The sequence below is a fragment of the Nomascus leucogenys genome, chromosome 9 (assembly GCF_006542625.1).
Source record: "Nomascus leucogenys isolate Asia chromosome 9, Asia_NLE_v1, whole genome shotgun sequence".
NCBI lineage: Eukaryota > Metazoa > Chordata > Mammalia > Primates > Hylobatidae > Nomascus > Nomascus leucogenys.
The window spans coordinates 90,618,874-91,772,306 of NC_044389.1; the positions used below are offsets into that span (position 1 = coordinate 90,618,874).

General features: G+C 38.8%; 5 protein-coding genes, 2 long non-coding RNA genes, 1 other non-coding gene and 2 pseudogenes across 13 annotated transcripts; 4 read left to right on the forward strand and 6 right to left on the reverse strand.

Moving 5' to 3' along the window:
• Nucleotides 1–82,969: 82,969 nt before the first annotated feature.
• LOC100591257 lies at nucleotides 82,970–85,068 on the reverse strand (annotated as a pseudogene).
• A 142,215-nt stretch (nucleotides 85,069–227,283) lies between these two features.
• On the reverse strand, nucleotides 227,284–291,781 carry LOC115836644. Its single transcript, XM_030818459.1, has 2 exons — nucleotides 291,711–291,781; nucleotides 227,284–227,899 (listed from the first exon to the last, which is right to left on the reverse strand). The coding sequence occupies exons 1-2, from the start codon at nucleotides 291,731–291,733 to the stop codon at nucleotides 227,551–227,553; spliced, it is 372 nt and encodes a 123-aa protein (XP_030674319.1). The 5' UTR covers nucleotides 291,734–291,781; the 3' UTR covers nucleotides 227,284–227,550.
• On the forward strand, nucleotides 228,068–231,154 carry LOC105738249. The gene is made up of 2 exons (XR_001114021.1): nucleotides 228,068–228,153; nucleotides 230,655–231,154. It is a non-coding gene; the product is annotated as an uncharacterized LOC105738249 (long non-coding RNA).
• Nucleotides 291,782–291,993: 212 nt separating the features above from the next.
• On the forward strand, nucleotides 291,994–296,625 carry RPL34 (ribosomal protein L34). Of its 2 annotated transcripts, none has more exons than XM_012499459.2 (5): nucleotides 291,994–292,015; nucleotides 293,378–293,451; nucleotides 293,535–293,634; nucleotides 293,945–294,048; nucleotides 296,494–296,625. In XM_012499459.2, the coding sequence occupies exons 2-5, from the start codon at nucleotides 293,387–293,389 to the stop codon at nucleotides 296,576–296,578; spliced, it is 354 nt and encodes a 117-aa protein (XP_012354913.1). In that variant the 5' UTR covers nucleotides 291,994–292,015; nucleotides 293,378–293,386; the 3' UTR covers nucleotides 296,579–296,625. The 2 variants fall into 2 exon arrangements, with proteins under 2 accessions (XP_012354913.1, XP_012354914.1); XM_012499460.1 differs by having other exon boundaries at nucleotides 292,005–292,127.
• A 21,502-nt stretch (nucleotides 296,626–318,127) lies between these two features.
• Nucleotides 318,128–335,444, forward strand: OSTC (oligosaccharyltransferase complex non-catalytic subunit). The gene is made up of 4 exons (XM_003257725.4): nucleotides 318,128–318,331; nucleotides 322,897–322,990; nucleotides 324,793–324,990; nucleotides 334,867–335,444. Exons 1-4 carry the CDS (start codon nucleotides 318,193–318,195, stop codon nucleotides 334,883–334,885), a joined length of 450 nt encoding a protein of 149 aa, XP_003257773.1. The 5' UTR covers nucleotides 318,128–318,192; the 3' UTR covers nucleotides 334,886–335,444.
• On the forward strand, nucleotides 319,677–319,781 carry LOC115836766. Its single transcript, XR_004031788.1, has one exon. It is a non-coding gene; the product is annotated as a U6 spliceosomal RNA (small nuclear RNA).
• Nucleotides 335,445–400,423: 64,979 nt separating the features above from the next.
• Nucleotides 400,424–421,577, reverse strand: ETNPPL (ethanolamine-phosphate phospho-lyase). 4 transcript variants are annotated; one of them, XM_003257721.2, is made up of 13 exons: nucleotides 421,341–421,575; nucleotides 418,681–418,799; nucleotides 418,246–418,405; nucleotides 414,643–414,717; nucleotides 412,849–412,939; nucleotides 411,167–411,283; nucleotides 409,247–409,329; nucleotides 407,576–407,801; nucleotides 406,285–406,439; nucleotides 405,176–405,265; nucleotides 404,813–404,943; nucleotides 402,206–402,273; nucleotides 400,424–400,995 (listed from the first exon to the last, which is right to left on the reverse strand). In XM_003257721.2, exons 1-13 carry the CDS (start codon nucleotides 421,394–421,396, stop codon nucleotides 400,867–400,869), a joined length of 1,500 nt encoding a protein of 499 aa, XP_003257769.2. In that variant the 5' UTR covers nucleotides 421,397–421,575; the 3' UTR covers nucleotides 400,424–400,866. The 4 variants fall into 4 exon arrangements, with proteins under 4 accessions (XP_003257769.2, XP_030675059.1, XP_030675058.1 ...); XM_030819199.1 differs by having other exon boundaries at nucleotides 420,690–421,573; XM_030819198.1 differs by lacking the exon at nucleotides 405,176–405,265 and having other exon boundaries at nucleotides 421,341–421,577.
• Nucleotides 421,578–464,628: 43,051 nt separating this feature from the next.
• COL25A1 (collagen type XXV alpha 1 chain) lies at nucleotides 464,629–968,588 on the reverse strand. Of its 2 annotated transcripts, XM_003257720.4 has the most exons (38): nucleotides 968,098–968,573; nucleotides 967,652–968,004; nucleotides 966,512–966,581; nucleotides 714,942–714,986; nucleotides 712,960–712,967; nucleotides 675,218–675,235; nucleotides 634,963–634,989; nucleotides 634,797–634,823; nucleotides 601,437–601,508; nucleotides 600,600–600,707; nucleotides 597,901–597,936; nucleotides 580,597–580,623; nucleotides 578,232–578,276; nucleotides 560,107–560,160; nucleotides 558,139–558,165; nucleotides 555,674–555,718; nucleotides 548,694–548,726; nucleotides 548,216–548,251; nucleotides 543,178–543,222; nucleotides 527,243–527,305; nucleotides 521,397–521,465; nucleotides 520,591–520,635; nucleotides 519,026–519,070; nucleotides 517,752–517,829; nucleotides 511,018–511,041; nucleotides 510,352–510,396; nucleotides 506,878–506,922; nucleotides 504,225–504,305; nucleotides 503,276–503,338; nucleotides 502,608–502,658; nucleotides 499,801–499,827; nucleotides 490,464–490,517; nucleotides 479,036–479,089; nucleotides 477,105–477,131; nucleotides 476,088–476,141; nucleotides 471,104–471,181; nucleotides 469,246–469,284; nucleotides 464,629–465,919 (listed from the first exon to the last, which is right to left on the reverse strand). In XM_003257720.4, exons 2-38 carry the CDS (start codon nucleotides 967,946–967,948, stop codon nucleotides 465,917–465,919), a joined length of 1,965 nt encoding a protein of 654 aa, XP_003257768.1. In that variant the 5' UTR covers nucleotides 967,949–968,004; nucleotides 968,098–968,573; the 3' UTR covers nucleotides 464,629–465,916. The 2 variants fall into 2 exon arrangements, with proteins under 2 accessions (XP_003257768.1, XP_012354806.1); XM_012499352.2 differs by lacking the exons at nucleotides 464,629–465,919; nucleotides 469,246–469,284; nucleotides 471,104–471,181; ... (2 more) ...; nucleotides 520,591–520,635; nucleotides 601,437–601,508 and adding exons at nucleotides 492,447–492,482; nucleotides 496,215–496,295; nucleotides 602,283–602,342 and having other exon boundaries at nucleotides 475,791–476,141; nucleotides 967,652–968,588.
• Nucleotides 968,589–1,011,187: 42,599 nt separating this feature from the next.
• Nucleotides 1,011,188–1,012,232, reverse strand: LOC100590914 (annotated as a pseudogene).
• Nucleotides 1,012,233–1,012,357: 125 nt separating this feature from the next.
• LOC115836645 lies at nucleotides 1,012,358–1,028,229 on the reverse strand. The gene is made up of 3 exons (XR_004031644.1): nucleotides 1,028,195–1,028,229; nucleotides 1,022,214–1,022,731; nucleotides 1,012,358–1,012,514 (listed from the first exon to the last, which is right to left on the reverse strand). It is a non-coding gene; the product is annotated as an uncharacterized LOC115836645 (long non-coding RNA).
• Between the last annotated feature and the right edge of the window lie 125,204 nt (nucleotides 1,028,230–1,153,433).

The window sequence follows — 1,153,433 nt, forward strand, 5'->3', positions numbered from 1 at the left end:
TCTGCAGACAGATATAAAAATATTGTTAACCACGAGCCTAAGCAGAGGGTTTAACAGGGATTTGAATCTAAAATGTGATACTCCACATAGACCAACTCGATTTGGTCCAACAGAGCCGAACCCCTTATTCTGTTCTAACAAAGTGTGTCACATAATGGAGGAGATTTTGATGGGATTTACGACGTCTCTGTTTCAGGCCTGCTGCTGAATAGATGTAAACTGTGAATGAACGTAGCTGCCTCCTGAGCTATCAGGACAAGAGGCCTTGGTCCATCTGACTCACGCATCAAGGTCTTATTGGAGGACAGCTTTCAAGTTCACGGGGGTGCTGTCCCGAGCAAGCAGTGGCAGCTGCGCCAGGCAGGTGTGAAGCAGTGAGGTTCCTTGTGGAGCCACAGCCAGTGTCAGAGGGTTGCTACACAGTGATTCCCATACCTCCTATATTGGGAACTTAAGTGACCTTTTGAACCTGACAATTCTGGACAATATTACTTGTAAAGACAATGGACACCAGTCATGAGGAGGGAGCATAAAGTGGTGGCTAGAGTCTAAGAGGGCATAGTTTGACCTTGGCTTCTCCACTCACCAGGAAACCTTGGCTAGATCATTCTCAGCAACTCGGTTTCTTCATCTGCAAAATGCGAATAATAATTATATTTTCTCCCTGAAATTGTTTTGAGGAATATGGGAGGCAGTGCATGTTCAGTACTAAGTCTAGACCATAAATCCTTGATAGACAACATTGCTAGCTACTGCTTGCAGCTCCATGGCAGTTAAGAAGAGCTTGGGACCTTACCTGAACCACAGGCTGACTCACTCATAGCTCCACTGTCTGAAAAAGCAATGGCCAACATTCCAGAAGCAGAAATGAGGCAATGACATCCAGTCATATCCATCTGCCAAGAGACTCTTTTGGAAAGTCGTATATTTCAGGCATAAGCAAAATCTAGAAAATAATATAATGAACACTCATAGATGCGTCACAGAACTTTGACAAATTTTAATGTTTTGCAGGGTTTATTCTGATGGTAGGAAATAAACCACTCAGAATTTTGTTGAGTTACTCAGTGCCTCTCCTTGAGCCCATTCTTCTTACATTCCCCCTTCTGCCCCAAGATAATTACTATCCTGAATTTGAGTTTTAACAATCCTCGACACGTTTTTTTGGAATTCAAATATTGTATAGCTATGATAATAGCTATAAATATTCATAAACAGTACTGAGTTTTGTTTTATACAATTTGGTTTTTATATAAGCGGTATTATGTTTAACATATAAGTCCACCACTGGCTTTTTCTCTTAATATTATGTTTTTATATTTAGTCATATTTATACATTTTTATAAACAAAGAGACATAGATTTGTACTGCAGTTCGAATGTCCATTTCATGAATTAATTTTTCCATTCTCTCATTGGTAGACATTTAGACTATTCCTACTTTTTTCTACTTAAATAATACCCCAGTAAACACATACCTGCATGTGTTCTTCTGTGTATAGGTAAGTGCTTGTCTACATTTATACTGTTTGGCTCAGATCCTATTCCCTTAGAGATAATTCAGTATAAATATATATGAGTAGAATTGCTGGTCCTTAGGGACATATATCTTCACTGTTATTAGATGTTACCAAATTGCTTTTAACATCAGCAGAATATGAGAATTTAAGGGAAACATTTAAAGGGAGGGGAATATATTAAATGATGTTTACTCACCCAAATTTCTTTGAGTTTCCAGGAACTGATTTAGGAGGTAATGCTGCTGCTTTCTTATCAGCAGCTATGGAGTGCAGGTTACTTTTTTCCTCCCAATGTTAATTATCCCCTCTGTACCCTTCTGTGGTCTTGTATATCCTGCTGTTGATAATAGAATGTGCCTGGAGAAAACCAGACCCTTGACTTGGGTCAAAAGGTTAGGAAACAAATCGTCTCCTGTAGTCCTTAAATACCTTTCTTCCTGAAGAGCCCCACTAAAAGTGAAGCTCCTTAGAAATGAAACAACCAAACTGAAAACGGTTCATTAAAGAATTTCAGGTCTCTCCATTGACTCTCCTTTTATAACAGGGCACATACACAGAAGGGAGTGGGTAGAGAGACGTAGCTGGACAACAGCATCCTGGGCACTGTCTTTCAGCCCAACCAGAATGGAGCTTGTGATTGTGCAGGAGGAAATACAGTTCACGTTTTCAAGAAATCTGATGAGTCAAGTTAAGATTTAAAAGATGCTTGAATGTCTTTTAATAAAATACCAGTCCAGAAATGATTTCACATAATTACACCAGTAAAAAGGCAAATAATTTTATTTTAGTCCTGTGTAAAGTTAATCACAGGAATAGAAAATTAGCAACAGAAAAACAGAGATAACCAATTGTTTTCAATTCTTTTGGGAGGGGGCATTTCCTTGTGTATATGATAAAGAGTAAATATACGTGTACATGCTACATGCCCACAATTCCAAAGCCAAATAAGATTATTTTTGTATTGCTTGCTATTTTAAATAATGAATGCCATTACTTCCCTTCATTATTATGTCTAATTGTAAGTTGACTGTACCAGGAAATGAACTACAGTTAATTTAACAGTCAACTAGTGACCAAACTGGAGCTATAAAGAGCAGATTGTTGGCATTAATTAGAGGCTTCTGTTTGGCTTTTAGATTCTTATCTATTTGACCTTGTGTCTTCTATAATCTGGCTGAACGTTTTCTGGGTCAGCTGGGGGCTTCTGAGTCACAGCACTTGGAACTCTGCGGTAGCTTGGTTTCACTGCAGAAACGAACTAACATCAGGATGATAATGCAAAGAATCCCTAGCTTTGCCCACAGGTTTTCTCAGCCAGATCCTGAATGAGAAGGAAACTTCTCATGTCTTTCTTTCCCTACTTCAAAGCATCTCTCAGTTTAAACAGGTTTTTAAGAAACAGCCAGAATTTGAACACAGATTCTGGGTGTAAAAGTCCCCCCCGTTACCCCCTACACTATCTCTCACGTGAATAGCTGATGCTTTGTTATATGAAGTGCCAGACACTGTGCTAAGAGCTCGTGCATTACCTTTCTCAACCCTTGTAAGTATTTTATGATTTAGATACTATTATATAAATACACCAAAATGTCATGACTCAAACAGGATAGAAGTCTGCTTCTCTCATAAGTCTCGTAAATATACGCCTCTGTTCCATCCAGGGACCCAGGATGCTGGGGTGGTTCCTCAGCATGTGTCTTCCATAATTGTTGCAGTTGTTACCATCTATAGGCAGGAGAAAGGGGAAAGAGAGCATGAGGAGCACACCTCCAGGATCCCTGTGTCCTGACCTAATTCCCATTCCTACTCCCTTAGAGATAATTCAGTCATGGCTGCACCTGGCTATAAGAGAGACAAGGAAATACAGTCTGGTAGAGCAGGCATATACTCAGCCATTATTCTACTACTGTGAGAGAAAGGATTTCAGTGCTGGCACTGGTCGTTTATTTATAGACATTCAGGCTTCTTTGAAATCTTAACTAAACCCATTAGGTCTCTGGGCAACTTTCAGTCTCCACCAGTTATCATCTATATTTTACTAAGGAGGTAAATTCGATTTAGCAAGTTTGAAAAACTAGCCCAATGTCACATACTAGGTAGAGGCAATGGGATTCAAACCCAGGCAACGTGAGGCTAAAAACTGAGCATTTAAATGCCATCTACACCGATGCTCTGAATAGTTAATTAATTGGCGAGTCGCTTTTCTCTAAATGGATATTTGTTGTGGGATTCTACTTAACTCTGCTGGAAGATTGCAGTAATCAGAAATTTTCCATTATAGAAACGGTGGAGATGAGTCCTGGCATTCCACATTGTCTGAGTTCAGGAGGCTAAAAGCCTACAGTGATTATCATGTCTTTGGAAGTGAGGTTTCTGTGGTACAGGTAAAAACCTCAGGATTTTCGTGGTTAGAAGATATTAAGTGACAAAGGAAGGTATTACTTTAAGTCATCTCTAATTAGGTGCTTTGGTTTAACACACCCAGTCAAGGATATTTTGAGCTGAAGCTTAAAAAAACCCAAGCTGCCTCTTTATAAGTCACCATTAATGCGTAGATGAAAGGTATTTTGAACTTGGGGAGCTATTGTCCATCAGCTCAACTATGTAGCTCATAATATGACATACAATTAGTGATTTTATTTACATTTCTATTAAGAGTGTTTTTTAGAGGAGGGGCAGTTTGGGTGTTACAAAGAGAGAAACAGGAAAAATTTACATGAAAGGTGAATATTAACTGTATTTAAATAAATGCTATTTTTTAAATAAATGTTATTAATTAATTTTTAGCTCCAAAAATGAATGCTAATTTGTGTAACTCAATAGACGTGTAACCAAAACAAATAATTACCCTCCTTAATTTGAGGAAGGGCTGCTCTTCCTTAAATATCAGTGATCTGAAATCTGATTTTTCTCAGTGTGAACACTTGGGCAAGTTACTTAATTCCTTTAACCTCCTTCATCTGTACAATGGAGACACAAACATTTTTTACTTATAGATTTGTTATGAGAATTAAATGAGATAGTACCAACATTAGCATAGTACATGGTAAGCAATGAGTAAATGTTGGGGATTATGACAACTGTCTACATAGTACATTTGAATTGCTGGTGGAGGTAGGGGTGTGGATAACAAATTCTGTAAGATTGTGAAAACACAGTAATGTGGAGGGAAGGCTTATCCTCATTTAACAAATTCATTCAAAGGGTTAATCCAGAACTTTGCTAATGCCGGCTGTCAAAATCTTGTGATGAACTAAAGATTTCAGTTAATGTCTTTTTTAATCTTCCCAGGCAAAAATAATCAACGCTTTCCTTTCTGTGACTTCTTTGCTCTTTCTCTATTCTTCTATCCTTCTACTTAGTACCTTGTGTCACAGGTATTTGTTTGCCTGTTTAGACTCTGCAAACTTCCCTAGTGACGAAGTGACATGTGGAACCCTCCAAGCCAGGGACGATATTTCCCGGCTCCCTGCACAGTGCCTGGCATAAAGCAGGGTCTCCATAAATGTTTCTTTAACGAGTGTCTAAATGGCCTAGTGGAGGTTGCTGGCACACTAGAAGAGGAGCCTGGAAGTACCATGTTATATTTTTCTAGTCTGCTAATAATCAAACCTTTTCATACTCAGTTTCTTCATTTGAGAAATATTCCATCCAGTGTGCTTCCCTTGCAGAGATGCTGTGATAATTAATGAGACTCATTGGAAAGGAACGATATTCTCTATCCCTTTGAAGTTTGGTTTTACAAGAAGATCTTTATATACAAGGCTGTAAAAATTCTGTTCTCCTTCCTGCCCTTTTTTTCCTCAAGCCCAAAGGTCCAGGAGAGATTATCTGCCTATGAAACTTCCATTTCGTAAATGCCAGTCTCCCCTGTAGTATAACCTGCAGTATACTCGGCCGGTCAATCCAAGCCCTGAGGCCTTCTCATTTCACAAATCAATTTGTGAGCATGCAGACTGGAAGCCCCTGATAGCTTGAGAGTTGTCAGCAAATGGACTAGGGAAAGCCATGGTTTATTCACAGATGCTCTTGACCTTCTGTGTTCTTTTCGAGGTTGCCCATGTCTTCACTGAAGAAACCACTCAAGATGGCTTGGCCGGAGCCACGCTCTGTGCTGGGTGCTGGGCCGGGATAGTGCACAGACAGGTGAGTTGTTATGTTACCATACAGAGCCGTAAGTCTAACGCAAGGAGGTGTGCTGGGTCAGGAGGTAGCTTGGGCAAGATGAACCTGGGGTACAGTTAAGAGGATGGGGAGCCATGTCAGGCAAGGAGATGGTACCCGGGCCAGGTGTGAGGGATGAAAACGATGGATTAGCTTTGTGAACTTGCACTTAGCCTCACTGAGCCTCCATTTCCTCATCTGTAAAATAGGTATAATAACAACATGGGGGTTAAAAAATAGATAAAATTATTTTGTAAATTAAAAAATGCTTTATAAATATCGATTATTATTTGTATCTTCTAGTTGTCTTCCATGAGCTAAGCAGCGAAGACATGGTATTTAAGACCAGCCAAAGCTGAGCTGACATCAGTGCCACCAACATTATGCTCTTCCCTGGGTGTGGTGCACCAAGCCCTCCACAGGGTGAGGATCAGGTGCCGTGGTGAGGAGCGGTAAGAAGGCAGGGGATGGAAGCCTTTGGTACAGTCCTTTCGCGCTGGCAGCAACCACCCAAGGTAGTGTACAGTGGCATACTAACTGGGATGCAAAAGAAAGAATGCACTAAGTTTTAGGTAACTGCTAGTATCCATAAAATAACATTATTTAGACACAACAAGATGCTTTTCTGCATGTTTGAATGCCACCCCACCTGAGTTGAATTTCCATAAACTGTTTCATCTCTGAACTCATAAATTCTAGCCTCTAGACCCTCCAGCCCCCTTTCAACTTTACTTTTTCCATTATCTAGTAATCATTCTCTTGTCAATACAATAGCTCCAACTGCTTTGTCTTTTTTTTTTTTTTTTTTTTCAGAGTCTTTCTCTATCGCCCAGGCTAGAGTGCAGGGTCATGTTATCAACTCACTGCAACCTCTGCCTCCCGGGTTCAAGCAATTCTCCTGCCTCAGCCTCCGAAGTAGCTGGATCTACAGGTGCCCACCACCATGCCCAACTAATTTTTTTTTTTGTATTTTTAGTAGAGATTGGGGTTTCATCACGTTGGCAAGGCTGGTCTTAAACTCCTGACCTCAAGTGATCTGCCCGCCTCGGCCTTCCAAAGTGCCGGATTACAGGTGTGAGCCACTGCACCTGGCCTGTCCATTGTCTTGTCAAATCATTTGCCTTTAAACACCCCACCCCAGATCAGTCCAGGATTAAACTCAGTCTTCCGAGTGTTGTTAGGGAAAATCATGCAACTGTAAGATTAGCACTGCTACAAATTCAAGATTTCTAACCTCAGCAGCTATCTGATGTTCTTCTATAATGGGACAATATTTTAAAATATTATTGGATGTATTTTTCCTTTCTGGTCATTCCTCCTGCCACCCATTGAAGCCAAGGGCACCCCTTACTTCCGGGGGAAGGCAGTAGTAGCCAGCCAAGAACAAAGGAGTCAGTGTTGAGCTTCTGACTTCCAAAACAGGCTTCTGAAACTCATTTCAGGGAAAATAGATGTGAAAGCCAAGATTTTCATTTGCAAGATCCAGGCTTTGTTGAGAGAGGAGAGGATTTGTGGGTTCTAAGGAAACAAAATAGAAAACTAGAGCATAGTTTATAGCGATAACCATAGAGTGGGGAGGATGAATGATGAACTGTGATGTATGGCGGTTTCCTGTCAAACCAGAGGGCAACAAGGCAAAGCAAAACAAAACAAAACAAAACAGAAACTCTTGCTGGGCTGGAGGTCTGTAACTTGATGCGAGAGGCATAGGAACACCAGGACATTGAGAGGTGACTGTGGGTTGAAAACCTTACTGAAGTTGGGGTACAAGGTGAAGAGGCAGCATGGAGATCTCCTGGAAAGATCTGGGAATTCTGGAACTGAAAGAATTGTGTAATCCTTTTCAACTGGGACTCTGAAATAAGGCTGTTCCTTACAATGGTCCTGGTAACATGGAGTGACCACACTCAAGAAAACAAAAGAAAAAAATGCCATGTTTAGGTAGAGGGAAGCTCTGATATGGGCTATGTCCTCCCTAAATCCCTCCACTTGGCATAGAAGATCTCCAGATGTCCCACGTGCCCCTGCTGGGAAGATGACGTGCAGAGGGACTCTGGGATGTAGAGAACACTCTTTGCCAATGCTCTTGTGTCCCTCGTGAGGACTCCTCCTCCTCTTTCTGTTCTTCCAATGCTGATGCTTTCTCCACACCAGCACTCTTCTGGCCTTACACGTAGCTCATGTTTTACATGGATCATCCTCAAATTTGTGTCTTTGAGTCTAAAGAACAGATGCTGCTTCATACTTTTACCCCTAGAGCTTAGCTCATAATTGAATTTCAGAGTATATTTATCAGGTGAATGAATTAACTTTTGTGCATCCTGCACGGAATTGAAATCTTCCAGCATCTTTGCCACTTTTAGATGATATAGTGCCATATCTTTGGCATGCAAATAAATATTTACAAGATACTTCCAAGTGGAATCTTAGTGCTTTGTTGAGATATTGACCCCTATAGGTAGTAAGTTTCATATTTTATTTTATTATTTTATTTATTTGTTTGTTTTTGAGACGGAGTCTTGCTGTGTCACCCACGCTGGAGTGCAGTGGTACCATCTCAGCTCACTGCAACCTCCACCTCCCGAGTTCAAGTGATTCTCCTGCCTCAGCCTCCTGAGTAGCTGGGACTACATGCACGTGCCACCACACCCAGCTAATATTTTCTGCTTTTAGTAGAGATAGGGTTTCACCATGTTGGCCAGGCCTGTCTTGAACTCCTGACCTCAAGTGATCCACCTGCCTCAGCCTCCCAAAGTGCTGGGATTATAGGAGTAAGCCACCGTGCCCGGCCAGTTCCATATTTTAGATAATTAGTATATTTGCCACTTGGCAGAGAAAATTTAGAAATAAACAATCTAATACTTTGGAGTAATACAATGTGACCCAAAGGTCACTTAGCCTAAAGCCTCCACCCTGCGATAGCAGGTTTCTAAGCCCTTCCTCAAAGTGCCCATAGGTTACTTGCAGAAATCCCTGGAGGGATGCATTACTTGTGTCCATGAATCAGACTGTCTGGTACTGTCATCATATGGTACCCACTCTGCTCTTCTCTTGCTTTGGTTCCAAACTGTGATGTCTGCTGGCCATGAAGCCACTTTGAAAAATGTTGCTTCTGCCCATTATGTGAACAGTAATGCCCATGAAAAAAGCCGTGAAGCTTTCTGTCTTTGGCATATTAAAGTAATACTAGCTTCTATGCAGAAGCTGAGAAAATAACTTTCTCCATAATTTTGGGCCACATTTTATCACACAGCTCCTAAGCTCATTGTCTCACAGTTTTGTAAGCTTCTGTTTATCCCTTTCATAAAAAAGAACTTCATGGAAAAAAGTTGGGAAATGAATACTGCACCATTCCCTTCAAACTCCTCTGGGAAAGCCCTCACCAAAACTCCTCTCTTTTTCCAGTTACCAAACAACAGCAGCCACAAAACTCCAATGCATATTAACAGAAGCAAAAAATAAGTTTAATGGACTAGGGGAGAGAAGGAAGAAAGGATATTGTCTTCACTAGCAGAATTTAGGTAGCAATTCTTCCTACCCAAAATGCTGTTTCAAAATACCTTGTATATGATGAAATATAGCATCATGACTGCTGGAAAAGGAGTTTATTCTTTCCCTAGTAAACATGGGGAAATGGGAGCCAAAAGAGTGAAGAAGATACACTGATTAGGAAATGACATCTTAAAAGATGCTTTTGTCTTGCAACTATATAAAGAATGCAGATCAGAAGGATTCCTGGACATTAATCCACTGAAGGTCTACCTGAAGAACTTCCCACTCCTGCTGTACCTTGTACGCTGATTTCTATCACCCCTTGGGAGTTTTGCCACTGACTTCCCCTTTATTTTCCCATCATAGTGTGCTGTGTCCCTCAGACTTAACATAGCCTGTTTGTGTTCTGAATAGAGACTTGTTTACGTTGAGCCACACATCTGCCTCCTCCTTCTGCTTGACACAGGCCTCCACCAGCTGGACTCAAACTTCTATCACCCCTGAACCAGACCTATCCCTGAAAAACTCTCCTATTCTTGTACTTGGATCCAGTAACTCCCAGGCTTATACTAAGATCCAGAATAATTCCTTTGGATTATAGTTTTAAACACTGATGCCCAAAAGAAAATAGAATCCTGGGCTGAGCATGATGGCTCATACATGTAATCCTAGCACTTTGAGAGGCTGAGGTGAGAGGATCGCTGGGGGCCAGGAGTTTGAGACCAGCCTGGGCAATATAGCGAGACTCCATCTCCACAGAAAATTCAAAAATTAGTTGAGCGTAATGGCTTGTGTCCATCGTTCTAGCTACTTAGGAGTCTGAGGATCACTTGAGCTCAGGGCTTCGAAGTTACAATGAGCTATGATCAGGCCACTGCACTCCAACTTAGGTGACAGAATGAGGTCCTATGTCTAACAAAAAACAAATGAAAATCGCATTCTGAAGATGGATGGTGGTGATGGTTGCACAACACTGAGCTGTACACTTTAAAATGGGTAAAATATTTGTGTGTGTGTGTGTGTGTGTATGCGTATATAATGGCAATAATTAAAATAGGTTCATTCTTTTGATTTGGGAAGTTTAAAATTAAAATTGTGAACATTTACATACTTTCAATGATTTTTTCCCATAACTGTGTAAGTAGTAAGGAAAGAGAAAGAGAAATAGAAAATAGAGAAGCTTCTGTAAAATTCTTCAAAAACACTAAATGGATTGGGTCAAATTTACATCAAGTACTTTTGCAGTGTGTGCTTGGATATGCATAGACAGCTTCTATTTTTCTCATTGTGGGTTTGAGTATTTCTTTCCCTGGTGGAGGTCTATTGCCTCTCAAGAGAGAGAAAAGTTGTGGAAACAAAACAAGGCTTTGTGCATCTTTCACAAGGGCTGGTTTGTTTTAGAAGGAATTTCAAGGAAGTTGGGAATCTTAAAACTGTGTTTTGTTTCATAGTAAGTTTTCTTCTATCACTAAGGTCCCACTTTTAGCAAATGCATATATAATTCTTATTAATGTTGATGAATCTATGAGAAAAGGAGAATTTCAGATCATTTAGAAAAATCACAGGGTCCACATGATTCTCAGCTTATTCAAAGGCCTTGTTTCCAGTGGGCCAAATACAAATTCTTCATTTACCACAAACCCCAAAATGTGGGAAGAAGATAGCTGAGTCAACAGGAAATAAAGGAGACAACTCTCAAACCCTGTGTAGAGAATTAAAATGCTACTGTTCCCACATACAGACATAGACAAGCCCTTGCTTTTAGGAGCTAAGGAGTGCCTTGCTTATGACCAGCTTGGCAGAGCACAAAGACACCATGGGGCTCACTATTAAAGAAGTTTACTTTCAGTGAATGAAGAGTATTAAATGTTACTGTAGCATACTAAGTGCACCAGCTTCTTTGAATTAAGAACACCACTGTTTGGCGTACAGCTTTGTCTTTTCAGAGATAAGAATTCCATTCCAACTAATAATAATCTCACCTACCAATCAAATAAATAGCCTAGTGTTAAAGCTATATCCAAGGCACCAGAAGCCCTTTAACAACAGCTCACTTATCATACCCATGTCTCTGTGAAGGGTTACAGAATTATTATTCTTATAGATTCAGACACCAAACCACAGAATTTAAATAATTGACCCAACGCTTCTCACAGGGCAAAGCAGAGTTGTTGTAATTTTTTAAGAGATTTGCACCCATGCCTATCTCATTCCAGTAGACCTTTTTATGGATAATTCAATTTCCAATTTTGGAAGTTAAATTCCATCACTGTTCCAGCAAGGTACTTTTCTGAATCAGACTCTTTTTTGCTGAGACCCTGCCTGATGCACTTCAGACAGTTTTGCAAGATGGCAAGGACTCCCACTTCCCCACCATGACTCACTGGATGTATGTGGCATTCATCCTTTCTTTCTTTAGCTTAACTTTTTAAAATCATGGCAACCTTTTAGTAGCCTAATATGAACTATAACACCTCATTAACAAAGTGTTTGACAGTGTAATCAAGAAGCATAGTGACTTCAGGCAAGGAAGAAGTGTAAGACAAAGTGAATGCTAAAGAAAAATGGCATCGGCCCGGGAATGGTGGCTCACACCTGTGATCCAGCACTTTGGGAGGCTGAAGCGGGAGGATCACAAGGTCAAGAGATTGAGACCATCCTGGCCAACATGGTGAAACCCTGTGTCTACTAAAAATACAAAAATTTGCTGGGTGTGGTGGTGCATGCCTGTAGTCCCAGCTACTCGGGAGGCTGATGTAGGAGAATAGCTTGAACCTGGGAGGTGGAGGTTGCAGTAAGCAGAGATCGTGCCACTGCACTCCAGCCTTGTGACAGAGTGAGACTTCGTCTCAAAAAAAAAAAAAGAAAAGAAAAAGAAAAATGACATTCATACTATGTGTTATTATAGTAATGTTCTTAGCTGTGAGATGTGCACAAAGAGAAAAATCCTAGCTAGTAATCCATCAACAAACCTGTTAAGAAAACAGCACATTGTAGTTGGGTAACCTGCCTCATGACTGCACTTAAACCAATTAATAAGAAACAGAATCAGTTTAAGGACATTTTTTTCAAACCGATGTCTTGAATTGTTTAAGGGGGAATACCCTAGAATGTTATTCAATGATATGGTAAGAGTTATGCTCCTGAAAAAATCTAGTACCTCGAAAGCTTGATTAGAAGCTATGTATGTTAGGTCTATTGGACTCTAATATTCATCTCTTCATTCAACAATTATTCATTTAGCTCCTACAATATGTAATATGGATTTACATGGCTTTTGATGTTCCAAAGAGTAATTGATTTTTTAAAAGTATTTTGAAAGGAATCCATGATCATCTATTCTATTCCCATGATCCTTTCAAATATTGGTAAAAATGAGCTTACTTCTGTTTCTGCTGGGGCAGGAATACCTTTAACCCCAAGGGTAGAGCAGCATTTTGCCAGAAAATTCTAGCTGCCTTCCCTAAAGTCAATAAAATGTATATGTAGTAAATTTCTAGACCCTTCATATGTTCTTCCCGTTATTCTTGGCAGTAGACATATGTTACCCTCCAAGAGCTAGCTGCGTGTACAATACACCCATGTGAGTGGGGATTGCTGGCTTAAGCAGGGATGGAGTCCCCTTAGCCTTCTTTGAAAGACATTAACCTCTGTAGAGCCTCGAGATCTCAGTAGTTGAGATAAACATTTTTCCTAATAAGAGCCCAGAAGGAATATGTCATATACTTTACTGTTTTCAGGGTTTAAACTCAGTTGCAGGCAGAACTTTTTCTAAAGGTTTCTAAAGAAAGGCAAGCCAACACATGCAGGCATATCGCCAAGCTTCTATAACTTCTCCAGATTGTGGACATTGAGAAGGAGAAAAGAAAGCCCAGGAAAGGAGGGATGGAGAGCTGACAAGACCAGTTCTAAGCTGACTAGACTTTTCTTCCATGTCTACATGGTCTGGTTTACCTTGTCACTCTATACTTAAGTTAAAAGTTTAATACACAAATGGAAAGAAGTTGATGATATTTTAATTTCATTCAGTTACCATAGGTGAGGATATTATCTATGCAAAATTGTAGCTCACATTAGGTTTATAAGATAGTGTACCACATATAATTCATATCTTATTTAAATATCTTAGTCTATATTAGTCTTAGTCACTCGAATCTTTATTTTTATTTTATTTTAGTTTGAGTTTTTCCAACTTTTAGGTTCAAGGGGTACACGCACAGGTTTGTTACATGGATAAATTGTGTGTTGTGGGGGTTTAATGTACAGATAATTTTGTCACCCAGGTAATCAGCATAGTACCCCAATAGGTAGTTTTCAATCCTCACCTTCCTCCCAAACGCCACCCTCAAGTAGGCCCCAGTGTCTATTACTCCCTTCTTTGTGTCCCTGTATACTCAGTGTTTAGCTCTCACTTATAAGTGAAGACATTTGGTTTTCTGTGATAGTTCACTTAGGATAATGGTCTCCATGTCCATCCATGTTGTTTCAAAGGATATAATTTTGTTATTTGTTATGGCAGCATAGTATTCCCTGATGTATATGTACCACATTTTCTTTATCCAGCCTACCATTGATGGGCATGGGAGGTTTAACTGGGCATGGTTTCCTGCCTTCAAAATCTTACCTTGACTAAGTGTTTCACCAGAAAAATTGAGGAGTTTGGCAGAGGTAGGAAAGAAAAAAGGCACCCCATAAAAGAGAGAAGACCATAGCATGAGGCAACATGTATGTTTGTAACATCTCAAGAAACATGTGGGAGACAACTTCACATTGATCTGAAATCATGTGCCATGTGTCATAATCTCTCTTTGTTTCTGTAAAATTGCATCATTAAGGAGTATATTTTGCTTGATTACTCTCTATCAAAGAATGTGGGTTCCATGAAAGGTTGGGTAGAGGAATCTCTCTTACTTTTCCTCCCACATTTTCCCCTCAAATGTTGGATGAAAGGGAGAAAAGAGCTACCAGTCCCTGGTGGAGGCCTCAATTCTGGGAGTGTCCCAGCCCCAATCTGCTCCCTCTGCCTGCCCTCCGGGAGACTGAGGTGAGGGAGGTTGGTGCACCCACCAGCAAACTGCGATCCCAGGCCTGGGTCCATTCCTCTGTTTTGCCTTTGCATAAAACCTGTGGGAGGGCTCCTTTGAAGGCCAGAGAAAGGCAAGTCCACCATCTGGGAGGAGGAGACACACACATAGGATGTCACCATGCCATATCGTTAGTCCCTCACCGGACTGGGTCAGATTTGGAGGTAAGGCTGTGAAAACATCCAGTCACCCAGTCACTGCCTGGCCTCCGCCAATGCGTCCTGACTCCAACCCACTATAGTAAGCCCCTTTCGGACTCTCACTGCTCTGTCACTCCTGTGTTCACTTCGTTTATTTTCACACAGATGTGGTTTAGTGTTTTCTTTCTAAGGCATATTTTGCATGGAAGAATGCTTCCAGTGAGCTGAGGCCCTAATTGCCAAATAATGGTTGCCAAAACATGTTATTTTGGCTTCAAGCTGGTACAGAGCTGAGGCATTTTCCCCTCTTAAAAAAAAAAAATCCATCCTCAGCAGCCCAAGGGCCATTTGCAAACACACAGGACTGAGACTTCCGTGGCTCTTCCTTCAGCTGGTGAGGGTGACTCCTTATCACTTGAGGCAGCCTCAGTGGGCCTCGTCCTCGCACGTGGGAAGCTCCACGGTGGGGCCGCCTCTGGGCTGTGGGCGCCAGGCTAAATGAAGGTGCTGAGACTTGCCTCCCACCAAGCCCAGCCAAGGGCCGCCTGCTCTGCCACGAGGGGTGTCCCTGCCACCCCGCACTGCAGTGGGAAGTGTCTGCCAGCTAACTGCAAACACAAGCCTCCCAGCAAGCACGGGAATTCCAAATAGAGACAAATCTAAGGCCTCAGGGGAAGCTGGATGGAACTGATCAGTATGAGAGATATCACCACTAATTAAGTCCTGATCCCCTGGCTCCACTTGAAACAAACCAAGGAGGGATCAAGTTTTGAGAGCAGGTGCTAACTGGTTGCAAAAGAGGAGTCCATCACTTCAGCAAAAGGTTTGCCTGTACCTTGGGGAGGACACAGCTTTTCTGAGGAAAGTCATTACTGGACAGAGCCATAGGCTCTTATTTTGTCTTAGGACACGGAGGAGCTTGTAAAAAACAAAAAACACAAAACACAATCCTCTGCTGTGACAAAAAACTGTTTTCCTTTCCTGTGTTTTTCCCTTGATGGCTGATTTACTTTCTCCTCAGATGGACAATGGAGTAATTTACAGGTCAGTAAACACTTCCCTGGAGATGCTGGAGCAGTTTCATTTCAGTACAGACAACAGGGGATTTGTTGTGACTCAAAGTATCAGTCCAGAGTGGGACTGACACAGCCACCTACCCTGACTGTTTAAGAAAAAAAAATTCTAAGTACGATGCATAGATAAACCTAATAGCAAATACTTACCTGCAGAAAGAAAATCTGAGTGTTCAATGAGTATTGTGTATGTGTGTGTGAAGAGGGAATGTGTTCTGTTAAGGATCTGGACAAACATCCTGTCAAACATCCATGATTTTTTTTCATTCTCGGAAATGTTGCCTTGATGCTAGAAATTATGACTTTGAATACCTCCTAACACGTACTGGGCACTTCCATGTGCCCGGAGCTCTGCCAAGTGTTTTACATTCATTATCTCATTTGATCTTTATGAGGGCCATAGGAAGTAGATGTGACTTAGAGATGTTAAATAACACCTCTAGTAAGTGACCCGCCAAAGTTTGGAATGCCACCAGAGTGTGTATTTCTAAACGTGATGCTATCCTGCCTCCCAACTTTGGATTCTGCACAGAAATAGCAAAATACTTTGCACACTAAGTGTCCAAGAAATGCATTCAGTGAATGATTGAACAATGATTGAATGGTGATACTAAGGACTCACTGCTTTTGCAATATTGTAAGCATCCTTTCAAATTATGCCCATACGTTCGTACTAAAACAGTAACTTGGGAAATTGTTCTACTATACGTTAACTCTAACAGTCTAGAGATCTCTGATTTTGGGGACAATATTTGTATTGAGTAAAAAAATTATTCTGAGGGTCTTCCTTTGATCTGAGTGAAGAATGTTTTGAATCTTGACAGGGCTGGACCTACATTTGGCACATTTTGATAACCTGCAGGCAAGTTGGCTGAAGTTGCTGGCAGTGACTCCAGAAATCATTATCAACATAATTTCCCTTTTCTTATGACATGTAATCCTTTCCCTATCCTCACAACCCAACCTTCCGACCACTCTTGATAGTGGGAGGCTGCTTCTTTGAGTCATGTACTCAGCCACTGAGCACAGGCTTTCTCTGGAATGTGTCCTGTGTTGATTGCATTATTTATTAGTTTTATAGCAACAGAGCTGAGTGCTTCTTTGGTGTCTTTCTTGGGATTGTGTACATCATTCAGCCAGAAACACAAGAGTAGTTTGAATCCTTGCTGGCACCTGAACTGACTTGAAAGGGAATTTAGAGCTAAATCCTTATAACGCATAGATGTTTATGAGAAACATTGTTTTATACATGTTTATGAAAATAAAATTATTTCAAATGATGGTGCTTGAGGGTACTATGAGATGGGACAGGGCTGAGCTCAATAGTGAAGGCACAGAAATGGAAATGCTAAGGGGAGTTTTAATGGCTGGATTTAGCTCTGATGGGGACAATGAGGCCTTAACCTTATTTTCTTTACCAGCTCTTCCACTGTCCTTTTGGCTTCCTGAGAATCTAACAGTATCTCACTCCATTTCACTGTTGCTGTAATGAAGAGGCAGTACTGTTGGTCAGTGAATTTTTCCAGAAGGTTGAGTTAAAGGGTATAACAAGCAGAGGGTGATAGTTTGAGAAAGCTCCAGATATGCACACTCCTACCCTACCCTCTACCCATCATTTTCTGGAGTGTGATTTTGCCCCCGCAGCTTGCTTTACTGTCCACTAAGCCACTTTCTTGTTTTCAGCCATGTGGATTCTTGTCCTTGCAAATAGATTAGAACTTTGACCTTTAAAGTCTGCCTGAGGAATGTAAGAGAACTGCACATTTTACACAACTGATGTAAGATTTGTTTAGAACTTCAGAAAAAAACGGGGTGGGGGGCAGTGTGCACAATGCATTTTTACAAGAGGCCATTCAACAACACAGGATATGGCGAAAATAAAACAGGATTGGGTGGGATGCATGTTTGGGTTCTCAGGGGGCTGAAATCAAAGAGGTGTGCAAACTATTCTGCATAAATCCTTGCCATCCGCTTTGATAAATGAGATTACAGACTTGAAAGGTCAATTATATATTCGTAAGGAGAAATGCCAGGTTTGTGTTAATGTTTGTGCCTGACAGGATCTTAAAATAGACTTGAGTGAGCTAATCACATTGATGACCATGTACAGTAGTGGAGAAAAGCTTAATACAATTTTATTACCTCCTATGGGCAAATATTTGCCTCATGAGACAGACCCAATCCCTCCAGAATAGACTATTGTAAACAACTAGCTCCCCTTTTACAAGAGCTGAAATCTTTATGATGTTTGGGAATGCTGAAACCAAGGGCTAAAGCGCTTATTTGAATCTTGTCTTTCAGCCAGGGAAGCTCACCAATTGATTTTTTTCTCCCTCTTTCTTTCTCACTAACTATGCCCAAGGCATGTTCTAGAAAACTAACATTGGTGAGAGTTCTGTTCACCCTTCCCAGTTTTATTCCTGGGAATGACAAATGGTGGGTGTTTTCGAATTTCCCATGTAGTTCCAGCAGACAAATGTGTTTCCTTTATGTTTCTTTGCCTGCATGCAGCAAGGAGCATGACTTCAAAGTCTTAGATCTCTGACAGAAAAAGGTGAGAGTCACTTCTAATATTTTTGCTGGCAGGATTTAAGCCTACAAGATTTAAACCTGACTGCTTGCACAACTCGTGGAAATGTAATGAGTCTTTACCCCAGAATGCCTTACCTATAATTGAGTATACACAGGGTTAATATCGTTGCTCCTAACCTGTGCAGTTAGGCCATGTGATGTACTCAATTTCAGTTACCTTCGCTTGGTTTATTTAACAGAGATAAAAGTATTACAAGTGTGAAATGAAAAAAAAAAGGAAGAGAAGTGAGATAGTATCTTTTCTCCTCATTAATATGTGGATATATGTGTTTATGAATGTATTTGTATTAATGCTGGCTTATAGAGTTACATTTTGGAATTACTTAGGACTATGTAACACCATTCACATTATCGAAACTGATTTAGTCTAGCCAGATTAAAACAATTCTGGCCTAAACAGGAATAATCTGTATTTCAGGTAGCTTTTAATATTAAGAAGGTCTAGTGATTCATATGTAACTTCTAAAAAATTTTTTGGATTGTTAACTATGCTCAAATTCTATCAAAGGAAACACTGTGCTTTTGCAATATTGTAAGCATCCTTTCAAATTATGCCCATACGTTTGGAGCCATGTAAATTACCATTGCAGCATGTTGACTATGGATTTGAAATCATGCAGGTTTAAGAAGCAATAGGGTCTTCTTCCTCATTCAATACCCTTAGAGCCCATGTAAATAAGTAAGTATAATAACATGTGGTGAGTATCTTACTGGATGTATGTACAAGGCTAACTGGGTCACAAAAGAACAGACAGCTCTAACTGGAGTGGAAGTGGCCAGGAAAGTCAGCAGCAGGTGAAGCTTGAGCCGAACTTTAATAAGCTGTGTCAATGTTCATCAGTGCACAGGAGGAAAGACCTTCCCAGAGACATGGATCTGGGTCTATGCCCTTCTTAAAACTCTTCCATTTGCTGGCTGTGTGACTTTGGGAGAGCTGCTTTCCTATTTGAGCCAAATTGTTTCACCTGTAGACTGAAACACCTGCCTTACAAAATTGTTAGATTATATGAGAGAATACACATGAAAATGCTTTGACAATTGGAAAATACTCTTCAGATGTAATATATTCTTAGAGCACTAAAGGTTTTTCCAGCTTTCAAAAGAACTTGACCTTTGAAGATAACTATGCTTGTATGATGTGTGTGTGTGTGTTTTCATGTCAAATGTGACTGTGGGGGTATCGTTAAGTTAGGCTAAACTGCTGTCACAAATAGAACCAAAAATGTATTATGGTTTAAACATAGCAGGAGCTAATTGCTTGCTCATGTAAGTGTTTATGGTGAGTGTTCCCGGTCAGCAAGTAGTTTTCTTCCACAGTGTTCCTAGCTGGGTGTGCAGAGAGAAAGAGACTTGGGGGCTAAATGTATAGCAATTTTTACAGCCATGGTCGTAGTTTGTGTCTAATATATGTGCACACGCCTTTATACTTCAGGCAGCATGTGGACATCGACCCAGCCAGAGCAGAAATCAGTATAAACAAATCATACATATGAAGATGGAAACCACGAATAATACTAGCTTCTCTTTTGAAAAAGCAGTAATGTGTGTTTGGTTTTGAGAAGATTAAAAAAAAAAAAAATCAATGAAAATGGCCCCAGCAGAGAATGCCCTTTTCTTATTTTGTCTGTGATGGGGCTAACTGAGCCTGGAAAAGAAATGGATGCCGTGAGGGAGAAATTGGTAGGTGGGAGAACTGGAGGGAGAGGCTTCCCGCAACCTTATCTTCCAGAGCTTTATAACCATCCTCCCTACTCTGTCGTGTTTCCTCCTAATATCTATTTCTCTTTGTTCATTGCTACTTGAGTAAGTCTCTACTGCCTCCCCCTCCAAGCAGCCCTGGCCACCCAGGGCTTTAATGACAAGAAAAAATCATGTCTTTTCCTCCCTACAAGATGAATATGCCAGAAGAGCATGATTCCCAGGAATAGCAGCTGTTTAAAAACATCACTAGATAATTAGATCTAAGGCAAAGGAAATAGTTAGAGTTTTTGTACCTGCTCACATTGGGGCCATTTGATAAACCTGCTACCTTTAGAGCACAGATGTCTTTGAAAGAGACTCCAGCTTCTTATGTTGCTCAACACTTCACCCCATATTGAGAGCGGGAAAGAAGACAACAGCTACACTTTGTAGAAGGAAGGGGAAAACCCACAAAGAAGCCAATCTGCCTTTTATCAGTGTGAACTCTTTGTTTTGGTGACATAACACACCATGTCAGTTCCTGGCATGCTTAGTTTCTGGCTTGCCTAAAGTAACAACAATGCCAGTTACTAGAAATACAGCTGCTATAAATGGTAACTGATAATATTATGCATATTTTTAATGACTTGAAAAAATATTTTCGGAAAATTGCCTTGGAGGCTCTAGTTTCAGTTCTGGAAGTCAAAGGGTGATAAGATTAAGCCAGGTAAATCTATGTTTTCTTGGGCTGAGGCGCCTCCAGTGTCTGCCGAAGCTTCTGGCTGAGTGCTAGGCAGTCTCTAGCCTTGTCTTTGAAACAGAAGTCTGGAGAAGCCCCAGGGAGTGGGGGAGGCAAAGTGGGCTAGATTCATCTTGAACTGCAGCCAAGGTTCAGCTGCTCCTGGTCTTGGTCTCCACTGACTGAATCTGTTTGGAGGCCCATCTGGCACTGTGAGCTGGGATGAATTCAGCTCTGAAATGTAATTGTTGACCCCTGACTATATAGGGAGAAGAGAAGTAATCAAGACAGTACCTATTTACAAATATCACACCTAAGAGCCTGATTTTGAAAACTGTTGCTAGTGGTGACAGCAGTAACTTCATTTAATCATTGGGTTTTCTTTAGAATGCAGAAATATGTATTTCCTTAGTAAACTTTTTTTGTGTGTGTGTGTGTGACAGAGTCTCATTCTGTCCCCCAGGCTGGAGTGCAGTGGTGTGATCTCGGCTCACCGCAACTTCCATCTCCCGAGTTCAAGCGATTCTTATGCCTCAGCTTCCCGAGTAGCTGGGGCTAAAAGGCGCACACCACCATGCCCGGCTAATCTTTGTATTTTTAGTAGAGACAGAGTTTCACCATGTTGGCCAGGATGGTCTCAAACTTCTGACTTCAAGTGACCCACCTGCCTCAGCCTCCCAAAGTGCTGGGATTACAGGCATGAGCCACCATGCACGGTCCTTAGTAAACTTTTTGATGTGGAGGGCCTTCTCCAAGTGTTTGAAAGCCTGAATCACTGTTTTATAAGTTAGTGGGAAGTATCAGAATATTCTGGCCTTGACTAAAGAAGCCTCTGATTTTCTTGAAAGTGAATTTCTAGCCTAAATGTCACCTTTGATTAAGTTGATATAGTAGGTTGGGTTAGGTAAGTCTTCTAAACAACCTGCATTTTTGTCTGCTTCTATGTGACTATCTCAGACACCACTGATACCCACAATTTCTTCTTTTTAAAGGACGATTAGAATACCATTCCTCTTTCTTAGCACGCTTCCTTCATGTGTGACAAAGGAATAGCCAACTATTTGGATTTGCCATAGTTCGAGATTGTCAAATTTTCCATTAGCAAGTAGAAGGGAAAATCTAGTAGCTTTGAACCCAGATAAAAATTCCATCAAAGTAAAACTATTGTGTTTTCTTATATATTTCTATATGATAAAATTTGGATATATTGACAATAAATTCCACTAAGATTCTTTGCAAAGATTATTGACATTTTCAACTAGAACAAGGGGCAGGATTAAATTACTTACATTAGCTTTGAGAAAATCAGATAAATTTCCTATTCAGAAACAATGCAGGAAGAGCATTTACCTAGAATTGAGAATATTTTAGCATTAAAAAAATCAAATTTTACTATCACGCTGGTTTTCAAGTAAAATTAAAACATAATTTTAAAAGAAAAAATCAAATTTTATAGCTCCAGTAGTCTCTGGGGGAAAGTCCGGTTGAGAATATTTTGTCCTGCTTCTCTTTTTCCTTCAGCTGTTTGCTTTTTTGTCATTTCTCTACAGGTCAACCAAAAGTTGATGGAAATTTCACTCAAACTATTTTGCTACTTACTAGCAAAACTGGGGAAAAAGCATGGAAATGATTTGACATCAGTGATTTAAAGTAAAATGTTAGATGTGTGGATTTAATTTAACTGTTTCATTCCTGACTTCCTTGATTGTATAATAATTTAATTGCCACAGAGTCCGTTCTTCCATCAAAGAGTCCTTGAGATGGCCACTTTGTGAAGCCCATTCCCCAGCATGGTGGACACATCAGGAGGAGCACAGGCAGCCTTTGCTGTTTAGGTGGCTCATCTTTTCTCTTCCTCTACTGCTTTTTCTGCATTATTACTTCCATCTGTCTGTATCATCTCCTCAACTAAATATTAAGTTTTTTGAGGTCAGGATCTATCTTAAGTCTATTTTCTCTGATAGTATTTATCACATCCTCATTCTTATAGTAGTTGTTCTAAAAATGTTAGTTGGATGAACAGATAAAGTTGGAAACTCATGAAATTCTCCCTAACACCTTGCTTTTATTTGTCCTCATTTTCGTAACTAACAATTTGCCTTTTTTTTTTTTTTTTTTGAGACAGGGTCTCACTCTGTCACCCAGGCTGGAGTGCAGTGGTGTAATCATGGCTTACTGCAGCCTTGACTTCACAGGCTCAGGCAATCTTCCTGCCTCAGCCTCCTGAGTAACTGGGACAACAGGCGCATGCCACCACACCTGGATGATTTTTAAATTATTTGTAGAGATGAGGTCTCATTATGTTGCCCAGACTGGTCTTGAACTCCTGGGATCAAGCAATCCTCCTGCCTCAGACTCCCAAAGTGCTGGGATTACAGGCATAAGCCATCACACCCAGACACAATTTGCCTTCTTAATAAGAGCATATTACTTTTTGTTTTCCTGATGAGTAGACATAGAAAAATTCCAGAAAATATGAAGATAGGCAATGCAAATATCAACTATAATCTTATGCCCAAATATTACTCACTATTATTATTGGGCGTATTTTTCAGCAGTGTTTTTTCTATGCATGTTAATGTATACATGTGTAATTTTTTGATTCTGTTTTATTGCTTGCGAATGTATTATATTAACAGGTTTCTATGCAACTTTTCTCACCAAAGCATAATTAACATTTTCCCCATGCCTTAAGACATTTTTGGTTATATTGTATTCCATCATATGAATAGACCATAATTTATTAATTAGATAGGCTCTCTTTTAAGTTGCAGAGCCAACTCAACCTAACTGAAGCAGAACAAGAAGGACGGATATTTATTACAAGGTGAGATAGAACATGACATAAATTAGTATGATCCCAAGTCTACAGTGAGAAATGGCAAAGGCAGAGTGACTAGATAGAGTTATAAGGAGAGATTACCTCTGGCTGGGACATAGGGCTTCGTAAGGGAGATGGTATTGATCTGGGCACAAAGGAGAAGTAACAGTGGTAATGACTTACATGTTTTAAGTGCTGCCCATGTGATGCCCTATTCTCATCATTTTACATGGATTATTACGTTCAAAACTTTTGCTCTTTTTACTAAACAGTTACAATGTAATATTTCCCCCATGCTTATCAATTAAGACATTTTTGGTTATATTATATTCCACCATAAGAATACATTATAATTTATTTATTAATTAGGCTCCTTTTAAGTTGCGGAACCAAGTCAACCTACCTGAGGCAAAACAAGGGTTTTTAAAATCATCTTTGTTATAAGATACTTTCATTCCCATTTCACAGATGACAAAACTGAAGGGAGTACATAAAGTTACCCATGTTCAGTTAGGATTTTGACATCCAGACAGGAGAAATGGGGGCTGAGTTGGGTGATGTAAGCAGAAAGAGGCAATTCACCAAAACCAATTTCCTCACCAAAAGCATCATGAACCACATACATCTACACAATATCACAGTGAGTCTGTTCCTTGGGGTGCATTTCGTTAGGACCTGCCAGATGGAGAAGACAGGAAATAACTACCTTTCACAGTGGCTCTTTAATGTGGTTCCCCAAACAGCCACCTGCGCTACCCATTGCAAGGAACTGAGGATTTCAAGTCATCTCTTGAATCTTCTGTGTGACAGTTTCTCCCATAACGGCTCCTTAGTTGAAGATCAAAAGCCACCAGACATTATAACATAGAGCCAAATTTTAATAAATGATTTCTGCAAAGATGGGTAATTGAGGTAACACCAGAGAAATATACACACCTACAAAATAAAAGCTAAAAAATCTTACCTCATTTCTGGGTCTTTAAATGTGATGTATAACCTGTTAGAAACATGAGTATTGGTCAAACATACTATGATGAGCTGGTTCTTCTCACTAGCTGCCTAAGACCAAAACTTAACTCTGGGCTTTGCAGAAATCCCTAAATGCCTCTCCAGGCTCATTCTTGCCTCTTTGCATCATAATTCACAATGCATGTGAGAAAGTTCTAATTTCTTAGTTTCCCTTGTCTCACTTGTTGCATGGAGGGAGCCACCAACTGGAGGCAGCAGCCCTAGGCTGTTGGAATGGCTGCAGTGGGTCTGTCTTTGAAGTCTTACCCTGCAGTTATCTCTCATTGCACCAGGCAGGCTGTAAGCAAGCCCGTTGCATGCAGCTGTCACCATTTAAGCCAGCAGGCATTTGAAGATGTGCCGCCCCTCACCCCTTGTGAGGGAAGCCAGAATAGAACAAAGTGTGGTGTTCCCATGAAATCATCTGAGTGCTTGATAAGAGTGTGAGTCTGCACCTTTTCCCCTTGACGGAAGGAGGTTGGGAGAAGGGGTCAGGGAGGAGACTAAGCTCATATTACCTCCTCTTTGCAAATGTCCTACACGGGTAGCTGTAACTGCCACACTTTAAGGCAGTTATTGATGGTTTTTGATGACAAAAGTGTGCATATGGTAGAGATGGTGATGATGGCAGTGGGAGGGAGGTGTGAGGGGAAGACAGGTCTCAGGATTTCTGGTGGACTCGTCATGTGGGCCCTTACTAAGCAATTTTTCTCTCCTCTTCCCTCCTGTGTTCAGAGCACAGTTGAGACCCCAAATCTTCACGCTGCTGTCAAACATATGTTCTAGAGGAGTGGTGAGATAATGTCACAGCCGTTGAGGCAGTAAGCATTGGCTGTGGTTTCTGATTTCCTCACCATGTCTTTATCACTTGATGAATGTATTAGTTTGTTTTACCCCTGGAGTGGGAGCTAGGACATTTTTGCCATCTCTTTTTCCCCACTCCCATGCTTCATCTCTTAAAAGAAAGTGGCTGCTCAGAAAAGCACTGAATTTACCCAGACCTCCCAAACATCCTGTCTAAAGCTTCTTCCTTCTGGGTTGATTTATCTCTTGCTGCAAATATGATACCACACATGGAGAACTGGCGCTTGGCCTCTGAGAGCAGCTCCTTGTAACAAAACTACTTACAGGATCCAGGCAGGGGCGATGCGCTGGAGGGTCCGACGTTTGCTTTCACTGACCAGCTCTCCTGCTTGGTGAGCTGCCCTTGCGGCTGACTTCACAGAGAAGCCAAGCAACCAAGAGCAAATTGCTCATTTTACAAACAAAAATGCAGACAGTAGGAGAGCCTGTATAAGCTGAGTTACAAATTGCTGTCAGGCCTGCGTGGGCAGTTGGCAGTCAAGAATGGAGCCTCAGGTTGTCTGCCTGAAGGGAAGGAAGGGAAGAGTCCTGTTATTCACACTGGAAGGACAGCGGAGGAATTCCTGGTATGAGAATTGTCCGCCTCTCTCTGCATCTGCAGACACCATGTGGCTGGCCTGTTGGTGGCCGGGGAGATTACATAAAGGGTTGGAAAGCTCACAGTCTTTGTTAAGGATAAACATCTTCCCTCTGCCACCAAAGCAGTAGCAATTGTGGTTCCAGGATGGGAGGTTTCAAAACAAAAATAGGCCAATGCTATTGGAATTGCATTGCCTTCAACAAGATACCATCAGCTCTCATTAGAGAGCAGTTTACTAGTTTCTGGATAACCCAGGCCTTTATTCTTCCCTCCCTACTCAGGCAGAATCCTAGAAAGGAAGTGAAATTTGATCTGGACAATTTTTCTATTTGTAAGTACTTTATAGAAAAGGGTTGGCTACAGAAATGACTCGAGCTACTGACCAGTATTCAGTTTATACATGATGTGTGTCTCTAAGTGGCATTGTCCTCTTGGAGAGAATTCTGAGAGCAATCAAAAGGCTTGGCCAAGCAGGTCCTGGGTCTCTCCATCCACTCCTTTCAGCTTGAGTCCAGTGAAACCTACAGCAGGGTTGGCTCATTCCTACTTTAGTATTTTTGGCTCTCAGAGACATCTGTGTTCCCTCTCAAAGCTCTGGGCAGTGTAAGGAACTGCTGGGACCCTCTTGCTACAAGATGTGTCATAGTCTTGGTAAAAGTAGCCCTCAGAGTCAAGAAGTTCTCTGAGGATTAGGAACACCCAGGATGAATGGTTGTCTGAACATGCTGATTCCAATCAGTATATAAGAGGTTGGGTGGCTACAAGGCTATTTCTGGGGAGAAATGACAGGAAGACCATGAGCCACTCTTAGAACTCATATTCTTCATCGACTCTGAAATGCATCACAGAGGGAGTGTGGCACGCTTTGCTGGGCCGTACACTCCAAATCTCTCAATTCACATACTTGTGTTCAATCTGTGGTGTCAGAATGAGGCCAGGAGAGTTCAGGCTGCAAAATATCTGGGTTTGAATTCTAAATTTTCCACTTAATGGATGTGGTTTATCCTTTCTGAGAGACACGCTTGTGTGATCTCTAAAATTGGGACAGTCATATCTATCTTAGAGAACTGGTGAGTACAATAAATTAGGTAAAGCTTATAAGGTCTAGCACCATGCCAGGCATATAATAAACACCCAACAAATGTAATCTTCTCCTTTTTATCTCCTATTCTCCCATGTCCAAGATCAATTAAGAATAGGCAATGAAATATGCCTTCTTATTGGTTATTTGAGACATTAATCTTAAAGTCAAGCTAAACTAGATCAGTCTGAGAGGAAAAGAATGGGTGACATGCATAAAGCCACCCAGTAATCTCCTAGGTCTCACATCCAGCATGTGTATTTAAAGCAGAGGCTGAACAAGTGAATCAAGTGCAGCCGTGCACGCAGGTGGTTTTCATTAGGCACGGTTGGCTGTATAATTTGGAGAAGGTTCAGGGCAGGCTATCCAGTCCTGTGAGGGGGGTGTGGTGGATAAAGGGTAAGGGGTAGGCCAGAGACTAACCCCTGGGGAAACGGGGTATAAAGTAAGACTCATTCATAGGAGAAAAAGGGCAGGAACCTAATTATTGGGGAATTTGAAATCCCCTAAGACAGAGCAATTCTGACCTTATTAATGACCTGGGAGTTCCAAATTAAAACACACACACACACAACTATGGAATGAGGGTGATATGGCTTTCCTATAATATGTAGAAAAAGAACTTAAGATTTTATTTGACTCAGTATGAGTCAATAGCATGATGTGGCCATACATTCTGGGTAGCACTTACTAAAAGTATCATCTCTAGCTCTAGAAAGAGGACAGCCCTGCTTTGTTCGAGTGCCCAGAGACAATGAGCACATCAGTAGGTGAGCAATGAGGTGAGGGGGTGGGAAGCTGACCCATGTGGTGAAGGAACTTGGGAGGTTTAGTCTAAAAAAAAAAATAAAAAACATCAAGTGTACATAATACTTACCTTTGACTATCTGAAAGAAAGTGTATCAGTCAGGGCTTGTGGCTGCTAACAACAGAAATGGATTCTGTCTAACGTAGTCAAAAAAGAAAGTTGTGGGAAGGTTATTGGGTGACTTGTGGGATCATTGGAAAACTAGGGAACCTGGAGGGGAAATCACACGAGAGCCAAGGGAGGCTGGCAGCAGAAGATAGAACTGTGGTTACTCTGTAAGAACCATCTAGCCCGGTTGCCGCCCCCAGGACCACCTCTACCACACCCTTGGGGCCACTGTTGCTAGGCCTTTCTCTGCTTCCACAGATAGTCTTGGACTGTGTCTCCTCCTGCTCCATATTACAAATCCTACTCAGAGCTTTCAAATGGCCAATGGCCATGCACTTGCTATCTAAGAGTGAGCAGAAGGAATACCCAGCCCCTTTGGCTTCCATAGTGAGAAGTAGGGCCCTGCCTCCCTCTAAGTTGTACATAATTGAGACTAATTCCAAGAGAAGGAGAGGGTTAGGGGCCTGGGCAGACATGAACAAACAAAAACAAGAAAGCAAAACCAGCCAGTGTACACTACAAGGTAGCAATGTGCAATTATTTGTGTAAGACCCTAAGACGTAGGAAAAAGAACAAGGGACATATGCAATTGGGAAGCAGATATTCATTTGATTTCAAAATGTATTTCTTTCTTTTTTTTTTTCAACACAGCATCTTGCTTTGTCATGCAGGCTGGAGTGCAGTGGGGTAATCTCAGCTCACTGCAACCTCCACCTCCAGGGTTCCAGGGATTCTCCCGCCTCAGCCTCCCATGTAGCTGGGACTACAGGCACGTGCCACCATGCCTGGCTAATTTTTTTGTATATTTAGTAGAGACGGGGTTTCACCATGTCAGTGAGGCTGGTCTCTAACTCCTGACCTCAAGTGATCCACCTGCCTTGGCCTCCCAAAGTGTTGGGATTACGGGTGTGAGCCACCATGCCTGGCCCTCAAAATGTTTTTCTAATGAACACAATGAGGCCAACATAACTGAGCTGCTTTTGGTGGTAGTGAGTGTCTTATTCCTGGCAGAATGCAGGAGAGGGCTGGTGACTACTTGGTGAAAATTTTCCTCTGTAATAATACATTTATAGTCATAAACCATCTAATAAAAGACCAATGCATTTATCTCTAAGTTTTTCTGTCTAAATTACAACAAAGGAAGAGAATATTCTAGAAATTATCCTATGGATTTTAAACCCTGGACCTTAAAACAACTCACATATGCCTAGGTGCAAGTGCGTAAAAAGCAATGACTCTCTTAAGGATGAGGGGTGGGTAAGTGAGTGGGTGGTGAGCATGTGTTTTCTCCTTCCCCAGGAGTGTACGACACCATCTAAGCCAGGCATAGGCATATCCGAGGTGTGGAAAGTTTCAGACTATAAAATCAGTCCCTAAAACCTCCAACAGACTGGTAGATAGAAACGGGCTGGGGTTAGAGGAAAAGGAGAGAGAATACTTCTATTGCTCCTGATGCCAAGGACAGATTTTCCACCCTCCTCCTGCTTCCCCATCTTCCCACCCCAAAGGGAGGCACTGGCAGCTAATTGCACCTGGCACCCATGGAGTGACACTTGGGGTCATTGATGTTTGGCCATGCTTCTGCCCAGTCTCTTTACTTTGTTTGCTTGGGTCAATTTCTTCTCTGTTGCCCATAAATATTTACAGCTCCTACATGCCCTTGCAAATTGGATTAATCTTAGCATATTTCTGGGACTGTGATGCCCCTGTCCAACCTTAGTTCTAAGGAATAGGCAGACGCTTTTTTTTTCTTTTTACTGAGTGAAAAGAAAAAGGGGAGAAAGAGAGAGAGAGAGAAAGAATGAGAGGGGAGAAATATGGGGGCAGGGTTGGAGAAAAGGGTGAAAAGAAGGGAAGAAGAAACAGAAGAAGGCAGGGAGAAAGGGAGAACAAATATGAAAATATTTTAAATGTTGGCCAAATGTCAAAGGAAATATGTGTTCAATGTTTGGGGAGCAAATCAGGAAAATGGGACTTTCTCAGGGATAGTATCAGTGCTCAGGTCAGGGTTGAGATTGGGATGGGTCTAGAAATAGATGGTACCATAATCTCAATTCTAGAGAATGATGTCAATTACCTGAATCTTCCTCCATAGGTAAGAGAAGGAAGGAGATGTCTCACAATCCTTAGGATATTCTGGAAGTAAAAGCACTGATAAAGAAGTTTCAGAGCAAGGTTATTAGTGTGAATAATTACCATAATCATTCAGGTTTTATTTAGATTCATACGGTATCTTCGGAAATGGAATTTTAAAGCAGTTGAACTGCCAGGCACTCCTTCCTTGCAAATTTCCAACTGCCTGAGGTTTCTATATTTTCAGATATTTACCATTTTCTGTTAAAAAAAAAATCCTTCCCTGAAATGTTGACTGTTAGCGAAAATTTATCTTTTCCTTCAGTCTTCACAGGAATGCAGGCGATTAGCCACGGAGCCCTTCTCTGTCTAGCATCAGGCATCAGACGCCCAGCTACACAGAGGCCATTTGAATGGAACTGCAGAATAATCTTCAGAAGAAAAAGCAAGCTTACATAAGTGGCAGCAGCCCATTGTGCTGAGTTAAAGACGCTGGAGAGAGTCTGGTTGGCGGCGGGGAGGTGTGGTGTTAATGACAATGACGGGGCTGTGGCTGGAGAGGTTAATGTCAGTCTAACGGACCCTGTGTAATTAGTATTCCTTATTACATCCTAATTAAAGACCCTTAACGTCTTAAAATTTTTAAGTATTTTTGTTTTGTTAGAAGCAGAAGACATTTAAATCCTTTAAACCCAAACATTATTGGGAACCCCAATATATAAAACCGATAATATCCAAAATTTATATAGCATTTTCTGTGTATGAGGTTTTATTTATACTAATGTATTTAATCTCCATAACCCTATAAAAAGTATTATTGTCATCTCTACTTACAGGTGTGGAAACTGAGTAACAGAAAAATTAACTTCCCAAGATAACACAGCTAGTAAATAGTAGAGCTGTGATTTGAAGCCAGGCAGTGAACTTCAGAAATCCCTTCTGTTGATGTGGGGAGTGGAGGACTCCAGACCCTGCCCACTTGGCCTCCTCTCTTTTTACTCTAGAAAATACCGTGGCTCTATCAAACACAGCTCAAAAAGCTACTCATCCAGTTCAACTCTCTCCTTTGAAAGATGAAGATATTGAGACCCAGAGAGGTAAAGTGACTTCTCTAAAATCTCACAATTAGCAAAACAAGGTTATTTACATCTTGTTCCTTAGGTTAAAGACTCACCTGATTTTTCTCTCTCTACAAGCAGATTCTGCATATTTTCTGTTGAAAAAAAAAATTCCTTAAGGGTGTATAACGGCATCCTAAAGAGAGCTTAGATGGATGCAGGAATCTGATGAATGTCCAAGAGATGAAAGAGGAGCTTGGGGGAAAACCCAAAATTAACTCAATTATCTCTTGCACTTCCTCCTACTTGTTGTATGAAGCACAGAATAAGACTAGTGCAAAGGAGACCCAAGTCATAAATTCTAATCATTCACTTATCCAGCAAATAATTATTCAGAGCCCACTATGTGTCATGAGTTGTATACACACAGGTACGTACTGTGTGTCACATACTAGACACTGGGACACAGCAGAGAGTAAGTCAAGTCCCTGCCCTCATAGAGCTGTTGGATGACATAAATGAAAAAGTCCAGGGTGATTTCAGTCTTCAGGAATGGTCTGATCAGAGCTCTGCTTTTTTCTCTCAGCCCTGGCTCTCCTTTGAGTACTAGCATCTGTGGAAGGACTAATTGACTGTACCTGGAGATGGTCTTTAGAGGGCTTTGAGCCAGTCTGTAGCCTGGCCAGCTACCTCACAGCTGTGTGTCATTGGCCACTGCAGACCAAGTGAGAGGATGGAGGACCTAGAACAAATCCATCGCTGTTTTGGAGATGTTCTTGTCTTCCTCACAAGGAATTAGAGGATTTTTTTTTTTTTTTTACTGTAACAGTTTTAAGTTCTGTGTCTCACTTCATGTTTATGTAGTGAGTACATGTTATATCTTTCATTTCTATGGAAGCATATAGGAAATTTTCAGGGACCGATAGCCTATGTTTCTGTTCATAAACTCACTGAGCAATGGTCTGTTACCATGGATGAAAACTCCAATACTTGATGATTTTCTTTTTTTTTAATTTTTATTTTTGAGACAGGGTTTCACTTTGTCACCCAGGCTGGAGTTCAGTGGCATGATCAGATCTCACTGCAACCTCAACCTCCCAGGCTCAAGCAATCCTCCTGCCTCAGCCTCCCAAGTAGCTGATTAGGCATGCACCACCACGCCTGGCTAATATTTTTGTATTTTTAGTAAAGACAGGGTTTCACCATGTTGCCCAGGTTGGTCTCAAACTCCTGAGCTCAGGTGATCTGCCCACGTTGGTCTCCCAAAGTGTGAGCCACTGCACCCAGCCTGGGATTTTCAGATTCAGTTCTAGAGCTTGCTGATGATACAAACTTTAGCAACAGAAATGTGGTGATTAATAATGTTATATTTTAATGTGGACTAAATTATATGTAATGATGTAATAATTTTAAAAATATTTATTGAACCATTTTTGTATTCGTTTGGAAGCTTTTGATTGCAAATAACTGAAACTGAGTTCATGGTGGTTGAAGGAATAAAGATAATCTGTTGGGAGGCATAAATGGAAAAGTCCAAGGTGATTTCAATCTTCAGGAATGGTCTGATCAGGACTCTGATTTTTTACAGTTCTCTCATCTCTGGCTCTCCTCTGGGTGTTACCTTTATTTTTAGGCTGGCTTTTCTCCTGGTAGAAGAATAGCTGTCTTACTTTGCAGCTCATATTCACTCTCAGAAATTCTTCCTCCATCTGGAAGAATTTATCCTCAAATCAGCAAACAAAGGTCTGTGCTTCACTCCTATTGAACCAGCTTAGGTCATGTGCCTTCTTTTTTAAACCAGTCACTGTGGATAGGAAATCAGCATCATACTCCTTGGAGTTGGAGGAGAGGTAGACAAACCCATACAAACCGCAAAGCTGCTCTCCAATGGAGGGGAGGTGCGCAGTGCTGGGAAGCAACACAATTCCACTTCAAACAATACACTGTGCTAGGCTTTGAGGTTACCACAGTGGACAATCCAGTCTAGACAAACACGCATAAGCAGATCTTTAAAACATCCATGGCCGAGCGCAGTGGCTCACGTCTATAATCCCAGCACCTTGGGAGGCCGAGGCAGGCGGATCACGAGGTCAAGAGATGGAGACCATCCTGGCCAACATGGTGACACCCCATCTCTACTAAAAATACAAAAATTAGCTGGGCGTGGTGGTACACACCTGTAGTCCCAGCTACTCAGGAGGCTGAGGCAGAATCGTTGAACCCAGGAGGCGGAGGTTGCAGTGAGTAGAGATCACGCCACTGCACTCCAGCCTGGTGACAAAGCCAGACTCTGTCTCAAAAACAAAACAACAACAACAAAAAACAAAACAAAAAATTCATAGCACAAGTTTGAGAGGGAGGGGGCACATGAGGTGGGGCAAAACTCCAAACTGTTGCTCTGATATTTCTAGAATGATTTCCTAGTTCACAGTGCACCATGAAGGAATTGCAATGGGAGTCAGAGGGCTTGTTTATTTACACCTCCAACAAATAGACTGTGTATGAGACAGAATTAGAGGAGGTTCACTATGAGAATGTATAAGGTTTCTATTTGATTCTGCTTTAGATTTTCAGTAGGAAGCAATTAAGCATCAATAATAGAATATATTTACATATTTGGGAAAATTGATCCAGGCGATTGCTTTGTGTCTTAAACCTAAGTCTTAAGCAGGCTGCTTTTGCCTGGGCATGGCAAAGGGAAGGAGAGGTGAGAGAGTGTGAGAGTGTGCCGTGGAGCTATTTCTCTTATTGTCTGGAAATGTTCTCTGCAGCACACTGTGTCTGTAGAGTTTACCAACTTGGCAGCAGGCAGGGGCGACAGGACAATCACTAGTGAGTCCACCACAACAGTAGGGCTGGAAGTGGGATGAGAACTAAAGGGGAAATCCTGAAAATTCAGTTTCTCACGAGTACCTGGGGGTATGCAGGCGCTATCTATTCAGTAGGTACATGTTGTATACTTCATGGAAGCGTGCTTTCTTCCTGAAAATCTTTAAATTGCTGTCTGAGTAACACTTGTGAGCTGCATTTTGTAGATTTCTAAATTATATGCTGCTGTAGCATAAACAGTGATCTTTGTCTTATTCACAGTCTTAACAAAGACTCATAAAAAGACAGCACAAGAATTTTGATGCTCTAGGGTGATAATACCAAATCTTATTCAACGAGGCCCCATAGAAGTCAGTGCCCTGTCTTTAGCCCATCATTACTACTGCTATGGCTGTCACTGCCAAGGCAGGCACACCAATTATTTATCAGCTCATTTTGAGATTCTCGGTCAACTCTGAGAGAACTATAAAGATGTGAAAAATTAGGTATTGAGGTTGAGAGGGAAAAACAGACAAGTTATGCCAAATGTCCATTTTATAAAATTCCATTTAGAACAAATTGTGCATTTTTCCAATGAATCATCATTATAAAATTGGTAATTTGGTACAATGTTTCCATTTTACTAAGGGAAATAAGTACTAGTGGATCTCAGATGACTTGACAAAGGAGAAATCTTTTCAGAGAGGGGAACAGGGTTCCTTTCACTGCCTAGGGTCAGATCTTATAATCCCCCTAGTTAATAGAACTATGGATGTCCTCAAAGAAACAAAGGGACAGCATTCTGCCCTGTTAAATGTGTTTCTGCATTAATCTAGAAATTGTTTGTTGATAACCAAATGCATAGCAACTATATTTAAATTTCAGAAAATTACAATTAGGTGTCTTTGAATAAAGACGAAGAAGAAAGAAAGGAACCGAAAGCTATTAAGTGGAGCTTTTAAAGTCATGGCTAGGTGCTATTTCAAAACAAACATGTCAGCATCATCCCAGTTAAAGTAGATCAAACCTTCCAGTTTCTTCAGGAGTTGTACTTGGAATATGAAATGGGAATTTTGTTTAGGGTTTTTCAGGTGTGATGTTTTTTAAAAATTTTGCAAGTAATATTTTCAATGCAGTTGCTTTTGAACAGGGCAGCGGGGGAAGCCAAGTTAGGTTAACAGATCAACCATAGAAAATTCAATAGCGTCTTTTGCTAGGCGAGAGGGAGCCTGTGGATTTGCCATGTGGTCGTGCGGCTCCACCGAGTTGCTTTGCCTGTTTTGCAGGGGTTTGTGGTGTGTGGATTCACTGACACTTTGGTGGCGGGAGGCTGACGATGGCTCTTTGGCGGGCTCAGCCGGCTTGGCACAGTCTCAGCTCTGGGAAGTCCACGCTGCTTTACAAAGAGCAGGTGGGCGAGAAAGCTCAACACTGCAGGGCAGATTGTGCAGCTGTGAGAGGTGGAATTCCCCTCAAAAGGATCGGCACTGCTTTGAAAATAAATTCATCATTAAATAGAAGGATTTCTGAAGCAGTAGACGAACACAGGGCTTGATTGGTTTCAAATTAACTCTTTGTACTCATCTTTCATTCATCCTTTAAGAGAATGTCTCTGCTTTTTCCAGAGAGGTAACACAAATAATCCTTGACATCTTTTCGAGGAGGAGAGTGGTTCGCTGGAGCACTTATGCCCCTGCATCTGCTTTCCATTCCCCCCACATCTTGCTGCGCTCAAGCGTGGCAGGGAGGGACCCTCACTGCAATTCAGGCGCTCCGTTGTGCTTCATGTTCAGTATTTTCTTAAAAGTGGGATTTGCTTTTCCCTGGAAGGAGAGTCTATGCTTACGCTGAAGGTTAGAGGGAAGGGTGGCATTTTCCTCTCCCCTTTCCGTGTCGTTCCCTCTTTCTTGGTCTGGGTCTGCACTCCTCCCTTGGCCTCCCTCTCCCTCCTCCCTAGGAGCTAAGAATGGCCTTGCCTCTCTTCTTGCTGCTAATTTACAGCCTTTTCTCTCCCCGTGGAAAATATCTGCTAACACCGTTTTCTCTGAGGGAGATTATTTATATATCTGTTAAAAGTGTCTTTCGTCCATGAATCCCATAAACAATTAAATGTGTAGCATGATAGCCTGTGGAAACCTTTCTGGCTACTTAAGTGAAGTTTCCTAATCCTTTTCTACAGCAACCCAGACCCAAGCACCGTGGCCCATTCATCTGCTGTTGCTCCTCAAGCACTTTGATCTCGGGGCTTCATTACAGCTCATTTCAGCATTAAGGATGATCTGAATTCATGAGCTCTTCCCTTCCTAATAAGTGCCATTCATATCCACCCTCAGGAGCGACCACAGCTCACGGGAAACTGGTTCAAACCACACGTGAAAGAATAATGGACTAGCTTCAAACACAAGTGAAAAATGGGGTTTTTATTAACCAAATGAACCTTTGAATAAAATGCTTCATTAAATAGAGGATTCTCATTTTCAGGGCACTGTTAAATCTACCAGTTGCCATGCTGAGATTGGTAAGTGTGATTATTTCATTTTTTTTTTTCCAGGTGGATACCCTGAGGTGGAGAAGAGACTGAATATGCCCACTGCATCCAAAGCAAGGCTGGAGCTGACTTGGGCTTCTTTGGCTTCATAGAGCCTGAACACCATAGATGCTTTTATATGTCTTTCCTGTTCAATTACTCTGGATAGAGTGTGCTACTCCTAACACAAAGCAAAACCAAACCAAAAAACAAACCTCTCTTTTTCATTTCCTTAAAGAAAAAAGAAATTTAATTTGGGTTCAGATAATACCCTGATAACTTCTAAGGCAGTCAAGCAAAGAGGGGAACAGATAATTAGGAGATGATGGGAGCCAGCACAAAGCCAAATGGAAGAAAACAGGCACACAGTAAGGCGGCAAAAGCCACCACCTAATCCATTAACAGCCTGCGCTATAATTACGCTTGGCTCTGGCATTAAACTGGTGAAAGCACAAAGGAGACACTATTAAAGTCTTAATTCCTGCAAAAGGAGGCTCATCCTGTGTAACAGCAAGTACTTTGCACCAAAGTGGCACCTAAATGAGCACTATGGCAAATTCTAATTTAGCACTTAGTAGGAGTATTCCACAAAATTGCAAAAATAAAGAGGAAGAAAGCTGAACGTAGTGATTCATGTCTGTAGTCCCAGCTATTCGGGAGGCTGAGGCAGGAGGATTGCCTGAGCCTAAGAGTTTGAGGCCAGCCTGGACAACATAGCAAGACTTTCATCTCTACAAAAACTTAAAAATTAGCTGGATGTGGTGGCATGTACCTGTAGTACCAGCTGGTCGAGAGGCTGAGGCAAGATGATTGCTTGAGCCCAGGAGTTCAAAGTCAGCCTGGGCAACATAGTGAGACCCTGTTTCTCAAAAATAATTAGAGAAATAAATACAGGAGAAGAAAAGACTAGGTGGTGTTTCTTTAAAGGCAGTTCTTGCTGTTGTTCTATGGGTTCACTTTCTCCCCAACCCCCAACCTTCTCAACCTTTCTCCACCCTCTCCAGCCCTCCCCAGCCGTGTCTCAGCCCTCCCCAACCCCTCATCGTCAGATGGTTTTAAGCATGTGGCCTTCCTGAAAGCTGTGGGTCAGGAGGTAGCAGCAGGCCAAGTCTTCCTCCTTTGGCAGAAGGAGGGGCAGTGTGAGGTGCAAGTGGGCAGAGGCGGAGACTGAAAGTTCTTGAGGAGAACAGGTGTGAGGCCACAGGAAGCTCCAACAGGCACCTGGCTGCACAGTGACTTTGCAGTGACAGTGCTTCAGCCTCCTACCATGGGGCCTCAGGATTCAAAATGGCATCACCTCCACTTCTGTCAATACACCCGCAAGAGGGCTAGCATTCAAATTAATGACAGGGAGAAGATCTGCAGGATCCCCCTCACTGAGCCTTTCAATTAAGCATACTGATTAGATCTTAGATTTCCTTACCACATAAAAAGACAAAGAGTTTGCTAATGCGAGTGGTTTTTTTCCCCCTTTTGACCCAGCCCGATGTTTTTAATTTTGCTGTGCTGGGTAACCAAGTACGGATGCCGCACTGCTGCTGGAGCAGATGCAGGGCACATGGGATGCTCCTTCTACCCAAGCCCTTCTCCAGGGTCAGGCCTGAGAAGTAGCATGACCTCTGCATGTTGTATTTGTCTCTGCCCATGAGGCGGTTTCAAAGGGATTACCATCAGTCCCCCTGAGAAGGGGCCATCACCTCCCTACAGTTGGCTCTCACTTCCGCCCTGTGGACTGAAGCAGCCAGATGGGTCAGGATTTGTACATCATTGTTCTAGTCGTAAGTTAAGATGCAAACAATTCCCGTTTTTACAACTGGTAAAAGAAAGAATATGAAGACATTTATGTGTCTTTCATGACAAATCACTGGAACAAACTTACTTCTCTTTCTCTCTGTGTAAGTCTTATAATGAGACTGCTTGCCAGGACATTTTCTGGCTAAATTCATGTCCCTGGGGGGGCAGATGTCTTAGAAACAGAGTTGTTGCTGTGCCAAATATCAGACCAATGCGTTAGAGGACAAACCAATGACTTTGATCTTGAATAGAAAATCAGGGTTAATAGTCTTTTTAACAGTCACTCCAAGGCCTAAATGGTTTGGTTTGATTCTACACAATGTATATGTATAACTAATTACCAGAACTCTCTTATTTTTGCTATATTGACTTGGTATAGGACAGCTAAATAATTAGTCGTTTAAATTGGCCGCAACAGGCTAAGAAAGTCTTGGGAGTGATGGGACGAATATACTCATGTCTTTGGAACTCATGATGTTGTAGGTATGCTACAAAAAACTAGAAGGACCATTTTTATCCAGTTGCTTCTGATTCCATCACAGAGAAACCATCACAATTTGCCATGTATTTCTCCCTCTTCTTTTGACTTTTGCATAATAAATGTACTGAGTGCAAGAGGTGAGGTGGGTCGGTATTATTATCAGCATTTTAGAGATGAGGAAGCTGCAACACAGAGTAGATCAACTTAGCCATGGCTATGGAAATGAACTCACATCCGACACCTCCTAACCGCCAGCCCTAAGAAAATAGTAGTTAGGAATGGAAGTTCTGCAGTCAGGCTGCTTTACGTAAAATGCTGGCCTTTATGTACTTAAAAAGGACAAGCTAGTCATTGTACTTATTTGATCCTCATTTTCCTCCTCCACAAAATGAGAGTATACTAGAACTATCTCATAAGGCTGTTGTAAGGGTTAAAGGAGATAAGGATGTGAACCTCTTAGCACAGTCAGTTTAATACATAGTGAAGAGAATACCCAATAACTTTATCGTTGTTGTTGTTACTATGAGTACTACTACGACTGCTACTACTGATGAGGAAACTGAAAGTCAGACATTTGAGGGACTTCCATAAGGAAGGCCACACAGAAACAGTTAGACCACAGCAAGGCCATTTTTCCCCTAGCTTTTGAACTCATTCCTTAGTAAGAACTCTTCTTTCTTTTCCCAACACAAGTATGAATTTCCTCTGAACATCGTTGTTATTCAATTTAGTCTGTTTTCTAAGAATATACATATTTTAAAGCAGGATTAGCTTGCAGAAGCAGTCAAATGGAGAGCTGGTTGGAGGATTCATTCTAATACTGATTCTAACATAAATGTTAATACAGCTGAATGCATCAAAGTACAAGGGCTCTGTTTAGTTGGGTACCAAACAGTTCCAGCAAGATGTTTTTACAAAGGGACACTCAAGCCGAAGCAACTTCAATTGCCCTAAAATATTATACCATTTGAAAATGAGTAGTCAGATTTGCCAGCAAACATGTCTATAATCCTAAATCCATCATTTTAGTGGTGCTCATAGAACAAGGTCCAGATTTACTTTCCACTTGGTGTTTGTTCTGTTCATTAATTATATTCATATCTGCTTCTTTGAAGTTATTGAGACTATTGGGAAATGTAAAAGAAAGCTGTATTGATTTCAGTCTTATTATCATTCCATCTTTATTTCCTTCATCTATGAACTCTCAGGCATGTTGAGTGACATGTGGTGGTGGGTATAGTATGTCAGGCATGATGTAGGGCATTATCAACAGAGCCCAGGCGTCTCCAGATCTGGAGGGTTTAGATTTAGAGTGTCTGGATTGTATTCTACTAAAATCTCCACAGCCTTTCCTTTCAAAATCAATTTCAGTTGTCAAAAAAAAGGGATGGGGGTGAGTCACTTTGAAATCATATAGCTTATTATTATCTTTTTTTAAAGCTTATTACTATAATTTTTCTCCCAAGGGAGCTGAGTTGATTTATAACCCCACCCTTCTTATCTCAACATGTGGCGGAGTTCAGAAGAGAATTAAAATTGGGGGATTTTTTCCCTCCAGGGAAAACTGATAGACCATACCCCAACCTCATTTTCAAGTTCACTAGGAACTTTTTAGCCCCTTGAATTTAGTTTAAAAATTCACATACAGCAAATAAGCTCATGCCTCTCCCCAAATTCACATATTTGTCCTAGGTACTTTAGAAGTAAGGCCTAACTGTGAAGAGTCTTCACAACCGTGGACTGTAAACTCCACAGCACTGCAAAATACACTTGGTAGAATACAACCTCATTGACAGCAAAGACTCTTTTTTTCTTTTAACAATTTCAACTTTCATTTTAGGTTGAGGAGGTACACGTGGAGGTTTGTGACTTGGGTATATTGCATGATGCTGAGAATTGGGGTGTGATTGAACCTATCACACAGGTAGTAAGCATAGTACCTAATAGGTAGTGGGCATAGCACCTAATAGGTAGTGAGCATAGTACCTAATAGGTAGTGACATAGTACCTAATAGGTAGTGAACATAATACATAATAGGTAGTGAGCACTGTGCTTAATAGTGAGCATAGTACCTAATAGATAGTGAGCATAGTACCTAATAGGTAGTGAACATAGTACCTAATAGGTAGTGAGCATAGCACCTACTAGGTAGTGAGCATAGTACCTAACAGGTAGTGAACACAGTACCTAATAGGTAGTGAGCATTGTACCTAATAGGTAGTGAGCATATTACCTAATAGGTAGTGAGCATAGTGCCTAAGAGGTAGTGAGCATTGTACCTAATAGGTAGTGAGCATAGTACCTAAGAGGTAGTGAGCATTGTACCTAATAGGTAGTGAGCATAGCACCTACTAGGTAGTGAGCATAGTACCTAACAGGTAGTGAACACAGTACCTAATAGGTAGTGGGCATAGCACCTAATAGGTAGTGAGCATTGTACCTAATAGGTAGTGAGCATATTACCTAATAGGTAGTGAGCATAGTACCTAAGAGGTAGTGAGCATTGTACCTAATAGGTAGTGAGCATAGTACCTAAGAGGTAGTGAGCATTGTACCTAATAGGTAGTGAGCATAGCACCTAACAGGTAGTGAGCATAGCACCTAATAGGTAGTGAGCATAGTACATAATAGGTAGTGAGCATAGTACCTAATATGTAGTGAGCATAGTACCTAACAGGTAGTGAGCATAGCACCTAATAGGTAGTGAGCATAGTACATAATAGGTAGTGAGCATAGTACCTAATATGTAGTGAGCATAGTACCTAACAGGTAGTGAGCATAGCACCTAACAGGTAGTGAGCATAGTACATAATAGGTAGTGAGCATAGTACCTAGTATGTAGTGAACACAGTACCTAATAGATAGTGAGTATTATACCTAATGTGTAGCTGCCAGTGTCTAATGTTCCCATTTTTATGTCCATGTGTACCCAACGTTTAGCTCCCACTTATTAGTGAGAACGTGCATTATTTGATTTTTTTATTTGTTTGTTCCTGAAAGCAGGGATTCTTATCTGAGTTGCTCACTGTTGTATCCCAAGCACCTAGAACAGCGTCTGGCTCATAGCAGGTAATCAATACATATTTGGAAAATAAGTGAATGAATGGGGGAAATTAGAGAAAGTTATAGTTAAGAGCCAGGGCTCTGGGATCAGAGACAGACAGACCCAAGTTCAAATGATAACCTGCCACTCATAAGCTTAGTGACCTTGCTCAGCCTGCATAGCTGCAGCACCCTCATCTGGAAAATGGGCCTAAGAAGGGGGCCCACTGTTTCAGATTGCATGAGTCCACACAAGGCGAAGACTTATGGGCTTTTGAGAACATAAATTCTCAATACCTGGCTCATGTTCTTCTTCTTGTGATTCTTCCAGATTGGTTTTGAAGGCCCCCTTAAATCCAAATATTAGCAGTTCATGAAGCATAACCTGTCTTCCAAAACTGTGCTTCACATCAACACCTAGGAAGTGACCCTCACCCTCAGTGAGGGATGAGTCCCCTGTCTCACTCAGCATGTTGGCAGTGGTGGGAGCAGCCTGTTCTGAGTCTCTGGGCCAGGTTTCATATCACTCCTGAACTAAGGTCTGTGTCACGTCATCCCAGGCACAGTAAAGAGAGAGGAAGAAACTTTTTCAGCTTGAATGACTGATGACCTGGGATTATTATTCTTTGGGTTCCAGGACACAGTGCTCTTATTATTTACAGAGAGCTTTCATTTATTTTTTCAATGTTGAAAGCTCATGCCAGTACGGTCGTCTGAAACCTCATGGCAGCATATATAGGAGACGATCATATTCCATTCTTGGTTCCTTTAAACAGGGTGCTACTGTTGCAGAAAGGAAGTTCCAGAGGTAACTATTCCCCTGTGACTCTAATGTGGTCAGCGGAACTGTCTTATGCAAAGTAGGCTTTGAAAAGGCTTTTGCTGGCTGAAATATAGGAGCTGCCATTCCCAGCTGCTTGTTTGTCCATCCTGGCCAGCATCCTGCTTCTCACCAGTGCCAACAGCTGATATGCCAGAAGAAGACAGATCTTTCCTTGAGCTCCCTTCCCATGAACCAAAAGAAGCATCCTTCTCCTACCTCTTAGGCCTTTTATGAATAGACTCAGGAGTGAGATGTGGGTATGGTGAAAATTGAACGATGGAAAACCACTGTAGCACACATGTGCCGGGAATGGCAATCAAAGTTTCCAGGGGGGTCTGATGATCTGGTTTGATGGGTTCAGGGGATGAAAAATCAATTGCTTAACAGGGGTGAAGTGGGTTTCATAAGGAGGGAAGAGGGCAGATGTAAGGCAAAAATACCTGGGGAGGGGTAGAGACTGAAGCAAATCTCCAAGTGAATGTTTTGTCCACAGGGGACAGCCACTACTCAATTCTAACTGATGTTAGGTGTGATTCAAGCCCAGTGTGGCCAGATTTTTTTTTTTTATTTCTAGAGAAGACAACAATACTTTTTTTTTCTGTGAAATCCCTGAAACTGTAAATATTTGCATCATATTTATTATTTTTAAGTCATTTGTAGACCAAAGAAAACATATCTCTGGGCCTTCAGATTTCCCTGCAATAAGCATTCACTCTACAATTATTTGCTGAGTACCTACGATGTGTCTGGCACTGTTTCGGGAGCCAGCAGATATAAAAATGCAAAAGACATGGATCATGTTTTCAAATCCTTCATTAAGCAAAGGAGAGAGACAGAAGCAGAAGCAGATGTAATAATAAGTGCTGGAATGGAACTAAAGGCTATACATCCACATTAAAGGAAAGGGCAATCTCAGTTTCTGAGATTGGAGGTCTGGAATCACAAGAAGGGTTTTATCTCCTAGAGAGGTGGTTGCGGGGAAGGCATCAGGGAGAGAGGAAACAGCATTGCCAAAGGCATGCAGGGGAACACTGCGCAGCACATGCGAAAACCAGGAGTGACCTTGTGGGGCTGCTGTGCAGGGCAAGTGGCAGGTGGGGAGGCTGGCTCTGAAAAGCCCCCACCTCCAGGCACCTTGCATTCTCCAGATCTTTGTTTTAACTGGTGGTGCCTAACTTTTCTGGGTCTCAGGTTGATCCAAGAATGGCAGAATACACTTCCATTTACCTCCGACACTCTCTGTGGAGTGTGACAGCTGAGGATCCAGGCACCATGGCAGTCTAAAAGTCTGCTGGGGACCCCAGCATGGATATGCTCTCCTTTATCCATGGCTGGCACACATCTGCAGCCGCTCTGTCTTGATTCACTGTCTGCATCTCTCATCCCATTGTAACTGTATCCATTCAGCATCTGGGTGCTTCAATACCTATCCATACTCAGCATCTGTTTACAGTTGAATACGCTGAATGGCAGCAGCACTGATTTCACCAACAGCTAAATCTTTAACATTAGGTAATTGGTTATCTTTCCTCAAACATTTTTTAAGCACACATCTGCCAAATCCATATGGGCGTCCTTAATAATCTGTGAATATAATTCAGTTTTGCTGGTACTACCTAATACGGTGCTTGTCTTTTGTTTTTTAAAGACTTGCCTTTCCGCCCCGTCTGGGAAGTGAGGAGCGCCTCTGCCCGGCCACCCACCGTCTGGGAAGTGAGGAGCGCCTCTGCCCGGCCACCCACCATCTGGGAAGTGAGGAGCGCCTCTGCCCGGTCGCCCCGTCAGGGAAGTGAGGAGCGCCTCTGCCCGGCCACCCACCATCCGGGAAGTGAGGAGCGCCTCTGCCTGGCCACCCACCGTCTGGGAAGTGAGGAGCACCTCTGCCCGGCCACCCCGTCTGGGAAGTGAGGAGCGCCTCTGCCCGGCCGCCCCATCTGTGAAATGAGGAGCGCCTCTGCCCGGCCACCTATCGTCTGGGAGGTGAGGACCGCCTCTGCCCGGCCGCCCCGTCCGGGAAGAAGTGAGGAGCGCCTCTGCCCGGCCGCCCCATCCGGGAAGAAGTGAGGAGCGCCTCTGCCCGGCCGCCCCGTCTGGGAAGTGGGGAGCGCCTCTGCCCGGCCGCCCCGTCCGGGAAGAAGTGAGGAGCGCCTCTGCCCGGCCGCCCCGTCCGGGAAGAAGTGAGGAGCGCCTCTGCCCGGCCGCCCCGTCCGGGAAGAAGTGAGGAGCGCCTCGGCCCGGCCGCCCCGTCTGGGAAGTGAGGAGCGCCTCTGCCCGGCCGCCCCGTCTGGGAAGTGAGGAGCGCCTCTGCCCGGCCGCCCCGTCTGGGAAGTGAGGAGCACCTCTGCCCGGCCACCCATCGTCTGGGAAGTGAGGAGTGCCTCTGCCCGGCCACCCATTGTCTGGGAAGTGAGGGGCGCCTCTGCCCGGCCACCTATCGTCTGGGAAGAAGTGAGGAGCGTCTCTGCCTGGCCGCCCCGTCTGGGAAGTGAGGAGCGCCTCTGCCCGGCCGCCCCGTGTCTGGGAAGAAGTGAGGAGCGCCTCTGCCCGGCCGCTCCGTCTGGGAGGTCTACCATGGAGGCCAGAAGCAATGTGGGGGCTGGACGTGGTGGCTCACACCTGTGGTCCCGGCACTCTGGGGGGGCGAGGCGGGTTGATCACTTCGGGCTAGGAGTTCGAGACCAGTCTGGCCAACTTGGCGAAACATGAAAAATACAACAGACAAACCAACCAACCAACTCAGTGACAACAAAACAGGTCTACCCTGGAGTCATACTCTAATTTTTTCTATTTTCCTCCCTTTCTGATCCTTTATCCCACTTTCTTTTTCTTCCTCTTCCTTCTCCCTCTTCTTTGTCAAATAGAGGATTGAGTTATTATCACTGATCCACATAAAGTCCTTCTCTACCTTATTTTAACTCCCACCCCCCATTTCTATTCCCCGACTTCCCATGTGTAACCTTCCTAATATGTTTGATACGCATCTTTTTGTTTGTATGTATTTTTAGAAAATATTTATTGTTTTTGTGTGCAAAAATTAATAAAAAAAAAATAATAAAGACTTGCCTTTATCCTCCTACTCTGAGTTGTACAGGTCGTCAGACAACTATCCTGACTGACAGAGAGAAATACTGCCTTTTTTCTACATGAGCTGTAACTATGGGGCAGCATAGCATGGTGGTTAAACTTCTGAGTCTGGTGCTAGGATTCAACTCCCAGCTCCATATCTGAACCATCGTGGTCACTTCACCTCTCCATGTTTGTTTACCATGCAGTACCTCATAGACTAAATGAGCTAATATAAGCAAAACACTTAGCACCTGACACACAGACGTATATGAGCATTAGCTATTATTATTAGTGATATTATTATTTCAAATGGTACCAAATTGATAGAGGAGAACAGCTTTTTAAAAAAAAAATTATATCTTCGACTGGGCCATATCCTTCTCCAGCTCTATATTTGAATTGTGCAATTTTTGTAGGGGAACAGAGTAGATTAGATAAGGTTTAAAAACCTTTTTTTTTTAAGCAGGCAGACATTCATGGGTATAGAATATTTTTTTCTTCTTTGTATTAACTGCTATGTGTAATTCTAGAATTTATCATCAAATTGGCTAGAATACCTTTTCCCTAGATTGAAGTAATAATAATCTCATTTGTCCCAACCCCAAAGGCCTTTGAAGTTAAACATTGAGAGGAAGAATGGTGGGGCCACTCAGCAGAGATTAGATCTTGTTTTAAATACTAGCTGCTCTGAGAATAATTTCCTTAATTAATATTCACAAGATATCATACACTTGAGACTATATTTTCATGTAACCTACTTGCATGTAATTGTTCGCTAAGGCTCTTCACTTCATTTGTATCTTCCTTTTGTGTCAGTATTCAACAAAATCATTTCCATCTAAAAGCAGTGCTGAAGGGGGTGGAGGTTCGTTGGGTCTCCCCTTCCGTGTGAAAGCCAGCACACATGGGCTTTCATCTCATTTCTAAAATTAATATTGTTTTGTGCTTATTCCTGTTCTTAACTAGATGCACATGGCTCCCAGACTTGCTCTCCTTTGTGGACTCAAGCCCTGAACATGTTCAGGTGTTGCCTTCTTGTCAGTCTCATGTTACAGGGTGAGGAGCTTATCAAAGCACCCTGGAGTGTCAACTGGCCAAAGAGTCTTAAAACCCTGAAGGAGCCACATTTGCCATCAGTAACAGCATCTGAGGGGATCAATCTGGGTCAGGCAACCAAAGATTGTCAACTTAAAGGACTTTAGGTTATTCAGGAGTCAGCTTGCCCGAAGGTCAGTGAAAGGAGCTAAGATAACTTGGAAGGAAATCTTTCTGTATGCAAGCCTTGTCAGTTTTGCATATTTCTCGGAAGAAATTTAAAAACTAAAAAGTTATCTTTTACACACTTTAAGTTTAAATAAATTAGCTAACTGTTTAAGGTCTGTTAGTCTATTTTATGCTTCTATAACAAAATGCCACTGGCTGAGTAAATTATAAAGAACAAAAGTTTATTTGGCTCACAGTTCTGGAGGCTGGGTAGTTCAAGAGCATGGCACCAGCATCTGGTGAGGATCATCCCATGGCAGAAAGCAGAAAAGCAAGTGAATGTGTGAGACAGAGAGAGAACAGGTGCCAAAATCATCCTTTTAGGAGGAGCCCACTCCCATGACAATGGCATTAATTCATTCATGAGGGCAGAACCCTCCTTATCTAATCATCTCGTAAGAGTCCCAACTTATCATACTGCCATAATGACAATTAAATTTCAACATGAGTTTTGGAGGAGACATTCAAACCACAGCAGTCTCCAACCAGTGACTTTCCTAATTTGCAAACGCTTTTAAAGCAAAACAACATCCTCACCTCCTTCCATATACAACAAGCAGAAATACTTTTTGCTCACTTGTTTTGTTTTAGTAATGAGTTGGGTGCAATTTTTAAAATAGCTGACTACAGGCTGGGCATGGTGGCTCACACCTGTAATCCCAGCACTTTGGGAGGCTGAGGTAGGTGGGTCACCTGAGGCCAGGAGTTCGAGACCAGCCTAGCCAACATGGTGAAACCTCATCTCTCCTAAAATTAGAAAAATTACCCAGGTGTGGTGGCAGGTGCTTGTAATCCCAGCTACTTGGGTGGCTGAGGCAGGAGAATCAGTTGAACCTGGGAGGCGGAGGTTGCAGTGAGCTGAGATCTCACCGCTATACTCCAGCCTGGGCAATAGAGCCAGGCTCTGTCTCAAAAAAAAAAAAAAAAAAAAAGTTGACTACAGTTCTACCGTCAAACAATCAATAGTTGAGTTCTTAATAGTTCTTAGAACAAATTACATTAACAATTATAATATTACAAAATACTTAAAAAGTATATATGGATACTATATATGTTATTGTATATGTTGAAAATGGTATATACTATATGTTTATAAATATATACTATACATACATACACACACATCTATGTATTCATACATATCTTTTTTTCCCAATAGATTCAGTAATTGCAAGACCAAATTTCTTTACTGCTGATAGATTGTTTATAAAGTCTTACCATGGAAGGGTGCCAAATATTTTCAAGATTTTTTTGCTTTTTTTTTTTGTAACTTCCTGATTGCCATGTATAACTGAAGAAGCAGTGTATCTGCTAATAATTCTTTTTTTTTTTTTGGTCCATTATCAATCCAGGAATTTGCGTGTCTGGTGGACATGATCTACACCCAGCTGACGTTCATCACTGTCCAAGTTGGTATCATGCTCTGGCAAAGAGTCTGTGCTTCTTGTTGCAGGTCTCCTGAAGCTTCCTGTGTTAGACCCTGGTCTCTTTTCTGTGACAGGATCTCCTACCATTCGCCTCCATGCCTGTTGAGATAGTCCTTCCATCATTGCAGACCTTCCAGATAAACGTTCAATTATAAAGTTCAAGATAGTTTACGAAATAAGAAAATAAGTACTGAAACGTATGCAACATTATCTGTTCAGCCTCACTCAACTGAGATACATTTCACCAACCAGATTGTCAAAGATTAAAATGTTTGATAGTGCAAAATAGGGGAAAGTGTGGGGAAACAGGCAGTCTTCTATGTTGCTGGGGAGAGCATAATTGGTACAACCCCAGTGAAAAGCAATTTGGCAACATCATTAGAATAATAACTGCATACGTGTTTTGACTAGTGATTCCATTTCTAAGAATGTATCCCATAAATAAATTCTCACATGAACTAGATGATGTAGGTACTGATTATTCATTAAAGCATTATTTGTGATAGAGATTGGAAGCCACTTGGATGTTCTAGAATAAAGGATTATTCTGGTTAAGGGAACCAGATAATAAGGCATTATTCTGGTTAATAAGGGAAATAACTGGTTAAATAAACAGTGAGGTATCTGACCAAACGACTACCATGCAGCTACAGAAAGAGAATGGGACGTTCTTTTCTGAGACGGAGGATCTCAAAGATTTCCTCATAAACAGGGAACAAGGAAGGGTAAAAGTGTCCACTATTTAAGTGAAAAGGGTGAAAGTGTGAGAGTGAGTTGGGATATAAATACACAGTTTCCTGTATGTATACACAGTATGGTTGGAAGTATTCTGAAGGAACTAGTATACTCATTCCTAGGGTAGGGGAATAGTGTTAGGTGGCTTTGAGACAAGAAGGGAAAAGAAACTGTCACTGTATACCCTTTTTGTTATTTCAGAATTGTGAAATCTATAAAAGTATGAGCTACACAAAATAACAAATGAAATAAAATAAAAATAAAACAAAACCATAAACACCATATATACCTCTTGAAAGCTCATTTGTCTGATGTACACATTATTTGAAGCATAGCAAAACTAGAGAAATTAGAGTACAGAAATAAATGTTATTAAAGAACTTGGGAAAAATGGCTGTAAGAATTGGAATCAGCTTCTGAAACAATAGGGCAGGGAAAGGTTTAATAACAGTCTTGAAATATCAACAAGTCAGTTGGGATGGAAATGAGTTACTGTTCTCCTTTGTTAGGTGTTAATATTAAAGTTTTGACTGAGAAAAATGTAGATGTGAAATTCCAAAGTGAGGTACTAGATTATCACTTGCATATTTTCTAAAGGCAAAAAAATTTAAGAATTGCTCTACAATCAGTCAGAGGTCCTGGAGATGGAAGACAGAGTTAGCTTGGCTCTGTTCTCTGGGGAAATGATGAGGACAGGAGAAGGCTGGTGAATGGCTTTGATGGTAGATTCAGGAATGTGATGCTGAATTGGAAATAAGCTGCACATTAATTTCTCAGAGTAAAGGGTGCCTGATTGTTTCTCAGGGACTAGATTAGGGCCACATAGGAGAGGAGGAGCGCACTGAAGCCTTCCCAAATCCTGCAGAAGAAGACTCCTGCTGCGGGCTCCTGAGGGGAAGGCTGCCAGAGTGGTGTGGAGGGAGGGCCCCAGGGATGGAAATCTTGGAAAGGGTGAACGTCAATCTTCCGTAAGTGCCAGACAACACAAAGCCATCTAACCAAAGAAGGACTGTTCCACCCACTTTCCTGTCCTATCTTGTCCCTCTGTCACCTGGCTGGGGTCTGTACCAGACTAGAAGTAGGGGAGGAGGTGAGCAGAAGCTGGCCACATCCTCCTTTGCCCCCAGGGCAGGAGCCACCAACTGCAGGCCCCAGCAAGAAGGAAAGAAAGGTGAGGTCTGGTCTTCAATTTAAAACTGAAGAATTGATTATTATCTTCGAACACATTCTTTCTGCTGATTTGAGATTTTAAGACAGCTTGTTATCTAAGAGTGAGCAGAAAAATCATGGGGCCTGTTGAATTTTCCTCAAGTGGCAGAGGAATAAATTTTAAAAGAGGCAAGATTAAAGGAAACAAAAATGTTAAAGGAGACAATTTTAATGAAGAAATAAGAATAAAGTCAAGTTTTTGTCCTCTACCACAGATCATGTGTCCAATGCTGTAGGAGATTTATTTTCACAAAACCAAAATAACTTAGTTTAAAGTGCATTCACGGATAGGAAGGCAGATTGGACATCACAGAGAACTTCATTGCTCTAAATTTGCAAAATATGAATTTGCTTACTATGTGAGATTGTGGTACCTTTTTGTTTTTTAAAGATAAAACTTTACCAACACTGTTTTATTTTTCCTATCTTTATAAATTTTTAAAGGACATTAAAAGGTTAAAAAGAGTTGATTTAAGAAAAATTTAAAGTAAAGAATAAAACAAGTAAAGATTTGGCACAATTTGTGAAGATGGGATGTAAATAAACTTAGGAAAACACTTTTCTAAACAGGGTTTGTGGAAAAGTCAGAAAACAAAATGCTATGCAATAATATTCCAAGTTACCATTTGGAAGAATTCTGTAGAATTATCTTTAGCTAAAGTGGTTTTTTTATGATTGGTCCAGAATAATCCATAGATTTGTAACATTCTTCAAAATGATAATTCAAATCAGTTGGATCTAAAGACAGACTCAAAATAAAGGCAGGAGGCAGCAGTGTAGAACTCAAAGCAAAAAAGGCAAAGTCTTAAAAATAAAAAGAGAAAAGTTGAAAGAACAAAAGGAAGCAAGGAAGAGGAAGAAAGAAAGCCACAAAGATAGAGAAAGAAAGGAAGAGAAAGGAAGAAAGAAAAAAGGAGAAAGAAAGGGCTACATACAATAAGATATAGTCTGTGAGCACTCTGGGTCCTTAATTTTACTTTGATGGTTCTGTTAGCGCAGAAAACACTTCGATTTGCAATCTTGGTTTAAAATATTAATTAAGCTCTTCTGACTCCATAATTCTGGCCTCTAATACACAGGCATTATTCAGTTTTCCCTGTTATGCATTAGAAGGTACAGACACTATGATTTTATTTAGCTAATTTCAAGATTAAAGATTTCCTTAATTGTAGTCTTCCGCTAGTTCTTTGTAGTTGCTGAAACTGCATGCTTGATTGCTCAAGGGAAAACTTGTACTATTTAAGGCCCTGTTAAGTGAAGTAAACCATGGGCTTCCACTTCTAGGAAGATAGAGTAGATGCACTTCTCCCTGTTCCTCCCACTAAGTACAGCTAAACGCCCTGGGCTTAGATGTATGTTTGTTATATATGGAACAAACATGAGGAGACTCTGAAAGGTGGAGACAAGAAGGCAAAACTGCTAAGGGGTTCAGTACCCTAGAAACAACACAGTGGTGATGTCCCTGCCTCATACATTCTAGACTTGGAGCTGAAGAAGTTGGCAACTGGAAACATCAACAGGTACAGAAAAAAAAAAAAAAGCTTCAACAAAAGTTAACTCTTTCTAACCAATGGACCAGGAGTAGGGCAGCGTAGCAAAACACTAAACTTTTAGACAATGGCTGCTGTGCTCCAGCCAAAAAAAAAACACAGAAAAAATTATGGCCCCCGCCCAATCTCCAACAGCAAGGGCTGAATGGAGAGCCTAGATTTCCACCTTTGCCAGGCTGGAATGTAATGAGATGCCCTGACTTCCATGCAGGATATCAGAGAAGGTCAAGCAGTGAGTCACATCTTCACCACTGCCCAGACATAATGAGACCGCTACCCACAGCGGTGTCAGTGGAGGCCACAAGGGAAGCAGTAAGAACATATCCCTTTCCCTCCCAGACTCTCAAGACCTAGTGGGGTGAGGGTAGCAAAATTCCCACCTGTGTCCAACATAAATGAGGTGCACTCCCATCTCAGGTGTCAACAGAAGCTATGAGGGGAACCTGGCTATGCTGTCCCACCTGGCAGTAATAAGACAGTGCTCCCTCTTCCTCTGCCAAAGCAGTGTCACTGGAAGCTGAAACAGAAGGTTTAATAAGATTCAGAGCCTTGGCTGAATGCAGTGGCTCACGCCTGTAATCCCAGCACTTTGGGAGGCCAAGGCAGGTGGATCATTTGAGGTCAGGAGTTCGACATCAGCCTGGCCAACATGGTGAAACATCATCTCTACTAAAAATGCAAAAATTAGCTGGGTGTGGTGGCGGATGCCTATAGTCCCAGCTACTGGGAAGGCTGAGGTAGGAGAATCACTTGAACCCGGGGGGTGGAGGTTGCAGTGAGCCAAGATTGTGCCACTACACTCTAGCCTGAGTGACAGAGTGACCCATCTCAATAAATAAATGAATAAATAAACATAAAACATAAAAAAAACTCAAAAAAAAAAGATCCAGAGCCTCATAAGACCCTGGATGTCTAGGTTTTAACTAAAAAAAAAATCACTAATTGTACCGAGGACCAGGAAGCTCTCAAATTGGACACCTGAAGACAATCAATAGATGCCAACACTGAGAGGATAGGAATGTTAGAATTATCATCGGAATAAGATTTTTAAAGCAGCTGTCATAAGAATGCTTCCATGAGCAATTATGATCTTGCTCAAAACAAATAAAAAATAGGAAGTCTCGGTAAAGAAATAGAACATACAAAGACCCAAATGGAAATTTAGAACTGAAAAACACAGTAGCTAACAACAACAGCAACAACAAACAACCTGCCCAATGGGTAGGCTTAACAGCAGAATAGACAGGACAGAAGAAAGAATCAGCGAACTTAAAGATCCAATAATAGAAACTATTCAATCTGAAAAATAGAGGGGAAATAAACTAAAAAAAAAATGATGAGGGTCTCAAAGACCTATAGAACTATAAATGAAGGTCTAACATTCCTGTTATTAGTGTTTCAGGAGAGGAGAAAGAGGACAGGGCTGAAAAAGACTCAAAAAAATAATGGCTGAAAGTTTCCCAAATTTGGTAAAAGATAGAAATCTATAGATTTCAAGAAACTGAGTAAGCCCCAAGTAGGACCCCCAAAGAAATCTATACTAAGACATATAAAAGTCAAATTTCTGAAAGCAAAGCAAAGAAGCCATGAAAAACCTTGAAAGCAACAAGAGAAAAACAGCACCTTGCCTATAAGGAAGAACACATTCCAATGAACAGCAGATTTCTCATCAGAAACCATGGAAAACAGAAGGAATAAAAGGAAAATCATTTCACAGATTAGGAGAAACTAAGAGAATTTGTCACCAGTAGACCTACCTTAAAAGAACTTCAGGCCGGGCGCGGTGGCTCACGCTTGTAATCCCAGCACTTTGGGAGGCCGAGGCGGGCGGATCACAAGGTCAGGAGATCGAGACCACAGTGAAACCCTGTCTCTACTAAAAAATACAAAAAAAATTAGCTGGGCGTGGTGGCGGGCGCCTGTAGTCCCAGCTACTCGGAGAGGCTGAGGCAGGAGAATGGCGTGAACCCGGGAGGCGGAGCTTGCAGTGAGCCGAGATTACGCCACTGCACTCCAGCCTGGGCGACAGAGCAAGACTCCGTCTCAAAAAAAAAAAAAAAAAAAAAAAAAAGAACTTCATATAGGAAGTTCTTTAAACAGAAAAATAAGTGATGAAGGGATCTTGGAACATCAGGAAAGAAGAAAAGCAAAGGTAAAACAAAATATAGGTAATATAATGAAGTTTTCTTCTTTTGAGCTTTCTAAATTATGTTTAACAGTTAAAGCAAAAAGGATAACACTCTGACTTGGCTTGAATCACATGTAAAGGAAATATTTCAGATAAATTTATTATACATGTTGGACAGCAAAGGAACATAAAAGGAGGTAATGGTTTCATACTTCACTCAAACTGGTGAACCCAGATATATAATATAAAGTATGTCCTCTAGAATACATTTAAATTAATAGAATAAATATGACAATCAATAACAGAAAGATAAAAGGAAAATCACCAAACACTTGGAAACCAAAACATAATTTCAGGAATATAAAATGAGATAATCACAACAAACCCTGTAGGCTACGATAAATACCTCTACACATAAAAATTTTAAAACTTAAATAAAATGGACCAATTCCTTAAAAAAAAAAAAAACCAAACTACTAGAACTCACTCAATATGAAATAGACCCCTTGAATAGCCTGTGTTAAGGAAATTGAATTTGTAATTTTAAAACTTCTAAGAAATAAATCTCCAAATCCAGATGGTTTCACTGGAAAATTCTACCAAGTGTTTAAAGAAGAATGAAGACCAGTTCTAAGCAACTGCTTCCAGAAAATAGAAGAGGAGGGAACACTTCCAAATTCATTTTATGAAGCTAGTATTACCCTAATATTACAACCAGACAGAGTCAAAGCAAAAAAAGAGAAAACTGTAGACCAATATTGCTCATAAATGTAGATGCAAAAGTCCTTAACAAAATATTAGCAAATAGAAGTAAGCAATATATTAAAAGAATTACACACAATGACTAAGTGAGGTTTATTCCAAGATGCAAGGCATTTGAAATGCAATAATTAAAAAAAAAATCATAATCCACCACACTAACAAACTGAAGAAAAGAAATCCCAATTATATCAATCAATGCAGAAAAATCATTTAATAAAATTTAATACCGCTTCATGATAAAGGCTCACAGACAAGTAAGAATAAAGGGGAACTTCCTCAGCTTGATAGAGAATCTATAGAAAGCCTACAGCTAACATTATAGTTAATGGTGAAAGGCTCAATGCTCTTGCCCTAAGATTAGAAACAAGGTAAGGATGTATACTCATCACTCTTATTCAATATAGTACTGGAATTTCTAACCAGTGAAATAAAGCAAGAAAAGGAAATAAACGCATACAGATCAGCAAAACTGTCCCGATTTGTAGATGATATGATTGTCACTGTAGAAAATCCCAAGCAATCTACGAACTATGTAGAACTAATAAATGAGTTAAGCAAGATTGCAGGATAAAGATAAACACACAAAAAATCCATTGTATTTCTCTATAATAGTCATCAACACATAGACACCAAAATTTAAAATACAATACCATTTACAGTTACACAAAAATGTGAAATACTTGGAGGTTAAATATAAAAAAAATATACAGGACTTCATGTTGAAAATTATGAAATGCTGATGAAAAAATTAATGGTTTAAATAAATTGCAAGGCATACTGTATTAATGGTTCACTGGAAGACTCAACATAGTAAAGGCACCAATTTTTCTCAATATACAGGTTAATGCAATTTCTATTAAAACCCCAGCAAGATGTTTTGTAAGTATAAACAAAATTATTCTAAAATGTATATGATAAGGCAAAGGAAATAGAAGAACTAAAACAATTTTGAAGAATATGAGAGGACTCCGTCCAACCTCTTTCAAGACATTCTATAGCTACAATAAATGGAATTGGTGTAGAGATAATCACATAGATAAATATAACAGAACAGAAAATCCAGAGATAGTGCGTATCCAATTGATTTTTGACAAAGGTGCAAAAGCAATCAGTGGAGGAAAGGTGATCTTTTCAACAAATGAAGCTGGGGCAATTGGACATTCATAGGCAAAGAATAAAAAAGCCTCAGCCTGTCTCACACCTTAGACAAAAATTAATAACTCAAATGGATCACAGACATAGGGTAAAACAAAAAATTATAAAAGTTTTAGAACAAAATAGGAGAAAATTTTAGGATCTAGCTTCAAGCAGGGTTCTTAAACTTGACACTGAAAGCATGACACAGAAAATGAAAAACTGATAAATTGGACTTCATTAAAATTCAAAACTTTGTGCAGCCATAAAAAATAATGAGATCATGTCTTTTGCAGGGGGACATAGAAGAAGCTGGAAGCCGTCATCCTCAGCAAACTAACATGGGAACAAAAAGCCAGACATTGCATGTTCTAACTCATAAGTGGGAGTTGAAAAATGAGAACACATGGACACAGGGAGGGGAACATCACACACCAGGGCCTGTCGGAGGGTAGCGGGGTAAGGGGAGGGAGAGCATTAGGACAAATACCTAATGCATGGGGGGCTTAAAACCTAGATGACGGGTTGATAGGTGCAGCAAACCACCATGGCACATGTGTATCTATGTAACAAAACTGCACGTTCTGTACATGTATCCCAGAACTTAAAGTTAAAAAAAAAATTCAAAACTTTGCTCTGCAAAAAAATTCTGTTAAGAGAGTGAAAAGACAAACTAGAGACTGGGAGGAAATATTTGCAAACTAGAAAACCAACAGAAGATTACTATGTAAAACATATAATGAACTCTCGAATCCAATCAAAAAATAGTCAAAACGCATGAGGAGATACTTCACTGAGGAGGATATAAATAGATTTTTATGATAAATAAGCATATAAAAAGATGTTCAACATCATATGCCATTAGGAAAATGCAAATTATGACCACAATGAGATAGCACTACATACCTATTAGAATGCAGAAAATAAAAAATAGTGACAACACCAAATGCCGATGAGGATGTGGAGTAACTGGATCACTCATACTGCTGGTGAGAATGTAAAATAGTGCAGCCACTCTGAAAAATGGTCTGGCAGTTTCCTAAAAACCTAAACATGTGATTACCATATGACCCAGCAATTGTACTTCTGGGCATTTATCCCAGAGAAATGAAAATGTGTTCACCTAAAAACCTTTTTGAATGTGTATAGCAGCTATGTTTATAAAACCCCCAAACTATAAGTTACTCAGATGTCCTTCAACAGGTAAAAGGTTTAACAAATTGTGGTACATCCATACCATGGAACGCCACTTAGGAATAAAAAGGAGCAAACTACTAACAGATACAACCAGCTGGAAAAATCTCCAGGGAACCATGCTGAATAAAAACAGCCAACGCCGGCCGGGCACGGTGGCTCACGCCTGTAATCCCAGCACTTTGGGAGGCCGAGATGGGCGGATCATGAGGTCAGGAGATCGAGACCATCCTGGCTAACACGGTGAAACCCGTATCTACTAAAAATACAAAAAATTAGCCGGGCGTGGTGGCGGGCGCCTGTAGTCCCAGTTACTCGGGAGGCTGAGGCAGGAGAATGGCGTGAACCCAGGAGGCAGAGCTTGCAGTGAGCCGAGATTGCGCCACTGCATTCCAGCCTGGGTGACAGAGCGAGACTCCGTCTCAAAACAACAACAAAAAAAACCAAAACAAACAAACAAAACAAACAGCCAACGCCAAAATGTTACATATTGTATGGTTCTACACAGACGACATGCTTGAAATGATGAAATTATATAAATGGAAAACACAGTGGTTGCTAGGGGTTAATGAGGGGGTGGTTGTGGAAGAGAAGTAGGTGTATCTATAAAAAGGGGCACATGATGGATCCTTGTGCATGCGAAAATGTTCTGTCTCTTATCTGTATTAATGTCAATATCCTGGCTATGATATTATACTGTAGTTTGGCAATATGTTACCATTGGGGGAAACTGGGTAAAAGGTACACAGGATGTCTCTGTATTATTTCTTAAAATTGCACATGAATCTACAAATGCCTAAAAGTTTAGTTTAAAAAAACATAAATATCATATATGCATGCAATGTAAGCAGCAAAAATTCTGCAGGGTCACATAGCCAGCTTTAACACAGGTTACCTCTGCAGAGGTAGACAAGTAGCTCTGAAGATTAGGTGGGGTTGATGAGAGGACTCTTTCTTTTCGTTTTATTCCCTTACTAATCTTGTCTAAATAAATTTCTTAACATGAGTATGTATTACTGTTATAATAAAAAGGAAACAAGTTAATAGGATTTAAAAATAAACCATATTAATTTCTCATTATTTAAGCAGGATCTTTTCTGCAATTTCCCATGTACAAAAAAGTTTCTTGGCAAAACAGCCCTAGTATTTAGTAAATATATTTAGTCTTTTACAGGAGGAAAATCCTTAACTTAGTCTTTCTAAGGAGAAACTCACTCAAAAACTTTAGCTCACAGGATCTACCCATTATAAAATATACTTTTATTCGACAAAGTGCTTCTCAGATATTTCAACCAATCTCTGACACAAAGTACCAAAGGTGATTTAATATATGCCAGGGTCCCTTCTCTTGTTCACTAATGGGAGGGGAGGGTATAATCTACACACCAAGATTCCCACACTCTTCAGCACCAAAGAACAGGTGCCCAGCTGTCCCTGCAAAAACCCTGGCCATTGAGAACACCCTAGTTAAGGAACAGCAAAGGAAGCTGGTGCTATCATCCTGGTCCCAGGTAACCAAGAGACTGGCTGTTCTTCTCATAAGAAACACTGTACCTGCTCCTGCGCTATGGGAGGCCAAGCCCTGTTGGGTATAGGTGATGTGGCCAAATGCATACAACTTCATTTATCAACAGAAGCTGCATCATATTCTGTCTTTACACATTAGACCACTAAGTACAACTTTCTGCCATGATTCTCCATTCAACTCACAGCTTTGGGACAAAATGTGAGGGCAGAATTCGATTCATTGTTCATGTTCACGGCAATAGGTTTGGCGTTTCCACATCTTCTGAATATTTGTAGGAAAACTCAAGTACAAATATTGTTGGGATGCTCAAGAAAACATCTTTAAGTAAACAGAAACAGACTTGTCTCCTATTGAAATTCCTTAAAGCCACAGGTATTTTATTTTAACATGCTTCTTCCCCACAGATTTGGAATTTGGTAGCTGAATACCCAAGTGTAAGCAATGACTAAAAAGCTGACCCTGGAAAACTTGGGCATCATTAAATCATTGGACATGGTTAAATGATACTTTGAATCATGACAATGACATGTCTTAGGCTGTGATGTCATCCTCTTTACCCAGGAGAAATGAGGAACTAGAGTAGATCAAGAATATTCTCTGATTGCTTTATTCCAACTAACCTCAAATAGTCAAAGTTACCAGTTACTGAGTATCGACTCTGTCCTGGCACTTTACTAGTTCCTAATTTCCCGAACCATGTAAGGCAAGTGTCATAGGAGGTCTAAAGAGGAAGAAACGGAGACTCAGAAAGTTGAAATAACTTGTCCAAGATTACTCAAAGGGTAAGGCGAAGTCAGGTTTGAGCCCAGGTCAGTTGATGCCAGAGCCCACCTTCCTCATGTTCTCTGATGCCACCCCTCATACCGACGTAGTCAGCTTTAAGAGGTTTGTGATGATGTCAATGATATAATATGTCACCTAGATCCTTCACTCTTTCCTCAGCTAGGAATGTAACCAACCCAAAAATTTCCTGAAGGTGGAAAACCCTGACCCCTATTTTTCACCATTTTGGTGGACAGCCTTTGGCTATGCTTTACCCATGAAAAAATACTCTACTCAAGTCATAGAGCATTTGATCTGAAGAAAGCTCTATAAAGAATCAGTTTCTTGGCAGAAACAGGCCTGGTAGAAAAACTTGTAAACCCAATACGATGCTTATCTTGCAAGGTTTTGGTTAGAAACTGAAGTCAGAAAGGTAAATGATACACTCAAGACCCTGCAGCCAGCTAATGGTAAACAAGATATACACTCAGACACATCAACCCCAAACACCAAGTGGGATGGTAATTAAATATACTGCTGAGGAGGAATCCCTGCACAGAACAATGTTCAATGACAACTTCAACCACCAGGTCCTTCCGGATACCTCTGTGCAATATACCTTACTTAATTTGAATACTCTGTTACTCATGCTTTACAATTTAGCAAGCCCTTTCTTACACACAGTCTTCCTTGTTACAGTAGACACTGCTATGAACTAGACAGAGTGAATGGTACTTCCTTTTACACAAAAGAAAACTGAAGTTCATGAAATTAAGCGCTTTGCCTGAGGTAACAGAGCTAGCAAATAGAACTACGCCCCAAATTTATCTTTCTGTAATGCTAAGCTGCAAAGTAGTAACTATTGAGGTTGCCTGTTCTTCCTAATATTTGATTATGAAAACTTCCTAAAATTTATTTAAAATTAACATGTTCCTTATCATAGAAATAATACATGTTTATGGTAGAAAATCTAAAAGGTATAATGAGGCAAAATAAAAAGCACATCTGATCTCACTACCTGAAGATACCATCATTGTTAAAATTTTGTGTAAATTCTTCCAGTCTTTTATCCATGCCTATATATACTAAAATAACACAGCAAAGACAAAATGCAGTCATGATGTGTATGCTCTTTTAAGGTCATTTTCTCTCCTTAGCATTATATGGCAAACATTTTTCCACATACTTCAATATTCTTTTACGACATATTCAAAGAGGGCATCATATTCTATTGTATTAATGTATCATAGCTTTATGCAGCCAATATCCTATTGCAAGGCAATATGTTGTTTTCAGTTTTTGTTCAATTATAAGCATTGCTGTGGTTAACATCCTTATAGCTAAATTTTTGCATACATCCATGATAATTTTCTTCAGATAAATTCCCAGAACTGGAATTTCTTTGTCAAATAGCTTGCAAAATATTAAAGCATTTAAGATATATTTGTGTAGTCCAAATTAAAATTTAAGTTTGCATTTGGTATGGGATTTGCTTTAGCAAATTTTTATACCATCTCTGAGCTTTCACTAATTGCAATGTCTGTGGACTTTTATGGTAATCTTCTGAGCCAGATGATAAAACATTCACAAGATTGTTCCTATCGTTTTACTCTGTAGTATACTTTAAAGAATTCACATTTACAGAAGAAGAAAATCAGAACTGAGGTGCACAAAGCTACATTGTGAGATGTGTGAGATGCACTGTTGTGGACAGACCCTAGATGGCCCCCCTTCCCCCATGATCCCTGCCCTCTACTGTTTATGCCTTTGTGTAATCTCCTCCCCTTGAGTGCAGGTGGGTCCTGGGACTTGATCCCAACCAACAGAACAGGGCAAAGGTGATGGGATGTCAAGCGTGTGATTAAGTTATGTTATAGAAGACTCCCTCTTAGCTGACTGGAGCTAGAGACTGTCCTTGTGGGCTTAATGAAGTAAGTGACTATATTGGAGAAATCTGCATGGCTAAGAAATGCAGGCAGCTCTAAGCCCTAAAGGTAGTCTCCAGCTGACAACCAGCAAGAGCTGGGCCCTGAGTCACACAGCTACAAGGAAAGGGGTTCTACAAATAGCTTGAGTGAGTCTTGAGGTCGATTTTTCCCCAGTCAAGTCTCTAGATAAAAATGCAGCTTGGCCAACACCTTGATTGCATCCTTTTCATATCCTGAATAAGAACCCAGTTAGGTAGTATCCAGACTCCTGACCCATGGAAACTGCAGACAAATGTATATTGTTTAAATTGGCTAAATTTGTGGTTATTCGTTATGCACCAACAGATAACGAATCCACCTACCCACCCTGAAACCAGTGAGCTTGCATGACTTTGACTTTCACCTCTTCAGCCTATTATCACCCTGGTCTTGCATGCCCTTCAAAGTAGCCCTCCATCCACAAAGTGCAGTATTATCCATATGGGCTGATCCTTGGTGAATTAACCCTCAGATCCATGCCCCATCCTTCCCAGCTGCTCTTCTATACTGGAGGGGGCTGACTCCTGCAGGAGGCATTTCCAGGCTCCTGCTTCCAGCTGAGGGTGGAAGATGAAGGCTCTCTCTCCCTAAGCTCTCTGCCTTTGGTTGTGGCTGCTTATCCTTGATGGCCTCTGCCCCCCACAGGACAGGCCTTCTGTGGTTCCACCCTTTGACAGGTTGCCTCAGCTCTTGGGAGGAACTTCCACCTCCTCTCTTTGTCTCTCCAGTCTAGGCATGGTCGTGGCTCCCATTTGTGGCTAATTTCTGGTTTGCCTCTCTTTTCTTCTATTTGGCTTCTTCGGTCCTATGACACCTATGGAACCAATTCTCTGCATTAAATTCCCTTTGCTGTAAGTACTTAAAGTGGTTTCTACTTTCTATCAAGACACTGGGTGATGCACACCCCACATCCTGGAGCCTGCACCTCATTCTGCTCTGTACCGGGAGCAGCAGCATAGTACCTGGGTAATGTCAGTGCCAACAGCACTGAGTGTGTTGTATAAACAAATGATGGCTTTAGCAGTGCTTTCTGTTTAGGGGTTCTGCCAGGTGTCAGGGAAACAAGAGTGAGTGGAACTGGGCCCCCATCCTTGGGTGTGCATAATCCAGGGGCAGGGAACAGACATATAAACAAATAATTAGATCAATGAGATACCAATTACAAGAGAAGTATATTCAAAGTGGAATGGAAGAAGAGTTGGAAGAAGCCCCAGGGTGGTGGAGGTGGTGATTGGCAGGGCAGAGAAAGAGTGTTCCTAATTAGCTAGGCATGGTGGGGTGAGCCTGTGGTCCCAGCTACTCAGGAGGCTGAGGTGAGGGGATCACTGGAGCCTGGGAGGTCAAGACTGAAGTGAGCCATGACTGCCCCACTTCACTCCAGCTTGGGTGACAGAGCAAGACCCCATGTGAAAAAAAAAGTGTTCCTATGAGAGGAAACAGCCTGTGCAAAAGCGTGATGTCCTGGAAGAGCATAGTAGGTTCTGTTATAAGTGGGAGTAGTCACAGTGAGGTTTGTTTTTACTCAGCAACAAATTCATCTCAAAAATATCATGTAGAATTCTACCAGTCTACATGTACAAGTCAGGGCACTTTTCAGCTCCTACAGAAGGAAGTAATCTCATTTTGCCAGCTCATGGCTTTTTCTCCGTTCTTCATACCTTCTTGCTAAAATATCTTCAGGACTAAAGCTCAACTGAATGACAGCCCCTCTGGCACTCAGCAGCCTCTCCTGGAGAGGTCTCTAGAGGCTGCAAGGGCAGGCAGTATGATAGGGTAGAAATAGAGCAGAGAATGTGGCCAAACCATGTGCTAACAAGATGAATTTGGGTAGACAGCCAGGTCCATCACTTATTAGCTGTGATTTTGGGCAAATTGCTTTACCTGTCTAGCCTCCTTTTGTATGGATATAATACCTATCCAGGGGAGGCAGGGGAATTATCTTGTAAAGCATATTTTTACCACTGACTAAGTGCTAAGCACTGTGCTAGAGTTTATTATTCATTATCTCACTTAATCCTTAAATAAGTCTATGAATGGGTGACTACTATTAGTTCCAATTTAGAGATTTTAAACATTGAGGCTCAGAGGGGTTAAACAATGTGTCCAAAGTCACACAGCAATTGATGGGCAGAAACTTGAAAGTCCGTGCCCCTATTGTTACTTGAATCCTGCCCCATGGCAAAGCATCAGGCCTGTTGTGAGTCTTGAAATAGCAGCTCAATAAATTTATGTTCTCTCCCTTCCCACTTTCAGAGACAAGGAAGCTGAGTTACTTTCTCCAGGCCTGATAGCACTATCCACAAGCTCTAGAAACAGAAAACAAGGATGACAAAGGGCAAGCTACCAATTATATCATTTGATGATTCTAAGCTTTGGAGATGAGGGTTTTTAGGGTACCAGGTGAGTACCAAAACTTCTGAAGCCAAAAAAAAGCCAAAGAATCCCAATTCCTAAGCAAACTCACACCCCCATTAAAGACAGAGGTGGGAAACAGTAACTCACTGTGCAATACCATTTTATGAAATTCTCATCCCAGGAGAAAGAAGTTATTAAATATATTTTATAGATGTTGAGCTGAGAGCTTAACTAGCTTGCTCATGTCACTGGGAAGTGTCAGAACTGAGCTTGGGGACCCAGAGAGAGGAAAGGCAGGGCCCTGGGCTCCTCTGCAGTTGCCATTATCATCTTCTGCTCCCCTCACTCTCTGAGCTCCTGCAAGTAAGACCTGTGTTCAGCAGTGCAGCCTGAGGGGCTGGCAGGCCTGAGTAGAATCCCAGTGAAGTGTCCTTGATTTCAAACCCTTCCCTGAGGGCTCAGGGCGTGGTGCTTTGGCAGCCTTTCTTCCTGCACTAGGATTTAGCTCTCAGAGAAAGGGGTGGGGGGAGGGGACACAGCCAACTGCACGAGGATCAAAGAGGTAAGGGCCCAGCCTGTCTGCACAAGTGCTTGTCGGCCAAGCACGCACACACACTACACACACACACACACACACACTCTCTACATGCATGAGTGTTTAACATACACTCAAGCATGCCACATGTAACACATCACACATATTCACACACCACATATAACACACACACTGTACACATATTCACATATGCCACATACGACACTTGCCTTCATACACACCACATGTAACACACATGCCACACACACATACACACACCCCAGATTCATACGTATCCCATATAGCACACACTCAAACATGCCACATATAACACACACACCACACACTCATGCACACCACATATAACTCACACAACACACCTCATACCCTCACATTATACATGTATACTCCACACATAAATATAGCACACATACACCAAATATCACACAGAGCAAACACACTACAGCATACACACAATACCTCACACCCACTTATTGAATATGCACATACAACACACATATATGCACCACATACACCACGTTTTACACAGCTACATGTAACACACACTACAGAGCATTCATATCACTTTACATCCTTGTATCTCACATGCCACACACATACATGCTCAATGCACCTATAGACAGCACATACACACTACACATCCACACACCACATATTACCTCACACTTTCACATAATATGCACAGAGCCCGTTCACATTTATGTACCACATACACACCACACGTAAACATACACACTCCACAAATGTGATAGTACACATATACCACACCTCATGCTCTTGTATGACACATATTTGCATACCACACCATTTCACACACCACAGACACACATACCACACCACCCCACACAGACACACACCACACCTCACACTCGCATTACACACACAAAATTACACACACACATACACCATCCCACGGTCACACACCACAGATAGACACTCATACCATACACACTCCTTCATCACATCACGTACAGCATACACAGACCATACACACACACACAGCTTTCAATTCATTCACATCTAGGCTGCAGCTCCAACCCAAGAGTACCCAGTCACTGTGAGGAAAAGCCACAGACAACCCCCTGAGGGGTTCTTTCTCTCTTCCTGGCATCATTATAGCCTCGTTGCTGGTTATATTAATTACAGAGTTGGAGAGACAGAAATCCAACTCCCACCCACCATCCCCCTGAAGTATCAACATTGTGGATCTATTTATGAACTTCCAAATCTGGAAGGTGTGACGTGCTTTGTCACTGTGCGGCCGGCGCTCTGGCAGCCAGCCGGAGCCTGGCTCTTTCATGTGGTGAGAAGTTATGCCTCTCCGCTCTACCCTTCTCCCCAGCATTCACCTGGAGTGTGTCATGATGGAGGGAACAAACATGTGTAATGCCTGAGTCTGGAACGCGCCCAGCTATGGGGCTGCTGGGGACCTCAGTGTGGGAAGGGAAGTGGAGTTCACTCAGGCGGACGGAGAAGAATTCTTCCTGTGGCCTTAGCTTGCTCTTTGGTTAGAGGAGGGGATTTTGCCTGCCCACGAAGCAGGGGATCCAGGGGATCCAGAGATGAGTGTAACCCTGTTGTCCAGTCTTCCTTGATGATTATCAGAATTGTTTAGTCTTTGCAATTACGTGGAAAGGAGAAGGTCACCCCTGAGAGTGGCGTTGTCTTATTTGATTAATATCATCTATGTATTCAAGATATGTGCCTTATTCAATTTGGAGGGCTCCTTCATTCAGCAAGGCTGTGCCTGGAGGTATTTCATCTTCACTGGAAGGCCATGTATAAACTATATAAACTGGTACTCTAGTAAACCTAACTCTCTCCGTAGCAGATTAGATGTGAATGAGGTGGGTGGGGCAGAGAGGCTGTCATCCCAAGCAACAGCCAGGAATGTGCCTCAGGAGGTGCGAGACAAGGGCCTCTCCCGGGCAGACGCCCCTGGGTTGTGGCTGATGCTGACAGTTTCCATCCAGTGTTTTCCTGGGTGCCGTTACTATGTTTTCTGAGCCAAAACGTTTCCGAGACCTTCCAAATTTCCCTGAGTCTGATCTCCTGGGAAAGTCAGGAGGGGCAGCAGAGGGAAAGTTTCCCTTTCTCTGTAGCTCTGCAGGCCACATGCTGCCAAAGGTGGCACAGTGTCAGCCAAGGTGAGAGAATGGAGCTGAATGGTGTAGCTATTTGTTGTGTGTGGTTCAGAGCTTCAAAGCCTATTAGCTTTCATTAGGAGCCAAGTCATGACACCAACATGATCAACATAATGCTTAATGCAGCAGCTTCCAGATTTGCCCCAAATGTGAAGTGGGTGGTCAGGGCAACCTGTGGGCTGTTGAGGGAAATGTGAGGTGTGGAAAGAGAGATGCAGGATAGTGAACATGTAGGAGCATTTTTTTGGCAGGTGGGAGGAAATCAAAAGGAGTGTTTGATAAGTTCTTGGGGCCTGTGAGGAACTTAGGATTGCTGTCTAGCAGGGTGGTCTGGGTAACATCCAGGTCTGTAGTGGGGTAGCGGTTTGGTCAGCGACTCCCCTGAAACTAGGTTCCTCCCTTGATAAGCCATGTTCATTTCATTTCAATTCACGTTTTCTACCAGGCCGCCTCCGCCAGCAGTAATATAAGGTTTCAATCTAATTGCTGGCTACTTGAGATGTGTCCGTCTTGGACACGGGGAGTTGGGAGGCCCACAGTGAGAAGGCAACTAGATAAGTGTTCCAGTGTGGAGCCAACCAGATGGCTATTAAATGTCTTGTGAAGGAGCTGGGACAGGAACCCGTAGGAGAAGGTTCCTGCCGCAGAGCCGGGTCTGTGGTCACATTGCTGAATGTAGCCTCCCAAGAATTGTAGGGTGGGCTGAATGCTTCTGCTTCCTGAGGGCGTATATGTACTATGCATCCCCTGATTTCAAGGAAAAACTCAGGAAATACGTGGTCCAAGGAGAAAGGGGCTTTTTTGTTGTTGTGATTTTGCAAGTGATCTTGAAGTGTATGCCCACAAACTGCCCACACAATATGAATAGCAGCATTCATTTCCCAGGGCAGTGAGGCCAGAGCCAGGCCTGTTGGGAGAGCCTGCCCTCCCTCAGCTTCTGGGTATCTTCAGCTCTGTGGCCACTTTCCCCTGACGCAGGTTTGGGATGGTGCAAGCCGGAGAGGATGAGCAGATACCAGGAGCTTCTTCCCTCTGATCCCTGCTCTTGGACTGTCTCCTTTTGGTCTTGGACCATTTGCTTGGCTTCTTCACCTCAGTTTCTCTATCTATAAAATGGGGATAATGGTGTTTACTTACTTACCTCATGAGTGTTACAGGAATTAATTACTGTTTGTAAAGTACTTTGAAGATGAAAAGTGTGATGTGGCATCATCGTTATGATGATGAAATATCTTCCACTGTTACCAGATTCTGCCAGATTCAAGCAAACATTTCAATTTGGGTTCCAAATGAGACCTTCACAGCTGCCACATGCGTGAGTCAGTGCACACACACATGGTCCCATGGAATATTGAGAGGTGGAGAACAACAGAAGTCATTTTCACCTAAGAAAGGCTTCTTCCTGTAATCCCAGCACTTTGGGAGGCTTAGGCAGGCAGATCGTGAAGTCAGGAGATCGAGACCATTCTGGCTAACACGGTGAAACCCCGTCTCTACTAAAAATACAACAAAAAATTAGCTGGGCGTGGTGGCGGGTGCCTGTAGTCCCAGCTACTCAGGAGGCTGAAGCAAGAGAATGGCGTGAACCCGGGAGGTGGAGCTTGCAGTGAGCCGAGATCGAGCCACTGCACTCCAGCCTGGGTGACAGAGAAAGACTCCGTCTCATTAAAAAAAATAAAAATAAAAAAATAAATTTAAAAAATTAAAATTAAAATTAATATTAAAAAAAAGAAATGCTTCTTCCTATTTACGGGGCAATGGTAGTCAGGAGATTCGGGGGGTGACAAGTGGCAGTGATCAGTGGCTTCAAGATACAAAATAGTCTATCATGTATATGGTTCAGCAGGAGCATAGCCAACCATTTCCACTTCAACCATGTGCTCACGGTACACAGCATAGATGCTAATGATGCCTTCTTATGGATAATTTTTGTCTTTACTTTTGTGGTAGGAGAGCCACAACAGGTTGGGTGTATAAAACCCATCTGCTACCTTGACTTTCACAAAGATGAAGTGCCTCTGCAAAGTTTCCATAAAAGGCCACAGAAACAAAAACATTCTCAGGACATCAAAGTCTCTTAAAGTATTAGATCATCCCTCTTCTCCAATGAGTATAATCTAACTTTTTGGAATGTTTAGAGGCAAAAAGTGAAATTTTGTCAAACTACCTTTTATTTGCATTCTGGTGTTGTCCCATGGCTGAGTGTGGGAATGTTTTCTCATTCTCTTTGTCCTCGTCTGGTTGAAAAATGGTGTGTGTAGCAGATTGTGTTTGTTAGTGGGACTGAATATGTGGCGATGCTAGGGTGAGATTATTAAAGAAAGAAGGGTCTGTACTGGGGGAAGTAATCAGTTGAGTCAGAGTTTATATCTGGCCCCTATGATTGATTTATTTGAAAGTGTTAATCTTCTAATGTAGCACAGGCAAAATTTACTTAAATCTAATTTTGCTGTGAAAGAAAAATCGGCAACAACCCAAATTCCAGAAGATACCATTTATGATTATGCTGTTTGTTTATATAATAATCTAGATACTTCTTTTCCTAGTAGAGTAATTACATCTAGGAAGCCAGGAGGTAACTATGCGAATCACTCTGAAGGGCAGGAAGACCAGGCAGGGAACAAGCCAACTCAAATTATGTATTCAAATGGAGTGCACAAAGCTTTCCCGTTTATGGCAGATTGTGTTCTTGACATGGAGTTTGAAAATCCAAATACCGTAAGTCAAATGTGATTTCTAATTAGAAACCATTGTGTAATAGGAAGTTAGGCCCTGGTTACAGGTATAATGGCCAATTGGTTTCTTTATTACAAAAGTAATTCATGTTCATGATTTTTAAAACTAAGTAAGAAAAAGTATTCATAATCCTTCTGCCTAGAGATAACCACTGTTTACGTTTCAGTGACACTGTTCTTTCAGAACTTAGATGTGTATTTTTTTTTAAAAAAAGAATAATCCTGAACATAAGGTTTTATAACCTTTTAAATACATTCATTATAAAATTTTGTCATATTAATAAAATAAATTTTAGTGTGGGTTGATACCATTATAAATAAGGGTGGTACAGATTGCCATATGTATACTGGCTATGTATTTCTTAAAACTGGAATTTCTTGTTCATATTCCAAGCCTGTGTTTTTTATTTTCATTTTTATTTTATTTTTTATAATTTCAACTTTTACTTTCAATGCAGGTGGTACATGTACATGTTTGTTACATGGGTATATTGCATGATGCTGAGGTTTGGGATGCAAATGATCCTGTCACCCAGGTAGTGCGCATAGTACCCAATGGGTAGTTTTTCAGCCCTTGTCCCTCTCCCTCTCTTCCACTTCTTGCAGTCACTAGTTTCTGTTTTTCCCATGTTTACGTCCATTTGTACCCAATGCTTAGCTCCCACTTATAATTGAGAACATGCAGCATTTGGTTTTCTGTTCCTGTGTTAATTCACCAAACCTGTGTTTTTTTAAATAGAAAGTTAATTTTATTGTCTTCATAATCATCACATTAGTTCATTAGAGATGTTAAAAATGAAGACATTAACCTCTCATGAAACATATGTTTTCCAAATATTTGTACAATTTTTGCTTTTAATTTTTATAGAATTTTCTTTTGAAATTTTATAGCATTTTATTTTGATTTAAGAAAAAAAGTTTAAATTTTGTATAATTGTATCTATAAATATTTTCTTTACAACTTTTGCATTGGTGTCATGCTTAGAAAACTTCTTATATCCTCAAATTATGTAAATATTCACCATTAACTTAGCCTATAATTGTGTATGCACACACACACACACACACACACACATCTAGTTCTGAAATTATTTGTGTATGTCTGGTGGGGAGATTAGAAATACTTGGTAATTTTTGGTAGACAGAGTCCCAGGAATGAGGAACTAATTTTTCCTCATTTCTATTTTTTTCTTTTTTTTTTTCTGAGTAAGCAAAAGTAGACTTCACGTTATTTGGTTATCTGTGACCTTTCTAAGGCTTTCCTGGACTTCCATTTTATTAGCACATACTCCTTCCCCTTTTTTAGCAATGATGTTATAAAAATTACATCTGTCTTGAAACTGTACAGCCAGTTCCCTATTTGCAGAGAATTTTCACCTTCTGATCCCTCCACATGTTGCTGCTCCATGTCAACATGCTTTCAAAATCTGTTTCAGTCCTGAACTCGTTGAGACCTTGGTTTGTATCTTGAATGGATAAAATGAAAAATTTTTCTCTTTGGCCATACTTGGTGTTTCAATAGCCCCTCGCAGAGCACCACTCTGTCTCAAATGCCAGATTCTATTTTTGGCCCCTATTATCTAGCTGAGTGATCTTGAGCAACTCATTTAATCTCTCTGAGCCTCAGTTTCTGCAACTGTAAAATGGGATTAATAATAACCTTTCTTAGCTACTTCACAACTTTATTGTGACGATCAAGTGAGATCGTGGTTGTAAAAGTACTCAGTAAGCTGTAAAACAATATACAAACATAAGGTGTTATTATTTCCCTTTTATTTGACATTATAAAGGATTGAATATGGTATTATGTGTGAGTATAAGGTAATAAGGATCATTTTTACAGTAACACGCCAGGCTATAAACATCCAAATAAGTGCAATCCTTTCAGTAGGCCTCCAAAGACGCCTCAAATTAACTTTTACATTGTTATCCTTGCCCAAAACCTATTTTTAACTTCCTTTGGGATAGTTGTCTTTGGGATAGTTGCACACATTCTCCCTTGGTGGAATATTTTCTTTCTTATTTACATACTTCACCTTTTCCTCCCACCCTCCTTTTTGCCTTGAACCTCCTGCTCAGAGGGGCTGAAGGGGATAGAGGCAGTGGTAGGCAGAAAGATCTCAGGCAATGGGGCTACGTGGAAGGTAGGACTAGTCTACATGACCAGATTGAAATTGGCTGCTTGGGAGTGTCTTTTTGAGGTCCAACTCAAGAAGAAGACTGGTTTTAACACATTTATCTGATGCTTGCTGTAGACCTACCTTTAGAGTATTGGTAAATCCACGACAAGTAGGAATACTCAGAAAGCGGATCTTACCCTTTGCTGAGGTCTGTCTGTTCAGTCTCATCAAGGAATATCGGTATAATTATAGAAGGTGCAATGGACTAAAAGTAAACAAGCCTGAATTCTGGTTCTGGCTCTGCAATAAAGAACTAAGTGACTGAGTGATATTAGGTCCTGAGGTTTAGTTTCCTCATTCTCCAAACAAGGAAATTGAAGGAGATGGTCTTTAAAATTATTTTATTTTACCTTGAAAATGCTAGGATTCCAAAAGCCTTCCTTGGCATGATTTTATAGAGGTACAAAACATTTCCTAGTTCTGCAACTTTGGGCAAGTTAGTTAATGTATTAGTCCATTTGTGTTACTGTAAAGGAATACCTGGGATTGAGTAATTTATCAAGAAAAGAGGTTTATTTTGGCTGATATTTCTGCAGGCTGTACAAGCAAGCATGGCACCAACATTTGCTTTGCTTCTGGTGAGAGCCTCAAGAAGCTTACAATAATGGCAGAAGGTGAAGGGGGAGCCAGAGCTTCACATGGTGAGAGAAAGAGAGAGAGCAGCAGAGAGAAGGGGGAGGTCCCAGACTCTTAAATAACCAGATTTCCTGTGACCTTACAGAGTAAGAACTCAGCCATTACCACAAGGATGGCACCAAACATTCATGAGGGATCCACTGTCATGACTCAAACACCTTCTACTAAGCCCCACCTCCAACACTGGGGAAATCACATTTTAACGTGAGACTAAGAGGGGACAAACATCCAAACCATGTAATTCTGACACTGGGCCCCAAATACCATGTTCTTCTCACATTGCAAAATACAATTATCCCCTCTCAATAGTTCCCCCCAAATCTTAACTTGTTCCAGCATCAATTCAAAAGTCCAAAGTCTCATTTAAGATTCAAGGCATGTTCTTTCCAACTATGAGCGTGTAAAATCAAAACAAGTTGTTGACTTCCAAGATACAATGGTGGTACAGGCATTAGGTAAATATTCCCATTCTATAAGGGAGAAATTAGCCAAAAGAAAGAGGCAGTGGGCCCCATACAAGTCTGATAACCAAGAGGGTAGTTATTACATCTTAAAGCTCCAAAACAATCTTTGGGTCCATGTCCCACATCCTGGGCACATTAGTGTCCTGGACATGTTCCCAGGGCCTTGGGCAGCTCTGCCCCCATGGCTTTTCCACACTGAGGTTACAAGCTGCTGGTGGCTCTGCCATTCTAGGATCTGTAGCTAGTGGCCCCATTTCTACAGCTCCACTAGGGGCTGCCCCAGTGGGGACTCTGTTTGGGGGCTCCAACTCCACATTTCTCATTAGCACTGCCCTGGTAGAGTGTCTCTGTGGGGGCTTCATCCCCCCAGCAGGGTTTTGCCTAAGCACCTAGGCTTTTCCATGTGTCTTCTGAAATTTAGGCAAACACTGCCAAGCCTCCTGCACTCTTGCATTCTGTGCACCTGCAGGCTTAACACTACATAGAAACCACCAAGGCATGTGGAGGCTTGCACTTTCGGAAGTGGCAGCCTGAGCTATATCTGGGGACCTTTGAGCCACAGCTGGAGTTGGAGCAACTGGATCCAGGGAGCAGTGTCTTGAGGCTGAGCATGGTAGCAGTGCCTTGAGCCTGGTCCCTGAAACCATTCTTCCATCCTAGGTCTCTGGGTCTGTGATAGGAGGAGCTGTCCTGAAGACTTCTGAAATGCCTTCAAGGCTTTTTCACATTGTCTTGGCTATTGGTACCTGGCTCCCTTTTAGTCATGCAAATCTCTGTAGCGAATGGATACTTTATAGTCTGCTTCAGTTCTGCTCCTGAAAATACTCCTTTCTCACTACCAGAGGGCCAGGCTGCAAATTTTCCAGTTTTTTACACTGTGCTTCCCTTTTAATTAAAAGTTCCAATTTAAGCCATTCCTTTGCTCCTGTATCTGATTGCAGGATGTTAGAAGCAGCCACACTGCTTCTTGAATGCTTTGGTGCTTAGAATCTTCCACTAAATTTCCAAAGTCATCACGCTTAAGTTCAACCTTCCACAAAGCCCTAAGACATGGACACAATGCAGCCAAATTATTTGCTAGGGCATAACAAACCTTTACTTCACTTCTCAATAAATTCTTCTTTTCCATCTGAGACCTCATAGGACTAGACTTTACTGTCCATATTGTTACCAGCATTTTATGGTCACAACCACTCTAAGAAGTTCCAAACTTTCCTTTGTCTTCCTGTCTTCTTCTGAGATCTCCCAACTCTTCCAGCCTCTGCTCATTACCCAGTTCCAAAGCCACTTCCACATTTTTAGTTCACTTTATAGCAATGCCCCACTCCTTCATAGCAATTTTCTGTGTCGGTCCATTGCTGTTACTATAAAGGAATACTTGAGACTGGGTAACTTATAAAGAAAAGAGGTTTATTTTGGCTCATGGTTCTGCAGGCTGTATAAGCATGGCACCAACATCTGCTCAGCTTCTGGTGAGGGCCTCAGGAAGCTTACAATCATGGTGGAAGGAAAAGGAGAGTCAAGATATCACATGGTATATTAGTCCATTTTCACACTGCTGATAAAGACATACCCAAGACTGGTCAATTTACAAAAGAAAGAGGTTTATTTGACTCACTGTTCCATGTGGCTGGGGAGGCCTCATAATCATGGCAGAAGGTGAAAGGAACATCTTACATGGTTGCAGACAAGAGAAGAGAGTTTCCGCAGGGAAACTCCCCTTTTTAAAACCATTAGATCTCATGAGACTTACTCAGTATCACAAGAACAGCATGGGAAAGACCTGCCACCATGATAATTGAATAATTACCTCTCACCAGGTCCCTCCCACAACACGTGGGAATTCAAAACGAGATTTGAGTGGGGACACAGGCAAACCATAGCACATGCTGAGACAGAGCCAGAGAGAAAGGGGAGGTTTCAGACCCTTTTAAACAAACAGATCTTCTGTGAACTCATACAGCAAGAACTCACTCATTACTGTGAGGGTGGCACCAAGATAGATATTCATGAAGGATCCATCTCCAAGACCAAAATACCTCCTACCAGGCCCCACCTCCAACATTTGGATCACATTTCAACATGAGATTTGGAGGGGACACACATCTAAACCATGTCAGCTAACCTGTCTGAACCTCAGTTTCATCATCTATAAACTGGGGAAAGTATCTATTATATTAGACTTTTTGTAAAAAATAACTGATAAAATGTATGTGAAAGCATTTGGCTCAATGCTCAATGCTCAATTTCAACAGAATAAATGCTCAGTAAACATTAGACGTACTTTTGTTCTTTTCATTTTATTATTCTCATGGAGGAGAATTTACTCTAAATTTTAAGTTTATTTCATAAATATTATCATTACTATTGTTATTATTATTATAATATCTCAAACTGAGACTTCTTTTCTATTCACCCTAGTTCTGTATGCTAGGGTCAGTTGGCAGCTATAGATCTGTCTTCAGCAACAATCTGAGCACTTCATTCTTCATCAATACTGAATAGATGCAGACTCTTTCAGATGAATCTGTGAGCTCAGATTGAGTTGCAGTAAATCTGCCCACATAAGTAATGCATTCTCTCCAAAACTTCTCTTTGTTCTGCCTTTTCAGCAGCAACCTGTTCTTCCTTTTCAATCTCTCTGGTATCACTGTAGAAGCAGAGATCAGGTATGACTTCCCACAGGTGCTCAGGGGAAATAGTGCCACACCCAAGCAGGACCTCATAGGCCAGCAACCATTATGTCAGATGTCAGACCCTTTTAGTGAGTACCCTCATTTTTGCACAAGATGTCAATATCCTATGCAAAATAGAGTTGAGGAATCTGTGTTACATAGCGCAGTAGTGAGCAGGTTAGTAGCAGATGCCTTTGGAAGATATTGATGGTCAGTTCACTAAAGGAGGAGGATCCTAGAAAGCTGCCTAAATGTTCTGGGAATAAAGTGCCCAACAAAACAGATGGATCCTAGGGCAGGAGCAAGCTCAAGTACAGCAGGCTGGTTGGTATACCTGGAGAATAATGGCTGCTGGGTTTTCAATTGTTACAATGGCCTGAGATTCATAAAGAACCTTCTCCAGATGCATTTTAGGTTTAATGTATAGATATCACCACTTTTCTTTTCGTGGATATACTTATCCATCTGAAAGCAAACGTTGGTGCCACCCAAGTGGGTTCCTGAAGAAATGAATTTGAGGATATTCTTTTCCTTCATCTGTAGAAATCAGAGGTATTAGATACTGAAAAATTTCCCTTTAAGTTAAGCCAGTAACCAAAGACAAATCTATATGGACCTCTCTGTGAGTAGTACAGAGTGTCTTAATTGTTATTCAAAAAAGTTATTTTTTGTTTCTGTTGAAGGATCTAAACAGCTGGAAAGAATTTTGCTCTTATTCTTACCAAACCAGACAAACTGCAAATTTATGCATTTCCTTGAACCCGTCAAGGAGCTAAGGTTGCAGGGCAACCAGCTGGCCCCCAGTCTAAGGAGAAACAGGTGCCCCAGGAAGAGAAATGCATGTGCTGGCATCCACAGGTGGATTCAACCAAACACAAGTAAAAGGAGTTCAATGCGTGGTTGGGGATGTGGTAGAGCCCAATGGGGAGATGGTGCAAGAATGGGAAGCCCCTTGGGGCATTGAAATTGCCTTTTTCAGGTTTTTCTCCACAAATGTCACCAGGTACTCCCAGAAAAAGAATGAAGAAAGTTAAGTTTAACAAGTTGTCCTTTGGGTGCAGCATGGAGGACAAGAAGCAACTGCTGTTGGAGGGGCACTTAACTCCACTCAGACGCTTTTCCCTCCCTTACTACTTATGGAACAGAAGCCTGATTCTGCGGAAGGATGGGCTATAAACACTGATGTACTTGGGGCACTGGTGAAAACACAATAAAACTGTGGGAAGAGAATAGTTAAAAAAAAAAAAAACGGTGGGGAGCAGCCTCTGGGCCCATAACAATAGACTGAGATGACAAGAGAACTGAGGAGGACCTCTAAGATCAGAAATAGGGCAAGGCTGTTCTCTATCCCCAGTCCTATTTAATATTACACTGTATGTTCTAGCCAGTGCAATCAATACAAAAAGAAAGAAAGAAGAAAGAAAAAGAAAGAGAAGAAAGAAAGAAAGAAAGAAAGAAAGAAAGAAAGAAGAAAGAAAGAGAAAGAAAAGACATAGAAAAATAAGATTGTCTCTATTTGCTTGTGTCTGTGTAGAAAATCTCAAAGAATTTACAAAATAGTTCCTAGAACTAGCAAGTTTAGCAAAGGTTGCAGAAAACAAGATCACTATAAAAAAATGAAATTGTACTTCTATATACTGACAAAGAAAAAGTGAACTCCCAAATTGAAAACGTATATGCTGGAGGGACATCAGCAAGATGGTTGAGTACAACCCCCTCGTGCTCATCAAAGACAGCCAGAACAATGAATAAACAATTATGTTTTAACAAAAATAGCTGAGAGGGAACTCTGGAGTGCATCATGGGAGTAACGGAAACCTGTTGATCACAGAAACGAAGGAGGACCACACAGAGAATGTAAGAAAATGCCTGGCTTCTACCACTTCATCCCCCAACTGGGATCAGCTGGGAACCAGGGGGAGCTTCTCTCTATGGTGAGGAGGTAAGCAAAAGGATCCTAGCAATCCCCATCAGCACCCTGGACACCTATAAACCTCACCACTGCAGTCCTCCGAAGTTCTCCCAGGCACGAGGCCCAGCTGAGGGAGCTACCTGGAGTCCACATAGCTGTGCTTTCCACAGGGAAGGAGCTGACACTGTGCCCTCTCCCCTGTGACCCACACAGCTACTGTGCTACACTGTCTTCGAACTGGAACTGTGGCTGAAATGTGTCTTGCTTCAGGGGCAAGTAGCCACAGCTCCCCTTCATCCCTGAGGCTAAGTCACCACTGAACCACCCCAGCCCAGTGGCCTGACATCCACAAGTTGAGCAGCAAGTAGCTAATACACCCTTCCCTGTGGAGCCAAGCAGAGGTGGAAGTGCTTTGCTTACCCCTCCCTGTGCCGTCCTGGGCAGAAGCTGAAGAAAATAGTACCTTAGCTACTCAGAGAAGTCATATCTCTCTGGTACCTAAGCTGAAGCAGTGCCCTGCGTCCCTTGGAAACAGTTCCTTGACCACCCGGAATGGTCATGCACCCCAATACCTAAGTTGAAGTGGCACCCTGCATTCCAGGGAAATGATGTCTGGGCTTCCTGGAAAAGTCATGTCCCCCAGGCCTGAGTGGAAGCAGCACATCTTCCTCTGGGAAAGGAAAAAGAGAAAAAGAAGCTCATTTTATAATGACAAAGGGATCAATTCAGAAAGAGGATATAAGAATTGTAAATACATATGTACCAAATATAGAAGTATCCAGATATGTAAAGCAAATGTTATTAGATTTAAAGGAAGAGATAGACTCCAATACAATAATAGTTGAGGACGTCAATACCTCACTCTCAGCATTGGACAGATTATCCAGACAGACAGAAAATCAGCAAAGAAACATTGGATTTAAACTGCATTTTAAACCAAATGGACCTAACAGACATTTATAGAATATTTCATTCAATAGTTGCAGAATGTATATTCTTTTCACCAGCACATGGAACATTCTCCAGGATAGAACACATATTAGGCCACAAAATAAGTCTCAACAAATTTAAAAGAATTGAAATCATATCAAGTATCTTTTCTGACCACAATGGAATAAAACTAGAAATCAACAACAAAAGGAACTTTGGAAACTGTACAAACACGTGGAAATTAAACAGCATGCTCCTGAATGACCAATGCGGCAATGAGGAAATTAAGAAGAAACATTTAAAATTTATTGAAACAAATGAAAATACACACACAACATCAAAACAAATGGGGTACAACAAAAGCAGTGTTAAGAGGTAAGTTTATAGAAATAAACTCTTACATCAAAATAGTAGAAACATTTCAAATAAACAACTTAATGATGCATTTTGAGGAACTGGAAAAGCAAGAACAAACCAAACCCAAAATTAATAGAAGAAATAATAAAGATCAGAGCAGAAATAAAATTGAGACTAAAAAAATGCAAAAAATCAACAAAAGTTGGCCGGGCGCTGTGGCTCACGCTTGTAATCCCAGCACTTTGAGAGGCCGAGGCGGGTGGATCACGAGGTCAGGAGATCGAGACCACAGTGAAACCCCGTCTCTACTAAAAATACAAAAATTTAGCCGGGCTTGGTGGCGGGCGCCTGTAGTCCCAGCTACTCGGAGAGGCTGGGGCAGGAGAATGGCGTGACTCCGAGAGGCGGAGCTTGCAGGGAGCCAATATCGCGCCACTGCACTCCAGCCTGGGTGCCTGGGTGACACAGCGAGACTCCGTCTCAAAAAAAAAAAAAAAAAAAAATCAACAAAAATTTTTTTTAAATGTAAACAAATCCACACACTATTAGCTAGGCTAACCAAGAAACAAGAGAAAAGACCCAATAAATAAAATAGAAATGGAAAAGGAGGTATTACAACTGATAACATAGAAATACAAAGCATCACTAGAGATTATATGAGCAGCTGTATGATAGTAAATTAGAAAATCTAGCAGAAATGATTAAAACGGATAAATTTCTCTATACATATTATCTGAAAAGATTAAACCAAGAAGAAATAGAAAACATGAGCAGACAAATTATAAGCAACAAGATGAATCTATAATAAAGTCTCCCATCGAAGAGGAGCCCAGGACCTGATGGCTTCACTGTGAAATTCTATCCAACTTTTAAAGAGGAAATAATACCAATTCTTCTAAAACTATTCCAGAAAATTAAAGAGGAGGGAGTTCTTCCAAACTTATTCTACAAGACCAGCATTACCCTGATACCAAAACCAGACAAAGACAAAACAACAACAAAAAACTACAGGCCAATATCCCTGTTGAACATAAGTGCAAAAATCCTCAACAAAATCCAAGCAAACCAAATCTAGCAGCATTATTAAAAGATTATTCACCATAATCAAGTGGTATTTATCCCAGAGATTCAAGAATGGTTCAACATATGCAAATCAATAAACATGATACATCACATTAACAGAATGAAGAACAAAAACTGTGTGTGTCTCAATAAATGCAGAAAAAACATTTGATAAAACTCAATGATTTTTCATGATAAAAATTATCAACAAGTTAGGTATAGAAGGAATGTATTCCAACGCAATAAAGTCTATATATGACAAACTTATGGTCAGCATCATACTGAATGGGGAAAATGTTGAAAACTTTTCCTCTGAGACCTGGAACAAGACAAGGAAGCCCACTTTCACCATTTGTATTCAACAGAATACTGGAAGCCCTAGCCAGAGCAATTAGGCCAAAGAAAGAAACAAAAGGAATCCAAATTGGAAAAAAAGAAGTTAAATTATCCCTGTTTGCAGATGACATGATCTCATATATAGAAAACCCTAAGTTCCACCAAAAAAAATCTCTTAGGACTGATAAACAAATTCAGCAAAGTTGCAGGATACAAAATCAAGTAAAAAAATCAATAGGGTTTCTATACACCAACAATAAACTATCTGAAAAAGAAACCAAGACAACAACCTCACTTACAATAGCGATAAAAATAAATAAATAAATAAAATACCCAGTAATACGTTTAACCAAAGAGGTGAAAGATCTCTACAGAGAAAACTATAAAACAATGCTGAAAAAAGTTGAAGACACACAAAAATGGGAAGACATCCCATGTTCATAGATTAGAAGAATTAATATTGTGAAAATGACCATACCACCAAAGCAATCCACAAATTCAATGCAATCCTCTATCAAAATACCAATGACATTTTTCACAGAAGTAGAAAAAATATTCCTAAAATTCATATGGAACCAGAAAAGACTGAATAACCAAAGCAATCCTGAGCAAAAACAACAATAACAAAAATAAAAACAAAGCTGAAGGAATCCCACTATCAAACTACAACGCTATAGTAACCAAAACAATATATTACTGGCATCAAAACAGACATATAGGCCAACAGAACAAAATACAGACCCCAGAAATAAGTCCACTTATTTTCAGCCAACTGATGTTCTTTTTCTTTTTTGGTGGGAAGTTCATTGAGTTTTACAATGAAAATTCATCTATGAATCTGATAAAGACCTTCAGACAATTTGAAATTTTGCAAAATAAGGTTTGGGAAGCCCTCCTGTAGACCAGTTTTGTCCTCAAATCTGTCCCCCAGAAGCCATCAGAAGTCTCCATCACCCCCTGGGCTCCAGATTGCTTTTGGCCCTACTCCCAGGAGATTTGGGGGCAGGGATCTCCCTTTCCTATTCATTGTTCTCACCCCCACCCTTTTCAGCAATGGAGCTGGAGTTCCAGGCCCACGTGGTGAATGAGATAATGAGTGTCAAGAGGGAGTATATAGTTCATGATTTCCACCCTAGCAGCTGGTGCCCTGCTTCCAGGTGACAGTGAGTCAAGTCAGGAAGAGGCTGACAGGAGGGCTAATGGAGGTAGGAAGGTGGGGGATGCAGGACCAGAGGCATGAGCCTATATCCCTGCTGCCCAATCCCCATCTCCCCCTGGAAAACCCCAGTTTTTCTCCTTCCAGTTGAGCCTGAATAACAAAGCGCTAAAGTCCATCATAGCTCTATTGGCACCTGAGGGGCACTTATATTGGCCTTCATATGCAGGGGGGCTGCTGCCCCTCCAGGCCATCAAGTGCATTGCTTCCAAGATGACACTGCTGCTGGGCTACTTCTCTTACACTCCTCCCTGGTGCAGGCCCTGCCCAGCTCCTCCTGCAACCTGCTCCTCAGTAAGTTCTACTTCCTTACCTGGCCTTCCTGGTTTCTCCCACCTGCTGTCACCCATACCAGAGTGTTTCAGCTCAGCTCCCTGGACATCAGAGGCACAGGACCTGGCCCCTAACCATCCCACCTGCCCTTCCACCTCCAGTTTATTACTTCAGCGTCCTGCTGCTGCTGCTCCTCTTCCTCAGTGCCACAGAGATTGTGCTGCTGGCTGGGCTGCTGGCCTGGGGCAACTTTGGGGCTATGAGCAGCCCCAGCCTAGTCCTGAGAGAGGAAAAGCAAGATTATGATAATCCACTGTCTAATCCTGAAAGTGGATGGAGGTTGAGGCACCTTCCTGGGGGTGAGGGGTAAGGAATGAGGCCTAAGTGCAGGTTTGAACAGAGAAGAACTGGCAGGTTGCCTGCCTAGGGCTGGGTGAGGGTGCAGGGGTTGCTAGGTGGGTATGGCTTCTTGCACCAACCCTGCTGGCTCTCCTGTCCCTGGGCTCCACCATATCCTTTCTTGTTAGAGGCAGGTCTGCATCAGGGGGCAAGCTTGTCCTCCCTAAAGGCCCAGGTGACCTCAACTCTCCAAGCTAACATGTTGCCTTGCGGAGACTCTCTAAGATGGTGTTTTTTTCCATCGAAGATGGCTCGCAATGAGCCAGACCCAAACGTTCATTAATTGAGACTTTCCAGAAGGGATACAGACTGATGACTCCTGGGGTTCATTCTTCTGCTCATGTTGGTTGGTGGGGGGCCTGAAGAACAACTCCTTTCTCTTCATCTTTGCTTCATGGAAGCACCCAGAAGAATAAAGGGGTCAAAGAGGAGCTGGGCTGAGACTGTTGACCGTGACTTCTTTCTCATGTATGTGGCCTGGGTGCTGTGCAGCCAATTCATCTTCACGGGAATTTGGATGTGAACAGCATGCAAGTCCAACTCAGCCCCTAGAGAGGCTGTACCCCATGGCAAGCAGCCCAGGCTGTAACTGCATTGGGCCTGGGTTGCAGACTTTAGGATGCGTTTCGGTTTCCCGTGGCTGGGGGAAGAGCCAAGACAGGGTCTCTGGAGAGCTGAGGAGGAATGTCAGATCTCGTCTCTATCCCTAGAACACCCTAAACCACCCTGAGCTCTCCCTCTGTTAGCATATAAGCAAAGAGCTTGAAATAAACCCATCCCCAAGTGCGAGTACAATTCAAGGGTCTGTCTTCATTGAACTCAGCTATTCATTCTGATCCTACGTAGGTAGGACCTTACTTTTCACCCTTACTTTGCTCCTGAATTTCTCTCCACTGTCCACCAGTGTCCCAGTCCATAGGCATGCAGCCTCACTTCTCCTTCTGCAACCACTGCTGTTTGGCCCTGGGCCAGGAGGCACTAATGCTGGGAAGTGGGAGACGGAGGCCTGGGAAGCAGGCCACAGAGGATGGGTCAGGGCTCCTTTTCTGAATGCCTCCTACAGAGTACTGGACCCCAGAGGGAATGGTGAGCTGGCAGGCAGTCCTGCCCCCAGTCACCTAGGGAACTCCTAGGAGATGGAACAGCCCCAGACCTCAGGTCTGTGGGCAATGGGGAATTTGTTTTCTGCACAAAATCCAAGAGAACCTGATTGCTTTTCCTCAGGTCTTCTGACTACTCCTCTGAGACCTACCCACATTTTTGGGCTGAAAAGGAAGTGCTAGTACCCATTTTTGACTGAGGCCAGAGGTTTTGCCCTCCTGCTTTTGGTACACATGAGGCAGCTGTGGGCACAGGCCTCTGTCTTCTTTCTCTCCTATCCTATTTCACAAGCTATCAGTGTCACAAAACCCAAGATGAGAAGGAACCCAGCTTTCTCGGTGAATACTGGTTTGGTTGGAAACAGGGGCTACAGGGAAAAAGCAGAAACCAGGACTAGAGGGCTCAGGGAGGGGGGGCTCCTGGATGGGGCAGTGAAGACAAATCTCTTTCCTAAAGGACTTCAAACTCACCCAGCCCAGAGGCAAGTTAACGTGGGTTTATCTGTCCAATGACCAGGCTAGTCTGGCACAACCAGGCAGGGCTAGCAGAAGACTCAGGCAGAGGTGTTGAAAAGGTGATTGATCATGTCATCCACCTGCTCCATGTGTACATGTACTTCTCCAGGTTCTTGGTGAAGGGCATGCTGCTGAACTTGTGCAGAGAGGCCCCATAGGTTTCCTTGACAATGTTTTTTTGGGCCTGGCCAATCCTGTCCTTCTTCTCTGTGTCTGAAATAGCCCAAGCCTTTTGGATCTTGCGCAGTTCTTCAAGGCCATCACTGAAGCCCTTGAAACACTCCTTGATAATCTGCTGCTCCTTATTCTAGAGTTAGACTCCTGGTTGGAACACAAGTATATTGTTCTCTGTGAAATATTCAGTCACCTTTAGCCAACTGCACTGGTAAGTCGGGATCTACTGCTCAATGTGCTCCCAGTGGGGGTGCTCAGCAGTCTGCTGAGTCACAGCCACCAGCTGGATCAGCTCAGACTTCAGGAACTTGAGGATGTAGTTGTAGTTGTTATGCAGGAAGATGGTGCTCAGAGTTGGGTCCTCACACACCTTGGACTTGCTCAGCAAGTTCAACTGCAGGCTGCCCAGAATTTTACAGATATAGATGCTTAGCAGTCACTTGCTGAACTTGGAACCATGGCTGTGGCTGAAGAACTGGCCTCTTGGGAAGCCAGCATGTCACCCACCATCTCCTGGAAGTCCAGAAGCTGCTGCAGGAAGAGGATGACGTTGCTTGTGAGCATGGTGCCATTCTTGGGCATGTTGCATTCATTGTTGAGGTCATTTTTGATGTTGTCCACAAAGTCCTCCAGTGCTTTGGCTCCAGTGACCTCTAGGGAGATGATGAGGCCAGGTGATTTGTTCTTGCTGATGGCGGCCATGCCCTAGAGCACCTGGTCAAACTCAGGCTTGCTGTGCTTAGGCACTGTGGGATGGAGAAGACAATAAGCACCATGGAAAAGTTGTGTCAAATGATGGCCTCCGAGAGGGAGACAATATCCTCCCCTTTAAGTATCAGCCCATCCAGCACATCCTGTATCAGAGTCAAAGGTCTTCTCCTGATGGTGCTCAGCAATGATGTCAGCCAGCAACTGATACTCGCTCTAGGTCAGCTTGACAAAGGTACTGACACAGTGGATGTAGGCATCAGTCTCCATATCCACCATCTCTCCTGGCCAGCAGCCTATGCTTGTCATTCGAGGCCTCGGACAGGTGCTTAATTTTGAAATTATGCTCTTGACCTTCCAAAGGAAGGAGGTTGGAGCATCCCTTTTCCACAACTAAACTATGCTGGGAATGAATACTGTTTTCAGAAGGTTTTGAGCCTTATGACTTGTCCCTGGCCACTTGACTGGCTTTTTGGTGGGTGTGTTTTTCCTCTTGTTGGGGATAGAAGGAGAGTAGGGAATTCCAGAAAAAGAACTGTTCTTCCAGAAATAATTTCCAGGCCTTGATGAAGTGGTCCAGTTGGCTGGAGCAAATCTTGTAGTAGACATTAATAAAATCTTGGTTGCAGCTGTATTCCAGCCAGCAGGAGATGCAGATTACATCCGGGAGCACACTCTTGGGCAGGTGCTCTAGGGACATAATCTCCTGTACCTCCAGATCATCATCACCAACGATCAGATCCAGGATGAGCACAGGGGATACAAACTTATTGTGCCTGGTCATCAGGCTGCAGAGCTCAGACTCTAATGACTCCTTCCCCTGCTCAAGCAGCAGCTTCACTTTGTTGGGTTCTAGGCTGTCTGGGCTATTGTCCTGGAAATACTCCACAGCCTTCTGAATCTTAGCCATGCTTCCCAGATACTCTTCCTGCCTACCTGTGGGGCCCTCTCTGATGATCTGCTAAGTGTCACTGACAACATGGTAGGAGTTGATGATGTAGTCCAGGATGGATAGCGTCTTCTCAAAATTATCTTGCAGCCGCTGCAGATTATCTGTCTGCTTGTGCACCAGAATGATGGAATTCTCCAGCTTTATATGGTGGTTCTCATATGATGACAGGATAGACATTATGTTCTTGGTGAGCTGGTCACTTTTCTCCAGGCTGTCTTGAATATAGGACAGTACCTCCTCCTCCTGATTCAGCTTCTCTTCAATCTCTGGCAGCCAGGTGAATGCCTCCAGTGGAAGGATCATAGCTGCAAACCCTATGGCTCCCACTTCCTAGCTTTTTTCCTTAGTGCTCCCCACCCTGCAACTGACTATAAATAAAGGCACTAAGAGCATTCATTGGTGGGAAGGACAGTTTCTTCAATAAGGGTGCTGGGAAAACTGGATAGCCATATGCAGAAAAATGAAACTAGAACCCTATCTCTTACCATATAAGACAATCAACTCAAAATAGATTAAAGATTTAAATATAAGACCCAAAACTATGAAACTAGTAGGAGAAAATATATGGTAAACACTTAAGGACATTGGCCTGGGCAAAGACTTTATGGAGAAGACCTTAAAAGCACACGTAACAAAAGCAAAAATAGATAAATGGGATTATATAAAACCAAAAAACTTCTGTGCAGCAAAGAAAGCAACCAACAGAGTGAAGCAACAACCTGCAGAATGGGAGAAGATATTTGCAAACTATCCATCTGACAAGGGATTAAATCCAGAATATATAAGGAACTCAAACAAGTCAACAGCAAAATAATAATCATAATTCATTAAAATATGGGCAAACGAGCTGAATAGACATCTCTTGTAAGAAGAGATACAAATGGCCAACAGGTACATTAAAAATGCTCAACATCATTAATCATCAGGAAAATGCAAATCAAAGCCACAAAGAGATACTATCTTACCACAGTTAGAATGGCTTTTATCAAAAAGATAAAAAGTAACAAATGCTGGGGAGGATGTGGAGAAAAGGGAACTCTCATATGCTATTGGTGGGAATGTAAACTAGTACAGCCATTATGGAAAACAGTATGGAGATTCCTTAAAAAACTAAAAGTGGAGCTAACACATGATCCAGCAATCCCACCACTGGGTATATATCCAAAGAAATATGGAGCATGTTAAAGAGATGTCTACTCTTTCATGTTTACTGCCCCAGTATTAACAATACCTAAGATATGGACTCAATCTAAGTGTCCATCATCAGATGAATGAATTAAAAAAAGGTACATATAGACAATTGAATACTATTTAGCCATAAAAAGAACAAAGTTCTGTCATTTGTGAGAACATGGATGAACTTCGAGGACATTATATTAAGTGAAATACACCACACACACAGAAAGATAAATATTGCACACTCTCACTCATGTGTGAAAGCTAACAAAGTTATCTTGTAGAAGTAGAGAGCAATTACTGGAGAACAGGAATGGTAGAGGAAGGAGGGGATTGTCAAAGGTTGGTTAATGAACACAAAAGTAATGCTAGTTAGAAGGAATAAGGTCTAGTGAGGTCTAGTGTTCTACAGCATGATAGAGAGGCTATAATTAACAACAATCTGTTGCATATGTTCAAGTAGTTAAAAGAACAGATTTTGAATGTCCCCAACACAAGTAATGATAAATGTTTGAGGTGATAGATATTCTAATTATTCTGATTTAATCATTACACATTGTATACATGCATTGAGATATCACACTGTTCCCCATGATATGTACAATTATTATGTGTCAATTAAAATAATAATAAAAGCAAAAAACATATATACCATTTAAAATAGCAGCAAAAGTTGTTAGATATGATTCTATTAAAATATGTATAAGATCTGTATGTTGATACTACAAAACCATAATGAAAGAAATCAATGAAGACCTACATAAATGGAGTGCTATGTCATGCTCAAGGATTGTTAAGATGCCATTTTCCCTCAATTTGACCTACAGATTTAAAATAAAAATTCCAGCAGTTTTTTTGGGGTATCAAAAATGTGATTTTTAATATAGCCCCCTCCCAACCACAGAAAAGCAAAGAACTAAGATTAGCCAAACAATTCTGAAAAAAAAAATAACAAAGTTGGAGGACTCCTATTACTGAATACTGTAACGCCTCAGTAATCAAGACAATGTGCAAATAGGAAGAGGATAGACGCATACATCAATGAAAATTGTAGAGAGCCTAGAAATAGTTGATCCACATAAATATAGTCAACTTATTTTTAACAAAGGTGCAAAGACAATTCAATAGAGAAATTATAGTCTTTTCAACAAATAGTACTGGGACAATTAGGGATTCATGCACAGCAAAATGAATCTCAATGTATACCTCACAAATTATACAAAAATTAACTCAAAATATATCAGACCTAAAGGTGAAATGTAAAACTATAAGACTTCTGAAAAAAAAAAAAACATGGGAGAAAATCTGTGTATTCTTGGGTTAAGCAAAGAGTTTTTAGCTACAACACCAAAAGCATAATTCCCAAGAAAAAATAGGTAAATTGGACTTAATCAAAATTTAAAACTCTTACTCCATGATGAAAGACACCACTAAGGGAATGAAAAGACAAGCCACACACTGGGAGAAAATATTTGCAAGTAATATTTCTGACAAGAACTTTATTTAGAAAATATAAAGAACTCTAAAACTCAACGATAAGAAAACAAACAACCCAATTAAAAATGGGCAAAAGATCTGAAAAGACACTACACTTAAAAAGATATACAGATGGCAAAAAAGCATATGAAAAGACACTGAATATCATTTGTCACTAGAGAAATGCAAATTAAAACAATCATGAGATACCACTACACATCTATTAGAATGGCTAAAATAAAAAAAAAAATGCAATATCAAATGCTGGTGAGAAAGGCAGAGCTCTTATTCTTTGCTAGTGGGAATGTAAAATGCTATACCACTTTGGAAGACAGTCTGGCAGTTTCTTACAGAGTTAGACATAGGCTTACCATATGACCCAGCAATCATTCTCTTAGGCATTACCTAACTCTTTTAAAATCTTATGTTCACACGAAACCTGCATGCAAATGTTTATAGCAGTTTTATTCATAATTACTCAAAACTGGAATTAACCAAGATTTCCTTCAGTAGGTGAATGGATGAGCAAACTGTGGTATATCCATATAATGAAATACTATTCAGCATTGAATAGTATTTATTAGCCATTACTTCACTCACCTACATGGATGAGTCACAAATGCATTTTACAAGTGAAACAAGCCAGAGCAAGAAGGCTACATACACAATATAATTCAAACCATATGATATTCTGGAAAAGGTCAAAATTATAGGGATAGAAAACATATCAGTGGTGCCAAGAGTTTAGGGGGAAAGAGGTATTTGACTAGGGGAAGCATTGGGCATCTTTAAAGTGTGATGGAACTAATCTGTGGTACTGTAGTGGCAGATACATGATTCTATGTATTTGTCAAAACACAGAGAACTTTGCAGTACAAAGAATGAACCTTAATGTATGCAAACAAAAAATCGATCGAGAGGTCAACAGATCTCCAGATAGACTGTAGACTCTGACAAAAGAATATAATTGTATTACAAATATATGACGTAACCTCACTGAAGGGTTTGGGGAGAATAAGATGCTCACCTAAGTAACTTTGGAAAATGGTGGGTGTATTAGTCTGTTTTCACACTGCTAAAAAGAGCTACCTGAGACTGGGTAATTTATGAAGTAAATAGGTTTAATTGACTCACAGTTCTGCAGGCTTAACAGGAAGCACGGCTAGGAAGCCTCAAGAAACTTAAAATCATGGCAGAAGGTGAAGGGTAAGCAAGCGTGTCTTACCATGGTGGAGCAGGAGAGAGCGAGCAAGGGGGGAAATGCCACACACACTTTCAAACAACCAGATCTCGTGAGAACTCACTATCAGGAGAACAAGGGGAAGTTCATCCCCATGATTCAATCACCTCCCACCAGGACCCTCTCCCAACATGTGGAGATTACAATTAGAGATGAGATTTGTTGGGACACAGAGACAAACCATATCAGTGGGGTTTTTTTGTTGTTGTTTTTGTTTGTTTTTGTTTTTTGAAGCAGAGTTTCACTCTGTCGCCCAGGCTGGAGTGCAGCGGTGTGATTTTGGCTTACTGCAGCCTTAACCTCCCTGGACTCAGGTGATTCTCCTGCCTCAGCCTCCTGAGTAGCTGGGACTACAGGCGCATGACACCATGCCTGGCTAATTTTTGTATGTTTGTAGAGACAGGGTTCTGCTATGTTGCCCAGGCTGGTCTTGAACTCCTGGCCTCAAGTGATCCACCTTCCTTGGCCTCCCAAAATGCTGGGATTATGGGTGTGTCCCATGTCCACTTTATACGAAAATGGTGTTTTAACTGGAAACTATAAAACAAAAGACAAAAGGAACTGAAGATTGAACATAAGCACTGTTTTCTAGTTGGTAAATTTGTTTCTCCTGAGGATATGGTTTAACAATTCTGAAACTGCTGAATATGTTTACTGGAATTGAACAAGTAAACAAGTTGACAGCAGCTGGTTGGAGCCACATTTCTTATGATTAAAGAGGGGTGTAACAGAGAAGCAAGGTTAGAATGAACCATGTGGTAATAGATTAGAATTGGAGACACCAGTATGAACTCATGTTTGTCTTAATACAGATTCAGAAGAACAGGCACAGAAGTAATCATAGATATATGCAATACATGGTTTGGTACACATACATAGGTTTCCTAGATCTTTCTACTGAAAGGGCCTAGAAAAGATGACATCAAGACAGGAATAAACACACCAATTGCTCAGACCTTGGTTTTTAATACTCTTCTCCAATAAAAGGAACCAGGACTCCCTGGAGAAATGACACATTGTGGAGCTGGGACAGAGAATATACAAGTTGAGCCTGGGACAATTTTTGTTGTGCCAGGAAACTAGAAGTGCTCAAAAAGCATGAAGGCATGTGAGAGGGGCCCAGGAGCCAGCCTGAAAGAGCTTCTAATACCCAAAGAATTTGAACAACAAAATAAATGGTAGGTTGGGGTTGGTGCAAAAGTAATTGCGGTTTTTACCATTACTTTTAATTGCAAAAACTGCAATTAATTTTGTGCCAGCCTAATAAAATAGTAACATAACATAGAACTATAATCCAAAGTTTAAAATAAATAGCATGAGTCCGTACTGACATAAGTAAATGACTGAACACGTAAATAAAGAAGAGACAGATCTCCTAAACAGAAAAATTCCCAGTAGTTTATGTAGCTTAACTCCACACCCCTTGAATGGGTTGTGCTTAGCAGCTTGCTTCCAAAGCGTAGAATATGAAAAGGTGGAAAAGTTACTTTATAATGAAGAAATCTGGTAAACGCTACTCAACCAGGTGATCAAAGCTACCTTCATCAGTGATATGTCATGCTGATACACATACTCCTGATAGAATGTGATGAAGATGAACTTCAACCCTATGTATTCCCTTCCAAAAACTCATAATGTTTACAAAACAGTGAAAAAGTATCAGCCAAATCCAAACCGAGGAGCATTCTACAAAATATTTAACCAGTACCCCTTTGATATGAAGTCCATAAAAATCAAGAAAAATCTGAGAAACTGTCACAGCCAAGAGGAGAATTGGAGACATGATTATTAAATGTAATGTAGTATCCTGACTGGAATCTTGAGAGAGAAAAAAGGACATTAGGGGAAAATTTGTGAAATCTGAATAAAGTGTGTAGTTTAGTTAATAACAATGTATCCATGCTGGTTCCTTGGTTGTGACAAAAATTCCACAGTAATGTAAGATGTAAACAATACAGAAAACGGTATTGGGTATACAGTAACTCTGCACTATCCTTGCAACTTTTCTGTAAACTATTCTAAAAAGATATATTGATTTAAATCTTAAAAACAACATAGTATATTTTAAAAGAGCATACATAGAATGATCCCGATTCCATATAACTAATACGTGAATGTGTACCAGAGGAAAAACCAAATAGATATGTGACGTCCATACATATTTACCTATCGTCAGAGATATGACGACAGGTAAATTTTATTTCTGTTTTCTGTTTTTCTGTATTTTTCTTTTCTTTTCTTTTTTTCTTTTTTTTTTTTTTTTGAGGCAGAGTCTCGCTCTGTCGCCCGGGCTGGAGTGCAGGGCCACGATCTCGGCTCACTGCAAGCTCCACCTCCCAGGTTTACGCCATTCTCCTGCCTCAGTCTCCTGAGTAGCTGGGACTACAGGCGCCCGCCACCATGCCCGTCTAATTTTTTGTATTTTTAGAAGAGACGGGGTTTCACTGTGTTAGCCAGGATGGTCTCAATCTCCTGACCTCGTAACCTCCTGACCTGGCCTCCCAAACTGCTGGGATTACAGGCGTGAGCCACCGCGCCCGGCCGTATTTTTCAATGCTATAATTTAAAACAAACATTTATTCCCTTAGGTAATTTTAAAAAGCAATACTCAAATAAATAGAGACCATGCAATAGAGCAGTGGGAGGAGGGGAATTGAGCTGCTTCTGCGGAAACAGGCTGTTTTTCAGACCACCATCTTTAGCTGACTCAGGAGACAATAATTTCTGGGGTTAGAAGAAAAAATTGAACAAGAGCTGAATCTCTGAGTTTCTGTGATCGTCATTCTTGAGCCACTGTAAGAAAATGATCCTATCTTTCGCTTTTCTAGATTAAAAAAACTGAAATTACGTGACTCAAACAAGGCCACAAAGTTGATTAGTGTGCTAAGGCATACAAATTTGTTTTATTTGGTCTATGCAGTGTTTCAAAACCATTTGAATATGAATACCTTTAGGTAATGCCTCTTCTTTCTTTTGATTATAGCAAGCTTAGTTCACACAATACTTTTTCAACTCCTGGCCCACGGAGATATTTATTTGGAATCATTGATTTAGGTAAAGTAGCAGAGGTGAAGAACTGTGTACAGAGGTTAGGAATTCTAAGATTAAATGAAAAAAAAAAAAAAAAAACCAACTCTTTGTGAATTCCAAGAGGGAAGAAAAGTTCTTTTCCATGTGGGTTAATTTCTTGTTCTAGCCAGGACCATTGCATTGCATAAATACTGCAGGCTCTGTGCATGTCACCATATCTGTAAATGGAGCCCTGGAATTGTTCAGTGCACAGACTGCACAGCCAAATGCAGCAGCTCTGACTCTCCATCAGTATCATATTGTAAAAGTCTTGTATTTTATAATGCTGTTTAATGTTCCGTTTTCATAAGGTGTGGTTTTGAGTCACATCTCAATTCAAAACCACTTTCAGTCATCATCACTTCAGTATTTATTGAACATATGTACCAGACTCTGTTCTCTCATTTATTCCTTACACTGGCCTTAACCAAAAGTTCTAATGGTATTTCTCATTTGTAAAATGAGAAAGTTGAGACTTACAGAAGTCAAATAATTTGCCCAAGGTTATGCTATGGAGTAAGGATTTGAATCTACATAGTAATGAACCTTTTCTGAGGGGGAGTATGTTTATGAATATATTCTTTGTTTCATTTAGAAAAAAATCTATTTTAATCTATAATACTCATTGATTTTTTACACCAATTAATTACTACATATAATTTTGAATATTATCACTAATATTTGATAACTTTATTCACTTACCTAGGTGAAAGTAACTATATGTAATCTCTCATTTTTACTGTATGCTAAATTTTACTTTTCAAATTACATTAGTTTCTTAGTATTTTGCAATGTATACAATGCTTCAATATTTGTCATGCATATACAATGTTTTAATATTTGTCATGGGAACGTTTTTGTGTAATGGTTTATAGACAGAAGTCAGTGTTTAAAATTTCGTATTATCATAGTTGTCTCTTTTGTCACAAGAGTAGATGTAGATATTTTTAAGCTGTCAAGAGTCTGGCAAAATTTTGGCTACTTGGATACTAATTATATTAAAATCTATTAGCTAATCTTCCTATTTAATCTCCTCCTGCAATGGGCAGCATAATCAAATGGATTTCCAAAGAGGACATATTGAAGCACAGATGGTTTTAGGGTCTCTCTCAGGGAAGTCAAGTGCTTAGGGAAAACGGGAGAATTATAGCATTTGAAAGAGGAAAAAGGAGTTGCATCCAAGAAAACAGTGTCAAAGCTGTTGAATTTAGTCCCTAAAGCAGTGAGCATGCAAAGGTTTTCTCAGATCAAAGTTAATACTATGGATTTTGCTGATGGCTGCTTTTAAATCATCTTTTGAATGTGCAACTGAAAATACAGCTTTCTTTCTCAAGTTTTCAAAAATAAAGACCTTTCCTCTCCTCAGTAAACACATCTTCCATGAATGAGCTGGATATATTTCACGATCTTTAGTAATTCTCAGATCTGCATTTCCAGTGAGACCTCTCTCCTGAAACTCAGAGCTGTGTCCAACTATTTGCAGTATACTTTCATTTGAGTGCCTTAGTGGAACTTCAAATTCTTCCAGCACTAAGTTGGCTGCCACCATCTCTCCCACCACACGTGGCAACAATAGCAACCACAATAATGACAACCACAACAAATCAATTTTACCTCGTGTATTTTCCATTTAAGGCCTGGAAAAGCCAATCACTCAAATTAGCTCCTTCCTTCAATCTACACATAGAGTTGATTACTAACTCATAAAGATTCTATTTCCTTAATCTTTCTCTCATCTCTCTCTGTCTCTTGCTCCCAGGGCCATTTTGTATGCTTGTCCTCCTCCCTGCAATTATTATGAGAGCCTTGACAACAGACATTGTCTAACTTAGAGCTAAAAACTTTTTTTTTTAATTTTTTTTTTTTTTTTGTGGAGACAGGGTCTTGCTCTGCCATTCTGGATGGAGTGCAGTGGCACAATCATGGATCACTGCAGCCTCGAACTCCTGGGCTCAAGTGATCCTTCTGCCTCTGCCTCCTGAGTAGCTGAGACTACAGGCATGCACAATCCTGCCCAGCTAAGTTAAAAAAAAATTGTAGAGATGGGGTCTCACCATGTTGGCCAGGCTGGTCTTGAACTCCTGGCCTCAAGTGAGTCTCCCCCATCAGCCTCCCAAAGTTCTAGGATTACAGGTGTGAGCCACTGCATCCAGCTATAACTGAAACATTTAGTAGGCCCCTAAAGCACATCATCCAACAACAAAATGTTTGTTGTTGGAAAGAAGGAGAAATTAATGCATTGCTACAGAGTTAATATTATGAGAAGTGTGCCTGTGTTTGGTCATTTGACTCCAAAGTGTAGGGATTTTGTTTCCTTTTTTTTTCTTAACCCCATCATCAAAAGGTTTAAAAGACTTTTGGAACTTTTAGATATTTCAGAAAGAATTTTCCCTAAACTTTGTGACTACATGAAAGTTAAATTTCAAGTATGTACATACATTTATTTTTAAACCACTTTAATCATCTGTGCTTCTTGGAAAGGCAATTTGTATTTGGTCTGTCTCCAGGATTGGGCCTTAGGTGTGGTGTTTTTCTAATGGTTTTCCTCAACCATTTCAGGGATAGAACTAAGCCCTAATTGTTGTAAGATATCCATTGTACACAATGAATTACCTTCTCTTCTATGCATATTCCAGGATAGTACTAGCTCTGTGCCATCTTGGGAGAACTGAGAAAATAGTCACTTAAATTATTGTCTGTTTTGTGGTTCACATGAGAAACTCCAATTGAGAAAAGCTGCAAGGTCTCAAAAAAGGTCCTTAGGAAATGTTTCTCATAGATTACCAGAGATTGTGATTTTCTTACCAATGGGTTAATGGCTCAGTCTCACTTTTTCCTTGCTAGTTTATCCATTCACTGCCTCCTGTCCCAGAAATCAGAACACACACACACACGCACACACACACACACACCCCAAAACAATCCCACTAGCCATGGTTATGATGTTAGCAAAATACCTTGTTTTTATCTTTCAAGTCCTCTTTAAGCATTCTCTTTACCAATATTTAGACTCAGAGTTGGAAATTTAAAAAAAAATCTAAAACCTCTACTTGATTTGGAAAATCTTTTTCCTTGGAACTAGGCTGGCATGAAAGGAACAGGCCTCATGGAAAGCTGTGTTTTCTTTTGCTTCTCTTTGGGAAGCAATGGTTAAGAGCTGTGATGGCAAACATGAAAGTAAGCCCAGCTCTTTACAGTTGGCCTCCTTTGAAAGGCCTTTCCTTGACCCCTATTCCCCAGGAAAAAAAAAAAGTTGCCAACAGGAACATCACAAGGTTCCATTGATGAAATGTGTTGAACCAAACCATGTATGATGACAACTAGTGGGTGGAAAACATTTCCCCAAATCAGAACTGGGTATCTGCCCTCCACATTACTTCACTGGATGCCAAAAGGTTATCTGTGAGGAACTAGGAAAGGAAGTATATTTGAAAACATCACTGGAACTTGTATACAACATCTTAAGGTGTTTGATCCTTTTATGAACTGTTGACAGCTTTTCGCCATTGAAGTCTATGTGAGAGTTGCCAGCCAAGCGAAAGGAGGAAGCAGGGCCAGAGTGCTTGACCAAGGAACCCCTAAGAGGTGGTTAGATCACAAGACATGAGATGACCAGGGAGAGGAAATGGCCCAGAATTCCATGAAATACTCAGGCATCTGTATCAGCAGTTTCATCAGACCTATTTTGGCCACCCAAATGATTCTCTTTGAGTTTCACTTCCAGTATCATCTTCATTCAAGGATCCAGGCAAATGTGAATTCCCAGAGCACTCAGAGAAGCATGCAGTAGCTGAGGATTATTAATAATCATTACAGTGCACTAAATCAGTAACGGCACTGAATCAGGCCGTCGTGCAACGCGCCCTTTTGTGTTTATTAATGGTCATGACAGTTGCTTAATTGGGATAGTAGTTCTGTTTAATTGGGACATATTTAGTGCTACTCAGGCCGGGTATCTTCCTCTTGCTCCTGCCGGGTCTGTTTGTTCTTCATAAGTTTCAGTATTTCTGTGGAATGTGCCTGATGCCAGCTGGTCTCCTAAGCCTTCCCACGCTGGGAAGTCTTCTGGGCTGTGGCTTCTGCCTGAGACACTATCGTCAGTGTTAGATTAACAAGCCATGACTTAGAAGTCCTTTGCTTAAAAATGAGTATGTCAGGAAATAAAGTAAAAAAATTAGCCAGGCATGGTGACATGTGCCTGTAGTCTTACCTTCTCAGGAGGCTGAGGTGGGAGGATCACTTGAACCTAGGAGGTCAAGACAACAGTGAGCTAGAATCAAGCGACTGCACTCCAGCCTGGATGACAGAGTGAGACCCTGTCTCAAAAATAAATAAATAAATAAATAAATAAATAAATAAATAAAATGAGTGTGTCACATGCATGTTTAATGCTGACTCTAGCATATAATGGATACTTATAAATCAATAATTATGCAACGTTATCTTCATTAGTATGGAGAAAGGAATCTTTTCCCAAACCCTCTCCATCCATTGCCGCTACTGTTAATCTTGGGTTCTGTCTCATTTCTCACCTCATTGTTCCATTTTTATAGCCAGCTCACCTTTCTGACCCAGGATTTGGATCTTCCCACAGCTCAGCATATAGCTCAGACTCTATAAATACATACCTCCCTCCTTAGCTCCTTCCAAAAACTGACCTGGTGCCCTCCTGGTTGTCTGGGCTCCATGTCCATTCGTGACCCATTCTATGTTAAGTTCCCACAGACACTGTTGTAAACACAGACCTCTTTTTCACTGATGTCTCCTGATCACTCTTTTCATCACACGGTGCCGTTCTGCCCGTCAGACTGTATCATGGCAGGATGATCCCACTTGCGTTGTAAGTTCCTACAATCTTATAAGAGTCATTAGTTAAAAAATGATACTGTAAAAGTAATACTGATGTTATAGACAGCCAAACAACAGCACAGAGTTTGTAAACAAGTTTTCTGAAAGCTTATAGTACATCAGACATTCACGATTTGGAGAAGGAGGCCGTGAATTCTACATTTCCATGCCCATGTTGCAACCACCTGACCACACTCAACAAGTGTAGGAATTCTTACAAAAGCCTGATTTCCTTCCAAAACAATCTGCTTCAAAAAAAAACTTAATTATTTATTTTGCTTCATTCAATAGGACTCAAATTATGTTTGTTTTTTAAAATAAGTTTGACTTATTTTCATATTAAATTGCTTGATCATTTCTTTTAAGTTAGTGAGGACTTTCTGTGCTTTGAAGTAGTTTTTGGCTTTTTTGTTTTCCTTTAGGGTATGACAAACTATTACATTGTCTGGAGAATTGGGGACTGGATCAGAGATGCAGAACAAGTGGAGCTCAGGGACGTGATTTCTAAATAACGATTCTCATGTGAATGCTCCTGCAATATTTCCCTTTTACTCATGTTTTTGTGTTGGTGTTTTTGTTGTGGTCTGGACTGGGGCAAAAAATGAAATAGTAGATCCAGATGTGAAATACATCTTTTGAAACTGATGTAGGGGTGTGTGTGTGTGTGTGTAAAATCAAGGGTACTTCTGTAGTTAAAAGCTCTGAGATAAGAAAAGAGAAGTTGAGGTGGAGGGAAAATATTTTACTACTGAACCCCATCTTTATGGATCTAACAGTCAAACAGCTTCTTTCTGAAAGTATGTCTTCTCTATTACACAAATGATGACTTTGGCAGGTTTTCAGTTTTAAGATATTACATTGCAGATCTTAATTTCTCTGGTTTAAGAGAGAGTGTGTCATGATCCCCTGAAAGCAAGAACTTTGGAGTCAACAGATCTGAGCTCAGACCTGACATTAGCTATTGATCTTGAACAAGTCACTTTCCTTCCTGACTTTCAGTTTCTCCATAAAGCAGAAACAACAAAACCTACTTCCAGGGTAATTGTGAGTATTCAATGGGACTATGTACATAGCACAGAGTGTGGGCCCACTTGGAATGTTCCATGCAGTGTAAGTAGGTGAAAAGTGTCCTCTAGCCCACCTCATGCCTAGAGAGCACCCAAAAGGCTGACTTGGCTACTGTCTCTGCCCTAGTGTGCAGTGGTGCCTGCTGCTGGGGAGGCTGCTGACCCTAGGCAGGACTTTATTGCAGCTTCCAGATTTAGCAGGACTTATTACTAAATATCTCAACACCAAATCATCTATATCCTTATATAATACCCTGTAGTCCATGGATATTTAACTTTTTAACATGTCAACTGACTGACTTGACCTAGTTGAGCAAGGTAGGCAGCCAGTGCATAGTCTTCTACTAGACCGTAATCTCCATGGTGGTAGGCATTGCATGTGTTTTGCTCACTCCTCTATCTCCAGAACCTAGCACAGTTCCCCAAACCTGGTAGTGGGTCAATAAATATTTTGTTGAATGACTTAATTACCAAGTCCAGCCACAACCTAAGAAGATGGCTTGACTTGATGTTTTAAGGAGTTGCGCTATGAAAGAACGAGGAGTTCTCTGGAAAATTCACTTCCCCATTCTTTAACAGGATTCGAGAATAAGTCTCTTTTTTAAATTTTTTTATTTTTTTATATGTATACATTTTTTATTATACTTTAAGTTCTAGGGTACATGTGCACAACGTGCAGGTTTGTTACATATATGTACATGTGCCATGTTGGTGTGCTGCACCCATTAACTCGTCATTTACATTAGGTGTATCTCCTAATGCTATCCCTCCCCCTGCCCCTACCCCACAACAAGCCCCGGTGTGTGATGTTCCCCATCCTGTGTCCAAGTGTTCTCATTGTTCAATTCCCACCTATGAGTGAGAACATGTGGTGTTGGCTTTACTGCCCCCAACATGACTGTTGCATTTTTTCCACCTAATGTAATTGGGTAGAATGGGGTTTCTATTTTCATTTTGAGGCAAGATATAGATTGCAACCTCATTAAATTTGTACCTTTCTTGCAAACCCAAATATCACTTCTTACTGTCTCCTATTTACTAAAGATAAGAACAGTACAAGTAGACTTCAGATGAAACAAACTCTACAGTGGTCACCATCAGAGAACATTTAGTGAAATACTTAGCATGAAGGGATCAGTAGTGAGGAACACTGGGGACTCTTGGAATCTTTTCTATGCTGCACAAGAGAACCACATCAGAGGGCACTGGCATGAATTGATATGTTAAAAAAAAGTTCCCTACCAGCCAGGATGGGTGTAACTGAGTCAGAGGCCAGAAAAGCTGGAGGAAAAGGAAGGAAGCAGGGTGTGTTAGCCACATGACTAAAGTGATAGGGCATATGGTTCTTAAGCAGGAAAAGACGCGTAGGCTGGACAAAAATGTAAACATTGGTGGCGTGTGGAGTATTCAGGAGGGCTGGAAATAAAGAGCTTTGTGAGTCTGCTGAAAAGAAAGTGTGGCTTTGATGTGGAGCACATTTTCAACTGTAGCAGGGTTGCCATCTCTTGTGGTTGCCAAAATAATACTTAAACGAAAAATAGGAGGTTGTTCTTTGCTTAGGGGTGGCCTGTAGAAGGAAGAATCACAAGCATTTTCAAGTTGAAGAAGGCACCATTAAGACACTTTAATGGAACCAATAAGTCCAGTCAGTAGCCACCAAATGCTGCCAGGCCATTTTAGCAACTACCAGACCTCCAGTTTGATGACTGGCAGCCTCTGCAGCAGCAGATGCAGTTGAAGAGTCTGGGAGATGCCACCGTCCAGTGGAAACAAGGACTGCTGGGTGGACTTCCTTAAGCCACCGTTCCTTATCCTCAACCTGGAGCTCATACTGGGTCTTCAAGCATCAGAGGAAGGATGGATAGTCAGCCCTCTTAGAGCTGATTATCCCTTGGGGGAATGTGGGAAGAAGCATGATTCTGCAGTTAGAAAGTACCTTGGCCAGTGGGAAGTTTTTTTAGGGCTCACTTCACATCTGCCTGAGCAGAAACACAGTCAGCCCTCCGTCAGCCCTCCCAGTCCCTGGATCTGCATCTAGATTCAACCAACTGTGGATTGAAAATATTTGGGGGAAAAAAAGCAATAAAAATTAACAATACACCAATAAAAAGTAACAAATAAAAAACAATACAGTATAACAACTATTTATGGAACATTTGTATTGTATTAGGTATTATAAGTAATCTAGAGATGATTTAAAGTATACAGGAGGAGGTATGTGCAAATACTGTGCCATTTTATATGAGGTACTTGAGCATCTGCAGTTTTGAGTATTGGCAGGAGGTCCTGGAACCAATCCCCTACCAATACCAAGGGATACTGTATATTCAGGCCATATGAACAAGGGAAGAAAACCCAGTAGTGGGATTCATGGAGCATGAGTGTTATTGCGGCTCACTTACTGACTAGCTTTGCGACCTTGGACCAGTCATTAGACCTTTCTGCACCGCAGTCTCTACACTCAGAGGGTAGAACCAGATAATCATCCAGACCCTTTCATTTCAGACCACCATGGTTCTGTGATTTACAGGAAGATCATAACCTAGGTTCCATTCTTGCTTCTCTGTATAAACTTGGGCAAGTTTTTATTCCACCCTGTCCCTCAGCTTTCCCATATGTAAAACTGAGTTACTCATACTAATTTTACAATATTTTGAAAACTCACAGATGAAAGGTATTAGGCAAATGCTGGTTATCATCAAAGACTTAAAGGCAATTTTAATAACTTAACTTTTCAATATTTCACTGGAGATTAGATATGAATCCCTGGTAATTTTCTTTTTTTTATTTTACTTATATGTGCACAGCGTGCAGGTTTGTTACATATGCATACATGTGCCATGTTGGTGTGCTGCACCCATTAACTCGTCATTTACATTAGGTATATCTCCTAATGCTATCCCTCCCCCCTCCCCCCACCCCACAACAGGCCCCGGTGTGTGATATTCCCCTTCCTGTGTCCATGTGTTCTCATTGTTCAATTCCCACCTATGAGTGAGAACATGCGGTGTTTGGTTTTTTGTCCTTGTGATAGTTTGCTGAGAATGATGGTTTCCAACTTAATCCATGTCCCTACAAAGGACATGAACTCATCCTTCTTTATGGCTGTATAGTATTCCATAGTCTGTATGTGCCACATTTTCTTAATCCAGTCTATCATTGTTGGACATTTGGGTTGGTTCCAAGTCTTTGCTATTGTGAATAGTGCCGCAATAAACATACGTGTGCATGTGTCTTTATAGTAGCATGATTTATAATCCTTTGGGTATATACCCAGTAATGGGATGGCTGGGTCAAACGGTATTTCTAGTTCTAGATCCCTGAGGAATCGCCACACTGACTTCTGCAATGGTTGAACTAGTTTACAGTCCCACCAACAGTGTAAAAGTGTTCCCATTTCTTCACATCCTCTCCAGCACCTATTGTTTCCTGACTTTTTAGTGATGGCCATTCTAACTGGTGTGAGATGGTATCTCATTGTGGTTTTGATTTGCATTTCTCTGATGGCCAGTGATGATGAGCATTTTTTCATGTGTCTGTTGGCTGCATAAATGTCTTCTTTTGAGAAGTGTCTGTTCATATCCTTTGCCCATTTGTTGATGGGGTTGTTCGTTTTTTTCTTGTAAATTTGCTTGAGTTCTTTGTAGATTCTGGATATTTTTGTCATACTCTTTGTCATACTCTTTGTCTACTCTTTGTCAGATGAGTAGATTGCAAAAATTTTCTCCCATTCTGTAGGATGCCTGTTCACTCTGATGGTAGTTTCTTTTGCTGTGCAGAAGCTACTTAGTTTAATTAGATCCCATTTGTCAATTTTGGCTTTTGTTGCCATTGCTTTTGGTGTTTTAGACATGAAGTCCTTGCCCATGCCTATGTCCTGAATGGTATTGCCTAGGTTTTCTTCTAGGGTTTTTATGGTTTTAGGTCTAACATGTAAGTCTTTAATCCATCTTGAATTAATTTTTGTATAAGGTGTAAGGAAGGGATCCAGTTTCAGCTTTCTACAAATGGCTAGCCAGTTTTCCCAGCACCATTTATTAAATAGGGAATCCTTTCCCCATTTCTTGTTTTTGTCAGGTTTGTCAAAGATCAGATAGTTGTAGATATGTGGCATTATTTCTGAGGGCTCTGTTCTGTTCCATTGGTCTATATCTCTGTTTTGATACCAGTACCATGCTGTTTTGGTTACTGTAGCCTTGTAGTATAGTTTGAAGTGAGGTAGCGTGATGTCTCCAGCTTTGTCCTTTTGGCTTAGGATTGACTTGGCAATGTGGGCTCTTTTTTGGTTCCATGTGAACTTCAAAGTAGTTTTTTCCAATTCTGTGAAGAAAGCCATTGGTAGCTTGATGGGAATGGCATTGAATCTATAAATTACCTTGGGCAGTATGGCCATTTTCATGATATTGATTCTTCCTACTCATGAGCATGGAATGTTCTTCCATTTGTTTGTGTCCTCTTTTATTTCACTGAGCAGCGGTTTGTAGTTCTCCTTGAAGAGGTCCTTCACATCCCTTGTAAGTTGGATTCCTAGGTATTTTATTCTCTTTGAAGCAATTGTGATTAGGAGTTCACTCATGATTTGGCTCTCTGTTTGTCTGTTATTGGTGTATAAGAATGCTTGTGATTTTTGTACATTGATTTTGTATGCTGAGACTATGCTGAAGTTGTTGGTCAGCTTAAGGAGATTTTGGGCTGAGATGATGGGGTTTTCTAGATATACAATCATGTCATCTGCAAACAGGGACAATTTGACTTCCTCTTTTCCTAATTGAACACCCTTTATTTCCTTCTCTTGCCTGATTGCCGTGGCCAGAACTTCCAACACTATGTTGAATAGGAGTGGTGAGAGAGGGCATCCCTGTCTTGTGCCAGTTTTCAAAGGGAATGCTTCCAGTTTTTGCCCATTCAGTATGATATTGGCTGTGGGTTTGTCACAGATAGCTCTTATTATTTTCAGATATGTCCCATCAATACCTAATTTATTGAGAGTTTTTAGCATGAAGGGTTGTTGAATTTTGTCAAAGGCCTTTTCTGCATCTATTGAGATAATCATGTGGTTTTTGTCATTGGTTTTGTTTATATGATGGATTACATTTATTGATTTGCGTATGTTGAACCAGCCTTGCATCCCAGGGATGAAGCCCACTTGATCATGGTGGATAAGCTTTTTGATGTGCTGCTGGATTCGGTTTGCCAGTATTTTATTAAGGATTTTTGCATAGATGTTCATCAGGGATATTGGTCTAAAATTCTCTTTTTTGGTTGTGTCTCTGCCAGGCTTTGGTATCAGGACGATGCTGGCCTCATAAAATGTGTTAGGGTGGATTCCCTCTTTTTCTATCGATTGGAATAGTTTCAGAAGGAATGGTACCAGCTCCTCCTTGTACCTCTGGTAGAATTCGGCTGTGGATCCATCTGGTCCTGGACTTTTTTTGGTTGGTAAGCTGTTAATTATTGCCTCAATTTCAGAGCCTGTTATTGGTCTATTCAGAGATTCAATTTCTTCCTGGTTTAGTCTTGGGAGGGTGTATGTGTCTCGGAATTTATCCATTTCTTCTAGATTTTCTAGTTTATTTGCATAGAGGTGTTTATAGCATTCTCTGATGGTAGTTTGTATTTCTGTGGGATTGGTGGTGATATCCCCTTTATCATTTTTTATTGCATCCATTTGATTCTTCTCTCTTTTCTTCTTTATTAGTCTTGCTAGTGGTCTACCAATTTTGTTGATCTTTTCGAAAAACCATGTCCTGGATTCATTGATTTTTTGAAGGTTTTTTTTTGTGTGTGTCTCTATTTCCTTCAGTTCTGCTCTGATCTTCGTTATTTCTTGCCTTCTGCTAGCTTTTGAATATGTTTGCTCTTGCTTCTCTAGTTCTTTTAATTGTGATGTTAGAGTGTCAATTTTAGATCTTTCCTGCTTTCTCTTGTGGGCATTTGGTGCTATAAATTTCCCTCTACACACTGCTTTGAATGTGTCCCAGAGATTCTGGTATGTTGTGTCTTTGTTCTCGCTGGTTTCAAAGAACATCTTTATTTCTGTCTTCATTTCGTTATGTACCCAGTAGTCATTCAGGAGCAGGTTGTTCAGTTTCCTTGTAGTTGAGCAGTTTTGAGTGAATTTCTTAATGCTGAGTTCTAGTTTGCACTGTGGTCTGAGAGAGAGTTTGTTATAATTTCTGTTCTTTTACATTTGCTGAGGAGTGCTTTACTTCCAACTATGTGGTCAATTTTGGAATAAGTGTGGTGTGGTGCTGAAAAGAATGTATATTCTGTTGATTTGTGGTGGAGAGTTGTGTAGATGTCTATTAGGTCTGCTTGGTGCAGAGCTGAGTTCAAGTCCTGGATATCCTTGTTAACTTTCTGTCTCATTGATCTGTCTAATGTTGACAGTGGGGTGTTAAACTCTCCCATTATTATTGTGTGGGAGTCTAAGTCTCTTTGTAGCTCTCTAAGGACTTGCTTTATGAAACTGGGTGCTCCTGTATTGGGTGCAGACATATTTTGGATAGTTAGCTCTTCTTGTTGAATTGATCCCTTTACCATTATGTAATGGCCTTCTTTGTCTCTTTTGATCTTTGTTGGTTTAAAGTCTGTTTTATCAGAGACTAGGATTGCAACCCCTGCCTTTTTTTGTTTTCCATTTGCTTGGTAGATCTTCCTCCATTCCTTTATTTTGAGCCTATGTGTGTCTCTGCATCTGAGATGGGTTTCCTGAATACAGCACACTGTTGGGTCTTGACTCTTTATCCAATTTGCCAGTCTGTGTCTTTTAACTGGAGCATTTATCCCATTTACATTTAAGATTAATATTGTTATGTGTGAATTTGATCCTGTCATTGTGATGTTAGCTGGTTATTTTGTTCATTAGTTGATGCACTTTCTTCCTAGCCTCAATGGTCTTTACATTTTGGCATGTTTTTGCAGTGGCTGGTACCCGTTCTTTCTTTCCATGTTTAGTGCTTCCTTCAAGAGCTCTTTTAGGACAGGCCTGGTGGTGACAAAATCTCTCAGCATTTGCTTGTCTGTAAAGTATTTTATTTCTCCTTCACTTATGAAGCTTAGTTTGGCTGGATATGAAATTCTGCGTTGAAAATTCTTTTGTTTGAGAATGTTGAATATTGGCCCCCACTCTCTTCTGGCTTGTAGAGTTTCTGCTGAGAGATCAGCTGTTAGTCTGATGGGCTTTCCTTTGTGGGTAACCTGACCTTTCTCTCTGGCTGCCCTTAACATATTTTCCTTCATTTCAACTTTGGTGAACCTGACAATTATGTGTCTTGGAGTTGCTCTTTTCGAGGAGTATCTTTGTGGCATTCTCTGTATTTCCTGAATATGAATGTTGGCCTGCCTTGCTAGATTGGGTAAGTTCTCCTGGATAATATGTTTTCCAACTTGGTTCCATTCTCCCCGTCATTTTCAGGTACACCAATCAGACGTAGATTTGGTCTTTTCACATAGTCCCATATTTCTTGGAGGCTTTGTTCATTTCTTTTTATTCTTTTTTCTCTAAACTTCTCTTCTCACTTCATTGCATTCATTTGATCTTCCATCACTGATACCCTTTCTTCCAGTTGATTGAATCGGCTACTGAGGCTTGTGCATTCATTGCGTAGTTCTCATGCTGTGGTTTTCAGCTCCATCAGGCCCTTTAAGGACTTCTCTGCATTGGTTATTCTAGTTAGCCATTCATCTAATCTTTTTTCAAGGTTTTTAACTTCTTTGCCATGGGTTCGAACTTCCTCCCTTAGCTTGGGGTAGTTTGACCGTATGAAGCCTTCTTCTCTCAATTCGTCAAAGTCATTTTCCATCCAACTTTGTTCCGTTGCTGGTGAGGAGGTGTGTTCCTTTGGAGGAGGAGAGGTGCTCTGATTTTTAGAATTTTCAGTTTTTCTGCTCTGTTTTTTCCCATCTTTGTGGTTTTATCTACCTTTGGTCTTTGATGATGGTGACATACAGATGGGGTTTTAGTGTGGATGTCCTTTCCGTTTTTAGTTTTCCTACTAACAGTCAGGACCCTCAGCTGCAGGTCTGTTGAATTTTGCTGGAGGTCCACTCCTGACCCTGTTTGCCTGGGTATCAGCAGCGGAGGCTGCAGAACAGTGGATATTGGTGAACAGAAAATGTTGCTGCCTGATTGTTCCTCTGGAAGTTTTGTCTCAGAGGAGTACCTGGCTGTGTGAGGTGTCAGTCTGCCCCTACTGGGTGGTGCCTCCCAGTTAGGCTACTCAGGGGTCAGGGACCCACTTGAGGAGTCAGTCTGTCCATTCTCAGATCTCAAGCTGCGTGCTGGGAGAACCACTACTCTCTTCAAAGATGTCAGACAGGACATTTAAGTCTGCAGAGGTTTCTGCTGCCTTTTGTTTGGCTACGCCCTGCCCCCAGAGATAGAGTCTGCAGAGGCAGGCAGGCCTCCTTTAGCTGCGGTGGGCTCCACCCAGTTTGAGGTTCCTGGCCGCTTTGTTTACCTACTCAAGCCTTGGCAATGGCGGGTGCCTGTACCCAAGCCTCGCTGCCGCCTTGCAGTTTGATCTCAGACTGCTGTGCTAGCAATGAGTGAGGCTCCATGGGCGTAGGACCCTCAGAGCCAGGCACGGGATACAATCTCCTGGTGTGCCATTTGCTAAGGCCATTGGAAAAGTGCAGTATTAGGATGGGAGTGACCCAATTTTCCAGGTGCCGTCTGTCACCCCTTTCCTTGGCTAGGAAAGGGAATTCCCTGACCCCTTGCGCTTCCCGGGTGAGGCGATGCCTCGCCCTGCTTTGGCTCATGCTCAGTGTGCTGCACCCACTGTCCTGCACCCACTGTCTGACACTCCCCAGTGAGATGAACCTGGTACCTCAGTTGGAAATGCAGAAATCATTCGTCTTCTGTGTCACTCACGCTGGGAGCTGTAGACTGGAGCTGTTCCTATTCGGCCATGTTGGCTCCACCCCCCAAATCCCTGGTAATTTTCACTCAAATAATCGTTATTTGTTTTTATCTTGCCACAATTTTGACCTGCTCACTCAAATCTATTCTGGTCAATCTGGGTTAGTGTGCTTGTCCTTTTCACCTCCTCTTGTAAACCCCTCTAACGGTGACCATTTTCTGCATAGGAGCTCACGGAGCAGGAGTTTGAGTCAGAAGCTGGCATTCTAGAGACACAGCTTCTAGCGCTGGCTCTGCCATTAATAGCTTGTATGCTGGGAGGCTGAGGCAGGTGGATCACCTGAGGTCAGGAGTTCAAGACCAGCCTGGCCAACATGGTGAAACCCCATCACTACTAAAAATACAAAAATTAGCCGGGCGTGGTGGCACACACCTGTAGCCCCAGTTACTCAGGAAGCTGAGACAGGAGAATCACTTGAACCCAGGAGGTGGAGACTGCAGCAAGCTGAGATCGTACCACTGCACTCCAGCCTAGGTGACAGAGTGAGACTCCATCTCAAAAAAAAAAAAAAAAAAAAATCCTGTATGACCCAGAGCAAGTCATGTCATCTGTTTGAGCCTTTGTATCTTGGTCTTCAAAAGACAAGGTTAGGCCAGATCATTTCAATGGTACCACTTGGCATCAAAGTATGACTTTAGAAAAGTGTCCAAATGCTTGAGGCAATGGGGAAAAGAATGAGGCACAAATAATTTATATGGAGTGCTCAATCCTATAAACCCATCAGAGTTGAATTTACAATGACCAAAATTGTGGTGCTTAGAATAACTTACCATGCAATCCTTTGTATGGCAGTGTTAAAGCTTTAATTCTCAAAATACTAGTGTGCTGCAGTGATTATTATATTTGTGTAAATCAAATCCCAACTACGAGACTACAAACTGTTCTGACTGTGGAAATGGTAAAAGAAGGAATAGGATTTATACATGTCATCTTGCAGTTTGGATTCAGGTGTACCTATATTTAAAGCAAATAAGCTGCACTTAAAATGGAAAACAATCTTGTTTATCTTTGCATGTCTGTGGTGGAGAGCAGCTGTAGTTGGTTTTCTCTCCCAGGAGCCATCCATCTCTCCCCGTCTGAGGAGTTGGTCAGTGCTTTCAGCCACTCACTGGCTTTTGTGTCTTTCATAAGTTCTGCCATGCTCCAAACACGGGCTTGGCGATTGCCTTTGGGCTTTCTAAAGTTGTTCTTACTAGTGAGGCAGAAAGAACCCTCTTCCCCCCCTACCTTTTCAGCTAGATTGAAGTTTTTGTATGGGGTTTTCTTCCCTCGCCATTAAACAAAATGTCCCAATCTATATGTTTTCTCTACTTGCTGAACTACTCCCCCAAAACATGCACCCCAAGTTTCCCAGCAATGGGGAGCCAGAGTGCAATGGGCTGTATCTGTACCTTCACTCAGAATGTGCTACTCAGGAATCTCTCCAGGGTTGGCCAGAAAATCTCCATGATGCCAGATCAGGGCTTCTAGAGCTGTCAACCACTGTTGCTCCCTCCTCTCTTCCTGCTCCCTTGCAAATGACACCAGAAAAAGGGTCTGTTACCACTAGTAGTAGATCCTAGTGTCAAATCCTACATGACAGAGGACATTCCCAATCCCTGAATTTCACTCTAGAAGTTCTATACAGAGACTTAGTAACTTATCTGATATTTTCTTCATGTTTAATTTGTCTTTTGGAAAATCAAGACACTGAAGAAGGTCTGCGACAGTCTTGTAGAAGAAGAAGTGTATTTTGTTCATGAGTTAAAGTATCCATCTCTTAAAACTCAGTTCTCGGAAGTTGAAATCACCATGTTTCACAGCACTGATGTAAGTCTATCATTTGATTGTACTACCTCAGAAGCAAAAGGCCTGAGGATCTGGTGACTTTTTAAACTGCTGGAGTCATAAAAACTTTTTTTTGTTAAATTGACTGAATTGAAATATAGAATATTAGCAGTTTAGAGGAAGGTGGAGAATTATATTGGTTAGGACAATTATATTGGTTACAACAACTTTTGGTGGTAAGTGACAGAGACTCCAAACAAAAAGGACTTAAGCAAAGAAGTGGTTTACTCACATCACAGAAAGGCAACCACAGAGCTCACTTCAGCATCATTCGGATACAGGAACGTGAACACCGTCAGGAATCCATCTGCTCCTTCCCTCCTCTTATCTTGGCCTCTGCCTCAGGCCGGGCTTCTTGCTTACCAGCTCTTGCTCATTTTGGGTAACATGAGGACACATCTTTATGGCTAGAGTTCCAAAGGAAAAAGATAAACATCCCTGCCACCTTCTGGATGAAAAACCCCAGATCCGGCCCTACTTGGGCTACATGCTCACCCCTGGCTTGTCCCTGTGGTCAAGTAGATGGAATACTTGGAGTGGCTGCCTTACCAGAATGACATGTGCATAGTGGTTGTTGGGGTGATGGGGAAAGAAGAGTAGTTTGGCAAAACAAGAGTGAGGGCAGGTGCTGTTACCAACAAAGGAGGAAAGGGTTCTGGGCAGCCCCAAACAGGAGTTATACAGAGAAACAAGATTGGAACTTAGCTCTGATCTTGCTGTGAATATAGAATCATGGAAGTTTGAAATATAAGGGTGTGTAGCAGTTATCTAGTTCCACCCTTTACATGTGGAAACTGAGGTACAGAAAGTTCTAATGATCCTCTTGAGATTACAAACCACAGATATCCCATAGATATAAGTCAAGGACTGTTTGCAGTGATCCTTTACAGCTTGAATTTAATTTCCAGCTCAATTTTTCATCAGAAACTCATACTGGGTAGATTTCAGTTTCTGTCCATTTCCAGTGTGGCACAAGGGTAAAGGAGACAATATGGCAGTTAGCATCTACCGGACATTTGTCCACTTACCTCAACTGCAGAAAGATTGCTATTGTCTGGCAGTGGAAATGAATTAGCTAATAAAACTCTCAGGACCTTGAATTCGAAAACAGAATAGAAAGGTGGGCTGGGCTCTGTGGTTTATGCCTGTAATCCTAGCACTTTGGGAGGCCGAGGCAGGATTGCTTGGGGTCAGGAGTTCAAGACCAGCCTGGGCAACATACAAAGACCTTGTCTTTACTTAATTAAAAAAAAAAAAGATGGGCATAGTAGTGCACACCTGTAGTCCCAGTTACTAGGGAGGCTGAGGCAGAACGATCACTTGAGCCTGGGAGGTTGAGGCTGCAGTAGCCAAGATCATGCTTGGGTGACAGAGTGAGACCCTGTCTCAATCGATCAATTAATCAATGTAGGTTAATCACATAGAGGACATAAGCTGAAGTATTTAACTTATGTAATAATAAAAAACGCTTTATTAACCCTGTCATTACTTCAGTAATTTCAGATTTGCTTCTAAGTTATCCCTTGTGAGAGAATTGAAAATCAAATGTCCCTAGTAAGTAAGTAAGCTTACAGGTTGTTACAAGGTTAGTTCTAACCTATGGAATCTGTCTTCATGACTTGGTTATATATCATTTATTTGATTTTTTCAAATAAGTTGAAATGCTGAATACTCTGGCTTGGAGATCCCAGATGTCTCACATGGTACACCAGAAATTCAGGCTTGTTATTGGAATATTTTGAGAAAAACAGAACTGAGTTTAAATTCTGGATCTCTCGCGTGTTAATTCTGTGGCCTGGGGCGATATTGTCATGTTCTCATCTATAATATGGACATAAGAGCTATCTGTTAGGATCAATGGAGGACTCAATTAGATTAGACATGAAAAAGTCACTTCCAAACATTACACCTTAATAAAAGTTAGTTTCTTCCTCCTTTCTCCTAATCAGGACAAAAAAGCCATTAGTTAAGTAAAGAATATGTTTGGGAAAAACTATTCTCTCAAATCAGGTATCAGCTGAAGTTTGAGCTAATGCATGGAGGCAACACCTAATGTCTTTTGTATGAAGACAGCAAATTACAATCTTAAAATGTACTTGATACTCTTTAATAGTGTGCTGCATTTGCTCCAAATAGATCAACTATAAAGTTATCATGAAATAATAATAGTGGGATAATATGCAATATCTAAAAACACTTAGAGAAAGTAAGAAGTATGGGCAAATGTAGTTGATGGTGATTATTATTGAAGATGTTAGTACTGGTAAAAGGCAAAACAGTCAAGAAGGAATAAGGTAAAGCAGGCTTCAAGCTGTAAATTTTCCTGACTCCATAGGCAGGAAAACAGCAGGTGACACGTACATAATGTGGTGACTTGGAATGGGTAATCATCCTACTCATAACCAACGGTCGGGGTAACCTCCTGAGTCTGTCTTTGCTGAAGTGATTCTGATGATAATAAAATGTTCCTTGAGGTACCTGAGGGGCACTCTGGTAAGGCTGTTGGGTTGGCAGATAGAAGCAGGCCTGCAGAGTGCAGAAGAGTCTGGTCTAGAACCAAAGATCAAGGTTCAGGCATATCAGCTACAGTCATGAATGGACACCATCCTTGAAGACAGTCACTGCACACACCTCTCTTGGGATTGCAGTCAGCGTTATAAAGCTGAAAACAACTGCTATTGATTACTGTGCAGAGCCCCAGGCTGGAGAAGGTCTCCACATCTGCAGAACGGATTGTAAACACATCCTTTTACATCCTGAAAGACAGGAACAAATAGGGGGCAATGCTAGACCCCTTGCCCTCTAGTCTGAAGTCAAACAATAGCTCACGAAAAAGGAAAGCTTTACATCTTAGGTCAGGGTGGCAGGAAAAATAAAAGATTGTCTTGAAAACTAAATGTATATCAAATGTAGGAAGGCTGTTTATAATAGTCACAGGGATTATGTTGGGGAAATGAGGAAGAGAGAAGTATAGAGAGTGAGGAATGTGTGGCTTCTTCCAGAGAGAGGTGGTGCCCCCACTTCACTTATTTATTCTGCTTTCTTGTCACTTGTATTTGATCACTCAGAGAGCAGAGATTTCATCTGAATTGGGTTGCTCTCACCTTTTAGTGCCATGTTACTTGAAGCAGTTAATATGTTTATGAATAATGTCTCATGACAGCCTTTTAAGTCGCATTCCAGGTCCCCTACATCACCTCGATAATCACACACCTGTTGGCGTGACTCACGCTGCATGCACCCTCTCCGAGGCTGTCATAGGCTTCTCTTTAAACAGCCTCCATGGCCATCCACATCTGTGCTGATATGATGGTGCCATAAAACACGATGTGTCTGGAGCTCCTGCTCCCCTCCCCACCTACCACCCAACCCAGTCTCTGCAGCTTCCAGGACTGTCTGGCAGATGCTCCACCTTCACACAGTTGGCCCAACCTGTGGCTGAGGAGGGCAAGGGCTCGGCTGGAGTCAGTGAAGTCAGTGCCCCATGCTTTGGCTTCAGTGCCTGGTTTAGAAGTTTTATTACACAGCAATGGTGTGGCTCAGGGGTTTGGGAAAGGGATGGTAAAGGATGCCTCAGGGTCTCGTGCTGAGCCTGGGTGTCTGCCCACTTTGGCCAAAGTCCAGCCCTGCTGGGTAATAGCTGGATATTAGCAGTTGCAGGAGGCTGTGTAAAGAAGGAATTGTGAAATAAAACTGAAGGCTCCATGCACATCCTGGTGAACAAGTGTCTTCCTATGTCTAATAATATTCTCACACATGTCAGGCACAACAGAGAAGCCAAAAATAAAATTGCTGTGGGAACCATAGTTTCTTTTTCCCAGGGTGGAGGCCACATTTTAGGAAGAAAATGCGACGGCTCCTAGAGAAACAAACAAACTTACTTAATGCAAGTTCACATTGATTACAGTTAGAGGACTCCTGTAAATCACTAAGTAAATTTTAATAAACTACTGCTGGAATATAAATTGCCTGATGAGATTCCTAGTTTCGAAGTACTACTTTGGTATTTTCGCCAAACTTGATAAATCTCTAATTTGCTCATGTTAAATCACAGAAGGTTCTGAGAACCACACTTTCCCTGATGCTTTTTGGTCTCGGATCTACGTGTACCTGTCCTGGACACAGCGGGTTATCCGAGAGGCTTTCTTTCACCATGTCCACTGTATCAATGATGTCCATTTCTGATTTACTTTTATGAAAGACAGAATGCTGCATCTGATCCATTATGTACTATTCTCAGGCAAATTCTAATAATAATGACCTAAAATGTGTATATGTGTATTTCTTGTATTTCTAGGCTAAGTCTATTAAAGTATTGATATTATTGTTGTTTTAGTGCTTTTCATGATACATCGAAAATTTCACTGTTTTCAAAATCTTGTTTGCTCTGCAAGTATCCCTTTTACTCAGAGGTAGTTACAATGCAGGAAAAAGAATATACTTTAAATACCAATAGTAGTTATTTCTGGATTAAACTGGGACTGCAGGTGACTTTTATTTTCTTTTGTCTTTCTGTATGTGCTAAAAATTTCCACAATAAGAATAGTTTATATTTGTTAAGTGTTTTCTCTAGGCCAAGTTCAGTGCTAAGTTTTTAATGTTCGTTATTACATAATATCTTCACAATAGCCCCATAAGAGAGATTCTATTATTATCTTCACTTTACACTTTTTTAAAAAAATCTTCCTTTTTATCCTTCTTGTGGAGAGTGGGGTCTCACTATGTTGCCCAGGCATGTCTGGGACTCCTGGGCTCAAGTGATCCTCCTGCTTCTGTCTCCAGAAGTGCTGGGATTATAGGTTTGAGTCACCATGCTCAGCCATCCTCACTTTCCACATGAAGTTGAAAGAATTTAAATAAATTTGCCCAAACTCGTAAGTGGTGGGTCCAGAATTCAAACCCAAGTATATCTGATTCAAAACTTAGGTTATTGGCTGGGTGCGGTGGTGCACAATTGTAGTCCTAGCTATTTGGAAGGTTAAGGCAAGAGGATCCCTTGAGCCTAAGAGTTCGAGTTCAGCCTGGGCAACATAGTGAGAACCCGTCTCTTAAAAAAAGAACTTAAGCTACTAACCTCTGTGCTAAACTTTATTTCTTTGGTAATCAGATACACACACACACACACACACGCACGCGCACACGATTTTGTTCTAAAAATAAACAATAAACATAAATATTTAGCATATAACTTGCATTGCAAATATTAAATGTGGACTCTCATGTCTAGGCATATGTGCCAAGGTTAACCTAACAGCAGATTAAGAAAGAAAAAGGCCAGGCACGGTGGTTTATGCCAACACTTCGGAGGCCAAGGCCAGAAGATCGCTTGAGCCCAGAAGTTTGAGATCAGCCTGGGCAACATGGTAAAACCCCATCTCTACTAAAAATGCAAAAAATTAGCTGGGTTCAGTGGCACACATCTGTAGTCCTGGCTTCTCAGGAGGCTGTGGCAGGAGGATCACTTGAACCCTGGGGGTGGAGTTTGCAGTGAGTGGAGATAGTGCCACTGCACTCTAGCCTGGGAGACACAGCAAGACTCTGTCTCAAAAAAAAAAAAAAAAAAAAGAGAAAAAGAAAAAGAAAAAAAGATTTATTTGAATTGAGGCTCATCATTTTAAATCAGCTTTAAAATGTTATTTGATCATGATGTTCACTTCTATGAAATTTAGAATACATTAGAAAAAGAGAATTAGGAAATAGAAATTATTCAAATAATGAAAAATAAATCTTTAATGACAATGTAAATTGGGTTGTTTTTGCTTTTTTTGTTTTGTTTTGTTGCCTGAAGAAGTCTGCAGGAAGATTAAACCACAGTTTTGAAATAAAGGAAGGACTCTGGTGTGGTTAGTGGGAGCAGCTGTTCTCCAATCTCAAACCACATCTGGAATATTATGTTTAATGCTGGGTACCACATTTTAAAGAGAGACCTTGATCAACTGCAGTGTGTTAGATATGGGTGAACATGATGGGGTGTACCCAGAAACAGCAACATATGAGTTACAGTTGCAGAAACTGGTTGCTCCAGGGAAAAGGCATAAGGGCGAGGAAAGATCTGGGTCCAAAGCTGTGAAGATCTGTAATACTGGAGAGAGCCTGGCCTTGTCCTGTATCACGCCAGAAGCCCAGAAGCCAGAACTAAGACCAGTGAGGTCAGATGTGAGTTTAATATAAAAAGAAATTTAGAGCTTCATAGAATAGGCTGCAAGTAGACTAATGAAGTTCCCTGGGATTAGTCAAGCAGAAACAAAAATGTCTAGTTCTTATTATTATGGTGGAGCTTATTGATAGCTTAGACGGCGGAGTTTTCCTAGTTAATTTTAAAGAAATGGCAGGCAACTTCTTTTAGGGAATGCTTTTAGGTTTTTTTTTTTTTCTTAAATCAGAAACTAGATACAGTTTATATAATCTTTTTGCCCTCTTCTGCCACATGTATTTATCCTTTTGTTCAATAAATATGTCTTCAAAATTCTATGCCATTGTTCTGCCTTCTGGAAATTTACTATTAAGCATAAAATCTCCCCCTTTTGCTACTTGTTTATTTAACACAGTTCACTAGGCGAAAATAGAGGAGGGGAGGAAAAAAATCCCACACATCTTTGAAAATGAGTAGATAATTTTTTAGAGAATTTTGAACAGATAATATGAGAACTGGACCTCTTTTTAGTAAAATTTTAATGTCCTATATGACATTGAGTAAGTTAAGTTACTTAAGTTCTCTGTGCCTCAGTTTCTTCATCAGTAAAATGGATATAAAAACTCTTGCCTCATGGCTCTTATGGGAATTAACAAGTTAATGTTTGCTTGGTTCTTTGAGGTCCTTGGATGAAAGGTGTTATATAAATACTAGGTATCATTATTAACATTTAATTACCGAATCTATACTTATGATACTAAGTGTCCCAAGTAACAAAAGCTGTTACAGGCCACAGAAAAGCTTTCACAGGCTGCTTCCCAAGTATCTATGAAGACATAAGCTAGAATTACCAAGAGATCTTTGTGTCAGCTGAAATAAGAGATCTCATTGTCAGCTTAAAAACTGCAGTCTTATGAGTTCAAATTGATATTTAGCTATAGATTCAAAAGATGCCTTTTAAAGCATTTTTGCTGTCTTCAAACTAGTTTTTATTACTACTTTTAAACTAGGTAATTTTGGAAACTTCAAATTATTTCATTTAAATATATTCTCAGTAGAATCTTCTTAATATTTGCATATGCTAAATGTGGTAGTTTTTGTGGTAGTCTTGTGAACAGCAGTTTTGGTTGTTGTTGTTGTTGTTGTTTTTGAGACAGAGTCTCGCTCTGTCGCTCAGGCTGGAGTGCAGTGGCGAGTCTCGGCTCACTACAACGTTGCTCTGCCTCCTGGGTTCAAGGGATTCTTCTGCCTCAGCCTCCCAAGTAGCTGGGATTACAGGTGCCCACTACCATGCCCGGCTACTTTTTGTAATTTTAGTAGAGATGGGGTTTCACCATGTTGGCCAGGCTGGTCTCGAATTCCTGACCTCTGGTATGATACACCTGCCTTGGCCTCCCAAAGTGCTGAGATTACAGGCGTGGGCCACTGTGCCCGCCTGGCTGTGAACAGCAGTTTTTATTCTTAACATGGGAAGAACACATAACAATGGCCATTGATCATGGTGAAGAAATCAAAATTGCTTTGTTTCTTCCTTTCTTCTACTATTCATAGCTCATGGCTTTAACATCCTGCCTGACTCTTCTCACTGCATTCCTTGTAATTATCAAAAAATGCAGAAGTTAGCAGTGAATTGGAAAGACGGGTCCTTTTTTGATCTCAGATGACAAATATAAAAGACAAACTTTTAGACAAAAGAAAATACAAATCCAGAAAAAGGAGCAATGCTGAGCTCTTGTGCACCCCAGCATTATTATTTTTTTATTATCCTTTAAGTTTTAGGGTACATGTGCACAAAGTGGAGGTTTGTTACATATGTATATATGTGCCATGTTGGTGTGCTGCACCCATTAACTCGTCATTTAGCATTAGGTGTATCTCCTAATGCTGTCCCTCCCCCCTCCCCCCACCCCACAACAGTCCCCTTTCCCTTCCTGTGTCCAAGTGTTCTCATTGTTCAATTCCCACCTATGAGTGAGAACATGCGGTGTTTGGTTTTTTGTCCTTGTGATAGTTTGCTGAGAATGATGGTTTCCAGCTTCATCCATGTCCCTACAAAGGACATGAACTCATCCTTTTTTATGGCTTATAGTATTCCATGGTGTATATGTGCCACATTTTCTTAATCCAGTCTACCATTGATGGACATTTAGGTTGGTTCCAAGTCTTTGCTATTGTGAATAGAGCCACAATAAACATATGTGTGCATGTGTCTTCATAGCAGCATGATTTATAATCCTTTGGGTATATACCCGGTAATGCGATGCAGCCCAGCATTATTACCTACATATCCGTTTCCAGACGACTGGTAGAAGAGTTCTTCAGAAGAAAAAGCCAGCTACCCAATAGAAAAAATGGCAATAATTATGGACAGGAATGTCACAAAATAAACCTAAATGACCAATAAATGTAAAAAAGGTGCCTAAAGAAATGCAAATTAAACAGTAGAGACACCGTTTCACACTTTAGGTGGCCTAGGATTTTTATTTAGAGATTATCACACGTGGAGAGAAAAGTAAAGCGACACTGTCAGAATACACATTTATACAACTCCTGGAGGCAATTTAACGCTGTCTAGTAGAGTTGAAGATATGTATCCACTAAAGTTCAACATTTCATTTCTGGACTTACACTCTACAGAAATTCTTGCACATGTGCATATGGACTTTCCTAGAACCATTTGTCTGTAATGGGGAGAAACTATCTAAGTGATGGACACAATCTAAATGTTCATCAAAAGGAGGCCAATGAATAAACTATGGTGTGTTCATGTAATGAAATACTACACACTATACAGCAGTGAAACTGAACTCATTAGAGCTACAAATATCACTCTGGATCATTATGGATAACTCTCAGAAAAACATAATGTTCAGGACAGAAAAAAAAGTCCTGTGGAAGCATACAGTAAAAATGTTGCCTGTATGAAATTTAAAAATATTCAAAAGAAGGCAACTAGTGGTTACTGGAGAAAAATTCAGACTCTTAATCTGCATGTAGAGGCTGAATTTCTAGTCTTGGCAGTTTCTCTCACATTAGTATTTCAGCACTTTCTTGAAACCTTTGCCTCACTGGTGCCAAATAATTGCTACAATAGAAATTTACACAGAATTTAGTAGACATGGGCCCGAGTCCCCACACCACTCCAAGAAGAATTTGTTTTATAGTAACACAGAGCTGTCCAATAGAAACAGAATGTGAGCCACATATGTAATTTAAATTTTTCTATTAACCACATTTTTTAATGAACAGATGAAATTAATGGTAATAATAGATATTAACTAAATATATTAAAAAGATTCAATATGTAATTCATCAAAATTGAGATTTTAAAATCTTTTTTATACTAAATCTTTAAAATTTGATGTGCATCTTACATGTAGAGTGCATCTCTATTTGGATGTTAAATTTTTGCTAGAATTACTTGATCTGTATTTAGATCTCATAAAATTTACAGTTGCAAATGCAGATTTACATACTCAACTTATTTCAGATATGCTTAGAAGCTTCCTAATAACTAAATGAGGTATTAGTTTGTAAATTTAAATTTTAAATTGGAATTTTAAACTTTTAAGTTAAGTAAAATTAAATAAAATTACAAATTCAGTTTCTCAGTCTTCCTCACCACATTTTAAGTTCCACTAGCCACATGCGTAGCTATATTGGACAGACTAGATCTAACCTGTAGGACTAAGAAATTGTACAAATCCACCCACCTTTCCTCTCTGAGATTCCTATACTCATCTGATTGAAATCAAACTAAAAATGTATAGAATGGCTTTGCCAGACAAAGGTAGCCCCACAGAGGTACCTCCAGCAAAAAATGTGGGTTGACCAGCAAGGTCAAGGCCATCTGACGACAAGAGTCTCATCTGATTTATACACTCAGCCACCTACTTCTTAAACCTCTCAACTGCCTGTTATAGCTCTGGTCCACCAATACACAAAGCTGGAGAGAATGCCTCAAAGCTCCGTACCTTTGGGTTGACTTTGTGTGTCTGGAATGTCTGTTTTAAATGAGGTTTCCAAGGGATGCATTGTGAGCCATTCAACTTTATGAAACACCAGCTCCTTTCCAAGTATGGTGCTTGGGTGTCCTCTGGGACTCCTTGGTAACTTCTACATTGGATAATTAAACCCAAGAATCTCAAGGAACTCGCCTGAGAGGAAATATGCAGAGACTTGCGGAGGAGAGAAAGTAGGAACCCAGATATGATGATGATGATAAAACAATGATAAGGCAGGTATAGAAAAAAAGGACATGGGAGTTTTCAAACGGAAAAAGAGCCTGTGAAACTTAATCAAATGTCAACAGGGCAATTTGGCAGAAAAAGGTGGGAATCAATGGGATAGAGCCTTACAACCAAAAGTTGATCAGAACTGAAATGAAACAGATCTGTACTCTCCTCCTGACTTTGCCACTTGAAGTCCAGAGCAGTAAGCAGGGTGCCTTGTTAGGAAAAAGCAACCAGAGTGCCAGTGGTTAAAACGGGGGGAATATTTGATTTTTAAATGAAAGGCTATCAGACACTACAATATTCTAAAGTATCCTCACATTTTTATTATGCCTAATGCCAGCTTATGCACACAACACATCATTCACATGAACACTCACAGAACCACAGAAAGGGCATAGAATGGTTCCTTAAGAAAATGATAGCAACAAAGCCTTTGAAACTATTGATAATTAATAAGCCAGGCAGTAGCAATTAATATGTGTAGAGATGGGGCGCCTACTGTTCTCTGAGCCATAGCTCATTTAAAATACTCACCCTGTAATTTATGAGCGATATTTAATACCTCAGTGACCATAAACCTCAATGTTTTATTACCACTGCTTAGCATACCTTTGATGTGCTGCCCAGCACTACACAATCCAAAACAAATTACTTTCAGGAAGCTGGATATTATATAAATGCAGGAAAGTCATAAATAATGCACAGGAGGAACACTTTCTGTGGGTTCTGACATGCCACAATGGGTCTCTGTGAGTCTGACTTGCATCTCACTGGGCTTGGATGAGGGGCAGGAGGGCGGCCCATCTGAGGAATGGTTGGTTGTCAGACAGGGTGGGAATGCAGAGGGCCAGGCACTGACTGACACCATATTTTAAACCAATAGCAGAGGCAAATGGAAAACAGATGAGGACCCTTTAGGAAGCTATGCTCTACTTAGTGAGTTACAGATATGTAAGGAACAGACCCTTCATTCATATTTTTGGTGGGCTCTTCATATTCCTCTTCCTTGCTGTCATATGGGCATGCATTGGCTTCTCAACAGCTGTTCAAAACTCTCTATTCTCTTTAAGGTTTGGGATTCAAGACCCAGATTACCCACACCTGCTTACATGAGATCGTCTCCTACCTCACTGAAGAAATCGAGGTCATCAGGTGAGAATTCCTCCAACTTTCCTCCAACATAATCATCCTTGTCAAACCTCATTCTTGCTGAGGTTGCTCTGTCGTGAAAGGGACAATCCTTTCGCAAGGTGAAACCCCTGTGTCCTTAATCACATTCCCTTGCCCTCTCCTCCAACACCATGATCTGTAAATCATCCCCTTACAGTCTTAGTCCTCTCCCTTTCCACTGGTTCTTTTCCAGTTGTCCTCAAATAGGATCAAATATACTGCATCCCTCAAATGAACAAGCAAGAAAATAAAATCTTTTTCAAAACCATATTACCTTATTTCTGAATATGCTCTTCTCCCTCTCTTTGCCCCTACAGTCAGCCTGCCCTCATTGCCAAGCAGACTCTGTCCTCACCATTCTACTAAGAATCTTCTGGTGGTTTCCCTCCTCCATGACGTCCTTCTGGGCTTCATCTTATAAGACTTTCTGCAGGGTTGAATATTGTTTCCTCTTCCTACCCCTACTTGAAACTTTCATGTCCCAGTCTTGCAGATTCCTATTCTTGTTCAGGATTATTTTCCCCTAGGTCTCTTCTACTGGCTCTGCTTCCTCTGCCCATCCCCAGTCCTCTTCTCTTCTCTGTATACTCTTTCTAGATGGTCCCACCCTTTTCACTGGCTTTAACCATCATCCCGATACCAGTCGCTTCAAGTCCTATTGTTGAAACTCAACTCCCTAAGCTTTACCAGTTGCTCATTGGACAATTGGCGCCTGGTATTCCATAGGCCAGCATTCCAAAATATAAGCTATAAGGAGAGATGGGATATTTGCAAGGTGTTAAAATATCACCCCACAAACAACTTGATAATTGCAAAGAGGAAAATGTATCTTCAAAATGAAAATATGTGATGGCCACTACCTTAACCAAGTGATCAAATATACTATCACTAATTGTGGACAATCTGCCATTCGATACCTGCTGAGGGGATAAATAGAAAGTATGTGACAATACCTGTAAGTTATTCTTGCCAATGATGTTTAACCTGAATGTAATCAAGTCTTTTAGACCTAACTTACTGTTTGTATAAAACACAAGGGAGAGAGTAAAAAGTTAAAGGATACCACAAAGCAACCATCAGGCAAATTCAGATCGTGTGATCTCTATAGGTCAATTGGCTTGGTCTCTTCAAAAAGACAATAAGAGTCAATATCATTTTTAAAAATGGAGACTGTTCTGAGATAAAAAAACTAAAAGAGATAACAGTCAAATGCAATGCATAAAACGTGATTGAATCTTGCTTTGAAACAACCAGCTATAAAAGATATTTTGGGTATAATATAGAAAATTTGAACACAAGCTTTAAATGAGCTAATATTAGAGAAATAATGTGAATTTTCTTAAATGTGTTTATGGTATTGTGTTTTTGGAGGAGGATTTCTTTATTATTGGGAGATGCATGCTGAAGCATTTAGGGATGAACTTTTGTGTTACCTGCAACTTTCTTTCAAACGTTCTGCAAAAATAAACATCTGCATGTGTGTATAACTCAAATACGGCAAAGCATTAATAATTTTTTAATTTAGGGGGTAAGTGTGAGAATGTTGAATGTACTTTCCTTCAACATTCTTGCATGTTTTAAAATTTTCATAACAAAAAAGTAGAGAATATGAAGGGAAAATGAAGTAGGCAAAAAACAAAAAAAGTAGAGAAAGAGTAGCCAAAAAATATAAATATAAATTTAATACTTTTCTTCTGCCTCCCCCTTCCCTTTTTTTTCTATTTATAATTTACCAAGTAGATGAAGCTAAAAATCTTAGCATCATCTGTAACTTCTCTTTTCCTCTTCAGATCTCCTACTTCCTTCCCTCCTATCATCTGGTCTTCATCTATCTGTATCTTGAGTCTCTGTGCCACCCTCCGCCATTGCTGCCACACTGCCCTCATGGGCCCTCCATCATGAATCACCTGGACTTCCACCCCTGAGCTTAATCCCCTCCACCATCAGTCCATTTTCCCTATTCACTCCCCTGATGAAACCTTTCTGCAAACTTCTACTGCCTGGGAAATAAAATCAAATTCCCGGAAATAAAACTATCAAAGGATAACACTGGAATGGAATCTAAAAGTAAGGACAAGAGGGAAGTCAAATTGACATCTAGCAACAACTTCAGGCTTTTGACTGCAAAGCTAGAATTTTGATTCCTAGGCTGCCTCACTCCAGGCTTCATTTTGTGCTCAGACAGCAAAGAAGATAGGCCTAGGAAAAAGTATGGTGTGTTCTTAAGGAACCTTGAACTGTCTACCTGAAAAAAGAACCGTGTATGGATCAGCCAAGTAGTGTTCTGGATTTTTAAGGTCTATAAAAGAGAGAGAGTACCTTTTAACTACCAAAGCCATGACTTCAGATGCTCAATGAAAGACTCATTGACTTCAGTAAGTGGTTGATAACACTCTTTCAGTGCAGGTGAGGGAAGCAAACACTCTCATACATTGTTCGTATGAGTGTAAATTGGTACAGTCACTATGGGGGGCAATTTTTTTTTATACTCTTAGATCCAGGTGAGGTCACTTTGCAAAATTTGTCCCCCAGATACACTTGCTGCTATGATTTTAATGAATCCCCTCCAAAACTTAGGTGTTGCCAATCTGGTTGTATTAGGAGATGAGGCCTTTAAGAGGCGACCAGGCCATGAAGGTGCCACCCGTATGAATGGAATTAGGTGCCATTATAAAGGTGTTTGGCAGAGGGAGTTGCTTCTCTCTTGCCCTCTGCCTTCTACCATTTGAGGACATGGGAAGAAGGTCCTCACCAGATGCTGGTGCCTTGACCTTGTACTTCCCAGCCTTGAGAACTGTGAGAAATAAATTCCTGTTCTTTTTAAATTGCCTAGTCTTGGGTATTCTGTTACAGCAGCACAAAATGAACTGAGACATTTGCACATATGCAAAATGATGTATGGTGTATATAATTCTGAATTCTGCTATGTCATTCATTAAGACATTTTTTCTCAATTGGAAAAATATTGAAGTAAGCCAAACGTCCACCAATAGCAGACTAGTTAAATAAATTATAGTACTTCAGCCTAAAGGAATATTATCGGTTAATATAAAGAATTGTGAAGAACTCTATGCACACATCTCTTTAAGATGTATGGTGACATTAAAAATATAAGGTGCAGCACCATGTGTATAGTGCTCTAAACTTTATGGTAAAATGTGAGAAAATAGAGAATAGGTGCTTGAGAATAAAAAAGTCAGAAATAATGCAGCAATATTAAGTGTGAAAATTATCCACCACCTCTAAGGTTAGAAAAACACAGGGAAGATGTTGGTGTTATCATAACCTAGAAACTTGAAGGGATAACCACATGGAGCTGGGACTCGTACCTCTGAGAAGGAGTACCACTGGGCTGGTGCTGACATCTCTGATGGGAGTGGTGGGAGACTAACTTAGTCTGTTTTGTGTTGCTATAACAGAATACCACAGACTGGGTACATTTATAAAGAAAATATATTTATTTCTTATAGTTATGAAGGCTGGGAAGTCCAAGGTTTAGGATCTCACATCTGGCAAAGGCCGCCTTGCTATGTCATCCCATGGCAGGAGGTGAAATGGCAAGAGAGCACATTTCCCAGAGAGGAAGGGGGCCAAAGTCATCCTTTTATCAGGAACTCATTCCCACAATAACTAACCCATCCTGGCAATAATGACATTAATTAATTTATGAGAGCAGAGCCCTCATGGCCTAATCCCCACTTAAAGGTCCCACCTCTCAACACAGCTGTGTTGAGAATCAAATTTCCAGCCCATGTGAACTTTGGGGGGCACATTGAAACCATAGCAGTATGAAACCACATTGAAACTGAGACTGGTTCTGGGAGTGCAAGTACAAGCTAGAGATAGGAACCAATTGCTCCACCATGCTTCCCCTTTCTGCTTTTCAGTCTTCCTCTATTACTCTCTATTGGCAGAGTCTAACAGAGAACCAGCTGACAAAGGAAAAATGTAGTTTCCTGAGTCCCAGCATGGAGTATAGAAGGATGGGTTTAAAGCTGAGAGGTGATAGCTTAATAACTAGCATAGTAGATTCAGTAAGAATGGCCAAGGTGGACATAGGATTATCATGTGGCTGTTGGAATTAGTGCATTTGCGAGTGATCATGCCTTTCTGCCATCCTCTAGAGCTGCCCCTGCCCACTATAGCCTGGGATTAGCACTGGCACCAGAAATGAAGTCCAGATTCACACCAGTGTATTATGTCTTGTCTGTGGACAAGAGCCTCTGTGGGATTTTTGGAAAACATTACTTTTTTTTATTTTTTTGAGACAGGGTCTCACTCTGTCACCCAGACTAGAGTACAGTGGTGCAATCTTGGCTCACTGCAGCCTCCATCTCCTGGGCTCAAGTGATACTTCCACCTCAGCCTCCTGAGTAGCTGGGGCTACAGGTGCACACCACCAAACCCGGCTAATATTTTTATATTTTTGGTAGAGATGGGGCTTCACCATGTTGCCTAGGCTGGTCTAAAACTCCTGAGCTCAAGCGACCCAGTGCAAACATTATTTTTATTTACTCTTCCAATATCATTTGTGATTAATAATACTGTCAGTGCATTACAAGCAAGAAAGTTGAGTAAAAAAAATAAATATTTCTAAATAAAAAATCTCCGTCCTCCTCTTCTCTCCTGTGATTTCTCCCTCCTACTCAGTCTGTCGGACAATGGAGGGTTAGTTGAACCAAACAAACAAGTGGTTTGAGCCACTCACTTGGAAGCACCCATTGGACCTTATTTGGGATGGATGAGGTGGCCTGGCATAGTCTTGGGGGAAATAAACTGGGACCTGCTCCTTAATCCTAAAGTGCCTGGCCTCAGGAAAACTGACATCTCAAATGCCTTCCTGTCTCCACTCTCCAGTTTCCTTTTTCCTACACCCATCTTCGGGTGTCCAGTCCTGAAGGATGGCCCTGGCTCAGCAGCAAATGAACTTTGCAACAGGAAAGACAACAGTTCTCACCATCTTCTTGAGTCAATAGCTGTGGCTGAAGGCAAATAAAAAGCCCTGTGATGCAATTCCAAAGGAAACGCTTAGAGGAGTGGGTTTCACATGTCTCCTAGAAAGGCAGAATTTGTCTATCACAACAAGTTTTTAAAACATATTTGTTAATCATATCAATGCCTTGCCAGCTCCTCTCTGCCCCTTAATGTTCTCTATTCAGGTCAAAGAATATCCTCCTTGCACCTCCCTTCTCCCTGTGACTTGGTGATTAGAGGGACGACTGAGTTAAGTGCATGTCCTCTTATCTTGAGGCCATATTTCACAAAGGAAAGTCTTAAAAATCCAAGATAAACTTATTTTTACAATAGCTATGATGCCAAATAAATGGCGAGCAGCCCTTTACTGAGTTTTATAAATAGAGTAGAAATATCTTCAAAACAATAATAAATTAACAATAATAAACAATAATAAATTAACCAAGACATAACCTTTGCCCTTCAAGTGTTTCAGTTGGATACATAAACAACAGTTGTGCCCTCTTTAAAAAAATCTTATCATAAAAAAATGCAAACTTACAAAATAACCAAATTAGCAATTTATTACCTATGTTATGAAGGAATCTCTGTAAAATAACCATAAAAGATCCTTTTGGCCAGGCCCAGTGGCTCATGCCTGTAATCCCAACACTGTGGGAAGCGGAGACTGGCAGATTTCTTGAGTCCAGGAGTTTGAGACCAACCTGGACAACACGGCAAAACTCCATCTCCACAAAAAAAATTACAAAAAATTAGCTGAGCATGGTGGTACCCATCTGTAGTCCCAGCTACTCAGGAGGCTGATGTGGGAGGATCACTTGAGCCCAGGAAGTTGAGGCTGCAGTGAGCCGAGATTGGGCCACTGTAGGGCAACCAGAGTGAGACCCTGTCTCAAATAATAAAATAGCAATGACAACAACAAAAACAAAAGATTCTTTCATTTGTTCCTCCAGTAGGAATCACTTTACCAAAATTTCATTTATTTTTAAGTTCTTAGAAGGAAATCCACTTTGTAAAGGGAAGGGCACCCATGCTCAACACAAAGAGTTTTTATTTTACCAGTGGAAGCTCTGTCTGAGTATTATCACACTGAGTCCTGTCTCTAGGTCTTGGTCTTTCTTACTTTGGCTTCACTTCTCTCTGCTTCCTGTAGAAGCCTATACCAATTCAAGGATTGATTTAAAGATTTCTAGGTAAATTTCCCAAGCCTCTCTTCCATGAGCCACTGTCTCGTGGTGCTCTCCCAAATCTTCATTCTTCGGAATCCTTTCAATGACCACACTCAGAGTGGACCCATAAGTACCTATGCCTTGACCACACTGATTGGAGTTCAGTAACTTCACTTACTATCTAGCATGTTTAAGACAAATTAAATTGTTTCCATTTCAATTGCAATTTTACTCTGGATAACAGCTAAAACCATTAGAACTTATAAAATACTGGATCGCCATTTAAAAACATTCATTTACACTCCCACTCTCTCTTTGCCTCATATTATCTTATATGAAAATGTATGTCTTGAGATATTACCACAGACTTCTCTGACCTTTATCCAAACCCACAGGCCTCAATATTGAGCTAAAAATCTAGCAAAATTAGGTAGTCTTGGTAGATTTCTAAGGCTTTCAGTTTCCAACCAGGCTAGAAATAGCATCAGGGAAAATGTTTTTGTGTTATATGATTTGTGGCCAGCCCTAAGTTACCCTTTAAGAAGGTTACGGTTTGAAAAAGCCACAGTTTAAAATGTGAACTATATAGATCAGACTTCCAGAAGTGGAATAGAGCTTGGATTGGGTTAAAGATTTGGGTTATATTTTATTTTACTTGAAACAATTCCCCTTTTCCCAACTATTAATAGATTTGTCCAGTAACTGTGGTGCACCATGCCAGTATCTGTTGATGTTAAACAGCTGGGGAGCCAGTGAGACCCAGTGGGGAGGATCAGCTTCTTTCGCTTCATGGAGAAGCTCAGGAAGATGGTCAATTGTGTATTCACTGCTATCTGCTTGTGACAAGAGTAGACAATGTATGTCTTGAGATATGTTTTAAGGTAACGTTTTCTACATTTACAATTTCCCTATTTGTTTCTCTCTCGTTGTGTCTGTATGTGTGTGTGTGTATATACATATATTTTAAAAATTTAGATTTTCTGAGAGGTACTGTTGAAGGAAGTCCTGTTATTAATGTGTAAATAGAAATCTGATCATTTAGAAGTAAGAAATTCCCTCTCCTAACAGCTGGGTGGGCTCTCCAAGTTTGAGGAGGCATTTAGACCACCTGAAAGCAGCTGCAATGCTATTTTTTGAATGCTCTTATTTTGAATATGAATGTAAAGTCAATCTTAGCTTTCCCATGATTTGAGCTTAGCACAACACACAACAATAAGTGAGTCCAGAAAAAGCAAAGGACCCTTAAGAAGTTTGCTTTGGTGACATTAAAAGTACTGAGTCTGATATTAGACAAAGGTATCAGACTCAGCTCCCATATGGACAAGATACTCGCTTCTTTCAAGTAGGGTCTAACAGCACTGGATGTTGGGAAAGCACTCAGTTGTTCTCTCAACACAGGCAGAACCAGCTAGCCGATGCCAAATAAGTGAACCTCTCTGCAGGTGGGATTCCCACAGCTGGCTGATAGCATTTATCCTGATCTATTTATTACTTCATTCATATTAATCTGCCTCAACTATTTTCAACCATCCTTTCACTTCATCTAAATGCGCTATTAACTCCTTCAATATAGAGACCATATTCTTCACTTATTCTTACACCAACTATAGAACCTATTAAAAAACAGTAGACCCTGTGAGAGCCCAAATAATGTTTGAGTCCAACATTAAAATGAACTAGAGTATCAATATGTTTGTGTCTTTACACAAATTAAAAGAGTGAAGAAAACATGAACCATAGCAGGAAGACTGTAACTGGAGAAATTAACTTGTGTTTTCCTTTTTAAAAAAAAAAAAACACGGACACTCATACAGACTAGGGTTGGTCTTTTACAATGTCAAGACAGTGAACAGGGGTTCTCAGACAGAAGTCAGATACTCAAAGACTTACAAAAGCAATGTAAACGAATGGAAAGCAGTCTGGCTGGAAACTGGGGTGAGCTGGAGAGCATATGCTTTGTGTAAGTGGGGAATGGCTACTGTGCTCCAGGCTATTGTTTCACCAATGTTGTTAACTGTTTTTCAGGAGAAGCCAGAGTTCTGAGAATCTATGAGGACTCTCCCAACTTTTAAATGTTAACAAATAATTTTTAAAAACATTGAAATTCTAGGTATGCCAAATAAAACTCTTCTGTGGACTGCCAGTTTGCAATCTCTGTTGTATGGGATGGAATATCTGGAGGAGCAGAGGCAGAGATGGGCAATATATCATTGTGGTGACGCAAGTGATATGGGACAGGGAACAGGGAACTGCTGGGAGGAGAAGGGTGGGGTCCCTGGCGAGGGCTCCACCCTTGGGCCTGTGCCCATGGACCTAGATGAGGACAAGCCCTCTTGTTTTTGCGTCCAAATGTTGCATTTTCCAAGACCAGCCTGGCCCACCAGGCCCCCCATTCTGTGCCTATAAGACCTGAGTCCCTAATGGGTGCACACACAAGCAGCTGGACTTCCAGAGGAACACACCAGCAGAAGAGCACACAGGCGGCTGGACATCAAGAGGAGCAGAGGAGTGGGAGAGCACACCAACAGGCACCAGCAGACACGTCAGGCCATCAACTGGCAGAACAATGTGGACACCCAGTGGAATTTGCCTGGGGCAGTTGAAGAAGAGTCCAGCTGCGGAGCGGCCTGACTCCAGAGGAAAACCACTTTCCCACTCCATACCCCTTCTGGCTCCCCATCCATCTGCTGAGAGCTACTTCCAACATTCAATAAAACCGTGCACTCATTCTCCAAGCCCACGTGTGATCCAGTTTTTCCAGTACACCAAGACAAGAACCCCAGGATAGAGAAAGCCCTCTGTCTTTGCGATAAGGCAGAGGTTCTACTTGAGCTGATAAACACAAGCCACCTACAGATGGCAAAACTAAAAGAGCACACTGTAATATGCCTACTGGTGCTCCAGGAGCTGTAAACATTCACCCTTAGATGCTGCTGTGGGATCAGAGCCCACACTCCCTGTGACCTCCCTGTCTGCCTGCTCCCACTAGGGGTTTTGAGCAGTGGGGCACTGAAGAAGCGAGCCACACCACCATAGCACACCCTGTGAGGGGGACAAGGGAACTTTGCCCGTTTCACAAGCACAAAATGAATGGTTAGACCCTAAAACTGTTAGGGTCCTTTCCAACTCTGAGACTCTCATCTAGGACTGATAACCCCAGACAAAGGGTCACATTTACTGACAAACACTAGTTCAGTTCCTTATGTCAGCAAAGCATGAGTAGGTAGTCCCAGAGTACTGCCCAAGAGCCTCAATCTATCCCTTGGTTTTCAATTAAAGCATTTCTTATTGGTCTCAAAGAAAGCCTATGCTGACAAAGTCAAGATTAAGCCAAATGCTTTTGATGTTTATCAAATACCAGAGCTACATCTTTGTCTTCCATAGAAGAAACTGAGAAAATTGTGGTCATAGGATTTCAGTGACAGAAATCATTTACCCAGAATGATTTTCCTCTGCATGCCCATGCAGGGCTGATGATGGTGAAGACTGGAGTCACAAACTTAGTATGGGGGAGGACCTCACTGAATGCTTTACCAGGTGTGACTTGCAAAGCAGCAAGTCACAAATCTTTCACAGACACCTAGAACCAAATTAAATCTGAAGAACAATAAAAATAATGTCATTATTTTAAGAAAAGGTATTTTATAAAACCAAAGAATCAAGACACAAGACCACAAAAAGGAAAAAGCTGGGAGGGACCCATCATGGTTGTTTTTTTGAGATGGAGTCCTCCTCTGTTGCCCAGGCTGGAGTGCAGTGGTACCATCCACTGCACTGTAACCTCCACCTCCTAGGTTGAAGCGATTCTCCCACCTCACCCTCCTGAAAAGCTGGGATTACAGGCACCCACCACCATGCCCCGCTAATTTTTGTATTTTTAGTAGAGATGGAGTTTCACCATGTTGTCCAGGCTGGTCTCAAACTCCTGACCTCAAGTGATCTGCTGGCCTAGGTCTCTCAAAGTGCTGAGATTACAGGTGTGAGCCACTGCGCCCGGCCTCATCATCTTTTTTGTGACCAGTACTTTCTTTCTCAAAACACTACCTACCAGTCTTCTGTTATTCAAAATCCCCTTGGCTCAGACCTACTAGAGAAAGGGGACCATCTCTCTCTCTACCATCATGGGCCACATATGGTTCTTTTGAATAGGGGCAGATAGTCAGAATATGATTGAGACAACAGTTATAGAGAGCTGCCCAGAGACTTTCAAATTATGAGACCTAAGACATTTGCCCTGGCCTATTCTAAGGCCCCTTTACACCCTGGGCCACATAGAAATAATTTCTACATAGACACCCCTAATTCATATATTATTGAGAAATGCTTTATTTTTTCATTTCCCTAGAGAAGAAGTGTTCACTTTTGTTTTGTTTTTGTTTTTAACTGGCTTTGTTATTCTTGGGCATGAGATGGTATTTAATCCTTTTATCCACTTACTGAACAAATACATCGGGCACTGGGAATACAATTGAGCTGAACTGAACTGGTAAAATCATTGCCCTCAAGGAGCTGGCATTCAAGTGGCTGACATGATACCATTTTCTGTGTCTCAGAGGATGACCATGGAGAACTTGATCTAAATTGGGAACTTTGATGATGTATTTCATGTCAATGAGTCTGTTCTAAAAAGCAAAGAGAAACACACTGTGCTATATCATAGTGTTAGTATATAGACCTCCAAGAGGTCCTAAAAGTCAGATTGTAAGGGACAAATTCAGATGGTTGAAATTCAGGGAGGCAAAGTGACAGAATCTTTTCAAGCTTCTATGTGGGAGGTGAGGGACTGGATATAATGAGAATCTGGCAAAACTCGGTAAATTATCTTCTGAATTGATTCAAATTTTTGCAGCAAGCCCTTCTGTGCACATTTTCATGACTTCTTTATGGTAATTAGTTTCATGGAATATTGCCAAATGGCATATTTTTCCTACTTCGAGCCGCTTTCTAAGCACTCCTGGGAATGTCTGAAATATGAGATAAGCACTCTTAACCCAAAGTTTTATTAAAAAGTTTAACACAAATGCCAAATGACACATTCATTGCCATTAAGTATGTAGACTCCCTGTAAATCTGTGAACTACTGAGCGACTATAAAACCTACTTCCCTCAGCAACCACAGAAGCTTTATTTCTCTTCCTGAGCAGGCATGGGAGCCCTCGGGATGCACCTTGCCATGTCCAGCCTCCCAGATCCTCAGGACTCCACTGCATGCACTGAAGCATGGTAGTGGTTGTGAATTCCCTCTTGGCTCCTTCTCTGTCAAGTCCTCCCTCCCACTAGTACTGACCTAACCCTGCCAGTCCTTGCGCTTTTGATCTTCTTCGTATTGCCCTCCAGGAAGCCTCAGGCCACATAGGAACTTTCTCATTGTCTAACATCATCCCCAAATAAGCAATACGCATTTACTAAATGTTCTCTCAAACTTCCAGAACATAGAGAATTACTTAATTTTTTTTTGTTCTGAGCACAATCCTCTACTAGAATCTTAGTTCTTCAAAGGCAGGGACCATCTTTTTATATGCCTAGAATCTTCAGCATTGAACACAGTAGAATCTGAACAATTTGCAGGATGAAGAATGGAGCCATGGTCTTGTCTCTCATCTTCTCTTTGATGTTTTAAAATGTTTTTTTCTGGAGAGAATTGTTCTTTCCCATTATGTTCTCTGAGGTCCCTGTGTTCCCTCAGCCCTCTACTCTCTGTTTAGACAATTCCTTATAGTATAATCATTTCTAATAAAAATAAACTAGCTACTCAACATGCAATATGCAGAGTAACTGAAGGAAAGGTCTAAAAAGATTTTCTGAAACTTTAGATTGCAGTGAAATTAATGGCAGAGGCTACTACACATTGCTTAGCAGTTTCAGCTTAATCAGTGATCAGAAGAAAATATTAATATATTTACAAACACTAGCAGAGAGTATAAAGAGGCTATGGCAAAAGGAAGGAAGTGGAAAGAACAGAAATCAACAGAGCTCACGGTACCTGCATCAGTTGTCTATTGCCACAAAAGTGCTGCATAGAAAAGAGTGGTAGCTTACAGGATAAACATTTATTTTTGCCCAGTCTCTCGGTTTTCTAAGTTGTTTTGCTGATCTGGGCTGTACTTGGCTGAGATAGCTGGATTTACTCATGTATCTGTGGTCAGCTGGTGAGTCAGCTAAGGGCTGGCTGGTCTCAGATGGCTAGAGCCTCTGAGGGGTTTGGTTCCATATGTGCTTTTAGCCTCCAGGAAACTAGCCTAGACTTGTTTTTATGCAGGTAGAAGACCTCTGAGAGAGTGAAAGCAAGAGCAAGAGCGAGAGAGCAAGCATGTTCAGAAGCTCACCATGCCTCATGAAGCCTAGGCTCAAAACTGGCACATTGTCACTTCCACCTCATTATGTTGGCCAAAGCAAATTTCAAAGCCAATATAGATATAAGGAATGGAAAAATATACCCTGTCTCTTAGTGGGAGGAGCTGCAAACTCACATTATAAAGGGTTTGGATATAGAGAGGGGTATAAAATTGGAGCCATTTTTCAATCAAACCATCATACTTACCTCAGCCTCATTTTTTTTTAATTGAGACAGGATGTCATTCTGTCACCCAGGCTGGAGTGCAGTGACACAATCTCAGCTCACTGCAACCTCTGCCCTACAGGCTCAAGTGATCCTCCCATCTCAGCCTCCTGAGTATCTGGAATTCCAGGCACACACCACCATGCCCAGCTAATTTTGTGTTTTTTGTAGAAATGAAGTATCACCATTTTGTCCAGGCTGGTCTCAAACTCCTGGGCTCAAGCTATCCGCCCACCTCAGCCTACCAAAGTGCTGGGATTACAGGCATGAGCCACTGCACCTGGCCCCAATTTTTTATTTATTAGTAGCAAGATATAAGCACAACTGTCTTAGTTTGAGCTCCTGTGGGTTCTGAGACAAGGATCCAATACAAGTGGTTTATTTGAATGGCAATGCTAGCAAACACTGATAGGAAGGTGAGGAGTTGAGAAAGGGAAGGAAGCAGCCAATAAAAGGTTTTTTATCAAGCAAGTTACTTACCATTGTGGATAACTGAAGCATATTCTTGCTAGAGAACTCACTTGGAGCCAGTGTAGAACACACATCTTAGAGTTATCCTACCTAAAGGATGAAGGAGCTAGGATATTTCTGTACCGGCTCCTCTCAGTCAATGGTTGACAACTGGTTGGGTGGACGTAGAGCACTCATGTGTGGATACTTTTGTACTGCTGCAGAAGCAGAATGGGCTCCAATTAGCCAGGGAAAGTCTTCAGGCAAAGAATTTGCCAGAGCTGGCAGTTAGAAGGTGGGCAGCATACACTAGAATGGGAAGGGCAATAGGATATGGCAGGACACCGATAGTGTTCATTATATCACTCAACAGCTTCTGCTGATTGCAATAAAATCTGCCAAAAGTTACAGTGTAGCCCAATGGAAAGATTATGAGCAAATCCTGTTTTTAGCTATGAACAAATTCCCTAACATTTCTGAGCCTCCCTTTCCTCAATAGTAGGTACTTCATGAGCATTTTTTTGAAGATAAAGTTGAGATGGTATGTTTATAGTGTCTGGTAAATAAATAAATGCTGGATGTTAATATCTATCAAGATATTTTTGTTTCCATTCATTCATTCCTCAAGAGTTTGAGTGGAAATAAGCATATCTTTTAAAATATTTGTTTAAGCCCCCTGTTTCACACTTTGCCTGCTGCTGTGACATCTATGACAGACTCCCAATAGCAAAATATATACATCCAAGAACAGAATGGAACTTGGAAGTTTAAGAAACAGCAGCATAATTGACATCTATAGGCTACTACATCTAACCACAGCTGTGTACACGTTGTTCTCAAACTCACATGGAATTGTCACCAAAATAGATCACTTTCTGGGCCATAATACACACCTTAACAAATTTAATAGAAATCATACAGTGTCTGCTCTCAGACCACAAGTGAAATTCAACTAGAAATCAATAACAGAAATATAACTGGAAAATCCCAAAATATGTGGAAATTAAATAACACAATTCTAAATAACATGAGCTAAAGAAGAAATCTCAAGAGAAATTTTAAAATATTTTAAACTAAGTGAAAATGAAAATTCATCTTATTAAAATTTGTGTGCTATAGCAAAAATAGTGCTTAGAGGGAAAATGATGGCATTTAATGCATATATTGGAAAAGAAGAAATAATCTAAAATCAGTAATCTACACTTTTACCTTAGGAAACTAGAAAAAGAAGAGAAAATTAAACCCAAAGTGAGCAGAATAAACAAAGTAATAAAAATCAGAGTGGAAATCAATGAAATTGAAAACAAGAAAGCAATAGAGAAAATCATTTAAACCAAAAGTGGTTCTTTGAAAAGACAGTAAAATCAATAAACCTTTAGCCAGGCTAATGAAGAAAAAGGCAGAGAAGACACAAATTACTAATATCAGAAATGAAAGAGGGGACTGTAGAGAGCATTGACATTAAAAGGATAAGAAAGGGTGGTATGAGCAACTGTATGCCTACAAATTTGATAACCTAGACGAAACAGACCAACTTCTTGAAAGACATAATCTGTCAAAACTCACACAATGATACATAGAAAATGTGAGTAGCCCTATCTCTGTTAAAGAAATTTAATAATTAATAACCTTTCAAAGCAGAAGACACAGACCCAGATTGGTTCACTGGTGAATTAGAACAAACATTTAACAAAGGAACTATTCCAATTCTCTACAATTCCTTTCAGAAAATAGAAGTAGAAAGAACACCTCTTAACTTATTCTATGAGGCTAGCATTGTCCTAATATTGAAACCAGATGAAGACATTACAAGAAAAGAAAGCTACAAACCAATATCTCTCATGAACATAGGTGCAATAATCCTCAACAAAATATTAGCAAATTGAATCCAACAATGTATGAGCATTCTGCTCATATAATTCTTATATGTCATGACCAAGTGGGACTTGTCCCAGGTATGCGCGGGTGGTTCCATATTCAAAAATCAGCTAAGGTAATCCATTATATCAATAGGTTAAAATAGAAAAATCACATGATTATCAACAGATGCAGAAAAAGCATTTGACAAAATCCAACACCCATTCATAATAAAAATTCGCTAAACAAGAAGTAGAAGGGAACTTCAACTTGATACAGAACAGCCACAAAACAACGCTAAAACTCACATCATAATTAATGATGAGAAACTCAAAGCTTTCCCCCTAAAATCAGGAACAAGATGTCCCTTCTTACCACTTGTTTTCAATGTGGTACTGGAAGTCTTAGCTAATGCAATAAGTCACAAAAAGGAAATAAAAAGTATATACAAATTGGGAAGGAAAAAACAAAACTGTTTTTGTTTGCAGATGACATGATCATTTATGTAGAAAATCCAAAAGAATAAACAGCAACAAAAAACCTCTTGAATCTAATATGAAGTTATAACAAGGTTGCAGGACACAAGGTTATTATGCAGAAGTCAATTGCTTTGTTATCTACCAGCAACGAACAAGTGAGATTTGAAATGAAAAACATGGCGGGGTGTGTTGGCTCAGGCCTGTAATTCCAGCACTTTGGGAGGCCGAGGGAGGTGGATCACTTGAGATCAGGAGTTCAAGACCAGCCTGGGCAATGTGGGAAACTCCATTTCTACAAAAAACACAAAAATTAGCCAGGCATGGCAGCACATGCCTGTGGTCCCGGCTACTCAGGAGGCTGAAATGGAAGGGTTGCTTGAGCCCAGGAGGTCAAGGCTGCAGTGAGCCATGATTGTGCCACTGCACCCCAATCTGGGCTACAGAGCGAGATTCTGTCTCAAAAAAAAAAAAAAAACAAAAACCCATAATACAATTTACCATTTATATTAGTAACCTTGAAATTAAATCCTTAGGTATAAGCCCAACAACATATGTAGAATATCTATATAAAGAAAACTACAAAACTCTGATGAATGAAATCAAAGAAGTAAATGCAGAGATTTTTAATGTTCATGAATAGAAAGACTCAATATTGTTAAGACGTCAGTTCTTCCCAACTTGATCTATGGATTCAATACAATCCCAATCAAAATTCCAGCAAATTATTTGTGGGATTTTAAAGTTTATATGGAGAGGCAAAAGACCCACAATAGCCAAGACAATATTGAAAAACAAAGCTAAAGGACTGACATTCCCCAATTCAAGGCATCATATAAAGCTACAGTAATCAAGACACTGTGATATTGGCAAAAGAATAGAAAAATAATGAAACACAACAGACAGTCCAGAAATAAATCCATATAAATATAGTCATCCTTGACAAAGGAACAAAGGCAATAAGATGGAACAAATATAGCCTTTTCAACAAATAGTGCTGTAACAACTGGACTTCCTCTTGCAAAAAAAAAAGTCTAGATATAAACCTTATACCCTTCACAAAAATTAACTCAAAATAGACCGTAGACCTAAGTGTGAAATGTAAAACTACCAAACTCCTAGAACATAACATAAGAGAAAACCCAGATGACTTTGGATATGAAGGTAGCTTTTTTAATACAACATCAAAGGCACTATCCACAAAAAAATGATAAACTCTAGCTTCATTAAAATTAAAAACTTCTGCTCTGTGAAAGACAATGTTAATATAATGAAAAGACAAACTACAGACTGGGAGAAAAATATTTGCAAAAGACACATCTGATAAAAGACTGTTATCCAAAATATACAAAAAACACTTAAAACTCAACAATAGGAAAACAAACAGCTGAATTCAAAATGGGCCAAAGACCTTAACAGACACCTCATAAAAGAAGGCATGCAGATGGAAATTAGCAAATTAAAAGATATTCCACATCATATATCATCAGGGAAATACAAATTAAAACAACAGCCTGACACCACTACTACACACCAGAATGCTAAATGCAGAACACTGACAACACCAAATGCTGACAAGGATGTGGAGCAATAGAAACTCTCATTCATTGCTGGTGGGAATATAAAGTGGTATAACCTCTTTGGCAGACAGTTTGGCAGTTTCTTAGAAAACTCTTACCATATAATCCAGCAAATGTGTTCCCTGGTATTTACCCAAAGGAGTTGAAAACCTACATCCAAACAAAAGCCTGTATGCAGATGTTTATAGCAACTTTATTCATAGTTGCCAAAACTTGGAAGCACCAAAATTTTCTTTAGTAGGTGAATGGATAATCTATGATACATCCGAACAATGAAATATTATTCAGTGCTAAAAGGAATTACACTATCAAGCCATGAAAAGTCATGGAGGAAACTTAAATCCACATTACTAAGTGAAAGAAGCCAGTCTGAGAAAACTACATACTGTATGATTCCAACTATATGACATCCTAGAAAAAAACAAAGTTGAACGACTGAGAATGATTTTTTTTTTGAGATGGGGTCTTGCTCTGTTGCCCAGGCTGGAGTGCAGTGGCACGATCTCAGCTCACTGCAACCTCTGCGTCCTGGGTTCAAGTGATTCTCGTGCCTCAGCTTCCCGGGTAGCTGGAATCACAGGCACCCGGGACCACATCTGGCTAATTTTTGTATTTTCAGTAGAGACAGGGTTTCACCATATTTGCCAGGCTGGTCTCCAACTCCTCACTTCAGGTGATCTGCCTGCCTCAGCCTCCCAAAGTGCTGGGATTACAGGCCTGAGCCACCCTAATTTCTTTTGACTCTTGAGAATATAAAAAGATCAGTGGTTACCAGAGTATAACAGGGTGGTGACAAATAAAGCATAGAGGATTTCTAGAGCAGTGAAAATACTCTGTATGATACTATATTGGTGGACACATGTTGTTAAATGTCTGTCAAAACTCACAGAATGTACAACACCAAGAAAAAACCCTAATGTAAACTCTGGACTTTGGGTGTTTATGATGTGTCAATGTTAATTTATCAATCGTCATAAATATATCATTCTTGTGTGGGATATTGATAATGGAGAAGGCTATACGTGTGTCAGCAGAGAGGATATAAGGGAAATCTCTGCACTTTCCACTCAGTTTTGCTGTGAACATAAAACTGCTCCAAAATAATAATAATAAAAGTTGTATTAAAAAAGAAGATAAAAAAGAAACAGTAACATCTTCAAGTAGCTTGATAACACAGTAAGTGTTCCCACAAGTAGTTTTTCTCGCACAGTGAAACTGGACCAACCCTAACCAAATGTGATAGAAAATGGCTCCCTCCTGTGCACAGACAGAATTGAAAATGCAATATCAGCAGCCAGCACAGATTTAATTATGTTGTGCTTTTCTCTGAAGCCACTCCTTCCTCAGCCTTTCTGGAGGACGTCCAGACCAATGCTTATCTTGTTTGTTCTTTACTGATGACCTTTCATGATTGGTAACAGTTTAATGAAATTATAATGGTAAAATAGAATTCCGTTTGACTTTGAAGTCTGTGTTTTAGACTTTTTGCTCCTTTTCAGAAAGCAAGGGGCCACTTTGGGTAGGAAGGCAGGGAGGACGAGACGGAAGCAAACTGCTCGTGCTGTGAGAAGAGGCTAAGACTAGAACACTGCACAGGCAGGCTCTCAGATGTGTATCTACTCACACATTCCATTAAGTACTCAGAGGCTTCATTTGGCTCCACAAACTTAACCAATGTACTTGAAGACACTAACTTGGTTTCTACTGCAGGACTAAGAATAAGCTTTTTCACAGCATCAAAACCTTTAAAACTTGAAGAGATTATTTGGGTCATTATATTGCCTCTAGGCAAGTCCTCCTGGAAACCATCTGCCTTAGATGAGAATTTCCTCTACTGAAAAGCCAAGGGAATTGCTGAGGGTCCTGAGGACAACCCTGTGGGGAGCTGTTCTTTGTCTAAATAAACTCCTTTTGTTATTCCATAATTTTAAAAAATTCCCTTTGTTCTGTCCCTGACAGAAAGAGTACCATCTTCTCCATACAATCTACTGTATTTTTATTTTTTTCATATTTTCTCAGCATTCTCTTACCAGCATTTCCTCATAGCTTTAATTTTCTATTAGTATTTTAGTGTAGTTATTTCCAGATTTGCTTCAAGTACTCTGTAAACTTTCTTGATTGTGAACTTCAACTCTGGACTTCAGGGACACATTGTGTGTAAATCAGAGTAGGTGAGTGATATGATTTGGCTGTATCCCCACCCAAATCTCATCTTGAATTGTAGATCCCATAACCCCATGTGTCAGGGGAGGGACCCAGTAGGAGATAACTAAATCATGGAGGTGGTTATCTCCATGCTGTTCTCGTGATCATGAGTGAGGTCTCACGAGATCTGATGGTTTTATAAGGGACTTTCCCCCACTTTGCTCTGCACTTCTCCTTGCTGCCACCGTGTGAAGAAGGATGTATTTGCTTCCCCTTCTGCCATGATTGTAAGTTTTCTGAGGCCTCCCCAGCTCTGTGGAACTGTGAGTCAATTAAACCTCTTTCCTTTATAAATTATCCAGTCTTGGGTATTTCTTCATAGCAGCGTGAGAACGGACTAATACAGTGGGGTTGTAGGGAACTCTTCGAGGATTAATTTTTTGGGGGGAAAGAACAAAGCCTTTCTTCCACTCCATTATTAGTGACATGGTTTGGATATTTGTCGCCTCCAAATCTGATGTTGGAATGTAATCCCTAATGTTGTAGGAGGTCCTAGTAGGAGGTGTTGGGTCACTGGGGGCAGATCCTTCATGAATGGCTTGGTGCCATCCCCCTGATAATGAGTGGATTTTCGCTCTGGTAGTTCATGTAACAACCATTTGTTTAAAGAGCCTGGCACCTCCCTCTTCCTCTTGCTTCTGCTCATGCCATGTGACACTCCTGCTCCCACTTTGCCTTCTGCCATGAGCAAAAGCCCCGTGAGGCCTCACCACAAGCCGAGCAGATGACAGCACCATGATTCTGTATAGCCTACAGAACTGTGAGCCAGTTAAACCACTTTATACATTACCCAGCCTCAGATATTTCTTTATAGCAATGCAAGAAAGGGCTAATACAATCAGAGATGAGACAACATGCAAATATTCTAGAGATAGTGCCAGGGTCTTAAATTCATATAGCCATGAATGATATCAGTTCTTTTCCAGTAAATTTTTAGTAGGAGTGTGTGCACACAGGGTACCTTTAGGAAGAAAGGTGAAAGAACACAAAGGGGTGTTTGCCATTCTTTGAGGCCATTCTAAATCTTTTAAGCATCCTTTCTATGTTTAGGAATTTCTCATAATCTCTGTTTTGCTTCCCCAGTATTAAAACAAAGTACTATTTGCATCCCAGTGGGGGTAGAATTTAAAAAATAAAAATTAGAAAAAAGAGAAAAAAGAGTACTGTTTTCCAGCAATTCTTGCAGCTGGGCACAATCTTGCACAATGTGCATTGTGCACATTGGTGAGATTTCCACTTAGAAAAGTGCACCTTGAGAAAGGACATCACTTGGCAAAGCTAGTGATGGAGGCATCTGTTGCAGGGAGGCATAGGTACTAACAGAACTTCTAGGGGTCTAGTTCCAAGTCCTCAGTGTGAACTGCCCTATCTAGTCCTCCAGTGGCAGCAGCAGAGTCTTTATAGAAGCAATCCCATGGCGTGGTTTGGGCACTCCTCCTAGCTGCAACCTAACCCTTAATAAATTCATTTTCTGCTTACACTAGCTGCAGTGAGTCCTCTTGTCTGCATCTAGAAAGACTGACAGATACAATATTGTTTCAGCAGTACTGTTCCACTGTGGACTTGCTTTAAGTCTAATAATACTCAGTGGACTTTTCATTCTGTTGAAATTCTTACCAGGCTCTTCAAAAATACCACAGCTGTGTCCCTGTGGAGACAAACCCATGGGATCTGAGTATTGATGTGGCCCTTTTAAAAATTATAAATAATTCTCTCTGATACATTGCTTTCTGAGTTCAGAGGATTAATGCAATAGAGAAAGGACAAAAATAAATCCAAGTTGAATACTAAGTTAGATTGCCTGACCTAAATTAGAGAGTGAGCTCCCATAAGTCTCCTGTAATTTTAAGAGACGGAAGACTTGGTGACACTAGGATGTATAGCAAAAAAAGTTGGTGCCTCCTCAAGTTCTGCTAAAACAGTGGTTTGCAGCCTTGGCTGCATATTGGAATCACCTGGGAAATTTTTTAAAACTATGAATGCCTGGGCCCCACTCTTAGGAACTCTGCTTTTATTGGTCTGGAGTATGGCCTGAGCATCTCTATCTTTTTTTTTTTTTTTTTTTTGAGACGGAGTCTCGCTCTGTCACCCAGGCTGGGTGCAGTGGTGCGATCTCGGCTCACTGCAACCTCCGCCTCCCGGGTTCAAGCAATTCTCTGCCTCAGCCCCCAAGTAGCTGGGATTACAGGCACCCAACACCATGCCTGGCTAATTTTTTTGTATTTTTTAGTAGAGACAGGGTTTCACCATCTTGGCCAGGCTGGTCTTGAACTCCTGACCTCGTGATTCACCCGCCTTGGCCTCCCAAAGTGCTGGGATTACAGGCATGAGTCACCACGCCCAGCCGAGCATCTCTATCTTTTAAACGTTTGCCAGATAATTCTAAGACCATGGTTGGAGACCTCTGTATGAGTGTGAATTCAGGTTGTAAACACGAGCTGGAATTCTTCTGGTGACATTACTGTGGCTATTGGCCATAGCTTTGTATAGATGTATCTTTCTTTACGTAATAAAAGTGTATGTACATGAGATTATGCATCAAATAATATGTTAACTGTCATAGAGGGTGGCAACACCAACTCATATAACATCTGCTTAGTCTAAGGAGCACCGCTCACCTGATTTGTCCAATGTGCTCACTAAGAGAGTGACTCCATATGTTGGTTGAATCCATCTGGTATAGATACTGCTTCCTCAATATCTGCAACAGTTCTTTTAACATAGGAATTTATAAAATAAATAAGAGGATTAGTTGAGGAGTGACCCTACTCTATGGCATGCATTTGGTACCACTTTGTAAAATGTGGACACACACACACACACAGACACACATACACACACACAGAATAATTTAAATTAGCTACCAGTGTCATCTAGAGCAATAATGAGTTGTGGGGAAAATAGAGGCACTGGGTTGGCTTGGAGTCACACCCAGGAGGCCAGCAGCCTCTGAGGGGAGAGATGTTCCAGGAGAATAGATGGTGACCAGAGTAGCAGAGGGATTGCCCAAGAATGGAAAACCAAGAGTCAAAAATGACCCAAGTAGAGGTCATTCTCATAGCAAAGCAAGAGAAGCCAAGAGACTAGAACCATGTAGTAAATGAACAACAGGCCAGTTCGAATAAACACAGGCTCAGAAGTGAATGTAAGAATGAGAACAAGTAACTAAAATAAGGCACACTGGGCTAAATCAACCCAAGTGCATAATGAGAATGGAGGCCAGTTACCCAGAATGGGAAGAGTGGAGATCTGGAAGAAGGAGAACATAGAAAGATCAGTTTCATCTAACTGAAACTCCAAAGCCTGTGCAACCTCACATGAGGGTGTTGCCTGCCCAGCTCTTCCTGGAATCCTTGTTCTCAGGGACAGCTTCTGATGCCTCCTCCAGAGGGTGTTGATAAGACATTTCAACAAGACTCTCCTGGCCTGGGGCCAGGTCCTTTGTAAAATTGTCTGGCTATTTTTCTTCTTCTTCCTGGTCTTTTCCAGTCTGTATTTCTTTTTTGTTTTGTTTGTTTGTTGCACACTGGTCAGTCACTTCTAGTACCAGAAAGGATATAGAAACTATACCACACTCTCAGGCTCTCAGTTGGCAATTGTTTACAGTTCAGTCTTCTATACTTTCAGTGCACAGTCTTCAGCTATGTGTACTACTGTTTGCTCTTTTAGAAATCAGTGAAATGAAGCTTATGTAAAAGCTATTATAAAAATGTACAAGACATGTGAAGAAAACTGTAGATTTTTTGTTAAAGAAATCCAAAAGAAAACCTAAATGGAGATTTTCCTGGTAGAGAGATACAATATAGTAAAGACGTATTCACAGAGAAATAGGTACATTCATGAAACAGAAGTGCAAATCTGGAGACAGACTTAGGTACATAGAGAAATTTCATATATGATAAATGTGGCATTCCTAATCAGTGCCAACAAGAGATTATTTGAAGTGTTGGTGAGAGGTGACAGCGTGCTGGCAGTCCTCACAGCCCTCACTCACTCTAGGTGCCTCCTCTGCATGGGCTCCCACTTTGGTGGCACTTGAGGAGCCCTTCAGCCCGCCGCTGCACTGTGGGAGCCCCTTTCTGGGCTGGCCAAGGCCAGAGTTGGCCCCCTCAGCTTGCAGGGAGGTATGGAGGGAGAGGCGAGGTGGGAACCAGGGCTGCACGCGGTGCTTGCAGGCCAGCGCGAGTTCTGGGTGGGCGTGGGCTCGGCGGACCCCGCACTTGGAGTGGCCGGCCCCACCAGCCCCGGGCAGAGAGGGGCTTAGCACCTGGGCCAGCAGCTGCTGTGCTCAATTTCTCACCAGGCCTTAGCTGCCTTCCTGTGGGGCAGGGCTTGGGACCTGCAGCCCGCCATGCCTGAGCCTCCCTCCACCTCTGTGGGCTCCTGTGCAGCCGGAGCCTCCCCGACGAGCGCCGCCCTCTGCTCCAGGGCGCCCAGTCCCATCGACCACCCAAGGGCTGAGGAGTGCAGGTGCACGGCACGGACTGGCAGGCAGCTCCACCTGCAGCCCTGGTGTGGGATCCACTGGGTGAAGCCAGCTGGGCTCCTGACTCTGGTGGGGACTTGGAGAACCTTTATGTCTAGCTCAGGGATTGTAAATACACCAATCGGCACTCTGTATCTAGCTCAAGGTTTGTAAACACACCAATCAGCACCCTGTGTCTAGCTCAGGGTTTGTGAATGCACCAATCAGCACTCTGTATCTAGCTACTCTGGTGGGGACTTGGAGAACCTTTGTGTGGACACTCTGTATCTAGCTAATCTGGGGGGAATGGAGAAACTTTGTGTCTAGCTCAGGGATTGTAAACACACCAGTCAGCACCCTGTCAAAACAGACCACTCGCCTCTACCAATCAGCAGGATGTGGGTGGGGCTAGATAAGAGAATAAAAGCAGGCTGCCGGTGGCAGCAGTGGCAAGCCACTTGGTTCCCATTCCACACTGTGGAAGATTTGTACTTTCTCTCTTTGCAATAAATCTTGCTGGTGCTCACTCTTTGGCTCCACACTGCCTTTATGAGCTGTAACACTCACCGTGAAGGTCTGCAGCTTCACTCCTGAAGCCAGCGAGACCATGAACCCACCGGGAGGAACGAACAACTCCAGATGCGCCACCTTAAGAGCTGTAACACTCGCCGCAAAAGTCTGCAGCTTCACTCCTGAGCCAGCGAGACCACGAACCCACCAGAAGGAAGAAACTCCGAACACATCCGAACATCAGAAGGAGCAAACTCCAGACACTCTGCCTTTAAGAACTGTAACACTCACAGTGAGCATACACAGCTTCATTCTTGAAGTCAGTGAGACCAAGAACACACCAATTCCAGACACATTGGGACAACTGGTTTTCCAGCTGCAGAAAAATAGCTAGATTCCTACCTTAAACTCAGATCAGCCATTTTGGACAAAGAGAGAGAGGACTGTCCTGGGATAACTACAGGGTCATTGTGTACTGGTACCAGTCTGTATTGTGTTACCATCTACTGAAATGGAGGAAGAAAAGGGTAAGATTAATCTGAGATAGGAACTTCTTCTGTTTGTAATACCAATACCAAGAACTGGGCTCAGTGAGGATGGCCTCAGAATAGTGCTCAAGAAAAACAACGCATTTGAATAAGGGAACTGGTCAATCTTCCCATTACAAATATCTTTATGATACCTGGAAATTTTGGTTTAACTTATTTTAAAACCTTCTTACTTATTTCGGAAAAAAAAAAAAAAGATACAGAACAGGTGTTGGTAAACTACTGCCAGCAGGCCAGTTTTGGCCCTGAGTCTGTTTTTGAAAGGAAAGTCCATTCAGATGCAGCTATGCTCATTCATTTATGTATTGTCTGTGGCTGCTTTTGCACCATAACAGCAGAACTGAGTAACTGCGAGAAAGACCCTACGACCGACAAAACCAAAAATATTACTATCTGTCTCTTTACATAAAAAGTTTCCCAGCAGCTGTTATAGCCCAACTTTTTCAAGCACTAACATTATAGAAGAAAAACAGGATAGCTGAATGGAAAGGGCTCTGGATTGGGAAAAAGAGCAGAAGTGATTTAGTCTCTAGAATCGGATCTACTCCCATCAACTAACTCATCAACCAAATGCAAACTTGGCTTTAATGTCCCCATGTTTCAGTCTCTCAATTTCCAATAATGGCATTAGAAATAAAATTCTTTTGACATCTGAAGACTATAATTCTAGAATGGTGTCAATGAGTTAAAAAGTAGAAATCAATGTGAAATTCATTACATACTATTACATTCAATGTAAAGGGTGTATCTCCTTATTTTCAAATAACAGAATTGTTTGGTAAGGCTTACTGTGATGGAAAGAAAAGCTAAGAACTTAGAATCTCAAATCTGAGCACTGATGAGAAATAAAATTGCACTTAACATTTTTCAGGGCTTCTATTTTAACTCTTCACACACATCAGTAATTTGACTCTTTGCCATGGAGAGACAATTGCATGTATTTGCGTTTTTTCTGTTCGTGAGAATTTAATTTTTTACAACCCGCTGTGTTTTTCAGGCCCTTTAACTAATAGGCTTTTATCACCTTATGATTGCCTAATTTTCTCCTAATTGCTTTATGACAATACAATTTATTTTGATCACTCCCACCCTGTGGTTTTACTTTGTAATGAAGGACTTTATGAATTTATGTGTATTACTATGCATCAGCCTAATTTTTCAGTCTCTCTTCTTCCTCATAAATGGAAGAATAAAATCGGAGTCAGCCAAAAGAGCCATAGGGTGCCCATGCTTCCTATGTGGGAAAATATCTGCACATGGAGTTTCCATTCTCCCAATCAGCCTCGGAGTGTGCACACTTGCCACACAGGCCTTTTTGGTGATCTCCACGTGGCTTCGTGACGTTTATACATATGCACACATTGTATATGAAGAGAGCAATCAGGCCAAGGCCATTTAGAGGTACAGGGACCCCCTTGGTCTCTGATTTGTGCCTGATCTCCTCATGCACTGCATTTATTAGATTTTGAATTTGGATGAAGTGGAAGAGTTCATTGTTTTGAGAACAACCTGAATAAGTTCAGAATTGATTTTCAAAATAGCCTTTTCTTCCTTTTGTAAATTCTACAGTGAAGGTTTCTAACGAGCCGTTTTGTAAGTCGAAACATACTCTAGGTGTACTCAGTTCAGTTCAGCATGAATTCGTCATGCATCTCTATTATTGACTGATTTCATTTCTATTATTGACTGATTTTGTTCTCGCTGTTGAAGATAGATAAAAATTCACAGAAAGTGAAATATAATAATATGGGGAACAGCATTGAACAGAATGCAGTCACACATCCCTATAATAGAAAACAGACAACAATCCACTGTTTTCTACACTGTTTTAATTATTTAGTAACAGCTACCATTTCTTGAGTGTCTACTTTGTGGCAGATACTTTATATGCCTGACATTTTATTCAGTCTTTAAGTGGATTTAATAATAGTAATATCAGCTTTATACCCATTTATGAATTGCGTTGACCAAAGTTCCACAGACGATATATGGCAAAGTGGGGGTTCATGACCAATACTCCAAAGCCCTGCTCTCAGAAGTGTCTGCTTGGACTTTAAAGTACTTTCTCCTTCATCAGTTCATTTGATAGCTATAGTAACCCTGCGAAGGTGGCAGAGCAAAGCATCATGTTCTCCTTTTTTCTAGACAAAGACTAGGGAATAAATGATGTTTCAGTTCCCAATATTATAACAGATAGAGTCAGGCAAGCCAGGCTTCCTCACTCCTGATTCAGTGTTCTTTCAATAAATACAATTTTTATTAAAACCTACAATCAAAGTAGATAGTTTAGCAAAAAACTTATGGATAAGTCTGAGCACTTATACTTTCACAAGTCTTAGCTCAGCAACTAATGGATGATAGGAGGCCTTCTTCTGGTTCCTTGACTAGTTATTAACTGTATGGCCTTACACAAGTGGCTTCACCTTTTTAGGCTTCCTCATCCTCATCTGTAGAATAATGTGATTGAACTAGATGGTCCCTGAGGTTTGCTCTAGACCTGGGGCCTGTGACTCTATGCCCCATAACAACTGTGGTAGTATCGCCATGAGCCAGGTGGCCTGGAGACAAAAACTCTATTTGCTTAGATTGTATCATTATGCAGAGAAAACACAAGGTATAGTTTTATTTAAATTTACAGACAGAATGGTGCTTGGAACCATTGAGTCCATACCTGCAATTATTTAGTGAATTTGCGCCATGTGGACAAAGAGCAGGTAATTCAGATCCAGCTGAAGTTTAATGCATAGATAAAATGAGATAGCAGGTGCCTTTTAGAAAACGAAACATGCTGCTTTAAGAGTCAAAAGATGATATTTAGATTTTTGTTTTTTGGCTTTTTGTTTGTTTGTTTTTTTGAGACAGAGTCTCACTCTGTCGCCCAGGCTGGAGTGCAGTGGCGTGATCTTGGCTCACTGCAAGCTCCGCCTCCCGGGTTCAAGGGATTCTCCTGCCTCAGCCTCCTGAGTAGCTGGGATTACAGGCGCCCACCACCACACCCAGCTAATTTTTGTATTTTTAGTAGAGACTGGGTTTCATCATGTTGGCCAGGATGGTCTCAATCTCCTGACCTCATGATCCACCCGCCTCGGCCTCCCAAAGTGCTGGGATTACAGACGTGAGCCACCACACCTGGCCAAAAGATGATATTTAGTTATAATTTGAATGAGCAGAATAGTTATTTCAACTTCCTGCTTTGTCCTATTTGCAATGCCACAACATTACACCAAAAACACCTACTCTGTTGATCATGTTAGAGTTTCATACGCTTCTCACTAACACTACAACAAAGCATACAAGAGGTACATAGATGAATATCATGGATTGTTTTCTCAGTTTAGTCACAATTATAATAACTACTAATTTTTATTGGGCACTTATATTCTAGCTGTTCCACTTGACTTGCTTCATCTAATACCTGCAACAATTATGAGAAGTCAGTACTGTTATCAACTTTTTAATTAATCGAGTCACTAAAGCTTTAAACTTGAAATTTTGGGTAATCTTCTCATGATCACACAGGCCAGCAAACTGTAAAACCAGAACTTGAAACCAGGAAGTGGGCCACTGGAGCACGTGCCCGTAAGTGGAGTATACACTGTGCATCAGAGCCCTGGGGAAGAGCACGGGACAGGACGGGTTTGTGGTCCTGGACTCGGAGAGCTTACTGAATGCCAGAGGGTTGGGGGAAAGACTGACTTGGGTCATTATAAGCAGGATGACTATGATGAAAGGGTAGTGTGGGAAGTTGTGTTTTAATTGGGGGAGAAAAAAGCAGTGAGGTAGAAAACAGAGAGAGATGTGAGGGAAAAAAACAAGAAAATACCCTGGTTAGCCCACAAGGTGGTGAGTGGGCGACTAATGGCTCTAGGATATAACCGCACCACCCCGAGGGCAGGCAGATCCCCTCAGAGCCCCTCCAGGGAGTCTCTATGGAATCACTGAAGTCCCTAATGATCACCCAGAGTGTGCAAGAAAAGTCTAAATTATATTTAATGAACAAAATAAAAGGAAGTGCCTGGCACATTTTAGGAAGATAATGGCAGTTGACATTTACTAAACCACCGCCAGGTGCCCGGTGCTGTTCTAAGCACTAGGCATGTGTTAACAGCCTTATGACCCAGGTAACATTATAACCCTGAGGTGATACATGAGAAACTGAAGCACAGAGACGTTACTCAGTCGAGCTTCCTCACTGGTGAGCAACAGTGATAGAGCTGGGATTTAAACCTAGGCAGTCTGGATCATAGCCTTCCCTGTTAACTATCACTCTCTGTAAAGTTTTTATCCAGAGGGATGTTTATAAAGCCCACAGAGTCAACTTTTCTGGATAACTAAGCAATTCATTTTATTAATACAATACTTTGATTTCATGGTTTTGAAATCCCATTTACAAAACCGTTGTTACACAACTGATGAAATTGTCTTTGACTTCATTGAGCATATGCCTGTTCACAGTTACCAATAAAGTCACTTCAACTTTCATCACATCAGTGTAGCCAGACTTAATAGAAGCAATTGCATGGTAATATTAGAGATATGTTGGTGTAAAAGCAATAAAGTCACATGATTGCTGAAAAGAAGTGAAATGTCTATTTCCTGTGAAATACATGTCATTTAATCTATTTTTAGTTTTTATATCTGTGGTTGAAGAGCAGTGAAATACAATACCAAGTACCACATTAAAACAAAATCATAACGACCAGTGTTTGGTTCCTAGAAGAAAGTAGTGCTGTTAACAGTCAGAAATGATAAATAATGCAAAGAAAAAGCCTTGAGATTCTCACCCTTCTAGTCATAGGCACAGATCTGAAGCAGTAAAACGGGCCCCCTGGATGGCCCAGTGGAACTGTGGGATAATGAGACTGGCTTGTTGCCACAGCTGTGGGTTACCCCAGTCCCCAAACCCACAAGTCATCCCACAGCTACTATCCCTGCCTTGAGGCAACCTTTAATTTCAGAAGGGCACAGAATCAAACAGAAAGCAATTAGTGTGGCAGAACCTTGAAAAGAAACCAATAGCCAGGATCTAGAGTTTTTCGCAGAAAGCCAGGATTTCCTTATTTGCAGAGAGAAATAACAAGAACAATTAAAAGTTTCAAATCATGTATAATTACTTTCAAGTTGGGGTTGGTGAAACATAAATAAATTTCATATCAGAGCTTTAGCCCAAGTCCGGTGCTGTTTGTTTGTTTTAGGGAACACTGCTTTCATCTTTGTGGAGGATGTCATAAAAGCACATTTCAAAAAATTACCATTGGCACCCAGTTTCCTATTTGATTACATTTTGGCACACAGCCCTGCCGGTAATATAGAGCCCCTATCTCAGTCCCTCTGATTGGAAGATTATCAGATGTACCACCTACCTTTCACCACCCCGACCCCCTATGCTGGAGCAATCTTAAATTGCGGAAGCCACAATAAATAACTCAAATTATTTCGGAAAGTCGGTACTTTCCATTTTAGTTTACTTCAAGCAAATTCATCAGGCCCCCTTGAAATAGCGACACTAAGAGCACTAGGAGTTAGAAGCACCAGATACCAATTACAAGCTAAGAACTAAATGCCATAATTAACGAGACATACACTTTAATCTAAAATAAGTCAAAAATGTTGCTGGATAAAGAAAAAAGTAAAATAAAACTCCATAATTATACTAAATTGGTATACAATGGATAGGTTTCCCACCTATCAAACAAAAAAGGTGATTATGTCTTTGAGATACTGTAGTCAAGTGTTTTATAATTAACATTTAACTCTGAATAAAGATCTCACATTAACAAACATATGAGTCAATTACACACTTGAACCTCAGAGACTGATGTGCATCAGTGGCACCCACCCGACACCAATTTCAGATCAATTCTTAAAAACAAGGTTATGTATCTTTTTCACAATCACCATACTGATACAATGTGTCATGCATATTTTTCTCATATACAGATTCCTAGTTTCCCTTTTTCTTTGTAGATGAGTTGATGGCTTCCCACCTGGCTAGTTCCCCTATTAGCTGGACCAGCAGGACCCCACCTGGTCCTCAACCTAATGTGTTTTACCTCCCTGCCAGCTTTTGAATACTACATAGAATACAGGACCACACAAGGGTTATGCCTGGGAGCAGAGTGAACCAGAAGGGGCTGTGGGAGGCAGGCTCTGTAGTAACAAGAGGGTGACATGTAGAAAAATACATGCTCTTTGGTGCTTTTCCTGGATATCTATTAATTTCAATAAATTTCTTTTTGGAAATCAATACTGTTAATATATGCATTGACTTTTCATTGAGGGCAATGCTTATATCCTCTTTAGCAGACTTCTAGAATACATGTAAACGACATCTGCAAGACTAATAGACTTGAGGGTTTGTTTATCTGTCTTAGCAAAGATTGCTGGGTATATTAGGGGAAGATAAAGAGAAAGAGAGAGAGAAAGGGAGCAATAAACGGAAAGAGAAAGAAGCAAGAAACATGGAACCATCCTCTGTTAATTTTGAAAGCTTCTACCAGGATCAGGGCAATATGAAAAGAGGAAAATAGACGTATAGATGAAGGGCATTGTAATCATGAAATGAATGTATCAAGGTTAAAGTATTTTTCTAATCCCAGGCTGCAGGAGGAAAGCTACTGCTAATGAAGTCTTCCGTGGAGTTTTATTCACTAGCTTGCTCTTTACAAATGGAAACAGAAGTGCAGCCTGGAGACCAATTACAAATCACTCTTCTGATTCCTTTAATCTCTTTGTTTCCATTTCTGATCAAAATAAAGATTTTTTTAGACAGAAAAAGGAAAGAACTTATAAGTAGTCTAAATCTTCAGCCAAAAAGAAAGGACTTGGCTAGAATTGTTTCTCCCCGTCACCTTTTAAGCCACTTACTGACCTCTTCCGCATCTGTTTCGTGATGCTGGAAAGTATTTGCTACCAAGTAAAGTCAAGGCAGTTGACTGATGAGGCCACTACATGATCCAAAACCTAAAAGCAAGATCTTGCTCAAATATCTGCTCAACCAAGAACAAAATTGAAGGAAACCATCCGCTGCAGTTACTATCTCCAGTGATGATGATGATGATGATGAAGATGATGACAATAACTAACATCTACTCAACACTTACATGCCAGGCAAATAAGGCACCTTATACTTATTCTCACAGTGGTTCCATGAGGTGAGTACTATACAGCATTTTTCATAGGAGAGCAAGCTTGGAGGTAACTTGACCAAGGTCATACAGCCAGAATATAGTGGAGCAGACACGTTCAACCTTGGGCAATGTATTGTAAGGCTTGAAATTTCAAGTGCTGCCTGAACATCTTTGAGCCTCACTGGGCCCCAAAGGCATAATCATGAAATTTCCCTATTCTTACCACATATGCCTGTCTCCCTGCCTACCCCTGACCCCCACATGACCCAGCAGGAGAGGATTCACACCTGGCTAGTTCCCCTATTAGCTGGACCAGCAGGACACCACCTGGTCCTCAATCTAATGTGTTTTACCTCCCTGCCAGCTTTTGAAACTCCTGAAACAAGCCGATCTCATCCTTCCACAGGAACCAAGGTGCATCTCACCCACTTGTTACTACAGAGCCTGCCTCCCACAGCCCCTTCTGGTTCACTCTGCTCCCAGACATAACCCTTGTGTGGTCCTGTATTCTATGTAGTGTTCACCTCCCCCAGGCAGCAAGTATATGTGGCTAATAAACAGCTGTTGATTTCATCTGCCTAGTGTTGGGTGTCATGTGTTGGGCCATCTCATTCTATTTAGGGTCCCTCTTTCACAAAACACGTGAATAGGAGGTGGTCAGAACAGGCTAGAGACTCTAATCCCTGAGAATTTAACCACTACATGTACAATGTCTTTGAAGTCAGAAAGAAACAGGGAGGCTCTCTTGCAGCAAACTTGGCCTTTCTTTTTTCAGGTGTTCTCTCTCCTATACCCTTGCCCTCCTGCCAGGGTGGTGCTGCTTGGGCACAGGGACAGTGCCTAAGAGGCAAAGAGACCCATAGGAGAGGCACTGGATGGTGGTCAGTGCTGATGTGATGAAGGCTGGGCTATCGAAATGGCAGGCCGAGGCTCTGAATCAACTGCATCATGAGGCCAGTGCTGTTTTCAAACAAACAGGGTCACTTATTTAAAGAGAGCTATCACCACGCTTGGAAATCCACCACCAGTGACACCCTCCCTTGCTCTTATCAGGAGAAAGAAGCCACTAGGATGTAGTGAAATGATTCTCACAGATGGGCCTTAAGATCTCACTCATGTGGGTGACCTGGGCATGTGAGCAGCTGAGTTGAATCCTGGATGTGTCCTGGACTTTGTAGCTCTGAGCAAAACCGAGACCTAGAGCGACGCATTGTGAAAAGAACATGATTTAGGCTCAAGTGTCAGCTTAAGCATCCGCTAGCCACGTGAATTTGAGAGCTACTCGATGTTTCTGAGCCTCCGTTACTTCATCTGTAAGGTAGATGAGGTAACTTACAAGGCTGCTGTAAAATTAAGTAGGATAATGAGTGTCAAGCAGCTAGCACATAGTGAGGACACAGTAGGGGGAGGAATCAGGTCTCCTCACCCTCGTGTTTTAGCTCCACTGTAGGCTCTATCTAGGGCTGTGTCCCTGGGGGAGTAGAGACTAGACAGCAAATCAATATTAATATATGGGAGTTGTCAAAAGTGCTAAGATTCAGATGGATTCAGAGTCTGGAGATGCAAATCCTCTCCGTGTCACAAGTTTTGCCAAATGTCTATGCCATAATGCCACTTTTTATAAAATGAACTTTTATGGCTACAGGAGTTTGTTGTTTTGTTTTGTGGCGATATGTTTTTTTGGTGGTTGTAATTTTATTTGTGTTTAGCAGGCTCTACTTGTGTTTATTAGATGGGAGAGGGATTATTTGTTTTCAGTTGAGGGCTGGCAGCATATTGACGGGTCATTTGCATATTTTTTCACGTGTTGGTTCACATTTTCAATAATGATGTGACTTAGAGAAAGTCATATCCTTTTTTGTCCTCAGTTTTCTCAATAATTGTACTTGATATGGTATAAATTTAATGGCAGCTCTCTATTACTAATATTATTAGAATTGTCTCAACTTTATAGGGAATGCTTCTCTACGGTGTTATGGTGTGAATTGAGAGTCCAGTTCTGCATTGCTTAATGACAAGCATATATTCTGAAAAATGCATTTCTAGGTGATTTCATCATTGTGCAAACATCATAGTGTATATACATAAACCTAGATGGAATAGCCTACTATACACCTAGGCTATATGGCATAGTCTATTGCCCCGGGCTACAAACCTGTACAGAATATATTCATACTGACCACTTCAGGCAATTGTAACACATGGTATTTGTGTATCTAAAGATAGAAAAGGTAATGCATTGTTGTATTGGTCCATTCTCGCACTGCTATAAATACCTGAGACTGGGTAATTTATAAAGAAAATAGGTTTAATTGGCTCACGGTTCCACAGGCTGTATAGGTAGCATGGCTGGGGAGGCCTCAGGAAACTTTTTTTTTTTTTTTTTTTTGAGACAGAGTCTTGCTCTGTCACCCAGGTTGGAGTGCAGTGGCACAATCTCGGCACACTGCAAGCTCCACCTCCCAGGTTCACGATTCTCCTGCCTCAGCCTCCCCAGTAGCTGGGACTACAGGCGCCTGCCACCACACCTGGCTAATTTTTTGTATTTTTTTTTAGTAGAGACGGGGTTTCACCGTGTTAGCCAGGACGGTCTGGATCTCCTGACTTCGTGATCCTCCTTCCTTGGCCTCCCAAAGTGCTGGGATTACAGGCGTGAGCCACTGCACCTGGCCTGCCTCAGGAAACTTTCAATCGTGGCAGAAGGTGAAAGGGAAGTAGACATGTCTTCACATGGCCGGAGCAGGAGAGATAATGAGGAAGTGCTACACACTTTTAAACAACAAGATCTTGTGAGAACTCACTCACTATCACGAGAACAGCAAGGGGAAATCTGCTCCCATGATCCAATCACCTCTCACCAGGCCCCTCCTCCAACACTGGAGATTAAAATTTGACTGGAGATTTGGGTGGGGACACAAATCCAAACCATATCAATTGTGCTGTGATGTTATGACAGCTACGACATCACTAGGTGATAGGAATTTTTCAGCTCCATTATAACCTTATAGGACCACCATCATATATGCAATCTGTTGTTGACCAAAATGTTGTTATGCAACACATGACTGTATTTAATCTCTAAATACTGGAGTTTCTGATCATGCCTCAACTTTGCCCCTTGAGTTACTTGTTGGTTCCCATGGGCAATAGTTCCCCCACTCACTTCCATTCCTTCTCTGTGGGATCTTCAACCTGCCTTAAGTCTGAACTGACAATATATTTATTTAATTTTTCATCTTGCCCAGGTTTTTGATAAAAATTGTCATTCCTGAGGACAATTGGCTATTTTCTTTTGATAGCTGTAGAGATGTATCAAGGGTGTGGAGACTGTCCAAAGTTTCACAGTGGTAGCAGAGACTAGCACAGCCTTTCTCTCTGCTGCTTTGGAATAATGTAGGTCTTGCCCATGATTCATCCCAGCAGGCTTAGAGGATCCAAGTCTATCTTTCCAAAGCAGGATCAGACCATTTCCTCAGAACAGGATGAGCCTCAACAAGAAGAGGATGGTGAGAGGAAGACTGCAGAAACAGTCTCCAAGTAGAAAGCACTGCCTTCTCTCCATGTTTCTCTATTTTTTTTTTTTAACCTCACCTGGGGAATATCAGGATTGTTTCCTTTAAACAGGGTGCTCCCGGCAGTTCTGGTCTCTCCTTCATTCTTTCCTCCAGCCACGTCCTTTCCACACTGCAGCCACTGAACCAGAAGACATAATCAGTTCATGTGTACGAACTGTGTATATGACAATGTGAGAGCATCTCAAAGCACAGGTGACATAAAGATCACGTGCGTTATAAGCGCAAAGCTTCACATTATTCAATTAGCTTCGCACAGGTTTAAAGCATTTGGTTCCACTCAGCAAACATTAGACAGTCCCTTCCTCACTCTCCCTGTTTCTCTCTCCCAGTTTTTGTCCCTCCCCCTTCACAAAGCCCAGCCCTTTGTACTCACTATCCTGTCTTTATTCTTGCTAAAATTTTTAGTCTTTCATCCAAGGCTATGTTTTGTTTCCTGGAAAAAGAATATTCTGTCTGGTTGACATGTCAGTCCATTTAGCTGCAGAGCAAACCCTCTCTCTGGAAGACCTCATGGCAACATTTCTGAAATGTACAGAAGCCCTCATGGCCTTCTGAAATATACTCACAGGTCTCTCACTGTTCGAATTTAGAATAGTCTAGTTATTTCTGCTAAGCTCTATCTCAGTCTTAGACATCCTAGGTCTTCCCAGCTCACTTTTTTTTCTTATCCTGTGTTTCTCTGAAATGCCTATAGTTTCCACCTTTATCCTGTGCATTAGCAGATGGCCCTCTATTTCTGTGGTATAAGTTATTAACTGCATTCAATGGCCCCATCCTGCCCTAGCGCACTCCAGTAATGTTGTGTATCACATGGTCTTTATGGACTTAGACCTCCACACATCCCAGCCTCCTACTGGTCTGGATTCCTTGAGGATTTCTGAGGAAGTAATAGTTAAAAGAGTTTTTACCACAGACTTCTTCAGTAAGGTAAAAACTTCAGAAGTTTTTACCACAGACTTCTTCATCAAAATATCTAGCTCTGACACATAAAATTTAAAAAGTGAGAAAAACATGTTATAATTATATCAAGGAGTGGAATTATACATATGATTTTTTATTTTCTTTTTTATTCTTTTTTCCCCTAAATGTCCTCGTGCATTACTTTGTAATTAAGAAATATGAAAGAAGAAAAGCACTGTTTATAAATGAAGATTAAAATCAACCCTAGATCATCCATTAATGCCATGAGAGAGAGGCTGGATTTTGGGGGTGATTATTGCTCTCTTGCCATTACATTTCTCATTCACTTATTTGTGATTTCCTTTCTTCACCCATTATCTGTCATTTCCTTCAGCGTCAGTTGCTAAATCAGTTACTGTTTGTTGAACATGCATATGCTTCTCTCCAATTCCCAGACTGCCCCAGAGTTGAGTTGGGGCAATATGACTGTGAACAGAAATAACATTTGTCACATTCAGACTAAGGTACTTAAAAGCCAGAGTGCTTTTGTAGTAGTCAGAGTCCTCCAGAGAGATAGAACCAATAGAAGATATAGATAGATAGATGATAGATAGATGATAGATAGATAGATAGATGATAGATAGATAGATAGATAGATATGGAGATAATGATGTAAGTCTTAATCTGAGTCCAAAGGCCTGGGGAGGGTGGAGGTGGGTGGCGCTGGGCTGGTGTAAGTACTGCTCTGAATGCCCAAGAGACAGAATGTCCTGGGGCAGGAGAAGATGACTGTCCCAGCTCAAATAGAGAAAGAGCAAATTCACCTTTCCTCTGACTTTTTGTTTTATTCAGGTCCTCAGTAGATTAGAAAATGCCCACACATACAATGGGGAGGGCCATCTGCTTTACTCAGTTCACTAATTCAAATGTTAATCTCTTCTGGAAACAATCTCACAGATACACCTGGAAATAATGTTTTACCAGCTATCTAGTCATCGCTTAGACCAGTCAAGTTGACACATAAAATTAACCATCCACTTGGCGTGGTCACTCATGCCTGTAATCCCAGCACTTTGGGAGGCCAAAGCGGGCAGATTGCATGAGGTCAGGAGTTCGAGACCAGCCTGACCAATATGGTGAAACCTGTTTCTACTAAATAGACAAAGAATTAGCCGAGTGTGGTGGTGCACATCTGTAATCCCAGCTACTTGGGAGGCTGAGGCAGGAGAATCGCTTGAACCCAGGAGGCAGAGTTGCAGTGAGCCGAGATTGCACCATTGAACTCCAGCTTGAGCAACAAGAGCAAAACTTCGTCTAAAAAAAAGAAAAGTAACCATCATAGCCTTCTCATCTTTCTCTCATCTAACAACTTGGAAGCCACTTGTGAAGAGAGCAGAATCTTGAAGTGGCAAGAACCTGGATTCCTGAGTCTTTGGGAGGAGGAAAGTCTCTGACAATAGACATTGGACTTTGTGTGAGTTAGAAAAAAACTTTCACTGCATCAAGCCCTGAGATTTGGGAATTAATTTGTTACTGCAGCCTAACTTGGCTAATTCAACCTTGAATTTCGCCTAAATTGTTTTAGCCTAACTTGACTAATTCAACCTTGACTTCTGTCTATCTACATACTTCCTACATCACTGCCTTTAGAATATGAAGTGTATCTTGGTAAAATTTTGTAATGCTATCATCTTCATAAGATACAAAATTCTTCTTCTAACTTTTTCTTCTTTCACATTTCTGCCACTCTTATATTTAAATTGATTTTGTGGTTTGTTGTTTCTACCAAGTAAGTCAGTCAACCAAAATGCAGATGTTTATTTAGTTGTGCAAATATGTGTCAGCCTACAAGCAAATACCCTATTCTAAAGTACTGGTTCTAGGTAAAAACATAAGAAATATCTTTTAGGTCAATTCCTTCTGCCGACATGAACCCAAGGTTTTTGTATGTTGTAAAACATCATTCCCTCAGCCCCACTCAACTGAGAAGTCTCCTGGATGGAGACTGTGAAATATAGATTCAGCTTCAATATGTACTACTGCAAGAAATATACGTGTGTGTTAGGCAGATAATGATAGCAGATGACATGATTTTGCCGTCATGCCTATTCTCTGTCTGCTCCTGTCCATCCTGTTCCATATACCTACATTCCACTAAAATTCCCTTGAGCTAATTGAAATGCCATAAAATTTCTGTTAGTTCCTGATGCTGCATAGTTTCCCTGCTCATATTTTCTTTATCCACATGTTTCATATGCATGGATATGTGTGTGTGTGTATACATACTCAAGCTCACATATGCAGAATAAATTTCATGGTAACTTCTTTTGTCACAAGAGAATAAATTAAATCAACATTGATCTTGCTAAATTGATACCTGATCTTGCTAAGTTATTTACTGCAATGTATTTACGTGCCATTGCCAGATAAAGCCTATCACCTTGGAACATAACATCAGTACTCACCTTCTGAGTTTATTTTATTGTTTTCCTTGCCTTTAAGCAGCCATAATAAGTCATACCACACAGTTCAATACTTAACCACTGGAAGAGAGCAGAGCAATATCACAGAATAGGACTCTCCATCAATCATCCCCAACAGAAACACCAATTCGAACAACTATGCATGCACAAACATACCTTAGCAAGAGCTAAGAAAACCAGGTGAAAGACAACAGTACTTAATTATGGGATAATGTTAAAAGACACATTAAACATTAAAGAGAGTAGGATGGACAGTTTCACATTACCCATCTCACCCTTCCCTCAATCCTGAGCAGCACACTGAGGAGAGAGGTACTATTCACTTAGGGGAAAGTGAGGGAACTGAGTGTAGAACTTTGCCTTGTTCTCCAACACTGGGCCCACCACAGTAAAATCCAGCACCAGGCAGACTCCCATGGCCCCTGAATCCAGTGAATCCAGGCCAGTACCCATGGACTGAGCTTCCCTGTGTTAACAGAGAACCCATGGCCTCTGCAAAACTGACTCAATTTCTGGCCTGAATCACTGCCAGTCAGCTATAGCAGCCATGAGTTTCAGACAAAGCAGAGCAGTGAGCTGGCCTCAGTGGCAGGGTCTTCAAATACACCAAGTGCTGCACCAGCCTCAGTGGACACAGAATTCCAGCCCAGCACTGTGCCAACCATGAAGGTCCTGGACTTAGTGTGCCCCCTAGTGCTGAAACAGCTGCAGTGGTCACAGGCATAGGGACCAGGCCATACTACCTGCCTAGTATCTCTGGACAAACTTATTGTTTAAGGGCATTCCTAGACAAAGCCAGACTAAAAAGACTGGAATATACACCCACTTCTTTAATGCACAGACATTGACACACAACTCCAAGAATCAGGAACAATTAGAGAAACCTGATGTCACTAAACGGACAAAATAAAGTACTCATGACCAACCCTAAAGAGACAGAGATGTATGAACTACCTGAAAAAGAATTGAAAGTAGCTTTTTTAAGGGAGCACAGCAAACTTAAAGATAATAAATAGAAACATTTCAATGAAATGAGGAAAAGAATAAAAGGCAAGAATAAGAAATAGAGAGTTTAAAATAAGAATTTAAAAAATCAATCTTGAAGATGAAAAATGCAATAAACAAATGAAAAATGCAATAGAAAGCATCAGCAACAGAACTGATCAAGTAGAAAAAAGAATTTGTGAACTTAAAGTTATTTGAAACTATACAGTCAGGAAGAAAAAAGCGAAAAGAATGAAAAGGAATAAAGAAAGCTTATAGGATTAATAGGACAACATTAAAAAAAGCAAATATTAGAGTCATTGGAGTTCAAGAGGAAGTAGAGAAAGACAAAGGGGTAGAAATCTTATTTAAAGAAAGAGCAGAAAACTTTATAAACCTGAAGAAAGAAAGAAATATCTAGATGTAGGAAGTTCGAGGGCCACCAAACAATTTCCATCCAAATAACACTGCCCCAAAACATATTATAATAAAATTATCAAATATCAAAGACAGAATCCTGAAGACAGCAAGAGAAAAGAAGCAACTAACATATAAGGGAGTTCTAATACACCTAGTAGGAGATTTCTCAGCAAAAATCCTGTGGGGCAAAAGGAATGGGATGATATAGTCAAAGTGCTAAAGGAAAATAACTGCCAACCAAGAATGTTGTACCCAGCAAAGCTGTCTTTTAGGAATGAAGGACAGATAAAGATTTTTGCATACCAAAAAAAAGCTGAGGGAGTTCATCGCCACCAGACCTGTCTTACAAGAAATGCTAAAGGGAGTTCTTCAATCTGAGAGAAAAGAACACTAATGAGTAACATTAAAACATGTGGAAGCATAAAACTCACTAATAAAAGCACAGTCTAATTTATAATACTCTAGTATTGTAATAGGAATGTGTAAATCAATTATATCTTCAGTATCAAGGTTAAAAGACAAAACTATTAAAAATATTAATTACTAAAATAATTTGTTAAGGAATGTACAATATTGAAAGATGTAAATTGTAACATGACATCCAAAATGTATCGGGGAGAGTGAAGTTTTAATGGTAATAATAAAGTTGTCATTATCAGCTTGAATAAACAAAGTTGTTGTTATCGGCTTAAAATAACCTCTTATAAGAATTTTTTTGTAAGCCTCATGGTAACCACAAAACAAAAACCTATAATAGATACACTCAAAAAAGTAAGAAATAAAAAATATACTACTAAAGAAAATCACTTAATCACAAACAAAGATAGTAAGAGAGGAAGAAAAAAAGGATTTATCAAACAACTGAAAAACAGTTGGCAAAATGCCAATAGTAAATCCTCACCTACCAATAATTACCTTGAATGTAAATGAATTAAATTATTCAATCAAAAAACAGAGTTACTGAACGGATTTAAAAACAACACCTAACTATATGCTGTCTACAATAGATTCACTTCACCTAGAAGGACCCATATACACTGAAAATGAAGAAATGGAAAAGCATACTCCATGCAAATGAAAACCAAAACGAGAGCAAGAGTGGCTATACTTATATCAGGTAAAATAGACTTTATGTCAAAAACTGTAGAAAGAAACAAAGAAGGTAATTATATAATTATGAAGAGGTTAATTAAGCAAGAGGATATAAGAATTATATATGTACCCCAAATCTGAGCACCTAAATATATAAGGCAAATACTAATCAATCTGCAGGGAGAGATAGATTGCAATACAATGATAGCAGGAGACTTCAATACCCCACTTTCAGCAATGGATGTATCATCCAGACAAAATCAACAGGGACACATCAGACTTAAACCATACTCTAACCAAATAGACCTAATAGACATATTAGGACACAGAACATTCCACCCAGCAGCTATGGAATACACACTATTCCCAATTACACATGGACCACTCCCCAGAATAAATAATATGTTAGGTCACAAAACAAATCCTAACAATTTAAGATTGAAATCATATCAAATATCTTTTATTCTGACACAATGGTATAAAACTAGCAATCAGTAACAGAAGAAAATTTGGAAAATTCACAAATATATAAAAATTAAACAATATGCTCCTGAATAACAAAGGATCAACTAAAAAATTTAAAGGGAAATTAAAAATTTTCTTGAGACAAATGAAAATGGAAACACATTATACCAAACCTATGGGATACAGCAAAAGCAGTACAAGGAGGGAAGCTTATAGCAATAAGCACCTACTTAAAAAAAAAAAAAAAACCAGACAACCTTACATTCCACCTTAAGGAAATAGAAAAATACGAACAAACTAAGCTCAAAATTAGTAGGAGAAAATAAATAATAAAGACCAGAGCAAAAATAAATGAAATAGAGCCTAGAAAATCAATAGAAAAGATCAACAAAATGAAGAGTTTGTTTTTTGAGAAGATAAACAGAATTGACAAATCTTTAGCTAGACCAAGAAAAAAGGAAAGAAAATTCAAGTAAATAAAATCAGAGATGAAAAAGGAAACACTAAAACTGATCACAAAATATAAAGCATCATAAGAGACTATTATAAACAATTATATGTCAACGAATTGAGTAACTTAGAAGAAATGAATACATTCTTGGACACACACAACCTATCAAGATAGAGTTATGAAGAGATAGAAAATCTGAACAGATGAATAATGAGTAAGAAGATTGAATCAGTAATAAAAAGTCTGTCATGAAAGAAAAGCCCAGGACCTCATGGTTTCACTGTAGAATTATACCCAACAGTTAAAGAAGAAATAACACCAATTCTTCTCAAACTATTCTAGAAAATTAAAGAGGAAAAAGTTCTTTCAAATTTATTCTATAAGGCCAGCATTATCTTAATACTAAAACCAGACAAAGATATAATTAAAAAAAAAAGAAAACTAAAGGCCAATATCCTTGAGGGACATAGATGCAAAAATCCTCAGCAAAATACTAGCAAACCAAATTCCACAGCACATTAAAAAGATCATTCACCATGATCAAGTTAGGAGTCATTCCAAGAATGCAAGGATGGTTTGACATATGCAAATCAATAAACATGATACATCACATTAAGAGAACAAAGAACAAAAGCCACTGAACATTCAATAGATGCACAAGAAGCATTTGGGAAAATTAAACATCTCTTTATGGTTAAAAAAGGGCTCTCAAAAATTGGTATAGAAGGAATGTACCTTAACACCATAAATATATGATATCATATTATTATCATATATGGTAAACCCACAGCTAATATCGTACTGAATGGGGAAAATATGAAAGCTTTTCCTCTAACATCTGGAACAAGGCAAGGATGTCCACTTTTGACACTACTATTAAATATAGTACTGGAAGTCCTAATCCAAGCAATTAGGCAAATGATAATAAATAAATAAAAGGCATCTAAATTGGAAAGGAGGAAGTCAAATTGTCTGTGTTTTCAGATGACACTATCTTACATTTAGAAACCATAAAAACTCCACCAAAATAGCTATTGGAGCTAATAAATTCAGAAAAGTTGCAGTATACAAAATCAACATATAAAATCGGTGTGTTTCCATATACTGAGTAAACTATCTAAAAAGAAACCAAGACAAGAATCCCATATACAATACCTACAAACAAACAATACTTAGGATTAAATTTAACCAAATAGGTTTAAGACCTTTACATTGAAAACTATAAAACACTGATGAAATAAATTGAAGAAGACACAAATAAATTGAAAGATATTTGTGTTCATGGATTGGAAGAATAAATATTGTTAAAATGTCTATACTGCCCAAAGTAATCTACAGACTCAATGAAATCCCTATACCAATGATATTCTTCACAGAAATAGAAGAAAAATCCTAAAATTCATATGGACCCACACAAGGCCCCAAATAGCCAAAAACAATCCTGAGCAAAAAAGAACAAAGTTGGTGGCATCACACTATCTGACTTCAAATTATACTACAGAGCTACAGTAACCCAAACAGCATGGTACTGGCATAAAAACAGACACACAGACCAATGGGACAAAATAGAGATCCTAGAAATAAATCCAAATATTTATACCAAATTGATTTTTGACAAAGGTGCCAAGAACACATAATGGGGAAGGGACAGTGTCTTCAATAAGTAGTGTTCAGAAAACTGAATATTCACTTGTAGAATGAAATTAAATCCTTATTCCTCACCATATACAAAAATTAACTCAAAATGGATAAAAGACTTAAACATAAAACCCGAAACTATGAAAATACTAGAAGAAAACATAGAAGAAAATCTCCATGACATTGGTTTGGGCAATTTTCTGGATATGACCTCAAAATCACAGGCAACAAAAGTAAAAATAGAGAAATTGAATTGCATCAAACTAAAAAGCTTCTCCACAGCAAAGGAAACAACAGAGTAAAAAGACAATCTACATAATGGGAGAAAATACTTGCAAATTATACATCTGATAAGGGGTCAATAGCCAAAATACTTGGGGAATACAAACAACTCAATAGTAAGAAAACAAACAGTTCAATTTAAAAATTAGCAAAAGACTTGAGTAGACATTTCTCAAAAAAAGATATACAAACGGCTAACAGGTATATTTTTTAAATGCTCGGCATCACTAATCATCAGGGAAATGCAAATCAAAACCAAAATAAGATATCACCTCACTCCTGTTAGCAGGGCTACTATCAAAAAGGCAAAAGACAAGGTTGGAGAGGATGTGAAGAAAAGGGAATCCTTGCACACTGTGGGTGAGAATGTGCAACCGTTATGGAAAATGGTATGGATGTTCCTCAAAAAACTGAAAATAGAGCTACCATACGATTCAGTAATCCCACTACCAATCATACATCCCATGGAAATGAAATCATTACGTCGAATCAATATATCTGCACTCTCACATTTACTGCAACACAATTAACAACAGCCAAGGCATATCAACAGATGAAAGAATAAAGAAAGCGTGGTATATATACACAATGGAATACTATTCAACCATAAAAAGAAGGAAATCCTGTCATTTGCAACAACATGGATAGACCTGGAAGATATAATTAAGTGAAATAAGCCAGGCACAGAAATACAAATACTGCCTCTTCTCACCCATATGTGAAGTCTAAAAACTTGATCTCATAGAAGTAAAGAGTAGAATGATGGTTACCAGAGGCTGCAATGGTTAGAGGGAAGTGGGTCTGGGGAGATGTTGGTAAAAGAACAGATATTTACAGTAAGAAAGGGTGAATAGGGCCAGATGTGGTGGTTCATGCCTGTAACCCTAGCACTTTGGGAGGCTGAGGTAAGCAGATCGCTTGAACTCAGGAGTTCGAGACGAACCTGGGTAACATGGCAAAACCCAATCTCTACAAAAAAAAAAAAAAAAAAAAAAAAAAACTAGCCAGACATGGTGCTGCATGCCTGTAGTCTTAGCTACTCAACAGGCTGAGGTAGGAGGATCATTTGAGCACAGGAGGTTGAGGTTACAGTGAGCTGTGATTGAGCCACTGTACTCCAGCCTGGGGGGCAGAGCCAGACTCTGACTTCAAAAAAAAAAAAGAAGAGAAGAGAAAGTGTAAATAAGCTCAAGAGATCTATTGTACAGTATGGTGACTACAGTTAATGATGACATATTTTATTACTGAAAAATGCTAGTCATAGTGAGTGTTAAGTGTTCTCATAACAAAAGTGATAGCTATGTGAGGTTATTCATTTGTTTAACCATTCACAATGTATATATACTTCCTTTTTTTCTTTTTGTAGAGACGGGGGTCTCACTATGTTAGCCAGGCTGGCCTTGAACTCCTGCCCTCAAGTGATCCTCCCACCTCATCCTCCTAAAGTGCTGAGATTACAGGCATGAGCCACCAAGCCCAGCTATATATATATATATATATATATATACATATATATACATATATATATATACTTCAAAACATCATGTTGTACATGATAAATACATACAACTTTATGTCAGTTTTTTTTAAAGTAAATGCTTATCACTGTTTAATTAATGGGTCACCTTTTCCATTTCACCTGATCCTACCCAGTTTCCAGCATGATCCAGTACTTACAGATTAAGAAAAAATAATAACTTATAACTATTAATGTAAGTCAACTTCATGAGCTACTCTTCTAAGATATTTTTCTCCAATCAAAAGTTCCTTAAATTAAAGGAAAGCTCTTTGACAAACTCTTCCCTCAGGTATTTGATTTCTGTCACAAGGCTTTCTCATTTTGTTCACTTTTGGCCATAAGTTTTATTCTACTTTTCCCTTTAAAGTGCATTAGTTTCTATAGAAACAAGAATGCCACTAATTTTGGAAAAGCTTAGAAATGTCCAGAACAAAATGCAGCCTACAGTGAATTCCTGTAATGCTTTGAAATGTGTCTCGTTGTTTGGTTTGGAAAAATCAAAAGATTTCTTAGAAGGCTATTGTGACTACACTTGTGATATAAATGTATTTGACAAATTATACACTTGGACCCAAAGTATTTTATATGATTCTGATAAAAATATTTCCTGAGAGCGGAAACCGTTCCTTAAATTTTGCTACAATGCTTGATTATTTTGAAAAATGGCAGCTGAATTTAAAGGCATTGTCTACTCCTGGGGCAAAATGCAACTGTTGTCATTTTGGCCTCACCTGTGTTTGATTTACTAACCTGGAAACTTTTTTTTTAAAGATTCACTGAAATTGGCTCCAAGGAGCCTCAAATCAGAGCCTGTCAGAGATGAGAATGACAACAATATGGATGAGAGGACACAGAGACGTCTTGACCAACCGTGTGTCTCTCTCTGGTTTTGGACAAAATGAAATTGATGTTTCCCATCCAATCTTTGGTGAAACAGGAGCTCCTAAAGCTCAGATCTAGGATGTCTCTGGGTCCTCAGTAAACTCCGTTAGCTAATCTGAAAGAGAAGACCCTGAATTATTCTAAATGATGATTTGTGTGTGGCCTGTCTTTATTGCTGATTGTTAAGGAAGGTGATAATTTATTCATTCACCTGTCAATTATTTACAAGTCCTTGTTACATGTTAGGCACTGTTCTAGGTGTTGAGGATACAGCACTTAATAAAAGAGATCAAAATCCCCAACGCCTGGAGCTTACACTCATGCATACATGAGTAAAATAAGTAAAAGAAAATATCCGCTATGTTAGATGGTAATATTTGTTATGCATGAAAAAAAGAAAGGAAGGTGTTAATGTTGCAGCAGAGGCTGTAACTTTTGATAGGATGGTCAGGGTATTTACCTCCATTATGTTACACACTTCTGGGTTAAAATGTTACCAGTGTTTTCATCCAGAAAAAGCTGTATAGACATATTCAAACCCTAACACTTCACATAAATTGATGACTTCCTCTACTTTTGATATCCTAATTTTCCTAGTTTTAATGATTGTTGAAGCATAGAAATAACAAAGATATTTTCATTCTTTATTAAAGTTTCAATGTGGTGTGATTGTTCAATAATTTACTGATTTTACAAATATTTATTGAGTACCTACTATGTGGCAGGCACCATTACAATATATTAGTGAGGATGCTTTTGGTGGCATATAAAAATAAACATGACTCAAAACACCTTGAAGATAAAGAAAATGTTTGGGGTCATGTAACTGAAAAGTGCAGAGATGGGGCTGGCTTCTTCTGGCTGGGTGTCACCCAGTGGCTCAACATGTCAAACGTGGAAGCTGTTTCCTTGCCATCTGTTTCTCTGCTCTGCTTCCTATGGTTTCTACATCATCCCCTACTCATCCCAAAACAGCTACTAACAGCTCCGAGAAAGAGTTTATTTGCCTCATAATTCCTAGCAATATTCTGAGATTTATTGCGATTGGACCAGTTTGGGTCACATGCACACTTTTGAGCCAATACTAGGACCAGAAGAAGGAATACAATAATTGGCTTAGCCCAGGCCAGGAGTGTCATTCCTGGAACCACATAATCTATAAATGGAAAATGAGTACTGTTGAAAAAGAAGAACTGGGAATGGATGCCAGGAATACAGTGCCACTATATCTGAATTCAGGATTTAAAGATGAATGAAATTGGCATGGTCCCTGCCTTTAAATAAATTTTTTCTAAGTGTTCCTAAATTTTTCCAAACCATTTGCTCATGTTGCTCTTTTTCTTCTTCTTGCTCATTTTGAGCCCAACAGAAATACAATTTGGGATAGGGATAAACATTGAATAAATATGTAAATAAGAATATATGCATGTGGTGTGTCTTCTTGTCCAGAAGCTCAGGTGTGCATGCAGCTAGCTCCATGTGAGCTGGTTGCCTAAAGCTAGTGTTGAGTGGACATGAGAAGGCAATGGACGTTTAAGACACCACTTTTCCCCACCTTGGACTAAAGCAGAAAGACCTTCTCTAGCTACGAACACTTACCAGGAAGCTGACTCTAGACACTACATAGCAAATTCTCCTGGACTTCCTTTAGAAAGATGGGAATTGGGGTTGGTCTATGCATCACACTGGACCAAGAACAATGGAGAACTCTGCTTTGTGCAGCCTTAAATCAGTCATATAGGCCTTGCAGAGAAAAGCCTGATCTCAGGGGTTGTAGCCAAAAGGGAACTAGGAAAATTCACAAGGGTGATGAGAAGGTACTCAACTGGGGAGGAATGGCAGGCCAGAAACAAGTCAACAACCAGGTATAGACACTCCTGGCAGAAGAGACTCCAGGAAATGGCTGCCAACAAACAGTGAAATTAGTGACATCGGAATCCTACGGAGCGTTCCAGGATATTTTGGGGAGCTGTATTTTTGACATCCCCTCAGTGCCAAGTGTAGTGATGTTACCCTCACTGGTATTAACTTAGATTAACCAAACTATTAGTTTTACTATTTTTTGGAGAATGAACCTCAAAACCCACAATTGGTTGCTCAACCTAAAAAAAAAAAAAACAAAACTCCTGCTACCCCATAAATAATCACCAGGCTGCGAAACTAAACAGGAAATGAAAAAGCTTGGTTCATCCCTGGAGAGACGCCATGAATGTGCATTGTCAGAGCTGCTGTTACAACATGGATCATTGACATGTGGCCAGGTGCCCTGGTTGGTTACCATGCCCTCGGGGACAGAAAATAAGGTACAGTACCTGACTGTGATCTGACTTTTAGCACTTAACAAACTGAATGGAATCCATGTGGGAGGTAAACTATTGTCTTCAAGCAACAACTTTCAGTGCCCTATCTGATGTCTGCTTTAGTCTTTTTTCATGTTTTTGAAGCTGAACATTGTTTTAGTGGGAATTTATTCCCACTGAATCATGGGCCAATTTTTCCTCCCACAGGTACATTCGTTAACTTTGATGTATCAGTGAATATATTTATCTTGTGTCACACACTATGTAGATTTCATATGTTCTTCCTTCCTGGGGCTCCTCCAGATAATAACAGCAGTTACCAGGTATTGGGTGTTTTCTATGTGCCCGATCCTGTCCTAAGCACTTTGCATGGATTATCTCATTTTATTCTTACCCTAGCTCTAAGGTCTATGTACTATGGTTCTTATTTTTCAAATGAGAGATCTGAATTTGAGAGTTTAAGTGACTTGCCCAGTGTCACGTCACTAAGAAATACTTGCTTTGAGGTCATTGTAACTTAAAATCTACAAGATTGGGAGTATGGTATACTTCCTAAAAAGCTGCCAGCATAGAACTACTGTCTCTTTATTATAGACCCAGCACATGGTGTTAGATTTTTTTTTCCTGAGATGAGTGGGAGCTGTATTGACTCACCTCACCTATCATTCCACCATTTATTGGCCCATTCGAACTCTGGTCCCAGATAGCCAGTGCCTGAAGAATCAGTCTCACATGGGAGAGCAAGCTAGCCGTGCTGTTCGCTACATGCATTCTTGATTGCTACTCTGTTTGGAATCAGTCATTTTACTTGGCTGATGACTTTGACGGAGAACTTCGAGTGTCTTTGTTAGTCAGATTTTGGCAAAGTATTCTAACTGCCCACCAATGGAACTCCTGGCTCCTAGAAATAGTTTAAGACATCTAGAAAGTGTAAGCTCCACAGTGGATAGTGTTGTATGCTGTATGAAACACCCTCACTTGTGGAATAGTAAAATTCATGAATTTTGTTGTAGCTCTTCTTCACTCTTTATATACTCAGGGCTGTTCACTTGAGGCTAAGCAACCCTCTCCTGTTTTGTTTTGTTTTTGTTTCATTGTCCAGGTATGTTTAATGTAACATTTATAATGAGAATAATACTACATGTTTCCATGAAATTTTATGCATTCAACCAAAAATGATGAGGTAAATGACTGTGTGGAGTCATGAAAATATAGTCACAATATGCTGTTAAGAGAAAAAAAAAGTAATGCAGAATAGTAGGTAATTTCCCACTTTTAAAAATGTTTTTCTACACATATGAGAATTGGAAAAAGTAACTGGAAGAGTTTGAATTTGGAATACTGTCTTTTACACGCATACGTTTTCTAAACATAGGTTTTCTAAAGTTTTTGCTCATATTTATTTCTTTTAAGCATTATATTTACAATTTTGAGCAAAAACAGGCCTCTAAATTTATAACTTAGAAGTACATTTTCTCCAGCTTCTGGATATTATCTTTAAAATCTATGTTCTGTTGAAGTTGAGTTCTATATTTTTTCTCTTGTGTCATCAATGTTTTCAGTCTTTTTGTAATTCCAAGAAACTCTTTTTCATCCTGAAAAGCAAAATATCCCAAAAGAGTTATCGAAGAGCTTCTTTCAGTGTGCTGAACACTGTTCTTGAAATAGATAGATGCTAAAGAAGATGAGCAAGGGGTTTGGCCTCTTGCCATATGGCTGAATAGGAGTTTCATGATTCCCTCCCACTACAGACAACTAAAGTCCAGAAATACAATGAACCAGGAGTGACCAGGATCTGTGGAGTAGGGTCGGGGAGGCAGTGTAGGGGTGTTGGGCACAGGGATAGGTGTGGGCTATGTTTTGAACTTTAAAGTAACCAGGGATGCAGGGATGGTTTAACGTCTGCAAGTCAAATGTGATACACCACATAAACAGAATTAAAAACAAAAGTCACAAGATCTCTCAACAGATGCAGAAAAAGCATTTCACAAAATCCAGCATCATTTTATTACTAAAACCCTCAGCACAATCAGCATACAAGGGACATAACTTAAGGTAATAAAACGCGTCTATGAGAAACCTACAGCCAACATTATACTGAATGGGGAAAGGTCGAAAGCATTCCCCAAGAGAACTGGAACTAGACAAGGATGCCCACTTCCACTACTCCTAGTCAACATAGTACTGGAAGTCCTAGCCAGAGCAATCAGACAAGAGAAAGAAATAAAAGGCATCCAAATTGTTAAAGAGGAAGTCAAGGGCTGGGCACGTTGGCTCACGCCTGTTATCCCAGCACTTTGGGTGGCCAAGGCAGGCAGATCACAAGGTCAGGAGTTTGAGACAAGCCTGGCCAGCATGGTGAAATTCTGTCTCTACTAAAAATACAAAAAAATTAGCTGGTCATGGTGGTGCATTCCTGTAATCCCAGCTACTCAGGAGGCTGAGGCAGGAGAATCACTTAAACCCAGGAGGCGGAGGTTGCAGTGAGCTGAGACTGTGCCACGGCACTGGCACTCCAGCCTGGGTGATAGAGTGAGATTCTGTCTCAAAAAAAAAAGGAGATGTGAAACTGTCGCTGTTTGCTGGTGACATGATCATATACATAGAAAGCCCTAAAGACTCATTTTAAAAGCCCCTAGAACTGGTATATGAATTCAGCAAAGTTTCAGGGTACCAAATTAATGTACACAAATCAGTGGCTCTGCTATACACCAACAGCAACCAAACTCAGAATCGAATCAAGAACTCTACCGCCTTTTACAAATAGCTGCAAAAAATAAAATTAAATAAAATATTTAGGAATATCCCTAACCAAGGAGGTGAAAGACCTCTACAAGGAAAACTACAAAACACTGCTGAAAGAAATCATAGACAACACTAATAGAAACACATCCCATGCTCATGGATGAGTAGAATCAATACTGTAAAAATGGCCATACTGCCAAAAGCAATCTACAAATTTAATGCAATTCCCATCAAAATACCACCATCATTCTTCACAGAACTAGAAAAAACAATCCTAAAATTCATATGGAACCAGAAAAGAGCCCACATAGCCAAAGAAGACTAAGCAGAAGACAAATCTGGAGGCATCACACTACCTGATTTCAAACTATACTCTAAGGCCATAGTCACCAAAACGCCATGGTACTAGTCTAAAAATTGGCACCTAGACCAATGGAACAGAATAGAGAACCCAGAAATAAAGCCAATTACAGCCAACTGATCTTTGGCACAGCAAACAAAAACATAAAGTGGGGAAAGGAAATCCTGTTCAATAAATGGTGCTGGGATAATTGCCAAGCCACGTGTAGGAGAATGAAACTGAATCCTCATCTCTCACCTAATACAAAAATCAACTCAACATGGATCAAAGACTTAAATCTAAGACCTGAAACTATAAAAATTCTAGAAGATAACATTGGAAAACCCCTTCTAGACATTGGCTTAGGCAAAGACTTCCTGACCAAGAACCCAAAAGCAAATGGAACAAAAGCAAATATAAATAGATGGAACTCAATTAAATGAAAAAGCTTCTGTGCAGAAAAAGAAATAATCAGCAGAGTAAAGAGACAACCCACAAAGGGAGAAAATCTTTACAATCTATACATCCAACAAAGGACTAATATCAAGAATCTACAAGGAGCTTAAACAAATCAGCAAGAAAAACACAAACAATCCCATCAAAAAGTGGGCTAAGGACATGAATAGACAATTCGCAAAAGAACATATACAAATGACCAACAAACACATGGTTGTTGGTCTCATCATTAATTATCAGGGAAACGCAAATCCAAACCAAAATGCAATGTCACCTTACTCCTGCAAGAATGGTCATAATCAAAAAATAGTAGATGTTGACATGGATGTGGTGAAAAGGGAACACTTTTACACTGTTGGTAGGAATGTATACTAGTACAACCATAGTGGTTACCATGGAAAACAGTGTAGAAATCCCTCAAAGAACTAACAGTAGATCTACCATTTGATCCAGCAATCCCACTCCTGGGTATCTACCCAAAGGAAAAGAAGTCATTATACAAAAAGAATACTTGCACAGGCATGTTTATAGCAGCACAATTCACGACTGCAAAAATATGGAAGCCCCAAATGCCAGTCAATCAACGAGTGGATAAAGAAAATGTGGTAGATCCTGATCAAGATGGCTGAATAGGAACAGCTCCGGTCTGCAGCTCCCATTAAGATCAATGCAGAAGGTGGATGATTTCTGCATTTCCAACTGAGGTACCCAGTTCATCTCATTGGGACTGGTTGGAGAGTGTGTGCAGCCCACAGAGGGTGTATCAAAGCAGGGTGGGGCATTGCCTCACCTGAGAAGTGCGAGAGGTCAGGGAATTCCCTCCCCTAGCCCAGGGAACCTGTGAGGGACTGTGCCATGAGGAACCTGGCACTCTGGCCCAGATACTGCGCTTGTTCCATGGTCTTTACAACTGGCAGACCAGGAGATTCACTGCGGTGCCTACCCCACGAGGGCCCTGGGTTTCAAGCACAAAACTGGGCAGCCATTTGGGCAGACACCGAACTAGCTGTAGGAGGTTTTGTTTTGTTTTGTTTTGTTTTTTTTGCATTCCCCAGTGGTGCCTGGAATGCCAGCGAGACAGAACCGTTCACTCCCCTGGAAAGGGGTGCTGAAGCCAGGGAGCCAAGTGGTCTGGCTCGGTGGGTCCCACCCCACAGAGCCCAGCAAACTAAGATCCACTGGCTTGAAATTCTCACTGCTAGCACAGCAGCGGTCTGAAATGGACCTGGGACTCTCTAGCTTGGTGGGGAGAGGGGCGTCCACCATTGCTGAGGCTTGAGTAGGTGGTTTTATACTCACAGTGTAAACAAAGCCTGGGAAGTTCAACCTAGGTGGAGCCCACTGCAGCTCAGCAAGGCTGCTGTGGCCAGACTGCCAGATTTCTCCTCTCTGGGCAGGGCATTTCTGAAAAACAGGCAGCAGGCCCAGTCAGGGACTTACAGATAAAACCCCCATCTACCTGGGACAGAGCACCTGGGAGAAGGGGCAGCTGTGGGCACAGCTTCAGCAGACTTAATCGTCCTTGCCTGACAGCTCTGAAGAGAGCAGCAGAGCTCCCAGCAGTGTTCGAGCTCTGCTAAGTGTCAGACTGCCTGCTCAAGTGGGTCCTCGACCCCCATGTATCCTGACTGGGCTACATCTCCCAGCAGGGGCAGACACCTCAAACAGGAGAGCTCTGGCTGGCATCTGGCAGGTGCCCCTCTGGGACGAAGCTTCCAGAGGAAAGAACAAGCAGCAATCTTTGCTGTTCTGCAGCCTCTACTAGTGTAACTCAAGCAAACAGGGTCAGGAGTGGACATCAAGGAAACTCCAAGAGACCTGCAGCAGAGGGGCCTGACTGTTAGAAAGAAGACTAACAAACAGAAAGGAATAGCACGTCCACTCAAAGACCCCATCCAAAGGTCAACAGCATTAAGGACCAAAGGTAGATAAATCCACAAAGATGGGGAGAAACCAGGGCAAAAAGGCTGAAAATTCCAAAAACCAGAACACTTCTTCTCCTCCAAAGGATCACAACTCCTTGCCAGCAAGGGAACAAAACTGGATGGAGAATGAATTTGACGAACTGACAGAAGTAGGCTTCAGAAGGTGGGTAATAGCAAACTCCTCCAAGCTGAAGGAGCATGTTCTAACCCAATGCAAGGAAGCTGAGAACCTTGAAAAAAAGGTTAGATGAATTGCTAAGTAGAATAACCAGTTTAGAGAAGAACATAAATGACTTGATGGGACTGAGAACCACAGCAAGAGAACTTCATGAAGCATACACAAGCATCAGTAGCTGAATTGATCAAGTGGAAGAAAGGATATCAGTGATAGAAGATCAACTTAATGAAATAAAGCTAGAAGACAAGATTAGAGAAAAAAAAATAAACAGGAATGAACAAAGCCTCCAAGAAATGTGGGACTATGTGAAAAGACCAAATCTACATTGGATTGGTGTAGCTGAAAGTGATGGGGAGAGTGGAACCAAGTTGGAAAACACTCTTTAGGATATTATCCAGGAGAACTTCCCAACCTAGCAAGACAGGCCAACATTCAAATTCAGGAAATACAGAGAACACCACAAAGATACTCCTCGAGAAGAGCAATCCCAAGACACACAATTGTCAGATTCACCAAGGTTGAAATGAAGAAAAAATGTTAAGGGCAGCCAGAGAGAAAGGTCGGGTTACCCACAAAGGGAAGCCCATCAGACTAACAGTGGATCTCTTGGCCTACAAGCCAGAAGAAAGTGGGGGCCAATATTCAACATTCTTAAAGAAAAGAATTTTCAACCCAGAATTTCATATCCAACCAAACTAAGCTTCATAAGTGAAGGAGAAATAAAATCCTTTATGGACAAGCAAATGCTGAGAGATTTTGTCACCACCAGGCCTGCCTTACAAGAGCTCCTGAAGGAAGCACTAAACATGGAAAGGAACAACTGGTACCAGCCACTGCAAAAACATACCAAATTGTAAAGAATATCGACACTGAAAAAATGCATCAACTAATGGGCAAAACAACCAGCTAGCATCATAATGACAGGATCAAATTCACACATAACAATATTAACTTGAAATGTAAATGAGCTAAATGCTCCAATTAAGAGACACAGACTGGCAAATTGGATAAAGAGTCACAGCCCATCAGTGTGCTGTATTCAGGAGACCCATCCCATGTGCAAAGACACACATAGGCTCAAAATAAAGGGATGGAGGAATATTTACCAAGCAAATGGAAAGCAAAAACAACAACAACAACAACAACAACAACAACAACAAAAAAAACGGGAGTTACAATCCTAGTCTCTGATAAAACAGACTTTAAACCAACAAAGATCAAAAGAGACAAAGAAGGGCATTACATAATGGTAAAGGGATCAATGCAGCAAGAAGACCTAACTATCATAAATAAATATGCACCCAATACAGGAGCACCCAGATTTATAAAGCAAGTTCTTAGAGACCTACAAAGAGACTTAGACTCTCACACAATAATATTGGGAGACTTTAACACCCCACTGTTGATATTAGACAGGTCAATGAGACAGAAAATTAACAAGGATATTCAGGACTTGAACTCAATTCTGGACCAAGCAGACCTAATAAACATCTACAGAACTCTCCACCCAAAATCAACAGAATATACATTCTTCTCGGCATCTCATCGCATTTATTCCAAAACTTACCACATAAGTGGAAGTAAAGCACTCCTCAGCAAATGCAAAAGAACAGAAATCATAACAAACAGTTTCTCAGACCACAGTGCAATCAAATTAGTACTCAAGATTAAGAAACTCACTCAAAACCACACAACTACATGGAAACTGAACAACCTGCTCTTGAATGACTACTGGATAAATAACAAAACGAAGGCAGAAATAAAGATGTTCTTTGAAACCAATGAGAACAAAGACACAATGTACCAGAATCTCTGGGACACATTTAAAGCAGTGTATAGTGGCAAATTTATAGCACTAAATGCCCACAAGAGAAAGCAGGAAAGGTCTGAAATTGACACTCTAACATCAAAATTAGAAGAACTAGAGAAATAACAGCAAGCAAATTCAAAAGCTAGCAGAAGACAAGAAATAACTAAGATCAGAGCAGAACTGAAGGAGACAGCGATACGAAAAACCCTTCAAAAAATCAATGAAGCCAGGAGCCGGTTTTTTATTTTTGGAAAAGATCAACAAAATAGATTGATCACTAGCCAGACTAATAAAGAAGAAGAGAGAGAAGAATCAAATAGATGTAATAAAAAATGATATAGGGGATTTCACCATCGATCCCAGAGAAATACAAACTACCATCAGAGAATACTATAAACACCTCCACACAAATAAACTAGAAAATCTAGAAAAAATGGATAAGTTCCTGGACAGATACACCTTTCCAAGACTAAACCAGGAAGAAGTTGAATCCCTGAAAAGACCAAAACAAGTTCTGAAATTGAGGCAGTAATTAATAGCTTACCAACCAAAAAAATCCCCGGACCAGATGGATTCGCAGCTGAATTCTACAAGAGGTACAAAGAGGAGCTGGTACCATTCCTTCTGAAACTATTCCAAACAATAGAAAAAGAGGGACTCCTCCCTAACTCATTTTATGAGGACAGCATCATTCTGATACCAAAACCCGGCAAAGACACAACAAAAAAAGAAAATTTCAGGCCAACATCGATGTGAAAACCCTCAGTAAAATACTGGCAAACCGAATCCAGCAGCACATCCAAAAGCTTATCCATCATGATCAAGTTGGCTTCATCCCTGGGATGCAAGGCAGGTTCAACATACGAAAATCAATAAATGTAATCCATCACATAAACAGAACCAATGACAAAAACCACATGATTATCTCAATAGACGCAGAAAAGGCCTGTGAAAAAATTCAACATCCCTTCATGCTAAAAACTCTCAATAAACTAGGTATCAATGGATCGTATCTCAAAATAATAAGAGCTATTTATGACAAACCCACAGCCAATATCGTACTGAATGGGCAAAAACTGGAAGCATTCCCTTTGAAAACTGGCATAAGACAAGGACGCCCTCTCTCACCACTCATATTCAACATAGTATTGGAAGTTCTGGCCAGGGCAATCAGGCAAGAGAAGGAAATAAAGGGTATTCAGATAGGAAGAGAGGAAGTCAAATCATCTCTGTTTGCAGATGACATGGTTGTTTATTTAAAAAACCCCGTCATCTCAGCTCAAAATCTCCTTAAGCTGATAAGCAACTTCAGCAAAGTCTCAGGATACAAAATCAATGTGCAAAAATTACAAGCATTCCTGTACATCAATAACAGACAGAAAGCCAAATCATGAATGAACTCCCATTCACAATTGCTACTAAGAGAATAAAATACCTAGAAATACAACTTACAAGGGATGTAAAGGACCTCTTCAAGGAGAACTACAAACCACTGCTCAAGGAGATAAGAGAGGACACAAACAAATGGAAAAACATTCCATGCTCATGGATAGGAAAATCAATATCGTGAAAATGGCCATACTGCCCAAAGTTATCTATAGATTCAGTGCTATGCCCATCAAGCTACCAAAGATTTTCTTCACAGAATTGGAAAAAACTATTTTAAACTTCATATGGAACCAAAAAAGAGCCCGCATAGCCAAGACAATCATAAGCAAAAAGAATAGAGCTGGAGGCATCACACTACCTGACTTCAAACTATACCACAAGGCTACAGTAACCAAAACAGCATGGTACTGGTACCAAAACAGAGATATAGACCAATAGAACAGAACAGAGGCCTCATAAATAACACCACACATCTACAACAATCTGATCTTTGACAAACCTGACACAACCTGACATAAACAAGCAATGGGGAAAAGATTCCCTATTCAATAAATGGTGTTGGGAAAACTGGCTAGCCATATGAAGAAAACTGAAACTGGATCCCTTCCTTACACCTTATACAAAAATAAGCTCAAGATGGATTAAAGACTTAAACGTAAGACCTAAAACCATAAATATCCTAGAAGAAAACCTAGGCAATACCATTTAGGACATAGGCATGGGCAAAAACTTCTAAAACACCAAAAGCAATGGCAACAAAAGCCAAAATTGACAAATGGGATCTAATTAAACTAAAGAGCTTCTGCACAGCAAAAGAAACTATCATCAGAGTGAACAGGCAACCTACAGAATGGGAGAAAATTTTTGCAACCTATCCATCTGGCAAAGAGCTAATATCCAGAATCTACAAAGAACTTAAACAAATTTACAAGAAAAAAACAAACAACCCCATCAAAAAGTGGACAAAGGATATGAACAGACACTTCTCAAAAGAAGACATTTATGCAGCCAGCAGACATATGAAAAAATGCTCATCATCACCGGTCATCAGAGAAATGCACATCAAAACCACAATGAGATACTAACTCATGCCAGTTAGAATGGTGATCATTAAAAAGTCAGGAAACAACAGATGCTGGAGAGGATGCGGAGAAATAGGAATGCTTTTACACTGTTGGTGGGAGTGTAAATTAGTTCAACCATTGTGGAAGACAGTGTGGCAATTCCTCAAAGATCTAGAACTAGAAATACCATTTGACCCAGCAATCCCATTGCTGGGTATATACCCAAAGGATTATGAATCATTCTACTATAAAGACACATGCACACATATGTTTATTGTGGCACTATTCACAATAACAAAGACTTGGAACCAACCCAAAGTTCCATCAATGATGGACTGGATAAAGAAAATGTGGCACATATACACCATGGAATACTATGCAGCCCTAAAAAAGGATGAGTTCATGTCCTTTGCAGGGACATGGATGAAGCTGGAAACCACTCAGCAAACTATCACAAGAACAGAAAACCAAACACCGAATGTTCTGACTCATAAGTGGGAGCTGAACAATGAGAACACATGGACACAGGGAGGGGAACATCACACACTGGGGCCTGTGGGGGGGTAGGGCACTAGGGGAGGGATAGCATTAGAATAAATACCTAATGTAGGTGATGGATTGATGGGTGCAACAAACCACCATGGCACATGTATACCTATGTCACAAAACTGCACGTTCTGCACATGTACCCCAGAACTTAAAGTATAATTAAAAAAAGAAAAAAAATAAAAATATGACAAATTACTTATTATACTGTTAAATGAAAAAAGATTATAAGTGGTACATACAATATGAATTCAATCTTATTAAAATATATATGTAGACAAAAGAACAAATTATATACACAAGGATGTTAATTTTAATTTTCTTCTTTGTGCTTTTCCCTGTAATTTCTAAACTTTCTGCAATAAACACACAATTTTTACAGTTAAAACAAAATGTGGTGTATATATATATATATATACACACACACACACACACACACACACACACCATGGAATACTGCTCAGCCATAAAAGGGAATGAAATAATGGCATTTGCTACAACCTGAATGGAATTGGAGACCATTATTCTAAGCGAAGCAACCCAGGAATGGAAAACCAAACATTGTATGGTCTCATTCATAAGTGGGAGCTAAGCTATGAGGATGCAAAGGCATAAGAATGATACAATGGACTTTGGGGACTCAGAGGAAGGTATGGGAGGGGGGTGATGGATAAAAGACTACACGTTGGGTACAGTGTACACTGCTCAGGTGATGGGTGTACCAAAATCTCAGAAATCACCACTAAAGAACTTATTTATGTAACCAAACACCACTTGTCTTCTAAAAATCAATTGAAATTAAATAAATAAATAAATAAAATGTATGTAGGCTTGTAGTAGTCAGATCAAACACACAGAGGATAAAATTATTTAGATTTTTTTCGGATTGAAAGCAGATCAAGATATTACAAAGCACCAGAAAGTTTTTTCTTTTTTTTAATATCTATGTTTCAATTTATTGAAATTATCTTCCAGAGATGCCAGGTATACTTGGTTATTTTTCTCTTCCAAATTGATCACATTTTAGTGTTTCTTCTGAATATTTCTGATGTATTCCATAAATCCACTTCAGCACCAGAAAGTTTTCTTGTGAAGAGTTTTAGCATTGCGTATCATAGCTCAATCTTTTTTGGAAAAGTCCAGAAAATTATGGGAATCTTAGGAAATCTAATCCATATGAAAAGGATATATACTTTATAATTGACCTTTAAGTTCATATCAACACATTATATATCTATTCAACAAATACTTCTTGAACACATACCATGTCACAGGATCTACACAAAGCAGTGAACAAAATAGTCAAGCTTCCCATGATTATGGCCCTCTATTCTAGACCAGCACTAATCAATAAATCCAATAGCTACTAGATCCGTGTGGCTAGATCAAGTTGAAATGTGCTGTAAGTGTTAAATACACACTGGATTTCCAACACTTAGTGTGAAAAAATAAGTTAAATATCTCACTAATCATTTTTACATTGATTGCATGTTAAAATGATACTATTTTAGCCATATTAATGGAAGTATATTGTTACAATTAGCTTCACCTGTTTCTCTTTACTCTTTTAATGAGTCCACTAGAAAATTTTAAATCACATATTCAGCTTATGCTCTATTTCCACTGGACAGCGCTGTTCTAGATCAGGGGCTCTCAAACTTCCCTCTATGCAAAATTGTACAGGAAGCTTTAAAGATACAGATTCCCAGGCTCCACCATCAGAAAGATTCTTATCATATTAGTCTGGACTGGGACTCTTGTGCTGACATTTCTTTTTAAATCTCCCAACTGAGACAATACACAACTGTTCCAGGGTCTGTGGAAGACAGATATCTGCCCTAGCCATCTGGAATATATCCATTTGGCCATCCTCTAATGGCCGTCCTCTCTGTTTGTAGTGATATTTAAATGCATTCAAAAATTGTTTGATAATTCTTCCTTCGAAAAGTGGAATTTAATTCCCCTCCTCTTCTGTGTGGAAAGGTCTTAATGACTGGCTTCTAACTAACAGAATGTGGCAGAAGTGACGGTATATGACTTCCAAGACGAAGTTATAAAAAGCATGTGGCTTCCTTCTTGCACTTTCTCTTTAATTACTTGTCTTGGGAGAAGCCATCTGCCATGTCGTGAAGGCACTCAAGCAGCCCAGTGGAAAGGCCCACTGGGTAAGGAATTGAAGTCTCCTGCCGACAGCCAGGAGGAATCAGCCGGGCATGTAAGCAAAACACCTTGGAAAAGGATCATCCAACCTCAGTCAGACTTTCAGATGCCTGCAGCCCTGACCAATATCTGCAACTTCATGAGAAGTCCTGAGCCAAAACCACCCGACTAAGTCAATCCCAGATTTTTGACCTACAGAGACTGATGAGATAATACAGGTTTATTGTTTTAGGTTGCTAAGATTTAGGTAATTTTTATGCAGCAAAAAATACCTAACATGCTGTGACACTGGGTCTCACCACTCCTCATCATTTCCTCACCAAGGTCATCTGCCAATGGCGAACTGCCCCAGCAGCTCGGAGCCATTTATGAGGGTGCTGCATGGCTTTCCTTTTCCAGGTGACAGCCCAGTGGCCACAGGCAACCATGTGGTTGCGAGGATCTTCCCACTAGGTGGGCACCCAGAGAGGTGCCTCAGTGCTGGCAGTCAGCAATCACATAGCCCAGCCGCCTGGGATCTGCACACTGGCTGCAGCTTTGATGCCTTGCTGGTGGTAACACAGCATGGCACTTGGTGAAAAGGCACTAGAATAACTTTCTGGGTCCTCTGAACTTTGCTAGGGGTATGAATTTTGGCATGTCTCTACCCTCCTCCCCAGTCTGTTTTCACTCTTCTCAGCCTCCATCCTGAAACAAAGCTCCCCTTCAAAACAGGGCTGCTGAGAAACACACAGGCACATCCATGCCCATTTCTATTGTTCCTGGCTGCAAAATTCCCTCTTCCTCAGCTGTTTCTCACTTCCTGCATATGTCTGTAGACCCATAGCTGCAACTGCCTATGATTGCAATTTTATCCCTACTTCTGATATTATATACATCCCAATTTCCCCTTTGCCTCCCCAAACGTAGTCCCACTGTCCACATCCCCTACATTTCCTGGCACATAGGCAGTCCTCTGGAGGAACTAATACAATGCACACTTCTACACAGGTTTTTCTCCCTGGAGGAAGCAATGAAGGAAGCGTTATGCCAGTCTTGGTCGATTACAGAAAGAACTATTGTAGATTCATAGTCTTGGTCAAGAAATTCTGCTCTGGTTGGTTTGGCAATAATACTAACAGAAAAGTAATAATGCTTAACTTCCTTTTTTGATAGCAGTATTTTAAGTTGAATTCTTTCAACTTGAGTTCTTTAAGATTTATAAGGTAAGGAGTTAGTTTCAGCTCACTGGATCCCCCAAGTTTCTCTAAAATGAACACCTAAGTATTAACATTACTCAAATGCTTTATGGTTTTTTTTCCAGTGCAAAAGTGGAAACAAAGCTTACTTTATTCCTAAAGTGTTTTCCCCTATGTTTTTGCCTGGCCTGAAATCAGACTCATGTTCTAAAAAGGAGCGATTAAGTGCAGACTTCTGTTTTAATAGGATGTATTTAAGGCAGCCAGGAGCATTCTCCCTGCGTTAAGTTGAAAGGTCTTAATCAGAATGAAAAATTGATTACTTGTCTTGACATATGAGTCACTTATTGTTACAAGGAGCTATCCATTTAAGTGTATGATATTTCAGCTTTGCATAAATAACGTCTCCTTTCTTTTTGACTCTATAAATATGCAGGTTCAAACACAAGAACATCTGACTCTAGGGGGCTTGTGTCTGAGTCTTGAACCGTGCTGTCAAAGGATAATTCACATTTTTCCCCTCCACCCCCACTCACACACACTTTTTAAATGTTCTTCTATCCTGTGCCTCCCCCTTTACTCTCTTCCACCTCAAACAGATAATCCATGTTTTTCAAAAGGTGCCTTGTTACTGAAAGGATAACTGGAAACTCACCAGCTTGCATTTTAGGCTACTGGGCTTCACTCCTTTTAATAACAAAGGAGAAGTCCGCTAATGATGTTGACTCACCTCGGCTTGTGTTTGTGTAATGTTTGAAAGAGGTTTTGTTATCGTTAGACATTCCTGAACAATCGCTCTCGAAACATCAAGCACCGAGCAGAGCGGAGAGGTGAGAGTCAGGATGGGGGCGGGGGATCGGAAAGGCTCCCGGTCCAGTCCTCCCTGCTTGTTCAGCACCATCTACTGGGGGATTACAATGCGACTTCAGAAACAAGAGCTCATGTGGCCCTAAATACAGGGAGAAAGGTTTTACATCCATCCTCACAGGTGGTACATAATTACTCACTGTTTATCATGTGTGGGTTACATATATGCACATTTTGAATTATAAACAACAAATATTTCATCTTGTTATTTAATCTTACATTGTCTCTAACCTGAGATATTTGACTCATTAACTTGTCCTTGATGAGTGGGCAGGGAATGCAAATAATTGTAATAGCATCAAAGCAAATAACACCTGAGAAAATCTCACAAACAGCATTCCGAAGTTGGATAAAATAGAATGCTGTTCTAGCGTGGCTCTTTATTACAGTTTATCTTTCAAACTACATTATTTTAAGATAAACCGGTATATATAAATAATTTTTTAGAGAATCAAAATTTTAAGCACCATAAGGTTTAATATTATTTTCAAAGGAATACCAAGGAAAAATTAAACTTTTATACATGACCAAGAGATGTTTATTATGCACATCATTTACTATGCAAGTCCTCAGGAACAATTATAATACGTGGAACTGTTTGCCCTCATGCTAAATGCTCCTTTTCCAGTTAAGTTCTTGTCTCCTCTTTTCATTGCTTTTCTTCCTTCTTATATCCAAAGTAATTCTACCTTCCTGTAGCACCCTATGCATGAACCAAATTTCTTCATTTTTTACTTCTTTTAAACTTACTGGTAGGCAATCATATAACTAAATTTAGTAGAAGAAGTGAGACCTGCTGTGGCTCATCTATGAGTAAAATGTACATGTAATGAATGAAATTTGTGACAATACTCGCCTGTCTTATTCCACTTTATTCTGAACTAGCAGATATCTTCAAGAAAATTGAAATGGCTGAATAAGCCACCTTCAAATACAGCAGTCCCCAACCTTTTTGGCACCAGGAACCAGTTTCATGAAAGACACTTTTGCCGCATACATGGGGGTAGGGGAAGATGGGGCAAAGGATGGTTTTGGGATGCAACTGTTTCACCTCAGATCATCAGGCATTAATTATTAATTAGATTATCATAAGGAGCATGCAACCTAGATCCCTCACATGCGCAGTTCACAACGGAGTTTGCTTTCCTATGAAAATCTAATGCCACTGCTGATCTGGCAGGAGGTGCAGCTTAGGCAATAATGCTCGCTTGCCCCACTCACCTCCTGCTGTGCGGCTCAGTTCCTAACAGGCTACGGACCACTACCCCTGCTGGGGTCCCGTGTTCAGTAAGTTAAATACAGTCGATTTGGGTGTACTATTAGTTAAGGGACATTTACCAAAATACATGTTCACATAGAAAATTTAGAAAAGGCCCAACTCAACTGTTACAACAACGTAAGGCAGATACTCTGTTAAATACTCCCAGCAGTACTGTTATGTCACTTTCATTTCTTGACTAGTTTATGGATTACTTCCTTTTTGAAACCAAGCAGGGATAAATGAGAACTAACTGGACATTCTTAACTTTCTACTCAGTCACAGACTTCTTTTAATCCAACAATTTGGCAGCTGATATAAACTAACAAGATAGTTACTTATCATTATCCATGACATTCTAATCCAGTTCTAGAATAACAGGTGGACTCTAGAAGATGATAATAGCTATATGTTTCCTCTACTCATAGGTTAGCTCCTTGGTTAAAACACTATGTTAGGCGACCAAGATCATGAGTATGATTCCCTCCCCAGGGGCATATCCCATTCTGTGGAAGCTGATGCTTATGCCACTTGAAGAGCTCTTTAAGAAACAGAACATAAAAGTACCATTAGGTAAGAAAGTGACTATTTAAGAATAATTTTACAAAGTTGACAAATACTATAAACGTCACAAAATCCAGGTTAACAGAATATTTGTACTAACTACCTGACACTTCTGCAATATTTTTCTACTTTTTAATCTGCATGCTCTTTGACTCTTTAAATGAAAATTTTATAATTTTCTGTAGCAACAATGAAAGGTACTTTTGTGTTTCCTCTAGCAGAAGGTCTTTCATTTTAGACAAATTTTAGAAACAATGGGAAAAAGTGTAGCTTCTACAAAAGGAAATGTGGAATTACCACCTAAGAGATGAGGGTGGCCTTCTGAAGGAATAAACGAAGAGAATATTAGTTAATGTGGGGGGATCCAGTTAAGTTTATTTTGGAAATGGTTTTGATATCGTCAATGAAAGAAAGTAGTGTATCCCAGCGTTTAACAGCTTGGACCACTTAAAACTGTGTGACTTGGCAACTAACAATTTATTTGCACTGCAGTTCACTAATACGATAAAGTTGCTGGAAGGATTAAATGAGAAGGTTAATGTAACATATTTAACACAATGCTTGTCTTGTTGTTTTGCTTCACTTATGAATTGTTTTGCTTTAAATATTAACAATAGTCCAAAAAAATCAAATAAACTCCCCAAGTGATGCTGATGCACAGCCAGGAATGGAGACCACCAGACCACACTTGTACCAAAAACGTAGCTTCTTTGATAGGAGATGCTTTGGGGGCCGGGTGAGAGAGAAAACAGTAAAATGATTCCTTATCTAGTGAAGAAGAAATACATTCATTTTAAGCCAACTTTGCAGCCACAAAAAATGATGGATTTAAAGACTTGTTTGGTCATGTTTCCAAATATCAGAAAAAAAGTTTAAAAAAAGGTACTTTACATCAAAAAGTTCATCCATCATAATCAAGTTGGCTTCATCCCTGGGATGCAAGGCTGGTTCAACATATGAAAATCAATAAATGTAATCCATCACATAAAGAGAACCAAGGAAAAAAACCACATGATTAATCTCAATAGATGCAGAAAAGGCCTTCAATAAAATTCAGCATCCGTTTATGTTTAAAACTCTCAATAAACTAGATATTGATGGAACATATCTCAAAATAATAAGAGCTATTTATGACAAACCCACAGCCAATATCATGCTGAATGGGCAAAAACTGGAAGCATTCCCTTTGAAAACCAGCACATGACAAGGATACCCTCTCTCACCACTCCTAGTCAACATAGTATTGGAAGTTCTGGCTGGGGCAATCAAGCAAGAAAAAGAAATAAAGCATATTCGAATAGGAAGAGAGGAAGTCCAATTGTCTCTGTTTGCAGATGACATGATCCTATATTTAAAATACCCCATCATCTCAGCCCAAAAGCTTCTCAAGCTCATAAGCAAACTTCAGCAAAATCTCAGGACACAAAATCAATGTGCAAAAATCACAAGCATTCCTATATACCAACAATAGGCAAGCAGAGAACCAAGTCATGAATGAACTCCCTTCACAATTGCTACAAAGAGATAAAATACCTAGGAATTCAGCTAACAGGGGACATGAAGGGCCTCTTCAAGGAGAACTACAAACCACTGCTCAAAGAAATCAGAGAGGGCACAAACAAATGGAAAAACATTCCATCCTCATGGATAGGAAGAATCAATATCATGAAAATGGCCATACTGCCCAAAGTTATGTATAGATTCAATGCTATTCCCATCAAACTACCACTGACATTCTTCACAGAATTAGAAAAAAACTACTTTAAAATTCATATGAAATTTTAAAGAGTCTGTATAGTCAAGTCAATCCTAAGCAAAAAAACAAAGCTAGAGGCATCACGCTACCCGATTTCAAAGTATATTACAAGGCTACAGTAACCAAAACAGCAAAACAGCATGGTAGTGGTACCAAAACAGACATATAGACCAATGAAACAGAAAAGAGACCTCAGAAATAACACCACATCTACAACCATCTGATCTTCAACAAACCTGACAAAAATGAGCAATGGGGAAAGGATTCCCTATTTAATAAATGGTGCTGGGAAAACTGGGTAACCACATGCAGAAAACTGAAATTGGACCCCTTCCTTATGCCTTTTACAAAAGTTAACTCAAGATGGATTAAAGACTTAAATGTAAAACCCAAAACTATAAAAACCCTAAAAGAAAGCCTAGGCAATACCATTCAGGACATAGGCATGGACAAAGACTTCATGATTAAAATACCAAAAGCAATTGCAACAAAAGCTAAAATTGACAAATGAGATCTAATTAAACTAAAGAGCTTCTGCACAGCCAAATAAACTATCATCAGAGTGAACAGGCAACCTACACAACAGGAGAAATTTTTTGCAATCTGCCCATCTTACAAAGGTCTAATATTTAGAATTTACAAGGACCTTAAACAAATTCACAAGACAAAAACAAACAACCTCATCAAAAAGTGGGCAAAGGTTATGAACAGCCACTTCTCAAAAGAAGACATTTATGTGGCCAACGAACATATGAAATAAAGCTCAACATCACTGATAATTAAAGAAATGCAAATCAAAACCACAGTGAGATACCATCTCATGCCAGTCAGAATGGTGATTATTAAAGAGTCAAGAAACAACAGATGCTGGCAAGGCTGTGGAGAAATATGAATATCTTTACACTGTTGGTGGGAATGTAAATAGTTCAACTATTGTAGAAAACAGTGTGGTGATTTCTCAAGGATCTAGAACCAGAAATACCATTTGACCCAGCAATCCCATTACTGGGTATATACCCAAAGGAATATAAATCATTCTCTTATAAGATACATGCACATGTATGTTTATTGCAGCACTATTCACAATAACAAAGACATGGAACCAACCCAAATGCTCATCAATGATAGACTGGATAAAACAAAAGTGATACATATACACCATGGAATACTATGCAGCAATGAAAAGGAATGAGATCATGTCCTTTGTAGGGACAAGGATGAAGCTGGAAACCATCATCCTCAGCAAACTAACACAGAAACAGAAAACCAAACACTGCATGTTCTCACTCATAAGTGGGACCTGAACAATGAGAAAATATGGACACAAAGAGGGGAACAACACACATCAGGGCCTGTCAGGGGGAGCAAGGGGAGGGAGAGCATCAGGACAAACAGCTAACGCATGCATGGCTTAATATCTTGGTGACAGGTTGATAGGTGCAGCAAACCACCATGGCACACGTTTACCTATGTAACAAACCTGCACGTTCTGTACATGTATCCCAGAACTTAAAGTAAAATTTTTTAAAGATCAACAATATTAAAACCATCACTGGGTGATGCAGCACCCAGTGTTTTGTTTTCTAAGATAGGCTTGGGTATCAGACAGATGCACATTTGGTTCTGAGTTTTATAACTCACTGTCCATGTGACTTTGGGAATATTATTAACCACTCCAAGGTAGTCTACTTCTGTATAAAGTAAGACTATTAATCATGTCTACCACATGCCTTTGCTGTGAGGCTTGAATGAGAGAGAATGGCATGCTTTTAGCAGAGTTTTGAGCATATTCCAAGAACTTAATAAAAGTTAGCTATTATCATTATCACTTCTATGATTCTTGTTTGGTTGAGAGTGTGAAGTTTTTATTTTGGCTTTTATTTTTTATTCTACCATAATTTTTTCCTTACCAGCTACACCAGGTTTATACTGGTTAGGTCTTCCCATTTTTAACTCAATGTTCTGAGGCACTAACAGAGGCTGAAATATACAGAATACTTAAGAAAAAGTGGAGTGCATAGGCAGGTGTGTGTATGTGTAAGTGTATGTGTGTTCTGATTTCTTGCATTCAATATATCTTTAAAATTGTTGAAATTATAGTATATGGCCCGAAAATAATGAAAATGACCTAAGAAATTAAAAATTAACTTTTAGAGCATTTCTCTTTACAGTCTACCTTGGAGTTTTCAATGTATTTAACATATTCTGAGATGCACCTTATTAACTTCTACAAGTCGCTGAGCTTCCAGAAGACTTGGTCTCCTTATATGCAAAGCAAGGATAAGAATACTTAATAATATTTATGTAGCATCATTCATTCAACAAATGTACTAAGTGCAGCAGCACACAAGACAGGCATGATTCCAGCTGTCATGGAGCTTATGGTCTATTAGGAATAACAGACATTGAGTAGTTTAATGAGTACAATAAAGGAAGAGTGCAGCAAACAATAAAATCATACAACAGAAAAATATAGTCTAGTCTGAAGAAGTGGCATCTGGCTTGGTAGGAGTTAAATGTTACTATGGAGACAGTTGGAAAGCAGGGTAAGAAGTGGTTACACAGGGTAATTTATTTGTTCCTTCATGTATTTATTCAACCAACAAGACTCTTCCATAAGGCTCATTTACCTGTACCCATGACCTCTGTGCTCTTCAAGTCTTATCTGGGCTATTGCAGCAGCAGTGCCCTTACTAGTCCATCTGCCACACAGCTATCAAAGTTATCATCCAAAACCAATCACTTTTAAATGTTTTACAGAGCAATGCCTGTTTTTTGGAGCATTTTTTGGAGAAAATTTTACCCAAGAGAACCCTAAAAATAAGGTCTGTTTCTTTGTGAGTTGCTTACTGCTGACCACACTACACTGCATTTGGAACACTCATGAGAAGGAGAGAAGTTTTCTGAACTTTTGGGCTTAGTCTTTTAATAGTTAAACGGAAATCTGATGTGTCAGCTACTGTCAGGGCTGAAAATACATTTCCGACTTGAAATGTCTGAACCAAAGATTTGATCATTGTTTAATGGGTCAGTAGGTTTCTATATGGGGTGCTGAATCACTGAAATAGCTAACCCAGGATAGGGTGGAGTCGGGGGAGGCACACGATGAAGAAATAGAGGCAGTGACCTTGACAGTAGCTATAGCTTGCTCAGGCAATGTAAGCGCCAGATTATCTCCTCAAATCTCTAGACCAGATTCAGCCTATGTCAGAACAGTTTTAGAGTTTAGAAACTATTACTTAATGTGTAATTTTTATTTTTTACTTTCAGTATTCAGTTGTGGTTTTGGTGTAGAGAAAGTGGATTTTTAAAGCAAGTTGCTTCAAAGTATATCAGTGGATTTGCCAGAGAGGAATAACCTTAGATATGATCTTGTTTCTCATTTGGCTTTCCACCAAATCACTGTTATGCAAAAATTCTCCATGCAAATTAAGGGGTGTGTGTGTGTGTGTGTATGTAAAAGATATTCCCAACATAGCCTCTGAAAAGCATATCTTCTTAAATACCTAATTTTAAGAATTTAGCTTTTTTCTTTTTGTGTGTATTATCAATTTTGCTGAAAACTTGATTACTTTTGGGCAAGGAACAGTGAAGCCTAAAAAATATATAAAGTTCTTCAAAAATCTCTAAGTTTTCCATAGAACTTGACCCATAACATATCTCCAGCAAATATAACACAGAAATAGAACAGGTTTCTTTTTCTTCTCTCTCTGTTAGTATTCTATTGGTTGCAGTGACAGAGAATACAAATCAAACTGGTTTAAACAAAGATTTACTTGCTTATATAACTGAGGTATCCAAATTGAGCCAGGATTTATATTTCTTTCTTTGTTTCTTGCTCCTGCTTCAGGGTCCAAATAATCAGAAGAAAGCTTCCAATAGCTTCTAGGGCTGAATCTTCCTAGCTTCTAATTCAGTAGAAAAGAACAAATATCTTTTTCCCAGCATTGTTAGCATAAATTCTGAGATTTGCCTGATTGAACCACTTAGGTCACGTGACTGCTCTTTAATCCATCTCTGTGGACAGGAAAATGCCACTTGCTGATTGGCTCAGAGCAGAGTCAAGCTCTCCATTCCTAGGGCTCAATGCACAGCCCTACGCAGACCACATGAGCCGAAAGTGGAACATTGAAGAGTGGATACACACGTTAAAGCCAGGCTGTTGCTGGAAGGAGGGGAATTAGAAGCTGGGAAGACAAACTAATATTCACTTTATCTTAAATCCCAGTGCTCACTAAATCTGATTTTGTGCTTTCTCTCCACACACATGTCACCTGTCTTGTCTCTATCTTGTTCATCTACTACTGATACCTTCAGGAGATGGTGGGGTACACTATTCCTGTTCCTTAACTGCTTCTTAAAAATAATTTTTAGCTTCCCATTGCCCGCAGAGTGCATCTCAATCTATGGTACATACTCTCAAAGATTGTGACAGTATGCTGGAGGATTAATACACAGAAAAAAAATGGAAATGTCTTCCTTAGCCATCAATTTTACTTAAAGATTTAGAAAAATATATTGTCTATTATATCAAATATATTATGGTGTAGGATTGCAAAATTCACAATAATAAACCACAAGACTTAAATTGGGTGGCTCCTGTTGCATATTTAGTGCCATGTTGCATGTTCCCCTGGTGTGCAATTTCACTTACATGCAAGATAAAACCCCAAGTTCTTAGCCTGACCCACCAGGTTGTTTGCAATCACACATCAATCTCTGTAGGCTCATCTCTAACTCTTCTCACACATATCTCCTGCCCTCCTGAAGTTCTCTATGTTTTTTTAGCCTAACTCTGCATGTTTATTCATATATACGCTCGTCAAAGATAGCCTTTCCTGCTCTACTTTCACACCAGAAAAACTTTTAGTCATTTTGCAGTACCCAATTCAAATATTATTTCTGTACGCAGTAACATCATAGCCAAATATTCTTGCCTTTAGTTAGTATAATTTTTCCTGACTGTTTGGCAATGAGTCACCTTTCCATTTTGATTCCTATAATATTTTATTTATGCCACTGTTGGAACATATAGTACATTATATTAAGTTTAGGTATGGAGGGAATGTTTGTCTTTTCCCATCAGACCCTGGTTTCTATGATAACAGCATCTAACACATGACTGGCAATAAATACATATTGATTCAACAACCTGAGGACCGATATTATAATTCATTCTTAGTTGTACTTGCGATGTCTAATACAAGACCAGAGAAAGAGCTCAAATGTAAATGAGTTAATATCAAACTTAAGCTTTGCAACACTTAATACCAGATCCTAGAGACACTTTAAGTTTTGTTTATGAAATTAAGAGAATGGAGAAAAGCACAGATCAGAGAAAAATAAGCAGTCATTACAACAGGCCAAACTCTTCAACAACCTCAGGAGCCAAGGGTAGCTGCTTTGGGGGCCCTTCTCTCTGAGCAACCCAAGTGATGGCCTCAATTCCTAATGAAGAGAGGATCGAGCTTCAGGCCAGTGGCACAGTATTAATGCAGATGGCTTTGGCTTCAGGAAACAGAAGACTTCAACTTAGCAATTTAAGCAATAACAGTTATGTAGGATGTTAAGTAGAGCACAAATGCCTAAATTAGTATTTAGGTTTCTTTCATCTTTTTTTTCCACCAACCCTAGCATATCTGCTTTTTCCTTGGCTGGCTCTCTTCCTGGTTACAAGATGACTTCCAGAGTTCCAGATTTTTCTTAATCAAACAGATGTGACAGTGTCCAGTGGAAGAAGATTGTCTCTTCTTCATGACTCTTTTGCTAATAACAAAGTCTCCCCATATTTCCTCTTACACTTCATTAAGTAGAATTGAGTTGTATGCTCATACTTATCCCTCACAAGAAGAATGGACCACCAGAACTGGCTACAATTCACTTTGGAGTTGGGAATGGGTGCAAATAAATGATGTATAAACATCTTTACAAAAGTGGGATTTAGGTTGTTAGGGAAAAAGAAGGAAACTTGCTGTAGGGCAGTTGATTATAGAAAATAATTCTGAAGCAATAAAAGAGTTGTTGCCCAAAGGTAGGTAAGATCCTGCTGTAAGAAATTTCCAGTTTAGAAAGGCAATTATCCACTTTAAAAATTATGCCTTAATGATCTGTGCAAAAAGTAAGATATGAACATTAATTTATCTTATAATTATAATACAGTTTTTAAAATTTGCCTAGAAAAAGATTAGAAAGAAATAGACTATAATAGTAGTTGTGTTGGGTGGTTTGATGTGGGGTGATTTTTTGATCTTTTCTTTGTTTTTCAAAGTTTCATGTGATTATATTACTTCATACTGACATATATAGAGAGATGTGTATGTAATTTTTAAAGTCATAAACTCATTATTTCTGGTTTTGTTTCCTTATACTTTTAACCCCATTGAACAGAATGAGGTTAATAAATATAAATAACATTTATTATAAAAATATAAACAGTATTTATATTTCTAGAGTCAGGAAAGAGTCTCAGAAGCAGGGACTTTTAAAAAGATTTTATTTCTCAATTGCTTAAAAACTTCAGACATCCCCTTCCATCCCTCTGTGAATAATGGCAATTAGTTTCCTTCTCCCACACCTTTTTTAAAAAATTAAAGCTATATCCCTATATAAATGCAACCCAAGACTTTCTTCTACCATCCTCTCAAAGTCGTCTGAGATATCATAATGGCAGCCTTGGGTGCAGACACTGTATTTATGGTCAATGTCTTACTAAATCCATGACAATCATGTTTAAGTGTAACTTTTGATTTTTGTGCAAGGCTTTATTTGGAGCAAAGCAAATATCTTAATTTGGGATGCTATAACAAAATACCAAAGACTGGGTGAATTAGACAACCAAGATTTCATTCTCACACTTCTCAAAATATGGGCAGATTTGATGTCTAGCAAGAGTCCTTTTCCTGGTTTGTTGACAGCCATCTTCTTGCTGATTCCTCTTATGGCAGAGAGAGAGATTATCTCTCTCGAGTTTCTTCATATAAGGGTACTAAACCCATCACGTGGGCTCCATCCTGGTGATCTAGTTACCTCCCCAAATTCCCACCTCCAAATACAGTATTCCCGCATTTGTCTGCAGTTTTACTTTCCGAGGTTTCAGTTACCTTCAGTCAATTGCAGTCCAAGAATATTAAATGAAAAATTCCAGAAATAAACATTCACATAACTTTTCTTACGGTAGAGTTGACCGTTGAACAACACAGCTTTGAACTGCACAGTTCCACTTATATGCAAACGTTTTTCAATAAGTATATTGAACAAATGTTTTAAGATTTGAGACTATTTGAAAAAACTTGCAAACAGCATAGCCTAGAAATATTTTTAAAAATTAAGAAAAACATAGGTATGTCATGAATGCATAAAATATATGTAGGTAGTAGTCTGTTTTCTCATTTACTACCATAAAATATATAAAAATCTGTTATAAAAAGTTAAAATTTATCAAAACACACAAACAGAATACTGTATATGGCACCATTTACAGTCAAGAGAAATGTAAACAAGCATAAATCATAACTGCATAAAATTAACTGTAGTAATACCACACTACCATAATAATTTTGTAGCTATCTCCTGTTACTATTGTGATGAACACGAGTGTTATGAGTATCTGCTTAAAATGCTTTGTGATGCTAATCATCTCCATGTGAGCAGTTCCTCTCTCCAGTAAATTGTGTATCACAGTAAAAAGTGATCTTTTGTGGTTCTTGTGTATTTCCTACTGTGTGTAGTGCAATATCATAAACCTTGCATAACACCATGGGACCCATAAAAAGTGCCACTAGTGATGCTGGAAGTGCTCCCAAGAGGCAGAGAGAAGCCATAACATTACAAGAAAAAGTTGATTGCTTGATATGTACTGCAGATTGAGGTCAGGAGTTGCAGTTGCCCACCATTTTAAGATAAATGAATCCAGTGTAAGGATCATTGTGGAAAAAAAAAAAAAAGAAAGAAAGAAAAGAAAATGTGTGAAGCCATAGCTGCAGCTATTCCAACAGGCACAAAAACATTGCATTTTTGCAAAAATCTTTTTATCTCATATTGAAAATGCAGCTTTTATGTGGATTCATGATTGCTATAAAAAGGCATACTTATAGACTCTAACATAATCTGAGAAAAACAAAGTTATCATGTGACAACTTAAAAAAAAAAGGAAGATGAAGGATCTAAAGCTGGAAAGTTTAATACCAGCAAAGGATGGTTTGATAATTTTAGAAAGGGGTTTCGCTTTAAAAATATCCAGGTAAGGTGCTGTGAAATGCACTTGTAGTCCCACCTACTCAGAAGGTTGTGTCTGGAGGATCTCTTGAGCTCAGGAGTTCTAGGCCAGCCTAAACAACGCAGGGAGACTCCCTCTGTAAATACCAACAACAACAGCAACAACAACAACAACAACAAAAACTGTGAAGATAACAGGAAGAGCAGCTTCTGCCAACCAAAAGGCAGCAGAAGAGTTCTCAAACACCATGAAGGAAATCATTACGGAGAAAGGATATCTGCCTGAACAGGTCTTTAACGTAGACAAAAGTGCCCTATTCTGAAAAAAAAAAAAAATGCCACAAAGGAAATTTATTAATAGGAAGGGCAAGCGAGCACCAGGATTTAAAGCAGGAAGGATAGGCTAACTTTACTATTTTGTGAAAATGCAGTCCATTTTATGATCAGGGATGCTCTTATCTATAAAGCCACTAAAACTGTGAGCTTTGAAGAGAAAAGATAAACGTCAGCTGCCAGTCTTTTGGTTGTACAACAAGAAGGCCTGGACAATGAGAACACTTTTTCTGGATGGGTTCCATCAATGCTTTGTCTCTGAAGTCAGGAAGTACCTTGCCAGTAACCTTTTAATGTTTGCTATTGGACAATGCCCCAGGCCACCCAGAACCCCATGGGTTCTTCTTTGCTTCAACACCAAAGTTGCCAAAATGGTCTATTTGCCCCCAAGCACAATGTGTCTAATTCAGCATCTAGAGCAGGGGGTCAAAAGGACCTTTAAAGATTATTACACATTACTGTAGGGAAAGGACGGTCAATGCCATGGAAGAGAACCGCGATAGAAAGCACATGATGAAAGTCCAAAAGGATTACACCATCGAAAACGCCATCATTGTTATAGAGAAAACTATGAAAGCCATTAACCCATTTATGACTGAGGTTGCAATTTTTTGAATTTTTGCAATCAGACTTTGGTGATGACCTTGAGTAATAGGATATAAATAACTCCCACATGCTTAGGGTTCCAATTATGGTACACTAGGCATAAACGAGTTTAAGCATGAAAAAAATTAATTCCTACTGGAGAAATGGTGTTGATATTTGTACAATTTATGACGGAGTCAATCAAGGAAATCATGAAAGAGATTGTGGATATGGCAAAAAAAAAAAGAAAAAAGGTAGAAAGTGAAAGGTTTTAGGATATGGGTTTTGGATGAATTCAAGCTCTAATGGACACCACATCAGAGGAAGAAACAGAAGACAACTTGATGGAGATGAGTGCTCCTGAACCACTGCCAGACCATGAGGAAGATGTAGAAGAAGCAGTGTCAGAAAACAAGTTGACATTAGACAAGCTGGCAGGAGGGTTCCAATTATACAAGATTGCTTTTGACTTCTTTTATAACATGGATCATTTGATACAAGCACTGAAACTAAAGCAAATGGTGGAAGAAGGATTGGTACTACCGGAAACATTTTTCAAGAGATGGAAGAGCAAAAATGTCATATAGAAATTATAAAGTATTTTTGTAAAGTTATACCAAATGTACCTGCCTCCCCTGCCTCCCCTTCCACCTTCTCCACATATTCCACCTCTGCCACCCCTGAGACAGCAAGCCAAACCCTCCTCTTCCTCCTCCTCCTCCTCACTCTACAAAATGTGAAGATGACAAGGATAAAGAACTTTATGATGATCACTTCCACTTAATAAATAGTAAATGTATCTTCACTTCTTTATGATTTTTCTTAATAGGATTTTCTTGTCTCTGGCTTACTTCCTTGTAAGAATACTGTATGTAATACAAGTATCATACAAAATATCTGTTAATTGACTGTTTATGTTATCGGTAAGGCTTCTGGTCAACAGTGAGTTATTAGTAGTTAAGTGAGGTCAAAACTGCACAGGCGCGAGGGGGGAATCAGCGGTCCTTAACCCTGAATTGTTCAAAGGTCCACTGTATATTATTATAATTGTTCTATTGTGTTATTAGTTATTGTTGTTGATCTCTTGCTATGCCTAATTTATAAATTAAACTTTATCTTAGGTATGTATGTATGGGAATGTATATGTATGTATGTATATATAGGGTTCAGTTCTATGCACAGTTTCAGGCATGCACTGGAGGTCTTGGAATACATCCTCTATGGAAAAGAGGGAATTACTGTACCATCACACCAGGGATTAGAAGTTCAATATATGAATTTCAGGTGGGAGAGGACATGAACATTCAGTTTGTATCAGTGAATGTTTTGGTTTTTTTATGACTGCATCTTTTTCCTTCTCTCTTAGGTTTAAGCTATGCTTTTCCTTTTTTCTAAGCTCCTCCATCATCATATCTACATGTTCACCATGTCCACATCCGTGACAGAATTCACTGTTGGGTTCCTTCCTCAGACCGCCATTTGTACATGCTTCCCATTGTTTCCTTTTATACATCTAAAATCATGTTGGAGCTCTAGGGAAGAAAATGCCTTTTCAGATGTGACCAGAAGAGGGGTTCCGTCTACAGAAAGGACTCTCCTGCCAGGAGAAAAAACTTATTTCTTGGGCATGTTTTACTCTTTTAGTGGTATTTGTGCCTTAACTGAACCATATGAGATTAAATTTTTTTGTCACATAGAGGGGGGAAATGGTTGTTAGATTAATTTTCCATTCCATTTTTGGCAGTAGGCACTTAGCCTCCTCCCCCATCAGGAAGGAAGTTTGTGGGTGCACCATAATTTCTTGTGGTGTTAAGCAGCCAGAGATGGTCCAAGTTTGAAAGCAACTGTTCATACAGACCTGAGTGCTTCTTTACTTGGTCTCCAGGACACCGCTCTTTCTTGGCAATGATTAGCCACTTCTACAAAGCTGCTTTTGCTGGTTCCTTTTCATGTTCCCAACTTCTAAATATGAGAATACCTGAGATTTCAGTCCTTCAATCTCTTCTCTATTGAATCTACATAATACCATCTCTCTGATATCATCCTCTCTTTCTGAATTTAAATATCACCTGTAAGCCGATGCTTCCAAATTTCTACCTCAGTCTGAAACACTTTTAAACTAATCTATCTCCTCTTGTATGTCTAATAAACATATAAAACTTAACATGTCCAAACCTGAGCTCTCAGTTTTCCTCCCTAAATGTGCTTTCCTTATTACAATTTTTCCCCATGTCAATAAATGATAACTTCACTCTTCCAGTTGTTCAAGCAAAAGCCTTGAGATCATCTTTGAATCGTCCCTATCACATTTAACATCCAATCCATCAGCAAATCCTTTTTGCCTTTACCTTTAATATCTATTTAGAACCTGTCCACTTCTTATCACCTCTACCATCACCTTAGGACAAGCCACATCATCTCTTCCCTGGATTATCAGAATGGCCTCCTGACTGGTCTCTATGATTTTCTTCCTTATCTCCTATAGCATATTCTCTATAAAAGGAACTATCCCTTTAAAATGTTTCACGTCATATCACTTCTCTGTTTACAACCCTCAAAAATGTCTCATCTCACTTATGAAAATAAACTCTAACATCCTTTTCATTGTACTGTGACCTAGAGGGCCCTATGTGATCTGTCCACCTGCTATTATTCCTATTAATTCTGCTAGTTCTCTCCTCGCTTAACCCACTCCAGTTAGGGTTGACTTACCCTTTAGGCAGTTGGCATGGTGCCGATGGTCTGAGCCATGCTTTTAGGAGCCCACAAAAAATGTTTAACTTCTTTTAAAAAACAGAAGAAAAAAATTCTAGGTTAAAAAGCTATATTTTAACATACAATATTATTTGTCTTTATATCAACACAGTCATAAAATATAATTTTTAGTATTGTTTCAATGAAAGAAGGGACCCACAAAGACAAAAGCATCCTAGGGTACATGAAAATCCTAAGAGGCCCCTGGGAAGTTTGGGCTGAGCTGGGAAAGTCTGACTATTTAATATAGTGGGCTAAGTAACTGCTCCCTGCTTCTTGATTTTGTGTCTCCCATTGGATCCTGTTCATCATTGTTCAGCAACTGCTTTCCTTCCTTGTGCTCAGCTCTTTGAACTTTGCTTCATACAAACAGTGAGGGCCTGCTATGATCTGAATGGAATCCCACCTTGAGGTCTCTCCCCACGGCCCATCACACCTTCCTTAAGGATCTCCACTGAAGTCTTGGGTACAGTGAGACAAGACAAAAGGAAATTACCCTAAAGGAAACAAAGAGGTGAGACCGTCCAACATGGAGCTCAGCCCAGCTGGTTGCCTGTTTAGCTCTGAAAATCAAAATAACAACAGAAAACCTTCTTACCATTATATGTGGCCAAATTCCTTTATTTAAGAAAACAGATCTTATATTTTCAGCCTTAACATTTATATGACTTTTTTTGGTCTTTTCTTTTTTCAACCTTAACATTTATATGACTTTTTTTGTTCTTTTCTTTTATAAAGCTTTCCTATCCCCTTGTTTCTCAATGAAGATGAAAGATTCACCTGTAATTTTCTCCTCCAAAAATTACAGCTTTCAAATATCAGTAAGTTATAGGTTATTGCTATTATGACCTGAAAATTACTTATAAATCTAGCCAGGCCAGTACCTTTATAAGAGATCAGAGAAATAGCTAAAAACATCCTCTCTGGAATTAAGAAGAAATATTCTGGTAGGAAGCTCTAAGAGTAGTCATAAATTGGTCTTGCAAAATCAGTGTTATTGTAATATGCGTATATGAAAATTTACCCATGATGCATAATCTCAATCCTAATTTAACTTGTCCTAATTTAACTAATCCTAAAGTAACTAATTTTACTTCCATTTTAATTATGTGTAAAAATAAGTTCTTTCTATAATGTTTTGTACTATTGGTCTACTTGCTTGCTTGCTTTTCCATCCATTGCAATATTTGGGAATGGATTACAAAAAGATACTTGGATAAGTAGCACTGAAAGCTGTTAAAAACAGAATATCAATTCCTGGAGTATGTTTCTATCTGGATGCACATGAATGAAATAGTTGAACTCTCAAAGTTCTTTTCATGCCTTTAATTCAATGAAGCAATTCCTGAAGCAACACATTCACATTTCATAGCTGATTTACATGTTTCCTTTTGCTAGCCTTCTCTTTTGGACTAAGTTTTCTCCTTACTAATGTCAGTTCAGACTGGTGAGACTTCAAACAAGTGGTTTCTCAATCTTGATGGCACAATAGAGTGATGTGGGGAACTTTAGAAAAGTTCTGATGATCCCTAGAGACTGTGATTCAATATTTTGAGTGTATATGAACCACTTGGTTATTTGGTTACTATGTTATCAAAGCAGGTTAAAAACAAGGGGAAAAGCCATTTTTCTTCAGCCTGGCTATCTTGACAACTAACAAATTATTTTTTACTCCCAAAAGAAAAGAAAAATGGGACCAAAGATATTTTTACTTGTAGTAAATAAAGCACATCAACTCTCAAAAGGTGCTTGGCCCTTTAAACAGCACGGCAATGCACAGAAAGACAGTTGGGTGAGTCTGCAAGCCCTTCATATCCATTTCAACACCTACCTCGGGTCCCAAAATAAATATTTTTAATATTATCTCATTCTGGACTGTTCCAACATGCACTATATCAGCTTGTCTGCATATTCTAATGTAACCGCATGCAAGTTTCCAGCAGCTCATGTATTTTCAACAGACATTAATTCCTCATTGCATATATTCCGCCTTTGAAAATTACACCAGCAAAAGATTGCAAGATGTAGTACTGACCAGCACAGTATTCATGAGGGGTGAAGATCCAATCTATGGTAGGGAAAATACTGCAGTTTACCACACAGTAATTACAGCTAAACTCAATTATATGAGCTAAACCCAATCCTGTTGCCTGGTTTCTTCCTGGTTTGCAAGGATGTGGTGTGATATACCTTAGGGCCATTTGTCAGGGATCCTCAGGGTTGTTGGTGGATATGGCTATTTTCCTTCTTTCATTTCTCTCAAAGAAGTAGATGAGGCAGAGGAATGAGGGAGGGGCTGCTTTTTAGTACATTGTATTCTTCCTCCAGTTCTGCTAACAGGAAGGATGAATGCAGCCCTGCAGGAAATTCTCCTTTTGCCACTAAGCCCTTCTAGGGTCAAGGGTGAGAAGGCAAGGGATCAATATCACTAACCCCTATGTGTGCTGCCTCTAGTCCACCTTCTGTTTCTGGGTTTCCACACAGAATTCCATAGCACTGAGTCTTTTTCACCCAAATAAGGACATTTTTAGGGATGGTTTAGGCTGGGTGGAACACAGAGAGGAAAAAAATTGAGTTAAAAAATAAAATAAAATAACCTCCATAAAATTTTTCTTATGAATTTGGATTTTAAAAATCATACCACAGCATTTTCTCCTTTCAGCATTCTCTTCTCCCAGTTGGTATAAAATAAGCAACAATATCCTCCTTTGTAGCCTCTCTCCTCTGTGTGTAGCCCTTGGTTTGTGCAGAGGAAGTTTTAACCCTCTATGAGGTGAATGCCAGGAATCGTTTTAGGATGATTTACCAGAAGTCAGCCAGGAAGCTGACATGGGCCTGTTTGTAAAGGAAGAAGTACAGAGCCAGGGTATTTTGTGTCACTGTGAGAATGCACATTGACCTTTGTTAGGAAACAGTTAATATTATTATTCCATTATCACACTTTCAAATGAGAAATTTAACCTCACATTTGTCCACTCTTATATCCCTCATGGCACAGTAAAGAGCCTTCGTTGGTTTAGTGCAGAATCACTAACTGTTAAAAAGGTGAATGAAGCTGCTGCCCAGTCCCCACTTTCCCTCAACTTCCTTCACAAGCACAGACAAGATCAGTGGTTTTGTTATGGTCACCCAGCGACGCGAGCTTGGAACCAAGTGTCTTTTTTGGTCCTCTTAGTGTTAATTCATTCCCTAAACTACTCCTTTTTTTTCTGGGAAACAGACATTTTAAATTGTAAGCTACTAGAAGACAGAGACTGTGTATTTTAGCCTGTCTGGTAGAATGCCCAACTCCAAGCAATGGAAAATACCAACCTGGAAGACAAGGGCCCCAGAGTCTAGGCTTGACTCTGTCGCTAACTCTTGCAAGTCATTCTGCACAATGAAGGAATTGGATTATATGAAATCTGAGGTCCTTTTTGTTATAGCTCTAGGCTTATGCACCTGAGAACTATTCATCAGTGACGTGACCTGTCAAACACTACCGTGGAGCCTTTCCATCACAAGTACCACTACCGCCCCGCTCTTCCTCCGCCCTGCCCAGCACACTCTGCTCAGCTTTGAGAGACCCCAGCTCAGCTCAGAAACCGTAACTGACCTTATTTTTATTGCCTCTATTCAAGGCTATGGGACTTCATCACTACTATGTGTTTTGGCTATGTTTTCTCACTCGTGAGAGATGAAAAAACAATTGCCAGCCAGGTGCAGTGGCAGTCTCCTGTAATCCCAGCTGTCAGGAGGCTGGGGTGGGATGATTGCTTGGGTTCAGGAATTCGAGTCCAGTTTGGGCAGAAAAAAAAGAAAAATGGTCATTATTTACATTCAGAAACTCCAGCAATGGTGTATAGTTCTAGAGAAAGGGGTGTTCTCAAGGGAAGAGATACAATGGTGTTGTTCTATTTCTCTATTCATGTTTTCAGAGCCTTTAAAAGAATAATGTGCTTGTTATTTAAAAGGTTCTGATATTCGGAGAAAACAAATATCATCAGGGTGCACTGGCTGTACTGGTTTTTGCTCCAAGGGCAGGAAACAGCTTGGCCAACTTGAGAATAAAATATGCTTCTCCTCAGCAGCTAAGCTTGTTAGCCTCCCCATCTGATGGCAGGAACAGCATTGCATACATAACGTAGACAAGCCAATGCTTGCTCTTTTTCCAGAGATTTTAAATATTTCTCCCAATTTTTAATCCCACAAATAGATTCCAAAATAGAAAAAAAGATTATGTTCCAATGTTTCCACCATCTTTGTCCCCCAATTTTTATTTTTTTCCTAGCAGACATTACCCACATATACCCTCAGGGAAAGGAAAGCTCTCAGCCCATCAACTTTTTGATGCCTCAGGAACCCACTTTTTCCAGAGAAGATTCTAAGTGGGTCATTTCCCTTTTGTGGCTTCACTACAAATTCCATCCACATACTTACCCCTTATCCTATTTTCAGAATTGAATGGCCAACTCAATTCCATGAGGCCTTGATTAGTTCCAGTTAAGGTCACAGTTGTTACTTAAAAGCAGTGGTCTTTTTGCCCCCTCAAAGGCTAGTTTTTATCCCTACCTCCACCCTTTCCTCCCTTTTCCTTTTCACTCTCCTTCTTCAATAGCGCTGTGTTATGAAGGGTCTGGCCACACACAGAGAATATTACAGGAATAAAACCTGGAAAAGAGCACACAGTTATGAAACATTAAACTTCAACTTCTCTTTATTTTGCTCCCTGAATTCTCCTCCCCCTCCAAGAAAACATGAACCTCGACAGATTTGTGGTTCATGTTATCTTCAGCTGTAAAAGCCAGCTGAACCAACAGAGCAGCCCTTCTCTGTTTCCTGCTGCCTAGAGGTTTCAAAAGGAGCTACTGTAAAGGAACGGTTAGCTCTTTGGCCTTATGGACAACTTTTTTAGAAGAAACAGATTCAACTAGAATCACCCAGGCAAAGAACTCTGTATGTTGTAGAGTTCTGTAAAAATAAAATCAATTAATACTGGGAGTTCTTCCCAATTAAATGCCAATTAGAGGATGGGCAAGGACAGGAAAGTAAAAACAGCACCTGAATGCTGCTTTTTAAAGAAGTGATTTAAAAAAAAAAAAAGTTCAAGGATTTGTCCATTTCTTCAGTGAGTCCCAACCTATGAACTTCAGTGGGAATTTGGCCTGAGGATAGATTGCCACATCAGACATTGATTCAGTTAAAGCTAACCCATTTCAAGGTGTCACCCATTAATTTATTGACTGCAAATAGGAATTTTGCCCAAGGCCAGAACTCACAATTGGTCCCAGTTGACCTGAAATGGATTTCCACAAGTGGCTGGGGAAAGGGAGTCTCTTTTTAGAATGTCTCTTCTCTGGTCCACTGTCTCTTTCTTTATCCTCTCTCCCCCTTTATAACATTAATAACAGAGCACTCAAAGAGCTTCATTAGTCGAACGCATACAAACAGCTGCTCAAAGGATTTGTGACTGGATTGATCCTAAAGCTGGCAGTATAGACATTACATGTCAAAAATGACAAGGTGAGCTTATCAGCTGCTTTTCAATTTTGACATTAGTCTCTTTTCATTCTTGCCCATTTCATGTTATTGATTAAATGTTCATTTAGTAAAAGAAAATACATTACTCTTACAGAGTGGCTCTTTGCAGTATGTTGAAAGTCTTGGTTTATACATGTTTTCATATAAATATAAAATTATTTTTTATTCCTGAAACATTTTTAACATGCTAGCTACAAAAGAAAGAATATTAAAATAGTATTTTTCTAGTATATGTGCTGCCACGACGAGCACTAAAATAGTATTTTTCTGTGTGATGCCATATGTAGCATTCTTAATCAATAATCTCACCTGGACAGGAAAATGAATACAGTAGTCATTTTATGAAGCTGCGAAATGGGCCAATGTTTTGCTAAGATTAAAAAGTGTCTCTTCTCTCCAATTTGGGGGCCATTTTTCAAATTTTCTGTGGCACGTAGCTAAATTCAAGCTGCCTTCGTAAGACCTGGAGACCCAAAGGCTAAAAACCAAATTATTTCTACCTTAGAGAAACAATTGCATAGGGTATACAAGGAAGCATATACAAGGATACAGCATTTATTTACAGTAGCAAAAAGCAAGCAATAACTTGGAAACCACTGATAGATCACAGAGGAATGACTAAATAAGCTCTGATCCATCCAAGCCACAGAACACTACAAAGCAGTTGAAAGGAATGAGATAGAACTTCATACTGATAAGGATCCATCTCTAAGACATAATATTTTTAAAAAATATATTGTTTATATTAAAAAGACATACTTACAAACATGAAACAATACTATGTAGTTTCTACCTAGAAAAAGTTCTGTTAAGAAAATGTAGTAAACTGATTGGGAGAGGTTGGGGTGATTTGAGATTAAGAATAGTGGTGAAAGCCAGGTGCAGTGGCTCATGCCTGTAATCCCAGCACTTTGGGAGGCTGAGGTGGGCGAATCACCTGAGGCCAGGAGTTTAAAACCAGCCTGGCCAACATGGTGAAACCCCGTCCCTACTAAAAATACAAAAAAAAAAAAAAATTAGCTTGGCATGGTGGCGTGCACCTGTAATCCCAGCTAATCAGGAAGCTGAGGCATGAGAATCACTCAAACCCAGGAGGTGGAGGTTGCCCTGGGCCAAGATTGTGCCTGGGCAACAGCGCAAGACCCCGCCAAAAAAAAAAAAAAAGAAGGGTAGTGGTGAAAGGGGAGTTTAGCCTTACATATAATATTTTCAATTTTTACAAAGAAACTGTATCCATGTTATTTATATAGCTCAAATTTAAGTCCTTTTAAACAGTCACAGTATTAAGTAGTGCTTTAAAAAGCATTGACTTCCCGCCTTGCTTATTTAACTAAACCCCAATATTGTCCTGAAAATCAGCTCTTTTTATGAGAGTTATTTAGTCCTGAGGTTCTGTTCTAAAGGAGCAGTGGGAAGAAAGAGGATAAACAAGCTAGAATTTGAATTAAACTTCAACATGGAATAAAACACCAACTTCCTTCCTTCTCCACCCTCTCTTGGATCTGAGCCCACCACTGTACTTCTCAGTGGCCACCCTACCCACCCTGGGAGACATAGAATTCTAGAACCACAAAGCACCTTACAAAACCTTTGCTTCGACCCCTCATGTTTAGGCGAAGAGTGCTGGTTTGCTCAAGTTAGAATCTGTTGTTCCTGTTGACTCGTCCTATTCTCTATAGCCTCATTTTATAACCCTCTTTTAGGAGTGAAATGGAGTTGGGCTCAGTCCTTTCTGTTCAACTGGACAGAACTCCTCTCACTAATTTCAACAGAGAAAACTGGTGCTTTTTCAGAGCTGTTTACTTTCATTCCCTGGGGAATTAGTTTAATTGTATTTTGAAGATTCTAATTCTACAGAACTCGATTTCTTTAGTTTATCTCTCTTAAACTCTCAACTTCTCTCCCCCCCTCACTCTCTCTTTCTCTCTCATCTTTGCTTTATTTTTGTCTTCCAATCTCTCTGCTTTTCTCAGTCTCCGTGTATTTCTGTCCCTTTCCAACCTTATTCCTTCTGTCATGAACATGTTCTATTTTTTTTTTGGAAAGATGTTCTACAAAGTAAATTTTTGTGCGATAAATTTTAGTAATACTTTACTAATCAAAAAAATCAACTCAAAAAAAGTTAAGACCGGAAGGTAGATTTAGTTTTAACAATGTTCTTCTTTTACCTTGCTTTTATGTTGCTTCTTTTTATCTCTTCATCAAGGAAACTGTATTCCTTCAAGCCTCGGAGTATGATAAATAACTTACAAGGATGCACAATTGTACATTACTCTCTTGACAGGGTGACTCAACACTGATAGGTATTATCTATATTCTTTAAATGGTTCCCTGCAGGACTAAGCCCTGTGCACATACAGAAATACAAAAGTACACAGGATAAAATGTCTGTAGGTGACTAATCTGGCCCATTGTTATTTCCTTGCAACAACAGTTTGCTTATGAAATTCAACTACTTTCAAAATGGCATAAGCAACTGAGGAACACATGTCAACGCTCTGTGATCTGAGGCCTTGCAGGGTAGCTCAGTAAACAGCGCATCTCTCCAAGTGAGCTTCTAGGCATTGCAGCCCTTCACGGGCTCCAAGAAGAAATGATGGTGGTCAAGCTGGCTGGGAGAGGCACAAACTGTACTGAAGCTGTGGCTTCCCAGCCTGCTTAAGAAACCTTTTTGCAAAGTGCATTTCCAAAGAGAGAATTCCAAAAAGGGACATTTCTCAGGTACCGAATCCTTTGAACTTGAGCCTTTTGGCATTTTCATTTATATCTGCTTTAACAGACATATGACCAGCATTTATCAGTCTAGCACTTGCTGGGGCATTCTTCCTTCCAAACCGTAAGAGGAATCGCTGATAAAATTATGATTTTTTAAATACTTGACAGGCTGTGACCTGTAGAAAGCTCAGAGTTCTGGCAGAAATATAAAATCAATTGAGTTTCATCTGAACCATTCTTTGCCTTTTGAGACCCTTTGATAAATCTCAGATGGAAATTCTTCAGTCTCACAGAAGCTTAGGAGGGTAACTGTACACTTTGATTTTTGACTTTATCATGTAATTGGGGTGGCATTTTTACTGATAGATTGTTCACTAGATCAGTGGGTTTATTAATCTGTTTTTCTAATCAAGTAACTTGACAGGGCTTCATTTAAAAGTGATTGTAGTGTCTGTAACTGGGCTCACCTTGGGCACAGATCATAGGCTGCTGAAGTCGACATTTTCTTACAAAGACCCCATACAAACAGGACAACAATCCAATCAAGTTGGGAAAATTGGGGAATTTAACATGGCTACCATCTTCTTATTTTTGAATGACTGCAACTGTCATCTTTGCTTGCCGAGGGAGAGGGAAGAAGATTAATTCACTCTCCATACTCCAGCAAGGGTAATCTTCCTAAAACGCAAATCCTATCATGCTTATACCCTGCATGAAATCCTGGAGTATCTCTCCATTGCTCTTAGTATAAAGACCAAAAGACTCACCATAACATCCAAGATGTTCCAAGCCTTGCCTACCTTTCTAGGCCTCTCCTTTGCCTCTCACACTGTAGACTCTGCCATCTGACTACTTGCTGTTGAAGGAACTCACCAGCCTCCCTCTTCTTTCTTGACCTTTAAACATGATCGTCCTTCTGCTTGGAATGCCCTTCCCATGCTCTTCAGCTGGCTAAACCTTACTAGCCTTTCAGGGCAGTTTAACTATTACCTCCTTCACACTTTTCAGGAGTTCATGGCATTTTACCCACCACTTAAAAAATATCCATCTATCTTTGACCCTAGATCATACATGTCTTGTGAACAGAAATTGTGTCTTAAATCCCAGTGATTAACTCTGTTACAATATCCATCATAATACATCACGCATGTTTTTTTCTCCCTACTATTTATCCAGCTCTGGAATTATGTTGTTTGATGTCTGTCTTCCCAGCCAGGGCAACCTCCCTGACAGCTTGTCTGACCCATTTATAGCACCTAGAACAGCTTGGGGCACACAGTAGGCATTCAATAAATATTTGCTGCTGGGCGCAGTGGTGCACACCTGTAATCCCAGTACTTTGGGAGGCTAAGGTGGGTGGATCACCTGAGGTCAGGAGTTCAAGACCAGACTGGCCAACATGGTAGAACCTCATCTCTACAAAAATACAAAAATTAGCCAGGCATGATGGCGAGTGCCTGTAATCCCAGCTACCTGGGAAGCTGAGGCGGAAGAATCGCTTTAACCTGGGAGGCAGAAGTTGCAGTGAGCCGAGATGGTGCCATTGCACTTCACCCTAGGCGATACAGCAAGAATCCATCTCAATTTAAATAAATAAATAAATAAATATTTGCTTAATTAATTGTATCTAAAAAGCCTAACGCAGGGTCCAGCAGTTACTTAGACTTCATCGAATCCAATGAACCACTGATGGTGAAATGCACTGCAATTTTATATACCATTAAGAAAGATAAAAAAGGGTGGAAATGCCTCCAAAAAGAATGACATAATGCTTAATAAAACAATGACATTATAATTTCTTCTTGGGTATAGTTTTCTATTTGGTATAAGAGACATATTTAGTCACAGATATTTATCTTATCTCTTACACATACATAAAAAGAAAAATATAAACAAAAGTAATTGGTTCAATTTTTTAAACTTCTTTATATGTGTGAGTCTAAATTTGCTGAATTACCTTTCAGATAGAGTGATCAGTGTCCCTGACTTTCCCACAGTATCCATCTTCTGTGCCATCTAGAGTGTTGGTGCTACACTATTTCTTAAAAGAGTACTCCACTATTATCCCTGGAAATTTTCATCCAAGCCACTGACACCCACCATTAGGCAAGTTTGAGGGCTAGTTCCTTACTGATTTTTGCCGAAGGTTAGATTTCAAACAATGGCCCTGATTCATGTGTCTTCCTCAAACATAAATGTCAGTTGACAGAAACACGAAGGGGCTGAGTTATCCAATTGTGCCACCAAAAAGAATAGCCAACTAGTACATCATGATTGCTTCTAGCTGACAGTATTTGTAAGCCACCAGCAATCACAATTTTAGAGTTAATAAAATGTGACTATGTGTCTGACTTAGAATCGATGCAATATAATATTAATAGTATATGCTTAGTAAGTATTGTTGAATGAGTGAGATTGACAGACAGGAAGCACATAGAGAAATAGATCTAGGAAGTTACTCCCCAGTGCATAAATAATTTCATATTCAAACTCTTCTCTCATTGACTGAAAAATACTATGTGCCAAGCCCCAATGCTTGGTTTATTTATATACGTTGTCTCATTTAATTAAATAATATAATACATAATTTCCAGGTGTTATAATCAGTTCCCAAAGTAAAAAACAGATCTACTTTAGGTATTATTCTGTCCCCAGAACTCTCCATTGACCTAGACTCACATCAATATCACAATGAACATTAATTTCCATAGTTTTGCAATCAGAAAATATCTTCTTCATAATTATTAAGAAAAGATTGAGTTCAGCATAGTTTCATTGTCAAAAATATTCTATAATAATTCCAAAAGACTGATCATCTGTGAATTGTGCACATATTTTTTAATTAAAAATTCTTATTAACTTGAAATGTTCCATATGGTTTCAAAAATCAACTATTAGAGCCATGTGCAGTGGCTCACACCTGTAATCCCAGCTACTTGGGAGGCTGAGGTAGGAGGATCACTTAGCCCCAGAAGCTCAAGACCAGCCAGCAACATAGTAAGACCGTTTCTAAATAAATAAACAACTTTTAAAGAATCACCTATTGGCCGGGCACGGTGGCTCACGCCTGTAATCCCAGCACTTTGGGAGGCCGAGGCGGGCGGATCACGAGGTCAGGAGATCAAGACCATCTTGGCTAACACAGTGAAACCCCGTCTCTACTAAAAAATACAAAAAATTAGCTGGGCGAGGTGGTGGGCACCTGTAGTCCCAGCTACTCCGGAGGCTGAGGCAGGAGAATGGCGTGAACCCCAGGGGGCAGAGCCTGCAGTGAGCCTAGATCGCGCCACTGCACTCCAGCCTGGGCGACAGCAAGACTCTGTCTCAAAAAAAAAAAAAAAAAAAGAATCACCTATTAAACTGAAATGCAAGGACCTATGTTCTTAACTCAAAGATGGGATAAATAGCTAGAAAAATTAATTTCAGTCTTGGATTTGAAAAAGATTGGAATGGTACAAACAATTCCAAAAGATACCTTAAAACTGTCAAAAAATTATTGAAACAAAATCAAATTTAATTGTCTTTAATTTTAAAATACTGTATAAGCATTGTTATGCAGGACAGGAATTAGGAGACTAGGTGTTGTACTCCAAAAGTTAACAATTACTCAGTTCAGTAAAACCTCCACCCACATCAATTTAAGCGCAATTCTCATAAAAGCAGGGCTGTGTGTGTGTGTGTGTTTTACCAAAAATACCCAATTATCAGATCGGTGATATTCACAGCTCTTCTGATGATGATCTTGCAGATGATGATCTTCCGGTGATAATCTTTGCTGTTCTAAGTGATGTATTAATGCTCACTTCCTTCTAGCCACAGAGCCTTGGCCCCACAAGTTGCCTGGAGGCAGCTCTGACCTACAAGCAGTCAAATCATCCCAGTCACATCAGTCTCCAGGGTAATTTGAAGTGTGGGTAGTTGACATCTAAGGGATAAGTGGGAGAAAGTTCTGTGGCTGGTCTGACAGTAAGGAGGCTAATTCCTGAAGGGCAGAGAAATAAAATGTCACTCACTCCTATGAGCCCCTGTGGTTTTCAGAGCAGGATCCGATGTGTTTTCTGCTGCAGTCTTAATAGGGCAATTAGTGGAGAAGGAAATGGGTGGGAGTTCTGCAAGCTTGCCAATATGTGAATGCACCCAACAATGAAGACGAGCTTTTCGCTCCCTTCCCTGGTCACTAGCCACAATGTGCATGGTGGTCAGGAGCTCTGTATCCATACGGTGAGAGTGATGCTTTGAGGTTTTGCTTGTTTTTTAATATTAGAATGGGCAGCTCTCAGTTGGATTGTCAAGCTAATATACACAGCAGCATGAAAACCCTGCATTTACAGCTAGTTTCCAGTTGAAATGGAGTTATCCTTACTAATGACACAAGGGACTTTCTGATTGGGGTTCGAGATTAGAGGCATTTATTTACCTGTGTAAAGGCCAATGCAGGAGAAACCTATATGACATGGTTTGGATGTTTGTCCCCTCCAAATTTCATGTTGAAACATGACCTCCAATGTTGGAGGTGGAGCCTAGTGGAAGGTATTGAATCATGGGGACAGATCCCTCATGAATGGCTTAGTGCCATCCCCTTGGTGATGAGTGAGTTCTTGCTCAGTTAGTTCATGTGAGATCTGCTTGTTTAAAAGAGTCTGGAGGCCAAGTGCAATGGCTTGCACCTGTAACTCCAGTGCTTTGGGAGGCCAAGGCAGGAGGATCACTTGAGTCCAAGAGCTCGGGACCAGCCTGGGCAACATAGTGAGATCCTGTCGCTACAAAAAACAAAAAAGAAATTAGTTGAGCATGGTGGCACCCAACTGTGGTCCCAGCTACTTGGGAGGCTGAGGTGGAAGGATTGCTTGGGCCCAGGAGGTTGAAGCTGCAGTGAACCATGATTGCACTGCAGCCTGGGTGACAGAGTGGGACCCTGTCTCAAAAAAAAAAAGTCTAGGACCTCCCCCTTCTCTCCCTTGCTCCTGCTCTCACCATGTGATATGCTGGCTTCCCTTTTCACCTTCCACCATGATTGTGAGCTTCCTGAGGCACTCATCAGAAGCCCAGCCAATGTTGCTGCTATGCTTCCTGTACAGCCTGCAGAACGGTGAGTGAATTAAACCCCTTTTCTTTATGAATTACCCAGCCTCAGGTATTTCTTTATAGGAATGCAAGCGGGACTAGCACACCATACCTGAGGAGAAGGAGAGAATCCATGGAACCCAGGAAAGAAAAGAAAGCCATGCTCCCGGGAATCTCTCAGTGGCAGAATTCCAGGCTCCAGTGGTCCATGTTCATCCTTTTGCCAAGGCCAATATCCCCAGCAGGCACAAAGGGCACAGCGACTAGAGACTCACAATATGTTTAGGGCCCATGGACAGATTTTTATTTCTTTAGAAATCAGAAGGAAAAAAATTAAGTTTTAGGTCAAAGAACATGTTTTAATATGTAATGTTAATATATTCACCTTTATTCCAACCTGGTCATAAAATACACTTTTTACTTTTTTTCTAAGGAGGAAGTGCCTACTGCTCCTGAAAGTTACCATGCAGCCTTGCCTGTGATATTAGGTTAAATGATATGATATTGCTGACAACCAATTGTTTCAGGTCTACGAAACAGTTTTGATCTACTTACTACATATCTCTCGGACGACCCTTTCCTAGTTTGTAGAAAATCTCAACTCAAGCCAGGTAGAGAAGGTAACCCATTTCTTTCTCTCCCTTTTTCCTTTTCCTCTCTTTCCTTTTTCTCTATTTCTTTCCCCTTTTCCTTCTACGTGTTTGCTGGGTAGTGGGTTCTCTCTCTCTCTCTCTCTCTCTCTCTCCCCTTTCATCTTCCCCTCTCCCCAGCTCTCTCTCCGTTTTCACCTCTCCTTCTGTTCCTATTTTCTTGGACTTTCTTACAGAACCAGAAGATCAGTCATCTATAGTCCTCTGGGCTCCCCAGAGAACCTTGAACTGTCACAGGCACTCACTGTGCTCCTTCCACCCTCAATGCTATCTCTACCCTTTTTCTCTAAGTCATAGATGAGTTCCAGAAGATATCAGAAAGACCAGGTGAACTCAGATCAGGGATATCCTTAAGCTCTCCGGGAGTTGGGTCAGGAGACAAGGTCCACAGACAAACTAATGTCTTTCGTTTCTTTTTCATTTTACAAACAGGGTCTCACCTTGTTGCCCAGGCTGGAGTGCAGTGGTGCAATCATAGCTCATTGTAACCTCAGACTCCTGGGCTCAAGCAATCCTCCCCACTCAGCCTCCTGAAGATCTGAGACGACAGGCTCACATCATCATGCCTAGCTAACTGAAAAAAAAATTTTTTATCGCAACAAGGTCTCACTATGTTACCCAGGCTGGTCTTGAACTCCTGGCCTCAAGTGAGCCTCTTGTTTTGGCCTCCCAAAATGCTGGGATAACAGGCATGAGCCATTGCTCCTGGCCAGACTAATTTCTTAAACTGTTTTGCTCCTCCCACACTCTTTATCTTTAGTTACTGGGATCTTGACCTGGTAGGGAAAGTGGGGAGGAAGGAGAAAAAATGATTCTACCTATTTGCTTATCCTTAAAAAATTTTCCCATCTTAATATTTAGGACAAAAATGTTGATATTAAATTTATTTTGCAAGAATTTGCATTTTTTCCTTTCTGATCCCATCACTGAAAACCCCTAAAGAAATGAATGCCCCCTGATCTAGCTACATAAATAGGAAGTAACCAGATAAATAAGGTAAAAAGGGAAATAAGGACCAGGGCATAGAGCACATCTGCTATAACTTCCCCCATCACTCTAGCACAAATACTAATTAAATCCATTAAGGACAAACCATAGAGTTGGCTGTCATGGCGATTCTGTGGATAGGGTCCTGTTCTCAAGGAACTACATTTAGTGGAGAAAAGTAACGTACATAAATGATACAAGAAAATGAACATAAATGAGGAAGGAGGAAGTGCTCAGTGGGGGATTGATAGAAAAGCAGTCAGTATCCAGGCTCCCTCTTGGCAATGAAAGGAGCTTAAAAGCTATTCCGTGGTCACAGATGATGGCGGATTATCTACTCCAGTCTGTGGCCCAATGAGAAGGTTGAGTGACTTCTGTTAAAAAACCCAGCCCAGAAGTGTGGTTAAATATTCAGGCTTAGAGAAGTACTGCAGAGCCTGGAGGAAGAGGACACCTTTAGGCAAGGTGAGAAAAGAAAGGAATGACTGAAATCTCATGATACAGAGCTGTGAAGGGAGAAGTAGTCAGAGACTCCATGGATTTGGTTCAGGGCTTTCATTTATCTGAAGATGTCAAAGAACTTTTGTGTTACGGGCTTTCGGAAATTCTGGGAGAAGGCCAGGTGCAGTGGCTCATATCTGTAATCCCAGCACTTTGGGAGACTGAGCCAGGCAGATCACCTAAGGTCAGAAGTTCGAGACCAGCCTGGCCAATATGGCAAAACCCCATCTCTACTAAAAATACAAAAAAATTATCTAGGTGTGGTGGCAAACGCGTATAATCCCAGCTACTCGGGAGGCTGAGGCAGGAGAATCGCTTGAACCCAGGAGGCAGAGGTTGCAGTGAGCTCAGATCATGCCACTGCACTCCACTTCATGTAGAAAAAAAAAAAAAAAAAAACTCTGGGAGAAGAAAATGAGGAAGGAGTCCATATTATTTTCCAGCTTCTAGAGAGAGTAACAAAAGCAAAATAGTTTAGCTTTGAATTTATAGCAAGTCATTAATGGAACAAGAACTGCAGAGGAGAAGGCTCAACTTCCTTTTTGTGCCAACTTTGTCTGGACTTAAATGATGAATTTGGAAGAGAGAGGTGGAGTTGGGGAGTGGTAAAGCATTAAATAACCAACCATGACTAACCGCTGAGTTTAGCCTGAATGAATTCATTCTGCAAACATAGCTGTCATCAAAACATAGCTTACGCAAGACTCCCAAATGTGCTGCATGTCACAACGTATAACTACAAATCCATGCTTTGTCTGCAAGGTCATAATCAACTGTCTGTAGTGTAGCATTTGGTATGGATGGATAACATGGAATGGTCGCCCCAGGTGATTTCAGTTTTTTATGAAAGTAGAATAGGGTAAGCATTTTATTCACTGCGTTGTTGAAGGTAGATTTGTGTAGTCAACAGAGTTTTGTGGCTGTTGTTTTTAATTCGAAGAACATGCTACAACAGAATACTGCTATCTTATAGTACAAATCCAAATTTTTATTCTAGTTCTGTATTGAGCTAGCTACCAGAGGCATAATTACTTTATCTTAAAATGAGGCCCATTCTAGTCTTAGAGTGCTATTATTACCCTGTTTGGTTATTGTGAACAGCCTGGTAGGCACTTTTCTCTGAGAAGATAGGGGAAGAGCTGAGAAACAATGTAAGACACCATTAAATCTACTTAAAACTGAAGGTAGGAAGAAAATTAATGAATTAAGTAGGGATTCTGTGGATTTCTTTCCTACTCTTTTCCTTATCCACTAATACTAGCTTTCAAAAAAAAGGTGGGGAATATGTAAAATCAACTGCCATAAAGGGGTGAGCCATAGGATATTCAAACCTAGTACTTCTCCACCGAGCCCATACACCAAAAAAGGCATAAAGATAGAAGTTCTGACCCATGCTTGTGGTATTTTGAAAATGGGCCACATATTTAAGAAATACCAAATTATAAATATTAGTTATATATTAGAGCTTGGTCTAGACCAGGGTTTCTCAGCCTCAGCACTACTGACATTTAAACTGTATAATTCTTTGTTGCAGGGAGCTGTGCTGTGCATTGTAAGATGTTTAGCAGAATCCCTGGACACTGCTCACTAGACATCAATAGCAAACTGTCCCACCTTCTAATTTTGGTAATCAAAAATGTCCTCAGGCATTACCAATGTCTTCTGGGTGGTAAAGTTACCCTCCTTTAAGAACCACTGGTCTAGACAAAATGATGAGGGATATTATAATGTTTTATTTTGATGTATAGTCCCTCTCACCTTTCCTGCCTCCTGCCTCGGGCATTTCTTTATTCATTTATTTAAGAGATGTTTATTAAATAATGACTATGTGCCAGGCACTGTGCTGGGAGATGAGGATATAGTAGTGAAAAAGAGAATGGTGTCTAATCATGGAGTTTACAATTTCATAGGGGAGACAATGTGGAACAAATAATTCTAAATAATACAGCATACAAAACAGAAATACAGGTTACCTGCACACACAATTACAACCACTGTTTCCCCTAATCCTATTAATCTTATAGTAGAGGGTTTAAGAAGGAATTAATCTACAAGAGAATGATAGTAGTAGAGGGGTAGAACAACACAATTTTGAAAACTAGGATGTAGATGGAGGAACTATAGTGCAATATTATAATAAGAAATACATACTTGATCTCTGCCTCATTTTCTATCACATAGCTCAGAAAACCCTCAGAATCTCTGAAGTAATATGTGCCTTTTTGTATGCCACTGAGGTGACTAATGGCTGGAAGATGACAGAACAATACCTTCAATGTTCTGAAGAAAAAATCTAATAATCAAGAATTCTATATCCATCCAAACTATTAAATAAGTGATAAATGGAAGACATTTCAAGACATTCAAGGTCTCAAATTATTTCCTATATGTTACAGTTTTATGTGGCTTCATGAAAAAGATCTCAAAACTTAGTGACTTGTAGCAACTATATCTTTTGATTCCAAGAATTTGGATGGAGAACAGAGGAGACAGATTGTCTCTATTTCTCAATGTCTATTATCTCAGATGGGTGAGTTGAACAGCTTGGGGGTTGCTGGGCATTTCTCTCTTTCCACGTGGCCTTTCACATGTTTAGTTTGGGCTTTCTCACAGGCCACAGTGTGGGTTCCAATGGGGATGCTCCATCACCGCCACTGCCATCACCCATATCACACTGGCTTCCAAGGGCCCAAGAACTTGCCCACATGCCCAGCAACCCCCCCCACACTGGCACTACAAGCACCCACCCAAGCCACCTAGAGGCAAGGATCAACCCTCCTGGACCCAATAACACCAGTGCCAGCACAAGCTGCCTTGAAGCCAAAGAACAGGCATGCTAAGCCCACCACTGCCACCACTGAGACCTGGTGACTGGCCCATGGCATCCTACTCCCCAGCAAAACTTCACCACAGTCTCAAATAATAACCACATCATAAGCCACTGAGTAAATCATAGATACCACTGATACTGTTTATAGCCAAAGAAGTCATACAGAAATTACAATACTGCATGCTCCCAAAAGAAAAGCCAAAGTGTCCTACCCAACCAACAACATTACATACACCTTCAGGAGAAAGTCCTTCCCTAAGAAAGCAATTTCAAAAAATTGGAAGAAGCAACAGTTACACCAGATACACAAATATCAACATAAAAAAGCAAGGAAATATGAAACCTCATAAGGAACATAATTATTCTCCTGCAACATATCCCAATCAAAAATAAATTAATAAGCTGGGCTCAGGGCTCATGCCTGTAATCTCAACACTTTGGGAGGCCAAGGCCAGTGGATCACTTGAGGCCAGAAGTTTGAGACCAGGCTGGCCAACGTGGTGAAACCTCATCTCTACTAAAATTTTTTTAAAAATTGCTGGGCATGGTGGCAGGTGCCTGTAATCCCAGCTACTTGTTAGGCTGAGGCAGGAAGAATTGCTTGAATCTGGGAGGTAGAGGTTGCAGTGAGCTGAGATCACACCACTGCACCCCAGCCTGGGCAACAGAATGACATCTCAAAAATAAATAAATTTATAAAATTCCAGATAAAGAATTCAAAATACTGATTTTAAAGAAGCTCAGTGAGATAAAAGAGAATTTTTGGAGAAGTCAGATAAACAGTTCAGAATATGAATCAGAAATTTACTAAAGACATAGACATTTTTAAAAAGAACCAAACAAATTCTGGAAGTGAATAATTCATTGAATGAAATACAAAATACATTTAAAAACTTCATCAACTGACTAGATTGAGCAGAAGAAATAATATCAGAAATTGAACATGGGTCTTTTGAAATAATTCAGTCAGATAAAAATAAAGAAAATAAAAATAATGAGTAAAGCCTTTGTGACATTTGGGACATGTAAACAGACCAAATCTACAAATTATTGATATCCCCAAGGGCAAATAAAAAATTAAAGAATTTGAAAATCTATTTAACAAAATAATAGATGACAACTCCCCAAGTCTAGAAAAAGGTTTAGACATTCAGATACAGGAAATTCAGCAATCCCAGATGACACAATACAAAAAATTCTTCTCCACAGCACATTATAGTCAGACTGTCTAATGTCAAGGATAAAGAGCAAATCCTAAAAACAGCAAATGTATCTAGTCACCTATAAAGGAAACTCCATCAGACCAACAGTGGATTTCTCACCAGAAACTTTAAAGGCCAGAAGAGAATGGGATGATACATTCAAAGTGCTAAAAAACAAAAAATACCTGCTAGCCAAGAATATTAGATCCAGCAAAATTATCCTTTATAAATGAAGAAGAAATAAAGTCTTTCCTAGACAAGCAAATGCTGAGGGAATTCATTACCACTAGACCAGCTCTACAAGAAATGCTCAAGGCCATCCTAAACCTGGAAGCAAAGAATGTCATTTGCCATCATGAATATACATCAAACTATAAATCTCACTGGTAAAGAAATCACACAATGGAGGAAAGGACTCAAATGGTACCATGACAGAAACCCACCAAACCACAATGACAGACAATAACAGATAAAAAAATTAACAAAGAATATATTGAAAATCAGAAAACAATTAGCAATATGACAGGAACAAAACCTCACATAGCAATAGTAACCTTGAATGTAAATGGATCAAATTATCCAATTGAAAGATACAGAATCGTTGAATTGATATTTTTTAAATGATTCAGCTATATGCTGCTTTTGAGGAATTCATCTCACTAGTAAAGACATATAGACTGAAAGCAAAGGGATGAAAAAGACATCCCATGCAAATGGAAACCAAAAGTGAGTAGGAGTAGCTATATCCAATAAAACAGACTTTAAATCAAGAACAGTTAAAAAAAAGAAAGGACAAAGATGATAATTATATATTAATGAAAGTCAATCCAGTAAGAGAATACAACAATTCTAAACATATATGCACCCAAGGCTGGAACACCCAGATTCAGAAAGCAAATATTCCTATATCTAAAGAGAGAGATAGACTGTAGTATAGGAATAGTGGGGGATTTCCCAACACCCCACTCTCAGCATTACACACCTCATCTAGACAGAAAATTGACACAAAAAAATTGAATTTAAAGTAGGCTTTATTTAGTCATTTACAGAACATTCTGTCCAACAACTGCCAAATACACATTCTGCTCATCAGCACATGGAACATTCTCCAAGACAGACTATATGTAAGGCCACAAAACAAGTCTCAGAAAATTTTTAAAAATCAAGTTCATATCAAGTATTTTCTCAGATCACAATAGAATAAAGCTAAAAATCAATATCAAGAGAAACTCTCAAAACTAGACAAATACAAGGACATTAAACAACATGCTTTTGAATGACCATTGAGCCAATGAGGAAATTAAAACAGAAATCAAAAAATTTCTTGAAACAAATGAAACATAAATATCAAACATACCAAAACCTGTGGAACACAGCAAAAGCAGTGCTAAGTGGGAAGTTTATAGGAATAAATGCCTGCACCAAAAAGGTAGAAAAATTACAAATGAGCATTCTAATAATGCACCTCGAGGAGTTAGAAAACCAAGAGTAAATTAAATCAAAAATTAGCAGAAGAAAAGAAACAGTAAAGATTGGAACAGAACTAAATGAAATAGAGACTTAAAAAAATACTAAAGATCAACAAAATGAAACGTTGGTTCTTCAAAAAGATAAACAATATTGATAAACCACTAGCTAGAATAACCAACAAGAAAGAAGATCCAAATAAAAACAGAAATGAAAAAGGAAACATTACAACTGACATCACAGAAATACAAAAGATCATCAGAGACTATGATGAACAATTATACACTGACAAACTGGAAAACCTATAAGATACAGATAAATTCCTGAAAACATACAACTTACCCAGATTGAATCATGAAAAAATAGAACACCTGAACAAACCAATAACAGATAGTAAGATTGAATGAGTAAGACAACAACAACAAAAAGCCCAGGACCAGATAGATTTACAGCTGAATTCTACCAAATGTACAAAGCACTAATATCAATCTTCTTGAAGTTATTTCAAAAAATCAGAGAGGAGGGAATTCTTCCTAACTCATCTATAAGGTCAGCATCACCCTAATATCAAAACCACAAGGAGACAACAAAAAAGAAAACTACAGGCTGATATCTCTGATGAACATAGACACAAAAATCCTCAACAAAATACTAGCAGACCAAATCCAACAACACATCAAAAAGATAATACCCCAGGGCCTGGCAGAGTGTATTATCTTTTTGATGTGCTGTTGGATTTGCTATCGGATTATCACATCTGTAATCCCAGCACTTTCAGAGGCCAAGGCAAGGTGGTAGGATTACTTGAGCCCAGGAGTTCAAGACCAGTCTGGGCAACATAGTGAGACCCCATCTCTACAAAACATACAAAAATTAGTCAGGTGTGTTGGCATCCACCTGTAGTCCCAGCTATTCAGGAGGCTCACGTGGGAGGATTGCTGGAGCCCAGAAGGTTGAGGCTGCAATAAGCTAAGATCACACCACTGCACTCCAGCCTGGGCAATATAAGGAGATCCTGTCTCAAACAAACAAACAAATAAACAAGAAACAAAAAGATAATACACCATGATCAAGTGAGATTTATACCAGGGATACAAGAATGGTTCAACATATGCAAGTCAATAGACATGATATATCATGTCAACAGAATGAAGTACAAAAACTACATAATCATCTCAACAGATGCAGAAAAATCATTTAATAAAATTCAACATGGCTGCATGATTAACAAAAAAAACTCTTAACAAACTATGTATAGAAGGAACATACCACAAAATAAGAAAGGCCATATACAACAAACCCACAACTACCAACATACTGAATGTGGAAAAGTTGAAGGCCTTTTCACTAAGAACTAGAACATGACAAGGATGCTCACTTTCAGCACTCCTGTTCAACACAGTGCTGGAAGTCCTAGCCAGAGCAATCAGACAAGTGAAAAAAATAAACAGCATCCAAAATGGAAAAGAGGAAGTTAAATTGTCCCTCTTTGCTATTGATATGATATACCTAGAAAAACCTAGACTACACACACACACACACACACACACACACACACAACTCTTAGATTTGATTAATGAATTCAGTAAAGCTGCAGGATGCAAAATCAATGCCCCCAAATCAGTGGTATCTCTATACATCAATAATGATCTAGCCAGGAAAGAAATCAAGAAAGCATTCCCATTTACAATAGCTACAAAAAGCAAACAAAGAAATAAAAACCTAGGAATATATTTAACCAAAGAGGTGAAAGATCTCTACAAGGAAAACGACAAAACACTGATGAAAGAAATTGAAGATAATACAAACAAATGGAAAAACATCTCAAGCTCATGAATCAGAATTAAAATTGTTAAAATGACCATATGGACCAAAGCAATCTACAGATTCAATGCAATTTTAATGAAAACATCCCATCATTTTTCACAGAACTAGAAAAAACAGTCCTAAAACGCATGTGGAATCAAAAAAGAACCCAAGAGCCAAAGCCATCCTGAGCAAAATGAACAAAGCTGGAAACATCACATAGCCTGACTTCAAAATATACCACAAGGCTATAATACCCCAAACAGCATCATACTGGTATAAAAATAGGCATATAGACCAATGGAACAGAACAGGGAACCCAAAAACAAGGCCACATATTTACAGTCAACTGATGTTTGACAAAGACACCAAGAACTCATATTGGAGAAAGGACAATCTCTTAAATAAATGGTGCTGGAAAAATAGGATAGCCACATTCCAGAAGAAGGAAACGGGACCCCTATTTCTCACCACATACAAAAATCAACTTGAAGTTGATTAAAGACTTAAACACAAGCTCTAAAACTATGAAAATACAAGAAGAAAACCTAGGGAAAACTCTCCTGGGCATTGGTCTAGGCAAAGAATGTATGACTGAGACCTCAAAAGCATAGATAACAGAAATAAAAATAGACAAACGGGACTTAATTAAACAAAAAAAGCTTCTGCACAAAAAAGAAATAATTAACAAAGTGAAGAGACACGCTGTTGAATTGGAGAAAACATTTGCAAACTTCACCCAACAGGGGACTAATATCCAGAATATACAAGGAACTCAAACAACTCAACAGGAATAAAAAGGCAACAAATAATTCCATTAAAAGGTGGGAGAGGCTGGGCACAGTGGCTCATGCCTATAATCGCAGCACTTTGGGAGGCCAAGGCAGGCAGATCACGAGGTCAAGAGATCGAGACCATCCTGGCCAACATGCTGAAACCCCGTCTACTAAAAATACAAAAACTAGCTGGGTGTGGTGGTGCGCCTGTAGTCCCAACTACTCAGGAGGCTGAGGCAGGATAATTGCTTGAACCCAAGAGGCAGAGGTTGCAGTGAGCCAAGATCTCACCACTGCACTCCAGCCTGGCGACAGAGCAAAACTCAGTCTCAAAAAAAAAAAAAAAAAAAAAAGTGGGGGGAAGCACATGAATAGATATTTCTCAAAAGACAACCTACAAATGGCCAACAGGTATATGAAAAAATGCTCAAATGCTCAACATCACTAATCCATCAGAGAAATGCAAATCAAAACCACAATGAGACATCATCTCACCCCAGTCAGAATGGCTATTATTAAAAAGACAAAAAATAATGGATGTTGGTGAGGATGTGGAGAAAAAGGAACTTGTATACTCTGTTGCTGGGAATGTAAACTGGAGCAGCTACTATGAAAAACAGTATGGAGATTTCTCAAAAAACTAAAAACAGAATTCAATCCAGCAACCCCATTACCAAGTATCTATCCAAAAGAAACCAATAGATCAAAGGGATACAAATCATTTGCATTTTTATTGCAGCACTATTCACAATAGCAAATATATGAAACAAACCTAAATACCCATCAATGGATGAATAGGTAAAGAAAATGTGGTAAATATACACAGTGGAATACCATTTGGCCATAAAAAAAGAATGAAATCATGTCATTTGCAGCAACATGAATGGTCATCATATTAAGTGAAGTAAGCCAGGCATAAAAAGATAAATATTGTATGTACTTACTTACATGCAGAAGCTAAAAAATTTGATTACCTGGAGGTAGAGTGGAAAGAGATAATGGAGATTGGGAAAGGTGACTGGGGGAAGGAGAAAGAAAGAAAAGAAAGAGGTTAAAGAGTACAAACATGCAGTTAGATAGAAGAGATAAATGCAATGTTTGATAGCAGAGGAGGGTGACTATAGTTAACAAAAAATGTGTTGTACTCAGGTGATGGACATCCTAAATACCCCGACTTGATCACTGTGCATTACATTCATGTAACAAAATTTCACATGTACCCCAAAAATTTGTTTAAAAAAATTAAAAAGAGGAAGACAGTGGAAGTAAATAGGGGAATCCTACATAAGAGAAAGGCAAAAAGAATCCCCAAAATGCAATGTGAAAGAGATATCAGGATTACAACCGTGAAGCAGCTCTAAAGAACAGAGATCAAGGAATAGATAGATGTCTATGATTTTTAAGATAATAATAAATTTTCTTAAATAAATGTGTCAGAACATAGTGAGAAGAGAAGATTTATACTGTGGGGGATGGGGGAGAATTAATGATAATTTAAAAGTGAAAAAGAGGTGCTTAGAATCAATACATTGAAGAGAAATTTTGCACTAGGCACTTGTTAAAAATGGCAAGGAAGACTTTACTCAAGACTATTGCAATAGAGGAGAGAGATTGAACTCAATTCTAAATACAACAGGGATAACAACCTAAGTGCAAGAGTGAGACCCTACCTCAAAAATCAATCAATAAATAAATACAACAGGGATAAGTGGGAATGTATATTCAAGGGGCATGATGAGGGAGTCATTGGATAGAAACATACTAAAGAGAGACTTGGTTAGGTACCAAGGACATTGGGGCAGAGGAACTTGATAAGACATCAAGGGTAGGGAGGAGAGCTTGATTAGATATCAAAGGTGGTGGGATTCTCTATAAACTGGCTAAGCAGTATCCAATGCTAAAACTAGACTTGGCAAGCTAAAGATTGGGCCAAAGATAAAGTCTAGTCAAAAGGAGGGCTCAGAGGAGCCTGACTACATTTGCTCAATAAGGGAGTCTTTGTCAAATGAACTATTTCCTTCCCTTCCTTTCCTTCCTTCCTTCCTTCCTTCCTTCCTTCCTTCCTTCCTTCCTTCCTTCCTTGCCCACTTCTTTCTTTTGTTCATCCTTTCTTTCTTTTGTTCTTTCTTTCTTGTCTGTCATCCAGGCTGGAGTGCAGTGGTGCCATCATAGCTCACTGTAACCTTAAACTCTTAGGCTCAAGAGATCTTCCCACCTCAGCCTCCTGAGGAGGTGGGACTACAGGCACATGCTGCTATGCCTGGCTAATTTTTTTTTATTTCTGTTATTTTTGGAGATGAGATCTCAGTATGTTGCCCAGGCTGGTCTTGAACTCCTGTCCTCAAGTGTTCCTCCCACCTTGGCCTCCCTAAGTGTTGGGATTTACAAGTATTACATGCCACAAGGCATGACTATCTTTTAAAAACAAATGCAAACTGTTTGCTTTGTTGTTTTTAATACATTTTTACAGATTATTTCTGTAAACCACAAATAAAATTCTATGACCCTCCCAAGCATGTGAATGGACTCCCTCCTCTTGGCCAGGGCACTCCTCAGATAACCTGAAACACTGGTTCAGGCCATGACGGGAATGGCAGATTGGACATGCCTCATTATACCCTCCTCCCTTTTGGAATTCAGGAAAAGCTGACCAGCATTTAACATCAACACAAACCCTAAGTCTGATAAGAAACATTTGCAATCTATTCTCTTTGAAACTTGCTACCTGGAGGCTTCAATTGCATGATAAAACCTTGGACTCCACAACCACTTATCACAACCCAGACATTGTTTTCTACTGATAAAAACTCTTTCAATCAATTGCCAATCAGAAAGTTTTTAAATCTACCTATGACCTGGAAGTCCCCACTTCAAGTTGTCCTGCCTTTTTAGATTGAACTGCTGTAAATCTTACATCTATTGATTGATGTATTATTATGTCTCCCTAAAATGTATAAAAGCAAACTGTACGCTGCCACCTTGGGCACATGTTGTCAGGACCTCCTGAGGCTGTGTCTTGGGTGTGTCCTTAGCCTTGGCAAAATAAACTTTCTAAACTGATTGAGACCTGTCTCAGATACTTTTGGGTTCACATTTCACACATAGAAATTATGAGAACAAATTTTTATGGAGGCCTAGAAGAAAACACTATAAACTTTGCAAAATAAGTGCAGGAGAGGCAGGTGATAGTGATACGGCATTCCCCCCAATAATTACCCCCCAAAAAATGGCTGGTGCACTGAAGAAAACTTTAATTCCCCTACAGTTTTAACTAGGCTCAGCCATGAACATGGGGAAGGCTGGCATTTGTGCAATGACACTGGGGTTCTCCACTACACGTCTGGTCATCCTGTCAGTCCCTTAAACCTGCCCACAACCAGTTCCTAAAAAGGAAAAGCAGTGTTCTTTTTGCCAGCAAAACTGTGGTTTAGTTGAAAGTAAAAGGATGTATTTGAAAAGGTATATCTGCCTTTAAAGAATAAAAGGATCTATCTTTGCACCTGATAACAAATTAACAAAATCTCAAATGGATAAAGCTTGTGTGATGAGGCCAAATTACACAAAGTGAAGAAGTCGAATTTTGTTTAATTTAAATTACAGAGAATAGACATGCCCTGAGTTACATTTTTCTTAAAAAATCACCCTGAATGCTATGTAGAGGATGGGTTGTAAGGGGGCAAACATAGAAGCATGGAGACCAGTTAGATAGTTACTGCAGCCTATTATTTGGACTAAGAGAGTAAAGGTAGAGAATAAAAGAGATAATCAGATTTGAGATTGATTTTGGAGGGTGAGCTGACTAGATTTGCTGATGGATGGACACAGGGGTGACAGAAAGGAAGGAATCAAGAATGACTTCTAGGTTTTTAGCTTGAACAACTAAGTAGATATGTCATTTACTGAAATGATAAAGACAAAAACAGATTTGAGAGGGGAATCAAGAATTCTGGTTTCAAATGATTATTAGCTATCAAATTTCATATTGAGGAGGAGGTTGGATATGTAAGTTTGGATCTTAGTGGGGCTAGTGAAATACATTTGGAAATTGTCATAATTCTGGTGGTTATGAGATTGCCTAGAATGAGGATAAAGACAGAAAACAAGCAGAGAAACCAAAATCAAGCCTATAGAATACTCAAAAATTTAGGAGTTGAGCAAAGAAAGAAAACCCGAAGGAGTGAAACAAAAGCCAATGGTATGAGAAAAATCCAAAGAACATGGTATCAGGGAAGCCAAGGGTGTTTCAAGAGTGGAAGAGTGGTTAACCACATGCCAATTGGTCAGTAAGATGAAATCATAAAGAATGACAGCCATCGTTTTTGACTAGCTGGAGTCACTGTAAATCTTGGTGAAAATGAAAACTATAGTAAGGTTAAGTAAGATTAAGCGGGAATGGAATGTGAGGAGTTAGAAAGAATAGGATGTAAAGAAATTGTAGAGATAGTATAAGGAGCCAGGGTTCTTTCTGAAAAAAAGCATCTAATAACTCCCATTCTTTTTCGGAGAGAAAGAGAGAGAGAGCACACAGGAAGGAGACTAAACTTGCTTGCATAGCGGTCCCACTCTCTCAGTAACCTTACTCCATTCATGAGGACAGAGCCCTTGTGATCTAATCACCTCTTAAAGGTCCCACCTGTCAACACTGTTGTATTGAGTATTAAGTTTCCAACACATAAACTTTGGAGGACACATTCAAAACCATTGCAGGGAGTTGTAAGCACTTCTGTAAGCTGTGTGAACAGCTCGTGACAGCTGCCCCAACGGCTGTTCCATAGGCTCTGGACAAGCGAGTGAGCGACGATGCAGGGTTTGGGTGTTCTCTCTCTTTCTTTCTTCTCTTGAAGGGAGGGATAGGGAAATGAGACTTAACCCCAAAATCCACAGCGGTCTTACAATTTACCAAGACACAGGGTACTAAATTCCCCCGGGAATGACAAATAACAAAAACCAGGATCAGAAGTCACCAGTAATAAAGGGAGAAAATATTTGGCCCCACCCTCGAAGGGCAAGAGTGCTGAGGGAAAGCAGGACTCTCATGCTGAGTGAGTTGAGCACCAAAAGGTTTATGTCTCATCTTGAGACATCAACGGGCCCTTAGTGGGGAGGAAGAAAAACACTGTGGTGTTATTCAACAGTACCTCCAGACCAGTCCCTGGGGAAATTGTTCCAAGTTCCTCAAACAGTGGAACCAGTAAAATTGAAAGAGTATGACTACCTCTTGGGGGCCTAAAATATCTGTGGCCACTATGCGAAAATATCGGGTCAGGCCACCCAAGATTTCCAGAGTGGTATTCATTTTGATTGATGGCTTCTTCAACCAGGAGCAGGCCACAGGCTAGAGTGGTAGTGATGGAGAGCAGAGAGGTGGTTCCCAGAGCAGCATTCATGAGAGGAGATGGGCTGGTGAGCAGCCTGAAAGCAGAACATACAACAACAGCAGGAAAGCTACAACAGCTGCAGAGGACCATGTGGAAAGGGAGATGCTTCAATGGTTTAGAATTCTATATTAAAAACAGTGGTGGTTTGGAAGCAGCCCCAAGACAACTGCTACCAAACCTGTGAAATGTAATTTAGGCACCTCAAACATGCCTCTGTGACCTGAGGCTCTTCCTGCTGCCTGGAACGTTCCTCTTGGGCTGAAGTGGGACCAACTTCTTATTCTTCAGGTACGAGCTAAAATGTATCTCAGCTTGGAGGCCATCCCTATTTAAAGATCTCCCTGTGATAGTCTAACGCAGCCCTGTTTTTCCTTGAGAGTACTGCATTTCGCTGATTCTGATATATACTTTTTTTTCATATTTTAACATCTCTGAAGTTGGGATGAATCTTATAATCAATACTGTGTCATAGTTTAATTGGCCACAGTTTTTCTAAGTGATTTTTTTAAATGGTGTATTTTATAACCTGTGCCATTTCTATTCAAGAAAATAGAGTTTTCATCACATTCAGTGAGTGTTGTTTGTATGTTTAGTGTTTGTCTACTCTATAAAACTGTAGGCTTCTTTAAAGCAAGCACTGGCATGTAGTACAATGCCTGGTGCATCATATGTATTCAATAATGATTAATCAAATAACTGAATTCATTAGCTTTATTTATTTATTTTAATTTTTTTTGAGACAGGGTCCTACTATGTTGCCCAGGCTGGTCTTGAACTCCTAGGCTCAAGTGATCCTCCCACCTCAGCCTCCCAAAGTGGTGGGATTATAGGCATGAGCCACGGAGCTCGGCCTGAATTCATTAACCTTAGGATTGTACAGCTCTCAGCTGAAAAACACTGTACACAATACTGTGTATAATCAGGTGACTCAAGATTTTTGGACAAAATTAAATATATAGTCTCTCTGTCAGATTCACATGTACCCAATGTCTTATCTCAAAGTACTGGTGTTTTTGTTTTTTGGATTTTTTTTTTTTTAATCTCACTCTGTTGCCCAAGCTGGAGTGCAGTGGTGCAACCTTGGCTCACTGCAACCTCTACCCTCTGGGTTCAAGCGACTCTCCTGCCTCAGCCTCCCGAGTAGCTGGGACCACAGGTGCCCATCACCACGTCCAGCTAATTTTTTGTATTTTCAGTAGAGATGAGGGTTTCACCATGTTGGCCAGACTGGTCTCGAACTCCTGACCTCAAGTGATCTGCCTGCCTCAGCCTCCCAAAGTGCTGGGATTACAGGTATGAGCCACCACACCCAGCCTCAAAGTACTGGTTTTAAGCAGAAATTTCCACACAAGTAGATACCTTAAAACAAAGAACACTTATATCTGTCTAACCAGAACAAATTTTTTGTATTAGACATTTCTCAGAACTACTTTTAAAGGGGAGATATTAATAGAAAGTATTTATGAAGCATCTCTCAGTGTAATGCCCCAGTGCTTTGACAAGTACGCTATTTTTGAACATGGAAAAAGACTCATTGTCATATATTATGACCAGTTTCTCCTGCTTAATACTATAGTTAAGTCTAATCCTATGTTTATAACCTCTTAATCTACTTCCATGGAGGAAATAGATTTCGCCTTATCTATTCACTTGGTACTAACTCAAATAAGTAGAAAAACCAGGGGATTTAATCTTGGCTAAAATAATTTAGCAATTAGCAAATATTTCAAGAAACACCAGTTAGAAACATAGAAAACATAAATGGATTTCAATGCATGGTTGATCTTTTTGAAAATTTCCCTCTGAATGAACGTCCTTCTTTAACACTGATGCAAGGCTCTGGATAAATCTTATTATTATTAAAGTCCCCAATAGTGAGAATTTAAATACAAATTTATGCAAAATGAGAAAAATGGGTCACTTCTGCCACTGCCTTATTCATGGAATTTTTTTTTTTTGCAAAATAGAGCTGAGAATAAAAATCATCTCAATTTTACAATACACCATATCTCCCTTGTAACATTCAGATAATGATTCTGAAGCTATTTGGTATGATGGATGAAGAAATGCATTCTGAGCTTGGGCAAATCACACTACTCAGCACCTCTGTTTCTGCTTCTGCAAGTCTGACTTGTCAAGGGCCCCTCCCATCTCCTCAGAGAAAGCTTCTAGACATCCCTGGTCAGAATCGCAGTCTCCTTCCTCTTCTGGGCCCACTTAACATGTAGTTTCTACTTCTTGTGTAACAATTATGCAGTGAACCCTGTAGTGCAAATGAGTGTGTGTGCATTTGTCTACCTCACAAGGCTGTGAACTCCTGGAGTGTCAGGACTGTTTTTCATTCATCCTTGGGCCTTGCACATGGAAGATGACTCATATTTTGCCATATCAAATTGAATTGCTTTATAAGATTAGCTTTGGCTTATTCAGTTTATGCTCCCTAAGGTTTTGTTTTTATGTACTAGTATTGCAGATTAGAAAAAAAAAAAAAACAAACCCAGCTCATCTCAAACCCTCGTGGGTCTTTTTGTGTGACATAGAATGAGAGCTGAGCTGAGCCCAACCTCGGCTAAGAGAGTGCCTCCAGCAGTTCAGACCAAGTTCATGTCCTGAGATAAGACTGGCAGGGGCTTCCCTGGGCCCTGGGAAGAGAGGGGTTCCTACGAGATGAGAAAAGTATTCCCTTAGGTTCTCAGAGAAAATGGCAATGCTCTCTGTGGACTATGCAGCCATTAGAGACCCAGGCATATTTATGCAACCTAATCCTGGGTCAAATACTCATTTTCCAGGTGATGATGGACAAGTCCCTTAAGCCTTCTGATCAGCAGCTTCTTGAACTCTAAAATGGGAAATCTAATATTAAAAATATCCTACAATATGGACTGGCGTGAAAACTAATAAAGACAAAGCCTTCTCAAGCACTATGAAGCATTCAGTGCTAAGTACAATGAAAATAATGTGGCCAGAGGCCTCGGGCCTGTGCCAGATGGAACCAGCTTTGGCCACTCTTTCCCATACTGCTGCTCCCAGCTGACAGAGGTTTGGCTGAAGATTCTGCCAGGACCCGTGCATCAGTATTCCCACAAGGAGCTGCAGGGCACACGCAAGTGTGTGCTGAGAAAGCCCCCAAGAAAGATGGAACCCACATGGGGGCATTGCTAATGCTATTCCAGAAAACAAGCCCAGGGATTTTCCCAGCTCTATACATTGCTTTGTGTTTATCAGTGCTTTGACCAGCAACTATTCATTTGTGATATGAAACTCTTAAAATAAAATCTTTTTTATTTTAGCAAGTTTTATTGAGGGAACCTGGCTGCAGGCAGGATTTCAGTCTTGTATCTGCATAAAGCCTAAGCTGTTGGCATGTTGAAATATTACCTTAGAAAAACCAAGGTGTTTGATGTTGCTTAGCCACACCAATTGACTGGACTTCTCACTTCCTAACCAGTTGCCTTGGTGTTGCTTAGATGAAGCCCAGATTAATTTTTTTTCTTGGTCACTTCTTACAAAATCTGAAATCTGAAAGTTCAGCCCTAACCACCTCACAAAATGGCCAGTCTTGTTCTTGACCTCATTAACAAAGGACTGTCCTTCCAACTCACACCAACCTGGGGGAGGAAATAAACCAGACAGCCCGAATGACGACAGAGTGGGATGAAATAACCCCTCCCTGGGACAATGCCTTTTCCTGTTTCTGGAGGCTCCTCCTATTCCCACACTGGTTTCTGCATCCGTTACTTGGCCAGGATCCTCTTTCACATCAAAGTGTCCCTCCTTGGGCTTCAGAAGTCGGGGCATAACCTTAGTTTCTACAGGAAGGCATTTTCATCCCAAAGGAAAGGGAAAAACCATGTGTTTGGTTGCTATACAATTACAAGCCACTTTCCTTGTTTTTCATTTTATAGTCATGCACATGAAAAGTATAGGCAGGCTTTTAGCTACGAAGGGCCAAACATTTGGTTCCTAGACTTCTATAGTTTGAGCTGGAAACATTAAAATAATTAAACTGCAGCCATTAGTCTTCATTAATAATATTAAATGCCTGAGTCAGGAAAAGTTTTAGGAGAGGATACAGTTTTCTTTTTTACTTCAAAAACACATGAAAGGGCATAATCTGGACAGATACTTAAGGAAGAGAGGTTGAAGAATGCCATGCATTCCATCCCAGACTAGGCTATGGGGACTCTACTTGGGAGGTCTGGATTTAAATCTAGTTTTGAATGGCCGAATGTAATCGGTGATGGTAGGGCACTACAGCTTTCCCAAAGCTGTCACTTTGTGTCATTATCAAAAGCACTTATTTGGTACCTAATATGTCTATGCAAGGCAGATGTTTAAATGGGAATGTCCCTGCCTTTCTGGGGCCTCTGATCTAAAATGGTGCAGATAACTTTTGGAAATGGGGTAAATAGCAGAACCTTGGGTGGGAGAGAGCATGTCCAATAGTATTTTTTTAGTGTGTAATTAGGGTGGGAGAGACTAGAAAGTTTTAACTGGTGGAGAATACAATTCATCATCATTGGAAGGGGACCCTGTAGAAGCGTATCACATTTGGGGGGTGGGAGCTGTTGATCAAAAGATAGCATAATTTTCAGCCAGGCCTGGTGGCTCATGCCTGGAATCCCAGCATTTTGGGAGGCTGAGGCAGGTGGATCACTTGAGGTCAGGAGTTTGAGACCAGCCTGGCCAACATGGTGAAACCCTGTTTCTTTTTTCATTTTATTTTATTTATTTATTTTTTTGGAGACAGAGTCTTGCTCTGTTGCCCAGGCTGGAGTGCAGTGGCATGATCTCAGCTCACTGTGACCTCTGCCTCCCGGGTTCAAGCGATCCTCCTGCCTCAGCCTCCCCAGTAGCTGGGATTACAGGTGTGTGCCACCACAACTGGCTAATTTTTGCATTTTTGGTAGAGACAAAGTTTTCCCATGTTGTCCAGGCTGGTCTTGAACTCCTGAGCTCAGCCAATCTGCCCACCTTGGCCTCCCAAAGTGCTAGGATTATAAGCATGAGCCACCTCGCCCCGCCTGAAATCCCGTTTCTACTAAAAATACAAAAGTTAGGTGGGTGTGGTGGCGCATGCCTGTAATCCCAGCTACTGGGGAGGATGAGGCAGGAGAATCGCTTAAACTTGGGAAGCAGAGGTTGCAGTGAGCCAAGATCATGCCACTGCATTCCACCCTGGGCCTCAGAGCAAGACTCTATCTCAAAAAAAAAAAAAAAAAAGGCTAAGTTTCAAAAACTGAAGAAATACTATTCTAAAATCATTCATTCATCATTTGCTCATTCAGAATTTACCGACTGCTTCCGGCATGCCCCATGTGTAGCTGGCACTATAAAAGGTATAAAACAAGTAGACTCATCCAGACATTGACAAACTCACATACACTCAGGAGCCCATGATGGCACAACATTGAAGTAATGAGGTAGGAGTGAATTATCCCAATCCACACCAACAGAATTGTTATATGAATCTCAATCACTTTGGGATAGATGAAGACATAGACTTAGAAACAGAAAAGCACAATATCTAACTGACCCTAAGTAACCTCAAAGCAAGCATCCTTAGTGTTCTTTTATCCTTCATATGTTCTTACTGAGGTAGAAAAATTAAGCTTTGTGGACACAGGAAGGGGAACATCACACACCGGAGCCTATTGTGGAGTGTGGGATGGGGGAGGGATAGCATTAGGAGATATACCTAGTGTAAATGATGAGTTAATGGGTGCAGCACACCAACATGACAAATGTGTACATATGTAACAAACCTGCACGTTATGCACATGTACCCTAGAACTTAAAGTATAATAAAAATAATAATAATAAAAAGAAAAATTAAGCTTTGTGTGGCTGAATTATAAATTTCCCTTAACAATTAAGAAAATGGCCAGACGCGGTGGCTCATGCCTGTAATCCCCGCACTTTGGGAGGCCAAGGTGGGTGGATCACGAGGTCAGGAGTTCCAGACCAGCCTGGCCAAGATGGTGAAACCCTGTCTCTACCGAAAATACAAAAATTAGCCGGGCGTGGTGGCAGGCGCCTGCAATCCTAGCTACTCGGGAGGCTGAGGCAGGAGAATCGCCTGAACCCAGGAGGCAGAGGTTGCAGTGAGCCAAGATCGTGCCACTGCACTCCAGCCTGGGCGACAGAGCAAAACTCTGTCCCCCCCCCAAAAAAAAAAAAAACCAAATTAAGAAAATGTTTCTTTACCAGAAGTGAATACTGTAGGTTTTACTCTTGGGTTAGGGAAAAGGAACATTGAAAGTGAATCAGATCTTCCACTAGGGTCATGTAATGATACTATTATTACAATGAAAAATAAAAAAGGAAGAGAAAAGAGAGGAAAAAGAGGGCAAGATAGAAAAGACTGGATTCTAGTCTGCTAAAGCTGTCTTGTCTCTGTCTGAGAAACGTATTTGGTAATCTGAATGACACCGATTCCTACACCTACAGACAAGCGAGAGGAAATGAAACAGCACTGGTGAAGCATTCCTTTTTGTTGTTTGTTTGTTTGTTTTGAGATGAAGTGCCACTCTGTAGCCCAGGCTGGAGTGCAAGGCATGATCTCAGCTCACTGAAACCTCTGCCTCCCAGGTTCAAGTGATTCTCCTGCCTCAGCCTCCCAAGTAACTGGAATTACAGGTGTGTGCCGCCTCACCTGGCTGTTTTGTTTTGTTTTGTTTTGTTATGTTTTTGTATTTTTAGTAGAGATAGGGTTTCACCATGTTGGCCAGGCTGGTCTCAAACTCCTGACCTCAAGTGATCCGCCCACCTCGGCCTCCCAAAGTGCTGGGATTACAGGCATGAGCCACTGCGCCCAGCGGTGAAGTATTACTTATGCCCTATGAGCTTTAATACCATTATCTTATTTGATCCTGACAATAGCTTGCCGGGGGGTGTTAACAACTCTCATTTTATAGATAAGGAAACTGAAGCTGAACGAGTTTAAGTAACTTGCCTAAACTCATACAGCTAGTAAGTAGCAGAGCCGGGAGTTAAATCCAGGGCTGTCTGATGTCAGAGCTCATGAATTTTCTCCTACTTACACTCCTTTCACTTGATGCTCAAAGCTCCAGAGAAAAATGTATGTATATAAGGCCCTGGTTGAGTGCAGGACAAATATTCCCTCTAAAATCTCTACCTGTTCAACCTCCCCAGGAATACATCAGACTACTCTTCAAATATAGTCTTCCCATGTCCCTGACCTACCTAAATTGTTCACTCTTTCTTTAATATTATTATAATGGAACTCATGGTTTATATTTGAAATAAACTGTATATTGTTATTTGAAGTGCATATGAGAGGCAATGCTATGTAAAGCCTAACAAGTGATGATTAAAACTTTATATACCTGTATACTTATGTGTATATAAAATATTGCAAAATAAAATAATATTTAAAGAGATGTGCATTTATTTTTGTCATTCTGATGCAAAACTATACTGTATTCTGACTATTTATAAAGTTATTTCCTTACACGTTTTCTATTTTTTTTCCATCCTGTCATTCTTATTCCCCCGGTAATCTCTATATATCTAAGGAAGAGGAAGCAAGAAGTTGTTCCACCTGTGTTTACTAATTATAGTGTTAGTGCTTTGTGTATAGTGTTTGTACTTTGTTATAATGCTGATTATCTCTCAAGCAGCGAACCCTATTTAGACCTGACAGCAATTTAAATTCAAATATCTTCATGGCAGGCAATATTATTAATGTTTTATACGGCACACCAGAGAAGTGAGCTGATTTGGGTGTGTTTGGTTTGGGCTTTATTTTTTCTTTCCATTTTTGGAAGAAGATTGTGCTTTAGAAAAGTATGTTCAGTTGGTCTATACCACTGGAAAACTTTATTGAATTGTTCAACCCATAAGCCACAAGCCTGAACCCAGGAGATACCAGCTCCAAGAAAAAGCAGTGTGTTCTATCTCTGTGACTCATTTCATTTTTGGATTCTCTTTTGAGTCTGCCAATAAGTTCCAGATGGGGTGTGTTGGTTTTTGAGATGCAAGTTACCTGTTCACTGGGAGCAGAGGAAGACCACTTGTTTAGGGCTCCCACAATTGACAGATGGCAGTGACTTTGGTCACTGATGATGTTGTCTGGATTCAACTCAGCTTAGAAGAGAAAGAAACCATAATACCTTGTAAGAGTTTCCTTTGCTCCATCCAGTCATTCTAGTAAAGAAAAGAAGATTTGAAAAGCTAAGACTCCAATGCCACACATGCCACATTAACATCTGGACGAGGGCTTGAGGGAATCTCCCTGGAAACCGAAAAAGAAAAGAAAAAAACCATCTAGGCCATGGGTGTCCAATCTTTTAGCTTCCCTAGGCCACACTGGAAGAAGAAGATTGTCTTGGGCCACACATAAAATACACTAATACTAATGATAGCTGGTGAGCTTAAAAAAAAAAAAAAAAAAAAAAACTCTTGATGTTTTAAGAAAGTTTGCAAATTTCTGTTGGGTGGCATTCGAAGCCATCCTGGGCCACATGTGGGCCATGGGCTGTGGGTTGGACAGGCTTGCTCAAGGTAATTGTGCTCCCTAACTAGGCAGGACAGCAAGCCTCCCTCCACAAGGAGACCACAGTTGAATGGGGGTGGGGTGAGGTGGAGCTCTTGGTTTGTGAGAATAGTCAGCAATGGAATGGCTGGTTGGTTATACAAATAAAAATTGATTTGCATTCATCTATAAAAATTAGTAAATACAAGATGCCTATTATATACACAAATGTATTGCAGAAAGACTATAAATGCATGATAAAATGTTAACATATGAAACTTTTTTAATGGAAAAAATGTTTGGAAAAGGGTTTCTGAATTCTGGGTTTAGCTTCTCAGGAAAAAATAATCTGAGCTATCCTAAAGTATCGTATCTGGCCGGATGCAGTGGCTCATGCCTATAATCCCAATACTTTGGGAGGCCGAGGCAGGCAGATCACCAGAGGTCAAGAGTTGGAGACCAGCCTGGCCAACATGGTGAAACCCCGTCTCTACTAAAAATACAAAAATTAGCCAAGCGTGGTGGTGGGCACCTGTAATCCTAGCTACTCAGGAGGCTGAGGCACTAGAATCACTTGAATCCGGGAAGCAGAGGTTGCAGTGAGCCGAGATTATAACACTGCACTCCAGACTGGGCAACAGAGTGAGACTTCATCTCAAAAAATATATATATATCGTGTCTGATCAGTGTACCATGGCTGATGTGAAGGCCAGCTCAGACCAGCCAGAGTGCAATAGAACATTCAAGATTTGTCTTGAAGTTCTTCAATAAAAAAGGAACATAAGGACACCTTTAAGTCCTTTAGTGCTCTTTTTCAGAATTCCTTGTCTTCTGTTTGGAAAATAACTTTCATGCTAATATAGTGGAATTAACCATTTCCATAGGCTTTTCTTAAAGACCCAGATTCAAATACAATTTTGACCTTTGGTAAATGACTTAACATCTCTAAGCCACAGTTTCCTCACAGGTGGAGTAGGGTACGTATTTTACAGACTTGTGAGAATTAAGTGAGATTATACATAAATAGCATTTAACACAATTGCTGTCAGATGGTAAGCACTCAGTAATTGTCAGATAGGAATATAATCACAGCTACCCCCTTTTCTATTTGTACTGCTTCCACCATTTTGTACTGAGTCCACCGTTCATATTACTAACATTCTAGCTGCTGATGTGTGGGTTTCCTGAGCAACACAGTAGATCACTTAGGAACATGAATTCAAAAGTCCCACTGCCTGGGCTCAATTCCTGTCTCCCCTATTTATTGGCCCTTTGACCTAGGGTAATTGATTATACTTCACCTCTCTGATTCAGTCTGTTCACCTTTAAAATAGGAGTGATAATGCCTAGTTCCTAAAGTTACTGTAAGCACCAAATGAGTTAATTCATTAAAGTACTTAAAACAATACCCAGCTGTAGGAAACTCTCAGTAACTATTAGACATTTTTTTTTCCCGAGACAGAGTCTCGTTCTGTTGCCCAGGCTGGAGTGCATTGGCAGGATCTTGGCTCACTGCAATCTCCGCCTCCCAGGTTCAAGCAATTCTCTTACCTCAGCCTCCCAAGTAGCTAGGATTACAGGCGTGTGCCACCATGCCCAGCTAATTTTTGTATTTTTAGAAGAGATGGGGTTTCACCATGTTGGCCAGGTTGGTCTTGAACTCCTGACCTCGTGATCCACCAGCCCCAGCCTCCCAAAACACTGAGATTACAGACATGAGCCACTGCGCCCAGCCTATTAGCTACTATTAATATCATTTTTATGCCTCTCAATGCAATGGAGTCCTAATGTCATTGAGTTAAGATGCTGGTTGTAATGTCAATAAAGTCTGCTTTCATCCTCACTGTATCCACAAGCACCAAGCACATTATCTGACATTGAGAGGGGCCTCAATGAATACTGAGTTTCACTATCTTCTGTAGACCATAAAGTGGCTTGCTAACAGCTCTCTCAGTCTGTGCTATCTCCCTTCAAGTCCATCTGAACTGGCAACCCAGGTCTGTCCCAATCCCCTCCCCTCTGCCTCTCCCATCTGATCTCTCATTGCTTTCCTATACATACTCCATCTCTAGCAAACACTGCTGATTTCCTCCACCCAGCCATGGACTGCAGGGAAGGTGGGCCTTGCTGCAGCTGCAGAGGGAAAATCTTTATCCATTTGGATCAGTCATGGTGTTCTCATTCCTCTTGCCATTGACTAGTGGAAGTATGGACACATGATAGAATTTTGGCCAATTAGATGTGAGAGCAAGCCTTAGGAAGAGGAGGGGAGTATCTGAGAAGAACTTTTCCTCAGATATGGGATAAAGATAGGTAGAAAGAAATGGTCTCTCTCCTCCCACTGGATATTGCAGCATTTCCACATGAGACATGGAGTTACTGCAGCCATCTGGCATGCATGACGGGAGCTAAGCCAAAGCACTGAGAATGACTGAGGATGCACTGATCTGCAGAATTCATCAACCCTGTACACCCTAGTCAGAGAATTCATGCTATATGAGAGAAGACGAATATATCTATACATATTTGATTTGGGCTTTTCTGTTATTTGCAACCCTAAGCAGCCTAACAGATATACAAGAAACTTTGGCTGGGTGCAGTGGCTCACACCTGTAATCCCAGCACTTTGGGAGGCTGAAGCAGGAAGATTTCTTGAGCCCAGGAGTTCAGAACCAGCCTGGGTAACATAGGGAGAGTCTTTTTCCACTAAAAATTTAAAAACTAACCAGGCATGGTGGTACATGCCTGTGGTCCCAGCTACTCAGGAGGCTGAGGTGGGAGGATTACTTGAGCCTGGGAGGTTGAGGCTGCAATGAGCTAGGATCATACCACTGCACTCCGGCCTGAGTGGCATAATGAAAACCTGTCTCAAAAAAGAAAGAAATCCCACCCCACCCCTGTGCAAAGGCCAATATATAATACTTATCCCAATAAAGTATGCATATCACAAATATATAGCTCACACAATCTAAATATACTCATATAACGCAGCACTGAAATAAAAATTAAACGTCATTAATATCTGAATAAAAAAGTTAAAACTAAAACCTTTTTTTACCTAACAAATTGGCAAAGATGAAAGACTAATCTTTCTCTTGACTTGGATGTAGAAAAATGTATTCCCATATGCTTTTGGTAAGAGTATAATTTGGCAACATGTATAAAAATTTTAAACACAACAAATAAAAAATAACTTTTAACATGATTATCTTTTGATCTGAAAATTTCACTTCTAGGAATTTATCTTAAGGAAATAACCAAATGTGCAAAGAGGCATGAGAATCTTTATTGCTGGTGTTTCACAGCAAATATTTGAAAATAATCCAAGTTACCATCCATAGAGGATTAAATAAATTTTTATAATCTTTAAAAAGATGATATTTTCAGGAATTGACACGGAAAGCGGACCATGATACACTCTTCCATAAAATCAGCATGTTGCAAAATAATAAGTGTAGTATGAACCCATCTGTAGTACGGAAGGATATACATTAACTGTTAACAGAGGTCATTTCTGGGGGATAAAAGCATGAACAGTATTTACTTTGTACACCATTGTAGTATGTTACTTTTTGGATCAATAGGCACATGTTACTATTTCCATCACAAGTCACACTGAAAGAGCTGAGAACAAATACTCTGCAGATCTCTGGACAGATCCCCTATCCAACATACCAGTATCTTCTCCGCCCCAACTTCCCTGCCTGCCTTGCATGGGGCAGTGGCTCTCACCAGGTTGTCCAAGAGCCTCTAGTAAGATATGGACATGGTCTAGTTAAGACATTGGGTTTCCGCAGTAATCACAAAGAATTCACTGTAAAGATTAGAATCGATTATATGAATGGGAACTCTTATGTTTTATAACTTACCGTAAGAGGAATTATTTTTAAATTTCTATAAGGATTCCAACTATATGACATTCTGGAAAAGGCAAAACTATGCAGACAGTAAAAATAATAGTGGTTTCCAGTGGGTAGAGGGAGAGAGATGAATAGGAGGAGCATGGAGAATTTTTAAGACAATAAAACTATTCTGTGTGATACTACGATGATGGATGCATGTTGTTATACATTTCAAAACCCATAGAATGTACAACACCAAGAGTGAAAGTTAATGGAAATTATGAACTTTGGGTGATATATGTCAATGTAGGTTCATTGATGGTAACAAATGTACTTCTATAGTGCAGGATGTTGGGGGAAGCTATGCATGTGTGGGGGCAGAGGGCATGTAAGAATTTTCCATTCTGTTTTGCTGTGAACCTAAAACTGCTCTAAAAACTAGGGTCTATGGCTGGGTGTGGTGGCTCACGCCTGTAATCCCAGCACTTCGGGAGGCTGAGGTGGGCACAAGGTCAGGAGTTCGAGACCAGCCTGGCTAACATGGTGAAACCCTGTCTCTACTAAAAATATAAAAAATTAGCCGGGCATGGTGGTGCAGGAGAGGCTGCTACCTGGGAGGCTGAGGCAGGAGAATCACTTGAACCCAGGAGGCACAGATTGCAGTGAGCCAAGATCATGCCGCTGCACTATAGCCTGGGCAACAGGCCAAGACTCTGTCTCAAAAAAAAAAATAGGATCTATTTTTTAAAAAATCCTATAAGCACAGAAATGTTCTTAGGACATGGGGTCTTTTATCTCTCTCATGTGAGAAACATTGATTAGTATGAGCTAAAACTGGACAGGTTCAAACTACTGGCTTATAGCATGTTTCTGAATGCCCGATGACCTTAGCAGCCTATACAACACCTCATCCTCTCATACCTAGAACATTGTTCTTCCCAAAGATGTTTCCTACTTAGAGTTAAGTTTTTACCCAAAGCATCGAAGGAATAGACAAAATCAAATAGAAACAGTTTCAATCGCTTGCAGTGTTTAAAATATTTATAATCCTTGCTGTAGCCAAAGGCAGCCAGGCTAATTATTTACCGAGCAAGTGGAAATGATGTCCCGGGGGAGATGGCAGAACTGATACATCAATTGGGAGAAAGGCTGGTAGTTAGTAGGAGTTCAGGGAGTCTCAGAAGCATCTTGGAGTGGCTCTGTTTTAGCCTCACATAAGAACTTGACCATGATGCTACAAATGACATATTTGCTACTCAAAAGATCAAAGGGTACTGGGAGGGCTTCTGTAGCTTGTCCTCAAGTTGATTTTCTGAGTATCTCTAATGAGCTGCAGTGAGAGAAATCTATGCTGTCTGTGGCTAGAAGGTCCCAAAATAGAAAGACTCTCTAAATTCCTGTAGAGAAATTTAATAGAGGTGAGAGATTATTGGGGCTCCACAAGGGCTTCGAATTTCTCAACTGAAAAGCTTTTTATTGGAAATGACAGTGATTTTATGAGTTTTGCTAATTAGAAGACCAATTAAGCCTTACTTTAAATTTTTTCAAACAACACAGTAACATCTGGACTTCAAATTGGAACTCCCACTCACTTCTCAAACATGACAGTTAATGGTTTAATTATATTCCAGAATTTTTCTATGTATATACATATGTACACGCTGGTATAGGCTACGTATTTAAATATCACATTTCAATGCTGTTGCTCATTCCTAGCTCTGCTTGAAATGTCCACTGAATGACAGAAGTTTAGAGATTTCATGCAAAGACCAACAGCCAGAACTCAGGTTGCCCAATGAGCTACTGTCGAGTGTTTACGTTCCTGATTTCCACCTCACTTCAGTAATGACAACACTTCCTAAATACCACCAGCTGTATTTTCCAAGTTTGAAAACTCTAACCTATGTGCACTTTGCAAGTCAGAAACCTAGAGGTCATCCACCCCCTCCCTCACCACCGTGTTTGATCCACAATGAAGTTCAGCCAATTTTATCTCCCTCTTTATTCATGTCTCTTCATTTTCATGATCACCATCGTGGTCCAAGCCACCACATTCTGCCACTCCCCCATCTGAACTGTGGCAGTAGCCTCCTCATGATCATGCCCTCTTCTAATCCATTCTCCACAAAATAGCTAGAGAAATCTTTTTAAAAAAATAAATCTATCCATATCACCACTTATCAAGAACTTTGCCTGGCACAGACAACAAAATCCAAACTCCATGCCACTGTCTTAAGTCCCTGTATGATATGACTCTGCCTCCCGTCCAGCCTCAGCCACTCACTCTCATTTCCCAGGCTCTAGTCACTCTGGCTTTCTACTCCTGGAGTGCCCATGTTCCCTCCTGGCTCAGATGTGTGGACCCTGTTGTTCTCTGCAGCTGGAATATTTTTCCTCCACCCTCCCTTCTTTGCCTAGTTAGCACCTATTCAGTTTTCAGATTTCAACTCAAACACCACTTTGTCAAGATAATTTTTGATGGTATGCCTGTGTGACTGTTTCGTTAATGTCTCTGTTGCCCACTTTACTGTAGGCTGCAAACAGGTGGTTCTGTTTTAGTACCTGGTTTCCCCAGAAACTAACAATATGCCTGCCATATGGCAGGAATTGGAATGTGAATTGCTAACAATTAAAGGACTGGTGCACGTAAAGCTGTTGGACAGAGTCCTATCTGGGGAAATAGGGACCATATCTTTTGGTTTAAAAAAAAAAGCAGGAGTAGAAACTTTTTCTCAACTTCAGAGGCCACCCATATACCAAAGCCCAGCTTCAGGCTGTGCTCTGTTCAGCTTGGCTTTGCCTGGATGGGCAGAAATGACAGTACACATATGGACAGAGGTACTGATTCTCCCTTTTCAAGATGGAAAGATGGCCAGACACGGTACTCACGCCTGTAATCCCAACACTGTGGATAGCTGAGGCAGGCGGATCACTTGAGGTCAGGAGTTCAAGACCAGCCTGGGCAACATGGTGAAACCCCATCTCTACTAAAAATACAAAAATTAGCTGGGTGTGGTGGCGGGTGCCTGTAATCCCAGCTACTCGGGAAGCTGAGGCAGGAGAATCGCTTGCACCCAGGTGGTGGAGGTTTCGGTGAGCCAAGATCACGCCACTGCACTCCAGCCTGAGTGACAGGGCGAGACTCCGTCTCAAAACAAACAAACAAAAAAAGATGGAAAGATTACTTTTCAAAGGTTTCTTTTCTTTCTTTTTTATTATTATTATACTTTAGGTTTTAGGGTACATGTGCACAATGTGCAGGTTTGTTACATATGTATCCATGTGCCATGTTGTTTTGCTGCACCCATTAACTCATCATTTAGCATTAGGTATATCTCCTAATGCTGTCCCTCCCCCCTCCCCCCACCCCACAACAGTCCCCGGAGTGTGATGTTCCCTTTATTTTCAAAAAAAATATGTACTAGCGGATTGAGTTGGAGAAACAAACCAGTCATCAGTAATTACTTTTCCATCCTTTGGCGCCCTCTATTGACGATAAACTCAATTGCGGTATAATTATACCAACACCTACAGCTAGGAAATCTATGAGGTGGGTTCTTCTTCAAATAGATTCACGGTGAATTCAGTCTTTGGAAAAATCTGACCCCTCTTTCATCAAAAGCATGGGTTCGTGTGTCTAAATTGTGTGTGTGTGTGTGTGTGTGTGTGTGTGTGTGTGTGTGTGTGTGTGTGTGTTGAGACGGAATCTCGCTCTATCGCCAGACTGGAGTGCAGTGGCGCGATCTCAGTTCACTGCAACCTCCACCTCCCAGGTTCAATCGATTCTCCTGCCTCAACCTCCTGAGTAGCTGGGACCTAAACTTTTTTTGCCACATTTTTAAGCATCTGTATCCGGCCAATGTTAGAACTCAGAGCAAAATTACGGTAAAATATCTTTGTCTCAACTCTCAGCAAGAATCATCTTCAGGCTGCCTGTATGGGAAATATACTCCACACAGAGCTGCCAGATTGTCTTTTATCTTTCTCACCTGGACAAAATATTAGATCTATACTAGAAACAAGAACGAAGCAAATATTTAAATACAATATGTACTTTAATATTTTTTCCAAATGATTTAGTTTCAAAATAAATGTTAGTCCTTTTCCAAACACACGGAAAACGGATAAATCAGTAAAAAAGAATAGAAGAGGCTGGGCGCGGTGGCTCACTCTTGTAATCCCAGTACTTTGGGAGGCCGAGACGGGCGGATCACTTGAAGTCAAGGAGTTCGAGACCAGCCTGGGCCAACAGGTGAAAGCCCATCTCTACTAAAAATACAAAAATTAGCCAGCGGTGGTGGGTGCCTGTAATCCCAGCTACTTGGGAGGCTGAGACAGGAGAATCCCTTGAACCCAGAAGGTGGAGGTTGCAGTGAGCCGAGATGGCGCCACTGCACTCCAGCCTGGGTGACAGAGCAAGACACCGTCTCAAGAAAAAAAAAAAAAAAAAAAAAAAGGACAGAAGAATGGATGAATCAGACAGCACAGGTCAAGCACAATGCCCAGTCTGTAGCAGCTTCTGGTAAATGCTAGTTCCAATGTCGCCTCCATTCTGGCTCTGCCACCAACAAATTGACCTTGAAAGTCATTAAACTCTCTGGACCTCACTTTCTTCATCCGTAAAATGAAAGTGATCTCTGAGAGCCCTTCTCATCTATAATTCTGTATTTCTAAACCCACCCCCTATATCCTTTGGTTTCCCACCACACCACAGTTTCCAGAAAGGAAAGCAGAAACTCTCTATTGATTCCTACACTGTCAATTATGTTCTGTGATCATCAACTCTGTATAAAGACATGAGGACACACAGATGAATATGTTACTGTCCCTGACCTCCAGAAGCACATAGCTAAATGGTGTAATTCACTATAACACACATAGCAAGAGCTATGTTTGAGCTACGAACAAATGCTGTGGTAACACACTGGACAGTACTATCACAGAGTTCATAAAATGATTGTTTCAATTTAGCAAATTCGGTTAAAAATCAGTTGAGCCGTGTGATTGGCATTACCCCAACGATATAAGTAATAAGTTAGATTTTTCTCTTTTTGGCCCTAGGCTCTAGGTTTCACTTAGGTATAGCCTAAATATCTAAGAAGAAATGCAAATGGTGCTAAAACTCATCCCTCCTTTTCTGAAGCATGGCTTTATTAGAAAAATCAGCTGTAGAAGTTGTGTCTTGATCTACTTACTGGGGACTCTCCTGAGAACAGCAAGTCCTCTTGCCAACATTTGCCATGCAGATACCAGACTGTGAGTTGAAAGTCTGTACAAAGCAATTTCCAGTGGAGGCAAAGCCATCAGATCCCCTGCAGGGATAGTCAGCAGTATCTCTTTCAACTCACCCGGTCTCAGTGCTGCCCGTGGTCCACAAAATAATTCATTTCCACCTCAGCTGTTGAGACCTAAAATTCCCCTATTCTACTTTAACTCTTTGCAAATTGGAACTCATGCTGGTTCCATTTGCTAATGGCGACCATGGCCAGTCCCTCCAAATTCCTGTGTTGACGGACAAAGGCATAACTATAAATTTTACCAAACCCTGGAGCCGTTTAGTGTTTTAGGACTCTGAAGCATTTATTTCCGTCCCACATAGAAGCTATTCTCTGCTATGAAATAGGAAGATTTCTTTAAAGAAAGCATTTGATGACCTAGTTGGTAAAAACAGAAATGATTAAAACTTAGGCAAATAATCCACATATTGCTATTACCTTAATGATTAAAACATGCAGCTCATTAACTTAATCTGACAGTGGGCCCTTTTGTGGGTAGACAACTCATATGTAACGTCTTACTGCAGCTGAAGAGACTTGTCCCATGCCAAGCCTGGCTCCCCATTTCTTTTATTACTGAGAAGGCATTGGTACAACCCAAAATGATTAAAGCAATAGAGATTGAATTGCAAACAAAGAACATCAGACTGGATCAGGAATGGGAAAATAAAACTCCAAACAAGAATGAGACTCAAGGGACTAATGATCAAAGCTTTCAAGTTTCCTTTTTTAAAAAAAAAAAAAAAAAAAGCTGGACTATTCAACTTTCAACTTTATGACACCTCAGAAAAAAAGAGTTTACATAATCTATTAATACAGTAATGCTTTTTATCTGGGAGGAGTTCTTCCAGGATCCCTAAAAGAGAACCCTATATATCTATATATCTATATATAGAGATATATATATATAGAGAGAGAGAGAGAGTACAAAATACATCAGAGGTGTAAGAAAACTAATGAAACAAAGTTCCTGGATCCAGTTCTCCTTGTCCATAGTTACTTCTTGTATGAAACTGGAGAAACTCTTGAACTTCGTTATTGGTAATGATTATTAGTGGAATGGCATCTAACCCATTTAATCATGAATCACAAGAGACCAGCAAAATTTACATGACCCAAAAATTAGAGAAAAATAAAAGAAAAAAATCTTCAAGATTTACTGCCTCCATATGCCTCCATATACCTAACTCATGAAAAAGGAAATTTTCTCATAATTATTTCTTTGCACAAAACAAAAGCAAATAATTCAAACCTCCTTATCATTCAAAAAGCAAAGAGTATTTTCTATTGCTAACAGTCAACATTTTAAATACCCATCTTAGGCTGGGCGCAGTGGCTCATGCCTGTGATCCCAGCACTTTAGGAGGCCAAGGCAGATGGATCACTTGAGGACAGGAGTTCAAGACCAGCCTGGGCAACATGGTGAAAACTCGTTTCTACTAAAAATACAAAAATTAGCCAGTCTTGGTGGTGTGCGTCTGTAGTCCCAGCTACTCCAGAGGCTGAGGCAGGAGAATGGCTTGAACCGGGGAGGTGGAGGTTGCAGTGAGCCAAGATCATGCCATTGCACTCCAGCCTGGGCGACAGAGTGAGACTCTGTCTCAAAAAAAAAAAAATCGATCTTAAATCACTTCACAGTCATCCAAGTTGAACCTTAGTCTTTTTCTTCTTAAGATTGAGCTAATCTATTATTAATGGAAACTGTACCCTTAAGTGACGTGAGGTTTGCCTACCAAGGAGATTCAGGCCCTTTCTGTTCTGCATCTTCTTTCACATCCTACCCATTCCCAGGAAGCCTTCTTGATCTAACTCATGCTACGGAAGATCGGATATCAGATGAGTGAGGGGCACAGTTCTTAGTCCATGGTTTCTTGCTTCTTTAGAACAAAAGTGGTTCCTGTTGAGATAGATCATATTTTAACTGAATGGAAAATTTAATTCTGGAATTTCACTGTTAGCCAGTTTTTCTCCATAGAAAGATGATCAAGGCAAATGCTATATGAATATTCTCCTCTTTACTATAGGTGGGTTCTTCTTAAGTCAAAACAAATTTGTGGCCGGGTACGGTGGCTCACACATGTGATCCCAACACTTTGGGAGGCCAAGGAGGGTGGATCACTTGGGGTCAGCAGTTCAAGACCAGCCTGGCCAAAATGGCGAAACCCTGTCTCTAATAAAAATACAAAAATTAGCCAGGCGTGGTAGTGCACACCTGTAATTCCAGCTACTTGGGAGGCTGAGGCAGGAGAATCACTTGAGGCAGGCTGGAGCCTGGGCAACAAAGCTAGACTTCGTCTCAAGAAAAAAACAAAACAAAATAAAACAAATTTATCTTCCATAATAAAATCATCAAAGGGGCCAGATGCGGTGGCTGACGCCTATAATCCCAGCATTTTGGGAGTCCAAAGCGGGTGGATCGCCTGAGGTCAGGAGTTTGAGACCAGCCTGACCAACATGGTGAAATCCCACCTTTACTAAAAATACAAAAAATTAGCCAGGCATGGTGGCAGGCACCTGTAATCCCAGCTACTCGGGAGGCTAGGGCAGGAAAATCACTTGAACCAGGAGGCGGAGGTTGCAGTGAGCCAAGCTCACGCCATTGCACTCCAGCCTGGGTGATAAGAGCAAGACTCCATCTCAAAAAAAAAAAAAAAAAAAAAAGTCAAAGGAAAACTCTTAAGTGGACTGTGTCTAAAGCAACCCACTATGCCCATGTGTTGATAGAAGAGCTGTGTTGCCTATTAAGACAAAGTAACTAAATGGTGATGCCACAATAATTAGTTTTTTATTTGTATAGATGGGGCCTATTTCTAGTTAATACTTCCTCTGGCTTGGGAGAATCAGTGATAGGATATTGACACCTACGTGTAATGTTTAAGGCAAAATGTTGGTATTTCAGATGAATTCTTTCATTTAAATTCCTCCTTGTGACCTACTGGCTTTACAGTGCATTTATCATGCTTCAATATTAGAACCTTTAGTTTGGGGCTAACAGAAATAGTTCAGCTAATGAAAATAATGATTTTTTCATGCTGTACTACATGGTAATTTAAAGCATTTCAATTAAACAAACTGTCTCATTAGAGCTCCTTGATAATGTAGTTCCATTTGCTTTGATATGGTCAGAAATCCCAGGGATGCTTTTGGGATACACTCTAACTCTCATATGAACTTGCTTAAGAATGTTACCATACACCAGACATTTTAGAGTATTCAAATGACCTACTTTAAAAATGTTTGAAGCCATTTTATGGTGTGGACCTAGAACAAATTACCTTTATTTAATAAGTAGCTTTCAGTTTGTGTTCCAAAAGTCATCTGAATTCTACCAACGAGGTTTATTTTTTAAAGCTCTATTTTTCTCATATTATAAGATTTAAAAGCATATTCATTCATAAAATTCTCATTCTGGGCCAGCAGCGGTGGCTTAAGCCTGTAATCCTAGCAATTCGGGATGCCAAGGTGGGCGGATCACCTGAGGTCAGGAGTTCGAGATCAGCCTGGCCAACATGGAGAAACCCCACCTCCACTAAAAATACAAAAATCAGCTGGGTGTGGTGATGCATGCCTATAATCCCAGCTACTTGGGAGACTGAGGCAGGAGAATTGCTTGAATCTGGGAGGCGGAGGTTGAAGTGAGCTGATATCATACCACTGCACTCCAGCCTGGGTGACACAGAGAGACTCTGTCTCAAAAAAAAAAAAAAAAAAAAAAATCTCATTCTGTTACTTCTTTGTTTTTCACAGAATAATCTTATGATGAATATTATAATTTTAAAATTTACTATTTTGCATCATATTCCCTATCATTTTTTCCTCAAAAGAGTCTAGACTCACTTGCTCATTTCTCTGGAAAACAAAAACCTAAGTACATAAATTGGTCGAGCACAGTGACTCATGCCTGTAATCTCAGCACTTTGGGAGGACGAGGTGGGCAGATCACCTCAGGTCGGGAGTTCAAGACTAGCCTGTCCAACACGGTGAAACCTCATCTCTACTAAAAATACAAAAAATAGCCAGTTATGGTGGCACACACCTATAATCCCAGCTACTTGGGAGTTTTGAGGCAGAAGAATTGCTTCAAGTCAGGAGACGGAGGTTGCAGTGAGCTGAGATAGGGCCATTGTATTCCAGCCTGGGTGACAGGAGCAAGACTCCATCTCAATAAATAAATAAACAAAACTGGTGAAAAGATCATTGATATACTCTGAGGATAAATTATATATTGTTACTTTAACTTGAATATTTAAATGCCTTCACATAAGCTAAAGGTTCAAAAAGATGAATTCTATTAATTTTACTATAGTTGAAAATAGATGCTGGACTCAGTGGCTCACTCTGTAATCCCAGCGCTTTGAGAGGACAAGGCAGGCAGATCACCTGAGGTCGGGAGTTTGAGACCAGCCTGGCCAACGTGGTGAAACCCCATCTCTACTAAAGATACAAAAATTAACCAGGTGGGGCAGTCAGTGCCTGTAATCCCAGCTACTCAGGAGGCTGAGGCAGGAGAATGGCTTGAACCAGGGAAGCAGAGGTTGCAGTGAGCTGAGATCGCACCACTGCACTCCAGCCTGGGTGACAGAGCAAGACTTCATCTCAAAAATAAAAAAGAAGGCCGGGCGCGGTGGCTCACGCTTGTAATCCCAGCACTTTGGGAGGCCGAGGCGGACGGATCACGAGGTCAGGAGATCGAGACCACGGTGAAACCCCGTCTCTACTAAAAGTACAAAAAAATTAGCCGGGCGTGGTGGCGGGCACCTGTAGTCCCAGCTACTCGGAGAGGCTGAGGCAGGAGAATGGTATGAACCCGGGAGGCAGAGCTTGCAGCGAGCCGAGATCGCGCCACAGCACTCCAGCCTGGGTGAGAGAGTGAGACTCTGTCTCAAAAATAAAAAATAAAAAATAAAAAATAAAATAAATAAAATAAAATAAAAAATAAATAAATAAAAAATAAAAATAAAAAAGAAAACAGATTAAAAAATAAATTTCTCATATGCTAACATAAGTAAGAAGTGAGGCACTTGAAAATTTATTTTATGTTACCAAATAGTCTCTTGAATTTACATACCTGTTAATTTAACTTAAATATCAGACAAACCAGTTGTTGAAAATGATAAAATAGCACAATGAGCTGACTGGATACCAGCTAGTTTTTTTGGCTATTGTATGCTATAGCAATAAGAGTATCAATTTTGATATCTCAATTCAAATCCAATTGAACTAGTGAAAAAGAGAGTTTTGTGCATTAGGCCTGCTAATAACACCACCATCTTTTACCTTGATTGCAAAAACCATTTTTTTATTATTTAGGGTAAGTAATGCTAGCTGCTATAACAAATCCCAAGGTCTAAAATGGCTTAACACAATAAAAGTTTATTTCTCTCTCTGACACAATGTCCAATGTGGTCATTCCATCTTTTGACTTCAAAATAACTGGAGTCTCAGACGCCTCTCCTGGATCCTATAGCCAGGGGATGGACATCAGAGAGTGTAGAAAGAACACTGCAAAAGTCTTTTGGCTTTGTCTTTTGGGTTTGTTGGGGGTGGGGGAAGAATGGGAACCGGGCTCAGAAGTATTGTACATCACTTCTACCCACATTCCAGTAGCCAGAATTCAGTTATATGGTCACAGCTAAGTACAGTGGAGGCTGGGAAATGTAGTCTGTCTGCCCAGGGAGTAAGAAAATGGGTTTTAGCCGGACGCAGTGGCTCACGCCTATAATCCCAGCACTCTGGGAGGCCGAGGCGGGCGGATCACGAGGTCAGGAGATCGAGACTATCCTGTCTAATGCAGTGAAACCCCACTTCTACCAAAAATACAAAAAAAAAAAAAAATTAGCCAGGCGTGGTGGCAGGCACCTGCAGTCCCAGCTACTCAGGAGGCTAAGGCAGGAGAATGGCGTGAACCCGGGAGACGGAGCTTGCAGTGAGCTGAGATCGCGCTACTGCACTCCAGCCTAGGCAACAGAGCGAGACTCTGTCTCAAAAAAACAAACAAACAAAAACAAACCAACAAAAAAGAAAATGGATTTTGGTGTACACATAGCAATCTTGCCACAAAAATCCCTATAACCTCAGCAGGGACTTGCAACAAAGAATATAATCTCACAGTTGCTCCTATAACTAGAGATATTATCATTTGGTTTTTAGGTGGAATAATAAATATAAAGTCTATAAAATAATGGTACTATTCTAACTAAAAGGTATTTAGAAATCAGTAACCATCTATGTCACATGTTTAATCATCTGTGTCTCAGGTGCCTCTTCAAGGCACACAGATTCAGCTTTTCCCATCCAATTACCTGAATCTCTGAAAGCGCTTTTCTTTTCCACTCACTTGGCTATCAAAAATGGCAGACACAGTAACTTTAACCTAACTTTAATCCTGAAAGCTGGAGTGAATCATATTAAACATAACCCAAATGTTTTTTTGTTCTTTTCTTCCTGGCCTGTGTGACCCAAACCAGTGTTTTCAAAGGCATACTGCATGAACCAATTTGAAGCTGAAGCTATGAGTTTTTTTTGTTTTGTTTTGTTTTTAGCTATGAATTTTTGAACACTTAAACCCAGACAGTGCCTCAAGAGAACATCCAACAGTCTGTGGATTGCTATTTCATTCAGTTTAAGTTCCTGGCAGAAGTTTGATTTTATGAACCCTTGTTAATTACCAAGCTTTCCAAATTTCCTACAAGGACCTCTAATGCAAAAGGCTATCCACCCATTGTATAACTGGTCTCCGAAACAGAAATTCAGCATAAAATTGAGGCAAGTACCCAGAAAACTCAGGCAAAATCTCACAGCTTGACTTGTATCTTTTTTTAAATATCACAACCCTAGAGCAAAACAGCAAATAATTGATAGGCGATGTAGAGAAGAGTAACTGATAGGATTGAAACCCTGCAGGGACTGACCTAGAAAGAGAGATAAAAGGAACTGAGAGAGCCTAGCTGCTCCATCTTCACGCAATCCTGGGAGGTAGATGTTTCAGAGATCTGGCTCTGTCTAATCCCTCAGTGACTTCAAACATTTCTATTTTAGTGGCTCTTCCTCTTTCGAATGGGGATAATATAAAATGAGTTAAATTTCCTCTCTGGGATGAAGGTGACATTCACAAGGCATCTATCCAGTCCATTTCCTGTCTCGAAGGCAATCTTCCACTGAGGCCTTCCTGAGAGACTCCTCTGAGACCCATTTCAGGCAGAGTCCTCAATTGATATCCTGCCTGTGTTTCCACAAACCCAAATGAAAGTTACTTAACCTCACTGGCCTCAGTTTCTCTTCTGCAAACTGGGAGCTAAAAATAAATACTCACCTCCCAGGTTTGGATGAGGGTTAAATAAATTATTTAAAGTTTATATTTAACAGAGGGCTGTACAAATAAAAAGAGCTCAACCAGCTACCGTTATCTTAAAAAAGAAAGGTTAAACCAGCTCCCGATGACTTTCTGCATTATCTAACAATTCTTCGAGTTGGTAAAATATTATTTGAAGCCCAAAACTCTCTGTATTTAATTTAATCCTAATTCAATTCATTTTGGCTATATTTTAGAGAATCACATAATATCTTCTATGTGGTTATATCTGGTTTCCATTATTTGTTCTTGAAAGCTCTGAAGACTCAGAAAAATGGTAATGTTGAAACAGATGGTGCCACCCATACCCGAGTTCCTCCACACAGGTGCTCAGTGGGGATTGACAGTGAGGTAGTGCTTGACTTGCTACAGCAGGGATGGTAAGTATGTGGCAGTTGCAATACCCAGCTCACCTCCAAAACATATGTCTAGGTCTGCTAATAAACATCTACATCAGCGAATAGGTCACCAAACTCTTTTCCATAGAGTCTATATTTTTCCACAAAATCCTTTTCAAAAATACTTTGGACAATCTCTGCTGATCCATCAGCCACCACTAATCTATTTCCATTCCTGGGCTATAGCATAAAGGGAAGCAAATTTAAAACAGGAAGCAAAACTTGAAGAAGAACAAACTGACTTTAACTACTTGTTTTGGTTTTCTGTGTCTAGAAACTGAAAAAACAAAATGACTAAAGCCAGTTCTTAATCATCTGTGATATTGGAGAGTGTGGTTTAGCATGAATGAATCAAATTAATAAACCTATGTTAGAAATGAGACTTAAAAAAGAGGACTACAAAGAGCTTACATTTCATTTAAAAATAAAATGGAAAAAAAAAAATCAATGGTAGGCAACCATAGACAAATCTCCTCTTTTGTCAGAGCTGTTATTAACAAGAAACTAAGTCTGCAGATTTTATTTTCACCTTCTCTACCCTTCACTGCATGTAGACTGATAGATGGGTTCATGGGATCTGCAGTGGGCAAGACACAAAAATGTACAGGGACAACTGAGCTGGAAAACCACAGCCATGTTGATCAGCTCTTGAATAATAAATATCTGCAAGATTATAAAATTGGTGGTGATTTACATATGAAAACAGTCCCAGTGCTAGGGAGAGAAAAAAGTTTAAGTAGCAGTATGAGAAGCTTATAGGAAAAAGCTAAAAATATTTCAAAGGAAAATCTGTGAATTAGAAAAAAAATATATTTCCATAAGCAATTTTGTTTATCTCCTGGGTAAAAAACAAGATCATCTCTGTCTACGCTTGGTAAAAATGCTATGTATTTGGCCACTACCATTTGAGAGAAGCAGAAGAGCATAGCAGTGTTCAGACTCTAGAGCCAGACTGTCTGGGTTCAATCCCAGTTCTGGAAATTTTCAGCTTTGTGAGCTTGGGCAAGCTGCATGACTTCTCTGTGCCTTGGTCATTTTCTCCATAAAGTTAGGATGATAATAGAGCCCACCTCATAACATTCTGACAAGGGCTAAATGAGTTAATATATCTAACATCTAGACTAGATATTGATACATACTAGATTTTCTCCTTGGATATTTGTTGTTATTTGCTACAACTTGGTAAAGATCAAACCTCAAAGGAATAATAGCTACTTTTTAAAAATAGTAGATAGGCCAAGCATGGTGGCGCATGCCTCTAATCCCAGCACTCTGGGAGGCTGAGGTGGGTGGATTGCTTGAGCTCAGGAGTTCAAGACCATCTTGGGCAACATGGAAACACCCCATCTCTACAAAGATACAAAAATGAGCCAAGTGTGGTGGCGCATGCCTGTAGTCCCAACTACTTAGAAGGCTGAGGTGGAGGTTGCAGTGAGCCGTGATCATGCCACTGCACTCCAGCCTGGGTGACAGAGCCAGACCCTGTCTCCAGAAAATATAAATAAATAAATAAAAATATAATGTAAAGTCCTTAAAATGGCCTATCAGGTGCCCATCAATCCATGAGTGGATAAAGAAAATGTGGTATATAAATAAGATGGAATACTACTTGGCCATAAAAAGGAATGAGTTAATGGCATTCATGGCAACCTGGATGGGATGGGAGACTATTATTCTAAGTGAAGTAACTCAGGAATGGAAAATCAAACATTGTATGTTCTCACTCATAAGTGGAAGCTAAGCTCTGAGGATGCAAAGGCATGAGAATGATGCAATGGACTTTGGGGACTTTGGGGGAAAGGGTGGGAATGGGGGTAAGGGATATAAGGCTACAAATTGGGTTCAGTGTTTACTGCTCAGGTGATGGGTGCACCAAAATCTCATAAATCACCACTAAAGAATTTACTCATGTAACCGAATACCAGCTGTTCCCCAAAAAACCTATGAAAAAAAATGGCCTATTAGGAAAAAAAAATAGTGGGACGTGTTATTGAGTTTTGTTATCTTGTGTTTTTTTAAAATACTATTGTGGTTTTTTAAAATACTTTTTTGAAAGTGTATTGGTTCTTTATTGTTGCTGTAACATATTTCCATAATATTGGTTCATGCAGTACCATAAATCCAGCGGCTTAAACAACACAAATATATTCTCTTCCAGTACTGGAGATCAGAAGTCTAAAATGGGTCTCACTGGGCTAATATCAAGGTGTTGGCAGGGCACTTCCTTTCAGGACCTTTCAGGGAAAATCTATTTTCTTGCCTTTCTGGCTTCTAGAGGCTGCCCACATTCCTTTGCTGCTAGTGCCATGCCATTGTCAAAGCCAGCAATGGCCAGTCAAGATTTCTTACATCACTCTGATGCCAAATCTTCTACCTGCTTCTCCCACACGTCAAGACCCCTGTGATTTCTCTGGACCCACCCCGATAATCCAGGATAGTCTCCCTATTTTAAGATCAGCTGATTAGCAAACTTAATTCATCTACAACCCTAATTCCTCTTTGCCATGTAATGAAACATATTCACAGGTTCCAGGGATTAGGGCATAGACATTTTGGGGGGCCATTGTTCTGCCTGCCGCAGAGGGGAATAACATCTATCTTAGAAACCGGAATGTTAATATAGTCTGCATGGTAAAGTGAGAAGAATTTTGGAGTAAGCAAACAAGAGGTCCGAGTTCAAGCCTGTGTTTGGTTATTAGCTAGTTTTATGATCTCAAGAAATTTTAAGTCACTTTATCTCTTTGGACTTCTATGCAATAAGAGTTGATGTTATATGACCTATGACTGTCAAATTAAAAATAAAGGGCTAAAGTCATTGGATTATACAACAAGGCATTGAGATATTCTTCTGCAGAGGACAGCTCTAAATTTAGTTTTTAAATGAGTCTACCTTTACCTGCCTTACTTGGTTTTGAAATTTCCCCCTTTCACAGTGTAAAAACCATGCATCATCACAACTTCTGGGTATTGGGAGTGGTGCAGTTTTTTTTTTTTGTTTTTGTTTTTGTTTTTTTTGTTAGAGTCTCGCTCTGTTGCCCAGGCTGGAGTGCAGTGGCGCCATCTTGGCTCACTGCAACCTCCGCCTGCTGGGTTCAAGCAATTTTCCTGCCTGAGCCTCCTGAGTAGCTGGGATTATAGGCGCATGCCACCACATCCAGCTAATTTTTGTATTTTCAGTAGAGATGGGGTTTCACCATGTTGGTCAGGCTGGTCCCGAACTCCTGACCTCATGATCCTCCCACTTCAGCCTCCCAAAGTGCTGGGATTACAGGAGTGAGCCACCGCGCCTGGCCGTGGTGCAGTATTTTTGAGGCAAGATGTATGAACTGTTTTATCAATGCATACCAACATTCGCTCCAACATGGGAGAAATCGTTCCTGTGGTGTTCTTTCTTAAACCTAATTTCCTCTATTTGTATAGGTGGACACAAGTAATATTTTAAAATAAAATCTGATTTTATTACAGCTATAATTAGAAACCATTTACTTGAAAGTTCTTCTTTTTGAAAATGCAGAGGAATACATTATCCTTCGCATGACTTTCTGAATCCTTGAAGACCACTAGATCATCCCTTGTTCTCCTTCATAAGCTTTACTTTTCAATCCTTTAATCATATTTGTTGCAAATTTAAGAGACTACTTTTAACACTTTGAGAGGGGCTGTTGTTAATGAAAATAGAGGCATAGGGCAGATATAAAGCCAAGAAAACCTGTCATCTATTAGGCTAAGCATGTTAATAGAGCTTATCCTTGTACTGAAGATCCTGGAAAAAGAGATAAAAAAGATATTTCTTCATTTTTGAAATTCATTTTTAAGGAGAAAAAAAAAATCCAACTTAACTACCACAACTATTTGTAGTCTCGGAAGTAGCTTGGTAACAGAAAATAATCCTGCTTGAACTAACAAATAAGCAATATAAATTCAAGCCTCAACTATGTCATTAACTAGCTGTGTGACCATGGACAAGTCATTTGACCTCTCTAAACTTTCATTTCATAGTGTTCATTCACTGGACTGCAAGAGAATAATTGGGTCCAACAAAGAGTAACAAAGAAAACGTGATAGGACAGCGAAGACATATTAAGAAGAAACCTGTAAACCGTTTTATGTAATGTTGAATTTCAAATACCACTAATTTAAACAAAATTCCCTCAACAGAGAATCGGATGGTCCAGCTATTTCATTTATTCTGTCAACCTACCCAGGAATGCCAGCAGCTTAGGAAATTGTGATGATGAAAAGAAAACAAAAAAAGTTTGTAAAATTTGTTACTTTTTTGAAAACAAGTGAATATCTATTGTATTTTTTTATTTCATAATCAAACTTGTTTTCATTTTCAAATTTCTATGAAACAAATGAAGACAATGCTAAATATTGAGTTAGTTCAACTGAGCTTGACACTATTGAGGGCCCAAGCAGAGGTTTATTTCCTCAAAAAGCAATCAACATTCTCCCTCTTGCACTACCAAAATTTGTACCCTAACTAGGTAGTCACCTCAAAAACCTTAGTCTGGTAATGCAGAGCATAGAGCAGGGGAGTATGAGACCATCATCTCTAGTGGAAAAACAACTCAAACATGCTTGAGTGACAGACAACAGCCATAAACGGTGTCTCTTTTCCTTGCGAAAAATAGCACTTCTCCATGCTTTGGCTGACTATTGAACCTTGGGGACAGCCTCCGGTTCCAAACGGAAAGCAACGCAGATCTCAGTGGCATTCCAATCTAGTCTGTTTTCAGTTCCCACAGATGTTTTTAGCTGGTGGTAGGCTGTTGCCTTCAGGAGTTTGTCATTTACAGAATCTTATAAAGTGGGTACCAGTGTTCCCTGCCCTCTTCCCAGGCAGGAACAGCTATGTCATGGCAAACCCATCAGGCATTCAGCTGCTTCTTGTCCCAGACCTCCTTGGGTTGGCCTATCCTTCCAAGCCAATTTGAGGCTTCTCTGTTCTCTTCGTTCCCCCTTGGCTATCTATGACAAGGAGCTGGATCTTAGAGCTGTGTGGTCCATCAGGGATATTTTGGGCTAATAACACCCATTGTGCTTGGAAACATTTGTATGGTACCACAATAAAGTTCCTGAGTAGAATTTGCTTGTCTGTGCTAAAAACTTCAGTAGACCATTGACAGGAGCCAAAGCCTTCAATGACAAGAGAGGATGTGTCTTATAGATGGGATGGGACAGGAGTAATAAAGTGTCTAAATGCAGGACTTACTTACTTTTATTGCTGAAGGCATGATCTTGAAAGATTTAAAGACAGAAACCAAGAAATTAATGTCATATTGTCACTTTTAATTCCCCAGCAAAATAAACCTCCTGATTTTTCTGTCAGAGTGATTTGTAAACAAAAACTGCATTAAAAAAACAAATGATTTCTTTAAAGTCTGTCTTGTGAAAAGACATTGCTTATTATACTATTTAGATTTGATTTCCCGGGGTGGAAATATTTGCTTGTGCTGACAATGCATCAAGCATACAGACGCAGAGCCAGTGGCCGGGCTCCTTAAATAAATGATTTTAGTAGATGTGGCTCTTGGCTTTCAGGACATAAAATCTGTTTTTGTTTCTGTTTTGTCTACTAATATCAGCAAAGGCTTCCCTTTTCTCTTTGCATTTGGAAACTTTTGGTTGAATTTCATTAGACAGGTGGCTCTCTTTTAATGTATAAGTTTTTGCGTAATGTTGGAAAAAATTAATCAGAACGCTTGAATAACAGGTTGAACAGCTATTAAAATTTGTAATCCTTAAGATTCACTTAGCCAGAAAATAACTTTCTTCCTCTATCCCTTTTTTTTTTTTTTTTTTTTTTTTTTGAGACAGAGTCTTGTTCTGTCGTCCAGACTGGAGTGCAGTGGCGCAATCTTGGCTCACTGCAACCTCCGCCTCCCCGGTTCAAGTGATTCTCCTGCCTCAGCCTCCCGAGCAGCTGGGATTACAGGTGCCCGCCACCACGCCTGGCTAATTTTGTATTTTTAGTAGAGATGGGGTTTCACCATGTTGGCCAGGCTAGTCTTGAGCTCCTGGCCTCAAGTGATCCACCTGCTTTGGCCTCCCTAAGTGCTGGGATTACAGGCATGAGCCACCACACCCAGCCCTCAAATCTTTTTAATAGAATCTTTAAAACTATATCGGCTGGGCATGGTGCGTCACGCCTGTAATCCCAGCACTTTTGGGAGGCTGAAGCGGGTGGATCACGTGAAGCTAGGAGTTTGAGACCAGCCTGGCCAACATGGTGAAACCCCGTTTCTACTAAAAATACAAAAATTAGCCAGGGCACAGGCCTGTAATCCCAGCTCTCAGGAGGCTGAGGCACAAGAATCACTTGAATCCAAAAGCCAGAGTCTGCAGTTAGCTGAGCTCGCACCACTGCATTCCAGCCTGGGGAACAGAGGGAGACTCCGTCTCAAAAAAACATCAAAAACAAACAAACAAAGAAAGTATATTATTGCCTATATTAAAGATCTTGTAAGATTCTGGATATGTTTGGACATTGTTCAGCTGTGGGTTGAAGACTAGGATGAAGATGCACTGACCTTAGAACTTGCCTTCGTAACTATTACTTTTTATTAAATGACTGATACTGCATTTTTTTATGATTCCCCTATTTTTCTGAAAGCCAAGTATAGAAGCTAATTGTAGTTAATTTATGGTTTCATTTAATTAAGTTCCACTTAAATGAGATTTTACTGTAACATGGTCAATTGTATTATGAATTACGAGATTTATTTGGGGCAAAGTTAGCACTTACAGGCTGGAGGAAACCTAATGTCTTTAAAACTTGAAAGAAGAGTCTTCTTAGAACTTATTTTCTGGATGCCACACAGGTCTGCCTCTTTCTGATGAAACCTAATTCCAAGCATCTCTTTTTATCTCTAAGAACTCCAGCTCTGATTGTGTCTTTGCTTTGGTGACACCGTGGCGGTTCCTTTCTGTTGCTCAGAATTTGTCAAAAGAACGTGGAAGATCCTGATGAGCTCAGTCTCCCTTATCCACCGCTACGTCAAGCCTCCCTCTCTGAAGAGTCCTTCTCATCCTTATGCCTGCTTCCAGAGTTGGTGGGGTTGGCTTTGGAGCAGGACTTAATTTTACCTCATTTTAAATCATGTGCTCAACTGCTTTCTTTCTCTTAAATAATGAAAAGCCAGCAAAGAATAGCTTAATGCATAAGGAAAAATGAATTTAGAGAAATTATTCATCTGCCTGTAAATAATAGCTTTATGGATATGAGGAAGCTAATTCTCGACAATATTAGGTGCTCTTTCAATAAAAGCAAGAGAAAGAAAAGATCTCAGAAATTTCTTTGTCATGCTTAAAAGTCCTCTGCCCCCCACTCCCCACAATTCCCTGGTTTTTTTTTTTAGAAGGGATATCTGTTCTTTCTTATAATCTGGAAATGTATGTGCCTAATTGAAATAAGATGTACTCTTTAAATGATGAAAATAAAGTGATCAAAATAGATTTTTGTTATCCTTGGGGCATTGGGAGTTTAAATGCAAACTGCATGGCTTGCAGTGTGAGGAATTAATTATTGGTAATTGAAGTTGTAAGCTTAATTCCCTGCTTGCTTCAATGAAAATGAATCCTTTTATTTAATATTGAAATAAGCACCACTAACCTCATGATCTGGGACAGCACATGCACTCAGCTTTTGAGCAACAGTGAATATTTAAAAAGCTTTATCTTTTTAACACTGAATTGTGATTAAAACAAAACAAAACAGAAACACCGGGTTGAGGGAGTGGTATAAATACATTAGCAAATAACATAATAGATGGTATTTGGGTACTCTTAATAGATGCTGTTCTTATTCACCAGTAAGAGACTTTATCTTGTATTCAAATAAAAGTCTAAACCGTTAAAAAATGCATTTATACTTTTTGAAAACTTGTCCTGAGTAAAATATTTTCATTGGCTTGTTTTGTCATGTTGAAGCAGGGTGACCGTTCAAACTGTTGGGCAGATATATTTCTCTGCCCTGTGTTTCTGCTGTGAGGAGTTCTTGTCTTCCTGAGGAAGCATTACAGCTGATCATGATGTGGACTTTGCCTCCTGCCCAGTCCTCTTGTTCTGTTTGTCTGTGCCTCTCTGTGTCTCAAGGAACGTCTCTGGGTATTTACACTGACTGTTCTGTGACTTAGGTCCGGTAGATTTCCAGGCCCCCTATTCTATCCCTGCTCTTTGGCTAATTAACATCTTCTACTCCTCTCTCAGATCTCAGCTCAAACATTACACCTGAGATTAAGGCAAGCACCCCTCTCTTATATTCTTACCACAGTAAATCATGTTGCAATTACTTGTTTCATGCTTGTCCGTTCTGCCAGAGCACAAGTTCCAAGAAGGCAGGGTCTGCCTTGTTCACGGGTAGAGGTCCAGTAACTAGTTCAGAGCCTTGCATGTATGGGGGATCAAGAAACATGTTTGAGTGAATGAATGAATAAATGAATGAATGGTGAATGAATGTTAATCAAGGTTGGTCTGAGCAACACTTTGCAAAATTCCCAGTTTATAGTCCTGAAGTATCCATAACTCTTACAATACAATTAATAATTCATTTTTCTCATTTTTAAATAGGAAATGGATGGGATTAGTATTTTCTGACTTTCTGTTTATTGTACTTCATACTTAGTCCTCAGTCAACATTTCCTAAAAGACAATTTATCCATATTTCAGTAAGTAACACCTGTAATTGTGTAATAAGTAACACAAGAAAAATTAAGCTTATTGTTTAATGTATTTATTAGAGAAAAACCTAGATATTGAAATTCCCTCAAATGAAATAGGGTTGTTTGAATTTGCTCTCAGTGGAACCTATCATTTCTGACCTAGGAGAGGTCTGTTCTTTAAGCAACCAGCCTCTGCATCCACAAAGTTTGGTCATGGTTTGTAGAAAACTCCTTTGGGTCAGCTCCAAGGGCCAAGTTTGCTCAGATTGCTCAAACTTTCAAAACTATTTTTCTCAAAAGCACAGGGCTTAAATGAACACTTGTTTGATCTAAATATGGTTTCACATTGTCATGGAGAGAAAATAAAGGAGACAGAAGAATGCTTTGGTCTTTGTCTCCGTATCCTGAAACTTCTACTTCGTTCATTTTAAAAGGAGCAAAAGTAGATCTAAATGGTTTTCTGGGTTAAGATGGTAGACTAAACCACACATCTAATTTTGCTGCTCTACAAAATTCCATAAAACTTGAGTAAAGTGATTATCTTGAAAAGGTACAACTCACATGAAAAAGAACACAAAAACAAAAAAAGAAGAAACTGAAAAAGAAAAAACTGGAAAAAAAAAAGAAAAAGAAAAAAAGGCCGGGCATGGTGGCTCACGCCTCTAATCCCAGCACTTCGGGAGGCTGAGGAGGGCAGATTACTTGAGATCAGGAGCTGGCCAACATGGTGAAACCCCGTCTCTGCTAAAAATGCATAAATTAGCCAGGCATGGTGGTCGGCGCCTATAATCCCAGCTGCTTGGGAGGCTAAGGCAGGAGAATCACTTGAACCTGGAAGGTGGAGGTTGCAGTGAGTTAAGATCACACCACTGCACTCTAGCCTAGGTGACAGAGTGAGACTCTGGAAAAAAAAAAAAAAGAAGAAAGAAAGAAAGAGAGAGAAAGAAAGAGAGAGAGAGGGAGGGAGGGAGGAAAGAAGGAAGGAAGGAAGGGAAGAAGGAAGGAAGGAAGGAAGGAAGGAAGGAAGGAAGGAAGGAAGGAAGAAAGAAAGAAAGAAAGAAAGAAAGAAAGAAAGAAAGAAAGAAAGAAAGAAAGAAAGAAAGAAAGGCAAGCAAGCACAAGAGAATACAAAGGCAGGAAAATTTTGGAATCTGAAAAGCAGATTGACAACTGGCAGTGCCATATACCCCTACCACTGGTGTAGAGGGGAGGCCAAAATAATGAAGAGGGTAAAATAAGGATTGAATGAAAGCTGTTCCATTGGGTTAAATCTCTATATCTTAATTCACATTGCCCATTCCTCACCTGATTTATTCTGAGGAGTAAGCACAACAGAAGGCCTTTGAAATGCAGGATACGAGACGCAATTAAAGATCTATCATCATACCAAACACAGAGAGATTGCATGACTGAATGCATATGGAATGCTAAAACCTTTCATCACTTCCTCCACTTGGCTTCCAGAATGCCAGAAGCCTGGTCATTTCCCTTTAGTAAGGAGATTGGAAGAATGTTTTCTGCTAAAAATGTCAACGTAGGAGGAAAGTTTTTTTGTTTTTTGGGTTTTTGTTTTTTTGTGTTTTTTTGAGTTGGAGTCTTGCTCTGTTGCCCAGGCTGGAGTGCAGTGGCACAATCTCTGCTCACTGAAGCCTCTGGCTCCCAGGTTCAAGCAGTTCTCTGCCTCAGCCTCCCAAATAGCTGGGATTACAGGCATGTACCACGACACCCAGCTAATTTTTGTATTTTTAGTAGAGACGGGTTTTCGTCATGTTGGCCAGGCTGGTCTTGAACTCCTGGCCTCAAGTGATCTGCCCACCTCGGCCTCCCAAAGTGCTGGGATTACAGGCATGAGCCACCATGCCCTGCCAGGAGGAAAGATTTTTTTAAATATTGACATTGGAAGTACAAAGAGCCTATCTAGATCACTTGACAGTGACATCCAAAGTAAACAAGCTCCACAGAAGCACCCAGAGCAACCAGTTATGATTTAAATCCCTTGTTCTTAATCATAAAGAAAGGATGACAAGATATGGAAGATAAAGACCAAACCAATAAACAAAAGAAAGCAACTTGAAGGAAATAGAGACTATACGGGAGGTGGGGGAAACTCCAACAAAGCTATTCTTTTTTTTTTTTTTTTTTGAGACAGGGTCTCATTCTGTTGTCCAGGCTGGAGCGTAGTGGCTCTATCTTGGCTCACTGTAGCTTCGATCTCCTGGGCTCAAGCAATTCTCCCAACTAAGCCTCCTGATTAGCCAGGACCGTAGGCATGCACCAATATAACCAGCTAATTTTTTTTAATTTAATTTAATTTATATATTTATTTATTTGAGGTAGAGTCTAGCTCTGCCACCCAGGCTGGAGTGTAGTGGTGTGACTTCAGCTCACTGCAACCTCTGCCTCCCAGGCTCAAGCAATTCTCCTGCCTCACCCTCTCAAGTAAGTGGGATTACAGGCGCATGCAGTCACACCCAGCTAATTTTTATATTTTTTTAGTAGAGACAGGGTTTCACCATGTTGGCCAAGTTGGTCTTGAACTCCTGACGTCAAGTGATCTGCCCACCTCAGCATCCCAAAGTGCTGGGATTACAGGCGTGAGCCACTGTGCCAGGCCACCAGCTAATTTTTGTATTTTTTTTTTTAATTTTACTTTAAGTTCTGGGATACATGTGCTGAATGTGCAGGCTTGTTACATAGGTATACATGTGCCATGGTGGTTTCCTGCACCTATCAACCTGTAATCTAGGTTTTAAGTCCTGCATGCATTAGGTATTTGTCTTAATGCTCTCTGTCCCCTTTCCCCCGACCTCCAACTTTTGTATTTTTAGTGGAGACAGGGTCTCATCATGTTGCCCAGGCTGGTGTCAAACTCCTGAGCTCAAGCAATCCACCCACCTGGGCTCCCAAAGTGGGCCACTGTGCCTGGCCAAACAAAGCTATTCTTTTTTTTTTTTTTTTTCAGAGACAGAGTTTCACTCTTGTTGCCCAGGCTGGAGTGCAATGGCACAATCTCAGCTCACAACTTCCGCCTCCCGGGTTCAAGCAATTTTCCTGCCTCAGCCTCCCAAGTAGCTGGGATTACAGACATGCACCACCATACCCAGCTAATTTTGTATTTTTGGTAGAGACAGGGTTTCACCATGTTGGCCAGGCTGGTCTTGAACTCCTGACTTCAGGTGATCCACCCGCCTCGGCCTCCCAAACTGCTGGGATTAGAGGTGTGAGCCACTGTGCCCGGCCCAGACAAAGCTATTCTTAATAACCTCAGAGAGGCCGGGTGCAGTGGCTCCCGCCTGTAATTCCAATGCTTTGGGAGGCCGAGGTGGGCAGATCACCTGAGGTCAGGAGCTCAAGATCAGCCTGGCCAATGTAGTGAAACCCCATCTCTACTAAAAATAGAAAAAATTACCTGGTCATGGTGGCATATGCCTGTAGTCCCAGCTCCCCGGGAGGCTGAGGCAGGAGAATCGCTTGAATCCAGGAGGCAGAAGTTGCAGTGAGCCGAGATCGTGACACTGCACTCTGGCCTGGGCAATGGAGCAAGACTTTGTCTAAAAAAAAAAAAAAAAATCCTGAGAGAAAATATTTCCTTTGTGAAAATAGAAAATGATGCTATGTCAAAAGAAAATTCAGAGAATTAAAAGAGCAGCTAATAGCTGAAATGAAAATTCAACAGAAGAGTTGAAGATAAAGTTCAAGAAAATGTTAAGAAAACAGCAAAAAGACAGACAGAAAATAGAAGAGAAGATATAAGAAAAATAAAGGGAGCACACTGGAAGGTCTCACATATGAGTAATAAGGGTTCCAGGAAGAGAGCAAGGAGAAAATGAAGCAGAAAAATCATTAGTAAAATAATTTAACAAAAATTTTTCAGAACTGAAGACATGAATTGCTAGATGAAAAGGGCCCACCAAGTGCTCCTCCAAAACAGATTCTAGCAGAGCTACATGGAGGAACATCACTGTGAAATTTCAGAACACTGGGGACAGAGATCCTACAAACTTGCAGAGAGAAAAACAGACTACTTAGAAAGGACTAGGAATCAGAATGCCTTCACACTTCTCAGCTACAATAAGACAAAAGAAAGACCTTCAAATTTTTTTTTTTTTTTTTGAGATGGAGTCTCACTCTGTTGCCCAGGCTGGAGTGCAATGGCGTGATCTCAGCTCACTGCAATCTCCACCTCCCAGGTTCAAGCGTTTCTCCTGCCTCAGCCTCTTGAGTAGCTGGGATTACAGGTGCCCACCTCCATGCACAGCTAATTTTTGTATTTTTAGTAGAGACAGGGTTTCACCATGTTGGCCAGGATGGTCTGGATCTCCTGACCTCCTGATCCACCCACCTTGGCCTCCCAAAGTGCTGGGATTACAGGTGTCAGCCACCACGCCCAGCCGACCTTCAAAATTTTTAAGAGTCCGGGCACAGTGGCTCACACTTGTAATCCCAGCACTTTGAAACACAAATATGGGAAGATTGCTTGAGCCCAATACTTTAAGGGTGCAGTGAGCTATCATCGTGCCATTGTATTTCAGCCTGGGCAATAGAGCAAGACCCTGAAAATGTCTTTGCTAAATTATAACAGTAACAGAAATCCACCTCAGTTGACTCCATTTTGCTTCTAACCTTCAAACTGTCCTTGGTCATTCCTGGGTGTAGTCCAAGCTAACTTTGGGAGAAATTTAGTTTGTATTTTAAGTTTAAAACAAGGATGATAATAGTCCCTCCCTAAAACTAAGCCCTTCCAACCGGGCTCGGTGGCTCATGCCTGTAATCCCAACATTTTGGGAAGTCGAGGCGGGTGGATCACCTGAGGTGAGGAGTTCAAGACTAGCCTGACCAACATGGTGAAACTCCATCTCTACTAAAAATACAAAAAAATAGCCAGGGGTAATGGCAGGTGCCTGTAATCCTAGCTACTAGGGAGGCTGAGGCAGGAGAATTGCTTGAACCAGGAGGTAGAGGTTGCAGTGAGCCGAGATGTTGCCATTGCACTGTAGCCTGGGCAACAAGAGCAAAACTCCATCTCTAAATAGAGAAATAAAAACCAAGCCCTTTCTTGCTCAGGGACTGAAAACCACCTTTGTAAAACTACAAGATTAGGCTTATGGGAGGGACCTGAACTCTGCTAAAATATAGGAGTAGTTTCTATAATCCCTTACTGCTCAGGGATCATGTGCCCAGAGGTCACAAGATTTGTGACTTCTCCACTTGCTCTTCGAGATAACATCACTATTGGAAAACCTAAAATTATTATATTATTTTTTGCAATAGTTTTCAGACTGACCCCACCCACACTCATGGCTCAGGACTCAACTATTCCTGATATTCTCACCCAGAAGCTGACTCAGCACACGAGGACCATTCTCCACACTCCTATCAGCTGCACCCATTCCCTAGACCCTTACCCACCAAATTGACCATAAAAACCATAGCCTTCAACCCTTCAGGGTAGCTCATTTGAATGATCACTCTCTCCTGTATGGGCTAGCCTCATGTCAATTAAACTCTATTGCAATGCTGTGATCTCAGTGAATTGATTTTGTCTGTGCAGTGGACAGGAATATTCTGTTTGGCAATTATAACACTGTCTTTACAAAAATAACAACAAAAATTCTTGAGTTAAAGCATTCCTACTGCAATTCTAGATTCATCCAAACCGTCAAATACACAGGAGGGAAGAAGAAAAACATTTTCAGGCCAACCACCATGGCTCACACCTATAATCCCAGCACTTTGGGAGGCTGAAGTGGGAGGATCACCTGAGGCCAGGAGTTCAAGACCAGCCTGGCCAAAACAGGGTGAAACTGCATCTCTACTAAAAATACAAAAATTAGATGGGCGTGGTGGCACACACTTGTAATCCCAGCTACTCCGGAGGCTGAGGCAGGAGAATCGCTGGAACCTGGAGGGCAGAGGTTGCAGTGAGCCAAGATCGTGCCACTGCACTCCAGCCTGGGCGACAGAGGGAGACTCCGTCTTGTTTTTTTTGTTGTTGTTTGTTTGTTTTTTGAGTTGGAGTCTCATTCTGTCGCCCAGGCTGGAGTGCAGTGGTGGGATCTCAGCACATTGCAACCTCCACCTTCCAGGTTTGAGCGATTCTACCGCCTCAGCCTCCTGAGTAGCTGGGATTACAGGTGCACGCCACACCATGCCCAGCTAAAATTTGTATTTTTAGTACAGATGGTGTTTCACCATGTTGGCCATGCTAGTCTTGAACTCCTGACCTCAGGTGATCCACCCACCTCGGCCTCCCAAAGTGCTGGGATTACAGGGGTGAGCCAAGGCGTCTGGCTCAGTCTCGCTCTGTCGCCCAGGCTGGAGTGCAGTAGCATGATCTAGGCTCGCTGCAACTTTTGCCTCCCAGGTTCAAGCGATTCTTTCACCTCAGCCTCCTGAGTAGGTGGGATTACAGGGCGTGCCACCACACTCAGCTAATTTTTGTATTTTACTAGAGACAGGGTTTCACCATGCTGGCCAGGCTGGTCTCAAACTCCTGACCTCAAGTGATCCACCCACCTCGGCCTCCCAAAGTGCTGGGACTAGAGGCACGAGCCACTGCGCCCAGCCCTTGGCTCTGTCTTCAAACAACAACAACAACAAAAACATTTTCAGACAATCAAGGTCTCAAAAACTTAATTCCCGTGTACTCTTTCTCAAGAAGCTAGTAAGGATATGCTCCCACCAAAATGAATGGAAAAAAAGAAAGAAGAAAGAAGAAAACATGGTATGCTAGAGTTTTTGCTGCACTCTAATCTGTGTCATGGGAAGCTGACCATTATGGATTGTATCACAGATTCACGTGCCCTGTGGTTGTGTTCAGACAAGGAGAGCCACCAGCAAGAAATCTGGAGGACAGAATGACAAAGACAGCATAGGGCCTTGTGAAATTTAAAAAACCTGTGAGGTAACTAACACCCATTTTGTCACTCATTTCTCACTGACCTCTATCTTACTTTTGCTTTTCTTTCTTTCCTGTCTTCTTAGTCCTCTCCAACTTTCTTACTCTTCTCCCGCTCCTTCAATAAAGAAGCTTCAAAAGCACTCTCCATCAGCATGCATAACCATGAACAGGGCAAATTGATCAAAAGAGGCAGTACGGCCTAAAGGATAAAAGGGCATGGGTTATAAAGTCAGAAAATAGTGAGTTCAAGTTCCAGCTTTGCCACTTAACAGAGGGGTGATCCTGGGCAAGTTACTCCTTAATGTAATACAAGGAAAATTATCAGTATATCCACCTCATGGATGTATAGGGTGGTTAAATGTGATTAATAAACGCAAAATCTTGGCCAGGCGCGGTGGCTCACACCTGTAATCCCAGCACTTTGGGAGGGCGAAGCTTGAACCCGGGAGGCGGAGGTTGCAGTGAGCCGAGATTGCGCCACTGCACTCCAGCCTGGGCAACCAGAGTGAATCTCCATCTCAAAAAATAAAAAAAAATTAAATGTAAAATCTCCGGACAGTGAGTCACAAATTAAGCTCTCAATGAACAGTAGCAATGATTAACATAAATTAAAAGTGCCGGCCAGGCACAGTGGCTCATGCCTGCAATCCCAGCACTTTGGAAGGACAAGGCGGGCGGATCACCTGAGTTCAGGAGTTCAAGTCCAGCCTGACCAACATGGATAAATCCTGTCTCTACTAAAAATATAAAATTAGCCAGGTGTGGTGGTCCGTGCCTGTAATCCCAGCTACTCAGGAGGCTGAGGCAGGAGAATCGCTGAAACCCGGGAGGCAGAGGTTGCGGTGAGCTAGCTGAGATCGCACCATTGCACTCCAGCCTGGGCAATAAGAGCAACACTCCATCTCAAAAAAAAAAAGTGCCATCCACCTGGTGAGAGACAGCTAGATTGCTTTCAATTCTCCACTTCACAAATATAACAAAAAATATTCATATGTGGCTTATGTAGATAATAATGCTATTCTCCAAATATTTCCAGACTTTTGCTCAGCACAAAGTAGGACTGCACTTCCTAGCTACTTATTTTCCCCTTGATGATAAGTGTGATGAAGAGACTGCTTTGGTGGAGGAAATGTGAGTTGAACTGATATGTATTACTTAAGGGTAAAAGCTCTCAGAACCCATGTAGAATTTTAATTAACTTTCAGATTACTAGTAAATGTCTTTGTCACTGAATTACCTATTAACATGCTTTACACATTTTTTTTTTTAATTTTGGGTTGTTTTTGCTATATAGGATTTCTGTGTCTACGCTGGGTCTGTGACTATTGAGCACTTGAAATGCGGCTAGAAATGAATTTTTCATTTCGTTTCATTCCATTTAATTTAAATTTAAAACTGAAGCAGCATTTTGGTAAATGTACGTTTTACTTTAACTTATGTTAAGATATTGTTATTGTTTTATTATAGTGCACATTTTTCTTATATATTATACATACATTATTTCTTATGTGTTATACATAAGAAATATTCTTGTGTATTATACATAGCATATTCTTATGTATTATTTCTTATGTATTATACATAAAAACATCACCAACGTAGCCAGTGTCAATGGACTGATTTGGTTTGAATGATTTTTTTCTGTGAACTATGTAACACTGTAATGTGTTTATTTGAATATTTTGTGCAAACAGCAAGAGTTATAGTGATACCTACTTAAACCATCCTTGATAATTAAATTTATCCACGCTGCCAATCTCTGCCTTCTAATTGGCGTATTTAGATTAGTTATATTGAAAGTAATGATTGGTATGCTAGGCTTAAGTTGGCTATTTTATTAATTGTTTACTCTTTGTTCTCTCTGTTTTTCATTCCTCTGTTTCCCCTTTCTCACCTTTCTGTGGGTCACTTGAAAATGTTTTAGAATTACATTTTGACTTTATAGTTTTTTGAGTATATTTCTTTGAATAGTTTTCTTAATGGTTTCCCTATATATTACAATATAATTGCATAATTTATCACAGTCTAACAGCGTTGACATTTTACCACTTTGAGTGTAGAAACCTTACTTCTATTAGGTCCCTTCACTCTTTCACTTTTTTAAATTGAAATGTTTGTTCAGCTAATTGTAGATTCACATGCAGTTGTAAGAAATAATAGAGATAGATTTCTTATACACTGATTCCAGTTTTCCTCCATGGTAAAACTTTACAAAACTGTATCATAACAGTATAACTAGGATACTGACATTGATAAAATCCACAGACCATATTCAGATTTCCCGTTGGGATCATTTGCATGTGTGTGATGTATTAAGTTCCATATATATATATATATATATATATATATGTATATGTGTGTATGTGTGTGTGTGTGTGTATATACATATATATATATATATATTTTTTTTTTTTTTTTTGAGATAGAGTCTCCCTCTGTTGCCCAGGCTGGAGTGCTGTGGCACAATCTCAGGTCACTACAACCTCTGCCTCCCAGGTTCAAGCCATTCCCCTGCCTCAGCCTCTCAAGTAGCTGGGATTACAGGCTCCCACCACCACACCCGGCTAATTTTTGTATTTTTAGTAGAGACAGGTTTCACCATGTTGGCCAGGCTGTTCTCGATCTCCTGACCTCAGGTGATTCACCCACCTCGGCCTCCCAAAGTCCTGGGATTACAAGCATGAGCCACCACGCCCGGCCAAGTTCCACATATTTTTATCTTCTGTGCAGGTTTGTGTATCCACTGCCACAGTCAAGATGCTAAACAGTTCCAACACGACAGGGAACCCACCTGATGCCTTTTACACCCACATCCACCTCCCTCCCACCGCTGCCAACCATTTTTTAAGATTCTAGACTAACAAGATGACTAATATCCTAAAATATCCTGCATTCTGCAGAGAAACTTGGAATAACGTATAAATTAAATCATTACTTCTCATCCCTTCAGAAATTATCAAATAATCATAAAAAGGCAGGATATTGAAATTGATGCAATCTACTGATTATATTCAGATGTTCTAATTTTACTAGTATTCATTTGTGTGTCTGTGTGTGTTTATATATTGTTTTCTGTTTTTGTCTTTATTTTATTTTTATTATGTGTTTATATATTGTTTTATACGATGTTATCACCTATGTAGGTCATGTACCCACTACTACAATCAAGATATTCAACAGTTCCAAAACACAAAGATCTCTGTGTTGTTCTCATAACCACATCCTCCTACCTTCCCCCGCCCCCACCCTCTGGCAACCATTTATCCTGGCAATATATATCCATTTCTAAAATTTCATCATTTCAAAATGTTAGAAAAATGAAATCATATAGTATACAACCTATAGGTGGCTTTTTTTTATTCAGCATAATTCCCTAGTGATTTATCCCTCCCCACCTCATAAACATAATGTCTTAAGTATTTCCTCCACATACATTGAATATCACATCCAATTGGTATTATAATTTTTTAATCCTGTGATGGGCAGAATAATGCCCACTCTCAAAGATGTCCACATCCTAATCCCCCAAAACAGTTAATAGGTTATATGGCAAAGGGGAAGTAAGGGAGCAGATGGAATCAAGGCTGCTAATCAGCTGACTTTAAAATAGAGAGATTATTCTATACTACCCAGGGGAGCCCAATATAGTCACAAGGATTCATAAAAGTGGAAGAGCAGCCAGTTCTATGCCCAGAGTCCCAGCTACTGAGGAGGATGAGGCGAGAGGATTGCTTGAGCCAAGGAGTTCCAGGCCAGTCTGGGCAATATAGCAAGACCCCATCTCACACAAATATACAGACAGACAGACAGACATAAGTGTGGGAGAGAGAGAGAAAAAAGAAAACCAGAGAGGTAGCAGTGTGAGTGTGAGACGGACTCAACCAACATTGCTGTCTTTGAAGATGGAAAAAGGGTGCCATGAGCCAACAAAAGCAGGTGTCCTCTAGAAAATGGGAAAGACAAGGAAATGCATTCTCCCCTAGAGTCTCCAGAAGGAATGCAGCCCTGCTGATGACACCTTGATTTTAGCCTAGTGAGACTCATTTTGTGCTTCTGCTCTCTAGAACTATAAGATAATACATTTGTATTGTTTAAGCCCTTGTGTTTGCAGTTACTTGTTAGAGCAGCGATAGGAAACAAATTTAAACCATTAAACATAATTTTTAAAACATAAGAGATAAAAAATATTCTATTATAGTTACCCTATTTTTTCTCATTCCATTGTTCTTTCTTTCTTTCTGAAGTTCTATGCCTGCTGTTATCATTTCCTTTGAAGAACATCCTTAGTCATTCTTTAAAGGTAGGTCGACTGGTAATTCTCTTAGTTTCCTTTGTCTGAGAAGAAATTAAATTTAAATACCTAGTATTGTAACTATAATAAAATCATTTTTATAGCTTAAAAATGAACCAAATTTAAATATAAAATGAATGCATACCACTAATGCAGAATAAAGTGGAGATACAGAAACTAGTACTACAACTGGGCTATTAAAAGAAAAGCACTGGCCAGGCGCAGTGGCTCACACCTGTAATCCTAGCACTTTGGGAGGCCGAGGAGGGTGGGTTACCTGAGGTCAGGAGTTCGAGAGCTGCCTGACCAATATGGTGAAACCCTGTCTCTACTAAAAATACAAAAATTAACCGGCATGGTGGCGGGTGCCTGTAATCTCAGGAGGCAGAGGCAAGAGAATCGCTTGAACCCAGGAGGCAGAGGTTGCAGCGAGCCAAGATCGCGCCATTGCACTCCAGCCTGGGGGACAGAGCAAGACTCCGTCTCAAAAAAAAAAAAAAAAAAAAAGCCAGGCGCAGTGGCTCACGCCTGTAATCCCAGCACTTTGGGAGGCCGAGGCGGGCAGATCACAAGGTCAGGAGATCGAGACCATCCTGGCTAACACAGTGAAACCCCGTCTCTACTAAAAATACAAAAAATTAGCCAGGCGTGGTGGCGGGCGCCTGTAGTCCCAGCTACTCGGGAGGCTGAGGCAGCAGAATCGCATGAACCCGGGAGGCAGAGCTTGCAGTGAGCCAAGATCGCGCCACTGCACTCCAGCTTGGGGGACAGAACGAGACTCCGTCTCAAAAAAGAAAAAAAAAAAAAAAGAAAAGGACTGGAAGAAAGCATGTCACAAATTCTTCGATGAATGGAAACTGCAATTTGCTGTAACACAGCAAAATGAAAAAAGCTATTTGTGTGTAAAAAATATTTTAAGCAATAAATTAGACAATATTAAGAGACATTTTAAGTAAATACATAATGAATTTGATAAGACATTTCCCCTTGGAAGTCAAAAAAGAATCAAAATTGTAGTTCAAAATAGGAGTTGAATATACGACCAAAAAATCCTTAGTGGTTCTTAACAGGATCTGAGATTATTATTTTATTTTATTTTATTTATGTTTTTAAGACAGAGTTTTGCTGTGTTGCCCAGGCTGGAGTGCAGTGGCACGATCTTGGCTCACTGCAACCTCTGCCTCCCAGGTTCAAGCAATTCTCATTCCTCAGCCTCCCGAGTAGCTGGGACTACAGGTGCACACCACCATGCCTGGTTAATTTTTTTGCATTTTTTGGTAGAGATGGGATTTTGCCATGTTGGTCAGGCTGGTTTCAAACTCCTGACCTCAGGTGATCCGCCCACCTCAGCCTCCCAAAATGCTGGGATTACAGGCATAAGCCACCGCACCTGGTCCCTGAGCTTGTAATTTTAGTCAGCTAAAAAATGTGTTGGATTCTTACAGAAAGAAAGGAGGGAGGAGAGGAAAGAAACAGAAAAGGAAGGAAGGAGGGAGGGAAGGAGGGAGGGAGGGAGGGAAGGAAGGAAGGAAGGTAGGAAGGAAGGGAGGGAGGGAGGGAGGGAGGGAGGGAGGGAGGGAAGGGAAAGGGAGGGATGAAAAATGAAAGTCATTTTAAGTCAGATAGTAAAACATTATTTCAGTTGCGGAAATTTTGCTAGAAAATTATGAGAAAAAGACTAAAGAAGATATTTTACAAAAAGTGAAAGACCTTCAACTAAGCCATTAAAAAATGGCCCATAGATTACAAGAACTTTCTAATGATACAGTATCAAAGCTCAATTGATTAACAATTTAAAAAATTACAAGTACTTTTATTTAGCTTTAAATGGATGATGATAAGAGATGATAAGAGACAACGTCGGCCAGGCATGGTGGCTCACGTCTGTATTCCCAGCACTTTGGGAGGCCGAGGCGGGTGGATTACCTTGGGTCACAAGTTCAAGGCCAGCCTGGCTAACATGGTGAAACCCTGCCTTTATTAAAAAAAAAAAAAATTAGCCAGGCATGGTGTCAGGCACCTGGAAACCCAGCTACTCGGGAGGCTGAGACAGGAGAATCACTTGAACCTGGGAGGTGGAGGTTACAGTGAGCCAAGATCATACCATTGCACTCCAGCCTGGGCTACAGAGTGAGACTCTATCTCAAAAAAATGACAATGTCTATTAATACTTTGGGTATATTTGTGTCTCAAAAGACTTCCAAAATTATGAAGTTTTATTAAATTTGAATTAAAACACCTAAATTTCTGGAGTAGTTTTTTATCTTTTATAAACATCAAAGAAGAATTTGTGCCTATAATGACAAATGGTGGCCCATATATGTTAGGTAAAAATCCAGATTTGTTGGAATAGTAAGACAAGAGATTTCTATTTCATTTATTGCTTTGTTCCACTGTATGATATGTATTGAAAATCTTTGTGCTCAGTTTTTTAAAGCACACTGTATGAAAACTGTTATGGAGTACAATTATTTTAAAGTCATTTAGTGCCAGGCGCGGTGCCTCACACCTGTAATCCCAGCACTTTGGGAGGCCAAGGCAGGCAGATCACCTGAAGTCAGGTGTTCGAGATCAGCCTGGCTAACATGGTGAAACCCAGTCTCTACTAAAAATACAAAAATTAGCTGGGCGTGGTGGCGGGCGCCTGTAATCCCAGCTACTCCGGAGGCTGAGGCAGGAGAATCGCTTGAGCCCAGGAGGCAGAGGTTGCAGTAAGCCGAGATCGCATCACTTCACTCCAATCTGGGTGACACAGCAAGGCTGTCTCTAAATAAATAAATAAATGTCATTTAGTATCTATACACTAATGCTATAAATCATTGCCAAGCTATGGAACTTTTGAAAGAAATAGAAGACTCATTTTCTTAATCTTGTGTTATCTGCCTGTGCTCACTGATAAGAGTTGTGGAAGAATTTTTATTTTATTTTATTATTATTATTATCATTATTATTATTTTTTGAGACAGAGTCTCACTCTGTCGCCCAGACTGGAGTGCAGTGGTGCAATCTCAGCCCACTGCAAGCTCTGCCTCCTGGGTTCATGCCATTCGCCAGCCTCAGCCTCTCAAGTAGCTGGGACTACAGGTGCCCGCCACCAAGCCCAGCTAATTTTTTTTTTTTTTTGTATGTTTAGTAGAGATGGGGCTTCACCACGTTAGCCAGGATGGTCTCAATCTCCTGACCTCGTGATCCACCCGCCTCAGCCTCCCAAATTGCTGGGATTACAGGCGTGAGCCACTGCGCCCGGCCAAGAATTTTTAGAAAGTACTTTTAACTCCAACTTAATATGTTCCTGAATTGGAAGGAATATTCAATAATCAAAGACAAAATGACAATATGATTTATGTTTTCTCACGGATATCACACTACATATGAGCAAGCTAAATTTTAAACTCCAAAAAAAAGGAAGAGTTTATTAGTGATTTAGCCAGACAGGAACAACAATTTATGTTGAAATTGAAACTCTTCATAATAAAAATCAGCAATAATGACTTTATACATTTCTCTTTTTTTTTTTTTTTTTTTTTTTTTTGAGACAGGTTCTCACTCTGTTGCCCAAGCTGGAGTACAGTGGTGCAATCTCAGCTCACTTCAATCTCTGCCTCCTGGGCTCAAGTGATCCTCCAGCCTCAGCCCCCCAAGTAGCTGGGACTACAGGTGCGAGCCAGCATGCCTGACTAATTTTTTTTTGTATTTTTTGTAGAGACAGGGTTTCACCATGTTGCCCAGGCTGGTCTTGAACTGTGCTCAAGCAATCCACCCACCTCACCCTCCTAAAGTGCTGGGATTACAGGCGTGAGCCACTATGCCTGGCCAGAATGGTTTTAGTTTTTAATGTGACTAAAAATTTTAAATTACGTATGTGACTCACATTTCATTTCTAGTGGACAGCACTGATGTAAATATTATCCTTTGTTTTTGATGCTGCAACTGTCTTCTCCTTGTCTATTAACTTTGTTTTTGGTAACCTTTGCTGAAAAAAATGCTGTAACATTAATGTAGCTAAATCATCAATTTTTCACTTATTGTTTGTACTTCAGTGGTTTAATAAACTTCACAAAGATAATTATTTTCTTCTTCTGGTTCTGAATACTTACCTGTCTCATTTAGGTCTTTAATTCATTTAGAGTCCATCTTTGTATAGTGTAACGTGAAAGTCCAGCTTTTTCTCCAGATGATGAGCCAGCTTTCCCAATGCTATATTCCAAACAACGCATTCTTTTCCATTTTTTTACCACATTTATTGTATATCAAATTCCCACATGCACACAGATCTCTTTCTGAACTCTCCCTCTGTTCCATTTGTCTGTTCCTACACCAGAACCACACTGCCTTTGCTTTGTAATATTCCTCAATAATTAGTAGGTTGAATCACTCATTTGTATGCTGATATAAATATATCAGCCTAAAACATCCCAACAAAAGTTTCTTTACTTTCCCTTTGCTTTATCTCATCAGCTATAGAGTTTGGCCTCTTAAGCAATATTAATAAATATTGCCATTAGAACTTTCTTTGACTGCCTTTTCTTTAAGGATGCTTTTCTCAGTAAATCTTTTAGAGCTGTGATAGAGTTAAAAACTCATCTGCTCATATCTGATAAACCACATGGATGATGAGCAAACCGCTACTGAGCAACTGCTATTGCAACTGTCTCTTGTATCAGTTAGAGTTCTTTGGCTTCCACTGATAAAAATCAGTGGAGGAAAAGCTGAACAGCCAGGATTCAAGAAGAACAAGAATCAACGTTGGCTACTCTAACCTTCTCTTACTCAATAAGACATGAGTTCTTCAAATTCTTCCTCTCATACCTGTTTACTTTTTTTTTTTTAAACTGGTTTCTTGAGAAAAAAAAAAAAGAGAGAAAGGACAGATGTTTTACCTCTTTCTTACCATGTGGTATCTTCAGTCTCATATTATTGTTATTAACATTTATTATACCAGACAGACAGCTCTGGGAATAAAGGAATCGACAGCTAGTGTCTCCAAGGGAAATGGATTAGCTGTAATCATTTCCCTTCTTTGCATCATTCCACTTATAAATCAGTTCTTAGGAGACAGAATAAGATTTAGACCAAAGCAGGTTCTCCTAGCATGGGCACTAAAGGATCACTCTCTTATTTGGTGCCATCATTGTATTCCAAAATTCAATTACATTTTAACCATGTAACGCTCTCATTCAGACACTTTAAGCGACTTTCAGTGTCTACAAATTAAATACAGATTCCTTGGCATGGCATTCAAGGTCTTCCTAATATGACCACAACCTGCGCTTGTAGGCATATCCTATACTTTCCCATCTTCAGGCTTTTGTTTTGTTGTTTCTTCTTTGTGAAACACCTTTGTCTTTGGAAATTCTACCAGTGCCTTAAGGCGTATTTCAAATGCCACATCCTCAGTGTTGGCTATCTAACCTTATCCCACTCAATAAGACATGAGCTGTCATTCAAACTCTTCCTCTCATACCTGTTTTGCTTTTTTCTAAAAAAGAAAAAAAAATCAAAACTGGTTTCTTGAGAAAGGACAGATGTTTTACCTCTTTCTTACCATGTGGTGTCTTCGGTCTCATAATATTGTCATTAATATTTATTATATTATCTATTCTCTGAGCAGCCCTTGCATCCTTCTCCTTCCCTTTTTGCTTGTTGCCCAGAGTTGGCTTCTGTTGCCTGCAACTAAAGAACCATGATATAATTTTTTGATCTCTTTTAATTAGTTTAGACAATTAGACTCCTGGACATCTCCCTGTCATACACTTTGTGTCACACTTGCTTGTTGTGGTTTATTCTTGTCTGAATCTTTATGAAAGATACAAAATTAGAAGCTTTTAAAAAATGTTTCTTACCTCTGCATTTGGTAGGGTATAGGGATTAAGGCTGGAAATCAGGGTAGGGTAAAGGGCACGAAACATAAATAGAAAAGACAGAGGAAGAGGACAGAAGAAATGAAGGGGTAAGTTTTTTAAGTATGTTGAAGTGCCCTCCCCTCAGAGAAATTAGATCAGGTAGAAGCAACAGTTTGAGAACTGATGCAAGGCTGAAAAATGGGTACTGGGAGGTGGGAGTGAGGTGAGAAATGTAGTGAATGGCCAAGGCTTTAAGGATTTTTAAATCCTCTGGAGAGGAAAATGAATGCAAGGCCCAGATTCAGCAGAAAGTCTCTCAGGATTCATGGAAGTCCATATTCTGAGGTAATGGTGCTTGAGCCTTCAAGCATTTCTCTTCAAGAATTTTCAAGAAGAGTTTTGGTTTTTAAAAAAATATATGAATTATTGCTTATATAATTTATTTTTATTTTTATTTTATATGGAGTCTTACTCTGTCACCCAGGCTGGAGTGCAGTGGCATAATTCCAGCTCACTGCAGCCTCTGCCTCCTGGGTTCCGGCGATTCTTGTGCCTCAGTCTCCCAAGTAGCTGGGATTACAGGTGCCTGCCACCATGCTCGGCTAATTTTTGCATTTTTAGTAGAGATAGGCTTTCACCATGTTGGCCAGGCGGTTCTTGAACTCCTGACCTCAAGTGATCCGCCTGCCTCGGCATCCCAAAGTGCTGGGATTACAGGCGTGAGCCACTGTGCCCGGCCAGAATTATTGCTTATATAATTTATATTTGGGGGTTGACGTTAGTAAATATAGAAGTGGGGGAGCAGGACATAAATGTGGGGAGGGGGAATCATCGGAGCTTAGGAGTGAAAGACTGTTGTTTTACTTCAATATTTCCAATTCCTGGCACTGCACTGACACAAAAAGAATGCTCAAATGCTTATGAGTAAATAGGTAAGTTGATGAATGAATAAAGTAGCAAAAAATAGGATCTGTGAGCTATTCCGAAGGATTTCAGAGATGCTGCAAATTTGCAAGAGTAGGAACGGCCATGGACAGAATGTTCTTATATAGTTCAGTTTAACTGAAATATTTGTGAGACACATACTCTGTGCTCTGCACCTGCCCTTGGGGAAAATACAAAGACAAGGAACAGTCCCTACTCCTACATAACTCATAATTCTGTATGTGAACAGGGAGAAATCGCAATATTAATAGCAATTATATGAGACTGAAGACACCACATAGCAAGAAAGAGATAAAACATCTGTCCTTTCTCAAGAAACCAGTTTAAAAAAAGTAAAAAGGTATGAGAGGAAGAGTTTGAAGGACAGCTCATGTCTTATTGAGTGGGCCAACATTGAGGATGTGGAATTTGAAACACGCCTCGAGGCACTGTTAGAATTTCCAAAGATAAAGGTGTTTCACAAAGAAGAAAAAACAAAAACAACAGCCTGGAGATGGGAAAGTATAGGATATGCCTACAAGCACAGGTTGTGGTCATATTAGGAAGACCTTGAATGCCATGCTAAGGAATCTGTATTTAACTGTAGGCACTGAAAATCACTTAAAGTGTCTGAATGAGAGAGTTACATGGTTAAAATCAGTGTTTTAAAGAAAATGTGCCTGTCAGAGTTTTGTAGAACCTTGCTGCTTAAAGAGTGGTCAAGGACCAGAAGCATGGGCTTTACCTGGGAGCCTACTAGCAATGCAGAATCTCAGGTCCCCATCCCAGAGCCACAGAATCTAAACCTGTACAGTAGCAAGAGTCCCAAGCAATTTGTTTGCACATTAAAATTTGAGAACCACCGGTATAGTATATAATTAAAGAGGAAGACTTGACCTAAGAAAACCAGTTAGAGGACTAGGCCAAAGATAGCTGAACAAAGAGGGTGGCTAATGAGGGAGCCCAGAAAGAGAGAAGACAGAAATGACACAGGGCTTTTAGCCTGGATGGCGATGGCACATTTCTGTCTCACTCATTTTCCTAATAGGTTAATCCTCTTCCCTTATTCATTAAAGTCATTGTTTTCTGTTAATACATTTTTTTGTACTTGGTTCTTCTATTCATTAGCAAGCACTGCTTCTTTCTGATTGTGCTCATAGGTCATAAAGCAAATGAGAAATTTTCTTGAGCCTCGTTCTTAAGGGATGCAGATTGCAACTACTGCTGTGCTATATGCTGGAGGAAAGAAATCACATAAAGCGATTAGAAAGGAGAAAAAAAAATAAGTGAAACTATCTTCTCATGTACTTCAGGGTTTTCCTCCCTTCTGAGTTTAATATGAATCAAACAGGTGTGCATTCAAAGCATGCAAGTGTGTCTTCATCGGCTTTTAATCATCAGCTTGAAGAAAATTCAGATCTCTCAGAAAGAGAGAAAAGTAAACAGCTGAGCACTGTGACTCATTTACACTTCAAATATACTTTGAATTGGTTATTCCTCAATTAATCAAATAGCTGGTGTATCCCTAAAGTAGTATAAAGTGACACGCTGTGTGAAATCAATTTTTCTTTCCAAAATCATTAAATCCAGTAGCCTGTGACTACATCCCTGCTAATTCTGGTATCAGTCCTTTCATCCTCCATTAACTTTGGCACGCCTAACAGGCTGTCAAGAATAATTTCCCAGGACGTAAATAATTCAGAAATTAAAAATTAATAAATAATAACAGAGAACTACTGGGAAATAGGCTGGGTCAATTAGTGCGCTCTGCATTCTGTTTCTTCGCAGCAGGGGGAGGCAGCCACATTCGTTACTTGAATCTTCCTTTCGATTCTGCGGTCTGATTTACAGCTCTTCATTACTGGATCCAGTCAGACGCAATTACCTCCATCACTATCTCAGTTCCTAACTTCAAAGAAACGAACGTTTTCTTGTCTGCTTTTTTTCTCCTTGCAGCAGGCTCAGCTTGACATCCCTGGAATTTCTTCCACGCAGACTAATTAATAAGTCTTCGACTTATCATATTCACTTCTCTTCTTTGATGTGCTACCTTAGTCAATCATCCCATTTAATTAGAATTTCAATGATAACTTTACTTATCTTGTGGCTAGATGTAAATTAAAATAATGGGATTTTAATTCTCTTTCGTATGGGGTTATGACATTTTGGAAGAAAAAGTTTCAACACCAACATGATATTATATACTTTTTACTTTTCATGTGGGGGTGGGGGAGAATTTTGCAAAATTATTTTCTTCTTGCTACAAAAGAGTATTGCTGTTGAGCAAGCAATAATGAAAATGCACTGGATTTTTCTATAGCATCCTTTCACCAAGCTTTCATAGGGAAACAATTGTCTTCATTTGCATAAATAATTGGAACAAGACACAGGTCATGGAACAAGACACAAAGGCAGTGGCTACGTTTTGGGAAAAAAAAAAAAAGGATCTCCAGAAAGTCAAGGAGTTGACACACTAACTCTTTTAACTTTTTTGCCCTTTTCTGTCAATCCATGCTATTTTTCCATTTTGATAAATTCTATAGTGGTTTTTCTAGAGTTACCCAAAATAACTCAAGGAAATAAAAATGTTCTCCTAAGAACACACCAAACATTCGTAAGGTATAAGATGTAACAGTGATGTGCAAAATTGGTTAATAAGGAAAAGCAGAAGGCAGCATTTCATTTCTAGAAAACAATACTAAGACCAATTATCTATTGAGCAGCCATGGTGTGCCAGCCTCAGCCACGTGCTTTATCTCCGTTAATTCCCCCAGCACACCCACAATATGGGATTCCCACTTCCATGTTACAGATAAAGAGACAGTCTCAGTGAGGTTAACTTGCTTTCTGAAGGTCACAAAGGTAGCACGTGAGGAGAAAGAAATCAAAAGAGAAGGCACAAGAGAAACAATTTAAGCCTTTAAGCGTAACATTTAAAACTTTCCATCATCTGGCTTCAAACTGCTTGCTAAACTCACTCTCTTCCTACTTTACTACATTAACTCATCCAGAATAAAACTCCAGGCATGAGTTTAGTATCTACTGTATTATACCTTATTAATAATATATGCCTTATTAATACATTTTTGATGGTTGCTTTAATGCTTATAGATATTGGCAGAAATTCAGTCATTGTGGCTGTAAATAGTGGGCATGTTTGTATGTAAAACAGCATGGTGACCTCAATCATTATAAATACATTGTTTTTAAATAGCAAGTACAAACAGAAAATCATATACTACATATGCAAGCTTAAAAGAAGAAAATAAGCTTTGCTCAGATTTTCTTATTTTTTCCCAGGAATAAAATTATTAGCTGTTTCATTGGTTGCTTTTAAAAAAGTTACTAACAATAGGAACATCAATGGGAATTGCACATAGTTATTCTGCCCTTAATCTCAATCATTGCCTTCCTCTACCCTCAGTAACAATGTCCAGTAAGACAAGAAGCAGAGGTTACAATGACCAATAGAAACTTACTTCATTAGTAAGATGTGAAACCACTGCATTTATGCCATTTTGAATCTAACCTTTCAGGGATTTAGTACAGTTGTTCTTTAACAATAGAACTTGGCTCATTTGCTACTTAAGACATGATTATTTAAATTAAAGTTAATTGGTTTCCTTACTCCCCTTTAGGGCTTTAGGCTCAGAACATTTCTATTAGAAAAATCTAATTTGTTTCAAACTCCTATTTCTAAAATGTACAGTGGTTATTTAGAGTGGCTGTGATATTTTAACTCTTTGTAGCCAAAGTTGTTGCTAAATTACAGCTCAAGCTGGCAAAGCAATTAAAGATGCAGTGACACATTTGGCAGAAGGACTCAACAGCAGTTAGAAGAAAACCCAGAGCTACAGAATACAAGGTGAGCAGTTGGTTTCCAGTAAGGCCTCTCAGAAGTTGAAAAAAGCTTGGGCTACTCCTGCTACTTTCCTTAAGGTTCTCAACATACATTTTAAAATGAAGACATGCCAAAGCAACATCATCAAAGCCACGATATATTTTAAATATTTACACTGAACTAGTTAATCCTTTTAATACACAAAATGTAATTTGTATACAGTCTTGTGCTGCACAGTGACATTTTGGTCAATGACAGTCTGCATACATAAGGCAGTGGTTCCATAAGATTGTAATAGAGCTGTAACTTTCCTATAGCCTAATGATGTGGTGGCCATCACAACCATCATAGTATAACACATTACTCACATGTTTGTAGTAATGTTGGTGTAAATAAACCTACTATCGTGCCAGCTGTATAAAAGTATAGCATATACACTTATGTACAGTACATAATGCTTGGTAATGATAATAAACGACTATGCTACTGGTTAATGTATTGACTATACTACACTTTTCTCATTATTTTACTTATTATTATTATTTTTTTGAGATGGAGTCTTACTCTCACCCAGGTTGGAGTGCAGTGGTGTGATCTCGGCTCACTGCAACCTCCACTTCCCAGTTCAAGCCATTCTCCTGCCTCAGCCTCCCAAGTGTCTGGGATTACAGTGTGAGCTACCATGCCCGGCCTCATTATTTTAGCATGTACTACTTCTGCTTACCAAGAAACAACAACAAAAAAAATCTTAACTGTAAAACAGCCTCAGCATGTCTTTCAGGAGGCATTCCAGAAGAAGGCATTGTTATGACAGCAGATGACAGCTCCATGCATGTTATTGCCCGAGAAGACAAAATGGGACAAGATGTGGAGGAGAAAGACAGTGATATTGATTATCTTGACCCTGCATAGGTCTATACTAATATGTGTGTTTGTCCCAGTTTTTAACAAAAGGGCTTAAAAAAATTTTAAAGGAGAATGAAGCTCATAGAGTCATGACATAAGGAAAGTATTTTTGTACAGTTGTACAATGTGTTTGTGTTTTAAGCTAAGTGTTATTACCAAAAAGTCAAAAAGTTAAATTTTTTTTAAACTTCATTAAGTAAAAAAGTAACAGTAAGCTTATTAAGGTTAGTTTATTATTGAAAAAAACTTTCTATAAATTTAGTGTATATAAAACATAAATATATACAGTGTATATACATACAGTGTATATATTTAACTTTTTATATATAAATATATATATAGTGCATATAAAGTGTATAGTGTTTATAAAGTCTACCGTAGTGTATAGTAATGTCCTAGGCCTTCCCATTCACTCACCACTCACTCACTGACTCACCCAGCGCAACTTCCAGTCCTGCAAGCTCCCTTCATAGTCAGTGCCCTATACAGGTGTACCATTATCTTTTATATCGTATTTTTCTTCTACCTTTTCTATGTTTAGATATGTTTAGGTACACAAATACTTACCATTGTGTTACAATTGCCTACACTATTCACTGCAGTAATATACTGTACAGGTTTGTAGACTAGAAGCAGAAGGCTATACTATAAAGCCTAGGTGTGCAGTAGACTCTACCATCTAGGTTTGTGTAAGTACACTCTATGATGTTCACACAAAGACGAAATCACCTAACATATTTCTCACAATGTATCTGTCATTAAGCAACACATGACTATAATTGGGCCATTCACAAATAATCACAAGATTAATAAAAGGCATTGATTCATGGCGCAATATAGGCTATGAGGCCCAATAATGGAAAAACGTGTAAAATTTCTACAATGAAAATGCTTTTAATCTCTTTATCTCCATGGCTGTAAGTTTAACCTTCACTAGAAATAATACTAAATTTTATTATTTGATATTCTTCTTGAATAATTCCTTGGTAGGTGCTAATCTCTACTTATTCATTCATTTAAAAAATATTTTTGAATGCTTACTATTTGCCAAGCACTGCTCTAGGTATTGGAAACATGTAGGTCAAAAAAGGGAAAAAAGAAAAAAAGGACCAAACTTCCTAGCTTCATGGGGTATACTTGTAGTGGAGACAGAGTACACTTGTAGTGGAGACAGACAACACACAATAAGCATAATAAATAAATATATAGTATATTAGAAAGTGATAAGTGTGAGAAAAAAAGAACCTGGTGGGAGGAACTAAAAATGCCAATGGAGGACAGCAAAAAGTGCAATTTAAATGAGATGATTAGGATGGGCCTCATTTCAAAAGTGATCTTGAGCAAAGGCATAAAGGAAATGGGAGCAAGCCATGCAGATACCTGGGGAACAGCATTACAGGCAGAAGAACAGCCAGTGAGACATGAAAACCATGATGTCTTATGCAAATTAGAAAAGGCGCCCCATCGCCCTCCCCCAATATGATTCACTACATTAGTTGATCTAAAGAGAAAATTTAAACTCTCATCTGAATAGATAGTGAGAAGGCAATTCATAAATTAATATCCATTCCTGACATGGTAAAAAAAAAAAAAAAAGAAATAGTAATCAAATAGTAATCAGTGGCTATTTTCTTAACATATGACATAATGGAGAAACATGGATGTTTTCCTGCATTCGGGAATAAGACAAAAATGCCATTAATCTATACTACTATTTCTATTTAGTATTGCATTTGAGATATAAGCCAATGGAATTGAATAGTAGGTATAAGAATTAGAAAGGAAGAGGTAATATCTGAAAAAAATAAAATCAATAAAAAGTTAATACCAATCATAAGATAATTCAGTAAGGTAGCAGGGCATACATGAATAAACAAAAATTCATAGGCTTCAATTTAAAAGAAAACAATTAAATGGAGTAGTGGGTAAGAGTATACCACTTATGTTAGCAATAAAACAGATAAAATACCTAGAGATAAACTTAATAAGAAATGTACAGAGCTTTTAGGGATAAAACTTTAAGGACATAGCAAATAGATATTCCATGTTCTTAGATAAAATGACTCAGGATCATAAAGATGTAAAATCTCCTCAAGTTAATACACAAAATTGACACATAAAAATGTCAACTTTTATCTGGAGTTAAACAAGTTGATGCTAAAAATTTGTACGTAACAATCAGTAAGAATTGTCAAGAAAACCCTGAAAAAGTAGAACAACATTGGGAGGGGTCAGTCTTACGAGATATTATATCATTTATTATACAAAGCATCTTGAATGAAAACAAAGTGGTCTTAGAAAATGAGTAGATATCTAGGACCTAAAATCAATTTTTCATAAAACCAAGAGAAACATCAGACAGTACAAAGAGATCCTAAGAAAACCCGGATAATGAAACATTGAAATAATTACATTAAATGTGTTTAAGCATTCAAAGAAAAAAGCCAAGACTGAAAGTTTCAGCCTAGAATGCGAAATATAAACAGAGAAACAAATTGAAAGTTTAGAATAGAAAAATGTAACAACTGAAATTACAAACTCGCTGGATGGGTTTAACAGCACATTAGACATTGCTGGACTGGGAGACAGGTCAGAAGCACGTAAGAACAAAAAGGTTTAAATATTAAAGAGCAGGAAAGAAACTATGGTGGTTTTAAAATATAATCCTAAAATCACTGACAATCTTTCCATCAAGAATGAGGATATATAGGCCGGGCACAGTGGCTCACACCTGTAATCCCAGCACTTTGGGAGGCTGAGGCGGGTGGATCATGAGGTCAGATCGAGACCATCCTGGCTAACACGGTGAAACCCCGTCTCTACTAAAAAACACAAAAAAAGAAATAGCCAGGCATGGTGGTGTGCACCTGTAGTCCCTGCTACTCCAGAGGCTGAGTCAGGAGAATGGCGTGAACCCGGGAGGCGGAGCTTGCAGTGAGCCGAGATAGCGCCACTGCACACCAGCCTGGGCATCAGCACGAGACTCTGTCTCAAAAAAGAAAAAAAAAAAGAAAAAGAATGAGGATATATGTCTACTGCCTTTGAATCTTTTTAGGTTTGTGACACCCTTAACCAATAGAGTATGACTGAAGTGATGCTATGTGAATTCCAAGGCCATGCACCTTCTGTTGTTTCTCTTAGAATGCTTTTTTCCTAGATGCTTTCTCTTGAGAACCTCCCTCCCAGAACCAAATTGCCGTTTGTGAGAATTCTAAGCCTTATAGAAAGGCCATATGTAGTTGCTCTGGTTGACAGTTCCATATGAGAGCCCAGCCTTTGAAGTAGCCCAGTCCAGGCATTAAACTAAAAAGTGTTCAGATAATTTCACCTTCTACCCCCACCCCATGATGATTAATTTCTTTCTTTTTTTTTTCAGATGGGGTCTCACTCTGTCACTCAGGTTGGAGTGCAGTAGTGCCATCTCAGCTTACTGCAACCTCTGCCTCCCAGGCTCAAGTAATCCTCCCACCTCAGCCTCCTAAGTAGCTGAGACCACAGGTATGCACCACCACACCTGGCTAACTTTTTTGTATTTTTGGTAGAGATGGGGTTTTGCCATGTTGCCCAGGCTGAACTCAAGCAATCCGTCCACCTTGGCCTCCCAAAGCACTGGGATTACAGGTGTGAGCCACCACACCTAGCCTGATGATTAATTTCATGTGTCAACTTGACTGGGCTAAGAGATGCCCAGATAGCTGGTAACATTATTTCTGTGGGTCTGTGAAGGTGGTTCCAGAAAAGATTAGCATTGGAATCAGTATACTAAATAAAGAAGATTGCCTTCACAATGTAGGTGAGTATCATCCAATTTGTTGGGGGTCTGAGTAGAAAAAAATGTGGAGAGTGAATTTTCTCTCTGCTTAAGCTGGGACATTCATCTTCTCTGTTCTTGAATATCAGCACTCCTGGTTCTTGGGACTCTGGACTCAGACTAGGGATTATACCACCAGCTGTCCTGGTTTTCCAGCTTGCAGATGGCAGATTGCAGGGCCTCTCAGCCTTTATAATCACATGAGTCAATTTCTATAATAAATAAATAAATGTATACCCTATTGGTTCTGTTTCTCTAGAGAACCCATGCACACCTTAGCCGTTCAAGTTACCCCCCAGTTGAGGCTCCAATCATTACATAGTAAAGGCAAACTATTCTCATTATACCATGTAGAAATTCCTGATCCATAGAATCCATGAGCATACTAAAATGATTATTTTATGCTTAGTGGCATAAAGTACTGAAAGCAAGAAAAGCAAGAAAAAACAACTGCCAATAATGAATTCTATTTTTAGCATAACAAAAGCTGTTGGTGTCTTGTAACACATTCCTTCATTCCACTTCTAATTTTGGCTTCATTTGTAGTCTACTGATGAGTAATCACAATCACATGTACAAAATCCCTTAAAATTTTTTTTTTAGAGACAGGGTCTGTCTATGTTGCCCAGGCTGGCAACTTCAGTGGAAGTGCAGTGGTGCAATCTTGGCTCCCTGCAACCTCCACCTCCCAGGCACAAGTGATTCTCGTGTCTCAGCCTCCTGAGTATCTGGGATTACAGGCACCTGTCACCATGCCCAGATAATTTTTGTATTTTTAGTAGAGATGGGGTTTTGCCATGTTGGCCAGGCTGGTCTTGAACTCCTGGCCTCAAGCAATCCACCTGCCTTGGCCTCCCAAAGTGCTGGGATTACAGGCATGAGCCACCACACCTGGCCTAAAGAAACTCATTTGTTTTTTTAATCTGTCTTTGTTCTCTGTTCATTAATTTCTATGTGCACTTACTAAATATTTTACAAATTTTTGTGAAATTAAAATAAGGTGAACCTATCATACTTTTTTTGGCTTGGACTGGGAACCTTTCTGTTTAACACTTTTTTATTTAAGAGTTTTTTGATAAAAGCTATTAATTGTAATGTGGTCAGATTTATTGGTCTTTTCTGAGTTTGTGCTTTTTGTGTCTTGTTTAAAAAATCCTTTTCTACTCCAAGGTCTATAAGATAGTCACCTAAGTTTCCTAATAAATTAAAGCCTTATTATTGACCAATTTAAGGGTTTTTTTTTCGGTGTAGAGTGACTTAAGGATATAATTTTTTTCTTTTCATATGTATCACCATTTTCACAACTTCATTTACTGAATAGTCACCAATCTTTCCCCACCAATCTGATATATTACCTTTGTCATATACCAAAGTTTCATACATTTATTATTATTATTATTATTATTATTGAGATAGGATCTCATTCTGTTGTCCAGGCTGGAGTATGGTGGCACAATCATGGTTCACTGCAGCCTCAAACTTCTAGGCTTAAGTGATCCTCCAGCCTCAGCCTCCTGAGTAGGTGGGACTAAAGGTGTGTGCTACAACACCTGGCTAATTAAAAAAAAAAAAAATTTGTAGAGATGGGCGTCTCATTATGTTGCCCAGGCTGATCTTTAACTCCAGGTCTCAGGTGATCTTTCTGTATCAGCCTCCCGAAGTGCTAGGATTAACAGGCATGAGCCACTGTACCTGGCTATCTTTGAAGTTTTTAATAAGATCGCCATATCTCTCTCAAGACTGATCAAGAAAAAATGCAAATACAAATTTAAAGAGAGGGAAAAATAGTATTATGGAACTGGGTTAAGTACCTTAAGGGAAAACTACAATAATGAGACCACTATTCTTATCTACTGGGGTGGGGGAAGGAACGGACAGAGATGTAAACAACAACATAGTGTGCCAAGGGCTCCCATCTCCTGTTCTCTTCTGCTCTGCAAAGTCTCTCTTAAAATATAGAGAACATATTGCAAGTAAATACATTCATTAGTGCATTTATTCAAAAACCACATTTGTCTCTCTATGCAAGCTTCCATCTCAATGCCTGGCATAGAGACGAAAAGGATTTCAGAGGACAAAAATCAAAGGACTGGAAAGGAGGGAAGCAGCTGATGACAAGGTCGGGGGAGAAGCAGCTATTTGAGAGTGAGCAGAGGGAAGGATATAACCAGAGTCTTCCATCTGGTGTTGTGACAAAGATGGCAGTGATGTGAGACTTGATAGAATTAATAGGCCTCACAGTTCAAGACAGACTACATGCCCTCAGTCACTTGCCTGCTTTCTTGGTTTGCTAGATGGATTAGAAATACTAGAAGGAACCTTGAGTGGGTACCGGGATATCCTATCCAAATCCTCTCTTCTGGGGCAATGCAGCTGCCTCACAGCTCCCTTCCTCACTGGACGTTTTCAGCTTCAGGAAAGTGCTTCACCCATGGTCAGGGAGCAGCATGCCAAGAAGTGGCTGATGTGGGAGCACAAAGGCAGGGCTTCCTTGCTTGTTTGGGACAACTATGATGTTCATCCTAATTCCAGAGCTCCTTGTTGGAACAGCTGAGGCTTCAGTTGCAACCACGTTGTGGGTCACCTGACCCCGCCTTTCTCAGCTTCCTGGAGGTACATTCTAAGAGCGCTCCCCATAAACCAATACTCAAGTCTCTCCGAGGTGTGTTTCCAGGGAGCCTAATCTTTAAAGGCCCCTTTTAGAATTGTCTTTTAGAGCCCAGGCAAAGAGTTCTTTTCTTTTTTAGAGGTCATGAATCCCTTTGACAAGGTGATGAAAGCCAGGGACCCTCTTCACAGAAAAATACACACGCGCACTTAATGTAAAATTTTACATACTGTTTTAAAGGTTAAACTTTACCACCCATGAAAAGCCTCAAGTAGCTCTTTGTACATAATCATAAGATTAGCAACCATTTACTGAGCACTTCCTCTCTATAAGACCCTGTGCTAAGTGCTTTAACTTCATAATGCCTTTGATCATGACATAACACGGCAGGGTAGTTCCTAATATCTTCCTTTTAGAGATTTAAGGGCTTGTTCAAAGTAACATAGCTAATAATTAGCAGACACTGGATTAAAATCCCAATTTGTTTGTAAAGCTTGTGCTCTGAATAAATGACAAGGAAAGAGAAGGGAAGGTTGAAAAAGGGAAGGTCCTTGAAGGTCCCTGGTCCTTGAAGGTCCCTTAACCATAAATGTCAAGAGTTGGGATTTAAACCCAGGTCTAACGCCAGAGCCGGCGCCCTTTAGATTGAACGTGCAGTGTCCATGACAACGAAAGAAGTTGATTTTGTCCCACCTTTGCTCTCTGCGGCTTTTCATTTGCGTTTGTTTCCACAGGGATTTCCAACAGATTTCTGTGTGGCCTTGACACAGTTAGTGTGCATCCCCGCCCACAGAGGGGCGGCACCTTGGTTGCCGTACAACATGGTGGTTCCCTGCATCTCCGCCTACGTCGGAGAGGTGCGTCGGCTTCCGTACAACACGGATACGCCCTCTCCGCCACGCCGCTGGTTTGACGCAACTTCCTGTCCTGCGCCATTGTATTTGACCTTTGAACTGGCAAAGGCTTTTTCCTTCCTCTTCCGGGGACGTTGGCTGCAGGTATGGATGTTGTTCTCTTTTCCCTGTCTTTATTTCCTTCCCAATCGGCTGCCATCCGAGGAGCTGAGGAAGCCTAGAGCTCTCAGGAGCAGTCCTTTGAGCTGGTGTAGGGGTAAGGGGCACAACCAGGGAGGTTGGTGGTGAGGAAGATCCTCACTTTGATCTTCGGAAATCCCTTGTTCCTGGTGGCCCCTCCAAAGCCGTGAGTAGCCAGAGCTCACCACCGGGACTTTGCTGCATTCTAAGTGTAGCGTTTGGAGACAAACGAGTTGTGGTTTGGCGGTTTGAGACTGGGAAATCGCCGACCGTTTTCATATTTTACATCCACGTTTTCACAGCACGCCTGTACGTGTCCTCAGTCTTTGGGAGGGCAGGGACCGGCGAGTTCGGGTGGTTGTTTCGCTATTTGACTTCTGCTTCCAAGGCCGATGTCAAGGAAGAGAAAAGCGTGTTAGTGAGAGAGAAGTTTCTGTCTTGCTTTTGGAGATGTAAACAGAATAATGGCTTCATAAATCACTCGCACTGGTTTTACGTGTCAAGTTTTGGTGTCTGGTAGTTCTGTTCTAGTTTAATTTTAGTGAGAGGCTTGTGACAACAAACGAAGTGGTTACAAGGTGTGGAATGGGAAGATTAAATTAGTTCAAGTATTGATTATGTTTTACGTTGGGTAGTTCCCTTAACGAAGTTGCTCGTATGCATATCTGTATAACCGATTTGCTAAATAACATCGGGATGTTTCCAGAGGTGGGAAGAAAGCAGGTGCCATAACCCAAAGAAACTTGTGTAATATCAAAATTAGTATTAAAGGGTATGCCTTTACGCAGGTAGTGCTTTAGGGCAAGACATTGAACCCAGATATGTGCCAGGCATTGTGTTGGGAGGGATAGCTCATGTCGTTTAATCCTAATGACAGCTGTATAAAGTAGGCAGAATTCCCATTTTAGAGATAAGGAGGCTAACTCCTTGCCCTGTATATTCCCAATAAATGGCATAGGTAAGGATTCGACTTCAGAGCTCACTTTTTGTGCTCTTTGTTTAAAGCAGTGTTTCTCCAACTGGGCTCGTAGCACTTTTCTGGACACCATTCCAAACAAAATCAGACTCTTGAGTAAGGAGCCTGGTCATCAGAATGTTAAGGAAGTGCCACGTTTGATTACCATCAGGAAAGCTAAGATTCTTGGCCTCTTGTTTATCAGTCACCTTTAAATACAAGTAGTTTTAAAATGTGGAATATTACATCTTAATTTAAGGGTGTTACATACAAGGATATGTATGTGAATGAAATAGACCACGTGATACTGTTCTGAGATTTTATTTACTTTCACAATAGAAAGATTTGATGTTACTCTATTCTTAATTTAGGTACTCAGAATGGTCCAGCGTTTGACATACCGACGTAGGCTTTCCTACAATACAGCCTCTAACAAAACTAGGCTGTAAGTATTTCTAAAAATTTTAAGTATATATTGTCATTTACTCTACAAAATGCTGACCTATTATTGACTGTTTCACTTTCTAGGTCCCGAACCCCTGGTAATAGAATTGTTTACCTTTATACCAAGAAGGTTGGGAAAGCACCAAAATCTGCATGTGGTGTGTGCCCAGGCAGACTTCGAGGGGTAGGTGTACCTTTTACTGTGTGCAGCCTAACAAGTCTTGAACTTACTGAGCTTTCATCCCTTGACGATGGAACGAATTAAGGAGAGGTTACCACTAAGAGGGTTGAGAATTACTAAACATTCGTGAGCCAAATCTGCCAAGAACACAGACTTCTTAAACCAATCTGAGAAATGCGGTGAAATGCCTTTCAGATAAATCAGTACACCATTTCCCTTTGTAACCTACTTTAAACTTGCGCTTAACACTAAACAAAATTTAGGAAAATTTCTGTTAAAGCATCACAAAAATCTTAATATTTTTCTTATGCAGGTTCGTGCTGTAAGACCTAAAGTTCTTATGAGATTGTCCAAAACAAAGAAACATGTCAGCAGGGCCTATGGTGGTTCCATGTGTGCTAAATGTGTTCGTGACAGGTAAGTTAAATGCTTAAATGGGCTTTCTTTAGCAAATTATTGTGTGCGTTATACTGTCTGCTAATCAGTACAATGGTGAAACAACTCATTTTAAACCAGTTGCATACTTTAGAACCTTTTCTTTATGGATAATTGATGCTGCACAAAGCAGGAAATGATACTTAGGGTAATAATTTAGGGGCATATTTATGCTAGATGTGGAGATTAAAAGGAACTTGGTTTTGTTCGGGAGGTGGGTAAGAAAGTCTCCGTTAGTGGTTTGGACAAAGATAGATGGAGTGTGGAAGGTGTTAAAAGTGTAGGAATAGAAGAGTTGTGTATTCTCATGTGCCTGCAGCATAGGGTTGCAGGAGATGATGGACAACAAAGGTAGAAAAGCCAGATTATGGCCCGGTGCGGTGGCTCACGCCTGTAATCCCAACACTTTGGGAGGGGGAGGCAGGCAGATCAGCTGAGGTTGGGAGTTTGAGACCAGCCTGACTAACATGGAGAAACCCCGTCTCTACTAAAAATACAAAAAGGTAGCTGGGCGTGGTGGTGCATGCCTGTGATCCCAGCTACTCAGAGACTGAGGCAGGAGAAGTGCTGGAAGCTGGGAGGCAGAGGTTGTGGTGAGCTGAGATTGCGCCATTGCACTCCAGCCTGGGAAACAAGAGCGAAACTCTGTCTCAAAAAAAAAAAGAAAAGCCAGATTATGAGGGGCTTTACAGAATAAAAGGTAGATTAGCTTAATTCTTTTACTGATTGATTGATTTTGATACAGAGTCTCGCTCTGTAGCCCAGGCTGGAGTCCAGTGGTGTGATCTTGGCTCACTGCAACCTCCACCTCCCAGGTTCAAGCGATTCTCCTGCCTCAGCCTCCCGAATAGCTGGGACTACAGGCACATGCCATCACACTTGACTGATTTTTTGTATTTTTAGTAGAGACAAGGTTTCACTGTGTTAGCCAGGATGGTCTCGATCTCCTGACCTCATGATCCGTCAGCCTCGGCCTCCCAAAGTGCTGGGAATACAGGTGTAAGCCACCGCGCCCAGTCCTAGCTGAGTTTTTAAGCCAAATCTTTTGACACCAAATGTAGGCTTCATTCTGCATTTTAGGAGGTAGTTTGTAAGAGAACAGTAAGAGATACTACATTAATACAAATAGGGGATAAATACAGCTTCTGTGATACACAGCAAAGCTTAACTACGATTGAAGTTTAAAGGAGAAATTACTTGTAAATAACTAGGAATGGCATTTGAGTTGGAACCTAAATGATGGGCAAATTTTGGACAAAAGGCAGAAAGGGCATTCCAGGCAAGGAAAGTACAGACTGATCTGGCACATTGTGGGTGAGAAATGGAAGTGTACATTGGAGATAAGTCATGAGTTTTAAGCTGAAGAAGTTTGGCTTTTTTTCCCCAGTCTTTGGTTCTAAAACTTTGCTGAACACAAAATCAGATGGGCACATTTATTAAAAATACAAGCTCTCGGGCCTTATCTCCTGAAGATTTGAATTTAGGTTTACATGATAGCCTAGAAATTAGCATTGTTAGCTGTGATGCTGAGCAGGTCTGCATGTGGTCTGTGCTTTGAGTAAGTTAAGAGAATTTTTAAGTGACTCAGTTGTATGTGTCTCTGATAGGATCACATGGGGGAGATTTGAAGAAATTACAAAACCCAGAGTTTTGAGGCTAGGGTTTGATAACCAGGTTTACCAATGAGAAATGGGGTGGGGGAAGGTTTAAGTTGAAGCAAGAGGAGTGCTTTACCTCTGGCAGTAACTCTGATTTAACAAATGCTAGGAAGACCTGCTTTTTGCTAGGTCCTGTGCAACACTGTAATGATAGTGATCCATAAAATGCACTCCTAGTGGAGGTTCAAAGTCTAGAAAATCTTTCCAAATTTAATCCTCATAAACTCCCTGTTAAATAGGTGTGAAACTATTTTGTGCCTTAATATAGAGAAGGTTGCTTGTCCAGCGTGCAGCCAGTGTGTGGTGGAGTTGGCCGTAAACAGGTTCTAAAATCCTTACTCTTGGTGAGGTGTCTCTTGCTAATATCCCTTTACCTTTTAAGTTCTTAGCACATAGCCCCTTCTGTGTTGTTTTTTACTGGGAATTTTCAAAAATATGGTTAAAATATTCTAAGACATTTTGCAAATCAAGAAATACCACTATTCCTGGATGCTAACAATAAGAGCTCTCGTAAGTGGTCTCCTGTGGGGATGACTTTATAGTTTATCTTGACTTAGAAGAAGGACAGATAACTACTGGCATGAAATTGAAGGATTATCCTGCTTTAAATGAATTTCAGCTTTTAGGTTTTACTCTATATTTGTGTATCCTGTAGTTTCCTGGGTTCTCTGATTGCTTCCCTTAGTTCTTTACCATGTTTGCCTTCTCTGTGCTAAATAAAAAGAAGTTCATTTTAAAGAAACGATTAATTTGGTATTTTCCTTTCTAGGATCAAGCGTGCTTTCCTTATCGAGGAGCAGAAAATCGTTGTGAAAGTGTTGAAGGCACAAGCACAGAGTCAGAAAGCTAAATAAAAAAAATGAAACTTTTTTGAGTAATAAAAATGAAAAGACTTGCTGTATATATGATTTTTTTTTCTGTTGTAATGTGTTAGTGTACAGATTTTGTTTCTGTGTGGTATTTGGGGACCCCGTAGTTTTTAGCAGATTACTTTTTCTTGTTTTGTTTGTTTGTTTGTTTTTGGTTCGGTTTGGTTTTTTTTTTTTGAGATGGAGTTTCTCTCTTGTTGCCTAGGCTGGAGTACAATGGCACGATCTCGGCTCACCGCACCCTCTGCCTTCCAGGTTCAAGTGATTCTCCTGCCTCAGCCTCCCAAGTAGCTGGGATTACAGGCACGCACGCGCCACCATGCCCGGCTAATTTTGTATATTTTAGTAGAGACGAGGCTTCTCCATGTTGGTCAGGCTGGTCTCAAACTGCCGACCTCAGGTGATCCGCCCACCTCGGCCTCCCAAAGTGTTGGTGTTAAGGTGCGAGCCACCGCACCCAGCCAGTGGGTTACTTTTTCTGAAGAAACAATTGGTGGTCACTGATGGCTAGAATTTTTTTGGTGACAGCTATACCGCTGTATTGGAGCATAATGTCCTTTTTGTGGGCTGAGACTTCAGGGTAGTTTGGGAGGAATGGCCCTTCTATCTGAAACTTTAATATCCCTTTGATCCTTATTATAGTATCTCCTTTACATCAGCAAGTTTCACAGGATAGAAACCTTGGTATTCTAGTTCCTTGGAATAGAACCTTTTTAAGATTGTTTTTAAACCCTCTGTTCTTTTAGGTCACTTCAGTTCAAAAATGGTATCTTGGAGAGCTCAGAACTCCTTATGTAACAAATGAGTGAGCTACTGTGTATAAAACCTTGGGTCAAGGGTATAGTTTCTGATCTACATTGGATTTATTATCCAGGCCAGAATATTAAAATACAGACCTCATTTTTCTTGGGAACTATGTAGTGTTTCTGCCAGCTCAGACAAGGTTTCACTCGTGCTGCCCAGCCTGGAGTGCAATCTTGGCTTGCTGCAACCTCCACCTCCTGGGCTCAAGTGATTCTCTGGCTCATCCTCCCAAGTAGCTGGGACTACACGTGGGCACCCACCATGCCTGGCTCATTTTTGTTTTTTTTTTAGAAACAGTTTCACCATGTTCCTAGGCTGGTCTCAAAACTCCTGGGCTCAAGCGATCTACCTGCCTCAGCCTCCCACAGTGCCAGGATTACAGGCATGAGCCATTCTGCCCAGCCTGTTGGCTGACAACCTTTTTTTTTTTGAAATGGAGCCTTGCTGTTGCCCAGGCTGGAGTGTACTGGCTCAATTTCGGCTCACTGCAGCCTCCACCTCCTGGGTTCAAGCAATTCTGCCTCAGCCTCTTGAGGATTACAGGCGCCCACCACCACACCCGGCTAATTTTTGTATTTTAATAAAGATGGGGTTTTGCCATATTGGCCAGGTTCATCTTGAACTCTTGATCTCAAGTGATCCGCCCACCTTGGCCTCCCAAAATGCAGAGATTACAGGCATGAGCCCCTGCACCCGGCCAACACCATCTCTTAAAGCCATAACAAGCTTTATTCCAATCTCTGAGTAGAGAGCAGAGACCTTGAGCCATCATGGAATGCAGAAGCTGAAAGTACCTGGGGAGTTCAGTAAATTTTGACTATTTTCCTCAGTTGAGGAAAATTTACCTACTAACTGGCATGATGTAACTACTTAAGCAGAGGAGAGTTACCACTTAGTTATACATAAGAACATGCTTTTCTGGCTGGACTCCATGGTTCATGCCTGTAATCCCAGTACTTTGGGAGGCCGAGGCAGGTGGATCATGAGGTTAGGAGATCGAGACCATCCTGGCTGTACTAAAAATACAAAAAACTAGCTGGGCGTGGTGGTACGCGTCTGTAATCCCGTTAGGAGGCTGAGGCAAGAGGATTGCTTGAACCCGGAAGGCAGAGGTTGCAGTGAGCCAAGATTGCGCCACTGCACTCTTGACTATGCGACAGAGCGAGACTCGGTCTCAAAAAAAAAAAATCCTTTTTTTAGGCCAGACTCAGTGGCTCACCCCTGCAGTCCCAGTCTCAACACTTGGGATGCTGAGGCGGAAGGATCACTTGACAGGAGTTGGAGACCACCTTGGGCAGCTTGGCAAGACCCTGCCTAAAAAATAATTAAAAAATAAGAATACCCCTTAAGGTAAAAGGCCAAAAAAATGGGCTCTCATGACACCTTTACTGTACCCCACTGCCAGTTAACTTGTTCTTGGTATAAAAAATTTTTAATTAGCGTTTTGCAGAAGAGGAGTCACAGAACTAGTAAGTGGCAAAGCTGGCAGTTGAACTCCCTTTTAAGAATTTAATTTTAACCGCCGGGCACAGTGGCTAACACCTGTAATCCCAGCACTTTGGGAGGCTGAGGTGGGTGGATCACCGGAGGTCAGGAGTTCGAGACCAGCCTGACCGGTATGGTGAAACCCCGTCTCTACTAAAAATACAAAAATTAGCCAGGAGTGGTGGCATGCACCTGTAATGCCAGCTACTCAGGAGGCTGTGGCAGAAGAATCGCTTGAACCCGTGAGGCAGAGGTTTCAGTGAGCCGAGATTGTGCCACTGCACTCCAGCCTGAGCGACGGTGAGACTCCTCAAAAAAAAAAAAAAAAAAAAAAAAATTTCATTTTAACCACAGTACACTTGACTGGCTGTGTGCCTGACTCCACCAAATCTGTTTTAGTCCTCCAAGCAACTCCAACAGCTTTATTCCCATTTTACTGGTGAGAGAACAGACACAGGTTATAGAAAACCCAGAACCATTTGTATTGTTAGGATTTTTGCAGCTGTGCTAGTGAATAAGTCTAATGACTGGGCACTCTGATAAATGCTAGCATAATCAATGATAGCTGGGATCCCTGTTGTCAACATTCATAGTCTCAAACGATTGAGATCCATTAGCTTTCTCCAAACACTTGCCAATCCCAAAGATTGTTAAGAAACCAGGATAGTAGAATTAATTATCTTGTATAATGCTTAATCACAATATTGAAAATATTATAAAACAGGGATAGAATTGAACAGCTTGAATTCTAAGGCAGATTTACATCACTGTCTCATGATTTAGGCTTATATATACTGCACCAAGCAGTTCTGTGACTGTTTTATTGTATTTGATATAACAATCTAAAAACTGGCACTTTTAATAATATGCTCAGACCATAATGTGCCTTAAAACTTAAATTAATTGGCTGCTCTGTAGGCCAGTCTAGTTTTTGAAAGGTTTGAGATGTAATTTCTGAAAAATTGCTGTGGAAGAGAAAGCCTGTTTGCCACCCCAGCCTGAGTTCTTGCTGGTGGAGGGAGGCTCCTCCCTCTCCTTGCTGCTCCAAGTTAGGTAGAACAACATGACCGGACACACAGGCTCTAGCTGGTGGGAACTAGCAAGTTTCAGCAAAATATGAAATGGGTGAACTTTGAGAAATGTAAAGAAGTTAAAGAATTGAGGTGTACATTCTTTTCCAAGAATTCTTCGTATGTTAAATGGTTTTACTTACATCTTTGTAGACTATTTGGAAAGTTTGGAAAAATAGAATGATAAAAAATCTCAATTTCACTACTTAGTCTTATTATTATTATTATTATTTTGGAGACAGAGTCTCGCTCTATCACCCAGGCTGGAGTGCAGCGATGTGATCTCAGCTTACTGCAACCTCCACCTCCTGGGTTCAAGCCATTCTGCCTCAGCCTCCCGAGTAGCTGGGATTACAGGCGCCTGTCACCACATCTGGCTAATTTTTGTATTTTTAGTAGAGACGGGTTTGCCATGTTTGCCAGGCTGGTCTCAAACTCCTGACCTCAGGACGTCCGCCTGCCTCGGCCTGCTAAAGTGTTGGGATGACAGGCTTGAGCCACTACGCCTGGCCACTACTCAGTCATTTTTAATAGTTGGATGTTTTTCCTCCCATCTTGTTTTCCATGAATGAAAGAGACATTTTAAGTCAAAACTGGAAGGCCACTGCATATATAAACTTTCAACTCTTTTTTTTTCCCCCACATAACCCCTGTGATTACATTTTTCAAAGAATATTTTAGTAGCTGCATGCAGTATCAAATTTACATGCTATAATTTAGACATTCCCTTTATTTTGAACATTTGGGCTATTTCCAGTTTTTCTCTATTTTAAAACATGAGCATTCTTACATATCTGATTATTTCACTTGTGATGAATTGTTTTTTCATATTCACAAGCTGGTGTTGAAGTTCAGTATTTAGAAGACAAAGAGCATTGACGGGTGTGAACATGGTAACGACTCTGTCCAAGTGACCCAAATGGATTCTATAACTCTTCTGGGTTTTGATTTTTGTAAAAAACAAAATGAAGCTCTTATTGAATCCAGTTCTATGTGTGTGACAAAGTATTCTTGACAGGTTCCTAAAAAGACATGTGAATGTAGTCAGTGGTTTTCTTTTTAAAGTCTAATATTTCTCCTTCCATTGAATTGCTTATAAATTCTGTTAGAAGGTTGAAAGGGTTCTTTTACCCTTAAAAATATAAAATCTCCAAATGTTTAAGTAAGCAAATCAAGTTTGTTTTAGCAACTTAATAACATCCTATAATCTCTACCCTAATGATTAAGAGCTTGGGCTTCCAGAATTTTGATAGTCAGGGCTATGTCCAACTTTCACTGTAAACTATGCATCTTATCAAACCAACTAAAACCACATATAATCCTCACAGCGTAAGATTGTGAAGCAGTTCTGAATGTTATGATTTTTCTCTAAAGTATATTATTGATGGTAATAATTATTCTGCCATTACTAGGTCCAATAGAAAAAGTTGGTGTGCTGGAGCTACCTTACCTCAGCTTGTGAGAGCCAGTTGTGTGCACCTCTTTCCAGCTTTGCATCCAGTGACGTCTGGTTGGCACCTTGAGATTGTTATGGTGAGGGTATTTACACCTCAGCAAATGCTACAAAATCCTATTTTCCCCCAGAGAGCTGGAGGTTAAATACTACCAGCACATCCCTAGATATTACTCAAGTTACAGTATACGATCACTAATATAGTGTGCTCTTGGTACCAGGAGCTCTGATATATATCTGGTACATGTTTGATAATGACTTGCACTTTATAAATTGTTGTTATAAGTACTTATTAATACTTTGATTCTGTAAGGAGTTTGGGGTTTGATTTTATAAAATCCAAAACGAGCCTTTTATTGAATCCAGTGCTCTGTGTGACCAGTTCTCTGTATGAATGGAAGGGAAAAGAATTTAAAATCTTGCAAAGGGGAAAGTTCCATCTTCTTAACAACTAGATGTGGTAAACACTATTCTAAACCAGGAGCAGAAAAGCTAACACTATCTGGCTGGACATGGTGGCTCACACCTGTAATCCCAGCGCTTTGGGAGGCCGGGGTGGGTGGATCATGAGGTCAGGAGATGGAGAACATCCTGGCTAACACGATGAAACCCTGTCTGTACTAAAAATACAAAAAATTAGCCGGGCGTGGTGGCGGGCACCTGTAGTCACAGCTACCCGGAGGCTGAGGCAGAAGAATGGCGTGAACCTGGGAGGTGGAGCTTGCAGTGAGCTCAGATTGCGCCACTGCACTCCAGCCTGGGCTACAGAGCGAGACTCCGTCTCAAAAAAAAAAAAAAGAAAAGAAGTTAACACTGTCTTTATGAATTTCATTTCTATCTCAGCTAGTTCATGCTACTGTAACAAACTACCACAGACTGAGTGGCTTGACCAACATTTATTTCTCACTGTTCTGGAAGCTGAGTCCAAGATCAAGGCACTGGCAGATTCCATGTCTCTTCCTGTTTGCAGATGGCCATCTCCTTGCTGTATCCACGTGGTGGAGAGATCACCTATCTCATGTCTTTTCTTAGAAGGGCACTTATCTCGTCATCAGGGCTCCATCCTCAAAATCTAATTATATATAATACCTCCCCAAAGCCTCACCATCTCATTGGAAGTTAGGATTCCAACATATAAATTTTGAGGGGGACACAAACATTCAGTCCCTAACATTTTCTAAATTAAAGGATAAGATCCGCAATAATTCTGGATGAAAAGATGCTTTTGGGTTTCCAAAATATTAGCTATTCAATAATTTTTAATAAATCTTCTTAAATGTTTCTGGTTAACCCGAAGGATTATGTACTTTGCCAAACATTTACATTCTTTTATAATTGCTTTAGCTTTCATTCATTTACTCGATAAATATTTATTAGAAACTACCATGTACCAGAAACTATGCTGCTGGATAAATGTTAATACAGTAGTCAACAAAGCAGATGAGACTCTTCCCTTGGCCTCATGGCACACAGGAGAGACAATGTTAAATGGGGAACATATAAATACATTTGTTGTTGCACACACTGGGATTAGACTCACAAAAAGAAGGTCCACAGTGCTGTGAAACAATGTGGAAAGGGAACCTCATAGGGGAGTTAAGGGAGGCTTTTTCTGAGAAAGTGATGTTTAAGCTCACAACAAAGATAAGTAGGTGTTGGCTGGGTGACAAAAAGGGAGAACACTCCGGACATAGAAACCAACATGTGCAAATGCCTTAAGTCAAGAAATAGTTTTTATGAAAAACAAAATCAATTCAGGCAATCCAATTCACTCTCAATATTTAAAGGCCAATAAACCTGAAATGTGTGAACTAATTGTTAATCACTAAGAAGGAACATCCCTGTCAGCACATAGCTTTTACTGTACCTGTGTGGCCCCAGGGCTACTTTTCCATCCTAAGGGAGACCAGCAAAAGAAAAGCTTTCCTAAACTGTTTTAGTTAGGAGCAAATAAATCCTCCTCTACATTAAGGGATATTTAAATTATGCAATCCCCTAGATAATTTAGGCACCAACCACCTACCATTAAGGAGGAAAAGAATCAATTTACTGACCAAATTCCCTTGATATTCATTCAGCTTCTATATTCCTTGATCTGTGCAAATAGCCTGAAGGCTTTACTCTCTCAACTCGCTCTCATTCTAGGGTTGAAAATAAGCTTACAGCTTGACTTGCCTAAAGAACAAATGGTCTTGAAGAAAATTCACGTTTATTGCATCTTAGTGTAAGTCATATAAAGATGTCACAGGCAGGCCGGGCGCGGTGGCTCACGCTTGTAATCCCAGCACTTTGGGAGGCCGAGGCAGGCGGATCACGAGGTCAGGAGATCGAGACCACGGTGAAACCCCGTCTCTACTAAAAATACAAAAAAAAAAAAAATTAGCCGGGCGTGGTGGCGGGCGCCTGTAGTCCCAGCTACTCGGAGAGGCTGAGGCAGGAGAATGGCGTGAACCCGCGAGGCGGAGCTTGCAGTGAGCCGAGACTGTGCCACTGCACTCCAGCCTGGGCAACAGAGCGAGACTCCATCTCAAAAAAAAAAAAGATGTCACAGGCCATATGGTCTCTCTGTCACAACTACTCAATTCTGCCATTGTAGAGTGTCAGTAGCCATAGATAATACATAAACAAATGGTCATGGCTATGTTCCAATAAAGTTTTATTTACAAAAACTGATGTCAGGTCAGATTTGGTCTCTTAGCTCATAGTTTGGGACCCTGATCTAGACGACTCTGCTTCTAGCCACAGCTGCCATTTGATTGCAATTGCATGAGAGACCTTAAGCAAGACTAGTAGAAAACTGCCTTGTTATGTCTGATCAGCCCAATGGATGGTGGGAAAAAATAAAATGGCTGCTTTTTAAATTCCATTCAATTTTGAGGTGATTTGTTACATAGCAACATACCTCTAAAACAATGGTACAGTGCAATGATGTTTAAATATTTCTTTTTACTTGAGTACCCCTTAACATTTTGGAAAGTTATGTAGACTCTTGCACATTTTCAGATTGTCATCTGAAACTTTTCATTCAAAATGTAAATCCTTGCAAAGGATATCATTTCCAACAGAGTGAACATTTTAATAATTTTAAAGAGAACTGTTTTATCAATTTTTAAGCATATCAAAAGCTCCATAGCCATTTTTTTGAGTTTTTGTATATGTATTTATTTATTTATTTTTAACTTTTAAGTTCAGTGGTATATGTGCAGATTTGTTATATAGGTAAACTTATGTCACGGGAGTTTGTTGTATAGATTATTTTATCACACAGGTATTAAGCTTAGTACCCATTAGTTATTTTTCCTGGTCCTCTCCCTCCTCCCACCCTCTACCCTGCAGTAGGCCCCAGTGTTTGTTTCCCTCTATGTGTCCATGTGTTCTCATCATTTAGCTCCTACTTATAAGTGAGAACATGCAGAATTTGGTTTTCCGTTCCTGCATTAGTTTGCTAAGGATAATGGCCTCCAGCTCCATCCATGTTCCTGCAAAGGACATGATATCGTTCTTTTTTATAGTATAGTAGCCATTTTCAAAAAGACAGGAACAAGCTTTTCTAACATTTGGAAGTTTTATATTCTTTCTTTTTTCTTCCATTTTGTTTTGTGTTTTTAGAGACAGGGTCTTGCTCTATTGACTAGGCTGGAGTTTAATGGTGCCATTCCTGGCTCACTGCAACGTCAAACTTTTGGGCTCAAGCAATCCTCTGCCTCAGCCTTCCAAGCAGCTGGGACTATAGGCATGTACCACCACACCTGGCTAATTTGTAAAATGGTTTTTGTTTAAAAAAAGAAAAAAAAGATGGAGTCTTGCTACGTTGCCTAGGCTGGTCTCAAACTCCTGGCCTCAAAGCAATTCTCCTGCCTCGGCCTCCCAAAGCAATGGAATTAGAGATGTGAGCCACTGTGTCACCCCTTTTTCTTTTTGACATATATTACCATTACATTTCCTCCAGAGAATTTTAAGCCAATATATTTTTATGTTGAAATATTTTCCTCATTGGGAATTCCCACAATTCTCTCTCTCTCTTCTTTTTTTTTTTTTTTTTGAGACAGAGTCTCACTCTGTTGCCCAGGCTGGAATGCAATGGCGCAATCACAATCTCAGCTCACTGCAACCTCCACCTCGCGGGTTCAAGTGATTCTCCTGCCTCACGCTCCGGAGTAGTTGGGATTACAGGCACCCACCACCACGGTCAGCTAATTTTTGTATTTTTAGTAGATACAGGGTTTCGCCTTGTTGGTCAGGCTGGTCTCGAACTCCTGACCTCAGGTGATCCACCCGACTTGCCCTCCCAAATTGCTGGGATTACAGGCATGAGCCACCACGCCCGGCCCTACAATTCTATTTTTAAGAGAGAACAAGCAAAAGAGAGAGTCATGGAGTCTTGCCACTCATTTATCCCGTGGATAAAATAAGGCGTTGATTGCTGCCTCTTCAACCATGCTCTCTGCTTCATTCTCAAGGGGTTCCCTCAAGAAGATTCATTTTTTTGACAATTTGGGGGAGATGAAAGAGGATAAGGTTGCTAAATGAAAATCATCATCATTCTCCCTCACTCCATTCGCCATTATCTCTGAATTCACGCCGTCCCCCAGTGACAGCCAGGATATCCTGCTCCAATGTAAGATGGGAAAGACACCAAGCCCCTGGTTTTTAAAATTTCTTCACAATCAGTCAAGTATTATTTACAATTCGTTGACTATGTACAAAATGCTAATATAGGCACTAAGATGAACAAAACAGACAAAAATCCCCCCCTTACTGGAGATTACCTTCCAGTGAGGGCTGACAGACAATAAATGAATGAAGGAATAAGTAATATGTCAATAGGTAAGTAAGTAAAAAACATGATATGAACAATAAATGCTACACAAAATATAAAGCAGATGCCGGGCACGGTGGCTCACGCCTGTAATCCCAGCACTTTGGGAGGCCGAGGCGGGCAGATCACGAGGTCGGGAGATCGAGACCATCCTGGCTAACACGGTGAAACCCCGTCTCTACTAAAAAACACAAAAAAAATTAGCTGGGCATGGTGGCAGGCGCCTGTAGTCCCAGCTACTTGGGAGGCTGAGGCAGGAGAATGGCATGAACCCAGGAGGCGGAGGTTGCAGTGAGCTGAGATCACGCCACTGCACTCCAGCCTGGGGACAGAGCGAGACTCCGTCTCAAAAAAAAAAAAAAAAATATATATATATATATATATATATATGTATATAAAGCAGATAAAGGGGATAGAATGCAGGGTGGAAGTAGGGGGTTGCAGTTTGAATATCCTGGTGAGGGGAGGCTTCCCCAAGAGGGGGACATTGAACCAAAGACCTGAAGGCAGTGAGGAGGGTGGCCATAAGGATATGTGGGAAAGAGCTTTCCAGCAGAGAATAGTCCGGAGGCAGGAGGAGGTCCTGAAGCTGAGGGAAAGCACAACAGAAATGAGGTTAGGGGGTTCTCCAGACACCAGGTTGTGTGGGTCCTTACCATTCATCTCTAGGACCAGTGCGGCCCCCAGACAAGGGGCCTCTCCTCTGGGTCCCATGCTTTAGAGGGCGCTGCTCTGGCTTTCACCTGCCAATATCCCACCCCCAAAGCAAAGAGTTCAGGGAACCAAGGAGCATGCTAACCCTAAATGTATGCTCTCTTTCTGGACATAATCCTGGAACCCCTGCCCTAGGCACCCAAACCCACACACATGCTCATTTCATGTGAGTCAACATGTTCCCTCCTCAAGGAGTATTTATATATTTAGTTTTGTAATTGCTGATGGTGGGTTGAAAGACTGACTTCTGCTGAGGGAATTTTAAGCAGAGAAAGCTGGTAACTCAATCTGTTTGGAGTCAAGGATCACTATTCAACGTAACACAAAGCTGAGAGGTAATACAAAGGACAGGATTGGCAGTGAAGAAAACACTTGGGATTGCCATGTCTTCAGAAATTGACATCAGAAGCTCCCATGAGGTTTGTCTTCTGAAATTTCCTTTTCTGTTTCAAAAATCTGAGCTTAACAATATTGTCAGTGGTTCTCACACTTTAGATTTACTTAGGATTATTCTGGGAAACTTGTTAAAATTCAGAAACCCAAGCTCCATCAAAGATGTCCCCAATCAGAACCTCTGAAAGTCAGGCCAAGAACTTTCATGGTAACAGATCTCCTGGCTGATCTCCACCCAGATGGATCTTGAACTGCCCTTTCACAACGATGTGGTACAAACTGTGTACGATTTGGTGTTAGACAAACGGGTTTAAATCATAGGTCTACCATTAACCAGTTAGGTGACTGAGCAATTTTCTTACCTTCCTTCTATCTTAGTCACCTCACCTGTAAAAATGAAGATAAATAATCATAATTTCAGAGGTTCTGAGGGTTGCTGAAATACCTTGTGTGGTCCACATCGCAGAGCACATGGTTCATGGTAGAGATGCTCAGTAAGCCTCTTTCCTGCTTGCAGTACAAGAGCTGCCTTCTTACCTACTTACAGAGAAACACAAAAAAATGCATCAAGATGGCCAGGATGAAGTCTTCTCATTTAGAATGATTGAAGAGCAGTGATAATATTGGAAATAAACCAAAAAGCCAACTGATATCCTCCTGTATCATGTTTTACCTAAAATGATTTTTTTTTCTCTTTGTAAGGAATTACACACACACCCCCATACACACACACCCCCATACACACACACTGGCTGATAGTATCAAGCTGTCTTTGATTAGTTCTGGGCAAATGCATGGCAGGGCATCTGAAAACCACAACTGGAGACATCATTTCTGATGGGCCTAATGCTGTGGGTATTTCCTTTCAACTGAACTTGTGGAAAGTACTTTGATATAATGTACATATGGAAATAGTTTACAACATTCTTTTAAAGTTAGATACTTTATTCAGGATATATGTAAAACACACTTTTCTCTTCAACGTGTATGGCTAAATTCCTTGTCATTTCTAAGCTAGCATATTTTTGTTTTGTTTTGTTAAATTGATCTCAGTGTGTAAGAAAGGACCATATTGACAGCCCTGGCGACAGTCTTTTTTCTGGGCTTCTGGCAGACAGCAGGAACAGCTGCTGCTTAAGCATACCCCAAATATTTTACCTCTGGAAAGATCATTTCTGGAGGTGAGCAGGCACTTTGATTTCTCATTCCCTCTGAAAGGTGTTGGTGGGAATGGTGGGGGAATAGCTGGCCATTTACTCGGGATTTTGGTTCTGAGGCCATTGCAACATTTCACATGTGCAATCAAATTGCAACCTGGGTTCTGGTTCAAATTCTTTTGAAGTGATTAAAGCCTGTTGTTTTAAATGCCGTTCCTAATCTTAGGGTAAAACATTCCTTGGGAAAGTGTTCTTCAATCGCAGGAATCTAACAGTGGTTACTTTCAGGGAGAAGGAATAAGGGAGGGGAGAAGATGATAAGGGGAAGGTGACATTTGCTTTGCATTTTTAAAATGATTCGTACTTTTTGAATTTATAACTCCAAACATGTTATCTTATTTTTTAAAAAAAGGAATCGTCTGTATAATGGTGTTGTAGACCATTTTTGTTATGAATTCTTTTTAAATTTCTGAATTGAAAAATGAAATCTAGTAAGTATACTTTTGAAAGCTTAGCTAGAAATTATTTATTTTTAAGATTCAATTACCAAAACGTCCCAAATATACTTTTTTCTTTTTTAGTTTACAAGCCTGTATGTAAAATATTTGTAAGACAGCTAGATATAAAAAATACCCTGGGTTTGATATTTTATTCATCTGAAAATGATGCTTTCACAAGATTTTTTCCTTCATCATTAAAGAAGTAAATCATTTGCATTTTAAAGATATGCTCGAATGCTGTGGGATGCAGCTTTTCCCATTTATGTAATGTTTAATTGCATTTACTTGATCACAGCATTGAGGCAAGTTTCTTTAAAATAAGTTTGCCTTCTCATTATGCTTGCGAATATAGTTTGTAAATCTGAAAGTATCAAAAACACACTTTGATGAGGATAAAATTATGCAGGACTATGATTCCTATAAAAGAGAGCTCCTGCCCTACTGTGGCCACAGAAAGGAATTACATGTGGGTAGCTGTGAGAAAAATGCTGTTGTTATTTAGTTGAATTGCAACAGCTTTGCAAGTGAGGTAAAAAATGTGTAGATCTACAGTTATTTTTCTTTAACACATTTTAATATCTATGTGCCTCTGTGAGTGTTTTCTGTTTTAAGCTGGGTCCCTAATGTTGCAAAACAATTTATTCTTCACAGTGGCAGTCCCAACTGTTTACCTCTCTTCCTATTGCAACATTCCCTCTCACTCCCAGCAGCCTTCTAATATCTGTAAATGTAGAAACTATCAGTTATGAACTTTTGTAACTCCCTTTTCATCTTTGGCACCTCAAAACTTTAATGTATGTAAAAGCATGGGCTTTGAAATTGGTAATCTGGAGCTCTATCAATTTCTGACTGTGTCAACTTGAGCATGTTGCCCGATTTCTATGAGCCTCAGTTTTCTTATCTAAAAAATGAAACTAATAATGCCTACTCCAAAGATTCGTTGGATGGATTATGTAAGACAACCTAATATAATTCCTGTGCATAGTAAATCCTAACTGTTGCCTTATGCCTCTAATCTTCTTTCTGCTCTCTTTTCTTTAGAAGATGGCATGCATCTTTTCCAAGGTAAATTTTACCTCTGTTGAACTCTATCCCATACTCTCTTGCCATGGCCTTAATTTTGTTCAGTTACTTAACTCCTTCCCTCCCTCTGACATCTTTGGTCCCTTCCTCTCCACAGTTTTATTCTCTCATCTTACACAAACATGCCCAAGTCTCATCATCCATAAAAACCTCTGTCATTACCACTTCAGCTCTCTTCTTCTGTTCATACCCAGCTGTGTTGGGTGCCATGAATCATTCACTACTATTATTTTAAAAATTCCTATCACTACTCCCCTCTGCAATCTGGCTTCTCCTGCCAACATGCTACTGAAATTAATGAATTAATTCATCAAATATTTACAAGCATTTATCATGATACCATGTCCCAGGCACTGTGCTCAGTAACAAGTCATTATAATACTGTGTGCTTGACAATATATTGTACTTACTGGCCAAAAATCACCAATGTCTAATTGTCAAGCTAAATGTCTTCTTTCAATTTCAATCTATCTGACATGCTGGAAACTTCCCTTTCCAAGGCTTCTTTGCTACCGTTCCCTTGGCTCTTCTGTTCCTTTGATCTTGCTGTATTTACTTTGTAGTATCCTCCTAATTATGGGGGTGATTCCCTAGGCATCCATCTTCAGCTTTCTTCTTTCTCACTCTTTTAACTTTACTCTGTGAATTTCCTGTAATTATACACTACATTTGGGGTGTGTGTGTGTGTGTGTGTGTGTGCATGCATTTTTCTAGGAAGGAGTTCATAGCTTTTATCAGCTCTGCAAGGAGGTCTATGACCCTCCCAATAACAACCCTGACCAGTTCCACCTCACATGTAGGCACGTTCTTCCACTGTGGTGACTTCCATTATCCTCCACATGCTGCTGATTCCTGGATCTCCAACCCTAAACCTCTTTCCCATGCTCCAGTGACCATCTTCCCAACTCTGCCTAGGTCCCTCCTGGAGGGTCCTTCTAGAATAATAGTTCTCATCAGGCAGGTGGCAGAACCTCTGTCTCCCACTCCTTGCATGCCCCTCTGTGAGGCTTGGGTGGGTTGGGGGTGATGGGAGGGGTGCATATATAATCAGAGTCCCTGGGGTGCAGAAGCTCTGTTCTGGCCTTGCCTCTTTGCTATCCATGGAATTACTGCTCAACCCTGGCCATTTTCCCATTCTCTTTCTCTGGTTCCAGGAAAAGCCTTGTCTGGTCCGGCTTGGACACAGCTGTAGTGTTGCCTGGAGCCATTGTTACACAATTCACTTTCATCAGAGCCCTCTCTTTCCAGAGTGTTCAAGCCCTATATTTATTTTTAATCAAATTCTTATATTTCTGTCTGCACAGAAAGATCTTATGGTGGGGTGCAGTGGCTTACACCTGTAATCCCAGCACTTTGGGAGGCCAAGGCGGGCGGATCACAAGGTCAGGAGATCGAGGCCATCCTGGCCAATATGGTGAAACCCCGTCTCTACTAAAAATAAAAATATTAGCTGGGCGTGGTGGCAGGTACCTGTTATCCCAGCTACTCAGGAGGCTGAGGCAGGAGAATCGCTTGAACCAGGGAGTCAGAGGTTGCAGTGAGCGGAGATCGAGTCACTGCACTCCAGCCTGGCGACAGAGTGAGACGCCAGCTCACAAAAAAGAAAAAAAAAAAGATCTTTTATAGCTTTTGCTTTACCACCACCCTCCCTGCTCTCCTCACTCCCAGTCTGTCTCAGCCCCTCGCTGTCTCTCATCTGGACTTCCACACTAAGGTCCTAAAAGGTTTCTCTGCCTCAAGTCTTTCTGTCATCCCATCTATTCTTCCAAACACAATACTAATCATTTCAAGTTTTAAAATCCTTCAATACTTCTTTATGCCTATATAATGAAATCTAAAAGCATCATGACATTGAAAGACCCTGACTAGTCAGTCTTCTTCTTTTTTAGGTCGCATCTCCACTTTTACTCCTCCATCATCACCATCACTCTGTTACCACCTTTGGGGCTTTCCCATCTCTCTGCCTTTGCTCAGCCTTGTCCACATGCCTGAAAGCCTTTTCCCAACCGAGGAATCCAGCTCTTCTATCAATGCTCCAGCTCAAATGTGAGCACTTCTGTAAGCCTGCCTTTTCCCTACCTGTTTGAGAATTTTTTTTTTTTTTGAGACAGAGTCTTGCTGTGTCGCCCAGGCTGGAGTGCAATGGTGCGATCTTGGCTCACTGCAACCTCTGCCTCCTGGGTTCAAGTGATTCTCCTGCCTCAGCCTCCAAGTAACTGGGATTACAGGCATGTGCCACCACGCCCAGCTAATTTTTGTATTTTTAGTAGAGGCGGGGTTTCACCATGTTGGCCAGGCCATTCCTGACCTCCTATTCCTGACCTCAAGTGATCCACCCACCTCGGCCTCTCAAAATGCTGTGATTACAGGCGTGAGCCACTGTGCACTGCCTACCTGTGAGAATTAATCACTATTTCCTCAGGTCTCTCAAAGCCCAATTGGCCCAAACCTCCAATAGGCATGTGCTTCTCAGGCAGTTCTGCCATAGCGTGCATTCTCCTCAGACTAGGATAACAGTTTCTTGGGGATAAGAGTTATGCACTGGTTATCTTGGCACTGACAGCATTTAGGACAGCTTGTTTCTGCTACATGATCCATAAATGCTTGATGAATGAATAAATAAGTGATGAACATTGTCATCACCAACACTACTGCCTACTGTCTTTTTTTGTTTGTTTGATTTTGAGACGGAGTCTCTCTCTGTTGCCCAGGCTGGAATGCAGTGGCAAAATCTCAGTTCACGGCAGCCTCCACCTCCCGGGTTCAAGTGATTCTCGTGCCTCAGCCTCCCGAGTAGCTTGGATTACAGATGCCTACCATGACGCTCAGCTAATTTTGTATATTTAGTGAGATGGAGTTTTGCCATGTTGGCCAGGCTGGTCTCGAACTCTCGACCTCAGGTTATCCACTGGCCTCAGCCACCCAATGTGCTGGGATTACAGGCATGAGCCACCATGCCCGGCCTTGCCTGATGCCATTGATTCCCATCTTGGCAAGGAAACGGAGGGAAGTGTGTGAGATTAGGCGTATTTCCACAAAACAAGTATTAAAATATGGAAAGGAGTTGTAACATAGCAAAGAAGGCAGCAGTGAATAAAAAGAACCAAATTTTACTTCCCGTTTAGCTGCTTACTTCTCTCTAGCTAGCAGTAAAGACAGCATCTTGATTGGCATAATGAGATTTGTTCTGTTTCTTAAACAATGCACCCTAGCTGCAATGTAGAGAGAAATAGAGGCAGGACATCATGTGGATCTGAATTAATAAGTGGTGGTGGAGGTAGAAAGGAGGGAACAAACTAAATAAACATTAAGGAAGTACAATTGCTAAGATGACACCTTGAAGGATCAAAGGAAATGGAAGAATCAGGGGTTCATTTATTGATTCATTCAACTTATTTAATGAGTCCTACTATGTGCCAGCACGGTGAGAGGTGGTAGGAATTCCATGGTGAAAAAGATTTTGTCCCTGAATTTGAGACACTGAGTTTCTGATATTACAATTGGCTGTGTAATGGTACATAGTAATAAACACCCAATCACTCCTACTTGAATGTAAGCAAATATGAGAAGCATTATTATGCATCGCTCACAGAATACAGCAGTGAACACCTGGATAGAGAGACAGATGTGCTGATGTGAGACCAGAAAGTACTTTGTGTTCTTACAAAGTACTATTATAAAAGTTTATTTTAATTACAAAAGTAATATATGCTTATTAAAGAAAAATTAGGAAATATGAGTAGTTTCAAAGAAGGGAAAAATAATCTATAATCACATCACATAGACACAGTCATCTTATGTTCCTTCAGACTTTTTTCCAGTGGAAAATGCATACAATAACAAATGAGCCAGTACTCTACATACAATTTTATGGTCTGATTTTCTTCATTTTAAGCCTATTGTGGAGGCCGGGCATGGTGGCTTATGCCTATAATCCCAGCACTTTGGGAGACCAAGGTGGGTGGATCTCTTGAGCCCAGGAGTTCGAGACCAGCCTAAGCAGCATAGTGAAACCCTATCTCTATAAAGAAACACAAAAATTAGCCAGGTAAGGTGGCATGTGCCTGTAGTCCCAGCTACTTGGGAGGATGAGGCAGGAGGATTGCTTGAGCCCAGGAGGTCAAGAATGCAGTGAGCCATGACTGCACCACTGCACTCTACCCTGAGTGACAGAGTGAGACTCTGTCTCAGAAAAAAACAGCTATTTTGGACATCTGTCCATTCCAGAAAATAAATTTCCACAGTGTGCTTTTTAATAGCTGTATAATATTCCACGATATGAATGCTTTACAATTTTTTTAACCCACTATTTTTAATTGGGTATTTTTAATGTTTCAGAAATAACTGAAGATCAGTTGGAAAGTTACTTCACTAGTTAAACAATATGTTTCTTAAAAATAATGATGTCTCTTATGGCCCATACTAATTTAGAGCTCTGCAATGAAGGGATTCTGGGAGATGTAGTTCAGCTTAGCTAAGTTAACACAATACAAATACAAATCCACCACAGTTGATTCCTTGTCAACTAAATATCTCTATATATCTTTCTGAACCATATTTGGCTTAATTTTTTTTTTTTTTTGAGAAGGAGCTCACTCTGTTGCCTAGGCTGGAGTGCAGTGGAATAATCTTGGCTCACTGCAACCTCCGTCTCCTGGGTTCAAGCAATTCTCCTGCCTCAGCCTCCCGAGTAGTTGGGATTACGGGTGTGTGCCACCATGCCCAGCTACTTTTTGTATTTTTAGTAGAGACAGGATTTCACTATGTTGGCCAGGCTGGTCTTGAACTCCTGACCTCAAATGATCTGCCCACCTTGGCCTCCCAAAGTGCTGGGATTACAGGCATGAGCCACCGTGCCCAGCCATTACTTGCATATAATTTTAAAAACAACCTTCAAAATGTAAAATAACTACAACAATAACACCAAACTCCACAATATTGTATTAGAAAGAGTTTTTATTTAGATCATGAGACATAATAGTGCTTTGTACTCATGCTTATACAGAACCTAGTGGGAAAGAACATAATTCAAGAGACTGTCAACCAAACTGCAAAATGTCTTCATAAATAAAAATCCAGGTTAATATTAGTATTATTATCCTACAAAAAACAAAGCTACTAATTTCCTCTCCAACACATATTTTTTTTTTTTTTTTTTTTTTTTTTTTTTGAGACGGAGTCTCGCTCTGTCGCCCAGGCTGGAGTGCAGTGGCGCAATCTCGGCTCACTGCAAGCTCCGCCTCCCGGGTTCACGCCATTCTCCTGCCTCAGCCTCTCCGAGTAGCTGGGACTACAGGCGCCCGCCACCACGCCCGGCTAATTTTGTTTTGTATTTTTAGTAGAGACGGGGTTTCACCGTGGTCTCGATCTCCTGACCTCGTGATCCGCCCGCCTCGGCCTCCCAAAGTGCTGGGATTACAAGCGTGAGCCACCGCGCCCGGCCCAACACATATTTAAATAAACAGAAATCAATAATATTTGTAGCCTTTGTAATTCTGGTTTGTTTAGAATTTAGTTAAAAACTTATTTGTGGAGCTCTCCCTCTCTTTTGACTGGCAGAACCATTTCTGACTTCAAGGCTTTTTATTAAAATATTCTACAATGAACACAGAAAGCTTGGTAGATACCATCTTCACACTTTTTTCTTCTTTGAATATATATTTGCTTGTGCACAGTAAGAATTATTAACATTTGCTTTTATGTGTAGCTTAAGATGACAGCTCTACTGCATATTATAAACTGTGTTTCTCTGAACATTTGTCCTTCTTCATCTATAAATAGACAACCACTGAATGATTAGATTATATGTTTATTTAAGGGCATGCTCTAATGCCCACTGTTATGTTCATTATTTCTTTGGTTTTCAGTTACAGAGTTTATGTTATGTTTAAATAGAACATTTTTCTGTAGGAATTGTGGGTTAGGACATGGATGATAAGAGACATGCATATCTTACTCATGAAAGGTCTCTTTTATATGTGGCTTATAGAGTATTATAAACTCATGTTGAAAAATATTTCAAAGCTTAAGAGGTTAAAAAATAGTAATGAATTGGTTCCTGGAGCAAACTTACTTTTTGGAAAGTGATAGAATAATTCAACATAGAGATGAATGCAGTGTGTTCTCACTTGGCAATTTTATTATTTATGAAATTAATTTTTCATTTAAAAATTATATATTAATAATTTCGATGTTTTCCACAATGTATGTAGAAAGGATGTGTCCCTAGTATATACAGGAAGAAGAATAAATATATAAACGTATGCCATCTTAAACCTCTTAAATCTATTTTACTTCTACAGCAATTGCCTTTTAGGTCTCATCCAGTCACAGACTATACTACACTTTTTGAGTTTATTTCCCTTCCCTGGAGTCAGTTTTGTCATATGTAAAGCAGTTATACTAGTATTTACCTAACAGAATTGTCATGAAGAGTATATAAGCACAAATGTAAATCACTTAACATAGTACCTGCCAAGCAGTGGTTAATTAATGTTAGATTCCTTTTTAAGTTATAAACGAAATTAAAAAACCTTTAATCCCTGTTTTTCCAAAGCAAAATATTTTATTTTTATTTTTTTCTTCATACCAAAGCAAAATATTTTAATTGTTCCAAAGTGTTCCTTACTTATAAAACTGTGGGAATTTCAGAAACATTCTGCTTTACAGTGCCCAGAGAAACTTCCTACATATAAACGCTGGTTCTGGTGTAAATGCATTCATTATTGGTGTTATCACTGGCCTTTACATAACCTAAGATTCGTGTGGCTCCGTTAAGACATAGGTAATACGACTCTGGGGGAGAGTCTCACTAATGAACAGTAAGGGCAGCAAGCCTCAACTGTACTTAGAATTGGATACTATAATGTTTTGATAGTATTTTCATTATGGTCTTCAAACAATTTCTTAACAATTGAGTTGTTAGCTAATTAGAAGTGCAGAACCAATACATGGCATCCTGTAAAAAAAAACCACGGGCTTAGTAACAAGCAAATAAAAAAATATAAAAACATTGGCTCTATAATGTGTCAGTATGCTCTGGACTTATGTAATCAGTGACTCTTAACTCTTGCTCCAAAAGGAAGTTAACATTTGTAGAGTCTTCAAAGATTATATAAAAAAGAAAAGCAAAACAGAAAACAAAAAATCTTTTAGACTTTCTAGTCCATCCCTAATGGCTAATTCTCCATCATGTATTTTCATCTATTTGGATTGTAACTGTTGCCCAGACCAGAGATGGCGGTGGCTCACACTAGGGTGTCAGTGGTGGAATGGTGAGGGGCAGATGAATTGGAGATATTTTGGTAGTGCAGCCAAAGAGACCTACTAATATTTTGGATGCAGAAGGTTAGTAAGGAGAGAAATCCAGACGACTTTAAGATTTTTGGCCAGAGGGATTTTACCTTTTACCGACATACAGATGACCAAGGGAAGAGCAAAGTTGAGAGGATGAGTTATTCAAAATAGTATTATGGTCATGCCAAGCTATCAGCATTAAGGCATCCCTGCAGAGCTGTCCTGTTGACATTTGTGATCCAGGCTGGATGTTTAAAAAAATTGATAACATATTACTTTAGCAATTATTATTAATTCTTATTATTACCACGACTACATCCGGAAGTAAAAGCTCAGCAGCCTCTGGCTTTTCCTATGCCTTGAAAAAACCTCTAATATAAAAGGCATTTCTATCCAAAAGTTCCCATTCATCTCCCGCTCTGGGAACCGGGAGCGTCCCCTGTCCAATCAACTCTCAAATCCCCAGCATCAGCGAGTGGGCGGGGCTCAGCTAGATTCCTTGGCCTCCGCTTCTCCGGCTTGGCCACGTTAGAAGTCCCGCAGGTCCTTGAAGGTACACAAATTACCTATATATCCATTAGAAAAAAGTAGAGTATATTATCACAATTTAAGTTTAATTAGATTAAATAATTTACAACATTTTATTCATATCATTTATTTGTTTCATTTAGTTTCTTATTTTCTTCTATGAGTATAGTAACCACCTCCGAGCTTTACGGATCTGCGGGTCCTTTCCTCGCGCACGCGCAGTTGTTAGGGAGGGCGGGCCTGTTTCCGGGTGGCGCGTGGGGCTTGAGGGCGAGAACGGCCCTGGCTGCCACCAACATGGAGACTTTGTACCGTGTCCCGTTCTTAGTGCTCGAATGTCCCAACCTGAAGCTGAAGAAGCCGCCCTGGTTACACATGCCGTCGGCCATGACTGTGTATGCTCTGGTGGTGGTGTCTTACTTCCTCATCACCGGAGGTAACTCGGGCTGTCGGGCCCGAGAAGCTGAGGCGCGGAGAACTGACCCGCCCCGGGAGGCGCGTCTGGTCCGCTGACTCTCAGCCCCGGGGGAAGCATCGCTCTGCTTTGGATCTTTTCTGAGGGTGGAGGGGAGTTCTGGGGTCCGGAGTGTTAACGTCCAAGTTTATTCGCCCTCAGGCCCTGTCTTGAGAGAATTCGTGTTCTCACTCCCATTGCCTTTCCTCTCCTAGCCCTCCCATCCCAGGGATCCCAGTCAAATATATATTTTTCAAGACCAAATTGTTGCTCTTTTTGTTGCTTGCCATACGTTGTTTGATAAATGTCCTGGGAAAGTCTAGTTTGGCCAACTCCGTTTCCATGGTTGGTTGTTTGATAAAGGTCCTGGGAAAGTCTAGTTTGGCCAACTCCGCTTCCATGGTTGGTCAAGAGCTTGTGGGACTTTTAAACTTGTCTTTGTCCTGGAATCTTGGAAGAGACTTGACAATCTTTAGTTTTGTTGGCTCAAACCTACGGTTCTGTGTTGCCTTTTGCATGACCTACGATAAATATCAATGGAATTTTATGAAATCACAGGTGTGATAAATATTTGAGATTGGAGGTGAGATTTGCAGACGATACTGTATTTCAGTGGGAAGAAGTTGAGAATTAAAAAATAAGATAAATAGCATTACTATTAAACGCTTCTGAATTGTCTATCATCTTATTCTGTCCTTTTCAAATAGAAAATTGCAAGGGGCGTTGCCTTATGTACTGGTGAGTTGGCAGTCCGGCTACAGTCTTTTCAGAGCCACTACTCTCTCAGGCCACAGTTCCAAGATTTACTTAGAACTGTGCTACTGTGTACATTTAGATTTGGGGAAGTGGTGTACTTAACTTGGAAATTATAAAATTAATTTAGATTTTGGGAAGTGGTGTACTTAACCTGGAAATTATAAAATTAAAGCTACGGATTTGGGATAGCAAAAGTAGTTCTACTTTTAAGGGAGTGGCCATATAATTGTTATTTTCATAGATGTTTTATGAGAATAGTTGGCACTGAAGGGGGAGGATTCAGACTGAGAGAGCTGAGTTCTAGAAGGCACCTTTGAATTTGCCCCCTTCCCCCAATCTAGAATAGTGAAAATTAACTTTTGTTCATTTAAATAAATTACATTTAAATATTTGAGTTACATTTAAATACTTTTTTGGTAACAAGATACTATCTAGCATTGCATTAGCATTAACCATTAACATTTGCTCATCAAGTTAATAGCTACTGTACTGAATAAACAAAATTTAAAATGCATGTGGCATTTAAACTTTTAAAAATAAATAATATAGAATATGTCAGTATTATTATTGAGTGCTCGCTTTGGTAGCACATATACTAAAATTGGAATGATAGGGAGAAGATTACTATGGCCTCTGCAAGAATGACTCGCAAATTCGTGAAGCGTTCCATATTTTTGCACAGTTCATGAAGGTCGTTGGACAAAAAAAAAAAAGTCATTATTCAGTAATAATAATGAATAATGCTAGTTTCTTTCCTGTAACCCTTACTTCTCTTGGAGTCGGATTCTTTGCGAGAAGCCTCAGTTTTCTTTGTAGCCCTCTTTTTTTCCCTGTTGATTATTGCAATGGGGAGATTCTCTGTCCCAACCACTGGGGGAAAGTGGAAAGGATGCCTTTTAGTGGCCAGGTCTATGAAGTATGTTGTGTGCTGAATTGGTTTTGCCACTGGAAGGGAAGAAGTCTCTTCTAAAAACTGAGTGCACCTTTATAAATAAACTATTTGTTGCTGACAAATAGTCAGCAAATAGATACTGAGTCCCTGTTAAGTTCCAGGCACTAGGTACTGGAGATAATAGAACAAAACATAAGGACCCTGACCTCCTGAAGCTTATAATGTCATAGTTAAGACATGTTAAATGTCACGTAATTTTTTTGTCCATTAAAAATGGTCACAAAAACAGGCCAGGTGCAGTGGTTCACGCCTGTAATCCAACACTTTGGGAGCCTGAGCCAGTTGGATCATTTGAGCCCAGGAGTTCGAGGCCAGCCTGGGCAGCATGGCGAAACCCTGTCTCTACCGAAAATACAAAAAATTAACCAGGCGTGGTGGTACATGCCAAGTAGCTGGGACTACGGTGCAGGAGTTTGAAGTGGGAGGATCGCCTGAGCCTGGGAAGCTGAGGCTGCAGTAAGCTGTGATGGCACCACTGCACTCCAGCCAGGGTGACAGAGCAAGACCCGACCCTCTCTCAAAAAATGAAAACAAACAAAAAATGGTTATAAATACGGTGAAAGAAAAGAACAAGAGGTTTTTGAGAAAATGAAGGGATTTGTAAGCATCATCTGGATTGGATTGGATGTGATTCCTGAGGAAATGATATGTAAGCCAAAATCAGAAGAGTTCGGGGAAAGGATATGCTAGGCAGAGGGAAACGTAGGGCAGATGTGAGACCAAAAGACCAATTAGGTGGCCTTTGTAGTTGACTTAGACTATACAAGGTTTATGGTAGTGGAGATTAGGATAATACAATGAAAGATATGTTGGAAGTAGATTCAGTAGGTCTTGAATTCACTGGGTGTAGGGGAAGAGTGAAGTGGGAAGGAATCTTACAGGTTTCTGGTTTGAGCACCTGAATAGATGGAAGTATCATTTCCTGAGATTGAAAAAACAAAGCTTTTGGTGGAAAATGGTGCACCAGAGGTTGTTTTGGGGTAAAATTAGTTGGATGTGTCACATGTGTCTAGACCTGAGAAAAGAGGCCTGTGTTGAAGTTGATCAACTAACAGACATTTCTGGAACTCCCATGAGACACTGAAGAGTATAGGCAAAGTCCAAAGTCCCTGTTCTTGAGGAGCTTACGTGTAATTCTAATGGTACTGGCATTATTTGAGAGGCCTTGGCACATCACATTGAGAGTCTTTAGCACATGAAATTGAAAGCCCTGGGAGTTCATTTTGGAGAGAAGTAGAAGAGGACAGTGGACCAATCCCTGAGGGCCTCCAACATTTAGTGGTTTTATAAAAGAAGAGGCCCAATAGAGAGGTAGCAAGAAAACATGAAGAGGAGTATCACAAAAGCCATAAGGAGGTGTTTTTCTAGAAATTGGTTTAGTAAACTGGATTGAGTGCTTCTGAGAAGTCTTCCTAAGATGAGAACTGAAAAGTGTCCATTGAATTTGACAACATGGAGATCATTGGTGACCTTAGAAAGAGCAGTATCAATGGTTGCAGAAGCCAGATTGGATTGAGTTGAAGAATGAAGGGTAAGTAAGAAAGGGGAGATGGCACGTTTGCCTAAGTCTTTCCAGAAGAAAGTCTGACTCCCTTTCAGAAAGCAAAGATAGAAATAGGATGTTAGCTAAGAGGATCTGAAGTCAAGGAGGGTTGATGTAGGGAAGGAGAGCTTGAAAATACAGGAGAGAGGAGAGATATCCAAAGGAATAAAGTCCCTGAGAGTCCAAGTGGGAATGGACTCCTGATAATTGCAAAAGGGATCCCACATAATAGGAGGTGGGAATCTTCCTTTTTGTAGCTGGAAAGAAGGAAGTGAGGATGGATGCAGGTACCAGGTATTTGTAGATTTGGTGGGGAAAAGACAAGGGAATTCCTATAGGATTGTTTTGTCAGGCTAGGATAAGGGAGATAGGCTTGTTATGCTTAAGAAAAGCTGGAGATGAAGATGTTTGAGAACAGTGGAGAAGGTAGAGTAGATGTTGACAGTGGGAGATTGAGAAAACTATTAGTGCTGATGAACATTAATGATCACGATGACATTATGACATAATGGTGGGCATTAATGTTAATGATTATGAATCTGTAGTATTGCCATTCTGCCTGATGGCATGGTTTTAAAATGTCTCCTTGTTTTACATTTAAGCAATTTCTCTAGTTATTTTTCAATTTATGGAAACTAAGTATATCTGAGACAATTTTTGTGAACTGAAGTAGAGCCTTTAGTTTTAAATCCCCTTTATACTAAAGTCATTCCTGAGTATTAGCAACTCTTATTGGATGAATTTCCTTTATGAAATTTGTACTTCATTTAGATATCAGACTGTTTTCAGAGTAATTCTAAAACATTGAGTTGAATGTCTGAATGATTTATCAGGACCTTAGATGAGTTGGGCCACATTTGGTTATAATAATACAATCAGAGCATTCCTATTTAAAAATAAATTAACCTTGGCCGGGTGCAGTGGCTCACACCTGTAATCCCAGCACTTTGGGAGACTGAGGCAGGTGGATCACCTGAGGTCAGGAGTTTGAGACCAGCCTGACCAATATGGTGAAACCCCGTCTCTACTAAAAATACAAAAATTAGCTGGGCATGGTGGTGGGCGCCTGTAGTCCCAGCTACTCAGGAGGCTGAGGCAGGAGAATTGCTTCAACTTGGGTGGCAGAGTTTGGCAGTAAACCAAGTGGTGCCACTGCACTCTCAGCCTGGGCGACAGAGCGAGACTCTGTCTCAAAAAAAAAAAAAAGTAAATGAACCTTAAAAGACAATGAAAACTATAATCCTGTTTTCAAAAATTAGTAATACAATCTAATCTGTTCTGTTGTCTGTCTTATAGGAATAATTTATGATGTTATTGTTGAACCTCCAAGTGTCGGCTCTATGACTGATGAACATGGGCATCAGAGGCCAGTAGCTTTCTTGGCCTACAGGTAAAAGATACCTTTTTGAATGATTTGGTGGTGGGAAAGAAGGTTGCTGGGGTATGCCAGCTTATTTAAAAATAGAATAAAACCTATGGGTATTTAGACAACAGCTGTTTTAAAATGCTGGATTCTGAAATGGCAGAAAGTGAGTCAAGAACAAGAGTATATTATTTATTAAGAAAGTATTTCATAATGATTGATGTATCACCAATTTACAGTAGGGTGTCAGTTTAAACTACATTTATAGATTGTTCTGGGGTCAGCGAACTATAGCTGCTTTTTTTTTTTCCCCCAAAAAAGTTTTATTGGAGGTAAGCATGCCCATGTGTTTATATATGATCTATGGCTGCTTTTAAGCTACAGTGGCTGAGTTGAATAAGTATGACATAAACCATATACCCCGCAAGCCTAAGATATTTACTATATGGGTACTTAAGAAAATATTTTTGGACTATACTCTGGTCTATACCATTAAATAACAAAAATATTTTTGAGACTCGAGGGTTCTATTTCATCAGTGAAACCCCGTTCCAGTGTGGTTTTGTTCACCTGAACAATGCTTATATTGCTTTCTAAAATTTACTTGATAAATATCTACCTAAACATAGCTATATGTTTATGTTTGCAGTAATGCTATTTATGCATAGAATATTTCTGGAAAGATTTATTAGTATTCTCTGTGGAGGGGAGTTAATGACAGGTTGATGGTAGGGTGGCTTTTCATAGTGCCCTCTTTCACACTGTTTGAATTTTGAACCTGGTGCATATATTGTGTTTTCAATGAAAACAATTGATAAAAAAAAAAAAAAAAAACACTCTCTTTACATATGCCTATGTGTAATCATCCCTTTAACGAGAAATTTTCTTTTTGAGGTCCCTGAACTATGAGAATTTGATAAAAGCTCTGTATCCCTAGAAAAATACACACACACACACTTTTACATACAATTATAGGGGTTTGTAGTTCACTGAAGTTCTTATGGGGCTCATGGAGCCTTATTTAAGAACAGTTTCTTTTTAAAATATTTCTATTTGAAACAAGTTTATTATTATTAACATAAAACTTCAAGAAACACATCTAACCAATTCAAAATTAGTTTGAAATTGATAGTAGAAATTTAAATAGCATAACTTTTAAAAAAAGCTAACCTAGACCGGGCGCAGTGGCTCACGCCTGTAATCCCGGCACTTTGGGAGGCCGAGGTGGGCGGGTCACAAGGTCAGGAGATTGGGACTATCCTGGCTAACCCAGTGAAACCCCGTCTCCACTAAAAATACAAAAAATTAGCCAGGCATGGTGGCACGCACCTGTAGTCCCAGCGACTCAGGAGGCCGAGGTATAGGAAAATTGCTTGAATCTGGGAGGTGGAGGTTGCAGTGAACCAAGATCGTGCCACTGCACTCCAGTCTGGGCGACAGCAAGACTCCGTCTCAAAAAAAAAAGTTAAGCTAAAGTTCTGGGTAAAGCATTCATATACATAAAGAGTATTTATTTTACATAAACGGTTGTGTTAGTTGAGGTTTTACAACTTTTTTTGAATGTGAACTCCATGAAGACAAAGATTTTTGTCTGTTTTATTCATTGTTGTATCCTCCAGAACCTAAAACAGTGCTTGCCATCTAATAGACTCAACAAATATCTGTTGAATGGACGGATGAATATCCAGAGGTATAATAAAATAGTTGTAAGGATAAGAATAAGAAATATAGCACAAAAATGTTTTGGCACAAAACAGAAATAGAAATTTCAATTTAAGGGGAAACATTTCTGTTTATTATCTTTCTGTGGTCATTCTTTTCTTTTCCAGAGTAAATGGACAGTATATTATGGAAGGACTTGCCTCCAGCTTCCTATTTACAATGGGAGGTTTAGGTTTCATAATCCTGGACCGATCGAATGCACCAAATATCCCAAAACTCAATAGATTTCTTCTTCTGTTCATTGGATTCGTCTGTGTCCTATTGAGTTTTTTCATGGCTAGAGTATTCATGAGAATGAAACTGCCGTAAGTTATTTGTGTAATCAACAACTTATGTTGCAAATTGGTAAAATGATTACCTGGAAAACGTAAAGTCATAGGACATTTAATTTAACTTTCATTTACACGGGTGAAAAATCCAGAAACCAAATATATTTGTGACTTTGTCAGGTTATAGCTATAGTTTATAAAATTGAAACTAACAGATCTTCTTAGTTGTTATCCCCATGAATGTTCATGAGAAAATTTAGTTACTTTGTCCTGGCATCAATGACTGAAGATAGTCATTGTTTCTTTTTGAGACAGAGTTTCGCTCTTGTTGCCCAGGCTGGAAATGCAATGGCACAATCTTGGCTCACTGCAACCTCTGCCTCCCGGGCTCAAGTGATTCTCCTGCCTCAGCCTTCTGAGTAGCTGGGATTACAGGCACGCACCACAGCACCCAGGTATTTTTTGTATTTTTAGTAGAGATGGGGTTTCACGAGGTTGACCAGGTTGATCTTGAACTCCTGACCTCAGGTGATCCTCCTGCCTTGGCCTTCCAAAGTGCTGGGGTTATAGACATGAGCTACCGTGCCCGGCTATCATTGTTTCTTTAAAATGCCTTTTGGCTAATCTGTAACACAGGATTCCAGTAGTATTAATGGTAGGGAATAGCTTCAAATCACTCACTGTTGCTGCTCTTTGAATATTGGTGGGAAGAAAACCCATTATGCCTTGTAAGGGAAGGGAGAGTTATTGCCCTTCAAAAAGATAGGAAAAGGATGTTTATATATTTGTGTGTGTGTGTGTGTGTGTGTGTGTGTGTGTGTGTGTGTGTATGTGTGTTTAATGTCTATTTAAAGATTATTTTGATTCAGAAAACTTTTCAATATCTTTAGAAGAAAAATAAAATGGTTTATGACATCTTTCATATTTCTGTTTAAGATGATTTACTTGAAATGTGAACAAATACAATCACATTTCCATATATTCTGACTTAATTCATGGATGCATTAGTAACTACAGTAACAACAGGAAATTTGGGCAAGCATACCACAAAGATTAGCTCTTAGTATTTTATTTTTAGTATTTTATTTTTTAGGGACTGTGTTAAACATCAAGTGTCAACTATGCTGATTTCTTAGTGTGTTTGAATTTTACAAATTCACTTGTTCTGTGACTTAACCTGTCCATTATCTGTAACACACCTGGGGTAGAATGGGCAAAAGTACATGATGATCCCACAATCATCATGTTCCCATTTTAGTCCTGGCAGGATGGGAGGGAAAGCATGGAGTTCTTTGTCAGCTGAATGTCTGTGTGGCCATATAGCTGCCTCAGTTTCCTCTGGCAGCAGCTCTTTTTTTGTTTTTTTTTGTTTGTTTGTTTTTGTTTTTTGAGATGGAGTCTCGCATTGTTGCCCAGGCTGGAGTGCAGTGGTGCAATCTCAGCTCACTGCAACCTCCGCCTCCCAGGTTCAAGCAATTCTCCTGCCTCAGCCTCATAAGTAGTTGGGATTACAGCCTCAGCCTCCCGAGTAGGTGGGATTACAGGCGCCCGCCACCACACCCGGCTAATTTTTTTTGTATTTTTAGTAGAAACAAGGTTTTACTATGTTGGCCAGGCTGTTCTGGAACACTTGACTTCATGATCCACCTGCCTCAGCCTCCCAAAGTGCTGGGATTATAGGCGTGAGCCACTGGGCCCGGCAGCAGCTCTTATTTTCATTTGGGGAAGGCATTTCTGGCCATTGGCTAAGTTGTATGAAGACTAAGGTACTCCAGCCTCTTCTTTTTGTTCCTTGTTTTTCTGCTCGTAGTGGAAGTAAGTCACCATAGCCTGGTAAGTTATACTGGTATAGAAAAGACTGAAGTTTTCATTAGCAGAGCAAGAAAAGAGGAGACTTCCAGGTAGAATAAAGAGGTTACTGAAAGGCTCGCGCCTGTAATCCCAGCACTTTGGGAGGCTGAGGCGGGCGGATCACAAGGTCAGGAGATTGAAATCATCCTGGCTAACATGGTGAAACCCTGTCTCTTACTAAAAATACAGTAAATGAGCCAGGCATGGTGGCGGGTGCCTATAGTCCCAGCTACTCGGGAGGCTGAGGCAGGAGAATGGCGTGAACCCAGGAGGCAGAGCTTGCAGTGAGCCAAGATCGCGCCACTGCACTCCAGCCTGGGTGACAGAGCAAGACTCCATCTCAAAAAAAAAAAAAAAAAAGAAAATTTACAACCAAAACAAAAGAAACCTTTGGAGGCATGTGTTAGAACAGAGAAAGTGTCCTGGTTTTGCTTATAAAATCAAATTTGTTCTCATTCTACCTGCTGTTTTCATTCTACGTAGTGTTTTCCGTCTTTATAGTTTTAGGTCCTCTTCTTAGGAATGAGTCTATTAAGAAAATATGACTTTCAGGATAATAGAGCTATCTCCTACTGACAGAAAAGCTTTGACAAGTGTTTAATACTCTGGATTGCCTTCATCTTACTTTTGCAATCATTTATGTGAACATTTGTCTTCCTGTCCGCATTCTATAGGCTAGTATGTAACACCATTGACTAAATCCAAACTTTAGGCTAGGGAAAAAGGGTATACTTTCTGGGTTTCAGTTGTAGATTATGTTTAGATCTAATCAAAACAGGACAGTGGTCCAAACAGAAAATTGCTACTTTCTGTATCTTGTTATGCAGCTAAATCTAGGATTTGAATTTTTAATATGAATTTATGGTTCCCTTTGTGATACCATTTCTCATCTGCAGCTCCTAATGCCTGGTACCTTGGGTATGGAGTGGGGAGAGACAATGGACAGTTTTATATAAGAAATGGAAGTAATGATACTACCTTTCCTAGAATATTTGCAGGTCCCAGAGGAGATGATGAGCAAGGACTTTTGGCCTGTATTACACACAACAGGGTTGTGGTTACTATCCCAGCAAGGAAAGGGTGTATCTTTCTTATTTCATGCAAATTATCTGTGATGACCTAACAGTTTGATTATAGTGAGTGGAATAACCACAACAATAAAAAAGATGTCAAAAAAAAAAAAACACCAATAGCCACTGGTTTTTCCGAATCAACTGTTTCTAGCATCTGAAATAAAGGATGGCTGTATCATAAGATGCACCATGATAACCTCCAGGGTGGAATTCTTTTTTACAAAGATGTTACCTTTAGCAAGAGATGCCTTTGAAAGGGAGAAAACAGTAGCACTGAAACAGTATTACTGGTTCTGTTTTCTGATTTATGCTTTTTGAAAGATCTGATGTTTCCCCTATTGATATAATTTTACTAATTAAAACATGTTTTATTTGATGTCTTGACTTTTGAAGAAACATCAAAAATGAATGACTGTTGCCTGGGCGCAATGGCTCAGGCCTGTAATCCCAGCATTTTGGGAGGCCGAGGTGTGCAGATCACTTGAGGTCAGGAGTTCAAGACCAGCCTGGTCAACATGGTGAAACCCAGTCTCTACTAAAAAATAAAAAAATTAGGGCTGGGCGCGGTGGCTCACACTTGTAATCCCAGCACTTTGGGAGGCCGAGGCGGGTGGATCACGAGGTCATGAGATCGAGACCACGGTGAAACCCCTCTCTACTAAAAATACAAAAAATTAGCCGGGCGTGGTGGCGGGCGCCTGTAGTCCCAGCTACTCGGAGAGGCTGAGGCAGGAGAATGGCGTGAACCTGGGAGGCGGAGCTTGCAGTGAGCCGAGATTGCGCCACTGCACTCCAGCCTGGGCGACAGAGCAAGACTCCGTCTCAAAAAAAAAAAAAAAAAAAAATAGCTGGGCGTGGTGGTCACGCCTGTAATCCCAACTATTTGGGAGGCTGAGGCACAAGAATTGCTTGAACTCAGGAGGCAGAGGTTGCAGTGAGTCGAAATTGTGCCACTGCATTCCAGGCTCGGTGACAGAGTGGGACTCCATCTCAAAAAAAAAAAAGAATGATTGTTTATTAACTTTGCACACATAGCAGTACATTTAAAAGGAAAAAATTAAACCATAGTCCCCAATATTTTTATTAGTACAGTCTCAAAAGAGTAATTTTCATTTTGTGAAAATGAAAATGTTCTAATATAATTTATGAGGTAATGTATGTGAAATCATGTATGTATGCGCCTGTATGTTCACTGCATTTTAAATATACATAGACTCAAAGGAAATGATGTTCGGTTACTGAGTAGAAGACTGGTCCAAGTTTGAACTTGGTTCTTCTGAAAAAATAATGAATCTTCATTAGATTGTCTTTAGCCTCCACTCTTAGGGCAGCTTTAACTTAAAAGCAGAATCTTTTTCTTTTTTTTTTTTTTCCTTTTTTGAGGCAGAATCTTGCTCTGTCACCCAGGCTAGAGTGCAATGGCGCGGTCTCAGCTCACTACTACCTCCGCCTCCCAGGTTCAAGCCATTCTCCTGCCTCAGTCTCCCGAGTAGCTGGGATTACAGGCATGCACCACCATGCCAGGCTAATTTTTGTATTTTTAGTAGAGACGAGATTTTGCCATGTTGGCCGAGGCTGGTCTCGAACTCCTGATCTGAAGTGATCTGCCTGCCTCGGCCTCCCAAAGTGCTGGGATTACAGGGGTGAGCCACCATGCCCGGCCAAAAGCAGAATCTTAAAAAAATAAAAATAAAAGGTGGCCTGTGGTGGCATGGTAATGCCCTAAAGTCAGGCGAAGTGTTCAATTGGAGATGGAGGGATGGGTTCCTGCATTCAGGCAAGTCTGTTATAAAGCTGTATAAAACTACTTGAAATAGATACTATCATATAATTGAGGACAAAAGGCCTGCCTTATTTCAGCTGGCAAAAATGGCTTTTTAGCAATTTTACCTAGTGTTTATTAAGCTTGAGAGGAAAAGCTAAGGATCTTCTGGATAAGTCTGAGATCATGGGATCAGTTCAGAAAACAAGTTCTCTTAAAGGGAGAAAGGAATAAAAAATATGAATGTAATAATATTTAAACTAACATTATTTAGGGAATGATATGATGCATATATGTGATTTCATGTAATTGAAAATACATAAATACTAAAACATTGTATTCATTTTCAGCAGACCTCTTTCTAAAGCGTTTGTTGTATTACACGTTAACACCCACCTTTGTATGTAGCAAATATTTATTATTTGATAACTATTATTTGCTGGACACTGAGATTAAACATAATTTAACGTTCTCCACTGAGGGTCATTTTACATTTCTGTTATGCACAGTACTACTTTTCAGTTTTGTTGATTTCACTGGCCTGTCACTTGTCATGGTGATCAGTATATACCTATTGTAATTTCATCCTTTCCCTCTTCTTCTTTTCAGTTTGCTGGTTATTCTGTGACTTGAGGGAATAGATAACCTAGCTATTAATTACCTTTTAAATCAGTTCTGGCTGAAGGAGAGCTTAATGGCTTGGCTTTGTAACTATACTTTCAGATGTTTGAGAATCTCTTTCATTTCCTTCCAGATTTGGAGCTATATTTTAGAGAATTAAGGCTGTAGAGAAACTAGCAGCTGGATTGTTTCAGTGACTAAAAAGCTGATATCCGAGGTTCATTTTTAGCAAATAAGGGACGTAATTCATTCTAAAGAAACAAAACATTTGTACAGCTGCTGAGGACAATGTGTAGCAGAGAGGCTGAGGAATTTGGAGTCCAGTTTTGGCCTGCCACTTAATAGCTCTGAGACTTTGGATTAGTTCTGTGAACTCTCTTGGCCTCAGGTTCCAAACCTGTTAAATGAAGTATTAATATACCTTGGGGAGTTACAGTTGTCAAGATTAAATAAGAAGGTGTGCTCTCAATCATAATGTAAGTGTTAATCAATGTCAGTGTTTTCATTCTAAAGATAGAGTCCTAAAAGTCCTAAAAGTTCTAATCAAGTTAGATTATGGCCACAGTTTCAAAAATAAATGAATAAACCATTACTGTTTTTTTGTTTTGTTTTGTTTTGTTTTGAGACGGAGTCTCGCTCTGTTGCCCAGGCTGGAGTGCAGTGGTGCCATCTCGGCTCACTGCAAACCCCGCCTCCCAGGTTCATACCATTCTCCTGCCTCAGCCTCCCTAGTAGCTGGGACTAGAGGCGCCCGCCACCATGCCCAGCTAATTTTTTGTATTTTTGGTAGAGACAGGGTTTCACCGTGTTAGCCGGGATGGTCTCGATCTCCTAACTTCGTGATGCCCCTGCCTCGGCCTCTCAAAGTGCTAGGATTACAGGCATGAGCCACCATGCCCAGCCTGAATAAACCATTACTATTTCTAAAAGAAGAAAGTGAGGTTTCCATTTCTAGGACCATTGGAGTGGGTAGTAGACCAGGAGTGAGGAGACTTGTGTTTTAATGCTGGTTCTGTTCTTTTCTGGTCTTGTGATTTTGAGCAAACCACTTAATTGCTGTCACACTCTTCATCTGTGAAATGAGACTAATCCTTGTTTCACACACCTTTTTAAGATTGTTGCAAGGGTTAAATGCAATACTGAATGTGGTAATGTTTTGAGAAGTTTCTGTTAGTGCTAACCTAGCACAGTGCTTGCCTTAATATACAGAGGCACTGAGTGATTATTGAAAGAATGGCCTTAAAATAAAGATTAAATAGAAGGTCCTTCATGGTGGCTTCTCTTGTTTCTAGTTGGTTTTTGAGTTCTTGATTTACTTTTTATTATATTTATCTACAATTTTACTTATGTAAAATTCTCACAGGCCTGAATATAAGATTATGAAATTTTCTGGGTCATGAGAGGGGGCTAAGTGATTGAGTATATATTATAGTAAGTGTATTTCAACAATTTTATTTTTATTTCCTACCAAGAAGTATAGTAATGTATTTGTTCTTCTTTTCTTTTTTCTAACATGGTATTGTTATAGCATAATATTTCTTAGTATCTCCAAAATCGTCCTTAAGGTAAAACTATTTTAAGTTTGGCAGCTTTGAACAGGACATGTCTATTTAAATATTCTTTTCTATCTAAATATAGGTTGACAAGCATGGGTCACCCACTAGTTACAAGGAAGGATACCATAATATATAGCTATGTTAAGAGATAGAGTACAAAGTGTATATTCACATATAGGTATATACAAATGACAAGAAGTTACTCCTAATGAGTCTTTAGTACCCTTGTTTCATAGTGTAAGCTAGCTGTTGGGTAACTTCTACTACAGAGTGCAGATACTAGTGGATGCTTGCTTAAAATCTTCTTGAACCTTTTTTTTTTCTTGTGAAGCTTGTGTTTTAAAGTATCGTTTTTGTGACACATCAGGCATTAATAGTAGCAAATTTATGTGAGGTCTTTAAAGTCAATGTATATATCCAAAGAACCTTTTAATTTTTTTTTTTTTTTGTGGGGGACTGAGTCTGGCTCTGTTGCCAGGCTGGAGTGCAGTGGCGTGATCTTGTTTCACTGCAACCTCTGCCTCCCGGTTTCAAGCAATTCTCCTGCCTCAGCGTCCTGAGTAGCTGGGACTCAGGCGTGCACTACCACACCAGGTAATTTTTGTATTTTTAGTAGAGACGGGGTTTCACCGTGTTGGCCAGGATGGTTTCTATCTCTTGACCTCGTGATCCGCCTGCCACAGCCTCCCAAAGTGCTGGGATTACAGGCGTGAGCCATTGTGCCCAGCTGAACCTTTTTATTTTTAAATTTTTGTTCAGTTTTGGATTTGGGAGGAGGTGAGAAGTATCTGGTTGTCAAGGTGGTTGTGTTAGATGAAAGTTCTCTTTACTCAGAGTGTGGATTGGCCAGGCTGATACAGCAGAATGAAAAGAGTACGTGAGTTCTAGGTTGATTGCACTGGCTGAACATAAGTCTAATCATACAGGGAGTCAAGTGAGTTCAGAAGCTGAAAGGGAGGGAAGTCACATTTTTGAGTGTTTGCTGTGTGCCAAGCACTGGAGGAGACCTCAGTATTATCAAGTAGTTTTTAAATCCTACATTACCAGTGAAGAAACTTGGGACTCTAAAAATAGCAGCTAACATTTGTCAAGCGCATATAACTATGAGTAGCAAGTACTATACGAGTAGATTATCTTATAATCCTTAAAACCCTTTGAGGCGCTCCATTTTACAGATGAGGAAACTGAGTGAGGTTTGCCAGGCTCATGCAGTAAGTGGTAGAAGTAGGGTCAAAAGAAGAGGCATTCTGAAGCCGTCAGTCAGTATAGGGTGTTGTAAACCTTTTTTTTTTTTTCTGAGATGGGAGTCTTACACTGTTTCCCAGGCTGGAGCACGGAGTTTCACCGGGTTAGCCAGGATGTTTTTGTTTTTGTTTTTTTTGAGATGGAGTTTCGCTCTCTTCGACCAGGCTGGAGTGCAATGGCATGATCTTGGCTCACTGCAACCTCCACCTCCTGGGTTCAAGCAATTCTCCTGTCTAAGCCTCCCAAGTAGCTGGGATTACAGGCGTCTGTCACCACGCCCAGCTAATTTTTGTAGTTTTAGTAGAGGTGGGTTTTCGCCATGTTGGCCAGGCTGGTCTCAAACTCCTGACCTAGTGCTCCACCTGCCTCGGCTTCCCAAAGTGCTGGGATTACAGGCATGAGCTACCACGCCCAGCCTAGTAAACCCTTTCTTAATGTGGATGCTGGTACATAATTTTTCTGTTTTTTTTTCCTGATCCTGTAGATTCTTAATTAATAATAGACTTTAAGGGTTTATTGCCAAAGGAAAGGTTTGGAACTTTTATAACACTAGATTTAATGCTTTAATTTAAAGTGGATTTCAGGGCCTAACTTGCACATTTAATAAAAGGATCTCCTGTTTGACCAGCATGAAGTTTGACCTTACCAGCAGGTACAACTAAAGCTCCTGTTATCCAGACATTTCCTAAAGTATTAGAGGTTCAGGGGCAGATGTTTGTGTACACTGTTTTTTGAAGTCTCAAAGGCTCATCTCCTAGTCCTGAATAGCTTCTGATTTTCCCAGTTCTCTTCTGGTAATATTAGAGTTTTTAGAAATCCAAACCAGTTTCTTTCCATAAAAAACAGCTTGATTTTGTTGCACTTCTGAGAGCCTAAAATAGATTGATTCTGACTCTTAACTTTAACTTTTAGATATCATTTTCTTTTCTTTACTTCCTTTTCTTGTTCTGTGTTGTTTAGCATATTGCTTTGTAACTTTAAGAGGGAAGGGCCAGGCGCGGTGGCTCATACCTGTAATCCCAGCACTTTGGAAGGCCGAGGTGGATGGATTAACTGAGTTCGGGCATTTGAGACCAGCCGGGCCAAGATGGTGAAACCATGTCTCTATTAAAAATAGAAAAAGTTAGCTGGGTCACCTGTAATCCCAGCTACTTGGGAGGCTGAGGCAGGAGAATCGCTTGAACCTGGGAGGCAGAGGTTGCAGTGAGCCAAGATTGCACCATTGCACTCCAGCCTGGGCAACAAGAACAAAACTCTATCTCAAAAGAAAAAAAAAACTTTTTTTGCCGGGCTTCAGAAGCGTGTAATCCCAGCACTTTGGAAGGCCAAGGCAGGCAGATCACCTGAAGTCAGGAGTTCCAGACCAATCTGGCCAACATGGCGAAACCCTGCCTCCATAAAAATACAAAAGTTAGCCAGGTGTGGTGGCACACGCCTGTAATCCCAGCTACTTGGGAGGCTGAGGCAGGAGAACCACTTGAAACCAGGAGGCGGAGGTTGCAGTGAGCTGAGATCCCACCATTGCACTCCAGCCTGGGTGACAAGAGCAAGACTCCGTCTCAAAAAAAAAAAAAAAAAAAAGAGGGAAGGATAGTAGAACTGAGGCTCAGTAATTTATTTGTATATTGGGGTGAGGGGGGCAAGATATGAAATAAGGACCATAGTGAAGAATCACGCAATTATATTTTTGGATTTTTATTTGATATATCATAAAATTTGTTTTGGCATTTTGAAATACTGTAATAATAAGAGAATACAAAAACAATTCTTTTCACTTTTTGTGCTTGTAATTATATTTCTGCAGGGGCTATCTGATGGGTTAGAGTGCCTTTGAGAAGAAATCAGTGGATACTGGATTTGCTCCTGTCAATGAAGTTTTAAAGGCTGTACCAATCCTCTAATACGACATATGGAGAAGAATGAAGAGCAGCAGTAAAAGAAAGATCTAGTGAAAAAACAGGAAGCGTATTGAAGCTTGGACTAGAATTTCTTCTTGGTATTAAAGAGACAAGTTTATCACAGTATTTTTCTTTCCTGCTGACCTATTGCTATACCAATGATGTTGAGTGGCATTTTCTTTTTAGTTTTTCATTTCTTAAAATATACTCCATATCTACAACTATAATATCAAATAAAGTGATTATTTTTTACAACCCCTTAACATTTTTTGGAGATGACATTTCTGATTTTCAGAAATTAACATAAAATCCGGAAGCAAGATTCGATAAGCTGAGAACTCTGAACAGCTGATCAGCTTTACCTATGGTGCTTTGCCTTTAACTAGAGTGTGTGATGGTAGATTATTTCAGATATGTATGTAAAACTGTTTCCTGAACAATAAGATGTATGAACGGAGCAGAAATAAATACTTTTTCTAATTAATACCTTTTATATTTGTTTTTTAACTGACAGTGTTAAGTTTTTGGTCTATTAATCATTCATTCCCATCTTATGACTTTCTTTAGCTACTTTTGGTAGCCTAAGATTTCAAAATATGGTTGGCAGGATACCTTGAGAGTTAGCATCTTTATATCCTTGTAAATATTCAAGCACAGGCTGCATATCTATGTCAGAGTTGTCAATGTGAATGTGCTAGATGAGCACATGTAAAAACATCTCTGGGGCCGGGCGCGGTGGCTCACACCTGTAATCCCAGCACTTTGGGAGGCCGAGGCGGGCGGATCACGAGGTCAGGAGATCGAGACCATCCTGGCTAACACGGTGAAACCCCGTCTCTACTAAAAATACAAACAGGCAAACAAAAACATCTCTGGACCAATCTGGACTTAATTTCTTCTATCCAGGCCTTTTGGTTCTCCCTGGCTGGCCATGGGCTTCACTTCTCTGATGGCTCAATTCATTCTTTCCTAAGATCTTCAAGTTTATAGTGAAATTTTCTCTCAAGTGAGCTTTTTTCCTGCTTATTCCAAGGCTGATTTAATTATGACCATTCTTTAAGTAAAAAAGGACTTACTTGTTCAAGAATTCTGAGTACCTTTTTCATGCTAGGCAGCACTGAGAATGTCATGGTGAGTAAAATGAATAAAGACTGTGCCCTTATAGAGCTTACATTCTTGTGGGGAAATCAGCAGACTTAAAATGTTTTAAACTGTCAGATACTAGTAAATTCAACAAAGGGGAAAAAAAGCAAGGCAAGTGAAGGTCTGTATTATAGAGAATAATGGGAGAGATGGAGTAAAAGGGTTGCCGTATTTCCAAAGCCTTGAGAAAGGAAAACAGGACCTATATGCACTTATCAACTTAAAAGACTTGATTCAATAGTAAGAACTTTTTGGTTTGTTTTTTGTTTTTTGGTCATTTGCTGTATTTTAAAACCTTGTTCAAACTAGGTGGACAGGAAGTAACTCATGGGTGATTATGGCTTCAAAAGTCTGCTTTTTGTCATTGATTGAGTAGTGAATAGTTCCTAGTTAAGTACCATAAGATGGTGCTGTTAAGGTTTGTTGTTTTTTTCTGTTTCAAAACTCTTAAGGCTTTTTGGGGGGAATAATAAACGTATCTTTACCTAATAAAGTGAAATATATTTAAGATAATTATATTTTAAAATATCAGTAATACAAACTTTTAAATCAATGTGTAAAATGTTTTGCTGGTAAAAGCACAATGATTATGTGAAGAAACAAACATTGTACTAGGTTTAAAATGTTTTGGGGACATGAAACCAAAATGTCACAGTCTGAGGGAAAGCCTGCCAAGCATTTTTAACATAAAAGAGGTTAATAGATGAGAAAGTAAGTTTACAGACTAAATTAGAAATAAATGAATCTTTGATTTTTGTCACAGGAAAGACCCCCCAGGCAGAGGATACTAAAGTGTAGCTAGAAGTGCAAAATGTTTTAGTAGAGCATAACTCCAGTGAAAGGAGAAGGAAGGGTGCAGAAAGGGGAAACTGTCAGACGTGATGCAGAGTTGACAAAGTTGCTGTCAGCCCAGTGAGAGCTCCGGAGTAGAGACTCCCTGATAGAGTGGTATGTTAGGCAGAAATGGCTAGACCACTGTCCCACTGCATTGTCAGGTAATTGGCTGGGGATCACCTCACCTGGCTAGAAAGTTGAGGTAAACTCCGACAAAGCCAATAACGAGGCTGTCAGCTAGCCACAGCTGGGTAGCAAGTCCTTGCAGTTGGGTAGCGAGTCCTTGAGGGGAGATCTGAGCAGCACATCTCTGCCAAAAATTTATAAAGAAAACATCCCATTTATAGAATTAAAATGAAGAAATCCTATATAATTTGCTTAGAATGATTACACTGTGATTACTTGAATTGCAAAGTTAGAATTAACTTAGGTGCTCTCAGTAAATGGTACATTTCTGAAGGGTACAGTTGGAAGAAAAAGATTATTATTTTTGCTTGAATTTTGCTCTGAATAGCAAGGCAGTTGTTTTCATTATGTGCTGCTATTTGCTGGTGCAGAAGATCAGTCTTTGAACATAGTAATAAGAAATATACATTTATTTATTCAAAGGAAGGCATGTGCCAGATGCTGGATTACATCAGAATGAGCAAGAAAAATACAGCATCTGTCCAGGTGGAACTTACAGTCGGGTGAATACACACAAATAGGCAAGTTCTCTTTGCTGTAGGAGCAACACCTAAACCCAGATTTGAGATAAGGGAAGGCTGTAATTTGTTTTTGGAACAGTGGGCTACTAATCTGCTTAAAAGTTTCGAGCACTAATACATGTTTGTCCAAATCTTTCACACATTTTTGTTACATACTAAGACTTAATTGCAAGGAAGAGAAGCTCAGAGTATCTTAAAGAGGATAATAGGATACTGGAAAACCATGATACTAAAGATGAGTGCGGCAGGGAGTACTAGAATGGGGAATGTGGTACTGGAAGAACTCTTGTTCATTTCTGATATATTGTATGGGTCTGTGTAATGCTTTCCTCTCTATAAAACTGGTCACTTCCAGTTCAGAGTGGTGAGAATCATGACTGCTAACCTATCTTGATTATTATGCTTGACGCCTTCAGCCACCACAGGGGAAATTTCCTTGATTCCATTAACAGATTCAAAGTACAGAAGTGCCAGAGAAAAGACTAGTTGACCAGTTTGGTTGATGTATTTACCTGGAGTGTTCTTTCATGTTGGAAAATACATTCAGAGTTGGGTTAGGTTGTTGGCTTGTGCTTCAAGGTCTGAACAGTAGAAGCATTAATATGCACCAAGGGATGATAGTACTGGCTTTTCACCATATTTTTTATTTCTTATAACACTGGTAAATTTGCTAAGATGCTTTCATACACCATGTGTGTCTTCGGGTTTTTTCTTATTTTTAATTATCATGGATACATAACGATTGTACATATTTATGGGGTCCATGTGATATTTTGATACAAGCATACAATGTGTAATGATCAAACCAGGGTAATTGGGGTATCCATTACCTCATGCATTTATCATTTCTTTGCGTTAGGAACATTCCAATTCCACTCTTAGTTACTTTGAAATATACGATAAATTATTTTTCACTATAATCACCCTATTGTGCTACAGAAAACTAGGGCCATCCTTTATCTAACATATTAATTGAAAAAGGTGTCACTTTAAGATTATTAGATTTTTTTTTTTTTTTTTTGAGATGGAGTCTCGCTTGCTGCCCAGGCTGGAGTTCAGTGGCGTGACCTCAGCTCACTGCAACCTCCACCTCCCAGGTTCAAGCGATTCTCCTGCCTCAGCCTCCCAAGTAGCTGGGATTACAGGCACATGGCATCACACCCCACTAATTTTTGTATTTTTTGTAGAGATGGGGTTTCACCACGTTGGCCAGGCTGGTCTCGAACTTCTCACCTCAAGTGATCCACCCGCCTTGGCCTCCCAAAGGCATGAGGCACCATACACCGCCAAATCATTAGAATTTTAAGTAATTCAAATTGGAATGATTAATTCCAATAATTAGAATTAAGTAAATTTAAAGTAAACAATGCTACCATCTCAAAGAGCAAATATAATTGGATTATGTGGTAGCTGTCTAATAGAGTAGCTGCTGGCTATGTATGGCTATTGAGTATTGGAAAGGGAGCTAGTCTGGATTAAGATGTGCTGTAAGGATGAAATGCACATTGGATTTTAAAGACTTCATATCAAAAAGTAAAATATCTCAATATTTTTATGTAGATTACAAGTTGAAATTTTTGTGTATATTGAGTTAAATCTCAATTTCATCTTTTTATCTTTTGAAATGTAGCTACTGGAAAAGTTGAAAAGTAACATATGCGGCTTGCTTATTTCTGTTGGACAACACTACCATAGACCAATGGGTCTCAAACAGAGCAGAGAGTTTATTAACACACAGATTGCTGGGCCCTACAAATTTATAAAGAAAACCTATTATAAAGAAATACTGGGCCAGGTGCGGTGGCTCAGCCTGTAATCCTAGCACTTTGGGAGACCGAGGTACGTGGATTGCCTGAGCTCAGGAGTTCGAGACCAGCCTGGGCAACACGGTGAAGCCCCGTCTTTACTAAAATACAAAAAATTAGCCAGGCGTGGTGGTGTGCACCTGTAGTCTCAGCTACTTGGGAGGCTGAGGTGGGAGAATTGCTGGAATCTGGGAGAAGGAGGTTGCAGTGAGCTGAGATCATGCCACTACACTCCAGCATGGACGACAGAGCGAGACTCCATCTCAAAAGAAAAAAAAAAGAAATACTGGTCAGGCAGGGTGGATCACACCTCTAATCCCAGCACTTTGGGAGATGGAGGGAGGTGGGTGGATCACTTGAGGTCAGGAGTTCGAGACCAACCTTGTCTGTACTAAAAATACAAAAATTAACCAGTGTGGTGGCACACGCCTGTAATCCCAGCTAGTTCGGAGGCTGAAGTAGAAGAATCACTTGAACCCAGGAGGTGGAGGTTGCAGTGAGCAGAGATCACACCACTGTTCTTCAGCCTGGGTGACAGAGCAAGACTGAAAAAAGAAAAAAGATGCTGTTAATAGAATTAAAATGGAGAAAACCTTTATATTTTGCTTAGAAATATTATACTGTATTTGTTAATGTTTATTTGAATTGTGAAGTGTGAAGTAACTGTTTCTGATTCACTAGGTCTGGGTGAGGTCTGAGAGTTTGAATTTCTGACAGGTTCCTAGGTGGTACTGATGCTGCTGATTCAAGGACCACATTTTAAGAACCACTGCTTTAGACCAGTGGTTGGCAAGCATTTTCTAAGTAGGGCCAGATAGTAAGTGTTTTAGGCTTGGGGTAGAGGTGAGGGTGGGGGAAGTTGCTTAACCCAGAATTCTATAACCAATGAAAATTTTCTTTAAGACTGAAGATGAAATACAATTTTCAAATGAAAGAAAACAAAAAATTTGTTGTCCAAAGACCTGCACTAAAAGAAAGAAGCTTTTCAGATTGAAAGGAAATGATGCAAATGGAGATTTACATCCTTATAAAACAATGGAGGGTGTCAGAAATGGTAGATATATGGGTCAATGCAAAAGGCTTTTTAATTTTTTTCCTAATTTCTTTTTAATACATACAACTTTATAGTAAGAATAACAACTGTATCTTGTGGGGTTTATAATGTACATAGATGTAATACATATAAACATGATAGCATAATGATTAGAGATGGGATATAGGCCTACAGTTGCAAGGTTGTATTATAGTACATAATATATGTTATTATTATATATAAATATATATATATATTTGAGACAGAGTTTCACTGTCATCTAGTCTGGAGTACACTGGCATGATCTCGGCTCATTGCAACCTTTGTCTCCTGGTTTCAGATGATTCTCATGTCTCAACCTCCTGAGTAACTGGGATTAGAGGTGCACACCACCATACCCAGCTAATTTTTGCATTTTTAGTAGAGACTAGGTTTTGCCATGTTGGCCAGGCTGGTCTTGAACTCCTGACCTCAAGTGATCTGCCTGCCTTGGCCTCCCAAAGTGATGGAATTACACTGTGCCCAGCCTCACATAATACAAAATTGAGAAGAGGCAGGAAAGGAGGAACAGAAACAAAAAACAGAGGAGACAAATAGAAGACAATAAAATGGTGGGCTCAAACAACCATATCCGTAATTATATTAAATGTTAGGGGACTAAACACTTTAACTGAAAGGTTAAGATTGTCAGGATGGATAAACACACATATACATAATTGTATGCTGTTTATGAGAGACTTACTTTTCATATAAAGATACAGCTCAAAATAAATGGGAAAAGAGATACACTATGCAAACAGTAGCACTGGAAGTTTGGACTGACTATACTAATGTCTACTAAAATTTCAAAACAAAAAGTATCCCCAGAGATAAAAACGTATATTTCAATTTCATAATGTCAAAAGAGTGAATTTAGCAGTAAGACATTACAATAATAGATTTGTATGCAGCTAATAATAGACCCTCACCATATACAAAGCAAAATTGACAAAATTGGAGAGTGAAGCAGTTTCAGAGTTGAATATTTTTACATTTTCTATTTAGAAATTGATAGAACAACAAGACAAGTAATTAACAAGAACCTAGAAGACCTGAATCACACTATCGACCACCTTGATTCAACTTACATTTTCAAAACTCTACACCCAACAATGGGTGTGCACATCACATGTTTACCATGATAGTCCATAAGATCGGCCTTAAAGCAGCTGTAATACATTTGAAATGATTGAAAAAAGTTAATCTACCTGAGGATAGACAAATAGGTCAATAAAACAGAAGAGAGTCCAAAAATTAATGCACACATATATGACCCATTGATTTGGTAAAAGTTCCAAGGCAATTCAATGAGGAACAAATAGCTTTTTTTTTTTTTTTTTTTTTTTTTTTTTTTTTTTTTTTTGAGATGGAGTCTCTCTCTGTTGCCCAGGCTGGAGTGCAGTGGCATGATCTTAGCTCACTGCAACCTCTACCTCCCGGGTTCAAGTGATTCTCCTGCCTCAGCCTCCTGAGTAGCTGGGATTATAGGTGCCTGCTACCATGCCCAGCTAATTTTTAGTAGAGATGGGGTTTTGCCATGTTGGCCAGGCTGGTCTCGAACTCCTGACCTCAGGTGACCTGCCCACCTTGGCCTCCCAAAGGGCTGGGATTACAGGTGTGAGTCACCGCCCATGGCAGGAATAGCCTTTTTAACAAACGGTGCTGGGGCAATTGGATAACCATATGCAAAAAAATAAAATAAATAAAAAGCTTCAACGCTTACCTCACCATATACAAAACTTCATGAATTACATGGATCACAGACTTTAATATAAAATCCTGAATCATAATACTTCTAGAAGAAAACATGGATGAAAAATGTAGTGACCTCGGGCTTGGCAAAGATTTTTAAATATGATACACAAAAGCATAAGCTATAAATGAAAAGAACATCAATCAACTAGACTGAATTAAAATTAAAAACTTTTGCTTTTCAAAAGATACTGTTAAGAAAATTAAAAGGCAAGCCTCAGCCTGTTGGAAGATACTTGCAAAATATATATCTGACAAATGACTTGTATCTAGTTATATATGGTTGTGGGGGTGGGGTTTGGGGAGCAGAGTGGGAGATATGAGAGGGAGCAGTGACAAAAGTTCATGAGGAAACTTATTTGGGTGATGGATATTTTCATTATATTTTACTTTTAATAAAAAAATGTAGGCTACCTTGGTAGTTTATGAAGGAAATCAATAGTATTAAAAATTGGATGTAAAAATGGATACCATCAGAAACCCCTGGATGAAGAGGATGGGAAGATGCTCATTAACATCAATTAAACAGGATGCCTCAGGGCATCACCAGGGCCCCAGCCCCTTCTAGTAGCTAAAAATGCAAAGAAAAAGATAGAAGAAGAAAGGAAGGAAGGAAGAAAGGAAGGAAGGAAGGAAGGAAGGAAGGAAGGAAGGAAGGAAGGAAAGAAGGAAGGGAGGGAGGGATGGAGGGAAGGAGGGAAGGAGGGAGGGAAGAAGGGGAGGGAAGAGAGGGAGGGAAGGAAGGAAGGAAGGAAGAAAGGAAGGATTATAATACCTAAATTATACTTACAAATTATTTTTCCTGAAATAAGAGATTTGAAACTATTTTGAAAGATCATGTAGTAACCGGAAAAACTGACCCAAAATGATGGACTCCAAGATATACCTTAATAAAATTTTTAAAAAATTTAAAACACAGGGGATATTATAGACATATGCCAAAGATTATCCCCCCATATGCCAAGCTTTTCATTAACTTGATTAAAGGTTACAAGTATAGTACTAGGATCCTCTCCTGAGTGGACACAGGCCCAGCTGCCTTTTAACCAAGAGAGGTTGGGTTCTATCTGTGAGGAGGCACTGAAAACATTACTGGGCTGATCAGTGCCCCTCAGCTGGCTTTCTAGATGACAAAAATTCTTTTTAATTCACATAGTCTACCAGTCTGTGGGACTTGAAAACAGTCAAGGGAATTCTGGGGAGATAAACAACGGTCTTGTCTTGACACAGCTTATCAAAGAGCAAAACTCTGGGCTCTATTCAGAAAGTATAGTACTCCATAAATTTAGTTATCATAAGTAAAGTTAAGGAACGTGCCTATGAAATACCATTTCAAGTGAAGACCAGCTATAACTTCACATATATACTCATCAGTGAATATAGATTTTAAAAATAGGATGCCACATGGCATCTTTTCCTGAATTTATTAACAATAGTGTTGGAAGTGCTCTTTTGTGAGCCCAGCCCTACATCACCAAGGACATACCTAGCAAGGAAGTGAGGGTAATATTTTTCTGTTTAATGTTTCATAATTTTGGCCTTTTAAAATGTCTGACTTGAAGAAAATAAATCAGTCATATTCAAGATTAATCTATACAACATGTTTTACAGTATTTTAAGTTTATATTTTCAAATATAATTAATTGACAAATAAAAATTGTATATTGTATACATTTACAGTATACAACATGATGTGCATGTGTATATATATATATATATATACACACACACACACATTGTGGAATGGCTATGCAAGCTAATTAATGTGAATTACCTCACATATTTACCTTTTGTTTTGGTGAAAATACTTAAAATCTACTCTCTCAGCAATTTTCAAGTATACAATATGTTATTATTAACTATATTCACCATGATGTTCAGTAGATCTCTTGAACTTATTCCTCCTGTGTAACTGAAATTTTGTGCTCCTTGACCAACATCTCTCCAATTCCTCCCACTCTCCAGCCTCTAGTAACCATGACTTTACTGTTCAACGTTTCTAGATTCCACATTATATGTTCATTATCTTGATTGTGGCATGGTTTCCAGAACAAAGGTCAAACTTACCAGATTGCACATCTTAAATACATGTAGTTTTTTTATTTATTTTTTTGAGACAGGGTCTCACTCTGTTGCCCAAGCTGGGGTGCAGTGGTGTATTCACGGCTCTCACTGCAGCCTCCATCTTCTGGGCTCAAGTGATCCTCCTACCTCAGCCTCCCGAGTAGCTGGGACTATAGGTGCACACCACTACAACTGGCTGATTTTTTGCATTTTTTAGTAGAGATGAGGTCTCCCTATGTTGCCCAGGCTGGACTGGGCCTCCTAGCCTCAAGTGATCCTCCTACCTCAACCTCCCAAAGTGCTGAGATTACAGGTTGTGACTCACCCGGCATGGCCCAAATATGTGTAGTATTTTAAAAATGTCCATTATATCTTAAAGCTGTTTTTAAAAAGTCAAGGTTTTTTTAAAATTTTTTTGTTTGTTTTGTTTTTGAGACAGAGTCTGGCTCTGTCGCCTAGTGCAGTGGCGCGATCTCGGCTCACTGCAAGCTCCACCTCCCAGGTTCACGCCATTCTCCTGCCTCAGCCTCCCGAGTAGCTGGGACTACAGGCGCCCGCCACCATGCCCAGCTAATTTTTTTTTTTTTTCAGTAGAGACAAGATTTCACCGTGTTAGCCAGGATGGTCTCGATCTCCTGATCTCATGATCCGCCCGCCTCGGCCTCCCAAACTGCTGGGATTACAGGCGTGAGCCATGTGCTTGGCCTAAAAAGTCAAGTTTTTAATAGGGCACACCCTTGACTATAAACTTCTACTTCTTCCTTCCTCTTTGCCCATCCCTCAGTCCTGCTGCACCCTGTGGTCTAGCTACCTCTTTACAAGATTACCCAAAGTCCACTTGTTGTCAAGTTTATGGAATTTAGTTTAGGTAATTTGTTATAAAATATACAAGAAAATTCAAATTATAATTTCATTAGCCAAAATGAGGTGTGTTCTAACTACTGTTGACATTACCAGGATGGGAACTTCCTTACCTCTCAAGGCAGCCCGTTCCATCTTCAGATCACTTTTCTTTTAGAAAGCTATTTTTTCGTTTTAGTTAATTGGTTTTGGTTCCACCCTTGTGCCTATACAGAACATACTTAGCTGCACACCATAATGACAGCCAGTGTTTCAAATATTAAAAGCCTGTCATGTGCCTCCATTTTTCTCAGGTTAGCTATTTCTAGTTTTTCAGGCTCAGAAACATGAGGTCTGGTTCCCTTATGATCACTCTTGTCTAATTGCACTCTAGGTTCTCTATGTTAATTTGAAAATGAAGTCCCCAAAAGAATATGTACTGCTCTTAGAAAGCTTATATTAGACCAATATAGCCGTTTGGGTGGCTAAATACTTCTCCAAAACTATGTTAACCAATTCGATTTGGATTCGTATGCCACCTTTGCCAGTTACCAGCTGTTTCACCTTTAGCAAGTTAAATATTCTCCAAGCCTCACTTTCCTCTTGGTAAAATGAAGATGACAATACCTACCCCATAGGGATGTTCTGATAATTAAATGAGATAATGCACAGCCTCTGGAACACGTGAGGTGCTCCACAAATGTTACTTCTCCACTTATCTGTAGCTATTTTCCTCCTCACACCCCATACTTTTTTCAATGCATGATTGTACATTCTCCTCTGGAGATGGAAGTGGTATAAATGTGCATACATTGGCAGGTGTGATAAATATAGTTTAATCATGGAATGTCTGCTTTTATTTCTATGTTCACTGAAAACAGTGCTTTTATGATTGATGTTGTATCTGTTGCAGGGTGGAAATAGTTTCAAAGCAGCATGACGCCACTGCTTGACTGAAGGCCAAGGAGCTGCCTTTGGGTAATGGATGGCACCTCCTCTTCATAAAGTCCATTTCTTCAGATGCCTCCTGTTGCGGATGAACCTTTGCACATGTCATTAAGTGCTTATGTTGGCAATTGTTCCGTCTCAGAAAAAAAGTTTTCTCTTGACAGTGGAGTGTGAGCACACAGAGCACTCAAGTTCTAACCAGGTTAATAGGTAGGAATAGCTATAAATCAGAGTCCCCAGCACTGTCTGCACTATTTTAACTGAGATGATAGGAAAATAGCTAACAAGTTTAACCCCCCATGGCAACTGCTGTACTGTATCTCTTCACATACACTTTACACTTGTATAATAACATATTTCAACTTTCAAAAGTGGCCTCACATCTATCATCTCATTTAACCCTAGCAAGGACCCCACCCATCTCCCGGATCTTTTAATATCATAACAAGAAAGAGCTGACTAAGTAAACAAGGGAAGGTACCACGCTGGGTACTTTATACGTATGACTTCCAGCACTGACAACAATCCATTCTAGTAGATATTATTGTCTCCTTGTAATAGGGACCAGCTGGGATTGAACTGAAGTGTGTCTAGCTCTAAAACCCTTGTACTTTCAACTGGGTCATCATACACTTATCCTATGTTCTAATTCATTATTAAAAGTCAATCTTTCCTATGGATAACGGTTACTTTGAGAGGTGGGGGTAGTGACCAGAAAGGGATGTAAAGGGGGTTGCTGGTACTGTTGTTTTTTTATTTGGATACTACTTAGATGAGCGTGTACCCTTTGGGAAAGCCCACTGAGTTGCACACTTAGGATCTGTGCACTTTATGTATGTTTGTAAGAAATATTTCAATAGGAAACATTTTAAAGCTAGTTTTTCTTTTGAAAGTGTAAGCTTTTTACTTACTTGTCTCTAGAATCTAACTCTTTATGTGCCTGTATGTTGCAGTGGAAAAAGTGAGCTCATGATCATTTTGCTTATTTACAATGGATAAATTAGATCCAAATACACAGAATCAAGGGAAGGAGTTGCTTCTTCTAAGAGTGATGCTTAATCTTTTGGGTCACGGATGAATTGAAGATTTGATTAAAGTTACAATAAAAAGAGAAATAATCAAAGCACGTACATTCTTTATCACGAACGGTGCCAAACTCTTTATATATATTTGCTCCTTTCAGCTGTGTCATAACACTGAGAGGTGGGTGCTATTATTTTCTTGTTACCCCTCTATGACACACACACACACACACACACACTCTCATACACACACAAACACACACGGGCGTGCGCGCGCACACACACACGCACACGCTCACAGATACAGAGTTTTCCCTGTTATTTCAGGGAGCTCATGAATGTCCTAAGGTACATCATCCAGAGACACAGCTTAAGAGCCCCTATCAGGTTGAAAAAAAAATGTCAGAAGAAAAAAATTTTTAAAGCAATGGATTATGGAAAAGGACTCAGATTGTTAATTCAATTAAGTTATAGTTTGTCATTTTACATTCCTTTGTTTCCCCTATAAAGCTTGATGTCATGTCATTTTTCTTTTCTTTTTTTGAGACAGAGCAAGACTCTGTCTCTCAGGCTGGAGTGCAATGGCACAATCTTGGCTCACTGCAGCCTTGACCTCCGAGCTCAAGCAATCCTTCTGCCTCAGCCTCCCGAGTAGCTGGGACTAAAGTCATGTGCCACCACACCTGGGCTAGTTTTTAAATTTTTTTTTTTTGTTTTGTTTTGTAGAGATGAGGTCTCACTATATTGCTCAGGCTGGTCTTGAACTCCTGGGCTCAAGCAATCCTCTCATCTCAGCCTCCCGAAGTGTGGGATTATAGGTGTGAGCCACAGCACATGGCCTCCTTTTACATACATTTTACTTTATAATATTTAATATACTCAAACATATATGAAGCAGTTATACATTATAAAGCATAATAAAATGCATAAAGTCCTACGAACCTATAACCCAATATAAGAATTAAAATATTGCCAATACTCTTAATACTATCTTTGTATTCTATCCTTATCCACTTCCCTCCCTTCCTTCTAGAGGCATCTACTGCCCTGAATTGGTGTTTATCATATCTTTGCTTTTTTATCTTTGTATTTCAATGCATATAAAAGCACTTCTTTGCTTTTTAAAGAATAGTATTAACACATATATATGAATACTTAAATATCATTTTGTTTTGCTCGCTTTTGAGTTATTGCTTGACACATCAATAATTTAAAGTTGTGGGCCAGGCGCGGTGGCTCACGCCTGTAATCCCAGTACTGTGGGAGGCCGAAGTGGGCAGATCACCTGTGGTCAGGAGTTCGAGACCAGCCTGGCCAACACGGTGAAACCCCGTTTCTACCAAAAATACAAAAATTAGCCGAGCATGGTGGTATGTGCCTGTAGTCCCAGCTACTCAGGAGGCTGAGGCAGGAGAATCACTTGAACTCAGGAGGCGGAGCTTGTAGCGAGCCGAGATCGCGCCACTGCACTCTCCGCCTGGGCAACACAGCGAGACTCCATCTCAAAATAATAATAATAATAAAGTTGTGTGTTGTATCTTCTGCCATGATTATAATTTTTAAATATATTATCAGTTTTACAAAATCTGATTGTCATATCTTTCTGGTGAATTCAAGTTTTCATCATTGTGTAGTGACCCTCCTCATATCATAGTAATTTTTTGTCTCAAAGTTGATGGACTCTTATGTTCATATAGCTAACTCAGCCCTTTGCAGTTGTTGTTTTGCCATGTATTGTTTTCTATAACTTTCTTTGAAACTTTTTTCGTTCTTATATTTTAGGGGTATCACTTATGAATATCATATAGATTTGTTTATTTTTGTTTTATTCTGTCAATCTTGTCTTTTAATGAGTGATCTACTTTCAGGAATTTGATTACAGACACTCCTCAATTTACGATGGAGTCATGTCCGAATAAACCTATCACTAGTTAGAAATATAGAAAGTTAAAAATGCACTTAATATACTTAATCTATTGAACATAATAGTTTAACCTAGTCTAACTTAAACATGCTCGGAACACTTACATAGCCCCTAGTTATGAAAACTCATCTATCACAAAGTTTATTTTATAATAAAGGTTGAATATCTCACGTAATTTATTGAAAATGGTACCGAAAATGAAAAACAGAATGGTTGTATGGGTACTAGAAGCATGATTTCTACTGAATGTGTATCACTTTCACACTGTCATAAAGTTGAAAAATCCTAAATTTAACTATTATAAGCCGGGGACTGTCTGCATTATATATTTGAACTTTTCTATATCTCCTCCTCACTTTATTCTATTTGTCTAGCTTTTCAAGGTTTATTTCCCCTTCTTTCTAATTATTTGTGAGTTGATAGGAATTTTTAAAAACATCTATAAATGGTAGATTGTCATTTCCAAAAGTGACTGCAGCAGTAACCCTTAACTCATATGTTTTATACAAAGTGAACTTGCTGCTCCTTATTAAGAGAAGAAGATGATTTCTCTTGTTCATGGAATGTGGCCAGCCTTGTCACCACTTTGCCTGGTTAAAGATGGCAAAAGTGACTGTCAGTGCTGGGCATAGTTTTTAAACAGCTTGGCAGCTTCTGCTTCCTGCCTCTGAGAATGCTGGCTCTTGGGATGCACCCTCTTGGAACCCAGCTGCAGGATGGTGAGCACCCCAAACCATACGGAAAACCCACATGTGGCCAATCCTGTCAACATCAGCTGAGCTTGGAGCTGGCTGCTACACTCAACTGCCAGTCCTGCAAAGGAGGCTTCATAGACATTAGCTCAGCTGCCATCTGACTACAACTGCGTGAGGTACCCCAAGGGAGAACTACTCAGCTGAGTCCAGTCAGCCTGCAGGACCTTGGGAAATAGGAATAAACTGTTTTCAGCCACTAAAGGTTCGGCTTGCTTTTAATCAGCAATCAATAACTGGGATGAATGTGTGGCTTTAGGACCAAACACGGATTGAAACTTGCAGGGTCTTGAAGAGATGAAAAATGCAAGCCAGAAAGGCCTGGAGAAGACAATGAAAGTGGAGCTGCTGATGCCTCAAGACAGTGAGGTCAAGGACCTTGGAGGCTGAAGAGAAGGGACCTTTGTTATGTAAAGGCAAAGTTTGCCAATGCTCTAACCATGTGAGGCAGTGGTGGTGGAAGGGCATAGAAAGGGCACCTAATGAACTCATGGATCCAGCTGGGGAGAAAGTAGAAAGTGCCAAGTCAACTGTCTTCTACTGTATATTATGAAATGTAAGAAGAGACAGATGAACTAAGGTTTGTTCAGTTTCTAAGCTGAGTTTAGAGGAAACAGAGCCCAGAACAATCTTTCCAGGCAGCAAATGAAAGCTTGTGTTTTTTAAAACATAGCTTATCCAAGAAATGTTATTTATTTATTCTTGTTTTTTTTTTTTTTGAGATAGAATCTCGCTCTGTTACCCAGGCTGGAGTGCAGTGGCGTGATCTCAGCTTACTGCAACCTCTGCCTCCCGGGTTCAAGTGATTCTCCTGCCTCAGCCTCCCAAGTAGCTGGGATTACAGGCACACACCACAGGCCCGGCTAATTTTTGTATTTTTAGTAGAAACGGGGCTTTGCCATGTAGGCCCAGGCTGGTCTCGAACTCCTGATCTCAGGTGATCTGCCTATCTCGGCCTCCCAAAGTGCTGGGATTACAGGCATGAGCCACCATGCACAGCCTTATTCTTTTTTTTTTTTTTTTTTTTTAAGATTTTGTTGTTAAATTGATGATTAAAATTGTAATCTTTGGTACATTACTATCTCTGTGTCTAAGCACAGTAACTTCTACTTGTATTACACTTTTTCAGTTTACAAAGAACTTTTACATACATTATCTCAATTCTCACAATCCCGGTGTGAGGCATGTAGGAAAGTTATTTTTAGTCCACAGTATTAATAATAGCAACACCCACAGCCACCCTTTCTTTTTCTCCAATTTTGGGATTCCTACTATGTGCCCACCATTATACATTAAATAGGTGATCTTGTATCCTCATGGTAGAATATTATGACTCACACATTAAGGATGAAGGATATTAAGACAGAGATACTTCAACCAAGAAATAGCTAGCAATGGTGGAAACTCCATTTGGACATAAGTTTAACTACAAGTCCAAACTCTCATAATCACCTTTTTTTTTCCTGAGAAGAGCAGGAAGCAATTTTAAACCAGAAAGCATCTTCAATATGTAGATTATTTTCACCTCACAAAATTTCATACTCATTGTATGACAGTCAATGTTTTTCAGAGTTACTCTGTGTGAACAATGATTTTGATAAACTACAGTATTTGACTTTTTCCTCTTCTGGTTGGGAATTCGTCAGTGTTGTAACAAGTGTCTTCATTTGTAAAGTAAGTGGGTTCAGCAGATGATCCCTAATACCTCTTTCCTATTTGATATTCCTTTTAATATTTTCTAATTTTCTGACACATCAGTTTTCTTATCACTATCTGCAGGGCTACAGATGAATTCTCTTTGACCAGCAGATGGGGCTCTTGATACCTGAATAGTACTTGAGTTTAGTTGCTGGCTCAGTCATCATTTATTAGTCGTAGGAAGCCTTTATTGAGCGCCTACCATAATGTGCCAGGCATCGGCCTAGCATAATCCTGCTGCTGCTTTAGATTTACATAATAATGGTCTTAGGCCCATCTCAAATTATTTTCACATGTGGTAAAGTTTTCAAAGGACCACTTACCATTTTATTAAGAAGAAACTTCTCCCTGTAGAAAACTGGATTAGGTGATTTCTGAGATGTTTCCCAGTGCTAGCTGCCATGATTGGAGGCCTGGGGTTAAGTGACCTTAGCAGTCCAGGACTCTTTTGTGAAGAAGCTGATATGTCTCATTTTCTGTGGTCTCCAAATACTGCCCAGGAGCTCAGCAGCTGGAAAATGTATTTTTAAAAGCAATTGTGATCATAAATAGTACAGAAATCATGAGAAATTTGATAACATTTTCAAATTATACATAAATTTTTAATTATTAATATATTTTATCTATAAATAGGTATCATCTTTTTTTCCGTAGGTACCAATTAAGTGATGCTTCAAAACAGGGAGTAGAAAAATTCAGATGTTTCTGAAATTTTTTTTCTCTTTGCCTCTCTCAAAACTCTCTTATAGTTGTCCAGGATTGGTTATTATTTTGTAAAATGCCACACTCAATTGTAGGGTAGTAGTTACGTTGTATTTAACATTTCTAAGTTATAGATGTCCCAAGACAGGGGCTGAATTTAAGCTGGCAATACCACTTAAAACTGCTCGAACAATCAAATAAGATTCATCAAACACTTAGATAACCTCTCAGAGAGAAGCTAGGAGAAATTACTAGCTCTTCCACTTAGTAAACCTGGACATGTGTCCCTTTGGAAAAGGCACATTCCCCTTTGGCGTACATGCCTTTTCATGGAGGTACCCGGAGGTTGAGTAAACTGTGCAGGTAATCACAGCACGCTCATCGTCTGTCTGGACCATGTGGTTTGGTGTCCCACTGCCTGTGTGCCACACCTGGTCAGCATTTTCAGAAGTGCAGACAAGTGGCCCAGAAAAGGAACCTGTATCTCTGGGTCTTTCGGGTTTTGCATGTCGAGGCAGACCTATTTTTTTCTTTGCTTTTCCTTTTTTTTTTTTTTGAGATGGAGTCTCATTCATTGCCTAGGCTGAGTGCAGTGGCGCGATCTCGGCTCACTGCAACCTCTGCCTCCCTGCTTCAAGCAATTCTCTGCCTCAGCATCCCGAGTAGCTGGCACTACAGGCGCCTGCCACCACACCTGGCTAATTTTTGTATTTTTAGTAGAGACATGGTTTCACCATGTTGGCCAGGCTGGTCTTGCACTACTGACCTCAGGTGATCCGCCTGCCTCGGCCTCCCAAAGTGCTGGGATTACAGGCGTGAGCCACTGTGCCTGGCCTACTTTTTCCTTTTCTACCCACCCCACACCAACCAACCTGCCTCAGTGAAAACCTGGTTGTTACTAAAGTGAAACTTTAATAAAGATATTGCCTAGGGAAGATTAGTTGTTTTCCTTGTCATTCAAGTTCATTCTGGACCTCTTCCTCTGAGCTGTTAGTCAGTGTTGCTAAACAGACAGGGATAAACAAGGGAGAGAAAAATGCTGATTCATTCTTCAGAACTTTTAACCCTTTTAACCCCTAATTCTTCTCCTTGAGAAGCTATTCTTTGATTGTGAAAAGCTTTGCTGTTCAAGGAAATATGGGTAATAAAAATAGCTAACATTTTTTAAGAGCATAACATTTCTTAAGAGCATACTGTGTGCCAGATATTGTTCCAAGCACTTTTCATATTAACTCACTGCATCCTCATAAAATGCTATGAGATAGTACAATTAAGGCCGTTTCATAGATGAGAAAACTGAGGTTCAGAGAGATTAAGTCACTTGCCAAAGATTGCACAGGTCCTAGGGGGCAAGCCTGCGGTAGAGATCCAGAGCCTCTGCTCCTAACCGCCGCAATGGAGTCTTCTAGGAACGTGTCCTTATTTGGCCTCAAAGGAATAATAATCTTTTAATATTTTTTAAAAAAGAGTTGACTAGATTGGAAAGTGCCTAAGTTCAGGGTCTGATTCTGTTTCTTAGTTACTTTACAAAATTTTCTGCACCATACCTCTAGCTATATATTCATACCCACTTGTTGTAGCACTTAGAAGTTTTATCAGTTTAGTCTCACTTGTCTTTGCATCTGAGCAATATGCACTATGGTTAGTATATATTATTATTATTATTATTAAGACAGAGTCTCACTCTGTCACCCAGGCTGGAGTGCAGTGGTGTGATCCCTGCTCACTGCAACTTCCTCCTCCCAGGTTCAAGTGATTCTCGTGCCTCAGCCTCCCGAGTAGCTGGGACTACAGGCACGCACCACCATGCCCAGCTAATTTTTGTATTTTTAGTAGAGATGGGGTTTCACCATGTTGGCCAGGCTGATCTGGAACTCCTGACCTCAAGTGATCACCCACCTCAGCCTCCCAAAGTGCTGGGATTACAGGTGTGAGCCACCATGGCCAAACAATATATAATATTATATATTACATATATCTTATATATATCTTGACATATGTTTGGGGACTTATATAGAAATAACTTTTGGAGAATGCTTTAAAGTTTACAAAGGATATGTTCATTGCTTTACCTATGACTAATTATAGATATTTAACATGGCCTCATTTATTTGAAATTTAGAAAAGTATTTTTTCATATAACTTCCCTTTGGAAGCATGTTAGTTTAATTCTACTCAAACTGTATGCGCAAGATTATATGTACATATGTTTCTTTTGATAATGTAGCTTTTATATTTCATTTTACTAAATTCAGGCATGAGAAGAGGATAAATAAAGGAAATTTACTCATATAGGTGGTTCATGGCTTCAGTAATGAGGTAAGCTATACTATAAACTTAGAAAAATGAGAAACGAGAACCCCTTTATGAAGGTGGTAAAATGTTTCTATAATAGAGGTGATTCGCTATCTTGGATTATAAGCCGAGAAATCATAATAATGTGGAACTGAAAATTTGGGGAACACCCAACTCCAATCAAGGTGAACTATGTTTGATCCCAGGGGATCTGTTCACTTGTGCTGTGGTGAGTCTGCAGATAGATAGGAGATAGAAGCAGGAGGATCAGGCCAGACCATAAAAAGAAAATCCCCCAAACCAAGCTTTCTCCTGCACTGTCCAGATTAGAAGGAGCCTTTGGCAAGATTATTTCAGTAAAGGAAAGAAGTGCCTCAAACTCTTCTTTAAGAGACATTTTAGGTTCACTCATTTCCCACTGTTTTGGCTCTACTCACCAAAGCCACTTCCTGATTTGATTGGCTAAAGTTTTATTCCTCTGATTAAAATCTTTCAGATAAAATCTTCACGATGAAAGCCCAACTCCTGACAGTGACCCCAAAGGCCCTGTACATCGCCTCTTCCCCCTCTCCATCCTTTGATCTCATGTCCTAGTCCTCCAGTTCATTCTGTCCACACTGCCTTCCTTACTGTTCCTCAAACACACCAATCACACCCTGCCTCGTGGCCTTTCCTCTCCCTCTACCCAGATGGCTCATTCCCTCATCCTTCAAGTCTTTGTTCAAAGGTCATTTTTCAATGAAGCTCTCCCTTCCTTCTCTGTTTAAAAATTACAACTTCTACCTTTCTAATTTCTTTTCCATAGCACTCAGTGCTGTCTATCATACTATATAATTGACTTGTTTATTTTATTTATCTGGATTGGAATATAAGCTACATGAAGGCAAGACATAGATCAGTGCCCAGACATAATACATGCTCAATAAATATTCAATGAATTACTCAATGTAACCCTTCAGGAAAATATAAGAATTGGCTGATTTGCTATAAGCATCTAAGCATCCCAGGACAATTGGAGTTAATTTTTCCTGCCAAGTATCTTCCCTGACAACTTTCTTACTCATTGTCTATTCCTCTTTATAACTTGAACTAATCTTTTTTTTTTTTTTTTGAGACGGAGTTTCGCTTTGTTGCCAGGCTAGAGTGGAGTGGCGCGATCTCTGCTCACTGCAACCTCCACTTCCCGGGTTCAAGCAATTCTCCTGCCTCAGCCCCCCGAGTAGCTGGGACTACAGGTGGCACGCCACCATGCCCAGCTAAATTTTGTATTTTTAGTAGAGACGGGGCTTCACCATATTGGCCAGGATGGTCTCAATTTATTGACCTCGTGATCCTCCCTCCTTGGACTCCCAAAGTGCTGGGATTACGGTCATGAGCCACCTTGCCCAGCCAACTTGAACTAATCTTAACTCTTTATATCCCTAACTTCATCTCTACACATTAAGTCCCCTGATTTTCTTGTAGTCTCTCTCTATGTATATTTTCAGCTTCAGCTTCATTTGCAGCAGACTCATTCTACTGATAATTATAATTCGTCTAGTTTATCTTTCCGAGCCAGGCCTCATGCTTTGGTTATCCACACACTGGAAGCCCATTTCCGATCCAGGCAGTTATACCTAGAGGTGTGTGGTCACAAGGCCACCTCAGACAGGGCTTTGGTTGTGACAAACATCATGTTAGACACTCCTACAATAAATTGGGATTGCAATTTACAAATTAAATCTCATAAATATGGTCATGTTCTTCAGACTGAATAATTCAAAGTGCATGCAAAACTGCATTTCTGATCGTGTAAAGCTGAGGAACTTCTAGAACCATAGAGGCAATTTTATCAGTTGGAGTCCCTGAGGCCCACCTGACGATCTGTCAGTAAAACTCCTCCAAAACTTAATGTTAGCTGTCTCTGTTTAGCCATGTTTGGGGCATCTTTGGCGAATTCACTAATCAATGTAAGAAGTAATCAGGTTTGAGTCATTTTCAGACACGAGCTGCCACATTTGACATGTAGTTGATTAATGAATATTTAACAAATAATTGACAATAGAGGTCAGGACTATACACACATTCAAGCTACATAAAAACCAGTCACGTAGCCCACACCTTGTTCGGAAACGACTTCTTCATCTAAAATGTTTAGATCATGTGAGATGTTACAAGTAAAATAAATTCTCAACTAATTTGTCTGCCATCTATGCCACTTGAGACAATGAACATTTAGTAAATTGCTAGAGCTGCTGACTTGTGTTACAGTTCGTCGTGCTTTGGTGTATTTTATAATCTGGTTACGTTTTTCCAAAGCTAAGGCAGTGTCAGGATCTGGAATTTTATTCTGTTTGCAAGCTAATAAGCTAGCCTATTACTATTTCATGGATACTGGCAGAAGACATGAGACTTCTGGATCAGAGAGAAAGGACTTTATTACTCACAATGGAGCAAGTAAAATGAGTTTTATGTTGGCATTGGTTTTCCAACACACTGCAAGTCCCACAGGGGCAGTGCAGAAAGGCCTATGTTGATGTTTACACATAGCTGGTTCATGTGGCAGCCAGGGAGCACTAAGCTTGGGGAACACACTGCTTTTATAGTAAGCAAACCTGCTGTCTGTCTGGAGAGAGACATTATCTTATTCCTCAAGGTTGCTTGCGCAAGCACAACCCTGAGCAATGGTCTGGGTAAAGATCAGTCATGGCCTTGCATGCTTTACATACCCAGCAAGAAGGTGTGAGGATGCTCAGGGCCCATGGTGGATTGCCTTTCTCGACATATACTTAGTTGGTAAGGCATTTCAAGGTTGGCATAATTAAGTGGATCGCTTTTAATGCTATGTATTACTTTACTGATATTGTGCACACTGTTTCATTATATACTTTATCGCTTAGTATTATTTTTTGATATGTGAAATGAATTAGTTCAGCTTCTTAGATAGTGCCACATTTTAAACATAAGTAAAAGCAAAGTTAATAGTACTAATAAACCTCTCCTTACCCATTGCCTAACTTCACCTGTTATCAATGCATGGCCAGTCTTGTTTAATCAATGTGTACCCTCATTCCTCCGCTCCCAACCCAGGTTGATTTGAAGTAAATCCCAGATGATAAGATAGGTATTTATCTGTAAAGAAATATATATTTTTGAATAATTATATTTCTTAGAATATAGCTATTAGGCCAAAATTACAGTATTCCATAGATATCAGTCACATTTCATAAATTGTTATGAAAGGGAAGTCATATAAGTCTAGCTCAAATACTATAATTCTGATCCTATTTAAATTATATTATTATTCTTCTCTTGACATGTTTACTTGTGAGAAAAAAGTATTACTACCCAACTTTAGCCAGACACTTCTGTTTTTGAAGGTTTTTTGTTGCCTTAGACATAGCTGAAAGTTTTTCCTCTGTGACAATCTTGATGTGACAGTTCCAACAGGCTGTAAATGAAGTGACCCTGACACTCCTCTCTCAGGACATGTCAATGTGGGACATGTTCTTTATTGTTTGTGAAGAACTGATGGTTCATCTTTTGGAAAAACACAAACCAGCTGTCAAAAGGCCTTTATTTGTGCAATAGTTCAGATTACAGCATCATTGGGCAACCCCTGTGAAGGATTATCCACTTTAACTTTCTGAGATGCTGGTATTTCATCACTTTTGTTGAGGTTCCAGGTGGTTTGGTTCTCTGGAACTGACAATGGTCCCTGACCAAGTATGTTTTTGGATATAGTGATTGCCATGCTGCTTCCTTTTGTAGTCGGGGGGTGGGTAAAAATTGTGCTGCTGGCGATCATACATAGCATTAGTTCATAAAATAACAATTGTTTCTGTTTTTTAGAACTAGGTCTGCTTCTGATTCAAATACGCAGAGTAAAAGAAAGGCTTTCTTCTCAGTGCACCTGGGCAGTGCCATATGCCAAGAGGCCATGGAGGACAACGGTGAAGCATGGGGATTCCAGGGTCAATCTGGGTTTTAATTTGCCCTCCACCACCTATTTGCTATGTGAATTGGGCTATTTGCTTGACTACTCAGTGCTAAATTTCCTTTCCTGAAATAAGGGGTAATCATAATACCTGGATCATAGGTCATTGGTGGGTTAAATTTATTTATTCAACAAACATTTAAAGGATGCTGCTAATTGTCAAGTATACTTGCAGGCCCTGGCAATATAACAGTGAGCAACCATAGGTTCTTAAACTCTTGGAGATTACATTCAAGATTTTATATATATATATATGTGTATGTGTGTGTATATATACATATGTATATATATACATATATACATATGTGTGTGTATATATACATATGTATATATATACATATATACATATGTGTGTGTATATATATGTGTATATATATACGTATGTATATATACACACACACATATATATGTGTGTATATATATAATATATACATACATATCATATCCTTACCCTCATTCATTTTCCTTCATAACACTTGTCTCCCTGACATTATGTATTTATTTTCACCAATATATATATGCACATATATATACACACACATACATTTTATATATAAATGAATCAGGGTATACAATTCACATATATATGTACAATATATACATATATACACATATATATTATATATAAAGGAATTATATATATAAAGGGGTTTTATATATAAAGGGGTTTTATATATAAAGGAGTTAACATAGGTAAAGCGGTCAGCAAACATGAGGTGTTACTATTGCTCTCCCTGGCCTGGATCCAAAGGAGTAGCCAGACCACGGCTTAGCTAGGGAGGAACAGACCTTGTTTAAACACTTGACATGCATAATTGTATGCTTTAGAGGAAGGGAATGAACATTCATATTGCAGTGTGGCCTTGTGTGCAGCACTTTAAGTCCTTCAAACAGTTCTGTAAGTTGGGTATTTTAAGCCCAAGTTTTAAGAATATGAAACTGAAAAAGATAAGGAATTTTGCCTACTTCGTGCACATATATGGCTCTTATACTTTCCTCTCTACAGGACATTTCTCACAGATGCTATTTTTCAGGGAAGAGTTCAAAGAAACCACAGAGTTTGAAACTGTGTGTATGGAACAGGCCATTTGGGGTAGACCTGCCATTTGGCCTGCATTTACCCTGCCCCATTCTGAGATGATTGATTACAGGTAGTTCTTTATGTCCAGATCTCCATGTGCTGCGGCTTGGCGGCGTTGATCTCACTCCATCCGCAGATGCTCCCTGAGGCCAAGGCAGTGAGAGAGAGACCAACTAGTGGCCTATATCAAGACTAACAGAAATGAAACTCATTAAACTATGAAAAATGATTTAATCATATATTTTTAAATGGTGACTGGTGGCAGCAGAAGAAGTAGACCAAGCATTAATAAAGGATGAAAAAGTAGGCAGAGGGGAGGGGAATAGGGGAGGTAACAGAGCAGAGATGACTGGATGGCCCAGACTCAGACTGGTGGACTACCAGTCTACCATGGTATCCTGAGTGACTGCACAGGCCAATGATTTGACTGCTAAGAGGGCTTCATGTTCTTATTTCCCTTTGGTACTTTAAATAAGTCCTCATTAACTGAGGCAACTTGAGCATGGAAACTGAAAGAGCCAAACATTCACATTAGATGATGCTGGGCTACATACATTTATTTACAGAACTACAGACAGGTAGGGAAGATAAGTACTGAGCAGGAAACATGTCATTCCTTTTCTTATTCTATATCTAGGCAAGCTCTGGAGAATATGAGTCAGTGAGGAACACCCTGGAGAATCTGAAAAAGTCTGCAATGCTGGGATGTGATAGGCTTTAACACCCAACAAAGACCTAGGTATGAAGTTTGACTCACAGACCTTCAAGACACACTGGAACCTTTTTAAAAGCAAAGCTTGGGGTGACTCAAGGACTGTGTTAAGATGTGGGAAAGTGGTTAGGTCAGACTGCTGACACTGGCTTCTCCTGGCTACATAGACCCTTGGCAATCAAATTGCCAACACGGGAGAGGGCAGTAGAACAGAGCAATGTTGCCTATTTCAAGTCTGGAGGGAAGTAAAACAGGCTTGATGCTGGAGATGTGTTGCATGAATTGATACATCTTCAGATTAGTTTCTGTTGAGAGATGAGGTGACCTAAATCACCACGCACACTTAGGGAGGCTGTCACCTTCTTGGTGACTTGGCTGTCACCAAGAAAGCCTTGGCTTTCTCCGCAGTGAAGAGGGTCAAGTTTGGGCAAAGCTGGTCTCCAGATTCACAGCTCTAATAGTCTGTGAGTTCACAGTGAAAAATGTACCAAGTAGGCAGCTTGGATTACTTTATCCAGGCTGATGATCTCCAGAGAGGAGAATTCCTGGGGATGGATCAAATGCCATGAATACGAAATATATACAATTTTGTAAAAATTCAAGTTATTTTAAACTGGAGCTCTGGAACACTGTTCAACCTCAAGGCAAGCAGAAAGTGACTCATGTGGTATTGTGCAAAGCTGAAAACATTGAGGGTGGGTTGAATATTGTGCAGTTATTTTGACTACAATGCACTTTACGTTTTCAGAAAGCATCTTGCCAGCCTTCAAAACTCACTTCTGCAGACTTAATTGCTCTCTGCTCAGTGTTTCTATAACACTTTATCACTGAGCTTCTAATGTACTGAGTCCATCTACAAGTCTCCCTCGTCTTCTAGACTTTGATCTCCTCAAAGGCAAGGACTGGGCCTTATTTATTTTTGCATCCATTATACAATGCCTGTAACCTGATAGCTCTATAAGTGTTTGTTGACTGATGAATGATATCTTACTTAGGCAAACTAGAGAAGCAGAAAATTATAATGCAGCCAGTTCCCTAAGAGTTAAATTAAGTATGAATAGAAATCATCACCAGTTGGATTTGGGAACAAGACTAAGAGGCAAAAGCTAATAAGATTGAGACCTGATAACCTAGTTGAATATTGAAAAAGGACAAAATCCTATTTGTCTCTGTTGATTAGTTAACAGTGATGAGATTGGCAAACTCCTGGGAAAGAGCCAGTGTTCTCTGGGCACACACCAAGCTACTGCAGGGAAGCATGTGGCCAGCAAGTGATGCTGTGGAATTGGGGTGAAGGTCATTCAGTCAGGTGCTTCAGTAACACCAGAGCCTACAGGGCACATAGATGGCCTAATCCATCTATGGATTAGGTGTTTTGATATCAATATTTGGATTTTATCTTCTTAACAATATGCTAGATTTAATAAATGGTTTTATTTATTTACTTTATTCATTCATTTGTTTAGCAAATATTTATAATGAGTCATTATTGTTTTCCAGACATAATTCTAGGCACTGGATAAAACAGTAAATAAATCCACAAAATTATTGTCTTCATGGAGATTATATTCTCCTGTGGAAGACAGATAGTAAACAAATGAGTAAACTGTGGGTAGATATGAGAATTGATAAGGAAGAAAAAGGTAGAGAAGGGGAATATGAGCGAGGGGAGTGGGAAGGTTCACAGTGTTTGATATGATGGCCAGTGAGGGCCTCACTGAGAAGGTAGCTCTTGAGTAAGGAAATGAAAGAAGTGAGGGAGCTCATCATGTGGTCCTTTAGGGAAGGGTAGAAAAAGGAGCAAGTACCAAGTTCCTGAGGTTGAAGTGGACCTGGTGAGTCAAGGATCAGTGAGCAAGCTGGTGTGGTGGAGTTGAGTGAACAGGGGGAGAGTAGCAGGAGAGAGGAGATTAGAAAGATAACACAGGGTCACATCACATTGGGCCTGGTGGGACATGACAATGAGTTTGGCTTTTACTTCAAATGGGATGGGATGCCACTGGAGGGTTTTGAACAGAAGAATAACTCGGCTTGACATATAATATGTATCTATATATATATATACTTTTTTTTGAGATGGAGTCTCACACTGTCTTACCTAGGCTGGAGTGCAGTGGTGTGATCTTGGCTCACTGCAGCCTCCACCTTCCAGGTTCAAGCAATTCTCCTGTCTCAGCCTCCTAAGTAGCTAGAACTACAGGCGTGTGTCACCACACCTGGCTAATTTAGTATTTTTAGTAGAGATGGGGTTTCACTATGTTGGTCAGTCTGGTCTCAAACTCCTGACCTCAGGTGATCCACCTGCTTCGGCCTCCCAAAGTACTGGGATTACAGGCATGAGCCACCGCGCCTGGCCTTGACTTATATTTTAACAGCATCAATTGGCTACTGTTAAAGCAGTAAGGGCAGTAGCTGAGAGATCAATTATGAGGCTAATTGCAATAATGTAGGTGACAGATAATAGGAGCTTGGATAAGGGTAGGGACAGTCAGGGTGAGGCTAGAAGTGATATGTTTTGAAGCTGAACAAACAAGGGAGATTGAGAATGAACAGCTAGAAAAGTCAGAAGAAAACAAGGCAAATGTGAAGTCCTGGAAGGCAAGCAAAGAAGGTATTTAAGCAGGAAAGAGTGACCCTGCTAGGTCAAGTAAGGTGAGGACTGGGAAATCATCATCAGGTTTAGCAATGCAAAGTTCACTAGTGACCTTAAGAAGAGTAGTTTCAGGGGAGCAGTGGAGGCGGAAACTTGAATGATGTGTTTGTGATGGAATGGGAGGAGAGAGATCAGATCAGTGGGTATACGCAATACTTATAAGGACTTTTACTGAAAAGGGATGAAGAGAAATGAATATTAGCTGGTGGGACAAGTGGGATTTAAAAAGTTATTTTTAGATGAGCAAATTAACAATACATTTACATGCTGATAGGAGTAATTGAGTAGAGAAAGAAAAATGGACGATGCAAGTGACAGCGAGGAGAATGCTGGTGCAATGTCCTAAAGTAGATGAGAGAGAATGGCCTTAGCTAGGAGCACAGAAAGTTTATTCAACCATAGAAAGAGGAGTAAAAGCAGAATATAGCATGATGGAGACTGTGGAAGTTCTCTTCTGATTGCTTCAGTTTCCTTAGCAGAGCAGGAAGCAGACTGTTCACTTAGTGAGGATGGAGGAAGAGTTGGATATTTCAGGGGAGAGGAGACAACATGACACAGCCCTTTCCTAGCAAAAGGAGGGAATCTCTACATGGTAAGAAGTTTAGAGAATGGAACACATTGTCAATGGAGAGATGTACGCAGAGATAGGACAACAACTGTTGGGATGTCTTGGGGGGAATTCAGGTATTGGATGGAGGGTTTAGTGAGAGTTAAGTGTTGCTTTCTCAAATCTTTAATATTTATTCTTTGAGAAACTTTTATCTGGAAAATGTTTTTAGTATTATATGTAAAATCACTGATGTGGTACACAAGTATTTACACACACATAAATGCATGTAAATATTTGTATTTATATATTCTGATTTATATAATACTTTCAGAATTCCATCTCATCAAAATATTAACAAAATGCTTAACAAAACTCTAAAGATGAAAGAAGCTGAGTTTACTAAATATGAAAAATTAAAAGTAAGAACTCTTATCTAATAGTCTGAGGGGAATGTCTGCTATTTCCTAAGCACCAAAAGCCTCAATAATCTTGCAATAATAAAATTCATACACTCTCGGCACTCAAAAAACTGCTGGGAAATTGCCTCATTAACCTTTATAACACCCTTGTGAGGTCGGCAGGAATTTGACGAGATTTCCATTCTCCCTAGTGGGGAAATGGAGACAGGGAGATTTGAAGAAAACTGTAGGCATAGCTCAAATATAAGTAAATCTTGTGTTGAATCCCATGAGATTCATCAGTCTGGGGGTATATGAATGAATTAAAGTCTATCAATCACCTTGAGATGAACCAGCCATCTTTAACCTGTATCATAGATTTTAAGAACAAAAAGTCATGTTAGAAGAAATGATGAGAGGAAAGAGAAAAAAAAAATCTAGCGAGAGCTTTCTATTCGAACTCTTTAAACTGTCTCCAATCATAGGTGTCAGAGAAGTAAGGACTCATTCCTGTGCAGAGGGCAAGAAGTTTGAGAAAAAAATGAATACTCTAAACAAAAACAGGAATTCTAAAGCTGCTAAAATTAAATAAAGGAATAAAAATGAGGCCAAACAGGAGAATCTTATGTGAGGTATATAGGGGAACAAAAAGGAAAAATCTCTGAAATGTTGAAGTCTGGGAAAGCTAAACTGACTGTAGAAATCATGTATTCTTGAACTGGAGTGTGTTTGTGAGGGGAAGCTTGTGGAAAGAACTGATAATCTTGGCCAGGCATGGTGGCTCACGCCTGTAATCCCAACATTGTGGGAGGCCGAGATGGGTGGATCACCTGAGGTCAGGAGTTTGAGACCAGCCTGACCAACATGGTGAAACCTCGTCTCTACTAAAAATACAAAAATTAGCTGGGTGTGGTGTCCAGTGCCTGTAATCCAGCCACTTGGGAGGCTGAGACAGGAGAATCACTTGAACCTGGGAGGCGGAGATTACAGTGAGCTGAGATTGCACCATTGCACTCCAACCTGGGCAACAAGAGTGAAACTCTCTCAAAAGAAAAAAAAAAAAGAACTGATAATCTCCTAAAAATAGCATTCCTAGTTTGACACCCAAATGGCATTGTGTTAACAGTAAGCAGTAGCTAACATTTATTGAGAATTTACCATTTGCCAGGCACTCTTCTTAGCCCTGTACACATACAGTGTTGATTTAATCCTCACCACATATCTATGAGGTAAATACTACTATCATACTCACTTTACCAATTAGTCAATTTAGGCATGGAGGTAAAGTAACCTGCCCAAAGGCAGTCATTACATGGAGCAACCTGATAATCCAGTCCAATCATTTATTATATACCTGCTATGAGGAGCAGCTACACAATAGGTGCATAATAAATATCTGTTGAATCAACAAATGAACCCGTAAATAAATGACCTGGATGGGTTCAATGCCGGGGTGAGACCCAGGCAATGCTCAAAGTACCCAAGGACCTAAGAGAGGTGTCCTGCCCTCTCTTTCATCATCTTCTCTTCCTTTGGGACTCCTCTTACCCCACATCCTTACTGCTTGCCTCCTGTCCCAACACTTTGGGTGCTTCCCCTCACCTTTGAAACCATCTTTTTCACAAAGTTTAAGTTCTGCAATCCACCAACACCCTCAGCCCTCTTTCCACTCTCTCTTTAGCCAAAGAATCAATACTGTTAATGATTTACATACCAGAAACAATTCTCACTGGGCACGGATTACAGGTGAAAATGAACTCCCCAGAAACATGTCTTCAGCCATGTCTTTCCAGGACCCTCCTTCAATGGTGTTAAACCCACTAGGTCCTCGCCTTTACACCTTTGAATAAGGAAAGTTTTTCATGAATATCTTTATTTTATTTTATTTTTCAACTTTCATAACCTTCCCCAATTCATGAATATCTCATATACAGAAAATCTGGAAGGCAAGTGTGAAAACTCCAAGCTTCTATAAGTAGGAAACTTGTCAAGATGACAGCTACAAAATTAATATGCACAGATATAGGTAAATATAGACGGAGATCCTTGCTGCCCTTTTTTGCACACCTATGAAAATAATAGCAAAGATTTGTGAATTGCTTATTATGGTCCAGTAATTCTGCTAAGCACTTTATATGTATTTTGTCATTTAATGACCCCAGTGACCCTGATGGACAAGAAAACTGAGGCTCAAGGAATTACCTTGACTAACCCAATAAATAAGTGGAGAAGTCGGAATTCCAATTCTCCCTAACTCCAAAACTGGTGCTTATTTTGCGCTTCAGCCCTGCCTACTTTCTACTGGAGATAAAGATAGAAACACTAGGGCCCCAGGCTCACAATCACCTCCCTAAGGAGACATTCACAACAAATGCTCTTCAGCTTGCAATGAAAGCTTCACTCATCTGTTGCAGTAATTATAACATTTATTTTCTGGAACCTCTTCTCAGTCAAGTCCCATAGGTCCCAGGGAGAGACGCATTCCTGTTCTGGAAGTCATGGGGGAGCATTAGCCCTGGCCCCATTGTCACCTCTTGTCCCTGAAGTGACCCTGAATGCTTCCCTTCTTAGGCCACACCAGCCAAGGTATGGGGAATGATAAGAAAAGAGGCAGTCAGTACAAATTCTAGCACCTGCCTAAACTTTGAATTTTAATCATTTTTAGAGAGGTGTGTGTGTGTGGGTGTGTGTGTGTGTATCCTCTACCCTTTCTCATTCACCAGTCCAGGGACTTTATATAGGTGGTTTTTGTTTGTGTTGGTTTCAGAGGCTGATGAGTGTTATCTTGTTCCTACTAATGACTTTCAAATCTCCCCCAGGATAAGTCCTATCAGGAAGAAAACCTTATATATTTTTTTGGTCATACTGTATGCCTAGTGCCTAACTCTGTGCCTAGCATAGAGTAAAAATTCAATAAATGTTTGTTTAATGAATGAATAAATTGGTCAAACTCTAGTAGATTGAAGAAAAATAGCTAACTACCCTATCACTGTGGCCCTAGGGTAGTTAGGTATTTTGCAAATATAGATTTTCAGAATTTGCCACAGATCTGTAGAAATAGAGTTTGAAGATTTGTATTTTTAATAAGAACACTAGATACTTTTTAGTAGTAGGCAAATTGTGGAACGTTGCCCTGGGATTTTGAATAAATATGCTTCTTATGTGTCAGTGTCTCATAAGTACTTACCCCTTGTCATTTAACAGTCATTTATTGAGCAACTACTACAGTATTTCTGAGTCAATGCCAAGCATTTGACTTTTTCTCGTGCTATATAACATTGTTAACATTGATTCCTGGGCTGTCTCATGGTTAATGCATTCTTTCATATATTCATTCATTAGTTTGTCCATTCACTCAACAAACACATATTGAAAGTCCATGATAGACCAGTTGTGTCCACATGTTTGGTTGTAAGGGGAGATGTTCACTGAAGTTATATCTCTGGGTCCCTGCTCAGCTGTTTTTACTCAGTTTGACAGGTAATTTATGGTGATGGTAGAGAACTGGGGAGAAGGGAGAAGCAGGAAGAGATGTGGCTTGGCCCTTTGTCAACATTATAATATAATTCTGCCCTTGGCAGAGAACAGACTCTGAGGGACTTTCCAGATTCCTTTATTGGCCACAAATGTGGTTGGATGAAATATTGTGTGCCACTGGAGCTTGGAAATTATTCTTTTTTCAGTATAGAAATCTTGGAGGCAATGGCATCTAACTTGGAGTGATTCTGTCCTGCTTATGCAGGAAGACTTATTTAATCTCCAAATCTAGTTTGTTTTTGCCACTTTACCTATGATCTTTTCTTCAAGTATGAGATTCTTCTTGCTGGATGGTACTATTTACTATGCAAAGCTAAAATGCCAGCTGGAATTGTAGGCTTCACTCTCTGAGATCCTATGTGTGTTAATGGATGTTTTTATTTACGAGTGTCAAAGCCAAGCTAGGTAGAGTAGGTATGTGGACAAGAAAGCACCTTTGTGCTCAAGAGAACTGTCTTTGGAACTGGATGTGTCTGTTGCTGTTATCTAATCCACACTGATGGCTCTGCAGAAGGACATATCCACCTCATCTGTTTCCAACTGCTGGCTTTGCCCCTTCTCTGCCTCTAAGCACCAGACCTTCAGGATTCCTCATTTTACATCTTTGACATCAAATGTAAAGAAAGATTGACAAGCCTCACAGATATGTGAAGTGTACCGTTTAATATTTTTAACTATTGTGTCACAGCTGTCTCGGTTATTCCTGTAGCCAAGTCCCAAGTCCATCACCCAACTCCTCTCACTTCTTCTCTTCCTCCTTTTTCTTTTCTTTCTTTTTTTTTTTTTTTGAGACAGAGTTTCACTCTGTCGCCCAGGCTGGAGTGCAGTGGCACGATCTCGGCTCACTGCAACCTCCACCTCCCAGCTTCAAGCAATTCTCCTGCCTTAACCTCCCAAGTAGCTGGGACTACAGGTGTGCCCAACCTTGCCCAGCTAATTTTTTGTATTTTTAGAAGAGATGGAATTTCCCCATGTTGGCCAGGCTGGTCTCTAACTCCTGACCTCAGGTGATTAGCTTGCCTTGGCCTCCCAAAGTGCTAGGATTACAGGTGTGAGCCACCACACCTGGCCCCCTATCTCCTTTTTCTTTAGTATCTACTATAATTGGGACACTCTGCTAGAGGAAACAGTAGAGTCAGGAAACCCTTTCTCAAAAAATTGTCTGTAAACCAACTGCATCCGATTAACCTGCGGTGCTGGGGAGGAAAACTCTTGAACCCCTCTAAACTTACCAAATATACTCCCAGCATGATAGGGCCAAGAAATGCATTGTTAGCTCACACCCCTGGTGATTCTCATGCACACAGAAGGCTGAGAACAACCAGTGAATCAGGAAAGATACAAACTCTGCAACTTAGAAGTTGTTTGTCCTTAGTGGAGTTACTTGACTTCGCTGAGTTTCAGCTTCCTTAGCTGAAAAACCTCCAGGGTCCCTCTGAGGAATGGAGAGGAGAAATGTAAAGCATACTTTCTGGCATACAGCATGTGCTCCATAGAGAGTCATTACTTGAAACTAGATGCTGTGGAGGGTAACAGGTTTAGACAATGTAATTGTCATCACCTTTCTTTTTTCCTAAAACCTGTCCAACTCCCCTCGACATCAGTGGTTCTCAGTCTTGGCTGCTCATTGGAATCACCTCATGAGTTGGGGTATTTTAAAAATTCTGATGCTGGGTTCCCAGATTAATTCCATCAGAATCTCTGGGGGTGAGACCATGGCATCATGATTTTTAAAAATTCCCCAGGTGAGTCCAACATGCGTCTGTCTACATTCCCTTCATTTTCTGTCTTTTCTTTCTGTCCAATAGCAGCCTTGAGCCTCTGTTTTGGAAAATAGCCTGGGGTTATGCCATGCCCACCTCTAGCCAATTAGAGAATTGTACTTTTTTGATTGTTTTTAAAAGGGACAGGTTCTGGTGTCCATCTTGTTTATTGTGAAAATGGACACCATATAAGTCTGGAATTAGGGCTAAATGACAATGCTGGTAAGGTGTGTTATTAAACGACCTTCAAAGCACACATGAGGAGCTTGACAGGGAAGCTTGGAGTAGGAGTGAAAAGCCCCAGTGAAGACAGACATGAAGGAAAGCTAGGGGGCTCTGCCGGAAGGCTTGGCAAATAAATATTTTCTAACCTCTGCTGTGGAAAAAAAGGAGGAATTTTCTTTTTAACCTCCTGTTTACATTCAAACTAGTGTAAGACAAAAACCAACCAACTGGCTGGGTGTGGTAGCTCATGCCTGTAATCCCAACACTTTGGGAGGCCTAGGTGGGAGGATTGCTTGAGCTTAGGAGATCGAGACCAGCCTGAGCAACATAGTGAGGCTCCATCTCTACAAAAAATAACACACACACACACACACACACACACACACACACACACAACCAACCAACACGGATACAAGTGAAAAGGATGATAGGATGGGATGGAGATTCCAGGGCCGCTGGAACGAAAAACCCCCAAACTCTCAGAGTTCCTTCTCCTAACCTGCTTTTCTGCTTCTTTTTGTACAACTGTTTTACTGCTCTTTCTCTGGTGAACAGATTTCTCTGTTCCTCTAGGCACGGGGTATATGGTTTCCTCAGAGTTCCTGAATTTATGTGTACATTTCTGGCTAAACAAAGAGATTCAAACCACTCTTTGTTCTAGTTTCAGATTTTGTAGCAGAGGATCTTAATGGTCTAGGGTCAGGCATAACTTGTGACTACACAGATAATTTCTCTAAGGCCAACCAGCAGCTAATTCTGTGTGCAGTTGGTAATTTTATTTCCTTCAGATGGTGTAACAATTCGACTATAAAATGTACTTGCTGTAACTGAGGTTATAAGGTATGTGCTCTTCCTCCTCCATGATCTCATTTTTACCATGATAAATGAGAACTCATTCATCAATAACGTCATGGTTATTTGCCAATTCTCTCTCTCTCTCTGTTTTTCACCATTTATCTAATCAGATGAATCAGTTATCTGATATGTGGCCATCAGCTGTAGATAAATGACACATGTTGGGGAATGTACTATTATTGTGACAGTCATTCATTGTAGAAATAGAACACATGGCATGTGAGCTGGATTGTATGCATGAGTGTGTGTGTATATCTACCATTTCAATCCATAACTTGTCCTTACACAAATTTAGATATTGAGTAAATGTTTCCAGTTTACTAGTTGTGGGACACTGAGTAAATTATACCTCCTCTAAGGCCCAGTTAACTTATTTGTCAGATGAGGAAGAAAAATAATACTTATTATCATGTGAGGGTTAAACACAATAACACACCTAAAATGCTTAGCAAAACGCCTGGCACATTTAATAGTCACTCAAGATATCTTAACAATTACTGTTTTGGTTTTTATTATTAAGAGACCAATCTTCATCCCTAACTCACAAAATCTGCAAAGGACATACACATAAAACCTATATGTCATAGGTGCTTTATGACATTATTTTAAAGGGATCTCAATTCATGATGAATTCTTAAAAAAAAAAATTCTACCACCATTTGTTACAATCTGGCAGTGCTTACCAGCAGGGATCAAATTCTACAGGTTCACTTTCTCTAGACTCAAGGGCAGAGTAAAAGGGGTGGGGAGAAAACCCTCTGCCAATTGGTGACTTTGGCAGAAGGCTTGTTTAGAGATAAGCGTTATTGAATAAGCTTCACTTTGCCCTACACCTAAGGTGATAAAACTGATAGACGTCATGACTTTCAGAAAGAGCAAGAGGTAACCTCACTGTCCAGTCAACATTGCTTTTGTACAGGACAGAATGTAAGTCCAAGACAGCATGTAGGGCACTCCTGAATATGTAACCCTTATAGAAGTTGTCCTCTCATCTCTGGCTGTAATCTTACTAGAGATTTTTGGGGAGGGGGAACGAAATCAGCATTTAAAAACATTATTTATCATGTGCTAAGTACTGTACTGTGTGCTGTTTGTAATACAGTAGTCCACTCTTATCCAGGGGGTTATGTTCTGAGACCCCTAATGGATGTGTGAAATTGTGGATAGTATGGAATCCTATATATGTATATTATGCTTTTTTTCTATATACATACCTATAATAAAGTTTAATCTATAAATTAGGCACAGCAAGAGATTAGCAGCAATAATTAACAATAAAATAGAACAACTATAACAATATATTGTAATAAAGGGCTGCTCTGCCTATGAAGTAGTCATTCTTTTATTCTTTTACTTTGTTAATAAACTTGTTTCCACTTTAAAAACAAACAAAAAATCCCCCAATATACTGTAATAAAAGTTATGTGACTATGGCCTCTCTCTCTCTCTCTCTTTCTGTCTCAAAATATAATGGCCGAGCTCAGTGGCTCATGCCTGTAATCCCGGCACTTTGTGAGGCTGAGGCAAGTGGATCACATGATGCCAGGAGTTTGAGATCAGCCTGACCAACATAGCGAAACCCTGTCTCTACTAAAAGAACAAAAATTAGCTGGGCATAGTGATGAATGTCTGAAATCCCAGTGATATGGTTTGGCTGTGTCCTCATACAAATTTCTTCTTGAATTGTAGTTCCCATAATCCCCACATGTCATGGGAGGGACCCGGTGGGAAGTAATTGAATCACGGGGCGGTTACCCTCATGCTGTTTTATATATATTTACATAATTTTACTGTATTCACCTACTTTCGAACCTCAGTTGACTGTAGAAAGTGCACAGGCAGATAAGGGGGGACTACTGTATTGTATGAGGAGACAAATCTGTGATGCAGTTATTAGCTCCATTTGACAAATGGGAAAGCTGCGGAGAGAAAGACACTAATGGAACAAGGACTAATGTAACAACTAGCTAAGAGGTGGAGTTGGAAATTTAAAAGTATTTCATTATGAAATATACACACAAAAATTAAACAAAAAACATACATATTTTAATAAATAATTATAAAGCAGACATATAACTATAATCAAGTCAAGAAATAAAACTCCTTATGTATCCTTCCCAAATGATGATCCTTACATCTCCCTACAGGTAACCACTCTACTGACTTGTGTAGTAATCAATTCCTTGCTCTATTTAAAACTTATCAACCCCTAAGAACCACTGGTGTTTAACTTTATAAAAATTGAATCATACTGTAAATATGTCAATTCTCCCGAAATTGATTTATAGACTCAACAATCACAATCAAAATCTCAATAATTATTGTTACAAGTTGATTGTAAAATATTTACAGAAATGCAAAAGGCCAAGAATTGGTGAAGCAGTCTAGAAGTAAAATAATAAAGTAGGAAAACCTGTTCTACCAAATAGAAAAACTTACAAGCCATACTGAGGAAGACAGGGTGGTGTTGCCCCAAGAATGGACACATAGACCAATGGGACAGGAAAGAGCCTGAATCAAACTCATATTCATGTAGATACTTGATATGTAAGAAGGTGACATTGCAGACCAGTGGAAAAAAGGTGGTTTTTTGATAAAAGTTGTTGGGATAATTGGGTAACCATATGGAGGAAAATTCCCAAATACAAAAGTCAATGCTAGAATCATTAAATACTGAAATGTTAAAGCTATAAAGCTTTTAGAAAATATATTGGAATATGTTTTCATGACTTCAGGGTTTGGAAGGATTTTTTAAGCCACAAAAGCAGAATTAGAGTTAAGTCTATAATTGATTGGGTCAAAGTCCATGCTCTTTTAACAGAGGGACAAATATCTCTGTCCTGTGGATTTCTTGATGCTGCATTTATATTTATGAAAGAAAAAAGAGAAAAAGATACTGGATTAAAAAATCTTGGAACAGCCTTGGAAGTAACGCTATTTCTTAATATCAAACACCATCATCTTTACACATACACGACTAATGCCCCAAAATAGCATCTTCTGTGTGCAAAATCGGGTGAAATGAATCTAATTCTGCTCCCTGACAGCTGAAGTTGAGCAGGGATGAGCACCAGCATGAGTCACAAGGTTCTGGAGTTTGTCACTTCTTCATATAGGGATCTGGGGTCCCCATATGTGATTTGTCTTTTGATTTTATTTCCTGCTGGACAATGCCAGGTCCACAGTCCTGAGTCTGTCAGGTAGAAGGGACTGCAGAAGAACTGCATTAGACAGTGCTTGTTTCCTGGGAGGGGACCCAGATTAGCTAGGCTTGCAGAAAGGGCCATAACGACATGATCCAAGAACACACAGAGACCATGACAGCAGGTAGTCGTGATGGGATTGCAGATAGAGAAATGGAGAAAGCCACTGCTAGGCTGTCCAAAGAAGTGTTTGAGGGCAGCAGCCGGGCACGGTGGCTTATGCCTGTAATCCCAGCACTTTGGGAGGCTGAGGCGGGCGGATCATGAGGTCAGGAGATCAAGACCATCCTGGCTAACACAGTGAAACCCCGTCTCTACTAAAAATACAAAAAATTAGCCAGGCGTGGTGGTGGGCACCTGTAGTCCCAGCTACGTGGGAGGCTGAGGCAGGAGAATGGCGTGAACCCCGGAGGCGGAGCTTGCAGTGAGCCGAGATTGCACCACTGCACTCCAGCCTGGGCGACAGAGTGAGACTCCATCTCAAAAAAAAAAAAAAAAGTGTTTGAGGGCAGTAATCCAGATCATCAGACAAGCTGAGCTGTGGCCTAGGCCCTTGTGGCCAGCTTTTTATATGCATCCCCATCAAGTGGGCATCCTAGTGTTCTTAGCAATGTCCCTTCCGTGCTTTATCCTTCTGGACTAGTAAAGCAGCTCTCCATGTCTCTCTGTGTCAGTGTTTCCTCAGCAGTCAACAGGAGAAGAGAGGATCAGGCAGGCTCCCCGCTTGATAGTTTAGAGCACAAGCAGAAAGAGTTATATCAGCACTAATATCTACTCGCACTTAGTGTGGAAGGTATTAATTAGTATTCTTTGGTTGCAAGTAATAGAAGCAAGTTACTTGAATTAATATAAGGGGGGAAACGGGCAAGGGGAGGGAGGAAAAGAGGCACCATGGAACTCAAGAGTAGGAATGTAGTTGGGCTAAGTGAGGGACTGGAAAGGGGAACGAGAAGGCCCAGGGCTCACTGTCTCCATGTTTTTCTGATTTCTGCACAGCTGCTTCACTATGCTGCCCAGTTTCTCTGTTCCTTTGTACATAGATACAAGGCAGGGGAATATGGTTGTCTAACATACTTACAATGATATTTCTTGAATTTACAAACTGTATTTCTAGCCACATAGTCTTAATCATAGGTAGTTCAATTACGGAGGCAAATCAAGTGATTGACACAGCTGGGTATACATCCCTGGCCCAGTCAGTTATAGCAAGTGGGCTAAGTGCACAGGGCACAAACACGGCTCTTAGGGATCTACTCGTGTTAAGGAAAATTCCCACAGAAGGTGTAGGGAGGTTATTAGCTTACAGACTTGGCAGACCCACCAAAAGCTGTCTACTTCAGAGGGGCACTGTACAACCCTGGGAACATCACTTAATCTCCCTAGGTCTCTATTTCTTTCTATATAATAGAAAGGGGTTGAAATCAAACACCTTTTTTTGTGATCAATTACAGCTTCAATTTGCTGTATTTATAAACTCAGTACCACTCCTTTTCTTGTTCTATGAAATTTTCTTTCTCTTTTTTTTTTTTTTGAGATGGAGTTTCACTCTTGTTGCCCAAGCTGGAGTGCAATGGCGTGATCTTGGCTCACCACAACCTCCGCCTCCCAGGTTCAAGCGATTCTCTTGCCTCAGCCTCCTGAGTAGCTGGGATTACAGGCATGCGTCACCAGGCCCGCATAATTTTTTTTTGTATTTTTAGTAGAGATGGGGTTTCACCATGTTGGTCAGGCTGGTCTTGAACTCCTGACCTCGTAATCTGCCTCCCTCGGCCTCCCGAAGTGCTGGGATTACAGGCGTGAGCCACTGCGCCCAGCCATTCTATGAAATTTTCTAGAGCCCAACAACGAATCATTTCTGGTAACTGCCGGGGTCCATCTTTACAGAAGAGCGCCATGTTTTACCCAAGACTCCTTTCCCTTTCAAATTGGCCTAAATTATTTTCCTTCTGGAAATTGGGACCAGATCAAGAAGACTATGTATAATAGGTGGCTCAGAAGGCAGATCAGGAAGCCTTGTGTGAATTCCTCTGTCTCTTTCAACCTCCACACAGAGGAGTGATTGCAGACATCCTGCACTAGGCAGGCAGATGGTTAGAGCTTGCAGACATCCTGCAGGAGGCAGGCAATGGTTAGAGCTGGATAGACTGTACTTGGTGGTTAGCTTTCTCCTCCACTTGCTGCTTGTGTTATCTGCCTACCAAGCGACAGTACATGGTTCATTTGCTTTAACTATGAACTCGATGCTAGCAAATAGGAACAGGTAGAAAGTGAATAACTATTTCCATACCATTTAAACCAGCAATCCCTTTACTGGGCATATATACCCAAAGGATTATAAATCATTCTACAATAAAGACACACGCACATGTACGTTTATTGCGGCACTATTCACAATTAGCAAAGACTTGGAACCAACCCAAATGTCCATCAATGATAGACTGGATTAAGAAAATGTGGCACATATACACCATGGAATACCATGCAGCCATTAAAAAAGGTTGAGTTCATGTCCTTTGCAGGGGCATGGATGAAGCTGGAAACCATCATTCTCAGCAAACTATCGCAAGATCAGAAAACCAAACACCGCATGTTCTCACTCATAAGTGGGAGTTGAACAATGAGAACACATGGACACCGGGAGGGGAACATCATAGACCAGGGCCTGTTGCGGGGTAGGGGGCTAGGGGAGGGATAACATGAGGAGAAACACCTAATGTAGGTGTTGGGTTGATGGGTGCAGCAAACCACCAGGGCACGTGTATACCTATGTAACAAAACTGCATGATCTGCACATGTAACCCGGAACTTAAAGTATAAAAAACAAACAAATAAATACATAAAATAAAAAAAACACTGGCCGGAAAAAAAAAAAAGAAAGTGAATATTTCCTCAGTTAATCTCTCTCTCAGTTCCTCCCAGCCCTGCCCATTATCCACTTTTACGCCCTCGTGTACATCAGATTGTTTTCACACACTGGTCAAGTCTAAGTTGCATCAGGGCTGGGGGTGCTCACACTCTGGCGCAGCTCCCCAGCAATTGCTCTGCTCAGCCAGAGGCCGAGAAGTGGGCGGGACACTGCAGCCCCTCTCGCTCTCCTCCATGACTCCATCCACTCGAGGCTCTGGGCACCACTTCAGGCTCCTCCCACCATTAATGACCACTTCTGTCATCCCAGGGGAATTCGTTGAGCAAATACAACCACTTGCTGGCCTTCTAGATCAGAAAGTTAACCACTGCTGTGTCCCAGCCATTTTCCTCAGAATCCCTGGACCCTGGGACAGCCTGATAATCCACCCTAGCATGAATGGGTGGACATAGGTGCGATTTGCAAGCCTCCTGTCATTGTTATTGATGTCAAGAATAATAACATCGTACCTATATAGTACCTCCTATTTCCACACTCTTTTCTTCTCTCCGTTTTCTCAAACAACCCTATCAGATGAGAGAGAGCTTTCATAGAATTAAGACCCTTGTCCGAGGGCTCAGATACCTGGAGGTGGCAGTTTGGTTGTGGCTACAAATGGGGCTGACGATGCTGGAGATTCTCCAGGCAAGGAGCTTTCAACTAGGTTCCACCCCCTCATTAATAGGCAGCCAGGGAGTCGTTTCTACTCTGCCACTGCCGCTCTCTCCAGCCTCTAGGTGCAGACAAGAATGGAGGAGGAGATCAGACGTTTTACAATGTGTGAGGACGTAGACTTGAGTGTGACTTAAGAAAGACAGTTTTCCTGTCTGAGGACCCCACTATTCCACACACCCCCATAGGTACACACACATATACATAGAATATTTAGTATGAAAATTTCATTGCTGTAGCTACAGTTTGCTAATAAATCTCCATACATCCATTTCCAAATAGTTTTAAAAAGTTTTAAGAGCTGTTACAAATGGATTTTTACGTGGTAGATTCCACAATCTCTTCCTTTTTTGTTTTCTGAGTTGTGCAACTTGTTTATAAAGGCTTTCTGCACTTCATGATTATATTTTTAAAAATTCTTCCCTAGTTGTTTTCAAGTTTTTTTTTTTTTTTTTTTTTTTTTTTTTAATGTAAATCCTTTACTTAAGGGGATTTAACCCGGAGTAAAGTGTGGACTAAAGATCTATCTTCATTTTTCTCTAGGAGCCTGCCTAGTTCTACCAACACCATTAGGAAAGAGTTCACCAATTACAAGCAGTTGAGAAATCAGAAGTGTAGGGTCTATTGTTTGTAAGCTCTTGCATGCAATTTGCCAATTGTATTCTATATTATTGCTATGGGAGAGTAAAAATCTGGTTTATATACATATTACATAAACTGCTCTGGAAAAATATTGTTCACTATGCTTAGATATGTTTATAGTTATAAAAGGGTGCTTTTGATGAAAAAAATGCAGTGAGGACCCAGGAATAAAATAGTTACAGTTAACTGAAATATTTAAGATAGCAGTAGCATATATGAAAGATATATAGCATATATGAAGATAGTTAGCATATATGAAAAGTCAGCAGAAATTTTAAATCTCTAAAAGGCTGTGTTTTGCACTTTCTTCTGAGAGTCAGTAGAGTAAGACAAATGGACAAATCACGCAGAATAGCAGGACAGATAAGAGTCTGGAGAAGAAGTTTAAATGCGGGAGGGAGGCAATTTTGTAAGGGCTTTCTTAGGTCACCATGCAGGTGGCTTAGGCCTTTCCTATGACTTTGGAAGGTCAAAAATGCTCAGTCCTCTGCCTTTCAGGGTGTTCATGGAAATGCAGTGGATTAAATGGAATATGTGAAGTGAGGAGGAGTTAGGGAAGTGGTGGGCAGCCTCTACCTTTTACATTCTCCTTCCTTTAGCTGCCTTATTAACAACTATAAAGTGACCTGGGGACTGAGTTCCTTTTCAGTGCTGCAATTGATTTTTCCATTTCCTTATTTGATATTTAATTACACTAAATAATTTTTGGAAAAGGTGTGAGGAGCAATCTTTGATCCAGGAATGGCATCAAGGAGCAGCCTTGACATCCTCCTAGTCTCCATCAGTGCCCTGAAGCCATCCTCCAAACTCATATAAGCTAAGTAAATCAAGGTGCTAACCTTGCAAAGCTCCTCCAAGACCAGGAACTTCTCAACAGTCTGACTGGGCTTGCTGCCCCTCAAACCCTCTATATAGAAAATCACTTCTAGAACTAGAAATACCATTTGACCCAGCCATCCTGTTACTGGGTATATACCCAAAAGATTATAAATCATGCTGCTATAAAGACACATGCACACGTATGTTTATTGCGGCACTATTCACAATAGCAAAGACTTGGAACCAACCCAAATGTCCAACAATGATAGACTGGATTAAGAAAATGTGGCACATATACACCATGGAATACTATGCAGCCATTAAAAAATGATGAGTTCATGTCCTTTGTAGGGACATGGATGAAGCTGGAAACCATCATTCTCAGCAAACTATTGCAAGGACAAAAAACCAAACACTGCATGTTCTCACTCATAGGTGGGAATTGAACAATGAGAGCACATGGACACAGGAAGGGGGATATCACACATTGGGGACTGTTGTGGGGCGGGGGGAGGGGGGAGGGATAGCATTAGGAGATATACCTAATGCTAAATGAAGAGTTAATGGGTGCAGCACACCAACATGGCACATGTATACATATGTAACAAACCTGCACGTTGTGCACATGTACCCTAAAACCTAAAGTATAATAATAATAAAATAAAAATAAAAAAAATCACTTCTATCATATCTCTATTTGACATACGTAACTCTAAATTTACATTACTATATATTCCTGATTTCTACAAAAACTCAGAAAAAAGCAGATAAATTGATGAAATCAACACTAAAAATATCAGTCCAAAGAATGTTCTGAATAGTGTTATGAAGAATGTGATAATGAAGAAGTTTTACTTGTTATTCATTTATTCATTTACATTCATTCAGCAAGGAATAAATATGTCCCTGTTAGGAAACGTTAGCTTGCAAAAGCAGAAAGCCTGTTTCAAACTAGCTTAATGAATAAAAAGATTAATTAGCCCATTTAACTGGAAAGTTCAGAGGAAGGGCAGGCTTTAGGGTTGATTTTTTTCAGTGGTTCAGTGATGTGCTTCTCTATGTGGAGGTATCACTTTTATCCTTATGCTGGCTAAGTGTTTATAGAAGTTCCAAATTCACACCCTCATAACATAAGAGCTCTTCTGTTTCATCACTCACTTGGCCTGGACCGGGTTAGGTCAATGGTCTGTAGAGTGTGGCCCAAGGAATGGAACATGCTGATTTGCTTCAACAAAGTGTGCATGTGTGTGTATGTGTGGGTTGATATCCAATTGAAGATCTAGTAGTTAGGCTGTGGAAAGGAGTAAGGTATACTTGGGTCACCTGACAACAAATGTCTACTGTAGAATGTGTGTCACTCTGTGGGAGATAAAAATATGAATCAGAGGACCTCGTGCTCTCAAGGGCCTCAAAGAGAGAAATAGTTAAGATATATTCCCTGAGTATCTATACATCAATGTGCTTTCACTGCAGCGTTTGCCAACTTTGAGATTGTAATCAAAGCCTCATGAAAGAGAGCATTGTTATGTTTTGCGGGACTCTGGGGGGCACTGCAACCCTGGATTTACAGCACTTACATAATTAAAGCAAACAAAAAATGTAGTGAAAACATTGGATAAGAAGAGAAAAAAGCTAGAGCATTCACAATACTAATTCCTATCACCTGAGTATATTTGTTGCTAGTCTGCTCATTTGTAACAGGTTTCTTATTCTGCATATGGGAAAATAAAATCAAATGTTACATTTTTCCTTCCTAGAGCTCCCTAATTCTAAGCTATTCCCTTGTATTTTGTGGCTTCATTTGACTTGTCTCTCACTTGGAAGCTACCACTGTGACAGGCCGAATAATGGTCCTGGGAGATGTTCTCATTAGAATCCCTGGAAGTGTGAATGTTGCCTTATATTGCAAAGAGATTTTGCAGATGTGACCAAGTTAAGGATCTCAAGATGGGGAGATTACTCTGGATTATCCAGCTGGATCTAGTGTAATCACAAGAATCCTTGTAAAAGGGAGGGCTGTCACTGTGCTCTTTACCTCTGTTCTCCTGGTAGAAGCCAACACTGCTAGGCAGGAACATGGGAAAAATCCAAAAAGGAATTGCTGAAGGCATGGATGATCATGCCTTTGTCACCTCATCTTGTCTTCAGGTCTCTTGTGAACCATACCATCTCTCCTTTCCTCCTCTAGTTTAGTGTAGATGGGCTTTAAAATGGTTCCTCAGGGTTGACATTTACTAAACATGTCTACACTGCAGTCACAGGCTGGGGTTGGAGAGTCGGGGTATCGGATACCCTCAGCTTGAACGTAACCCTTGTACTTAGGGACACAAATACAGCAAGAGCAAGCCCAGCCTGGTAATATTTTTAGAAAGATATACAAAAATTCTAAATCATGGGGAGTTTGTTAAAATTAACATTTAACCTTTAATTAATGACCTTAAAGTACTTTTTAAAAAGACATAAAAATGAGAGAAAATAAGGTGCTTTGGCCTGTCACCTTGTAGACCCAGGACTTTGTCAATTGCTGTTTTATTCTGACCCTTTTGTTCTTTAGTCTGAGGCACAAACATGGTCCTCGCTACCACCCTTTCTTTGTCCCTGCCTCCACGAAGACCTAGCAAATAATAGAAAGAGCCCGAGAGAGCAGGAAAGATTGAGAAAGAACAGGGAGGATAAAAATTAAGATCAGGCAATCAAAAAGGAATAATAATTAAATCAAAGTTTGGAAATTGTCATGATGTAGTCCCAAATTATACAACCAGGGATGTAGGTGCAAATCCAGGTTGTGTGAGTCCTAAAACTTATGCAGTCTCTGGCCCTCTTGAAGAAAAATACAAATGTCTGATTTGCTAATGTTATATAAACAAATGACCAAGTGAACCTATTGGCAGTGAACCATTTAAGGCCTTGGAAAGGGTCTGTGCAAGAGGGCCCCTGAAGCTTAAGCTTCATTTTACAGTAGATGCTCCTTTGCAGGGCCAAGGAACAGACTGCAGATGGCACTTGTGACACAGGTGCACATACCCTTCCATTTTCGTTGTCTGGTCCCAGGGCAGAAGCCTGATGCCTCCTGTTAGTGATAGCATTAGTGATGCTTGTTGGAGCATAAACTGGCTGTTGAGGACTCTGCAAAGGCTCATGTCCTGGAAAAGTTGAAGGGATTTGGTTGGGTCTCAGGACTTGATCTAAGCAGGGTGGCTGTGCCAACGGCATCAGTCTCACTCAAAGATGAGGGCTCAGTTTCCTCAAAAATATAGCTTTTGGCTGGGCACAGTGGCTCATGCCTATAATCCTAGCACATTGGGAGGCTGAGGTAGGTGGTTCACTTGAGGTCAGGGGTTTGAGACCAACCTGGCCAACATGGCGAAACCCCGTCTCTACTAAAAATACAAAAATTAGCTGGGTGTGGTGAAACACACTTGTAATCCCAGCTACTTGGGAGCCTGAGGCAGGAGAATCACTTGAACTTGGGTGGTGGATGTTGCAGTGAGCTGAGATCGTGCCGCTGCACTCTAGCCTGGGTGACAGAGCAAGACCCTCTCTCTATACATATACATGTATATATGTACACATACATATACATGTATATAAATATATGTATGTATTTCATTCTTTTCAAAATTCTGTTTGTATGTTTAGACAGGGCCCTCAGAAAAGTTTCAGTGGGCCTCACTGCATCAAACACTGTTGATGTCTGGTCTCTTGGACTACTGAGTTCACGAAGATGGCCTCTGTGGGCTTTGGGAGTTTGCTTCAATGCAAGCAGAGGCAACCCAGAACAGTGAGGGCATTAACATCCCTGGGGCAACCCTCAACCAATGGAGGAGTAAGTGAGTGGAAAAATGCTCCACATTTCCCCTCCTGCAGTGGGACAATGCTAAAATGTGTCCCACAAAACTTGTTAGACAGCCCTGTTCGCCCAAGGTAGTGATTCCCTTATGACTGCTTTTCTCCCATCCCAGTCAGTTCCCCACTTCCTCATTTCTGCTTCCTGGGATTATCTCCAGTGCAAGCTATCTGCTTCCAGGTCTTTGTCTTAGGGTCTCCTTTTAGAAAAACCCAAAGTAAGGCATTACTTAAAACCACATGGCTACTCATTAGGGAAAGTCAAGACTTTCTTTACTTAATTATGGGGATGGAGATAAGAACATTTTTCTATCTTTTATTTTGAAATCTCACTACCAGTCCTAATCATCTGGTAATTTAGAGGATACTCTGCTTCTCTTTCCTTCAACTGTCAGCAACTTCTTCTTTAGGGGCCATGTCCATCTGCACTCCCAAATTATAACACCCAGAATCAAGCCGGATCAGATACAACACTAATGTGGGAATATCTAATGCAAACATGACATTAAAAAAAAGAGACCGTTTTATATCAGTCTTGGACTTTACTTGCAAGGCTTTCAAAAAGTCACATGGAAACAATTGCAATGAAAGGATTTTATGCACTTTTGGTGCAAAGTTTATTTATTCAGATTGTCTTTATAGTTGGATCTCATCGTGTTAGAGGATTTTGGAGAAACTCTTCAGTTTCACTTTCAAAGCTATAGATGTCTTATTTGTATAATTATTATTTTTTGGTAGAGACAAAGTGACCCAGTTTGAGGGTTCAGTTAGAATTTTGTATTCTTCACAGATTTTCCTATTGAATACACAAATTAATTCTTTTGTTTGATGATTTCCAAAGCAGTTCTTGGCAACAATAACTTTTCACATTTTCATGTAAAAGCAAATCTTACGTAAATAACCAGCTGCAGAAGCTTTGGGCTTCATTCTAATCCATCGGAGTCAACTTGACTTTTCTGTTTTATTTTTAAAACTTTAAATATCAGAGAAAATTCATTATCTTGACTCTCTTTTAAAATCAGACTAATCAGGGCTTCATTGGTTAGGATAAAGAGGATTAAATTAAACTCAAGTTGTCAGGCATCTGATTATGGACTTCAAGAGCTGGGAAGAGGCCAGGCACAGGTAGCTCACACCTGTAATTCCAGCTCATTGGGAGGCTGAGGTGGGCAGATCACCTGAGGTCAGGAGTTCGAGACCAGCCTGGCCAACATGGTAAAACCCCATCTCTACTAAAAATACAAAAATTAGCCGGGTGTGGCGGTGCCTGCCTATAATCCCAGCTACCTGGGAGGCTGAGGCAGGAGAATTGCCAGAACCCGGGAGGCAGAGGCTACAGTGAGCCAAGATCAGGCCACTGCACTCCAGCCTGGGCAACAGAGTGAGACTCCATCTCAAAAAAAAAAAAAAAATTAGCCGGGTGTGGTGGTGGGCTTCTGTAAGTCCAGCTACTCAAGAGGCTGAGGCTGGAGAATCACCTGAAACCAGGAGGCGGAGGTTGCAGTGAGCCAAGATTGCGCCACTGCATTCCAGCTTGGGAGACAGAGTGAGACTCCATCTCAGGAAAAAAAAAAAAAAAAAAAAAAAAAAAGAGCTGGGGAAGACACCGATTTCCCTGAAAGCCAGAACTTCAACTCTTGAGTCACAAGCAACGACACTGAGGAGTAGTAATCTAGAGTCTCATCCTGACATCCTTTGACCTGAACAGGGCATAAGAAAACACCCAGCTCTTGTGTTGCCTACAGAAACAGTTGACCCTCACACTTCCCCATTAAGACTTGACAACAGGAGAATCTCTCAGTGCTTCTGTAGAAGTTGAGATTCTTTATTCCTACCCATGTCTAAGTCTGGAGCTCTGATCCTGAAATACATTCTGTGAGAATGCTATGAGTATGAGTATGCTATGGACTGAATTGTGTCTCCCAAAATTTATATGTTGTGCCCTAACCCCTAACATAATGGTATTTGGGGACAAGGGCTTTCAAAGATAATTGGGTCTAAATGAAATCATGGAGGTAGGGCCCTCGTGATGAGATCAGTGCTCTTAGAAGAAGAGACACCAGAGAGCTTGCTGTCTCTCTCTGCCATGTGAAGACAGGGTGAGAAGGCAGTCAGGGAGAGAGCCCTCAGCAGAACTTGACCATGTCGGCACCCCAGTCTTGGACTTCCAGCCTCCAGAACTGTGAGAAAATAAACTTTGGCTGGTGAAGTCTCCCAGCCTGTGGTATTTTGTTACAGCAGCCTGAGCTGGCTAACACAGTATATAAACTCTACAAGCACCACCGGGGTATATGGAAGACTCAAATATTCTCCTTGCCTCTCCCTTGGAGCTGTTTAATTTAACCTATAATTGTTCTGATAACTATATTTCCTAGAATCACACATTGACTGTAGACCGGAAAGAAGGAGGTTTGGTTGCATCCTAACTTTTCATATATATATAGTCAAATATGAAATATATTGTTATCTATCTGTACACCTAAAAAGGGCAGATTTACTGTGTATAATTTTATACTTTAAAAAATCTGAACTTAAAAAAGATCAGTGCTTGGGAAACTGGTTTCTGTGAAGAAAGTCTTTAGCCAAAGAAGAGAGATGGGGGTTTGGGGGGAGAAAACCTGAAATAACTGGGTTTATTTAATTTAGAAAAAACAAATTTAGCAGTGGTTTAATAATATCTGAAATCCAAATGTCAGTTTTTCCTCTCCACCTTGAGGGTCACTTTGCAACATTCTATTTGAAGGAAAAAAAAAACCAGATTCAACTATGAGTAGCTGACTTGGTTGCACCACAGTGTACAGTGAGCTTTGACATATCGGTCCAGAAGGCCCATGCTGGGTGGTTGTTGGTCTGTCCAAGTTCAATCCTTTTCACAGACTCCCTGCCTGAGTGAGTTTGCAGAAATACTTGTTTTTCTAAGTGTCCAGGAGGTACGTGTTGGAAAAGAAATACACACACATACATATAATGCACACACACTCATTCCTATCTCCTAAGGACTAATATAAATCCTTAAAAGACACAGACTAAACTGATAAAAAAGAAGAGAATCATTTTCCTAATGAACTCATAACTTAAAAGGTTTACTTTGCCCACAAGAAAATTGGGTGATAGTTGGAACTCTTAATTGTTCCATTATTGAGTTACTACCCCAATGGGAGCTTTCTTGTTTCAAACACCTCTCTTGCTTCAAGTCTTTAGCCCAGTATTTCTCAAAATATGTCCTCAAATTGCCACTATCAGAATTATCTGGAATGATTGTTCAAAATCCAGATACTTGAAAATGAATTTTTTTTTTTGTTTTTTTTTGTGAGACAGAGTCTTGCTCTGTCCCCCAGGCTGGAGTGCAATGGCGCTATCCCAGCTCACTGCAAGCTCCGCCTCCCGGGTTCACGCCATTCTCCTGCCTTAGCCTCCCAAGTAGCTGGGACTACAGGCACCCGCCAACACGTCCGGCTAATTTTTTGTATTTTTAGTAGAGACGGGGTTTCACCGTGTTAGCCAGGATGGTCTCGATCTCCTGACCTTGTGATCCGCCCGCCTCAGCCTCCCAAAGTGCTGGGATTACAGGTGTGAGCCACCATGCCTGGACTTAAATATTATTTTAATTTCTCTTTAGGACTTCCATTATCTGGCATAAGTCTTTGTCTTATCATTTATCCTTGTTTATATATTAGTGGTTCTCAAAGCATGGTCTTCAAATTAGCAGCACTGGCACCACTTGTGAGCTTATTAGAAATGAAAACTCATGTCCCTTCCCACACCTAATGAATTAGAATCTCTGGGATTGAGGGTCAAGAAACTGGTTATCAATCTCTCCAGGTGATTCTTATATATAAGTTAAGACTTAAGGCTGGGCGTGGTGGCTCACGCCTGTAATTCCAACACTTTGGGAGGCCGAGGCGGGCAGATCACAAGGTCAGGAGATCGAGACCATCCTGATTAACATGGTGAAACATTGTCTCTACTAAAAACACACAAAAAATTAGCTGGGCATGGTGGCAGGTGCCTGTAGTCCCAGCTACCTGGGAGGCTGAGGCAGGAGAATGGCGTGAACTTGGGAGGCGGAGCTTGCAGTGAGCTGAGATCATGCCACTGAACTCCAGCCTGGGCGACAGAGCGAGGCTCCAACTCAAAAAGAGAAAAAAAGATTTAAGAACAGGGCCCAGCCAGGCCCAGTGGCTCACGTCTATAATCCCAGCACTTTGAGAGGCTGAGGTGGGTGGATCACCTGAGGTCAGGAGTTCGAGACCAGCCTGGCCAACATGGTGAAACCCCATCTCTACTAAAAATACAAAAGTTAGCCAGATGTGGTGGCGGGTGCCTGTAATCCCAGCTACTTGGGGAGGCTGAGACAGGAGAATTGCTTGAACTTGGGAGATGGAGGTTGTAGTGAGCCGAGATCGCGACACTGCACTCCAGCCTGGGTGACAGAGCAAGACTCTGTCTCAAAAAAAAAAAAAAAAGGAACAGGGTCAGGTGGCTCATGCCTGTAATCCTAGCACTTTGGGATGGTGAGGCTGGTGGATCACTTGAGGTTAGGAGTTTGAGACCAGCCTGAAGAACATGGTGAAACCCCGTCTCTACTAAAAATACAAACATTAGCTGGGCGCAGAAACATACGCCTATAACCCAACTACTTGGGAGGCTGAGGCACGAGAATCACTTGAACTCGGGAGATGGATGTTGTAGTGAGCCGAGATCACTTGTACTCCAGCCTGGGTGACAGAGGAAGGTTCTGTCTCAAAAAAAAAACAAAAAAAAGATTTAAGAACAATTGTTTTATTTTTGTATTTTCTTCTTTGCTGTGGGAGGGTTTCTCAGTCTTCTAATTTGCTGACTTTTCCTTCTCAGTTGCATATATTCTTTCAATTATCCCGACTATGTGTCCTATTCTTCTTTAATTTAACCTTAAATTGGGTTCAGTAGACCAGCAGCCTCACTATCACCTGGGAACTTGTTAGAAATGCAAAATCCTAAACCGGGTGTAGTGGCTCATGCCTGTAATTTCAGCAGTTTGGGAGGCTGAGGCGGGTGGATCACTTGAGGTCAAGAGTTCAAGACCAGCCTGGCCAACATGGCAAAACCCTGTCTCTACTAAAAATATAAAAAAATTAGGTGGGTGAGGTGGTGGTATCCACCTGTAACCCCAGTTACTCGGGAGGTTGAGGGAGAAGAATCACTTGAACCCAGGAGGTGGAGGTTGCAGTGAGCTGAGATCATGTCATTGTACTCCAGCCTGGGTGACAGAATGAGACTCTGTCTCAAAAAAAAAAAAAAAAAAAAAAAAAAGAAATGAAATGCAAAATCCCAGGTTCTCATGTAACACCTACTGAATCAGAAACTCTAAAGGCAAGCCCCAGCTATTTGTTTTAACAAGCCTTCCATGGATTCTTCTGATCCATGCTTAATTTTCAGAACTATTGCCAGGTGTGGTGGCTCATGCCTATAATCCCAGCACTTTGGAAGGCCGAGGCGGGTGGATCACCTGAGGTCAGGAGTTCGAGACCAGCCTGACCAACATAGTGAAACCCCGTCTCTACTAAAAATACAAAAATTAGCTGGGTGTGGTGGAGCATGCCTGTAATCCCAGCTACTTGGGAGGCTGAGGTACAAGAATCACTTGAACCCAGGAGGCGGTGGTTGCAGTGAGCTGAGATCGCACCATTGTACCCCAGACTAGGAAACAAGAATGAAACTGCATCTCAAAAAAAAAAAAAAATTCAGAACTATTGCTCTTGTATTTTTTAATGAAAATATTCCTGGTTTTTAAATGTCTTCTTGTCCTTGCTTCAAGTCATATCTTCCCTTAGTTCTGTTAATATGTTTATTAAGCTAATTTAAAACTCTTGATTTTTTTTTTCTAATAATTTGGCCAATTTTGCTACTTGTAATCTTTTGTGTTTGTTTCCATTTCTGAAATGCTTGTGCTTCTCAAATGTCTTGCTATTTTGGCCTGTGACTGTGCTCACCCTGTGGGTTATTGGTTATTGGGTGGGGCAATGCATATGGAGGAAGGCCAGAATCCCCAAGCTCAGGGACCAGGGTGCAGCAGGTGGAAAACACTGGGCTTCAGAAATCTAGTCAAGCACACTCCCACCTCACACAGCCACTATTCCAGGCTTTACACCTAGGAGAAGAGGCTTAGGACAGAGAGACCCAGTTTAGATCACCATTCTTGGCCAGAAGGCTTGGAGCAGGAGGGGTGTGAAAGCAACAGCCTGAGATCAGTTAGTCCTTACACACATTCCTCCCACAGACGTTACACTACAATATTACTCCTGAGAGCACCTGGACCTGAGTTCTGAAGACACTGTATTCCAAGGCAATGGCAGGGATGGAACCAGGGCAGAAGCAAGCAATTTCTCCTCCTGTTCTCTCTTAACACCATGCTTGGCTGCCTCTTTCCCAGACACACTCTTCCCCAACTTTCAGACACCAAGTTCAAAACACCCCCACACAAGGATGTAAGACAGTATCCTCTGTTTTCCCTTGGTAGTTTCTGCTACCTAAATCTTTGGGGCAGAAATCAGGAGTTGTTCAGTATCCTGGTGAGATGTGTTGAGTTTTCAAAGTTGGCACTAAGAGCTTCCATTAGTTCAGCCCTGGTTTCTAAGCACTCTCAAATGTATTATTTCATTCTCGCAATCACCTATGCAGTAGCTTGCACATGTGGTATTATACTTATTTTACAGATGAAGAAATGGATTCCGAAAAGCAGTGACTCACTGAGGTCACACAGTAGTTGAGTGAGTGGCAGAGCTAGGAGAGAACTCCGGTCTCCCGCCTGGTTGAACAGATCCTGCTGTGACCTCTGACCTGTCAGCCAATGTGCTTGTGTTCTGGGAACAGGGACCTTGAGCCCTGTCCTGCGCCTGTGATTCTCTGGACTTGCCTCACTCATGCAGATGAAAGTTGACACTGCGGAGCGCATCTTACTGTTTCCTGCTTATGACTAGATTTGTCTCTGATGGAAAGAGGGGTTTCTTGTTGTTCCGGGCCCATTGGACCTACTGCTAGGATACCATTGATTTTAAGAAAAGGATGTTTTTAAAATGTTTTCCACATGCTCAGACACCTCAGTGTCTCAAAAAATGAGAAAATATGTTAGAGATGTCAAAACAAATAAATGATGTTTAAAGTCTCTTCTGTGCTTAAAAGAATAAACCCTTTTTAACGGATGCTGTTGGTGCCCCACCCAGATCCCTTCTGTCAGATGGTGCACTCAGTCCCCATTTGCTGTAAGCTGCTGATGGCCCACAGCTGCCCCTTTCTCTGGAGAATGGCCCAATGGGGCTGGCTGCCCAGAGATGTCTGGAAATAGCCTCATCCTTCATCTGCAGCAATGACTGCCTGATACAATAAAGGGCCGGCTCCTTGTTAAGGAAGGTTAATTGTGTGATGTAATTTTTGTTCCAAAGATCCTTCTGAGGCCAAATAAATTCTTACACATGAATTCCTGTCTTAGGCTTTGCTTCTAGAAAACCCAAACTAAGATACTCTTTAATCAACAGAGAATGTATTAATGCACTCCAGGCGCTATAGGGCAATATTGAAACTTGGTATATTTGAGGTTTGACATTTACCATTTCTAACATCCCTTGAAACTGCCTCTTTGACCCATGACTTATAAGTGTGTTGCTTAACTTCCTGGTGTTTGTACCTTTTCCTGTTATTATTCTGTTACTGAGTTTTAGATTAATTCCATTATGGTCAGAAAATACTTTGATTAACGTATCAGAGTTCAATAGTAAAAGAAGAACCTCTAGGATATCTGTAGCTATCTATATGAGACACACACATTTATGCTTATACATATTTACATTTATAGGGATTTGTAATGGAGAATTGACCTCATGCAATAATTGTGGTACCATCCCTGTAAAGCAGCGCAAGCTTTGGGAAAGTGAAGACGAGTGTAAGGTGGGTAGGACAACAAACTGGAATCCAAAGCATAACAGGGAGCCATGAGGACAGATTGAACCCCAGCTGAGTTTTTGTTGCCTCTCACCCTAGTGGTATGGGTGTTCTGCATGGGCTGGGGCCCATTGTCATGAAGCTTAACACATACCTCAGGTCCAGGAGTTGGAGGAGCTAAGGGGGAAGTCATGGGAAGAGGAGGAGTTGCAGGCTCAGTCACTGCCTCACACCAAGGAGGTAAGTCAGTGACAATGTGTGAAGGCCACAGAATGGCCACTGCTTCACTTCCTCCCTCAAAATGTTACACCAGAACCTCTCTGGTGGCCCACTCTAACCACCAAAAACATGCAGGAAAAGGAATTCTTGGAAATTACAAGAATCTAGAATTTAATCCAAGCAAGTCGACACATTACAAAGTGACCACAGTCCTTCCCACTTCAAATAAGAACCTATGCATAGCTTGTAAACCATATTAATCTCCAAATAAAAACAATCCGAACTTCATGTTTTCACCTAACATGATATATCTATACCACCTACAACCAAAAACACATTATTTCTTTTCCCAGAACGGGATACAGAGTTCCCATGGCCCCTTAAAAAAATTTTGAGGTGATGTTTATTTTTCTCTTGCATTCTAGCCATACTTTTCCTTGCACTTATTGTGTACTAGGAACAACAATTTCCCTTAATGATCAGGATCAGTCACCCCAATGAGATAAAGTAACCACCTTATATAAGTGTTGGTTCAATGTCATGAGGAGCCCTAAGTGGTCAGGTGGCAGTCTCACCTTCTTTTCCTTTCCTTTCCTTTCCTTTCTTTCCTTTCCTTTCCTTTCCTTTCCTTTCCTTTCCTTTCCTTTCCTTTCCTTTCCTTTCCTTTCCTTTCCTTCTTTCCTTTCCTTTCTTTCCTTTCCTTTCCTTTTCATTTTCTTCTTCCTTCCTTTTTCTTTCTTTCTTTTTTTTATACAGAGTTTCACTCTTGTTGTCCAAGCTGGAGTGCAATGGCATGATCTCGGCTCACTGCAACCTCTGCCTCCCAGGTTCAAGTGGTTCTCCTGCCTCAGCCTCCTGAGTAGCTTGGATTACAAGTGTGCACCTCCATGCCCAGCTAACTTTTTGTATTTTTAGTAGAAATGGGGTTTCACCATATTAGCCAGGCTGGTCTCGAACTCCTGACCTCAGGTGATTTGCCTGCTTCCATCCCCACCACCATAAGCCCATTTCCTCATAAGCCAAAGTGATAGGATGGGCAGTGATAGGAGTGCTTGAGTGATTGCTTCTGACCATCATGGGGAAATTGGTTCTAGATTGCTTCTAGAAAAGTAATCTGCTAATGAAAACTCTATAGAAAGGAGGAATTAAATAAAGCAGCAGTTCAGAAAGGGAAAAAAATAATTGAAAATCCTAAGATAGACATCCTAGGTCAGGAATCTCAGTTATATCCCAGAGAAATATTAGGAGACAGTGAAAAATAAAAGCAAATTATTGAGTATTTGAAAGGAATGAATGATTAGTTTTATCCCTTAATCTTCTCCCTTTCCTTCTTTTTAAATTCTGATCACACCAAAAACATGAACTATGTGTTTGTCATGATAAGGGCCACATCAGGGTTCACATCAGGGGAATCCTCAATGTGTCCTGAATGAGCAAAGTTAGAAGACCTTGGCTCTCTGCAAACCCTTCTTGCTTTCTAAATCTGTACTTTCTACTCTCACAGTTCCATTTCCACTTTAAATCCTGTGCTACTGTTGCTCTCTTCTTCTCTCTAGGGATGGAAAATGAGCTCTGGATTTCTACTTGCTTGTGGTAGCTATTTATTTCAGTTCACAGATGATATTGCTATTGATATAAAAAGTAGCAAGGATGCATAAGTCAGCATTTGGTGGCCAATGTTTCATTACGTTCAAGTCAATATTACCCGGTAGAATTATAGTGTATTCGTTACTGTGTCACTTGGGTGAGTTTTCCTAATTAACATTTTCACGTCTGTCACTGATTGATAAACAGTTTTGCTTCTTGCTTGCTAGTAATTGAGAATCAATTCATCAAAATAACTGGTTTGACTGCATTTCATTAGGGGAGTCAACCATCCATGCCAGTTGATGACCCTTTCACGTGTCTAATACTAACATTTTTAAGCAGTGTGACTGGCCTGGGAGTCAGAGTCCTCTGGGTGCCAGTCCCAGCTCTGCCTCTGAGGCTGTGGGGGCACTTCAACCAGAAAAAAAGCAATTGTGATATATGTAAATCTAATATAATACTGAGCATATAAAATAGCACAGCTAGAGATACAACACAGATATGGCAAAAACCATGATTACTTTTACATCAACCTATAGATTTATAAATACAGATGTAGTTAGGCCCAAAGTTACAAACTTAAAAGATACAAAAGTAACATTCCAGTTAGGGTGTGATAAGTGAAGTCAAAGAATTCTAAAGTCTTTGCATTAATCAGGAAGAGGACAGAAATCTCAGTCAATACTGTATTTTAATGATTCAAGGATGTATGCTCTAATTTCTGGGGTAACCACTTAAAAATGTTAAAATGGCAAATAACTTCCAGATTCATGATGAGTAAGAAACAAATGGAATGATAAAAAATGCTCAATTTATCCAGACAAATTGGATAAGTAAAAGAAATACTCAAATATACTCCAAATAAAGCAAGAAAGGAGAGAAAAAGAAAAAAGGAACAAATAGAACAAATGATCATTAATAAAAAGGATATATTTAAATTCACATGTATCAGAATTACATTACATACAAATGCTCAAATTAAAAGACAAAGATTGTCAGATGGAATAAAAAAATACAACTCTATGTGCTATTTATAAGATGCCCATCTGGCCAGGTGTGGTGGCTCAAGCCTGTAATCCCAACACTTTGGGAGGCCGAGGCGGGCAGATCACGTGGTCAGGAGTTTAAGACCAGTCTGACCAACATGGTGAAACCCCATCTCTACTAAAAATACAGAAATTAGCCAGGCTTGGTGGCACGTGCCTGTAAATCCCAGCTACTCAGGAGGCTGAGGCAGGATAATCACTTGAAACTGGGAGGCGGAGTTTGCAGTGAGCTGAGATAGCACCACTGCACTCCAGCCTGGTGACAGAGCGAGACTCCATCTAAAAAAAAAAAAAAAGATGCCTATCTAAACTCATGGATATAGAAAAGTTGGCAGTAAAAGAGTAAAAACTCTCTTCTTTGGGAATATTTAATAATCATACATTTGTATGCATGTAGTAATATACTCTGAATCTTATAAAGCAAAAATTGATGGGACTACAGAGAAATACAAAAGTCACGTGTATTATGGGAGACTTTTACACCTATCTCTCTGTAACTTATAGACAAGCAAACAAATATTCCAATAAAGATATATAGAAGGTTTGAACATCATCAAAAACTTAATGACACACATAGAACACAGAATTCATACTCTTTTCAAGTACACATAACACACTTAACAAAATTGACCACATGCTGAGTCATAAAATAAGTTTCAACAAATTTCAAAGGAATGATAGCATGCAGAGTATGTTCTCTGACCAAAATGCAGTAAGAAATCAATTAAATCGATAATTTAAGACCTTCTCACAAAGAAAATACCAGCCTCAAATGACCACTCAGTAAATTCTACCTAAAATCTAAAGAATAAACAATGCTAATATTCACAAATACTTTCAGAGACTAGAAAAGTAGAATTTGTTTTTTGAGGCCAGCCTAACCCTGGTACTAAAAATTGAAAAGGACATTATCAGAGAGAAAATTTTCAGGCTAATCTCATTCAGGAGCACAGACGTGTAAATCCTAAACAAAATCCTTGCATACCACACGTATATGTAATAATGCATCATGACCAAGTGGGTTAATTTCAGGCTAGTTTAGCATTTGAAAATCCATTTGTGTACATCATTAATGTAATTTTCCTGCCAAAAATGTTTAATCTGAATTTAATCATGAGAAAAATTAAATTCACACTGGCATTTTTCAAAACAACTATCTTGGACTCCTAAAAAATGTCTATGTGATGAAAGAATAAAAAGATAGAAAAATATTCTGGATTAAATGAGAATGAACAGAAGCACCAACTAAATGCTATGCAGGATCCTAGAGAGGATTCTGAATTTTTAAAAAAGGCTACAAAGGACATTATTGACACAATTTAGGAAATTTGAATATAAATTATACATTAGATAATATAACTTAATGTTAAATGTTCCAAATATGATCATTGATTTGTAGGAGAATGCCCTTGTTTTTAGGGGAGACAAAGAGGAATACTCCTTGTTTTGGGGAGAGACAAAGACCGTGCTCTCCCCTGTGCTGTCCCCTCTGCCATGTTGTCCTATCTGTCTCTTTTTGTAGAGACAGGGTCTCATTATGCTGCTCAGGCTGGCCTTGAACTCCTGACTCAAGCAATCCTCTCCCCTTCGCCTTCCAAAGTGCTGGGATTACAGGTGTGAGTCATCACACCTGATCCCAAAGAGAAATATTTAGGGATAAATTGCCTTGATGTCTGCAACTAAATCTCAAATAGCTCAGACAAATCTCAAATGGCTCCAATGGCTGAGCCAAAACCCAAACTGTGTGTATGTGTATGCACGCACGTGTGTGTGTACATAGATAGTAAAGCAAGTGGGGCAAAATATGAACAACTGGTGAATTCAGGTGAAGGATATGATGTGAAACTTCACTGAAGCTTTGAAATTTTTTAGAATAAAAACTTGGAGAAAAATGTATAGAAAAAAATTTATAAGGATTTTCCTGGAGAAGGAAAAATTTAAATAACAAAATGTAAAATGGCTACTGATGTGAAGGAAATGAACAATTAAAATAAGGTGATAATGTAAAGTGACTTTAAGAGAATGCACAACGAAAAGGAATTCCTCAAAGAGGACTGAAAGCATTGACGGTCAGAAAAAGATCACGTGCTTTAAAAGGAAGAAAGAGAAAATCAATATAGTCACCACATGTACAGAAGAAAGAAGAAATCATATCATCCTTTAAACAGATACACATATCCTTTGATAACATTTCTCATTCACAGTCTGACCAACATGGTGAAACCCTGTCTCTACCAAAAATACAAAAATTAGCCTGGTGTGGAGGCATGTGCCTGTAATCTCAGCTACTCAGGAGGATGAGGCAAGAAAATCGCTTGAACCCGGGAGGAGGAGATTGCAGTGAGCCAAGATGACGCCATTGCACTCCAGCCTGGGCAACGAGAGTGAAACTCTGTCTCAAAATAAGTAAAATAAAATAAAATCACTTTCTAAATACCAAGAACAGTCAGAAAACGGAATTTTGAAAAGGATACCATTTGCAATGGTACCATAATATATCAAGTACCTCTGAATAAAACTAACCAAATGTAGACCCACCGAGGCATAGACTCTTCGTTTCAGAAAAATTGGAGAGCATCCTGGATTTTCCTTGCCTCTACTTCAGCTTGACGTCCTATCTTAGATATTGAGAATATTTTTTTTCTTGCTCTCCCTGAAAAATATCCCTCCACCCTCTTCACAAAGTGCCCTGTTTAAAGCCTGCTTATGTGCTTGCCTGTACCGCCCCAAAGAGAGCCTTATCATCTTAGTCAAGTGAATGCGTGCCTTGTTGGAGGACGTGAGCAGGAAAATTCACTGCTCCTCAAGGCTTCACTAATCAAGACCACCTGTGTCATTTCTGCAGCTCCCCCCCGCCCCTCCCCGAATGCATGATTGGGATGGATGTACAGACACTCCCTAACATACCATTGTTCTCTTGGAATTCTTTCACTTTACAGTGGTGTGAAAGCGATACTCATTCAGTACAAATTGTACTTCAAATTTTGAATTTTGATCTTTTCCTGGGCTAGTGCTATGTCACAGGATACTCTCTTGTGATGCTGGGCAGTGGCAATGAGCCGCAGCTCCCAGACGGTCATGGCATCACAAGGATAAACAAGTGAGATCTACAGTGTGTTGTGCTGCCTGATGACTGTGCCCAGCTGCAGGCTAATGGAAGTGTTCTGAGAATGTTTAAGGGAGGCTGAACTAAGCTATGATGTTCAGTAGGTTAGGTGTATTAAGTACATTTTTGACTTAGAATATTTTCAACTTACAATGTGTTTATCGGGAGGTCACACCATCATAAGTTGAGGAGCATCTGTACTTGGCAGTTGGAGTAACCCCCAAGTCCTTGGCCTGTGGAATAAGAGCTATCATGGTCGGGTAGGCAAGGTTGGAGCACCCGAAGCTACCTCTCCACATTCCTGTTCCCCCACCAACAAAGATGATAAATCAAAGACAACATCACATTCTAGGGAGTTGATGGGGGAGACTAGTGCCACTCTTAAAAATCTAAAGGATGCAGGAGTGGTGGTTTCTATTCCTCATCACATCTCTCCATTAGCCAGTAGGGCACAGAGACTACATGACAATTATGGAGAATGACTGCATATTGTTGCAAACTCAGCCAAGCAGTAGCCCCAATTACAGCTGCAGTGCCAGGCGTAGTATTGTTGACAGGGCAAATTAGTAAGACCTCACCTACATGATAAATTGCTGTTAAATGGGGGGAATATACTTATTTTTAAGCTAATCGTAAAAGAAAATCAGAAATAATTTGCATTCCTATGGAATGGACAACATTCTTTACACTTTTGTCGTAGAGCTATGCTAATTCTCCTGCCTTATGTCATAACTTAATCTGAACAGATTCAAACTATCTGAGCATCCTGCAGAGTATCACAGTGATCCATTATGCTGATGACACCATGCTGACTCAGCAGGAGGACTAAGAGGTGCTCCTCACTATGACCCAGTACACTGGAGGCCTGGGTAAAACAAGCATGCTGGAGAGGGCGGGAGATAAACCCTATGAAGATGCAGAGTCCTGCCATTTTGGTAAAATAGATGGTGGCTGCTTTCTAGCCACACTCAGTGGTGGCCTTGAAAGAGCAGCAATGAAAAATCTTCCCATTGGCAGCACTTTGAGTAGCACACTTGGTCATCCACCTTGTGTGGAAGGAGGAGTAAGGTGCATATATATATATGGAGTTATGAGCGGTGGTGAATGGCCTGGCTAGCTAGCCAGGACTCTGAATGTACTAGAATACCTGAGACAAAGGAGATATGGGATAGAGGCATATAAATGGGTATAGGGAGTAAATACTACTTGTTTTTGTCACCAGCCACCCCACAACAGGCACAATGGACTCATGAACAAAGTGGACACAGTGGCAGAGATGGAGGCCATGCATGGATCAACAGCACGGACTCCCACTTACCAAGACAGATTTAACTACTGGCCCCTGGCATAGCTAATCTACTCACAGCAGAGAACAACACTGAGCCTCCAATATGACACTATTCCTTGAGGAAACCAATCAGCCACTTGGCGGCAAGTTGACTTTATTGAGCCCCTTTTATCCTGGAGGAGCCAGAGATTTGTTCCCACAGGAATAGAGTGCCTGATGCACAGGCACAGAATCCCATAAATCAGATCGTCCAAAGAGCAGAGCCATACTATAGTGAAGATGTGCAGGAGTGGGCCCGTGCCCATGAGATTGGCTGGTTGTATTACACTCACACCCTCCAGAGGCAGCCAGGTTGGTAGAATTGGAGTATACTACTGGAGGTGCAGGTGAGGCCCCAGCTGAGGGGCAATTGTCTGCAAGCATGGGGTGCCATCCTTCAGGATGCAGTAGCTGCACTGAATCAGGGATTTCCACGTGTCACTGTGTCTCGAATACGATCCTGGATCCAAGAGGCAAAATCAGGCAGTGGCCCCACTTACCTTCAGTGACTCACTGGAGAATTTTATTCTCTTCATCCCTGCAGCTTTGGGGGGGTTGGAGGCCCTGGTCTCATAAGGGGGTGCACTTTTGCCGAAGGAAAAAGCAAGGGTATTGTTAAACTATAAGCTAGGACTGACACCTGAGCACCTTTGACTCATTATGTCTAGGGAGTAGCAGGAGCCCCTGTGTTGGCAGGGTTAATTGACCATGATCAGCAGGTAGGTAGGGCTGCTGTTCCACAGTAGGGGCAGGAAGGATATGTGTGGAACCCAGAGGACACACTTTGGTGTCCTTGGTGCCCCTTGTCTAATCGTAGCTGTGAATGGACAAATATAGCAGCCCTGGCCCAAGAAGCGCATAGTCACCAGGGCTCAGACTCCTTAGGAATGAAGATTGGTGCATGTCCAGATGAGTGGAACTGTTAGCTGAGGGTGAGTGGAATTTCAATCGTGGACAAGGGACATGATGAGTCCAGTTGTGGCCCTGGGATTATTTGCATGTCTGGGGTCCGAGAGGACCACACTGACACAGCCTTGATTTTGACACCATGGAAATTGAGGCAGCTACCTGAAACCTCACTCACAAGTGATATGTCTGTTGTATTCAGGAAGGAGTCATTTCTTTCTATATCTTCCTTCCTTGTTATAAAAACCTAAATTATAGGTAATAAAGAAGAGTGGAGTATGTTGAAAAGTAGAGCCTTAGTTTTCAATTATTTTTTGGTTGGAGAACTCATAACACATGGATGAGGCTTTCTCCTTCCTCCCACTCTTTTGAACATAATAACAACTCCGATAAGAGGCGGCGGGCACTCTCTGAGCATGCTAACAAAATATGCTCACAGGAATGTCAATCTGTGAAAGGTCTGATTATCTCAAAATGCTCTTGCTCCCTAGCAGCAAACCACAGAGACCTCTCTTCCATCTCCTCCTCACCAGCTCCTGGCAACCAGCCTCAGCATTATCCAACCGGGATCCAGAGTCACAAGCGTAGTTTTAGGAGCAAAAAGTGTTTAACAATAAGACCCTGCATTTTTATGATGAACTCAGGAACGAAGCTTTTTACAATTAATTTTCCTCTCAACCTCCCCCTTAGCTATCATTAAACAGCTGTAGCAAAATTATTTTCTTTATGGAATAAAAAATAAAACACAGGCTGGGCACGGTGGCTCACGCCTGTAATCCTAGCACTTTGGGAGGCTGAGGCAGGTGGATCACATGAGGTCAGGAGTATGAGACCAGCCTGGCCAACATGGTGAAACCCCCATCTCTACTAAAAATACAAAAGTTAGCCAGGCATGGTGGTGTGTGCCTGTAATCCCAGCTACTTGGGAGGCTGAGGAAGGAGAATCCCTTGAACCTGGGAGGCACGGGTTGCAGTGAGCCGAGATCGTGCCACTGCACTCCAGCCTGGGCAACAAAGAGAGACTCCATCTCAAAAATAAAATAAAATAAAAATAAATCACAAAGTTTAATAATTATTAGAAAGGCAATAGAGAGATAATGGGAAAAATCAACCCTGAAATTCAAATTTCTTCCAGTTTAGTCTATTAGCTTCCGAATGAACCTCTCATGGCAGCATCATGTAACTAAGAGATCTTCGATGTCGCACTTTTCTCCAACTTCCTTTTGCCAGTGCCGGGCTAGAGATTGTGTGTGTGTGTGTGTGTGTGTGTGTGCGTGCGCACGTGCACTCATGTGCTCCTGCTTGAGTACATGCAGGGGATGGGCATAAGTGATGATAAACTTGATGGTAAGAGGAAGATGATTGGTTAAAAGAAGATTTCTTGGCCGGGTGCAGTGGCTCACGCCTGTAATCCCAGCACTAGGAGGCTGAGGCAGACAGATTGCCTGAGCCCAGGAGTTCAAGACCAGCCTCCTGGGCAACATGGTGAAACCCTGTCTTTACAGAAAATACAAAAATTAGCCAGGCGCAGTGGTGTGCACCTGCAATCCCAGCTACTCAGGAGGCTGAGGTGGGAGGATTGCTTCAGCTTGGGAGGTCCAGGCTGCAGTGACCCAGGATAGTGCCACTGCACTCCAGCCTGGGCAACTACTCTGTCTCAAAAGATAATTTCTTACCTGACAGGTAAATGACTTGGTTTGGGTGATACAATCCGTGAATAGACAAAGCAGAAGTCTCCTGACTCTGAATGCCCTGCTTCAGCTACTGCTGCTGTTCCAGAAATGTCTTTTTGCGTGTGTTTCTGTGTATACTCCTTGTTCCCTTCTCAATCCCCACTGGATGGTGATTAACCAAGTTCCTTGCTAGAGGTCTGAATTATTCTATCACTTTTTAATATTTGCTGTTACCATCCCAACCCTTAATATTCCCTGCAAAGGGTAGGTAAACACTTTTCTAGTAATTTTTTTTGTTTACATCATATTTTATTTTATTACAGTCAATAAATATACTTTTATATATGAAATCATTATAGAATACATATTTTAAGGCACTAAGTCTCAAAAGTGAAGGAACCTGTTATACTTTGCTCTCTAATTTGAAACATTAAAAGATGAGAGGTAAATCTGCCAACTTATTTTGAGTTTGCAAGCTTACATTTAATAGAATAAATCAGGTAGCTTCATAAATCAAGCAAGAAAATTAACAGGCTAGAGTCTGAACTAATAATCTTGACATGGTTTGATTATCACTTGGTTTATTCTGATTACTCATTTACCTTTTCATTTATGAATCTAAACTGACAATTTCACCTTTAGAGGTACAATAGAGCTATTAACTGATGAGACACATCTACTCATTCTCTATAACTCTGGACATCGCATCTTGCATTAAAATGCAAATCATTCATGTCTTGAGCCTCTTACTGAGCAGTGAATGTGTATCCGTGCACATTCCATTTCTCTTTCTGCTGGGATTTTCTTTGGAGTCAGTGGTGCTGTCCCTAAGCAGTTCTACGTGGGCTTCTTTCAGCATCTGTAAGACAGGCGCACAAAGCTCCAGTGGGCATCCACCTCTAATCCCAACCAGCCTCCACGAGACTGACTTAACGAGCCCACACACAAACAAAGGACACAGAAAAACCAAACAAAACAACACTGCTTGCTCCTTTCTAACCCTCTCCTCAGTATCTTCAATAGACATTTGAAATGTGATGTTAACAGAAAATCTGGGACTCCGAGTCAACTTTTCATAAAATGTGTGCCAACTTTGCTAACCATAAAGTGGGATTTCTTGTGCCGAACACTTCTTTTGTTTTGTTTTGTTTTGTTTTGTTTTGTTTTGTTTTGTTTTGTTTGCAGGACTCTTTTTAATGCTTGGGGAACCAGTAGTTACAGCTGCGATTCTGTCTTAGACTTGATAAACTATTCTTGACATCAAAGAATAATTGATTCCTGTAATTGGTTTGTGTTGTTAGACGAAACAGAAGCCATGCCGTTAGCAAATCACTTGCTCTCATTCAAACAGCCTGATGATTTTAATAATGAAAAAAGACTTTGCTGACTCCACTGGATGCGCAGGCGGGCTCGAGGCACTGAGTGTTCCTTTATGCATCGAACTCATAAACAAATAAATTATGCAACAAAGCCTCTCAAGTTTTTGCCTTTCTGTTTCCCAGCCCAGGGTGCTCTTTCTCACACCCTGGGCAGCTCAGGAGAGAATGGCAAGGCCCTCTGCTGGAAGCACATCAAATGCAGAAACTAGGCCAGGCGGTGCGAGACGGTTCCCAGGCCCCACTGCCATTCGAAGCTTACGCTGTAGTTCGTTTTAGAACCAAACTCTGGCACTTCAGAACCTCCCTGCTAATGCTTCTGCTGATTGTAAAGGCAGTATGTGAGAATCGGAGGCAGCGTCAGGCAGCCCCCAGGAAAAGCAGGAAGGAGGTTAGGCGGTTTTTAATTCTCTCTCTATATATTTTATAGGCCCTCTTTGCAGGCCCACGAGGCTGTTTTTGGAATGGGAATGATCCTGTAAGAATGGTTCTTTGGCTTTAGTCCTGTCAAATGATGTGACACTTGCTGTGGAAATGTAATTGTGCCCTCAAAATTGCAACAATAAGACAACCTAATACAGGCTGGTATTGTTCTAATGGTCACTGCACAATTTTTTGAAAATTTGTATTGCTTTTTTAAACATTCCCCAAATTTTAAACATTCCCCCTAAAAATAAAGTAGCCGACTCTTACCTTTGTTTTGCATGGAGTATTCTCAGAGGTCACACTTTCAGTTTTGGTTCCCATAGCTTCTTCTAAAACTAAATCGAGGAAGGTATTATGGAGAAGACAAAATAACATAAAAACCTTAAGAAAAAAAAATTTTTGGTATCTTAGCAATACCTTTAATGAAGAACAGAAGGAAATGTTATGTGTTAAAAGAATGGGCCGGGCTCTGTGGCTCATGCCTGTCATCCCAGCACTTTGGGAGGCCAAAGAGGGCGGATCACAAGGTCAGAAGTTCGAGACCAGCCTGGCCAATATGGTGAAACCACGTCTTTACTAAAAATACAAAAATTAGCCGGATGTGGTGGCACACGCCTGTAGTCCCAGCTACTCAGGAGGCTGAGGCAGAAGAATCACTTGAACCTGGGAGGCAGAGGTTGCCGTGAGCTGAGATCACACCACTGCACTCCAGCCTGGGCGATGGAGTGAGACTCCGTCTCAAAAAGAAAAAAAAAAGTCACTATTAAAATTACTTTAAGATTCTTTTGTAGTATTTTACCATTATCATTTATAAGTGGCACTAAGCCCATTTTACCTACTCCTCATTCACTTTATTCAAAGGAAATTCTTCTGGCCCACTATTAATAACACTCAAGCTCTGAGTTGGTGCAGACATAGAGTGACAGATTGCCCCAGGCCACAAGCCACACTCTCTCCTCTACCCTGCCCTATGGGATCAAAGGACACATCTGCTTGTGAGGAATGCTTGCCAGGTCTGGGTGTGAGCATGCTCTCTGAGTCCAAAGACAGTGACCCTATTATTAATAACTTATGTGGACTCTCAAGTTTCCAAGCATTCACTATTCATATCTATTTTCTATGCTATATTGATTCCTAGCTTCTCGCCTTTATCCTAACCCCAAAAGGCTGAGAAATGAGTAAAGAAGTTGAATTTTTTCTTTTTTTTTGAGAGACAGGGTCTTACTCTGTCACCCAGGCTGAAGTGTAGTGGCACAGCTCACTGCAACCTCTGCCTTGCAGTCTCAAGTAATACTCCCACCTCAGCCAAGTCCCAAGGAGCTGGGACTCCAGGCGCACGCACCACCATGTCTGGCTAATTTTTGTATTTTATTTTTTGTAGAGACCTTTCATCGTGTTGCCCAGGCTAGTCTCCAGCTCCTGAGCTATCCTGATCTCAACTCAAGCGATTTGCTTACCTTGGCCTCTGGGATCTTATAGGCATGTGCTGCTATGCTGGCCTGAATTGTAAAAATATAACTAAAGCAAAAACGACAATATCTATCATTTTTATCATGCTTTATGCTCTTCAACATGGTTTTACAGTGCTAATTTACTTTCTAATCCAGTGTATGTTCATAACAAAAAAATAAATTAACCTAGTTGCATAATATGGGTAAACAAAAGATATACTTTTATGATAGACTGTAATTCTGAATAACAAAGGTCCTCAAAAGTTAAATAGTAAAAGATATTTTAATATTTTAAATATTTTTAAAGAGAAAAGCAAAAGAAAAAAATAAAAATTAAGGCCGGGTGCAGTGGCTCACGCATGTATCTCGGCACTTTGGGAGGCTGAGGTGAGCAGATCACGAGGTCAGGAGTTCGAGACCAGCCTGGCCCACATGGTGAAACCTGTCTCCACTAAAAATACAAACATTAGCTGGGTGTGGTGGCACACTCCTGTAGTCCCAGCTACTCAGGTGGCTGAGGCAGGAGAATTGCTTGAATCTGGGAGGTGGAGGTTGCAGTGAGCCGAGATCCCACCACTGCACTCCAGCCTGGGTGACACAGCAAGACTCTGTCTCAGAAAATAAATAAATAAAAATTAAAAAATAAAAGTTAAAAATGCAAAGTTAGGCTGGACGCGGTGACTTCCGTCTATAATCCTAGCACTTTGGGGAGGTCAAGGCGGGTGGATCACCTGAGGTCAGGAGTTTGATACCAGCCTGGCCAACATAGTGAAACCCCATCTCTACTAAAAATACAGAAATTAGCCCAGCATGGTGGCAGGTGCCTGTAATCCCAGATACCTGGGAGGCTGAGGCAGGACAATTGCTGAAACCCGGGAGGCGGAGGCTGCAGTGAGCCGAGATCACAGCACTACACTCCAGCCTGGATGACAGAGTGAGACTCCGTCTCAAAAAAAATAAAAAAAAATAACCACGCAAAGTTAAGTGATTCAGCATATAGCAAAGAACTGTCACACTGTAGCCTATATCTTTTTTTATTAGAAATGTTTCATGTATTAATCACACAATGCTGAAATACTATACACTGTAGTATTTGTGGTGCATGGCACAATGCAGACATGCACTTTTAAATATGCTAGCTAGTCTAAAGTAAAAATAAATGGCAAAACAGTATGTTCTTTCAGCAAAAACTTATATTTGGAGTTATATGAATACAAACTGAAAATTTCAATTTAAGAGTCCATGTAGTTACTTTTCAGCTATCTTTTTCCAGTCCTAAATGGAAAGTTACACATTTATTTCTTCCCTGCCTCACTTCCATCATGAATAACAAGGTGCATATGCTCATTATGACTAGACCAGGGCTTGAGGGGTGGGTTTGGGAGAGGGAACAAGAAAACATCTTAAAGATCCGTGGACCCACCTGTTAGAATCCCATCAAGTTGGTCCACCATGAACTTTGCATCTTCTTCAGTGAAGCACATAGGTGGTTTTATTTTAAGTACATTTCTATGAGGTCCATCGGCACTGAGAAGCACACGTTTTTCTTTCATCCTAATTTGTGTAGGAAATGCATGTGAGTGCATGCAAAGGATAACTATGATTACTGAAGAATTATGTGAACATAGAGCAGTTTAAGTATTCTGCATTTAAGAAGCCCACATTATAAATAGGACGTATTTAAACTTTCCTTTTTCAGAGGGATGGGAGGAAGTCAAGCAAGCTTTCAAGTGGGTAGGCCTCCTGCAGCCAAGATACCAAACAGGTGGGTGTGGGGGTGAATTACTTGTAGATGATGTGCTGAGCTTCAGCTGTGGCAGGGGTCCTTTTCAGGTGGTCCTTCACTAAATCAATTCCAATAAAAAGGCCAATGCCCCTGCAAGAGGTGAAGAAAAACTTGACCCACAATCTGTCCACCACTTCATTGTCACAAAAAGTTAACACTATCACCAAACTTCCATTTAATTTCCAAGTTTAATTCTAACTAATCCAAGATACCAATCTATGTTCACAGTTGTTTCTACTTTTGGAAATAAATTAGTGTTTGTCATCCAGTTTTCTTTTCTCAATTATAAAAGAAAATGGCTTAAAAACAACCCTTTCATGCTATTTAGTTTCTTAGGATGTTAATGATGATAAATGTTAACATACATATATATGTCAATATTTCATACATATACATGAAAAATATCCAGCTTTTCAGAATAGCATTTTAAATAATTTTCAATAAATTATTTAGAGCTACATTAAGTTCCTTCTTTTCATCTTTTGGGTGCTGACATTATCCTAACTTTATTAAAAAAGTATAAAAGCCAGGAAAGACATATATCCAAATGTTTTTTTTTGTTGTTGGTTTATTTATTTATTTTATAGAAACAAGGTTTCTTGTTATGTTGCCCAGGCTGGTCTCAAACTCCTGGGCTCAAGCAATATTCCTGCCTCTGCCTCCCAAGGTGCTGGGATTACAGATGTAAACCACCACATCCCGCCCCACCCAAATGTTAACAGTGGTGATATCTGGATTCTGGAATAAGAATAATTTTTGCTGTCTCTGTTTTTTGCTGTTTTCTAGATTTAGTTTTATGTACTTTATTATAAACTTACAAGATAAAATATAAGCTATTATTATTATTGTTAGAGACAGGATTTCACCCTGTCACCCAGGCTGGAATGCGGTGGCACAATCTCGGCTCACTGCAACCTCTGCCTCCCAGGCTCAAGCGATTCTCATGCCTCAGCCTCCCGAGTAGCTGGGATTATAGGTGTGTGCCACCACACATGGCTAATTTTTTGTAGTTTTAATAGAAACGGGGTTTCACCATGTTGCCCAGCCTATAAACTACTATTATTTTGAAAAAAATGAGTAACTACATGACAACTTCATAATGAACATACCTAATATCTCCTATCAAAGTGTGTTTAGCCTTCTGTTTTTTCAGTAACTCAGTGAGATAATTCCCTACTCTTGTGGCATTTCCTTGAAGGTCTTCATTTTCAATTATATCCAGGACAGCCAAACCAACAGCACAAGATACTGGATTTCCTCCATACTGTAAAAAAAAAAAAAAAAAAAAAAAGACAACTGAGAAAATATACCAGTTGAATGAGTGGTATTCCCTCATCCACGAGAAATTTGGCTCATACATACTAAGTGAAGATATAATTTGAATAAAATGTTCTCTTATAATATTAGTTTCTCATATTTAGAATAGAGCATGATTCTATTTATTCAGGATTGAGTGAAAATTCATTCTAAATTATATTATCCAAGCTGCATAACTGGTATGAAGGACTACCAGTGATTTTATTTGCTCATCCAAACAAAAGCAGACATTATGTTGGGAGTTCAGGATTTCATAGTGTTGCCCAGTGAGGGAAATAGGGGTTTCTGCCCTTGAAGAGCTGAGTAAAAATAGCTAAGCAATGACATTTTCCACAAACAATTTATGTCCTCAGATTTGAATCTTACTTTTAGCTGTAACAAGTCCTATTATATATACTGAACAAACTACAATAATTTTTCCAAGCTTAAAGCTTATGGGGATAAGGCAAAGAAATATAATATCCCAAAGATAAAAATTTAGTATCTCTTATGACAGCTGTATAACATTTATAGTACTGAGTCATCAAAATACTTTAAAAGTGTTTTGGAAATTTAAGTATGATATGAAACAAAGAAATGAAAATATCATAACCCATAGAATTTAGCAGGGCAACCATCTATCATTGGAAAAATTAATAAGACTGTTTTAGGATGGGTAAAGATACACAAGCAGAAATACAAGGAGCATTTTGTCAGACAGAATAAAATCTGGTTAGATAAAAGTTTGGCCATACCTAATGCATGTGGGGCTTAAAATCTAGATGACGGGTTGATAGGTGCAGCAAACCACCATGGCACCTGTGTACCTATGTAACAAACCTGCACATTCTACTCATGTATCCTGGAACTTAAAGCATAATTATACATACATACGTATACATATATATATATATATATATATATATATATATATATATGTGTGTATGTATTTAAGACGTTTTATTAAAATAAGAAAAAACTTTGGCCAGAGTTCTGGGTGGTCAGCCAGCAATACTGAGCTTTATTCTATACTACATTGGCAAAAAATGTAAGAACATGCATTATTTTTCCTTCTTAGCATTAAAGTTGGAGACCAAAATGTACCGTATTAAAATATTCCATCCCAGAGCTGCTGAAGGCTTCTGCAATTTCTTTGGTTGTTACCACACATGCCACCGGGTGGCCATTGCCCATCGGTTTTCCCATTGTGACGATGTCTGGAACAAAGTCTTCACCATACATTTGGAAGCTCCAGAAATGTTTCCCGACTCGGCCAAAGCCCACTTGAACTTCATCAGCTATAAACACACCTCCTGCACCATGTACATATCTGAAAAGCAAAGCGGCAGTCTAATGCCTTCAGGTCACTGAGAGCCCCAAACCCACCCGCAAAGATGCAAATTATTGAAGACCAAAAAAAAAAGTTGTTAACCTGAAGCCTTAATTTTTGTTAAAAAACATTTCAGTACTCTAAACCCCACATAAATGTCATTGACTTTACAATATAATCACATAATTTTTAGATTAGATATATTCCATACCAGTTGGGTTTGTGCTGCTTAAAGTAAGCTATATTGCAGTATTTTTTTTAAGAGATGGGGTCTCACTCTGTTGCCCAGGCTGGAGTGCAGTGGTATGACCAAACTCCCTGTAACCTCAAACTCCTGGGCTCAAGCCATCCTCCCACCTCAGCCTCCCGAGTAGCTGGAACTACAGATGTGTGCCACCATGCCCAGATAATATTTTTAAAAAGTTTTTGTACAGAGGGGGACCTTGCTATATTGCCCAGCTGGTATTGAAGTCCTGGCCTCAGGTGATCCTTCTGCCTTGGCCTCCCAAAGTGCTGGGATTATAGGCATGAGCCACAGCACCCAGTCCTATTACCGTATTTTAAGTGGGAAGAGAAAGAATCAAACAAGTAGTTGTTAACAGGGTTGGTTTTCAAATATTTACTAATTGAGAAGCCTTGTGTAATGGTTAATACTGAGTGTCAACTTGATTGAATTGAAGGACACAAAGTATTAATCCTGGGTCCCTGGGTATGTCTGTGAGGGTGTTCCCAAAAGAGATTAACATTTGAGTCAGTGGGCTGGGGAAAGCAGATCCACCCTTAATCTGATGGGCACAATCTAATCAGCTGCCAGCGAATATAAAGCAGGCAGAAAAATGTGAAGAGGAGAGACTGGCCTAGCCTCCCAGCCTACATCTTTCTCCCATGCTGGATGCTTCCTGCCCTCAAACATTGGACTCCAGGTTCTTCAGTTTTGGGACTTAAACTGGTTGTCCTTGCTCCTCAGCTTGCAGACAGCCTATTGTGGGACCTTGTGATCATGTAAGTTAATACTTAATACCACCGTGTGTTTGTGTGTGTGTGTGTGTATGTGTGTTTGTGTGTATATGATATGTGATATATATATGATATATATGATATGTGATATATGTATGTGTATATATATATATCTATATCCTATTAGTTCGGTCCCTCTAGAGAACCCTGACCAATACAGATTTGGTACTAGACAATCAGAGAGGATGCAGGCTGGGGGCTGGAGCAGAGTTCTGAATCCCCGCTGTTGGACCATGTGTAAACCTTGTACTTGCTGGATCTTGGGGAAGGCTGAGAGAGCATCCAGGAGTCCTGGGACGGCAGTCACTCAGGTGTGGCTATTTACCAGCTAATCAGGAATTATTTTAATATGTTAGCAACTAGTATGGCCCTGCAGAATTGTCATAGTGCTCTCAGTTTGACCAAGGAGGCCCAAGTCAAGTACATACTCTGCCACTTTCTGGAAGTAGCCTGCTGGAGGAATTATTTGTCCGCCACAACTCTGCATGGATTCAGCAATAAAGGCAGCAATCTATACAAGAGAAGATGGTGTCAAAGTCCATTAGGTCCCCCTACAACCCCCCTAAAAAGAGGATATCTTATAGAGCAGGTTATTTTAAAAATGGCTAGGAATAGATCTGTAGCAAGTGGCAAATTGGCCATTTGATTAAAGAAAAAGGAAAAGGTGTCTATGCAGGAAAAGCAATTGATTTAAAGCTTTAACTTCTGAAAATCTAGGGTACCAATAAAGCTACCATGAGAAATAGAGGAGATGAGAGAGCAACTTCCTTTTCTCTATCATTACATGCAGCAGTTTCATTAGGATGAACTGAATAAGACTGCTATTTTTGTTAGTCTTTGGTTATGAACCTGTAAAAAGTTACCTAGGTTCCAAAAGCATTGCTGTGATGCCTGTTTCTTAAGCTTGGTGAAGTAGGGCTGCTTGAGGCCAGAATTTGCACCATGAAAATGGGAGGGTGGTTTGTGACCACACACTATAGTTACTGTGCTGTATTTCTAGGTTTTGCCCTAAACCACGCTTAACTCAACAGTGGGCAGTTAACAATAGGAACTACAGATGAATCATTCTAGAGACTAAGAAAAGAGAAGTAGGAAATAGATAATGTTTAAGAGAAAGCACAAAGAATGTGAGATAAGAAATCAAGAGAACCCAGGTTCTAGTTCAGACTACCCCTTAGTAATTGTATGGCCTCGAGTTAAATCCTTCACTTTTTAGATATTTGGTTTCTTAGCTGTAAAATGAGGCTGTTGGACTCAAGATCTAATATTCTGAAGCACTGATCTTATATTTGTCCATTGCTTTCATCACTGCTAATATGATAGCAACAGTCCAACAAATGTTGAATGCTAATGTTCTCGAAAAATTATTCAAACCCTCTTTTAGCAGCAAAGAGTCCGTAAGATCTTGTTAATGTAAATTTTTTCCTAAAAGTGTTGCTTGCCATTTGTTTAAACAGGTACAGACCACATTTGAAGAGGAAGAATATGAAGCTTCCCACAACACATAGAGCTGTAGGTCTGCCTGCACAGATGTTTCACATAAGAAGATACAAAAAAAAATGGGTTGGGGAAAAAAAAGAAGCAGTTAAGAAATGTGAATGGCTCTCTAGTCGTGAAGACAAAAATATTTGAGTTAATTAGAAAAAGAAAAGGCCTCATTTTTATTTCAGCTAAGGTTTTTTTTAAAATAGCCAAGTCTATGCCATAAGCCAATTTTAAGGCAAAGTACTGTCAAGTTGCATTAAAATCCACATAAGTAACCTACAGATGGGCTGAGAATTGAACATTAAGCTGAAGACAGTAGGGTGAAGACCGAGAAAGTGAAAACACTTTTTTCCTGCTCTCAAGGATTTTGTTTCTGTCTTAGAAGTCCAGGCCCACATCGGAAGAACATTTTCTGCCTTGGCTTACCCAGGCGCAAACCAGCCCCAGGCTCCATGGCTTCAAAAATGTTGAAGTTCAAGGGAAGCACCAAGGCTCCCTTGTGGGTCTGGAAATCTGCATTGGTCCTGAGGTCCCAGGGCTACTTTGCCTCTTCTCTTCCCTTCACCATATAATGACCCCTACCCCTCTAGACTAGACCCTGCATACCACTGAAAAGGTCAGAATTAGGCAACCAGTTCTGGAACCAGATAATGGTTGTATTTCCAGGATAAATACAAGTAGACAGTGTTAGAGGCATGATTGTAATCATGCATTTTTGAAATTTGAATCAAGTGAAAATGTAACTAGAGAAGAGCAGAAAGGGTCATTAGATATAATCCTTTTCCATCTCTTTAGTGAATCCCAACAGTTTTAATCCCTTTTATAAAAGATGCTGAGATGTTTCCAAAGCTATAAATACAAACCTTCCTTCCACTGTTCTGAGCATCTTCAATGATTTTCTTCACTTCATCTGCATAAGCACTGGCTGGGTCTGCATGGTCTTCTCTGTATTTTCCTCTGTAAGTATCTGGAGTTGGTGCCTGAAAACGTCAAATAATGCAGTTGCTTGTAATTTGCCCTTTCGACAAACCTTAAAAAAAAGGCATTTCCCCACAAGAACATGTTAGAATGGTGATCATGTGAACTTAAGATACTTTAGGTTTTTTTGTTCTTTTTTTTCCTTAACATTTCTAAATTCTGTTTAGAACTGACATCTTTGAATTGTGAACAGAAGCTTGGATTTGCTTCCAGACTGTTATAAATCAAGACTATATCCCTCTTCACATAAATAGAACATTCAAATCAACTAGTGATGATACTATTTAAAAATGTCAGTGAATGGAAACTGTATTAACTAGCCTGTATTTAAAATGAGCCAACACCGATCAACTGTATTACAAATCGTAATCATTCGGAAAACTAGAGTGTGTTAGCACTCACTCCAGATCTTAAAATCTTGAAAGTACTGATGATTTTCAAGAAATTTGGCCAGGCGCGGTGGCTCACGTCTGTAATCCCAGCACTTTGGGAGGCTGAGGTGTGCAGGTCTCTTAAGGTCAGGAGTTTGAGACCAGCCTGGCCTACATGATGAAACCCTGTCTCTACAAAAAATACAAAAATTAGCAGGGCTTGGTAGCGTATGCCTGTAATCCCAGCTGCTCGGGAGGCTGAGGCTGAAGAATCACTTGAACACGGTAGGCAGAGGTTTCAGTGAGCCAAGATCATGCCACTGCACTCCAGCCTAGGTAGCAAAATGGGACTCTGTCTCAAAAATAAATAAATAAATGAATAAATAAATAAAAGAAAAGAAAAAAATTATACTGATCCTCAGTTAAGACAAATACACCAAATATATTTCACTTTTTCAACAACTCGCTTGGTTTCTTTATTTTACTTAATAAAGCTATATAATAATTTAACATTATTATACAGAGCAATTTACTTTTTTCTTTTCTTTTCTCTTTTTCTTTTTTTTTTTGAGATGGAGTCTCGCTCTGTCACCCAGGCTGGAGTGCAGTGGCATGATCTTGGCTCACTGCAACCTCCACCTCCCAGGTTCAAGCGATTCTCCTGTCTCAGCCTCCCAAGTTGCTGGGACTACAGGCGCCTGCCACCACACCTGGATAATTTTTGTACTTTTTTAAAGTAGAGACAGGATTTCGCCATGTTGTCCAGGCTGGTCTTGAATTCCTGACCTCAAGTGATCTGCCCACCTCGGCCTCCCAAAGCGCTAGAATTACAGGTGTGAGCCACTGCGTCTGGCCAAGTGCAATTTAAACACACACTTAGTTCAACTCTGAATTTTGAGTTGGCATTTGTGAAAGAAAATGTAACTGAAGATTAAGGAGCAAGAAAAATAAAATGATAGCTCTGAACAACTACTAAACTAATTTTCCTATTGTAATACTCATCAATGTATTTAAAATAGATAAATAGATTTTAAATAACATTGTCATTATTTAGCCCTTTGACCTTAGCAAGCCACATAACTGCTCTTGATTTTAGTTTCTCTTTCATGGTTCATCTAGATGAAAGCATTGGGCTGGATTATCATTAAGCATTCCTCCAATACTAACATTCTGATTTAGGATTCTAAGACACTTACCACATGTACAAATTCTTTTTTGACATCTTTTCCTTTCTGAAACTTATATGGGCTAATCTCAATTAAGGATGATAGGTGACCATGGTAAGCACTGAAGAGAGAAAGAAAAAAAAAACAGTAGCCAAAATAATTCCAAGAGAGATGTTTTCAAATATATGAAAACCAGTGTTGCATTTCATCCATATGCATCCATCCAGGGAGAATCTCAACACTGGTGCCAGATTTGACTATATGGGATCTAATTTTTCATGGCAAAACTGGCCCTCAATGTGTGCAATTCTTCTTTTACATGTAATAAAACTCATAGAAAGCCAAGCATGTGTCCTCATTGACAATTTCTTTTTAGTTGGGAAAAACTGATGTATTTGGATTATATTGCTAAATTAGATTGTCTAAATGTGAAAAATTGTTTTCTATATCCTCATGCAATACTTTACATGTATGCATTCTTTAAATGTGTTAAAAGAATATGTGTTACATTCTAGTAAATTTAAAAACAACTTTATATCATAGAATGGGCATCTGTTTCTGTTTGGGATGATTTCTAAAGCATGTCTACTTGCAAATATTAGGCAAATATTACTTGAGAAGGAAAAGGAGATCTTTTTAAGAACTAAGATTGAGGCTAACCATATGCAGAAGAATAAAACTGGACTCCTGCCTTTTACCATATACAAAAATTAACTCAACATGGGTTAAAGACTTAAATTTAAGACTTAAAACTGTAAAAATCCTAGAAGAAACCCTAGGAAATAGCATTCTGGACATCAGCCTTGGTAAAGAATGTATGAATAAGTTCCCAAAAGCAATTGGGAAGGGCATGAAATGAGGTGCATATTTAACTTCACCCTCTACATCTGAAGTTATTGAGTGGGATGGAGGAGTAGACAGAAATTTAAATGAAAAAAAAAAAAATCCCTAGGCTAGGCTCGGTGGCTCACACTTGTAATCCTAGTGCTTTGGGGGGCTGAGGTGGGTGGATCACTTAGGGTCAGGAGTTTGAAACCAGCCTGCCAACATGGTGAAACCCTGTCTCTACTAAAAATACAAAAAAGTTAGTCGGGCATGGCGATAGGCGCCTGTAATACCAGCTAATTCCAGAGGCTGAGGCAGGAGAATTGTTGGAACCCAGGAGGCAGAGGTTGCAATGAGTGGAGATCGCGCCACTACACTGCAGCCTGGGCAACAGAGCGAGACTCTGTCTCAAAAACAAACAAACAAACAAAAACTCTAACAAAGATGGAAGTTGCCAGATTTCTGGTTTAAAATGTAATAAATTCATGTTTGAGAGGTAAGATTATATAGTGATTGTTAATAATTACAGGCTAATGAAAAAGTTTTAAATTTTACCTGGCTGCCAGTTTTCTTTAAAATTTGCTCTAAATTGTTATCTTTAAAATTAGTGACTGCGAATAATCGCAATAGTGAAGTGAATGCTTGAATTTTTTTTGGAAATTAATTGTATTCTTATTTGGAAAACAATTTAATTACTTACATGTTACTAGTGGCTCAATAAATAATGTGTGAAAAGTAATCCATGATTCATGCAAACTCCATGAAGCTACATCCCCCACAGTACCCAAGAGAGCCTCTCCCACTTCCTGGTACTTAGAAGGAATTAAATATCCCTCTGGATTTAAGCTGGCCTTGATAGCTTAATACATAAATTTTAAAAACATTGCTCCATATATCTGTCCTCTTTCACATGCGTTTATGTTATTAGTATGGATAGGATCAATACAATTTTGTCTCTGAAGAAGCTTCTTGCTTAGAAATCTTGTGTCCAAGACTTACTGGTCAAGAGTGATCACATCCCGGTGGCCTCTGAACTGCCGAGCCAGGCGTAAGGCTAAGTCGTTGGCTTCGGATCTATTAAGATAACAGAGAGAGAGGACACTGTGACACAGTCTCTTTTTAAAACATTTAGGATATGCCAGACACGGTAGCTCACGCCTGTAATCCTAGCGCTTTGGGAGGCCAAGGAGGGCCGATTGCCTGAGCTCAGAAGTTGGAGACCAGATTAGGCAACCTCGTCTCTACTAAAATACAAAAAATTAGCCAGGTGTGGCAGCATGCGCCTATAGTCTCAGCTACTTGGGAGGCCGAGGCAAGAGAATTGCTTGAACCTGGGAGGTGGAGGTTGCAGTGAGCAGAGATCGCCCCACTGCACTCCAGTCTGGGTAACCGAGTGAGACTCCATCTCCAGAACAACAACAACAACAACAAAAAACATTTAGGATGTTAATTACAAAAGTTGTAAGATTACATTTATTCAGAAACTTATAAAGTAGTAAGTTGAAATCCTCTCCTTCCTCTATCTTGCCTGCCCACTTTACCCTTCTAATGTAAGTTTCCTTAGATGTTTTCAATAAAGAATGAGACATATAGAAGAAACCCAATAAAAATTAAGGATATGCTGCCCATTTCAGACTGTAGTCTGGTTCAGCCACATAGTGACTGAGGACACGAAGAAGCCTTCATTAAATCTGATCTCCACAGGAGGAATGGGAGACTGAGGGCCCATTAGCTTGGCTGCCAACCCTATGTCATATTTACCCAACATTTGACTAGCTTCCTTCTCTGTAAAATGAGTATCAAATTTTTTCCTATATATTTCAGACAATCTAAATACACTACCCCAAAAAAGGAAGAAAATAATAATAAGTGGAATGTTTACTATCTGCTAAACATCATGCTGAGAATTTTACTTGTATTTATTCTCATAACATTACAAGTACTGCCATCTCCTTTATATGGATAAAACAGCCTCAGAGAGGTAAAGTAATCAGAATAAGGTCTCATAGTTAATATGAGGTAGAGCAGGATTCAGACTGAAGACTTTTTTACTTTAAGAATATTTTGTTGGCCAGGCATGGTGGCAGTGGCTCACGCCTGTAATCTTAGCACTTTGGTAGGCCAAGGTGGGAAGATTTCTTGAGGTCAGGAGTTCAAGACCAACCTGACCAATCTAGTGAGACCTTGTCTCTAAAAATAATAAAGTAATTTTTTTAATTAAAAAAAAGAATATTAGTCGCAGGCGCGATGGCTCACGCCTGTAATCCCAGCACTTTGGGAGGCCGAGGTGGGTGGATCACGAGGTCAGGAGATCAAGACCATCCTGGCTAACACAGTGAAACCCTGTCTCTACTAAAAATACAAAAAATTAGCCAGACGAGGTGGCGGGCACCTGTAGTCCCAGCTACGCGGGAGGCTGAGGCAGGAGAATGGCCTGAACCCGGGGGGGCGGAGCCTGCAGTAAGCTGAGATCACGCCACTGCACTCCAGCCTGGGTGAAAGAGCGAGACTCCTTCTCAAAAAAAAAAAAAAAAAAGAAAGAATATTAGTCTTGGCTGGGTGCGGTGGCTCATGTCTGTGATCCTAGCACTTTGGGAGGCTGAAGTGGGAAGATTGCTTGAACCCATGAGTTTGAGACCAGCCTGGGCAACATGGTGAAACCCCATCTCCACAAACAATACAAAAATTAGGCCAGGCATAGTGGCTCACCCTGTAACCCCAACACTTTGGGAAGCTGAGCCAGGCACAGTAGTGTGACCCACCACGCTGGACATAAGTTTGGTTTTAAAATATCTTAATGAAAAGTGAATCACAGAGAGTCATATAATCAAATATTCACGGAATGTCTAATAGTTAATTTTCATATATATTTCTTTTTTTTTTTTTTTTTTTTGACGGAGTCTCACTCTGTCGCCAGGCTGGAGTGCAATGGTGTGAACTCAGCTCATTGCAACCTGACTGCAATTCTCTTGCCTCAGCCTCCCAAGTAGCTGGGACTACAGGCGCACACCACCACGTCCAGCTAATTTTTGTATTTTTAGTAGAGACAGGGTTTCACCATGTTGGCCAGGATGGTCTTGATCTCTTGACCTTGTGATCCACCCTCCTTGGCCTCCCAAAGTGCTGGGATTACAGGCATGAGCCACCATGCCGAACCATATTTCATTTTTAAAATAGGAGTTTCTACTATATATCTATATAGCTTTCCCCAATATAATATTGCATTTTAAGCACATATTTAGACATGCATTTGCAAAAACATACTTCTAAATATCTGCATAATAGTCTGTAGAATGGATATATAATGATTTGAATTTACAGAATTTAAAAGTTGGGGCCAGGCACGGTGGCTCACACCTGTAATCCCTGCACTTTGGAAGGCTGAGGTAGGCAGATTGCTTGAGTCCAGGAGTTCAAGAGCAGCCTGGGCAACATAATGAGACATTCACTAAAAAACAAACAAAACAAAACAAAAAACTAAGTTAAAAAGTTGAGGCGGCCCGAGGTGCCTGCGTGGAGATGGCCAGCCTGTGGGTGTTGGTGCTGGCCCCAGGGTCCCCACGCTGACCCCGAGGCGCTGCTGGTGGCCCTGCACATGTCCTTCCAGACCAGCCCACGCCTCTTGGGGCTCCTTCTGGCTGGGCACAGTTGCTCATGCTTGTAATCCCAGCACTTTGGCAGGCCGAGGTGGGTGGATCACCTGAGGTCGGGAGTTTGAGACCATCCTAACCAACATGGAGAAACTCCATCTCTACTAGAATACAAAATTAGCTGGGTGCAGTGGCACATGCCTGTAATCCCAGCTACTCAGGAGGCTGAGGCAGGAGAATCACTTGAACCTGGGAGGTAGAGGTTGCAGTAAGCAGATATAGTGCCATTACACTCCAGCCTGGGGAACAAGAGCGAAACTCCATCTCAAAAAAATAAATAAATAAATGAAAGTTGAAATGAATCTATTTGAGTTTCCTTCTTTTTTCTTTTCTTGTGTTTGTGTTAGGGAAATATGCTCAATTTTCAACAATAAAAAATCTTTAAAAAGTCTAGCTTGTTGCCAGGCACAGTGGCTCACGCTTGTAATCCCAGCACTTTGTGAAGCTGAGGCAGGCGGATCACAAAAAATTAGCCGGGCATTGTGGCGAGCACCTGTAATCCCCGCTACTTGGGAGGCTGAGGCAGGAAAATAGCGTGAACCCGGGAAGCGGAGCTTGCAGTGAGCCGAGATCGCACCACTGCACTCCAGCCCGGGCGACAGAGCAAGACTCCGTCTCAAAAAAAAAAGTTTTAGCTTGTTTAGTAGAGTTATTTCTTGGCTAAAGTTCCTCATACACTCATTGAAAGACTATCTTGGCCTATCAATCCTTAAGCTACTTATTGCACTGCCTAAGGAGGTGAGCATCATTTGACCGGTTAGATTCAGAGTCATAGAATAAAGTGGGAGAACCAGAAAGGCCAGGTCCCTAATGTGTGATCACTTAGTGAATGGCAAGAAATTCAGCAAACCTTTTTGGACAAGCTCCACCATGAATCAAAAGGAAAGATTTGTGTGCAAGAGTAGACAAAGTTTAGTGGGAATGGGGAGGGGTGGGAAACCATGAAACATACCCTGAATTTGTAAAATAACAAACAGAGAGTTTCTCCGGCAGAGTTGCTGAAAGGCGCTTGGCATACTCAACAATGTTGTCGTGGAGGAATCGAGAATTTGTATTTAGCAGTTCCATCTGTTTCAGGGCTGCTTTGACCACTCCTGGGTGACAGTGTCCCACTAAAATTTATGAAACAAAAGCCCAAGAAATAAGTTAGAATTCTAAGTGCCTGGGAATGAGAGGAATTATGAAGCAAGCAAGCAAGCAAACAAACAAACAAAAGTTGAGTTCCTTTCTCTTCCATATTTTGCTGCAATTTTCCCCACTAGGACTACTGGCCCACTCAGCAAAGGAACTGCAGCCACTGCAATTCCCTAGACAAAGATTAAGTGTTCCAAGTCAGCTTTACTCCATGAACATTTCCTCCAAAGCACTGCAAGGACAGGACATTTACCATGGGCAACATTGTTGATGCAGTCCAAATACTGTTCACCGTTCTCATCAAACATGTACTGCCTCTGGGCTCTCACTATTTTGATGGGATCCGACGCAAAGAAAACTTTGCATGAGGGCCTAGAAATAATCAAAGGAAACACTTTGGTCTGGTAGGACTACTCTCAGTATTTTTCCTTCTCAATGAAGGTCCCCATGAGTGGAAAAGTACAATTACATAAAGGAAAGGGAAAACACAACCTGGATGACATACATCTCTTTTCATTTCATGTAAACCTGGAAACTTTTATGTTAATCCCCCATTCATGATATTGTTCACATTCCTTATGCTTGTTATATTAAATATGCCATGATTTGACAATTTATTAGAGGTACATGAATCCACTCTCTGATGGTTCTAATCACACAAACCAATAACTAATTTTCCTTTGAGAAATTTTGTTCTATCAGGAAAAAAATAACCAAGTGTTTTTGGGGGGCTTAATGTGTCAGAAACTGTTATATATTTTGTAAATATTATTTAATCCTGTCAACAATCCTATGAAATAGAGGTTATCATTCTCACTCTTATAGGTGAGGAGACCAAGGCACAGAGAAATTAAGAAACTGGTTTAAGGTTACACAGACGGAAAATGAGAAAACCAGAATTTGCAAGTAGGCTGTGTTGTGCTGTAGCCCAAGGTAGACAACTGTTTCCCCTTCAATCTAATGTATAAAGACATGAATAGCACTGAAAGCTAAATGCAAATAACCTAGAGTTAAATACTATGAAGGAAGTTTTATAGATCATTTTCCTTTTCATGTATTTTGAGTGGTACTTGTCCTGTATCAAATGGATTTTCCATTATTAAATAGTGAAATTCAATTATTCTTCTAAGCATTTAATATGTTGTTTTGAGCACAATAAAGTCATCCATACATTTATTTGGATGAATGTCTGGAGTATACATTTTAGCACGTAGAAATTTCATAAAGGCTTCTAATCTTGGCTTTATGAACATTTAAGAACTAAAGTTAAATATATTTATTTATTTTGGTGATTTTGCATACATACAAAAAAACCCTCACACACACTGGAGGTAGTTGTAGTAGTAGAAATATACTAAATTGATATGTAACCATTTAGAAGGAATTTTGATTATTACAAACAGTAGGTAACCTCAGATTTTAAAATTGCATAAGGTTGTGTTATATATTGATTTTTTTTAGGCATCATCAGCTGAAATGAAAATAATATTTTATAAGAATTTCTTATTGGTTCAAACTCAGCTGTTAGTTTATACCTACAAGTTAAAATCCAAAAAAAAACTTTGTTAAGGATGTGAGCTGAAAGCTGCAGACTTCACATTGCCTTTTTAATACACTTTCCACCTTGCCCGTCAGACTTCAGGTAAAGTTCTCCTTTTTCCAGTCAGCCCATGGCTACACTCGTGCTTTTAGAAAATTTGTTCTGCTCATGTCAGAAACCATTAGGCATTTACTGGAATCTAACTATGTAAGATTGAAAACTAACGGAGTGAGTGATTAGAAAAAGTAGGGTAGTGATTAATTAATGGAGGAAGAACTGGATTATTTTGATCCCACTTTGCGGCTGAGAGAGATGGAACTAGTCTTCCAAACCATCCAGAAACCCCTCCAGTTGGGGTGAGGAGCTTCAGTCTGAGAAACTGTCCAGCATTCCTCCGAAGAGGATGCGGATTGTTTTCTTACTTGTAACCCCAAGGGCTCTCTCATGCCCACTGGCCCCGCTGCAGTCGTTCATTTCAAGTGAATATTGCAGACGGTTGACTTTACAGTGTTCGAGGTCATTAATCATCATTTATATTTACACGTATCTTTTTAAAAACCACACACAAAACACCAACATGTTAATCTCATCTGCTTGCTCCTGTGAAGTAGAATGTTATTCCTACTTTCATAGAAGAGACAATTAAAGTAATTTGACAGAGGTCACACAGGGAATATGACACCCAACGAGGGCCAGAGCCCTTGTCGGTCTTATATACTCACCATTATATTACTAAGTCGTTTGTGACACGGGCAAGACAAGCAGGCTGGGGAGAACACAGCTTGGGAGACCAAGTTCGGTAAGAGGGATCTAAATAAAGTCTCTGCTTTTCTAACAGAAGTGGTTTCAAGTTTTTCTGCTGGCTAGATTAACCCTTCACCGCTTAACCAAGCATGCAAGAAGAAAAAGCTCACTTTAAGTAAAAATTGTCAGAATTAGTTTGTTTGCAGGGCCATCGTGAAAAAATATTTCTGAGCTCACAGTTTCCAAAAACTTGCGAGTTGGGTGGGGGTGGCGGAGCGCTATCTTTCTTCCACCCATCTCCCATCCCTGGAATGGTGTCGGCTATGGCTATTGGCCGTCATCCACCAACCCCTCTAGCCGGCCGGCAGCCCCCGCTAGTCCGCCGGCTGCAGAGCGAGCCGGGGACTTTCTCGGGCGGGCAGGAAGCCCAGCGCTCCGGGCTCCAGGAGCGTTTCTGGGAGCCCGCGCGGCCCCTGCAGGTGGAGGCGCGCGGGGCGCGTGCACAGGCGCGGCGGGCACGGAGGGCGGCTGCAGCGCATCGCTTGCTCCCTAGCCGGCTTTCTCTCTCCACCCTCTGCACTCGTTATTGCCCCCTCTCTGCACTTTCTTCCGGGCCAGGGTGCCCTTACCCGATGTGCTTCTTCCTCAGCGCCAGGGTGTCCCGCTTACTGTACAGCTCGCACATGGTGGCAGGGTGCAGGGCGCCGCGAAGGTGCAAGATGCCCCTGTCTGGGCAGCGCGCCTCCTACGCGAGCCTGGGACTGCCTTGGCGGCCCCGGCCTTCCTCCCGTTATCCCTCGTGGCGTTCTCTTGCCCGGGGCGTCGGAGGTCACTAGTGGCATCAACTAGCTAGGATCATCTCCCTTTTAAGTCTGGCTCTGGCGTTGCCCTTTGCCAAGCCCCTCCTTCTCCCCCGCCGGGGCCGCGGGCAGGTCGCCGGGCTAGCAGCTCATTCGCCACCACCCTGTCCTGCCAGGCCGGCTCGGCCCTACCCGCCCCTATCATTCCTCTGAATTCGCCTTTCATTCTCCTAACTTTGCCTCGTCTTTGCTTTTCCTCCTCCTCTGCCTGCGAATTCCCTCCTTCCCACGTTTTTTCTTGTTTCTTTTTAGTGTAGTCCTTTATTTTCTGGTAAAAATTCAGGAGTAAGGCCCTTCCCGGATCAAGACTCACTGCGCAGTCCGATAAGGTAACCTACCATTTACTCAGCACAAGGACGCGTCCTAACGAGAAATAATCCGGACTCAGCCTGTTATCTCCATTGGCAGTGATAATGTATGCAGTGTTTCAAACATCTCCTTTAACAATAATTACACTTCTAATTCCTCTAACTATACAACTTACAAAACACATTCACATGACCTATCTTGTTCAGTCTTCAAAATAACCCTGAGAGATGACCACGAGTGTTACCCCATTTAATAAACGGGGAAAGTGAGGCTATTGCCTGTTCTAATGATTACACATCCACTTGATGCTGAAAATGGGACTCATTCTTAGATTTCTTGACTTCCTTCAAGATAGTCTTCCCAAGTGAGGCGCGCCTCTGCCCGGCCGCCCCGTCTGGGAAGTGAGGAGCGCCTCTGCCCGGCCACCCATCGTCTGGGAAGTGAGGAGCGCCTCTGCCCAGCCACCCATCGTCTGGGAAGTGAGGAGCGCCTCTGCCCGGCCACCCATCGTCTGGGAAGTGAGGAGCGCCTCTGCCCGGCCGCCCCGTCTGGGAAGAAGTTAGGAGCGTCTCTGCCCGGCCGCCCCGTCTGGGAAGAAATGAGCAACGCGTCTACCCGGTCGCCCCGTCTGGGAAGTGAGGAGCGCCTCTGCCCGACTGCCCCGTCTGGGAGGTCTACCACGGAGGCCAGAAGCAATGTGGGGGCTGGACGTGGTGGCTCACGCCTGTGGTCCCGGCACTCTGGGGGGCCGAGGCGGGTTGATCACTTCAGGCTAGGAGTTCGAGACCAGTCTGGCCAACATGGCGAAACATATGAAAAATACAACAGACAAACCAACCAACCAACCCAGTGACAACAAAACAGGTCTACCCTGGAGTCATACTCTAATTTTTTCTATTTTCCTCCCTTTCTGATCCTTTATCCCACTTTCTTTTTCTTCCTCTTCCTTCTCCTTCTTCTTTGTCAAATAGCGGATTGAGTTATTATCACTGATCCATGTAAAGTCCCTCTCTCATTTATTTTAATTCCCACCCTCCATTTCTATTCCCCGACTTCCCATGTGCAACCTTCCTAATATGTTTGATATGCATCTTTTTTGTTTGTATGTATTTTTAGAAAATGTTTATTGCTTTTGTGTGCAAAAAAAATTAATAAAAAAAATAAAAAAATAATAAATAAATAAAAAGATAGTCTTCCCACACGGATCATATCTGAAGCTAAATATGTGCACAGGTAGAAACTTTTTTTTTTTTTTGAGACGGCGTCTGGCTCTGTCGCCCAGGCTGGAGTTCAGTGGCGCAGTCTCGGCTCACTGCAAGCTCCGCCTCCCAGGTTCACGCCATTCTCCTGCCTCAGCCTCCCGAGTAGCTGGGACTACAGGCGCCCGCCACTATGCCCAGCTAATTTTTGTATTTTTAGTAGAGATGGGGTTTCACTGTGTTAGCCAGGATAGTCCCGATCTCCTGACCTCCCCCCCTGCCTCGGCCTCCCAATAGAATCTTAATTAACTGTATCATTAAATCATACATTATTTTAACTAGAAGTCATCTGGTTTAACTTCTCTGCTCTGTAGATAAGAATGGTGAGGCATAGGAAAGGTGAAGGTTTATTCAAGTTCACACAAACAGTCATTGGGTTAAGGATAGGTCATTTTATTCTCTCTGTGTTTTGAAAGGGCAGCAAGGAAAGCCTAATTTGCATGTATCGACACATTTGATAAATATTTGCAACTGATCTTTCTCTTGAAAAAAGTTATTAATATATATTCATGCACTGCAGGAGGAGTAGAATTGGATTGCCTAAGGTAGAAAGAGAAATGGAGTCCCTTGAGGAACAGTGTGTTAATTCCAGGTTTTAGGCCAGGCACCATGACTCACGCCTGTAATCCCAACACTTTGGGAGTCCAAACTGGGTGAATCACCTGAGGTCTGGAGTTCCAGACCAGCCTGGCCAACATAGCAAAACCCCATCTCTACTAAAAAAATACAAAAATTAGCCGGGCATGGTGGTGGGCACCTGTAATCCCAGCTACTCGGGAGGCTGAGGCAGGGAGAATTGCTTGAACCCGGGAGGCAGAGGTTTCAGTGGGTCGAGATCATGCCACTGCACTCCAGCCTGGGCAACAGAGTGAGACTCCATCCCCTCTCCAAAAAAAAAAAAGAAAAAAAAAGAATTCCATGTTTTATAAATGAAGAGCAGGAAGCACTTTGGAGACTTGCAAGAAATCCCAACTATGTCATCTTGGTCTAGTTCTGTGCCTGAAAGATATTGCCAACTGTATATCTACTCTCAAACCACCTTGACCTGGTGAAGTCGTAGTCACGCTTCCTTCATAAAACTTTATGGATTCTTGTTGTTAATATTCCCAGTGCCTTAAGAAACTCTGGATTAAGAGTCTTGGGTTCTAGATCTGGTTCTTCCATAAACCAGCTGGGCTTCTTAACCTTTTTGAGGCCAAATTTCTTTGTATTGAAAACTGAGCTCTCTGGCTGGTGGGGAGCTACACAGCTGTAATACCAACAGTTTGGGAGGCTGAGGCAGGTGCATCACTTGAGCTCAGGAGTTTGAGACCAGCCTGGGCAACCTGGTGAACTTCTGTCTGTACAAAAAATTAAAAAATGAGCCAGAGATGGTGGCATGTAGCTGTAATCCCAGTTACTCGGCAGGCTGAGGTGGGAGGATCCCATAAGCCTAGGAGGAAGAGTCTGCAGTGAGCTAAGATTGTGCCACTGCACTCTAACCTGGATGACACAGTGAAACCCTGTCGCATAAAAAGAAGAAACTCTCTGACTCAAAGCATTACAAGTAGGGCTTGAATGAAATCATGATTTGGTCTTTATAAGGGTAGAGTCCTGAACCCTCTTCTTTTCTCTTCACTCTTTCCCAAGAGTGCTAACTTATGTTTTAACCATTTATTTAGGAGAAGGCTTCTTAGATTCCTTATCTTTTATGGGAAATCAAGTCACCATTACATAAAAGATAATTTCCCCATTATTTAACTTTTTTCACAGTAGAATATATAATATTGACTGAGTACCAAGGACAGTCTTTAAAGAACTGACACATAATGGATCAAAATAAGGATGGATGAAAGTTGACAGACATCCACACTATACAAAGCTTTATCAAAAAACAAATCCCAAGGTATTTTGGGGTATATTTTCTCACGTGCTTCTCAAATGTAGAATTATTTGGTAGGAATGTATGCTGTAGTGCCTTTTCTCTCCAGAAATTGACACTTGGGCCAGGCATGGTGGCTCACACCCCCAATCCCAGCACTTTGGGAGGCAGAAGTGGGCAGATCTCTTTAGATCAGGAGTTCAAGATCAGCCTGGCCAACATGGTGAAACCCCATCTCTACTAAAAATGCAAAAAATTAGCCAGCTGTGGTGGCATGTGCCTGTAGTCCCAGCTACTCGGGAGGCTGAGACAAGAGAATCACTTGAACTTGGGAGGTGCAGGTTGCAGTGAGTTGAGATTGTGCCACTCCAGCTCCGGCCTAGGTGACAGAGCAAGATTCTGTCTCAAAAAAAAAGAAAAGAAAAAAAGAAGTTGACATTTGCTCAATTTTGGTCCTGACCTTATTGATTGGCTCACTGTATTAGTGAGTCCTGATCTGAAGGTCACAGATTTCTCAACAACCTAGGCTTGGCCAAACAAACCATACTTGTGCATGACTGAAATGAGGAGGTACAGCCCACACAAGCTTGGGAAAATAAGAATTCCATTCAATAGTCCAATAAGAAGACTCTGAATGGCAAGTTTTAATTTTCTTATTGGTAAAAACCCTGTAAAAATGTGTGGGTGAACTGTATGTTCCCAAGAACAGAGATTATTCAGCTTATTAGACATTACTCAAGATGGAACGTGGGCATTTGAAATTTTTCACTCTTTCCTGTTGCCCTGTCGTGCCCTAATCTACCCTGTGCTTCACAGGGATTTGTATTTTCTGAAAATCATACATCATCTGGGACAAATTCTGGGTGTGGTGCTTTTCTGACCTGACACATGATATCCAAAGAGGGCATCCTTGACCCCAGAGAGAACTTTGCATGAGCAATATAGTTCACATGTCTAAACTTCACCTGAGAAGTCTACACTGCTGTCAACGTGTGCATATAACTGTGCACACAGCTCCTAGTTCAGATTAGAAGGAGGCTGACAGGTTAAAACAGGTGTACATCTCTGGGAGTTCAAACCCACTTCAAAGAAGCCATTTGACTACAAACAATATGTGTGGGCTGGGTGCAGTGGCTCACACCTATAATCCCAGCACCTTGGGAGGTCAAGGCGGGTGGATAACTTGGGGTCAGGAGTTTGAGACCAGCCTGGCCAACATGGTGAAACCCCGTCTCTACTAAAAATACAAAAATTAGCCTGGTGCGGTGGCGTGCACCTGTAGTCCCAGCTACTTGGGAGGCCGAGGCAGGAGAATTGCTTGAACCCAGGAGGTGGAGATCACACCACTGAACTCCAGCCTGGTGATACAGTGAGACTGTGTCTCAAACAAAACAAACAATATGTGTGAATGTGTGCCTCTACTGTGTATCAATGGCACATCAAGATCGTGTAAACTGGCGGGGCACAATGGCTCACACCTCTAATCCCAGCACTTTGGGAGGCTGAGGTGGGAAGATCAGTTGAGCCCAGGAGTTCGAGACCAACCCAGGCAACATAGTGAGATTCCATCTTTATTTTCTCTAAATAAATTAATTAAATTTTAAAATTGTATAAACCTTTTTGTCTACTCCCTTCATCCTGAAGTTCCCTTCCAAACTAAGTCCAGAGGAGTCTTCCAGACTTGTGTTTGTGTGTGGTGGGGGAGACTTCTAGAGAGGGGGCAGTAAGGTTATATTTTAAATACCCTAGGCTCATCTTAGTTCTTACTGAAACCTCTAGCCAACCTATGAGCCATATACAAAACTCAAGAAGCTGATGACTGGTACTTGTACTTCATGGTGCTCCAGATGGAGACAGGGATCTAGAATATGGCTTCAGTTTATTTCTCATGAGTTTATCTCCAATGGTGAAGTGGAGCAGAATATGCCACTGTGGAATAAAAGTTAATTTGAGCTGAAGGCATTTGAGAATCAACAGATGACAGAGAGGCTTGTTTTCTCAAATCCCTTATCTACCTAAAAGCATAGTCTCCCAAAGGAACTCAGTCATCTGAAGTCCCCTCCCTAGGAGTTTCACAAAGAGGGAGGATTGACTCTTGTCACCAGAGCCAAGAAGCCAGCTTCAGGATAAGAGATCACCTAAGCAGACATTGCCACAAAGCTATCTTATCTCCCAAGTATTTTCCTAAGGACGCATTTATTCTTCCTAAATGTCCCATTATTATTCCTAAATGTCATTTTTTTTTTCTCTTTTTGTTTTTGCTTTTTTTTTGAGTTGGAGTTTCACTCTCGTTACCCAGGCTGGAGTGCAGTGGCGTGATCTCGGCTCACTGCAACCTCTGCCTCCTGGGTTCAAGCGATTCTCCTGCCTCAGCCTCCCAAGTAGCTGGGATTACAGGCGCCTGCCACCATGCCTGGCTGATTTTTTTGTATTTTTAGTAGAGACGGGGGTTTCACCATATTGGCCAGGCTGGTCTCGAACTCCTGACCTCAGATGATCCGCCCTCCTTGGCCTCCCAAAGTGCTGGGATTAGAGGCATCAGCCACTGCGCCCGGCCCATTTGTTTTTTTCGTAAGTGCTCTTCCTCTCTTCCTCTCCCTTCTTTTCTTCTCTTAAGACAGTTTATAAGCCCCCAATTCTTCTTTTTTTTCTTCAGATGGATTTTTGCTCTTGTTGCCCAGGCTGTAGTGCAATGGCGCAGTCTAAGGTCACTGCAACTGCTACCTCCTGGATTCAAGTGATTCTCCTGCCTCAGCCTCCTAAGTAGCTGGGACTTACAGATGCCCACCACCATGCCCGGCTAATTTTTTGTATTTTTAATAGAGACGGGCTTTCACCATGTTGACCAGGCTGGTCTCAAACTCCTGGCCTCAAGAGATCTGCCTGCCTTGTGCTCCTAAAGTGCTGGGATTACAGGCTTGAGCCACCGTGCCTGGCCACTAACTGTTCTTTTAAGTCACACTTTTCTTTGTGCTCCCACATACACACATGAATAAAAATTTGTCTTTTCTTTCATCAATCTGTCTTCTGTCAGTTTAGTTCACAAGCCTCAGCACTGAATCTAAGTGGGTCAAGTTTTTCACCTCTGCCAGGGTCAACTTCCTAGAGCAAAGGTTGGCAAACTAAGACCGAGGCACCAAATCAGGCCCACTGCCTGTTTTTGTGTGACCCATGAGCTAAGAACAGTTTTAATATGTTTAAATAATTAAAACAAATCAAAAGAAGAAGAGTATTTCATAACACTTGAAAATTATATGAAATTTAAATTTGTGGTCAGGTGTAGTGGCTCACACCTGTAATCCCAGCACTTTGGGAGGCTGAGGCAGGTGGATGACCTGAGGTCAGGAGTTCTAGACCAGCCTGGTGAACTTGGTGAAACCCTGTCTCTACTAAAGATACAAAAAGTTAGCCAGGTGTGCCATGTGCCTGTATTCCCAGTTACTCTGGAAGCTGAGGCAGGAGAATAGCTTGAACCTAAGAGGTGGAGGGTGGAGTGAGCTGAAATTGTGCCCCTCCACTCCAACATGGGTGACGGCGAGAGACTCTGTCTTTTTTTTTTTTTTTTTTTTTTTTTTTTTTGAGACGGAGTCTCGCTCTGTCGCCCAGGCTGGAGTGCAGTGGCGCAATCTCGGCTCACTGCAAGCTCCGCCTCCCGGGTTCACGCCATTCTCCTGCCTCAGCCTCTCCTAGTAGCTGGGACTACAGGCGCCCGCCACCACGCCCGGCTAATTTTTTTTTTTATATTTTTAGTAGAGACGGGGTTTCACCGTGGTCTCGATCTCCTGACCTCGTGATCCTCCCGCCTCGGCCTCCCAAAGTGCTGGGATTACAAGCGTGAGCCACCGCGCCCAGCCCAGACTCTGTCTTTAAAAAAAATAAAAAGAAAGAAAATAGAAATTTAAATTTGTGTCCATGAATAAAGTTTTATTGGAACATAGCCATGGTCATTTGCTTATGTATTGTGTATGACTGCTTTTGCTTTAGAACAGTGGAGTTGAGTAGTTGTGGCCTACAAAGCTGAAAATATTTGCTATCTGGTTCTTTAGAGATAAAGTATGCCCTTCTCTGCTCTGTTACATTACCGCTCTATCCTATTACTATGTTTTAGTCTCCTCATAGCACTTCTCACTGTGTCCATTTTTGTTTACCTGTTTTGCCTGCCCTACTAGAACATGAACTCCCCAGGGGCGGAGACCCTAGAAGCTTTTTCTTCACCGCACCCCCAGCACTTTCAGCACAGTACCTCACACATAACAGGTGCTCAGTATGAATGAGTGGATAACAATAGACAGCATTTCTTTTTTTCTTTTCTTTTCTTTTTCTTTTTTGAGACAGAGCCAGGCTCTGCCACCCAGCCTGGAGTGCAGTGGGACAATCTCAGCTCACTGCAATCTCCGCTGCTTGGGCTCAAGCAATCCTCCCATCTCAGTCTCCCAAATAGCTGGGACTACTGGTGTGCACCACCACACCCAACTAACTTTTGTATTTTTTTGTGGAGACAGGGTTTCACCATGTTGCCCAGGTTGGTCTCAGGCTTTTGAGCTCAAGCAATGTGCTTAAGCAATCCACCTGCCTTGGCCTCTCAAAGTGCTGGGATTACAGGTGTGAGCCACTGTGCCCAGCCAATAGACAGCATTTATTGGACACTTACTATATGTCAGGCACATGCAGTATGTCTTTTAATTCTGGGGATAACCCTGTTGGATGGATACCATTTGTTATGGCCTGACTAGTGTCCCCCACAAAATTCTGTGTTGAAGTCTCCACCCCCAATACCTCAGAACATGACTCTATTGGGGACAGAGACTTTAATGAAGTAAAATGAGGTCACTGTGAGGGGCCCTAATCCTCTATGACTAGTGTACTTATAAGAAAAAAAGATTGCCCAGGTGCGATGGCTCACACCTGTAATCCCAGCTACACGGGAGGCTGAGGCAGGAGAATTGCTTGAACCCAGGAGACGGAGGTTGCGGTGAGTTAAGATCGTGCCATTGCACTCCAGCCTGGACAACAAGAGCGAAACTCCATCTCAAAAAAAAAAAAAAAAAGAAAAAAAGATTAAGACACAGATATACACATAGAAAAAGACCATTTGAAGTCACTGAAAGACAGCAGCCATCTATAAGCCAAGGGGAGAGGCCTCAGAAGAAACCAGTCCTGCCAATATCTTGGTCTTGAACTTCTAGACTTCAGAACTGTGAGCCAATACATTTCTGTTGTTTAAGTCCCCCAGCCTGTAGAATTTTGTTACAGCAGCCCTAACAAATTAATATGCTATTGCTGTTACCTTTTTCAGATGAGAAAACTGAAGAACATAGAGATTAAGTACTTCCGCCATTAGTAAGTAAAAGAGCCAGGATGTGGACACTGGGAGTCTGATTCTTATGCTCGTTCTCTTAACTACTATGCTATGCTACCTCTCTGTGGGTGAACAGTCAGAAAAGATAACAGGAGAGTTTACTGCAAAAAGTTTCCTTCTTCCAACTGGATAATATGTAAGAATTTTCCAAGGACACTATCCACTTAAGGTCTCGATATTTTCTTTTGGAGCAACTGGCAGAGTTTGGGAGGTGGGTAACAAAGTCCCAAGTTCGATGACTTGGCAGAGAAGTACTGTATCCTTACGGTGAACTGGGGAGGTGCCATTCAGCTCTGCAGGACTTTCATAGAATGTAGAAAAAGACGGTTGCTTTATTCTATAACTCTTAATTCTGGCTGCTCCACACAGTTTTGGCCGACACGAAGTATCTGCTTCATGCCTATGTTGACAGCTGTACCTCCACTAATACTCTGAAAAATTCATATTTCAAGGACACATTTCAAAAAACATGGATCTAGGTGATCTGAACATTGGAAATATGATAGCTGAAGTGCTTTTAGTTCTAAATAGAGAAGGTATAATGTGAACTAAAAGTTTACACTTGCAACCTGTGTTGGTTAGGGTCATGAAAAGCACAATTTCTGAAAGTATGGATTTATTTTGCAAGGAAAAGGAAAGTGTATTTCTCAGTGTACATGGCAGGTTAGCACTAGACAAACTTGCCTAATAACAAGAATCACCCAGGAAGCTTGTGGAAAGTACAAATCCCCAGTCCCATCCTGGATCCACTAAAACTGAATCTCCAGAGTGGAGTACTGGTAACCAATATTTTTAACATGTGACCCCATTACCCTTCTCTCCCATTTAGGAAATCAAGTCTAGCTAGTCTATTTCTGTTTAGTAGTTTCATGGTATCCCATTTTTCTTTCGCAGCACTTGTCACAATTGTAATTAATAAATTAGAAGCTGGGCACAGTGGCTAATGCCTGTAATCCCAGCACTTTGGGAGGCCAAGGGGCAGATCACCTGAGGTCAGGAGTTTGAGACCAGCCTGGCCAAACCTAGCTGGTGAAACCTCGTCTCTACTAAAATATAAAAATTAACCGGGCATGGTGGTGGGCACCTGTAACCCCAGTTACTTTGGAGGCTGAGGCAGGAGAATTGCTTAAACCCAGGAGGCAGAGGCTGCAGTGAGCCAAGACCATACCATCACACTCCAACTTGGTCAACAAGAGAGAAACTCCATCTCAAAAGTAAATAAATAAATAAATAAATTAGGAGCTTCCCAGCAGCTGAACATGTGGAGGTTCCTGGAGGCTGGTGCCCCAGGTAGTGCATGGAAGCTCCATATGCCCCTTCCCTCATACCTCTCCTTATGCATCTCTTCATCTGTATCCTTTGTAATATCCTTTTTTTTTTTTTTTCTGAGACAGGGTCTCACTCTGTTACCTAGGCTTGAGCGTAGTGATGTGATCTCAGCTCACTGCAACTCCCACCTCCCGGGGTCAAGCAATTCTTGTGCCTCAGCCTCCCGTGTAGTTGGGATTACAGTCGTGCACCTGTGTTTTTTTTTTTTCTTTTTTTTTTTTTTGAGACGGAGTCTCGCTCTCTCACCCAGGCTGGAGTGCAGTGGCGCGATCTCGGCTCGCTGCAAGCTCTGCCTCCCGGGTTCACACCATTCTCCTGCCTCAGCCTCTCCGAGTAGCTGGGACTACAGGCGCCCGCCACCACGCCCGGCTAATTTTTTTGTACTTTTAGTAGAGACGGGGTTTCACCGTGGTCTCGATCTCCTGACCTCGTGATCCGCCCGCCTCGGCCTCCCAAAGTGCTGGGATTACAAGTGTGAGCCACTGCGCCCGGCCACACCTGTTTTTTTTGTATTGTTAGTAGAGACAAGGTTTCACCATGTTGGCCAGGCTGGTCTCGAACTCCTGATCTCAAATGATCCACCCACCTCGGCCTCCCAAAGTGCTGGGATTACAGGTGTGAGCCACCACACCTGGCCTCCTTTGTAATATCCTTTATAATAAACCAGTCAATGGGCCTAGTAGAGAAAAAAAGAGATGAAATTCGTTTTACATAAGTTAGAAGCAACACAGTAATACTTGGCACAGAAGTATTGGGCATGTTCGAAAAGCATTACATGTGCTGTGGAAAGGAGAAAATGTCAGATACACAGAAAGACTGGAAACTCTTTTGAGTCCTTTTACTTTCTGTACATACGTGCCTTGGATTGTTTTCCAAAGTCAACACTTGACAGAGATTGAGGCAGAAGTAGGAAGGCTCTCTTGTACCAATATGTTCAACATTCCTCAAAGGAAGTGTGAAGATGAAGAATCAGGAGGAGAAAAGACAGTTTGACTTCTGTACCATTCAGGAGAATGATGGCAAAACACCTAGCAATGAAAAAAGCCATTAGCATCTGCTCTTCAGTCATGTTCACTCTGCTGCCACCTCTCAGAAAAAGCTCAGGATGGCATTGTGTTTGAAGTAAACTGTTTGAATTAATTACTTAAAAAATTAGACGTGTCATTTTATATATATATATATATATATATATATATATATATATATATATATATATATATTTTAAGCAAGCTTATTAGGAAAGTAAAGGAATAAAAGAATGGCTGCTCCATGGGCAGAACAGCCATCATTATATCCTTAAGTTCTATTTTTTCTCCCTAGAATCAAAGTTCTATAAGCTAGGGACTGTATCTGACTTTATCCCACTTACCCTAGCAACTAGTCCAGGGTCTGGCACACAATAGAGTCTCAATAAATACTTAACAAATAGAAGTCAATTTTAGTAACTAGTGGATAGCAATCACAGCTACAAATTATTGCCTCTTGCCACCATGTGGTTGGCATATGCTGGGTACTTGGATTTACATCTCTCCTATCTTCATATCGGCAGGGTAGATATTATCTCCATTTTCACAGAAGAAAACTGAGACACAGAAGGTTATATGATTTGCCCAAGGCCACAAAGCTGCTTTGGGGTAGAACCAGGACAAGTTTCCCGTCTGTTTCTGTTTTGCTCTAAAATCCATGCTCCTTCCATTCTGACTGACTGCTTTGAGGGCTACCTGATGTGCCATTTTTATCTACCCTCTTCTCAAAATTCCTGTTTTCAAAACTGTGTGTTTATTCTCTTCTTTGCACTACCAAGATAGTCTCTGCTAACATAGAGTTAAGACAAAGCTCCTTGCACATTTGACTGAGAATGACAGCATCAGCTGATTTTCCTGGAGAAATTCTATCTTTGAAAATCACAGTGAAATGGAACAATCTTTTTAAAAAGCCATCTATGCAGCAGCATTCAGCTGACATATTATAGTTCCTTTTTATGTGGAAGAAGTCCAGAAATGTCAGTAAGTCTCTAGGTAAGTAGGTACAGAAATATTGGGTGACACTGCAATAACAGACATGGCACACAGGGGTGCCCACGCCTCCAGGCAGCTTTCCAGGAAATAGCTTCACTGGGAACTGGCAGGCCTTAGGAGCCATGCAGCTGCCAAGTTCTTGCCCAGTGAGAGCCCTTTCTTCCTGGCTTGTCCCTGAGACTGCAGGGACATGGAAGCAGACCAGAAGCAGCAAAAGTTGTGCAGTATGTGTGTTCAATTTTTAAAAATGGAAGTAAAGTGGGTATCTAATTTAATATTATAAATTAGGTATTATAAACTTTTTGTTTGAAATTTTTACTTATTTATTTATTTTTGAGATAGGATCTCACTCTGTCACCCAAGCTGGAGTGCAGTGGCATGATCACAGCTCACTGCAGCCTTGACCTCCCTGGGCTCAGGTGATCCTCACACTTCAGCCTCCTGAGTAGCTGGGACGACAGGCATGTGCCTCCATGCCTGGCTAAATAATTTTTGTATTTTTTGTAGAGACAGGGTTTTGCCATGGTGTCCAGGCTCGTCTGTAACTTCCGTGCTCAAGTGATTCACCTGCCTCGGCCTCCCAAATTGCTGAGATTACAGATGGGAGATACCACGCCTGGCCCTTATAAACTTTTTGTTTTTTTTTCCCACTGAGACAGAGTCTTGCTCTGTCGCCCAGGCAAAAGTGCAATGGCATGATCTTGGCTCACCGCAACTTCCGCCTCCTGGGTTTAAGCAATTCTCCTGCCTCAGCCTCCCGAGTAGCTGGGATTACAGGCATGTGTCACCACGCCTGGCTAATTTTTTTTTTTTTTTTTTGTATTTTTAGTAGAGACAGGGTTTCCCCATGTTGGCCAGGCTGATCTCGAACTCTTGACCTTGTGATCTGTCCGCCTCGGCCTCCCAATGTAAACTTTTTAAAACGTTAAGTATACTGAGGTTTTCATGGCATTTAATATTTGTAGTCTTGAACCTTTAAATACCACTCCTTCCCCTTTAGTTTTCCTGATTATAAAGATATGTGGTATGATTTATAGCAAGGAGAAAATTGGTACTGTAAAAGCCAGAATCACGCTTCTTTTGGGAAAGAGGGCTACTGTGGAAAGCAAAATGCCTAAGGCTTCTGGATATGAAATTGTAAGCTTCAGGGCAGGGTCTTAAATGGGCAGGGTGAGTGACTAGATTGCATCCCCTGGAAAAGAGGAAGAGCATTCTTGCTCTGGAGATGGAGGGCTCAAGGAGGAGAGACCAGGGGAAAGAAGAGAGAGATGAGATGAGCCTGCAGAGAAGAAAAGGTCAAGGAATCTTTCCCTTATTCCATTTTGATTTGCTTGATTTGATACAGTCATGTAGACCCTTCATGCCACCAAGCCTTAGGCAAGCGTATCATACACACACACTGTGTTTACCATGTCACTGTTTTGTGGAAATCATGAGAACAGGGCTGAATTCCACACCTGTGTCTCCAGGAAGAGTGAAACTAGGATTTTGCAGGTGTGGGAAAGTGAAGCACAGATGGTAAGGAGAAAACAGCAACCTCGGCCATGCCTGGGAACCACTGGCTTCTGGATCCTGTGTGGGACTTCTCCCAAAATGCAGAAGGGGGTTTATAGGCACTATTTCCTAGATTTTGAGGGGGCAAGATGACATTTGGGTTGCATCAGTGGAGTTTCCCAGGCCTGTCTCTTGTATTCATCTTTGGTACCTCTTTTCTTTTTAGGGAAACTGTGGTAGAGGGAAGAGGAGTTTTGGAGACAGGCTAACCTGAATTTGCAACCAATCTCTGTTTCTATTGCTTAACCCATTTGAGCCACTTATTTTTTCAGCCATAAAAAAAAGTCTCACAGGACACAGGATTGTGAAGAGGCTTAAATTAAAAGACATCTCATACACAGGTTAAAAATTCAGGTCTTGACGCCAAAGTGCTTGATTCAAGTCCTGGCTCTACCATCTGCTAGCCCTGTGACTTTGGATAAGTTATTCAATTCCCTCTTACAAAAAATGGGGCAGCTGGGGGTGGTGGCTCACGCCTATAATCCTAGCACTTTGGGAGGCCAAGGTGGGCCAATTACTTGAGGTCAGGAGTTTGAGAACAGCCTGGCCAACATGGTAGAGAAATCCTGTGTCTACTAAAAATATAAAAATTAGCCAGTGTGGTGGCCTACACCGGTAATCCCAGCCACTTTGGGAGGCTGAGGCAGGAGAATCACTCGAACCTGGGAGGTGGAGGTTGCAGTGAGCAGAGAGCACATCACTGCACTTCAGTCTAGGCAACAGAATGAGACTGTGTCTCAAAGAAAATGGGGCAAATCAGTGCATCTAGCTTCCATGTTGTTGGGAGTGTCAAATGAGATAATACAGTAAAGCACTTTAGTGTAATTGCCAGACAAGTTCTTCTTGCCCACTGCACAGATAAACCCAATTCACTGAGACATGTTATTGCAGTAGAGAAACAATTTAATTATTGCAAGGCAGCTGAACAGGAAGATGGGATTTATTATTCAAATTCACTTCCATGAAGGCTCAGCGGTTAGGGTTTTTCAGGAATAGTTTGGTGGACATGGGGACATTAGGGAATGGGTGCTGTTGTTTGGTTGGGGATGCAATCATAGGGGTGTGGAAAAACACGGAGTACTCCTCTGGGTAGAGTCCTGAGTCATAGGTTTGGGTGGAGTCTGTCAGTAGCCAGAAGGCAAGAATCTGAAAAAGCATCTCAAAATATCAATCTTAGGTTCTACAGTAATGATGTTATCTATGGGAGCAACTGGGGAAGTCTCAGATCTTGTGACCTCCAGCACAGTAAAGGATTATAGCAAGGCACGCTATGCCTACATTTTAGCAGAACTCAGGCCCCTCCCATAAACCCTTGGGGGCTTTCATTAGTTTTACAAAGGTGGTTTCAGTTCCTGAGCAAGGAGGGGGTTAGTTTTAGGGAGGGACTGTTATCATCCTTGCTTCAAAGTTAAACTATAAACTAAATTCTTCCCATGGTTAGTTTGCCCTATGCCCAGGAATGAGTGAGGACAGCCGGCTTGTGGGTCTAGAAGCAAGATGGAGTCAGCCATGCTAGACTTTTCCCATTATCATAATCTTTGCAAAGGCAGTTTCAATCATGTCTGGTATTACAGCAAGTGCTTAATAAGTGGCAGCTATTATTATTATGTATGTAAAATGTCTGGTTTGGTAAGACATTGATTAATGACTTTTGCACTTTGATTTTATCTAAATATAAGAGCTGTGAATTCCCATGCTACCCACACTTCTTTTTCCCAGAAGAATTAACTAAAAGAGACTAAACCGATCACTTATGTTAGTTATGAAGGTTCATAGAAGCTTAAGAAACACCTCTGCACTTTTTAAAAATAAAGACTTCTGACCAAAGAAGTTTAAAATGTTGTTGAGGCCGGGCGCGGTGGCTCACGCCTATAATCGCAGCACTTTGGGAGGCCAAGGTGGGCGGATCACGATGTCAGGAGATCGAGACCATCCTGGCTAACACGGTGAAACCCTGTCTCTACTAAAAATACAAAAAAATTAGCCGGGCATGGTGGCGGGCACCTGTGGTCCCAGCTACTCGGGAGGCTGAGGCAGGAGAATGGCGTGAACCCGGGAGGCAGAGCTTGCGGTGAGCCGAGATGGCGCCACTGCACTCCAGCCTGGGTGACAGAGCAAGACCCCGTCTCAAAAAAAAAAAAAAAAATGTTGATACATACATATATTTTATTTGGAAAAAAAAAAAGGTACTGTGAGTTCTAAGAGATATACTCCGTGTTTTTCTTTCCACTTCAACAATCTCCTTGTCCTTTGTCCTGTAATGCAGAATCTTCGACCTGCCAGTGTGCATCCTGTCCCTGTGGACAGCACACTCTGCCTTTTCATGCTACTCAGTTTTCCTCACACCTCGTTCTGTTTTCCTAGTACTGCTTCAGGTTGATAGCATCTTTCCGTGGTATTTGAGGCATACACCCAAATGCCAGGATTTTGAATGTCATACTAAATAAAGAGGATTTTTTGTTTGTTTGTTTGTTTGGAGTCTGAGTCTCACTATTTCACCCAGGCTGGAGCGCAGCTGTGCAATTTTGGCTCACTGCAGCCTCGACCTCCCAGGCTCAAGCAATCCTTCCACCTCAGCCTCCCAAGTAGCTGGGACTACAGGCGCATGCCACCACACCCAGGTAATTTTTGTAGAGACAGGGTTTTGCCATGTTGCCCAGGCTGGTCTCAATCTCCCAGGCTCAAGCGGTCCTCCCACCTTGACCTCCCAAAGTACTGCGATAAATAAAGAGGCTTTTTTGTTTGTTTGTTTGTTTTTGAGACAGAGCCTCACTCTGTGACCCAGGCAGGAGTGCAATGGCACAATCTTGGCTCATTGGAACCTCCACCTCCCGGGTTCAAGTGATTCTCCTGCCTCAGCCTCCTGAGTAGCTGGGATTACATGTGTACGCCACATTGCCTGGCTAATTTCTGCATTTTTGGTAGAGACGGGGTCTCGCCACATTGGCCAGGTTGGCCTCGAACTCCTGGCCTCAGGTGATCCACCTGCCTTGACCTCCCAAAGTGCTGGGATTACAGGCACGAGCCACCGTGCCCGGCAAAGAGTTTTTTAAAAGGAAGTTTTGGGAAAAGAAAGAAGCTTTCCTTCTCGCCCTTTGTCATGGTGGAGCAGAACTATTTAGTGCTCTGATTGTGAGGAACTCTGCTGAGATATAGAATAGCTTGGTGTGAGAGTTCAGACTTTAGAGTTAGAGGGCTTGGGTTCAAGTCCTGACTCTGAGCTTACTTGTGTGGCCTTGGTCAAATCACTTAGTTTTTCTCTTTTTTGGTTTCCTTGGGTAAAATAGGGTAGCTGGCTCTGCAGGGAAGAAAGGTAAATAAATTAATAATCCTGATGAATGGTAAATATGTTGGTTCTTATTGTTAATGCGCTAGGCTATTTCAGTGAATTATTTCTGACCCAAACCAGTTTCCCACCTCCAGTTTCAGGAAGATAATAAACCTAGTAGTGCTGAATTACCAGGATGTGTGTAGGGCTAGTGGTTGATTTTATTCCTTATCCCTGAATGTGCATCACCCTGCACTTCGCTGTAATCTTGAATTAAAATGGTTCTGAGCCTCCTAATAGTAACTCATTATTGACAGCTTTAGCTTTCTTGAGAGGTCTCATGAGACATGTGGAACTCTTTCTGCCTGGAGCTAGAGCCAGGAAGCTTGGATTCTAGTCCCTATTCCTCACTTCCTATGGGGAATTGGCAGCAAGGCAATTCACTTTCCTGAGCTTGTTTCTATAGATTGGGTAAGATTCGGATGACATTTTACATGAAATGATTTTTAAGTTGGGGAATGTGCAAAAGATAAGCTATTGTGTGATATGTTGATAATAATGGTAACAGTAGCAAGTGCACTTATTTTATTAGTAGGTGTGACCTCAAGGCTTACCTAGAGCGTATTTTTAGTTCTTTTAGTCCTCATAATGCTGAAGATCCTAGGCATATGATTCTTTTCCATTTACAGTGGTGGCAGTATTTGGGCAAGATATTATATAGAAGAAAGATTATAAAATGTATGTTAGTCAAATGTTGCTAATTATTTGCCATGATATATAATTTGAAGAAGGAAGATAGAGTTTTGGGGAAATTATTAAGTGGTGTTACACTAACCATGTGCTTTTTGGATAACTTTGGAGAGAGTAGAGGGGGCATATAGGCATTATATTTATAGATCCGTAAATTTTAAAATTTTTATTTGAGACAAGCTCTCACTTTGTTGCCCAGGCTGGAGTGTAGTGGCATGATCATAACTCACTGCAGCCTCAACCTCTGGGCTCAAGCGATCCTCCCACCTCAGCCTCCTGAGTAGCTGGGACTACAGGTGCATGCCACCACACCTGGCTAATTTTTACAATTTTTTTGTAGAGATGGGGTTCTCACTTTGTTGCCCAGGCAGGTTTCAAACTCCTGGGCTCAAGTGACCCTCCTGCCTTGGTCTCCCAAAGTGCTGGGATTACAGGCATGAGCCACTGTACCTGGCTCTGCAGATTCTTTCATGCTCAAAAATAAATGAAAATACACTCTCCTTTATTTCCAAATGTACTTTTTTCTTGATCCTTGAAATACTTTCTTATTTCGTACCTCAGTAAACGCACTTAGTGATTAGCAGAGGTTGAAGGAGAAATCACAAGCTGTTTTCCATAGTCTTAACTACATTCTGTCATGGAATAAAAATGACGGATTGTCCTGTGTGTTCCAGCAGAACTATTAGGTACACCATTTTCTGGGAACCCCTCCTTTTGAATTCTTCTCATTTTGAGGGTCACCATGGCCCAAAGCCACCACCGGTTTCAGGGGACAGCCCTAGGACTCCATCCACTCCCAGACAGGTCACTGCTCTGCCTGTCCACTGGTGACATATAAAAGATAATGTATGCATGCATGTATGTATGTATGTATGTATTTTTGAGATGGAGTTTCACTCTTGTTGCCCACGCTGGAGTGCAATGGCACAATCTTGCCTCACAACAACATCTGCCTCCCAGGTTCAAGCGATTCTCCTGCCTCAGCCTCCTGAGTAGCTGGGATTACAGGCATGCACCACCACACCTGGCTAATTTTGTATTTTTAGTAGGGACAGGGTTTCTCCATGTTGGTCAGGCTGGTCTAGAACTCCCAACCTCAGGTGATCTGCTCAACTCGGCCTCCCAAAGTGCTGGGATTACAGACGTGAGCCACCGCGCCTGGCCAATAATTTTATGTTAATTGAATTTTTAGAACTTGCTCTCAATTTAACAGAGGTGACTTTATAAGACATAATATTACTATTTTTAAAAAGAACCTAAAAAATTCATTTAATTTTACATTTTAATTAAATTTTTAAATTTAAATTTTAAAAGTTAAGAATTCATTAACACTCAGGCAAGTCCCTTAGATGAGGCCGCTGGAAGATCTAAGCCCAGCTCTGCCCAGGGCGGCTCCTGCAAAGGCTGTTTTCATTAAAGCCAGTTTTCATTAGATGAGTCTCCTGGGGAAATACATTTGTTTAGAGTTTATTATTTTAATTGAAATATAAATCTTTACATAGTTAGCACCTAGATTTCTGGATTTCTGTTTTGTTTTGTTTTTGAGATGGAGTCTCACTCTGTCGTCCAGGGTGGAGTGCAGTGGCGCGATCTTGGCTTTCTGAAACCTCCATCCCCCGGGTTCAAGCAATTCTCCTGCCTCAGCCTCTCGAGTAGCTGGGACTACAGGCATGTGCCACCATGCCTGGCTAATTTTTGTGTTTTTAGTGAGATGGGGTTTCACCCTGTTGGCCAGCCTGGTCTTGAACTCCTGACCTCAGGTGATCCGCCCGCCTTGGCCTCCCAAAGTGCTGGGATTACAGGCGTGAGCCACCGTGCCCGGCCTTTGGATTTTATTAATACACATCTTTCCTTGGATTTACAGGAAAAACCTGCTAGTTGTATATGTGAAGATCTGGGACTTGTAGAAACATTTTGTTTGCTTATTTACTTGATTTTGATACATTTTCTTAAAAACAGAAAATTATTTGAAAGATAAGATGTATGTGTAGAGAAGATATATTTCAAATAAGTGCATTAGATTTGGGGTCACTGACATAAGTGGAAAGACTTGCAGCTGCAATTCTTTATTATGTATGAGCTTTTAAGGAAACAGCTCAAGGGCATTGAAGGATACATAACTTTCCTTGGCATTCAGGGTCTGCCCTCTATCGGTGATATGTGCATAAAAATACCTTTATCCCTCAGAATTCTACATTAGATTGAAATAAATTTTATCAATTAGGCATAGTGTATGGGAAGTCAGATGTGAATGAGGTAGAAAACCCTTTAAAAACTCAAATTATAATTTTTCTCACTGTGGGATTTGCCGTTAATGCAGAAAGGATAGGGATAAAGTTAAAGAAAAATAGACAAATTACAGACATTTTTCAATTTCACAATTAGAAGAAGAAGTAATTTAAAAATCTTGAATCAGATGAGGGATTGGACATTTTCATTGACGCAGGAGTAAAGGCCACTCCATTTTCTCCATGCATTGAATACACTACTTGATTTTACGTAAATGTGTCTTGATCCTTTTTGTAAACCAGTTACTCACTAATAGTAAACCCAATGCTCTTGTTAATTATTAATGAGACTCTAAATATTCAGAGAGGTAACTTTTTTAGTTCATTGCATAATACCGCCAATGTAAGGGTTTTTAATTTACAATGAAATTATAACTTCATGAAACAAAGTTATAACTTTATTTAAAAATTAACATTTAATGGGATTATTAGTGTAAAAATACTAAAATTATATACTCTTTTGCATTGTTTTTATTTTTTATGTAATCTTTTCTCTGTCATTAAAAAACTAACATGTGAAAAATCTTGGAGAAGAAAAATACATTTTTGTATATTACTCTCTAGGGAGTAAATGCTACATGAGTGGACTGTGGAATCTAACTGGGTTTACACATTGGCATTTTTGTAATTTAAAAATTGTCTTTGACAGTTTGCAAGCATGAGCACAGTGGCCCATGCTTGTAATCCCAGCACTTTGGGAGGCCGAGATGGGCAGATCACTTAAGGTCGGGATTTCAAGACCAGCCTGGCCAACATGGTGAAACCCCATCTCTACTAAAAATATAAAAATTAGCTGGGCCTGGTGGTACAGGCCTGTATTCCCAGCTACTAAGGAGGCTGAGGCAGGAGAACAACTTGAACCTGGGAAGCAGCGGTTTTAGTGAGCCAAGATCATACCACTGCACTCCAGCCTGGGCAACAGAGCAAGACTCTGTCTCAAAAAAACAAACAAACAAACAAACATAAATTTAAAAAAACTATCTTTGTTTTTAAAACTGACTTCAAAATATAGTACAAAGCTATAGTAATAACCAAAACAGCATGGCATTGGCATAAAAGTAGACACATCACCAATGGAACAGAATAGAGGACAAAGAAATAAATTCACACACTTACAGCCAACTGATTTCCAGTGAAGACATCACAAACATACATTGGGGAAAAGGCAGTCTTTTCAATAAATGGTGGTAGTCTCGACAATAAAGTCAGTCTCTTCAATAAAGGCAGTCTCTTCAATAAATGGTGCATGTGAATATCCAATTTTCCTACCACCGTTTATTGAAGAGACCTCTATTTCTCAGCATATAAAAAAGTCAACTCAAAATGGATTAAATATAAATGTAGGCCAGGCATTGTGGCTCACCCTTGTAATCCCAGCAGTTTGGGAGGCTTTGGTGGGAAGACTGCTTGAGGCCAGGAGTTCAAGACCATCCTGAGTAATAGAGCAAGACCCCTTCTCTACAAAAATTTAAAAAAGTTAGCCAGGCATGGTGGCACATGCTTGCAGTTCTAGCTACTCTGTAGGCTGAGTTGGGAGGATTGCTTGAGCCCTAGAGATTGAGGCTTCAGTGAACCGTGTTCACGCCATTGCACTCCAGCCTAGGTTTTGAGACCGTATCTCAAAAAAAAAAAAAAAAAACAAAAAAAAAGGATTTAAATGTAAATACTGAAACTATGAAACTACTAGAAGCAAACCCTGGGGAAATGCTTCATAACATTGCTCTGGGCAAAGATTTTTTTGGATAACAGCTCAAACTTATAGGCAACAAAAGCAAAAATAGACAAATAGGATTATAAAAAACTGAAAAGCTGCACAGCAAAAGAAACAATAAATAAGAAACTCAGACAATTCAATACCAAGAAAACAAATAATATAATTTAAAAAATGGGTGAAAGCGGACATGGTGGCTCACGCCTGTAATCCTAGCACTTTGGGAAGCCGAGACCAGCCTGGCCAACATGGAGAAACCCTGTCTCTACTAAAAAATACAAAAGTTAGCCAGGCATGGTGGCAGGAGCCTGTAATCCCAGCTACTCAAGAGGCTGAGGCAGGAGAATCACTTGAACCCGGCAGGTGGAGGTTGCAGTGAGTGGAGATCGCACCACTACACTGCAGCCTGGGCAACAGAGTGAGACTACGTCTCAAAAAAAAAAAAATTATTTAAAATGTTTACTCCAAGAAATATATATATATATGAAATAATTACAGCACTAAACCAGGATCCTTCGACCAAATTACAACCTCCTCTTTGATTCCCCTTCACTCTAGGCCTCTTTCAAATTCTTTTTCCTGAGCTGGAAGACCGGTCAGATGCCTGCAGGGTCAGTGCCAAGCATGTTCCCAGCTGGGCGACTGTGTACCTTTCTCTAGGAACGCATGATGTCCTTCCCCCCAACTCCTTGTTGTAAAGGATTTAACCCATTAGGAAGTTCATTTTTCAGTCTAAGCCAAAAGGAGGTATGGGACATGGCAGTCTTCACTTCCAAGGTCCCTTTCCTGCTCCAGTCCCTGGCAAGGGTTCTAGAAGAGACTGGCTGTTGGGTTTACATGAGGCCACCGGAAGATCTAAGCCCAGTGCTGCCCAAGGCGGCTCCTGCAAAGGCTAGGACCTCAGGTGCTGCTTCCTCAACCCTCTTGGTAACCATGACTCAAAGGAGAGACCTGAAGGGTGTGAGGAGCAACAGGTGCTTGGGCTGCGTTCCAGGAAAGACACTTGTCCAGAGAAACAGATCAGGCTGTCGCATGGAAGCCTTGAGTCAGAGATGGTGGTTTGGGGGGGTGATTTGGACAAATTAGGTTAGTTTAACAAAGCTCTGAAGTGGCAGAAGATCTCCCCAGGACTACTGATTGAACACAGAACAAGAGATGAGCATGGTGTCAGACTAAGTCTTAGAGAGATGAAGGCCAGTCTCCTCCCACAGGGCCTTTGGACTGCAGGGACAGACACTGCTTCCTACCCTCTACCAGCAGGAGTCATGGTAGGGAGTAACTGGGGTGGAAACATGGGAAAAAAGCAACAACAGCTAGATCGTTTTTGGCATTTTAACATGGAGACAGTGATAAGTGGTAACAACAGTAAAAGAAAAAAAAAAAACTTGAAGAGACCAATATTTAACAACCATCCACCCAAGTCTCACATTTAAGTTCTATTTCCATCTCCCCCATAAGCACCACTGAACTAAATATCTATTTTAAAGCACCCAAACCAGTCCAGACCCTCTGGAAACCAAGAGCCCCAGCCAGAGCTGTTGCCTGTCTTGGGTCCAGGCGAGAGGAGGATTCTAGGAAAGGCACCTCGTTAGTCACTCAGCGCAGCGCACAGGGCGGCAAGCTCAGGCATGGGCACTTGACAGGGTGGCGGTTGGCAGTCACAGCATCTGTGCTGACACGCGAGGAAGGGGACTCTTCGGTAATCCCAACTATTTGGTACCAGAGCCAAGCAAACGTGACTAAAGGGAGCTGGGTCAGCAGGAAGGTACCCTGAGTCTCAGCAACAGGACGGCCTGTGAGAGGCAGGATCCAGGCAGGAGAGAGAAGGTGACCAAAGCACGTCTTGCACAAGGCTGGTATGGAAAGGGCTGATCCTTCTTGCAAGGACTGGAGAATGCACTTGACTGCTGGCTGATGAATCTCTAATTGGCAAGTGCGCGTGACAAGGCTCCGCCCCTGTTCCACAGGGAGCCGTGAAGCTGACTCAACTGATACAAATGTTCCCATCTCTGCCCCACCCCCAAGTCCCCACGGTTCCACCATCACCTGATTTTCATTTGGACTTCTTTTACACTAAAGTAGGTATAAATGGCTAAAACACAGACCCCCAACACTCCCACCAGGAGGAACACGGCAGATTCCATAATGGCGCAGCCAGAAGGCTGTGGGCGTATATGCAGCAAAGGGGAGAAACAGAACCGACACCGGCCTCGGCTGATGTGCAAGAAAAAGCGGGAAAGGAGTGTCAAGGATGCTTCTGAAGCACGAGAGCATGATTTTGGATGGAGGCCGGCCGGCAGGGACCAACTTTGCCTAGCTGCTGCCGGTTCCTGTAAGGGACATTTTTTTTCTGGGTAAATGGCGATTCCTCTTCCATGTAGCATCCGTTTGGATCACGATGCTAATTATAACTGGAAAGGGGTGTTTTGGGGAGTGTATTTAGGAGAGGAAGAAAGAAATAACTTTTTAAAAAACCTAGATTGCTCAAAGTTTCTGCCTGTTTTGTAGGAATGGTAAGTCAACTATGAGCAAATATTTTAATTCAACATTAAGAGGAAAAAACGTACTTTGGAAAGGATACAGAAAAAAAGGTAGTTAATGTTGGATCACTTGTAAGACGGAACCTCAGGGAGCCTAAACAAAAATGCACATTTGGTCAACTTTTGCTTTTTTTTTGAGACAGAGTTTCGCTCTTGTCACCCAGGCTGGAGTGCAGTGGCACGATCTCAGATCACTGTAACCTCTGCCTACTGGGTTCAAGTGATTCTCTTGCTTCAGCCTCCTGAGTAGCTGGGATTACAGGCATGCGCCACCACACTGAGTTTCAAATTCTGGCTCTGCTACTTTCTAGCTGTGTGAGCCGGGGTGAATTACTTATCTTTCTGACTTTTAGTTTTCTAATGTGTAAAATGAGAATAATAAAGTGCCCAATTCACAGTGTGGTTGTAAGGATGAAATAAGATATATGATGGCTCAGCATAATAGTACGTGGTAAGCACTAAGTCAATGACATCTATTATTACCTCTATACTTGTGCTGCTCATGAATTCATGTCTTACTTGCAAAGAGCTTGGCTGCAGCCCTCTGAGACTATTAAACTGAACTAATTGATCAGAGTTTGGTCACCTAGTGCCCACATTATATAGAGCCAAGGAACCGGTTAGTTTTGGACATGTTGGCGGATCACTTAAATTCATGCTACTGGCCTTGAAGGACCTCGAACAAGAGCATTTTCTTGGTTCATTGCAAACCTATCACTAGTGTTAGAAAAATAACCTACGCACATGTGTATTAGAGGCATCACCTCTGTGGAGGAAGCATCATTATAGTTACTTATTGACTTCTTGCTGTGCTATATTTTAAATAATAATGCTTTAATAATGTTTTAGTCAAAATGAAAATATCTTTAAGAGAGCTCAAGCACACATTGAATTGCTAAAAAGTTATATGACAAAAGAAAGAGTGCTGTAATGACATTTTTATGAGTCAATCTTTATTGCATGTCAATAAAATTCTGCACTATTCTAGTTGAATAGGAAAAGACAAGTTCATAAGAAGCCCATTACCCTAAGCTAGGTGTTAATAATCTCTTTGTCTGTGTTAATATTACAATATGCTGCATAATGCCAGGCTTGGAATAAAAAAGTTCAGGGTTATATAAGTGTTCTGGCATGCACAACTGTTTGAGCAAGACACTTGGAATTCTAGCTTGTCCAGCAGCTTAACTAGGCTGCGCAAACAACAGGGGCGAGGTTGTAGCAAAACGCCCCTATTTCAACTATTCTTAATATAGCTGTCTTTTGATGGCTTTCTCACAAATTGTTCTGTCCTGGGAGTCCCATATTTTTTTCCTATCAATAGTTTACCATCTTTACACAAGGAAACTTGCTAAGTGTCTTAAGAGGTGGTGACATTCATTATTTTTTAATTTATCTGAAGAAAACTATCCTTTTATTAGCTTTTATATAAAATTTAGTCCTTAAGCCGGTATATATAGTGTATAGGTACTTTTGGGACACTAAATAGTCATTAAAAATGCAAGAAAAAGCATTTAGCTTTTAAGAACAAGTGTTTCACTTTCTTAATATAGAGCAGACCCTCTTAATCACTGCAAACTTTCTACTGATCTGATAGATATACAAGGCTCCTGTTCTGAAGTGAAAAATAGCTAGTGATTCATTGAGACTTGACTCTGGGCCAGAGACTGACCTAAGCATGTATGTGTATTAACTCACTAAATATTTGTGTTAACTTACCATCCTGAGGTGGGTAATTTAATCTTTTTCATTTTACAAATTAGGAAACCAAGGCCCACAGAGAGATAACTTGCTTTAGTAAGTGGTTGAACAGGGATTCAAATATAGGCTAATTGGGCCAGGCATGTGGCTCATGCCTGTAATTCCAGCACTTTGGGAGGCCGAAGCAGGTGGATCACCTGAGGTTAGGAGTTTGAGACCAGCCTGGCCAAACATGGCAAAACCCAGTCTCTACTAACATTACAAAAATTAGCCGGGCTTGGTGGCACGTGCCTGTAATCCCAGCTACTTGGGAGGCTGAGGCATGAGAATCACTTGAACCCAAGAGGCAGAGGTTGCAGTGAGCTGAGATCACACCACTGCCCTCCAGCCTAGGAGACAGAGCGAGTCTCTGTCTCAAAAAAAAAAAAAAAAAAAGGCTAATTGGCTCCAGTAACTGAGTTCTTCAACACTAAACAATTTGTGTTTTGGATGCCAAAAAAGACTTCGCAAACATCAATTGAGAACAGTCTAGAAATAATTTTTTCCTAACTAAAAAAAGGAAAAAGAAGAAAATGACAAAAATTTAGAGTAGATTTTTTTCTTGCCCAAAAACATCTCATGGAAAATACACATTAGAAAGGCTTTTGGAACACTGCTTTTTTGGGCTTTCATGCTTCATGTCGCAGTGAAAGGACAAAGTTCTAAGAGTTAGGAGGTTCTGGTTCCAGGCTCTGCTGTTAATAGTTGTATCGCATTGGCTGCGTCACTCATTCTCTTTGGATTATTTTTTCCAAGTGAAAATATTAATGCTATTAATCTTATATAGTTATTGGGAGAATCAGATAAAACTGATAGGAAATGATTTAAAAATACCAAGCGGTATGGAAATATAAAGTGGTATTTATAGTTGTTTATTGTCACCAGCCATATATGGAATAATGTCATCTCAGAATTGGAAAAAGTGTTAGAGTCACCTAGTAACAAGGAATAGTGGTGGGTGGAAAGAGCTGTAACATTTGTCCTGCATTAAAATCTTTGCTCAGCCACTTATTTTCTTAATAATCTTGGGCTGGTGATCCAGCTTCTCTGAGTCTCGGCTCTATTTGTGAAAGAGAATTATATTTTCTTTCCAGGGATATGAGAATTAAGTGTAGGGCCCTATCACATGCTCTCTCAGGAAATCCTCAGCCTAAAAGAAAACAAAACAAAGCCAGAAACAGCCTGCCAACTGATATCAATACAAGTAGCAAAAATCACACACCATGATATTTTGAAGATAAATGGAAGTCAATAAACATTTGTTACGTATTACCATAATAAGTGTTTTGGCCAGGCGCAGTGGCTCACGCCTGTAATCTCAGCACTTTGGGAGGCTGAGGCAGGTGGATCAACTGAAGTCAGGAGTTTGAGACCAGCCTGACCAACATGGTGAAACCCTGTCTCTACTAAATACAAAAAATTAGCCTGGCATGGTGGCACGTGCCTGTAATCCCAGCTACTCGGGAGGCTGAGGCAGGAGAATCACTCGAACCTGGGAGGCAGAAGTTGCAGTGAGCTGAGAGGGTGCCATTGCACTCCAGCCTGTGCAGCAAGAATGAAACTCCGTCCCAAAAAAGAAAAAAAAAAAGAAAGAAGTGTTTTAAGTATTCGTACTAGAGGAACATGTGAAAGGTAGGAGAGGCCAATGGCATCTTTATTTTATTTTTATTTTTTACCTGCAGCCCATGTTTCTGCTAAGTATCTGTATTTTATAAAAACATAGGAATGCTATGCTAACTACTTATAATTTTTAGAAGATGACAATACCACAAAATCTGATGGTTTACAGTTTCTTTAGGTTTATCTATATACACAACCTGTGAGCGGTGGCAGTGTGGTAGGCAGAATAATGACACCATAAAGATATCCATGTCCTAATCCCCAGAACCTGTGAATATGTTATGCTGTATGCCAAGGAGATATTAGGGTTGCAGATGGAATTAAGGTTGCTTGCTGTCAGCTGACCTTAAAATAGGGAGAGTAGGTTGGGTTATCCAGGTGGGCTCAATGTAATCACAAGGGTTCTAGAAAGTGAAAGAGAGGTAGAAGAGAGAGACCCAGACTGACTGCAGCATCTGACGGACTTGGCCTAATGTTGCTTTGAGGAATAATGAAGAGGGTTATGAGCCAAGGAATGCAAGAAGCCACTAGAAGCTGTAAAAGGCAAGGATAATAATTCTTCCCTAGAGCTTCCAGAAAGGTGCAGCCCTGCCAACACCTTAATTTTAGCACTCTGAGATCCATTTTGGACTTCTGAACTACAGAACTGTAAGATAATGCATTTGTGTTATTTTAAGCCACCGAATTTTGGGTAATTTGTTATAGCAGACATAGAGTTAACACAGGCAGTTTTCTTTCTTTTCAACTCTTTTCTTTTTTTTTTTCTTTTGAGACGGAATCTCGCTCTGTCACCCAGGCTGGAGTTCCATGGTGTGATCTCTGCTGATTGCAACCTCCACCTCCTGGGTTCAAGCAATTATCCTGCCTCAGCCTCCTGAGTAGCTGGGATTACAGGTGCATGCCACCAAGCCCAGCTAATTTTTGTATTTTTAGTAGAGATGGGGTTTCACCATGTTTGTCAGGCTGGTCTTGACTTCCTGACCTCGTGATCCACCTGCCTGAGCCTCCCAAAGGGCTGGGATTACAGGCATGAGCCACCATGCCTGGCCTATTTTTCTTTCCTACTTGCACTGGCTAATTACATTATTTGCACTGGCTAATTGCATATTGTAATTGCATTGTTGCTTCTATTAAATATACTATTGATAATTACTAGTATAATTAATTAGATAATTAATTAGGCTATTATTGCTTCTCTTAATAGAATAGTATTAAATGTTCTATTCTTGTTTTTCATTTTAAAAGGAATGTTTATAACTTTTTGCTAATAAGAAATATGTTTGCTATAGGTTTTTAATATATTCATTCCTATGTCAGGTTAAGAAAACTCCATTCTATTTCATCTTTTAAAATCAGAGAATACCTATTAAATTTTATCAAATATTATATCTTAATTTCCCCTTTCTTATGTTATACATTTCTTATCTAATTTTTGTACCCAAAATAGCATAATTAGGCTTTCTCCCTCTTTCTTACATTTTTGGAAAAGATGATGAGTCGGGGAGGAGAGTACTCTTTAAAAAGTAATGAATAATTTAGCCCTAAAAGTAGAAAAAATAATTTTATTGTTGGTGAGTTCTCAAAGCAGTACCAAAAATTGCTAGATGAATTAAAGAAGAAAGTGAGAGCTGATTGTGGCAGTAAATTATAGACAGTAAGTTGTGGGCAGTAAACTTAAAACAGCAAATAGTGTAAAATATGTAGCTAAAACTATCGGTGGATTCTCTAGCCTGACATCTATTTTTTTTTTTTTTTTTCTTGAGATGGAGTTTTGCTGTTGTTGCCTGCCCAGGCTGGAGTGCAATGGGGTGATCTTGGCTCACTGCAACCTTTGTCTCCCGGGTTCAAGGGATTCTCCTGCCTCAGCCTCTCAAGTAGCTGGGATTACAGGAGCCAGCCACCACACCCAGCTAATTTTTTGTATTTTTTTAAGTAGATACAACATTTTACCATGTTGGCCAGGCTGGTCTCGAACTCCTGACCTCAGGTGATCTACCCACCTCAGCCTCCCAAAGTGCTGGGATTTCAGGCGTGAACCATTGTGCCTGGCCAAGTGGAACATCTTTACTCAATTTTTTCATTATCACTTGCTTTTGTGTTTGTTTTCATTTTCTGTAGGTAGACAGAATAGTATAGGAAACTTCATAATTATTCAATGTCAAAATGGCTAAGATATTTGATACTTTGTCCATTTACTAAACATCTCAACCATAGATGAAGTCAACAACTATTTCCACCACAGTTTGACCATTTCAGAACTCCTGTCTTCTCAGCCAATTACTTGATATATTTGCTCATTATAAGTATGACTCATTTTCTTTCTTTCATTGTTTCTGTATTCTAACCTTCCTTTTAATTTGTAAGTATAAACTCATAATTTGGAAAAGCTTATATCTACTTGACTGCCTTTTATGTACTCTACTGAAAAACATTTTCCAAATGGGACTTTATTACTTTTAGAACTTGTCATTGCCCTTGAATGATGGATTTGGTGGATGCTGAAAGCAGGCTTTAATTCAAGCTAAGAAGTGAATCCTGGTGCATTTTAGGGTGGAGATATGAGAGGGGATTGAGGGTGGAGTGCAGTGGAGATGAAAAGAATGGAAAGGAGTGCCAAAGAGTGAGGAGTTACCAGCGAAGACAGCTCTGAATAGTCACTCCTTGGAACAACTCTTGTGATAGGAATGCCAATTGAGCAACAAGGCCCTGCGTACCTCAGATATGGCAAGTTTTGACTGAATTGGAGCAAACACTGCTGCCGGACAGCGTTTCCCAAATTGTGTCTATGAAAGATATATCCTTTATCCCTTTAACAGACATTCTGGTTCATATTCTTTTTTTTTTTGAAACCAAGTTTTGCTCTTTTTTGTCCAGGCTGGAGTGCAATAGTGTGATCTCAGCTCACTGCAACCTCTGCCTCCTGGGTTCAAGTGACTCTCCTGCCTCAGCCTCCTGAGTAGCTGAGACTACAGGCACGCACCACTACACCCGGCTAATTTTGTATTTTTACTAGAGATGGGGTTTCACCATGTTGGCCAGGTTGGTCTCGAACTCCTGACCTCAGGTGATCTGCCTGCCTTGGCCTCGCAAAGTGCTCAGATTACAGGTGTGAGCCACCGCGCCCAGCCCCAGTTCATATTCTTATGTTGAATTATCTTATTTGTGGAATACTTATCACTATTTTATTGGATAATTGTTTTCCGGAGGACACAGCTTGGTTTAGAAGAAGTAAAGAACAGCCCCACCACCAAGTCTTTTCTGCTATCACTATTTGATGTTGATACCACAGAGAATAGAAGGGAAAATGCACATAGACTTATGTCTCTTGTATTGAGGGATTCTTTTGTTTGTTTGTTTTTGAGACGGAGTCTCACTCTGTCACCCAGGCTGGAGTGCAGTGGTGCGGTCTCGGCTCACTGTAACCTCTGCTCCCGGGTTCAAGCGATTCTCCTGCCTCAGCCTCCTGAGTAGTTGGGACTACAGACACCCGCCACCACAGCTGGCTAATTTTTGTATTTTTAGTAGAGATGGGGCTTCACTGTATTAGCCAGGCTAGTCTCAAACTCCTGACCTTGTGATCTGCTTGCCTCGGCCTTCCAAAGTGCTGAGATTACAAGCGTGAGCCACTGCGCCCAGCCAAGGGATTCTTTATTATCAATTCTGAATCAGTAGAAAAGTCATGCAGATTTTAATATGAATTACATGCTCACTGTTGCATTGCATATTCACACACCCAATATCCCTGGATGACTTGTTCTTTTTTTCATTTGGTTAATTGCTTTCATTAATATATTACTTTAATTAGCATGTATTTGAGTGCCAACTATGTGCTGGACATTAAAGACTTAAGGGCAAACAACACAGAGCTCTCTGTCTCTCTTCATGGAGTCGTAGCATGTCAAAAGTGCTATGATCAATGAAGTACAAGAGGCAAAGGGAGCACAGAAGAGAGCTACGCAACCAACACTGGAAAATCCAGAGAAGCTTCCCCAGAGGTAGTAACATCTAAGCTGAGATTTTCTTTTTCTTTTTCTTTTTTTTTTTTTTTTTGAGACAGAGTCTCACTGATTTTTGAGACCTCTGCCTCCCGAGTTCAAGAGATTCTCCTGCCTCAGCCTCCTGAGTAGCTGGGATTACAGGTATGCGCCACCATGACCAGCTAATTTTTGAATTTTTGATAGAGGTGGGGTTTCACCATGTTGGCCAGGCTGGTCTTGAACTCCTGACCTTAGGTCCTCCACCCGCCTCAGCCTCCCAAAGTGCTGGAATTACAGGCATCAGCCACTGCGCCCGGCCTCTTTTTTTTTTTTTAAGCCTCTGAGACAACTTCAACTAAGCTGACACTTTAAGGATAAGTAGAAGTTAGGGAGGTAAAGTGGTTTTTTAGGAGGGATGAAACAGCAGCAGAGAGAAAGTCTGGAAATGACAGAGAAGAGCCTGGTTGAATAACTGAAAAATAAGTGCAGGTTGTCTACATAAATGACAAGGGAAAGAATGCTGAGAGGTAAGGCTAGAGGAGTAGATATGGACCGAATAAAGAAGGGCCTTGTAAACGGTAAGGAATTTGAGATTTATCCTGAGAGAAACAGAGCTTCAAGTTAAAGAGTTTCAAGCAGGGAAAGATAATTCTGGCTACTGTGCAGGGCAGGACCAACCACTCTAAGACCTGCAGTTACAGTAATTCAGACATGACACATAAGTTACTTGGCCTTAGGTTGTGGCCATGTAATGCTGTGAAGATGGCAGTTGTCGTTTATATTGAATCAGTAGAATCTGCTGGTCATGAAGAGTGACTGGGGATGATGAGGAGGGTAAAGTCAGAAATGACAGCTAAGTTTTGGTTTCATCAATTGTGTGAGTGCTGATACTATTCCCATAGTGATACTATGTGGGGCAGAGGAGGAGGAATGTGGCAGAGGGGCAGTGGGCAAGATCCGTTCTGCATGTGTTGAGTTTGAGGTGCCTGTTGCACATCCAGAAGTATGCAGCTGCAATCAAAACTGGAGTTTGGAGATAGTGGCATATTGATGGTAACTTAATTCCTAAGGCTTTAGGAGCTCCCTAGGGGAGAGAGTAGTTTCACTGTGTGGTGGGGGAGGGCTTAGTAATGGATTGAGGAGTGAATGGAAGGTGAGGAAGCGGGTATGGTGAGTATATAATCAACTTCCTAGAAGTCAGTCTTTAAGGGAAAGCAGCAAAAAGAAAAGCCAGCAGCTAAAGTGGTGCACAGGGTTGAGGAAAGGCCTTTATAAAAATGGAAGATATCTGAATATACTTAAATGTGTTTAGTCAAAGGGAAGGATAAGTTGAAACAACAGGACAAGGTCCCTGAGAAGCCTGGGGTGGATGTGGAGCATTTGTGGCAGAGGTTAGCCTTAAGCAGGGAGAGTGACATCATTTTCAATTGTAATAGAAGGGAGGGAAGGAATCAAGAGTGTAGAGGTGGGCACACTTTCAGTCGGCTGGAGGGGTTTGAGAGAGTCTCTCTGTGGATTTCTTTTCTTTTGTGAATGCAAGATTATCCACTGAGAATGAAAAGGAAGAAATTAAAGGAGAGTAGAAAAAGTTTGAATTACCACCACGATTAGGGAAACACAGACAGATTGTTAGTTGTTGGTAGTTGTTGAATGCACAGGTAAATTTGGAGACTTTGAATTTGTGATGAACCAACCTGGACTACTGAGTGATCTTCTCCCATAGCATTGAGTGGACTATACCAGACAAAGATGCAGAGAAGGTGGACAGATGGGCTATTACACATTTGGCTTTTGGCAAGTGGGCACATGGAACAATGGGGTAAGGAAGTTGTTGGCATCAATGTAGGTGAAAATTTGTTCTGTGTAACCTAAGCTGGAGAGCAGAGGAAGTGGAGCTGTGTGGGGCATGGTAAGGAGGGCCGAGAGATATAAGGAATGGAGGTGGTTGTTAGGTGCAAGAATAGGTACAGTGGGAGTCACTGGGAAGGAAATCCTGCCAGGATAGTAGAGAGTCCTCAGAGTGGGATGTTTGAATGCATTATTCCAGAGTTGGAGCAGTTTCAGGGATTGACAGAAATCAGGATGTCAGGGGAGTGAGTGGCAGAATTGGAGGGTGCAAAAAGTCATTAGAAATGAGGTCTGAGAAGATAATGGAATAAGGTGTTGGTTATATTGACCATGTTGACATGTAAGTTACCTCAAAGGATAGCATGTAGGGAGAAAAATAAGACTGTGAACCACGTGCTAAAGGCTTCAATTAATGAAGGGAACGACAGAAGATGGCTGCAAAGAAGAAGGGCAGAGGGTGCTAGTAACCAGTTATCATAAGACTCAAATAAGTGGGGCTTTCTATACATGGATGAAGAATTAATTGTGTGGAACTGGCAATAAGGATCAATGTGGATGCCCAACTTTCTTTCCATCTAGGTGGGAGAATTGTGGGAAAATTAGCAGCCTCTATTTGAAGGAGTTGCAAAAGAGTGACCTCAGAGTTTTAGTTAAGGCACTGATGAGGAGAGAAAATTCACCGAAGATGTTCACAATAAAAGGAAGGTCACCACCTCTGAATTAATGTCAGTTACTTAACTTACATTTTATTAAAATAGACTAGACTAGCAGTGTTTCTCAAAGTGTGGACCTTGGAACAAGTGCACTACCACCACCTAGGAGCTTATTAGAAATAGAAATTCTCAAGTCCCATACCAGATCTCTTGAATCACAAATTTAGGGGGTGGGGCCCAGCTATCTGTTTTCGCAAGTTCTCCAGGTGATTCTGATAAATGCTGAAGTTTGAGAACTTCCAGACTAGATCTAGCTTCCTAACATGAAGAGACAATGAAAAGTCAACAAATAGAAATTGAGAGAAGATTTAGAAGGCAAACATTTCATATTTAAATAGATAACAACATGTGTACTGTACAAAGGTGCAGAGGGATTGGGACAAAATTGTGGTCCTCAGTTTCACTGGCTTGCTTTAAACCACACATTAATCATTGTAGGCTTCCTGCTCTTACTCCTGTTCTCCATGGACTAATTCAAACCTCTTTACGTTCTTTAAATTCCTCCCTGATCACTTATTAGGTGATATTCCATCTACCACCAAGGAGGTGATATTACACCATACTTTATATAAAACATATCTTTAGACTAGTAAAAGGTCACAACACATCTTCCCTTAGTTTGAGAAATAGTTAGCATGCTACAGACAAGCTCTGTGGATTGTTTTGCACATCATGCACATTAATAAAATTCAGAAGTCCCAGTGAGTTTTGTTGTTCTTGCAGCTTTTGTTATTTCTTTTCTTTTTTTCTTCCAAGAGAAATAACCGTTTATTTAATAAAAAATATTAATCGAGAACTCACCGAGTTGGGTTTCTGCTTAGTTTTACCATGTGGTGGAGGAGACAGAAACTACAGTTATTAACCATCTGATAAGTGTTTTAGCAGTGCCAAGTACAAGAAATTATTGGAGTAAAGAAAGAGCATCTCAACTTGGCAGGAAGGGGTGTTTAGTAAGTTGATGCATATGTTGAGTCTTGGAAGAAGAGCAAGTATTCTTCAAATGAATGGCAGGGATGGGGATGGAGACTATTTCAAGGCTGGGGAGCAACCAAAGGGATCCTCAAATAGTTTAACATGGGAGAACCTTGGGTGAGGGTTGCTGGCCAGCAAGGCATGAGGTTATAAAGCTGGTCATGGTTGGATCACAATGGGCCTTGGATTCTACACTGAGGTATCTGCATGAGGATGGGAAACTACTGGCAGATTTTAAGCAAAGGAATAGCATGATTAAATTTCCCCGTAGAACTGTTTTTAGGGAAGCTGGTTTTGGCACAATGCTATGGTTTGGATATGGTATGTTCATGCCAAGTCTCATGTCAAAATTTGATCCCCGCTGTTAGAGGTGGAGCCTACTGGGAGGTGTTTTGGTCATGGGGATGGATCCCTCAAGAATGGCTTGGTGCCATCCTCGTGGTAATGAATGAGCTCTCATTTTTGTGAGAGTTTGCCCAAGTGCTGGTGTTTAAAAGAGCCTGGCACCTTCCCCTGTTCTCTTGCTTCTGCTTTCTGCATGTGGTCCCTGTTCACTGGCTCCGCATTCACCATCAGTGGAAGTAGCTTGAAGCTCTCACCAGATGCAGATGCTGATGCCATGTTTCTTGTACAGCCTGCAGAACCCTGAAACAAATAAACCTCTTTTCTTTATAAATTACCAAGCCTTAAGTACTCCTTTCTGGCAACACAAAAATAGACTAGGAAATACACGTGCTTGACTTACATTGAGAAACACTATCAAAATCTGCTGATGTAGTTATTGTAGAAGTGTTCTTTATAAGAAATCTCACATAAAAAAATATTTTCAGGCCAGGTGTGATGGCTCAGGCCTGTAATCCCAGAACTTTCGGAGGCCAAGGCGGGCGGATCTTGAGGTCAGAAAATGGAGACCATCTTGGCCAACATGGTGAAACCCCGTCTCTACTAAAAATTAGCTGGGCATGGTGGCACGTGCCTGTAATCCCAGCTACTTGGGAGGCTGAGGCAGGAGAATCACTTGAACCAGGGAGTCGGAGGTTGCAATGAGTCGAGATCGCACTACTCAACTCCAGTCTGGGCAACAGAGCAAGATTTCATCTCAAAAAAAAAAAAAAAAAAAAAAAAAAAATTTCAGGCCAGGTGTGGTGGCTGGGGCCTGTAATTCCAGCACTTTAGGAGGCTGAAGCGGGCAGATCACCTGATGTCAGGAGTTTGAGACCAGCCTGACCAACATGGTGAAACCCCGTCTCTACTAAAAATACAAAAAATCAGTCAGGCATGGAGGCACGCACCTGTAATGTCAGCTATTCGGGAGGCAGAGGAAGGAGAATTGCTTGAACCCAGGAGATCGAGGTTGCAGTGAGCCGAGATCACGCCACTGCACTCCAGCCTGGGCGACAGAGTGAGACTCCATCTAAAAATATATATATATATATTTATATTTAATATATATTTATATAAATTAAATTAAATATTTAAAGTATATATATTTATATAACATATAAATATGTAAATTTATAAATAAATATATACTTTAAATAAATAAATATATATATATATTTTCAATTAGCTTTGGTTATTTTGAGGAACCTGTGCCTTGTCACTTTATGGATAAGTGTGCTACTGATTTATTTTTCTTTTTGTTATGAACACCAGGGAGCTCAGAGCCATGCTGGTTATTTGATTTAATGTACTATGGAGTTTTATATTTTCTATCTTTTCATTATAACTTTCTTTGTGGTCCTGAACTATGTTTACATATGTTTTTCCAGGTTCTTATTTTTAAACTAATTCATATATTTTAAAAGTTTTCTTTTTTTTTTTTTTAGTGAAACAGGGTCTCCTCCCTCCATCACCCAGGCTGGAGTGCAGTGGCGCCAACTTGACTCACTACAGCCTTGACCTCCCAAGTAGCTGTGACTACAGGTATGTACAAGAATGACTGAATAATTTCTTTTTGCATTTTTTGTAGAGACAGGGTTTTGCCATGTTGCTTGGGCTGGTCTCAGATTTCTGGGCTCAAGCAATCTGCCTGCCTCAGCCTCCCAAAGTGCTGGAATTACAGGAGTGAGCCACCGTGCCTGGCAATAGTGTTCTTTATAAATGTTCTTTTAATTTTTCTTAAATATTATGGGAAGTGAAATAAAAGGATGAATTTATAAATAAAGCCATATTTACTTTCTTTGAATCATCATCCTCAGAGTGATAGAGGGTATGAGATAGTTAATAATTGCAGAGAGGCCAGTTAGAAGGCTTCTCCAAAAGTCTGAAAAATAAGGAAAGTTTAAACTGAGATCATGGGATGAGGATGGAGAGAAGGGGTAGATCTGATAGAGATTTAGGAGGCAGAATTGAAGGAAATTGGTGATGAATTAGATGCTGTGCATATGAGGGGATGGGTGGGTGATGGAGGTGGGTAGTGTCCAAAATGATTGAGGCCTCCACCTTGTTTGCCTGGATGGCAGGTGGGAAAGGTGGCACCGTTTATTATGATATGGAAGTCTGTAAGAGAACCATGGGTGAAGTGGAAGATGATAAGCACCTGTGGGACATCCAGGTGGCCATGCCTTTATCAGTTGGTCTGAAAGTCAGAAGGAAGTCTGATGAAGACAGAAATGTGGTCTTTGTGAGAAAGAATGAGCTCTTTTGGAGAGAGGGAATGCGTGGCTGAGAAAAGCAAAAGCAGAAAAGAGAATGAAAGTGAGAGCCCTGAGAATCATCATTTAATGATCAGGTAGAGAAGGAAGAGCTGGCAGAGGAAAATAAGAAAGAAAAGTAAGATTAAATGACAAGAATACAAAGACTTGAGAACTAAAAAGAGTGCTGAAGAGGGTGGCAGTGGTCAACTGCATCTAATGCTGCTGGGAAGATAAACAAAGATGAGCACTAGATCTAGCCATTCCACAGTGTGTATATACTTCAAAACATCGTATTTTGCACAATAAATACACACAATTTTATCTTTCAATTACAAAAGCAAAAATATAAGAAAGGTGAGCATTGGGAAGTACTCTTTTATTTGGGACTTTTAAATAATTGGTGTCTTTGTGGAGGCATTTATTCATTCATCATTCATTAAATACATACATATATATTTTATATATATATATATATATATATATATATATTTTTTTTTTTTTTTTTTTTTTTTTTTTTGGGACTGAGTCGTGCTCTGTCCCCTAGGCTGGAGTACAGTGGTGCAATCTGGGCTCACTGCAACCCTCCACCTCCCAGGTTCAAGTGATTCTCCTGCCTCAGCCTCCTGAGTAGCTGGGATTACAGGTGCCTGCTACCATGCCCAGCTAATTTTTTGTATTTTCAGTAGAGACAGGGTTTCACCATGTTGTCCAGGATGGTTTTGATCTCCTGACCTCATGATCCACCCGCCTCAGCCTCCCAAAGTGCTGCGATTACAGACATGAGCCACCACGCCCAGCCCATTAAATACTTATTAAGTGACTATTATACGCTACATTCTAATCATATACTGATGACTAATTTGATGGGAGGATGGTAAGAGGCAACTAAATGTAAGGTAACTTAATTCATCAAGATGGAAAATAGTGGAGGAAAATTAGGAGGGGAGGCCGGGCGCGGTGGCTCACACCTGTAATCCCAGCACTTTGGCAGGCTGAGGCAGGAGGATCACGAGATCAGGAGTTTGAGACCAGCCTGACCAACATGGTGAAACCTCATCTCTACTAAAAATACAAAAATTAGCTGGTGTGGTGGCAGGCACGTGTAGTCCCATCTACTCAGGAGGCTGAGGCAAGAGAAACGCTTGAACCCAGGAGGTGGAGCTTGAAGTGAGCCGAGATCGGTCTACTGCACTCCAGCCTGGGCAACACAGCGAGACTCCATTTCAAAAAAAAAAAAAAAAAAAAAACCAAACTGGAAAGTTCTAGTTTTAGAAAATCCCTATAGCTAGGTATGTGCACCAGGTTAAATGGTGGGGTTACAATATTGTAGAAGAGTAGAATAAAATTCTTTATGAATAATGTTTAAATCAAAGAAAAGAGGCCAAGGTTTTCAAGAACATCAGTAAAGCTTTATAACAATACAATTCATTATCATTGTTTGGATTAATATTGTAATAATTACACACTTTTTACATTATGAAAATAAGTCATAAATAGTGTAAAAATAATTCTGAAGATCAACTTCTCACAAACTAGGAACCCTGAAAACAAATTTAAAAAGCAAATAAAAACAAATTGGAAACTGAACACAATGCAATTATCTCCAAACCGCAAATCAAAAATCTTATGCATCTTTTGATACAGTAATGTCAGCTGGAGAAATTACAATGAAATTAAAATAAAAATTGAACAGGGAGAATTCAATCTTTCAATTATTTACACTACTGAGATAAACAGGTTTGTGCCATATTTACAGTGATAAGAGACAGCACATTCTTAGAATAATCAATTATATGAGACTGGCCCACAAACATTTAAAAAAATATGCAGTGTAATGCTTGCCAAAATATTTTTTTTGCATATTTCACTTATTTTGTATTTATGTGAGTTTTTGGCAATATAAAAATAGCTGCACATAGAGATGAACTTCAAAATGTAAAAAATACAAATAAAAATATAATATTTTCTAAAGAAAAATCAGATACATACATCTTTTTAAAATGTTATTAAATTGAATGAAACATTTACAACAGTATAAAGAATATTCACATAAATGTCAACAGTATATAAGACATTCTTTTGTGAATCCAATTTATTAATATTTCTGAGATAGGTGAGAATATCAACTACATTTTGAGAAATGTTGGCACTTTCTTTGTTAGGTTGTTAATAAATCACACATAACGGTGTAGGTTGAAAAAAATCTTCCTATTCCCAAAAGGACAGTTCTTTCAATAAGCAGCATAGGCAGTTTTATACATTTAAATATTTTGAAATGAAAAAAGTCATTAAAGTGTTTATTAGTACGGGGTTAGCAAAAACCAAACTCCAGTAAAAATTTATGTTAGAAGAGTGTCTCTGCTGTGTTAATTTTATATTGGCAACAAATCTAGCCAATATAAAGATATCCCAAGAAAAATGGGAAGAAGTAGGGACTGACAGTCTTTCTAGTCTGAAACAATTTAGCATAATCATAACTGGTCAAGCTTGTTAATTCCACTAGGGATGTATGATTTTAATAGCCAGAATCACATGTGATTTTTCTTACTTATTATTTTTAGAAAGATAAGATAGGGTTCCTAAGGACTTAACTTCCAAGAGATAGCAGGAGCTCTTGTTTTTACAAATTAGAAAATCCTATTTTTTGTAGTGTGAAATATTAATATAATTTGATTGTTAGGAAGCAAGACAAAACAAGATTTCAAATATTAGCATCTGTATGTTGCTTATGATCACTTATTAGAAGATTTTAAACATGACCAAAGTATAGCCCAACTCTGGGTAAGACCATATATAGTGGAGAAAGAAAGGATAACAAATGATGTTAAATTTTCATGCTTCAATAGTAACATTAAAAATAAAAAACCCTTGGAAATGAAGCACATTTCCTAAGTGATAAAAATATAACATATCAAAGACAATTTTTCCATTGGTACTGACATGCTGATTTGACAATTTTCTAAACTGGCGTATATGTCTATATAGATAGTTAGACAAAGGACATGTAGTATAAACTACTTGATGTGTAAGTTCTTGCTGTCCCATCAGAACATCATATGCACAGAATGTAAATTCAAAAACAAGACCTTTCTTCAAGTAGGAATTAAAGATATTCTAATGTCCTCTATAAAATCACATGAGAAAAAAAAATCCTCCAAGACTGCTTTTGCTAATGAAAAACAAAAACTGAAAGAAAAAATTAGGCATATTTGTGCACTAGGTACTCTATATGGTGTGTGCAGACTTCTCTGATGCTAGTTTTGTCATGTTTCATCAAATCATATAAACTAAAAGACGAGTGAATGAAAAAGATGAGACACATGAAAGTAGATAAAGGCATATGATGTATGAAATGAATATGAAATAGGAGGATCCATGATCTGAGTAAACACACATCATCTATACGTACACTGTTTTGTTTTACATTAAGAAAGCCTGGTCATTGGACCATAATTATAGCAAATTCATGAACTTTAAAAATAAAATAACATACTAATGATTTAGGAATGCTATTAAACAGGGAAATAAAATTATCCATAGTAGTTGCATTGTCCATAGAGAAAAAGGAAAAGAGATACATTAGCACCAACCAACATAAATGAAAAACAATTTTAAATCTAAAACACGTATCAATTTGCTATCCTTCAATGTTTTATCAGAAATAGAAACTGACCTTGCCTTATTTCCAATGTGTCTTTCATGTATATTTTCTCAACCTTCTATCCAATAACACACATTAAAGAAATCTTTAAGGAAAGTATATTATCTATCAACACATATCAACAAACACAATTCTTTCATTCACTTAGAAATTATTTAAGAATTCTCTATTTTGATGACAAAATGGAAGCTTGAAAACATTGTAGTAACCAAAAGTTAAAGATTATCCATCATGGTTAAGACCTAGCAATTCCACTGAACAAGGAGGAGTATAGTATTTCCATCCCTTTGTTTTTCCCAAGGAAATAAATGTAATGAAAGTTTACAAGCTCATTTAATCATGAAATAAGTCGATGTTGTCAAATCAGTTATAGAGCAAAAACTCAATATACACATGGGACAGAACAGTATTCTTTGAAGGGCTGTATTTCAAAAAAATTTTTTATACATAAAGTGTTTTTCTTTTGATGTTGAGGTATCGTCTCCTGAAGCTGTGCAAGTTTTAAATAGTGATCCATTTCAATCCACCTTTTTCTACTAGAGGAGCAGAAAAAAAATAGAAGAGAAAAAAATATAGCCACTGGACACTGTAGTTTGTTTTCCTGAAGAGAATGTAGTTCCACCCACTTCAGTTCATTTTTCCAAACCATTTAAGACAAAGCGTGTCAGACATTGAGCAATACCTTATCCTAACACCATGCCATACAAGAAATTGTTAGGAAATGCCCTCCATTATTTTCAAAATGCTAAACTGGCTTAGGGGTGTGGAATGTTACCAGAAATGTTACCAATTAGACTGATCTAATAGTTTAAACATCTTTCAACCTTAAAAATTTAATAGAAAAAAAAGAAGATGCCATTTTGTATGACTGTCATTTGGTTACATAACATAACTGAGATCATGAGGATTTTAGGTTCCTTGTCTTATGGTTATATCTTAACTATAAGCCAAGGATGAGTTAATTTCCCTTCTGGTGATGACACCTATGCATGAAACTAGAAATCTTCCCAGAAGATGACATTGAGTCAGGAGAGAAATTAAATTCTCTAATGGGCTGAAAGGGTGCCTACTCCTCATTGATAATGTTTCTTTTAATGTAACACTTCCACTTAGAATAAGCCATTTCAAAACACGCTACCAACTCTTTACTATGCAAATAAATGTTCCATCTAATACGGTTAGGTAAAGTTTGAGCAAGTAGATGAAAAATATTCTCTTTATGGAAACTATATTTCACAGCTTTCTGAGATCTTAGATTTGGTCTGTGGATATGAGGATAAGACACATTTAGAAATGTTAAAAAGAGAAAGAAATCTAAATATAGACAAAACTTAAAACCATAAAAACAGAAATTAGTTAATATTACCAAATGTGACAAAATCTTGGCTTTATATTAACTGGTAATCTCCATGTACGTTACATTCATCATGTAAAAAAAGTCAAAACATACTTAAAAATGCATAACTTTCATGCTTTACAATGATTAGACTGAAAGTGGAGCTTCTTTTATATTCTATCCAATTATCCAAAACAAGAGAGAAGTTAGTAAAAGGTCATTTTGACTATTGGAGCCAAATTATTATGATTTGAAGACTTCTTAAAAAAATTGTTCAAAACATATGTGACAAAAACTGAAACGAATATTTTTTCAATATTCTTGGGACTAAAGAAAGAAAAAGAAAAAAGCATTAAAAAGAATGAAAAATACCTTTCTGTTTCTCGAACTTTGTAGGAAATGTTTGACATGGTTGGATCTTAGGAGGAAGGAAAGCTCTCACAACAACTTTGGCACAGATTGTCCCAGTAAGCTCTCCTACATCATTGGGAGAGGCGATTTTGGCTGATCCCTTCTCAGAACATGTTATTTCTTCAGCAACCCAAGTTTTTGTGGGATGTTAATTCCTTTTCCCTCAGGGACAGGAGCTCCCATTCTAAGAATCTCCTATTTCCAAAAGAAGTGCTGTGCCTCTGTCATTTTTAAAAGCACCTATATTAACACTTGCTGAAATTCAGTTTATTTATATATGTTTTTAAAGTCTGTGGTTCTGCATGTTTGCATTTGTAAACCTCTTTCCTACTTGGTCACACGAGAGGCAGTGCTGGAGGCTCAATCGGTCCTCTTCCCGTGTCTTCACTGCCAAGGGCAGCCCAAGGAAAACTGGCGGCAGCAACAGGCTCAACCCCTTCGTATTTCAACCAAAGTGGCCACATGAGCCCACAATACTGGAAGCTGTAGATCTGCAGTCAGGACTGCAACTCCCTCAAAATACAAGACAAATTGTGTGTGTGCTCTCCACCACCTTATCTCTTTTTGGCAATAAGCCATGGTGTAACTCCCTTGAGATGACAAAAGGAATAAAGGTTCAGATGTAATCAAAGGACTTGTGATCAGCATGCTAGCATTTGAAGTTGCACAGCAAGCAGGTTTGGGACATAGTCATGCTTTTTTAGTTAGTTTCAATGGGTGGTGTAGGTATGAGTCAATGACAACATGAATGGTGAATGGGAATGTGATAACTCTAAAATCAGTCAGTATAGTACATTTTCATAGCTTTGAGTCCATATTTGGTCACCATTTCATGTAAACTATTTCGTGGCACTTTTTGTCCATGCAATTAGCAAGCCCAAAGAAGGAAAATAGCTAGTACAATCAATCATTCTCTACCACTGATTTGTCCATATAAATACGTATCTTCACATAAGATAAAGAGATACCGTTCTATATTTTTTGCAGGATTCTCACTGGTTTCACAAATTGCCCAATTTCAGATGTAAGTGGAGTAAAAATGGACATGTATACTACTGCCAGCAGGAAGAAGCAGCCCTATGTAAACATATCTCAGACTTGTAAAATCTGCAATTCAGTTTTCAACTATAAATATTAAAAATGGACCATTATATACACAACTTCATGCTTGAAAGGTTAGATTCATCACTGCAGAAAAAGACAACAAAAAGACAAATACATGGAATTAGTAGTCTTGAATTAAAATTTTAAATAAATACTTATTTTAAGAAAACTGGTAGAACCTTGAATAGAGTCTATAAGCCAAGTGACTGGCTATCAATGAGCCAATTGATTATCTGATATGTGTGCTATGTATTACTTTCTAAACTCCAAGATGTCATGGCAATTTCCATCTGAGGTTCATTCCACATTTTTCCTTTGCCACTGAGAATTTTAGGGTAAGTGTTTTGCTCAGTAACTTCTGGGAAAGCAGAAACTTAGGATGTTTATCACATATATACCATAATTAAATTTAATTCTGCATTTGTAACCTACATAATCTTCTGCAAGCATTACAGTACAGCTGTGGAAAGGGCTGAGGCTTGACCTCAATAATGTTGTTTACTTCACCAACACCTGACTCTAATCCTCTATTCTTCAGTTCTTGGTTCCTCCTTCCTTTTGCAAGCCTTGCCCACTGTGAATGTTGTGCAAGGTAGACCTGCCTGCTGTCAGGCCTTCAATCTGTATTACAGGTTCCATTGTGACCTAAGGCACCACAGATTTCTGGTTTCTCACCAGATTTCTGGTTTCTCACCACAGATTTCTGTTTTCTCATCTCTCTCTCATAGCAGTCATAATAACTAAGGTTTTCTTAGAACTGCATTAAGTCAGAGGTCTGAGGAACAGAGGTCTTTGAGATATACACTTACAAAGCAGATCTTAGAGACATCCTTGACATTTACTCAAAGAAAAATCAGTAAGTAGTTTGTACAGGGAAGGAGAATAACAGAGGTCTCTTCATTCACCCTGCACAATGCATGGAGTCATCTTTAAGTTTATTTATTAACATTTGTTTTTCTCTATTCAAGGAAAATAGATGCTCTACTAGGTGTGCTTTGGAGGCTGCTTTCTAATCTTCAGAGATGGAGTTCACTCGACATTCTTGCCTGTCTTGCCAATGCTAAAAAAAATGTGTCTATAGGAAGCACTCCTTTTTCCAAACCCTCACTTCTCTCTCTTAACTCTTCTTGTGTTGGTAAATTTAGAAAATGGAACTATATCTAGAAAGAAAACTAAACAACGATCAAATAGTTTTGCATATATAAATCATTGAGAGGAGCATGACCAAGAGAAGCTGGTAATTAATCAGTGATTTATACGACTGCCACAATTTGAATTTTAAGTCAAGCAAACATTTGCCACTGTGCCCTACAGCCTAATAAACACAGCAGTGTTCAAAACGGTGATACACCCAAAATAGGACTCACTAAAAGCAATCCGCTGACCTTATTTTAAAAATATAATTTAAAAAATAATTATATTTGACTATTCAATGTAACAGCTAAGTTGACCACATAAGAAATTTGAGAACATTTTCATTTTCTAATTGTTTCTTTCCTTTCTGGGGATGGGTGGGAGAGGTTGATCAGAATGATTTGCATTTGTGTGTGTTGGGTGGGTGTGCTAAACAATACTAAAGTTTCATAATTCTTATTCTTTATATAAGAAGATGCTAGATTCATAAGATCTTTAATCTTATGTAGCGTATAGTGTCTATTCTGTGGAAAAAGGAGTATTTAAAAGGAAAATTTTTCTGATTTTCTAATCGTATTCATATTACTACCAGGTTTGGCCATTTCATGAACCAAAAAGATGATGAGTTCTTTGTTGCCATTTAAGGGTATAAACTCCTTTAAAAAAGGCAGCGATTCAGATTATAAACCCCTTTTAAAAAGGCAGCGATTCAGAGGTGGCTAAGAACGATTGTGAACCCAAGTTCTGAGTGGTGTCAGAAGGCTGGCTAAAGCAAGCCTATTGCATCTCCTCTATGTGAAGTGTGCTAATGGCTGGTTTAAAAAATCATTATACTATTAGATTACAGGGCAAAGGTTAGAGAGTAAGTGGTAATTCCAGCTCAAGATGGTATTAAAAATTCTGTGAATAGGGGTTATGAGAGTGGAGGGATAGTTTTCTCAGGTGAAGAAGAATATGATGATAGGTCCATTTTCATGAGACCCACTTGACCCTGGGTGATCAAGCTAATTATCTGACAGGCTGAAAGCAGAGTATGGGAAGCTACTAAATAAATGACACTACTGAGAGAGGTTTTACTTTCTCTGGTCAAGTAGGTGAAACTGATTAAGAAAGAGAGTGAGTTATTCAGGATTTTCTCACCAATGGAGATGCTAAGGTAAGAGGCAACTAAGAGTCAGGTTTCCCATCTTTCTGCATTGCTACATAGTTTTGCTATAATTTTGCTAATAAAGCATGCCTGTCCAAAATTACTGAAGAAGCCACAAGGTGCTGGAGAAAAAATTTCAAAATGATTGAAGCATCTTGTGCATTTCCTCAGCTCATTTTTACATGCTTGGAATGCTTTTATCTTTCAGTAGTATACGCACAGCCTTTATAATTAGATCTTCACCATTATTGCATAAAGGTTTGATATTCTCTGAATAGCACAGCTCATATGGATGATCCCTTCCCTGCTTACAGTTTTACTGTTGCTTTCCATTGTCTCTCTCTCTCCCTCTCCTAGTTGTGTTACATACTAGTTCTGTGCTCTTGAAAGGCCCTTGACCTCTTGAATTTGTTTCCTTATCTGCATCACTGAGGGTAATAGACTTTATGGAGTCATTGTGTGGATTAAGTGAAATGATATTCTCTATATGAAAAGGCTATCATACAGCCTTTGCACATAGAAGGTTCTCTATAAAGAATAAACTTCTTTCCTCACTGAATACACACACAGTGACTATGGGCAGTCATATGAAGAGGCTAGAATAAACTGATGTCATAAAGGACATCACTTAAATTTAATTCAGTTTCTCCTACATAAGTCAAGACATCATTAAACAAATGATGCTTATATTTTTCTGCTTTCTCAGCTCTGTGACTAATATTGACAAGGTTCTACCATGTATTAGCATGTTTGTCAGTGTAAGTAAGGATAAACAGAAAAAGAATCACAATTAAGAATAGTTTTAAACATTAGGAAGACAAAGATTTTGAGAGAGAAGCAAAACGTTATCAGGGTGCACTGCCCCTTTCCATTCTAAAGAAAGGATTAGATAGGGAAGGTTCCAAATTGCAATGTTTGCTAAGAATTGCATTAGCTAATCAGTTTAGCAAGAAATCAGCAGTAAATATACTGATCAAAAGATATTCTGGAGATGAAATCTTTTGCTTTTTAATATCCAAAGAACTCTTCGGAATGTCACATCCAAAGGTCTGTTCTGAATGGAAAAGTCTAGTCCAGGTTAAGAGAAAGGGAGAGTGCTTCTTTTGAGAAATTATTCAGTAAAGCCTACCTTTTGCCAACAGCCAGGCATGGGTAAGCCATCTGGCCCCTGTTTTAAGGAGAAGAAAAAGAATTCCTCAGGTTCCGTAAGAGTGATTAAACTTCATAATTCACATGCTCAGAGGCTTAAAAATAAATTTCTACCCATTAGTGGCTTGGGTCATGGGCATCTTTTACTAATTAGCAACTCCCAATATATTTCCCAGTGTTAGGTAAAATAAAGAAAATTCAAATGTTTTCCAGAGTGAGTACACATTTTGAAAACACATAAAGTATAGAAAATGTTATGCCTAATTTTGAAAAAGCAACTTACAAAGCATAGTGCTACATTCATATCTATATTTTTAGATAATAAATCTATACTCTTAATTTCATTAAAACACATCTCACTGGTATCTCTATTACGTAAACCAAAATAACTTCTCTTCCTGGTCACTATTAGACTATGGCTGAATTCATGATAATGATGAATAATCAATGATAAACTATTTCTATCTGAAGTTTGTAGCTCTTCACATGCCAGTATTTTTCACTTTTCTATACTGAAAGTAAATACAGTAGAACATACTCAATTGAATTAGAAGACAGGCAGCCTATCTATATTTTTATGATAAAATATTATCCATAGCATTTATCGATTTCTCTATTTAAATTATTCAAAAGTTAGTTAACAAATTCTGAATAAAATAAGAGGTTCCTAAGTGTTGCAAAATTTATTTTAAAGTGTATGCATTCTTCAGATACAAATGATACAAATAAGGCAGGAAGAGTTGGTACATCAAGAAGGCATGCTTCTACTTTTCCCCCAACAAAATGAACATAAAATATGATTTATCATCAATACCAAGCAAACAAAGAACTGGGAACTTCATGTTGAGATTTTCTAACTATAATCACTGACTGCTTAATTTTTTAAAATATAAATACAATCTCTTAAAGAGAAATATAAATTTATCTTTAAAGAATCATGCTTATACCTGAAGAATAATATGAGAACATGCAGACCAGTATAACCATCAATGCAAACATAAAAATTTTTATTTATACCTCAGAAAATATGAATATAATTTCATTTTAAATGTAAAAAAAGAACACTTTTAAAAAGCTTCATAAAATATTTGGGAAAAACTGGTAATGCCAGATTGGTACAAGGAGAAGGTTCAACCAGCAGAATTTTAGATTTTAGTATCAGGAGGATTTTGAGTTCATGCCAATGGAGATAAGGGAGTTTTGTCTACTTTAGGAAAGTGAGTTTCAAAAGGAGAGACCATTAAATTGAAAAGGTTATGTGACAAAGAAGAAGGTTGGGGCTGCAGACTTTTATCATCTTTAGAAGCTCAGAGAAGTTTGGTCTTCTTCTCTGTGGTCTCTTAAAGCATTCTCTTGAATTGGTTAACACTTGCCAACAGAAGCTGAATTCCGTAGATTGGGCCTTATTCACAGCCTGATAGAAATATAGCAAAAAAGGCAGAAATACCTTTATTTGTTTTAGAGAAAAAGAAAAAAAGTCAAACTTAGGTGGAAAACCAAAATTATGGTCTAGCAGTGTCTTTGCATCAAATATTTTCACATAATTTTAATGTAATCTTTAAATATTTATTGAAAAAATTAATATCCCAAAGAACACAGAAAAGGTGGTCATGTCAGTTGTGAGAACAACATCAGGAGATTAATTTGCATTCATTGATAGAAACGCGTGCTTGCTCTCTGACTCTGCAGAGTGGCAGAAGGAGCCTGTTCATGCACATGCATGTAGGGTGTTTATCATGTAAAGCTTGCCCAGAAAGCACCACTTTACACTGATAGAGATGAACATGTGATAAACAAAGGAACTGCATGCAGGGTGGTAGGAAAGAGAAATACTGTACCAATTGGCAAGGGGCATCCAGCCCATCCAGGCCAGGCTGGCCTGGCTCCCCTTTTTCCCCCTTAACGCCACGGAATCCCTGTTTGTAAAGATTAACTCATAATGTTACTAACACAAGAAATCACTTAAGCACAAATTCTGCGAAAGAAGTAACTACAACAACAAAGGCTGGGAGAGGAGCAACTCTGAAGGGAAAAGTAACATCCAGTGAAGTTGGGCAGAGTAAAATGGAGGGAGACATATTCCTACAACGGGGGCTTGTCTGAAAACAGTGGCCTTCTCTTTTGAGGGGTATGGAATAGTGCTAGTTTCTTTCGGATCTTACATTCAGGTTCCAGTTGTGCCGTGATATTTGGGGGTTAAGAAACCAGGCAGAGCTAGTGGCCAGAGACAAGATGTGGAACATATCAGGATAACTGATAAATGTTTCTGGGTATCTTGAAGTCCATGTTAAACGACCCCAATCAGAAACCCTCCTGTTACGGATCCCTCCAGCTTGCTCTTCTCCCATCTGATCCCCTCACACAAACATCTGGAGACAGTTCCACAAGGCAGACATACCAACGGGCAGGGTGCATCTAATCCAGGAGCACCCTGTTCTCCTTTCTCCCCTTTAGGCCCCTTTTTGCCTTTCTTTCCCTTTTCCCCCTGTGGATACAAGGGTTTAAATAAAAGACAAATTTTATTTGGGGGAAAATAATGGTAATTCAAAAGATGGTTTAGGTAAGAAAATTCTGGAAGGGCATTTACCACTGTTTTCTGATTTAGGTAAGGCATGATATTATAAAAGCTAACTTATATTTTCAGAGTGGCAATGGATTCTGGGCAGGGGCATGTGGGATTTTATTTAAGATACTCAACAAGACAAAAGAAGGAGGCTTAAAAGCTGATACATCAGAAGTGCTAACTTAGACCACAATGTCACAATCACGAATTAGGTGTTTGAGTCACAGATCCTGTGAGGATGACAGGTACCAAAACCATTGAAGCCAGTCAGTGGCAGATGAAGTTCAGGGAAATAATGGATACTTCACTCAGTTTTCAATACCTGTCACCTTGCTTTTTTCTAATCCTGTAACAGATGAAAGCTGCATTGAACCAGAGGAAAAGGAAAGAATATTAACAGTGTCTATTTCTTTGAAATGTATCCAACTTTATGATTGATATTACTTGTGTAACTCTCATTCAAAAATATTCAATATCTTAAAATATGCTTCTATTTCTTTTAATATTTTTTACATCCTTTTGTTATAGCAAAACTTCTTTTAAAAGAAACTAAAAGCAAATACTTTCCTTATTAAGTCAGGTAAACAAATGTTAAAAGTGTTAATACTTTGCAGCAATGCCAACTGGAGAAACAGACTTATTTATAAACCTAGGGATCTTCTTTAATTCACTCTCTTACTGATCTCATGCCACGTATTTACAATGGTAAATGAGTTTCCAGCTTACTCACAATGTAACAAAAGCCAAAAAAAAAAAAAAAAAAATCTGTTCAGGAGAGGAAAAGCAGCTTGGACTCAGTAAAAATGAGCTAAGCAGGATAATTACATAGTGGGAATGTAGCTATGGAAATTAGTATTTAGGAATCAAGGTAAAGGTTGTGGGAAATCTGCATGGATCATAAGGCCAGAGGAATTAAGGAAAGGAGGCAAAAGGAGGAGTAGGAAGGAATGCACCTCAGCTGTTTTATATTAACATCAGTATCTCTGCATATTTATAGACAGGGAGTTAGTGCCGTGCAGAATTCAAAATACTATACAATACATACTTAAATAAATGTATTCATTCTGCAATCAGGATGGGAGTTGTAATAAAACTGAATAATCTCTGAAGCAAAGCAACATGAATATTGAAAGGTTAAAAGAGATATATGTAACAGAAATATACGAGATGTGCATTCAAATTAATACATTCATTCTGACAGCATGAGCAAAAGCTCTTCATTTATCTCCTGTGTGCCAAAAAGATTGCATCAGAAGGCTCAGAATCAAAAACACTTGGATTTCTTGAATATGGGGCAAAGAGACATTCTCTGTGGCTTAGTTGATCATGATCAAAGACGATGACCTCAGAAGTCAGGGTGAAATGAGAGCAGTTGTGATAGAAAGTAAGATGGGAGGAACATTCAGGAGTAAGTTGGTCACTCACTCAAGATGGATCAACATCCTTCCTTAACAAATCACTTCAGTACCATGACATAAAACCGATGTAAACTCATTTGGATGAGCTCTTCCCTCCCAGAGGGCAGTGGACTCTTCATATAGGTGTGTCTGAGACCAGGTGTGTTGGGTATTATCACTTTGGAATTCAATTTATTATTGGATTGGTAAATCAACTCAGATTAACCACTCAACAGAAAAATGTCGTCATATGAATGTTACTGTGCCAGGCTATAGGAATCATTTTTCAGTAATATTTTAGTGAGCCTCAAGCTTTATGGGAAAGAAACACTACAGTATGAAGAATAATGTGCCAATGTTATTATTAGTCAGCATTGTTTTGTAATATGTACTGATTCTCCATGCAATACAAAACCATGTCATTGTGGGTATGAGTACATGAGAGCTCTTGATAACTTTTATTTCCCATGTCAAAGAATTATATACACGAATTATTCTCATTTAGAATCAATTTTTGTAAATTTGAAACTTCTAATCATGGAAGCTGAACATGGAAATATGTTATATGGGTGATTAACATTATTCTGAGGATCAAGTTTCTAGCTTTTATGCTTTCCTATGCTGTAATGCTGGTAATTTCTTTCTCATAAACATGAGTATCCTCCTAATGGTATTTTTTTTTTTTTTGGGGGGGGGATAGGGTCTCACTCTTCTTGCCCAGGCTGGAGTGCAGTGGCATGATCTCGACTCACTACAACCTCCGCCTCCTGGGTTCAAGTGATTCTCTGGCCTCAGCCTCCTGAGTAGCTGGGATTACAGGTGCCCACCACCACCCCCAGCTAATTTTTGTATTTTTAGTAGAGACGGGGTTTCATCATGTTGGCCAGGCTGGTCTCAAACTCCTGACCTCAAGTGATCCACCCGCCTCGGCCTCCCAAAGTGTTGGGATTACAGGCGTGAGCCACCACACCCAGCGATAATATGTTTTTGAGTGATTAAGATTTTAGGCTCATACAACCCATTAGGTAAATATAAAATGCATATATATATATATATATATATATATATATATATATATATATGTTTTTGAGTTTTTTTAGAGACAGAGTCTTGTTCTGTCACCCAGGCTAAAGTACAGTGGTGCGAGCATAGCTCATTGCAGCCTCAAACTCTTGAGTTCAAGTGATCTTCCCACCTCAGCCTCTGGAGTAGCTGGGACTATAGGTACATGCCACCATGCCCCACCATATTTTTTTATTTTTTAGTAGAGATGGGGGTCTCACTAGAGATGGGTTGCCCAGGCTAGTGTTGAACTCTGGGCCTTACGCAGTCCTCCCACCTTGGACTCTCAAAGCACTGGGATTATAGGCATGAACCACTGCACCCAGCTACACATCATCTTTAAAACACAATCATCTTGGGCTGAAAGCTTATATGCACAATTTATCTCAAAACATATGTATTTTACAGTCAGAATTTATAATTCAGAATAAAAGAATTTTTTATACTTCAGTTTCCTTGTTTGTGAAGTGGGGAAAATAACGCCAACTTCAGGGATTGTTATGAGGATTAAAAGACTTATCATATGTAAAGCTCTTGGGAAAGCACATATCGCTCAGTAAATGTGAAGATACCGGTGATGATGATGGGGCTTTCAGATAACCGCTTACACGGGCTCTCTTACCAATGGGTGGGAGGAGAGTCTAAGCAATGCTTAAGGCCTAAAACTTCCACCACAAGCTTAATAATCTTCTTTCTTTGACAACTGTCATTTAGCCTGGCTTGTCAACAGCTATGAATGTCACTGTTCAGGAGACTTCATAAGGTTAAATAGAGCAGAGACATAAATTAACCTGAGAAATATAACAGGTTTAAATTTGTACTGTGAAATGTAGTTTCAGCCACTTTAAGATTTTCACTGTTCTATTGAGGGATTGAGTTTTTGATGGCTTCTTTTGTTGTGTCCAATGTAAAAAATTCTCCTTAGATCTACTACCATGTAAAAGACCCAAGCAAAATACTGAGAAAGGGGTGGTGGGGAAAGAGAGAGAGAGAGAGAGAGAGAGAGAGAGAGAGAGAACAATGGAGGGAGGGAGGGAAGGAGAGAAAAGAAACAGAGGAGAGCAAAGGAGGGAAGGGAGGAGAAAAGAACAAAGGAGAAGAAAGGAAAAAATGACTTTTAAAATGCATAATCCAAACTTTTCTTTCAAGTCATAAAACCACATTGCCTGATATTGGCTCCTAAAGACCATGGAGCTGATGGTTCTGAGATAGAACTTCAGCATCAACCTCATGAAACACACCAGTATCTCTGTTTTAAAAATCGCTGTTGCTCTGAATCTGAAAGTGGCAAGTCCTAGTCCTGCATAGTGAACTTACTGTAGTTTATCAGTCACACTGCTTCTCCTCCATTTTCAAATAAAAAAATATCAACGTACAAAACATATCTCCATTTCTCTACTGGGAAGTAGTGAAGACAAGTGAGATGCTGCCTTTGCAGGGTTCAATGAGCTCTGCCAAATACCACTGCAGATTTGTGCCATTTAATTTTACTTTTTAAGATAATTTTTTTTCAAAAATCCTTTATTTTTCAATAAATTGGTGTCAGGTGGTTGAAAAACTGTAGCTAGAATATCTGGGGATAATAATTTTTTCTTCTATGCCAGGCAGTGCCCTTATATCTGGCAGTACAGCCTTCTTCATTCCTCTCTGAAGACCTGATTCCTTAAATCAGGCATCAGTATGTTTTTGGAGCACAGGATGGAGAAAGATTAAGTGTCAAATGGAATCACACAAGCTGAACAGCAAAGCAGACAGCAGGAGAAGAATCAAACAAGGTGCATGCTGGGATGGAGAGGTCACCTTTTCTCCCTTTTCTCCTAGATCACCCTTCTCACCCCGTGGACCAGGGAAGCCCTGTAAGATAAAAAGCAAACCAAAAAGATCTATTGGTGTAATATTGGCAAAATCATATAGAAACAAATATTTTAGGATTTTACATTTCTGAGCTTAAATATAACAAGAAATGGCTCACCAGTCTTAAGACTTAGATAATAAAGCAGTGCTTAGAAACATAAGTTTTCTAATGTCTCAATTATCTATACACAGCAGGTTTCTTGCTTTTTCATTTAAGAAATACAGAGTAGAAAGAATACCAGAATACTAGTTTGAATTCTGGCAAGTTCACTGATTTGTGCAGATCTGGGCAAATCACTTACCTCTCTGCACTTTAGTCCGTTGACTGTAACACGGGGTTAATGATATCTACCAGACAGCTGTTGTGAATGTTAAACATGATGATGTACTACAAAGTACCAGAATGATGCCTGCCCATAACAGGTGCTCATAAATAGTAACTAGTATTACTTTTGGTATTCTCATTATTCATGTAATACAGGATGAGCAGTGATTGTGTCTAGAGGCATTTACTTTCGACATTCTCTATTTTCACAGAATCATATTAGCATAAGATATATAGGGACTAGATGCTAAAAGGAAAAAATATTGCATAACTGCTTTGAGAAAAAAACATAATATGTCATTCTGTAAGGATAGCATGTGAGAAGTATATTGGTTTTATGCATATTTTTCATAAATAGGTCATACTGATGTTAAGAGTACCCTCAATTTGGGAAAGTATTTTGAAGTGCCACTATCCACTACCAGTTATTAATTTTATACGAGATAATTGTGTTTTTTTGCTTTTCTGTTTTATCTCATGCAAACACTAGTGTATTTTATATTGCTGTTTACATGCACGGCAGTATATGTTCTATGCATACCTATATGCACAGAAAAAAAGTATTCTTTTTGTTATTGATGATGGAGACCATCAACATCTATTATAATAGGATGATGTTTATTGTACTTATTACTTACATCAAGACCAGGCTCTCCATCTTTCCCCTGCCAAAGAACCATAGTAGCTACATTAGTGTTTCTAAGTTTTATGAATAGATTATTGCTTTATTTAAGGCTGTCTGAACATGCAACACTAGTACTACAACAACTACTTCAGAAATGTGAAAAAGATTCTCATTTGGATTAGTGACTGTTAGTGTTGCAGTTAAGGGTCATGAAAATTTTATATTATATATTGGGCTAAATAGACTAATATTTTGCTGATGTTTAAGGCTTGGTAGCTAAGTTATCGGTGCAGGAGTTAAATTAAAAACAAAAATACTGTTTAGTTGATTAGTGACTGTTAGTGCTGAAGTTAAGGGTCACGAAAATTTTATATGATATATTGGGTTAAATAAACTAATATTCTGCTGATGTTTAAAGCTTGGTATCTAAGTTACCAGTCCAGGAGTTAAGTTAAAAGCAAAAATACTGTTTAGTTGATTTAAAAACATACCAGCACTAATAGAGGATGTGAATCAATGCTACTTTAATTTGATAACTTAGTAGTTAGCTCACAAATGAGTAAAGAATGTAGAAATACAGTTTTAATTTAGCTAGATGTGCACACTGTGTAGGAAGGGTGTGAAGGTTGCAACTTAAAAGCTGTTTTTAAGTAAGCTTTGTAAATGAATAATCCCCCAATGTTTTTTAAAAGTCGTAAGACTGTTAGGCAAGAATGATAAATTCACTCCCATGGTGCAGATTATCACGGTGATGACCCTATTGTGTCATATTATGGATCCATCCAAAGTTCACGAGAGGTTACTTTGATTTCATCAATAGATTTTGAAACCTATTTCAAAATCAGCATCTTTTTTTTTGATTTAGCACTAGGTAATCATGGTTTATGTTTATTATTTCAATTCATAAAAAGCATGTGGGAGATATGGAAATGTTAAAACCCTTAATGCAACATACGCTTCTCCTGTTGTCCTACCCTATCTTAATGAATCAATTATAATTATTCCCAGGATGATATTTTCAAAGCAAACCGGAGGTCTCAATTTGAATTCGGTGTAATTAAGAATTTTCAGGCCGGGCACAATGTCTCACACCTATAAATCGAACACTTTGAGAGGCCGAGAAGAGCGGATCACTTGAGGTCAGGAGTTTGAGACCAGACTGGCCAACATAGTGAAACCCCATCTCTACTAAAAATACAAAAATTAGCTGGCATGGTGGCACACATCTGTAATCCCAGCTACTCAGGAGGCTGAGGCAGGAGAATTGCTTGAACCCGGTAGGTGGAGGTTGCAGTGAGCCAAGATCGCGCCACTGCACTCCAGCCTGGGCAAAAGAGCAAGACTCCATCTCAAATAATAATAAGAAGAAGAGAAGAATTTTCAGAAGACAGAACACTATCAATGTTCTATGTTCTGAAGATCATTTGTTATCACAGTAATTTAGAAAGTCAGAAACATCAAGTCGTCATAAGTATCAATGTAATTTGGGGAATAATTTTTACTAGCAAGAGTCATTTTAGTAAATAGTCTATAGGAACAGATAAAGTCTGAAGAGGCTGTTTTCAGTGAAGCTTCCACAGCCATTTTTGGATCCAGTGATCTTCCAAGGAAGTGCCAGTTATGAGTGTCCAGTCAGATGATGTAGGCAGGGCATCTTCTGACAGTTAGGATCCTGTTCTAGAGTTAATAGTTTATTCTAGAGATAGTCTCTGATCCTGTCAATCTCGTGAAGTGCCTGGATATGTGTCTGTACATGATGAGAGGGCGAGAGACTGAATATGACCTATTTGTGAAGGACATGGAAGTACTGAATGTATAAATAATGAGTGGATTGTTGTTTCTTCTCTAACATTAGTCTGCCCCACAAGGGAAGGGTTAACCGTTTCAGTGACTGGTCATCTACGCATGCGGAAGGTGGGGATGTGCGTGTGACCGGGAACTCACAGGCAGCCCATAGGGCCCTCTTGGTCCAGGCTCTCCCATAGCTCCTTTTTCACCCTAAAATGAAAAGTAGAAAGTTCAAATCATACACACACACCTACATTCACACACTTTCTCTCATGCCCTATGTCTAAAGCCTCTATTTCAAGGACCATTCTAAGAAAATCTCAAAGATTTAGGCTCTTGCAGAGTCACTGCCAGTGATATTTGGAAAGTAATCCACAGTAGCATCTTTTACTAAATCACCTTTGAAAGAGGGGCAGCACAAGATTGCTGCTGGCCAGCTGTGCAAAAGCATTTGCATATCTCAGATGCTATACTTAGGTTTCTTTGGCATTAGTGTGAAACATTTGTTTGTTACTAATTATTTTGTTAGCACCTTTAAATGTAAGAATAAAGTGCCTTTCTTTTTTGAGACAGGGTCTCCCTCTTTCATCCAGGCTGGAGTGCAGTGGCATGATCATGGCTCACTGAAACCTTAAACTACTGGGCCTAAGTGATCCTCCCACCTCGACCTCCTGAGTAGCTGGGACTACAGGCGAGCACCACTATGCCCAGGTAGTTTTTAAATTATTTGTAGAGATGGGGGTCTTACTATGTTGTCCAGGCTGGTCTTGAACTCTGGGGCCTCAAGCAATCCTCCCACCTTGGACTCCCAAAGTGTTGGGATTACAGGCTTGAACCACAGTGCCTGGCCTGAAATACCTTTTCTTCTATCAAAAAACAATTATTCAGGGAAACCCTTTCTTGATTGCCCACTTCCTACCCTCAGCTATATTTTATTTCACAGCCCTTAGACACCAGAAGATGCATAAAGCTTATGACCTGCTTATTCTCTGCTACCCTCACTAGAATACACACATGAGGGTTCTGGGGCCTCTAGCTTTGTTGTTCCCTATAGCATCCTTATAGCTTAGAATAGTGTATGGCACATCAGTAAATGTTTGTTGAATGAATGAATCAAAACGAATCTATATAATCATATACACCGTTTGCTTCCTTTCTGAAAAAGAGGATTTATTTATTTTTTATTTATTTTTTATTTTGAGACAGAGTCTTGCTCTGTTGCCCGGGCTAGAGTGCAGTGGCACAACCTTGGCTCACTGCAACCTCCACCTCCCAGGTTCAAACAATTCTGCCTCAGCCTCCCGAGTAGCTGGGATTACAGGTGCCCACCACCATGCCTGGCCAATTTTTGTATTTTTAGTAGAGACGGGGTTTCACCATGTTGGCCAGGCTGGTCAGGAAGTCTTGACTTCAGGTGATCCACCCACCTGAGCCTCCCAAAGTGCTGGGATTATAGGCGTGAGCCACCGTGCCTGGCCTGAAAAAGAGGGTTAAAAACTTTCAACCCCTCTGAATGCTAGATAAGGTAGGTATATGTTATCTTCCTCACTTTCTCTCCAAGTGCCTATTTAAATAGAACAGCTTTCCCCATCTTACATGATATTCTTGAACGCTTATAAAGAATAAGTGTTATTGGAGGTAATCTTGTGAATAGAATAATTGTGATGATAAAGAAAGAGATATTCTGTATTTCAAATGGTGTTTTCTGCTGCTGCCATCTCCAAATTGAAGCGTTTGTCAGTATTTAGTAGGAAAACTTCAGGAGTAATGGTGATTTTATATGAGTAGTCAAACAGAAAATCTTATCTCCTTTTATCATACCCCTGAAGGAGTTTAAAGGTTAGCAAATCTTTTTTCTCGGCAAAACGCCAGGTTCAGCTGATAACAGTGCCTGCAGAGCCACCTGATATGCCTGTGTTTCTCCAGATTCCCATGTGAGCAAATTTCAGGTCCCTGTTAGCATTTTCTTTATCTAAATTTGAGGGGTCAGTGGAACTAATTAACACTGTCGCCTAGAGGCAATATGGTACCGGTGAGATTACTGAAAATAAATATGATAAAAGTTTGAACTTTTACTCATTATTACTTCACGGTTATTACCAAAGCAGAAGCTATTGCACTCAGCACAGTGGCCAGATTTTAAATGAAACATTAAACATTTTTTTAAGAAGCAAATTTCCTTAATTTGTTAAGAGACATCTATAAAAAATATCTACAGCATATTTCTTAATAGTGAAATATCAAAAACAGTCCCTTTAAGAATGGAGCAAGGGACGGGTGCAATGGCTTATGCCTTGCACTTTGGGAGTTCAAGGCAGGAGGATCATTTGAGGCCAGGAGTTTGAGACCAGCCTGGGGAACAAGGTGAGACTCTATCTCTAAAAAAACAACCAAATAAAATAACTAGTAAGGTGTGTATGTGTAAGTGTGTATCTATCTATATCTATCTATCTGTGTGTGTGTGCACACACGCACGTGTAGTGGGAGATCCACATAAACTGGACTATGTCTAGTTTGAAATAACTGAAATAACTCCATAGATTAGGGTGGGTCTAATTGGAAAAATCTCCATAGATTATTTTGATATAACCATTCCCTTCTCACCTGAGAATCTTGGCTTTGTCTTATTCTTAAAACAAATATACTATGGCTTATTTGAATAAAGCTGTCACTAAAACAGGTGTCTGTGAAACTGCTCTTCTAGAACAGCCCACCCCCAATAATTACTTAAGCTATTAACGACAATTCCATTTCTCTTGCCAGTGACTGCCTCAGAAATGGACAGCTGACCCAGTTCTGGCAAATGAGGTGTCAGGGGCATCAGCCGGGAGCTCTGGGAAAGGTTCCTCTCTGCTCAGGAAGAGACATGGGGGGAGTCTCCCTGTTCTCTGCCAGTGTCTCACCAGAGAGGATGCTTGGACCACTGTGCCTAGCTTGTCTGTGGTCAGAAGACAATGCCATCATGTGGAAAAGGGCTCCCAAGCAAAACCTAGAGTCCTCCTTTGAATATTTTCTTTTTTTTTTGTTTGTTTTTTGTTTTTTTGGAGGTAGTTTTTCTTTTTTTTTTTTTTTTATTGTACTTTAGGGTTTTAGGGTACATGTGCACAATGTGCAGGTTTGTTACATATGTATCCATGTGCCATGTTGATTTCCTGTACCCATTAACTCGTCATTTAGCATTAGGTGTATCTCCTAATGCTGTCCCTCCCCCCTCCCCCCACCCCACAACAGTCCCCGGAGTGTGATGTTCCCCTTCCTGTGTCCATGAGTTCTCATTGTTCAATTCCCACCTATGAGAGAGAACATGCGGTGTTTGGTTTTTTGTCCTTGCGATAGTTTACTGAGAATGATGTTTTCCAGTTTCATCCATGTCCCTACAAAGGACACGAACTCATCATTTTTTATGGCTGCATAGTATTCCATGGTGTATATGTGCCACATTTTCTTAATCCAGTCTATCGTTGTTGGACATTTGGGTTGGTTCCAACTCTTTGCTATTGTGAATAGTGCCGCAATAAACATACGTGTGCATGTGTCTTTATAGCAGCATGATTTATAGTCCTTTGGGTATATACCCAGTAATGGGATGGCTGGGTCAAATGGTATTTCTAGTTCGAGATCCCTGAGGAATCGCCACACTGACTTCCACAATGGTTGAACTAGTTTACAGTCCCACCAACAGTGTAAAAGTGTTCCTATTTCTCCACATCCTCTCCAGCACCTGTTGTTTCCTGATTTTTTAATGATGGCCATTCTAACTGGTGTGAGATGGTATCTCACTGTGGTTTTGATTTGCATTTCTCTGATGGCCAGTGATGATGAGCATTTCTTCATGTGTTTTCTGGCTGCATAAATGTCTTCTTTTGAGAAGTGTCTGTTCATGTCCTCTGCCCACTTTTTGATGGGGTTGTTTGTTTTTTTCTTGTAAATTTGTTTGAGTTCATTGTAGATTCTGGATATTAGCCCTTTGTCAGATGAGTAGGTTGCAAAAATTTTCTCCCATTCTGTAGGTTGCCTGTTCATTCTGATGATAGTTTCTTTTGCTGTGCAGAAGCTCTTTAGTTTAATGAGATCCCATTTGTCGATTTTGGCTTTTGTTGCCATTGCTTTTGGTGTTTTAGACATGAAGTCCTTGCCCACGCCTATGTCCTGAATGGTATTGCCTAGGTTTTCTTGTAGGATTTTAATGGTTTTAGGTCTAACATATAAGTCTTTAATCCATCTTGAATTAATTTTTGTATAAGGTGTAAGGAAGGGATCCAGTTGCAGCTTTCTACATATGGCTAGCCAGTTTTCCCAGCACCATTTATTAAATAGGGAATCCTTTCCCCATTTCTTGTTTTTGTCAGGTTTGTCAAAGATCAGATACTTGTAGCTATGCGGCATCATTTCTGAGGGCTCTGTTCTGTTCCATTGATCTATGTCTCTGTTGTGGTACCAGTACCATGCTGTTTTGGTTACTGTAGCCTTGTAGTATAGTTTAAAGTCAGGTAGCGTGATGCCTCCAGCTTTGTTCTTTTGGCTTAGGATTGACTTGGCGATGCGGGCTCTTTTTTGGTTCCATATGAACTTTAAAGTAGTTTTTTCCAATTCTGTGAAGAAAGTCCTTGGTAGCTTAATGGGGATGGCATAGAATCTATAAATTACCTTGGGCAGTATGGCCATTTTCACGATATTGATTCTTCCAACCCATGAGCATGGAATGTTCTTCCATTTGTTTGTATCCTCTTTTATTTCATTGAGCAGTGGTTTGTAGTTCTCCTTGAAGAGGTCCCTCACATCCCTTGTAAGTTGGATTCCTAGGTATTTTATTCTCTTTGAAGCAATTGTGAATGGGAGTTCACTCATGATTTGGCTCTCTGTTTGTCTGTTATTGGTGTACAAGAATGCTTGTGATTTTTGTACATTAATTTTGTATCCTGAGACTTCGCTGAAGTTGCTAATCAGCTTAAGGAGATTTTGGGCTGAGACAATGGGGTTTTCTAGATATACAATCATGTCATCTGCAAACAGGGACAATTTGACTTCCTCTTTTCCTAATTGAATACCTTTTATTTCCTTCTCCTGCCTGATTGCTCTGGCCAGAACTTCCAGCACTATGTTGAATAGGAGCTGTGAGAGAGGGCATCCCTGTCTTGTGCCAGTTTTCAGAGGGAATGCTTCCAGTTTTTGCCCATTCAGTATGATATTGGCTGTGGGTTTGTCGTAGATAGCTCTTATTATTTTGAGATACGTCCCATCAATACCTAATTTATTGAGAGTTTTTAGCATGAAGGGTTGTTGAATTTTGTCAAAGGCCTTTTCTGCATCTATTGAGATAATCATGTGGTTTTTGTCTTTGGTTCTGTTTATATGCTGGATTACATTTATTGATTTGCGTATGTTGAACCAGCCTTGCATCCCAGGGATGAAGCCCACTTGATCATGGTGGATAAGCTTTTTGATGTGCTGCTGGATTCGGTTTGCCAGTATTTTATTGAGGATTTTTGCATCAATGTTCATCAAGGATATTGGTCTGAAATTCTCTTTTTTGGTTATGTCTCTGCCAGGTTTTGGTATCAGGACGATGCTGGCTTCATAAAATGTGTTAGGGAGGATTCCCTCTTTTTCTATCGATTGGAATAGTTTCAGAAGGAATGGTACCAGTTCCTCCTTGTACCTCTGGTAGAATTCAGCTGTGAATCCATCAGGTCCTGGACTCTTTTTGGTTGGTAAGCTATTGATTATTGCCACAATTTCAGAACCTGTTATTGGTCTATTCAGAGATTGAACTTCTTCCTGGTTTAGTCTTGGGAGGGTGTATTTGTCGAGGAATTTATCCATTTCTTCTAGATTTTCTAGTTTATTTGCATAGAGGTGTTTGTAGTATTCTCTGATGGTAGATTGTATTTCTGTGGGATCGGTGGTGATATCCCCTTTTTCGTTTTTTATTGCATCTATTTGATTCTTCTCTCTTTTCTTCTTTATTAGTCTTGCTAGCGGTCCATCAGTTTTGTTGATCTTTTCAAAAAACCAGCTCCTGGATTCATTAATTTTTTGAAGGGTTTTTTGTGTCTCTATTTCCTTCAGTTCTGCTCTGATTTTAGTTATTTCTAGCCTTCTGCTAGCTTTTGAATGTGTTTGCTCTTGCTTTTCTAGTTCTTTTAATTGTGATGTTAGGGAGTCAATTTTGGATCTTTCCTGCTTTCTCTTGTGGGCATTTAGTGCTATAAATTTCCCTCTACACACTGCTTTGAATGTGTCCCAGAGATTCTGGTATGTTGTGTCTTTGTTCTCGTTGGTTTCAAAGAACATCTTTATTTCTGCCTTCATTTCATTATGTACCCAATAGTCATTCAGGAGCAGGTTGTTCAGTTTCCATGTAGTTGAGTGGTTTTGAGTGAGTTTCTTAATCCTGAGTTCTAGTTTGATTGCACTGTGGTCTGAGAGACAGTTTGTTATAATTTCTGTTCTTTTACATTTGCTGAGGAGAGCTTTACTTCCAACTATGTGGTCAATTTTGGAATAGGTGTGGTGTGGTGCTGAAAAAAATGTATATTCTGTTGACTTGGGGTGGAGAGTTCTGTAGATGTCTATTAGGTCCACTTTATGTAGAGCTGAGTTCAATTCCTGGATATCCTTGTTAACTTTCTGTCTCGTTGATCTGTCTAATGCTGACAGTGGGGTGTTAAAATCTCCCATTATTATTGTGTGGGAGTTTAAGTCCCTTTATAGGTCACTCAGGACTTGCTTTATGAATCTGGGTGCTCTTGTGTTGGGTGCATATATATTTAGGATAGTTAGCTCTTCTTGTTGAATTGATCCCTTTACCATTATGTAATGGCCTTCTTTGTCTCTTTTGATCTTTGTTGGTTTAAAGTCTATTTTATCAGAGACTAGGATTGCAACCCCTGCCTTTTTTTGTTTTCCAGTTGCTTGATAGATCTTCCTCCATCCCTTTATTTTGAGTCTATGTGTGTCTCTGCACGTGAGATGGGTTTCCTGAATACAGCACACTGATGGGTCCTGACTCCTTATCCAGTTTGCCAGTCTGTGTCTTTTGATTGGAGCATTTAGCCCATTTACATTTAACGTTAATATTGTTATGTGTGAATATGATCCTGTCATTATGATGTTAGTTGGTTATTTTGCTCGTTAGTTGCTATAGTTTCTTCCTAGTCTCAATGGTCTTTACAATTTGGCATGTTTTTGCAGTGGCTGGTACCGGTTGTTCCTTTCCGTGTTTAGTGCTTCCTTCAGGAGCTCTTTTAGGGCAGGCCTGGTGGTGACAAAATCACTCAGCGTTTGCTTGTCTGTAAAGTGTTTTATTTCTCCTTCACTTATGAAGCTTAGTTTGGGGGGATAGGAGATTCTGGGTTGAAAATTCTTTTCTTTAAGAATGTTGAATATCGGCCCCCACTCTCTTCTGGCTTGTAGAGTTTCTGCTGAGAGATCAGCTGTTAGTCTGATGGGCTTCCCTTTGTGGGTAACCCGACCTTTCTCTCTGGCTGCCCTTAACATTTTTTCTTTCATTTCAACTTTGGTGAATCTGACAATAATGTGTCTTGGAGTTGCCCTTCTCGAGGAGTATCTTTGTGGCGTTCTCTGTATTTCCTGAATCTGAATGCTGGCCTGCCTTGCTAGATTGGGGAAGTTCTCCTGGATAATATCTTGCAGAGTGTTTTCCAACTTGGTTCCATTCTCCCCATCATTTTCAGGTACACCAATCAGACGTAGGTTTGGTCTTTTCACATAGTCCCAAATTTCTTGGAGGCTTTGTTCATTTCTTTTTATCCTTTTTTCTCTAAACTTCCCTTCTCTCTTCATTTCATTCATTTCCTCTTCCATCAGCGATACCCTTTCTTCCAGTTGATCGCATCTGCTACTGAGGCTTCTGCAATCTTCACGTAGTTCTCGAAACTTGGCTTTCAGCTCCATCAGCTCCTTGAAGCCCTTCTCTCCATTGGTTATTCTAGTTATCCATTCTTCTAATTTTTTTTTCAAAGTTTTTAACTTCTTTGCTGTTGTTTTGAATTTCCTCTCGTAGCTCAGAGTAGTTTGATCGTCTGAAGCCTTCTTCTCTCAACTCATCAAAGTCATCCTCCATCCAGCTTTGTTCCGTTGCTGGTGAGGAACTGCGTTCCTTTGGAGGAGGAGAGGTGCTCTGTTTTTTAGAGTTTCCAGTTTTTTTGGTCTGTTTTTTCCCCATCTTTGTGGTTTTATCTACTTTTTGTCTTTGATGATGGTGATGTACAGATGGGTTTTTGGTGTGGATGTCCTTTCTGTTTGTTAGTTTTCCTTCTACCAGACAGGACCCTCAGCTGCAGGTCTGTTGGAGTTTACTAGAGGTGCACTCCAGACCCTGTTTGGCTGGGTGTCGGCAGCAGTGGCTGCAGAACAGCGGATTTTCGTGAGACCACAAATTCAGCTGTCTGATAGTTCCTCTGAAAGTTTTGTCTCAGAGAAGTACCGGGTTGAATGAGGTGTCAGTCTGTCCCTACTGGGGGGGTGCCTCCCAGTTAGGCTGCTCAGGGGTGAGGGACCCACTTTAGGAGGCAGTCTGACCGTTCTCAGATCTCCAGCTGCATGCTGGGAGAACCACTACTCTCTTCAAAGCTGTCAGTCAGACAGGGACATTTAAGTCTGTGGAAGTTCTTGCAGAGTTTTTGTTTGTCTGTGCCCTGCCCCCAGAGGTGGAGCCTACAGAGGCAGGCAGGCCTCCTTGAGCTGTGGTGGGCTCCACCCAGTTCGAGCTTCCTGGCTGCTTTGTTTACCTAAGCAAGCCTGGGCAATGGCGGGCGCCCCTCCCCCAGCCTCGCTGCCGCCTCGCAGCTTGATCTCAGACTGCTGTGCTAGCAATTAGCGAGACTCCTCCGTGGGCATAGGACCCTCCGAGCCAGGTGCGGGACACAATCTCCTAGTGTGCCGTTTTCCAGGCCCGTTGGAAAAGCGCAGTATTAGGATGGGACTGACCCGATATTCCAGGTGCCGTCTGCTTCCCCTTTCTTTGACTAGGAAAGGGAACTCCCTGACCCCTTGCACTTCCCGAGTGAGGCAATGCCTCGCCCTGCTTCGGCTCGCGCACAGTGCGCTTCACCGACTGTCCTGCACCCACTGTTAGGCACTCCCTAGTGAGATGAAACCGGTACCTCAAGCAGAAATGCAGAAATCACCCGTCTTCTGTGTCGCTGGGGCTGGGAGCTGGAGACCGGAGCTGTTCCTATTCGGCCATCTTGGCTCCACCCCTGAATATTTTCTTATATAAAATAATGTATTTCTTTATCATGTAAGCCATTTTGAATTTGTCACTTAGAGCCAAAAAGCATTCTAATGATTCCAGCTTGAAAACTTTTAGGAATGAAATATTAACACAGGGATTTGAATGTACAACTCCTTTTCCTGGATTAAGCAATTCCAAAAGTATTTTTCAACCTCTCAAGCTTAACACACTTTATAGAGTTCCAAAGCCAAATGAAGAAATCAGCTAAGGTAGGGAGGATCAGGTGCTTGCAGACTGGAATATTGATGCTGTCAATCATACACTTGAAAATGTTTGAATAACATTGCCTGTCAAATGTGTGGTTTCTTTTAGGTTGTTCTAATTTCATTCGGGTTCTTTAATTTGCACATCAACACTGAGGTATTATCCTAGAACACCTCCCTTTGCTGATTCCGACTTCTTTAAAATTTGAAACTTTTTCAGGAGAGTCCAGATGGCGCCTCCATCAATTAACTCTGAGAATCACACTCCAGTTTAGCACTTCCAGTGAGGGGCACTTGGAGAGTACAGATATATGATCCAGTTAAGATAGTTAACATGCTGAGTAAATACAAGAGTAACACTTTACACTGCACGCCATTTGACTGAAACTATGCCTTCAAAATTCTTAGCAATTTCATTTGCTCTTCTGGTTAATTCTGCTCCAGCACTGAGACCTGATACTCTTGTGACATTGTGGAGCTATCGGAAGTAGCAGCTGATTTACCACACGGTAAACCCTCTTGAGCCCCAGGGCATTCTGCCAAAAGACTGCCTGAGATTTGCTGCTCCATTTTTAGTGCATGGGCTGGGTTTCTTCATAAAATGCTTGAAAGCCAATCTGTGTCAGCAGTGTTGAGGCTTTTAGCTTTTAAATATTTTTAATTAAGATGATCTTCAGAAGTCATTGGTTTGATCTTAGAAATATGACAATTGCACAATCAGATTACATGTTCCCTTAGAACTCATCTCTTTCTACAAGCATTCTTGGATTAAAGCCAATCTTCATCACTGTACAGCTTGTACTATTTGTAGTATTTTGGCCTCATTCTCTGGTTATTTCCTTCATGCTTTTTTTTTTCTCTGCAATTAGATTGTAAACTCTTCTAGGTCAGGAAGAATAGCTGCTTTTTTTGCAGCATTCAGTATATATTAATAAATGTTAATAAAAATATTAATAAAAGACCAGGAGATAATTAATCAATTATAATGGTATTATTCAATGTACTGAAGCAAATTAGCAAAATAGGCTTTACCTAAGTGGGAGGAGAGTGTTTCCATTTCACACTAGTAGTAATACCATGCTTTGCACATAGTAGCATTTGGTAAATATTTCCTGAATGAATGAGCTCACTCTACAGAACACAGAATTATGGAATTGGAAGGTATGTTAAAGAAATGACTACTGGCCCTCTTTTTTTAAAGCAAATTATCGCAGACTGATGAAAATCTATCTAGTTTTTAAAAGACCACAAACTTGCACAGTGAATCTTTCCGACATTTTGAAGACTTCGCTATTAAAATACTTTCTTTATATCCTCTCCTGGATGGTAGGGAAATTGATGACATAATTCCACTCAGACACACAAAAATAATTCTAAGATTTCCAAGGTGAGGAAAAGAAACCGTGGGAGAAAAACAGAAAGGGGGAGAGAGAGAGGGAGAGAGAGAGAGAGCGAGCATACGCATGACAGGGAGAAGAGAGAAGAAAGTTCCAGACAGATGACCATTTATCTTCCATTCTGAATGTCGTTTTTTCCCCCAAGAAGATATGGAAACGTGGCCTAGCAATAGAGAGGTTAGTGAAAGGTTTTCATTTTATAATGCACTGAAATTATTTCCTTATGGTTAAAGAAAAACAGCCTATCCTTTAGCTTTAAAAAAGGGGGAGCATTTGTAACTGTGCAGAAAAGAATACTTAGGTTTCATTATTTCCTTTGGAAAAAAGTTATAACCTACTCTGAATGAGTATAGTAGCTTTATATAAAAGATTATCAACCAGAATACATACTCCTGGAAATTTTAGCTCCATTAACTTCGACTTTCTGGATGAAGGCCAAATGAAAATATCTTCCTTATGGGTGAAGGAAGAATCATCTGAGCTATTTATTTTAGCTATGTAAATGTATGTATTGTTTTTCTTAAGGCAGCCGTGTTCTATTTTATGCTCTGTGGTTTTCTTCTCTCAGTATTAGGACTCTGAATAGAACTTAGGATGGTATCTCTTTTTATTTAATATTAGATAGCCCTTTATTTCTTCTGAAAAATGAACAGTTCAATTAATATGGAAAAGCCATGCTCTGTGTTTTCTTTAGTACAAGCTTAATAACCTCAGCAACAACTTACTCTTTCTCCTTTGGGACCTGCAGGGCCATGGGGTCCCATAGGACCATCTGTACCCTAAAAAAAAGATAATATGAGATATATCACAAGGGCTGCAAGAATAGCAGTTATAATTTATCCTGGATTTTTCCTAGGTGAATGGTGCCTAAGAATATCATTAAGACAACTCATCTCCTTTCAAAGTGCTTTATGCTTGATTATTTCAGGCCAGCGGTTTTCAAGAAACTCATGCAAAAAGGATGAATTATATAACTGCATGTTTCAATGAAAGGTACACACAAAAAGCTGCATATCATATTTAATTATATCTTTTTCCTCTGACTAAATAAAGCATCATTGGCCGGGTGTGGTGGCTCAAGCCTGTAATCCCAGCACTTTGGGAGGCTGAGGTGGGTGGATCACCTGAGGTCAGGAGTTTGAGGCCAGCCAGCCTGGCCAACATGGTGAAACACCATCTCTATTAAAAACACAAAAATTAGCTGGGCATGGTGACGGGTGCCTGCATTCCCCTACTCGGGAGGCTGAGACTGTAGTGAAATGAGATCGTGCCACTGCACTCCAGCCTGGGCAACAGAGCAAGACTCTGTCTCAAAAAATAATAAATAAATAATAAATAAATAAATAAATAAATAAAGCATCTTCACTTTGCCCCACAATCTTAAGAAGAAAAATGTAATTGTTTTTCCTTCCTGTCACCTCTTCCTCAAGCCCTTTCTCTACACCCACTGCCACCCTTAGCCGGGCATGCTCTGAACTCTTGTTTTCAGCTGTTTAAGAGGCTTGAACAGTTATACAAGTAGAAGAAAATTATTAAGTAAATGAAAACAGTGTGTAACTGTTCAATCCAAAAACTTTCTGCAGCTCTGTTGGGGGCAGCAGGGGCTTACAGGAAAGGAATCATTCTTATAGATTCTGCGGCTGTGGCTGGTCACTAGGCTTACAACTCACAAACCAGGCAGCCAAGATGACTTAAAGGTATAATTCCCCTTTGTCCCCCTGGTTAGTTCAGGATTAGGATTTCTGCGGTAGAAGAGGTGATATTTGAATGAATGTTAAGAACACTGAGGTCCAGTGAAAATAACGACTGCCTGAAACAAGTTTTTAGAATTGAAAAGATGGGAATTTCTTTTAGATTCTTAAAACTGTAGCCAGGACTTCAAGTATACTTGCTCATTGCCCATATGACTATGCTTAGATTCACAAAAAATTGATTATAATATTTGCAAATGCAGGAACTATTCCAGCATGATTTTTCTTTAGTATTCCCATTTCTGTTCTACTATTCTGGTTTATTCTGTTAGAGCTTTGTGATAAGAAAGAATTCAGAGTCTTAAATTCATTCTAATGTTGTTGAATTCTCATCAGCTTAACTGATATTTTTCTTACTGCCTGGATTCAAAGTTCACCTTCAGAAGACTTCTAAATACTGAGTATCTGTGGCTGAAATTTAAGAGCTGGAGCTGTTAAGAACCAAAGAAAAAAAGACAAAATGACAGAAGACAGACAAGTCATTTCTATGAACAGAAATTGAAAGTTAGTGCCAAGGAAGAAGTTACATTTGATGCACATCAGTCTAAAAGGAAAAGCAAGTTACAATAATTTCACATTATTTTAATCTCTTCAGAGGGCCGCTCTCATGGAATTGTATGGAATGTCTGTCAATCGGTCCTGGAAAAATTTGTCTGGGATTCTACGACAATGAAGCCCATTAGTCTGGTCATTCTTCCCACCTAGCAAATTATCCAGACTTGAACACAAGCTTCAGAAAGACATCCTGGCAGTTTAGCTGTTCTCTGGACAGAGTTGCAACCGTCCTCTGTCCACCTTTCCCCTTTTTGCCGCCATCTTTGTCCACCTTCCCCTTTTACTCCAGCTCTAAGTACACCCTCATCATTTGATGAGAGGACATGGAGCAAAGGGGTCTGTGCTGAAGCACATGATTCACAGCCACAAAACATGTCAGAGCAAGACAAGGGACTGACTCACCCGGGATCCTGGCTTTCCGTCTAAGCCAGATGCTCCCTGTGTGATTTGGTTGGTAGCAGGGTTGGTGGGTGTAACACGAATGACAAGAACAGAGATTAGTATGAGGTACCGATGAACAAATGTAACACTTCAAAAACATAATACGCAGTTACAGAGTTCTGGGATGAATATCACATTGCTACAAATTGTTAGTTAAAAAAAAAAACCACATGACAAACAACCCACAGATGATGGCATTTTAATGACATTTCTATTTGACAAATTCTTATTTAGAAATCAAGCTAATGAAGTGTATAAACTGGGCTACAAAGTAGTTACTCATAACGGTTGCAGGCTTCTATCTAATTTCCATATGAAATTCATTTTCTAAAGACTATGCTATTCACCATATATTTCTTTAGGTTCTGAAGAGAAAAGAACGGTAATTTCCTAAAAAAGGGCTCATTATAATAATCAATCAAATTTAGCATTTCAGAGGAGAAAAAAGAGCTCTGGTTATACTTGTTAAAATAGTATTTATGAATAACAAATACAGGGTTTTCACATGTTAGGATGACTCTTGGTGGATTTTACATGAACAATAATTACTCATTGTTTTCTGGGTTGTTCCTACTGTTCACACTACTTTCCACTAGAGGGACTTCTAGGAAAGGGAAAAAGCCAGAAAACAATGTGTGCGACCAAGCAAAAAATAACTTCCAAACTAAATTGTTTCTCAATTCCTTCAAATCATCTTTGCATCAAAGCCTGATGGGGGAAATAACTTTAAAAATCGAATGTTCTCAGACAATGCATGCTTTCCTTCACTTTGAACGCTAGGCTACACATAAATAGTGTATGATTAAACAATGGCATTTTCAATGCTTGTTTCAAGAATAAGCACAATTATTTCTTTGATACGGTTTTTGTGTCTCAAAGCCCAAATATTTATTTATAGTCCTTTAAAAATATTGGTTAGATCAAGGAGTATTTAAGAAAGAAAATGCACTGGCCCTAAAAATTCTATTGTCAAGATTGCAGAACTATTTCCCAATTTTATGCTTCAGATACAGTTAATAACACAAAATGGAAAAAAAAATCTATTCCAGATGAAAACTCTACCAATGATGTTATTCTAGATACATTTTGAGTATTTTGAGTTTTTATTTTAAAATTTCTTCTGTATAATCCTATTATGAGCCATACTATAACTGCAAAATACATACATCTTTTTTTTTTTTTTTTTTTTTTTTTTTTTGAGATGGAGTTTCACCCTTGTTGCCCAGGCTGAAGTGCAATGGCACAATCTTGGCTCACTGCAACCTCTGCCTCCCAGGTTCAAGCAATTCTTCTGCCTCAGCCTCCTGAGTAGCTGGGATTACAGGCATGCGCAATCACACCCGGCTAATTTTTGTGTTTTTAGTAGAGACAGGGTTTCATCATGTTGGCCAGGCTGGTCTCGAACTCCTGATCTCCACTGATCACCTGCCTCCATCTCCCAAAGTGCTGGGATTACAGGTATGAGCCACCGTGCCCGGCTTACATACGTCTTTTTTTTTTTTTTTTTTTTTGAGACAGACTCTCGCTCTGTCGCCCAGGCTGGAGTGCAGTGGTGCGATCTCAGTTCACTGCAACCTTTGCCTCCCAGGTTTATGCCATTCTCCTGCCTCAGCCTCATGAGTAGCTGGGACTACAGGCACCCACCACCACGCCTGGCTAATTTTTTGTATTTTTAGTCGAGACAGGGTTTCACCGTGTTAGCCAGGATGGTCTTGATTTCCTAACCTGGTGATCCGCCCACCTCGGCCTCCCAAAGTGCTGGGATTACAGGCATGAGCCACCGCGCCCGGCCTTACATACGTCTTTTGTTAGCAATAATTACAATAAAAATGTATATTGTTGTTCGTTTGTTTAAGGCTAGCATAGGTACAGCTGTTAGCTAAATGTTGCATAAAAATTATCAATAGCCCTAAATTTTAAATTAGGGCAGACTTTAAATAAATTAGATTGAAAGTTTAAATAAAATAGAAAATCCAAACTTTCTTTTGCCTTTTGATACCTTCTTCAGTTACCATTATTATAACATTTGAAAATAAATGTAGGCCAGGCATAGCGGCTCACAGCTATAATCCCAGAGCTTTTAGAGGCCGAGGCAGGAAGATTGTTTGAGGCCATGAGTTAGAGATCAGCGTGGGAAACATGGCAAGACCCAAACTCTATAAAATATTTTTAAAAATAAATTGCTTGAGCCCAGGACTTTGAAGCTGCAGTGAGCTGTGATTGTACCATTAGACTCTAGCCTGGGTGACAGAGTGAGACGCTGTCTCAAACAAAGAAAAAAGAAAATAAACGGGGAAATTGTAATAATTTTACACTGATACTATTATATCTACCTAGAATGCTGAAATAATGACTCGCATATATTATAGAGGTTTTATACCTATGGTCTATTGATCTAATTGGTGTGATTAAAACTATATTCTAGACTGGGCTGGTGGCTCATGCCTTTAATCCCAGCACTTTGTGAGGCCAAGGCGGGTGGATCACCTGAGGTCAGGAGTTTGAGACCAGCCTGGCCAACGTGGCAAAACCCTGTCTCTACTAAAAATAGAAAACTTAGCTGGGCATGGTGGCGTGCACTTGTAGTCCCAGCTACTCGGGAGGCTGAGGCACGAGAATTGCTTGAACCTGGGAGATGGAGGTTGTGGTGAGCCAAGATGGCACCACTGCACTCCAGCCTGGGTGACAGAGTGAGACTCCATCTCAAAAATAAATAAATAAAATGAACCTATATTTTAATACAAGGTTTATATCAGTCATTCAATAAATAAATACCTATTGACCATCTACTATATGCTGGATGTATGTAAGGCACTTGCTATCAACTGGCGTAAAGTATAATACCCATGGCAAAAATGAAATAAGTGGTCATCAGCCTTTTTTTCCTCCCACATTACAAATTGTGTATAAACTATATTCTGTTACTGATTTTATGTCATATTTTACTAATGTAATCTATATTGTTCTTTGTTGATTTGTATCTGTATTCACCAAATAGATAGCATATTAAAGGCTTGAAATTAAAGCCTCGTATTTAATAACAATTTTAAAAAATCTCCATTTAGTTGTTGTGGAAAGAAGGCTGACATAAAGAAAATGAAGAGCCAGGGGGAGATTCCTTCTTCATTAAAAATAAAAATCTCTAAACAACTGCAAAATACTTCTTTTATACAACTCACTATTGCCACAAGAACCTCATAACAGGGAATTTTCAAAACGAACAACATAAAACACATAGAACATGATATGATTGATTAATGTAAGGAGCCACAGCATTGACCTCACTTCATCAACAATGGCCAATTCCATACCTGCCACCAACAGAGGGCTACAGTTTTTGGTATCCAAGGAGAAAAAACAATTGAGGAAGCATTTTAAACTGCACTAGATTATAAAAAGTATTTGGGAGAAACTATGAAATAATGAGCACGACACTTTCGAAAGAAGGGGATAATGGAAGAAGAATTGTCAGCCCTAAAAGAGGAAGGTTGGCATGTATGTAATTGAAGAACGACAGGACATTTATAGCATTGTTTGTTGTGGGTCTTCCTCTGACACAAGAGCAGACATCAGAGAAAACAAAACTGAGCTGAGCTCTGCTCTAACATAGTATGTTTCCTAATTACAGAAACCTCAACAGTATGAGCTGCTGAGTAAACCAGAGTTATCATGTAGGGTAGAAAGAAAAATCTGAGATTTGCACTAAAATGGAAAGTTTTCTTTACTTACTGGAAGACCAAGGGGTCCTCTGTCACCCTTTTGACCTGGTTCACCCTTCAATCCTTTAACACCATTTAACCCTGGTTCACCCTAAATGCAAAAGCAAATGCCAATTTTGGTTGCTATTATGGGTGTTTAAACTGTGAGAGAAGAGAGCCAGTCTCTGAAATAGTTGCAGATTCCAGTTTTAGGAAACAGCAGAGTCAGGCTAGATTTGTCTTGCACCAAACATTAATTTTTAAAGTTAAAATAGTTACTAAACTGACATCAACAATTAATATTCTAGAAATCGAAACTCCTAAGAAAGTGTGCTCCTTACAATAAAAATATGTATGGTTGAATTCCTAAATTTTTCAATTCTGTCTCAAGGAAATTCACGTTATACCACATTTTTATGATCAAATAAGTCAAAGACAATCGAGTGGAGGATGCTGAAGAAGAATCGGTAGAAAAAAAACCCACTCTGCTGGAATGGAAAACTGGAATATGCAGGACAGGGTTATAGACAGATATTTTAAGCCTTTAAGCATGTTGCCCAAGGGAATGAACTAAAAATGTAGCAGTTGATGTTTGAAGTAATGCCATTTAGCAAGTCCTCATTCACTGCCCTTGCCAAGTCAGATCCCTACATGGACTAATCAACAAATCACCAATCCCAGGAGAAAATATGAAGATCAAAGAACTTCAATGTAGTTTTACTAACTATTCATCTGCCCAATGTTAGAATAAAGAAAGTATGAATTTAACTCAGGGTGACATTATAAAAGCCACGGTAAATGATAAATTCTTGACTCTATTTTTAAAAACCAAGGAATACAGTACACCTATTTTCCATCAGTAACAGCATGTTAGATATCAAGTTCTGACCTGTATACTTTTCAACCCTTAAGTGTAGACATTAATTTGCCAAGAAAATCTTGAAGGACTTGTGAAAGAAAGATGATTTCAGACACAAATACCCTATAGAGTCTTGCTGGGTGGGGGCGGGAAGGGGGAGAGGCTATACTGACATGGCAGAAGGGGTTTTTAACCTGTGCAGTATTTACTCAACTTGCCTGATGATATAAGTCAGTGTAGCGCTTGTTAAACATAAAGAGTTCAGGGCCCCACCCAGTCCATGGTAGCACAGAAATGGGTATCTTTAATAAGTCTCCTAGGTGATTCTTATCAGGAAATTCTGGGAAACACTGAGCTAGATTCATGCATGGAATCATGCTATATATTTGAACTTTCAAAGGGGGTTGCAAAGTGATGAACACACTGGCACGGCATAAAAAATTTTCAGGATTTTTAAGATAGGATGTTTGCAGTACAGCCACAATAGCAAGTCCAAATGTGCTGGTGTTGGTAAGGTAGTATCCTGGGAATGCTACTGATTGAGAACACGATATTAAGCCCAAGGCTCAGTAGTCAGTGACTAATTTGAGATCCGTGGCTTTGCATGTGTGTGCACTTTCAGCAAGTGGTCTTGAGATACTTGAGGTTAAATCCAGTGACAGAAAGACCAAATTTCAAGTCCGGGCCTAAGTTCTAGTCCCAGATCTGTCATGAACTAGCTGTGTAATTAGGGGCAAATAACCTAAACTGTTTGGGCCTGAAGTTTATCATCTATGAAATCAGGGAACTTGCATAGATATCTATGAGGTCTTTTCAACTTTATAATTATCTGAAACTTATGATTTAAGTAAGAACTGAGGTTGTATGGACAAAATAAATTGTTGCATTTTAGAAATCAAAAGCATCTTGGGCATCTCCTAATCCAGTGGTGATGGCATATCTGAATCACTTCTGAAATTAAATATCTTGGTGGCATTATCCTTAGTCATTAAGACCAGGCTGGTTTTTGGTGGCATCTTAAAGTCCAAGAGTAGGGCTGGGCGTGGTGGCTCATGCTTGTAATCCCAGCACTTTGGGAGGCTGAGGTGGGGGGATCACCTGGGGTCAGGAGTTCAAGACCAGCCTGGCCAACATGGTGAAACCTTGTCTCTACTAAAAATACAAAAATCAGCCGGGCGTGGTGGTGAGTGCCTGTAATCCCAGCTACTTGGGAGGCTGAGGTGGGAGAATCACTTGAACCCAGGAGGCGGAGGTTGCAGCAAGCCGAGACTGCACCATTGCACTCCAGCTTGGGAAACAAGAGTGAAACGCCATCTCAAAAAAAAAAAAAAAAAAAAAATCCATGAGTAGGAAGCATTGATTTAGTCTAGATGGGGAAAAAGGCCCAGAGAGATTAAATGACTACTAAGATCACAAGGCTGATAGATGGGGCTTTCTCTTCTGACCCCCTCAGATAGTACTCTCACCGCAAAGTCTAAGCTTCTGAGATACTGTTACTCACTGGCCTTACCGGAAGGTAAGGTAGTCTAAGAAGAATAAAGAGGCATGAACCCATTCTTGGGTGTCACCTGCCTGACTGGGAAAAGGAAACCCAGATTTCCTGAGTCAGACCAATACCTGCCACCACCCCTAGAGCTGGGTGGGCCAAAGAGAGCCAGCCTCCCTAGAGGCGACAGTGGCCTGCCTCTGGGCTTTGTGACACCTAGTGCCAACATTGCCTTTATGTGTCTCCCCAGCCCCTACCTGTAAGTTGCACCAACTCACTACTGATGCACTTTCAGGAGTTCATGAACCTTCTTTCAAGCAGGGTTGAGGATGAGTTATAGAATTTTTCTGTTCAGAACCAAGTATCACATAGCAACAATAACAGCTGTCGTTTGACATTTATCAACAGCTGCACCTGATATTTTGCTAAGTGTTTTATAATCATACCTCATTAAGTTATCAGCACTGTAGGGTGAGTTACCCAGTTGAGTAAATAAAGGATCAGAGAGGGTCCATAATCTGCTCAAGGTGATACAGCCTGGCAAGATTGAGATTAGAACATAAGTCTTCATCATGTATGCTCCCTGAAAGGGGGAGCTTGTCTTTCAGGGCTTATTTTAATCCGCCAGGATGTCCTCGCGGTCTAGACTAAGGCAAAGGACAGGTGGAGATCATCTTCATCATGCAAAATACACTAATTCTGACAAAGAGGAGCTTTTCTCCCTTGTTCTCTTCTTAACCCAAAAGTATAGAATGCATGTAAGTGATGTGATCGTCTTCCCAATATAGCACACCTGAAACACCCCACCCGCTTCTAGACCAATGACCTCTGAGCGAGTACAAAATTAAGATGCTGGAGAGGCAAAGCATTTAGATGTGGTATGACTACATGGCAAGCAAGAAATATCAATTAATAACATCCAAATATACAGCTAGAGACACTATTAAAAAAAGCATCTAGACTAGTCTGAGAATCTCATCAGATTCACTTCTAAATGGTTGACTTGAGTACATTATGATTCGTAATTTGAGAAGCTTACATAGTGACCAGGAAAAAGGCAAAATGAGGAATAATTTATCTCCAGGTGATATCATTTAAATTTGTTATAAGTCATTTTGTGTTATGAGATTTAAACATCTGGATGCTTAAAGGCTCAAAGATTATCAATATTACTTGACAAATAAATAAGACAGGACAGACATGCTTCTGTCATGCTTCTCCATGATTATCAAGGAAGCAGAAATCAAATAATCAAGGGATTTGTTGGATTACCTTTGGTCCAGGAAGTCCATGAGGTCCCTGAAAATGGAAAACAGAGCTTTTAATTAAGAATTGATTCACTGTTTCGCAGCAGGAGTGAATATTATATACGTAACAAAAGAGATGTAAGACAAGCATCCTCTTTTTTGAGCTATAGGTAGAGGCAGGCTAGTGGATACTATTTATTACCTACCAAAAGTTCCTTCCACCTCTTGGATTGCTCTGTAATAGGAAATTCATTAATAGCAATTCTGTCTGCTAATACCTTTGAGGAGGGAGAAATTCGCCAGGGTTACATGGAAGAAAGAAGTAGGAAAAAAAGGTATTCTGAACTCAAATTACCATTAAAAAGTCTGAGTGGAATACGTGAGATGCTTCATGAGTTTAAATGAAATAAAAATATGACTTCAAAGAGAAGTTTGCCAAAGAGAAGCTCCAGACTTTAAGTGCCAAGGAAGAGGAGAAGTTTTCCATTAACTCCTCCAGACCCAAGGTGTTGAAGAATCTAAAGGAGACATGAAGTGAGGAGATGACACCCAAGTTTGGGATTCTGTAGCATCATTTATTTAAGATTAAAGAAAAGATTATTATGTAGGAAAGCTAAGCATTGTTATTTAGATTGCATTTATTTTTACAAAAACAAATTCCTCAAAGCTCTTGTAATAATTGTTTATCAGTGGAAGAAAGTCATAATGCATGCATGAATCAGGATTACAAAACACATATTTTGTAGAAAATCTAAATATACAGACTAGTCAAATTAAGGTTACTGTGGATTGCTGTAAACCTTTCAAGTGATTTAAACAAACTATTTGGAGAAAGGAGTATTTAAATATCCGTCAGTAAAATTATAAAACTGCAGGAAAAAGTTTTTATTAAGCAATGCCTATATATTTGTTACATATATCCACATTAGAATAATATTTTCATTTTCGATAAGTTTCAGATAAGCATTTTCAGGAAATGGCTGTTACTTTATCAGGTATTCTTACCTCATTTTAATAATGGCTTAAAATTCCTCTAAACTAATTAATTTTATGATATGAACAGGCTGTAGCATTTTCTAATTTAACCTTCTATCTTATAGTAGAGGGAGTATTTTAAAAAAGCCAAAAGTATGCCATTTGCTTAATTCTTAATGAACCATCTAGTTTTAAGAAAATAAGGTCACACTGGGCAAGGTGGCTCACATCTGTAATCCTAGCACTTTGGGAGGCCAAGGCGGGTGCATCACTTGGGCCCAGCAGTTTGAGACCAGCTTGGGCAATGTGGTGAAACTTCATCTATCCAAAAAATACAAAAATTAACTGGGCATGGTTGGTGGCATGTGCCTGTAGTCCCAGCTACTCAGGAGGCTGATGTGGGAAGATCACCTGAGCCTAGGAGGTAGAGGTTGCAGTGAGCCATGATCGTGCCACTGTACTCCAGCCTGGGTGACAGAGTGAGACCCTGTTTCAAAAAAAAAAAAAAAAAAGGAAGAAGAGGAAGAAAGAAGAAAGAAGGAAGAAAGAAGAAGAAGAAAAAGAAAATAAGGTCAATAATAATTGTTTATGTTATAAAATAGAAATGGAGCTAGTCACTGGCTATGCTCTTGGCTTAGATCATTCCAATAATGCTCTTTCTTGTGCAATGGGAGGAAAGAGTGACCATAATTTACTTATTCTGTAATACTGAAGTCTTTTAATTTATTGACACCTGAGAGACACATGTGAGCTTCTAGCCTGCCTGACTTGCTCTTATTCTGCCCGGTCAAAAGCATTTGAAGCATTCTGCCTTCGACATTCTAACCTTAACACAACTGTCATTGGTTTGACATTTAGAGAATTATACTTGCTTAATGGCTGCCTTCCTCACTGGACATCAGTTTCTTGAGGGCAGGGTCACTGTCACCACTGGCCACTGCAAGACACCTGCAGTTAACACTGGCCCTGGCTCAATGAATCAATCAAAGTATCATAAAAGTAAGAAGGAAAAGATCTAACAATATATGTTATCTGAGGAAGTAAGCTTCAATTTTTATCATACTATTTTACAAATATTCTTTTTTAAAATTGACACATAATAACTATATATTTATGGATACAATGTGATGTTTTGATACCTTATAAATAAGTGTTCCTATTGAACATTTCATTAAAGAGTTCAAACCTCAAACTTTTTCAGAAACATTCTTTAATGGCTATTACTACTATTATTATTATTATTTTTTTTTTTGAGATAGAGTCTCACTGTCTCCTAGGCTAAAGGGCAAGGGCACGATCACAACTCACTGCAACCTCGGCCTCCCTGGGCTCAGGCAATCCTCCCACCTCAGCCTCCTGAGCAGCTGGGACTACAGGCATGTGCCACCACGGCCAGTTAATTTTGTATTTTTTTATAGATGGGGTTTTGCCATGTTGCCCAGGCTGGTAACTCCTGACCTCAAGTGATCTGCCCACCTCGGCCTCCCAAAGTGTTGGCATGAGCCATTGTGTCCAGCCGATTCTAAATCTTATTCTGCTGGTATCAGGTTAGAGGAGTAGCTGGATAAAATGATTTGCCAGTGTTCACGCTGTAAGGTTGTAGTAGAGCTTGCTATATGTGTCTGTCTTTCCTCACCTCTATCGCAAAACTACTCTATCTCTTCCCAACATATGTGTTTGGGAGAGTGAATGACAACACTGTAAAGTTAATATATCTCAAAGCACCTGGTATTTTCCATCCATTCCACAGAGAGTAGTACAAAATACAAGCTGGCTGTTCAGAGGGAGGTGTTCATGTTCTCTCTAGTAGCATGCTCATAAATAAGCAATTACATTTTAGAAAGAAGGGAAACTTACCATGGGGCCAGGTGGACCATGGGGACCTGGTGGGCCTGGTGGGCCTATGATCTGTATGTCCAAAAAATAAAAATGTATTTGGTTACTTCATTTAGATAAGGCAGTTCAACTTGAATCTTGTGCTGGGGTTCTGCTAAGGCCATTAGTAGTTGGAGAGGAAGAAAGATACTGGAATAAGTGATGTGTTTGATTCTCTAGATTTAGAAATTCCCTTTGAGAATTAAAAAAAAAACTCCAAAAAAAAGTGCTCCAAAAGCCAGAATAAATGAAAACTATGTTAAAAGAAAAGGAAGCAACTAATTACCATGAAATGCTATAATGTCACTACTATCAAACTCAAATATTTCACTAAGCATAAGCAGGGCTCTGGAGAAACAAACAAGTATGTTCTATATTCACAAAGATCTATCCACTGTTATGAGAAAACCATTGATTTTTTTCCTCAGGATTAGACAGTCCTCTGAAAACCTGCTTCTGCCTCAGACCTCTGATATACTTTGTCTCTCACTGTGCAGGGCTGACGGATGTTTCTTTTACAGTTTGACAAACCAAGAGGTTTGAGGTCTGTCTACTGTTGTGCAGCCATCTGGCAGAGGTGGAATAGGTAAGTAACAGGTCAGCGTGTGAGGAGGTTCAGAACCATGGAAGTTCAGCCACCATGGACTTACAGAAGGACCCTGTGGACCTGGCATTCCAGAATCTCCTTTTTCTCCTTTCATTCCATTGGCTCCCTACAAATAACCATTAAGCAGAGTTAAGCAGGTACAGTTATTTCCAGTGTAAGAGACAACTGAATTTTCTCCCCAAACCCACTGTTCTCTTGACATTTTATAATATTATGCACTTGCTACATAAAAGAAGGATTTATCTCCTTGAATTCTAGCTTAAAATAGCAAGCTTATTAAAATCCCTAGGATTATGGGTGATACGTAGAATAAAATATAAAGTAAATAAAAACTAGTTTGAGCTTGATTGGTTAAAGACATACAGTGTTAAATACATTGAGTTATAAATGTTATATCTTTTATAGTGGTGTGCAATTTAAACAGCAAAGGTAAGTCTTTTAACTTAGTTTTCACTGACATTTATATACTTCCTTGTTTTATAAAAAAGTCTAAGGCAGTGGAGTTTACTGCATTTTTTAAAACAATTTTTACATTTTCTCCTCCAAATTCTCAGTTAGAATTATGTGTAAAACCATAAAACACCATTCCATAGTACCATACACACAGAGGACACTTTCCAGAGTAATTTGTTTTTTAATTGTCCTATATTTTTTGGCTCATTTCTTTATTATGGTTTATTTTACAATAACCAGTTACCACCATCTTATGCATACTAAATTAAAGTGGCCAACTATGTTTATTTTATTATCTTCTAGGGAAAACAATTCAGGAAAACATGAAGGCTTACTTTTAATTCATTTGGTTACATGCCTTACAATTTGAGTTCCCTAGAGTAATTAACCAATAATACCTCATATATTTCAAAACAAAAATATTAGATGAACCACTAGATGAGATTGGAGCTAATAATATAACTCTTTTCTGATTGTTTAATTTATCTTAATAAGAACATAACATAAAAAGTATAAACAAAGAGAAAGTATAAACATACCGGTAATCCAGGAAGTCCAATTCCTCCTTTTTCACCTGTCATACCTGGGTCCCCCATGTCTCCCTTTGAGCCTTTGAGTCCCTAAAAATGATAGATAGGGTTGGCATGTAAGCAGCATACTGACCCCTGATAATTACATCCTAGGGAAAATAGAATTCCAGATCAATTTCGTTAATAGGTGGGTTTAATGTTGAGATGATTCTGATTTTTGTTTTTAGGGAGAGTTATTTCTTACAGCAACCTTCTACATGCAATCAGTACTATTTCTCCTTGTAATGAAATAGATTAAGTTCTATTAGGCCATTTAAGCATGAAAACCATGAACTTAGGTTTTGACATAATTTCTCCTGATTTTGTATTTTTACCTGGCAGCTAATTCTATCTCACCAGACCTGAACACAACTTAATAGATTTAATTCTCAACAATACAGGACGTATTTTGAACTGGGACCTAGTGTTATATAATAACAAATGTCCAAATTTCTCTCATCTCTACCCACTATACTCCCCTCCCTCCTAACTGCAGGCAGAAGTTCCAGTCACCATCAGTTTTCAATGGTCCAGTCTACAGACTGGTAAATCATTGGATCATTTACCGCACACTAACGCTCAATCAATGCTTAAAAGTATGACAACCTCTTCACAGTGTTCTTATTTTGTTCTCATGATGTCTCTATGAGGTGAGTCAGAATGGTATTTTTATTCTCCTTTACAGTGAGGAAATAGATAAATATGCATTTTGAATGTTAACAAATCTGAATTTTGTAATTTTTTTTTTTTTTTTTTTTTTTTTTTGAGTCAGAGTCTCACTCTGTCACCCAGGCTGGACTGCAATGGCACGATCTTGGCTCACTGCAACCTCTGGCTCCTGGATTCAAGCCATTCTCCTGCTTCAGCCTCCCAAGTAGCTGGGGCTACAGGCATGTGCCACCATGCCCAGCTAATTTTTGTATTTTTAGTAGAGACGAGGTTTCGCTATGTTGGCCAGGCTGGTCTCAAACTCCTGACCTCAGGTGATCTGCTCACCTTGACCTCCCAAAGTGCTGGGATTACAGGCATGAGCCACCATGCCTGCCCTGAATTTTATAATATTAATATTGACATTAATTTATATTTTTAAGCATTTTCATCCTAGGAAACTCACTTCAATACACTGATGGCTCATTCTTCAGTAGAGATGATCATAGTTATTATGGTAAGGGGCTTCTAGGCTGCACAAACCTGTTTATCTTTTCTTTGTTAAAAACTATGGAGAAAAATTATTTATGGAAAGGAACTTTTCTTGTTAACTGTACCTATTTAATAGCACCTAGTTCAGAATTACCCAATGGGTGAGTAGGTGCCTGAATGAATAGATGGATCTTACTGATTAATAAGACCTGGATTATTTTTAGGGATCTAGTGATAGCAGCAGGACGGCAACCCACTGTACTTTGTGATAGAAGAAGACCTTGCAAAGCCTACAGAAGAAAAAAAAAAAAAGCTAGCTACTATATCTGTAGGAGCCATATTGTATATCATTATGCATGTCAAATTAATTACTTATAATGACCAATGGTCAGAGAAATAACATAGACAGACTTTAAAATTCTAAGTGATCTATGATATAGCAAATCATCTAAGGTATCTATGTTTTTGTTTACCACATGTTCATTTAATATGGCATTATTATTATTTCAGCATATAACTCTGATAGTAAAAATAATATCTCCTAAACATAATTTTCCTAATACTTTCTTCTGACGAGTATATGTTCACTAACTGTATTAAGAATCCTTTTGATTTCTTATGATTTTCCTGATTTTAGCCATTTCTTGGGTAAATAATGGAAATCAAGAAAACACTAAAGATCTTGAAATTAACCCTTTTGATTCCATTCCACATTCTGAATACTGTCCACATTCTCCAACTCAAGATTCTTTTAGGGCAGGGGTCACCAAACCATGGCTCACAGGCCAAATTCATCCCAGGGATTGTTTCTGTACAGAGTGAATTTAAAAAAAAATGTTGAGGTGTTAACCAAAAATAAATAAATAAAAAGGAAACTTCAACACAGATTATATGTGGCCTGTAAAGCCTAAAGCATTTACTATCTGGACCTTTATTAACAAAGCTTGCTGACTTCTGTTTTAGAGGGAACCCTCAGAGATATACTACCATACTCTGTCAATCTACAAGTTCCCTGCTTGTTTCTGTATTTTCTAAGGATCTAGGGATTAGGTGTCATCTTTATTTGGGAAAAGAAAATATTGTCTAAATAAGGCATATAATAGGCAAGATTTAGTTTTGTGGAAACTCTGGTCACTGATTTTAATCTTGACATATTTGTATTCACTGACAAAAATTAGGCTAGTTTTACTAAGGTAATGATTTTACGAGTCTATTAAAAATTTGCAGGGGAGTCGCTGGTAGGTTGATATAAAGTATTAAGTACAAAACTGAAGTATCATATGGCTTAGATGTTTTTGCAGAGAAAACTAATGTCTAATTTCAAACTAATTGCTTTTTAGAGTCAACGAAGTCTCTGGAACAAATGGTTAAAAGAAAGAAGGTATCAAATATCAACGCTCATGACATTTTGGCTTCAAACCTACAATAAAAGTAGTAATCAAGAATGATGGTTTAAATAATAACATATATCTTTGAAAATTACCTGCTCTCCATCCATTCCTGGGATTCCTGGAGATCCTTGCTCTCCCTATTAAGATAAAAATAGATGACTTGCCTCCATTCTCATTGGTAACATACTGCACTACATAAAAAAATGATGCTAGTTGGTTAACAGTACACTTTGACTTTCAGCAAATACATCATAACCCAAGAATATTCTATTATAGCACATATCTAAACTAAGGGAAGTAATAACATTTCTTCAAGATTATGTATAGTATTTACATGTAGCTAAGATCCAATGCTTTTAGTGTTTTTATTTTTTCTCCATGTGAGATGCAGGCTAAAAAAGAGTGATCAAGGAAAACTGATAACATAATTTGATAGCTGACCATATCCTATAGCAACAACCTATCTGCTTCAGTTAGTTAATTTTTTTCTCCATACAACCTCTGTATGATTTCTCTTACTTTCCAATTTCAGTAAAAAGAAAAACATAACAGTTAACCTAAAAAAATAAAATGCAAAGCCCCATGAATTTGCAACAATATTTTAATTGGCACAGTTCAGTTAGTTACAAATTCATGATTGTGAGTGTGCAATTTCCAGAAAAGCCTCACTGAAGGATATCATAAATCAGATATCTTAATCCATATAAAATTACTTTTGGATCAATTCAATTTCTTATACTGTGTTATGAATGAATTAAAATTTACTATTCATGTTATGATTTATAAGGATTTTTGACAAACTCAAAATATAGATATTTTTGTTTGCTTTTTTAAACTGAAGATGTTCCATTAAAAGCAAATTTATACAATATGCCAGAAAGTTAATCGAACAGCAAATGTTTAGTCACTTTTCAGTTTTGAAAGGTGACTAAATAAATTCCTTGAAAAGTAAGCATTATTTTATATCAATGAGTCATTTATGTGGATCCCATTACAAATATCCCTGAATCCCACACTGTGGAAACTTTGTAAAAACAGCTCTTCTGAGTGTGAGAGGCCTGCCTCACAGACAGATTTCCAAAGGAGCTGACCTGAGGCTGTATTTTCTAGAAAGGCCTGTTTGGTGATACTATAAACCACAATATTGAAATGGCTAGAGATCCTTTCCCTGGTAAAAACTTTAAGAGCTATGAGGTACAGCATGAAATTTGAGCTTTCCAGTGTTTAAGGAAGGCATGATCTTGTGGTTATAAACAAATGAAGCAAGAAAAGTGGCGGGGGAAGGGCCTTTTCTTATTTCAGATTTCCTGCTCTTTGTGGTAGCAGCAAAGTTTATTTTGCCACAAACAAGTCTGCTGAGGTTGGATGCACCTGGCTAAGCCCTAGTTTCATTCAGAGTCTGAATACTTGTCAGCACTGTGGGTCCAATAATGATGGCTTTGCTAGACTTTTCCCTTTAAAACATGACTCACAAGTGTTTAAAAGAAAAACATAATTCATGAGTTATTCATTTATCCTTCACCCCTCAAATGGGGTTCGTAAGAGTTATTTGATGTGTAAGGAATCAAACAATTCTTGTGTGACAAATGAAGGAGAAATACTAATTTAGTAAGTTCCCATTCAGTCTGAGTTCCAAGATCAGAAGGGGTTCTATACTTGACTCAGGCTACATTTTGCTGTCTCTTGGTCATAGCTACATTCCACCCCAATTATCCCAACCTTCTCAAGGACAGATCATGAAAGACATAAAGGACTATATCAACTAACACAAGATCTCAATTATAAGACCATTGTGGGCTGGGTGGGATAGGGATGATAGCATACTGGGAAGGACAGCAAGGGTAGGAGGTAAGTGAGAATGACTCAACCCTCCTCCATATTGCTTGTCTAGATATTCATCTGGGCAACTTCTTCCTGTCTTTCAGTTTCAACTCAAAGCCACCCTTGGCTCTTAAGACTTAGAGGGACCTTCTATGCACTTACTCTATTAATAATTGTACCTTTTTTTGCCTATCTCCCTCCCTAGGCCATAAGCCCTTTATTGGAATTTCTTTCTAGTATCCTTACTAGATATTAGTCCTTACCATAGAGTAGAGGCTCAAAAATTACTTACTGAATAACTGAATTAATACATGAATAGCAATTGGATTATAAAACCAAGGGACTATAGGTTTTAGTGATACAGATTTTTTACCTAGGAGGTCCTTTTTGCCTCTTTGGGTCAAAGAATGGGTGCCTTTGGGGCTTCTCTAGGCCTTTGGACTGTAGAGAAGAGAAAAGTCCTGGAAACTTTTGAGGTTTGTGGGAAATGAGATATGTATTTAGCTTTGGGGACAATTTTGGTTCTGGAGTCTTAGTCAAGTGAGGAGGTGAAATAATGAACTTAGACACTTGGTTGGTTCTACATAAAGGAAAAAAGAAATTGCAGATTTCCTTCTAGGATATCTAGTCCAGCTCACCAAGATATTATTGAATGGGGATCCAGGCAGTGTTGCTCACCAAGAATAAAGAGTATGTATAGTTTTTTTGTTTTATGTCTCTAAGGGACCAGAATGTGCTGGAGAAATAGAAAGTTAAAAATCCCACACCTTATATTAATACTATACATGAAATCCATTTGAAATTAGGATCTATGTTCTAAATATATAGGCAAGGAGCTCAGTAATATTGTAATTTATACTCCTTTATATAATAGAAAAATAAAGTTTCTATATACTAGATTTCTGTTTTTAAGTATCTTGAGAGAGTATGAAAGCTGATACGTGTGTATGTGTTATGATAGACTTAGCAAATAAACTGCCTTAAGAAGCATTAACAAAAGATGAATTTTGAAATAACTTGAATCTCCTACAAGAATCCAATGACGAAAGTCATATTTCAACACATGTAGCTCAGTTCTGAAAAGCCAGAATCACTGGCCGTGTGTTAATTGATCAAATATGGTTGAATGATTAAGCTTCAGTTTGGAGGGATAAAGCCATCAACAAAGTTTAGATATAAGCAAGCAATTCTAGCCTTCTACTATTTTTAGTTGGTATGTTTCATTAGATAAGATTTAAATGGCAAAATGTCTGAAAGTATATAATAAAGAATGCATTATGAAAAATGACTCCTAAAGTTTTGATTTGTGAATGCACCATACTAAAACTTTTCTTACTCTTTTTATTACAAAAGCATTAGAAGCAAGGATCTTTCTTGGTGTCAAGTTAAATTTTCTCTAACCCTCCTTTAATTAAACATTTTCTTTTGTTTTCATACACCACATTTAGTGTTTTTTACATTTATAATTTCTGGTGAACTTGTTTTTCCCTTGTTTAATATCTTTTTTCAATGTCTTCCCCTAAATTAAATTTCTCTGTCTTCTTTTCCTATTTTCCCTTCTTCTTTTCTAATTTTCTGTCTTCCTTCAGTCCAGATCTCAATTTCTTTTCTTCACTCTCTAAAACAATACTGTTGATCTCAGCTTCTTCAGCATTTTGTAAGACTGATTTTCAAAGATGCATATACTTAATGTGGGATTCTCTGCACTGCATGTGATAAATGGAAACAAGTAAATAAAGAATAACCTTTGGCCCTTGTATTCCTTGAGGTCCAGGAGGTCCAGGGGGACCCTAAATCAAGAAAAAGCACAGTTTTTAAAAGTAGTAATTATATGTATTAAAATTCATGCCTTAAATAGGCACACTATACACCTTCCTTATTTCTATCATAATCAGATATCCCCAAATATAAATTTGCAATGAGGAAAAATTTTACTAGTTACATAATTAGAAAAAAACACCTATTTATATGCTAAAATATTAAAACATTTGAGGTCAAAATAATATGGAAGGTGCTTCCGGGTAGATTCGGTAAGGTAATGTAAAATTGCTGCCATGCTCCACACTCATCGTATTGGGATGAATTAGCCTATGAATATTAGCTTTGTTTCTACATACACTCCTTACCCCTCCACCCCAAAGGCTTTGATTTCCCAAACCCTAAAGAATAAAGCTATATTGTTCAGATAAGGCCAGAGACTTTTAAGAAAATTAGCAATCACTTTTTTCTTGACCTTTTCACTAAGCAGACAAAGTGATTCAACTGGAGCAAATGTAAAAGATTATTAATACAAGAAAACATAAAATTAAGTATCAGATAAAAAAAATAGCTACATTAGTACCATGTTGGCTGGCATGCATCAACACCAAATACAAAACCACAAACCACAGAAAGCATGCAATAGGAGTTACCGTGACAGTTAAGGTGGTAATCCTCTGTTGGGAAAATGTATTGACAAAGACAGAGTTATCTATTTTGTGTGCCAAAGTACAGTAATACATTTGTGAAATAATCAACTTTTTGAATATGTTTGGCTAGTCTGATATCTTATAAGGATTTGACAAGATACTGAGAACATATTATCCTATCTTCAATACAGTATAGTTGTAGAGATTTTTTAAAAATTATTTTTAGAATCCTATTTTAAAAATCTATGGCTGAAGAAAAAGAAATGTCAAAATTTTAATTCAGCTGATTGAAAAAATAATGCAACAAAGCCATATATGCTAGAGGCTTGTCGGTATAATTGTGAACTGAGAAATTTTGCTATTGATAAAAGCTCTATTCTGGAGAGTACTTCATTAGAGAAAACTGAAATACCCAACTGTATATTTTTTCTCTTTTGGTCTGCAGCTCATTTGTTGCATTAAAACTAACTTTGTGTGTGTGTGTGTGTGTGTGTGTGTGCCGTAACTAAAGATATTAGTCGACATAGAATTAATCTAATTTCCTTTTTTTGGCATTCCAATTTTTTTGTGAACTTAATCAGAAAAACAAATGAGTTTTTAAAATTGATTGATTGATTGATTTATTATACTTAAGTTCTGGGCTACACGTGCAGAACGTGCACATTTGTTACGTAGGTATACATGTGCCATCATGGTTTGCTGCACCCATCAACTCGTCATCTACATTAGGTATTTCTCCGAATGCTATCCCTCCCCTTGCCCCCCACCCCCTGACAGGCCCCGGTGTGTGATGTTCCCCTCCCTGTGCCCATATGTTCTCATTGTTCAACTCCCACTTATGAGTGAGAATATGCGGTGTTTGGTTTTCTGTTCCTGGGTTAGTTTGCTGAGAGTGATGGTTTCCAGCTTCATCCATGTCCCTGCAAAGGACATGAACTCATTCTTTTTTATGGCTGCATAGTATTCCGTTGTGTATATGTGCCACATTTTCTTTATCCAGTCTTATCATTGATGGGCATTTGGGTTGGTTCCAAGTTTTTGCTATTGTGAATAGTGCTGCAATAAACATATGTGTGCATGTATCTTTATAGTAGACTGGTACCAAAACAGATATATAGACCAACAGAACAGAATAGAGGCCTCAGAAATAACACCACACATCTACAACCATCTGATCTTTGACAAACCTGACAAAAACAAGCAATGTGGAAAGGATTCCCTATTTAATAAACGGTGTTGGGAAAACTGGCTAGCCATATGCAGAAAACTGAAACTGGACCCCTTCCTTAAACCTTATACAAAAATTAACTCAAGATGGATTAAAGATTTAAATGTAAGACCTAAAACCATAAAAACCCTAGAAGAAAACCTAGGCAATACCATTCAGGACATAGGTATAGGCAAAGACTTCATGACTAAAACACCAAAAGCAATGGCAACAAGAGCCAAAATTGACAAACGGAATCTAATTAAACTAAAGAGCTCCTGCGCAGCAAAAGAAACTATCATCAGAGTGAACAGGCAACCTACAGAATGGGAGAAAAGTTTTGCAATCTATCCATCTGACAAAGGGCTAATATCCAGAATCTACAAAGAATTTAAATTTACAAGAAAAAAAAAAACAACCCCATCGAAAAGTGGGCAAAGGATATGAACAGACATTTTTCAAAAGAACACATTTATGCAGCCAACAAACATATGAAAAAAAGCTCATCATCACTGGTCTTTAGAGAAATGCAAATCAAAACCACAATGAGATATCATCTCACGCCAGTTAGAATGGCGATCATTAAAAAGTCAGGAAACAACAGATGCTGAAAAGGATGTGGAGAAATAGGAACACTTTTATACTGTTTGTGGGAGTGTAAACTAGTTCAACCATTGTGGAAGACAGTGTGGCAATTCCTCAAGGATCTAGAACTAGCAATACCACTTGACGCAGCAATCTCATTACTGGGTATATACTGAAAGAATTAATCTAATTTCTTAAAGTGTTAGAGAACTGTAACAAAATATACTGTGTCTAAGTCTGAATCTCTAAAACATAATTCCTGATCCGTGAATCATATTTTTGAATTAACATTTTTCTGGTCTAGGTTCTGTGCTGAAAGTTCTATGGGGTTGATAACCACTTTATGAAATCACAGAGGGGAGAACATTTCCTTTAGGGACTCTGGTCATAGAGAAACATTATTCAATTACATTCAAACTCGTAGATACCAGTTGAACACCATCCTTCTGTTTTCTACTATTGCACTCCAATTTCTGATTTGAGCTGTTCTTACTGTTTTTTTTTTTAATTGTTGTAAAAGGTAAAATGTCCACAAACTGGGGGCAAAGTTACAAGAAAAAAATAAGTTCCCAGAATTTTACACCACCAGATCTGTGTAACATAATTCCATTCAGTTTATGCTTCAGGAATTCACCTAGAACAAGAATTGGATTTGTAGTTATGATAAAGCTACTTTTTTTGTTGTTGATCCTACAGTGTAGAGAAGTCATTTAAACAAGGCTATCAGAAAATTAAGGAGTAGAAATAATTTCTTTATCATTGTCTTCCAATTACATGTTACTTTTTAACTAGAAAACAGGATCATAAAGCCCTAAAAAGGAAAGGGAACTTCAAATTTGAGCTCTCTGAGGTTTTCCAACATGTGCCATATATTAATTCATTTTTCACCTGAACATAATGCTAGTTTATATTTTTTTAAATTTAAGGATAACAACATATTTAATAATGAGCTGCAAAATAAAAGAATATTATTAATAGTAACTGACCTAACAGATGGAGTTTAAATGATTTTGTTAAACAACTATGTTTGTGAAACTTTAAAATTGTATAATGTTCCATCCAGCTAATAGGTTTCAATGACAACAAGCTGAGCTAACTTCGCAAATACATAGTCTTGACCACCATCTGGAAGCACCAGTATGCAGACACACAGAGAAGTCCTAATAATGTGGCTCACTGTGCATTTCTTATGTGTGGCAAATCCAAGTTAAAGCTATATAAACTCAACAGGATTTTCTCTTGAACTCAAATAATGATTTGAAAGCCAGAATTTTTGGGGGTGATGGAGAAAGACATGGCATTCTCTAGTGAGACACAATGTGAAATGGGAGGCATGAACTACAGAAACTGCAAATTGGGTAAAGCCCAGCAGCCTGCTTTGTGATTTATTCCCTGAAATGTTTACCTGAATCTCTTTAGAATTAAAGGTTACTTTCTTTCATTTCTCATAATGATGAAAGCTTAAACTCACCCATGATTCATACTAGAGAACAGGTTTAGTTTAGATGGCGATGAGAATTTTTTAAAGAGTCAGTTAGGAAACAGAGGTTTTACTGCTAATTTGTGGAAATTTAGCCACCTTAAATAAAAATAAATAGCGTATGGCAATGTTTATGTAAATCGCAATCTTCAATAGTGGCAACAGTAAAATTTTATATTTCTAATATGGTATGATTATAACTGTAATATATTTCTATTTATCTGATTATCCTAGAGTATTTTTGTCAGATTGTTTTAAAAGGGATAATAATGACATACCTGCAAAACTGTAAATATCCATCACTGGTTAGAGAATTAGAAGAATAAATGTCTACCATCTCTTCTCAATCTAATGTATTAATTTTACGAGGGACTCAATTCACTAGAGCACTATGTTAGGGAAACCAATAGTTTTGATGTGAAAAGATAACTATAAACTATTTATAAGCATGGCAAATAGTTGCCTCACAACCAACCCCATAAGAATAATAAACCTTTAGGTTGAGACATAAGCATGAACTAGTTGACTATGATGGATATTGACTGTTTTGTAGTCATATAGAATTAAAGATGAGAAAAATAAACAGAGGTATATCTTTTCATATCAAAATATAGGTGTCACATTTTTTAAAAAGTACAATGCTTTTAGGCATATCAGTAAAAAGTGTTCAGAAGCTCTGAAAAATCACCCTAAGAAGAGTATTAGGTGTCGTGTACTCATAGAAAAAAATTTATTCCAATAACATCCTTATTTTGCAGATAAGATCAATGAAGTATAGATACATTAAGCAATTTCCCCCAAATGACTGAGCTAATAGAGATTTCCATTTTAGACTAAGGATAGCTTGCCTCATGCCAGGCCCAGTTCATGCAAAGAATGCTTTGAGAACTTGATCACAGTGTTGCAGAAAATGCCCAATTATATTGGAGCAGTTCTTGGAGGATAAGAAAGTAGATACCTCTTAAAGGTGGTAGCAGGAATTATGGGGCCATTGGAAGTAGTTCAAGGGCAATTTACAACACTGCTAATAAACTAAGTTTTTAAAAAGTCTCTATATTTTATAAGAACTTTGAAAACAGTAGGCACACCAAAGCTTTGTGTTCCCTGTCTCTGTCTCCCTTTCTTTCCTTACCTAGTTATCAGCTTGTGGGGAAAAGGGAATAATTTAGAAAACTAGTTCTAGAATTTGACAATAACCCAGAGGCCACTACTTACATCGAATCCAATTACACAGAGGAACACTAATTCAAGCTCCTGACTAAAGATACTGTCCAAGCAACATTTCTCCAAGCAGTAAACATGCTTCTCTTTGTATTTTACCAGAAGAAAAATAATGAAAAGGCCAACAAATAGGCTGAGCTGAAAACAGATTAAAAAAAAAAACGACTTAGTACTCTACTAGTTAAAAATGGTAGTTGTCGCAAAGAACCTATAGAGGTACAGATCTGTCATAATTAGATTGTGTCAGTAAAATCATAAAGATGGAAAAATAATTCAAACAGGTACAAAGTGGCAGAGAAATATTTAAAACAACTAATTCGGCTTACAAGCAAAGAAATGGCTTGTACATATGAATTAAGTATACTTATTCAACCAATAACCATTTACTTAATATTTACATATCTAGTTAATATAAGCATAAACTGTTTTTCTGTCACCAAGCTTACAATCTGATAAGAGGTAAGACTAAAATCAACTATGGAGTTGGATTTTAAATGGTAAACCAATAGAACCCCACTACTAATGTTTAAAAGGATTAAGAGGAAGAACTCCTCTGAGTGGCAGCAGTGGATTGTTGTGTAGAATTTATATGGGAAAGAAAGGAAAGAAGAATGGGATGAACACAGGCAAAAAGGAGGAGACTTGTATGGATATGATAACAATGATTATATCAGGGGGAACTCTGCTGTGGAGAAATGAAAAGTTCTCCACAGGAAGGGCATGACTATAGCGGCTTAAGATGGAGAAGCTTGGGCTTGATAGAATAGGCAGTAGGGGGGTCATTAAGGTTTCTGAGCAAATTAGAACCATCGAAGCCATGATCATTTATAAAAATTAATCTTGGAGTGATACACAAGATGAATTAGAAGGACAAGGAGGCACTAGGGAAAGAGTCATTGGTCAAGGAGCTGTTGCTGTATTAGGCATGAAGTAAACAGGATGTGGACTCAGTTGGGAATGGAAAGAACAGGCAATCTCAAGAGATACTTTGAAAAAGGAAATAGCAGCCCCTTGGTGAGATAGAATAAGTAAAGGACTAAGAATAGTTTAAAAATGACTCTAAACTTTCTATTCCCTCAAAATTCAGATTCATGGTATCACTAACAGAAACCGGTCACTTAAAAAGGGGACTCATTTGGTAGGTGGGAAAGGTAACCAGTATAATTGTGTGTATTGGTGGAAGTTGATAAGGCATTCATACATCCATAATGGAAATATTCTTGGACAGCTGGGGGCATACACAGATTATATCTAGAGATGAAAGAATTGAGAGCCATAATGTGGAAGAACACAGAGGGAGTGACTGTACCAAGAAAAGATCAGCGACTTGAGGATACCAAAAACTAGGGAATAGACAGACAAATTAGAAACACCAAAATAAAGGTGATACGCCAGAGAAGAAAAATGGAAAAAATGAAATGAAAGTAGGAGGTCAGAGAGACAAAAAAAAGTTTCAAAAGGAAGGTGGTTTGATATCAATATCAGAAAAACATCAGGGGCGATGAGTCCAGTGGACATGACATAGAGTTTATTGTTGACCTTTGCAAGAGAAGATGCAACAGAATGATGATAGAGGCTAGAATGCAGGAGTCTAAACATGAAAAGAATGAATAGGAAGCAAAGGTGATAGAGACAAGCCACATAGTCTATTCCTTACTTAATGAGAAGAAAAGAATTACATGGTAGCAGTAATAAGAAATACAGAGGGCTTACTATGTGCCAGGCACTGTTCTAAGAGTATAATATATATTGTGCCATTTGCTCTTCTCAACAAGGCTATGAGGCAGATAATGCTACCATCCTCATTCTGTAGACGGAAAACTGAGGCACAGAGAAGTGAAATAACTTGCCCTAGGTCACACATTTAGTAAACAAGAGAGCTGAGATTTGAATGCAGGCAGCTCCAGCTCCAGAGGCACAGAGCTCTTGATTGCCTTGCCACATTCCCTCTGCAAGCAAGGAGGCAAAAATTGGCCAAACTAACACAAGGTTTATCCCTCATAAGGCTTAACTATATCTGAAGGTGGAAGGGAAAGGAAAGAAATGATTGAAAAACGCTACAAATAAAGAAGATAAACTGGGGCAGAGAGAAGGGGATGGGTTCTTGAGAACATGGAGAAGGGTTGCCTTGAGCAGTGGAGTCCTCTGAGGATACAGGGTGTGGAAGCTCATATTTGCACACATTACATGGGTGCTCCTCAGCATCCTTCTCAGTGTGTGTCAGGGCAGGGACCAGTCACTTGCCTGTAAGGCTTCGTGGAGGTTGCCATTGTAATCTATGATCTCAGTGGCTCCTTGATCCCCTTTTTGACCAGGTGGACCCTAGGACAAAACCAATCAAGGGAAAATCATGGGTATTAGCTTAGCATGTAGGGTAGACTGTGGCAGAAACAGAAATACAACTCACAGCTCTCTCTGACCATCATTTCCCTACTAAGGCCCAACTGTACTTTAGAATACATAAGTAATTATGTTCAAAATGTATCCTTATTTCAAAGGAGGCAAACCACTTCTTATATCCTGTCTTTGGTAGGTTCAATATATGAAATCTGATAAAAAAAAGATTTAATTTTTGAAACTATTTTCTGAAAATTAAAATATAGGCTACTCTGATGTGACCTGTAAAATTTTATTTGCTTTATTCATATTTATTACAGCATCCTCTAACCTTTTGTTCCTCATCCATACCTCATACATTGCTTCCTCATTCTTTTTTTGAGACGGAGTCTCACTCTGTTGCCCAGACTGGAACGCAGTAGCGTGATCTTGGCTCACTGCAGCCTCTGCCTCCTGTGTTCAAGCAATTCTCCTGCCTCAGCCTCCCATGCACCACCATGCCCAGCTAATTTTTGTATTTTTAGTAGAGACGGAGTTTCACCATGTTGGGCAGGCTGACCTTAAACTCCTGACCTCAGGTGATCCACCAGTCTTGGCTCCCAAAGTGCTAGGATTACAGGTGTGAGCCACTGCACCTGGCTGTCATTCTTTAAAAAGATAGAACATTGTTCTGTAGAAAAATACTTGGCTTTCCCATCAGGAATGAATGCCACAAAAATTAAACAAAATAGGGAACAAACAATAGAATACATGTATATTTTTAAGACTTCTACCCTACTTATTAGATCTGCTACTTAATTTCCATTAGTCATGTCATAATTCCCTGACTTTTTTTTTTTAAAAAAAGACGCTGAACATATGGGTTATTGCTTTCTTTATAATTAACTGAAAAGTGGAAAATTCCATTAGCTGGATGGGAACATAGGGAAAGTAGACAGGGGGAGTTCTTTAGACCTTCTCAAAGAAGCTTAGTTTATGTGTTGGAATCCCTACATGCACTGCTCCTGGTGAGGAAAATAAAGAAGGTAGGGGTGTTTCAGGAATAATTACAGTAGTCTACCTCCAATAATATTACTAAGTATTATTCATATGACAGATGTCATATGAATAGCCATGCAGACATGAATTCAAATCTGGGATTGTAGGGAGCAAAAGTTTAGACGGATGAGAGGAACACTTACCCTTGGTCCCTGAGATCCAGAGTCCCCTTTGTCTCCACGATCCCCCTTTTCCCGTTGGAAAGAGAAAAAACTTAATTAGAAGTGGGGGAATCTAGAAATCTCATGTAAGAACGTGTTTATACCATACAGAAGCACCTCTAATATGAACTTCTGAAGTGAAAAACAACAGCAACCACCACCAAAATAGCAAATGTTTTTTTAAGATGCAGCTTGAAAAGAACTAAAATTCCTTTTTTTAAAAAACTCCATTTTCAGGTAATGGAGTATCTTGAAACAACAACATATATGGTAACTGTCTCACTAGGTAGGATCTGCAAAGGCAAAGCAAGTGGTTTCTATGGCACCCAAAGTAAGCTTTTGTCTTGCAGATTGAGCCATGTTCTTCCTTTTAATGAAGAGATTTGGGGCAAAGGGAAAAAGAGCCAACAATTTTTCCTCTGAGAAGAAAAGTATAGATAGTTGGGACAGGAAAGGAGTAGAGAGCTCATTCTAGGGAGGATTAGGACAGGAAGGTCACAGGCTAGGCCTCCCTCTGATGATGGGGATCTAAGGAAAAGTTCATCTGTAGGTATAGGCATTTTAACACTCAGTGCTGAAGTGGACAGCAGCCAGCTGGAACAGGTTGGCAGGGCTGAAGGTCAGGGGCAGGGCAAACCCAGCTCTCTCTCTTTTTTCAGTGCAATATGAAATTTACCTGAAGTTTCACTGATGGTGGCATTACCTCAACTGTAGAGCAGCAGGAATAGTCTAAGCCCTCAAAATTCTTAGAAATGTAAACTGAAACTTTGGAGAAGAGATTCGAACTTGAGTAGATTTAAAGGTTCTTTAAAACAGTCTTAAATTGATAGGGTTCTTTTTCTGTATGGACTTCAAAGCATTTTTATATGTGTTTCTACAGATTCCTATAAACTGGGTAAGGATGAATAAAGATAAGCAGGAAAAAGGATTATACTTCTTCCCATCCACAGTATGCTAATAACATTGATCATAATAAATTTGCTATGAATGAAGCATTAATAATCTTTGCTCTCTGTTTTCTTCATCTTGCACACATTTCTTCCATGTTAGTAGCTAACAGCATTTTAAATAATATGATTCTGCTGACAGTATATATGTTATTGCAGATAGTATAAAGAGTATGATATAGAGGAGAATTTCAATTGGCAGTAAAATTTTAATGCAACGAAGGGAGTCAACTAAAAAGCAGAGTATAATTTGAGCATTTATCACAAAGATAGCCAGAAAATGAAAAATCAGATTATACAATACACAATTTAAGTTCTTAATTTTTTTCAAAGAAGCTATTCCTATGAAATAGGAAATACACATTCTCTTAAAGAATTTTCTGAAGCACTAGACTATTCAAAAACAAGCAAGATGAAACAAACGTATTGTTTTGAGATATCATCACAGGGATACTGAAATCCCTTTTGCAATAAGTATTGCAATTCCACTGTGTGAAAGAGTTTAATCTAAAACATGAAAAACATGCCTCCGTGGCAAAGGCAAAAAGCACAGATCTCGAAGGCCTCATGTTATATTTAAATGGTTATCTGGTTACTGACCTTTGACCCCTTTGGGCCTCTAGTTCCTGATTCACCTTGTTTCCCCTATTACAGCAGAATAAGAGGATGAAAAAGATAAAATTATAGAGGAGATAAGAACAGAAAAATAGAAATTAGCAGTGACTCAGAATAATGAAGAAAAATGGAAACACTTTATTGTAACTGCCTCAATGTATGGCTGTACAGAATGTCGGTTATTATAATACTAAACATAAGTATCATCGCCATTATCATCAGTTCATTCCATTATTATTCTGAAGGCTGCCCTCCCATCAGTGGATGAGAAGAGTTCTGTGAATAATTCTCATTAGTCTCAACAGTGTTTGCCTGCAACAATTTCCTTTTCATCAGTGAGTAGTTTCCTGTGTCTCTAGGGTGGGCTATTAAAATAAAGTGTGACCACATTAGTTTGCAGAAAGTTTAAATGAATAAGGTCAAACAGACAAGTCCTTAGCTCTAATATTTTCAAGGTGTTACACTCCATTAAGTTACCATAGAAACTACCACAGCACTTATCAACAGGGATTTTTTCTCAGTACGTTTTAATACACATTGAGTGATAATGTGTTAATATGACAGCACTTCTTTTACATTTGGATATGCTATCAATTTGCTCACTGAACAGAACAAACAGGGTGAGGTGAATTGTAAAATCTCTTTTGAAAAGAACCAGTTGGTGTGCATTTCAACAAACTATTTGTGATTTGGGCTGTTTTAGTACCCGTTGAGAATGTTGTTTTAGTTTTTTGTGTTCTAAATCAAATCAAGCCAGAGAATGGTTATTTTCCAATGTAAGAATAACTGACCTTTGGTCCGGGGGCTCCAGGTTCCCCTCGCTCACCTCTTCCAGGAGGCCCTGCTTCCCCCCGTTCACCCTGTCACAAATTGCAAAACAGGTAAATGGCCATTTCCCCCACTCAGGCTGGTCCCTGTAGATTAATAAATGAGTTGAATGAAACCAAAGAAAGCAGAGAGTTTTCATTGACTTACCCTGTACCCAGCACTTTATTAATCTCTTAACATGAATTATCTCATTTTATAATCAAAACAATTTGTGATGGTTAATTTTAGGTGTCAACTTGACTGGATTAAGGGACACATAGAAAGATTATTATAAAGCATTGCTTCTGGGTTGTCTGTGAAGGTGTTAATGGAGGAGATTGGTGGGTGAGTCTGTTGACTGAGTGCAGAAGATCTACTTTCAACGTGAGGGGGCACCATCAAATCTGCTGGGGGCCCAGATAGAAGAGGAAAGGCAAATTCCCTCTTCCGGAGCTGAGAGCCCTTCCTCTCAGTCCTTGGACATCAGAACTCCAGGTTCTCTGGCCTTTGGATTTTGGGACTTGCACCAGTGCCCCTCAGGCTCTCATGCCTTCAGCCTCAGACTGAAAGTTACACCATCTGCCTCCCTGGACCTGAGGCCTTCAGACTTGGACTGAGCCATGCTACCATCAACCCAGGGTCTCCTCCAGCTTGCAGATAGCTTGTTGTGGGACTTCTCAGCCTCCATAATTGTATGAGCCAATTCCCCTAATAAATCCCCACTCATCTATCTATCTCCCTATATATATCCTATTGGTTCTGTCTCTCTGGAGAAACTTGACTAATATGCAATTATCCAATGTTTGTATTATCATCTCCATTTTATGGATAAGGAAATTGTTTGGTAAATGCCTGTCAAATAGCTATGTTGGTAAATAGAAAGACCTTTAAAGGGAATTGATAAAGACCATCATTATACCTCAAGATAGGAACGAATATCCATTTTCATTCTGCAGTCACTTTTTAAGCACTGCTGGCAAGAAGCATGGCAAAGTGGTTAAGTTCCTGGCTCTGTAATCCAGCATCTTAGGTTTTACTCCTGGCTCTGCTATTTATCAATTCTGTGTTCTAGGGTAAGTTAGTTAGGTTCTGTATATCTCAGTTTCCTCTATAAAAATGGACAAAGTTATAGTACTCATCTCACAGTTTATGAATGTAAAAGTGTTCGGGTTTTACAGTTTTTTAATATATTCATATCTCTGTGAAATATAAATATGGCTACTGTCCTCAATGAGCTAGTGATCTAGTTAGGCAGACAAGAGTGGCAAAACCAAAATAGTTAAGGAATAAGGAGTAATGTAAGGCCACATGTGACAGAAGGGGACTCCCTACTGGTTTCTATTATTGTGGATTGGATCCCTGGAGGTGAGACTTGAGTCGTGTCCTGAAGGATGAGTAGGGTTTATTTCATAATTATTGCTGTTAATGACTGTAGCATGGAGGAGTGCAGAAACTACACAAAACACTTTATATGCATTATCCTATTTAATCCTCAGGACAAATGAGAAAAGTTTTATTACCCATATTCTACAGACGAGGAAGCCAAAGTTTGGAGAGGTTAAGTAACTTGCTCAAAGTGACAAAGCTTTCAAAGTGGGTAAAACTGATTATACTTGATCTTCAACTTTTACATAAATCTTTTAAATGTAAGTCTTTTGCACATCTTTGATCATTTTCTCAGGATAATTCCTAGTTGGAAAATTGCTAGGTCAAAAAGTATGAATATTTTTAAAAACTTGCTAAACTGCCCTCCAGGAAGATAGTACCTTTTAATACTCCCTAAACACAGAGTAAAGAGTGTCTGGCTTCTTGCATAAGGGGTAGAATTTCAATCACCAAACATTTAGAATTCAGACTGTTGATGACATATTTATGGATGAAAGAGGTGCTCTCCTTACTGAAGGAAATACTTCATCTTGGAAAAGATAAGAAAATAGAATTGGATCAGTGGTGGGTCATGTAGGGCTTTAAATTCCAAGATCCTTATCTGTATCATGCCCACTTTGGGAAGCCTTTGTGGTTTTGTAGGGGAGGTGGGATAGGTTAGTCAAGGGTTAAGAAAGACAGGAGGCAAGCGTTAAAGACTCAGTAGGTTTCTTAACAGCAACTGAAGAGGTTGTGAAAATGGAGAGGTTGGGAGAAAGACAAGGGACTTCTCTAGATACAGGAGATAGACACAATGGCCCAGAAATGAAAGGACTTTTTGCTTTTTGTCATCCCCCACCCCATTACCCTGTTGAGTGAGACTAAGGAGCTTCTATTGGTATATGAAAATTATTAAAAAACTGTAAAGTATTTGGTGTTTCTTTTAATATTTTACTGTAAGAATTACAGATTTCTAAAACAGTCCACTATGAAAAACAAAAACCCTTAAAAATAATGTATCTGTAGTTTGCCACAAGAGTGAAGTCAATACATCTTTACTTTTTAACATTTATATATTTTTAGAGAGAGGATCTTGCTATGTTGCCCAGGCTGGAGTATAGTGGCTATTCACAGGCACTATCATAGCACACTATAGCCTCAAATTCCTGGGCTCAAGTAGTCCTCTGGCCTCAGCCTCCTGAGTAGGATGACAGGTGTGCACCACCACACCCAGCTAGAATCACTTTTTGTTATGTCCCTTATTAGTTCCCTATCACTCTCTGAAATTATACTATTTGTTTACTTCTTTATCTCCTTCCATCTCTTCCTCATCCACACTGCAATGTAAGCTTCAGGAGAATAGAAACTGTTGCTGTTGCATTTACTTCCCATGCTTAAATGCAGTAAAATATTTGGTAAAAACATTGGTGAATTAATGAATAAACAGTATTAGTAAAAGTATTCTAAAATATTCTGACTATAGTCTCATTTCTTTTTTTTTTTTTTTTTTTTTTTTTTTTTTTTTTTTTTTTGAGGTCTCACTCTGTCACCCAGGCTGGAGTGCAGTGGTGTGATCTCGGCTCACTGCAACCTCTGCCTCCTGGGCTCAGGTGATCCTTCCACCTCAGCCTCCTAAGTAGCTGGGACTACAGGCATGCACAACCATGCCCAGATAATTTTTGTATTTTTAGTGGAGATAGGGTCTCGTCAGGTTGCCCAGGCTGATCTCAAACTCCTGGGCTCAAGCAATCTGCCTGCCGCAGCCTCCCAAAGTGCTGGGATTACAGGCGTAAGCCACCATGCCCAGGCCCCTCCCCCCATTTCCTTAGCCTGATATAGGTGCCTCTCAGATACTAATGTAGGTATAAAAGATGCAGCATTTTTTGATGCTGCATCAAAGGAAGATGATGTACATCTTCCTTCATTATGATCTCTCTTCACTGTGTTGGGAATAAGAAACATAGTCTTAGTTACTTTTTAAATCTGAATTTAGTGGTACAAATCCAGACTGTCTACACAAGTGGAAGGGTGGTGTTCAGCTGAAAGAGATTTTTAAAATAATCATGACTTTCCCATTATGACACTGAACCAACCATAACATTTATACTTAACATATGTGGATTCAACATGAATTAGATATTTCAAATAATACTGATGATGTGTGTATATGTGTGCACGTGCATGTTGCTGTTTTAACAGCTGAGTTAAGGTAGGTAATTCAGCTGACAATTAACCTCAAAGTAATGTCAGTAAAATGAATTTCCTATCCATATCCCTTCTGTGGAAATACAAAATAGGTACAGTACATTTTTTACTTTTATTTGGGGTTCAGAGTAGTATCTGTTATATGAGTACCTGGTCTATAAAATCATGCTAGGTTCTTCATAACAGTAATTAATGTTGATTTTATGCCTCTACATCTGGAACTTTTTCTGAAACTGCACAATAGTTTAAAATCAGGAAACTAAAGAAAAAATATTTAGGAATGAACTTCACTCTCTACTCACTACTGCTTGTGTTGTTTCTATTTTCCCTTGTACAGCACACAAAATGCCACACACGCTTTTAGATCCAGTTCACGCCTGGCTTTCTCCTTCATTGACCAGGCCACCCTTTCTTTGTGTATCATGCCCATCTGCGAGGCTGCCTTCTTTCCTGCCCTCGCTCCGAGGCTGCAAGCCTGAGTAAATGCAACAGTTCTTGTATTAACAGGGAATGCTCATTATTTTCTTGCTCTCACTCTCTCTTTTTATTCCAGAAAGACATTTCTTGTGTGAATCTGCTCAGGCTAAAACAGGCATTCCTCATACTTTGTTAATAAGCCTGACAGCTCATTATGTGAAGAAATTTCTTAAGAAAACAACTTTGCATAATCCGATGGAGTTTCAGTCCCCCCTAGGACACACATAGTTTCCATTTACTAGGTTTAGAGTTATTTTCACTTGACCAGCAGAAATGAGGACCCTTCTGTCAGAACAGACCATGAACATATTTCTGTAACTCTTGGAAATCATCCCTGGCTTATTTCTGTTGAATGCAATACACATTGAGGCAAAGCCTGCTATGGTTTAAAAATAAAAGAATGCAGTTTGATGTAATTTTGCCCCTTCTTTGATTCATGAGTCTGTCATGAGTAAAGTTCCATCATCAGAGCTGTACTTTTTATGTCTTTCAGGGTAGATAAAAAGAGAACTCTGGGTCTGACTGTATTCATAGCAGCATATTTTTTTTTTTTTTTTTGCATGGCAGTATATAGATTTTGCTTTTAGAGCCCTCTCTGGGTTTGCCAAGTAGAAGATCATGAGATGGTTTTCATTATAGAATATTTTTGCAGACGTTATTCAGAGTAGATCCTTTTGGGATGAGGCACTTAGGAATCTATATGACATCAGTACTTGCCTTTGAAATCTGGGGAGTAATGGGAATAGTAATAACCTTTGATTTACAAGTATATGCTGAAGTTGGTGATGAGAAGAAGGAGTTAATGAGTTCTATCTCTCCTCCTCAGAATTCCTCTACTTTTCCATATGGACAGGAGGCTAACAGCATCCTATCAGTTTAGGAGCAATTTGGGGGACAAATGGAACAACTAAAATATTTCACCATCCTGTTGTCTTGCCTAAGGCTTTCTAGAATTAACTTTCCACTACTCAATATTGAACACAGTGGTCCCATGAGAAGTGTTAGTAATGGGTAGATTAAGCTGCTTTCATTCTCTATTAGGCAAAAATATCTGGTCACTTAAATTATGAAGTTACCCCACATTTCTTTCAACATAGTGGACTAAAAATATATGACAAAGATTTCAGAAAGAAGAAATCAAGCAAGAAGGAAGGAAGGAGGGAGGGAGGGAGGGAGAGAGGGAGGAAGAAAAGAAAGAAAAGATAAAAGAAAGAAAGAAAGAGAAAGAGAGAGAGAAAGAAGGAAGGAAGAAACGAAAGAAAGAAAAGATGAAAGAAAGAAAGAAAGAGAGAGAGAAAGAAGGAAGGAAGAAAGAGAAAGAAAGAAAGAAAGAAAGAAAGAAAGAAAGAAAGAGAGGAACGAAGGAAGGAAAAGGGAAGGAAGGCAAGGGAAAGAAGGAGAGGAAGGGGAAGGGAAGGAAAGAGAAGGGAAGGGAAGGAAGAAAGGAAGGAGGGAAGGAAGAAAGGAAGGGAGGAAGGAAGGAAGGAAGGAGGAAGAAAGAAAGAGAAAGGAAGGAAAGGAAGGGAAGGGAAGGAAGAAAGGAAGGAAAGGAAGGAAGGAAAGAAGGAAGGAATGAAGGAAGGAAGATAGGAAGGAAAGAAGGAAGGAGGAGAAAGAGAGAAAGAAGAAAGAGAAAAAGAAAGAAAAAGAAAAGAAGGAAGGCAAGAAAAGAAAAATAAAAATGAAAGAAAGAAAGAGAAAAAAGAAAAAGAAAAAGGAAGAAAGGAAGAAAAGAAAGAAAGAAGGAAAGAAAGAAGGAAAGAAAAGAAAGAAGCTCACTTACTTTTGTTCCTGGTAAACCTGGTAAGCCTGGTTCTCCTTGAGGACCAATGAAACCTGGTTCTCCCTTTAAAAACATGGGTATATGAGATCATTAATCATTTGACAATAAATAAATAAATAAATAAATAAATAAATAAATAAAGCTAAACTCGTTTTCTTCTACTGAGATTTTACTTCCTTGGTTGTATACAGCTTTCTTGCCGAGATCCAGCTACTTACTATAAAATTAATCCAAACTGGTTTTAATCAGTGAAGACACTTTCAGCAAAATTTTGGAGAAGGTTTAGAAAGTAAAAGTGACTAAGTAATCAGATAAATGTCCTTATAATTTCCTTTCTCATCTGTTGTCCAGTGTTTCGTATCACTTACCAAAATAAGATGCATTATGTTTGGGTGAATGTGGTAGGTAGCCTCTAAAATGGGCCTCAATAATCTTACCTCCTGTTGTTCATTGCTTTGTGTAATCCTCTCCCCTTGAGTTTAGACTGGATTTACTGACTGACATCTAATGAACAGAATATGGCAGAAGTGATGGAGTATCACATCTGAACCTAAGTTGTGAAAAGCCTGTGGCTTCCGTTTTGGGGGCCTTTTCTTGTTCTCTCTTAATTGGATCACATGTTGAGGACTGAGGTCTGCCAGTAATCACATGTGTGAACTTGGGAGCAAGTGCCTCACCCTTATAGAGTCCTCAGATGCGACCACAGGCCTGGCTGACAGCTTCACAGCAATCTCATGGGAGACTGAGCCACAAGCACATAGTTATGCTGTGCTTGAATTCCTGTCCCTCACAAACTATAACATAGTTAATATTTGTTGTTTTAAGCCACTAAAGTTTTAAGGGTATTATGGTAGGCAGCAATAGATAACTGATGCAATGAATGTTGTTAGAGAAGAGATTCAGGAATGTTCAGCATGAAAAGAAAACTATCTTTCCTTGCCATACCTCCAAAACCTTGTCTCCACTACCTAGAGGAAACCCAGCAGTAAAATAAAGATGTATTTCATCTTGGTCCCCAATTCCTGGCACCAACCTCCTAAAATGGAATTTTCTGAGTGATAGGATAGAGAAGGAGCATCTTTTGTTATTCAAACCAGTTCCTTTCAACCATACCTAGGTCTCTGTCACTGAGGTGACTCTCATGGGAGCCCTAGACAGCTTCAGGATAGGAACTGGTTGCCAGAGGGGCCAACGGTATTAGAGTGTGGGAACTTTCTGCCCTACCTCCCAGCCTCTGGGGAAGGGACAGGGTCTGGACATGAGTCTAACCACAAATGGACAATGATTTAATCAATTACGTCTACGTAATGGAAGTTCCATAAGAGCCCCTGAACAACAGGGACTGGAGAGCTTCCAAGTCAGTGAGCACATCCATACACTGGGAGGGTGGAATATATCAACTCCATGGAAACAGAGGCTCTTGTACTCTAGCCTCTTTTGGACCTTGCCCTATGTACTTCTTCATTTGGCTGTTCATTTTTATTAACTGTAATAGTATATAGCACCTTCCTGATTTCTGTGAGTTGCTGTAGCAAATGTCAATCCTGAGTCGGGAGGAGGGGATGTGCAAACCCCTGAATTTGTAGCTGAGTCAGACAGAAGTACAGGTAACCTGGGGGCTCAATACCTGTGCCTGGTGACCAAAATGAGGTCACTCTTACAAGACTGAGCCCTTAAATCTGTTTGATACCAACCAAGGGAGTTAGTGCCACAATAGGATCGAATTGTAGGACACCCAGTTGGTGTCAGAGAATCAGAGAGGTAGAGAACTGGTGTTGGAAAATACACTACATATTTCGTGTTGGAAAATACTTGAAATGAGCATTCACATTAGCTTGACTATCCATAAAGTTTTATTTTCTTTTTTAACTATTTGAGGTCAAATATAAGAGTTTACCCAAAATCTATAAGAAAATTTTAAAGCAAAAGCCATAATGGCTTTGTTCTCAGTTCCTGTTTTTTCCCCTCTTGGATGATTTCTGGAGCAGTTGTTAATATTTTAAAATATATTTGATTTCTTTCTAAGGCAGTAGTATTTCAATCTTTGTTTCATGATACTTGGAACTGAGCAGGAATGTATAGAGAAAATGTTTTATAAGACATGATAAAATGTCAGGCTGGGTGCCGTAGCTCACACCTGTAATCCCAGTACTCACACCTGTAATCCCAGGCTGAGGTGGGTGGATCACTTGAGTCCAGGAGTTTGAGACCAGCCCGGGCAACGTAGGGAGACCCCGTTCTCTACCAAAAATATGAAAAATTAGCCGGGTGTGATAGTGCAAGCCTATTGTCCCAGCTACTTAGGAGACTGAGGCGGGAGGATCGTTTGAGCCCGGGAGGTTGAGGCTGCAGTGAGCCGTGACGGTGCCACTGCACTCCAACATGGTTGACAGAGCAAGACCCTGTCTCAAAGAAACAAAACAAAAAGACACGCTAAAATGTCATCAAATATTTTTCACAGAAGTCAATTTTTAAAATATGCTATAAAAAACCTTGGGTATTGGGTGGGAAACAAAAGGATATCACCACCACCAGACATATATTGATATATAACTCAAATACGTTTATCTCTAGCCCTGGTGCTCATGAGACTGATCTAAGAAAAAAAAAAAGGCAGGAGTGGGGAACTAATGCTTTAGGTTTATTGCTTGCACATTTTCTGTAACTCCCTAGTCTACCTGTCCCACACCCTTACACCTATTAGAAAGGAGAATCTGAAAATATAATTTTGGGTGGACCTCTTAATGGCCTAAAATGAAAATCTGAACTATATTCAAAGAAATCAATGGCGATTATTCTACTTCTAGTAAAAGAGTTTAACTTAAGTCAAACAAAAACATTATAAGGAATACATCTGTTTACATGTAAAATATTTCACCTAACAAAATGATATATACAAATAGATATTTCCTCTCCCTTCCTAAGAGAAATGCTGTTTTAAAGTCAACGTGTATCATTGGTAACAACTTACTGTCAGGGAAATGTAATGCAAGTTAATATGTTGAAAGTTTACAGGGAGACAAGAATTCTTGTATATACTCAAGTGAAAATAAAATGACTTCATTCTTTAGAAAAACAAATAGATGCACCATTAAAGCATACTAATAAAAGAGAAGAAAAAAAGAGTAAATGTTGCAAAAACATATTTCTTATACAGGTTAGTGTTTAGTTTATAAAAAGATGAAGCATGCAGGTGCATAATTCACAAACAAATAAGGCTTTGCGATCTCAGCTGCCAGGTAAAACTGTTTTTTTCTTCCTTTTTTAAAAATAGAAGATATGTTGTTTTCTTTAGTAAGTGTATGGAAAGTTCTTTTTTTATGTGCTAGCTGAAAGCATCGATAGTTCTTTGAAACAGAAAATTCAGGGGAAAATTTATTTCTAGATACAAAATTAGCACTGCATTTGACAATCTCAATGATTTTAGCACAATTAATATTGATTGGCTAATTTTAAAGGTTTTGAGCATGATACATTATACCTGATCATGCCACTTTAAGAAAGCATCTACCATATCTATACATTCTGACACACTTCTTATTTCAGTTTATTCAAGGAGAAAAACCACATACTTAATTTTAGGATCACAGTTTTTGTCTACTTACTTCCAGAGGTCTGAATCACTTTAGAAACATTATCTCCATTCTCTCTATATCTTGGCAGGATGGGCAGGAGTTAATTATTGTTCTCTTTTTTCTCTCTCATACTTCAAAAACAATTGTTGAAGTAAATGAGGCATGGATATGTTGACTCATGGTCTTCAGCTAGTTGGGCTATTTCTTACTTCCCTAAGCTTATACCAGAGGTTCTCAAAGTGTGCTCTGGGGACCTCTGGAGATTTCTGGACTTTTTCAGGAAGTCTTTAAGGTCAAACTATTTTTACAATAACACAAAGACATTATTTGCCTTTTTACTTTCATTCCTTCATGAGTACATGGAATATGAAAAGTTCAATAGGCCAGGCGTGGTGGCTCATGTTTGTAATCTCAGCACTTTGGGAGGCCAAGGAGGGTGGATTACTTGAGGTCAGGAGTTTGAGACCACCCTGGCCAACATGGTGAAAACCCATCTCTATTAAAAATACAAAAACTAGCCGGGAATGGTGGCATGCACCTGTAACTCCAGCTACTTGGGAGGCTGAGGCAGGAGAACCACTTGAACCTGGGAGGCAGAAGTTCTAGTGAGCTAAGATTGCGCCACTGCACTCCAGCTCAGGCAACAGAGCGAGACTCTGTCTCAAACAAACAAACAAAAAAGCAAGGTTTATTACATGGTTCTAGATTCCACATTGCACCTAACCTTTAAGAAACTACCACTTGTGGGGTTTAGGATAGTAGCCAAGAAAAATATCAACAATTATCTGAATAGGCTAACCTTCCCCTGTCCAATTACATATCTGCATGAGGCCAGTTTTTCTTCACATACTTCAACCAAAACAACAAATTGAATGCAGAAGCAGATATGAGAATCCAGTTGCCTTCTATTAAGTCAGGCATTAGATTTGCTATATATATATATATATATATACACACACACACATACATATACATATATATACACACACACATACATATACATATATATACACACACACATATATCTCTCAAAATGTCATTCTTCCTGCTCTTTTTAAAAAATCTTGTCTTAAAAACCAGTTATATTTCATAAGGCATGCTATTTGATTAACATGTAATTGATTTTTAGAATTTTTTCAGTTTTAACTTCTTTTTTTTTTCTTTTGTTTTTGAGACAAGGTCTCAATCTGTGCCCAGGCTGAAGTTCAGTGGTATGATCATGGCTCACTGCAGGCTTGATCCCCTGGGCTCAAAGGATCCTCCCACCTCAGCTTCCTGAGTAGCTTGGACTATAGCTGTGCATCACCACGCCTGGCTAATTTTTAAATTTTTTGTAGCGTCTAGGTCTCGCTATGTTGCCCAGGCTGGTCTCGAACTCCTGGCCTCAAGCAATCCTCCTGCCTTTGCGTCCCAAAGCACTAGGATTACAGGTGTGAGCCACTGCCCCCAGGCAGCTTTAATTTCCAATGCAGAAATAACACAAGACATATTCTACATAAACAAAAGCTCTTTTAATTCTAATTTGTAAGAATGTAAAGGGATTCTGAGACCAAAAAGTTCAAGAACTGCTAGAACAAAAATGCAGAATTTTATTAAAGGCTGACTTTTCAAACTGGAGTCTTAATAGAGGATTCTGGCTTTGTTAAGGTGTGGCTTAGTTAAGACTTACCATACAAAAATGCAAGCAAAGCACTTAACCTCTCCCTAGAATTAAGTCAGTGTGCAATAAATGCTTATTATTATTGTTTCCCTTATCTTACAGGCTTATGAATGTTAGCTGTCTAGTAGTAGTAGTAGTAGTAGCGGTAGTAGCAGCAGCAGTAGTAGTGTTACAACATCTCTGCAACCTAATTGGTAATATACAAAGTGTCTTCTTGTCACCTTTTAACCTGCCTAGGGTTATACTCAATACTACTTCAACTTCTTTCAAGAAGTAACCCTAAATTTTCTCAGTTGAATATGTCATTAGTTTATGAGACAATATCCATCTGCCAGAGCAGTTGAGATTGCAAAACCAAAAGAGGTTTAAAACACATTAGAACGGTGTAAGATAGAGAAGTGATGAGTTTACTAAGAATGAGTTTTCTTCCTTCAAAGACGGAACGAACAAAATGTTCCTACCTATAAATTTCCCTAAATGAATGTAATCTTAAAAAAAAACCCATCTTTTTGAAAAGAATTGATATACGGTTTAGAGGTTCTAGAATCTCCGAAAATGTCTAGGCAAAAGGCAATGACAACCTAAGTTTATAGAAATATTTTCTTGTAATAAAAAAAACAAGCAAATGACTACTATACTATAGTCCCAATTAGTCACAATTTCTGTTAACCAGGGTAGAGGAAAGAGACTAGGTTGGGGAAGAAGGCGGGAGGAAGCAGCTGAAGTACGATTCAAACGCAAAGGACTTTTGGGAAATCATCTTTGGAGTCAATCAGACTTCACAAAAATGAGCTTACATAAGTTTTCAGGGCAACAAACAGGAGAAATAACTGTTTATATTGGAATGTATAATGATTATCACAGCTGTTTTACATATTTAATTTCCCTTAATGAATGGGACATAGGAGAGTAGTAAATTGAAAATTATCCACACGTATTTGTCTGAGTAGACAAAGTGAGGGAGGAAACCGGAACTATAATGGAATTAAGTACTTAACATTACTTTTAATGAAGGAAAAAAATAAATCCAGAGGGTTTTCTTTCATTTTTCTTTTTTACTGGGCAATTACCTAAATTACAAAATCCAAATCATAATTTCAAAATGAGCCATTTTAGAAATAACTTGGGAACATAAAGCAGAGATCCTTTGAAAAGGGCATGTCCTGCTCCCATTATCAGGGAAATGTGGATTTAAACAGGCGGACTGCAAGTAAAATAGCTCTACCACTGAAGTAAAAACAATAAAGTAGGACATTTTCTGAAAGTGTTTAAAGTTAATCTTCTGTTAGTGCATTTTAAAGAAAATAACAAAAATGTCTAAGAAAAATGGGGGAAAGACAAAGACTTAAACCTCTGGCTTATTGCATATATCAGGATGCCAATGAATAGCATAAGAATAAGTTGGGTAGAGCACCAATTATTTCAGAATTAATTTAATCTGTTTTTTTTTCCTCAGGTATTATACATATTTCTTCTCTCATTTCATAGATATTCCTCATTCTCCATCTCTCCATCTGTTCACTCACTATCTCAAGTTAGACAGCATGTTAGGTTTTTACTTTTGTTATCAGTGAGAACAACAAGATGACAGTCAATTGGGATTCCTCACACTGGTGCTGAGGATAGATAGTGTGTGGAAGGGAATGAATGAAGGCAACCAAGAGACAGATCTGAGACCACTGCTGCTTGCAAAGTTAGTGCCTAACTCATGGGCAAGGACTTCACGACTAAAACACCAAAAGCAATGGCAACAAAAGCCAAAACAGACAAATGAGATCTAATTCAACTAAAGAGCTTCTGCACGGCAAAAGAAACTACTGTCAGAGTGAACAGGCAACCTACAGAATGGGGAAAATTTTTGCAATCCACTCATCTGACAAAGGGCTAATATGCAGAATCTACAAAGAACTCAAACAAATTTACAAGAAAAAAACAAACAACCCCATCAAAAAGTGGGCAAAGGATATGAACAGACACTTCTCAAAAGAAGACATCTATGCAGCCAACAGACACATGAAAAAATGCTCATCATCACTGGTCATTAGAGAAATGAAAATCAAAACCACAATGAGATACCATCTCATGCCAGTTAGGATGGCCATCATTAAAAAGTCAGGAAACAACACATGCTAGAGAGGATGTGGAGAGATAGGAATGATTTTACACTGTTGGTGGGACTGTAAATTGGTTCAACCATTGTGGAAGACAGTGTGGCAATTCCTCAAGGATCTAGAACTAGAATTACCATTTGACACAGCAATCCCATTACTGGGTATATACCCAAAGGATTATAAATCATGCTACTATAAAGGCACATGCACACATATGTTTATTGTGGCACTATTCACAATAGCAAAGACTTGGAACCAACCCAAATGTCCATCAATGATAGACTGGATTAAGAAAATGTGGCACATATACACCATGGAATACTATGCAGCCATAAAAAGGATGAGTTCATGTCCTTTGCAAGGACATAGATGAAGCTGGAAACCATCATTTTCAGCAAACTATCGTAAGGACAGAAAACCAAACACTGCACGTTCTCACTCATAGGTGGGAATTGAACAATGAGATCACTTGGACACAGGGCGGGGAGCATTACACACTGGGGCCTGTCAGAGGGTGGAGGGCTGGGGGAGGGATAGCATTAGGAGAAATACCTAATGTAAATGATAAGTTGATGGGTGCAGCAAACCAACATGGACATGTATACCTATGTATCAAACCTGCACGGTGTGCACATGTACCCTAGAACTTAAAGTATATATAAAAAAAGTTAGTGCCTAACTAAGGTGAGAGAGAATAGTAAAAAGAAGGAAGAAAAGGATGAGGAGAAGGAGTAGTGAGGAATTCAGGGAGGGAGGGAAGGAGAGGGAGAGACGCAGACAAGAGGAGAGAGAAATAATAGACAGGAACAGGCATTTAAAAATGTTCTCCTCCTTTCCACATTACCATAAAAATTAAATCCAGATTTAATCTGTTCTCTTTGTTTTTGTTGTTTTCTGTTGTTCTGTTTTGTTTTTATGTGTCCTGGAAATCTCCAACTAGATCTACTCTTGGGACAAACAGAACAATCTAAACAATGTATTATCTAACCCTTAAAATCAGTACAGAACTATGATTTAATCAAAACCTAGGGATAAAATATATATAACATTATTTATCAGAACCCTTAAGACAATCCAACATTTTAATTACTAACACGGAATAGCTGGCATCCTGTTCTGTTCCCCAAGCCACATGCTAACCAGTGACTGAATATCCGCAATATGGATATCTCAGCCCTGTTGGTGTTATTATAGCATAGGACTAATGCAGCTTCAAATTCCAAAATGAAGACAAATTTGGTCTAATTTTCTGGTCTTCTGGATATTGCATCTGATTTCTTCCTGAATTGTTTCATGAGTTTTATCCTTTGGTTATTCTTAACATTAATTAATAGCTCCCCACCAATGAGTTAAAAAACCAGGTCTCAAAACTAAGACTACAGCACGTTTCCCTTTGTTGACCTGGTAGAAAAGATGAATAACAGAATAGCTGTGATTCTGGCAACTAACCTGGGGTTCAGTTAGGAAAGAAGAAATGCTATTAATTCAGGATAAAGCACAATGTAGGCCTGACAGTAAACTGCTGGGAGCAGCCGCAAGCTGAAAATCTGACACAGGCTGCTAATTTGAACAAAAGATTTAAACAGCCAGGGCGCAAACAGATACCGAAGCAAGTCTGTGGAGAATAACTATAGCTGAAATCAGAGGTGTATCTTCATATGACCAACTACGGAGGGCCTCATCGTCTCACATTGATCTTTCCATTTAGACAGTCATAACTTCAATCTTGTAGTATAAGCTCAGTGACTATCAGCTACAGTACCTAACGTGAACTATATGTGAAAGAGGATCCTGTTTTTGCATGAAACAAAAAGTTTCATTGTCAATTAGTGTATGAGCATTAAACCCCTCTCTCTCTCCTTTCCTCTTGTGTCCATAAACTGGCTATATGTACACACAGAAATGACGTAAACTACAGAAGATTTAGCTATAGGAAAGTGGGTCCTATTCATTCTATATAAGATAGATACCTTTCAGGTAAGATTTTTGACTGAAGCCGCTTCTCAACTCCTTTGCTATTACTTTTAAAAAATTCTAATAGTCTACTGAGATAGCAGCTTAAATACTGTCTTCTGGCCAAAAAACAAAAAAACTAACAAATAAAAAAAACCCCACATGAACAACTATCATCTCTAGAAGCCACAAGGGAAACAAACAAAAACTGGTCTTCTATTTTACAGAAAGGCAAGGCAAAGCTGGAAAATTCCTTAGGAACATGATATTTCTGAAATCTAACAATGACCATCAAAGGTCTTATTAAGTCTTGGAATTCAATAATAAAATCTTGACTGACTTTTCTTCAAACCCATATGTAATACATAGCAAGAAAGTATTTCAGGTGACCTTATTTTATCTTCTAAAATGGTTATTGGGACAGTTCACTTAACACTGTTTTGCCAATTTACATAATGATGATAAGAATCAACAAATACTTAGATGGGATTACTAGTCAATGTAAGAAAGGAGGAGACAGCTTCATTCATACAGAAATGACTCATCAGGTGTTTCTCTATAAACTTCCAGAATTTACCATCTGCTAAATGGAATGGTGGCTGGAATGTCCTGACTGATTAGCTGTTGCCCATAGAAAAATCTCTGGTTTCTTCATTTTACCATTTGTTTTATTTTTATAAGTCATTATCAATTAAAGGAGTAAAAAAATACTTTTTAACCTCTCTAAAAAAAACCTCTAGTATACCAGGTTAAAGCAGATAATGTTTTCCATGATATTTATTACCCCCAAGAAGATCCAGTTTTCATTGCCCAATAAATAGTACAGCAGGGCTTGAAAAATATGTGCTGATCTGCCTGGGTGCTAAAAGCGTCACCAATAATTTTGATTAACGTGTCCTGACACTGAATGCATTAGCCATATAATATTCTTCTTGCTTAAAGGCTAATTAGAATTCAAGACAGCATGATACCTGCTTTTGAGGATTACAGTAAGAACATTTGTTGTAATAAGAACCACCAGGCAGCCAGTTTTGGTAATGATTGATATGTAAAATTATTGAGGGGAAAAAAGAATGAGAAAGTAGAGTCTGCCCCCAAAACATTTATTTCCCGTAGGATCAAATTTTAGTATAAATTAAAACATCTTGGTGGCACTGATGAAAATGAACTATAATAGTAGGTTTATGTAAAATCTAGAAAACATACCTTTCTGACTTTTTTTTTCTTAACTGGCTTATGTCATGAAAGCATATTCCTTGTATTTATTGGAGGTTTCATTCTGGCAGCTAAAAATTTCTGATTTCTGGTTATATGAGTTTCCTAATTTGATTCTCCAATTATTCAACTTCTCAGATGAACTTTGTGCAGACAGGAAATAATTATAAGTAACGATAACACAATGTTATTCATTTAACCAGTACTCCATTTTCTTTTTCTCTTTTAGGAATTCATTTCACATCCTATGTTGCTTCCAGAAGTTTTTCTCTGCTATTTTTAAAATGCGATTTGATGTTTGTGAGGAAGGAACCTCATCTCTGGTGGATTTAGAAGATAAGCTTCTATTAGATTACTGAGCACTGTACTTAATCCTAGGAATGCCAGAGTAAATGCTTCTGCCACCTGTAAAAGCTAGTCTTTATATAATTTAGTGGCAAGAATGATTTCATATGCTGGGATATAAAGAGTTAGTTACTGTCTCATACCCTCCTAGTCCCCAAGTTCTTGATCTTAATGTCAAATTTTCACTAATGTGGAAGCCAGAACAAAAATATCAAGCTTTGAAGCATGATACGACTGTGAAAATGTATTTGCCACTAAAATGATTTCATATGTTTTTTACTGTATTACATCTCCCTTGTTCCACTTTTTCCCCCCAATTTGCTTTCTGAATATGGTGAAATAAACTGATGGTATATGGGTTTTTTTTGTTGTTGTTCTTTTTGAGATGGAGTCTCACTCTGTTGCCCAGGCAGGAGTGCAGTGGCATGATCCCGGCTCACTGCAGCCTCCACCTCCCAGATTCAAGTGATTCTCCTGCCTCAGCCTCCTAAGTAACTGGGACTACAGGCATGCGCCACCACACTCAACTAATTTTTGTATTTTTAGTAGAGATGTGGTTTCACCATGTTGGCCAGGCTGGTCTCGAACTCCTGACCTAAAGTTGTCCACCCACCTCGGCCTCCGAAAGTGCTGGGATTACAGGTGTGAGCCAACGTGCCTGGCCTGGTGGTACATGTTGAAAGAAGGAAAAGCAAGTGCTGAAAATCTATATTTATTTATTTTTTTTTATTTTAATTTTTTTTGAGATGGAGTCTTGCTCCATCGCCCAGGCTGGAGAGCAGTGGCACAATCTCGGCTCACTGCAACCTGTGCCTCCTGGGTTCAAGCAATTCTCTTGTCTCAGCCTCCCCAGTAGCTGGGACTACAAGTGCCTGGCACCATGCCCAGCTAATTTTTGTATTTTTAGTAGAGATGGGGTTTCACCTTGTTGGTCAGGCTGGTCTCAAACTCCTGACCTCAGGTGATCCACCTACCTTGGCCTCCCAAAGTGCTGGGATTACAGGCGTGAGCCATTGCACCCGGCCTAAAAATCTACATTTATGAAAAATGTCTTGGGTTAGGCAACATTGACTGGAGCCTGGAGAATTTCCATCATTACATGTCAAGGTTTGCTTTTACTTTTCCTGTGAACAGAACCAGGAAGAAGAACATTGACAGTGCCACGTCCTATCCCCGTAACACTGTGGTTCTTCATCTTTTGTTCCTGGGATACATTTGGGTAATAGGAAAGGGGTATAGTGTGATGTCATGTTTGGAGAAAAAGCAGGTGATCCTGACTGCTCCTAAAGTAACATCCACTCGTCACTGCAAAGGAGTTTTCGGGATTTACATTTACTAACCTACAGAGTATACATGGCTTTACATCCTATAGGTTAAAATTACATGAGCAAAGATTGTATAGAACATGTGTGTAGCCAATGTTTCCAATATTTTGAGCTGCCCCGAAAAAAAGAGATAACAATAATCAAAACCGATATAGCATTTACTACATGCTTGGCAATATTTTAAGAACTCTACATGTATTAGTGCATTTAATTTTCACAACAACTCTCTGAGTTATGGTCAGTGAGTCTCATCTTATGAGGAAACTGAAGTACAGAGAGATGATAGAAGTTGCCCCACATTATGTTATTGATAAGGGGTGGACAAGGATCTGCACATTGGTGGTCTGTTATGAAGTCTGCTCTATCCTGCTTACTGCTAGGGCAACATAACCATAGAAAGGGGGTAAGTAATGTATTTACATTTTTCAAAATAAGTGTAGAGAGCAAAGCCTAAGAAAATAGGAACTTAGAATCTTACTCTTTTATGTGATATCAGAAAAGCTGGTTACAATAATTTTACCCATTAAAAATATGTGAAAGCTTGTTTCAGAAACTAATTTTCTGGGTTCAAATCTTATTCCAGAAGATCAATGTCTACATGGTACATTGTACATAATTTAATTTTCCCAGTTGAACATCGTGACACTATATGAACCACGAATGCACGAAACAGGAATTTCAAATGTCTTCCATATGGTAAGAGGACTTTTGGATACTTCTGCAGGAAGCTTAAGAGTAGCTCGAAATTAAGTTATGCCTGTTCTTAGTGACTTTTATTATGTATGCCTAAGGTATTAGCACTTTTCTCTGAGTGGGACCTTGAGGTGATAGATAGATGAGTATGCTGTCTGTATTTAGGCACTTTGCTCATTTCCTGAGAGCTGTGGAAGGCATGTGGATGCTCATTAAGTTTCCAACCATTCCCCGAGAGCAACAGCTGGTGAATCAAAGCTTCCCTGGTATGTCATGGTTGGTTTCCTCAAAGTCTTGGAAATAACGGATGGCATTCACATGCTCTCTGTAGCACCAACAGATAAGAAGGAGATGAATAGCAACAGGAAGTATTTCCAAAGCATAAAGAAACACACAGGTCTAGGAAGATTATAAATAATGTGCTTGCTTCCACACATTCTATATCCATACATGGTGGTTTCATCTTTTAAATACTGTTACTCGTTCAAACTATGAAATCATAGTTAACTGCCCTGTGGTGGCTACCTAATAGAAGAAATGTAAATTAAAGGAAAAAAGAACATTCTAAGTTAAGAAAACTATGTCATAAAATTATAAGCCTTTAACTCTACATTTATAAATATCCAATGACCACTAGTAGTTGTGATGTATCTTTAAATTGTCTCCTTTTCAAAATTACTATAGTGAGCACTGACTACATTATAAGGAAAGCATATCTCCCACATCCTGATTAGAGAAGACAAATAGAGCCTAAGATTTAAATCAAATACCAGATAGTTACCCAACAGTACTTGATAATTATGTAGAAGAGTATGTCTAGTGATTGATGTAAACAGTTTTTGTCAATTAATAGCTTCTTTTCAGTATAGTCAGCAGTCAAGGAGAGAAAAACAAAAGAAAATATCAGAGCTACCTGACCTCGACAAACTCCATCTGGACATTTCCTAAGACCCGAGGAATAAAAGCATTTGCTAGAGGGGGCAAATCGTTTAACATCCCTCCCAACTTCAAAAAGCTCAAAACATTCTGACTAGTCCACAGATGACTAGGCAAATTCTGAGGGTCCAGTGGGATATTTTTGTGATGGAGGATATAAGACTAAAGTAAGATGATAAATAGTATAATCAAAATTGCTTTTTTCTTTTTCCTTTGGAGGGAAATAATCAATGCCACATTCTCAAGTACTCTCTCTCTTCAAGAAAGTGCTTCAAGTTCAGGAGAAGGGACAACTGGATTTCAAAGCACAGAGGTTCCTGCGAGAGAAGCTGGTACCCCGATAACCTACAAGCACTTGCTGCAGCAAACTGCTTCAGCCCTTCCTTTTAAATGCCTTCCCCTTTATTTATAATGCTACAAGGTTATTTTTGATTAATGCTGAGTATCACTTTCTTATCACTTTAAACAAATAGTTTTTAAATTTTTATGATCTTCCCATTATTTGTAAAAAGCCATCTTTGTGTGTGTGTGTGTGTGTGTGTGTGTATGTTACTAAGAAATGCCATAATTTAACTCTATAATATGAAACCACCTATTAATTTGTGAAGTTATTTTTGCTAAATATCAAATGATAAGCAAGTGACTTCAACTATTTAGTAAACTGTCATAGAGTGTTACTGTTTCACCAAAGAAGCCAAAGACTAAAAATCTATTAAAAGGACATATCTGAACTTTTATGATACTAATCTAGAAACATCAAACAAAAAGATAGAACTAAAATTGCTGAATGCCAACCAAGAAGACATAGCTTTCATGTCTATCAATTGTACCAAATATACTCATAAAATATTATACATATCATATGACCTCTGAGAACTCAATAATATATCTATCCTAAAATCATATTATTTCACATAACTCACACTTGAAGCAGAACCTTCATAAAACAGTATACACAACTCTCACACTAGAAGTAGGAATGTTAACTTTATTTATTTTTCTTTTTTAGAGACGGAATCTCACTCTGTTGTCCAGCCTGGAGTGTAGTGGTGTGATCTCAGCTCACTGCAAGCTCCACCACCCGAGTTCAAGAGAGCCTCCTGCCTCAGCCTCCTGAGTAGCTGAGATCACACTCGGATAATTTTTTTTGTATTTTTTGTAGATACAGGGTTTTATCGTGTTGGCCAGGCTGGTTTCGAACTCCTGACCCAAATAGTCCGCCTGCCTCGGCCTCCCAAAGTGTTAGGATTACATGAGCCACTGTGCCCGGCCTAGAAATACTAAGTTTAGAATGGACTAATGTACAACAGAGATTGATTCAAAACTTTGTAAGATGAGAATAACAAAAGAAAATGTATTTGCATTATGTTAACCCCTATTAAATGGTTCTAGAATATATAAAAAAAGTTTTAAAGTAAGAAGCTGATTTTAAAGGAGCAACTATAGCTAAGGCAGTGGAACTTTAAGTCTTGTCAGTTGCCATGCAAAAAATTGCAAAAAAATTTTTAAAATGTTTTTAACATTTTTAAGTGGTTTACGCCCATTTAAAACAAATGTTTTCAAACTAAATATTAAACAATTATTTCAAAACATATTTAGAAAGCTTATGGGGACAGTGTATGTGTTGGGTCAAAATATTTCAGTAATATGATTTGTACTTTGCAGTGACAATTATTGAGAGGAAGTAGAAGATAAATGTTTTAGAGAGATTATTATAATGGGTGAATCACAAAAACAGCTGCCTAAATGTTAGCTTTATGGGGATGTTAAGACTCTAATTCTGATCAAAATCTGATAGGGTCTTAAGAATAAAACTAAAATGTGAAGGTAAAGAGACATTTTAGACTTTAAAGAATTCCTGTGACTTCAAATGAAGGGACATTTACATTTATTTAAGGGGCGATAGTAAGTTAAATGGAGAAATAATCCATATTGCCATTGCAAACTTTAGAGGTATCTGTGCTTAATTTTTAATTTAAAAATTTAGTTAGTTGAGATGGCTGGAGAGAACTTAGAGAACAGCATTCTATTTTTAGTTTTCATTTTTCCCTATTTTCCTCCAATTTGGGTGAATCTCATAATTACAGTTCTGTGAAGCCAAGACTGTCCGTGCAGTATTTACCTTTATCCCCGGAAGTCCAGGAAGCCCAGGAAGCCCTGGTTCACCCTACATAGGAAAATCATATAGCATTATAGAATGATATTCACTCAGTCACAATATCTGGAGAAAAACATGGCAAATGTTCCTAGCTCAATACTTTCTGCAAAGATAAATTAAAAAACCGTCTACTTTCTAAAAGTTTGATGAGATTATACAATTCAGTCAACTCTTGACTTAGAAATGGGTTGACCACTTCACAGATTTTTCGGGATTTTCTCTCTTCCTTTCAGTTCACTGCACATTGGTATCTCCGTCAGACGGCGAGAAAGAGGAGTCAAAAGAGAAGAAACTCCCATATTTCATTATTTCTTCATTAAATGATTTGTTGGGGAGGCTGAATCTATTTGCCAAATGAAGATAATATGTGCATTTCAACAATGCATCCTATCCCAGTATTCCCTCACCTTAGATAATCAAGAGTTGGCTATATGAACAGATGGTCACATCAAAACAATATTCATTAAAAGTCGTGCTCACTTAAAAAGTATAGTAAGTTTTCCTTTTCATTCCTGAATGATGAGAAGATAAATGAATACTTAAGATTAAACCTAACTCCAGTCTGTATTTCTGACAATTGTTGAGTCTGAGCAACCCTGCTTAGCAGCTTAGGGCTAATGGTACTATGCAGCTGTTGCTGAATACAGGTTTGAGATTAAGTAGTACATTTTGGGTGAGCATATTGGAGTCAAGCTTAACCTTCTCATTTTCACAGAGTTGTCTACATTATTTTAAGCCCAAAGAATGATAACAAGAGGTTCCATTGCTTAGAAAATCTCCTGAATTCTACTAAAGAAGTATAAAGGAATCTCAGGAGAAAATGAAAGCCCTCTCTGTTGGATTGAAGTGACTATTTTTTGTGGAAATAACATTTGAAGGCAAAAGGGTGATACTATTTTGTGATGGCCAGTTAGTGGGATGACAACTATACTAAAAGACACAGGAGTATTAAACTAACAGTGAAGTGACAAAAGAAAGCATTTCCTTTCATCTAAATGCTTTAACAATCCTCATTTCAAGGAACATCCACTAAGTCCAACCAGAAGTTTCATCTTTAGTATTATTATTTTCAAATTACGAATCACCATAGTTTGTTCTGATGTTATCACAAAGTGATGCCTGAGACTGCTTGTTAAGCTGTGTGATTAGACCAAAAAAGGACAATGGTTTTCTTGATGATTTAGGTCAAAGTTACTTCAGGAATGCAAAAGAAAAACAATTCTATCTGAAACTACATAAATGAAGGTTTGCACTGTGAACAATAAGACTAAAATGAGATTAAGCCAGAGGAGAAAGGCTGATTATCAACAACTTGTTATTCCATTCAAAGAATGTCCAAGTAGATTAAATTTCACACAGATATAACATTATATATTTGATCTTCTTTTACTTTCTCTTTTACCTTTCAATCAATGAGTTTAAGAGGATCCAGTAAAAAGAGCTTGTATATATTTTTTGCTGAAAATTCTCTTTTATGTTAAAAACGTATAAGGCCCTTGAAAACAGTAAATTGCAACAGAATATACAACTAATAAAAGTAAACATATTGGTGGCAAATCTATAGCTTTGCATTCTTTCAGAAAAGTCCCCCCAAACTCATTTTTGCAGACATTCTATCTGAAACATCTGTGGAAATACGTAGGTTGTAACATTATTGTCCAACAGGTGTTCTTGTCACCTCTTTTCTTCCCACCAAATGAAAGGATTGAATGACTACTTTAAAGAAATATATTCATTTAAACATGCATGCATACATAGACACACACCCATGTTTTTAATCAAGAAAAAGATGTGTAAGACATTATGGAATATTTTATAATGTAGATTGACTACTTAGAGATTGAGCATTTAACTTTTCTCTACATCATATATGTACTATGTACGTGTGTTAAGTAATAAATGTATTTTTTAGTGAATAGATACTTAGAAATTCACATTTCTCATAGTTTTCATATTTCATAATTTGACCTTTCAAGTTTATGTTTATTAGTTGATATGATGAAAGATTATAATACATGTAATGTTACCCTTTATGGAACATCGCCTAACATTTTTAGAAAGACATTTTTTTCCTATATAAATCCTCTGTCTTTATACCATAAAAGGTTATCTTCTAACTAGGACAACTGTGTCCAACCCACAGCCCACAGGCCACATGCAGCCCAGGATGGCTTTGAATATGGCCCAACACAAATTCATAAACTTTCTTAAAATGTTATGAGATTTTTTGTGTAATTTTTTTTTTTTTTAGCTCATCAGCTATTGTTAGTGTTAATGTACTTTATGTGTGGCCCAAGACAGTTTTTCTTCCATGTGGCCCAGGGAAGACAAAAGATTGGACACTCCTGAACTAGGTGATAGCTTTTCAGTTAACTTCTCCATTCTTGCCTATTTCTTGGCTCAGGGGCTTCTCTCAAGAACTCAATTTGGGGATGCACAACCCAAAATCTGGGATCAGATCTTGGTCATAATTAGGATTTGATTCATTATCCCATTCAAAGGGGATATCAAAATAAATCAAAAGTGTAACATATCTGTGTAAAGCTTAACCTTCAGGTTTAGACTTTTGCTTTTTTCCCCTTCTTTTCACCTTTCACCCTCCATTACAGGAGAACCTCAAAATCAGGACTCTGCCTTCACCTCATGTCCCTGCTAGAGTGCCCTAAATATTTCTAGAGAGTTTAACTGTGAGGGGCCCTTCTGATAGGAGATCAATTTTACTCCTTTAAAATTAAAATATTTATTTTTAAAAGATGTGGGAAAGTTAGGAAGGAAAGAATTAGGTGATGAAACACAATACTTATTTTATAAATCTACACACTCACTCTACAAGCACATATGTACACTCCAACTCACACATCAATCACATACTAAACTCTTGAGGCTATAAAAGAAAGAAAATCCAATGGAATTATTCCTACATTATAAATATAACTCTAGATCTCAAACTCTCATGCTGAAAAAGACCACACGGTAGAAAGCTAACTGATGAGCTTTTGCTGTGTCACACAGTACATTCTGTACTTTTCTGGGAGTGTCTCTGACACAGGAGCCTAAGTGCCAATGAACCCCCAGCATGGTTCTGCAATGGAGAGGAAAATGCCGTGGAAGATCTCTTGAAGAGATTCTGTACTCAGTTCAGTTTATTTTTCTAATCTACATCAGCAGCAAGCATGGACATAATTTACTTTTAAATCAATGTTGGGCTAAGTATTGCCAAATCCCGATATTAGACAAAGGAATTCATAATATTGTGGGAAAGTGGGATTGTATCAAATGGTAGAATCTGGCCTAAATATTAATGAAAAAGATGATGCTCACTTTAGGGCACATACTCATTCAGAAGGACTGTAAGCTTTTAAGGATTCTACCCCTTCTCTCAATATAATTTAAAACTGGTTTTTAGTGCAATGCAAAGGAAATCCAGTGTTCCCATAAGTAAATCTATAAACTTTCAGAATGAATCTAAACTGTATTTCTAAGTAATCATTATGATAAGGCAATGTTTTATTAAGTAATTGAAAATCTATTTGAATATTCCACTCTGAAAACAGTGTAAACTATATGAGATTATAGCAGGTTTGTTTTGGTTTATTTTTTAGAGACACAACTGTCTTACAGACTTTTTAGCAAATCACAGACTTGGAGAGCAGTAAAAACTTAGCCTTTAAATTTGAAAGACTAAGGGACCTAAAATTAGATTGTCTGAGAAGATCAGTTGCTTTTTCAAACCAAAGCAGACCATGGATCTCTGTATCACTAATTCCAAATTTCTTAAATAAAGAATTGATAGGAAATCTTAGAAAATAAATAGTAAATTTTGCAGAGTTCTGCTAGGCTCTTTGAAAGAGTCTCAACTTACCTAAAACTGGGCCCAATGAGTCATTGCTTAGACTCCTAGTTTTAAGAGAAAAATCTGTTTTTAAATTAGAGAAATGTTAAAATAATGTGAAAGACCTCCTCAAAAATTATGTCCATCCTAAGTGTTTAAAATGAAGCAATTATCCTCTCAATGACTTCAAGAAGTTGGAAACATTATTTTACTACATCTTAAGGTTCCAAAATACAAGAAGGGATGTATTCCCTCTTCCCTTTTCTGCTAATGAGGTAAATTTTATTTTTCTATTCATATGTTTATCTACAACATCAGCTACTGCTAGACAAAGGCAGAGTCATGATCTCATGATCTTTAAGAGATTTAACTTAATATAGAATCCACATTTACTTGCTAGCTACATCTGTGGTCTAAAATCTGACTGTATGGGCATTGATATCCAAATGCTCAGACGATAAACTGCTAGCATGTGTTTCCCGTTTCAGACTCAAATGTGAGTATGAATCTAAACATATTCACTGCATGTCTTCTAATTTATTGCTAAAGTGACATACAAATAAAAAAACAAAAACTAATGTATCCATAAAATGGTATGGCTAGTGCCTCTAATTAAAATTTAGTTCATTAACAAATTTAGTGTGTATAACAACAGTCATGGCACAAGTAGATATAAATCACACAAAAAATTATCAGTATGGAAGCATTTGCAATGATAGGAAAAGGAATATAACTCATAAAGAATTGTCCATTACTATTGAGACAGTTTAATGACAGTTAGATAGAAACAGCAAAGCAACACAGCCAATTATAGACATTTTTTCCTATTAAAAAGTTATTTAAAAAAAGATAGAAACATGCAGATTACCATTAAGCATGCAGGATAAATTGTTGGCATTCCAACCCACCTGATCTTTGTTAGTTTCAAACAGCTAAGTATATGCAGACTTTATTTCACAAAGCATATTTTACATATATAAAGTTTGTTTGCACATTGTGCTATGGTCATCATCAAGACCTTTTAAAATGCAAAACAACAATAACACTCTGTAATGCAAAACATGAAAACCGCATCATTTTGTAATAATTGTTTTCATATTACACAGTGGATGGTAGATATAAAATGATGAATATGAGACAGTAAGAACACACTAGAGATAGAGACATTACCTTTTGCCCTGGACGACCAGATTCCCCAGGTTCTCCCTGGCCAAAGAAAACCAAAGGTGAAAAAGATGGTCTTACAAGAATTTTCTAAAACCCTTAGGCCTCTGGGCACCATCACAGGGATGGCCTAGCCCCCTTCTTCAACCACATGTGTTTTATTTCCTTTATCCTGCGAATCTACATCTCACTAGACATAGGGTTTTTTGTTTTTTTTTTTTGCTGTAAATATAGCTATAGATAACATATAAATCACATTTCCATAAAAACCAATCAGAAAGGGAAGAGAATGCAAGACTTCTTATTTAAACCTTCATCAAATTTCCCACAGATATTCCCTATTGTTTTTGGAAGCCTAATTATTGCAGGAGAATAAGAACAGAGTTATAACCATCAAAGTTGCTAAAAAGGGAGAGAAAGTAGAGGCCTATAAAAATCAGAACTGTAACTCCTGGAGTACAAATACTTGCAAGGTTATAGTTACCTTAATTCCTGCAGCAGATGATCCAGGGTCACCCTAAAATGAAACCCAGGAGAGATTATGCCACAAGTTATGGGAATAGGAAACATCACAAGCACTGAGAGCCATCACCAACACAGGTACTCAAAGGGTACCTCATGACTAATGGGCCTAACTATGTTCCATAAGACTTTGTACCAATATCTCAGCTGTTAAGATGTCAACAATTTCCAAGATAGACAATGTACTTCCTAAAAACTGGGTTTACTTCGCATGCAGATACATAAGGACTACATTCTGTGAAATAAACATATGAATTTCTTCCCTTGATACAGTGCTAAAAATACATTGTGAAGCAATAAATTACAATTTAGGGATATGGAACTTTTGGCTTTCTCTATTCCTGGAATTTATTAATGCCATCAGCTATCATTTACTGGGAGTTCCCTGACCCTTTTGCTCTTCAGCAAGTCAAGGTTCAACAGATGAAGTCAGAGGTTAATGATGTCGAGTTAGAAAAAGCCACGCAGCAGATCAGTTTGTTTTCCTCATGAAGCACTGTCACAGTTACAATGGGCACATTTTTTCCAGCTTTACACTTATTTCACTGTAACTCAGGCACCAGGAAGTTACAGGATGATGGATGACTTGTGGGTGAGGGGGACACATGTGAGCTCTGAGAGAAAGTCTTGAGACAGAATCTGTTTTTTTAAAAGGCACTGTATTCCAGCCAGATTTCACAGAGGGTGAATACTTCTCTACAGAAAATGTGTTGTAAATAAGCAGACAGGAACTAATGGGGAAAATAATATGGAGGGTAGCTGGGAATATTGCTTATTTCTGAAATGAAGTAAGCAAAGGGCCTAGAATTTCAGGTTCCTTCTAGCCCTCTCTGTCTCATGAATACGCTAGAAGGAAAAAGAAAAGGTCATTTGAGACTGTCAAGAAAATAGAAACAGCCACAGGAGGGAGGCACATATTGGGATTTCCTCAGCTGTCTCATCTGTACAAATGCTCAAGGAGCTCTGGGGGCCCATTTCTTTGTTCTAGATTCCAGAAGCTGCTCATCAATCTCTTTTAGAGACAGACATAAGGCCTCAGGCCTCTGTACACGGGCCACTTGCCCAGCTCCCTCAATTTCTCTTCCCTCTGCCCATGGCTGGCACTTTCTCTCTTCAGTTCTTGGACTAAGTGGCTTTGCCTCAAAGACCCCTTCACCAACCAGCCTAGACACATCAGACGCATGCCCCTCATGCACACATCTTACTCTGTAGCATCATGCTCTGTTCATGTCCACCGCAGCTCACTTTCAATTGGCTATTTATGTTTCCTGCCTATTCATTGTCTGTCTCTCTGTTAGACAGTTAGCTGCATGTGAGCAGATTCTGGATCTATTTTAATTCAGTTCCCTGGCCCATAGTATATGCTCAATACATATATGGTGAACGAATGAACAAACCTCAGAAAGAATTTTTAAACAGGTTAATTGTCAAGGATCAAAATGTAAATTCTTCAGGAAGGGGAACAAAAGCTTAGGAAAGAGAAGGAAATAGCAAATTAGCTTGTTAAGTAAACCAATAGTTATGTGAATTTCTTTGACATCTATAATTGCTATTCCTCCTGTTGAAAATTAAAATGTAACTAAACATAAAAAAGAAGAGGACCCTAATACTGTCTTATTGTAGAATGAGACTGATTCCTCTTGCCAATCATTAATATCCAATTCAGTTCCAAATGGGAAGCAACATAAATGTGTCCAATAAAAAGAATATTTATTTCTACTAAATTAAGTCTGAAAGCCATCAGTACCAATGAATCAGGTTTGCAATATTTTATACAATAATATCTTTGAATTCATAAAAGCAATTTTGACTCTACAAAGTTCCTACTTTATCTCATTTAAACCTCACAAAACTCTCATGAAATAAAGGGGGCAGATATTACTATTTCCACTTAATAAACAAGGATATCAAAGCAGCTAGAGGTTAAGTGAATTTGGGGCTTCCTAAATTCTACTGCCGTGTTTTACGTTTTTTTTTTAATACAAAAAAATTGTTGGCTTATTTCATTTTGACAACAGGACATAAAGGTTGTAGTAAACTTGTGAATACAAAGAAGCTGCTTGTATTAATTGTAGTTTAATTCAATATCTTCATGAAAAGCATCCAGATAATCTCTAATGTGAGTAAAGACTAGATTTAGTTCTCATAAAAAGTGGATGGAAAGAAAAAGACAGTTTCTTGAAAGGCCAATATATTTGTGGAAATATGAGCAGTTCCATTTGATGAACAACTAAGGGTGATTTTTTTTTCTTTTTTAAAGACTTAGAACTGTGAAATCTCAAGGAATTTTTATAACTTTTAAGTGGTAACATGACTGCTGGAAGACAGTCTTAAGTTAAACATTTTAAAGGATAATGCTGCAAGTAGTGGAAATAAAACTGTGTGTGTTTATAATCCTCCTTCCCCACAAAGTGAAAATGAATACTGGATTAAAGTAGGGGGAAAAACCCCAATTGTGTCTTAAGTATACTCTTAGCTTCATAAGTCAGTTGGCTTGGAAATAAAAATTCCTACAGGGAAGTTATAGATGAGGAAATACTATGAGAAGATACTTGAGATAAATGAATTTGACTTTACTATGTATCATTCAAGCACAGTTTCCATTTTTGTTTGTGATTATTTTCAAAACTATACTCAGATAATTATAAGTGTGTTAATAAGGCACATGTGGATATATGAAGTGAATGTAGTGACTTATTTTTATCAGTCATTAATTCATTCAACAAATACTTATCAAGCACTAGTTGTGTGCCAGACATATCTATTAATAGATGCTGAGAGCTGGGAGATAACAGTGAACAACGCAGTTACAATCTCTGTCCTTGTCCTGCGTTACGATGATCATTTTCTAATATATGTAGTGCAAAAATATTATTGATGGAAAGCATGAAAGATAATTTATTTTTTTCTTTCTTTCCTTTTTTTTTTTTTGAAATCTGGTGTAGGAAGAGACTGTCATATTTGGAAAATTCTGTGTCACTATGCATGCACAAAAGGCATGATAAGCAAATGCATGGCTATCAAAGGAATTATAAAGAGTGCTGTGGAGCATATAGCAGGTGACCTACCTAATCCAAAGGAGACTGAAGGCTGCTCCAGGGAAATGACTTATAAATTAAGTTTACAGTGGACTGAAGAATGAGTAATATTAGAAAGTAGAGAAGTGGTGATGAGGAGTCGGGGGCGGAGGACAGACAGCAACAGTGTTCTAAATTATGGGAATGATGTGTGCTAATTAGGGAAGGCCTGGCACTGATTAGGGTGGGAATGCCCACTGGGATAGGCCTTCAGGTGTGATTTTATGAAAAGAAGACAGTTTGGTTGGCTCCAAATATGATGTGGCTTCTGAAAAGGCTCAGAGGATGCAAGTCAAAGATGCATTTTCACACTTCATACTTCATACATGCATCTTTGCTATGTAGATGTCAAGTATGAAGATGAAGACAGTGTGAATACACGCAGGAATGGAAATGGGGGAGAGGGGAGCAAAGAAAAAAACAGGTAATGCTAAGAAAGTGAAGGCAGAGCTTTTGAACCAACAGACAGAATTGTGAAGAGTAGAGTGATGTGGCCAAACCATTTAGTGTACAGCACAAATACCCCATTTCGCACAGGGGAAAATAGATAAGGAATCAATTTCTACACTTTTCGGTGGGGTTAACACTCCAAAGAGTGGGACATAATCCTTCAATAATAACTCTATGCATGAGTGAACTCCCGTCTTTGGCAGGTTTATGCTCTTAAACCTACGGTGTACCATGGTTGTTGGCCAGAGTGTGCTGAAGTTGCTGGCCACAGAGAAAACCCAGCCTAGTGGTTTTTGTAGTTCCACAGTATTTCCAGATGACCAGTCTGGAAAGGTTTAGATTACTTTACCATCCAAAGGCACTGAGTTGAATCAAAAGGAAAAAAAAAAAATCCTATTAAAGTCAATCAGTGACGTAATTTACTACATCAATGGCAGAAAAGAAGGATTTTTAAAAATTTTTACATCTTAAACTTGGTAAACGATGAATGAGTTTCACATACTGAACACAAAGGCCATGAGAAGAGTGTTTCCAACATGCTGGAAACAAATTATATGACAGAAGCAGGAAATGTTTAAAAAACACATCAAAAATTATATTCCAATTACAGCATTCTTGGGATAAATGCTACAGGTCGGATTACATATTATACACATTACAGATTCCTATTTACAATCCCCCGTTTAGACCCATTGAAGGTTTATAGAAATGATTTCCGTTTTAACCGAAGCATTTCTTATACTTAATTTCAGCTGACTAATAAAACTTTTTGATAAAAAAAGAATAACAATCTAGTTGATTTCAATTTCCATGTGGGAAGAAAAGCTAATATTTATTGAGAGTTTATTATGTGTGAGTCAGTATGGTAAATGATTTGCATTAATATATAAAATAAGAACAGTATTCCTTTGAGATGGCCTTGGTCTTTTCAAAGAAAAAAGCTGTTTTATCACTGTAAAATTAAATTTCAAAAAATTTAATTTTACAATATGATTAAAGAAACAATTATTGGCCTACATTCAAAAAATGAAACTTTAAAAATACATCTTTTAAGCATAAAATTCTCTACATAAATCCACATAGGCATAGTTCAGACGTAGTATAAATTTTTTTCACTTGAAAAAAATTGCCCTCTGTGTAGAATATTTCCTTTCTTTTAAGCAGAGGTTGGTAACTATGGCCAAATTCAGTTGGCCACCTGCAAGACCCGGGAGCTAAAAATGGTTTTTAAAAATCAAAATAACAATAATATTTCATGACACATGAAAATTACATGAAATTAAAATTTCAGTATCCAGAAATAAAGTTTTATTGGAACACAGCCTATCACTTGTTTATGTATTGTCTATGGTTGCTTTCATGCCATAACAACAGAGTTGAGTAGCTGTGACAGAGACCACATGGCCCACAAAATCTAAAATATTTATGTTCTGGCACTTTACTGACTTCTGCTTTTAAGCAAAGACAAGCAAGTTAGATGTAACACCAGGTTTATATATTTAGGGTTTCAAATTTTGACTTTGAGAGTAATCAGGGTATATCACTGGTCTCATTTGTATTAAACAGATTCATGCCATATTTGATTGCAGGATGATACTTAAATTTGGCAGATAAATAAAATGGGCCTACAGCAGCGATACTCAAGTGTGGGTGGCTTTGTCCCCCAGGTAACGTTTGACAATGCCTGGAGACATGTTTGATTGTCACAACTTGGAGGTGCTATAGGCATCTTGTGAGTAGGGGTCAAAAATGATGCCAAACATCTGAGGGCCCCGTAATAGAGAATTATCTGGCCCCAAATGTCAATAGTGCTGAGGCTGAGAAACACAGATCTATAAGAAACGGAGCCCACTCTAATTTCTAGACTCCTCAAATATGAATATAATTGCTACTTGGTGACATTAATTCATTCCTACCACACATGCCACATTTATATTAATATTTATGAGAAGAAAAAAGATAAATTTCTTTTTATTTTGTGGCTATGTTTTTATGACTAACCATTATCCATCTGTACTGTAATAATTTTCAAAGTGGAATAGTCTTAGTCTCAACTGTAAGGCTAAATAAATAAATTTTCATCACTCAATTACTTAGCTTGATTTAAATTAAAACCCATCTGACTTCATTCTATTTTCAATTTCTTAAAAGATCTTCTTAATCCTTAACACATAGCACAAGGGAAGTATAACATCCTTCCTCTGTCAGAGGTATCTATAAAGTACGAATCCAGGCGAAAGCTATAATGATAGACTGAGGAAAAAGAAGAAGAGAGGAGGCAGAAGACAAGCCACAAGACTACTGCAGTATAAATGCTAATAATGGTTTAAAAGACCCTTTGCCCCAGGACAGAATATGAAGCCTGACAAAATACCCAGATTTAGTGGAATTTGAATTGAGGTAAATTTTCAAGATTGCATTAGAGGGTCTAATCAAGTAACATTAACTTATAATCAAACTTTTCTTTTCCTGTTCTTTTTAAAATTATGATTTCAATGGGTTTTTGGGGGAACAGGTGGTGTTTGGTTACATGGATAAGTTCCTTAGTGGCGAGTTCCAAGATTTTGGTGCACCTATCACCCAAGCAGTGTACAATATGCCCAATGTGTAGTCTTTTATCCTCACCCCCTTCCCGCACTTTCCCCAAGTCCCCAAAGTCCATTATATCATTCTTATGCCTTATAATCAAACTTTCTTTTATTTTTTTTTTTTGAGATGGAGTCTCACTCTGTCGCCCAGGCTGGAGTGCAGTAGCACGATCTCGGCTCACTGCAAGCTCTGCCTCCCGGGTTCACACCATTCTCCTGCCTCAGCCTCCCGAGTAGCTGGGACTACAGGCACCCACCACCATGCCCAGCTAATTTTTTTGTATTTTTTTAGTAGAGACGGGGTTTCATCATGTTAGCCAGGATGGTCTCAATCTCCTGACCTCGTGATCCACCCGCGTCAGCCTCCCAAAGTGCTGGGATTACAGGCGTGAGCCACCGCGCCCGGCCTCAAACTTTTAAATCTCATTCCAATCCTCTGACATGTTCTCTCCTGAAACTGGTACAAACTGAATCACTTTAGGGCCTCTAGTTTCATATCCCTGCGTATAAAGGGAGCATCCCATTTATACATGAATAAGTGTTTTAATTCCTTGAAAGCCATATTACTGAAAACCTAGCTACACATTTTCTGTAATTTTTGACATATCATTTTACTTTGAAAATATTTTAATTTGTGGATAGGAGCTTGTGGAATAATCACCTTTTATAAATCAAATATTTAAATGTTTTCTAATCTTGGAGAATGATCTCTGACCTTTTCATGTTAAGCAACTCTCACTCATCTCTCTAAAAATCCCCCGTCTTCATAAACTTGAAATATATTTCTTGCTCATATATGTACCCTTTCATATCTTACAAAACTGTACCTTTTCGCCTGTGTCACCTTTGGGGCCGTTCTCTCCAGTGTCTCCCTGAGGAGGGGAAAAAGTGACACATGTAAAATACAAGGTGACATTAAGCAAATAATATTTTTCATTATTTTAAGCTTTCTTTCATGAACACTATATATTAAAATCTGTTGCAAATGCTCTATAGAGATAATGTATTTATACTTGACCAGTCTGTCTGATATCAATAAAAGAAATTTTACTACAACGAACATGGCTGAACAGTTTTAAACTATTCCACAGTATTAACAGAAAACACTTACTTATCTGTCTTCCAATGCCTTATTTGGGCACTTAAAGCCTTCTTAATTCTGTCTGCCCAAAGCTCCACTCAAACAAAGGTTTTCTCCTGACAGTTTCCTGAATATGCCATGGGCCTTACCAACTCTGAGGCCTTCCTCATACCATTCCTGTCACTTGGATCCCTCCCCTCTCTTTCCTTTTCCGTCTGTATAAATCCTGCCCTGTCTTCAAGCATATCTCAAAATCTCCAGGGCCTCAAAGTACATGACAGGGCCCTCAAAACCTGTGGACTGAATATTTATCTGGGCCTACATGGTTTTGCATTTGTGAAATGAATGTTTTATGCTTTACTAGAAAAATTTTAAAAATCACAGTTTATGCTTTTTTTGTTGTTATTTTTGAGACTTCCTATGCCTGTTCCCTCACTGACATCTCTTTTCTGCCTATAAAGCAATGCATTAGGGAAATAAAGCATTCGTTTATTATCTTCCTTAAATTCTGAATTCTTCAATATAAGTCCTACAATATGTTATGTGGAAATGTTATGGACTTTGGAGCCAGGGAGACAGACCAGTTCCAGCACCTACTGGGCAAATGAGATTCTTTTTGCATCAGGTTTCTCCTGTGCAATGTAATGGAAAGGATAATTTACACAGTTACAAGAAATAAGTACTACACTGTGTGTAAAGCAACTAGGACAGTATCTGGCACATCATAAGCTATTAATGATAACAATGCATTACTATTCACATATTCCATAGGCTGGAATGCAGTCACTTTTCTATTACTCAAAACGTTTCTTAAAATAGGACAGAAACTATTGATCATAACTTTCTTGGGAGGGGGGAGAAAGGAAGTTGGGAAGGCAGACTTTCACTTTTTTCTCTGTATTTTGTTTTATTCTTTCAAATAAGCATGAAGTTAGTCTGCCTGGGCATTTGTTTATCGTGACGAATACACTGCGGCAGGCCACAAGAGCCTGGGACACTTTCTCTGATGAATGCCTGGTATGGTGCTGATACTGCTTCTTTTCCCTCCTAATTTCTACACAAAAGAGTCACCCAGTGACTAATTAATTTCAAGTTAATTACCATGAACTGATTAGATGCTAAATAAATGTCCTAGTAATGTGTTATGAGGGATCTTTGATAGGCAGTTGATTTGCATGCTTTTTATAAAATTGCACAAAAATCCCTCTATTACAGAACAAAACAAACAAACCAGCCTTCTTAGTAGGGAAACTGGCTCAGAGTAATTGCAAAGTGAAGGGTTTAACTGAGCTGCCCCCTCAGGAAACTGCCCTTTCCACCCACGTATTTTGCTCTCCCTCCATTAAATAAATGGTTTTCTTTACAATGTTGAAAAATAGTTATAATCAAGAATTTTTCTTGATCTTTACATAAACTTCTTTTGGGATTAGAGGTTATAATACTGATTTGTCAGAAAGACCATATCACTTACAAAGAGTATGTTGTAGTAACTTGGTAGTTTCCTACTCAGCATATTTTTCAAACACTATTAAAATAAGTAGCATGAGAACCAGGAAAATAAGTATCATAATATGCAATCAGAGCCTAAAAATAATCAGGACAGGCCCAAGTAAGAAAAAGAGTCTAGGAATAACTTAACACTGTGCTTTTCCTGTTTCTCTTTTTGGTTTTTATGGGAATTCTTTGTGGGCAACCTTCAGATAATTGCTGCAGGTAAACATCTGTATCCCTTTAACCTAGTGACATCAGAAGCAGTAGAGAGAGATGTGGGTGCTTGGAAACGTATTAGAAGGGCATTAGCAAGTAGGCAGACCAGATTTTGCAGGCCTAAGGATTTTTGAAACCCATTTGAAAGCCTGACACAGAATGTTTAAATTTGCTCCCTTTCTCTTCATTATTAAATATTTGTTCTGAAGGTACATCGGCACCTTTCTCTTTATTTTTTAAAACTTTTTTTAACCCAAATTTTTGTCTATACATAAGAATCACACTATTTCCTCCTTCCACTAATTAACAGTTTGAAAAAACACAGGAGTCATTATATCTATATCTATATATCTATATCTATCTACCTACCTACCTACCTATTAATCTACCCACCCATCCATCCATCCACCCATCCATTCATGCATACAATTTAGTTTGAGTACTTCTTTGGTATGCTGGTGGTGGGGAGTAGGGAGAGAGAAATACAGGCAGAATCATTCTTACCTTTTCACCTTGTTCTCCAGGTTCTCCCTGAGCAAAAGGACAGAGATTGGGTGACATCAAATCATAAAACATCTAATTTTATTATCATTATTAAACAAAACAGATATTGAGCTTACTAGGCAAATTATGCATGACACTTTCTATTTTGACTACATGTAGTTGCTGTATGAAAACAAATGATAAAATGAGTTTCCTGGAGAATTTGAGTATGAATATCAATTATCAAATGTAATCTTAATTTTTTGCTTTTATAGCACTAAAGAAATGTATTTGAAGATTATCATCCAGAAACTGGCTTTTGGAGCATTAAGGAGAACGATGGTGTGACAATTCAATATCTTGAGAGGCTTCTTAGCCTACAATTTTTCATTCTGCTTAAACTCAGAGTTAATAAGGTGGACTAGCATGTTTTTCTGAAAATCCTTTTATTCAAAGTGTTCCCTGGTTCATAGATCATTTCAAGGGTCTAGGGTGCCAGGGTAGTTACCCAATCTGTCTTGCCCTAACATGATCATAAACAGTCCTAATCTTGAACCCCTTACAATGTCATAAACTCTCTTTAGGTTCTGGTAAAGAGCATGCTCCAGATCAGGTATATTTTAGGAGGCACCTTAAGGAAAGACACTAGAATGGGGCAAAATTGAAGTGAGTTTAGGAATGATGTCCTCACTCAAAATGATGACCTGGATAGCATGAGGACTAAAATGCAAAATGGTGCCCTGAAGAGAATCTCATTTTCACTTTACCCAGGAAAGGACAGAGGTTGGAGCAGGAGAGTAGGAGTCCTAAAGTAAATCATGTACATTATGATAATAGTTTCCTATGAAAAGCTTGAGTGAATGTTGCCATAAGATCAGACCGCTTTGGAAAAAAAATGAAATAAGGCAATTATTGTATTTTTTTAAATTTATAACCCACTGCAGAAGTCAGTTTGGAAGCAAGACTCTTTTCTCTGGAACTCAACCTGACCCTTTGGCTTTCTGCATTTCTGGTCACCTTCACTGCTCAACACCCATCCTGATGGTCGCTAGGCAACACCAGAATAGCACTGTGAACATGCATTAAGCATTAACTCCCATTGTTTGGCTTTTTAGCATGGAGAAAGAGAGAGAAGAAGACAGGAAAACAGCTAGAGTCCCAGAAGGAATATTTTCTTTCCTCTCCTGCAGGACAAAGAACAGGTCTATAAATTTAAGGTCTGTCCTAGGCGTCTGTCAATAGCAAATGATCTGTAAAATCAGCTGACAGGCATCTGTGGGTACGAATACACACCAGCACAGCTGATGGGATTAAACATTAGTTTTGTACTTCAAGGGATGTTAACTCATCAAAGGATTTGGGATTTGGCTGCCTGCTTGATTTAAACTAAATTGTCCCCAATCTTTTTATGTTTAACTGATTCAATTTTTTTTTAAGAAACAAAGAAAACTTGGAATAAAAAATATCTTCATTACATTTTTTCCCTATTTAGTAATTCAGACTACATCCATTTTTAAATTTTAAACATCTTTATTCTGCCTTCATCTGATTAACTGGTTATGTTGTGTAAGAGTTGGAGGTGGCCAAATCTTGGGGAAAAGCCATAGTGAATGTCATCTTTAGTAAGCCATGTAAATATAAAAATTTTAGGCAATATGGACATGACCTATGTTTTTATATACCCATTAAGTGGTAAAATGACAACAGCCATATTGGAAACATAGGCCTACTCATGTTATTTAAGTATCTCAGAATAAAGATGTTAGATGATCACATCCCATTTATTTTTCTGCATTTAATACTAATGAGAATCGCAAATATAATTAATTCATTAGTAACAAAGTTCTATACTGTAGCATATTATACTATTCACAAAATACCCATTTAAGTGCAACTGGTGAGGTTGTTAAAAATTGTATTAAATAATAGCTTACAATTTCCTGACAATTCATGTGTCAGATGATTCTGCTTGGCTTTATTTGTACTAACCTTTGGTCCTGGTATTCCATTCTGTCCTACTGCTCCAGGCAACCCGGGCTCACCCTCAAAATAGAAAAATAGATACTACTAAGTAAAATAGACAAAATCAATACATTACACAGATCATTAGAGGAGACAGCCATCTAATAATTCTCTAGAAATAGATAAAGAATAAGTGACTATTAGTTTAAATTCAAGTTAGCTTCCATGGTCCAAAATGCTGCATGTAATGAAGCAAGGATGCAATGGGGTTAATTTCCTTTGTTCAGTCTTCTCATCATTAAGAAAACTGAGGCAACTTATCAGTGGAAATTAACATCTAGCATGTTGCTGGCTACATCGTGAACATCAAATAAATACTTTTTGAATGAGTAAAAGACATCTGAAAATACAAGACTCTCCTGGCAAAAAACTTTTAAGTGATTAATCAGCTCAAAAAAAGAAAGAATAAATCATTCTGTTTTCACATTAGACTTAAATGAACATTTACAAACCTAAATCTTGAAGAACATACACATCTTTGAACACCTACTTAATTCATTTAGACACATTTGACACAAATGTAAACATTAAAAATAGCTTTGGTTTTTCTTTCCAATTTCATTATAAAAATAAGTAGAACAAAACATTCAGACTTACGGATCTCATCGTCAAATTGAATGATAGGCATTTGGGCAAAAGATGATGGCTATTAGGCTAGAAAAATTTCCTATTTCAGAAAGATGATGATGTCTACCAGTCTTTCAAGACTCTGAACCAGCAATTGTTTTCCAAAGAGACAAAGCTCCCTGAAGTGCCCAGAAACAAGGAAAAGATACTTTGGACCTTTATGCTTCTATGTGGGTCACACTTACAGCAATTAGAATTCTGTTCTCATTTTAAACCATTCTGAAAGCCCTTCACTGTGTGCCCCAATTACTGGACAACTTTCTTCTTTCCATTGAGGCTAGTAAAGTTGCTCCTTCGTTGATTTTTTAAAAACAGACTTTATTGTTAGAGCAGTTTTAGGTTCACTGCAAACTTAATTGATTTTGAGAATGTTTTCTAAGTCACCTGGAGGGCAAGAATTCTGTCACTTTTATATTTGTGTTCTCAGTGTCAAAAACATGTATATTAATAATAATAGTAACATTTCTTAAGTGCCAGGATCTTTATATTCATTGACTCAATTCTCACAAATTCCTATGAGGTAGGTACTATTTTTATCTCTATTTTACAGGCAAAGAAACTAAGGCAGAGAGAAGTTAAGTAATTTGTCCAGATTTACATAACTATAGTCAGGACTTGAAACTTCATGGTTTAAGAAGGTATGCTCTTAACACCATGTTACACTGATAAGTGAATGAATGTATCTAGGAATTGGGAGAGAGTAGATGATGAATATTTCTATCTTAATTATTATTTGGTTTATAGTCCCACTTATAAATGACTGCCAGAATGCGTAGAAACCTGAATTAAATATAACCTACATAGAGATGATTTTTTAATATCTACCAGATAAACTAAGCAATGTGAAGCTTGTAGTGTCTAGAATAGTGAAAAGCATTTTACTATTATAGTGGATTATTAAAATTGCTAAAGTCTTAACCTCCTGCAAAAAAATTCTGCTTCCTATATAAAGTCACACTGTAATTGTAACTCTTGCACTTTCCTTGGTAAAATGGGAAAAAAATTTTGACTTAGAATAATGATGGTCATTATGGGAAGATTTTGATATGCCATTTGTACATAACAAAGGATAAGAACTTGGAAACAGAATACACCCTGAAAAAGGAGTATCATTTACTGTGCAACCAGAAAAAGACCTATGGAGTCTGCTTGCTTCAAAGAATCCACAACAGGAAGCACTAATATCATAACTCATGGTTTAATGCAAATAAGAGATGCCGCCAGGAAACAATGCAAACATTGTTTAGACTTTCAAAGAATAACCATGGTAGCCAGAGTTTTTTTTTTTTTTAAATGGTTAAGCCCCTGGAACCGGACGAAATTCATGCTGAGATTTTGAAGCAAGGAAGAGAAATGTTGCTTAGGTATCTGCATAACATTCTCCTTAATATATGAACATTGAGGGACGAAAGCTTGATCTCCTTTTCTTCTTTGATTTTTTATGCTGCTAATCTTTAACATAAAAGGCAGCAAAAAATTGTACTTGTAATCCCCATCACTCTATAATAATTGTTTTCATTTTGTCCTGTCCCTTTCTGGTCTTTGTTATTTACAGTTACATATTTTCAAGCAATTGTAAACATATTGCATAGCTTGATGTTCTGATTTTTTAAATCTTTATACGCACATTTGTTTTCACACAGTATTTGTGAATACTGTCTTGTGAATAGTTTAATCATCTATCAAAGTCAGGTGTGATCACTTGTTTAATCAGTCCCATATTGTTGAATACTCGTGTTCTTCCAATTTTTACTATTAAAGATAAACTAAAATAAATACCTCTGTAAATATACTCATATTTTTCTGTCAAATAATTTAATTATGATAAATTATCTAAACTTGTTTTATTAGTCAATGGAAACATTTTATGGCACTAACTGCATATTTCTAAATTGCTTTCTGAAAGACTTCTGAGTTTTATTTGCTTTTATAGGCACTTCAGAAAAATTTTATAGGCATTGCTTTTATAGGCATCCACTGTGTTACTTTTTCACAACTTTTTACAACAATGGTTTTTCACAGCAGCATTGAATATCACAATTTTAATTATTTTTGTGGCTATTTTAATAAGCACAAATGAGAGCTTACTGTTGTTCGGTTTTAAATTTTTCACTTGTAAGCTTAAATATTTTCTGGTGGGCTCATAATTTAAGTAGGTATTCACAAAATTTTACAGCTGAAAAGTGAATAAAGCTAGAGGAAAAAAATGACGGATAGCATTTTACCCTTATAATAGTTACATCAAGAAACACATACTCCAAGTTAGATTAAAGGACTACAGAGCATTCTGTTATTGTCCACACTTAGTTTCCCAGGTTCTGTGAAAAGAATATAAACGATAAACCACTGTACAAGTCTGAGTTTCATAGCCAAGCTATAGGAATCTGTAGGTGCTGATTATTCAACTAACAGTGAAAATTTACTATACGTTCTACTCCGGACTGAGTGTTTCCTGAGACATAAAGATGAAATAGACATGACAGGTGCCTGTGCCCAAAGAGCTTATTTTTGAATGGGGGAAATATATACATACATATATATATATATATATACATATACACATACACATTAGGTGGCATCTAATTGAGTTCATGAAACAATTTTGGGGGCAAAGTTTTCTTACACTTCATGAAGTAAGAAGCATAATAAATAGAAATCAACAAGAAGTCTTGCTGAGGAATAAAGCATACATCTTATATTGTATTAATGTATTTCAATATATCAGGACAAAAATTATTATCATGAGTCCTCTAAATAAAGTTGTAATGATGTTACACTATTACATAATAGTGAACATGTACATATACAGAAAAATACATCAGAAAGGTACAAACAAAAAAAGTGGGAACCAGGTTGTGTGTGTCTATGTGGGAGGGGGGAGCTGGTCTCATGTTTGTTGCATAATGTATCCATCTATTTCTGAACACATTTCATCCTTAAAACACTGAGGGCATTCCATAGATGGTAATAAAGAAAAACGGCAGCTAACATCTTAACCACTGGCAGATTAATGGGGTTTTGTCTACTATACTTTAAATTTAAAGGCTATTCCCAGTATGACCATTCCAAAATGGCCATTTCCATTTTAAGCTGAAAACAAGTTGGACTGACTTTTAAGAAGGATGGCTTGCTGCTTTCATTTTTTTTAAAAAAAACAACTCTTTTAGAACTCTAATATAAAACATCACTCGAGGCCATAACAATTATTTCAGGTTCTGTCATTCAAGGGCAACTTGAATGAATAGTTAAGGATAAAAAGAAATGCGGTTTTCTTACGAATATTGAGTGCTCAAAGGAAGTAGGTCATCTAGCAGTAATATTGCTCATCATCACTTCAATCATGATAGTCTTCCTTTCTGGAAATTGGAATGAGAATGGAATGGACCTATACGTTATACCTGGAAAATGAGCAGATTTTAAACCTGTGTTGTCCAATTGGTACCACTAGCCACAGGCAGCTATGGAGCAGTGGAAATGTGGCTGGTCCTAATGGAGATGGATGTAAGTGCAAAATATAATTTTAAAGATTTAGTAGGAAAAAAATGTAAAATATCTCACTAAAAATGTGAATATTATTATTCTTGAAATATTAATTCATATCATGTTAAAATGATAATTTTGAATAGATATTGAGTTTAAAAACTACATTATTAAAAATAATATTACTGGTTTCTTTTTACCTTTTTTCAATGTGGTTAACAGAAAATTAAAAATTACATATGCAGTTTGTATTTGAGGTTTGCATTATATTTATGTTTCTATTGAGCATTGGTTTAAACTCTAAAATTATTTAATTATTAGAAGACATCATGAACCAAAAGCCTTTAAAATCAAGGAAGGAGTACTATCAGTATTAAAGCAAGTCAACATACAGCAAGGCTTCAGAATGGAGACTCCACTCCATTGCATATGCAGTTAAAATGCACCAGAGAACTCTGCCAAGCTGGAGCAGTATGTGGGGGGTGGAGAGACTAGAAGCAAGCTCTGGCTCAGGGCAGAGTGGCTTTTGGAGGGTCCAGGAGATCAAGTTCTTGTGTGTTACATGGCACAGCCACAGCCGGTCTCTGTACTGTCTGTACGGTAAGCCAGTGGTTAGAGGCTGACTCTAAGGACCAGCTAACGGAGTTCTTTGCCACCCACCAGCTTCCAACATTCTCTTAAAAGCAAGTCAGGCAAAGAGCTCCTTCATTCAGTTCTCTGCAAGACTGTCCCATCTCATTCAGACTAAGAGCCGACATCCTTACCATGGCCCCAGCCCCACATGATCTGACCCCTGCTGCCCCTCTGACCTCCCTTCTGCTGCCCCCTCACATACTCCAGCCACACTGAACCGCGGCCCCACCTTGCTCTAGTGTGGAAAGCAGCCACCTGACCAGGGCCTTTGCATCTGGGCGCTCTCTAACAGACCTCCTATGTTTTTTCCTTGGATAGCCATAGGATTGCTCTCTCACCTCCTTTAACTTTGGATCAAATATCCCCTTACTACAGGGGTTACCCCTGAGTTCCCCCCACTCCCCTAACCACAGCACCACTCCCTATAAAGGTATATGCCTGTGCCTTTCTCTATTATACCAACTGCCTCCTGAGATGCAACTTTGTGTTTCTTTTCTGTCTCCTGCCATTAGGACTTTCAGGTTTAGCAAACAAAAATATAGGAGACTGAGTTAAATTTAAATTTCAGATAAATAATGAATCATATTTTAGTTAAATATATTCCAAATATTAAATGGGACATAGCCATATTAGAAATTCTCAATTGGTATGTGTAATTCAAATTTAATAGGGCATCTTATATTTTATCTGACAACCATATTTTCCACTCCCACATCCCCATCACCACTGGTCTATGAGCTCCTTGGGCAGAGGACTTGGTCTATTTTGCTCATTACTCTTTCACAGTGCCTATTAAAACCACTCACACATAATAGCTGTTCAGTACATCAGTGTTAGAGGAATGAATGAATATAGGAGAATCAAATGCATTAAGCCTACATGAAGATGTGAAGCACTGAACAGGCCAGGTAGAAAACGAGACAGCAAGGCTGCCCAAGTGGGAGTTTGGAAAATAATATAACTGTCATGGCAAGAGATGGCTCTGTCTCAGGCACCACAAGGCAGCCATCATGGGAAAAGAGAAGGGAGCAAGGAAAAGATGGGAGAAATGTTAACCCTGCAGTGGCACACCTCCAAGTCATGCCCAGGTCAGTCCGAATCACTGGGATTGAAGGACACAGGCACAGCATGGGGTGGAGTGAAGCAAGATGAGTGTGAGTTAGAAGAGGAGTCTGTGAAGGGCAGGGTGACAGGAATGAGAACTTTAATGGCTTCCAAGAAAAACCCTCCAGGACTCTGTTGGGGGAAGAGTGTTTACCTAGAGGACTAAAGGCTCCAACAATTCAGCCTGTGGGTCCAGAGCCTGGGGCACTGACATTTCCATGTACTGCTCATCTCTTCTGTCTGCTTCTTCTTCCTTCACCCCCAGTGCCTCAGATGAGGGGTGAGAAGTAGCTGGGACGATGCTGGTTCTATAAATTTTCATGTCATCTAAAGTTCCCCAAAGACCCTCTCAGAATTTACACAAGTGTCATCATTTACTCCATGAACTCACTAACATCTGCTTTTCCCTAAGCAGGAGCACTCACAAAACAGTGAAATATTTTAGTGAAAGGAGCCAAGCCAGTCATTCTTAACAGAGGAAGAAACACATTCAGAGAGAGGAAGTAACTTTTCCAGAGACAAAGAGCCACAAAGAGGTAGATGTGAGATTAAAACCCAGGTCTTCTGATTCCTCATCTTGTGTTTCTTCTATTCAAGCAGCTTGTGTCTAAAAATCTCATTCAATTTTATCGTTTCTTTTCTGTTTAATTTTCACATAAAATAGTAAAGTGGCTTTAGGACACTAATACCAGCCTAATACCGTAATACCAGCTGTTCCACATAATAGCTGTTCAGTACATTGGTGTTAGATGTACTGAACTTCCAGTTCTGACAAAGAACAATTTGCTTATGCTTCCATGGGGCTGTTTTTCTCTTGTAAAGTGTGTGGGGCTGAATCAAATATTTGCTTTCTTCCAACTCTAAAGGAGTAAGATTTATTATTATTACTAGTTGTTGTTGTTGCTCCTCTTGTTGTTGTTGGACTAAAGACGTTACCTGGTCATTCTTTATTTCTTAGAGATCTGACTAAATGTGGCTCAAGTCTAAGACTTGCTTTTTCCAGCCCCCTGCTCGAGCCTTGCATCTATACTTGTCTCAGCTTTGCCCCATACCAATTCAGGTGGTTCAGTCAATTCTTCACCAGTTTCCTCAAGAATTCCTCTCTGCAGGCATTTTGTGAATTCAAGATTTACCATTTGGTACTCTCAGGAAGGCGTCATCAGGGAGCTGAGTCTGTCTTCATCTTACTGGCTTCTCCTCTCTCCCTCTTCCACCTCACTGTCCTTTCTTTCCTCCCTCCTAGAACATCCTAGGAAATCGGCTTCTCTCTCTGTGTAGCAGTTCAGCAGTCTTTAGCTCCTACTTGCATCCCCAATCCCTAATTCTTTTTCTTTATCATTCCTGGAAGCAGAGGAAGCTGTGTAACACGCAAAAGTAAAAAGAGAAAACCCCTAGCCTGGACAGTTAGGTTTGCTTATGCATCAGAGAACTGGCATCCCTACTGCGTTATCTAAACAGCAAACTCCCTCCCTAAAATTAGAACCGCGTAACCACCCAGTGGGTTCATCTTGCCCGCTGCCCAGACAGAGCCAATTTATCAAGACAAGGGAATTGCAATGTAGAAAGTGTAATTCACACAGAGGCGGCTGTGCAGGGGACCAGAGTTTTATTATTACTCAAATCAGTCTCCCCAAACTCTCGGAGATCAGAGTTTTTAAGGATAATTTGGTGGGTAGGGGGCCAGTGAATTGGAAGTGCTGATTGGTTGGCTCAGAGATGATATCATAGGGAGTGGAAGCTGTTCTCTTACGCTAAGTCAGTTCCTGGGTGGGGGCCACAGAACCAGTTGGCAGGTCGAGGTGGGGCCATCCGGTTAGAAATGCAAAACCCTGAAAAGACATCTCAAAAGGCCAATGTTAGGTTCACAATAGTGATGTAAGTTGCAAATCTTATGACCTCCAGAATAACGGCTGGTAACATTTAGCATTCCAGCCCGTCTGCTCCTTACTTGGTGGCTGGTGGCCTGTCATTCATTTTACAGGAACAGTTTAGCTTTTGGGAAGGGCTATTATTTAAACAATAACTAAAATCCAAGACGAGTTCAACCTACGCCCAGGAATGGACAAGGACAGTTTAGAGGTTAAAAGCAAGATGGAGTTGGCTAAGTCTGATATCTTTCACTGTCATAATTTCCTTAGTTATAATTTTGCAAAGGCAGTTTCAATCTCTTTGTCCACATTGGTAATGTGAATACTGACTAGCAGAAAAGTAGACAAGTGTATCAGCCAGGAACTTAATACAAATACCCTCTTTTGGGTAATTTGCTGAAATGGGACTTAAACTGTTTAATAACTAAATTCAACCTGGTGACCAAACCTTCCCTATGCTTTTTAAAAAATTACAAATATCTAAAAATGATAAATAAGAAAACATGATAGTTGTATCGATAATATAACAGTATGAGGTGTTTCAGAAATAAGTCTGCTGGTTAACACTTTTAATTTTAGATTTTCATACTGTTCATGTAGACAGAAATATCTACAATACAATTTGAACAAAGGAAATGTAATGCAGACAGATAGAAGTTTGGGGGCGTCACGAAAGATAGCTAAATTGACTTTATTTGGGTGAAATTTACATAAATGAGAGGAATTATTTGCCTTGAGGACACTCACAAAATCTGAAGGTCTAAGCAGGAGTATGAATGGTCACACAGATGTCTTCCCCATTCCACTCCCTGCCTGATAATTTCCTCCTTTCTCTTCCCATCCTCTTTGTCTCTCCAGCCCTAGTTCTCTCTAGGAAGTGCCTTGGGGATTACATGTGAACACCACAGCCTCCAAGCCCTGTTCATAGCTCCTCGTCAACAGTGCTCCACGGCCACCCATGGGCTTAGGGGTGCATGTGCCAGCAGTATGGTCCACTCTTTCTGAATACAGATCTGGGGAGGGCCCATTACTAACACTGGAAGCTGACTCAAGACAGATGAGGCAGGAACTCTTGGCTTCCAGGTACCTGAGACATGATCTGGAAGTGGGAAGACAGGGCTATGGGCAGGCAAGTCTCCTTGGCCCTATGGACTACTCACTTGTGAGGAGGGTGATACCACAAGATGGACAAAGGAGGCTTAGAAGGGGGGCACTGCTCGCCTGCATCCAAGAGAAGCACTACCCAGTATCCCCTTTTAAAACAACATGAAAGGTGCAAAAGTGAGCCTAAACCAGCCAGACAGCATAATGCCACAGAGGGTTCTCTGTTCTGGTATAAAAATATTGTCCTCAATGTGTACTCTTATGGGGGAAAAAGATTAAGAATAAAAGCTTACAGGTTAGGAATATGAAATATCAAAATGGATGAAGGGGGTCATATGAAGTGAGTTTCTTAGGGCTGGGAAAAATCAGATGCAGCAGTTTTTCAGCTCCCTTCTGTTACAAGAATCTCTTCTAAATTAGACAATTAGTGTTTATTACAACTTTCCATTGGACTGGGACCATGAGAAAAGAAGTTTCAGCAGTAGTGGCCAATCCTCATCTGACATTCCCCTGGCAAGAGGTTGAGGAGAAGACCTCTCTATCTACGTGTCTCCAGTCAGAAAGGAGCTCAACAGAGTTGTTGGATATTTTGGGAAAGACACTCTTTCACCCTCTGAATGTAGATGGCGCCAGGAGTGATTGGCAGCCATGCTACAACCGAGAGGAAAGCGGGAACTAGGTTGACAGCAGTAACATGGAAGACGGGCCAAGAGATGAAGGAACCTGGGTTCTTAGTGATGAAGTTTAGTTGTCAGAACAAAGCCAAGCTGAAGACTGCATTAGCACTGGACTTTCAAGCTCATGTGACTTAAGGAAATACCTTTCTTTTTTCACCTGGTTCCCTTAAATTTCCATGACTTGTAACATAATGTGTCCTTGAAAATATATCAATTTTTAAAGTTTTAAAACCCAGCTAATTCCTTATTTCCTAAAGTATAGTTCTTAAAGACACTGTGTATAGTTTCAATGATAAATTATTCTTTCTCTTGGAAAGAGAATGTGTTTAATTATTAATAGAAATTTTAAATGTTTATGTCCACGTGGAGAAATTCTAAAGGTCAATGAAGAGAATGAGATAATACTTCTTACTGATACTCACTTGGACACCTAAGGGGTTTCTGAATCATGGAGGTATTAATGCCTCCAATTCAAAGAGGAAAACAATCTACCCTTATTTAACAGTCTTTTAATAGATAGTTATATGTATTACTTCCTTTATCTGATTAAACTTAGAGGTAAACATTATAATCCCTATTTGAAAAACGAGGAAACTAAGGCTCAGAGAAGGTAAGCAATTTGTCCAAGGTCATACAAACACTGAGCGGCAAAGCTAGGATTTTCTGAATTTAAAAATCCACACTCTCGACCACTACTATGCAGTGGAAGCATACTGCCTGGCTTTTAAGCTCTACTCTGCCACTAACACCTGGGTGACCTTGGGCTTCTTTTATTCTTTCTGCACCTCAGTTTCCTCATTAAGAAAATGGAGATAATCATAGTGCCTATTTCATAGAATTGCTATGAGGACTAAATGAGCTAAGATGCCTATAACATTTAGGATGCTGCTCAGCAGTTAATAAACACTGGATACATTTTAGTAATTATGATACACTGCTTCTATTCTCTGCACTAGGCAGAGAAGACAGAGAAGAGGATCCTGAAAGGAATTAAGTTTCTCATAAATTAAACCCACTGATGCTGTCTCACAGTTGGATCATGGCTACCCCTTGGCAATGTGGCCTGGTGTCAAATAAATGGAACGGAGTAGATTTCACCTGTTATGGTTTTGACAATAAATTATTACATTGTAGCCTTATTTTTAATACAAATTTCAAAATCAAGAGACCTAATGATACAAAAACAGGGTGTGTGGTTTATATTGATTTAATATTTTAGTGGTCAGAAATTTTAAGGAAAAGCTGTCCATGATGAATACAAAATCCTATAGCGATCAATGATATCAATAATACGGTGTTTTAGGAACAGAATTCTAAGACCAAGGTTATCTGTAGTATAAATTTTAAGTATTGCAACATGGTGATAGCTTCTCTTCTTTTGCCAACTCCTGTTTACACTGGGAACCTCACCGAAAGTCTCCAATTCAGGGAAGTGCTCTTACTCAGCCCTTTGCACCAGGCCAGGGAGACCTGTGCTTTTCTGTTATAATACTTCGCAGTACTCTAATTTAAAAATCTATAGATTTTTCATATAATTGTTCATTTAATCCCCCTACTACCCATTAGCCTAGAAATTCCATGAGGCAGAGACAGCTGTAAACTCAGTGTTCAGTTGGTGCCTCACACTTAGTGAGGGCTAAATAAATATTTGTTGAATGAATGATCGAGGAAATTAACAAGTTAATCAATGGGTACATTTAAGGGAAATTTCTTTAAAAAGCTTTTCCCAATTATGGATACAATTTAATCAGATGTAATATGTCAGTATTTTTGTGATTTCTTCTATAAAATGCAGTGTCTTTTACATTAAAGTAGAAAATAGTGGATTTCATGATGCCATAATTCATTAATAAACATTTGCTTCGCTGTTTTTTTTTTTGTTTTGCAACAGCAAGTGAGGAGCTTTACTTCCTCAGCTACCCCTTTCTCTCAGCAATCCCAATCCTTCAACTGTTTATTCTTCCTTCTCCCAATATTTTCATTTTCTAGAATAATAACTGGTATCAAACTTTATAGTAACATGCCTAAATAAAGTCGGGAGAAAGTGGTTTTAAAGAAAATCTTACTTATTTTATTTCAAGCCAGCAGGAAAAAACTTCCTTCAACTAACTTTTTGTTTCCCCCTAAAGAAACCCAAAAATAATTACATGAAGAAAAGAAATATCTTGTGTTCTGCTTAACAAGTAAAATGTCTTTAAGAGTAGAGTAGGCTTGTGTATAAAAATGGCTGAGAATGTATAAATCATTCTCAGGAATGGATGAAGTGATTTGACTTTATGAAATATCTGTAACAGGAAATGATGGTGCTTCTTTTAGAAGAAAGCATTCATCCTCTTATTGTAGTTACTAGAGGAAAATGGTCATGTACTCTTGGAATTCTAATCTATATAATTATTAAATATGTTAACTGAAAAATTAAAAAATATAATTCTCACTTTTAACACAAAAAAGATTGAATTGTTGTAAGATACTTTCCTTGAACTATTAACTAATCTGAAATCATCAGTCTATCACTTAATTTAGTCTCAATATCTTTTCTTAAAGTTTAGCATTAGAAAGTCATACATATATTGCATAATAAATTACTGGGTAAATTCTGCTAAAGGAAAATTTTAAGCTGATTAACTAGAAAACAAAAACAGCCCTACAACATATTGAAAACTTTCAGGAATGTAGGTAGCAATAAATATATAAATAAATAACAAAAAAACTGTTTAGTGTTTATAGTAAGTTAATGGGGGATAAAAAATATTGGATTTATTGTATTGTCCACTGCATAGACTTGAATCAATGGCTTAAGCTTTAAAAGTCTGAGAGCTTCAATTTATCTATTCTCTAAATATACTTACAATACAAATGCCATTAAAAATATGCTGTGAAGATTAATGTCAGTGAAGAACTGTGTTACCCATGTATGAGATAAAAAGGAATTTCAAATGTCATAACTATAAACTAATTAAAATTTAATGTTACTTAAAAATCACATAGCTATTTGTGATGGATTCATAGGTGACACACTAATATCAATTTTTAAATTTATGTTATATTTGAAGTTTTATAAATAACAATAAACTCTAGAAAGCACTTAAAATTGCACAAATCAAGATCATCTGATATTTATCTTTTGCTTTGGAAACAATCCCTGTGACTCTGCAGGCCTCAGAAAAATTCTAACTTGCATAGACAAAAAAAATTTCATTTTAATTCTGAAAATCTTCAACATTATTTTTATAGTAATCAGGAGACAAGGATGTGAATTAAGAGGAGCAAAAATGGGACTTTGTCTGGACTCTTCCTGTCTCTAGCTCCTTTTTTTTTTTTTTTTTTTTTAAGACGGAGTTTTGCTCTTGTTGCCCAGGCTGGAATGCAATGGCGTGATCTTGGCTCACTTGCAACCTCCGCCTCCAGAGTTCTCCTGCCTCAGCATCCTGAGTAGCTGGGATTACAGGCATGCACCACCATGCCCCGTTAATTTTGTATTTTTAGTAGAGATGGGGTTTCTCCATGTTGGTCGGGCTGGTCTCAAACTCCCGACCTCAGGTGATCCACCCGTCTCGGCATCCCAAATTGTTGGGATTACAGGCGTGAGACACCACACCCCACCTCCAGCTCCTCTTTCATGGCATTTGCACAGTGTTGGGCACTAATTGCTATTCAAATAAATTGTCATAGTGATTATTTGTTCTTATGGATGCTAAGAAAGATGAAAATCAGGAAAAAGTAGACAAATGCAGAGTTTTAATAACACCTTTTAACAGTTCAGGTTTTTTAAAAGTGACATATAGGTATATAAATAAAAATTGTAGACAGCAATCTATTTTGCCAAAAAATTATTCACTTTAAAAACATTGTTCTACCATAAAATTATTTTAAATAGCTCATATTTCTCCAGAGTATTTGAAGTAGGAACTAATTGACCAATATTCAAATATACATCACTTCATGTATGTGTGTGTGTGTGTTTGCGCGCATGCACTCATGCACATGTGTGTAGTGGGGGAAAGAATAAATTACGAAGGACAAATAAAATGTTAATTATATGTTTAAACCAACAAGATCTTCAGGAGAATTATATTATTTTTGTGTTCAATATAATTAGCCAAAGAAGAAATAGATAACATTTTATCTATTTAGGTAGGATTTGCATTAGATCTGCCCTAACTGCTTGGTTGGTGGAAAGAAGTCCAAATTATGAAAACATCAGCTTTCAGAATTGGGAACAGAGGATGCCAAAAGCTGGTTGCATTGGAAACAAGACATGGGGATGGGGGAATTTCTGTGTACTCATAGTATCTCTGAGAAACTTACGAGATAAATTGGTACAGCTTCTGCTCTCATTTTACAAATGAAGCCCCTTTGAACGCAGAGAAAAAAAGGGATCCGGCTGGGCGCGGTGGCTCACGCTTGTAATCCCAGCACTTTGGGAGGCCGAGGCGGGTGGATCACGAGGTCAGGAGATCGAGACTACGGTGAAACCCCGTCTCTACTAAAAAGTACAAAAAATTAGCCGGGCGTGGTGGCGGGCGCCTGTAGTCCCAGCTACTCGGAGAGGCTGAGGCAGGAGAATGGCATGAACCCGGGAGGTGGAGCTTGCAGTGAGCCGAGATTGCGCCACTGCACTCCAGCCTGGGCAACAGAGCGAGAGTCCGTCTCAAAAAAGAAAAAAGGGATCCTTCAAAGGCTACACAAGAGGCGAAAGAGCACAGAGTGTTCTGATGCCAGGACAGGGCTCCTACATCAGCCTACTGGTGACTGTGCTTTCATAATAATGTGAAACATGTGTTTCTCTTTCTTATATCTATAGCAGTGACATTCCAACTACCCAATCCTTGAGAGCTGGGCCCTTAGTCCTTAGGGTCAGGGAGACAGCCAGGGGGTAGAGAACACATTCTACCTCTATGTGTAATTCTGCATATTCATTTTCTCTCTATGAGGAATTCAACTGGCTTTTCCTCCCTGCTTGAATGTAAGTCTAAGGCTCATTTGCTGAAACTTTTTTTTTTTTTTTTTGAGACAGGGTCTCACTATGTTGCCTACACTGGAGTGCACTGGCATGATCATGGCTCACTGTAACTTTGAACTCCTGGGCTCAAGCGATCCTCCCACCTTGGCCTCCCAAAAGTGTTCGGATTACAAGCATGAGCCACTGTGCCCAGCCTGCTGAAATTCTTAAGGCATGAGAATACTATTAGAGATACTTGACAACATTCACTGGGCATCTATTACATAATATTCACTTTAGATATATTGTCTAATTAATACTACAAGGTCTGTCTCTATATTGTACACTGGAACCTTAGAAAGGTTAAGTCATTGGCCCAAATGAGGACATAGAGCATTCTCTCTCAGATGCAGAGACCACGCACTTTTCTCTGTATCACACTGCCTCCTACTTTTCACAGAAGGATGTTCTGTAGCCCTTCATGGGTTGTGATGCCAGAAGGGGCAAGATTGGAGTCTAATGCCATGCCACTGCATAAGCAGTCCTTTCTAATACAATCAGAGGAACTGAAAGACCATTACAAAAATAAATATTCAGATTAGCAATCAAGGAGAACAAAATGTAAAAGATAATGTGTAGGAAAAACGTCACACCAAGTTTATGTGCTAAGGCCATCACCTATTTTGCCAACCTGAATGGATGGACAATGTTCTATGGGAAACAAAGCATTTTTGTCTTCTTTTTCTCTTTCTCTCTCTCTCTTTTTTTTTTTTTTAAATAGAGACAGGGTTTCACCATGTTGCCCAGGTTGGTCTCTAGCTCCTGAGCTTAGGCAATCCTCCTGCCTTAGCCTCTAAAAATGCTGGGATTATTGGCATGGGCCACCTTGCCTGGCCAGCGTTTTCTTAAAATGGTATACTTTTCTTTCTTTTTTTCAAACATAAGAAAAGAATTTTTTATTCCCTAGTTTTTATTTGCCATATTTCTTACTTTTTTCTTTTTAAGAGATAGGATCTCACTATGGTGCCCAAGCTGGACTCCAGCAATCCTTCTGCCTGAGCGCCGCCCCGCCCAAGTAGCTGGATATTACTTGCCATATTTCTGATGGCTTAGAAATTATATCCTCCCCTAACCACTGTCTGAAAACTTTTCTAAGTATCAAAAGTAATCTTTTGGAAAAAGCAATCTTTTGGAAAAAGCAATCTTTTGGAAAAAGCAAAATTGTAATGGAGAAGAAAATGTTTTCTCAAGACAATTTAAGGATATTGAGGTGCTCTTACTAAAACAAAATTATTATGTCATTGTAATCTCCTTTCTTAGAAAAACAAATTCTAGAGTTCAAGACTCCAGAAAAACAAACTCTAGAGTTCAAGAAATTTGTACCCTAAAACTTAAAGTATAATAATAATAATAAAAATAATAAAATAAAATAAAATAACAAATTCTAGAGTTCATTTCATATGCTCTAAGTATGTAAAATTATTACTCTATTGACAACTTTGTTTTTACTCTCTAAGTGACCTGCTGTTTCAGTGAAGGAGACTCGTGTTTTTTACACTTTCTTTTCCTAAAAATGATATAGCAAATATTACAAATGTTAAGTAATTACTAAACCTAACAGAAGTTCCATACCATACACAAAGCTTTAGGTTCAATTCTCTGAAGGAGGGAAAACAAATTTAAATTACATTTTGCTGATACCTTCATAAAAGTGTGAAATCATTTCGTTTCCCTGGGTTGTATAGAAAACACTTTTAAAATGCCACAAGGATGTATAACAAGACATAAAACTGCAAATATTAACTGTCTATTTCCTTGAAATATAATTTAAATTTGGTGACTAGGACAAGGAAATGTCACATTCCTTTCTCTTGCTAAGGAAATTGCATATTTCCTTTGCAAAAATAAAGAATATGCAGTCTTCAAAAGAGAATATGTGACAGTTTTAAAGTTGTTTTGTTTCATGTTAAAAGTTTCTATAAATTTTCATGATTGTGTCAAAGTTCAAAAATGAAAGGAAACAAAGAAGAAAAAGGAAAACATTATTAACCTTAGGCATACAAGTTTTGTTTTTTGCCAATGTCAAAAACAACATATATGCCATATCTGTATTTTGTTCTTTCTAAATGTTATCTTAAGTTATATAATTTTCAAATCCATCTGAGAATGAATACAGTTTTAAATTTTTGCTTAGGTTTCCCTCCATGATCTGCAATATTCCAAACAGAATATTCTAAATATTCTAAATCTTCTGTCTTTGCCAGGATTTGTGAAGCAAATGGATATGCATTTTACTAAGTGGAAAATGTAGCTGTGACATGGGCGGTTAACTACTGGTGAGTGTGTGGTGTTTGGTTTATGGACTAAAGGACACCATAAGCCTTGGCTGAGAACATTAATTTCATGTGGGAATTGAGTACTTCTAGGAACAGAGAGCCTCTTAAAAACATAGATTAACGGAATTTTCAGAATTTCACTTAACTGAAGTGAAGGAAAAGTTTAATGGTAATATCAAATACTGTCTAAGGGCTTTACATCTATTTACTCCCTAAACTCTCATTGACTCTATTAGGTAGGCACTGTCATTGTCTCCCTTTACAGATGAGAAACTGAGGCCAGAGAATTCCAAGGACTTTGCCAAAATTCACACAGCCTCTGAGGGGAAGACTCATGCTCTTAGCAACTTACTAGGTTTAACATTGTGGTTGTTTATGTCTTACTGATAGGAAGAAAAGATGGACTCGATGGAAAAGGTCACAAGGAGTATTTATTGCATCTGAAAGGGTTGAGTTCCATATGATTTCAGAATTTGGTCCAGGGTGCATGGATTTAAAATACTCTGAGAAGGCAAGATAATGGGTCACAGGGTATAAAAGGGCCAGGCCAAGAACTCTGGGGAAGACAGGAAAGTCCCTCGCTCAGCTTCCTGGCTCCTGACGGACTGGCTCAGCAATGGGCTTTGTCAGCTGCCACAGTGGCTTTCCTGGTTTCTGTGAAGGTTCCAGACTGAAGAGCCAGTCAGGGATGTTGAGGAGCTATGCTTTGTTCAACTAGTAAGTATGTTGCAGGAGTAAATGTACACAACACATAGATATGTGTATGTAGAGTGTGTTGTTTCTTTCACTTTACTTTTTCCCCTCATTATTAACAGTACAATAAAAGTGTATGTGATACCAAAGCAGGACAAATCTATTTAACTTCTACCTTTGCTTAACAGTGAAAAGAGCTACCTTGTGGATTCAGAAAGTTTGACTAGTTCCTTCTATGAGAATAACTTTTGTTAGCCAATTATTAATACATATTAGTTTTACCATGACCAGAATAAACTAAAGTACATTTTGTTTATCACAGTCAATGTTAAACATAAATTTTTCCAATTCCATATTTATGAGAAAGATATAGTTGTATCACATACATAATTTATTGAAAAGTAACACATCCAAAATACTTGAAATGGAAAATTTTCAAAGAATTCCTATTTAATGCATCTTTAAAAATTAAACTAATTTCGTAATTTGTAGCACAATTTTCCTGTATTTCAAAACGTAGTGTTTTTATAAGCATATAAGCTTATTACTAACATTATGGACTAGAATAATTTTGTGATTTCAATGCTCAGCAAATTGTTTTTAAAATACAATATTCTATAGAACTCACCTTTTGCCCATTCATCCCTGGAATTCCAGGTGCTCCAATAGAACCCTAAAGAGACACATGATTAAATTCAGTTGATATCATACACACAATATTTCAGTTCTAAATTGATATTGTATTAGTTATGTAAGCCTTGCTAAAACATTTCTAGGAAGTTTTATTTTTCAGACCTTATCCATGTGTTCAAATATATAATGTAAGCAGATTCCTCAAGCTTCCCCAGAAACTACAGGGTTAAAATTAAACCTTGCTTCTAAGTATCCACTGAACTTTAATATGTTTTAAAGAAATTTACATGATAAATTGATCATACCTATCAGAGGGCCACATGGCTCTAAATTTTCATGTTTTTAAGAATAAATAGGCTTAGTTCCATCTGGAAAAGAGCCTACCAGTAGCAGTAACACTTGGATTTCATGAGTTAAAATACCATAAAACAAAGGTAATTAAAATCACAACCATTTGCCCCCCAGTTAAATAAGGGGCCCATGTCGTAAACTCAAATTTGTTGTATTTTAAGCATTTTCCTCCCAGACTTTCAAGGAGTAAGTTTAAGCCACATGAATGTGAATATGTCTTCCAGAGGGACTCAAAAAGGTGTAAAAAATGTTATACACTGACCAGGAACAACACAACTTCTATACAAAAAAAGTTAAGGTGTGTGTGTGAGCACGTGTGGGTGTGTGTGTGCACATGCATAGTGGCATGAGTATGAATGATTGGACATAGATGGGTGAGCTGGAGAATAAGAAAGCTAATTATTACCTGAGAAAATCTATGACATTTAACTGGATACAGAAACATTAGCAAATATTTTCAAACAGTGATGTCATTTCCCTCCATTACACCTTCCATTTAGGCTCTGGAGAAACCATTTTAAATACAATGTGCTTATTCTTTGTCTAAAACTGGAAAACAGATTTTTCTGATATTACATTTCTTTAATAATAATGGGGAAAAGATTTTTTTAAATAGTAATTATAGACCAAAAACTCCCCTAAAAAATAGTCTACTAAAAAAACAGTAATTACAATCAAAACAAATTGAGATGGCAAGTTCCTTAGTGCGTTCAATGATTATATTTAATGGGTCATTAAAGGACTTCCCGAAGCCTGAAGCAGTAATTTTATCCTGGTCGTATGTGGATTAGAGTAGCTTTACAATTTCACACTATGCTTAATAGAGACATTATTGTGAAGGACAAAGTGTTCCTATGCACAAGTTGTCTCGCAACCCATGGACTTTTACTTGGTTTGTAGGATTATGTTTCAACAGATGCCACATGCCCAGTGCTTGGGGGATAAAAAGTCTCTATCTTTGATGGATTCCAAAGATAAAGAATAATCACTTTTCCACCTGTTATAATACAATTGTTTTCTTTAGTTTTCCACGGGTTAAATATCCCCCTCCCGGCTTGAGGGGTGTAAGGATGGGGGAATGAGGACTTAGTGATATTTTGTTGGCAAAATGCCATCTATTTGCTATTAATATATTTACTGCTATAGGATAAGTATAATTTTGGAAACCCTAGATCTTCTCCATCAGAATTTGAAAAAAAAAATTTTTTTTTGAGACAAAGTTTTGCTCTGTCTCACCCAGGCTGGAGTGCAGTGGCACAATCTCGGCTCACTGCAGCCTCTGCCTCCCAGGTTCAAGCGATTCTCCTGTCTCAGCCTCTTGAGTAGCTGGGACTACAGGCATGTGCCACCACACCCAGCTGTTTTTGTATTTTTAGTACAGACGGGGTTTCACCATGTTGGTCAGGCTGGTCTCTAACTCTTGACCTCAGGTGATCCAACCACCTCAGCCTCTCAAAGTGCTGGGATTATAGGCATGAGCCACTGTGCCTGGCCTCTCCATCAGAATTTAATGGTCAATTCTGATGATTGTCGATAACAATGAAATGACAATCAGGAAGTCACTTTTCAGGTTACCTCAGCAAAGAAGGACACCAGTAGGCTACTTGAATATAGTGAACCCAGCAATATCCTTTTTTTCGGCTCAGTTCTCTGGCCATTTGGCAATCATATAATTGAGGAAGGCCATGCATTCATTTTGCAATATCAAATTATCTTTCACATTTTAAATTTTGTCATGTTTTACCAGTATTTGAATTAAAATTCAATAATGTACAAGTTCAGCAGACAACTTAAAAAGAGTCTGCTCTGGATTTACTGAATTTTTTATAATGGAGTCAATTAGAAATGTAATGCTCACATTATGTGACTGTATTTTTAGAAAGCAGAATACACGAACCAGACTAACTGCTTCAGCATGGCTTACAGTAGCTAATTTCATTCACCTTTCCTGCTTGCCATTAGGTCATGAGAGCATAATTACTTTCACAGTATTGTTGTTTATACTCTACCTTTTGTCCCGGAGGCCCTAGAGGACCCTAAAAAAGAAAAACAATTCAATTAACATAATATTGTAGCCATTTAAGCTTAGATGACCAATTTAAACTATCCTATTCTCTAAGATTCTCTTTGCTGTACTGAAATATGTTGACATTTCATATATCAGGAAAAAAAAAGAAAAGAAAAATTTCAGTTTGAAGTTCCAAATGGATCTTTTCTTCTAATTTTCTTTTGAAAAACACTAAGCATATGCAGCAGGATTCTGATTTCTCCTCTCTATTAAAAAATAATCTTTGCTGTTCCAGCACATATTGTTTTTTTAAAAAAATACCTATAAATGTATCACATCAATCTCATTTAGAAGGCTGAAGATATAGTCTCTAGAAGCAGTTAAAATGCAATGTAGTTTCTCAGCAAATGGACACATTAGATGACTTCTGCACCTGCAAATCTTCAGTAAGCAGATTTGCAAAGGAAATAATTGAATAGCATTACAAAGAAACATGGTTTTTTTTTTTCTGTTCTCCCTCTTAGGAAATATGGTCAACTAACCTGCACCAAAACTTGTTTACAAACTAGGGGAGGCCAGTGTCAACTGTGATACCGAGTATATACTAGAAAAGGGAACAAAAGATGCTGTCAGTTGTTTCTTAGACTAAGATACTGGGTGGAGGAGATTTAGTGAGATGAATGAGAATATTTATACAGCATGGAAATGCAGCAGTTTTGAGATTTAGCAGTTTTTCAACCACAAAGTCAGTGTTGGGATTCTCTTGGCTTTATTTAGAGCAAGGCATGGCTTTGAGACAGTGGAAAATAACTCAAAGAGATATAGCTACATTTCTATTTGTATCTATTTTTAAATATAACTATTAAGCATTTTCTTCCAGTTCTTTCAAAAATATTTTTTTAGTATGTTTTAGCAAAGTTATAGACATTCATCATTTCATGTTAAAAGCTCTTTATTCCATGACATTTAACTAATGACCAGCTTATTTTCAGTGTGTGACATTTCAGTGAATCAGCATGTTGCATTCTCACTCTGTAACACTAAATAAAACACTAGGGTGGTTGTCAGAAAAAGACCTGCTCATGCATCCTTTTTATTAAACATATATAATGTTTAGGAACATTCAGAGAATCTGTTCCCCATGTTATTTTGCAATCCTCACAGGAAGACTAACAATTTCCTCATATAATCAGCTTTAGGTTATTGAAAGTACACTGTGCAATACTGCCTTTATATATTTCTATTTAATTTACTCAACCAACTGTTTAATGAGCTTGTTATTTGGTTTACCTGTGTGGTCAGACATTCTCCCTACTTATCTCACTCCCTTTATTTAAAATTCTCCGTTTTAGATTTTGCAGAGAAAATAGAGACTATCAGGTGTAAATTCCCTCGACATCTTGTCTCTCATCAAACCAAACGTATGTGTACCTCTTTCCTGTATCAGAGGAAGAAGAGCCCCTCCTCCTATACAAGGCAAATTCATCCGGTATACTCTGGAATCCATCCTTGTCTCTGTCCTCAGGGATCTTTTGCAATCAGTTACCCCTGCATCTGTATCAGAGGCTCCACTTCTTCACTTGTTCTTCCCCTTAGCATATAAACATATTTAATCATTTCCTCACTTGGGTAAATTGTTTGGGAAGTGAATGTCCATGCTAAGTAAGGGCAGAATTTGGAGGCTGTGGTGATAGGAGATCTGAGAATGAAGAAAGGACTTGGGTTTTATCATTTTCTCCAGTGTCTCTAGAGTACTTTACTTCTTAAAATGTGGATGTTAGAAAGGAAATCATAGAACAAGGAGTACATTAATTCAGTATTTAGACTGAGAATGTGTATGTTCAATTCACAAAGGCTTGTTTCCCACTGCAAACCTAACTGCCACTTGAAAAAAATGTTGTTCACTAAAATTGTCTATTTCACCACATTGATATATAACCCTGGAGGGAATATTTCACACGAAAATAACAGTGAATTCTACATCAATATTTTAATTAGAGAAGAACATATCTGATATTTTCTAATTTGGTCTGCTGCATAATCACATAAAATCAGAGATTTAGAATGACTAATCACAACTCTGAAATTCATAACATTAAATAAGTTGTATATTTTAACACAATATTTAATGAAAATCTAAGGATAGCTACAAAGACAGTATTTTCCCTTACTGTTAGGAAACTACTGCTACTTCTGGTAACCTCTAAAAATAAAAGCAGTTTTTAAGATTTAACATTAATTTTGAATTGGGAATACATGTCTTATAGAATTTTCATAACTATGCTGCCAAGAATATATTCACAGTTACCAGAAATGTGCATATACTTCTTTGATCTCTCTGGCAGGAAAAATGGTAGGGATCTAACAAGAGTATCATCCATTACTGGGGGAGGGATACCTGGGATTAAGGCAGAATAAAATATAGGACACTTAAGTACAGACAGACACACACACAGACACACACACAGACACGTGTACGCATGCATGCACACATCCAGAAATACGTTATTTAACTGAGCAAGATTTTACATATATGCATTTGTCTTGAGTATCCTTAGATTAATAATACCATTATATATCTATAACAGTGTGGTAATTAAAGTTAAGCTTACAGATCAAAGTTTCCCTACTCAAAAATTGATTTTAAAATTAGGGTATGTTGCTACCAGTTGGTTAAGATGATTACATTTGATTAGTCTTGCGGTTTCTGGTACAAATGTAAGTTTATAAAGTAATGGGCAAATACCATAGAAACATTCATTAATTTATCAAATCTTTTTTTGTTTTCTCTTTTGAGACAGGGTCTCACTCTGTTGCCCAGGCTGGAGTGCAGTGGCATGATCATAGCTCACTGCAGCTTCAAACTCCTGGGCTCAAGAAATCCTCCTGCCTCAGCCTCCCAAGTAGCTGGGACTGCAAGCACATGTCACCATGCCTGGCTAAGTTTTTAATGTTTTATAGAGACAGGGTTTTGCTATATTGCCCAGGCTTGTCTCAAACTCCTGGCCTCAAACGATCCTCTCACCTTGGCATCCCAAAGTGTTGGGATTACAAGTGTTAGCTACTACTCTTAGCCTATCTAATCTTCCTTACACTTGTTTATATTTTCATCCTGCACAACAACTTGGATGAATAATGCCATAAATTCATTATTCACTAGTCAAACAAATGCTGATTATTCCCAAAATTAAAGTCAATTGTTCTAGTGATTCAAGATTTCTAAAACAATTCCATTATTGTTATCCTCATGATTTAGTAAGTTTGGATCAAGTAGATTTCCAACCTAGAGTCATAATCTTTTTGGTTCGTCTTTATTAATTGATGAAGTGGTCCTTCCTTATTTATATTTGCATATACTTTGTATATAACCGGTTAAGATGAAAAAATCTAGTTTTATTTTTTCAAAATAATTTCTTTGCATATATCTCAAGATTAAAAACTATAACATACAGAATCTCAACATATTAAGCTATATTTCTTTAAACTCCAGAAACGTCAACTATAATTAGAACCTTAAAATACACTAATTTAAATATAGGTCCTGGGTGATATAAATTGTAAAAACTTTTAATTGAAGAATTCTGCATCATGAATATAACTTTATCAAAAAGATAAAAACTCAAAGAGTCACTGAAAAATTCTAAGCATGGAGTAACATCACTAATCTGCATATAAATTTATACCAGTTTTAATAATCTTTCAGAAAACACCATGGAAAGTTATGCAAAATAAAGTGCAGATAAAAACTTGTAAACACAGTAAGAAATTATACAGTATACTTGATATTCTTTCCAATTTTTCCTCTCCCCGCTAGACTCCATATCTAAAGATTTATGTACAATATTCAGCATATGGTGAGAAAGTAAGTTACAGAAACATGATAGACCCCATGTTGGTGACTGTCTTTATCAAAAGCATGTTACTCGGGCCTCAGAGTAAAGTGTCACTCCTCCTACTGCAGTCCATCAGATACTTAAGAATATCTCTATGGTCCAGCCTTCTTCTCCAGTCACATTGCTACATTCCTGTTAAACCCATTTCTCCCTCCCTTAGCTAACGTAACGTTCAGCTAATGACCACCCTACTTTGGGTCTCCTCCAATCCTTTCTGCACACTGCTGCCTGCGTGAGCTTCCCCTAATGGGTTCATACCTTTCCCATACTTAAATATCTTTCAATGGCTTTTCATAGCCTTTTAGAAGAGTCTGAGCTTTGGCAGTAGTTGCAGTTTTCTGCATAAGCCAGGCTTCCACATTTCTACACCTCTGTCTGTTCCCGTAAGGGGCTTTCTTCTCCCCGGTCCTCTCCTGCATCCATTCCAAATATCAGAGCTCAGTGCCCCCACCTTTGGGGTTAGGTGCCCTTCTTTTGTTCTCCAAAGCACCTTATGATGTTTTCACAGAATTTTCCAACAATAATCATAATTGTCTGGTTACTTCTTTATTCACTCTAAATTGCCTTTATCATGCACAGTAGCTGGCACATAGTGATTGCTCAGTGAATCATTTTGAGGTTAATTCATTTATTCACTCACATAATAGTTTTTGTTGTTGTTGTTGTTGTTGTTTTTTATTTTTTTTTATTTTTTTATTAATTTTTTTAGCCCACTGAGTTCTATTTTGTCTACCACTCAGTGAGCACTCAAAACAAAATAAGATAAAAATGCACACCCCTAGACTTCATATACTAGTGAATGTAGTAAGACAGTAAACAAATAAAATATAAAATTGTGTCAGGTGGTAACTGCTAAAGCAAAGAGGGGGATATGGATTGTGAGAAGTTGATGGAATAGTTTAAATTGTGTGTGTGGTGGGGGCGGGGTGGTCATTTAGTGAAGCTCTCAGTGATAAAGAGGTCAGGCAAAGAGCCATGCATATAGAAGGGGGAAGAATATTCCAGGCAAGGGAAGAGCAAATGCAAAGACCAAGAGTTGGGCACATGCTAAGTGTGTTCAAAGAACACCAAGGAGGCTATCAGTGAGTAGTAGGAGATGGGGATGCGAACAGGGAAGAACAATTGTGTGTGTATGGCCTTGCAGGTGCTTGTAAGCACAATGATGTTTACTTTGAGTAGGATAAAATTTACAGAAATGAATAAATGGATACATAAAGCAAATCAGGTTTTTTTTTTTCTTAAACTTTAAACAATAGTGTCTCAAGACAGAAATGGCAGGATTTTTCACCCTTTTGTTCACCTGACTCATTCTAACACTGCTGGCCTATTCTAATAGCCTCAAGATTAGCTCTAATTGCAAGCATGAGTGGAGGAATTTAGGTCATGACTTCCATATGAATACAGCAAGGCCAAAATCATCCAAATTACATGGTATCATTAACAATGAGTGTTGTGTATGTGTATGTAGGCCTAAGGTCTCTAACGCACTTCAGAAAACAATTATGCAAACAGTAGATAGAATTGTCAACCCAAGTAAATCTTCAAAGTAGGCTGTTAAGAAAAGAATGACTCTGTGACCATTATGTGTTGGCTGTACTTTCCAGTTTGTGAACAAAAAAATAGCACAAAAAGATACATCATGGGATGGAAAAAAATTAATGAATTTTTCTGACACTACTGATGTTAGCACAAATTTGATTGAGGTATTAATTACTTAAACAGGATGCTGAGTTCCTAAATGATGTGCTTTAGGATGCCTCTTGGGACATGTTTTAAGGCAAGTTCTGGTTGCCTGCTATTAGGAAATGATGTAGGGGGCGGACGCAGTTCCTGTTCTGTCCCTGATGACTAACAGTAAAATTTGAAGCTCTGAGAGCTGCTGGTCATTTCTGGACACAAGAATATACAACTGGCTTCTGTAATAAAAAACACAGGGAACAAAAAGGAGGTGGTCCATCTGTGAAGGGGAGGATAAAAGCCCAAAACTATTAAGCCATTTAAAATTATTTCCTTTTAAAGAATTTTTCCATGATTTAATAAAAGTTAGGCAAAATGAAGAAAATACTTTTAAAAGTCTAGTTGCAAAGAGAAGAATGATAACACGTATAATCTAACTTATGGACTCATAAAACTTTAGTACCAGACTTTCTCAAGGGTTTGGTACAACAGACTTTAATTACAATTTTTTGAAAGATATTAACCTGGTGAAATGCATCATGAGATCACAAAATACATAAACTTGGTTTATAAAGAGTAAGAGGAAATTTATCTTACTTAAGAAGGAATCATTTAAGATGCATGTATATAAAATGCCATGTTCTGCTTGGATGTTTGATGTGGGAAGGTTAAGAAACATAAACTCTAGCCACTATTATATGTATGTCTGGAGTGTAATTCAAGTGATGTTTTACAAGATTTGGATTTCATAGCTTAAGTGTGTGGAAATGCCAACTAGAAACTATTGGGAAATGTTTAGAATATAAGAGAGTGCACTGCAATGTTTTCAATGTAAAAGCTGGTGATTTAGTTGAAGTGGGTATGAAGGAACACAGTATAAACAAGAGCAGAGCAAGACAGTGCTGAGAAGGGAGAGCCTCATCTCTTGTTTCAAGTCTTTCACGGATCCTGTCTTCAGTCACACTTCATCATTTATATTTTCCCAAGAAATCCATATCCTTCTCCGATCAGTCTTCATGTGAAGTTCTTAATCATTCTTCAAGGCCCAGCGGTCATAACTCACTTCCTTTGTGAGCCTTCTCCGGCGCACCCAGACAAAGCTTGTTTTTTTCTTTGTGTTTCTTTAGCACATTTCAACTGGCTATATTTTAACATATTTACCTATTTTAAAAATCCACTTGACTAAAAATCCATTTCCTCAGGCCATGTATTTCACATCGTCAGCACCTAGATTAGTGCCTAACACATAAATAATTATTGACTAAATGGAAACAATGAATGAATGAATTTAAAAATTATTAAATTCTGTTGAGTGGCTTTCCCCCATTATTTCAACACTCATATTATCATACCTCTATCACTGGAAAGAGTTCCCAGTTTTGAGGCAGTTGTTCTGTTTAAGTATCTGAGATTTTTGTTTCAGTAATATCACCCCATAATTTCTATTATTTGAAAAAGGTCCTCTACAACCCAGAGCCTGTTAGGAAGATGGCATGTCATTATATTTATTCATGAGCATTTGATGAAAAAAAGTTCTACGTGCAGTAATTATTTTTGAAAAGAGAAAATTCTTTTTGACTTCTCCATCTCATGTGCTGAATTTTTGAGGAAAATATTAAACCAGGATGATTCATTTAATGGTGTTTCTCAAAATCATGAGGCTATGACCTCTTTAAGGGAGGTCTCTTAAAGCTCAGGAAATTAAAGAAGTAATACATTTTTCTCCCCACTTGACAAAACCAGAACCCAAGACTAAATATTGAGCATTATATACCATAGATTAAAGACAAATCTAGGTATATAAAAATATATTTTTGATCAGATTCCAAAACAGAGACTCGATATTACCTCTTGCCAGATATCCACACTAAAATTAGCTCATTTCATCCCTTCGAAATATTTAATAAATTGCTTCTTATTGCTAAACCCAAAATGGAAATGATCTGAAAAGAAAGAAAAATTAACAGGCTTCTTTGTCCTCTGTGATTAAACATACTTCCCTCGAGTACTATAAAGGAAACAAATTTATGGTTCACAAAGGCCTATCACCCTACAGTATAGTCAGTAAAAAATATTTCCATTGAGCAGTGTAAGTGCTTTTCCTATTTTAAATCAATAATGCTGAGAAACACTGGCTGCTAGAATTTAAATAACTCATGATCCACAGAAAAAGTTCTTAAATTTAAGATTATAATATACAGTCATATCCTATTCAGATCTGTTTTCTACCTAGATGGACCTGCACTATCTATTAATAACAGAACTTTCTTTAATGATAAGACACATTCTATATTGGTCAATCCAATAGGATAGCCACCAATCACATATGGCTACTGAGCACTTGAAATGTGGCCAGTACAATATTTAGACACTGAATTTTTAATTTTACTTATTTCTACAGGGACTCACTTTATCACCCAGGCTGGAGTGCAGTGGCATGATCTCGACTTGCTACAACCTCTGCCTCCACCTTCCAGCCTCAAGCGATCCTCCTGTCTCAGCCCCACAAGTAGCTGGGACTACAGGCATGAGCCACCAAGCCTAATTTTTGTTTTTGTTTGTTTGTTTTGTAGAAATGGGTTTTTACCATGTTGCCCAGGCTGGTCTCAAACTCCTGAGCTCAAGTGATCCACCCGCTTGGGCCTCTCAAAGTGCTAGAATTACAGGCATGAGCCACAGAGCCTGGCCAACCTTAAATTTAAAGAGCCATAGGTAGCTAATGGTGACTGCATTGAACAGCGCAGATCTAGACAATAGAACACCAAGACTGCAATCAGGTGAACTGGATTCTAGCCTGGTTCTGCCATTAACTATTTTGTAACCTTGGCTGTTTCTTTTTCACTCTGATGCTGTTCTGTGAAATGCTAAGCTAAATGATTTCTAAGATTTCTTCTAAACCTTTTATATCCTACTTAATAAACAGCCATATGGTGTGACTAGAATTTTTTTGGTTGTTTTTGTTTGTTTGTTTGTTTGTTTTTATTTTTGAGACCAAGTCTCACTCTGTCACCCAGGCTGGAGTGCAATGGTGCGACTTTGGCTCACTGCAACCTCCGCCTCCCAGGTTCAAGTGATTCTCCTGCCTCAGCCTCCAGAGTAGCTGGGATTACAGGCACCTACCACCACGCCTGCTAATTTTTTGTATTTTTAGTAGAGACAGGGCTTTACCATGTTGGCCAGTCTGGTCTCAAACTCCTGACCTCAGCTAATTCACCCACCTTGGTCTCCCAAACTGCTGGGATTGCAGGCATGAGCCACCACACCTGGCTGGTGTGACTAGAAATTGATGCAATTACTTTTCCATTGTCCTCATGAAAATCATCCTTTTAGTTATAACATGCATATTTATAAGCACATATATACTCCAAATAATCTATAATACATATATAAATATAAAAAGATGCAGGCCCGGCGTGGTGGCTCACACCTGTAATCCCAGCACTTTGGGGGCCCATGCAAGAGGATTGCTTGAAGCCTGGGCAATACAGCAAGCCTCCATCTCCATAAAACATAAAAATTAAAAAATCCAGGTATGGTGGTGCATGCCTTAGTCCTAGCAACTTGGGATGCTGAGGCAGGAGGATTCCTTGAACCCAGGAGTTTGAGGCTGAGGTGAGCTGTGATCATGCCACTGCACTGCAGACCAGGTGACAGAGCAAGACCCTGTCTCTAAAACAACAAAACAAAACAAAAGAAGAAAAAGAAGAGCAATTTTGTGTAATTCTGTTGGATTTATCCTGCTCAATCCTACCCTTGGGGCGTAATGACATGACATCAATTGGGAGAAAAACATAAAGCTAATTTCTTTGTGTTAGAGCCTGATTTGTTAATTGATTAACTTGTATCACTCGGTCACTCTGTTCATTAAACACACTAAGTACCAACAACTATTATATGATGTGACAAATGCTGTGGAGAAGGGGAGAAGACAGCTTCTAACTTAGCTTGGGGGAGTGTGAAAGTGTACGCATGTGTGAGGTTTCCTCAAAGGAGGTGACCAAGCAGAAGCCTATTTCTTTTTTAAGGTTTCACTCAGACACATGGATCCTGAACTTCCCTTAAATCTGGCAAAGAGGCTTTTTTCTTGTGCCCATGCTTTAAAGGGCTCTTTTCTGGTTGTGCTTCCCAGGGGGTTAGGACTCTGTGGGTCTAAAAGAACATGCTCACCTGCATATATACCCTCCACCCTCAGCCCTACTACACCCCCAACCAGCCACCTGACCTTCGGGTACTAAGGACTCCGGAATTCTCTGCCCCAGTGACTTGAGCTCACTTCAAAGACTATGTGTTGCCTCTTCCCAGTCCTGTTCTTCTGAAGGTGAACCATACCACTGGTGTGCACCACAACAGATTGAAAGAGAAGGCAAACAGGTGGGTATTTTGAGGGGGATAGATGAAATTTGGTCCTGTGAGCATTCAAGAACCTTTATAAAGTTAGAGGCTGAGTCTTACAAAGTTGAAGAATGGAGGAAGGTGTGGGAGAGAAGGGAAGCAGGCCAAGGATAGGGCTAGGGCTAGTTACAGCTCTCCTCGTGCCACCACACGGTGGCTTTAAACTCCAAGGAGTGCAAGAATTCTGGATTTGAACTTTCCAAGTGATCATGAGAATATATCTGTAAAGGTTGGGGGATAGAACATATTTTACTGAACAGTTTTATTAGGTTGGTTTATAACTTAAATATTTAGACACTTTGTATAAGGACTCCCATTTTTCCTCTTGCCCTAAAACTTGTACATTTGCCCTAAGTCTGCAAATGTAAAGCACATTCAGACAGATTTAACTCTATTTTAAAAAATTTCTTCTTTATCTAATGATGAAATATGAGAATTTGATGGGACAGATCAATTATAACTTAGTTAATATTCTCATAAAGAGTCACTTATTTTGCTTCAGTAGAGCTAGAATAAGCTGGATTCTAAAGTTAAAAGAAGTGACAACTAGAGAAGTTGATTATGATTTTGGAGAATGAGACAATTTTTAAGACTTTCTTCTATTAAAAACAGCATATGACTGTTCATTGCTTTTAATTATTTACAGAACATATATAATAGATACATATAATATGCATCTGTGCACTCATAATAGAAACAGAGTAGGATGACGGGACTTTAGATTTGGAAGGGAAATCATGCCGTTTAGTTTCACCATTCTTTACAGATAAGGCATCTAAGGCCTAGATACCTTAATTTGTCCAAATGATAGAGCTTATTAGACCTTGAGCTGGAGTCACTGTAAAAATAGTTAATAATAGAGCTGATTCACAGCCTAGAAGTCATTAAGGAAAACCAAATGAAGTAATGAGAGAGGAATACAGACAGAGTCATCTACTCAGCTGTTGAGACTGTCTTTCTGCTACATAATCATGCTTCTAAATCACTGTTGAAAATGTTCCCCAAGATGACGTTTTATTTCTAGGAGACAGAACCAGCTTCAAAGGAAAGTCAAATGTTCCTTCCTATCACCTCACTAAGTAGCCTTTAGACACCTCTAGAGAAGTCTGTGCACACAGGAATAAACACAGAGCAGGTCCCCCCAGCCTGGGGAGACACAGCTCCACTGTGTTGATTCTTTGGCAGGACTCCCTGGAAGGGGTGGTGGGGCAGCACCAGAAATAGAAGGCATCACTTGTCTACTTTCTCTGGTCCATTTGAAAAACAGCACTACAAGCTCTGGGCAAAAGTGCCAAGGAGGTGGGAAGAGCCCTGCAGGTGTGCCATTTTATATGTACTTCATGGACAATCAGATTAAGGGAGGCTGATAAAGCATTAGAATGGTTGCTGAGGCATCTCAGCAGGCAGTGTGCACAACTGAAGGACATGCAGTTTTACCAAACAAGATTTTGTTGTCCAAATCTAGTCTAATAACTAACTACAATAAGATGATTTCAATCATTTTTGTTATTTGTGATTTGAAGGTTTGGGGGTCTTGCTTCCTCTGCCAGATCCAAATCAGGAAGTCTGCTGTTGTCTTCAGTGTCTGCCATCTGCTGATCAAGATAGCAGGCAGATCAAAGCACAGTGAAGGAAAGCCATGAGTTTTATCAAATCCATGGGATAGCAATGCATTATAAATTGAACATATTTAAAGTAAACCTTCACATACTGGGTATTTCAATGTTATTTTAAATGCAACAGAAACATTTTCATGCTTATGTTATTAACTAATATTTTAAAAACATTATATTCACTTCACCCAAATGTATTAAATGTGTTTGCAGGTAAAATTAAAATAAACTAAAAGTATCAACTGTTTGGACAAAAGTCCAAATTTCACTTTAAGGCACCACAACAGCAAATATTTCTGAGTTTTGAACTCTCAGATACCACCAGGGCCCAATGAGGAACACTTTAAGTATTCTTATAATTCAGTAGAAGATAAATGAATATGTTATGGAGTTTATATATATTTAGAGGAGGAGAAGAAAGGAATAAAGAGTTTCAAAACAGGAAAGTGATTTGGTTTTTGGAACTTGGATATAGACAATTTGGAACAAAAAATAATATACATGAAACTGGAGCAATTTGGTGTATTTTTTTCAATACCGTCTATCTTTCATGCTTTTGAAAATTTCTGCATCTGTCAAAGAAAGAAACAGCAAGAATATAGAAAGGAAAGATACCTTTTAAAATACTGTTTTAACAACGATTTGAATTTCTGAAGAACTGAAAGATAAAGATCATTTGTGCTAGGATTCAGAACTTGATCACTTCCAATTACGGTCATTCCTTTGTTTCATTCTTGGGTCTAGTTTTATAAGATACAGCAGCTCTCTCCTTATTTAGATGGAGTCAAATTTATTTAAGTGCAAAATCTGGATTTTAAAAGCTCATCTTGAACTTCTTGGAAACCCAAAGGTCATGTTTACAGAATAGATAGATGGCAGGATTAAATCAATGTGGAACTGCGTGAGCTGCAGGTTTTCTTTTTTATTCTATCATAGATGCTGTTAATCGGCAGATGATTACTTCTGCAATATAAACTATATATCTTAGATTATGAAAACTAATTCCCTACCTGATACACTCATACAGTTTTGCAAGAGCTACTTTTAGATTGTTTCTGGCTTCTTCATTTCATCATCAGAGACATTTTAAATTTATAACAATTCTCTAGTGCCTCTTAAGACCCTTATGTAAGCAAGCACTCCTCCATGACACAAACCAACAAATATAGTGGGGTTTACATAATGTGAAAAAGATGAGAGTAGTGGTATTTATTATCTTTTGTTTGTCTTAATAAGTGGGTGAGAAGGAGAATGTTATGAAAAATTAATAATGTAAGATGATATGATATTTAGGAGAAGAAGGCTAAAACAACAACTACAAATAGGACAAAAGCAATAAATTACACTCTTAATTGCAGTATTTGACATGTTGTAATTTAATTGGTAGCTATTATTCAACTGTTCTTAGCCCTTACATTTCTTAGAGCACCTTTCTGTATGCCAAGTTATATCACTAGACATTTGTTTTAATAGTAATACTTCTCATTTATGGAACTCTTTGTGGTTCATAAAACATTTCATATTATCATTTCACTTGCTTCTCACCATAACCCAGTGAGACAGGTAGAATAGGAATTATTACCTACATTTTATAGATCAGTAAAAAGGATCACAGACTATAGTCATACACCACTAAGTAGTTCTAAAACCGAAACTACTGATACAATGTACTTTTCTCCTTACCAGATTTCAAGTTCACAGACACACACACACACAGACACACACACAAGGTGTGAAAGAAAATTTCTAAGTTTCTAAGAAAAATTTCCTCCTCATGATTCCTCAAGGATCTAGAACTAGAATTACCATTTGACCCAGTAATCCCATTACTGGGTATATACCCAAAGGATTATAAATCATGCTACTATAAAGACACATACACACGTATGTTTATTGCAGCAATATTCACAATAGCAAAGACTTGGAACCAACCCAAACGTCCACCAATGATAGACTGGATTAAGAAAACGTGGCACATATACACCATGGAATACTATGCAGCCATAAAAAAGGATGAGTTCATGTCCTTTGCAGGGGAAAGGACATGGATGAAGCTGGAAACCATCATTCTCAGCAAACTATCACAAGGACAGAAAACCAAACACTACATGTTCTCACTCATAGGTGGGAATTGAACAATGAGATCACTTGGACAAAGGGTGTGACATCACACACCGGAGACTGTCGGCAGGGCGGGGGTCTGGGGGAGGGATAGCATTAGGAAAAATACCTAATGTAAATGATGAGTTGATGGGTGTGGCAAAACAACATGGTACATGTATACCTATGTAACAAACCTGCACATTGTGCACATGCACCCTAGAATTTAAAGTATAATAAAAATAATAATATAAGAGAAAAAAAAGAAAAATTTCCTCCTCATGAAAATTGCAGTTGTATTTCTAGTATCCTCTTCTCTCTTTGATATGAGTTAAAATATACAGGTGCTATTCAAGTTAACAAATCATGATTTCTTTTTAAAAAGATAGATTTTTAGAATGGAGAAATACTTCATGTTAAGCAAACATAAAATACAGAAATTCAGTTTGCTGAGGAGAAGAATTAGGGGATTACACTGATTTACAGAAAGATTCTGAATAGGATTTTTTAAACAGCAAAATTCCCTGGCACATTCAAAATATGTTGATTTAAGAAAATCTGATTTATACAAAACTTTACAGGAATACAACTGTTATATAAATCCACATTCACCTGTAATTTACTCCAGAGAGAACAATTGAGTGATAATAATAATAACATACTCAAGTTCTTCATTATATGTTTTAAAGTGCTTTCCCCTAATTTATTGCATTGTCTTTGGCAACCTTTTAAGGCAGTCAGAGAGGGTATTATGATCCTTTCTTCACAGATGAGAAATTGAGAGGTTAAGTGACTTGCCCAAGGTCAGACGGACATTCATTCATTTACTGCTATCAGAATGATGTAGTTTTAACGGGGTAGTCAAGGAAATATGGTTCTTCCTCCTATTTTTTTAAACAAGCTGTGAAAGCCATTAAAACAGAAGTAGATGATCTCACAAATATAATGTTGAATGAAAGAAGCCAGACACAAAAGTGTACATACTGTAGGATTTGATTACTATAAAATTCAAATGTAGGCAAAACTAATGTATAGTGACAGAAGTCAGGGTGGAGGCTACCTCTGGGATGGCAACTGCGGGTAAAGAAGGGCTTAAGATAATGTCCTCGTTCTTGATCTGGTTTGTACACAGTTATGTTCACTTGGTGAAAATTCACTGGGATATACACTATAATTTGTCACTTTTCTTTATATACATTAAAGATGTTTTCTCTGAAAAGAATCTTACATCTTTAAAAACAGTAATTTTTAAATGCCATTGAGATCACTTAATATACACATCCTTGAAACATTTGTCATTTTCATTAGGTTTCTTAAATGCATTTAAAAAATAAGAACATGAACTAAATCATAAGAGTTTAAAGAGTCAAGAAAAGTTTGTAGAAAAAAAAATCCAGTATTGTTTCACCCGAGAAAGTTTTGATATGAAATGAAAATTGGAGCACACTAAGATAATAATGCAAGTGATTTAGGATCAGGTCAAACATTTGAATTTAACAATGTCAAACTGGGAATGGTAAGCAAATGAGATTACATTGTTATTCACATAGTATATCCTAGAGAGCATATGTAATATGTAAGAGAGAATTCCTTGAGTGGAAGATAAGAATTTTAAGAAATATATCCATTTTATTTTAGAACATTGTATATTAGGATGCTGTGTTGGGTATCAGGGAAAAAAGCCAATGCCAGCAATAAAAATCTGAGTAGTCTGTGCACACCTGGGGACAAACAAAGGCTCCCGAGAAGCCCACATAGCTTTCGATATAAGAATATATGGGAAGAATGTGTTTTCACCATTTTCCAGGACAAAAATCACATGTACCTTCAATTGCTTAAATTAATTTCAAAATTTATATTGTAGTTCTCCCAGAATTCTTCATACTCTATAACTCCATACCACCGAGAGCTAATGCTGCACTTGTATGCAGTTACCACTGATGACAAAGGTTTTGTTTAAGTTTTACATATGGACTTTTTTCCATTCCTTCCACTTTTTTCTTTTTCAAACAAAAACCATTATAGCACCAAAAATTATCTATACTGGGCACGGTGGCTCACGCCTGTAATGCCAGCACTTTGGGAGGCCGAGGCAGGTGGATCACAAGGTCAGGAGATCAAGACCATCCTGGCCAACATGGTGAAACCCCGTCTCTACTAAAAATACAAAAATTAGCCGGGCATGGTGGCACACGCCTGTAGTGCCAGCTGCTCAGGAAGCTGAGGCAGGATAATCGCTTTAACCCAGGAGGTGGAGGCTGCAGTGAGCCGAGATCGCGCCACTGCACTCCAGCCTGGATGACAGAACAAGACTCCTTCTCAAACACAACAACAAAAAAAATTGTATCTTGACATTACAGGTCAGGAACAGAGAATTTCCAGGCAGTGAGTGAGATCTGGACCCAGAATGCTTTCATTTCACCAGGGATCCTGCAAAGGCAGCTGTACCTACAGCTGACTCCTCAGGAGAGCTGCTGAATGCATTCCAAGCCCAAAGAAGCCTTGTTGATTCCTGACTCTATGCGTTAGTTTCACTAGGACCTACCTGTTTTTTAAATATATATATATATATATTTATATATATTTATATATATATATATATTTATATATATATATTTTTATATATATATATATATATATTTAGAGACAGGGTCTCACCGTGTTACCCACGCTGGTCTCAAACTCCTGGGCTCAAGTGATCCTCCCCTCCCTGACTTCCCAAAGTTCTAAGATTACAGGTATGAACCCCCGTGCCCAGCCTACATTTTATACCTTGAACATCTGCATGCTGCATGCCAAACATTATGCAGGACGGACAGTGTCAAGCTGATTGTGGTCACCTGTCAGCTCCCTGGCAATCTCTGGGCCCACTCCTTCAGTATCCAGGATGAGTGTGAGCCATCCTCTGGCATTTGGGTTATTAGAGAATTACCCCATGCTTCCCAATAGTGTTCACATCATAACATAGATTAGAGAGGCAGCTCAGGAGACAGACAGGAGGGGACAGAAAGAGGTAGGTTGAAGGAATTCTACTCTTCCTGAGCCACCAACCTAACCAAACATCTTTTCTACCAGCAAAAGATAAACAAATCATGGGGAACTGGGACCTGTGTGTCTATGAGTAAGTCCATGTGGAATCATTTCAGGGCCTTTTTTTTTTTTTTTTAAATGACAGAGAACCAAAAGGCACAATGATTTTTCTCCAGGTAGAGATGTTCAACAGTAGAAAAACTCTGAATCACTGTGCAAAGTTTGCTGTGCTAATTCATTTAGTCAGACCTGATCCCTTTGAAAATGGGATTTCTATTTCTATTTAAGCTAATAGGCATGCCCCTAAATTTAATCTCTCTTACAGCAGAGTCACTTAATTAATTCTCTCCTTTGACCTGCAGCGTCTCTGTCGCTCCCCACACCTGGAATCTCTTTCTTTTTCTCCTGCATCAGCAATGTAGATATGTAGTCTTATGACTGTTAGCATGTAGTAGATAGGCCACATTACTTTTAACTTTTACTAATTTTCACTTTTTTATTATAGTCTGTCATATGACAGACACATTTGTCACACATAATCTTGACCATAGTTGCAAACAACCTGGCTTAGTATAGAAAAAGATAAATTGAGATACTTGCCATCAAGCCTTGTTCTCCTGGTTTTCCTGGTTCACCCTTAAAAAAGAATAGTGATAATTTTAGTAATGCTGTAAGTATTTAAAAAAAAACCCTTCAATCATTTTTTTTTCTTTGACTGGGGCATGTAAATGTCAAGTATATTTCTTCAGGTTAAATAGAGGAACATAGCACATTAAAAGAGAGCTAATTTCCCTTCTACAAATAAACTTTACAAATTTAGGGTTTAATAAAATTAGTCTAGATTATCATGTCTTCTTTAGGATGACATAAAGGTAATGACATGGTGTCTTTATGAGAACTCAGAACTTTCATACATAGGATGGAGAGACAATTGATCTTAGTGCAGCTGTTTAATAAAATGAGCAGAGACTGACGTTAAATTTTGGTCTTCCTGGATTAATGATGGCTGCAGTAATATGTTTTATTACATTTGATACAGAAAATTACACTATATCATGACATTATCATTTTCTTATATTCAGATTGATACAGAATTATCATATTTTATTGTCATTATAATGACAGTCATTGGCTAAAAATATTTTTGTCTTAAATTGCCAATAAATATAGATATTGCTGGTCTTTCAAAGTAAGTATTTCACGGTTAATTTTTATAGTCTTTTTCTAGCAAGGTATGATGACACATGCCTGTAATCTCAGCTATTTGGGAGGCTGAGGCAGGAGGACTGTGTGAGCCCAGGTCTTTGAGGCTATAGTGTGCTATGATGGCGTCTGTGAATAGCCACTGCACTACAGCTTGGGCAACACAGCAAAGACCTCATTGCACACAAAAAAATCTTTTTCTACTTTGGGAGGCCGAGGCGGGCAGATCACGAGGTCAGGAGATCAAGACCACCTTGGCTAACATGGTGAAACCCTGTCTCTACTAAAAATACAAAAAAATTAGCCAGGCATGGTGATGGGCACCTGTAGTCCCAGCTACTCAGGGGGCTGAGGCAGGAGAATGGCGTGAACCCGGGAGGCGGAGGTTGCAGTGAGCCGAGATCGCACCACTGCACTCCAGCCTGGGTGACAGAGTAAGACGCCGTCTCAGAAAAAAAAAAAAAAAATCTTTTTCTAGCAGTCATCATAGTATACATAAATAAACTCTGAGACCATATACAGTTTGTTATATTTTTGAAAATTTTAAAACAAGTTAATTTGTCCTATGCGTAGAAAGCTCCATTTCGTATTTACATGAATAAACTATATTCATTTAAAGAATGATATAATTTGGGATTGTGTGGTTTGTCATACTTTACCTTTGATTTTGTTTTTTAAAAGTAATTTCTATCTTGAATTTGAGTATAATATATAATGCTCAATGATTTGACTAATGTACCATCAAAATGGTTTTAACTACTTTTTGAAAAGACACTCACTGTATTTCTGTTGGCAACCAGCAATCAATGGGAGAGCTTTAAATATCCCTAATGCTGTGGATCTCTATGCCTTTTGGAATATCATCATGAGAAAAAGCAAGGCATTAGAAGATAGTTACAGAATTCAACCACTGTCTTTGAAGGTTGAGTGAAAGCAGTCCTAACAACTAGCAAATCATATGTTGAAAGACAGTTCCTCATTTTATATCAGCAAATTCCCAGCAGCTTTCAGAAAGGAATATGGGCTTATGAGGCTGTCTCAGAAGTTTTAAAGTATGCTATATTCCTATAAAGAGTCATTCTTTTAAAAATGCATAAATATATGCATATAAAAATGAAAGAAAATATACCAAAACATTAATGAGTATTGTAAATATTGTAAACATTAATGAGTATTGTAAAAGAAAAAAAATTTATTTTTTTCTTTTTGGTTTTATTTTCAAAAATTTCTGCTTTGTGGATAAATATTTTCATTATTATTATGTACTACAAAAATACTATGAAAATAATTTGTTAAATAAATACATTGAATAAATAATTTAATCCAGTAATAAACCTTAATTTCTAGTCCTAAAGTCACAAAATAAATCTAAAATTTTTGATCTTTTCCATATATTCCTTTTAATTGCTTGGTTGCCTCTATGAAATCAAACCATTTATCTTTTGCCTTTTACTACTATATCATTGACACTTGGCCAACCTTAGTAGCCAAGTATTGAGATTAATTTTAAATTATTTCTATGAATAAGCCTTCCATACAAAAGACAAATGATATTTAAACCATACCCACTGACGTTTTAACCATTCATTTTATGGTTATTAGCAATTTTGGGGGTTCAAGTTATTTATAAGGGATTAACTATTAGAACATTTTACTTCCTCTACTTTCCATAAATAGTATAGGACTTTATTGGTCTGCTGTTGAACCTTTGGAAAACGTTATTAGCCTCCTACTTAGTTTTTCAGACTAATCTCTCATTTAAACCAAAGGCCCTGGTGCACACTATGGCAGTGAGGATACACCTGGGATTGGGCAACTCCAAAGACTTCAAGAGCCTTACCTCAAAAACAGTTTAGTGGCTGCCTCGAGGTGTCTCTTGTGGTTTGCATGGATCCCCAGTGGATTCAGTGGTAAAGAGGAATGCAGCTGGGAGTGCCCTGCGCTGCTTGGGGACTTTCCCATCATCCTACTTCCCTCAACCCACTCCACTCAATTGACCCCCTGACCTGGTGCCCCTCACCACCCTACTCCACCCTAGTTGTCAGCCCTTAACATGAAGCAAAACGTGAGAGTAAGTGATCCAAAAAGCGACTCACGGGTACTCCTGGCATTCCACGGGGGCCATCTTTCCCTGTGTCCCCAGGTGGCCCTCTTGGTCCTGGAGGGCCAGGGGGTCCTGGAGGCCCTGCCTGTCCTTGGTCACCCTGTGATGGAGAAGGGAACAGACCAGCCATAACTATGAAAGATAAAGACCCAGGTCTTCTTTTCAGCACCTTAAATTTGTATTATCTAATCCACATTTACACTATGAAAAGAACCAGAACAACCACAAATATAAAGCCTGTAGGCAATTTGCCTCCCAGCAGGGAGCAAATAAATATTCATGCTGGGTGACTGAGTAGATGCTATTAAAATAAAAGCAGTTCAGGAACCAGCATTTCCAGTTCTTGGAAATAGTGTATATGTTACCACTATACTCAGAGCTATAAAATGTGTGCATTACTTTATCTATGACACACTGCATCAGTTACATTCACCTCATTTAATAAAATGGCTGCATTTATAGTTAGACAAATGTGTTTACTTTTTCATACTCTACAAAATTAAGCATATGAGGCTCCCATCATATTGCCTAATAATTTATAAATTACCAAAGCTAGAGAGCTTAGAAACTGGATCTGTTAGTAGTTACAATTTACAATTTTTTAATTAAGAAAAAATTAGATAGGCTTTTAATACCTTTTTTGGTAACTTTATCTAACATTTCAAACAAATGCAGCTCACTAAACATAATTTTGTTTGAGGATATTTCCAAATAAATGGCCACCTACCACCCACACCCCACTCGTAAGAGATAAATGGTAAAGCAATAGGCACACAGAGCAATAACCGATGTAAAGAAGAAATCAGACGTCAGCAAGAATAAGCACTACCTTAATCAGGCGGCGTTTAATGAGCTGCTGATCAGCAGAGAGAAACCCATGATTGATTTTAGGAAACACCATCTGATCAGTCAGGTGAGGTCAAAGGTTGAAGTTCAGAGATGAGAGAGTTGAAGAATAGACATCAGAAGGCCCCAAGAAAGAAATAAAGATATCCACATTAGATTTATAATGATTGTTAAACAAAATAGAACTGGCACTTAGGTCTAACATTAGACCCACTGGCTCTTCTTGACAGAAATATAATCCTGAAATGGGATGCTGAGACCAGATCTTCAGTAGTAATGAACATTTTTTGTGCCTCATCATTTTGCTGTGGATGTTGGATCTTTTTAATGTAGTTTATTCCCAGAAGCAGGTAAGCAGGTGCACCCCTGCATTCTTGAGTCTGAGCAGAAAGTCTAGAGACAAAATGCCAGTTCCATTTCCGTCAGACTTGTCAACCAGCATAATGTGGCATGAACTCGACTGCCATTTTATTGACACCTGAAGTCCAGAGAGAGTACTTAGGATTATTTAATTGACTGGAAAAATATTACAGAGCATTAGAATGCATGCAAATTAAGCCATCAAGGCGTGGCATGGTTCCAGATCGCTATGCCCACCTCTGTTCACAGTACCTGTTTGACATCAATATCCTCCTCTCAGGTATGCTCAGGATACACCCTCTTAATAGACATTTGACTTCAATGATGCAAGTGGGGTCCCAAGTGCCCAATAACTTGATATACACCATGACAGGAAGCCAACGGGCTTGGCAAGCCAATTGAATGGTTCCTGCCCACGCTTATGCTGATTGCATTTCTGACTGTGCAGGCATGAGTGACAACCACAAACCTTGACGGTGAGGATCTGATTACTGTGCAGGGCAGCAACTGTGGGGAAGCCTGGCAGGCCCTATGGACGTAGCACAGCACCAAAACAACACGACATAAAACGTCACACAGACATTTCACTGGGGGACAAACAAAACAAGCACATACCTAGCGCCTCCCTTTCCTGGGGAGTTTTGCCTCATTTGATATACCATAAACAAAATTAGACACGTGAGGCCCCAAAATAAATCTTTTTTTTTTTTTTTTTTTTTTTTTTTTTTAAAGATGAAGTCTCACTCTGTTGCTCAGGCTGGAGTGCAGTGGCCTGATCTAGGCTCACTGCAACCTCCACCTCGCAGGTTCAGGGAATTCTCCTGCCTCAGCCTCCCTAGTAGCCAGGATTACGGCCGTGTGCCACCATGCCCAGCTAAGTTTTGTATTTTTAGTAGAGACGGGGTTTCATCATGTTGGCCAGGCTGGTCTCAAACTCCTGACCTCTGGTGATCCACCCGCCTCAGCCTCCCAAAGTGCTGGGATTACAGGTGTGAGCCACCACGTCCGGACTTTTTTTTTTTGAGACAGAGTCTTGCTCTGTCACCCAGGCTGGAGTGCAGTGGTGCAATCTCAGCTCACTGAAGCCTCTGCCTCCAGGGTTCAAGTGATTCTCTGTCTCAGCCTGCCCAGTAGCTGGGATTACAGGTGTGCGCCACCACACCCAGCTTATTTTTTTATTTGTAGTAGAGACTGGGTTTCACTTTGTTGGCCAGGCTGGTCTCGAACTCCTGACCTCAAGTGATCTGACTGCCTCGGCCTCCCAAATTGCTGAGATTACAGGCGTGAACCACCATGCCCAGCCAAACCAATAATTTCTTAAAGCACGAAATAGGGAAACTGAGAGCTCATTGTCATTGAGCCTGGGGCAGGTACAATGGCATCTGTGTCTACACGGTGTAAAGAGTTTGCTACATGGAGCATTTCTGGAATCTTACTTACAAAATTACAACATCTTAATTACAAAATGTTAGTACAAAATGGAGATAACTATAGACACTGTTACAAAAACCACACTGTAATTTCCCTCAATTGACATTCTGTTTACAACTCAGGACATACAATACGTGTATTAATTCTTTTTTGGACAACAACAGGGAACAAAATTTTGCCATCAGATCATACTTATTCCCCAGAATAAACACAGCACACCTCACAAAATATAGTCTTGCCACCCACATATCAAAATTTCTCTCTCCAATCATATGACGAATCTCAGATCTCTCCTGTTTCAGGAATTCATTCAGAGGTAGTGGATGAAAATCTGTCTCTTACAACATGTGTATTTCACGTCGGGGGGATTTATGGTCACACTCTGCAGTAATCACTTCTGTCACATAACTTTTCCAAAAGAACTTGACAGTTCACACAACCCCTTAATGTAGAAAAGTGGTTTTGAATTCCTTATCCAAGGAGAACAGGGAGAGATGTTTTAGACACTTGTTCTTCAATAACTTGTACTAACTCCTCCTCACAGGCGTTATCAATTGGGCAAGTCTGAGAGAGAAATTTTGCCTTTGTTCTATTTCTTTTCTAACAACATGTGAAGCTAAAGCCTTTTATTCCTTTTTTTCAAAAAAAAAAAAACACAGAACATGTTTACCATATAAATAAAATAAACAACAACCACAGCAATACATGGCCTGGGCTCTCCCTCTTCCCACCCCAATTTATCTTGTGGATATTTTAGGAAAGCCCAGGAAATTTCTACATTTTCTACATTTTTAATTTTATTAGTTTCATGAATATTTCACCCCCCACATTCCTCATATTAGAGATATGTTTTTCATTTTAAGAAAGGCAGTAAAATTAGTTTGTAGTCTGAAGACATTTCTTCAGCTCTAATGCCTTTGACTCTCAGTCTTCGGTACTACAACTTCTCAGGAAGCAAAACAGAGAAAATCTTATCTCTTTTGCCAAATCCGTTCTGATAAGGCTATTAAGTGGCTGTGTAGTTTTGAGGTGACCTATGTCCTCTTTTTCTTCTCTCTAAATACAAGTCCTTTAAATATAGATTCTGCATAAATTCAGAAATGCTACAAGTTGGAAAACAGATGTATACAATTTGCTTTTGTTTTACTATGGAATATGAGTTTAAAATGTTATTAGATGGTAATGTGCCAGCATCTTTCCATCTGTGACTCATTAGCCTTATATTACACAGTCAGAATTTTATATATAAACCTCATATTTATGTAACAAAGAACAAAAACAGATACAAACAAGAAGTCTATGAGGGATCAGAATCTTGATTAGTGGCGATAAATCATAATGTCACTCGAAAACAGGATTATCTGACAAAATAATTTTAAATTAAAAACCTTTTAGCAGCACACATGGTAGGCCTTAATATTTTGAAATCTGAATGTATAGATAAGTGACTTCTTGTACTCATCTCTGAGCATGACCAGCTTTCTATTTGATCATATTTTCAAAATGCTCACAAAAAAAGCCTTAAGTTTTATAACTCCTTAGTTTGGGTTCTAATTTTAATGAGATCTAAAGAGAGAATTGAATAGGTAATTCTCACCTCAGAAAGATCTTTTTCCTCAAACAGAATAATCTCTATTTGAGGAAGCTGATTTATATTCCTCAGTCATCTTGACTGTGAAAATGATACCAATTAGGTGTTTAGTGCTACATTTTAAAGATTTCATTAGCATGCTAGGCAAGGAATTTTTCAGGAGTCTATGTGTAGCAAAGTAAAAAGGGGACATGTGGACAGAGTCTCTTAAATTCTAACAAAAATCCCATGATTTGGGCTGCAATGTCCTAGGACCCTGTGCTTTTCAAACTGGGGTAAAAGTAACCCTCAGAGTATATGCCAGCATCCTAGAGAGTGTTTCAAAGCATTAACAAATATGGTACATCTTCCTAAAAAGTCTACTTAATTAATGGCAAATGAATTTAAACATTATTATGTAAAGCAAACATTGATATATTATAGGGTTATAGCATTCAAAATTGAATACGTTTTAAAAATTTTCACCATTTGATGGTGGTAAAAAAAATCCCATTTCACAGTGGCTGCCTCCAGATCCTAGGTAGACACTGACTCTGCTTCTTGCATGAGTTCTTTGGAGGGTTGGTTTGTAAAGTACAGGTGTTGACATCTATCCTCAGTACAGTTGTTGACACCTTATGGCTTTGTGTGGCCATACCTGCTAAGCTTCTCTAGCCGCTCATACGGAAGATATAATTTTTATTAACTATACCATTTTTTCCCCACAGTATCATTAGTCATAGTCCTTTCTAAACAAATAAAATGGACATATTTTACTTGGTTTTGCATGTCAGAAAATTTGCCTGGTACACAGATGGTTTGAGTAGGTGTGGAAAAACAAATGTGCCTCCAGAAAAATATGGAGAAAAAATCCAGGAATAAGCTGAATATTGAAATAATTTCTGCTGTTGTTGTTTTTTGAGATGGAGTCTGGCTCTGTCGCCCAGGCTGGAGTGTAGTGGCACGATCTGGGCACGCTGCAACCTCTGCCTCCCGGATTCAAGCAATTCTCCTGCCTCAGCCTCCCCAGTAGGCTGGGACTACAGGCATGCACCACCATGCCCAGCTATTTTTTGTATTTTTAGTAGAGACGGGGTTTTACCATGTTGGCCAGGCTGGTCTTGAACTCCTGACCTCAAGTGATCCGCCCACCTCAGCCTCCCAAAGTGCTGGGATTACAGGCGTGAGACACCGCACCTGGCCTGAAATAATCTGTACATATTTTCACCCCCAAATACTTTGAATTCTTAAGGAATCGGATGTATAAGAGCTGTAAAACAACCATATATAACTAATTTTTTTCCCTCCTGAGAGCATAAAGCCTCAGACGGCTTCATGAATCTTCATGACATTCTGTGAAGTCGGCAACCATCTCACAACGAATATGTTGACATCATTACAGGAAAGGCTATATCTCCCCCTTCATTACCATCTAGAAGAAACAATGCAAGCCTACCCCAAAGGGATATTGAACAAATAAATAATTCATAAGAAATGCTTCTAATTACTTAGAGGCCATACATTCAAGGTGTTATTGTCAGTTTTATTGTGTACTCAGTAATAATGAGTGCTATAAGATTACAAATAGTGAGAAAATTTTGTGCTTTCTCAAAAGTATTCAGTAAGGCAATGATAGAGCCAGAAATTCAATCCAGGTCTTCTGATTCTAAACTTTGTCATTATGCAATTTATGTGTTTATAATTTTCTTCTACCTGCTTTACAGTTTAAATATTAGAAAGCTTAAAAATTGACTAATATTCAACAATATTTAGAAAGCATTTGTTGAGCACCTTCTGTGCAACATTTACTATGCCACACTCTGGGGATTGAATGGTGAGCAAGGTCCCAAGCTCACAGGGTTTACCATCTAGTGGAGAAATAGAAATAAGCTGGCAGTTATCATACAGAGTGATAAGTATTATGGTGGAGAATTATGAGCCATAGGGATATGTGAAGTCACCTAGGGAGGCTGTAGAGAGGGCAGACCTAGGAAAGAACCCTTCAAAAGACTTAGGTTTAAGGGATGAACAGGGGAAGAGGCAACTACAAAGAAGATGAAAAGGAGTGGCTATAGAAGCAGGAGGAATGGTAATTCTCCTTACAAAAACTCTAGTCAGGCAAATGACTCAAAATGATAAATACACATACTTTACTTTGCTGTTTATTGCATCATCAATAATGCTGCCTAAATGCACATAAATGACTCATAATAAGAACAGGTTAACAATGGCCAGTGTCACTGACAATGGCTGATCATTGATCAGCACAAGGGTGTGTACCTGAGGTTGTAGGGCTATGGAGGAAAAGATAATTATCTTAATTATAAAGAATCAAGGGGCCCCAATAGCAAGTCATATTGAAAGAAAAAATGTGCATTATGCTGGGAAATGAAATCTCCAAGTTTCTCCATAATGTAAATACTATCATGATTCTGTTTGCCCAAAATACATCATGCATTACAACACGACCATTACAGTGGGCATGTGTGCAGCATAAATAGAGATAAATACTCCTCAAAGTTGATAAAATAATTTCTAGCTAAGAGAGACCAGATGGGGAAATACTATAACAGGATACAAAAATATTTAGGTAAAAGAATTGCTGCAATTTAGCAGAAACTGTTAGAAGGCTAAATTAAGAAAGAAAAGAATTTAAGAGAAGGAAATTTGCAGCTAGATCATTCCATATTGCAGTAGATGGTATAATTTATCTGTCTGAATAGAAAAATCAACTATATAAAGCTAAACAGCCAAAAGAATTTTTGAACAATCATGTATTATGAGAATTGGAGCCTGTGGAAATCCGAAGTTATAACTGATGGTAAAAGATTGCCTCATGGTAGTATTAATTATGGGAAGAATTAGCCTTCTGTAGTTGAATATAACATTTCAACTGTTTCTTTTTTATTGATACTCTAAATTCTATTCTACTATGTTTTCTCATAAATGCTAACTCTAGTCACTCCAGGAATTACCTTTTTTTGTCTATAAATGATAAGTGTAAATTTTACAAGTTATTTGAATATAATATTTTCAACTGGCTCAAAAAGTTGCTGTTTTTCTTTTTTATAGATACTCTAAATTCCATTCTACTATGTTTTATCATAAATATTAACCCTAGTCACTCCAGGAATTAACTTTTTATATGTTGATGATAAGCATAATTTTACAAGTTATTTAGAAGAGAAAGAAAACAATGCAATCTCTGTATTGACAAATGTCATTAAATACTGTAGCTACTAAAATGCTAAGTAAGTGAAGACAGCCTGCAAAAGATCTATGAATAAGAAGACGGCAGATAAACTTCAACACTGGCAAGTGCAAAGTATAAGAAAAGTGTCTAGGCTGGGCGCGGTGGCTCACACCTATAATCCCAGCACTTTGGGAGGCCGAGGCGGGCGGATCACGAGGTCAGGAAATCGAGACCATCCTGGCTAACACCGTGAAACCCCGTCTCTACTAAAAAGACAAAAAAAATAGCCAGGCGTGGTGGCGGGCGCCTGTAGTCCCAGCTGCTCGGGAGGCTAAGGCAGGAGAATGGCGTGAACCCGGGAGGCAGAGGTTGCAGTGAGCAGAGATCGCGCCACTGCACTCCAGCCTGGGGGACAGAGCAAGACTCCGTCTCAAAAAAAAAAAAAAAAAAAAAAAGAAAAGAAAAGAAAAGTGCCTAAACTACTCATATAGTGCCAAAGGCTCTACTTGCTGTATACGATCTTTTAGGGGATTCCAGGACTTGTTGTAAAGTGTTTCCTAATGACATACAGCTAAGAAAGGCCAATAGAAGATGAGACCCCACGAAAAGAGGTAGAATTCCTGAAGAAGCATTTTCCCGGTCTGAGTGAACCCGAGAAGTATAGACACAGAATATAAGGAAGAAAAATAAAACAGCCTTGCAGTCTGGGAAGATGTAGAAAAATAAAACTGTATTGATTTTATTTATATACACTCTGCTAGAACTGGATCAGAGCTATTCTCTATAAATAAACATCAAGAGAGCAGTCCTGTCTTAGGGTTTCTTAATAATAGTTAAAATAATAAATAATGACAATAGTGATGATGGTATTAATAGTGGTCAAGGCTTATATGATGCTTTCTTCGTGTGAGGTATTCTTCTAAGAGTTTTATAAATATTAACTCTTTTAATCCTCACACCAACTACTTGACAGATGAGGAATTTGAGACACGAAGAGGTGAGGGGTCTTGCCCACCCAATTGTAAGTGGCAGAGCCAACAGTCACCCCTTGGCCACCTGCTCCAGTGTCAACCATCTTAACCAGCATATTCTCCATAAATTTTTCTTTTTCTTTTTCTTTTTTCTTTTTTTTTTTTTTTTTTTTGAGACTGAGTCTCACTCTGTCACCCAGGCTGGAGTGCAGTGGCACAATCTCGGCTCACTGCAACCTCTACCTCCTGGGTTCAAGCAATTCTCCTGCCTCAGCCTCTCAAGTAGCTGGGACTACAGCTACACCCAGCTAATTTTTTTTGCATTTTTAGTAGAGACGGGGTTTCACCATGTTGACCAGGATGGTCTCGATCTCTTGACCTCGTGATCTGCCCACCTCAGCCTCCCAAAGTGCTAGGATTACAGGCATGAGCCACTGCACCCAGCCTCATATCTTCCATAAATTTTTCATAGTCTCTGAATTTCATTTCCACTTATTCATTTATTCAATAAGAATTTAACACAATCACACAATGACCAAGGCAATATTTGGACATTGGGATTAGAGTGGTAAACAAGATAGACCTTATACCAGGCCTTATGGAGCTTAGAATGTATGAAGGCAGGCAGACATGAAACAAACAACTTCAAATGTGGCTGGGATCAATTTTGCTAACATTTATCCATGCTCTTTTTCTCTTGTATTTTTTCATTTCCTCCCCACTCCTGCATCAAGCTCTTAGATGACCCTTTGCTTAGGGTCTCGGAGGCATGAGGAGGCAGAGTGCAAGACATAACTTGTCTACCAACATTTCTAGAAATGAAAAATACCTAGAAAGACACTCCACCAAACTAGAAGTGAGGAAAGAGATCTGTAGTCTCCGAGAGCAGAGAGGGACCTAAGTTCTGCTTCCCAGCAGCACTTCCAGGAAAGCAACACCACAAAGAAATGGCCATGTGACATGTCAGATAGACATGTGTGGGCAACCGTGCAAAGGATTCCCCTGCCTGAAGCACTGCACAGAAGTAGCAGAAAGATTCCCATGCCCCACAGATGCAGTCGTGACACACCAGGAGACCCTTGTGGCTAGCCACTCTCAAAGGTCAACAATAGCTTTCCTTCCTGATACTTCCACCTAGATGAACACTGGAAAAAAAATAGAAAATATATTTTCCTTTTCTAAAGACATATTGAATCAACACTTGGTATACAGAGATTAGGTTCTATTTTAGGAACTCTCCCTTGAGACGCAGACTCTGTTCTTCAATTTGGGCAAGGTCAGGATAAGGGCAATGGCAAAGGGTTGTAAGGATTCCTGTGGGAGGTCAGATTGATGAGAACAAGAGAGATGAACTAAAACATGCATTCCTTCGTGTGACACACATCTCTGGAATACATGCTATACACCAAGTACAGTGAAAGAAGCTGCAGGGTTTCAAATCTAATGGGGGAGAGGGAATTGTCATATGAATGTCAATCCACATGGAAAATGTGTTAAATTAGTGCTCTGGTTAGAGGAGCAGGCAGTACCTAAGCTTATTCTGTCTGAGGACTGGAGTAAGACTCCCACAAAGGTAGAAATTCAGACACGTGAAGATGATTAGGACCCTGGTATTTCAGTGAAGCGTGGACTGGAGGCCTCTGAAAGAAGGTATTCCAGTCTGTAGCACAGTGAACAAAGGAGAAGGAACACTCAGGAAATTCTGGTAAGGTGAGTTTGGCTGTGGTGCAGCACACACATTTTAGAGAAATGCCTGGAAAAATTGATAGGGCACAGATGTGGGAGGTCTTAAAAGAAGCTTCAAGACGGAAGTAGTGGAAAGCCATGAAGGTTTTTACACAATGAAGGTGCCATGCCATGTGAGTACGAGGAAGACAATTCTGACAAAAGTAAAGAACAGATTAAAAGCCAAGATACGGTTCATGATCCTTCATCTGCAGTTCCAAAATCCAAAGTCTCTGAAGATAAATAGTTTTTCATTTTTAGAAAAATTTTTTTCTTTTTTTTTTTTGAGATGGTGTCTTGCTCTGTCATGGAGGCTGGAGTGCAGTGGCGCTATCTCGGTTCACTGCAACCTCCACCTCCCAGATTCAAGCGATTCTCCTGCCTCAGCCTCCCAAATAGCTGGGACTACAGGTGCCCACCACCATGCCGGGCAAATTTTTGTATTTTTAGTAGAGATGGGATTTCACCATGCTGGCCAGGCAGGTCTCAAACTCCTGATCTCAGGTGATCCACACACCTTGGCCTCCTAAAGTGTTGGGATTACAGGTATGAGTCACCACGCCCAGCCAAAATATTTTTTCTTAAGTTTTAAAGTTTTTCCTGCTTTCAGGAAACTTATGTGATGGCAAAAACTTACTTGAACAGATGTAAGGCTATTTATGCTCGTTAATAATCCTTCTAAGTGTGAATATGCATATGTTTCACTGCAGAATTTGATGGTTTGATTACAGGGTGTCTCAGGCCCCTAAGGGTGTCAGACAATATGCATAGCATGAACTAAATTAACTTTCTGATTCCTAAAAACCCTAAGTTCTGAAACACACTTGACTAATAAGAGTTTTAAGAAGGGATTGTGAGCCTAGTTCAAAATTAATGACAAAGAGCTCTTTAGCAGAACTAAAGATTATAGAAAAAGTGGTAAGTTTTGAATTTAAGGAAATGAATGTGGGTTTGAACAATAAAATGTATTAATTATAGACAAGTCTAAAAAATGCCTTGTCTCAATATATGGCAATCTGCATTATACATTATAATTTATACCAGTTTGTAGTAATTGAAAATAAATCTACTTTTATGATTTCAGTGTTACATATTAATGAGAACTAGTATGATCAATTATCTGGTATACATCTTTTAATTAATTGCTTTAATGAATAAATAAGCACATTTATAACTAGCATCTGTTTTGCAAATAAGCAAAAAAAAAACTGTGAAAATTTTGTCTTTTTATGAAATGAAAAAAATTCTCCAGAAGTCCTGTTTAGAAAGTCAATTTGTCAAACATTGCATAAAAATCTGCTTAAATCTCCCTGTGGAAACAAAAATGGTGCAAAAGCAGGCTTGAATTCAGCCTCATATGAATTTCATGCAATATGCCTTTGAAATACAAATTTTGAATTGTGGAGCTCAAATTACAGTTTTTTAATTCTCAAAAAGTCTTCTAAGATGGTGCAGTATAAAAATAGCATGCATACAATAATATTTTGGAACTACGTTTCTATAAAACCTAGGGTGCTCTTCAGTTGAGGTTGCCAGGTCAAGGACTCATCTCAACTTGAATATATCCTATCCATTTTCTGAAAGGAAACAGTCTACATCTGGGAGAGGAGGCACAGCATGGATCAGGAAAGAAGATCAGTAGCTGACAGAGCACCTGACACTAAAGGGAAAACAGGCATTTCTTCAGTAGCCTGTGAGAAAAACTCAACTTTCTTTTTTTTTTTGCATGTCTCATGCTGGGAGAGAAAGCATTAAGTGTCCTGCCATTCTCTGGAAACTCTATTTAGTACTCTGGTTTAATGAGTATTTGCTAAACACCCTTTGTTTGATATTAGATTGAGTTGACTCTAAAATTCCTTGGGCATGCACCCTGAATGGCAGCCTCTTTCCTATTCATGGAAGAAGTAGATGGCTAAAATGGACGGAACGTCATCCTGTACTTCCTTGTATACCTCTGAAGTTCAACATCCACCCTAAATAAGGTTTAGCCCAGAGCAAATACCTGACAGCTCTCTGGGATAACTGAACTCTTCAAAAGTGACCTTAGCAACAAAAAGATAATGGAGTGCTTGGAACAGTAGAGCAGAGAGTAACGTTATTTGCAATGGTACTCTTCTAGGTGCCTTTCTGTACTAGTTCATCTGGTCCTATTCTCCAACATTCTCCTTTAGTTCAAATCCTCATTTTGTAGTGTTTTCTCAGGGTCTGTTCAATTATACAAAAGTAAAATAGAGTCTGTTGCTTGAGGGCATCCATGAACTCTGCCTGTTTCCCAAAGAGGCTAACATATTTATTGCAATTTAGGACATGTTTGAACATCCTGTAATTATTTTTATATTTGATGTCACTTGTACATATGGAGTAAACTGAAATGACTATAAGAACTTGGCAGATAATATAAATAAAGAAGCAGGTTTAAGACAAAAGGAAGTTGGGAGACTTGGCTGAATAGAAGAGTGAAGCTGGGGCTGAAAGGAAACAATAACATCCCTTGATTTTTGCAACAGATGAAAGCAGACCTAGTGTGGCTACATCTTCACCTGCTCCATGAGAAACCAGAAATGAAAGTCTTTTTTTAAGAAAAAAATAAATGCTTCAGATTTTAATGTTTGTTAACAATTCAAATTTAGTTTACATATTTTATATTCCAAATGAAAATACATTTGGTAGTAGGATTTGTCTCACAGATCACCAGTTAAAGATCTCTGATTTAGTGTTTTTGAGTGGTGAAATACAAACAAAACAACTGTAGGACTTTGTCTCATAGCACACTTAGCCCAGCTGATAGAACTTTATTTTGTTGCATTAGCATTTGAGGAAAGGGTTACTGGTTCTTATTGTATCAATTACACATTGTAATTCAGAGCACTGATTCTTAAATCACAAAAATGTCAAAATATGATTGTTATACACTATCTCTAGCAGGAATAAGAACAGAACAAGGTATAATTCCTTTTTGAAAAGGACGTAGCTACATCCCATAGTGATTAATTCATTTGGGAGGAGTCCCATGATTTGCTGTTAATGAAAGAGGCTGTTGTAACCTACATGAGAATTATGGTTTCTCTGGGAATGTCAAAACCGAATTTCCTGACTTCTGTGAAATTAAATCTAAACTTTAGAATGACATAAATACTGAAAAATCATAAAATAAACTTTCTACTTTTTGGTTTTAATTTCCTAGTTGTGGTTGATAATGTTGTTATTTAATGAAATGCAGTAGATTTTTTATATTAAATAGTGTATCACATGCTATCATGTTTATTATATTTAATTCTTAAAAGTGATATTTATTTGCACATATAATTTACCTGAAATAACTACACTGATAATATTCATATTTAACCTCAAAAGTCTTTTATACTTCCAAATCTCAAGTACTTTTATGCTTCCAAATTTAGATAATAATAAGGCAGACAAAAATGTCAAGAGTAAAGATTAGATTGTCTTCGTTACTGAAAATGAGGGCTCAAAATATGCCTCAGGTGCAATTTTGAATAGGAACAATTCTTTCTTTATTTAAATGTACTTAATATTCCATTTATCAAAGAAAATTGTCCATATATAACAGAAAAAAAGATTTTCTCTTTTTATGGTTACATGAATTAATTCAAAGTGAACCATGGTCTTTCAACTTAGTAAATTTTAAATGATATATATGCATTATTTGCTATTAAATAAAAGAGAAAAAAAGAGAATGACCATGCTCTGGGTTTGAAAGCATAACTGATCAAGACCAAGGAAAAAACTTTCTCTGATGTTTTAAAATATCTAAAAGCAATAGCCCAATTTACAAACTACAGATGTATGTTATAAATCTTTTTTTTAAAATGGGTCTTCGATTTCAATACCCATAGGAATAAAGTTTATGTTTTAAAAACCAGGTGGCATCTGGGATACCCAGATAAGTGACCAGTTCTATCACCTCATTAGCTACAAGTTTTATGACTCACATATGTGGCTAAAAAATTACAAGATGTATGTCTGTCATGTCATTATTGAAATTGAATTGCTTATTTTCACATAAGGGACTGTCAATCATTCTACTTGGGTGATACGGGATTTTAGCAAGTAAGAAACATGAAAGAGAGTAAGAAGAAGTTACTATTTTATAGCTCTGGGATGAAGCTTCATAACATTATAAAAAGTTGAGATTAAGCTTCATAAACTTTAATTGTGCAATTGTCCATGTTTCTTGACTTGTGAAATGTTGGGGAAGTTAATGTTGGAAAAGTGGCACAAAACAAATTTGACTAAGAAAAAGAAGATTTTTCAAGAGAAATGCGAGTCAACTTTTGTACAAGGCATAATTATCCAATTTGTGAATTACTAAGGGCCTAATAATTCACAAATTGCAGAGTGGACTTCCCTTCCCCTCTCCTATTCTTTGTAGGATTTCCTTCTTTATGAATATCTTAATTACAAATAAGGAAGGAAATAAAAAAGGAAGTGAAAGTCAATCCAAGGATTAACGCAGAAGAGTAGCATGGAACATTATGATCTGTGTCGGGGCACTTAGGCCCCATGAAGACTGGGAGGAATTTCTAAGGGCAACAAAAAGAGCATATTCAGTTAGATTCAGACAGAGAAGCATAATAAAATAATAGATCTATTTTTTTCAGTCAACTGAGAATAAAATGTGAATAGTTGGTAGAAGAAAGCAGTAGCAACCAGTTCCTATTTAGCTTCTAATTCTCTGTCAAACAGAAAAAAAATAGAGTTGTTTGAATTAAACATTGCCACAGATACTGGTGTATTAAATGCCAAGAAAAGTGAAGAGATTACTAATGAAAACTTTGGAAATATAAATGTGTTTTAGCCTGAATAAACAGCTTTCAAAATACTGAGCATTTGCCAAAAAAAATTATTCAACCATTCATATCATTTTTTCGGGAACTGTGAAAAGTGCAAGAAGAAATAGAAGAGAGAAAAAGGTAGCTCTGTGAAGTATAGACAGATTGCTAAAATTTGTATTGACCTAAGTTAAGATGAAAATATATTATTAAAAGGATTGTTGGTGAAAATTTATAACAGAATACTAACTTTACTTCCTTTTTTTAAAAGGGTTATTAGTAGGTGGGTGCACATATATAACTGGATTTCAGTAAGTGGTATGCCAAGGTTTCTTATATTATCCTTAGATTCTATATTGAGAAATCTGAACCGAAAATCAATGAAAAGAATGGATTTATAACTACTTGAACAATCTACACAGATAATAATACTTAACCAGTCACACAGTTCAGGACCTCAGGACTAATCCATTCAATATATGTTATTTTTGTTCGTTTTTTTTGAGACAGAATTTTGCTCTTGTCTCCCAGACTGGAGTGCAATGGTGCAATCTTGGCTCACTGCAAACTCCGCCTCCCAGGTTCAAGCGATTCTCCTGCCTCAGCCTCCCGAGTAGCTGGGATTAAAGGTGTGTGCCACCGCGCCCAGCTAATTTTTGTATTTTTAGTAGAGACGGGGTTTCACCATGTTGGCCAGGCTGGTCTCGAACTCCTGACCTCAGGTGATCCACCTGCTTCAGCCTCCCAAAGTGCTGGGATTACAGGCATGAGCCACCACACCCGGCCTCAATACATGTATTAATGAATCAGTCTTCTCAAACTTTGGGTGTGGGAATGATTTTTGTCTCTACATGAATGTCTTGTTTCTACATCTACATCTCAAATCTGCAGGAAATGGGAAAGAAGAAGAGACATAATGTTTGTTGGATTGCAGAATCAGAATCCACAGGGGACCCCAACAGGATGGAATGATGAGAGTAGTATACTAACATGGAATAAAAGAAAGTAATGGTGTGTGAATCCAATAAACAAGTTACATAAATACATGATTGAAGAGCCAACAGTAACAGTAAAAAAAAAAATTTTAGAATTTAAGTCGATAAATTTATACATTAATATATGATATGGCTGCCAATGTTATTTCAAGCTCATCTAATTCCAGACTGTATTAACATAAACAGACACATACACAGGTAGGTTTTATCCCAAACACATTTATCCAGGCCCACCTGGATAAATGTGTTTGCTTTCTACCATTATCCTTTAAGGAGGACATAGGAGCATGAATAGAGAACCAGGACAGTAAGAGGGGAAAAACTGTTCACATGAGGACTGGATGAAGAAGATGGGGTTGGAGCAGGAGAAGATGAGATCGGACGTGAGAGGTATTTTAAACAGGCTGAAAACTGAAGGGAGAGCACAGAGCAGAACCACCACCACCACATGGTGTATTCAGTTTAGGCTGGGCCATCACTGTCAAAGAATGTAACCAATAATGGAAGAGCTTTAAGGTTCATTTCACTCATGAGCTTCAGTGTTTCTATAAACCACTGAAGGACAGTCATGTGGAAGAATAATTAGTTCAGAAGACAGGACTGAAACTAAATGTATAGGAAGTAGAGAATGGTAGATATTGATTCAAAAGAAGGAACAATAAATATTTCTTGAATGAATGATTGAATTACTTTGTAATCTTAGAACTGTCTATGATTAGAATAGTCTGCTTTTTAAAAGAGTGAGTTCCTTGTCACTGAAAATGTTTGAATAAAACTCAGCCTAGGACATCCTATAGAAGTTTTTAGGCAATTAGCTGGCAGGGCCAATTGTCTAAATGAGTGAAGTGGGTTTGTTTTGCAGTTATAAGAAAAAGTTTGATGAGGCAGCAAGTGAATTTCTCTTATCCATATTATCTTCCCCCTCATCACTCTTTTAAAATAGGACAACTAACATTTACCTAGAAAGCCTTTCTGGCATTGTCAAACCATTTTTCCTTCTAATAAAAAGCAAAATGTGACCTCCTATATTACCCAATAGTTTAAAACACTGTAAGAAAAAAAATTCAGATGCATTCAACTCTTTCCCATAAAAGGAAATATAATCTACCATATAGGATTCTATTTATGTTATCTTTTTTATTTTTTAACCTTTGGACCATCTCATTAAATTCTATATTTATTGCACTCAGATAAATTAACTTTCAATTTATTTTTATATCAAGGTGGACACAAAGAAAAAAGAATCAAATAATCCTGACCCAAATTAGTTCTTCCTCTTTAAGATTTGTCAATACAACCATAAGGGGCAACTCCAAACAATTCATGATCTTGTTCCTCTTTGGTGCCTCAACAGAGCAATTTTGTTAGAAATATTTATAAGGGAAAATGTTCCATTAACCCAACTGTACAAAGAAAACCCAGAAAATATATATAATAACTTAAAACATGGGTGTTTCTAGAAGTATCCGGACTAGTATTATAAATGAAATTATTTGGGTCCAACAATGAAAACATGCAACTAAATATGATGTGATTCTAAATATCTATGAACTTTGGCTATGACCTATATAAGATATCTAAGCTAGATCATCTTAGGTAATAAACCAACATTTTTTTAAAAAAACCTCTAGGAAATTCTGAAATTTAGAGTCCCATTTTTCCTTAAAGGAGTGACTCTGAAATTCCCCCCTTCAAAGTCTCCTATGTTTCTAATTTTAAACATATGCAATTAAAAGACTAAAATTCATCTTTTTAACATTATTTACATGTTACTTAATGATAGTTATTCTATCTACAACTGTGCTAACTTTCTAAAAATTCTGTTATTCTATAATTTATATTTTAAACAAAAAAATCTTGAAGATAACATAAATTCTGTTGGAATCTTGATGTAAAACTACCAAGTTTAAACTATACTAATTTTAATCTTTGAGCAGACTGGTATACTAATAAAAATTCTACACTACCACAGACTGAAAACCACAAGTACAAAAATAATTCTATATACTTTTAAAATAAACAGTATGTAAATTATGTTAAAGGCACTATTATAGCCTTTTTTTTCTAGAAAGTAAATGATTCATAATTAATTGTTTTGTGATCTATGTGTTTGTATATTTTGATGGACTCTGTCATCATAATATCAAAAGCAAAATCATCTTAACATCTAATCCAGGTATTGCAAACTCCAATGCCAACAGAAACTGCACACATATGTAAGTAAATGGAACAGGTTGGGTGTCACTGGGGATAATCCAAAATGCATGTCCTACCTAAAGCAGACAGACTCCATTCACCTTCAGCCAACCTTCCTTATAAAGGAATGTAAACTCAATGGTGCCAACTTTTTAAATTTCTCAAGAGAAAGTTTTAAGTAAGATTTATATGAAATTGCCCAATATTAGCAACTAATCTGAGAAAGAAAAATGAAATGTATCTACTACCAAAATCTGGTTCACAGGCTACCAGTTTGTAGCCTCTAATCTGCTCCTTTATGAATTACTAATTTAAAATACAGAAGGAAGATTGCACCAAATAGTGAACACATTCCAATAATAGGAAAAAATAAAGACATTGAATTCCTTTTCCCCACTACAACCAAAGGTGTTAGTCTCTACCCTAAAAAGAAATTCCATATAAGTTGTGGCAGTTTCTCAAACTACAACCCTGTTGGCACATGCCATTACATTTGACACATTCTAAAAATCTTGACTTATTGTAACAGTTATAATATAAAATTCTGGGTAGATACAATGACTCAAACTTTGCATTCTTCTCTGACACATTTTATTAGAAGTACATGGCTCCAAAGTGGAAGTAATACCACAGACCAGTATAGAGTTACAGCATTAACATTCAACATTGTACTGGTGACATAGCAAGCTTTCTGCAATTCAATTTTGTTTGACTTTTCTGCCTAAAGATGTAAAATGAAGGGTGAAGTTGTAAATCTCTACATTAGCTTTCTGAACAAATCCAAAAAGTCTAATAGATCTCCAGATATTCCCATCTTCCTGAAACTCCTCAAAATTCATTTCCTTTTATAAAATTTTTGAATAATTGCAAATGACTACTAAACAAAAGGTTGCAAGACTGAAAAGTGATTTTGTGCTGAACAAAAAAGGCAACAAAAATAGAATGGCTTTAAAATGTTGTATTCTAGAGTTTCCTAATATAGAAGATCCTTTAGAAAATTCACTTTGTCAGCATAGAAATAATGTGTTTATCTATGCCAGAAAATGAAATCACGTGTGTAGTGGGGTAAAGCTCTTAACGTAAACATAGTAGTTATCTATTTGGCAGAAAAAGAAAAAGAGATTGTTCAAAGACAACATATTCCTTACTATTCTTTTCATCATCAAAATTATAGTGATTGTCAAATATATTACACATTTTTTAAACAGCAAAGATATACCACCAAAGAAATGTAAAAACATTAATAAAAATGGTTAAATTGTAGCTAGTGGCTTTCTACCATATCATGCATATAAGCCATGTTAGCAAAGACAAAATACAGTAATTTTTGATGTTCAAAACATGAGATAAAACTATGCCAGTGGTTTAAAATCTTTCCAATGCTATGTTCTCAAAGCACAGTTCAGTAGGATAAAAAATGAACTGAGGATAGGGAAGAATCAAGGCTGAAAAATTACAAAGTGCTGCTATAACTTCTGTTAAATTCAAGGACTACGTTAGAGCCCCCTTTATATCTAAAAGTTTACATTCCTAAAAGGAAGCTTTGGTGCTGGCATTCTAGAACCATCTTCTTCAACCACTACAAAATAGAAAGAAAAGATATATCTAAGAAAAGTCATCTGTCTCCTGAATTAGTCTCCAAGTTTTCTCTAAAATTGAAGTCAAGGTAAATCTTTGCTTTTCAAGATTATCTCGAAAACATGTGTGACTTTATTTGGGAGTCAGAGCCAGTCTTTGATGTGATCATCAAGAACTTCCACTGTGCTTGCTTCCAACTCACTTTGCAAAGAAATATTAAAAATGATTTCCTTGCATGTTAAGGTATGCAAGCAGAAGCCTCTAGCACTAAATTATGGTTAATTTACATTCTCTTTAATCCTGAAATGCTACACTGAATAGAAAAATACTTTTTAAAAAACAATTAATTAGAAGATGAGGAACTTAATAATTTTTGTGCAAAAAGCTAAGGAAGATATATCAAGTTAATCTAAAAAGCTTCATAAGTTGCTTTGAACATTTACCTATCTTTTCTTAACAGGAATTAGAGTATAAACAAGAATAGGTTCACATTTGTGCATGTTTAGATCTTGTATATGTGGAGAATCTGTATTTATGGACAACTCTGCTTCATAAAGACATTATTGGTGAGTGTAATTATGAGTAAGTATTCACACACAGAGATGTGTATATAAAATATACCTAGAGATAGACTAATTCCTGTCAGTGAGAACTGAAATATGTTCACACACTAGCATATGGAATGAGATACAGTACGATATTTTAAACAACTGGCTATAAAAGGCAAGTGTTTGATAATCCTTAATATAAGAAGTAATTCATAAATCTTGCAAAAGACAATCCAAAATGTATTATTTTGATTGTCTCTCGCAAGATTTGCCACTTAGTTTTCAGTCGCATATGATTACAGCATATGCAACTTCAAACTAAGGCACATCTCAGAAGGTTCTCCTGTTCTGTTCTCCTGTTCTGTTCTGTTCTGTTCTGTTCTGTTCTGTTCTGTTCTGTTCTGTTCTGTTCTGTTCTGTTCTGTTCTGTTCTGTTCTGTTCTGTTCTGTTCTGTTCTGTTCTGTTCTGTTCTGTTCTGTGTTTGGGCATCACTCCCTCAGTCACTTCCTTCATTCTGTACTTCCTACCTCACCAGTGGAAGAATTTCCCTTTAGCAGTCCCAGAAATATCACAAAGTGATCGCTTCCTCTCAATGATGACAAGGTCAAGATTTTGGCAAGAAATTTCAAGATTGGGCCATAATTTAAATAGCCTAGCTAAGTAAATTAACTCAGCCTCTAAAAATGATAAGCCTGATGAAAGGCCAAAGGAATAAAAATATTTTTGAAAACAGTTGAATGTATTCTTAATTAAAAATTTGATTGTATCTCCCTTAGATTTTTCTTCCCCTGCCAATAAACAGCATATTCAGGCTGACATGTTCTTTTGAAGACATGGCAAATGAGACAGAAATTACCACCTGTTGTTCTCTTGCCCTTCCTAATGCTAGAGTTAGTTCCTGCCATTTCCCGTTGCATCCCACAGGCTTCAAGCCAGGACAGCACTCTCACTCTGCCACGGCAATTTCTCTCTCTTTTTGTTTTCCCACCACCATTTCTCTACCTTAATTCTCTCTTTTTTTTTTTTTTTTTTTTTTTTTGAGACGGAGTCTCGCTCTGACGCCCAGGCGGGAGTGCAGTGGTGGGATCTCGACTCACTGCAACCTCCACCTCCTGGGTTCAAGCGATTCTCCTGCCTCAGCCTCCCAAGTAGCTGGGACTACAGGCGCTAGGCCCATCTAGTTTTTGTATTTTTAGTAGATACAGTGTTTCACCATGTTGTCCAGGATGGTCTTGATCTCCCGACCTCATGATCCACCCACCTCGGCCTCCCAAAGTTCTGGGATTACAGGTGTGGGCCACCGTGCCCGGCCCTTAATTCTTAATTATAAGGAATTACTTTGGGCCTGAAGCTGACTAAAATACCTGTACTGAAAAGAGTATCCTATGTAACCAGTTTTTTGATGGTTTGGAATGCTACACTGGAGGTTTTTGGTACTACCTTTCCATCATTGACTCTTTTGACAACCAGATTCACGCTAAATTCACAAGCTTGTAAAGCATGATAAGAATGCCCGGAAGTATGTGGAAGTTGTGGAAGTACGTGGAAGTATGTGGAACTGTAAAACCAATAGTGTTATTATTATTATGATGATTACTATTTGTCTCTCTATGTTTGTGTTAAATAATTCATTTGTGCTAATAAAACCCACTAGTGATCAATAAAGACTTCTCTGAATATCAACGTTTTTCAAGCAAAGTTTAACTGGCTTCTAAGAGATGAAAAGCAAAGCTTCCTCACTCCCCCAAAGTCACTGTAGAATTACATTTGAAGTAGGGCCTTGGAACTGACATCCTTTTCCTACAAAGCCAGTCTTGTTTGCCAGTTGTGATTTACAGGCTGTGTCTGCTACAGGGGGCTGCTGGACACATTAGTGCAGGTATGCTTATGAAAGGATGCTGCTGTCTGGGATTAAATGACTTTCCAGAGACCCAACTCGTTCAGACCTACAGGAACTGTTCACCCTGAACATGATCTGTCAATGCATAAGCCATTATTCCACCCATTCTGAAGGGAAGAATCAAAAATATAATCCTGCCCTCCAGTCTCTTCTGTAAATCGTGATGCATCATTAAAATCTGCTGTTTTATACTTTCTTGACTTCTATTTGGTTAATTCACTTCAAATATTTCCAGTTGCAACCATAATTCTACATTTGGGGGTGATATAAAAATAGTGGTGGTAATAATGTTCAATTTTGTTAGTATAAATTGTTTATAAATTGCTGTATTTTCTATCCACAATATGTTCATTATTCATAGGTATTACCAGCTAAAGTACAAATTGGATTTTTTTTTGTCCATTTCAAATACAGGTTTTAGTAGATTTACTAAAAGCCTTACATTCTCTATACGATATCGAAAGTCACCAACCCCAAATCGACCTTCACATTTTTAGCATATGCTTCCATTGTAGGCATTAGTGCAACTCATAGCTCTACATTACATGAATTAATAAATCTAAAAATCTTATATTTGGATTCAAGTAAAAAATAGGCTTGCTTAAATATAAGACAAAGAATAAAACCTTCTCTATAGTTTCATGTTTGAGAGAGGATTATTAATATATTACTTATCAAGGAAGTCTTTACATTATTTAACCAATATTTTATGAAAAACAGCACTTGTAAAAATCCAAACAAAAGAAATATAAATGGAATAATAATGGAATAATATTAAATATATATACACAAATATATTTGCTTTCAATTAAAATATGTCATTCTACTTAATTTCAAGAAAAATATGAAATAGTGCCCCTAAGCCTGAAAAGATAAGGCATACATCCAGAGATATATGTCACATGAAAAGGTAAGAATAATCCTTGCAGCTTACATAAACAATGAGCACAAAAGTATGGACAAATGAAATCTCTTTACTCCATAGGTAAATAATTATTTCCATATCATAATAAATAATGTAAGTAATTTAATTAAATAATGTAAATAATTTAAATTAATAAATCAATAAATTAAATACTAAAATTAATTAAAATAATTAAATAATGTAAATAATCAAATAATTATTTATATATGATGGTCACTGTACTCGAAGGACAAAAAGGAAATCCAATGGTTATTTAAACTGGTTGGTATCATCTTCCAGAATTTCTTGTCAGAGGATGTGCTTAGGATTGGATTTTGGCTTTGGTTTTGATTTTAATATCTCTGTGGTCATAAATATAATTTTCAGTTAAAGGCTCACATCTCAGGCATTCCACTACTATACTATTTTATAAATATGAGCATTTTGCAAAGTGTTTCTTCTTACTTTCATATATTTTGCGTAAAAGTTTACTCAACTGAATTACTATATCTATTCAGCAGGGATAGATTTACTTACATAATCTTTTACATTAAAGACATATATACAAGATTTAAAGTGACATAATATAGGTAGAGCCATTATTCCTCATCCTTTCCAAATCTCTCTTTTTTTCATATTTGATGAGCCCAGCCATTCAACCACTAACTCTGAGATAAAGTTTACAACACTGAATTCCAAGGAAATATCATCAACACATCTACCATTGTTTGTAAAAAATAATTTATTTTCTAAATTGACTCATATTAGGACAAATTTACAAATATACCTAGGTTCAATTCAATGCAACAACTTTTTGGTGGTTTGAAGTATGACAGAGAACACTCAAAAGAGAACTCTGATTAGAAACTATGATAAGAACATTTGCAAATCTTAATGAGCTTACTGTTTCCATGCCAGCTTCTGAATCTGGAAAGTGTTAAAATAATTTTCTCATAATTTATTTCTTTCCATTGTGTTATATCCATTCCCTTTTCTCAGGCAATACATTCAGTACCCAATGAGTAGTATATTCATTAAGGCGACAGAGAAAGGCAAGGGTTAAACAAATAAGAACATCAAATTAATATCCAGGCCTAAATGTTTTAGCAGAGCCAAAAAATCTGTTTAATCATTCAAGTCAACAAAGGTTAAGATAATAAAATAAACTTCTAAATGCTTTCCTTTTCTGGAACTTAATCTGTCTTGCCAAAGATGTTTTTAAGATGCTATCAGTTTTGCATAGTCCCAGCTGTTACGAAAATTTACTCGAATACACTAGGAGGAGAAAGGAATTTTATGAAAATAGTGAAGCAGAGCTCCTGGGTGGCTTTATTCAAACTGTGAGAGCTTAGGACTCATTTAAAACCAGCTGTTGGCTGATGATGTCGAGACCAATAACCACTAAATCTCCTATTTATCAGGACTCTGTGTTATTTGGCAAGGTGATGGTAACCAACTGATTAGGAGATTAATATATAATCAAAAGATAACTTCATGATGTTTGTTCATTTTATTGCCTATGTTTGATTAATAAATTTGCCACAATTTCAGAAAAACATGGTATTCCATTTTAAAAAGTCATTGTTAAACATTAAAACAGCTTTGCTTATTTTTAAGGCTATGTTTTTAAGTCACTAAGATATAGAAAAGAAATATGAGCCATTATCATCAAAGCCCTGGGTGTCACTGTGATTCCAGGGCTATGGTTCATGATGAGGGCAGAGGCCCTTATGAACTGGGCAAACAAAAAGCCCTCTTTAATGATGAAGAGAGACAGCGGTAGCGGTAGTGGGTGTAGATGACAACGGGAGAAGCATTAAAAATCTTGAGACTTTTACAGTTGACACTGAGGTTCGGTTACTGATAAAGAAGTGAAGTTCATTTTTTTTGAAAAGAGAAACTTAGAATAAAAGTGGAATCAACAACATAGCTTATAGGTTATGCAAACTCAGCATTACGAAGAGCAGAAAACAAAACTTCATCCATCTGGTTATCCTGAAGAAACAATTACTAATAGCAAGTATAAGCAAGATCTTGATATGCAATTTTCTTTTAAAAAATGTTTAAGACTGGTGTGATAATATATACAATTTTTGAATAGGTGCTATTGAGTTGAGAAGTAAAATCTGTATTATAACAAGGTAATTGGGTGTTCTTACAATCCTTGGAGGGGGGCCAACATTGCCTCTCTGCTCCATATAGTGAGTTCTAAGGAATTACTCAGTGACAAACACGTTCTAGAGTATTACTATGTGGCAATCATTCATTCACTTATGTTTTGGGGGGTATTACTATATGGCATTCATCCATTCATTTGTTTTCTGTTGGGCTGACAGTGCATGGCCTGCATAAACAGTCTATCATAATTGCAAAGAAAAAATATCCACCTATTTGTGCTTGTGTTCCCCAGCTTTTTCTTTTTTTTTTTTTTTTTTTCAGACGGAGTCTCGCTCTGTCGCCCAGGCTGGAGTGCAGTGGCGCAATCTCGGCTCACTGCAAGCTCCGCCTCCCGGGGTTCATGCCATTCTCCTGCCTCAGCCTCTCCGAGTAGCTGGGACTACAGGCGCCTGCCACCACGCCCGGCTGATTTTGTTTTTTTGTATTTTTAGTAGAGACGGGGTTTCACCGTGGTCTCATCTCCTGACCTCGTGATCTGCCCGCCTCAGCCTCCCAAAGTGCTGCCCAGCTTTTTCAATCTTATTCACAGAGGCCTGGGATTTTCAAGTTGAAAGGGTTCCTAGCAGCCATTTGGAGGCTGTGGAAAGACAGCAGGATTGGAAATTGGCGTTGAGTCCCAACACTGTCTTTTGGTAAATGTATGTGAAAGAACTTGAACAAGTCACTTAATCTGCTTGAGTTCAATCCTCATGAGAAAAAATTAGTAATAATAAAGTTGGCCATGCACAGTGGCTCGCACCTATAATCCCAACACTCAGGGTGGCTGAGGTAGGCAGATCACTTGAGTCCAGGAGTTCAAGACAAGCCTGGGCAACATGATGAAACCCTGTCTCTACTAAAAATAAAAAATAAAAAAATAGCTGGGCATGGTAGTGTGTGCCTGTAGTCCTGGCTATTCAGGAGACTAAGGCAGGAGGATCACCTGAGCCTTGGGAGGTTGAGGCTGCAGTGAGCCATGATTGTGGCACTGCATTCCAGCCTAGGCAACAGAGTGAGACCTTGTCTTAAAAGAAAAGAAAGAAAAGACAAAAGAAAAGAAAAAAAGAAAAGAAAGGAAGAAGAGGAAGGAAGGGAAGGGAAGTGAAGGGAAAAAGGAAAGAGAGAAAGAAAGAGAGAAATAGAGAAAAAGAAAGAAAAAGAGAAAGAAAGAAAGAGAGGAAAGAAAGAAAAGAAAAAGAAAGAAAGAAGAAAGGAAGGAAGGAAAGAAGGAAGGAAGGAAGGAGAGAAAGAAAGAAAGAGAAAGAAAGAAAGAGAAAGAGAAAGGAAGAAAAGTTATATTAATATGTGTTCTACTAACTTACAGCATTACTTTAGAAGATAAATGAGAGAATACATGGAAAATGTAATCTGTAAATACTAGGTTCAAATTCTGGTTGTTCCAGTGAGTGATTATTATTTTGGACAAAATATTTAAATTTTCTAAGTCTTGGTTTCCTCATCCACTAAATGAGAATAATAAAAGTAAGTATTTCATAGGGTTGTTGCAATAAGGTGTGACATCATAGAGTGATTGGCGTATTTTAGGAACTCAATAATTAAGTATCCTTATTGTTATTATTTCAAACACAGATATTTCTGTAACCCCTATCATTTCACATTAATGTCGATGACTTTATAACAACTACCTTATTGATAGGGAAGCAGTCTTGTTCACTGAAAACAGCACAAACTAGAAGCTGAGAAAGTCAGGTTTGAATCCCATTTCTACCACACACAAATTATGTCAACTTGGGCAAGTTACTTTACCCCATATTCCTCATAAGAAATATGGGAAGAAAAATCAGATACGGTTTGTTGAGAGCTTATTACAGATATTTCATATATTACTTTATTAATCCTGATCATAATCATAGAAATAGTGGTAGAGTTAGAATTTGATCCCTGTCCAGCCTGACTTCAGCCCATGTGGATAATCATTTAACTCGACTGCATCTACTTTTCCTGTTTTTCCTCCCTGATAATCTATCTCTCTGCACTATAGTAAGGCTTAGAGATGCTGTGTGCAACTTACCTAGAAAAGTATCCAGCAAGTTGTTAAGACTAAGCTATCAGCAATTATAATTATTACATGAGGTCTTATTTCCTAGTCCAACTTCCTCATTCAACCTAGGAATCCCTGACAACTTCCTTTCAGCAGGTCATGCAATCTCTACTTAAATACAAGGTAAAGTCATAGCCTCAAAACTTTGCAATACAATGCTATGAGGATGAAATAAAGAGAATCAATTATCTCTTTGCGCCTGGCTACTCGATGTGTGGTGACTGACAGCACAGATAAAGCACCATCCTGACCCTAAGCCTAAAGGCCTAATGAAATGCAGTGTTTGGAAGAATGAATTAAAGATTAGTGGCAAATCTGCAATGACATCTCCCCAAGAATCAAGGCGGGAAGTGCAATTCTTATGTCAGGATGCATTCATTTGTGGAAATCTAACACTCAGTGCCTCGTAGAATAAAACCAAATGATATTTGTGGTTGTTATATTATACCTAAAACTGTAGGCCTGAAATTGGTTCAATGTACACTGAAAGAAAGTTAATGCTGAAAAGTTAGCCCACTTTCTCCTGCATTAAATCATATGCCATCAACTGTATTCAAAAACAGTCAACTTTCCTACCATTTACCTTTTACCTTCTTGCAATCTGACTTCCACTCTCACTACTTAACAAAAGATATTCCTTTAATAGCCCATGACTCCCAAACAGCAAATCCAAAAGCTTTTTAAAGATCTCATCCCTGAGGCTCCCTTTTTATTGAGAACATTATATCGGCCACTCTTTTTTTTTTTTTAAGTAGTTTTGTGTATGGTGTTCACACATTGCAGTGTCCTGCTTCTACCTTCAAATGCTTTCTCTTTTGCTGACACTCCTTCCTTCCTCATCTCATTCTGTAAGTGTGAGTATTTTTATTTTTTTATTTTTATTTTATTTTATTTTTTTTTGAGACGGAGTCTTGCTCTGTCACCCAGGCTGGAGTGCAGTGGCGCAATCTCGGCTCACTGCAAGCTCCGCCTCCCGGGTTCACGCCATTCTCCTGCCTCAGCCTCTCCGAGTAGCTGGGACTACAGGCGCCTGCCACCATGCCCGGCTAATTTTTTTTTTGTACTTTTAGTAGAGACGGGGTTTCACCGTGGTCTCGATCTCCTGACCTCGTGATCCGCCCGCCTCGGCCTCCCAAAGTGCTGGGATTACAAGCATGAGCCACCGCGCGCGGCCAAGTGTGAGTATTTTTAAAGGCTCTATTCTAGGGCAGTACTCTTCTTACTCTTTTGCCTAACATGTTTCTAATTCTAGGATTTCAATTCTCCCTCTGTGACAGTTCAGCTATGTAACAGTTACCTCCAGTTATGGCACTGCCTAGAATTCTAGTTTCATGTTTCTGTGTGTTACACTATTCCAATGAAATATCTCATCAAGATCACGAATTCAACATAATTAAAATCTATCTTCTCACTTATCCTCCCAATTTCTTCTGACCTATTTTATCAAGCATCAAGCCAGAAACTTTAGCCCTATCTTCATCTTCTTTTTCAACTTCATCCCCTACATCCAATTGGCTTCAAGACTGGTCTTGAATTTTCACCTCAGCATCTTTCCATTTCACTTCCTGACTGCTTTTTAAAAAAACTTTAACCTGACTACAACTCCACCCACGGTCACAGGTCCTCAGTGTAAGTCAAATAGGGACGGGATCCATCTTTCACCCTCTTGACTTCTCTCTCACCAAATGCTCCTCTATCAGTGTCAGCCCTGATTTCCCTCTTTGTCCACTCAGGTGTTTGCTTGGCACTTGTGATAAACCTTATTGGTTGAATGACCTAACTTCCCTTTCAGCCCTATTTCCCTTGTCCCTTCCAGCTCTTGGATGACTGTGTGACACAACCTAGCCAATGAGACATGACCAGAAGTCTACTAAGAAGTTCATAGGGAAAATGTTGCTTTCTTGATTCAGACTCTTCTCTCTCTATCCTTCCTGCTGATACACGCCTAGATGCAACGGTTGGACTTGAAGCAGCCTTCTTGCAATCATGAGACAAGGTCAAGAGATTCACAGACTTAGTAACATCATTTAATCAACAGTAACACCATTTAATTATATAAATAACACTATCAACTGCCTTCTTCAAACTTCTTTTTATGTGAGAAAAATAAACTCATATCCTAGCTTTCATGGTGAAATTGGAGTTTTTGTCCGTATTTTGGTGACCACCTTGGAATCTCTTTCTTGGTTCATCAACTTACCACCTCCCACTCCACCTCTCTCCCTAACTCCCCCACTGAAATTCTCACTCTGACACTGACCTTTCTACTCAGTATGTGTCCTTGCCTCCAATGATACCTGATGTTCCATGCTAAGTCAGCTCATCCTTTCCGCTTACCTCTCCACTGAGGGCTGGACATTGTCTGTATAGGCTAGATTCTTATGACTTTGTCCTAAATGAGTGACATAGTTTCCTGGTCTACTTGGTCACCCTGCTTTCAGTCTCTTCCAATTGTATTCTACAGCAGATATTACCACCAAGTATATATATATATATACATATATATAATTATTTTGAGCCTGAGTCTCACTCTGTTGCCCAGGCTGGAGTGCAATGGTGCTATCTTGGCTCACTGCAATCTCCACCTACCAGGTTCAAGTGATTCTCCTGCCTCAGCCTCCCAAGTAGCTGGGATTACAGGCACTCACCACCATGTCTGGCTACTCTTTGTATTTTTAGTAGAGATGGGGTTTCACTATGATGGCCAGGCTGGTCTCGAACTCCTGACCTCAGGTGATCTGCCTACCTCAGCCTCCCAAAGTGCTGGGATTACAGGGGTGAGCCACTGCGTCCAGCCTCAAAAATATTTTTATAAAGAACATTTGGTAATAAGCACAGACAGTCTCAAAATAAGATAAGCACAGATTACTCAAAATTCTCAATGGCTCTCTAATGCCTACCACACTAGACATTCAAAATGCTCCATAATATAACTTCAATCCAAAATTTTCAGTCTATATGACACAGTATTTTACTTAAACTATTTATTGGCAAATGGAATATTATTTTTTAGGGTCCTTTTAAAAACTTACTTTTAATTGACAAATACAAATTATATATATATATTGTTACATATGTTGTTTTGAAATATGTATACCTCATGCGATGGCTATACCAGGCTAATTAACATTTGTATTACCTCACATCCTTATCTTTTTTGGTGAGAACACAATGTACTCTCAGCAATTTTCAAGAATACAATATATTGTTATTAACTGTGGTCACGTTGCTCTACAGTAGATCTCTTGAACTTATTCCTCTTATCTAACTGAAAGTTTGTATCCTTTGACCAACATCTACCAAAACCCTCCCCACCAGCCATGCATCACCACCATTAAATGCTCTACTTCCATGTATTCAACTTTTAAAAATTCCACATGTAAGTGAGATCATGCAGTTATTTATCTTTTTGTGCCTGCCTTATTTCACTTAACATAATGTCCTTCAGGTTCATCCATGCTGTTGCAAATGAAAAGATTCCCTTCTTTTTAAGGTTAAATAGTATTCCATTGTGTATATCACATTTTTAAAAATCACAAATGGAATATTATTGTTCCTTAACTAAATCCTGCCATTTTCTACTTGGATAATATTGTTTATACTATTTCCTCTTCCTGGAATATGTAATGTCTTGCTCTTCAGCATATCCTCCTAAAGATTACCCATTTATCAAGTTCTAGCTCAAGTGTCACCTCTTCCACAGTTGCCAGCGCTCATTTAAAATGAAAGAATTTTCACTTTTCTAGCACCTCTTGGTATATCTATTTGAGGCATATATATAACATATAACCACACAGTTTTCTTACTCAGGTATCCATGAGATTATCAGCTTCTTGAGGGCCATAATGATATAACAATATTTTATTCATACATTCAACAAATATTTATTGGATCTTCACTATTCTATGTGAAGGAGTATGAACAAGACAGAGAAGAACCTTGCTTTTATGGAATATAGGATCTAAGGAGGGAGGGGGGCATATTTTATAGATAATGAGCAAGTAAATACATAAACAAGATAGAACAATCTCTGGTTTAGATTGAGTAGTTAGAGAAGTTCTGTCAGAGGAGGTGATATTTGAGATGAAGTTTCAATGATAAGAAGAACCCAATCACAAGAAGACCAGAAGAGGGCAAATGGAAAGCTGTTGAGTTGGGTGAAAGTGCAGTGTGTCTGAAGAGGACATGGAGGACAGTGTGTGGCTGAGTGTCGTAGGTGGAGGGAAGACTAGTGTGAGATGAGCTGGTGGGGATGGGCAAGAGCTAAGCACAGCAGGTTGGATTTCATTCTAAAGTTTTACAAAGGAGTAACATGATCTAATTTACAATGTCAAGTGATCTCTCTGCCTGCTATGTATAAAATGGATTATACAAGGTTAAGAGTGGAAATAGATTAATTGGAAAGCCACTGAAGTAATCAAGAACATGAAAGTAAGTTGAATTTGGTGGTTAGTAGAAAAGAGAGATAAGTGGACACATTTATTGTGTCTATAGTATTAAGCACAGTATCTTAAAGATGGTAGCTGCTCAATATATACTGCTGAATATATGTCCAAGTACTTAAAAATAGTCTCACGTTCTTAATTTCTATATGATCCTCAAGTTTTTCCAGCTTTGATTTACCTCTTATGGCTTAATTTATTCCCACTGGACACTTGGGGAGTCAAAGAGATGAAACTTCCAAATATTCAAGAAAATGATATAGGTCTCATAATGGAAATTCACCTGACAAAGAGCTGACATGATGGAGTTTGGAGTTCATATTGTTAATTATGGGAAGAAATAAACTATTGGAAACAAATGGTAAAAAGCATAATTCAAAATCTTCAACAGGATGAAAATGGACAGGGTACTGGAATACAAACTCTACGTTAAAAAAAAGAGAGCCTTTGGTCATCAGCAGGAATACTGTGCCTAAATAGAGAATGTGGGTAAAATTAATTTTCATTAAAATTGGAGACTTTTCCAGTTCTTACTTTTGATGTTTTTTGAAATTAGAGCCTTCATCCTACTATCTTGATATGATCAATTTCCTAATATGTAGCTAATACTATCTTACTAGATAGTAATGTTTATAAAATTCTAAGAGCACTGAATGAGACCTGCTTGGAATCTGAGAAAAGACAGGCAAGTCAGTGGGTTCTCATTCTCTTTCACCTCTACTTTCCAGGACACTTAGATTCGTACCCATGAAGATTTATCCTGTATTAGGAATTCAATCCAAATTCCTTCAATACAAAGCAAAATACAAAGGAAAATGAAATCACTTTTTGCCACTTTCCACCTGAAATGCTAAATGTGCTCTGAATTGAGTGAAACTTGGCCCCATTCAGTGTGAAAACTGGTTGAAATCTGTATGAAAGGCAGTCTGGATTTGTCGAAGTAGTTCATGAACTTTGGCCAAACTTTCAAGGAACCTGGTCCAAGTCTTAGTTTGTAATGCAACATGAAACCAGGTGAATTTCAGATGGTTTCAGGTTTCATCCTGAAAATTTGGCCTAGCTTTATAATCAATCATCACTCTTTGTAACGATGAAAGCCAACACACCTTTTTGAAAATGAGGACTGCATGCATACTGATGACAGCTAAGCTGTGAACCACCCTTCACTTCCTTTGCCAAAAGAAGATTTCTCAGAATGGAAACAGTTTCCCTCTTACCTGGAAAGGGGAAGTTGAGTGATTTTGATATTGCGTGTAGAAAGAAATGATACTCGATATGAGGAGACATGTCATGTGAAATAATCACCACATACAGAGCAAATGGCTGTATTCTAATCACTTAAGGTTATGACAGTCTTATTTTATTCACATCCATGACAGTGGATAACGTGGTGTTTAATCTCCTAAAATGAGCATTTGGCTTGAAGCTAGTCATCAGCCAGAGTAACTGCCACGAGAAACAAAATGCTGTGAAGCATAATCAGTATTTCTATATGAAGAAGTGGCTGAAGAACAAAAGGGAAAGTATAATAAATCATAGCATAACTTTTATCTAGTTTAAGAAACATGAGGAGATAATACAACTACAAACCTTTCAAGTTTGCATCAACTGCATCTTTTGCAAAAATATCTCTATGCAGTATAAATGCATTTAATAAGTAACTAAGCACAGTGAATTTTACAGAAAGACCTACATAGTTTCTTTTTTAAACCTGAAAGTTTTAAATGAGGCTTTCCACTGTAAAAAATTACTCTATTCAACCAAATACTTGCTTTTGTGCATAGTGACATGAGAAAATTGAGAGGTATGTTGAACGGAGCCACTACATCATTGAAACAGTATGTCTGAACATTTGGGTAATAAGGCACAGATGTGAAGTAGAGGACTTGGCACTACCAAGGTAACAACAAAGCATTCACCATTGTGTTATAACGGTTAAAAGGGCCACATCTGAGAAGCTTAAAAGAATGCTCCCTCCTCCCTGCAATGCTAAATTGTATTACACCTTTTATCTGCTTAAAAATCTATAAAAACTAGAAATTCAAATAAGTATTATGCAAACTTATGGCAAAGAACAAATAGGTAAAATGCACTGATAATTTTATCTGTGAAAAAAAAGCATGTATGCAATAGCACGTAAGGTTTAACTGCAGCAAAAGGTCAACTTCAATAGAAATCCATATGGCCTCTATGTTGCGAAACAATTCATGCAAATCTGAAGGACCCAATAGTCACTAGAAAGGTGGCTGCTGTTGACTCTTAGAAGTGATTCTGGCCCTTACTCAGTATGTCTAATTATTGTAGAATTTTCTATTTATAGGCATCAAGTAAAGATAATGCAACAGAATACATCCAAATTGTTAATTAGGTTTTTTCACTTACAAGTGGTATGGTATTTTTGCCAGCCATTACTGAATCATGTGGCACAAAGGCAATTATGAAGCTGGGGTACTTTCATTCAATAAACTTGGAGTTAGAAACTAATTTTCTGCCCAAGATAGGTAAAGCACAACTTACCCTAGGTCCCTGATCACCTTGTTCTCCCTGTAGAATAGAAAGGTGAGATAATAGTTTTAGCCAAAATGTATACATGATGTTCATTAAAAAGATCAAAATGTAACACAGTGTAGGTCATGCCAATATGGATCTCCACTAACTTTATTTCTGGTATGCATTTTCTTACCTTATCGCCTTTTGGACCAGGAGGGCCCTGAAAAAAAGAAAGAGAAAAAAATTTTAATTAAAAAAAGATATTGTAAACTGAATAGATCAGCCAGGTTAGTTAAAAGATTCATTCAAAGAATACTGAGATAGCTGTCAATGAGGTTTCTCAAGAAATTTTGGTTTCTAAACTATAATCATATTAGAATGTGAAGCATATAACCATATATGCTTGTGCATATATACCTGTACATATCATAAGTACATAATATGCTGAATAAATTTTCACAAACTCAACACATGTATGCAAGTAGAACCCAGTTAAAGAAATAGAACATTACCTCCAAGTTAGAAGCTCCTGTTGGGACATTTCCTTGTCACTACCCTCTACCAACAGTAACCACTATTCTGACCCCTGACAATATAGATTAGCTTGCCTGTTTTTGTACTTTATGTACATAAAATCATAGAGTCTGGCCTCTTTTGCTTAATTAGTGTGAAATTCATCCATAATTTTGTGTGTAGTTGTAGATTGTTCTTACTGCTTTATAATACTCCACTGTATGACTATATCATCATTTACTTATTCATTCTACTGTTGGCAGCCATTTGTTTCCAGGAGTTTCTAGGTCTTGGCTATTATAAAAAAAACGCAATGGCCAGGCGCAGTGGCTCGCACCTGTAATCCCAGCACTTGGGGAGGCCAAAGCAGGTGGATGACCTTAGGTCAGGAGTTCAAGACCAGCCTGGCCAACATGGTTGAAACCACATCTCTACTAAAAATACAAAAATTAGCTGGGTGTGGTGGCGCATGCCTGTGATCCCAGCTGCTTGGGAGGCTGAGGCAGGAGAATCGCTTGAACCCGGGAGGTGGAGGTTGAGGCGAGCTGAGACTGTGCCCCTCCACTCCCACCTGGACAACAGAGCAAGACCGTCTCAAAAAAAAGTGCTATGAACATAGTAATTCACGTCTTTTATGAAAATGCATATTCATTTCTGCTGGGTGTATATCTAGAAAAGGAACTGTTAGGTTATAGACTATACATATATTCAGTTTTAGTAGATGCTGCCAAATAGTTTTTCAAAGTAATTCTTAACAATTTAAGCTTCATCAGCGATGTATAGAATTTCAGTTGCCCCATATTACCAATACTTGATATTTTCTATCTTTTTCATTTTAGGCATTCTGGTGGTGATGTAGTAATTTCACATCATGTTTTAGTATGTACTTACCCAGCGATTAGTAAATTGAACTCTCTTTTAATACACTTATTGACCATTTTGCATCCTTTTTCATAAAGTGTCTCTTCATACCTTTTGTCCTTGGCCTACTGAATTGTCCTGTTGATTTGCTAGACTTCTTTATCTGTTATATATTATACATTGTACATATGTATGTAGGTAGATGTAGAGTTATTTATATATTTTGAATGAGTCTTTTGTCAGATATATTTACTGCAAATATATTTTCCCACTTTGTTTACTGCCTTTACATTCTCTTAGAGGTGTTTTTGATGAACACCTCTGAGTTCTTAATTTTAATAAAACTCAATTTAACATTTTTTATTCTTTATAGTTGTCCCTTTTTATATTTCACTTAAGAAATCTTTGCCTACTTCAATGTCATAAAGAGGGCTTTCCATTTTATTTTAGAAGCTTTTTTTTAGCTAAAGTTTATTTTAAAAGCCAAAAGCTTCATTATTTTATCTTCCATATTTAAACTGAATTTATTAAGAACTGATTGTGTATGATGTGAGGTAAAAGTCAAGATGTTTTTTAAAAATGTGGATATCAAATTAACCAAACACCATTTCTTGAAAATGTACTTTTTCCCCATTATAGTACAGTATTACCTTTGTCATAAGTTAAGTGATGCTATGTATGTGGCTCTTTACAGGAATTTCTATTTTGTTGGGCAGCTGTCTATTCCTGGGCCTGATTGAGATTTTCTTTACCTTTGAACAGAAATACTAATTCTAGAGGCACTGATATGTTATATTTTCTAGCTCTTAAAGATAAAGTCATGTTTTGGTTTCAGCCCACCTGAGGAGCTGGAGCATTTCAGAGTCACCTTCTCTCACCTCCATTTTCAGCAGGGCTGAGGAAAAAGGACAAGGCTGGACTGGAAACAGGCCCAGGTTCTAGCAAAGTACCCCATCCTAGGTGCCTGTGGACGCTGCTATGTCACTGCAGGTGGGAATGTAGCAATGCTCCACCTTCCAAAACATTTCCTTCTGCTAAGTACCAGCTACAGAGTAACTGCACCAAATTCCCATTCTCAGTGTGGCCCTTCTGGTAACAGCTGTGAAATTATCATTAAATTTCTAATAACTACATTATGTCCTATACTTTGGGTCTTTTACCATTGACAAGAAACTTTTTCACCTGTTATTGCATTTAATCTTTTCCACAATACAACAAGGTAAGTATTATGATAATCCTTTTATAGATGCCAAAAATGAAACTCAAAGACTATCAATGTTAGGCTTCTTGTGAGTTAGCCAGGACTTTAACCCAGTATGTGTGACTTTAAATGCAGAGGTTTTGACACAAAGTATTGGAACACAGCTCTGGAACTAGAGTCTTAGAAAGAAGGATACCTATCTGGTGCCTGCCTTCAACAAGGGCCACCTAAAATGCCTCCCCACTGCATTTTCCACAGTGTCACAGACACTGGTCCCAATGTCTCAAGTTCAAAATGAGAGAAAGGGGAATTGAGGAGGAGTGAGGAGGGGCAGAGGGGACTAAGAAAATGGAATCTCCACAACAGAGATATAGATCAATGGAACAGAACAGAGCCCTCAGAAATGATGCCGCATATCTACAACTATCTGATCTTTGACAAACCTGACAAAAACAAGAAATGGGGAAAGGATTCCCTATTTAATAAATGGTGCTGGGAAAACTGGCTAGCCATATGTAGAAAGCTGAAACTGGATCCCTTCCTTACACCGTATACAAAAATTAATTCAAGATGGATTAAAGACTTAAATGTTAGACATAAAACCATTAAAATCCTACAAGAAAACCTAGGCAATACCATTCAGGACATAGGCGTGGGCAAGGACTTCATGTCTAAAACACCAAAAGCAATGGCAACAAAAGCCAAAAGTGACAAATGGGATCTAATTAAACTAAAGAGCTTCTGCACAGCAAAAGAAACTACCATCAGAGTGAACAGGCAACCTACAGAATGGGAGAAAATTTTTGCAACCTACTCATCTGACAAAGGGCTAATATCCAGAATCTACAATGAACTCAAACAAATTTACAAGAAAAAAAAAACAACCCCATCAAAAAGTGGGCAAAGGACATGAACAGACACTTCTCAAAAGAAGACATATATGCAGCCAAAAAACACATGAAGAAATGCTCATCATCACTGGCCATGAGAGAAATGCAAATCAAAACCACAGTGAGATACCATCTCACACCAGTTAGAATGGCCATCATTAAAAAATCAGGAAACAACAGGTGCTGGAGAGGATGTGGAGAAATAGGAACACTTTTACACTGTTGGTGGGACTGTAAACTAGTTCAACCATTGTGGAAGTCAGTGTGGCGATTCCTCAGGGATCTAGAACTAGAAATACCATTTGACCCAGCCATCCCATTACTGGGTATATACCCAAAGGATTATAAATCATGCTGCTATAAAGACACATGCACACATATGTTTATTGCGGCACTATTCACAATAGCAAAGACTTGGAACCAACCCAAATGTCCAACAACGATAGACTGGATTAAGAAAATGTGGCACATATACACCATGGAATACTATGCAGCCATAAAAAATGATGAATTCGTGTCCTTTGTAGGGACATGGATGAAATTGGAAAACATCATTCTCAGTAAACTATCGCAAGGACAAAAAATCAAACACCGCATGTTCTCACTCATAGGTGGGAATTGAACAATGAGAACTCATGGACACAGGAAGGGGAACATCACATTCCAGGGACTGTTGTGGGGTGGGGGGGGGGGAGGGACAGCATTAGGAGATATACCTAATGCTAAATGACGAGTTAATGGGTGCAGGAAATCAACATGGCACATGGATACATATGTAACAAACCTGCACATTGTGCACATGTACCCTAAATCCTAAAGTATAATAAAAAAAAAAAAAAGAAAATGGAAGCAACTTTATAAAACCTTTTTATCTCTTACCCTCAAAATCATTTTGCCAGTTAAAAGAGGATAGAGAAAAAATTATTTTTGTTTTCAATAAATTTTTAACATTTTTATTATTTTCCATGAATCAAGTAGTAATTAGTGAGTACAGTCTGTGTGTTCGTCTCTGGAAAATTAAGTTTAAGGACTTTATTCAATTATTTTTAACACATGCAAAATGCTTACTAAGGTTATACAAGTAGGATTTTATTTGTGGTGGGGCAGATGAAAGCCAAAGAAAAGAATAATGAGAGGCTATCACCAAATTTAAAAAATACAATCGAGATTCTAGTCTTGACTTAAGTAGCATGCTAGTTAACTTTATTTTGATTTTTACACACATTTGTTGACTGTCTATACAGTGTGGCAACATTGTAAGCACTGGTGGAACATGTATGTTGGGAAAGGCTGATTTAGAAAGACATGGTCCCTGTCCTGGAGAAGCTAAATAGCCTGGTGTCTAAGGCAAACAGTTTCCACATACTAGCATTAAGAAAAAATGACCTCTAGAAAATTCAGCTACATCAAGGTCAACTGTTACTATGGACACCTCCCCAGCCTCCATATCCACCCCCTTCCCAGGTTTCTCTTTAAACTTTCGTTTGCTTTTGCCAGTGAGATTTCAGAGGCCACATCTCCCACTGTACCAGCCCTCTAAAGGCACCTTGTTAGGTTACACAGCATCTTTAAGGACAAAGTTTTTGTGAAGTTATTTGACAGTGAGGAACAGAGACAACCCTTTTCCTCAAAGTCCAATTACTCATGCCAAATCCACGTGTCAACTAGAGTTCTTTAGCCAACGTGCCCTGAGCAAGGATGCTTAATTTGCATCCACAATTGAGCAATAAATATTGCTGCCTCAAAAGAGGGTGTTTCTGAGCAGACAGTATGGCGTCCTGGCACCTGCCAGCTTAGGACAGAAGCAAAGCCGAGGTCAACCTCCATGCACAGCTGCAGCGGCTGCTTCGGACGCTCCAGTCCCCACTTGTGCACTTGGATTAACAGCAGGTGTTTTCTTCTGCTCTGACTGAAATCCCACTCTTCCTTCCGAATTGGACCCTCTTCACTGAAAATATGGGTTAAATTTGCAGAACAAAGTGGGCTACCTTAGTAAACACAGATAGTATAATATTTCCAAAATTTAGAAGCCATACTTCTTTTCTAAGTCAAAAAAATTACAAATGAAAGAAAGGTTTATTTGAACATTAGCCTTTAAAATTAAAATTGGGGTATTAATGTTTTTTTTTATCTTTAGCACTAAAAAAGCTAACTAGTATTAACTAAAGGATAGGTAGCAATAAAAATTAATGGCTATTTGAATTAAAAATTATTTTTCAATGGAACATTGCTGTTTCCAACTAAACCAAGCTCAACAATCTAATATTTAGTAGACATATTTATTGTTCAGGTGACAGTATCAATGGCTGGTTGGTAACTATTTGAAGATAAAACTTTGTTGCTCCAGCAAGGTTAGGGTCAATGGAAAGGAAAGATGGTAAAATTAGCAGTCATAGGGAAGTGAATAGTGAGTCACAGCTCTATAGAAGGCCTTCTGGGGACTCTTGTCCTGGTTTGGTCTAGAGCCCAATAGTCAGATCTTTATAAGCCCTACTTTAATAAGTAAGTAAGAATATTTGAAAAGATCTTTTGAATTAGTTGTATGTAATTAATCCTAAAGTTAATTACATAAATGAGTACTTAAGGGTGCTAATAAAGTTTTTATTTATTAGTGTTGTTAGTAATTAGAACATTTATTTTAGGGCATTGTTGGAATGTTATCAACTTCCTACCAAAGGATTTCTAAATTTCCGTGGCAAACTTCAAATTAGCCCCTGTTCAAACGGCTTTACATTCAGAGTTTGCAGGAACCACCCTTTTATTTGTAAAAAGCCTTTAATGTGGGTTTTGGCCTATACCAATTTAAGTCTCCTCAAATCTACTTCTGTTTAAGTAACTAAGGTTTTAGCTTTTTTCCTATGCTCTATTGTCTATTTCAATTAAATGATAAAACCAAACTAAAAACAAAGAGAGGCACAATGAATGACATTCAGGAAAATATTGAATTTCAATCTACATAACAGCAATGGAAATACAGCTGGAAAAGAGAGATACATTCATAGGCCTGGAGTAACCCAATCATGGTCTTTTATTTACTGGAACTGTAAATTATACTTGCTTTGAACTGGAAAAAACTAAGGCAGGAATAGTTTTTAAAAGATGACAATCATGAAAACAAAATTAAATTCTGCTTGAGGTAGAAAAAAGTAGAAAACTAGCAAACGCTGGGAATTCTTGGCAGCCCGAGTGCCTGGAATAAGAACGAGGTTATGACTTCTATCCCAGGAAAGAATAGATAAGTTTATTTTTATTCATGAAATATAACAAAACCTTTTCTGATTAATCTATTCATTGCTGTAGAAATATGAGGACAAGCAAGCTTCATTCTCTAAGCATTTCTGGCTCACCATCAGCCAGGCGATGTACTCCGAGTCTGGAGGAGGGACATGTAAATATAATCACAATCAGTGGACTAAATACTGTGTTGTGGGAGTACAGAGCAGAAAGAGGTGGGAGAGCTGGAGTTGAAAAGATGCTATTGGAACTGGCTCTTGAAAGATATCCAGGAATAAGGGGAGGGAGGGAGGAGGAGCGAAGCAGGCCGGGGAGAAGGGATGCACATGCCCAGTTGTAAGAAAACACCACTCTGTCAGAGAAAAGAGTTCAGGGTGGTAAGAACATGTGGGGAGTGGAGATAGAAAATAGCAGGAAAGAGATTTTAAAAGGCTGGTTAACCACACTCATGCGTTTGGGCTGGATTCTGTCATCAGTGTAACAAGGAGTGCAGAGATGAAGTGTGCTCTGTTTTGTGGAACTCTGAGAACACAGGGTGTTTGGGATTCTTAGGAAGTATTTGCCTTGGTCCAAAAGAGAGATGGTAAAGCTTTGAATTAAGGTTGTGCTAGTGGAGGCACAGGGAGAGTTCTAGATTCAGGAGACATTTCTCAAGTAAAAATCAACAAGACTAGTTAACCGATTGGACATGCGGGCCACTGACAGGTGTCAACATGTTTTAACAAGTCCTACTCATTTCAAGGTTCACAATTAGGTGTATTTGCAGACAAGCGTTGGCCTAAGCTGGTTCAACGTAGATAAACACAGCAGTTCCGCAGCCAAGTGAATCAAATAGAGTTTAAATCTGGTTTTAGTGTTATATTTCAAATCCACAGTGTTGGCAGCATCGGCTGGCATAATTGGAAATAGCTGAGGAGAGAGAAAACATTCTCTCTATCATCACCATTGAGCAGAAGCAGCACAGAGGTAGTCATGACTGCCTCCCCTCAGAAGCCACCATTCTTCCGTGTCAACTTCTGAATAGAGGACACCTTTATCATGTTTTCTTTCCTCTACTTTTTCAACTGTAAACTGAATATGGAATTATTATATTTTAAACTCCACAAGTTTCCTACTCTTTTAAAGGTAAAGAAGACAGTCTGCTGTAAGAGCCGTTCTCTAGGAGCACAGCACAACCTCAGTGGTCACCACACGTCTGATGTGGGTCTTCTTTCTGATGTGCTCAGGCACAAGCAAACATTATCGATGTTCACAATCTTCCAGGGAGGAAGCGGGATATCCCGCTTTTCTCTTGTACAACTAGGATAGAAGCTTCAATTCTACTGCCTACTCCCTAAATCGCATGACGAACTTGGCTCATAGTGCCAATGACACACATACTCAAACCCCACACTTACAAGGAAACTGAATTTGGTACCACAGTTTCTTAATAGGTCTCCAAAACTGCAGAAAACTACATTGCAAATAGTATTAACAATTGAAAATCTACTGTTTTACTTGAAAAATAGGGATCCTAGGTATTTAGGTGACGATACATCCACTCTACTTCTCAAAAAAAGTGTTTTATGTAGTACAGGTTTACCTCCAACTAGAATGTGAACATGTGTTCTTTCGAGTATTTACTTCCACCTTAAATTCATACATAGTTTTCTGTTTTACTGGCACATGTTTTTTAGAGACATTTCTTCTTCAGACCACTAAATTATTATAGACTTTCTTTTTTTATTTTTTTATTTATTTTTATTTTTATTATTATACTTTAAGTTTTAGGGTACATGTGCACAATGTGCAGGTTTGTTACATATGTATCCATGTGCCATGTTGGTGTGCTGCACCCATTAACTCGTCATTTAGCATTAGGTGTATCTCCTAATGCTATCCCTCCCTCCTCCTCCCACCCCACAACAGTCCCTGGAGTGTGATGTTCCCCTTCCTGTGTCCATGTGTTCTCATTGTTCAATTCCCACCTGTGAGTGAGAACATGCGGTGTTTGGTTTTTTAACCTTGTGATAGTTTACTGAGAATGATGGTTTCCAGTTTCATTGATGTCTCTACAAAGGACATGAACTCATCATTTTTTATGGCTGCATAGTATTCCATGGTGTATATGTGCCACATTTTCTTAATCCAGTCTATCGTTGTTGGACATTTGGGTTGGTTCCAACTCTTTGCTATTGTGAATAGTGCCGCAATAAACATACGTGTGCATGTGTCTTTATAGCAGCATGATTTATAGTCCTTTGGGTATATACCCAGTAATGGGATGGCTGGGTCAAATGGTATTTCTAGTTCTAGATCCCTGAGGAATCGCCACACTGACTTCCACAATGGTTGAACTAGTTTACAGTCCCACCAACAGTGTAAAAGTGTTCCTATTTCTCCACATCCTCTCCAGCACCTGTTGTTTCCTGACTTTTTAATGCTGGCCATTCTAACTGGTGTGAGATGGTATCTCACTGTGGTTTTGATTTGCATTTCTCTGATGGCCAGTGATGATGAGCATTTTTTCATGTGTTTTTTGGCTGCATAAATGTCTTCTTTTGAGAAGTGTCTGTTCATGTCCTTTGCCCACTTTTTGATGGAGTTGTTTGTTTTTTTCTTGTAAATTTGTTTGTGTTCATTGTAGATTCTGGATATTAGCCCTTTGTCAGATGAGTAGGTTGCAAAAATGTTCTCCCATTCTGTAGGTTGCCTGTTCACTCTTATGGTAGTTTCCTTTGCTGTGCAGAAGCTCTTTAGTTTAATTAGATCCCATTTGTCAATTTTGGCTTTTGTTGCCATTGCTTTTGGTGTTTTAGACATGAAGTCCTTGCCCAGCCTATGTCCTGAATGGTATTGCCTAGGTTTTCTTGTAGGATTTTAATGGTTTTAGGTCTAACATTTAAGTCTTTAATCCATCTTGAATTAATTTTTGTATAAGGTGTAAGGAAGGGATCCAGTTTCAGCTTTCTACATATGGCTAGCCAGTTTTCCCAGCACCATTTATTAAACAGGGAATCCTTTCCCCATTTCTTGTTTCTGTCAGGTTTGTCAAAGATCAGATAGTTGTAGATATGCGGCATTATTTCCGAGAGCTCTGTTCTGTTCCATTGATCTATGTCTCTGTTGTGGTACCAGTACCATGCTGTTTTGGTTACTGTAGCCTTGTAGTATAGTTTGAAGTCAGGTAGCGTGATGCCTCCAGCTTTGTTCTTTTGGCTTAGGATTGACTTGGTGATGCAGGCTTTTTTTTGGTTCCATATGAACTTTAAAGTAGTTTTATCCAATTCTGTGAAGAAAGTCATTGGTAGCTTGATGGGGATGGCATTGAATCTATAAATTACCTGGGGCAGTATGGCCATTTTCACGATATTGATTCTTCCAACCCATGAGCATGGAATGTTCTTCCATTTGTTTGTATCCTCTTTTATTTCATTGAGCAGTGGTTTGTAGTTCTCCTTGAAGAGGTCCTTCACATCCCTTGTAAGTTGGATTCCTAGGTATTTTATTCTCTTTGAAGCAATTGTGAATGGGAGTTCACTCATGATTTGGCTCTCTGTTTGTCTGTGATTGGTGTACAAGAATGCTTGTGATTTTTGTACATTGATTTTGTATCCTGAGACTTTGCTGAAGTTGCTAATCAGCTTAAGGAGATTTTGGGCTGAGACGATGGGGTTTTCTAGATATACAATCATGTCATCTGCAAACAGGGACAATTTGACTTCCTCTTTTCCTAATTGAATACCCTTTATTTCCTTCTCCTGCCTGACTGCCCTGGCCAGAACTTCCAGCACTATGTTGAATAGCAGTGGTGAGAGAGGGCATCCCTGTCTTGTGCCCGTTTTCAAAGGGAATGCTTCCAGTTTTTGCCCATTCAGTATGATATTGGCTGTGGGTTTGTCATAGATAGCTCTTATTATTTTGAGATACGTACCATCAATACCTAATTTATTGAGAGTTTTTAACAGGAAGAGTTGTTGAATTTTGTCAAAGGCTTTTTCTGCATCTATTGAGATAATCATGTGGTTTTTGTCTTTGGTTCTGTTTATATGCTGGATTACATTTATTGATTTGCATATGTTGAACCAGCCTTGCATCCCAGGGATGAAGCCCACTTGATCATGGTGGATAAGCTTTTTGATGTGCTGCTGGATTCTGTTTGCCAGTATTTTATTGAGGATTTTTGCATCAATGTTCATCAAGGATATTGGTCTGAAATTCTCTTTTTTGGTTATGTCTCTGCCAGGCTTTGGTATCAGGACGATGCTGGCTTCATAAAATGTGTTAGGGAGGATTCCCTCTTTTTCTATCGATTGGAATAGTTTCAGAAGGAATGGTACCAGTTCCTCCTTGTACCTCTGGTAGAATTCAGCTGTGAATCCATCAGGTCCTGGACTCTTTTTGGTTGGTAAGCTATTGATTATTGCCTCAATTTCAGAGCCTGTTATTGGTCTATTCAGAGATTCAACTTCTTCCTGGTTTAGTCTTGGGAGGGTGTATTTGTTGAGGAATTTATCCATTTCTTCTAGATTTTCCAGTTTATTTGCATAGAGGTGTTTGTAGTATTCTCTGATGGTAGATTGTATTTCTGTGGGACTGGTGGTGATATCCCCTTTTTCATTTTTTATTGCATCTATTTGATTCTTCTCTCTTTTCTTCTTTATTAGTCTTGCTAGCAGTCTATCAATTTTGTTGATCTTTTCAAAAAACCAGCTCCTGGATTCATTAATTTTTTGAAGGGTTTTTTGTGTCTCCATTTCCTTCAGTTCTGCTCAGATTTTAGTTATTTCTAGCCTTCTGCTAGCTTTTGAATGTGTTTGCTCTTGCTTTTCTAGTTCTTTTAATTGTGATCTTAGGGTGTCAATTTTGGATCTTTCCTGCTTTCTCTTGTGGGCATTTAGTGGTATAAATTTCCCTCTACACACCGCTTTGAATGTGTCCCAGAGATTCTGGTATGTTGTGTCTTTGTTCTCGTTGGTTTCAAAGAACATCTTTACTTCTGCCTTCATTTCATTATGTACCCAATAGTCATTCAGGAGCAGGTTGTTCAGTTTCCATGTAGTTGAGTGGTTTTGAGTGAGTTTCTTAATCCTGAGTTCTAGTTTGATTGCACTGTGGTCTGAGAGACAGTTTGTTATAATTTCTGTTCTTTTACATTTGCTGAGGAGAGCTTTACTTCCAACTATGTGGTCAATTTTGGAATAGGTGTGGTGTGGTGTATATTCTGTTGATTTGGGGTGAAGAGTTCTGTAGATGTCTATTAGGTCCACTTTGTGCAGAGCTGAGTTCAATTCCTGGATATCCTTGTTAACTTTCTGTTTCGTTGATCTGTCTAATGTTGACAGTGGGGTGTTAAAATCTCCCATTGTTATTGTGTGGGAGTTTAAGTCCCTTTGTAGGTCACTCAGGACTTGCTTTATGAATCTGGGTGCTCCTGTGTTGGGTGCATATATATTTAGGATAGTTAGCTCTTCTTGTTGAATTGATCCCTTTACCATTATTTAATGGCCTTCTTTGTCTCTTTTGATCTTTGTTGGTTTAAAGTCTATTTTATCAGAGACTAGGATTGCAACCCCTGCCTTTTTTTGTTTTCCATTTGCTTGATAGATCTTCCTCCATCCCTTTATTTTGAGTCTATGTGTGTCTCTGCACATGAGATGGGTTTCCTGAATACAGCACACTGATGGGTCCTGACTCCTTATCCAGTTTGCCATTCTGTGTCTTTTAATTGGAGCATTTAGCCCATTTACATTTAAAGTTAATATTGTTATGTGTGAATCTGATCCTGACATTATGATGTTAGTTGGTTATTTTGCTCGTTAGTTGATGCAGTTTCTTCCTAGCCTCGATGGTCTTTACAATTTGGCATGTTTTTGCAGGGGCTGGTACCGTTTGTTCCTTTCCATGTTTAATGCTTCCTTCAGGAGCTCTTTTAGGGCAGGCCTGGTGGTGACAAAATCACTCAGCATTTGCTTGTCTGTAAAGTATTTTATTTCTCCTTCACTTATGAAGCTTAGTTTGGCTGGATATGAAATTCTGGGTTGAAAATTCTTTTCTTTAAGAATGTTGAATATCAGCCCCCACTCTCTTCTGGCTTGTAGAGTTTCTGCCAAGAGATCAGGTGTTAGTCTGATGGGCTTCCCTTTGTGGGTAACCTGACCTTTCTCTCTGGCAGAAACTCAACCATTGTGGAAGTGAGTGTGGTGATTCCTCAGGGATCTAGAACTAGAAATACCATTTGACACAGCCATCCCATTACTGGGTATATACCCAAAGAACTATAAATCATGCTGCTATAAAGACACATGCACACGTATGTTTATTGCGGCACTATTCACAATAGCAAAGAGTTGGAACCAACCCAAATGTCCAACAATGATAGAGTGGATTAAGAAAATGTGGCACATATACACCATGGAATACTATGCAGCCATAAAAAATGATGAGCTCATGTCCTTTGTAGGGACATGGACGAAACTGGAAACCATCATTCTCAGCAAACTATCTCAAGGACAAAAAATCAAACACCGCATGTTCTCATTCATAGGTGGGAATTGAACAATGAGAACTCATGGACACAGGAAGGGGAACATCGCACTCCGGGGACTGTTGTCGGGTGGGGGGAGGGGGGAGGGACAGCATTAGGAGATATACCTAATGCTAAATGACGAGTTAATGGGTGCAGCAAACCAACATGGCACATGGATACATATGTAACAACCTGCACATTGTGCACATGTACCCTAAAACCTAAAGTATAATAATAAATTAAAAAATAAAAAAGAAATACAATCGACTTCCTGGCTAGGCACAGTGGCTCATGCAGCACTTTAGGAGGCCAAGGCAGGCAGATCACAAGGTCAAGAGTTCAAGACCAGCCTGACCAACATGGTGAAACCTCGTCTCTACTAAAAATACAAAAATTAGCCAGGCGTGGTGGCATGTGCCTGTAATCCCAGCTACTCAGGAGGCTGAGGCAGGAGAATTGCTTGAACCGGGGAGGCGGAGCTTGCAGTGAGCTGAGATCGTGCCACTGCACTCCAGCCTGGGCAACAGAGTGAGACTCTGTCTCAAAAAAACCACACACACACACAAAAACAAAACAAAAAAGAAATACAATTGATTTCCTAAACCAAACAAAAATGCCTTGGGAAATGTCCTGGGGGTATGTGAAAATATTTCTAGAATATGAAGGTCGAAGATAGTCTACCTCTATCGTTAAGGAACTAGTACCAAACAGAACAAATAAACTTCATCGTAGTTTTAACCACATTACTTTTATGATTAAAATAGACTAAACATCAGGCCCGAGAACCACCTAGTCACCCGTAGCATAGAGTAGGTGCCCGACCAGTTCTTGCTGAATTGAAAGGCCCAGAAAGAAAAGAATGCAATAAAACTCTCAGTGTTCAAAGCAGCAACATATAAAGAATTATAGAAGAACCTGATTCAATGTTGCTGCAGAAGAACCGTGTTTATTATTGTGTCAAACTCTGCTAAGCCAGGGAAGGGAATTATAGCTATAAACAGATTTATAGCTTCAGACTTTACACCTTTCAGTGTGCACTGAAGATTAAAAGAGACCAAGCAGAGGGGGTGGGTATAAACAGAAACTTTTAAAATATCAAAACCAGCCTCACTTACTAGAAAACAAATTTTTATGGCTATTATTTTCTGGGCATTTTCCATAGTAAGATCATAACTATAAGGTTTTTTGTGATGTCCATCTGAGCCCTGATCAAGGGACTACATGTGCCCATGATCAGTCTTAAATCATAAGCAGCTGCCATAAGGAAGCAATTAGTGGGTCTAGCACTAAAGAAAATTTAGAAAAACCAAACATTAAAAAAGGACTCTCAAAAGTAAGACTGATGTAGCTCAATGGAGTTAAAGGCTTATAAAACAGCAGGAATCAGGGACGCTCTCTCTGGTTTTCTTTTCTAACACAATACAAATTAAATACTGTCAAATTACCCTTCCTGCCAATCAAAACCAAGGGGGCCCTTCTTCCTAGCATCATTCCTTGCCTTAAATGTTTTAAGAAATTGCTAAAACTTCTTTGTTTAACTTTGATTTTTTTTTTTTTACTTATTTTTAAGAGGTCAAATAAAATGAACTCCATGGTGAAAGACTTGGAATCCTAAACATTCCTTTTGTCGAAAGAAAGTATCAACTTTTAATACCCTAGTAGCCTGTGATTTTACAGCTAATGGTGCAATGTATCCTACAATGCTCTTACTGTCCTCAAAACGACTCAAATGTATTCAGAGATATGTTCATGTTTATTATACCTTGGGTTTAATCTACAATCATCGATTTCAGCATGTTTCCTAATATATTGTCCCAACATAATTTTACCTGGGTTACTTAAGAAACATTGTTTGCCGGTCAGTTCGATTCTTTGCTTCATTTGCAGTAGCATATAGAGCAATATAGGTTTTATGAAGGGCCGCTGAGCACAACACAGGATAAGGGTAGGATGTTCCTTGGAGTCTAGAGAGATACTCAGAAGGAATTAAAAAATGACTCTCAGATGAGGCTAGGACAGTCTGACTCTCAGGGCTTGTCTACCATTCTCCTTCTTCCAATGTATATTGGATCTCCCTCCTTTCCAGTTGATGCCTAAGATGATCAAAGGCTTTTAATATGAGCTTCTACAACTACCACACTCCCCATCTTCAGAGTCTTCAGTACCTTCATCCTTCTCTCTGTGGAGTGAAGGACACTGTACCTACCCACTTCTGTGCCTCCTCCCCAGCCTTGCCCCAGTTACTCTTTTTCTCACTTGTCTCTTCAATCATTCCTATTACCTTGGATTCTTCTCCTGCTCTTCGAACATGTTCTTTCATCCTCTCCTAAAGACAAGGGGAAGCAAATCTGCCTTTGCCCATTACTCCCTCATTTTAATGTCTTGTCTTCTTCCTCAATGTCTCCCTAAATAATAGATCGGGCATAGAAAGGAAGTTGAATTGGAGGACAGAAAGGGAGGTAGCAGAATAGACATCATATTTTTTATAGTCTGTTTTGGGAAAAATAAAGAAACATGAGTTGAAACACATACTGATCTTGGGGACATTTCTTTGCATTAGGAAGAAGAAAGCTGAACTATGGGAAGGAAAATGGCTGAGCCAGTCCTCCAGGCACAAGAGAGGAGTTATCTCTGGTGAAACTAAAACCAAATAAACTGGAGTTTTGGGAACATGGGGTTGACAAAACTTGTAAACATTCAGATTGCCCAAATTTGTGTGTAAACCTTTTTTGTTTTTGACTCTACTTCCCTCATTAGCTATGAAATATATACCCTTAAGGCTATAACTATTACCTGACTTATGGCCTAAATTCTTTTTCAAGCTGCAATCCTGCATTCTCCACTGGTCACCAGAGATATAAGCCAACATATACCATCATCAGCTCGAATTCAACATTCTCAAACCAAATTTCTCAATTTCTGTTGCAAGCCATTCATGATTCTTGACTTTCCTATTTTTCCTATTTTTGTTAAACACAGTACTGCTCCTCCAAGCCTAAAAGCTGAGTATTATATTTGATTCACTTAATTTAATCTATTGCCAAGTCCTATAGATTTCATTTTCCACAAAATCCCTTGAATCTATGGCCATCTTTTCATGTTTCTTGCACCCTTATTCCAGGATAACTGGAATAATCTACAAGCCTCTGTTGGCCTTACCTCTTCTACTCCATCCTACATACTTTTGTCAGATTAATTTTTCTAAAGCACATTGCTGAGCATATCATTCCTCAGCTCAAAGAACTTCAGGGGCCCATTTTGTAATCTACAATGAAAAAGTTGCCATAGACAACAATCTTCAATAGATGTATTTGGTGAAAGGTTGCTGGGTATCAGGTCAACACACCTTGACCTCCTGATCAACCATGTACTTCTTGACATAATGAACTAAGAATTATACTATACATTTATTACAGATTTTCCTAAAAATTGAGCCAAACCTACTCAATCTTCTGAATGTAACCCATAGTTTAAATAAAATAGAGAACATAGGGGAACAAGTTAAATAATACCACAAGGAAGTAATTAGACGAATCCACAATGTGGGACACTCTAAATATAGAATAAATGTCCTAGAAAAACTGATTTCATGGAACAATAAGGGGAAGGAAGACCACTATAGAATAAGAGAGACTGAAGAGTTTTAATAATTAAATGCCAAGTGCAGGCTTTGGGTCTTGGTTCTAGCAAAACATCTGTAAAAAGACATTTTCGAGACTATTGGTGAAATGTAAATATGGACTGGGTATTGATATGAAGAAATCATTGTTAATGTTATTAGGGTTGATTATAAAATGGTGGTTATGTTTACCAAAGCCTCTATCAGTTAGAGATTCATATTTCAGTATTTGTAAATATAACGACACAATATCTAAGCTTTGCTTTAAAATATACCAACAAGAACTAAACAAAACCAAATAAATGAGAGGAAACGGATTCATAAAAGTAAGATTAGCAACTGATGTTTCTTGAAGCTGGGTGATAGGTCTAGGTCACTTTATGATACTATTTTCTCCTCCTTTTGAGAATCTTTGAACATTCCCATAGTAGTTATATAATTTTAAAATTTATTTTAAAATGCTCTTCCAATTCATGGCAAATAAAGTATTAACTTCTACCTGTGTCCAAAGCCTTTTATAACCTGCTCCTAATTTTCCTTTTCTGCCTTATCTTCCCCAATTCTCTATAAGGAGCCTCTCCTCCAGCCTGTCTTCAATACCATCTATTCTCAGAATGACCCTCTCTCTTCTCACTCTATCTTTACTTACATCCTTCTTCTTTCTCCTGAATAAACATTATCAATTTTCATTTTGCTTGGAATAGTTAGAGCATACCTTTCTTTCTTTCTTTCTTTCTTTTTTTTTTTAGATGGAGTCTCGCTCTGTCACCCAGGCTGGAGTGCAGCGGCATGATCTCGGCTCACTGAAACCTCCACCTCCCGGGTTCAGGCAATTCTCTGCCTCAACCTCCCGAGTAGCTGAGATTACAGATGCCCACCACCACGCCTGGCTAATTTTTTGTATTTTTAGTAGAGACGGGGTTTCACCATCTTGGCCAGGCTGATCTTGAACTCCTGACCTCATGATCCACCCGCCCCCATGTCCCAAAGTGCTGGGATTACAGGCATGAGCCACCGCACCCGGCCACGCATACCTTTCTTAAACCTCTTACCAGGAAGTCTGAGCTATGAAGCTACTTGGAAAAAAAAAAAAAAACATAGAATTTTGAGTTTCTGGAAGAAAATTTTGTTCTTGCAGTACAGTCCCATCTCCACCTCACCCATAAGCTCATGATCTCTATAGCCATCATTGATGACTCATCTCCATGATCTCGCTTCCCAAAGCATTACCAGACTATCCTTTGAATATGTCCTTTCCTTATTTCTGAACTCCTAAAGCACTTGTGTCACTTTTACGAAACTTAGCTCACCCTGCTAGGAAAAGATTTGTTTCTTAATAAAATACCAGGGCCCTTGAGGGTAGGAAAAGAGGGACATGGGGAAACATAACAAACACTGACTTTGGAAGCTTTAATATATACTACCATGTGACCTTTGGCAGATGACTTAACCTCTCTCAGCCTCAGTTTCCACATCTGTAACCTAGAGCAAAGAATAATTACCTCATATGCAAGTTGTAGAAAGTAATTAAAAGAATGTAGGGTTTTCTGTAAATATTACTTTCGCTCCCTTCCTCTCAAATGTGTAGCTTTGTGCCTTGTACATGGTAAATATCCAATAAATACATTAGCATATTTTCTGCAACAAAGGCCTTTAACAAGACATCGGGACCAAAATTATTATTTTCTGAATAGCCTGAGAGCAATAAAAAAGATGCAGATATCTGTGTACCAAACATGCTTCTAATGAGTGCTTATGAGGATACAGTTCAACTAGAAGTTGTGCCTTTTGGGATGACTACAATTTCTCATGTGTTGACTCATGACACTAGGTCAGAAGAGTTAATAGAAGAAAGCATAAAAACTTTGCACAGTCTCCTGGAGAGGAAATGAACAGTATTCAATGAAATGTTTTTCTCATATCTCAAACACAGGCATACATTTTTGGCTCCTGTTTCCCTCCTCCCTGTGACTTCAAAGTTTTAGAAAGAGTATTCTGTTTTCACTCTCCCCACATTTTCAATAACGAGTCACTCCTGAAACCATGGCAAATGCTTCACTGAAAACCACCAGGCTACTGAAGTTACTGAATAACTTTCTACTTGCAAACCCAGTAACAACATTTCACATGCTCACCATTCCTCCCTTAGCTTCACTGGCAACACTTTTCCTCTGGATCTTTGACTAATGTGGCTTTCTCAGTTTCCTTCCCTGGACCTTTCCCTCTTCTGCAATTCATAACTAACCCTACCCTCATTTCTGTCTTTTCTTCCCCTCTACACACTCTCTGGGGATTCCCTTTATTTCCACAGTGTCAGCTACTACTTGTCCACTCTATCCCACTGTGGCCTCTCTCCAGGACTCTGCCTACTGACCACTCTACATCTGCTCCTGGATGTCCTATTCTCATCTCAGATCATTATGTTCACCACAAAGACTTGGTAGTTTTCTTCTGAGTAAACCGCATGCACTTTATTCAGGGTCCTGCTGGCCCAAATTGGGACTGGATCAGTTAGAGGAGGCTTCCACCCAGATGAAGCTCCCTGCCAGGCTCCCAGCTAGGCAAGTGGGGCAGAAGCCTGGATTTCAAACTGTGCCTGCCCCTTGGCTGAGCTGCTTTGTGCAGTGCACAGTGTGCACAAATGTCAATGGTGGTGCTGAGCTTATTGCAAGGAGTAATGTTTCCTTCGCAAATGAAAAGTTCTACTATGTTTATTTTTTTTCAAATAGCCCGATAGCTGAGGTTGCCAGGTAAGAGGTTTCGAGGAAGGTGTACTATAACTCTTCTAAGCAAAATGATAATTGATGATATTTACTTGACTATATCAATTAAGGATACATCAGCTTTGACTTGTCTTCAATTCTGCGTATTTTTTATTAAAATAAAATTTACTAATTTTGAATTACTATGATCAATTCTGCCTGATTTAAGAGTTCCAATAATTAGCACTGGATATACTGATCATTTGGGGAGACAAAAAGCAAACCTTAAAGTATATAGGCTAACATTAACTTGGTGAAAAATTAGACCCTCCTACACTCACCGTGCTAACAAGATTTAAGCACGCCCTACCCAAAAGAAGGAAAACAAAACAAAATGTTTCTGGAACTCTTTTTCTAACTACCATCATATAGCATTCCCCATTTTAATCTCTCTACTATCCAAAAAATAAGTATATATTTAAAATGTGGTATCAATCAGTTGAAATGTCTGAAGATGCTTAGAGAGAAAATAAAAGTAGCCTATCAAGAATTTTGGCTAGGATATAAAAATTACCAAATGGGCCAGGCGCAGTTGCTTACGCCCGTAATCCCAGCACTTTGGGAGGCCAAGGCGGGCGTATCACTTGGGGTCAGGAGTTTGAGACCAGCCTGGACAACATGGCGAAACCCCGTCTCTACTAAAAATACCAAAAATTAGCCGAGTGTAGTGGCAAGGCTGTAATCCCAGCTCCTCAGAAGGCTGAGACAGGAGAATCGCTTGAACCCGGGAGGTGGAGGTTGCAGTGAGCTGAGATCACACCATTGCACTCCAGCCTGGGCAACAAGAGCAAAACTCCATCTCAAAAAAAAAAAAAAAAAAAAAAATATATATATATATATATATATATATATCTCAAACAAAAGAATCCATAAAAATATATATGTGAAATTATATCTACAGAAATAATATATATCACAAAGTTTATAAGTAAAATTTTTAAAGTTTGAAATATTTCAAAGTGAATTAATCTTATTTCACTGAAGAACATTTTGAACTAAAACTCTGTGCTCTCTTTAAAGAAAATTATACACACCATGTGCACATAAATGTTTAGTTACATAGAGGGTCCTATGCTATAACCATATCTAACAGTGATAGTTGCTCCATTATTTCTTAACTTTAATATTGAATTATTTATCCCAAAAAATCTATCTACTTTGAGGTTATTATTATATTAAGTGTTTATCCAGCAAGTAAAGTACCACTTCTAAGGGCAATATCAAGTCATTATGGCTCTATCTCAGTGTGAGTGCTTATGTGAGAAGGTATATATGTGGGTGTTTATATGTGCATAAATATGCCTTTACTAATAACAGTTATATATGTGTGCCAATACACTGTTTTAAGTGCTTCATTAGGTCATGTATTAAGTTAAACCAACTATTTTTATTTTACATTGAAAAACTGAAGGAAAAAAGTTAACTTGTCCGAAGTCATACAGCTCGTAAGTGGTCACAACTTAAACCCAGGTACCTACCCCTGGAGCCCATACCCTTCACCCTGTGTGTGCTTCATATGCTATTGTACAACCAGACTGCTAAAAGCTGATATTTTCAGTAGGCTCAGAATTTCATCATCAAATGCATATAAAATTATCATTAAATCTGAATGATTAAATATATACATTTACTTAACAGAAATTTATTGTGCATTTTCTACAGATCAATATTGTATAAAGATGCAATAACGAGTAAATTCAGGGAGTGATAACAGCTTCCACAGATGCAAAACATTGTTGGACTAAGTTAATTATTCATGAAATGCTACGTGTTATTCACCTTTATTCAGGCAGAATTGAGAGGAATATATTAGAAAACATAGCACAAAGTAGGCGATAGAAATTCTTCAGCTAATTTCAGTGAGAAAAAATTCTAAGATAAAATTAAACTCTGAGATGATACTATACCATTTAAATACACAAATGATCATGTTAAAAACAATGAAATATGGATTATAGTAAAATAAATAAGCTGTTATACCATGTGTACTCTTAAAGACATAAACTGTCTGGAGTACAATGGAGTTTTTCATATCGTATTAACCATCTACTTCATAAAACATCAAAAATTCTAATATATTAAGACTTTTATTATCATTCTCTTTATAATGTAACCACCACGTAAAATATAGATAACGGAAAATGATAATACTTTGCAAGTCTAGCATGATTTCTTTGGGATAGACTACATTCTTAGTTTAACATGACAGTTCTATTGTGTAGTGAGCAAAATACTTTCTGCACATACATGCACACATATGCATGCAAAGGCACATGCTTTTTGAATTTCTTGGAGAATGTATATTTACTTCCACCCCCTGCCCCCAAGTCAGGCTATATGATCTGAAAAAGGCTGGACTGGAACACAAACATGAAATATGGGAATTTCTAAAGTGTTAGGTTAGAAGGAGCTTAGTATATAATTAAAAACATATGAATTGAAAGTTAAATACTGCCCCAAAATATAATATTTTATTCAGGAATAATTCCTTTATAAGGCACACACAGCTTGAGTTTTGTAAATTTTAGGAAAATACTGTGAAATGAAATTAATGATTAGAACACACACACATAGAAGGAAGCAAAGAAAGATTTGGGGCAAAAGGCAAAGTGACATCCTCCACTTCTTTTCAAGGGCATCTGAAAAAGTACAAATGGCAGCCTCAAGCCCCTGCGTGCAGTTGTCTGATGGTATTTGCTTGTGGTTTCTCTCACATTTTTTTCTCACTGAGTAATACAGAATTACAACACGCATAACACTTTAGTCCTCCAAATTCCTAAGGGAATTATATCTCCTTTATGTTCATGAAACCCCAAAAGAGAGTTATGAGGCTTTGAAACTAACAATTTTATGCAAAAGAAATGGCCTTAGTATGGAAGGCCATTAATACAATGTTCCACTATTTCACCATCCTCTGTTGAAGATACTGATGGGGTTATTTGGGCCAAAGTCATGGTCCATAGATCTTTGTAAAGAATACAGGATAGAATCCTGAGAAAGTTTTAAAACATAACTAGCTTCTACAATTTGTATCGAAGTCTTTATTAGTGGAAGAATATTGATATCTAAGCAATGTGTGGTTTTTTACACAACCACCATGAACTACTTTCTATGATAGTCCGAAGAAAGCCAAGCCTTGGACCCCACAAATAAATTGTTACAAAATAAAATAACATAACATAAGTATGGCCCTGGGTTAGTACTGTTTGTTTTCGCCAAAGATTAAATGTCAATATAAATAAACTACTATAATGAAGGAAACAAAGGTATCCACACTCCAAACCATGTGGAAGCAAGTTATTGAAACTGCTAAGTGTTCAGTAAAATCTCAGGGCTTAGGAACCTCAGAGATGTCATTTAAATGGCACTATTTATCACACATGATATTACTGACTAGGTCATTATATTTTGTTTGTTTTGTTATTTTTTTGTTCTTAATTATTATTCTATTTTTAATTGACAGAGAAAATTATATGTATTCTGAGTCTCAAGTCAAGGCTAAATGAAATAAAAATTATATGCATTTTTCATGTACAACATGATGTTCAGAAGTATATATACATTGTAGAATGACCAAATCTAGCTAAATAACATATGCATTACCTGACATGGTTATCATGTTGTGGCAAGAACACTTAACATCCAATCTTAGCATTTTCCAAGAATACAGTATATTGTTATTAACTGTAGTCACCATGTTGTACCATAGATTTCTTAAACTTATTCCTCCTAGCTGGAATTTTGTATCCTTTGAACAACATCATCCCACACTCCCACCCCAAACCCTGCCATCTGCTGATAACTGCCATTCTACCCTCTGCTTCTGTAAGATCAACATTTTTAGATTTCACATATGCATGAGAACACGAGGTATCTATCTTTCTGTGCCTGGCTTATTTCACTTAGCATAATGTCTTCCAGGTTCATCCATGTTGTTGCAAATGACAGGATTTCCTTCATTTTTTAAGGCTGAATAGTATTCCCTTGTGTAAACATACCACATTTTCTATATCCATTCATCCACAATGGGCTAGGGCATTTCCAATTATAAAAAGCTAATAGTTTTCTCTTTCCCTCAACTTCCTTTTTCTAAAGCACTCACATGTACCATTCACAACTCAATAATATTTGTTGAACTTCCACCGTGTGCAAGAAAATAAATTAGGTAAGTCAGGTGCGGTGACTCACGCCTGTAATCCCAGCACTTTGGGAGGCTGAGGAGGGTGGATCACCCGAGGTCAGGGGTTTGAGACTAGCCTGGCCAACATGATGAAACCCCATCTCTACTAAAAATACAAAAATTAGCTGGGTGTGGTGGTAGGTTCCTGTAATTCCAGCTACTCGAGAGGCTGAGGCAGGAGAATTGCTTGAACGTGGGAGGCGGAGGTTGCAGTGAGCTGAGATCGTGCCATTGCACTCCAGCTTGGGCAGTGAAAGTGAAACTCCATCTCAAAAAAAAAAAAAGAAATGAAATTAGGTGTTGTGGGGGATACTAACAGTGAAAGAAAGCATAGATCAGAAATTTTTGAAGATCAGAAAATCTATTAAGAAAGAGAGAAAAGAGGCAGAGGGGAGGTCGCTTCCAAGATGGCCAAATAGGAACAGCTCTGGTCTGCAGCTCCCAGCAAGATTGACACAGAAGACAGATGATTTCTGCATTTCCAACTGAGGTACCTGGTTCATCTCACTGGAACTGGTTGGGCAGTGGGTGCAGCCCACGGAGGGCTAGCTGAAGCAGGGAGGGGTGTCGCCTCACCCGGGAAGCTCAAGGGGTCCAGGGATTTCCCTTTCCTAGCCAAGGGAGGCAGTGACAGACTGCACCTGGAGAAACGGTACATTCCTGACCAAATACTGTACTTTTCCCACAGTCTTAACAACCGGCAGAACAGAAGATACTCTCCCGTGCCTGGTGCAGCGGGTCCCATGCCCATGGAGCCTTGCTCACTGCTAGCGCAGAAGTCTGAGATTGACCTGTGAGGCTGCAGCTTGATGCGGGGAGGGGCGTCCACCATTGCCGAGGCTTGAGTAGCTCACAGTGTAAACAAAGTGGCTGGGAAGCACCAAATGGGCAGAGCCCACCGCAGTCAGCAAGGCCTACTGCCTCTATGGATTCTACCTCTGTGGGCAGGGCATAGTAGAACAAAAGGCAGCAGACAGCTTCTACAGACTTAAATGTCCTTGTCTGACAGCTCTGAAGAGAGCAGTGGTTCTCTCAGAATGACGTTTGAGCTCCGAGAAGGGACAGACTGCTGCCTCAAGCGGGCCCCTGACCGCCATGTAGCCTGACTGGGAAATACCTCCCAGTAGGGGCCGACAGACACTGCATACAGGCGGGTGCCCCTCTGGGACGAAGCTTCCAGAGGAAGGATCAGGCAGCAATATTTGCTGTTCTTCAGCCTCCGCTAGTGATACCCAGGCAAACAGGGTCTAGAGTGGACCTCCAGCAAACTCCAACAGACCTGCAGCTGAGGGGCCTGACTGTTAGAAGGAAAACTAATGAACAGAAAGGAATAGCATCAACATCAACAAAAACGACATCCACACCAAAACCTCATCTCTAGGTCACCAACATCAAAGACCAAAGGTAGATAAAACCACAAATATGGGAAGAAACTAGAGCAGAAAAGCTGAAAATTCCAAAAAACAGAGTGCCTCTTCTCCTCCAAAGGATCACAGCTCATCGCCAGCAAGGGAACAAAACTGGATGGAGAATGAGTTTGACGAGTTAACAGAAGTAGGCTTCAGAAGGTTCGTAATAACAAACTTCTCCGAGCTAAAGAAGCATATTTTAACCCGTTACAAGGAAGCTAAAAACCTTGACAAAAGGTTAAACAAATGGCTAACTAGAATAACCAGTGTAGAGAAGAGCTTAAATGTCCTGATGGAGCTGAAAACCATGGCACAGGAACTTCGTGACGCATGCACAAGCTTCAGTAGTCGATTCAATCAAGTGGAAGAAAGGATATCAGTGATTGAAGATCAAATTAATGAAATAAAGTGAGAAGACAAGATTAGAGAAAAAAGAGCGAAAAGAAATGAACAAAGCCTCCAAGAAATATGGGACTATGTGAAAAGACCAAATATGCATTTGATTGGTGTACCAGAAAGTGACGGGGAGAATGGAACCAAGTTAGAAAATACTCTTCAGGATGTTATTCAGGAGAACTTCCCCAACCTAGCAAGGGAGGCCAACATTCAAATTCAGGAAATAATAGAACACCACAAAGATACTCCTCGAGAAGAGCAACCCCAAGACACATAATTGTCAGATTCACCAAGGTTGAAATGAACGAAAAAATGTTAAGGGCAGCCAGAGAGAAAGGTTGGGTTACCCACAAAGGGAAGCCCATCAGACTAACAGTGGATCTCTCAGCAGAAACCCTATAAGCCAGAAGGGTGGGGGGGGGCAATATTCAACATTCTTAAAGAAAAGAATTTTCAACCCAGAATCTCAAGTCCAGCCAAAATAAGCTTCGTAAGTGAAGGAGAAATAAAATCCTTTATAAACAAGGAAATGCTGAGAGATTTTGTCACCACCAGGCCTGCCTTACAAGAGCTCCTGAAGGAAGCACTAAATATGGAAAGGAACAACCAGTACCAGCCACTGCAAAAACATGACAAATTGTAAAGGCCATCGATGCTAGGAAGAAGCCACATCAACTAATGGGCAAAATAACCAGCTAACATCATAATGACAGGATCAAATTCACACATAACAATATTAACCTTAAATGTAAATGGGCTAAATGCCCTAATTAAAAGACACAGACTGGCAAATTGGATAGAGTCAGGACCCATCAGTGTGCTGTATTCAGGAGACCCATTTCACATGCAAAGACACATAGGCTCAAAATAAAGGGATGGAGGAAGATCTACCAAGCAAATGGAAAGCAAAAAAAAAGAGGAGGGGTTGCAATCCTGGTCTCTGATACGACAGACTTTAAAACAACAAAGATCAAAAGAGACAAAGAAGGCCATTACATAATAGTAAAGGGATTAATACAACATGAAGCGCTAACTATCCTAAACATATATGCACCCAATACAGGAGCACCCAGATTCATAAAGCACATCCTTAGAGACCTACAAAGAGACTTAGACTCCCACACAATAATAATGGGAGACTTTAACACCCCACTGTCAATATTAGACAGATCAACAAGACAGAAGGTTAACAAGGATATCCAGGAATTGAACTCAGCTCTGGATCAAGTAGACCTAATAGACATCTACAGAACTCTACACACCAAATCAACAGAATATACATTCTTCTCAGCACCACATCATACTTATTCCAAAATTAACCACGTAATTGGTACTAAAACACTCCTCAGCAAATGTAAAAGAACAGAAATCACAACAAACTGTCTCTCAGACCACAGTGCAATCAAATTAGAACTCAGGATTAAGAAACTCACTCAAAAACACAGAACTACGTGGAAACTGAACAACCTGCTCCTGAGTGACTACTGGGTACACAACAAAATGAAGGCAGAAATAAAGATGTTCTTTGAAACCAACGAGAACAAAGACACAACATACCAGAATCTCTGGGACACATTCAAAGCAGTGTGTAGAGGGAAATTTATAGCACTAAATGCCCACAAGAGAAAGCAGGAAAGATCTAAAATTGACACCCTAACATCACAATTAAAAGAACTAGAGAAGCAAGAGCAAACACATACAAAAACTAGCAGAAGGCTAGAAATAACTAAGATCAGAGCAGAACTGAAGGAGATAGAGACACAAAAAACCCTTCAAAAAATCAATGAATCCAGGAGCTGTTTTTCTGAAAAGATCAACAAAATAGATAGACCACTAGCAAGACTAATAAAGAAGAAAAGAGAGAAGAATCAAATAGATGCAATAAAAAATGATAAAGGGGATATCACCACCGATCCCACAGAAATACAAACTACCATCAGAGAATGCTATAAATACCTCTACGCAAATAAACTAGAAAATCTAGAAGAAATGGATAAATTCCTGGACACATACACCCTCCCAAAACTAAACCAGGAAGAAGTTGAATCTCTGAATAGACCAATAACAGGTTCTGAAATTGAGACAATAATTAATAGCCTATCAACCAAAAAAAGTCCAAGACCAGACGGATTCACAGCCAAATTCTACCAGAGGTACAAAGAGGAGCTGGTGCCATTCCTTCTGAAATTATTTCAATCAATAGAAAAAGAGGGAATCCTCCCTAAGTCATTTTATGAGGCTAACATCATCTTGATACCAAAGCCTGGTAGAGACACAACAAAAAAAGAGAATTTTAGGCCAATACACCTGATGAACATCGATGCAAAAATCTTCAATAAAATACTGGCAAACAGAATTTAGCAGCACCTCAAAAAGCTAATCCAGTATGATCAAGTTGGCTTCATCCCTGGGATGCAAGGCTTGTTCAACATACACAAATCAATAAACATAATCCATCAAGTAAACAGAACCAACGACAAAAACCACATGATTATCTCAATAGATGCAGAAAAGGCTTTAGACAAAATTCAACAGCCCTTCATGCTAAAAATTCTCAATAAACTAGGTATTGATGGAACGTATCTCAAAATAGTAAGAGATATTTATGACAAACCCACAGCCAATATCATACTGAGTGGGCAAAAACTGGAAGCATTCCCTTTGAAAACTGGCACAAGACAAGAATGCCCTCTCTCACCACTCCCAATCAACATAGTGTTGGAAGTACTGTCCAGGGCAATCAGGCAAGAGAAAGAAATAAAGGGTATTGAATTAGGAAAAGAGGAAGTCAAATTGTCTCTGTTTGTAGACGACATGATTGTATATTTAGAAAACCCCATCGTCTCAGCCCCAAATCTCCTTATGCTGCTAAGCAACTTCAGCAAAGTCTCAGGATACAAAATCAATGTGCCAAAATCACAAGCATTCCTATACACCAATAATAAACAAACAGAGAGCCAAATCATGAGTGAACTCCCATTCACAATTGCTACAAAGAGAATAAAATACCTAGGAATCCATCTTACAAGGGATGTGAAGGACCTCTTCAAGGAGAACTACAAACCACTGTTCAATGAAATAAAAGATGACACAAACAAATGGAAAAACATTCCATGCTCATGGATAGGAAGAATCAATATCATGAAAATGGCCATCCTGCCCAAGGTAATTTATAGATTCAATGCTATCACCATCAGGCTACCAATGACTTTCTTCACAGAATTGGAAAAAACTACTTTAAACTTCATATGGAACAAAAAAAGGCCTGCATAGCCAAGACAATCCTAAGCAAAAAGAACAAAGCTGGAGGCATCATGCTACCTGACTTCAAACTATACTACAAGGCTACAGTAACCAAAACAGCATAGTACTGGTACCAAAACAGATATATAGACCAATGGAACAGAACAGAGGCCTCAGAAATAACACCACACATCTACAACCATCTGATCTTTGACAAGCCTGACAAAAACAAGCAATGGGGAAAGGATTCCCTATTTAATAAATGATGCTGGGAAAACTGGCTAGCCATATGTTGAAAGCTGAAACTGGATCCCTTCTTTACACCATATACAAAAATTAACTTAAGATGGATTAAAGACTTAAATGTAAGACCTAACATCATAAAAATGCTAGAAGAAAACCTGGGCAATACCATTCAGGACATAGGCATGGGCAAAAAGTTCATGACTCAAACACCAAAAGCAATGGCAACAAAAGGCAAAATAGACAAATGGGATCTAATTAAACTAAAGAGCTTCTGCACAGCAAAAGAAACTATCATCAGAGTGAACAGGTAGCCTAAAGAATGGGAGGAAATCTTTGCAATCTATCCATCTGACAAAGGGCTAATATCCAGAATCTACAAAAAACTTACACAAATTTACAAGAAAAAAACAACCCCATCAAAAAGTGGGCAAAGGATATGAACAGACACTGCTCAAAAGAAGACATTTATGTAGCCAACAGACATATGAAAAAATGGTCGTCATCACTGGTCATTAAAGAAATACAAATCAAAACCACAATGAGATACCATCTCACACCAGTTATAATGGCAATAATTAAAAAGTCAGGAAACAACAGATTCTGGAGAGGATGTGGAGAAATAGAAATGCTTTTACACTGTTGGTTGGACTGTAAACTAGTTCAACCATTGTGGAAGACAGTGTGGCAACTCCTCAAGGATCTAGAACTAGAAATACCATTTGATCCAGCGATCCCATTACTGGGTATATACCCAAAAGATTATAAATCATGCTACTATAAAGACATATGCACACGTATGTTTATTAGGCACTATTCACAGTAGCAAAGACTTGGACCCAACCCAGATGTCCATCAATGATAGACTGGATTAAGAAAATGTGGCACATATACACAATGAAATACTATGCCACCATAAAAAAGGATGAGTTCATGTCCTTTGCAGGCACATGGATGAAGCTGGAAACCATCATTCTCAGCAAACTATCACAAGGACAGAAAACCAAACACCGCATGTTCTCACTCATAGGTGGGAGATGAACAACGAGAACACATGGACACAGGGTAGAGAATATCATACACCGGGCCTGTCGTGGGGTGGGGGCCTGGGGGAGGGATAGCATTAGGAGAAATACCTAATGTAAATGACAAGTTGAAGAGTATATCAAACCAATATGGCACATATATACCTATGTAACAAACCTGCACATTGTGCACATGTACCCTAGAACTTAAAGTATAATAATAAAAACAAGCTCTGCAAAAAAAAGAGAGAAAGGAAAAAAGTGTTCATGAATAATTATAATACAATTTAAAGAGGAAACTGGAGGAAGGAAATTAATATTAACTGAGTGACTGCTATGGACTAGGCACCACATTAGATGTCTTACATATATTATTTTAATCCTCACACTGTTGAGATAAGACATAATTATCTCTGCTGTACAGATGAGGAAAATGAGACTGGCATGATTGAGTAACTTGCCAAAGATAGATAGTTTGTAAGTGGTAAAGCTGGGATTTGAATTATGTAATCTGTCTGATCAAAGTCCATGCCCCTCTATTTTAATTGTAAAGTGTCATATAAAAAGTTATATAAAAAGTGCCAGGCTTGGTGGCTCACGCCTGTAATCCCAGCACTTTGGGAGGCTGAGGCAGGAGGATTACCTGAGGTCAGGAGTTTGAGACCAGCCTGGCCAACATGGTGAAACCCCATCTCTACTAAAAATACAAAAATTAGCTGGGCATGGTGGCACAAGCCTGTAATCCCAGCTACTCAGGAGGCTGAGGCAGGAGAATCATTTTAACCCAGGAGGCAAAGGTTGCAGTGAGCCGATATTGTGCCACTGCACTCCAGCCTGGGCAACAGAGTGAGACTCTGTCAAAAAAAATAAATAAATAAACTATACACATAAAGCTTTGTCAGGATTCAGAAAAAGGGAGAAATTACATTTAGTTAAGGGAGAGTAAAGACTTCTTAATAGAAGCAGCAGCATTCAAATACGAAGGGGTATCCTATTTGGATTGTGGAAACTGAGTGTGTCTAAGGGTTAGGAGGAAAGGCTACTTTAAGAAAAGGCAAAAAGAAAAAGAAAGATTTGAAGAGAAAATAAGTAAATGGTTTGATTTGGTTTGGTGAAGCATAGTCTAGAAAGGGCATTAATGAAAAATTAATGGGAGATTAGGCTAGAAAACAGGCCAGATAAGAGGATTTGAATGTCAAGCAAGAATCTAGATTCTATTGTATTCTAAATGAAAACCATTAAGACTCAAGGTTTTGAGATCAGAAGAGTGACATAATCAGAACTATGATATATAATTGTATTAGGATGCTACTGGTTGATAGTACACTCAATCCTAAATGCCTGCACTACAGATACAGAGAAAAAGCTAACTACTCACTTTCCTGACTTGCCTCTCTGCAGCAATGAGTGGCCAGACAACAGGCATATCTTCACAGTGTGCAGAATGGCAATGGGGAAACCACAGCTAAAAGAAACAGGCATCTGAGATCCTGTCAGGTAGGCAGCGAGCTAGAGGGTTTTAACTGTTCAGTCTGCCATTGGCAAAGCTGCACACTTGAATACCTGTCAGTAATGAGGAAAAGGAAAGGAGAACTGGGATGAAGAGTATAAGGTAGAAAGGGAATGCAGAGGTGAGGATCCAGGAAATGACTTAGTTCCAGAACAAGGGTTTTTGAATCTGAGCAGAAACTCAATTATCAGAGAACTAAGGCATGACTCTAGGACCATTCTTAGAATAACAGTATTGATCCTGAGTCACCTGCATGCTGGAAAAGGGCCTATTTAAATGCCCCATGCTTAAGGTCTCCACTGAACCTGGAGATTACCCAGATGTGCAGGTGGAGATTAGCCAGAGCAGGATTTGCAGGTGGAGTTAAAGTCATCCTTGGAAGGGATGGGTCTGCAACATTTGAGAACTCTGACACTTTATAGACTATTATTGATAATATTAAAAGTACTATCACAAGAGATGTGACATTTTTCCAAAGAAGATATACCTAGGGTCAACAGGGATATGAAAAGGTGCTCCACATCACTAATCATCAAGGAAATGAAAAACCACAGTGAGATATCACCTCACACCTGTCAGAATGGCTATTGTAAGAAAGACAAAAGATAACAAGTGTTGGTAAGGATGTAGAGAAAAGGGAATCCTCATACACTGTTGGTAGGGATGTCAATTAGTACAACCATCATGGAGAATTGTATAGAGCTTTCTCAGAAAATTAAAATAGAACTACTACCATAGGACCTAGCAATCCCACAGCTGGGTATATATCTGAAGGAAGTGAAATCAGTATGTTGAAGAGATATCTGCATGCACGTGTTCATTGCAGCATTTCTCACAATAGTCAAGATATGGAATCAACCTAAATGTCTATTAGCTGATGAACAGGTAAAGAAACTGCAGTATACATACACAATGGAATATTATTTAGCCACAAAAAAGACTATCCTGCCATTTGCAACAACATGCATAAACCTGGATGACATTGTGCTAAGTGAAATAAACCAGACACAGAAATATAAATATTTTATAATCTCATTTATATGTGAAATCTAAAGAGGTCAAACTCTTAGAAGCATAGAACAAAGGCTGGAGGGTGGCAGAAATGGGGAGATGTTGGTAAAAGGGTACACATTTTCAGTTACAAGATGAACAAGTTCTGAGGATTGAATATACAACATGGGTGGTGAAAAATATGTTAATTTGATTGTTATAATATTGCACAATGTATATGTATGTGAAATCATTACATTGTACATCTTGAGTATATTCAGTCTTTATTTGTCTACTAAGTAGTTTTAAATAAAAATATAAATACAATTTTTTTTTTGTTTTACTTTAAGTTCTGGGATACATATGCAGAACATGCAGGTTACATACGTATCCATCTGCCATGGTGGTTTGCTGTACCTATCAACCCATCATCTAGGTTTTAAGCCCCGCATGCATTAGGTGTTTGTCCTAATGCTCTCGCTCCCCTTGCCCCCGACCCCTGACAGTTTGTGGTGTGTGATGTTCCCCTCCCTGTGTCCATGTGTTCTCATTGCTCAACTCCCACTTATGAGTGAGGACATGTGGTGTTTGCTTTTCTGTTCCTGTGTTAGTTTGCTGAGAATGATAGCTCCAAAAGCAAATGCAACAATATCCAAAATTGACAAATCGGACCTAATTAAAGAGCTTCTGCACAGCAAAAGAAACTATCATCAGAGTAAACAGGCAACCTACAGAATGGGAGAAAATTTTTGCAATCTATCCATCTGACAAAGGTTTAATATCCAGAATCTACAAAGAACTTAAACAAATTTATACAATTTTTAAAATTAAAAAAACCAGAACGATCACAAGAACAGAGACTGGGTCTGCTTATCCACCACAATTACACTGCCTTATTGTGCCTTGCACATTGTACCTTATATATAGGGGCTAAATAATACTCGTTGAGTAGTTAATTGAATTATGTTAATATGAATTAATAAACAAATGTCAGAGTAACTTTCATTTCAATAAATTTAGCCTTACCCTCAAATAATTCTCATTACTTCTAGTTTGAAATATAAAAGGCTGGGCGCGGTGGTTCACGCCTGTAATCCCTGCACTTTGGGAGGCCGAGGTGGGTGGATCACCTGAGGTCAGGAGTTCGAGACCAACCTGACCAACATGGTGAAACCCAGTCTCTACTAAAAATACAAAAAGTAGCTGGGCGTGGTGGCGGGCACCTATAACCCCAGCTACTCCAGAAGCTGACACATGAGAATAGCTTGAAGCCGGGAGGCAGGGTTGCAGTGAGCCGAGATCGCGCCATTGCACTCCAGGCTGGGCAACAGAGCGAGACTCCATCTCAAAAACAAAAACAAAAAAACGAAATATAAATGCTCATCTGCCTTTTCTTTCATTTCCCTTTCTTCTTTCTGCCTTTACCCTCTGTTGTTACTTGTTATTTTTCCAAGTTGCTGTGACATTATTTACCTTATTCCCTTCCTTTTCCTCTCCAAGAGTTTTATTTCCCTTGATTCAGGAGATTCACAGCAACATCCTCTCTCTTCATTTCCCTGGCCCTTTTTCCATCTTAACCACAGCTGCGAGAATTGCTTTTTTAATTTTTTTTCATTCTAATACCCTTTCACCATCTCATTTCCCTTGTCAAGAACCATTTTCTCACCCATTTAGGTAAATGCAAAGATTCACCTCTCTTCCCTAAGGTCTCCTTTCTTATTTAATTTCATACTATGACTGTAAAAGAGTTTGCTGCCATTTAGCTTTCTAGTCCCAGCGATTCTTAACAATCTACGCTGTCTTCAGCTTTAGGAAGATGATCAGAACCACTCACTGAATAATAGACAGTTTCCCTTTTTACCATCAGTCTGCAAAATAAAACCTTATTAATCTGGAAGGCTTTATAAAATAACATGTGATATAGAAGTAGAATTGAGGTTTTTTTTTTTTTTTTACTCTCTAAGGAGAAGTTTTGCACTGTATAATATAAACACTATGAATAAGATGATGTGGGAACACATAGAGTTTGGATATTTGCCACCGTCCAAATCTCTTGTTGAAATGTAATCCCCAGAGTTGGAGGTACAGCCTGGTGGGAGGTGACTGGATCATGGGGGTGGATTTCTCATGAATGATTTAGCATCCTCTTGGTGCTGTCCTCAAGATAGTAAATTCTCACAAGATCTGGGTGTTGAAAAGTATGTGGCACCTTCTCTCTGTCTCTCTCTCCTGCTTTTGCCATGTAACATGCCTGCTCCCCCTTTGCCTTCCACTATGATTGTAAGCTTCCAAAGACTTCCCTAGAAGCTGAGCAGATGCCAGCACTATGCTTCCTGTAAAGCCTGCAGTACCGTGAGCCAGTTATATCTCTTTTGTTTATAAATTACCAGTTTCATGTATTTCTTTATAATGATGCAAGAACAGCTTAACAAAGAGAATGTTCAGCCTATGCGAGACAATTCTCACTGATACAAATACTTGCACGGGAATAACAAGTTGTTAATTACAATTCTGTTCAAGTCTTTTAATAAACTTTGAAGGATGCCCAATCTTTATATTAGTCCATTGTTGCACTGCTGTAAAGAAATACCTGAGACTAAGTAATTTACAAAGAAAAGAGGCTTAATTGGCTCACGATTCTGTAGGCTGCACAGGAAGCATAGCAACTTCTGCTTCTGGGGGAGGCCTCAGGAAGCTTCCTTGCCAATCATGGCATAAGGCAAAGGGGGAGCCAGCACTTCACAAGGTCATAGCAGCAGCAAGAGAGAGATGGCAGGGAGTTGCTACACACATTTTGAAACAACTAGATCTTATGAGAGCTCTGTCAGAAGAACAGCACCAAGGGTGTGGTGCTAAACCATTCATGAAAGATTCACCCCTATGATCCAATCACCTCCCATCAGGCCATACCTCCAATACTGGGAATTACAATTCACATGAGATTGAGTGGGAACACAGGTCTAAACCATATCAATCCCCCAACTTAAACACTTACAACCCTTTTTTGGGGGAAGTATTTTGTTGGGAAACCTAATTATATCTTCCTGTAGGAATCACAGTATGAATATGGTTTATTTTCCCAGCCTAATCCACAAAAGCCTATTCCTAAAGTACCTAAAAGATATCCCCATAATACGATAGCAACAGACCATTATTAATAATGGTATCTTAATGAAAAATCCATTGAAAGTCAGAAATGTGGATTAGAAGAGTCTGAATGACATGGTCATGACTCAGGCAGGGAAATGCGCGTTTAAGGGTTGGCTAAGGGAGAATTTGTTTGTAGAAACCTTGCACAGATGACAAGCTCTCTTCCTTAACTAGCTGCAAAAGAAGACGAGGAGTGAAAGAAGAAGTTTTGTAATGTCCATACCCTTCCATTTTCCCACAGCTAACAGCATGTGCTAGGGAGACCCAGAGCTGGAGAGGAACAGAATTATCAGGCCAATCAGTTATATTGAATTGTACATAAATAAGAAAAAACAGATTTTGACATTTTAGGTCAAAATCTTATAAAATCAAAGAAATCAAAAGGGTTGACATTTTAAGAAGAAAAGTAGGTATCATTTTGAGTCAACAAAAAGAAGAGGAAAAAAGAAAAAGAAGACAATCAAAATTTCAAGTTCCTGTTACTAGACATATACTGTATGTGAAAAGGATCATTTTCAGTGAGCCAAGTAAACAGAACATGGAAATTTTAAGAAAAATTTGATCAAATAAAAGAAAGCTTTCAACAACTTAAAAACCCATAACAAGTTTCTAATTTTTTTTTTTGGCGGGGGAGGGTCTCACTCTGTTGCCCAGGCTGGAGTTCAGTGGAGCTATTTTGGCTCACTGCAACCTCCATCTCAGGTTCAAGCGGTTCTCCTGCCTCAGCCTCCCTAGTAGCTAGGATTACTGGTGTGTGCCACCACACTCAGATAATTTTTTTTTTTTTTGTATTTTTAGGAGAGACAGGGTTTTACCATTTTGGCCAGGCTGGTCTCAAACACCTGACCTCAAGTGATCCACCTGCCTTGGCCTCCCAAAGTGTTGGGATTACAGGTGTCAGCCACTGCGTTCAGCCTCTAATTTGGGTTTTAAATGCATATTGCTTATTAATACACGTATGTACCTTATAGATCTATGTTAAACAAATTTAATGTACAGTTCATGTAAATTTACTCAAAGAAAAAGTAGGCTCATAGTAAGGTGTTAATGTAAGATACAATTTTATAAAATACAAAAACTGCTGCACATATTGATAATCAAATCTACTACATGTATCATTTCTAAGTGCTCATATTTTTGATAGATAAAATTTGTTTTGTGGTTGAAAGCCTATTTAAAGTATAGAAAACCAAACACCGCATGCTCTCATTTATAAGTGGCAACTGATTGATGAGAACACATGGACTCATCGTGGGGAGCAACACACATTGGGCAACCGTGGGGGCTTGGGGGAAGAAAGAGCATTGGGAAGAATAGCTAATGGATTCTGGGCTTAATACCTGGGTGATCAGATGACCTGTGCTGTAAACCACCATGACACACGTTTACCTGTGTAACAAACCTACACATCCTGCATATATAACCCTGAACTTAAAAGTTAAAAATAAATAAAACCCATTTTGCTGAAGAGTAATTTTTAAAAAGTCAGTTTAAGGTCCACTTTTTTTGTACAAGAAAATTTCCCAAGAGGAGAGCAGGGGTTAGGAAAGTAACACATTACAATAGGTAATTGGGAAACAAAACATACAGATGGATAGGAGCCTATATAAAATTCATCTATAATTTTAAAAATATCAGAGAAAAGCTAATGACCATCAAGCACCAAATGCAAAACTTCATTAAGAGCTATTTAATTTCAAATCTATCAATGGAAGTATCATAGATATGAGCACTTAGAAATGATACATGTAGTAGATTTTGGAAAAATATTATGATAATGATGTAAGCATAAGAGGTAGGCCAGGCTTTTCCCTGGGGACAAAACAACAACTTTTCGCTTCTTTTTTCTGCTGTGGAAAGATCATGTGAGGGTATGTCTTGGCTTCACGTTTTCCCTAATACCTATCCTTCCTCAATTTATTCACTTCCTTTTGCTGTGATGTGAGGAAGACATTTTAAACTAAATGATCATGAGATTTCACATCCACTAAAGGCAAACTGGTAGCCAAAACAAAGGAAACCAGAGCAGGTTTCTAACAGGACCATTTGAAAATGCTGGTCCCAACCTCCTTGCAAATTTTCAATATTTTCCAGCATAGGCAGTTAGGTAGAATATGTTTCTGCAGAGACATAGTAAATATAGGACCTGATGTGAAGGTGTTCTGAAGTGCCATGATATATGTTCATTCTTAGCCACCATCATCCACGGTTCTCCTGGTCCTGTCCATTCTTGGTTTCCAGTGCTGGTTTATGATCTTTCTTCTGTTTATTAACTGCGGCTGTACACTCAAGATTTACTATGACTGTTTTTCTTTTTATAGTTTCTCTCTTTAGTATCTTATTAACTACTATGCATTTAATGCTGCCTTTATATTTAATTTCCCAAGTCTTTCTATACATATCTGAATTTTCTACTCTGTCTTGACTATAAGACACGTGCACTTGGATGTTGTGGCAGATGTCGGTGCCTGCCCACCACTACCTGCTCCAAGACAGTGCTAGAATACAGGTCCCATATGTCCCTACGGCTTCCTAAATTCCTTTCACAGCAGGCCAGGAGTGCTGAAAAGCCAACACCCAGCTGCGACCCTCAATAGTAAAGGCAGGGAAATTAGTGGATAAATCCATCAACTTCCTTGTCCGTCTCTGGGACGATTCTGGGATACACTCTACACAGTCTCTCCAGATTCCTCAGCAGGATTGAGCCCCATTTGTCCACAGCAGTAACCTGCTAATTGAGGCATCCATTTTTTGGTTTTGTTGCCTTCCCTATGTCATTTCTCCACTCTCTCACGATGCTTTCTAGGATCATCTCTCAAATAAATTATTTATGCTGAAATTCTTAAGAACTGCTTTGGGATGCAGGAAAGAAGGTCCAGCTAAGACAGAAGTCCTATTAAAAATTAAAATATGTTAAAGATTACGACCTCTCAAAACCAACTCATCAACTTCTTTTATCACCTGCTGTCTCACCACCTTCTCTCAAGGGCTGAGCACTACAAGGTATGAAGGTTTTAGAGATAGACTTCAGTTTAGCTCCCAGTTCATGGTGTCACTCGTGAGTAATTTATGTCTTCTGTTTCTGTATGTTTATACACACACACACACACACACACACACACACACACACACACACACGTAGGATAATAATACTTTCCAAGGCTGTTGTAAGCATCAAATAAAAGAAAGCATGCAAGCTGAGTACGGTGGCTCATGCCTGTAATCCCAGCACTTTGGGAGGCCAAGGCGGGCAGATCACCTACGGTCAGGAGTGGAGTTCAAGACCAGCCTGGCCAACATGGTGAAACCTCATCTCCACTAAAAATACAAAAATTAGCCAGGCATGGTGGCAGTTGCCTGTAATCCCAGCTACTTGGGTGGCTGAGGCAGGAGAATCACTTGAACCCGGGAGGTGGAAGTTGCAGTGAGCCGAGATTGCACCATTGCACTCCAGCCTGGGCGACAGAGCAAGACTCTGTCTCAGAAAAAAACAAAAAACAAACAAAAAAAAACGAAACCATGCAAAGCATCTTTTACTTTGTTTTCATTCCATTGTAATATGGCCATTTCGAATTTAGTAAACAAGCTATAACTTTCTTCTGTGGGTTTTATTCCATTAACAATTACCTTGAACCAACATGGAATACAAGAGTGAAAATCACAAATAATGAGAATATAGGTATTTTCAGATATCACTATAAGTTAATTAAAAGTCAAACTTTCTCATAAGCTTGATGTGGAAAGAAGTTGTTTACTGAAGTATGTGGAATTTTTTGTTTCATTAGACATCTATATACAGAGATCATAAAAACCATAAATAATATTCTTGTGATCTGGTATGAGGTGGAGCACACAATAGATAATTCATGATATTGACTACAAAGCTATCATGAAAATGGCTTATTTGTGAAACAATCTGAAGCAGAAATAGCATTCAGTACATCAAGGGGAAAGAGATGGAAGATGAGTTCAGTAAATAATTATATTATTTATAGGCACTAGAGTATTAAAAGTAAAACATTAATAACTGCATTTTCTTCTCTATAGAATCCTAGGGATTATAATTAGTATTGATATTGTTGTTTGTTGAGTTTTTCATACTGACTCTTCACTTCTGAAAACTCACGTATTCTTTTATATTTCCATCTTCATACCACATTCCTCCCCTTCCTAAAATTTGCTCATTTTCTTCAATATGATTTAGGGCTCAATAAGATTTTCTGTTGACCACATTCATGCTTAATTATAAATCATGTCTTTGGCAGTTGTTTCTAAATTAAAAATTCAATATCTGTCTATAATGAATCAAAAGTAGCTAGCAGGATCACAGTCTAAATAATCAGAGTCTGCAGGGATTCACAACAATATTATTGGTACATGATTAATCAGTACATAATGCAAACCAGTTCATACTCAACTTTCATGTCATGCTGTCTTACATTAAAGTCCTGTGGCACTGTTTCAGATCAGTTAAGAGTTTTGCTCTATATGATAGTACATTGTTAAATCTGCCATCTGGCCCAACAGCTGATGTGGCTCACACAATCCTGAAGAGGCCCCAAGGGTTTACTCCTGGGAAATATTTGGTCTACTATGTGGTGTCGTGATTATCAGTTCATAGCTTTTTTTATAGCTTTTGAAAGAATTGCAGAAAGACCTTCATACTGGGAAAATCCTAAATTGAAAATAATTTGCTAGAAAAGAGTTATCTTACCTGAGGACCAGGCTGACCCTGAAATTAAAAAGAAAAAGAAAAACAATTACAAAATTGTATCCTAAGTGAATATTTTCACTACCAAAACTGAAACTAGTTCTGGAAATATTTACAAATATTTCTGAAGATAATATCCTAACTACTGACAGATTTCACTTGTGGCTTTAAAAAATCATATCACATCCTACTAGTTTTACTTTATGCTATTTATCTAAAATCCTGATATTATAGTCTATTTAACTCCAAAATGACTCCAGGGTTTTAGCATGCTCTAAAATTTAATTGGAAAAAGAGAAGGCAAAAGGAATACCACATCTAGTATTATTGTGATGAAGGGGTTACTTAAAGGAAGAGTCTTCCAGCATAGGCTATGAGCCCAAACTATGAGCTATTCAAAGCACAGACTGTGAGCTACATATTCAAACATGACAGAGTTACATTTTAAAAAAACAAAGGCAGATACTTTAGTGTTAGAGCTCATCAAGTCTTTTAATTTCTCATTATTTCAATGATATTTTAAGTTAATTTAAAAAATAAACCTTTATCTTTTACTTTGCATAACTGAGGCTAAGGACATTTTAAAAGGATATGAGAGGTCTTTGGATCATGTATCCTAACTCTTCACACAGTCAATGGATTATTTGACCTCTGTCCAATCTAATTTATTTTGAATGTAATTTTCTTATTTAAGCTGATCAAAAATTTCAAAGCAGTATAACTGTAAATGCTTCTAGCTAAAGATCAATCACCTGTGAATAAAGGTACGGATTACATATCACCTTCTTAAAATCTCCAATTGGATTTTGTATCAGATGAGATTAAAGAAAATGTTCACACTGAGTTAAGTAATCTTAAAAAGTAAATAAATAATGTGCAGTCTCATTGTCTCGGCTGTGTGGCACCAAGTATCACACAGGAAAGTGTAGAGCTAAGATAACTCCCAGAGAAGTCCCGGGAACTGTCTCTCTTAGCCTCTCTCCAGGCTTGCAATTTCCTTAGGTACTTGTTCTCTAACTCACTGAAGATAGAACAGATGATTTCCAAGAACTTTGCCTGAAAATGTAGTTGGCAGGTCAAACTAGGAAGGGGAGCCAAACCAAGTCACTGCAGATGTTACTCACTCCACTCCTGTACTCTCTAGTGGTGGAGAGAGAGAGAAAGAGAATAACATTTATTAATTCCTTACCAAGTGCCATGCACTTTTGGATATGCTATTCCATTTATTTCTTATAACTGCCCTGAATTTTTCAGATGGAGAAACTGAGGCTCAGAGAAATAAGCTAAAGGTCATAACTTATACAAATTTATAGAAAAGCCAGAATTTAAACCCAAATCTGATTTCAAGGTTTACGCATTTTCTGCCAGGTCATTCTGCCTTTTGGCCTAGAAGTTTAAGCTGACAGTTGTAAACAGACTTGTTCAGATCAACTATGGTACAAGAGCATTCTTCAAGTGGGTAACACTCTCAACTTCCCAACCACTCCAGGGCTGCCACAGCATGAATCTTTGCTTCCAGAAGCACACCTAGGACCAGTAGGCATTCCTACCTGCAACTGATACATATACAGAAGGCAGTTCAGCAAAGCTTCTTGAGAGTAATAGCTCTAAAATCAGCACTAAACATAGAGAAGATTTCTGTGGAGACACTATGAAGATTTTTTGTTCATTCGTTTGTTATAGGGTCTCACTCTGTTGCCCAGGCTGGAGTGTAGTGGCACAATCACGGCTCACTGCAGTCTCGACCTCCCAGGCTCGTGATCCTTTGACTTCAGCCTCCCAAGTACCTGGGACTACAGGCACATGCCACTATGCCCAGCTAACTTTGTAAAAAAAATTTTTTTTGAGGTTTTGCTATGTTGCCTAGGCTGGCTACAAAGATTTTCTCCCAAGAACCACTTATATGTAACTATGGATCTTTCCAGATCCATGTACTGGGTGAAATTGAGAGGTGACAACGTGCTAGCAGCCCTCACTCACTCTCAGCACCTCCTCGGCCTTGGCATCTGCTCTGGCCACGCTTGAGAAGCCCTTCAGCCCACTGTTGCACTGTGGGAGCCCCTCTCTGGGCTGGCCAAAGACAGAGCCAGCTCCCTCTGCTTGTGGGGAGGTGTGGAGGGAGAGGTGCGGGCAGGAACCGGGGCTGCGCATGGCACTCGCAGGCCAGTGTGAGTTCCCGGTGGGTGCGGGCTCGGCGGGCCCTGCACTCGGAGTGGCCAGCCGGCACTGCCAGCCCTGGGCAGTGAGGGGCTTAGCACCCAGGCCAGCAGCTGTGGAGGGGGCACCAGGTCCCCCAGCACTGCCGGCCTGCCTGCGCCGTGCTCGAATTCTCGCTGGGCCTCAGCTGCCTCCCCGCGGGGCAAGGCTCAGGACCTGCAGCCTGCCATGCCTGAGCCCCCCTGCAGTGGGCTCCCATGTGGCCCAAGCATCCCTGATGGGCCTGCTCTGTGGCGCCCAGTCCCATTGACTGCCCAAGGGCTGAGGAGTGCAGGCGTGTGGCGTGGGACTGGCAGGCAGCTCTGCCCACAGCCCTGGCGTGGGATCCACTAGGCAAAGCCAGCTGGGCTCCCGAGTCAGGTGGGGACTTGGAGAACTTTTATGTCTATCCAGAGGATTGTATATGCACCAATCAGCACTCTGTGTCTAGCTCGGGGTTCGTGGATGCACCAATCAGCACTCTGTATCTAGCTAATCTGGTAGGGACTTGGAGAACTTTTACGTCTAGCTAAAGGATTGTAAATGCACCAATTAGCACTCTGTGTCTAGCTCAAGGTTTGTAAATGCACCAATCAGCACTCTGTGTCTAGCTCAAGGTTTATAAATGCACCAATCAGTGCTCTGTGTCTAGATAATCTAGTGGGGACTTGGAGAACTTTAACCTCTAGCTAGAGGATTGTAAATACACCAATCAGCACTCTGTTTCTAGCTCAGGGATTGTAAACACACCAATCAGCACCCTATCAAAAACAGACCAATCAGCTCTCTGTAAAACAGGCCAATTAGCTCTGTGTAAAATGGACCAGTCAGCTCTCTGTAAAATGGGCCAATCAGCAGGACGCGGGTGGGGCCAGATAAGAGAATAAAAGCAGTCTGCCTGAGCCAGCAGCAGCAACCCGCTCAGGTGTCCTTCCTCACTGTGGAAGCTTTGTTCTTTAGCTCTTTGCAATAAACCTTGCTGCTGCTCACTTTTTGGGTCCACACTGCCTTTATGAGCTGTAACACTCACCACGAAGGTCTGCAGCTTCACTCCTGAGGCCAGCGAGACCACTAACCCACCAGGAGGAATGAACAACTCCGGACGGGAGGAACGAACAACTCCAGACGCGCTGCCTTAAGAGCTGTAACACTCATCGCGAAGGTCTGCAGCTTCACTCCCGAAGCCAGCAAGACCACGAACCCACCAGAAGGAAGAAACGCCGAGCACTTCCGAACATCAGAAGGAACAAACTGTGGACACACCATCTTTAAGAACTGTAACACTCACCGCGAGGATCGGCGGCTTCATTCTTGAAGTCAGCGAGACCAAGAACCCACCAATTTCGGACACAAAATTACAAACATGTGGTCACTCTTGTGCACTCTTTCCCCACCCCACCAACCCTCTGAGCTTTAAGCTTTTGATCTTTCTGATGCTTTGAACTAATGCAAACTCAGAAATGTGAACATGTGGCTGGGTGTGGTGGCTCATGCCTGTAATTCCAGCACTTTGGGAGGCTGCTGTGGGCGGTTCACTTGAGGTCAGGGGTTTGAAACTAGCCCAGCAAACATGGTGAAACTCCGTCTCTACTAAAAATACAAAAATTAGCTGGGCGTGGTGGCACGCACCTGTAATTCCACCCACTCGGGAGGCTGAGGTGAGAGAATCACTTGAGCCCGGGGGGGGGCAGAGGTTGCAGTGAGCTGAGATTGTGCCACTGTACTCTAGCCTGGGTTATATTATAGAGTGACACTCTGTCTCAAAAAAAAAAAAGTGTAAACATGAATATTTTATAGAATCCCAGAATATATTACATCTCTTATATGTGTTATGTGAAAGTTAAAATGCAGGATTCTCTAAAATCAGGAAGAATTTCTTCAAACATAAACTTGTTTAGTATAGTTGTGATATTTTCAGACTCCTCTGGTTGTTCTACAAGTGACAGACTTTTCCTGTCCATCTTTAATACATCGCATTCCTGCCATTATACTGACCAAATGATATGGCACGATGTGTGCATATACTTATATGCTATTATATAAAATATATATTGCATTATGGATTTTATGTTAGTGATAGAACAAACAGCCATAAATGACTGTTTACTACTAAAAACTGACATCTATATAGGCATTGGAGAATTTATAGCACTAAAGAACTCAGATTACTCTAATGTGTAATATGAATTTCAGGGATGTATGGTGTGTGTGTTGAGGGAGGGAACATGAAAAGGAGGGAAAAGAGGAAGTGGTTGATAGAGAAGCTTCCCAGAGAAACAAAGCATACAGTGTAACAAATTCGGTAACTCTGATCTAAAACTTGGAATACACAACACAGGCCTTACCACTCTTCTATGAGATTCCAGGACTGCCTACACCACGTCCTGTCACTCACTAGGATGTAACAGTCGACACCTAAAATATCTGCAAAAAGACAGTCCAGCAGCGCCAAGTCTTGCAGTCGTCATAATAGAGCCATCTGGCCAAACCAGGGCCATGATCAGAGGAGAGGTTTCTGGTGATATGGTAATGGTATCTACTCTGGGCAGAAGCCGTGGAATAGAGGGAGAGCAGGAGAGTGTCTCAGAAACTTCCTAGTGACTGAGAGCGTGTGGTGATAAAGACTTTGTCCCAGACTAATCAAAAAGAAACACCTCAGAATTTCCTTAAGTTGCTTCTGAGTAGTTTGATTAATACAAATATTTTCATTTGTTACTGAGTAGTAGTGTTCTAGTCTATTGTAATTTAAAGGTAGTGACCACTATTAATAATTAACTGTGAAGGTTAACTTTTTCTAAAGGACAACCTGAATGAGTAGTTATAAATTATGATTAAGGCTCACAAAACACACCGTAAGTTGCCTTTTTAAAAATGGAATTCCTGAAAAGATCGTTTTTCCCAAGCATCACCAAAATGCTTCATAAATAAAAACCTGAATCTAGTAAACGTAAAAGCCATGCCAAGTGAAACAGTTAAGTCACAGACATACTGAAGTCAGGAAGATACATGAGAAAGTGGAGAATATTGAGTGCTCTGGGTCACTGACTCACTGTACGTCAACAGCTAAATGCAATGCTCTCGGGGCAGCTTAGGTACCAGTAGGAAGAAGAAGAAACAGCAGGAGAAGCTGATCTTAAAAACTGGTAATCAGAACAGCAAAATGGAAAACAATCAGCCAGTAGCTGATGTTTTACAGGAAAGTATTCACAGGAGGTTGACAGTTTGGCGATGCAAGTAAGCCACAATGGAACATGATAAATGAGATGACCTATCACAGGAGTATAAATTACTTTAGGCAACTAAAGAGCAGTATTAACTATTCTTTGTTAGACTGTTGTTGATGGCAGCAGCAGCCCATCTGGTGTGGCTGCTGTGAAGATGCTGGCTGCAGCAGAGGAGGTGCAGCAAGGGCTGTGTGCTCCATGAAGCCAGCAGGGACAGGAAGAGGCAGGATCCCTGCCCCCTGCTGAGTTGGTGGGGCGGGTGCCCCGCACTTCTGGGGGCAGCTGCAGCTGCCCCATCTTGGCTCCAGACCCAGGCATTCCCTGTATTTAGGGAACCTGGGAAACCCCTCCTGCCCCTGCAGACTTAGAAGTGCCTGCTCCCACTCTCTGGCCTCTCCCTACTCCTAGTGTCTGCTCCAGAGTGGAGCAAAGTTGTGGCTGAGCCCAGACACTGTCACAACCAAGCTGGGTGTGTGCATGATCAGGGCAGTGCTGATACAGCAGCCCCCCGCTGCCTCAGCCCCCTCCAGACTTTAAGTGCCAATAAGCACAGAATGGAGGCCAGTGGGGCTGAGGGTGGTGCAGTGCAGGCCTGCAGGTGCCTCTTGGCATGAACAGCCAAGGTGCCATGGAAGACATGTTGATGACGGCAGGAGGCAGATAGATTCCTAGGCGGAAAGGGGTGGGTCCCTGGTGAAACCCCTCCTTCAAGCCAGGAAAGGCCTGAAGCCTGGGGACCAGACTGCCAATTCCGGGTCCAGGCCAACCCATGGCTGCCCATGGATCAATCAGCACACACTTTCTTCCTTCTGAAGCCCATAAAAACCCCAGACTCAGACAGACTCACACAGACATGGGGACTATCACCTGCAGAAAGGAGCTACCACTCTGGGTCTTCTATTTGCTGAGAGCTGGTCATTCGTCACAATGAGCTGCATGCAGAAAGTAGCTACCACTCTGGGTCTCCTATCTGCTGAGAGCTGGACACTTGTCAGGATGACCTGCCTGCAGAAAGGAGCTACCACTCTGGGTCTCCTGAGAGCTGTTCTGTTGCTTAATAAGGCTCCTCTCCATCCTGCTCATCCTCCAGTTATCCATGTACCTCATTCTTCCTGAATCTGGGACAAGAACTTGAGACCCAACAAATGGCAAGACTGAAAGAGCCATAACACAAACAGAGCTTAAACACCTGCCCCTCACCCGCCATGTTGTGAGCACCAGAAAAAAAGAAGAGCTGTGGCCCTTCAGGGAGCCCAGACCTAGGGCCTCCCTGAGCCAGGGCTGTGACTCCCTCTTTGGGGCTCTGTGGTTTCTGGTGTCTCCAAGTTTCTGGGCACCACCACATTCCCCTTGTCCAGACATGGGTGCCCGCAGCAGAAGCCACTTGCAGTGCATCTTATCCAGCCACAGGTTTGCACAGAGCTGACATCTGTGACAGCACCTGGAGCTGCCTGCCCCACTGCAGCAGCCAGTGTACCTGGCTGTGTGCAATGGCTGGACCCTGCACTCACTCACACACCCCTCACCACTTGGTGTCTGGCTCACCCTTGGCATGTGTGGGACGCAGGCTGGTAGCACAAGCTGAGCACAGCCTGCCAGGCCAAGTGGGCAGAATGAGCCCAGCGGGTCTGAACAAAACTCAAGCAAAGGCACCACTGGCCACAAAGGTTTCCAGTTGGAAAAATGACATCCACAGGATCCTGTGACATTGTCGCAATTATGGTTGCCAGTAAGTGCTAACACAATTCTCTGAATTGACAAATTCATTTGGATCTCTGACTGAGGCAATTAGTTTCACTACACGATACTTTTTTTATGGATGGTAAATCTGTGTCTTTCCTTTTCAGATGGGACAAATGCTGCTTTCCCATTTAACACACTCACAGATAGGCACAGAAAGGTTGTAGTTTTAAAGTACAATATTATTTTGAAATATTGATTAGGATAACAGATTCACATACATCTTTACTGTGACCAATTTTAAATAAAAAACTTCCATCTACAAAAACTTGAGGAAATATTAATATTGTTCATGCAACTCTAAAAGGTACTACCTCTGTTTCAAGATAATTAGAAAGAAATTGCCTCAATAACTCAGAAACTCATCATTAAGAAACCCAAGCTTGACTACTACTTTTATTTTAGTATACTCATATTCAAATGTTTTTATTCTCTTGAATTGTTGGATTCCTTGCCATCTAAAACAATCATTTGAAATGATTACTATAATTTCATTATCTTTAAAATTCTCAAATTCACACACTGAGATGTCAAGCTTATTTTTCTTTTCAGGTGAAAGGAAAAGCACCTATAAAATAACACCTGTAGTAGGCATCCAGATAAAGCTTTAGAACCACCTCAAAAAACTCTGAGCAGCTGCAGGATTGTTCTGGTGGCAGGAGGTCTTGAGGGCCAATAGGTGTCCTGACATGGAACCCTCTCCTGGCCCCGATCCCATCCTCTTTCTTTTTTTTTTATTTTGAGATGGAGTTTTGCTCTTGTTGCCCAGGCTGGAGTGTAATGGTGCAATCTCAGCTCACTGCAACCTCCACCTCCCATGTTCAAGTGATTCTCCTGACTCAGCCTCCCAAGTAGCTGGGATTACAGGCACGCTCCACCGCTCCCAGCTAATTTTTTGTATTTAGTAGAGATGGAGTTTCACCATGTTGATCAGGCTGGTCTCAAACTCCTGACCTCAGGTGATCCACTCACCTTGGCCTCCCAAAGTGCTGGGATTACAGGCGTGAGCCACTGTGCCTGGCCCCATCCTCTCAGTGGGACCCTTAGCCTTACAAGAGTTGCAGTTTGACCTAGAGTCTGTGCCAGTTAGTGGAACAGATGTATTCTACACTTGCAGCACCAGGGAGTAGGGATCTTGCCCATCCTCAACTCTGTGAATATGTTGCATTTTCTTCTCCAATATCTCAGAACACAAGCTATAAGGTGCATCTGAAACAATTGTTGAACTGCTGAAAGGCGAGACTCATTTTGACTAGCCCAAAGAGGGTAGACAATAATATTTTTAAAGAACCAGTAGAATGGTTACTATTCTTACATTACAGGGGTATATTTTCAAAATGTAGGTTCTCAATCTAATATTCCAGAAAGTATTCTCTTGGCTTCTGTTCACTGCAGAATAAATGCATCAATGTTGAAAAGGAAGTCTTACTGTATTAGTTCATTTTCACACTGCTATAAAGACATACCCAAGTGTGATGGTTAATAGGGAGTGTCAACTTGATTGGATTGAGGGATACAAAGTATTTATCCTGGCTATGTCTGTGTGGCTGTTGCCAAAAGAGAGCAACATGTGAGTCAGCGGGCTGGGGAAGGCACATCCACCCTTAATCTGGTGAGCACAATCTAATTAGCTTCCAGTGAACAAAAAGCAGGCAGAAAAATGTGAAAAAGAGAGACCAGCCTAGCCTCCTGCACTGGATGCTTCCTGCCCTCAAATATCAGACTCCAAGTTCTTCAGTTTGGAGACTGAGACTGGCTGTCCTTGCTCCTCAGCTTGCAGACAGTGTGACCTTGTGATCACGTAAATTAATACTTAATAAACTCTAATATATATATATCCTATTAGTTCTGTCCCAGACCCCAATATACCAAGACTGGGTAATTTATAAAGAAAAAAGGTTTAATTAGCTCACAGTTCCACATAGCTGGGGAGGCCTCAGGAAAATTACAATCATGGTAGAAGGGGAAGCAGGCACATCTTACATGGTGGCAGCCAAGAGAGAGTGAGCAAGAGCAGGGAAAACTGCCTCATAAAACCACTGGGTCTCATGAGAACTCATTCACTATCATGAGAACAGCACAGGGGAAACTGCCCCCACAATGCAGTTACCTCCCACCTTGTCCCTCCCTTGACATGTGGGGATTATGGGGATTACAACTGGAGATGAGACTTGGGTGGGAACACAGAGCCAAACCATATAATGCACACTCAATGGAATTTTATTCAGATAATAAAGATAAAACTGAGGCAGCCAAAGGCCAGAGGAGGCTATGTATACACCTACCAATACAAAAGAGAAGCATGAAAGTTCCATCCTGAAGAAAAATTACTTTCTAGTTTGATTTGGTCTCCATATCCAATTAACATGAAAATATTATATCAAATTACTTTGTAAATTATGCTCTGTAAGTATTGCATGGAGGTTTAAAATAGGTTATATATCTGATTCCAACACTTCATTTCATTCAAATTTAGATAAAGTATCAACTAATTTTTAAAACTAATTATATGCTAATGATATACTAGAGAGAGAAGCAATTGAAAACATAAAGCATTATGGATTATGTGTATTAATTTTAAAATGGCTTTGCAAAGACTGCATAATCTCCCAATGTCTATAAGCTGCTCTTGCCTCCAAGGATTCTTATACACTTGACTGAGATAAACATTATTCATAATTTATATTACCTGTTGTGCTATCCTACAAGATAGATATTAATCTGCACCTTAGCTGCAGTCAAATAATATTACTTAGATAAGAATCTTTCAATTTAAGGTTTTCTTTTGGAAAACAATTAATTCTCAATGGTTTTAATGCTGAAAAGCAAAAGCCATATTCTACTCCAGGGAAAATAAGTGGCTCATCTAAAACCCGGTGGATATTTCTTTTTTAAAAAATTTGAAAGAGACAGACAGCAAGAATGAGCATGGAGATTATTATGGGGGGGGGGTTCAATATAAAAAAAAAGATTCAAAACTTGGAAGATTTCTTCCATGATATTTGCTTTTCATAAATATATAATTGTATTTAAAAATCTACTCATGTTTAAACACGTTAACAAGTTGTCACATTAATTTTAAAATATTATATTGTCTAACACAATACCATATTTATTTTTTCTCTCTTATGACTAACATGTTCATATGTGGAACATAAGTAAAAAATTTTATCACATGCATTTTTGTTATAAAAATTTCACATACAGAACACAAAAAAGATAAAGACTCATTCAATAATTTGCATTATTAAATTTTATTGGATACCTAATATTCCACTGAGGTTTATTCAGATTTTTACTATTATAAATAATGTTTATGTCTTTCTATATACAGATGGTCCTCAACTTATGATGGTTCAGCTTACAACTTTTTGACTTTCACAATGGTGCAACAGCATTCCGTAGAAGCTTTTGAATTTTGCTCTTTTCCCAGGTTAGCTATACGTGGTGCAATACTCTCTCGATGTTGGGCAGCAGCAGCATGCCACAGCTCCCAGTCAGCCACTCAGTCACACAGGTAAACAACCAATACTCTACTGTGTACTGTGTTGCCGGCATTTTTTAGATATGGTGTTTTGTATTTTTAATGTCCTATCATGTCTGCAGAATGCTCATCTGTGTCTCCTGTTTCTGGTGAGAAGAAGAGGAAGGCAATTACTCTTGAGATGAAACTCAAGATAACTGCCCAGTATGAAGGCACAAGCCAGTAATGGCCATTGCAAGAGAGTTAGAACTTTCACTGTTGCGGGAAGTCAGGGACCCCAAACAGAGGGACCGGCTGGAGCCGCAGAAGAGGAACATAAATTGTGAAGATTTCATGGACATTTATCACTTCCCTAATAATACTCTAATAATTTCTTATGCCTGTCTTACTTTAATCTCATCCTGTTATCTTTGTAAGCTGAGGATGTACGTCACCTCAAGACCCTGTGATGACTGCATTAACTGTACAAATTGATTGTAAAATGTGTGTTTGAACAATGTGAAATCAGTGCACCTTGAAAATGAACAGAATAATAGCGATTTTAAGGAACAAAGGAAGACAACCATAAGGTCTGACTGCCCGCGGGGTCAGGCAAAAAGAGCCATATTTTTCTTCTTGCAGAGAGCCTATAAACGGACGTGCAAGTAGGAGAGATATCGCCAAATTCTTTTCCTAGCAAGGAATATAATATTAAGATCCTAGGAAAAGAATTGCATTCCTGGGGGCAGGTCTATAAACGACTGTTCTGGGAGTGTCTGTCCTATGTGGTTGAGATAAGGACTGAGATACGCCCTGGTCTCCTGCAGTACCCTCAGGCTTACTAGGATTGGGAAACCCCAGCCCTGGTAAATTTGAGGTCAGACCGGTTCTCTGCTCTCGAACCCTGTTTTCTGTTTATCAAGACAGTACGTGCACAGCTGAACACAGACCCTTATCAGGAGTTTGATTTTGCCCTGGTCCTGTTTCCTCAGAAGCATGTGATCTTTGCTCTGCCTTTTGCCCCTTGAAGCATGTGATCTTTGTGACCTACTCCCTGTTCGTACACCCCCTCCCCTTTTGAAATCCCTAATAAAAACTTGCTGGTTTTGCGGCTCAGGTGGGCATCATGGACCTGCCGATATGTGATGTCGCCCCTGGTGGCCCAGCTGTAAAATTCCTCTCTTTGTGTTCTTTCTCTTTATTTCTCAGACTGGCCGACACTTAGGGAAAATAGAAAGAACCTATATTGAAATATTGGGGGTGGGTTCCCCCGATATTTCATGATCCATGATATCAACCATCTTAAAGGATAAAATGTGAATCAGTGAGGCAGTGAAATCATCAGCATTGGTTAAATCCATTATCATCACAAAGAAAAGAGCTGGGCTGCTTGATAACATGGAAAAATTACTTGTCATGTGGATGGAAAACCAGATACAGAGATGCATACCGCTTAGCCTACTGATGATTTAGGCTAGGGTAAGAAGTGTGTTCTGTAAGTTCAAAGAGTATACCAATGATCCTACATATATACAAATGTTTATAGCAAGACATGGCCAGTTCCAACACTTCAAAATGCATCATAATTTTCATAATATGATGGTCTGTGGTGAGGCAGCAAGTGCTGATATTGAAGGTACCAAAGCTTTTGGGAAGAGCCACATAGGGTAACTGTGGATGAGAAGTATTTACCAGCACAAATATTTAAAGTCAATGAAATAAGCTTATTCTGAAAGTATATGCCACAGCATACATACATTCACCAAGAGTCCAATGCCAGGGTCTATGGCATTCAAAGGCTGTGTAACACTGCTTTGGGGTGCTACAGGAAAGGCTTTTAGGGTGGAAATGTTGCTTTGGGGTGGAAATGTTGCAGGATTCAAATTAAAGCCTTTCCTAATCTACCACTCAGAGAACCCAAGAGCATTCAAGAATGTGAGCACCATACACTTCCTGTTTATATCACCATAACAAAAAAGCCTGGATATCAGCATTGTTTGAAGACTAGTTTTTGAACTGTTTTATTCCACAGCAAGAAAATATTGTGGGCAAAACAACATTCCATTCAAGATTCTTCTAATCTTAGACAATGCTCCAGGGCTTCCACAGCATATCAGTGACATGCATCTTGATGTAAATGTTGTGAATCTGCTGCTGAACACAAATGCTTTCATTCAACCAATGGACCAAGGCACAAGAGCTGCATTCAAAGTATACCAATAGGCCAGATATTTGCGCAGGCTGTTGGAGCAACTAAATCTGGCTGCATTCTAAATTATATCCAGAACATCACCACAACAAGGGAAGAAGTCACACAGCAATGCATGAACGGCATTTGGAAGAAAGTTTTGAAGACATACGTGAACACATCCAAAGGCTTTAACAAAGATTCTGCCGTTGATTAAATAGTAACAAGATACCAGTGTTTAGGAAATCACTAGAATTGGACATTGATAAAGAGAAAATTTATGAGCTTGTTGGCACTGAGGCTGAAGAACTTTCCAACGAGGAGCTGACTGAACTGGAGGAAGAAAGAAGTAAAGAAGTTGAGGCAAAGAAAGCAGAAGTTATGTCCAAGGCACCAAGAAAGTTCACAGCAAAGAAACTGGCAGAAATATTTGCTACTACTATTAGCAATGGCTTTTGGAAGTTAGAGAAATGGATGTCAATTACAAGAGATTCACAAGTGCTGATGGCAGACACAGGATGCTCTTGTTTGCAATAAAGAGAAATAGATAATGAAAAGAAGAAACAAACCGTACAGTCAAAACGTGCTATCTTCCAGAAGAACACTGTGCCTGCTAAACCATCAACAAGTGTAATGCCCTTCTACCCGCTATTCTCAAGCCTCTCAGAAGAGAGAGAGAGATTGATAGCCCTGTTGCTGCAAGATCTCCATCATCCAGCAATTATTTTTAGTTCAATGCTTCAAACATTCTTCAGGCCCAGCGGGCATTCTTCTGTGTATGTTACTTCATGGTAAGTACCCATACAACCAACCTGTTTTTCACTTTCAGCACAGTATTCAATCAATTACATGAGATAGCCAACACTTTATTATAAAATAGGCTTTGTGTTAGATGATTTTGCCCTACTGTAGGCTAATGTAAGTGTTCTGAGAACATTTAAAGTAGGCTAGTCTAAGCTGTGATAGGCAGTAGGTTAGGTGTATTAAATGCATATTCTACTTACAACGTTTTCAACTTACTCTGGGTTTATTGGGACATAACCCCATTATAAATTGAGGGGCATCTGTGAATATCTGACTATATTTCTGACTATTTATAACACTAAAAATGCAGTGTTATTCCAATCATCAACTTTATATATATTTATATATTATGCTCATTTATATTGTAGTATACAAAATACAGGTTATATATTTTCTAGGATATAACTTTTGTGTATATACATATTTATTCAGACATATAGTTATAAATCTATCTAAAAAAAGAAAGAGAAGGAAAAGAAAAGAAGAGATGAAGAGGAAGAGAAGAAGAAAGAAAACATGTACAAAAATAGTGGTTCCCTATGGATGATAGGATTATAAGTAAATATTTTTATTATTTAAGTTTTTTATGCGTCTCTAAATTTTACCAGCCCCATCTCATGATTACAAAAATATATTGTCACATGATAACTAATTAACTGCAGAAAACTTTTAAACTTTTAATTAAGTTGTTAATTTTTTTCCATATTAGTCATTTACTCAAAGACCTAGGTCAATGATTTTTGAATTCCAGGTTCCAACTTTCTCCCAATTCAGGGTGTTTTTAATTACTTGGAAGAATCTTGCAAAATGTTTAAGATATGCTCTCAAAAATTCAGTAAGTAAGGGTTTTAAATGTACCTTTCTGTATGCCACATATCACTTTTGGAAGTAGGAATAGAGAAAGGGGGAGGAGAGTTATATAGTTAGACACCAATTGAAGAGGTCATGGCTCCACATCAACTAGGGATCCCTGCTAGGCATAGAGGCCCTTGGATCCTTTGCTGTTTTGCAAACCAAAATATCTGGGTTGTAATTTAACTGCATTATTTTATGGAGTTGTATAAATAACTTACACTTTTGACTATAAACATTTGTCAAGCTTCTAAAACATCTTGCTTATCCAAGCCTTTTCACCAGCTGGCATTGAATCAGCATTGGCAATCAAGGTGTAAGTAAATGATCAGTTTTATAGACATGTTTAGTAGGATACAATAAACATACATGGAGGACCTCTGAAAAGAGACCTGCTCAGCTTCCATTGCTTTAAAAACACAAACCTAGGCAATTTTTACTCCCCTACCAATTTTTATTACACTGTATATATTCAGTAATTTGGTTTCTGCTATGTTTAATAACATTCTTAATGTGTGCTATTTTGATTGTTCCAGATAAATACTGGAAGCCAATTTATAAACATCTTTCAGTCTGATTAAATTTATATGTGCCCAATTCTGATTTTCTAAATATTGTGCACAAAGATGGACTTGACAGTGCTCTCTGCAGCTGTCCTAGATGTTTCACATTAACAAATGCATGCTAGCAGATTTCTAACACCCAGAGAGTCAATTAATTTATAATGCATGAGTCCCATCATGCTTACTGCTTCACTAAGGCAGAATCCTAAAAATGAAGCCTGTTTTAAAATGAGGGAGGAGAGGCTCTGCAAGGTGACAAGCTTATGTTCTTGAGGGACCCAGATGTTTGTGGCTGAATCATAATAGCTACCACTTACTGACCACTACACAACACCAAGAGCTTTACAAATGACATCTCTCTTTGTTACAACAACGCTGCAAATTAGCGGTCATTTCTACCATTTTGCAGTTGAACAAACCAAGTTTCAGAGAGGTTAAATAACGTTTCCTTAGTCAAACAGCTTCTAAAGGGGGAAGTTCAAACTATGAACTGGGTTTATTTGACTTGGACCCTTTTGAGCTCTCACTTGTGTCATGCTGGCTACCCATGGGTTTGGGTGAGATTACCCAGAGAAAGAAAGTAGCAGTGATTCTTAGCCCTCTTAGGAACTGGATAAAAGCTATAGCTGCAGTGGTTAGAAATATCCACATATAAAACACTTTGCGCACACACACACACACACACACACACATACATTCTTAAATTAGTTCGTGGATTCTCTAGGAAATAATTCACTCGGGTTAAGAACCCCTGACTAGGGGTAATGTAATGTAATGTAAATATTTCAGGAGCAGGTGAGGAAAAGTGTTCCAAAATGGAAACTGAGGATGAAAAAAACCTAAAAACGACAACAAAATTAGAGTTACAGAAATCAAGATTGGAGAAAATTTCAAGAAAGCAAATTGATTAAAACAAGGAGTCCATTGCATTTAACAAGTAGAAAGTTGGAATTTGTATTGTAATTGATTAAGCAGTGAGGTGAGGAAATTAAGAAAAGAATAAGCTCCGTAGATGGCAAGCAGGCATCATATGAAGTGTCAACTCTGGTTATTAATGACTGCCTGGAATAACATGTTTAGAAGGTTCGGAGGCTGGTTATAGACTTTGGAAAAGGGTGTGGGATTGATAGGGAATGTCTACAGACAGCAATAGTGGAAAGCATGTGTGCCAACGATTTGCTAGCCCAAGTAGACACCTCTTTTCAGTAATGGTGCATGAAGAGAAGAAAAGAAACAGGAGAGTAGCTAAAAGGCATATAGGGTTAAGGAAAATTTTTCTTGCTTGTTTTTGTGGTAAGATGGAAGGTACTTGAAAATGTTTACAAATGGACAGGACATAGAGAAAAGAAATGGCTTGCAGAGCAATATCAGCATGCAAGAGAACACAAAAGGAAGTGGAGTCAGAGAAGAAGAATGCAGAGAAAGAACATCATCTTGTATAAGATGAGAAGAAAGAAAGTGAGAATAAATACAGATCAATTTGCTGTACAGAGGCAGAAAATGGATGTATTCCATTCCTTAAATCTCAGAGGACTCTGAAATAGAAGTCTGCTAGGGATGGGGCAGATGTGAGAGGAATAAAATTGATTATTTATTCATTCACATAATATTTGTTGAGCACCTACAGTGTGCAGGCATTCTTCAGGTACTAGGAATATAGTAAATACGGTAGCTAAAACAAAGCCCCGCTATCACTTTTGTGGGAGAAGCAGGCTTTAAGAGAAATGTTTATGAATAACATGGCAGACAACGATAAGGACTCAGCAGGAAAGTACATGAGGATAAGGAGGCTAGAGAACAACTCAATGGAAGGGTGCTATTTTACAGGGTGGTCATGGGGGGCCTTGAACGGAAAAAAGGAGGAAAAACAAACAGCAAGTAGTAATGCTCTGTAAGATGGAGATGTGCTTAGCGTGTCCGGCAACTGACAGTGCATCTGGACTACTGTGAGTGAGGAAAAAGAGTAAGGAGGAAAGTTACAGAGCGGGAGGGAGGAGATCAGACAGGACTTTGCAGGTCATGATAAGAACTTGGCTTTTAATCTGGATGAAATAGAAAGCCATGGCGAGGAGGTTCTGCACAGAGAAAGGACACAATCTGAATTATATTTGAAAAGGATCATGTCCACTATGGGGAAAAGGCAGTAGAAAGGCAGGGGTGTACACATGGAGAGATGTTAGGAGGCTTTTGTAACATTCTAAGTGAAAGATAAAGGATGGGATGGGCCAGGATAATAGCAACCAAGGAGGTAAAAAGTGGTCAGTTTCTGGTGCAAGACTTGCAGATAGATTGAATGTGGGGTGTGAGAAAAAAGAGGAGTAAAAAATGACTCCAAAGGTTGACCAGAGCAATTAGAGCAGTGGAGCTGCTCTTTAGTGATGTGTGGAAGGTCTGGAAGAGGAGCAGCTTTGGAGGGTAAGGGTTTTGAACTAGCATTTGGTTTTGAACATGTTGTTTGAGATCTCTAGGAGACATCCATGTGCAAACATTGAATAGATAGTTGGATATGCAAGTCCAAAATTCAGAAAGTTCAGACTGGAGATATATACATTTGGGAGACTTTGACACATAGATAATAGTTAAAGCCATGAGATTATATGAGATCACCTAATGAGGCAATGTAAATAAGGAAGAAAAAAGGTCCAAGTTCTGAGCCATCAGACATTTCAAAATTCATTTATTTATTCATTCATTCATTTACTGAGACAGGGTCTCACTTTGTCACCCAGGCTGGAGTGCAGTGGTGCAATCAGAGCTCATTGCAGTCTCACACTCCTCCCACTTCAGTCTCCCCAGTAGCTATGACTACAGCCATGTACCACCACACTCAGCTAATTTTCTATTTTTTTTGTAGAGACAGGTTCTTGCTATGCTTCCCAGGCTGGTCTTGAACTCCTGGGCTCAAGTAATCCTCCTGTCTTGGCCTCCCAATGTGCTGGGATTACAAGCATGAGCCACCATGCCCTGCCCATTCCAACATGTAGAAATCATGAAGAAGAAAAAGGGGCCAGGCCCAGTGGCTCATGTCTGCAATCCCAGCACTTTGGGAGGCAAAGGCAGGCAGATCACAAGGTCAAGTGATCAAGACCATCCTGGCCAACAAGGGTGAAACCTCATCTCTACTAAAAATACAAAAATTAGCTGGGCGTGGTGGCGTGCACCTGTAGTCCCAGCTACTTGGGAGGCTGAGGCAGGAGAATTACTTGAACCCAGGAGGTGGAGGTTGCAGGGGGCCGAGATTGTACCACTGCACTCCAGCCTGGTGACAGAGCAGGACTCCATTTCAAAAAAAAAAAGAAAAGAAAGAAAAAGGACTAGCTAGCAAGGGAGGAGTGGTGAGTAAGGTAGGAAGAGCACCTTGAAAGGTGATAAGAACAAGGAGATAAACAAGGGAAGTGTTTCAAGAAGAGACCAATTCACCGTGTTGAATATGGTCCAGCAAAGTTGGAACTGAATTCTGACCACTAAATTTGTCATAATAAAGGTAACCAGTGCCCTTAAGAAGAATGTTTTCAGTACAGTGGTAGAGATGGAGGCCATGTTAGATTAGAGAGAGAGTGGGAAAACAATATTTGATGAGTGTGGGCAACTCTTTCCAGAGTTTCATTGTAAAAGGGAGTGGGAGCTATAAAGAAATGGAACAGCATCTGGGAAACATATGGGGTCAAGGAAGTTTCGTTTTGAGGACAAAAGATATTATGGCATAATTCTATGCTAATGAAATTATCCAAAAGAGAGGAAAAATCAATGATACAGGAGGGAGGCAATACCTAATTTTAAATTGCACACCATTCTGAGTAGTGGGATGAAATCTCATGCCATCCCACTCCATCCAGCCCAATACATGAATCACTTCTTTGTCTAATGTGTCTATGCTGTATACGTCACCTGCAGAAGGTCAATAGTAGCCTAACGCCATGTCAACAATGCCTACATCATTCACCTCACTTCTTCTCACCATGTAGGCATTTTGTCATCTCACATCATCACAGGAAGGGTGGGTACAGCACAATAAAATATGTTGAGAGACCACATTTATATAACTTTTATGATAGTATATCGTTATAACTGTTCTATTTTATTATTGTTGTTGTTAATCTCTTACTGTAGCTAATTTATAAGTTAGACTTTATATAGGTGTATGTGTGTGGTATGTGTGTATACATATTTCTAGGAAGAAACATATATGTATAGGATTTGGTGCTATCCGCAGTTTGAGGCATCCACTGAGGGTTTTGGAACATATCCCCTTGGACAAGAAGGAACTACTATGTAAAAATCATATAGATAATATTGTCTATATTTATTCAATAAGAACTCAAAAACTCAGAAATATAGAGTGCTAATACAAATTTGTAATTTCCTGCCTACAGTATTCTTAATTTCCTTATAATTCTTAGATATTATTGTCTTTATATATTATTCATGATGAGCTATTACAGAATTTACTCTGAAAACAGGAAATCAGAGGCATCCAGGCACCTCATAGATAAAGAACCTACACCTACTCCCTGCTTTAAATATTTTCCTTGCATAGCTGATACCTGCTACGGACATTAATACACCCTTTCTCCACACCTCCTGCTCCTCAGAGTTTGGATCCTCTAACCTTTACTTCCTCAGGATGAAAATAAATGGCCAAGCCTCATGGGCAGGCCAACTGAGACACAAGCAGCAGAAGGCAGGTCAGTGTATCACATCCCTCCAGAGAGGTGGTGCCTGGGTCATCATTTCACAGAAGCCAACAAGATAGGCTATGAAAGAAACAGCAACAGAAGGAAGCAGCTGCTGCCTGACTCCCTGCCCCTTATGGTCTTTAGAATTCATGAATCCCCACACCTGAACTATGAGAGAGGCAGCTGCCCCATCATTCCCATCCTACACCCACCATCGGGCACACTTTGGCTCAGCACTGGCCACAGAGTTCAAGTAGAATAGCCTCTAGTGCATCTCCAGAGAGGACAGGCAGGGGCAAGGAATGAGCTGGGCTTTGGGTGACAGGTCTAGGAGGAAGGGAACCATCAAGGGCCCACAGCACGAACTCAGTAGTTGTGAAGACAAAAGAGGATTATGTCTGTGAAAGACCCTTGAATAAGTGGCTAATGTAGTGAATTACTGATGTTGCAAAGATTCAGCCAAGATTCATGTAGACTCTCCGGTCCGTATGGGAGCTTTGAGGTAGGTCAAAGGCCTGTGCAGTGATTCTTCACATCAACATGGAAATATTAAAGTCAGGCTTCCAGGTGTACCACAATGCAATGCCTGCTAAAAATTTTTAAAAGGGTAAAACTTCATTTTGTTGTTGTTGTTGTTGTTTTGGGTCTCGCTCTATCACCCAAGCTGGAGTGCAGTGGCACCATCACAGCTCACTGCAACCTCCATCTCCTTGGCTCAAGTGATCCTCCCACCTCAGCCTCCCGAATAGCTGGGTCCACAAGCCTGGCTAACATTTTGTATTTGTTTGTAGGGACAGAGTTTCACCATATTGCCCAGGCTGGTCTTCAACTGGACTCAAAGTGATCCACCTGCCTCAGCCTCCCAAAGTGTTGAGATTATAGGGATGAGCCACTGTGCCTGGCCAAAACTCCATTTTATGCAGTGTGTATCAGGATAACTACTATGCAGACCTGTTTTCTTATGCCAAGCAACTTTCAATAATTATATGCCATATATTAAAGTGTTACAATAGCTGTCACCCAGGCTGGAGTGCAGTGGCGCGATCTTGGCTCACTGCAAGCTCCGCCTCCTGGGTTCACGCCATTCTCTCGCCTCAGCCTCGAGAGTAGCTGGGACTACAGGTGCCCGCCACCATGCCCAGCTAATTTTGTTTTTGTATTTTTAGTGGAGACGGGGTTTCACTGTGTTAGCCAGGATGGTCTTGATCTCCTGACCTCGTGATCCGCCCGCCTCGGCCTCCCAAAGTGCTGGGATTACAGGCGTGAGCCACCGTGCCTGGTCATGTTACAATACTTTTTTTTTAAAAAAAGAATTTATGCAAATCACCATTCCTACATTTTCTGTAGTGAGACCAAATAAACTTCACCCACCAGGTCACAAAACCTTAAGGATGACAGCAGCTGGGTAAGCTGAGTGCTGCTGAAATGCCAGAGGGAAAACAATGGCACTTGGAGCACTCAGGCAGTTCCAGTGAGATGTACTGACCACATTTTAAAGCTTTACTTGTACTCCATCAAAGAAAATGACATCTCATTTTGACCAAATCAAGGCATAGTTAGACCTGGCAGTCAAAACCCTTAGCTCCAGCCCCTGTAGAGGCCCTTAGCCCCGTGACCTCCCTCCAATTGCTATAAGCTCCTGACTCCTAGCACACTCTTGTTCCTGCTATCCCCACAACCTGGGGTGTCCTCCCACTCATTCACTTCTCAAAATCCCATCCATGCTCTGAGGCTTTCACCTCTTTCCAAAGCTTTGTCTGCTTTCCTATAGCAGATGGGAACTTTATTTCTTCCAAATATACACAGATCATTGTCTCAATTCTTTTATAGCATTACATTCTGCCTTAAAATACAGGTATTGATAGCTTATCTCTTCTATTAAACCGCATGCTCCTTGAACAGCTAACACTTACGGTGTTGTTACAATATGCCAGGTACTGTGATGTTGGTTTGCAGACATCAGTAGGTACCATTATTAGCCCCATTTTACAGCTGTGGAAACTGAGACCAGAAAATGTTGAGTGACTTGTCTAAGATCACACCACTAGTAAATGGAAATCCTGAGACATACATTCGGGTCTGCCAGATTCCTGAGACTAGGTTTTCAACTATGATGTTACACCACATAGTCCTTCCACAGTGGAAGGCGTGCCAAAAACATTTGATTTTTAAAAAAATCATTCGTATATGAATTTTTATTCAACCTACATTTATTAAGCCAGGCACTGCAGTGATGCTAGACAAACATGGAAAAATAAGTCCTAAACTCTTCAACAGGGGAACTTATGGTCACAAGCAACACAAAGAGGTTAGTGCACTTTAAGATTCCCATACTTTATTCTCATACTTTCCAAGCAATTGGAAAATCTTTTGAAAGAGGCTCAAGTTGTGAAAACTAGTTAAAGTCCTCTCTTCTCACTGCAATAAAATGTTTTATAATGAGAAATCAACCACCTTAATTTATTTTAACAGATAACATTATACAATTAGCGATGCTGACATTAAATCAGATACTGTAATGTTATAATCAAGAGTATCTGAATACATTTCTTTTCTTTTATAGCATAAATGTTCTCCATTGAGACAGGAAATGTAGCTTAGCATTTTTAGAGCCACTGGCTAAATTACCTCTATTAATGAGGCTCGGCAGGTTCTTTCTGAACGATTCTAAATAACTGCTGAGGGATGAAAGAAAGTGTTCCATAGGCTGTAGCCACAGCATGCTCGGAGTCTACTGGGGAGAGAATAAAGCACTTGCCTCATGCATGAATGGGTCTGCGTCCCGCCTGGAGCATGGCTGACTAGCCATCCCTGAAATTGTATAAATGAAAGGAAGTAGGCCAAGGTAGACATTTGTATTAATAATTGGTGTGCAAGAAGTAAATTAGGCTATCCCACCAGGTCCTCCATAAAGGATGGAAAGGCAGTATGAACCTTCAGAAATAAAGTCTGCTAAAGCAATCTTTTCAAAGCTTTTGACAAATTGCAAACCTCAGCCATTTGTTTTGTTTCATCGAAAGGAAAGTTCAGGGAAAAGTTTCAGTTCAGTTCACACACAACACATGTACAGATTCACATACACACAAAGAGTGTATAGGTGTATGAAGCATGAACCAGGACATGAGAGTTATGTAGCACTATCCTTATTCACAGAGGCAGTCAAGGGACCTGGTTGTGCCATTAGGCACGGGAGCATTTTTCACCAGTGTCAGAGGGCAGGCACGTAACAGTTCCAGGCTCCTTTAGCTTCCATGTATCGTGCCCCACATGAACAATCCACAGCACAATGAAATCTGGCCCCCTTGTTTGCACAGTCATGTTGTGATAGCAGGAACAGTGAAAGGCAGTCCCCATCAGAGGAGAGAGGTCAAGTAATAAAACCAAGCTATGGCTCAGATTTTTCACATTTTGAAAGGAAACAAAACATTTGGAACCTCTTTGCTTTTGTGGTCCTGAGGAATGGAATTTTAACCTGCCTATTTTTTGCTGTAGGAAATTTCCAGGTTTCTAAATTGTCTTCAACATCTCCCTTTCATGAAGAGCACATAGCAGGTAAAGAATAATGAGAAATATTAGTTCATTTAATAATGCTATAAAATCAACTTTTCCTCTAATCTTTGCAGGAAAAGAAAGCTAATTTATTTTGATAGTAATATCTTTTGCACCAAACATCATTAATCTTATGTCATTACATAATAAATTTTCATTCTTTCACTTGTACAAATATTAACAATAATAATCCAAAAGGAATAATAAAATCAAAGTTAATAAATAATGGCAAATTACTTAAATATTTTAATTAAAAAAGATTCCCAAACTTCCTCTCAATTATATTGACACAAATTAAAGTGAAACATAAGCAATTAAAGACTAACAAAGTTTTAAGGTTTAACTCGAGTAATTAAAGAATAATATTATAGTACTAAAAGAATAGAAAATAGATTCCCTTGATAGTGCTATTCCATTCCTTAACCACACAAATATTTAAATAACAAAAATGTAGTAGTATTGAAACCTGAAAAACATCTTTACCTAAAAGCTCTCATTATTCTTAAGAAAGTAAAAGCTCCAAATACAGAAACAGAATGCTCATTCTCATTCATCTTGAGTGTCACTCAAGAAACACATTTGATGTGGTTTTTGCCTTGATAATGAGGACACAATAAACTATGAAAAATGTCATTTCTGGAAATTTTGTTGGCTATAGTTCAGCAAGAAATGAATCTTTTTAACAGATATGGCACGATGACTTTGATGAATTGAACTTTTAAATATATGGAGTGTTAAAAAAGATATTCCCTTAGAAATGAATTAATTTAGATACAACAACATACTGTATACCATAATTCATTGTGTCCACTTTCATCACTGCAGAGTGGTTCTGTCCATGTGACAAGGTCCCTCTTCAAATTCCTATTTGGGCTTCACTTTCAGTTTATTAACTTAAAAAATGAAGACCTAGCTTGGACCCAATCTCTAAGTTTTCTATTAACTCTTATCAATTCTATAAATTTAGTGTTTTATGCACTCTGAAACTTTTCATGGTTTGAAGATAAAAATTTCAGGAAAATATCCTTCTGAAAGATTCTTTTTATCTACTTAGCAGAAAAGTTTGAGCTACAAGACAATTCTGACAAGACAAGTCAATATCTTGGTCAATTTCTATATATGCATCACTTTGAAATTTCTTTAAAATAAATTAAAATCTTATAAATGACAAATATTAAAATTTAATACTCCACTATGGGGCTTTGTATTTCGATGTTTAGACAGGGAACTGAAATCTTATATAAGGACACATATTCATATTACTGGGATTCATATGATGCCTTGATGGATAAAGTCAAACAACATTTAGCTAATTTTGGTTATAGTTTAAAAGTAAGAAGTTTGAAGGCCTGTAATGTAGGATATCATTTTTGGTATCCTAAAGTATTTAAAAGCATACCCAGCATAGGGTGAGACAAGGTGAGAATATATAGGTAATAGAAAAAGTATCCTTTTTCAAGAGATTTATCATATTGATTTTAGTAGTATGCTACCTGCCATAGCTACTATCAGCCAACAAAGGCACATCTGAAATGATGCTGACTTCCAGTCCCCAAGCAAGAAACCTTCTAATGTAAACCATTGATAAACTGTTACCAAACTCTTCCTAAAATGAATGCTTATATTGTCCATGGAGTCTAATTTACTGACAAAATAATAAGCGTATTATAAATCATTGCAAGTATCAAAGTATGTTACATCTTGGTAGTCACAGTCCTTAAGAGCAATAGTTCGAGCTCCTGTTAGCATAAAGAGAGAGAAGACAGATCAATTTCCAATAATAATTTATAAGAATAAAAACTTTCTATTTAAATTTATTTTTAACAGAATAGAAACCTAGAAATGACCGGGGTATTTTAGTTATTGGAATTTCTAGACAGTATTGGAATTCTAGAAATGAACAGGAATGAAAGAAAGTTCCTACTTTTTAAGGATACTTTTTAATGACAAAATAAAAACTTCTCCTTCTCAATGATGAATAGGAAGAGGTTTCCCAATCCAAATTCATTTGCCTTGTGGTTTTCATTAAAATCTACACATAGGAAACTTCGTATTATAGGAAATATACAATTTTCGTAGTGAATTCCTTATAAATTATGATATTTGATACAAAGTCAAGCAATTTTTCATTTTGTTTAAAATGTTCCAATGATCTAAAATTGCCACCAGTTTGTTTATGCTCTTCAAACTCTCTTCTCCTAAACTCTACTAATATCACCAAACTAAAGATTTTTATGTTTTTTTATTTTTATTTTTATTTATTTATTTGAGACGGAGTCTCACTCTGTCACCCAGGCTGGAGTGCAGTGGCGTGATCTCGGCTCACTGCAAGCTCCGCCTCCCGGGTTCATGCCATTCTCTTGCCTCAGTCTCCTGAGCAGCAGGGACTACAGGCACCTGCCACCGTGCCCAGCTACTTTTTTGTATTTTTAGTAGACAGGGTTTCACTGTGCTAGCCAGGATGGTCTCGATCTCCTGACCTCATGATCCGCCCACCTCGACCTCCCAAAGTGCTGGGATTACGGGTATGAGCTACCATGCCCAGCCCAAACTAAAGATTTAAAAAGGATTTTTTTTTCCCTCTAAACAAGGGAGCTAATGCCTGTGGGAAAATAACATTCTTAACAAATAAAACCCAGGGGATCTAGTCAGACAAAGGAATAAATTCTCATCTTTCACACGACTTTCAAACTAGTAAACAATACAAGAATTCTATAATAGTTTCTTTTCAACTCATGCCATATAATGTACAAAGTAAGTTTGTCTGTAATGGCAACTCCTGATCAGCTTTCCAGATATGAAGATTCAATGATTAGAGGCTTAACTTTAATATGCAAAGTAGAGGGTTGGGTGGATGTGGAGAGGGCATCAGGATAAATAAACCACATAACTGGAAGTGGAAGTTTAGGTCATTTCCTATCCAAGGATATACATAGGGCATATTGAATAATGGTCAGACTACCTGAAAGGAAACCACGAACTGATTAGTTCCACTCCAAGGGATGGTTTTTAAAAACCAGTTGTTATTCTTCACCATTGATTAGAAGTCTAAATGGAAGGCTACATATGGTGAAAGATATATACATTCAGCCATTACCACAGAAGGGTGATAAATTATCCAGCATGCCTGCAGAGAACTCTCTAATCCACTCTTTCAATTTTCACTCTCACCTGTGAAAAAGCCTGAACTGTATGCCAACTGGTTGTTAATAATGCTCTCTGGAAGGGAGCAAGTTGAAATTGTTCCCCAAACTGCAAATCAAGAGACAAAGTATGTGTGTCTACTACAGTTGAATGAAATTATATATCAGAATAAAAGACCGTGTCTGCAGTACAGGACAGAAGTATGCTTTCATGTGTCCTATAAAATCCTTGTGCTCTGGGCAGCACAAAGCTCTTAGAATGCTTCCATTTCGTCTCCCAGAAGAACATCATAACACAGATGTAGCAAACAAAGGCCTCCAAAAGGAAGCTTGTGATATAAAATATAAAATAATTGTTTTTAAATTTGTAGTTTCCAGATTGGGTTTCTACTCTGCCTGCCAAATACTCTCCTTCTTTCTCATGGGTTAGCTGCACAAATATGGATTTCATTTATTAATGGAAGTGGTGACTCGGCCACTTTGCATGGATTTTTTAGCTCTTCTATCTCCACTCTCCTCTTCCTCCACAGAACACAGTGAGGTATGATGGATCCAAAGCCAGGAGGAGGGGAGCACACATTGAGGCTGTCTGGCATGGTCTGCAGCGCAGCCTACTTTGGCTGCCTCTCAAAACTCTCCTGACTAGTGCTACCCTCAATCCTTGGCCAGCCCCTCTGCTGGTCAGCAGAAATGCTAGCACCAATCAATTTCTTTTACATAGGTTCCAAATGCCAGTTTTCCAGGAATGTTTCATCCTCGCATGTGTCAGTAGCAGAGAGACTCTTTTGTAACTTTTCTCTGAAAGTGTGTGGGTCTGTATTTATTTGCTACAGAAAAATAAAATGTAAGCCTTCCACAGCTTAGAGCTGGCCCACATGTCACTTCTCAGCCATGTGTGCCCTAAGTCTGTCACTCTCCTTCTCTGAGCCCTTGCGGACAGCTATAAAGTAAAATAGCACAATTTCATCAGTCCTGCCTTCTTCATGGGGTCGTAGCATCAAATGACCTATGTCAACGGGCTTTTGATGACTTACTTTCAATTAAATGTATTATATTATTATTAGCCAGGAAAGCTTATCAAATCAGGCATGCATATTTACACAACACTGCCAAGTTACAAGGTTATGCACATGGAATATGAAAGCTGAATCAAGGAAATGGATAAAAGAAGGAGGAAGGAATTACAGAGAGAGGAGAAGAAAGCCATGAAAGACAAGTGTGAAGGTATATCTGTGCATGTTCAGTAAGGATCTGAAAAAGTAGAACTTGAAGAGGTGTCTGTTTACAACCTCACTGTGATGGTTAATTTGATGTGTCAACTTGGCTAGGCTGCGGTGCCCAGTTGTTTGAACAAATACTAGTCTAGATGTTGCTGTGAAGATATTTTGTGGATGTGATTAATGTTTACCATCAGTTCACTAAGAAAAGCAGATTTCCCTCAATAATGCGGGAGGGCTTCATCCAATCATTTGAAGGCCTTAAGAACAAAAACTGAAGTTTACTGGAGAAGAAAGAATTCTATCTTAAGATATAACTTAGAAATCTTGCCTGAGTTCCAGCCTTCAGGCCTGCCCTACAGATTTCAGACTTACCAGTTCCCACAACCGCATGAGCCAATTCCATAAAATAAATCCCCATACCTCTATAGATGCCCTATGGTTCTGTTTCTCTGGAGCACCCTGAGTGATACAATCACCATGGCTGTTTTTATTGGTAATCCCAGTGGATTCTGTTTAGTCTTTATCTTATTTGCCATTTTGCAGGAACATGTGCATTCCAATCATGCCAGCAATACAGTGTAGACAGAATAAAGTCCTGAGCAAATGAGCATTTTTGGACACGATGAGAAGAGTTTGGTGGCTCTCAAAGTCAATAAATATCTCTAATTAGCTGTCTTACCAATAGCTCAAACTCAAATGTTCAAAACAGAAATCTTTGCTTCCCATAAGAAGCTTCTTTTCTTGAGTTGCTGCTCCTGCAGTGTCCCCCTCTGCACCCACTGGAGATTCATCCTTCCCTTCTTCCTCTGGGTGACTGCTCATGTCTACTCCAGCAACCTTATAGTTCTTCCTTGAAACGGTTTCTCAGATGAAGCCCTCAGCATCAACCCCTACCCAAGTCTGCTCTTCCGTCTTTATTCTCCATCTCAGTGGCCTCACTATGATTCGCCAGAATGAGGACTGAGAGCCACCTCCACTTCTATCTCCTCTTCATTCCTACATCATCACGCATCTGTCATTCCTACCTCATTAATGCCACCTAAATCTGCCCCAGTCTCTACATCTCCCCTGCTACCATTCTTTCCAGATCATTTTATGTCCCCCCAGTTAGCTGCAACAATACCCTAATCATCTCTCTCTTCCCATTTGTCCTCCTCCTTGTCCTTTAGCAGAATGGCCTTCTCAAATGTTCCTCTGACCCTGCCACCCTGCTCCTTTAGCCCTTCTAAGACTGCATACTTTTAGGGTAACCACTTGGAATGGCATGTAAAGTTCTCCATAGCCTCATCCTTCTCCGATCTCTATTTTTACTAGTTACTTCCTAATCTCTTTCTTGAACTTTACATTTCAGCTTTATTTCATACACCACTTCCCAAAATGCCAGTTTTTTCTTGGGTTCCAAAGGCTTTGAAAATGCTAACCTCTTGGAAAATACACACTACTTTGATTTTTCACCCAGACAAGTCCTTCACTGATCTCAGATCCAGAGGCATTTCTGATGCCCTCCACATCTAAATCTGGATTATATTCTCTACTGTCCTCCCACTGCACCTTGGCATATCCTGAGCATACTTCTCTCACAAGATTGCTATGTTTTTGTTTTGTTTTCTTCCTCTCTAGATGATAAGGACCTTGAAGACAAAAGTCACATCTTATTTGCCATTTATCCTCATCATACAGCAGAGGGTGTGGTACATATTAAGTACTCAGTATTAGTTTGATGAATGAATCAGTGTGTGAATATGCATTATCTTTTTAAATAACTCTATGAACTAATTACTAACAATCCTTTAAAGTCTCTCCTGTCTCTAAATTCTATATTCCATCCTTTTTTCTTTCCTTGACCATACAGAAATACCTTCTTTCAAAACTACACAGAAATAAGAACTAGAGATATGTGTGCGTATTTGCTTGTATGTGTGTATATCTTTGAGGCCAAAGATACTAGCAAGTAACAAAAGATGCATGTTTTATTCCATTTAACCCTATGCAAATCTTAAGGATGCATGAGAACTTGTTTCAAAAAGTATAGTAAAAATATCGTTAATAATTTTTAAAAACATAAGAACATCTAGGTAACCTGGAACACTTTAGATTCCACATCTTGATGTCTTTTTAATTCCACTAAAACAGAAACAAAAACTTATTTAATGACTAAAGAAGGGGATTCTTTCCACATTATAGTCCATGACCCAGTTAAGACCAAACACAGCACTTAGTTAACTTAGGCCAAATGTAGGCCAGCTTCATGATGTCCACATAATTAGAATTATGCAGAAGCCACCCTTTGTATAAGAGGAATCACAGCATTTTACGTAGCTAGTTTGGAAGAATGGGAACATTGAGGCCTTCCCTTATCACATGCTGCCAAAGATTATTAAATGTTTAGCCATTCATGAGGAAACAATAATCATTCAAATCACTCATCTGACCTTGTTCAAAATATTAACATTCAAAATGTGTCTAAGCTGCTTTTTAACAGCACTTTATTTTCAAGTGGCTTTCTTGAATATAGCTAGTTATTGCCTCACAAACCTGCAAGAGTCATATAGTTACTTCCCTAATTAGTCCCATAAGATATTTACAGGTCTGCATTAGGCAGACAGCCCTAGGAATTCAGCAACATGACTCAGTATTTGGTCATAAGAAAGCAAACAGGAAGCAGTGACATGACACTCTATTTGTTCGGAGACTGGACATTAGAACGGTACACAGGTGTCCAATCATCAACTAATAGCAAAGACTTTAAAACCGAGGCATTCTTTTTGAATTTTCTTTTTAGAAATTTTGACTGCCTTGTACTGTCTGTTTTGGTTTTTATTTTTTAATTTGAAAAGAAGCAAATTCAATTTTACCTATTAAGTATCCTGGAGAGAGAAAGGATTCAGTCCTAAACTCTCACTTTTAAAATGTTATCCTGTTTCCTACCATAAGAATGGCAGTGGCGCACTCTTCAAGCCTCATGAAACTGACTCTAAAAGTGTTAGTCACCTTTTTTTCACAGAAGCATTGCTAAAAATTAAACTTTATCCTGAAACTATTGGGAATATGAAACCAGACAGATAACCAGAGTTGTGCCTAGTTGAGGAGGTTACCCTGGACCCAAACCTGTTGATCTAAGCCACTCCATGGCAAGAGAAACAGTACAAGGAAAGAGAAGGCCATAACAATGAATACAGGTGCTTAAAGATTTCAGAAATATTGAAAGATAAAAAGTCGTCACTATCAATGAGATTATGAAGTAATCTGGAAGGCCTGGGTCTCATGACCTGCCATTAATACCTTTCTCTTTTTACAGACCACCCTTTAACTTTTATGTCACCCATTTTTTTAAATCCTCTTCCTTTAATTTTTTTTTTCTGTTCTGGGTTTCTAGTGATAATAGTTTTAATGAATGTTCTTCTTTAAAATGTTACAAGACTGAGACCACATTATTCCCAAGTGATATACCAATGTACGTTTCTCTGATGATTTCTGGTTCTTTTTATTTCTTCAGGAATTATTTCCAGTAGGACAGTGGAGATGTAGGGCAGTGGAAACTGGCTGTTCACCAAATTTGTTTACTTTTCCTTCTGAGCCCACAGCTACATTTCTCTCCATCTCTTGCAGTTAGGTATGAACATGTGACTTGACTCTTGCCAAAGGAATGTGGTCAGAAGAGATATAAATCATAAAATTCTAAACTTCCAATAATAGTCAAAAAAATCCTTCCATCTGACCCTCCACTCTTTCCTTATCTATGGCTGGGCATCCATGCCCAAGATAGCCTTGGAACACACATGTTAAAGATGGCAGAATCTCCATCAGTCTGGGCTCCTGCAAGGAGCCTTGCCCATCACTATGCATAAAAAATGAATTTTTACTATAGTAAGCCACTAACATCTTAAGGTCCGTCTGTTACAACAGCTAAAGTTATTCTAAAACAGATAGTATCCAGAAGTAGACCGTAAGAAAAAAATAATGTTGCAAAAAAAATTGTCAATATTTTTGTATGTCTATTTCTTCTTCCTTGTTCCTTTTTAAAATTTTAATTTTTTTAATTTTTTTATTTTAACAGCCTTATTTAAGCTCAATTTGCAGCTCTTTGCCCCTTATTGTTGCCACTTCCAGAATTCCAAACTTCTGCTTAACCTGGCACTATATCTACAGAAACAATAGCAGAGGAAGCATTAAAACAGATTGCCACTGAACACAGTGCCCTCTACAAACATGGAAGCCCAAACCACTCAATACAGAAGACACGAAAAGACACTAGAGAATCTATTCTATGTATACATTCATAGTCATATTCTTTTTCTTTTTCTGCGTTCTGTCCTAGAAGACAAATCAGTGTGCAGGGTCTCAAAATGAACAAACTGAGTTGTTCATTTGACAAGTGACAGCCTGAGATCATTCTATTAAAACTCTACCCCCAAACAGCCTTTCAGTGCAAATTAATTCTCTGGGCTTTTGCTTCTTTGGTTCGTTATGGTGACTGTTATAATGACTGAATTGATCTAGCTATGCTGGTATTTTACACTCATACTGCCTCCTACAAGATAAATGGTTTGTTCCCTCCATCAATAATCATAATACCCTGTTATTATAGAAAAAATACAGTTACTACACATTTAAAAGCACACACTTTGAGTCCAAATATAAATTTTTAAATATTACAATAATTAAGTAGGAATATAAAAAGGAGTAATTAAAGGAATATTTGCTGAAAAACTTCAAGAAAATTTTATACCTAGTTTTCTTAACTCAAGAGGCAAACCTCATACCTCCACATGATTTGCTTCTGTTAAATGATAATTAGATGATTTACAAGTTTGTTTTGAGTAACTGGCAGTTTAAAAAAGCAGGCATAAGATGTAAGATCTATAAATAACTAACAGCTTAATATGAACCATACACGATGAGGATAGGATAAGATACAACAAAGAAGATGCTTACAAAGAGGGTGGTATCACTTAAACCTTACTTGCCTGAAAAACATCTTATAGAAATATGGGGGACTTTGAAAAGGGACAGACCTGGGTTCATATTTCAGTTCTGTCTCCTGCTAGATGTGCACCCTTGGGCAAACTATTTGACTGGTCCAATCCTCACCTTTCTCCTCTGTAAAATAGGCATAGTAACTCTCTAGGTCACGGGGTGGTCTGAGAACTGGTATGTAAAGTGACACATGGTAGGTAGCTGCTATAAATTGTAGTTATTAGTATATCAGGAAAAGACATAATTTGACTTAAAAATCTTATCATTTTTTCAATATGAAGTAAATGTATCAGAGGTTTTCATCTAAAAGTTCTACTGAGATTTCTTTTCCTAATTCATCTACCACATTGGCAGAAATAGCATTGTAAGCTTAACTTGGCCAAGTCTGCTTCATTCATCTGTCAACAAGATTCTAGGGTTCAAACCGAGTTGACAATTGTTAAAGGTGGACAGGACAGAGCAGGCTGACAACAGAGTCGTATTTCACACCTCAGAGGGTTCTACATGACCAACAATAACATCATATCTCTGTCAGTCAAGCATAATTATAGGGCTTGATAGACTGATACAAATAAAACAGCCTGTTAAAAAAAAAAAAGATCTCCTGGCTCTTTTCTGGCTATAGTTACAGGACTTGTTTGATTCTGTGACCTGTGAATATTAGAATAACACTTCTTTTTGGGACAAAGAGACAGAGAGACTGCATCCACTATTGACTCTGAAAAAGATCAAAATTATGTGTAAAATTTGCTCCATTTAAAAACCCTAAAGTCATTTTGTAAATTTTGATCAAACTCTCTCTGCTTCCTATTAAAGTGCAAACTTATTTTTAAGTGATCCAAAATAGAAGGTACTGTTTCATAGTCACATAATACAATGGACTGACAAATCATTCTAGCAAATACAGTTGTGATATCTGAGCTTGATGCTCAAAGCACATGCATAGAGTCCATTAGAACAATATTCTAATATGTGTTACCTTTATGAGAAAGAAAATAGAAAAAATATCTGATATTCACTTAAAAACAAATTATATGCATTATCACAAAATTGCTCTGTTGCAGCCATTTTTAGCAGAGACTCCTCTGATAGTGTATGTGTGTGTGTATGTATATAAATATATATATATATATATATATATATATATCTCAAAATAGATAAGGCTGAGTAACAAGCTGAAAGCTTCCTAGAGAATAAATTGATACACGGGATCTAATTCCAGGTGTATTTCAAGTTTAAATTATAAATGATCTCAATATACAAGACTACAAAAACTGACAAAAGAAACACATAGTTATATATCCACACATAATTCTAGTGGAATATATCCAAGTTTTCCAAAACATTCTAAGTAAAGTTGCAAATATATGGTTGCTAAATTAAATTTTATCATCAATGCTTTTCTTTTTTGTTTCTTTTAATCTTACAGTGAGATCTGCCATTATCCCTTGGGCCATCTGATTTTTTATTAGTTAGTTAGTTAGTTTGTTTTACTCAGTGTCCAAATGTCTCTTGCACTATTGGAGCACATTTCACAATGAAGTGAAAGTGAATGACAGCAAAAAACACATCAAGACCCCAGGTTACACTTTCTAATCTGTCTGTACACATGAAGCCACAGCACCATGGGAACTACGGGCCAGTAGGAAGTTTGAGAAATTTACTTGATGTAGGTTCTGTGCCAAGGATTGCTCACCAGAAGCAAGATTAACTCCTCAGACCAATTTTGTGCTTTGTATTTAGAGTGCAGAATGGAGGCAAGGGCGACTGTGATTAAGATGACAATATATGCCTCGATAGCTCTCTTGTGGAGATAGTTGAATAATGTTTTAAAAGATACAAAGTAGGACAATACATTTCTCTAAAAAATAAAATTACAGAAACTGTAAGATTTTAGTTCAGGCAAAAGAAGTGAAAGGAAAATATATACAGTTGACCTTAAACAGCATGGGTTTGAACCACATTGGTCCACTTATATGCCAGTTTTCCTCCTCCTCTGCCGATAAAAAGACCAACCCCTTTTTGTCCTTCTCCTCCTCAGACTATTCAATGTGAACACAGTGAGGATGAAGACTTTGGTGATGATCCACTTCTACTTAATGAATAGTAAATGTATTTTCTCTTCACTGTGATTTTCTAAATAACATCTTTTCTCTAGCTTATTGTAAGAATGTAGTGTGTAATACATACAACATATAAAATGTATATTAATTAACCATTTGTGTTATCGGTAAGGTTTTCTGTCAACAGTAGGTTATTGGTAGTAAAGTTTTTGGGGAGTCAAAAGTTATCTGTGGATTTCTCACTGAGCAGAGGGTTAGTGCCTCTCAGCCCCACATTGTTCAAGGGTTAACTGTACATAAAATTAAGGTGATGTAAAAATAGGAATAGTCCCTAGAAATTAAAATTGTCAGTAATTGGGTATTGCCTCTAAATAAACATATTGCTGATAAATTTATCTAACTGTAATAATCCCATTGTTCATTAATATTTACTCAGATATAAAAAATATGCCAGAAATTTGTTATAAAGCCACCTACTCTAAAGCAAAATTTGACAGAAGGCAGATACTTTTTAGATATTATACATGGAGATTTAGGAATTGGAGGCTCAAGAAGATTTCATCGTAATGTATTTTACCCACAAGGAAGCCCATGATATTGGGTCCTAAGTACTATGGTAGGGTTCTATTGTATTAGTAAAGATAGCGTAGTCAATGTTTTTTTTCTCTTTTGTACAACCAATGTTTTATCATCTTATCAAACATAAGCAACTTGAATTATCTTCCAGTCAGTATGGAAACTCATGATAATACTTTATTTCTTGGATTTGATACTGTTTGCCAAACATATTATAACTTCTTTAAAATGTAGTAAAGGTGGGACAGTATCAATACTTGTTTTATAGATTAGCCATTTTGCAGTTTCGGCCATAATTTTATATTATATGTGATTATTTTAATCAAGGAATATGATTTGACCCATGGCCTGACAAACCCATGTAACAATGATCCATGTTATAACACAACTATAATTCATAAGGAATGGAATAAAGTGGTAAACTGAATCGATTTGAAATCAGACATATCTAATTGAATTTCAACTTTGCAAATCCTCTAGCTGTGTGACCTTTGGTAATTAACCTCTATGAGCCTCAGTTTCCTCACTGAACAATAGGAATGGTAACATCAGAGGGTTGGTGTGAGAATAAAATGAAATTATACATGTAAAGTACCTAGAATATTGCTTGCCTTACACTGGGGGCTTAATGCTAATTCTCTCTTATTTACATATAATAAAAAAAGGAGAAACAATTGACATCTTTAGGTAGAAAATTTGGACTAACAGATGGCCTCAAGAAAGCAAGAGCTATAGGGTTGCTTGAATTTTCGAGGAATCAAAGAGGAAGTACTAGAATCCTGAAGAATTCATAAGGCAGAAATGAGATTTTAGTTAAATCTTGGCATAGCTAATGTGGATTCCAAAAAGAAAGAAGCCTTGAACACTCTACTCCAGCTGTAACCTCAGGAGTTTCCTCTGGGTAGTAGTGGTTTGTTGCTTACTTAACATGAAGAGACTTAAGTATGAAGCCAAAAAGTAAAGACTTGTAGACCTAAAGTATGCCATCTGCCTAGCATTAAGCAAGAGCTGAAAGTCAGTTACAGAAGCAAAGTCATTTCTAACATGATTAATGTTCCATCCTTGAACGTGGCAGGAAGACTGCAAAAGATATTTGGAAGCCAATGTTTCCTCTGAATAAAGTAAATAAGTATATGCTAAGCCCCTGTCCCTGGACCATGCTGGCCTGTTAGATAAGTTGCCAACGTGGAGTCTGCAAACCTTGGAGCAAACTGACTATCCAGGATGAGAAAATATCTCAAGGCCAATGATCATTGCTACCGTAAATGCACACTGCACAGTATAAACACTGGGGTCAGATACAGATATCCAGGATATTACTCAAAAACGCATCTAGCTCAGAGCTGACAAGATAATCTGTTCCTGTGAGTGCAAAGCAGACTGGAATGCTGCAGTTATGACCTACTCAAGGAAAGAAAGAAGAAAGTGAAACTCTCCAAGGACTCCATCTCATGTTCTTTATGCAGGCAAAACTCCAACAGACTTCAAAGGGACTGGTCCAAGCTCACTGGGGGTATCATTTCCATGATCATGTTGCCATCTACATTTGGTAGACTGGCAAATGCAAATATTTCAGATACAAGTTTAAACAGATGAAAAAAGAAGTGTGAAATAGCTTGGAGATTTGCTTGCAAAAGAAACCTCAGAATTCCAGGAAAAGGATTTAAAATCAGAAGCTTCATAAGTTATCCAAAAATCCCACGAGGGTATTGGTGTGTGATCATATCAAAAATAAATGTTTTTCATCGTATGTTCTCACTCATAAGTGGGAGCTAAGCTATGAGGATGCAAAGGCATAAGAATGACACAATGGACTTTGGGGACTCGGGTGAAAAGGTGGGAAGGGGGTGAGGGATAAACGACCACAAATAGGGTGAAGTGTATACTGCTCAGGTGATGGGTGCACTAAAATCTCACAAATCACTGCTAAAGAACATGTAACCAAATACCACCTGTTCCCCAATAACCTATGGAAATAAAAAATTTAAAACAAATTTAAATGGACACATATTGCATTCTAACATACCACATGATCACAAAATTGTGTATCTAAAAAATAATTTTCCAAACTTTAAGTATATTCTTTTTTTTTTTGAGACGGTGTCTCTCTCTTTTGCCCAGGCTGGAGTGCAGTGGTGCGATCTCGGCTCACTGCAAGCTCCGCCTCTGGGGTTCATGCCATTCTCCTGCCTCAGCCTCCTGAGTAGCTGGGACTACAGGCGCCCACCAATACGCGCAGCTAATTTTTTGTATTTTTAGTAGAGATGGGGTTTCACTGTGTTAGCCAGGATGGTCTTGATCTCTTGACCTCATGATCCACCAGCCTCAACCTCCCAAAGTGCTGGGATTACAGGCGTGAGCCACCACGCCCAGCCACTTTAAGTATACTCTTAAAAGGTCAGTAATATTTTTCTAATACACACAGAGACTATATTTTGGTGTTTTAACAAAGTTTTAACATACATGATCCTGATAAATGCAAACAAGCCGAAGTGCAGCAAACATACTTACAGGAGGACCTATGGGGGGAGCAGGTGGAGAGAGAAGAAGAGAGAGAGAGGAGTTAGTGAATATGCAAAATATTAAAATCAAACAAAAGATATGAGCATAATCATCAGCATGACATAATAGACATGGAAGTTTTTTAAAATTCACTGATTGTTAATCGTTTTTAGACCATGGAGCCTTTGAGACCATTTCAGAAAAATTTACAATTGCACACAAAATTTTACATAAAATTTCAAGTAATTTTTAGATTCCCTGAAGCCTGTCTATGAATTACTGTGATGTTCATATATCTTAAGTAAAGACTAATTTATAAAAGTTTAGATAAGTATGAATTATGAGAATATTTGGTAATTTATGATAGACCAGTTATAGAGAATTGATATATAACTTCTTGAGTTTGATAAAACAGCCAAATGAGAAATGTACCTATTATTTGTCCTTAGAATTTTTTATTCAACAATATTGTAAATATATAAAAGACTAGGTCCTCACGTTTATCTAAGTTTCTTTAAAACAATCAAAACAGGCAAAGTCTAAGACAATTTTAAATATTTCACACACCATTATGCTCAATTAAAATACCAGTTGTAAGTAGCTAGGAAGTTGGAAATTGGCTTTTATTTTCTATGAAACTTTGTATAAGCATAAATTTTTCACTTTTTCCCCATAATCCTCTTTCTTTTGACAAAGATCAAAGATCATTTCTATGATTATTTGATTCCACTAATGTTTTATCATTTCTTTTTCCTCAAAACAAATTTATAAAGTATCCTCTATTAGAAAATTTTGCACTTTATGAAGGAATACCTATACAAGTTTCCAATTATTTAGATTCAATGAGCTTTAAAGGTAGCTTTTGACAACACTCTTTAAAATAAACAACTACACTGCTCAAATTAATAAATTTTCACAAATGCTTTTTACTTTTACATCTTTCTTAAAATGGAAGAGGAAATGAGGCAAGAAAAAAAACCACACATTAAACTGCTATCAGCTCTTGAGAGGTTAATGTTTCTGTTTCAATACTTAGTAATTTATTATTTTTAATATTGATATATACTTAGAGAAAATACTGAAAAATAATTTATAGCATGCTAGAATCAACCTTAAATTACTTTATCTTGCATGGAAGAATTAACGGCCTGATAAGACTTTATGTGGTCATTTCCAAAAAAAAAAAAAAAAAGAAAAGAAAAACAGTAAGTGAACTCATTTATACAGATCATCTCAGTTTCAAAAGAAATTTTACTTGACTTTTCTGTTTTACATTGGGGATTTGTTTTACATATAGGGATGTGGCCTGAAAGCAAGAATGTCCTGAAGTAGGAATCAGGACAATTGGTTCTGTTTCAAGTTCTGCCTTGGCCAAATCACCTGACTGCTATGGGCCTCCATTTCCTCAACTACAAAATGAAAATTCTAGATTGATTACTAAGGCTCCTGTCATCACTAAAATTCCATGGTTGTACAAGAAGGATAAAACATTCCCAAAGTTTGAAAACGATGAGAGTAAAAGCATGACAAAATTGTGCCAATTGGATAAAATAACAACACAGCTTTCTAAGACATGTGCCCTAGTGTCCCAAGGCAGATGTTTTTGCAAAGGACCTGCATTGACTGACCACCTACCTATATAGATGGAAACGTGAGTGATGCTATCACACCGTGTGCAGCTGAGAAACACTCCATTGTACATAGAAAGGACAGACTTAACTTGACCAAGTAAATAAGCCTCAAATGGGTACCAATTGTTACTAAACTGCAATTAACAATACTTTGCAAACTTCTCCTTTTTACAGTTTGATAGAAATAAGGAGAAGATTAAAAAATAATAAATAAACAAATAAAAACTAGGTCTAGCAGAGAAAGATTTAAACACACACATATAACCTCCAACAAGACAATATTATCATTAATTAGGAAGAACAGATGTCGGAACTTAACCAGAACATGAGTGACACAGAGCAGCTGAAAGAGAGACTTACCAGATTCTCCTCTTCGGCCTCTCTTACCTCGTTTCCCTGGAGGGCCTGAAATACAAAGGATAATTTTTTTAGTGTAGTTTAATTTTTTTTCCTGGTTCCAAAATAGCTAGTAAATGATTTATATATTTTTTCTCATTGTTTTTAACTACCAACTTCAAGAAAGGGATCAGATATTTGTAAAGGTCAGTATTGTCTTTAGTGTTTCAGCAAAACTCTAAAGGTTCATTTAATTATAAAAGCTACTCTAGATACATGATCATCTAGTGTTACTTAAGAAAACTAATGACTCGGAATTTTTGTTCATCCTGCTTTAATATCATCAATAAAGAAAGGGTTTGCTAAGAAAACTGGTAGTTGAGTTTTATGTTTCTAAGAAATATTTCTTTTCAGTATATGAATAATTAAAGTACTAATTAATAATTTAGAAGTACTAAGTCCAAATGATTTATAGTTTCTTTTCAGTCAGGTCCATCATAATTTTCTGAAAATGCGTAGTTAGCAGTTAGTTAAATGTATATATTAGTAATGGAAAATAATCCTTACAAATATTTATATTTCATTAAATGTGAATATATTGGAATTTCACCGATCAACAACCACCTGAATAAAATCACAACCTTTTTAATAGGACAGTGTTGAGGTAGTAATTATAGGCCTGATTTTTCTACAAGGGCAAGTTCATTACTGTCATTCAATAAATAGTTAGCCTTTATGATGATCCCATTTTAAAGGCAGAGAAAAAAACTTGTTTTGTTTTTTTTTTTCGGTGAGTTACTGGTAAAGACCACCAAGCTAGTATGTATCAGACTTCGCACAAGATTCTAGACATTCATGGCTTTCAAGCCATTATTCTCAATTATATAATTTCTGTCCTCATTTCCTTGGGCAGGAGTAGCCTTGCACTGAATTATGGTTCAGGCAAATAGAAGAGAATAATTAGCCCACAATGAGAATTGAGGTCTTATAATATTTGCCAGGAGAAAAAGGCCAAGGAAAATACAGAACTGCCTGATTTTAAAGAATGAGCTGCTAAGTAGGACTGATGACTTCCAAACTTTAGAAAGTTCAAGACACAAGCAGCACAGGCCTTAGTATCCAGGCGACTTTCAATGTGATCCTGAGCTACCGGCTCCCACATGGAAACACTATCATGAGAAACAAAAACATCAGTGGGGCAGTTAGTTTCCTCCCAGTCCCTTATGCAGAATAAGTATGACCATCTGTATTTTGTAAGAGGTTAAGAAACAATTAAGCAATAAAACCTATTGAAAATATTAGGAGAATAAGCTTTGTAGCAAAGTCCAAAACCGTCAATAGAAATTTCAGATTTCTTTCTATATTCTAGAATAAAGGGATGTTTTCATCATATTCAAGGTATCTTGGCCAGATTGGGAACAGGAGAAGAATCATATAAATCAGTAAACGAGCCCAGAGAACCCTAAAATGTACGAAAATATAAAGTTAATACATTTGTTCAAACACACGTACATACACACACACACACACACACACACACATATACATACAGACATAATCTGATATATAAAACTTCCTTAAGACTAAGAATTATATTTTTTCTAGTACAACATCACTTAAACTAAGAACTCTCTAGCAACTACTATATACTTATAGTGTCTGTGGTTCACATGGTAGGACCATTAGAAGCCATTGTGGAAGAGATGACAGATGAGAATTTTCCAAAACTGAGTATAGTAGTCCTATGATTGAACTTATATTTCAAGTGGCATGTAAAAATAATTCACCCTAACCATGTGGAAGGAGAAACTTAGGAATATTCAAAGATTAAAAAAAAATGTTAGGAAATACCAGAGGGAAATCATAATGGAAAGTACTTTGACTGACCGTTGTCTTACCTACAACAATGGTGCCAGAAAGGCCCAGCCCTGATTTGTACATGTCTTAGAGGCCTCTAATTATTACTTATTTATTGGGAAGTAGCTTATTTGCCATTTTCCCCCTGAAGAATGTGTCTTTCAACAGTGGATTTCATCAAATAAAAACAATAGATTGCACAAATGTTTAAGAAATAACTTGAATAAATTTTTATTTTATTTAACAGACAGAAGATTATGAAAAAAATGACTAAAGAAGCACTCACATCTTTTGAAGAAACCAAAAACCAAAATATGAATATTTCTGAACATATCTGGATTAAATATTCAATCAGAAAGTTTAAAGAAATGAATCAAATGCTGTGGAAAATCTGCTGGTCATACTGAGAATTGAAGAACAGGATGCAAGCAAACTCAAATGGCACTTGGCAAGACACACATCTGTTGAATATGGTAGGGTTTTACAAAGAATGTCATAATATTTGACAGAGAAAATGAATTTAAACTAAGTTATGAGAAGATGGAATCTAAACTCTAATAAATTTACAAAGAAAATATTGGATTTAAGAAAAGCAGGTTATAATTATTATCAGAATCAGAAAACTGCAGGGAGCATTATACTGACCTTGGTGAACTAATAAATTATACAAAACTCTCAGAAAAGCCTAGATAAAGATCTTACTTACAAAGAGAATAATTTGATGTTTGAAGAAGTCTACTGTGCAGATAAGATAATTTGATCTTGCTTCCGAATTTAAAGACAAAAAGAATAATAAAAATGAAATGGATGAGATGAATTTGGCAATGGATAGCTGGCAGAACAGAGTGAGAAGACAGAAAATCAGAAAAGAAAAATCAGACAAAACTGATGTTAACAATTGTCACAAAAGATAGTGGCCCTTTCCATTCCAAACTGACTGATGAATTGTCAACCAGGCATGAGCTGTATGAACACATACAGAACCTGGAACATGGCTCTCATTCACTAAACTTGGCCAGATCTTTACAACAGAAATTCTCAGTAAATTCTATCAGCAGAAAAACATGACTCTGCAAAAGAAACTGGTTCAAGAACATGAATGGGAAGAGAAAAAAACAGAAGCTATCAGCAACAGAGGAAGTGAAAACTTACAAGCAGAAAATTCATTCAATGAAGAATGAGTTACAGAAAACGGAGAGAGACGACAAAACCAGATTGCTCTTCGGGATTAGAAAATTCAGGACAATTGGTACTATTCATGCTTCAGAAAGAGTTCTTGCTAACTTTCAAAAATAGATGCAAGCTGTCAGCCTGTGATAGAATTAGTAAAAATTTGCCATCATGGTAATTATTTAAAAACCAGTGACTACAAACTCAACTCCAGACAGATCCCATTCATCAAATAACAAAGGAAAGCCTCCTAAACCACACCAGTTATTTTGGCCCATGACTAATATTGTTTGAACGCTCTATTCCTCACTAATGATGTATCCACTTGAAAACGCTCTTCTCTAAAGTTAGAAATGTACCTAGAAGGAAACATATGCCACTCCATGGGCCCTCACATGATCGTGAAGGTGAGTGGTTATTGGAAGTAGCTGGAATACCCTTCCCTAGCTCATCAGGTGAATTACCAAAACCTGTCAATTCTACCCCTATTACTTACATCTGTTCACTCTTCTCCACTCCTAAGAGTATAATATTTCAAGGTTGAGTTTAAACGTAATCTTTCCTGGTACTCCAAGAAGAGATTTTTTCACAGGGATGTTATTTGTCTTTGAAAATATTTTTACCTTTTATAAACATTTACAATAAACATACATGAAGCATTTAGAGAAAAGTTTCAGAATTCATCATTGGCTGGGTGTTTTGTTTTGACCTCTTGTTTTCTATTTCAACACACATTTCTGGCTGGGTCTGCTTTTGGAGAGCAGGTATCATGTGGATAAAAAGCAAAGGGATGGCTAACGCCCTGGGTGATTGTGCTTAGGCATGTTGTCATAAACACCTGAGAACAGGGAGAAGGTGGCTATCTCATTACGAGAATGGCTTAACGGTCACCACTGACACAGGTCATTAGATAATAAATTCCTGACTGAATGGAGGAGGTAATTAATGAATATAAAGACACACACTAGGTCTTCAATAAATATTAGCTCCCAGTTTTACTTTCTTTATATTTTCTTTTTAGTCCATTGTGATTCTATCTGAGAATTTGATAAAATTTGACTATGTATGTGAACACGATTGCAAGAGATTAATATCACCTTATAATTAAACTCTTCAAAGAGGCAATTTAATATACTAAAGACAACATGGAACACAGAGTTAAAAACCTATGGATTTTTCACTACTGTGTGAATTGAGCTGACTTTCAATTAATCTCTTTGATTTTAATCTGCTATCTGGTAAATAATACTCATTCTGCCCCATTTGTATGATTATTGTGAGGATGAAACTGTAAAGTGCTATTACATTATACTAAACAAGTGTTTCCTTCATTTTTCATTCATGTGTTGAAGCTTATAAACCATTTCCATGCTATATTACTGTCATATTCATCAATAAGAATAGTAAGCTTTTTAAACATAGTAAGAATTCTAAAATAGTAAGATTTTGACACATTCTAATAAAAAGCTGAAACTTAGAAGTTTCATCCCCAGAAGCACAGAGAACTTTAAGTACATTAGATAAGAAAAATCATAAAATACCTCAAACCGTAGAAAATATTCCAAAAAAAAACTCTTATTCAGAGTTTTGGAGGCAGAAAATGGAGATGCTACAGCAAAGGAAAGGGCAGGAAACTGAACTTGTGGTCTGGGAGGGACAGAGTGAGGACGAAGCTGTTTGCAGATGGAGCAGCCCTCTTGATGGATGCACGCTGGGGTAGGGAAGTCTGGAGGACAAATGTGTGCAAACCCAAGATGCTCCTCCACCCCAAACGATCCCTGAACAGGTCGCCAACAGCTGCAGCTGGCTCTTGGGAGGGAGAAACCTGTCTGGGCACAGAGGAGACAGCGGATCATCTTTTCTGAACCAACCTCCCCCATCCTCCAGCTACGTTCAGAGACTAAACCAGGTTTACCTTCAGGTCTTCTGGATTAACCTTACAAGCACGCACAGATTAATTTCAGAGCTCTCCCCAAAGTCCTCCCACCTGTTTGCTTGCTTAATGCCTGAAATTCCTTCAAGATGGACCAAAGCGTTTCATTCCACAATTAGAAGTAAAAGGCTTAAATGGCAATGCCTGGTAGAAGTAGAACACTAAATAAAATTTATTCTCTCCATACTCATAAAATGTCTGTACTACAACAGACCCATGAAGTCATATGAGCCAAAGGTTTTCATGCTCTGCTCGGAACCTGGACCATCAGAGCACCTCCAGATTGCCATACTGAATTGCAACCGTTTAAAGTAAAACCTCCATGACTAAAACAAGTTTATAAATGATTCACATTTCTGCAAATGTAAAACTGAGCCCAACAGAGGTGAAACAACCTGCCCACAGTCCCACACAGCAGATCCCAGCTTCCTGATTCCAAACCGAGAGTTCTGTGGCTCAACACACTGCCTGTCAGTTTTGAATTCACATTCCACAGACACAACCAGCCATAACCAGTGCGAACTTTCCAAAGTACTTTATTTTATCAATGGCCCACCTTGTATTTTTCGAACATCGCTACTTAGACAGATGTATTATTAATCTTTGTGACAGCCTTCCACTAGACTGTAAGCTCACGAAGGGAGAAATTCTCTTGTTCATCCTTGTATCTCCAGCAGCAGGCATGAGGCTGACCACTCGGAAAACTTTAAAGGAGCACTGTCTATGAGCTACTTGATGCACACCAACGTTATTTCATGCTATTATGGCAAAAACCACAATTACTTTTGCACCAACCTAATACATTAATTTTTTTAGAAGAAATGACTTTTTTTATTCAGGAGATTTATTTCTCAAGATTTTCTCAATCAGCATGTACTCCACTGTATATAACACAGGGTTGTTTGTTTTAAATATCTTTTATGTGTTTATTTTTGTTTCAAATTTCCTCAAGTTTTAATCTCTGTGGAATGTCAGTTTATAAACGAAAGTTAATCATAATAAATAATAGGAAATAATTTCAGCTTACAATAGCCAAGTTCCATAACTCTCACTACAGAGTATTATTCAGATATACAGTAATCATTTTAAAGACAATGAGTTCAATTGAAACTTTGGAAGTCTTTCTCCCTTATTTTTAACAATAGAAAAGATATACTAACAAATGTTTGAGGGACTATTTTCTTACACATTATTTAACTAATAAATGTATTTAAATTGTTTGCTAGTAAGATTTTTACCGTATTTTAGTTACAAACAACAAAAATTAAGTTGCCAAATTTTTTTATAACCTAATCAGGGCAACATAATTTTAATAAAGTTATGAATATTTACAATATACTGTTCCCCTAAAGTGAGTAATTAGATTTGTTTTGTGAAATTCCTAGAGGATATTTTTCAGATCAAATAAAAATACCAAATATTTAATTTTATGTATAGTCCTTTCATAAGTATGCTTATTTTCAAGCTTTTATACCAAGGGATTTATGACAATTCCACATAAAATTTATAAAACATAAAGAATATGCAGAAACTATGTTCACTGAATGAAGATAAAACACAATAAAGCCCATGGAAGGTACAAAAAGATTAAAAAAAAAAAAAAACTCTCTTCAAGTGGCTAATAAATGTGGGTGCATTATCAGTATATACATTAGACCACCTAAAGTCAACCAAGAGGATATGTATGTGTGTACTGATTTAAATGTAAAATGTAATATTCCTTGGTGTAGTAGCCAGTGCTTTAGAAGAAAATGGGCTAGTTATTCCAGAATATACTTCTCATTAGGATAGTTTTTTGTTTGACACAGTCTTACTCTGTCACCAAGGCTGATGACAGTGTAAGTGGTGTCGAACATCGCTACTTAGAGTGCAGTGGTGATAACAGCTCCTGTAACCTCAAACTCCTGGGCTCAAGCGATCCTCTCATCTCAATCTCCTGAACAGCTTCGGCTATGGGCACACACCACCACGACCAGCTAAGTTTTTTATTTTTTGTAGAGACAAGGTCTCACTGTGTTGCCCAGGCTGGTCTCAAACTCCTGGCCTCAAGCAATCCTCCTGCCTTGGACTCCCAAAGAGTTAGAATTAAAGGTGTGAGCCATTGTGCCTGGGCTAGGAGAGTTACTAAGCAGCAAGGTATGCCCTTCTGGCAAAGCATGTTATCTTTCTCACGAAATGCACTGAGAGCAGGACTCTTATTTGTTTCTGTATTTTTTTTCAATTTTACTTATTTACTTATGGAGACAGAGTCTTACTCTGTCACCCAGGCTGGAGTGCAGTGGCATGATCTCAGCTCACTGCAACCTCCACCTCCTGAGTTCAAGCGATTCTCCTGCCTCAGCCTCACAAGTAGCTGGGACCACCACGCCTAGCTAATTTTTTTTTTTTTTTTTAGTAGAGATGGGGTTTTGTCATGTTGGCCAGGCTGGTCTCAAACTCCTGACTTCAGGTGATCTGCCGGCCTTTGCCTCCCAAAGTGCTGGGATTACAGGCATAAGCCACTGTGCCTGGCCTCGATTTGAAATAAAGTGAAAATTTTAACAATTGCTATTAAGATGTTTTAAGTAAATACAAATTAATTACATCAGAACTGTGGTAAATCTAATTCTCAACATTATGTGATCATTACAGTTATTTTTAAACTGGTTGAGTTTCTACTCCTGTGGAGAGAGGTCAATAAACCAAAATTACCTTCTAAAACTTCTTCCCAGTTATCGCAGTGTAAGTTTAGTTCTTTCTGGTGCCAGGTTTAAATGAAGCATGTCAAGTTTAACTGATAATTAGTTGCTATTTATTAATTTTATAAGTAGAAAAAACTGATCACATTCATGAGATAGCTGGAGACTCTCACAAGGACATACTGGAAAATACTACTGCACTTGAACAATAAAAGAAACAATTTCCAAACTGAGTGCAACGTTTTCTGGGCTTTATATAGATGCTTTGTTTCCAGAAATGGAATTCCAAAAAATGGGGGTTATCTTTGTTGCTGTTTTTAATATCTACATAATAAATATAGTAGAATATTCCATAGAAACTGTTCAAGACTACAAATAGCCTGATGTTGCAGTTCATTGACTTTAATGAGGTCTGATGTGGCACAGTTGTTATTTCTATCATTCTTTTCCCACACATAAAGTGTTTCATTATTATGGTACTAGAATGTTTTACCCCAGGATCCTACAGGGGATTTATCATGACAGCTTTTTTTATTCCTACTAGTGGGGAAGGGGGCTGCAAGATGTCAGAGGGTAGGGGTTGGGAAATAGGAGAGACATGATTCTTTGTGAGATTACATGCTATGTAACAAGAGTGGCTATTATCTATACAGTGTAATATATTAACATGAAAAACAGTTTCCGAGCTTGCAGAAAAATATTTTAAATTAGCTTTGCAGATTATATGTTTCTAATGGAACTGAGAGTGGTTAAATTGTTAAGATAAAAATGTTAAACTAACAGAAAAAAATAAGATCAAAAGTTGAATGTAGTTTTTCAAATATTCAATAAATAAAATTATGTTAATTTTTATTTATCAGAGATTGAAATAATCTTCACAGAAAATTTAAAAAGTGGGCTAATAGAAACTAGGATTTGTTTTTATTAATGGCTTTGTGACACCACAAGCTTTTGCCAAATTGCCGATGGATGAATTAAACACAGCAGTGCCACATACACCATTACACATATGCAAATGGCCCAGATATTTAAGCGGGTGCTAAATTAATCATTTAGCATGATGCCAAAATTTCCACCCAGTAGTAAAAATACTCATAGAATAATAATACAGAACTGGTTTAACACTGAAAATGAGTGATGGAAAATGAATAAACAGAAAGGCAAGACAAAGCCATTCGAGTAAGAGTAGGAGTAGTTCAGAGAGAGAGGGTAACACAGAAGTCTGGACCCAGTGAAATAAGCAAGAAGACACGGGCATACTAAAACAATTAGTGCAGGAATCATAGCATGAGATCTGTTTGTGGAAGCCAGAGAACCTAGTGAGCCCCTGTATCATGTGGGGGAAAAGCACAAAATACTAGGAAATAATACAAGGGACAATGATGATGACTAATATTTATGAGTGCCATCACACACCTTGCACTGGGCTAAGCACTGTACATGCTTGGTCTCACTTATTTTTACTAGTTGTGTGATCTCAATACAATTTCGGAAAGTGATGATATAGATAGGTTAAAAGATTTGTTCAACAGCACATAGGTAGTAAATGGTGGGTTAGGGATGTATATCCAGACAGCCTGACTCTTGGATTACAAATGCTGAAATTAACAATTTGGTCACTTATTAAACACACTATAGATCACTGTATTTTCTGATACAAAAACACACAACTGCCTGAAGGAAAATAGGAGATTTAAGTCAACTTAGAAAAAATATGTTCATGAGTATTTCTGAAGCCCTTTATTTAAAATCTTTGTTTATAGGCTTATTTTTAGCTTTTCATTTTAAAGGAAAAATAATCAAAAGAAATCACTGGCCAACAGTTAATAAACTTCTATTTTACAAAATTAAAAAGACAACTGTTCTCTCTTCATACACTGAGAACACTCACGGCTAGCCTAAGGGGATGTTGTTAACACATATTTATGTTTAAGCTCAGTTAATATGTTCTTATACCATGCACAGCAGTTTTTACCCAGGCTGTTATATATATTTAAAGTGACAGAAATAAGAAAAATATTGATCTTTTAGAAAGGAGGGATATTGCCTGTCTTCTTCATTATTGTATTCTCAGTACCTGGCACATAATTAAATGTTAAATGGATGACCTTTTTTTAAAAAGGCTGAAATAACAATAACACTTCTGTAGTATTTCTGCCAGTTAAAAACAAAACAAAACAAAACAAATGGCAGAGTACAACTTTTGAAATCAGCCATAAGGACCTATGTTTGAACCTGTCTCTTCAACAAATTAGCTACATGACTTTGGACAAACTAACCTCTTAGAAACCCTTGCTTTCATCTTTAAATAAAGGGCTTCAGACTGTTTATAATGTAGATAATATCTATCTCAGACTTGTTCTGAGTGTCAAGTGAGATATTTTACCTGTGAGGTACTGAGCACGTAGCAGCTGTGAAGACACGGCATCTGTGCCCGCAAAGGCGAGTGCTACTTAGGAGATATTTAGGTTAGGGGACTTTGATGAATTAGATAATCAGGGAGAAAAGAGCAACCTCTAATCCTTTTCAGCCTATAGTCCAGCCCTCACAAGCTTCACAAAGCGATCTTTCCCTTCCTACAATTCTTCCATGGCCCCCTTGACCCCCACCTCATTGCCCCCTTGCTATGTCAGACCCTAACAGTATCACATAGCATAATGATAATGGACATGTACTCTGGCAGATGAGGTAAATCATAGCATCTGTTTCATTTTTGTGAACATGTTAGCAGTTGGTCCATTTACATACATGTCTGGCACAGAGTAAACATTCTTTAGATGTTGCCAATTGTAATGATTTTTCACATCTCTGAATGTTTCTCATTTGTCTAGGAAGTCCTTTGCAGATGGTACCTTCCACACGTTGGGTGCTCAGTACCAACTCAGACTCAATTTTCAAAAAAAAAAAACAAAAAACCATTACCTTCTTGGCAAAATGAGTTCATGGCTCTCAGAATTTGGGCTGTCATGACACAATTTTTCATTCACCCGAGCTTAAAATATCAAGGCAATTTTTTAGTCCTTCCCTCACATTCTTGTGAAATTTAGTGTTTCATCAATATTTTTCCTTGAAACAACTCTTGACTGTCCCTTTGTTTTCATTCCCAATGCTGATGCTATAGTTTGGGCCCATACTTTTCAACTCTAAATGCTTACTGGTCTCTATCAAATCCATCTGCATAAACTACTAGGGTAATCATTTTAACCTATTTTCATCATGCAATTCTCCAGACCAATAAGCTTTCATGCTACATAAGTGAGGAAGTACTTACACATTGGTCCAACACACAAGGTTTTCTCCTATCTAACAAATCCAACCCTAAGTCTCCATACTACCTAAAAGAGTCTGTCTTGCCTAATCCTTGGTCTTTCATCACCCTTGTGCTCTCCTTACTTAAATCTAATTTCTAGAAGACATAATAGAGGAGTGACAATCCTTTCTCCTTTGCCATGTATTTGGCCCATTTTTCTCCTCTAGTATTTTTTCCAACCTACCCATGAATTGATTCCTGTTGTGACAGAAATTCTGCCTTCTTCACTATCACTACCAGGTTAATACAGTTCAATTTTAATAGAGTTGTTAAGTAAAAGTACAAAATTTTTAAAACTTTACTCCAGTTGCCTAAATAGGAATAGGAATAGATTTCACACTTCAAACTATAGTTTAAGGAGGAGCTGCTATTTTGTCTATTTAAGGAATTAATTTGCTCAATGCTACGATGTATTTGGAAATGTCATGCATATAAAAAGTGCTCTACAAAATGCCAAATTATCTTGCTAAACTAACTGAGAACACAATGCAGTGTAGGTTAGGATTACGGTTGGCCTCCCATAGAAAATGCTAACATAGGTGATCTTCACCAGAAAATCAAATCCCATTTGGCCATTTAAAAAGATACTTGAAATCGCCTAGCCTCCCCCACTGAGTTTCATTGCCTCCTTCGGAATAAACACAGTTATTTCCTTACAGTTAAATCTCAGATTCATACTAACAGGCAAATTCCCTAGAATACAAAAACATCATGAGTAGATTTCTATGAATAAAATGTTTCCCCATATGATTTCATAATAATTCTAGCACTTTACTGCTGCTATATCTATCACACAGCAAGTAAGCATTTTCCAATGAAACTACAGACGGGCCAATCCAAGACATGATTTTAACTTCTGAGGTTGAGTTTCTTTTCTATGTTGCATAGGAACTAACACAGAATTTTTAAAAATATCAAAAGCCTTGATATACACACACTCTTTTGCCCTTAAGTAATAAAGAAAACATACACCAAAATTTTATTGGCTTTCCATCTGGCATCTTTCGTACTAATGAAGATGGGAAGCTTCAAAGCATGCTGAGGTTTGGACGAGTGTCAGAGGCCTAACTACAAGTGCCAATCAACTTAAAGGACTTATGAAAGGTCCTTGATCAAGTAGACCAAGAGCTCTGGGGCTAACTATCAGAGGTGAAAGTTCAAGGGTTACAACTTTAAGTTATGAGGGAGAAGGTAATTTCTAAGTAGAATTTGAGTTATTTTATTTTGCAACTTAGCTATCATAAAGGCTTTTCATAAAATAGGACAGTTTTAAAATATGGCATTTTATTATGATATCAAGTAACATCAGAAGGAAAACCTTCAAGGAAAAAATTAACTGTAGTAAATATAGAAGAATTATAATAATCGAAATAGAATGGATTCTATGAAGTCTATTTTATGCTCCTTAGTAAAATGACACAAAAGATGTCTTGATAAGACAGTCGTACAATATAAGTAAAATAAATTCTGTACACAAAGCTTTGTGTAAAATATATTCAATAGAATACATTTTCATTAATAATGATTCTCATATCCATATTTAAGAACAAAAATGAGGAAATTAGGATCTTAATCCACTTTGATACAACCTATATTCCATCCACATGCATATTTATGAATATGACTTAATCAGGTTTAATCATTCCTCATATTCAGCCTCCTCATTAGACAATCACTATTAAGAAATTCTTAAATTCTACTGGTAAGCTTTAAGTTAGTTGTTAATACAGAGCATGAAAATGGATTACTATAAATAACATAAATCCCCAAGACACCTGATTGAATTTGATTGTTCTCTGAATATTTTATGCTGAGATAAAAATGGACATAACTAAAACAGTTCTTGACTGTTAAAATATTTTAAGTCAAAGAATAGCCATGAGTTCCTATGCCATCAACACTTTATGTGTATGTTTGGTTTCCTTCTGAAAAGGCCTCATGAATTTGTGAGAGATGCCAGGCCTAAAACAAAAACAAAATAAAAATAAAGAACAATGTTAGCCAATACATAATACAGTGTTACACTGCAAATGGCATTGATTATGCCACAGTTGCTCAGAGAAAAGTGTTGAGAAAAGGTTGTCGGAAAAGTGAAATTTTAATTTAAGTTTAAAAAGTCAATAAAAGGCCGGCTGCTCACGTCTATAATCCTAGCACTTTGGGAGGCCAAGGCGTGGGGATCACCTGAGGTCAGGAGTTTGAGACCAGCCTGGCCAACATGATAAAACCCCGTCTCTACTAAAAATACAAAAATTAGCCAGGCTTGGTAGCACATGCCTGTAATCTCAGCTACTCAGGAGGCTGAGGCAGGAGAATCGCTTGAACCCGGGAGGCAGAAGTTGCAGTAAGCCAAGATCACACCACTGCACTCCAGCCTGGGCAACAGAGCAAGACTCCGTCTCAAAAAAAAAAAAAAAAAAAGAAAAAAAGTGGATAAAAGAGGATAAGGAAGGGTAAAAAAAATGAGGCACAGCCCCAGTGCAGTTGTTCACATCTGTAATCCCAGCATCTTGGGAAGCGGAGGCAGGAGGATCACTGGAACCCAGTTCGAGACCAGCCTGGGCAACACAATGTGGGACCTTGTCTCTAATAATAATAATACGGCATAAACACAGCTAGCCACATGCACTGCAGCTTACCATAAGACTACATTCACTGGAATTTTTATTTGAAATAAGACTGGATAAGTAAGCCCCGTCCAGATTATTAAAGTCCTCAAATAGCAGGAGAAAAAGTTAAGAAATTATCTAATAAGTAACAGGAATCAAATATAGATAGAATAGTAAGATAATGACATGAAGAAAGTGGTGTTTTGTGAGGACTAACCTGGCAGGAATTAGGGAAGCCAATTATGAGTCTCTTACAGAAGCTAAGGCACAGTGATAAAGGGACTAGTGACAAATGGGGACAAAAAATAGATACTGAAAGTAATACTTGACAAACAGAGTCAAAGTTGGAGGATTAATTGGATTTAGGAGGTGAATACAACAGGTTGAAAGTCAAAGATGGTCTCCAAGGATTTCAGCCTTGTAGAATAGAAAATTGGTGGTACTATTTACATATATTGGATACAGTAAACAAAAGATCCCTCTGCCATTAACATGATAGTCAGATGTCAACCTTGGGCCTTGGAAACAGTTTCAGAATATTGGCATATTTATATGAATTAGATCCTCTGTGGAGTCTGCCTTTCTTCTTTTAACACGATATGCACAGACCTTTATAATTGAAGATTTGCTCCAAAACTTGGAAAACATTTGCTCTTGTATTTGGGCATCCATAGTATGCAAGGTTAGTTTTGTAGACATAATTACAAAGTTCTATAAGTAAATGGATAATAAGTTGATGTTAAATGTTAATAATACAGAATCCTTACCAACAAATCATCAAACGGAGGCCAAACCTACTAAGGTTGTTTGTATCTTTCTATCGATTCCCTTAAAATCTGTGAAATCCATTCCAATATTTTCACTCAAATACAGTGATTTAATTCAGAATTTTCATCAGTTGAATATTGATTTGAATCATTCCTGAACTAAGAAGACAGCAGGAACAGTGGCTAGAGAGCCAGAGACCTCCCATGCATTGTCATTAAGTTCTACAGAATATTAGACTTCTTATCTATAACATGAAAGGACTGTACTGGTGCTCCATGTGTTTCCAACAATATGATTCTATGAGAAGCAAAAGAAAATCATTTTTTTCTAACTAAATGACCACACCTGGTCTCCAGTACCTACAAAAGCCCTAACCCTAGGTCCATCAAAGTAAATACAAGAATGCCAGCCAAGTCAATTGATTTCACATCCAATAGGCATGCGGATCATTATGTAAGTATCATAGGAAGCACCTCCTTGAGGAGGTCCAGAGTAGAAGCAGAGCATGGTGTATCCAATGTGCTGGTAAGGAGGGCAGTCAGCCCACAGAATTCTATTGGCTTTCCAGAACTGTGGCAAGAACTCGGGAGTCATAATGAATGAGAGCAATGTGCTCTGCTCCTTTCGGGCTCATCTAGCCCCTCGGACTGGACTGATGGCTACAGCTGAGAAATTCCAAAGGGATTGAGGAGGGGAAGTGCCCAGGGCATGATGCAGGCACACAAATCCCTCTGGAGTCCTAATCATTCTGCCCGAGTACACGCAATCATGAAGCACAGTTGTTTGATCTGGCTACACACTGTCTTTCTTGTGAGGGAGAGGGAGGACTGTTTAGAAGTAGGAACACTCCCATTCAGTTGCATCACAAGTTGTGATAAATCAATAGCCAGTCCATGTCCAGCCATGTCAATTATAATCTGGCCAGATCAGTTCTACATTCCAGAAGAATGTAGGGAACTGTTTTCTATAGTTACCTGACAGAAACATGTTGTGTTTGTTGTGCTAGAAAATGTTGATGCAGTAATCCAAACAACACCAAATGGCTTGCAAATACCTTTTTGGTGCGGCGTGTGTGTGTGTGTGTGTGTGTGTGTGTGTATGTATGTGTGTGTGCACGCAGGTGCATGCATGTGTGTTTAAGAAATAAATTTTTTCTCCCTTAATACTATCCCTTACTTTTATTCCATTGGATGAACAACAAAAATATCTAATATTAATTTAGAGGAAGTCTTGCAAAGAGAACCTATTAAACAACTCTATTTTTATTTAAAGACTATGCCAGTCTAATGACTATCTCTGGTCATTAGGCCTAGATTTTGAGCCACAAGTGACAAGACCTTCCTTGTGATGACAGATTAAAGTATTCAATGTATGGCAAGGTTTTTTATTTCACTGCAGCAACCAATGATGAAATGCAATATGGTCAGATTAAAGGTAGCACATAACTACCCTTTTGTAGCAGTAATGTCTTTGGTGAACGCACACATGCTATCGGTCATTTAAATCCATAACCTGGAGCTGAGCAGAGCCCATCAAAGTCTTCTTTACATGCCCCACCTGCCCTAGGGCGGTGCATACATCATTTGAAGCAAAGCTTAGTGACAGCTGCAGAAATGTACTCAGTGAAGCTAAAATAGACAGCAATCTAGAATAATAGTGATAGAAATATCTGGACATTCATATTTAAATGAATGAAATGATCACCCTAAATCCAGAGCTGATTTGCAGCTGGTACACATCAGCACTACCACACTGGCTGTTGGTCAGTTTTAGAAGCACCACTCACCCCAAGTGCCTCTTTTCCTAATACCTGACAATCTTAGCCCCTTCCCCAGAGCCCCTGGAATGCCGCACAAAACAGGTACTCAAGGAAGAAAACCCCTGGCCCAGCAGGAGGTCTCCCAAACTCTGTTCCAGCATTGAGACTGGCATCCACTATGATTTGCTGAAAGGCAAATTGATTAATACTTTGAATACTACCCTGCCTATCTCCATCATCATTACAGCACATATCATGTTGTATTGCAGTTATTTCTTTATAAGTCAGCATTAATCTACTATTCTCAAGCACTTAAAAACAGAGAACCAGTCTAATTCATCTTTGAACTCTAGTGCCTAGGAAAATGGTAGATTATAAATAGATACTTGGTGAACCTATGGATGAATGAACTCTAAAATAATCAAATTTCTTTCTTCCTTTTTTTGCGACAGGATCTTGCTCTGTCTGCAGCACTCCCAGGCTGGAGTGCCATAGCACGATCATAGCTCACTGCAGCCTCAAAATCCTGGGTTCAAGGGATCCTCCTGCCTCACTCTCCCACGTAGCTAGGACTATAGATGCATGACAACACACCTGGCTAATTTTTTTATTGTTATATTTTAGTAGAGGTGGGATCTCACTATGTTGCCCAGTCTAGTCTCTAATGATCCTGGCCTCAAGCAATCCTTCCAACTCAGCCTCCCAAAATGCTGAGATTACAGGTGGGAGCCACTGCATCCAGCCCCAAAATCAAATTTCACCATGGCACTTTGATAATATAGTATTTTCAGATAAAATTATTCTCATTCTTACACAATATTTGCAATTTCTTATAGACACATGTGGCCTTCAAGGTTTTTTTTGAGTTTCACATAGGAAGATAGCAGTGGTGAACTAATGGTCCCAAGAGGGAACTCTTTCAGTTGTGCTTCATGTCTTATACCTGCCACTGTCCTCTGGAAGCATAATAAGCTTTATAAGAGAACATCCTATGGATATAAAAATATCAACAATAAGATAAAACCCTTTCATCTGACTCACTATAGAAATAATCTCAAGAACTTGTATTTTTCAAATACCCATACTTTTTGAATGTATATAATGGCTGAGACTCCATTGAGCACAGGTGTCCTCTATCCCAGCACTTTTAATCTAAACATAGTGAAACTCTTGGATGTTTAAGGGAAGAAAAAACACTGAAAATATTTTTGTCTTCACCGCATTTAAAAATTACAGTCACAGAGTGTTTTTAAAAATATTTCCACTGGACAATATTTTGGTGCCAGAAACAGGAACCTAAATTTTGTTTCATCGTGTTGGGGAACATTTAGGATATCAGGAAGCACAGTGGAAAAATTTCTTTACAGAAGAATATATTCTCCATCTCCTGGTGAACAGTTTTTGTTTTCTTTTCCAAGGAGTAGTTTATATACTAAGTTTAGGCCACACATGAAAGTAATATCTCCCACAAGAGACTGCCTTTGGCTTATGCTGATTTTTTTGAGGCCAAGACTATGGTAATGATTTAAGGAGGAAAATAAGCAAAATGGAATAGGAGAAAAAGATGGAAGAAAAGGGATTAGAGAAATGAACAGTTTTCCCAATAGAATTCAATACAATTAAAGTATGTGTTGGGAAATCATGAGGGTCAGATCTCAGAACCAAAGTCAATGAGATAGTGCCTTCATTGGGTAATCCATACTGGGTATTGTGTGGCCCGATTCACCAAAGGAATGTCAAAGATGCAACAATAATCGAAAATCGAGTTTGTCTTCTAAGTGCAGTTCTCATTACACAATAACCAGAAGTCTACTGGGGTGCATGCCATTGCTTTCGGTGGCTCCTCCAAGGCCAGCTGTGCATATCTTCAGTAGCTTGGAAGCTGGCCAGTGCAGTAAGCCCCATGCTGGACTTGGGAAACTAATCTCCTGTATTATTGCTTTTTCACAGGTGGGACACCTGCCCTTTTCTTTTATCAAAGTCTTCCTAATGACATATTAAAGGCTCCCCAAACTCAAACAACATTGGATTATTACAGTTGAATGAAAAGATAAAAGCAACAAAGAAACATGAGTAATGAGTAAGTAGGATATTTAGTCTAAGGACCTGGTGCACATGCAACAGATTTACCATTTTTGACAGCCAGACTGAAAGAGAGGGAGAGAAGAAGGAAGGAAAGAAGGAAGGAAGGGAGGGAGGCAGGGAAGAGGAGTGAGGTAGGGAAAAGGAGAGAAGAGAGAGCGAAATGGGAGGGAACGCAAACTCAGGATTTTAAAAATTGTTAGTTTGTCAAAGGAAGTTTACTTCTAAATCTTCTATGATGAATCGGATAATCCTATATAGTAGTTTAAAATATAAAACCAGCAGCATGGCCAAATGAAAAGATAATAGGTTTTGGTGCTTATAGGTCTGTATTATAATTCTATCACCACTAAATATGTGATTCTCTAAATGTGACAACTGTGTGACTCTCAGTTTCCTCATCTATAAAATGGAAATAATAAGTATGACCTCATGAAGTACTTACTTATTCAAAAATAATTAGAGACCTTACTATGGCCTGGCTCTGAGTTTGGTAGTACAGTTAAAACAAAGAAAAGATGCACAGAGTCTTTACAATGGAGCTTACATACAAACAGAGGAGACGGGAGACAAGGAAAACAAGAAATACGTCACATATTTACATACTGAGATTAGTCCTATGAAAGACATAGTCAGGTACTATAAGAGGAAATAATTATGATGAAGAATGAGGTGAGATATGAATAGCACAGGCTATGACACATATTAAGCCCTCAAGAAATATGAATTTCTTTACTTTATAATTTAACCACTCTATAAAATTCAAATATTTTTAAAATATTTAATATTTAAATATTTTAAACTATTAAAATTTTTTTTGGCTTAGCAGAAAACTCTTGCAGACTTGCCAAAAAAAGGCAATTTAAAACTAACAATACCTAATTAGTTTTCTTTCTTTTTTTTTTTTTTTTAAGAGACACGATCTCATTCTGTCACCCAAGCTGGAGTACAGTGGCATGATCATGGCTCACTGTAGCCTCGACCTCCCTGGCTCAATCAATTCTCTCACCTGAGCCTCCCCAGTAGTTGGGACAGCAGGCATGCACCACCACAGCCAGCTGATTTATTTTTATTTTTAGTAGACAAGGTGTCTTGCTATGCTGCCCAGGCTGGTCTCAAACTCATGGCCTCAAGCAGTCCTCTCAAAGTGCTGGGTGAGAGCCACCATGCCCAGCCCCTAATTAGTTTTAAAGTATGTGGAATTTCACGTCAACTTTTAACTACTGCTTAAATGTAGAACATCAGGGACCATGATCATTTAAGCCAGTCCCAGCAGTGTAACTATGCTGAAGTCAAAAGCTGAATGGCAAACATTTGTGACTACATCTAAAAGGAAGGTGGAACAATAAAGAATTGGGATGTGTAGTGCAAGCCAAGACAAGAACACTTTCTGGGCTCTCTGTAAATGAAATCTTCATATCCCTCTATGGTGCTATTTTCTTTTCCTGGAGAAAATCATGAGAACTGGAATTGTCCAGGAAATGTGGAAGCTGCTGGCTTCTAAACATTTGAAAACTCACTTTAATTATTCATATATGAAATAAGCATATGCTACTTACCTTAAATAGCTAAATATTAAAATATACAATTTTTGAAAATAAAAGCAAGATAACTATATAATAGGAAATTTCAAAAATTAAGAAGAGCAATAATATTATTTTTTTTTTAAACTCTCTCACCTGTAATCCCAGCACTTTGGGAGGCCAAGGTGGGGAGATCACAAGGTCAGGAGATCGGAACCAGCCTGGCCAACAAGGTGAAACCCCGTCTCTACTAAAAATACAAAAAAAAAAAAAAATTAGCTGGGCATGGTGGCGCATGCCTCTAGTCCCAGCTACTCGGGAGGCTGAGGCAGGAGAATGGCCTGAACCCGGGGGGTGGGCTGCAGAGAGTCAAGATCACTCCAGCCTTGGAGACAGAGTGAGACTCTGTCTCAAAAAACAAACAAAAAAAACCCTCTCACTTTGCTGACACAACTATTGTTTGGCACCAGTGTACTTTTATGAGCATGTATTTGATAAGTTTATTTCATGTGCATAACATTTTTTAATCTTTTATTTTTTTACTTAATCCCACATCATAAGCCTTTTCCATGTTATGTCAACCTTCATATTCATGATCTTTAATCATATTTGGTTAAGTAGATGTTTCATTTTAGAATAATTACAAAATCCATGATCCTGATTTTACTGTTGAACATTTTGATTGCCCACACATTTTGGCTACTATTTTTTTTATTATTATACTTTAAGTTCTAGGGTACATGTGCACAACGTGCAGGTTTGTTACATATGTATACATGTGCCATGTTGGTGTGCTGCACCCATTAACTCGTCATTTACATTAGGTATATCTCCTAATGCTATCCCTCCCCCCTCCCCCCACCCCAGGACCAGCCCCAGTGTGTGATGTTCCCCTTCCTGTGTCCAAGTGTTCTCATTGTTCAATTCCCACCTATGAGTGAGAACATGCGGTGTTTGGTTTTTGGTCCTTGAAATAGTTTGCTGAGAATGATGGTTTCCAGCTTCATCCATATCCCTACAAACGACACGAACTCATCCTTTTTTATGGCTGCATAGTATTCCATGGTGTATATGTGCCACATTTTCCTAATCCAGTCTATCATTGATGGACATTTGAGTTGGTTCCAAGTCTTTGAAAAAGAGCCCACATTGCCAAGACAATCCTAAGCCAAAAGAACAAAGCTGGAGGCATCAGGCTACCTGACTTCAAACTATACTACAAGGCTACAGTAACCAAAACAACATGGTACTGGTACCAAAACAGAGATATAGACCAATGGAACAGAACAGAGTCCTCAGAAATAATACCACACATCTACAACCATCTGATCTTTGACAAATCTGATAAAAACAAGAAATGGGGAAAGGATTCCCTATTTAATAAATGTGCTGGGAAAACTGGCTAGCCATATGTAGAAAGCTGAAACTGGATCCCTTCCTTACACCTTATACAAAAATTAATTCAAGATGGATTAAAGACTTAAACGTTGGACCTAAAACCATAAAAACCCTAGAAGAAAACCTAGGCAATACCACTCAGGACATAGGCATGGGCAAGGACTTCATGTCTAAAACACCAAAAGCAATGGCAAAAAAGCCAAAATTGACAAATGAGATGTAATTAAACTAAAGAGCTTCTGCACAGCAAAAGACACTACCATCAGAGTGAACAGGCAACCTACAGAATGGGAGAAAATTTTTGCAATCTACTCATCTGACAAAGGGCTAATATCCAGAATCTACAAAGAACTCAAACAAATTTACAAGAAAAAAACAACCCCATCAAAAAGCGGGCGAAGGATATGAACAGACACTTCTCAAAAGAAGACATTTATGCAGCCAACAGACACATGAAAAAATGCTCATCATCACTGGCCATTAGAGAAATGCAAATCAAAACCACAATGAGATACCATCTTACACCAGTTAGAATGGCAATCATTAAAAAGTCAGGAAACAACAGGTGCTGGAGAGGATGTGGAGAAATAGGAACACTTTTACACTGTTGGTGGGACTGTAAACTAGTTCAACCATCATGGAAGACAGTATGGAGATTCCTCAAGGATCTAGCACTAGAAATACCATTTGACCCAGCCATCCCATTACTGGGTATATACCCAAAGGATTATAAATCATGCTGCTATAAAGACACATGCACACATTTTGGCTACTATTAACATGAGGAACATTTTTGTGCAGATAGAGTTTTGTGTTTTTTTTTTCATAATAGGGATTGTTTCCTTGGGATGAAGTATGAGAAATACAACTCCTGGGCTAAGAGGAGTTGAAAATCCATTTTGTGGAAATTGACATGTACTACCTAATTGCTTTCCAAAATATATATACTAATTTATAATGACTTATGTATCAAAATATATAATACTTTGAGTCTCCATACCTATGTCACCACTGGATAATTTCATTAATTTTCAAATTTCTGTTAACAGATGAACGATGTTACCTTAATTTAACTCAGGTTTTCTTCTTTCCTAATTAAGCTGAACATTTTTTATTTAATAGTTACATTTCCTCTTTCATAAGCTCAGTTTATATATTTTGTATGGATGAGTTTTGAGAGAGTCAAACAATGAGAAATCTCTCTGTTATTTTGAAATTTGGTCTTGTGGTTATTATCATTGACGTTCTTTCTCATGTAAAATGTAACCCAGTCATATCACAGGGATCCCAGATTTTAGAACTCTGTTCTCCCTGTAATTATAGAATCAATATGGGGATCCCAGGTTTTAGAACTCTGTTCTCCCTGTAATTACAGAATCAATATGGGTCTCCCAAATCTGGTGGCTAACAGTGATTTCACCACTTCTGTCCTTTCTGAGGTCTGTAACACAGACTCACCCACATTCTTAGCTTGCAGAACCTTCTGCAAGTTTTCTGTTTTCTTTCGGAAACCTTTGAAGGCTCTGAGATGACAACACCATGACCACTATGCATCTCCACTCTCACCAAGATGTCTTATTACTCAATCATAAATTTCGCAATCAGCACTACAGCTGCCAAGCTATTCCTTGCCCAGATGTGTTAAATCAGTTGCATAACTCTACAGGGGGCCCACATAAAACTTTATACTCCTCCGCACCACCCCATTCCAACCTCCAAGGTGAGTTGCCCTGACTCTGCAGCACAGTGTAGGATTTAATGGCTTATTCCATTCCTCCACTATGTTCTGGGCTGGTTCCTGAAATCAAGTTTTATCAGATTGAGACTTTTCTCTGAGGACAGATTTACCATTATTCCTTCGGTTTCCAGATGGGATCACTATACTGTTATACACACAATCTGGCCTATTTCAGAGAACCTCTGATATTGATAGTGTGTGTGTGTGTGTGTGTGTGTGTGGCGCATGTGCATGGGTGTTTGGTGGTTGTCAGGAGGGGAGGCATGGTGGAGGGAGGAAACCCCTCGGTCTCTTACCTCAGAATAAATGAGCACTTCAAACATCTTTCAACTCCTGAATGTAACTTTGGCTGGTAATCTTCCTTTAAACTCACTCTAGGATTTGGAAATACCTCTAGAAATAATCTCCATGATGGGCATCATGAGAATGTAGAGATCCATTAGACCAGAGATTCCAAAAGGACAAAACTCATGTTCATCCTTTGAGCTGGCTCCTCCACCTGGTGTGTATTTACTCAAAAATAATAACACAATTGCTGCAGATCTTCTTTAATAAGCGCCCCCTGGGATTTTGGCTTCATAATATAACATTTCATTGTTGATTGCTAGATATTTAAGGTTTATCTCTGAACCACAACAAAATGTATCCTTTGGAATATTGTAGCTTCATCTGTTTGTGTGGTCTACTGATAATCAATGTTCCTCTACTCATTGTAGCAATAATTTACATACTTTGAGATGCTATCATATCTTTCCTGGCTGCTTTCCTTAGAGGCTGAAAACACTGCATTTAATATCTATTCATAGATCATATCTTCAGGTCTCTATTATTTTGCCAAATTCTACTAATTTTACTTTTTCTGTCGACTAATTTTCTGTCATTTCGCTAGTTGGATTCTACTAATTTCTCAATGTCATTTCCATGATACAAGGCCACAACTAAAAATAATAGTTTAATAAATAGAAAAACAAAAACAACGTCCTTTTGCCCAGACTCTAATCATTCAACCCACAAAAGGATGTAGATTATTTAGGCCAGTGGTCCCCAGCCTTTTTGGCACCAGGGACCAGTTTCGTGGAAGAAATTTTTTTTTAAATTTGTCCTAAATTTTTTTTTATTTTATTTTATTTTATTATTATTATACTTTAAGTTTTAGGGTACATGTGCACAATGTGCAGGTTTGTTACATATGTATACATGTGCCATGTTGGTGTGCTGCACCCATTAACTCGTCATTTAGCATTAGGTATATCTCCTAATGCTGTCCCTCCCCCCTGCCCCCCACCCCACAACAGTCCTCAGAGTGTGATGTTCCCCTTCCCGTGTCCATGTGTTCTCATTGTTCAATTCCCACCTACGAGTGAGAACATGCGGTGTTTGGTTTTTTGTCCTTGCGATAGTTTGCTGAGAATGATGGTTTCCAGTTTCGTCCATGTCCCTAAAAAGGACATGAACTCATCATTTTTTATGGCTGCATAGTATTCCATGGTGTATATGTGCCACATTTTCTTAATGCAGTCTATCGTTGTTGGACATTTGGGTTGGTTCCAAGTCTTTGCTATTGTGAATAGTGCCACAATAAACATACGTGTGCATGTGTCTTTATAGCAGCACGATTTATAGTCCTTTGGGTATATACCCAGTAATGGGATGGCTGGGTCAAATGGTATTTCTAGTTCTAGATCCCTGAGGAATCGCCACACTGACTTCCACAATGGTTGAACTAGTTTACAGTCCCACCAACAGTGTAAAAGTGTTCTTATTTCTCCACATCCTCTCCAGCACCTGTTGTTTCCTGACTTTTTAATGATGGCCATTCTAACTGGTGTGAGATGGTATCTCATTGTGGTTTTGATTTGCATTTCTCTGATGGCCAGTGATGATGAGCATTTTCTCATGTGTTTTTTGGCTGCATAAATGGGAAGACAATTTTTTGACAAGGGTGGGTGGCTGTGGTTTTGGGATCAAACTGTTCCACCTCAGATCGTCAGGCATTAGATTCTCATAAAGAGCATGCAACCTAGATCCCTCACATGTGCAGTTCCACAGTAGGGTTCCCGCTCCTATAAGAATCTAATGCCACCACCGATCTGACAGGAGGTGGGGCTCAGGTAGTAATGTTCGCTCACCCACTGATTGCCTTCTGCTGTGCAGCCCGGTTCCTAACAGGCCAAGGAACAAGACCAGTCAGTGGTCCAAGGACTGGGGACCTTTGATTTAGGCAGACTCAATATTTGCGTGGCTGTTTGGACTAGTTGAGAAATAAATCAAAATGGCACCAGAAAAAATAAACAATTCTAGTCCCCTCACCTCAGAGTATTATTGGCTTTCTTTGCTTTGAAGAAAGAATAAGCAACTACTCTTAAAAATTCCCATTGTCATAGAAAGTGAAATGTACAACATTCATTTATATGCCAACTTATATGAAATGTTAAACAGGGTTAGCTAATGTATACAATCCAAAGCGTTCTCCCAAGCTCCTTAAACAATATCAAATTTAATCTATGGGCAGTTGGATTCCTGATGATGTGACTTAGTTTAAGTAATGAAATTAACATACTATCCAAAGGGAGTTCTGTGTATTATTCTCATTAATTATGAGATATGATTAAATGATTTACTCATTCATAATAGTGCCACCATTTAGGCATTCAATGGAACCATATAGCTAAGAAAATCATAGATGTTTCATTTAAGAAAACTGAGCTTGTTTTAGCAAATTTTTAGTTACTAGAATGCCATTGATACCACTCAGACACCAGAAAAGCATAAAGTTTCTTAATAAGATTGTAAGAAGTATGCGCATGACTTAAGAAGAATTGGTAACATAAACTCACACATCTGTACACAAAATAGGTCCCCCAAAACACAATGCTAAAGTAAGGTGAGCTCTGTATTGCACGTATCCCTAACAAAGAAGCAAAACAACAAAGAAAAGGTAATTTCACCAAAATAGGTTATTAAGTTTCTCAGTAACACAAGTCCTCTAAAAGCAGATAATATTCCCCAGATGACATCATCTCACAGTTTTATGATGAGAATATGACAGTTAAGTACCCATTCAAAATCCAGGAAACACCAGCATTTCCTGAGTTTCTAGAATCTATGGTGGAAGTTTTAACACCAGAACAGAATATCACTGTTAGTCTCATTATTTTGTTCTTTTAAATAATTTTCAAGTGCTATGTAGTCACTTTCTTTCCTATTATAATAAAATAATTACTAAATTAGCTGTCTAAATACATATACTTTAAAATTGGAAGCATTTTATAAATAGAGCTAGATGTACATATAAATAGAGAAGAAATTTTAAGTTATTCTATACACTTGGAATTAAAGACATGACTAGAATCATGTCTGAGGGGGGAATGATCATAAGAATTGATATTATGTGATATGAATAAAATAAAATGACAAAATAGATGAAATATCAAAGTATATTAAAACCTTATTTTTTACCTATTAGATCTTCTCATAAAATTGTGGGAGAGTACACACTTTCAAATTATACTTTCTTTCTCAAAGACATCTATTAACATTGAAAAAATGTAGCCCCAAAGGAAAAAAGTTAACACAATATGTAATAAAAATATATTAAGAATTTTATGTCTTTCACTTCCTGCGTATATTTTACCCACCATATAGTCCACACAGACTTAGCCAAATTAACAATCTATATGATCTTATGTATGCACTTAAAAGCCATATAAATACCAAAACATCGAGTGTTTCCTGAGAATTCTAAATGACAATGCAAATTTCAAATGTTTAAGCATTAACAATAAATACAGTCAACCCTCAGTATCCATGCATTCTGTATCGCAGATTCAACCAACCACAGATAGAAAATATTTGGGGAAAAAATTGCATCTGTAGTGAACATGTGCAGACTTTTCTTTCTTATCATTATTCCCTAAACACTATAGTATAACAATTATTTACATAGTACTTATGTTGTATTAGGTATTATAAGTAATCTAGAGATGATTTAATGTGTGAGGGAGGATATGCATAGCTTATATGCAAATATTACTCCATTTTGTATCAGAGACTTGAGCATCCATGGATTTTGGTATCCATGGGAGGTCCTGGAACCTATTTCCCACTGACACCAAGGAACAACTATATATCTACATTCATCCGAATTTTGAAGGTCACATGAATATGATTTTTAGGTGTCTTAAACTATATCAGCAATATCCGCTTTGTGCTTCACAGTAAAATTATCTCTCTCTTTAAGAAGGAATTTGTTCTTTGCCCCACTTTCAACTTTTATTAACCCTAGTAGCTTATTAATGTATTAATCAATTTATCACTTATCAAGTGCTTTTTATGTGCTAACCCTGGTGTTCTGCTGATTCCTGAGACAACAACGAAGAACATTTTGCATATGATTCCTAATAAGAATATCTGCTACACTAGTAAGTACAGTAGAGCAGTGGTCCCAACCTTTTTGGTACCAGCGACTGGTTTTGTAGAAGAGAATTTTTCCACGGACCCAGTGGTTAGGGGTGGTTTGGGGATGATTCAAAAGCATTACATTTATTGTGCACTTTATTTATATTATTATTATATGGTGACAGATAACAAAATAATTATACAACTCGCCATAATGTAGAATCAGTGGGAGCCCTGAGCTTGTTTTCCTGCAACTAGATGGTCCCATCTGGGGGTGATGGGAAACAGTGACAGATCATCAGGCATTAGATTCTCATAAGGAACGTGCAACCTAGATCCCTCACATGCACAGTTCACAATAGGATTTATGCTCCTATGAGAATCTAATGCCATTACTGATTTGACAGGAGGTGGCGCTCAGGCAGTAATGCAAGCAATGGGGAGCGGTTACAAATACAGATTAAGCTTCACTGGCTTGCCTGCCTGCTGCTCACCTCCTTTGCTGTGAGGCCCAGTTTCTAACAGGCCATGGACCGATACCCGAACTTTGAAGGGACTGGGGACCTCTGCAGTAGAGGGTCCTGCAATGATTGCTCTTGCTGTGTTGAAAGCAAATTATCAGATAAGCTAATTGGCACAATACCAAACAATAAGTAAAGAGTTTGATAAGTGACCACCATGGGCTAAATGAAAATGGAAAACCAAATCAGGATGCATTAAAGTCATATAAAGGAAAATTTTTAAAAACAATAAACTTTTAGAATGGAAACAGTAGAAAATGAGAGATTGTGGAATCCGTATCTATAAAGCAATACTTAAGCACAAGGCCAAGCACTGCTCTAGGGAACATGGGATAAACTATCAGCTTGTGGAATTTCTTTCAGATTTCTATGTCCATAATGCTAATAAAAACAAAACTAGCTTTCCACCTATTGCCTCTCCCCCCTCCACCCCCACCACCAATTCTGCTAAGGAACAGAAGCAGCAACATTATTCTAAACATTGTTTTCTTCAGCTAACACTGACAGCCACTATTCTGTCTAGCAGGCGCTAGGCCTAAAGGCAGCCTAAAAATTTTAAATAGCTATGAGTGTGTATTAGAAGCCCAATGAACACCAGCTTCAAACATTTTAGCCCCAGGGCAATGGGCAGCCACTGATACATGGTGTCAACCATCTGAAGGGTAAGAATGAAACCATTTTAAAATGGAAACAGACAGAAAGGCAAACACCCTCAAGCATTTTCAAGCTATGTCATAATAGATGGTGTTGAAAGCTGTAGTAAGATCAAGTGCCGAAGGATAAGACTGTAGGAGAAAGTAAAATTTCTCCGCAATGTGAGGAGGTCATTTATAACTCTGATGAGGGTTGTCTCCCTACGCGCTGCTTTTTGGGTGACAGAAATGTTCACATTTAGAGTAGTTTGAGATATAGGTATTCAATTCTTTGGCCATCACCCATAAAGGATAATTCTGGGGATGGAGAGAGGATAGAAATGGTCTGTTCGTAGCAGTAGGGGTGTTTTCTTATCTTTTCTCGGCTGATCTTACAATGACACCCATTTTCCAGGTCTGTCCAGGTAGCTTCTTGACTTGTCTTTTAAGAAGATTTTTGCAGTGCCTGGGTTTCTCTATTAAACTCTAATTTTCTGCTAATTTTCCTATAACTTCCTAAACTCAAAACAACACTGGAATAACATCACCCATAACTCATTTCCTAGAATTTGTTGAAGGTTTTTGTTTTGCTTTGCTTTTTAAGTAAGAGTCAGGGATCTTGGTTCTATTTAAAAGTAGCCTCTGATACTTATGATGCTCCCTCTGAGTATATGCCACAGTGTAATTAAGTTAACCATGTGAATTTCAGCAGTACTTTATATAATTTTTGAGGTTATCTATCATAAATCACCAGATACTCTCAAGTCTGCATTTTTCTTTAAACTAAATAAAATAAATGACATATAGCATTTGCATCATCAAAACTGTCATGCAGGCTTTTCTTAAAAAATGAAAGTTCAGAAAAGAATGTTTAAACAATATTTATCATAAAGCTGCTTTTCACACCTCTTTCTGGCATCAGATCAAGAATACACATTTATTAAAATGGAATCTAGAAAAAAAGACACTATTTACACAAAAGCCCATCCAAATATTTAAATAGGGCTTATAATATGAAGGAAAGTTATTTCTAGGTGAAATGTTAAAATCCATAGGGGAAAAACTAGATGAATTGCAAGGCAGAAATCTAGCATGGACTATGTTGTGACAGAGGTAGCAACACTGTAAAGTGCCTGCAAATCCGCAGCATGGGCAGACTTCCTACCTGCCCTTGTAATCCTGAACACCTCCCTGGTATGATTAGCAGCTACAGCACACTGGCTTCCAAAGACGCATTTCTGAATGTGAGTTCTGGGGAAAGAGCAGCCTACAGAGCTTTTGAATCCTGATATTTGTTTCTGCTTACTACATGGAATGCCAAGTGCAAAAGGCAAGGAAAAAAAAATCCATGTTTTCACTGGCAAGCCTACAGAGACTTGTGGTCAGAAGAATCTTACAATTTCTGCTGATGCTTCTGGAAACAGATTGATGATCTAGGTTACTGTGCTTTTTCAGGAGGTGAGTGAAAGAATGGTGTTAAATAAGACAGATCATTCTGAAATACAGTTTCATAATAATCCCAAGATTCAGACTGAGCTAAAGTAAAGCTTCACCAATCTTTTAGGTGGATTTTTTTTCTACCCACGATTTCCATGTGTTTTCAGTGTCCAGACAGATTTCCAGCTGGACAGCTGAGTGCTCTCATTGTTCTATTGAAGAATATTCTCCACTATTTACCATTAATCAATCCACTTTAACCGTGTAGCATAGTGTTTAGTATTAACTGAAAATTTTTCACAGCCATTTGAGCAATCCTTCTGAATTGACTCACACATTCGTTTATTCAACAACAAAAAATGTTGTCATTTTATGGGCTAGGTACTGTGCTAAGTACTGAGATGAAAAGCTGAAAAATAACACATCACCCTTATCCATGTGAGGATTTCAGTATGTATAGAGAGATAAACAAACACCTATGATAAGAGCTAGAATAAATTCAAGCTCGGATAGCTAAAAAGTGCACACAATAAAAGGAGTTAATTCTGGCTTATAGGAGGCAGCAGCTGAGAAAATTGAATCTCTTCACTGCAAAACTTAAGAAAAAAGATTCTATCCATTTAGAGTAGTTTTCCGCATTCTGGAGCTGATAAGCACATTTTTGTGTCACAAGCTTCCAATCTTCCTGAAAAGTCTTATTTATTTACATTTCTAAGAGTTGAAGTGAGTTAAAACTGGTGCTGTTTTGAGAATTTCATCACATCTACTGAAATAATTAGACTACAGGGGCAATATGGAATAGGAACCATTGATACGTAATTTAAACTCAGATTACAAAAGTAATGGAAATAGGAAGTGGGTCAATGGCTTTCTTTCCAGTCAGTATAGAGGTGTTTATACTGATATCAGTTGAGTGCTTTACTCAAGGAACTGGGCTGTGCCAACTTCTGTTTGCAAACTGTCATCACCAAATTGAGCTGTCGTTATCATTACCCCCACCACACCACCATTAACAACACGTAGCATAAGCCATGAGCCAGGTACTGTGCTATTATAGATATTAATCACTCTTGTAATCCTTACCTCAACTTTACATGATAGGTACTACTGTTATTCCCATTTTATAGATAAGAAAACTGAGGCATAATGAAGTTAAATAATTTCTTAACTAATTATTAGGTAGTAGAGTTAGGAAGTCTGGCTCTAGAGTCTTTGGTCTTAACTGTTATACTAAACTGTTTCTCTATGGATTTTAAAAATATAATAATAATAAATACAGTAATACAATATTTACCTAAGAGAGTTAATCCTAATAGAAAAAAATATTAAATTACATAAGAAGCAAGGGATAAATCACCTGTAGGACTCCGTAAGTCTGTGATACCCTTACCCAAAGGTGTTCTACTGCAAAAATTGACAAGTTCTTTTCCAAAAACTCCTCTATTTTTCTCACCTAAATAATCCAACATATAGGATTAATTTTAAAGTACATAATTCACTAATTACCTTAAGAACAATGATGAGCAGTGATATTTTTTATGTAATTATCAAAAGATGTTCAACCAGGGTTCTAATGAGTATTACATGGGAGCCCTCTGTTTTTTATGTTATTTAGATATATCAGACTTAAACGGCTTCCTATTTATTACTATTCTTTCACAATTGTACATAATTAGATTTTACCACCTAAATTTTATGAATATTTTCTAGGTATATTCCTTCCTTTCCACCCTCAATGAAACTGTTCTATTTTCGGCAATCTCCCACTTCAGTTGTTGCAATCAACTGTCTTAAATTACTGAGCTCATATGATATGCCAAGCATTGTGCTAGATGCATAATATACTTATCTAATTTGATCCTCATAAAAGTTCTGAGCAGAGTAGTAGTATCCACATTGAACAGGTAAGAAAAAGTTTCAGAGAATAAATAACCTGCGCAAGGTCACATTGCTGGTGAGTAGGGTCACTGGGAGAATTCAGAAGCATTTCATGCATGGTCAATATTCCCCCAAGATACCATCGTAATTTACTGTGCATCTCCTCTGCCTCACACGTATGAATTGACTAATGTATGTTTTATGCTTGACCAGAACAATGTACAAGGTCCTTCCAATCTAATATACCATTATGGCTCAGCTTTCAATACTCTATCACCCACTATAGTTTTTTAATCTCATATCAAAAAAGATGCTCTAGATCATCTATTCAGAAAAAAGGGCAAGGGATATACAAAAATTAAAGAAAATCTCTTTAGATTAGATTTCCACTTGCTTTCATTTTTTACAGTTGAAATATTTAATAAACATTAGTAATGAACCCAAACTGATCTAACTATACTATTTTTTCAGAAATGATATTTTGGTGTGTTTTTTGGTAATAGCTTTATTTCTATGTAATTCACATACCACACAGTTTATCCATTTAGAGTGTACAACTGAATGATAATTAGTATATTCATAGATATGTGTGACCATCACCACAGTAAATTTTAGAATACTTTTATCTCCTCAAAAAGAAAACCCATACCCTTTAGCTATCAACCCCTAAACATCCATCTCCACCCCAGACCCAGCCATGGGCAATCACTAATCTATTTTCTTTTTTCTTTTATTTTTTTTTTGAGACAGAGTCTCACTCTGTCGGCCAGGCTGGAGTGCAGTGGCACAGTCTCAGCTCACTGCATCCTCCATCTCCCGGGCTCAAGCAATTCTCCTGCCTCGGCCTCCTGAGTAGCTGGGATTACAGGCATGTGCCACCACGCCCAGCTAATTTTTGTATTTTTAGTAGAGATGGGGTTTCACTATGTTGGCCAGGCTGGTCTTAATCTCCTGACCTTAGGTAATCCGCCCGCCTCGGCATCCCAAAAGTGCTGGGATTACAGGTGTGAGCCACCGCGCCCAGCCCACTAATCTCTTTTCTATCTCTACAGATTTGTCTTTTCTGTACATTTCATATCAATAGAATTATATACTATGTGGTCCTTTAGGACTAGCATAATGTTTCAAGATTCATCCATGTTGTATCAGTACTACATTCAATTTTATAGCTGAGTACTATTCCATTGTATGCAAATACAAATTTTCTTTATCCATTCATCAGTTGATGGACATTTGAGCTGTTTATAGTGGTTAGTTGTTAAAAATAATGCTGCTATGAACATTTCTGTACAAGTTTTTGCATAGATATGTTTTCATTTCTCTCAAGTATAGACTAAAGTGGAATTACTGGTCATTTGGTAAACTCAATCTTTAATTATTTGAGAGACTGCCAGACTGTTTTCCAAGAGGCTGTACCATTTACAGTCCCATCAGCATGTATGAGGGTTCCATATCCTCACCAACAATTGTTATGATCTGGCTTTTTTATTACAGCCATCCTCATGCATGTGAGGTTGTATTTCATTGGGGTTTTCATGTGCATTTTCCTGATTACTAATGATATTGAGCATCTTTTCATATGCTTATTGGCCATTTGTTTATCTTCTTTAGAGAAATGTCTATTCAGATCTTTTGGCCATTTTTAAATTGGTTTGTCTTTTTATTTCTGGGTTGTAAGAGTTCTTTTTATATGCTAGATACACATGCCTTGTGGGATATATTTGCAAATATTTTCCCCTATTCTGTGGGTTGCCTTTTCACTTTTTTTTCTTTTTTAAAAAACTTTTATTTTAAGTTCATGGTTACATTTGCAGGTTTGTTATATAGGTAAACTACGGGCATGGGGGTTTGTTGTACAGATTATTTCATCACCCAGGTACTAAGCCTAATACCCAATAGTTAATAGAAACTGATATTTTGAACAAAATAATGCTCTTTTTTCCTAAAAAGAATCTCATTAAGTATTATTAGATGAGAAATATAATATGATGAGAGAAGGATATTTATGAAAACTGTAGCATATAAAATAAGTTTGATACAGCCATTTCTAAAATAAAACTTTGTAAAGGGCACAACAGCTTTAAAAATCTGATATTGTAATGAAAATTTAATAGGACTTCCAAACAAAGAAGCATTCATCTATTTCAGGACCTTCTGAGAAACAAATCTAAGTATTTGCTTAAGTCTGGTTTAAAAATGTCTGATATTTTTAACTCCATAATAGTCATCAATGCGATTTATTGATGTAAATTAGTTTGTTTAGTTGTTTCTAAATATCAAAAAACGATATTGTGAAAGGCTAAAAAAGGAAAGCCTAAAAAATGAAAAAAAATCTCTAAAGGGAAGCATAACAATTTTATTACTCCATACATTCCAGACTGCTTTATTCTTTAAGTGCTATTTAGTATGACCAAAATACAGAAACACCAATAACTTTTACACTAAATAAAATATTTTATACACACAAAACTACAGAGAGTAGGCAGGTTTCTGTAATAATCTTCCACAAAGAAAGATACAAAGTAAAAGAACAAAAAAGGAATAGCTTTTATCTCCCTAGTTTTTCATGTCGGTTTGCCTTTCATATTTTCACCTCTCTCTATCCTGCATTTTTATCTATCATACAATAGAAAAACAATTTAAATTAAAGGAAAAAGACTACACGTGGCATTTTGTTTTGTTTTAAGAAAAGAGAACAATCCACTACACAAGACTCATTTTGTGTCACAAACTCTACAAAGCTTTTTCCTGAGGACCTTGTCCTGAAGCAGAACTTAGAGCTTCCTCATTTTGAGTCCCCTTCCAGTCATGTACATCTGTCTTCGAGAATAAAACAGATGACTGTATTAATTTGTTCCATCTGTTTTGACTGTGGGACTGGAAGTTCCTTGAGGGCAAAGGACACATATTGCCTTGGATTTCTCGGTAGACCGTACAGAATTTGAAAGAGACTTCCCTAACTAACGTGTTGAAAGACAAAAATGAGTAAGTTATAGGTATGCCTTGCCTTAATTAAGGCCACAGTATTAATACTATTCTCACAGAGTTGAAATTTAAAAACTAAAACTGTAATGAAGGAAGCTGCTTATAAGTTAGCTCTCAAAATGAAAAAAAATCAGCAACATAAAGTAGAAAGAACACACTTTTCACAGCAAATTCACAAGATAGGATCATTGCTGGTAACCCAGATGACTGAAGCCTGTTTATTTTCACATCACATACTTAATCTCTCTAACACTACAGGGGAGCCTAAACTACTTTTTATATTACATTGAATTTCCTGAGAATTTATTCTTGTATGTTATTATATAAGCAATGCTATAGCAAGAACAATACATCAGGTTTTTATGCCCTGCGTTTAAGCCCATATTCCATTGTATTCTGTGGGCCCAGCATGATTCATTTAGAATGCAAAATCAATCTCTCATTTTGTATAAATCAGTAGTTTTCACATCTGAGAGCTACCTGGTTAGTTTTCAGGTTGTGGCATTTCATTTTATTTTGTTTTCTGCAATATACTGTCCAGTGCTCCTTAGTTTTTGTTTTTTCAAATGGCAAACTACATTACATTTTAATAAATGCCTTATTCTTTCTTGCATTTTAATTTTTATCCCTACAATTCCAACAGAGCCCTCTCAAAAGTCACCAATAACTTTTCAAATTCAATAACCTTTTTCTTTTTTCAGACTCCATGTCTAGATGTCACAGCAGAATTTGGTACTTCTCCTCCTTTTGGTTTCTGTGACACCAAATGATCCTGGTTCTCATGCACTCTGTGACATCGGTGTGCCTGTTCTCCAAGGTTTTGTGCCACTGTCTTCTCTATCTACTAGCTCATCCATTGCAACTGGGGCTCCATCACCACTATCTGGCTGAGTCCTGCATCTAAAGAGTCAGCTGAGCTCCACACAAGAGGCCAGCCTGCATTCCTAATTGCCTTCTATGTCCACAGAACCTTCAGACTCTGCAAATTCAACATTTTGAAACAGAATGCAGGTTCCCTTCAGATGAAGTATAGCATATTCCTTGTCTCTCAGGTTCTGATTTCATTTAAAAGTTTACTCCCTTTCTCTCTTGTCTATTCTGCAATATATCTTGCACTCATTCTTTCTTCTGATTCCACTTACTCCATCTCAATTTAGGTCAATTTCCTTCACCTGGACAACTGTAAAGTTCTCAGTGAACTAGTTTCTAGTCTTTCCCCTCTCCAATGCATTAAATATACTGCTCTTATGTAAAGGAAGCTTCCTTAAGGACATATCTGGTTATTTATTTCCACTGCACAAAAAGCCATCAAGGGATAGAATGCACAAACTTTTGTCTAGAATTCAGTGTTCCCTGCAATATCTACCATATCTACCACCTTTTCAACCTATTTCCTTCTCCTCCCTTTGGGGATTTGGCATCTCAGCAAAACTGACATACTAAATCTTTGTGCATACTCCAAGTGAAGATGTTTATCTTTACACTGCTAGCACCAAGAACACTGCCTAGCCCATAAAAGTGCTCAATAAATATTTGTTAAAAGAATAAATGATAGCCTATAAGAATCTTTTACCCTGAAAATAACATCCAGTATATTTTATAAGGATGAGGCAGAAATTACTATAAAGTTTACTAAATCCAAAGAGTAGAACCAGCCAAAGGAGGAATGGGAATGGAGGCTACTAAGGAAGCCCCAGGGGGACACTCCCCCTGAAAGATTATTAGCTCTATTGGAAAGCAAATGACTTTTTAGACTTAAAGTAAGAGGGCAAATGGTAACTTGCCAAAGAAGCTCCCAGTACTACACATTTTTTTTTAGAAGAAATTCAGTTCCTGCTGTTCTTTATTTACTTAAAAATGAGTGTCACCTATCAGAGTCATTTGTCAAGGGCTGAACAGTTGCAGCATAATAAATTTGAACCTTTCACTATGAATAACGCATAATTAACACACTGGCCAAAGGATGCTGAGTGTGTAGCTCAAAAACATTCTGGTACCAACAGAGAAAAGGAATCTTACTTGGTAAATTAAAACATATGTTGCATGTTTTACTCTCAACATCCATAAACTGAAGGAAGAGATGCCAATTTGTCTAGTAATGATGATGAAGTTGGAAGAACAGTGGGGAAAATCCTCCCTTAAAGGATTATTTTCCAGATAATTTATCATCTTCTATTTTTGCTTTGAGATATGTTTTGTGATGAGACCTTTATAATAGGATTTGAACCATATGACATTTAAAATATTCAAAAATAAATAGAAAAGCTCTGTAGTCTATTCTCTAATCAGCCTTCCTGATTCTGTCATTATAATAAGTAAGTAGGGCTCTTAATGCATATAAATAAGAAATCAGTGTTATTCCCTGTTTTATGCGTGACTGCTGGGAATTGCTCTTTGACTATTAATAATTATCCATCACCCACACCTGGCTATTCAATTAAAACTCTGGCTAAATCTTCTTGGAAGAGTCTGTTTTTACTCAGAGGGACCTAGGAAAGCTGTTCTGCAATGCAGCGGGCTCCCCTTAATCACCTTTACAGGAGTTAGTTGAACATCACATGCTAGTGCCCATAGCATTATGAAAATACCACCAATAAGTTCATTGATAGGAGTACTGACATGGAGTACTGTCTCTTTCCAAAGTGGCCCAGTGGAGGTTGAGGGAGACAAGAAAAGGGTCAACAGTCAGTGAACAATGGGACACTTGCTGTCACCTAGTCTGTGTAGGATCCCTCCTACTCAGAATGCAAGTATGAGTACAAAGGGATGAATATGGACCTGCCTATCAACCACCCAGTGTGTGGGCAAAATGGCAAAATGTTCCAAGAAGCTAGGAGAGAAGCAACATTCAAGTAATCCAAGAGCCATGGCTGGACCCCAGCCCTCAACAATGTGACTGTTAGCATCCATGCTGTGGCATTATTGTTTCTTTTAGTGTTAAAAAAAAATCAAAACCAAAAAACTCTCTTTGAGGGAAGCGGCACAGACAAGAAACCTTAAGATTGCATAAAACTTTTTGACTGAACAAAGCAATAAAGGGGTCTGCACCTAAAACACAGAAATTTAACTGCACTACCCACCCCGACTGCACCACACCTAAATGACACCAGACATAGAAATGCCACTGCCTAACTCATGCCTTGAAATCCAGGTGCCTTCTCTGAAGTGATCCATGGACCACTCTCGCCTGAAAATAGAAGTGGCCTTTCTAAACTTACATGCACACATCAAGAAATATATTGATGACCCTTGTTTCATATTCAGTGGTCCTCTACTCTATTGAACCACACTTCAGGTTTATTAGAAACATTTAATATACTACTGACTGATCTGTTTACTATACACTGTGGAAGTCATATTACTTTTACTTTGCTTCCTTTATTTTAATAAGCTCTGTTATTAAATATAGACATTCAAATACATTAGGAAATATATTCTTCAAAAATTTATTGCTTTTTGCATATGAAATCTCACCTGTATTTTTTCTTGAATAATTAGAATTCCCATAATAGTTAGAAATTGGGTCAAATAGCTGCAGTGGACTGAGATATACATTGTTCTGTGATTATTATTTAAACCTCATTCTATATACTATTCATATCATTATATTTTAGAAACAACACACAACTTGACTGGCATCCAAAAAGTTAGTACAGGAGTTATTTAATACTCTGAAGCTTCTGTGGTAATGAATAGACTCTAAGTTTCCTTTTTTATTGAAAATACATTTTTAAATACATATATTTAATATATATATTAAAACCTGAAATAAGATTTCAAAATTAATCAACACACATAGAAAGGCATATTTTATGCTGCTCTTATTGACAGATGCTTTGTAAGTTTTAAGTTTATCAATCTTGTCTCGTACTTGATAAAGTTGATACAGTTTAGAGGCTGTGTTGAGTGTCAAAAACATCTTTAATTTTCTCAGCTTTATGAGTCTGAATCCGTGAAAAATTAGAGCAATTACGGCTCCACAATGAGAAGCAGGTATGGGGCATGGTTTAGGGTTCTGATGCAACCTGTGGCAAAACTGAACTGAGGCTAAATCAGTGGTTCTGAGATCTTTTGTTTTGTTTTCAAATAAGTAATTTTATTTTTAATTGTAAATTGACAATTTATAATTATATAAATTTATGGGGTGACACTATAATTTATGAGTCATACTGTACTAAAATGGTTGATGTGTCTGCCTCCACCGTAAATCTATAAATGTCTAGAAACAGGAACTTATCCCATTCAACTTCCTCCCATGAAGCTTAATACAGTGCCTATGAAGTAGACGCTCAAAACTGATGAATGAATGAATGATAACGATGCAATTAGCAATATTTGTTAAGAACCAGGTAACGTTCCAGGCACTGAATTTATAGTAGTAAGTGAGGCAGTTTCCCTGCTTTCAGGGGATTTACATTCGAATAGAAGACATACTCTTCTCTGTGGGGCCACATGTAACCATTGAAGTTGGCAACATGAGTTTACTGGTGATTTGGACAAGAGAATGAATGATGGGGATAGAACCCAACTGAGTAGGAGAATGAAGACAGTGATTATAGAGAACTCTTTCAAGCAGTTTTCTCTGGGAGAATTCCAGTTTTAATACTGTGGTACCCTCTTCGCTTATAAATCAACCACGTACAGCAAAGAGAAAGAAGCAGAAAGATAAATGGCATCTTTGCCTGACTTGTTCACTCTTTATTTAAAAAATTTTCAGAGATAAGTCAAAAAGGAGCTTCGCCTGCCCATGACCAGCACCTGAAGAGGAGGGCTGGACAAGCACAGTGGGACATTTGGAAAGAGTAATTCAAGGAAATATTAAACAAAAGAAGACATGAAGTGGAAAAGCCATCCCATTGTGGGAAAAAATGACACAGAACAATCAAAATAGAGACATAACTTCATAACCTTACAGAGAAAGGACCATTTAATCATCCTGGCAAAATGGTCAGGTTATTTCCAATGAAATTACATTAATCCATTTTGGGCAGGTCAGTTCAATCTCTCATCTTTCATTCCTTTACTAGAATGCCCACCTCATAGGACATGAAGAAGGCATATAGCAGCTCCGATATTTAATAAATAATAGATTCTCTTCTGCTAAGTGCAGAATTAAAAAGTGCTTGACAGTAATTTCTTATATAAAACCTGTACTCATTTTATTTACTCTGTTTTTTCCATAACACAAAGGTCAACATCATTTCAGTTCCTGTTTGAATGATTACAAATTATGAGATCAGATCTACTTGCAGCATATAGGACAGTTACATCTATTATTTCACTTGAGTATATTTTTAAAAAAAAATTTTTTTTGAGACAAGGTCTTGCTCTGTCACCCTGGCTAGAGTGCAATGGCATGATCTCGACTCACTGAAACCTCTGCCTCCTGAACTCAAGTGATTCTCCCAGTTAAACCTCCCAAATAGCTGGGACTATAGGCATGCACCACCATGCCCGGCTAATTTTTATATTTGTAGTTGAGACGGGGTTTTGCCATGCTGCCCAGATTGGTCTCGAACTCTGCATTCAAGCAATCTGCCTGCCTCGGCTTCCAAAAGTGCTGGGATTACAGGTGTGAGCCACCACACCCAGCTATATTTTAGAAGTATAATTGCTGCATAGGGTTTTTTTTTTTTCAAAAATTCAATTAAAGTGACATAAATATGAAGTACTATAAATTCTGCAGGAAGTTTGAGTTTACCAAATTCAGTACATATAAATGTAAAACATTTCTAGTTAAGAATATAGTGCATATATAATATAAACACGTAAAATGTAATAGAAACGTAATACTTACATGTAATAGAAACATGTAAGATGTTTCTATTTCAGAATAAAGTTATTTCTTAAGCAAAATTACTTTTTCTCTAGACAGAATTTAAGTTTAAAGTAGTACATTTGACCTATAGAAACCATACGGAACTGATAGTTTTACATAATTCCTACTTTAGCAAACCTTTGCTAATTTATTCATGAATGTTTAATCTGAATTTTTGTCCCCTATGATTTCCTTGTTAGTAGGTTTTCTTTATTTTTCTTCTACCTTTTACCTTCACATGATAATTTTTTCACTTTGGTAAGTGACTTTTCTTCTTAATTAAACATAGAGGAGAGTATCTGTCATCAGTCATTCTATTGCATTTATCAAAAAGTCAAGAGGCTGTTAGGAAACTATGAAAGTGCTTTCAGAATTTAAAATTAAAATATACAGTTTTAGAACTCACAGCAACTAGAACTAAACATACTGCTTGCAAGTGCTGAAATGTAGTTATGTTATGTCTAAATGTCTTATTAAAGATAATATACTTGTAAATGAGTGCTATTTTTTAAAAAAGCAAAAACCTTCTTTACTACTTAGTTTCACCCACTTACTTCTTGGTCAGAATGCCAAGTGGAATATTATCAGTTTATAATTCCATTTGAAAGTTTATTTTCTGAATTAACATCATTGAGAACTATAGTGAGCAGCATGATGTGATGTAACTACTTGGGAAACAGTCTTTTGGACTCAGCATTAGTGATTGACATCTTCAAGGGATGAGTGTGCATCATCAAAGTTAAATCAAAGTTGCTAACATTTATAGCCTGGGCTGAACAAAGCGAAAATTTTCAAATGAACTGTTCTGAGGGAAGACCTCTCCTCAGGACAGCTTATATATTTATATACAGGAATAGACATTAAATTTCCTGGCTTCCTTCTCTTCTACCCCAGCTGTGAAGGGCAAAACACAAATTTGGCAACATCTCCTGGAAGAAAAAGAATCATGTAAGTGGCTGAAAAGGCAGTTCAAGGAAGCAGTTTTTGAAATGCTTCAGAATAAAGTCTAGTCAACAGACTGACATCCAAAGCCTTCAATACTCTGACTACAACCTTCATTTCTAACTTGTATGCTTTGATTCTCCTTCTGTTAACTCCTTAACTACAGTTAGACTGGTCTCTCCCTACACCTCCAAAAGGTGTTTGCTTTTTCCCTCTGTGTGCTCATGAATACCCTCTTCTCCCCTTTTTGTCTCTCTAAGTCCCATTACTATTTCAGATGCAACTCAAACTCATTTTACCAAGTCTTTCTCAGTCCAAAGTATTTCCTTTACACTCAAAACCACTACAGCAATTGTCTATACAATTTAACTCTCAATTATCATGCATTTCTTTCTGAGATGTCCTATGTTGTTGTTTAAACCGTTATTTTCATCCAAATCGTCTGCGTGTGTGTGCGTGTCTGTCTATCTAGCCTATACTTTTATACAAACCCACAACACCTAACACATAGTTCGCCATGCACGGCAATAGCGTTCCCAAGAGCATATATCACTTCCTGAGAGTTCTTTTAGAAGTCAGCTAAAGCATTTCCAAGACAGTTCTTCCCTTTCTGCTTACTAGTAAAATAGTGGCTCAGATATCTGACTAATAACTCTTTACGTGGAAAAAAAAAAAAAAGCCCTGTACAATACTGCAATCCTTAATACCAGACTCAGAGGGAATCCATTTTAATCTGAAATAGGCCAGGACACATCACCACTTATTTTGAAGGGTCTGGCTGCTCTGCATAAACACACAAGCGCAGGAGTAAGTTTTCCAAGATTCATTAAGATGTGAGCCAGCGCCGTATGCCTCAGATTAGCAGTAAGCCCAAAGCCGAAAGATGCAGACTCTTAAAACATTTATGACATGTTGGTCAGGAGCAATGGATGACAGCCCAAGGAAACAGTAATGTGATACTGAGCTTTTCACCTTGAGGTGACTGGTTAAAACTCAGCTTGGGATCATGAGAAATTTATAGCACCCTGATGCAATAAAAAAAGCTATCTGTGACCCAGGGAAAGTGACCATAAGACAAGGGCCACTACCACAAGTCCACAGGGAGATCTGAGACAGAGGCACAAAGCCTAAAAAGAACTTAAGTAATCTGTAATCTCAGCACTTTGGGAGGCTGAGGTCGAAGGATTGCTTAAGGCCAGGAATTCAAGACCAGCCTGGGCAATATACCAATACTCTGTCTCTACAAAATTTCTTTTTAAAAAAATTAGCTGGGTATGGTGGTGTGCAGTCTCAGGTAGTCCCAGCTACCTGGAAGGCTGAGGTGAGAGGATTGCTTGAGCCCAGGAGTCTGAGGCTGGCTGCAGTGAGCTATGGTCATGCCACTGCATTGCAGCCTGGGTGACAGAGCGAGATGCACACATGCATGTACACACCACGCCACCCACATCACACACAGCCATCACTTTCCACAAAGAATAAACTTCCTCTGGGGCAACCCTCAAGGTCCACTCCCTTACCTTCTTACTCTCTTAGAAGTTATCTTGAATTCTAAGGTACTTGTACTAAATTATGGATTTGAACTGCCTTTCTTACTGTCAATTTTAAAAAGTGATTTTGGTAACTGTGAAGGCAAGTGACAATGTCTACAAGACATTTTATAGTGCTCCTATATGCATATTACCTTACTTCCTAAGATTTCTTAGAGTTTGCCATAATGGAGTGAAAAAGAGCATGCAACTTGGCATGAGAAGATCCAGCTTGAGTCTCGGATCTCAAGTAACTCACTCAATCTGTGTGAACCTCAGGCTCCTTTCCTATAGAATTGGGGTAAAAATAACCTATATTCATAGGAGATTGTGAAGATTGAAGGTTAAATGTACTATTGCCAGAAAAAAAAATTTACCTCTGCCAACTGTTTTACAAAATCAAGTAAAATTACAGTCACTTTTTCTTTTTTATCCTCACTGGGAAAGGTTATACTGAACACTGGTCAGATTTCCTACTCCAGTCCAGAACAAAACAAGAAGTCTTAAACCCGGAGATCTTCCAAGCACATGTGCAGTTAAAATGATAAAAGGGAACTATCACACATGACTTTAATAAGGCTTTGGAAAATACCAATTAAAACTAAAAATCACATTATCTTTGCCCCCCTATTTAGTCTAAGATGAAGTTCCTCACCCTTTTGTAGATTGCAACTAAAAATCATTTGACGTCTCAACTAATTTAATCCTTCCTCTTGAAAAATGCATACAGGCTGGGTGCAGTGGCTCACACCTATAATCTCAATACTTTGGGAGGCCAAAGTGAAAGGGTCACTTGAGGCCAAGAGTTTGAGACCGGCCTGGGCAATACAGCAAGACTCCATCTCTATGGAAAAAAAAAAACAAAACTTTTTTTTTAATTAGTTGACTGTGGTGGTGTGCATCTGTAGTACCAGCTACATGGGAGGCTGAGGTGAGAGGATTGCCTGAGCCCAGGAGTTTGAGGCTGGCTGCAATGAGCTATAATCACACCACTGCATTCCAGACTGGGTGACAAAGCAAGACCCTATCTCTTAAAAGAAAAAAAAAATACACACAGCCAAAATGCGGGTTTTAAAGTAAAATACTGTAGTTCAAGGACTAAGAAAAATTTTCAGAACTAACGGCAATCCTGTAAAATAATATATGAGGCCAAACATGAAATTAACATTTTTAAAAGCATGTTTTACACTCATTCTTAATGCAATTTAGATTGACAACATTTTGTTAATTTCAAATTTATCATCAAAAGCCTTTTCCTTTTTCTAAATTTATAGCAACTTAGCATTTCTCACTGCAAAAAAAAAAATGTTTTTAACCATTTAGAACTTTAGTTGGAAAATATCCATACCAAATCAAAGACATTATAATTTCACAGGCCCTGTTTATTAATATTATATGACTAGTCAAATACAGCACAGTATCTAAAAAACAACAGAGCTTCAATAAATATGTACTGAATGAAGGAAACAATAAATGAATGAGTGAATAAATGATAAGTTTGTCTTCCAAGGTTTTGTAAAACCTTTCTACATATATGAAATATCCTTTAGTGAAAGAGAGTTGGTTCTTCCTTTCTCCATTGTCAGTTGCATAAAAATACAAAAAGAAACCCATCCAAACCACAGGCACATGATGAATAAAAGATAGTATTTAGGGTTGACTAGTCAAGCAAATATTCATTCAGATCCTGCCAGAAGAACTAAAGTTTCACAAGGCAAACCCTTGAATTTAATTTTCCTCCTTTCCATTACATTTGCTTGGCAGACACTTAGCCCCATCAGAAGAGAACCATTAAATATATCACTGTAATCCTCTTGAACATTCAAGTTCACTGTGTACCATAACACTTTTTAACTTTCCTTTCTTTAAAAAAATTAAAAATGATTCCTCAAAGAGAATATGTGGTTTTACATTTGCTAACTTAGGAATCGTCTACTCCCTTCTTATAACTACAACTTTCTTTTGGACTTAGCTTAATTCACATTCATACCTCGTCCTTGACATAAGGTCCTCATGTTTGGTAGCCGACTATCGACTTAATCAAATCATTTAAATCACACAGCATTAAGATACTACGTTTTGGCAATACACTTCATTCCACATGTCTGAAAACTTTAGAATTTCAGACAATCATCAGTGGAAATGTAGATTGTTGATGATTAGTTTGCAAATGCTGTCCCCAAAAGTCAAAATAAGTCTATCTTTAAGTCATCTGATGAGTTACAAAGACTATATTTGAAAACAGATTCTTCCAAAACTACAAAAAGTAAAGCAAAGCCTTCTAATGATTAGACAAGAACAAATCAGCTTAAATATATACTAATCATGCATTTGAATATTTGGTCTACATTTCTCCCTTCTCTAATTGTTACAACTTTTCAAAGAATACAATTCACTTTATTCTACTCCCATTATAACCAACCACCATTCATTGCAAATGTGGTAAAACATCATCCCAAATAAACTGTGTTCACTGTGAATAATGTTGCAATACACTGAAAAGTTCAAGCACATGTAACAAAATGAGTTACTTCAATATTCAAAGTAATGAGTTAAAATTTCAGAAATTCCTCAAATGCTAACTCTTTCAATGACAGTAAATTGACATATTATCTTGCTACCAACTAATAAATGATTCTAGGATGCAGTAAGAATTCATTCCATTTTGTCTGTCAGAACACCAAAGACACTCAGCTTTTAAGGACTCAGCTTCCTGTAGAACAAAGTAGATGATAAACGTAATTCTCTTATCAAAATATACTGGTGTTTTTTTAAAACCTAGGAATAGTAAAAATTTGGTGTTCAGACATACTTTGGGAAACTCATTCCATTATTTTTCACTGGAAGAGGGCATAATGATGCAGAACCAAAGTGCCAGAAATGAATAGAGACTGTGGTTCTCTTTTGACTTATGTGCTTAAGTGCACACTACTGGTGTGCAGCCCACATGCAGCCAATATGTCGGGGCCCAAAGGCTTCATATCAAGAGATCATGCAGAGACAATGCATGCACAACTCATTTGTCCCCTGGGAAAGCTAAAGTAAACCTTCTGCAACCAGCTCTGAAAATCAGCTGCCCTTCTGAAAAGCCTTTGAAGAATTATTTTCAATAAGATAGCAGTAAAATTAAGAGTAATGGAGTAGCAGATAAGGGTATTTGTAAAACAAGGCCTAGCTGGACTAACGAAGTGATCTTCTTACTTAATAGAGGCACTTATATGGAAAAGTGAGAGAGGGGATCAGCTGCCATATGATCCCTGGCAACCCCTAAAGGGCATGTCCACAGCACAAAATTCATCACATAAGAGTAGCAAGATAAATTGTTTACCAAGAGTAGAAATTTGGTCTTTGCACACTCAAAGATGGGAATTTATACACAAGTTTAAGATGAATTCACTAACTGAGTGAAGGGTTAGGAAACCGAAGTGGAGCGAACGTGTCTGGAATTGGAATGAAGGGTTAGACAGCTATAGAAAACAATGGGTTGGCGACATGACAGCCAAATGAATACTGTCATTATCACTTAACCATTTAATGCATGTTTTCTTCGTGCATAGCAAAATAATGTATTGACTGTAAACAAACTTTGCCCTATTTTCATTTTTTCAGTAGATAATAAAACTTTTCTTCAACAGTTCACTACTAAGAGACTTCCTTTAGTAATATGATTACTGTCATGCACCACATAATGACACTTCAGTCAGTGACGGACTGCATTTATGATGGTGGTCCCGTATGATTATAATGGGGCTGAAAAATTCTTATTGCCTAGTGATGCAGCCTTTGTAATATCACAGCACAACAAATTAGCTTTTCTATGTTTAGATACACAAATACCTACCACTGTGTTACAATTGCCTAGAATATTCAGTACAGTAACATGCTGTACAGGTTTGTACCCTAGGAGCAACAGGCTATACCACATAGCCTAGGTGTACAGTAGGCTATACCACCAGGTTTGTGTAAATCCACTCTGTCATGTCCACACAATGACAAAACTGCCTAATGATGTGTTTCTCAGAACATATCCCCATCAAGTGACTCGTAATTGTATTATTATTAAAAGTTATATAGATTTAAAATGCCACTTGTCAAAGTGTTAGCTTAATAGAAAGTTTTCATAAATTCAATTTCTATTTTTAATTTTGTATAATAAATCAACCAAAAAACAGGCCTGTCATAGAACGGCACTCAGCTGCAGTTCCTGACAAATAGCTATTTCCCCTCCCTGATTATGGAACCAGTTGCTGATGTCAAAAGACAATATTATGACAAATTTAGTTATAGATTTAATTGGCTTTAATTCATGATTCATGAATCGGGGCATCCTCCATTATACAAAATAGAATGAGAGCTCTCACTGGGCAATGGCGTAATAGTGGGTTGTGTAAGGTAGGAACAAGGAAACAGAACAATAGGAAAAAAGTTGACTAGTTAACCTCAAGTTACTTCAGGTTACTTTCTTTGTAAGGGTTAAAAACAGAAGGAACTTCGTGTTATGCTGGCTCAAGTAGACTGAAATCCCCTGTTTGCAGGAAAAACTGGCCTGTTTAGTATCTATCTGCTTCTTTAATGTTTCAGTTTGATTATGTGGCATTTAGCATGACTGACTCCGTTTTGGTTTAGTCTGGTCTGTTTGTGCCTAGTGCAAGAGCTCAGTTCAAAACAATGGCCTCTTATAATTTTTGCTTAACACTTACAAGTGAGTCATGTTAATTAAAATTATGTTATCTGGCCGAGTATAGTGGCCTGTGCCTGTAATCCCAGCACTTTGGGAGGCCAAGGCAGGAGATCACTTGAGACCAGGAGTTTGAGACAAACCTGGGCAACATGGAGAAACCCCGTCTCAAAAAAAAAAAAAAAAACCACAAAAATTAGCCAGGCTTGGTCACACACGCCTGTGGTCCCAGCTACCTGGGAGGGTGAGGTAGGAGGATCACTTGAGCCCGGCAGGCAAAGATTGCAGTGAGCCCAGATGGCACCATGGCACTCCAGCCTGGGTGAAAAAAGCAAGACCTTATCTCGAAAATAAATAAATAAATAGATAAATAAATAAATAAATAAATAAATAAAATTATGTTATGTTAGGTAAACATCAAATTTATTTATTTATTTATTTATTTATTTATTTATTTATTTATTTTTTGTGAGACATAGTCTCGCACTGTCACCCAGGCTGGAGTGCAGTGGCACAATCTCGGCTCGCTGCAACCTCTGCCTCCTGGGTTCAGGTGATTCTCCTGCCTCAGCCTCCCCAGTAGCTCATACCACAGGTATGCACCACCACACCCAGCTAATTTTTGTATTTTTAACAGAGGCAGGGTTTCACAATATTGGCCAGGATGGTCTCAATCTCTTGACCTCGTGATCTGCCCACCTCAGCCTCCCAAAGTGCTGGGATTACAGGCAGGAGCCACCAGCACCAGGCACAAATTTCATTTTTTAAGATGTAAATTAAAACCATTTAAAATGATGGAGCAATGACATTCTCTAGGGATAGATGGTGTATCAATTTCATAAAGGCCTCTGCTTCAGGAAACTATTGTTATTATTCTGTGAATGCACATTACATGAATACTTTTTTGTTGCTCCAGACAACACTTTTACTACCCTTCATCAATATCATCTACTTTCTCAATTTACAGTATGCTACTTTTCTTTAGGCAGACACAGAAGTGCTAAATTGCTTAAGCTGATACCCAGTTTCTAAGACCCATGCAGAAGTGTCTGTGGGCCAAGGGAAGGCCCTGGGTAATCGGACATGTAAGTGATGGTTACTTAGAGGTGTTCTGAAATATAGGAAACTGGGAACCCAAGAATCCCCACCTCTGGACAAGTGGCTGTTTCTATTCATGATACCAGCACCTGCTTTAATCAAGGAGACCCGTAATCCATGTAGATGTAAGACTTTGGATAAGATGAAGCAAGTGCTCATATGAGAGTAAATATCTGCCTGTGTCGTAGATACAGTTTAATTCAATTATGATCAATATTATGCATCATTTTCACTTTCTGGATAATTAAATCTTCTTATGCTCAGAAAGCAAAACAAAACAAAATTTTCATCTTAGATCATTGAAGCCTTCATCAATCTTCTTTATTCACATTAGTATTCTTTACTCATTTAACCAACTGTACTGTTTAGGTCAAATAATTTTACCTGATAGGAAGAATATAATTCATCGAGAAGATAAAGAACAAAATGACCCCTATTCCCCAACCTACTTTAAGCACAGGATGTTTAGTCTATAACCAATGTTAATCGCAAACTTTGAAAGATTAGACAACAGAGTGAAATAAAGTAGCAGTTATATTAGGTAGTAATTAAAAGTATGGATTTTGAAATCAGACTGCCTTGGTTCACTTCTGGCTCCAGTACTTAGCAGTTTTGTGAGCTTGGATATCAATCTGTGAAAGCTCAGTCTCCTTATCTACAAAATAGCTACTTTACAGGAGGTTATCCATGTAAAGCATTCAGGGCATGTAGGGCACACAGCAAATGCACAATGAAGGTTAGCTCTACTATTATTTTACACTATTTTCTAATGATCTAAATATTGTTAATAAGATGCTTTCCTTTAAGAAGTTCTGTGTATGGTGGGAAATATTAGCAAAATCAAAACCATCAACCTGAACCTTTTGTAGAATTTTGTAAGCGGATAATCAGAAGAATGATTGCCTTGCTTGGGAAAAGGTAGATGTAACAACAAGTAAGAAATGAGAAATCTACACCAACATAAAAGTTTGGTAAACTGACTTGGAAAAGCCAGCATTGCACAGATTTCCAACTGAAATATTTGCATATCTAGACAAGAGGCAGTATATTTTAATGATCTATAACCTTTATAGCAAACCATTCTTACCAAAGGTTCTGTTTAGCTTCCATGAAAGTGATCCTTTGCCTATATTACAAATGAAATATTTATATGTAATGTCAAAAATAAATAGAAAAAAGATCCAAGAAATTATGGAACTTGTAGAATCAATAATTGAATATTAGACATAAAACAAGGTGAGAAGTCTTTTAAAAATAGGTTCTCCCAAAGTTATAAAAACAATAAAGAAAAATAAATAATACATTTGAATACATGAAAGTCAAGTCTTTTACATATCCTGAAACACCATAAATTAGTCTGAAAGGTAAATAACTAGGAGAAAAAATAAATATATATGTATAACTAATGTATAAAAAATTCTGATGAAAACATGAGGGCAAAAATAATCTGAAAGAAAAAACCCAAAACACAGAAACACGTGAAAAAGACCAATAGACATATTTTAAAACTATTTGAACTGCTAATATTTGGACAGCCATCTTTCATTCAAATTAAAACAGCAGAGATATTATTTTTTCACCTCCAAATTGGCAGATTAAAAATAACAGCATCATGTGTGGGGACAGCATGTGGGAAATCTCTACCCTCTTCTCAATCCTTCTGTAAGCCCAAAATACTCTAAAAATATTAAGACTATTGAAAAGAATGACAAATTCACAAGAAATCGGGCACATCCATACACTGCTATAGGAGTGGAAATGGCGCAATTTTTCTGAAGGGCAGTTTAGTAACTTCAGCATATTATTTGGTACACTACTTCTAATAATTTAACTTAAGGAAATAATCATGGAGGCACTCAAGGGTTTGTTCATTGTAAAACATGCAGTCATTTTCAGCAATGAAGAATCATTAAGTAAATTATCAAAGGATGATAGCCCTCATTAAAAATCGTAAAAGTGGAATGTCAATTAGATATGAAAAACATTTTCAAAATACTTTTAAATAAAATCAAAACCAATGACAAAAACTGCAAAAACTAGATAAAAGCCCATTTTTGTAAAAAAAAAAAAAAAAAAAAAAAAAAAGACTAGAAACATACACCCATAAGTTAATAGGAGGTAGGTCTCATGCTGTCTGTGGGTGATTGAAATAAGAATTCATTTTCATGCTGTATGTAGGTGATTGAAATAAGATTTCATTTTCATGCTGTATGTAGGTGATCGAAATAAGGAGAATTCAATTTTTCATTTACTTGTTTGTTTGTTAATCTTATTCATATTATCTAAATTTTTGGCCACAAAAGTTATACATATTTTCCCTATAGCATTTCTATACCTAAAGAATAAAAATCTCTTCTTTAACACCTTTAACACCAAGCTTACCTTCTCCAGAGAAAAATGTTAACCTCTAGTAAGTACTGTTAATTATGAATTTCCATACAAATAACCTGTAAATGTTTGTTTTACAGGGTTCATAGTTGGGAATATGACACTGGAGAAGGAGGTATGCTATACACTGCAACCCCAGAGACAGTGAAATACTCCCGATTCCAATTGCTTCATAATCAGACTTCAGAACTGAAAGGTAGACATTCAGGCAGTGACGGTTATGAAAAGGTGACCTCACCCACACTCAGGTTGGTTTTCTCTGACCAATTTAATAAAAGTTTACTAGCTAGCTATTTCTGGTCTCAGAATTCTAGAGCCATCATTGTAGGAAAATTTTAAAGTGGCTACTTCAAAGGGGCCTTAGATAAAGATCGAAGTGGAATATAACAGGAATAGGACACAACTCAAAACTTCCCCTTTATAGTGTGATGAGAATATTATTGTTGATGTCATGGAATTGTCTTGGCCAATTTGAAAATACTTCAAAATCAAATTCAAAGGGAGTAAAAAAGAACCACAAGACTCAACGTGTTTCACCAAACACTGTATGATTTCTCCATGACAGTGATGAGAGAGGTAGAAGCTGGGGAGGAATGCACAGGTAAGGCTGAGCCCTCGGTGACTGCAGGTGAGAAAAGAGTGAGGACACTGGAGAAAAGCTGCAGTCAGTAGCAGCAAAACTTGCTAAATAAGCTACAGTAAAATGCCCCTGGTGCCACAAACCTAAGCCTATCCGGCCTTGTGGAAGATAAAGTTGCAAAAGAATTGTTAAAAGATCAGGGTAATTTGGGAGCGGGGGATACTTCTTAAAATGGAGATTTCAAAATATGCAAAAACGTACAAAATGTACGAAAGAAAAAAACCCTCAGTATCACTACTCTGTTTGCAGAAGCTAATCCAATCCTCCTGCTTTCCCATAATATTCACCAACTCCTTTTCTCCAGAAACAAGTCTAGGTGTCTCTTGAACTCATCTATGCTCCTCCAATCGCTTTTCCCAGTAATTTATTCCATATGTTTATTATCTCTTTCATGAAATGCTCTCCACTCTGCATGGAAGTAGACAAAGCACACTTGTCAGGCTGACATCTGGCTGTCTCTTTCAGAAAGCAAAGACCCTTTCAATGCTTCTCTTGGGCCCCCCTTTCACGCACCCTGAACTTACTGAGCTACAGATGAAATGTTCTTCCCAGTCCCCCATGAAAACTCACAACCAAGAGTTTAATGAACCCCATTCCATAAATAGCCCACTACACATTATCCAGACTATCAATTTTATAAAAGCTTAATATGAAATACATCACATGTATGTTTCTGTGATATTTTGTCTCCCTTAGGATATAAATTCTTTATAAGGAGAACTGTTTTTACATACAGAGCATAATATGATTATCATATTCACCTTATAGAAATCAATTGCTTTCAATTATTCTAATTTCACTAACTTCACAAAAACTCAAACATGTTTGAAACTCAACTTTTTATGCATGCACATGTATTTTTTTTTTTTATTATACTTTAGGGTTTTAGGGTACATGTGCACAATGTGCAGGTTTGTTACATATGTATCCATGTGCCATGTTGATTTCCTGCACCCATTAACTCGTCATTTAGCATTAGGTGTATCTCCTAATGCTGTCCCCCCACCCCACAACAGTCCCCGGAGTGTGATGTTCCCCTTCCTGTGTCCATGAGTTCTCATTGTTCAATTCCCACCTATGAGAGAGAACATGCGGTGTTTGGTTTTTTGTCCTTGCGATAGTTTACTGAGAATGATGTTTTCCAGTTTCATCCATGTCCCTACAAAGGACACGAACTCATCATTTTTTATGGCTGCATAGTATTCCATGGTGTATATGTGCCACATTTTCTTAATCCAGTCTATCGTTGTTGGACATTTGGGTTGGTTCCAACTCTTTGCTATTGTGAATAGTGCCGCAATAAACATACGTGTGCATGTGTCTTTATAGCAGCATGATTTATAGTCCTTTGGGTATATACCCAGTAATGGGATGGCTGGGTCAAATGGTATTTCTAGTTCGAGATCCCTGAGGAATCGCCACACTGACTTCCACAATGGTTGAACTAGTTTACAGTCCCACCAACAGTGTAAAAGTGTTCCTATTTCTCCACATCCTCTCCAGCACCTGTTGTTTCCTGATTTTTTAATGATGGCCATTCTAACTGGTGTGAGATGGTATCTCACTGTGGTTTTGATTTGCATTTCTCTGATGGCCAGTGATGATGAGCATTTCTTCATGTGTTTTCTGTGCATGCACATGTATTTTACATGTAAAATATAATGTATAAAACTATAAATTTTATACAGGTAGATAAATACATATTTAATTACTCTTGTGATTTTTTTCCCTTAACCTTTGTGTAATTTATAGATGGTTTTATAATTTTCAGATATCTTTTTGCTATTGATTTCTGAATTAGTTTCATTATGGTCAGATATTTCCTGTATGGTTTCAATCCTCTTAAATTTATTGAGCCTTGTTTAATGGTCCAGAAATATAGTCTAGCTGTTGAATGTTCCATGTGCACTTAAACAGACTTTTCTGTTGTTAAGTGGAATGTTCTACAAATGTCAATTAAATGAAGTTGGTTGATAATATTTTTCAAGTATTCTATTTCATTACTAATTTTCTATTTATTTGTTCTATCAATTTCTGAAAAAGGGGTGTTGAGATCTCTGACTAAAATTGTAGGATTTTTCTATTTTCTCTTGTCAGTTCTGTTAATGTTTGCTTCAAATACTTACAAGCTCTGTTATTAGTTACATAAACATTTAGGATTGTTATGTCTCCTTGACGAAATGACCCATTTGTCATTATAAAATATCTCTATGTACCTTTCATAATCTTCCTTTTATAAAATCTATTTTGATTTTAATATAGCCACTTCAGCTTACTTTATGCTTATAGTCAGTTTCTGACAGATAGCAAACAGTTGCTCTTTATCCAATCTGAAAAATCTCTGCCTTTTAATTGGGGGTGTGTAGACTATTTACATTTAATGCAATTATTATCATGTTTAAATTTAAATATTCTATCTTGCTGTGTATTTAAGCAGATATTTATAAATCATGTAAATACTATAGATATCGTACTAGTTTGGTAATTGCACTACCATTCAAGAAACAAAAGATCTCTTAACACAGAAACCTTTAATAAGAGCCAAAGCAACACACTGATGTTCTGAAACACACATTCTTGTCCTTAGCTGATGCTACAAAGAGATCTTATTTCATTAACTTCAAATAAACTAATACAACACTATGCAAAACAAATAAGAAACCATAATAAAAATTCAATGTTTTCATAGAAAGTTCATTCTTTTTCTTTGCACCAAATTATATTTTTAAAATAATAATTTCACAAATCAAATCTTGTTAAATGTTAACTCTCTAGACAGCTTCAGTGAGACTCTGCAATCTATGCTCCTTTTGGTAGCATTACTAAATACTTTTGTTTTTTGCCTCACCCCTTATTCTGCACTATCTGTGTTAGTCAATTATTCCATCATTAAAATATAAATTTATTTCCCACCTACTTTTAGGATCATACCTAAAGCCATGGGGTCATGCTTATAAGTCACCAATTTTTTATTTGCCCATATAACCAAGTATGTACTTTCTCTTAAATTGTCAAACAAGTTTCAAAGTAATTTTTTTCTTCAAAAAACACAAAAATACCCAGAATTGTGGTATTGAAATGCCATTTCTCACTGAAAGGAATGAAGAGTCTTTGGAGAAGTATCTGAACTCATGTTTACAATGGAAAATGAACAAATTGAACCTGAAGCATCTTGTCATGGAAGCTATCACAACCACTAGCGTTCTCTCAAAAGGCTCAGAGCCAACTTGGATAAAAGATGGTGTAATTTGATCACTAATAAGGTTAATAACTACAAAGTGTTGACATATTAAGTCCGTGAGTTTTTAATGATTCAAAAATATACACATCGGCCATTTTTTTGGAAGACGCTAGAAAATGACTTCCTTATTTTGAATACTGATAAAGAAAAAGACTTAAATGGGAATCATTTCTTTTCTATAGAAATTACGGCTCAGCATAACTCAACAGACAATGATTTCAGACATTTTAACAGAAAATTTTTTATAGAAATATTCCAACTACAAATGCAAAAGGAATACTAGAATTAGAAAATCACTCTTTTTAGCCAGGTTCAGTAGCTCATGCATGTAATTGCAACACTTTGGGAAGCCGAGGTGGGAGGATCACTTGAGGCCAGGAGTCTGAAACCAGCCCTAGCAAAATAGTGAGACCCTGTCTCATTAAAAAAATGAAAAATTAGCTGGGTATGTTGGCACATACCCATAGTCCTAGCTACTTGGGATGCTGAGGTGGGGGAATCCCTTGGGCCCAGGAGTTTGAGGTTACGGTGAGCTATGACTGTGCCACTACACTCCAGCCTGGGTGACAGGGCAAGACCCTATCTCAAAAAAAATAAATAAATAAAAAGGAAATCACTCTTTTTTTTGCAATCTGTAATGAATTAATGGTTCCAATCAATGTTTATTAAAGTCAGATAAAGGAGAGCAAGAGGGAGCAAAAATCAGACATGATGTATCTCCTAATACAAGCTCAAAATTCCCATTATGACATGGGTTTGCCAAAACATGAACTTAGTTTTGACTAAGCCTCTGACTCTACCAATTAGAAGGAAATACAAGGAACAGAGGAACACATTAAAAGACACCTTTAGGAATGTAACAACAAAATCTGGAATCTGGGAAACTACAGGATAAATTAACTAATTTCTTCAACAACAGAAAAAAAAAGAGAGGCAGAGAGAGGCAACCTATAAATTAAAGGAAACTTATACATCTCAACCAGTTGTAAGATGATGTTTGAATTCTGATTCAAATAAAATAACTGCTAAATATTAATAACACAACCAGAAAGAGGAAAACACTGGATTTCTAGTGATAATAAGAAATTGCTATTTATTAGATGCAATAATGCTGTTGATTTAATAAAAATTGCTATTTATTAGATGCAATAATGGTATTGTGGTTATGGTCAATAAAGTCCTAATTCTTAAAGATAAATAATGAAATGCCTGCATATGAAATGATATTCTACCTTGGATTTTCTTCGAGATAATCCCAGTGGTAGGGGGAAGTAGGTAGGAATAGGTGCCATATGCTGATCACTGTGGAGGCTAGTTGGGGATAAATTATTTTGTGAAGCTACTTTAAATACTTTTGCATTTGTTTTTATAATTTTCTATAATAAAAAGATCCTAGGCTGGGCACAGTAGCTCACACCTATAACACCACCACTTTGGGAGGCCGAGGCAGGTGGATCACTTGAGGTCACGAGTTTGAGACCAGCCTGGCCAACATGGTGAAACCTCATCTCTACTAAAAATACAAAAGTTAGCTGAGCATGGTGGTGCACACCTGCAATCCCAGCTACTCAGGAGACTGAGGCAGAAGAATCACTTGAACCCAGGAGATGGAGGCTGCAGGGAGCCAAGATCGTGCCACTGCACTCCAGCTTGGGATACACAGTAAGAGGCTCCATCTCAAACAAACAAACAAACAAAATTCTAAAATCTAAATTCTGCTCTCTCATTGTATTTAAACTAAATGACAAAGAAATTGGAAGAAGTTCATTAAATAATCTTATTGGTGATAATTTCATAATATGTAATGGAAAGAACAGAAAGAAAAATGGAGAGCTATGAAAGGGTGGATAAATAAGGCTTCACAACTTGGAAATATGCCATTTTCCTGGTTTTGAAGACTGTAAAATGACCCTAGGAAGAACTCTGGCACTTGCCCTTAAGGATGGTTCTCCCAAGGAAACAGAAGCTAAAGATATTAAATAAAACCCCACATCCTCTTCTGCAAACTTTAATGTACCAAGCAGCAGCTTTTCCTTTTAAATACACTTCTTTTATGAAACCTATCAATTTTATTTCCATTTATTGAATACAGTTAGTTTCTAGAAGCTGTAAAGTTTTCTGTCAAAACTACTTTATGACAATCTTAATTATCAATTTTACTCAAGAATATCTTATTATTAAGGATGTCAGACACCATCCTCTATTACATTTAGTGAATGAACTACTGTGCTTCTTACATTTTCAGTATGAGGGATCTCGCTCACATAATCAGGATGATGACATAGGAAAAAGAATAGTTAATCTCCGTATAATAAACATAAATTCTAAACATACTGATGAGCTATACAAATTATTTTTCTTTTTTTGCCTCCCTACTCCTATCCCACAATTTTCTACACTAGACTATTGTGACAGTGACCTATGACACCAGCCACAAGCATCATTTCTTAAAATTTGGGAGTGATGAACAGTGAAATTTCTGTTCCAACTCCTCCTAAATTGTCAACTTTCCCGCCAACTACACCGACTTAAAATCAATATGTTGGCATTTGTATTTACTTGGATAGTTCAATGAGTTTTTACTTTAAAGTTTGCCCCTATCTCCCCAGCCAAAATATAAAACCTAGGACATTCTGATATTGTATACTTTACAAGAGAGATTTGTGATTAAGACTGTTATGCTCATCCACAGCTATCTTATAGGATTATTCATGACACTGAAAGAGGTATTAAGCTATCTCAGAAACTTAAAAAAAAAATCAATGTGAGGAGTGTTACTCTGGAAAAGTATAGCCAAGAGCATTTGTGCCTATATCTTACTAACACTGGGCAGAGAATATTAGCTGTAAAAATAGGATGAAAAGTTCTCACCAAAATGGAGCAGAATTTCAGCCCCACCAATCACTTTGGGACTATATGCATGTGTAATTCGCAATATCCATTTAAAAAAAAATTTTCTGGGGGGTGGGAGTGGACAGGGTCTCACCCTGTTGCCCAGCATGAAGTGCAGTGGCACAATCATGGTTCACTGCAGCCTTGACTTCCCAAGCTCAAGTGATCCTCCCACCTCAGCTTCCAGAGTAGCTCGGACTGTAGGCGCAAGCTACCTCGCTCTGCTAATTTTTTCTATTTCTTGTAGAGATGGGGTCTCACTATGTTGCCTAAGCTAGTCTTGAACTCCTGGGTTCAAGCAACTCTTCCTCCTCAGCCTCCCAAAGTTTTGGGATTATAGGCATAAGCCACACGACTGGTCCATTTAAAATTTAATAAGTGCTTCAAAATGTTTTTTAAAACTTAGTTTAGTGTAAATCATAATGATAAATTCAGTATCCACCATAAGTTCCAATGAAGCAATCTAGATAAAAAGTAATGTTAAAGAAAATTAGGCAGTTACTAAGAACACCTTTTTTTACCCTGTCTCCACAAAATGCCTAAGAGAAAATTATTTTTTAAGAAAAAATATATTCTAGGTTTCTAAATGGACTTCAATGAAGGTCCTCAGGAGTTATTTTCCACAAAGTCTGTATTTACAGATTTTATTTTTCCTATTTTAACCTCAAAGATGACTAGATATTTTGAAGTTTATACCTCAGTGTAACAATTCAGGAGTAATATGTATTATGGCTTTTTTGAGCTGTGATATAACATTTTTCATCAATTTTACTGAGAAAAGGAAACTAACCACTTGCCATTTAGTAAGATAATGACATTTCTTTCATCATTGACAAGTGAAAGTTGGAAATGCTGGAGATGAGGAGAAGAAAAGCCCAAAGGAAAAAAGAAGAGATGAGGATCAGGTATTGCACCCCTTTCATCATGTGATTTTACATAACATAGACTGAGAAATTAGAGAGGGATGCCTTCTCTTATTTAGGTAAACAGCATCTAGAATATTACCGACATATGTAAAGTCATTCTAACAAATACCAGAACTGATAGCCTTTACACAAAAGAGGACCACCAATGTGACTACCAAAAGAAACAAAAAATACTGAAAAATAAATCCAAGCTCTTTGTTCTTTTTCTCACTGTGGGCACCTCATGTATACAGAGCTTACCACTGAACAGAGGATGGGGTGAATGTGTAACAGCATTTAAAAAAATTCCATTTAACTTCTAATTCCATGTGATCAACTCTTCCCATTCTTTTTCTTTTCATCTGAAAAGTATCAGTGTAAACTTTCTACATACCTTAAAAAGCTATTGATTGTGCACATGTACCCTAAAACTTAAAGTATAATAATAATAATAATAATAATAATAATAATGAAAGCTATTGATGTACATGGCCAATTTTTATAATACCTACATCTTAAGTAAGAATATAGATAGTTATTTATAGCATCTGGTAGAAAATATTTGTAAAAATTTTACATTTTAGGTTAAAAATGACAACTTTTGTCTGTGGATAGAGAAATCAAATACTGTGTTTAGGTTATATTTGTTTCAATGCATAGTCAAATCTACAAAACATATACATACATAAATTAGAGGAGCATTTGCATATACACATATAGTATTAAAAACCCCAAATATTTACTCCTAGTATAGCCATACCTTGAAATACTATGAAAAAATACAGGGAGGTTGAGTGTGTGCCATAAATTCCAAGGACAAATTATTTCTGAGGAGAGCTTTTCTTTTAAATGTTTGCATGAATTAATCACCATTCAGGGTAGAAGAGGGGAGTAGCTACTGATTGTCACGTGTGTAAAGGTCAGCATTATATCCACATCTTCTGTATTTCTTATCCCTCCAGTTACACCACACTGTTTCCTTTAAGACACAGATCAGTGGAAAGCCCTTGGTCTACAACTCAGTGATGCACACGTGCTAATCGGGATGCTCGGTAACCCAGTCATGAAGAACCGAGCACTGCATGCACTCACAGAGCACTCAGAGACACCAGTGAGCATCACTTCTCTTTACTCCTCCAGTTTTGCTAACCTATCGTTACTCACCACTTATTTTCTGTTTATAAAAAATAATTAGCTTTAATTTTAGATGTTTCTGTTACCTTATTAATAACTCCTCTCTCTTCCTCCAATCCTTCATTAAGGTGATTTTTTTTTTTTTTTTTTTTTTTTTGGAGACGGAGTCTCACTCTGTCGCCCAGGCTGGAGTGCAGTGGCGCGATCTCGGCTCACTGCAAGTTCCGCCTCCCGGGTTCACGCCATTCTCCTGCCTCAGCCTCTCCGAGTAGCTGGGACTACAGGCGCCCGCCACCACGCCCGGCTAATTTTTGTATTTTTTTAGTAGAGACGGGGTTTCACCATGGTCTCGATCTCCTGACCTCGTGATCCGCCCGCCTCGGCCTCCCAAAGTGCTGGGATTACAAGCGTGAGCCACCGCGCCCAGCCTAAGGTGATTCTTAAAAAAAAAAAAATTAAAATGGTACGCATTATGGTTTTTTATTTTTTTAGCAATAAAGTATTTTAAATTAATTTAAGTACATTTTAGACATGCTATTGCACACTTCTTAGACTATAATATAGTGTAAAAATAATTTTTGCATGCACTTGGAAACCAAAACATTTGTGTGACTTGCTTTATTGTGGCATCTGCTTTATTGAAATATCTGCTTTACTGTGGTGGTCTGTAACTGAGCCCATTGTACAGGTATGCCTGTACAATCAAGTAAAGAAAGAAAACTCCAAAATACTTTATATACACTTTTAAAAACTGGCAAATAATTATTCCTTTTAAAAAATGAAGATGCCAATAAACTCATCTTTTTTTCCTTCTTTCTTTCTTTTGACAGAGACTTGCTCTATCCCAGGCTGGATTGCAGTGGCACAATCTCTCCTCACTACAACCTCCTCCTCCTGGGTTCAAGCTATTCCAGTGCCTCAGCTTTCCAAGTAGCTGGGATTACAGGTGTGCACCATCATACTTGGCTGTGTCAAGAGTTATGGTACAACTGTCTACCCAGAAATCGGAGTTTCTCCTTGACTTCTGTGTCACCCCATACAACAAATAAGTTTCCAAAGCATATCAGTTCTGGAAAATATATATTTCCCTTTCCTCTTTCCATGTCTACCACCATCTTTGTATTTTTAGTACAGATGGGTTTTTGCCATGTTGGCCAGGCTGGTCTCAAACTCCTGGCCTCAAGTGATCTGCCCGCCACAGCCTCCCAAAGTGCTGGGATTACAGGTGGCATGAGCCACTGTGCCCGGCCTAAACTCATCTTTACATTAACAAGTAGTTATTACCTAAAACAACTAATGAAATGTGAACTCTCCCCGCTTTCCTCTGCTTCAGTGGCTCCCTTTCACGGTTCATGGTTGTCACCAGGTACTCTGTACCTGGGGATGTATATGCCCAGTTTACCCATCTGAAATGCCCTTAACCCCACACCTAACACTGTTTCTGGACTGTTAATCCCAAAAATGCAGGACTGGCTATCTTGCTCCCTAATGTCTACAACCACATCTGAGCAGTTCCAGAACCAGTGTTGAAGATGTAGCAGACATGGAAACAGAGATGATCAGTGATGGCATCCTCACTGACACTCCTACCCTCACAGAGAAGATAGACACACATATCAGCTTTCTTATTATCTCACGTGTCATTGTTTACTTCCTTTAAATCCCTTATTTCCATCTTATAAACTGAAGTGTGGCCATTCCTTCACCACGTTTCTTTTCTTCTTTTCTCACAAAAATATGAACACCAGGATTGTACGAATTTGTGTTTTCATGCCTCTATATTCAGAACCTAGAGGTCTGGGATTCTTTGTGTTTCATTCTGTATGGTTTCAGTCTACATCTAGTACAGGAGGGATGTTCAAAAATTAGCATCAAGAGCAAATATGGTTTCTTCTTATATTAATACTCCTGAATCACAGGGCTAAAGACAAACAGGTGCTCCCAAAAAGGTACCAAGTCAGTGATTTGTGATCTGTACCCAGCGTTGATCTTCAGCTGGCATTCACCCAGGAAGCCTCATTTATTCTCTGGAGTGCTTACATCTTTTAGCATCTCCTTGAAACTTCTTTCCTTTTGCTTCCCATAATCCCATTCTGTTATGTATAGATCCCATTTCCTCTCACTGTCCCTGGAACGTTAGTGTTTCTCAAAGCTCATGTCCTTTACCTTCTTCTCTATTAGCTGTTTTTCTTGCAGGGGCTTACCTATTTCTGTTGCTCAAATTAAATATTAATGATTCCCAAATCTGTAGTTTTAGCTCTCATATCACTCCTGATCTCCAGGTCAATATTACCAATTTCACATGGGCAAATTCTCCAGACCCCTCAAGTGTAAGAAATGAAATGATGAAATGTTCACATTGTTCCTTCTCTCCTCCCCATTTTTCCTGCTCAAACTTTTCCTGCTCCTCTTCATTCTCTAATGTCAGTCAAGAGTTATGGTACAATTGTCTACCCAGAAATCGGAGTTTCTCCTTGACTTCTGTGTCACCCCACACAACAAATAAGTTTCCAAAGCCCATCAGTTCTGGAGAATATATATTTCCCTTTCCTCTTTCCACATCTACCACCATCTTAGTCTAGCTCTTCATCTATTTTTGTCTGCACTATTGCAATAGCATCCTACTCTGGCTCCATGATTCCAATTCCAACTTCCTGAAATTTTCCTCCAAAGAAGTTCCAGAGTGATCTAAAATTCAAAGCTGACAACATTTACCCTTCAAGCATTTTTCATTGTCTACAGGATCAATTCAAAACCCCATGTGGCACATAAGGCCCTTCAAAATCTTTCTCTGGCCACTGTTCCAGATTTTTCTCTACCTCCTCCCTGCACATGGAGTCTTTATTCAGCATAAGTTGTGCTTATTTGATGTACTATGTGGTGTTTTTGCAATGACTGTTCTTTCTGTAGGAAAGGTCTTCTCTTCCATTTCCCTGTATCCAGCAGGAATTGACAGCTTTACAACAACTGTGAGGGCCAGAATCCAGTCCAGGAAAATGTTCCCTGGCCTGACCCTATCCCACAGTCATTCCTCAGTTGTTCTTAGCCTCCTCTAGACTGGAAGTGCCAATATATCTTCCTGGCTTCCCATTATATGTAGTCCTATATCTATGGTGGATTCTTTGCTTTACAAATTCTTCCATTCATAACCCATCATCTCATGTCTTATGTCACAACCTGTTTGTTTTTCTGGCCCAGTGCCAATAATGTGCCCTCGCTGTCTTGCCTTCAGAATCCTTCCTCTGGAACTTCTCTCAAGGATTCCTTGGACACGGCCCAGTGCTTCTGGTCTAGATTTGGCCTCAGACAGTGGATAATGGCTGGACCTTCTGGTAAAATTCATCTCAGCTTTTAAGTCTCAACTCAAACAGCATACTTCTCTGTGAAGCCTCCCCTTACCCTTTCCAGAGTCATTAATTTTTAGGCTTTGGATAAATTTCCATCACACGGCTTTCATCCTGTAATTAATATCTGTTTACTTTTTTCTCCCATTAGGCTATAGGCTCTTTAAAGGAAGACTGTGGTATTTATGTTATACCCACAATACCAGACAATGTCAGGAATATAGTAGATGCTTAATACATAACGATCGAAGGGAAATAAAATGCTAGTTCAATAGTATTTTTCTCCAGTGGATAATCCCTTAAGACTAAAGAAATTCATGTACCAATACATTTGAAGAATCTCATGTTTAATCTAAGATTATTGTTCCTAGCTACTCCTTCGAGTTTCTGTTTGCCTGTTTTTCTTAGTCTTGGTTGCTTTATCTTCTTGTTTTTATTTGTATTAAGTAAATGTTTATTGAGGGAATTAAAAAAAACAGTAAATGAATGACTGAACTGATTTAGTAGTACAAATTAAATTCCCCTGCTACATGTTCATTTTCCTATCAATAAACATGTTTAATAAACTGTTGTTACAGGAGATCTTTGGGATATTTAAATGGGGCCTACGATTCCTCCCCCACTCAACCACCCAACATTCTGAGGTGATTTACTTCTTCTCCTGGGAAGTAGATGGAATGAAAGACAGTAAGCACAGTCTATTTTTCTTAAAGTAAATAAAGGCACATGTGTCCTTTCCAAGCTAATGCTTGTCTGACCATAATAAATGTGGTGGATTATGGAATGAAAATTTTTTTTACCCCAAATTCCTCTTTGGTTAAGAATTATGTTTATTTGCTTTTTAAAATATATGATTTTATAAAATATTAGAAAAAAACAGTGTTTCTATTCTGCCATGCCATCTATTAAAAAGCAGATTTCATTTTTTATTTTTTCAATATATCTCCTCAGTTTATATTAAATGTTCAAGTAAAACTAATATGCACATATTTCCTTATTAAGGAAACTTATCCTCAAAAAGGAAAGAAAAATGACAGTAGTCCCAAAGAAAGTAAATTTTATGTTTAAGACAACCTGAAAAATTCATATAATTACAGAGCAGAGAAAAGTGAACAAGTATATAATATAAACTACTTCATCATATTTCCACAAAGGTTTTTCTATTTCTTTGTGCAGCATTCTTTCTGTTCTTACCCCAGATCTCTCAGAGGTAAAACCTTGCCAAGAATGAGAAAGTCTGTTGAACCCTGTAGTAGTTTTATAAAATTGGCAAACATCCATAAAGACTTTCAGAAGGACCACCAAATTCAGCTGAGCTTTCAACTAAAGACCCCTGAACAGTCAAGTTTAACTCTGATTGATAAGGGGGAAACCAAAGAACTGAATCAGCAGCGGTGGTAGTACATAGGTTTAGTTCTTCAATTTCTTTGATAAGTGGAGAATAGGAAAGGCTTCTACACCGGAGAGAGGAAAAACAAACAACTCTTTTAGTAGCACTGGGGCAAATGTGAATAATCTCTTCTTCTGATGTATTTCCCTGATCTCTTTGGGAAAAAAATGTCTCTCAACAGCACAGGAAGAAAACTGGTTCTTTAACCCCCTGATGACAGAAACAAATTGTTTTGCAGCTCTGGAAAGAGATTTGTCACCAATGTGCAAACCAGACCCTGTATCCTGGACATTGTGCAGAGCTGCAATATCACATTTTTAGGGAATTCCAAAGTGATCCTCTAATAACACAAGAGAATTTTTAACACAAAGTTCTGTCTTGATGGCTTAACATATATGGATTTTGTGTGTGTGTGTGATCTCAAATGTGATTTTGTTTTTAGTTTAAATATTATTATTACATTTGCTCTAATTCTCATGTATCCATTTTGATATTTTTATATCAATATAGTTTTTCAAAATGTTAATTTTGTTGTTAATGTTAAAATGTTAATGGATACATTTAACATCAAACATATTTAAAACTAAATAGCTGTTTATGGTAAATTGGGCAATAAAGAAAGCTTGCTGACTGAACTAACCATTCTATGAATCACTCCAGTGATGCTATTTCCATAAAAGAGACTGTCCTTATGGTAACCCTTCATAAGCACTTCATGAGCACTACATATTTTCATAAGCATTTCCATACGCAGCTGAAGAAAGACAACATATGTAGTACAAAAAGCATGAGCTCTAAATAATAGATAGACTTAGAATACAAATCCTAGCTCTACCACTGAGCAGATATGAAATTAACTAAGTAACTTAGCATCCCCAAGTGTCCAGTTCCTCAATTATATAATGAAGACGAAAAAACAAATCTTAAAGAATCACCATAAGCACTAAATGAGAAAATATATTAAGCACCTAGCTGAAGGTCTTGCATGTAATAAGATGCCAATAATTGTCAATGTCCATTATCATCAAAAAATAAAAAAAACACAATGATAATAGTTCTAGAACAAGATACAAAGATATTAAGAAGTGAAACATCCTTCCTACAGGATTTGTGAGTAGTTCTGTATAAGGATAAACTCTGCATACATCATCCAAGAACAACAGAAAATCTAGAATGAACACTCAACTAATTACTTACAAGCAATATTCCATCAGTTCATTAAATGATAATTGACCTTTAATTATGTGCTGGCAATATCGACATAGTTCAATATTGGCATAGTTCCTGAGATCAACAGGATTACAATTTAGGACAGGGGTTTACACAACTGTATACTTGCAAAGACAGATGACTATGAGTAAGTATGAATGTAGGTGGACATTCAATCCAGACTTGAGGGAGATGACAGAATCAAAGAGAGCCTTCTCAAAGGATCTGACATCAGAGCTGAGCGTTGAAACATCGGGAGTCATCCAGGTGCAGAAAGTGATGTAGAATGGAGTTGAGAGGTGGAATGTGCCACGTAGGACCAGGGAGCTGCATGTGAAAGTCGTGAAGACATAAGAAAGCCCTGTGCATCCTGGGAATTACAAATACTTCAGGAAGGCTGGAGCATAGGACGCAACACATTTACCAAGAATATCAATGTGACATACAGGAATTTCATTTTTGGCAGGTACTAGAGTCAGATGTTGCCAACCCTAGAGAATGGGGTCTTTCCTTTATGAAAGGCATGTGCAATACTGGCAGCAACTAAAAATGGCAATGTGGATGCCAAAATTACTGTTGCACTTAAATCGTGGTAGTACTACATAATCAGGACCACCCAACTTTTGGTCTTCCAAAAGGAGTGGCTATCTATTTAAGGCATAAGAAAATTACCAGCATAGTAAAGAACAGCTTCAATAAAGTATTTGTTCAAGCAAAATCAAACGAGAGTCAAATTAGATGACTATACCACTAATTGCTAGAACAGTAGGAAGCAGGATGTTATTAAAAATTTATGAACATAGGCATCAAGTGAAATACTTGTAAAACAGAAACAAAATACATTAAAATGCTTTTGGCCCAAAATCAAATTCACATATTGAATAAGAGTCAAAATAAGGTATAACATTCTTGTAATAGTAGTTATAATTAACATAAACAGCAGCTGAAAAAAATAACCCCACACCTGATACTTAGGGGATTTGCCTAAACACAAAGAAAACAAATACCTTTATTTTTCTCTTCTCCACTTCCAGATATTATTTTAGGCGACACTGCAGGCAGTGGGAACTGCTATAGGATTAATGCATCTTAAAGACTTTCTTGTGTTGAAAGGAAGATGAATCCCAAATCCTATAGGGTAAAATTTGGTGGGAGCAGGTAAAGAGTCAAAATGTAAGTTTTTGAAGAGCTCTGTCAAAAGTTGAAGCACCGACGTTAAGTCAGGGAACAAAGCTACACAATGGAAAGGGTAGGGCTTAAATATTTTTAGCTCCTTTCATTTGAACTAAGGGGATGGTCACAACATCAATTTTGTATCTTTCTTCGTCTATGTTGTAACATCCACCAATCATCCCCATTCCTTGGGCAAAGATGATTAAAACCACAGGAAGTCATGTGGAGATGTTAAGGATGTACCTTCAGGAGAAGACTAAAATATTAGGCAATAAAAAAGAAGTGTAGCTTTTCTAATACCCCCTTCTCCAGAGGCCAGGGTACAGACAGATGCATCAAGAAAGCAATAGTTCCCGAATACTAGTTCCCAAACTATCAGTGTGAAAAGGAGACCAAGCAGCACTGAGATATATAAAAGGAGCATGAGATGGAGAGAAGCTGCTGCCGAGATGACATCTCAATACCGCACACAAAACACCCCCTGCACCTACCATGTATCCTAGAGGTGACCCCTGGGTTACATACATAACAGATAAGATGCTGATCTTCTTAAATCTATCAGAGAAGTGAGGGAACAGGACAAATCATGGCTCCAAAAACTGGAGAGACAGACAGGCAGATACAGAGAATCAAAACTTACTAGAACTCAGCAGAAACCAGTGCCAGGATAGGAAAACCCGAACTATAGTTGATGAATTGCTGGAGATTCAGTAGGGACAACAATGAGAATCAAAAACTCCAGAGGGACACAGTAATAGGGCCCCCATGCTTTTGTGAGTTTTATCTCTAGGAGCTCTGCCAGGGGCTCGCAGTGAATACTGGAGAAAAAGACAGTGAATGTCATGCTTTCAGGTGAAGGAGGGGAAATAAGCCATTTTGAAATAACAACAGCATTTTTTCTTGTCAACAAGGCCTCCATAAGGAGAATCTATTTTCACAGAGCGTAGCCTGTTGCGATTTTATCAGAGCCTAATCTACCTGAAGATTAGGAAAATCTTCCTCTAGCCATTTTATCCTACTTAAAGGAAAGGGGAAATAAGAAGCACTGGTGAGGTTCATAGCTCAAGGGCACAGCTTACCAAAATCTGAGACCTAATCATAGAATTGTAGAACTCTCCTCCTCTCCCCACACCTTACCACATTACTAAAGGCCTATTTACCACAGTTCCTTTTACCCAGTTTATCATGCCCACCTCTCAAAAGTGATTACAAGGCATACTAAAAAGCAAAACATACGGTGTCAGAGACTGAACAAGCATCAGAACCAGAGTCAGATATGATAAAAATGTTGGAATTATCAAACCAGGATTTTTTAAACTGTAATTAATACGCAAAGGGCTTTAAAGGTAAAAGTGTATAATATGCAAGGAGAGATGATTAATGCAAGCAAAGAGAGAGAAATTCTAAAAAAAGCATTAAAAAAGGAGTGCTAGGGATTTAAAACACTGTAACACAAATGAAGAATGCCTTGATGGACTCAGTAGCAGACTGGACATGGCTGAGGAGAAGAATCCCTGAACTTGAGAATGTGACAATGGAAACTTTCAAAACTGAAAACTAAAGAGAAAAATGACAGAAAAGAAAAAAAACAGAATATTTAAGAACTGTGACACAACTACGGAAGTGTTAACGTGTGTAATAGGAATATCAGAAGGAGAAGAAAGAGAAAAAAACAGAAGTAATATTTGTAACAATGATGACTGAGAATTTTCCAAAATAAATGTCAGACACCAAACCACACATGAATACCAAGCAGGATAAATGCCCCCACACTACACCTAGGCATACATATCACATTCAAACTTCAGAAATCAAATATAAACAAAAATCTTGAAACAGACCAGAGGGGGAAAAAAAAAACACCTTATCTATTGAGGAACAATCTAAATAGAATAAGAATTATGTCCAATTTCTTCTCAGAACCCATGTAAACGAGAAGAAAGTAGAGGGAAATATTTAAAGTGTTGAGGGAAAAAGGACCATCATAACAGATTCTGTACTCTGTGAAATTATTCTTCATAAATAAAGAAGAAATCAAAACTTTCTCAAACAAAAATTGAGAGAATTTGCTGCCAGTGGAACCACCTTGCAAGAAATGTTAGAAGTTCTTCAGACAGGAGAAAAAGTATTAGGTCAGAAACTCAAATCTACATAACCAAAGTGCATCAGAGAATGACTAAGTGAAAGTAAAATGGAAACTGTTATTTCCCTTATTCTTAGTTGGTCTAACAAATGCTACTTTATTCAAAATAATAGCAACAATGTATTCAGTTGTGTGTGCCCATGTGTATTATATATATGCTTATATATACTTATGCATAAGAGAAATGATAGCAATGATACAAGAGATGGAAGAAAGACATTAGGAATATTAGAAATATTTTGATATTATAAGTTATTTGCACTATCTGTGAAGTGGTATAGTGTATTTAGAAAGTGGACTTAGATTACTTGTAAAGTGTATTGCAAACTATGGAGCAACTACTTAAAACCAGTGTTTTTAAAAAGATAAAAATAAAAAAGAAGTATAACTGATGTGTTAAAAAAGGAGGAAAATGGAATGATATAAAATGCTCAATTAAGAGCAAAAGGCAGAAAAAAATATAGAATATAAAATAGGAACAAAAGAACAAGGACAACAAACAAAAAACAGTACCAAATATGATATAATCACTTTAAACATCAGTGGTCAAAATATAGCAATTAAAACACAGAAATTATCAGAGTAAATAAAAAACAATCATTAATACACTTTGTCTCCAAGAAATCCAATTAAAATATAAAGACATATAGACTGAAAGTATTACTAGAGAAAGGGGAGATGTTGATCAAAGGGTACAATGTTTCAGTTAGACTTGAGGAATGAGTTTTAGTGATCTATTGCACTGCATAATGACCCCAGTAATAATATATTGCATACTTCAAAATTGTTAAAATAATGCATTTTAAACATTCGCACCACAAAAAAAGATAACACAGTGAGGTGATGGGTATGTTAATTAGCCTGATTTACTCTTTCTACAACATATACATGTAACACCACATCACATTGTACTTCATAAATATATACAATTATTATTTGTCAATTAAAAATATAAGTAAATAAAGTAAAAATAAAGGTATTGAGAAAAATGTACCATGGGAACACTAATCAAAAGAAAGCTGGAGTAACTATATTAATCTCAGACAGAGCAGGCTTCAGAGAAAGAAAAGTTACCAGGAATAAAGAGGGTTTTACATAATAATAAAGGGGTTAACATTTCAAGACGACAATACAAGTCTTAATGTGTATGTGCCGAACAAAAGGCCATCAAATTATGTAACCCAAAAAGTGATAGAATTGCAAGGAGAAATATATTAATCCATTATTATAGTTGGACACTTACACCCCTCTGTCAGAAATGCACAGATCCACCACGCAGAAAATCGATGAACTCAACAGACCCATCAATCAACTGGATATAAGTGACATATAGACTGCTTCATCAACCAACAGCAGACTACACATTCTTCTCAATTTCACAGGGAACATTCACCAAGATACCCCAAATTTTTGGGCTAAAACATGCCTTAACAAACTTAAAAGAATAGAAACTATAAAATGTTTGCTGGCAGATAACAATGGAATGAAACTGGAAATCAAAAACAGAAAGATAGCTAAAACATCCCAAAATACTTAGAGATTAAACAATATACTTCTAAATAACACGTAGGTCAAAGAAGAACTCTCAAGAGAACTATTTAAATATTTTGAACTAAATGAAAATAAAAACAGACCTTACCAAAATTTGTGGAATGTAGTGAAAGCAGTGCTTAGAGGAAAATTTATAGCATTGGATGCACATATTAGAAAAGAAGAAATATCTAAAATTAATAATCTAAGCTTCCACATTAGGAAACTAAAAAAAAACAAATCAAATCCAGAATAAGCAGAATAAAAGAAATAATAAAAATTAGAGCAGAAAGTAAAGAAATAAGAAATTAATAGAGAAAATCAGCAAAACTCAAAACTGGTTCTTTGGAAAAAAATCAATAAAATTGATAAGCCTCTAGAGAACACACAAATTGCTGATAAAGGATATGAGAGTAGGAATATCACTACAGAACCCATGGACATTACAAGGATAACAAAAGAATACTATGAACAGCTCTATGCCCATAGATTAAATAAACCAACTCCTTGAAACACACAATCTGCCCAAACTCATTTACACAGATCTGAGTAGGCCTATTAATGAATTAATAATTAACACTCTTCCAAAACAGTACCAAACCAAGATAGCTTGAGTGAATTCTACCAAACATTTAAAAAAAGAAAGTATATCAATTCTCTAAAAAGCTCTACAAGAAGATAGAAACAGAGGAAGTACTTCCTAACTTATTCTACAGGGCCAGCATTATCCTAACACCAAAACCAGTTAAAGTCATTAGAAGAAAAGAAAACCTATCAATCAATATCTCTCATAAACACAGATGCAAAAATCTTCAACAAAATACTAGCAAATAAAATTCAACAATGTATAAAAATAATGATACACCAAAACCAACTGGAATTTATCCCCAGTATGCAAGGCTGGCTCCATATTTAAAAATTCATTAAGGCAATCCATCACAGCATAAGGCTAAAAAAGAGAAATCACATAGTCTGCATCTATAGATTCAGAAAAAGCATGTGACAAAATCCAACACCCATTAATGATAAAAACTCTCAGCAAACTAATACAGAAGAGCCTCTACCGGATAAAGAACATTGACAAAAACCTACAGCAAACATCATACTTAAGAGTGAGAAACTCAAAGCTTTCCAGTTTAGATCAGGAACAAGGCAAGATGTCTCTTCTCACCACTGCTTTTCAACATTGTATTGGAAGTCTAGCTAATGTAGTAAGACAAGAAGAGGAAATTAAAAGGTATACAGATTGGGAAGGAAAAAATAAAACTGCCTCTTTTTTTGTAGATGACATGATTGCCTCTGGAGAAAATTGGAAAAAATAAACAAAAGACAACTCTCTTGGATTTAATAAGCAATTATAACAAGATCTCAGGATAAAAGGTTAATATGCAAAAGTCAATTTTTTTTTTATATTCCAACACTAAATAAGAAGAATTTGACATTGAAAACACATTACCAGGCCAGGTGTGGTGGCCAAGGCTAATGGATTGCTTGAGCCCAGGAGTTTGAGACCAGCCTGGGAAACATGGCAAAACTCCATCTTTACAAAAAATGCAAAAATTAGCTTGGTGTGGTGGCATGTACCTGTTGTCTCAGCTACTTAAAAGGCTGAGGTGGAAGGATCAATAGAGCCAGAGGGTGGAAGCTGCAGTGAGCTGTGATTGTGCCACTGCCCTCCAGCATGGGCAACAGAGTGAGACTCTGTCTCAACAAAAGAAAAAAACAAAATTTCAAAAACAATTATTATTTACATTAGCACACAAAACAATAAAATACTTAGCTATAAATCTAAAAAAAGTGCAAGATCTATATGAGGAAAACTACAAAACTCTGATGAAAGATATCAAAGAAGAACCAAATAAATGGAGAGACATTCCATATTCATGGACAGGAATATTCAATATTATCAAGACATCAATTTTTCCCATCTTAATCTATAGATTCAATGCAATCCCAATCAAAATCCCAGCAAGTTACTTTGTGGATGTCAACAAACTGATTCTAAAGTTGATATTGAGAGGCAAAAGATCCAGAATAACTAACTCAATACTGAAGAACAAATTTGAAGGACTAACAAAAGTATAAAACTCCTATATGATAACAGAGGAGAAATCATAGATAAACTTGGGTTTTGTGATGACATTTTAAAAAAAACCCCAAAGTGACAAACCATGAAAATTATAACTGGACCTCATTAAAATCAAAATCTACTCTGTGAAAAACGATGTAAAGAGAATGAGAAGACAGACTGGGAGAAAATATTTGCAAGAGGCATCTGATAAAGGGTGATAATCTCAAATATACAAAGAATTCCTAAAACTCAACTATAAGAAAACTAACAACCTAATTAAAAAGCGGACAAAAGATCTAAAAAGGTAGCTCACCATAGAAAATAAACAGATGACAAGTAAACATACGAAAATTTCAATGGCATATGTCATTAGGGAACTGCAAATTAAAACAACAATAAGATACTACTATGCACCTATTAGAATGGCCAAAATCTAAAACCCTGACAACACCAAATGTTGGCAAAGATGTGGAGCAGAAGGGACTCTCATTCATTGCTTGCAGGAATGCCAAATGATATAGCCACTTTAGAAGAAAGTTTGGCAGTTTCTTACAAAATGAAACATACTCTTACCACATGATTCAGCAATACTGCTCCTTGATATTTACCCAAAGGAACCGAAAACTTATATCCACACAAAAATCTTCACTCAGATGTTTAAAACAGCATTATTCACAATTGCCAAAACTTGTAAATAATCAAGATGTCCTTTAATAGGTGAAAGGATAAACTGTGATACATCCAGACAATGGAATACCATTCAGGCTAACAAGAGATGAGCTATCAAGCCATGAACAGACATGGATGAAACTTAGATGCATACTAATAAGTGAATGAAACCAACCTGGAAAGGCGACATATATGATTCCAGCTATATGATATTCTGAAAAAGGCAAAACTATGGAGACAGCAAAAAGATTAGTAGCTGCCAAGGGTTAGAGGAGAGGGAGGGATGAACAGTCTGAGCATAGAGGATTTTAGGATGGTGAAACTGTTCTGTATGATACTACAGTGTTGGCTGCCTGTCATTATACATTTGCTCAAACCCACAGAATGTCCAGTGCCAAGAGGGAACCCTAATGTAAACTATGGACTCTGGGTGATAATGATGTGTCAGAGTCGGCTTATTGATTGTAACGAAGGTACTACTATGGCATGGGATGTTGATAGCACAGGAAGGTGAAGGGGGGTGCAGGTACATGGGAACTCTCTGCGCTTTCCACTCAGTTTTGCTATAAACCTAAAACTACTCTAAAAATTAAAGTTTATTAGCAGGAAGGAAGGGAGGGGAATCGAGGGGAGAAGAAGGGAAGTCTGTCATAAATTTGGCAGCGAAAGTAGATAGAATGTGAGTTATGCCCAAGATGCCCACAAAGAAAGTGCTATAGGAATTAGGAAAGGAAGACATTACTCATATGTTGTAACATGTAAGTTATACCTTATAGCAACTTTGATTATGGGACTGTGATGAATTCCCAGTGAACTTTCTAAGGGAAACAAGTCATAATTCTAATGGAAGGACATTTGGAGCTGTGAATGTTATCAAGGACAGAAAGAGACACGTAAGCATGGTTTTTAGATATAACCAAAAGTATATTTGACAGTAAATCTACTAAGCAATAACTTTCCAGGAAAATATGTGAACCATGAACATAGAGAAATATACTTATTGAGTTACTCACACACTTTGACAGTCCTCAGAAATAAGCCAATGCCAAGGAATGACCGTAGAGCAGACAAGTATAAAGACAATCAAGACTTGTAGGGGACTGTGCTGTTCAGCACTAATCATGCCAGATGACACACCTAGTTATCTGCAGTTTGCTTATTTAATAAAAGAAGCTAAAATGTAACTATTGCGGACCCACAAAAGCTATGCAAGAAGAATCAAATATCCTGCAGATTAATCCCACTATTTAATGGATTTGAAATTTCTTCCCAAAGATATCTATTTGATGCCTTTCAAGTGTAGGGCAGAATATTCACATGAATAGCTGAGTTGTGGGATATTTATCAAATTTTCTCTGACAACAAGAACTTTAATAAGGATGTCTTCCCTCCCCAATAAATGAACAGCAGCCTTAAAAATAAGGATCCAATGCCAGTGATACTAGAGTGACTGCCTAAAAAAAAAAAAAGGTTGTTTTTTCTTTAAATATAATCTATAAACCTTTGCTTACTGAAACAAAATCATATCATTCTATTAAATATGTCCTTCTAAATGAAATCTTATTTTAATTATTTTCACAATCTGATCTATAGTAAGCCTATCCCATATTAATAATATGAGCTAAAGGGATAAATAAATAAGTTGATATGATTAAGTTCTGGCAAAAATAGAGTTTAGGTAAATTAATAACTACATGGAAATACAAACCATAGAGTAAACTGAACTTCTCCCTAACAAAATATGTATGGAGTAATATGCTTATATTTGAACCAAAGATTAAGAAGTAAGGCATTTCACAGTTACAAAGAAATAATATTCTATTGATAATGCTGGAATTGAAAAATGAAATTATTTCCACATTAATATAAAGAATCATGATATATATGCAATTATTCTAAGGCACTCAATGAGGTCAGATGTTGCTGTTGGACATAGGCCTCGGTTCTACAGCCATCACGGATTATTCCTCCCTCTTTAGGATTTCTCCTTCATCTTGAAACCCCTGTATCTCCTGATCCTGATTTGTGTGCCTCTGACACACAAATGGAAACAAACAAGGTAAGTTTATACAAGTTTATAAGTTGAGAAAGTTTATACAAGTTGAGAAACAGATACATAAAATCTACATGCTACTTCAACCTATTTTGCCCAGTCCCAAACTTTTCACTAATGACTTTACATTAAAAGTTCAGAGTATGTTTCATTCACAAAAAAATATTTCACAAAATGTAAAACTAGAAATACACAAAGAAAAACTCTACTTTCTATTATTTTACTATTCTGTTTCAGGCACTGACATTGACTTCAAAATTTGTAAAATCAGCATTTTACTTCATGCAAATGGTATTTTTGACAATCCCTGCTCCTTATATTTCTTTAATTTTATGCAGTAAGATGGTTATTCAGCTTTCCTCTCCCATGTATTTTTCAGCATTTTATTCTGACTTAAATTCAAGGTTTTAATTAACGTCCTAAAATGTAATTTTAAGTTATCCTATGCAATTATGTGGGCAAATTACTCAGAGAAGGCTAGACATTATTAGCTATAATCACCATCTAAAATGAAAGTTTAAAATATATGATTTTGTGAAATTTTCCATTCTGGCTACAACCTCTCCTTACTAATACACAAACTTTTAATTTTATTTTTCTAGTCTAACAACAAAAGAATGTCACATAAAAAACATCAGCTCACGAAGACTGAAGAATTAAAATTTTTTTCCAGCTTCTAATCTTTCATTGCTAGTTGAGAACGGTTATCATGCCTTTACAATAAATGTGTTATTTAATTAAACTTAATTAAATAATTAAGTTTTCCCTCTACAGCAGGTGTCCAACAATAAATGCAAAATGCTCCATCTCTCACCTTAAATTGTCCTAATTCCTAGAAAGATTTCTACCCAAAATCAAATGAGCAAAACAGAGAATTATATAGCCAAATAATGCAGTTCTACTAATTCATTCTTTTAAAAAATCACACATTTACCTTTCTTCTTTGGGTAGAAAAACATATAGCAAGATATAAAAATATATGTATATATTATCTCCCCCTTAACTTAAACTAGGAATTTGTCAATGAATATATTTAACTGTGTTTGATACTGACCAAATGTCCTGAAAGCTTGAAATAATCTATTTGTCACGGTTGCTTAATATTACAGAATTTAAAAACAGAAAACAAAGCAACACCCCCCAAACTTTTCGCCTAGAATAACAACAACAAAGGTAAGCAGAAGTGTCTTAAGATTTTATTCCACCTAAAAAGACTCTATTTTCTGATAGAATCTATGTCTACAAACAGGAAACTGAGTTATCCAAGGGATGTATAAAGTTAAACTCTATTACCACAATGTGTATGTGGAGAGAAGGCAGGTAGTAGATGGCTATCCCTTAAGGAACTAATCCTGATGGTATTACCTCACAAATGATGACAAGGACTTTTTGGAAGGCGGTTGCTGCAATCTAGGTAGTTCCTTCAATATGCAAATTTATCCCTAGTGACAGAGCAAATAGCCTTCTCAGGAAGTAACCCTTCTAAATTACAGGAACTGTGTGCTAAATACAACTGGCAGGGTGCTGAACACTCGATTTCTTTCAATGAGTATATTTTCATACTCACACTGAACCAGCTCTGAATGAATCTTCAAAAAGTGAGACTAAAATAGGCAATTTTAATACATCTTCTTAAACCAAGTATTTCTAGAATACAAACTGTCAACATTTCTTCGCTTCATTTCTCTATAAAATTATTCCTAAGGTTTGTGTGCCCATGGTCACTGGCTGAGAAGAACTAGCAGTTGATGGAACAGTTATTTTAACATCATTATTATTGTTGTAATGGTGATCAATTTTCAACACATGGAATCTGTGGCCTATTGCCACTGAAGAATAAACTGGATACTGGCACAACTCCTGTAGGAAAGAGGTAACAGTTGCCCCACACTGGAAGCCCCAGGGAGCTGATCAGATACAAACACAGAAAGAATGAGTGACATGATTTCAACATCAAGTAAACACAAACGTTGCCATTTTTCTTGAAAGATTATTAAATAAGCAATATTTGGGGACCTTAAAAAATACTATCTACTAACGGTTACCTTTGTTGTTTTGAAGGAAACTAAAAGGTGGGAAGAGATACACATAGTAACTCCAATTCATATTACTAAGCCACAAAGCTTTTTACTCCTTCACCAAGTTCTGTAATTATTTCCTATGTGCTTTGCTGTGCTGTAATATTTTTTATAGGAAGAAAACATGTATGTAAGAAAATTTTGTTATTTTGCTACTTGAAATGGAAAGAGGTTTTTTTAAATCCCGAATGTTTTTATAATCCTTATGGTAAAAAAGAAAAGTAAAGCATGCAAATGAAAAACATACTTTCTTGATAAATATTGACATTTTTTCTAAAAAGACAAACGGAGTCATCAGAGATTATTAATTTACTTCATTTTGTATATAACTTCTTTTAAATCGAGACTTTCAAGGAATAAGAATGTATTTGCAAACAATGTGAATAAAATCTAAATCCAACTCTGAAAACAAGAAGGTAGAACAAAGCTTCCAAACCTGGTCTGCTTTGACTTGAGATCAAGAATTTGGGAAAATTTCATTACCATATCACTATGTCACATACTGACAGTAAAAACAAAACACAATGATACTAGGGTATAATGTAAATTTAAAACATTGCACATTTAAATAATGTTCTAAAGTTATAACAGCTCTTCTTATTTTAAGGACAAAAGAAGCCAGATTATAACAGATACTACAGGCTTACACAATGTCTATTGTATTTATTCCAAATATTAACCTGATAACTTTCATTTTGAAAAGCTTTGAGATACTACCTCTCAAGAAACTTCTCTCTTCACTTCTTCACTTCCCTTTTACATTCTTATTTTCCCAACTTATGTTTTCCCCAACTTTATGTTTTATATTAGATAACCTGATAACTTTTCATTTTGAAGAGCTTTGAGATGCTACCTCTCAAGAAACGTCTCTCTTCACTTCTTCACTTCCCTTTTACATTCTTATTTTGCTAACTTATGTTTTTCATTCAGTGAAAGAACAATAACAGATGGGAACAATAATAGAAATGGAGAAAGAGATAAAAGCTTCAGAACAGTGAATAAGAATTACTCATAATCAGATGGCTCAAGGGCGTTAGTTTTAAAAAGTTTAAAGAAAAGAATTATTCATAATCTGATAGAACATTACACTGGCATGGTATATTATTTCTTGGCAATACAATATTCCAAAGTGTGTTGATACATTTGAGTATGAGGACCATGCCTTTGTTCCTTAGTGTGTGCTACTTTAATTAAACATTTATAAGGTGTAATAGAACCTCAACACTGCTTGGTCATAATTTGGTCCATTATTCTTTCCAATACTCAAGGAAGAGATTAATTATCAATGTATAAGTAACTTCTAGTTGCAACAGTATGCAACAGTATGCCAAAGTAGAAAAATCATTGATTTTTGATTCATATATGTGAAGCACATAAACACAGCTCTAGTGGTTATTAGTTGGGTATCCTCAGACAAGTTACTTCCTTTTATTTATTTATTTTTATTTTTAAATAGATACAGGGTCTCTCTATGTTGCCCAGGCTGGTCTCGAACTCCTGGGATCAAGCAGTCTTCCCACCTCGGCCTCTCAAAGTGCTAGGATTACAAGTGTGAGCCACCACACCTGGCCAAACAAGTTACTTTCTGAGCTTTAGATTCCACATTAGTAAAAGAGGAAAAACCAAACTCGAGGGGCTAAATGGGCTAAAAATCAGTTGGTACTTAGTAGGCAGTAAATGTTAGCTTCTTTCATTTGAGATATTGTCTTTATATTCTGTATCTATGTATAATATGTATCTAATTAGTAAAGAAATATTACTGAATGTGATGGTGATGTGATGGTCATAATTATCATTTGAATGGGGAACAGTATATATAATACTGGCCCTGTAATACCTGCATTTCAATGTTCATAGCAGCACTATTCATAACAGCAAACTCATGGAATCAGTCTAAATGTCCATCAATGGATGAGTGGATAAAGAAATTGTGATATATATATCCACAACAGAATACTATTCAGCCTCCACAAAAGAATACTATTCAGCCATAAAAAAAATGAAATCATGTATTTTGCAACAACATGATTGCAACTGGAGGCCATTATCTTAAGTGAAACAACTCAGAATCATAAAGTCAAAATCCACATGCTCTCACTGATAAGCGGGAACTATATAAAGTGTAAACCTGGACACAGAAGGTGGAATAATACTCACTGGAGCCTCGGAAGTGTGGCAGGGTGGGAGGGGGTGAGGAATGAGAAATTACTTAATGGATGCAATGTAAACTATTCAGGTGATGAGTATACTAAAAGCCCAGATTTCACCACTATGCAATATATCCATGCAACAAAACTGTACTTTCGTGTCCCCTAAATTTATACACATTTTTAAGGGGGGGAAAATTGGTCCTGCATACACAAACTTAAACACAATTCCCAGACATATGAGTGATATAGGAATTAAAAAGAAATTATTTAGGCAGATAGTGAGGGTAAAGCGGTCCTTGATAAGGTTTTCCTTTTAATGAAAAGCAGCCCCCAAATCATTTTCTTTTCTAACAAAGAGCAGCCTGTGTAGACATAGCAAGGCAAGATAGAAGCTTGCACGGGTGAATGCCAGCAGTTGTGCCAATAGGAAAGGGGCTACCTGGGTACCAGGCATGTTCAAAATGGCGGCTCCATCTTCCCTTTTCCTTGACAATTACATGTGCAATCTGGAGCAGACAACATGGTGAAGGCCAGGCAAAGACTCCATTTGCATAACAAGATTAGGGTGGAGTGCCAGGTTTCCTTGCAGGTTATGTAGACATCACACCTTGTCCAACTACTCTTTGGGCTCTATGTAAGTCAGACACCCCCTCCTCAAGCCTGTCTATAAAACACCGTGCACTCTGCCACCGGGGGATGTCCCACTCGGGCACCCCTCTCTCTCACAGGAGAGAGTTATTCTTCTTTCTCTTTCTTTTCTTTTGCCTACTAAACCTCCGCTCCTAAACCCACTTCTTGTGTATCTGCATGCCTGATTTCCTTGGCATGAGACAATGAACCTCGGGTATTTACCCCAGACAAGGACGCTGCTTCATGAGTAGACAAAAGAGGAGGTACAGCAATGCTCACAGTTAATGTATCATTCAGCTTAAGTGATTTTTAAATCTTGCATAAAATAAACTTAAATAGAACCTAAATTGTCAAAACTAATGAGAAATGACAGAGTTATTCTTTGCTATTGAGGCACAGCAGGGACGCTCTTTTTACGGCCCTGCAGTCTCCTGAGCATGGAAATAAAACCTTGAGTTCCTTCAAGGGAAATTCCAAGCACCTAGCTGGCCTTGAGAAGTAAATAAGCAGCTTGATAAGCAAGAAGGTAATAGTAGCCTAAAACAATAGCCAAGGAAGTTAGAGTCAGGAGATGTTTGGTTCCTTTGTAGAAACTAAAACTAACAGCATATGTCTTGAGCTGTTTTTCAGAAACCCAAACCCCCACCAAACAGATCTGCTGGCACATAGACCTTAGATAAGAGGAAGCTGAGGATCAAACTCTGGCCACCATTCCTTACTCAAAATTTCTTCCAGAGGAGCCTGGAGGAGGTGATGCTCATGAGCCAGAGCTAACATTCTTTTCTGCTGATCTCAAATTTTTAGACAAAGCTTTGCTTCCCGAACCTATCACAAATCAGAAAATCTTTCAATCCACCTATGACCTGTGGGTCCCTGCTTCGAGCTCTTCCTCCTTTTTAGGTCAAACCAATGTAGCCTCCGTGTATTGATTTATGACTTTGTCTATAACTTCTTTCCTGAAATTTACTCCTGCCTTTAAAAACTCTTACCTGCAAGACATCAGGGAGTTCGGGTCTTAAGCATGAGCTACCCAGATTGTCCTTGTCTGGTGCCCTGCAAATAAACACCTTCCTTTTCTGTGTATCCCAGAGTAGCACAGTGACTTGACACTAATGTAAGACTAAAACAGGGGCCCACGGTATACTGGAAGAAACCTTGCAATGGTGACTTCAGGGACTTTTCTGCTATCTAATCACCAAAGTCTCCTTTGGATAACAGAGCATTAGATAAGCAAATCAGAGAAGCTGGTATCTAAAGTTACTTCTGGCTTGTCTGACCACTGACCAGTATTACTTGTAGAACTCCAGCTATGGTATTAAGCATGTTGTGTTATAACAATATGTGAAACTGGGAACCGAAAAAGTCAGGAATTTCTAAACTGAGGAGATTTCAAAACACAGATTCCCAGGCTGGAAAGTCTGATTCAACATGTCTAAGGAGAGCCTGGATATGAGCATTTTATGAAAGCTCTTCAGGTGATTCTGATGTACAACCAGGCTTGGGAATCAGTGAAATAATTCATGCATTTACTTAGTTGGACCTTATTTTGTCAAATAATTTTTTTTTTTTTTGAGACAGAGTTTCGCTCTTGTTGCCCAGGCTGGAGTGCAATGGTGTGATCTTGGCTCACCGTAACCTCCACCTTCCAGGTTCGAGCGATTCTCCTGCCTCAGCCTCCTGAGTAGCTGGGATTACAGGCCTGCACCATCATGCCCAGCTAATTTTGTATTTTTAGTAGAGACGGGGTTTCTCCATTTTGGTCAGGCTGGTCTCGAACTTCTGACCTCAGGAGATCCTCCTACCTCGGCCTCCCAAAGTGCTGGGATTACAGGCATGAGCCACTGCACCCAGCCCTTGTCAAATAATTTCTATTTTTCTGTAGTTTTTCACTTGAATCCCAATCATTGTGCTCAAATCTAACATATAAAGTAATCTAATATTCTTCAAAAGTAATAAAAATACTCAAAAGAGATACCACAAAAATGTTTAGAGTGGACAATTTATGAATAACATAGTCAAAATATGAATTAAGTGATGACTATATGGTGTGACAAAACTGAAACCTGGGCCAGGCTAGTCTTTGATTTGTAAAATTTGTCCTATTCCTTCGACAGATGTTAAATGTTATCTTTTTGGCAACCAATGTGGCAGCCATACCATATTTTCATTCCTGCTGGACTGTCATAGTAAACTAAGAAGTTATAGATTGTATAGATTTGGCCAAGTTTAATATGCCCTTGAAGGAAAGTCTCTAAGTTGTCTCTCTCTCTTGCAAAGTTGTTTAAGAATAAAAGAATTGTGGATTTTTGAGGTGAGATAACAGATGAAAATTCTTTGGCTTAACAAAGCAATTAGTAATTTATTAAATCCATCTTTCCACAGAATATACATACATACATATACATATGTTAATCAATAAAATCTCTCTAGACTGTGGAGACTAAAATAGGCCATACTGATGAGGATGATTAAAGTCAAATCAACAGGAGAGTTTAAATTTCTGCTTCCACTAGTGTTTATTTGCATAATATTATATAGTGCTCTACATTATAACAGACAGTAAATGTTCACACAAAAGATATACAGTCTCTACTTTCAAAATACTCAAAATTTAGTTGTGAATATATACACACTAAAGAATTATAAATAGTAATAGAAAGTAGTACATAAATAGATGTCCCAAAGAATGGCACTGAAAAAAAATAACGTAAGAATTCAGCTAGAAAGATAGGAAAATAGAATGGAGTGATCAAGGATGATTTCCAGGAGATAGAAATTGTTCTGAGTCATCAAAGATGAATATTTTTATCAGTAAAAAGGGGAAGGAGTGAAGCAAACTAGAAAATAAGCTTGAACAAAATCATAGAAATGAGAAGTAAATGAGTATGTTGGGACCAAGCAAACAAGTAAAGAGAAAAAAATCTGGCTTTTAATTGATGGCCTTGATTTAGAGGAACCATGAGCAAAAGCAAGGGTAGTTTCAATGGGTCAATATCTGGCAAGAAAGAGGGAACTGAAAAACTAATCTGAAATATTTGTACTTTATCCTATATGCTACTGGTCATAAAACTTTTTTGTTCATGTAACCCTTTCATTTTCGAAACTGCATTAAAAATACATATTTATATATATTGCATATTACTAAACCATTTGTTTATAATTCATATACCAAAACAGAAAATTTAAAGGGATGACATAAAGAAGAAATGAAAAATAATTTTAAATACCTTCCTGATCATGCTGATCATGATAGTTTTATACCATCATTACTTAATATCTCAAGGTTCAGCATAATGATAGTAAATGAAACAATATTTCAAACACTCTTTTGGCTAATTTCAAATAATTTCACAATAAGATATGGTTAGACAATCATGATTAGCCTTATATGACAAATAACTCTAAAGAGAAGATAAAAATAATTTTAAAATCTCATCAGTAATGTTTTTGTTGGTTGCTTATTGAAAAGATAGTATTTTGGAAACATTGGCTTAATAAAAGTACTATTAAATTTAATGTATTTAATTTACTATTAAAGTACTATTTAATTTTACTGATTTCTTTTTACTTTTAAAAGTGTGACTATTAGAAAATTTAAAATTACATATGTGGTTCACATTGTATTTCCATTGGACAGTATTGCCCTCTATACTGATGTGGCAGAAATGTAAAATATGATGGAACACAAGATAATTCTGAATATTGTTTTAAACATACTGCTGTACTCACTGCCTTACTCAATCAGATCGTCTTTGGTAGGATATGATTTTGTTATTTAATACCACATATTTTATAGCTATTCAGTGGGAATATACAAGGAAAAAAAGGTGAGGGGGAGTTCATGATCAGGGTATAGGGAGATGAAAGCTGTGTGATCAAAATATCACCAACCAGAGCAGTAAAATCTTCCCTCTCATATCTCATTATCCAGATGCGAACTATATTCAGGAGAGCAGGAGCGTGACATTCACAAAAAGGCAGGGCAGCACATACTGAAGCCAGCCCATCATAGGCGCAAGTCCTCCTCACCTCCCCATTCACCAGGAACCCAGACGGTGCCCCTGAACAGTGGCAGTGCATTGTGAGAAACCCCGCAGTGCCAAGAAGGATAAGCATGCGCTGTTGCTGGACGATGCCAGCACACTCACCACTGACACCATCTAATGGATGTGAGGAGGCAGAGTGATCCTCAGCTCTCTCTTCATACTACCAGGGACTCAAACAGAAAGGAGCACCATTCTTTGCTAGAGATAAGGGCCCCTCAATAACTTCATCCTAACTAGACTTGGAGAGATGGTACTGAGAAGTACCAATGAGGTTTTAAAATGAAAAATATTAGATTTGAAAAAGCAAAAAGAATTGGGCAGAGATAGTCACAAATGCATCAGTAAGCGTGTCACAGAGAGAGTTCCGGAATGGTTGGGGCCCATCCAACAAAGCCTCATGGAGGGAAAGCCATTAGACTTTAAATAGTCTATAGTCTAGATCTTTACAGTATATATAATACACACACACATGCCTACACACACACATGTATTTATATGGTTTGTTTTTACTTTCTTTTATTATGATAATTTCACTCCCAGATTCTTAAGAAAAGTTTTCAAAGAGGCTGCTTCCCATACCCTTTCTAGAACTTACTTTCCTTGAACCCAATACTAACAGATCAGCTATTATTGAGAGACATAAAATAAGGGCCTTATCTCAGATTTGCTTTTATTCACTTTAATCCTGACAATATATAAGAGAATTTTAAATAAAAATTTCAAAAGGCTATTTCGTAATTTGATTCTGTAAACCACATTTTAAATGAATTCTATTCTATCCAAAAAAATACATTAAATAATCATAGAATCAATTTAAGTAAAAGAAGAAATTTTGATTAGCTGTTAAGAAAACAAATTAAATTATAATATGAGCTTTGACATATTGGAATGTGTTTTCTGGGTTATGCATTATCCTTCTTTGAAGGTAAGAAAGTCATTAAGTAATGACATAGATTTTTTATTTTCAGGAGATAAAAGATTGGAAAGAATAATTTTCGAAGCCACTTCTAATAATACAATTCTGTAAACCTTCTAGATTTCCATATTACTTTGTGGAAATACGTTCTGCTTTGATTTTTCTACTTGCAAATACTGAATAGCAGTATTAGAACTATGAGGATTAATTCACGGTGATATAATGTGGCACAAAAATAGGAGTATTAGACTTATGTATTCATTTAAATTTTTCATAATGAAATACTTGATTTGTGGACCTGACTTTTTTCCTCCTGAAAATAACTATATTCATTCTTGTTTAGAGAAAAAACTTTCAATGTAGAATTCATTTATAATATTAAGTAGAACACCATCTACTACATTAGACTGCAGTTATGGATCTGTTACTAGGTCTATTGTACACTGGTTTTCAGATAGAATATAATTATTTTCTTACTTGACATAACATTTAGAATGAAATATCTATAAGGAAACATATTTAACAATTTAGTTTGTGTTAAGTATTGAAGAAAGAATATATTTTGTAGTTATGATATTAAAGTAAGGTTTACTGCTATGACCCAAGTAATAGAAGTAACATTTTATGAAAACACTAGATCTTATTGTAATATTATTTTTTACTATTATCTGATATTGTCTAATATTTACCATTATGACCTATAGGGTCGTTGTTGGGTTATTTTCCCCAAAACTCTACCTAATAAGTACCTGCCCATTAAGACATTGAAGGAAAAAAATATCCACAGTACAAATTAAGAAAACAACAAGCAGAGATTCAGTTGTTCACCAAGAAAGGGCCAAATTTGTTCAATGTTTGTTAGGAAAGTCTCCTCTCCTTATCAAAATATTCTTGTAAATATCTGTAGTTATTATGTTAATATATATTAGCAGTAGAATGTAAGATATATAGCAGCACGAATTTATGAACTTAAATTATTACTGCAACACTCTGTGTGCAGAATGGTGACTGGCACAAAGTAGGCACTCAAAAAATATTTTAAAGTAAAAGAATGGATAATTGCTTGTCTATTAATTCACCTTTTTCTTTGACATTTATGAACATATAGAAACACTCTATTAAACATTGGAAATAAAGATGAATAAAATATGAAGCATAACCTCAAAAAACTCTCAGTCTATTAGGAGAGATAGAAAAGAACAGATAATAAAACTGAAATATGGCAAGTATACTGATTGAGATTTTCACAAAATTCTATGTAAACACCTTGAACACATCCTGGAAGAACTACAGGGAGAGGGATGGAGGTCAGGAAATGTTTCTTGAAAGAAATTAGTATTAAATGATGAAAAACAGCCAGATAAGAATCAAAGAAAATACCTCAGACAGAGGGAAGCATGAAGATGAGAAAAAAAAGGGTGTGTTCAAAAATGACAAGTTCCACATGGCTGTGAATTAAATGAAGGGCAGAGTTAGAACAGAAGACAGGGGCCAGATTATAGGAGTTTTTTTTTTTTTTTCTTACAGGCAATGAGGAGTCTTTAAGAGTGGTAAGTAGGAGATGATACGTTTTTATATTAGATAATTGCTCTGGCAACTATGTAGAAGATAGATTAGACAGAAGGTGGAAGGGTGTTCTAGGAGTCAAGGAGAAAATTGATAAGGGCTTGAACTAATACAGTAGCATCTGCAAGGAAAGGAGCATCTGATTTACACAATGCTTAGGACGGCAATTCGCAATCTCTGGAGTCTATTAGAACCATGTGGGAGCCTGTTTCAATCTACCCAGGGCTTTCCATTCCCTCTAAAGGTTTTGGCAAAGAAGCGCATTCCCCATTTCCAATGAGAGTCAGTAACATTGTAACCCATTATGATATCTATAAGCATGACATAGCCCTCAGGTGTTTGGGGAAGAAAAAGCTAAGAAGAAAATCACCTGGACTTGGTTATTAGATAATCACATAAAGGAGTGAGTGATGGGGAAACAGGAACCCACGATTATTGTGTGAACTAGATGGATGGTGAAGCCATCGACTGAGATGGGGAGGAAGGTGCAGAGAAGGAGCAAGTTTGAAGTCTAAGATGCCTGCAAACAACTATATGAAAAGGTCAATAGAAATTAGAAATACAAGTCAGACTTGGAGAAAAATTCTGAGCTAGAGATTTGAAGTCATCGGGATATAGATGATGGATAAAATGCAAGTAAGGAAATCGCTTATAGATCAAGAAGAAACAAAGGGTCAAAATAGAACCTGGAGAGTCCTCCTGAGGGAGTGGGCAAAGAGGAACTCAAGAAGATAACAGAGAAGAAATTGCCAAAAAGTAAACTTTTCTGTAAAAAAAAAAAAAAAAAAAAAAGAACCAAGAGAATGCTATCCAGAAACACCCAAGTAGAGAGAGTTTTGGAAAAAAGGTGATCAAGTGTGAACTGGGGTAGAAAAGTCCAGTAAGATCAAGTCTTGGGCCCTCTTGCTTTGGTAGTAGGCTGGTCTTACTGAGCTTTGCCAGATGTTCCATGAAGATAGGCAGGTAGAAGACAGGTTAGATCAAACTGAAGAGTGAGTAGGAACTGAGGGAATGACTATAGTGAAAAGAAACTACTCTTTGAATAAATTATAATATATTAATTCTTTCTGGCTGCCTTGTGTCATTACTCACCAAAAAGAATGTGTCCTTATCATTCTTTTAAATAAAAAAGAAATGCACAGTCACATAAATTTACCCTAATTGTGAAACCAGGAAATATATACTGTTATGTCCCTATTTTCAATGCAAAAATTTTAATACCACCTAAAACTCCACCTAGATTAGAAGCAAATATACTATACTCAAACTAAATTCCCTTGATCCTTCTGAATGTGCTGTCAACTTTCAACACAAGTGAGGACAACTTAAGTTAAAATGGGGACTGGTTCCTCCCAAACAATTGAAGCTTCACTTAAATGGAGCTTTTTTTTTTTCTTAACCTTATCCTCTAAACTCCAAATTCAATCTGCAACACACATCTACTTATTAAGTCATAAAGTCATAAAACATGAGAGGCAAAAATAGAATAAAGTTATATAAAACAGAAATTTGGATTTTTTTTCCCCCAAAGCCACAGACTTCAGACCTGACTCAATAAAATGTATTGAGAGGAACTCTCATGTGGTAGCTCTCTGACAGATCCATATATAGAGAGCATAAGCTTGTTGGTCACATTCACTGTACAGACTGTATACAGCTTAGAGTCTGAGACACAGTTAATGTAATCAACAAGCACATGGTCTCACATATACGGCATAAGCATCTTGGTGTTCATTTATCCATTCATTCAACAAATATTACTACATGCTTAGTATTGTGCCAGGCAGAAGCCCCGGTGGTAGGGATACAGCTTACAGTTAGCATAAAGGGCACATAATTTAAAATAATAATAGGCCAGGCACGGTGGCTCACACCTGTAATCCCAGCACTTTGGGAGGCCAAGGCGGTGGATCACCCGAGGTCAGGAGTTCGAGACCAGCCTGGCCAACATGGTGAAACCCTGTCTCTACTAAAAATACAAAAAATTATCCAGGTGTGGTGGCACGTGCCTGTAGTCCCAGCTACTCGGGAGGCTAAGGCATGATAATCGCTTAAGCCCAGGAGGCGGAGGTTGCAGTGAGCCGAGATCGTGACATTGCACTCCAGCCTGGGCAAAAAGAGCAAAACTCTGTCTCAAAATAATAATAATAATAATAATCTTAAAGCCCAATACATGCTATAATTGAAGAAAGAGCAAGAGCTCCTACCCAAATGTGGAAAATTGGGAGGGATTAGTTTCAGGAAATGCATCCTGAGGAAGCAATACTCAAACTGAAGTCTGTATTACACACGTGAGTTAGTCAAATGAAGAGGAGAAGGAAGAATGTCCCATTGCTTGGAGCATTTCAGGAACTGAAAAGGTTGATTTGCCTGGAGTCTGGTGTGAGTGGAAAACTGGCAAGGCATCAACTGGAGAGATGGGTAGTTAGGGTGTAGATAATGTAAGCCATGTGTGGCAGGCAGCCGCTGAGAAGGCCTCAGTGACCCCCAGCTGGTGCAGTTGTCAGCCCTTGCATGTGGATCACGGCCTCCCCTCTAACAAATAGTATACAGCAAAACTGTTAGGATGTCACTTCCAAGATTTAGGGCTTCTATCTCAGGTGCCCTCACTCTTCCATGGATCTCTCACTCTGGGGGAAGCCAACTGCCACATCCTCCTTTGAAGAGGCCTGCATGTTCTTTGAGCCGACATGAGTAAGCTTCGAAGCAGATTTTCCCTTGAGATGACTGCAGCGCTGGTTGACACCTTGATTGCAGCTTTGTGAGAGACCCGGAGTCAGAACACCCATTCCTAGACACCTGACCCACAGAAACTGTGAGGTAATAAATGTGAGTTGTTTCCAGTCACTGAGCTTTGGGGTAATCTGTTAACACAGCAATAGATTGCTAATACACCATGTTAAAGAATTCAGTTGAGCATTAATCTAAAAGAATGATAATTTGCTGAAGAGTTTTAAGCAGGAAGAAAGATGAAATGTTCCTATTTGCAATTTTAGACATTGAGTAACACTCTCATATTAAGCTTGAAATAAAAATCTGGAACTATCAATGAAAATAAAAATTAAGCAAACAACACTTTCTGTTACAAAGTTCTCAAGTTCAATATCCTGTATAAAACTTACACCTCACTCCTCAAATTAATCATTCAACAATCAATCTAATTAACTTTTTAAACACTGTAGAAGTTCCCCTCTCCACTTGAGATCCACTGGATCACTGCCTTAGTTGAGGCCTCTATCATCTCCAACCTGGACCACTGGCAACAACCCCCTAATCATTTCCCCACCTAGGGTGTCCTTCCCATCCACCCCAAACTGTACTAAGATTATCCTCATAAAAGCAGAAGCTAAGTATCATATATCCCATTAGATTATGGAAAACAATATAAGCTGCTATACAAATCACATATTTATTTCCATGACATGGCTCCTATTTATTCTCCATCATCTCCCAAATCACAATTTTGACTGGGTACAGGAACCCGAATTTAGTAGGCTCTCAAAAAACATCTGTGGAGTGGTTGGTATAATTCCTCAACAGGTTAAAGGAATCTGAACTTATTAACCAATGAGTAAAGTATCCTACATTCATCTCAGAGAAGAAGCCATGAAGTTGAAGCATGTTTGGTTATTATCACCCCTTTGAAATACATGCTCTAATTAAGAGAAATTAAGGAAGTAGGGAGAAAACAGAAATTTCATTTTTTTTATATATGTATACTTTAAGTTTTGGGATACATGTGCAGAACGTGCAGGTTTGCTACATAGGTATACACGTACCATAGTGGTTTGCTGCACCCATCAACCCGTCATCTACATTAGGTATTTCTCCTACTGCTATCCCTCCCTTTGCTCCCCTCCCCTCAACAGACCCTGGTGTGTGACGTTCCCCTCCCTGTGTCCATGTGTTGTCGTTGTTCAACTCCCACTTACAAATGAGAACACATGGTGTTTGGTTTTATGTTCCTGTGTTAGTTTGCTGAGAATGATAGTTCCCTGCTTCATCCATGTCCCTGCAAATGACATGAACTCATCCTTTTTTATGGCTGCATAGTATTCCATGGTGTATTTGTGCCACATTTTCTTTATCCAGTTTATCACTGATGGGCATATGGGTTGGTTCCAAGTCTTTGCTATTGTGAATAGTACCACAATAAACATACGTGCACATGTGTCTTTATAGCAGAATGAGTTATAATCCTTTGGGTATATACTCAGTAATGGGATTTCTGAGTCAAATGGTATTTCTGGGTCTAGATCCTTGAGGAATTGCCACACTGTCTTCCACAATGGTTGAACTAATTTACACTCCCACCAACAGTGTAAAAGCATTCCTATTTCTCCACATCCTCTCTAGCATCTGTTGTTTCCTGACTTTTTTTTTTTTTTTTTTTTTTTTTTTTTTTTTTTTTTTTTGAGACGGAGTCTCGCTCTGTCGCCCAGGCTGGAGTGCAGTGGCGCAATCTCGGCTCACTGCAAGCTCCGCCTCCCGGGTTCACGCCATTCTCCTGCCTCAGCCTCTCCGAGTAGCTGGGACTACAGGCGCCCGCCACCACGCCCGGCTAATTTTTTTGTATTTTTAGTAGAGACGGGGTTTCACCGTGGTCTCGATCTCCTGACCTCGTGATCCGCCCGCCTCGGCCTCCCAAAGTGCTGGGATTACAAGCGTGATTTTTTTTTGAGACAGAGTCTCGCTCTGTTGCCCAGGCTGAAGGTGCAGTGGCACAATCTCGGCTCACACAAACTCCACATCCTGTGTTCACACTATTCTCCTGCCTCAGCCTCCCGAGCAGCTGGGACTACAGGCGTCCACCAGCACGCTTGGCTAATTTTTTGTATTTTTAGTAGAGATGGGGTTTCACCGTGTTAGCCAGGATGGTCTTGATCTCCTGACCTTGTGATCTGCCCACCTCAGCCTCCCAAAGTGCTGGGATTACAGGCATGAGTCACCACACCCAGCCCTTTCTAACTGGCGTGAGATGGTATCTCATTGTGGCTTTGACTTGCATTTCTCTAATGACCAGTGATGATGAGCTTTTTTTCATATGTCTGTTGGCCACATAAATGTCTTCTTTTGAGAAGTGTCTGTTCATATCCTTTGCCCACTTTTTGATGGGGTTGTTTTTTTCTTGTAAATTTGTTTAAGTTCCTTGTAGATTCTGGATATTAGCCCTTTGTCAGATGGATAGAATGCAAAAATTTTCTTCCATTCTGTTGGTTGCCTGTTCACTCTGATGATAGTTTATTTTGCTGTGCAGAAGCTCTTTAGTTTAATTAGATCTCATTTGTCCATTTTGGCTTTTGTTGCCATTGCTTTTGGTATTTTAGTCATAAAGTCTTTGCCCATGCCTATGTCCTGAATGGTATCACCTAGATTTTCTTCTAGAGTTTTTATGGCTTTTTTTTTTTTTTTTTTTTTTTTTTTGAGACGGAGTCTTGCTCTTTCACCCAGGCTGGAGTGCAGTGGTGCAATCTCGGCTCACTGCAAGCTCCGCCTCCCGGGTTCACGCCATTCTCCTGCCTCAGCCTCTCCGAGTAGCTGGGACTACAGGCGCCTGCCACTACGCCCGGCTACTCTTTTTGTATTTTTAGTAGAGACGGGGTTTCACCGTGGTCTCGATCTCCTGACCTCGTTATCCGCCCGCCTCGGCCTCCCAAAGTTCTGGGATTACAAGCGTGAGCCACCGCGCCCGGCCGAGTTTTTATGGTTTTTACATTTAAGTCTTTAATCCATCTTGAGTTAATTTTTGTATGAGGTGTAAGGAAGAAGTCCAGCTTTAGTTTTCTGCATATGGCTAGCCAGTTTTCTCAACACCATTTATTAAATATGGAATCTTTCTCCTATTGCTTGTTTTTGTCAGGTTTGTCAAAGATCAGATGGTTGTAGATGTGTGGCGTTATTTCTAAGACCTTTGTTCTGTTCCCCTGGTCTATATATCTGTTTTGGTACCAGTACCGTGCTATTTGGTTACTGTAGCCTTGTAGTATAGTTTGAAGTCAGGTAGTGTGATGCCTCCAGCTTTGTTCTTTTTGCTTAGGATTGTCTTGGCTATACAGACTCTTTTTTGGTTCCACATGAAATTTAAAGTAGTTTTTTCTAATTCTGTGAAGAAAGACAATGGTAGCTTGATGGGGATAGCATTGAATCTATAAACCACTTTGGACAGTATGGCCATTTTCACAATATTGATTCTTCCTATCCATGAGCATGGAATGTTTTTCCATTTGTTTGTGTCCTCTCTTATTTCCTTGAACAGTGGTTTGTAGTTCTCCTTGAAGGGTCCTTCACATCCCTTGTAAGTTGGATTCCTAGGTATTTTATTCTTTTTGCAGCAATTGTGAATGGGAGTTCACTCATGATTTGGCTCTCTATTATTGGTGTATAGGAATGCCTGTGACTTTTGCACATTGATTTTGTATCCTGAGACTTTGTTGATGTTGCTTATCAGCTTAAAGAGATTTGGGGCTGAGACGACGGGGTTTTCTAAATATGCAATCATGTCATCTGCAAACAGAGACAATTTGACTTCCTCTCCTCCTATGTGAATATCCTTTATTTCTTTCTCTTGCCTGATTGCCCTGGCCAGTACTTCCAATACTATGTTGAATAGGAGTGGTGAGAGAGGGCATCCTTATCTTGTGCCAGTTTTCAAAGGGAATGCTTCTAGCTTTTGCCCATTGAGTATGATATTGGCTGTGGGTTTCTCATAAATAGCTCTTATTATTTTCAGATACATTCCATCAATACCTAGTTTATTGAAAGTTTTTAGCATGAAGGGGTGTTGAATTTTATTGAAGGCCTTTTCTGCATCTATTGAGAAAATTATGTGGTTTTTGTCATTGGTTCTGTTTATGTGATGAATTATGTTTATTGATTTGCATATGCTGAACCAGACTCGCATCCCAGAGATGAAGCTGACTTGATCGTGGTGGATAAGCTTTTCGATGTGCTGCTGGGTTCGGTTCGCCAGTATTTTATTGAAGATTTTCACATCGATGTTCATCAGAGATATTGGCCAGAAATTTTCTTTTCTTGTTGTGTCTCTGCCAGGTTTTGGCATCAGGATGATGCTGGCATCACAGAATGAGTTAGAGGGGATTCCTTCTTTTTCTGTTGTTTAGAATAGTTTCAGAAGGAATGGTACCAGCTCCTCTTTGTACCTCTGGTAGAATTTGGCTATGAATCTATCCGGTCCTGGACTTCTTTTGTTTGGTAGGCTATTAATTACTGCTTCAATTTCAGAACTTGTTATTGGTCTATTCAGGGATTCAACTTCTTCTTGGTTTAGTCTTGGGAGGGTGTATATGTCCAGGAATTTATCCATTTCTTCTAGATTTTCTAGTTTATTTGCATAGAGGTGTTTATAGTATTCTCTGATGGTAGTTTGTATTTCTGTGGGATCTGTGATGAGATCCCCATTATCATTTTTTATTGTGTCTATTTGATTCTTCTATCTTTTCTTCTTTATTAGTCTGGCTCATCATCTATCTGTTAATCTTTTCAAAACACCAGCTCCTGGATTTATTGATTTTTTGAAGAGTTTTCCGTGTCTCCATCTCCTTCAGTTCTGCTCTGATCTTAGTTATTTCTTGTCTTCTGCTAGCTTTTGAATTTGTTTGCTCTTGCTTCTCTAGTTCTTTTCACTGTGATGTCAGGGTGTCGATTTTAGATCTTTCCCACTTTCTCCTGTGGGCATTTAGTGCTATCAGTTTCCCTCTAAATACTGCTTTGGCTGTGTCCCAGAGATTCTGGTACATTGTGTTTTTGTTCTCATTGGTTTCAAAGAACTTATTTATTTCTGCCTTAATTTTGTTATGTACCCAGTAGTCATTCAGGAGCAGGTTGTTCAGCTTCCATGTAGTTGTGCAGTTTTGAGTGAGTTTCTTAATCCTGAGTTCTAATTTGATTGCAGTCTGAGAGACTGTTATGATATCCATTCTTTGCACTTGCTGAGGAGTGTTTTACTTCCAATTATGTGGTCAATTTTAGAATAAGTGTGATGTAGTGCTGAGAAGAATGTATATTCTATTGATTTGGGGTGGAGAGTTCTGTAGATGTCTATTAGGTCTGCTTGGTCCAGAGCTGAGTTCAAGTCCTGAATATCCTTGTTAATTTTCTGTCTCGTTGATCTAATATTGACAGTGGGGTGTTAAAGTCTCCCACTATTATTGTGTGGGGAGTCTAAGTCTCTTTGTAGTCTCTAAGAACTTGCTTTATGATTCTCGGTCCTCCTGTATTGGGTGCATATATATTTAGGTTAGCTCTTTATGTTGCATTGATCCCTTTATCATTATGTAATGGCCTTCTTTGTCTTTTTTTTTATCTTTGTTGGCTTAAAGTCTGTTTTATCAGACACTAGGATTACAATCCCTGCTCTTTTCTTTGCTTTCCATTTTCTTGGTAAATCTTCCTCCATCCCTTTATTTTGAGCCTATGTGTGTCTTTGCACATGAGAAGGGTCTCCTGAATACAGCACACTGATGGGCCTTGACTCTTTATCCAATTTGCCAGTCTGTGTCTTTTAATTGGGGTATATAGCCCATTTACATTTAAAGTTAATATTGTTAGGTGTGAATTTGTTCCTGTCATTATGATGCTAGCTGGTTATTTTGCCCGTTAGTTAACGCAGTTTCTTCATAGTGTCAATGGTCTTTACAATTTGTCATGTTTTTGCAGTGGCTGGTACTGGTTTTTCCTTTCCATATTTAGTGCTTCCTTCAGGAGCTCTTGTAAGGCAAGCCTGGTGGTGTCAAAATCTCTCAGCATTTGTTTGTCTATCAAGGATTTTAATTCTCTTTGCTTATGAAGCTTAGTTTGGCTGGATATGAAATTCTGGGTTGAAAATTATGTACTTTACGTGGACACAGGAAGGGGAACATCACACACTGGGGCCTGTTGTGGGGTTGGGGGAAGGGGGAGGGATAGCATTAGGAGATATACGTAATGCTAAATGACGAGTTAATGGGTGCAGCACACCAACATGGCACATGTATACATATGTAACAAACCTGCACATTGTGCACATGTACCCTAAAATGTAAAGTATAATAAAAGAGAAAATTCTGTTCTTTAAGAATGTTGAATATTGGCCTCCACTCTCTTCTGGCTTGTAGGGTTTCTGCAGAGAGATCTGCTGTTAGTCTGATGGGCTTCCCTTTGTGGGTAACCTGACCTTTCTTTCTGGCTGCCCTTAACATTTTTTCCTTCATTTTAACCTTGGTGAATCTGATGATTATGTGTGTTGGGGTTGCTCTTCTTGAGGAGTATCTTTGTGGTGTTCTCTGTATTTCCTGAATTTGAATGTTGGCCTGTCTTGCTAGGTTGGGGAAGTTCTCCTGGATAATATCCTGAAGAGTGTTTTCCAACTTGATTCCATTCTCTGTCACTTTCAGGTACACCAATAAAACATAGGTTTGGTCTTTTCACATAGTCCCATATTTTTGGAGGCTTTGTTCGTTCCTTCCCATTCTTTTTTCTCTAATCTTGTCTTCACACTTTATTTCATTAAGCTGATCTTCAATCTCTGATCTCCTTTCTTCCACTTGATCAATTCAGCTATTGATACTTGTGTATGCTTCACAAAGTTCTTGTGCTGTGTTTTTCAGCTCCATCAGGTCATTTAAACTGGTTATTCCAGTTAGCAATTCCTCTAACCCTTTTTCAAGGTTCTTAGCTTCCTTGCATTGGGTTACAGCATGCTCCTTTAGCTCGGAGGAGTTTACTATTGCCCACCTTCTGAAACCTACTTCTGTCAATTCATCAAACTCATTCTCTGTCCAGTTTTGTTCTCTTGCTGGCAAGGAGTTGTGATCCTTTGAAGAAGAGGCATTCTGGTTTTTGGAATTTGCAGCCTTTTTGAGCTGGTTTTTCCTCATCTTCGTGGATTTATCTACCTTTGGTCTTTCATGTTGGTGACCTTTGGATAGTTTTTGAGGGGATGTCCTTTTTGTTGATGTTGATGGTATTCTTTTCTGTTCCTTAGTTTTCCTTCTAACAGTCAGGCCCCTCTGCTGCAGGTCTGCTGGAGTTTGCTGGAGGTCCATTCCCAACCCTGTTCGCCCTGGTATCACCAGCACAGGCTGCAGAACAGCAAAGATTGCTGCCTGTTCCTTCTTCTGGAAGCTTCATCCCAGAGAGGCACCTGCCAGATGCCAGCCGGAGCTCTCCTGTATGATTTGTCTGTCAACCCCTGCTAGGAGATGTCTCCCAGTTAGGAGGCACGGGTGTCAAGGACCCACTTGAGGAGGCAGTCTGTCCCTTAGCAGAGCTCAAGCACTGTGCTGGGAGATCTGCTGCTCTCTTCAGAGTCAGCAGGGAGGAACGTTTAAGTCTGCTGAAGTTGCGCCCACAGCTGCCCCTTCCCCCAGTTGTTCTGTCCAAGGAAGATGGGAGTTTTATCTATAAGCCCCTGAATGGGGCTGCTGCCTTTCTTTCAGAGATACCCTGCCCAAGAAATTTCATTATTTTTGTTCAGTGAAGCCAAATATATTTGGGGAAAAACTTCAGACTCACATCTCATCAGAAAACTATTCCATTTACCAACTTAACACCTCTGCGTAGCACTTCACAGTAATGCCTAAGTCCATGGCCCACTCAGGGAGACACAATTGTGTAAGTATTCAGAAACAAGGCAAGATTAGTACCTCAGGAGCCATTAGCATTTCCAAAAGCATTATATAAATTGTTCCTATGTGAGACATTTATTTGTAAAAAGGAAACTAGTAATTAATTCACAGTCATTTCAACTGCACAACTGTTTCAGGTAATATTGATGTAATAAAATCCTTTAGCCAAGAAACAAACTGTTATGTGACTATGGAAAGTTCCAATAATGAAGAAAGGAACGATCTCTAACTCCTATAAAATCCAGTGACTCTCTCTATGAAATGAAAGTAAGCAGAATTTTTCAACAAAAACCTCAGCTTTTTTTTTTTTTTTTTTTTTTTTTTTTGAGACAGAGTCTCGCTCTGTTGCACAGGCTGGAATGCAGTGGCATAATCTGGGCTCACTGCAAGCTCCGCCTCCTGGGTTCACGCCATTCTCCTGCCTCAGCCTTCCGAGTAGCTGGGACTACAGGCACCTGCCACCACGCCCAGCTAATTTTTTGTATTTTTAATAGAGACAGGGTTTCACCGTGTTAGCCAGGATGGTCTTGATCTCTTGACCTTGTGATCCGCCCACCTCGGTCTCCCAAAGTGCTAGGATTACAGTCGTGAGCCACCGCGCCCGGCCAAACCTCAGCTTTTCTCTAAATGATATAGCCACATTCTTGAAGTTCAATGAAAACTTACACATACTGTAATCATTCATCCTTAAAATTGCCTTTCACTGAGCAAAACTCTAATTCTTTATTTCATTCCTTTTATAATTTTTGACAAGGTCAAATACTAAAGTTCAGTGTTACCATTAAGAGAGAAAGTACAGCCTGGGCACGATGGCTAATGCCTGTAATCCCAACACTTTGGGAGGCCGAGGTGGGTGAATCACCTAAGGTCAGGAGTTTGAAACCAGCCTGGACAACATAGTGAAACCCTGTCTCCACTAAAAATACAAAAAATTAGCCAGGCGTGGTAGTGGGTGCCTCTAATCCCAGCTACTCAGGAGGCTAAGGCAGGAGAATCACTTGAACCCAGGAGGCAGAGGTTGCAGTGAGCCAAGATCGCACCATTGCACTCCAGCCTGGGCAACAAGAGCTAAACTCCGTCTCAAAAATAAAAATAAAAATAAAGAGAGAAAGTATAAAATATTCTTCTTTACCACTTGGATATATCTCCAAATATCCAAATATTTTATATTATCTCCATGCTACAGTAATATTAATTAATGTGTAAGGTAATTGTGCAAATTGAAGCCTATTTCTTTCTAATTTAAATGTGTAAATCAAAATTAATGTGAAAAAATTCTTCTGTAACAATATAAACCATCAAATAAATTCTTCATTAACATTTTGAAATACTAGTATCAAAAGAAATATTCATCTTGCTGTAAATTCAGTTTGGAATGACTTTTTAAAAGCTTTTGAGGTTTTTTTTTAAAAATCAGAATTAGAATAACCATGATTAAGAAGTAACTGTTAAGTAAAAATGTATTTTCTAACATTTTGAGAAGCTCTCATTAAGTACTAACACCCCTCATAATTACTATGTAATAAGAAAAGTCTATTTACATCTTATTTGCAATTTACACTTCACTTAAATGGTTCAGAATCATAAAAGCATCCATGGAGAAAGATTTAAAAATCATTATATGACACTGTTTAATACAAAGTGATGGCTTAAATGTTACAATATGTTTCTTGAATATCTTCACATTAAATAGTAATTGAACAAAAAGCCCCCTGGTTCTGCTTAAGGGCAAGTCCCACAAAGCTCTTCATTATTGGAATTTCCAACTTGGAAGCCAAACTAAATAACGAGGAGTAATTTGCCAATTAGAACTTCCTGCTCTTTTCTCTTTATTCTTTAAACACCATTCAGGGGCTGAAATGGTCAAACACTTTTAGCTTCAAAACAGCAACTGAAAGGATTTAATTTGTGTCTCTCCAAGGTGAACCTGTCAAGAGGCAGCGGTGATGCATTCCATGTCCCCCAGCAGCAATTTCCCTTAAAGACAGAGAAGTGGGTTTCCACTCTTGCAGAATATGAAGTTTCCTTTCCTCATTTCCCATTATTTATTTCAATTAATGACCTCCAAATTTTACACTTGGATAACTACTGGGCTTAAGAATGTTGCATCAGTGTGTTCCTGGATTCTGCAAACATCTTCGGACCAAATCTGTGTATGTGTGTGTACACACAGTGGAAATAAACATTTCATAGCTACCTGACACAAAGTGGGACAAGGACCACCAAAACCTTGTAAAACTCAAAAAAAAACAAAACTACGTGGACCTAGGGAGGATCAAAGTATTCTCTATGAGAAACGCTTTGGCAAGAGAAGGGGTAAAATCGCCAGCAGTTAAAGACCGTTGGCAACATTTGCATTTCTCACCTGTATTTCCCTAATTGTAACCTGAGTTTGCTTCTCAGCTTGTTATTCAATTTAAAATTCCCAATGATTAACAAAATTTAAATGCAGGCTTCTAAATTGCAAACACATTTACAGATTAACACTAAATCAGTGAAATCTGTTCCTCCCTTCTAACCCAAGGAAACAGGAAAGAGTCTCTGGGCTTCCCCATCAACCACCCACTAGCACTAAAACAGGAGGCTTCACTTTGCTCACCATGAGCCTGTGCACAACCCTAAGGGAATCTCTCACTCCTCTGAACCCTAGGACAGGAGAATTAGTTAAGGAGAAACTGCTTTTCAAATATTTACTTTCAAAAAGTATTTGTAATCAGGTTTTTTAAAATTCATTTTATTCTGGGTCTATACTGATAATCCATTGAAAAATTATTATGGTGGTTCACGTCTGTAATCCCAGCACTTTAGGAGGCCAGGGAGGGCAGATCACTTGAGGTCAGAAGTTTGAGACCAGCCTGGCCAATATGGTGAAACCCTGTCTCTAGTCAAAATACAAAAATTAGCTGGATGTAGTGGCACACACCTGTAGTCCCAGGTACTCAGGAGGCTGAGGCACAAGAATCGCTTGAACCCAGGAGATGGAGTTGGCAGTGAGCCGAGATTGTGCCACTGCACTCCAGGCTGGGTGACACAGAGAGACTCTGTCTCAAAAAAAAAAAAAAAAAAAGTATTGGAGTATTTCTATTTACATATTTAAAAATGAGAATGTATTGCCTGTATGAATGGAGTGCTTATAAGGTCAGCCAGGTTGAGAGAATACATTGTTTTTACCATAGGAGATAGCAGAAGGTCAGGATCACTGAGCTAAGAGTTCAGGAGAGAATAGTCCCTTTTAGACTGGTTGTTAGGGTAGGGTTCCCTCACTTTCTACACAGTTTTAAAAGGGCCCAGGGAGTGCAAATTAAAGTGAAAATAAATACTACAGAGAGAAGGTATCAATAAGTGTAAAGAACTTGAATTTCATTACTATTGTCTCTTTTTGTTCAATGAGAATGTTTCAGTTCAAATAATTAGATCGACAGAAATTTATAGTCACAGCATCTAGAACTTTAGCAAATCTTAGTGACTATTTAATTCTTAAACACTTGCCACACAACTTTCCAGATATAAAAAATCGACATAAAATGAGATTTAATAACAATATTTTAAAAATAGGAACAGATGTCAATTTTACTTATACATAGTTTACGATGAATTCCAAGGGTTACCTAACATGCACAAAGAATATATTGCCTGTTCTTACCTTTACAAAGGAACCTCAAGTCAATTTGTCCAAAACAAATATTCATTCTACCATCCCACCAGGTACCCAAATTAGAAACTGGAAACACTCCTGTGGATGCCTGCTCATCCATCACCATATTTAGCCTCCCGAGTCTGTTTCCTGGTCTCCCTTCACACTGCCCTGCTCTATTCCAGGAGCTGATCACCTGTCTCACTGCCACCAGTCTTGCTCAATCCTAATCCATCCTCCATATTGTTGCAATAATTCTATTTCTCATTTGCAATTTTGACCCTGTCACTCTCTTGCTTTTCATGCTCTGGTGGCTCCTTATCACCACCCTTCAGCATGTTTCCATGGCCTTTCCCACTCTGGCTTTAACCTCTGGCCAGTTTCCCCTGCTGCCCCTCCTCCAGCCAGGTCTTAGAGTGTAGCTGCCCAGCCTTCTCACCTTTCTCCAGTGTTCCTTCTCCATGGCTTGGCTAGTGCTTCTCACTGTTTGTGGAATTTTCTTCCCACCCACTTCCCTTTTCTTCTTCCTCCTCTCTCTATCTTGCGTATTTTCACACATCTTCACCTCTCCTTCCCTTTGAAGTCTTTCTTCAAAAACACAAGATAAGTCAATTGCTCTTCTACAAGTTTATCATCACAACATCCTTCAATTGTGTTATCATACATGTCTCTTCCAGATATCCCTAATCTCAACTTTCACATTCACCCGTAAATTATGAGCTGTATGTTGATTTTTGTAGCCTTACTTTCCAATAAAGTGTTTGTATTACGAGTAAGTACCCTATAAACATTTGTGGAGTCAAACCACTTTGCAATGACTTTGCGATTAGCAATGGACAATGATCATGAGTTATTTCGGAAATGGTTTCCTACTGGATTATTTGTCATGATCAAAGAAAAGTTGAAAAATATTAAATCATTTAATAACATTAAATTTCAGCAATTAAATATTGAATATATAAAAACTACACTGTTCTTCAATGTTCACCAATGAATTTTTTTTTTAAGATGGGGGTCTTACTGTGTTGCCCAGGCTTGTTGGCATCAGTGAATATTTATTGAGCCTACTCAAATATATAACAGTGCTGTGTACTGAGGTGATTTTAAATAATAAAATATAACCTCTGCCCATGGGAATTTACAATCTAAAAATTTATGGCATCAGCTGCAGCCATAAGGATAATATATGTTATGTCACTGAGGTGCGAGGTTGTGACATGTAAATGAGTCTACAAAACACAACAAATCAGACATCTCTATGGATGCTGAGTTGTGGTTATAGTGAAATATCTGGCACAGTGCTACTTGTATTTTATTTGCAGCTTCTTTCTTAAACAATTGGAATGTTTTAAATGGGTATTTAAAAATATGCATATATATATATGAAAAATGATGTGAAGCATAAATAGCTAGTTGTTCTGCAGGATTAGATGAATGATAATGTAGACATATATAAATGATCCAGAGGCCATTTCTAGGTTCACACCTAATTAAATTTTCTGGATTGGTAGTTTTTTGGAAATAATTTTATGTGCATGTGTGTGTGTGTATGTATGTGTGTGTGTGTACCTGTGTGTATGTATGTGTGTGTATGTGGGTGTGGGTGTGTGTATGTGTATCTGTGCGTATGTGTATGTATGTGTGTGTGTGTATGTGAGTATGTATGTATAGTGTGTGTATGTGTGTGTTTGTATGTCTGTATGTGTGTGTATGTGAACATGTGGTAGTCTGTATTGTCTCTAACTTATCTAACCTACTGTGAACAAACTGGTTGCTATTATTTTGAGACACAGAAAACAAATCAAATAGGCCATCAAATACTATGAATGATCACATTCTGATCTCTTTTTCTATGATTTCTCTAAAAGCTGTCTAGCCCCACTGTGATTCTTAAAAGGAGAATCTATTAGGTTTCTTAAGTTTCTAAGGTCGTTGGCAGTTCTCTCCTGTCTAGTTAATCAGGTAATGCCTCCTAAGGGTACTTCTGAGATGAGTGAAAACTGGGGTCATAATTTCTAGACTGTCAAGAAAATGGGAATTTATACATTGGATAAACCCCAGGGATGTTGCATAGCAAGAACTTTTATTTTAGTCTGGAGGTAAAAAGGCAAAATATCGAGCTGTGGTGAAAAGTTTCTTGCAGCTATCTAATTTATTTTAGCAGTGTGTTTCAAAAATAATTATCATTAATATAATCAGCAGAATATAAGATAGGAAAACTGTATGTAGAATTAAAGTGGGAAAAACAACTTTTTCTATGAGAATTAAACTTGACACTGGGATGTTTATGTCTAATGACAAATTTCAATGCTGGAAAATATTATATACACATTTATATTTTTTACAATTTTGCCATCAGGACAATAATTTCAGATGTCAAGATGATGTGTACACTAAATTATAATTGAATTTCATTTTAAAGAACCTGTTTACTCTTAAGATTATATTCCTTCATTTAAACTTTTAAAAAATAGATTATGTTCTCAACTCATTTTTTAACTTAGTATTTCCAAACTTATTAAGCTCTGCAAATGCAGGAGTAAATAATTACTACTGTTTCTGTTTACATTTCTGCTTACCAGACTTTTATTTTGGTTAGTTGAAAATTAATTAGTTATAACCTGCAAGAAGGGAAATTTGAGATGTTTTTAAAAGGTCTTCAACTGCGTAAAAGTAAATTCTAAAAATGCCACAAATAATAATGGTATTTATCGTTTAGTAAAAAACAGTATATACATTATGAACATATAAAATGCACCTAAACTGCAAGCTTTAAAATGATTAATTTTATCTTATATTAATTTCCCCTCGAAAAAATGTATGGATGCTAATAGAGACTGTTTCTATCCTGCTGCAAGTTACCTACAAATTAGCAAATGTTCCAATGTATGATGTCTTCCTAACTGGAGAACCTCCTCAGATTGCTGACCATTTGGTATCTCTTCTAAGACACACTAGACTTAGCATTCTCTTAACTCTCCCATAGTGATGTAATGGCATTAACCACAAAATAAGCACAGAACCTTATGACTATTCAATTTTCAGCATTAGTGTTTTATTAAAATTCCATGGGAGAAAAATGATCTATGTAAGGCATATATAATGCCAGTAACCTTATTTTTTTTAAAAAAAATCTTGATTTTACTGAAAAACAAAATTTAAAGTCCAGTAGCAGCATTGAAAATTGTTTACTTTGTATCAACTGGTTATAGGAATCCTTCCAAGCTGTCCCTAGGAATCCTAGAAATATTGAAAGTAAAATTCCACACTGTTGGTATATACAAATCACCACTTTCTGACTTTTCGATTCTTCCAAAGCTGGCTATAAAAACAGAGTCTTCCATGCTGACTCTAAAAATAGAGTCTTCCATGTTTCTAAAGATTCTCTGAATATATGACCAACCTTTATCTGATCTGATTGCATCAGGCAATATAGGCCAAGAATAAAGAAATTGTTACTAACCAGTGAATAAAGCTAACTTAAGCTTCCATAAAATGGTATACATTACAACGAATCATCTGTGCTTAGAGTTTTAAGCTGATTGCTAAACTTCTACTTAACTGGATGCTTGACTACATCTAGTCCAATATTTCCTAATGATGTTCCTAGATGAAATGTATGTGTTTAGAAGTACAACTTCAATTCTTCAAATTCTCTATATGAACAGGTAATTTTCAATAGAAAGCATGACTTTTTAATAAAAAAAAAAAGTGGCATTTACCTTACACTAAGAAGGGAAGAGAGACTCTTACTTTCAAGTATATGTATTACAGAAAAAAAAATCTCAGTAATGAACCCCAAAGAAGATAAATAATCCTTAATATTTATTGTGATAAAATATCAATGGGACAAAATTTAACTTAGCAGAATACAATAAGTGGAGTTCAAAAATTATACTTGAATTCTGATGGGTTTATATTACACAAACTCATTAGCATATATTTAATTATAGCTCACTACGCAAAATTCAGAAATAGCACCTAAGAGAAAGAAGGTATCCTACACTGTAAAATATATAGAGCTATTCTGCACATTTTTCCCTAAAAATTATTCTCCCCTGATAATATTAAAAATACCAGTATTTCCACATTAGTGGTATTATACATTTAATTGTCATATAGTGAAGCAAAAGTTTACTTTAAATGGTACCTAATTATGGCATTTAAAAAACAAAACAAATAGCATTATTCACAAAAGCCAAAAGCTGAAAGCAACCTAAACACCCATGAATGAATCAACAGAAAAACAAAATGCGGTATATACGTACAATGGAATGTAATTTGGCCTTAAAAAGGAAGGAATTTCTGACACATACTACAACACAGATGAAACTTAAAGACATACGGCTAAGTAAAATAAGCCAATCATAAAAAGACAAATATTGTATGATTCTACTTATATGAGGTACCTACAGTAGTAAAATTCATAGAGACAGAAAGTAGAATGGTGGTTGCCAGGGGCAGGGAAAGGAATCAGGGGAGTGGTGAAGGGTGGAAAATAGGGTTTAATGGGTACAGAGATACAGCTGGGGAAGACGCAAAAATTCTGGAGATGGGTGATGGTAATGGTTACATGACAACCTGAATGTACCGCAAAACTGTACATTTAAGTGGTTAAAGAGATATGTTATATATTATATCATGTATTAACATATTATACTGCAATTTTAAAGATTTAAAGTACTTTTAAGTGCTACAAAAGTACTCTGGGCCAGATGCAGTGGCTCATGCCTGTAATCCCAGCACTTTGGGAGGCCGAGGTGGGTGGATCTCCTGAGGTCGGGAGTTCGAGACCAGCCTGACCAACATGGAGAAACCCCATCTCTACTAAAAATACAAAATTTGCCGGGCGTGGTAGCTCATGCCTGTAACCCAGCTACTCAGGAGGCTGAGGCAGGAGAATCGCTTGAACGCGGGAGGTGGAGGTTGTGGTGAGCCAAGATCGCGCCATTGCACTCCAGCCTGGGCAACAAGAGCGAAGCTCCATCTCAAAAAAAAAAAAAAAAAAAAAATTACTCTGTATGTGTTTTTTTAATAACCAAAAAGGAAAGGAAAAAGAAGGGTAACAGCACTTGCACAGCTAGGTGTTAAACCAAAGGGAAATATTTCGCAAGAGGCTCTATTCCTTTTCATTCTAGTGCTGATGCCTCCAAAGAAGAGCAACATATTTTACCACGCATCTTCTCAATGAAATTTAGTAGTCACCAACAACAAGGTGTATGACACCTTGATTGATTTTTGTGAAGATATATAATATTTGAATATACTAGAAAAGGGAGTTGATACTGGTTCTGTAGAATTTTACATATTTAATTATTTTTATCAACCAGTGATTACTCAACTAACACTGACTTTCATATGCTCATCATGGTTATGAGTTCTAGGGATCTTACAAAAAAATAAGATTTTTTATTAAGTGTCTTATTGTGTACCAAACACCATATATACTGTAGCTCAATTGCTGTATAGTACAATCCCATAAGGTCAGTGTTATGCCCCTTTTCAGATGAGGAAGCTGAAGCTCCAGGACTAAGCAGCTTGCTGAACAGCACACAGGGTTTGAGAGGGGCCTGCCTGACTGTACTACCAACACATGGCCCTTGCCCCTGAGCAATTAGAAATCAATATACTTGAGCAAATAAAAATTTAAAGTAGTAGCAAGGAAATTAAAAAATAATCTATTTGCAAACTAGAAATAATTCAGGGATTTTTGACTATTGCTTTTATAGTAAATCAAATCTAGGCTAAACATCCTTTATGATTATCATCTTTATGATAACTCAAATCTAGGTTAAATATATTTTATGACTTTCGCCTTTATAATAAATCAAATCTAGATTAAATATATTTCATATTCTAAATAATGAGTAGCAATTAAAGGCTACCCAGGGAGATGATGGAATTTCTATGTATTAGAATCTTTAAGAATACAGAACAGACAAAAACAACCATCTGTCTTCTATAGTTTATGTACAGTGTTATCCAAGGTAATTTCTTGAAGTCCTCTGCCACTCAGGAGCTATCTTAAAATCTCTCTTTCTAACACACAAACACACACATACACAAAAACAAACTTTAGTTATTTCCAAAGCTCAAGGGAAGAATGGATCGCTGAGGAATGTGGGTCTGAAAAAGTTAGGGACTGCATGGTGTGACTGTTGGGTCATGTCTGTGGGGCACATACAGACTTGAAGACGTTGGCAGGACAGTTGTTCCTCTCCATAGCTGAGGCAGATGCATCATCAGCAAGAATATGAAGACATAGCCTAACATGAGTGAGTCAGAAAACATTCACAATCATCATCAATAAGCTCATGCAAATAAGAAATTGAAATCCTTGGTGGAAAACGAAAAAACATCTTCCCCAAGGAATTAAAATCCCATGCGTGTCAACTGAAGCAAATAATATGAAAGAAAGTCTTTCTCTTCTTTTAATTTAACTTCCCAACTCTTGAGATTTCAATCCTAAGCAATCCTTTCTATCATTAAGATACATTGTCTTCTTTCCTTAGTGGACAAGGGAGAAGGGCTTGGCAAATATATCTTTAGCTATTATAGCAAGGGGGAAAATTATCACATTATACCCTCCCTAGCTTCCCTCCTTCCCATTTTCCCCTCCCATATATTTGGATCTTTCTGACTACAAAGGAAGCTCTGATATCACTTAAAGTATTTCAGAGCAAGGCAGGGATGATGTTAATAGTGTTAAGTATATTCATAAGATTAAATATTCCCTTTTTAAGCAACTCTGGTCAAGGGAGCATAAAGCTAACCAAACTTTACAGCACTTGAGGATAAGAGTCATTTGGCACTGTTGCTTCTACTATTCAGAAACAATTCCTCTCCTTCTTCTACAAGAACACTACAGACCCAAGAAAGAGAAACAGACTTAAGTTGTCTGACCTCCTCTGTTATCCCCCAGGCTGTTGGGAAAAAGCAATACATACTTTGGTCTCCAATTTATCACTCCTATTTTTACAGTCATAAATTACTTCTTGGGCTTTAAAACAACAGGGTTTTTAAAAGACACTGTAAGGTACTTAAATTCCAGTAACTAAACTCAGATGTATGAGGCAATTTAAAATCTTTATAAAAGCTCCCTGTTTCAAAGCTACCCAAAATAGTATCCTAGAAAGCCTGTATAACAAAATGCTAGAGAGATAAGGTTAAAAGTAACACACTAAACGTATCTCTTCAGAGGTCTTGCTACATAGAAAGTAATCAATGAATAAATGAATCTTAGATCATATCCTGTCATAGCTAATCAACTAATTTTTATTGCTATGATGTTCAAAATAAATTATCACAGACTAATCTATCATGCATTATCTTCATCCACGGACCAACAGAGCAATTCAGATGTCCAAAGTTCTGTTTTGTTCACTCACATAGAATGAATTTGGTTAAACTAGGCACCATTATGTAAGTATGCCAGATATGATTCATAAACAAGAAAATTAGCCAATGCTTTTGGACAAACTGAATCATAGCAAACAAAAGGCAAGGCAAAGAGAACAAAGCAGAAGTAAGGTGCTTAAGGAAAAAACACTGTTTTTGGCACAGATCCATAAGAAAAACAAAAACTGTCCATTAGGTACACAGTCAGAGTAGGGCCATTTGTCAAAGGTCTGTAGGAACAAACTCTAAGTGGCTGTCTTACATGTCTCAAGAGGCAGAACCGAGCTGATGCTGTCAACTGCCAGTGCTGTAGCTCCAACTGCAGGAGCTCTAATTTGGCCTCCTGAGAAAGAATCCCAATTAGAACCACACAAAGGAAGCCATTTAGACATGGTGCTTCAGGACAAGTCTGACCCAGTGTGTCAATGTCAACTGAGACAAAAAACTAAAGGAACTTTCTCAAGCACGTTGTCTTTTCTAGATAAAAGCTAAAGACCTTTCAGACCCAGCTTTTGAAGCAGGCTTCCCTGGACTAAAATGAGGACAACTCAAATACTGAAAGCCGGCTTGATTTTTTTCCCCCAAAGTCTGCTGGTGTACTTTGTAAAAACAGAGGAGTATCATAACAAGCTATATGCCATATTTCAGCAAAATTAGCTAGTTAAAAATGTTTAATTCTTAGTGGTCAAACAGCAAGCTATGAAAGGTATTCATCTGTTAGTGATTTTAAATTTGGCTTCCCATCTCAATTTGCCATCACTGCTGATTCCTTTTGGAATTGCCCCAAGTCTACACTATATTGCTATTGCTACATCAACTACAAAGCAAACTCATATGTTGAGATACAAAAACTAAGGCCTGTTTGAAGATATAAGGGGGAAAGAGTATGGGAAAAAAGGATAATTTAGGATTTCAACTATAAATCACACAGATACAAGAAAATAGCATGAAACAAAGCAAAAATGCACTCTATTCCATCCAGTTTTTATTTTCAATGAACTCTAGATTAAAGGTTCTTATTTGAACTCCAGTGAGTCGTTTAATCTGTTAAGATTTTGCAAATGTACTTTTTTCTGTGTATAGGTACTGTACCTTTCATTACATTCTCAAAGGTGTCTGTGACCCAACAAAACTCAAGAGCCACTTTTCTAGATTTATGTGAATTTGCAGATGTATTCTAACTATCTATAATATCTAAAGAACGTCTTTCATTTTCAACCTGAGCTTGACAAAAGCAAAAGTATCACGGCAAACAAGTGTACAAGACCCAGGGCAAGGTCATACGCGTACATTCAAATTTTTAACTGACAGTCAATTGCCTTCCATGTAGCTCCTGAAACTGAACAACTTACAAGGCATTCCCAGGAGGGGCACAGTGACTGAAGGAAGAGAAGAACTGTGTATTATGGATATTCTCAATTAATGAAGAAATTGAAATAAAAGTTCACAAAATGAATTTTGACTCAACAAAAATTACTGTGATTTTTAAAATCTCATATCTTCAAGATTAAGTCTCATTGAAAAATTCAAGTTAAGACAACTAAAATCCAAAGAACATACTCCAGTAAGTTCTTAACCATTTTCAATTAACTCAGCATAGGAAATTCCCTGGTAGATGACCTCCTCAGTGCAGTGTAGAGAGGCAAGTTGTTCCACAATTTAGCCAACAGAATAACTTTAGGTGCTTCCTGTGGGGTTTCTCCAATATAGTCACCTGTACTATTTCATAATTCCTCAAGGGAACCTCGAAGACAATATGTTCAATGTGTACATAAAGAAATATGGTAATCATTTCTCCTAAAGAGAGATGATAATCACTTCTCTTAAGGAGAGATAGTAATACATTCAAAAGCATGTTAATACTCTTGCTAAAGCAAAATTTAAAGGCTGGCACAGTTTTATTTCATATTTATTTATAAATCGCCAATCCTGTCTTACAAGGATTTTGATAGGTTATTGATAACAAGACAACCATCTATATATAAAAAATACATCTTTTGCAAGTACAGCTCCCTGCTTACGCCCAGGGGGGCAGTCGCTGAAACGAGACGCTAGGCTATTGGCACCTAGCACGTGTCCATACAGCCGCTGCTGCAGAGCACAGCGTGGGGCACTGTGCCATTCCCGGCGCTAAAGCACACGCAGGATCAAAGGCACGGGCATAATTGGCATGCCACCATCTACAGCTCTAGATGTGGAGCCAGCACTAAAGCCTGTGAATACTTCTATATAAAATTACATGGATGTTGACAAACCACCTGTTGAACTAAAGAAAAAAAAGTAAATTGTGCCCCTATAAGACCACTTTTCCCTGTATATTCCTGTAAAAATGGTTCTTTGAATTTTTTATACATATATTCTACTTTAAATGCTTTGCAGTATCCAGCCTATGGAGAGTTATGACAATTTAAATTAAAAAACAAAAAAAAGAAAATTTTACACTTTAGTTTATCAAAATGCTTTAGGGTTGCAGGGGGATATCTTTGTTATAATGTTTACCAATCTGTGTGTCTTCCTGTGAATGCCAATGTTTTAAAGATAAAAAAAAAAAAAAAGGCTACACATTTTCCCAACAATGCCTCCAACTCTCCCCAACTAAAACCCTTCTAGGAAATACTATTAAAAAGCTGTATTCTTCTATATAGTATATTATTTTATTCAGAACATGTTAAATATGCAGGCATAATGGTAGTAAAGCAAGGTGGAAATAAACATAAAAGACAAATAAGATGTCTATTCACTTATAAAAAAACTACTAAGTATCTACAATATTCTAGGAGCAAATCTGGGCTCCAGAGATAAAAAGAAGACTGAGTCGTGGCCCTGCCCTCAAGACTATCCATAAAGGGAACAGAGATCATGGACAATTACTGGAATTAAATGTGATTCACGGATCTAGAGAGCTATGTACATGGTACTGTGCCTCAGCAATTTATAGGTTTTGCAGGGAACAAGCTTGAGAATTTTAAAGAAAATACCCTAAGTTATAATGTTTTAACACTATTTTTTAAACAGTTACCTGCTTCAAAAATTCAAAAGGAAGAAATGGTTATGTGTTGAACACTTTCCTTGTAACACCTGTCCATGGTTACCTTGCTCTCCTTTAAGCATCCAATGTTAACACAAGAGTCTCTTATAACACTTTAATATTGCTTCCCTGATTAATAAACGCTTTGCCTGCCAATGACGTTCTCATGAATATATTGTATTTTATTATATATTTACGTAGTATGTATTTTATTATGACTAAAATCCACTCTGTAGTAAGTGGAGCAATCCATAAAAACAGACTTCCGATGTTACTATGTATCAAGTAAAATTCTCTTTTTACCAATTAAACATGCTAAAAATTTTTTAGAATGCTTCAAAGTAGAGAAGAAGATAAGAAACAGGAAACAAAACAGAAAATATAACATGCATTCTAGATGGAAAAAAGAAAATGGCAAGAATACCTTTAAAAATATGCTCTAGTACAAGGCTTTAATTAAATTTAAAATTACTGTCTCCGATAATTGAATAAATTACTTAAGTGGGTAACTGGGTTATGATCTAACCTAATGTTCATGATGCTTATAGTGGTGAGTGTGGTGACAATATTTTAAAGAAATAAAAAGATAACATATATGGGCAATTGTCACTTCACTACTGGGGACACGTACAAGAATACACATGACAGGGAATCCTCTGCACCCCACGCTTTCTAGCACCACCCCTGTCCCACCATCCTTTGCTAGGTCTTTGCCTCCCCAGCACTGGCTCCCTCAGGATTTCTTCCGAATAACTGCAATGGCCAGCAGTTGAGTAATTTGATAGTATGAAGCATGGTTCACAATACAGAATGAATAAAAGAAAAAAGAAAGAGCTATGAAGAACATTAATCATGAAGAAAAATGTAAGGAAAAGGCTCCAATTTGAGGTATTCTAAACTCACAAGACAGGGTTCTAACTATGTGGTTAAAATGGTGGATTTGGAAAGTATTATCAACATTAGACCATTTCTAACATTTTGGAGGCAGAAGAGTGAAATCCACAGGAACAGAAGAAATATTCGTGAGCTAGCAGAGAGGGTCGAAAGTGTGAAAGTAAGCAAGCTTGTCAACATGATAAACAAACAGAACAATCTACATATAATATGGAGGCCATCCAAACAAAGATTGCTAGTGAGGTAGGAAATAAAACTGATTACCACAGTACAAATGACACAAAATAAATATTTAAAATCATGTACTTTCAAGGAGGTCACAGTGTAAAATAACAAAAGTTTGTAATTGTGACAAAACCAGTTTCTCTTATAATAGGTAAATAGAAAAACCATAAAAGACACCATGCTTGGAAAGGAATAGTGTAATAAAGCTATGACTAAAGTTTAAACACCAGGGCCAAAATTTACATTGCTTTTTCTAATTTGTATTCTATCATAGAAATTTATATTGCTTTTCTTAACTGAGAGTCAAGATGTAGTATCCATGAGTAAATAAAGGTCTCAGAAGAAACACAATCGCTCCTTAAAGTTGAACATGCATGTAAAGTTGAAGAGAAGAACATCTCTTTTGTTCATTTTTAATGTCTGAATTAGCAAAATGAAATCAAACAAAAATTTTAAGTTATGTTTATAAATAGAGCAAACTATTAACAGAAAGTAAAATTGCCTTGGAAATTGGCCATACTCAACCCTAAGTAATAAATATTATTGCAAGTTTTTGTTTTTAAATTGAAGGTAAAGAAAAGCAGAGGAGATTTCTACTTATATTTTTATACCTGAGTTCTCCCGGCTTCAACCTGTCATGGATAAGCCACTACTACCTACAAGACGCCTTGGGAACAGGCTCTGTCCATCTGCACGATTTAGCATATTTGCACTAATTACTACAAGACTGGCCTATTGTTGGTCCCACAAACAGTCAGTGAGCCTGAGGTCAGCAGGAAGAGCTCTATGACCCACGCACTGACCCCAAGGGATGGCCAGTGACCTGCTGGCCTGACCTGTAAGTGAGGAAAGAACTAAAAATTCTCATTAGGATTCACTCTTTTTTTAAACTCAAAAACTAAAGTTTTTAAATGAGCATACCCTAAAATCCCTTTACCAACCTACATATTATATAATTGGCTTATTTCCTTTTATTATAACAATACAGCATTTTATTTTTATAAATTTGAATATTGTTACACTCTGTACATCTTATATAATCCATATATGAAATATTTATAATAATTTACGTAGTATAACTCTTTTTCTAATTCTCTTTTGAGACAGGGTTCTCACTATGTTGCCCAGGTTAATTTCAAACTCCTGGCCTCAAGCGATCCTCCCACCTTCACCTCTCAAAATGCTGGGATTATACACATGGCTTCAACTATTTTATATGAATTTCAACTACATCATAATCTAGTTGGGGAACTAGAACCAGGGGAAATTTTGCACCCAGGAGATATTTGACAACCCCTGGAGACATTGATTCTTGCAACTAGAAGGTGGAAGAGGCATCTAGTGGGTAAAAGTCAAGGATACCGCTAAATATTCTACAGTGTATGGGACAGCCACACAAAACAGAGAATTATCTGGTCTGAAATGTCAATAGTGCCAAGGTTGTTCTAGTTGATAGAAACCTGAATTAGTTCCTCTTATTGATTTGCCTTATAATCTAGTAAATCTGTTCTTTCTTATCCTTAAATATCTACATCAAGTAACATTATATTGTTATACTTACCTGAATTGATTGTTTAAATATAAGCTTTCTGAACCCCTGACGATGAATCTGAATTGCCAGGAAAGAGATAAGGGAATTTACATTGATATCCAGCACTGTACTCTTTCTGCTGCACTCTGAATTGTGGAAGCCAAATATCTTCTTTGTTTTATATAACAAAGTATTTGCTTTTCCATGTTTAAACTCTGGAAGTTATATTGTATTTTCTTAAACAATTCAGAAAAACAAAAACAGATAACATTCCAGTTACTATATTAATACTTTAAAATTATACTGAAGATGGAAAAGACATTGGAGTTCATTTGTAAAACTTTCTTATAGGTGAGAAATAAGATGAGAAGTGCCTGAGATTCCCAGACCAGTTAGTGACTTCACCAGGGACCGCGTGTTAACTAGAGTAAGGTATGAAGAAGTAGTTCACTCCAAATCTCAGGCAACAGGTAACATCTAGTGAATCATTCTGCAGGGCCCTGAACTTTCCTGTGTGGTCTCTGCCAGTCATTCCAACATCATGTCCAGTGCTCTGCATATGGGGCCAGGAAAGTGATGTAGAATCAAGAACATAGAAAAGAACATGAGGGCATTTTTAAGATAACATAGAATTCAATTCAAATTAGTATAATATGGTGCAGTTGACATAAATACAGGCAATTGAAGATATAACAGGGGAAATATATCAGGAAAGGCTTCCTGTAGAAGGTTTTTCGTCAGATTTTGAAGGAAGAAGAGGAGAAAGATTGGCTAGAAAGAGGCATAGGGCATTTTTGGTACATGCAAAGGCCCAAAAATAGAAATTAGCAAATCAAAGTCAGAGAACTGCAAGTAGTTGTAAGTGGCTGGAGCAGGTAGATCATACTGGAGAGTGCTCAGAAATTAATTTGTTAACGTCAGCAGTCTAATGCAGAAGAGGGAAAAGAAGTGGTGAAATCATCCAAGTGCCAGGCTGTATGGATTCTCAAGACACCTGCAACTACTGTCCATCAGCTTGTTTTGTTTCCTGCATAGCAGTTGTGACTCCCTAAAATCATTTTTATTTACCTACTTGACTTTTGTTGGTCTCCCTAACTACAATGCAAGTTCCATGCACTGAGTTTGAGTTGCCAGGAGGAATGTCTAGAGTCAATGAGAGCACTTTAAAATGAGGTGGATAGTATGGGAGCTATAGAAATAAGAATGAGTGTGACTAACATGAATTAGATGGAAAGAGTCAAAGTTTACTGGACTGTAACAGCTGATTTACCTGCTATGCTACAGATGTGGCCTGAGAGGCACTGTCTGACAGAGACCAGCCTCACTGAACATGTGGGGAACTGGCATCCCAGCAGCTGCCTGGACATGCAGAAGAGTTAATGACCTCCTCTCCAGGAAGTGAATTTATTTTAACTAAAGTGAATTTTATCTAATTTTTTAAAAAGGGAGCCAGTGGATAAGTCATTCTCTCTTCTTCCCCTTGAGGCACTGTTCTGACATGCATTAGTTCCTACGTCCTCTCTGATGATGTGCTGTGAGACTGAGCCGTCTTTGGGGTGCTTCTTGTGAAACTGCAGCCTGGTAAAGTTCACCTCCTTATAGTTGTTCACTTACCTTTCACCTCCCCTGCTTTGCTCCATTTCCCCCTCACTTCTGCTTCCCTAGGTTTGCACTCCTCAGTAAAGTGCTAGGACTTTGTTAAGCTTCTGACTTAGGCCATGTTTTCTGGGCATCCCAGGCTAAGACAAAAGCTATCCTATCTACTAAATGAAACTCAACCCAAGTGCTTAGTGTGTTGATTTTCAATCTATGTGGCCAAATCCAGCAAGGTTTAGAGATGTGTACAGTGTTACTAAGTGGGTGGCACAGGCTTTACGTTGCCAGTTCATCTTCCCAAAATTGTTTCCACCAGATACAATGGCCTTTGCTGAAGCCATGTAAAAACTGTGCAGAGTTTTTTGGCCTATATGACTAGAGAATATGCAAGGTGGGATATGAAGGAACTGAGGACAAAGAGAGGTAGGTTAGCAACACACAGAAAAGCAGCAACAGGGAAATAGAAGCAGACTAATTGCAGAAGATCAACCAATTCCCCCCAGCAGGAACTCCTGCTGCACAGGCTGTGTGGCAGATTTTGGAAGCCTAAACAGCATAAATGGCTAAAGGTGTTTTCTGATGAATGAGGTTTTACTTCTTTGGCAGGTAACTGAAGTCTGACTTTGGGAACAAGAACACCTGGAAGTCAGCTCGGCTCTTGAACTACTCCCAATCCCTCATATCAGGTTCATTATGAGAAGCCACCTGTGTCTCTGCTCATCAAATCCTGCTAGTTTCTGGTTCTGATCTGTTGCAGTGCACCAAAGAGTCATTTTATTTACAAAAGTAAAATAAATAATTCATAAGGATTTCCTGACCCTTCAGCTTTGAGCCAATGTGAAACTGGTCTATGCTGATGATCACAGAATTGTAAATTGCTTCAACACTTCTGCTAAGTAATTACTTAATCCAAGTAGTAAAACCTGAGTAATATAAATTAACGAGTGGTATGGCTCAGTTTCAATTAGTGAAAATTATGAATTACAAGGGTTTTTTTTTTAAGAAATGCTTATGGAAGAGAATGCTGTGTATTCACCAAACTCTGCTTGCTTTTTCTCTTGGACACACAATGGAATGTAGGCAGAAGTAGGCCTGGCTTGTGCAAGAAACCTGGTATGCAAATCCTCCATGATTTTTTCCTTTTCCTATTCACTGCTTGATAAGAGAGGAAGACACAGCCCTGAAAGGAATTCAGCATAGTGAAACAATGAAAGAATCCTGGATCCCTAAAAGAACGCAGAGCAGAGACATCTCCTCTACCCCCATACCCCCATCTCCCACATTGGAGATTGGAGTTTGACCTAATCAAGAAATATATTTGTTTGTTGGTTGATTGGTTTTTTTTTTTTTAATGTTAAGAGACAGGATTTGAGGAAATTATTGGTGTAAACAGTGTTGGTTACTCCAACTAGTGCAAGTTTGTAGTTCAAACTAGGTTAGCAATATTCATTTAATCATTTACTTAATAAGAATCATTTATCTCATGTGTTAATCTGTTCAAAAGTCCTCTAGAGTGCATGCTTTATAAACGGATAGGACCAAATAAAATTATGCGAATTCATTGTATCAAATGGTTCTTCTATGTTGTATGAGGATGCTTTTTGTTATTTTAAATATTTTAAGCATTTCCACAACAATTTGCTTTATGATATTAATTAGCAATATGAAACTTCCAGCCCAGTCTATCTGAATAATCACAATTATATCTAGTTAGAAACACCACCACTTTCTTGCTTTTCAATAATTTGCTTATTACTAAGTCTGGTTGGATGTCTCGCAGAAATATGTTTCCCAAACCATTGAGCTCTACTTCATTCTGTGGTTTTAGACTCCATACCTGAATTCAGAGACGTCTTCCAAATGTTTGCAACAAAAACTGTTACCTCCAAATAGAAAAATAACATGATAATAGTCATGTAACATCCTTTGCACATAGAACTAGACTGTGTATTCTCTGAGTTATCAGAAATAAGAATTCAAGCACATATATTAACTCAAATTTAGATTGTAAGCTTAACAGTTAATAATCAGGAAAGGGCGATTTAAATTTTTTTTAAGTTTAATAGCTTTCAAGCAGAATACAGACAGTGGTCACGAAGTCCTCATGCATGTAGGCTAAGAAAAAACTTCTTAGCTAACAGTCAAGACCTAAAATCAGTTATCAGAGTCATCTCCAATAATTTCCAAAAAAAAGAAAATGGGTAAAATTAGAGCATACATATACAAACATCTTTAAAGGGAATTTTGGACACTGTCCATTGTTTAAAAAAATAATGAAGGGCCAGCCATGGTGGCTCATGCCTGTAATCCCAGCACTTTGGGAGGCTGAGTCAGGAGGCTCACTGGAGATCATGAGTTCAAGACCAGCCTGGGCAACATACTGAGACCCCATCTCTACAAAAAATTTTAAAAATTAGCTGTGTATGGTAGGACACACCTATAATCCCAGCTATTTGGGAGGCTGAAGCAGGAGGATCACTTGAGCCTGGGAGGTTGAGGCTGCAGTGAGCCATGATCATGCCACTGCACTCCAGCCTGAGTGAAGAACAAGACTGACTCAAAAAAGATAATAATAATTAGTAGTCATGATGGTGTACACTAGTGAGAAAAAGTATAGTTCACATTAAGTGTATGCTATCTCCATAATATTAAGAACTTTTTAAGTAAATTAAGTGTAACTTTAAAATTGCATTAAGTACAGTTTCTAACTAGAAGAAGGCTTGTACATAAACAGTTGTTCAATATAAATGTTTATTGAGCTGAAATATCTTTAGTATCAAAAACATCTGGAATTACAACATTTAAAAATTCCAATTTTTTAAGCTCTTGCTTTAAAAAAAATGACTTTTTTAGTTGAGATTTCCATTTTTCCTTTTTAAAATAACTTGCACTAAGAATAAAATTAGATCAATTTTTCTACTTAAAAGTCATACACATACTGTAGTGCCTGAATTTCAAATCAGTAGGGTTCAAATCAATGTAAGTTGTCTATGAGTGAGTGAAAGTGCGTGTATTTTTAGTTGCAACTTATAAGATGAGCTAAAGGTATTCCATGGCATATTCCAGATTTCCTACTGAATAACAAATGTATTTTATCTGGCATGTCTAGTAGAACAATTGTCTCAATCTCCTTCCTTCCATCACTACTTATGCTTAAACATCCTTAAAGCTTTTCCTGTAAATACAGCTGGGATGCAGCTTCTTTCTGCCAATCTATTATTCTGTCACTTTTCCTTTTTTTATGTCCTCAACCAAGTAAGTGTCATTTTCCTGCTTTTATTTTGGCTGAGAATTCAACTGAATCAGTTTTCCAACAAATCTGGTGCAGAGAATTCTAATTTTCCCTGTTACTTTTGCCTCCCAAACAAAAACAAGCCATCTACTGTGACTCTACTGTATTTGGAGTTAGAACAGGTGCTATGTCTTCCGAAGGCCCAAACATCAAAATATTTGTGAAATGAGATTTGCACTCCACTGATCTGTGTAAAGTCATAGCTAACAACAATGCATATTTACAACGAAAAGATTTCCTGGCACTGTGAGCACACAAGCCCTAGGAAGGTTCTAAATGTTGCACTTTGCCATTGTGTTTCTCTCTGGAAACTAATGCCAAATAATGCATTCATCGAGTATGAATCTAATATACAAATTAGAGCTTGTGACTAATGGGTTTTTCAAGAAGCGTGAAATTCCTTTTTGTAACTGCTGAGTGATAGACATTTCTACTGAATTTGATATTTCTGTAAGAGTTTCTTTCATTCTAGTTAGTGATTGGAAAATCTGCAAGAGGAAAGTACTTATAGGGCGGTGGGAAAGATTCATGTAAATCATGTGCCTTTGAAGTTGGGGAGTTAATTTTAATAAAATTTCTAGAAAATGAATATGATCAATGAGGTCTTTGTTTAACAAATTTGCTTTTGTTGAATCTTACAAAATTGAGTGAAAATGAGAACATTGCCCTGTTAGACAAATGTTCGTGAGGGTATTAAACAAAAATCCTATAGGAATTTGTGTAACATCTTAAGTAGGTTTAAATAATCCTTGAAGTTGAACTCGAAGTACATTTTATAAAACTCATCTTTCTCTCTCAAGAGTCCCATTCAGGATAACATGTGTGCAAATCCTAGGCAATATATGGCTGCAAAGTGAGGCAAGGGACACATCAAGAGTAAAGCCAAGTTCTTTCTGAGTTATGCCCTATAACTCCTCTGTATTTTGGTCTCTAATTCCACGTGTGTAATACAAAATGAAGAAATAAAGCTTTTTTTCTCTATGGCCTCTCGAATGAATGAACAGTAAGTTTGAGAAATTCTAGGAAAAATACTTACTGTGCTAGACATTGTTCTTAAAATGTATCATTATGACATTTCTCTCATTTTAGGAACAACCTTAGGATAATTACATTTGTAACTGTAATTGAAGTGATAAGATTTCACCCAGTTCTCTATTTTTCAAAATCAGCTTCCCTTCTTCCCCACTATCCCTCCCTACTTCTCTCTCCCTTGCTTTTGAGTTACTTCATGTACATTAGCTTGGGGCTGAACACTGTGTTAAGCTCTGGATATACCCCACTGACAAGATGAATGAGTCTCTTACAGTCTAGAAGAAAAGACTAGCATTGAACAAGTCAAAGGAAAAAAAATGGAGAGGTACCAATGCTCTGGGGACAAATAACAGAAGACAATCTAGAGTGACACAAAAACTCATCTATAATTTCAGATAGATGAGGGGAGGCGGGCCAATTAATGATTTCATGGAACTAGAGACACGATTTTGTCAAAACTGTTTATCTTGGCCTCCACTCATGTATTTCCTTAATTCTGTAACCCAGTCAATTTGGGTAGAAAGGGCATGGATAACAGTAATAGTTGGTTTTTTAGGTTGCCATTTATGAGGCTCCTAAGAAAGAATGATGAACTAAGACTTGAGAATCCAAATCTCTCACAATGGCTCATTGTTTCTTCTGAACAAGGTTCTGCATCTTGATGAAAAATTAAATGGAGCCGTGGCAATTCCTTGGCTAGGATTGTTTTCAAGGTTATGTGAAATTTTAGTATATCCCTCTGAACTCTTCCTCCACTGAAACCCTACATTCTTGCTTTCTGCTCTGGCTTTAAAATCCTGATAAGTTTAAGTGAATTTATTAGATCATGCTTACCATCATGGACTGAAGAAATATTACCAAATAAATATGGAGATCAAAAGCAACTACCAGCAACAGAGTGGGGGTATTAGCTAGTACACTTTGTAAATGCAACGACTTTCTCTTGCTTTAAAATTTCACCATAAGTCATGATTCTTCCTTTGACTTACAAATAGGAAAAGATAATTATTCCAGCTAATTTTATTGCATGCATTTTACACAGAAACATACACATAAACAATCCTTAGAACACTCAGTCATAAAAGATTCGCAAATTTATATTATTATTTATAGTATATCCTTTTCTAAACTCAGAATCTACGGATGGAGTTCCAGTTCCCATTGACATATATGACTCTCAGGAGCTACTATATATCATATTAAAGTGTCCTTGCAGAGGTGCTCTTTCAGGGCCGTGCCAGAAGTTTAATCTGGAACCAGACAAAACTAAACCAAGCTGTGACTCAAACTACTTCAGAATTGGATTCAGAAAGTATCATAGGCATATAAATCCTAAGACTTATCCTAGAGAGAATAAAACGTTTTTAAACCAAATTTCTTAGAATCTTTTATATCTCTTGATGTGAATTCATTGGAACATCCATGTTTGCCATTCTGCATCCACATATCGAGCAGCTTAGCATCTCTCTGGGCATCTCTCAACTGCACTACTGCATGTGCCTCTAGGCTACTCTCCACAACCTCTCCCTCCTCCACACTATGCGGAAAATTCTCGTTAAAAATCTGATAATGTCTTCTTGTCTAAAAGCTTCCCCATGCGCCCCACACTCTATGGAATACATTTTAATTCTTTAACTTGGTAGAAGTGTCCTTATATAAATATACCCCCAAACTACCTCTCTAGCCTCAGCTACTGTTCCACTTCATTCATTCAGTGTGTCCTGCCACATGCAATACCTCATTTCTGCCCATATGTGCTCCTTGCTAAATCCTTCTGTACATACAATTTACTTTGCCTAAAATTCTCTACTCCTCCGTTCTCTGCCTGGCAAACTTCCTAATCTAGCCTTCTCTAATGTAGCCAGGAATGGTTAACAAAGTTGTCATGGCAATTTGTTCATCGGTGTTATGACACCTATTTGTGTGTCTTATGATATGACTCATATTTGTGTGTATTCCCTTTTCCTTCACTTGCTGTAGCTTACATAATCTTTGATGGCAAAGACCATGTCTTGATTATCCTTGTGTGTTTGCACATATCTATATCTCTGTCACCTGTCTAATACTTTATATAAGTGCTCATGACAGCTGGATAAGTGATTTTTCTTAAGACATATTCAGACTGAATTGAACCATTTAGGCTAAGTTGATCAGTCTCTATTGCAGCCCTAGAAATTTTAATTTGACAAAATAGTCCAAATGAATCTATAAAAAAACTAATTTCCATTATAATATGGTTAATTATACCTTTTCCTCAACTAATTTATTTGGATTTATATTTAAAAGTTTACCTAAAGTCACAGGAATATTTATTTTTCTTTCAAAAGGGAAAAGAGCAAAAGAAATAAATGAAAATATTTAAAATTTTCTTATTACACAGCCTGCATCTTTGCAACATATTGTTATACTGGTATTGTCTAATTAGCCACAAGAGTTACACAATTCAATATTTAAAATTCCATACTTATTGAAAACTATATTAGTTCATATTTTCATTTATGTGAAAATGTATAATATATAATAAATGAATAAACATTCATATTAATTGTACAAGTCAAGAAAATAAATATTAAAAGGTTTGGTGTTTCTAGCTATGAACATTGATTGGTTCAGACAAAAATTAATATGTCATAGAACTATTCTGACCTGAGGACATGTTCCATAAATTTTACTGAATCAATATTTTCTATTGGAAAAATGCAAGCAAGGAGAAAATTAAACAGTATTCTATGTTTATTTTTCTGGTCTTTTATTTACTAAGGAGAAGAGATAATTCCCTAATAGGGAAGATGAAAATTACTGATAAAATTTTATTTATAGCTAAAAAAGTATAATTCTTGAAACAGGAAATCCATACCAGTCCTTCTAAAAACATTTTATGATAAGCAGCTTTCACCTCTTTTGTTTATTCAAATAGAGAACTGGATTTACTCCTGTTTGGTGCAGGCCATACAATCCACACATCTTTTCAGGAGTTTGAACACCGATATTCAGTGTGAACTCTTACTGTCTATGAATGCCTAAATGATCTTCTGATTAAAAACAACAACAACAAATAAACAAAAAACCTGGCTCCTGGGTAGAAAAGAAAATCTGAACTTATTCTAACTCAATTCAGAGTACACATGTCCATGGTATGCCCCCAAACACATGGATGGATAAGGAGATCATGAGATGGGCAGGTGGAGAGGAAGGAATAGAAGGAGAAATAAATGCATTTTCTTACTTGAACTCAGTAAGATTCCTTAAAATGAATAATACATAGTGGTATATTTATTTGTAAACAATCCTTTGCAGAAATAGCTTAGGTGTCATCCAAAGTTTTTAAACAACGAATCAGAACATATTCTCCCTCAATCCCGTTGTCCAGGTGTGTGTGACATGGGATAGCTCCCGCAGACCTAACTGACCCACATTGTGCTTCTATGACCATTTCACATGGTGGTAGTTCCTGTGGGTACTGTCTGTTGCTTTCCAGTTCCTCTATCAACTGCAAATGTGTAGAGGCACTTCCCACAGGATGCAAGCTGCATGAGGGAAAGGACTGTTTATCTTTTTCACTTCTGTATCCCTGGTCCCCTGCTCGGTACATTATTACTGATGGAATAAATGAATGTGAACCCTACCACCAAGACCTGTTATCCATTGAATCCTAGCCCTTCTATCCAGTGAAAGGTCACATGTGCAGAACTGGATGACTAAGAAGAAGTAAAAGGAGGCATCCCAGAGGCTCCAGCCAGAGGCTCCAGCCAGAGGCATGCCAACTGAGAGTAATGGGACTCTTATCCCAAAGTTCTCATTTCTTGTCTCACTTCATTGACTTATAAAGATTGAGTAAAACAGACAATGCAATGGACTGAATAATTCTGACTCACCTCCCCCTATTCCCAAATCCATATGTTGAAACCCTAATCCCAGTTTGATAGTATTTGGAGGTGGGGCCTTTCAGAGATAATTAGGTCATGAGGGTGGAATTCGCATGAATGGGAATAGTGCCCTTATAAGAAGAGGCCAAAGAACTAGCTAGCTGAGCAATAAGTGTTTGTTGCTTAAACCATCCAGACTATGGCATTTTGTTACAGCAACTCAAGCTAAGACACAGACTAATTTCATTTTATCAAAATATAAAGTGAATGGTGTGAAATAAAAAGTGAAAATAACAGGAGAAATATTAAAAACTCCTCTATCTCAGTTATTTGTCTTTCTCAGAGCTTTTCCAAGGTAAGTGCTGTATTTTATTCATCTTTGAATAGCCACTACTTTGACATAACACCTGACATGTAATTGGTGTTCAACATATGTCTGTAGAACAAATGATGGCCACACACCTTGAAATGCATGCAAATAAGATAATCCATTTTCTATAGATGATGAATATCCAGGACACTTCTCGCATGAGCCCTCTAGTCCCTTGACTGTGCCCCCTAAGGTATCACTGATGTGAAGTCCAGGCCTTTGTTTAAAGACCAGTCTCCACAGAGAATATGGGTCTCTGTGTTGACACAGAGACAGAGATATCCCGGGGAATAAGGCCTAATGAGAAAATTTAATTAAGTGTTTCCCCTTCAAGGGGTTAGGACCTGATACAATTGTTCCAGGTATTTTAAGGTATATACGTCCTGCAGGGCCACCTGAACCATCAGCTCTGGAAGCCTGAGATGAGGTAGGAGCAATTTGCTTACTGAGCACACTGAGAACACTTCCTTCTACTTAAGCCTCTTTTTGCTTCTCCTTCCATCCACTGTTCAAAAATATATATTGCACCAGGCACTGTGCTAAGGGATGGGGATAAGAAAAATAAATAATGCAGTTACAGTCTTTGACCTTACAAAGTGTACTGCCAAGCAGGAGAAACAGATATTTAACCAAGCAAATACAAAAAATGCGATAAGATATAATCGAGGAAGAATGAGGTATTTGTCAAGAAGAGAATCCCAAGAGGTGGGAGTGGGAGGCAGAAAAGGCATCCCTGAGGCGGTAATGTCTAAGTTGGGACCTGAAGATGAATTTAATTGATTTAAGCCTTTCTACAAATCCATGTCCTGACCACAATCCGATCCTTCTTGCCTCCTGTGGGTCTAAGTGTCCTGCCTGTAGGACCATAATCCATCTTGATTATAATCCATCTTGATTATACCACTTTGCCACAAACCATTTCAATTCTGTAATGACTGAACTCTCTTTTGTCCTGTTAGGATGCTAAAATCTGAAATCCCTCTCTGAGGCCAAAATTTGAAAGTTTCTCTAATGCAATTCAGTTGAATAAACAGCATCCTAAAACCTCTTAAGCCTGAGAGTAGCAATACAATGTTCTGTGTGCCTTTAAAACAGCCACTCCTCCTTCTGTCAAGCCTTCACTTTATCTAAGTTGAATGGGAAAACAAATCAAATCCACATAATGGCATATTCATCATGGGGTATGCAGTAACATGATTGGCTGGTCAACAAACTTGAGATGTTATACAAATACTACTTAAAATGTCATCTTTAAGCATTTCAAACATCTTAGGATTGATGATATTCTATCTAGTAGCTTGCAATGTAAAGAAGTTTGATCTTTAGAAAAGTACCATTAGAAGTTGCCAGGGTACTTCTTAAAATTGGACATTATAGAAACCACACTTTAAGGTGTGAGGTTTTTGTGTGTGTGAGAGACAGGGTCTCACTCTGTCATGCAGGCTGGAGTGCAGTGGTGCAATCATAACTCACTGTAACCTTGAACTCCTGGGCTCACGTGATCCTCCCCTTTCAGCCCCCTGAATAGCTAGGACTACAGGCACACACCACCACATCCAGCTAATTTAAAAAAAAAAAAAATTAGTAGAGATGAGGTCTCACTATATTGTCCAGGCTGGTCTCAAACACCTGGGCTCAAACAATCCTCCAGCCTCAGCCTCCCAAAGTGCTTGGATCACAGGCCAAGGAATTCTGATATCCAAGATATTTCCTGATGAATTAAATGTCCTTCAGTTAGATTCCTGACTGATATATTATGGGAAATCTTATTTTGAGTATATTAAATCGCATTGCATTAAAGAAGCATAAAATTTTATGGTATATAAGAATATGCAAAGTTATACTCTTTTTTAATATGAAATTGATTACTTTTCTATGAGCTTCTCTATGAGTATTGCTTTTCTGTGAGCCACCAAACGGCAAATCTGAACTGGCAATAATACTAGCATAAAAGAGATTTAATTACAGAAATTCTCACAGAATAAGAACTCAATTTGTTATATGTCAATAATTATATTCAGTTTAAAATAAATCATTCATAAACTCAAAAACATAATTATTGTCAGATATAATTCTTATATATTCAGTACAGGCTGAGTATTATCTTATCCAAAATGCTTGAGACCATCAGTGAGGATTTGGATTTTTTTTTTTTTTAATTTGAGAATATTTGCATTATACTTACCGGTTGAGCATCCCAAATTCAAAACTCCAAAATCTGAAATACTCCAGTGAGTATTTCCTTTGAGCATCATCATGTCAGCACTGAAAACATTTTGGATTTTAGAATACTTCCGATTTTGGATTTTTAGATTTGGGATGCTCAATCTATATGGCTATATTTTTTAATTGTATGAGTATTAAAAGCTAAATACTGAGAGAGGTGCTAGCCCATGGAAACCATAACCTTAAGGCTGCTTTCTAAATTCTGTCCATAGACTACAAGTAAAAATTTATCACCTTCAGAATCTCTGATATTTATGGGAAATGAATTCAGCTTTATACCTAAAAACATTAAAAGTCTGTGAATACAAGTAGCAACTGTGGTGTAAGGCCTAAAATAAAGCCCTATTTTAAATGTTGCCTTCACATGTGGTGAAATCACGAAGGCCTCAAATGGCCAAACTGCAGCTCCCCCTCCCCATTCTGTCCTGACAGATAAAGTCCCCTAGCTAAACATCCCTTTTTATCGCACGGACCAGACACAGCTCCTGCTTATTCCTGAGTAGCAGGTTTCAGTTCCCCACCAATCCACAGAATTTTTCAAGCAAGCCAATCCCATCCTCCCACAGGAACCAGGGAGTACTCCACCCTCTTGACACTATGAAGCCTGCCTCTCACAGCATTTGCTCATTGACACCGCTCCTGGGTGTAACCCCTCTGTGGCACTGCAGGACATGTGGAGTCCTCCTCCCCCAGCCATGAGAATAGGTGACTAGGAAACTGCTGTCAATATCACCTGTCCCATGTTGCATATTGTGTGTTCCACCATCCCCAGAACTCCAGGGCAGGAATCTCTCCTTCATCAGTGGGGTAAAAGAGAGGCAATTAAAACAGCAACTTTATTGACTATTGAATGCAAAATTAAACACTCACCTTTTGTTCTTATAGACTAGGGGTCCTCAAAGCCAAGGCTGCAGACTACTACTGGTCCATGGCCTGTTAGGAACTGGGCCTCGCAGCAGGAAGCAAGCAGCAGGTGAGTGAGCATTACTGCCTCAGCTCTGCCTTCTGTCAGATCAGCAGTGGTGTTAGATTCTCATAGGAACATGAACCCTATTGTGAACTGCGCTTGTGAGGGATCTAGGTTGTGCACTCCTTATAAGAACCTAACTAATGCCTGGTGATCTGAGGTGGAATAGTTTCGTGCCCAAACCATCTCCCACCCACTCCCATCTGTGTAAAAGTTGTCTTCCATTAAACTGGTCCCCTAGTGCCAAAAAGGTTGGGGACCTCTGTTATAGACCATCATTTCAGTTGAGTGTTTAGCTCTACTGCCAGAGAAGGATATGGAAGCTTCTAGGGGCTTCTACTCATGGCCAAGGTCATAAAAAATGACATCAAGTTTCTAGCATTACAAAGCAAATAGTTTGTGCCAAACCCAAACCTGGGTTTTTATGCAGCTGATACATTTTGATTTGAACACTGGGGCCCTGAGAGTGAATCTACACCACTCAATGAATATTCCACAAAGTAATCATTATTAACCAACTTTAACTAATGTACATTAGCATAGGTTCTGAGGAATCTTGTTCCACTGAACCACAATATTGGGGAACTACACAGTATTCCAATAAGAGTTCTTCATATAAAACACAATTGTGATTATGTCTTAAAAACATGTTACTTTTCCCCCTCATCGTTTTGATGATTAAATGTTTCTCTACTGGTACATTAAGTCAATTTACTCAAATATTCATAAAACATGAGATTTTATTTATTCATCTTTCCCAAAAATTTAATTTTTAGGAATAGTTTTAATTGTTCAGAGGATAAAATATTTCAATATCTATTGAACTTTTAACCATTCAATAGATATGTCTAAGCCACACAAAATGCCATGGTACAGTTGAAAATACAGGTCAAGTCCTGTCTAATGAAGACATAGAGATGTCTAGTTGTAACTAATAAGTTTTTTCCTGCATCTTTATGAGGCCCATGGTATTGGTACTTTCTAGTTCATTTATAATTATTTTTAGCTTATACTTTATGACCTAGCAAATGTCTTTTCCAGTAAGAGTTAAACCTTAACTTATAGTGAAGAATGTTGTTTGATACAACTGCATTAGAGAATTGTATAATAGGCCATAAATGTTCAAAAAGTTCTGATTGCCATACAGTCATTCATCTATTCAGCACACATTTATTGAACACCTACCAGGACCACTCGTTGATGCTACAAAGATAAACCATACAATTCCTGTCCTCAAGGAGCTCACATAAAAGCTAGAGAGGGCACTTTGGGAGGCTGAGGTGGGCAGATCATGAGGTCAGGAGATCAAGACCATCCTGGCCAACATGGTGAAACCCTGTCTCTACTAAAATACAAAAAATTAGCCAGGCATGGTGGTGCATACCTGTAGGCCCAGCTACTCAGGAGGCTGAGGCAGGGGAATCGCTTGAACCCGGGAGGCGGAGATTGCAGTGAGCCAAGATCGCACCACTGCACTCCAGCCTGGCAACAGAGTGAGACTCTGTCTCAAAAAAAAAAAAAAAAAAAAAAAAAAAAAAAAAAAATGCTAGAGAGGAGACTTGGCTTAAAAGAGTAGAGGACAGAATCCAGGGAAAACACTGATAATTGATGCTTCTCCCAAAAACTAGAAATGGTCAGCAAATACAGGTTGGGGTGAAAAGAAAAAGTGAAAACAAGAAAGTTCCAAGAAAAAGAGTAGAGTGCTGAATGAGTTAAGATAACCTAAGGGTGGTATTTTGGGTAGAACTCTGACCCCCAAAAAGAGATGTCCAAGCCCTAGTCCCCAGTACCTGTGAATATGACCTGATTTGAAAAAAGGGTCTTTGCAGATGTAATTAAGTGAAAGATCTCAAGACAGATCATTCTGGATTAACCAGGTGCCCCAAATTCAAAGACAAGTTTCTTTAAAATAAAAGGAAAAGACATAGACAGAAGAGGAGGAACATAGAGGAGAAGGCCACGTGAAGAGAGAGGCAGAGGCAGGAGCTCCACGAGGCCAAGGATCACCTGGAGCTACAAGAAGCTGGAAAACCCAAGGCCAGATATCCCCTAGAGTTCAGAGGAAACATGGTGCTGCTGACACCTTGACTGTAGACTGCTGGCCTCCAGAATTGAGAAAGGATACATTTAATTTGTGTTAAGCCACCGAGTTTGTGGTAATTTGTTACAGAAGCCCTAGGAATCTAATATAGGTGGGGTACCTGAAAGGGATTTCCTAGTCTAGGAATGAATAGCAGGAAGGAATATGCAAACACACAAAATCAAGTTTCTAAATTGGAAAATAATATTCTTGTCTCTGAAGACAAAAAAGATGGAACATGGTAGAGTCTGTATTGGCCTAGATCAGAAGCCCCATCTGTTGTTTCCTAGTTGCGTCATTGGACACACTCCTTTCAGAGTCTCAATTTCATTATCTGTAGAGTGAGGGGTACTGAGAAAGAGTAAGTTGAGAGTTAAAACGTAGTGTAAACAAAACCTAAACAACAGCCTAAAGAACCCCCCACCCATCACTGCATTTGGGGAATGTTGGTAAAAAGCTCTACTCAAAAACATGAAAATGGAATATCTTGTGTTACTACAGGGACCAAAGCGAGCTACAAAACTTTTATTCACACAGGTCTCCTCCTTGAACCAGCCCCCATCCCAGACCCTATTCCTTCATTTTGATGCTGAACTTTTAGACCAAACACAGTGGGCACCATCTGCTATCAATACAGCCTATACTCTTCCCAGCCAAGATGAGTTCCAGGCCAAGTTTACCTTGTGAGTTAACAGGAGGTGACAAGCCTGGCAGGACACGAATTCTCCCTGCATGATTGATGCAGCCTGGCTGACCAGCTCCATGCTAATGAGGATGTGCCAGGACTCCCAACAAAAACATTTTTGAATAATTTAAAACGAAAGCATAAATTGCCAGGTAATGTGATTCACTGTGTAATTACAGCTCCAGTTAAATTTGCATTCGGGGTGCCTCTGGGGTGCCTCTGTAGCAAACATCAGTTGATTGCAAACTGCCTGTTAGCAAAATTAACCATATAAATATTGCAAAAGAGCAGAGAGACATGTTAATCTTGTGAGGGAAGACAGTGAAGATAAAGTGTTTCAAATGCAACGCTTCTAAATGAATAAGAGAATTAAACTTGAGTAGAATACCTATTTTCGTCCATTATAATAGGTTTAAGTACAAACTGATACCATTTCTGGGGAATTGACTTCAATTTCTTGCCCTAATTCAGTTATCTACTTAAATAAGTTTAAATAAGTTTCTTTGTCCTTTTCTGGCAGTTTATGGCCCCTCCTATATACATCCTCATGCCAATCATTCAAATAAGGTATAACAAACATCTGAAGCATTCCTTAAAAGAGGGAATTGCCAAATACGTTTCTCCTAAAGAATCAAAATGCTGAAAACGTTTTCAACTATGTTGGGTAAGGATTTATTAAGTACGGGTCCATACTTTTTTAAAACATTGTCCTTTTAGCCTGAACATTGGAGAGTTAAGAGAAAAATAATAATAGCCAGATTTTTCCACCCAGTGGGAGCCTTGTACAGAAAGAGCACTTGAACTAAATGTGGAGCCAAATAATTCAGGTATACATTTGACCTTGAATTTGTTAGCTACAATGAGGCTGAGGACAAACTATCTGATCTCTCTAAGCCTCAGTTTTCTCATCTAAAAAAATGGATTTCAGCCAGGCACGGTGGCTCACACCTGTAATCCCAGCACTTTTGGAGGCCGAGGCGGGCAGATCATGAGGTCAGGAGATCAAGACCATCCTGGCTAACATGGTGAAACCCCGTCTCTACTAAAAATACAAAAAAAAAAAAAAAAATTAGCCAGGCGTGGTGGCGGGCGCCTGTAGTCCCAGCTACTCAGGAGGCTGAGGCAGGAGAATGGCGTGAACCCAGGAGGCAGAGCTTGCAGTGAGCCGTGATTGCGCCACTGCACTCCAGCCTGGGCGACAGAGCAAGACTCCGTCTCCAAAAAAAAATGGATTTCATATCACCTAGCCATGCTTCACATGAATTTTGAGACCCAAACCAAATGGAATAGTGTATATAAAAGTGCCTTTGTGACATAAAGCCTCAATAGGACCGTAGAATATTAATCATTCAAACAAGTAACATTAAGGAATATACTCATTTAAGCAAATGTCAGACTAGCATTTTTAAAATTAAAAAAAAAAAAAAGTTGTCCTAAAATGTTTTTCCAAGTTTCATCTGCCACCAGGGACATGAATTCAGGAAATCTTATCCTCAACTTCCTAGTCTGGAGGCACAGCAATGACAGGAGGAGCTTCAAGATGACGGTCACCACCTGTGTTCCACTCCATTAAATCAACATCTCTGAGATGCCTCCAAGCTGGCAAGAGAAGCACATCCACTATTGAGTCCCAGCCTTCCTTGCAACCTGCCTTAACTGTCCTCACCTCCCCCCACTGCACCTGACACAACAGCTGTTTGGGCAGCTCCCACCAGAGCTGCTGATTTCAAAGCCCTGTACCGTTCAACTATGCATGTCCATCCCATCCTGTTATGCCATGGTCATCTGAGACTTCTAATATGCATTCGTGATCCTAAACACTTGCTCCTCATTCAATTTTTTTGGATTTCAGAAAGCAAACCCCCTGTTAGAAACCTTGCATGTTAGGATAGAGAAAGGTAATTCCCATGTGAATATACAATCATCTATCTCAATTTGTTTTAAAAATCTTATTATTTGAAATAACCAGTCACAAAACACTTAAACACCTGTCTTATTGATTACTTTCTGTGTTATAAAGCTGTCTTTTTTCAGATCTTCCACAAAACCAAACTTGAACTTCTTGAAGCTGTATTTTTCTTAATGTGGTCTTCTGTACAGTTTGGAAACTTGGAAACTTACTGGAAGTGTTCATCAAAATGTTGCTTTATTTTTAAGTAGAGGTTTAGAGAGTTCTGTGTATGTTTCTTGTTATTTAATCAACAATTAAAACTTAATGACAAAATGCTTCACATATGAAATCAATAGGGATTTTCCATGAGCAAAGACTGTAAAATCAGCCTATTATGAGGAGATTTGCATATTTTAATTATTGTGTTCTAGGGCTTTTGTCAAATAGATGCCTCAGTGCAGTAAGCACCATGTGGTTTGGGTAAAATGTTAACACTCTGCTTTTAGTATATATAAATGTTGTCAGAAGCATAAATATGTTAAAATGGAAATATGTCTGGTTACAGTGAAGCCTTCATTTTAATGAGTGTGTTTATTATCTTGCTCTCAGAGTTCATTTGGAGAAGAAGAAATTTAGGAAGATTAAAATGTAAATAAACTGCTTGTAGAGGTCAAGTTAATTAGTAAATACACACAAATGACCATAACATAAGACCTTTGGCAACATTGCCAAAGTAGCCTCAAAATACAAAGCTGATTACTGAAATAATTTTGACTCTGAAGTGCAGATAACAAGTTAAATGCATAAAAATTCAGGTTTTTATTTCTCCATCTCTGACAACTAGTTATTTTAAAACTCTAAAGGATAGTGAAGTTTATTCATTTATTTATTTACTCATTTAAATATTATTATAGAGAGTTGGACAAGTTACCTAACCTCTCTTTGCTTCTATTTTCTAGTCTGTAAAATGGGGCTAAAAGTTGTATCTACTGCATAGGATTGCTGTAATAATTAAATGAATTAATGGATAAAAAATACTTAGAATAGCACCTGTTACAGATGGTGATGGTGGTGATAACGATGATGATTATATACAGGGCTTTCACAATTCAAATATACTTTTTAAAAACCAAAAATTTATATTAAGAAGATTTCCATTAAGTTTATAAAATAAGCTTCAAACCTATAGTTTTAAGGCTTGAAGGAAGATTCCATTGAAATATGTCTGAAAGGGCTGCAATTTTAGAAAATAAAAGCAGCTTTTGCAAGTTACTCACATTTTCAATGAAAAGATTAAATATTCATTGGCTAATTATTTAATATTTATAAAACACAATATTTGATTCATGTTTGTGACATTTCTACAGATATGTCTTTTTTCTGAAGAAGAGGTAGAATCAAATATATAATGTCATAATTCCTAACACCAATATCATCTATGCAATGCAAGTTTCCATGAAGACATTTGTGGAGGTCTGCATTGAGCAAAGTGGGCTCTGTCCATCAGGAAGCACTTTCTCACTGAGCTTCAGGGTCATTAAATTACAGCACTCCTAAAAACACATTTTTTAAGCCTTTCACAAGCCCACCAAGCTTCTGACAGCCCATTCTACTTTATGTTAATCCTCTGGTTCTGGAATTTTATATGTATACGATTGGGGTGGGGTGGAGGAGACTCCTTTGAGGATCTGCAAAAGCTATGGATCATCTCCCTGAAAATTCACTTACACGTATCTTTTACATTCAACTTCAGGGACTTCATGGACCAGAGTTCCATCCATAGAACTCACTACTCTAAATGGCGACTATTTGATTTTACCCTGAAATTAAATTTAATATTTCAGTAAAACATCATTTGCCCATATGAAATACAGATGAAATTAATTAACACAGATTTAATTTCTATGTAAAGATATCAGATTATATTGTTATATATATTTTAAAATATTGCTATGTATCTTTTGAAAGTAAAGAACAATAGCTAAATTTCCAAACAGAATATACTGTATTACTTTTTAAATTTTTCAAATTGACAAATAAAAATTATGCAAATGTTTTGATGTACAAATGATGTTTTGAAATGTGAATATACTATGGAATGGCTAAATTGAGCTAATAATTAACAAACGTATTACCTCACATACTTATTTTGCTTTGATGAGAACACTGAAAATCTACTCTTAGTAATTTTCAGGTATATAATACATTGTTATTAACTATAGTCACCATGTTGTATAATATATCCCTTGAACTTTTCCTCCCATCAACTGAAATTTTATACCCTTTGACCAACATCTCCCCAATCCCCTCCTGCCCCTAGCCCTTGATAACCACCATCCTACTCTCTGTTTCTATGAGTTTAACTTTTTCAGATTCGACATGTGAGATCACAAAGTATTTGTCTTTCTGTGCCTGCATTATTTCACTTAACATAATGTTTTCCAGGTTCATTTACGTTGCCACAAATGCCAAATTTCCCTCTTTTTATAGGCTGAATAGAATTTCATTGTGTATATAGGCCATATTTTCCCTATCTAGTCATCCATTGACAGACACTTAAGTTGATTCCATATCTTGGCTATTGCAAGTAATGCTGAGATGAACATGGAAATGCAGATATCTTTACGAGGTGGTGATTTTCTTTCCTTTGGTATACACTCAGCAGTGGGATTGCTGAATCATGTGGTAGTTCGACTTAATTTTTTAAGGAACCTCCACACTGTTTTCCACAATGTTTGTTTTCCATAATGCCATAATTTATATTACCACCAACGCTTTACCATTTTCATGGCTGTTTGTTATTATTTTCAATTGTGTAAAGAACAGAGCAGGAAGCATGTGCAAGAGACTGTCTATTCATCACTAAGGAAGGCAAAGGGTAAACTATAGCATGATTATATTGATCCCATCAGCTACATAATAGTATTTGAATAAGATATCCTTCATTTGAAAATATGTAAGTGTTTAAAAGTATAACATTTAGTAAACATGGTAAAGGTTTCAGCAATTTTCTGGTGAATAGGTACTCTTGACATCTCACATCTGTTCCAACAAGAGTACTAAAGAGCCAGGAATGCCCAGGTAAGAGCTGAAAACAAAATTCATTTAGATAGCACTACATAAAATATATATAATCTTCCTATTAAACAAAACTGCGATGACAGATGTTTAACATTCCCTCACTTTATGGGAAAGTGACTGAGGTCACATCACAAGACCATTAGAATTAGAGGCAGATATAGAGCCCTGGTGTCTACCCCAGCAGGTGTTAGGATAAATTACACTTGCAGCCTGAGAGCTTTTGATGCTACAATATAAGGGGGAAAAAGGTTTCCTATTAACCTTTCAAGCTTCAAGCTGCTTTTTGGAGAACAATAGAGGTCATAGCACACCCACAAAAAAAGAATCAGCTTCACTTTGTCAAAATCCTTTTTGTTCCCACTTCATTGCTCATTATTCTTGCAATCTTTTTACCAAGGCATCAGAAATATTTTAAACTAGGATTAGCCTAGTTACTTTAGTTACATGCAACCCTTAGAACTATAATGTATTAGCCATATATGACATTAACCTCAGTAATACAGTGTCAGAGAGAGAAGCCTCCCACCCCATCCATGTCCACGAACATATTAAAGGAAGTTTTAAATTAAATTAACCCAACCAGCATCTCCACCAGCATCCTGATGATATAATATCAAAGACTGATGGTTTGCTCCCATACCCACCTGCCAAAAATCTACAAAGGAGAAAAAAGAGGAGACAATGAAAAAAGAGAAAAACCGAAGACAAAAAGTTTGGACCCATACCAAATGATGAACACATAACAATTTAATAGATTATCACACCTCAACCCTCAGGAGCAAACAACAAGCATTTTTGTGATTCATGAGAAAAATGCAAAGACTTTTATTTCATTTTACAAGCTTGCCTGACTTATCTGTGCTTTTCTCTTTCTTCTTCCCATACTCCAAGTGATTTCAAATCTAGGAGGTAATTTTTAAATTGATTTGTAGATGTAGCAAGTGCAGTATTTTATCTTTGTATAGATCAAGAACTATAACGAGGTATTTCAGATTTCTGGGGCATCTTGAAAACATTAGAAACGATTAATGTGAAAAAATGCTACTAACTATACAGCACTCTTTATCATTAGAAATAAATGCTAAACCTAAAGGCAAACTTTATGAGAGAGGCACAACACGTATGCCCATATGTGCATTTCCCTGGCTGGCTTTTAATAATAGCTAAAATATTGATAATAGCATCATGATTTCCAGTGTGCAAGTTGAAAGGTAAAGAATAAATTGATGTTTAAACTTAAAATATTTATGAAGCCCATATTACTTATACCTTTAAAACACATAGCCGCTTCAAAAAAAAAAAAAAAAGATTGGGCTCCAAAAACTCTTTCAAAGGTCCTTTCACAACTCTCTTTGAAGCCTGCTTCATGAAAAAAATGCTGTTGTCTAAAATTTTTCAGCTTGGAGAATACAATGTTGTTAGTGTCTTCCACTTCAGAGGTAGGAAAAGCATACATTAGTTTTCGTGGCTCTAGATTTCCATGACTGAGCAAGGATATGGCTTGTTTCCAGATAGCAGTTTTCAAGGAATTTCGCTTACAAGGAAGTGCTAAACCAGGCACTTTAATTAACATTCATATTTACTTTGTTGCTAAATGAAGGTAAAGATTCTGTTAGCATAGATTAACTCTCACTCCCATCAATCTAAAATCCCTCTAGAGGATTCTGCTCTGGGAAGAGAGTGAGATGCATTAACACTCCATTAATATCTTCCTTGGAAACATTCTTTCTGACATTTATCTCTTCATCATTTCCTGAATCTGTAATGAAATGCTTGTGCTCGCATCTAACAAAAGGATCATGTCCAGGACCTAATGAAGTGTTAGACACCAAGGTAAGAAGCAAGCCGGCTGAACTGGCTCCTAGTGTCGGATACACAATGGTACTTTCTAGACTATATTTAGCTCCAAAGTCATGGTCAGTAGCCCTAGGACTTAAGGCACAGTCTGAAAGAACTTCAAGTTCCAGGGCTGCCAGAACAAGTTAATCAGAGTTCTATTTTCTAGGTCCTAAGCCAGACACTGAGGTAATTTCCATTTGTACATCCTTTTCTAAAAGGAGAGACTTCCTGAAAGTGACATTCTGTTATCACATAATTTCAGGGCAGAAGAGCTCTCCGAGGTCACGTATAGCAGTTTCCTGTCCACTGCTTGAAATGCTACCACAATATTCCTGCCAAGTGGCTCCCATTCAGAGATGAGGAACTCATCACCTTGTGAGGAAACTCATTCCTTATTCAACAGCTCAAACTATTGCAAAGTTCCTGCTTTAGTAGAGATTAAATCTTTCTCCTGGGGAATCCCATCTTTTGATCCTGATTCTGGCCTCTAGGGCCCCCAGAACAAGATGAGTCAGTGGAAAAGTTTCATTAGCATAACTTGGTTGTTTTTTGAAATTCAAAGATGTGTAGAAAAGAAGAAAGTGTTGTGAGCAGTCAAGAATATTGTTAAGGTTGAAGAAAGGCATTTTTGAAGGCTTAAAAAAAGTATGGCTAGCTTTGCTTTTTCCCTAATTATGTATTTCATAATCATAGCTTTACTTCCCCTAAAATTATTCATAAGGCAGTCAAGGATGAGGAAATACTTGTTTATGATAGTTTTACTTGGATTAGGTAAATTGAGTCCTTGGGATACACCTAATCTCTGGGATAATAATAATCATCATTTTCATACATTGAGCACTTATCCTTATAAACAACATTGTGTTCGGTGCTCCATGCAATAGCTGAAGCATTACTGTCTTCATGGTACAAAGGAGAAAACTAAGCCTCAGAAAGAGTAAATAACTTCTACATGGGTAGTCAGTAGATGAGCCACAGGTTCAAATTCAGATCTGTCTGATTCCTAAGCTAAATTTATTCTGCTATTCAAACCTTCCTGTCTTATTTTTTGGAAAGAATTTCTATAACACTGTCAATCCTCTTTAAAATTAGAAGATACTACAAGTCTGTTAAGGATGGAATATTGGTGCCCTCCCCATTCAGTGCTAAAGCCCTAACCCCCAGTGTGGCTATATTTGGAGATAGGGCTTCTAAGGCAATAATTATGGTTAAATGAGGTCATAAGGGTGTGGCCCTGATCTAACAGGATTAGTGTCCTTATAAGGGTGTGCTCTCTCTCCCTCTCCCTTTCCCTGCCCCACTTCCTCCTCCCTCTCCCTCTCTGCCTTTCTTCCTCTCTCTCCCTCTCCCCATCACCAGAGCACACAGCAAGAAGCCAGACATCTGTAAGCCAGAAAGAGAGGCCTCCTCAGAGACCCCACAGGACCTAGATCTGGAGGACTTCCAGCCTCCAGAACTGTGAGAAAATAATTTCTGTTGTTTAAGCCACCCAGTCATAATACATAAATAAGTATTCTGTTGTGGCAGCCTGGGCAAACTAATTTAAAACCTTTCTATCATTTGCTAAAACCTACCAAATATATGAGAAAAGAATGGCAATGAGGCATCTCTCTTGCCAGGACCTCTTGTCATTCTTCCGACCTTCCAGCTGGGAATGAATGAGATGAAAGAGAAGCACGTGGAAATCTCCTTCCCATGGACCACGTGCTGACTGCTGTGCTTTACAGAAACCACTCCAATTCTTGGTCAACTCTCTTCTTGGTAAATTGAGAGATCTCAATTCTAACACTCTATTATCCTATCTCCATGAAAACAAAACTTTTTCTAATCTTTCTTTCTCATTTTTTTTGCATATATTTTTCCATTTTTCTCTTTTTCTCAGATATTTGTATTCCCTGGATTTTTAATGTAAACAAATTAGAAGAAAAATTATATAAATAATAGTAATTTTTCAGAAGAGATCTCTAGCTTTAAAGTTAATTTTGCTTGCGACCTCATCAATTACATTATTGTATGCTACCTACAAAAACATCCCAACACAACTTTTTTTTAAAGCATCTCAAGAATCTGAGAATGTTCTAGCAGTTTCAGGAATTCTTGAAAATCCAAAAAGGTCACTGAAGACATTGGAAGCCCTTCTGTGATTGCCTTTCAAGTGGTCCCCTTACATAGTCTGACAAATGGGACAGGATCACTACAAAAAGAGACAATGAAATGTATATTTCCCCACCTGGGGATAATTCTGAGTCCCTCTAAACAAATGTGAGAAGAATAAACATTTACATAATGTTTGCCTTCCAGATGTAAATAATCTGCTCCCAGGAGTTCATTTGATTAGAGAATGTTTCTGAGGAGGTCCAAGGTCATGCATTCAACATCAGCAAATGCTTTGCTCTCTTCTGTGACCGAAAACTGGACTAAAAACTGTGTTCATCTAGCTCACAAATTCGAACTATTGATGGTCTATGGCAAGTTGTATTAGAAAATAAATAATGAGCTAATGTAATTTGATCATTGTTACGGGGAACAACCCTTAGGGGTATGATTTGGGGTAATCATTGTTATTATTTTTCTATAAAAGAAGGCAAATGATTTAAATTATTTTTAAAATATTAATACTTGAAAGAAAGGAGAATCTACAGAAATTATTGCCATGTGATGCTACCTTTTTTTTTTAATAGGGACACAGTCCCTATGTGTGTATTCTCTCGCTCTCTACACACACACACACACACACACACACATAATTAACTTTTCCATCTTTTCCTATTCTCAAAGACTTCTCCAGGTTTCTTTACGTTTATTTAAATTAAGTAGATTCAGAAATAATTCATCAAGCATTTTAAGATGGATGTTCAGTCATTTGGCCTTTGCTAGTCTAACATGATTAAAAATATAGATAATGGAGCCACACTGTCTGATTGCAAATCCTAGCCGACACTTACCTATAAAACCTATGGCAAGTTATTTGACTGCTCTCTGCTTCAGTTTCCTCATTTGTAAGATTGCCTCATAGGGTTGGCACGAGAATTAAATTAGTTAATAAATGCAAAATGCTAAAAACAGTAGCTGGCACATTATAAAAGCTACAAAACTTGGTATTATTAATTCATGCTTATGTAGCATGTTGTAGCTTCAAAATGAAGCTAATACACAGTTTTGAAAGATTATTTTTTTCTCAGTCCTCTGTGATTGGTGGCTTCATTTGATTGTAGTGTTATAATGTGATAATACAGGCTGCAATGGAGAAATGTGGTAATTTTGCTAAAATCAGCTTTCCCCTTGCCCAAAGTACAAGGATGTGATGTCTTCTCTCATACTATAGCAATGAAAGTGCATCAACTGAAGAAAAATGGTTTAAGGGAAAAATAAAATAAAATAAAAACTCTTTCCTCATTCTTCCTACTTAAAATTACATATTGTTAAGCAGCCCCTAAAGCAAGCAAGCTTTTCCAACTTCTTGAAAAAACACCAATGAAGGCACCCTCCAAAAGGAGATAAGTCACAATAATGAAAAGTGAGAGTAAGCGAAACCCGTGACAAGAACATGGAAGAATTTCCCACTAATTACAAGGCCAATGAAACTAATCAAAAAACACAGTAAGAGATCATAATTGCAATGTCAACTCTAAAGTGGGACTATAGAGCCGATGTTCCAATGCTCCTCCCCTACCATCTCTTTTTGATTCATACATACAGGGACTACAACATCCATACAGGGACTACAACAAATATCCAACTGGTCAGCCACCCCTCTCCTGGATGCTCCTCATGCCCTATCCCGTTCTTTCCTCACTAATTCTCCTTCCAAGGAGACTGAGCTAGAAGGAAACAATTGGACAAAAAATTTGGGAAGAGAAGGCTGGGAACACTTGGTGGTACTCTGGATCCTGTAACTGAGAGTAGACCCAGGAAGCTTTCGGAAAGCAATACACTCCACCTTGCAGTTTTTCATGATTTCATATTTCAGAGTATCAGAGAAATGTGGGGTGGGGGAATCAAACACAAGAGAAGACACCATTTCAGTCCAGCTAAGCTACACTGGATAAAAGCCTATTAGATGTGAAAAACTGGGCTAAGAGATACACGTGTCAAACTTCCAGGAAACTGTAGCTTTGAGAATGGAATCGTACCAAAGGGGTCCCAAGAATGGGGACAAGGCAAGCCACTGGCAATCATCATCTATAGATCTATCTCTTATCTCAAGATTGAGTAAAGAAAAATCAAATGTGTAAAAGGAAAAGACTACTACAAAGTAAGGAGACCGTCAATCAGAAGAACGAGGAAACATCTAAACATTATCTGCCATGGAAATCCTCCATAGAATGCAAAACAGCAGGCCTTTCATGAAAAGGGAATCCAGAAGAAGAAAACAGAATATGATTAAAAGACCATGGGATAGGGCCAGGCGCGGTGGCTCACGCCTGTAATCCCAGCACTTTGGGAGGCCGAGGTGGGTGGATCACGAGGTCAGGAGACCGAGACCATCCTGGCTAGCATGGCGAAACCCCATCTCTACTAAAAATACAAAAAATTAGCCAGGCGCCGTGGCGGGTGCCTGTAGTTCCAGCTATTTGGGAGGCTGAAGGAGAATGGCGTGAACCTGGGAGGCGGAGCTTGCAGTGAGCAGAGATGGCGCCACTGCACTCCAGCCTGGGCGACAGAGTGAGATATCCTCTCAAAAAAAAAAAAAAAAAAAAAAAACCATGGGATCAGGTAAATAGTAATAATGTTAAATATATGAAGATTCTGTGTGTGTTGGTGGGGGTAGGGGGCAGGGGAGGTAATTTAGTTAATGAACATCATACAGTTTTTTAAATTATTTTTTCAATTAACACTAAAATGAATGTTTTCTTCAAACCATTACATTTTCTTTTAAAACAGGATTTTTAAAAAGATGGATAATATTTCATCATGTGTATTCTATCATGTACAATTCTCTTACTGTTGGGTATTTAGGTTTTTATATTTTCCAGTTTTAAATCATACTGGGTACCTTTGTGCTTACAATTTTCATAACATCTTTGATTATTTCTTTAAGATATATTCCCACAAATAAGATTGATGTGTCAATGAATTTCCTCCTATTTAAGATTTTTCTGGCTAGGCATGGTGGCTCTCACCTGTAATCCCAGCACTTTGGGAGCCCAAGACAGGTGGATCACTTGAGGTCAGGAGGCCGAGACTAGCCTGGCCAACATGGTGAAACCCCGTCTCTACTAAAAATACAAAAATTAGCTCAGCATGCTGGCATGCACCTGTAGTCTCAGCTACTCAGGAGGCTGAGGCAGGAGAATGGCGTGAACCCAGGAGGCAGAGCATGTAGTGAGCCAAGATCACGCCACTGCACTCCAGCCTGGGTGACAGAGAGAGACTCCATCTCAAAAAAAAAAACACATTTTTCACTTTGAGAATGGCTTTAATTTATGAGGTCTGAAATTATTTTAGATCTGTGGCATAAAGCCTATCACCCTTCTGGTCTATAGTCATGTTACTTTTAAGGGAAGATGGCAAATTGCTTCAGCATTTTCCTGCAAGGTTGCTAATACATACCAGATCACTATTCCGAAGCAAACAGCTTGCTAGAATAGTACACAGAAAGCAGGATTTTAAATAAGCCACGAACCATGCTTCTTGGTTTTGTTTACATTGGTTCCACACATTGGGAAAACAATTAGTTTCACAGTAAATTCAGTGATGAAATAAATTATGTATTTGCCTGTCAGGTTGGGAAAAATACGTTCTTGTGGGAAATCAAGGACAATGCACGAGAGAGGAGGGAATTCGTGCTATTTGACCAGGGTGACAAATTCAAGCAGCTGAGGCCAGGAACCCCAAATTCTCATTTTCATTCCCTTATGTGCCATATAGATTTGGTACTTGTCACCCACAAGACAGAGTGAAACACAGGGAGCTTGGCAGCTGCTCAAAAGATTGAGGGCTTAGCAACCCACTGTTTCCAGCCACCTTCCCTGAAAGGCTTTCACCTTGGCCAACCACCATCAGCTTTGAGGACTCTCCTGTTTTCCATAAGGAGTGCATTCGGCCTTAAGAGTCTCTACGGCCGGGCGCGGTGGCTCACGCTTGTAATCCCAGCACTTTGGGAGGCCGAGGCGGGCGGATCACGAGGTCAGGAGATCGAGACCACGGTGAAACCCCGTCTCTACTAAAAAATACAAAAAAAAAAAAAAAATTAGCCGGGCGTAGTTGGTGGCGGCGCCTGTAGTCCCAGCTACTCGGAGAGGCTGAGGCAGGAGAATGGCGCGAACCCGGGAGGCGGAGCTTGCAGCAAGCCAAGATTGCGCCACTGCACTCCAGCGACAGAGCGAGACTCCGTCTCAAAAAAAAAAAAAAAAAAAAAGAGTCTCTACATATTCTAGGTTAATAGACCCAATATTTATTGCCCCAAAAATAGTGATTATAGTTGAAATCGTTTATTGATTGCTGATAGTGATAAGAACTGTGAGAAGCACTTATATATATAGCAATACTGTTTTTTAAAATTTATGTCACAAATTATTGAATCTCTAAGTAAGATAGCACAGAAAAGGCATCTAAGTACCCCATAAATGTGAGTTTCTATTTTACCAAGTGTATGAAAGCACTGTGGAGAAACTCAAGATTCAATCTCTATGCTAGAGGAATTTACACACTGATACCAGAGATAAGAGCCATCTAAATTACTGTAATCAAAGGAGAATGTGGCAACTTCTCTAAAAGAAATAAAATTAAGTGCAACAGGAATAGTGGTCAAAGGGAAATTAATTCCAACAAGAAGTGTCAGAGAGATCTTCCTAGGTTAAATAGCCATTTAAGCTGAGTCTGGAAGGGCAGGTAGCATTAGAAATAGAGAGCAACAGCCAAGGGAAGTACAGAATCTGCTTGGGACACGGCAGTGATTCCATTTGGCTGGAATACAGGGTATGTGGAGGAGCAGTGGCAGCCAATCCTGGAAAGGCAGAGGCAACCCGGTAATGGATGACCATATATATTAAGCTGAGAGTGATTACGGTGTCACTAAGGAAAAAAGATCTTGGCATTAAAGAGATTAATCCAGTAATTGTGTGTAGTAAAGTGGTGAAAGAAAAAAGGCAGAGAATTCGGGGTGGGGGGCTGCAGCAGTCTAGATAAAAGTGATGAACTGACTACAGTTACCAGCGGGAACAGGCAGTGTTATAGGCTGAGCTGTGCCCCTCCCCAACTTGTATGTTGAAGTTCTAACCCTCAGTACCTCAAAATGTCACTGTTTTTGAAGACTGGGTCTTTAAAAAGGTAATTAAGTTAAAGTGATGTCATGAGGGTGGGCTTTAATCCAACTGGAGTGGTGTCCTTTTAAGAAAAGGGAAGGTGGGCCAGGCACAGTGGCTCGCGCCTGTAATCCCAGCACTTTGGGAGGTCGAGATGGCGGATCACGAGGTCAGGAGATCGAGACCATCCTGGCTAACACGGTGAAACCCTGTCTCTACTAAAAATACAAAAAAATTAGCCAGGTGTGGTGGCGGGCACCTGTAGTCCCAGCTACTCGGGAGGCTGAGGCAGGAAAATGGCGTGAACCCGGGAGCCAGAGCTTGCAGTGAGCTGAGATCATGCCACTGCACTCCAGCCTGGGCGACAGAGTGAGACTCTGGCTCAAAATTAAAAAAAAAGAAAAGGGACGGTGGACACAGACACATGAAGAGGGAGGCTCATGTGAAGACACAGAGAGAGCATGGCCATCCACAAGCCAACGAAAAAGATATCAGAAGAAACCAACCCTGCTGACATCCTGATCTTGGACTTCTATCTCCAGAATGGTGAGAAAATACATTTCTATATCGTTGTGTAATTTGTTATGGCAGCCCTTGCAAACTAGTAAGAGCAGGAATGGAGATTCTGTAATACAGGAATGGACGATGTAAGCGATTTAGAAAAGGATTAATTCAGAGCAATCGGCTACAACCAGAGAAAGAAAAATTAGAAAGAGTAAAAGTTAACAAGATTTCAATTCAAGCAACCAGGAAATGTCATAAACAGTAGGAATTCAACCAACTAGAAGAAGCTGGTTTAAGGAAAAAAAAAATTCAATTTGAAAAATTTTAAGTTGGAGTTCTGACAAGACATCCAATCCATGTAAAGATGTAAATTAAGTAATTGTTAATGTGGCAATACTTCAGGAATGAGCTAAATTTTGCGGTCATCTTGACAGAGGTTGAAGATGAGGAATTCCTTGTCTATAGGAATAGGCAAGGTTGTTCAGGAAGATAATGAGGAATAAGAATAAAAATGTGAAGACACACTTGGAGGAACACCTAAAGCTTGCGGGCAAAGTGAAGAGACAGAGACTGAGAAAGGAGTGGTCAATGACCACAGAAACCATCTGGTTTTATGGCAGCAAAATACAGAGGTGATTTCATCACCACCTCTTCTTTTACTTTGTTCTCCTGCTGCACCAACTTCGGTCAGAGACCCCTAATATTTCATTGCCTTTGTGGTGACAGGATGCTGAGTAGGAGTCCCCTGTTGCTCCTGAGTAACACAGATGAGCTCCAAGAGTCACTAAATACACAACATTGCCAAAAATCAGGAAAAGACGTCTTCTACCAGGTTCTTACTCAGAACTTGTAGAACCAGCCCTGCTATACTCCCAACAGGAAGTCATAGGCCAAAACATTAGGATACTGCATAATCAACTTGAGCCTTTATGATATCTAGAGGAATAAACCACTGAAAAGGGAAAGAAGAAAGAGTTAAAGGATAAAGGTATTAATTGATGAGCAAGGTCTTTGACTAATACCATTCTCTTTATTTAAAAAATAGACTATGTGAAACAAGCAATTTGTTTTAAGCACTAACATGGGCATACGAACTTGTTAAAGCATTTTTGGTAGCTCTAACTTACACTCTTTAATGGCAAGATCTCAAATATTTGGGCAAGAAGGAATGGATTTGATAACAACAAACCCAGGACTCCTTATCCTACTGGACATTTTCATGAACTGTAGAGAGGATTGTGGTGGCAAAGGCTAATGTAAAAAATGAATATTTGCAGGTATATTTTATCTCCTCCTTTTTAGGTCAGAGGTTACTCCTTTTACAATGTCATATTCCACACAGTGTTAATCATAGTGTCATGTATATCATAAGTGCCCAGAAAAACTTTACAAATCTATTAGCCTGTTATCTCAATTTATTTTGAGAGAAGCCTAGTGTTAGATAAAATTCACTAATTCATTGCAAAAATATTTGCTGAGCTTCCATGCCGAGAGCTATTCTAGACCTTTGTATACCCTAATTAATAAAGCAGATGTCATCCTTACCCCACGGAGTATATAGAAGGAGTGAGAGGAGGAGAAAGATATATAATTAGGAAATCATATACCAAATCGGGCAATAGGTTAGGATGGGTAACTTTGTAAACTGCTTCTTTGATTCCATCAGTCCATTCTAGATACGTACTTTGTTCTCATCAAAAGGAAGAATATGAAAATAAGTTATAATCTCGTGGTAGATTGTATTAATGGCCCCAGTTCTTCACTACTACCAGTATCCATGCACTTTACACCATGTGACTTTGCAATTCCTCCTAGTAAAGAGAAAGAATATTTCTCTGCTCCTTGACTTCAGATTGATCCATGTGACATGCTTTGGCTAACATTTAGGTATAATGTGACACCCTCCCATCAAAACATTGATGTGTTTTGATAGCACAACAGGGTGGCTATAGTCAATAATAACAACTGTACATTTTAAAATAAAGACATAATTGGATTATTTGCAACTCAATGGATAAATGCTTGAGGGGATAGACACCTCATTGTTTATGATGTGCTTATTTCAAATTCATGCCTGTATCAAAACATCTCATATACCCCATAAATATATACACCTCCTAGGTACCCACAAAAATTTTAAAAAAATAATATTTAAATAGACAAAAAAAATTGATGTGCACATGTGTGACTGGCTTGCCTTCTTACATTTCTACCATGGCCAGGCCTAGCCCATTGGTCCCAGGAGGATGAAGAGAAGCACATGGAACAGAGTAGCCCCAGCCAGTTGCCGTAGATGAGCCCAATCTAGATCTGCTGACCTCCAGCTGACCCACAGACACGAGCTTTATAAATGACTTGTATTTCATTGAAATACTGTGGTTGCTTGTTACGTTGCATTATTATAGCAACAATTGACTGGATACCACTTTATATAGACTTATCTTAATAGATCTTAATGTTCTGTTCATTTAATAGACGTGAATAAGCACTTCACATGTTGTAAATCATTGTAGTAGGATGAGCCGACATATAATTATCAGTTCTAATTTCAAAAATGTAAGAAACTATAAAACCCAATAATATGAATTGTACAAATAGGAGAACCAAGTTGAACATGAGTCAACTTCTCATTACTAGACTCACCGAAGTAAAGTCCACAACTCAGTCCTAAGACCTTACTAAAATGTACTCTTTCCCAGACTGTCATATTGAACAGATCATGACATACAGAAGCCAAGGAAAACAAAATTCATGTTTTACTGGGTCCCACATGCTGTGATATTTTCAAACCCACATGCATCCACCAAGAAGCAGTCAAAATGTTTGATTCTGGAAACAAATCCATAACAAGAATAGAGTACAGAACAAAAATCAACTCAACAAGTCAACCCATATGTTTTTCATTTTCCTGTATTCTATGAAGGAAGTGAATGTGGCAAGTATACTTGGCTCCCAGTATAGGGACTTCCAGCTATTCTTCCTAATTTCGTATTTACAGAGCCCTGTGTTACCCTTTGTCCTGTCCCTGAAATAGCAACAGAAGCGAAGAAGGTAATTGACCAAAGAGTAAATGTTGTACTTTTCTAGTGTAGTGGTCTTGGAGTCATGCTCCATACCTAATGCAAAGATCTCTGTGCACTGTACACAAGTGGCTGGGATGAGCCAAATAAAGATAATGTGCATCCATTACAGGGAGATGAGACCTCAGGCAATCACCATTGCAGTGTTGAAAGGAAATGCAATCAGCCTTCCTTCCTTTCCTCTTTAAGTCCAAAGTAACATTTACAGATTTGTACACAGTTTGGATGCTTATTTAAAGTTTGCTATCTAAACAAAAAGGAGAAAGTTTCTCAGACAGTTTGTAGTGTATGAGAGAATAAATATAAAAATATCATATGCATTGTAACACATGTATATATATGACTGTGTGTATATATGTGTATATAAGTATATATAAATGTTTGAAAACATATACATTTATATACAGGGTATATGTTAAATGCATTTAATATAGCTGTAAGCACAGACATAAATCATGTATCCCCAACCATATCTCTACCAGAATTCCATACAACAATCTGACAGCATTCTCCACATCTTTTTGAAGAAAAGTTTTATTCTTCATTTGTCCAGCTAAAATTTAGTGCAGCTCAGGGTAAAGAGAAGCCATTTCAAAACATTCTTCTGTGTGTTCAGAAGTAAGAACAGAGACTGAACTTTATTATACATATGTTACACTTCCAGACTACCTCTGTAGTGGATTTAACAAGAAAGCTACAGTGCTCCTGAGCAACACAGAAAAATCAGACACCTGCAGAGACATTTTGATTATCAATGTGCAAATACTGAAAGGTATCAGAATTACTTTAGAGAGGCTAGTCTTTAACACAATTATCAAGTAATGTTAAAATTCAAAGACTTTTAGACAAATAGTATTGCTATTTCTTGTTACTCATGGTCCATTTAGAATCTGTTTACCAGGTATATATTCCACAAACATATATTTATCAAACCATATGTTCAACAGTAAATAGGTAAAGTCACAGGACAGGGCCAGGCGCAGTGGCTCACACTTGTAATCCCAGCATTTTGGGAGGCTAAGGTGGGAAGATCACTTGAGCTCAGGAGCTTGAGACCTGCCTGAGGAACAAAGCGAGGCCTCATCTCTACTAAAAATAAAAAATAAAAAGAATTAGCCAGGTGTGGCGGTGCATGCCTGTAATCCCAGCTACTCAGAAGGCTGAGGCAGGAGGATCATTTGAGCCCAGGAGGCCAAAGGTGCAGTGAGCTATGATCACACCACTGCACTTCAGCCTGGGCAACAGAGAAAGACCCTGTCTCAAGTATATATATATACATATATACACACACACTCTCTCTATTATATATATATAAATAATTATATATATAAATATGATAGATCTGTATCTCTTAAATAATAGAGAGAGAGAGAGAGAGAGTCACAGGACAATCTTTTTTAAATTTCACATTAAAATTTGCATGCTCTCATTGAGAATCATATAAATTTAAAAGCCTGTAACTTATTTTCATAGCACTAACATTATACAGGCTGTTTCTAAACCCTTATTTCACTTAACATACCAAGCCAATACCTTAATCCAGAGTCTTTGAAATCAACTAATTATTTGTAAGACTCAGTACTTGACAATATGCATGTATACCTGACTATTACAGATTGAAGGTGACTGATTCAAAAGATGAATAAGTTATTCATCCTGTCAAAACATTTTATATTCAATAAAATTAAGTAACTAACAAGTACCAGTGGAATGCATGCTAGTGTAAACTGAGATGAATAATATACATGCAACTTTACTATGTTGTCAATATTACATTCATCCAACACATTTTCTCATTCATAAAAACATATATCAAACAAGCTCTGCTTCTTTATAACAGCAAGATTTTTTTATTATTCATGTCTTAAAAGTAATTTTTTCTTGTACTTTTACATCAATTGTTTGCTTTTACTTTGAATGTTTTTCATTGTATCTTACTCCGGTGGTCTCAAAGATGAGCGTGTGGCTCTGGCCAATGATTCCTTCTTTTGTGGACTTGTTAACCCAACACAAGACAGGCCAGGAGGGCCCTCTTTAGAAATAACTCATCTTTTCTTAGCTCCCTGAACAGTTAAGTCACCTTATTAACCACATCGGACTCTGCATATTCACATACACACACACACACACACACACACACACACACACACACACACTGATATGTAGCTATTAATACTATGCATTAATCAACAGAAAACCGATGTTCAGAACACACTCCATTTTGTCTCTCTGGCAGGCTTCTCAACATCTGATTTCAACTCTTTTTAAGTGTTCCAAAGGAACTTTATTAGTAGTGTAGAGAAAGACTCCTTTTACTCTCTTAAATTTACTGATAACCAGGTAAAACTCATTGAACAATCAAATCCTAGAGAAAGCCTCTTGAAAAGTCTGTAGAGGACATCAAGGAAATGGAAGTCACACAACAGCAATAACACCCTGATTGCATTCTATGCTAGCTCTAGAGCCTCCCTTCTGAACAGACACAGCAAAGTGTTAATGAAAAATCTGTTTCAGCTGTGATGAGAAAAATATTTCAAAATCCATAAAATGGCTACTTCTGTCATGCCCACACTTACAATGGTTTATAATTTAAATCTTTAATAATGCTACAAATGTCTGGGATGCTTTCCTGAAGACTTCTAATATGTACATTTGTGAAGAATCTGTCAGATTCATGAGATTAGTCTTGTGCTTGAAGCCAGGATAATACAGTACAGCTCTTTCTCTGAACACTAAACACTTCCCAGCACAGCATTTACAAATTGCAATTGGTTACTGAATCTAAATAAGACCCTATTGGGATAGCAGGGAATGTTTTAACATGGGAGTGCACAGGTAGAAAGAGATAAACTGTTAGTTTGAGATTTGATGGGTGCAGCCAAGTTCAGATCTTTTCTTCACTTTCTATTTCCTCCTTAAAGCACCTGACATTTTTTATAAGAATTACCTAGTATTTTTAAAGAATGTAAAGGATCTTTAATCAACTCATTCAAAGAAAAATGTTTTATAATTTTACTTATTAACACATTTCATTATTTCTGACTTTAATTTTAAAGTGAATAATTGGCAAAATCTAATGGATCCCTGTCATGTCTTTCCCACCACGATGTGTGCTTCTGGTACAGAATTGGAATTACATTTCTTTTGTTTTTCTTTTTCTAGCGATGGGATTTTGCCATGTTGCACGAGTTGGTCTCGTACTCTGGGCTCAAGCGATCTGCCTGCCTTGGCCTTTCCAAGTGTTGGGATTATAGGCATGAGCCACCGTGCCCAGTCAAAATTGGAAATGCATTTCTGAAAACGGCACTGTGAATAAAAATGATATATATATTTAATCTTATTTGCCCCTGAGAAGCAAAGTTATGATATGCGATTATTTTCCGGAAGAAAAAACTAATGCCTAACTTTTTATAGAAATGAATACAAAGATTTTTATAACAATACATGAATACAGTAATCCAAATAAGTATATATTTATAGTTGCCATCAGAGATATTTACAAACACTATGGTTAGCTCTCCTTCCTAGCATGGGTTAGGATTGTATTTCCCTAGCCCTTGGAAGCCAGCATGGTCATGGGACTTCATTTGGTCAACGAAATGTGTTAGAGTGACTGAAAGTCACTTGGGATTGGAAGCATTAAAAGGTAGTGTGTAATTTACCATGACTCTTGTCCTCTGCCAGGGTGACTGGAAATGCTCAAGAAGAAGCCTGCTCTCCTAGCCTGGGTATAGAGTAAGAACAAACTGCAGCAAAAGCACCAGCTGACCTATTACATAATATACATAGACTGTCAACAAGAAATACACCTTAGTTATTTTAAACTGCTGAGATTTCAGGACTGTGGGTTATCACAGAGTAACCTAGCTTAAACTAACTGACACACATCTTCTATATTAAAGTATAAAGCTTTGTAAGAGGCAGCTAAATCATAAAGTAACCAATCACACATTGTTGGCTTATTTTCAGGAGCAATATATGAAATGGTAACTTCCTTCCATTATTCACTTTCCATCTTCCATCGTCGAAGTCTTTCTCCAGCATCTCCTTTCACACAACAATCAGATGTGCTCAAGCCTCACTGCTAGTGAGACACTTCCTTCAATCTTGCCATGCCTAGGAGTTAACTTCTTTTCACTGCCAGCATTTCTGAAAGCATAGTCTACAATCATTGCTCCACTTCCATTTTACCTCATGCATTCTGGCAATTTTATCAAAGAACTTTGAATCGCCAAATCCATGGCTCTTCAATTTTTCAATTTTTATTTCTTTTATTTCTGATACGGTATCATTTTGCTTCTTTCCTAACATGTATCTTTTGTGGGTTTTTTTGAGACAGGGTCTCTCTCTGTCACCCAGGCTGGAATGCAATGGCACAATTTTGGTTCTCTGCAACCTCTGCCTCCTGGGTTCAAGCGATTCTCCTGCCTCAGCCTAGCTGGGACTGCATGTGTGCACCACCATGCCCAGCTAATTTTTTGTATTTTTAGTAGAGACGGGGTTTCGCCATGTTGGCCAGGCTGGTCTCCAACTCTTGAGCTCAAGTGATCTGCCCACCTTGGCCTCCCAAAGTGCTGGGATTACAGGCGTGAGCCACCGCACCCAGCCTCTCCTAACATGAATCTTCTAAGTCTCCTTTGTTAGTTCTTATTTCTCTATGTGTAAGTATGTCTTAAGGTCTTTTTCAGATCTTTCATCTCTTTTTCATTTCTCCCTAATAATCTCATTCACTTGTACAGCTTCAGCCCTCACTGTCATGTATACATGATTCCCAAAACCCTCTATCCTAAATTTGTTTCCTGCATATTAGGTTACTTGATATATATGTCTCCTACCCATATCACTAGAACCACAAAAATCAACTTATATTTTTGAATATTTATTTCCCTCCTGTCCTTTCTTCATTGATATTCTCAACAAGTCTCAATACATCAATGTCATCTTCAATAATCTTATCTTCCTCACTAACCACATTCAATCAGTTCCCAAATCCTATCTGTGTTCAGTACTAACTTAACACAAGACTGCTATGAAAATATGAAGAAGGCTATCTTTTCTGTTGGTATGCATTTGGTCCAGTAATTTATGATAAAGAATAGAGTTTAATAGAAAATCAAATCCAATAATATATTAAAATAATTATACTCCACAACCAAGTGGGATTTATGCCAGGTATAAGACCAATTCGACATTTAAAAATCAATTAATGAAATCCACCACACAACAGGCTAAGAAAGAAACATAATACAGTCATATAAATAGACGCAGAAACAATATTTGACAAAATCCAACACCTATTCATTATAAAAACACACAACAAACTAAGAATAGAGGGTAACTTTCTCAACCAGAGAAAAAACACCTACAAACAACAAACTATTAACATCATACTTAATGGTGAGAAATTAAGAAGCTCTTTCTCTAAACTCAGGAGCAAGGCAAGAATGTCCCTTCCCACCACTGCTATTCAATATCACTGGAAGTCCTAACTAATACAATAAGACAAGGAAAGGATATAAGAGGCATATAGACTGGGAAGGAAAACTTACAACTGTCTTTTCCACAGATGATATAATTGTTAACATAGAAAATCTGAAAAATCAACAAAAACTCCTAGAACTAATAAGCAATTATGGCAAGGTTGCAGGATATGAAGTTAAAATGCAAAGTCAACTGCTTTCTTGTATACAAGCAATGAACAATTAGAATTTGAAATTAAAAATAAAAACCACTTATGTTATCACAAATTGAAAAGAAAGATACAAATCTAATAAAATATGTACAAAGTCTGCATCAGAGAAGCTACCAAACTGGTGAAAGACATCAAAGAACCAAATAAATGGAGAGATATTTCATGCTCCTGAACAGAAAACTCAATATCCTTAAGAAGTCAATTCTTCCTGACTTGATTTATAGGTTCAATGCAATCCCAATCAACTTCCCAGCAAGTTATTTTGTGAATACTGATGAACTAATTCTGAAGTTTATATGAAAGGGCCAAAGACCCAGAATAGTCAACACAATAATGAAGAACAAAATCAGAGAACTGATGCCACCTGACTTCAAAACTTAACTATAAAGCCAGAGTTATCAAGACAATGTGGTACTGGCAAAAGAACAGACAAATGGGCCAAAGGAAAATAGCCTAGAAACAGGCCCACACAAATATAGCCAATCGATCATTGACAAACAAGCAATGGCAACTCAATGGAGAATGTTTTTTCAAGAAATAGTGCTGGCATGACTGGATATCCATATGCAAAAAAAAAAAAAATGAATCCAAACACAGACCTTACGCCTTTCACAAAGCCTAACTCAAAATGGATAACTGACCTGAATGAAAAACACAACACTATAAAACTCCTAGAAAACAGCACAGGAGAAAATCCATGTGATCTTGGACTTGGTCATGAATTTTTAGATACAAAACCGAAAGCACTATCCATAAAAGAAAACCATAAAAGAAAAAACTAAAAACTTGGACTTCATAAAATAGTATGTAAATTAGTTTGTCAGTATTCACAAAAGACACTGTTAAGAGAATGAAGGGACAAGCCACAAACTGCAAAAAGTATTTACAAAATAGATTATCTATCGATCAATTGATCATTCTATCTACAGATACAGATCTATATTTTATATATGTGTGTATACCTATATCTATAGAGATATCTGGCTATATGGAGATAATAATACTTTTGTAGATATATAGACATCTATATCTTATAAAGATAGATAAGTGGTGAGAGAGATATCTACATCTGTACAGATATATGGATATGTTGGAGAGGCAGCCATGGGGGAGAAAGAGAGAAGCAGGAGGAAAGAGAGAATGAGAATGAATAATAGCAGTAAAGGGGCGTAAAAAAATCAAAGAAATAAAACCTTCTTCCCCCAAAAGTCCTAGAACTAGACGATGTTGTAGATGGAAAAGTCCCTGGCCCCAGGTCCCACCTTCATGACTAAATAAAGACTCACACAAAACCATACCATACTGAAATTTCAGAAAATTGTAGTTAAAGGAAGCTTCACAAAATTACAGATAGAAAAACAGGACGCATCTGAGGGATAATCAGGATGGCATCAGAATTCTCAACCATAATAATGGAAAGCAGAAGACAAGACGAGCCATGCCTTCCAATTTTAAAACTAGAATGATTTCCAAAGTACAATTCTTTACTAACTAGACTAAAAATCAGATATGTCAACCAAACAAAGACATTTTTGGAAATGAAAGTTCTCAAAAACTTTACCTCTCATCTGCCCTTTCTCAGAAATTAAGAGCTGATGGAGTCCACCAAACCCAGAGCCTCCCCCAAAGAAGAAGAAATGGGACCCAGGAAGGAGGAAGGAGAAACAAAAGGAATTCACAGGATGATGCTAAGGGGAAGCTTCAGGAAAGCAATTTCTAAGGCCAGAGACCACCAGTCCAGAGGGAGAACTGAGAACTCCTGCAGGATGCCACCAAGAAAGCAAACGAAAAGAATCCTACAGGTTGTCTGATTTTACCATAGTGATGAATTTGATAGCTTTAGCAGAGTATCTTAAGGTGAAATAAATAGTAAAGGGTGCATAGAAAAGTAAGAAAATAAATAAAAGTAAAGCAATGTTTAATTCCAAGGGAAAAATTTAATCATGGAACAATATGGCCCAATTGTGACAAATTTCTACTTAATTGTAATAAAATCAAACAATTAACTTGTGGTTCAATAAACGTCAGTGAATATTGTATTATGATTAAATAGAAATTTGCCACAGTTGGGTCATACTGTTCTATGATTACAGCTAGATTGAAAGGGTAGGGGAAGATACGTGTGTGTTTTGAGTGGAGCAACTGCAGGAATAACAGAATAAAATCTTCATCTATAAAAGCTAGTTATCAATAGAAAACTTATAATACACACTTTTTAAAATAAAAAAGTAGTCCTGCAAGCTTCTTATTAGAAATAGGAGGGTAAATAACAGAAACAGCAGCTAAATGATTTCAAGTTGTTGCTTCTATAAAACAGAAATTGAGGGTGGAGGGAAGGTGGGGTAGAAAAACACTCTTTTATCATAATCATCATGATTTTTAAAACTGTATACCTATATTAATGTCATTTAAAATTTCAAAGTAAAATATTTTATCCTAAAGGATCCCAAAGTGGCTGGATTACTCCAACTTGGAATTTGACCTTTTTATATAGGTTATCAGTTTTGCATTATAATTTGAGATAATAATTCTGAAAGACGTTGTATGAAGGAATCAGAAAAAGGCCACAACCAGAAAACTCTTTTCCCCCCATGGCTTAGGAATAATTTGGAAAAAATGGCCTGTATAATAGGCATACTCTTTTATTACAAGCAGAAAAGCAAAATACAGTAACGGTTATTAACAAAACAAAAACAATTACCACCAGCAATAGTGTATTCAGATAATAATTTAAATATTACATTAAGATTAAATGACCAATTATGCCATTTAAAGAAATAGAAACCATAAGGAACTTTCCTTTTATAGAAACAATCTGCTTACAGACACAGCATGACTACTTTGTTTCAACAACAGAAAGCAGGAAGTGATTTGATATTGTCTATCCTGTAAATGAAAACATTTTTAAGGTATTTGAAAGAAATTTATTGTTAAAGGTGTTACAATACCTACCAAATAAAAGACAAAAAAATGGAAAATACACACACGGGACCCCAAAAATTATTCTTAGTACTCTGGGAAAATTCCCAATGGGAATTTTTATCATTACTCTGTCTTGCAGCTAAATGGCAGTTCTGATTCTACTATGACTGATAAATTTGATTTTATACTACAGAGTAGATAAGTAAATTCTCAATGCTTCCACAAAACTTTACTGTCTTAGCGTGTGTGTTACCACAGTGTGATTGTTCCAATATAAAATATTAAGGAGCATGGCAAAAAGTGTTGAACTTATCTTTGTCCTTATAATATAAGAAATACATAATTCATTATCCTAATGGTTCAGCTACATCATGTGTCTCCACTGAACTATGGAAAATCTGTTAGAGAACATGCATTCATCAGCAATATTATCCAGAAAGCATGCTGAATAACACTGAGCTCTAAAACAATCATAGAGTTGATACGTATCTTAAAATAGATTAAATATTTTTCACAATATGTTTCTGTGCTGGAGAATGCTGGTTTTTCAATATCCATTCTTGCTTGCTTGCTTCAGTAATCAGCCCTTCACATTTTAGCTGGGCATATGGCTGCCTAGCTAAAGACTATGTTTCCCAGCCTCCCTGAAGCTGGATGTGGACATGGGACTAATTTTGGCCAATGGATTGTGGACAGACATTGACAAATAAGACTTCTGGTTTGTGCACTCAAAAGTAAAGAGCAGGTTTCCCACTGCCTCTTTCGGAGTCCCCACAGATTGAAAAATAAAAACAGTCATCTTAGACAATAAAACGAAAGCCTCAGATCAAATACAGAAGACATTAGGATCCTGGGTTCCTGATACTGTCAAGCTTCCAGGCCACCCCTGATCATTTACCCAGACTTACAAGAGGGGATACAAACTTCTATCTCGATTGTCATTGTATTTTTAGACTCTCCGTTACCTCAGAAAAATCTGTATCCTATCTAATAAAGTTTCACCTAACACTTTCCTGAAATATAATTCAGGGGCTCTTGACAACGTACTAAATTTGCCAGACACCTTTTTTCCAAAGAGTCCAATTCCCTTTCCATAATTTTACATCATTTTTCTTCACAGTGTCTCTGATGTAATTTAATAACAATGCTTTAAGATTGACCTAACCCCCAGATTCCATGACCCCAGTGTTCACATCAGGCTGCTTTCTGCCCTGGAAAACAACATCTGGTTCTGTTTCATACTCCTGGGCAAGCTAAATTCCCAGTTTTCAGGGACCAAGAACAAGATTATTTTAATTCATTTTTCAGAAAAAAAAATATTTTTCATTCATAGTCTTTGCAATTCACCAAAAACACACTTAATCTATAAGATTAATAGACGGCAACTTACGGCTTTTCTCTAACGTTATCTTATGGCACAAAACGGTTAATATCCTTCTACTGTACACATCTTACCCACAACAAATAGATTTCTCATATACTAAAGACAGGTTCAGATATTTATAAAGTACTTTTATCTATTCAGAGAGAAAAACACTATAAAACATAAACATTCTGTGGCTCTCAGGTTTCCCCTGGCACCCTATCTTCTCTCTCCATAAAAATTGGATAATTATACCTGCCACAAACTATTGCGTGCTGATGTTATGAAGATAAATGAAATAACCTATATATGAAAGCATTTTGTGCTCTTAGGAAGAATAAATCCACCTTAAATCCAAGAAAGGTATAATTCTTTATAATGTTTTCCAGGGATTTGCTGAACAGCCCTAGAGAGGTCATTACCCACAACAAACTTTTGGTACTGAAGGACCACCTTTCTACAAAAATCTCATCTCTTGCACCTGACAACACTTTTCGATTAATTAGGGGTAAGTCCAGATGCTGCTCTATTTGGCCATCTTCAGTGCTCTAAAAGAATCCAGATTTTTTACTTCAATGTCTCGCAACAACTGAAATGAACAAAAAGCTCTCTAAATCACAGGTTTCAGTTGACAGGTTAACAGTGAAACCCATTTCAGTCAACTTCAAATGCAAAGCAGATTTGGCAAGAACCAGGGCGGGGATGAGTGGGAAAAAGAAAGCCCTGGTGGCAGTCTGACAACTCCCTCACATCTACTGTCTGCTGTAATACATCAGCGACCTCTGAGGACCCAGCCAGTCTGCTGAGCTTGGCCTCCAACTCAACCAAATGAACATCTTTTAGTTGGCATTCCTTCATTACGTACAGAAATCTGCTTTAGGTACATAGCTTCAGCAGATAATTTAGAAATAAGAATTTACGGTTATAAATTAAAAGGCCAAAATTGTATGAATCTGACTCATAAATCATAGTCCTTACCCTAATATCCAACACTTTAATGACTCTGGCTAACTTCCTATTTACCTTGTGCTGGGGTTAACTAACAGACTTCTTTGCTTTTAGGGGAAGAGCCAAATGTTTCTGCACACCCCATGCTGTTTTAGGAAGTTGCCAAACAAAGAAATAAGGAGTGTGCCAGCTGCCTCTGTACCTCACTGTGTGTATATGTGATACAGCTGAGTCAAAGCATCCCGTATCAGATCATCAATTAGCCGTGGGTGATGTGGGGGTGGGGGAGCTTTAACATCTTGGCAGTCTTCCTGGAGCATAGTTACAGTGATGTAAGGTAATATCAGAGCTGGAGTGATTTGCAAGAGGATCACTGAGGTCTTCAATACAGTTCTACTCTCACTCCTGATGGCTTGTCCCTGAGGTTTCTATCACTGACAAAACACTTAAGATATAGCTCAGGTGTTGGATGTCACTTTTCATTGAAATTTCTCAAAATGCTAATTTTCTACTGCATAGTTTTCCCTTAAGCCAATGTTTTTAACAAGAAAACACTGCTTATGTGTTCAGATAAGTGTTAAAGAAAACAGAAATGACAAGTTTTGAAATAAGCACTACACATTGCCTCATAATTCAAAATGTGTGCTAATTCTATTTACGACTTAGTGACTACTAACCATACCTGTAATTGCTCATTAAAAAATATTTAGGATGCTGAAGAGTCAGAAACAAAAGAAAGTAAACATTCAATTTATAATACACCAAATACTTAAAGTTATGTTTTATAAGTCAATCCTACCTACACCATGCTAGCAATAAAGTATACTCTATTAAAGAATTGCTTCTCAATGTGATACTTTAAAAATGGTTGCCAAGACACTCTTAAACTTTTTCCAAAATCATTGAAAGAACTCTTCTAGTCTTTCTAAAGCAGGCTCAATGTAATCACCACTTTTCCTAGTGATCATAAACTAGTTTGTCCTGCAGCTTAACAGAGCATTATAGAAAGAAAGAGACACGCATATATATGCACTCTGTATGCCCTCTGCTAATTCCAACACAGCATGCAATATGAAAATCACAGCACAGGATCAGCTAAAACATAATTAACAACTCTGAAATGAGTCTTGCATTTTATCTACCATGCATCAGTCTGGGCAAAACTACTATCACTTAAGGAATGAGTTTCATCTACGAGGTAGCTCTTATGCTTCTGAATCCGAGCAATCCAGCACACCAAAAATAATGAAGTCATTTATCATATTCTTTCCATCCACATTGACTCATCCATTCAACAAACATACACTGAGGAGTCTCTTTTTAGCAGACACTGTTCCACGCCCTAAGGATGCAGCCTCCACCTCACTCTGCACTTCAGAACGTGGAGAACCCTGAAGGGAACATTTTTTTTCCAAGAAAGAAGATACTAGTTAATAAAACGAAAAAAAAAACAAATTATTAGATCTTATTCAGATAGTTTAAAAACAGGAATTTTTCTCAACAGTTAATCACTATCTGCATAGGGATTTCATATTTTTTTAACTTTTAATATACTGTTTTATAAAAAAGATTATTAGCTTCATTGAACAAACTACAAAGAACCACATTACGAAGGAAAGTGATAACTCAAATAAATGATTTTTTTTCCATTTTAGAGAGAAGGCACACATATACATGAGTCCACATAACTTTCCTATATCTTACCAAGTTGGATTTTTTTAATACTAAGCTACAGAGAGCAGTAGCATGTGACAGAACCATCTTACATAGAATACAAAGTGCCCTGAAGAGGATCATTTTCCACTGCATTTTCTCTATTCTCACTTACACTCAGAAACATAAACCAGATTGTTTCTTACACTTATCTACCTCCTGCTTTCAGCACTGTGCTGAGAAAATAGGGAGTATATAATAAACAGTAGTTAATTGAATGAAATGTTTTATTATTGTGCTTTTGATTGTATTCACTGAATATTTCTTCCATTTACATGACAAAGAATGTTATATAGGGGCATTTCCTTTGCAGGTCCTCTTCCTCTAGATATACTGGTAAAGCAAGATGGCCTTCAATTAATATTTTCAAGTAAATGTAACAGCCTAGGTGAGAGTTACATGCAACAAAGAATGGCACCAAAACAATGGGTTAAGGTGAACACTGCTCTGTACATATTCAGAATAAGCTATATCTATTTCTATTTCCAAAAGCAGATGAAACTAATCACATAACAATGCTGAATAGTAAAGATTTCATTTTTATTCCAAACAACTAGATAGGAGATAATGCCAGAAAAAAAAATTAGAGTTCCTAACATGTTCATATGTGTCTGAATAACCCAGTGAACTCCTTCAGAGATGAAATATCATCCAAAGCAATGAGAGTTTCTCTCAATAAAAATATAGGCAACATTAAAATGTAAAATTAAACAGAAAAGATTAACCAATAAACTCTATTTCTTTCCAGACACATAGCAGTAAATTTTAGTATCTTTGGGGATATTTATGAGATCCATAAAACAGAATTGAACGTTATTAGTAACAACATTAATTTCCCTCACTTTATTTTCAAAAACCTTCAGTAAATAATTATCTTTGAAATACAGACTGAGTATTTCTACATAATGTATATATCTCACAGAAAGGAGTATATGATGTCCCCACTCTTTACTACTGTATCTTATGTTTTCAATGGAAACACTTGCTCTCAAGAGTAAACCTCAAGCCTGGAAAGGTGGCTCACGACTGTAATCTCAGCACTTTGGGAGGCTGGGTTGGGCAGATAATTTGAGGTCAGAAATTCAAGACTAGCCTGGCCAACATGGTGAAAATCCATCTACTAAAAATAGAAAAATTAGCCGGGCGTAATGGTGGATGCCTATAATCCCAGCTATTCGGGAGGCTGAGGCAGGAGAATTGCTTGAACCCAGGAGGCAGAGGTTGCAGTGAGCCAAATTAGCACCACTGCACTCCAGCCTGGGAGACAGAGCGAGACTTCATCTCAAAAAAAAAAAAAAAGTAAACATTAAAATTCAGTATATGGTTCTTGTTAGGTATTAGTTTCATTATAGCTCTGTGATGAACCAATTTGGGAAGGGAAAAGGGAGGGTGCAACACAAAGGAGCGAAGCCTCCAAAAAAATCACTAAGAGGTAAAAAGCTCCTACTAGTATCAAAACAAATTGCAAGTCACATAATATGGTTGTCAAAAAACTCCATTTTATATTGAAAAACTAATGTTTTATATTGAAATTTTCACAATTTTAATAAAATTGTCTAAAACCTCTGAATGTCTCTGCTCTTCTACTTAAAATTTTAAAATTCACTTCTGTTCCAAAAGAGATAATGGTCTAAGTTCAAAATAGTCGCTCTCTCTTTTAAGTTTCTGCCCACCTTACAAAACACTGCAGAATGCAGTCTACCTGTAAGATACCTTCCAAGATACTGGCAGGCAAGGTGAGCCAGCATATTCCAACAGACAAAATTGCAATGTGATCTTATTTTGCCTCCCACTGTTTTTAATATTTACACAGTGGGTGAAGTTCTTCCCCTGCCATGGCTGAAAAATCATACAATCGTGACCTTTTTGATAACTCTTACGTAATAAAATGCCTATATTTTCTTTAGGTTGCAAAATACAGTCTCAATCTGACCCCTAGAAAGTGAGTCTCCTGCTATAATTAAGTGATGCCAACATCACTCCATATTCCAGCTGTTTCCCCTGTTTCTGGATAAAGCCTCCCACCTGGGAATAGATAAAGCAAATGTGGTATATATACAGCATGGAATCCTACACAGCCATAAAAAAGAGTAAAATTATTCCCTTTGCAGCAACACGGATGGTGCTGGAGGCCATCATCCTAAGCGAGTTAACACAGGAACAGAAAACCAAATACCGCATGTTCTCAACTGTAAGTGGGAGCTAAACATTGAGTACCCATGGGCACAAAGAAGGGAACCACAGACACTGGGGCCTACTTGAGAGTGAACGGTGAGAGAAGGGTGGATGAGAACTGAAAAACTACCTATCGGGTACTATACTCATTATCTAGGTGACAAAATTATCTGTACACCAAATCCCCTGTGACACACCATCTACCAATGTAACAAACCTGCATTGCATATGAACCTAAAATAAAAGTTGAAAAGAAAAAAGAAAAAATATATTTTTAAATACATATATATATGTTGTGTGCATGTGCGTGTGTGTACATATATATATATATATATATATATATGAAACAATTAAAAATACGAAAAGCATTTTTTAAAGCCTCCCAGTTAGGAAGGGCATGAGGGACACTTTTCCTTTCTGATCATCTCCTATCCTGTTTGCTAGCTGTTCATTCTGAGCCTTCCAAATGGCATTAAGAGATGGGGAGTGATAATGAGGGAGAAGAGGTATGGGGAGCAAGATGTTCTTACTTAAATTACCTGGCATTGTCATCAGTGGGCATCCCATTCTATGAACCTGGAAGATATTCAGAAAAAAACTTAAAAAATAAAAAAAAATTAAAGATGTTAAGAGAAAGAAAAGCTCTTTCATTAGCAGGGTGCCTATGAAGGGTTTTAGAGACATTCCATTGCTGAAGATTCTTTGACCCTGCCAAATTTGTTTCTAATCTGGTTGTTTGTTTAACTGTTTAACCTCTTTCCATACCCTAAGAAACCCAAAGATCCAACTGGAACTTCCATCTGCTATGGTCTGTTCAGAATTCCAGGCAACCATGTTGACCAATGTCTAATATTATTTCACAATGCCTCGACCTGAAGAATGCTATAGCAGGAGAAAGAATATGGGCTTTCACAATCATAAGACCTGTATTTTGAATTCCAGGCCCTTTATTTCCTGATTGCCCTTGGAGTAAATAACTCTGAGTCTCAGTTTCCTCATCTATAAAACAATACTTTATTTTAATATTTTAAATAATTCTCTAGTCATGACTCATAGAAGGGCATTAATAATTGGAAGACCAATTACACAGAATGCAGAGGAATGATGATCTGGTTATTCATTGCTCATAGCAAACCACCTATAAACTTAGTGATTTAAAGGAATAATTTATTATTATCCTATGGTTGTGTGGCCTCATCTGGGTAGTGTTCTGATATGGTTACAGATGATGGCTAAGATTTTAGTCATTTGAAGCCTTACCTGGGCTGGACATCCAAGATGGCTCATGCACCTGGCCAGTAGCTAATGCTAGCTATCAGCTAAGTGTTCAGCTGAACTGACAACCAAACCACCTACACATAGACTCTCTATGTGGCTTGGCATTGTTACAATATAGAGGCTGAGTTCCAAAAGGGAGCCCTCCAAGAGCAAGCATTCTAAAAGGCCTATTGGGAGGCCGAATGCCTTTATAGAAGTTAGTGCATGACATCACTTCTGCCACACTTTATTGGTTAAGAAACCAAGGCAAGCCCAGATTAAAGGAGGGGGAAATTAAACTCCATTTCATGATATGAAGACAGTATGCCCATGTCAGAAGAGAAACAACTGCTTATAGACTATCTACCACAAATGACTGTGGAGGAAAGTGGAAAGCCAAGGAAGGGGGAAAAGTAGTACCAGTGAGTTCCCTAAAATGAGATGTATATGAGGATAAAATTACAAGTTCTGAAATTTTTTATCTTTTGCTTTTAAAATTTCTAATTGTTGTATAAAGTAAACAACATAGCAGTACTCTGGTACACGTATGGTACATGCTCAAAAAATTTCAGTAACAGGAATGAAGGCAAGGAATTATCTGTCTTCTGCTGAAGAAGACAGTAAGAGAGTGTAAGAATTAGTGACATAGGTCCCTACTTGTTCTTCACCACATATATAGGAGAAATACTTGCTTTTTATAAGTGATAATAGAGATGCATAACCTATAATATTTGGAGATCACTGACAGGGTGTCCTGTTTCTGTCCAGACGTGGGGATGACTTCAAGTTTACTACAAGGGATTCATGCATCAGTATGTGCTTAGAAACAGAAAAAGACTAAAAAAGCTAGAATGGATTTCTAGAACACTAATTATTAAATTATGGTATCTGTTGACTTGCTTCTATTGTTTTGGAATATGACTAGCAGAATCTAATCTGACAGAAGTGCCTGAGTATCTATATTTTTGCTGAGATAATACTCATCATACGAAATGTATGTGGTAGATTATAGACAGCTGCAAAGTATGTAACACTCCTCCCATTAAAAGATGAGATCCACATTACCTCTCCTTAAATCTTAGTGGGCTCTGTGACTACTAATTGACCAATAGGATATGGCACAAGAGATGCTGAACCAGTTTCTGGGCCTTAGGATGCTGGCAGCTTTCACTTTCTGTCTTTTTGTGATACTTGTTCTTGGAAACCAGCTGCATGCTGTTGAGGGAGCCCAAACAGCCCAATGGGGAGGACCATGTGGGGAGGAACTGAGAACCCTGGTCAACAGCCCATTTAATGTCCCAGTTAACAGCACCAACTTACCAGCCATGTAAGTGATTCATCTTAGAAATGGATCCTGCAGCCCCAATTGAGCTGTCTCAGTTGACACCACATGAAACGAAGTCAAATCCTATCCAAATTGCAGGTTTGTAAGCAAATTAAATGATTATTGTTATTAGAAACCATCAAGTTTTAGGGTGGCTTATTATACAATGCAATGTCCTAACCTTAGCTGTCCAAATTGTAAGTTTAATATTGCCTTTCCCCAGTAAATTAAAGATAATGAGCTTCATCTAACATGAGAATCTACCATCATATTTTATGGTGAGTAATGCAACAGATCTAAGCTATAACGTGACATGCTATCGCATAGGTATTAAAAATAGTGCCCCCCACATGATCACCTTCATCTCTGAATGTGACCCTACTGTCACACATCAGAAGGTAGAGTCCCCCATAGTCATCATAGATTAGCCTCAACCCATCCTTAGCCTTTTGCCTGATTGCTCCCTGTAACCAATGATATCTATTGGTAAGATTAATGATCTGGGCCTTAAAGACAGTATGATACGTGATTATGAAAGGGAATAAAACTTCAGACTAATAGGGCCTAATCTGTGTCCTCAGACTCATAAACGGTCCATTTTGACCAATTTAACCTCAAACAAATAAAAAAAGTAACAGAAAAACATACTGAAAACTTCATAAAATCAATTAGGTTGTTTCATACAATAGCATTAAAATGATGCTCCATTGTAGTGAACCAAAAACATCTAGAGGCCGTATAGACAGTGTTATACCTTAACTTTATAATTAATATTTTACGTACGTGGTCTATAGGAAACTGGGAGTAGTCACCAAGTCAATCTACATTGTTTATGTACAATAACACTAAGAAACACCAGTAACACTAGTAACCAGTAACACCGAGAAAAGTCCTAGATTACCAACTTTGTTAGAAACACTAATAGTCGCCTTAAAATTATTTAAATATATATTTTTTATTTTCCTGCAACAGTACTTCGAACGTCTCCATTTGGAGATATATAAATATATATACATATATATAATCTGTAAAACAAGTTATGTGTTGGACAGGGGCCAAGTGGAGAAAAAAGTATCAATGCAGGATAAAACATACAACAAAAGGGAAGTAAGGAACCATCTACCCTGTGCTTCCAGAAAGCAGAAGAGATCAGAACTAGTGATGTTAGTCTGAGTGAAAGACACCAAAAGGACCTGAGGAAGTGCTCTGTGAAAGCCATGGTTACCCTCTGATCTCACCATGGCTGGCATAGCGCTAGCGAGACAGAGCTTGACAGGTTTCATTCTGGTTTAGTCTGGTGCCTAGACTAGCAACAGATTCATTTCATAATTTTTAACATGACATAGAAGAAAGTCTAAATGTACAATATGCCTGTGTGTCCGGAGATTTTTCCCTTAGCTTGATGCATTGCCTTTTGATGAACATTTATCTCAGCAAATCTTATTTCTGTACCCTAAGGAATCTTCTAGTTCTAGAAGAGCTTTTAAATCCTTTGGCAGAGATTCACTCATCCTAGTAAAACAATAGCTGGCAGATACACACAGTCTCCAGGAAATCAGGGTAACAAGTTAGGTCATTTTTTAGGTGAGCTACTTAGCAAACTTTGATTTGTCCTTCACAAAATGAAGATTTGTTTTCTTAAATGAAACTACATAATTTCTTTTTATTCTCTATTCTAAAAGTCAATAAACAAATCATCAAATAAAATCTGGTTTATACCAGCTTTCATGACTCACATCTGGGCTATGTAGCTCACAACAATATTTTCCACCATAATATTTCTGTAAAAATAATCCTAGAACATATTAAGGGAATCCAAAGAAAACAATGTAGTTTATTTGGAGGTCAGCCATCAACACTTACACTAAAACTTTTCTCACCTCCCTATAATTTTGATACCTGACCTTTAGTCAGTAAGATATAAGTATATAGAATATGTCTTTAAAACAACTAATTAAACTATATTCAGTTATTTTGCTAGAGATCAGGAGGAAAGATGTAAGTAAAGTCAAATCTGAATTAACTCCTCCCCATATACCAATCAGCTGCTAGTTCTTTCTTATCTAAGAATGCCTTCCACATTGTATCAGGATTTGAGAGGAAGTCCCATGAGGGCAGAGGCCACCTTTTCTTGCTCACCATTGCATCCTCTGACCTAACACAGCTCCGGCACCCAGTAAGCACTTAGCACATATTGGGAGGATGAATACAGCATAAGACCTTCCTCAAAGCCATCTTTTCTACATTCTAAAATCAAATCTATATTAACACCCCTCCTCTGACTTAATACGTTATTTATAGAAAGACCTTTTTAATACTTTACATGCATGAGTCAACACACTGGGTTCAGATAGGTATGTGTAGCAGGGCAGCTAGCTGGAACTGACCATCCAGTCTGAAATGTACCTCTCACCCACATGCTATCCCCTTCTGCCCCCATATCACTTGATTCTCTCCTTGTTTTATTGATCTTTGTAAAAATTATTCTCAAATATGTTCTATATGTTTAATGTCACTTGTCTATTGACTTCTAATAGAATATAAGTGCATGAGATCAGGAACTTTATGTCACTCTATCCAGTGTTCCTACTGCCTAGGAAAATGTCGGACACACAGCAGATGTTTATTTCATGTAATGGATGAATAGGAAGGAAGGAAAAAAGGAAGGAAGGAAGGAAGGAAGGAAGGAAGGAAGGAAGGAAGGAAGGAAGGAAGGAAGGAAGGGAGGGAGGGAGGGAAGGAGGGAGGGAGGGAGGGAGGGAAAGAAGAAACTCAGTGGGTTGCCATGGTAAAAATGCTTATGGGTTGAATTCTGTTTCTTCAAAGAGATATGCTCAAGTTCTAACCCATAATACCTGTGTATATGACCTTATTTGGAAATGGTCTTTGTAGATATAATCAAATTAATATGATGTCATCCTGGATTAGAGTAGGTCCTAATCCATCATGGCTGTTGTCCTTATAAAAAGAGAAGAGATTCAGACACACACAAAAGGAGGACAGCCATGTGAAGACAGGCAGAGATCAGAGTTCTTCTGCCACAAGCCAAGAAATGCCTGGTACTATCAAACTGTAAGAGGCAAGGAAGGGTCCTCCTCTAGAGGCTTCAGAGGGAGCATGACCCTGCCAACATCTTGATTTCTGAGTCTCAAGAATTGGGAGAGAATAAATTTCTATTGTTTTAAGGCACAGTTTATGATACTTTATTACAACAGCCCTAGAAAACTAATACAACTGGGCACAATAAAAGAAGGGTATATTAAGGGAAGGGTCTCAAAAACCACAGTGGAAGATTGTAGCAAGACAAACTTTGCCTAACTAAAACATTTCCTGTAATATTCAACCAAAGCTTGTTGTAGAACAATGAATAAACGAAAGATGCACTAGGAATTTTAAAAAGGAAATTCTTAGAGCAACAGGTTACATTATTCTTTTTAAAAACCTAATTATTTTTCTTAGTTTAGTATTTAATCTCTCTTTCCTTAATTTTTAATGCAAATTTGCCTAACAAATACTATCTTTGGGATGCCTAACAACTTAAGAAATAGACAAATCTGACACTAAAGTTCAATCTCTTACCATGGGCTAATATTTTACCCCAGATGCCAAAATGCAACTTTTCAGATGGCAGATATGCAATTTGTTACTTTTATAATTCTATTAATTTTACTGGGGGTATTTTATGTTTAATTATATATTTAATATTTAATTTTTTTGTTTTGACCATATATTAAAGCAAACCCTGTTTATTCCTTTGGCCATCTAACCATTAATATATTTGAAATACAAAACAGACAATAATCATACTACCCTAATAGCTATTATTTTTTAAACACTATGTGTTAGACATAGTTATAAACTCTTTTGTAGATTAGCCTTTTAAGTCTAAATAACTTTAAGAGAAATACAATTAATAACCCATTAATAATTTAGCAGGTGGAAACACTGAAGCTTTGAAATGTATAATGCAATGTGTCTCTACTATTTCACCTTGGTTACAGGTAGGCTCTGACAAGCCAGATATCTAGTTATAATCATTTCTCCATAACTGTGGGGGATTGGTTCCATGACCTCCAGAGGATACCATAATCCATGGAGTCCTTCGTGGATTATGTTTGAGTTCCTTATATTAAATGGTGTAGTATTTTGCATATAAACTACACACATTAGGTATTACTTACAATACCTAATACAATGCAAATGCTATGTAAGTAGTTGTTATACTGTAGAGTTTAGTCAATAACAACAGGAAAAAAGTTTGTACATGTTCAGTAGAGGCACAACCATCCTTTTCTCCTCCCTGAATATTTTCAAATCACAGTTGGTTGAAACCAAGGATACTAAACCTACAGAAATGGAGGCTGACTGTATAAACAAGTCATATGTAATCTGTCTATATTCCCATAGCTAGTAAGTGGTGGAGCCAGGTTTGTGCTCAGGCGATCTGGCTCCAGAGCCTACACCTTTATGCACTGTTCCATATTCATGTCTTTTTAATGGAGATATGTGTTTTTCCTGAAGTTGGCTCACTTATAGACATTACTGACAGTACTATAAGTCATATAGTAAAATCATTTCTCAGTTGCCAGTAATGGTGAAAATGAACACTCACCTTTTGGATGAATCCTGTAATATGGTTTGTTATGTTTGACAAGATACAATTTGGAAGCTTCACAATACTTTGTACATTAGGAGACATGACTTATTAATGTACCATTAATGGAAAGTGTTACTAAATACTAAAATTCTGCAGAATCAATTGCCGGTTTTTTTGTTTTTTTGGTTTTTTTTTTTTTTTTTTTTTGGCTTTTGAACTACACTTACTCTCCATGGCAGCTTAAAAAGAGAAGCCCCATGAAAGTTTTAAACTCTATCCAAACCCAGGACAATCCAGCCTCTGTTTAGATGTGCCTCCATCCATCTCAGATTTGGATATAATTTGTCACTCTGCCATGTCCTTGTTCAAATACTGCAGTATGTACTCTCTCAGCTTTTATGCCAGAAACCACATGAGTCTCCTAACTTTAGGAATATGTTGGGTAAATATTCTTACCCAATGAACTGCTTTTGAACACTTAATGATTTGCATCTAATATTATATATCACTAATTTTTATCCTCTTCACTTCAAAAAACATAAAATTCACCCTTTGAACACATTGCATGTCCCTGAATATGTAAGCCCTGTAACCAAATCTTCAGCTGCCATTCTCATGGGAGTTTTTTATCTAATGAGATTATACTGAACTCAAATCTAAAATAGATTTGCATTTAGAATTAAAGTGATAATTCTTTCTTCTTCATAAAATTTGCTGCCAAAATAGGTTCATAGTTAGAATACCTCCACAAGGCTCTTGATGGCTCACAAAACTTCTGTTTTCTGGACTTGAAATGTGTAATGAGGGGTTTCAGTGATGTCAAACTAGTTATAGGGAGAATCTGATCAGCCACCTTTAAATTTCTAGGAGTCAGAGCAAACCCATTTAAATTTATATTAATGAGTTAGAACAAACTTTCCCTGGGAAGGTTGTCTATGATCCTCAGTTGGAATTCTGCAAGCACAAAAGCAAGTAAGTCTGTCTGGAAGGCTTTATTTATTAAATTACCAAATCACAATAAAATAAAACTAGAAGGAACTGTGCAGATAATCTATAAACTCATTATTTTACAGGTGATAAAATTGAGGCTGTGGAAGACACTGACTTTACACATGACCAGGTTTCTAGTCCAGTGTACTCTCCACTGATTCAGACTGTTTCTTGCTTCTCAGGGCCTGGTATTCTGAGGCAGTTTCTACCAATAGTCACACAGAGAATAAGTTTTTTTTTTTTTAAGGTACAAAGAAAGACTGAGAACAAATAATTCTTTTAATTATCAGTTTTTACTCTTAGTCTCCACCCTCTGTTCCCTGCTTCTTCCTCTGGTTCTCACCCTCCTCAATCCCACCCTGCCTGCCACACTCCCACTCTCTGTGTCACCCCCCACAAAAGAAACATAAAGCTGGGCATGAGTTCTGTTACTTTTGTTTTAACCTCTCCTATAGCCACACCCTTGTTTTCAATAATTCCTGTCTATTATTTTCCATAAACTTAACAGGAAATTAACATCCTAGCACAAGCAGCCTCCTATGACTTTGTCGACTAATGCCTGAAGGAAAAAGCTATTACTTTCTGGTGGCCAAGTTATAGCTATAATTTTAGTTTTTTCTTGAGATCACCTTCTATATGACAATATAAAATTACAAAATGCCAATTTGACTTCTGAAAAATCAACTTCTTTTGTTATCCTACTAAACAGAAATCCGTGTTAAAATAAAAATAGTTGTACATTTTTTATCTCTATGCTATTATAATTTTCTGAAAAATAAGTCATTTTTATTTGTATCTGTGTTCAATAAATGAGATGGAAAATCTATATGTATCACTTGTTTTCTAATTAGAAAGCAGGCTAGAAGATACCATCTGTCATTTATAGTCTTACTTCTAATCTAATAGAGGCAATGAACCCATATCAGAGCCACCAATTGCTTTGAGTTCTCAATCGAGTCTTTGTATATTCTATAAGGGAAAAATTCATCCAAAAAACACACTATGAGAAAATCTCTGTTTTCTGGAAGACATTTAGTATGATGTCAGCCATCTGAACTGTGGTTCTTTTATTGGTTCATTACATTTTATTTTAAAGATTAACTGATTTTGCTCTTCAGTGAACCCATATTTCTGAACCTGAAGATTTCTTGAGATTACGCAGACATCCATCTCGCTTCAGGTACTTGTGGTTTATCTCAACTGATGAGATATTCAGAAATAGCTCTACATAGCAGAATTTTATGAACAAAAGCAATTCAAACTAGACACAAAGACTATCCAAAAGGTTTTACACCAGACACACTGTGGTTCCCCCATGGAATGCAGGGAATTTTAATAACATTATTTAATGAAGATCTGAAGACCAGACTAATTCTATCATGTATCAGCTATGGTAATGATATGTTTAATATTGTATACATAGCAGTATCTTAATAGTAGAATTATTTGACAAGCATATAGAAATGTATTTTGCTATTAAAATCAAATCAAACCTGATGAGGATAATGTTACTAAGATTATAATAATAGAAAAAGGTTCAAAAGTACTTTATTGAAATCCAAATTCTGGAAACTAAATTCAAATTCCTTTAGAGCACATGGAAACAATTTTCTTTATTTTTAGTACGCAAACATATTATGATTTATTCCCTATAATATTGTTATTTCACTGTTTTCAACGTCACATTGCTTATGAGGTTTCTGCATTTATAATTCCTCTGAAAAGAATATAAGTAGACAACTATTTTACTGATATGAGTGGATATCTTTCCAGAAAATTTTATGGGTGAAATGTAGAACCAAGACTGAATAATGTGGAAACTGAATGTGAGGGTAAGTCTTCAGAGCCATAAACTTCCAGGAAGCAAGAGTTTCCCAATCCTGCACAATTTTACCAATTACTCATCCCATATTATTTAGTACTTAATATGCATAAGATACTAAGTATGCATCTTAATATGCATATGCATAAGATATTAAGTACTAAGTTATATGGGATGAATAATTGATAAAATTACTTAATATGCATAAGATACGAAGTACTAAACAATACGGGATGAGTAATTGATAAAATTCTATAGCAAAAAAAGCCCTATATTACTCTTTGTGTAAACAAATTTTCACTGAAAAATAAAGCAATTTTGAAATTTTTCAAATTTGCCAAAAACCTTTAAATCAGAGTAGAATGAAAGTCCATGCAAATTTCTCCAATGAGTTCTTAAAGTGTAAGCTGCACTTTAAAAATCTATACCTGTAGGAATTACATCCAGTCATTAACCTTGTTTGAAATAGTAATGGATGAAATCACAGTTACTGTTTCCAAGAGTATGCAGAAACACATCTGAATATAGCATGTTTTTGCTGACCTTAAAATATATAAGTACTTCATTTGTAATGCATAAAACATGTATGCATATCTGTTGTAACAAGAAAATGGGATTAAACGGCAAATGAAACAGAAAATAACGCTTTAACATTTCTATTATTTTAACCAATACTACTTTTGAGTATCAGATTGTAAGTCACTGCAATGCTGTTAACAGTTAAGTGACCCAATTTACACCTTCTGTGTTGTGGGCTCTTAACCAGTGTTACTAAAAACCTAGCTATCTTGGCTTTCCTTTCACCGATCAACCTATAAAATGCATGGACTTATGATCATATCTGAAATGAAAAGACTTCATTATTCAGTATCTATACCTTAATGTTCCTATATGTTGATTTTCTTCAGTGTTATACATTTTAAGGACTTTTCATGCCTAAATTAATAAATAAATAAAATGCCCCAATTTTCATAAAGACACAATCATGGGTCAACGTTGCTGTTGTAATAACTCCTACAAAAGGAAGATAAAGAATAAAGTGGTCACAAGTTTCAGCAAAATAGGCATATTCTTTCAGAGAAACTAACAAATTTAAAAATAACATCAACTATTAAGTCACTTTTTGTATTTGTGCTCTAAATAACTTTTTATTCTTTTATTCTTTATTTATTTTTTTATTTTTTTTTGAGACGGAGTGCCTCTCTCTGTCACCAGGCTGGAGTGCAACGGCGCGATCCCAGCTCACTGCAACCTCCGACTCCCCGGTTCAAGTGATTCTCCTGCCTCAGCCTCTGGAGTAGCTAAGATTACAGGCATGCGTCACCACATCCAGCTAATTTTTGTATTTTTAGTAGAGCCGGGGTTTCACCATGTTGGCCAGGATGGTCTCGATCTCCTGACCTCGTGGTCCGCCCGCCTCAGCCTCCCAAAGTGCTGGGATTACAGGTGTGAGCCACAGCGCCTGGCCAACTTTTTATTCTCTAACCTCAATTCTAACACTTAACATTTAAACAATCATATTTTTAAAGAACTGATTTTCAGAGAAACTTGCTAAATTAAAAGTTCAACTCTATAATCTTTTAGGCCCCTGGTAAGTAATTATAAGAATTTATGTTCTCAAGAATTAATATTAAACTATTTAATTTTAGCAATCAATTTTAATAATTACTACATAAACATTTTAATATGTTTAACTTATAAATTCCATCATCTTTTACTTGCTAAATATAGGATTTAGAATCCTTACTTCACACACCTAGTCAACTATTCCCTCAGTGACCCAAGAGAGTTTAAAAAGTCATGTTGTCTTTACAGCTATAAACCAGACATATTCCCGAAGGAGGCTGTCCATTTTGGGCTCAAGATTAAGCAAACCTATATTGCTGAATGAAAAAACTGCATTGTTTTAAATAACTCCCAGACAAAACAGATTCTCTACAAATCTACTTTATTGTTTAAATAACTCTGTCTTGTATATATCTGGAAAGAAATGAGATTAGTTTTATTAATTTTTTAAAAATTATCCAAATCAAATTGATTTCCTAACAATAAGTGTGAGTGGTTACAGGTGTATAAACATTTTGTATTCAGAGACCTAAACAGAATCACAGAAGCTGATCCTCTCGCCTTCAGCTATATCACATATATACCAACTCAAATAGACCAAGAATTAATTCCTGAAGGATGCTTTAGATCTATACAATATTAGGAGACATTTCTTTATTGTCAGCCTCCATTTCCTCATGTCACAATTTAATTTGTAATTTCCTGGCATTTAGAGAAATGAAAATTTAAATGTTCTGTTACTGTAGATATTTTTATCTTTCCAAACTATTTCAGCCTATTAATCAGGTCACCAATGTGGACTTACCCAAAAATAAACATTACAATTCTAACATGTCTATTGTAACCAGGCAGGCCTCAATCTTATTGTTGTGTGCTCTTAGAAAGTTGGAATGCATTTTTACATGAAAACATTGGAAATTATTATTATATTCCACATTTTCCCAAAAAAAAACTGCACTAATGATAGTTCTATGTCTTAAATATTGACTTTAGAATACAATATCCCCAAAGTTTCAGGGTATACAGAATTAGTTGGGGACAGCTGCTAGCAGCTGGCAGCACCCAAAACCAAGTCAGAAAAGAGTTCTGAAAGAAAGTGAGTGGGGACATCTCCCCCACCCCCACCTTGACCCTAACAGTTAGGGAAATGACCTTCATTTGGATAAAGATAATTCCCTTCCTAAAGTACTCTAAGCTTCTTAGTAGAGTCAGAACTCCTTGGAGTACAGGAAAGTGTGCCCTATCTGCTGCATTTACCAGTTAGGTCTTAATAATCAGCCGATTATTTAACAAAACATCTTGTATCTAATAGGGACCAGTAAAGGGGTTAAATGAAGAGATCCTTTATTTCTGTTACTAAATAATGTCTTTTAGAACCAGGCATAGCATACAAACTAGTGTGTGACAAGTGCTGAGTGTAAGATACTGATATCCCTAAAGATTTATGAATTACATATCTAAGAAGTATACCTATATCTACCGATTTTGAAATATATATCTCAGAATTTATGTCATCTTCTTCCAAGTAAAAACTTTAAAGTGCTATAATGATACTTACTTCATTGCTTGAAATATACTCTGAACTCCTGTCTTGGAATTTTTAATGTTTTTTAATATCCTCAATGCTTGTTTATTTTTTAAAAGTACATATGATTTTTAGAAACACAGGTTTTTCTGAGCCAGGACTTGTGATAACAGTGATAAACATAATAAATAATACCATTTGTGTTTAAAAAGAAGGAGGAGGAGGAGAAAAAAGTAATCAAATTGGTATGGGGGTTTGGTCAACCAGGTTCTGAAAAACTCTGAAAGGAAATATCAAAAAAAGGTCATTGGAATCGCCCACTAATATATGGGTAGAACCCTTTAAGGCCTTGGAGAGAAACCACACGTGGAGGTCCTTTAAGTGACTGCATTGAAAGGAACAAGATTATTTATCCTTCTAAGTTCAGACATATATGTTTAAATATCAGTCATCTTAACTTAAAATCTCACCTGGGAGTTTGTCTATATTTTCATGTATTATGTTTACTTAACTTGGGCTACATCTGTACTCCTTAAAGTTTTAAAAATCATCAAATCCATTTCAGTCAAAGAATGTAAATTACTTGACTAAAATACGATAGATATTCTTGTTTCTACCAACTCAGTAAAAGAGTGATTCTCAAACTGTAGTGTACCTTAAAAATACAAATGCCTGGCCAAGCACAGCGGCTCGTGCCTGTAATCTCAGCACTTTGGGAGTCTGAGGTGGGTGGATCAACTGAGGTCGAGAGTTCAAGATCAGCCTGACCAACATGGAGAAACCCCATCTCTACTAAAAATACAAAAATTAGCCGGGTGTGGTGGAAAGTGCCTGTAATCCCAGCTACTCGGGAGGCTGAGGCAGGAGAATCGCTTGAACCCCGGGAGGCAGAGGTTGCTGTGAGCCGAGATTGTGCCACTGGACTCCAGCCTGGGCAACAAGAGCGAAACTCCATCTCAAAATACATACATACATACATACATACATACATACATACATACATACAAATACCTGAGTCACACTCCCAGAAAGTCTGACTTAATCAGCCTACAGTCAGTCCCTAGGGAATCTGCAATGTTAATTCCCCAGCTGATTATGATAGAAGTGGGCTTGGAACCACACTTTAAGAAACAGAGCACTCAGCTCTCATGAGGGTTAGACTCTCCAATTAAATTATCACTTCAGTAGGTATATCTGAGAACTTTGAAAAATAATCCACAAAGAACTCTTTTCAGTAAAATATTTGCAAAGTGTGCATCTGACAAAAAACTTACATTCAGAATCGACAAGGAATTCAAACAACAAAGAGAACAAATAACTCCATTAAAAAGTGGGCAAAAGACATGAATAGACAATTTTCAAAAGAAGACATAGAAATGGCTCAACATCACTAATCATCAGAGAAATGCAAATTAAAACCACAATGAGACACCATCTTACTCCAGTCAGAACAGCTATTACTAAAAAGACAAAAAAATAACAGATGTTGACGAGGATGTGGAGAAAATGGAATACTTACACACTGTTGGTGGGAAAATTAGTGCCATCTCTATGGAAAACAGTATGGAGATTTTGCAAAGAACTAAAAGGAGAACTACCATTTGAAACAGAAATTCTACTACTGGGTATATACCCCAAAGAAAAGAAATTATATCAAAAAGAGACCTGCACTTGTATGTGTATCAGAACACTATTCACAATAGCAGAGATACGAAATCAACCTGTGTCCAACAATGGATGACTGGATAAAGAAACTGTGTGTATGTATAATTTAATTATATATTATTAAATATCTGTTTATATATATACATACACACATACAATTTCATTGTGTGCACATATTTACATATACAAAATGGAATACTATCGTATTCCAATACAATAGAATACATATATATTTATATAAATATGTATACATACTTGTTACACACTAGTCACACGCTAGTTTGTATTTATACAAATATATGCATACTATTGTAATGAAATGCAATAGTATTCCGTTGTATTTGTAATACACACACATACACAACAGAATATTATTCAGCCATAAAAAAGAATGAAATCATGTCTTTTGCAGTCACATGGGTGGAACTGGAGACTGTTGTTTTAAGTTAAATAAGTCAGAAACAGAAAGTCAAAAACCACATGTTTTCACTTATAAGTGGGGGCTAAATAATATGTGCACATGGACATGGGGTATGGAATAATAGACACTGGAGTCTCAGAAGAATGGGAGGTAGGAGGGGGGTGAGACATGAGAAATTACTTAATGAGTACAATGTACACTATTTGGGTGATGTTTACACTAAAAGCTCAGACTTTACCACTGTACAATATATCCATGTGACAAAACTGCACTTGTACCCTATTTTTCTATTTTCTAAAAAGAAAAAAATAATAATTTTTCTCAGTAAAATAAATGTTTCATATTAACTGTCCCACTGAAAAATGGCATAGATTTATGAAAAGCACCATTCAATCCCTACATATGTTCAATATCAATCAAGGCTTATCTCTTATCAATCCCAAGGAAAAACATCTCAGGTTTCCCCTCTTTGTTAGGGGTGCGGGCCATAATCCTGAGACACACAATCCTAAAAGACCGAATCCTGAATGCTGAAACTCTGAAACACCAAAATCCCTAAAGTCTAAAATCCCTAAAATCACAGTCCTAAAAGATCAAAATCTCAAAAATATAATTCTGGGGAAAAAAAAATTAAAAAATATTTTAAAGCCTTTTATTTACATTTTAAGGGGGATTTATTTGGGAAACATAAAAACAGGGCAGAACACTTGATAGGCCACCTTATATTAATACAATAAAATAGGCAATAATAATATACATATTTTTGCAAGCACAAACACTCAGGTATGGTAACAATAGTTGCATGAGTATAGCAGTTGTGAGTAGATGAACCAGATTCATAAAGAAATTGGTCAAAATGTGAAATGCAAAAACATATATCACTGTGGTTGGTAATTGTGGGCACCCAGCTATATAACTGCAGTTATCTGAAATACCATGATGAATAACCCAAGTCTTTTAACAAGATTGATCACAAACTATGACAGGTCACAACTACATACGTAGTAAGAGTCAAGATCTTGAGAAATTTCATCCTTCACAAATGCAGATATACAAAAAGGAAATTTCTTCGTTTCTTGAGGAGGTTTCAATGTTTTCATATACAAAAACAATTCTTACCCACAGAGCCAACATTGTGATAACGCACTTTAATGGAGTCCAATTCGCAGCAAAAAAAAAAAAAAAAAAAAAAAAAAATTGCATAAAACAAGTTAGAACTCTCTAAAATTATTTACACAATTTACACCTCCGGTATTAAAAATGATGTGAAGATGAAATACATAGCATAATGAATTGTTACTATGTGTGAAGGAGCAGTAGTCGTACACAACTGAATAACTTGGCAGGGGAGATTTCTTGTAATTTTTGCTGGCATTTTCACTTTTCTATAATCTTCTAAACACTTGCTGCACTTGTATTTGGAAAGTGGTTATAGTCTACAAATTTTGTAACTATAAGCTGTCCATTTGAAAGTCTGGTTATTGCTCAGCCATTGCAATTAGCGATTTTCTGCTTTGGCAGCATCAATTAATTAGCTTTTAAATTTTTATCTTTCACCATTAAGTAGCCTCATACACTTATCACAGCCTTTCTGCAAGGGGACAATTTTACAGATCTCTTCCACTGTGTTACAAGGAATATGATAAGAAAAAAATGATGTTCGACTTCCTGATAGCAAATCTGTGTTACTCAGGGTTCTCCAGAGACAGAACCAATAGGGCACATATATAGATATATGAGACGGGATTTATTAGGGGAATAGATTCATGCAATTATGATGGCTGAGAAGTCCCAAGACAGGTCATCTACAAGCTGGAGACTCTGGGATGCTGGTAATGGTGGCTCAGTTCACATTTGAACGCCTCAGAACCAGGAAAGTCAATGGTATATAACTCTCAAGCCAAGGCCAAAAGCCTCAGGACCTGGGGCACCACTGGTATAAGTCCTGGAGTCCAAAGGGCAGCAGGCCTGGAGTTCTGATGTCCCCAGCGGCAGAAGAAAAGTCTGTCTCAGCGCCACTGCACTCCAGCCTGGGCGACAGAGCAAGACTCCGTCTCAAAAAAAAAAAAAAAAAAAGTCTGTCTCAGCTCTCAGAGAGACCAATTTGCCTTCTTTATTTTGTTCTCTCTAGGATCCCTGCCATTTGGATGGTATCCATTGACGTTGAGGGCAGATCTTCCCCACCTAGTTCAGACTCACACTAATCTCCTCTGGAAACACCCTCACAGACACACCTAAAATAATGCTCTACCAGGTTTCTAGGTACTCCTTAATCCAGTCAAGTTAAAATCCAGTCGAAGTAAAATTGAATCCGCAAGTCCACCCCTTGTCTACTTGGCACCCACACACATCTCTTTAAACCATACTTAATTTTCAAATAAAGACAATAATAAGGTAATAGTTTTACCTAACATGATGCAACTGACATGATGTAACTATCCTTTACACAGCCAGATATACACTAATCCCTTTCCCCAGAATTCGGCTTCTTGGATTTCAGCACTCAGGATTTTAATCTTTTAGAACTGGGATTTTTAGAATTTTAGATGTTACGGATTTTAAATGTTAAGGATCAAAACATCCTCAAAGGTTTTGATCTGTTGGAATCTCAACATTCGGGATTATGGTGTTCAGGGTTGTGTCTCTCTGGATTATGACAGACACTGCTTTCTTAGGCCATCGGAGCAGGCAAAAATGAATTTCACCGAGGCTTTTCCTACAATATGAAAACTTGCTATAGGACTCTCTAGATCCCTTTCTTGACCAGAGACCAAATATGCTAGCACCATCATCCCTTGATTTGCAGGGCCCACTGAAGTTTTTGGTATTACTGTGGAATTCCAGATAGTACGGTGGCTAAGATGTAGGAAATGTTTTCCATCTCTGTTAGTTTATGAATAGCCTATCTTAGAGTTATTTACATCATTCTTTAAACAAAATCTATTTTTAAACGCCCAACTGCATAACTGACTGAAATGTTCATTTTTATACAATCATATGGTAACTTACAGTACAGATCTAGAGAAGTAGCAAAATTTGGAAGTAAGAATGAACAAAAATGCACAAGAGACATTTTAATATCTTAAAGAAAACCCCCAGAGAGGCATCTGCTGAAAACATAACATAGTTTTAAGCTCTGGGGTACCCCTCTCCCCTAAAAAATTGGATTTCTAAATAACTACATTTGTAAGGTCTTCCTGATTATTCCGGAGGCATTTTGTCACGTGACTCCAACATGACAAACTTATTCTTGTTATTTGCAAAAGTTATAGTGTATAAGATTGCCGCAAACACTGAATTCACAAATTCTGAACCATTGCTCCTAGGGGAAATATAAGGTTAGATTCCTGTAAGCCTCTGGTTACAACATTTTCGGCAACCATTCAATACATAACCTTGCTTCATGTATGTTTTTGTTTAAAGATACCTTATTTAATATATATTGTTGATTCATTAACATTGAACTCACTGCCAACAGCATATTTAACTCATGCTTGAACAAAGCCTACCTCACACACATAAGTTCTCCATAAGACACATTACAGCCTTCTTGCACTTAGGAACGCTGGAAAGAAGTTCAGCACTATGTTTGGGGACCATTTCCAACAGCAAAACCACCAACAGAAAGCACAAAAATTGTTTATATGTGGCACTAAATAAATTCTGAAAATGACACTTGGTTACACTATAAGAGCTGAACCAAGAAGGCAGGGCATCACCTTGTTAGAGTGTTGGACAACTCAAATTTTTCAACCCTCTGCACATGTCTGACGATGGCTGTGCAAGTGCTGTGAATATTGATTTGGAGGGCATGTTGGGCTGTTCTTGCATTGCTATAAAGAAATACTTGAGACAGAATAACTTATAAAAAAAGAGGTTTAACTGGTTGGTGGTTCTGCAGGCTGTACAGGAAGTGTAGGGGCATCTGTTTCTGGGGGACCTCCCTCAGGGAGCTTTTACCTATGGTGGAAGGTGAAGCAGTAGCAGGAACTTCACATGGCGAAAGCAGGAGCAAGGGGTGGGGAGGTGCCACACACTTTTAAACAACCATACTTTGTGAAAACTCACTATCACAAAGACACCACCAAGCCATGAGGGATCCGCCTCCATGACCTAAACACCTCCCACCGGGCCCCACCTCCAGCATTAGGGATTACAATTCAACATGGGATTTAGGTGGGGACAAATATCCAAACTATATCAACGGGTTACAAATAAATTTTTGCAAGTAGGTGAGTTGCAAATACAAAATCAATGAATAATAAGGATCAACTATACTCTCACCATCATGGTCAATAAAGTCATACCATCAACGGGAAGTCCCTATTTTAGATTTGATACATACAGAGCAGCATTTTCTAAGGTCCTTTTTCAGTGATGTAATGCTGCAACAAAATATATTGTTGTACCATAAACAGTGTTATTTGTAACATTTTCAATTATTTAAATCACTCTTGCCTTGTGACAATCAACAGTTGCTGTATTTTATTAAAAATGTATAATGTGGTCTTAATTAAGGCACATGTGTTTAGCACTCTGCAAATGTTTAAGTGCCCAGAAGATGCTATAAAACTTAACAATGATGTTAATAGCCACATGAAATTGTTTAAACTGTCAAAAGGGGAGCATCTATGCCAATGTCAGAATGCCAGTCCAAAGGTTCTATTTCAAAAATGCTTAATCAAAAAATAAAATAAAATAATAAAAAAGCACACTCAAACAGACATTTGAATTAGCGGTACAGAGAAGAAACGGAAGTAGGTGACAAAGAAATAGATATCTATGACCTAAAATACAAACTCAAAAATGTTGATAAAAATGAAAGTCAATCTGCAAGGTGTTGATTAGAGGTAAAAAATAAATTCAAGGCCAGGCGCGGTGGCTCACGCCTGTAATCCCAATGCTTTGGGAGGCTGAGGTGGGTGAATCATGAGGTCAAGAAATCAAGACAATCCTGGCCAGCATGGTGAAACCCCGTCTCTACTAAATACACAAAAATTAGCCGGGCATGGTGGCACATGCCTGTAGTCCCAGGTACTCAGGAGTCTGAGGCAGGAGAATCGCTTGATCCTGGAAGGCAGAAGTTGCAGTGAGCCGAGATAGAGCGCCACTGCACTCCAGCCTGGAAACAGAAGCGAGACTCCATGTCAAAAAACTAAAAAATAATAATAAATAAATAAATTTAAAATTTTTCTTACATTAAAGTTAATCAATAAAATTATTCATGGCCAGTGAGAGTTACAATATAATTGTGACTCATAACAACTGTTATTACATTCCAGTATTCCAAACCCACCAAATACTCATAGTCAAACTTCATGTTACATGACAAACTAATCTACACATTTTAGAATTCTACCATGTAGAATTTCTAAGATTTAGCTATTATTTAGTTCAACCTCCTCATTTTACATATTAGTGACCACCAGCTCAGTTTACAGTAATCTCAAGCTGCAGCACATTCTTGTTTGTGGTGTGTATTATATATCAAAGAAGGCAAAAATTCACAGAGAAATCCAGGAAAGACAACTGCAGGGAGGCAGTGGCTCTTTTTACATGACATGAGGTGTGTGGTCAGGGATGAAATCAAACAAGACCATTTGAGTGAGCACTGTAGCTCTGCTTACTTTATTTTTTTAAGCTACTCTAAATTCTGTCCTGACCATCTAAACTAAATGGGATTTTCTAAATAGGTTTATTAAGGTTTATTGGAAAAGATGTTTCTTTATTGCTGAGAGGCAACATGGAAGAATGGAAATGAGCGACCTTGCAATTCAGGCAGACCTGGTCTAAACCTCAGCACTCTGTTACTAAACGTGATTTTAGGCAAGTTAAAAACTTGCTGAACTTGTTTTTTTTATGTGCAGAAGAAGGAAATTAAATTCTTACACAAAATGGTAGTGTTTTGAAAACCAAACAGCTTTAACTATAAAGAATATCTAACATTGAACTTAGTTATATACAATTTCTCAACATATGATAGTTCTTTGGCCGTGGATAATGTCAAAAAATTCTGAAGTCATCATTTCAATTTCTTGGGTTAGCCCAGATGTTACCAAAAATCCAAATATGATTGTCGTTGATTTCAGAAGTCACCCAGTTCTTAATACAACCAATTTGCGGAGTAAGCAGATGGGAACAGAAAAATGTACCTTTAAATCCTAAGTACAAAAATCAATACTTTGTCAATAAAGCCACACCATGAACAAGAGAACATATCATAATTCATGCTGACAATTTTTCCCTCTAAGTCTTTGGCACAATATACTTAGAATTCATCATATGAATTGATTTTCTAACATGACACACTGAAAAAGAAGTAAGATAGTTTGTATTACTATTTCAGTCAACAAAAATTACAAGATGACTTTAGATATTGAATGAGAAAATATTGATGTTAAGTAACAACACTCCTATAAACTGTGGCTGAAATTTTGATTCACCTTTATAACATATAGAGTCATTGTCTTCAACAGAAAGATTTTAGACTGAATTATCCTAATAGTTGTGTTATCGATTAAATGCACTTGTGTAGCTACCAAGAAAGACTTGATCAAGAATGTTAGCCAATAATAATTTCCTAATGTAAGCTGCATTCTCCTTTACCACACAAAATATATCCATTCAATTGGTCTGCAATTACATCCATAGAATTTTTCTTTCTGAGATATATATAAGTAACCTCTGTGACAAATCATGTAATTTGGTCTACACCAGAAAGAACAATACATTATAAATCAGTGTCTCATTTTGCTATAATCGCCTCCTTAAAATAGCTACAACTGGATCAATGTCTCAGAGGCTGTTTTATTATACCCACATTCCTAAAAGCATCAGTGACAAAACACTAACTGACTAAGGCAGAAGAGCAGCTGGTTCTGTGGCTTCATAAAAAGAATGTTCTGAAAACAGTTCAAGAATGTTTGATGCACTTCACAAGGATTCTGTTCTAAAATTTCAAAGCCACATTAAAAAGTGATAACTGCTATCTTCAGTGGAAAAGAGGAAGTCCAAAATGTTAGAATTGGACCAAATGTTAGCAAAAACTATTTTTGTGTTACTTATGAATTCTTCCTTCTTTTCTTCCTTCCAAATACGGCTTTCACCTGCATATTAAGAATTTAAGGAACTGGGGTTGTTTTTATTTCTTTAAGGCAGACACAGCTTTTTAATGCTTATCATCTGTACAGCATTCCAATTCACTTAGCAGGACAGAGGAATGTACTGCCTAATGAAAACATAATTACTTTTATAATCAACTACTTAATAAATGTATTACTTATTTTATTTTGAGGCTGCTAATTCCATGTTCTCTTTGTCTTGTTCTTTCTTTGTCCCTACATGTTAATTACACTTGGTTTTCTTTCCATAGTAGTCTGACTGTCATATTCATTCTGATCCAACCAGTACAAAACTATCTTACCTCATGAACATCAGGAAACAGAGATATTGAAAGACAGTGCGTATGTGGATTTTTTCTTTTCTCTGACTATTGGAAAAAGTCATATCTAATTCCATTTGTTTGAGGAAGCTCATTGAGCATTGAATAAGCACTGGAAGAACAGATTCAAAAACCCAGTTATAAGCTAATATGTGCAACCTTTAGTAATCCACATTCCTGAGATTCAATTTATTCATCATGTAGGAGACAGGTAAGATTATAATAATACTGACATACTTCACAAAGATAGTGTGAAGAATGACTAATAAATGAGGGCTTTGACATTACTATATAGTGCATGAAGCCCCATTACTCATGCTGCAGTGTTCTACAGTGGGTAATTATAGGTTTCTAGAGGCCAAAGTACATAATGTACCATACTTAATACTGCCTGATAGGTACAACTCTGTCACCCTTTTCCATCTACTCAACAATTTCGTGGTCTTTAGATCATAGCTACTGCTTCCAAACATAATACTGCACTGTTAAAAGGTCCACAACTTGAGCAACAGAAGTGCAACAGAATACTTTCAGCTTCAAATACTCTGCTTTCCTACCTATTTACTCTATACAAACTTGTTCTCAATGGTCAATCTATTACCCCACACTATTTCTTGAAGCAGCCTTATTCAATCTTACTGCATTATCACATTATAGAAAAAATAATGGGTAGAAGCCTATGTGGACAAATTAATTTTTTCCATGGTATAACTAAAGTAAATATTCTTCCTACATCAAAATGTCTCTTTGCATAAATAAAGGCCAAGCATTAAAGATAAGGCTTGGGCAAGAATTCTCAATCATCTCCACTCTTCTTTTTTCTGAACTGTTTTTCTCCTTCAAGGCTGTGCCTTCCCATTTTCTAACATTATTCTCCAGAAGTAAGCCTGTTAGCAGTGTGATAGACTCTCCAACATCTACTCTACTCCTAAATGTTTAAAGTAAGCCAACTATGGCAATTTCTTCTCTGTTGACAATTGTTAATATTAGTTTCAGAAAAGAGTAGGTCTATGTCAATTTGGTTTGTTCAGGGTTTCTGGGGGAAAAAAGCTAATCCTGCTCTCTTTCTCTCTCCATCCCCCTGCATGATAAGAATCAGGAAACATGTCAAAGTTGCTGCTGGCAGCCATCTTAGATAACAAAAAGCTTGCCTCAGTATAAAGCCATCAGAGAAGCACTTCCAGACTGGCAGAATAAGGACCTCCCAAAATTCACTCCTCCCTGAAGGCAATAAGAACACCAGCAAAAATGGTCATAATCATATTTTCCAGAACTCTGGAAATTAAACAAAGGCCTGCAACAATCTGATGAATTTTTATTCAGGAAAAAAAGTCGAATCTCTATAAGAACAGCAAATTGTGGAATTTTAACTTAGCCTATTCCCATCCCCTTCTTCCCAACCTTAAATACCAGTAGCCTCAAAACTATGGAAGCTGTGAAACCCTGCAGTCACTGTTTGGGTCAGAACAGGTTTGGAGCTCCTCCCAAAAGCTCCATCCCAGAGACTTGTCACAATTTGACCTGTGACAAGCTCTATTCTCAGGAATAAATTTTTGACCCCACTCAGAGATTGCTAAGTGAGAAAATACCTATCCCCAGAGTGTTTGTTAAAAACAATCAGCAGCAATTTTTTAAGATCTCAGTGGCCAGAGTCAGTGATACCAGTTAGGGTTAACAAGAGACTGACAAAAAAATTGTAATCAAAATCTGGTTAATAAGACATTCATAACAGGCTTTGAAAAGCTCCAATATACTCCTGGGGGATCTAAATAGGCACTTGCATGTGCAGGGCTGTGTGCCTATCCAGGGAAGATCTGAGAAGATACTCATCTCTCATTTCTGATTGACCTTAAGGCAATGCACAAGCAAGAAGTGAAAGCTAAGACAGAGTTGTAAACTGCTGGAGCACTGAAGGTATGCCCCCAACAAACATACACCCACACACAAATACACACACACACACACACAGCCCCTCTGCAAAGAACGGAAGACTTACTGATTCAAGTAATTTAAGGATATCTCAGTCTAATCATTAGCTGACCACTAAATTCAATGAGCGGATACTTCTGTGGCAATATATGACAAAGAGGAAAGAATTCATCCAGTAAAGTCATAAAACAAATAAACAGCAAGGTGCAGGTAAAACTCAATCTATGGGCATAGATTGTACAATTAGGGCTAAGTGTAATCTCTTGTGTGACACAGATTTTGCAGTTACATTCAGGTGGAATTTCATCTATGGTGAAGGTATTCATTATCTATTTATAGTAAAGTTATTTCTAAGAATAACCGTCTCATTGGCACAGATTGGGCAGTTAGCTCTAGGTAGAATCTCCTCGCGACATAGATTCTTCTATACTTCTCCACACCCCATAGTAATTAGGCACTGGACTGAATATACTGTAGGTGCTTAATACGTAATATTGATTTCTTATATATTGCTTATACTTTGTTGTTATTTCATTCATATTCATAAAATTAAGGATTAAAAGTTATATCCCATTGTAAAATAATAGCAGCTCAAGAAACCACCAAGAAACAAACACTTAGGTTTTTAAAAGTATAACTTCAGAGAAGTGATTCACTTTACAAAAGATTTCTTCACTTTTGTAATATCACTTTAAATTAGAAGTTCCCACATGCATTTAAAACATTTAATTTATAAAACTTTATGTTATACACAATTTTTCCAGAATATATTTGCCAAATAAAGGAAGATATAAGAAACCAAGATTAATTTCCTCTAAGTAAGAGCTATTTTGAATTTTCTGGTTTGCTAGGCATCAGAGGCAGCAGAACCTGACAGAGAACATTAGTCCTGAATTGAATGAAACGCAAAGCCATTCCCCAAACACCTGTAACTCCTATAGCTCATTCTTAAAAGCTCTCATAAAACTTAAGAGTACAACCACAAATGGCCACTTTTCCATTCAATACTTCAGGAAATGAATATATTATGTTCAATCTATAAGCCTGGCACAAAATTTAGTTGATTGCTAAATATTGTTTATATTTTAAAAAGTCATCCTTATCCAAGAAAACTATTTTCATTCTGAGTCTCCTCCAAAAATTTCTTCTAGAAATGCCTTTTTATTTAGTTCTGCACACTTTAAAATATGATAATCTTATTTGTTTTGAGAACATTTTTGATGCAATCTTTCTCTCCAATGACTTACATTATTTAAATATCATTTACAAACCATGTTAAAAGCTATGGATGCTGGATATGAGTCTTTATTATGTCTAGTTCTCAACAGGAATTGATATGCAAAATAGCCAGACTAGACTCTTTTTGCTCCTCTTAAAAAAATTGTTTAAGTGTAAAAAAAAATTTCTAGGAACATTGTTATATAGTTTCACATTATGTAGAATGGTCACTGAAAATGAAGGAAATACATCAAAATATCTCATAAGCATGTAAAATTAAAATCTGATTTTTAAAATTTTTAAAAATGTATACTACCAGTTAGTTGAACAAGCTAAAAAGCCAAGTGATCTGAATCACTTATTTATAAGAGATAGCATTTACAATATGCCCTATTTTATAAAAACACTAGATATCATCCCAGGATCCCAGTAGCAATACTTTTCTATCCTTCACGGGAAAGCAGAGAGGAAACAAAAAAACATTTCTAATGTGATCTTCACGTTACAGAAAATAAGTGCTGAGGCATAACTGCTCAAATAAATGGCACAGCTAGGGAAATAGAAAGGAAGGGCAATTTGTCTCCATTCATAAGTGGAGATGAATAAAACATCTCATATATGAGGTATTTAGAAAAGTTATCTTTCAGAGCTCAACATATTGTGGGAGAAAATTAGGGTTCACCCAGATGGAACTTTTCAAATGAAAAATTTACAAGGGCATAAACCTTCAACCAGGGCAGTAAAGAGAGAAATAAAAATCACATGAATAAATAAGAGAGTTGCCGTAAGGGTTATTTAAAGCCAAAATTGGCAAGTTTCCACTGGTACTAATGCACAGAATGTATACTGGTAAAGGAATGGTTTGATGGCAATCTTTTTTTTTTTTTTTGCTTTAAAAAATTATTTATTTTGTGATAAAATATGCATAATGGAAAATTTACCTTTTAACATTTTTAATTGTACAGTTCAGTGACATTAAGTATACTCATATTGTTGTACAACCATCACTACCACCCATCCACAGAACATTTTTTACCTGCAAAACTGAAACTCTGTGCCCATTAAACAATAACTGCCTGTTCTAGGCCCCCATCCCAGCTCTTGGCAACCACTTTGTCTCTGAATTTGACTACTCTAAGTACCTCATGTAAGTAAAACAATATATTTTTTGTCCTTTTGTTCCTACCTTCTTTCACTTAACATAGTATCTTCAAGGATCATCCATGTCATAGCATGAGTCAGAATATCTTTTCTTTTTTAAGCCTATATGATAGTCCATTGTATATACATACTACGTTTTGTTTATCTATTCATCTGTCAATGAATACTTGTGTTGCTTCTACATTTTGGCTATTGTTAATATGTTGCTGTGAACGTGGGTATACAACTCTTTGAGATCCTGTTTTCATTTCTTTTGAGGTATACACCCATAAGTGGAATTGCTGGATTTTACGGTAATTCTGCTTTTAATATTTTGGTACACTTTTATTATTGGGCTTAGATTTTTTTTTCCTAATCAAGTTTTTTACCAAGCAGCTTTAGGGAGAGAATAGAGAAACACATACTTTTTAAGTATTGCCTCAGACTTTAGGCAGAGTTTTGGCCCATTATGATAATCTCAGTAGCACCCACGTACTGAATAAGTGAATTCAAAGAAAGGTTATGTCAGGCAACTATCTCAAAGTTTTGTTATCTCTGCTTGCAATTTTTGTTCAATCATCAACCAAGTGCTTGAGGGCTTACTGCATGTGAGGCTCTGTAGACTAGTATTAATGAACTTTCCTTTTGTCCTTGCAGTACCAGGTATCACTATCATGCATTTTGGAGCTTTGATCTCAATTTTCTGCCAAATGAATGGTCCTGTGTTTTGTGCTTGTTCATTTACAAACAGAGATCCCTCTGAGCACCGTGGAAGTAGAAGGTGTGTGGTCAGAGAACCATGAATGGGCTGCTCTCTGCCTCTCACAGCAGCTCTGCTTCTCCTTGGGACTACTCCTTGTTTTCCCCATTCCTAGCCCATTCTCTGTATATCTTGGTCCAGATTCCGGAGGGTCTGCCAACTTGCACCCCATTCAGGCATCCATTACCAATATTTATGAAGCCCAGCACTTCTCTGGTACAGAGCAGGCAGTGGAAATTCCCTTCTGATGATAGATAACAGCTCCTGCATGCAGAGTGGTGGGGGTAGGAGAGTAGAGGTAGCCACTTTCTGGATGGGAGCACTGTCATGAACCCATTCATAGGCTAACCAGTAACTCCTGAGAGGCCCAATAAGGGCAATGACAACTACTCAAGTCAAACAGGTTTCTACTGATGGAAATCTTTGAACCAACTACTCTTAAATCCATCCCATCATTGCTAAAAGAATATGGTCATATTTTGTTTAATGATGAGGATACATTCTGAGAACTGCATCATTAGGCAATTTTGTCATTGTGCAAACATCATAGATTGTACTTAAACAAACCTAGATGGTATAGCCTACTATATACCTAGGCTATATAATACAGGTATACTATGTATAATAGCTATATTGTAGTAATATTATATTTATATTATAGTAATATAGTAATATTTATATTATTATATAATGTAGCTCTATTATATGTGTGTGTGTGTGTGTGTGTGTGTATTTATTTATATTCTATTGCTTGTAGGCTACAAACCTGTACAGCAGGTAGGCAATTGTAACACAATGGTATTTGTAAGTCTTAATATGGGAAAGTTACAGTAAAAATGTAGTATAAAATATTTTTTTAAGTTGTACTTGTATAAGTCACTTACCATGAATGGAGCTTGCAGGACTAGAAGTTGCTCTGGGTGAGTCAATGAGTGAGTGGTGAGTGAATGGGAAGGCCTAGGACATTACTGTACACTACTGTAGACCTTATAAACACAGTATACTTAGACTACACTAAATTTATTTTTTAAAATTTTCTCTTCAATAATAAATTAACCTTAGCTATTTACTTTACAAACTTCATCATGTTTTTAATTTTTTGACTGTCTTGTAATAAATCTTAGCTTATAACACAAACACATTGTACACTTTCTTTATAGACTTTTCCAATTTTTAATTTTTGGTTTTACTTTTTAAACCATTTTGTTAAAAAACTAAAACACACACACTTTAGCCAAGGCCTACTCAGGGTCAGGATCATCAATATCACTGTCTTCCACCTCCACATCTTGTCTCACTGGAAGGTCTTCATGGGCAATGACACACACGGAGCTGTCATCTCTTGTGACAGCAATGCCTTCTTCTGGATGCCTCCTGATGCACCTGCCTAAGGCTATTTTACAGTTAAATTTTTTTTAATAAGTAGGAGAGCAGTCTAAAATAATGACAAATAGCATAGCATAGTAAATATATAAACCACTAACATAATTGTTTATTATCATTACCAAGTATTACGTATTGTGCATAACTGTATGTGCTATACTTTTGTATGACTGGAAGTGCAGTAGGTTTGTTTACACCAGCATCACCAAAAACATGTGAGTAATGCATTGTGCCATGACATCACAACAGCTATGACATTATTAGGTGACAGTTTTTCAGCTCTATTAAAATCTATTAAAATCTGATGGGTCATATATGCAGTTTGTTACTGTTATAAGCATTGTCATGCAGTGCAAAACTGTAACGTGGCATCCTTAAACTTTCAGGGACATACTTCTCATTAATATATGTCTAAAATCTCCCATCCTTCAAAAGCCATTACCAGGACCACCAAATCAGATGCACCTCCAGCCCTGTGCTCCATTGGCCCAAATGGTTTTCATCACTCATTGAATTCACACATCCATTTACATCTTTCTTGCAGTATATTAGTATTTTGCCTTTATAATCAGCGACACAGTAATATCACAGTCATGAAGAGACCCCACTGACAGAAAGACCTGAGTTCAAACCCTGATGCCGTCACTTGGGCTAGTGATTTAATATTCTGTACTTCATCTTCTTAAGTGACCTTATAGGTCACTAAAAGAATTGAATGAAATAGTACATTTAAGTTGTCTGCCCAGGAGTCTGGGAGTTCATTAAGTTCAACAATTGTTACTGTGATCATTTGTACACCTTTTTATCCCATATTATAGTATAAATTCTTTCAGAAACAATGGAGAGTACAAATAATTTTTTGAGGGTACTTATTTGCTTTTCCTAAAGTCAATTTGTTATTATTTGTTAATTTGAATAGAGAATAATTCTTCCAGAACACTACACAATGCCTCTGACATCTATTTGTTGAATTACTGTTCACTACCTTAGTATTCATCCCATCAGCCTATCAGCAGAAGAATACAGAAACAAAAGAAAGGAAACCTTTTCTGGGATGTAAGAGGTTTTTTGTTTGGTTTTGTTTTTCCTTTTTTAATCTATAAATGCAAAGGAGTGGGCTACAGAATCTCTAAGGTGTCTTTTAATTCTCACATTCTAGAAACCTGTAATATCCATTAGAGTCAAATAATTTTTCCTCTATTTTGAAGCTACTCCTTTTTAGCTTTGCCAACATTCTCCCTTAAATGCCCTCTTTCTTTCCAAAATGTCATCTAATATGGTTTGTATTTTCTAGAGTGCCTTGTCTCTTCACTTTCACCTTCTTTGTGCAATCTTTAAAATAACAGAAACTTTGTTTTAATAATCAAGATCTACTGCTAAAAATTCTACTAAGTCATATATACACCAGGGAGGGTGGTCTGTTTTCTAGATGGTTTCTGAATACACCCTCATTAAATCACCTGGTAGCCACTTAATGGGGGACCTGTGGAGGAAACAAGTCATGTGCTAAGTCAAATCTATGAAGCATTTGTCTAGCCAAAAAAAAAAAATTGCTTGAGGAATAAATGACTCAGGTAGACACCACCAGTTTTCACCTTGGCACTCTGTTAGTCCCCATGTCCTTTTGAGCTTACAGATGGTCTTAATTAAAAACAAGTAGTTTTTAATTTACAACACAGGAAACATTTAGAATTTGTTGTAGAAGTGGAGTTAGTGGAAACTAGTAACCCCAATCTCACCCCTAGACAACTACCTCCATAACTTTAATTCATTTGTACAGATTCCTGATGTATTCATAAGTCTTTTTTATTACAAGTAAAATATACTTCTACTGCTTTTTTTAAAAAGTCGAAAGTCACCATATCAAGACTTGACTTTTCTCCACCCTGTGTCCTTGAGTTGTGTCAAGCTTGTAGTGGGAGCTGACTACAAAGATCAAGGGCCCTGGGTCTGGAATATTAATGGTTGATGGGCTTCACCTTTCATATATGTCACATTCTCTGTGACATTAGTGTCCCGAGGCTTTGTAAAATGGAATGCTGCTTGTTTTGCACACACTTATCTTCTTGCCATCCAGCTTTTTCTACAAACGCTCTAATAGCTGCTGTTTCACATTTACATTTCCCCCGCTTCACATCATGTGTTTAAGAAACAGTCAATTCCACTAACAATTTTTCTAACAGCCTATTCTGTTCAAAAGTATTTAGCCCCATTTTTTAAAGGCAAATACTAACCTTGGAATAATGAATGTCCTTAACCCACCTGCACTTCACTTCACTCTCTGCAATAAACACACACACACCAACACTCAATTTGTCAAAGTTTTTCAAGAGGTGAGGGGATGAGGTTGAAGGTCAAATTACGAATGGTTGTTTTATGGTCTGGGAGACTAGCCAACACTAGTATTCTTAAGATGGAGCTTGAACTGGACAAAGCTTATGGTATAATCCCAGGAGACCATAAGTCACACACTATTCCGGATGATTCTTCCCTGTTCCTTAAAACTCACATTCTATGTAAAAATTGGCTTGATATTGACATTATTTGCATTCAGACACCAACGCTTTTATAAAAATAGAAGTGACTGACTTTTTATTTCACCAACGTTTTTTAAATTCTTTTATTTTCAGAGTTTGGGAAGTTCCTTATGCATAATAATTGTTCATTATGAATTTAGCAAATATATTTCTTTTCTTTTATCTTTTATTGTATATATTTAAGGTATACAACATGATGTTTTGATATACATAAGTGATTACCACAGTCAAGTCACTTAAGACATCCAACATCTCACATAGGTATCTTGTGTGTGTATATATGTATTAAGAACACCTAAAATCTACTCTTTTAGCAATTTCTAGTATAAATACAATGTTAGTAACTAAGATTTTCATGCTGGACATTATATCTCCAGACTTCGTCATCCTACATATCTGCAACTTTATACCCTTCGACCGACATCTCCCTTGTATTACTTTTATAAAATTTTTGAAAAGCTTTTTCTAGGTAGATTTCAGTATCTCTAAAAACTTTCATTTCTTAATATTAAACTATTTGAATCTTCAACTAATAGTTCTATTCATAAACTAAATACAATTTTACAATGCGGGATGGGAGAGCAAATAGGAGTTAAAAAGAGTATAACCTTCAAGTTGAGTCTTCATCTCTATTCAACTCCATGCATCTTCATGCCATCAGTACACACAGAAGAAATGGTTCTGTGAACTTGGAAGGAAAAGGTCTATGAACCAGCTCTGCTTGTGAGATGAGAGGGGCCTTTGGAACAGCTGTAATTAAGCTAAGAGCTCTGTAGGACCAGATAGTTACTCTTTATTCTAAAAAAACCAATTTTTTAAAATCCATACCTAAGTTGGAGGGTTCAAATTTAACTCAACTAGAGAAGAGCCACAAAGATAATTAAAGGGTTGGTAGGTAGTATCTACTGGGAAAGAATAAAGAAACTAGGATTATTCCACCTGGTGAAGGGAAGACTGATGAGTGATTTAAAAACATTCTTAACGTATTTGATTAGTTATTCCAGTGACCAGCTGTTCTCTATCTACAATGAGGACAGAACCAAAAGAAATAGCCTTAAATTCCAATATGAAAAATGTAGATCAGATCTAAGAAAGATTTCTCTGAGAGTGAGGTTTTTAATATTGGAATGAAATAGCCACTCTGAAGTCTTTAAATCTGACATAGATTACCATCTTCCTGTAGAAGAGAGTTGTGGTGCTAATGGAAGGTCAGAGAATAAATTCTTTCATTGTCTTTTCTATACCTATAAAATCTATGGTTTTTAAGTCAGTTTCTTTTGCATCTATTGAGCACGTAGAATTACTTGTGTAAGAAAGTACTGAAAGCAGTGAAGTTAACCATCAAAGATTAAAACAGTCTAGTAGATAAGGGTTCTTTTCTACATAGAGGATTCTCAGACCTACACAAAGCAGCTCTAAACTACAGTAAACCCCTACATTTGTTGATCTCACAGTCATACACAAACACTATCCTCTTTACCTATCCTGCAAGAAGTAAAGAGAAATGAAAAGAAAAAAAAAAAGCATGTTTTTTTTTTCCACCATGAAAAATAGCTGAAAAACAGGCACTGAATTCCCTAAGTCAAGGTAAACCGAATTCCCTAAGTCATGCACAATAGAAAAACAGTGTCTACACTGTGAATTATCTTTTTCCACTTTTTCCACTTTCCAATATTTTAGTACCCATCGACATACTAAAAAAAGCAGGATGATAATATCCTTAAATTCACAGACTATATCAAAAAAAGTGTCACTTTGTAGGCCTTCCTATGATTATGCTTCATTTAAAAGTACTCACAAGATCCCACTCTTCCCCTTCTATTGTGGTAATTTGCAACAATTTTAAGCAACTTTGCAAAGTGAATAAAAAGGAGTTGAAGCATCTGCAATTCAAGGCATTTAAGTTTTAATTCACAAACTGCAGGCCTGAGAATAATTATGACAGCCTAGTTATTTTCTGCTATGTTGCACATGAAAGGCATCCAATCACTTTTTAAAAATACCCAAGATGCAGTATTTTTAGAATGTTATCATTCTTCACTTGAGTGATTCAGTAACTGCAGCACTTGCACTGCAGTCCCCAAAAGAGCTTACATAACTAAACATATACAATCACAGAGGCTTAAAATTAAGTGTCTGGGTAGTGTGTTGCCTCACAGAATATTTGATGAAGGGCACGAAGCAAATCTTTTAAAATTTGCTTCCCAGAAACTCTTAATACTATGATAATATACTGCCCAATAAATATGTGGATCTCTAGAAAAATATTTTGTGTCTTGATATCTTTATATTTACATTTTTATAATCTCTATTCAAATAGCCATAAACTAAAACTCACTTAATACACTGGATAACTTTAAAAATCTGATTTTTAAAAGTAAACCTTCAACTTTCTCAATATGGCATTATAATTGACACAGTTAAGACAAAATTCAAGAGTTCAGCTTCTGTCATATCTTAGGAAGGGTTTAAGTGACTATATTATATACTTTATTATCTAAACCTAGGTACTTTGAGAGTAAAGGAGGCCCTATTGATAATTATACCAGAATAATAGGCAAAAAAAAACCCAGAACTTTCCTAGGCAAATCTAGAAAATGTGAACATCCTTATCATAGACCAATATGGTCCAGTTTGTTATAGCCAAATATAGGAATCTGCAAGGTCTCCAGGAACTTAGTCCTCCGGGTTGGGACTGGTATACAGGAGGTAATTAACTGGTATGAAGGTGCAGAAAGGAAGTTCATTTTGGAGGTTAAAGCATCTATCAAAAGGCCAGTCCAGAGAAGTCAGCAATGGTGGAAGCCAAACTTGAAATAACAAAGGTATCCTATCATATGTGTGGAGCATGGTGATGACAGAATAAAATGCAGGAACATTTCAGAGTACCAGGCAAGCAGGGAAACAATCAGTAAGCCCTTGGAATTAAAGGGCTGAATCTAATCACCCAATCACCTATAAGCATTACATGAATACCTGCTATGAACCAAAGTCTACCTTAAGCTTGGGTTCATGAGTATAGCAGTAGCTACCAACACAGAATATCAGCTAAAAACAAAGCAGATGATTGTTTACAAAAACTGTAGCACAACTTAAGGATTAAATCTGAAAGAAAAAGATAGAAGTCCTATGTCAAGAATCATGGAACAGGAATAGAACAGAACTTCAGTTAATACAACTATATCCCAAAGGTAGCAGCAAAAAAACAACTCGATGATTAGAGACAGGCAAGTTCACACCACATGACAGGGACTTGTCCCGGGGATCAGGATCAGGGTTAGGCCGGCTGATGGAAGACCAGGGGGCCTTGCCCATGGGGAGGAGAGATATGCAGAAGCCAGGCCTGAAAACTAGTTTTTCAGTAGATGAACCTCTAGTTGCTTTTTTGTTAAAAGCAAAAAAAATTTAAAAACATAAACAATACACAAAATGAAAACATTAACAGCAATATGGGTACCTAAGGTAGGAAAAAATATTTAAGCATGAAAATAGATACTATCATAGCAGATACTTCAAATTTCTAAGGCTGCTCAGATGTAACATTTTAAAACAATCAAGATTATAATGATTAATATTCAAATTGTCCTCAAGGTATTACATGCAAATACCAATATCTTAATATAAAATTAAGCAGAGATATAAAATGCAAATGACAAATCTATACAGTAAGCTGGTAGAGCTACAAAACTACTACTTCTAGCAGTAAACAAATAAAGTAAAAGTAAGCTCTAGAGACTATATCATTTTCACCTATATCAATGAAATTCTGACCTTAGATAGTCAAACAGGGTAAAGACAGTAAATGGCATTTTAATTGATGAGTGAGTACTCCACCAAATCTCAAGGAATTCTTGTTTTCTCAAAAGTGATTTGATATTTTACTGTATCAACTTTCCTACCAAGTTTATGATAATCAGTACATCTATATCTTTATCTATAAATTTTAAAAAATCTGAATAGGCATTCAACAAATCTTAAAATTTTATAAATATTTTAGAATTAAATTGTATTCTTACTTAATTATTCTAAAAAATTGACTCTACTATGCTTATTTTTCTCCTGTATATGATTCTATTATCTTTTTCTTACCTATTCTGTGTTAAACTTCTTCATTAATTTATTTATCTACTTTATAAACTTGTTAAATCATTAAGGAGGAGGCCTCTGTTCTAGGGTTTGTAAGGGACACAAGGATGAAACCAAACATGAGTCCTATCTTCAAGCTTACGTGGAAAATGCACAAAATATGCCCTGGAATGCAAGCAGGTTCAGAAGATGAACAAATTATTTCTATATAGGAAACTTACATCTGAAATGGGATTTAAAAGGGGAATAATACAATAAAAGACCTAAAACAAAAAGGCTTGATGTTTGTGTATTTAAGAAATGTAAAGTGTTCCAGATCAGCTGGAACATACAAAAAGGAAGTAAAGAAAGATAAGCTCGAGGCCGGGTGTGGTGGCTCATGCCTGTAATCCCAGCACTTTGGGAGGCCGAGGCGGGCGGATCAACTGAGGTCAGGAATTCAAGACCAGCCTGGCCAACATGGTAAAACGCCACCTCTACCAAAAATACAAAAATTAGCCGGGCGTGGTTCTGTAATACGAGCTACTCAGGAAGCTGAGTGAAGCAGGAAAATGGCTTGAACCCAGGAGGGGGAGTTTGCAGTAAGCAGAGATCGAACCACTGCACTTCCGCCTGGGCGACAGAGCAAGACTGAAAAAAAAAGGAAGGGAGGGAGGGAGGATTGAAAATGTGGAAACAAGCCCATCATGGAAGGCTTGAATGTCAGGTAAGGAAACGTGAAAGAAAAGAAGCCAGTTAATGCTTTTATGTAGCAAAACAGCAATTAAGACCAGCTCAAACTATTAGACAAGCCTACAGACAGTCACTTAGGCCTGAATTAGGGAACATGTAATATTGCTTAGGTACAATGCAAGGGCTTTAAAACCAATGAATGTAAGAATCATAGGAAAGGAAGACCTGGAGGAAGTGAACACTGAAAAAACAGTAAATAGATAGAGGAGGAGCATATTTAGCAGATGAAGTCAGTCTTGAACATGCTAGGTGGGAAGTAAAACTAAGGCATTCTACATGGGATAACCACCAGGTAGTTAAAAACATGTGTCTTCAACTCGAAAGATCAAAACCTAAAGTAAAGATTTGAGATTCATCAGAACAGATGACACCAAGAGGAAGAATACAGAAACATAAGAGACAAGATCCAAGTAAAACATCAAAGGATGCTTTTAGCCAGCAAAGGCAAGAAACGGGTCAAGAAGGGAGAGAGATAAGAGAAAGAAGAGAGTCAAGAGAGCTTACTGTCATGAAAGTCAAGGGAAAGAAAGTTCACAGAAGGAGGTATAGTCAACAGAGTCAATTGCTAAAAGAGTTGAAAAGACCTGAGAAAAACCCATATTGTCCCACAGTCAAGATAATATATGAGAATATTTTACCTTCTACACATACCTATATAAATGTATTGCTATGATTATAACTACTATTATTCTCTAGTCCTTAGCCAGGGTAATTTGAAACCTTTTATTCTTCATCTAGCTTATTCAGAATTATGAGTATTCAACAGAATTAATATTTCCTTTTTTTAGACTCTCAAACTTTTTATCAATAAATATGCATATATTCAACTATGGTAAAGATTTATTTTACTAACAAGTGTGTCCAGACTATATCTTGATCCTAGAAGGAGGCTGAAATCTTCACTGGTTATCAGGGCAGTTGTGTTGATGAACTCCTCTGTTCCAGCCACCCATTCAACTAGCAGCAGTGAAGACAAGGAATCCAGAGCGGCATTGTACTCAGCTCTATACTCTGCTTGCCTCCACTGACACAGCATTTCAGAAGTATCCCACACAAAAAGAATCAGCATCTTCCTATTTTCATAAATGGCATGAAAATAAGCATCCATCTATCTCCACCCATGCCATGCAGTAAAGCCAAGCCAAAGCACTAGTACCTCCCAGCTGCCAGACTGCTCCTCCTCTCATGCCCTGCAGGGGATCAAGTTTGTCAGACATCAGTCCAGCTCTCCGGTGAACAGCTGATTAATGAGGGGTGGGTGAAATAGCCACCAAGCAGCTGCACCATTTTTCAGGGACAAACCATGATGGTTAATGTTGATGGGAAGACGAATGTAAGGAAACTGCAGTTAAAGTCCTTGATAAAAAGAAGCACTGCTCAAGCCAGCTCCTGGCCAAAAATTTTCTGATTGCTTTTCTGACATCCCTCATATAAGGGAGACAGTCAGCTAGTGGCATACAATTAACTCTGTGGTTCATGGACTTATTCGGCATATACTTAATGTAAATCCACTAGGTGCCAGACATTGTAATAAGGACTAGATATTTTATCAACTTTAACTTAGATACATGGTAGACACTGTCCAGGAATGTCTTCTTTTGTTCAAATCTAGCCTGGCCTTTAAAAGCCCAGCTCAAATACCAGCTCCTCTAGGAAGGTTTCTCTGAGGCTCCACAGGCAAAAGTAACGACTCTTCTCTAAATTCTTACAGCACTCTATTTGGACCTCTGTTATAGAACACGATGAACATCCCACACTGTAATTCCTTATATGCATCACCTCCTAATAGACTATAAGTAACTTGAAGCCAAGATTCATGTGATCTTCATACCTCATGTCTCTAATATATTCATATTCCCCGGAACATAATGTAGTTCTTTGCATAATTAATGTATTAATGGACTACCTGCTGTCCACCTTAGCCCAACACAGTTAGATGCTTGGGGTGGGTGGGGAGGGAATCGTCTTATTCGCTACAGCCAAAATCAATTTTGAAATTTAAATGGAGGGACAAAATAAACAACAAAAATGTTTTTATGTGTCAGTGTAATACAGTAAATAATCATAATTCCATGTCAATAAGACCGAACACAGCACACTTTGATTAAGATAGGTTTTAACTTCACCTTTGCACCTATTAAAGAAAGGATTTACTAAAAAGAAAAAGTTATTAAATATTCATGACCTACTTAAGCTTTCTAGATGAACTGTTTTTAGGTATTTTTAAAACATCAATTATACTAAAATCTTACATATTCATTGAAACAGGCCAAATAACATTCCTACTTTCCTCTATCAACAAAAGATTTTGTTAGCAAGGAAATTGGGTAACTACGTACTGGAGATAATTTTAAAGTTATACTTACTTATAAATAATCTATATTATTATACTTTGCAAATTCACCCCCACTTGCTTCAAATGCTCTAATTTAATGAGAGAAATCTCAACATGTGGAGGATACTGAAGCACTTAAGGGCTACACTGACTAAGTAAATGAAATGTAGGAATCAAAACCCACTTTTTTTGTAGAGGAGATGGGCAACCAGTAGTACTGGGGGTATGTTATAGTGGAAAGAGTAATAGCTTAAGAGTTTGAAGACCTAGATTCTAGGCCCCATGCTGGTATGATGAGCTCTTTGTCCTGGGGCAACAAATTTAAACTTTACGGGTCTGTTCACTTTTCTAAAAATGTCAGCTTGATAGATTTGCTATAAAATAAGATAACAATAGTCTCATTATGAATTGTCTCAAAGATATAGCGAATTAGTATCATCCAAACAACATAAAGGCTTTAAGGCATAAACATCTGGGGGGGAGGTAAACTTACTAACCATATGTATTAGAGTTTTCCAGAGAAATTGAACAAATAGGAGATACACACACACACACACACACACACACACACACACACGTATGGGGAGAGAGAGAAGGTAAAGAATTAGTTTACATGATTATGGAGGATGAGAAGTTCAAGTCCCAAGATCTACAACTGGCGACGAGCTGGAGAACCAAAAGAGCCAATGGTATAGTTTCAGTTCAAGTCTTAAGAACTGAGAACGAAGAGAGCCGATGGTATGAGTTCCAGTCCAAGTCTGATCCTGAAGGTAGAAGTCTGTGCCCCAGCTTGATGATAGAGAAAGCAAATTCTCCCTTATTCTACCTTTTTGTTCTATTCAGGCCTTTCAGTGGCTTGGAAGAGGTTTTCCCGTATTGGGGTGGGCAATCTACTTTACTGAGTATACCAATTTAAATGTTAATCACATCCAGAAGCAGCTTCACAAACACACCCACAATAATATTTAACCAAGTATCTGGGCACTCTGTAAATCAGTCAGGTTGACACATAACACTAACCATCACAAGTTCACCCTTGTTAACCCATATACATCCTCTTAGACCATACTTAATCTCCAATTAAAGACAATAACAAGGTTGTAACTCTGCCTAACATGATACAACAATTCCGCATAACCCCAAAAACACATTAATCCTTTCTCCAGAAGAGGATGTAAAGTCCTTGAGTTATGTTTCTATCTTTTTCTTGATATCCCATAATTTAAATACTATGATGTAAAATTAATAGTACTTAATACTATGATATGAAAGTGATACATCTTATGTTACATAATAAGGGAATCAGGGAAGAAAACAGATTTTTGCTTAATATATTTACATATATTTACACACACATACACACACAAACATATTCATAACAAAATAAACAGGAAATACTCAGGATAACAATAATTCTTGTTTTTGTAGCTGGTCATATGGTCATAGATGGTATCGATAACTACCTTCTTCCACCACTCATTCTGTATTCCCTTTGTCTCCAGCATTTACATCAGCTGCCTATGTTTCTTTACCTGGTAGAGGGACTTAAACCTTCATTCCTGGAGCATCTAGGCTGTTAGCAGTCCTGTCTGGATTGGGTTGCTGTGGTTTTCCATTGACATTAATCACAGGACATGGTAGACTAAGAGACACCCTAGGAGATCCCCTATATGCCATACACACTCCTCCTTATCTTTGTGGTAGAATTTCCCCTTGCTAGTCAGGGTCAGTCACCCCTGCCAGCACAGTAACTCCCTTCTTTGCCTGTTGATTCAGAGGCATGAGGAATCCAAAGTGGCCAGGGAGCAATCTTAACTTTCATTTCAATGGAATCATTGTTGTGTCTCCCGATAGAAGCATTCTTCGTTTGGGAACTAAGACCTCTAGACCAGCAGAGCATAAGGTCATGGGAACAGGAAGCAAAAATTTTGCTAGTTGGTCACTAAGGGTAATAGTGAGTGGTGCCACTTCCATTTTTACCCTTGATTCCTAGACCCATAAATTCTGGCTATGAGAGAAATAGCACCGTATATTTAACACTGATTCAGAGGATATACAGTCTTTTAGAGAACCTTGCCTCAGCCTTGCAAGGTATTGCCACCTGAAGTGGCACTGTAACTGAGGCTTCAAAAGGCCTTTCCACCATCCTGCAAGCCAGCAGCTTCAGAATGTTGTAAGGCCAATTGAATTCCATGAGCACGGGACTTTTGCCCCACTTCTTTTGCTATAAAGTGAGTTCTGATCAGAAGCAATGCTGTGTGTATGCTGCTAGGGTAGATAAGACATTCTATAAGTCCATGGATGGTAGTTTAGCAAAAACATTACATATAGGGAAGGCAAATCCATATCTACAGTGTCTATTCCAGTAAGAAAAAAATGCTCCCCTTCTATGATGGAAGAGGTCCAGTGAAATCAACCTGCCACCAGGTAGCTGGCTGATCACCCTGGCGAATGGCGCCATATCAGGGACTAAGTGCTGGTTTCTGCTGCTGTCGGATTGGGCACTCAGCAGTGGCTGTAGCCAGATCATCCTTTGTGAGTGGAAGTCCACATTGCTGAGCCCATGTATAACCTCCATCCCTACCACAGTGGCTACTTTATGAGCCAACTGGGTGAGAACAGGTGTGGCTGGGGCAAGGGGCTCACTGGTATCTGCAAAAATTGTCACCCTATCTATTTGATAATTAAAATCCTCTTCTGCTGAGGTCACCCTTTGGTGAGCATTCACATAGAGCACAAACATCTTCATGTTTTTTGCCCATTCAGGCATATACCTCTTCTCCAAATTTCCTTGTCACCAATGTTCAAATCAGTTCCTTCCAAGTCCCTGACTGTCCAGAGAAATCACTGGATCAACCCATGAATCAGTACATAATCGCATGTCTGGTCATCTCTCCTTCCAAGCAAAGTTTACAACCAGGTGCACAGCTTGAACTCTGCCCACTAGGCGAGTTTCCCTTCACCACTAACCTTCAGGGGTATCCCAGAAAACGACTATAGTGTTATTGCTGTCCACTTTCACGTGGTGCCTGTGGAAACATCTGTAAAGCTGGCCCAGGTCTTTCCTCCTCTCTCAACTGATCATAGCAAACTTTCTGTGAGCACAGACTGGGAGAAAGAAGTCAAGGCAGCAGGAGTTGGGATCATAAGCTTTTGGGCTGCTTCTTCATGTAACTTACTTGTGTCTTCTCTTTCCTACTGGAAATTGAGTCATTTAGCTCTTTAAATCTAATCAAATGAGAAAGCCAATTCCAGAAACCCCATAACCAATTCAGAAAACTCAAACTAAAGATTCTGTTCCTCTAGAACCACTCTCGGTACCAGAATCTGTATTATGCAGGATTCTCCTGAGAAACAGAGCCAATATGATGATGTAAGGAGATTTATGATAAGGAATTTGTGCACATGATTATGGAAGCTGAAATGTTCCAAGATCTTCAGCCAGCAAGGTGGAGACCCAGGAGAGTTGGAAGTATAATTCCAACCTGAGTCCTAAGGCCTGAGAACCAGGAAAGCCAAAGGTATAAGCTCCAGTCCAACTCTGAGTTGAAAGGCAGGAGAAGACCTATACCCTAGCTTGAAGACAGGCAGGGAGAGCAAATTTTCCCTTACCCTGCCTTTTTGTTCTATTCAGGCCCACCCACATTGGGGAAGGCCACCTGCTTTACTCAGTCTATGGAATTAACTGTTTATCTCATCCAGAAACATCATAATAGACACATCCAGAAAAATGTTTAACCAAATATTTGGGTACCATATAGCCCAGCCAAGTTGACACACAAAATTAACTATCATACCATAGTTCAAAAACTCATAAACATTTACTTTAACTTTTACTCAAAAAATCTAGGTGTGTTTTTCCACCTAGAATCACTCTAAAATCCACTTTTTGACCAACGCCAAATAATAGCAACATTAGAAAAATAAAGTATTTCTGTGTACAGGATTTTTAAAAATTTAGGCCGGGCGTGGTGGCTTATGCCTGTAATCCCAGCACTTTGGGAGGCCGAGGCGGGCAGATCACGAGGTCAGGAGATTGAGACCATCCTGGCTAACATGGTGAAACCCCGTCTCTACTAAAAATACAAAAAATTAGGTGGGCACGGTGGCGGGTGCCTGTAGTCCCAGCTACTCGGGAGGCTGAGGCAGGAGAATGGCGTGAACCCGGGAGGCGGAGCTTGCATTGAGCCAAGATCAAACCACTGCACTCCAGCCTAAGCGACAGAGTGAGACTCCGTCTAAAAAAACAAAAAAAGAATTGTTTAAAGAACAAAGGAAGCAAAAACCCTGATGAATCCCACCAACAAGTTGTGGTATAGATAATTTTATGTCACCACAGCCAGAAAAGACTATGTATTGTATTTCTTAATCGCTATCATAATTAAATGTGCCTTTTGCCTCAGTACTCAATTTGATTCTCAAAGCAATCCTATGAGGAAGGTAGAGTAACATTATTACCATTATTATTGTTCATTTCATTTGCCAAAGACATTGAGGCTGAAGGGGGTTTAAATCACTTACCCCAGGTCACAAGGCTGGGAACGCTATTGAGCAGTTTCCCGTGGTCTGCGTTCACATAATAGCAACAACAAGGTGCTATGTACACATAGGCATATGTTTATATATATACGTATGTGTGTATATACATATACATATATATCTGTTCATGTGTAATATATTTAATATATGCCCCCTCATCTTCACCAACCCTGGATTATCAACTCCTTAAACACAGGAACGATGTTGTACTCATCTTTCTGTCTCCAACAATGTTTACACAAGTGCCTTGCATATAGTAGATAGTAAGTAAATTTTGGTTAAATTGAGCTGAATTTAAAGAAATTCCTTTAATAAGCTTAACTATTACTATGTTTTGATCAATATGCTTAAAAATAAGACACATTGCCCAGCAAAGAGATTTTTCTAGATTTTTGACAGGGTTTTCAAACCAATAAATATATTAATTCTTTTAAAAGACTTCTGTATGTCTCTAGATATCTCTCCAAAAAAAAAAAAAAAAAAGGAAAAAGAGAAAATTAGCATTTATTGAGCTTCTACCATGCATCAGGCACTGTGCTAAGTGCTTTCGCAGAATTGCACTAATGCAAATACAAGGCTAACAAAATCTCACCTGTCAGAGATGAATTGGAGTCACTGGGCAAGGAAAATGCTGTCTTCTATGAAGTGAAAGCTGGCAGTTGAACTATTTTTAAAAATAAGTATCCTGTTTGGGTGGGAAAATGTCTTTTCTCAATGAAAGTTTACTTGATGGAAGATCTCTGCCACTGGGGACAATATGAATATGACTTTTGTAATTTATCAAAAATTCTGAGCTTAGCAATAATGAAAAATTATTTTGCCCATAAAATAGTACCCTTATAATATTTAAACTCATATATTTCAAGGATAACTTCATCTTATATTCGAAATGAATTTAAAAATAAAACTTAAATCACAAAACCCAAAAATGCCCCATTGCTAAAACAAACCCAAACCCAACTGAAGTTGAAAATTTGGTGCAAAGCTCACAGGCCTTGTGGTTTGGGTGTTTTCCAGATTTATTTCAACTGCTGCTCTAAAGCCATGGCTCTCCCCTAAGAGGAGTGTCTCTGAATGGGAAAGAGGGTGAATATCTGTAGTTGGACAGACTACCTAGAGAATCCTTATGGAAACCCCTTCCCTCCTCACAACTACACCATCTCCCAAATGAGAAACTGCTCATTTATTCATTCTAACAATCATTATTATGCACTAGACTCTTTTTAAAAACCTCTTTCCCTTTTCTAGTTTTCCCCTAAGCCAGAAGAAAAGTGAGAAGCTGATAGAAAAATGAAAATAGCAACAACAAATAAATTCCTCTCATTAAAATGCTTAGTAATTTCATAATATTGATGCTTTCTGACAATCTCATCTATATTTACCTCACAATGAATACTACATCTGTTATATACTCCAACAAAACTTGCTTTGAGTTTAGAATGTTTCAATTCCATTCTGCTCTTGCACCCTTAGTAAGTTAAGTAAAATGAATATTTTACAGAAGATTTCAAGTGGCAGTCCAGAAGTGACAAATGGCATTTAGAACAGAGCGTACCTAGTTCCCACATCATCTGCTCATCAATGCTAATCTCACCTCCTCCACATGAACCTGAAACCTTTCCTAAAGTAGCCACGTGGAGAAAATACATGTGGATATTAACATTTTAAGCATAGTTGTGTGTGTGTGTGTGTGTGTGTGTGTGTGTCTGTGCGCGCGCGTGCGTGTGTGTGTTTGAGTACAAATTTAACCTAGAGAGAAAAGCAAAAGAGTTTACCATATTGCTTTAAAGTAGCCTTCTGGTGCTATATGTCTGATACTTTGCAAAATTAAACTTGATCAATAGTTAAATGGTAAGATTTTTTACATTCAGAAAATGTATGGACAGTTAACTAAATTTTCTTCAAATCAAATTCCCCTTGGGTGAATACGTACAGTTGCAAATAGCCTAGCCATAAGCGACCTTTAAGGCATCTTCTCAAACCAGGTACATGTCCTTCAGCAGAATGAAAGTGCACAGGGTACCAACATGGTACAGGCTCCTAACGCAGCCATTTCACATGAATATTTGAGAGGTAACTGAATTTTTGTGATCTCAAAGGGTTTTTTAATTTATTTTTTAAAAAATAAGAGTAGAAAAAGCAATCAGGGATAATGATTAAACAAGTTTTAGTTCCATGTCTTATTACTTACATTTTTCCAATTTCACAGAAGCCTCATTTCTAGACCAGTGATTGGTTGACATAATGTTAACATGCATGGAGCTTTTGTGGCAAAACAGTGAAAATACCGGGTATTAAAAGACCTAAGTTGACCTCTGACTTGCCACTATCATTATAGGCATCTTGGCAAGTTCTTTTAAATCTTTAGGTCTGAGTTTCTTCCTCTGTAAAACAAGGTGGTTGTTCTAGATCATACCTGAACCTCTTTCTAATCTATATTCTGTGATTATTTTTAATATTTTATCTTTGAGATAACTGGAATCTAAGAAGGTTAACTGAATCAGGGAAAAGTCTTCTCTGGGTCACTTCTAATCCCCTAACAAGAACTTAACTAACTTGACCACACTGACAAGTTCCCCTTATCAATTTTATCTAGGCTCACCTATCTACAGAAAAAGGTGGTTTATATCATTCCGTATGAGTCAGTATTTTGCCGAGATAAGTACTTTTCACAATAGCATCTGTTCGATCAAATGAAATTCCTAGCCTAATTGCTACATAAAAGATCATTATGTCATTTGTAACATCTGTACAAATAAAATTTCTAGATATGTAAGGGGTTTGGAAGATTTTATATTTCATATATCATGTTCCCACAACTTGTCTTCATGCTGCACTTAAGAATCCAATGTGAAGATAAATTTTCACCCTCAGTCTGAAATGTAATTTCACATAAAACCAGTTTATTATTACATCTCTTTGTAGTTCCTATCTTATATTTTTAGAGTATTAACTCATTCCATGCTTAAAACAAAGACAATTACCGTGCTATTCATCTATGAAAGATGATCATGTACAGTTTAACATCTGGTAAGCAAAAGAAAATCATGACTACTTCTCTTAATGTAGGAAGAGTCCCCATCAGGAAAGCAACTTGAACTAAAAAGAAATACCTGGATAGGAAGAAAAGGAACAAAAGGAGCAAATGAAACTTGTCAGGGGACTACTGTGTTCTATCTTTCCGCAGACTTTTAGTGCTCATAGTAACTCCATTAGGTAGGCTGTTTCCATTTATAAATGAGTAAACCAGTATCAAAGACATTGTTATTCCACAACTAAGCATGGTGTAGTCGGAATTCGGGCCCAGCGTGGTCTCCCTCAATGAGTTTATGCTGCCTCCAGATTAAAGGTAATGGGACAGCATATGCAGTTTATGATGAAGTGGGTATGTAAAGGAAAGAGAAATTAGTCCCAGATTGAGACTTCAAAGACTGTACACTCCAGAAAAGAACTGTGAAGGAGGAATTAAGACAAGAACCAAAATTTAACAATGGTCACTAACATGGAAAAGGAAAGAGAATTTCAAACGAAGGATGGTGGGAAATGTCAAGCATTAGGAAGTTAGTAAAATATGAGAACACACTGACCATCTGTTAGTGATATCCCCATTAACCTAAGGAGACATCTATAAATCATCATTGATGCCTTCTTCCCCCTTACCAATTAACAGCCCAGTTGAGTTCCAGACCTGCCTTTCCATTCTTCTTGCTCCCACCCAGTCTCAGACTCATCATTTCACAGCTGAACAAATGTACTGGCTTGGTCTCCCGTTTGTGCCCTGGTCCATCTACACTTCATATTTTACGGCTTCATATTCCTAAAACACTGTTTTGACCATATTACACTTCTGTGCAGAAATCAAAATGGTTTTCCACTACCATACAGTATTCATCCATACAGTCTTTTCCACTGCGCATATGCATTTTTATATTAAAACTGAATCCCAATATTGCCCTAGTCAATCTGTGGGCTCTATGACTAGCTGTTTGACCTTCTGTAAGTTAATTATTCTATCTGTACCTCAGTATATCATCTGTAAAATGGGAATAAATAACAGCATGTACTTCATATAATTATTTTGAGACTAAAATATGTAAAACACTTGGAACAGTGCCTGCACTGTTGAATAAGTTCTTTAAAAATATCAGTAATCACTATCATTGTTACATTATTAAGTTTATAATAAAATAATGCAATTATAATTGCTATTGCCTTTTTGGCCAAATACTGTATAACACCTCAACATAAATGTTATTAACAATAATAATGATAGCAGTGTTGGCACCAAGATTTAAACACAAGTAATATGTCTTTAAAGTTACGCTTTTCACCACTATGCTATAATCCCATTAAAAATTATCTGATTAATGTCATTAAAATATAACTCCAAGCATTTGTTCTTTCTATTTTCTATATCTAAAGGATCTTCTCATTCTCAAATTATCAAATTCTTAAATATAATCATTAGAATTCCAGCCCAATTACTACCCCTTTTAAGACATCTTTCTTACAGCTAAAATTCATGGTCTAACAGTTTTGAATTCCATTTACGCTTTCATCTTCATTTTATGTGGCACTTATTAATTTATTGTTAGTAAATTTTAACCCACTATATTTTCATATTATGTTAAAGTTTACAAATCACTTTTAAGTGTATCACTCCTTATGTTTTATTTCTCTGTGTAAAGCCCCTCAGGGCAGGGACTGTGAATTACACCTCTATGTAATGTCACTCTCCCTTAGTACTGCACCTTACATAAAGGAGGCCTATACAGATTTCTGTGTGGAGCTTATTGATCCCTCACATGCAAGTAGTTTCAATAGAGCGGTTGAAAAAAGTAACCAAACTACTTTTCACAATGAGAAAAAAATCAATCAAGGTATTTAGATACTAAATCCCATTTTTCTTCAAGAAATGGCTTTTCAACTTTAAAAGAATCCATTTTCATTTAAAATGTCTGTTGCTGCAAACTGTCACCTGTTTTTTCCAAATCTATTGCTGGTACTTCTTAATCACTAGAAAAATGGGAATTCATTGCCATGGTGACTGGAAGAATAAGTCTGTAGACAGGAGCTATAATTCTGTCACTGTGACTAATGGCATTTTCCTTTCCTACATCTTTATTTTGATTTAATATATAAAGTCCAAAGACAAGGTTGATTAATTTCAATTACACAAGGCATTACCTTAGTTCTGCTCCAGTAGGAATGCCACATTACACTTCAACAGCACAGTCTTACCAAGACTTATGGCTACCTCTGAAGATTATAGTTAGAATTACCAAAAGCATCAATTTAAACATGTAATATACATGCATGTTTATATTTCTAAGTATTCACATTCACATAAACAACCTTTGATGTGTGTGCAGGCAGATACGTACTATTTCCATTTTTTATAGCTATCTCTGGCATCTATACCTTCCTCTGGCATCCCATTAAAGCAACACCAGTTTCAAAACAACAGAAAAACAGAAAGGAAAAGACATAAGCAATGTAGCCAGAGGCTGCCCTATCATCCATGCATTGCATGCTTTGCAGGAAGAGTCTTGAAAATGGTAATTTAGTTTACGACTAACAGGCGATGCATGAACTCTTTCTCAAATTTTTACTGGAGAGCTAGAATTCCCATTTATGAGTCAAGGTGCAGCTGTACCAGGTACAAAGTAGAACAGGTGAAAAAACTGTCCTTAGTTTAACCCAGTTCCTTATACAAAGCTGCCACAATTTTCTACATCAATATTTTGACGATGTTTTCTTTGCTAGATATCATATTGTAAGTTCTTTGAAATATCTTTTTACTCAGTAGGTATTGGTCAACAGCAAACAAGAGAAGAAGTATTCTCATAATAAGCTGAGTCCTTAATTTGGAGAGAGCTACATAGAAAAGTAACCGGGAAAACAGTGGGTTAAATTTTTTTTTCAAATTGGGTACAATGGGGAAGGAGTAATGATTTTGGAACTTAAACAGGAAATAAACATCTCTACTCATACAAATAACTATTATTGTTTTAATATATCTTATCCCCCCTCCCAAAGTCTTATCTTGAAAGTATACTGTTTGTTTGGGATTTGTTTGGTTGGTTGGTTTTTCTGTTTGTTTTTTGAGGCGGAGTCTCTCTGTGTCACCCAGGCTGGAGTGCAGTGGCATGATCTTGGCTCACTGCAAGCTCTGCCTCCCAGGTTCAAGCCATTCTCCTGCCTCAGTCTCCTGAGTAGCTGGCACTACAGGTGCAAACCACCATGCCCAGCTAATTTTTGTATTTTTAGTAGAGACGGGGGTTTCACCATGTTGGCCAGGCTGGTCTCAAATTCCTGACCTCAAGAGATCCATATGCCTCGGCCTTCCAAAGTGCTGGGATTATAGGCATGAGCCACCGCACCTGGCCATATACTGGTTTTTGTTTGCTTGCTCTCTTAAGCTGTATTACAAGAAAAATTAAGGTATATGAAATAGGTAGACATATTATATAAATTATGGCATACCTTTATCATGTAAATATTAAGAACAATGTTTATGAAGATTTTTAATTACATGAAAAATGTTTAAATGATATTAAATGAAAAAGTAAAATAAAACATTATGGCATATCTCAACTATGAAAAAAATGTATTTTACATTATAAAAAGCAAAAGGACACATGCTAAAACATTAACGGTTGTCGCCATGGGTGAGTAGAACTATTTTTCCTGTAAGTTCTATATGCTACATTTTCTGCCAAAAAGTTTATATTAATTTCACAATCAGGAGGGAAAAAAACCAATATTATAAAAGAAAAAAGATTTTCAAAATTTAGTTTCAGAGGAAATATCAAGATGAAAGGACTAGCTCAATTTATTTCTATATGTAAAAGTAATCTATAAATTACAAGAATTATATAAATTATTGCTATTGTTATTGCCATTTTTCAAAATAAAGCAACAAGGGATATTTCTGATAAAAACTGGAAGGTAAAAACCATAGAATTGCTTAAGCTGCCTTACTTCAAATTATTGTATTTCAAAATATATTTCCTTGAGATTTTATTATCTTTAGTCTTAAAATCAAAAATAGCATTCCTCACATTACACAGTTTAACTCTAGACATTATAAGTGATAATTATGTATTTAATTGAAATCAGCTTTTAAATATAAAGAAATTAGGCCAGGCACAGTAGCCCATGCCTGTAATCCCAGCACTTTGGGAGGCAAGCGGGTCACTTGAGGTCAGGAGTTCAAAACCAGCCTGGGCAACATCGTGAAACCTCATCTCTACTAAAAATACAAAAATTAGCCAGGTGTGGTAGAGCACACCTGTAGACCCTGCTACTTGGGAGGCTGAGACACAAGAATCACTTGAACCTGGGTAGGTGTCGGGGAGCAGAGGTTGCAATGAGCCAAGATCATGCCATGGCACTCCAGCATAGGCAACAAAGTAAGATTCTGTCTCTAATATAAATAAATGTAAAGAAATTCATTTTGTTTCCCTTGAGTAGGCAAAGTTTGTTCCCTTGAGCATCTCTGCAAGTATGTGTTATGGTGCTCCCGTAGCAGATTATTATTGACTTACACAGGTAATAATAGCATAGGCAAGTAATATTTTGATATACAATAATTTCTTTCTTTTTTTTTTTTTGAGATGGAGTCTCGCTCTATCACCCAGGCTGGAGTGCAGTGGCATGATCTCGGCTCACTGCAAGCTCCGCCTCCCAGGTTCACGCCATTCTCCTCCCTCAGCCTCCTGAGTAGCTGGGACTACAGGCACCCGCCACCACACCTGGCTATTTTTTTGTATTTTTAGTAGAGACAGGGTTTCACTGTGTTAGCCAGGATGGTCTCGATCTCCTGACCTCGTGATCTGCTTGTCTCAGCCTCCCAAAGTGCTGGGATTACAGGCGTGAGCCATAGCACCCGGCTGATATACAATAATTTCAAACATCCTGGTCCCACGTTGTTTCCCTTTCATTCCCCTAAAGTAGGGCACTTTTCGTCAATGCAAGAATAAGTGGTTAAAGAACATGCCTTCATGTGCCAGCATCATCTTGATTTCTAACCTGTTCATTTGAGAGCATTTCCGCATCCTCCCACACATTCATTTACCTACTATATTTTTAAATGCATGAAATAATGCAAGCTCTAAAAGCCTCCTACAGGCCAGGCGCAGTGGCTCACAATTGTAATTCCAGCACTTTGGGAGGCTGAGGCGGGTGGATCATCTGGGGTCAGGAGTTCGAGACCAGCCTGGTCAACAAGGCAAAACCCCGTCTCTACTAAAAATACAAAAATTAGCTGGGCATGGTGGCATGCATCTGTAGTCCCAGCTACTCGGGAGGCTGAGGCAGGAGAATCGCTTGAACCCGGGAGGCGGAGGTTACGGTGAGCAGAGATCACACCACTGCACTCCGGCCTGGGCGACAGAGTTAGACTCTGTCTCAAAAAACAAAAAAAAAAGCTTCCTACATTAGTCATAACCAAGTTTACCTATTAACAAAAAAGTTTAGGGTAAGCATCATACTATATGTTAAGAACCATTCCTTTCAGTTCATCGATAAAAGTTATTAATTTCAGAAGCAAAATTTCATCCACTTTGCAAAATGCATATTTATTTCTTTAGAGTTTCTTTAATAAAAGTAACAATATAGACAAAACACTGAAATAGTTACACACATTAACATCCCCAAAAATCATACACAGTGGTTTTAAGTTAAGCACAATAGTATTTTATTAGAGAAAATAAATGTCTGGCAATTTTTCTATCAAAACCTTTCAGGCCAGGCGCGGTGAGTCACGCCTGTAATCCCAGCACTTTGGGAGGCCGAGGTGGGCGGATCACCTAAGGTCAGGAGCTCGAGACCAGCCTGACCAACATGGCGAAACCCCATCTCTACTAAAATACAAAAATTAGCTGGACATGGTGGTGGGCGCCTGTAATTCCAACTACTCAGGAGGCTGAGGCAGGAGAATTACTTGAACCTGGGAAACTGAGGTTGCAGCGAGCCAAGATCGCACCATTGCACTCCAGCCTGGGCGACTGAGCAAGACTCCGTCTCAAAACAACAACAACAATGACAACAACAACAACAACGACAAAACCTTTCAAACTAAGAGCAATGTATTTAAATTGTTAACTACGAAGTCTTTTACAATATATCATGTTGGGGAGTTGCTGGAGATATATTTTAAAAGAACACAATAATGAGCCTTTAAAGAGCAGTAGTCCTTTCGTTAAATTCAGTACTAAACTGATTTTTATTATCCCAGTTAATGACAAAGGGTGGCATACTCAAAAAGCTGCAAATACTAGTAAGAAAAATAATTAAAATATTAGAAAGCAAGAGTTATATGAAAGAGGAGATATTGGATAGTGGAGGGAAACAGGGAAAACTTGATAATGATATAAGTGTATTGAGCTCTTGATTTCACCTAAGAAAAATCAGAAATGAGTTTATATTAAAGCAGAGAAATATAAGTTAGATATTAGAAAGAATTCCCTAAAGTTTATTGGTTTCTACAATCAATTGCCATGGAAAACTATAGCTCTGTTCCCTTGGAAATTGCCAGGAAATTGATGGACAGAACAATAAACTGAACATTGTTTAAAACAAAGCCCTCTCTGCCTCAGGAATTTCACACTGTATTGCTGCCTTGCTTTCTGTCACAGAGCACTGGGCCCTCTGCTCTCTACTACTTACTTTTACTAAATACTCTTTTCTCCTACTGCCTTGAGAAGGCATTCGGCAAAATGACATAAAAGATACTGTGCTCAACCAAGAAGGAAAAACGAAACAGCACACCTCCTCAACATTCATTCATTAATACTTGCTAAATGTCCTCTATGGACCAAGCACCATGAGAAACCATGAGAAGCTCTTGGCATACGATGGTGAGCAAGACAGTCACTTCATTCATGTCACTTAGAGCCTAATGGAACAGAAAAATTGTACAACAAGAAGTAACAAAAAAGGATTTTAAGTACAAATTATTTTTAAAAACAAAATTCTATGAAATTCAGATTTCTGTAAAAGCATATAAGCAAGAGAACTTAAGCTTCAAAAAAGAAGAGAAGCTTAAGCTTAGAATTAAAGGCTGAAGGCTCTCCAATAACATCTTGGGTGAAGGCCAAAAAGTTGAAAAAAGAAAACAACAGAAAATAGTGCGACCAGCAGAGGGAAGGGTGAGAGACTCAGCTAAGCAGGATAATGAAAACCTCAGCCTGTTAGCCATGCTGGCATGGTTGGGTTTTATTAGGGATTGCATGGATTTCACTTTAGAAAGAACACTCTGGGTGTGTGTGGAGAACACGCTGGAGGAGAGCAATAATGGAGTGGGGGAAACCCATTGGTAGCTGTTACCATCACGCAAGGAACAATACTGGTTGGCAGAACTAAAGGAGTCACAGAAGGAACAGGGAGAAATGGACAAACTTGAGAAAATCGGGAGGAAAATAGACAGGACATGGTGAATGAAAAATTATGGGTGGTGCCAGGGAAGTCAAGAATAGTTCTCAAGTGTCTGGTGTGAATGATGAGCATCATTCACTGAGAAAAGCCTGGGCGAAGAGCAGATTCAGTGGGGAATGGGTAATGATAGATTCAGTCTGAGCCATTTTTAATTGGAGATGCCCAACTATAGATCAGGCCCACTGGTCAAATTCCCCCAAGGTGATTTCAAATGAAATCCAGCAACATGTGATATCATCGGCACTCCCTGGTTTACAAGTATCTTCAGCAATCCCACTCATTCCCACCAATGAGGACCACGTGATTTTTACTCTAATGTTAAATAAATAATTAATTTCATTATAGTTTATAAAGATCAACATCACCTTTCATGAAGGAAGGAAATGTTTTCCAACTTAGAAACACAGCCTTGCTAAAAGAAATTAGCCTTTCTTTTAGCATAAAAGAAATTAACCTTTCTTTTAGCATAATTTCTAGTTAATCTACTTATAATGCTTTTTTATATAAAGAAGATGGAAAGTAAGCTCAGGTCCAAGTTCATGAATCATGCTCTTGTTCAGACATATTTGACATTTCCAATTTTAGCCATGTCACTAAGATGGAAAAATTCATGATTTAGTAAGCTGAGCAAAGTTCACTGATCATCTAGTATTTAATTAGAAAATCCTCCAGTTTTCAGGGCAAACCATGAGCTATATCTGTTTTAACTCTCCTATTCTGTTAACCTATCTATTAACATTTGGGAGCTGAAACACTGCACAGTATTCAGCATGAGCTACAGCTTTGAATTAATGATCACATAGTCAATAAATACTCTGCACTGAGTCCAAAGGACGATTTAAACAGCCCTAGTTCCTTTAAACAAATCAACTACGCTTTCTCTTTAGTATCTCTTTTCAATTAACAGTAACACTTTCCTTATACTTTTTCCATTAAACTAAAGTTATAATTGAGGCAATAAATTTCTATTTTTGCATGTATTTTCTTACAGTAATAACAGTCCGTGTGTGTGTGTGTGTGTGTGTGTGTGTGTGTGTGTAAGAGGAGCACGAAGTGTTTGTGTTTTTATGTCATTTGAACTATATAAAGAATTCAAGACACCATAACTTAAGAATACCAGTGATGTCAGGATTCTTCTCCAGAACAGCCACTGTTGCAGTCCTGTGCTGCACACCACCAGACCTTCCTAAATGTTACTTTCAAATCGTTAATCTGCTTTCTCTCATTATCTACCTGCTAAATGGTAATTTAAAACAGGCAACATTAAGAGGATAAGCACTCAGAAAAGCAACCAAAAAAATGGAAAGAATGTAACAAATTTTACTGGTGTACATTTTTTAAGCAATAGAAACTACAACCAAGTCATGATAGCATGCAGCCCTTTCTCTGGATTCCTCTCAGATTAACCTAGTGGTTTTCCATAGCCCTTCTCTTCTCTCAGGTACTTTTCTTCCTGCTACCAATACTACCTCCAAACATTTCCTGTGTTAAAGTTTTTTTAAAACAGGTCTTCTCTTGAGGACTAACAGGTGTAACCATTAAAGAGTTAAAAGCTTGAACTTGAATAAGACATAGCTAACTTCTGCTACTTAAAAGTTATATGACACATGAAAAGGTTTTTAACTTCTTTGGGCTCATTTATCCTGTCTATTAAATCGGGATAACAGGTTATTGTAAAAATTAACTAAGATAATACATGAAAAAGATGTTAAAACAGTGCTTGGTAGTCAAAATAATGAATGTCAGCTATTATTTTTATAATTTGCTTGGCAGGCTATGGATGAACAGCTGAGGAAGTGGACAAGCTACAGTTATTCTCTAGAAATGATGAGGTGAAGATGAATGGCCTTCAGAAATCTTCACATGACAATGGAGCGATTTGAAGAAGGAATGCCAATCAATATCAATCTCATGCCTTAAGCAGTGTAACAGAATGTTTTAAAGGCTCCACTGACCCTAAAATATACTTTGTGGATTGTTTATGTTGTTGGCACTAAACCTATGAAGATATGGGGGGCTGGGGAGGATGTACTAATAATCTAGGACAGGTTTTCATAAATAAATGGTTGCCTCCTGACCAGTCGGCATGACCTCAGTTTGTAATGTTTACATCCATTACTACGATCAAAAAAATAAAAGTTTTCATTGTAGGAAGAGAAGATAAAGATTACTCTCAACCACAGAAAAGGTGACATGAAAACGTGGATACAAATCTTTTTTCTGTACATTTGAATTACATGTTTTCTTCAAGCAAAAACCAAGTAGCAATTATAGTTATAAGCTGAACCCATGACTTTTGTGCTGTTAAGCTTTTTTGGGACTCCTCTAGGAGCCTTCGCTATTGAACTCCAAGTTATTCTGCTTTATGTCTTAATTAAATTAAACCGCATCACTTGAATCTGAGATCATCTTAAATCTGCCTGCTAGATGGCAATTTAAAACAGGCAACATTAAGAGAATAAGCACTCAGAAAATCAACCAAAGAAAACCGAAAGAATGTAACAAATTTTACTGGTGTGCATTTTTTTAAGCAATAGCAACTGCAACCAAGTCATGTCAGCATGCAGCCCTTTCTCTGGTAGAGAGGCTAATGAACCCAAACGCTGACCTATAGCTCTTAAAACCACACAGGAAAAGTCCACTGAGTTTTCTGTGGGTTTATGAAAAATGATATAAATATGATATCAGAAACTCTCATTCATCGAGCACTAGTGACAAATAATACTGCAAATTCTCATTCTCATAACTGGCAAAATTTAGAAAGCCCAATAAATCAGGTTAAATCCTGTATTTACCTGTTATTTGAATAAAAGCTTTCTAAAGTCATGGTAAACAAAAAACATTTTCAATCCAAAACATTAAATGTTCTCTCCTATTCAATTGTATTTGTAAAGATCCAGAAATCTAAAAAAGAAAAACAAACCAAAGAAACTAGAAAATAACCCAATTAAAAGAATATCTTCAATGTCTCCCATCGAACTAAATGCATTTCCACTGTAAGTTTTTAGTGTTATAATCAAACAATATATTTTAGCCCTTCAGTTTCTTCTTTAGTCAGTATAGTATATCTCCTCTATGGATAACATCGTACATGTTGAATCATCCTTAATCCAAAAATCTGAAATCTGAAGAGCTCCAAAATCCAAAACTTTTTGAGCACCAACATGATGTCCAAAAGAAACACTCTAGAGCATTTCAGATTTCGGATTTTCCAGATTAGGGATGGTCAACTGTAAGTATATAATGCAAATATTTCTAACTTAAAAAAAAAATCTAAAATCTGAAATACTTCAGGTCCCAAGCATCTCAGATAAGAGATACTCGACCTATATAAAACAGTCTAAAAGAGCTTTAATCAGATCTGACTTCATCTGATGTTTGGATCTAGTCTATATTGCCTTTCCTTAGTCATGACATACATCAGTCAAGATCACTTCATTATTACAAAAAAAATTTTTATTGTAGGAGAAATAATTTGGAGAGAAATCTAAAACTTTAAAATGTCAAGCTAAATTAACCATAAAATCTGCACTGCAAGTAAGTCGTTTTACTGATTGAAAACTCACCTTTGAACACGTTAAAATGAGGTGTGAATATCTGCAATATATTATAAAGAGCACATTGTTTTATCAAAGCACAATTACTTTTGTCACAGGTAATAGCATAGGCATTAAGAGATCTGGGTGACTGAAGAATGTCTGCAATAATCTGAACATTTTCCTTTTTCTTTGCTTTGCTTTCTTTTCAGGAGACTATTAAAATTAGATAAGCATTGATGTCTATTTTTTCATGATTTTTGTATCCATTTGATGCTGTAAATTCTTGTTGTTGTGAGGTGAGAAAATGATGACCACTGCCCAAGTTTATAAAGGATATGGAACACAGCTACTTGCGTGCATAGGACACCTCTAGAGAAATACACAAGTTTTCAGTTACTGTGATTTCCTCTGGGTAGATGAGCAGTTTGGCTTAGGGGTGGGTAGGACCTCTTTTACCTTTTTGTTTCTGTACAATGAACCTGTGTAACCCTTTTAAAAATGACAACTATTCTAAAATTAAATATATAGAGCCAAAGACGTGCAAATTTAAAACTATCATTTATGAAACAGATTACATGTCAGTCATGATAACCTAATATGTATAAACCAGAAGAAGTAATTTCTAAAGAAGATTTCTTCCACTGCTCAAAGGAAACAAATCCAGATGCCTTGAGGCACAGCAAAGCTAGCCCCAACGGTGTGAGCTGGCTCAACAGAAGAACAAGCTGCCTAGCTTGTGAGACCAAAGGCTCCCTCTTTCTAAGGAGGTCACTTCCTCAACCAGGAGGCTTCCTGTGGCTTCCTCCATCATGGTTACCTCACTGTTAACCGTCCCTCCACCCATCCGTATAAAGATGCAAATTCTTAAAGGGCAGGGCCTTCTCCTAGAGCCTGCTCCTGGAGAATACAGTCTAGCACTGCTTCATGACATCTCAAGGATTTTGGCACACTTGGTTACTTCTCCACTCTTGAATTCCTCAATTACTCTGATCTCATATTTTACCATGTGACACTAACGGTATATGGAACCAAGCCCCTTTTGCACAAAACTGAACCCATTTGTTTACTCAGTAAATATTTTTTGAGACTATACTACGTGTCAGGTCCTGTGTTAGGCACCTGGAAAACCTATGGCATATAATTATTTCAATAAAAATTAGAATCTAAAGATCATAATTATCTAATATCTTGCCAGTATAATCACTATAACTCACTTATTGTATCCCCTCCTATGGGCCAGCATTGTGCTAGAATGCCTACTATGCATTATTTCTAATTCTTAACAGATATTAGCATTTCAGTTTTATGGATCAGGAAACTGAGACTGGAAGGATTTTAGTAATTTGCCAAGCCCAGAGAGTGGGTAAACAGCTGAGTCAGAATTAGGGCCAGGTCTATCTGGTTCCAAAGCCTGAGCCCCTTCCACTGGCTACACCACTGCTGCCTCAATGGAAAATAATCAAGATTCTTTTTGCATCCGTTTTCAATATAATGCTATTTTTCTTTTTTATTATTATTGTTACACAAAAACACTTAGGTGCAAATTTCCTAGTAACGTAGAAAAGCAAAACTAAAATGTAAATTTAATGAAGGTCAATAAAATAAGGTTCTTGGTTAAAGGAAGTTGGAAGAGAAAATGCCCAATTTTATAGTGTACTAAATTCTACTTCACCTAGCTGAAAACTATATTACATATTTCCTTTGGCCTTCTTTACTCTTTGACCTTAAATAAGCAGCTAATAAAGAGAATAAATAGTCTTTCCCTTGGTAAAATAAATTAGGTGAATATGGTTCTTTCACTTAGGTGATGAAGCACTCCCAGAAGACCAACTATGTCAACATCCACCCTGTCTTCACAGTAATGTGAAAATCCTATCTACCATCTTGGATTTGCTCTTTGGAGGCCTAAATTTTCAAAGCCTCTGTAATTCATTATATTAAATATTATTGAGTGTCAGTCACATGCTATGAACTATGCAGAAGAGAAATTTGCCCAGCATCTTTCCAGGGAGTTCTTTACATCAAAAACTTCAACCCTGAATACCATAGTGATTTTTCATACCAACGATTTCCTTCTCACTTCAAATTTTAAGATGGGGGTTAAGAACCTGAGGAAAAAGTGTATAATTTTACAGCACTCACACTAAACTTTTTCAAATAATTTACAAGAAAAAAATTCCTCTCAAAATTCTATCAATGTTTTTATGGTAAGTGGTATTTTCAGTAAATTCTCATTCAACTTGTTATAAAGTGTATTTTTGTAAATTTTTTTAAAGTTAAAAATCAAAGGTGGGCATGGTGGCTCATGCCTGTAATCCTAGCACTTTGGGAGGCTGAGGCAGGTGGATTGCTTGAGCCCAGGAGTTCGAGACCAGCCTGGGCAACATGAAACCCATCTCTACAAAACATACAAAAATTAGCCAGTCATGGTGGTGTGTACCTGCAGTTCCTGCTACTCAGGAGGCTGAGGTGGAAGAGTCACCTGAGCCCAAGAGGTCAAGGCTGCAATGAGCCATGATCACCACAGCACTCTAGCCTGGGCAACACAGTAAGACCCTGTCTCAAAAATAAATAAAATAAAAATGAAGGTTATATCTCTTTTCCGTTATATTACAACAAAATCATAGAGGAGAATGAAATTGTTCATTGATGTGTGCCACATTGTGTAAATGAACTGCCACTTGCTACATGCCATTATCTAAATATACCAACTTGTTACTGCCCTTTCAGAGCCAAATTTTAATGTAGGAATACATGCTGGAAATCATTTAATCCAATTCCCTCATGTAATGGATATAGAACAGAGGGAATTATGAGAGTATTAGCTAAGATTAGCCAAATAATCTCCTTTGTAATATGTTGTAATATGTGTTCACTGGTGTTTGTATTCATTTCCCAACTGTTCATAAAGTTCTTTTTTTTTTTTTTTTTTGAGACAGAGTCTCGCTCTGTCACCCAGGCTGGAGTGCAGTGGCGCCATCTCGGCTCACTGCAAGCTCTGCTTCCCGGGTTCACGCCATTCTCCTGCCTCAGCCTCTCTGAGTAGCTGGGACTACAGGCGCCCGCCACCATGCCCGGCTAATTTTTTTTTATTTTTAGTAGAGACGGGGTTTCACCGTGGTCTCGATCTCCTGACCTCGTGATCCGCCCGCCTCGGCCTCCCAAAGTGCTGGGATTACAAGCGTGAGCCACCGCGCCTGGCCTCATAAAGTTCTTTGAAAGCAGAGTTTTTCCATCAAATGGAAGTTAAGTATGTACTAAGGACAAGGCGCTGTGGGAGTTAGACAGGCCCAGAAATAAATAATTGAGATGCAAAGTGGTATTACTATAAAGAGCAATGGATCAAGGCCTAATAGAGCTTCCATCCATGCTTGGAAGATGTGCAGGGAGCCTTATCATCTGAACTGACATTTGAGCATGTCATGAAGTATGGGTAGGCATTTACCAGGCAGAGAGTGAGAGTCCTGAGCATTCCAGGCAGGGGAGACAAAGTCACACAACAGGAATAGAGCAGGTCTGAGGGAGTGAAGGCCTCCATGGCTGGGTATTAAGTACGGTGTCAAGTGGGACAGAAAAGGAAAGTTAGGGTCAATTTGGGCTTCATCCAAAAAGCAATGGTGAAGGAATGGAGGTATTTAAACATGATATAACATTTGCATTTTAGAAATATCCCAATATATGCCCCATGAAAAATCAACTGGGGAAGGGAGGATGGGAAAGGGGAAGGAGGGTATATGAACTAAAGACAAAGGGGATGAAAAGAGGTCAGATGCCACACATAGTGTTACTTTCTTTGTAATCCACTATAGCCATAAGCTCACTAAGATACTTCATTCTTACCAGATTCTCAATTGATTAAAAAAACAAAGATTATAGGAATTGTCATTACTAAGTAGGAATCTTCCAATAAAAGGTAATGAGATTTTTTAATTAAAATTAATCGTGTAAAAAATACATCCCCAATTGTTTATTAAACTAGATGCTAATAATTGAACATTTTAATGTACCTCAAATTGCTAAGTGCCATGCAGAGTCTTATACAGTCCTATGGAAGGAGCAAATTGGCACTGAATACATCAGTAAATTAGGTTGTTCAATAACCATTAATACACAGAAAAGTAATATAACCTTTATATTTCTTGCTTATTAGAAAACGATGAAATGCCAACTTGTCAAGACAATATGTTCTCATATGATTATTACTTCTGAATATATATAATTAGTTGGTTGAAAGCAATTATATTTGACCCAGTGGTTTCCAATATTATCAAAAGTACTAAAGACCACCTTTCTCAGTTCAACAACAATCCTATTTTAAGGCTAATAATCACTCTGTGCATCAGCAGAAAACCCATCCTTATAATTAGAAAAATAAGACACTAACACCTCCACCTTGGGCAAAGAGCCTTACCCCTGAGCCTCAGTTTTCTTATATGCAAATTGCGATAGTAATGCCTGTCAGTCCTACTGTCCAAGTTATTGCTTGGAATTAAATAAGACAATTAATGTGAGATCAATTATAAACTACAAAAAAAAGAAAACAAATTAAAGAATCTTTTAAATACACCAAGTTGTTACTGCTCTTTCATAATCAAATTTTAAAGCAGGAATACTTGTTGGAAATCATTTAATCCAATTCCCTCATGTAATGGGTATAGGTGGCAAAAAACGGAACTATTAATCCTCTTTCCTCAGAATTCAGAGCACATACAGTTGGTATCACTCACTTGAAAATCAATCTCGGATGGTGTCATATTCCTTTGTATATACATTGCACCATTTTGAATTTTTCAAAGTATATTTTATTTTCCTTTCAATCAAATGTTCTATTTACGTTTTCAATGAAAAAAAGATAACCAAAAGTTCAAAGTCTACTCTTCCAATTCTCTAATTAAACATACCCTAATTTTCTGTGTACAAATTACTTTCATCACAAATTTCTAAGCCATAAGGATGGACATAACAAAAACAGATGAAAAGAAAAATATATCATTTTATAAGATTCTAATAAATCAACAGCTATTCTTTTTAGCTTTAGACTGGTTTACAGAGACAGAAATGATTTCCTCAGATTAGTTAACAACTATGGAAAGATTATTTATTTCCATATAATGAATAGCTAATAAAGAGTCTTCCATCTAATATTTTATATTAACATTGTTGAATATCTGGAACATATGCCAAAATATCTTAAAGAAAAGAGATAGACACTTTAAAATGCTAAAAATTATCTTGCCAATTACTTTTTGTTAAAACAAATAATTTAAGAATTCATAGAAATATGCACAGCTATCTTTTTCTTTTTAAAATTAAACTAAGTACTTAAGACCCCTGAAAATATTAATTGGAAAAAGACATTTTATACATAACTAGAAAATTACAAAATTCAGCAAGTTAAACTGGCACACTGGATATTTAATGGCCTAGTACAAAACATACATCTATAATACAAATTGTCTAGGAATATTATACTGTGAATCTTCTTATATAACACACGAATAATTAACTCTATGAAAATTTTCAGTATGTGTTGGCACAGTAAAACCATTGATCATATATTACCACAAATAATTGAGACCCAGAGTTTTTGGTTATTGCACTTCCCTTTCATTGTATTTAAAATATAAAATTAGTTTTTACACAGAAGGTACATGTATACACAATGGCCCTCTTTATGAAGCCAGTGTTTTATTAAAACCCCTTTTTGTCACTCTACAAAAGGACACTCTGAGCCTACCAACAAAACAGCTGAAAAGAACAGTAGCAATGAGTAAATGTCCCCCCGCTGGGTCTACAAAAAGTGTATGTTCCCCTCATGAAGAAGGCGTGCACGTAGCATGGCTGGGAAGCAAGTACTGGGTCTATTGTGTATTGTGTATGATCTCAAGTAGAGAAAACCATCTGTCCTTTTACCCTGAAAAAGGACCCCCTGTGAGCCTCTTCTCACGAGCCATTATAGTTTCCTTCAACCCTGACACTAAACAGGCTTTGAACTGACGGCTATCTGACACAAAAAGTTCATCTCTAGCTATTTTTCCCCAGAGGTTTCATAGGGTTTAGGCTAAGGTGACCACTCATGTCCTAACAAAAAGATTAGTATGTCCCAGCATAAAGTGACACAGAGATGTGTGACCCACTTGCCATACAGAATAGAGAACAGTGAATGTAGTCAACTACAGAATATGCAAAGGCGCCTGAGGGAAAAGAAATGAGGATGGCTGAGGGCTTCTGTCTTCACTTGGAAACAAGTGCTCTTTAATGCCAACAAGCATTCTTTCAAAGAGTTGTAATGATCCTGTCTCCTTCACTCTTTCTCCAAGAAATATTAGTAGAAACGACAATTCCTGTGCGACCCCAGGCAAACTTAAAACTGGAGTGCAACATTAGGCTTCTCTCTGTAAAGTTTTTTTTTAGAAGGCAATCACTTGGTAGGGTTGTTGAATTGTCACAGTCCCTAGGGTTTGTCTAGCCACCACCCTGATGCCAAAATGGCAAGAGGCCTTCTACAGCATTTTCAGAGAAAGTCATATGAGCATTTTCCTTCCTCACAACCTCCCTCCACCACCCTTGCTTCTCAATCCACTGGGCAAACACCTACCCATTACTCAGTGTTGAACTCAAAGACAACCTTTTCTATAGACTTCCCCGCTCACTCTTCTCCTCCATATATACTGCTGTCATAGAACTGATGACATTTAATTATCATTACATGTTCTTACCGGATGATAAACCCTCAAGGATAAAGATTGTCCTATTTCTTGGCCGGGCGCAGTGGCTTATGCCTATAATCCCAGCACTTTGGGAGACTGAGGCAGGAGGATCACCTGAGGTCAGGAGATCAAGACCATCCTGGCTAACATGGTGAAACCTCATCTCTACTAAAACTACAAAAAGTTAGCCAGGCATGGTGATGGGTGCCTGTAATCCCAGCTACTCGGGAGGCTGAGGCAGGAGAATCACTTGAACCCGGGAGGCGGAGGTTGCAATGAGCCGAGATCACGCCGCTGCACTCCGGCCTGGGCGACAGAGCAAGACTCTGTCTCAAAAAAAAAAAAAAAAAAAAAATTGTCTTATTTTTTACACATCTAACACAGTACTTGCCATAGTAGGTGCTTAATAACTATTTATAGTATAATTCTTTTGGGGGAAATCTTACAAAACTGGGTTTTATTCAACTTACTGAGCAGAAGAGAGCACCACCTTGAAGAAGCCTTAGCAGGATCTCCAACAGGGTAGAAGAGGTTAGGGAAGGAAACATTCAGGGTTTTAGCGGCTGGTGTCAGTCATAGAGTAGTTTCAGGGTAATCAGTTTCAGTTAGTCAGTGTGGTCTAGGCAGGAATTGCTCTGTACTGCAATTCTTGAATTCTCTCAATGATGGTGAGCCCACCACATGAAAAGAAAGCCATTTTTAAACAACCTTGTTAGACGGGAAAAAATTCTCTTATTTTCAACAGAAATGTGCTCCCTGTTCATTTCCACCCCGGGACCCAAGTTCTGCCCTGTAGGAGAACTAGCCCACCACACATTGGAAGACAACCACCACACTTTCCTTAACATCACTACCACCAACCACTTCTAGCTCTTGTCCTTTGCAAGCTAAATGTTTCCATTCTCTTCTGCGGTTATTCCTAAAAGATAAATTTTAGATGCTTTCATCTTCATTGCTCCCGCCTGGAACTGCTCTAGTTTGTAACCATTTCCTTCTAAACGAAACCAAATACTGCATGCATGATTCAAACTGTGCATCATGTAATAGAACTACTATTTACTTTGTTCCACGAACAATATTGTTATTAATATTTCATTAATTATTCCCCCTTAGCCTTCTCCTTGTATCCCTCTCTCCATGCTTCTAAAAGGGATAATGAAAAACTTCAATAGAATTTAGGAAGTCTGTTTCCTCAATGACCATGTATTTAACCAAACAGAGAGAAACTCGTGTATAAAGTCCATTATTATCCATATATTCATACTAATTTAGAGCTTTTGTTAAAAACCACGGATTACAAGCAGTTGCTTCAAGTAATTAGTCTGGTTGAAAGACAGAAAGCAAGAGTGGGGCTAGGGTGGGAGCTAGAGAGTGGGGGAGGAAAAATCTTAACTGAATTCTTCAGTTTTGAAACAGATTTTTTAAAAATTTTCTCTTCTGAAAGTATCTAGCAACTAAATTAGATTTGTCCTATATGAAAATATCAGAACAACTTCCCCAGACGACCTGTATCTTCATACACTTCAAACAACAAATAAGAGTCTTTGTTGAAAATACCAACACATAAATCACAGAAAAATTTCACTTAATAGTAAATACCCTGGGAATCTTCCAGAGAACTTAGATTATATAGCATTTCCATGTATCCATTTCTGATTCTACAGTCCAATATTTGAGTTTTCTGGCCCAATTAATACATTTATTATTATGTTACACCATGACTTGCATGTAAACATAATTTCCCATTTCTAGAACTGCAAACAAAATGTGCTATTATTGGCCGGGCGTGGTGGCTCACGCCTCTAATCCCAGCACTTTGGGAGGCCGAGGCAGGTGGATCACCAGGTCAGGAGATCAAGACCATCCCGGCTAACACGGTGAAACCCCATCTCTACTAAAAATTCAAAAAATTAGCCAGGCATGGTGGCACACACCTGTAGTCCCAGTTACTCAGGAGGCTGAGGCAGAAGAATCGCTTGAACCCAGGAGGCGGAGGTTGCAGTGAGCCGAGATCACACCACTGCACTCCAGCCTGGGCAACAGAGCGAGACTCCATCTTAAAAAAAAAAAAAAAAACAAGTGCTATTACTTTAATGAACTTGAGCTGAAGCAGCATATCTATTCAGGTCACCTCTCTACAGCACAGAAATAGAATTTGATCTATATAATTTCAAATCCAACATAATCTACTTGTCAGAGAACATGCAGCTATGTAGCTTTATAAATGTTCAGTGATTATATCCTTTGTCTGGCATTCATATTTCATATATGTTGAAATCGTATCTTACAAAAAGAAATATTTGGCAGTTTCATCAAAGAAAAAGGCTGGATGCCTTAAACTATTAATTTGTATTGAATTTAGTCCTATAATTCTTCGGAAAATGTTTTCTATGTTTTTCCTAAGAAAGTTACATTTGTAGAGCTGAAGGTCCATTGGCCAGCTCCTTCAGTATTCTGAAAAACTAAATATACTATCAAATATATATGAAATGTATTCTCATGAAAATTTGCAATACAATATGCTGAGTACTTAGGTCTGGCTAATTGCAGGAAATTGCCTTCTGTTAGTGATGTAGTTAAAACAAGAATATTGTTCCCATGGAACACCTTCTAGTTTCAATTCTGTTTATAAAGAATTTGGTGACTTGGCATAATGTTCACTTCCCTTAAAGGACTCTCTCTTGACAAATGATTCTTTTTTAAGAAAAGCTTCTTAGTCCTTTAGGCTGTTCTAACAAAAATATCATAAACTAGGTAGCTTATAAAATTAACATTTATTTCCCACAGTTCTGGAGGCTGGGAAGTCGAAAATCAAGGTGCCAGCAGATTCAGTGTCTGGTGAGGGCCTGCTTCCTCTTGAATGGCACCTTGTAGCTGTGTTCACACATGGTGGAAGGGGCACGTCAACTCCCTAGGGACCTTTTTATATGGGCACTAATCCAATTTATCTGGCCTCTGTCCTCATGAAGTAGTCACCTCTCAAAAGACATACCTCTTAATTCTATCACACTGGAGATTCTTTTTTAACATATGAGTTTTGGGCAGTGGGGGAGAGACCCAGACACCCAGACCACATCAAAAACTCAATTAATCCTCCAATTTGTTGTAACTGGTTCACAGTTCTATTTTAATTTCTGCATTAATTATATGGCTTACTGTAAGATTTTCATAGTCAAGGACCAAGGAATGTAATAGATTTTGTGTTTGGCCAGAAAGAAGGGAATTTTAGGATTTTTAAAAAATATACCTCTCTGGCTGGGTGCAGTGACTGACTCACGCCAGTAATCCCAATGCTTTGGGAGGTTGAGACCATCCTGGGCAAAATAAAGACTCCATCTCTTCAAAAAATTAGAAGATTAGCCAGGTCTGGCTAATCTGTACACCTCAGTCCCAGCTGCTGAAGAGGCTGAGCTGAGAATCGCTTGGGTCCAGGATTTTGAGGCAATAGTGAGGCCTGATTGTGCCACTGCACTCCAGCTTGGGAGACACAGCAAGACCCTGTCTCAATCAATCAATTAAAATAAAAAATATACCTCTCTCATAATTATAAATAAACTGTGAGTTTTTGAAAAGTAAAATGTTTATAAAAGTAAATAAACTAATATAAAAGATAAATGTGTACACAGGCACATACACACGTGTTGAAAAGCTTTTATCAATTGTATTAATTATTTTTTGTTAATGAGCCATATCCACAACAACTGTGTGAACATTTGCCCTTTATTCTACTATGTATCTACATTTCCTTTTTCTCCAGCATCCTGGAGCTTTACTTTCTTATCTTACATTTGTTTTCTGTAGACCAAATCAGTTCTGAAAATTCTACATTTGGGGTAGCAACATGAGCAGTCTGCTCTAATAAAGAATTCTCAATCTGATGATCCTCAGGATACTGAAAGATGAGGCCGGGTCTAAGATCTAGCAAAGGGTTTACTTTGTCTTATGAGGAAACTAGAGTTCCTAGAGCTTTCCCACAAGTTTAACCTGCACTACCTGGACTGGTCTATCTGGGTCTGCTATAAAAACAAAGATAAAAATTAAAAATGTTAAACACTTCGCAGGACTGAACAATGAAAATGACAACATGATTAAATGTTGAGGCTTCCTTTCTCTTGATCACCAGTGTGCATTACTATATGTTCAAAAGAAGTTTAGAGACAAAAAACACCTCAAATATCCATCAACTCAGACTATTTTAAAAATTACACATCCATTCAATGGAATTCTATTCAGATATTAAAGCAGCAAAAGACGAGACAGCGTCATCTATAAAATATTCTTGCCAAAAATGTTTAACCTGAATCTTACTAAGTTTACAGGAAACATAAGAAATAGCAGACAAGTGAAATAACACCATGCATAAACAAATAAATTGAGAACATAGAACGTTCTAACAAATACAATGCATAAACCTTGACTAGATCTTGGTCTGGAGGAGAAAAGTTAGCTATGAAGACATTCATAAGACCATGGTGGAAACCTGAATATATACTGAATATTAGATGACATTAGGAAATTATTTTCTTAGGTATGATTACAGTATTGTCATTATATCTTTAGATAATTCATGCTGAAATTCTTTTTTTTTTTTTTTTTTGAGCCAGAGTCTTGCTCTGTCACCCAGGCTGGAGCACAATGGCAAGATCTCCGCTCACTGCAACCTCAGCCTCCTGAGTTCAAGTGATTCTCCTGCCTCAGACTCCCGAGTAGCTGGGACTACAGGCACGCACCACTACACCTGACTAATTTTTTGTATTTTTAGTAGAGACGGAGTTTCACCATGTTGGCCAGGCTGGTCTCGAACTCCTGACCTTGTGATCTGCCCACCTCGACCTCCCAAAGTGGCTGAAATACTTAATGGTAAAGTGTCATAATATCTACAACTTACATTTGAATGGTTCAACAAAATGTATGTGTTTACATACACATGTAGCTACAGATAGATATAAATATGTAGACAGACAAAGGAAGCACATCTTAAAATGTTACACTTTAATATTAAATAGGAAAAGAAGTTAATTAATTAATTGGGAGAGTACAAGAAAACACTTTACAAAACAGTATGCAGAGGACTCTTCTAAATAAGTGTAGTTAACTACAAGCAATATATGTACTAGTTACCATTCACTAGTTTTCAAAGAATAAAATTACAATTAAACTAAAGCTGATCAGGGAATTGCTTAACTTTTCTTGATTAGCCAGAATGCCATCAAGTAACTATACAGTACAAAGGTTGTTATAAATTGACTTAAAGTCATTCTCCAAAAACTGTTTTCTTGAACAAACTTCCACATCAGCTCCTATATTTTTACAATTCCATTATTTTCCTTAAAATGGCAAAAAAAATCTAAATTCCAAATAAACAAGATTTTTTTTAAGTGGGAGGGATGGAAAGAACAGTTATTTTGACATTTTAGGCTCCTTTTTAATCAAACAGTAGAAATTTTAATTTCTACTAGCACTCCACCACTCAAACCACCTTAGGAATGTTTAGGTGATCAGACAGTCCCTTCTAGAAGGCACCTGGATATGAGCTGGTTGTGACCTAAAGGGATACAATGGTTGTTGACTACTAATAATCTACTCAAAACCATATTTTATATGCACAAAGCTCAATAGCATTCAATAACAGAAAAAGCCACTTCCAAGTTCTTAAATGTTTAGTCCATGGTTATTAATCTAATCCTTTTGAAGAAAACTGGTCTAAAAGATTATACCCATCTAGTTAATAAGGAGTAATGCTAAAGCAAAGATAACTACAAGAGGGTGTTTTCTTTTAAAACTATACCTTTATTTCAGAGCAATATAAGCACTTTTGTTTGTTATACTACTAAACTTACTTCCTTAAAAACACTTTCTCCCAAGAACAGTGAGTGCTCTAAGTCACAGTCGAATGTGCTATTGTTAATATAATCATAAATTCTCCTAGCTCAGCCTAAGGCAGCAAAAAACCAACCCACTGGGAAAAATGATGATTTGCACAGTTAAATTATATTTTTGCTTCAAGTTTGTTTTTAAAGCTAGTTCATCTCTCAACGAAATCATTTTTTTAATATGAACACTGACATTCATACTCAGCAATTTTTCGGCTACTCTAAAAAACACAGTAAAATGTTGATGGATTTCTGGCTGGGTTTTAAATCCAGTTCCCCAAAGAGTAAGAACAACAGAAATGAAAGTTCCTGCAGAACCTTCAGGACAAAACGTCAAGAGTGATTATTATTAACAAAAATACTCCTTTGATCTTAGATAACTACAATGTTTTCCCCTCTATGGCACAAAAATGGAGCCAGTAGCAGAAGTGGAAAATAACTAAAAGGTGTTGCATAAAAATGAGAAAAAATAATGAAAAAGACAAAGCTGAACCCAACAAAACATCACTGATTTGTGGTACAGTGGAAAAATGAACTGGGATTTTGGCAGGAATTCTGAGAAGGTGTCATTTAACTATTTATAGAGTCAAGAACTGTTAAAGATATTCTTCAATATCATTTGTTAATCATTTATACTATGGTTATATCACTCTGCCTTTGAGAGTTCAACACAGTGCTGGTGGGGATACCTGGAGATCAGAACTTTCTTTCCCTGGCTAATGTGCCATTTAGCTGTTCACATTATGGGTTCATAAAATTAGAACCAGTAATTCCACCCATAGGTAATTATCAACAATGCACACAGATATATTAAGTTTGCTGTGTTCTAGATATGAAGTCTTGAGAATACTCACTTAAGCTATGTATTATTAAGGCTACTTGATTCAGACTATACATAAAAGGCTTTGATGAAACTAAAATATTTATTGTACCTAATTATGACTAGTTACTATCTAAACTGTATTACTATTGCTCTATGCATGGTAGAGCACTCAAGAAAAAAGGATAAAGATCACATTTTTAAGGAAAGAAAAATACTATAATGTTCTTAATGAACATAAGAACAAGCTGTATTACTCTGAAATGTGTCACACACAAAACTAAGCAGCATTAAGTAGAGAGGATAATTGAGTTGAAAAGGAGAAATTTATATAAAATACAAGTTACTTCTTTTTTTCTCCAATATCGCTGTGTATTTGAGTTAGATAGCTGCTATAGCTGAGTTGGGTCACTGAACAAAAAGCAAAAGTTCAGGCTTTAGACCTCACTAAATAAAAAGGGTCTCACTCTATTGTATAGGCTGGAGTGCAGTGGCGTGGCCATGGCTCATACAACCTCAAACTTCTGGGCTCAAGCAATCCTCCTGCCTCAGCCCACCAAGTAGCTGGGACTCCCGGCATGTGCCACCATACCAGGCTAATTTTTTTTCTTTCTTTTTCTTTTTTTTTTTTTTTTTTTTTTTTTTTTTTTTTTTTTTAGAGAAAGGGTCTCACCATGTTGCCCAGGCTGGTCTCAAACTCCTGGGCTGAAGTGATTCTCCCACCTTGGCATCCCAAAGTGCTAGGATTACAGGCGTGAGCCCCATCAGCTGGCAATGTGTTTTTAAAAATTACTTGAAAGCTTTTAGGTAGGTCTTACAATCCAATCTGCTGGCAAGATAGCCTAGTCTAACAAACTTCACACAAGTGTGTTATTTGTCTGACATTTGAGTTTGCCATCTGGCTTTAGACTTTAGTCCAACCCAGAGTATCTTCATTTATATTAACATTTCTTCCCCTTCTCTTCCATTTCTTCCTGCTTTCTAGAAACTCATCAAGCCCTACTTCTGCAAGTTGAGAAACACTTTCTTTACTAACCTTAGACCATCTCAGCTAAAGTTCTGCAAACCTCCAAACTACTTCCCTCCAAATATCTCCAGTGGAAAACATCTATCAACCCACAGAACAGCTTATTGTTAGTTATATTATTTTATCTAAATGGGAAAAAACAGTGTTCTATGACCAAAAACGTTTAGAAAACATGCTATATTATATTCTCCAGTCTGGAGATTCACAAGGCACAAAACCTACAGTAAATAAATCTGCGTATATGTGTTTAATTTAGTCTATCTCTGATTTATTTGATCTTGAAAACCTTCTTCCTTACAACATTTGTTAACAATAAAAAGGAAACGGGACCAGGCACAGTGGCTCATGCCTGTAATCCCAGCACTTTGGGAGGCCGAGGCGGGCAGATCACCTGAGGACAGGTGTTCGAGACCACCCTGGCCAACATGGCAAAACCCCATCTCTACTAAAAATACAAAAATTAGCCGGGCATGGTGGCATGTGCCTGTAATCCCAGCTACTCAGGAGGCTGAGACAGGAGAATTACTAGAACCTAGGCGGTGGAGGTTGCAGTGAGCCAAGATCGCACCAGTCACTCCAGCCTTGCCTGGATGACAGAGTGAGACTCCGTCAAAAACAAGAAAAAAAAAAGAAAAGAAAAGAAAAGATAAAGCAATGGTGCTCTGAGGAACACAGTTGAAAGCACTGCAATGCACAGAAGACAATTAAGTAAATGGATCACTGTAAAAAAGCAATTCCAAAAGTGCTCATAAATAGATTATTGGCAACTAAAAGAGAAAAACTACCAGAAAGCCATGGGGCTCTGTGCTGAACTCTCTCATGCTTAGGCATTTTATTACAGAATCAGAAGAAAATACCATTAGTCAGTTTTCATCAAATTTCCAAGTCACATGAAGGCATGGAAGCTGGAAATTTATTGAAAGAATAATTATTCCAACAAATTCTGACAAGGCTGGATTTAGGTTTTATAAACATAGATAAATATTTAGTAAAAATATATATGTAGTCTTGAATTTGTCCCCCCTATGCCCCACCCAGGAAAAAAAAACCTATACAATAAAGAGTGAGGAAGACAGGACTTAACAGCATATATAAGAAAAATATTTAAGGATTTTCATCAGTGCTAAATTCAGTATCAGCCAATAGAATTACAAGACCAGCAAGAAAGTTATTATAATTTTAGTCTGCCTTAGTTAGCAGTATAGTTTCTAGAACTAGGGGAGTTTTTTTCTCTCCCATTCTTGCATATGCCTGTCAGGCCATATCTGGAGCTTCACTGAGAATCAGTTGTACAAATTTAAGAAAGAAATAGATGAGCTTAAACCTCTGAATGAATTAAGGGAATTTATTCTAAAAATAAAGCCATCAATAGGAAATATAATAGGTCATTTTAAATACTCGAAGAGTTATCGTAGTATAGAGCTACTCAACTTGTTTTTTATGATGTAGAGTGAGAATGGTATACAGAATCAAATGATCCATGCTATATAAAGAGAAGAATTTCAACCTAACAAAAAGATGAAGTTTTCTAACAAATTGTCCAAAATTGAAAGCTCTATTTCAAATGATGATCATAAATTCAATGACTTATGTCACCAACTATTATAGCCAGAATGTCACCAAGGGAATTTAAGTATCAAATGCAATGTATGTCTAGACAACTTTCAAACACACTCTCTCCAACACTGGGATTCTAAAATACTAGCCGAGGCAGCGTTGTCCCTTGGAGGCAACATTATCAGGAATAACGCAATTCACACAATCTAAAAAAGGTATTATCAGTGCCAGTGGGTGTGAGAAGCTGAATGCTGACTCAAGAGGGCTGATGGTTCAGCTTTCAGGATTTTGCAAGCCCATTGTTAAACACAGTGATTATTAAAACAAATTTTATAAATTTACCATTTAAAAATTACTCTAAAAGCAAAGCTAATAAACACTCAAATATCACTTCCTAATGTTACTTTGTTAACTTGAAATCAATCCTGGTAGGATATTTACACCCAAAACACTTGCAAATGCACAAATCAGAGTTGGGTTGTTTTATGTTGGGGTTTTTTTGCTTTGTTTTGTTTTGTTTTGTTTTTTGTTTTTTTGTTTTTTGTGTTTTTTTTTTTGAGAGTGATTAAGCATTTATCAGCAGCATACCACATCAGTAATATCTTAGTCAAGAAGAATTGACTGGGCTCCCACATATACAGCTTGAAGCTGGTGGAATAGAAGTAGAAATCAAAGTAATCTTCCTTAGGAAACAGAAAAATTAGAAACAGGAAATAGTATCTGAACTTTCAAAAGTTATCTGTCATCCTATTAAACTGTGGTACAATTATATAATAGTGTATAGCCTTCAAAAAGAATGATGTAAATCAATTTGTGTTAGGAAAATATGCAATAAACTATAGCAATAGACACCTCTGAAGAGAGAGAGATGGGATATTGTGTACCACTTTTAATTCAAATTTTTGCATTCTTGTTATATGCATGCATCATTTAATAATAATAATAATAATAATACTATCATCAAACACAAAGAAAGAGTTCAACCTTGAGGTACATCTTGGGCATAAGGCAACAGAAGCACCTATAATGAACAGGAAAGAACAGCTTTGATATAACAATAGAAATAGAAATAAAATTCTTAGGCCCCAGCAGGCACTATAATGGATGCCTCCTGGTGAGAAGATGATCATATATCCTGACTGTTCTGACTACCCTTCATTTCCTGTTCTTCTAAGAGAACTAGCTGCAGAGTATATATTCTTGCCTTTTTTATTCACTAGGAATAAGTAAACAATGATTCTCAACTGGGAATGATTTTTGCTTCCTCTGGGACATTTGGCAAGATCTGGAAACAGCTTGGTTATGGAAGCCAAGGAGTGCAACTGGCATCTAGTGGATAGAAATAAAGGATGCTGCTAAGCATCCTATGATGCACAGACCAGCCCCCAACCATAAAGAATTAACCAACCCAAAATATCAATAATGGGAAGGTTGAAAATCTGTATACCACTGTTACTGAAGGCCACCTAATTCGATCTCTGTTCTTACAACCCAAGGGAGTCTAACCAAGACCCAGAGATTCTGCCTTTGCTAGAAAACATAACCATAGAGTCTGATCCAACATTTAGGAGAGCCAGCAAGGCTCCAATAACTGCCAGAAGGCATCTTGGGGAGGAGTTAAAAATGTGACAGTTGACCTAACAACTGGCAGAGATCATTTATCTTCAGAAAAACCATCTCATTGGTGCGTTAGCAGCATTTCTGCAAAGTATCATAATACACACACACACAAAATCCAAATACCAATTTTTCTGATAACATGTTACTATTTTTGAAGTCATGAAAAGTAAACTGGAATTACGAGTTCAAATACCAATTATCATTGTAGTTTTAAATCCATTAAAATTGGATACGGTTGGCTACAGGCCATAGTTTTGTAACTATTAATTCTATTGCAGTCTTCAGTCTGCTTCTCTGACACCATTAGTTCTTCACCTAATGTTTAGGTGAAGAAATAAGTAGGGTTTAGCAGCCTACTTATTTCTCTAAACAGTCAGGCATTTGGTACAGGTTCTCACCCATAGTAAGTCACAATAAACATTTTATTAGTTAATTGAATAAAAAAATTTTTTAAAGACTGCTATACACATGACCTTTCACCTTTGCCAGAGTCATCTGGCATTAGGTAATACCAGAGGTCAGTTACCATCCACAATATATCATTTTTAAATACTAATATCTAAAATGTTTAATATTTATAATTAATCCCTCCTCTACCTAGTAATATGAGACAACCAGAATGTAACTTGCTTTTAAATGAAGATAAATATTTCCCTACAAAACCCACCAATCCACCTGCAGTTTCAATGGATTCCCCTCACTCACAGCCCCCATTCTGACATACTTTCTTCCCAGAATGTATAGGCAAGGCCATCATCTAGCTTCAGCCATTCTTCTGCCAGAATCCAAGTCGCCTCAGCCAAAAGGTGGCAGCAACTGACAGGCAGGAGCAGAGGAGAGCATCCACATACCTAGGAAACTGAAGGCCGAGCTGTTTGAGGAGCTGATAAAGCGGGTTGCATGTGGGTAAAAGAGGTAAAGCAAGATCAAACAAGGCAGACCAATGGGAGACATATGGGCCAAGAATAGGCAAACAAATCTTTCAAAGTATGGATTAAAAACAATGTTGTCTGAAGCAACAACACATGCATGAGTAAGATGGAAACTGGCTGGAAGTATCCAAGAAAAAAACAAACTAGGAGATGAGATATCTGAAGTCAAAGCCAGGAGGGCCAAAATAGCAGCGTAAAATCCCAGAGGCAACCATATGCTCATATCAGGCAAATGCTGTCTACAGATGAATGGTTTCTCCATTCAAAAAGGTCCTTCAGTCCTTCCCCTTCCTCAGCCTTACTCAGGCCCAGGAAGAGCTAAGAGTTTCCTCCTCTACATCTCTTGCTAGTGAAAAAGAAAAAGGCTAGATATTTTTGTAGATTATGAAACAAATATCATTTATGAGCTCAAAATTTTAAATACAGTAATGGAGTTGGTATAACATGCTCTGTCTGCTCTGTTGCTAAATACACACAGTGAAAAATATAAGACAGGAGCATGGAATTGATTTACTCACAAACATTTTCTTTTCTAATCACAATGTGGTTCCCTGCAAAATCCGTTATAATCAAAGATGCTATTTAACCCCTTTGTATATCTTACTTTTCTGGTTTTTTTATATTAAATATTTATAATGGGCCCTATTATTAATAGGGTGGTTCCCTGGAAGTACAGAAAAGGGAGAAAGGCTAATGTAACTGCCTGTACATAATTTCCCAAAACACAAGGCAAGGTCAGCAACTCCTTCTTTAACATTAGTGGAACTATTCATTGGTACCTAAATACAGGAAGCAGTGTCTTCCAAAGTGGTGTCCACCTCAAACAAATTGTCAGTGTTACAATTTTCCATTTTTTTTTTTTTTTTTTTGGGGGGGGACGGAGTCTCGCTCTGTCGCCCAGGCTGGAGTGCAGTGGCGCCATCTCGGCTCACTGTAAGCTCCGCCTCCCGGGTTCACGCCATTCTCCTGCCTCAGCCTCCCGAGTAGCTGGGACTACAGGAGCCCGCCAACACGCCCGGCTAATTTTTTGTATTTCTAGTAGAGACGGGGTTTCACCGTGTTAGCCAGGATGGTCTCGATTTCCTGACCTCGTGATCCACCCGCCTCGGCCTCCCAAAGTGCTGGGATTACAGGCTTGAGCCACCGTGCCCGGCCAACAATTTTCCATTTTACACTGATGTAAATCATATCAGTAATGCAAGCATAGCAATTAGCACCACCCCATGGGCCTAGCAGACAAAGTATATAAAGCCCAAACTCAGAGGAACTGTCTTTTAAATAACTAATTTTAACAGAAATGAAAACATTTAGCCCCCCAAATCCATACGTTAGGAATATGAAAGGAAACAGAATAATCAACAATCATTACTACCAGGAATACTAAATTTTATATATATATATATGCACACACACACATATATATACAAAATTTTTGCTTACCTAAAGAACTGTTTCCTATGTGGTTGCTTTAGTAATGTAGGAAAAAATCTGTGCTCCTATGGAAAACTATGCATTGTCTACAGCACATCTTTCCTATGTATCTGATTCTGATTCTTTGAGAGCTATTTTATAACTGTGTAAGTTGTAGATAATTAATAGAAAAACAAAATTACTTTTATCTATAGACAGACAAACTCTGAGTATAACTGACTTCCCACCGTGAAAAAGTCCGTTTTGCCTCCCTTTGTACATCCATTTCAATATTCCTGAACTAAAAATATGTATGTCTTTAAACTCTCCTTTGAACTGGTTATAATACCTTACTAGCTCCTTCTTTAATGATTTAAGTAAAATCTTTAACACTTGTTAATTTTACATCTGTATGAAACTCATAATTTTATTTTTTGAAATTTATATTTTAACAGTAATTTTTGAGAAAATAATCAGCTACTTTTTGAAATGTGGGAGAAGTATTGATATTTGCCATTGATATTTTCTCAGTTATGCTGCTAAATTGAGTCATGAATATAGCTGTCACCCAGGAAAGGTCTAGAGGCTTTGGGGCCCAGAGGTGATGAAGTTCCAAATCAGAAGCTGACAGTAATCCAGGTAAAGTGCCATCAACAGAATGGAGGCAAAATAGGGGTTCTATCCATGCTAGAGAAGGGGAGGGAAGATAGGGGAGCCCCCTGAGTAGAATGGGGTTCTTATTTAGGAACATAGAACATCCTCTGTTTTTGTAGTTTCATAGCTATATGGCTACCTCCCAAAGACAATCCTGTCCACTCTGCTTGCCAACCACGGATCACATTAGGGCAATGCTTGTTGATTGAGGGCCTGTTTGCTGTATTTACTCTTGGTTTTTTAGGAATCCAATGAACATTATTCTCATCACATCCTATAAATGTGAAACAGTGTGAATGTTTAAAATGCTAGCAGTATATTATTACAAATAAATAAAAGTAGAGACATAATAACTTGAAAATAATGAGAAAAAATGACGTATGATACATATATACAGGGGATACGTGTTACTGATTATAAAATTCCTCTGAGATTTCTTCTTGAGGATTGATGATGGAAGCAAGGGTTTTCTGCTCAAAAAGATGAAAGCTTAAAAGAATAAAACACATTCTGACCCTAATGTGTGATGAGCTCACCCACATAGTACAGAAAGTTTACATCAGGCTTCTCCATTCAACGGCATTTTTTGCAATAAAAATAAATGAACCTTTTTTTAAAAATTCCAAAAATGGTGAATAAATTTTACCACCAATATATAGCATTCCTCATACAGAACTTGGTTGCAGAACCAACCCAATATTCAGGAAAGTGTCCTCAGAAATAGCTAAAACTTGGAGCATTAAATAATTTTGTACAGAGGAAATTATATGCAAGAACATAAGAGTCCTGGTCTCTTTACGGATGTAATTTCCCAATGCTAGAGGTTTCGGGTTTTTCAAATTAAAAACTTCCAGATGCTTAACATGTATGGTAGTACTAAGTCACACTTGTCAGACTTACTGCTTAAATTCCTGGGAAACTGTCTGTATATCTATAGGGGTTGGGAAGGAAATTTAGGAAATACAGTTTGTTTAGTTAAATCTCTTTTTTTGTAGTTTATAATAGCTTTGGTTGGCATGTATCGGGGCGTCCAATCTTTTGGCTTCCCTGGGCCACACTGGAATAAGAATTGTCTTGGACCACACATTAACATTGATAGCCAATGAGAAAAAAAAAAATTGCAAAAAGACTCATAATGTTTTAAGAAAGTTTACGAATTTGTGTTGGACTACATTCAAAGCCATCCTGGGCCACATGCAGCCTGCAGGGACATGGGTTGGATAAGCTTGTCCTATATGGTCTTTCCAGCCTTTCTTGTTCAACTTTCCTATCTTTGTTGCTTTACTGATAGTCTTTTTGCAGAAGACAAAGTAACCAGCTAAAAAAGAAGTCATTTTCTCTTCCAGTCTTCCTTGAAGTCCATAGTTTGAGACTGTGTATTAAACAGAAAATAAATTGCTCACCAACACTTGATAACTTGTAGAACTGCTGTGTCATTCTGTGTCCTACCAGACAAGTGACAAAGGTGCTTCACTTAGCCAAACAACTGTCCACAGCTAGCTACTCATACAGTAAATAGTGCTGCTGATGACAGTGGGCATTCATTTCAATGCGAGGTAGAGTATTGTCTTCCAAATTTTCTTTTGCAGTAATTGTTACGGTATGATTGTAGCCAGATTTATACTTTCTATGTGAAATGTATTGTATATCTCACTCACTATTGGCTAAAATCCTGTTAATTCCTAGAGATTTTTTCCTGTTACTACTTATGTGCAATTCTTGTATTCTCATTGTGCCATCAATTTAAATTTCAATATACAAACATCATCATTTTTATACACAACCAAAAATCAAATCAAGTAAGAAAGTCTCAGAGATCTTAGAAGTATCTTTAGAAGATCTTAGAAGTCTTATAACGTATATTTTCTATAAATAACATAATTTAAGGGAGAGTTATTTTTCATATACTACCTTGTGGACTAAATATTAACTATTCGTCAAAAAATCAAGTGCTTTAAGTAAATACATTTTAAAAGAATGAATTGCTGTAACTTGGTAATAAAGCTCCATATGAATATCTAGAATTAAAAAATAAGTAAAAACATAAGGGAAGAAATTTGAAGAAACACAGAAAATTGTCATTAAAAGAACAAGAACAATATTGTGACCTGAGGTCTTAAAAAATAAGTGACTTTAAGAAAAAGGATGAGGTGAGATGTAGATTTTTCTAATGAACAGTACCATGCTCAGTTACACAGTTTACCCAGCTTTCCTGTGACACTATTATTACATCAGCTTCCTTGCTAGAATACTCCAACCCATTAAAGAGATGATATTACATCAATAGTCATTTTTAGACTTTAATTTGAATAAATAATTTTACTACCATCATTTCTAGTCATGCTTCCAGTACAGTATTTCAAAGATCACTTGTGTGTTGACAAGTGTAAGTCTTCTGGGGCTTGGACTTTCAATAATTTTCTAATAGTGTCCTAGGGAGTCCTAAGGTTCTTTGGAGATGCCTCAGAGGCCAGCATCGGGGAGAGAGGTGGGCAGCGGAAAGAAAGAGCATGGAGGCTATTGGCTTCTGCCCGCTCTAGTCTCTGAGGTCAATCAGTGTAGCTAACATTGCATCCAATTTCATATGATGGGGTTTCTCATCTAATTTCATTTTTAAAAAAGGTTCAGCCTTTTAAAGAAATGTTATAAAATCCCTGTACTAATTAATCTCCGAGATTTGTATTAGTTTTAATATGTTATGGCTCACAAAGTTCTCAGAGAAAGTGTTTTAAAAGCATGGAGATGAGAATAGTAATGCATGGAAAGAGATGCACCATATTAAAAGCCTCAACCAACATTTTCAGATCTTCATCATAAACATCTTGCTGTTTTATGGAGAACTTTCAATAGAGAGCTCTACGATGAGCCCTAGAGATACACAGATACAAACCAGAGGCCCTGCCAAGGAGCTCACAAGTGAGATTGGTAATACAGCTGTACAATGAGACCGCTTACCTGGGAAGAGACTGTAAGTATATCTGTAGAGGTTTGGAGAGCCCATAAGTGACATTGGTAGTAGAACAGAATTATACCATGAGGCCACTTACCACTTAGCATGTGTCAGGATCTGCCCACAAAAGTCACTTGATCCTTGACCCACTTAACCCACTTGATTCCCAATCAAGTTGATAACCATCCTGAGAAAAGCAGTTATTTAAGAAGCATTTTTCCATTTGAACATCATCTGCTCTGACCTTGTGCCCTAATTCTTTCAGTAAAAAATGATTTTTAGTGTTCCAAAGTTCACTTAGGAGCCCTAGAACCGGCCAGCATTTCTGGCATGACTTTAAAGTAAAAGCGTTGGTTTTTCAATGTGGTTTGTGGAAATCACTTTCATCTTATGATCATATCATATATTATCTTAAAATGCTGGCTGGAATCTAGAGTCCCTGAGATGACAAATTGGGGCATAATTCCTGGAAGAGTAATACAAACAACTTAACCTTTGACAGCTCCCAGCATTGACCTAAGACATCAGAATGCTGAGTAAGAAATGGATCAATTTTCCTGACATATTTCACTGCAGCATCTTAAAGATCAAAAATGGAGGTATAATACAAAGCTATAACAGAGAATTCCTCTGGCTCCCTAACTATTGTCCAGAATTATATAACAATAAGAACTCTAAAATATCAAGCTTTCTAAGTATGATGATAAAGAAATATGATTCTGAGAGATAAAGGGATAAAGGGGGCTTTTCCCCCCCTCTTTTACTCTCCTTATACGTGAACTCTTTGGTAAAGAAGGGAAAAAATAGACTTTACCCCTTCCCTGACCAGCTACTTTTAGTTAGACAGATTCTGACTCTCAGTATTACCATAATGTACAAACTAGAGCTGGCTACAATTCATACAATTTACTCAGCCACTTAGACTAAATGTGAAAATTGTGTTTTAAAATGTGCTGACCACATTTCAAATGCAAGAATAAAAACATTGTGTACATAAACCAGGAAACTAGAGCTCCTAAAATCTAAATGATTAACATCCAAATGAACAGACATAGTCTTGGCATTCATGACAAATAAGGTCTACATCTACTAAACATGGCTTTATAGCAAAAAGATGAATTTAGCAACAAGACTAAAGAACACAATAAGAAGAAAAATTAAAAATGCGTTTCAACTCTCATATTATGTGGCAACTTAACGTTGAAATGAAGACCCCAGATGACATTATGTCAAAAGCATGACAGTGATTCCAAATGATTCTGGATTTTGAGAAATTCCAAAATGTAAGTACAAAATCCTCAACAGGTAAGTTCAATTACATTTAGTTCATTTATTCTATCTACGGGGACACTGGCTTAAACTTCGTATCTGTGAATTTATCTACTAAATGAACGATTTGACTAATATAAATGTGAAATTTACTAGATTCTTTTAAATATCTTAAAGCTGATAGGACACTAGAGTTTTCAAATACAGGTGGAAGAAATTCCTTGCTTCCTCCATGAATCTTTTTCATTTCAAACAGAAGTCAAAAGATAGAAGTCAGCTAAGGGTTTAACTGGGAAGGAGGCAGAAGTGAGGAAGTGCTGCTATTCAGCTCAGTTCCTCCTCCTAGTGGTCACAAGGGGGAGGTGCCTGCATCTGGTGCCATTTCCTCAACGGCTCCTTTCGTTTAAATGACTCACAGAATAGTCATTTGGAGGAATACATGATGCCAATGAAAAGTGCTCAATTTTAATTTGTAAGTGATTTCCACTTACTTCTGCTTCTCACTCTTCTATACTTACTTTTTTAAAACAGTCAATTTTAAAATAATATTTCTTAATTGCAAGATTTCTGAAAAAATCCCAAATGAAGCGGTAACTATCCATGTCTAAGAATTGAGTATGCGGGCATACTACAGTAATTTTTAACACAAACCAGGGAAAAAGTGCTAAATATTATGGTGTGTTAAACCACCACATGGAACTTCACCCATATTGGCAAACCAGGGAGGCTGGGGATGCGTCTATATTTAACCATTGCACGCTAGGCTATAGCTGCAGCCCGGATTGACTCATACATTGTTTTCACATTCTCAGCTTCCTTCAAACCACCAAGTAATTGTTTATAAAGTGATAGTATGAAATAAAAACCTTTTTCATGATAGGTTCTGGACAGTTTCCACTCAGGATAACATAGATTGATGTTATTTGGATAAATGTCCTGTGAGATTCCCTGAAACAGGAAATGACCCCCTGGGCTGCAAAGCAGTCCTGATTCTGACATATTTCCCCATCATCTCTCCATTTACCTAATCCTGTTGATAAGAGGATGCCCCTTCTCCATCCCTAGACCTAAGCCTGACATTCAGATACTATTTTCATTAACATCATGTAGTTGATTTTGCACAATTACAAAGCAATCAGAAGCACAGTAGGATATTATGGCCCTGAGAGGCTTTTTATGTCTACATATAATTTGAATGAGCTAGAATGAATTAAACTCTATGCAGAATTTGTATCCTTCTTTTAAGTAATTCCCAGCTCATGAAAAAATAGAATTATTAAGGTAAGAAAGAGTAGTTTAAGAATTAGCTTCTTAATAACTTGTAGACAAGAGAAGCAAGAGAAGCTAAGAAACAAGAACATTGCTTCAGGAGGCAATTTGTCATTGGCCCTTTGGGTGACTGGGCATTTTTACCAGCTGTCACTCCTGGGCCAACTAAAAGTGTTAGACCCAAACTGTTGTACTCATTAGGACTGAAACAATTTAACATGGATGCTTGAAGGCACTTGGATGTCACATTGTATTGTCTGGCCTTATAAGAAGAGAGGAATGCCTGCTATTCTCATTTAAATACAATTTATAGCATTTTAATTTGATTTCTTTCTGCAAACTGTTTCTGACTATTCTTTACCTTACATAATTGAAAATCTACACATTATTATCCCCTTACTTCATGCACTCTTTCCATAGATTGTGCAGAGTGTTAGGATAAAAACATACAGCATAAGTGAAAAACCATGTATAGTACGAAACACAAGTTTTATGTGAGAAAGTAAATTTATGTTAGAAAGGTAATTTAAAGGTTCTTCTTATACAATGGGAAAGAGCACACAACCATTAAGCTACAGTTAACATTTATTTCCACCCAAAACTGAGAACACAGGCAACAAGGTCAGTCACCAGGGGCAATATCATTTGCATTTATGAATCTTGCTTGCCTATGTGAATTGCTTGCCTACATGTATTCTTATTTTGTACACCATCATTTTCATGGACTTGAAATGTATAGAGAGACCTCAGAAGTTACCTAGTGTATCTTTTTTATCTCTAGTTAAACTCTCCGAGCAAATGACTAGCTGTGTTACATTGAATGATTATCACGAATGTACAGGAGCCAGGTCCAGTGGTACTGTTCAGTAAGCCAGACATGAAGTTTCTCTCCTTATTCAACCTAACTCTCCCTATTTTCAGGAGAAAAGTAGAAGAATAAGCCATCATCCTCCTGTCTACAACAACCCTTTATATATTAAAAGTGCCTTTTTTGTGTTTCACATGGGGTAAGTATACCAGGTATCAGTGTACCTCTATCTGTTCATAAATTCTTGGAGAGCTAAAAGGCAAATCAGCTTTTTATCCATTGCTAGAGCTTTTATTTTCATCAGAAACCAGATTTTCTCTATTGTGAACTTCTAGAAAAGAATTATACTTTTTTCTTTATTTTCCCCAGAGAAAAGAAAAATAAAATCTTTGGGTTTACAAAAATGGAAGAGATTTTAGTCATCTGCCCCAAAGCACACTATACTTTTTCTTGGTTGCACTTGTCATACCTGTACATTCATGTCATTTTTAAAGAATTGTCTGTCATCCTCATCAAAATGTAAGTTTCTTGAGGGAAGATACCAAGTCTGCCTTGTACATCAACATTTTCCCAATGTCTAGTACAGTATTTGGCATACAGCAGCCTTTTCATTTAACCTGAAGAACTGACAAATGCCCTTCAAAATCATTCTTGTCCAGCACTCCTATTTTGGAGATATGAAAATAGAAACCGTAAGAGGTGTTCTTGGAAATGACTTCCCAAAATTGCATAACAAGTTAATGACAAAGCCAGGATTAGAACTTTGGATTCTTTATTCTGCATCCACATTCTTCGTTCATTACACCACAGAGGTTCTTATACCTAATATCCTGGGCAGGCAACACAACTGATGAGTAAGATACAGAAATCTTCGTAATCTACACATCTTTTGGTTGGCTGTCTGGTTCCCAATGTTCTTTATCAGTTGAAACATAAAAACCTTCTCATAGATATGCCTGGTTTATGCATATTTTATGCAGGACTCCAAGAACAGAACCCAAAACTAAATTCTACAGCCATAGCAAAGAGCCAACTTATTCTTTCCAATTAGAGTTGAATTTTACAGAGGCCAAGCCACAGATGCCAGCTGAATTTCTCTGGTTCGGCTACTGCTAAATCAAATATTCTGCTAAACACAGCTTCAATTTGTATGGAAATTTTAAAATTATTATTTTTAAAATTATCATTTTGGGTTTCTTTAAATCAAATATTTTTTTAAATAGAGCCTTTCTGACTGCATTAAAGAAATAAATGCAAGTTTCCCAGGGTGACAAGATGATCTAAAACTGGATTGTGGTAATGGCTGCCCAACTCTATTAATCTGTTTAAAAATCTTAAAATAGGTAAATATTATAAATTTTACTGCCATAGGCTATTAAAAATTGAAAAGGAGTCACATAATTAAGCTACTTCTTTTTGGAAACATCTGGTATTAAAACTGTAAAGATATTCTTTAATATCCCCATGGTCTTTTAAGCCCAGGTCCTATCCACTTCAATCATGGTTTACCTAAAAGGTCAAAAGTTTTCCCTGCAGTTTTTGTACGAATAATTTAGGAGACTTATATAAATATCAAAAAGAACCAATCTTTATTTATATAGCACCAAGAAATACTGACTAGCATGATTATCTGCATGAATAATCTACAGATATATTTGTTTAATTAAGTATAGTGTTCTAGTCCAAACCTGCCATTAATTAGCCACTGGGTTTTTAGCAAATTATACAACATCTTCAGGTCTCAGTTTTCCCACCTATTTCATGTGTCTCTGTAGATCACAGCAGAACTAAGTAGCATATAATATACTAAAAAGAATAGTAATTGCTATTGTCTAATGGATAGCCACTAATATACCAGACTGTTTAGGTAAACTATTACCCAAAGGAAGGTATTATTAGTCTTTTTTTCTTTTCTTTTCTTTTTTTTTTTTTTTTTTTTTTTTTGCAGATGAGGAAATTATAACATCGGGAAGTTCGTTAGTTTGACCAATGTCACACAGTTATTTAGTACTAGATCCAGGATTTCAATCCGGAATTATCCAGGTCCAAAACCTATACTTATTCTCTATTCCTTGGTAGACTGGGCTTTTGGTTCTATCAGATGTGGGCATGAATCCTGACCTTGCCTTTACTATGTTAAGTTAATCATCTTCTCTGAGCCTCAGTTTCCTCATCTGTAAAATGAGACTACTAATACTTAAGTCAGGGTCATTGTGAAAATTAAATTAGAGAGTATATCCCCTGCCGTTAGAAGCTATTTTTTAAAAATTGTCTTTTTCATCTCTCTCTCACACAGGTTCCTTTTTGTGCATAAAAATATATCTATAAATTCTATGATTACCTTAGAGCCTACCTGAATAAACCTCACTGGAACTGAGTTCTATCAAAAGAAATTAGAGTGAACACAAACAACACATCATTGCTTCTTTGCTATCAGTCCTTGGCTCTGTGACTAAAACTGTCAACAAGAGTGTCAACTTCAAGGGGTGGGCATCTGTCCACAGGAACTGAGCTGAGGTCACAGACTTGTCTCACTCTGCCCTACAAACAGATGTCTAGGTGACAACTCTTAGTCACTGCAAACCAGGGTTAGAGCCAAACCAGGTGGAAGTGCTGAATCTCTTTTCTAATCCTCTTGGTCAGCCCATTCATTCCCTAAGACAATTCCTCACTGACCATATTTGAAATAAATAGTTTTCCCCAAGATATTATTTTCAGCATAATGTCCTTATTTTGATGATGTCTGATTATTCCTCAAGCAAAACAGAGTGTTTCCATAATAGCAGTTTGTCAGCAAGAAACCTGCTTGATTCTGCATATTAGAATGCACACCTTCAAATGTTTACCTTGGAAGTTGCCAGGTAAAAACTGATGTAATGTGGAGCTCTAGTGGTGACAAGAGGTAAAGCAGCTATTAGTGGCAGCCAACAAAAAAGCGTAGGAAATCTCCATTTAGTATTACGTTCACATGCTAAGATGAAAAATGGTCCAAAATAATCTAAGATAATATACAGTAAATTTTAAATGTAATAGATTTCTTTTAGATTGCAAGTTAGACTTCAGTAGCTAGCCTACATTAAACATCACGAAACAATTATCTCTTCCCAAAAAATGGAACTCAATGTTGTGGTTGTCACTTTTCTATTTTTACTAAGTTTATTAAGAATTCTATTAATTAAGCACTAGCTATTTTTCAAAGTGCTGGTAAGAATATTGTATACAAAAAAACGCTGGACTCTAAGTGGTATGATCAGTGAAGTCCTGTACCAACTGTCCTGGGAATTTAAATAATCCCTACAGGCTGATGAGGTGGTTGTGAGTTAATTCTCACACTAGAAAAGTGCCTTCCTTGAATATCTGACTTCTGAGATATTTTCCAACATAAAACAACTAAGAATGAGACCTACACTGCCAAAGGTTAACTCTGTTTTTCTGGTACCTAACGTATATGTCTTCTCGATCAAAAGGGCTTCATTTTAAAAATATAGCTCTATTACGTTCAAAAATTTAACAGAATATAAATAGTAAAATTTGTATAATGTACAACCTGGAGTTGACATTTAAAATTTCTAAATGTGGTGCCTTGTGTAGCTGTGCCAAAACAAGTTATCATGAGGGGGAAAACGTTTCAGAATATGAAAAAATATAAGAACTTGCCTTTTCATATATAAGCACCTAAGTATCATGTTGCTTAATACTAAAGAAATTTTAAGAGATTCACTTTCCATGAGTGATGATAAAAGAAATTATCATGCTCATAAGTGTATTAACAATGCTTATCTGAAATAAACATCTCAACTCATGGGAGTTTTTCATGACTTACATGAGTTGAATCCACTAGATGTTTCCAATGGCCATACTCGAAGGGCTTCTAAATTGTTAGGTCTAAGATGACTACCAAGCCCTCAAAGGTCCATGAAGGAAGATTTAATGATTACCCAGGGGGTCTTATTCATGATGTCCTTCTTCTCTGTCCTTCTACTAATATGCTGCCTTTAATATAGTTCCCTGAAGCTACACAGGAAAAAAAGGTAAAAATATAAGAGCCTCTTCTTCAAAAGTCATTGAGAATGCAAGAGTTTGTAATGGGAAGCTCAAGATAAAGAACTCATTTTCTTTCAGTCATCATCTCTAGCTATAGGTTAGGAGATGGAATCTTTTTCATAGAATAGAAACAGCAGGAAAGGAAGTGAAGGTAGTTTACTAACATAATCGTATGCCAAAGGGAATAAACCAAAACAAAAATACCCTGCACCAACACAATATGAGCAAGCCAGGAATTCAGAATCTAACAGTTCTACAGTCCTTTTCACTGTAGACATTAAGACAATTTAATTGAAGAATATTTTTCAATCTGTGAATCTAAGAAGTTTGTCTTTGTACATCACCTTGCCTATATTTTCTTTGGTGATTATCTCTATCTCCTTTGCTTTCCCAAAACAGGCCTTGGCATGCTGCTTAAAATAATATTTGGGGCTTTACTTGCCATCCTTTTGAATGAGACATGCTGATTTTATTAAAGCAAGTTGGGTCTGCATTCTTTCTTTACTATTATTACAGGTAGACTCGACAGACACAGGACCTTTGTTTTAAAATGCTCTGCTCTGGAGGAAACCTTGTTAAATAAGTTCCATTTTACCTGCTGGGCAGTTACATTCTGAAGGTGCTTCTCTTGCGATTCTTATTTTAGCCGTATGTTCATAGGATTTCTGTAGGAAAAGAAGAGTTATTAACAATCATTAGTAGCACTGTAGCGGGATGGAGTCTTTAGGGACTCTGGCCATACGTCTGATTTACCGGCATTTCATAACCTGCATAACTAACATTTACATATGTACTTGGACTCTAGTCAAGAAAGGAACCATTCCTAAGTCCTAAAAAAAGAAAATGACCACCGATAGGGTGTCAAGATTGCTGGACTTGTATAACATCTTTCTCCATTCTTCCCTACCACCACTCTCTCCCTCAGCTGAAGCACATGCAGTCAATGTAAACACCTAGCACTAAAATGTTGCAGTACTAGGTAAGCTGCGGCTTACCAATAACAGCCAATATTTTATACATGAAGGTCAACTGCTTTCTTTATCATGCGAGGCTGCAACCACTGCTAAATAGGCTCCCCGCTAGGGTAAGGTTCCAGAAAACCCCCTTACTCTAGTCTAAAGGTGCCCTTAAACATAACATAGATTCCTTTCAACTCTCAGCTCCAAGGGCTCTGCATTCATAAATACCCCGGCACTGCATCCTTTACCAAAAATAAAGCTACTTTAAAAAAAAAAAAAGTTTAAACTTTTAATATGAAAAGATTCAACGTGTGAAATTATTGATTTTAAATTATATACGAGATTATTTTACATTTAAGAGTGATTACCTTTTTTGTATATTAATAACATCCATGACCCTAACCATCTTATAACATGTAAAAGATTTAACAGATGCTATCTCTGCAAGAAATATTCTCTCCACGATTGGGTTTGACTTAAGACAACTAAAAAGAGATAAAATGCCCTTTCCGAACCCCTTTAGACCTTCCTATGTGTTTAATACGCAAACATTAAGAGAGTGAGGGAAGATTAGAGATAGGGATGGGGACATCAAGGGATGTGCACATATAAATATATGCTACAGTGAGCATAGATCCTTGGCCAACACATGCACACGCGCGCGCACACACAGCCACACCAAGTATGCGTACAGTAAGGGTAGCGGCTAGTCATGCACACAGACTCACGCTTGTACAAGATGTTACCCACGTGCAAAATACCCCAGCCTCTCACACCTGAGCCAGAAGTCGCTCCACTTTCTCTTGCACCATAGCCTGGAGGTGATCCAGGGTATCAGGCAGCAGATGAATGGAAGGGGCCCCTTTGGCGGATTCGAGAGCCGCGATCCTCGCCTGGAGGTCGTTGGTTTTCACACCCAGGTACAGGCAAGACACCACGGCCACCACTGACAGGAGGGCCGCCATGACGGCGCACGGGGGCATGGTCCGGGCACAATGCTGTTCGGCAGGGCTCGGGTCCTCGGATCCGGGCTCCCGGCCCCCTCCTTTCCCTGCGTGCTTCTTCAGCAGCATAGTGGCCGGGTCGGCCGTCTCGGCTTCGCTTCCCACCCTCTACACCTCAAATAATCCTAAAAGGAAAGAAAAAGGTCGATTCCTCCAAAGTTCAGTCCCTGTGGCTGCACAACTAGTTGGTGGAGTCAAGCCCACGAGCGGATATGGACCCCTGCCTTGCTCAGCGTCCAGACCCGCAGGCGTGCACCATCCCCGCTTTCTTCTCTCCTCCCAGCTGGAAGTGAAAAGCACCCTCCGTCCGGGGACTGGGTGGCGGTGGGGTAAAAAGCAAGACGAAACCCACCCAGGCAGCTCTTCCGACTCCCAGAGGACCGACACCTCTTCCGAGGTCCCCGACAGCGGCCGCTCAGGGTCCGAGGGACAGCGGCCGAGGCGCCGCGCGGGGCCGCGGCTCGCCCTGGCCACGGAGGACCGGACCTGTTGCGCCTCTGTGAGTTTGCCTTATTTCTACCTACTCGGTGTCTTTCGGAACGCCGACCTGTTTCCCACCTGCATTCAGTTCGAGGCAAAAAGGCTGTGAGAGCACGCTACAGCGCAGCGCGAAAGGGGCGGCTAAGGGGGAGAAGAGAGAGGAAAACGAAATAAACCCAAGGAACCAATGCTAGTTGCGAAGCCGAAGTCGCGGCTGCCCGAAGGATCTCCGCAGCCCTGCGTGCGCGATCCTTAAATACCCTTCGGGATGCTCGTGTGAGTGAGTGTATGAGTGCGCGCGCGCTCCGAGCACGACGTCCCTCCCCCGACCCCCTCCCGGCGCCCGTCGTCCGGCCTGCAGCTCCCGCTGCTGCGCGCCCCCCTTCGGAAGCCAAAGGAGGAGCCCGCCTTATTATCATAATGTATTCACCTTGGCCCAGCCCGCGGGCCGGCCCAGGGAACCCCTCAGGGGGGCGGGAAGCTTGGGTGGGAGCGGGGCAGGAGGTCTGTTATTAGCATAATGTATGCAAATAGCTGGAGCGGCCACCGTGATTGGAGAGGAGCCTGGCGACCCCTCCCCCTGCGCTGAGTAACTTCAGCGTCCCCGAAGGCCACCTCTCCGGCCTGGGCCAGGGGCCGAAGCAGGGTCGGCTGCGCAAGAGGCGGCAACTTTGGCTTATACTGACTCAGCCCAGCGCCCCCTTTTTATCCCACTTAAAAATGGAGAAATGGCCTCCGGGAAGAAGATGTGAAGCGGAACGCTGTATCTCTCCTGATCTTTACTCAAAGCAGCCGTAGGAGCTCTTGCTATCTCGCTCTGGTGCAGCGTTTTTCCCTCCTCCCTCACTTTCCCACATGCCCGGAGGCAAAGTGTCTGGCCGACGTCTGAGGTACATTTCCCCACTTCCCTTCTCTTCCCACTGCAGCCCGCAGATTGTCCAACGAGGGGAAGTTTTCTTTCCCCTCCCCCAGTTTCCTTGTCTTGACGGCACTGAGTCTCCTCCCAGCTCTGTATTCCTAGTCTGTACTAGGGTGCTAATGTGTTTTCCTGATTCCCTGTTTTGCGGGATTGGAAAAGGGAGTGTTGAGGTATACACATTTCTCAGGATTTAGGAAAGGAATGAAGAATGAAGTCAGTTTTTCCTCTTACCTGACTCTTCTCGTGCTGTTCTCTCTGGATCAAATTACAAGGTCTCTAATGGGATTTTGGAAAGTTGGTAACAAGTAGCATTTGACATCTAATTGACTTTGGGGAAAACAGAAATCCCACCTCTTATTCCAAAGAGTTCCTTCTTATCTCCCTATTAAAAAAATACCATATATTTTTTCTATTCTCCTTAATTAAGCTAACCTGAAGTCGTTGCTTACGATTGTAAACAATCAACAAAATACTTCACTAAGTTGGTCTTTCACATGTGTAAACGGATATTGCTAGGTATGAAGCAAGGTAAGGAAATAACAGCATTAGAGGAGGAAAGAGACTAACATTAGAGGAAAACTCAATGAATTTTGCTATAAAGTCAAAACCATAATTCATTTGTATTACACAGTGGTTCTCAAAGGATGGTCCTAGACCAGTAACATCAGCATCACCTGAGAACTTGGACAACATTAAAATTCTAGGTTCTTACCACAGATCTGAATCAGAAACTGCTACTACCACTACTGAAATAATAATAAAAAAAAAACACCCAGCAATCTGTGTTTTAACAAGCCCTTCAATTTTTGATATATACTACTAAAGTTTGAGAACCACTGGTATAATACTTTCCAAAATATTTTCAAATACTTTTTGTATATGAACCTCATAACCCTGCTATGTGAGGATTTACTGTTCCTCTTTTAAATATAAACAAAATTTTTGAATAAATTTTAAAATAAAGAGATAAATTTCAAGTCACATTTAATTGTGATTAAACATGTTTCCAATAACAGGACCCAAATAATGGGTACAAATATTTTAATGTACCAACTCTTTCTGTAACCTGTAACTATTCCTTAGTCTCGTTTGCAGGCTTTTCTTCTTTCATTTCTCTGAAAGTTGGTGCTCCTTGGGTCTCTGTCTATTCCATCTTCTCTTCTCTGTATGCTCTCTCCAGTAGAGTTCCCATTACACTGATGAGTCATAAATTCATATCAAAAGCCCAAACCTCTCTCCTGAACCTCAGATCCACATAGCCAGTTGCCTCTTTGTCATCTCCATTTGGATGTCTCACTCTCATTTCCAGTGTAACCTGCAGCTTACCTCCAAACTCTGTCTGCTTCCTCTGTTTCCCATCTCAGCCAATGGAGTTGCCATCCATCCAGTCTCCCCAAGCCAAAATACCCAGTAGCCGGCCCTGACTTCTCCCTTGCCCCTCTCTCCTCATCTATTTAGAGTCCTTCAATACTTCTGGTTGTCCTTAGGGCAAAGATCTTACATCTTTCAACCCCCACAACAAAGCCCCCTGTCTACCATCTCACCAGCCTCATTGCTCATTCTTCCTCTCAAACTCTCCACATCAGTTTCTCTGAAGTATGGAGACAATGAGAATAAAGAGCTTTTTCTTTTGGACAACATACCACTCTTAAAATTTCAGTAGAAAAGCCATTTTCTGTCTTGACTGATACCTACAGTAGGTTACACATTTAATTTGGATGATGCAATGTTCTTATAGCATGCTTTGTGTAAATTGGCCATGAGAAGGTACATTAACAACTCTGGCAAGCCTTCAGCACTATTAGATCTTAGTAGAGAGATAGAGTTGGAATTCTGTGGCTTTGAGATCTTTATCCAGAGGATTAGATTTGCTTTATGTCTTTGGTGGGCACAATACCTCAGAAATGTATCAGCCATTAGCGCTAAGATTTCAAAACCTGGTAGATTCTCTGCATCAAGCACAGAGAATGTGTGGATCAACAAAGCTCTGAGGGTTTGAATGCATGCTGTTCTGTAGATTCATCAAAGCATAGTTATTTTGGTTCCCATGTGGAGGCTTCCAAAAAATTAAAAATAGTACTAAAAATGCTATAGTCTAGCTGACTCCAATTTGCCTAATATCAATAGTATTAATAGTAAAATGCAAACAGCTGGCTATAGGACAGGTATGCAGTGGGAAGAATAATGAAAACCCAAAGATGACCATGTCCTAATCTCCAAAACAGTGAATGTGTTACCTTGCATGCTGAAACAGATTGGCAGATATGATTCAGTTAAAGATCTGGAAGTGGGGAGATTTTCTTCAGTTATGTGGGTGGGCCCAGTGTAGCACAAGGACCCTTCTAAGTGGGAGGCAGGGTCTCAGAGTAAGAGTCAATGTAACAACAAAAGCAGAGGTAAGAGTGATGTGAATACTGGTATAGAAGATGGAAGGGAGTCACAAATCAAGGAATATAAGCAACTTCCAGAAGTTGCAAAAGATGAAGAACAAGTTCTCCCCTAGAGCCTAGAGAAAGAACAGAGCCCTGCCAACACCTTGATTTTAGGACCTCTGGCTATCAGAACTATAATTAATAACTTTCTATTGTTTTAAACCACTAATTTGTGATAATTTGTTATAAGAGCAAAGGAAACCAATATCATCGCAATCACAGGAAATCAAAGTTCATCTGCTACAGCCTAAGTGATATTGGAACCACCATAAAGCCCTATAGCTCAAGCAGGCCCTGTAGTAACAAAGCCCTGTCAAATGTTTATACATTTCTATTTCATTGACAGGCCCACTGGGAAAGGATCAGAGAGATATGCCCTCTCTCATGTCATGTAAAATTAGGATGCCCTTTATGAAGGCATATTAAACTGAATAAAATAATTTCTGTTTCCTTGATTCCTCCCATTAATGCAACTCAAAAACAATAAATCATCCAAGCTATACAGTCACTCTCATCTCTCCTCCCTACTAATGCTAGCCTAGCCAGGATCCTGACCCAGGACTCAGCATTGCTACTGTTTTTTTTTTATTTATTTATTTATTTATTTATTTATTTATTTTGAGAGTGCATCTCACTCTGTTGCCCAGCTAGAGTCCAGTGGCATGGTCATGGCTCACTCCAGCCTGGACCACCTGGGCTCCCACCTCAGCCTCCTGGGTAGCTGGGACCACAGGTAATCACCAGACTAATTTTTTATTTTTTGTAGAGATGGGATCTCACTGTGTTGTCCAGGCTGGCCTCGAACTCCTGGACTCAAGTGAGCCTCCTGCCTTGGCTTTCCAAAGTGCTGGGATTACAGGCATGAGCCACTGCACCCAGCCCCCTGCTAGTACTATTGTTACCAATCTCCATGCCAGAAAAAATGAAATAAAGACTAATGACAGACAGGCACATCAGGAAGTTAAAGAAAGAAAGGAAGCACCTGGAGAAAGAGCAAGAAAAGATAAGGGAGAAAATTGAGACAGAAGAAAGGAGATTTTTAAGTGGGTAAACTGTTGATTTTTAAAAAAGAAAAAGACATAATCCACTCCTATATACCTCTAAGAGGCTAATCTTTAAAGGAGATAAAGCATAGAAGTGAGGAACTAACATATATTAAAATTTCTGATGGTTTATCTGTATTTAGAAAGATTATCTGCCCAAAGTAAACAGCTGAGATAATTATGGTATGCTCTTTTTAGCTATTAACTACATTGCAAAAAAATTTTTAGTTTCATTAGAAAATATATTTTAGCACCATTAGTTTTTGAGGCTTAGGTTTTTATAACCACAATTTTAACCAAAGTTCACCAACAAAGCTAACAAGCAGAAGCAAGTGTATGAAGAGATTTGTGGCCATCTTTTTTTTTTTTTTTTTTTTGACACTGAGTTTCACTCTTGTTGCCCAGGGTGGAGTGCAATGGCATGATCTTGGCTCACCGCAACCTCTGACCCCCGGGTTCAAGCAATTGTCCTGCCTCAGCCTCCCGAGTAGCTGGGATTACAAGGCATGCACCACCACGCCCAGCTAATTTTGTATTTTTAGTAGAGACGGGGTTTCTCCATGTTGATCAGGCTGGTCTCGAACTCCCGACCTCAGGCGATCCGCCCGCCTCAGCCTCCCGAAGTGCTGGGATTACAGGCATGAGCCACCATGCCCAGTCCGTGGCCATCTTTATATACCCACAACCACCTGTTGCGTCCACTAAGTACCTTAATAAAGAAAATGAGAGAATACACTGTGTACAGTATTAAGCATGTTATTTTATATTCTTCAGATGAGAATGTGAGCTCATGGAAACATCTTTTAAGAAGACAAAGTTTCCTAAAGGGAATGAAGTAGGCAGCAAAGAGTTAAGTGAGCTGAAACTTAAAAGATGCAGTTCTCCCACAGCCAGGCAAATTTCAATAAATCATAAACAAATTATAAATATCTTTAGGAGCAGAAGAGCAGAAAAGGATTTGGCTCTTAGTGACAGGCTGAAAAATTCTTTTTCAAACAGATCAAGGAACTGATCCTATTTATACAAGCCTGGTTAAGCAAGGGGCTTACAACTGTATGAATGCAATAATCTGGATAATACAAGCCCTCCAAAGTATCAATCCTCTGTGCAGAGTCAGTTTTATGTTTGTTGTTTGTTCTTGTTTTGTTTTATTTGGAAGGAGGAGGTATTTTTTTTTCCTCAAATCTTAAATAACAAGTTAATAGCCCCACTTAATGGGTTCTTCCCCAAAAGTCACCAATTATATTGCTAACTCAAACAAGAGGCAACTTTTCATTGAACTTCCAAATCAACTTTTTCTTATAATGCTACATACACTGAACATGTTCATATCATTGAGTCAGTTCATGATTAAGAACACAGAACCCAAGGCCAGTCTGCCTGCATTCATTATCCAGCTCTGCCACTTAATAGCTGTGGGACATTGGGTAAATTACTTCACTTTTCTGAGCCTCATTTTTCTGGGCCATATATAAAACAAGAATGATAATACTGAAACATTAGGATCTTTCGCTGGAGTGGTTTGTGAAGGCATTACAATGCCTTGTAGATATTAAGTGCAATATACATTTACCTCTTGTTGATGCTATTGTTATTATTACTTTAAAAGTGTCAGTTTATTGACCTATAGACTCTGAAAGGCAAGAACGATGCATACAATTATGCTATGGGGCAACGGTATATCCTAATCGTGATTTTAGTCCTATTTCAGTTTACAGGTATAAAATGGCATCAGGGCAACATTTCAGCTACTGGATGATTTGGAAAAGTCCCTACAACAGGCAACCATTAATGTATTTGATATCATTTTAGATTAGTTTTGCCTGTTTTAGAGCTTCACGTAAATAGAAGCATACAGTATATATTCTTGTTATTTGTTTTTGGTGGGGTTTTGGGGAGGTTTTTGTTTTGTTTGAGACAGAGTCTCACTCTGTCTCCCAGGCTGGAGTGCAGCGGCATGATCATAGCTCACCGTAGTCTTAAACTCCTGAGCTCATGTGATCCTCCCACCTCAGCCTCCTGAGTAGTAGTTAGAACTACAGGCAGGTGACACCATGCCGAGCTAATTTTTTTTTTTTTTAGAGATGGGGGTCTCACTATGTTGGCCAGGCTGATATTAAACTCCTGGGCTCAAGTGATCCTCCCACCTCAGCTTCTCAAATTTTTGGCATTACAGTTATGAGCCACTGTGCCCAGCCATAGATATTCTTACGTGCCTGGCTTCTTTTGCTCAGCATGTTTTTGAGATTTGTCTATAGTGTTATATTTTGTTCATTTTTATTATGACATAATATTCCACTGTTAGAATACACCATGACTTGTTCATCTGTTCACTTGGTGGATATTTAAATTGTTTCCATTTTTTGCTCTATAAATAAAACTGCTATGAATACGTATAAACAAGTTTTTATTTTGTATATTTCAAAAACAGAAAACAATTTCATGTCACTTAGAGATAATGATTAACTAAGACACTTTTTATAAAGAAGAACAGAAAAGAGAATGTGATTCTATCAGATAGTAAAATATATTATAAAGGTATAGTAATTAACCCAGTTTAGTATTGCTTCAGATATAGAAATTAAACCAAAGAAGTAGAATAAAGACCCACATATATATAGGTACTTAAAATGAGAATGAAATAACACTGCAGAGGGGTAAGGAAAAGGTGAACTTTTCAATCCATTTTGCTATATATTCACACAGAAAAAATGAAATTAAATTTTTCTCCATAGAATTCACAAAAATTAAAGGGAGATGGTTTATAAACCTAAATATAAAAGATGATAACATGAGGGATCTTCAAAAAGTTCGTGGGAGATGCATGTTATGAAAAAACTATGCATGGATTTCAAAATGTTTTGCACCAAAATAAACTCATACTAATTTGTTAGACCATATCTTAATAGGATCTAGTTTGAGGCATTAAGGATAAAACATCAGTTTGAAAAAAGTCCCTATCAGAACAACAGGAGTTCTCCTAAAATTGAAGCAAGTAAAGATACCAAATTTATGGAATTTATGGTGAAGCTAGGTGGAAGGATGGTGAAATCATTGATGTTTTACAAAAAGCTTAAGGAGACAGTGTCCACAAAGAAATCAGCAATTTGCAAATGGATAACTCATTTTAAGAAAAGACAAGATGGTTTTGAAAATAAAGCTCCAATTTATCATCATAAATACATCAATTTGTGAGTGTAAACCAAAAATTCTAAGCCCCCCATCCAGTTGCATGGACCCCTCCTCTCAGCCAAGGGCATTCTAAGGTAAACCTGAAACACTAGTTCAGGCTATTATGGGAATGGGTGGTTGGACATGTCTCATTATACCTTTCTCCCATTAAAATTCAGGCACAGCTGACCAGCATTAACATTAAAATGAGACTGTAAGACTGACAGAACAGTCTTTTTATAGCAAGAAGATACCAGCATGACAGATAGCAAGGCCTGTTAGAAACCAAAGTATTTTACCCCAAAATATGTTTCTTTGCCATATCTTGAAACAGCCCTGCAAAGTTGTCTCTTGTGGGGAAAATCTACATTTTGTATAGAGAATCCCCTTACCTTTTCAGGCATTTTTCCTGATCCAGGAGAGAATCAACTGGGAGTTTGGCACTTTTTTGAGTCTAGAAAGAAAGATTTGCAACCTGTTCTCTCTGAAGCCTACTGCCTGGAGGCTTCATCTGCATAATGGAAACCTTGGTCATCACAACCCCTTATCTTAGCCCAGACATTCCTTTCTATTGATTCTAGGTCTTTAGACAATAATTTAACTCTTTCAAACAATTGGCAGTCAGAAAACAATTGAATTCACCTATGACCTGGAATCCCCTGCTTTGAGTTGTCCCACCTTTCAGACCAAACCAATGTACATCTTACATGTATTGATTGATGTCTTATGTCTCCCTAAAGTGTGTAAATCTAAGCTGTAGGCTGACCATCCCAGGGACATGTTTTTAGGACTCCTTGGGACTGTGCCCCAGGCTATTAGTCACTCATATTTGGTGCAGAAAAAAACTCTTCATATATTTTACAGTTTGACTCTTTTCATTGACATGAGAAAAAAAATTGTGTTCATACCCTAATTGAAAAGGACCAACAATTAAGAACAGAGACAATAGCCAACATCATAGACATTGTGATTGGTTTGGCTTACACAATCTGATTGTAAAATTAAAGTTAAGAAAACTTTCTACTCAGTGAGTGCCAAAACCATTTCACCCAGATTAGCTGCCAACAATAGCAAAGCTTTCAATGAAAATGTTAAACAAGTGGGATCAAGATCCTGAAGCATTTCTTTGAAGAACCGTAACAGGAGATGAAACATGGCTTTACCAATATGCTCCTGAAGACAAAGCACAATCAAAACAATGGCTACCAAGAGGTGGATGTGGTCCAGTCAAAGCGAAAGCAGCCCAGTCAAAAGCAAAGGTCATGGCAACAATTTTTGGGGATGCTTGAGGCATTTTGCTTGTTGACTTTCTGGAGGGCCAAAGAATTATAATATCTGCTTATTATGAGAATGTTTTGAGAAACTTAGCCAAAGCTTTAGCAGAAAGATGCCCAGGAAAGCTTTACCAGAGAGTTCTGCACCATGGCAATTCTCCCGTTTATTCTTTTCTCACTTAACAAGGGGAAATTGGGAAGAGTTTCTACAGTGCTGATTTGTCTCCTTCTGACTTCTCTTTGTTTCCTAATCTTTAAAAAATCTTTAAGGGACACTCATTTTTCTTTAGGTAATAACATTAAAAAAGACTACATTGACATGGTTAAATTCTCAAGACCCTCAGTTCTTAGGAATGAACTAAAGAAAGGTCTGGATGATTGATGACAAAAGTGTCTAGAAATTGATGGAGCTTAATTTGAGAAATAAAGTTTATATTTTTTATTTTTACCTTTTAATTCCATTTTTCCATGAACTTTTTGAAGATCCCTTGCATAAAGCATTTAAAAGATAATGAAGGAGAATGTAATCATGACCTTGGATGGAGGCAAGGTTTTCTAAATAATATACATAAAGAGCTAGCCACAGAGGAAATGATTGATAAATTGCAATATATTAAATCAAGATCTTCTGTTTATTAAAAAAACTTAAAATGATTGAAATACAAGACACAGAATGAGAAAAGATATTTACAAAATATAGAAATGAAAAAAGACTACTATCTAGAATGTATAAGAATTCTTGCAAATCAGTGCGAAAAAGCACCAGACAACTTAATAAAAAAAAATTAGCAGAAGCTTAAATAAGCACTTTTACAAATGAAAAATAAAAAACAACCAATAAACATTTTTAACTTTTATTTTAAGTTCAGGGGTACATGTGCAGGTTTGTTACATAGGTAAACTATGTCACGGGACTTTGTTGTAAAGATTATTTCATCACCCAGCTATTAAGCCTAATATCCATTAGTATTTTTCCAAATCCTCTCCTTCATCCCACCTTGCACCCTCTAGTAGGCCTCAATGTGTGTTGTTCCCCGCTATGTGTCCTATACTCTCATCATTTAGCTCCCAGTTATGAGTGAGAACAGGCAGCATTTGATTTTTTGTTCTCCTATTAGTTTACTAAGGTTAGGCATCCAACTCCATCCATGTCCCTGTGAAGGACATGATCTCATTCCTTTTTGTGGCTGAATAGTATTCCATGGTGTATTTGTATCGTGTTTTCTTTATCCAGTCTATCATTGATGGGCATTTAAGTTGATTCCATGTCTTTGCTATTGTGAATAGTGCTGCAATTAACATACACATGAATGTTTTTTATAATAGAACAATTTATATTTCTGTAGCTATATACCCAGTAATGGGATTACTTGGTCAAATGGTATTTCTGTCTTTAGGTGTTTGAGGAATCACCACACTGTCTCCCACAATGGTTGAACTAATTTACACTCCCAACAATAGTGTATTAATGTTCCTTTTTCTCCACAACCTTGGCTGTGATAGCCACAGGAGATAGACAAATTTCTAGGCAGACAGGATGGGTTCTTGGTGAAACTCAATCTTCAAGCCAAAGATAGTCTAAAGCCTGAAAACTGAGCTACTAATTCAGTATAGAAGCCACAGATCTGAGTGAGAACTTCCATCCCCACCTTATCCACTCTCTCTCTCAATAGGTTCTTTCTGAATGATGTCTTTTAACCAATTGAATGGTGTCTTTTCCAAGCCCACCCGTAAACCAATCAGCACACATTCCCCTATTCTAAGCCCATAAAAACTCTGGACTCAGCCTCACTGATAACAATCTAGTTTTGGGTCCCCTCTTGCTGCTGAGAGCTTTCTTTCTGTCACTCAATAAAATTCAACTCTGCCTTACTCACTCTTCAGTGTCCATGTACCTCACTCCTTTTGGTCATGAGACAAGAACTCAGAACAAGAAGTGCAGGAATGAAAGAGCAGTAACACTCCCTCCCACTCGCTGAACTACAGAAGTAAAGAAGTTGCTTGGTGTCACTCTCTCCCTCTCGCTGAACTACAGGAGTGAAGAAGCCACTCCCTCTCACTCACCGAACTATGGGAGTAAAGAAGCTGCAACATTTCTGGAGGCTCTTCCAGGTCTTCAGAAGGGTGAGTAAGAGCAGACCTGTGACCCTTTACTTTCATTTCTGAGGATTCTCCTCCTCGCATTTTTTTTGAAAACAGATAAAACACCAAGTCTCTGTCAGTTAAGGGTGAATAGACCAACTGCCAGTCTACAAGACTCAGAGGACAGGCTTGCTGGGAAGGACATTGTCAGTCCCCCTTCATCCTCAGGTGTTGGGAATGTTGGCCTTGTTCCAATCCAGTTTCCTTTCATGGAAGTCTAGCCATTACATGAGATTGGAATAAGTTCCTGAACAACTGAAGGTATCTGGCCAAGGCACACCTTGGTGTTACCTGAAGGCTCCTGGACCAGCTCCAATCCCCCACAGCCCATTCAGGTGCCAGGCCAAGGCTTTCAGTCCTTCCTATCTAATTTTCTTTCTTTCAAGAGTGTCCTGACTGCTATCCCCTCTTTATAGACAATGTTATGGGTGTTTTTGCAACCAAAAGAGATACTATTACTGGATAGAATGAGGATTTGGCTTAGTCATCAGGAGTGTAATCCAGAGCAATGTTGCTTCTGTCTATTCTTAGAAATAGAGGAATGTAACAATTAAGAGAGTTTTCTTTCCCCTGTTGAAGAAACTCATTACCACAGAACAAGAGGCTATTTCCCCCAGGCACCTTCCCTCCTCTGCATTTAAGTTGTTTTTTCCCACCCTGTCAGGAGTCAACATAATCCTGAGAATACAAGGAGCTTTTCTATGCAAGGGATTAATGTTTTCCTTTTGGGAGGCATCTTATTAGGCCAGGTCCCCAATTCCCAGGATTTCCTTTCTTTCCTTTGTTTGAGGAGAATCTGGTTCCACACCTTCGCCTTAGTATTACTCCATTGTATTTTCCAAGCTTCGATTTGGAGCCCTATAAAGAAAACTAGATTTGGGAGACCAAGAGGCAGTCAACAGCAAAAGGCGGGGGCACAGCACAGGTAAGAATGACTATCCCTGCCAATTAGGCCTTCCCACTTCATGGGTGGAGGTCATGTTCACATCCACGATGTAAATGCCACGAGCCCATCCATGGCAATAGTACTAGGTATTGAGATTCAGGGGATGACTTGAATTCAAGAGGATAGAGGAGAGTCTAAAGGATACCTTTTCTCCCCTCTCTCTTTTCAGATGGGTAACAAACTATTTTCAGCCTGCACTCCTCTAGAGTGCATCCTGAATCACTGGGAATCCTTTGACTTGCAGATTCTGAAGAGAAAATGCTGTATATTCCTTTGCACAAGGGCTTGGCCAGGTTATAAGCAGCAGGATGGAGAAGCCTGGCCTCTGGAGGGAAGTATCAACTTTAATGCTATCCTGCAGCTGGACCGTTTCTGTAAACATGTAGGCAAATGGTCTGAGGTCTCATACATGCAGGTTTTCTTTGCCTTGCAGGATAATCTGGACCTTCGCTGATATTGTAGGATAGATCCAGCCTGCCTAGCAGTCATCTTAGGAGAGGCTGCAAAGGACAGTCCCAGGGAAGTAAACCCCAGAGGTGCCTCCAGCAGGGGGATCAGACCCCTCCAGTCCTACTCCTGGTCCATCATGTCCTCCCTATCCAGGTTCTCTCTCAAGCTTGTCCTGTCCTAGGAATCCTCGTTTCAGGCAGGTCCCAGCCTCACTCATGCCCCTACAAGAGATGCCTTGTGAATATGGCCCCATTAAGGTCTAGACGTGTTTACTCATGTCTTTTTTCTACAGGACTTAAGACAAATTAAGGGGGATCTTGGTAAGTTTTCAGATGACCCTGATGGGTATATAGAGGCTTTCCAGAATTTAAACCAAGTATTTGAACTCTCCTGGAAGGATATTATGTTACTTTTGAATCAAACCTTGACTACCACTGAGAAGCAGTCAGCCCTGCAAGCAGCAGAGAAGTTTGTAGATGAGCTTTGTATCTCATACAGTGCCAAGAAAGGGAGAGGAGATGCAAGAAAAAGACAGAAAAATCTATTGGCCACCCTGCAGGCTTACAAACCCCAGAATCCCAAAGATGCACCTGTTAACTGCAACAAATGTGGCAACCCAGAGAATGTTAAAAAGGACTGCCCAGGCAGCATGAGGAAGCCACCTCGACCCTGTCCAATCTGTGGTGGGGACCACTGGAAGGTGGACTGTCCCCAGAGATGCAGGTCACCAGGTCCAAAGCCAGTCTCACAAGTGTCTAACAGGATTGATGGGCCCCAGGGCTCCTGGCTCTGACAGCTGAGACGGCCATTACCATCCAGGAGCCCTGAATGATTCTGGAGGTCGAAGGGAGGAAGGTGAACTTCCTCCTGGATACCAGAGCAGCCATTTCTATTCTCCTCTCCAATCCAGGCCTCCCTTCCTCCCTTAGCATGACCATGAGGGGTGTCTCAGGAAAGCTTTTAACCTGATATTTTTCCCAACCCTTTAGTTGTAGTTGGGGAGACCTCGTGTTTACTCATGTCTTTTTAATCATGCCTGAAAGCCCAACTCCTGTGCGACGAAGGGATATTTTAGTTCATATGTGAACCACCATCCTTATGGCTCCAGGACACACTCCTTGCCTCCACCTGGTGGAGACTGATATCAATCCAGAAATTTGGGCAACTCAAGGGAAAATTGGCTGAGCCACAACCACCATACTGATCTGGATCCACCTTAAGGATCCCACCTCCTTCCTTAACCAGAGAAAATATCCCCTAACACTAGAAGCTAGGAAAGGGCTAGAAGCCATCATTGATAACTTGAGGATGCAGGGCCTCCTCAAACCCTGCAACAGCCCTTGTAGTGCCCCAATATGGGGAGTACAGAAACACAATGGGGATTGGAGACTGATCAAGGACTTCTGCCTCATTAATGAGGCTGTGGTTCCAATTCATCCAGTGTTCCCAATCCCTATACCTTCGTAACTCAAATACCTGAGGGAACTAAATGGTTCACAGTCCTGGACCTAAAGGACACATTTTTTTGCAAACTGCTACATCCTGACTCCCAATAATTTGTTTGCATTCAAGGGTCTCTCCAACTAGACCACCCAGTTAACCTGGATGGTGCTACTCCAAGGATTCTGGGATAGTCCTCACCTGTTTGGACAGGCATTCTCAAAAGATCTCTCTGGGTCCCTTCATCCTTGGGTTAAAGTTTTACAAAATGTAGATGACATTCTCCTTTGTGCCCCAACTAAGGAAATCTCTCAGGAAGACACTAAGCCTCTTCTTAATTTTCTAGCTAACAGAGGATATGAGGTCTCAAAATCTAAGGCTCAGCTCTGTCAGACTTCGGTGAAGTGCTTAGGTCTAGTCTTGTCAGAGGGGACCAGGGCACTGGGTGAAGAAAGGATTAAGCCTGTCTCCTTCTTTCCCTTCCCCCAAACCCTCAAACAACTGAGGGGATTCTTGGGCATGACAGGATTCTGCAGATTATGAATACCTGGGTACAATGAGATAGCTCATCCCTTGTATCACCTAATAACCTCAGGCAGCCAGGATCACTCCCGAATTTGGGAACCAGAGGCCAGAAGGGCCTTTGACCAAATGAAATAAGCCTTGCTTGGGGCACCAGCCCTTAGTCTTTCCATAGGGAAGTTGTTCAATCTTTATGTATCAAAAAGGAAGGGAATGGCCTTGAGAGTTCTAACCCAGGCCTGAGGTCCAGCCCAGCAGCCTGTAGGCTACCTAAGCAAGGATCTTGATTTGGTAGCTAAAGGATGGCCAGCCTACCTCCAGGCGGTTGTAGTGGTAGCTTTGCTAGTGCCAGAGGCTACTAAGTTAACCGTGGAGAATAACAACATAATATGGCAGGACTCCTCTAACTCCTCCTTAGAAGTTGTCTAATAGACAACTGCCTCCTCAAATATCAGGCTCTACTATTAGAGGGATCTACAGTTCAGTTAAGAATCTGTCTTGGGGCCGGGCGCGGTGGCTCACGCCTGTAATCCCAGCACTTTGGGAGGCTGAGGCGGGCAGATCACAAGGTCAGGAGACAGACCATACTGGATAACACGGTGAAACCCCTTCTCTACTAAAAACAATACAAAAAATTAGCCAGGCATTGTGGCGGGCACCTGTAGTCCCAGCTACTCGGGAGGCTGAGGCAGGAGAATGGCTTGAACCCAGGAGGCGGAGCTTGCAGTGAGCCAAGATCGTGCCACTGCACTCCAGACTGGGAGAGAGAGCAAGACTCCGTCTCAAAAAAAAAAAAAAAAAGAACCTGTCTTGGCTAACACAGTGAAACTGCGTCTCTACTAAAAATACAAAAAATTAGCCGGGCGTGGTGGCGGGCGCCTGTAGTCCCAGCAACTTGGGAAGCTGAGGCAGGAGAATGGTGTGAACCCGGGAGGCAGAGCTTGCAGTGAGCCAAGACCACGCCACCGCACTCCAGCCAGGGCGACAGAGCGAGACTCCATCAAAAAAAAAAAAGAACCTGTCCCTGTCTAAACCCAGCCACCTTCCTCCCAGAGGAACCTGAGGAGACTAAACATGACTGCAAACAGATAGCAGTGCAAACCTGTGCAGCCAGAGAGGACCTCAAGGAAATCTCCTTAGAGAACCGAGACTGGCCTCTCTTTATGGATGGAAGTTCTTTTGTAGAACAAGGGATCCTTGAAGCAGGGTATGCAGTAGTCACCTTGAATGACACTGTTGAGAGTGCATCTCTCTTCGGGCACAATTTCTCAACAGCTGAGCTTGAGAGTACTTGAATCAAGCAGAAGGAAAGAAGTTGGCATTTATACTGATTATAAGTATGCTTTCCTAGTCCTTCATGCTCATCCCACTATCTGGAAAGAGAGACTTTCTCACAGCTAATGGGTTTGCCATTAAATACTATCAATAAATTAATAGACTATTATCCTCAGTTTTCCTTCCATGGGAAGTGGCAGTAACACATTGTAAAGGCCACCATAGGGGATGGATGAAAGAGCTGAGGGAAATAAATTGGCAGACCAAGCAGGTAAATCAGCAATGAGAGGGCCCCAGATTTCTGATCCACATGAAGCTCCTCTGATCTAGGAGGGCTCCATAACAGAAATAAAAACCTCAATATTCTCCTGCAGAAACAGAATGGGCCACTTCTTGGGGATACACCCTTTAGCCTTTAGAGTGTCTACAATAAGAGGATGGCAAACTTCATCTACCAGCTTCCAGCCAATGGAAAGTTCTTAAAATTCTTCACCAAGACTTCCACCTGGGAAAGGATAAAACCTATTAATTGACCCAAAGGTTGTTCTCAGGTAAAAATCTGCTAAAAATGACCAAACAGCTCATTAATGCTTGTGAGACTTGCCTTAAAAATAATCCCCTCAATTGATGGCCTCTCCCTGCAAGAACCCAAAGAATGGGAGGCCACCCAGGAAAAGACTAGCATATAGATTTCACCTATATGCCAAAGATAAGGGGCATCCAGTACCTCCTGGTTTGGGTAGATACCTTCACTAACTGGGTAGAAGCATTTCCATGTTGAACAGAGAAAGCCAATGAGGTAATAAAAGTACTAATGAGACAGTTCCTCACTTTGGATGCCCTAAGTACCTCCAGAGTGATAATGGCCCCTCATTCAAGGCAGTTATCACCCAGGGGGTCTCAAAGGCACTAGGCATACAATACCATCTTCATCGTGCTTGGAGACCACAATCCTCAGGAAAGGTAGAAAAGACAAATTATATTATCAAAAGGCACCTCAGAAAACTGTCTCAGGAGACACATCTCCCCTGGATTACTCTTCTTCCTATGGCCCTACTATGTGTTAGAAACACCCCTTTGAAGTACCTTCAAAATGATGTATGGACAGCCTTTTCTCACCAATGATTACTTGCTAGACCAAGAAACCTCTTATTTGATTAAACATGTAACTTCTTTGGCCCATTTCCAACAGGAACTGAAACAACTATTGGAGGCCCAATCCCGTGTACTAGGGGGCCACCTTTATTCAACCCAGGGGACCTAGTACTGGTAAAGGCTCTTCCTTCTCTTTCTCCCTCTCTAGGCCTGGATTGGGAGGGAATTTAGACAGCAGTTCTTTCTATTCTTTCAGCAGTAAAGGTCACTGTAATAGATTCTTGGATTCATATACTCAAGTAAGGGCCTGGGGAACTGACGGAATTACTTCTGTTGACCGAGAAGACCACCTGAAGTACCAATGTGAAGAGAGACCTCAAGCTGACGATCATAAAAGATTAAGTGTCGGCTGGGTGCAGTGGCTCACGCCTGTAATCTCAGCACTTTGGGAGGCTGAGGCAGGTGGATCACGAGGTCAGGAGTTCGAGACCATCCTGGCTAACACAGTGAAACCCCATCTCTACTAAAAATACAAAAAATTAGCCGGGCGAGGTGGCAGGTGCCTGTAGTCCCAGCTACTCGGGAGGCTGAGGCAGAAGAATGGCATGAACCCCGGGGGGCGGAGCCTGCAGTTAGCCGAGATCGTGCCACTGCACTCCGGCCTGGGCGACAGTGAGACTCCGTCTCAAAAAAAAAAAAAGAAAAAAAAAAGATTGTGTCAATAATTAACTTTCCATGGATATCCTCTTTATAGTCTTGCTTATACTTGCTGTTCTTGCCTTTGTTCTGTTCCTCACCACAAAGCATATTTGCCAAGGACCCCTTAATTCTGAATACCCATTAGATTATCTACTCTCCTAAACCGCTATCTCTTCTAAAATGTAACTGCCCTCCCCTATACAAGGTTTTATTTATTTCACAAGGATGAAACAGTTCTGGTCACAACATTGTTTTCAGAATGACTAGTCTATTTTACTTCTCATTTCTGTTATCTCTCACACTGGCATGGATTTTTCCTTTTTAGCTCCTCTTTTTATAATCTCATAATTGGTCCGTGAATACTTAACCTCCTTGTAAAATTTGTTTCTTCTCACCTAGAGGTCATCGAATGATAAATGGTCATGCAAATGGAGCCTTGAATGATAGCCTCCTTTTTACCAGGGACCCCTAAATAGGCCTCTGAGAGGGATCTGACTGCCATTTCCCAAAACAATACCCCCTGTCAGCATGAAGCAGGTAGAGTAGTCATTATCCCTATCCTAATGGCAGCTAGATATACCTCTTCAGAGGGGGAATTGATAGGGACAGGAGACAGACAAATTCCTGGGCAGACAAAGACAGGTCCCTGGTGAAACTTGACCTTCAAGCCAAGGACAGTCTAACGCCTAAAAACCAAGCTACCAGTTTTGGATAGAATCCATGGACCTGAATGAGAACTTCCATCCCCATCTTACCCACTCTCTCTCGATGAGTTCTTTCTGAACGATGCCTTTTAACAAATTGAATGGTGCCTTTCCCAAGCCCATCCATAAGCAATAAGCACATATTCCCCCATTCTAACCCCATAAAAACCCTGGACTCAGCCTCACAGATGGCAACCCACTTTCAGGTTCTCTTTGCTGCTGAGAGCTTTTTTTCTGTCACTCAATAAAATTCTACTCTGTCTTATTCACTCTCCAGTGTCTGTGTCCCTCATTCCACTTGGTCATGAGACAAGAACCTGGAACTTGCCAAACTGCAGGAGTGAAAGAGCTGTAACACTCCCTCCTCCTCACTGAACTACAGGAATGAAGAAGCCACTGGGCGTCACTCCCTCCTGCTTGCTGAACTATGGGAGTAAAGAAGCTGCAACATCAGCATCTGTTATTTTTTGACTTTTTAATAATAGCCATTCTGACTGGTGTGAGATGGTATCTCACTGTGGTTTTGATTTGCATTTCTCTAATGATCAGTGATGTTGAGATTTTTTTTCATTTGATTGTTGGTCACATATATGTCTTCTTTTGAAAAGTGCCTGTTCCCGTCCTTTGCCCACTTTTTAATGGGGTTGTTTGGACAATAAACATTCTTAAATGTGCTCAACCCTGTAAGTAATAAGAAAAAAATGCACATTGAAACACCATATGATACCACTGTTCACTTACCACAATGGCTAAAGAGATAAACAATAACAAATTTAAACAAGAATGTGGAGCAACTGGAACTTACACACTGCTGGTTGTAATGTAAATTTACACAAGCATTTCAGAAAACTGTCACTATCTGTAAAATTGAACATAAGTAAACCCTTTATGGAAGGACCTTGAAGAGAGTAATAGAAAAAGTCTGAAAGCCTAGAAAACTGTGTTAGTAGATGCCTATATTAGCTGTATTAGTCCACTTTAAAACTGCCATAAAGGACTACCTGAGACTGGGTAATTTATAAAGAAAGGAGGTTTAATTGGCTCACAGTTCTGTGTGGCTGGGGACACCTCAGGAAACTTACAATCATGGCAGAAGGCAAAGGGGAAGCAAGGCACATCTTATACAGCAGCAGGAGAGAGAGAGGAAGTGCCACACTTTAAAACCATCAGATCTCATGAGAACTCACTTACTACCATGAGAACAGCATGGGGAAAACCGCTGCCATGATTCAGTCACCTCCCACCAGGTCCCTCCCTAATATGTGGGGATTACAGTTCAAGATGAGATTTGAGTGGGAACACAGAGCCAAACCATATCTTACCACCCCTGGACCCTCCCAAATCTTATGTCCTTTTCACATGTCAAAACACAATCCTGCCTTCCCAACAGTCCCCCAGTGTCTTAACTCATTCCAGCATTAGCCTAAAAGTTCAAGTCCAAAGTCTCATCTGAGAAAAGACAAGTCCCTTTCACCTATGAGCCCATAAAATAAAAACCGAGTTAGTTTCTTCCAAGATACAGTGGGGATACAGGCATTGGGTAAATGCTTCCATTCCAAATGGGAGGAATTGGCCAAAACAAAGGGGCTACAGGCCACATGCAAGTCCAAAACCCAACAGGGCTGTCATTAAATCTTAAAGTACCAAAATAATCTTCTTTTACTCTATATCTCACAACCAGGGTATGCTGATGCAAGAAATGGGCTCACAAGGCCTTAGGCAGCTCTGTCCTTGTGGCTTTGCAGGGTACAGCCCCCATGGCTGCTTTCACAGGCTGGCATTCAGTTACTGCAGCTTTTCCAGATGTGCAGTGCAAGCTGTTGATGGATCTACCAGTCTGGGGTGTGGAGGATTCTCACAACTCCACTAGGCAGTGCCCCAGTGGGGACTCTGTTTGGGGGCTTCAACCCCACATTTCCCCTCTGCATTGCCATAGTAGAGGTTCTCCATGAGGGCTCTGCCCATTCAGCAGACTTCTGCCTGGACATCCAGGCATTTCCATACATCCTCTGAAATCTAGGCAGAGTCTCAAAAAGCTCAATTCCTGTCTTCTGTGCACCTGTAGGCCCAACACCATGTGGAAGCCACCAAGGCTTGGGGTTTGCAACCTCTGAAGCAATGGCCTGAGCTGTACTTTGGCCCCTTTTAGCCATGGCTGGAGGTAGAGTGGCTGGGATACAGGGTGCCATGTCCTGGGGCTGCACAGAGCAGCAGGCCCTTGGCCTGGTCCATGAAACCATTTTTTCCTTCCTAGGCTCCCAGGCCTGTGATGGGAGGGGCTGCTGTGAAGATCTCTGAAATGCCCTAGAGACATTTTTCCCATTTTCTTGGCTATTCACATTTGGCTCCTTGTTACTTATGCAAATGTATGCAGCCAGCTTGAATTTCTCCCCAGAAAATGGGTTTTTCTTTCTACCACATGGTCAGGCTACAAATTTTCCAAACTGTAATGTTCTGCTTCCCTTTTAAACATAAGTTCCAATTTCAGATCATCTCTTTGTGAATGCATATGACTGTACACTTTCAGAAAAAGCCAGGTCAACTCTTCAATGCTTTGCTGCTTAGAGATTTATTCTGCCAGATACCCTAAATTATCTCTCTCAAGTTCATAGCTCCACAGATCTCTAGGGCAGGGGCCAAATGCTGCCAGTCCCTTTGCTAAAGCATAGCAAGTCCAACCTTTGCTCTAGTTCCCAATAAGTTCCTCATCTCCATCTGAGACTACCTCACCCTGAACTTCATTTCCATACCACTATCAGTTTTTTGGACAAAACCATTCAAGCCTCTAGGAAGTTACAAACCTTCCCACATCTTTCTTTTTTCTGAGCCCTCTAAACTGTTCCAACCTCTGCTTCTTACCCAGTTCCAAAGTCACTTCCACATTTTCAGGTTATCTTTATAGCAGTACCCCACTCTTGGTACCAGTTTTCTGTGTTAGTCAGTTTTCACACTACTACAAAGAACTACATGAGACTGGGTAATTTATAAAGAAAAGAGGTTTAATTGACTTAAAGTTCTGTGTGGCTTGGGAGGCCTCAGGAAGCTTACAATTATGGCAGAAGGCAAAGGGGAAGGCAAGGCACATCTTACATGGTGGCAGGAGAAATAGAGATGGGGAGGAAATGCACACTTTTAAACCATCAGATCTCATGACAATTCACTCACTATCATGAGAACAGCATGGGGGAAACCACCCCCATGATCTAATCACCTCCCATCAGGTTGCTCCCTAATATGTAGGGATTACAATTCTAGATGAGATTTGGGTGGGGATGCAGAGCCACACCATATCAATGCCTAATTGCCTTACAGGAGACTTCAGACAACAGCTTGAAGAAGTGAGGAAGTGTCATTGAAAACTCTAATGAAAGAGATTTGTACTATGTAGAGGCAGATGCTACAACACTGCTGCCTGCAATAACATAAAGAGTATAAAAAATGTACTTAATGAACTATATGACCTACCTGAGTAGATTCCATTTAGAGTTTTGAAGATGCCAACAGGTTTCTTTTGGTTGTGTATGGTAAAATATAAAAGAAGATAGATAAACTAATGACAGTTAAATCAAAAGAAGCCAGGAATTGTTGGGATTAAAAATTCTCAGCCTCTCCAGATGATAACTTACACTAATATTAATAAGTGACTGTTGAACAAAGTCAAATCAAGAAGACTCACAGAAAAGCTGAGTATGGTTATAAAAATCTTTAAGACCTTAGAAATACCTCAGAACGCTTAGTCAAACAATGGAGCTTCTTAAAAGCTTAGGGGTGCTGTTCCTCAGTAGGCTCAGCAGAAACTCAAGGTAGAGTCAATGCCAATAATATTTATAGGAGACTAACAAATATTTAAAGAAAATAATAATTTCAAAAACATCTACTTAGACTGAAATGAACAGAAACAGTAAAAGAGGAAAAGAGGCCTTCGGACCCCAAAACCTCTATAGGCAGGAAGCAGGCTGAAAAAATTGTAGAGCTGCAAACACAAGCTACCTTTTACAGAAAGGAAAAATAACTTAAAAGCAGGAAAAAAGAGCCAGAATGCAGAGCCAAGAGCCACAAAAAAAAATCATTCCTGGAATGGAGGAGGCCTCAGTCTTAATCAAAGAACCTCAAACATTCCAAATTCTAGCTGAATTTCAGAAGTTCTGTGGATTGTTTATTCCTGTGGTCTTTTTTCTCCCACTTTTAAACAGGAATGACTGTAGCATTTATCTTACATCAGTTTCACTATCATATGCTTGGTAGATGTGGGGCACATAACTTGTTTCTTTAGTTCACAGGTCCTCATACGAAGAGTAACTATATTTGAGGAGAGGAACTTGAGGTTCCTAATCAAGGAACCACATCTGAAGAGCTTCATTCACACCTGGATCTGATCTAGATGACGAGATCTTTGACTTTGTTGTATAGTTTGACAGATATAGTATATAGTGTCCCTATGATAGCCATAAGGCTTGTGATATAGTGAGAGACATAGTGTGCCTATGATAGCCATAAGACCCACACAAACATCTCAGAGAGCCAACACTATGTGTCACTTAGCAGCATGATGCAGCCTGGCCTGGGGATTTTCTAATCCTGGCCCAGGGATTTCCAGGAGACAAAATCATCTCAGCACGATGCAACTCATAAACCTGAAAACATTGTTTACTATTACAAGAATACTTAAACTCTCTTTTTGAAAGAAACATCTGAGGCTGGGCATGGTGGCTCATGCCTATAATCCCAGCACTTTGGGAAGCAGACATAGGAAGATTCCTTGAGAGCAGGAGTTCAAGATGAACCTAAGCAATATAGCAAGATCCCATCTGTACAAAAAAAATTTTTTTTAATTAATTGGGCATGGTGATTTGTGCCTGTAGTTCTAGTTACTCAAGAAGCTGAGATGGGAGGATTACTTGAGCCCAGGAGTTTGAGGCTGCAGCTATATGATCTCACCACTGCACTCCAGCCTGAGCCGGAGGCCCTGTCTCAAAAAAAAAAAAAAAAAAAAAAAGACCTGGCAACTGACCCAGATTGAATACAAGTATGAGAAATGGGGAAGAATCTCCCAAACTCTGAGAATAGTCTTCAGAGGAAGACCCTCCTGGTCAGGTGGCCATCTGACTCCCAACTATCTGGCCCATGCTACAGTCTGCTCTTGCTATCCATCTTGTAAGAATGATGCCAGAATGAATAAACTGCTTGACTATCAGACAATTTCTAAGACTCATCTTTGATGCAAATTGGACCAAAGGGAAGTTGCTCCTGAGGAAGCTGGTTAACTAGGACTACTCAGGAGCCCTGAACATGATACATTCCAAACTGATGCTGCAATGTGATGAGATCTGGGGAGGTCTTGAGAGAGGATGAGTATATTTTGCTTCCCCCTAGATTGCTTTCTCTAAGAAAAGCAAGTTGCCATGCCATGAAGACTTTCAACCAGCCTAAGAAGAAGCCCATGTGGGGAAGAACTGAAGCCTCCTATTAATAGCCAGCACCAATTTACCAAGTATATGGATGAAATGGATCCTCCTTCCCCATTCAGGCCTTCAGATGACAGTAGTGCCAACCAATATTTTAAATGAAATCTCATAAGAAAACTAGAGTCAGAAATACCCAGGTAATCTGCTCCCAAATTACTGACCTACAAAAACTATGAGATAAATGTTTATTATTATAAACCACTTCATCTTGGTGACCATTTATTATGAAGCAATAGATAACAAATATACCATATCCTGAATACGACTATTAATTTTCCTTCATTTATTTAATTTTGCCACATGCATATATATTCATAAGCAATATATTATTTAGCTTTATATTTTTTTAACTTCATATAAAGGTACTCCTTTTTTTCTCAGCATTATATTTGAGGGATCTGTTTAAGTTGTAACTGTTTAAACATTTTTACTGCTGTAAATATACCACTGTATGACTATACCACAATGTATCCATTCTCTTGTTGATGGGCCTATGAGTTGTCTCTGTTTCCTTCCCCCTTCCCCCATTTCAAGCAATGCTGCTATAAGAATTCTTCCACACATCTATTTTTACAGATGTGCGAGAATTTCTCGGGTTATTTTTGCTGTGTAACAAATTATCCCAAGACATAGCAGCTTAAAACAACAAAACTTGATGATTTCACAGTTTCTGTGGAACAGGAATTTGAGAATGGTGGCCCTTGAGGTCTATCATGAAGCTGCAGTCAAGATGTCAGCTGGAGCTGGAGTCATCTGAAGGCTTCATTGGGGTTGAAGGATCTTTCAAGATGGATCACTCACATGGCTCTTGGTGAGAGGACTTAGTATCTCCCTGGCTGTTGTCAGGAGACTTCAGTTCCTTGTCAGTTATGTCTCTCCAAAAATCTGCTTGAGTGTCCTTATGACATGGCAGCTGGCTTCTCCCACACAGCAAGCGATCTGAGAGAAAGTAAGAAAGAAGCTATAATGCCTTTTATGACCTATTCATGGAAGTCATACACTGTCATTTCCACCATATTTCATTCATTAGAAGTGAGTCCCTAAGTCTAGTCCCTATTCAAGATGAGGGGATTAAGCCCCACCTATCACATAATTTCCAGACTTATTTTAAAACCACCACAGCTATTTTCCCACTTGATAGAATAGATGTATCATCTGGAGCTGGAAGCCATTATCCTCAGCAAACTCACACAGGAACAGAAAACCAAACACTATATGTGCTCACTTATAAGTAGGAGCTGAACAATGAGAACACATGGACACAGGGAGGGGAACAACACACACTGGGGCCTGTCAAAGGGTGGGCCAGGGGAAGGAGAGCATTAGGAAAAATAGCTAATGCATGCTGGGCTTAATACCTAGGTGATGGGTTGATAGGTGCAGCAAACCACCATGGCATATGTTTGCCTATGTAACAAACCTGCACATCCTGTACATGTGCCCTGGAACTCAAAATTTAAATTTAAATTTAAATTAAAAAAAGAATATATGCATCATCAACTTTGTTAGATAATGCCAAATTATACTCCAAAAATGTTGTACCAATTTATACACCTACTAGCAATAGATAACAATTTCTCTTTTTCCACATCCTCACCAACTGGCATTTGTAACACTTTTTATTATTTTCATATCTTCACACATTCTAATAAATCTGCGCTAGTTGACATTTCAACAATACTAGCAAAATTAACTCAATTGCAGCACTTATTACATTGCATTGAGCGAAGACCAGAAAATGATGATGGAGTGAGACATGGATTATATGACTATCTGGAAAAAGATCACTGCAGAAAGTGGGAACAGGCTGAGGCTCAGAAATGGGTGCACATTGGGTGTGTTTGAGGAAAAGCAAGATCAGCCTGCAGGAGTACAGTAAGCAAGGGGAAGCAGGGATAAAGTTAGAGGGATAATGAGGTGGAGAGTACATCATTGAGAACCTTATAGAGCTTCACAGAAAGTACCATTGGACAGTAGAGATATTTAGGATTCATCCATATAGAAATCAGTAGTTCTCAACTTTTGCTGCACATTGGAATCACCCAGACTGTGTGAACCATGAATTCTCACTGTAATTTGCCTTCTCTGAATCTATTACGTGTTTCGGCCACTGCTTCTCCACGTGGCCTTTTCTGTGGTCTTTTCACATCATTTCTTCATCAGGGTAGTTGGGCTTCTTCTCATAGAACATTGTCATTTCCACTGAATGTTAGTGGTTAAAACAAGTAATGTGGCTAATACCATTTCAAGAGGAGACTACAGATAGACATGAATGCAGGGAGGCCTGATTCCCTGGAAACTACTGATATAACAAACTACCACATAAGGGAAGTATAGACACCAGGGATGTGAGGGACAATGAAAAGATGTGCAGAGAAATGGATTCTAGATCCCAATAGATTTGTTGGAGTTAGGACACTCAAAGCAATGAAACAGGAAAACAGGTGTGGCAACTGGAGAGTAGAATGCTTGATACAAGGAAAGGATTAAAGTCACTGGTGATGGCAATGTCTAGGGCAGTGTTTCTCGACCCCAGTGGTGCATTAGAAATATATCCCATATGCCATAAGATTTTGATATAATTAGGTTGGAGTGGGGCTGTCATTGGCATTACTTTAAAGGTCCTTGGATAATTCTACTCGAGCACTAATTCTAATTCTAATTAAGAACCACTGATTTAGAATATGACCTTAAGGGGAATGGCTGAGACAAGCTGTAGGACAAAATCATTTGGAACAAAAAAGTTAAACCAAAAGCTGTCACCAGGCGATTGAAATAATCACCTGGCTGAACACTGAAATTACACAAAAAAATTGTGAAAGGAGTAGTGAAAAAGAATGAGACGTTCAGGACTGAAAGATTCAAGTAAAGAGTAACTCCAGGTTTCCATTTTATGGAAAAATGATGATACCACTGGCAGAAATGGGGAAATATGGCAGAGAAATTTATTTGCGGGGAAAATGTTCAGATTTTTAGACAAAATAATATCAATAATATAAAGACATAATATGGCAGGGACAACTGCATATCTATGTGCTAAAGAATGAAATTGGATCCCACTCCAAAACATATACAAAAATTAACCCCAAATAATCAAAGATCTAAATGTAAGAATTAAAAATAAAAAGTGCTTAGAAAAAAACATAGGAATAAATATTTATGGCTCTGGTTTAGGCAGCAATTTCTTAGACACAACACCTACAATCTATGGCCATACAACCCTGATTGTATCCAATCTCATGAGATACATCACCAACAACACAAGCAACAATAGAAAAAATAAATAAATTGGGCTTCCTCAAAATTAAAAACTTTTCCAAGTTCACCATCAAGAATGAGAAAAGACACACCACAAAATGGGAGAGAAATTTGCAAATCATCTATCTGATAAGAGACTTGCATCTAAAAAATATGAAGAACTCTTAAATCTCAATAATAAAAAAGAAAATAGCCCAATTAAAGAACAAAGGATCTGAATAGACATTTCTACCAAAGAAGATATATAAATGGCCAATAAATGCATACAAAAATGCACAACACCAATAACTGTCAAGGAAATGCAAATCAAAACTGCAGTGAAATACTACTTCACACCACTAAGATGGTCATAATAAAATGATGAATAATAACAAGTGTTAGTGTCTTGGTCTGCTATAATGAAATATCATAGAGTGGGTGGCTTATAAAGAACGTTCTTCATAGATAGCCATTTTCTCACTATAACCTCACATAGTAGAAGAGGTGGGGGAATCTCCCTGGGATCTTTTTTACAAGGGCACCTCATCACCTCCCCAAAATTCCCACCTCCATATACCATCACCTTGAGCAGTTTCTCAAAAGTTTAAACATAATTACCATATAACCCAGCAATTCCACTTGTAGGCATATACCTACAAGAATTAAAAACATATGTCTATGCAAAAACTTACACACATGTTTACAGCAGCAATATTTACAATAACCAGTAAGTGGAAATAACTAAAATGGCCATTAACTGATGAATGAATAAATAAGATATAGCAGGCATATTCTTACAATAGAATATTATTGAGCCATAAAGAGGAATGAAGTACTTCATATCTCTACAGCATGAATGGACTTTGAAAACATTATGATAGGCCCAGCGCGGTGGCTCATGCCTGTAATCCCAGCACTTTGGGAGGCCGAGACGGGCGGATCATGAGGTCAGGAGACCGAGACCATCCTGGCTAACATGGTGAAACCCCGTCTCTATCAAAAAGACAAAAAAATTAGCCAAGCATGGTGGCGGGCGCTTGTAGTCCCAACTACTCGGGAGGCTGAGGCAGGAGAATGGCGTGAACCCGGAAGGCGGAGCTTGCAGTGAACCGAGATCACGCCACTGCACTCCAGCCTGGGCGACAGAGCAAGACTCCGTCTCAAAAAAAAAAAAAAAAAAAAAAGAAACATTATGATAATTGAAAGATGCTAGTCACAAAAGACCACATATTGTATGATTATGTTTATATGAAATACCTAAAATTTCTAGAAAAAGTAAATCTATTGACAGAAAAAGTGGATTAGTGGTTGCCTAGGCTTGGAGGTGATAAAGGGAATGGGGCAGGGAGGGGGGGTGACTGCTAAAGAGTACAACGTTTCTTTCTGACATGATAAAAATAGTTTTAAGTTGTAGTGATGGTTACATAACCTTTTGGGTATACTAAAACCATTGAATAGAATACTTTAAATGGGTGAATTTTAGGATAGGTGAATTCTAGCTCAATAAAACCATTTACAAGAAAAGATGCAACATGTTTAAAATTCAGAGATAATCAGAATGTAAAAAACTTGGTTATATTTTGACAGTCCCTCAAAAAGTTAAATGTAGAATTACCATATTACCAATTATCCAGCAGTACTACTCCTGGGTATATACTCAAGAGAAATGAAAACATGTCCACACAGAAACTTGGCCATAAATGTCCCACCAAAAGGGAGAAACAACCCAAAAGCCCCTCAGTGGGTGAGTGGATAAACTGTGATATATGCATGAATGGAAAATTATTCAGACATAAAAAAGAAGGAAATACTTATAAATGCTGTAAGTTGGATGAACCTCAAAAACAGTACATTAAGTGAAAGAAGCCAGACGAAAAAAAAAGTCACATATTATATGACTCTTTTATATGATATATCCAGAATAGGCAAATCCAGAGAGACAGAAAGTAGATTCGTGGTTACCGGGTGACCAGGGAAGAGACAGTGATTACTCAATGGGAATGAGGGTGTTTCTCTGGGGAGATGAACAAGTTTTGAAGCTAGAGAGAGGTGGTGGTTGCCCAACATTGCATGTGACTACACTAAATGACACTGAGCTGTATACTTTATCATCATTAATTATATGTTATGTGAATTTTACCTTAATTTTAAAAACTTGTGCATTAAACATCTTTCCATTTATACCAAGTATTCAACAGAATTAAAACATTAAAAAGACATCAAGATTAAGCATCTCACCCATGCAGTGTATCTGCCACATATAAATTGAAATAGAATATAATATGCAGTTAGAGTTTATAGTTTTTCAGGGGAAAAATTTTTAAAAAACACATTTTACTCACTTCTCCCAACACAGTGTGTTTGGCATGAGGTCCCAACATCCGTAAAACAAGTATTAAAGACAGAAGTGCTTGCTTGTGAAAAGCAGAAAGCTTTTTCTGGAGCATGTTGACATCTCAAAGGATATTTTGAGGTCTCACTTTTTGAGACGTCACTTACTATAATTATAATTAATAGTATATTTTTATATATATTATTATAATATATAAAATGTATTATAATATAATATATTATAATAGTATATTATAATAAATATAATTAATAGTATATTTAGCTCATTGCTAACATGGTATCCTTATTATTACTCTTGTCACTAATGTGTCTGGATCTAAGACGTGATTAAGTAAATTCCTAGAAATAAGTACTGCATGGAAATCTCTGCTAGTGGATGGAGCATGGCATCAGGAGGGGCCTAGCAGTGGGTACAATGGGCTACAGGCAGAGATCCAGACAGGCTATATATTTGAATTGCCTCATTAATTAAGTTTTCCAGGCCACCTATTATAGCATCTATTACACATCTGGCACCTGAAAAAGAACTTTCTTTGATTTGGGAATCCAAACCTTACAATAGGACTGGTGTTAGGTACAATTTTGTCATGATGATTTGACTACTCTGGTATTATAGTAACAAATCCCATACAGAGAACTTTACACAGTCCCAGGTTCATAAAGCTCCCAGGATGACTGATAGTTTGCTTCTTTTCAGTAACCTGTTTTGGGTCCTATAATCAAACATCATGTGGGGTCTTGTGGGTACTCAACCTCATAGGCCAACTTTGTCCACACCTCTCTACACCCATTTCAAACGAACCCACACAGCCTGCCCTGTAGCGCCCTCTGGGGCCAAGGGATGCACACCCGAATGGTAGGTTATACCCTTTGGAGGATGAGCCTGAAGAAGGTGGCAGCCTATGAAATGCGGCTTGGCACTATTTGATAGGGAATTCCACTGTCCAGTATGTTGAGCATGGCTGGGGTTGGGAAGAGAGAACAGCACTGGAACTGGGTGGGCATATGCCCTTGGCCCAGTGGAGTCTTCACTCTGTGAGGAGGAGAATCACTGGAGGAGGGTCTAAACAGGGGCTCTGGAAAGGACAGGCCTGGAGAATAAGGGTGGTACTGCCTCAGGCTAATGCTCAGCACACTTTGCATAGCTTTAAACAGCTGCATTAACCATAGATTCAGGAGTCATTTCACTTAGGACTAGCCTTATCAGAAGTGAGTTACAAGGAAAGGAAGCCAAATAAGGAAACCCAGGCCACCCGCCTGTCCCAGGGAAAGGATATGTCACAGCAGTTTCTGAGCTCAGATGTTTCTGAGCTTCTATTCCTGCCATTCTAAAGCCCAATGCACTGCTCAGTTTCCCCAAATAGGTCAAAGATTTAAAGTTGGGGAAGGAGAGCGCCAAGGATATGGGAAGAAAGGCGGGTAGGTCTCCAGGGTCTCTGTCTTGTTCTCCAGCCCTACCCCATTTATTAATTTCCTTGTTTTTTTCACCTCCTAAGGATGGCAAATACCCCCAGGATAAAACATTTACCAGTTCACCAATTTCTGCTCTTACAATCATTCTATTCTCTCAAGGCAATTCTTCCCAGTTCTTAGGCATTTCATACTACTAACAAGACGTTTTCTATATTTTTTCTGGATATATTTTGTAATTTATTTTGTATGAAGGTTGGGCTGAATTATAGTTGACTAATACTGGAAGTGGAAATCCCCAGTTGGCTTTCAGATAGTTGGTTTTTGGCAAACTGTGTTTCAGTGAATGGACCCCAAGTAGAGCTTCAAGTTTCCTTAGATTAGCTTTGAAAATGCATTATTTAACAAACACTTCTTTAACCAGCACTTACTGAGTGTTACCCTCTTTAAGGCACTATAGTAAACCACAGAGAAGATACAAAAATGGAAACAATGTAAGTTGTGTCGTTAAAAGAATGTATAATCTTGAGGGGGGTCAGACATACGTATAAATAATAAAGGAGTGAAGGAGGAGGGCGAAGTGCAGAGAATGAACTGACTCTGGAAGTAACACGCCTCGAGATTACAAATTGGAACAGAAATTTCATGTTTTGTGAGGACTATAAATCAAAGGTCTCAAAATGGTAGGCCACAGACTGAATTCAGCCCGCAAACGTGTTTGGTTTGGCCCACATCATGTTTTAAAAATAAGAGATTTCCCATTTAAAAAAAAAATCTGGATTTCCATCTTCTGAAAACTCAGAATATCTGGCAACTGTCCTCATTGCCAACTGGCAAGCATCAGCTGGAGCCGAGTGGAAGCTGCCTCCTTGGAGAGGGCCTCATTTATTCCAGTCACCACATTTCCCATCAGTCCCCCACCATCAGCCTTCACACCCCGCACAGTTCACCTTCTCCACCTAATGAAAACTGTTACATAAATGCAGCTTCCAGCCCTTCTTCTAGTAATCAGAGAGCCAATTTTAGGCCTTCAGTTTCATCCCCCACCCTCCACCCCCTCCACACACATCGTTAACCCCACTTTTCTATATAGAAAATCTAGACCACAAGGACTCACCACCACCGTCAGTCATTGAAATATCCTTCCTGTAGACACTTAAGTTTATGACCTCTGTGTGTTGATCCTATCCCTGCAGCATAGTCCGTGGGAGAGCGAGTCCATGAAAGTTCCTTCCTAGCAGTTTTACTGCCAGAGGCTTTAGAGGAGAAGCCACCCCTAAGAGTTCTGTTTCAGAATAGGGTTTAGGGATTGTGTCCTATTACCTGTAAGTTGAAGTTTGAGTACCAGATTCTACTATTCTTCCATGAGCCCTTAGGACATATTTAATCATCTAATCATTCTGAACTAGAGGAAAATTTGTAGTCTAGCTCAGAGATGAAGGAGGAATAGAAACTCACCCGTAGGAGACCGGGGATCCTGGCTCTAGCTTCACACCAGATTCCTAGCATTGAGAAGGCTCCTGCAGCTTGAGCTAACTAGTGAAATTCTAAGGAGGAACAAGTTTCTGGACAGATGTTGGTAATTTGTGATCATTATTAACAACAGCCCTGTTTCTTGTAGGCCTCGTGAAAGCTTGTTTGATTCTGTCAGTAGACTCCTTGTTTTTTCTGTCAAGAGCCTCCAGTCAAAGCTCTCGGTGTGGTCCATTAAGAGGTGTCCCTTTCAGCTGGTTAATCAGGAAAAATATAATTAAATCTAACTGATGAGTAAGGTTGTCATCTAACAGGGCGGGGGTTAGGTGAGAATAACATGAATTTCCAAGATCTCACTCTATAAAGAGGAAATGAGGAGCCAGAAGCACAGTGGCTGGAAATTTAAAGTATCCGTGCATTTAAAGGAGCAAATAATAGTGTGCTAAAGGAAGTGCACAGAGCAGATTCCAGTGGAACAGAGACAGGTAGGAAAGCTTAGCACTGAGGAAAAGCACTGTCCAAACTGACTTGAAGGGATGGGAAGCCGCTGTGTAAGTCAACACCTTAGAGTAGGGAGGGATTGGAGGCGTGCCACTGAGGCCCAAACTAAGAGAATGGTCAAAATCTTTTGACCATTTTAAAAGAGTTCTTTATGTGTTCTGGATCTAAGTCTTTTGCGAGACATGTATTTCAAGTATTTCTCTCTCCATCTATAACTTGCCTTTTAATTATTTAACAGTATCTTTTGTTAAATAATTTTAATTCAATGAAATCCAATTTATTGATGTTTTCCTTTATGGTTTATGCTTTCAGTGTTCTACAGAATCTGCTTAACCCAAGGTTATGAAGATTTCTTTTTAGGTTTATCTCTAGAAATTTTATAGTTTTAGTTTTGTAAATATTTTGGTCGATGATTTATTTTAATTAATTTTATGTATGGTATGAAATAAGGATCAAGAGTCCTTTTTTCCATATGGATATTCAGTTGTTCCAGCACCTTTGTTGAAAAGACTATCATTTCTTCTCATGGCATTAATAATCTTTGTAAAAAAATCAACCAATAATATGTGTGGGCCAACTTCTGGGCTCTATATCCTGGTCCATTGATATAGATTTGTGTCTTAATGCCAATGCCACATTATCTTGAAATCTATAACTCTATTAGTCTGGAAACTAGGTAGTATAACTCTCCAACTTCATTCTTGTTTTTAAAAAATTGTTTTAGCCATTCTAGTTCTTTTGTCTTTCCACATAAATTTTAAAAATCAGCTTGTCAATTTCTACAGAAAAACCTATTGGTATTTTGGTAGATACTGTATTGGGTCTAACTTTGAAAGAATTGACATTTAACCATATGAAATCTCTAGTCCATGGACATAGTGTATCTCTCCATTTATTAGATCTTCTTTAAGGTCTAAGCAATGTTTTTGTAATTTTCTTTGTATAGGTCTTGCATACATTTTGTTAAATTTATCCCTAAGTATTTTATATTTTCTATGTAATTGAAAGTAATCTGGCTTTTCCCATTTCAATTCCAATTAAACATTGAAAATATTTAGAAGAACAATTGCCCTTTTAATATTTTTTAATATTGCCCTTGTAACATGTGACTTTATTAAACTTAATCATTAATCTGGTAAGGATTTTCTTTGGTAGATGTGTCAGGATTTTCTGCAAACACAATCATGTTGTTTGCATACATAGACAGATGTATGCCTTTTACTTCTATTCCCTGCTTTGTTGCACTGACTAGAAATTCTAATAGATAGTAGAGTATGAATAGTAGGGGTAAGCATCCTAGTCTTGTTCCAGATGATAGGGAAAAAGCATTCAGCTTTCTGGTAATGTGTATGATATTATTTTCCAGTTTTCTGTAGATGACTTAGATCAGATTTATGAAATTTCATTCTATCCCTAATTGGCTGAGAAGTTGTCTTTTTAAAAAAATCATGAATATATGCTGGATTTTGTAGAAAGCTTTTTCAACACTTACTAAGACGATCATATGGTTTTTCATTTTTAGTCTGTAAGTGTGATCAATTACATTGATTAATTTTGAATGTTCAACCAACTTCAGATTCCTGGTCCTTTAATATAGTATTGGGGATTAAATTTGATTTTCATTTCCTATAGTGTCTTGGTCTGGTTTGGGTATTGAGGTAATACTGGCCTTGAAAAATAAGTTGATACATGTTTTCTCCTCATTTTTCTAAAAGAGTATATGTGAAATTGCTAATATTTCTCCTTAAATAAGAAGCCATCTGGGCCTAGAGTTTTCTTCTGGAGAAGGCTTTAATGACTAATTCAATTTATTTAATAGATAAAGGCTATTCATATGACTTCAGTAAATGCTGTAATATATGTCTTTCAAGGAATTTGTCCATTTTATTTAAATTAGTAAATATGCTGGCATAAGTTGACCACGATATTTGTAGGTTGTCTCTATTATTTGTCTATTTTCTTTTCATAGACTTTTATCTTTAACATATTCCTCTTTATGATTATTTTGTGTTAGTTTTTGTTTCTTTTTTGCTTTTCCTTTTTCTAGTTTCTAAAGATGAAGTTTACACCACAGATTTTAGACTTTTCTAATAAAAGCATTTAAAGCCATACATTCCCCTCTAAGCACTACTTTACTGTATCCCACAAATTTTAATTTGTTTTGTTTTTATTTTGATTCAGTTCGAATTATTTTGTACTATTTCTTATTATTTCTTCTTTTACCTATAGTTTATTTAGAACTGTCTTGTCTAATTTCCAAAACTTCAGATTTGACAGATTAACTTTTTGTGTTTGTTTCTAATTTAATTTCATAACAGTCATAGAATATAATTTCTATGATTTTGTCCTTTAAAATTTGTTGATTGTCTGGGTGTAGTGGCTCACACCTATAATTCCAGCACTTTGGGAGACCAAGGCAGGAGGATCACCTGAGGCCAGGAGTTCAAGACCAGCCTGGGCAACATAGCAAGATCCTTTCCCTAAGAAAAATAAAATAAAATAGAACAATTTTTAAAATAAATTTATTGATACATGTTTTATGGACAACATATCATCCATCTTGGTGAATGGTTCACATGAAGTTAAAAAATTTGTATTCTGCTATTGTTAGGTAAAATGTTTTATAAACATCAATTAGGTGGTTGGTTTGATAGTGTTGCTCAAGTCTTCTATTATCCTTAGTGATTTGTCTATTTTTTCCCATCAGGGATGGAGACATGAGCCATCGAATCTTCCAATGTAATTGAAGAGAGTTTTGGTCTCTTCTTTTTTCAGGTCTTTTTTATTTTGTGTACTTTGAAGCATTGTTTTGGGGTGCATCAACATTTAGGATGATATTTTCCTGATGAATTCACCTCTCTATAATTATGAAAAGATTCTCTTTATGCCTAATAATATTTCATGCTCTCAAGTCTAATTTATATTATATTAATACAGCAATTTTATCTATTTATTGTGCTTAATGTTTACATAGTGTATCTTTTTCCATCCTTTTATTCTTAACTTGTGTCTTTTTATTTAAAGTGCAGTTTTGTGTGTGTATGTGTGTGTGTGTGTCTGTGTATGTGTATTTTGTTGTTGTTGTTGGGTCTTGCTTTTTTATCCAGTCAGAGAACTCTGTATTTTCATTAGAACATTTATATACTTTATGTATATTGTAATTGTTGATATGGTTGGATTTATACCTATCATCTTGCTATTTGTTTACTATTTATCACATTTGTACTTATACTTTTTTCCTCTTCTTCTCAATCTTTTGGATTAATACTATATTAGCAGGATGTAAATATTTAACTTGTTTTATTATGAAGCTAAACTGATATTTCCCCCTTTGTTTTGTTTCATTAGGAGGACTTACTTAACATATGGAAAATGGGTGGCTTTACCTTACTCCTAACCTATATGAAATGTTAATTTCTTCTTTTGGCCAAACTCTTTATTTAGTATTCTGTAGTTGTTTAACACACACTTAAAAGGTCTTATTGGGGGAGGGGAAAGGGGAGGTTCTTGCAGATTCCCAAGGAAATGTCAGAAAGGCAAAATGGCCAGCATTATCCATTTGCTTTTTTGGATTTACTGGGTGAATAGCACTTTCCTTACATAGGTATCTGGTTTCAGGTTTTTCATACTGAGAACATTGAGATTTCAGTTGGAAGACACCCTGAAATCTTATGAGTAGCATACCCCAACCACCCTCTAATAGCTGGCTTGTTTGTATAGGCAGAATGATTCATTTCTCCATTTTACATGGCTAGATGTTTTCTGGAAGATCTTAGAATTGTTTGCCTCATTTACTGGGAAAAATCAGATAGGAAGTGGCTTTTAGGGACACTTTTACTTGGAAAGTTACAACAATAGTGCAACAAGTCTTAATACATTTAATATTTGCTTGCTGAAAAGCAATGTCATAAAGTCAAATAAAATTAAACGTATTTTGGATTCTATTCCAAGATGGCTGAATAGGAACAGCTCCAGTCTGCAGCTCCCAGCATGATTGATGGAGAAGACAGGTGATTTCTGCATTTCCAACTGAGGTACCTGGTTCATCTCATTGGGACTGATTGGACAGTGGGTGCAGCCCATGGAGGGCGAGCTGAAGCAGGGCAGGACATCGCCTCACCTAGGAAGCTCAAGGGGTCAGGGGATTTCCCTCTTCTAGCCAAGGGAAGGGATGACAGACAGAACATGGAAAAATGGGACACTTCTGCCCAAATACTGCACTTTTCCAATGGTCTTAGCAAATGGCACACCAGGATATTATATCCTGTGCCTGGCTCAGTGGGTCCCACACCCACAGAGCCTTGCTCACTGCTAGCACAGCAGTCTGAGATCGACCCATGAGGCAGCAGCCTGGCTGGGGGAGGGCCATCTGCCATTGCTGAGGCTTGAGTAGGTAAACAAAGTGGCCAAGGAAGCTCGAACTGGGTAGAGCCCACCAGAGCTCAGCAAGGCCGGCTGCCTCTGTAGTCTCCACCTCTGGGGGCAGGGTATAGCTGAACAAAAGGCAGCAGAAACTTCTGCAGAATTAAATGTCCCTGTCTGACAGCTCTGAAGAGAGCAGTTGTTTTCCCGGCACAGTGTTTGAGCTTGGAGAATGGACAGACTGCCTTCTTAAGTGGGTCCCTGACACCCCGTGTAGCCTAACTGGGAGACACATCCTAGTAGGGGTCGACTGACCCCTCATACAGGCAGGTGCTGCTCTGGGATGAAGCTTCCAGAGGAAGGATCAGGCAGCAATATTTGCTGTTCTGTAATATTTGCTGTTCTGCAGCCTCCATTGGTGATACCCAGGCAAACAGCTTCTGAAATGGACCTCCATCAAACTCCAACAGACCTACAGCTGAGGGATCTGACTGTTAGAAGGAAAACTAACAAACAGAAAGCAATAGCATCAACATCAACAAAAAGGACAACCACACCAAAACCCCATCTGTAGGTCACCAACATCAAAGACCAAAGGTAGGTAAAACCAGAAAGTTGGGGAGAAGCCAGAGCAGAAAAGCTGAAAATTCTAAAATTTTAAAAACTAGAGCACCTCTTCTCCTCCAAAGGATCACAGCTCCTTGCCAGCAGCAGAACAAAGCTGGATGGAGAATGACTTTGAGGAGCTGACAGAAGTAGGTTTCAGAAGGTCGGTAATGACAAACTTCTCCGAGCTAAAGGAGGATGATTGAACCCATCGCAGGGAAGCTAAAAATGCTGAAAAAAGATTAGACAAATGGCAAACTAGAACGAGTTAGAATGGCACAAGAACTACATGACACATGCAAAAGCTTCAATAGCCAATTCGATCAAGTGGAAGAAAGGGTATCAGTGATTGAAGACCAAATTAATGAAATAAAGTGAGAAGAGAAGTTTAGAGAAAAAAGAGTAAAAAGAAACAAACAAAGCCTCGAATAAATATGAGACTATGGGAAAAGACCAAATCTACATTTGATTGGTGTACCTGAAAGTGACGGAGAGAATAGAACCAAGTTGGAAAACACTCTTCAGGACATTATCCAGGAGAACTTCCCCAACCTAGCAAAGCAGGCCAACATTCAAATTCAGGAAATACAGAGAACACCACAAAGATACTCCTTGAGAAGAGCAACCCCAAGATACATAATTGTCAGATTCACCAAAGTTGAAATGAAGGAAAAAAATGTTAAGGACAGCCAGAGAGAAAGGTTAGGTTACCACAAAGGGAAGCCTGTCAGGCTAACAGCAGATCTCTCGGTAGAAACTCTACAAGCCAGAAGAGAGTGGGGGCCAATATTCAACATTTTTAAAGAAAAGAATTTTCAACCCAGAATTTCATATCCAGCCAAACTAAGCTTCATAAGTGAAGGAGAAATAAAATCCTTTACAGACAAGCAAATGCTGGAAGATTTTGTCACCACCAGGCCTGCCTTACAAGAGCTCCTGAAGGAAGCACTAAACATGGAAGGGAACAACCAGTACCAGCCACTGCAAAAACATGCCAAATTGTAAAGATCATCCATGCTAGGAAGAAACTGCATAAACTAATGGGGAAAAAAAACAGCTAACATCATAATGACAGGATCAAATTCACACATAACAATATTAATCTTAAATGTAAATGGGCTAAATGCCCCAATTAAGACACAAACTGGCAAGTTGGATAAAGAGTCAAGACACATCAGTGTGCTGTACTCAGGAGACCCATCTCATATGCAGAGACACACATAGGCTCAAAATAAAGGGATGGAGGAAGATCTACCAAGCAAATGGAAAGCAGAAGAAAGCAGGGGTTGCAATCCTAGTCTCTGATAAAACAGATTTAAACCAACAAAGATCAAAAGAGACAAAGAAGGCCATTATATAATGGTAAAGGGATCAATTCAACAAGAAGAGCTAACTATCCTAAATATATATGCAACCAATATAGGAGCACCCAGATTCATAAAGCAAGTTGTTAGAGACCTGCAAAGAGACTTAGACTCCCACACAATAGTAATGGGAGACTTTAACACCCCACTGTCAATATTAGACAGATCAACGAGACACAAGGTTAACAAGAATATCCAGGACTTGCACTCAGTTCTGCACCAAGCAGACCTAATAGACATCTACTGAATTCTCCAGCCCAAATCAACAGAATATACATTCTTCTCAGCACTACATCACACTTATTCCAAAATTGACCACATAGTGGGAAGTAAGGCACTCCTCAACAAATGTAAAACAACAGAAGTCACAACAAACTGTCTCTCAGACCACAGTGCAATCAAATTAGTACTCAAGATTAAGAAACTCACTCAAAACCACACAACTACATGGAAACTGAACAACCTGCTCCTGAATGACTACTGGGTAAATAATGAAATTAAGCCAGAAATAAAGATGTTCTTTGAAACCAATGAGAACAAAGACACAACATACCAGAATCTCTGGGACACATTTAAAGCAGTGTGTAGAGGGAAATTTATAGCACTAAATGCCCACAAGAGAAAGCAGGAAAGATCTAAAATTGACACACTAACATCACAATTAAAAGAACTAGAGAAACAAGAGCAAACACATTCAAAAGCTAGCAGAAGGCAAGAAATAACTAAGATCAGAGCAGAACTGAAGGAGATAGAAACACAAAAAACCCTTCAAAAAAATCAACAAATCCAGAAGCCGTTTTTTTGAAAAGATCAACAAAATTGATAGATTGCTAGCAAGACTAACAGAGCAGAAAAGAGATAAGAATCAAATAGATGCAATAAAAAATGACAAAGGGGATATCATCACCGATCCCACAGAAATACAAACTACCATCAGAGAATACTATAAACACCTCTGTGCAAATAAACTAGAAAATCTAGAAGAAATGGATAAATTCCTGGACACATACACCCTCCCAAGACTAAACCAGGAAGAAGTTGAATCTCTGAATAGACCAATAACAGGCTCTGAAATTGAGGCAATAATTAACAGCCTACCAACCAAAAAAAGTCCAGGACCAGAAGGATTCACAGCCGAATTCTACCAGAGGCATAAAGAGGAGCTGGTACTATTTCTTCTGAAACTATTCCAATCAATAGAAAAAGATGGAATCCTCCCTAACTTATTTTATGAGGCCAGCATCATCCTGATACCAAAGCCGGACAGAGACACAACAAAAAAAGAGAATTTTAGACCAATATCCCTGATGAACATTGACGTGAAAATCCTCAATAAAATACTGGCAAACCAAATCCAACAGCACATCCAAAAGCTTATCCACCACGATCAAGTCGGCTTCATCCCTGGGATGCAAGACTGGTTCAACATACACAAATCAATAAATGTAATCCATCACATAAACAGAACCAACGACAAAAACCACATGATTATCTCAATAGATGCAGAAAAGGCCTTCAACATAACTCAACAGCACTTCATACTAAAAACTCTCAATAAACGAAGTATTGATGGAACATATCTCAAAATAATAAAAGCTACTTATGACAAACCCACAGCCAATATCACACTGAATGGGCAAAAACTGGAAGCATTCCTTTGAAAACTGACACAAGACAGGGATGCCCTCTCTCACCACTCCTATTCAACAGAGTGTTGGAAATTCTGGCCAGGGCAATCAGGCAAGAGAAAAAAATAAAGGGTATTCAGTTAGGAAAAGAGGAAGTCAAATTGTCCCTGTTTGCAGATGACATGATTGCATATTTAGAAAACCCCATCGTCTCAGCCCAAAATCTCCTTAAACTGATTTGCAACTTCAGCAAAGTCTCAGGATACAAAATCAATGTGCAAAAACCACAAGCATTCCTATACACCAATAACAGACAAACAGAGAACCAAATCATGAGTGAACTCCCATTCACAACTGCAATTGCTACAAAGAGAATAAAATACCTAGGAATCCAACTTACAAGGGATGTGAAGGACCTCTTCAAGAAGAACTACAAACCACTGCTCAACGAAATAAAAGAGGGCACAAACAAATGGAAGAACTTTCCATGCTCAGGGATAGGAAGAATCAGTATTGTGAAAATGGCCATACTGCCCAAGGTAATTTATAGATTCAATGCCATCCCCATCAAGCTACCAATGACTTTCTTCACAGAATTGGAAAAAACTACTTAAAAGTTCATGTGGAACCAAAAAAGAGCTCACATAGCCAAGACAATCCTAAGCCAAAAGGACAAAGCTGGAGGCATCACGCTACATGATTTCAAACTATACCAGAAGGCTACAGTAACCAAAACAGCATGGTACTGGTACCAAAACAGATATATAGAACAATGGAACAGAACAGAGGCCTCAGAAATAACACCACACATCTACAACCATCTGATCTTTGACAAACCTGACAAAAACAAGAAATGGGGAAAGATTCCCTATTTAATAAGTGGTGCTGGGAAAACTGGCTAGCCATATGTAGAAAGCTGAAACTGGATCCCTTCCTTACACCTTACAGAAAAATTAATTCAAGATGGATTAAAGACTTAAATGTTAGACCTAAAACCATAAAAACTCTAGAAGAAAACCTAGGCAACACATTCAGGACATAGGCATGGGCAAGGACTTCATGACTAAAACACCAAAAGCAATGGCAACAAAAGCCAAAATTGACAAATGGGATCTAATTAAACTAAAGAGCTTCTGCACAGCAAAAGAAACTATCATCAGAGTGAACAGGCAACCTACAGAATGGGAGAAACTTTTTGCAATCTACCCATCTGACAAAGGGCTAATATCCAGAATCTACAAAGAACTTAACAAATTACAGGAAAAAAACAACCAACCCCATCAAAAAGTGGGCAAAGGATATGAACAGACACTTCTCAAAAGAAGACATTTATGCACCCAACAGACACATGAAAAAATGCTCATCATCACAGGTCATCAGAGAAATGCAAATCAAAACCACAATGAGATACCATTTCACACCAGTTAGAATGGCAATCATTAAAAAGTCAGGAAACAACAGGTCCTGGAGAGGATGTGGAGAAATAGGAATGCTTTTATGCTGTTGGTGGGAGTGTAAACTAGTTCACACATTGTGGAAGACAGTGTTGCAATTCCTCAAGGATCTAGAACTAGAAATATCGTTAGACCCAGCGATCCCATTACTGGGTATATACCCAAAGGATTATAAATCATGCTACTATAAAGGCACATGCACACGTATGTTTATTGTGGCACTATTCACAATAGCAAAGACTTGGAACCAACCCAAATGTCCATCAATGATAGACTGGATTAAGAAAATGTGGCACATATACACCATGGAATACTATGCAGCCATAAAAAAGGATGAGTTCATGTCCTTTGCAGGGACATGGACATAGCTGGAAACCATCATTCTGAGCAAACTATCACAAGGGCAGAAAACCAAACACCGCATGTTCTCACTCATAAGTGGGAATTGAAAAATGAGAACACTTAGACACAGAGCGGGGAACATCACACCCCGGGTCCTTTTGGGGGGTGGAGGACAGGGAGAGGGATAGCATTAGGAGAAATACCTAATGTAAATGACGAGTTAATGGGTGCAGCAAACCAACATGGCACATGCATACCTATGTAACAAACCTGCACGTTGTGCACGTGTACCCTTGAACTTAAAGTATAATTTAAAAAAATAAAAGAAGTCAAAAAAATTAAACATGTTTTACTTTTTTTCCTCGCAAGAACATAAAAATTATGGAGGGGAACTTAACAGGGAATTTTAAAAAGGTAACACAATTTTTCCTTTAAGTAGTCCTTGGGTAGTTATGACAGAATAGTTTGCACTTTTTGTTTGTTTCATTGAACTGGGATTTTGGTCCAAAGTTTTGTTTGTTTCTAGTATCTGCTTCTGCCTCCCCCTCTATCAGATCGGCTTCCTCCACTGCCACCACCTCTTGGTGCTCCACAGCCTCAATTGCCGTAGGAATCACATGGAGGATTTCCATAGAAGGGGGAAGCCCTCTTTCTTGACTGCCAACCCGATCATGACCACTTGATTAGAGATCACTTTGGCTGCTTGAGTAACTTCCACCATATCCATCACGTGAACTGCTATAATCATCACTTCCACCATAAGATTGGGGGGGCCTCGTGTAGGTGGAGCACTATGTGAGTTACCATAACTTTCATATGAATCTCTGTAGGAACCTCCAGTTGGATGATCGGAATAGTCATGATCACGACTATATCCATCTCTATCGCTATAGCCTCTTGATGGATAGTCATCACGTGAACTGAAATAACCATAATCACGGTAAGTACAATCTCATGGTGGTGGTGCATAACCTCTCGTATCATGAGAACTTGGGTAATCTCTGCTTGAAGAGCTGTCTTTTGTAGAATACCCATCATCTCTTGGGGACAAATAAGCATCTCTATGAGAGGGCAGCGGTTCCTTTCCAGGTGGACCTCCCTAACTGTATCTTCCACGTGACACAGGAGCTCTTCCTCCCATTACACTGCTGCTGCGAACTGGTCCTGAAGATGCAGATCTCTTAGGAGGAGGATCCCAACTTCTTGGTGGTGGTCTTCTTTTTACTGGGAGTGGTCCCCTGGAAGAACTCATGTTAAAATTCATGGACTATCCACCATCATCCATGTGTCTTCTCCATGAGGGAGGTCCCCTGGTTCCTCCACTTCCTCCTCTTCCACCTCTAAGACCTTTTGGAGGGCCTCTACTTCTTGGAGGTGGAGGCAATTCACGTCTACCACTTTCAAATGATGGTTTGGTGGCTTGTTCCACCTTGATGGCTTTTCCATCTAATGACTTTCCATTCATGTCTCTGGCTGCATCCTTAGCGTCTGCTGGGCTTTCAAAGCTAACAAAAGCAAAGCCTCTTGATTTGTTGGTTTCATGGTCTTTCATCAAGAGTGCTTCCACTATTCGTCCATATTTGCCAAATACTGCTTCAAGAGCTTTCTTATTTGTTTCCGTATTAAGCCCACCAATGAAGAACTTTCCTGGACGACCTGCTTCATCTTTTTTTTTTTCTTTTTTTTTTTTTTGCCGGTGAGTCAGAAGGGTGACAGTGGGTTCAAGCTCCAAGGAGCTCGCCCACAGGGGCTTCCTAGCAGCTCATCACCAGTGGCGGCTGCCGGGTCTGAGGACCAAACCACAAAGCCGCTAGCACTACTGCGCAACCGTGAATTGTTAAACTCTTTCCTGAAAAGTAGAGAAGAAATTATGTTTAAAAACTCACCCCTCAGCTAGGCGCGGTGGCTCACACCTGTAATCCCAACACTTTGGGAGGCCAAGGAGGGCAGATCACGAGGTCAGGAGTTCGAGACCAGCATGGCCAATATGGAGAAACCCCCTCTCTACTAAAAATATAAAAATTAGCCCAGCCTGATGGCGAGCGCCTGTAGTTCCAGCTACTTGGGAGGCTGAGACAGGAGAATCATTTGAACCCAGGAGGTGGAGCTTGCAGTGAGCCAAGACCATGCCATTGCACTCCAGCCTGGGCAACAGAGCTAGACTCTGTCTCAAAAAAAAGAAAAAAAAAAAGACTCACCCCTCTTTGTTCTCCCAAAAAGAGGAAAATTTTGGGCTCTATTTTTATGGACTACTGGGGAAATAAATTAAGCTACTGGAGCTTGCACCAAGAATGATAAAAGGGGAAACAAGCTTACCTTTCAGGAGTGGGAAGAGCTGAAACCTGGTAGCACAGAGAAAGAATCTTACTGTAAGGGGCACTATTCAAGTGTGTGAGAGCTGTGTACTATATTGTCTTTGCCAGCTGGTCACCTAGTCTTTCCGGGAGTGAAAAATCTCCCACTGCCCTACCCATCTACCTCTGCCCACTCTCTGTGGATATGCTCCAGCTCTCATAATTGAAAAGAGGCCTAGTATGGTGTAAGGGTAACCTCTTTTTGCTGAGGGCTGAACTAAGGGAAACCTACAGCCACGTTCATTGAGATTTCGAAGCATTTTTATGCCTGATGGCTAAATATAGTTGACAGAATAACACAGCAGAAAGATTGAAGTCAGACTACCCTGGCCTTGAGCCCTGGCTCTGTCCTTTACTACTGTGTGCCTTTTCCTCTAAGTTTCATACTAGCTGTGATGATTAAATAATATATGTAAAGTATTGGGAACAGTGCCTGGTATATAGCAACTACTCCATAATTGTTAGCTTTTATTATTGCTTCTCTTTATATAGTGTTATGGATTGAATATTTGTAGCTCTTCAAAATACATACGTTGAAATCCTAGCCCCCAGTGCAATGATAATAGACACTGGGGCCTTTGGGAGGTGATTGGACCACGAGGATGCAGCCCTCATGAATGGGATTAGTGCCCTTACAGGAGAGACCTCAGAGAGCTCCCTTGCCCCTTCCACCATGTGAGGACACAGGGAGAAGACAGCAGTCCATGAACTAGGAAGCAGGCCCTTACCAGACACCAAATCTGCCAGCATCTTGATCTAGAACTCCCCAGCCTTCAGAACTGTGAGAAATAAATGCTGTTTAAGCCACCCAGCCTATGGTCTTTTTGTCATAGCAGCCTGAATGGACTAAGGCACAAACAATCCATAAATCAGTAAGAATTTTATTTTGGGTCTTTGTCAGTCTTAATTATAACCCTACATTGATGGGAGACTAAGAATTAAATGAGTAAATAAAAGCCGGTGTATTTGTTACACCATGTTTTACATGTAGAAGTCACAGCATAGTTTGAAAAATGAGATTTTCACATACAGGGCATGACTATATATGAGTAAATGACTTATAAATAAAATGTTACATCATGTAGTTTTCTCTCTAGCCTTTTATATAATTATAACCCATATAAAGTTGCCACACTCTCACTCCTGGACAAGAGTCATTTAAACCCAAGCAGAGTTTGGCAGACCATTCTAAGCTACTCTGTGACAAACTGCTCCTACCTCAAAAGTTTAGTTTTTAAACTCTGGCATTCCAGCCTGTCCCTGCCTTTGGTCTTATTTGATATCCATTATCAGACAAATTACCAGATGCTTATTTGTGTCTATTCTGACTCAAGCTTAAGTCTCCTCAGATCTTTTGAATATCAATCTATATTGTGATTTATCATGACCTAAGATTTTACCCAAATACAAATTCTATCCCCCTAAGTGATTTCAGATTGGAGGCATCGGCTGCACACTTCCCCCAGTTTTTCTTCCTATTTAAAGCTCTGCATCACCTTGTCTTCCTGAAGTTCTGCCCCTATAGGTAGCTTTCAAGAATCTACAAAATCTATACTTATTTGAGAAGGAGGGTAAATTTTTTATTGAAGGTTAACACACATACAAAAACAGAAAACTGCACAAAATGTAAGTGTACAGCTTTATAGCTTTTTACAAAATGAACACTCCTGTGTAACCTGTACCCAGATGAAGAAACAGTTGCAATCCCTCTCCTTTTTCCTATTGGAGACCTACTAGTTTAATTTGATCTGCTTCTTATTAACCTTCCATAAATAAAATTAAACAATACTGACTTGTCTTTATCTGACTTCTTTGCTCAATACTATGTTTGTGAGATTCATTCATATTTTTGCAGATGGCTATAGTTCATTTATTATTTCTGTTACTATACATATTTCTTTACTTGATATAACACAATTTATTTACCCATCTTATTATTAATGAGTATTTGGGTTGAGTCTAGTTTTTTGGTTATTAGAAATGTTGTTATAACACACTTGCCTGAGTCTTTTGGCAAATATCTGAACATTTCTGTTGCTTATGTACCTAGAAGTGAGATGGCTGGTTCACATGATTTGCAAATGTTCAACTTTAATAGATACTGCCACCCAGTTTTTCAAAGTGGTTGCAACAATGTACCTACCACACTTGGTATTGCAGAGCCCTTTTATTAGGTTGGTGCAAAAGTAATTGCGGTTTCTGCCATTAAAAGTAAGGGCAAATAAGTACAATTCCTCATAATAAATTTCCTCATTTATGCTATACAGCTCACCTGCCTCCCACTGTATTGAGAGAGTTTTTGGCTTCCCATCCCCACCTTCTATCCCTACATTCCCTGTGCTAATAAGTATTTACATTAAACTTAAATTCACCTCTCTGGTACTACCTGATAGGCACTATCGTCAGTAAAGAAATGGCACTACGCACTGTATGGTCTTCTTAGACTTCTCATAGTTAACTTTTCTTAACTTGGAGCTATCTTATGGTAACAATCATAGATATGTAATCACAGACACACACACACAAACACACACACATACACACACACCCCTGGTGCTAGTAGGTGAAAATTTTATACACCTTTTATTTCAAAAAAGATCATGCTGTATTAGATCCTAAAATATAAAGAACCCTTTAAAATGACTAAAAACAAAGTGAATGGGAATAAGATAGCAATATTAGAGACTTACTTCTTCACAGCAAGAAGTATGATTCAGTGCCATAATATTGGAAACATCACAGAATGAAGATTAAAGTGTAATGCACGTGTGTGATATTGAGTCCCTCTAAGATCTGCTTCTTATTAAATTCACCCCAAAGAGAATTCACTCACGTTCTTCTTCCTAAATGTAGTTCCTTTTACTAGAAAAGAGATCATATAAATTCTTAGGCATTCAATTTCCCGCTAAAGCATTTTTCAGTGCTAAATTCAACTTTTTCCAAATGCAGAGGATAGATAAGACACTTCAAAGAAGGCACTTCAGGTAAGACATTGCATTTTCTTCAACTCCACCCTCATGTTCATGCATTCTTCTTTATGTAAGTGTTTGAGCACCTATTTAATGCACATAGAATTATGAAGAATAAAGTGGAGGATTATAACTCTTTTCACTTTTTTTTTTTTTTTTTTTTTTTTTTTTTTTTTTTTTTTTTTTTTTTTTTTTTTTTTTTTGAGACGGAGTCTCGCTCTCTCACCAGGTGGAGTGCATCTCGCTCACTGCAAGCCGCTCCGGGTTACGCCATTCTCCTCAGCCTCTCGAGTAGCTGGACTACGCCCAACCCGCTAATTTTGTATTTAATAGAGACGGGTTCACCGTGGTCTCGATCCTGACCGTGATCCACCGCTCGGCTCCAAGTGCTGGATACAAGCGTGAGATCGCCGGCCTGTTTCAACGTTCTTATGGCTTATAAGAAATAAGTAATAGGCCGGGTGGGTTGGCTCACAACCGTAATCCCAGCACTTTGGGAGGCCGAGGCAGGTGGATCACGAGGTCAGGAGATCGAGACCATCCTGGCTAATACGGTGAAACCCCGTCTCTACTAAAAATACAAAAAATTAGCGGGGTGTTGTGGCGGGCGCCTGTAGTCCCAGCTACTCGGGAGGCTGAGGCAGGAGAATGGCGTGAACCCGGGAGGCGGAGCTTGCAGTGAGCCGAGATGGCGCCACTGCACTCCAGATTGGGAGAGAGAGTGAGACTCTGTCTCAAAAAAAAAAAAAAAAAAAAAAGAAGTAAGTAATAAATATTATTTAAATTTATTTATTTGTAACCCCCAGCTTTTCTCTATAAAGAAAGATATCCTTAGTTTTCTATCTCTTTTGGATAAAGAACCTTATTCTTTACTTGAAACTATATTAACTACGCAAAGAAATCTCAAATTATTCTCCCAGAAACAGATTTCTCCCTCAATAGATTTCCATCTATTACTTTGTGCACTATTAAGTATTTTTTAAAATCTGGCTTGATTATGCTCCCTTTTGTAAATAACCAAAGACTAGAGTTTAGTTTCTATGGAAATCAACCTCTCTATCTCTGTCACTGTCTCTCTCTCTCTGTCTGTCTGTCTCTCTCTCTCTCTCTCTCTGTCACACACACACATACACACAGACATACACACACACACACACACACACACAGTGAAGGCTGGGAATAATGAGCTGAATTCTCTATACAACTCAATATTCCAATTTGAATGTAAATTATAAACCTTGCACAAGGGATCAACTTTACCACCTGGAGTGCAAGAATATATTCCTTAGCATTAAGCCATGATTTTGAGAGCTAAGTTTGGGGTTATTTAAAATTATTTTCCCTTTGTCATTTTCATGGGTTTTTTTGGGGGGAGCCTTAGTAAAAGAAAAATGCATTATGCCATTAATTAAAATTAAATGCCTCTCTTGCAGATAACTATAAGTCTGTTAGACTCCTAAACTACCCTTTGTCGTTTTTAATAGACTTTTCCTAGACTTCATGTAACCATATGTATACAAGTCACTCTATTCTCCTCTTGAGTTATGCATTTAGGTCCTATTAACACTAATGGAATTTATATGCATGCACACTGAGGGAGAATAAGCCCCTTAAACACCTTTTTAATGGAACAGTTTTGTTTCTTTCCATTCCTCTTCACACTCCTCTGTTTGGACTTTCTCTTACCAATCTGTGCTTCCAAATAATATAGTTCTGATTCCTTTTTCAGCTCTTATGCTTTATTTTTTTATTGAATTCCAGGGCTCAAGGTAGGACTTGACTTCCCCTCTTTTGTTGATCATTCCTGGAAAAAGCAGCATGACTAAATCATTACTACTGTATTAGATTTTCTGGTTTCAGAGTGAAATTCAGATGTTGCTTTCATTCAACATTTCATTTCATTTCAAAGTTCTTACTTCCCTGCAAATATATTTAACCCACAGGCTATTTTTTTTTATCCTCCTGAAGACTTAACTAGCCAGGAGCCAATTAAGATAATGAATATTTACCCAGGAGGCTAAAGACTTTTCCACGTTAACATGCAAATAAATAGGCATGATTTCAGACTCTCCCACTTTATAATGTTTTTATTTGTTTATACTTTAGGGAGGTTTTTTTTTTTTTCATCTTTTAAGTACCTATCACATAGAACTTCAGCAACATGCTCAAATTTAGAACAGTCAAGTATCAGGAAATGCCTTTGGAACCATAAAGCTGCAGAAAGTAAACCTCTAATGCGTGTACTAACAATCAAATTTTTGTTTAGCTCTTAGAAATGCATTACTCTTTATTGTTCTTAAAATAAATAATCTTTATCAATAGATAGCTTTGTTTTTCCTTCCCCTATGTAAAGTGAGAGACGGAATAAGACTGTTACGACCAAGTGCCTAGCAGAGTACCAGACTCACAGCATTAATTTGAATCACATGAAACTGCCATTTTGGTAGATCAAAAGCTGTTGAATAAGTGTTTAAAAAATCTGTTGGAAAAATAAAATAAAAATAAAAAAATAAAAACAGGTTACCTACACACACACAAAAATCTGTTGAATACATCTGTTAAAAAAATAAATAAGTGAATGAATGAAGTCTCTTTCAAGAGTAAAATTTTATTTTTATTCTAATTTCAAAAACTAAAACAATAGTCTAAGGTAGTTAAAATATACATTAAGCAATGAACTTTTCCCAGTCATTTAATGGAATAAAACTCTAAAACTGACTAGTGCCTGTTGTTTTCTGACTCATTTTTTGGGCGGGGAGGGGGTAGTTATAACAATAGAGTACAGCAAATCTAATATTAATTAATTGCCACTAAAGGTAAGCTTAAATTTACATTATAGATAGATGATATTCTGATATATTTGAGCATTTGGAAAATAAATTGATATATGAAAGATCTGATGGTATGTGTGGAAAGAATTGAGGATAAACATATGAAAAACTGAATAAGTATAAAAATTTAATTAAAAATTATACAAGAAACAGGCCGGGCGCTGTGGCTCACGCCTGTAATCCCAGCACTTTGGGAGGCCGAGGGGGGCGGATTACGAGGTCAGGAGATCGAGACCATCCCGGCTAACACGGTGAAACCCCCTCTCTACTAAAAATACAAAAAATTAGCCAGGCCTGGTTGCAGGTGCCTGTAGTCCCAGCTGCTCGGGAGGCTGAGGCAGGAGAATGGCCTGAACCCGGGAGGCGGAGCTTGCAGTGAGCTGAGATCGCGCCACTGCACTCAGCCTGGGGGACAGAGAGACACTCCGTCTCAAAAAAAAAAAAAAAAATTATACAAGAAAGAAACCGTAATTATATCATATTACTTAACTTCAGTAAATAATATTCACATATCACAACCATATAACTCTCTTTAGTTATTCCAAAATATTATCTAAAAATACAAATTATCTATGCATTATGCCATTAATTAAAATTAAATGCCTCTCTTGCAGATACCTATACATCTATTAGAATTATCTGAATTATTATCTAAAAATGTCAATACTAGTAGGAAGAGTTCAAAATATTGAAACAGATTATGGATGGGAAGTATGAAAAGGTGAGAGGGAAATTTCTGCTTTTAATCATGACATTTAGAACTTCAGGAAAACCCCTTGACCACACACCTCACAATATTATGAATTTCAGTGTAACTGAAGGAATTGGTGGTGGGTTCCCGTGCTCTGAGCTAGACTCACCCCAATTATGTTAAGTTTACAATACTGCAACCCTATATTCTACCCAATTGAAATTTTTGACCCAATTTAGACTGTTATATGAGGTTTTATATGATTTGCATTTTAACTACATGCAAATATTAATATGATAAAAAAATTAATTTAGAAAAACTTGAATTTCCTATTGAACCTATCCAAATTTTATTCTTTTAAGCAATTAACTCCAAGTTGGAAGGTAAAGGTGACAGCGAGAGAGGAGGAGAACTCAGGCCACTCCTAGGTAACTTTAACTCGACTTCACAATCTTACCTTTTTTCTCTGATTCCTCACTATTTGCAGCCACCTTTTTCTCACAGCTGACTGGCAGGAGGGTATGGAGCACTTTAGGTGCTATGGCCAGAATGAACAGGATAGGAAAAAATTATTTGAGTTCCTTAGTTTTCCTGCTGTAAGCCTCAATGCAACCTCATTATTTTGACATTAATTTTGCATTCATGCAATAAAATAGCTTCCACTGTATTTTAGGAATGTAAAAAGCATGAGAAGGTAATACAGTTCATGAAAATTTACTTTGTATTCTCTGACTTTCAAAATTGGAAAATTAAACTCTGTGCAAAAATTTATCTACCCACTTTTTTCATGAATGTATTCTCCACTATGTCCAATTTATTATGGGAATCAAGTCTTTATCAGAATAATTAATCAGATAAAATGGTTTTGAGCCCATTCCTGAGCTGTGATGTCTATATTCCTTGCATACAAAGGTGAGCACTATAAATGAAATATGGTATTTAGTAGATACTTAATCAGAAAAGCTTTTCAGTTCAGTGTCATTTTGGAGTTAAAAGGGGATCATGATTAAATAATTATGATGGCTTTTAACATTAGCCCCTTGCTGACTCAGGAAAGAAAGTTACCCAGATAGTGGGGCCAGAGCAGAAACAAAATAATTCAAAACCACAACGACAAAACAGATTAGGTAATGTTTAAAACGAAAAACCCTAAATGGGCCCACCTTTAAGAACGTCTTCTCTATTATTAAGAAGTGGTAGCCCACCATGCCAGGTCAACTGAGAGCTCCCTGGGAGTGGAGACCCACTGCAGCCCCAGAATAATTTTGAACCCAAGTTCCAGTTGGAGATCCAAAGTGCTGGTACTTGGATCCTCCAATTGCTGCTTCTAGACCATTGTTCTAACTTGCTCATTCAAAAGTCCCTTTTCTGTGAGTCCCACGGCATCTTTTTGTAGCCATTTTCTCAGATAATAAGCAAAGCATAGTGTGATTAGGAGCATGAACTCCTGAGCTATATACTCCTAGGTTTAAACCTCAGATTCTCCACTTATTGTCTGGCCTTGGCAAATTATTTAACCTCTCAGTCTCAATTTCATCATCTGTAAAAAGAGGGTAATTATAACACCTGTTTCACAGATTTTCTGTGAACATTAAATGACTTATCACATGTAAAATAACAGTACCAAGCATGTAGTAGGCATTTTGTAAATTCCAGCTGTTATTAAACAGGCTGAGCTCAATAGGTGCACTTCCTCTTCCTCAACTACACACACACACACACACACACACACACACACACACACTCACGCGAGTCCCTTTAAACCCATTATAAGATCTTGTTTCTTCCTTGGATTAAATATTGGACTGATCCTATAACTTTTCCATAATTTTCAAGATTACTCCAATCATCTTCTATCCCAATAAGTTATATTTGAATAATTAAAACATAGAGTAGTATTAAATCACTAGAATTTCCAACTTTTATCTAATGTAGAGATTTTCCTCTATCCCAGCTTGAAACCATTTATACCTGGAAGGCTTTGTGCATTGTCTGGGATGAGAGGGGATGTGAAGGGTCAGCTTTTGCTCTCCCTCCTTCTCACCAACTAGCTTTACTTCCTCTGCTAGTATCCTTGTCAGCATTCCCAACCCTTCCAAAGCCTGCCCGGGGAGAAGTGGGTATTATGGAAGCACTCTGAGCTTGGGAGTTGATTAGAGCTGGTACTTTCCCTGGCAGAGTGCTTTGGAAGTTTTCTCAGAAGTTTACATTTTTTAAAGGAAGAGGTCGTTTTTCTCTGGTTAGTCACTAATTACCTCAATTCTAATCTCCCGGGCATTTGGCAGTCCACCCCAGCCTCTCTCTACTGGGGTTCCATCGCCATTCAAAGAGCCCTCTCAGTCGGATGACTTTTTTTTTTTTTTTTTTTTTGAGACGGAGTCTCGCTCTGTCACCCAGGCTGGAGTGCAGTGGCGCGATCTCGGCTCACTGCAAGCTCCGCCTCCCGGGTTCACGCCATTCTCCTGCCTCAGCCTCCCGAGTAGCTGGGACTACAGGCGCCCGCCATCGCGCCCGGCTAGTTTTTTGTATTTTTAGTAGAGACGGGATTTCACCGTGGTCTCGATCTCCTGACCTCGTAATCCGCCCCCCTCGGCCTCCCAAAGTGCTGGGATTACAGGCGTGAGCTACTGCGCTCGTCAGCCAGATGACTTTTAAGTTGGCCCCAAGAGTCCACTCCCCTATACCAAGCTCCAATGGTCTCACTTGCTTCACAGGAAAACTCATGGATCCTCGCCTTGCATGAAGGTATGTCTCGCCCTTTTTGTTTTCTCAACTGTAGATCAGTATCATTAAACCAAGCATCCTCAACTCCAGGGCACATGTTTCAAGTTTCCAGGTGGAAAGAATCGTGTACAACCTGTGCAGGCCTCCTCCTTTCTCCAGTGCTGGCGGGACTGGTTATGCACACACCAAATCTCCCCAAGGAATCTTCTCTCCATCCATGTAGCATGTCCTGAAGAGGCAATCCAGCACCTCCTTTGGCACACAGTGGTGACTGGGCAGATACTGATTTATTCTCAGTCTTTGGAGCCTCAGCCAAAACTGTGATGTGAAGTATTCCATCTTATATTTTGTTACATTTGTTTTTAACTACTGCTTACTTCCAAGCCACTCTGCACATTCATCGAGGTATTTGATTGCTAGATTAATCTTCTTTTTACACCCTGATGCCTTTTTCATCAGTGGAGGGATTTAATTTCTGTGAATTTAATTTTACATGCCTGTGGGGCGAGGGGTATTGGGTAGTGAAAAGATAAATAACAATTTCAACAATGCTTGCAGTTCCATAGCCATTCTTCTCAGTGAATTTATAACCCCGTGTAAGCTCCAGCTGGAGTTGAGTCTGCTATTTCCTAGGATATATTCTGTTCCTGATATGCTTTTATACTATGAGCATCTCACCTTACTGAGCATGAGTTTATTATTTTAAAATATATGTTTTTCATACCTGTAGCCCCTAAATGCAAACCAAAATACATGTGGTTCTTAATGAAGAAACGCTGATCTTTTCTAAAGCTAGAGGAGAAACTGAAAATTAACTTGTGTAAAAAAAAAAGAGGCCGGGCACAGTGGCTCACACCTGTAATCCCAGCACTTTGGGAGGACGAGTTGGACGGATCCCGTGAGGTCAGGAGTTGGAGACCAGCCTGGCCAACATGGTGAAACCCTGTCTCTCCTAAAAATACAAAAATTAGCTGGGCATGGTGGTACGTGCCTGTAATCCCAGCTACTTGGGAGGCTGAGGCAAGAGAATCGCTTGCATCTGGGAGGTGGAGGTTGCAGTGGGCTGAGATTGCACCACTGCATTCCAGCCTGGGCAACAGAGTGAGACTCTGTCTTGGTGGAAAAAAGAAAAGAGAGAGAGAGGGAGAGAATACAGGCATAGGGTCACCAATTGGTCCTGGTTTGCCTAGGAGTTTCCTAGTTTTAGCACCAAGAGTCCCATATCCTGAGAAGCTCCTCAGTCCTGGGCAAACCAGGGTGGTTAATGACCTTGCTAGTCAGGTCCTGTGTGATAGTTAATTTTATGTGTCAACTTGAGTGGACCAAAGTTACCTGGATACCTGGTAAAACATTATTTCTGGGTGTGTCTGTAAGGTTGCTTCTAGAAGTGATTAGCATTTATCTATTCAGGGCCCAAATAGAACAGAAAGTTGGAGAAAGAAAGGGCAAATTTTATCTCTCTTCTTGAGACATCTATCTTCTCCTGTCCTTGCACATCACAGCTCCTGGTTCTTGGGCCTTAGGACTCCAGGACTTACACCAGCACCCCCTAGTTTCCAATCCTTTGGCCTCAGACTGGGAGTTCCATTGTTGGCTTCCCCTGGTTCTCAGGCCTTCGGACTCATACTGAATTACCCCACTGGCTTTCCTGGGTCTCCAGCTTGCAGATGGCATACCATGGGACTTCTCAGCATCCATAATCAAGTGAGCTAATTCCCATAATAAATCCCCTCTTGTGTGTATCTCTATATATCCTATTAGTTCTATTTCTCTGGAGAACTGACTAATGCAATCCAGGCATCAGAAGGAGCAGAGGTTCTTGGAAGAGTGTGAGGCTGTGCCTGAACACCCCTCAGCCCAGGCTCCAGCTCTCCTCAATGTCACTCTCTCCCAGTTCTCTTCCTGCCTTTCCCATTGTTTTGCCTAGGCTAAGTGAGGGAAAGAAAGATAAGCCTTAGGGGGCTTAAGTCAAAGGACTAAAAAGCCAGGTTACTAATGTTTTATGCAAGGTGTTTTTTTTTTTTAAAGAATTTCTAGAACTTTTCACTGTGTGTTTCTCAAAGACTCTTTTATACCACAAGGAGGAAAAGGAAATGAACCACGAATAGCAAAGTGGTCTGCCCTTAGCCACACAACAATTATGGGGAAGATCTATGGTTTCCTGTTGTTGGCCTGGCCTGCTGAGCCATTTTTCTTGGTAAGTTACTTAAGCCTATCTGGGCTTCAGTTTGGTTTTGTCTGTTTTATAATCTTTAACTTTTTAAAAAAGAAATACTATATTTTGTGTGTAAGCCACTGGCTGATGATGAGGCTCAAATAAGAAAAGTTTGACAATACATGTGAAAACCTCCTACTCAGACCTCCTTCCTCTAAGTCTCCGGGCCACTCGCACTGCCAGCTCATTTTGGCCTAGTTATTTGCTTGTTCTCTGTGTCCCAAACTTGCCTGTCCAAGATTCCTCAACATTTGTTTCATTGAGCATGTCAAAAGAAAACCAAGTAATCTGAAAAAAATAAAACATAAAAACCTCTTGGCTAATAGAAGAAGGTAAATTGGTCTTACCCTCCTTCTAGTTTGCATCGTGGGCTTCCTTTTAGAAAGAAGGCCCTGGCCGGGCGCAGTGGCTCACGCCTGTAATCCCAGCACTTTGGGAGGCCAAGGCGGGTGGATCACAAGGTCAGGAGATCGAGACCATCCTGGCTAACACGGTGAAACCCCGTCTTTACTAAAAAAACACAAAAAATTAGCCGGGTGTGGTGGCAGGCGCCTGTAGTCCCAGCTACTTGGGAGGCTGAGGCAGGAGAATGGCGTGAACTCAGGAGGCGGAGCTTGCAGTGAGCCGAGATCGTGCCACTGCATTCCAGCCTGGGCAACAGAGTGAGACTCCGTCTCAAAAAAAAAAAAAAAAAAAAAAAAAAAAAAAATAGAAAGAAGGCCCTACGTTTTTCTGGTCTAGAAGAGTGGTATCTAATGGCAGGAATATCACATCAGGTAGAATGTGATGGCAAAAAATAGATGGAAGAACCATTTGGGAACAGAGAATTTTGCAGTTTCCTGAACCCGAACTAAGCCATCCATGACTGATTCCATCAGCTCATAGTTAACACTGAAGTGATAGAACAAGGATTCACAGCGAGAACCCAACTGATGGATCCTGGTAGTGAAATCGAGTAATACAGGTGCGTTTGTTCTATGTCTAACATCTTTACACACTAGCATGATTTTCTAAAACTATGGCCATTTTCAGGGACAAGTATAGCCAAAATCAAAAGAACAAAAATAGATAACGTGTTGTAACATTAGAAGTATGTCTCTCAGCCGGGCACAATGGCTCATGCCTGTAATCCCAGCACTTTGGGAGGCCAAGGCAGGCAGATCACTTGAGGTCAGGAGTTCGAGACCAGCCTGGCCAACATGGTGAAACCTCATCTCTACTAAAAATGCAAAAATTAGCCGGGCATGGTGGTGTGTGCCAGTAGTCCCAGCTAGTCGGGAAGCTGAGGCAGGAGAATGGCTTGAACCCAGGAGGCAGAAGTTGCAGTGAGCCGAGGTTGCTCCACTGCACTCCAGCCTGCGCAACAGAGTGAGACTCCATTTCAAAAAAATAAAATAAAATAAAATAAAACAAAATAAAAAGCATGTGTGTGAAGTTTTCACTTGAAAAGCTAATCTGCAGCCAGATTGGGAATATTAATGCATAATACTGATGTCATCAGGCATTATTTAATCAGTGATAATGACTGAGATAGGGTCTGTTCAAATGACTGCAATCACCTTTACAAGTTGTGCTGGTTATTCTTTTTTTTTTTGACGCAGTCTCACTGTGCCACCAGGTTGCAGTGCAGTGGCGCAATCTCGGGTCACTGCAACCTCCACCTCCCAGGTTCAAGCAATTCTCCTGCATCAGCCTCCCAAGTAGCTGGGACTAAAGGCACATGCAACCACGCCCAGATAATTTTCGTATTTTTAGTAGAGACGAAGTTTCACCGTGTTGGCCAGGATAGTCTCGATCTCTTGACCTCGTGATCTGCCCGCCTCAGCCTCCCAAAGTACTGGGATTTCAGGAGTGAGCCACCATGCCCGGAGGCTGGTTATTATTTATTTGTCATATAGATCTATTCTATAATAGGGAACCGTCAGGAGATCAGAGAAAGCTGGAGGATGGAGAAATCGGGGGATATGTTCTGCATCCTTTCCTGTCCAACTCCCTCTTTCTCTCTGCCAGGCTCTGGTTTGACAATGACTGTGTTACTCTATGTAGGGCCAGAGTTCATGTTGGGTGGGCCTTGTGGCATGGCTACAGTTCTCACCAGCTTTCAGTAAAGTCATTTCCTCTCCACTTGCTGCTTCAGGCCTCACAGTTCTAACAGCTTCCCACTGATGCTAGTCCTCAGGTAGTCACCATTTCTTGTTGGTTCTCATAACCATGCCCAGCCTTTGTGAATAGTCTCTCCATCAAACTCATTTCAATTGATCCCTTTAATTGTATTATCTGCTTCCTGCAAGGATACTGAGTGATACATGTACAAACAATAAAATGGAGAATTGAAGAAATTTCTAAGTTACACAGATGTAAAAGAAAACATAAAATGACTTTTATCTGAGATTTTTACATAATTAAAGTACTTCAATGCTTCATCCTTTTCCATGTGGACAGTGCAAGAATCAACTCCATTCAAAACAGTGTCTTCATTTTCCCCAGTTTTTTTATACAAGTTCTTTTTAAAATCTTTATTATAATATTAATTCTTTAACTATCCTCCAAAGATTATTCACCTCTTGGAGGTATTTTGAAAGATTTTTGTGTAATGTATAATGTCAAAGAGAACATTACAATTTTCATGTAATAAGTCCCTGGTTCACTCCCAGATTTGGGCACCCCCCAAATATATATGCTAAAATATATATGAAGTCATGTAGCTTTCTTTTTCCCAAAGCACAACAAAAAGATGAGCATAAGTTCAGGGATACTGGAGTTGCTGAAGAAATCAAACGACAACTCTAGATTCTAAATGAAAAATAATTACTACAAGGGAAGACTGAAAACCATTAGACAATAGATGTAATATCAAACAAATGCAGCCATTATCCCACTCTAATAGATCTTTAATTTTATAAAGGTCTCTGCAGTTTAGAAAATGTTTCCATATATGTAGAGGTTTGCTAACTGCCTCCCGTGTGCAGTTCTTCTCCTTTGCCTTGGGAACAGAAGTAGAACTCTGGGTTTTAGTTGAGCATATTGCCACCAAACTAACAGACTACATTCCCCAGCCTCCTCTGCAGTTAGTTGTAACCAGGTAGCTGAGTTCTGACAAATGAGATCTGAGTGAGGTGAGTGGAACATACAGCAAGTCTCATTAAGAGAAGTGCTCTTCTTCCCTTTCCTTCCTTTTTGTTGGCTGCAATGCAGACAGGATGCTTGGAGCTTAGACCAGATGCTCTGAACTACGAGCAGCATGCGGATGTCAGAGCAGCAACATAGAAGCAGCCTGGGTCACTGATGATGGTGGAGTTTTCATACCAGCTCTAAGCAACCTACCTCCAGACTCTATTCATGTAAAAGAAAAATCAATTTCTATCATGTTTAAATCACTCTTAATCTGTATTTTTAAAATCATATAAAGCCAATTGTAATCCTAAGCTATATAATTTATATTATCTTATCTAATTGTAAGCTAAATGAAATTGTGTGAGGGCAGAAGTCATGTATTTCTTCACTGCCAAACCCTCACAGTGCCAGCACAAAGTAGGCACACACGAAATCATTTCTCTAATTAAGTGAATAAAGGAATGATCCATAAAAACACCCCTTTGAAAAAGATCATTGATAGGATAATGTTCTCCAGATGTGAACAATAATAATAGAAGGACTTTTTTAAAAAAGGCAGCATAGCACTGTGGATAACTATGTGGGCTCTGGAACCACTCTGCCTGGCTCCAATCCTTACTCTGATACTTACCAGCTGTGGATTGAAAAACTTCACTTAACTTCTCCCCATAATATGTAAATAGAGAAAATATCAATACCTACCTAATAGAGCTTTTATAAGAATTAACTGTCTTGATATATTTCTGAAACCTAAAATAAATACTGGCATTAGCAAGCACTCAACAAATACTAACTAGTAGTAAGTACCTATACAGCTGATCCTCATTATTTGCACATTCTGTATTTGCAAATTCGCCTACTCACTAAAACATATTTGAACCCCAACAATCAATGTTTATGGGATTCTATGGTCATTCGTAGAACAGTGAAAATTTTGAGTCACCCAATGCACACGTTCCCCACTGAGTTGAACAAGGTGACATTCTCTATTTTTCAGCTCTCATACTGTAAACAAGTGACCTTTCCTCAGTCAATTTAGTTTTTACATTTTTGTGCTTTATATCGGTGACTTCACTGTTTAAAATCGTCCCCGACTGCACTGCTGAAGTGCTGTCCAGTAAGCGCAAGAAGGCTGTCTTCATGTATGTATATATATATATATATATATAAAAGAAGGCAATCAGGCAGGAGAAGGAAATAAAGGGCATTCAATTAGGAAAAGAGGAAGTCAAATTGTCCATTTGCAGATGACATGATTTTATATCTAGAAAACCCCATCGTCTCAGCCCAAAATCTCCTTAAGCTGATAAGCAACTTCAGCAAAGTCTCAGGATACAAAATCAATGTGCAAAAATCACAAGCATTGTTATACACCAATAACAGACAAACAGAGAGCCAAATCATGAGTGAACTCCCATCCACAATTGCTTCAAAGGGAATGAAATACCTAGGAATCCAACTTATGAGGGATGTGAAGGACCTCTTCAAGGAGAACTACAAACCACTGCTCAATGAAATAAAAGAGGATACAAACAAATGGAAGAACATTCCATGCTCATGGGTTGGAAGAATCAATATCTTGAAAATGGCCATACTGCCCAAGGTAATTTATAGATTCAATGCCATCCCCATCAAGCTACCAATGACTTTCTTCACAGAATTGGAAAAAACTACTTTAAAGTTCATATGGAACCAAAAAAGAGCCCGCATTGCCAAGTCAATCCTAAGCCAAAAGAACAAAGCCGGAGGCATCATGCTACCTCACTTCAAACTATACTACAAGGCTACAGTAACCAAAACAGCATGGTACTGGTACCAAAACAGAGATATAGACCAATGGAACAGAACAGAGCCCTCAGAAATAATGCCGCATATCTACAACTATCAGATCTTTGACAAACCTGCCAAAAACAAGCAATGGGGAAAGGATTCCCTATTTAATAAATGATGCTGGGAAAACTGGCTAGCCATATGTAGAAAGCTGAAACTGGATCCCTTCCTTACACCTTATACAAAAATTAATTCAAGATGGATTAAAGACTTACATGTTAGACCTAAAACCATAGAAACCCTAGAAGAAAACCTAGGCAATACCATTCAGGACATAGGCATGGGCAAGGACTTCATGTCTAAAACACCAAAAGCAATGGCAACAAAAGCCAAAATTGACAAATGGGATCTAAATAAAGAGCTTCTGCACAGCAAAAGAAACTACCATCAGAGTGAACAGGCAACCTACAGAATGGGAGAAAATTTTTGCAACCTACTCATCTGACAAAGGGCTGATATCCAGTATCTACAATGAACTCAAACAAAGTTACAAGAAAAAAACAATCCCATCAAAACATGGGCGAAGGATATGAACAGACACTTCTCAAAAGAAGACATTTATGCAGCCAAAAGACACATGAAAAAATGCTCATCATCACTGGCCATCGGAGAAATGCAAATCAAAACCACAATGAGATACCATCTCACACCAGTTAGAATGGCCATCATTAAAAAGTCAGGAAACAACAGGTGTTGGAGAGGATGTGGAGAAATAGGAACACTTTTACACTGTTGGTGGGACTGTAAACTAGTTCAACCATTGTGGAAGTCAGTGGGATGATTCCTCAGGGATCTAGAACTAGAAATACCATTTGACCCAGCCGTCCCATTACTGGGTATATACCCAAAGGATTATAAATCATGCTGCTATAAAGACACATGCACACGTATGTTTATTGCAGCACTAATCACAATAGCAAAGACTTGGAACCAACCCAAATGTCCAACAATGATAGACTGGATTAAGAAAATGTGGCACATATACACCATGGAATACTATGCAGCCATAAAAAATGATGAGTTCATGTCCTTTGTAGGGACATGGATGAAACTGGAAACCATCATTCTCAGCAAACTATCACAAGGACAAAAAACCAAACACTGCATCATAGGTTGGAATTGAACAATGAGAACACATGGACACAGGAAGGGGAACATCATACTCCGGAGACTGTTGTGAGGTGGGGGGAGGGGGGAGGGATAGCACTAGGAGATATATCTAATGTTAAATGACGAGTTACTGGGTGCAGCATACCAACATGGCACATGTGTGTGTATGTGTGTATATATATGTATATATATATATATATATATATGTAACAAACCTGCACGTTGTGCACATGTACCCTAAAACTTAAAGTATAATAAAAAAAGATGCTTAAATCCTATTACCCATCTCAAAGCTTACACACCCTTGTTATCTAGCCTTTTACTTTTTATTGTGTTTATTTTCATACATTATTTATGCAGGTGAACCTGCCACCCAGACTAAGAATTGATATCACTAACAATGCTATTTATGAACACCTTTCTTATTCCATCATATATGATTTAGTCTCATGCTCAAAGGTAATAACTACATTGACTTTATTAATCTCTTTTCATTGTTTTGCTGTTTTAAAAGTCACTTTCTCACATATATTTGTGTGCCTTAAAAATGTACTATTTAGATTTGTGTGTTTTTAGACTTTATAAATTTTCCTATGTAGTCCTCTGGAATGGAGATATTTTCATTTGACCTTATGTAATTATGAGTCATCCACATTTTTATGCTCCAGATTATTTTTTACTGCTGTATAGTATTTCATTGTACGTCCATTTTGTAATTTATTTACCTAGTGTCCTAGCAATGAGCATTTGATTTAGGGCAGATGTGGAGATGGGCATTCAGCTACCCCTTCAAGAGAGAACTTGTTTTGAGGAGCCAAATTAGCTGACATCCTTTAGTGGTTGCAGGATTCCTACAGAGGTCATGGTCTCTCCCAGCTACCCCCAACCAACAGCTGAGCACCACAAGGCAGTTGAGTCAGGCTCTTTCTGTCCACAGCAGGTCTCACCTCTGGGGTCCTCATCAGACTGGTAGAGACTTTCTGTGAGCTGCACTGCAGTCTGAGGATCTTCTTACCCTATATTTTATTCCTCTCTCTTTCATAGGTATCAGACCTGCATCACAGTCTGAAGTCACTCTCTGTCTACTCCTGAGACCCCTCCCTTTTATCCTTCATGAACATTTCCCCCATAAGTCCCTTGCACTTCTAATTCAGTCGTAGCATCTGCTGCCCAGATGACCCCAATAAACAGGATTAGATGTTTTGCTATCACAACACTACTACTGTGAACATTCTGGTGGGCAAGAATAATGCCTGTGTGCAAGAGTGGAATTGCTGAGCTGCAATGTGAATAAGTTCAACTTTTCAAAATGCTAAATTGTCTTTCAAAGTTTTTAACCAAGTGGCATAGCCATCAGCAATGTGTGAGAGATTCCACTAGGATGCCACAACACTTGGTGATGTCAGGGTTTTTAATATTTGCCAAATGGGCATGGTGGCTCACACCTGTAATCCAAGCACTTTGGGAGGCCAAGATGAGGGGTTCACTTGAGCCCAGGAGTTCAAGACCAGGCTAGGCAGCATAGGGAGACCCTGTTTCTACAAAAAATAAAAATAAATAAAAAATTAGCTGGGTGTGGTGACGTGTGCCTGTGGTCCCAGCTACTCTTGAGGCTGAGGTGGGAGGATCGCTTGAGCCCACGAGGTTGAGGCTGCAGTGAGCTATGATTTTGCAAGTACATTCCAGCCTTCGTGGTGAAGCAAGACCCTGTCTCAAAAAAATATGTAAATACAAAATTAAACATTTGCCAATTAATTAGTATAAAATGATATTGTGATCTTGACTCACATTTCTTATTTACTGAGCTTGAGCATATCTTTTTGTCTATTAACCATATGTGTTTACTATGAATGTCTATTCGTGTTCAGATACACACACACACACACACACACACACACACACACACATGCATCTGTCTTTCGGTCATGTGTATTGCAAATAACCTCTCATTTTATAGCTAATTATTTCTTTTAACTTAAAATGCCTTTTGATAAAATATAAGTTATTAATTTTAATGCGATTGAATTTACAGTCTTTTAAAATATTATTAGTACTTTGTCTAAGCCACCTTTTCATAATACAATATGTTCATCTATATTTTCTTCAAATATATTTTTAAGGTTTTTCTTAGAAAACGAAAACTTGTTTAGGAAAGGATTGATTTTAATCTTTTTTTTTTCCAAACAAAATAGATGATTTCTTGACTGAAATATCAAGGGGTTGCCATTGTCCAAGTCATAACAGCCAAGCTCATGTGTGCAAAGACAATAGCAACTATGCTATGACTTCCATCTGGTAGCTATTGTAAGTTACCATTGATTGTAAAAAATGTTTGTGTTAACCCTGTCTTTTATTTTCTGTATTTTGATGCTTTGATATCTGGAGCCTCGCTGACACAGCAGGGACTGCCTCTCCCAGGATTAGGTAATTCCTAGAGATAGTAAACAACTTATTTCATTTACTTACTTTGTTTGAGTTACAAGCTCTTTTCAATGGAAGCCATTCTCCTGATCTGCTGGTGTTGCCATAACTAAATAACAACAAAACTTGTCTTTCAAAACAGTGTCTTGAATCTAGAGATGTTAAAATCTTAAAAAAAAATGTGGTGCCTTAATCTACAGAATTTTAAAATGATTTTAAAATTTTACATCAATTAGCAAAACGGTTCGACAAGTAATATCTTCCTAGTATTGTTCATAACTGATTTGAATATCAAGGTTAAACTGCCCTCACAGAATGAATTTGGGAGCACTGTCTTCCCTCCGCCCCCACCCCATGTATCTGGGAGAGTTAATAAAATATTGGAATGATTTGCTCCTTAAAAATTTGGTAGAGCTCACCTGTAAAACTGGTTCTGAAAACATTTTTAGCTATTGCTTTATTTAATACTCAGGTACAGTAAGTTACATCTTCTAGGAATTTTTCTACTTCATCTAAGTTTTCAAAACATACTAGAAAAAATGTTATTGACAGCATTCTCTTTTCTATCTTTGCTGCATTTGTATTTATGTCTTTTTCATTAATATTTTTTGTTATTTGTGTCTTCTCTCTTTTTAACATTCTTGGGAAATTTGTCTAGTTTTACATTATTTTCAGCCAATCTGTTTACCTTTTTTGATCTTCTTCACTGAATTTTTTTCATTTTCATTGATTTCTGCTCTTATTTTTATTATGCCATCTTTGATTTTATTGTCTAACTTTTAAAATTGGATATTGCATGGTTTCAACCTTCTCTTTTTCTAGTATACATTTTCTGCATATAAATTTCCCTTAGAGGGAAACTTGTGTATTCCACAAGTTTCACTGTACAATATTTTTTATTATTTAGTTTTTAGCATTTTAAATTTTCATTTTATCTTTGACCTATTATCTAATTTCCAAATTCCTTTAAATTTTTAAACTTTATTGTTTTATTGTCTAAATTTTGATTTAATTGGGTTGTGGTCAGAGAATGGGGTCTATGTGATAACCGTTTCTTGAAATTTTTCAAGATTTGCTTTATATCCTAGTACATAATTAATTTGTAAATGTACATTGGAGAATAACTTACACTCTTTAATTGTAATTCATATTGCCCATTAGTTAAGCTTGCTAATTGTTTCATTCAAATTTTCTATATTTGCTGTTATTCTTGACCTGTAAATAATGAGAAAGTTATGTTGAAATTTCTCACCCTGAGGTTGTATATGGCGATTTATTCTTGTGGGTCTACTAATTTTTTTCATATATTTTTGGTCTGTTATACCAGGTGTATATATAGCTGTCAAATAATATACTCTGTCTCAAATCATACAGTTTTTAAAAAATTCCCAACCACTGCCAACCCATTCCCCCAGCTTAGATTCAATTTTTATTGTCTTTTAACTCAATATTGTCTACTGGCAACCTCACAAATCAGACATCATTTTATATTAGTACTATCAATACACATTAGATCTTATATTTATCATTTTGTTTATATGCCATTTTTTCTTACAGCTCAGATCTTCTTTTGGAGATTTTTCTCCTTCCACTTGAAAAACGCTTTTTGGAAATTCCGTAAACAAGAATACATTGGCGGTAAATCCTTTCAGTTTTATCATACAGAAAATATCTTCTTCATGTTTGTAAAAGATAGTTTTGCTATGGATGCAATTCTTGGGTCCTTTTGGGTTTTTTTTTTGTTTGTTTTCTTTTGTTTTGTTGTGTTTTTGAGACAGAGCCTCATTCTGTCACCCAGGCTGGAGTGCAGTGGCATGATTGCAGCTCGGGTTCAAGCAATTCTCCTGCCTCAGCCTCCTGAGTAGCTGGAATTTCAAGGGGGCACCACCATGCCCAGCTAATTTTTATATTTTTAGTAGAGATAGGGGGTCTCACCATGTTGGCCAGGCTGGTCTCGAACTCCTGGCCTCAAGTGATCTGCCCACTTCAGCCTCCCAAAGTGCTGGGGTTACAGGCATGAGCCAACAAACCGGCATTATTCGTGTTTTATATTTCCATCTATACTTTGAAGATTTTAATATTCTACCATCTTTAGGCTCCATCACTGCTGTTGACAGCTCAGCTTTCAATCTAATCATTATTTCTTCTTGGGTAAATTGCCTTTTTTCCCCATTTTTGGCTGCTCTTAACCACTTCTTTGTATTATCTGTGTTCTATAGTTTCACTGAGACAATTCTAATTATGGATTTTTTGTATTTACCTAGATAGACATTTGTTGGTCTTTTGAACTGGAGAGATGTATTTTTCAACAATCCAGAAAAATTCTCAGGCATTTTAACCTCTCTCTTTTATATTTTGATCTGTTTCTCTAATCTGGAGTCCTCATAATTCTCTCTTTAGCTATGTTTATTTAGCTCTTCAGCCATACCATTAAGTTTTCCATTTAAATCATTTTTTTAATTTCTAGAAGTTAAAGTTGATCTTTGTCCAATTTGCCTTACTCTTTTATAAACTTCTATTTTAAAAAATATATTAAACCTAGTTGTTTTATTTATTGCCTTCTATACTTCTTCGTGGGTCCAGTTCTGTGTTTGCTATTTCTACTAACTCTCATTCATATTGGCTTGTCTTTGTATGTTCAGGTTTTTGTTATTGTTGTTGTTTGTTTTTTTAAGGGCTTACAATTGTAGGAACTCTCTTTTATGGGAGTAGGAGGGCTGGATGGTAGGTGCATTGCTCTAGAAAGAATTTGTCTTTACCTCTGAGGTCACATAAGGCAATGTCTAACCAGGGCCTCATTTATCTTGGGATTGCCTACATGACACAAATAGTGCACATACAAAGCCTAAAACCCCTTGTTATGGCTGTTGGCCTTGAAATATTGGGGGAGATTCTTTCTTTTCCACGCCCACCCAAAATGGAAGCTAAGAGAGTTTTCTCTGCTGAGCCTTCTGGACTTATTTTCTTCTTATTCATCCTTTTTCTTAGATATTAGCCTGTCCTAACTCTCTTTTAGGAAAAGCTCTAAGAATGAGGCTCAATAGATTGTTCTCAGACATTGCAGCAGTTTCAGCAATCCATACACACCTCAGACTGGTTTTCTCACTTTGTCCCTGAGCCCAAGAATTTTCTTGACTCTCCAATTATACGACTTTTTAAAAAACATATTTCTGGACATGGTGGCGCATCCTGTAATCCCAGCACTTTGGGAGGCCGAGGCGGGCGGATCACTTGAGGTCAGGATTTCAAGAGCAGCCTGGCCAACGTGATGAAACCCTGTCTCTACTAAAAATTTGAAAATTAGCTGGGCATGGTGGTGGGTGCCTGTAATCCCAGGTACTCGAGAGGCTGAGGCAGAAGAATCGCTCAAACCTGGGAGGCAGAGGTTACAGTGAGCCGAGATCACGCCACTGCACTGCAGCCTGGGTGATAGAGTGAGACTCCATCTCAAAAAAAAAGAAAAGAAAAGCGTTTTTCTCCTGGTAGTTTTAGATGAATTGTTGTAGGATTTTGACATATCTAGTCCTACATATTACTGTACGTATTTTTGACACATAATTAGAGAGTTTTACACATATGTTCCTGTAGCAGAGTGGGCAATTAAATTCAAATACCATAAACTAGTCACATTCTTCCAGCTAGAATATAATCAGCATTCATATTAATTTTTTAAGTGACTTAGGTTTAAGCTGACCATCTTAAGTCTGGCCTCATTGCAGAGCTGAACCAGCCCTCTCCAGCACCATTCTCAATCCACAGGGGCGAGTCTCTGGTCTAGCTTGGATGATGTCAGGTGTGCATCCTCACAATCAGCCAGGTCTTGGGAGTGTCCTGCAGTGTGGGTGTCACAGTTTGGCTTCTGCGGATGCTGAGATCGTGTTTGGGTGCAGGGTGTTTATAAGAAATCAACACCTGCAGAAGGGAGGGGGAGGAAGCAGGACTGGGTGACGGGAGAAGTTGAAGTGCCATGCAGACCAGAAAAGGACTCGGTCAACCCTCAGAGTTGTCCCCACGTGGGTCTTTGTGCCCTGAATGATCTGCCACTAGATTCAGGCCACCATGGGAAGGGCATGCCCTGAGAGAGGGGAATGCTCTACAGCTGAGGCAGCCCCTGAAGGAGCTGAGAGCACTCCCAGCTGGGGCAACAAGTCCCCCTGAGTGAGACTGAGATGCTCACTCCTGGGCTCTCCACATGCACCTTATAGCACTGACCTTAGAGTGTTGTTAGGAAGAAAAAAAATGGGTTAGAAAATGTGACATATGGTCCATAAAAAGGACTCAGTAAATGCTGTCTTCTGATGACACTGATACTAGTTTCACCTGATTTCACCGAAAGACTGATGTTTGTGAGCACTTTTTTTTTTTTTTTTTAAGATAGGCTGGAGTGCAGTGGTGCAATCTCAGCTCACTGCCACCTCCACTTCCCAGGTTCAAGCAATTCTCAAGTCTCAGCCTTCCAAGTAGCCGGGACTACAGGCCCCTGCCACCACAGCTGGCTAATTTTGGTACTTTTAGTAGAGATAGGGTTTCATCATGGTGGCCAGGCTGGTGTCGAACTCCAGACCTCAAGTGATCTGCCCATCTTGGCCTCCCAAAGTGCTGGGATTACAGGTGTGAGCCACCATACCTGGCCAGGAAGACAGATGTTGGGTATAGATAAGCCATATGGTATGGCTCACCCAGGCCCTGCACCCCATTGGCACAAGCCATCCTCTGCTCAGTCACTTCAGCATCTAGGGGAGGATACCATATATGCACTTGTATTTGGAGGGCGGATGTGGTCTACACATTTTGTAAGTATACATTGCCCATTTGAAAGTCTGGTTCGTTATTCCTCAGCCATTGCAATGAAGCAATTTTCTGCTTTTGCAGCACCAATAACAATTATGTTGGCAAGCCTATAGTTCTGATGTCCAACGTAGCAGAAGAAAAGTCTGTCTTAGCTCTTAGAGAGAGACCAATTTGCCTTCTGTATTTGTTCTCCTTAGACCTCCAGCAGATTGGATGGTGCCCAGCCACACTGAGGGCAGATCTTCCCAACCTAGCCCACTCAGACTCATGCATTAATCTCTGGAAAAGTCCTCACAGACACAACCAAAATAATACCTACTAGGTATTTCTTAACCCAGTCAAGTTGACACCTAAATTAAGTCCACAAGTTCACCCCTTATCGAGTTGGCACCCACATGCATCTTAAACCACAATTTCCAAGTAAAGACAAAAACGAGTTAATAGTTCTGCCTAATATGATGCAATTATCCTTCATACTGTTGAAAACACACTAATCCCTTCTGCAGAATGTGGCTTTCATGATTTCAATATGAGGGATTTTAATCTTTCAGGACTGTGATTTTAGACATTAAAGATTTTAGTTGTTAGGGGTTTTTAGACTTTAGGGATTTTGCTCTTTTGGGATTTCAACATTCAGGATTATGGCATTTGGGATTGTGTCTTTTGGAATTTGATGTTTCAGGATCATTGTCAGCACTGGTCTATGCAAGAGACAAGGCCAGGCTGGGTTGTGCAGGGGACAAGACACTGGCGGGTCTGAGACTGGTCTAGGCTAAACAGAAGGATGGGGACTACTACTGAATGGGGCATATCTGAGGCCCAGTCATGAGTAAAGACCCACGGCAACCTCCCTGGGCAAGGTGCAATGAGAGTTGTTACTTCCCCAGAGTCAGAAGGCCAGGTCTGAAGCAAGCTCCAGGAGAGGCTTAAGTCAGTTGAAAGCTTGGAGCAATTGGTGCTTCAGCTAGGCAGTTCAGGCTTCCCCAGTCAGCTCTGCCCCTAGGGCTTGTCCTTTGGGGTCTTAAAGGAGCTAGGTCTTTTAAAGTAGGATCTGATCCCCAACAAAGAGAAATGCATCCATTTTATGTGGAAGCTTTTAGTGCCTGGGTCATACGGCAATTTCAACACAAGAAGACTAGCAGGAAGGATGCACTAAATCCATTACAAGCTGTGTCAATATCCTCTGGTATGTCTCACCAGGTTCTTTTTCCTCTAGGGCCAAACTTTCTAGAATTATACCAAAGATACCTATAACTAAGAATTGACAGGTCATCAATGTCAACTTGTAAGCCTCAGATGGTGACTTGATGGAGAATGTCACTGAGCGATGTCACTCGTTGTGTGTTGTGAGAGTGGAAGAGAATTCCAATTGTAATTCACTCAGTGAATATGTACTGAGTTCTAGGGACCATGCTAGACTTGGGAGCTACAAATTTAAATAAGATTCAATCCCTGCCTTGGGGAGCACAAAGGGAAGAGATGAGATTTTGTAATCATATAACAGAAAGCAAAAGGGATAGAAGGTCATTATGACCATGGGAAGTGAAAGGATTGTGTGCTGCCTCCCATCTCCCATGCCTTCCCACATTCCGCCTCTTCCCATTATACAAAAACACAGAGCATCAGAAAGAGTCCCTCATGCCTCTCTTGAAAATGCTTAGGTAGAATATAAGTTGGATACACAACAAGAATGAAACTCAGTGGCTTTCTGTACAACAAAAGACCTGTCATACTCCAATTGACCCAGGGAGACAAGACTAGGAAGGGGAAAGACATGAAGCTAGGATCCTGCTGTGGCAGAACAAAAATGGAATTCCTGAGGGGTTACAACGCTCAGAGCAGGAAATAGGATGCCTCATCAGGAAGTGGCAGTGGGCTTAAGTTGGCCATGAACTTATTGTCAAGGAGTCTGGACCATATTTGGAGGATAATAGAGAGCTATTAGGGATTAATAGCTTTTAAATGTCAGTGAGACAGGAGTGCAGTGTACTAATTCAAGATGAAAGATTGAAAAGATGGAGACTAAACACACCCCATGAATTCTTCCATGGCTCCACCCAGAGTGACTGACTCTGACCCCCAGAACTACAGCTACTCAAAGATCCTCCCAATCCAGTGATTCTCCCGGCCACCGCCAGGCCAAGGTTGCCGTCCCAAACTCCTGAGGGGCCTCTTGGCTGGCTTTCTGGGAGGAGCCCCTCTGAGGTCACCTGAGGCCTCCTGAGTCCTATCTTCTTTAAAGAAGCCTGTTCCTGCTGGATACCCTCTGTTCCCTGGTGCACCAAACCTGGAAACTGAAGATTCTCTTTCCCTAGCTTGTCCCTTCTTCACTGGTCTCAAAATAAACTCATGGACCAAATTCACTCCTAAAGGATTTACTAGTGTTTCTATAGGGAAGAAGGAATTTAAAAAATAGTAAGATGGAGTAGTTGTGAGCTCAGGGAACCCCACGGTGTCTTCACAGTCAAGACAGCTGACTCCCATTCTTAATATCTAGGAACTTCAGAAAAAGCTCCCAAGTTTCCAAGAATTCATACTTCAAGCCTCCCTTTTCCTCCAATTCCAGATGTAGTGGGAAATCATCTTCTGTTCCCACAGCCCTAGTTTCAGAAACCCCTAATCTAGCTCTGGCTCTGCCTATGTGGCCCACTTTTGGCTCTAGTGGGGTTTCTACCCTCTCATTCCCCTCTCACATTTGTATTTTTCTTCTCTTTTATTTCCCACGACCCCAACTAAACTTCCCAACAAAAAGTAGTTTCTATGTCACAGGCAGTTCCCAAAACACCCTGTAGGTGACTCCAGTATGCCACCAGTAATAAGAGGCTTACTTGATCTTTTGACCAAGAAGTCTTCACCTCAGGAAATTTCAAATAAATATCAAGGTTTTCTTGCTTTTTTGCTTTGCTGTATTTTAAGATCATGGAACAAATCTGAATTCTGAGACCAGCCTCTTACAAAAGCAAACTGTCATGGAGGGGCAAAAGACCTTGAAAAACCTGCAAGGGTCTTTAGAAAGAAGAATGAAGATGTGACAACTTAAAATGATGATATTATTATTTCTCCTTTGAGTCAGCATACTACCAGTAAGCTCTTAAAGTGTGTTTATTGCCTAGCGGGGTAATGCTCTTACAACGTTTCAATGTGCAGTACCACATTGTACCCAAAGGAATAGGATTAGCTGTGGATAAACATGCTGAAAATTCTTTATCATTTGCAGAAGAAAGAATTTTCTTTTAGTTACAATTCTGGAAGTAGAGCCAACTTATTTTCAATGGCTTCTTCAATTTAAATGAGATGATGCGTTTCTGAACAGTTGAATAAAACAAGGAACCAGTGTCAAGCCAAAGCACCTTAAAGTGGAGAAAAGTCTAAATTATTCAATAAGGGTTTTATCTTTCATTTCTTGGATTTGGATAACTCCACTGGAACTCACTGGGACATTCTATGTCCTAGATTAGAATTTTTAAAATATATTTAAAAAGACACGGTTACTGAAATATCCACCTGATAAATTATTCTCACTTATAAGTATAGTAGACATATATCTTAGACTTCTCTGGGACAATTCCATTTTAAATTTATTTTATTCTTTCCTATAAAGGCAGCATGTTCAATGTTTAACCAAAATCGATTCCATATTATTCAATTTAGAGATTAGAAAACATCTATCGCTGGACCACCTGTTTTAAGTTTATAAAATAAGGGCGCCAGGAGCTCTCACGAGCTCTAATGTAGTGATATTCCACCACATTTATAATACTCAAGAATCTCAGCTAATTTAGCTTAGATTTACAGAAATCATTGGGATGTAAAAGCATTTGTAAGGCAATGTAATTTATCCTTCTCTTTCAGGTAGACAGTCACACCTGAATCATCCCAGACTAATGAGAATTCATTCTGTTTCTAAAGACATTCAGCAAATTAGATCAACAAGCCTCTTCCATTGCACCTTTCCTTTCTGAATACACAGTCATCATGTTCTATTAATAGATGAGAAAGAAAGTCAATTTCTAGACCTGGTTGTCCCATATTTGTAGTAAAGGCTGTTTGCCCCGTAGCTAGCGGGTGATAGGGTTTTAGGGTCCACAATCTATTTACTTTTTTCTAAACCATTCTGAAAGTCAGCAAAAATGACTATATATTCTATTAACAAATTTGTCACACCATAAAAGACCTTGCTGTGTCCCTTTGCTATAATTTCTCTAGCTGACTTCTTCCTCTATAGCCTCAAGGATGCCCTTTGCTGCTATATCACCCATGGGCTCTCTGGAACTCTCCATACCTAGTAAATAAGCTTCCTAGTAACTTTCACTTAGTCACTGAACACTTGCTCCATTGCCTTCATTAACTGAAATCCACCTCTACTCTGAAGGTCACCGCTTTCCCACAGCCCTAGCCATGGGAGACTGCGCATGAAGATCCCAGCACTGTTCTGGGGTCCAAAGGTAGAGGTGGCATTATTTCTCTGCCTTCATGTAAAAATGCCCACCTTTTAATGCTCATGCCATCCTACTCTTCCTAGGACACCTACTCCTTCTTGAGGTTCATTTCTGAGGTCTTAACTCTTTGCTTATTAATTACATTTGGCTCCCATTCCTCTTCTCTCCCAAGTCTTGCCATATTGTTCATTGTTAATGTGGATGGCCATCCAGCACATCATCGCCAATGACATACACCTCTAGCCCTTTTCAGCCATCTATTAGCATGGCCACATCATGGATCGATGGGTCACATTTGTGCCTCTGAAGTCTTCAGCTCACATTTTTTACTCTCTGACCTAACTTGCTCTTCTAGGTCATTTGTGACCTCCCATTATAATCTAAAGTAATTCCTTGCCAGCTTTCTCAATTTTTTTGCACCCAGGACTTTTGCGTGACTATTTGGGGAACTCCAACCCTAGACCTATAACAATATACATTTTCTCCAGTCTCATACCCACATAAATGAGCTTCTGGAACTGCAGTTTGGAACCATTTCAAACCCACTATCTTCAATTCCAGCTGTGCTCCCTCTCTTAACACCAGGAAAGCCTTTCACTTATTATTGGCCACTCCCCAGTCATTTCAGAACAACTGTATTCTCTCCACATCTTCCAACCACTCTACTCTTTCATCCCCTCCACTTCAGTAGACCTACTGGTCTCTTGCTACTTGGCGAAAATTGAATCTATCTGATATGACTTCCCTCAGATTTTCTCCTTCCCTTTATAAGTTATAGCTTCTCTTGCTCCCATCCTTGCCTTGTGTCCTCTAATCTGTCAGGCAGTGAGCTACAGTCCACAGCCATTCTTCCCACTTGTGCTCCAGACCTTATCCTTTATGTCAATTTCAGGGCCCTGAACCCTCAGCCATCTTTAATTTACTCTTTGTTCCCCAGAGGACAAAGTATATTTCCTATCATGACTTATTCCAGTGTCAGTTTTTTTTCACTCTTAAGCACTCCTCTATGCTCTAGAACTGCATGAACCAATTTGGTATCCACTAACCATGTGTGGCTTTTTAATTTAAATTTATAAAAATTAAATAAAATTAAAATTCAGTTACTTAGTTGTACTAGTCACTTTGAATTTTTAAAATATATTTTTAATTATTATGGGTACATAATAGTTGTATATACTTATGGGATACCTGTGACATTTTGATACAGGCATACGATGTGTAATAATCACATCAGAGTAATTAGGGTATCCATCACCACGATTTCTTTGTGTAAGGAACATTCTAATTTTACTCTTTTAGTTTTTTAAGTAAAAAATTAATGTTGACTGTAGTTCCTTGTTGTGCTACCAAATACTAGACCTTACTCATTCTAACTATATTTTTGAACTAATTAACTATCCCACTTTGCCCCTCCCTGTTACCCTTTCCAGCTTCTGGTAACCACCATTCTATCTGCATGAATTCAATCGTTTCAATTTTTAGTTTGCGCATATGAGTGAGAACATAGAATATTTGTCTTTCTGTGCCTGGCTTATTTCACTTAACATAATTTCCTCCAGGACAATCTGTACTAATCCGTTCTCACACTGCTACAAAGAACTGTCTGACACTGGGTAATTTACAAAGGAAAGAGGTTTAATTGACTCATAGTTCTACATGGCTGGGGAGGCCTCAGGAAACTTATAATCATGGTTGAAGGGGAAGCAGGCGCATCTTACATGGCGGCAGGCGAGAGAGAGCATGAGAGTGCAGTAAAAACTACCATTTATAAAACCATCAGATCTCATGAGAACTTATTTACTATCATGAGAACAGCATGAAAGGAACTGCCCCCATAATCTACACTTCCCACCAGGTCTATGCAACACCTGGGGATTACAATTCAGGATGAGATTTGGGTGGGGACACAAGGCCAAACCATATCACCGTCCGTGTTGTTATAAATGACAGGATCTCATTTTTTTTTGTAGCTGAATAATATTCCATTGTGTATATGTGTCACATTTTATCCATTTAGCCATTTTTTTTCTCTTTTTGTGTGAGACAGGGTCTCTTATATTCTGTCACCCAGGCTGGAATGCAGTGGCATGAACGTGGCTCACTGCAGCCTTGACCTTCTGAACTCAAGCAGCCCTCCCATCTCAGTCTCCAGAGTAACTGGGACTACAAGTGCATAACACCACAGCTGGCTAAATTTTTTAATTTTTTGTGAAGATGGGGTCTTTCCATGTTGCCCAGGCTGGTCTCGGACTCCTGGGCTCAAGCCATGCTCCTGCCTTGGCCTCCCAAAGTGCTGGGATTATAGATGTGAGCCACTTCACTCAGCCAATTTAGCATTTTTTAAAGTGCCCATGGCCATAGGTGGCAAGTGTCTATTGTGCTAGATACACAGACATAAAACATTTCTATCACTGAGGAAAGTTCTTGTGGCCAGCAGCACTGCTCCCCTTACTGAAAATCTTGCACCTGCTGAAAGGGCCAACATTTCTTGTGTCTTTAGATCATTGCACCTTGAGATGTAATGCCTGTCCCTAGATCATAGAATTCAATCTGGCCTCCTAAATGTGTCATTATGTGGGAATCCACTTCCTGAAACAACTTTTGGTATTGTTGCAAACAAACATTGAATTCCTTCACATCAATATTTATCTTCATGTGGTAAATAATGTGCATTTCAAGCAGCAATAGGTGTACTGTTAAGATACCCATGTATTTTTTCTCCAGTGAAGGACTAGGAAGATGCACTGAGAGGAGATAAAACATTCTGCCTTCAAGGAGAGCCTTTTGATCCCATCATCCCAGTTTTTTCAACTCTCTATATAACCAAAAATTAAATGGTCATCATAGGTAAAGCAGTGACCTTACCTTCAAACTTATTACAGATTCTCCTTAGATTTTTTTCAATTATTTAAAAGAATTTACAACATACTTCCTAATTATCATTGTTGAAACATTTTAGCATATCCAGATAATGAAATTGTCATGCAGCAGAGAGAATACTTGGATATTCAATGACAACATAATTATAGGAAAAGTTCAACAGACGTTGCAATAAGAAAGTAAAAAAGTGAATTTTTTTTTTTCAATTCTCAATATCCCCTTAGATGAGGCCTTTGCTGTGTGGTTTGATTATTTCATTTAAGTTGAATTCTTAGAAGATCAGGAATAGCATCACTGAAATATAAGGCACATTCCAAACCCACATTCAAGGTTGTGGTCATTGCTGATCATTTTGAACACACTCTGTAAATATCAGCACTGAAGTGGGAGATGGGAGACTCCAGCTCTGCCCTCAGCTTGCTGTGACCGAACAGTTAGCATTATTCAGCTATTGGGCCTCAGTCTCACTATGTGTGAAGCAATAGAATTGCAGCAGATTCTCTTCAAGCATCCTGTGCATTCTCAAAGCAATGATGTTGCTGGGTTGAAGGTTGGGAAGGGCATTCTTTATTTTTCTTTTTTCTTTTCTTTTCTTTTTTTTTTTTTTTTTTGAGATGGAGTCTAGCTCTGTTGCCCAGGCGGGAGTGCAGTAGCGCGATCTGCGCTCACTGCAAGCTCCGCACCCTGGGTTCATGCCATTCTCCTGCCTCAGACTCCCGAGTAGCTGGAACTACAGGCGCCCGCCACCATGCCCAGCTAATTTTTTTGTATTTTTAGTAGAGATGGGGTTTCACCTTGTTCTCCAGGATGGTCTCGATCTCCATATGCAATCAATGCTTTCTTAATTTTATGTAAGGAGCAAAGTAAACCCAACAATGAGTTCATCTCCCTGCAAGATAGCCACCACTTAATTCTTTGTGCCTGGAAATTCTCAGGTCTTCATCACTTGCAGTTGGAGAAATACGAATGGGTGCAATGAATCTACAAGAAAAATTGGTAGAAATGGGAAGGGAAGGGTGTAGGAAGTGTAGATTGCAGAAGAAGAGCAGTCACAGTCTAGTGCGACCTCACTAAGACCAATGGGCATCACCTACTGTCTTCAAATAAGTGATGTTTCCTTTTACCAGCACATGCTTTTCTTCCTTCACCTTGGTTTGTCATTTGTACAAACTGTTGTATTCTGGCACCTTTCCAGCATAAAATACTCTTAAAAGATTACAAGTATACAAACATTATTTGTAAATGCAATTTCAAGAATATTTAGTTGTTTTAATGCCTCTTCCAAGAGTACATGCAGAAGTTCAGATATACTCAAAAGTTGCATTTTGGATGTTTGAAGTAAGAAGGGTAGATGTGAAATGCTGCTTTGGTTTACTATTTTTTTTCAGTATTATGGTGATAAATGAATGGAGAAAAGGACACACTCCAAGGTGGAGAAAAGAGTATTTTTCTTCTGCAATATGAAACTTTTAATTGTTTTAAATATGTGACTTGGTCAACTTAGAACCAAGCCATCTCAAAGTAAAATAAAAAGAAATGAAAATTGATGATGCAATGGTTCAGTGCCTAAAAAATTTAAGGTTATTACAAGTAGAGTATAAAAACCTTTCTAATCTAAGTAGTTGAAACTTCTGCGGTGTGTGTGTTCATGTGTTTAGTTGAAATATCATTGTGCAGAATATTTTCTTTGAAGACAAAAATAAAGATTAATTTTAGTGTGCTTTATAGATAGATGCATTCTTTAAAGAGCTAGACATTAATTTAAGGAATAGCTATACACAGACTGCACCCATCAACACCACACACTTCAATTTTCTGTTCTCCAAATAAAAATAAAGAAAACTGTTTTGCTTTAAAATGATTCTGAGTTAACACCCTAAAGCAAATCTAGCTTTCTAAGCAAATCGATGAATCCATACATTTAGGTGGCCCCTGTATTTTGCTAGCCTCTGAGAAGAGTCCAAGACCCAAAGAGGAAAAGATGACATTTCTACTTTAAGTTATCACATGTACATAGATATCAAAAAGCAAAATGTATAAACTACTAGATATCTATTAATACTACATTGATTTAGATAAATTACACTGCATACTATATCACTGTTCAAAAGAATAAGATGATCTGTAGGAATAAATATATTATTAAATTTAAAAATGTGCAACTGTATACTAATATTCTCCTTGGTAAATATACCAATAAATTACTATGATATAGTATATATACATGTATATGTATATGTGTGTGTGTTTATGATGTAAAACTGATGCTAAGAGCCATCACTGGAGAGGGGAATAAGAATAAGGGAAAGTCTCATTTCCTATGTGTTTTTATGCTATACTTTTTTCTACGTCCATATATTACTTTTATTATCAGAATGTTAAACTTCATCAGGGACTCTTTGAGACAGACATGGCAGCCCAACCTATAGGACTCATTCCTTCCCTCCCCTACTTTCCCACTGAGACAAGATGACTCTACAGGAGAATAAACTCCATGACTCTGCTGTAAGCCAAGGCACGATGGCAGCATATACACGAGGACTGGGAAGTTCTCTGGAAGATGCGTGTGTGTGTGTGTGTGTGTGTGTGTGTGTGTGTGTGTGTGTGTAAGCAGAAAGGGGCATGGCGAGAAGTGAGTGATGAGCCTACCTGCCAATTCAAGACAATGGTCTTGTTCTGGAGGGAGAGCCTGACAATAAAGCCAGTGCAATGAACTGAATGTCTGTGTCTTCCTAAAATGTATATATTGAAATTCTGACCCCAATGTGATGGTATTAGGAGGTGAGGCCTTTGGGAGGTGAATAGTTTATGGTGGTGGAGCCCTCATGAATGGCATTATAAAAGGGACCCCAAAGAGCTCTCTCGCTCCCTATCTGCCTTGTGAGAATACAATGAGAACTCAGCAGTTTGCAACAGGAAGAGAGCCTTCACCAGCACCCAACCATGCTGGTACCCTGACCTCAGACATCTATCCTCCAGGACTATGAGAAATGCATTTCTTTTATTAAAGGCACCCAGTCTATGGTACTTTGTTATGGCAGCCCAAACTAAGAGAGCCAGCCATAAAGCATCCCTCCCTTTCCTTTCCACAACCTCATTAACGTGGGATAGGACAAGCCCAGAAAAGGTAAAGTCAAGTCCTGCGCCTCAGTCTCAGGTTGGAACTCAGAGAAAGTTTCAAATCAAAGCGTAATTTACAAAATGTTAGTTTATCAAACAAAATATGGTGAGGAGTTCTATGTATTCACAAGATATGCAGATAGAGCAGGAAAAACTACCAACGTTACTATTCAGTATGAAGGAGGTTTCCATCTAAACTGATTTTGGAAGGCCAGGGATCATGTGTGAGCAGAAGTGAAATTCCTGAGCTGTATTCTCTTTTTTTATCCTTAAGATAACAATAACAGTGTTATTATACCATAACAAAAGCAGATCATTTACATCTTTGCTTACCCTGCTGCCTGGATCTGAAAGGAGGAACCAAGGGCAGCCTGGGAGTTCAGAGAAGGAAAGAGTTAAGGGGCTCAGGGAAGTACCGTTTACTATCCAGTACCCAGGTATTTAAGTATTTTCACATCAGACATGGCCAGACTTCTGCATGCCAGCTGACTCTCAAATCTATGAGTGAGCATTCTGCAGTTGGAGCTCACGAAATTTTCCCGTGACCTGCTTGTACCTAGTCTATTACACGTAACACATAGAAAATAATCTCATTCTGGCTATGGATTTCCCCTCTCCAAGTGCTTCTGCTACAGTCACCATCCATGTGCTTATACTAAATGTTCTTTGTTATCGTATTTCACCCAATATTCCTTCTACCCAAGGAACTCACTTCATATTAAAAATAAATGTGACAATGGGCTCACTGTTCTAAAATTTATGAATCTTACCATGTTTTCCAAACGCCTTATACAATGCTGGATGGTCCACTGAAAACTCACTTGTACATCTGCTGAAAGATAACACCCAGTGATATTGGGGGCAGTCCTACATGATGGTGCCAACTCCCTGAAGATTAAACAGGAGCATCTGGGAATCAAAGACGTGACGTGGGAGTGGCTTCTTTTATGATTATATCTAATTATTCACTTGAAAACATTTTGCTCACCATTCCCACATATTTGACCTCTGCTGGGTTAAGCACCTAATTTCCCAGTGCAGGGCTACTTCCACCAAAGACACAACAATGGTTTCACTGAACTAAAAGTTGAGTTGGCCACTTGAGGCCACTTTGGGGTTCTCATGTTACTGAACTGATAGACAAAGAAGAGGTTTACTGCCCTAGCTTGGGTGATGGACCTTGATTATCAAGCAGAAATGGAGTTACTGGGGCATATCAAGGATAGGAAGGATTATTTATAATTCAGAGAGTTCCCTAGGGTGTCTCCTACAATCTCTATGTCCAATAAAAAGGATAAATGGAAAACCATACAACTCAATACAGGCAAAACCAGGAAGGACATGGGCACTTAGGGAGAAGACTTGGGTCAGTCTACTAGACATGGAACACTTACCACTGAGTTGCTGACTGAGAGCAAATTGATCCATACAATTGGTAGTGAACAAAGGAAACTATAAATACCAACTGTGTTTTTATGACCTGTTGCAGGACTGAGGACTATCATAATAGCTGCACATATTTTTCTCCTTGCTTTGTACAAATATGTTTGTATGTATTAACCAATTTCGTATTTTCTCTCCTCTGTTCTTCATTCTGTTTTTGTGAGGTTGTGGTTAACTGTGATTTAATTTGGGGTTATAGGATAGCAAGATAGGTTTATGATTGAACGAGAGAAAAGAATGATCATCAGGGATGGATACAGCTTTTGATGGGATTTGGGTCTTTTCTTTGGGAAGAGGGGAAGTCTGTTTTATTTGTATGAGGCAGAGTTGCAAAATGTTGGGTGGGAATACATTGTTGCCAATGTGGGCATCTGGAAGATTTTCTAAGCATACAAATTTGTTTATGAATACTGAGTAGTCGAAAGTTTAGACTGTGAGAGATAACTGGTTTGGCTGTGTTAACTCCTAGTTCATTCCTTTTTTCTATGTGAATATATTAGAAAGCTAAAAACTTTATTTCCCAGACTTGCTGCTAGGATTCTACAGGTAAACTTGGTTCTGCCACTTAGATGCATTTTGCGTGAGCTGCTTTAAAGGCAGAAGGGAGGAATGCACCATCTCTCTGCAACTGTATGGACCCACAAGAAAGCTCTAATGGGTGAGAACGTTTGCAGTAGGCAAACTTTATAATCCACTGTCTTGTCACCAGTTCCATGGATATGGGTGCTGGCCCCAGTTCTGGTAGTAGTAACAGCAGCAACTGCCTAATCCTGGAGTCACATAAACAACGGTTAAAATTGAAGTCAAAGTTCCAACAGAATAAAACCTGTCTTCTACATGTATAATTATTTTATTGACAACTTACTTCTATATTGAATCCTTTCATGTTTGGAAAACCTAGAGCACTTTCTATTTCCTAGATAGAAGCCCAGCTGATACATGTACATGAAACACTTGTACATGTGCTCACTGGAACACTGTAATAACTTCAAAAGAACAATTACTTACCTGCCTAGCAATAAGGGAATGGCTGAATACATTATGGTGCATTCGTACTATGGGATGCCACAGTTCAAACAAGTAAAGTAAAACTATGCATACTGACATGAAAAATCTCCAAAGTGTATTGGTCAGTTTGTAAGAAAGGATGTTATATAATCATTTAAGCCACACTAAACTATTTATTAAAAATACTGCATATACGTATACGATTGGGTATATAGGCCATGTATCATCATATGTTTGCAAAGATGTATACCAAATTTATAACAGTAATACCTTCTTTGGAAAGCACAGGCATTACACGTGGTGATAAAAGACTTTAGGTGTATGTAGAAGGATTAAACTTTTACAATTAGAATATATTCCTGTATTACTTGATGATTAAAAAGAAATACATACTTTAGTAAGAATTTATTATGGTTTTGAAGAGTAAAGCAATAATATACATTTTAAAATAAAAGTGTATAATATTTTTTAAAAATAACCTGGAGCTACTTAAGTAAAATCTAGGAAGAGATTGGAGAAAGAGGGATGTAAAACATGTTAACTCTTTTTTTTTCTTGAGATGGAGTCTCGCTCTGTCACCCAGGCTGGAATGCGATAGTGTGATGTCAGCTCACTGCAACCTCCGCCTCCCGGGTTCAACCGATTCTCCTGCCTCAGCCTCTTGAATAGCTGGGATTACAGATGCACACCACTACACCTGGCTAATTTTTGTATTTTTAGTAGAAACAGGGTTTCACCATGTTGGTCAGGCTGGTCTCGAACTCCTCCCTTCATGATCCTCCTCTTTGGCCTCCCAAAGTTTTTAGCTTATTTGGGAAGGAGTGGGAGACAGCATGAGGTGAGTAAGTAGATATTATTTTGTTCTTTAGAATGGCAGAGGAATGTGAGTTCAAATATATTGTTACTGTAAAGATAACCAGGAAAAGAATAGAAATTGGACATGTAACTTTCAAATCACTAGAAAGTATCAAAGGAAACTTTGATAAGACAGCAAGGGAGCAAAAGAAGCTAGAATACTGCATTTCATCTGCTTTTAAGAAAAACAAAAAGAAGTTAGAATACATATCAAAGAGATAATTTTCCAGGAAAATATATACTCAAGAACACAGCAGATATGCATAGCATAATAACCAAGAAAGAAACCAAAAATGTTAAAAAATCATGAGGAAAAGAAAAGAAAGACAATAGACCCTCAGGGTTTAGGAGCAATGTCTTTCTATTCATCAAAGGTTTAATTAAAGCCTATGTTATCTGTGCAATTATAGAAAACAGAAAAATTGGAATGTTCTCCAGTTAATTTTATAAGGTTACCACTACCTTAAAGTTAAAAACAAGAACATAATAGATGTGAACGAATAAAGACAAATATTGTTTATAAATATAGTTGTAAAAATCCTACTAAAACATTATCACATTAAACCCAATGCTATGTAAACCCCAGAGATGAATGATTTCCAAGAATTCATGAATGAGTCAACTTTAAGAAATCTATGTATTTAATTAATCAACTGGGTTAAATAAGAAAAGTCATATAAATGTCTTGATAATTGTCACAATGATATTTGATCAAATTCAATATCCAATTCATAGGGAAAAAAATATTAGCAAGCTAAGGAATAAAAGGATACTTTTGTACTCTGATAAAGATTTTGTATTAAAAATAAATAGTAGGCCAGGCGCAGTGGCTCACGCCTGTAATCCCAGCACTTTGGGAGGCCAAGGTGGGTGGATCACAAGGTCAGGAGATCGAGACCATCCTGGCTAACATGGTGAAAACCCGTCTCTACTAAAAATACAAAAAACTAGCCAGGCATAGTGGCGGGCACCTGTAGTCCCAGCTACTCGGGAGGCTGAGGCAGAAGAATGGCGTGAACCCGGGAGGCGGAGCTTGCAGTGAGCAGATATGGCACCACTGCACTCCAGCCTGGGCGACAGAGCAAGACTCCGTCTCAAAAAAATAAATAAATAAATAAAATAAAAAAATAAATAGTAAATATCAGAGCTAACAAGAAACCATGACTGGCATTCCTACTGGAGCCCAGATTAAGACAAGGATAACAGCTTTTAAAACTAATTGCCATTATCTAATCATTATACATTATTATGTATCAAAACATGACTATGTACCCCATAAATATGTACAATTATTGTCAATTAAAAACTAGATTTTAAAAAACTATGTATTACATTATTCTGGAATTACTAGAAATAAGAAAAGAAATAAGGTACAAACTTGCAAAATGAAGAGATAAAACTAAAATTATTTGCAGATATATAATTTAGTACTAAGAAATACAAGAGCAAGAACTAAAGATATAGCAGAACTAATGAAAGGTCAGAAGTAGGCTGAGTGCCAAAGGTACAAAATAAACCTATGAGTGTCAATTGGTTTTTCATGTGACAGCAAATGGAAAAAAGATCCATTTGCAACAATAAAAATATTATAAAATACCTAAGAGGGAAATGTACAAGTCCTGCATGGAAGAAACAACACTGGAAAGTATTTTGTAAAGTCTTGAATAGAGGCATATATTAGATATTCCTAGAAGGGAAAATTTAATCTTGAAAACATTCAATTTTCTCTCCAATTTAATCCTAAAAACATTAAATTCTCTCTCAAATTAGTCTATAAATTAACTTTCAACACTTAATTGCTTCCTGTTTTAAAAATTATTTTTGAAGCAATCACATAGTTATAGAAAAGTTGAATAATCAATGACCTGTATTTTTTCTGAATTATTTGAGGGTTAATTGCTTTCCTGTTTCCCCATCATCTAAACTTTTAATGTATATTTCTTCAGAGAAGGATGGTCTACATACTGGCGGTACAATTATTATGACTGAGAAATTAACATGGATATATTACTACCATCTAATCATCAAACCCAATATTCAAGTTTCACCAATTGTCTCAATAATATTTTATAGCTGCTGGGTGTGGTGGCTCATGCCTATAACCCCAGCACTTTGGGAGGCTGAGGCAGGGAGATCGCTGGAGCCCAGGAGTTTGAGACCAGCCTGGGCAATGTGGTGAAACCCCATCACTGCAAAACAAACAAAAATTAGCCAGGTGTGGTGGTGCATCCCTGTAGTCCCAGCTACTCGAGAGGCTGAGGCAGGAGGATCACCTGAGCCCAGGAGGTGGAGGCTGCAGTGAGCCAAGATCGCACCACTGCACTCCAGCCTGGGCAACAGAGTGAGACCCTGACTCAAAAAACAAAATTATAGCAAAAACATTCAGCTCAGAATGCATGGCATTTCATTATAGTATCTCTTTATTCTCCTTCAGTCTTTAACAGTTCCTTAGTTTTCCCATGACTTCATGATCTTGATCCTTTTGAAGACTATTGGCCAGTTGTTTTGTAGAGTGTTCTCTACACTGGGCTTGTCTGATACTTCCTTAGGACTGAATTTAAATAATGCATCTTTGGTAGGAATATCATAGACCTGATGTCATGTTTTGACTTTCTCTACTGGGGCATCCCCGCTTTGTGGAAGCTCTCCATGTCCTACTCAACCTTTAACATGCAATACCAAGCAATAGCTATGCAATGGTTCCCTCTTCCCCTTATTTGGGCTCTGACACTCTACTCCAGACTTCCCCTCCACGTAAACACTTCCTTAGCCTGCTCTGTCTCTGATGTGCCCTGGCAGGAGTCCATAAATGTAATGTAATCTCAACCATAACTCCAAACAAAATCTTTTCAGAACTGTAAAAAAAAATGCTAAAAATTCTACTTGAAGAACAACTTGAGATCTACCAAAATATGTTTGAAAAAAGATTGAAAAGACCTACTTTATCGTATATTGCACCATACTGTAAAACCACAGAAATTAAAACAGTTTTCATCTGACTCAGGAATTGACAAATCCATGAAAAAAAACAGAACATAAAGAAGCAGATTGAGGAAGATCATCATATTTATAGTCAGCAAAGAAATAATAAGTTAGCTAAACATTACTGAACTAACTTATTTAATTAAGTGATTTGGAAAAATGCATTAATGAGCATTCTATATTATAATTCACACAAGTTTTAAGTGTAAAAAACTAAAATTATAAAGTAATATTGATTCACAATATTAAAATTCTGGGCTGGGAAATACCTTGATGGATATAGCAAAAGGAAAATGAAAAGATCAATAAATTAGAATATCTATATTCTGTACAGTAATAAAACAAAGATAGTTCCAGTTTACCACAATTTTTCATAAGTAAAAATGAAGGCTCTGGAAAGATGATTTTGAAGATCATTTCAAGCTCTAAAATGATATTCTCCATATTTTATGCATAGGATTGTATTTAAATTGTATCCGTATCTGCGTCAGATCTTTCATATAATGTAAGTTAAAAAAAGGTAAAATCCACAATTAGTTTTACACCAACTTAATATTTGAAAGCAAGATTTCTATTTCATTTCTTTCACGTGCCTTTTACATAGTTATTCAAGCTGTGGTCATTGTTGCGAGTTGAACTGTGTCTTCCAAAAAGCTTGGTTGAAGTCCTAAGTCCAGTACTGAAGTGTTTTGGGTTTTGAATTATTTTTTCAGATTTTGTAATATTTGCATATACATAATAATATATTTTGAGGTTGAAACCCAAGTCTAAACAAAAAAATTCATTTATGTTTCATGTACACCTTATACACATAGCCTGAAGGTAATTTCATACACTATTTTAAATAATTTTGTGCATAAAACAAAAATATGTGTACAAAGCAAAGCTGTCACTATCTCAGTTACCCATGTGGACAATCTGTGGTTGTTTGACATCACCATCATCCTGATTGTTAATTTATATGTCACAGAAAAGCAATCATTTTCTTACACTTCTTCACACAGTGAAAAACATGACATACCATCAACGCAGTAAAAAAAAATGTACTCAAGGTAGCTAAGCAGCAGAGTAGCATCATCAGAATATCTGCATCAGGCAACAATAAACAGCAACAGGCATTTAGTCTCCACCTATAATACTGTGTTGTGATTAAAATGTTACTGTACATTGTATTTTTTAAGTAAAACAAAAACATCACGAGAAGTTGACGGACCAGAAAGTGGGTCTTCTAGGGATGAAGAGGCATTCTACTGTGGCTTTTTAAAATGTTCCCTCCATAGTCATCTGCCTCCTTAACAAGGGTTTTTGTCTTGGAAATTGCTCTTTGATTTTATAAACTGGTGTGATTTCTTGTCCTGTTATGAATACATGCTGCTCTAGTCCTTCAACAAGCCCATTATACATTTTCACCATGTTGTCTATAGGCACTTTTGCTTCAGAGTTATCATCATCTTCATCATCACTATTATCACTGTCACCCTGATTCAAAACAATTTTGGCTATTTCACCATTGTTCAATAAATGAACACCTGGAGCCTCATTATGGATGTTTAAAGCTTCTTCAATATCCACTTCTCCCAGCTTACTAACGGACTCTGAAGATATAGTTTTTGCATCTGTAAGGAGGTCATACTGTCATTTTTCTTCCTCATTTAACATAAATAATTATCTTGCTTATCATCATCACTTAACATTGTTGCAGGACAGAGCTTGTTCCAGGTATGCACAACTGTGTCTTTAGTCATTGTGTTCCAAGTATGGGCAACCACATACATGGCATCCTTCATGCTAAGCTCCTTTTGAAAGCCTTCTATCATCCACGCCTCTGTTCACTGCTGCTAGCATGCTTCTCAAGAAGGTGTTTTTACATTTATTTCTCATTGATCTAAGAATACCCTGGTCACATGACTGAATTAACAAAGTCACATTTGGGGTAAAGTACATGGCATAAACATTATTTTTTATGAGAATTTCAGCTGAAGGATGAGCAGAACCGTGGTCAAGAAATAACAAAATCTTTCAGTCACCATCTGGTCTAGCTTCCCTGTGGTGAGCATGTATCACTGGCACAAAATGTTGGTGAAACCAATCAGAAAAGATGTTCCTAGTGACCCATGCCTTTTGTTAGCATAATAGGCTGGTAAGAAAGTCACTAATTCATGGCTTGAAAGGAGTGAGGATGCAAGCGTTCCTCTATTACAGCAAATTTACACTTATGTGTGCTTGCTGCATTAGTACATTCTAGAACAGTTATTCTGTCCTTGGCACCCTTAATTCTGTAAGGGTTGTTTAATTGCCTGTAGTATCTTTCTGGGGTAGTAACACAAAAACAGTGATGTTTCATTAGCATTATAGACTTATTCTGGCATCAAATTTTCATCAATGGTGACTATGGCAAATTCATCAATGAATTTCTCTGTTGCTTTGTGACCAGCAGATGCTCTATCACCACAAATCTTTAGAAATTTAATGCTCTGTCTTTTCTTAAATTTCTACTGCCACCCTGTGGAATATTTATAATTCCCTTCAATTTTTAGTTCATCATGATAGATCTTTGCTTGTTTTATGATCAGCAAACCATTAAGTGCTATGTATTCACTGTGATGCTGATGGATCCTCCCTTTCAATACACAATCAAAATCTTCACTTTTAGTTTTATGCAGTGTTTTTCTATTTTTCATTAATGTCCATTCATCACTTTCAGCATAGAACTGCAATCGTTTATCTTTCTGTTTCCTCAGGTCATTTATGGTCATCTTTTTTCCCTTGGGAGCCCTGAATAAAATGTGTGTCATGTGCCTGCATTTTAACTGCAACTCGTCACATGAGGTCTAGTGTGCAATGTAATTTTCCACTTGTGGTGTCATGTCAGCAATCAAAAAGTTTCAAATTTTGGAGCATTTTGGATTTTGATTTTTCATATTAGGGATATTCAATCTGTACTGTGAATATGACCTTTTTTGGAAACAGAGTCTTTGCAGATGTAATCAAGTGAAGAGGAGTTTTTACTAAATCAGGGTGGGCTATACATCAATGACTGCCATCCTTCTAAGAAGAGAAAGATCTAAAGCTACAAAGGCACAGGGAGAAGGCTATGTGAAGATGGAGGCAGACATTGGAGTGATGAGGCCACAAGTCAAGGATTGCTGGGAGCTATCAGGAGCTGAGAAGAGGGGCAAGGAAGGATTCTTCCCTGGAGCCTTCAGAGGGAGCGTAGTCTTGATGACACCTTAATTTCAGACTTCTAGCCTCCAGAACTGTAAGACTAAACATTTTGGTTGTCTTAAGCCACATGGTTGTTGGTACTTTGTTACGGCAGCTCTGGGAAACTAATACTGTCACCTAAGGTAGTGTTATTTCATTTCCATAGGTAGTCGGACAGAGAACCATGACTTAGAATGATTATGTTTACCCATTAATGTTTTGAGTGATGAAACTCAACAATTGCCTGTTCCCAAGTACATTCTCTGCAATTATCAGATATAAAAAGTATTGGCTCCCCTTCTTTTTATTAGAAATAAGACTCAACAGACTTGCAGCACCACTATTTTCCAACTGTTTCCCTCATCCTTTAGAAAGCATCTCACTCAGCATCTATAATCAGGACTCCATCTCAAAATCAGTAAAAGCCAGTCCCAGCCTAATGCCAGCATCTCCTGTTTTCTCCAGGTTCAATTGCTCTCCTGGATATGTGACCCTGAAGTAGTTTTCTCACTTGACCAGGTGAAAAGTGCTAACTGTAGGTTATGCTATAACTTCCAAGGTTTCCTGTGTTTGCACATACTCATTTGAATTATAACCTGCTTTAAAGGAAGCTGTAATATTTTTAGATGCAATCACTAAAGCCAAGAAAGAATTGGTATTTGTGTTCAGGAGATTATATATTCATATGCTTTTTATAAGTCTGACATCATGTCATTAGATATATCTTTTCTGTAATTCTTTTTCTATGTGCTATTATTTTAAATGCAGGTCTATTTTATTATTTCTTTTTATTCCCTATTCCACTTGCCAGTGATTCTTCTAAAAATATATCACATTTTACTACAATTTTCCACAAGAGAAAGAATATTACTTTACTCCACAATGGATTAACTCCCAGACAATTGGATTACCATTAATTTTATGTCATCGTTAGTGAAGTAAAACTCTTATTGAATTTTATTCATTATATATTATGGTAAAGTAGCTACTAACGAAGATATTTGAAATGAGTATTTATATCCAGAGATTTATTATAATTACCTAACCCTAGAAAAAAGAACAAGAAGAGTTTCACTCACAAATTGCAAAATGACAGTCCATGAGCTGAAGAGAACTTACCAATGTGTTTGTTAGGCATGCAGAATGGTTTTATTTTTATCTATTAATTGATCTGAGACAGAGTCTCCTTCTTTTTCCGAGGCTGGAGTGCAGCAGTGTGATCTTGGCTCACTGCACCTTCATCCTTTGAGTTCAAGCGATTCTCCTGCCTCAGCCTCCCGAGTAGCTGGGACTACAGGTGCTTGCCACCATGCCTCGCTAATTTTTGTATTTTTAGTAGAAATGGGGTTTCACCACGTTGGCCAGACTGACCTGAACTGCTGACCTCAAGTGATCGACTCACCTCGGCCTCCCAAAGTGCTGGGATTATAGGTGTGAGCCACAGTGCCCAGCCACAGAATGGTTTTAAAACAGAATGTGAAATAGTTTCAATATTTAAAAGTTAGGAGATTTTACCAAAACAAACTATTATTTCTGTCTTTTGGGAAAAATTCAGAAAAGACTATTCTGGACCCACATTCCTGCATGGTAGCAGTTGGCTAGAGCTGGGTAGGAGCAGCACCCTTTGGAATGAGGCCTTTGCTCTCCCGTTCACCACAGTCCCCGCCATTCGCTACTGTCTGGCCCAGCACACCTCATCTACTTATGGTACCTGTCTCACTCCTACAGGCACTGGAGTTGGAGACCATTAGTATAGTGGACTATAAAGTCATTTCATTTTACTTCCCTCTCTGTAAAGTATCTTCATATATTTTTGCTTAGTCCATTATAATGTTTTTAAAATATCAAGGAGGGGCAGGAAAAGATAGAGACAGAATGCAATTGAGAGACAAGAAGAGAGTACAGATTGCGGACTCTTCTTAGAAACCATCTTAATGCATTGTGTGGCAGCATCCAAGAGGGAGAGACTGATGGAAGCAGAATTCTCCAGCCTCCTCCCAACTGAGAGGTCAAGTAATTTGCCTCAGGTAACACAGCTAGCTGCACAGTCCTGCTTGTGAACAAGTGTACAGGCTTCTATTTTCTGCAGTGTGATGGACTAGGGAAACTAAACCACCTTCCTACTGAAAACAACCACAATTGTTCAGTAAGATAATGACTATAGTAGTAATAGCAACTAATAGTTATGTAGCAGTTATTTTGGGCTAGGTACACAACTCTTAAAATCTATGGGATTCATACAGGTAAAGAAATCGAGGCATAGGGCATTCAAGTAATATAACACCATGGCTGAATTAGGGGTTTGAGTTTGCAGTTAGACTTAGGAGACCCAAATAGCCTTTAATAAAATATTCTGTTTACTTAGAATCATAGAAGGATCCCAGGCAGCAGATACATCAGGTGCAGCACTTTTGTCTCATTGACTGACCCGGCATGAGGCCAACTACACAATTCTCCCACCCGCTTACCCACATGGGGCTGCCAGAGACAACAGGCAAGGTGTGTAGGTAACCTTGACACACAGAAGCCACAGGCTCCATATTTCACCAATCTTTTAAACCCCTCTAGTTATGAGGATTCACGTGCTGTATGCTAGCTAACACCTCCCATGATGCAAGTGTTGACTATCATACAACAAACAAGTAGACACTACCTTCCCTGTTCATCTGAGCTCCACTGTTTTCTGCAGGCCTTCATCAACCCAAGCCTGATATAACTCTTTACTCACAGGTAACTTGTCCAAATGCCAAGGCGCCAAACCCTGGCCACCGTTGCTTCCATTTTGTAGGCCGTGCAAGGTCAAGGACTAAGAGACCAAACCTGGAACCTGCCTAAGGTAACAAGAGAGACTAATAGGAGCCCTTACAGGAAGCCAGGACCCTAGAGAGATACACAGTCAGGGTAAAGGTGAAGTAGAAAGAAACTTGCCCTGCAGAAAGGAACAGAAAAGAAACCTGGTTGTATCAATCTTGCTTCTGAGTAAAAGGAGAAAAAATTTCTTCTTATAATTCCTAACCGCAAGCCCACTAATAAAGGTTGGTGGCTCTCATTGACACTGCTGGACAGCAACAGTAAGTGCGTCAGGAAGCCTGTGACTCAAGGTAGTGTCCTAACATCATTGTATTGTGCAGGACAAAGGTAAAGATAATGACTAATTTTATCTTATTTATTTACTGAGACAGGGTCCCGCTCTATCGCCGGAGTGCAGTGACGCGATCTCTGCTCACAGCAACCTCTGTCTCTCGAGGCTCAAGCAATTCTGACTCAGCCTTCCAAGTAGCTGGGATTACAGGCACACACGACCACACCTGGCTAATTTTTGTATTTTTAGTAGAGATGGGGTTTCACCGTGTTGGCCAGGCTGGTCTCAAATTCCTGACCTCAGGTAATCTGCCTGCCTCAGCCTCCCAAAGTGCTGGGATTACAGGCGTGAGCCACGGTGCTTGGCTGATAATGACTAATTTTAGACTTTATTAAATATAGTATATTTCTAGAGTAACCATAATAAGTAGAACATTTTATTTCCACAGTAGTAATGCAAAGGAAGGCAAGACAGAAAAAGGAAAAACCAAGAGTTCTTACAAATAGAAAGCACAAAACAAGATGGCAGGTATAAGCCCAAATATATCAAAAGTTATAGTAAAAGTGGACTGCACTCCACACTTAGACACAAAGATTATTGGGCTAGATTAACAAAAATCCAGTGACATTACATGTGTAAGAACATTATAAAAAGGAGTCACTAAAATATTTTAAAAGGGAAATTGTATACCAGGCAAATAATCAAAGAAAAACTGGCATTCATTTCTTTCTTTCTCCTTCCCTTTCCTTCCTCTCTTCTTCTATCACTTCCTTGTCTTTAAGGAAGTTGCCCCACTGAGGTTGGAGGGGGGAAAATCAAATGTGGTAAAATCCTGACAGTTTGGGGATCTGGGTGAAGGAGATATTAGAGCATTTGTATTCCTTATAAAACTTTTTTGTAAGCTTGAAATTATACTACTCTAAAATAGAGCTGGGGGGGGAAGTGGATATAATTACTGCATTCATATAAAAAAGAAAAAAGTGTTTAACGTAGGAAACATTACTAGAGTTTTATAAAGTCCCTTACTAAATATGGGGAAGAAATGATTAAATTCAGCCCAACAGAACCTCAAAATAAAGAGAAAATTGATAGAACTGTAAGTATAAATTGACAGATCCACCCTTGTAGTGACACATTTTAAATCTCTGTCTGTCATTTATGGATCTGGCAAAAGAAAAAACCCAGAAATGATAAAATATTAAAGCAATACAATTAACAAGCTTGATTTAATGAACATAAATCAAGTAAAGTATTGCCAGCACTAATTGGATAATACATGTTAATTTCAAGCAAAGAAAAAAACATTAATAAGCACCAATCACATATTGGGACATAAATTTTCAACACATTTCAGAGAATACATATCACACAGACCACATTCTCTGACCAAAATGTAATTAAGTTAGAATGAATAGCAAAAAGATAGGAAACCTAGAAATTAGAAAAATCCCAATTCAACAAAACTCACAACTCAAATAAGCAAACTAAAATGTATAAATATTTAGAACTGAATGATAATAGGCTGGGTGTGGTGGCTCACGCCTGTAATCCCAGCACTTTGGGATGTCAAGGTGGGCAGATCACTTGAGGTCAGGAATTTGAGACCAGCCTGGCCAACATGGCGAAACTCCATCTCTACTAAAAATACAAAAATTAGCCAGGTGTGGTGGTGCGCACCTGTAGTCCCAGCTACTCAGGAGGCTGAGGCAGGAGAATCACTTGAACCCTAGAGGCAGGGGTTGCATTGAGGTGAGATGGTGCCACTGCACTCCAGCCTGGGTGAAAGAAGGAGACTGTGTTGGAGAGGAGAGAGGGGAGGAGAGGGAAGGGGATGATAATACTTTAATGATCCCCATCATTTAGTTGAGGAAGTCATAGAACAACCCCAACTTACCACTACTTCTTTCATTTTATTTCCATAGTTTTTGAGGTACAGGCGGTTTTTGGCTACATGGATAAATTATTTAGTGGTGATTTCTGAGATTTTGGTTCACCCATCACTTGAGCAGTGTACACTGTACCCAATATCAAGCCTACCATTACTTCTACTTATTAAATTTCCACTTATTTGTCAATTTTTGAATTTTCTTCTGATTTCAATTTCTTCTGTTATTGATTTCTGGTTTAATTCCCTCAAAGTCAGAGAACATACTTTGTATGATTTTATGCCTTTCAAGTTTACTGAGGTATGTCTTATATCCTGATGTATTGTTTATCCTGGAGAAAGTTCCATCTGCATTTGAAAAGAATGTATATTTTGATTATTTGGGGTGGAGTATCCTATAGATGTCTGCCTTATCTACTTGGCTTACAGTGTTGTTCAAGTCTTCTATTTCCTTCTTAACCTACTGCCGTGTTGTTCTGTTCATTATTAAAAGTGGGGTCCCCAACTGTTACTTTTATATTATGTTTCTCCCTTCAATGCACTCAGTTTTTGTTTAATGCATTTTGTGCGCTGTTGTTAGATACATGTATGTTTTCAATTCTTGTAACTTTCTGATGAACTGACTTCTTTATCATTATAAACTGTCCATCTTTGTCTCTAGCAACAATTTGTCTATGTTAGTAGAGCTACTGTAGCTCTCTTTGGGTTACTGTTTGCATAGCATAGCTTTTTTCCTCCTTTTACCTTTAAACTATTTGTTTCTTTTAATATAAATCATTTTTCTTTGTAGACAGCATATCCTTGGATTATATGTTTTAAATCCATTCTGCCAATGTCTGCCTTTTAAGTGTTTCATTTATTGTCAGTGTAATTATTGATAATGTATAATTTGTCTACTCTTTTGCCTTTTTACTCTACATTTTTTGTATATTTTTTCTTCTTTTGTACCTCCATTACTTTCTTCTTTTGTTTTACATTTACATTTTCTAGTATGACATTTTAATTGCTTGTTTATTTTACTATATGTTTTCAGTTATTTTCTTAGTGATTACTCTGAGGATTGTAATTAACATATTAACTTAAAATAATCTAGTTCTTGGACAAAAGGGAACTCTTACACACTATTGGTGGGAATATAAATTAGCACAGTCATTAGGGAAAGCAAAATAGAAATTCCTTAAAAAATTTAAACTAGAACTCATTACTGTGATTCAGCAATGTTTCTACTGTATATGTATATATCCAAAGGAAATAAAATCAGTATGTTGAAGAGACATCAGCACTCCCATGTTTATTGCAGTAAACCCCCATGTTTATCCACAGTGGCCAAGATATGAAACCAATCTGAGTGTTCATTAAAAGATGAATAAATTTTTAAAATGTGGTGTATATATACACAAATGGAATACTACTCAACCATAAAAAGGAGTGAAATCCTGTCATTTGTGATAACATGGATGAATCTAGAAGACATTGTGTTAAGCGAAATAAGCTAGGCACAGAAAGACAAATACCATCTGATCTCGTTCATATGTGGAATCTAAGAAAAGTTGATCCCATAAAAGTTGAGAAAGTAGTGACTGCCAGAGGATGTAGATGGGAGGGGGGCAGGAAAGGATGTGGAGATGTTGGCCAACGGGTACCAAATTAGTTAGGTATGAGGAATAAGTTCCGGTGTTCTATTGCCCAGTAGGACGACTATAGTTAATAATAATGTATTATATATTTCAAAATCACTAGAAAAGAGGATTTTGAATGTTCTTATCACAAAGAAATGATCAACGTTTAAGGTGATGGGCATGCTAATCGCCCTGATTCAATCATTACACAATGTATGCATGTATCAAAACATCACATTTTACCCCACAAGTATGTACAATTACTATGGGTCAGTCAAAAATAAAAGTTTAAAAATCCTAGTTCAGATTAATACCAACTTAATTTTCAAAGTATACAAAAACTTTTCTTGTATACACCTCTATTTCTTCCCCTTCTTTTATGCTATTGTCAAACAAATTACATTTTTATACACTGTAACTTCTTCAATACCTTCATAATTATTGTTTTATATAGTTGTCTTTTTAAATCATGTTAAGTGTAGAGAAGAGGTACAAACAAAAGTACATTGATATTGGCCAGGTACAGTAACTCACGCCTGTAATTCCAGCACTTTGGGAGGCTGAGGCAAGCAGGTCACTTGAGGCCAGGAGTTCCAGACCAGCCTAGCCAACATGGCGAAATCCTGTTTCTACTAAAAATACAAAAAATTGCTGGGCATGGTGGTGCTTGCCTGTCGTCTTAGCTACTTGGGAGGCTGAGCCATGAGAATTGCTTGACCCCAGGAGGTGGAGGTTGCAGTGAGCTGAGTCCATGCCACTGCACTCCAGCATGGGTGACAGAGCAAGACTATGTCTCAAAAAAAACAAAACAAAACAAAAAACAAAAGCCCATTGTTATTACCTTTTATACTTTATATGCCTTATATACTTTACATATGTAGTTACCTTTATTGGTGTTATTTCTTCATATGGATTTGAATTTGTCTAGTGTTTTTTTCTTTTCATTTCAGCCTGAGTTTGTATTTTTTGAGGGCAAGTATAGTAGTGATTAATTCTCTCACTTGTTTCTAAAAAATCTCAATTTCTGCTTACTTTTTGAAGGATGGTGTTTCTTGGTATAGACTTACTGGTTGACAATTTTTTTTTGAGACGGAATGTAGCTCTGTCACCCAGGCTGGAGTGCAGTGACGCAATGTCAGCTCACTGCAACCTCCGCCTCCTGGGTTCGAGCAATTCTCTAGCCTGAGCCTCCCAAGTAGCTGCAATTACAGGCGCTGGCCACCATGCCCAGCTGATTTTTGTATTTTTAGTAGAGACAGTGTTCCACTGTGTTGGCCAGGCTGGTCTCAAACTCCTGACCTCATGAACCACCTGCCTCGGCTTCCCAAAGTGCTGAGATTACAAGCATGAGCTACTGTGCCCAGCCAACATTTTTTTTCTTTCAGCACTTGAATGTCATTCTACTGCCATCTGGCTTACATGATTTATGATAAAAAAAAAAAAAGTCAACTATTAATGTTATTGGGGATCCATTATATGTGCTGAGTCAGTTTTCTCTTGCTGCTTTTAAGATTATCTGTCTTTGACTTTCAACTCTGAAGTGCCTAGGTTTTGACCTCTGGATTTGTCCTGCTTGGTATTTGTTAAGTCTCTTATATGTATAGATGAATATTTTTCATTAAATTTGGAAGTTTCCTGCCATTATTTTGTAAAATATTCTTTCTACTTTCCTGCCCTTTCTCCTCTCCTGAAACACTGATTCTGAATTATGCATATGATTGAATTCTGAAACTTTTTTGACTTTATTCTTTTTATTTTCTGTTCCTCAGACTAGAAAATTTCAAGTGGCTAAGTTCACTGATAGTTTTCTTTTTATCAGCTCAAATTTTCTGCTGAAATACTCTAAAATCTTCTTACTTTTCAACACAACAATTTCTATTTTCTTATAATTTGTATCTTCTATTACACTTTATCTTAGCCAAAAGTCTGAGAAAGCAATTATTTTTATTGATATTCTCTAATTGGTGAGACATCATTCTCATTCTTTCCCTGAATTCTTCAAACATTATTAACTCTTTGAACATATTTACAATATCTAAAGTCTTTGTACCGTATATCTAACATCTAGGCTTCCTCAGTGACAGTTTCTATTGATTGCTTTTCTTTCCTTGTGTATAAACCATACTTATCTGTTTCTATTTTATAATTTTTGCTGAAAATTAGATGTTTCAAATGATAACATGTAGCAATCCTGGAAATCAGATCACCCCTCATTCTGTATGGGTTTGTCATTGTTGCAGGTCATTGCTGTTGCTCTTTGTGTTTGTTTAGCAACTTTCCTGGACTAATTCTGTAAAGCCTTTATTCTTTTTGTGTGCAGCCCTGAAGTCTCTGCTGAGTATGATAATGATTGAACAGAGATTCCTTAAATTCCTTGAACCAGCAAGCCTCCCAGCCTTTGCCAAGGAGCTCTGGGTATGAGCTACAACATGCCTTTTATGCTGCATCTGTATACAAATCTGCCTTAGACTTCACTTTCTATTTGCACAGAGCCTCAAAGTAAACCAGATGTGAGAGATTAAAGTTTTCCTGGGTCTTTCCTGAGCTTGTGCACAGCCCTGCACAGGCATGTAGTCTTCTAGATTCCCAGGAATAGGCAAGAGCTTTCCAAGTTGCCCTGTGGATAACTTATTCCCATGTTTTTTTTTCTTTTAAGTCTTTTGATCAGCCTCCTGTGTATCCCAACTTGTATCCCCATCTCAGGTTGTTGTGATGTCAAACAATCTTGACACTTATTGTTTTTGATAAACACCCTGAGGATAGGCAAAAGCAAGATCTGAGTTAGGTCAAGTAGAGACAAATTCTGAAAGTGGAGCTTTTCTCAGAACAGCCAGACAGGTCAAATAGTAACAATTTTCTGGGGATGGAGCTTTTGGAGCAGCTCCAAACTTGTTCTCCCCTTCTCCCCAGTAGCTGCTAGGCTGCTGGGTTTTACAGTTACCATGGTTACAAGACTGTTAGCTTTCATAGCTTCTGCAGAGCAAGTGGGAAGAGGATGGAGCAAGTTATAATGTCCCAAAGCTCACTGTTTTTACTGATATTACACCTTTTTTCTTTGAATAGATATGCCCTTGGATTGTTGTAAACCTTTGGTTAATTTTCAGAGTTTTGAAAAAGTTTATTTTTCTCCACTTGTTAACGTTCTTACTGCTTTTACATAGAAATGGATTTTTTGGAGGTCCTTCGTCTGCCTTCCCAGATGTGCTTCTGCCATTTATTTTTAATTTGGCTTTCTACCTTATTGATTTATAGGAGTTTCTATTTAACATTTTGATTGATTCTAGATACAAATCATTGGTAAATATATGCTTTGTGACTATCTTCTCCCAGTTTGTGTCTTGCTTTTTCACTCTATGAGGATCTAATCTTGTATTTCAGTGCTCAGCTGAATAATTTTATCATGAAGAGAAGAATTAAACAGCTGGGTTCACTTGCCAGGTAGTCAAGAGTATCTATTGATTGCAGTAGAAAAGGCTGCAAGGTGGGAATTCATGATCATTGGGCTATGCGGTATAAGCAAAATTGTTTATATCATGTTATTCTAGCTATGTTTTGTGACTTGACGGTTTTCAATTATTGTTTTAAAAGCTATGTTGTATTCAATAGTAATAGAGATACTATGTTTTGCTGAAGATTTAGATAGTTTCCAATTGTTCATGCTAAGAAACAATGCTAGAATATCTTTGCAGATTTGTTTCTAGATTTATTTTATTTCTGAAGATTTGAATCCAAGAAATGAAATGCATGACCCAAATGGCATGAACTATCATTTTTATAGAGTAACAAATTGCCTTCTAAAAGGGCTACATCAAGCTATACTTTCGCCTAGAGTTTATAGAAATGTGTTTTCCTGCATCTTTACCAAAAAATTGAGATAAATGTTCTAATTTTGACAGTTGAATGGTAAAAATCTATTTAAAGCCTTTAGTTTGTATTTCTTTGATTACTTGTGAGATTGAGAATCTTTTCATTTGTCCATTTTTATCTTCTTTTCCATGGATTATTTGTATCCTTCAGCTATTTTAAGTTATATCTTGCTGACTTGTCTTTGCTTGTTAAATATACTGTAGCCAGGCACAGTGGCTCATGCCTGTAATGCCAGTACTTTGGGGTGCTGAGATAGGAGAATTGCTTGAGGCAGGGAGTTCAAGATTACAGAGCATATGATTGTGCCGCTGTACCCCAGCCTCAGCAACAGAATGAGAACCTGTCTCTAAATAAATTGTAAATGTTTTTCTCAGTCTTATTGCTCATATTTTCATTCTTTTATATTAATTTTTAAAAAGATTTAATTATATATTTCTAGAATGTGTCTTGTTTAAAAAGGCCTATTTCAACTTGAAGTTATAAAAATGCTTTCCTATATTTTCTTCTAATCATTTTATAATTTTGCTTTGTAATGTTGTTTTCTAATTTTTATAGTGACAAATTACCCTCCAAAAGGATTTTAGTCTTTTCTTAAATCCATCTCTTGCGAACATATAAGAACTTTATAGTGACCCTAGTGCTCTATAACAGACATAGTGACTGTTTTTTCAAATGTGTGGGAAGTTGTCCAGTAATCATTTACTAAGTTGTCCCCTCTTTATCTCAGATTTGAAAGGCTGCCTGTGACAAAACTAACTCCCTGCATTTGCAAAAGCCTGCCTCGGGCCTCTTTGGGTCTCACTGATCGCTATGTCTATTTCTGAGCCGCTGCCTCACTGTTTTATTTACTACAGGTTTATGATATGTTTTCCTGCCTGGCAGGGAAGCCCCACCCTTTGTGTTCTTTTTCATGAATGTATTTGTTACTTTTGTGCATTTGCCTCTTTCATGTGATCTTTAGAATGAACTTCAGGTTTCTAACAAAAATTCTGATGGAATTTTGATTAGGGTTGTATTTAATTTATCAGTAACTTTAAAATAGGTTTATGTCCTAATAATGTTAGATGTTCCCATCCAGGACACACACGCTTTGACTTATGTTCTGTATTTTTAATTTTATTAATATAGCTCTAATATTCTTTTTTTTTTTTTTTTTTTTTTGAGACGGAGTCCAGGTCTGTCGCCCAGGCTGGAGTGCAGTGGTGCGCTCTTGGCTCACTGCAACCTCCACTTCCCGGGTTCAAGAGATTATCCTGCTCAGCCTCCTGACTATCTGAGATTACAGGTGCCCACCACCACACCTGGATAATTTTTGTATTTTTAGTAGAGACGGGGTTTTGCAATGTTAGCCAGGCTGGTCTCAAACTACTGACCTCAGGTGATCCGCCCACCTTGGCCTCCCAAAGTGCTGGGATTACAGGCTTGAGCCACCATGCCCAGACTATTTCTAACATTTCTTATTAGGTCTTTTAGGGATGAGTTGCTAATTGCAAATGGCATTATTTTATTCATTTTATTTTCTAACTGGTAATTGTAGATGCCATCAATTTTGTATGTCCTTGTTTCCAACCACATTTGTTAATTTTCTTGTAAGTCACAATAGTTTTACAGATTATTTACCTGATGTTTTTTATTGATTTATTTGAACCTCCATAAAACATTACCTGGTGACAGTTATACTGGTTATCTTTGCCTTTTTACCAATTATAGTGGAGATGGCTCCCGAGGATGAAACTCGGGTTTATTGTGGGATTGAAGGGAGTTCTCTACTTTTAGTTTACAAAGAATGTTTTAAATGATTTTCCCAATTGAAGATTGAATTTGGCCCATTTTCATTTGTAACGTAGCGAATTTGATTAATATGAATTTTATTGTTGAACCACCTTTTTATTCATGAGATGAAACCTATTTTTTCATCATGCATTTTTAATATACCACTATATTTGATTTATTAATATTTAATTTGTATACTTGCATTTATATTCTCAAATTGGATTATAATTTCCCTTTGAGTGTCATTCTTGTTCTCAGGGATATGCTTGCTATATAGAGTAAACAAAGAAGCCTCTACTTTTCTAATATTCTTCAACAGTTCATAATAATAATTATCTGCTCTTAAAAGTTTTGCAGAACTCATTCACAAACCGGGCGTATTTTCTTTGGGAGAAAGTGTTTATAGTTAATTACTTTCCACCATCTACTGTAGTTAATGATTTAAACAAATTCTGTAACTCTAAGTCATGTTTTAAGACTATCATTCATTTCATCTGGATTTTCTAACTTTGAGTGCTTCCAAGTAGAAAAGACCAAAAAACCAACAAATCTAAATGTTTCATACAAATAAACTGAAGAGGATTTCTTGGGATTAAAGATGACATTGTTTCTTTCTCCTTCACAATAGAAAAAAATCTCAGTTCAAATGAATACTTAGAGGAGCTATGATTCAAACCAATTTCTCTATTAAGCAACACAAAACAATACCATCCAGTTTCAAATGTGTCTTGTTCAATACTAAATTGTGTATAAATTGCCATAAGACAAGCCCATTTATACAGATTATACAGTTTCTTAAATTTTAGATGGAAAATCATTCAGCGATAGAAAAACGATAAAATAAAAGGGTGCTTGAACTTAGGTGCATGTATGGAGTTTCCTGATAAAATGATGACCACTGCTTTAGAGATGTGGACATGTCAGTGAAGTCAAGAGATCCAAAAACATGCAGTTAATATAACATGTTCTAGAGCTGCCACAGTGTAACCAGAGAGAACCTGTGTTGACTGTGGTTGTTTCCACAGTGGCCCCTGTAATGTCCATCCACTCTCTCCCTGTTGTGTGGATGAACACCAACTAAACCAATCAAGCTAATCTCATCTACTCTGCCGCTGAGATTGGTTCTGGTCACTCAAACCTAAACAAATCATCCCACTTCATCTTTCTGTAACCTTTATGGGGTTGCACTGTTGGAATTATGCTCTGGTTTTGAATTACTATATTCCTGTCCCTGTACCTCTAGAGTTTCAGACAACATTTTTTTTTTTTTTTTTTTTTTGAGACAGGGTCTCACTCTATCGCCCAGGCTGGAGTGCAGTGGTGCGATCTCAGCTCACTGTAACCTCTACCTTCCGGGCTCAAGTGATTCTTGTGCTTCAGCCTCCTGAGTAGCTGGGATTACAGGCATACGCCACCATGCCCAGCTAATTTTTTGCATTTTTAATAGAGATGGCATTTTGCCATGTTGCCCAGGCTGGTCACAAACTCCCGAGCTCAGTCAACCCACCCGCCTTAGCCTCCAAAAGTGCTAGGATTACAGGTGTCAGCCACCACGCCAGGCCCAAACAACTTTTTAACAGCCCCACCAATAGACTACAGCATGGGGCTTTACCAGTGATCTCTTCAACTTCCTTATGAAAGGACATGACAAATGCACTAGTCTCCTGTTGTATTAGTTTTCACACCATTATAAAGAACTGCCCGAGACTGGGTAATTTATTAAAAAAGAGGTTCAATTGACTCACAGTTCTGCATGGCTGTGGAGATCTCAGGAAACTTAAAATCATCGTGGAAGGGGAAGCAAACACGTCCTTTTTCATAAGGCAGCAGCAGAAGAACACGCAGGGGAAATGTCAGACGCTTGTAAAACCATCAGATCTCGTGAGAATTAACTATTATGAGAATAGCATGGGGGAAACTGTCCCATAATCCAATCACTTTCCTCCTTCAACACATGGGGATTATTAGGATTACAATTCAAGATGAGATTTGAGTGGGGAAACGGAGCCAAACCATATCACCTGTGCTCAGGCACAGGTTTTAGAAGCAACAACTCAAGTTAAAGAAGAATAGGAGCATCTGGTTTCTGATATTATCTAGATAAGATAGAGACTTTAATCTGTGCTTTTAGAGATGGGATTCAGGGATTCTAAATGATGCTTAAATTATATCCAAGATAAAGTGTGTTTTCCTGGAAGAGGGTCTGTTGCTTTTGTTAGATTCTCCAAGCCACAAGGAATTAAAAGGCTTAAGAACTTTGGCATTATAGTCCATCTTCCTTGAATACAGGGAAAACTGCACAGACGGTAATTAAAGGCTCACAAGAATCAGGAGAGCAGAGGCAGGTTTGTGCTGCAGGTAAGAGATGGTTTGTAAATAAGTCTCAGCAGTTCTGGCGGTGGTCCTCAGTCTTGGCTATGCTTTAGAACCACCTGGAGAACTTACAAAAACTCTATGCTGAGAAAAATGCCTAGATAACTGAATGAGACCCACATTGGTATCTAGGTTGGTAGTGGGTTTTTTGTTTTGTTTTGTTTTGTTTTTGTGACAGAGTCTCGCTCTGTCCAGGCTGGAGGGCAGTGGCGTGATCTCGGCTCACTGCAAACTCCTCATCCCGGGTTCACGCCATTCTCCTGCCTCAGCCTCCTGAGTAGCTGGGACTACAGGTGCCCGCCACCATGCCCGGCTAATTTTTGTATTTTTAGTAGAGATGGGGTTTCACTGTGTTAGCCAGGATGGTCTTGATCTCTTGACCTCGTGATCTGCCCGCCTCTGCCTCCCAAAGTGCTGGGATTACAGGCGTGAGCCACCGCGCCTGGCCTGGTGGTGTGTTTTTGTGACTTAAGGACTGTCATCAAGAGAACCTTAACCAGATTCACCCAGAGAGCTTGTCTCCCACCTTCAGTTCTGTAGCTCCAGAATAGATCAGATCATAACTCCTCAAGACAAACATTCCCTTGTCTCCAAGTAGATAGGGTCAAACGATTTATCCCTCTAAAGAAAATTACTTTGGGGAATAATCGCTTGGGATGGAATTAAAATTCAATGTTTACTCACAGACACCAATGTTGTACCTGCTGTGGATTTGTGGGATAACATTAGAAGCATGCTTGAGAATAATCTTGGTATTTACAAAGCACTGGGATGTTTCCTGCTGAATAAACACCCTCATCATCACGTTGAGGCTTAACTAATATTTTGAATAGCCATGACTTTTTCCTATTCTCCAAGAAGACTTTCACACAGTCTAAAACTTTAAAACCTTATTTCTCTTTTTTCTTGTTAATTTTTTCTTGTTTATTTTTCTAATTTCATCCCAAATTTTTTGCTACTTGATTTCATCCCATTACTTCTAGTCATAACCCCTTCTATCATAACTATCTCTACGAATTACTCACATAAGCAAATTATTTCAGAAAGAATTCATTTAGAACAAAAGCATTTATTTTTAAGATTGCAATTCTCTTTGCAGCCTATGAAAAATTATCATTGTAATTAAGAGTAGGCATTATTTAATTTTGATTAGTGATCTAAAAAGTAACCTGCAGAAATACAAAATATCCAAAATCAGGACACAGTCTGAAATGTAAGTCATGTTAGCAATATACTATGGTAAAATATTTAAAAGCTTTATTATCTAGCTATTTTTAGCCTTTATCTTAATTATTTAAAAACCTATTTTTTAAAGCATTAAATAATGCTTCCTGCAAACTTCCCTTTGGTATCAAAGGTAAATAGGCCTTAACTCCTCTTGCAGATAACAAAAGCTAGAAATTAACTGCTCCCACTTCCACACTCATTCCAACTTTCCTTCTGGCTCCCCAATATATACCTTCAAGTTCTTGATCATTCTTCCAAACTCTGCCAATTAAAGTCTGCATTTCTTTAATTTTTATTTTTAATTATCCTTTTCCCAGGGTATAAGGATTCTTTATTTTTTAAAAGGTAGAAATATCAAACAAGACAAGCTTTATGGTGGAAAGTTTATCAAGCACTAGAATTTAGTACAGGAATTTGTCTGCCTCTTAATCAGATAAATGCCAGTTACTGACGGCTAATTTAAGAACAGAATGACAGTTAGATGGCTTATGTGACAGGTCTAGAAAGCCTAAGGACCCTTGTTTGCAGAGTGAGTCTTTAGTCTTGAGGCTCTGGATGCTTGAGGAACTACAGTAGCCCTCTCTCAGAGCTGTCCTTGACACCATGGAAATAGATCAGCAGAAAAGCACAGATTTAGGAGCACGGAGCCCTGGTGCAAATCCCCTTTCTGCCACCTAATGCTTTGTGATCTCCATGCAGGTCACAGTTTCTGTGAAGCTCAGTTTCTCATCCACAAAATGTGATTGCTCATATCTAATTCTAAGGATGTTATAAAAGATTAAGCTAATGCATGTAAAATCTATTGCAAGTGAGTGACATTCAATAAACAGAAGTGATCACATTCCCAGAGTCTATGAATGTCAAAGAATTTTCTTTCAGCAAATAAAAACTTACTGAAATACCTTGTAGAACACTTATTTTTATGTAATTACATTTCCTAATATTTTCTAAATCAATAACTGATATTTATCCAATGTCTCCATTATACCAGGGCTGCCTGGGTCCTTAATCCAAGCTCTGCCAAGTATTCACAGTGTGACATGAGCAAATCACTTAATTCTTCATGCCTTTTCCACATCTGTAAAATGGCTGTAATAATAGTACCTACAGCACAGGGACTGAGGATAGAGTAGTGAACAAGACAGACCCAGACTTGCTGGTTGTGAGTTTCACAGGTAATAAAACCAAGAGGTATACTTTCTTCCTGTTCAATTGTTTCAGAAATAATCATAATAAGCCCCACGAGTCCAAAATATCACAAAGTAAACTACTCCTTTTAGACAATAAAAGGCTAGATGTACTCAGTGCTAACTATAGTAATCATTTATATGTTAATTAAATTAATCTTCACAATAATTCTATGATGTAGGTACTCTTTATTTTTTTTAAAGAAATGGGATCTCATCATCTTGCTCAAGCTGGTCTCAAACTCCTGGCCTCAAGTGATCTTTCTGCCTCAGCCTCTCAAAATGCTGAGATTACAGGCATGAACCACCATGACTGGCCTATATATACTATCATTACTATTGTTTTCTAGATGAAGAAAACAAGGCATGAGAAATTAAGTGATTTGCTCTCATCGCACTGTGAACACGTGGCAGAGCTTGGACTAGGGACCCAGGCGTATGGCTGCAGAGCCCTCTCTCTTAGCCTTTGTTCTGCATGACAGGTAGAGTGAGGCCCAGAGGCAGTCCCATCTTCTTGGCTTTCAGATTACGTAGACTGTGAAGGCATGTTTTGCCAGATGCCCCAGACACAGTTGGGACAAATGTCCATGGGTTCTTGGAGAAAGAGAACTGAGATAAATAATTTTATCAGTTGAGATCTAAAACTCTCCAACAAGGTTGGGAAGGTAGGCAGAGGGCCCCCTTTCTATTCCCTGTGAAAGGTTTAATGTGCAAAAAGGACTCACTCTGAGATGTGCCAGTTTGTCCCAAAAGCTCATATTACCTTCCTTGAAAGACACGCTTTTATCAACAAAGAGTAAGCTAAATGAATGCTTTTTCACTGGGGATATTACAAAAACGGCTGAGCACGGTACTCGCACCTGTAGTCCCAGCAATTTGGGAGCCCGAGGCAGGAGGATCGCTTGACCCCAGGAATCTGAGACCAACCTGGGCAACATAGGGAGACCCTACCTCTACAAAAAAATTTAAAAGAATTAGCCAGGCATGGTGGTGCACATCTGTAGTCCCAACTGCTCAGGAGGCTGAGGCAGGAGGATCGCTTGAGTCCAGGAGGTCCAGGCTGCAGTGAGCTACGATAACGCCACTGCACTCCAGCCTGGATGACATAGAGAAATCCTGTCTTTAAATAGATATATATTTCATATATATATGAAAGAAGTAGCAGGGGCTCTTCATTGTGAACTTAATACATAAATTATTTCTCTGCAGTTGAGGGGTTGGGAGGGGGCGTTGGATTGGAAGATCATACAAGAAAGGAAGAATACATGCTCTCTAACCAAGGATCCTAGCAATAACCCCAAGAAGAAATGGCTGTGAAGAGAGGACCACCACCCACACTTTGGGCCACACAAGGTCCCTGTCTTGACTGTTACTCATGGCCACCTCCATACAGATGGCACCCATTCTAAAATGTATTGCTGCTACCCTGGCCATTGATGGCTGAGCCCCAACAACACAAAGCTTTCAAGGCTGATCAGCAGTTCTCCTGGGGGCCTGGTGGAAAGCTTTGTCAGGAAGAAAGCTCCACATGAAACAGCAATTGATAAGCCCCACGGGGCCTTCTTTCTTAGAGAGTTTGTATGTGGCACATACATAGGAAATCAGCATCAGAGTAGGCAACACAAAAGTGAAAACAGAGACACACAGAGAAACCAGCACATAGAGAGAAGTTAGCTATTAGCTACAAGTGCAGAAAAAGAGACAGATTGTGGCTGAGAAGCCCTAACCAAGGAGCACCCCAGCTATGATCTCCATAGCTTGGTGCTATGTAAGGTGGGGTTTACAAGATGATGCCTTGTGGGATTAGAAAAAAATATAAGAATTCCTATTTATATTGACTCTTTTATCTCATTGCTCTTATATTATTTGTGTACATTTAAAAAATATATATATTGGAAGAAGCATGCTCAGATTTTTTCACTGTTGGGTTACAGGATTGAAACCTTTTGGAGGCGACTGCAGAAATGCATAGAAAGCAATAGGCCCTTGCTTGTGCAGGGACGGCCACTTACAATGGCATTGCATCCTGAAAATGCTCCTGGTCATCTCGGGGCCCAGGGCTGGAGCTGCTGAGGTAGTGGCTGTGCCTTTTTCCCTCTCTACATGCACTTATGTCAAAGCCCCACTAACGAGGTGCCCCAAGTATGTCTCCAGAAATAGCCCAAACAATGCAGTTGGATGGTGACCAATTCTTTGTTTTTTTGTGTGTGTGATGGAGTCTTACTCTGTTGTCCAGGATGGAGTGCAGTGGCACAATCTCAGCTCATTGCAACCTCCACCTCCTGGGTTCGAGCGATTCTCCTACCTCAGCCTCCCAAGTAGCTGGGATTACAGGCATGTGCCACCATGCCCAGCTAATTTTTGTATTTGTATTAGAGACAGGGTTTTGCCATGTTGATCAGGCTCATCTTGAACCACTGACCTCAGGTGATCCGCTCACCTCGGCCTCCCAAAGTGCTAGGATTACAGGCGTGAGCCACCATACCTGGCCATGGTGACCAATTCTGATCTATCCTGTCACAAGGGCAACAGCCATGTAATGCAAGAGACTAAGGAGAGGGGAGACAGGAGACACAAACCTCAAAGGAAAACTCAAATGCCCACAGGGAGAATGTATGAGCTGTCCTTGCACCCTATCAGAGAAAGAACGAGTTTGGAATTGAGGCTAGCATTCCATTGACATGCATTAAAAACCCCATCTTTTCTGTGCTTCACTCTCTTTTGAGTATTTGCCTCTGAAGTGGTTGAGTATTTTAAATTTGAACTTCTAAGGCGTTACACAGTTGAGTTCCCTGGGGACCATTTATCATTAAACATTTAGGAAACAAAGAAATCTCAATGAGATGCTCTAAAAATAATCAAACTTTCATAGATTTTCATTAAATTTCCTCGCTACTGTATAGGTCTATTAACTGGAATTTTTTTTCCTCTGACAGGGTAAAGCTGTAATAAGTGACGAGAAATCCACTAAGAAACAAAAATAGAGGAAATTTCCAAGCCAAAATATTGAAAGGATTTTAATGATTTTATTCAACATCACTGGGCAAAAATAATTGCAAATATAAACTAATGAATGAAATCTTACTTCTATTATCTTCTAGAGTCCATAATTATTACTGCTGATGGTAGAATTCATGGGCATGGGAAAATAGATCAATGGATGATTAGCCATCCTTTCCATGTGAAATTCCATGTAAAAACTTAGCTGTGTTCCCTCATAACTTTCTTTTCTTGCAAAAGGAAAAAATACTGTTGTAAATAATTTTAGCAGTATTCTTTGGCCTATGGATAACATCTGTCTGTATATTCCATTTGTCTCAACTATAAAAATGCCTTGAGATTATGTTACTATTATTATTACAGGATTCAGGATACCTTTGCTCCAAAACTCCCATCCAAACTCGAAAGGTTTGGTCAGGTTGCTGCCAAATACTTCTCAGCTGTTTATGTGTCCAATTCCATTCAACAAGGCTCTGTTTATTCTAGGCACAATTCTTGGCCTTTGTGACAAACATAAAGCAAATTAATCGTGTTCTCTGGGCTGAAGGAGCTTGCACTCTAGCAAGGAAGATAAAACATTCATGTAAATAATTGTAACGCAAGATCAAATGCACTATAGGCTGCAAACACAGCATGAATGAAGCACGGAAGGGTGTTGGAAAAGTCGTGCTCACTTCTGGTGAGGGGCATCCAGAGATTTACAGGTAGTAAAGGATAGGTTTGATTTAGGTAGCCAAAGAGGGTGGAGAGGGGAAGTGGGAAGAGGAGGGGAACAGAAAAGAGTGGGGACATAGTCGGGGACTTAAAAGAATCACACCTCACAAGACCGGGAATGGAAAAACATGGAGTCCAGTTAGGGAAAAGCAAGTGGTAGGCTACAGATCACTCGAAGGGAATCAGAGACAAGTAAAGGAGTAAGTAATACAGAGAGATGGGCTGGTTGGTTAAAAGGCTCCTCTTGCCTGATATCTATTTTCTTCTTCCAGCTTTGTTTGTCCCCACACCACTGTAGTGCACTCATAGGCTGCTGGTTTCGTTTGTCTGTTTACCTGACTCTCTTCTTGGTCCTGGAGCAGGTCCCTGAGGGCAGGGCTGGTGTCAATTTTCCTCTTTGTAGTCACAAAACCCAACATAGAGCTTGGCACAGGAATGACTATAGAATGAATGAATGCCATGCTTTTGGAACCAACCTCTGTATAACAGTTGTCTGTTTGTGGTCAAGATTTTGCCGCTGGCAATGATGTCTAGGTGGTTAACAAAGGAGTAAAAGAGGATGGCAACTCAGCAGCCAACTGGACAGCAGACCCACCTGGGTCAGAGTCTACTTCAGCTCCTTCCTCAATCTGAGCACTGTAGGCAGGTGCTTACCTGACCAACATGCATTACTCTCCTTTGTAAAATAACCGCAATAGTAGACACACCTTTTGGTATGCACAGGGGATTGGTTCCAGTAACCCCAAAGACTCCACAATCTGTGGATGCTCAAGTCTCTAATATAAAATGGCTTTGTTTTTGCATATAACCTGTGCACATCCTCCTGTATAATTTAAATCATCTCTAGATTACTTATAGTACCTAATCCAATGTAAATGCTATGTAAATGGTTGTTAAATTGTATTGTTTAGGGAATAGTGATGAGGGGGAAAAAGTCTATACTTGTTCAATACAGATGCAACCATCCTTTTTTTCTTCTATCAAATATTTTTGATCAGCAGCTGGTTGAACCCACTAATGCAGAACCCAAGGAGGGTTGACTGTCCTCAGCTGTGAGGGTTGATGTGAGAATTAAATGAGCTAATGTATGCTGGACCCTTAGCACATTACCTGGGACATAGTAAGTACTTCATTTGTATAAGTTCTGTTATTATTTAACATTAAATACAGGTTGTCAATGACACCCGGGAGGCTGCTCAAGATCTTAGCATGACACTGGCTTTATATTCAAAGCACAGGGGCTGGATAATCTCTGCTTTGGACTGGATGCGGTGTCTCACACCTGTAATCCCAGCACTTTGGGAGGTCAAGGTGGGCAGATCACTTGAAGTCAGGAGTTCGAGACCAGCCTGACCAACATGGTAAAATCCCGTCTCTATTAAAAATACAAAAACTACCAGGTGTGGTGACATGTGCCTGTAATCCCAGCTACTCAGGAGGCTGAGGCAGGAGAATCACTTGAACCCAGGAGGCAGAGGTTGCAGTGAGCCAAGATCGCACCACTGCACTCCAGCCTGGGTGACAGCCTAAGACTGCATCTCAAAAAATAAAAAATAAAAATCAATTATCTGCTTTATTTTGGAATCTAAAATCATGCCAACAGGATTCTCTTTCTGGTAGTTGTATTTTTTAAAATATTTTTGTTTGGACATAACAGACATACAGGAGAATGCAAAACACTCAAATATGCAGTGCAATGAATGATTATATATAACAAATATGCTTAAAATATTGTCTTTCTGGTGGAAATCCTCTCGCTCTAAAGGAAACTGCCACCCTGATTCTTACAGCGGTCCTATTCTAGTTCTCCTACATTTTCTTTATAGTTTTATCACCTTTAAGGTACGATTTCTCCTGGTTTTTTATTTTATATCAGTGAGAAATATACTGTAACCATTATTTTGTGCCTTGCTTCTTTTGATCCACATTATGGTTATAAGATTCTTCCAAAAAAAAAAAAAAAAAACTTCTGGTTCATCTTTTTATTTTTAGAATTTCAGTGTGCTAATATATGTACAATGTATTGATTCACTTAATGTTTATGGCCACTTTACTGTTGAAGGATATTTGGCTCACCTCTTATTTAAGAATCATATGAAAATTCTGCTTGGAACATTCTTGTAGACATCTTCTGATACACAAATGCTTCCTTTCTCTAGGGGTGTACCCAATAGAGAGATTGTTATATAATAATATATGTGTAGCTCCAATTTTATTGGATAATACAAACTGTTTTCCAAAGTGAATGTACTTACCTCTACTCCTGCACAGCAGTATATGAGAGAGCTCACTACTCCCACATCCCAGCTAACATGTTTTGTGAAAACAAATTTTTTTATTTTGCCAATCAAGGATCTCAATATAATTTTAACTTGTATTTTCTGATTATTAATGATGTTGACCATCTTTCCATATTCTTACTGGTTGTTAGGATTTTCTTTTTATGAAGGGCTTGTTCAAGTCTTTCGCTCATTTTTCAATTGGATTATCCTTTCCTTTTCTTTTTTTTTTCTTTTCCTTAAATCAACAAAGATCAAAAGAGACAAGGCCATTACATAATGGTAAAGGGATCAATTCAACAAGAAGAGCTAACTATCCTAAATATATATGCACCCAATACAGGAGCACCCAGATTCATAAAGCAAGTCCTTAGTGACCTACAAAAAGACTTAGACTCCCACACAATAATAATGGGAGAATTTAACACCCCACTGTCAACATTGGACAGATCAACAAGACAGAAAGTTAACAAGGATGCCCAGGAATTGAACTCAGCTCTGCACCAAGCGGACCTAATAGACATCTACAGAACTCTCCACCCCAAATCAACAGAATATACATTTTTTTCAGCACCACACCACACCTATTCCAAAACTGACCACATAGTTGGAAGTAAAGCTCTCCTCAGCAAATGTAAAAGAACAAAAATTATAACAAACTGTCTCTCAGACCACAGTGCAATCAAACTAGAACTCAGGATTAAGAAACTCACTCAAAACTGCTCAACTACATGGAAACTCAACAACCTGCTCCTGAGTGACTACTGGGTACATAACAAAATGAAGGCAGAAATAAAGATGTTCTTTGAAACCAACGAGAACAAAGACACAACATACCAGAATCTCTGGGACACATTCAAAGCAGTGTGTAGAGGGAAATTTATAGCACTAAATGCCCACAAGAGAAAGCAGGAAAGATCCAAAATTGACACCCTAACACCACAATTAAAAGAACTAGAAAAGCAAGAGCAAACACATTCAAAAGCTAGCAGAAGGCAAGAAATAACTAAAATCAGAGCAGAACTGAAGGAAATAGAGACACAAAAAACCCTTCAAAAAATTAATGAATCCAGGAGCTGGTTTTCTGAAAAGATCAACAAAATTGATAGACTGCTAGCAAGACTAATAAAGAAGAAAAGAGAGAAGAATCAAATAGATGCAATAAAAAAATGATAAAGGGGATATCACCACCGATCCCACAGAAATACAAACTACCATCAGAGAATACTATAAACACCTCTATGCAACTAAACTAGAAAATCTAGAAGAAATGGATAAATTCCTCGACACATACAACCTCCCAAGACTAAACCAGGAAGAAGTTGAATCTCTGAATAGACCAATAACAGGCTCTGAAACTGTGACAATAATCAATAGCTTACCAACCAAAAAGAGTCCAGGACCAGATGGATTCACAGCCGAATTCTACCAGAGGTACAAGGAGGAGCTGGTACCATTCCTTCTGAAACTATTCCAATCAATAGAAAAAGAGGGAATCCTCCCTAACCCATTTTATGAGGCCAGCATCATCCTGATACCAAAGCCTGGCAGAGACACAACAAAAAAAGAGAATTTTAGACCAATATCCTTGATGAACATTGATGCAAAAATCCTCAATAAAATACTGGCAAACCGAATCCAGCAGCACATCAAAAAGCTTATACACCATGATCAAGTGGGCTTCATCCCTGGGATGCAAGGCTGGTTCAACATACACAAATCAATAAATGTAATCCAGCATATAAACAGAACCAAAGACAAAAACCACATGATTATCTCAATAGATGCAGAAAAGGCCTTTGACAAAATTCAGCAGCACTTCATGCTAAAAACTCTCAATAAATTAGGTATTGATGGGACGTATCTCAAAATAAGAGCTATCTATGACAAACCCACAGCCAATATCATACTGAATGGGCAAAAACTGGAGGCATTTCCTTTGAAAACTGGCACAAGACAGGGATGCCCTCTCTCACCACTCCTATTCAACATAATGTTGGAAGTTCTGGCCACGGCAATCAGGCAGGAGAAGGAAATAAAGGGTATTCAATTAGGAAAAGAGGAAGTCAAATTGTCCCTGTTTGCAGATGACATGATTGTATATCTAGAAAACCCCCTCGTCTCAGCCCAAAATCTCCTTAAGCTGATAAGCAACTTCAGCAAAGTCTCAGGATACAAAATCAATGTACAAAAATCACAAGCATTCTTATACACCAATAACAGACAAACAGAGAGCCAAATCATGAGTGAACTCCCATTCACAATTGCTTCAAAGAGAATAAAATACCTAGGAATCCAACTTACAAGGGATGTGAAGGACCTCTTCAAGGAGAACTACAAACCACTGCTCAATGAAATAAAAGAGGATACAAACAAATGGAAGAACATTCCATGCTCATGGGTAGGAAGAATCAACATTGTGAAAATGGCCATACTGCCCAAGGTAATTTATAGATTTAGTGCCATCCCCATCAAGCTACCAATGACTTTCTCCACAGAATTGGAAAAAACTACTTTAAAGTTCATATGGAACCAAAAAAGAGCCCGCATTGCCAAGTCAATCCTAAGCCAAAAGAACAAAGCTGGAGGCATCATGCTACCTCACTTCAAACTATACTACAAGGCTACAGTAACCAAAACAGCATGGTACTGGTACCAAAACAGAGATACAGATCAATGGAACATAACAGAGCCCTCAGAAATAATGCCGCATATCTACAACTATCTGATCTTTGACAAACCTGACAAAAACAAGCGATGGGGAAAGGATTCCCTATTTAATAAATGGTGCTGGGAAAACTGGCTAGCCATATGTACAAAGCTGAAACTGGATCCCTTCCTTACACCTTATACAAAAATTAATTCAAGATGGATTAAAGACTTACATGTTAGACCTAAAACCATAAAAACCCTAGAAGAAAACCTAGGCAATACCATTCAGGACATAGGCATGGGCAAGGACTTCATGTCTAAAACACCAAAAGCAATGGCAACAAAAGCCAAAATTGACAAATGGGATCTAATTAAATGAAAGAGCTTCTGAACAGCAAAAGAAACTATCATCAGAGTGAACAGGCAACCTACAGAATGGGAGGAAATTTTTTCAGTCTTCCCATCTGACAAAGTGCTAATATCCAGAATCTACAAAGGGCTTAAATAAATTTACAAGAAAAAAACAAACAACCCCGTCAAAAAGCAGGCAAAGGATATGAACAGACGCTTCTCAAAAGAAGACATTTATGCAGCCAACAGACACATGAAAAAAAGCTCATCATCACTGGTCATCAGAGAAATGCAAATCAAAACCACAATGAGATACCATCTCACACCAGTTAGAATGGCGATCATTAAAAAGTCAGGAAACAACAGATATTGGAGAGGATGTAGAGAAATAGGAACACTTTTACACTGTTGATGGGAGTGTAAACTAGTTCAACCATTGTAGAAGACAGTGTGGCGATTCCTCAAGGATCTAGAATTAGAAATACCACTTGAGCCAGCCATCCCATTCCTGGGTATATACCCAAAGGATTATAAATCATGCTACTATAAAGACACATGCACACGTATGTTTATTGCGGCACTATTCACAATAGCAAAGACTTGAAACCAACCCAAATGTCCACCAATGATAGACTGGATTAAGAAAATGTGGCACATATACACCATGGAATACTATGCAGCCATAAAAAAGGATGAGTTCATGTCCTTTGTAGGGACATGGATGAAGCTGGAAACCATCATTCTGAGCAAACTATCACAAGGACAGAAAACCAAACACCACATGTTCTCACACATAGGTGGGAAGTGAACAATAAGAACACCTGAACACAGGGAAGGGAACATCACAGACAGGGGCCTGTCATGGGGTTGGTGGCTGGGGGAGGGATTGCATTAGGAGAAATACCTAATGCTAAATGACGAGTTAATGGGTGCAGCGAACCAACATGGCACACGTATACATATGTAACAAACCTGCACATTGTACACGTGTACCCTAGAACTTAAAGTATAATTTTAAAAAAAGAAAAAGAAATAAATTTTTAATTTTTCCTTAGGAATTCTGTTTGTTCTTAATGGCACACCCCAGACTTATTCCTACTTCCCCTGGCATATACCAATCACCCTAAATTTTGCCTCAGTTAGCCAAACAACACTATAAAAAGCAGTGGGGACATAATCATTATCTCTTCGATTACCAAGCATCTCCTGAGTGTTAGGCTCAAGCACTATCTCAGGTTCAGAGAGATTTGGAAACGATTAAAGATGAACTACATATTCCTGTAAGGAATTTACAATGTCTCTCCCCAAAAAATCTGAAAAGCATCACACCTTGTCGGATTGTAACAGTATTGGCCTTGCATTTAAACTGTTACCCTACAATGATACATTTCAAAGCCACATCTTCATTGAACTGTTGTGGATGTTTACTGCTGACATCTGTCACTTGGAAATTTTCCCTTAACAAAATGTATTGTAAACAATAACAAAGGTTATTGCTTCAGGATATCTGGCATATAAAAATGGCCCCTTTGGAAAGAACTGAACGTTAAAGTGTTTTTGCTGTACCTGAGCTTTATACAAGTTTTGCTAGAATGAAAGAAGCTTTCCCTCCATTTAAACAAAGTCAGCTATATCCAGCTCATGGGTCACAAATGATTCATGGGAGAACAAATTATGCCTCTGAAGAGCAGTTGAATATTTATTCTGACACAGCTTTCACAGGACAACCAACAACCTCATTTGAAGTAAATTCCTTAGCCTGTTCCAATAAGAATAATTGTGTTAGAGCTGTGCTCCCTGCTCTAAAAGACGGCAAATCCATTTACTGCTGCAGAAAAGTCTCTTGGATGGATCTAACCTCTTTGCTTTGTGGGTTCTGATATTGCTGAGTAAGCCAATGATATTTCAAGTTGCTGCTTGTTTGGACACAGTTGGGCAGAATTCTGTAGAGTGCTTTTTTCTTCAATGACTCAATCATGACTGCAAAAACAGCATCAGTATCAGAGATGTGGAGTAGTAACTCCGCTTGACAGCACTGAACTAATGGACATCCATCATTGGATTGTTCACACATCTTTCACAATTGAGTACCTGACTTTAAAAGGAATTGTCATATAGTCTTTAGCATTTCAGTAGCATTCATCTGTAGCAATCTGTAGTGTTTATCTGTAGTTTAAATGCAAAAAGAAAAGAAAAATTAATCTTTCATGTAAGGCTGCTTCTGGAACAAAATTCATAATGGCTGCAATGTGCAGAATGATTCCCTCATGTTGTGTAGGCTAAATCGGACTAATTTAATTTTTTTGCAGTAATGGCTTAAAATATTGCAGAAGAAACATTTGAAACACTGTGAACATGATACCACTATACAACCTATTTACCAATCTCTTTTAGCGAGTGCTCACCAAGATTATTCTTGGCTCAATGATGTGTTTGCTTTCCCTCATAAATCTAACATTGTTTTTTCAGATGCATCCATTTTCATTTTTGGTGAATTCTAATTGGCTCCCACTGAGGCTTGGCAGCCTCCAAACTGATCATATGCCAGTTTGACTCCAGGGAATATTTAACAAATTGTTCACTATTTCACTGTGCACTGAAGGATAGCTGCAACTATTCTTTTTTCCTGTCATCACCATTGGGGCCATTATGACAACCCTGTACATGTTTTATTTTGTGGCATAATTTTCTGTGCTGGAAAAATAATAAGGCTTCACCACCTCCATCTTCTCTACCACTGAAACTACGACGAGATCAAAGATTGACTCAAGCTAATGCATGAAAAAATAATGATTGCTAGCCTGTCAATTTGTAAAGCAATTTGTAACTCAATTCCTTATAATGCCAGACACCTACAAAGATGTACTGCAATGAAATCATTTTGTGATAATTCATTCCATCCTTCTAAAATGAACTTTTAATCAGCTAAGAAAATGTAATGGATCTATTCATCAGGTGTGTTTAATGAATGAGTTTTAAATAACACAGGATCATAGGAAACATCTGTGAAAGCTTTGAATCCAAGCTTTGTTTCTTTAAAAACAAACATGTTAGAGAAAAATATTGCACTTCATCACATTGTTTATAGACTACAAAGATATGACTTCCTGGTAATAATTTATAAAGCAATGAAATGAAAATATGCAAATTTTCAAGAAGCATTCAATATAAGAGGCTTTTCTTGTTTAGAAAAGTTGTCTCTTTAATCCCTTCAATTCACTGAGTTAACACTGAGCATTGAAAGGTACTCCATCTTGCAGAGTAAAACTGTGAGTTATAGCTCTGAATTTGGGCAAACACACAAGCTGGAGGGATGGATGGGGGAGCTGCATGCAATCATCAGTAGAACCCTCTCCTTAAATGAGAATATGCCATAGTCAGACATAGGAAGATATTTCCTCTGCTGACGTATAGGGACAAAGAGTACTATGACCATGACATTGTGAATGAGTCCAAAGGACAAACGGCAAAAGGTGCATAGAGTTGTTACAAATTTCATAATCTAATCTGCCTTCCTCAAATGAGAGTTTAGAATTATAAAGCTACATGGCCATCCAGTTGGCACAAAAGCGCATTGCTATAACCATTGATTCATTTCTTGACTTTTTTTCTTTTGCCAGTGCTTGTCTTTTAGCTATATTCCAGTTACAGACCACAGTTCTACCTTTCACTGTGTTCATTCTGCTGGAAACCTGGCAGGACCCATCATCCCACGCTTACTGGACCACATCAATTTTGGGGCCAGCTGCTCTAACATTTGGCAACATTAGGATCCACGGAATAACCCCTAGAGTATCTGCAGTGGCTCTACCCATGTTAGTACCTATAAAAATAACAGTTACTGAGCACCAACTATGTGCCGAGCACTACTTTAGAAACTTATGATGCATTAAGGAACAGACAGACGAGGATACTGAGGTGTCTGACTTTGAGCCAAAATCGTACATGTGCTCTTTCAAGACAGACCTTAGCCAATCACGAAGACTTCACCTGACAGGCATCACAAGGGATGAGCAGGGAGGAGTAGTCCTTCCCTCACTAGAGTTGGTGCACAGCCAAAGCATTGCATCCTCTGAAGGAAGCTGCACTCAGGGATTCAGGTGCATGCCCCTGGCTGGACATGCTCTTACACATACCCATTTTCCTAGCCTAGGTGCCTCCAGTTGGAGGCCTGCTTACCTGTCTGGAAGGGGGTGGGAGGGCTCAGCTGAGACACTGTTCAGACGCCTCTGCTAAGACCTCCTAATGGGTGTGGGGCAAGAGGAGGGGCTTAAAGCTAAAGACACCTTTCTCCACTGTGACTCAGTTCTTGGTACTTTTCCTACTCCTAGCCCTTCTCTGCCTCCTCCAATATCCCGCTCCATAAAACAGCAGGAGCCTTTTGTTCAGTGTCCCTTCAGCAATGAGATGATTTTCTTTTGTGAACCATTCCTAGAAAAACAAAAATGGAACAATGGGGAAGCCAGCACCTTCTCTTATTGGTCTCTTGCTTGTACTGTTGCAATAAGTAAATAAAGGCCTTATTGTTTGGCCCATTGTTCAAATTAACCACCTTGGCACCTGGCAGTTTTCAAACAGGTGCCTGCCTTTGAGAAGCTTACATTCTAGATTACTCCCTGACTTGGGTTAAGCATTAAAGATTGTTCAAAAGTAAACATCAGAGAAAATGGTAGCTTATTAATTTGTTATTAGTAATTAGTAATGCAACTCAAATTTTAATTTCAGAACCAGCAGTCAGGGAACATACAAAACACAAAATGCCCAAAATTATAGGTTCTGGGAAGCATTTTCTGAAAAGTCTTAGTAGTCATGAGACATTATTAAAGGCCATACATCTGGGCGTGATGGGTTCGCTTCCAAAGGGAGGCAGCTGGTTATTTGATTTGGGTTGGTTTGATTCAGTTTGTTGGTTTTGCCTACCCACATTTTTTTCTTTCTGAAACTGCCTTTCTCCATCAGTGGGTACCAGACTTAGGTAAACTCACAGTTAAGGGCACAGTCCTCCAGACTGCTACATCTAGCCAGAACTTCTGACACCAACTGCAATGAGAATATCAAGCTTCAAAGTCTAAGGAAACAGTCCTCACAAGCCTGGCCTCAATTCAGACACCAATTGTGAGTTTTGGGGTCCCCCCCCACCACCTTCCCTTCAGTCCAACTGGCTACAAATTCAGAGGTTTCTATGACCACCCTTAGGCTTGATAATCTGCTAGGACAACTCACAGAATTCAGAAAAACACTATACTTATGATTACAGTTGTATTATAGCAAAAGAATATAAATTAGAAGCAGAGGCATATAGGATGAGTTCTGGGAGGATTCCAAATATAAAGTTTTCATCATCATCAAGGATGCCTTACACTCCCATTATCAAAATGTAACAAAACACTCCCGGTACTGCCAACCTGGGAAACTCACCTGAACTTCAGTGTCCAGAGTGATTACTGTGGTTTTCTTACATAGGCATGACTTAATCATTGACCACATAGCTGAACTCAATTTCCAGTACCCCCTTCTTGTCTCTCTGGAGGTCAGACTGATATCCTGTGGCCCAAAGGCCCAATTCTGTAATCACACAGTTGGTCTATCTGGAATGGCAATCCCACCACCCTGAGTCACCTCATTAGCATAAACTATCAGGTTTAGGTCTGAGGGGTCCACTATGAATAGCAAAGACACTCCCATCACTCTGGAAGTTCTAAAGGTTAAAGGGTTTCCTCCCAGGAGCTGGGACAAAGGTCAGTAATCTCTCTGGGTCAAGTTAATATTCTATTATGTAGTAGGGTTGCCAATCACCACCTGACTTAAGTTGGTCAATTGGAACACCACATTCTCTGACAACATTCAACGATTGCTTCAAGGTTGAGTATATCACAAGCTCGGTCAAGAGATGCTCCTGGAGGCTCTGCTACAAGAGCTATCAAGTAAACTTTTCTTTATACATTGGTGCCGTGATTTTGAGAAATGTGTGTGTGTATGTGTGTGTGTGTGTGTGTGTGTGTGTTTGAGAGAGAGAGACCTTATATCTCTTGAGTCTCTGAATTTAGCCATGTGAAAAGAAAGCCTCCTAGACTTCTCAGTGATAAGAGCTGATAGATTCCTTTTTGTGGAGGGGGTTGTTAATTTAGCTGGTGAGATTTCTCTGACTTGCAATCAAAAGAGCCTTGTCTAATATCTGCAGGACTCTTGTGGGTGCAGAAATGGAGCTGAAGGATGGATACAAACAACCTTCAACAGCACGATGTTGCCCATGGCCTTTCTCACTTTCTAAAAGTTTTCTAGAAGTATCACACAGCTTGTTTTCACTCTAAGTTAATCAAGGAATTAAAATGGATGTATACTCCACAAGAAAGTCATGACATTGACTGATTACTTGATACTTTCAAAATCATATAAAGTACTATTTTAAACCAGGAAATATTATTGGTGATTGGGGTTTTAATCTCTATTCAGCCCCACAACCATTCATTCAAATCAAAAGGAGTAATCCTATCAGTAAGCTTTGTTCATAGGAACATTGGATAAGCTGAATGGAAGGTTACTGCCACTCAAATCCAGCTTTAGAATTTGTAGTTCTAACCCTTTGAGTGGTACCACCCCCTTGTTATAAACATGTGTGATATATTAATATCATGATATCCGTGTATATAAAAACTTTAGTGTTAAAGTACTAACATTTACCAATTATTTAATTTTTAAATAAGTTGTCATTTCACATTATCTATATTATAACTTGCTCTGGCTCACATGCATTCTGATAAAATTTCTTAAGTGAGAGAGAAGTGCACGGTAGCAAAGGCAAGGAGTTGGGGTTGGGCAAAAGCCACAGCAGAACTCACTAATGCCTCAGCCCACAGGGTGTTTTATTTATATAAACATCACCTGTCACAGGCAGTAACTCAGAAAAGAAATCACACGGAACTGTTCAGGTAAAGGAAAAAAATCTGTAGAGAACTTGATAGAATATCCTCTTTCTATAAATGCCCTAATCACAGAAACTCTCTCTCCTGTTTGTTCTTACTGTGTTTCTGCAAAGATAGCGTCAGAGACATGTGCATGCAACCTGGAAGAAGAGAGATTTTTGGAAAAAAATTGTTTTTCAATAATCTGACGCTTCCCATGCTTCTCTTTAATTTTGAGCCAAGCATTGTTATTACCACTAACCATATTTGAAGTTGGTCTATGACTAAATCTGGGCTGCTTTATTAAGTGGAATGAATACACAAGTTTATATAATTATTTACCACTTAATTCATTCTCACAGAAGCAACGTAGTATATGCATAAAAGCTGCCTTCACTTGGCATGAACACTCTCATAACGGTTCTGAGGTTAACATCAAAAAATTGTAAGTTTCAGGTGGCAGGTGTCTGAAATAAGAAGTTTCTTTACTCAACAAAATTAAGCCTTTTGAAGTCTTCTGCACTAGTTTTAAAACATTTTCCTCTCAGACTTAAAGGTCCTATTATGCATTGAAATATTGCAACAGATAGCTGTATTCTATTAGCCTACTCAGATTCCCTCCAATACCCTTGCCTCCCAGCACACTCTGCTACAACTAAGGACCAAACAAACACTTGTTCTGGACGTGTCGAGCTCTCCCAACGGGCAGTCACCCACAGTTTCTGACGTCTCCCATCATTTGAGACTTGGCTAAAGCACCAGACTTGTAGAGCCCAGATGATGCAACCCAGAAATATAGGGAGTTTAAATTCCCACCCGGTCCTGTGCTTTCAAGAATTGATCCAAGAAACAGGCTTGGAGGAAAATAGGAGAAAATTGGAACTCTAAAAGCAATGCCCCAGGCTGGGTCACTGGGAGACACTTACCTGATTTGGAATGGAGAAGGAAGGCAGTGACCATTTTGAGATTTAGAAGGCAGAAGGAAGGCAGTAGCCATTTTGCAGCTGACCCCTGTTGCTGATGGCATTGATTCATCACATTAGCCTGAAGCAGCGTGTGGGCCTGAAATTGATCTACCTTCCCAGTTTGCCTTCAGCTTTTCTGACTCCTGGGCCAGGTGTATGTGTTTAGCTCCGTGAGGAAGAGCTCCAGTTTGCACAAGACCACCCTCTTCATGAGAGTGAGAGGCAACAAAAATGGCTGCAGCTTCAGCCCACCCTCAAGGGCTCACAGCCTGCTCATGAGCTTCCCTTTCAGATCGCCTGCCCAGTGGACTTGAAGCTCCAGCATTACATATGGAGACAGCTTTTTGAAGACCATTTTACCAGCTCCCACAACTGCATAAGCCAATTCCCTATGACAAATCCCATGTAGAATATTTCTCTTGGCTCTGCTTCTCTGGTTAAACCATAATTGATACACCTGGGCTAACCTTCACTAATAGGAAACAAGAGATGGCAGAGAGGGAGACACTAATCCCTCCTCTTTCCTGTTGCTCAAAGACTACACCAAGACGTAGTGCCTCACTGAAGCCCAGCCAGGGAAGTGCCAAGTGGGCACACCTGTGAGTGGCCTGGGCTGCTTCCTGCTCACCATGAAGAGGTAGCAAGTATGACTATGCATCTTGCATTCATTTTCATCTTTCCTTTCTTCTCTTCGTTTCTTATCATCCTTGCTTCTCTAGGCCTAAACATACCATATAAAGCATGAACCTTTCTTTAGTTCTCCCTTAGAATATTTTCTGAGGGAAAAGTTTTCTTAGCATAGACAACTACGCTAAGAAAATTGGAACAGCGGGTGACAGGTGCAGTGAAATCTCAGACTTCACTATACAACTCATCCGTGGAACCAAAAACTACTTATACTCCAAAAGCTATTGAAATAAAAAATATATATAATTGGAATAGGAACGTGGTTATACAAAGCAGACCTGCAGGACAGAATTTAAGGGTCACATTCCCCTTTCATCTGAGCCACCTCCTTTTACCTTTTAGCCTGCTCTTTTTCCAGTTGAGATTTAATGCTGGTTTCTTTTCAGATTCTCCATATTTTTCACAAGTGAGCTCATCTATTTTTGTGGCTTTAAAGACTTTCCTTCTGCTAATGATTCCAAAGTCTTATCTCCAGCCCAGGCATTTCTCCTGGGCTGCAGATTTATGTATTCAACTGTCTTCCATGGCAAACACTTCAAGCACAACATATCCTGGCCTATATTCATCTCCTCCCCACACCCAGTCTTGCCCAGTATTCCCTATCTCAGCAGAACCTAGAGTCATTCTTGATTCCTCATCACCTTCACCTTTCACATTCATTTAGACATCAAGTTCTAGCTGTTCTCCCTGATAAATATATCTCAAAACACCATTTTTCTCAATCTTAACTGCCACTACCTTGATTAATCCTATTAACTCACCATCCATTCTTGCCCAAAATCATGCCATGGCCCCCTAGTTGGCTTTATTTTTTCTAATCTTTCTGCACTCAGATCCTTTCTCTGTGCTACAGCCAGCAGGATCTTTCTGAACTGCAAACCTAATCAGTATGAGGTTTAAAACCAATCAGTCTGTTCCATTGCTTTTAGGATAGAATCCAGTCTCCTTAACAGGTCTAATCAGATCCTGCTTAGCTCACAGCCATTATCATCTTCACCTTCAATTACAGCCCTAAAAACATTCTTTCAGTGCCTTAAAGGTAGCTTGCACTCTCTACTCTGGGCCTTCACACAGGAAATTCCCTTTATCAAAAAACCTTTTCTACCTTTCCCAACTCCATCCTTCAAGTCTCGAATTTGGCATTACTTTCTCCCAGAAGCCCTCTTGAGTCCCCTAGAGCAGAGGCAAGGTGATCCATTGCTCCTTGCTCTTTTTATTCTGTTACACTTATCATGCATTACTGTAATAGCTTGTTTAATTGTTATTTACCCCACTAGACTGTATAACTTGTTTGTCTCACTTACTGCTGTATGCCTAATACAGAATGCGTGGTCTGGCACAGAGGAGACACTCCATAAATATTTGATGAATGAATGACCATCATTTTAAAGAGACAGAATGGCTCCCAGGCAGGGATAATTTCACCATAATATTATTAAATGTATAGACATGTCTAAATAAAGAATGCATCAATCATTAAAGGAGCTGGACAGTTTGGAAACATAGGACAAGGTGAGTTATTGATGTAAATGTTACAGTGCTTATCCAAACATACTCAGAAATGAAGGAATATTCACTAATGGACTTCAAACACTATGGTCCCATTAGTAAGAAAATCCCATTTATGAAATGGACATATCCAGCTCTTTTAGTCAAATGTCATTAACTTCCTATTTTGTAATTCCATAACCATGTAGCAATTTTGTAATTATTATTTGGTTTCCCATGTAAGTCTGTCTACAGGGAGAATGATATGCAAATTTGGAGTATGTCAGGTCTCAGTGATGTTAATTTCTCATGGGGAATTAATAAATTGCCTGCAGATTATGGTGTACACTCACTATGAGCCAACGATAAGTGGATCTCATCCACTATTTGTTCTTTGGACACTTCAACCACTCTTACTTTGCTTCTTAGGTTCAGTGGCCACAGGTTGTGGAAGCAAGCCCTGGATGCCCACAACAAAGGGTGGAAGGAATGTAACCTTGGCAGGGACCATGCCCTGTAACTGTTAATTCTTTTTTGCCCTCAGCGGCTTCCTAGCTAGTTCAGGATTATTTGCCAAAGAACCACAGTTCACAAGCAGGATGCTTTTATAACATCATTGTCTGGTAGATCGAGAGAGTTATCTCTGAATTTACTCAACATCTTGAGTGATTTCTAAGACATACTGACCAAAATAATGGAAATGAAAGGTTTCTAAAAGCATTTTAAAAAAAAAATGGCCAAGTCAATCAAAGTCACTAGAAATATAGGCTCTTGGATCTGATGCTACAGAGTAAGGCTTTCGGTACATTTTTAAAATCACAGTAATTTCAAGCCAGCAATAGTGTGTTTAAAATATCACAGCAATGGAGAACCTGGAGCAGTGGCTCACACCTGTAATCCCAGTGCTTTAGGAGACCAAGGCAGGGGGATCACTTGAGGCCAGGAGTTTGAGACCAGCCTGGGCAACATAGCAAGACCTCCTCTCTATAAGAAGAAGAAGAAATAAATAAAATTTTTAAAAATTACAGCAATGGAAGTTTATACCTAAAGAGAATGGATAACTTTCCTTTGTTGGTAGAATAAAAAAGCAGCGGGAAATTCCAAGGGCCTCTTGTTTTCATAATCACTCTGTATGATGAAAGATAGTTTGACAAGTAGAAAAACAGTTTAATACATTTCCATATATTTAAGGAAAAGCCTGATGATGGTTTACAATTTCAGTTTTTGTAAAATGAATGAAATTAACATCAATTTAGTAAAAGTACTAATGCAAGTAATAACACAAGTAAAAATTGTACAATTGATGTAGGCACCTTGTAGAAATATGTATGTTATACCTCACGTACACTCCAGCAGCATATAAAAATGGTAGCAATTAATGCTCTGTTTCATACGGGAAAGTACAACGCCTCATTTAGATCTTTGTCCTTTACAACCAAAAAGGACATGAGATAATTGGAAATAGTCTTGGAACAGTGCTACTTATGAATTTTTTCTGAGAGTGAGTGTTAGTCTGTGGCCTTGTTTCTGTTCTCAGATCAGAGAAGGGAGTCCAGTTTAAATTAATGCAAAGTACAAGCATGTTTAGCATTAGATTACACCTTTCATTTCTCCAGTGACTCAAGCAAAACATGAGTTTTCTTTAATTAAAATACGCATGGGGAATGCTAATGAAAATTTTGGTAAGGCTATAATACTTTTTGAAAACAAAGTTAATCACGCACTGAAGAAGAAAGAAGAGAAGGAAAAGAAAAGAAAGAAGAAAAGAAGACCTAACCAAAAAGAGGAGTTACAATGACTTTCATCAATTTCTTGACATTTAGCACATTGACAACCTAGTAGTGTACCTTTTTATGAAGAGAAGACAGTGGAGGTAAAGATGTTTTACGTGTTAATAAAAACATAAGTGAAGATTGTGTTATAGGAATTCACCTGTAAGAAAGCAAGCAAAATGTGTCAGCATTTAATTAATATGTGAGTAGTGAGGTGGAAGCTCACTTTTTTAATGTAAGTGAAGGTGAACAAGATGGCAAATCTCATTTATTTTCTTTTGTAATTTATTATCTTTTGAAATCTCTTTTTTTAACCTCTTGTCTTAGCCTGTTTGGATTGCTATAACAAAATGCCTAAGATTGGGTAATTAATAAAAATTAGAAATATGTTTCTTACATTTCTGGAGGCTGGGAAGTCAAAGATCAAGGCACCAGCAAGTTTGTTATCTGGTGAGGGCCTGATCTCTGCTCCCAAGATGGTGCCTTGAGTGCTGCATCCTCTAGAAGGGAAAAACACTGTGTCCTCACATGGCAGAAGGGCAAAAGGGCAAATGGATGTAGCTCGTTCCCTCCAGACCTTTTAAAATGTTGTTAGTACTATTCTTGAGGGTTCTGCCCTCATTACTTAATCACCTCCTAAAGGACTCACCTCTTAAAACTATCACATTGGTGACTGAATTTCAAGATGTGAATTTTGGAGGGGGCACAAATAGTCAAGCCATAGCACCTCCTAATTCTCAATCTTTATTAATTCCTTAGACAAGCCTGAGGTCTTTTCTTTAGTATGCTAGACACTGTCATGTAACCATTCTCTACCGAACACATCTGGACCCCTTGCCAACTCTGCCTGCCTGAATATAGAATGAGTGGCACCCATGAAAGACTTGGGGGATGTTAGAGATGGGAGGGACTGTATTATCCAACTTTCATTTTCAAAATAAAAAACAGGAGCCCAGAGAGAAGACCCAGGTTGCCCATTGTTACGTAGCTGCTTAGTGGCCAAGCTGGGGTGGAACCTCAGGGTTCCTAACTCCCAGGTCCAATGCTTCCTCCAGCACATAGGCTTCCTCTATCCCTCACAGAGTATCATGGAAATGACACTGGACCAGTATCTTGATCCCTGGACTTGAGATCAACATTTGCCACTCATCAGATGTGTGACTTGAGGCAAATCCAGAAGCCTTGGTGAGCCGATTTCCCAACCTTTGAAACAAGGGGTAGAACTCTCTAGGTTCACTTCTGCTTCTGCTTTAATCTGAAAAGATGGTTATCCTCCAGCTGAGGAGAAGCACCTATTTCCATTTTTTAAAGTTTATATCCATTTAAAAATATATCTTTTATTTTTTAATAAAAAAGACAAAGTCTCACTATGTTGCCCAGGCTGGTCTTGAAAGTGTTGGCAGAGTTGGTTTCTTCTGAGACACTCTCTTCAGCTTGTAGATAGCTGTCTTCTCCCTGGGCCTTCGTGTGGTTTTCCTTCTGTAACTAAGTCCAAATTTCCTCTTCTTATAAAGACACCAGTCATATCGGACTAGGGCCCATCCATAAGACCTTATTTTAAATTAAGTATCTCCTTAAAGACTCTGTTTCTAAATACAGTCACATTCTGAGGTTCTGTGGGTTAGGACTTCAGCATATGAATTCTTGGGGAAGATAATTCAGCCCATAACAGAAACCATGTGATAATATTTCTTCCTTGATAGTTTCTCTTTTGAGAAGCAATGTATTTCTTCCTTTTCCCTTCAATGGCATATTTTTAGCCCCTTTGAGAGCCCCTTTATGAAGACTAAGAACATGGACCTCTCTTTGAAAGCCACAGCATTGGCAGCTGTGATTTCAGTTTAGGTGAAGGTGACCTTATATCGGCAGTTCTAAATCACCTCTGGAAAACAGTGACATTGCAGGGTTTTCCTGGCACTTCAAGTCTGTTGCAGACTTGGGGGCCCCTGTGTAGTCCAGGAATCCTATCTCAGCCCAGAATTAGGCACTCTGGGAGGACCCCCTGAGGTAGGAGGTGCTGTTCTAGTATCTGACTAGATTCAGATGCATCTTTTGCATCACTCATAGTTTTCTCATTTCATTGAATTTTTCTCATATTTTCTCAAGTTAAATGAGCTTCTTTAAAATAGCTATTTTGAATACCTTTTCATGAAATTTATACATCTTCATCTCTTTGGGGTTACTGGCACTTTATTTTGTCTATTTGATGACATCATGTTTCACTGACTGTTCTTGATGCTTATGGTCATACAGCAATGTCTATGCATTGAAGAAGTAGGCACTTATTCCAGTTTTCGTAGTCTGGCTTTATCTGGGAATGTTCTTCAGCAGTAAGCCTGTCTAGAAATTCTAGGCAGGTCATTAATTGCGGTCCCTAAGCCTGTGACGGCCACAGCTATTGCAGTGCTAGGGGAGGTTGTAAGCCCAGGATCACTGCAGCCAGTCTGAAATCCCTTGACTGCTGAGGCTCGTGCAGCATTAAGCTGAATTCCAAGCCCCCAACCACAGAGGCCTGTCTGTCACTGTGTGTTATTCAGTACCCACAGCCACTGTATTTGACCAATGGTGATGTAGGCTAAACCTCAAGTCCATTTTGCAGGGAATATGAATTCCCACGTGGTGCCTGGATGGCCCTAGAGGTTCAGTCTTGAAGTACTAACCTGGAGTGAGGGGCTGAAAGATTCTGCCTGGCACTGGGTTTTACTTTGGCAGGCCCAGTATTGAGGTCCAAGGAAAACTCCTATATTTACTTCCTTCTCTTTATGTCAAGCAAATGGTATCTCTCTCCACACTGTGCTGCCTGGAGTTGGGGGAGGGGTGATATGGGTACTGTAAAACTATCCTTCCTACCCTCTTCAATGTGTCTTTTTGTATTATCATGCTTTAACCAGGTACTGTGATTTCTCACCTAGTTTCCTTAGCTCTTGTGAAGGTTTTTTTGCATGTGAATAGTTATGCAAGTTGATGTTTCTGTGGGTGGACGATCACTACAGAATCATATTCCACCATCTTGTTCCACTCCCCATCTGTCTCTGTTCTTTGTTCTTTCTGCTATTGAAGTGAAACAGCACAACAACTAAATATGAAAACTTTCATCTATTCATGATGCTTGTGAAGGCTCCCATAAACCAAGGTTTGGCACAGGTCTCACTAAGATTTGGAATCAAGACTGCTGATTACTCATTCCAGCCAAACATTCAGTATAGTCTCATCATGTCGTAAGCAATACGCATTTGGAGATAACCCACCCAGATGCTAATTTTGTGAAGCATTATTTTCCCTTCTGTAGCATTGTAAACTATTTCAATTGGGTAGTCTTTTAATATTTTAAGTCCAATTTTTTTACTGTTAACAAATCTTGACATTTTCCCCTCAAGTTGCGGAAGGAAAGAAAGAAAAAGAGGAAAATGGAGCAATAAACACTTCCTTTGGCTAACTTTTAGGTAATCACTAAAGTTAGAAACATTATGGCACTGAAGCTCTAAGAACAGAGTTCTGAGTAAGGATGCACAATTTTTCTGATGGTGGGGACAGGGAGAAGGCAGAAAAAGGAGGGCTTGTTTTTGTGCTATAAACCAGCTTTTAGCCATGCAGAAACATTTACCTTGGAGACAGGCTCAATGTGTAGGATGGATAATTGTATGTTGAGGAGTTTAATTTAGGTTAAGAGAAGCCACAAATTCATGGCAGACACATGAAACATTGACACAGCCCTGTGCTGTTGGCTTCACAATGCCCCATGGTATCAGGCTGATTCAAGGTTAAATTGATTAAGTATAGATCACATTGACAAAGAGATACAATTAAACAAAGGCTTGAGTCTGGAGAGTAATTAAAAGTCTCCTCCTCATTCAGTAGTTTAAGCTCCAAATTTAGAATCAGGACATACGAGGCTGAGCACAGTGGCTCATGTCTGTAATCTCAGCATTTTTGAGAAGTTGAGACGGGAGGATTGCTTGAGACCAGGAGTTGGAAACTACCCTGGGCAGCCTTGTGAGACTCCATCTCTACAAACAAACAAACAAACAAACAAAAATTTAAATTAGCCGAGTGAGGTGGCACACACCTGTAATCTCAGCTACTTGGGAGGCTGAGGTGGGAGGACCACTTGAGCCCAGGAGTTCAAGGCTGCAATGTTCTGGAGTCACATCACTGCATTCCGGCCTGGGTGACAGGACAAGACACTGTGTCAAAAACAAACAAAACAAAAAAAAGGGTCTAGGGAAAACTCTATACCTCTCCCGAAACTGCTTTGTTTTATGTTTGTGGTTTTTGTTTGTTTGTTTGTTTTTTGCTAATTTAAGAAAAAGGGAACATTTCTCTCCTTGAGATCCTGTTGTTTGATGCCCAGTTCAGAGGATGTGCATGTTAAGACATGTTGATCCTTTAATAATTAAGAGCTCTGTCCGGATTGTTGACCTCCAGCCTTATTCAGCTTATCAGCAGTCACAGTTGGCAGTGATTGTGGGAAAACCAAGCCAAAGGGAGTTAAACTGTTTAGACAGCAGCATTAGTGCTGACAGTGAGTTCCCCCAGTGGCAGCATCCTTGCCTGCTTATAAGCTTCATTTACAAGAACCAGGCTGCCCATAAAGCACATGCACGGGAGTTACTCTGTTGTGTCAGGCTGGGAACTTTAGTTTAGATCACTCTGTAACTACTAGGAAATCATACAAAAATTTAAGTTGAAGCTGCTTTAATCAAATTCCAAAGGAAGAATCATTAATATGCAGCTGTGAATAAAAGAATATGTAGTAAGTCTCTGAAAGGCTTTATAACAACAAGAAAAAGAATGCCAATTAGGATGACCTTAAAAGATTTGTAGAAAGCAGCTCATATTCATCATTAATGCCTCCAAAAGAGAACTTGCAAAAATAGATTGCTGACAGAATACATACCTTCAAATGTGCAGAAATTTTCATCCTATTTGCCCAACTTGCAGGGCAGGAGAGCAATCTCCACCTACCACATGCCATCAGGATTTGGGTGCCCTGGTGCTTCCGCTTTTCTTAACAAAAGCTCAGGGAGCCACATAGCTGCCCAGGAACTCAGAGATGGAGCAGCAAAAGCCCTGTTCAGCCTGGCTGTGTTTGACTAGAATAAATCCAGAGAATGAGTTCATTTTCCCTAAGGGGATAAAGAGAGACCTGCTCAGACACTCGCTGAGTGCTATAGTCCACAAATACAATGTTTTATTAAAGATTATGAACACAGGTGGAAAAACATATCCATACCTCCATTTCTAGACACCAGCTATGGCATAATTACAATTCTAAAATGAGATCAATCTAATAAACACATTCAAAAGGCCAACCCATTCAAATCCTTCTCCAAAGAAAAGGTTATTTTGTCATAGATTAATATCAATTTTATCCAGCAAATAATTTGTCAGGAAACATTATTTTCAAAAGCACAATCGATTTTTGTTATCAGCTGTCTTTCACATGAAAAAAAAAATACTTCATATTTTAAAACAAATCAAAACAAAACATTTTTTTTCCTTTCAAAGACAGAACAACCATAGGTTTGATAAATTGTTCTGTAATTGTTTGGAAATTATAAATATATCTGAGTTTAACTAGGGTAATCTTTATACAAAATTATATCAAGTATGAATATTGTGACTAAATTCTAATTACTGAGAAAAGATAATTCATGCAAAACAAATAGAACTAATCAAAATCATTAGCAGAACTTACTATCAATCCTTCAAATCCTATTTGGCCATCCAGAAGTCTAAGAGTGTGCAGAACAGGGGATATGGGCATTAATTAAAAGGATATCTCTGAGAATGCCAGAGATTGACAAAGGGGTGACAATTACCATGAACAGTATTTGTAAAAGGGAAATTAGGGATAATGGTATCGGTTGCTAACATGCTAGTTTCCAAAATGTCCCGAGCAAGGCTAGACATTTCCTGATGGTTCTTAAAGATGCTTTTAGCAAATTTTATCTATTTATAGCTTCTTATTACCACAACAGCAACCAAGTGGCTGAGACAGGGGAATATGATCTAAAATAATGTTGGACTATTTCCTTTCCTCAGAGGAAATGGGTTTTAGTCTTCAAAATCAGCTCCTCAGCCACTCTCTCTTATTGACTCTTCCCTAGTCAACTTGAGATATCCCCTCCACCCAGAGGAAGAAACCTTTGCTCAAGGTGCATTGATTTGCATTTTCAGCACTTCAACTTAACCCCCTTTTTTGTTGTTTGTTTTAAAAAGAAATGCTCTGAAGAGAGCACATGAAATACAAATAAACACCCAAAAGCAGTAAACACTGAGAAGCAAGGCACAGAGTAGGTCAATGGTGATAAACCACAAGAGGAGCAGGAAAAAACTGCAATAAAGATGAAACAAAATAATAGCTGCATATACAAAAATTTATCTTGGGTGAAAAAAAAAGCATCCAGGCATTTGCCACGCCCCAGACAGAGATTTACTGTAAATAAAAAACCAGTCAGCAGGGAGATGATAAAAATGGAAAGCGACAGAGTTCATTAAGAAAACTTGATTGTATCTATTTCTTAGACATAAGGGAAATTTTTAAAAATATAAATATAACTCACTGAAGTAATGTCAGAATAGGGCTAGTGGAGAGTCAGAAATTTCATGATGTCCCAGTGGTTAAAAGGCCAGCCTCACTACAGTATCAGTGGAGACCACATGGAAAGCCAGAACCCTTATCCCACCCAAGTTATAAGCTGAGCTACCTACTTGGGTGTCATCAGAAGCCAAACAGGGATCATGAGTTTCTACCTCCACCAGGCAGTAACAAGGCAATGCTCACTTCTCCCTGCCAGAGTGGTGTCAGAATCTGCCAGCAAAACAGAAGATTTAAGTAACATCCAGTCTCCTAGTACACTATGAAAGTGTCCAGATTTCAATCAAAAACCACTCATCACACCAAAAAGCAAAACTATCTCAAACTGAATGCAAAAAGACAATCAATAGATACCAACATCAAGTGACAGAGTTGTTGGAATGGTCTAAAAAATATTTTAAAGCAGGCATGATAAAAATGTTTCAGGCCGGGCGTGGTGGCTCACGCTTGTAATCCCAGCACTTTGGGAGGCTGAGGCGGGCGGATCACGAGGTCAGGAGATCGAGACCATGGTGAAACCCCGTCTCTACTAAAAAAAAAAAAAAAAAAATTAGCCGGGCGTGGTGGCGGGCACCTGTAGTCCCAGCTACTCGGAGAGGCTGAGGCAGGAGAATGGCATGAACCCGGGAGGGGAGCTTGCAGTGAGCCGAGATTGCGCCACTGCACTCCAGCCTGGGGACAGAGGAGACTCCGTCTCAAAAAAAAAAAAAAAAAAAAGTTTTAAAGAACAATTATGTACACACTTGAAACAAATAAAAAGCAGAAAGCTTTAGCAAGTAATATAGAAAGTCTCAGCAAAGAACTAGAATATATAAAGAAGAACCAAATAGAAAATTTGGAACTGAAAAACACAATAATTGAAATTTTAAAAACCTGGTAGATGTACTCAACAGCAGAATGAAGAAGACAGAGGGAAGAATTAGTGTACAGAAAGACACAATGATAAAAATTTCTTAGTCTAAACAACAAATCGAAAAAAGAAAGAACAGAGACTCAGGACCCTGTAGGACTTTAAGAAGATATATATATATATATATATATATATATTCATGTCATCAGAATCCAAGAAAAAAAAGGAAAAGAAGATAGGGCTAAAGAGTTGTTGACCAAAAATTGGCTGAAAACTTCCCAAATCTGGCAGAATACATAAACCTACAAATATGAGAAGTTGAGTCCACCTTAAATAGGACAAACTCAAAGAAATCCATGCCAAAACATATCATAAAGTTCTGAAAACTAAAGACAGAAAAATCTTAAACTTTACCTATACTAAAAAAAAAAAAAAAAAGATTCAAATGACAGTAGATTTCTCATCAGACACCAAGGAAGCCTGAAGGAAGCAACACATTTTTCAAGTGCTGGAAGAAAAGAACTGGCAACCCAGAATCTTATGTCCAGTGAAAATATGCCTTAGGAATAAAGAGGAAATCAAGAGTCTTACATTAACAAAAATAAAGAGAACTTGTCATCAGTAGACCTATCCTGAAAGGATGGATAAAGAAAATTCCCTAAATAGAAAAGAAATGATAAAAAAAGAAAATTTTATACCAATAAGCAAGAACAAAAGTATAGTTGATCCTCATTATTTATAGATTCTGTATTTGTGAATCTTCCCATTCACTGAATTTTATTTGTAACCATCAAATTAATACTCACAGCACTTTCGTAGTCATTCACAAACATGTGCAGAGTGGTAGAAAATTTGAGTCTTCCAATATATTTCAAGTTGAAGTTGAACATGGCTGTCACCTTTTGTTTCAGCTCATATTATAAACAAGTGCCTTTTTCGTAGTCTATCTAATGCTATGTTATTTGCAATTTTTTACATTTTGTTGGCTAATGCACTGTTTAAAATGATCCCCAATGAAGTGCAAGAAAGCTGTGATGTGCCTGATGGAGAAACCATGTGTGTTAGATAAGCTTTATTCAGGCATGACTTAACAGTGCTGTTGGCCATGAATTCAAGGCTAATTGAATTTAAAGGTATCTTTAAATAGAAACATTTATGAAACAAGGTTATGTATTGATCAGTTGATAATATTATGACCTGAGGCTCCCAGGAATCTAATCTTGTATTTCCCCTAGGAGCAATGGTATAGTATTTGCTAATTCAGAGAGACTTTGTAGAGTACAACTACTACAATAATGACAACGAATTGCATATAAAAAAAGAGAATGAAGGAAGGTAAAGAAGGGTAAGATTTCTATACTTCGCTTGAACCAGAAAATAATAGCAGTAGACAACGATAAATTATGTATATATAATGTAATACCCAGAGCAACCACTAAATAAGTCCTACAAATAGATACACTCAAAAACACTATATAGAAACATCCAAATAGAATTCTTAAAAACTGTTTGAGTAACTCACAGGAAAAAAGAAAACAGAAAAATGAAAAACAGCAAGAACAAACAGAAAACAGCAAATGTCAGTCCTAATCCCTAACACAGCAATAATTACATTAAATGAAAATGGTGTAAATACACCAATTAAAGAATAGAGATTGTCAGAGTGAATTAACATGACCCAACGTTTGCTGTCTATAAGAAACTCACTTCAAGTGTAACAATATAGGCAGGTTACCAGAGACAGAGAGGAATGGTATATAGTGATAAAACGGTCAATTCACCAAGAGGACACAGCAATCCTAAATGTGTATGCACCAAACAACAGTGCAGCAAAATGTGTGAACAAAAATTAATAGAACTAAAAACATAAATAGACAAATCCACATTTGGAGATTTTAATACCCTGCTGTCAACAACTAATAGAACAACTAGACAGAAAATCAGTAAGGATGTGAAAAAATTCCACAATACCATCAACTAACATGATCTAATGACATTTATAGAATGTTCCATCAAACAGCAGCAGTATGCTCTTTCAAGTTCCTATGGAAAGATATATCAAGATAGACAAAATCTTGGACCATAAAACAAATTTCAAAACATCTCAAAAAATTGAACTTTTACAGAGTGTTTTCTCTGACCACAATTAAATCTAACTAGAAATCAATAACATAAAGACAAAAGGAAAATTTTTAACAATTGGAAACTAAACAACACACTTCTAAATAATCCATAGGTCAAAGAGGGAGGCTCAAAGGAAATTTTAAAAATGCATTGCACTTAATAAAAATGTTTAATGTATTAAATTTATAGGACATAGCTAAAGCAATGATAAAGAAGAAATTTGCAGTAGTAAATGCATACATGAGACAAAGAAGCTCTCATATCAATAATCCAAACTCCCACCTCAATAACCCAGACAAAGAAGAGCAAAATAAATCCAAAGCAAGCAGAAGAAAATATGATAATAGCACAAATTAGTGAATTGAAAACAGAAAAACAAAAGAGAAAATCAATGAAACAAAGAACTGGTCTTTTGAAAAGATCAATAAAATTGACAAAATCTAGCAAGACTGAGGAGGAAAAAAGAGAGAAGACACAAATTACCAATATTTATAGGAATGGAACATGGAATATCACTACAGAACTATACACAGTAAAATGGATACTATGAATTTTACACGCATAAATTTAACTCAGAAAAAAAATCTACTTCCTTGAAAAAAACACTATTGCAATTCAATCAATAAGATATAGATAAATTTGAATAGCCCTATATATAACATTGGTGAGATTTCATTCATAATTTTAAGTCTCCAAAAAAGAAATCTCCAGGCCCAGAAGTCTTCACTGGAGAAATCTGCCAAACTTTTAAAGAATAAGTAACCCCAATTCTACACAATCTCTTCTGGAAAATAGAAGAGGCAATAAGACTTCCCAATTTACTTATGAAGCTAGTATTAGCCTAATACCATACCAAAGACAGTACAAACAATGAAAACTACAGAAAAATATTCTTCATGAATATAGACACAATAATCCATAACAAAATATTAGCAAAGAGAATTCAACAATATAAAAAGAATTAGACAACATGACCAAGTCGGGTTTAGTTAAGAAATGCAAGACTGGTTCAACATTTAAAATCAATCTGTATATTCTCTGGGTTTTTGGGGGTTTTTGTTTGTTTGTTTTGAGATGGAGTCTCCCTCTGTCACCCAGGCTAGAGTGTAGTGGTGCGATCTTGGCTCACTGCAACTTCTGTCTCCTAGGTTCATGCAATTCTCTTGCCTCAGCCTCCCAAGTAGCTGGGATTACAGGTGCCTGCCACCATGCATGGCTAATTTTTATTTTAATGGAGACGGGGTTTCATCATATTGGCCAGGCTGGTCTTGAACTCCTAACCTAAAGTGATCCCCTGCCCCAACCTCCCAAAGTGCTGGGATTACAGGCATGAGCCAGTGTGCCTGCCCATCAATCTATATATTCTGCCATACATGGTTATATTAATTGATCAAGAAAAAGCATTTGACTAAATTTCATACCCATGTATAATAAAAGCTCTCAGAAAACTAGGAATAGAAGGGAAGTTATAAAGAGCATCTAAAAAACACTGGAGCTAACATGCTTAATGGTAAAAGACTGAATACATTTACCAATACTTTCCTGAGATTGGAAAAAGGTAAAGATGTTTACTCTCACCAATCTTATTCAACGAAGTGCTAGAAGTTTTAGACAGTGCAATCGGGGCAAGACAAGAGGGAAAAATAGACATGTGGATCAGAATGGAAGAAATAAAACTGTCCCTATTTGCACATGACATTATTTCTACACAGAAAAGTCAAAGGAATCTATAAAAAAAAATACTGCTACAACTAATAAGTGATTTCAAGTGATTTCAGATGGATACCTAAATTAAAAATACAACACTAGGGCCAGGCATGGTGGTTCATGCTGGTAATCCCCAGAACTTTGGGAGGCCCAGGCAGGCAGATCATTTAAGGCCAGGAGTTCAAGACCAGCCCTGGTCAATATGGCAACACTTCATCTCTACTAAAAACACAAGAATTAGTTGGGTGTTGTAGCACATTCCTGTAGTCTCAACTACTTGGGAATCTGAGGCACAAGAATCACCTGAGCCTGGAAGGCAGAGGTTGCAGTGAGCTGAGATCATGCCATTGCAATCCAGCCTGGGCGACAGAGCAAGACTCTGTCACCTACCCCCCCCGCAAAAAAAAACTGACAAGGAGGACAGAATAAAAATAAAAATACAACATTCACAATCACTCAAAAAATTAATTACTTAGGTGAAAATCTACCAAAAAGTGTGTGTGTGGAACTCATAGGATAAAAACTGTATAACACTATCTGATTAAAGAAATCAAAGATCTTAATAAATAGAAAGATATTCTGTATTCATGGATTAGAAGACTCAGTATGGTAAAGATGTCAGATTTCCCCCAAATTGATATACATGTTTAACACAATTCCTATCCCGGTGAAACTTTTTGCAAACACAGACAAAATTATGCCAAAATATATATGTAAAAGCAAAAAAACTAGAATAGTTCAAACAATTTTTTAAAAGAATAAAATATTTTAAAACATATTATAGAGCTATAGTAGTCAAAACTGTGTGGTATTGGTAAAGGAAAAGACACATAGGTCAATGGCAAAGAATACAGAACCCAAATATGCCCATACAAATATGCCCAACTGATTTTTGACAAAGGTGCAAACACAATTCAATAGATAAAAAGTTAACCTTTTCAACAATTGGTGCTGGGGCAATTGGACATCTACAGGCAAAAACAATAAACCTCAATCTGTCTCACACTATACAAAATTAACTAAATTAATATATGCAAAAATTAACTAAAAATATATCAAACCTTAAATGTAGAATGTAAAACTATAAAACTTTTAGATAAAACATAGAAGAAATTCTTAAAGTTCTAGAAAAAGAGTTCTTAGACTTGACATCCAAAGCACAATCCACAAAGTAAAAATGGATACATTTGACTTTATAAAAATTTAAAACTTTTGTTCTGTGAAAAACCCTACTAAGAAGATGAAAATACGAGCTAAAGACAGGGAAATATCTGCAACCACATATTTGTAAGTCACATATTTGGCAAAGCACTAGTATCTAGACAATATAGATAACTCTCAAAACTCAAAAGTAAAAAACAAACAATTCAATTAGAACATAAGCAAAGGACATGAATATACATTTTACCAAAGAAGACGTGAAGATGACAAATATACATTTGAAAAATATTCAACATCATTAGCCATTAGAGAAATGTAATTAAAGCCATAATGAGATACCTCTACACACGTATCAGAATGGCTAAAATAAGAAATAATGATAACACCAAATGCCACCAAGAAAGTTGAGAAACTGGATAACTCATACCTTGATAGTGGAAATGTAAAATGGTATGGACATTCTGGAAAAGTTTGGCAGTTTCCTAAAAACTAAACATGTAACTACTATATACCCCAAAAATCACATTGCTGGGTATTTATCCCGGAGAAATGAAGACTATATTCACACCAAAACCTATTTGCAAATGTTTATAATAGCTTTATTTGAAATAGTCAAAAGCTAAAAATGGGTGAATGGTTAAACAAGCTATTGTACCATCTACACTGTAGTAATATGAAAAATGAACTTATTTGTGATGGGGTCTCACTCTGCCACTCAGGCTGCAGTGCAGTGGTACAATCATAGCTCACCGCAGCCTCAAACTCCTGGCCTCAAGCAATCCTCCTGCCTCAGCCTGTCTAGGAGCCGGGACTATAGGGTGTGCCACCACACCTGGCTAGAAATGCAGTATTAATACATGGATTAACCTGGATGAATCTCCAGAAAATTATGCTGAGTGAAAAATAGACAATCTCAGAGGTGACAGACTGAATGATTCCATTATAGAACATTCTTGAAATGAAAAAATTATAGGAAATAAAAAATGGATTAGTTGTTGCCAGTGGTTAAGAAGGGAGTTGGCAGGAAAGAAGTGGGTAACATGAAAGATTCTAATGATGATGGAATGTTCTGTATCTTGAGGGTATCAGTGTCAATATCCTATTGTGATATTGTGTTACAGTTTTACAAGATGTTATCATTGGGTGAAACTGGATAAAGAGTCCATGGGGTCCCCCTGTATTATTTCTTAATGAATCTGTGGTCACTTCAAAATCAAAATTTTAATCATAAAAAAATACCTGAACATATTTTTCCCTCATAGGAAAAAAAGGGAGAAAGAATCAATGCAGTTCACTTCAATGAAACATTAAGATGAATTTTACTATAATGTAAAAATCTTTCCAATATTCCTGACCAGATTTAAAAATTGTTCAGGACAATGGAATTTTAGTCATCGAAGTGCTTTCAGCAGTACCCTAAAGCATCTATCTTGCCTACTGTCTGTTTCCAGACTTGACATATAATTGATATGTTCAATAATACTTGTTTGCCTTTATTAGTAAGTTGATTCATTTTTATACTGTAACATGAACTTAAAGAGCACTTCAAAAGCACAATGAACTCTGATTATTTCCTGCTCATGTGATATTGAAGTGAAATGGTGGATTTCTTCCTGGTCACTATGAGCATTAGTTGGATGCCAAGAGTTTAGTGAGAAGGAAAAAGCAAAAACAGCCATATACTTCACCTGAGAAGTGAGACTGTTCAGATGTATTGGAGGTAATGGCCATGAAGATCAAAAGGAAGGAGAAGACAGGTCCAAAGCTGGGCAGAAAATAGAAAGGACTTCACAGAAGGGTAGTTATGTGAAGCAACAAATGGAAATAGAATTATGAAGTTCAGTCCTAGGCAAAAAAGAAAAAAAAAAGTAAAGATTTTCTTCAATGCCTCTTCATTCAACAGGTATTCGTTGACTACCTGCTAGATGCAAGGAAGGCATTTATTGACTATACCCACTAGGTGCAAGGAAGACACTCAGAGAATTTCAGAGATATGAAAAGGGAGCTCCTTTCCCATGAGGGTTTTATAGCCTAGTAGGAATGACAGAAATATAAAAACAGCGAAGCCTGTAATCATGGCACTTTAGGAGACCGAAGTGGGAGGAGTGCTTTAGCCCAGGAGTTCAAAACTAGCCTGAGCAACAATGTGAGACCCTGTCTCTACCAAAAAAAAAAAAGTAAAAATTAGCCAGGAATGGGAGAGGGAGCCAAGATGGCTGAATAGGAACAGCTCTGGTCTACAGCTCCCAGCCTGAGCGACGCAGAAGATGGGTGATTTCTGCATTTCCATCTGAGATTTAAATGTCCCTGTCTGACAGCTTTGAAGAGAGTAGTGGTTCTCCCAGCACGCAGCTGGATATCTGAGAATGGGCAGACTGCCTCCTCAAGTGGGTCCCTGACTCCTGACCCCCGAGCAGACTAACTGGGAGGCACCCCCTAGCAGGGGCAGACTGACACCTCACACGGCTGGGTACTCCTCTGAGACAAAACTTCTAGAGGAAAAATCAGGCAGCAGCATTCGCAGTTCACGAAAATCCACTGTTCTGCAGCCTCTGCTGCTGACACCCAGGCAAACAGGGTCTGGAGTGGACCTCTAGCAAACTCCAACAGACCTGCAGCTGAGGGTCCTGTCTGTTAGAAGGTAAACTAACAAACAGAAAGGACATCCACACCAAAAACCCATCTGTACATCACCATCATTGAAGACCAAAAGTAGATAAAACCACAAAGATGGGGAAAAAACAGAGCAGAAAAACTGGAAATTCTAAAAAGCAGAGCACCTCTCCTCCTCCAAAGGAACGCAGTTCCTCACCAGCAATGGAAGAAAGCTGGATGGAGAATGACTTTGACGAGTTGAGAGAAGAAGGCTTCAGACGATCAAACTACTCCGAGCTACAGGAGGAAACTCAAACCAAAGGCAAAGAAGTTAAAAAGTTTGAAAAAAATTTAGATGAATGTATAACTACAATAACCAATACAGAGAAGTGCTTAAAGCAGCTGATGGAGCTGAAAGCCAAGGCTCAAGAAATACGTGAAGAATGCACAAGCCTCAGGAACTGATGCAATCAACTGGAAGAAAGGGTATCAGTAATGGAAGATGAAATGAATGAAATGAAGTGAGAAGGGAAGTTTAGAGAAAAAAAGAATGAAAAGAAACGAACAAAGCCTCCAAGAAATATGGGACTATGTGAAGAGACCAAATCTACGTCTGATTGGTGTACGGAGAGAATGGAAACAAGGTGGGAAACACTCTGCAGGATATTATCCAGGAGAACTTCCCCAATCTAGCCAGGCAGGCCAACATTCAGATTCAGGAAATACAGAGAATGCCACAAAGATACTCCTCGAGAAGAGCAACTCCAAGACACATAATTGTCAGATTCACCAAAGTTGAAATGAAGGAAAAAACGTTAAGAGCAGCCAGAGAGAAAGAAAGGTCGGGTTACCCACAAAGGGAAGCCCATCAGACTAACAGCGGATCTCTCGGCAGAAACTCTACAAGCCAGAAGAGAGTAGGGGCCGATATTCAACATTCTTAAAGAAAAGAATTTTCAACACAGAATTTCATATCCAGCCAAACTAAGCTTCATAAGTGAAGGAGAAATAAAATACTTTACAGACAAGCAAATGTTGATAGATGTTGTCACCACCAGACCTGCCCTAAAAGAGCTCCTGAAGGAAGCACTAAACATGGAAAGGAACAACCGGTACCAGCCACTGCAAAATAATTCCATCTCCCAGATCCCAGTCCAATCTTCAAGCTGTAACTAGCTTTTTAAAGATTTCCTTTACTGTAATGAACTCTTTCTTTGCTGACATCATCTGTTACATAAGCGGCCAGATCAATATGAAATAATGACTAGGATTTACAGCATATCTGAAAATAACACATAGGGCAAGGACAATTGTTGAACAATAAGGTATGCCAGCCATGTTCACATCCATTATTTTATTTAATTTCTATGATACCTGACAATATGTGCATTATATTCCCACTTTGGAGTTGAATAAAGAGAAATTCAGAGAGGTTAAGTGACTTGCTAAAGGTCACACACCTAGCAAGTGGTGAAACCAAGGTTTAAATTCAGGTCTGTCTGACATCAGAACTTAGATGCATTCCTTTACATCCCTTTCCACATGCAGTTTAAAGCCAGAAGAACTAAATAAGAATCTGTCATTTTCACTAAAGATAAAACTGGAATAAATGACTCAAGTTTCAAAAGTTGGAAAGCTTTCTCTAAATAATAATGCCTGTGAGACACAGGATACGTAACCACAGGATATGTTTAGGATACATATTAGAATAGGTTAGAAAGCTGTAAGGAAGTTTTTATCATGAGGTCTGTCTAAAAGCGGAGATTGGATTAAAGCAACATGCTTCTAAAGTACATATCTGATACTCACCTTTCTATCTCTGCCTACTATTGTAAGACTGTTAAGTCATCAAGGTAGCACTCTCTAAAATGAATTTGTACATGTTCCCAATGGCGCCAATTAATCTAAACCTAAGGAATTGCAGTGAACAGTGGCAGCAGCAGATCCTGAAGACTTGGACAGGTTGAGGTCACCAAATTTCCTTATCCTTTTGAAGTGAAAAGACAAATACAAAAAAAAATTATTGTCAGTACTCACCATTGGTACAAGGAGATTGACCATCCAGGCCTTCTTTCTGACAACTCCCAGCCACTCTCAATTTTGTAAAAAGTTGCCAATAAATAAGAAATAGCCTGTTTTTTGTCCATGTCCCAATTTTTTGCATGCACCATCCATTGCTGCTCTCATGCTCATTCCATTAGTTTAGGCATAAAATCATAAATGTAACTGAGATGGTATTTTGCTGTAGGTTCAGTAACATGCTATCACAACTCCTTAGTTTTAAACAATATATCATTCTCACCAATAAGAGATGATAATAAAGCTTAATAGCAAAAGCCGTATGCCTGAAACCACAATTCTTTCCTTACCACGTATGAGCAGATGGCCCAGGCCTACTAGGATGATTCAAACTTAATACATGATTCTGAGTCATTTCCTTAGACATTTCCTCAGATGAGCAGAAAGGATTCTAGCTTGAACCTAAACTGTAGTCAGCTTAAGATTCAGGCATTCTGGTGGTATCTGGAAGGCCCCAATGGGACCCTAGAGTCTATTTATGCATGGAACCAAGATGGAAGAGGCTGGAAGTCAGGTACACAAGCTTGGTTCAATGTCAAGGCCCCAAGAACTATTGGCCAACTGGAGAGTAAGGAGGACTTTGAGCATATCACTGAGCCCATCCAGCTACTCAATTGCATGCAGACAAGAGTGTGTTTAGGGCCCAAGGCAGCACTGCTCTGGCCAGGTGAGAGTATTACATGATGTTTGAGTACAAGGGGACAGACTCTCTGCACTTTGATAGAGAATACAACATCTGCAGCATCAGTGACACAGCAGGTAGACAGTCCATGTGGCTTGACCAAAGGGTAGCCTCACTGTGCTAGGCACCTTCATAGTGCCATGGTGGGCATCAAAGAACAGTGCAGCAGGTCACCACGGGAGAGGCTAGCAGGAGAGTGGGCAATATCAGGATCTGCAAGGAACCAAAGAGGACTGTGCTTGAAAATCCACCAAAATTCCCCTGAGGGTTTCCTGAGATATCTGAGAAGAACATCAAAGAGAGAAATTGGGGGTCCTACAAGAGTTTGTGTCTGCTGAGAAGAGAAATATCACTGGCTACTATTATCATCCCTTTGATTTAACCATTTAGGTGCCCTAGGAAAACTAGGTTACAACCTGCTGTGCTGACATCTGAGATAATGGAAGGATACAACTGCAACCAAACCTTGGAGACAGGCTGGGCATGGTGGCTCACACTTGTAAACCCAGTACATTGAGAGGCTGAGGCAGGAGAATTGCTTGAGTCCAGGAGTTCAAGACCAGCCTGGGCAACATAGTGAGACTCTGTCACTACAAAAAATTTAAAAAGTAGCCAGCTTTGGTGGCAAGTGCCTGTAGTCCCAACTACTTGGAAGGCTGAGGCAAGAGGATTGCTTGAGCCCAGGAGGTCGAGGCTGCAGTGAGCCGTGATTGAGCCACTGTACTCCAGCCTGGGTGACTAAGTGAGACCTCATCCCCCACCAATCCCTGCCCCCAAAAAACTAAAAAATAAAAACCATGGAGAAAGAGGAAGTTGTGTGACCAGCTATGAATTCAAGAATAGCTATTGATTTCAACTTGAGATAATACAATTAAACTGTTCATTGTGGTTTTCCCTACTTTATTAAAATAGCAATTTGCAACAGTAAGTTAGAAGCTCTGCTGGTTTCAAAGCCAATAGTTTCATATATCTTTGGCCCAAATGTCAAATTATTTTTCAAAAGACTTTACAGACCATCTACCTTCCTATTGCCATTCCAAAAAAGTCACCAATATTAATGATGCAATATTTGGTGTGTATATCTCCATCTTCATTTCTCACAAACATCTTAGGCAGAATGGATCTAAGCAGATCTCATTATCTTTTGATCAAGTTCTACACTTCCCTCTACAGTTTCTACCTCAGTAAATGACATTCCTATACATCAATAACAATTAAAAAGTTAATTCCAGATGGAATATCTATCCTCCTTTGAAGGAATTAAAATACAGCTATAAATTCAATAAAAATACAGAAAAACACAATATTATAAAGGTAACATAACATTTCTTCAAAAATTAATCTCTAGGCCAGGCACAGTGGCTCACGCCTGTAATCCCAGCACTTTGGGAAGCTGAGGCAGGCGGATCATCTGAGGTCAGGAGTTTGAGACTAGCCTGGCCAACACAGTGAAACCCCGTCTCTAGTAAAAATACAAAAATTAGCCAGGCGTAGTGGCACACGCCTGCAATCCCAGCTACTAGGGAGGCTGAGGTGGGAGAATTACTTAAGCTTAGGAGGCAGAGGTTGCAGTGCGCCGAGATCACGCCACTGCATTCCAGCCTGGACGACAGAGCAAGACTCCATCTTGAAAAAATAAAATAAAATAAACTCTAATTTCAATGAAGTTCCAATCAAAATTTAAACAATATCTTAATGAAACTTGACAAGCCAATTTTAAAATTAAAATGGAAGAGAAAATGTGAATGAATCAAGAAAATCTTAGGAAAAAAGAAAATGAGGGAAGACTTGCCCTACTAGTTAGTGAAATTCTACTGCAGAGGGCTGGGCATGGTGACTCATGCCTGTAATCTCAGCACTTTGCGAGGCCAAGGTAGAAGGATCGCTTGAGCCCAGGAGTTCAGGGCTGCAGTGAGCTATGACCAGGCCACTGCACGCCAGCCTGGGCAACAGAGCGAGACCCTATCAATCCTTAAATCAGTGTGACACAGGCTCAATAAAGAAGTAAAACCCAGAAATAGATCCATACATATGGATGATGGAGACATCTTAGGTTAGTGGGAAAAGGGTAGACTGAATCTTCAGTAGATAGTGTTGGTACAGCTGGCTATCCCTCTTTAAAAGGTAAATTTATATATAACTATTTACCCAATTGATAGAGATCAATGAATTCCAGTTGGATTAAAAATCTAATTGTAAAATACAAAGCTGTACAACATAGATGAAATGAAAACATTATACTAAATGACAGAAGCCAGTTACAAAAGACCACATGTAATATGGCTCCATTTGTATGGTATACTCGGAATAAGCAAAAAAAAGAAACAAAAATTAGATTCATGGTTGCCTGGTAGGTTGCGGAAGGCCAACAGTGTTGAGGTAAAATGTCAAGTTTCTGCAAATGAGTATGAGGGTTCTCTTGGGATTATGAAAATGTTCTAAAATTGATCGTGGTGATGGGTGCACAATTCTAAGAATATACTAAAAAACATTGAATGGTATACTTTAAATCAATGAATTGTGTGATATATGGTTTACATCTCAATAAAGCTGTTAAAGGATATATAAAGCTAAACAATTCAAAAATATAAGAGAATGTGTTTATTACCTTGTACTTGAAAATGCATTCACAGACCCAAAAAGGGTGTTAATAAATTTACTTCATAAAACTTCGAAAACTATACACGAAAGGACCTTATCCAAAAGTTAAAAATCAAACAATAAACTAGAAAAAATGTTAGCAACATATACAAAAGAAAAATAATTGATATATGGACACACATTCAAACACGTACAAACATACATATAAAATAAACTACAAGTCAATAAGAAACAGACAACCTAGTAGAAAATTGGCAATAGCTATGAATAAGACATTAAGGTTTAAAAATCATTTGATCTCACTATTAATTTAAAATACAGCTGGGAGCGGTGGCTCACGTCTGTAATCCCCGCTCTTTGGGACGCTGAGGCAGGAAGATTGCTTGAGTTCAGGAGTTCGAGACCAGCTTGGGCAACATGGCAAGACACCATCTCTACAAAAAAATTAAAAATTAGCTAGGCATGGTGGCACATATCTATGGTCCCAGCTACTTGGGAGGCTGAGGCAGGAGGATTGCTTGAATGCAGGAGGTCAGAGTTGAGGTGAGTTGTGTTTGCACCACTGCACTCCAGCCTGGGGGACAAAGTGAGACCCTGTCTCAAATAATAAAAATAATAATTAATAATAGTAATAATTTAAAATACAACATAAAACAACATTTCTTTTACCCATCAAATTAGCAAAAATTATTTTAGACTGATATTTTTGCGTTGGCAAGAGTGTCTAAAAAATGAGAATTCTCCTGCATTGTTGATGAAATGTGAATTATTTGTAATATTTGGGGGAAGACAATTGTGCAGTTATCCATTAAAGCTTCATTTGTGCATACCGTTTGGCCCAGCAATTCCACTCTAGTTAGTTGTTCCTGAGACATATTCACACATGCACATAAGGAGCATATAAAGAATTTTCACTGGAGCATTACTTATGAAAGTGAATATTATAAATTATTTTTAATGCCCTTAATTTAGAACGTGGTTACTTCATAGTATATCTACTTACAAGGGCTTCAAAGGATGGGGTAGATCTATATTTACTGATATAGAAACTAATAGCAGTGGTTATCTGTTTGTTTTTGAAGAGATTGGTGGCATCAAGAATTTTTCTGTATCTGTGTTGTTTTTTCACCAGAAAATTTTCTATAACTTGTATAATTAAAAATAAATGAAAACAAGAATATGCAATATGTTAGTAAGGAGCATTATGAGAAAATTATCAAAACAACACTTTGCACTGGTGTCAAGCAGAGATAAGCAACTATTTTTTAAAGGGGACCAATTTAGTTAAAATAACAGTGTTTAAGGAGCTTGTGATCTCACTTCTTTAGAATTTATCTTGTAGGAGAAAAATGCATGTGTACACACACACAAAAAGTGTAGCCATAAGAATATCCATTCCAGAATGTTTTAATTTTAAAAAAGGACACAAAATAATGGTTCACATATGAGGGGTGGGTATATAAATTATTATAGATACATTAAAATTATCTATAACCATTGAAAAGATGATGAAGACTTATATTTTTGACTTGGAAAATGTCTTACAACATGTAGTCTAGTGAATAAATCAGGTAAGAGAATAGCCAGTGTATTAGTCAAGGTTCTTTAGAGGGACAGGACTAATAGGACAGATGTATATATGAAGGGGAGTTTATTAAGGAGTATTGACTCACATGATCACAAGGTGAAGTCCCACAGTAGACTATGTGCAAGCTGAGGAGTAAGAAAGTCTTGAAAGTAGGGAAGCCAACGGTGCAGCCTTCAGTCTGTGGCCAAAGGTCTGAGAGCCCCTGGCAAACCACTGGTATAAGTCCAAGAGTCCAAAAGCTGAAGAACTTGGAGTTCAATGTTCGAAGGTAGGAAGCATCCAGCATGGGAGAAAGATGAAGGCTGGAAAACTCAGCAAGTCAAGTTCTTCCAATGTCTGCCTGCTTTATTCTGGCCATACTAGAAGCTAATTAGATGGTGCCCACCTAGATTGAGGGTGGATCTGCCTCTCCCAGTCCACTGACTCAAATGTTAATCTCCTTTGGCAACACCCTCACAGACACACCCAGGAACAATACTGTGCATCCGTCAATCCAATCAAGTTGACACTCAATATTAACCATCACAGCATGTACACTTCGACCCTATTTACATTAAAAAATGATTTCCTTATCTTTGTGAACTTACATACATAGAAAGGTATCATAAGGGATGCTTAATGAAATGTTGATATGGTCATTAAAATGATAAAAATAATTTATTTAAATTCTCATTAAAACATTAATTTGTAGTGAGATATTATATAATATATAATAATTATTTCATTTGTTCCTCACTATTCTGTAACTTGAGAACCATTATTCTTTCCAATTTTTTAGATAAGAAATTAAAGATTAAAAATGTACAAAGACTGCACAGCTAGTAAGGGATTAAAATCTGTCTCATTCTGAAGCCTGTGGTTTTAACTACCACCTATTCTGATTCTCTACTTTATCATTTTCTTATAAACAGTTAAAATAAATACCTTATTGGTTCATTGTTATTGTGTGGCTTCTAAGCCTAGTGGCTGCTGAATAAAAGGGAGTTACCAAGAAGGAACCATAACAGGAGAAGATCATGGAGACCTTCGTCTTTCTAAAGTGTGAGATGTCTTTAGAAAGGAGCCAACTGAAGACAGAACTCTTGGCCTTTCCTTATTCCTGGCTGACCCTGTTTCCACCAAGGCCTGGGGAGAGTCTAACAGTGTGTTTTGAAAAGCAATTTGGACAGGGCTGTACACATAACACACAAATACACACACACACACACTCAGACACACACACACACACACAGAGGCATTTTTTATGGACTTTTTGTTACCTCCCTCTTTCTACCCTTTAAAAAAAAATCCACAAAATTCACATGATTACTATTTTTTCTCTATTTTTTTGTCTTTGTGTGTTTGTGTGTGTGTGTAGAGGGGACATAGGTCAATGATTGTCACCAAAAACTGAGAAAACTGAAGATCCACCTTCTTAGCATATTTCAAGTATACCATACAGTATTATTAACTATGTATACATACAGAAAAACATCAAGTTGTACATCTTATTTGTCAATTAAACTTCAATAAAGATGCGGAGGGGGAAAGAATCCTTGAATCTATTTAAGAAGAAAGCTGAACTAAATATTCTCTCCCAAATGCTCTATAATTGCTTAAAATATTTTTTAAGTGTGGCAGAGGTCTTTAACAGATATTAAGAGGGTCTACTTAAAAATTAATTAATCTAACATAATTTGAATACATATAATGATATATTTGAGGGTCTACTTACAACAATTCAAACTGTAATTTAAGACAATCCTAATAAACATATTGCCCGCCTACCCTGGTACTATTGGATGAGTGCCTGGAAATTGACTGGAGTTTCCATCACTAGGATGGAGCCTATGGATGAAGCATGATGAGGCTTTAATAGAATGTCTCATTTAAAAGATCAATGGGCCAGGCACTGTGGCTCATGCCTGTAATACCAGCACTTTGGGAGGCTGAGGCAGGCGGATCACCTGAGGTCAGGAGTTCGAGACCAGCCTGACCAACATGGCAAAACCCCGTCTCTGCTAAAAATACAAAAAAAAAAAATTAGCCAGCTGTAGTGGCAGCCACCTGTAATCCCAGCTACTCGGGAAACCAAAGGCCAGGCGGAAGCTCAGAGAGTTGAAGTGACTTCCTTAAGGTCACTCAGCTTGTAACAGCAAGCCACAAGTAGAGGCATCACTGGTGACTCTCTCTCCACCTACCATACTGTGCAGCAGTCTGGTTTTCAAATTTCCTAAAGTCCCCATTTGTTTAATAGCTCCAGTTGCTGGCAGCTGAACAACCAGATGGTGGGAAAAAAGAAAAAGGGTGTGTGTAAATTTACTTTTCGAAACTCCAGCCATTGTGCCCAGAGCCAACCTTAGAACAAGTTGCCCTCTACCCAGATCAACTCCAGAACCTGTCGTGCAAACATCCCAAATTGGGGGTCTTAGGACTTTTCCACATTCACGAGTCTCTTTTAAAATTGGAAATATCCCTGAGAAATGGCGTACCTTAACACTTATCAATTAATGCCTTAGGCAGGTTTGGTTGACAGCCAGCTAAAAATAAGCCTGAGATACTGGAAGACAATTAAGGGCGAAAGAAACAGGCACAGATTTATCCTGATTCAAAATTGTTCCCAGGGTTAACCCTGGCCATCCTACCCAGGATTCTTTTAAAATGTTCCTTGGGCAAGAATGCCATAAGATACCAACTCTCACTTTGTCTACGTGTTGGTGTCTAGTGATAGGAAAAGTGAGAACCACCAGAACGCTCCAAATCCCCCTTGAAGTCCAGGTCACTAGGAAATATTTTAGATAGACTAGCATTATAATCTCAACAGTTACTTATGCATCCATTTAAAAACAGTTGGACATTTCGTCTTGCTCATCAGGAACAAGACTTTCCCCCTATTTTTAGCAAAAATTGCAAGCCGGGCACATGCAGCCTTTGCCAAGCAGAATATGATTCCTCAAGGCTCTTCAATGTGTGGGAGCCTGACATAAGGCTCAGAGAAGGGCAGAGCCACAAACAAGCTGTGATGATCACTTTGAGGTAACCAACCAATGTGTCCAACTTGGCTTCCCAGATCATTATTAGTACTCTACTTTTGTTTATTTTTAATGACTAGTGCACATAAATTTAAATTCATGGCCTGTTAAGATCCATTCGTGCTAGCTCTATGTATAATGAGTAGCAAAGTTTATGCAGCTTTAAATATAGAGGAAAGAATAATTGTAAGATATCTCAATCAAGGTTTCTGCTCTCCTTCACATATTTTAAAGACATAACACACAGAGGTTACATAACCGCCTTTACAGAAAACCTTGCATTCAGAGCTGTTGTGGAAGCCTGTTTGCAGCTGAGTGTTTACTAAATCAAGCAGTAAAAACTAGATTTACACTGGTTGTTCGAAGCTGAAAGCCAGCTGCAGCTGCCATTAGAGCAATTCAATTTCTTTTTTATAAAGCACAAGTAAGGCTCAATTTACTAAAGTTTTATTTCCTTTTTATGCATCCCATATGCTAGGGGAAAAAATTAAGTTTATGAGATTAAAAATGAGTTTTATGCTAACTGTTTACAAAGTTTCAGCTGCCTGCATTTGCAAGCCCTCAACCCACCAACTTCAGCTTCTGGCTTGTTTTTTTTTCCTTTCCTTCCAACGAAAGAAGGTCTTTGTGTTTGCAAAAGGAAATCACCCAGCCCCCTTCTCTGCTGCCCTCTAGCTCTTGCTTCCTGTTTCACATGGTGCAATTTTATGACAGTTGAGGCAGACAGATAAGTTCCTTCATGATGCCAAAATCTTCAGAGAAGAAGGTTCTTGTATGGATAATAGCTTTTTTAAAGGATTCTTTTTTACCTCCATTCCCTGTGTCTGGATTTAACTAGTCTGGTGATGTTTTTCACTTCTGTGATCAACTCTTAAAAGGCAATATAGCTTTCACTTGATAGGAAGAAACATCTAGGCAGCGAGCAAACTGCTGCTGAATTTGGAGAATAGTGCATTTTGTTACCTAATTACAAACCTTAGTAGATTTTTTAAAAATGAAAGTTGAATTTGTTTGCTCCAAAATTAATGAGCACAATTATTTTTCAAGTGTATGTATGTAATTCAGAAGACCTCAAGATATCCATTATTAATTGATTCCACCATGCAAATTCTTTCTCCCTCTGAAATACTTTGGCCTTTCTTAGGATTAAAATTCCTCCAGTTCAGACTGAGCTTCTGGAGACGTGTCATTTTTTGTTATCTTAAGGTGCATTCTGTGAAAAAGACAGGGTAGAAAAATACAAGAAGATGAGAAAAGCTTCCAGATATCAGGCCAGAGAAATCATCTAAAAGAGTAATGTAATGCATACACTTATTTTCTCTAACTCCTCCTGCCTCTACCTAACTACCATAAGGTTGAGTTTTAAACCTTCCCATAGAAGTAAAGGACATTCTAGAACCTTAAAGTATGTGATTGGGAAAAAGACAGAGAGAAAAAAAAACCAACATGTAAACAATGCTGCAGATGATAGCTGGCAAGGGCCTTGTGAGAACACATTGTTTCACCAGTTAGAGGAACTAAGTATGTCCAAGCATATCACAGAGAGTTTCTCAGAGGTTTCCCAGTTGAACAGAGCTCACAGTCAACTCCAGCACTGAAATTCTTGAGCAAAGAAGAGAAATGAAGACCATGTCCCCAGCATTGCCCTAGAGTGGGGAAGAGTTGACATGGACCAACTTAAACCACAGAGACTAACTAAGGGTCAGGAGGCTAGAATTTTCTGGAGGTATGAAGCTTTGTTATACTTCAAATAATCTCATCCCAAAAGGCAATTCTTGGCAAACAGGATGGTTTGCACCATGAACATTGAAAAGTATGCAGAACCCGTGGAAATGAACAATCCCCAGAAAGAAAGTTGAAAGGTGTTTACTGAGAACTGATCAACGTCAAAGACCTATTGCAGTAAGGCCTACAACCTACAGCAGCAAAGACCAAGCACTGCAGAGATGATCTTGGGGCACTGATCTGACATGCTTCTAGCAGCAAAGGGGAACAGCTGGGACCCTGTGAGGAGAGGGAGGTACCTGAGGCTGGGATTCCCCTGGTTTTATAGTAAGAAGCTTAGAGCATAGATCACTCTTTGCTGAGACACATGAACTATACCCCTTCAAACTGTTTGTTACAGCTTAAAAAATGAGTCACACCAATGAACCATGGACCATACCACTGATTTAGAATCCTCACCCTTCAGCTAGAGGAGACAAGCTGCACACTCATGAAACAAACACAAACATAATTAAGACACGATTGATAAGGTGCTACCCACAATTCAACAAAAAAAACAAGAAAACAGAGGAACCCATATATGTAGGAGCAGTCAGAGGAGGTCTGCAGAGGAGATGGGCCTTGAAGGATATATAATATGTAGATGGAAGACAAAAATTATTCCAGGTGTATGGAGGGCTATGTAATGGCATTTGAAGCAGGCAGGAAAATGAGCTGTGTGTAGAGAGAGGAATGGCGAGGAGGCCAATTAGGGCAAGGGGCTAGGAGAGCTGCAGAAGATAACATTGGAATGAGAGATTGGACTCAGGATTTGGGGATCACCAAAAACAAAATGAGGAGCAGTTCCCAGCCATTCAAGGTTGTGAGAAGAAAAATGGCATAAGGAATGCAGCATCTCAGAGACTGATCTGGCAATGTGTGGTGGGATAGAGCAGAAGGCAATGAAGTAAGGTTATTGAAGAGGTAGTAAGGATCCAGGCATGAGGTTATGAAGCCCAAGCAAGAAATTGGAAGGCTGTTGGAGAGAGAGGTTGGGCATTTGCTTTCCACACTCACCTCCTCACCCTATGCCATGCCTCTGCAGTGTTCGGTAGCAGCTGTGTTCCTCTGGGAACTGGTGGGTAGACCCAGCTCCATTGATCAGCTTTCTCTGGACTGGCATCCCAGAGGATTGCCCATCCCTTTTGTCCTTTCAATACTAGAAGTGGTAACAGCATCCCAATAGTTTAATACCTGGGAGCCTCCTCATCTCTTCCTGGTTTTCTGAACCATGCCTCTGTGTCTTTTTGGAATGGACCATCTGTGCCTTTGCAGAGCCTGACAGACACACCAAAAACATTTTGAAAGAAAAGTAGAGAAGTTATGGATTGGACTGGAAAAAAAAGAATGTTAATGAGTATAGTTTTGAGCATGAGAAATTAGAAAACAGGGCATGGAAATATAATGTATCGGTTAGGAGTAGACTCTATTAATTCAAGGACATTACCTGAGATGAATTCGTATCCTCCACTTAACAGCCATGTGATGTCATTTGGTGGGGGGCTGTTGCTTTAACATTTCTAGGCTGAATTCCTTCAACTATAAAATAAGAATAATAATTGTTTTAAGGTTTAAATAAATTAATCCATATAAGGTACTTAGAATGGTGCCAGGTTTAATGCACATGCTTTGTGTTTCTCTATTATTATTGTTATTAAAATAATAATTAGATATTTTATTAGTTTCCATTTTCTCACCGTTAAGTGAGTTCTTTCCCAATAGACCCCTCATCTTTCTTCAAAAATTTATTTCCATGTGGAAAACACTGATTGTAAGCTCAGGCTTTTGCACTTCGAGCTTAATGGTGACCGTAAAATATTTAAATGGAAATTTCCAGGAAGAATTTGGAAATAAATACTGGCATTCACGTAAGAGGAAATTACAAAGGTATAGATAGATCTAAACGAGCCTGTATGAAAGGGAGAGATGAAACTTTGAAAACAGATGACCTTTGCAAAGGGGAAAATGCATCAAAAGAGTAACAGAGTTCTAAGAAATAAGCATTGGAGAAACCCACAGTGAGAGGGTGGGAGGAAGACGAGAGGTGAAAAAAAAAGGAAAAAAGAAGCAAAAGTGCTGGACTTTGCGGTATTACAGAAAATAAAGGAGCAAGAAATAGTAGAAATGACAAATGTCTTTGAACTTCACAGAGAGGTTACTTAGACCTTCAAGAGAAGAAGCTTGAGGAAATGGAGGGAGTGGAAGGGAGAAACAGGTATTTTTTAAAAACTAGAGAAAGCAGGTACAGTCAAGACTAGGTCACTCATGGTTTTTCCCAAGATGGAGTAGACATGGGCAAGAGAAAGGAATTAAAAGAGAAAAACTGAAGATTCTAGAGAAAGAAAAGACAAGTAAGATAGGAAGATGCCTCTGGGAAAACATAAGAGGCTAGGATTAGAAATCAAATCAGAATTTCTTTAGAAATTAGAAATCAAAATTCCAAGTATTTGCAGGGTTTTCCTACCCTCATTGTGTTCTTTTCATTTATAACAAAGCTAGCTATTAAGAGTTTTAATTATTAGGGTCCAGCTGTGAATTTGAGCTAATTTAAAAACAAAACAAAACCATGGCAACCTAGACTTGTTCACTTCACAATAACATTGTAGTTAAAAAACGTGGTCTCTAGGGTAAGACTGGTTGAGGTTAAAATCTTAACTTTGTCACTTACCAGCTACATGCTCTTGGGAAAAATTACATTTTTTAATACCTAAATTTCCACATCTCTAAAATGGAGATATTAATAGTACAGACCTCATTGGGCCACTGAGAAATAAATTGCTTAGAACAGGGTCTGGCTTATAGTATGCATTCAAAAACCTTAGTTTTGATTACTCACACATATCTACCCTATACAATAATTATATCTTATTTCTTTCTCCTCAAAGGCAATACTTTGATTTCTTTCAACTCAAAGAGAACATGATTATAGGAAAATCCCTTAATAAACATGCCCCTTGATAATGTAAATTCAGATATAATGCAATTGGACATTGGCACTGTCTTTTTCTGTGCTCAACCCCATTTTTCAAATGGGGCAGAGCCAGCAAGTTTTCATTTTCTGGAGAGGAGACACATGAGATACAGAAGGGGGCAAGACAGGTGGAAAAACTGCAAGCAACCCTGTTTCAGGAAATTGGAAAATGAAGGAAGTATGCCCACATCCCCAGTAATCTCTCAGCCCAATCTCCCTGCCTTAGGCTGAAAAAATGGGCACCAAGTTACCAAGGGATTCCCAGAATCCCTGCCACTGCCCTGAAAATTCATCCAAGCCCAAGAGCCAGAATGATTCTCATTGATATTTAACCAGATATGAAACACAATGGCCACCAAGGAGTACCAACTTGTATCTGAAAGCATTAAATAGTGTAGTCAGACCCAGAATTCCTGGTCAACCAGCCACAAAGGCTCACCTCATTATTTCATTTATCTTGCAATAATATGGACCCCATATTTACTCTATTAAAATTGTTAGACTCTCATCTATCAAGTTACATTAGAGTTTTCCTATACCTCAGTTGTCTTCAGAAAATTGTTCTTGGTAAATTAACAGCCTCTTAAGCTTATTATTTCTGTCTCCCCCAGCTTAACTCTAATTTTCTTAACAGCAGGGTTCATCTTTATCAACTTGCTTTTGAAAAAATCTCCCACAATGCCCAGCATAATACAGTAAGAAAATAGATACCATGGCAACACAAGAAGGAGATTCAAGGACTCAGAAAAGACTTAGCTTCACCTACTACTACATAATCTCCATTAGCCCCTCCCCACTCAAACAAATTGTGTCCTTAATCCCCCTTTTTATAGGAATTCTAGAGCAACTTCTGAGTTGGTGCTAAATAAATATTGCTGAAAATTTCTTATTTGACCAGTATGATAGGTCCTCTATTTTATATCCCTTGGATGTATCTCTAGCTCCCCTCTGTGGAGGGTAAAGGTTAGGGTATCTCTTGTGGATAATTCAGATGGGTAGGGGTCCCAGAAAGAAAGGGGCAGAGATCTTAAGGATTAATATAGTTGACCTAGAGAGAGTTAAATGCTGGTGGGGCATGGTGGCTCATGCTGTAATTCTAACACTGCAGGAGGCCAAGGTGGTAGGATCATTAAGCCCAGGAGTTTGAGACCAGCCTGGGCAACATAGTGAGACCTTGTCTCTATTTTTAAAAAAAAATACAAAAAAAAGAATTAAATGCTATCTTGTTAGCTATCTGCTAAATGTTACTGAGTAATAGCGTAAATAGATAAAACAGAAAACAGACTGAAAACAGCTACCTGGCCAACTCCTTTGAGTTGGGAGCATAAAAATCCAAATCACACCCACTCTTCTGTTTAAGTCCTCATAGGGTGCTACACAACTCCTCTTCTCTCTTCCTTCTGGAAAGGTATTTTCCAGTCTTTTTTGGACAATCAAAGGCTTTTAAAGTTTCAGACACCTGCCAATGTTTGTTACAGCTGCTTAACAGCTAACAATGGAGCAGAACCTCTACCTAGGTATTACTCCATCAGAATGCAATGATTGCCTTCCACCCACCCTAGCTTATGTCAGGTTAGGTTACCATACTTCGTTTCTCTCACCCACCAATCTCTTCTGCTAGAAGTGGGTGGATAATGGCAGGAGGTTCCTCCTTTGCAGTGTCTTTTATCAATACTAATATAACACCACTGCTATCTTCCTTTTTCTTTATTTGTTTCAGAATTGATTCTGCCCAGAGTATAAACACCAAACAGGGTAATTAGTAAAGAGTTCATGGTTTTAATCATCTTTGAACTTACCGGTTGAATAAAATACTCTATTTGATTAGTCATTGAACGTCCAGGTGCTGGTTTTAGCTTCAAGAAGTTTACAACATATTTGGGGAAACTTAGAAGTAAGCAGATGATGGCACAGCAAGGCTATAGTAGACTTGTTCACAGAGAAAAAAGTTTAAGGCTTTCTAAAGGAGGAAACACCTGAGCTGAAGCTGTGCAGGCAGAAGCAGTGGGGAGGATGTTCATAGAAGGAGCAGCCAGCACACTGAGGCAGGAAGGAGCACAGCACATTTAAGGAGCAACTAGCCTGGCTGGAATGTGGAGTTGTAGGGAAGGACTGGCTAACCACCATGTTGGACAGGATGAAAAGGTCATGCAAAAGAACTCACGGCTCCTTAGCAAATGAGCTCATGCAAGATATTCTTTTTCTTTTTTCTTTTCTTTTCTTTTTTTTTTTTTTTTGACACAGCATGTCACTCTGTCACCCAGGCTGGAATGCAGTGGTGCAATCATACCTCACTGCAGCCTCGACTTCCTGGGTTCGAGTGATCCTCCCACCTCAGGCTCCCAAATAGCTAGGACTACAGGCTTGAACCACCACACCTGGCTAATGTTTTTGTTTTCTATTTATGTATTTATGTATGTATGTATGTATGTATTTATTTATTTATTTATTTTGAGATGGAATCTCCCTCTGTTGCCCATGCCGGAGTGCAGTGGCGCGATCTTGGCTCACTGCAAGCTCTGCCTCCCAGGTTCAAGTGATTCTTCTGCCTCAGCCTCCCGAGTAGCTGGGACTACAGGTGCCCACCACCACGCCTGGCTAATTTTTTGTATTTTTAGTAGAGACAGAGTTTCAATGTGTTAGCTAGGATGGCCTTGATCTCCTGACCTCATGATCCACCCGCCTGCGCCTCCCAAAGTGCTGGGATGCAGGATCTCCCTATGTTGCCCAGGCTGGTCTCAAACTCCTGGCCTCAAGCAATCCCCCTGCCTCTGCCTCCCAAAGTTCTGATATTACAGGAATGAGCCATGACACCCAGCCTCATGAATGATTTTAAAACTGACATTATGAGATCTTCAATTTAGAAAGTTAACTCCAGAAAGGAGAATGATAGTGAGAGGTGAATAACTCAAGGCTGAGAAAAGAAATTAGGAGGCTGTTATAAGAAGACATACAAAAAAATAAGAAGAATCTTAACTAAGGATGTAGTAGTGGGGATAGAAGGAGGTGCTTTTGAGAAATAATGGAAATAGTGTTGAAGTATCATAATGACTGAGAAGACATAGGGGTCAATAAGTGAGGGCATCGCTGATGATTCACAGGTTTCTGGCTTACGCGATCAGGTAGATAGTGACACTACTCCCTGACACAGGGACTACGAAGAACTTAGGAAGAGTTTCATTGTGAGATGCATTGACTTTCAGGTTTCCCCAGGACTTATGAGAAAAAATGTCCAGTACACAATTATATACACAGGTCTTGAGTATGAGAAGGAGTTTAGGGCCTGGTACAGTGGCTCATGCCTGTAAATCCCAGTACTTTGGCTGAGGCAAGAGGATTTTTTTTTAATTATGTTTTAATTTTTTGGGGGTGCATAGTAGGTGTATATATTCATGGGGTATGTGAGAGGTTTTGATACAGGCATGCCATGTGAAATAAGCATATCATGGAGAATAACCCTATCCATCCCCACAAGCATTTGCCCTTTGAGTTACAAACAATCCAATTACATTCTTTATTTTTAAATATACAATTAAGTTATTATTGAGGAGGATCATTTGAGCCCAGGAGTTTGAGACCAGCCTGGACGACATAGGGAGACCCTGTATCTACAAAAAAAGAAACAACATTAGCTGGGCATGGTGGTACATACCTGTGGTCCCAGCGACTTGGGGAGCTGAAGTGGGAGGATCATTTGGGTCTCAGAAGTCAAGGGTGAAGTGAGCTGAGAGCTCAACTCCAGCCTGGGTGATAGAGAAAGACTCTGTCTCAAAAAAGAAAAAAGAAAGAAAGAAAGAGTTTAGTACTAGAGATGTAAATTTCGGAGCCATTAGCACCTTGGTGGAAGCTAAACCCGTGATAGTTAATAAGCTCATTCAAAGAGCCTGTGGCTAATGAGATGAAGATGGGAAACCAAGGCCACGTGAACAGGAGCCAGACCCTAACATTGGCTGATGTCCGCAACTCCGCATTAAAAATGCACCCAGAAGAAAGGAAAGCCCTGCTCCCTCATATTCCCTAACTGGGTTTGCTTACTGTTCTGCAGTCTTTGTGGGTTTTTGAAGTCCATTTTGGAATTTTGTGTGTTTAGTCTTCATTTCATGAAGACTCCACTTTTGAAATTTCAAGTTGGCCTAATAAACTATGAGTGAGATGGGGACAGGATGGGGATGGGCAGGTCACCTGATACCAAACACGGCTGGGAACTGAAGGTTTTGGAAAACCCTCATTTACTCAATGGGGCAGTTTTACTGAGATAGGGCCATGGGCATAACACATGCAATACTGATACAGCTAGCATCAGCCCCAACCCAGAAGCTATTATTAGGCATCTTGGTACTTCCTTCTTGCAAAAGTTAGTCATCATGATATATTAGTAAAAATTTTAATATTGAGAAAAGAAATGAAGGAAACATGTATGGTCTGGAATGAGCATTTTAAGGTAAATGAAAAGTTCATATCCTCTTGCGTCTCAGTGTCTTATGAATATTAAATCAGTCACTTACCCTGTTTTGATTATTATCAGGTCTTGGTGGGCATTCCTGATCATCATCTTCCTGATTCTCGGGACTCTGGAACCTGCTGTTTTCCTTTACCTTCCAGAATGTTCTGTTCACTGATAACCCTTGAACAAGTTACTTGACTATGCAGGCGGTATCTGCTCTGTACTAATCAGGACTCTGGGATGTAAGTGACAGAAACCCAACTCCAACTAGCTGAGGCAAAAGGGGAAATGTACTGGTTCCAAAAAGCATGGCTCAGGCATGTTCCCTGCTCTGTGTCTCTGCCTGTTTCTGCTCTCAGCTGCCATCTCATCTTCTGAACTGATTTTCTCCACAAAGCAGGAAGCAGCACCACAATTCACATCTCCTAAGTTTGACACCAGAGAATATCTCAGACTTCTCACTAGAGCTAAGTTCAAAACGACTCAGGTAATTCTCTGATTGGCCCAGCCTAGGAAACACGTCTACCCCACAACCACACATTCTATCCAGAAAAATGGTATTTCTAAAAACAAGGTGGAGGGAGGGGAGCAAAATAACAGACACCATTCTGTTGTAGCAGAATTCTCCCTCTGTTATCTCGTTCTCCCACAGATCTTCCTGGGTGCCTTATGTATCAGGAAAGTTCCTCCTCTTTTAGAGTCTATTCCCTTTTTACCCTGCTCAATTACTCCTTAAAGGTTTTGTCTGCTCTCAGGCTGGCACGCTTCAATCCTCTCAACTTTAGGTCAACTTCAGATGAACTTTAGATGTCATTGCTTCCAGGAACCACACGTGAAGGCTTGTCTTCAGATTACCCAGTGAAACCACAGAAGAAATGGAGAGGTCAGAGTTCCAACAAGCAGGATCATCAAGAAGAGAGGATATCTTCTCTGCTGGGTTCATAAGATAGTTTTGCAATCCTACCAAGTAGGGAGGCTGGTGAATTCAAATAAGACAAATCTATCTATCTTTGTGCTAATTCTGATTTTGAAAAAAACCTATTTAGAGACATATGGCAATTTAAGAAAGCAGGAAACCAAAGAACCTGGCATTCTTGGAACAACAAATAAAAATCTCCTTAAATGTTAACAAGGCAAAGATGAATGTGGATTCTAACACGTGAAGTTAGCAGTATTTCATGATTTGGCTCTGCTGGAAGTTATTATACCAGAATAGAGCCAAAATGGAAACTTGCTTTGATCTACAGTTCCCAGTAAAAGAAATCTAAAATTAGACACAATGTGATCAGTTACAGAGTATTTCTAATGGACCACTGAGCAGATTAGTGATTCAGTTTTGTTCCTTGAATATAAGAAGACAGACTAATGATCGGCTAAAAGACAGACTTAAGAGAATATGACTACACCGAAGACCACTTATCAAAGATTACACTGGAATACAATTAAGTTGGAAAATGTATTATTCATTTTAGTCCACTAAATATTTGATTACTTTTTCTTTCTTATACATATTGAAAGCATCCCCTTCAATAATAATTTTTTATAATTTTAATTTTCTTGGCTATGTGGCCTCTATTAGAAGAAACAAAATAAGCAAAGAACTGTTTTTATAATTTATTTTCTAATACTCAGTCTTCTACCAATAAATAATAATTCAAAAGCTGAATGTATAATATATAATGGTTATGATTCGCTTTACTTAGTTCATTCCTTTTAAATTGGAAACTTAAAGTTTTACATTGTTTTTCAGAATAAGAAATCATATCTCATGTATATTACCACTAGGTGGCTCAAATGGCTAAAACACCATTTCATTATATAAGCAGATCAAAACCTTAAATATTTAGAGATTTATCTCTTTCTACAGTTCTATATACTTTAATTTTCTACAAACTTTCACATTATTTATAGATTATCACTATAATACTACACGTGGTAACAATTACTTTAATGTAGATCATCAACACATATGCTATTTTTATGAATGAGAGAGGATTAATGGACATAATGAATGAGTTACGTTACATTTCGTCATAAACATGCAATAATAAATTAAAATTTTATCAGCTGACTGAGAACAAAGTACTCAACGGGATCTAAAGAACCAGAGTATTGGGTTATATTTCATTTCAATGTGTCCAGGCATTTCTAGAGATTACCAGCTTTATTTTCTGGCAGTTGTGGTTATTTATGTCTCTTCTCTACGGCAATTTCGCCACGTGGCTCTATGATAGACAATGTCTTGCAGCCAGAGCTCAATCTCTCCGTAGTCCAGAGACTTTGAAAATCAAAGCAGTCTTCCTTAAAGTAAGTTTTGAAATGCAGGACTCTCCAGATACTGTGTCCATCACATTAGCTGGCTGGAGGCCCTTGACTCTGGCTGATACAAATAAAAGCAGAAAATGATTGTTTTCTTCCCAATTTAAACAAGCATCTTATAATTCTGTTTGACTATTCAAGATAGAGCATCAAGGAGGAGAAAGGAGGAGAGATCCTTTCAGGCTGGAAAGGAAAGTATTAAGCCTGTAGATTCTGTCAAAAAAAAAAAAAAAAGGAAAACATAATGGTGTCCTTGGACTAAGAGAGCCTTGTATGTTTTCTAACCAAGAATAATCAATACAAATTCACCTTATTCTGAAGGTATTTTTGTTGTTCTTCTCTGTGCTTTCTTAGTACTGTACCAATAGAAGCTCTGCCCTTCTAGTTTAAAGGTGAGTACCAATGAAATAAAATCTTAAAGAAAATCTCTTTCAAAGTGATAATTTTTTTTTAAGAGACATGATCCCACTCTGTCACCCAGGCTGGAGTGCAGTGGCGCCATCACAGCTCACCGCAGCCTGGAACTCCTAGGCTCAAGCCATCCTCCTGCCTCAGCCTCCCAAAGCTCTGGGATTACAGATGTAAGCCACCATGGCTGGCCCTCAAGGTAATGATTTTATCTTTGATTATTTGTCTTTATGATCCCAAACAACTGAATTTTTCACCATGAAAGTTATTTAATTGGCTCTACCCTGGGGGAGAAGAAAGATATATAGAAAAAGCTTAAGGGAGGATTTTTCCAACTCTTATAACAGACAAGTAGCATTCTCCCCCTAATTTTTATCCTCTGTAGAGGTATTTTACAAATATTTTCCTTGGTCATTTATTATTTGTTATTTGGAAGTACATTTAGGAATCTTGAGTTTGGCTTAAAAGAAAAGTATTGATTCTCTCTCAGGGAGCTATAATTCAGTTTCAGCTGCAGTAACAGCAGGTCCTGATATTTTTATATTCATATTCAAGCATCTGACATTTGGGTTTTATTTGAATATAGAGCTGTAAATATAACATGAACCAGTTATCACATAGCTTTTTAATACCGAGATCTAATTAGTTCTTTCCAAGCGTGATAAATAACTCTGTCAAAGTTCTAACCAGTTGGCTTTTGAGAAAGAAATATTATCTTCCCTTACTGTGGCCATGAATAGTTTCCACTGGGTGAGAAAAAAAAACTCAAACGATAAAAGAGAATTGATAGCTCACATGACTGAGTGCTAGAAGTAAGGTTAGTTTCAGGATTGGTTCAGTTCAATTGCTCAACAGTGTCATCCAAGACCAAGTTTAGTTCAACATCTGTCTGCCTTTGGCAATGTCATCTTCAATCCCAGCAGTCCTATTTGGGCTGTCCACAACTGCCTGGGCCCTGCCTCCATTTATATCTAAGGATAGAGAAAGAAGCTGGTTTCCCAGTTTTTCCAAAACAGAGGACACTTCTTTACCAGAAATTACTCGGCAAACATGGTCTCAGGCTCGCTACCCACCCCCAACGCAATAACTCTGATCAGGGAATGGTTGTCCATCATTGGTATAGGCTCCACCTGGGTACATGCCCCATCTCAGTAGCCAGGAACAGAATCAGCTCCCCACAGCAGATGGGCTGTATAAAGGAGTTGTGGATACCTGTGTACGAGGGAGGGTTGCTCCTATAGGAGGGAAAAGGTGGAGATATCATTTAGGGGGTAGAGGTGGCTACTAACACATACATGCAGCTGACTATGGATGGGAAACTCTGGGATCAAACTGCCTGATTTTGAACCCAAGTTCTACCATTTATTAGCTCTATTACCAGGTGCAAGGTACTTGACCTCTCTCATCAAGTAACAAGTGGGCCAATGATTTGCTTAATTGCTTATATCATAGAGTTTTTTTTTTTCTAAAATCCAAGGTATTTAGTCAAGCATTTATTACACTCTTTGTGTGAGGCACGTGAAAAGAATTGGAGAGAACACAAAAGTGAACAAAATGATGTTCTACTTTGAAAGAGCAAGCAATTCAGGAGAGGAAATTAGAGCCCAGACATCGTGGTAACAGACAGATGGGATAAGTTACATAAAAAGATATGTTTCCTAAAATGACACTTTTCCTAATTAAATATTCTTTAATAGCAAGCACATCATGTAGTATTTTTCACATCCAAATGAAGTTGACATAATTTCCTGGATAGTTATTCATTAATGATAAATGACATTAATAATTAATTTTTTTTTGAGATGGAGTCTTGCTCTGTCACCCAGGCTGGAGTGCAGTGGCATGATCTCAGGTCATTGCAACCTCCACCTCCCAGGTTCAAGGAATTCTCCTACCTCAGCCTCCTGAAGAGCTGAGATTACAGGCACATGCCACCACATCCAGCTAATTCTTGTATTTTTAGTAGAGATGGGGTTTCACCATGTTGGCCAGGCTGGTCTCGAACTCCTGACTTCGTGATCCACCTGCCTAGGCCTTCCAAAGTGCTGTGATTACAGGCGTGAACCACCATGCCCGGCTGACATTAATAACTAATAATCAGAACAATCAAACTACCAAATAAATAAGACAGGAATGGTAACCAACCAAATTTCAACTATAAAGTGTGTAAAATATAATGTTACCCTGCTACACATCTATTAGAATGGCCAAATTCCAGATGTAGATCAATAGGAACCTTCAATCATTGCTGGTGAAATGCAAAATGGTACAGCCACTTGGGAGGCAGTTTGGCAGTTTCTTATAAAACTAAACATACTCTTACCATGCAATCTCACTTTTTGAAATTTACTCAAAGGAGTTGAAAACTTATGTCTCCACAAAAACCTACACATGGACTTTTTGTTTGTTTTTGAGACAGGGTTTCACTCTGTCACTCTGTCACCCAGGCTGGAGTGCAGTGGTGCCACCATGGCTCACTGCAGTCTCAACCTCCTTGGCTCAAGTGATTCTCCCACCTCAGCCTCCTGAGTAGCTGGAACTACAGGCACGCACCACTAGCCAAGTGGCCTAGGCTAGTATCAAACTTCTGGACTCAAGTGATCCACTTGCCCTGGCTTCCCAAAGTGCTGGGATTACAGGATAAGCCACCACACCTGGCCCACATGGATGTTTATGGCAGCTTTATTCATAATTGCTAAAATACTTGGAAGCAACCAAGAGATCCTTCAGTAGGTGAATGAATAAATGAACTGTGATACATTTAGACACTGGAATATTATTCAGTGCTAAAAAGAAATGAGCTGTCAAGCCATGAAAATACATGGAGAAAACGTAAATGCACAGTACTAAGTGAAAGAAGCCAATCTGAAAAGCCTAAAAAGCTAAAAATGTTTAGTTTTATAAGAGCATATTTAGTTTAATATACATACTGTATGATTCCAACTATATAACATTCTGGAAAAGGCAAAACTGTGGATACAGTAAAAAAAAAAAAAAAAAAAAAAAAACAGTGATGCCAGAGGTTGGGGGTGGGGGATGATTAGGCAGAGCACAGAAAATTTTGAGGGCACTGAAATTACTCTGTATGATAGTACAATGGTGGATGCACATCACCATGCATTTGTCTAAATCCGTAGAAGGTATAACAAGAGTGAACCCTAATGTAAACTATGGACTTTAGATGATAATGACATGTCAGTGTAGGTTCATCAAGTAACAAATATGCCACTCCGATGGGAGGTGTTGATAGTGGGGTAGCCAAGCATGTGATGGGTGCTGTGAACCTCAAACTACTGTTAAAAAAAAAAAATCTCTAAAATGTGTGTGTGTGTGTGTGTGTGATGCTATCAACTCTGCAATATTTGAAATAATATAGAGAAGCAGAAGTGAGTGCTATCCAAAAATTATTGCAATCTTCCTTGGAACTCTTTTGTGCTTAATGGTGTAGAGTATAAGTATTTGATATTCTATGACCTGTTACCAGATCACAAAATGAACCTCACTGTGAAAACCTAGGAAGTTGTCATTTCCCAGTCCACACCTGGGTTAGCTCTTTCCTGGGTAAAAATAGAAAGCTTTCCCTTGTTCTAAATAGAGTTTATTCTCTTGGAACAAAGGTAGTTAAAATTTTGCTTTTCCAAGACCTTTAATGAGTAAACAGTATGTCAGTGAAGTATAATAATTCAGTAACTACCACCCTTAGAGGGCACTATGGTGCCTTCTGTGCCACCCAAGTCAACTCTCTCATCACAGCCCTGCGAAACTGGCTTGCTGGGCCTGATTTCTTTCCAAGTCTTAGTCCCCAGAATTTTGAACACCCTGATTTTTACATGGTTTTCCTTACTGTTAAAAGAACATAATCACAGCAAGATAACATTCTACAAAACTAAAAGAACCTAACCAAACTAACACCAGATAGAAGGTACACAGAGTCTTCGCTTAAAAAAAAAAAAAGAAAGAAAGAAAGAAAAGAAAATGACCATTACTCTATGTATTTATAGCCACTGGTAACGTCTTCATATTCCTTTTGAAATGCGCTGGCGATTTCCAAACACCCTACCCCAAAGTATGGCACCTTGACATACCGAATATTTCAAGCTGAAGGAATGTGAGAAAACAGCAGAAACAGGAAGGTCTCTCTGGCCTTCATTTGTCCTCTCCTGAAGCAAGGTGTAAGAATCTCATGTGAACGGTACCCACTCTATACCCAGAAAGAAAAAAGGAATAACCTTATCTCTGAAGACACAGGGACACAGAAGAATTTTAACAAATAAGTTTGCTAAGTTTCCCCAAGTTTATTACCATTAGATCATACCCTTTTTTCCCACTCATATTTCTCCACGACTGTCCCCTCTTGATCAAACCAGCTATAAAAAACCACTCAAGTTTGGCTGCGTGTAGTGGCTCATGCCTATAATCTTGGCTGTTTGGGAGGCCAAGGCAGGAGGATCACTTGAGGCCAGGAGTCCAAGACTAGCGTAGGCAATGCTGCAAGGCTCCATCTCAAATAAAAATTTTAAAATATTTTTTAAAAACATTTGAGTTTAACAGTGTCTTTGAATCTTCATTTCCCTATGAAGGCTCCTGTGTCACATAAAACTTATATTAAATACATTTGTATGTTTTTTATTTTGTTCACCTGTCTTTTGTTACAGGGGCCTCAGCCATGAACCTAGGATGGGTGAGGAAAAGATGGTTTCCCCTCCTACAGCATAAATAAAATTCCCAGGGTGGGAGGGAGAAGAAATGCTATTGAGCACCTACAGTCTTTAGAATGGAATTGTAGCAATGGAGCTAACAGACTTTTCTGCCAGGCTGTGTGATCCTGGGAGACAGATCCCTGTCTTTCCTGTTCATATCTGATATGGTACGGGTCTGTGTCCGCACCCAAATCTCATGTCAAATCGTAATCCCCGATGTTGGAGGTAAGGCCTGGTGGGAGGTGATTGGATCACTGGGGTGGATCCTTCATGAATAGTTTAGCACCATCTGGTTGGTGCTGTTCTTGTGAGAGAGTTCTCATGAGATCTGGTTGTTTAAAGTGTGTAAAACCTCGCTGCCCCCGCACCTCACCCCTGCTGTTGCTCCTGCTCCTACCACGTGAGGGGTCTCGCTCCCCCTTTGCCTTCCACCATGGTTGTAGGTTTCCTGAGATTCCCCCCAGGAGCCGAGCAGATGCCAGCATCATGCTTCCTGTATACCTGCAAAACTTTGAGCCAATTAAACTTCTTTTCTTTATAAATTACCCAGCCTCAGGTATTTCCTTATAGCAATGCGAGAACGGCCTAATACCATGTACTTGCTTCAGTGTGTGCTGCAGGTTATTACCCACGTAAATTTATGCTGAGTCGATTTCACTTTTTCCAGAATGTTTGTAAACTAACCCACATTTGATGTAAATAAGAAAACAATGATGTCAAAAATAAAAACTGTAAGACAGAGGTGGTGACTGAGAAAGATGAGAACTAAAATGTTATCTCAGGAGGAGAAGGGAGTGGCTGGCCAGGGCTTCCTTAGAGTGAGGACAACTTGTACTGGAACCCATTTTCATCCCTAAAAGAAAAATGCACAGTACTGCAGGAATGACAGAGCTGGAAAAGTCTATTCAGATCCTCTTGAGTCAACCCTCTTATTTTACAGTTGAGAAGAGAAGTTCATAGCTGGAAGTAATGTGCCTATGTTCTCTCAGCCAATGAGAGATGAAAGCAAGATAACGAATTATTTTATCTTCACCTCACCAGTGGTCTCAACTGCTCCACGTGGTGGTGGCCACTTCTCTGGTCCCAGCATCCAGAATAGACCTGGCTTGACAGGAGAGAGGGTTTCTTGAAAAACCAAGCCCCACCTCAGAGTTCATGTCAAAACCACTTGATTACTTCCAGGGTGAAGGTTGCTGGGTCTCTGTCCAGCATCAGTGAGAAATAAGGAGCTGGTGGCATTACTTTCATTTGCATTTTGCCCAGACGCATGGATATGGGAGAATTCCATCCCAGTCCAAAGCCCCTGCCAAGGACAGGCCATGAGGGGGCCCAGTTCCTCAAAATGCTTCCTTTAGGTCTTTCAAGGATTCTTGGCCCCAGAGTTTCCAAAAGACCTAGATGACCGGAAACATTTTGGTGATGTGATGCAAGTCAAATCAGGAGTTAGCACAAGGAGAGATGTTCCATGCAAAAGTATAATCCTAGAATCCCAGAGTGAAGTAGGCATGGCTATCAGCAGAAATCAGTAATCCTATCACACTGCCTAGTCAGGTGGCTTTTTCATGTGCTACTTCAAATGTGCATGTCAAACAACTACAAACACTTCAGTTGTACAGTAACTATAACCCACAAGATGGTTATTATTTAATAGATGCTAAAGCAAATAAATAAGTGCCTACTGATTCCATTCACCTATTCAACTCTGCGTTAATTAGATATTTATCAGCCAGGCACTGTGGCTCATGCCTGTAATCCCAGTGCTTTCGGAGGCTGAGGCAGGAGGATCACTTGAGGCCAGGAGTTCAAGATGAGCCTGGGCAACATAGACTTCATCTCTACAGAAAAAAAATTAAAAATTAACTTGGCATGGTGGTGCGCACCTGTAGTCTTATCTACTCAGGAAGCTGAAGCAGGAGGATTGCTTGAGCTCAGGAGTGCAAGGCTGCAGTGACCTATGCTTGCACCACTGCATTCCAGCCTGGGTGACATAGCAAGACCCTATCACTTAAAAAGGATATTTATTAAGTGACTCATATTAGAAGCACTGGGCTTGAAGATGGGTGCATAAATGAATAAAAAACTATCCTTTCCTCATGGAGTTCCAGTTCCTAGCAGGGTAATAGAGAAGAAAAACAAATTACTATGATGCAACAAGGAAAGATATCTAGTGGGGAAGCATGACTGCAAGATCAAGGGAGAACAGAGGAGCGAGGGAATCCTCTCTGATATGTGTGGGTGTTCATTCAGTTAGAGTTCTCATGCCAAAGACTCACTAGTGGCTCATTTCATAAACTTACAGCCACACAATTTTCTCTCTTCAATGGCAAAACCTCCTAGAACATTAACTCCAAATTTCCCTGGTTGGTACTTAGTACACTTGTAGAATTAAATCTTGCCTCCCTCTCCCTCATCGTCCTCCCCTTTAACCTATCAAGGCCCTTAGTTTGTCTTGTTAGCTATAAGAAAATGCCCTTGCAAATTAGCAAGATTATACATTACAGTCTGAACTAAATAGATTTGAAATGCTTAGAGTTCAACTCTTCTCCAGTTAACAATAAGAGCTTTTAAAGATGGCAATCTACATATTTTTTCAAGTTAGAGAATTTTAAAACAAAAGGGGAACTTAGAGGTACGTTGGACCAACTTCTCTGTTTTTAGACAAAGAAACTGAAACCTGTACTAGTTGAATATACTAATTGAATTGAAATTGAAATAACCAAGCTCATACAAATAGTACTAGAAGATACTTACTACCTTAATTATTGCAATCACTGGGAGGAATCACAGTCACCACCTCTTAGTCACAGAAGATTTTAGACCCAACTCACTGTCTTTCTCCAACACTATTCCTGCCATAATTCTTGGGGATTTTGATACCTAATATAGGTGATATGTTCAACCCATTAGCTTGCCAATGTTTGGCTCTTCACCAACAAGGATCTCGTCCTCCTTCTCCCCACAGCCACCCACCTCCATGGTCACACCCTAGCCCCTGTCATTACCAACAAATGCATCCCATTCAAATCCCCAGTTTCCAGCATCCTACTCTCCTACCACCAGCTCACACCTTCTTCTACCCTAACTCCAACAGCGTTTGACCCTACTGGCTTCTTATTTTTATTGTCCAGGGTTTGGTTCTTAGACCTCTTCTCCACCTGCCATTCCTTTGATGATCTCAGTCTATTGGCTTTTGGGATACTAGAATATGCCACCCCAAAATATGCCTCTCAAAAGGTTGCTGAGCTGAAGCAATTAAGAAGAAGCAGTTGCAGGAAGGCACTTTGCCCTCCTTCAATTTGCCTAAAAGCAAAACATAGATTTACAAATACTAAAGATACCCGCCCCCCACATCCCCTTCTGCCAGGGAGAACAAAGGTTGACCAGTGGAGACAACTTTAGACCCTTCTGGGCCTGGAGATGGCACCAGGGAAATCTACATTAATAAGCTTTACTCACCAGAGTTTATCTGAAGGTCATTTGCCTTCCTATAAATTGCCACCCATAGCGCATTAAAGTCCTTTTCCTTTGTCTCTTGTCACATCCCTACAAACGTACTGTTCTTTGTTCAAGATCCTTTTGAAGCTCAAATTCAAAGCCACTTTTTTGAGATTTACTCATTCCATGGGTATCTCCTGTGAATATATGAAATAAACATGTTAATAAAGTTCTGTTTGTTTTTCTCTTGTTAATCCATCTCTTGTTACAGGGATTCATTCCAACTGAGAATTTATGAGCGGCTGGGAGTATCAGTGCTGACAGCTCTTAGCTGAGCCCCTCTGCAGGAATTGCCTGTGGCTAAAAAAAAGCCACCTTGCCCAGTGTCTTAGCCCAATCCAATGACTGGTCAATATGGAGGTATCAATGCCTGGCCCCTTGGCAACCACTTTGAAGGATGATCCAAGCTTCAGAGCTTCTTCAGCATTGCAAGATCTGTGGAGAATCCTATTGCAACTGCACTTCATTCCCTCCACTACCGGTGATAATCAGAGTACATCCCTGTAAACCACCTGCACTCAAATCTCCTTCTCAAAAAACTCAATCTGCAACGTGGGGATAAAGGGAGGGTGAGGTCAATCTTGAGACTCTCGAAATAAATAGGCAGAGGGGGTGACTGTGAGGGGCAGGATGGAGAAGGGCAAGGTCAGGAGTCTTTCTAAGAATCCACGTGCTCTGAAGTTTCCTTTTCACCCCGAACACATAGAATTCTGAGGTTGTACTCATTGTAGAACTCATACTGTTAATATGCTCCAAGGAAAAAGGGGACAAAAATTAGCCTTTCTGCCCCAAGATCTTGTAGAAGTTTTCATTTTTATGGTGAATCCTTAACAAAAGCTGAATAGGCACTGTAATAGATTACAGTTGACACTTGAACAACTTGGGTTTGAACTGAGTTGGTCCACTTATACATGGTTTTTCTTCCACCTCTGCCACCCCTGAGACAGCAAGACCAACCCCTCCTTTTACTCTTCCTCCCAGCCTACTTAACATGAAGACAACAAGGATGAAGACTTTTATGATGACCCACTTCCACTTAATAAATAGTAAATATATTTTCTCTTTCTTATGATTTTCTGAATAACATTATCTTTCCTCTAGCTTATTTTTTGTAAGAATATAGTATATAATACATGTAACATACAAAATATGTGTTCATTGATTGTTGATGTTATTGGTAAGACTTCCAGACACAGTAGACAATTAGTAATTAAGTTTTGGAGGAGCCAAAAGTTACATATGAAGACCTCAAACTATAAGAACCCTATAAAAAAGCCCTGGAAAAACCATTCTGGACATGGGCCTTGGGAAAGAATTTATAACAAAGCCCTCAAAAACAATTGCAACACAGCAAAGGAAACTATCAAAAGAGTAAACGGACAACTCACAGAATGGGAGAAAATATTCACAAACTATGCAGCTGACAAAGGTCTAATATCTGGAATCTATAAGGAACTTAAACAATTCAATAAGCAAAAACTAAATAACCCCATTAAAAAATGGGCAAAGGACATGCGCACTTCTTAAAAGAAGACATACAAATGACCAACAAACATGAAAAAATGAGTATCATCAGTAATCATCAGAACCATGCAAATTAAAACCACAGTGAGATACCATCTAATACCAGAATGGCCATTATTAAAAAGTCAAAATACAGCAGATGTTGGTGAGGCTGTCGAGAAAATGGAATGCTTATAAACTGTTGGTGGGAATGAACATTAGTTCAGCCACTCAACAATCTCAGTTGGAAGGCAGTTGAGAGATTTCTCAAAGAACTTAGAACTACCCTTTGACCCAGCAATCCCATTACCGGGTATATATCCAAAAGAAAATAAATCATTCTACCAAAAAGACACACACTTGCATATTCATCACAACACTATTCACAATAGCAAAGAAATTGAATAAATCCGGTGTCCATCAACAGTGGATTGGATAAAGAAAATACAGTACATATACACCATGGAATTCTACGCAGCTATAAAAAAGAATAAAAGTATGACCTTGGCAGCAACACAGATGCAGCTGGAGGCCATTATACTAAGCAAATTAACACAGGAACCAAAACCAAATACCACGTGTTCTCACTTACAAGTGAGAGCTAAACATCTGGTACTCGTGGATATAAAGATGGCAACAATAGACAATGGAAACCACTAGACAGGGGAGGGAAGGAAGATGGCAAGGATTAAAAATTTGTTGGGTTGGTCAGGCATAGTGACTTATGCCTGTAATCTCAGTAATTTGGGAGATGGAGGCAGGCAGATTGCTTGAGCTCAGGAGTTTAAAACCAGCCTAGGTAACACAGCAAAACCCTGTCTCTAAAAAAAAAATACAAAAATTACCCAGGTGTGGTGGTGTGTACCTGCAGTCTCAGCTACTTGGGAACTGAGGCAGGACAATCACTTGAACATGAGAGGTCGAGGCTGCAGTGAGCCAAGATCATGCCACTGTACTCCAGTCTGGGTGACAGAGTGAGACCCTATCTCAAAAAAAAAGGTGGGAGGGAGGGAGGAATTAGGAAGGAAGGAAGGAAGGAAGGAAGGAAGGAGGGAGGGAGGGAGGGAGGGAGGGAGGGAGGGAGGGAGGGAAGGAAGGAAGGAAGGAAGGAAAGTAGGAAGGAAGGGAGGGAAGGAGGGAGGGAGGGAGGAAGGAAGCAAGGAAGGAAGGAAGGAAGGAAGGCAGGCAGGCTGGCAGGCAGGCAGGAAAGAAGGAAGGAAGGAAGGAAGGGAGGAAGGAAGGAGGAAGGAAGGAAGGAAGGAAGGAAGGAAGAAAAAAAACAACTGTTGGGTACTATTCTCAGTACCTGGGTGAGAGGATCATTCATACTCTTAACTTCAGCATCACACAATATACCCAGGTAACAAATTTGCACTTGCCCTCCTGTATTGAAAATAAAAAATTGAAAAAGGAAAAAAAAAGATATACATGAATTTTTCACTGTGCAGGTGGTCAGCATCCCAAACCCCAATTTGTTCAAGGACCAACTGTATCCTATTGTCAAAGTATTTTCCAGATCTTCCTAGCCAGGACCTCCCTCCCAGATGTTACAAGAAAAACCTAGGACTATAACATCCCTCTTCCCTAAACTAGGAAGGAACAGAGATACAAAAAAAAAATGACTTTGACAAGTCCAGCTTGGTGAGTAGATGAGTTTATTAGGACTTACATACGGGGTACTCCTAGATGATAGCAGCACAGCTCTAGAGATGTGCGTCGCCTCCCATCTCTCAAATGCTTTTAAGATAATTTTCTGGCTCTTTGCCTACTGTGTTTGGGTGATGAGACTGTTTTTCTTAGTAGGTTCTCAGATACTCTCAGTTTGGGTTGAGCAGGGATCTGAGACACCTGCTTCTCGGCTGGGCCCCATGAACTTAGCTCACCACTTGGCCTTCAAGATTCAAGCAGCCAGTATAAATCCTTAAGTAACCTGGTGGGGAATGTAGCATGCTATACCAGAAGTCCCTGCAGGAGAAATACACTTCCTTCCCCAGGTTTGGCCTTGTGACTTTCTTGGCTAATGAAACATGAGTGAAAGCGACATGTGCCACTTAAGAAAAGTTGTAAGAGCTATTGTGGTTCCAATTTCTCGCTTTTAAACTCTTTACTAAATCAGTAATATTCCAGATAGGGGCTGCTCCTTTAGCCTGCATTCTGGAGTGACATATTGAAACTGACTCTCAAAGATCATGTCATGTGAATGAGAAATAACCCTTTGTTCTAAGCCACTGAGGTTTTGCAATTATTTGCTGCTTCAGTATATTTTAGCCTCAGCATACTAACACAGTCACCTAGAGCAGGGGTCAGCAAATTCTGGAAAGGGCCAGAAAGTAAATATTTAAAGATTTGCAGGCCATACAGCTCTGTCACAACTACTCAACTCTGCCATTGAAGTGCAAAAGCACTGGGAGATAATATGTAGAGAAGTGAGAATGGCTATGCTCCAATAAAGCTTTATTTACAAAAACAAGCAACATACTAGTTTTGAACCACCGGCCACAGTTAGCCAACCCCTCATGCAGATACTTAAGCAGTTTGGCTGCTTGCTAAAAACTCTACAGGCAATTCCCTAAATCCATATCTTCTCTAATTTTACCTGCCCAGTATTATTTCTCTAAGTTTTGCATTAAAGATGACAGAGAATGAACTTCATTATATAAGTTTGTAGAGCCTACTTATTTAAGTCTTAAGTGGATGAAAAGGCACAGGATGGCAGATTTAATATTTCTTGATGGAAAGAGGAAAAAAACTAGAAATGATATCTCCAATTGCACACTCTTCAAAAGCAATTGAGAAGACATGGAGGAAGAGAATCAGGGAGAAAAGACAAAAAGCTGAATTAAAAGGGGGTAAAAAGAAGAGAAATGGAAACGTGAAGAGAAATAATCCATCTGTGAGAGAAAATTGAATGAAGCTGGAATTCCTGCATCTGGCTGTTTTCAGCACCAAGGCCAGATAGCATGCTTGTTCCTCTACTGCCACCCTCAGTTCTTTCAGGATTCTGTCTCTATTGTTGAAATTTGCACTAATGGTTTAAATTGCCCAGGTTGCAACTCCAAGGAGTGCTTTTTCCATTTTTTATTTTAGCTACATCTTGCTAAAACCCACGGAGGTTCAAGAATGGTAGGACTTGAATAAATGATTTTGAATGGCAGAGGAAGGGGACAAATCAAAAACTGAGAATAAACTGGGGCCAAGGTTAGTGTTGGGAGTGAGAAGACACTAAGCAGAGGTGGGGATTCCGGGAACAGGGAGTTTGGAGACCATCTATTTGTGTCAGTTATGGAGCTGAATCTGCATGTGGCTGCAGAATTCCACAGAAGTGCTAAAGTAAATCCATAGATATTAATGATGACTGGGATCTGGAGGTGCAGCATGCAAGCAAAATCATGGAACAAACAGCTCTGGGGAGATATGGGCCTGGCTGTGACTCCTGCATTTTATCACACTTTTTCTTGGAATCAGCGGTAATAATGTCACAGAAATATAATTTTTTCACCTATTAGCGAAATCTACTCTATCATTGCATTATGGTTATATATTCAAGAGTCTATCTACATTGAAAGCAATTTGAAGCAAAAATAAGTCTTTTTCATCCTTCTAAACCCAGTACTCATTAAAGTAGCTTCCTAAGAGTGAACACTCAGTGAAGTCATGTTAAATTGAATTGTTTCTTTTCAATGGTAAAAATAAAAATTTTCAAAATGTGGGAAGATGTCAATTCACTGGAGTGAAGATCAAGAACACTTTGTCCCTGCAAACTCTCAGAGCTTGCCATCTATTTTCCATGCCTCCAATCTAAAGCTATCCTTCATTTCCATTCATTGTTTGAATTCCTGTACTCATCAATAGAGTTCAAAGCAAATGGTCAAGTCTTTGCTCTAATCACTGCAGTTATAAGATGCATTGAGTTTGACCCAGACCCCAGCCTGAGATTCAGACTGCAGCCACTATAAGTCTTTTCCAGTTGATGTGTTGGCTGAGAGGAGGCAGACTGAATACGCAATATCCATTGTCACCCTCCTGTGACATCTTCTCTGGGCAAATCAGCCCTGGTCCAGCAGTGGAAGATGGAACATGCACTTTCTAGATGTCAATTATGATATACAACATCTAAGCCATTCAGAAGATGAAATCCTTTTGCTTCTGAAAATTAGACTGTACATATTTGTAGGGGCTAAGTTGTCAAGGTAATAAAAAGAAAACAAAAACTAGGAGAATCAAGTGGAACAGTTTGCTTCAAGAAACAGCTACACCAGGCCAGGCACAGTGGCTCATGACTGCAATCCCAGCACTTTGGGAGGCCAAGGTGGGAGGATCACTTGAGCCCAGGAGTTCAAGACCATTCTGGGCAACATAGGGAGACCCCATCACTACAAAGAATAAAAAAATTAGCCAGGCAGAGTGATAATGTGCCTGTAGTCACAGCTACTTGGGAGGCTGAGGAGGAAGGATCACTTGAGCCGGGGAAGTTGAGGCTGCAGTGAGACATGATGGTGCCACTGCACTCCAGCCTGGGTGACAGAGTGAGACCCTGTCTCAAAGAAAAAAGAAAGAAAGAAGAAGGAAAGAAAGAAAGAAAGAGAAAGAGAAAGAAAGAAAGAGAGAAAAGAAGGAAAGAAAAGAAAGAGAGAAAGAAAGAAGGAAAGAGAGAGAGAGAGGATGGAAGAAGGGGGGAGGGAAAGAAGGAAGGAAGGAGAAAGAAAGGAAGGAAAGAAGGAAGGAAGGAAGAAAAGAAAAGAAAAGTAAAGAAAAGAAAGAAAAGTAAAGAAAAGAAAAGAAAAAAGAAAAGAAAAGAACTACACCTTACATTGTGTAGTATGGGGGTAATAAGAGGAAATAGCTACTCCTGCTCTGTTCCTAACTAAAGAATACCTAAGCTTTGCTTTTCTCATATGGTTGAGGAAACTTTACTTGGCAAACCCAGGCAAATCTCTCATTCCTTAAGTCTGAGGTCACTTCTTCCATTCCCCCACATTCCCAAGGTTGGCTACATTGACCTCATCATATTGTATTGAACAGATTTATTGACCCCTCTGACTCCTGCACCATCCTTTGAATTTCTTCAGGGCAGGAACCATTTCTTAATAGCCTCTGTCACTTCAACCCAAGCACCTAGTAGATGCTCATCAAGTGTTTGTAAATGAATTCGTCATTCGTTGATGGTCTGTGGTCAGATAAATCACAAATTCAATTCTAAGAAAGACGGCACCATCTCAGACCTGCTAGTCAACTAAACCATGGGAAAAAGCAAAACAGCCCCACAGGCTTTTCCATTGTCATGGGCTGTGTGGGGGTCCCATGGACATCTCAGGCATTAGGGAAAGAAAGTCAGAGAGGCCACGCAGTGCAGCCATGGACATTGATTGTCCTTCTGTCTTCATACTCCTGGGGTGTCCGTTGGAGTTCCTGAGCCACCTCACAATAGTTTGGGACCACAGGAAGAGCCATTTGGAGATTGCTTGTGTGCCAACTTGCTTCAAGGTCACAGTGACCTTGAAACAAACTTCTTTTTTTTTGAGACGGAGTCTCACTTTGTCACCCAGGCTAGAGTGCAGTGGCGCCATCTCGGCTCACTGCAACCTCCATCTCCTGGGTTCAAGCAATTCTCTATCTCAGCCTCCTGAGTAGCTAGGATTACAGGTGCCCGCCACCATGCCTGGCTAATTTTTTTGTACTTTTTTTTAGTAGAGATGGAGTTTCACCATCTTTGCCAGGCTGGTCTTGAACTCCTGACCTTGTGATCTGCCCACCTTGGCCTCCCAAAGTGCTGGGATTACAGGCATGAGCCACCGTGCCCAACTCAAACTTCCTATGAATTCTGTTGACTCAAAGAATAGTTGCTGTATAATCCTTATACCTAGAGAGCTTTTAGGCATTTAAAGGCACAGAAACATTCTGGTATAGTCATATTGATAGACACGACTAGCTGGATTTCCTAGGCAGACTAAGAATCCCTAAGCCTAGCTGGGAAGGTGACTGCATCCACCTTTAAACATGGGGCTTGCAACTTAGCTCATATGCGACCAATCAGGTAGTAAAGAGAACTCACTAAAATGCTAATTAGGCAAAAACAGGAGGTAAAGAAATAGCCAATCATCTATGGCCTGCGAGCACAGGGGGAGGGACAATGATCAGAATATAAACCCAGGCATTCCAGCCGGCAATGGCTAACCGCTTTGGATCCCCTCACTTTGTATGGGAGCTGTATTTTCACTCTATTAAATCTTGCAGCTGCACACTCTTCTGGTCCATGTTTGTTAGGCTGGAGCTGAGCTTTCGCTCGCCCTCCACCACTGCTGTTTGCCTCCATCGCAGACAAGTTCTGACTTTCACCCCTCCGGATCCGGCAGGGTGTCTGCTGTGCTTCTGATGCAGTGGGGTGCCCAGTGGGCTAAAGGCTTGCCATTGTTGCTGCACGGCTAAGTGCCTGGGTTCGTCCTAATCGAGCTGAATACTAGTTGCTGGGTTCTACGGTTCTCTTCCGTGACCCATGGCTTCTAATAGAGCTATAACACTCACCGCCTGGCCCAAGATTCCATTCCTTGGAATCCATGAGGCTAAGAACCCCAGGTTAGAGAACAAGAGGCTTGCCGCCATCTTGGAAGCGGCCCGCCACCATCTTGGGAGTTCTGAGAGCAAGGACCCCCCAGTAACAATATGATGTGAATTATTTGGTCAATTCTGATTATTTCTTCTCAAGACAACGCTTTGCTTCAAACCCCGTTTGTGGTGACCTTTCAGAAGGGTGACAGGATGCAGGCATTACTCACAGCACAGTAATTCCCTCTTATCCACAGGGGATAAGTTCCAAGACTCCTTGTGGATGCCCGAAACCCATAGTAGAACCCAATCCTATATATGCTATTTTTTTTAATACACACATCCCTATGATAGTTTAATTTATAAACTAGGCACAGTAAGGGATTAGCAACAATAGCCAGTAGACTATTTGTGCTTTGGGGTCATTATTAAGTAAAATAAGGGTGACAAACACAAGCAATGCAACAACAGGACAGTTGATCTGATAACCAAGACAGCTACTAAGTGACCGAAGGGATCCGCTGGACCGAGGGATGAGTCACACCCTGAGCAGGATGGAGCAGGATGACGCAAGATTTCATCATGCTACTCAGAACAGCGTGACATTTAAAACTGATGAATTGTTTAGTTCTGGAGTTTTCCATTTAATATTTTCAGACTGTGGTTGACCAAGGATAAATGAAACCACAGAAAGCAAAAACTAAATATGCCGGGACTACTGTATTCTTGCTTTCTCTCTCTACCAAATCAATAGATGTGAACTGGCGTCCATGTTCATTCTCTTACTGAGTTAACCAGGCTTGCAGATTTCTAGAACATTGGTACAAATAACAGGATATTATTTCTAAGGGAACAAAACCAACATACACATAAGTTCATTTTGTATAAGTATAGATATATCCATTGTATAAGTATAGATATATCCATTGATTCTTCCCTTGAGTCATAATTATATAAAAAATAAAAGATAAAATCAGATTCAGGTTGCAAGCCCTTGGTACTCCACTAAGCTACATATCCACTTAGTAAAGAACAAGAGGGCTAATTACTTTCAATGGGTAGTATGCTCATGACAAGATTATCAAAATTCCAGCACCATTTACACTCTTTCTTGTTTTGTTTTAAGAACATATTTTTAACAGGGAAGACACACACAGCATTGATTATTATTTTTCTGATTCAAACATCAGTTTGTTTATCCTTTGGCTGAGAGAGAGAAATAGGTCAGTAGTTAACATGCTGAAATCTGAAGCGTATCACATGCTGTTGTGCAAACAGTAGACATTCAGTAACTACCTGTTGAAAGGGTAAGAACATTTTCAGTAAAGAGTAAGTTGTTTTCCTGAAATTACAGTTTAATGCAGTCAAAAGCACAATACCGATTTTAAAGTGAATATATTATATGTTTATAAAGTAAACATTTATATTCTACTCTGTAATTGTTTAGTTCTGTTACTGTTTAAGTCATTTTCTTTCTAAGCCAAGATTCTTACCTGATAGCCAAGCTTGCAGAGTCAAGTAAATGGACTTCCCTTTCTGCCAACGAGGGAGTTACCTAACCCTCTACAGGGAAAACCAGAAAACATTCCTGCTATAAAACAAAATGTAGTAAGGTAACAGGTCTACAGTGGCCAAAAATGATGAAGAAGCTTCACCCAGAAAGTTAAGAATGAGCTGGTAATGCTAGACAGCTCGACAGGGTTTTATTTGTCTTTGCAAACAAAAGGCTACGATCTTAATGACCACATGAGTAACAACTGAGGCCTGGAGTCTTTCTGAGAAAAGGAGATGCAGCTGAGGCTCCTGAATCAAGAACGGTGCCCTAAAGTTTTTCCCCTCTGCAAAGGGTATACTAAATACTGCCATCCAAAAGAGCGAAAGAGGCCGGGCACGGTGGCTCATGCCTGTAATCCCAGCACTTTGGGAGGCCAAGGTGGGTGGATCGCTTGAGGCCAGGAGTTTGAGAGCAGCCTGGGCAACATGACTAAACCCCATCTCTACCAAAAATACAAAAATTAGCCAGTCTCTTAATCCAGTCCCCCAAGTAAATAAACACATAAAAGAGGCATAAACTACTATATTCAATTGTCTGGAGATGTCTAAGCCAAAAACCTAACAACAAAAATTGCTGCCAAGCTGGTAATATCCTTGGTAGAAGGAAATTAAAATCTGTTCTGGAGATTGTACAAGATTCCCACCCAAAAAACCCACTTAAGTTCACCTTTCAAACTCTGCAAATAAAGAATGATATTCTAATGAAATCGATCTACACAACACATGATGGGAAGAACTCAGGTAATAGAATTATCAGAGATTTTTTTAAAGTATGTTTAAATTAAGAGGAAAGAAAAATTGGATATCTGTAAAACTAATGACACATAGAAAAGGATTAAAAGATTTGATTAAAGGCTAATAAGAACTAAAAAGAAAAAGATTTGAAAAAGAAAAATAGAATTCATGTAAATGAAAAATGTAGTTATTGAAACCAACGCTCAGTGGAAATGTTAAGGAGAATATTAGACACAGCTGAAGAAATAATAAGCGATAACTTAAATCTAAGGAAACTGCACAGAAGGCAAGATAGAGAATCAGTGAAAAACACCATGAAAAAGAAGTTAAGAAACGTGGAAAAGAGAATTAGAAGGTCCAATGTAGTTCTAACATGAGTTTTAGAAAGAGAAAGTAGAAAAAAATTCAGGAAAAATAATTCAAAGAGACAATAATATCTTAAGTTTTCTCAGAAATGACAATAACTGAATGCTCTTAGTTTCAAGAAGAAAAGTCCAAACAGGATTAACAAACATTTTCCCATTCCCAGCATAGGAAATTTGCATTCAATAAGTTGTGCTACAATAATTGGTTGTTCTTCTGGAAAAATAAAATAAAATGAGATCCCTATCCCATGCAGTTTTCAAAATTCAGCTGCAGGCAGGTTAAAAGCTAAATGAAGAAAACAAAACATTTAAAACATTTAGAAAAATATTGGAAAATAGCTTTATGATCTCACGGTATGAAAAATTTTATAAAACAAAAAAAGTTCAAATAATTAATGAATGTTTTGTTAATTGAAAAATAGCTTTTTTTTTTTTTTTTTTTTTTTTTTTAAGATAGGCTGGAGTGCAGTGGCACTCCCAGGCTCAAGGGAGCCTCTCACCACAGCCTCCCCAGTAACTGGGACTACAGGTGCCTGCCACCATGCCTGGCTAAATTTTTTTGTATTTTTTGTAGAGGTCTCACTATGTTGCCCAGGCTGGTCTTGAACTGTTGGAATCAAGCAATCTGCCCACCTCGGCCTCCCAGAGTGCTGGGATTACAGGCATGAGCCACCATGGCCAGCCTAAAAAATAGCATTTAAAAATCAAAAGATAAGCCACAGATTGGGAGAAAAAAGATTCATGGCCAAATATTATAAAGAACTCCTATAAATCATTAACAACATAAGCAACCTAAGAAATAAGGAAAAAAGATACAATTCTCAGAACAAGGAAACTGAATGGCCAGTAAATATATAAAAAGATGCTCAACCTCAGTTACAACCAGGGAAATTCCTATTGAAACCATAAGTTATTCTATTCACACTCAGCAGATTGGAAGAAATACAAAATTCTGATGATACATTTTAGTGAGAGAATCAGTAAGGGAACACTGCTAGTGGAGCCTATTAATTGGTATTAATACGATCACTTTAGAGAACAATTTGGCCACATCTAGTGAAGATGGGTGTACCCTATAACCCAGCAATCCTATTGCTACATATATATTCCTAAAGAAATTATTTTCTAAGGAGATATGGATAATTGTAAAATAATATTTAATACAATATTTTTGAAACTGAAAAAAAATTTTGAAATAATCAATCAATATAAGAATGGCTGAAAGATGTTTTGATTTATTCACCCAATGAATAACAACCATTGGTGAAAGTGAATAGAGCCAGATCTGTCAACATGGATAAATCTAAAAAACATATTGCTGGCTGGGCGCGGTGGCTCACGCCTGTAATCCCAGCACTTCGGGAGGCCAAGGTTGGTGGATCACGAGCTCAGGAGATCGAGACCATCCTGGCTAAAATGATGAAACTCTGTCTCTACTAAAAATATAAAAATAAGATTAGCCGGGCGTGTTGGCGGGTGCTTGTAGTCCCAGCTACTCCGGAGGCTGAGGCAGGAGAATGGCGTGAACCCGCGAGGCGGAGCTTGCAGTGAGCGGACGTTGCGCCACTGCACTCCAGCCTGGGCGACACAGCGAGACTCCATCTCGAAAAAAATAAAATAAAATAAAGACATATTGCTAAACAACAATAAAAGTGTTTCTGAACGTTTTGAAAGGTTATGTATATTATGATACAATTTATATGAAAATCAAAGCTGGAGAGGGGCTGGGTGCAGTGGCACACTCCTGTAACCCCAGCACTTTGGGAGGCCGAGGAAGCCGGATCACTTGAGGTCTGGAGTTCGACACTAGCCTGGCCAACTTGGTGAAACCTCGTCTCTACGAAAAATACAAAAATTAGCAGGGCATGGTGGCGCATGTTTGTAATTCCAGCTACTCAAAAGGCTGAGGCAGGAGAATCACTTGAACTCAGGAGGCAGAAGTTGCAGTGAGCCGAAATGATACCACAGCACTCCAGCCTGGGCAGAAGAGGAATACCATCCCCAAAACAAAACAACAAATAGCAATGGCTGAAAACTTTTTGGATTTATTCACCCGATAAATAGCAACCATCAGTGAAAGTGAATGAAATAGAGCCAGATCTGCCAAAATGGATATCTAAAAAATATATTGCTAAATAGCAATAAAAGTGTTTGAACTCTTTGA

What these genes read in the sequence shown, in the direction of transcription:
- LOC115836644 (XM_030818459.1), bottom strand. Translation starts at nt 291,733, where the DNA reads ATGAAAAGCCGCAGAGAGCAAAG. An exon ending in AAAAGCCGCAGAGAGCAAAG is followed by an intron (nt 227,900 to 291,710) that starts GTGGGACAAAAT and finishes TTCTGCTTTCAG; the next exon opens with GCTGCTCACCAGCCCATCTC.
- OSTC (XM_003257725.4), top strand. Translation starts at nt 318,193, where the DNA reads ATGGAGACTTTGTACCGTGTCCCGTTCTTAGTGCTCGAATGTCCCAAC. An exon ending in TTACTTCCTCATCACCGGAG is followed by an intron (nt 318,332 to 322,896) that starts GTAACTCGGGCT and finishes TCTGTCTTATAG; the next exon opens with GAATAATTTATGATGTTATT. An exon ending in GTAGCTTTCTTGGCCTACAG is followed by an intron (nt 322,991 to 324,792) that starts GTAAAAGATACC and finishes TTTCTTTTCCAG; the next exon opens with AGTAAATGGACAGTATATTA.
- ETNPPL (XM_003257721.2), bottom strand. Translation starts at nt 421,396, where the DNA reads ATGTGCGAGCTGTACAGTAAGCGGGACACCCTGGCGCTGAGGAAGAAG. An exon ending in TGTTATTTTACAAATTCAGG is followed by an intron (nt 414,718 to 418,245) that starts GTATGTTTCATG and finishes TTATCTTAATAG; the next exon opens with ATCCGAAGCCAACGACTTAG. An exon ending in ACTTGATGGGATTCTAACAG is followed by an intron (nt 402,274 to 404,812) that starts GTGGGTCCACGG and finishes TCCTCGATTTAG; the next exon opens with TTTTAGAAGAAGCTATGGGA.
- RPL34 (XM_012499459.2), top strand. Translation starts at nt 293,387, where the DNA reads ATGGTCCAGCGTTTGACATACCGACGTAGGCTTTCCTACAATACAGCC. An exon ending in GCCCAGGCAGACTTCGAGGG is followed by an intron (nt 293,635 to 293,944) that starts GTAGGTGTACCT and finishes TTTCTTATGCAG; the next exon opens with GTTCGTGCTGTAAGACCTAA. An exon ending in GCTAAATGTGTTCGTGACAG is followed by an intron (nt 294,049 to 296,493) that starts GTAAGTTAAATG and finishes TTTCCTTTCTAG; the next exon opens with GATCAAGCGTGCTTTCCTTA.
- COL25A1 (XM_003257720.4), bottom strand. Translation starts at nt 967,948, where the DNA reads ATGCTGCTGAAGAAGCACGCAGGGAAAGGAGGGGGCCGGGAGCCCGGA. An exon ending in AAGGTGATCAGGGACCTAGG is followed by an intron (nt 601,509 to 634,796) that starts GTAAGTTGTGCT and finishes CTGACTGATCAG; the next exon opens with ATGGTGTTTCCTAAAATCAA. An exon ending in AAGGAATACAAGGGCCAAAG is followed by an intron (nt 506,923 to 510,351) that starts GTTATTCTTTAT and finishes TTATCTTAATAG; the next exon opens with GGAGAGCAAGGATCTCCAGG.